Here is a 1,153,433-nt window from a genome sequence, read left to right as displayed (position 1 = left end):
AAAACGCCGGAACTCCAAATTTCATTAAAGGAAAAGAGGCAAGCCAACTACAGAAAGCAAATGAATAGCCGCGTCCAGCACCTAGTCTAGTCTTCTCACCAGCGCGGAGCTAAGTGCTGCCACTAGGACATGGGAGGGAGCCCCCGAGGCCCTAGGGCGGCACTGCTTAGACTCCAGGGCGTGTACAGCCCCCCTCATTATTACGTGAGAGTGTCACGAGCGGAGACCTTCACAGGCACTGGGCCTTGCTTCATGGGTAGAACTTCCGGAGGTGTTGGATGTTCCAGGCGTTCTGGATGGGGACCCCGTCCTACATCTTTAGGTGCACGGCGCCAGGCCTGGAGACGCGGGCAATCCTAAACAGGCCCTTCCACATGGACGAGAGCTTATGCAGCCCTTCCCTGGAGAGCACCCGCCTTAGAACGAGATCGCCCACCCCAAGCGTCCTGGAGCGGACGCTGCGTCCTGGAGTGGTATTGTCGCAGCGCCTGCTGGTATCTTGCTACTCGGAGCAAGGCTTCACGGCAGCGTTTCTTCCCCTGCACGAGGTCCATCCCACGCGGAGCGATGCCTGACCTCATGAGGGAGAACCGCTTCTCCTCCGTAGATGAGGAAGAATGGGGTCTCGCCTGTTGGCTTGGTGGAGGTGGTGCAGATGGACCACAGCACAGACAGGAGCTCGTCGTGCTAGCCCCTGCCCCAGGCCTTGAGCTTCTTCTTAAAGGTCTGGGTCTTGAGGCCTCTCAGGACCTCGGCGTTGGCGTGCTCGGCTTGGTCGTTGCTCCTGGGGTGTGCCACTGAAGCGTAGCAAATCTGTGTTCCAAGGTTAGCACAATAGGTCTTGAAGAGATTGCTAGTGAAATGCGAGCCGTTGTCGGTGATGATGCGGTTAGGGACCCCGAACCGGCTTACGAGGCCTTTGATGAACTTAACTGCTGACCCGGCTGGGATGGTGTGGACGGCTTCGACCTCTGCCCATTTGGTGAACTTGTCGATGGCGACGTAGAGGTAGCGGTAGCCCCCGGGTGCCCGCGGAAACGGGCCCAGGATGTCCAGCCCCCATACCGCGAAGGGCCATGAAAGAGGGATAGTCTGAAGGTCCTGAGCCGGCTGGTGGATTTGCTTGGCATGGAACTGGCAGACCTCGCAGGACCTTACCAGCTCGGTCGCGTCGTTAAGTGCCGTGGGCCAGTAGAACCCACTGCGGAACGCCTTGCCAACCAGGCACCTAACGATGAGTAATGCCCGTAGTCTCCATCGTGTATGTCAGCCAGCAGCTCGTTCCCCTGCTCCCTGGAGATGCAGCGCAAGGAAACATCATTTGGTCATTTTCTGTACAACTCACCGTCCTGGATGTAGTATGTCGTAGCTTGCCGGGCCACACGCTCCGCGTCATCCTCCTTCTCCGGCAGCGTCACATGCAACAGATATGCCTTGAATTCCTTGGTCCAGCACCCCTCCTGAGGCTTGAGCGCCAGGAGCATATGTGCTCCTGAGGTAGGGCCCCAAGCGGGGGCTCCCGAGGCTGGTGGTAGAGGGAGTTCTTCTCGAGGTGATGTAGTCTCTGTGGCCGCAGGGGTCGCCGAAGGCTTGAAGAGCCGCTCTTCGAAGACACTAGGTTCTTGGGGTAGCCGCCTTGACGCCTTCTTGGCGATTTCGTCAGCCTCCTTGTTGGTGCCGCGTGGCACATGCTGTAGCTCTGGGCCCAGGAATTGCTTCTCCATCTTGCGTACTTCCGCGAGGTATGCCTCCATATGCTCGTCCCTTGGTTGGTACACCTTGTTGGAGAAGTTGACGAGGAGCTGCGAGTCACCCTTGATGGTGAGACGCTTCACCCCCAAGGCTGCGGCGGCCTTGAGGCCAGCGATCAACCCCTCGTACGCCATGATGTTGTTGGAGACCTTCTCACCCCGCTGAAAGTAGAGCTGCACGGCGTAATATAACTTGTCATGGGTGGGCGAGATGAGCACAACGCCAGCCCCTGCGCCTTGTCGTGCGAACACGCCATCGAAGTACATGACCCAGCCATCTGGTGCTTCGTTTCCCGGTGAGAGGGATCGGCTCTCGCCTGCTTCGGGCTCCAGAGCGTCGGTCCATTCTGTAACAAAGTCAGCAAGCGCAACTCCCTTGATAACCCCGGTCGTGCTGAACTCCAACTGAAATGCTTGGAGTTCAATGTTCCATTTAGCGACTCTCCCCGCGGCATTAGGGCTCCGGAGCACCCTCTGCAAAGGGTAGGATGAGAAGACCTTAATTGGGTGGCCTTGGAAATAATGGCGCAGCTTGCGTGAGGCCACCAGGAGCGCGAGCAAGAGCTTCTGCGGCATTCCGTACTGTGCCCTCACGTCCCGTAGCACGGTGCTGACAAAGTATACTGGGTGCTCTACGAGGGAGGGATCATCAATGGAACATGTGTCCTCCGGAGGTTGTGGTGCCTCCTGACGTGGGGGGGGGGGGGGGCTCAGGAGCCTGGTCGCCCATCTGGGCCTCCGCGAGCCCTTGAACACCATCTCGTGGGGTGTGACCGTCTGTGGGCTTCGTCTTGGCCTTAGCGGCGCTGTCTTGTGACTGCACCATTTCACCTGGGGACGCGGTATTGCACTATGGGTTCTTGGCCCGGTGCTCCTCCCGAATCACCACCAACGCCGCGCTGGTAGAGTGAGGCATAGCGGCCAGATAGAGCACCAGAGGCTCGAGGGGGCGAGGTGCCACCATCACCGGTGGGCTGGTTAGGTATCTCTTGAGGTCTTGGAACGCCAGATCTGCCTCTAGGGTCCATTCAAACGGGCCTTTCTTCTTCATCAGCTTGAAGAACGGCAGAGCGCGCTCCCCCAGCTTGGAGATGAAGTGCCCCAGCGAGGTCACGCAGCCTACAAGTTTCTGCATTTCCTTGAGAGTTTGTGGTGGGCTCATGTCCTCTGTTGCCTTGACCTTCTCGGGGTTAGTCTTGATCCCTCTGTGAGAAACAAGGAAACCCAGTAGCTTGCCGGAGGGAACACTGAACACGCACTTCTCCAAATTGAGCCGCAAATCCACTTGGCGTAGGCTAGCGAAGGTCTCCTCCAAGTCCTGAATCAGGGTTCTCGCCTCACGAGATTTTACCACGATGTCGTCGATGTAGGCTTCGGCGTTTCTGCAGAGCTGCTAACCCAGGGCGATGTGCATCAGCCGCTGGAAGGTCGCCCCAGCATTCTGCAGTCCGAACGGCATGCAGGTGTAGCAGTACACCCCGCATGGGGTCAGGAAGGCAGTCTTCTCCACATCATCCACTGCCATCTTGATCTGGTGATAGCCTGAGAACGCGTCCAGGAAGCACAGCAGGTCGCACTCGGCGGTGGAGTCGACGATCTGGTCAATACGCGGAAGCGGGAACGGGTCTTGGGGACATGCCTTGTTGAGGTTGGTGAAGTCGACACACATGCGTTCCTTCCCACCTTTCTTTGGCACGACGACGGGGTTCGCCAGCCACTCCGGGTATCGGACCTCATGAATGACACCCGTCGCCTCCAGCTTGCGAGTTTCCTGGACGATGAAGGACTGCTTCTACGTGGACTGTCGCCGCGCCTTCTGCTTCACAGGGCGCACATTGGGGCACACCCTTAAGTGATGCTCGATTACCCCCCTTGGGACCCCTACCAGCTACTTGGGTTCCCAGGCGATTACCTCCTTGTTCGCATGCAAGAACTTCACTAAGGCCTCCTCTTGACCCGTGTCGAGGTTGGCGCCTATGGTGAAGGTGGCCCCCGAGGATCCACCTTCCTTGACCGGTACTTGCTTCATTTCGGCTCGGTCTTGAGTGAACAACCGCTTCTTCTTTGTCGGTGTGGCTTCCTTAGCCCCTGGGATGGCTTTGCTGGCTGGGCGCGCTGCCACTGTAGCCCTGAAGGTAAGCTTGAGAGCCGCCTGAGCTTCCTTGGTGTCTCCGGCTACGGTGAGGACGCCGCTGCTGCCCGGCATCTTCCTGAGGTTGTAGGTCGGATGGGTCGCTGCCATGAACTGAGCCAAAGCTAGGTACCCACGGATGGCATTGTACGGGAGGCTGATGTGGGTGATGTCGAAGTCGATGAGCTTGGTGCGGTAGTTGTCCCAGGTATCGAAGGTGACCGGGAGGCGTATCTACCCCAAGGGGCTGGTGGACCCGCTGCTGACTCCGGAGAAAGGCTTAGTGGGGCGGAGCCGTCTGTACGGCACATGAAGCAAGCCAAAAGCTTCCACAAAGAGCACGTTGAGGCCTACTCCACCATCGATGAGGGTCTTGGTCATGGCGACGTTGCAGATGGTGGGCGTGTAGAGCATTGTGAGTGCACCCGAGCTGGCTATGGTAGCAGGGTGATCCCCTGAGTCGAAGGTGAGGTCGGCTTTGGGTGCCGCCCATCCTGGAGGGGATCCCCGCTGCACAGAGGCGGCGCCGATCTGGCGGAAGAATTGCTTGGTGTGGCGGTCCGAGGGCGGCGCTCGCGAGCCGCTGAGGAGGGCCGCAACAGTGACAGGGTAGTTGCCGCGAAGCATGCGAAGAAAAGGCCGCGTAGCTCCTCCCAAGAGGATACAGAAGATCCCGGCAGGTTGAGCAGCCAGGCGCGCGGCGCGCCAGCAAGGGCTATGGGGAACCAGTTGTCCATGACCTTGTCATTGCCCCCGGCTTCCAAGACGGCCTCCTCGTATGCCAGGAGGAAGGTCGACGGATCCGCCACGCCGTCGTAGCGGGGCGGCATCTCCGGCTTGAACTTGCGCACCCACTGCACCCGCCGCAGGGCGGGCGTGAAGGCCCTGAGCCCCCTGGCGCCGCCGGGGTCGCTCGCCGATCCAGACGGAGGAGCCGCGCTGGCCATGGGGACCGGTCGGAGAGGCGGAGCCGACGGAAGGATGGAACCTCCGCGCACCCCTACCCGGCATGCCAAATGTCAGATTACGGGCTCCAGCAAACCCATGAGGTTCAAACACTAGGGTGTGCATGAAGATCTCATCCCCCTAGCTCACACTCTCGCAACAATCTCAAAGCCTAGCTCGCCAAACCCAAGGAACAAAGGACACAAGGGTTTATACTGGTTCGGGCCACCGTTGCGGTGTAATACCCTACTCCAGTGTGGTGTGGTGGATTGCCTTGTAGGCTGGGGATGAACAAGTACAAGGGAAGAACAACATCCTGAGGAGAGGTGTTCTTAAGCTCGATGAGCTTGTGGGGCTAGGGTTGATTTGAATGATCCGTCTCCAGATGAGCCTCCCTAACTATGGTGGTGGCTAGCCCTATTTATAGAGGCCCGGGTCCTTGATACGTCTCCAACGTATCTATAATTTTTGATTGTTCCATGCTATTATATTATCTGTTTTGGATGTTTATGGGCTTTATTATGCACCTTTATATTATTTTTGGGACTAACCTATTAACCCAGAGCCCAGTGCCAGTTTCTGCTTTTTCCCTTGTTTCAGTATTTCGTAGAAAAGGAATATCAAGCGGAGTCCAAACGGAATGAAACCTTCGAGAGTGTGATTTTTGGAACGAACATGATCCTGGAGACTTGGAGTTGAAGTCAAGGAAGCTCCGAGGTGGCCACAAGGCAGGGAGGTGCGCCTACCCCTTGGGCGCGCCCCCACCCTCGTGGGCCCCTCATGGCTCCCCTGACCGACTCCTTTCTCCTATATATGTCCATACCCTAAAAACATCAGAGAGCAGAATAGATCGGGAGTTCCGCCGCCAGAAGCCTCCGTAGCCACCGAAAACCAATCTAGACCCATTCTGGCACCCTGCCGGAGGGGGAGTCCCTCTCCGGTGGCCATCTTCATCATCCCGGTGCTCTCCATGACGAGGAGGGAGTAGTTCACCCTCGGGGCTGAGGGTATGTACCAGTAGCTATGTGTTTGATCTCTCTCTCGTGTTCTTGAGGTGGTACGATCTTGATGTATCGCGAGCTTTGCTATTATAGTTGGATCTTATGATGTTTCTCCCCCTCTACTCTCTTGTAATGGATTGAGTTTTCCCTTTGAAGTTATCTTATCGGATTGAGTCTTTAAGGATTTGAGAACACTTGATGTATGTCTTGCACGTGCTTATCTGTGGTGACAATGGGATATCATGTGATCCACTTGATGTATGTTTTGGTGATCAACTTGTGAGTTCCGTGACCTCGTGAACTTATGCATAGGGGTTGGCACACGTTTTCGTCTTGACTGTCCGGTAGAAACTTTGGGGCACTCATTGAAGTTCTTTGTGTTGGTTGAATAGATGAATCTGAGATTGTGTGATGCATATTGTACTTGAGGTGACATTGGAGTATCTAGGTGACATTAGGGTTTTAGTTGATTTGTGTCTTAAGGTGTTATTCTAGTACGAACTCTAGGATAGATTGAACAGAAAGAATAGCTTCGTGTTATTTTACTACGGACTCTTGAATAGATCGATCAGAAAGGATAACTTTGAGGTGGTTTCGTACCCTACCATGATCTCTTCATTTGTTCTCCGCTATTAGTGACTTTGGAGTGACTCTTTGTTGCATGTTGAGGGATAGTTAGATGATCCAATTATGTTATTGTTGTTGAGGTTACTTGCACTAGTGAAAGTATGAACCCTAGGCCTTGTTTCAACGCATTGCAATACCATTTGTGCTTACTTTTATCATTAGTTACCTTGCTGTTTTTATATTTTCAGATTACAAAAACCTATACCTACTATCCATATTGCACTTGTATCACCATCTCTTCGCCGAACTAGTGCACCTATACAATTTACCATTGTATTGGGTGTGTTGGGGACACAAGAGACTCATTGTTATTTGGTTGCAGGGTTGCTTGCGAGAGACCATCTTCATCCTATGCCTCCCACGAATTGATAAACCTTAGGTCATCCACTTGAGGGAAATTTGCTACTGTCCTACAAACCTCTGCTCTTCGAGGCCCAACAACGTCTACAAGAAGAAGGTTGTGTAGTAGACATCAAGCTCTTTTCTGGCACCGTTGCCGGGGAGGCTAGCGCTTGAAGGTATATCTTTAGATCTTGCAATCGAATCTTTTAGTTTCTTGTTTTATCACTAGTTTAGTCTATAAAAGAAAACTACAGAAAAAATGGAATTAAGGTTGCCTCATATGCTTCATCTTTTTAATGTCTTTCGTGAAAATAAGGATTCCGATAATTGTGCCAAAGGGTTAGAAGAAGAATATATTAAAATGTTTGGTACTAAATCTTTGAATGATGAGCATGATTGCAATGTTGTTAGTATGAATTCTTTGAATACCCATGATGCTAATGATATGCAAAGCCACAAGCTTGGGGATGCTATGTTTGATGAAGATGATATTTTCTCTCCCCCAAGTTTTGATGTGCAAATTTATTATGATGAAAGCATGCCTCCTATCTATGATGATTATTGTGATGACATGTATGCTATAAAGAATAATGATAACCATGAAACTTGTCATCGTTATTTTAATTTTCAATCTCATGATAGTTATTTTGTTGAGTTTGCTCCCACTACTATTCATGAGAAGAAATTTGCTTATGTGGAGCGTAATAAAAATTCTATGCTTGTAGATCATGAAAATAATGCTTTATGTGATGGTTATATTGTTGAATTCATTCATGATGCTACTGAAAATTATTATGCGGGAGGAATATATGCTCGTACGAATTGCAATAATATCAAGTTTCCTCTCTATGTGCTTAAAATCTTGAAGTTATACTTGTTTTGCTTTCCTATGCAAGTTGATTCTTGTTCCCACAAGTTGTTTGCTCACAAAATCCCTATGCATAGGAAGTGGGGTAGACTTAAATGTGCTAGTCATATTCTACACGATGCTCTCTTTATGTTACAATTCTTATCTTTTATGTGAGCATCGTTGAAAGCATCATGCCTAGCTAGGGGCGTTAAACGATAGCGCTTGTTGGGAGGCAACCTAATTTTATTTTAGCTCCTTTCTTTTTATTCCTGTTTAGTAATAAAGTAATCATCAATCCTATGTTACGATTGTGTTTTTATGTTTTAATTAGTGTTTGTGCCAAGTAAAGCCTTTAGGATCTTCTTGGGTGATTGTTATTTGATCTTGCTGTAAAAAACAGAAAGTATGCGCTCACGAGAATAATTTTCATGTTTTACCAGAGAGCGATAAAATACCAATTCCACCTGCAGTAGATTAATAAAAAAATTTCCTAGGACTTCCTAATTTCTCAGGATTTTTTGAGTTACATAAGTATTCAAAACCTACAGATTACTATAGACTGTTCTGTTTTTGACAGATTCAGTTCTCTATGTGTTGTTTGCTTATTTTGATGAATCTATGAGTAGTATAGGAGGGTATGAACCATAGAGAAGTTGGAATACAGTAGATATTACACCAATATGAATTTAGAATGAGTTCACAACAGCACTTAAGTGATGATTTATTTTCTTATACTAGCGGAGCTTACGAGTTTCCTGTTAAGTTTTGTGTTGTGAAGTTTTCAAGTTTGGGTGAAGATTCGATGGACTAAGGAATAAGGAGTGGAAAAAGCCTAAGCATGGGGATGCACAAGGCACCCCAAGGTAAAATCCAAGGACACCAAAAATCCTAAGCTTGGGGATGCCCCGGAAGGCATCCCCTCTTTCGTCTTCGTTCATCGGTAACTTTACTTGGAGCTATATTTTTATTCACCACATGATATGTGTTTTTCTTGGAGCATCATTTCTTTTTGTTTTGCTTTGCTGGCTGTTTGAATAAAATACCAAGATCTGAAATTCTTAAATGTTAGAGAGTCTTCACATAGTTGCATAATTATTCGACTACTCATTGATCTTCACTTATATCTTTCAGAGTAGTTTGTCATTTGCTCTAGTACTTTAGTTATATCCTTTTAGAGCACGACGGGGGTTTTATTTTGAAGAAATAGATGAACTCTCATGATTCACTTATATCATTTTGAGAGTCTCTAAACAACAAGGTAGTTTTCTTTGGTTATGAATTTAGTCCTAATATGATGGGCATCCAAGAGGGATATAATAAAAACTTTCATATAAAGTGCATTGAATACTATGAGAAGTTTGATACTTGATGATTGTTTTGAGATATGAGGATGGTAATATTAGAGTCATGCTAGTTAGTAGTTGTGAATTTGAGAAATACTTGTATTAAAGTTTGTGATTCCCGTAGCATGCACGTATGGTGAACCGTTATGTGATGAAGTCGGAGCATGATTTATTTATTGATTGTCTTCCTTATGAGTGGCGGTCGGGGACGAGCGATGGTCTTTTCCTACCAATCTATCCCCCTAGGAGCATGCGTGTAGTACTTTGTTTCAATAACTAATAGATTTTTGCAATAAGTATGTGAGTTCTTTATGACTAATGTTGAGTCCATGGATTATACGCACTCTCGCCCTTCCACCATTGCTAGCCTCTCTAGTACCGTGCAACTTTCGCCGGTACCATAAATCCACCATATACCTTCCTCAAAACAGCCACCATACCTACCTATTATGGCATTTCCATAGCCATTCCGAGATATATTGCCATGCAACTTTCCACCATTCTGTTTATTATGACACGCTCCATCATTGTCATATTTCTTTGCATGATCATGTAGTTGACATCGTATTTGTGGCAAAGCCACCGTTCATAATTCTTTCATACATGTCACTCTTGATTCATTGCACATCCCGGTACACCGTCGGAGGCATTCATATAGAGTCATATTTTGTTCTAAGTATTGAGTTGTAATTCTTGAATTGTAAGTAAAAAGAAGTGTGATGATCATCATTGTTAGAGCATTGTCCCAGTGAGGAAAGGATGATGAAGACTATGATTCCCCCACAAATCAGGATGAGGCTCCGGACGAAAAATAAAAAAAGAAAAAGATGAGAGATAAAGAGAGAAGGGGCAATACTACTATCCTTTTACCACACTTGTGCTTCAAAGTAGCACCATGATATTCATGATAGAGAGTCTCCTATGTTTTCACCTTCATATACTAGTGGGAATTTTACGTTATAGAACATGGCTTGTATATTCCAATGATGGGCTTCCTCAAAATTCCCTAGTCTTCGTGAGCAAGTGAGTTGGATGCACACCCACTTAGTTTCTTTTGTTGAGCTTTCATATACATATAGCTCTAGTGCATCTGTTGCATGGCAATCCCTACTCACTCACATTGATATCTATTGATGGGCATCTCCATAGCCCGTTGATATGCCTAGTTGATGTGAGACTATCTTCTCCTTTTTGTCTTCTCCACAACCACAATTCTATTCCACCTATAGTGCTATGTCCATGGCTCACGCTCATGTATTGCGTGAAGATTGAAAAAGTTTGAGAACATCAAAAGTATGAAACAATTGCTTGGCTAGTCATTGGGGTTGTGCATGATTTAAATATTTTGTGTGGTGAAGATAGAGCATAGCCAGACTATATGATTTTGTAGGGATAACTTCCTTTGGCCATGTTATTTTGAGAAGACATGATTACTTTGTTAGTATGCTTGAAGTATTATTATTTTTATGTAAATATTAAACATTTGTCTTGAATCTTATGGATCTGAACATTCATGCCACAATAAAGAGAATTACTTAGAGAAATATGTTAGGTAGCATTCCACATCAAAAATTCTGTTATTATCATTTACCTACTCGAGGACGAGCAAGAATTAAGCTTGGAGATGCTGATACGTCTCCAACGTATCTATAATTTTTGATTATTCCATGCTATTATATTATCTGTTTTGGATGTTTATGGGCTTTATTATGCACTATTATATTATTTTTGGGACTAACCTATTAACCCAGAGCCCAGTGCCAGTTTTTGTTTTTTTCCTTGTTTCAGTGTTTCGTAGAAAAGGAATATCAAACGGAGTCCAAACGGAATGAAACCTTCAGGAGCGTGATTTTTGGAACGAACGTGATCCAACAGACTTGGAGTTGAAGTCAAGGAAGCTTCGAGGTGGCCACGAGGTAGGGAGGCGCGCCTGCCCCCCTGGGCGCGCCCCACCCTCATGGGCCCCTTGTGGCTCCCCTGACCGACTCCTTTCTCCTATATATGTCCATATACCCTAAAAACATCAGAGAGCAGAATAGATCAGGAGTTCCGCCGCCAGAAGCCTCCGTAGCCACCGAAAACCAATCTAGACCCATTCTGGCACCCTGCCGGAGGGGGAGTCCCTCTCCGGTGGCCATCTTCATCATCCCGGTGCACTCCATGACGAGGAGGGAGTAGTTCACCCTCGGGGCTGAGGGTATGTACCAGTAGCTATGTGCTTGATCTCTCTCTCTCTCTCTCTCTCGTGTTCTTGAGGTGGTACGATCTTGATGTATCGCGAGCTTTGCTACTATAGTTGGATCTTATGATGTTTCTCCCCCTCTACTCTCTTGTAATGTATTGAGTTTTCCCTTTGAAGTTATCTTATCGGATTGAGTCTTTAAGGATTTGAGAACACTTGATGTATGTCTTGCACGTGCTTATCTGTGGTGACAATGGGATATCACGTGATCCACTTGATGTATGTTTTGGTGATCAACTTGCGAGTTCTGTGACCTCGTGAACTTATGCATAGGGGTTGGCACACATTTTTGTCTTGACTCTCCGGTAGAAACTTTGGGGCACACTTTGAGGTTCTTTGTGTTGGTTGAATAGATGAATCTGAGATTGTGTGATGCATATCGTATAATCATACCCACGGATACTTGAGGTGACATTGGAGTATCCAGGTGAAATTAGGGTTTTGGTTGATTTGTGTCTTAAGGTGTTATTCTAGTACGAACTCTAGGATAGATTGAACGGAAAGAATAGCTTCGTGTTATTTTACTACGGACTCTTGAATAGATCGATCAGAAAGGATAACTATGAGGTGGTTCCGTACCCTACCATAATCTATTCGTTTGTTCTCCGCTATTAGTGACTTTGGAGTGACTCTTTGTTGCATGTTGAGGGGTAGTTAGATGATCCAATTATGTTATTATTGTTGACAGGACTTGCACTAGTGAAAGTATGAACCCTAGGCCTTGTTTCAACGCATTGCAATACCGTTTGTGCTCACTTTTATCATTAGTTACCTTGCTGTTTTTATATTTTCAAATTGCAAAAACCTATATCTACTATCCATATTGCACTTGTATCACCATCTCTTCGCCAAACTAGTGCACCTATACAATTTACCATTGTATTGGGTGTGTTGGGGACACAAGAGACTCTTTGTTATTTGGTTGCAGGGTTGCTTGAGAGAGACCATCTTCATCCTACGCCTCCCATGGATTGATAAACCTTAGGTCATCCACTTGAGGGAAATTTGCTACTGTCCTACAAACCTCTGCACTTGGAGGCCCAACAACGTCTACAAGAAGAAGGTTGTGTAGTAGACATCAAGCTCTTTTCTGGCACCGTTGCCGGGGAGGCTAGCGCTTGAAGGTATATCTTTAGATCTTGCAATCGAATCTTTTAGTTTCTTGTTTTATCACTAGTTTAGTCTATAAAAGAAAACTACAGAAAAAATGGAATTAAGGTTGCCTCATATGCTTCATCTTTTTAATGCCTTTCGTGAAAATTAGGATTCCGATAATTGTGCCAAAGTGTTAGAAGAAGAATGTATTAAAATGTTTGGTACTAAATCTTTGAATGATGAGCATGATTGAAATGTTGTTAGTATGAATTCTTTGAATACCCATGATGCTAATGATATGTAAAGCCACAAGCTTGGGGATGCTATGTTTGATGAAGATGATATTTTCTCTCCCCCAAGTTTTGATGTGCAAATTTATTATGATGAAAGCATGCCTCCTATCTATGATGATTATTGTGACGACATGTATGCTATAAAGAATAATGATAACCTTGAAAAATTTCATCATGATTTTAGTTTTCAATCTCATGATAGTTATTTTGTTGAGTTTGCTCACTACTATTCATGAGAAGAAATTTACTTATGTGGAGCGTAATTAAAATTCTATGCTTGTAGATCATGAAAAGAATGCTTTATGTGATGTTTATATTATTGAATTCATTCATGATGCTACTAGAAATTATTATGTGGGAGGAATATATGCTCGTAGGAATTGCAATAATATCAAGTTTCCTCTCTATGTGCTTAAAATCTTGAAGTTATGCTTGTTTTGCTTTCCTATGCAAGTTGATTCTTGTTCCCACAAGTTGTTTGCTCACAAAATCCCTATGCATAGGAAGTGGGTTAGACTTAAATGTGCTAGTCATATTCTTCATGATGCTCTCTTTATGTTACAATTCTTATCTTTTATGTGAGCATCGTTGAAAGCATCATGCCTAGCTAGGGGCGTTAAAGGATAGAGCTTGTTGGAAGGCAGCCCAATTTTATTTTAGCTCCTTGCCTTTTGTTCCTGTTTAGTAATAAATTAATCATCTATCCTCTTTTATGATTGTGTTTTTTATGTTTTAATTAGTGTTTGTGCCAAGTAAAGCCTTTAGGATCTTCTTGGGTGATTGTTATTTGATCTTGTTGTAAAAAACAGAAAGTATGCGCTCACGATAATAATTTTCATGTTTTACCAGAGAGCGATAAAATACCAATTCCACTTGCAGTAGATTAATAAACAAATTTCCTAGGACTTCCTAATTTCTCAGGAGTTTTTGAGTTACAAAAGTATTTGAAACCTACAGATTACTACAGACTGTTCTGTTTTTGACAGATTCTGTTCTCTATGTGTTGTTTGCTTATTTTGATGAATCTATGAGTAGTATCGGAGGGTATGAACCATAAAGAAGTTGGAATACATTAGATATTACACCAATATGAATTTGGAATGAGTTCACAACAGTACTTAAGTGATGATTTATTTTCTTATACTAACGGAGCATACGAGTTTCCTGTTAAGTTTTGTGTTGTGAAGTTTTCATGTTTTGGGTGAAGATTCGATGGACTAAGGAATAAGGAGTGGCAAAAGCCTAAGCTTGGAGATGCCTAAGGCACCCCAAGGTAAAATCCAAGGACACCAGAAAGCCTAAGCTTGGGGATGCCCAAGGCACCCAAAGGTAAAATCCAAGGACACCAAAACGCCTAAGCTTGGGGATGCCCCGGAAGGCATCCCCTCTTTCGTCTTTGTTCATCGGTAACTTTACTTGGAGCTATATTTTTATTCACCACATGATATGTGTTTTTCTTGGAGCGTCATTTTATTTTCTTTTGCTTAGCTGGCTGCTTGAATAAAATACCAAGATCTGAAATTCTTAAATGTTAGAGAGTCTTCACATAGTTGCATAATTATTCGACTACTCATTGATCTTCACTTATATCTTTCAGAGTAGTTTGTCATTTGCTCTAGTACTTTACTTATATCCTTTTAGAGCACGACGGGGGTTTTATTTTGAAGAAATAGATGAACTCTCTTGCTTCACTTATATCATTTTGAGAGTCTCTAAACAACATGGTAGTTTTCTTTGGTTATGAATTTAGTCCTAATATGATGGGCATCCAAGAGGGATATAATAAAATTTTTCATATAAAGTGCATTGAATACTATGAGAAGTTTGATACTTGATGATTGTTTTGAGATATGAGGATGGTAATATTAGAGTCATGCTAGTTAGTAGTTGTGAATTTGAGAAATACTTGTGTTGAAGTTTGTGATTCCCATAGCATGCACGTATGGTGAACCGTTATGTGATGAAGTCGGAGCATGATTTATTTATTGATTGTCTTCCTTATGAGTGGCGGTCGGGGACGAGCGATGGTCTTTTCCTACCAATCTATCCCCCTAGGAGCATGCGCGTAGTACTTTGTTTCGATAACTAATAGATTTTTGCAGTAAGCATGTGAGTTCTTTATGACTAATGTTGAGTCCATGGATTATACACACTCTCACCCTTCCACCATTGCTAGCCTCTCTAGTACCGCGCAACTTTCGCCGGTACCATAAACCCACCATATACCTTCCTCAAAACAGCCACCATACCTACCTATTATGGCATTTCCATAGCCATTCCGAGATATATTGCCATGCAACTTTCCACCGTTCTGTTTATTATGACACTCTCCATCATTGTCATATTGCTTTGCATGATCATGTAGTTGACATCGTATTTGTTGCAAAGCCACTGTTCATAATTCTTTCATACATGTTACTCTTGATTCATTGCACATCCCGGTACACCACCAGAGGCATTCATATAGAGTCATATTTTGTTCTAAGTATTGACTTGGAATTCTTGAATTGTAAGTAAAAAGAAGTGTGATGATCATCATTATTAGAGCATTGTCACAGAGAGGGAAGGATGATGGAGACTATGATTCCCCCACAAGTCGGGATGAGACTCCGGACGAGAAATAAAAAAAATAAAAAAGAGAGAGAATAATGAGAGAAAAAGAGAGAAGGGGCAATGCTACTATCCTTTTACCACACTTGTGCTTCAAAGTAGCACCATGATCTTCATGATAGAGAGTCTCCTATGTTTTCACTTTCATATACTAGTGGGAATTTTATGTTATAGAACGTGGCTTGTATATTCCAATGATGGGCTTCCTCAAAATTCCCTAGTCTTCGTGAGCAAGTGAGTTGGATGCACACCCACTTAATTTCTTTTGTTGAGCTTTCATATACATATAGCTCTAGTGCATCTGTTGCATGGCAATCCCTACTCACTCACATTGATATCTATTGATGGGCATCTCCATATCCCGTTGATATGCCTAGTTGATGTGAGACTATCTTCTCCTTTTTGTCTTCTCCACAACCACAATTCTATTCCACCTATAGTGCTATGTCCATGGCTCACGCTGATGTATTGCGTGATGATTGAAAAAGTTTGAGAACATCAAAAGTATGAAACAATTGCTTGGCTAGTCATTGGGGTTGTGCATGATTTAAATATTTTGTGTGGTGAAGATAGAGCATAGCCAGACTATATGATTTTGTAGGGATAACTTCCTTTGGCCATGTTATTTTGAGAAGACATGATTACTTTATTAGTATGCTTGAAGTATTATTATTTTTATGTCAATATTAAACTTTTGTCTTGAATCTTATGGATCTGAACATTCATGCCACAATAAAGAGAATTACTTAGAGAAATATGTTAGGTAGCATTCCACATCAAAAATTATGTTTTTATCATTTACCTACTCGAGGACGAGCAGGAATTAAGCTTGGGGATGATGATACGTCTCCAATGTATCTATAATTTTTGATTTTTCCATGCTATTACATTATCTGTTTTCGATGTTTATGGGCTTTATTATGCACTTTTATATTATTTTTGGGAGTAACCTATTAACCTAGAGCCCAGTGCCAGTTTCTGTTTTTTCCCTTGCCTCAGTGTTCCGCAGAAAAGGAATATCAAACGGAGTCCAAACGGAATGAAACCTTCAGGAGCGTGATTTTTTGGAACGAACGTGATCCAGGAGACTTGGAGTTGAAGTCAAGGAAGCTTCGAGGTGGCCACGAGGCAGGGAGGCGCGCCTGCCCACCTTGGCCCCTCGTGGCTCCCCTGACTGACTTATTTCGCCTATATATGGCCATATACCCTAAAAACATCAGAGAGCAGAATAGATCGGGAGTTCCGCCGCCAGAAGCCTTCGTAGCCACCGAAAACCAATCTAAACCCATTCCGGCACCCTGCCGGAGGGGGGAATCCCTCTCCGGTGGCCATCTTCATCATCCCGGTGCTCTCCATGACGAGGAGGGAGTAGTTCACCCTTGGGGCTGAGGGTATGTACCAGTAGCTATGTGTTTGATCTCTCTCTCGTGTTCTTGAGGTGGTACGATCTTGATGTATCGCGAGCTTTGCTACTATAGTTGGATCTTATGATGTTTCTCCCCCTCTACTCTCTTGTAATGGATTGAGTTTTCCCTTTGAAGTTATCTTATTGGATTGAGTCTTTAAGGATTTGAGAACACTTGATGTATGTCTTGCACGTGCTTACCTGTGGTGACAATGGGATATCACGTGATCCACTTGATGTATGTTTTGGTGATCAACTTGCGAGTTCCGTGACCTCGTGAACTTATGCATAGGGGTTGGCACACGTTTTCGTCTTGACTCTCTGGTAGAAACTTTGGGGCACTCATTGAAGTTCTTTGTGTTGGTTGAATAGATGAATCTGAGATTGTGTGATGCATATCGTATAATCATACCCACGGATACATGAGCTGACATTGGAGTATCTAGGTGACATTAGGGTTTTGGTTGATTTGTGTCTTAAGGTGTTATTCTAGTACGAACTCTAGGATAGATTGAACAGAAAGAATAGCTTCGTGTTATTTTACTACGGACTCTTGAATAGATCGATCAGAAAGGATAACTTTGAGGTGGTTTCGTACCCTACCATGATCTCTTCATTTGTTCTCCGATATTAGTGACTTTGGAGTGACTCTTTGTTGCATGTTGAGGGATAGTTAGATGATCCAATTATGTTAATATTGTTGAGAGGACTTGCACTAGTGAAAGTATGAACCCTAGGCCTTGTTTCAACGCATTGCAATACCGTTTGTGCTCACTTTTATCATTAGTTACCTTGCTGTTTTTATATTTTCAGATTACAAAAACCTATATCTACTATCCATATTGCACTTGTATCACCATCTCTTCGCCGAACAAGTGCACCTATACAATTTACCATTGTATTGGGTGTGTTGGGGACACAAGAGACTCATTGTTATTTGGTTGCAGGGTTGCTTGAGAGAGACCATCTTCATCCTACGCCTCCCACGAATTGATAAACCTTAGGTCATCCACTTGAGGGAAATTTGCTACTGTCCTACAAACCTCTGCTCTTGGAGGCCCAACAACATCTATAAGAAGAAGGTTGTGTAGTAGACATCAGTCTTCTCCCTAAATATTAGGTGGGAAGGGATCCCACAACGGCCAGTTAGAAGGGGGACAATGAGTACAAGTTATCCTGACAAAAGGTGGTCTTCGCCTGCCAAAGGCTCTGGTGGTGACGCCATCGTGGGCTCCGTGATGACCTCTGTCTTGCCATGTTGCTGGTCTTGGTCTCGTTGCACCAATATGGAAACCTTTGCCTGACGCCTCGGGACTACTCGCCCACGCCTGCCTCTTTAGCACCGAAGAGGAAACTGGCACCCTGCGCCCACTGGAGCCCGCCTGGCCTTGGTCGTCATGGCTCACATCACGGAAACCTCACGAGGTGCCCCTTGCCTTGATCTCTCTGCTCCTCGTGAGCCAGCCTAGTGAGGGTGCCCGTGAGGAGGTCTTGTGTCGTCCGCCTCACGAGGCTTGGCCCCTTCGCGAGGGTCTTGAGCATTGGCTGATGAAGATGGGCCGTACCAGGCCATTGGTGGAGCCATGCCCTGGGTTGTAGGTAGGCAAGTCTGGGTACCCACGTTCCCAGGACACCGACGATGGAGGTGCAATACATTCGGTACTTGGATCGGTTGGATCGTGAAGACAGTTGACTACATCAACCGCGTTAACCTAACGCTACTGTTTTCTGTCTACGAGGGTACATGGACACACTCTCCCCCTCTCGTTGCTATGCATCTCCTAGATAGATCTTGCGTGATCATAGGATTTTTTTTGAAATTGCATGCTACGTTCCCCAACAGTGGCATCCAAGCCAGGTCTATGCGTAGATGATATGCACGAGTAGAACACAATGAGTTGTGGGCGATAATAGTCATACTGCTTACCACCAACGTCTTATTTTGATTCGGCGGTATTGTTGGATGAAGCGGCCTGAACCAACATTACATGACCACGTTCAAGAGACCGGTTCTACCAACGTGCTTCGCACACAGGTGGCTGGCGGGTGTCTATTTCTCCAACTTTACTTGAATCGAGTTCGACTACGACCGGTCCTTGTTGAAGGTTAAAACAGCACACTTGACGAAAAATTGTTGTGGTTTTGATGCGTAGGTAAGAACGGTTCTTGCTAGAAGCCTGTAGCAGCCACGTGAAACTTGCAACAACAAAGTAGAGGACGTCTAACTTGTTTTTGCAGGGCTTGTTGTGATGTGATATGGTCAAGACGCGATGAGATATAAATTGTTGTATGAGATGATCATGTTTTGTAGAAGTTATCGGCAACTGGCAGGAGCCTTATGGTTGTCACTTTATTGTTTGAAATGCAACCGCAATGTAATTGCTTTACTTTACCACTAAGCGGCAGCAATAGTCGTAGAAGCAATAGTTGGCGAGACAACAACGACGCTACGATGAAGATCAAGGTGTCAAGCGGTGACGATGGAGATCATGACGGTGCTTTGGAGATGGAGATCAAAGGCACAAGATGATAATGGCCATATCTTGTCACATATTTCGATTGCATGTGATGTTTATATTTTATGCATCTTATTTTGCTTAGTACGGCGGTAGCATTATAAGATGATCCCTCACTAAATTTCAAGGTATAAGTGTTCTCCCTGAGTATGCACCGTTGCTACAGTTCGTCGTGCCGAGACACCACGTGATGATCGGGTATGATAAGCTCTACATTCACATACAATGAGTGCCAGCCAGTTTTGCACGTGCAGAATACTCGGGTTAAACATGACAAACCTAGCAAATGCAGATATGGCCTCAGAACACTGAGACCGAAAGGTCGAGCGTGAATCATATAGTAGATATGATCAACATAGTGATGTTCACCATAGAAAACTACTCCATCTCACGTGATGATTAGACATGGTTTAGTTGATATGGATCACGTGATCATTTAGATGACTAGAGGGATGTGTAACTAAGTGGGAGTTCTTAAGTAATATGATTAATTGAACTTTAATTTATCATGAACTTAGTCCTAATAGTTTTTGCATATCTGTGTTGTTGTAGATCAATGGCCTGTGCTACCGTTCCCTTGAATTTAAATGCGTTCCTAGAGAAAGCTAAGTTGAAAGATGATGGTAGCAACTACATGGACTGGGTCCGTAACTTGAGGATTATTCTCATTGCTGCACAGAAGAATTACGTCCTGGAAGCACCGCTAGGTGCAAGACCCGCTGCAGGAGCAACTCCGGACGTTAAGAACGTCTGGCAGAGCCAAGCTGATGACTACTCGATAGTTCAGTGTGCCATGCTTTACGGCTCAGAATCAGGGCTTCAAAGACATTTTGAATGTCATGGAGCATATGAGATGTTCTAGGAGTTGACGTTAATATTTCTAGCAAATGCCCAAGTTGAGAGATATGAAGTCTCCGACAAGTTCTACGGCTGCAAAATGGAGGAGAATAGTTCTGTCAGTGAACACATACTCAGAATGTCTGGGTACCATAAGCACTTGACTCAGTTGGGAGTTAATCTTCTTGATGCTTGTGTCATTGACAGAGTTCTTCAATCAGTGCCACCAAGCTATAAAGGATTCATGATGAACTATAATATGCAAGGGATGGAAAAGACAAATTGCCGAGTTCTTTGCAATGCTAAAGGCTGCGGAGGTAGAAATCAAGAAGGAGCATCAAGTGTTGATGGTTAACAAGACCACTAGTTTCAAGAAAAAGGGCAAAGGGAAGAAGGGGAACTTCAAGAAGAATAGCAAGCAAATTGCTGCTCAAGGGAAGAAGCCCAAGTCTGGACCTAAGCCTAAAATTGAGTACCTCTACTGCAAAGGGACTGGTCACTGGAAGCGGAACTGCCCCAAGTATTTGGCGGATAAGAAGGATGGCAAAGTGAAAGGTATATTTGATATACATGTTATTGATGTGTACCTTACTAATGCTCGTTGTAGCGCCTAGGTATTTGATACTGGTTCTGTTGCTCATATTTGCATGTTGAAACAGGCGCTACGGATTAAACGAAGATTGGCTAAGGACAAGGTGACAATGCACGTCGGAAATGGTTCCAAGGTTGATGTGATCGTTGTCGGCACGCTACCTCTACATCTACCATTGGGATTAGTTTTAGACCTAAATAATTGTTATTTGGTGCCAGCGTTGAGCATGAACATTATATCTGGATCTTGTTTTTGATGCGAGGCGGTTATTCATTTAAATCAGAGAATAATGGTTGTTCTATTTATATGAGTAATATCTTTTATGGTCATGCACCCTTGATGAGTGGTCTATTTTTGTTGAATCTCAATTGTAGTGATACACATATTCATAATATTGAAGCCAAAAGATGCAAACTTAAGAATGACAGTGCAACTTATTTGTGGCACTACCGTTTAGGTCATATTGGTGTAAAGCGCGTGAATAAACTCCATGCTGATGGGCTTTTGGAATCACTTGATTATGAATCACTTGATGCTTGCGAACCGTGCCTCATGGGCAAGATGACTAAGACTCTGTTCTCCGGAACAATGGAGCGAGCCACTGACTTATTGGAAATAATACATACTGATGTATGCGGTCCGATGAGTGTTGAGGCTCGCGGCGGGTATCGTTATTTTCCGACCTTCACAGATGATTTGAACAGATATGGGTATATCTACTTAATGAAACATAAGTCCGAATCATTTCAAAAGTTCAAAGAATTTCAGAGTGAAGTAGAAAATCATCGTAACAAGAAAATAAAATTTCTACGATCTGATCGTGGAGGAGAATATTTGAGTTACGAGTTTGGTCTTCATTTGAAACAATGTGGAATAGTTTCACAACTCACGCCACTTGGAACACCACAATGTAATGGTGTGTACGAACGCCGTAACCATACCTTATTAGATATGGTGTGATCTATGATGTCTCTTACCGATTTACTGCTATCGTTTTGGGGTTACTTTAGAGACAGCTGCATTCACGTTAAATAGGGCACCATCTAACTCCACTGAGACGACACCATTTGAATTGTGGTTTGGCAAGAAACCTAAGCTGTCATTTCTTAAAGGTTGGGGCTGCGATGCTTATGTGAAAAAGCTTCAACCTGATAAGCTCGAACCCAAATTAGAGAAATGTGTCTTCATAGGATCCCCAAAAGAAACTGTTGGGTACACCTTCCATCACACCTCCGAGGGCAAGATATTCGTTGTTAAGAATGGATCCTTTCTAGAGAAGGAGTTTCTCGTGTAAGAAGTGAGTGGGAGGAAAGTAGAACTTGATGAGGTAATTGTACCTTCTCCTGAATTGGAAAGTAGTTCATCACAGAAATCAGTTCCAGTGATTCCTACACCAATTAGTGAGGAAGCAAATGATGATCACGAAACTTCAGATCAAGTTACTACCGAACCTCGTAGGTCAACCAGAGTATGATCCGCACCAGAGTGGTACGGTAATCCTGTTCAGGAGCTCATGTTACTAGACCATGACGAACCTACGAACTATGAGGAAGCGATGATGAGCCCAGATTCCGGAAAATGACTTGAGGCCAGGAAATCTGAGATGGGATCCATGTGTGAGAACAAAGTGTGGACTTTGGTTGACTTGCCCGATGATCGGCAAGCCATAGAGAATAAATGGATCTTCAAGAAGAAGACTGAAGCTGACGGTAATGTTATTGTCTACAAAGCTCGACTTGTTGCAAAAGGTTTTTGACAAGTTCAAGTTGTTGACTACGATGAGACCTCACAAATAGTGATGCTTAAGTCTGTCCGAATCATTTTAGCAATTGCCGCATTTTATGATTATGAAATTTGGCAAATAGATGTCAAAACTGCATTCCTTAATGGATTTCTTAAAGAAGAGTTGTATATGATGCAACCAGAAGGTTTTGTCAATCCTAATGGTGCTAACAAAGTGTGCAAGCTCCAACGATCCATTTATGGACTGGTGCAAGCCTCTTGGAGTTGGAATATACGCTTTGATAGTGTGATCAAAGCATATGGTTTTATACAGACTTTTGGAGAAGCCTGTATTTACAAGAAAGTGAGTGGGAGCTCTGTAGCATTTCTAATATTATATGTGGATGACATATTGTTGATTGGAAATAATACATAATTTCAGGATAGCATAAAAGGATACTTGAATAAGAATTTTTCAATGAAATACCTCGGCGAAGCTGCTTATATATTGGGCATCAAGAACTATAGAGATAGGTCAAGACGCTTAACTGGACTTTCACAAAGCACATACACTGATAAAGTTTTGAAGAAGTTCAAAATGGATCCGTCAAAGAAAGGGTTCTTGCCTGTGTTACAATGTGTGAAGTTGAGTCAGACTCAATGCCCGACCACTACAGAAGATAGAGAGAAAATGAAAGTCATTCCCTATGCCTCAGCCATAGGTTCTATCATGTATGCAATGTTTGTGTACCAAACCTGATGTGTGCCTTGCTATAAGTTTAGCAGGGAGGTACCAAAGTAATCCACAAGTGGATCACTGGACAGCGGTCAAGAACATCCTGAAATACCTGAAAAGGACTAGGGATATATTTCTTGTTTATGGAGGTGACAAAGAGCTTGTCGTAAATGGTTACGTCGATGCAAGCTTTGACACTGATCCGGGTGACTCTAAGTCACAAACCGGATACATATTTATTTTGAATGGTGGAGTTATAAGTTGGTGCAATTCCAAGCAGAGCGTCGTGGCGGGATCTCGTGTGAAGTGGAGTACATAGCTGCTTCGGAAGGAGCAAATGAAGGAGTTCATACCCGATCTAGGTGTAATACCTAGTGCATCGGGCCCAATGAAAATCTTTTCTAACAATACTGGAGCAATTGCCTTGGCGAAGGAATCCAGATTTCACAAGAGAACCAAACACATCAAGAGACGCTTCAATTCCATCCGCGATCAAGTCAAGGAGGGAGACATAGAGATTTGCAAGATACATACGGATCTAAATGTTGCAGACCCGTTGACTAAGCCTCTTTCACAAGCAAAACATGATCAGCACCAAGACTCCATTGGTGTTTGATACGTCTCCAATGTATCTATAATTTTTTTATTGTTCCAGGCTATTATATATTCTGTTTTGGATGTTTAATGGGCTTTATTATACACTTTTATATTATTTTTGGGACTAACCTATTAACCCGAGGCCCAGTGCAAATTGCTGTTTTTTGCCTATTTCAGTGTTTTGCAGAAAAGGAATATCAAACGGGGTCCAAACGGTATGAAACCTTCGGGAGCGTGATTTCTGGAACAAACGTGATCTAGAGGACTTGGAGTGGACGTCAAGAAACAACTGAGGAGGCCACGAGGCAGGGAGGCGTGCCTTCCCCCCTTGGGCGCGCCCCCACCCTCGTGGGCCCCCCGTGGCTCTCCTGACCGACTTCCTTCGCCTATATAGACTCATATACCCTGAAAACATCCAGGAGCACCACGAAACCCTATTTCCACCGTCGCAACCTTCTGTACCCGTGAGATCCCATCTTGGGGCCTTTTCCGACGCTTCGCCGGAGGGGGCATCGATCACGGAGGGCTTCTACATCAACACCATAGCCTCTCCGATGATGTGTGAGTAGTTTACCTCAGACCTTCGAGTCCATAGTTATTAGCTAGATGGCTTCTTCTCTCTCTTTGGATCTCAATACAAAGTTCTCTCCGATCTTCTTGGAGATCTATTCGATGTAACTCTTTTTGCGGTGTGTTTGTCGAGATCCGATGAATTGTGGGTTTATGATCAAGATTATCTATGAACAATATTTGAATCTCCTCTGAATTCTTTTATGTATGATTTTTTATCTTTGCAAGTCTCTTCGAATTATCAGTTTGGTTTGGCCTACTAGATTGACCTTTATTGCAATGGGAGAAGTGCTTAGCTTTGGGTTCAATCTTGCGTTGCTCGATCCCAGTGACAGAAAGGGAAACGACACGTATTGTATTGTTTCCATCGAGGATAAAAACATGGGGTTTATTTCATATTGCTTGAGTTTATCCCTCTACATCATGTCATCTTACCTAATACGTTACTCTGTTCTTATGAATTTAATACTCTAGATATCGGTCGATGTGTGGAGTAATAGTAGTAGATGCAGGCAGGAGTCGGTCTACTTGTCACAGACGTGATGCCTACATACATGATCATGCCTAGATATTCTCATAATTATTCGCGTTTCTATCAATTGCTCGACAGTAATTTGTTCACCCAACGTAATACTTATGCTATCTTGAGAGAAACCACTAGTGAAACCTATGGCCCCCGGGTCTATTCTCCATAATATTAATCTCCCGTCAACAAGTTATTTCTGGCACCGTTTATTTTGCAATCTTTACTTTTAATCTTTATCATAAAAATACCAAAAATATTATCTTATCATCTCTATCAGATCTTACTTTTGCAAGTGGCCATGAAGGGATTGACAACCCCTTTATCGCGTTGGTTCCAAGGATCTTATTTGTTTGTGTAGGTACGAGGGACTTGCGTGTGGCCTCCTACTGTAATGATACCTTGGTTATCAAAAACTGAGGGAAATACTTAAGCTACTTTCCTGCATCACCCTTTCCTCTTCAAGGGAAAAACCAACACAAGCTCAAGAGGTAGCAGTGTTAGAATCATTACTATGTAATCTAGATTATTGACTATAGTGGAAGTGGGAGACTGAAGGTGCCCTAGAGGCAATAATAAAGTTGTTATTTATATTTCCTTATATCATGATAAATGTTTATTATTCATGCTAGAATTGTATTAACCGGAAACTTAGTACATGTGTGAATACATAGACAAACAAAGTGTCCCTCGTATGCCTCTATTTGACTAGCTCGTTAATCAAAGATGGTTAAGTTTCCTAACCATAGACATGTGTTGTCATTTGATGAACGGGATCACATCATTAGAGAATGATGTGATGGACAAGAACCCATCCGTTAGCTTAGTATAATGATCGTTTAGTTTTATTTCTATTGCTTTGTTCATGACTTATACATATTCCTCTGACTATGAGATTATGCAACTCCCGAATACCGGAGGAACACCTTGTGTGCTATCAAACGTCACAACGTAACTAGGTGACTATAAAGATGCTCTAAAGGTGTCTCCGAAGGTGTTTCTTGAGTTGGCATAGATCAAGATTAGGATTTGTCACTCCATTTATCGGAGAGGTATCTCTGGGCCCTCTCGGTAATGCACATCACTATAAGCCTTGCAAGCAATGTGACTAATGAGTTAGTTACGGGATGATGCATTACAGAACGAGTCAAGAGACTTGCCAGTAACGAGATTGAACTAGGTATGACGATACCGACGATTGAATCTTGGGCAAGTAACATACCGATGACAAAGGGAATGACGTATGTTGTTATGCGGTTTGACCGATAAAGATCTTCGTAGAATATGTAGAAACCAATATCAGCATCTAGGTTCCGCTATCTGTTATTGACCGGAGATGTGTCTCGGTCATTGATACGTCTCCAACGTATCTATAATTTATGAAGTATTCATGCTGTTATATTATCATTCTTGGGTGTTTTACAATCATTTTATAGAAACTTTATATCATTTTTTGGGACTAACCTATTGACCTAGCACCCAGTGCCAGTTGCTGTTTCTTGCATGTTTTTTACATCGCGGGAAATCAATATCAAACGGAGTCCAAACACCGCGAAACTTTTTGGAGATTTTTTATGGACCAGAACACCCAGGATGGGATAGAGCAGCACCTGGGGGTGCCCCGAGGGGGCACAACCCACCAGGGTGCGCCTGGGGGCCGTGGCGGGCACAGGTGGGTTGTGCCCAGCTCGGTGTCCTCTCGCACCCCCTCTTTACCCTATAAATTCCCAAAAATTCCAAAAACCCTCAGGGTTAACCTAGATTAGAAGTTCCGCCGCCACAAGGCTCTATAGCAATCGAAAACCAATCTAGACCCCGTTCCAGCACCCTGCCGGAGGGGGGAATCATCTCCAGTGGCCATCTCCATCATCCCGGTGGCCACCACGATGAGGAGGGAGTAGTCCACCCTCGGGGCTGAGGGTTTGTACCAGTAGCTATGTGTTTACTCTCTCTCTCTCTAGTGTTCTTGAGATTGCACGATCTTGATGTATTGCGGGCTTTGTTAATATAGTCAGATCGTATGGTGTTTTCCCCTCTCTGTCTTGTTGTGATGAATTGAGTTTTTTCCTTTTGAGATTTCGTTGTTATCAGATTGAATACTTTTATGGATTTGAAAAGACTTGATATATGTCTTGCAATTGAATACTCGTGGTGACAATGGGGTATCGTATTGATTCACTTGATATTTATTTTGGCACTCAACTCACAGATTCCCGAGGTGACATTGGGGTAATCTATGCACAGGGGTTGATGTACGTTCTTGTCTTTGTTTCTCTGGTAGAAATCTTGGGGCACTCTTTGAAGTTCTTTGTGTTAGATTGAATATTATGAATCTGAATTTGCTTTGGTGTTATTTTAGTACGAACTCTTGGTTAGATCGATCGAAAAGAATTGCTTCGTGTTATTTTAGTACGAACTCTAGGATAGATTGATCGGAAAGAATAGCTTGGAGGTGGTTTTGTACCCTACAAACAATTTCGTCTTATGTTCTCCGCTAGATAGGAACTTTGGAGTGATTCTGCGTTGCATGTTGAGGGAAGGTTATATGATCCAACTATATTAGCACTGTTGAGAGATTGCACTAGCGAAAGTACGGACCCTAGGCCTCATTTTCAAGCATTGCAATACCGTTTTTGTGCCCGTTTACTATTTGCTACCTTGTTGTTTTTAATTATTCGGATTATAAAAATACATTTCTACCATCCATATTACACTTGTATCACCATCTCTTCGCCGAACTAGTGCATGTATACAAATTACCATTGTATTTGATGTGTTGGGGACACAAGAGATTTCTTGTATTTGATTGCAGGGTCGTTTGAGAGAGACCATATTCATCCTACACCTCCCACGGATTGATAAACCTTAGGTCATCCACTTCAGGGAAAATTGCTACTCTCCTACAAAACTTTGCGCTTGGAGGCCCAACACGTGTCTACAAGAATAAAGTTCCGTAGTAGACATCAAGCTCTTTTCTGGCGCCGTTGTCGGGGAGGTAAGTGCATGAAGGTATATCTTTAGATATTGCAATTGAATCTTGTATTTTTTTTCTATGATCACTAGTTTGGTTTATAAAAACAAAACTACATAAAAATGGAATTGAGGTTGCATCATATTATTGATCATCTTTATAATATCTTTCTTGAAAATGATGGATCGGAAAAATGTGCTTATTGTTAGAAGAAGAACTCAATAAAATGTTTGGCACAAAATATTTGAATGATGAGCATGATTGCAATGTTGTTAGTATGAATTCTTTGAATATCCATGATGCTAACGATATGCAAAGCCATAAGCTTGGGGATGCTATGTTTGATGAAGATGGTATTTTTAGTCCCCCAAGTTTTGATGAGAATATTTATTGTGATGAAAGCATGCCTCCTATTTATGATGATTATATTGATGAAAGTGAATTTGGAGAGGTCATGAATTTATTTAATGATGAATCCACTATGTTGGAAGAGGTTTCAATTGATTATGATAACAAAGTTGCTATCTATGATGATTATGGTGACGACATGTATGCTATAAAGAATTATGATAACCATGAAACTTGTCATCATGATTTTAATTTTCACTCTCATGATAGTTATTTTGTTGAGTTTGCTCCCACTACTATTGATGAGAATAATTTTGCTTATGTGGAGAGTAATAAAAACTTTATGCTTCTGGATCTTGGAAAAAATGCTTTATGTGATGGTTATATTGATGAATCTATTCATGATGCTACTGCAAATTATTATGAGAGAGGAACTTATGATTCATGATGCTCTTTTTATGTTTCAATCCCTATCTTTTTTGCGAGCACCATTGAAATCATCATGCCTAACTAAAAGGCATTAAAGAAAAGCGTTTTTTGGGAGACAACCCAACACTTTTACCTACTATTTTTGTGTGTTCACATGATTATGCTACTGTAGTAATCATGATTTATTGATTTTGTTTCAATAAAGTGGCAAGTAAGACCTTTGGGATGGCTTACGGTAATTGTTGATTTGATCTTGCTGAAAAACAGAAACTTTAGCGCTCAGGAAAACAATTATCATTTTAACAGAAGCGTGATAAAATGCTGATTCTTTTTTCAGAAGATTAATAGACAAGTTTCCCAGGTTTTTGTAATTTTTCAGAAGTTTTGGAGTAACAGAAGTATGGTTGGAGTACAGATTACTACAGACTGTTCTGTTTTTGACAGATTCTGTTTCCAATGCATATTTTGCTTGTTTTCTAATTTCCATGGCTTATATTGCTCAATATAAATTGTGGAAATGATATGCTACAGTAGGCATTGTGTGAGAACAATTATGAATCTTGTATTTGACAGTACCAAAGTGAAATGGTTTGCTCTTTATCATACTAACCAATCTCACGAAGTTCCATTAAGTTTTGTGTGATTGAAGTTTTCAAGTTTTCGGTGAGATATCGATATGGGGAATAAGGAGTGAGAAGACCCTATGCTTGGGGATGCCCAAGGCACCCCAAGGTAATATTCAAGGAAGATCCAATCAACTAATCTTGGGGATGCCCCGGAAGACATCCCCTCTTTCGTCTCCAACATTATCAGTAACCTTACTTGAGGCTATGTTTTTAGTCGTCACATGATATGAGTTTTGCTTGGAGCGTCAATTTAGGATTTTCTTTCTGTTATTTAAAATAGTGTTTTGCATATTTTATTTCAATAAAAGTGGCAATGGTAGCCTTTGCCATGCTTATTTTGAAAGCCTACATGTTGCTGTTTGAAAACAGAAAGTTTACCGCTGTTGCAAAAATTCCCTAGAAAAGTCAGAATGTGATAAAATTTTGAAACTTTTTGCAAAATAATATTTGATAAATTTTCTACAGTGTGGTAAAGTTTCATAACTTTTGGAGTTAGGGAAGTATTGATACTTTTGCATTCTTTATAGACTATACTGTTTTGGCAGATTGCTGTTATGTTTATATTGTTTGCATATGTTTGCTTGTTTAATGATTCTATTTGAGGATAGGAGTATTAAATGTGTAGAGGCATGTAGTGTGCAATTTGAATAATAATTTTAGTGATTTGCTACAATAGAGAATGATAATGTTTTTGCATTGGTTTATACTAACTTATCTCATGAGTCCTTATTGAGTTTTGTGTGGATGAAGCTTTTGAGATTTAGGAAAACCGTGATATGAGAAGAATTAAGAAGACACAAAAGCTCAAGCTTGGGGATTCCCAAGGCTCCCCAAGATAATATTTCAAGAAGTCTCAAGCATCTAAGCTTGGGGATGCCCCGATAGGCATTCCACCTTTCCTCTTCAACAATTATCAGTTAGTATCGGTTGAGCCTAAGTTTTTGCTTCTTCACATGAGTTGTGCTAGTCTTAGAATGTCATTTTATTTTCATTTTGCTTGCTATTTTAATAAAATACATAAATCTGAAAGTTTTTAAATAAAATAGAGTCCTCAAATAGTTGCCAGGGAGGCTAGGCAAGCGACATTCACATCCCGTCAAGGAAGCTCTTTTCTATGGAATTGCTCTAGTGCTTCACTTATATCTTTTTGAGCATGATGTGCTTTAGTATTTTTGAAGAAATTATCTCTTGCTTCACTCAAATTAATTTGAGAGAAAGACATATTATGCTCATGATCTTCATTTATATCTTTTTGGAGTAGCTTGTCATTTACTCTTGTGCTTCACTTATATCCTATGAGTAAATTGTTGAATAAATTGAATGTCATGAAGTTGAAATCATATCATGCATAGTGGTAGCTTCACATTGGGTTTAGAGAGTGAAATCTTTTGAGGCTTGACAATCACAATATTGGTCATACAAGCAATTCACGAATAATTAGTATAAGGAAGAGAACTTTCACATGTAAGTACACTATCTTGGAAATCTTTTGTGATTGTGAGCCCCCATCACAATATTATATGCCAAAATTGTTGACGTTGGACAAGGAAGACAATGTAATGGTTTATGTTTGTTCATATTCACATAGAAGTTATATTGTCATAGATCCTTCAACATGTGGTGCTTGCCCCTATCTTTGTTAGCCAAAAATTCCGCACCAAGTAGAGATACTACTTGTGCATCCAAAAACCCTTAAACCCAAATCTTATTTTCAAGAGTCCACCATACCTACCTAAGGATTGAATAAGATCCTTCAAGTAAGTTGTCATCGGTGCATTAAGGCAATAAAAATTGCTTCTAGAAGTGTAAGAGAAAATTGAGCGTTGTACGAACTTGTGATGGCAAAGTAATGAAAGCGACGGACTGCATAATAAAGGTTGCTATCATAAGGGGCAATATAACGTGATGTTCTTTTGCACCAAGGGGTTGAGCATACAAACAAATAAGCGCATGGCAACCTCTGCTTCCCTCTGCGAAGGGCCTATCTTTGACTTTTCAGTATTTACTTGTATGCAAAGAGTCAAAGTTTTTTCTCTCTATTCCTTTTTATTTTTATCTTTTGGCAAGCATCATGTGGTGAGGAAAGATCTAGGCACATATGTCCAGTTGAATATGGATAGCATGAGTTATTATTGTTGACATCACCCTTGAGGTGAATATGTTTGGAGGCAAAACAATAAGCCCCTATCTTTCTATGTGTCCGGTTGAAACGTTTTGCTCATGTGTATGCGGTGAGTGTTAGCAATCATAGAAGACTATATGAAGGTTGAGTATGTGGAGCTCTTACTTAGACTCTATTGAATAAGTTGAATTACAATTGCTTCATGACTGAGAACATAGGTCGTTGAGTTTCAAGAGAATTCATTGTTTGAACCTTAACATGTGAATTGGTTGCTACTTTAACATGAGAAAATTTTATGAGAAAAGAATTGATGTCATGATGCTAGGAAAAGTGATTGAAATTGCCATTGATCAAACTTGTGCACTTTGCTAGCATTCACACTTCATAAATTATTTCTTTTAACATTTACCTACTCGAGGACGAGTAGGAATTAAGCTTGGGGATGTTGATATGTCTCCAACGTATCTATAATTTATGAAGTATTCATGCTGTTATATTATCATTGTTGGGTGTTTTACAATCATTTTATAGCAACTTTATATCATTTTTTTGGGACTAACCTATTCACCCAGTGCCAGTGCCAATTTTTGTTTCTTGCTTGTTTTTTACATCGCGGGAAATCAATATCAAACGGAGTCCAAACACCGCGAAACTTTTTGGAGATTTTTTATGGACCAGAACACCCAGGATGGGCTAGAGCAGCACTGGGGGTGCCCCGAGGGGGCACAGCCCACCAGGGCGCGCCTGGGGGCCCAGGTGCGCCCAGATTGGTTGTGCCCACCTCGGTGGCCTCCCGCATCCCCTCTTTACCCTATAAATTCCCAAAAATTCCGAAAACCTAGATCAAAAGTTCCGCCGCCGCAATGCTCTATAGCCATCGGAAACCAATCTAGACCCCATTCCGGCACCCTGCCGGAGGGGGGAATCATCTCCGATGGCCATTTTCATCATCCCGGTGGCCACCACAATGAGGAGGAAGTAGTCCACCCTCGGGGCTGAGGGTTTGTACCAGTAGCTATGTGTTTAATCTCTCTCTCTCTCTCTCTCTCGTGTTCTTGAGATTGCACGATCTTGATGTATCGCGGGCTTTGTTAATACAGTTGGATCATTTGGTGTTTTCCCATCTCTATCTTGTTGTGATGAATTGAGTTTTTCCTTTTGAGATTTCGTTGTTATCGGATTGAATACTTTTATGGATTTGAGAACACTTGATATATGTCTTGCGATTGAATACGCATGGTGACAATGGGTATCGTATTGATTCACTTGATATATATTTTGGCACTCAACTCGCGGATTACCGAGGTGACATTGTGGTAATCTATGCATGGGGGTTGATGCACGTTCTTGTTTTTGTTTCTCCAGTAGAAATCTTGGGGCACTCTTTGAAGTTCTTTGTGTTGGATTGAATATTATGAATCTGTCAGAGTAAATAGCCATGGGTAGCATAGCCGGCTTCCCCTGGCCTTTCTGAAAAAATTACGAGCCCGTCTGGCTCTCGAGAATCCAAGACATGGGGCCACCTTCCCCTTGCTGGCTGTCACCCAGGCCGGCTTTCGGAAGGCGGCCCGACTTTAGCCCTCATGAAGAAAGCTTTGGAGAGGGCCGACTTCGAGAAGCCGGACGCAAGAAGGCCGACTCCAAGAAGCCGGCTCGCATAAAGCGGTCGAGACCGTACCCTCAAAGTTTGCATCCACCTAGAGGCGATGAGACGGGGCGTGGCTACAGTGAAGCCTACCACCCCCGAATCCCGGAGCACGCCTGACACAGTGCGCCGTACGGAGTGGCCATGACCCGTCCGGCGTGGCACTGTTGCCATGTTGACCCTGATGTCATCCACGACGGGCTACCAGTACGGCCCACGGGCGGTGGGCCCCTTCGGGCAGAGAGACACCCGAAGGCGGCCTGGCCTCCCCCAGTCGGCCCAAGACGGGGCCAGCTCCCCGCAGCCGGCTCGCTTCCCCCCTCGAAGAAGACGCCCCATTAAGGAGACAAGACGCGGTAAGTCTACAGTGATCGCCCGCAGGACGGCGGCACTGTAGCCACGCTTACCTCGACGAAGCCCTCGTCATCAGGTTGAGGCAACAGTGACCAGCCACTGACAAGACCCTTGGCAGTGGGGCCTATCTGTCGCCAAGGAGTTGGCAGCCGGCAGGACCCACCAGCCGGCGGGCCCCAGCAGTCGGCATAGAAGCCGGCGAGCGCAGTCACAAACGGCTGGGCCCTGCGCCCAGTCGGATTACCATTGTACCCCCGAGGGGTAGGCCTATATAAACCCCCCGGGGCACCCATGCAAAGGGTTGGACCCCCTGCTAGTTTTAGACACCACGCGAGGAGAAGAAGCAAGCTAGCCGTGCCCTTCTTCCTCCTCCCACCGAACAGCTCAAGGAGCATCGTGTAGCTACTTGTCCATCTAGTGATCATGCGGAGACCCCGCAGAGCAGCAGTAGGGGTGTTATCTCCACGGAGAGCCCCGAAGCTGGGTAAGATTCGCCGGCGTGCATGTCTTCGCCTCATCCCGTTTCCAGGCACCGGCGACGTCTTACTGGCTCCCACAATGATAGGCCACCCGTTGGCATATGTCGCACCTACCACCCGACATTTGGCGCCCACCGTGGGGCCAGGTGCACCGTCGTCCGAAGACCTGTTCTGTACGGGAACCCTCTTCCTCCCCAGCGAGCGTAGCCAGCCCGGCACGCCCGATGGCGCTTGCCACGACGTGCTGCAAGGCGTCACCAGCATCTGTGCGGCGAGCAGCCCCGCCGATCTCCTCGATGAAACCCTCATCTCCGACGAGCTCGCCTCCGATGCGGGCACCAACCACCTCGCCAACCTCCTTGGCCAGCTCCATGTCTCCAGCGAGCCCGCTGTGGATCCAGAGTCGGTTGGCTCCACCGACCCGATGCCTATCGACTCCGACACGGCCTCCTACGACACCTTCCCCACCAACGTCGCGATCTACAACAACCCGCTTCCTCGGACCGACGGCCGCGATACTGACACCACCGAAGTGATGGTCATCGGCCACGGCGGCCCGGCCGACGAGAGCGCCCACGACGCCTCGCGCGCGGCGGCCCACGACTTGTCCACCCCCCTCCTGGCTAATGCCGATGACGAAGCACTGGAGGCACGCCGCCTCGCCCTCCTTGCAGAGGGCCGGAGGCTGGCTTCCGTGAGACGCCTCACAGAGGCCTACCAGCGCGAAGCTGACCGCGCCGCCTTCAGCACGCCGGCCTCGGGCGGGCCAAGCCGGGCCGGCCTTGTCAAGCAACGCGGCGCCGTCATCGCCGACACGCTGGGGGTCCACCGCCCGGTCTATGCCACTCCGCTCGAGAACTTGCGTGCCGCCCAGGCGGCCGTAGACGAGTTGGACGGCTTGGAGGCCGAAGACCTCCCCCACATGACCCGGCGCATCCAGCAGCTGATCGATGCAGCCGCACAGCGGCACGAAGCCGACGCCCGCGCGGGAAGCCCTCCCCCGCGCCGAGATCACGGCGCGACGTCCCGGACACCGACTACGAGCAACACCCGCGCGCGGCGCGAGAAAGAGCCGGCGGCCAGCCGAAGCCGGACCCGAATCTCCATCGAGCGAGATGCGGATGGCCATCCCCGAGCCATGGAATGGCGGGGCAACCCGCCTCCGCCTCGACCCCGTGGAGAGAGATATCCCACCCCGCCGCCAGTGGCGCACCCGACTCTCAGCGGCCGACTAGGTCGCCGCGAAGGAGTCAGCGAGAACAACGCCCGCCATCGGATCGACCGCCTGGCGCGACCCTGGCGCTGGAAGAAGAAGACGATGTCGGCCCGCCTTGTTTCGGCCCCCGCATCCGCGACGAACCTTTCCCCAAAGGGTTCTCGCTCCCAAGAGACACGCCCAAGTACAACGGCTCCGTGAAGCCGGAAGATTGGTTGATCGACTACTCCACGGCGGTCAGCATAGCCAACGGCAACCAGCGCGTTGCCGTGAAGTACGTGCCCCTCATGCTGCAAGGCATGGCGCGGACCTGGCTCAACAGCCTCAAGCCTCTCAGCATCAACAGCTGGCTAGATTTCACCGAAGCTTTCATCCGCAACTTCACCAGCACCTACAAGCGGGCCCCCAAGCCCAGGCAGCTCTCCCTGTGCGTACAGGGCCCGGCCGAGTCCACTCGCGACTACCTCACGTGTTGGGCCGAGCTCCGCAATTCTTGCGAGGGGGTGCACGAGGTGCAAGCCATAGAATACTTCACAGCCGGATGCCGAGAAGGCACCCTCCTCAAGCACAAGCTCCTCTGTGATGAGCCGACTACCCTCGACGAGCTTCTGGACATAGCAGACAAGTACGCCACCGCCGACTCTTCGATGAAGACCGAGCTTCGGGTAGACGCGTCCGGGAAAGTACTCAACCCGGCGCCCAAGATGCCGGCTGGGGATTCCGGCCGACACCCACACTCGAACGACCACAAGCGCAAGGGCCCCGCGCCGCCTCCCGCTAGTCGGCAGGTGGCCACAGTTGAAGACGTGCCACCCGAAGGGCGGCCCGCTCCCAAGAAACCCAAGCGCGGCAGGCCGGCTTGGCAGCCGGCTTTCTCCTACGAGCAAACTCTCGACACCCCGTGCAAGTTCCACAGCGGCGCGAAGCCGTCCAACCACACAACCCGGAAGTGCCATTGGCTCACCCGAATCTCCAAAGGCGAGGGGCTCGCGCCGCCTCCGCCTGCCGGCCCGCCGCCTCCGGCCGCTCGGCCCGCAGTCGGAGCTGTGCACGACGAATTCCCCGATGAGCAAGCGACCTACATCGTCTTTACGAGCCAGCCCGAAGACCGGCGTAGCAAACGCCAAGAGCACCAGGAAGTCAGCGTGGTCGCTGCCAACCCCGCCGGACACATGCATTGGTCAGAAAAGCCCATCAGCTGGAGCCGGGCCGACCATCCAGAGGTGATGCCGTCTCCCGGCTCTTATGCGCTGGTCCTGGAAGCCACCCTCGCGACGGACAGACGCGCTGCCCGCTTCTCCCGCGTGCTGATAGACGGCGGGAGCAGCATCAACATCCTGTACCGTGACACCCTGGAGAAGCTAAATGTCAAGACGAAGCAGCTCATGCCTACTCGAACAGTGTTCCATGGCATCGTACCCGGCCTTTCCTGCGCCCCCATTGGCGAGATCAAGATTGATGTACTTTTTGGGGACAAGGAGTATTTCCGCCGGGAAGCGATCTGGTTTGAAGTGGTGGACCTGGAGAGCCCTTACCATGCATTGCTTGGCCGACCTGCCTTGGCCAAATTCATGGCAGTTCCCCACTATGCATACCTCAAGATGAAGATACCAAGCACCAAAGGCGTCATCACCGTAGCCGGCAATTACAAGAACTCCTCTGAGTGCGCGGCAGCCAGCAGCCGGCTGGCCGAGTCCCTTGTGATTGCCGAAGAAAATAAGATGTTGGACCGAGTCGTGGCCATAGCCGGCAAGCAGTCGACCGTGTCCCCCGACCCCAAGGAGCACGATGCTCAAGGATCCTTCCAGCCGGCCAAGGAGACGAAGAAGATACCTCTTGACTCCGAGCATCCAGAGAGGTTTGCCGTCATCGGGGCAAGCCTGAACAGCAAATAGGAAGGCGAGCTCACCGATTTCCTCCGTGAGAATCGGGACATCTTTGCATGGTCCCCCAAGGACATGCCGGGTGTTTCGAGGAAATTCGCTGAGCACAAACTACACGTCCGAGAAGACGCAAAGCCAGTCAAACAACCCCTTCGCCGACTGTCGGAGGAGAAACGCAGGATTGTGGGAGAGGAGATAGCCCGGCTTCTGGCGGCCGGCTTCATTATGGAAGTTTTCTTTCCAGAGTGGCTCGCCAACCCAGTCCTTGTGCTAAAGAAGAATAACAAGTGGCGCATGTGTATAGACTACACGAGCCTCAACAAGGCTTGCCCCAAAGATCCCTTTGCCCTGCTAAGGATTGACCAAGTGATAGAATCCACGGCCGGATGCGAGCTGTTGAGTTTCTTGGATGCTTACTCAGGATATCACCAGATAAAGCTAGATCCGGACGACCGCCTGAAAACCGCCTTCATCACGCCATTTGGATTCTTCTGCTACCTGACTATGACATTCGGCTTAAGAAATGCCGTTGCCACTTTTCAGCGTTGCATGCAGAAGTGCCTCCTCAAGCAACTCGGCAGAAACGCTCACGTCTACGTGGACGACATTGTGGTGAAGACGGAGAAGCGCGGCACTTTGCTGGGAGACCTCAAGGAAACGTTTGAGAACCTACGCTGGTTCCAAATCAAGCTCAACCCCGAGAAATGCGTGTTCGGAGTGCCAGTCGGCCAGCTCCTAGGCTTCCTGGTCTCTGAACGCGGCATTGAATGCAACCCGGTGAAGATCAAGGCCATCGGGAGAATGGCGATCCCCACCAAGCTTCGAGACATCCAAAAGTTCACCGGATGCTTGGCCTCCTTGAACCGCTTCATCAGCCGGCTCGGAGAGAAGGCTCTCCCCCTCTACCGCCTCATGAAGAAGAGCACTCACTTCGAGTGGAACGACCAGGCCGACCAAGCTTTTCACGAGCTGAAGAAGATGCTGGCCACGCCGCCTGTCCTCGCGGCGCCGACTGAGAAAGAGCCCATGCTCCTTTACATCGCCGCAACCAGCCGGGTGGTCAGCACCGTCATCGTAGTCCAACGCCCAGAAGAAGGCCGAGCCCAGCCGGTCCAGAGGCTGGTGTATTATTTAAGCGAGGTGTTGTCCGCTTCAAAGCAGAACTACCCGCACTACCAGAAGATGTGTTACGGCGTGTACTTCACCGCCAAGAAGCTGAAGCCCTACTTTCAAGAGCACCCTATCACGATCGTATGCACCGCCCCGCTGGCCGAGATCATAGGCAGCCGGGACGCATCCGGCCGGGTGGCAAAATGGGCCATCGAGCTGGCCCCTTACACGATCTTCTACCAGCCCTGCACCGCCATCAAGTCCCAAGCACTGGCCGACTTCCTCGTCGACTGGGCCGAGACCCAGTACCTGCCACCGGCTCCCGACTCCACCCATTGGTGCATGCACTTTGACGGGTCCAAGATGCGCACCGGCTTGGGAGCCGGCATCGTCCTTACCTCTCCCAAAGGCGACAAGCTCAGATACATGCTGCAAATTCACTTTGCCGCCTCCAACAACGTGCCGAGTACGAGGCGCTCATACATGGGCTCCGGCTTGCCAAGGAACTCGGCATCCGCCGGATCCTATGTTATGGCGACTCGGACTTGGTGGTCCAACAATCATCCGGCGACTGGGACGCCAAGGACGCAAATATGGCAAGCTACCGCTCCTGGTCCAACAACTCAGCGGATACTTTGAAGGATGCGAGTTCCTCCACGTACCGCGAGCCGACAACGAGCCAGCCGATGCCCTGGCTCGAATAGGCTCCACTCGGCAAGCAATACCAACCGGCGTCGCTCTACAACGCCTCCTCAAGCCGTCCATCAAGCTGTCTCCAGAGTCCGATTCCATCTTCGTGCCGCCTGACCCTGACGCGGCCGGGTCCGGCTCGAAGAACCAAGCGGGCGACCCCGGGACTTCAGTAGTCAGCCCGGGGACTTCGGCAACCAGCTCGGGGACTGCCACACCCGGCTCGAGGACTGCAGTAGCCGGCTCGGGGAATGCAGTAGCCGGCCCAGGGACTGCACCAACACAACAGCCGGCGGCCGACTCCAGCATTTCACCACCCAGCCCGCCCACCCTTGTGGCAGTAGCCACATTGGCAGTAGGAGAAGTCGCGGCTCCATCATGGGCTGAGTCCATCCTCAACTTCCTAGTAAACCAAGATCTGCCGGCTGACGAAGCAGAGGCAAGACAAGTCCAACGTCGAGCCGGAGCATACACAATCATCAACAGAGAACTAGTCAAGCGCAGTGTCACTGGAGTCCTCCAAAGGTGCGTCGAGCAAGAGAAGGGCATTGCAATCCTCAGAGACATTCACCAAGGAGAATGCGGCCACCATGCGGCCTCAAGATCACTCGTCGCCAAAGCCTTCCGCCATGGTTTCTTTTGGCCGACTGCTTTAGATGACGCCAAGGATTTAGTTAAATATTGCAAAGGGTGCCAACTTTTCAGCTCCAAGCAACACATGCCGGCTTCGGCACTCAAGACCATTCCCCTCACCTGGCCCTTCGCCGTTTGGGGACTGGACATGGTGGGCCCATTCAAGACGGCGCGCGGCGGCATGACGCATTTGCTCGTCGCCGTGGACAAATTCACCAAGTGGATTGAGGCAAAGCCGATCAAGAAGCTGAATGGGCCGACTGCTGTGACATTCATCGCAGACATAACAACTCGGTACGGCGTGCCACACAGCATCATCACCGGCAATGGCACGAATTTTGCCAAAGGAGCCTTGGCACGTTTCTGCGCAGCCCAAGGTATTCGGCTGGACTTAGCATCCGTCGCCCACCCGCAGTCAAACGGCCAGGTCGACCGAGCCAACGGCCTCATCCTCTCCGGCATCAAGCCCCGACTGGTCGTACCTCTGGAGCGTTCAGCTGGCTGTTGGCTCGATGAGCTGCCGACTGTCCTCTGGAGTCTGCGCACTACACCAAACATGTCAACCGGCTTCACCCCTTTCTTCCTTGTGTAAGGAGGTCATCCCAACTGACATCGAGTTTGACTCGCCTCGAGTAACCATGTACACGGAAGCGGAGGCCAAGGAAGCACGAGAAGACGGCGTCGACCTGCTAGAAGAAAGCCGGCTGTTAGCCCTCAGCCGGTCTGTCATCTACCAGCAGGGCCTGCGCCGCTACCACAGCCGGAAGGTCAAGCCAAGATCCTTCCAAGAGGGCGATCTTGTGCTCCGGCTGATCCAGCGAACAGCCGGCCAGCACAAGCTCTCGGCCCCTTGGGAGAGCCCCTTTGTTATCAGTAGAGCCTTAGGCAATGACTCCTACTACCTGATCGACGCGCAGAAGCCGAAGGCACGAAAGAGAGACGACTCCGGCAAGGAGTCGGAACGACCATGGAACGCCAACCTCCTTCGAAGATTTTACAGTTGAAATGCAGTATGTATCATGCTAACTTTTGTATTAAGTACGAGACAATAGGCCCCGCGAGGAGGGCTCGGGACTGCCATCTCTTATCTATGAATGAAAAGTATCATGCTTATGACTTTGTCATTTTATTTACTTATTCCGTCCGGCACCGGGTTCGACTAGTCGGCCCGGGGACTGGCCGACTGGAGTTATATTAGAAACCCTACCCGTGGTCAGACAAGTAGTGTGCCGACACCCAGGCTTAGCTCTTGCCAAAGTCGCAGTTCAAAGAACCGGCTGTCCGACTGGCAAGAGTCAAAAGCAGGAAAGGTTGCCCACACGAAAAATGGCCAGGGACCAACGGACTAATATAATGAAAGCCGGTTCGCCGCCTAGCACCGACCGGCTACCAAAGTAGCCGGCCGGCCGGTTTCCATTCACTTCACTTCAATCCAAAAAGCTCGAGTACTTGCCTCCCCAAAGAGGGAAGGCGACAAAGGAAAAAGCCTAAGGGTAAAAAGCATACGCGAATGGAAACCAAACATGCACATAATAATATTTACATAAAAGACCTCCGAGAGGCCAGCATTCAACATAGTTTGGATACACCCCCAGTGGGTGGAACTGCGAAAACTTAATGAAGATTGTTCAAAAGACAACAAGCAGGAAAAATAAGGACGACAGGTCAAGCCGGCGGACCGATCGATGAGCCGGGCTGGTTGGCGGAGACGGTTGTGCCGGCTGAAGGAGCGGCCGGCTGGCAAACCTCGGTTTGGTCACCGCCTCCCGCAGAGGGTGCGCTTCCACACGCCTCGTTGCTGGAGGCACGGTCGGCCTGAGGTCGGCCGGTTGTTCCACCAGCCGGCTCGACGTCTTCGCCGTCCTCCTCTTCGTCATCCTCGCCCTTGTCGCTGGAGGCGATCTCCTCTGCCGAGTCCTCGCCCACCGCCGGGTTCAGCCCGAACCACTCCTCCGGCTGGGCAACACCGTCATCATCGATTTCGGGTGCAAAAATGCTGATGTCGGTGCACTCGGCGATCGTCGAAGCACGCTGGGCGATAGCCGGCCTCACCTCCTCCAGCTCCGCGTCGGCCTCCATCCACCAAGTGCGCAGCTGGTCCAGGCTCAGCCCTGGGTACCAAGCCCGAACGAACTCCAACGCCCGCCCGGCTCCGAGGCGGGCCGCCGATGCCTTCCAAGCCTCAAAGCGACTGACTGCGACCTCCAACCAGTCGGCAGTCCGGCTTGGGGTGCGGGGGATCATCTCACCGGGCCAGAGGGCGGCCAACACTTGCGCCCCGGCACGTTGGAGCCGGCGAAGCATCTGATGAGCTGGCTACAACCGCGGCTGGACAGCCAAGAGCTGCTCCTCAAGCGTTCGGTTCGCATCCGGCGCGATGTTGGCCCCCGCCTGACGGCGCGCCTCGCGATGGGCTTCGATGCTTTGGGCGGCAAAGGCGGAGTAGCCGGGAAAGTAGTCTGCGCAAGGAAATAGGCAGCAGCACAAGTTAGAACAAGAACCAGACGCCAAGGGGCAGGAGAGGAGCGAGGAAGGCGGCTTACCGTCGATCAAGTCCTCGATGCGGCCGAAGCCCTCATCCAGTGCTCGCCGGGTCTCAGCCCAGCTCGCCGCCTCGGTCTCAAACTCTGCCTTTAGGGCAGCCTCGCTATCCTGCGCTTGCTGCAGGGCCGCCTTGTGGCTCTTCTCCTGGTCAGCCAGCTTCTTGGCCAGGTGGTCACGCTCCTGGACCAAGACAGCGTACTCGACGTCCTTGGTATGAAGGGCGGCCTGCGCTTCGCCGAGCTCCTTCCTCAAGTCGGCGTTGGCCCCTGAAGACAAAGAAAAAGACAAACCAATAAGGAAAAAGTCGTCAAGAAAGATCCGACCCGACTGCGCAGCAGTCGGCCCGAATCTCGGGGACTACACCCAGTGGGTGCGCTGACGCGCCCCCACAGGAGATAGACAAAATCAAGTACTTACTTCGGCTGTCGGCTAGGTCGTCGGTCCTTCGACTCAACTCCCGAGCCTGGGAGTTGAAGGCGGTAGCACGGGAGTTATGATATTCCTGAAAGATTCAGACAAGAAGCAAAGATAAGGTGGTCGTCAAGAAAGATTCGACCCGACTGCGCAGCAGTCGGCCCGAATCTCGGGGACTACACCCAGTGGGTGCGCTGACGCGCCCCCACGGAAGAAATCAAGAGATCAAAGCGGCCAAGAATGAAGGACTCACCCGAATGGCGGCTCGCGTCGACAGGAACTCCTGGGTGAACTGCTGCAGCAAGGCGGCCTGAGCTTGAAGTCGGCTCCGGACCCCTTGAGCCGCCACATTCAGCTCGCCAGTCCCCCCGCTGGGAGTCCACTCGGATGTGGCGGTTTTGGCCGTCTCCAGATCCTCCACCGACTGGCCTACGCCCGCGACTCGGCGCGACTCCGGCGGAGCGGCGCCTCCCCCTGCGCGCCGACACGTCACCGGCTGCACCTCGAGGCCGGCTCCGCCCTCCGGCTCACCCCCGGCCAGCTCCCCTGGCGCCGCTGACGATTGGCCGCCTTGGCCCGCCCCGGTTGGCGCTGCCGGCGGCGCTCTCCCTGCGAAGACCACGGGGTCCTCCCTCCTCTCCATCAGCGGCGGGTCTTGGACGATTTCCTCCGCCAAGGGCAATGGGGTGTCAGGGGCCACGGCTCGGAGGGGAATGGCGAGCAGCGGAGGCTGGTTGCGCGAACCCTCCGCCTCCGTCCCCGCGGTCGCCGCCTCCGCCTGGGCCTTGGCTGCCGCGTCGGCCTGCTCCCTCGCCGCCTGGGCGGCCGCTTTTTCCGCCGCCTCATGCTCCTCCCGCGCCTCACGGGCGTTCCGCTCCGTGGCTTCCCTGAGGTCGGCGCGGGGGTCCACACGGCGGGAGCTTGAAGACCCTCCAGCCGGCCCCACTACGGAGCCGCCCGGACCCCGCTCAAGGGAAAGCGGCGCCCTTTCCAGCAAGCGGGTTAGGGTTAAGAAGAATTTTCGAACAAGAGAGAACGATGAAAAGCCTGCGGCAGGGCAATTGACCACTTACGCTGAGACCGCCTGAGGCTGCTTCACCGCCTTGCGGAAGCGGGCCGCTTTCGCAGCCGCCTCATCTCGCTTGGTCGCCGCGGTGGAGGCTTTTGACTTCTTTAGCCGACTGCCGAAGAGGCCTGAAGCGGCCCGACGCTTCTGTGCACCGCCGCCTGCAGCCGGCGCGATGGACGAGCCCGCGCCCTGATGGTCGGCCACCGGCTGGCGACGCGGGGCGACTTCGGCTTCGAAATCATCCGGCTAGTCCTCGAAGCTAGCGGTGAGCCTTGTGCCCCCGAGCTCGGCGTCGTCCCCCACAACGGCGTCTTCCATGGCGGCCACCCCCAAGTCCGGGTCATCGACGTCGTCCACCGTGCGGTCAGTGGCGTACTGGCGTTCTATCCCTGCTGCCTCGGTCGTTGGCGGGAGAAGAGGGTTCTGCTAAGAAGAACCAACCGATCAGAAGCCGGCCATCATAAAGCAGGCTACCAACGAAAAGAAGAAAGAGAAGAAAGCTTACCACGGGCGGAGGGTTGGCGCGAGAATACGGCGCCTTGCCGTATCGCCAGTCCTCGGCGAGCTTGCAATTGGAGATATAATTTACCATATACGACACCTCCGCATGAGGCATCTCCCTGGTGCTCAGCCGGCTTGGATCAAAGCGGCCGCTCATCTGACACATCATGTGGGGCCGGCTTTGGAGAGGAGATATTCGGCGCTCCATGAAGGCGGCCACCAAGTCGGCTCCGCTCAGGCCTTCCGACTGGATCATCACCCGAAGCCGGGAGACGGCAGCATTCCCGGCCTGAGACAGTGACCGGGACCGGAAACTCCATGAGGGCTGGCTCCCAGCCGGCGGGCCGGCTACGTAAGCTGGCAGGTTGATGTGGTCTCCTTGCTCGGCGACGTTCTTCACGTAGAAGTATGACTTCTGCCAGATCTTCACCGACTGGATCAGGGGGATGGGCGGGAACGGGTTCTTCTCGCCCGCCCTCCTCATGGCGATGAAGGCCCCGCAGGAGGCGGGCACGCCTACGACGACGGTGCCGAGTTTGCTCTGGAAGAATTCCCCCCAGAGCTCCAGCGTGGGGAGCAGCCCCAAGAAACCTTCGCAGAGAGAGACGAAGGCTGACAGCAGCATCACCGCATTGGGCGTGAGGTGATGCGGCTGAAGGTTGTAGAACTCGAGGAAGGAGCGCAGGAATCCACTCGCCGGAAGGCCGAAGCCGCGTAGGAAGTGTGAGCGGAAGACGACCCGCTCGCCCTCCTCCGGTGCCGGCGAGATCTCCGTCTCCGGCGCCAGGCGGACCCGCATGAGGTTGGCTTCGGGCAGGCGCCGAGTCTGGCGGAGGAACGCAACATGGTCCTCATGGACGTTGGAGCCATCCCATGAGCTCGACAGCGCCATGGGAGGAAGACAATGTGGCGGCGCGGCGGCGCTGAGATGGGAAGCTGCGGCGGCAACGAGAGGAAGAAAGGAGGACGAGAAGGGGCGGAGCGAGAGAGAGCGTGCGAACCTCTGTCTCTCCCCCTCCTCCTCCTACTTATAGGCTCGCGTGACGGAGCCGAGGAGGCGCGGCATGGGGAAACGTGGGGATCGATCATGCCCACTCCCCCACGTCCCGCGTTTATTGCGCCCTAACGGCGAAATAAAATCGCCACGGGAGTGCGAGCGGTCCACCTGGGCCGCAGAAGATCAGCGTTCGGGCCGAGGCCTAGGAGTGGCGGGCCGGGCCTGCGGCGGCGTCCCGTCGCACGCATGCGACGGCAGGGTCTCGCTGCCACGTGGCCCGCGGGAGGGCCCGCGGTCAGCACGCGGGTTGACCACTTTCCCGCCTGCAAGACGCAGGGCTCCCCGAAATCGGCATACATCAGCAAAGCCGGCTCTTCAGGATAGGAAGCTGACCAAGCTTCTCGTCCCTCTGTCCGCCTCGAAGCTCGATCAACTTCAGGGACTACTGTCGGAGTAAATAGCCATGGGTAGCCTAGCCGGCTTCCCCTGGCCCTTCTGAAAAAAATACGAGCCCGTCCGGCTCTCGAGAATCCAAGACATGGGGCCACCTTCCCCTTGCTGGCTGTCACCCAGGCCGGCTTTCGGAAGGCGGCCCGACTTTAGCCCTCATGAAGAAAGCTTTGGAGAGGGACGACTTCGAGAAGCCGGCCGCAAGAAGGCCGACTCCAAGAAGCCGGCTCCCATAAAGCGGTCGAGACCGTACCCTCAAAGTTTGCATCCACCTAGCGGCGATGAGACGGGGCGTGGCTACAGTGAAGCCTGCCACCCCTGAATCCCGGAGCACGCCTGGCACAGTGCGCCGTACGGAGTGACCATGACCCGTCCGGCGCGGCACTGTTGCCATGTTGACCTTGATGTCATCCACGATGGGCTACCAGTACGGCCCACGGGCGGTGGGCCCCTTCGGGCAGAGAGACACCCGAAAGCGGCCTGGCCTCCCCAAGTCGGCCCGAGACGGGGCCGGCTCCCCGCAGCCGGCTCGCTTCCCCCCTCGAAGAAGACGCCCCATTAAGGAGACAAGACGCGGTAAGTCTACAGTGATCGCCCGCAGGACGGCGGCACTGTAGCCACGCTTACCTCGACGAAGCCATCGTCATTAGGTTCAGGCAACAGTGACCAGCCACCGACAAGACCCTTGGCAGTGGGGCCTGTCTGTCGCCAAGGAGTTGGCAGCCGGCAGGACCCACCAGCCGGCGGGCCCCAGCAGTCGGCATAGAAGCCGGCGAGCGCAGTCACAAACGGCTGGGCCCTGCGCCCAGTCGGATTACCATTGTACCCCCGAGGGGTAGGCCTATATAAACCCCCCGGGGCACCCATGCAAAGGGTTGGACCCCCTGCTAGTTTTAGACACCACGCGAGGAGAAGAAGCAAGCTAGCCGTGCCCTTCTTCCTCCTCCCACCGAACAGCTCAAGGAGCATCGTGTAGCTACTTGTCCATCTAGTGATCATGCGGAGACCCCGCAGAGCAGCAGTAGGGGTGTTATCTCCACGGAGAGCCCCGAAGCTGGGTAAGATTCGCCGGCGTGCATGTCTTCGCCTCATCCCGTTTCCAGGCACCGGCGACGTCTTACTGGCTCCCACAATGATAAGCCACCCGTTGGCATATGTCGCACCTACCACCCGACAGAATCTGAATTTGCTTTTGTGTTATTTTAGTATGAACTCTTGGTTAGATCGATCGGAAAGAATAGCTTCGTGTTATTTTAGTACGAACTCTTGGATAGATTGATCAGAAAGAATAGCTTTGAGGTGGTTTCGTACCCTACAAACAATTCCGTCTTATGTTCTCCTCTAGATAGAAACTTTGGAGTGATTCTTCATTGCACATTGAGGGACGGTTATATGATCCAATTATATTAGCACTGTTGAGATATTGCACTAGCGAAAGTATGAACCCTAGGCCTCATTTTCAAGAATTGCAATACCGTTTTTGTGCCTGTTTACTATTTGCTACCTTGTTGTTTTTAATTATTCAGATTATAAAAATACATTTCTACCATTCATATTACACTTGTATCACCATCTCTTCGCCGAACTAATGCACCTATACAAATTACCATTGTATTTGATGTGTTGGGGACACAAGAGATTTCTTGTATTTGATTGCAGGGTCGTTTGAGAGAGACCATCTTCGTCCTACACCTCCCACGGATTGATAAACCTTAGGTCATCCACTTGAGGGAAAATTGCTACTGTCCTACAAAACTCTGCGCTTGGAGGCCCAACACGTGTCGACAAGAATAAAGTTGCGTAGTAGACATCAGTCATGTCTACATAGTTCTCGAACCCGTAGGGTCCACACGCTTAACGTCCGATGACGATTTGTATTATGAGTTATGTGTTTTGGTGACCGAAGTTTGTTTAGAGTTCCAGATGAGATCACGGATATGAGGAGGAGTCTTGAAATAGTCAAGAGGTAAAGATTGATATATTGGAAGGTTATATATGGACACCGGAATGATTCTGATAAGGATCGGGGATTTTTCGGAGTACCGGGAGGCTACCGGAACCCCCCGGAAAGTTAATGGGCCTAATGGGCCATAGTGAAAAGAGGGAGGATGCCCAATCCGAATTGGACAAGGGGAGGGGGCGCGACCCCCTGTTTCCTTCTCCCTCTTCCCCTTTCCCTTTTCCCCTCTCCGTTGGAAGGAAGGGGGCAAATCCTACTAGGAGTGGAGTCCTAGTAGGACTCCCCCCATGGCGCGCCACCCCTATGGCCAGCCTCCTCCTCCCCCTCCTCTATATAACGGGGCAGGGGACACCCCAAAGACACACCAAGATATCTCTTAGCCGTGTGCGGTGCCCCCCTCCACAGTTTACTCCTCCGGTCATAGCGTCGTATTGCTTAGGCGAAGTCCTGCGCGGATCACATCACCATCACCGTCACCACGCCATCGTGATGTCGAAACTCTCCCTCGACCCTCTGCTAGATCAAGAATTTGAGGGACATCATCGAGCTGAACGTTAGCTGAACATGGAGGTGTCGTACGTTCCGTACTTGGAGCGGTTGGATCATGAAGACGTTCGACTACATCAACCGCGTTAACCTAACACTTCCGCTTTCGGTCTATGAGGGTACGTGGACACACTCTCCCCCTCTCGTTGCTATGCATCTCCTATATAGATCTTGCGTGATTGTAGGAAATTTTATGAAATTGCATGCTATGTTCCCCAGCACTCGCCAATGAAGAAATTCTTCTCTTCGGAGAATTTGGCACTATCAAACTTTAACCGCTTGAGGCCCTTGCCAATATTGGGCATCACGGGAATGGGTTCAAGAAGATTTTGCCATTTTGTTCTGACATCAAGCACTGGTCGTGGAAACCCGGTTGAATCATTTGGATCCATCACAACAAGAGCTCGGGCAACTTCCTCAGCTGTGGTAGTTGGAACTGTATCTGTGTGTGCTGAGGGAATTGAATCTGCACACGGAGGAGAGGTATTGATGACATCAACATCAGGGTCATCATGAGCAATATCATTAGTTGCTGTAGCTAGAATTTCTTCAGGAATACTTTGGAGCGATGGTTTTTGTTCTTCAGAGCAAGTGTGTATTTCTTCAGTGCGCGCAGGCGGCTGAGGCTCTTGAGTGTGGGGAGTGGTGACGGGTGAATTAGGGTGAGCTGCTTCCCAAAATTCATCATGAAGAACGGGCGTTTTTGCATTGTCAATGGCCACATCCTCTTCCATTTCTTCACTCAGCGGAGCTCGCTGAGGAGTCTGTACAGTTTCATGAGGCATTGATACATTAGCATCAACCTCAATCTCTTCATCCATTTGCTCTGTGGTAGCAGTAGAATGGGTATTTCTTCATCATCTTCATCATCCTAAGGGATTTGATAATCCACCCCATATGGAACCATTTAAAGATCATCCAAATAACGTGATGGGGGTGCTGATGAAATTGGAATTGCATCAATAGGAATGACAATTGAAGACAATGTCGCCATCTTCAGATTCAGGTGCAGGTGGAGCTGACGCCCTTCTATTCTTTGCTTCTCGCTTAGTAGCCTTTGTCTTCTTCACTTCTAATGCGGAAGGAAGGGTGATTAGCTTCAAAGATGAAGTCGTTGTTGGAGCTGTTGCTGAGGAACTAGTTGGAGCAGTTTCATCAGGCGTGACTGATGCAGTCACCCTGGGAGGTTCTTCAGGCACGACACTTGCAGTCGCCCTAAGAATTTGTTCAGATGCAACATAGTCAGTTGCCCTTTAAGTTTCTTCAGGCGCAACTTCTTCAGTTGCCATGTTAGTCTCTTGAGTAGATGAAAGGCGCAGTCTCACTGGCCTATGGTTTAGTGGTTGGAGCTGAGGAACTGGATGGTGGTGCCATGCCAAATTTGACTCCTTCTCTCTTATTGTGGTCTTCAACCACCTTGGTTGACGCAGTGATGAATCGCTCTTTCACGCCACAACAATGATTGGCATGTCTCTCATATTCTTCAGACAACTGATGAATTTCATATTGTAATTGCACAAGTTGCTGAGGGGATATAGACATCATCTTCTTCCTCGGTTCCTTCTCCTTCTGGATTTTTTGTTTCTTCACAAGTTTAGCTTTGTGCTATCTTGTGCTTGTCATTCAATATGAATGAGGAAATCATGTGTCTTGGGCCAGGAGGTCGATTCAAATCATCAAGAGGTGTCTATGGGTTGGTACACTAGATTTCAATGAAGTCCAGGAGCCGCTTAGGATCTAGCAGCATAGGAATTGAAGGGTTCTTGGCAATAGCTTCTTGCTCTTGCCTTCATCTGAGGAACTCAGCAAGTTCATCCTCATCTGCCAGCCCATGTTCATCAACCTGAGGCACTATGGCCTTTCTCTTGGGACTTTGCCTAGTTCCACGGCCTGCAGTGACTTTTTGCTTCAGCTTGGGTGTTGATGAAATTGGTTTCCCACTAGCTGAGGCACTTGATGCAACAAATGAGGCTATTGGAAAGCCCTCAGTGCACTAGCAAGATGCAAGCACAACTGGTGTTGAAGCTCTAGCTGCAGCCATTGAGGAACTTGATGCTGGAGGAGCCACTGAAGATTTTGAAATTTTAGGTGCAGAAGTCTTCGAAGCTTTAGGCTTGCCCACCGAGGGCATTGGATCTGATGGCCTCGGCTTATGTGCAGGCTTCTTTTGCATAGCCTTATTTGGAGTGCTTGCACTACCACTGCCACTTGCACCAGCTTCTGTTGAAGCCTTTGTGGCTCTCTTGAATTCATCAACGACTTTCTTGGCCTATTTTGCCAGTTTAGCTTGACGCTTTTCCCATTCCTTGTGAAATTCTTCACCCCTTATGATACTAGTGGGATCAGCACGATGTCCTTCAGCAAGCAGTGGCCTATTGCACGGAGGCTTCACAGCAAAATCCTTCATGTATTTGGAGGTGGCGTATTTGTAATCTCTTCATTCGTACATCCAGTACCGTTTGATCTTCTATGGACGTGTTTTGTGCTGCTCTTTAGTTTCCTTTCCATGAGTTGCTTCATTTGGCATACAGTATCCTGAGTAAATATCCTCAGGGATCTCAAAAGCAGTGTGTTCCTCTTTCCTCTTGCCACCTTTCTGTGGCCTCTTTCCTTTAGCCATATTCTTCAACTGAGGTTTCTACACTTGTGAGGATTCTGATGAAGTTTGAAGGTTTTCCTCAAACTGTGTTGCAAATGAATTAATTTGATGAGAACCTAGAGATTCGTCGGCAGACATTGTACCTATGAATAGAGTATAGTTTCAAGGGAATAGGGAAGAGTCACATGTGTTCTCGGAGATTTTCAAAATAAACCAGTTGACGTAATTGACCTGTATCGTCTTGAAGAATTTCATCAACTATTCTTGACATAGGTTCCAGAATTGTACAGATTGAAGCAATTGCACAATTGAGGAATCTAGTTGTTAAGCATAACTTAGGTGAAATACACCAGACTAGCCAAAAGGAAGTGTTGAAGAATTGAAAGAGTTGTAAAAACAACACTTGAAGACTTTTTAGTAGAGTGAAGATCAAAGTGAAGCAGTAAATAAGCATTTTAATTACCCTAGAGATGAACTTGATGAACTAGACGACATGGCGATGGAAATCATCAGCCTAGATCTTCTGCGACCTAACGTGGCGATGAAAGACATCTACAGCGGCGGCGGAGGTGAAGAAATCCGCGTCCGGCGTGAGTACGTCGACGAAGAAGTTGAGGCAATGAAGCTCTTCTTCTCTGGTGGCAATGAGATCTAGCGTCAGCGCTAGGGTTTGAGGACTGAGAGTGAAAAGAGCAAGGAGGGGAAGTGAACTAACATTGATAGGGTCAAGGCTATTTATAGTCGCATTGAAAACAGAGGGGTCCGAAATTTTTGGACGGATAAGCCCCTAACCATTCGCATCTCGATGACACATGTCACACATGAATTTTCACACTTATACATGCGTGTAAAGCGTGGGATGAAGTTACTGTGGCAACCGCCAAAAAAAACTTTGAGAATCTTTACAATGTGTTCACAATTTCTTCAGCCGTCATGGACACAAGGAAGACTTTCAACGGTGTCAAGTAGAACGCATATGAAGAATTTGACAACAGAGTGGGTTGATCTTAGCATAGAGGGAAGCAAGTCCGACCACATCCACATAGATGAAGAAATCAAATTGAAGAATTGGCAATATGTCGATGTTGTTGAGGACATGAAAAGCTCAAATAAAAATTTAAATAGATATTAGTGAATAATAACCTCAAGTGACGAATTTGAAAAGTTCAATGAAATTGCAAATGACAAAAAACTCAAATTTGATGTATGTCATAGAAAGGTGGTGGCATTACCCACCGTATAAGAACTATGATGACTTCAGACACCGCGTACAATTATCGTAGGGTTCTGAGAGTCAAGTTCTTCATTAATTTCTTCACACTTAGAGGTTAGTCTTCATTGATTGAAGAAAAATGTTACTTCATGTGTTGTGCATCAAAGTCATCAAAAATGCATCAGCATTAGGATGTGTGTCCACTTCAGAGGACATTCGAAGATTCTAGGATATTTAGCTCACACTGCAACTTGCAGAATCTCTTTTCATCCATGGGCTTAGAGAAGATATCGGCAAGCTAGTATTCAGTCTTCACATGGTCAATGACAATGTCTCCCTTTAGCACATGATCACGAAGAAAATGGTGATGAATCTCAATATGCTTCGTCTTGGAATGTTGCACTGGGTTGCGGGTGATCTTGATAGCACTCTCATTGTCGCAGAAGAGAGAGGGACTTTCTTCATGTTGACGCCATAGTCCTAGAGGGTTTTCTTCCTCCATAGCAACTGTCAGCAGCACGCACCAGCGGCAATGTATTCAGCATCAGCTGTGGGAAGTGCCATGCTAGTATGCTTCTTTGACAACCAACAAGAAAGAGCTCGTCTGAGGAAATGGCATGTGCCTAATGTAGACTTGCGATCCACACGATCTCCAGCGTAATCAGAATCAGAAAATCCAGCTAGATCAAAAGATGAGCCCTTGGGGCACCATAATCCAAGTGTTGGTGTGTGAGCTAAATATTGAAGAATTCGTTTCACGGCCTGATGGTGTGATTCCTTCGGTATTGCATGAAATCGGGCACACATGCAAATGCTAAGCATAATATCTAGCCTAGATGCACATAGGTAAAGAAGCGAACCAATGATGGAGTGATATATCTTCTGATCAAAATCTTTACCATTTTCGTTAGTGCCGAGTTGACCATTAGTAGGCATTGGAATTTTGAGGCCTTTGCAATCTTGCATGCCGAATTTCGTCAGGCAATATTTGAGGTATTTCTCTTGAGAAATGAAGATGCCATTAGGTTGTTGACGAATTTGAAGAACAAGAAAGAATTTCAATTCGCCCAACATAGACATCTAATATTCTTCACGCATCATATATGCAAATTCATCACTGAAACGCTTGTTAGTGCAACCAAAGATAATATTGAAGGAAATATGCCCTAGAGGCAATAATAAAGTTGTTATTTATATTTCCTTATATCATGATAAATGTTTATTATTCAAGCTAGAATTGTATTAACCGAAAACTTAGTACATGTGTGAATACATAGACAAAACAGAATGTCCCTAGTATGCCTCTACTTGACTAGCTCATTAATCAAAGATGGTTAGGTTTCCTGACCATAGACATGTGTTGTTATTTGATGAATGGGATCACATCATTAGGAGAATAATGTGATGGACAAGAACCGTCCGTTAGCTTAGCATTATGATTGTTGAGTTTTATTGCTATTGCTTTCTTCATGACTAATACATGTTCCTCTGACTATGAGATTATGCAACTCCCGAATACCGGAGGAACACCTTGTGTGCTATCAAACGTCACAACGTAACTGGGTGATTAAAAAAAATGCTCTACAGGTGTCTCTGAAGGTGTTTGTTGGGTTGGCATAGATCGAGATTAGGATTTGTCACTCTGTGTATCGGAGAGGTATCTCTGGGTCCTCTTGGTAATGCACATCACTATGAGCCTTGCAAGCAATGTGTCTAATGAGTTAGCCATGGGATGATGCATTACGGAATGAGTAAAGAGACTTGCCGGTAACGAGATTGAACTAGGTATGGTGATACCGACGATCAATCTCGGGCAAGTAACATACCGATGACAAAGGGAATAACATAGGTTGTTATGCGGTTTTGACCGATAAAGATCTTCGTAGAATATGTAGGAGACAATATGAGCATCCAGGTTCCACTATTGGTTATTGACCGGAGATGTGTCTCGGTCATGTCTTCATAGTTCACGAACGCGTAGGGTCAGCGGACTTAACGTTCGATGACGATTTGTATTATGAGTTATGTGATTTGATGAACCAAAGTTTATTCGGAGTCCCGGATGAGATCACAGACATGACGAGGAGTCTCGAAATGGTTGAGACATAATTATTGATATATTGGAAGGTTACGTTTGGACACCGGAATGGTTTTCGAAAGGTTCGAACATTTTCCGGAGTACCGAGGGGTTACCGGAAAACCCCGAGGGTTAATGGGCCTTCATGGGCCCTTGTGGAAGAGAGGAGGCGGCATCCAGGTGGAGGCGCGCGCCCCCAAGCCCAATCCAAATTGGACTAGGGTTGGGGGGCGGCCCCCCTTTCCTTCTTCTCCTCCTTCTCTTTCCCCTTCCCCTTCTTCGAAAAGGAAAAGGGGGGGGGCGAATCCTACTTGGAATGGAGTCCAAGTAGGACTCCCCCCTTGGCGCTCCCCCTCTAGGGCCGGCCTCCTCTCCTCCCCCCTTTATATATGTGGGAGGGGTGTCAGTTCAATATCCGGCGTATCTCGTAGTAGGGGTCCTAAGCTAGGCGTCTTGGAGTGATGGTAACATGGACACGGGATTTTACCCAGGTTCGGGCCCTCTTGATGGAGGTAAAACCCTACATCCTGCTTTTGATTATATTGATATGGGTGTAGTACAGGGTAAATGTGTCTACCACGAGACTGATCTAATGAATATGAGATTGTCTATTGACTAGCCTGGCCTCGGTTTATATATGCACCGTAGGCCTAGGGTTAGAGGAGTCCTTGTCTTGGGCGCCAAGTCTTGTGGAATCCTCCTTGTATGTAGCACGGGCTGTCCGAACTGGCCCAATAGTGAACTGCCATGGGGGTCCTCGGCCTGATCCAGCTGGTCAGGAGACGACGTGTTGAGTACCCCCTAGTCTAGGACACCGTCAGTAGCCCCCTGAACCGGTCTTCAAGTTGGGGACGCTCCTCGATTCCTCCGAACTGTTCTTCATCTTCGGTCGTCGGTCTTGAAAACTGGTTCAAAAAATCTTCTCATCTTCGATCTTGAAGATCATCGAAGTGCATCCAAAGAGTTTACACATCGGGTATCCGAGGATCCCTTTTAAGTTTCCGGCCTTTATCAATGCCTTGTTATTTTTATGCCACACCTCGGGTTTGAAGTTGTTCCTGGGTGGTAGTGTCCTCTTGCGTCCGAGCTCCAACGCCGGACTATGTCCAAGCTCCAACGCCGGACTGTGTCCAAGCTCCAACACCGGACTATGTCCAAGCTCCAACGCCGGACTGTACCTAAGCTCCAACGCTGGACTATGTCCAAGCTCCAACATCGGACTATGTCCAAGATCCAATGCTGGACTATGTCCAAGCTCCCACGCCAGACTATGTCCAAGCTCCAACGCCGGACTGTGTCCAAGCTCCAACGCCGGACTGTATCCAAGCTCCAACGCCGGACTATATCCAAGGTGTCATAGATCACCTTGCTTCAAAAAAGTTGAAGGAGTTTAGCCGAGCTTAATGCCGAAAATGCCCTCTATGGAGCCAGCCACTGGCACCCGAGCTTTATGCCGAACTGCTTCTGAGGTGGTGCACCACCCCGACTGCGGGCCGATTTTTTGTCAATATTTTTGATTGGTGCAATTTATTCTCTGCCGAGATAAATAGCCAGTAGCCTCAAGGTGTGTATCGGTCTAAAACCCGAGATGCACATGAAGGATGAAATAAGACCGCTGATACCTATGCATGCACATGAGAGGGGTGTCAAGTAGTATACCATCCTCGAAGGGGTCAAGTGAGCACATGTAAAGGAGATGATTCACCTTTGTGTATGTGAAATAGATGTCGCACGTGTCACTTGCCAAACGGACTCTTGACATGGTGATGCCCGTAGGATGCTCCGCATCATCTCCCCTCCCTTGGGAAAGATCCGACCTCGGATCGAAAACCAAATCACCATGGGAAATAGATGGCTTCGCCGTGTAGAAGCGGACGTTCACCAAGTAGTCATCATCTTCAAGCTTGAAGTGGGCACTCTCCAATGTCACACCGTCTAGTAATTCCTTCAAAATGAGCAAGGACAACAAACACTTGGAAAATAAATGTGGTTAGCGTTAGTGCAAAACCAAGCATTCAAGAGGTGATTCACCAAACAATTTGTCGTCATCATGCAAAGAATATGGTGTGACAAAGGATTGTGACATGGCATGTAAGCATATCAATCTAGCACAAGCAAAGAAATCATGGGGACAAGCATGTGAATGTGAGGTAGTGATGCAAATATGTGTGACAAGAGAAGAAGCATCTACCTCAAGTTCATAGAAAGCATTCACAAATTGCTCAATGAAAGGTCTATGGTAGGCATAGGAATCATTCACAACACCAAATAAAATGAAGTGTCTAAACACATGGGTCAAGTGCAAGACAATCCAAGCATAATGTGCATGGGGTGTAGTGAATATAGTGTGGCACTCAACACAATAGAAAGAGCAATTGTTCATCATGTGTGAGGCAATCAAGGCAAGCATGTAGCAATCAATGGGACATGGCATATGTGAAGAAACGACATTGTTGCAAACAAACATGTGATAGGAGCAAGTAATCCAAGAATTGGATGCAACACACAAGGCATATATATCATGATGCATGGAATTGTGAAAATGACAAGTCGAAGCAAGATCTCTGACTAGTGTGCAATCAAGTGGTCCAAGATGAACAATAACTCACATGGTGCAAGCTACACAAGTAGTATGATCCGCAATATCCATGCTCAAGAAAGATGTCACCTGGAAGGCGTGTGCTTGTGCATTCTTCACATTGCCGAAGTGGTAGGAAAGGTGGTGTAGAAGCGAGTCATGGTCGAATGTATGAGGCTTGCTCTCAAGTGCTTGAATGGTCAACTCATTTGACATGGAAGTTGACACAAAGTCCAAGTAACCTACACATGCACACAACAAAACAAAGAACGTATGTGCATGGCAGATAAACGCATCATCCATCATGATGGCTCTCTTCTCTTGCACATAACCATTAGAAGCACAAGTGCATGAATAATATGATGCAACAATGGATATATTCATGGCACTAGGTATATGGTGCAAAGAGGCAAGACAAGCATGCTTCACAAGAAAAATGTCAAAATCTCCAATCATATGTGAGAATGCTATGGGGGCAAACTCATTATCAAGATGAGGGGCATTGTTGCACTCAATACATATCAAATCATCTAGCATGAGAGAGGCAACATATGGAGATATATGACAAGAAGCAACAACAATCATGTGAAAAGCATGTAGATGGTTGTTATCAACTACATGAAATGAGCAAGTATGAATCATTGGTGATGCAGCATAAGCAAGCATAGTAATCAAGTCGTGCAAGCTAGTAGTGCGAAGACGCAACATACTAGAGGAAATCATGGCAATCGTGTCATGTGAGCAAATAATAGACATAGAAAATGCACATGACATATCGCAAGCATGAACACAAAGCAAGATGAAAGTATCAACATAGGCATGGGGCACAAAGCAAACATGGCAATAACAAGCAATATCTCCACCAAGCTTGCAAATACACATACAAGTATGAGAATCAATCATCATGTGTAATCCAAAGCATGGGTCACAAATGCATGGCAAAAGCATAGGAATGAGCATATCATGCAAAGTGAACATGGAAAGGTGGGCAAAGGATATATAATGGACAACAACCCATAGCCAAGTGAGGGCCATGTAGAAGAAATGTGCAAAGTCTTTGCACGAAGAGAGCGGTGGGAAAGACACTCCATGGGATCCCAAGTCATCATTTCTTTCTAGAGCTCGTTTTGTCAACTTGTGGGATTGCGAGGTTGACAAGAATTCATGGGTACCTACACAAAAGAGACACAAACGAAAGAGATTGTGTCTGTGGTAAATGTACACATCATCCATCATGATGTGTGTGTGCACGTGAGTGTTAGCACAAGATAAGCATCGCTCAAAGAAATTTGATGCATGGTATAAGAACATGTCATCCATCATGAAAGAATAGTTATTGTGTATAACACGATGGGGATGCAAATTGAGCATACAAGTATAAGGCACAACAATACCATTTTTATTCATGGGGAGCATATTGTGCACACAAGTATTGGGATCATGCAACGGATGGGAGTGATCAAAATCTCCTAAAATGTATGAGGAAACTATGGGGGTCTCCTCATGAGAAATATCAGAAACATCATATGGAGAAAATGGACAACTTCCAGAACAATGCATATCCGAAGCTAGGTGGTTATGGCATGGCATATGAGACAAATGATGCAAAGGAATATCAATATCATCACAAGAAAAACAAATGCCGATAACCATGGGCTTGTCATCTATGCCATATGTGCAAACTGGGTTCATTGTAATAGCATATGCATAGTCACTATGAAGAGATTGCAAATATGACATATGATTGATCTCATGCATAGCATATGACAAGTCAAGCGGATTGGCAAACATGATGTGACCGAGAGAATTAGCACAAGAAATCCTATGTAACATGGCATCACAACTAAAAGACTCCACATGGCAATCATCATACTCATCATAAATGGGTAAATCATCGCATGGGGAAATCATAGTAGCATGAAGCATGTCAATAGGGGGATCGACATCATGGAAGCAATCAATGTCATGAATGTCCACTAGTGGGACTAGAGCATCACCTTCACCTATGTTACCTTGTTCATTACACTCAATTGATGTAGGTGAGGTGTGAAAGACCAAATGGTGGCAAATATCATCATCTTGATGGAACCATGTGGGGGGTGCATCATATTCCACCATGGCCATCGTCTTGTCCAAAGGGAGGACGAAGTCATCATGGGTCGGCGCGTCATCATAGATGGGACCTAGCACCAAATGAGAAGACACAATAGAGGTAGAGGTCAAGTCGTTAGTGCTGAAAGTGGCCTCACATGACCTATTAACTATCTCACTCTCTCTATGTGGTGGTTCACTCACTCCCACAAAATAGGTGCACTCAATCTCACGTATGGTGGAGTCACTCATCTCACTCAAGTGGTGGGGGTTGTGGCTCTCCTCATATGGGAATTGGGGTAACACATCATATATGGGGCTAGTGGTGAAGTCACTCTCACTCTCAATATGGTGGCAAAAGTCACTCAAGTCATCATACGTCGCCGTGGTCGAAGGGAAAATCCCATGCTCAACCATCTCATCGCCATCGCCATGGATGAAGGTCGAAGATGACACATCATCACTCTCGCCTCCTAAGATGGAAGCATCATCCTTGCTCGCCACCTTGTCGCTCGCCTCCAAAGCTGGGTCCTTGAGGGTCTCCGTAGTCGTATTCTCTGCCGCACCGTCTTGAAAAAGAGTCGTGGAGGACTCGGCATCATCAATGCCACAAAGAGGGATGGCAGTGAAATCGAAGTTGGGAGCATCGTCTTGGAGCTCGTCAGGCTTGGACATCATGGTGGTACTAGCCTCATGCTCGTTCTCATGGAGCTTGGTCATCGCGAAGTGAGCTTGGGGTGGAGATGCTTTGTCCTTCATGAGTTCTTGTTCCGCCATGAGAGCACCAATGTAGTTGTCGTCGAGGGACTTGTAGTTATCGAGGAAGATCATCTTGGAGATGTCATTTTGCAATCCCATCATGAAGTGGAACTTCATCGAAATGGGGTCGTCCACGCTGGCTCATCGCAAGGCAATCTTCATCTCCTTGAAGTACTCGTCAATGGACTTGGATCCTTGGATGGTGTTCTCGAATTGGTGTTGAAGTTGTGCCATGTAGGTTGGAGGCATGAACTCTCATCGCAAAGCTCTCTTCGTATTGGGCTAACTCATATCATAGGTCTCCGAAGGTGCGTGAAGCCACCATGTGGACGCGTAGTCGTGGAAGTTCCTTGTGGCACACTTCACTTGATCTTCAGGAGTAACTTGATGTAGCTTGAGGTAGTCGTCCATCAAACGCTCCCACTCGAGATACTCCACGGGTTCTTGAGTCCCATAGAAAGGAATCGCGTGGTCGATGTCGAGGTCGTAGTAGCTCGTGGAAGTCATGAACTTGAGCTTGGGGAGCTTCTCTTGAGCATAGTCTTGAGGTGCTTGTTGGCGAAGATGCCGTATATCCAAAGGCAAAGATGCCTTGAAGTCGCTTGGCGAAGATGCCAAGGGAGATGGTGAAGTCGTTGAGCGGTTGTTGGTATTGAGCTCTTGACGTTCATGTTCTTTTTGGTGATGGTGTCGATGTTGATGTGATCTTGCCATAGATGGTAGCTCGGAAGCATCTGCTCTTGAGCGTCTTCTCGAAGATGAGGAAGATCGCTTGTAGGACTTGATGAGGGCTTTGATCTCATCTAGTTGAGAATGCATCTTGGCGTCGTTGGAGTTGTTCGTGGCATCGAACTTGTCATTGTTTTTGTAGACCGAAGATGAAATGCCTTGCCTATCCATCACAAGACTCGAGTAGAGGTGAGTAGGAAATGAGATAAACAATACCAAGTTACCTTTTCCCAAAGTTGAGGATGTATCCCGTTTCACTCAATGTGAGATGAAAGAATAGTGGAATTGGTACCGGACTTGTTCACTCACACCTACAAACTAAAGCTTATGGAGTAGCTCGGTGAGGATAGTGGCACAAAAATTTAATGCAAAATGTTAGCAAGAGTCAATAATGTTGAAAGAGATTCACAAATTCGCAAGTGAAACAAGTAGACCAATAGCAATATGGGTGGCACACGGAAACACACACACGAATAGATAAATGGGGTCGTGCAACCAAGGATGAGCACAAAATGTGGAATCCACGGAAAACGCTCGTGTTGCACAACTCAAGAGAGACGCTAGCACGATTGCTCAATAGGCGGATACGACACTTGTGCACAACCTATAAGATGCAAAAATGTATCGACTTTCTATCCCAAGTATGCTATGTATGTAAGTTCCGGTGGTATGATCCAAGCTGATCGGATATGACAATGTGGTATGATGCTATGGCTTGGCTATTGCTTACAAGCTTCTTTGCTCTTTCTCTTTTGCTTAAAATCTTATTCTTTTTTTGTATATGGCCACAATGCGACATGCACAAACCAAAGATAGCAATTGGGTATATATGGGAACAAACTTGTGGCACAAAGAATGATATGATACCAATATGATATGGTATGGTATGTATGCAATGTATGGGCGGATCACTAATGTGCACAAGTAACGTTGCCAGCAATACTCAAATGGCTAGTCTCGATAGGCAAGTGATGCAAAATGAGCTAGGGGTTATCAATGCAATGGCAAGGGAATATACAATGGAGGGATACCACGATAGCAAGATGATATGGAGGTTACCGTCCTTGGCGATGATGAGTGGCGGTGATCTTGATGGAGATACCAAGATGATAGAGACTCATTCCTAAGTAGCCGAAACACCTTAGGAAACGGAAAAACCGCGAACTCAAAATCTCAAATGTCAAGTGGTGGTAGCGGGAATGCGGTGGTGGTTGCGTAACTCAAAGGGATTGCGGAAATGCAATGATGGGTTGTGAAGTACGCAATGCAGAAATGGAGGGTAAGGTGGTGGACTATACACGGTGTCGGAGTTGGAAGCACAGTCCCTAAGTAGCCGAAACACCTTAGGAGACACAACTCACAACACAAACAAAATTGGGTTAGGTCGGGGTAGCGGGAGTGTGAGGTGGGAAAAACTATGCGGAAGTTATGGTGGTGGTGGTTGATGAAGAAGCAACCGCTCCTAAGTAGCCTAGACACCTTAGGAGACTCAAATCACTCCTCAAGCAACCACTAATGCGATGGGGAACAAAATTGGTTAGGTTGCGGAAGTCGGTGGTGGTGTAGCGGATGATGTGGTGGAAGCCCTAGGCAAAGATGCCAAAATTGTCAAAATTTGATGGAGTCCAAAGATGTTGGTGGTATTTTTGTGGGAAGGGGGATGTCAAGAACTTTCCAACGAGCTAAAGAACGCGAAAATCGGACTCCGGATGAATTAGTTATGGCCGAAACAAAAATCAGCTGAAATCTGAAACTACAGGTTACGAACGTCCGGACAAGGTGAGATGTCCGGGGGCCGGACGTCCGGGCGGGCTCGGAAATCCGTAAATTCGGCTCGGGTTAGAGGTTTCGGTCGTCCGGAAAAGGTCGGACGTCCAGTCGTTCCAGGGGCTCCGGACGTCCGTAAAAGGCCGGTCGTCCGGTGGGTCGGGGTCAACGCGAAATTTCAGATCCGGGACGCGATTTTGGGCGGAATTTGAGGATTTTGGGGTCAAAATTGATGAGATTGTGTGGGTGAAAGATGGGGAAACTTGGGGAGATGCTAGATCCACTTGAAACCAAGCAAATCTATGGACCAAATCTAATAAAACTTCGTCAAACCAACAAATCACAAAAAAAATTTGGGGCTATTTTTGGTGAGGATTTTCGAATTTGGGGAAGAACACAACAAAATTAGGCTAGAAAACGAAGAGGGGAGGCTCCGAAATCATGATCAACGTGGCTCATGATACCAAGATGATGTAGGGTGGAACCCTATTCGGCTGATCTTTCACGAAAGGAGCGGGATCCCTTGAAGAACACGGAGAACACGGGGAAGAACGGAGAGAAAACACAAGGGGAAACACTCAAGAACAAGTCCAATCACACATCCACTAGACAATCGAACACACAAGATCCACAAGGTACATGAACAACAAAGGGAAAGATACAAGGTAAAGTTCATCTCCGTGAGGAGGTCTTGAATCCACTAGGGGATTTTCCCATGAAGGGGTCTTGAATCCAAGGTGGATCTTCTTCGAAGAGGGGCCGCGGTCTCTCTCGTGGAGTAGTTCCGTAATGGATGAGCAAAGCTCTATCTCTAAATGAGCTACTACTTTGCTAACCATACAAAAGAGGTGGGGGTGGTCTATTTATAGTCTAAGCCACGAAGGGATAAGTGGGAGAGAGATACAAGGACAGAGGCCCGGCTGCGCACATGCAGGTACCGGACGACCGGTGGGGGTCGGACGTCCGGTGGCTCAAGACGGTTCGGACGTCTGACGCGTGTCGGACGTCCGCTGATTCTTCTCAGGACAGGTGGCGTCGGACGTTCGGTTGGCGCCGGTCGTCCGACGTTTTGCTTTGGGATCGGTGGCACCGGATTTCTGGTAAGAGTCAGACGTCCGGTGCCTGGGACTTATCAGACGTCCAGTGTTCGTCGGTCGTCCAGCGGTAGTAGAGGGTCGGACGTCCGGTGGCTTCCGGTCGTCTGGTCGCTGTATACTGTGCAACTCCTTCTTCTTCCGTCTTCTCTTCCATGCTTCCCTCGCGGATAGTGTAGGTGTTCCTTGGCGCTTGCATTCCTCCTCGTCATCCGTGAAGTTCCGACAATACCTATGCATGCGCATGAGAGGGGTGTCAAGTAGTATACCATCCTCGAATTGGTCAAGTGAGCACATGTAAAGGAGATGATTCAACTTTGTGTATGTGAAATAGATGTCGCACGTGTCACTTGCCAAACGGACTCTTGACATGGTGATGCCCGTAGGATGCTCCGCATCATCGGCTGCATCGTCGTTTTTCTTCTCACATTGACTTAGGCAGCGACTACCTCTCATCTGCCGTTCTGCTATGTCCGCCACCGCCAAAAAATTTCTTGATACCCGATCTGTCCGCAGGCAAAATAGCACAACGCGGCAACAATAATGGCAGTACGCACACCGCGGCAGCAATAATTTTGCAGAAGAGATAATTTATATGGAACAGATCATACTGAAAAATATCACCTGATCATTGATAAAGATTCCCATCGAACCACGATGAACACCTAATAGACTCTCAATGAAAGCACCAATGTCGGTTCAATATCCAGCGTATCTCGTAGTAGGGGTCCTAAGCTAGGCATCTTGGAGCGATGGTAACATGGACACGGGATTTTACCCAGGTTTGGGCCCTCTTGATGGAGGTAAAACCCTACATCTCGTAGTACAGGGTAAATGTGTCTACCACGAGACTGATCTAATGAATATGAGATTGTCTATTGACTAGCCTGGCCTCAGTTTATATATGCACTGTACGCCTAGGTTTAGAGGAGTCCTTGTCTTGGGCACCAAGTCTTGTGGAATCCTCTGTGTATGCGGCACGGGCTGTCCGAACTGGCCCAATAGTGAACCGCCATGGGGGTCCTCGGCCCGATCCAGCTGGTCGGGAGACGACATGTTGAATACCCCCTAGTCCGGGACATCGTCAGGGGGAACCCCAAAGGCACACCAAGTCTTCTCTTAGCCGTGTGCGGTGCCCCCCTCCATAGTTACACACCTTGGTCATATCGTCGTAGTGCTTAGGCGAAGCCCTGCGCCGGTAACTTCATCATCACCATCGCCACACCGTCGTGCTGATGGAACTCTCCCTCGTCCTCAAGTGGATCAAGATATCGAGGGACATCATCGAGCTGAACGTGTGCTGAACGCGGAGGTGTCGTCCGTTTGGTGCTTGGATCGGTTGGATCGCGAAGACGTTCGACTACATCAACCGCGTTACTAAACGCTTCCGCTTTCGGCCTACGAGGGTACATGGACACACTCTCCCCTCTCGTTGATATGCATCTCCTAGATAGATCTTGCGTGATTGTAGGATTTTTTTTGAAATACTGCGTTCCCCAACGGTGGCATCCGAGCCAGGTCTGTGCGTAGATGTTATATGCACGAGTAGAACAGAAAGAGTTGTGGGCGATAATAGTCATACTGCTTACCAACAACGTCTTACTTTCATTCGGCGGTATTGTTGGATGAAGCGGACCGGACCGACATTACATGACCGCGTTCATGAGACTGGTTCTACCGACGTGCTTCGCACACATGTGGCTAGCGGGTGTCTGTTTCTCCAACTTTAGTTGAATCGAGTTTGACTACGCCCGGTCCTTGTTGAAGGTTAAAATAGCACACTTGACAAAAAATCATTCTGGTTTTGATGCGTAGGTAAGAACGGTTCTTGCTAGAAGCCCGTAGCAGCCACGTAAAACTTGCAACAACAAAGTAGAGGACGTGTAACTTGTTTTTGCAGGGCTTGTTGTGATGTGATATGGTCAAGATGTGATGATATATAAATTGTTGTATGAGATGATCATGTTTTGTAGAAGTTATCGGCAACTGGCAGGAGCCTTATGGTTGTCGCTTTATTGTATGAAATGCAATCCCATGTAATTGCTTTACTTTATCACTAAGCGGTAGCGATAGTCATAGAAGCAATAGTTGGTGAGACGACAACGATGCTATGATGGAGATCAAGGTGTCAAGCCGGTGATGATGGTGATCATGATGGTGCTTTGGAGATGGAGATCAAAGGCACAAGATGATGATGGCCATATCATATCACTTATTTTGATTGCATGCGATGTTTACCTTTCATGCATCTTATTTTGCTTAGTACGGCGGTAGCATTATAAGATGATCTCTCACTAAATTTCTAGGTATAAGTGTTCTCCCTGAGTATGCACCGTTGCTACAGTTCGTCTTGCCGAGACACCACGTCATGATCGGGTGTGATAAGCTCTACGTTCACATACAACAGGTGCAACCCAGTTTTGCACACGTAGAATACTCGGGTTAAACTTGATGAGCCTAGCATATGCAGATATGGCCTCGGAACACCGAGATCGAAAGGTCGAACATGAATCATATAGTAGATATGATCAACATAGTGATGTTCACGATTGAAAACTACTCCATCTCACGTGATGATCGGACATGGTTTAGTTGATATGGATCACGTGATCATTTAGATGACTAGAGAGATGTCTATCTAAGTGGGAGTTCTTAAGTAATATGATTAATTGAACTTTAATTTATCATGAACTCAGTCCTGATATTATTTACATATCTATGTTGTAGATCAATAGCTTGCGATGTAGCTCCCCGTTTATTTTTGACATGTTCCTAGAGAAAAATAAGTTGAAAGATGATAGTAGCAAATGATGCGGACTGTGTCCGTGATCTGAGGACTATCCTCATTGCTGCATGGTAGAATTATGTCCTTAATGGACCGCTAGGTGATGGACCTATTGTAGGAGAAGATGCAGACGTTATGAACGTTTGGCAAGCTCGGTATGATGACTACTTGATAGTTTAGTGCACCATGCTTTACAGCTTAGAAGCGGGACTGCAAAAACGTTTTGAATGCCACAGAGCATATAAGATGTTCTAAGAGCTGAAATTGGTATTTCAGACTCATGCCCGAGTTGAGAGGTATGAGACCTCTAACAAGTATTTTGCCTACAAGATGGAGGAGAATAGCTCAACCAGTGAGCATGTGCTCAGAATGTCTGAGTACTACTATCGCTTGAATCAAGTGGGATTTAATCTTCCAGATAAGATAGTGATTGACAGAGTTATCTAGTCACTATCACCAAGTTACTAGAACTTCGTGATGAACTATAATATGCAAGGGATGACGAAAACAATTCCCGAGCTCTTCATGATGCTGAAATCAACAAAGGTAGAAATCAAGAAAAGCATCAAATGTTGATGGTTGACAAGACCACTAGTTTCAAGTAAATGGGCAATGGAAAGAAAGGGAACTTCAAGAAGAATGGAAAGCAAGTTGCCACTCCCATGAAGAAGCCCAAAGCTAGACCCAAGCATGAAACTGAGTGCTTCTACTGCAAAGGAAATGGTCACTGGAAGCGGAACTACCCCAAATACTTGGCGGATAAGAAGGATGGCAAAGTGAACAAAAGTATAGATGATATACATGTTATTGACATGTACTTTACTAGTGTTCATAGTAGCCCCTAGGTATTTGATACCGGTTCAGTTGCTATGATTAGTAACTCGAAACAGGAGTTACAAAATGAACAAAGACTAGTTGAGGGCGAGGTGACGATGTGTGTTGGAAATGATTCCAAGGTCGATAAGATCACCATCGCATACTCCCTCTACCTTCGGGATTAGTATTGGAACTAAATAAATGTTATTTGGTGTTTGCGTTGAGCATAAATATGATTGGATCATGTTTATTGCGATACGGTTATTCATTTAAGTCAGAGAATAATTGTTGTCTCTGTTTACATGAATAAAACCTTATATGGTCTTACATCCAATGGAAATGGTTTACTGAATCTTGATCACAGTGATACACATAATATTAATGCCAAAAGATGCAAAGTTAATAATGATAGTACAACTTATTTGTGGCACTGCCGTTTAGGTCATATTGGTGTAAAGTGCATGAAGAAACTCCATGCTGATGGGTTTTTGGAATCACTTGATTATTAATCACTTGATGTGTGCGAACCATGCCTCATGGGCAAGATGTTTAAGACTCTGTTCTTCGGAACAATGGAGCGAGCCACTGACTTATGGGAAATAATACATACTGATATATGCGGTCCGATGAGTGTTAAGGCTCACGACAGGTATCGTTAGTTTCAGACCTTTACAGATGATTTAAGCAGATATGGGTATATCTACTTAACAAAAAACAAGTATGAAACATATGAAAAGTTCAAAGAAATTCAGAGTGAAGTTGACAATCATCGTAACAAGAAAATAAAGTTTCTACGATCTGATCGCGAAGGCAAATATTTGAGTTACGAGTTTGGCCTTCATTTAAAAACAATATGGAATAGTTTCACAACTCATGCCACCTGGAACACCACAGCATAATGGTGTGTCAGAGCGTCGTAACCGTACTTTAATAGATATGGTGTGATCTATGATGTCTCTTACCGATTTACCACTATTGTTTTGGGGTTATGCATTAGGGACAGCTACATTCACGTTGATAGGGCGCCATCTAAATCCATTGAGACGACACCGTATGAACTATGGTTTGGCAAGAAACCTAAGCTGTCGTTTCTTAAAGTTTGAGGTTGCGATGCTTATGTGAAAAAGCTTCAGCCTGATAAGCTCGAACCCAAATCGGAGAAGTGTGTCTTCATAGGATACCCAAAAGAAACTGTTGGGTACACCTTCTATCACAGATCCGAAGGCAAGATCTTTGTTGCTAAGAATGGATCCCTTCTAGAGAAGGAGTTTCTCTCGAAAGAAGTGAGTGGGAGGAAAGTAGAACTTGATGAGGTAGTTGTACTTTCTCCCGAATTGGAAAGTGGTTCATCACAAAAATCAATTCCAGTGATTCCTACACCAATTAGTGAGGAAGCTAATGATGATGATCATGAAACTTTAGATCAAGTTGCTACTGAACCTCGTAGGTCAACCAGATATGGTCCGCACCAGAGTGGTACCGTAATCCTTTCTGGAAGTCATGTTACTAGCCCATGACGAACCTACGAACTATGAGGAAGCGATGATGAGCCCAGATTCTGTGAAATGGCTTGAGGCCATGAAATCTGAGATGGGATCCATATATGAGAAAAAAGTATGGACTTTGATTGACTTGCCTGATGATTGGCGGGCCATTGAGATTAAATGGATCTTCAAGAGGAAGACGGACACTGATAGTAGTGTTACTATCTACGAAGCTCGAATTGTCACAAAAGGTTTTCAACAAGTTCAAGATGTTGACTACGATGAGAGTTTCTCACTCGTATCTATGCTTAAAGTTTGTCCAAATCATGTTAGCAATTGCCGCATTTTATGAAATTTGGAAAATGGATTTCAAAACTACATTCCTAATGGATTTCTTAAAGAAGAGTTGCATATGATGCAACCAGAAGGTTTTGTCAATCCGAAAGGTGCTAACAAAGTGTGTAAGCTCCAGTGATCCATTTATGGACTGGTCCAAGCATCTCAGAGTTGGAATGTACACTTTGATAGTGTGATCAAAGCATATGGTTTTATACAGATTTTTGGAGAAGCCTGTATTTACAAGAAAGTGAGTGGGAGCTCTGTAGCATTTTTGATATTATATGTGGATGACATATTGTTGATTGGAAATAATACAGAATTTTTGGATAGCATAAAATTATACTTGAATAATGATTCAATGAAAGACCTCAGTGAAGCTACTTACATATTAGGCATCAAGATCTATAAACATAGATCAATACGCTTGATAAGACTTTCGTTGAGTACATACCTTGATAAGATTTTGAAGGAGTTAAAAATGGATCAGTCAAAGAAGGAGTTCTTGCCTGAGTTGTAAGGTGTGAAGTTGAGTAAAGACTCAAAACCAAACCACGGCGGAAAATAGAAAGAGAATGAGAAGTCATTCCCTATGCCTTAGTCATAGGTTCTATAAAATATGCTATGTTGTGTACCAGACCTATTGTGTACCTCACCATGAGTTTGGCAAGAGGGTACAATAGTGATCCAGGAGTGGATCACTAGACAACGGTCAAAATTATCCTTAGTGGAATAGGGACATGTTTCTCGGTTATGGAAGTGACAAAAAGTTCGTCATAAAAGGTTACATCGATGCAAGCTTTGACACTGATCTGAATGACTGTAATTATCAGTCTGGATACATATTGAAAGTGGGAGCAATTAGCTAGAGTAGCTCCGTGCAGATTATTGTAGACATAGAAAATTTGCAAAATACATACGACTCTGAATGTTGCAGACGCATTGACTAAACTTCTCTCACAAGCAAAACATGATCACTCTTTGGGTGTTAATCACATAGCGATGTGAACTAGATTATTGACTCTAGTAAACGCTTTGGATATTAGTCACATGGAGATGTGAACTAATCACATAAAGATGTGAACTATTGGTGTTAAATCACATGATGATGTGAATTAGATTATTGACTCTAGTGCAAGTGGGAGACTGAAGGAAATATGCCCTAGAGGCAATAATAAAGTTGTTATTAATATTTCCTTATATCATGATAAATGTTTATTATTCATGCTAGAATTGTGTTAAGCAGAAACTTAGTACATGTGTGAATACATAGACAAAACAGAATGTCCCTAGTATGCCTCTACTTGACTAGCTCGTTAATCAAAGATGGTTAAGTTTCCTAGCCATAGACATGTGTTGTCATTTGATGAACAGGATCACATCATTAGAGAATGATGTGATGGAGAAGACCCATCCGTTAGCCTAGCATTATGACTGTTTAGTTTTTATGCTATTGCTTTCTTCATGACGTATACATGTTCCTATGACTATGAGATTATGCAACTCCCGAATACCGAAGGAACACCTTGTGTGCTATCAAACGTCACAAGTAACTGGGTGATTATAAAGATGCTCTACAGGTGTGTCTGATGGTGTTTGTTGAGTTGGCATAGATCGATATTAGGATTTTTCACTCCATGTATCGGAGAGGTATTTTTGGGCCTTCTCGGTAATGCACATCACTATGAGCCTTGCAAGCAATGTGACTAATGAGTTAGTCATGGGGTGATGCATTACGGAACAAGTAAAGAGACTTGCCGGTGACGAGATTGAACTAGGTATGATGATACTGACGATCGAATCTTGGGCAAGTAACATACCGATGACAAAGGGTGACGTATGTTGTTATGCGGTTTGACCAACAAAGATCTTCATAGAATATGTAGGAACCAATATGATCATCCAGGTTCCTCTATTGGTTATTAACCGGAGATGTGTCTCGATCATGTCTACATAGTTCTCGAACCCATAGGGTCCGCACGCTTAATGTTTGATGACGATTTGTATTATGAGTTATGTCATTTGATGTAGCGAAGTTTGTTCAGAGTCCCGGATGAGATCACGGACATGACGAGGAGTCTCAAAATGGTCGATACATAAAGATTCATGTATTGGAAGGTTACATCCAGACACCGGAATGGTTTGGGTCGTTTCGGATGAGTTTCGGAGTACCGGGGGTTACCGGAACCCCTCCAAGAAGTTATTGGGCCTCATGGGCCTAGTGGTGGAAGAGAGGAGGCAGGCCAAGAGGTGGCCCCCCCTAGCCCAAACCGAATTGGACTAGGGCTAGGGGGCCGCCCCCCTTTCCTTCTCTTCTCCTACTCCTTCCCCCTTCTCCTTGTGGAAGTAGGAAAGGGGGGGGGGCGAATCCTACTTGGAGTAGTATCCCCCCTTTGGGCGCGCCAACCTTGGCCGGCCTCCTCCTCCCTCACCCCTTTATATACGTGGGAGGGGGCACCCCATAGACACACAAGTTGATCTTTAGCCATGTGTGGTGCCCCCAATCCACAGTTTTCCACCTCGGTCATTTTGTCGTAGTGCTTAGGCGAAGCCCGGCATCGGTAACTTCATGATCACCGTCACCATGCCGTCGTGCTGACGGAACTCACCCTCGGCCTCAGCTGGTTCAAGAGTACGAGGGACGTCACCGACCTAAACATGTGCAGATCGCGGAGGTGCCGTGCGTTCGGTACTTGATCGGTTGGATCATGAAGCGTTCGACTACATCAACAGCGTTACTAAACGCTTCCGCTTTCGGTCTACGAGGGTACAAAGACACACTCTCCCCTCTCGTTGCTATGCATCTCCTAGATAGATCCTACGTGATCGTAGGAATTTTTTTGAAATACTGCGTTCCCCAACAATGAGATCTACATGAAGTAATTCAAAGGGACAAGTAGTGGTCATGATTGTCTTCACGGAGTGCTTGGATCTAGTCATCTTTCCAGCCTCACAAGCACTGCAAAGGTGATCTTTGATGAATTTCATGCCCTCAACTGATGTGCTTCTTCTTGACAACTGTGCTCAAATTCCTCATGCCAGCATGTCCAAGTCGTCGATGCCATAGCCAACACTCTAAGGCTTTTGCCAGTAGCACGTAGCTAGTTGAGGGCCTAGAGAGAATCTACAATGTACAAATCACCTCTCCTAAAGCCTTCAAAGACTTTGGACTTGTCAGATTCCATTAGCACAATGCATCTATATTTTCCAAAATGACAATCATATCAAGATCACAAAGCACTAAGACAAACATGAGGTTGTATCCTAGGGACTCGACAAGAATCACCTTTTCCATGTGTCGGTCCTTTGAGATAGCAACCTTACCTAGACCCAATACCTTGCTTTTTTTTCTTTGTCAGCGTAGGTGATATGCTTCAAATGAGATGGAGCAAGGGGAGCATCGGTGAGGAGGTTCCTGTCACCAGTCATGTGATTGGTGCAGCCACTGTCCAGAACCCATTCAGTAGCTTTTGGGGTATCATCCTTGGAACCTCTTGCAATGAAGCAATAGGTGGGAGCGTAGTCATCAGCACAGTCTTTAGAGTTGGTGGAGTCACCTTTGTCTTCATGATCGAAGATGGACTTGCTGACGAACTCAGTAGCGCAAACTTGCAACCTTAGAGTCAGATTCCTCCTCAGATTCCTCGGCTTCCTTAGATTCTTCCTCAGAATCCATTTCCTTTCCCAATGAAAGCACGACCTCTGTCAGAGGTGCTTTTCTTCTTCTATGAGGACTTTGATGAAGACTTTGATGACTTCTTCTTTTTGTCATCAAAATTGTCATCCTTGCTAGACTTTTTCTTCTTTGACCCCTTTTTCTAGAGGGGGCAATCAACGATGTAATGGCCTGGCTTCTTGCATTTGTGGCAAGTTCTTTTGTCGTATTCTCGAGCAGAAGCTTCAGTGTTCTTCGAAACGTACTTTGATGGCTTTGCAAAGCGGTTCCTTTTGGAGAACTTCTGGAACTTCCTCACAAGCATAGCCAGTTCTCTACCAATTTCCTCAGAATCATAGGTGCTACATTCAGAAACTTCTTCTTCAGATGAAGAAATTGCCTTTGCTTTAGCCTTTGCCGTTAGATCGCAAGGCCATCCATAGCTGATGTAGGGTGGAACCCTAATTGGCCGATCTTTCACGAAAGGAGTGGATCCCGTGAAGAACACGAGGAACACAAAGAGGGAAACGAGAGAAATCACAAGGGGAAACACAAGAGGAACACTCAAACTAACAAGAACAAGTCAGACATGGGCTAGATCCTCGAGTACATAAAGTAAGATACACGACCCACGATCAACTAGGGACAATACACGGTAACCGGTCTTCTCCATGAGGAGGTCTTGATGTTCTTCCCTAAAGAGGGGTCTTGAATCCGCTTGGGGGATCTTCTCCAGTGGAGGCTCGAATCTCTGAGGAGAAGGTAACCAAGTGGATGAGAAAAGCTCTCACAAAATATGAGCTAATCCTTTGCTAACCCTAGAAACTTGTATGGGGTGGAGTATATATAGTCTAGGGGGGGAGAAGGGATACACGGGCCTCGGCCCTTCACTGTACGCAAATAGGGGAGGACGGATTTCCGGGCTGGTCGGGCCAGATGTCCGGCCTTTCAGGCGACGCCGGATGTCCTGGCTGGGGGGGCCGGATGTCCGGGCTGGAGTGGTGGCATTTGTTGCTCTTGGGTTCGGAGGGGCCGGATTTTCAGGCCGGTGGCCGGATGTCCGGGGGCTCGGGAGAGGCCGGATGTCCGGGGCCTGTAGCTTCCGGCGTCTGTGCTGCTGTAGTGGATGACGCTCCAGGGGCCGGATGTTCGGGGCCTTGGCCAGATGTCCGGGGCCTGGGAGATGCTCTTGGCCCCTTCCGTTGGTTCTCCTCATCCGTGGACTTGGGGACTTGTACATCTTCATGCGCATCTTCGGGAGGGCCCTCTTGGTGCCTAATCATGCACAACACCTCGGACTTAGGTAGTAGCCATGTCTCATGTATAGAAAGTGGGAGTTCAGAGAGGAGTGAGTTCACCTTATCTTCGATAGCTTTGGCTCGGGCTCGTGTCATTGGTCCAAGTGGTGTCATTGGAGGTGTAGGTGCGTCCATGGGGATGATCTTGGGATGCTCCGCATCATCTCCCCTCCCTTGGGGAAGATCTGTTCTCGGATCGAAATCCTCATCACCATGGTAGGGCGAGAGATCTTTGATGTTGAAGATGTCGTTCACGGAGTACTTGTCACGAGGGATGTCGATCTTGTATGCGTTGTTGTTGTAGCGTGCAAGCACCTTGACTGGTCCATCCACGCATGGTCGAAGTCTGGACTTGCGTTCTTGGGGAAAGCGGTCCTTGCGAAGGTGTAGCCACACGAGGTCTCCAATGTTGAATATCATAGGGTGCTTGTTGACGTTGAGCTTGGTCGCAAGGCGTTGTACTTGGCGCTCAATGTTGTTTCTTGTATCTTCTTGCACCTTCTTGAGATGGGTCGCTTGTGCACTTGCATCCAAATTGATTCGCTCTTGGAGTGGTAGAGGGAGAATATCCAATGGTGACAAAGGGTTGAATCCGTAGACGACCTCGAAAGGGGACTTGCCGGTTGTTGAGTGTCTTGCTCGGTTGTAGGCGAACTCGGCGATGGGTAGACACTCCTCCCACTCCTTGATGCTCTTCTTGATGAGTACTCGAAGTAGAGCGGAGAGTGTGCGGTTTGTCACCTCCGTTTGGCCGTCGGTTTGAGGATGGTACGCCATGGAGAAGAGTAGCTTGATTCCGAGCTTGGTGCATAGGGTCTTCCAAAAGTAGCTAAGGAACTTGACGTCGCGGTCCGAGACGATAGTCTTTGGCACACCATGGAGACGCAATATTTCCCTACAAAAGAGATTAGCAACATGTGAAGCATCGTCTATCTTGTTGCAAGGAATAAAATGTGCCATTTTTGAGAAACGGTCCACAACGACAAATATGGAATCTTTCCCATTTCAAGTCCTAGGCAAACCAAGTACGAAGTCCATGCTAATGTCTTCCCATGGTTGGTATGGAATTGGTAGAGGCGTATAGAGGCCATGAGATTGAGCTTTGGACTTAGCTTTGCGACATGTAGAGCATCGGTTGGTGAAACGATTGACGTCCCGAAACATCTTTGGCCAAAAGTAGTTCTTCGAGAGCGTGGAGAACGTCTTGTCTCGTCCTAAATGTCCCAATAAGCCTCCTCCATGAGATTCCTGCAAAAGCAACAAACGAAGAGAGGACTCAGGGATGCAAAGTTTGTTAGCTCTCATAAGATATCCATCTTTGATGTAATAGCGTTCCCAAGATGTATTCGACAAACACTTGGCATAAGGAGTAGCAAAAGTTGCATCATGCTCATACAAGTCTTTGATATGCTCGAAGCCAATGACATCTAACTCAAGTTGTGTAACAAGCATGCATATGCAGGAAAGAGCATCCACTACAATGTTTTCTTTTCCCTTGATGTACTTGATGACATAAGGAAACGACTCAATAAATTCACTCCATTTAGCATGATGCTTGTTCAACTTGGTTTGTCCTTAAGATACTTGAGAGTCTCATGATCGGTATGAATGATAAACTCATGGGGATGAAGGTAATGTTCCCATTCATGCAAAACGCGGACTAAAGCATATAGCACTTTGTCATAGATGGGATAGTTGAGTTGCGCTCCGGAAAGTTTCTCACTAAAGTAAGCTATGGGGCGCTTCTCTTGCGTTAACACATATCCCATGGCATTACCACTAGCATCGCAATGAATCTCGAAAGGCTTGTCGAAGTTGGGTAAAGCAAGCACGGGAGCATGAGTAAGCAAATTCTTAAGCTCATTGAATGCAGTATCTTGGGATGGTCCCCAAACAAAAGGCACATTCTTCTTGCTCAAAGCATGCAAAGGCGAAGCAATGGTGCTAAAATCCTTCACAATGGGATGATAGAAACCCGCAAGGCCAAGAAAACTACGCACTTGATGCAAGTTGGTTGGTTGCGGCCAAGTCTTAGTAGCATTGATCTTGGACTCATCAACATGAACACCCTTAGAAGAAATGACAAAACCCAACAAAACGAGCTTATCAACACCAAAAAGACATTTCTCCATATTAGCATAGAGGCACTCTTTTCAAAGAGTTTGCAAAACAGTGCGGACATGGGTGACATGCTCTTTGATAGATTTGCTAAACACAAGAATGTCATCAAAGTAAACCACAACAAATATACCAATGTAAGGGCGAAAGACATGATTCATAAGGCGCATAAAAGTGCCCGGTGCTTCCGAAAGACCCATAGGCATGACTAACCACTCATACAAACCAAACTTGGTTTTGAAGGCGGTTTTCCATTCATCACCCTCTTGTATGCGGATTTGATAGTAACTATAGTGGCACCGCTAAGCTCATCAAGCATATCATCTAGGCGTGGAATGGGGTACCTATAGCGAACGGTGATAGCATTGATAGGTCTACGATCGGAGCACATGCGAAAGCTACTGTCACATTTTGGCACAAGAATGACCGGGACGGCACAAGGGCTCAAACTCTCACGCACATGTCCATGGTCGATGAGATGTTTTACTTGCCTTTGTATTTCTTTGGTTTCTTCGGGGTTGAAACGGTAGGGAGCTTCGTTCGGAAGAGGTGCTCCGGGGATGAGGTCGATTCGGTGTTCAATGCCTCATAGAGGAGGTAGACCCGGAGGTAGCTCATCGGGGAAAACATCTTGAAATTCCTGCAAAAGAGAAGACAACACTAGAGGAAGAGTGTGAGAAGTGTTAGTTTGTGGTGCATTTTCCTTGCACACGAGGACGTAGTGTAGGACACTGGATGGGTTCTCACACACTTCTCTTATCTCACGTTTGGTGGCAAATAGAACTAGGTTCTTGTTTTTGCTCATCGTGGAGGCACTCGATTTTGGCTTGTGGCGCTCACTCTCTTTTTGGTGGCTCGCTCTCTCACTATGATCTCCACGATGGGTGGCTTGCTTGTCGGCAATCACTTGACTTGGCGACATTGGACGGAGGACGTACTCCTTGCCCTTCATCTTGAAGATGTAGTGGTTCGTTCGGCCATTGTGGACGACTCCTCTATCGAATTGCCATGGCCGTCCAAGGAGAAGATGACAAACGGTTATTGGAACGACGTCGCACTCCAAGGTGTCTTCGTAGGCGCCGATTTTGAAGGAGACTTGTACCCGGTGCTCGACTTGGATGGTGCCGGAGTCACTAAGCCATTGCACTTTGTATGGATGTGGATGCTTCGTCTTGGGCAATTGGAGATTGGAGCAAAGTTCTTCACTTGCGAGATTATGACAACCCCCTCCATCGATGATGACCTTGACGGATCATCCATTGATGCCGGCCTTGGTGTGGAATATGTGGCATCGTTGGTCTTCTTCTTGGTGATGTTGGAGAGTAAAGACTTTGGAGACAACAAGTGCGGGACTTGAGTCTTCATCGCAAAAGACTTGTTCTTCTTCATTGTTTAGTTGGCGGTGCATGATGACTTGCTCAAGGGCTTCCATTTCGCCTTCTCTCATGGAGTCATAAGTGCCATCGTCATTGAAGACCATGGTTCGCTTGTTGGTGCACTCATAGGACTTGTGGCCTCGGCCTCCGCAAGTGAAACACTTGAAGGAACCCGTCTTGACGGTCTCATCGGTTGGGGTTGATGATGATGAAGCTCTCGGCTTGAAGTTGCTCATAGGAGGATGGCTTGTAGTTGACGAAGCTTTCCTGGAAGTTGACTTGTCGATGTTGGTAGTAGAAGGCTTTGTAGTCAGTGTTGGAGTCGTTAAAGCTTGGTTGTTGGAGAAGCCGTAGGACTTGGATGAGAACTTGGCATACTTGAAATCATCTTGCACTTAGCGTTCCGCTTTGGTAGCTTGGTGCACTAGCTCGATGAGATTTGAGTATGGTTGGAAGTCGGCGATCTTCTTGATGGGATGATTGAGTCCATTCAAGAAACGTGCCATTGTTTGCTCATCATCTTCCGTGACATTGGCTCTTATCATTGCAATCTCCATCTCCTTGTAGTATTCTTCAACGCTCTTTGTTCCTTGCTTGAGTTGTTGGAGTTTCTCGAAGAGGTCGCGGTTGTAGTAGGTAGGTACGAAGCGTGCTCTCATGACATCCTTCATTTTCATCCAAGTAGTAATGGGTGGTTCACCTTTTGCCTCTCAGCGCTCTATGATTTGTTCCCACCAAATGAGGACACAGTCTTGGAACTCAAGGGATGCCATCGCGATCTTCTTCTCTTCTTCATAATTTAGCAAACGGAAGATCTTGTCAACCTTCAATGCCCATGAAAGGTACTCTTTGGGATCGTTGCTTCCGTTGAACTTGGGCATGGTGAACTTGAGCTTGCCATAGCGTTGCTGTTCATTGTGTTGGGGTCGGGGATGATGACGCCCATGTTGTTGATGATTGTTCAACTCGTGGTGCTCTTGGCGCGGAGGGTTGTCCTCGTCATTTTGTTCTTGGCGAGCTTGTGGAGGAGCTTGTCAAGCTCGAGGAGGAACTTGACGATGCACGCTAGCTTGAAATCTTCGTTCTTGAATTTCTTCGCGAAGTGCTTCCTCTTGTTCACGGGCTTGTCGGCTTCGGTCGGCTATGGCTCGACTCGAATCGCGTAGAGCTTGTTGCGCCACAAGTGCTTGAGCGTCACGGATTTGTTGTTCTTGACATTGTGCCTCAGCATCTTGAGCATTTTGGTGTAGACGCGCTTGCTCTTCCTCTTCATGTTGGCGTTGTCGTTGCCGTTCTCGTGCTAGCGCAAAGGCCTCTTGAGTTTGACGTTGTGGGTGCTCTTGAGAGTTGGCGTCGCGTAGGGGATTGAGGCTTGCTTGATGGTCGGAGCGCGCGGCTTGACAAAGAGTGTTCGATGTCAGTGTACTTGAGCCGGAAAGGGTGAAGTCGGAGTGGCGACTTGAACAGCTCCTTCTTGAAGTGGAAGCAGAGCGGTTGAGCAACAAAGCATGAATTTCGTCCATCCTTGCATCATTCTCTTGCTTGTGATCGTCGAGCTTGTGGTCGAAGTAGTCCCTTGTACGTTGCTCGGAAAGTCGCAAGTCGGCAGCAAGGTTGTCGATGCGTTCACTCATAGCTTGTTGCTCTTGATGCAAAGCACGTTGTGCACCAAAGAGGTGACTCTTGGTGACGAAGGAGTTCATGTTGTCGTCTTGCTCCATGAAGAGTGGGTTGGTAGAAGTACTTGGCCTATCCATCATTCCAAGACAAATTTGAGTGGTAGAAAGAGAAGAACGAGTACCAAATGTACCTTGACCGAAGTTGAAAGTGGATCGATGATCACTCCAATGTAGGACAAGGAAATAGCACAATTGGTACTAGATCTTGTCGGTTTCTCACACCTATACAAGTAAAATCTTTTGGTGGAGCTTGGTTAGGATGGTGGCACAAAATTTGATGCCATTGTAAGTGAGCTTCAATAATGTTGGAAAAGATTCGCAAGATGCAATGTAACAAGTAGACCAAGCATATAAGGTACACGGAAACACACGCACAAAAAGATAAGTGGGGATGTGCAACCAAGGGTGAGCCAAAATGTGGAATCCACAAAAATGCTCTTGTTGCACAACACTAGGGAGACGCTAGCATGATTGCACAATAGGCGGATACAAGAACTTGTGCGCAACCTACTTAGCAAAAATGCAACAACTTCTATCCAAAATATGTTATATGCAAGGTGTTGCTATGATATGATCCAAGGTGATCGAGTATGACAATATTAATGTTGTAAGATGCTATGGTTCTTGCTTAAAATCTCTTTGCTTATCTTTTCTCTTTGCTTAAAAGCTTGTTTGGCTCTTTGATGTTTGAGCTCTTTTCTCATGCAATGCTTGACGAACCAAGATAGAAAATGAGTATGCGATGACAACTTTGTGACACAAGAGATGATACCAATATATGCAACAATGATGTATGTATGCTATGGGAAGTATGATCACTAATGTGCACAAGTCTTGTTGCCGGCAATACTCAATGGCTAGTCTCGATGGGTAAGCAACGCAAAGGAGTAAGGCTATGATGGCTATCAATGTAATGGCAAGAGTGATATGTCCAATACCAAGATGAGGTTACCAGTCTTGCTTCCGGTATGGTGTCAAAATGGTGGCACGAATACCAAGATGTAGTCGAGGTGGTCGTTGTTGATGATGATGTAGGACAGCGGTGATGATGTAGGACATGTCTGTGGCGAAGATGAGCGACGGTGATGTCGATGTCGAACCGTACCTAGATAGCCGAAACACAAAAGGATACGGTACCGCAACTCAAATTCTCAAACCTCAAAGTAGCAAATGTGTCGGAGAGCGAAACAGTCCAAAAATGGTTGGGTTATGCGGAAGTGGTGAAGGTATGCGGAAGTATATATGGTATATGGTGGGCACCAGAACAAAATTTGGTGAAAAATGGACGAAAAACGGGGCGGTGGATGGAGATGTTGCTGCCAGGGGTCGGATGTCCGGGTGGAAGGCCGTATGTCCGGGCTGGACGGGCCGGATGTCCGGGCTCTGGATCCAGGGACGAACGGGATGAACACCGCGAGGAGAGGTTAAATCCGGGCGAAATTCTGAGGAATTTGTGGATGGAAGTTGGGAGAAAAAGGATGGAAAGCTAGATCCACTCAAAACAAAGCAAATCCACGGATCCAAACCAACAAAATCTCAACACACCAACAAATCACAAAAAAAAATTGGGGCTATTTTTGGTGGGGAATTTTCGAATTAGGACGAAAAACAACAAAACAAGGCTAGAAACACAACGGGGAGGCTCCGAAATCGTGATCAACGTGGCTCTACATACCAAGATGATGTAGGGTGGAATCCTAATCGGCCGATCTTTCACGAAAGGAGCAGATCCCGCGAAGAACACGAGGAACACAAAGAGGGAAACGAGGGAAATCACAAGGGGAAACACAAGAGGAACACTCAAACTAACAAGAACAAGTCACACATGGGCTATATCCTCGAGTACATAAAGTAAGATACACGATCCACGATCAACTAGGGACGATACACGGTAACCGGTCGTCTCCGTGAGGAGGTCTTGATGTTCTTCCCTAAAGAGGGGTCTTGAATCCGCTTGGGGGATCTTCTCCGGTGGAGGCTCGAATCTCCGAGGAGAAGGTAACCAAGTGGATGAGCAAAGCTCTCACAAAATAGGAGCTAATCCTTTGCTAACCCTAGAAAGTTGTACGGGGTGGAGTATATATAGTCTAGGGGGAGAAGGGATACACGGGCCTCGGCCCTTCACTGTACGCAGACAGGGGAGGCCGGATTTCTGGGCTTTCAGGCGACGCCGGATGTCCGGGCTGGGGGGGGGGGATGTCCGGGCTGGAGTGGTGGCATTTGTTGCTCTCGGGTTCGAAGGGGCCGGATTTCCGGGTCGGTGGCCGAATGTCCGGGGGCTCGGGAGAGGCCGGATGTCCGGGGCCTGTAGCTTCCGGCGGCTGTGCTGCTGTAGTGGATGACGCTCCAGGGGCCGGATGTCCGGGGCCTTGGCCGGATGTCCGGGTCCGGGGATTTTCTCTTGGATCCTTCCGTTGGTTCTCCTCATTCGTGAGCTTGGGGACTTGTACATCTTCATGCGCATCTTTGGGAGGGCCCTCTTGGTGCCTAATCGTGCACAACACCTCGGACTTAGGTAGTAGCCATGTCTCATGCATAGAAAGTGGGAGTTCATAGAGGAGTGAGTTCACCTTATCTTCGATAGCATTGGCTCGGGCTCGTGTCATTGGTCCAAGTGGTGTCGTTGGAGGTGTAGGTGCGTCCATGGGGAGGATCTTGGGATGTTCCACATCAATAGCTGTGACCATACATATCCCTCTTCTCAGCTTGCTGAAATTCATGAGTATTGAGCGTCTCAAGAATATCAGCGGGATCAAGTGACATGTAATCAGGACGCTCTTGAATCAATGAAGGCAAGGGTATCGAAGGAGCTATCAAGAGATCTCAACAATTTATTCACCACCTCGTGGTCAGTAATGTCAGCAGCACCTAGTGCATGTAGCTCATTGGAGATAGTAGTGAGGCGATCGAAAGTTTGTTGAACATTTTCATTATCAAGCCTCTTGAAGTGGCTGAAGATATTGTGAAGCACATCAACTCGAGAGTCACGCTGAGTGGAAACTCCCTCATTGACCTTGGAGAGCCTATCCCAGATCAGCTTTGTTGCGATGTCCACATATGATGTTCTTCGCTTGAGAATCGAGTTGCTTGAATCTCTTCACATGAGCAGCCTTGATGCTAGGAGCAATAGTGGGAACGCCGTTCTTAATGACGAACCAGAGATCGTTGTCAATTGCCTCAAGACGCATGCTCATCTTGTTCTTCCAGTAAGGATAGTCTGTGCCATTGAAGATGTGGTGCGCAGCAGAAACCTTGATCATACCTGCGGTCGACATAACTAAAACTCGCGGTGGTTAAACCAAAATCACATAGAATAGGGGAGTACCTTGCTTTGATACCAATTGAAAACACAGGTTATTTCCCAGAGGGGGGTGAATGGGAGATTTTTAGAAATTCGTCAAACTCTGAAGAATTTGACGAAGATCAGAGTGAAGAAATAGAAATGCAAGGGAGACTAAGTCATCACAGAATTAGAGTACGTGTAATTAGGATACGTAAGAGTGAAGAACATGCAATCATACGGTCATACAAGCATGAAGAATATGAACTAAGGAAATAAAAGATTGCTTGATGAAATTCTTCAGTTCAAGATCGTCAGAGCACAGATCACAAATTCTTCAGCAGCAAAATAAAGTAAGAGAGGGTGAGGAATTTGAAACCAGGTTGGCTTGGTGAAGACAATGCAATTTGGTAGACCAGTTCTAGTTGCTGCATCAACTGTACATATGGTTAAGGTGGCTGAGTCACAACTCAGAGGACACACAGACTTCACCGTTCTTGAGGTAAGGCCCGCAGACATCGCCCAATCACTCGTGGTAAGTCTTCAAGGTAGACTTCCAAAACCTTCACAGACTTGTTCACCGGCACACCACAATGACTCTTGGTGTACTCAGAACTTGAAGCCTAACCGTATGGAAGAATGAAAATCTTCAAAGGTAACATGCGTCGAATCACACAGATCAATCTCGTCAGTGATGCTCAATCACTTTGACTCTCGGTTTTTTCTCACTTAGGATTCTCTCAAAGTCGTCAGAGAATGGGTTGCTCTCAAATGATAAGTGTCAAGTTCTCTTGGAGCAGCCAACCAACAAGTGGTTGTGGGAGCGGTTATTTATAGCCAGGGTGCAACCCGACAAGAATTGTCATAAATGCCCTTCTCCGATTTGACCGTTTTTAGGATAAGGATCCACTTGACAGCTAGCATGCGGCGCAGAAATGGTCAGAATTTGAACTCTCAAATTTGCCGGGGCACTCAATTTCCTCACTTTTAGGCAGATCGCACTAGCAAACTCCTAACTCCTCAGCCTGACCAAATTCGTTAGTGATCAGATGAACTTCGTCACTGCCGCTAGCAAATGCGTCAGTTGTACTAGAGATTTCCAAAGGCTTCACACGAAATGGCTTTTGTGTATGGGTTTGAGTAGGTTTGAGCATCACTTTGGAAGAAAAGCCTCCCCCTTTCACAGTACGGTTTTTCCTATGACTCAAATAAGAAGAAAAGGAAACTATGAAAACGAAAGTCTTCAAGCTTCAAAGTCTTCAAAGGCCATACCAATTTCATCACCAAATTCTTCACTTGAAGAATTCCAATTTTAGGGGTCATCTTCCATGTGTTAAACCAAATCTTCAGGGACTCTTTCTCCTGTGTATACTCATAAACACATTAGTTCCTCAACTTATTTGTCTTCAATACTCCAAAACCACTAAGGGGGCTGTCGGTGTCAAAACCGGCGGATCTCGGGTAGGGGGTCCCAAACTGTGCGTCTAGGAGGATGGTAACAGGAGGCAGGGGACACGAAGTTTTAGCCAGGTTCGGGCCCTCTTGATGGAGGTAAAACCCTACGTCCTGCTTGATTAATATTGATGATATGGGTAGTACAACAGTAGATCTACCACGAGATCAGAGAGGCTAAACACTAGAAGCTAGCCTATGGTATGATTGTATGTTGTTGTTGTTGTTGTTGTTCTACGGACTAAAACCCTCCGGTTTATATAGACACCGGAGAGGGCTAGGGTTACACAAGGTCGATTACAAAGGAGGAGATATCCATATCCGTACTGCCTAGCTTGCCTTCCACGCCAAGGAGAGTCCCATCCGGACACGAGACGAAGTCTTCAATCTTGTATCTTCATAGTCTAACAGTCCGGCCAAAGGATATAGTCCGGCTGTCCGGAGACCCCCTAATCCAGGACTCCCTCGGTATCCCCTGAACCAGGCTTTCAATGACGATGAGTCCGGCGCGTAGTATTGTCTTCGGCATTGCAAGGTTGGTTCCTCCTCCGAATACCTCACGGAAGAATTTGAATACAAGGATAGTGTCCGACCCTGCAAAATAAGTTCCACATACCATCGTAGAGAGAATAATACTTCCACAAATCTAATCTGCTGACATGTCTTGGCAACATGACATTATGTCATGGCCCGGTGATTATTCGAACCGTCTCCTTTAACTAGCCCCGCACATAACGCGAGGCAGTTTTTTGACACGTCTTGTCAAAGCAGAGATCGTGTTCCCCTAATTACGGGATTCTCATCAATACGGTCGTGGGTAACCCAACCGTATCTAGGACTCCTAGATCATAGGCAAGTCCCAAACGGCTAAGGAGAGGACGCTTGATATTCACCCTCTTTATAAAGGGACAAGGCTTTTACTCTTTCCCTCCCGTGCTCAATTGAATCCTTCTCCAGCCTCGAGTTCTAACACCCAAAGCCCAGGTCAGGTGCTCCGGACCTTCAATCATGTCCGGATCTAGCCTTCAAGGCTGGTGGATGCCCTCCTTCATTATAGAAAAAGATATCAAGAAGTTGAGGGAGGCCAGATACCTGACCGTCGACGTTTCGCATCGGCTGCCTGCCCGAGGGCAGGTCGTCCCTACTCCTGAACCCATCGAAGACGTCGTGTTCATCTCCCACTTCCTCCGAGGTCTAGGCCTCACTCTGGATCCCTTCGTTAAGGGGCTGATGTTTTATTATGGGCTAGATTTCCACGATCTAGCCCCGGACTCCTTTCTCCACATCTCGGCATTTATTGTCGTATGTGAGGCCTTCCTCCGCATTACCCCTCACTTCGGCATGTGGCTCAAGACCTTTGATGTGAAGCCGAAGATGATCGAGGGGCAGCATGTAGCGTGCGGAGTTGCATTAATAAGAAAGATCTCTGGAGCTCCATGGCCAAAAGGTTCTATCCCAGAGGTGTCCGGATTATGGCAACGAGAGTTGTTTTACATCACAGCTCCCAGAAGTGCCAAGTGGGCGGCTGCCCCTGCTTTTCGCTCAGGCCCTCCACCACAACTGATGTCATGGATTAGCAGAGGGCTGAGCTGGGGCCCAGCCAAGGACGTGCCTGTACTACAAAGCCGCATTCCAAATCTCTTCGAAGGAGATTTCAGCTTGATTATGGTAATGCAAGTCATGCTGGTTCGACGAATCCAGCCATGCAAATGCCGGCCTCTTCACATGTGGGAGTTCAACCCAGAAGGACCGCGCGCTATTCAGAATTTCCTCGGCCTGACGCACGAGGAGATGTATAGATCATTCTTCGGACCCCACATAGAGTGTCCGGATACTACCGAGGACGTGGGCCTGAGCAGCAACCGCACCGCCGACCAAGTAAGTTATCCTCTAGATGAACACACCGTATTTCATTTATCATGGCGTTATTCTAAGAAATCGCTCTTTGACTGGATAACAAAGGTGAAGATGATTTGGTGTTCGGCCCCCTTCTTGAGGGTTTGGAAAATCCGGTACTGGAAAAGATGCTCGAACTAGCACCTTGCCCGGAGCCCTCGAAGGAAGACAAAGGGGGGAATAATGAGGGCGAGAGCGGGCCTCCACTGCTACCTATTCCGACTGAGGGAACGAGCGCCTCCGTGAGGGAGGATAACCAAGGGGAGGAATCTGATATTCTCTCACCCCGGGGAAGGAAGAGGACTTCCTTTGAAGATCCGGAAACCAAGGTTTCTAAGCGGGAGAAGAAATCTCCACCAGAGCGTCCTGCCTTGGAGGGTGCTCTTGCCGCACAAAGTCCGCGCAGGGATCAGCCCTCTAACGAGCTATAAGCAATTAAAAAGTACTTTAATAGTGAATATATATTACCTTACCTCTGAGGAAAATAACCAAAGTATTTATCTTGCAGTTCGGATCTTAGCCCTTCTCAGCAGAGCTCGTCTTTGGGGGATCTTCTTCCGGAGATGATGGAGAGCGAAACGCCTCCCCCGGACTCCTCCGCTCAAGAGGCGGGAGACCTTGAAGTGTCGTCACGGAGGGCCTCTCCGGATCCGGTGAGGCTAGAAGATAATCCTATAGTCACCCGAAGTCCCCAGCGACCGGCTCTCGAAGAGAGCAAACAGAAGAGTCTGGCACCGTCTAGTATGTGGTCGGATGTACTGAGAGAGCTGTTGGAGCGAGCAGCCATCTCAGAAGAACACCGTACATTGATGGGTACGGTGATGGAAAGGATTTCATCTGCCGAAAGCGGGTTGCATGATGCCTTTATGAGTCTACTGACGGGCTTTGAGGTACGTAAAATGACGTACATTTGTGATGGTACTGCACATTTTTAGGTGTGCCCTGTGTAGATAGTAGCCCCTGAGACTCTGGTTGTCACTGAGAATGGCGGCAAACAGAGGATCGTAGTCCTAGGTAATAACCATACCGCTTTAATGTGAAGGTAGTGGGAGCTCTGGTGGCTAGCCGGACTCATGAGTTTGCCGAACTGAGGCGGCAACTGGATGCGGCGGATGCCGACATCGAGCTTGTTAACAAGAGGCTTGACGAGGCACAGGGTAAGTGGTATTTTCTGGTGAGTGCCACATAGTAAGAGCAGCATGATGCCAGTATCTTTAATATGTTGTGACTGCAGATGGAGCTGCCACCGTGGAAACCCTGCGGGCGGAACTTGCCTGAGCGAAAGAACAAGCAAGGATTAGTAATGCAGCTGCTATGAAGGCGGCCGAAGAGTTGAAAACCGAGAAGGCTGCGCATTGCGAGAGCAAAGAGAAGATGGCCAAGATGGCCATAAAGTTAAAAGACACTGCCGACCGTTGTCAGTTCCTTGAAAAATAAAACCGAGCGAAGGCAACGGACCTTGAAAAAGCCACGATGGCGAACAAAGACACCCGCTCTGCTCTGAGAGCGAAGAAGGAGGAGCTACGTGAAGCCGGGGATACTGCGACTGGGAAGCCCTTTATGCTGCGGAGGAAGTTCAGAGATCCACGGTATGCCCCTCTGGATCGACTGTGGAGTTCGGCAGACGCATACATGGACTTGGCGGTGAGCGCTGTCGATGCGGCCAAATACTTCCAAGATCAAACAGATCGTGAAGTGGACAAGCTGTTCTGGTCACAATTTAACGTTCCAGAGCGTCCGCTTCCATTGACTGATCAGCTAGCCGAATGGGCCGAACTCAATAGGTTGTCCGGACTCGCCATGAGGTCTGTCGTGGATCAGCTGTGGCCGGAAAAGCTGAAGCCGAACAGCTATTTCAGCTTAGTGCAGCAGTTCCTTGGTGCGGTGCCGCGCATCAATGCGATGAAGAGGTCGGCGTGCATAGAAGGCTCATGGATGGCCCTTGCCCGTGTTAAAGCATACTGGGCGGAGATGGATGCTACCACTATTGCGGCGCAGGGTTCGGCCATAGGCTGAGTGGCTGCCGAGCACTATTTTGAAGAGGTTCTCGAGGGTGCTCGTGTGATAGAGGCCCAGTGCTCAAAGAATATTATGTTTGAGTGACATGTATTCCCATTGTAAACACAATGTTTTTATGAAATTTATTAAGGCTGTGTTTATACTTTTGCCTGAAAGTAATATGATGCCTCTTGTGCGGCCGTTTATGTATATATGTGTATAACCTGAAGGATTGCAGTCGTCGGCTTCAGCCCCCACGCATAGAATGCGGGGGTGTTCGCAAAAGACGCGTGTTCACACTTAACCCAACGTCTTGGTCCTATTAAGGAGGTGATAGCGCAGGGAACAAGGCAACCGGACTATAATGCTTTAACACTTTCACTTAGCCATAGGAGTTTGACGGTGGGGCTACTATATAGCCCCTGGTGGCTCCGCACTCTCCCGAATTCGGGGTGCGTACATGCCTGGCCGGGAAATGGCCCTTCGTTAAGGCGGAGAAATTCTAACATTCCGATAGGTCATCGAGTGGTTGACCAGTCTCACGCTATATCATGACAGTCCGTTTTCGGCTTTCTCTACTAAGGTGCTCGTCCGGATGACCCGGGACACAATCGCAGTAGTTCTCCGAGTGCTACCTTAGCTGATAGAGCGGAACGTAAGGTACCAAAACATAGGAGCCGTGCAAACCCAACATTTGACCAAAGACATGATTCAGAGCTGATGCATATAGGGCCAAACTCGCGACGCCGAACACCCCCTAAGGTATTCGGTCTTTATGGTATGAACCGGGCCTAATTAGTGCCCTTTGTAAGAAGCCCCTGGTGTTCAGGTACGTGCATTATTCTGACATGGCCACATGCCAAGACGCCAACATCCTTCTCAATTGTACCAAGGATCTGAGGGATGTGTATCAACAAGAGACAGTAAAAAAGGTTGACGCATGGTCTTAATCTAAAAAGAATCCTTGGAACGGGTCCCTGCTGCACGTCTGCGCTTGTGTCTCCATTGTGCCGTATCCTGGACGGGTGTAGCACGGTGGTCATCTGTAAAAGAGAGGAACTTAGGTGAAAAGTTGTCATGCAAAAAGGTAGGTTTTTTGAAAAAACAACATATAATTCAAGATGAGTAAAAATTGCCACTTGTCTACGCGCGTTGAGCCCCTTGTATTTGTGATAGGGGTGTGGCCATCAAACCTGTACAAATTACAGACAGCTGCGTCGCACTCGTCTAACCGTGTCCGTGGTCTTGACGACCTATCGAATACTTTAGTTGGTGAGGCCGTTTTAGTGTGCGGCTGCCCAGGCAGCCGCATTTTCTTCGGCGCGCAGGGATCGCTCCATATTTCCATTTAATGCAATGACGCCACGTGGACAGGGCATCTTAAGCGTGAGGGAAGCGTAGTGCGGTATTGCATTAAAGCTAGCGAAAGCTTCGCGTCCAAGTAGTGTTTGATAGCCACTTTGGAACGGAGCAATGTGGAAGGTTAAATTTTCGCGACGGAAGTTATCGGGGAAGCCGAATATAACTTCTAGTAGTAGGGAGCCCGTGCAGTGAGCCCCGGGGCCTGGCGTTACTCCTTTGAAGGTAGTATTGCTGTGGCGAATTTTCGTTGGGTCTATCCCCATTTTGCGGATTGTGTCTTGATATATCAGGTTTAGCCTGCTGCCACTGTCCATCAGGACTCGTGTGAAATGGTATCCATCAATTATTGGGTCTAATACTAAGGCAGCCCATCCTGTATGCCGGATATTTGCTGAGTAATCCCGATGGTCAAAAGTGATCGGTTGAGCCGACCAGTGGCAGGACTTCACAGTGATAGGCCCTTGGGCATATTTCTCTGGGAGTGCCGCTTTATTTCTCCCCTTGATTACGTGTAACACGTTTACTGTTTTGACTTCTGGTGGAAATTTCTTTTATTCCCTAGTGTCTTGCTTGAGAGGCTCATCCTCGTCTTCGCTTGGTGTATCCTCCCCCTTGTGTACGGCGTTCAGCTTGCCGGACTGCTTGAAGACCCAACATTCTCTGTGGGTATGATTAGCGGGTTTACCAGGGGTGCTATGGATCTAACATATTTGGTCCAGAATTTTGTTCAGGCTAGACAGTTCATCTCTGGCGCCTTTAGGGGGCGGCTTTTGCTGACCTGGCCGAGAGCTTCTGAATCCGGCGTTTACTGCCGTGCTCTTCGGGTTGTCTTCTTTACTCCGGCGCTTATTATTTTTGCTGCGTCGTGATTTCCCGTTTTCATCTCTGACTTTAGATGTACTTGGGTCACTGGTGCTGCATCTGGCTAGCCAGCTATCCTCACCCGCGCAAAAGCGGGTCATGAGCCTTGTTAATGCTGCCATTGTTCTCAGCTTTTCTTGGCCGAGGTGTCTGGCAAGCCATTCGTCACGGACGCTATGCTTAAAAGCTGCCAAGGCTTCGGCGTCCGGACAGTCGACTATTTGGTTCTTTTTAGTAAGAAACTTGTTCCAAAGCTTTCAGGCTGACTCTCCGGGCTGTTGAGTTATATGACTCAAATCGTCCGCATCCGGAGGTCGGACATAAGTCCCTTGAAATTTTTCCCGAAAAGCATCTTCGAGCTCTTTCCAGCTTCCGATGGAGTTTTCTGGGAGGCTTTTAAGCCAGTGCCGAGCTGGCCCTTTGAGCTTGAGGGGTAAGTACTTGATGGCGTGGAGATCATCTCCTCGAGCCATATGGATATGGAGGATATAGTCCTCGATCCAGACCCCATGGTCTATTGTTTCGTCGTATGCCTCTATGTTTACGAGTTTGAATCCCTCTGGAAATTCATGGTCCAGCAACTCATCGGTGAAACATAGGGGGTGTGCGGCACCCCTGTATCTGGGTGTACCGAGTTGTTCGGATGTTTGTTGTGGTGCATCGTATGCTGGAGCGCGCTTGCGTGGTCTATAGATGGATCTGGTTGCGCCGTCCTTTTGATGCGAGCCCTCGCATGGATCGCGTATTGGCTTATGTGCGGCGTTGTTTGCCGTTCTATGTTGGCCGTGAGGTCGTCTATCCGGCCAGGTGGTCATTTTAATTTTTGGTTGCGGGGGATCTAAGGACTCCTCAACGAATTCAGGTAGCAACTTCCGCTTCGGGTAGCTCTTGGTGGGGCAATTACCGCCGTACTTCGCTGCTGTATTGACTACTTTACTCCATCTGATTTTAAGTGTGTCTTGTGCAGCCTTGAGCCTTTGCTTTTGCTTTTTTAGACTCCTCACGGTGGCAACGAGCCTTTGACGGGCATTATGTTGCTCTGGGTGTCTGTCCAGTGTGATGTCATCCGGACTGTTATCTTTGACAGAATCGGGTTGTTCGGTTTAATTCTCCGTGTTGCCGTGGTCCGGAGATGGTTCACCCTGCTCTAACGCTGGGTCTGTATGATCATTGTTTCTGCCGAGGCGGGATTTGGAGCGGCGCTTACGCCGCCGCTTTGACTGCTTCTCGAGGGGACAACCCTTCATGCGTCCTTCTGTTCCTCGTGGTCGTTCTCTTTTGGTGTGTCCACCATGTATACGTCATGTGATGAAGTGGGCGTCCAGTGCCCTGTGGGCAGTGGTTCATCTTCGCCTCCCACATCGTCGTCCATGCCGTCGATGTCTTCGGAGTCGAAGTCGAGCATGTCGGTTAAGTCATCGACAGTGGCTACTAAGTGGGTGGGCCGCGAATTTCTTCGTCGTCCACATCCCAGTCCTGCCGGACATAGTTCGGCCAGGATCCTCCTGACAAGGAGAGGACCTTAATGAGTTCAGTATGTTGCTGAAGGGCGAGTGCTAAAATATATCCGCGGAGGTATACTCCATGATCGGCGCCCATTCGGATTCGATAGGAACGGGCGCGGGCGGTTCGGAGTCCGTGGCCGGAGAGAGATCCGGCAGTTTGTCAACACGGCTCTCGTGCAGAGTAAGGTCGATGTTTGGCTCGATCGCCAATGAGGGTAAGGCCTCCGTGGCGGGGTCCATCCACCCGTCCATGGACGGCGCAATTGGCTCCGAATTGAGGGTCGGAGCGGCTGCCGGTGCGATCTCCTGAACACTGTCGGATGGTAGAGCTAAATCGTACTCATCATGACCGTGTGACGCACAAGGCAGAGGATCGAATCCGTCGGAGATCAAGTCTCCGCGAATATCGGCTGTGTAGTTCATGCTTCCAAACCTGACCTGATGGCCAGGGGCGTAGCTTTCAATCTGCTCCAGATGGCCAAGCGAATTGGCCCGAGTGCAAAGCCGCCGAATACAAAAATCTGTCCGGGGAGAAAAGTCTCACCCTGGACCGCATTGCTAACGATGATAGAGGGAGCCATTGAGCCTAACGGCGACAACACAGAGGAACTCTCAATGAAAGCACCAATGTCAGTGTCAAAACCGGCAGATCTCGGGTAGGCAGTCCCGAACTGTGCGTCTAGGCGGATGGTAACAGGAGGCAGGGGACACGAAGTTTTACCCAGGTTCGGGCCCTCTTGATGGAGGTAAAATCCTACGTCCTGCTTGATTAATATTGATGATATGGGTAGTATAAGAGTAGATCTACCACGATATCAGAGAGGCTAAACCCTAGAAGCTAGCCTATGGTATGATTGTATGTTGTTGTTGTTGTTCTATGGACTAAAACCCTCCGGTTTATATAGACACCGGATAGGGGTAGGGTTACGCAAGGTCGGTTACAAAGGAGGAGATATCCATATCCGTACTGCCTAGCTTGCCTTCCATGCCAAGGAGAGTCCCATCCGGACACGAGACGAAGTCTTCAATCTTGTATCTTCATAGTCTAACAGTCCGGCCAAAGGATATAGTCCGGCTGTCCGGAGACCCCCTAATCCAGGACTCCCTCAGGGGCACTTGGTGCACTTATAGTCCTCGAGTTTCCTGGGAAGTACTCGATGTGGGCGGTGGGTGGGATTAAAAAATTAATTCGGTCGGGGCGCTTCGCGGCTCCCTCATGTCCCCTGCAGGGAGAGTGCACAGAGGAGGAGGTTTCTGGGCTTGGTTTTTCATCCGAGTCGCCAACCTCACCTAGCTGATTTGTTACGTGCTTATTCCTCATAGGATAGTTTCGATCCAAGGTCCCCTTAAACAAGGTTCCATTGGTCGAGCTTGTAAAAGGAGCGTAAAGCTCCAAGCAGGTTTCCTGGCCATGCTTTGTCACCTCAAAGGGGGGGGGTGCAATCTAGGATCTGGCGGGCCCTTAAATGGCCCGTCGGTGAGAGCCGTTGATGCGCCTACGACATCGAGGGGATTCTAATCACCGATTGGCGAGGCCATCGACCCTTGGCGATCCAATATCAAGCTCTCAATTAAAGAACCAAGTCTGTGTCAAGACCGGCAGACCTCGGGTTGGGGGGCCCGAGTTGTAAGATCGGATCGATGGGTAACAAGAGAAAGAACGCACATCGTTTACCCAGGTACAGGCCCTCTCTATGGAGGTAAAACCCTACATCCTGCTCTTGCTTATGTTATGGACGTATCAAAGTACAGAGTTTATCTACCTCGAGATCATGAGTCATGGTCTAAACCCTAGGGGTATGATGACGACAAATGTATGAATGGTCTCCACGGACTAAACCCACTAGTTTATATAGGCACCATCGGTATCTTGGGTTACACACGGTCGGTTTCCATCTAAGGATTTACATGCCGAATCTAATAAGATATACTTGAAGTACATGCCAAGTATTCGGTCGCCGCATATTGAAGGCCGCAGGAGTCCTTCCTCATTAAATGGATGGTGGTCCAGCCATACATTAGTCTAGCCGGGCTAGGATCCCCTTGATGTCGCTTGAAGCTACGTTGGGTTTTTCCGCAAAGTGGAAGGGATGATGCATCACAGCGTCGGTAGGTATTTCCCTCATATATGAAACCAAGGTTATCGAACCAGTAGGAGAACCAAACAACACAACATATACAGCCCCTGCACACAAATAACAACACCTCGCAACCCGACGTGTTAAAGGGGCTGTCAATCCCTTTCAGGTAACGGCGCCCGAAATGGCATGTGGATGGGAGAAAGTTGTAAATATTGATGGATCGAACGCCAAATAAAATAAATTGCAGCAAGGTATTTTTGGGTTTTTGGTTTAATAGATCTAAAAATAAAAGCAAATAAAAATTTGATCGCAAAGGCAAATATATGAGAAAGAAGACCCGGGGGCCGTAGGTTTCACTAGTGGCTTCTCTCGAGAAAAATAGCAAACGGTGGGTGAACAAATTACTGTTGGGCAATTGATAGAACCTCAAATAATTATGACGATATCCAGGCAATGATCTTTACATAGGCATCACATCCAATATTAGTAGACCGACTCCTGCTTGCATCTACTACTATTACTCCACACATCGACCGCTATCCAGCATGCATCTAGTGTATTAAGTTCATGGAAAAACGGAGTAATGCAATAAGAATGATGACATGATGTAGAAGATATCCATTTATCTATGGCGGTAGATATAGATCCCGTCGTTTTATACTTAGTTGCAACGTTACATACGTGTCGGTTCCCCTTCTGTTACTAGGATCGAGCACCGTAAGATCGAACCCACTACCGGGCACCTCTTCCCATTGCAAGACAAATAGATCAAGTTGGCCAAAGAAAACCCAAATATAGGAGAAGAAATACGAGGCTATAAGAGATCATGCATAAAAGGGATCAAAGAAACTCAAATACTTTCATGGATATATAAAGATAGATCTGATCATAAACTCAAAGTTCATCGATCCCAACAAACACACTGCAAAAGAGTTACACCACATGGATCTCCAAGAGACCATTGTATTGAGAATCAAGAGAGAGATGAAGCCATCTAGCTACTAACTATGGACCCGAAGTTCTACAAAGAAATACTCACACAACATCGGAGAGGCACCAATGGAGGTGGTGAACCCCATCCGAGATGGTGTCTAGATTGGATCTGGTGGTTCTAGACTCTGCGGCGGCTGGATGAATATTTTGTCGACTCCCCTAGGGTTTTGGGAATAATGGGGTACTTATAGAGCAAAGAGGCGGTCTGGGAGGCAACCGAGGTGGGCACAACCCACCAGGGTGCGCCTGGGCCTCCTGGCGCGCCCTGGTGGGTTGTCCCCTCCTCGGAACTCCCCCCAGGTGCAACCAAGGCCCAACATCTTCCTTCTGGTCCATAAAAAATCTCCGTAAAGTTTCGTGGCATTTGGAATCAGTTTGATATTGATTTCCAGCGATGTAAAAAACATGGAAAAAACAGCAACTGTCACTTGGCACTAGCTATGTCAATAGGTTAGTACCAAAAAATGATATAAAATGACTATAAAATGATTATAAAACATCCAATTGATAATAAAACAGCATAGAACAATAAAAAAGCATAGATTAGTTGGAGACGTATCAGCATCCCCAAGCTTAACTCCTGCTCGTCCTCGAGTAGGTAAGTGATAAAAACAGAATTTTTGATGTGGAGTGATGTTCATCATGTCATATCATATTCTTGTCTTTATAGCATGGAAAATTCGACTTTTATATTGTTCAAAGCAATAGTCTAGTTTTGACACGATAATTTAGATACTCAAGCATATCAACAAGCAACCATGTCTTTCAGCATATTAACGCTAAAATAAGCTATCCCTAGCCCATCATGCTCAAACATTGATCCATTCATGAAACACACTCAAATATTAGCTACACCCAATACTTAAGTGCGATCATATTGCCTCCTAGTTGGTGCTTTTATAAGAGAAGATGGAGACTCAGAATAAAAATTGCATAAAGTAAAAGAAAGGCCCTTCACAGAGGGAAGTAGGGATTTGTAGAGGTGCCAGAGCTCAAAGCAAAAAACTTAGAGATAAAAACATTTTGAGAGGTGTATCGATCCCACCAACGAAAATGACTCAGAGTTCCCAATACTTTCCATGCATAGATATATCATGGGCGGTTCCCAAACAGAAAATAAAGTTTATTCCTTTTTCCACCATAACTTTCACTTTCCATGGCTAACCGTATCCACGGGTGCCCTCCATACCAACACTTTCCAAGTAATTTATTATTTGACAACATAAAGTAAATTCAATTTATTTTTTTGCATTTCGGGACTGGGCATCCCTAATACCTTTGCCTTACTCTCATGCAATGACAAGTGAATAAACACTCATCTTGAGAATAACACATCTAGCATGGAAAATATTAGCCACCCCTCACCGCTTCACGAGCAAAACTAACACACAAAAGAGAAGTTTCTTTTGAAAATTAGAGATGGCACATGCAAATTTGCTTAGAACAGCAAAAGAATACTACATACAGGTAGATATAGTGGACTCATATGGCAAAAATGGGTTAAAGGATTTTGGATGCACAAGTAGTGATCATACTTAGTGCAAAAATGAAGGCTAGCAAAAGATTGGGAAGCGACCAACTAAGAAACGAATAATCTCATAAGCAATCATTAAGCATAAATAACACCGAATAATGCACCACAAGTAGGATATAATTTCATTGCATGATTATTGACTTTCGTACTTGCATAGGGAATCACAAACCTTAACACCAATATTCTTACTAAAGCATAATTACTCATCAAGATGACTCACATATCACATCATCATATCTCAAAACTATTACTAAGAATCAAGTTTATTTTGTCCAATGATCTTCATGAAAGTTTTTATTATATCCTTGTATATATATCACTTTGGGACTAATTTTCATGTATTGATTTTTACAAGCTCCAACAAATATAAGTGAAGATCATGAGCATAATATATGTTTCTTTCTCTCAAATTAATTTAAGTGAAGCAAGAGAGAATTTCTTGAAATTTTTACTAACTCTCAAATAAATCTAAGTGAAACAAGAGAGCACTTAAAAAATACTAAAGTACACCATGCTCAAGAAGATATAAGTGAAGCACTAGAGCAAGTCCATTGCTCATGAAAGTGCCAGTTATCGACTAGAGGGGGGGTCAATAGGAGATTTTTATGAAAGTCTTCAAAACACAAGGGCTTTGAAGACAAATAGTAGAAATGAACCTATTGATATGCAGCGGAAAGTAGACTACACTAGACAGGCCATAGTCAAGTAAGCAATGAAGTGAAAGTTTGATGACTATCAGCAGCTAGGTAGTATGGATCCGGATGGAAGATAGTATGAAGCCAAACAGTAAACAGTCTTCACTCAGTGAAGTCAATCAGATCATACATGCAAGCAATGACTTCACGAAGACAAACTGTAAAGTAAAGGGAAGTGAAGGATAGAACCAGTAGATTGGTGAAGACAAGGATTTGGTAGACCAGTTCCAGTTGCTGTGACAACTATACGTCTGGTTACGGAGGCTGAGATTTAACTCAGAAGACCGCGTCTTCACCTTATTCCCCTTGAGCTAAGGACACACAGTCCTCGCCCAATGACTCTAGTAAGTCTTCAAGGTGGACTTCCAAACCTTCACAGACTTCGTTCACCGGCAATCCACAATGACTCTTGGATGCTCATAACGCGACACCTAACCGGCTGGATGATTCACAGTCCTCAAGTGTAACAAGTCTTCAGATCACGTGGATAGAAAGACTTCAGTGATGCCTAACACTCTTTGGCTCTGGGTGTTTTGGGCTTTGTCCTCGCAAGGATCTCTCTCTCAAATGCTTCAGAGGTGGGTTGCTCTCAAACGACAAAAGTCGTGCACTAACTCTGAGAAGCCACCAATTTATGGTGTAGGGGGTGGGCTATTTATAGCCAGGAGGAAACCCGACCTGATTTGTCCCAAATGACCCTAGGTCACTAAGGAACTGACACGTGTCCAACGGTCAGATTTCAAACACACGCGGCAGCTTGACTTGGGCTACAAGTAAAGCTGACTCGTCCAGCTCTGGATAAGATTTGCTCTCATTGTCTTCGCTCGAAGACATAGGATTTGGTTGAGCATCACTTCATTCATTCTGACTTTGTTCACTTGGACGCCACTTAACAGTACGGTGGTTCCTATGACTCAACAAAGACGAAAAGGAAACTACGAAACAACTATGTCTTCGCACTCCATAGTCTTCATGTGAATATCTTCTCATGTCATAATCTTCAATGTGAATATCTTCATAGACCACCATTGTCTTCAATGTCTTCACACATCTTTAGGGGTCATCTCTGGTAGGTAAACCGAATCAATATGGGACTACTACCTGTGTTATCCTGCAATTCTCACAAACACATTAGTCCCTCAGCCAAGTTTGTCGTCAATACTCCAAAACCAACTAAGGGTGGCACTAGATGCACTTTAAATCCCCCCTTTTTGGTGATTGATGACAAACCGGTTGAAGTTTTCAATGGGGATAAAAGTATGTGAAAGTTTAAGGATTAAGGCATTGTCTTCATAAGTAGCAAAGGCTCCCCATGAAGATGTGCATATAGGTAGTTTGCTTTTGAATGCAAATGCACATGGCAGGTTTTACTTTGTGGAGATCCTCTTCAACTAATGAAGACAATTCATCATGCATATAAAGAGATAACGAAGATAATGACATGCATAATGAAAAATGGACGTCTGCGGAATGGCTTCATGCGGAATTTATCATCACATCACAAGGTAGAAAAATAAGTAGCAGATGACCATCGAGTTTAAGTGTTACAACTCAAAGAAACAAATGTTTCAAAAGATGAGAGTTGTAAAGACTTAGCAAAATAATACAACCAGCCATAAGGACCTGCTTGGAGACTATCAACTCATAAGCTTCTCCCCCTTTTGCCAGTAATGACCAAAAAGGTTTGAAGACATAGAGTATCTACTCGTTCCCATCAGGAGTAGATGAAGGAGCAGGGTCGACGTTTGAGTTTGGTGGTGCAGACGAGCCTAATGCAGTGTCGAGATGCAGTGTAGCCATGGTCAGTGAAGTGGTGTCGTCTTCTTCATCAACAACTCTCGCAACAATAGTTGCAGCCAAAGATGAATGCTCAGAATCTTCGATTGAGGGAGTGCGGTGCCAGATTGCATTTTGTGGAGGCCTGGAATCAAACGTGAAGTCCTCAGTGTAGCCATCTTCGTGAAGATCGTCTTTAGGACAGAGCAGTGTGAGACTCTTCCAGGACCGCTGATAGGCTTCATGGGAAACAAATGAGTTCTTGGTGGCCAAGTTTCGAATGTGATTGACATCCACCAAGATACTCTGCATCTGACGCTTTAGCCAGTCATGATGCTTATCATGTTTCTGGTGCAAGGCCGCAAGAAGCTCTTGGTCATTGAGGACACGGGAACGCTTCCTAGGACTTTGGGCAACCATACTTGACGTGGCTTCAGTGTTGGCATGATGTGGCACTCTCATATTCCTAGCCAGAGGATAAGTAGGGGTTGCAACATTGGGGACAAGAATTCCCTCCATTGGTTGCGAGAAGCTATGGTGTTCAGCATTCTGAAGATGTATAGGCTGCTTGGCAGGCTCGGTGTAGATGGCTTCAATGGACAAATCAACTTCTGGCAGAAAAATAAGATGGTTGCGCACTGAGGCTGATAGTCAATAGTAGAATGGAGCTTGATCAGGCGTATCACCCATGGAGCACAGAATTTTAGGCCAAACAGATCAATCCTAGATGCAGCTAGTTGTCTGATGAAGAAATCCTGGGTATTGAATCTGATGCCATGGATGATATAAAATACCAAAGTCTTCATGGCTCCTTCAAGTTTGGCTTCGCAAGAGTGTCCCTTGATTGGCCATAGAGTATGCCTCAGAATGTGGTATACTGTGCGGGGCAAGTACTCGAGGTCATTCACCAGGAACTCTTTGGGGTATTCAGCATATTGAGGCAATGGCTTCATCATTCTTAGCATCTCACTCATATTTGGCTTGGGCCGCTGGAAGATACTCTGTAGTTCATCTCGATGATGTTGACAACCAGGCTCGTAGAACTCACCTGGAGTGGGCAGGGAAGTAAGCTCGATGATGTCTTGAGCTTTGGCTTCATAATGCACATCACCTGTCATCCACTCAAGAATCCATGTCTTCGGATCCCTGCTGTAGCCGCGAATATGAAGTGTAGCATAGAACTGCAGCAGAAGCTCTTCATTCCAGTGCTCTTTGTCTGTCACAAATGGTAGAAGACCAACATCCTTGAAGCAGTCAAGTGCTTCTTCAAGACAGGGCAGCCCAGCAATAGCTTCACAGTCAAGACGCATGTGTGGAAAGATCCGCTCTTGATTGTATAGAATGCAGGAGTAGTAGCTGCACTGTTGATGGCTCCAGAATCGATCGGAAGAGATCTTGGGCTTCGAGTAGGGATTCTTGGCACTATCAAAGAAGGTGTTGTGCGCCCTGAAGCTGTGCACGTTGAAAGAACCCATTGTAGTGGCAGCACATGGAAGCATTGGCAGCCGTGGCTTGGGCTTCTAAACTTGTGGTCTCTGCTCCACATGAGAGTCATATTGCGGTCCGGGAGTGGAGGGTGGAACCATGAAAGGCCACCTAACTGTGAAAAGCTGACCATGACCATAGGCCTGTTCAATGGTGTGAGGCCTTGGAGGTGGAATAGTGGCTTCAGCTTCCACATTGGCTTCGGGCTCCTCATGAGCTTCAGGCTCCACATTGTCTTCAGCCATGACAGTGTCATTGGCTTCAGTCACTACAAAAAAAGACACTTCCATGATGATACATGTTTGTCACAGCAGGTCACGTTTTCTGCCATGCATGTACATCCATGACGATTTTATGACAGAATCAAGATAGTCATACTTGTGTTGTCGTAGAAGTGTTCCATGACTTTACCAAAATTATCATCACGGAAGTGTCCACTTCCATGACGATAAATCATGCGTCATGGAAGTGCTTTCGTCAAGGGTGACCGACACGTGGCATCCACCATAACGGGTCACCGTTAAGCTATCGGGTCCGGTTTTGGATCCGATAACCCGCTAATAGCCCGGACCAATGAGGATTTTCCACGTGTAAAATTCGCATTGGCTGGAGGAAACACGTGTTGGATCACCGTTGGGACAGATGTCATCCATTCACTTGACAAGAGGCGCCTATGATACGTCAACACGTGGCACGGCCCAACAGAGGCCCATTCCGGTGAAAATGCCAGCCCGTTTGAGTTGGTCAAAAGGTAACGGGCCGGCCCACGTAAAGCCTATTAACGGCATGTTCGTATATAGCCCATTTATGGCCCGCTAACTCACGGCCCGTTACGGCCTATCGGAATTAAGCCCAGTAGCTTCATCTGGGTTATCCAATATGATTCCAACCCGTTGTAACTTCCGGCCCATGATGTCTTTCGTCCCATACGAGGCCATTTGTAACTCTTGGCCCATTAACGGCCCGTGGTGAATCTGGCCCATAATGAACAGTGTACCCCTTTATACCCATTAATGACACATTATTCAATTGGGCCATTTCCCACCCGTGTTATCTTTCGGCCTTCTCAGGGCCCATTTATTCTTGGGCTCATTTCCAGCATCCGATTACTTACGGCCCGTTATTGGCCTTTTCTGCTTGTTGGCCAAATTCAGCCCGCGGTTACAATCGCCCCATTTGGGGCCCGTTAATCCATTGGGTCGTTTTCGTAGCGTCATCAAATATAGCCGATTAATGACAGCCTGTTATTGTCGGCCCATGAACGAACGATTCCAAACCTAGCCCGTTTACGGCCCATAATGCGTTCTATTATTGGCCCATGATTGGCCTATCGATCATACGACACGTAGAAGGCCCATTGATGCTACGACCCATAGAAGGCCCATTGTTTCTATGGCCCGGAAAAGGCCCATTGTTTCTACGGCCCGTAGGAGGCCCATGGTAACTACAGTAAATATGTAGCCCATGGTTATTGTGGCCTAGTTTCAAAAAATAGGTTATTGGGGCCACTAGCAAACCGCGGAAAAAGAAGTGCACTGACTACAAGCAAACAAATAAACAAGACAACAAGGAAATAAATAAGCAAGCAACTTACACTAGGCTATCACGGCTATTACACATATTACATCCACTGGTGATGTAGGGTAGAGCCCTAATCGGCCGATCTTTCACGAAAGGAGTGGATCCCGCGATGAACACGAAGAACACGAGGGGGAAAACGAGGGGAATCATGAGGGGAAACACTAGAGAAACACTAAAACTAACAAGAACAAGTCACACATGGGCTAGATCCTTGAGTACATAAAGTAAGATACACAATCCACGATCGACTAGGGACAATACAAAAGGGTAACCGGTTCTTCTCCGTGAGGAGGTCTTGATGTTCTTCCCTAAAGAGGGGTCTTGAATCCGCTTGGGGGATCTTCTTTGGTGGAGGCTCGAATCTCCGAGGAGAAGGTAACCAAGTGGATGAGCAAAGCTCTCACACAAAATATGAGCAAATCCTTTGCTAACCCTAGAAAGTTGTATGGGGTGGAGTATATATAGTCTAGGGGGGAGAAGGGATACACGGGCCTCGGCCCTTCACTGTGCACAGATAGGGGAGGCGGATGTCCGGGCTGGTCGGGCCGGATGTCCGGGCTTTCAGGCGACGCTAGATGTCCGGGCTGGGGGGCGGATGTCCGGGCTGGAGCGGTGGCATTTGTTGCTCTCGGGTTCGGAGGGGTCAGATTTCCGGGCCGGTGGCCGGATGTCCGGGGGCTCGGGAGAGGCCGGATGTCCGGGCTGCTAGGGCCGAATGTCCGGGGCGTGTAGCCTTTTGCGGCTGGGCTGCCGTAGTGGAAGACGCTCCAAGGGCCGGACGTCCGGGGCCTTGGCCGGATGTTCGGGGCCTGGGAGATGCTCTTGGCTCCTTCCATTGGTTATCCTCTTCTATGGACTTGGGGACTTGTACATCTTCATGCACATCTTCGGGAGGACCCTCTTGGTACCTAATCATGCAAAACACCTCGGACTTAGGTAGTAGCCATGTCTCAGGCATAGAAAGTGGAAGTTCGGAGAGGAGTGACTTCACCTTATCTTCGATAGCTTTGGCTCGGGCTCATGTCATTGGTCCAAGTGGTGTCGTTGGAGGTGTAGGTGCGTCCATGGGGATGATCTTGGGATGCTCCGCATCATCTCCCCTCCCTTGGGGAAGATCCGTCCTCGGATCGAAATCCTCATCACCATGGTAGGGCGAGAGATCTTTGATGTTGAAGATGTCGCTCACGGAGTAGTTGTCACGAGGGATGTCGATGTTGTAAGCGTTGTTGTTGTAGTATGCAAGCACCTTGAATGGTCCATCCGCACGTGGTCGAAGTTTGGACTTGCTTTCTTGGGGAAAGCGGTCCTTGCAAAGGTGTAGCCACACGAGGTCTCCAATGGTGAATATCATAGGGTGCTTGTTGACATTGAGCTTGGTCGCAAGGCAGTGTACTTGGCGCTTGATGGTGTTTCTTGTATCTTCATGCACCTTCTTGAGATGGGTCGCTCATGCACTTGCGTCCAAATTGATTCGCTCTTGGAGTGGTATAGGTAGAATATCCAATGGCGACAAAGGGTTGAATCCGTAGACGACCTCGAAAGGGGACTTGCCGGTTGTTGAGTGTCTTGCTCGGTTGTAGGTGAACTCGGCGATGGGTAGACACTCCTCCCACTCCTTGATGTTCTTCTCGATGAGTACTCGAAGTAGAGCGGAGAGTGTGTGGTTTGTCACCTCCGTTTGGCTGTTGGTTTGAGGATGGTATACCGTGGAGAAGAGTAGCTTGATACCGAGCTTGGCACATAGGATCTTCCAAAAGTAGCTAAGGAACTTGACGTCGCGGTCTGAGACCATGGTCTTTGGCACACCATGGAGACGCAATATTTCCCTACAAAAGAGATTAGCAACATGTGAAGCATCGTCTATCTTGTTGCAAGGAATAAAATGTGCCATTTTTGAGAAACGGTGCACAACGACAAATATGGAATCTTTCCCATTTCGAGTCCTAGGCAAACCAAGTACAAAGTCCATGCTAATGTCTTCCCACGGTTGGTATGGAATTGGTAAAGGCATATAGAGTCCATGAAATTGAGCTTTGGACTTAGCTTTGCGACATGTACAACATTGGTTGGTGAAACGATTGACGTCCCGAAACATCTTTGGCCAAAAGTAGTTCTTCGAGAGTGTAGCGAACGTCTTGTCATGTCCGAAATGTCCCATTAAGCCTCCTCCATGAGATTCCTGCAAAAGTAACAAACGAAGAGAGGACTCGGGAATGCAAAGTTTGTTAGCTCTCATAAGATAGTCGTCTTTGATGTAATAGCGTTCCCAAGATGTATTCGACAAACACTTGGCATACGGAGTAGCAAAAGTTGCATCATGCTCATACAAGTCTTTGATATGCTCGAAGCCAATGACATCTAACTCAAGTTGCGTGACAAGCATGCATATGCGGGAAAGAGCACCCGCTACAATGTTTTCTTTTCCCTTGATGTACTTTATGACATAGGGAAAAGACTCAATAAATTCACTCCATTTAGCATGACGCTTGTTCAACTTCGTTTGACCCTTAAGATACTTGAGGGTCTCATGATCGGTATGAATGATAAACTCATGGGGACGAAGGTAATGTTCCCATTCATGCGAAACGCAGACTAAAGCATATAGTTCTTTGTCATAGATGGGATAATTGAGTTGCGCTCCGGAAAGTTTCTCACTAAAGTAAGCTATGGGGCGCTTCTCTTGCGTTAACACACCTCCTATGCCATTACCACTAGCATCGCAATGAATTTCAAAAGGCTTGTCGAAGTTGGGTAAAGAAAGCACGGGAGCATGAGTAAGCAAATTCTTAAGCTCGTTGAATGCGGTATCTTGGGATGGTCCCCAAATAAAAGGCGCATTCTTCTTGCTCAAAGCATGCAAAGGCGAAGCAATGGTGCTAAAATCCTTCACAAAGCGACGATAGAAACCCGCAAGGCCAAGAAAACTACGCACTTGATGCAAGTTGGTTGGTTGCGGCCAAGTCTTAATAGCATTGATCTTGGACTCATCAACATGAACACCCTTAGAAGAAACAACAAAACCTAAGAAAACGAGCTTATCAACACCAAAAAGGCATTTCTCCATATTAGCATAGAGGCGCTCTTTTCTAAGAGTTTACAAAACGATGCGGACATGGGTGACATGCTCTTCGATAGATTTGCTAAACACAAGAATGTCATCAAAGTAGACCACAACAAATATACCAAGGTAAGGGCGCAAGACATGATTCATGAGGCGCATAAAAGTGCCCGGTGCTTCCGAAAGACCCATAGGCATGACTAACCACTCATACAAACCAAACCTAGTTTTGAAGGCGGTTTTCCATGTTGGAGATATGCCCTAGAGGCAATCATGTATGATGATATTTCCTATGTGTTTATGAATAAAGATAGTCCTTGGACATTATCAATGATGTGTATCAGCAAGTACGTGACTTGTTTGTGGGACTATGCATTGTATGATGACTCTCCTAAAAGGTCCCTAGTCGAAAGGGCTATGTGGACGCGCAGCCAACTAGACTAGCATATGAAACGGTCGATGGCTTGGTCTCACTAGCCATGGAGCATTGGATGCTAACTGGATAATATGGACTTGGAAGGATTTGGTCGGATTCGACGTAGTCGGATCCGAGTCGAGATAAGGTCCGAGTCGGACAGACCCAACTATGAGACACAACGATATGTCATCTGTGAGTCTCTAGTACAACATATGTTCTATGTCCTAAAGCCTGAGCTGACGCATGTACTCAAGATGGTGACAGACTTGCTTTGGGCCGACCAAACGCTACTCCGTAACTGGGTAGTTATAAAGGTAGGTTTCGGGTTTGTCCAGAACCATGTTGCGAGACGTGGTCGAGTAAGATGGGATTTTCCCCTCCGACCAGGAGAGATATACTCTGGGCCCCTCGTGTGATCCGACCAGGATAAGCATGGCCATGCGACAAGGATTATGAGATAATCCGGTTTGTGGTCGGCATCACTAGAACGAGAAAGAGGTCGGGCTAGCACAAGGATGACAGACTCGCCTTGAGCTCGACAACATATATCGTATGGCAAAAGGAATGGAAGTGTGATGTACAGGTTCGCTAACCAGCTTCATAGTCTGCTTGGTGTTCGGCATGCCTTGCTGGAGGCCGCTACCAACCGTGCAGTTCGGAGGTGATCCGAACTGCGACCAAGCCAACTTGAACCTAAGGGGTCGCGCGCTTAAGGGAAGGAACCTACGAGGTTGGATCCGAGGACACTGGTCGGATGTGATCCGAACTGTATTCGGATTGTGGCTGAGTAGACTTATGGGCTTTAGGGTCCGTGCGAGGCCCAAGTGTTGAGCACGCGACGGACGCCTATATATATAGTGGAGGTGCCGCACACTCACACGGCTGATCGCTTCGGCGCTATCACTAGGGTTTGCATGTGTTGCGAATAGACACCTCCACTCGCCACCGGTTGTGTGATCGGACCTAGCAGTCCACCGCACGACGTTCCTCCTGCACGCGCGGATACCGTTAGAGGCGGTGCACTTGCGCCGCTCCGGCGAACCTGTACGTGGGAACCGATCACCGGTTGTACGAGGGAGATCGGACGAGGAGGAGACGATCCACACGGTCGCGCTGCCTCAACTCTTCTCCTGATGCACGACACTGTGCGTCTAGTGGTAACGAACTATGATCCGTCTCTCGTAGCATGTTCTTGGTTGTTCTGCGTGTAGGAAATTTTAATTTGCAGTCGACGCACCCTACCGTAGATCCCAACAGTGGTATCAGAGCCTCTGCTATAGGATTTGGATTCAGATCATATGCATATTAGATATGATGAGGCAATAGATTAGATCTGTTGTCATTGATAAGAATGGTTGTGTGCACTCTTGATGAGATCAACTACACATGGGGATCGATGTGGCTATGTTTTCTATTGCTTGGGATTGATGAGGTCGTGACACAACCTACCCCTACCGGTCGGTTATCCGCCATCGGGGTTAACAGTGAAACGTAAATCTGAATCGGATTCGCGATGATTGATGAGATCGGTCAGATCAGAGAATTTGGCGTGAGGGAGTTCAGATGTGATCTATGATTTCCGAAAACCATCCTATTTGTCACGCCGGGACCGCCGTGTGCGTAGCGCCTTGTATTTCGTACATGATCTCTCAAACCGGTAGAATACGATTCTATGCATAACATTATTTTGCAGGGTTTGATGTGAATAGTATGGCTCATGTGTATGTGATGCATGTGTGTAAATTATACATGGCCTGCGTGTCATGTTTGGCAGCCGGCAGGAGCCAAAGTGCTGTCATTATATTATATAATGACCTGCATGTCGACTTGTGACTCTATGTAAAATTCATTACTAGTTGTAGTAGTTGGATAATAGAGATCATGTTGGTGGCTTGGCGTCCCGGCGTGACAAACAAGATGGGGTTTCTAGATGGTCACCGGAGTTGGAGCTGACCTGGAAGAACATCCATGAAGGAGCCATACTATTTCACAATATGTATTTATTTGTGATTGTTATGCTTCCTTGTTTTCTATGCATGTTAGAATGGTAGAAAGATCCCTCATGAATATCAAGCAAATTGCCATCCCCGATGTTGCACCTTCGCACGTCAAGTGCGTCTAGTAGTGGGTTCATAAAATTGGGGTGCTGCTAAGTGTCCTTGAACTGAAGGGTTCGTGTTGGACACGGACATGCACTGCATTAGGTTGACTTGACAAGGCTATCAAAATGGTTTTGGGCCTTGTGGCAAAAGAGGTCGGGAGCCGGGGTATGAGATACCTACCCGACCGATAGGAGTCGTATAGAGATACGATTAGCAAGGAGTTCCTTACCGGATAGGCATGTTGTCTAGCGGTGATGCTAAAGCTCACTAGTCGCATGTGCTAGTTGGATCCTGAATCACTGAGAGTTTGCGGAGGGATGCTGACTTTAGTGGGAGTATTTCTGATTAAGGCTAGAATTACTCTACATAAACACATTTCTTAGTGATTGCATATTTTTCTGTTGTAGATCAATGGCACCACCTGCTCAACCCAACTTTGCATTGAAATCAATTCTGGAAATGGATAAACTGAATGGAACAAACTTTACTACCTGGTATAGAAATTTGAGAATTGTTCTCAAGCATGATAAAAAGGAACATGTTCTAGAGGATCCGCTTCCAGAGGAACCTGCCGGTAATGCTAGTACCACAACCAAGAATGCCTACCAGAAACTCGTTGATGAATCAAACGAGATCAGCTGCCTCATGCTGGCTTGTATGGAGCCCGATTTGCAGCATCATTTCGAAGACGTTGGGGCTTTCGATATGATCGAGAATCTCAAGAGCATGTTTCAGGTGCAGGCTAGGACCGAAAGGTTCAACGTCTGGCGATCCTTGATGGATTGTAAGCTGAAGGAAGGTGATCCACTGAGCCCGCAAGTGATCAAGATGATCGGATATGTGCAAGCTTTGGATCGGTTGGGCTTCCCGCTCTTGGATGAGCTGGCTACTGATGCAGTTCTGGGTTCTCTTCCGCCCAGCTATGGGACGTTCATCTCGAACTATCATATGCATGGCATGGATAAGAAGCTCACTGAATTGCATGGGATGCTCAAAGTGGAAGAGCAAGATATTAAGAAAGGCACGCATCAAGTGTTGATGGTGCAGAAATCGGCTAAGTTCAAGAAGATTTGGTCTAATAAGAAGGCTAAGGAAAAGGGCACGGAGATGGTAACCTCCGCCGCTGCGCCGAAGTCTGGACTGGACTCAAAGACCATTTGCTATCATTGCAAGGAAACTGGTCACTGGAAGAGGAACTATAGCAAGTGGCTTGCAGAGCATGGCAAGAAGGCCGGGAATGCTGCTTCAGGCAAAGGTACACTTGTTGCATATGTTATAGACATTTACCTTGCTGACATACCTAGTAGCTCTTGGGTATTTGATACCGGGTCGGTTGTTCATATTTGCAACTCGATGCAGGGGCTGGTAAGAACTAGGCGTGTAACACAGGGGGAGATTGATATCAAGGTCGGCAACAAAGCAAGAGTTGCTACGTTGGAGGTCGGCACAATGCAGCTCTAGCTTCCTTCTGGATTTATTTTGGAATTGAATAATTGTTATTACATTCCTGCACTTAGTCGGAGCATTATTTCTGCCTCATGCTTGATGAGTCAGGGTTATTCCATGCCTCAGCTCGCACCTTGTTGGACATGGTTCGATCTATGATGAGCAAGTCGGATTTACCCTTGTCATTCTGGGGATACGCTCTAGAAACTGCAGCTTTCACACTTAACAGGCTACCATCAAAATCCGTAGACAAGACACCACATGAGATGTGGACCGGGAAGAGTCCCAGTTTGTCATTTCTAAAGATTTGGGGTTGTGAAGCATTTGTCAAGAAACTTATGTCAGACAAGCTTACACCCAAGTCGGATAAATGCATATTCATGGGATATCCGAGGGAAACCTTGGGATATAACTTCTACAACCGGGAAGAGAACAAAGTGTTTGTTGCTCGGAACGGGGTTTTCCTTGAGAAAGAATTTCTCAGTAGGGAGGCCAGTGGGAGGACGGTCCGACTCAAAGAAATTCGAGGACCACTCGGGGACGGCTCGGCTGGTGATGAGATCATACCGGAGTCAGTCAGGGAACCCATAGTGGAAGCGGCACCGGAACCACGGAGGTCGGAAAGATTGCGCGGAGTGCGTGATGTATTGTTGCTAGAAAGCGACGAGCCGGCCACATATGCGGAAGCGATGGTGAGCCCAGATTCCGAGGCTTGGCTGGAGGCCATGAGATCCGAGTTAAAGTCCATGGATGGGAATCAAGTTTGGGACTTGGTTGATCCGCCGCCTGGCGTAAGGCCATTGGTTGCAAATGGGTCTTTAAGAAGAAAACCGATGTGGATGGAAATGTTCAGATCCACAAAGCTCGGCTTGTCTCTAAGGGTTATGGACAACTTCAAGGAATTGACAACAACGAGACTTACTTGCTGGTAGCGATGCTGAAGTCGGTGAGGATCGTACTAGCTATAGCTGCATATTTCGATTATGAGATATGACAGATGGATGTCAAGACGGCTTTCCTTCACGGAAATTTAACCAAGGACGTGTATATGATACAGCCCGAGGGTTTTGTCGATCTGACTAGCACTAGTAAGGTACGCAAGCTCAAGAGGTCCATTTATGGGTTGAGGCAAGCATCTCGGAGCTGGAACATTCATTTTGATGAGGTCGTCACTAGTTTTGGCTTCATCAAAAGCGAAGAGGACTCTTGTTTATACAAGAAGTTAAGTGGGAGCTCGATAGTGTTTTCGATCTTGTATGTGGATGACATACTACTGATCGGAAATGATATTTCGATGCTGAACTCGGTCAAGGAGTCATTGAATGGCAAGTTTTCGATGAAGGACCTTGGTGAGGCAATGTACATTTTAGGCATTAAGATCTATAGAGATAGATCAAGGAGGCTGCTCGGTTTAAGCCAGAGCACGTACATAGATAAAGTGTTGAAGCGTTTCAACATGAGTGAGGCAAAGAAAGGGTTCTTGCCACTCTCACATGGTATAAGGCTAAGCGATACTCAGAGTCCTTAGACATCTGATGAGCGAAGCAGGATGAGTAGGATTCCATATGCCTCGGCAATCGGATCCATCATGTATGCCCTGATATGTACGCGGCCCGATGTTGCTTTTGCAATAAGCCTAACAAGTAGATACCAGGCCAACCCAGGTGAGATTCACTGGGCAGCGGTAAAGACTATTTTGATGTACCTGAAAAGGACTAAAGAGATGTTCCTAGTTTATGGAGGTGTGGAAGAGCTCGTCCTAAGGGGTTTCGCCGATGCTAGTTTCCAAACCGACAGAGATGATTGTCGATCACAGTCCGGATTCGTGTACGTCATGAACGGAGGAGCAGTGAGCTGGATGAGTTCCAAGCAAGATACAGTGGCTGATTCTACTACAGAAGCCGAATACATTGCGGCTTGTGAAGCTGCAAAGGAAGGTGTTTGGATCCGGAACTTTCTGGATGATCTTGGTATTTTCCCAGCCTCAGTAAAACCGTTGGACCTTTATTGTGATAATTCTGGTGCCATCGCACAAGCCAAGGAGCCGAGGAATCACCACAAGGTCAGACACATAGACCGGAAATATCACCTGATACGAACGATCGTAAAGAGTGGTGATGTAGAGTTATGCAAAATTCACACGGATGCAAATGTTGTCGATCTGTTGAGTAAGCCGCTTCCACAACCCAAGCATGAGGGGCACGTTAGAGCTATGTGCATTCGATGTCTATTTGATTAACTCTAGTGCAAGTGGGAGACTGTTGGAGATATGCCCTAGAGGCAATCATGTATGATGATATTTCCTATGTGTTTATGAATAAAGATAGTCCTTGGACATTATCAATGATGTGTATCAGCAAGTACATGACTTGTTTGTGGGACTATGCCTTGTATGATGACTGTCCTAAAAGATCCCTAGTCGAAAGGGTTGTGTGGACGCGCAGCCAACTAGACTAGCATATGACACGGTCGATGGCTTGGTCTCACTAGCCATGGAGCATTGGATGCTAACCGGATAATATGGACTTGGAAGGATCTGGTCGGATTCGATGTAGTCGGATCCGAGTCGAGATAAGGTCCGAGTCGGACAGACCCAACTATGAGACGCAGCGATATGTCATCTGTGAGTCTCTCGTACAACATATGTTCTATGTCCTAAGACCTGAGTTGACGCATGTACTCGGGATGGTGACAGACTAGCTTTGGGCCGACCAAACGCTACTTCGTAACTGGGTAGTTATAAAGGTAGGTTTTGGGTTAGTCCAGAACCATGCTGCGAGACGTGGTTGAGCAAGATGGGATTTGCCCCTCCGACCAGGAGAGATATACTCTGGGCCTCTCGTGTGATCCGACCAAGATAAGCATGGCCATGCGACAAGGATTATGAGATAATCCGGTTTGTGGTCGGCATCACTAGAACGAGAAAGAGGTCGGGCTAGCACAAGGATGACAGAATCACCTTGAGCTCGACAACATATATCGTGTGGCAAAAGGAATGGAAGTGTGATGTACATGTTCGCTAACCAGCTTCATAGTCTGCTTGGTGTTTGGCATGCCTTGCTAGAGGCCACTACCAACCGTGCAGTTTGGAGGTGATCCGAACTGCGACCAAGCGGACTTGAACCTAAGGGGTCGCGCGCTTAAGGGAAGGAACCTACGAGGTCGGATCCGAGGACACTGGTCGGATGTGATCCGAACTGTATTCGGATTGTGGCCGAGTAGACTTATGGGCTTTAGGGTCCGTGCGAGCCCAAGTGTTGAGCCGGCAACGGACGCCTATATATATAGTGGAGGTGCCGCACACTCACGCGGCTGATCGCTTCGGTGCTATCACTAGGGTTTGCATGTGTTGCGAATAGACATCTCCACTTGCCGCCGGTTGTGTGATCGGACCTAGCAGTCCGCCGCACGACGTTCCACCTGCACGCGCGGATACCGTTAGAGGCGGTGCACTTGCGCCGCTCCGGCGAACCTGTACGTGGGAACCGATCACCGGTTGTACGAGGGAGATCGGATGAGGAGGAGACGATCCATGCGGTCACGCTGCCTCAACTCTTCTTCCGCTGCACGGCACTGCGCGTCTAGTGGTAACGAACTGTGATCCATCTCTAGTAGCATGTTCTTGGTTGTTCTGCACGTAGGAAATTTTAATTTGCAGTCGACGCACCCTACCGTAGATCCCAACATTCCATTCATCACCCTCTTGTATGCGGATTTGATAGTAACCACTCTTAAGATCAATTTTGGAAAATATAGTGGCACAGCTAAGCTCATCAAGCATATCATCTAGGCGTGGAATGAGATACCTATAGCGAACAGTGATAGCATTGATAGGTCTACAATTGGAGCACATGCAAAAACTACCATCACGTTTTGGCACAAGAATGACCAGAACGGCACAAGGGCTCAAACTTTCACGCACATGTCCATGGTCTATGAGATGCTTTACTTGCCTTTGTATTTCTTTTGTTTCATCGGGGTTGACACGGTATGGAGCTTTGTTCGAAAGAGGTGCTCCGGGGATGAGGTCGATTCGGTGCTCAATGCCTCGTAGAGGAGGTAGACCCGGAGGTAGCTCATTGGGGAAAACATCTTGAAATTCCTGTAAAAGAGAAGACAACACTAGAGGAAGAGTGTGAGAAGTGTTAGTTTATGGTGCATTGTCCTTGCACACGAGGACGTAGTGTAGGACACTAGATGGGTTCTCACACACTTCTCTCATCTCACGTTTGGTGGCAAATAGAGCTAGGTTCTTGTTTTCGCTCATCGTGGAGGCACTCAATTTTGTCTTGTGGCGCTCACTCTCTTTTTGGTGGCTCGCTCTCTCACTATGATCTCCACGATGGGTGGCTTGCTTGCCGACGATCACTTGACTTGGCGACATTGGACGGAGGACGTACTCCTTTCCCTTCATCTTGAAGATTTAGTGGTTCGTTCGGCGGTTGTGGACGACTCCTCTATCGAATTACCATGGCCATCCAAGGACAAGATGACAAACGGTCATTGGAACGACGTCACACTCCAAGGTGTCTTCGTAGGCGCCGATTTTGAAAGAGACTTGTACTCGGTGCTCGACTTGGATGGTGCCGGAGTCACTAAGCCATTGCACTTTGTATGGATGTGGATGCTTCGTCTTGGGCAATTGGAGCTTGGAGCAAACCTCTTCGCTTCCGAGATTATGACAACTTCCACCATCGATGATGACCTTGACGGATCGTCCATTGATGCCGGCCTTGGTGTGGAATATGTGGCATTGTTGGTCTTCTTCTTGGTGATGTTGGAGAGTAAAGGCTTTGGAGACAACAAGTGCGGGGCTTGAGTCTTCATCGCAAAAGACTTGTTCTTCTTCATTGTTCACTTGGCGGTGCATGGCGACTTGCTCGAGGGCTTCCATTTCGCCTTCGCTCATGGAGTCATATGTGTCGTCGTCGTTGAAGACCATGGTTCGCTTGTTGGTGCACTCGTGGGACTTGTGGCCTCGGCCTCCGCAAGTGAAACACTTGAAGGAACTCGTCTTGACGGTCTCATCGGTTGGGGTTGATGATGATGAAGCTCTCGGCTTGAAGTTGCTCGTAGGAGGATGGCTTGTAGTTGACGAAGCTTTCTTGGAAGTCGACTTGTCGATGTTGGTAGAAGAAGGCTTTGTAGTTGGTGATGGAGTCGTTGAAGCTTGGTTGAGGGAGAACCGTAGGACTTGGATGAGAACTTGGCATACTTGAAATCATCTTGCACTTGGCGTTCCGCTTTGGTAGCTTGGTGCACTAGCTCGATGAGATTTGAGTATGGTTGGAAGTCCGTGATCTTCTTGATAGGATGATTGAGTCAATTCAAGAAACGTGCCCTTGTTTGCTCATCATCTTCCGTGACATTGGCTCTTATCATTGCAATCTCCATCTCCTTGTAGTATTCTTCAACGCTCTTTGTTCCTTGCTTGAGTTGTTGGAGTTTCTTGAAGAGGTCGCGGTTGTAGTAGGTAGGTACGAAGCATGCTCTCATGACATCCTTCATTTGCGCCCAAGTAGTGATGGGTGGTTCACCTCATGCCTCTCGGCGCTGTATGATTTGTTCCCATCAAATGAGGACATAGTCTTGGAACTCAAGGGATGCCATTGCGATCTTTTCTCTTCTTCATAATTGTGCAAACGGAAGATCTTGTCAACCTTCAATGCCCATGAAAGGTACTCTTCGGGATCGTTGCTTCCGTTGAACTTGGGCATGGTGAACTTGAGTTTTCCATAACGTTGTTCTTCATTGTGTTGGGTCGGGGATGATGACGCCCATGTTGTTGATGATTGTGCAACTCGTGGTGCTCTTGGCGCAGAGGGGTGTTATCGTCATTGTAACACCCTGGTAGCTCATCTACAGTAATCGCACACTAATGGTGCCATGTCATCGCTATTAATTTACTAAACCTCACTTTGGTCCAAACCAAGTTCAAATTCAAAATTTAAAATAAAGTCAAAATAAAACTTCTTCAAATAAATAAACAAAAGTGTTCATGTTATTGCAAATATTCACTAACTGTTTGATATGAAGAAACCAATATTATTTAAGTTGTTAAGATGCCCCTAGAAATTAAATAGTGGACCAGTAGCCATTTTAACCGACCATTTCAATTTCTAAAAATGCTTAAACAACTCAAAATGCTAGGAGACTTTTTGTACAACACCAAAATACTACAAATGGAATTATGTGCCAAGTTCCACCCTTGGAAAAAAATTATTTAGTACTCCAACTAAATACAAAACAGAGGCTAGAAAAGAAAATAGAAAAGAAAAGTGAAAATACTAAATCCTACTGGGCGCGAGGGCTGAGAGTGCTACAGTACATGGGCCAGCACACCTTGAGGCCTTCCCCTTCCTGTACAGTACAAAGGAGGAGACAGGGGCGCGTCGTGGCGCACATCCACGCCTCCATGGCCGCGGATGTTGCCGTGTCGATCATCCGCCGACACCCCTGAGTAGGATAAGAGCCCCCCGTCGCTGTAGACAAACCCTAGCACGCCATATCCCCCTCGCTCGCCCTCCTCTTCCCTGTTTAGATCGCGCCCGAGCCCTTGCTGCCGCACCATCATCGTCCTCGCGACCACTGGTGAGCTCGTGCGTGAGGCACAACCATACAGTGGCCGGCTAGTGCCATCGCCACCTGGGCCTTGCTAGGATTAGATTAGATGCTAATCTAATTACAACCCACTAACCCAACACCTAACACACTACTAATGGGCCCCCACCAGTAACTAGGCAAAATAAACAATATGTTTAAAATAATGGCCCAATGACATCTGGGCCCCACTGCTTAGATTTGACCGGTCAACCCAGTCAATGTTGACTGTTGACCCTGTTGACTCAACAACCCACTGGCCCCACATGTCAGCCTGTGTGTGCATTGTTGTGTACACTCTACTAGGTGCACTTAGCATTTTCATTTAATATAATTTTCGAATTTAATTTAATTTCCAGTAATTGCAGAATATTGTTTAATCTTAAAAAAATCATAGAAAATAATCCGTAACTCGGATGAAAATGGTTTCTACACGAAAGTTGCTCAGAACAACGAGACGGATCCAAATACACGGTCCGTTTACCTGTCAGATGCCTCTAACTAGCTGAACATGGAACTTTCCCCCTCCGGTCATCTGTCCGACACAGGTCTGGAACCGGGCAAACATTCTCGTTTGAATTCCCCCTTCACCTATATCGTGCAGTACTACGTTAGATCGACCCTAGTTCTGCTTATCGTCTTGTCATGCTTAGTGGTACCTCTGTTTGCTCTGTATTTATTGTTTCTTCCCCTCTTCTCTCTGGTAGACCCCGAGACCGTTGATGATGCCGTTGTGATCGACTACGTCGACGACGACCCCTCCTTGCCAGAGCAACCAGGAAAGCAAACCCCCTTGAGCATTCTGATATCGCCCATCTCTTTCCCTCTCTTGCTTGCATTAGAACTGCTACTGCTTTATGTATGATCCTACTCTGATGCATAGCCTGTTTTTGTTACCTTCTTTCATACCTTACCTACTTATCCTAAACTGCTTAGTATAGGTTGGTTAGAGATCCATCAGTGACCCCCACCTTGTCCCAGTTGCCTCGCTTTATGTTCGATGACTCAATCAACGTGATCGACGTCCAGGCCCCGACACCGCACACCACCCCCCTAGTTGTACGACTCTGCAGAGTTACCATCGAGTGCCGAGGGTGGAACCTCTTACATCACTCTTGATGAGATCTCCGTAGTGTAGCTATACGGTCGAGGTCATCGAGGGTGATTTCCTCCTTCACCACTTCCGTTACGGCTCTGTCGTGCAACCCATCAAATGTGAACCTCGAGGGTGGATCCTCTTACGTTCACCTTGATGACAACATCGAGTGGAATTCACCGGGGGTGATTCCTCGGGTTTTCCCCTTGGTGTTAGACACACAGTTAATATGGTTACCATGACTTTGCAATGAGCCATGTTACTAAAGACGGATAGGCCCTGAGGGGTACCCGCGCGAGCTTAATTGCAAGTGATGTGGAGTCGGGTTGACCTGGAGGGTGCCCGCGAGACAACTACGAGGCGTGGTCGGGCATTCTTAGGCCTTGTCGCAAGTACTCGAGACGGGGCAACGGGGTCACATCTTTCGTGAGTCTCTGCTTGTTACCGCGTCCTCCTAATCCACTATGATTTGGATATTTGATTCGAGGGGCCTCTGGCCTGATAGCACTAACCATCACGTGGGCATAGTATGGGCGTTCTGCATCGTATACATCAGCCGAAGCTTAATAGACGTCAGCGACTGAGCGGCGCACACCGGGTTGGACTGGTAAGCACCTACCTTGTTGAAGGAGGTAGCTAGGTCTGCTCACCGGCCGCGTACGCAACGTGCAGGAGTTCCCGGGGAGATGGCCCATCACCCCTGGGGGCATAGGTTTAGTCTGGCGTGCTGGCCTCTCTATTAAGCCTAGGTCGGGTTGCGGCGTATTGTTTGGCCGAGGCCGGGCATGACCCAGAAAAGTGTGTCTGGCCGGAGTTAATCGAGCGTGGTGGGTAAGTTGGTGCACCCCTGCAGGGAAGAAAACATCTATCAATAGCATGTCCTATGGTAACGGACACTTGGAGTTGTATCCCGATTGATACAACTAGAACTAGATACTTGTGATGAGAAATGGATTGTGATGAGAAATGGATAGTATGGCTTTGGGATTGTTTTCTCGCAGGGAGTCAAGAAAGGATCTCTGGCCGAGGTTGATAACTCTACTACTTTACTTTATGCTACTCTTATCTCTCATGATGCTGCAAGATGCTTGAAGATGCTTGAAGATGCTATTCTTCGATAGGCTAGGCCTTCCCCTTCTCTCCTGGCATTCTACAGTTTAGTCCACAGATACAACCCATTTTCTTTGATACAGATGCATACTTAGTTTAGATCTGATGTAAGTCTTGCGAGTACTTTGGATGAGTACTCACGGTTGCTTTGCCACCTCTTTTCCTCCATATCTGATTGTTGCGACCAGATGACGGACCCCAGGAGCCAGACGACACCACTGATGACTACTGCTACCCCGAGGATGCCTACTACTACGTGATGGCCGCTGATGACTTGGAGTAGTTAGGAGGCTCCCAGGCAGGAGGCCTTGCCTTTTCGATCAATGTTGCTTTTGTGCTAGACTTCTTAAGGCAAACTTGTTTAACTTATGTCTGTACTCAGATATTGTTGCTTCTGATGACTCGCCTATGATCGAGCTCTTGTATTCTAGCCTTCGAGGCCCCTGGCTTGTAATATGATGCTTGTATGACTTATTTTATTTGTAGAGTTGTGTTGTGATATCTTCCTGTGAGTCCCTGATCTTGATCGTACACGTTTGCGTGTATGATTAGTGTATGATTGAATCAGGGGCGTCACAGTCATGTTGTTCTTGTCGTGGAGGATCTCCATTGTCTTCATGCTCTTGATTGACTCGCTGTTCTTGGCGAGCTTGTGGAGGAGCTTCTCGAGCTCAAGGAGGAACTTGACGATGCACGCGAGCATGAAATCTTCGTTCTTGAATTTCTTCGCGAAGTGCTTCCTCTTGTTCACGGGCTTGTCGGCTTCGTTCAGCAACGGCTCGACTCGAATCGCGTAGAGCTTGTTGCACCGCAAGTGCTTGAGCGTCATGGAGTTGTTTTTGTTGACGTTGTGCCTCGGCATCTTGAGCATTTTGGTGTAGACGCGCTCGCCCTTCCTCTTCATGTTGGCATTTTTGTTGTCGTTCTCGGGCTAGCGCAAAGGCCTCTTGAGTTTGACGTTGTCGGCACTCTTGAGAGTCGGCGTCACGTAGGGGATTGAGGCTTGCTTGATGGTCGGAGCGCGCGGCCCAGCAAAGAGTGTTCGATGTCGGTGTACTTGAGCCGGAGAGGGTGAAGTCGAAGTGGCGGCTTGAACGGCTCCTTCTTGAAGTGGAAGGCAAGCGGTTGAGCAACAAAGCACGAATTTCGTCCATCCTTGCGTCATTCTCTTGCGTGTGATCATCGAGCTTGTGGTCAAAGTAGTCCCTTGTACGTTGCTCAGAAAGTCGCAAGTCGGCGACGAGGTTGTCGATGCGTTCACTCATAGCTTGTTGCTCTTGATGCAAAGCACGTTGTGCACCAAAGAGGTGACTCTTGGTGATGAAGGAGTTCACGTCGTCGTCTTGCTCCATGAAGAGTGGGTTGGTAGAAGTACTTGGCCTATCCATCATTCCAAGAAAAATGTGAGTGGTAGAAAGAGAAGAACGAGTACCAAATGTACCTTGACCGAAGTTGAAAATGGATCGAGGATCACTCCAATGTACGACAAGGAAATAGCACAATTGGTACTAATTCTTGTCGGTTTCTCACACCTACACAAGTAAGAGCTTTTGGTGGAGCTTGGTTAGGATAGTGGCACAAAAATTTGATGCAATTGTAAGTGAGCTTCAATAATGTTGGAAAAGATTCGCAAGATGCAATGTAACAAGTAGACCAAGCATATAAGGTACACGGAAACACACACGCAAAAAGATAAGTGGGGTTGTGCAACCAAGGGTGAGCCAAAATGTGGAATCCACAAAAATGCTCTTGTTGCACAACACTAGAGAGACGCTAGCACGATTGCACAATAGGCGGATACAAGAACTAGTGCACAACCTACTTAGAAAAAATGCAACGACTTATATCCCAAATATTTTGTATGCAAGGTGTTGCTATGATATGATCCAAGATGATCGAGTAATACAATCTTAATGTTGTAAGATGCTATGGTTCTTGCTTAAAAGCTCTTTGCTTATCTTTCCTCTTTGCTTAAAAGCTTGTTTGGCTCATTGATGTTTGAGCTCTTTTCTCATGCAATGCTTGACGAACCAAGATAGCAAAAATGAGTATTCGATGACAACTTTGTGACACAAGAGATGATACCAATATATGCAACAATGATGTATGTATGCTATGGGAAGTATGATCACTAATGTGCACAAGTCTCGTTGCCGGCAATACTCAATGGCTAGTCTCGATGGGTAAGCAACGCAAAGGAGTAAGGCTATGATGGCTATCAATGTAACGGTAAGAGTGATATGTCCAATACCAAGATGAGGTTACCGGTCTTGCTTCCGATATGCTGTCAAAATGGTGGCATGAATACCAAGGTGTATTCGAGGTGGTCGTTGTTGATGACGATGTAGGACACGTCCATGGAGAAGATGAGTGGCGGTGATGTCGATATCGAACCGTACCTAGATAGCCGAAACACAAAAGGATACGGTACCGCAACTCAAATTGTCAAACCTCGAAGTAGCAATTGTGTCAGAGAGCGAAACGGTCCAAAAATGGTTGGGATATGCGGAAGTGGTGGAGGTATGTGGAAGTATATGTGGTATATGGTGGGCACCAGAACAAAATTTGGTGGAAATTGGGCGGAAAATGGGGCGGTGGATGGAGATGTTGCTGCCAGGGGTCGGATGTCTGGGTGGAAGGCCGGATATCCGGGCTGGACGGGCCGGATGTCCGGGCTCTGGATCCGGGGATGAACGGGATGAACACCGCGAGGAGAGGTTAAATCCGGGCAAAATTTGGAGGAATTTGTGTATGGAAGTTGGGAGAAAAAGGATGGAAAGCTAGATCCACTCAAAACAAAGCAAATCCACGGATCCAAACCAACAAAATCTCAACACACCAACAAATCACAAAAAAAAAATGGGGCTATTTTTGGTGGGGATTTTTCGAATTAGGACGAAAAACAACAAAACAAGGCTAGAAACACAACAGGGAGGCTCTGAAATCGTGATCAACGTGGCTCTAGATACCAAGATGATGTAGGGTAGAACCCTAATCGGCCGATCTTTCACGAAAGGAGCGGATCCCGCGATGAACACGAAGAACACGAGGGGGAAAACAACGGGAATGACGAGGGGAAACACGAGAGAAACACTAAAACTAACAAGAACAAGTCACACATGGGCTAGATCCTCGAGTACATAAAGTAAGATACACGATCCACGATCAACTAGGGACGATACAAAAGGGTAACCGGTTCTTCTCCGTGAGGAGGTCTTGATGTTCTTCCCTAAAGAGGGGTCTTGAATATGCTTGGTGGATCTTCTCCGGTGGAGGCTCGAATCTCCGAGGAGAAGGTAACCAAGTGGATGAGCAAAGCTCTCACACAAAATATGAGCTAATCCTTTGCTCACCCTAGAAAGTTGTACGGGGTGGAGTATATATAGTCTAGGGGGGAGAAGGGATACACAGGCCTCGGCCCTTCACTGTGCGCAGACAGGGGAGGCCGGATGTCCGGGCTTTCAGGCGACGCCGGATGTCCGGGCTGGAGCAGTGGCATTTGTTGCTCTCGGGTTTGGAGGAGCCGGATTTCCGGGCCAGTGGCCGGATGTCCGGGGGCTTGAGAGAGGCCAGATGTCCGGGCTGCCGGGGCCGGATGTCCGGGGCCTGTAGCCTTCTGCGGCTGGGCTGCTGTAGTGGAAGACGCTCCAGGGGCCGGACGTCCGGGGCCTTGGCCGGATGTCCGGGGCCTGGGAGATGCTCTTGGCTCCTTCCATTGGTTCTCCTTTTCCGTGGACTTGGGGACTTGTACATCTTCATGCACATCTTCGGGAGGACCCTCTTGGTACCTAATCATGCACAACACCTCGGACTTAGGTAGTAGCCATGTCTCATGCATAGAAAGTGGAAGTTCGGAGAGGAGTGAGTTCACCTTATCTTCGATAGCTTTGGCTCGGGCTCGTGTCATTGGTCCAAGTGGTGTCATTGGAGGTGTAGGTGCGTCCATGGGGATGATCTTGGGATGCTCTGCATCAACTGGGCATCAAAGTTCACCACCAGTGCAAATATAGGGAACAAAGCAGCATATCATAAAGATTGGTTGTCAAAGTTGGCGACCAGTGCAAATAAACGTTGCAGCAAAACAAGTCCAGAACTGAAACCACTTCAGAGGAGCTCAAGAAACAATATCATGGGTACCCATAATGCTGGCAAGATGCTTTGCAAGCTTATTAACTTTCTCTTGTTTGGCTCTTAAATCATCCAGCACTTGTTGTTGCACTAGAAAGTATGCATCTGAATTCTACAGGGACTTCCTCAGTCCTTCAGCTTCCTGTCGCATAACATCTTATCGATGTCTTTCAACTTGAAGTTGGGACTCAAGAAGCCGAACTGATTCAGGCAGCAAGTTCGAAGAGCTGGTGCCAGTAGTAGTAGCCAGTAACTTGAACACTACATCAAGACAGGACTTTGGGGTTGTCTCAGTGTCTTCAATATAGTTTTTATCAGCTTTCTTGGAGACCAACAGGGATGTCTCACTATCTTGAACCTTATCTGCATTACTTCCTTTACCATTGCATAACGGGGTACCCTTCTCCAATATTTTATCCGCGTTTTAAAAGAGAAACAAACAAAAACATCACAGGTTTACAATGTAGTATATGAAACTCATTTCGGTAAACCAGTTTAGTAGTAAGGTGGACAGGATAACAGCATGAAACAAACATATATCTATGTAGTATGGTCACTGTATGGTCTATATCATTCTAGTTTATGTTGCCAAATCAAGATAGATACAGTTCGAATCATATCTATTTAAGACAAAGCAGTAAAGACAGAATATAAGTGTGGGAAACTACACAGCAATAACAACACTTGTAATGTGCATGGCATGAGAACATAACTGTTTATTCAATTGAAACTTAAATCAAACATAGAGCAAGTTACAACAGCAAACACGTTAGAGAAACAGGTTTAAAACATACCTGTTGCACCATTGGTGTTTCAATTGCATCATTCAAATTTGAAATTAGTTGGTATGAGTAAATATAGTGATGCAAGAGCAAAGTAGTATGAACCATAGCTACAGAACCTGACCTGAGAACAATTCTTCTTCTGATTTAAGCATTGACTTGGGGTTCGGAGTGGTGGTCCTCGTGCTTTGGGCACTGCAGTTACCTTACTAACTGCTCGTGTTCGGGTGCTCTGTGGTGGAGACGGTGTTGTGTCAACTGGAACTAGGTTACTATCTGTTGGGGTTGGGGTTAGAAGGGGTGTAGCTAGTTCTCTGTCCAACTGGGTAGGGGTACAATCAACGTGAGTCTGGGTTATGTGTGGTGGGGTTGGTTCTTGGGTAAGTACAACCGTGGTTCTATCTGCATCGACAAGTAGCACGATCTTTTCTGAAGACCGTGTTTTTACTCCCACAAATACTGCCATCACCCCTCCAATTGAAATGGCTGATAAACAAGAAAAGTAATTGAATGTACAAACATTGTAAGATAGACATGTGCAATGGATAGTAGGGAAAAATAGAGCATGAAATAGTTCACATTTATGTTGTCTAACCAAACAGAATAGCAGGACATAATTTCACATATATGATGGCTAATTAAACAGGATAGCATGAAACAATTTCACATGTATGATGGCTAACTAAATAGGATAGAATGACATACTTCAAAATATGATGAATATGTAAATAGGATGACATGATATAACTATACGATGTGTCTATTAAAGTGGTTGGCATGCCATAAATCACAAACATGCCGTCGATGGAAACATGATGGGATGATATAATTCATAGATAGAATGACATAATTCAAAATATGATGACTACGTAAACAGGATGAGATGATATAACTATATTATGTCTTTAGAAAATGGGTTGGCTTGCCATAATTCAGATATAGGTGTCTATGTAAACATCTTGGCATGATATAATTCAAATATATGATTTATATACTAAGCAAGTGAGCAGAGGGCAATCGTATATATGATGTGTCAACTAAGGAGATGGCATTCAATATTGTGTATATGATGTAAAAACTAAGCATTGCAATACAACATATGCATGATATGAGTAATATAACCCCGCCAAGTTTGAGCATACACCTCAGGGGGATAATAGGACTGGTCATCTGCCTCTGAATCCCCCTCTGAAGAGCTATCTGTAACCAGCAAGATATCTGCTTCAGCAGGTAGCATTGTCTGCTCTGAAGACCTTGTTTTCACTCCAGATTTCTCCATCACCAATTTAAATGGCTGATGCACAGGAAGAACAGTTGAATATACAAACATTGTCGACAAATGCAACAAGAAATACAAAAAAGGACGGCATGCTATAATATACATATATGACGCTTGGCTAAACAGCATGGCATTGCATAATTCACATATATAATGCCTTGCAACAAGATAGCGTTGCAAGGTAGCATTCACATATACAATGTCTTGCAGCAAGATGGCATCGCATAATTCACATATATGGTAATTAGACACTAAACAGGTGGCATTCACACAAAGCATGTCTAAACTAAGAAAATTACATAGCAATTCAAGATAGCATATGCACGATGTGAGCAACATAACCCTGCCAAGTTAGAGCATGCACCACAGGGGGGAAATAGGACTGGTTATCTGTCTCTGAATCCTCCTCTGAGGAGCTATCCGTAATCAGCAAGACATGCGCTTCGTCATATAGCATTGTCTGCTCTAAAGACCTTGTTTCCACTTCAGATTTTTCCATGACCGTGTCGAATGGCTGATGCACAGGAAGAGTAATTGAATGTACTAAAATTCTTGACAAATTTAACACGTAATAAAAAAATGATGGCAGGATATAATTCACATATAAGATGACTGGCTAACCAGGGTGGCATTGCAAAATTCACATATATGATGCATGATTCACATATACGATAAAGAAAGTAAAGAGATGGCATTGACATAAAGCATGTCTAAACTAAGCAGATGACATACTTGATGTATACAGTAAGCAATGCAAGGCACCATATGCATGATATTACCAACATCAGCATGCCAAGTTAGAGCGAAGACCTCAGGGGGTAAATAGGAGTGGTCTTCTCCTTCTGAATCCCCCTTAGAACAGTTATCTTCCTCTTGATTACGATCTGAAATGGGTGGAGGGGGCTGCCTTTGCGCCCACCATGGAGCAACGTCTGCATGAAATTTTATTGCCACACAAGGCTCGTCTCTTTTGCTCTACATGTTAGTTACATTGTGTACAATAACTGACATGCACAGGAACAAAACATAGTAAGATTATGTAAGGAGTGCATGCACAAATCCAGAGTGATGGTAGCAAATTGTGGATAGACCCGAAACCAATGATAGCAGGCAGATAATAGCTTTAGTTAAAAAATACAGATAATGGCTCCTTTAATGTTTGTTTGCACCGAACATGAAACTCATAGTAGACACCCGAGATTAACCAGATAGTAGAGAGATAGTACTGATTGCTGCCCCAATATGTACCCCACAACCATTTAAAAACTCAAGTTTCAGCATTAGTTTGGACCTGACTAGGAGTCTAATAGGTGAACACGATGATAAAGTAGCATGTCATCATATTAAGCGATGCATAACGTAAGCAAACACGGAAGAGTGCGACCTCTCTTGCGGACCTGTGTAGTCCTCAAGGTCATCTGCTCAGTTGATCATGGTAATGCAGTTGTCGTGGCTGCCGGCGGCGGGGAAGAAGATCTAAGGCGGCGAAAGACAGTCTGGAGAGCGAATCCCTGTTGTGGTGAACCCTTCTGTCATTGGAGCAGATGAGATGGGGTGGAACACAGTGCAGCAGGAGCAGGACAAACCACACAAGGTTTTCTTTGACACATATCTATAACAGAAGTAATTGTGTAAGGGCTTGTTTGAATTTGAGGGTTCTAACAATGCATGGATAGGAAATAGATAGGAATAGGATAGGAATGCACGTGCAAAACAGAGAATTTAAAAACACAGGATTTCTGCCAATCTGGGTGTTTGATTCACAAGAATTGGAAGATCACAGGATGCAAAGAAGCATGGTGAGATTAAGTCAAACCACAAGAAATGTACGGTTATAATGCTATTACGCTACTATCTCTTAGTCTTGTGCTTCATGAATAGGAATTTGAAAAGGAGGACAAGTGGAAATTAAAATTCCTACGGTTTTTCTTTCAAGGAGACACTAAAGTAACAAATCCTATAGTTTTCCTTTGCTCCATTCCTTTGAACCAAATTCATGAATAGTAGTACCATAGGAAACTTTCCAATTCCTATGTTTTTCCTTCACTTTTTCTTTCAAGCACTGGCGATTCTAGTAGGCAGGCTTGAGCAAGGAAAAGCCTATACTCAAAAAATGTTTTTGTGCTAATTATATTACTTTGGACCTAGGCCACTACCCTACTAGCTCAACTCCCAGGTCCATCGACAAATGCATAGCTCAAACGCGCAGAGATAAATAATGATGGCGTTCAAGAGAGTCCATCACGGATAGCTAAGTTGCCTGGTACCTCACTGCTTGTCATATAGTAGGATAAAATAATCGTATTTCACGTTACTACGTGTGCTCAGTGGACAATATATATATAACATGTAGAGTAAAAAGAGATGCAACAAGTGTACAACCTCTTTGGCGAAGCCATGTTGATCTCAGCATGATTGGGTTGGTCGGTGAGGATGCTCCGGCTGACTTGGCTGCCGGAGGAGGGGAAGAAGATCTTAGGCGTCTGGAGATGGAGCCTGGGGTACTGCTCTACTGTGATGGAGGGTTTCATCGTTGGAGCAGCTCTGGTGAGTTGTACGACGCCGAGGCTGCAGCAGGACAAGAGAGACAATGTTAACCTGAGTGGAATTCTAATAGCCTCTCCAATAGATGACGTAAAATACATAACCACAAAGTGCTAGATGTAAAATACATCAGCCGCTCATCTCTGAACTTAACTATCGAAACTGAATTTAATTGTCGAAACTGAACTTAACTGTCAAAACTAAATTTTGCTGCCGAGACTGAATTTTACTGTCAAAACTGAACGCACTAGTAGCAGAAAAGCAGTAGCAGCAGCAGCGCGTGCGAGAGCCAGTGCAGCTAGTCGTGTAGCGGCATCAGGTGAGGCTACCCTGAGCAGCCAGCCACCACCGGCCAAACACCCCCCCCCCCCCCCGCCCTGAAACCACTCCCCACCGTCGGTCCGCCGCCTCCCCAGGCATCCCTCTAGGCCACCCGTGCCGAGCTTTTTCTCCGGCGATCCCCACGCCACCGCCCCACCACTGCCGGCGATCGCCCACCCCCTCACCCTGAACCCTAAGATAGATAGTGGGGTACCTCTCCGGCGAGCCCCCTGTTAGTGTCAAAACCGGCAGATCTCGGGGTAGGGGGTCCCGAGCTGTGGATTCTTGGACCAATGGTAACAGGAACAAAGGAGACTATGTTTTATCCAGGTTCAGGCCCTCTTGATGGAGGTAAAACCCTACGTCTTGCTCTTGTTTATATTGATGGAGTATCAAGTACAAAGTTGATCTACCTCGAGATCATATGTTGTGGTCTAAAACCTGAGGGTATGATGAATAATGTCATAATCATCTATCGACTAACCTGGCCTCAGCTTATATAATGTACCGAAGGCCTAGGGTAACAAGAGTCCTAGTCGAATACGTTGGTGGAGAGGACTCCTTTGTCTTGATCATCAAGTCTTGTGGAACATTCCTTGTATATGCGGCCTGGGCTGCCCAAAGTGGACCATGAGTAAACCGCCATGGGGGTCCTCGGCCCGATCCACCTGGTCGGTAGATGACGTGGTGAGTACCCTCAAGTCAGGACACCGTCAGTAGCCCCATGAACCAGTCTTCAAGTTGGGGACGCTCCTCGATTCTTCCAAACTGCTCTTCATCTTCGGTCGTCGGTCTTGAAAACTGGTTCAACAAATCTCCCCATCTTCGATCTTAAGGATCGTCGAAGTGAGTCCAGAGAGTTTACACGTCGGGTATCCGAGGAGCCCCTTAAGTCTTTGGCCTTTATCAATGCCTTGTTATTTTTACGCCACACGTCGGGTTTGAAATGCTTCCCGTGCGGCGGTGTATCCGAGCTCCAATGTTGGAATGTAGCCAAATTGTCTTTTTGCAGCCGAGCTCCAACACTATTCGGCATTCAAAGTATCCTCCTGTGTCTGAGCTCCAGCGCCGAACTAAATCCGAGGCATCTTTTTACAGTCGAGCTCCGACGATGGTCGGCATACGAGGTATCATTGATTACCTTAGCCTATGAAAATTTGAATGAGTTCATCTGAGCTTAAATGTCGGAGTAGTCTTCTATGAATGAGCCACTCGAATCCGAGCTTTATGCCGGACCACTTCTGAGCTCCAACGTCGGACTCCGAGCTCTAATGATGGTCAGCATCCGAGGTGTCATAAACTACCTTGGTCTTTAAAATATTAAACGAATTCAGCCGAGCTTAATGCCGGAAATGACCTCTATGGAGCCAGCCACTGGTGCCCGAGCTTTATGCCGGACTGCTTCCGAGGTGGTGCACCACCCCAACTACGGGCTGCTTTTTTGAGAATATTTTCGATTGGTGGCATTTATTCTCTGCCGAGATATATAGCCAGTATCCCTCAAGGTGTGTGTCGTCCTAAAATCCGAGATGCACATTAGAGGAGATAGTGATCGGCGGACGGGCCCTTGAGAGAGGGTTTTGAGAAGTCGTCATAATATATTAGCTTGATGCCGGATAAATCCCAGATGGTACCTATTGTTGTCCGAAGACACGTTTGTGCATAGTCTGGTCCAGCCGAACATTGAGCACTTTGAATTTTCTGCATTGAATAGGCAATGCAGTAGCCCCCAAGACACTAGTCGGGTGGCATCACCAAATCAGGGGATCGATGTGCCCCTTTAATATTAGTGAATGATAAGCCCGAAGACCAGTAGCCCCCGAGCCTTAATGCCAGCACGGGTGGCCGAATTAAGGATCGATATCCAGAGTAAAATCACAAATTATGTGTAATGATTCTATGTATCCCAGTACTTTACATCATTAATGCTCGAATCCGCACTGTACCAAACTTTGTTGACCGACCATCGGCTTCAACCTCCTCGGCCAGAAGCCGGGGAGTGTTTGTCCTACTTTATAAAGCCGTTATAAGGGTAAAGATTTATGGAAAACAAGGAAATCCGGCTATACGGTTTTATAAATAAAGGTACGCAGAAAATAATCCCGCTACCGGTTCCTTCCTTTGGGTTGTCATGCTGATCATGATCATGAAACCCCACCTCCAATCAACGTGGGAAGAAAATATTGAGAATTTAGTTCGGGGAAAGTTCCCGAACTCTATGGTATTAATGAACCAAAATTTTCACTTCCGTCGTTGCCGACCAATTATATCCTTTCAGATCGCTAGCTTTCGGCTTCACCCAGTCTGAGGTACTAACTCGGATGACCCGGTAGTAACAATCACAGAGGTGCTCCCTTTACCGCCTAGCTAAACAATCGGGAACGAAGGAGTAAGCACATGATCCAGGCAACCCAGCTTGGCCAGAATCTTAAGTCAAATTGATGCATATTTATGGCTTTATAACAATGATTGCGGAAGGCAACCCTCGTATATTAAATACAAACGCCGATGTTTATTTTGACTCTGTTGCGACCGTTTATCAGTTGAAAGTGGCCCATCGTCGGCTTCCACCCCCTTGTAGATGCTACCCAGGGTGTTTTCACAATAACAAAACAACCTTTAGCCGACGTCTCGGTGCCCGAAGGCGGTTGTGTTAGCGGAAATGAGGCAATCAGATATGCGGGTTTTATAACTTTCACTTAGTCATAGGAGCTTAAAATTGGGAGACCAGTAACTAGCCCCCGGTTAGTGTTCAGCGACAGTCAAGGTCAAGTCATAAACACTTTGGCCAATGTTATGAACGCCGTCATTTAACACGGGGTGACCTCTATCGATCTTATAGTTTAATATAGTCATCGGATCGCTGGCCAGTTTACGCTTATTGTGACAGTCAGTTTTCGGCTTTCTCCGCTGAGGCGCTTAACCATGCTAGCGAGAAGCACAATCGCAGTGGCTCTCCCTTTACGCACCTAGCCAAACAAGGCGGAACGTAAAAGGCAAGCACAAGAGCCGGGCAACCCAACTATTGATCGAAGACACAATTTGAAACTGATGCATATAAAGCAATATCCGAGAACATTTTGCTGAGGACTCCTCGAAGTACCTTGGCTTTTGGTGTTCGGCTCAAGTCGCAGCCCCCTGTTGATATTGTCGACGCTTAAAAAGTGTACTGCAGGATTTATGCTCAGACCCAACACCGAGGTGCAGGTCGGCAGGAAAAATGCCGAACTATGGGTTGAAAAAGATTTCGCAAGCTGGATTATGACGCAGGGTACCTCGATCAAGACGATGTCCCGCCTCATAAAAGAAAGATGCACAAATAGATCAAAAGTGCCATAAGCTTAAAAAACCAAAAAAAACTTATGCGGAAACTTTACGTCCGAACTAAATCAATTTTTTTGTGCCAATCCGAAAATTGGTCTTAAAATTAGTTTGTGCTTTCGTCATGCTTTAACATGACACATCCGATCTCAAGACGTCGAGTGGGTCAGCCTTCAGCTTCAACCTCCTATCCCAAAGGCAGAGTACTTCTCGTTAGGCCAGTTTAGCGAACTAAACTTGAGCGGTCATTGGAGAGAAAATAGGCTATCCGGCTATTGACCACACACTTGCGTCGAAAAAGGAGTGATAGAAAAAGATTTTGCAATGACTAGGAAGAAAACACATTTACATAAAATGGCTCATATAAATTTAAGAGCCCCCAGTTAACTTGGGTAAGAGAAGTGTTTTTAACAAATAACGTATGTGAGCATGGTCGGACCGAACACAAATTAAAATTTAAAACTTTGAGCAAAAAAGCGACTTAGCTGGTTAATGTGTTCGGCATTGATGACGCGGTCCGAGCTTATAGCGGGATGAGCTCCCAGCCCACAAACCGGTCCCGAGGTGGCAGAACGAAGAGCTCGACGCTCCGAAGTGGTGACATAGCACGTCCGATGCAGGCCGGTAGTGTGACGCCGAAGTACCGGGTGTGGGTTAATGAAGTGATGACGAAGCCACCGGTCCAGCCGAAGTGACGTGGTATGTCGATACGCCGAGGAGACAACGCTGCCCAGTCCAGATCATTTACCTATGCACAGAAGATAGTGCAAGCCGGAGATAATAGTAATAATAATAATAATATTAAAAAAGTTGCATGATTAATAATTTATGCAAAGTGAGTAATAAAAGAAATATGGCCCATGCGCCGAACACCCGACAAGGTAGAACCCTCTTGATAATGCCGAAGTCCCCGAGGCAACCGAACATGTCGGTATGGCAATTCAATCAACAAGGTGATCATGCGAGCCGATTTATGCCAATTGGGACGACGACGTTGGCTTTGTCGAAGTGACCGCGTGACGCAGTCAAGGTCGATCACCTACACACATAAAATAGTGCGGTCCAAAAAGAATAACATAAATATATATAAAATCCTTGCATAATTACTTTTCACAAAAATATTTTATTTAAAGTGATGTGGCCTGGCGCCGAAGTCAATGTTGATGCAGGGCGTCGCTGTGACGCGGTGAAGGCGTGGCAAAGCCTGAATTCACATGTCGGTCTGAGTTCTGGATTCGGCGTTCGCCGAAACTGTATACGGAAACTGACCGAGCCACCACGCGACCATCTTTAATGCGGCCACCATTTGACAGACCTGTGTACAGATGATGGAACAAACCAGAGTAATAATTCCTCAGAAAAATAAACCGAAGCAAGAAAAAATTACTAGGATTAATAGCACTTGGTTTATCTGTTGTAGCAATATGAAGAAAGATTACTCCCAAAATTGGGACTCTAACCACACACCCATTGCCTAATGGGCGATAAAGTGACGTAATGGTGCTGCTGGCAAAGGTTGGCTCGCCGAGGCAAAGCCCCCGGTCTAGCTAACGTGACAAAGCTGGTCGGCTGGTGACGCCGAAGTCTCTGGAGTAGGCTGATGAAGAGATGGCGAAGCCCCTGGTCTAGGCCGAGGCAAAAGAGTGGGTCGGTAAGGAGACGCTGTAGCTGCCATGTCAGACGAGGTATTGAAGCAGTTCGGTGTGATGGACATCAGCTTGAAGAAGCAAACGTGCGGCCATGCCGACACTGGTCATAACTTGTGACGCGGTCGAAGCCGGATTGACGAAGTGACCAAGCGGCAATGTCAGCGCGCCTGACCCATGCAATCTGTGGGACGATGGTGTTAGTGATAATTTAGTCTTCGTGATGCCAAAATCTTGTTCGGATTGCCGAGCTGATGATCCGATAAGGTTGGGCTCGGCTCGATGAAGCGACAATCTATCTAGCGCAGGTCGGCAGACGTGGAGTAAACGCTGGTTTGAGACCGGCGTGACAGCGAAGATTACCTCCGAAAAGGAGAAAAATTTATGAGCCTGTGTTCATAAACAAAACACAATACCCTACAAAGAGATTCTTCCAAAAAGGTTGTCCAATATCCCGTTCATGAAGAAAGATGAACTCGGGTCGGATTCGTATTCGCGCAGAAAACAGATCCGAAAAGTGATGCACTAATCGGAAGGTTCCCGGAGTTTGGACGGTCGGATCGAGCTGAAATTTTTAGAGGTGGTAGATATAGGAATTCCGCAGCCGATCAATGGTTGGATCTTCCAAAGGACGTCTGAGCTAGATGTTGGACACCATGCTCCAAACTCGTCCAGATTCTCGTCCAAATTCGTCAGGGCTCCGGTACATCGGAGATCGGCGGAGATTGCTCCATCGGAACGCGATGAAATTTTACAGTGTTGTTGTAGACTCAATTATGCACAATTCCACTGAAGGAATCTTCAAAGCGATTCTCAATGAAAGCACCATTGTCGATGTCAAAACCGGCAGATCTCGGGGTAGGGGGTCCCGAGCTGTGGATTCTTGGACCGATGGTAACAGGAACGAAGGAGACTATGTTTTATCCAGGTTCAGGCCCTCTTGATGGAGGTAAAACCCTACGTCTTGCTCTTGTTTATACTGATGGAGTATCAAGTACAAAGTTGATCTACCTCGAGATCATATGTTGTGGTCTAAAACCTGAGGGTATGATGAATAATGTCATAATCATCTATCGACTAACCTGGCCTCAGCTTATATAATGTACCGGAGGCCTAGGATAACAAGAGTCCTAGTCGAATACGTCGGTGGAGAGGACTCCTTTGTCTTGATCATCAAGTCTTGTGGAACATTCCTTGTATATGTGGCCTGGGCTGCCCAAAGTGGACCATGAGTAAACCGCCATGGGGGTCCTCGGCCCGATCCACCTGGTCGGGAGATGACGTGGTGAGTACCCTCAAGTCAGGACACTGTCACCCCCCTCCCCGCTGCGGCTGGTTCTTCCTTAACTCCGGCGAGCTCCCCCCCACCCCCTGAAAATCGACTGACCCAAAAGTCGATTCAGTCGACTGAAGTGTAGCTAAATCGGAGCAGCAGCACAAGTAAGAGCAAGACCAAGAGCAAGAGCGAGAGCAGCAGCGCGAGCAAGAGCAAGAGCAATAGCAAGAGCAGACAAAGTAGGGGACCGAGAGCAAGAGCAGAGCAGCAATGCGATCGAGAGCTAAAGCAGCAGCAGCTCCTACTGATATGGACGCCGCCACCGAGGGAGCGACGCCATGGAGGAAGTGGCCGGCGACGCCGTTGTGGATGGAGGCGCGTCGTGTCGGCTCGGGACCAAGCGCCGGCAGCACCGTGAGATCGAATCAAGAAGAAAATGCGGCGATTAGTGTACAACCTTTTTGGTGGCGCCGATTAGGCCTCAGCTTCATCCGAGGAAACGGTGATGATAATGCTCTTCCGGTGGTGCAGGAAGATGGCGGTGTGGGAATGGAGGTGGCACGAAAGACGAGGGGGACGTCGGGGCAGCTCCTTGGAGGTGGAGGACGGGGTGGCTGAACCGGCGGGACGACGAGATCGATGACGAATCCTCATCCGATATGGTGGATGAGGGACATCGAGATGTTGTTGTGGACGACGTCGTCGGGGAAGAGGCTCCGGCTGGGTGGCGGACGGAGGAGGGTGTGGGGCTTTGTGGGTTTCCGCGGCCTCGGTGTACCAATGGGTCGGCTGATGGGATGGGAGTGGGGAACCATGGCTTAGGGACCCGCTTGTCCGAAATGTGGGGTAAGTTACAGAAGTACCCTCACCAATTTGAGCTAGGCGGTTCTTTCGGTTCACGGGTATCACAGGCATTTTGTGTGTCGGAATTTCGCAGGAGGTTGGAGTTTTCGCGCGTGTTGTAATTTTGGGATAGCAAGGCGCGGATTAAGATGGAGGGAGTTTTCGGAGCACAACGAGACAAAGAAGTATCTTAAATATTTCAGGGTAACAAGGTGTGGGTTGAAATTTCTGGACAAGCCTAACGTGTACTGTACCAAATCAATTCGCACTTCCGTCTTTGAAAAAACAAAAAGAAATCAATTCGCACCACACAAGAGAGTCTAGTCCCGTGTACTGTACCAAATCAATTCATACTACAAATGCCATTCAAAACTTTGAATCATGTTATGTTCAATTAAAATATTTCGCTACGTGTATAATGCATGCAACCTGCTACTCAAATGAACGTTTTAGTGCATTCCAAACGTATATACTACCGCTTCAATATGAACTAAATTTGAATTCATTTCTCTATTAGAATAAAATCTGCAATAATGATTGTTGTGAAGTCAAACCATTTGAATTTTTTTCTCTATTTTAATAAGATTTACAATCATCATTATTGCCAAGTTAAACCATCATTTGTGTATTATCTTCATAGCACACCACATGATTACTGTCGAGTTAGATATGAACTATGTGTACTATATGAACTCGAACTCGATTTTTTGAATCCACTTTATGTTGATTTCAAATCACAGTACATTTCAAGCTCTAGCTAGATCTTCATAATCTAAACCATGTCTCATATGTATAATGTGTTTATCACATAATGTATGGTTCCCCGCCACCTACTCCTACAAGTATTTAGATGTGAGTTGCAAACGCCACACATTACCACAAATTCAAATAAAATGTGAGATTGTTTGATATATAGTATTGTTTAGATTGTTCGATATTTAGTTGTAAGTTGCAAACGTCACACATTATCACAAATTCAAATAAAATGTGAGATTGTTCGATGTATAGTATGGTTTAGATTGTTCAACATTTAGCAGTGAGTTGCAAACGCCATGCATTATCACGTTATGGTATAACATGTGCAAAACCACAGCACGCGTATCACCGCTATATTCATGCATGCATATGTTTATAACACTATGATCTCCTATTCAAATATATGAATCCACTTTCATATCAAATTATCATCTTTGTTAGTCTCTTACACCCACACAATCCTCTAACCTTTGTAGCTAGCACTAACTTTCACTCATGCATGCACACGCCCTCCTCGCTCTCCCCTCCCTCAGCATTCTATCCATCGTGCACATTCTTTTTTTAGGTCGTTCTCCCACAGTCTCCACAACTCCTTTCTGACACAAACCAATCGATAAACCTCTCCAGCGATGTCTTCCTACAACATACACATGCACCTTCCATCTCCTCCTTTCTGTGTCCATGCCTCGTGTCTCTCATATGGTCCCACACACGTGTAAACTCTCGCCCCTATTTTCATCGATCTCACAATCGCACACTGCTCCCCCTATCTAGCAAGTAGCTCGGCATCTTGCACCACCTCCTAGCTCCATTCTCTCTGTCTATCCGTCTCGCTGGGCCTTATTTGCCTCTAACAAATGGATGTACACCGACCGATCTCCCGCTAAACATATAGCTAGCTAGGTCCTTATAACTCATTTTTCCCCACGCGTCGATCGATCTACCTCATTAGTTATGTTTCTCCCTTCCTCCAACAAACAACAATTGATCTACCGATCTAGTTAGATTTGCTTACCAAACACATGGTTCCCCTTCATCATCCATGCATGCGTCCCGACACATCTATCACGCACATGCACACACAGAAACACATCCCTACTCTTATTGATAATATTGTAGTTCTACCCTCAGTTTGTCTAGTAGGCCTCTCCCACCATCTTCGAGAAGCAACTCCATCACCCATCCAATACTCTACCCCTCTCCCTCCCCCTATCTCTCCTCTCTCTCTCTCTATGTCCAACCTATTTCCCGTCCTTCAGTTATGTATGGATGTCGACTGTTCTCCCTCAAGACATAGCTGGCTCTCTCCTTCTCAACACATAAACGAGTCGCTGTACCTCTCTAGTTAGGCCTCTGCCTCCCCCCTCCTCCCCCCCACACACACCAATACATCGAGCGCTCTAGTCATGTCTCCCTGCCACACACAAACTTGCCATGTGCCCTCCGACGTTCCGGTAGGTTAGTCGCCCTATATCTTTGACTTGCACACACACAATTTTGATGGCTCTCTTCATCGATCTCGCACCCACCCACCTGATCCTCTCTCCGACTCTATCGATATCTATGACCCCTCCCTCTCTTCTCGTGGATCGCCCCCTCTATATATGATATCGATAGGCCTCTATTTCACACACATTGCATGTGTCAAATTTTTGATGTGTCACGAACGCACACGCCATCTGTCTAGGTTTGTATCTCTCTCACACACACCCACGTAGGTGGGGGACGTGCACGAAGAGAAGAGGTGCACGCACGGCGCATGTACTCCCGTCTCTTTCCCAACCACACCCGCACGGGTACACGGTGGAGCTCATTTCTATACGAAAAGGCAGCCCACGTGGTAATTTGGCACATGTACTGGTTGTCCACTTGATGGAGGATCGTCTACCATGGGTGAGCAAACAAATTGTGACTTGACGCGTTATGTTAAAAAAGAGGCAAACCATGTGGGGCCTACCTTATAGGCAATGCTCTATACACTCGGGATGCTCTGTGCGTATTACTTTTGATGTGTCCCATCAACTCGCAGAACGAGGAGAAGCTTGCTTAGTACACCATCTCCCCCGCCCACGGGCGCAGTGGCTCGCAGGACGAGGTGAAGCTTGCTTACTACGCCTTACGCCCGTTCCCTCGCCCACGCGCGCGGTGGATCGCAGGACGAGGAGAAAATTTTACTACTCCCTTCATTTACTCCTCGTCCATACCTTGGTTAGAGAGATTATCATATTGTTTGGAATATATGTCCTTTAGTAGATTTCAATATGAACTACTAGTACATACTCCAAACACTGATGTATATAGACATATTTTAGAGTGTAGATTCACTCATTTTGCTCTGTACGTAGTCAATATTGAAACAGACGTAATAGTACACACTCTCCCTCGCCCACATGGTGGACGTGCAGCAATTCATTCGGTCTCATACCATTATTGCTCGACTTCCCGAAGAGGCGAAGAGCCAATTGCAAGGTTAATATTTTGGAGATGCCAAGCGCAAGGTTTATAGGAGAACGAGTAGTACTAGTACTAGTAGTACGTACCAGTGGTACGTACTGTATGAGGAAGAAGGCAACAAGATGTATGTTTTGCGTGGCAGTATCTTCTTACATGACATGCTAGACCTAGTGGACCTCATTGTTGCAATGGGACTACTCCCTATCATAGATGGCACGGTTCAGACTGGTGGGCAACGGGCATAATTCGGAGCTGCTTAGGCTAGTCATAGTGGGAGTAACTTATGTAGTAACATGACACATCCCAAGACAAATTTTCTTATGTGGCGTGGAGTTCATGAGGGAAGAGATACTTGTGGTAACATAATATATTTCTGTAACATAACACACCCCGAGGTAAAATGAGTCTATGTCTCAATTCTTGAAGGTTTGTATGTTACCATCTATATGTTACTACCCATTATGAAGGTAGTAACATGGACTAGTAACAAAAGCATGTTACTAGTCTAAGTTACTCCCCACTATGACCAGCCTTAGTCTTAAACCCCACGAAGAAGTCCCATCGAAAGGAATATCCATCCTCTACACGTGCTCCTATGTAAAATGAGTAAATGAGACAAAAAGAGAAAGAGACAAAGTAAAAAAATCACCAGCCTTAGATCCAGCCCTATTGTATCAGTAAATGATATTTCTACGTCGTGATTGACATGGCTATATTATTAACCATGCTACGGAGGTAGAAGCGGATTTTTATTTATTCGCGAGGGTAGCAGTGGATGGATATTCAATGAGGAGTGAAATGATGGCTGCTTCCTCGGTCAAACATAGAGAAAGGTGGGCCTCGTGATTTCACGGCTTATTAGTCATTATTATTGCCTATACTCTTTACCCATATATAATAACCGCGTGGTAGTACAATAGTGGGCTATACTTTTAATAACCATGCTCGAAGAGAAGAGGTGCACTCACCCACGCACGTAGTGTACTAGTAGCACTCTTTGCGTCTTTTGCATCTTCCCCAACCACACACGTGACACGGTGGAGCTCATATCTATAAGATGATGCAGCCCACGTGATAATTTGACGCGTCTAGTAGTAGTTACTCACTTATAAATAATGGAGGGTTGGGAACCACGCATGAACGGTGCCGCGTCATTTATAAATAAAGTTTTTTTCTTCAGTGGCACATATGCAATATAAATAGGTTCATATGGAGGCACTGTCGGCACGTCCCGATCAGGGGTCCCTGCCATTCTCTCTCACAAAGCCGGTGAGGTTGCCTTCGTCCCTTGCTCACTGCCACGACATGTGCAGTTGCCGCCTCCCGCCGCCCTCCTCTAGGTTGAGCTACGTCCCGACATCCCTCGGGTACAACTTCCTTTACAGCCGGCTTGCACCACTGCTCTAGCTGCCCACATCACTCCATGTGGATATTTCTCTACTTCTTTTCCCCGCACATACCTCTACTGGCTTCTACGTACTGTATTTGTGATGAGTTTATGTCTCATCAACTAGTCCCAGTAATCTTATTCTAATCACGCTTCTTCAATTTCTTTGCCACAGGGATGCTCATCTTGATTTTGGTGAAACTACACAAAATGATCCGATGGTCAAAGGGTTGCAAACTTCATTTCTTCGGAAGCTCCAACGTTGCCAGCAAATTAAAGCCTGGTTAGGGTTTACGGTTCAAGGGCCAGGGACTGCATGGATCATTTTTTTCTTTAGCTATCTCTGTTCCAAAATAAGTGTCAACTTTAGTAGTAGTACAACTTTGTACTAAAGTTTGCATAAAGTTGAGACACTTATTTTGGAACGGAGGGAGTACATATTGGCTATGATTTGTCAATCATTGATATGCAATAGCATGCATGTTAGTCACCTTTGTATTTGATGAAATGTTACAGCGGGCAACCTTGGATGCAAGATACATGAAACAGAAGCTGGAAGCTTCATAGCATTGTACAAATTTATCTCACTGATAAATTACAGTACGTACTATACTAGTACTATGTAAAGAGTTAGGTGTCGCACGGTGTCCAGAAAATATGGTGATAATGTGAGGTGGGCCATGTAATCACTGAGCCTGCGTGTTTTCACTGCTCTCGCACTCCTCTGTTGTAAGAATGGAGAAAATTGTAATCTAGTAGTACCTCCTTTCGCCAAAAGCGTGGGACATCCAGCAGTCCTACCACCTCAGTAATAATGACCAATGAGCCATCAAATCACATAGACTCGGTAGTAAGTTGGACGGACAAAGCAACCATCACTCTTGAATCCGCTTCTCTCTTCAACGCAGGCGCCAGTGAGAGATCGCGTCCTCTCTGCTCGGGCATGAGTGCGGCATCGATTCTTTGGAGCGGCGCTGACCTTTACGGGCGGGAAGCATGTGGGGGAGATGGAGGGGCTTTGGGTGGGCCAGGCTGGTTAGGAGCGGGCGTGGCAGCGGTCCACCTGTCCTGGCCGGACGCCCGAAAACGAGAGGATGCACCGACTCTCGTGTCTAAACTGTACACTACACACCATCTCTTTGTAGGAGTAGGTCGATGTGTCGCTCTCTCTAACACACACATGCTGTTAAACATACACACACGTGCGCATGCACACATAGGTTCATAGAATAGGAATATGATGCGAGTTACTTAGGGAGCATTTGGATCCTTAGCAAGAAAAGTTTATAGCCCAGTCGGGCAAAGTTGGGCGTTTGGGACTGTTAAAATATGTCAGCTTTTGTGGGCCAGCTAGCTTGGGTGGGCTAGAAAAACCTTGCTAGCTCAGGAGAGCCAGATCGGCTCGCTCCCGACGGCAAACTTCGCGTACTACCTCCATCCTGGTTTATTGGTCCCCATTGTATTTCGTGTCAAATTTTGACCATAGATTGAACTAACAAAATGTTCATGCATGTCACAAAAAATTATATTAATTTGTATTTCGTGTACTAACATTTTTCTTATTAATTTGTTTGTTTCACCCTCTGACTGGCGGGACCCAACGTACTACATGGAGAGAGGTAAGGTGACTAAGGTTGCATTATTTCTGTACTACCAACACTGCTTTAAATCCCAAAAGACCTTACCACCAAAGCCATATGACACGATTATGATTTGAATCCCAATGACTCCCACGCAAAAAAACACGGCATGGTTGTCACATGAATGTAGGAGTGTATAAAAGGTTACTTTCCTCTCGTTAAACATAACATGAGGCTGGTGTGGCTGGTTAGCCTGTTCGCTCATCAAACTAGTGGTCCTGGGTTCGATAACCACACTTGAGCATAATTTTGTTTTTGTTCGACTTCTTTCTTCCACCCAATGACAGGTAGGCCCCACGTGACAGAGAGAGAAAGTGATCTCGTGCAGTGCCAGGAGGATTCTTTGACTGGTCAAAATGGATGGATACGGAGCTATACGATCTTGGCATCGACGCTTGTTTTCTAGGGTTTCCACTCTTCACACTCTCTCTCCACTATATCTATACACGTTGGAGCCTCAGCGCTTGTACTTGCTCTCTTCACACTCTCTCACCTTCTCCAAATCTAAACAAGACTTCTTTGGCCTCTCTCTCTCCCCTCACTGCTGGTCAAAGAGCCGGCAGGATCCGTCCGCCAGGAAGGGAAGGAGGCTTAACACTATCGCCGTCGGCGAGGGAGGGAAACCACTACCGGCGCAGTTGTTCTCTTTCACCCAGCGGCAGCGCGGGAGGGCCACCGATTCCTTCTTCCTCGCCGCTATACATAGTGTTGGCAGAACGGCCTCCGGTCGCCCACCGAACCACACCCCAAGAACCTTAAGGTATAATTTACTTATTGCACATGCATTGCTCTAGCTGCATGTGGGCTTTTTCCGCTTCTGCACTCGAATCTTGGTGTTGGATCAAATAGGAAAGTAGTGGGGAAAGTTGTATAGGATGAATCTAGGACGTGGTTCAAAGAGGAAAGGAATGGGGGGAAGTAGTGGGGAAAGTTGTATCGCATGAATCTAGGACGTGGTTCAAAAAGGAAAGGAGGGGGGAAAGTTGTATAGGATGAATCTAGGACGTGGTTCAAAGAGGAAAGGAAGGGGGGAAAGTTGTATAGCATGAATCTAGGACGTGGTTCAAAGAGGAAAGGAAGGGGAAAGTACTAGTATAGACTGGCTATCCAGCACCTACGTTGGTCGAAAAGGCAAAACAATGACAAATGCAGTACGCACATTTGTAACAAACTGATCTTTTTGTTTTGGGGGACAAGGCTGTAGAGTTTCAGCAGGACTAGATTTGCTATGCTCATGTAGGGAAAGGTGTCTAAAGATAACAAAACTGGGACCAGCACAAATATGCTCCTTGGTTGTTTGTTCTTTGTTGCAACAAACTATGCATCACCCTTCATACATCGGTAGATGCACATGGTGATGGTGACTACATTGTCCCGTGCAACTCTTTAGCTGTTGTTAATCTAAGGCCCTATTTGGTTAAAAAGTCCTATCACTTCTTTAGTCCCAATTAAAAAGTCCCTAGTCCCTACCTGCTTGGTTCCAAGGACTATACATGGACTAGAGGTTATTAAATGACATGCTAAAAGTGTTATCTACTTCACCTCGTTGCTATCGTGACCTTTTGTTGCACTGCACAAAACACTTTTGTTTTAAGAGTGTTTTGTGTAGTTCAACCAAAATGTCACACCAACAACGTTGCTTGATTGCTTGATCTTAGTGGAACTGCACAAGAGGAGATCTTACTTCCTATCAGTGTTGGCAAATTTGGTTCGGATCTTGTTCTTGTGAGTTGTTTGAATTCCGCGTCATGACAGGTCAGTAGTAGCCTTCTTTCACATAATTGTGAAGTGTGCTTTCATATGTTGTGCTACTTGTATGGTAGTGTTGCTTGATTTTAGTGAACTGCACAAATGGAGACAAGACTTCTAATCTGTATGTGCACCGTAATATCCCATTGAGGTAAGATAAGGATATTGCACAACTTTTGGCCTATATTTTGCCACTTTCAGCAGAAAATTAATGTTGTTGTTTAGTGCTATAATTGTGCTCCCTAATTGACATGCCAAATCTTACATTGAAGGCGAAGCTTGTCTGTTATTGAACCAAGTAATGAAGGGGAAGAACAAGAGGAAGAAAAACAAAAATCAACTCCCGATGTTGTAATGAAGCATTGGAACTGTGATGACACAAGTAATGATATAGTTTTGCATCTTAATTTATTGCTATGGCTGGAACGAGAAATTGTTTTGCCACTGATTTGATGCCACTCTTAATGTAATATGTAATTATCTCTGCTTGTGCAAACAGGGATCTTCTTTGAAGATACCATATATTTTAGTGGAACTGCACTAGAAGATGTTGGAAACATTGAACTAATCGAGGAGTATATAGTAAGAATGGCAACCACATTAGATAACAACAGATGGTTCCAGAGAAGTGCTTGATCTGTATGCTCTACACAATAAGCCTCCTGACAAAGGTTGTTACTCCCCATAGATTTCATCCATACGATTGAGCTTTGTGATCTCTATTGGTGTTGTGCTACTGTTTAGATACTGTCATGAGAAAGTGGTATTGTCCTTGAGAAGTGCTTCATCTCTGCTGTTTTGAATATTTCCTTTCCTTTTTTTCGAGCAAACAGGGATGCTAGCATTTAGTTGTCCTCTTGTCTTTGCACCATAGGATCATCCTCCTTTGAAGAAGAATATGGAGTACGTGAAGTGACTAGTTCCAATTATGCCAGGATGAAGAAGCCATGTCTATCTTCTCATCAGAAGGAGCAGTTGAAGGATGGTACATTACTCCCCACAAGACCAAACTAACTTCAGCTCGGAAGGACTGACAGATCTCCATCTTTTTTGCTGTGATGTGCAAGTACAATGTTGTTCTAGGATTCTTTGCGGTGAGTTCCATTTTTTAAAGTGTGCTCTACATGGACCATCTAGGTGCCTGTTTAAACTGTCAATTCATAGTACAGTTTGATTTATCTAATCACTTATTTTGTATTTGTGCAAACAGGGGTGCTCAACTTGATTTCAATGGGAACTACACAAAATGTTCATGTATACATCGAATCATTCATTTCCACCACAAGAAAGGAGGTGCCGATATGTTCAAGGCGTTGCAACATATAAAGGCGAAATCATACAAGCTACGCGTGAATTTGGTTGATTTTGGTGGAACTGCACAAAAAGAACAGCTAGTTTATTTAGCACGAGGTGCCATGTCAATGTCCGAACTGATGGCAAACCCTACCCATTCCACAATCATAGGCATTTGATATTTTGGAATGGGAAAACCTTGTCAAAGTTTGCTCATTGATGTACGCAAAACAACACACATTTGACATTATGGAATGGGACAACCTTGTCAAATTTTTCTCATTGATGTTAGCAAGAAGACATACGTTTGATATTTTCGAATGGGACGCCCTTTGCTGTCAGCAGCATCGATCGATTTTTCTTTATTGTTTAGTTGTGAACTAAATATTGGCTCTGACATGCGAATCGCTGAGATGCATAATCATCGATTGTTTTGAATGTTCTCTATGAATTGCCAGGCATGTGTGTTTGATTGCAATGTACACGAATGCTAAAAAGTAGCTCAAACTCTTTGTACTCCCTCTGTTCCTTTTTACTTCACATATTAGATTTCCTTCAAGTCAGTTGATTTTACATTGTGAATGTAAAATACTTCTTTTTCTAAAAGATTGGTCAAGTAGAGATACTTTGTCTGTAGACAAAACTTGTATGTAGACTAAAAAGGACCAGATGGAGTACATGTGGAATTGCTGTAAACGATGTGATCACCCTGGGAATAATCCTAGTACGTATTGTTTTGCATGTTCTTCCAATGCCAGTGATACAAGAATTCGAACTAATCGAACTAAATTCATTCATACACGGTCGGATTTCATATAAACATGCCGGATTTCATTACATTTCATACATTCTTTAACTAAAAAGGGGTGCGCTGGAGGTATAATTAATTAACGGAATCTACCCACCTGTGTCCCTCTGAGCCGAATAGAAGCTTATTCTCCAGCGGACTGAGCATTAGTGACTTAACTCCAGGTGCAGTTGCGTAACTGACATGTGGCCCAGATGCCTGTTGGGCCCACATGTTAGTGACCCAACTGCACCAGCAGTTAAGTAACTGAAGCAGCGTCCTTCTCCAACATAGCTCTCCGACTCTATGTCGCCGCCAAGAAGCTAATCGGCCGTCAATGGTCAACCCGCCTAGCTTGGCTTCAACCGGAGGGTAGCAGCGGTGGCCTTACTTGGACCCGAGCGGTGGCGACCTACCGTGTTCTACTCTTCCTCGTTTTCTATGTGGCACGGCCTCGTTGGCAGCGGGGCAGGGCCTCAACGGAGCCGGCGATGTCCTCTATCTCATTGCTGGTGGGGCGGCGCCTCGGTGGAGCGGGGGAAATCCTCCCCCTCGTTGCCGGCAGAGGGCCTCAGCTGAGCCGGCGATGTCCTCTGCCTCGTTGTTGGTGGGGCGAGGCCTCGGTGGAGTAGGGCCTCGCCGAAGCCGGTGAGGTCCTCCACCTCGGTGCCGGCAGGGCAGGGCCTCGGCGGAGCCGACGGTCTCCTCTGCCTCGTTGTTGGCGCCGCAGGGCCTCGGCAGAGCAGGGCCTCGTCGACGCCAGCGGAGCGGGGACTCGTCGCCGGCATTGTCCTCTGCCTCGTCCTCGGTCTTGCCAAACAGCGCCTCGCCCACTTCATCGGCCTCTTTGTAGGCGGCCGCAGCCTCCGCCACCCGCATGCTCCAACTACATCATCGGAAGCCTTCGTCCTTGGAGTTCTATCTACACCACCTCCCGAAGACCAAGCCTGAGTGACATAGAGCACTATGCATATTCAAACTTTTTGGTAACTAGTTGCCAAAGGGGGAGAAATATGTATATATCATAGGCTTCGAGAGAGAGTGTCTTGCTTTTTTATCTCTCTTGCTATTTTGGTTGAACTACTTTATTGTGTGCTTGTGTGAGATACTTTATGTCCTTGTGAGATACTTATATGATCATGTGGTTGATCATAGGCTACCTTAATGTCTGGTTGAATGATGTTATCCTTTATATTCCATATATGATCATGCACTTGCTTGGTGATGAGTGCATGCTTTTAATTTCTATCATTTTGAGCGCTCCACCAAGATGTATGTGACATGGAAGAGTAACCCATGATCCTAATCGATTGTGCATTTGCATTCAAAAGAAAATTTTAAATAATGCACAAATTTAGGGGGAGCTCTTTCTTATCACATACTTCTCAAAGCGACGATGGTTTTCAATCTTATAATCATTTTTCGAAGCTTTGATCTATATGTTGTCATCAGTTACCAAAAAGGGGGAGATTGAAAGTGCAACTATCCCTGCGTGGTTTTGGTAATTCCTAACAACATATAGCTCATTGAGCTAATGCTACTTGAAGATAAATATTTCAGTAAAGCTCAATGATTGGCATGGCGTGGATTAGAAAGTGGACCCCTCAAAATGCTAAGGACAAAAGGATTGGCTCAAGCTCAAAGCACAAGACTCTACATTTCATTTTTAGTGATCCAAGATCACATTGAGTCCATAGGAAAAGCCAATACTATTAAGAGGGGGTGAGGTGTTGCTTAATGAGGTTCTTGCTCAAAGTGCTTAGTGACATGCTCCACAACCCTCAACCACTTTCTCATATCCAAATATATCCCAAACCAAAAGTCAAACTCGGCCCCACCGATTTGATCTATCCGGCGCCATCGAGTTCACTTTACATAGCCACTGCCACAAACCCTAGTCTTTTCGGTCCCACCGATAGGGATCTCGGTCTCACCGAGATGGGATTGTAATCTCTCTATTTTCCTTCTAAAGTTCCGGTCCAACTTAGATGAGCAATTGGTCCCACCGAGATTGCAACGCAAACTCTCTGTTTCCCTTTCATAACGTTTTGGTCCTACCGAAAGAGCGAATCCGTCCCACCGAGATTGCCTGACCAACTCTCTTGTTAGTCTATTACCAAAATCGGTCTCACCGAGTTTGTGTAATCGGTCTCACCGAGATTACGTGACCCTAATGATATCGGTCCCACCGAGTTGACATGTCGGTCCCACCGAAAACCCTAACGGTCACATTATGAACTAAATCGGTCAGACCGAGTTGTATGATTCGGTCCCACCGAGTTTGGTGATTTGTGTGTAACGGTTAGATTTTGTGTGGAGGCTATATATACCCCTCCACCCACTCTTCATTCGTGGAGAGAGCCATCAGAACATGCCTACACTTCCAACATACATTTTCTGAGAGAGAACCACCTACACTTGTGTTGAGGTCAAGATACTTCATTCCAACCACATAAATCTTGATCTCTAGCCTTCCCCAAGTTGCTTTCCACTCAAATCATCTTTCCACCAAATCCTATCCTATGAGAGAGAGTTGAGTGTTGGGGAGACTATCATTTGAAGCACAAGAGCAAGGAGTTCATCATCAACACACCATTTGTTACCTCTTGGAGAGTGGTGTCTCCTAGATTGGTTAGGTGTCACTTGGGAGCCTCCGTCAAGACTGTCGAGTTGAACCAAGGAGTTTGTACGGGCAAGGAGATCGCCTACTTCATGAAGATCTACACTAGTGAGGCAAGTCCTTCATGGGCGATGGCCATGGTGGGATAGACAAGGTTGCTTCTTCGTGGAACCTTTGTGGGTGGAGCCCTCCGTGGACTCGCGCAACATTTACCCTTCATGGGTTGAAGTCTCCATCAACGTGGATGTACGATAGCACCACCTATCGGAACCACGCCAAATATCTATGTGTCTACATTGCGTTTGCTCCCTCCAAACTCCTCCCTTTACCTTCATATGCAATTGTTTTACATTCCGCTGCTATACTCTTAGAATTGCATGTGTAGGTTGTTTGCTTGACTTGTGCTAAGTTGCTAAAATCTGCCAAGAATTAAAATTGGGAAAAGGCTAGATTTTTATTTGGTCAAGTAGTCTAATCACCCCCCTCTAGACATGCTTTCAATCCTATAGGAGGCGGTCTGGGTTGGCCACGGCAGTCAGACTCGTGCTTGGTAGCGGGTCGGTCCAGCAGCCGGACATGCTGGCTCGCCAGCGAGCTCGTCGAGCTAAGCATCGGCAATGAGACGATGGACGTAGCTTCCGACCAGGAGCCGGCGCCACTGTCCAAGCCAGTTCATGTCGTGTTCACCATAGCGCAGGTGCGGCCGCATTTCGATGCCCTAATGACGGAAGAGCTACCAACGCAGGAGGACTTGTGCTACAACCTCCGTCTCCTCAATGAGCACCGGTGAATAACAGAATGACAATGCCGTCGTGGACATGTGGCCCTATGATCCTGGCTTCCCGAATGAGCAGCGGGCGTTGTATCAGACCATCCATGGGGCCCGCGAGGCTCTCTCTATCGTCCTTCGAGTTGTTGCACTCGCCGTGGCGCCGCCATCTCACGTTGTCAACGTGGTCAACGGACATGAGGAATAAGGAGATGAATTTACTTTGAGAGGATGCAGTGGGGTCCCACCAGGGCCATAGCCGCATGTACGCAAGTGCCTCCTTATTATATACAACTATAATATTTTTTGCTTCCTCCTGGTTTACTGACATCACGGTCCCACACCATTGTCAACCTATGTAGTCAATAAACAGGATAATTGCACAAGGAGCGGCCGACAGCTGGGACCAAGAAGCTCGAGCAGTATTTGTGTTTTTGAGGTGTGAGCACTGCAGAGTTTTTCTTGAGCGATGTTTTCGTTGTTGTTCAGAGGAGAGCAGGGTATGAACTGGGCGGGCTATGGCCCGTCTAGCCCAGGACAGATATCCAGCCCAGATATTAATTTTTTTCAAGTTGAAAATGGCTAGCCTAGCTATACTTTTTTTGAGGAATACCCAGGCAAGGTCAACTTGTTATTCTCTGCCCCGCTGGGTTGCAAATCTTTCCAAGGAGGGATGCATTAGGCTTAACAAGGAAATGGGCTTTAAGAAATAATAAATGGGATGTCATTATAAAAACTGGGCAGTGACTATAAAAAATGCACCAAACACGTAATTAGTTTATAATTTTTTTGGATTTTGAAAATTTTAATTTCATTAATTCTTGCACGCGCAATGTTTCGTTGGAATTTTTACGTAATACAAATTTATATTGAAATTGTATTTAATCTGACTAGAAATTTCGGGATAAAAGTATTTCGGATCCCATCAAAATGTGGGAAATTTTATTGAATTCTGTTTTGAACGGTTGGTTGAAATTATTAATCGTTGTCCTAGCTAGAAAATGGGTTGTACTTTTAACAAACTGTAAATGGGCTATAGTAAATTCCATTAGAATTCAAAAATGGGTTGTACATTCTTGCAAATCGCAAATGGGCTATAAGTTCTCTGCCACACACTTGTGGGCCTACTAAGTTGACATGTCCCCTAAGAAAAGTACGTTGACGCGTATGCAAGGCTTTGTCAACTTATAGTCAACACACGGTTCTAGAAGCAGTGGCTGTTGGATGTCCATCCAACGGATGTCGTGCTTCTTCTTCAATATCGGATATTCTAGCTTCAGCCGCCCAAAAAATGATTCGTCCCCCTGACATCTGGGCGCACCGTTTCGGAGGCTGACCTGTGGGCCTACTAAGTTGACGCGTACCAAGGGCTTTGTCAACTTAGTCAATATAAACGATTCTAGCTGCAGAGACCGTACAATGTCCATCCAGCGGCCGTAGTGCTTCTTCAACCTCTGGTCTTCTTGCTCCAGCTGCCCAAACTAGCGCCGGTGGGACTGCCTGCTCCCGCCTCCCGTGGTCGGCCGTGCTGCCGCACAGGCCGCACCACCCCACCCTACTCCATTGCTAGCTAGGCTATTCCTCTACTCACCCACACCTCCTGCTATTTCCCGGCGATGGCAGCCGGACCAGTAAACCCTCGTACTCCCCACCGTGTGGGCAACCACTGTCGAGTCTTCCCCGGCTCCGTGTCATTCCCTTCCTGGTGCTCTCGGCACGCCGTGGTCAACGAACGACATCCATCGGACGTGGCCTGTACGTGGAGAGGCTGACAGCTGGGTCCATGGCTGCACACAAGGAAATGCCTCCTTATTACGCGCAAAATAATGATTCCTCCACCTGATAGCAGGGACCCACCAGACGGGCCACCGTATTTCACAAAAAAAACATTTCCCCCTGACAGTTGGGACCCACTAGCTACATCTTTGCACGCAAGTAAGTGCGTCCATATTACGGGCAAAAAAATAATGATTCGCTCCCTGACTGCTAGGACCCACCAGTTACATCTTCGCACACAAGGAAGTGCTTGACAGTCGGGACCCACCTGGTCGAAGCGTACGTAGCGTTGTCATTCTGGTCGCGAACGTGTATGTACATACGATCGGTTTGTCTATAGGCTGTAGCGATGGACCGTGGCCGTGTAAGGAAGGGCACGTGTCTTATACAGGCATGCACGTAGCATGTACATGAATGTACAGCGACCAGGGTGCAAGAAAGTAAATACGGCCACATACGTACATACGGGTGGGGTCTCGACTGCCTACACGCGCATACGTACGGCCAGGGCTCCTGTACATGGCTGGGTCGAAACGGAGAAACTGCGTCGTCGTCGTGTTCATGGGGAGACAACGGGATCCGTTGTGTTCATCGGGAGGCAACGGAACGCGTGCTGTTCATCTGGAGCCAACCGGCTTGGACGGAACAACTGATGGAAACGAGGCCTAGCGTACCGCAGAACGGAGGAAATGGCCTAGTGTTCGACCGGCCACGGTCGAAACAGGATCCTGTTCATCAGGAGGGGTCTAGTGTACCGCAAAACGGAGGAAACGGACCTCCTACGGTGGAAACAGGGTCCTGTTGATCGGGAGGGGTGTGGCGTACCGCAAAACGGAGGAAACGGACTTGTGTTGGAGCGCTACGGTCGAAATTGGGGTCCTGTTCATCGGGAGGGGTGTGGCGTACCGCAAAACAGGACTCCACGGGATACTGCTCATCTCCACCATCGACCTCCTCCAGCCTCCATGGGCTAATGTTCATCCACCGTCGACCTCCTCCAGCCTCCACCTGCGACTGTTCACCCACGGGCTCCTGTTCATCCAACCTCCACTGCGCACTCCTCCACCGGCTAATGTTCAACCAGCCCTCTCCACGGGGTCCTATTCAACCACCCCTCCACGGGCTACTGTTCATCCAGCGCTCCACCGGCTACTGTTCATCCAGCCCTCCATGGGGTCCTGTTCATCCAGCCTTCCACGGGGTCCTATTCGTCCACTGTCTCGATCGATAGGTGTACTATTCATCCAGCGGCAATGGCCTCTACTACCACGGAGTCCTGTTCATCCAACCCCCCACCGGGAACTGTTGATCCAAACCCCTTCCCCCAACAACGCTCACTTTTCCTCCAGAGGCGGCATCGATCGGCTTCAGTTAGCAGCAGTAGTGAAGGAATCACTCGGGTTCAGTTAACAGTAAGGGATCGATCGCTCGGGTTCAGTAACGTAGCTAGTGCAATCGCTCGGGTTCAGTTAGAGCCCAACACCTCGCGCGGGTTCAGTTAGAGCCCAACGCGTCGCACCCACGCGCGTATGTGTACGAGAGAAACGCGCATCGCTCGGCCCTCGACCACCCATCGTAACCGGGAACTCCCCGATATTTAACTCGCCCTTGCTTCTACCATGGTTTTTTCCGTCATGGACAGCCCAAAGAATGTCATGCAGCTGCGTCTTCGGCCCGCCCAGGATGAAAAGCCCATTTTCTGTCATGATTTTTTGTCATAGAAGTAGGACCCCACCACATCTATGATGATACTGGGTTTTGTCACAATTATCGTCATAGAAGTGTCATAAGTATGACAGGAAAAAAATTCATTCGGCCCAAAATGTCACGGATGTGTCTTTTTTGTAGTGAGTGGTGTTGTTTGTGGCAGCCTCAGTGTTTTCAACCTCCGTTTGTTCAATAACAGGAGGGGCAGGCACAATCACATTCTCCTCAAGAATGACCTGATCAGTAGCAGGGGGTGTGGCAACTATTTCTTCTTCTCATGTTTCTTCATTATCTTCATTGGCTGATGCAGTCGGAATGTCTTCAGCAGCTTTGGCTTCAGACTCGGAGACATTCACAGTAGGGGTAGCTTTAGGAAACACTTGATGTGCCACTGAGCTTTGTGGCACTTCCCCTTCTGGAATGCTCGACATGGTGACATGTGGCCTGGGGCCTTTGCGAAGCCTGCGAAATGTGGGCAACGCCTTTGGTGAAGGAGTGGTCTGCACCATGTAGTTATCGTCGTCAAGCACCGGAGTGGTGACTTGACGCGGTGAAGTTCTGGGTGTCTCATCATGTATTGGGGTGTCTTGCTGTGAGCGCTCAGCCCATGAGTCATCCTGAGGAATTAGCGTCAGTGGACGACCAATGCTGATAAGTTCACTACTCGTGGGAGCAGGCGATGAAACTGACAGGGGCTCGAGTTGAGGAAGGACTACATCATCTTCAACATTGTCATCGCGACCAATGTCTTCAGCTGTGATGGGGTCAACAGCTGGAACTTCTTCATCTTCAAGAGCCTCTGTGGAAGCAGGCTCATGGATCACCAGACGACGCTCTTGGTTGTTTGAAGCTGGAAGTGCGACAGAAATGGGCTCAACAATAAGGAGCTCAGAGCCGCAGCATGCTCTTTCTTTGAAGACTTTGTCTTCAATTTCTTCTTGGATGGGGCATCATCAGGAGCATACTTGTGCTTGCGTTTCCTGGCTTCGACTTCAGCTGCCCTTGTCTTTTTTCAGCTCTGAAGCTACTGAGGTGAACTTAGGCTTCGAGCCTATCATGCTGGCAGGAAAGACAATGTGAGGTTCTTCCTGCCTTGATGCTTCAGTTTGGGCCACAGCAGACTTCTTCTTTTGCTTGGCAGCCATCCTGGGATCGATGCCAGGATGCCCAAGAGCTTTGCACTTTTCAACTTCATTGTGGGCTTGAACACTTTTCTCTGCGAAATACTTCATGCACTCGCGTGAGCCTTTGGCTTCTTCCCTCTTCTTGTCAAACTCTTCTTTGAGATTATGCATCATCTCTTTGAAGATTTGAACATCTACCATGCTGAGCTTGGCCATGTTCTTCTTGAAATGTGCCTTCTCATAATAAATCTTGTTTTTTAGCTCGACGATTTTCTGAGCCACGGCCAGTTCATTGGCAATGGCTCCGTGGAAGGTGACGCTGATGTCCACAGGCAGCTGAAGATCATCAATACTGATGCTCTGGTCATCGAACCACTCATCGATGAAGTTGTTCAGCATGTCAACATCAAAGAGGGGTAGATCGTTGAAGATCTCCGCCTCTTGCTTTCTCTTGATCAGCTGCTCAAGTGCATCATCACCAAGATCTTCATCACTGGAAAGATCAATGGTGTCTTCCTCGTTGCGCAGAACGGCAGCAAGAGTCGGTTGATGCCCAGAAATCTTCTTGGGCTTCTTGGTTTTCTTGGACTTCTCAGCCTTCTTGGAGACACAAGACAAATCTTCAAACTGCACACTGGCTTCAGGAGGTGCAGTGGTCAATGGCTTCATAGCTGAAGCTTTTGTTGTGGCAGAGGGCTTCAAAGCTTTTGACTTCTTCTTCATTTGCTTCGGTGGTGCTGGCGCATCTTCAGAATCTGCATCATCAGCAGATTGATCCATCGTAGCCCTCTGAGCAGTGATGTGTGAGAGGAGGCCATCGAAGTTGTCGAAGGGGCCGGTGACATTTGGATTGGCATCGCATGTGTCATCAGCCCTTGGAGCAGATGGACCAGGGTTGAAGTTGAGTCCTAGCTCCTTCTTGTTCTTGGTAGTTGACTCCTTGGCAAACTAATAATTGCGCTTGAACAGATTGTCTTCGCGACACAATAACATGGATGATGGGTCGGCATTCTCAGGCTTCGGTCCTCAGACCATGCATGGGTAGAAGCCTTGGGCAATGGCTTTAGGCTTCGACTTTGGTTTTAGATTCCTATACAAGATATCTCCCCATGGGCGCTTGATAGCATTCTTCTCTGCATATTCAGGGGTCACGAAGTTATACTTGAACCACTCTTCAACATAATATCTTCGAATCCAGTGGATTCGGGTCTTGCACTGACCATAACTTTCTTCAGGATCTGACTTGTATAATTCAAACAGATCCGGAGGCAGATCTAGAGCTGTGTTGCCTCTGCGCTGCCTGCCACCTTTTCTAGCTTATTTCTCTGTTGCCATTATATTCAGACAGATTGGCTTCAGAACAGTGAATGGCTTCCGTCTACTGGTCAGAGAAGAACTGGCTTCAAGGGAGTGAATGTGATGTTGTAAGAACTCTGCAAATGAATGCAGACTATGAGAACCAAGGGATTCTCCCACGGACATGTACCTGTGACAGCATTAAGGTGCGAGGGAAGGGGAAGAGGTCATATGCACTCTCAGAGGATCTTGAAGATAAATCGGTTTGAAGATATTGACCTCATAGTGCAAAGACATTCACTTATTTGAAGACAGTTGGTTCCAGATTTGTACGAATCCATCAAGAAGTGAGGAATCTAACTAGTTATGAAGCATAAGTGAATACCCTAAGCATAATATGAGATGCAGATAAAGACAGATCCAGATTTTGGAGGTGTAGAAACCACTTTTGGTCAAAGTGGATGGATTTGACGGATCAAAAGATAGTAAAAAGAGAGTTTTATTTACCGCTGACGAACTGCTAGATGAGGCAGAGTTTTGAAGCCGAGCAGTTCAATCTCTCATGCCCTAACTTGGCGATGGAAGACACCTACGACTACGATGAAGAGGACGAGGTCCGCGGTCGGTGTGAGGACGGTGACGAAGAAGTCATGGCAGCTAAGTGCTTTGTCTCCGGCGTCGACTCGAGCTAGCGGAGGCACTAGGGTTTGTCTAAGGTGGCAAGGTGGAAGAAGAGATAATGACTATGGTGTGTGTGTATTTATATGGATAGGGATGACACAGCGTAATTGCGTAGGTGCCCCTGGCGGTTCACATCTGAAGGACACGTGGCCTGCATGCATCTTATTGGAAGTTGTTCCATGTTCCCACGCACGCCTGGATTGTCGGGTGGTCGTTCCGGCTTCTCCAGTGTTCAGGAAAAAAGGATATGGCCTTTAATACAGATTTTAAATGTATGTCTCTGTGTCTACTACTAACAAGCACTCAGAGAAGACATTTGATAGGTTTCAATAGAGTGCATATGACTTGGATAGATATAATTTGAGGTAGAAGCACAGAGCGGGTTAGGGTCCCATCACATTCACTTAGATCAAAAAGATTCAAGAGTGAAGAGATAGCTATAAGTGAATGTTGTAGAGGATAGAACACGCATATATATACATCAGTACGAGACCAACTCGACATTGCGAAGATAAACTTAAAAATCAAATCAATGTTGAAGACAAACCAAATGCGAAGACTATGCAGTTAAAATGCCAAACGAAACACTCCAGAAAGGATTTTGTGGTGGCGTTACCCCGCCGTATAGGAAGTATTAGACCCAGACACGGCGCATAGTTATCGTGGCTCTCCGAAGTCAAATTCCGCGTTAATGTATTCACACTTAGAGTGTATGTCTTCATTGATTGCAGATATACGTTACTTTGTGTGTTGCACATCTAAGTCATCAACATGCACAAGCGTTAGGATGTGTGTCCAACTACAGGACATTCGAGGATTCTAAGATATTTAGCTCACACTCCAACTTGCAAAACCTTTTCTCATCCAAGGGCTTTGTGAAGATATCTGCCAATTGCTCTTAAGTGTTGACGTGAATAATATCAATATCCTCCTTCATGACATAATCTCTGAGAAAGTGATGACGGATCTGAATGTGCTTTGTCTTCGAGTGCTGAACTGGGTTGTTGGCAATCTTGATGGCGCTTTCATTGTCGCAGTAGAGTGGCACATGCTTCAAGTGGATGCCATAGTCCTTGAGAGTTTGCTTCATCCATAGAAGATGAGCGCGGGAAGATCCAGCAGCAATGTATTCAGATTCAGTAGTGGAGAGGGATACACAGTTCTGCTTCTTTGAAGACCAACAGACAAGAGATCGTCCAAGAAAGTGACATGTGCCTGATGTGGACTTGCGATCAACCTTGTCACCAACATAATCAGCATCTGAGAATCCAACTAGATCAAACTTTGAGCCCTTTGGATGCCATAATCCTAGTGTTGGGGTGTAAGCCAAATATCGAAGAATTCGCTTCATAGCTAAGTGATGCGATTCCTTTGGTGCCGCTTGGAATCGGGCACACATGCAAACACTAAGCATTATATCTAGCCTAGATGCACATAAATAGAGTAAAGAACCAATCATGGAGCGGTATACCTTTTGATCGAACTCTTTACCATTGTCATCGGGGCCCGGATGACTTTTGGTTGGCATTGGCGTCGTGTATCCTTTGCAGTCTTGCATTCCAAACTTCTTCAGGCAATCTTTGAGATGTTTTTCTTGTGATATGAAGATGTCGTTGCTCTGCTGACGGATTTGAAGATCGAGGAAGAATTTCAGCTCACCCATCATGGACATCTGATATTGCTCTTGCATCATGTGTCCAAACTCATCACTATATTTCTTGTCTGTGCAGCCGAAGATAATGTCATCCACATAGATTTGGCATACAAAAAATTCTCCAGCATATGTCTTCGTGAAGAGTGTGGGATCCAGGTGTGATGGCTTGGCCTATTAGGGGTGATAGACTACTCATATCAATAAGGAATTCCTTCTTTTCTGGGAGCCCATTCGGACAGAACTCCAAAGTTAAGCGTGCTCAGCTTGGAGTAGTGTCAGGATGGGTGACCGACCGGGAAGTTGCTCCCAGGTGCGCACGAGTGAGGACAAAGTGCGCAGAAAAGACTAGTATTGATCTGTGGGGCCAGTCTAGATCCCGCCAGGAGTAACGACCACCGGCGGGTGTGTCCGGGGCGTTACATCAGGGAACCATGTTTGAAGCCTTTGCTCTTCGAGAAGTCTTTGAGTGTGTCATACCAAGCGCGAGGGGCTTGTTTGAGGCCATACAGTGCCTTGTTGAGCTTGTATACCATGTTAGGATGCTTTGGATCTTCAAAACTAGGTGGTTGTGCGACATACACTTCTTCTTCAATTTTTTTGTTTAGGAAGGCACTCTTCACATCCATTTGGTACAGAAGGATGTTGTGATGGTTGGCGTAGGCCAGCAGTATGCGAATGGCTTCAAGCCTAGCCATGGGAGCAAATGTTTCATCAAAGTCAATCCCTTCTACTTGAGTGTAACCTTGAGCAATGAGATGAGCCTTGTTTCTGACAACTTGACCATGCTCATCTTGTTTGTTGCGATAGATACATTTGGTTCCAATGATGTTGTGCTTGCGAGGATCAAGATGCTTAACCAGTTCCCACACATTGTTCAGCTCGAACTGTTGAAGCTCTTCTTGCATCGCTTGAATCCATTCAGGTTCCATGAAGGCTTCAACAACTTTCTTGGGTTCAGATATAGAGGCAAATGCAAAGTGCCCACAGAAATTTGCTAGCTGTGTTGCTATTGAACGAGTGAGTGGACCAGGTGCATTGATCCTATCGATTATCTTCTCAATCTACACTTCATTTGCAACACGAGGATGAATTGGACGAAGACTTTGCTCTTGCTGATCATTGTCTTCATCATCGGCATTGACCTCAGGCTGAGCAGTGTCTTCGGGTTGATTAGGTGCAGAAATGATGATTTCTTCTTCAGCCTGAGCCTCTGACGGTATGATTTCTCCAATACCCATAAGCTTGATAGATTCACTCGGTGAGACTTCACCTAGAACATTTGGCGGGTGCTCTCTTTGCCAGCCGTTAGTCTCATCGAACCGCACATCCACAGTTTCAACCACTTTATAATGAAAGAGGTTGAAGACTCTGTAGGAGAGCGAGTCCTTTCCGTAGCCAAGCATAAAACCTTCATGTGCTTTCGGTGCAAATTTTGAAGTGTGATGTGGATCTTTGATCCAACACCTAGCACCAAATACTTTGAAGTAGCTGACATTTTGCTTCTTACCAGTTAGTAGCTCATATGATGTCTTCTTTAGAAGCTTGTGAAGAGAAACGTGGTTGATGATGTGGCATGCAGTATCAATGGCTTTAGGCTAGAACTTCCTTGGTATCTTGTACTCATCAAGTATCGTCTGTGCCATCTCAATGAGAGTTCTGTTCTTGCGCTCCACAATGCCATTCTGCTGAGGTGTGTATGGAGCTGAGAACTCATGAGTGATGCCCAATGTATCGAGATAAGTGTCGAGGCCGGTGTTCTTGAATTCTGTGTCATTGTCACTTTTGATGTGCTTGATCTTGATGCCATAGTTGGTCATGGCACGATTGGCGAATCGTCTGAAGACATCCTGCACTTCATTCTTATAGAGGATTATGTGCACCCATGTATATCTTGAGTAATCATCAACAATGATGAAGCCATAGAGGCAAGCAGTGGTAGTAAGGGTAGAGTAGTGAGTAGGGCCAAATAAGTCCATGCGAAGCAGCTCGAAGGGACGAGATGTCGTCATGATTGTCTTCGAGGGATGCTTGGCCCTAGTCATCTTTCCAGCTTCGCAGGCACCACATAGATGATCCTTCTTGAACTTGACGCCCTCGATGCCTACGACATGCTTCTTCTTTGCGAGAGTGTACAAGTTCCTCATGCCGGCATGCCCTAGCCTCCGATGCCAGAGCTAGCACTCTGAAGCTTTTGCCAGAAGACATACGGCCAATTGTGCTCCTGCAGAGAAATCTACCATGTATAGATCATCTTTTCGATACCCTTCAAAGACAAGAAACTTGTCAGATTCCATAAGAACAAGGCAACTATATTTTCCAAATATCACAATCATGTTCAGATCACAAAGCATTGAGACAGACATTAAGTTGAAACCAAGGGATTCAACAAGCATCACTTTATCCATGTGCTGATCCTTTGAGATTGCAACTCCACCTAGACCCAATACCTTGCTTTTACTAGAGTTAGCAAATGTGATGTGACTCTTGTCAGATGTATGTAGGGCTGAATCCATGAGAAGACTTCGATCACCAGTCATGTGTTTAGTGCATCCACTGTCCATAATCCCTTCTGAAGCCTTTGGTGTCATACCCTACAGTGTAGTTTGCGGGATAGGCTTCACCAAGGGTATTGTGAAGCATAAACATTTGACGAACAAGCGGATTATGAAAGTTCAGGTCTTGGTTAGGATAAATAGGATGTTTGTCAAGGAATCCTGGGACGAAATACATAATAAGACCATTTGGACATTTTATCTTGCATCCCACAAGATGTTTTAGGTCCCCAGCATACGCATCAGCCGCCTTTGATTTTCGGCTGGAGACCTTTCCCTGCAAAAGAGAGTTAATTTTCTTAACCACCCACATCTTCAGGGGTGGATTAGAAGCTGATGAGGACATCAATACCATTGTTACACCCACAGCCCCTGCTGCTATACATACTGGACCAATTACTAGAGCTCGCGCACGCCAATTGAATTATCAGGTACTTTCGTTCCTTGGTAACGATTCTAATGTTCATGAGAATATGATGCTGCCTAAATTGGATAAATTTGTTTTGCTTACAAATGAAGGGCCTAGCTTGGACAAGAAAGATGAACCTTGGAGCAAGTTCAAGCATGGAGATGGCATGCGCAAGGGGATCAAGGACGGAGTTACAAGTGATGATTTAAGGAATCTGAAGCCACCATAAGGAGTGCATGAAGCCTTGGACGAAATATACAAGATGCCACTTCATAAATTTCGTCCAGAGGCTATTCTAGGTGCTGCGTCACCTTATTATTGGGCCAGGCCCATGTATTTTCGAAATACTTAAGTATAGGTTGTTTTTAGAGTCCGTATGTGTGGGGAAACAAGAGTTATGGTTGGTTTCAGACCCCTCCTCCAAGGGCCACGAAATTCCCCCCTCTTCCTCCATATATATAGCCCTTAGGGCGTCGTTTAGACTTTGGGTTTTGTTTAGATTAAAGTTCGCCATAACTGCAACTTTGCGTACTTCGTTTGTGTTCAACAACCAGACAAAGGCGTCACAGAACCCCACCTTCATTAATAAAGATTTCCTCTTTTATTCGCAATATCCAGATTGCAATCTCAGTTTCTTGCTTGTTCTTTGTTTTCTCGCAGGAAATAGACCCTCGTGGTCAGGTTGATCGTGCTCCGGCGTGGTCAATAACCCTCGGAAGTTGGTTTAGCAATTGCTAAGGCGCACGTCTTTGCACGTTCGTAGTCGGATCGTCAAAGTCGACTCCCACAGAAAATGATATCTATCTCATCCAAACATCGGGACACCTTCGCCTCTATCAAGTGGTATCAGATTTCCAGGTTGCTAAGTGAGATTTTATAGTTTTTCATAGTTTAGATCGAGTCTGTTCTTCATACCTACGGTCCACGAAAAAGCCAAAAAAAATTAGGGTTAGTTCATCATATCCGAACCAGTCTGAGCCTTTGCATAGTCTTTTCAGTATTTTGCTTTGTTGAATTTGCGGTTGCATCGTCGTGTCTAGTTGCGGGTCTTAGAGTCTAGTCTTTTAGATTTTCGAGTTCTGGTCATAAGTTGTCACGCCACCGCCGCACCATCGTCATCGTTCCTACCATATACCACCAACAACAACATATTCCTTACCGCTGCCATATACATCTGCCTGTCCACCACCAATCCGAGTCCACATATACATCCGCCTGTCCACCACCAATCCGAGTCCACATATACATTTGTTTGTGCACCACTAATCCAAGTCCACATATACATCTGCCTGTCCACCACCAATCCGAGTTCTTTTCATATTAGGTTTGTTTTCGAGATCCATCTAGTTTTCGTTTTGTGTTTCCTTGCCTGAGTAGGTCTCGAAAAAAGTTTGGAGACCCCCGGGCAGTTTTTAGGCCAAAATTTCGGCGACCAAAAATATTTTTTTCCTATCCTATTTTTAGGTCCCACGGAGCGTTTTGAGACACTTGCCATCATAGTGATTTTTTGTCGCACTTTTTCGTCGTCGCTACCCTTATTTCCAAAAAAAAAGTCAAAAAAAATTTGTGCCCATCCTGTCAGTTCGAGGAGGGAAGAGTTTTGAGACACTCGCCATTATAGTGATTTTTCGCAAAAAAAAAGAGGAGCGCCAAAAAAACAGAGCGAAAGAAAATCAGAGTGTGCTTTTCCCTTGTTTACGTGCAGCGCGGTGATTTTGTTAGTGTTCTAGGCTCGCATCTCTAGCACGGTCTAACCTAGGACCAGCACAGCACCGTCGTTGAGTGTTTATTCAACTTTGCATCTCTGAATTGATTATTGCTGACCCTTTTTGCTACCATATTATAAGCATTCCCAGCTCCACATACATCTACGTCATGCGTTTGACTCTCCCTGGTAATCGCTCTATCCAAGCTTTGAGAGTTTTGACTACGACAGTTGTCGATCACTACCTGCTGCTGGGTAAGAACTGGTAAGAATTTGAGATTTGCTTGACGGATTTATGACACCCACCACCACCTCTTGTTAGTAGTATGTAGGATCATATTCTTGTGTATTTCTATTACTGCTAACCATGGCAGGATCACAAGCCGACGAGACTGACTGGAAGAACATGACAAATAAGGAGTTGCATGATAAATTTCAGCAAATGATGAGTGAACATGTGCAAGATGTGCTAAACAGATTTGAAGAGGCCATGGAAAAGATAGATGGCATGGAGAAGACGTTCGAAACAAAGCTCGATAACAAGTTTAATGAATTGCTCGCCCGTCTTCCACCACCACCACCGGATACGACAACAACAACAACAACAACAATAACAACAACAACAACAACAACAACAACAACAACAACAACAACAACAACAACGACAACGACTACCTCCATGTCGCGAAACAGCCCTCCGTCGAGCGAGCCATCTCCCTCTTGCACCTGGCCAAACTGTTGGTGTTGCTGTTGATACTTCTGTGGCTCCTGTTGCTGATGCGGAGGAGGATGATTTTGCTGGAGATTACAAGGATGAGGTTGATCAAAATCAGAACTACGTGCAACCACCAGCACCACAACCACCAGGTCGTCCACATTCAAATAATGGCAATGGTAGGGCTCCCCCTCAGGTACGAGATCATGGCCATCTCCGTAAACTGAAATTGAATATTCCATCATTTGAGGGTAGATATGTTCCTGATACATATCTTACATGGGAGTTAGAAACTGAACAATGATTTACATGTTTACAATATCTTGAGGAGACACGTGTTCCTGCTGATGTTTGTGCTTTCACTAGCATTGCATGTGTTTGGTGGTCTGAACATTGTAGATTATATCCTATTCCAGCTACTTGGGCTGCTTGGAAAACTGCTATGCGTACTTGTTGGGTTCCACCATATTATCAACGTGAATTACTTCAAAAATTGTAGTGTTTAAGACAAGGAAATTTTTTGTAGAAGACTATTATCAGGAATTACAAACTGGCATGATTAGATGTGGTATTGTTGAGGAGAATAAAGCTATGCTTGCACGTTTTATGGGTGGATTAAATAGAGAGATTCAGACCATTCTAGAGTCTAAGGAGTATACTAATATCACTCGTTTATTCCATCTTGCTTGTAAAGCTGAATGTGAAGTGCAGGATCGACAGGCATTGGTGCGAACTAACTTTTCTGTAGGTCGATCTTCATCATGGACACCACGTGCATCCTCTACTTCCACTTCACCAGCACCTCCATCAGGTGCCACCTCCAGCCGTGATACAAGAAAGCTAGCACAACCACCACTATCTACCAAGAGCACACCTGTTGGGCCTGCGCAGAGCTCTTCTTCTTCCATGGCATCAACAGGGCACACAAGTGATATTATTTGTCGTTGTTGTAAGGGAAGAGGACATATTGCGAGAGAATGGAAATCTTAGCGTGTGATGATTGTTACTGAGGATGGTGCGTATGAGTCCGCTAGTGACTATGATGAGGAGACTTTGGCTCTTATTACACATGAAGAACACGGTGGATATGATTCTGATCATGAGACGCAATACATGGCTGCTGAAGATGCTGACAGTTATGAATGTTTAGTTGCTCAACGTGTTTTGAGTGTGCAAGTTACACAAGCTGAGAAAAATCAGAGGCATAATTTGTTCCATACAAAGGGAGTTGTGAGGGAACGTTCTGTTCGCGTCATCATAGATGGAGGGAGCTGCAATAACTTGGCTAGCATGGAGATGGTGGAGAAGCTATCTCTCACCACAAGACCACATCCACATCCTTACTACATCCAATGGTTCAACAACAGCGGCAAGGTTAAGGTAACACGTACTGTTCGTGTGCATTTTAGTATATCTACATATGCTTATTATGTTGATTGTGATGTGGTACCTATGCAAGCATGTTCCTTATTACTTGGTAGACCATGGCAATTTGATAAAAATTCTGTACACCATGGTAGAAACAATCAGTATACTCTAGTTCATAAGGATAAGAATATTACTTTGCTTCCTATGACTCCTGATTCCATTTTGAAAGATGATATTAATAGATCTAATAAAGCAAAATAGGAGAAAAATAAGAGTGAAAATCAGATTGTGGCAAAAGAATTTGAGCAACAAATGAAGACTAATAATAAACCATCTAGTGTTGCTTCTGAAATTAAATTGAAAAGTGCATGTTTACTTGCCAGCAAATATGATATTGATGATCTAGATTTTAGCAAATCTGTTTGCTATACTATGGTGTGCAAAGAGGCATTATTTTCATTTGAGGACGTGCCCTCCTCTTTGCCTCCTGTTGTCACTAACATTTTGCAGGAGTTCGTTGATGTCTTTCCACAAGACGTGCCACCGGGATTACCACCTATTCGAGGGATTGCGCATCAAATTGACTTAATTCCCGGTGCATCATAACCCAACCGTGCACCATACCAAACCAATCCAGAGGAGATGAAGGAGATTATGCGTCAAGTACAAGAACTACTCGACAAAGGTTATATACGTGAATCCCTTAGTCCTTGTGTTGTTCCTATCATTTTAGTGCTGAAAAAGGATGGTATGTCGCGTATGTGCGTTTATTGTAGAGGCATTAATAATATTACTATTCGTTATCGTCATCATATTCCTAGGCTAGATGATATGCTTGATGAATTGAGTGGCTCTACAATATTCTCCAAAGTTGATTTGCGTAGTGGATACCATCAAATTCATATGAAATTGGGAGATGAATGGAAAACAGCATTTAAAACTAAGTTTGGATTATATGAGTTGTTAGTCATGCCTTTTGGGTTAACTAATGCACCTAGTACTTTCATGAGATTAATGAATGAAGTTCTACATGCTTTCATTGGACGATTTGTGGTAGTTTACTTTGATGACATATTGATTTATAGCAAATCTTTGGAGGAACATTTGGAACATTTACGTGATGTTTTTATTGCTCTACATGATGCACGTTTGTTTGGTAACCTTGGAAAGTGCACCTCTTGCACCGACCGAGTATATTTTCTTGGCTATGTTGTTACTCCACAGGGAATTGAAGTTGATAAAGCCAAGATTGAAGCTATTGAGAGTTGGCCGCAGCCCAAAATGGTCACACAAGTGAGGAGTTTTCTTGGCCTCGCTGGTTTCTATAGGCATTTAGTGAGAGATTTCAGCACCATTGCTGCACCTCTCAACGAGCTTACAAAGAAGGATGTGCCTTTTGTTTGGGGTACCGCACAGGAAGAAGCCTTCACGGTATTGAAATATAAGTTGACACATGCTCCTTTACTCCAACTTCCTGATTTTAATAAGACTTTTGAGCTTGAATGTGATGCTAGTGGAATTGGATTAGGAGGAGTGTTATTACAAGATGGCAAACCTGTTGCATACTTTTCTGAAAAATTTAGTGGGCCTAGTCTGAACTATTCTACTTATGATAAAGAATTATATGCTCTTGTTCGGACCTTAGAAACATGGCAGCATTATTTATGGCCCAAGGAATTTGTTATACATTCTGATCATGAATCTTTGAAACACATTAAAAGTCAAGCAAAACTAAACCGTAGACATGCTAAATGGGTTGAATTCATTGAGACTTTCCCTTATGTCATTAAACACAAGAAGGGTAAAGAAAATGTTATTACTGATGCATTGTCTCGTCGTTATACTATGCTTTCACAAATTGACTTTAAAATATTTGGTTTGGAGACCATCAAAGATCAATATGTGCATGATGCTGAATTTAAAGATGTGTTGCAGAATTGTAAGGAAGGGAGAACTTGGAACAAGTTCATTCTTAATGATGGATTTGTGTTTCGTGCTAACAAGCTATGCATTCCAGCTAGCTCCGTTCGTATTTTCTTGTTGCCGGAGGCGCATGGAGGAGGACTAATGGGACACTTTGGTGTGAATAAGACGGAGGATATACTTGCTACACATCTCTTTTGGCCAAAGATGAGACGGGATGTTGAGCGTTTTGTTGCTCGCTGCACTACATGTCAAAAAGCTAAGTCACGACTCAATCCTCATGGTTTATATATGCCTTTGCTTGTAACTAGTGTTCCTTGGGAGGATATATCTATGGACTTTGTTTTAGGTTTACCTCGAACAAAGAAGGGGAGGGATAGCATATTTGTTGTCGTGGATAGGTTCTCGAAAATGGCACACTTTATACCATGTCATAAAAGCGATGATGTTGTTAATGTTGTTGATTTGTTCTTTCGTGAAATTATTTGCTTGCATGGTGTGCAAAATACTATTGTTTCTGATCATGATACTAAATTTCTTAGCCACTTTTGGAGATGTTTATGGGCTTAGTTGGGGTCTAAACTGCTTTTTAGTACTACTTGTCACCCCCGAACTGATGGACAAACTGAAGTTGTCAATAGAACATTGTCTACTATGCTTAGGGCTGTTTTGAAGAATAATAAGAAAATGTGGGAAGAATGCTTGCCTCATATTGAATTTGCTTAAAATCGTTCATTGCATTCTACTACTAAGATGTGCCCTTTTGAAATTGTGTACGGTTTCCTACCTCGTGCACCTATTGATTTGTTGCCTCTTCCATCTTCGGAGAAGGTTAATTTTGATGCTAAAGAACATCCTGAATTGATTTTAAAAATGCGTGAGTTAACCAAGGAAAACATTGATCGTATGAATGCTAAATATAAATTTGCTGGAGATAAGGGTAGAAAACATGTTGTGTTTACACCTTGAGATCTTGTTTGGTTACATTTGCATAAGGATAGATTTTCTAATTTGCGCAAATCAAAGCTAATGCCACGTGTTGATGGTCCTTTTAAGGTGTTAGAGAAAATAAATGATAATGCATATAAACTTGAGCTACCTGTAGATTTTGGGGTTAGTCCCACTTTTAACATTGCAGATTTGAAGCCTTATTTGGGTGAGGAAGATGAGCTTTCGTCGAGGACGACTTCATTTCAAGAAGGGGAGGATGATGAGGACATCAATACCATTGTTACACCCACAGCCCCTGCTGCTATACATACTGGACCAATTACTAGAGCTCGTGCACGCCAATTAAATTATCAGGTACTTTCATTTCTTGGTAATGATACTAATGTTCATCAGAATATGATGCTGCCTAAATTGGATACATTTGTTTTGCTTACAAATGAAGGGCCTAGCTTGGATATGAGGGATGAACACTGGAGCAAGACCAAGCATGGAGATGATGGCATGCGCAAGGGGGTCGAGAACGGAGTTACACGTGATGATTTCAAGACTTTGAAGCCACCATAAGGAGTGCATGAAGCCTTGGACGAAATATACAAGATGCCACTTCATAAATTTCGTTCAGAGTCTATTCTAGGTGCTGCGTCACCTTATTATTGGGCCAGGCCCATGTATTTTCGAAATACTTAAGTATAGGTTGTCTTTAGAGTCCGTATGTGTGGAGAAACAAGAGTTAGGGTTGGTTTCGGACCCCTCCTCCAAGGGCCACGAAATCCACCCCTCTTCCTCCATATATACAACCCTTAGGGCGTCGTTTAGACTTCGGGTTTTGTTTAGATTAAAGTTCGTCATAGCTGCAAATTCGCGTACTTCGTTTGTGTTCAACAACCAGACAAAGGTGTCACAGAACCCCACCTTCATTAATAAAGCTTCCCTCTTTTATTCACAATATCCAGATTGCAATCTCAATTTCTTACTTGTTCTTCGTTTGCTCGCAGGAAATAGACCCTCGTGGTCAGGTTGATCGTGCTCCGGCGTGGTCAATAACCCTTGGAAGCTAGTTTAGCGATTGCTAAGGCACGACGTCTTCGCATGTTCATAGTCGGATCGTCAAAGTTGACTCCCACTGAAAATGATATATATCTCATCGAAACATCGGGACACCTTCGCCTCTATTAGAAGCAACGAGTCTAAGTGCAACATTTAAGAACTTCGGCTTTGGAGCCCTAGCAAATAGCCTTGCAGGTGGTGAATAATACTCATAAGAATAAGCAGAATAGTTCTTATTCTTATGAACATAGCGGTTTTACAAAACATGCTCATATTCATAAGTCTGAGTGATGAGGACATGACTACCTTGGATACGACCAAAAATATTGCATACATGCATATTTGTTAGGTGATTTATAGTGCAAACTCTTCAATAATCTATTTATGTTATCTAGAACAAAAATACTTCTCACACTTTTGTGTTTTGTCTAATTGCAGGTGTATGGGACATTTGTACGATCCACATATGAAGATAAGGGCAAAGGAGAAGTTTAGGTTCTGTTCAAAAAGTCCTCTCACGTCACTTTTGGGCCAAGAGAAGATAGAGTCCAAGTCTCTCACGTTTTGGATTCAGATTCGGACTGCACAGACATACCTGAATCAAAACGTCAACAACTTTTTCATACGGACTCCGAATTGGGTGATTCTTTTTTGTTGGTAAGTAGATTTCGTGCTCTTTCCAAACCAATTGGATTCACATTGAAATTCGCCCAGAGCGTTGAGATATCGACGAAACAATCTGACGCTGCAGCACAATCCGAGTCAAGCGACAAGTCCAAAGGTGTTGCATCACCTCCATTTGGGCCCATGAGCCTTGTACGACCTAGGGTTAGTTTTAGGCTGCCTTGGGACGTCCTCCCACCTCCTTGGCCGCCACCCCTTGCTCCTATATAAGTAGATCCATATAGTAGCTTTTTCCTTGGGATTTGTTTAGTTAAAAGTTAGCCATTGCAACTTCGTATACTTCGTTTGTGTCCAATGACCAGACCAAGACCGCTTTCTGATCCCCACCTTTATTAATACTTCATCTATATTCGCCATATTCAGATTGCATTATCATATTCTTGCTTGTTCTTTGATTGCGTGCAGGAATAGACCTTCGTGGTCAGGCTGATCGTGCTTCCAGCATCGTCAGTAACCTCGGGAGATTGGTTTAGCGATTGATAAGGCGCAATGTCGTGCAGGTTTGTAGTCGGATCGTCAAAGTTGACTCCACCAAATTGATATTTATCATCTCATCGAAATATCAGGACCCTCGCCTCTATCAAGTGGTATCAGTTTTCAGGTTGCTCGGTGAGAATTTCCAGTTTTTCCTATATTAGATTTATTTTCTTACCTATTGTCCAAGAAAAAGCCACAAAAGAGTTAGATCTATCCATCCTTTCTCCAAGCCAGTCTAAGCCTTTGCAATTTTCTTTTCATTGCTTGCATAGTTAAATTATCGGTCGCATCGTCATGTCGAGTTGCTGGTCTTAGTGTCTAGTTCGTTTAGAGTTTCGAGTTCTGTTCACATTAGTTACGCCGCCGCTGCATCGTTATCCCTTCTGCTGTCCAGCACCCATCCATCAATTTCCACCACGTGCTACCCATCGTTCATTGTCATAATAATAGTTGAGATCATTCACATCTTCGCTTGATCCAATCTGCATCTTATCTAGTTTGTTTTGCAAAGAGGGAGAAAAAAAGAGAGAGAAAAAACGAGAGAAAAAAGTCAGAGAAAAAAAAGAAAAAGAAAAAAAAGGTGAGGAAAAAAAGAGAGAAGAAAAAAATTCGGATCTATCTAGACTCAATCTCGTAGTTAAATTCAGATTGGAATCTCTTTTGTGCACTGTTTAGTAAAACATGCATAACTTCCTCATACGAAGTCCGTTTTGGCTCCGCAAGTACTCAAATGAAAGCTAGCGACAAGGCGCATCTAAATAGTTGCAGAAGCAAGTTCAATATTTCTCACCTCAAAATAGGCTTCTAAATAGGTCTTTTTGCCCTCCGAAGTTCACGAACACGGTTTATTCCAGTTTTTTAGGCCAGTTTTAGAATTTTTTTGACTCCTCATATCAACTCGGAATTGAGTGATTCCTTTTGCGTTTGAAAGCTTGATTCAATACCATTCTTGAAAAAATTATCAAAAAAATGGCACAAACTTTTCAAGAGGAAAGTTGGAGAGAAAGTTGTTGATATATCCTGCTTGGCTGTTGTTTCACATCATTATCTTTACTGCTATTGTGATCTTCACTTATATCTTGCTGTCGAGAGCTACTTCATATCCTTTATTGATGCTAGTTGTGCTACGCCGTGACCTCATTAGTGTTCTAGGCTCGCTTCTCTAGTCTGGTCTAGCCTAGGACCAGCACAGTACCGTCGTTGATCGTTTATTCAACATTGCATCTTTGAATTGATTATTGCTAATCTTTTGCTACCATATATAGCCAACCCAGCTCCACATATTTCTACATCGTGTATATGTACGTTCCCTTGGCAATCGCTTTACTCAATCTTCAAAGTTAGTTGACACCGCTGGTTGTCGATCACCACCTGATGCATGGTAAGAACTTGTAAGATATTGAGATTTGCTATACTGTGAGCGTTTTACCACCACTTCCAAGTAGTCCATAGGAACATTTTTTTTGGATTATGTTTCTTGTTTCTACTAATCATGACAGGATCCAGAGTCAATTCATGGGCTTTGTCGATCGTGGGAGACGTGCCACCACCTTTGTAAATACCACAACCGTCACAAGAGGTGCACAAACATCCAAATGCACATGACCAGGTTAATGTATCTATACCACCATTTAATGGCCGTTTTAGACCTGCTTTATATATTGAATAGGAGTTCAAAATAAAAAATATATTTGCTTCCCATAATTTTGATGAACATAAAAAGGTTAAGGTTGCGGTTGGTTATGTCACTGGTTATGCTTTGGTTTGGTGGAGTGAATATTGTCGGTTACACCCTGATTATATACCTACTACTTGGGATGATTTGAAACTTGCCATGCGACATACTTTCGTTCCCGCTTATTATACTCGCGGCACGATTAAGAAGTTGCAACATTTAAAACAAGGTAGTGACACTATAACAAAATATTATGATGATTTGCAAACTACCTTGTTGCATTCCTCTTTAGAAGAAAGTGAAGATGATTTTATGGATAGATTTTGCGGAGGATTAAACTGTGATATTCAAGAGATATTAATTCATGAAGAGTGTTATCCTATGGACCATTTGTTTCGTATTGCTTGCAAAGCTGAACAGGAAATAAAACGACGTGTTACCCACGAGGAGAACAAGCACACGGTGCACATTCCAAGAGTTGATATGATTGTTCCTTCAACTACTAGGCATACTATGACAACCACATCCGTTGTTGTGAGGACTACATCACCTCCACCATGTGACACATCGCCCCCGAGAGTCACTACATCATCTGAGTTGATCATAAGAGGTAATGACAAAGGTACTGATCTTCCATCTCTACATGAGAATGATGAATGCCTTATCAATTTGAATGCATCATCTAATGAGCTACCCACTACTTTGATCGTACCACCTATTTTAGAGGACTATGTTGAAAATTTAACTTTGCCATGTGATCAAACAACTGAAATATCAACAATTTTGAGTGCACCCATTAAATTAACTGTTGGTGCAAAAGAACCAATGTTTAATCATTTTGATATGACCTCTAATCTTGGTGATGATTCTGTGTCAAATGACTTATTGCATGTTTGCTTATTTAAGCATGTTGTAGCATGTAAATTTGATGCAAGTAAGGTTTATTCACCAATATTGGGATGGTTTAATGATGAACATTGTCAATCATTTGATATGATAAGAGCTTCACTTATATGTGCAAACTGAGTTGCAATATTTTCATGCCTTCTACTTATGATAATATTTTGGCTTTATATTTTATGATCTATGAAAGTTACTCATGTATACATGTGTCATATGTGCAAAAATCAAGGGAAGTAAAAATGGATGACATATACATATACAACATGTACACCTTGTCTCTTTTGTTAGCCACATTTCAGATTAAGCAACGCCGAGGACGGCTTTGTTTTCAAGAAGGGGAGGATGATGAGGACATGACTACCTTGGATACGACCAAAATATTGCATACATGCATATTTGTCAGGTGATTTCTAGTGCAAACTATTCAATAATCTATTTATGTTATCCAGAACAAAAATACTTCACACACTTTTGTGTTTTGTCTAATTGCAGGTGTATGAGACATTTGTACAATCCACATATGAAGATAAGGGCAAAGTAGAAGTTTAGGTTCTGTTCAAAAAGTCCTCTCACGTCACTTTTGGGCCAAGAGAAGATAGAATCCAAGTCTCTCACATTTTGGATTCAGATTCGGACTGCACAGACATACCTGAATCAAAACGTCAACAACTTTTTCATACGGACTCCGAATTGGGTGATTCTTTTTTTGTTGGAAAGTAGATTTCGTGCTCTTTCCAACCCAATTGGATTCACCTTCCAATTCATCTGGAGCGTTGAGATAGCGACGAAACAATCTGACGCTGCAGCAGAATCCGAGTCAAACAACAAGTCCAAAGGTGTTGCATCACCTCCATTTGGGCCCATGAGCCTTGTACAACCTAGGGTTAGTTTTAGGCTGCCTTGGGACATCCCCCCACTTCCTTGGCCGCCACCCCTTGCTCCTATATAAGTAGATCCATCTAGTAGCTTTGTCCTTGGGATTTGTTTAGTTAAAAGTTAGCCATTACAACTTCGTGTACTTCGTTTGTGTCCAATGACCAGACCAAGACCGCTTTCCGATCCCCACCTTTATTAATACTTCATCTATATTCGCAATATTCAGATTGCATTATCATATTCTTGCTTGTTCTTTGATTGCGTGCAGGAATAGACCTTCGTGGTCAGGCTGATCGTGCTTCCAACATCGTCTATAACCTCGGGAGATTGGTTTAGCGATTGCTAAGGTGCAACGTCGTGCACGTTTGTAGTGAGATCATCAAAGTTGACTCCACCAAATCGATATTTATCATCTCATCGAAATATTGGGACCCTCGCCTCTATCACTGAGTATGGTTTCCCTGCAAAACATTGGTGTTAGGGTGACTCTGGTGAGTCCTCTGTCTGTATGAAGCCTTTGGACCATATGAAGCCTTTGGTGTGGGGTTTGTCTTCTTCCCTGGTGGTGTCATGATGACATTCATAGGAAGTTTCTCAAGACAACTTTTGGGCATCCAAATCTTCTTCAAAGGTGCTCCATTCCTACAGTTAGTACCAATATACCTGGCAAATACTTCCCCATTCTAATTCTTGAACAGTTTGTAGTTTGTATCAAAGGATTCATCAATGATAATAGGGTTAGCACAAGTGAAGCCAGATAAGGTAGATGGATTCATTGAAGGTTCCTTTGCAGCAACCCATGTGGTTTTGGGGTACTGCTCAGGCTTCCAGTATGAACCATCAACATTCATTTACTCTCGAACCCAACACCCTCTTTCCCAGGGTTTCGGTTCAGAATCTATTTCTTGAGGACGTCGCATAGTGTCTGATGCCCTTTGATGCTTTTCTACATCCCTGGTTCAAGCAATGTCTTCAACCTGGCATTCTCATCAGCAATAGTAGTGGTATCCTCAGAAGAGGGGTTAGTTTCCACATCAGCAGGTGAAGACATAGCAATAGTAGCAGCAGTAGAACATCCAGCAACAGAGACATCATTATCACGCTCAAGACATTTTAAACATGGTGGCTCAAAGTCTTCCTGAGAGGAACTGATCTGTTGAGTGCGGAGTGACTCGTTCTCCTTTTGAAGATCTTCATGAGCCGATCTCAAGTTCTCAAGCTCTTTCTTCCTTTGAAGATAATCATAGGAGAGATTTTCATGAGTGGTTGAGAGCGTTTCATGACGACTTTCAAGTTCTTCGTACTTAGCGTGAAGACTTTTAATGTCTTCAATTAAGGACTGAGTTTGAGTCATTTCCGCGTCCAATGGGTCATCGCTTTTGTCTAGCAGCTTTTGAATATGTTCCATAGCATTATGTTGTTCTGTTGCAATTTTAGCAAGTGTTTTGTAGCTAGGTTTAGATTCACATTCAGAGTCATCTTCACTTGATGTTTGAAAGTAAGCATCGCAAGAGTTTACCTTGGCACCACGTGCCATGAAGCAGTAGGGCCATGAATCACTTTGGTAAGCATCGCAAGAGGTGGGAGCAGAGTCATCCTCATCATCAGCATCGGCGTTGGTGACGCGGCCATTGTCTTCCGTGTTGAAAATGGACTTGGCGACATATGCTGAAGCTAGAGCCAGGCTTGCCACTCCTGAATCAGAATCTTCCTCAGACTCCACCTCCGCCTCCTCAGAAGCAGACTCCTCCTCTGAATCCATCTCCTTGCCAACAAACGCACGAGCCTTGCTTGATGAGCTCTTCTTGTGTGATGAAGACTTAGATGAAGATTTTGATGAAGACTTTGAGGATTTCTTCTTCTTCTTGTCATCAGAATCATATTCTCTCTTCTTCTTCTTCTTCTTGGTCTCATTGTCCCATTGAGGACACTCAGAGATGTAGTGCCCAGGTTTCTTGCACTTGTGGCATGTTCTCTTCTTGTAGTCACGAGAGGAAGCTTCATCATTTCTTGAGTTGGATCTTAAAGACTTTCTAAAGCCCTTTTTCTTCGTGAACTTCTTCACAAGCATAGCGAGCTCCTTTCCAATGTCTTCAGGATCCTCCGAACTTCAGTCAGATTCTTCTTTAGATGAGGACACAACTGTTGCCTTCAAAGTGCGAGATCGGCCATAGTTGGGACCATAGATATCTCTTTTCTCAGATAACTGGAACTCATGTGTGTTGAGCCTCTCAAGTATGTCAGACGGATCGAGAGTCTTGAAGTCAGGGCATTCTTGAATCATCAGGGCCAGGGTGTAAAATGAACTGTCAAGTAATCTCAGGAGCTTCTTGACGATTTCGTGCTTGGTGATCTCAGTGGCACCGAGTGCATGAAGCTCATTTGTGATATCAGTGAGGCGATCAAACGTGAGCTGGACATTTTCATTGTTGTTTCTCTTGAAGCAGTTGAAGAGGTTGCGAAGAACATCAATCCTTTAGTCTCTCTGAGTTGAGACTCCTTCGTTGACCTTGGAGAGCCAGTCCCAGACTAGCTTCGCAGTTTCCAGTGCACTCACACGGTCGTACTGTCCTTTTGTCAAGTGACCACAGATGATGTTCTTGGCAGTCGAGTCCAGTTGAATGAACCTCTTGACATCAGCAGCGGTGATACCTTCACCGACCTTGGGAACGCCGTTCTTGACGACATACCAGAGGTTGACGTAAATGGCTTCAAGATGCATACGCTTTTTATTCTTCCAGTAGGGGTAATCAGTGCCATCGAAGACAGGGCATGCAGCGACCTTGATTATCCCTGCAGTCGACATAGCTAAAACTCTAGGTGGTTAAACCGAAGCACACAGAACAAGGGAGCACCTTGCTCAGATACCAATTGAAAGTGCTAGTTATCGACTAGAGGGGGTGAATAGGCGGTTTTTTATTGAAGTCTTCAAAACACGGGAGCTTTGAAGACAGACAGTAGAAATGAGCCTATTGATATGCAGCGGAAGGTAGACTACGCTAGATAGGCCATAGTCAAGTAAGCAATGAAGTGAAAGTTCGAAGACTATCAGCAGCTAGGTAGTATGGATCAGGATGAAAGATAGTATGAAGCCAAACAGTAAACAGTCTTCACTCAGTGAAGTCAATCAGATCATATAGGCAAGCAATGACTTCACGAAGACAAACTGTAAAGTAAAGGGAAGTGAAATGAAAGATAGAACTAGTAGCTTGGTGAAGACAAGGATTTGGTAGACCAGTTCCAGTTGTTGTGACAACTGTACGTCTGGTTAGGGAGGCTGAGATTTAACTCAAAAGACCGCGTCTTCACCTTATTCCCCTTGAGCTAAGGACACACTGTCCTCGCCCAATCACTTTGGTAAGTCTTCAAGGTAGACTTCCAAACCTTCACAGACTTCATTCACCGGCAATCCACAATGACTCTTGGATGCTCAGAACGCGACGCCTAACCGGCTAGAGGATTCACAGTCCTCAACTGTAACAAGTCTTCAGATCACGCGGACAAAAAGACTTCAGTGATGCCTAACACTCTTTGGCTCTGGGTGTTTTGGGCTTTGCCCTCGCAAGGATCTCTCTCTCTCTCAAATGCTCCGGAGGTGGATTTCTCTCATAGATAAAAGTCATGCACTAACTCTGAGCAGCCACCCATTTATGGTGTAGGGGGTGGGCTATTTATAGCCAGGAGGCAACCCGACCTGATTTGTTCGAAATGACCTTGGGTCACTAAGGAACTGACACGTGTCCAACAGTCAGATTTCAAACACACGCGGCAGCTTGACTTGGGCTACAAGTAAAGTTGACTCATCCAGCTCTGGATAAGATTTGCTCTCATTGTCTTCGCTCGAAGACATAGGATTTGGTTGAGCATCACTTCAGTCACTCTGACTTTGTTCACTTGGACCCCACTTAACAGTACGGTGGTTCCTATGACTCAACAAAGAAGAAAATGGAACTACGAAACAACTATGTCTTCACACTCCATGGTCTTCATGTGAATGTCTTCTCATGTCATAATCTTCACTGTGAATATCTTCAGAAACCACCATTGTCTTCAATGTCTTCACACATTTTTAGGGGTCATCTCTGGTAGGTAAACCGAATCAATATGGGACTACTACCTGTGTTATCCTCCAATTCTCAAAAACACATTAGTCCCTCAACCAAGTTTGTCGTCAATACTCCAAAACCAACTAAGGGTGGCACTAGATGCACTTACAGCTCATAAAAAATTTAACTGAAGCAAAGAGAGCAATTCTAACAAGTCATGACATAATTTTGGCTCTCTCAAATAGGTGTGTCCAGCAAGGATTGATGACTTAGAACAAAAAATAAAACAAGCAAAGACCCATATCGTACAAGACGCTCCAAGCAAAACACATATCATGTGACGAATAAAAATATAGTTTCAAATGAAATACCTATGATCGTTGGAAGAAAGCGGGGATGCCACTCGGGGGCATCCCCAAGCTTAGTTGGTTGCTCATTTTTGGATAATATCTTGGGATGCCTGGGCATCCCCAAGCTTAGGCTCTTCCATCCTTCCTTCATCCATCGTAAGATAACCCAAAACTTGAAAACTTCAATCACATAAAACTCAACAAAACCTTCGTGAGATCCGTTAGTATAAGAATAATAAACCACTACTATAAGTGATGTATCAAACCAATTCATATTTCGTTTTTATATTGTATCTACTATATTCCAACTTTTCTATGGCAAGAACTTATCAAAGAAAACCATAGAGCCATCAAAATAAGCACACAACACAAAGAAAACAGAATCTGTCAAAACAAAGCAGTCTGTAGCAATCTGACTCTTTCAAATACTTATGTAACTCCAAAAATTCTGCAAAATTAGGACGGCCTAAGAAATCTGTATATTGATCTACTACAAGTGGAATGGGTCTTTTATCGCTCTCTGGTAAAAAATGAAAATTAATTTCGTAAGCGTAAAAGTTTCTGTTTTTTCAGCAAGATCAAACAACTATCACCCAAGAAGATCCTAAAGGATTTACTTGGAACAAACACTGATTAAAACATAAAAACACAATCATAAGTGTTAACACACAAAAACAGGAAGCAAAAGGCAAAAATAAAATTTATTCGTTGGGTTGCCTCCCAACAAGCGCTATAGTTTTATGCCCTTAGCTAGGCATAAAGCAAGGATCTAAGTTTTGTCATCTTTGGTTCGAGATCCATAAGATGCCCTCGTGATTGATTCATAAGGTGGCTTAATTCTAGTTCTAGGAAAGTGTTCCATACCTTTCCTCAAAGGAAATTGGAACTTAATATTGCCTTCTTTCATATCAATCACGGCACCGATAGTGCGTAAAAATGGTCTACCAAGAATAATTGGACAAGACGGATTGCAATCAATATCAAGAACAATAAAATCTATGGGCACATAATTCCTATTTGCAAGAATAAGAACATCATTAATTCTTCCCATAGGCTTTTTAATAGTAGAATCCGCCAACTGCAAATTCAAAGGACATTCTTCAAGATTAGTAAGACCAAGCACATCACATAAAGATTTCGGACTTGTAGAAACACTAGAACCCAAGTCACACAAAGCAAAACACTCATAATTTTTAATCTTGACTTTGATAGTAGGTTTCCATTCATCATGCAATTTTCTAGGAATTGAAACTTCTAATTCCATTTTTCCTTCAAAAGCTTTCATCATAGCATCAACAATATGTTTAGTAAAAGATTTATTTTGTTCATAAGCATGGGGTGAATTTATCATGGATTGCAACAAAGAAATACAATCAATCAAAGAGCAACTATCATAATTAAATTCTTTGTAATCCAAAAGAGTGGGTACATCACTAGCTAAAGTTTTGCCCTCTCCAAACCCACTTTCATCAATTTTTTCAACAAGATTTTCACCCTCCGAAATATTGGGATGCCTCCTACCTAAAGTTGACTCTTCTCCAGTCCATTTTTCATCAATATTAACTTTACTAAGCAAGGAATCAATAGAAGAAATACCAATCATTTTAAGATTTTCATCACTTTTGCGAAAGAAATCACTAGAAAACGCTTTTTCTAAAAATTCTCTTTTAGCTCTAAGCATAGCAGTTCTTTTCTTACTTTTATCATAGAAACATAAAGAGATTTAATTGATTCATCTACTTTAGGCACAAAAAATTTCATCTTGAGATTTTCCACATCATGAGCAATTCTATCAACACTTCTAGACAAATCATCAATCTTACTCAACTTTTCTTCTATGGAAGCGTTGAAAGCTTTTTGAGTGTTGATAAATTCTTTAATATTATTCTCAAGATTAGAGGTGTTCCTATTATTATTATAAGATTGATTTCCATAGGAATTACCATAATTATTAGAGTAATTACTAGGAAAGGGCCTTGACGGTGTCGTGTACCTAGGGTAGGGCAATAGACCTGATCTAAGCACCCTCCCCAAGGACACTGCCCTATAGTCAAAGACATCCAAAGGATAGCAAATTCTACCGATTGAAATCACCTCAAGATGCAACCCACTCGACCATGAGTTCCACTCGGGTAACCCAATTCCATTCGACCATGATATAATCATTCGACCACATCATAAACCACTTGGAGCGCAGAAGATCTAAGGCCACTCAGGATGGCAACGGTCAGGCGTTCACTCCGTAGTCTTAAGGGTCATTTATATCACTTTAATGCTGATGTTACCAGTAACGTCCCCTCTTTATGTACATTGAACCCTTGTAACGTGGGCGGGGTGGGGTCCTGGCACACTCTATATAAGCCACCCCCTCGACTGGCACAAGGGTTCGCACCCCCTGTAACTTCACGCGCAATCCAATCGACCGAGCCTCCAGGCACCGAGACGTAGGGCTGTTACTTCCACCGCGAAGGGCTTGAACTCGTACATCTTGTGTGCACAATCTCAATGTAGCTAGGATCTTGCCTCTACATTCCTACCCCCTACTTTACTTAGAACCACGATAGTTGGCGCCCACTGTGGGGCAGGTGTCTTAGCGACTTTCCGGTGAGGTTACGATTTCTCCGAGTCCTTTCATCATGGTTTCCGGCGGAGGTTTGGTGGAGGGCCGCGAGATCCGTCTCGGCGCGCTTGTCTTCATCGCCGATGACTCAGCTTGGCTTCAGGAAGCTCCTCTCGATGTCGAGGCGCTCCTCGTCCGTGGGGCGACACACTTTCGCGCGTGCGTTCATGGCGTCCTTCTGTGGCAGTCGTCGACTCAGTATCGGACGACCCCCGTAGCACCTTCGCTCCCCGCTGCTCGCCCTCACAAGCGATCCGGTCAGTCACGGCTTCAGCGGTGGGTGAAGCACGCGGTAACGCGTCAGTCGGCCACCCCTCAAGTCGCGGAAATCGAGCCTGGCGAATCTCTCTACGGCCTATTCGACCTATTAACTAGCTCCATCGAGATCCTGTCCGAGTGCGACAGCAGTGACCCCGTGGCAGAGGTCCTGATGGTCGACACGCCTCGCAGCCCGCCTGGCATGCGTCGCAACGGCGGCGACGACGGCGGTGGCGATCCGTCGCGCGTTCATGAAGGGTACCACCCCGAAACTCTCTCTTCTCAGCAGAGGGGGGAACTTCACCGCCGCAATGTGGAGGCCCTCCACACGCCCGTTGTCGGCGACTCCTCTGAGGCTCGGGCCTTGGAGGCGGCGCGTTTGGCCACTTTGGCTGAGTCCACCCGACTGGAGAATCTTCAGCGTGCACTCGACGACCGCGCTTGCCGACAAATTCCCGAGTCTAGTCGACGGCAGCGGCAGTTATTTCCACCGGAACCACAGGTATACCGCACTCCGATTCAGAATCTTACCGCTGCGGCCCGTATAGCAGAATCCATTCAATCGTCTCAGTCGGAAGCTGGTAGAGGTTTAATGCAGATCAGAGCGCTGCTCCGAGCAACAGGAGAGCAGAACACTGCAGTTTCTCAGTCGCGCAACAGGATCCATAGCAGATCTATGGTGGTTGATACCGTTCAGTCGGCTCATAGCCCAAGATTGCCTCCGCGGCGTGAGGGACGTGGGCATCGTCAAGGGCAATATTTGGGTCGGAACCATGAGCAGCAAGATCATCGACTCGACCGTGATGACCGCCGTTGAGTGCCTACACCCCCTCCGAGGGGCGAATCATATGTGCCCCGACATTATGATGATAGGCGCCCATACAGCAAGGAGCGGAGGAGGCCGGTCAACCCAAGAGAGACAGGGTTTGAAGCAAGGTCCATTTTGGTGCAAGGTTTAGTGGACAGGAATCGAGCACATAGGGAAAGGCAAGACAAAGATCGCCCGACTGGAAGCAGGGTGCATGTTTCTGGTCCCGAGTGTTTTAGCAGAGCCATCAGGGCTGCGGAGATCCCTCCCAACTTCAGGTTGGCGACTAGGGTCAGTAAGTTCACTGGTGAATCAAAGCCTGACACTTGGCTTGAAGATTACTGAGTGGCTGTGCAGATCGGTGGAGGAAATGATGAAGTTGCCATGAAGCATCTCCCCCTGATGCTTGAAGGGTCAGCTAGAGCTTGGTTAAATCAGTTGGCTCCAGGCAGTATTTTCAGCTGGGAAGAGTTGGCCCGAGTGTTTGTAAGAACGTTTGAGGGCACATGCAAACGGCCAGCAGCATTGACAGAATTGCAGCATTGCGTGCAAAAATCGAATGAAACTTTGAGGGATTACATCTAGAGGTGGACCACTTTACACCACACTGTGGAGAATGTGTCTCACCACCAAGCAGTTTGCGCCTTCAAGGAGGGCGTTTGGTACCGAGAGCTCAACCTGAATTTCGGTCGGACGGGAGACATGTCTTTGACTCGAATGATGGAGATAGCCACTCGGTACGCCAACGGCGAAGAAGAAGACCGACTCCGCAGTGGCAAGAGCAAACCAGTCGGCCAGGACACTAGAGGAGGTAATTCCAATCGGAAAGAAAAGCACAAAGCATAACCAGCAGCGCCTGGAGAGGTTGTAGTCGCAACCCAAGGAAAATCTAAAGGAAAACCTAAAGAGCCCTAGACCCCTAAGAAGGTGAAAGATGCAGCCGGGAACGACGTGTTGGATTTACCATGTCACATTCACATCAAGAAGGATGAAGAGGGAAATCTCATCTATCCCAAGCATACCAGTCGGCAGTGCCGAGTCCTTATACAGCAGTTCGGAGAAAAGCAACCCAGTGAGAAGAAAAAAGAATCTGATAAGGATGAGGACAAGGAAGAGGATGATGATGGATTTCCCAATATCAATTCCACTTTGGTGATTTTTGCTGATGTTGAAAGCAAATGTCGACTGAAAGTCATCAATAGGGAAGTAAACATGGTGGCGCCGGCAACAACGACATATCTGAAATGGTCAAAGACTCCTATCACATTCGACCAGTGAGACCACCCGCCGCACGTTGCCACCCCTGGGAGGCAAGCGTTGGTGGTCGACCCGGTCGTTGGAGGCACCCGACTGACCAAAGTTTTGATGGATGGTGGCAACGGATTGAACATTCTTTATGCTGAGACCCTCCGAGGGATGGGCATTCCGATGTCAAAACTCAGTGAGAGTAACATGCGGTTCCACGGAGTTATACCGGGAAAGAAAGCCGATTCACTCGGCCAGATCACTCTTGACGTAGCTTTCGGTGATTCCAAGAATTACCGAAAGGAAAAGTTGACATTTGAAGTTGTGGATTTTCATAGTGCCTATCATGCTATCCTGTGCAGAATTGTGTATGCCCGTTTCATGACTCGACCGTGTTATGTGTATCTCAAACTCAAGATGCCTGGCCCTAAGGGTGTGCAGTCACTGGTAATCGGCAGCGAGCAGAAGAGTGCTTCCAGAAGGGCTCGAAAATTGCCGATGAACAGATGGCAGCAATAGAAATGGAGGAATACAAGAAGAGAGCAGATCCGAGTGATTTGTTGAGAGCTAAGAGGCCTGCTTCAGAGTCTACATTTAAGCCGTCTTGTGTAACGAAACAAGTACATATTCACCCGACTGATCCCAATGTTGCTCCGACTCATATATCAACAACACTTGATAGCAAATAGGAAGAAGCGCTCATCTAGTTCCTCCGTGAGAACTGGGACATCTTTGCATGGAAACCTTCTGACATGCCAGGTGTCGGTGTCAAAACCGGCGGATCTCGGGTAGGGGGTCCCGAACTGTGCGTCTAGATCGGATGGTAACAGGAGGCAAGGTACACGAAGTTTTACCCAGGTTCGGGCCCTCTCGATGGAGGTAAAACCCTACGTCCTGCTTGATTAATATTGATGATATGGGTAGTACAAGAGTAGATCTACCACGAGATCGGAAAGGCTAAACCCTAGAAGCTAGCCTATGGTATGATTGTTGATGTGTATGTTGTCCTACGAACTAAAACCCTCCGGTTTATATAGACAACGGATAGGGTTAGGGTTACATAGAGTCGGTTACAATGGTAGGAGATCTGCATATCCGTATCGCCAAGCTTGCCTTCCACGCCAAGGAAAGTCCCTCCCGGACACGGGACGAAGTCTTCAATCTTGTATCTTCATAGTCCAGGAGTCCGGCTGAAGGTATAGTCCGGCCATCCGGACACCCCCTAATCCAGGACTTCCTCAGTAGCCCCTGAACCAGGCTTTAATGACGATGAGTCCGGCGCGCAGATTGTCTTCGGCATTGCAAGGCGGGTTCCTCCTCCAAGTACTTCATAGAAGATTTTGAACACAAAGATAGTGTCCGGCTCTGCAAAATAAGTTTCCACATATTTCCATAGAGAGAATAATATTTACACCAATCTAATCTGCTGACGTATTCTGTAGCATGTCACACCACGGCCAAGCTTTTATCCGAGTCGTTTCATTATCCCACCTCAGCACGTCATGCGAGGAGGTTTCCTTGGCACGTCTTGTTAAAGCAGAGATCGTGTCCCCTTATTCCGGGATTCTCATCAATACGGGCGGGGGTAACCCAACCGCGCCATTGATTACGGCGCTTGGAGATAAGCGAGTTTTACCAGGCTGGTGGGGACATGTAATTGCGTCCACCCATATAAGGGGGTAAGGATCCACCTTTTCACCTACGCCTTCTTCCTCCTTCGCCTATCCATTCTTGCGCACTCGAGTTCCAGCGCCCAAGTCCGCACTCCCCACCTCAACCTTCTCCAGCCATGTCCGGAGCGGGAGGCAAGTGGATGGTCTCCTCCGTCACGGAGGGACACATCAAAAAGCTGAGGAAGGCCGGATACCTGTCTAACAACATTACGTACCGGCTTCCCGAAAAGGGGCAGCTCAACCCCACCCCTAGGCCCCATGAGAGGGTGGTGTTCCTCCCCCATTTCCTCCGCGGACTGGGCTTCCCTCTCCACCCATTTGTCCAGGGGCTCATGTTCTACTATGGCCTGGATTTCCATGATCTGGCCCCGAACTTTGTCCTCAACATCTCGGCATTTATCGTCGTGTGCGAGGCTTTCCTCCGCATCCGCCCCCATTTCGGCCTATGGCTCAAGACTTTCAACGTCAAGTTGAAGGTGGTGCGCGGCAACCAGGCGGAGTGCGGAGGCTCCATGGTGGGCAAGATGGCCAACGTCCTATGGCTTGAGGGCTCCTTTGTGGAGACCCTGAAGGGGTGGCAATCGGGGTGGTTTTACATCACCGAGCCGCGCAACGCCGAATGGGTCGCATCCCCCGAGTTTCGATCCGGATCCCCTACGCGGCTCACCTCCTGGAAGGAGACGGGCCTGTCGTGGGGTAAGAAAGGAGAGCTAACCGAACTCCAAATATGCGTTCAAACCCTGGTGGACAAGAAGCTCAAACTTTTCAACGTAGTCCAGGTTATGCTCATCCGCTTGATCCTCCCGTGTCAACAACGGGCTTTTAACTTGTGGGAGTTCGACCCGGCGCGGCACCAAACTCTGAGCAGGCTCTTCGACATGACATATGAAGATGCCTGGAAGGTGCTTTTCAAGGGCGTCAAGGCTCCCGCATCCGCTACCAAGGATCGCAGATTCAGTGCGCAGCGTCACGCTCTCGCGGTAAGCTGTTTTTTCCTTTTACAGGGTATCAGTTTTTCATAGTTTGACTCCATGCGGGATCTAAGCTCCCTTACCTTTGACAGGATTGGCAGGTGACATCCGGACAGATCAACTGTCCGGCTCCTTTGCCCGAAGGCCCAGCGGACGCTCGCTTGGCGAAGCTGCTGGTTCCGGCACCCTATGTGGTGCCGGAGAAGAAGGCCGTGAAAAAGGCCGCGGGGACTCGAAAGAGTGCCCGGCGCCAGTAGGTCTCGGATCCATCATCCGACGGTTCCGAGGCGCATTCCTCCCGTGAAGACGAGGAGGAAGAAGAAGAGACCTCTCCCCCTCCAGCGGGAGGAGAGAAGAAAAGGAAGGCCGCCCTCTCTGGGGAGGCCGGAGGGTCCAAGAAGGGGAAAACCCTTCCTCCGGACTACTCCACCGACGCCGACGACGGCGGAGAGGAGTGGCAGCCCAGGGCCAAGCCCCTGGCAAAATCGTAAGTATCCGGATACCAGAGTAATTCATAGTATTCATTTATTGCGCAGCTCTCCCTTACGTCGAACATGTTTATGCAGCCCACCCAAATACCGGCTCGACACGTTGTCGAGCGGCTCACTGGACTCGTCGGATGTGAACTCGCTTCCGACGGCTTCCTCCCCCCACCCTACGGACGACACCGAAGTGTTGTCCCAACAGGTTCCAAGCCGGGAGGAGGTGGTCCTGGAGGCACCGCAAGGCGACCTCCCGGACTCCAGGAGTAAAGGGGATGAAACCCCCTAGGGCTCCAAGTCCGGTTCTAGGCCGGACACCGCTCTGGAACCTTCAAAGGTTCCAGAGTCCAGCGGGGGACCTCCTTCCAAGAGGAGCAAGTCCACCATGCCGGTGGCCCCCGTCCAACCGGAGGCGCCGGACAATATGTTGGAGGCGCTCCAAGGCGCCTCCATCGACGAGGAGCACCGCACTATTATGAGTGCGGTGGTCCAGAAGGTTCAGTCCGCCAAGAGCGGACTGACTGAAGCTTGTACTAGCCTTTTAACAGGCTTTGAGGTAAGTAAATAATATTACCGCATAGACAGTAGCCCCTGATGCTCTGTTTGGCGTTCGGGAAGAAAAGCCGAATAGAGGATCAAATAAAATCCGCAGGAGTCTAACAAAAATGAGTCAATATGCGTATGGAGGCTTCTCTGCTTGCGTCCGCCGCACTGACTGCAGAAGTGGACACGCTAAAGCAGAACCTCGAGCGGTCCGAGCAAGAGCTCGGGTGTGCCAAGAAGCAGCTCGAGGACAATGAAGGTAAGAAATACCTTGTTTTTAAATATATATAAAAAGGTGCAATTGCAAAAAATAACAGGATTACCGTGGCTATTGTAGGGGCCACGTCTGAGGTGGCGACCCTTAAGCAAGCACTGGTCGAGGCCGAGAAGAGGGCGGCCACGGAGCGCACCAAGCGGGAGAAGTATGAGGCCGAGGTTGGCAAGGTACGGCAAGAGCTCCAGGCTCTCATGGAAAAACATGAGAGTTTGGAGCTTGACTCAAAGACGCGGGCGTCCGAGCTCGCGGTGGCTATTGAAAATACCAAATCTGCCAAGGCGAATCCCAGAAGACCCTCCAGGAGTTGGATGAGGTGAAGAAGATAGCGGCGGGTAAGGCATTCTTTATGCAAAGCAAACACATAAACGTGAGTTACTTGTTACTTACGCGAATCCGGAGCTCTCCAGGAGCGTTCGCAGATCTTCCCTGGAGTGTGTCCGATGCCGCCGCATTCTACCGAGCCGAGGAGGGCAGCTCGACAGAGAAGGTGTTCTGGTCTCAGTATGCTGAGACCGGACACCCCGTGCCCCTGAGCGACCAGCTGAAGCAACTGGTCGAGCTCCACAAGGCGGCCGAACAGGCCATGAAGGGCCTCATAGTTCGGCTGTGGCCTGGAGGGGCTCTGCCTGGGAGCTATTTCGGACTGGTGCGGCGGCTGGTGGAGGCCTGTCCAAGGCTCGAAGTCATCAAGCGCTCCGTCTGGATTGAAGGTGGCCGTAGGGCCCTTGCCCGTGCTAAGGTGCACTGGGGCAAGCTGGATGCTGAGAAGCTTGTGAAGCCACCGCTGGGGAAAGAGCATCGCAAGCCCGAGAATTACTATAAGGATGTTCTGAAGGGTGCCTGCCTTGTGGCGGATGAATGTTCTAGGGATGTAATTTTTGAGTGAAACTTGCTCGTTTTGTCCTGTGCGCTGAAAACTTGTTCATATGCGCTAAGCAATGATGTTGGAATTTAAAATATTACCTTCTGTGCGGCTGTTTATCAATTCTGAGAGATGGCGAGTCATCGGCTTCTGCCCCCGTGCCGCTAGTGCTGGGGTGTTCGGGGATAAACCTGAGCGCTCTTTTTCCCATGTTTGGGTCCTTCGAGGGAGGCGCTCAGCCCAATGAACAAGGCAATCGTACTATAATGCGTGAACACTCTCACTTAGCCATAGAATTCTATAATTTTAAATTTCGGTGAAGCCCCTGGTATTCGGAAGACCGAGTTCGGGGCGCTATCCACGCCTTGGCCGGACAGAGCCGGTTCCTCGCCCTAAGCGGCATAAGTCTTTAGGGACTCGAAAAACCTCTCGAACAGCGACCAGCTCTCACTTCATCATGACAGTTAGTTTTAGCTTTCTCCACTGAGGTACTCGACCCAGCTCAACTGGGGCACAATCGCAGTGGTTCTCCTAGTGCTACCTTAGCCGATATAGCGGAACGTAAGGCACCAAAACATAGGAGCCGGGCAAACCCAACTATTGACCCAAGACATGATTCGGAGCTGATGCATATAATGCTATAAGTTCGGGGTGCTGCACTTGTTAAAGTGTTCGAACTTCTCACACCATATTGAGGGGTACTAAAGCCCCTGGCGTATTTTGGCCGTACCAACGTGTACGGGTGCAACATGTCGTTAAGGAACATATAAAGAAAAAAGATAATGCAAAAATAGACGAAAGCTATGCATTGTTTATTAAAAAGGGCTGCGATCAAAGCAGAACTATACAAATAATGCGATAAGAAAAAGGTTGGACTATGTAACATGTCCGTTCCAAGGGCAAGCTGTGGAATAGTATGCGAAACGGGTATACTGCTTGTGATAGAGACCACCTGGGAGTTCCGTAATGCGGCGTGGCTTGTCTGCTTCCCTGGTTCTTGCATCATTTGTGCGGCAATTGAGCTGCTGAACAGGCCTTCCGAAGGATGGAGTCCTGAAAGTAAGAGAAAAATAAAAAATCGACAGCCCCTGGTACGGTTTAAGCCGTGTTTCGGGCGTGCCGTGATGGTGCCCCTCCCCCTGTACCCATGGTATCTCTAGAGTGTAGTTATGTACGCGAAGTACTGGCATCGCCTTTTTGCGAGGGTTGGGGTTGGGGCCGCATTGCTATGCCTGCTCGGATCGTGCCAGGCGGTCTTGTTGTAGGTTACTCCGGGCGCGCTTAACGGTGTCCGGTCATTTAGTGGCCGGACTAGAGAACTGCCTGGAGAGGCTGCTTTGTACTTCCGCTGCAAGGGCCGCCGTGTGCTCCTCCATTCGGAGGGAGCGTTCGGTGTTTCCATTGACCGTAATTACTCCTCGAGGGCCTGGCATCTTGAGCTTAATGTATGCGTAGTGCGGTACCGCATTGAACTTGGCGAATGCGGTTCGCCCGAGCAGTGCGTGATAACCACTGGGGAACGGGACTATGTCGAAGATTAACTCCTCGCTTCGGAAATTATCCGAAGATCCGAAGACCTCTTCAAGTGTGACTGAGCCTGTACAGTTGGCCTCTACACTTGGTATTACGCCTTTAAAGGTCGTTTTGGTGGGTTTAATCCTCGAGGGATCTATGCCCATTTTCCGCACTGTATCCTGGTAAAGCAGGTTCAGGCTGCTGCCGCTGTCCATAAGGACTCTAGTGAGATGAAATCCGTCAATAATTGGGTCTAGAACCAATGCGGCGAATCCGCCATGACGGATGCTAGTGGGATGGTCCCTTCGATCAAAGGTGATCGGGCAGGAGGACCATGGGTTGAACTTTGGGGCGACTGGCTCTACCGCGTATACGTCCCTTAATGCGCGCTTCCGCTCCCTTTTGGGGACGTGGGTTGCGTATATCATGTTCACCGTCCGCACTTGTGGGGGAAAACCCTTCTGTCCACTGTTGTTCGGCGGCCGGGGCTCCTCGTCGTCATCGCTATGCAGCCCCTTGTCTTCATTTTTGGCGTTTAACTTGCTTGCCTGCTTGAACACCCAACAATCCCTGTTGGTGTGATTGGCCGGCTTTTCAGGGGTTCCATGTATCTGGCACAAGCGGTCGAGTATTCGGTCCAAACTGGACGGGCCCCTAGGATTCCTTTTGAATGACTTTTTCCGCTGACCGGATTTAGAGCCTCTGAATCCGGCATTAACTGCCGTATCCTCAGCATTGTCGCTGTTAATGCGGCGCTTCTGCTTGTTGCGACGCGACCTGCCACTACTGTCCCTGGTGTCTGAATTACCAGGGTTCTTGGTCATATTGTTGCTACGAGAAAGCCAGCTTTCTTCTCCCGCGCAAAAGCGGGTCATGAGTGTCGTGAGTGCTGCCATAGATTTCGGCTTTTCCTGTCCAAGGTGCCGGGCGAGCCACTCGTCACGGATATTTTGCATGAAGGCTGCTAGGGCCTCAGCGTCCGGACAGTCGACTATTTGATTTTTCTTTGTTAGGAACCGTGTCCAAAATTGCTTGGCCGATTCCTCCAGCTGCTGAATTACATGACTTAGGTCATCGGCGTCTGGGGGTCGCACATAAGTGCCCTAGAAATTGTCGAGGAATGCGGCTTCCAGGTCCTCCCAACAACTGATTGATCCTGTTGGCAAGCTGTTAAGCCAATGCCGAGCTGGTCCTTTAAGCTTGAGTGGGAGGTATTTGATGGTGTGGAAATCATCGCCGCAGGCCATGTGGATATGAAGGAGATAATCCTCGATCCATACCGCAGGATCTGTTGTGCCATCATATGATTCGATGTTTATGGGTTTGAAACCCTCGGGGATTTGATGATCCATTATTTCGTCTGTGAAGCATAGTGGGTGCGCGGCGCCTCTGTACTGGGCTATATCATGACGTAGCTCCAATGAGCTTTGTCTACGGTGTTCGGCCCTGCCGAATTTGTGGCCGGCGTGACGGTTACCGTCTCGAGCCGTGGGGCGCCCCCGCGATCCGTAGATCGATCTTGTTTGCCTTGCCTTGTCCTCCAACCTATCTCATAAGTCCGGCGCATATTCACGTGCCTTGGTACGGGGTGCGGCTTGAGTGGAGGGCCGAGAGGCCTCTCTGTCGCGGCCACGGGGTGGCTGGTCAGCCGCATCAAGTGCTTCCTCCTCTAATTGGGGTAGCAACCTGCGCTTTGGGTAGCTCTTGGAGGGGCGTTCGAGTTTATGCTCTTCGGCCGCAAGGACTTCAGTCCATCTGTCGACTAGCAAATCTTGATCAGCTCTAAGTTGTTGCTGTTTTTTCTTGAGGCTTCTTGCCGTGGCCATAAGCCTGCGTTGAAAACGCTCTTGCTCGACGGGATCCTCTGGCATGACGAATTCGTCGTCGTCGAGGCTTGCCTCATCTTCGGAGGGAGGCATATAATTCTCGTCCTTGACCTCTCTGTCTGCCGCTCTCTCATGAGGGCTGGTTTCTCCATCCTCCTGTGCTAGATCTTGCTGGAGGGGTTTTCTTCAGCACTTTCCGGAGTATTATTATCTCCCGTGCTGGAATCACCGTATTTGTTTTGGCGGGATTTTGAGCGGCGCCGCTGACGCCGGCGCTTAGGCTGTTTCTTGGAGGGGTCGTCCTCTGCTGTTCCATCGCCATCTCCCTCTTTTGGGGTGTCCACCATGTATATGTCATATGACGAGGTGGCTTTCCAGGGCCTAGTAGGCGCTGGTTCTTCATCATCTCCTTCATCGGCGTCCATACCGTCGATGTCTTCGGAGTCGAAGTCGACCATGTCGGTTAAGTCGTCAACAGTGGCTACAAAGTGGGTGGTGGGTTGGCTCTGAATTTCTTCATCGTCCGTACCCCAACCTTGCTGACCGTAGTCCAGCCAGGGCTCTCCTGATAAAGAGAGAGACTTCAGTGTCTTCAGAACACCGCCGAAAGGGGAGTGCTGAAAGATGTCCGCGGTAGTAAACTCCATGATCGGCGCCCAATCGGATTCGATCGGCAGGGGCGCGGAGGGTTCGGAGTCCGGAGAGAAGTCCAGCTCCTTGGAGTCACGAGTCTCGCAGAGTAAGGGGCTGGTGTTTGGCTCAATCGTCGTTGGGATCGCAGCCCCCGAGGTGGCGTCCAACCACCCATCCTCGATCAGTGCAGTTGGCTCCAAATTAAGGGTCGAAGCTGATGCAGGTGCGGCCTCCAGGGCACTGTTCGGCGGCAGAGCTAGATCATGCTCGTCGGGACAGTGCGGCGCGCTCGGCAGTGGCTCGAATCCGTCGAAGATCAAGTCCCCGCGGATGTCATCCATGTAGTTTAAACATCCAAATCTGACCTGACGGCCAGGGGCGTAGCTTTCGATCTGCTCCAGACGGCCAAGTGAATTGGCCCGCAGTGCGAAGCCGCCGAAGACGAAGATCTGTCCGGGAAGGAAGGTCTCACCCTGGACTGCATCGCTATTGATGATCATAGGATCCATCAAGCCTGACGGCGACGACACAGAGGAACTCTCAATGAAAGCACCAACGTCGGTGTCAAAACCGGCGGATCTCGGGTAGGGGGTCCCGAACTGCGCGTCTAGGCCGGATGGTAACAGGAGGCAAGGGACACGAAGTTTTACCCAGGTTCGGGCCCTCTCGATGGAGGTAAAACCCTACGTCCTGGTTGATTAATATTGATGATATGGGTAGTACAAGAGTAGATCTACCACGAGACCGGAGAGGCTAAACCCTAGAAGCTAGCCTATGGTATGATTCTTGATGTGTATGTTGTCCTACGGACTAAAACCCTCCGGTTTATATAGACACCGGATAGGGTTAGGGTTACATAGAGTCGGTTACAATGGTAGGAGATCTGCATATCCGTATCACCAAGCTTGCCTTCCATGCCAAGGAAAGTCCCTCCTGGACACGGGACGAAGTCTTCAATCTTGTATCTTCATAGTCCAGGAGTCCGGCTGAAGGTATAGTCCAGCCATCCGGACACCCCCAAATCCAGGACTCCCTCACCAGGTGTTCCCAGGGAACTGGCTGAGCACCATTTACGAGTCGACCCAAAAGCAAAACCTGTCAAAGAGCACCTCCGATGGTCCGCCATGGAAACAAGGAAGGCAATTGGTGAGGAAGTGGCTCGGCTTCTGGTAGCTGAGTTCATCCAAGAGATTTACCACTCCGAATGGCTCGCCAATGTAGTCATGGTTCCTAAGAAGGATGATTCACTCTATAAGTGTATTGACTTCAAACATATCAATCGGGCCTGCCCGAAAGATCACTTCCCTCTCCCTCGCATCGATCAAATAGTCAACTCGACTACGGGATGTGAGCGATTGTCTTTTCTGGACGCATATTCCGGGTATCATCAGATCCGACTGTATGCACCCGATGAAATAAAAACAGCTTTCATCACCCCATTCGGGTGCTTTTGCTATGTTACCATGCCCTTTGGTCTCAAAAATGTTGGAGCCATATTCATGCGTATGATTCAGAAGTGCCTGCTCACTCAAATCAGTCGGAATGTGGAAGCATACATGGATGACATCATGGTTAAGTCGCGAAAAGGTTCCGACCTGCTGACTGACTTTGCTGAAACATTTGCCAATCTGAGAAGGTATGATATCAAGCTTAACCCATCGAAGTGTACATTTGGAGTTCCAGGCAGAAAGTTACTCGGTTTCCTCGTTTTCGAATGTGGGATCGATGGTAACCCAGAGAAGGTTGGTGCAATACTCTGAATGAAAAGCCCCCTGCGCATACATGATGTTCAGAAGCTTACTGGTTGTTTGGCCACCTTGAGTCTCTCATCTCGGTGAAAATGCATTGCCTCTTTACCAACTGATGAAGAAATGTGATAAGTTCGAGTGGACTCCTGAAGCAGACGCAGCGTTTGCAGAGCTCAAAACCCTTCTTTCCACCCAGCCGGTGCTTGCTGCTCCAATCAGCAAAGAACCTTTACTGCTTTATATTGCAGCCACTGGACAAGTTGTCAGTACAGTACTCACGATCGAGCGGGAAGAAGAAGGTAAAGCCTATAAGCTTCAGCGCCCAGTGTACTATATTTCTGAAGTATTAACTCCATCGAAGAAGAGATACCCGCATTATCAGAAGATTGTATATGGAATTTACTTGACTTCAAAGAAGGTGGCACATTATTTCTCAGATCACTCCATCACAGTCGTCAGCAATGCTCCATTGTCAGAAATTTTGAACAACAGAGACGCAACTGGTCGAGTGGCAAAGTGGGCGATTGAACTCCTTCTGTTGGATATAAAGTTTGAGGCAAAGAAAGCAATCAAGTCCCAGGAAATAGCAGATTTCCTTGTCTAGTGGATTGAACAACAGCAACCGACTCCACTCCACTCGGAACATTGGACTATGTTTTTTGATGGATCCAAGATGTTGAATGGTTATGGTGCTGGAGTAGTTTTGGTATCCCCGCGAGGTGATAAACTCAGTTATGTCCTTCAGATTCACTTTGATTCCTCCAACAATGAAGCTAAATATGAAGCACTGCTGTACGGGTTGCGAATGGCCATTTCACTCAGCGTCTGTTGCCTAATGGTCTATGGTGACTCAGATTTGGTGGTCAATCAAGTGATGAAAGAATGGGATGTCAGAAGCCCAGCCATGACTGGTTATTGCAATGTAGTAAGAAAGTTAGAAAAGAAGTTTGAAGGTCTAGGGCTCCACCACATTCCCCGACTGAAGAACCAGGCAGCAGATGACCTGGCAAAGATAGGTTCCAAGCGAGAGCCCATTCCCAGCAATGTGTTTTTGGAACACCTTCACACACCATCAGTTGAATAAGATCCCTTCACAGAAGATCCCCCGCAACCTAAGAGTTCCACTGATCCAACGGAAGTTGAAATCCCAGCCGTGGTCGACCTAGTCATGGAAGTTTTGGTTGTCATTCCTGATTGGACTGTACCATATATCGCATATATTCTCGGGAAAGAACTCCCAGAAGACGAAGATGAAGCGCGACAGATCGTCCGTCGATCTAAAGACTTCACCGTGATAAGCGGTCGACTGTACAGAGAAAGTGTGACTGGAGTTGCTCAGCGATGCATTACCCCAGAAGAAGGTCGAATCATTCTCAATGATATCCACTCAGGGACCTATGGTCACCATGCGTCCTCATGGACAATAGTGGCCAAAGCATACTGAGCAGGTTTTTACTGGCGCGAGCAAATGAAATGGCAAAGGAAATAGTCGACAAGTGTGAGGGTTGTCAGTTCTGCTCCAACATGTCACACAAGCTCGCTTCAGCCTTGAAGACCATTCCACTCGTTTGGCCATTTGCCGTTTGGGGGTTGGATATGGTTGGACCCTTGAGGACTGGCATAAGTGGTTTCACTCACCTGCTTGTTGCAGTCGACAAGTTCACTAAATGGATTGAAGCCAAGGCCATCAAGAACCTCGATTCAGGCACTGCCGTCAGCTTCATCAGAGGGATAACATTCAGATTTGGAGTCCCACACAGCATCATCACAGACAATGGTTCAAACTTTGATTCAGATGAGTTCGGAGCTTTCTGTGCTTCCCAAGGCACTCGGGTCGACTATGCTTCAGTTGCTCACCCATAGTCGAATGGACAAGCAGAAAGAGCAAATGGTTTGATCCTCCAAGGGTTGAAGCCTAGATTAATGCGATACCTCAAGCATCCAGCCGGCGCCTGGGTAGATGAGTTACCATCAGTGATGTGGGGCCTGAGGACAATGCCAAATCGGTCGACTGGCCGGACTCCCTTCTTCCTGGTTTATGGAGTCGAGGCCGTGCTACCGACTGATTTACTCCATAATGCCCCGCAAGTGGAACTCTTCTCAGAGGCAGAAACAGAAGAAGCCCGGCAAGATGCTGTTAACCTTCTAGAAGAGGAAAGAGAAATGGCCCTGATCAGGTCAACCATCCATCAACAAGACCTTCGTCGGTTCCATGCCAAAAACGTCAGGGGTCGAGCATTTCAGGAAGGGGACCTGGTTCTCCGAGTGGATTAGCAACAACCACACAAGTTGGCTCCCACTTGGGAGGGCCCTTTCATCATCACCAAAGTGCTTCATAATGGAGAATACCACCTGTACGATGTGGAGCACAAGAAGGACGGGCCACGCGCTTGGAATGCGGAGTTTCTCCGCCACTTTAACACTTAAGCATTCAGGTTGTCGAGATGTAATAAGAAGTACCTTTCAGTTTGTTTAATCAAAGACATGGTTTTGCAACCTCCTAAATTATTGTTATTACTTATACATGTGTCCAAAATCCCCCAGTGGGTGGCTTAGTCGTGAATCCGATTCGCCTAAGTTTCAAAAAACAAAATCCCGCCGAGTGAGGGGCAATCCGCTCACTCGGTGGGCTTACCTGCGAACCTGATTCACCTAAGTTTCAAAAATCCTACCAAGTGGTGAGCAACCCTCCCACTCGGGGGCTTAGCTGCGGTCCAGTACTCGCCTAAGTTTCAAAAATCCTACCGAGTGGTGAGCAACCCTCCCACTCGGGGGCTTAGCTATAGTCTAGTACTCTCCTAAGTTTAAAAAATCATGTCGAGTGGTGAGCAACCCTCCCACTCGGGGGCCTAGCTGTAGTCCAGTACTCGCCTAAGTTTAAAAAATCCTACCGAGTGGTGAGCTACCCTCCCACTCGGGGGCTTAGATGCAGTCCAGTACTCGCCTAAGTTTCAAAAATCCTACCGAGTGGTGAGAAACCCTCCCACTCGGGGGCTTAGCTGCAGTCCAGTACTCGCCTAAGTTTAAAAAACCATGCCGAGTGGTGAGAAACCCTCCTACTCGGGGGCTTAGCTACAGTCCAGTATTAGCCTAAGTTTAAAAAATCCTACCGAGTGGTGAGCAACCCTCCCACTCGGGGGCTTAGCTGCAGTCCAGTACTCGCCTAAGTTTAAAAAATCGTACCGAGTGGTGGGCAACCCTCCCGCTCGGGGGGCTTAGCTGCAGTCCAGTACTCACCTAAGTTTTAAAAAATCCTACCAAGTGCTGAGCAACTCTTCCACTCGGGGGCTTAGCTGCAGTTCAGTACTCGCCTAAGTTTTAAAAAATCCTACCGAATGGAGAGCAACCCTCCCAATCGGGGGCTTAGCTGCAGTCCAGTACTCGCCTAGGTTTTAAAAAATCCTACCGAATGGAGAGCAACCCTCCCACTCGGGGGCTTAGCTGCAGTCTCGTACTCGCCTAAGTTTTAAACACACTCTATCCTTATCCGCAAGGACGATGAGGTGAAGGTCGACCACGACCTTATCCTCGGAGCTACGACACAAATACAACGTCCTCTCCATCCTTATCCGCAAGGACGATGAGGTGCAGGTCGACCATGACCTTATCCTCGGAGCTACGACACAAATACAACGTCCGCTCCATCCTTATCCGCAAGGGCGATGAGGTGAAGGTCGACCACGACCTTATCCTTGGAGCTACGACACAAATATACCATCTGCTCCATCCTTATCTGCAAAAAAGACAACGAGAGGTCCTGGACGGCATCGAATTCCCATATCTATGATCCACTCGACTAAGCTACACCACAAAGTCAGTAGCAATATAGATTGAAGAATCAAAGCCAAGAGATTCAAAAGCAACCAAGTTCAGATAAAACCTAAGAGGTTCCAGACCACATTTCAAAGGACTCGGGCATCAGGCCCAAAAGAGTTTAAACGGTTACAAGACCACTTGGCATACCGATGCAAATTCAATCGGATTATAAAAGTTCGTTCACTCCACGGGTGGAGGACTGGCAGGCTCGACGAACTCATCCAGGTCGATTCTATCTGCAATTCGAGTGGTGGAAGCAATGAAGGTCTCAATGAAGGACCAGAAGTCGTGTCTCCTGGTATTGGCAACCTTGATCGCTGCTGGATTTTCCTCCTTGGCCTCCTTGCAGTGGACTCGAACTAGCGACAGAGCTACGTCAGCACTGCAGCGAGTAGATGACTTCTTCCACTCCTACACTCGGCCAGGGACCTCACTGAGTCGAGTCATCAAAGACTCGGGGTCATTCTGGAGCGTCTCCCGTGGCCAAAGCGCTGAGTCAATCCGCGACACCGCAACCTTCAGACATGCAAGGAAGTCTGTAACACTGGCGACGCGGGATTCAAATCGGAGCACGTTCATGGCAACTTCATCACCGACAGGGGAAAGGATGGGGTCTAGGCCTGTCTTGATCCGCCCAGTTTCTTCCTCAAAGTTTTTACAGAATTCTACAAACACAAAGAGATAATGAGTCAACGGTTTTATGGTGAATCGACCATGGCTAAACAATCGGATAAGGAAAAATACGTTCGAGCATAAGGAACAACTTCTTGGCGAGTGCCCCCAGATTAGCCTCCAGGTCATTTCTCTTATGAGAAATGCCTTCAATCTTCTCGTTCAAAGCAACTTTGTCTTTCTTTAGATGGGTCACTTCTTTGTTGGCTTTGGTGAGGGATGCCTTTAGCTTGGCGTTGTCTTCCGCCAGTGCCCCGACTGAAGCCAACTTCTTGTCGATGAGTGTTGTCTTCTCCTGAGCCTCCTTCTGCGCAGCTGCAAGGTCAAGGTCCTTTTGTACCAGAGCTTGCTTCATTCTGTCTGAAGAATGTGCACTCGGGTCAGAGAGAAGAACGAAGAGATAACTTGAGAGATGGTCAAGATAGACAGTCGCAGGTCGTTACCTTCCGTACCATCTACTTCGTATTTAGCCTTTTTCAAATTCTGATTGGCCAGCTCCAAGTCAAGGTTGAGATGTCTCTGCTTCTCCTCGAAATCGGCAAACTTGGAGGTAAGCTCACAGGATTTCTGCAGTCAGCAAAAAGATACATCAATGGACAGGATCAAAGATTATTTGCTTCCGAGTGAAAAGAACTCTAAGACTACTGCAGAATCAAACATTCAACAGTAGTCTCAGGGACTACACCCAGTGGGTGCACTTAGTGTGCCCCCACTGGTTCAAATTCCACTCAACATGGTCCGCCCAGACCGAGTGGAAGAATTGAAGGAGAAGATATTTTTATCAAGGCCCCCGCCGAATCACACATTCGACGGCGACCTTGGGGACTACACCCAGTGGGTGCACTATGCGTGCCCCCACTAGTCCAAAAACTGCAATCGACACAACCTAGTCGACTCAACTAGGAAAAGTATTCGACGTAAATTAAAACATCCAGTGGGTGTGCAGATGCGAAGAGCAGACTAACAGATGGATGCACAAAGAAGAGTTTTTTTGGGTAGCATATCCTAACAGAACAAGCGACAAGATAGGAGTTCAGTCAGAAACCAACTTATCTGGACATTGGCTTGGAGGGCTGCACTGGCATCATAAGCAGCTTGACTATTCTCGTGCATGGTCTTCACCCGCTCCATCATCAGGCCCGCTTGGCGTATAGCTTCTGCTGCGGCGCTAGCCTGGTCCTCCGGGACGTGATGGGTGGTGAAGAACGGAGTCGTCGGTTCAGTCACAGCAGCCTGAGATTCCGAGGCGTGACGTTGAACAGATGAAGCAGGGACGGGCACGGTCAATGATGGAGGGCGTTCACTCGACACTAGAACAGCAAAGGTGACAGAGGTCTGGTTCGCATCTTCAGGCTGTTGAACCACTGGCTCCGTCACCAGCACCGACTGAGAATTTTGGCCGGCGGATGCCTTCTTGCTCGAAGCCTTGCCCCTCCTTCCCATGGTCCTCTGCAGCACGTCTTCGTCATCATCTAGAAGCTCAACGACATTGGGCGGAGCTGCAAAGCAATCATTTACAGGAGTTCACTCAACCATCAAAAGAGCAGATTAAATAATGATAGAAGGGCAAAGAGTTTTACCCGCATGAGAGGTGACCGTGTCTTCCATCTCTTCATCTTCATCATCTTGGTAAATAGAAGTCCCAGAGGCAGCACTACAAAATTCAGAATTCACTCGGTCAAAACAAGAAAGTGAGTCGACCGAAGTTTGAAGAGTTGGGCTCAATAATAACCTAGAAGCGATGGGGACAGACACTTTAATCTTGGGCAGTGCCTTCCGGGGTTTTGAAGTCACGACTTTGGGCTGCCTAGGAGCTTTTTCAGTCGGCACAGGAGAAGACGTCCGAGTACGCTTTAAAGGTTGTCCAGTCGGAGGAGTCTTTTTGCCTCGAATGCTTGCTGGATCCTGCCTCTGTTTGGAGCATCTCTCTATGCGAGGCGGAGAGTCGACCTCCTCGCCACTGCTCGACTCCTCGCTCTCGTTGTCTCCTCCTCTGCCAGAGTGCCAGTCGCCGCTGTCACCCCTGCTCGCCTCTCCCTCCTGCTCTTGCTCTCCGTTGGGCATCGAGTACAGTTCAGTAAAGGTCTGCAAAGGATAGAGTCGAGTGGATATTAATCAGTTTCAAAAGCTAACATGTATCAGAGCAAAATACACTCAGAAAGAAAGAATTGAACCTTGTCGGGCTCAGTGGTGTTGTCGAGTGGAGGAACCCTTCTGGACCCCCAGGGGTTGTCCTTATTCCTAGTGATGCCTTGTAACCACAGCTCCACCGTCTCCTCGCTGACTTCCTCCGAGTGGATCTGAGTGATGTCCTCAACGCCCGAGTACAACCACATTGGGTGGTCACGAGCTTGGAGCGGCTGAATGCGTCGACTCAGAAATGCTTCTAGCAAATCCATACCATTCACGCCATCGTGGACAAGTTGGACCACTCGCTCAACCAGCATAGCAACCTCCTCTTTCTCCTCTGGAGTCACTCTCAACAAAGAAGGCTTCTCAACTCGCTCGGTGGAAAACGGAGGAAGACCGGTCGATTGACCTGGAGTCGGTTCATCCTTACAATAGAACCAGGTCGACTGCCACCCCCTGACTAACTCAGGAAGAATCATGGCAGGGAAAGTGCTTTTGTCCATCACCTGGATCCCTAAACCCCCACACATCTGGATCACGTGTGTCCTCTCATCACTCGGATTGGCCTTTTTTACCGACTGAGAGCGGTGGGTGAAAATGTGTTTGAAGAGACCCTAGTGCGGTCGACAACCCAGAAAGTTCTCGCACATGGACACATAGGCAGTGAGGTACGTGATAGTGTTCGGGGAAAAGTGATGAAGTTGGGCTCCGAAGAAATTTAGAAAACCCCGGAAGAAAGGATGGGGGGCAAAGAAAAACCGCGGTTGACGTGGGTCGCAAGTAGGACACACTCACCCTCTTGCGGTCGCGGCTCGGTCTCGTCCCCCGAAAGCCGCCAAGACTCATGGGCGATCAGCCCTCCGTGAACCAGATCCTCCATGTCTTCTTTCAAGATGGTCAACTGGATCCAGCCGCGCGGCAGAGTAGATCTTGACGATGACCCGCCCCGGCTCATCTTCTTCCCCTTCGCCTTCACCGTCGCTTTCTTTGTGCGCTCCAGAGCAGCGGTCTTGTCCTTCCCCATTGCGGTGGAACGGGCTCGAGCTGGGCGGCGGCGGCGAGAGCGGAGGCAGAAGCAGTGGGGAGCAGAGGAAGGAGCAGAAGAATGGGGCGCACAGTGCGAAGGCAACGGCCTCGGCGCCTTATATGGACCCGTTCTCCGAGTGGCTGACCGGTGGACCCAGGCAATCCTGTCAAATCCCGCAACAGGCGTGCGCTCAGTACCTGGCGAAAAAGGTGGCACAGGGATCGAGGCGCCCCTGCCTAATCTGCTCCGATTACCATGGCCCTCTCCGCCCCACGCACTTCCCCAAATTTCGAATCCCGCCAAATCTGGGAATGGTAGGGCAGTCAATCATACCGAAGATTTCATGCAACACTAACAGTCGAAACCCATCAGCAGAAACTTCACTCGACAACTTCTAAATAGCTCAAAGCGACTGAAGATGAAGTCGAAGTTGTTGCATGCTTCACCAATCCAGTCATATGCTTCCGCAGCATAAAGGTTGGGTCGGAACCATTGTCAACTTCATTTTCCACTCGAACCCAGAACCATTTGGGGGCTAATGAAGGTGCCATGTACCTAGGGTAGGGCAATATACCTGATCTAAGCACCCTCCCCAAGGACACTGCCCTATAGTCAAAGACATCCAAAGGAAAGCAAATTCAACCGACTAGAATCACCTCAAGATGCAACCCACTCGACCATGAGTTCCACTCGGGTAACCCAATTCCATTCGACCATGATATAATCATTCGACCACATCATAAAGCACTCGGAGTGCAGAAGATCTAAGGCCACTCAGGATGGCAACGGTTAGGCGTTCACTCCTGTCACAGCCCTAGAATTCTGCTTTGTAATCGGTTGCATCAGTGAGTGGCATCCATGCATCATGTTTAAATTCCATTTAAATTTGAATTGGAGAAAGTGGAAAGTCTCAGAGGTTATTTCTAAAAATGATCAACATTAAAAATTGCTTCAAATAAACCCAAGAAAATGTTCCTGTTAAGCTAGAAAAATATTGGCAAGAGGTAAAATTCAAACCAATATTTTTTGGAGTCTCAGGGATATTTATTTTGGGCCTTTGAAATTAAATCACTAAGTATTTGACTTTCGGATTATATTCATTTTATATAGAATATATTTCAAAAGGCCCTGAAATTATTTATGTGCCTTTGGAAAAGTCCATAATGGCAACATACAAATATTCAGAAGGTTTTGCCCTGCTTTGATTTACTTTTGAATTTGAATCAGTGGCAAAATGAATAAATAAAAACAAAACAACACAGAACATAAAACAGAGCAGAGGCTTACCTGTGCAGCCACTTACCCGGCGCTCACCTGGCCCAGCACGGCCCAGCCCAGCTGGCCGATGCCAGTCATCTCCCTCCTCTCGCTAGATGGACGAGAGTCGCGTGCTCGACACGCACGTCCACGCGCCCCAGCCACTTCCTGCTTCTGCCAACGCTGGAGGCTGGCTGGAGACGCCACGCGACCCCCCCTCGATCCCCTCTCACTTTCCTCTCTCTCCTTGGACCTCTTCCCCTCCTCTGCTCTCTCTCTCTCTCGCCCGGGTCCGAGCGTGTCTGAGAGCGCCGACGAGCACCACCGCACTCAGAGCCTCCCCCCGACCTATCTCCGTGCCCAAGAGCTGCTCTACGACCTCTTCTTCGTCCTCGACGAGCTACGCATCGCCGGACGCCCCCGAGCGCTCTCCCCATCGTCTTCTTCAACCACGGCCGCCAAGATCGACGGCGTCATTCCGTCGTCTTCAGCCCTTCCCCGAGCTCGAAGAGGCCACCGCTGCAACTGCCGTGAGCCCCTCACCCGAACCCCTCTCTCCCCTACCTCGTTTGCATCGCGTAGCTGTCGAATCCGCCGGAGCCGTGAGCTTCCGCCCACCGGTCATGTCGCCGCCGTGGCCACGGTCACTGCAGCCCGTGCCCGAGCACACCAGTGTGCTCAGAACCTCTCCGTGCACCTGTAGCCACCACCAGCTCCTCCTCCCGAACACCCTAGCGAGGAACTCGAGCACGGCCGAACCACGGCCGCCGCAAACCACGTCGTCGGTGTTGATTCCGGCGACCATCTGGTCCAGCTCCACCACCGACAAACGCGGCTCAGCCCCAGCTCTCCATAGAACCATACCACGCTCCAAACTGTGCCCTGTAGCGCAACCCTGACGCGGACGCCGCCGCGATCTGAGGTCACCGGCGGTTAAGCGCTGGTGGCCGAAGTGGCGTCATTAGTTTAGGAGCTAACTGTAGTTAACAAAAGCCGGTGCCACTAACGAATGGGCCCGACGCCCTAATTAACCACGAGTTTTATTTCCTGTTTAGTTTAGATTAACCCAGCGGGACCCATGCGTCAGAGTTGACCCTGCTGACATGGTCGTTGACCTGGCCCACCTGTCGGCGAGCTAAATAGCCCTGTGTCACTGACGTGTGGGCCCCACACGTCAGGTTTGACCTGGCTGACTCTGTTGACCAGCTGGCGTCATGATGACCTAGTGCTGACGTATAAAGCTTTTCTGGCGTTTAACTAATCCAGGAAATTCTAGAAAATGATTTAAACTTCAAAAATTCATAGAAATTAATCTGTAACTCCAAATGCAAAGTGTTATATATGAAAAATGATCAGAAAAATCCAATCTATCCATTTGTACTAGTTTCATGCATGATAAAGTAACTTAACCTTGCTGTTTAGTGCAAAACATGATAAGGCACTATTTAAATTCATAAATTGAGTTTGGGATTGAACCTTTGGTTCAAAATGACCCAAACCCATTTGGTTGTAGTTGCATTAGGCCAACACGCTCATATTGCCATGTCATGATCATGTATCATATTGTGCATTGCATTGATTGTGTTCTTCCTTGTTTGCCGGTATTTGTCCCCTCTCGATAGACATGTTCTGACCATGAGTTCGATGACACCGATGAAGAGCTATACTAGCTTCAGAAGTGCCAGGCAAGCATAACCCCCTTGTTCATTCCGATACAATCCCATTCTATGGCTCCTGTTCTCTTTTATTGCATTAGGACAACAATTCTTCAACTGTTACATGCTGCAGTAGTTGAACCCCTTTTCCTATGCATGACCTGTCATTGCCACAATAAATAGATGAAACCCACTAGCATGAGTAGGAGTTGTTTGAGCCCTGATGTGCCTACTCATTCATGCTTGTTTTTCATGCCTTCTACTGCTTAGAGTTGAGTCAGGTCTGATTCATCAGGGATGAATTGGAGGTGTGTGAACATGTCCTACTTTTGGGAGCTAAGTATGTGAACACAATTTGGTAAAGGTATCGATGAGAGGCCATGTAGGAGTACATGGTGGGTTGTTTCATTGAAGCCGTCCTTAGGAACTGAGTTCTATGTTTGTGATCCATGAATAGCTACTACCACGCATTGGGCCCGAAACCAATGGACCCTCTCGACTTATTAACTGCCCTTGCCCTCTTTCCAGGAGTTGCAACTAGTTTCTGGTGTTTGTAGGATATGTGTTGGAGGCCGTGCATAGCGCTGACCCTAGGGGTGGGCTATGATGCGGTAGATACACCGTGACCGGGTATGTTGGGCGCCCGTGTGGTGTCGTGGAACCCTGTACACATCATTTGGGGCTGTGAGCGAAACCCCAGCCAGATCTCCTCATGGATGGAACCCGAATAGGCGATAAACCTGGACTAGAGACTTGTGTGGTTAGTCAGGTCGTGGCCGACTCCCTCGCCAGGCTTCTGCTTGAAGGTTGCCGAGATACATGATGTGTACATGGTGGTAAGTGGCGAGAGCGTGTGTGAAGAAGTACACCCCTGCAGGGTTATAAATGATCTATTCGAATAGCCGCGTCCGTAGTAAAGGACCTCTGGGTTGCCTGTACAGTTCATAGACAAGTGAAAGTGGATACTCTAAAATGCGCAAGATAAGCGTGAGTGCTATGGATGGTATTCTCGTAGGGAGACGGGAGCAGATCCATAGTGGTGTATTGAAATGGTGAATATGTGGACTCGTGTGCGCCACCTCAAAAGAGCTACTTGCAGTAGTAGTTCAGGTTAGCCACTGAGTCAAAGCTGGCTTGCTGCAGTTAAACCCCACCATCCCTTTGTTGATAATGATGCATATGTAGTTAGTTCTGATGTAAGTCTTGTTGGGTACATTTGTACTCACATTTGCTTAATCTATGTTTTGCAGAGAGACTTCAGTCTCGCTAGTAGTTCCGTGTGGACTTCGACGTTTAGCTTGATACCTCAGCTACGATCTTGTGCCCTCGACAGGATCTGGTAGATAGTCATGCTTCTCAGCCTTTTCATTTGTAGATGTCTGTACTCAGACATGTTAAGCTTCCACATGTTCTTTGACTTGTATGCTCTGAATGTGGGGTCATGAGACCCATGTTTGTAATATCTCGCTCCTCGGAGCCTATTGAATAAATACTCTGAGTCATAGAGTTATGTTGTGATGCCATGTTGCATTTGCACATATCGAGCATATTGTGTGTATCATTTGAAATGCTTGGTATGTGTGGGATCCGACAACCTAGTTGTTTATCCTTGGTAGCCTCTCTTACCGGGAAATGTCTCCTAGTGCTTCCAGTGAGCCATGGTAGCTTGCTACTGCTCCGGAACACTTAGGTTGGCCGGCATGTGTCCTTCGTTCCTGTGTCCGTCCCTTCGGGGAAATGTCACGCGGTGTCTCCGGAGTCCTGTTAGCCTGCTACAGCCCAAATTCTCTGTAGTCCTGATAGCCCAGCTGCTACAGCCCGGATTCACTCGCAGATGACTGACACGTTCGTTGTTGGGTCATGTATGCCTGTCCCTGTAAGTTAGTGCCACTTTGGGTTTAGGACTAGTCATGCCAGCCCGGGTTCTTTGTCATATGGATGCTAGCGACACTATCATATACGTGATCCAAAAGGCGCAAATGGTCCCAGGCCAGGTAAGGTGGCACCCGTGGGAATACCGTGCATGAGGCCGCAAAGTGATATGATGTGTCACATGCTAGATCGGTGTGACTTAGGAGCGGGGTCCTGATAGCTTTGGTATCAGAGCCTAACTGCCTGTAGGATTACCAAGCGAAACTGGTCGAAGTTGAGTCTAGAAATGCTTTAGTTATATAAGGGAATTGATTGTGGATGGGAACGTAAGTCTGTTTTTACTCCTTATACCTTATGCCCTTCTGATCCAAGTCATCCTATCTTTTCTATGGCGTTAACAAACTAGGCTTTCTCATCTATCCATCAGGATCACATGTTACTAATCTATAGACTTATAGGATTGATGGATTCAAGTCTCAGTTCAGTTTCTACTACTTTCCTATGTTCATAGCTGGCCTCAGAACCTTGTTATTGTGATGTTAAGTGGTTGCGCCACTATTTGTAGGATGTCTCAAATCTTTTTGAGCATTTACAGCTGTTATTTTATCCGAGTCATCCCAGGTCTCTAAATAGTCTGATGCATTTGCAAATCCCTTCTTCCCGTTTCCGATGTCCTTTTGGGCCAAATTAAGCACACCAAACGGTCTGTTGAGGTACTCCATTGCCTCGGCGTATATGTTGAAGCCATTATTATGACCCCAGTCGTCTTAGAGAACCACTCAGTAATCTAGCAATGCTTTGTATCCCCAGTGTGATGATTCTGGCCATTATTCTTGAAAGTATCCCGTGATGCTACTTAGTAGTAGGTATTCTACTCCTAGGTTTGAGCCCAAATTTCACCCTACTTACTTCATGTTGACAGTGTTTGCTAGTTCCTTTAGGATATTAGTAACCTTTGCGATAGTCCTCAAGGTCCGTGGTATTTCCTTCTTCCAAATACCATGAACTACTTATGGCAGAAGTTATTTGAACCAAGAGATCACAACAAGAGTGCTCTCGATGAGTTATCCATTCTACATTGCGAATCTGCCAGTCCTACCTCTCTGCATGGATTATCCGGAAGAAACCTGTTGAACCTGGTTCGACATACTAATCTATGCATCCACAACTCAGGAAACTATATGTTCCTTTGAGTTGTCCCTCTTCAGTGGTATTCTGATCTTATTCTATCAGTTGTTAGTCAGGAATAGTTGAGGATATGTGTTCCTCGATGCCTATTATTCCTATGGTCCGTCAAGCCATTCTATTTTAGAATGACTAGGAGAAAAAACTCCAGTACCTCATCCATATCCAGGGTAGGGTCAAAATAGTTGTGTATCGCAGATCAAAATGCCAATCCAGCTTTTGATTATGTTGTACCCTGAAGTATTACCGTCTTATGTCAAGAATGTCATGGGAATTGCACACCATCTTATGAATTCTTGATATAGTGATACCTCTCGCCATCGTTGTTCATTCCACGGTTCCCATGTTGCTGCAACCGGAATACCGACAAATGAATCATGATGTGTGAAATCAATACTCCTAGCAACTGCGTTTCTTGGTAGTTAAAGGACAATATTCTCATCCTTAGCGTGTTGGTTATTGAATCACCATCCTTGGACTGATCGTGCTACCTAGTCCATTTCTGTTGGTGCACTCTTCGATCGATGAGTTAGGATTTTGTCCAACCCTTGCTCTATTGATCACATCGTCTTGCCTTGAAAAGCAAGATTGTTCTCGAGCTTGGTAACATATCAGTGGTTCGTGATTTTCTGAATATCTTCTCGGGAGTGTTACGAGGTTGTCACCTGACCACTATGTTGAGTTCGTGATCAAGTTGGTTTCTTGTAAACCACTCCTTCTCCAAGAATCCGTGTTGGATACCCCTGAGCTAGTTAGTTAAGCTAAACAACAACTTGGAGAGTTGGAAGATAAAAGCTTACCTAATTTAGTTCATTTCAAAGGGATATCCTTGTGATGTGTGTTAGTTGAAGAAAGATGATATCTTCATCGATTGGTCCCTGTGATCAGTTGTTGGACCTATTGTCTTATCAAAACTTGATTTGAGTATGGGTTGTCACCAAATCAAATCAGTACCAACGATGTTCATAATGTTGTCTCACTCGTGGTTGATTCCTCGAGCATACACCATTATATCTTTGGTCTGACCAATGCTATCACCTGGTTCACATAATTGTGGAATTCCATCAAAGGGAAGTCACGTGGATTGTTGTTGAGCCCATTGGCAACATTTTCATTTTGTCCATGATTCATGTTGAACATTAAGCTAGTGTTGTAAACTTGTGTAAGAATTTTCTTCATGTCCCATCCATGAAGGATATGTTGGATGAAAGAAGTGACTTCCTCTAATTCATGTGCATTTGATGCAAGTTGCCGCCGTGAATTTGAGAAAGTTTGTTTTGCTTCCTCTGGAATCATCCCAAGTCAGTCATGCATATGTGCGAAGTATACTGTGGTTTGGAGACTTGCAACCTTCATTCTATATGTATCCCTAGCACACCAAGCCACTAACTGATTTGTTCAAGGAGAAGAAGTTCCTTCACAAGAGCTAATCATATGACTTATGCAAGGACTTCGTTATCCGCGATGATGGTTCCCAACCAGAACTCAGTAGTGTTTTATTATAAGACTACCATGTGGTCATGCTTGTCTAGGACAGTGTGTTCATAGGTGTGTAGCAGAACCAGCTCCTGTTTTGGAGCTTGCTACTGTAGTTCATCTCCCGAGAATCTCGCAACGTCATCTCGTCGATTTGTGTTGCAAACTTTCATTTCTCTCTCTAGACTGGATGAGTCTGGATTATCCTGACACCAACCAGATCTGAATCTCAGGCAGGTATGATGGTTGGAACGTTTTCCCAAGAACTCTAATATTGGTCTCTTTGTAACCCGGTAAAGTGGATGTCTTGGACAACACACCCAGCCGAAAGACCTGTTATTGTAGTATCTTGATTGAGAAAATTGGCCACCTTCCCATAAGGATTCCATAGGATTTACTTCCATAATTATTCCTTATGGATTCTTGCGCTCCCGAAGTCCGACCTTCTACCTGATGTTCTAGATACCAAACCATATCAATAAACGGGTTACGCTGGTACATCAAAGAGAACATTAGAGGCGGAGTGCTAAATGTCTCTTGGTCAATCATCCAGGTTTTGTTCCTTGGCATTGCTAAGGTGAAATATGAGAAAGTGTTGTCTTCCTTCTGCATCCTCCATCTCTATTCATCATGGTAGTACGAGGTGTCACCAAGATCTTGGCACAGATGTTGGTAAAACCCTGATGAGTATGGAAATGCCCAAGTTCTTGAGAGCACGCTCAGTCACTAGGTTATAACCTCGATATCAATTGGGATGTGCCTTCCATTGATGAGTTGTTCTATAACCATAGTTTCCTTTGCAAACTGAGTATGCCATTCTTTCGAACTCCTTCAAACGATCAGTTGTGAATTGCCTCAGGCTGGTATGAAGAGTTTTAGTGATCCTTGTATCAAAAGTAATTCTTTTTGCCACTTGAGGGATTAGCTCTGCCCGTCACCTTCCGTAAGGTGCCCCGTTATGGAATCATGGCAAATAACCCCTCGCTATGTTGAGACTGTGCACCATCCTACCCAAGCGTGGAGTTATTGCCTGCCAAATTGAATCTCCGTCATCTGCTACCATTCCCCGTTCCGGATGTATGCTTTGTGGCTCAACTCGAGAGATGGTTCAATGTCTCACTCCACGAGTTAATTTTGAATTGCTCGATCTTTGAGGAGATTGTTTTCTGTAGAGTTTCCTTCTATTGTCATAGTGTTGGATAAAATGTCGAAAGCAAAGACGTCAAGATCAATTGGAGCAATGAATCAACATCTTCGAGAAGGGCAGTTGGACCATGAAGATTGTGTTAGCATTGTGCCCCCTATGTATTCTTACCACACGTCTTGAATCTCGGGACGAGATTCTTGTTTAGTGGGGGTGAGTTGTCACAGCCCTAGAATTCTGCTTTGTAATCAGTTGCATCAGTGAGTGGCATCCATGCATCATGTTTAAATTCCATTTAAATATGAATTGGGGAAAGTGGAAAGCCTCAGAGGTTATTTCTAAAAATGATCAACATTAAAAATTGCTTCAAATAAACCCAAGAAAATGTTCCTGTTAAGCTAAAAAATATTGGCAAGAGGTAAAATTCAAACCAATATTTTTGGAGTCTCAGGGATATTTATTTTGGGCCTTTGAAATTAAATCACTAAGTATTTGACTTTTGGATTATATTCATTTTACATAGAATATATTTCAAAAGGCCTTGAAATTATTTATGTGCCTTTGGAAAAGTCCATAATGGCAACAAACAAATATTCAGAAGGTTTTGCCCTGCTTTGATTTACTTTTGAATTTGAATCAGTGGCAAAATGAATAAATAAAAAGAAAACAACACAGAACATAAAACAGAGCAGAGGCTTACCTGTGCAACCACTTACCCGGTGCTCACCTGGCCCAGCCCAGTTGGCTGATGCCACTCATCTCCCTCCTCTCGCCAGAAGGACGAGAGTCGCGTGCTCGACGCGCGCGTCCACGCACCGGAGCCACCTCCTGCTTCTGCCGACGCTGGAGGCTGGCTGGAGACGCCACATGACCCCCCCCCCTCGATCTCCTCTCACTTTCCTCTCTCTCCCTGGACCTCTTCCCCTCCTCTGCTCTCTCTCTCTTGCCCAGGTCCAAGCGTGTCTGAGAGCGCCGACGAGCACCACCGCACCCAGAGCCTCCCCCCCCCTCCGACCTATCTCCGTGCCCTAGAGCTCCTCTACGACCTCTTCTTCGTCCTCGACGAGCTACGCATCGCCGGACGCCCCCGAGCGCTCTCCCCGTCGTCTTCTTCAACCACGGTCGCCGAGATTGCCGGCGTCCTTCCGTTGTCTTCAGCCCTTCCCCGAGCTCGAAGAGGCCACCGTTGCGACCGCCGTGAGCCCCTCACCCGAACCACTCTCTCCCCTGCCTCGTTTGCATCACGTAGCTGTCAAATCCACCGGAGCAGTGAGCTTCCGCCCGCCGGTTATGTCACTGCCACGGCCATGGTCACTGCAGCCCATGCCCGAGCACACCAGTGTGCTCAGAACCTCTCCGTGCACCCGTAGCCACCACCAGCTCCTCCTCCTGAACACCCTAGCGAGGAACTTGAGCACGACCGAACCACGGCCGCCGCAAACCTTGTCGTCAGCTTTGATTCCGGTGACCATCTGGTCTAGCTCCACCACCCACAAACGCGGCTCAGGCCTAGCTCTCCATAGAACCATACCACGCCCCAAATCGTGCCATGTAGCGCAATCCCGATGCGGACGCCGCCGCGATCTGAGGTCGCCGGTGGCCGAAGTGGCGTCATTAGTTTAGGAGCTAACTGTAGTTAACAAAAGCCGGTGCTACTGACGAATGGGCCCGACGCCCTAATTAACCCCGAGTTTTATTTCCTGTTTAGTTTAGATTAACCCAGTGGGACCCATGCGTCAGAGTTGACCCTGCTGACATGGTCGTTGACCTGGCCCACCTGTCAGCGAGCTAAATAGCCCTGTGTCACTGACGTGTGGGCCCCACACGTCAGGTTTGACCTGGCCGACTCTGTTGACCAGCTGGCGTCATCATGACCTAGTGCTGACGTAATAAAGCTTTTCTGGCATTTAACTAATCCAGGAAATTCCAGAAAATGATTTAAACTTCAAAAATTCATAGAAATTAATCTGTAACTCCAAATGCAAAGTGTTATATATGAAAAATGATCAGAAAAATCCAATCTATCCATATGTACTAGTTTCATGCATGATAAAGTAACTTAGCCTTGCTTTTTAGTGCAAAACATGATAAGGCACTATTTAAATTCATAAATTGAGTTTGGGATTGAACCTTTGGTTCAAAATGACCCAAACCCATTTGGTTGTAGTTGCATTAGGCCAACACACTCATATTGCCATGTCATGATCATGCATCATATTGTGTATTGCATTGATTGTGTTCTTCCTTGTTTGCGGGTATTTGTCCCCTCTCGATAGACGTGTTTCGACGATGAGCTCGATGACACCGATGAAGAGCTATACAAGCTTCAGAAGTGTCAGGCAAGCAAAAAACCCTTGTTCATTCCAATACAATCCCATTCTCTCGCTCCTGCTCTCTTTTATTTCATTAGGACAACAACAATTCAACTGTTACATGATGTGGTAGTTGAACCCCTTTTCCTCTACATGACCTGTCATTGCCATTGTAACATCCCAAATTTTCAATTTGGAATGTTATACATAGATCATCCATGCATATCATATTTTATTGCATTTCGTTTTGCGATCCTCGAAACCCTAAGCAACTCAAGGACCCTCGGAGAGAGTTGGGGATTTCCCTGTTTTCATATTTGAGTTTTATCAAATAATGAAACGAGGATTTTGGTTTTATTTATTTTCTTCTCTGAAAATATTATATATTAAAATATATGAGAACAGATAATACGACTTCTCCAAAATAAATGAAATATTGGAGGGAAAATATTAAAATCAAATATTTGATTTTATCCGGAGTTTATTGCTATTTTATTTGAATTAGAAAAATTGCACGTTTTTCAAAGTTGCATTTTAGGGCCAAGAAAATGTTCATCTTGTTCTAAATATTTTATTTAGACGGTGAAAATTTGTTTTGGCATTTTTTAGAATTTTATTTTATTTTCTAGGATTTTTTTTGTTTCGGCGGAATTATATTTTAAAAAATGCGTAGTGGCTAGCTGAGTCGAAGCCCAGCCGCCGGCCCACTTCCCACACCGTTATCTCCGAGCAGGAGACTGCGCGTGCCCGCGCCGCCGCCCAAACCGGAGTCCGGCCGGGACTCCTCTCCCGCGCCGTGCCCCCTCCTCCAAGCCACGCCGCCCCGCCCCCTAGAGCCGCCACCCGCCGCCCGCAACCGCCGCCACCGCCGCTCGCTTGTCGCGCCGCCGCCGCTCGCTTGCCGCCCCGCGCTACCACCCATTTGCCGCGCCCCCGCCGCCCCTCACCGGAGCCGCTGCCGCCGCCCTTTGCCCGCACCGCCGCCACCCCGCACTGCCCCACCCCTCGCCAGAGCCGACCCCGCCGTGCCGTACCTCGCCGGAGGTAGAACCATTCGGTTTTTTTAGAAACCCTAGTTTTTTTTGATAGATCGGTTCACCGGTTTTTCGCGGTTTAGTTACTTTGCGGATGTTCGTTCGTATGTTCGTTTTAACGAACGGAGTTTACTCGTTAGTAATAGACAACAAACGCTCGTTCGTTAGCCTGTTCGTCAGTTTTCTTTTTCTCGGATTTTTCGCAATTATTTTCAATCGCGATTTCTGATCCGATTTTCGTTTTAGTTTATCTTTTCGCTCGTTTGTCGGAATCAGGCAATTCAAGCGCCTAGATCTTCGTCTCGTGACCCTCTTTCCGTTTAACCAACTTGAACAATCTTTTGCTACTGTAAAATTTGACCTTAGTCCAGATTAGTAAACAGATCTTGTTTCTTTCGCAGTTTGAGTTTCGTTGATCCGTTTGATTTGATTCTTTTCGCAAACTGGAGTTCTTAAGTTGAGCTTTTTGGTTAGATCTTCTTGTTTGATTTTTACCCGTGTTTCTTTGCTTGATTTCTTATGTATGCTATTGTTTGATTGCGATAGACCACCCAGAGTGTGAAGCGTGCTACTACGAATCCCTAGGTTTTGCGGATCATCAGCAAGGCAAGTAACACTTTGATCATACCCCTTTATCACCCAGTTTTTATGCATTAGTTCCAATCCTCAAACATTGCATGGTTAGGATGTGATTAACATGTGGGTTGGGAAGTAGTTGATGAGGTAGAACCTATTGCCCTGTTATATTCAAACCCTTGGGAGTTACTTCTACGTATTGCTTATATTGCTATGCTCGTAGACGTGGTTGGGTGAGTGAAATCCATGACAGATGTGAGATTGTTAACTAATGGTTCAACTTAAGGTGGCAACTTGAATACACATCTGGGTGGATTGTTTGTTGGGCACCTGGGGAATCCAGTGTTGTCCTATGATATCCCGGAGTACCCGTGTGATAATCCTATGGTCCGCCACCCAGGCTCAAAGGGAACTAAGATATTTTCATGCTAGAAACTTCCATGTGCAGCCACAAGCTATTATGGGCTCTAGCATAGTTGAGTAAGTTGCGTGAAGCTCCCGAAGAGGTGGATCAGCAGGTAGTGGGATGTAGGTTTGGTATGGTTTGCCCGGAGTAAGGGGTTAATGCTTCTGAAAGACTGTGTCTTGGTCATCCGTTTCTCAAACACCATGCAGTGCGAGAAATACAATGGAGGAGATCGAGTCTTGTGGGGAAAAGTGCGCAAACCTATGCAGAGTGTATACACTAATCATGGTTAGCCGTGTCCCCGGTTATTGACATCTTGAGTATCTAGTACTTGGAGTGTCATAGTATCTCATCACTCTAAACTAATATTGTTGGGTTGTTAATTACTTTAATTGGGATTGAGTTGGAGGAACCTTCTCAATGATGTTTCAACTACCATGATAGTTAAATAAAATCTATTCCTTTGTTGTAGGGAAAAATTGGCTTTTCGCAAAAACTATAACCATAGAGCTTTCCACCAGCCAAATATGCATGTAGTGATAGCATTATTCTGTTCTTGCTCTACTATGTTATCTTGCCAGCATATTCCATGTGTTGGCCCATTTTCGGAGCTGCAACGTATTATGTTGCAGACTTTTCAAACGAGGAGTAAGGTTCGTTAGGTCATTGCCGTGCAGCTCAGCTATGCCATTGGAGTTGATGGACTCACTTTATCTTCCAAGCCTTCCGCTATTATCGTATTAGATGGCCTTAAGCCATATTTATTGTAATAAGTTCTCTTTTGAGACATTTGATGTAATAAGTGTGTGATTGCTACTCTGTTATAAATCCTCGAGTACTGTGTGTGTCAGCATTACCGATCCAGGGATGACACTGAAGCACAGAGACTTGGCCGTTTGAGGTCGGGTCGCTACAAGATGGTATCAGAGCACACGCTGAGTGTAGGACACGACCACTAAGCTAAATCCCTAGATCACTATTCTCTTCTCAATTCTGACTCCTCTCCATTTTCTACTCTTTAGGATGGCGGACGCAAGGAACAAGTTTGCACAACCGGATGAAGAAGCGCCTTTTGGACGACACTTGAAGGAAGTCACTAGGTACCTGAACATTGGAATACCAAGGTTCACCGGCACTTACAACGCCACTTTACCAGAAGAGGAGCGATGGATGATCCAAGTTCAAGTTACAGGAAGGACATTCACGCCAGTCACTAAGCCCATAGAGTTTTCCTTCGATGCACCAACCTGGAGTCTAGGAAAGAGTATGGCAGCTCACATCACCATGGGACGCATTGGAGAAGTTTATCATAAGGAGCTTAAAGACACTATCTATCAGATTTGTGGGCGCCGAGATGAGCAATGGGAGATGATCGGCACCAGGAAGGATAGATCAATTGCAGCTTTCATCCAGGAGTTAAACCAACACATTCTTCGCCAGGAGAACCAGATGTGCGCAGGAATGATAGACCTGAAGAAGGCAATGACTAGGATCACAGAACTGGAGGAAGAACTCAAGGCTACTCGTGAAGATTATGAGGAGGAAATCGTCATACTAGTGGAGAAGAATGACGATCTAGAAAGGAAGCTAGGAGTATTTCTTGGAGACCCCGCACCAGGAGGAGAAAACGAAGAACCCAAGGAGATTCGCCCGGAGGACTACATTATCATCGACGACACCGACTCGGACCCCGACAATAGCGATGATGAATATGAAGATGAAGTAGGAGCAGACATTATGGAGTCTTCAACCGAAGAATATTTTTAGTAGACCACCACATCAGTAGTAGTATTCCACCATGTAAATAGTATAGTCCGAGCACTTTTGTAACGATAGTTAGATCGATTGTATGCCCTTGCTTGATTGATTGAGTGAAATGATTGTGTTTATCTCATGTGCATATGGGTAGTGCTTTCTCATTAGACCTCATTCTATTCTAATCTCTCCCCTCTAAACCCATCAGATGCCTCCGAGACGTGACCCCGGATTTACCTTTCCACCGGAGCTCACTCAGTTAATCCAGCAGCAGAATACCCTGATGCAGTTGTTAGTTCAGAACTAAGGCAACAACAACAACAACAACAACAACAACAACAATCCACCGCCACCGTCACCAGTTGACAACTTAGCCTGTTTCCTGAGGTTGCAGCCGGTGTTTTCCAGTAGCAGCGAGCCCATAGTAGCAGATGATTGGCTCCGCAGGATTGGAAGGGAGTTAATCACTGCAGGATGTACCGATGCTGAGAAGGTGCATTTTGCCGCACATCAGTTGGATGGACCAGCAGCCTCATGGTGGGAGAATTACATAGTCACCTACCCTATAGCCACTGTTACATGGGATCAGTTTCAGCAAGCCTTCCGTACAGCCCATGTCTCAACTGGAGCTATGAGTATGAAGAAGCGTGAGTTTCACAACTTACGCCAGGGGAACCGTACTGTGGCTCAGTACGCGGATGAGTTTAGCAAGTTATCTCGCTATGCCCCTGATGATGTGGCCATAGATGTTGCAAAGCAGGAGAAGTTTATGGAAGGGCTGAATGATGAGATGAGCATGCAATTGATGGTGGAAACATTCAACAACTACCAGGAGTTGGTAGATAAGGCTCTTATGATTGAAGGGAAGCAACAGCAAATTGAGAGCCGTAAAAGGAAGTATGGACAAGGAAGGTATAATTCAGGAGCTTAGCAGAAGCCTCGCCTAACCCCGAACTCGGGAGGACTTGTTCATAACCATGGAGGCCACACCCACAATGGAGGAAGTAACCATAATCATACTGGCCCAAGGAATGGGAATGGGAATGGGAATGGAGAAAGCAACAATCAGAACCGTTCAAATCCAACCACACCCACGAAGAGAGACCTAAGCCACGTTACTTGTTTCAAGTGCGAGAAGACTGGACACTATACCACGGAGTGCCCTGAAGCGAAGAATGGAAATGGCAATGGGAGCACTGGAAAGAAGCCCAATCCATTCAACAAAGGACAAGTGAACCACGTCAATGTGGAGGAGGTTGAAGAACAGACGCGGTTATTGGTAAGTTTTTGGTTAAGTCTTTTACCGCCCTTGTTCTTTTTGATACTGGTGCATCGCATTAATACATATCAAGGGAATTCGTGGATAAGTTTAAACTACCGACCCAAACCCTTAGGACCCATCTGTTAGTGAGTTCACCTGGAGCAGAGTATATGGCTAGTCGATGGTGCGACCAGATACCCCTAACCATTGGTAGCCATGTTTTTCCGTCCGACCTAATAATCTTGTAGTCACAAGGATTGGATGTGATATTAGGCATGGACTGGATGTCAAAGTATGGAGGAAGCATTGACTGTGTTAGTAAGTCAATTTGTCTCACCACCCCTGAGGGAAAAAGGATCAAGTATGTATCTAGGCATGCGCCAAGAAGTAGCCAAGTGAATACCCTCACGGGAGTTGTTCGGGTGGAAGTGCCTGTAGTGAAGGATTACCCGGATGTTTTTCCAGAAGAGTTACTAGGCATGCCACCGGATCGAGACATCGAGTTTTTGATAGAGCTATTGCCAGGCACCGGGCCTATATCGAAGTGACCATATCGGATGCCCGCAAATGATCTGGAGGAGATTAAGAAACAGATCAAGGAGTTATTGGAGAAAGGTTACATTCGACGGAGCTCATCACCATGGGGAGCCCCAGTGCTTTTGGTCGAGAAGAAGGATAAGTCTCTAAGAATGGTTGTTGATTATCGTGCGTTAAATGAGGTGACGATCAAGAACAAATACCCACTGCCGATGATCAATGATTTGTTCGACCAGCTGCAAGGAGCTAAGGTGTTTTCAAAGATCGACCTGCGATCTGGATATCACCAGCTGAAGATACGAGAGAAGGACATACCAAAGACAGCATTCACCACACGGTACGGGTTGTATGAATATACGGTCATGTCGTTTGGACCGACTAACGCCCCTGCCTACTTCATGAGCATGATGAACAAAGTATTCATGGAATATTTGGATAAGTTTGTTGTGGTGTTCATTGATGATATAATGGTATACTCAAAGAACAAGGAGGAGCACGAAGAGCATTTGCGCTTAGTTCTCGAGAAACTCAGGGAACATCAGTTGTATGCCAAGTTCAGCAAATGCGAGTTTTGGCTGAAGGAAGTAGGATTCCTTGGACATGTTATATCAAGAGAAGGTGTAGCAATAGACCCTACCAAGGTTCAGTCAGTCACTGAATGGTTGGCACCCACTTCAGTTAGCGAGATCCGCAGTTTTCTTGGACTCGCAAGATACTATCGGAGATTCATTGAGAATTTTTCCAAAATTGCGAAGCCAATGACGGAGTTATTGAAGAAGGATACCAAATTTAAATGGACGGAAGAACGTGAAGCAAGTTTTTAGGAGTTAAAGAAACGTTTGACTACAGCCACAGTGTTGATTCTGCCGGATATACGTAAGGAGTTCCAAGTGTATTGCGATGCCTCTCGCTTAGGACTTGGAAGTTTGCTTATGCAGGACGGAAGAGTTGTTTCGTATGCCTCGTGAAAACTGAAACTGCACGAGTTGAATTATGCCACGCATGATTTGGAGTTGGCTGCCGTAGTGCATGCATTGAAGACCTGGAGGCATTACCTTATTGGAAATCGTTGTGATGTGTACACAGATCATAAGAGTTTGAAGTACATTTTCACGCAGAAGGAGCTGAACCTTAGGAAGAGGAGATGGTTGGAGCTTATAAAGGATTATAACATGAAGCTTCACTATCATCCAGGAAAGGCCAATGTCGTAGAAGATGCCTTGAGCCGGAAGAGTTATGCTAATACCCTAGTGAGCATGGGATTGCCGAAGGAGTTAGCAGAGGATCTCAGGGAACTTCGATTGGGGATTGTTCCTAGAGGTTTTGTTGCAACCATGGAGGTTCAGTCTACATTGTTAGGAAAGATTCGAGAAGCTCAGAAGGAGGACAAAGAGATTGCCGAGATAAAAGAGAGAATGAGCGAAGGAAAGGCCAAAGGTTTTCGTGAGGATGAGCACGACACCTTATGGTTTGAGGACCGTGTTTATGTGCCCAATAACACAGAGATCAGTAAGTTAATACTTTAGGAGGCTCATGACTCACCATACTCGATACACCCCGGAAACACCAAGATGTATTTGGATTTGAAGGAGCGTTTCTGGTGGACTGGTATGAAGAAGGATATTGCCGAGTATGTAGACGTATGTGATGTATGTCAGAGAGTGAAGGCAGAACATCAAAAGCCAACCGGATTGTTACAACCTATGCTGATACCCGATTGGTAGTGGGATAAACTTGGCATGGATTTCATCACCGGATTGCCCAGGACCAAATCAGGATATGATTCTATATGGGCAGTAGTTGATCGCTTGACCAAAGTAGATCACTTTATCCCAGTGAAAACCACCTATACAAGTGCAAAATTGGCCCAGATATATGAACAGGATCGTATGTCTGCATGGAGTTCCGAGGACCATCGTATCAGATAGAGGGACACAGTTTACTTCAAAGTTTTGGCATCAGTTGCACCAAACTTTGGGAACAAGGCTAGAATTCAGTACAGCTTTTCACCCGTAGACAGATGGACAGACCGAGAGAGTCAACCAGATTCTGGAGGATATGTTGAGGGCCTATGCGCTAGATTATGGATCTAGTTGGGATGACAATTTGCCCTACGCGGAGTTCTCATACAACAACAGCTACCAAGCCAGTTCGAAGATGGCACCGTTCGAAGCCCTGTACGGACGAAGGTGCGGAACACCGTTGATGTGGGATGAAGTCGGAGACCGATAATTGTTTGGACCAGATCTGATCAAAGAGTCTGAAGAGAAAGTTAAGTTGATCAGAGATAGACTGAAGATAGCTTAGTCCAGGCAGAAGAGTTATGCAGATTCGAAACGCAAGGAAATAACCTATGAAATTGGAGATAGAGCATATCTGCGAGTGTCACCCTTGCGAGGAGTGAAACTTTTTGGAGTTAAGGGAAAGTTAGCCCCGAGATTTGTAGGGCCATATCGAATTTTGGGACGTATGGGAGAAGTTGCCTACAAGTTGGAGTTACCTGAAGGACCGTCAGGAGTTCATGATGTATTTCATGTTTCACAACTGACGAAGTGTCATGCTGAGATGGCCGATATACCGCTAAGAGATACAGTACCCTTGGAGGCGATTCAGTTGGACAGTGATTTGACCTATGAGGAGAAGCCATTCAGGATTCTTGAGTTTGCGAGCCGAGTCACCCACAGTAAGGTTATCAAGTTTTGCAAAGTTCAGTGGATCCACCATACCGAGGATGAAGCCACTTGGGAACGAGAGGATGATCTTCGCAAAGACCACCCACACCTATTCTCTAGCCAACCCGAATCTAGAGGGTGAGATTCATCTTAAGGGGGGTAGGTTTGTAACATCCCAAATTTTCAATTTGGAATGTTATACATAGATCATCCATGCATATCATATTTTATTGCATTTCGTTTTGCGATCCTCGAAACCCTAAGCAACTCAAGGACCCTCGGAGAGAGTTGGGGATTTCCTTGTTTTCATATTTGAGTTTTATCAAATAATGAAACGAGGATTTTGGTTTTCTTTATTTTCTTCTCCGAAAATATTTCATATTAAAATATATGAGAGGAGATAATATGACTTCTCCAAAATAAATGAAATATTGGAGGGAAAATATTAAAATCAAATATTTGATTTTATCCGGAGTTTATTGCTATTTTATTTGAATTAGAAAAATTGCACGTTTTTCAAAGTTGCATTTTAGGGCCAAGAAAATGTTCATCTTGTTCTAAATATTTTATTTAGACGGTGAAAATTTGTTTTGGCATTTTTAGAATTTTATTTTATTTTCTAGGATTTTTTTTGTTTCGGTTGAATTATATTAAAAAACGCGTAGTGGTTAGCTGGGCCGAAGCCCAGCCGCCGGCCCACTTCCCGCGCCGCCGTCTCTGAGCAGGAGACTGCGCGCGCCCGCGCCGCCGCCCGAACCGGAGTCCGGCCGGGACTCCTCTCTCGCGCCGTGCCCCCTCCTCCAAGTCACGCCACCCCGCCCTCCTTATAAGCCGCCGCCCTCGCCCCCTAGAGCCGCCACCCCGCCGCCCGCAACCGCCGCCACCGCCGCTCGCTTGCCGCGCCGCCGCCGCTCGCTTGCCGCGCCGCGCTGCCGCCCGTTTGCCGCGCCCCCGCCGCCCCTCACCAGAGCCGCCGCCGCCACCCTTTACCCGCACCGCCGCCCCCCGCACTGCCCCGCCGCGCCGGACCTCGCCCGAGGTAGAGCCGTTCGGTTTTTTTAGAAACCCTAGTTTTTTTGGATAGATCGGTTCACCGGTTTTTTGCGGTTTAGTTACTTTTCGGATGTTCGTCCGTACGTTCGTTTTAACGAACGGAGTTTACTCGTTAGTAACAAACAACGAACGCTCGTTCGTTAGCCTGTTCGTCGGTTTTCTTTTTCTCGGATTTTTCGCGATTATTTTCAATCGCGATTTCTGATCCGATTTTCGTTTTAGTTTATCTTTTCGCTCGTTTGTCAGAATCAGGCGATTCAAGCGCCTAGATCTTCGTCTCGAGACCCTCTTTCCGTTTAACGAACTTGAACAATCTTTTGCTACTGTAAAATTTGACCTTAGTCCAGATTAGTAAACGGATCTTGTTTCTTTTGTAGTTTGAGTTTCGTTGCTCCGTTTGATTTGATTCTTTTCGCAAACCGGAGTTCTTAAGTTGAGCTTTCTGGTTAGATCTTCTTGTTTGAGTTTTACCCGTGTTTTTTGCTTGATTGCTTATGTATGCTATTGTTTATTTGCGATAGACCACCTAGAGTGCGAAGCGTGCTACTACGAATCCCTAGGTTTTGCGGATCATCAGCAAGGCAAGTAACACTTTGATCATACCCCTTTATCACCCAGTTTTTATGCATTAGTTCCAATCCTCAAACATTGCATGGTTAGGATGTGATTAACATGTGGGTTGGGAAGTAGTTAATGAGGTAGAACCTATTGCCCTATTATTCAAACCCTTGGGAGTTACTTCTACGTATTGCTTATATTACTATGCTCGTAGACGTGGTTGGGTGAGTGAAATCCATGACAGATGTGAGATTGTTAATTAATGGTTCAACTTAAGGTGGCAACTTGAATACACATCTGGGTGGATTGTTTGTCGAGCACCTGGGGAATCCAGTGTTGTCCTATGATATCCCAGAGTACCCGTGTGATAATCCTATGGTCCGCCACCAAGGCTCAAAGGGAACTGAGATATTTTCATGCTAGAAACTTCCGTGTGCAGCCACAAGCTATTATGGGCTCTAGCATAGTTGAGTAAGTTGCGTGAAGCTCCCGAAGAGGTGGATCAGCAGGTAGTGGGATGTAGGTTTGGTATGGTTTGCCCGGAGTAAGGGCTTAATGCTTCTGAAAGACTGTGTCTCGGTCATACGTTTCTCAAACACCATGCAGTGCAAGAAATCCAATAGAGGAGATCGAGTCTTGTGGGGAAAAGTGCGCAAACCTTTGCAGAGTGTATAAACTAATCATGGTTAGTCGTGTCCCCGGTTATGGACATCTTGAGTATCTAGTACTTGGAGTATCATAAGTATCTCATCACTCTAAACTAATATTGTTGGGTTGTTAATTAATTTAATTGGGATTGAGTTGGAGGAACCTTCTCAATGATGTTTCAACTACCATGATAGTTAAATAAAATATATTCCTTTGTTGTAGGGAAAATTTGGCTTTTCGAAAAAACTATAACCATAGAGCTTTCCACCAACCAAATATGCATGTAGTGATAGCATTATTCTGTTCTTACTCTACTGTGTTATCTTGCCAGCATATTCCATGTGTTGACCTGTTTTCGGGCTGCAACGTATTATGTTGCAGACTTTTCAGACGAGGAGTAAGGTTCGTTAGGTCGTTGCCGTGCAGCTCAGCTATGCCGTTGGAGTTGATAGACTCACTTTATCTTCCAAGCCTTCCGTTGTTATCGTATTAGATGGCCTTAAGCCATATTTATTGTAATAAGTTCTCTTTTGAGACATTCGATGTAATAAGTGTGTGATTGCTACTCTGTTATAAATCCTCGAGTACAGTGTGTGTCAGCATTACCGATCCAGGGATGACACTGAAGCACAGAGACTTGGCCGTTTGAGGTCGGGTCGCTACAGCCACAGTAAATAGATGAAACCCACTGGCATGAGTAGGAGTTGTTTGAGCACTGATGTGCCTACTCATTCATGCTTGTTTTCATGCCTGCTACTGCTTAGAGTTGAGTCAGGTCTGATTCATCAGGGTGAATTGGAGGTGTGTGAACATGGCCTACTGTTGAGAGCTAAGTGTGTGAACATGATTTGGTAAAGGTATCGATGAGAGGCCATGTAGGAGTACATGGTGGGTTGTTTCATTGAAGTCGTCCTTAGGAACTGAGTTCTGTGTTTCTGATCCATGAACAACTACTACCATGCATTGGGCCCGAAACCAATGAACCCTCTCGACTTATTAACTGCCCTTGCCCTCTGTCCAGGAGTTGCAACTAGTTTCTGGTGTTTGTAGGATATGCGTTGGAGGCCGTGCGTAGCGCTGACCCTAGGGGTGGGCTATGATGCGGTAGATACACCGTGGCCGGGTATGCTGGGCGCCCGTTTGGTGTCGTGGAACCCTGTACACATCGTTTGGGGCTGTGAGCGAAACCCCGGCCGGATCTCCTCGCGTATGGAACCCGGATAGGCGATAAACCTGGACTAGAGACTTGTGTGGTTAGTCGGGTCGTGGCCGACTCCCTCGCCAGGCTTCCGCTTGAAGGTTGCCGAGATACACGACGTGTACATGGTGATAAGTGGCGAGAGCATGTGTGAAGAAGTACACCCTTGTAGGGTTATAAATGATCTATTCGAATAGCCGCGTCCGTGGTAAAGGACCTCTGGGTCGCTTGTACATTTCATAGACAAGTGAAAGTGGATACTCTAAAATGCGCAAGATAAGCGTGAGTGCTATGGATGGCGTTCTCATAGGGAGACGCGAGCGGATCCATAGTGGTGTATTGAAATGGTGAATATGTGGACTCGTGTGCGCCACCTCAAAAGAGCTACGTGCAGTAGTAGTTCAGGTTAGCCACTGAGTCAAAGCTGGCTTGCTGCAGTTAAAGCCCACCATCCCTTTGTTGATAATGATGCATATGTAGTTAGTTCTGATGTAAGTCTTGCTGGGTACATTTGTACTCACGTTTGCTTAATTTATGTTTTGCAGAGAGACTTCAGTCTCGCTAGTAGTTTCGTGTGGACTTCGACATTTAGCTTGATACCTCAGCTACGATCTTGTGCCCTCGGCAGGATCTGGTAGATAGTCAGGCTTCTCAGCCTTTTCATTTGTAGATGTCTGTACTCAGACATGTTAAACTTCCGCATGTGCTTTGACTTGTATGCTCTGAATGTGGGGTCATGAGACCCATGTTTGTAATATCTCGCTCCTCGGAGCCTATTGAATAAATACTTTGAGTCATAGAGTTATGTTGTGATGCCATGTTGCATTTGCACATATCGAGCATATTGTGTGTATGATTTGAAATGCTTGGTATGTGTGGGATCCGACAACCTAGTTGTTTATCCTTGGTAGCCTCTCTTACCGGTAAATGTCTCCTAGTGCTTCCAGTGAGCCATGGTAGCTTGCTACTGCTCCGGAACACTTAGGTTGGCCGGCATGTGTCCTTCTTTAGGTTGGCCGGCATGTGTCCTTCTTCGTTCCTGTGTCTGTCCCTTCGGGGAAATGTCACAAGGTGTCTCCGGAGTCCTGTTAGCCTGCTACAGCTCGGATTCTCAAGAGTCCTGATAGCCCAGCTGCTACAGCCCGGATTCACTTGCTGATGACCGACACGTTCGTTGTTGGGTCATGTATGCCTGTCCCTGTAAGTTAGTGCCACTTTGGGTTTACGACTAGTCATGCCAGCCCGGGTTCTTTGTCATATGGATGCTAGCGACACTATCATATACGTGAGCCAAAAGGCGCAAATGGTCCCGGGCCATGTAAGGTGGCACCCGTGGGAATACCGTGCGTGAGGCCGCAAAGTGATATGATGTGTTACATGCTAGACCGGTGTGACTTAGGATCGGGGTCTTGACAACTCCGTAGTCTTAAGGGTCATTTATATCACTTTAATGTTGACGTTACCAGTAACGTCCCCTCTTTATGTACATTGAACCCGTGTAACGTGGGATGGCTGGGGTCCTGGCGCACTCTATATAAGCCACACCCCTCGACTGGCACAAGGGTTCGCACCCCCTGTAACTTCACGCGTAATCCAATCGACTGAGCCTCCGGGCACCAAGACGTAGGGTTGTTACTTCCACCGTGAAGGGCCTTAACTCGTACATCTTGCGTGCACAATCTCACCATAGCTAGGATCTTGCCTCTACATTCCTACCCCCCTACTTTACTGTTAGACTTAGAACAACGACAGTAGGCGCCCTTGCCTAATCTGCTCCGATTACCACGGCCTTCTCCGCCCCACGCACTTCCCCAAATTTTGAATCCCGCCAGATCCAGGAACGGCAGGGCAGTCAATCATACCGAAGATTTCATGCAACACTTACAGTCGAAACCCATCAGCAGAAACTTCACTCGACAACTTCTGAATGGCTCAAGGCGACTGAAAATGAAGTCGAAGTTGTTGCATGGTTCACCAATCCAGTCATATGCTTCCGCAACATAAAGGTTGGGTCAGAACCGTTGTCAACTTCATTTTCCACTCGAACCCAGAACCATTCGAGGGCTAATGACGGTGTCGTGTACCTAGGGTAGGGCAATAAACCTGATCTAAGCACCCTCCCCAAGGATGCTGCCCTATAGTCAAAGACATCCAAAGGAAAGCAAATTCTACCTACTGGAATCACCTCAAGATGCAACCCACTCGACCATGAGTTCCACTCGGGTAAGCCAATTCCATTCGACCATGATATAATCATTCGACAATTTTATAAACCACTCGGAGCGCAGATGTAACACCCTCAGATGTAACACCATTTTATAAACCACTCGGAATTTGCGAGATGGCATCGAGTTCACCCTTCTCATTGAGAGAAAACAGATGGATAGTATCATCACGAGCGGTAAAGACAATTACATCCTCAGACGAATGAGTCAATTGAATCTGCCTGGCTGCACAATCAAGCTGAGCCTTGTGCTTCGAAAGCCAATCCATTCCGAGAATAAGATCAATATCCGAGTCACCAAGAACATTTGGAGAGGACAAGAACTTATAGTCACCCAAAGTGATTGTAACATCCGGAACGCATAATCGAGATGTCATTTGACGGGTTGGAGAGACAATAGCCAACGGTTTTGGCAACACTTGAGTAACAAAATCATGCTTACATGCAAAAGGTCTCGAGATGAAACAATGCAATGCACCAGTGTCAAAAAGAACTCTTGCAGGAATATCGTTAACAGGAAGGTTACCCATAATGACATCTAATGAGTCCTCTGCCTGAGCTGCATTCACCATATTGACCTTGGCGTACTTGGGGTTATGCTTGACCACAGCTGTACTTGCCGATCTGACAGGAGGAGGAGGAGGAAGACGCCTCTAGTTGAAACACTTGTTGGCATAGTGACCCTTCTGTTGGCACTTGTTGCACGTGACCTCTGAAAGTGGACGGTGATACGGAGCACTCGATCTTGGAGGTTGAGACGAAGTCTTGTTCTGAAAGCCAGGGTTGGGTGGGTGGGAAGAACCACTGCCACCTTTGCTCTTCTGCTGATATGGCTGACGGAACGGAGGAGGAGGAAGCCAATACTTCTGCTGCTTGGCCACTTGAGTAGAGGAAGAAGGAGTAACATCTCTGACTCGCTTCTTGGAAGCATCACATCTCAGTTGAGCAGCCTCTTGCTTCAATGCCATGTTGTAGAACTCATCGTACCTCAAGGGCTCAAAGAGGACAAGAGCTAGCTAAATTTCTTCTCTGAGACCACCCCTGAACTGATATATCATGCTCTTCTCATCAGGTACGTCCTGCTTGGCAAAGCAGGCGAGCTTCTGGAACAACTTGTTGTAGTCATAGACAGACAAAGAGCCTTGCTTCAGGTTGCGGAATTCCTCATGCTTGCTTTCAATCACGCTCTGAGGAATATGATGAGCTCTGAAATCTCGACGGAATTCATCCCAAGTAATTACACGTCCACCTATGGAATCCTTATACTGCTGGAACCACTCTGCGGCTTGGTCTTTGAGATGGAAGGAAGCGAACTTGACAAAGTCCTCAGGCCTGACGTTACTGCACTCGAAATGCTTGCACAGATCCACAAGCCAATCGTCAGCATCGGTTGCCTCAACACAATTGCTGAAAGTCTTTGGCCCGTTAGCAAGGAACTGGTTGAGTGTAGAAAAATGATTCTGATTGTTGCCTTGGTTCCCTTGATTGCCTTGATTGCGCTCTTGAAGAATTTACATGATCAACTGTGTGTTTGCATTGGTTGCGGCCATCACAGCTTGCCATGCCTCCGGAGGAGGTGGAGGTGGTGGCGGATCAGGATTCGGAGTCCTGCACGTTGGAGGAGCCATCCTTAAGAGGTTGACATCCATTAGCACATTGATAGACAAATATTGAAGCTGAATTCAATGGAATGAAAATTGCAACATATAGTCTTCACATCCGAACAAAATGAACGAATGCATTCCTCTTGAAATGGTCACATATCCATAAATTGAGAAGCCACTTAGAATTTAGGTAGAGAAATAAATCAACAAGGTGCGGATCAAGAACGAATACTCGGTAAGAAATCCCAATCTCAAACCAAATATCCGTGGAAGAAGAACTAGAGCTACTAGAATTCCCACCTATGAAACTCCCGAACCTTTCTGGTTATGCAATCAGGTGTTGGGGATACAGGGGAAGCATAATATCTCACCCAATTCTAGCAAATCCTACATCCAGCTGTATCCATCCTTCAACACATAACCAAGAAAAACTTCGGAAACCATCTACCTCAACCTTCGAAAAGCATCCGTTATACAAGTTATGGCGATACTCCCGAACTCCCGCCCCAGTACTGGGTGGCGTCGAGGTTATCTCACCAACGAACTGCATAAAAGAGATTTTTGATGTCGGCGTACTAAACTCAGGTATTCCAGAACTGCAACGATAAAATTATGACGACAACACCTCAGAGCTCAACTCCCCGGGACACTTCCACAAAACCCCTGACAGGAGGCACCAAGACAATGTTCTCATCATAAAACCATCGGAACGATTCCAAGATACCCGCGTGATCCTAAAAAAAAATTAGTGAAATTTGAGAAGAGAAGAGTCAAAACTCTACGTCAGGATGCCTTACCAGAGCGATGAGGAGACTGGGAAGTAAAAAGAATTCCTAAACTCTCCGATATATAATTCCTAAATGACTCAAAGCATTTTTTTAGACACAACTCAGCCGCTAAAAACGATCAAGCAATGGGGCTCCTAAGGCCGGGGAAGGCTCTGATTACCAACTTGTAACACCCTCGATGCGACTATATCTCCCACGTGTCGAGGCACGACTTAGAGGCATAATCGCATTGAAGGCATATGTCGCAAGTTAGGCAATCTTCACAACAACCCATGTAATATAGATAATAAAAGGGGAGATAACATAGTTGGCTTACACTCGCCACGTCAATCAAGTACATAAATAACAATACATCATCCGAACACTCATGGCCCGACTACGGTGCCAAAATAAAAGATAACCCAACATGCAACACGGTCCCGATCAACCCCAACTGAGGCACCACTACTGATCATCAGGAAAGGAAACATAGTAACGTTGAGAGTCCTCGTCGAACTCCCACTTGAGCTCAAGCGTGTCTCCTGGAGCGGAATCATCAGGCCCTGCATCTGGTGTAATAGTAATCTGTGAGCCACAGGGACTCAGCAATCTCGCACCCTCGCGATCAAGACTATATAAGCTTATAGGTAAGGCAAGGTAAATATGTGGAGCTGCAGCAAGCGACTAGCAAATATGGTGGCTATCCTGTTCGCAAAAGAGAGCGAGAAGAGGAAGCAAAGTGCGAGCAAGAAACTAGAGAGCAACCTGCGCAAACATTACTCCAACACCGTGTCCACTTCCCGGACTCCGCCGAGAAGAGGCCATCACGGCAACACACTCAGTTGATTCATTTTAGTTAAATTAAGGTTCAAGTTATCTACAACCGGACATTAACAAATTCCCATCTGCCCATAACCGCGGGCACGACTTTCGAAAGTTCAAATCCCTGCAGGGGAGTCCCAACTTAGCCCATGACAAGCTCTCACGGTCAACGAAGGAATAGACCTCCTCCCGAGACGTTCCGATCAGACTCGGTATCTCGGTTCTTCAAGACACTTCGACAGGTTAAAACAAGACCAGCAACACCGCCCGAATGTGCCGACAAATCCCGATAGAAGCTGCACATATCTCTTTCTCAGGGCACAACCGGATAAGCAATCTGTACAACTAAAACCAGCCCTCGAGTATCCCTGAGGTGGCGCTGCAAGGGGCTCTAGGGTGGACCAACACTCAGAGGAGCACTGGCCCGGGGGGGTTAAAATAAGATGACCCTCGGGCTCCGGAAACCCAAGGGAAAAGAGGCTAGGTGGCAAATGGTAAAACCAAGGTTGGGCATTGCTGGAAAAGCTTTAATCAAGGCGAACTATCAAGGGGTTCCCATTATAACCCAACCGCGTAAGGAACGCAAAATCCGGGAACATAACACCGATATGACGAAAACTAGGGCGGCAAGAGTGGAACAAAACACTAGGCGAGAGGCCGAGCCTTCCACCCTTTACCAAGTATATAGATGCATTAAGATAACATGGCAATATAATGATATCCCAACAAGTAAATAATGTTCCAACAAGGAACGGTCTCCAATCTTCACCTGCAACTAGCAACGCTATAAGAGGGGCTGAGCAAAGCGGTATCGTAGCCAATCAACGATTTGCTAGGACAAGGTGGGTTAGAGGTTTTGACATGGCAATTTGGGAGGCTTGAAAGCAAGTGGTAGGCATCGTAGCATTGGCATAGCAAAAGAGCGAGCAATCTAGCATAGCAAAGATAGTAGTGATTTCGAGGGTATGATCATCTTGCCTACAAAGTTGTCAGAGTTGACTGGATCCTCGAAAGCAAACTCAACGGGCTCCTCGTTAGCGAACTCGTCTCCCGGCTCTACCCAAACAAGACAAACAAGCAACAAGGACACAATCAACCACGTGCAAGGATCAAACAATATGATGCAAGGATGGTATGCTATGCGGGATGCGATGTGGGATGCATATGCAAGATCTGACAAAGGATGCATGAACCTGGCCTCAACTTGGGAATCCAAGTGTGCCACTGGAAAGATGAGATGAAATCTCTTGAAAACGATATAAAGAGCGCCGGAATCGGAGTTACGGTTTGGAAATGGCAAGCAATTCAAATATGACACCGGTCTGCAATTTACAGCAAGTAGCCATCTAAATGCAATGAGATGAGCATGCTACAGCACCCAAACATGACAACACAATACATGGAAGGGATGCATTCATGATGCTTAACAAAAGTCTAGCACTGAGCTACGGCCAATTCATCCATTAACAGGTTCAAACAAGCATGGAAAAAATGCATATGGCAAACAGATCTCAGACTTAGTGAAATTAACACTTGTCTGGAATTTCAGATCAGGTAGCACTCTTCGGAGCAACAAAACTACATGTTACAGGACCTGAATATGGCAAAGTAAAGAATGGCATGGAGCTACTCAAAGAGATTAACAAAAGTCCCTTAGTGACCTTGAGCCAAAAGGGATCAGAAAATACAATTGCAAGCATGTGAACATAGCAAAAGCATAATCAGTTTTCAGACTTAGTGAAAACCGGAGCATGCTGAAAACAGATATCAAGTAGGCATGTTTACGAGCTCGATGCACTCACTACGGAGCAAGTCATGATAATCTAAGCATACACCCATCAAGAATACACAAAATACAAGCTAGACATGGCAAGATCAATAACATAGCATGCATGGATCAACTACAACATCATCGGCAAAATCGCTAACAAGTAGACAATCTGCCCAGATTCACAAAGTAGCAAAAGTAGAGCTCGATTGACTCAAGCTAGGGTGCTACATAATTGCAAACAAAGACATGGATGGATAGAGCACTACAAGATTAATAAAACATCCTTACTAATCATCCTCAAAAGAGGCACGGATCACTAGGAAACAACATGAACATATGGCCATATGAGATAAACAGCTCAAGGACTTAGTGGAAATGCTAAGTCCCTGAAATCAGAATTACCAAGTGCCTCTCTTTGCAAGCTCGTGCTAGTCACCACACACATCACAAAAATACATGGGTTGCACCTCTAGAAAGATGACAAAACCCTTAACAAAACATATGCAGAGCTCATGGGCATAACATGCACACAAAAATCATGGCAAAAATGTCAAATATCTAAATGGAGTAGCAGATCTGACAAATATCTCAAGTAGCACTCTTCTAACAGCATTTCGGGCATCAAGATGAACTCAAATGAAAATGATGCAATGGAATGAAATGATGTACTCTCTGAGATGAACATTTTGATATGCTATATGCCAAAACGGAGTTACGGATGCGGAGATACGACACGATGAACAGGAGCATATGGATCTGGGATTTTTGGGACTTAGAAGAAAAACCACCTCCCAGATCTAGGGTTTGCACGTGCCCCGAGGTTCACCGGGGTCTTGCCGGCATCGATGGCCGTGCGGCGGCCGGAGTAGAGGAAGGAAGAGGAGGCCGAGGGGAGGAGAGGCCGGGGCGGCGCCGGTGGTGGCGGGCGGCGCGGGACTGGAGTGGTGGCCGGGCAGGGCGGCCACGGCGATGGTGGCGGCGGCCGGAGTGGCGGAGCCGCGGAGGAGGCGGCGGAGCGCGGCGCTGGCTCGGGAGGAGAAGCAGAGCGGGCGCGGGCGGCGGTCGGCGGCAGTCTGGGCCGGGGAGGGCCTCCCGCGGGCTCGGGCGGGCCTCGGGCGGCGGCGGTGATGTGGGGCTCGCCCGGCCACGTGGCGAGCGCAGGTTGGCGGCGGCGGAAGCGTCCGGCCCGGACAGACGTGTCCGGCCGGCGCGGAGACGATTTTTTTTAGGGTTTTGGACGAGGGGGATCCGGATTTTTCAAGGAGGACCTATTTATAGGCATAGAGGGAGCTAGGAGAGTCCAAATGAGGTGCGGTTTTCGGCCACGCGATCGTGATCGAACGATCTAGGTGATGGAGAAGGCTGAGGTGGGTTTTGGGCCAAATTGGAGGGGTGTTGGGCTGCAACATACACGAGGCCTTTTCGGTCCCTCGGTTAACCGTTGGAGTATCAAACGAAGTCCAAATGATACGAAACTTGACAGGCAGTCTACCGATAGTAAACCAAGGCCGCTTGGCAAGTCTCGGTCCAATCCGGAAATGTCTAATTCCCACACACGAGAGAAAGGTAGAAATGACCACCGGAGGGGAGCGAAGCGCCGGAATGCAAAACGGACAACGGGGAAAATGCTCGAATGCATGAGAAGAACACGTATGCAAATGCAATGCACATGATGACATGATATGAGATGCATGACAACGACCACAACACACGGAGACAAAGACCCGAACCCGAGAAAATATAATAACTTAATGCCGGAAACGGCAAGAGTTGGAGTACAAATTGGGAAAGTCATATCCGGGGTGTTACAGCAGAAGATCTAAGGCCACTCAGGATGGCAATGGTCAGGCATTCACTCTGTAGTCTTAAGGGTCATTTATATCACTTTAATGCTGACGTTACCAGTAACGTCCCCTCTTTATGTACATTGAACCCTTGTAACGTGGGCTGGCTGGGGTCCTGGCGCACTCTATATAAGCCACCCCCTCGACTGGGACAAGGGTTCGCACCCCCTGTAACTTCACGCGTAATCCAATCGACCGAGCCTCCGGGCACCGAGACGTAGGGTTGTTACTTCCATCGCGAAGGTCCTGAACTCGTACATCTTGCGTGCACAATCTCACCGTAGCTAGGATCTTTCCTCTACATTCCTACCCCCCTACTTTACTGTCAGACTTAGAACCATGACAGGCCTAGGATTAAAATTACCTCTATAAGCATTGTTGTTGAAATTATTTCGAGAGATAAAATTCACATCTATGGCATCACTATTTTGCTCAATCAAAGTAGACAAAGTCATATCATTAAGATCAATAGGAGCACTTCTACTAGCAACCAATTTCATAAGAGCATCAACTTTTTCACTCAAAGAAGAAATTTCTTGAACTGAATTAACTTTTTTACTGGTAGGAGCTCTTTCAGTATGCCATTGCGAATAATTTACCATAATATTATCAAGAAATTTGGTAGCTTCACCCAAAGTAATTTCCATAAAAGTACCACCCGCGGTGGAATCTAAAAGATTACGAGAAACAAAATTCAATCCCGCATAAAAAATCGTGTGATCATCCAAAGATTTAACCCATGAGTTGGGCAATTCCTTAGCATCATTTTCATCCTTTCCCAAGATTGTGCAACATGCTCATGTTCAAGTTGCTTGAAATTCATGATCTGGGTTCTAAGGGAAATAATTTTTGCGGGAGAAAAATACTTAGTGATAAAAGCATATTTGCACTTATTCCAAGAATCGATACTATTGTGAGGCAAAGAAGAGAACCAAATTTTTTGTAGAATCATGCGAGGAAAACGGAAATAATTTCATCTTGACCACATCATTGTCCACATATTTTTTTCTTTTGTATATCGCATAATTCCACGAAGGTATTAAGATGGAACGCATCATCCTCATTAGGAGTACCGGAAAATTGGTCTTTCATAACAAGATTCAGCAAAGCAGTATTAATATCACAAGTCTCCGCACTAGTGGCGGGAGGAGCAAGCGGAGTGCCCATAAAATCATTGTTGTTGGCATTTGAGAAATCACATAACTTGGTGTTCTCTTGAGTCATGATGACTACACAACAAGATTGCACTCAAAAAGGATCCGGCAAGAAAACGGCAAACGAAAAAGAGAGGCGAATAAAGCGGCAAATTTTTGTGAAGTGGGGGAGAGGCAAATGAGAGGCAGATGGAAAATAATGTAAATTGCAAGGAGATGAGATTTGTGATTAAGAACCTGGTATATGTTGAAGCTCCTCCCCGGCAACGGCGCCAGAAATTCCTTTTGATGTCGCCTGAAGCTACGTCGGTTTTTCCCCAAAGAGGAAGGGATGATGCAGCACAGCGTCGGTAGGTATTTCCCTCAGATATGAAACCAAGGTTATCGAACCAGAAGGAGAACCAAGCAACACAACGTAAACAGCCCCTGCACACAAATAACAACACCTCGCAACCCGACGTGTTAAAGGGGTTGTCAATCCCTTTCGGGTAACGGCGCTTGAAATGGCGTGTGGACGGGAGAAAGTTGTAAATATTGATAGATCGAACGCCAAATAAAATAAATTGCAGCAAGGTATTTTTGGGTTTTGGTTTAATAGATCTGAAAATAAAAGCAAATAAAAAGTAAATCATGAAGGCAAATAAATGAGAAAGAAGACCCGGGGGCCGTAGGTTTCACTAGTGGCTTGTCTCAAGAAAAATAGCAAATGGTGGGTGAACAAATTACTGTTCGGCAATTGATAGAACCTCAATTATGACGATATCCAGGCAATGATCATTACATAGGCATCACGTCCAAGATTAGTAGACTGACTCCTGCCTGCATCTACTACTATTACTCCACACATCGATCGTTATCCAGCATGCATCTAGTGTATTAAGTTCATGGAAAAACGGAGTAATGCAATAAGAACGATGACATGATGTAGACGAGATCCATTTATCTATGGCGGTAGATATAGATCCCATCTTTTTATCCTTAGTAGCAATGATACATACGTGTCGGTTCCCCTTCTGTCACTGGGATCGAGCACCGTAAGATTGAACCCACTACTAGGCACCTCTTCCCATTGCAAGATAAATAGATCAAGTTGGCCAAACAAACCCAAATATCGGAGGGAAATATGAGGCTATAAGAGATCATGCATAAAAGAGATCAAAGAAACTCAAATACTTTCATGGATATAAAAAGATAGATCTGATCATAAACTCAAAGTTCATCGATCCCAACAAACACACCGCAAAAGAGTTACATCATATGGATCTCCAAGAGATCATTGTATTGAGAATCAAGAGAGAGAGAGAGAGATGAAGCTATCTAGCTACTAACTACGAACCCGAAGGTCTACAAAGAACTACTCATGCATCATCGGAGAGGCACCAATGGAGGTGGTGAACCCCATCCGAGATGGTGCCTAGATTGGATCTGGTGGTTCTGGACTCTGCGGCGGCTGGATGAATATTTCGTCGACTCCCCTAGGGTTTTGGGAATATTGGGGTATTTATAGAGCAAAGAGGCGGTCCGATGGCACCCGAGGTGGGCACAGCCCACTAGGGCGCGCCTGGTGGGTTGTCCCCTCCTCAAGACTCCCCCAGGTGCTACCAGGGCCCAACATCTTCCTTTTGGTCCACAAAAAATCTCCGTAAAGTTTTGTGGCAGTTGGACTCTGTTTGATATTGATTTTCTGCGATGTAAAAAACATGGAAAGAAACAGCAACTGACACTTGGCACTATGTCAATAGGTTAGTACCAAAAAATAATATAAAATGACTATAAAATGATTATAAAACATCCAAGATTGATAATAAAACAGCATGGAACAATCAAAAATTATAGATACATTGGAGACGTATCACCCTTAGTCCAGGACACCGTCAGGGGGAGGCCAAGTAAGAAGAAGAAGGAGGGGGTCTCTCCCAGTGGCGCCAGAACGCCGCCGGGGGAATCATCGTGTGACGACGATATACTCCAACAACCCCGTCATCTCCCTCAACACCTCCATCACCTTCCCTCATCTATTATCAGCGGTCCACTCTCCCGCAACCCCCTGTACCCCCTACTTGAACATGGTGCTTTATGCTATATATTATTATCTAATGATGAGCCATCCTATGATGTTTGAGTAGATTCTTTTTGTCCCATGGGTTGATTGATGATCTTAATTGGCTTGAGTTGCATGTTTTATTTTGGTGTTGTCCTATGATGCCTTCCGTGCTGCGCACACATGGGGGATTCCCACTGTAGGGTGTTGCAATATGTTCATGATTTGCTAATGGTGGGTTGCGGGGGTGACAGCAGCCTAAACCCAAGAAAGGGGATTGTTGTCTATGGGATTAAAGTCATGGTTGGGTTTTACCTTAATGATCTTTAGTAGTTGCGGATGCTTGCTAGAGTTCCAATCATAAGTGCATATGATCCAATTACGAAAAGTATGTTAGCCCATGCCTCTCGCTCGTATAAAAATATGATAATGATTACCGATCTTGTTCTCAATTGCCTAGGACAATCTCGCAAATCCTACCACCACTATTCCACACTCGTTATACTAACTTAATTGTTCTTTTATTAAAGCAACACCTAACTTTTATGAGGGAAACAGATTCGATGCAGGCCAGCGGGCCAAACCTGACGTATCTATCGAACACAATCGAGTGTACTCGACGCATCTTCTTGAAAAATCGCTAGGGTGGTCATTTTTCGCCTACAATCATATTCAATTCAATCTTATTTATGGGAATGAAAAAACAATAAATAGTTTGCCTAGCTACTCTATTATATTTGGTTTTTGCACCAAAGGCACAAAGGATCATCGTATCCTATCCCATATACCTAAATAGTTTATCCCCACTAACTTCCATTTTCTCAACATGCAAATATGCCACCTCATCATGCCACATGCATGAGAAAACACTTATATTAACATGCATTATGCATGTTACTCATATTCAATTTCCAATAACTTCAATTCTCTCAACATGCATCTATGCCACCTGGCCATGCCATCATGCAAGGGAAAACACCCATATCAACATGCACTATGCATGCTACTCATATCAAGAAATATTCTACAACTATAGAATAATCAAATGCAATAAAGTTTATTTTAGTTTCAGTTCACATATTGTTAGTCTAAATACTAATGTTCCATACACCCAATTCTCACTGAAATAGTTGAGACATATTCCCACCACAATGCGCGGGTATAATCTCTAGTTTTGCATATGGTTGGGACAAAAAAACTTCAAATAGTTCACCTAACTTTTTGGCTGCAATTGGTCTTTACGGCAAGGACGCAACGGGTCATCTAGTCTTACTCTAAAATAAAAAAGAACTTCAGTCCAGGGGTGACTCGAGTGGAACAAAACATCGATCCCCATAAGCGCGGCCTCTCACCGTTGCCTTTATACTACATAACGTCTACAATTTCTCAAGAAGCGTAACATAATGAATCAGAGCCATGTTCAACTACCCATATGCACAATAAACTACTGCAAGGCAGATTGAACATGGATTCTAAATCAATCAAGCAAGGCATGCTGGGATAAGTAAACCAAGGGAATATATATCAGGGAACAAAATCGGGCCATGACATGAATAGGCATCGAGCACCACTGAAAGCATTGTCAAAATAGCGGTAAATAGCATGGAGTACATTAAAAATGGATAAACATGCATGACCATGACTAGATTCTATGCACTTCCCTAATCAATTGGGATATCAAGTTTGTAGTTTTCTGACTAAAAATGAATTAATTATGATTTATGCATGCTTTAAATGATGAAATCAATTTTAATCAAGTGAGTGAAATTTAAAGTGTTCAAAAGTGCAAACTAATGACTATTTTGAAAATTACTCATTTTTATGAACATGATACATCAATAACTCGTCATTTTGGGAGTTATAGCTGAAGTGATATGAATTCCAGAAGTTTTTGAAGTGAAACTCATTTTTGTGCCATGGCAGATTTGCAAATTGGTGTCATGGGGGGGCCAACAACGAAATTGGTTGCACCGACAACGTTTTTCTGAATGCTTGCTTTCCATAGGAAATCCGGCGCATTTTGCCTCCACCGCATTACGCTAGTGTGATGTGTTGAACATTTGTTGAATGATTACCGTCAATGGGTCCACATGTCGTGCCAGTAAATAACCAGGGTTAGCATTAAACTTAAACAACTGCTAAGATAATGGTCAAAGGATCTGGGTATTATAGGGCTCGGTTAAACCAAAAGGTATGCAAGGCAAGAGGGAGAGAGGGGGTGCTGGATCTGGATCAGGGAGACGTCTCTGGAGACAATGAGAGACTACTGCAACTAGTTCTTTCTCATATCCCAACAAATAATCTTGCTATCCTGGTAGTAGCACCTCCAAAAGACATCCCCATTTGTATTTTCGGTCAGCTTGACTGATCAGTTTGCCACAAGAATAGATAGGGAAACAATTCCTGACAGGAACAGGGTTAACCGTTCAATTCGCAGATTAAAAAATAACAGCCCAGAGGGCAATGACACATACATATAAAATTTCCTAGGTTGAAGCAAGAAAGGTGTAGTTTATGACTAGCTGCAGCCAAACAACACACTCACATATCCCTTCCAATCCCTCTCACTCTGAAGAACCTCGGTACGTGTCGATCTTGCCAGCTCCAGGGTTAAAAATAGCAAGAATAACAAGAGCTCCTAGTAGTATCAGCATCATCCCCAGTGAGTTCATCAGCATCGCTTCTGTGGAGAAGCGCCCAATCATTTTTGCACTCTGCATGAAGATTGACTTCTCCAGAAGTCCAGTCACGCTTGTGGCGATGGCAAGAACATAGAGAAATACACCCAAGAACACATGCCAGGGGAGCAGGGACGCTCTGTTGCTTCTAGATCCTCCAGGGTACCAGAAGGTCAAAAATCCAGCAGCCCACTGTGGAGATTCCATGAGAGGAGGAGAATAAGTTATATAAGACCTCTTTATCTCTAAACAATTTAATAACAAAAACATCATGACTGCACATGAGATACCATCTCTTCTCTACCTGCAAGCTGAAGATGATGATGCAAGAAAGGCCCAACCAGGAGTGGAGTGTGTACAAGTGGTCAATTTCTTTTTCATCGTGGAACTTCCAGACAGCCCAGAGGCCAACTAGACTCAAAAACATGGCAAGGAACTGCAACGTAATGTGTACTAACTTCTTCAGTTTCTTGGTTCCTGGCACTGTCTTGTACGCCAAAAGAGCTGCATGAAGCACCATATCAACAAGAATTTATAAGATGTATACCCGATACAAATTAAATAACTGAATTCAACTCTAATGGTCTGGTCCCCAAACCTGGTCTTGGGGTTGTATCTGCTAGGTGTCAATTCAGATTTTACTATTCAAACAAATGAGACTACTTACTTTGGAGTTTCAGTCTATCCGAATCTGGCTACGAGTTGGATTGGGTTTCAGACATAAATAGGTAAAGTATGCTATTAGTTTTGCTTTGCGGTGTTTCCCTATATTTCTGAAGTATACTATTGTGACGAGTTGGGTGAACCAAACTTGGTTAGAATCATTTCCAGCATGCCGAGAATCCATATCATTAGCTACATAACATACTTTCTACATATAATTAACCAAGATATAAGATACAATGACAGCTTAGTCTAGTTGGAATACTATGGAATGATATGTATTTCATACATCTAAAATATTATGCACATGCCAGAAATAGCCAAAGCAACACATTTGGCATGAAATTGAGTGAGTCCATACAAAAAATTATATGCCACAATAACAAGGCCGTTCTGAAACTAAAGTGTTTTCGTCGATATCACTGACCTTCAGCATTCAGGACTACCAATCCAATCAGCATTAGCACAGGGTGTACCTGAAAAGATGCACATTAGTATCACAAGAAGATGAGATCACTATACACAATAATAATATCTACTGAACATAATTATAATAACCAACTTTGGTATTGCATGCAAAACCACAAACGCATAAACAATATGGTTGGTTATTGGTTGACAAAGTGACATGTTACAAGACTGGCTGTCGCGGCAGTGTTGCTGACAAATGGCATGCACTGAATCCTTGTCTGATGGTCTTAATAGACAAACATGAGTACATGACTGAAATAATCCAAATTTCATTCTGAGTGCACAGATAATGTGCACAACTACACATAGATGTGTACAAATGCAGCTATAGGATGTATGTTCCCTCCCACCCAATATCCCATGTGGAGAATTACTACGTGAAACGCAAGCAGCAGCACAAAAATATAAGAAGAATTCTAGTACCAACCAATTTGTAAAATCAATCCCTCCAAAGACATATCACCCTGTTTTCCTGAAATCTTGTCATTTAAAGCTTATTGTTGAGATTAATGAATTGTCAAATGACACACAAAAGATATGTGACACAGAGGTAAACCCTACACTCAAGCACCCACCATTGCATGTCAAAATCCACAATCTTTTTTTCACGGAAAGGCTGATGTTTCAAAATGGAATGAACCGGAAACATTCCCCTTTTTTTGCTCAGAGACTTGTCCATCAGATCACATGGCATGCAGCACTTCCCATGTAACACTCCTAAAATGATGGATGATCTGGCTGCATGAATTTGAGAAGTGAAGTACACAAAGAGTAATTTTTTCCAAGCAGATGTTTTCTTGTCTATTTCTCAGTTGAATATCAACTGATAAAAACAATGTTTCAAAAGAATTCCGACTTGCCATTCTACACACGGACGTTCAAATTTTCAGTCATTCATTATGCAAGTGTAAGCCCTGCACATCCCAAACACCACAAATACTATCCAAAAAATTGCTAATTTCTACCTAAAGGGTTAGAAACTAAGTCTTAGTGACCACTAGTCATAAATGAACCTATTGTTCCAATCATAGTGCCACATCCCCGTCCACCGTCTTGACGTAGACAGACATCAGAGGCTTACCCTCTTCAATCGTTCCTCTCTCTTCTCTACCAACTCTCATCCCCTACTTCAAATCCCTTAGCTGCATGCGGTTCACCTGTGAGATCCATAGCTGGTGCCTCACAATTGGTATTAGTCGCCACGATTGGTTCCGTCTGCCTCGCTAATCCTCTCGATAGAACGGTAAAATTCCACGATGAAGGGTGTGGAATTGCTTCAGTGAATCCACCCAAAATCACAAGCAGGGTTTGTTTGATGTAAAGACACGTTGCAACAGCGCCGTCGAAGGCTGCCGCTCCCACGGCTTGGACCAGTTAGCCATCGCTACTATGGGGGAAAGCACCGACCAACTTTAGTCATCCACGGCGACACTGCTCACCAAGTTTGACCACATGACCACTAAACTCAGCAATTTTGGTAAGAAACTCATCACCACCCAGGAGAGCATGGATGAGATTCGTGATAAGAAAGCAATGCTCGAGGCAACGCTGGCAACGTCCACGGCAGCTCCCATACTCACGACGACCCAAGCGGCTCCTTTATGACGTTTGGGTGGTCCCTCGTTTGGCGAATCAGTGGTTGCCATTACTGGAGATGCCAGATGGAGTGCCACCATGTACCGGGTTCATCACGGCGCCAGGCTCACCTCAAGATGGAGTCGAAACATGCCACGTCGATGTTCCGGGGCGCGGGCAAGTTTAGAGCGTGAGCGACCATGGGAGCATCAGCTCGAGCGGGATCGACCATGAGATCACGACCACAATCACTGTGTCAAGTTGCCGAAGCACGACTTTCCTCAGTTCTCCGGTGACAACCCCCGTATGTGGATTGATCTCGCTCACGCTTACTTTGACATGTGTCAAGTTCCTACTCATCAATGGGTGTCTATCACAACCTTGTATTTGGATGGTGGGTGTCTTCCACAACCTTGTATTTCGATGGCCATGTGGCACTGTTGTGGAAGGCATTCAAACGGCGCCACCGAGCTTGACCTTGGGAGGAATTCAATTTTGCTACTCCCTCCGATCCATATTACTTGTCGCTCAGTTTAGGCAAACACATTCAGTTGTGGAATACAGAACAGCTTTCGAGTCAGCAATAGACCACCTGATCGCTTTTGATCCCACTCTTAACACAAAAGTTTTTTGTGTCCCAGTTTGTTCTCAGCCTCAAGGATTATATCAGGGCTGCAGTCTGATTTCAGACATCTACGAGTGTAACGCGTGCCGTGGAGCTTGCTCGGATTCAGGAAGAATAGCTGGACTCACACAGCCCTCGTGCACGCACTTGGCCAAGCAAATGCAACAGGTAGCTCCGTAGCTGTTCCCAATACTGTAGCCCCTGTTCCTCCTCGGTGGCAACAACGCAAGACAACTGATGATTTTGTTAGAATCGCTAGCTTCTCTAGCTGTCACCCAGGACTCTCACTAAAGAGATGTGCTTTGCTTCACACAGAAAGAGCTGCTACTAGTGGGATACTTTATTTGCTACAAGCCTGCCTACAGTAACCACCATTGCTACAGTAGTATGGCTCATAGCTAGTTCATCTACTGCACAACTCATACCCAAGTAGATGAAAACTCATATAAAGTTAGGATAACTATTGAGTGATGACGTATGCCATGACATCATATTCTTCTTGGCTAAAGTTTCATAATGTCCCTCAACATCCAACTCAATTTGACCTCTTCCTTCTCATGCATGTTATCCTGGGATCGTCTTCGTCTTTTCGTACTGCATGATCATAGCTACCACATACGACATCCCCTTTGACGAATTCACACACATTTTCTTGTGGACACAACTAACACGAGAACTCTGTTCTTGTGGACACAACAAGACCAACTTGGAGTACAAGACAAGGCAGGATCAAATCCTAGTCTATCCTATACTTCCTAATAATCGATCTAGACTCTACCCCGATCCTCGATTTGGGTTGACGACCCCAGGTCACCGGAAGCGGGACCAACCGGCGTTCCAGGCTACTTCCCAATCCAAAAAAAATTAAGTCTTAACCCGATTGAAAGAAATTAACAAAGTTTCACCACAACACAAAGTAGAATAAAGTCACACAAAACCACACGGAAAAGAAGCGGTGAAAAGGAGAAGCTTTTCACCAAGTTCCAATGGTGATTTGCTGCTGGAAATTAAAACAGCCCTTGATCACATACTCGATACTCAGTAGTCAATACGAGATCACCCCAAACCTTGAATTACCCACCATCCTAAATCTCACAGATTCGCTACAAAAACTCTCACGTTGCTACTTTTGCAGGGTTCAGATGCAAGAGCTAATCGCACTAATTTAGTTTTGTATGATACTGTGAACAGGCCTGCTTTGGACTGGTTTTGGTGGGTTGGTCCGTACATAATAGTGGAATCTAAACCCCTCAATCCTGATCTCAGGATCGAGTAATAAAAATTTTCCCCACTAGGCGGCAGCAAGATCAACAGGTGATCCGTGGTCCGAAACGAGATATGCAACAGAATAGAAGGGAAAGAAGAGATGTTTTTTCTCGATTACGTTGAAGATGAGGAGCTTGTCTTTCTCGGCGGAGAGCGCCATACCGCCGCGGAAGTGGACGGCCCAGACGAGGATGACCGCTGCCGCGGCCACGCCAAGCAGCCGTACGAGGCCGAACAACGGGAACCTCACCGCGGGTACCGCCGCCATCGCCTCGGTCGGCAAGATCGAGCGCGTACAGGGAAGGACGATTAGGGAAGCTAGAGCAAAGACGCCGATCTGTGCAAGTCATCTTGCGAAGCGGACGAGAGTGAGTGTTCACGGGCTTCAGCAGAGGACGTTTTCATAACTATATAGGCGTATCTATGGAAGGAGCTTTCAGTTTAGCTATACCCTTTTTTTCTTTCACGGGTGATAGGCGTGGGTCAACCGGCTCAAATTTCGACTGGTCGTGAAGCAGCCACCCAATTCGGCTTTCTTGAACCGTATCATTGCTTTGTTCTCCTTAGGCCTCGTTCGGTTGAGGTGGTTTTTGAAGAAAAATGGCAAGGTTTGAGGGGGATTAGATCCTCTACAAGTCAAAATCCTCTTCAATCTACTCCAATTCCTTTGGAAGGAGGATTAAACGAACAAGGCCTTATTGAGTATAATGTTTATTAAGAAAGACGAGATAGACTAGAATTTGTTCTGACTTGTCTTGTGCTTCAAATAGATTATTGTACTCTTATATATATGCCCACGAGACTCAAACAATACAATGAACTATTCCACCAATCCCTTTTTTTCTTCTAACATGATATTTATCGCAAGTCGATCTTAAACATTAGCCGCCGCCGCTTTCGCACGCGCCGCCCCCGGGGCGGTCGGCCTCCATCACCGCTGCCGGGGTCCGCGCCGCCCGTACCTAGGATTCGTCCGCCGGTCGTGTTAATCGGCTGCCCTAGAGAGTCTTTTCCCTGAGTCTTGCTTCGGGGTTTTCTCTCTCCCGCCGGTCATCTTGATCGCGCGGTTTCTTTTTGGTTTTCCGATCTATTTTTGATCGTTTTGTGTCGCACATCGCCGCCGTCGATCCCGGGCGCCTCTTGATAGAGGCAAAGGTGTCCCGTCTTTTGATGAGATGGTGGCTATCGTTTTGGAGGAAGTCGACTTTGACGATCCGACTACGAACGTGCGAGAACGTCGCGCCTTAGCAATCGCTAAACCAACTCCGAGAGGTTATTGACCACGCCGGAGCACGATCAACCTGACCACGAAGGCCTGTTTCCTGCAGGCAAACGAAGAACAAGCAAGAAACTGAGATTGCAATCTGGATATTGCGAATATAAGAGGAAAGCTTTATTGATCAAGGTGGGGTTCTGTGACGTCTTTGTCTGGTTGTTGAACAAAATGAAGTACGCGAAGTTGCAGCTATGGCGAACTTTAATCTAAACAAAACTCAAAGTCTAAACGACGCCCTAAGGGTTGTATATATGGAGGAAGATTGGGGAATTTCGTGGTCCTTGGAGGAGGGGTCCGAAACCTACCCTAACTCTTGTTTTCCCACACATACGGACTCTAAAAATAGCCTATACTTAAGTATTTCAAAAATATATGGGCCTGGCCCAATAATAAGGTGACGCAGCACCTAGAATAGCCTCTGGACGAAATTTATGAAGTGGCATCTTGTATATTTCGTCCAAGACTTCATGCACTCCTTATGGTGGCTTCAAAGTCCTGAAATCATCACGTGTAACTCCGTTCTCGATCCCCTTGCGCATGCCATCATCTCCATCCTTAGTCTTGCTCCAGTGTTCATCCCTCTTATCCAAGCTAGGCCCTTCATTTATAAGCAAAACAAATGTATCCAATTTAGGCAGCATCATATTTTCATGAACATTAGAATCATTACCAAGAAACGAAAGTACCTGATAATTTAATTGGCGTGCGCGAGCTCTAGTAATTGGTCCAGTATGTATAGCAGCTAGGGATGTGGGTGTAACAATGGTATTGATGTCCTCATTATCCCCCCTTCTTGAAATGAATTCGTCCTCGACAAAAGCTCATCTTCCTCATCCAAATAAGGCTACAAATCTGCAATGTTAAAAGTGGGACTAACCCCAAAATCTACAGGCAGCTCAAGTTTATATGCGTTATCATTTGTTTTCTCTAACACCTTAAAAGGACCATCAGCACGTGGCATTAGTTTTGATTTGCACAAATTAGAAAATCTATCCTTACGCAAATGTAACCAAACAAGATCTCCAGGAGCAAACACAACATGTTTTCTACCCTTATCTCCAGCAAGTTTATATTTAGCATTCATACGCTCAATGTTTTCCTTAGTTAACTCGTGCATTTTTAAAATCAATTCAGCACATTCTTTAGCATCAAAATTAACCTTCTCCGAAGATGGAAGAGGCAACAAATCAATAGGTGCACGAGGTAGGAAACCATACACAATTTCAAAAAGGGTACATCTTAGTGGTAGAATGCAATGAACGATTATAAGCAAATTCAATATGAGGCAAGCATGGTAGACAATGTTCTATTGACAACTTCAGTTTGTCCATCAGTTTGGGGGTGACAAGTAGTACTAAAAAGCAGTTTAGTCCCCAACTTAGCCCATAAACATCTCCAAAAGTGGCTAAGAAATTTAGTATCACGATCTGAAACAATAATATTTGGCACACCATGCAAGTGAATAATTTCACGAAAGAACAAATCAGCAACATTAACAACATCATCGCTTTTATGACATGGTATAAAGTGTGCCTTTTTCGAGAATCTATCCCGACAACAAATATGCTATCCCTCCCCTTCTTTGTTTGAGGTAAACCTAAAACAAAGTCCATAGATATATCCTCCCAAGGAACACTAGGTACAGGCAAAGTCATATATAAACCATGAGGTTTGAGTCGGACTTAGCTTTTTGACATGTAGTGCAGCGAACAACAAAACGCTCAACATCCCGTCTCATCTTTGACCAATAAAAATGTGTAGCAAGTATATCCTCCATCTTCTTAAAGCCAAAGTGTCCCATTAATCCTCCTCCATGCACCTCCTGCAACAACAAAAGACGAACAGAGCTAGCTGGAATGCATAGCTTGTTAGCACGAAACACAAATTCATCGTTAAGAACGAACTTGTTTCAAGTTCTCCCTTCCTTACAATTCTGCAATACATCTTTAAATTCAGCATTATGCACATATTGATCTTTGATGGTCTCCAAACCAAATATTTTAAAGTCAAGTTGTGAAAGCATAGTATAACGACGAGACAATGCATCAGCAATAACATTTTCTTTACCCTTCTTGTGTTTAATGACATAAGGGAAAGTCTCAATGAATTCAACCCATTTAGCATGTCTACGGTTCAGTTTTGCTTGACTTTTAATGTGTTTCAAAGATTCATGATCAGAATGTATAACAAATTCCTTGGGCCATAAATAATGTTGCCGTGTTTCTAAGGTCCGAACAAGAGCATATAATTCTTTATCATAAGTAGAATAGTTCAGACTAGGCCCACTCAATTTTTCAGAAAAGTATGCAACAGGTTTGCCATCTTGTAACAACACACCTCCTAACCCAATTCCACTAGCATCACATTCAAGCTCAAAAGTCTTATTAAAATCCGGAAGTTGGAGTAAAGGAGCATGTGTCAACTTATCTTTCAATACCGTGAAGGCTTCATCCTGTGTGGTACCCCAAACAAAAGACACATCCTTCTTTGTAAGCTCATTGAGAGGTGCAACAATGGTGCTGAAATATCTCACAAAATGCCTATAGAAACTAGCGAGGCCAAGGAAACTCCTCACGTGTGTGACCGTTTTGGGATGCGGCCAACTCTCAATAGCTTCAATCTTGGCTTTATCAACTTCAATTCCCTGTGGAGTAACAACATAGCCAAGAAAAGATACTCGGTCGGTGCAAAAGGTGCACTTTCCAAGGTTACCAAACAAACATGCATCATGTAGAGCAATAAAAACAGCACGTAAATGTTCCAAATGTTCCTCCAAAGATTTGCTATAAATCAATATGCCATCAAAGTAAACTACCACAAATCGTCTAATGAAAGTACGTAAAACTTTGTTCATTAATCTCATGAAAGTACTAGGTGCATTGGTTAACCCAAAAGGCATGACTAACCACTCATATAATCCAAACTTAGTTTTAAATGATGTTTTCCATTCATCTCCCAATTTCATACGAATTTGATGGTATCCACTACGCAAATCAACTTTGGAGAATATTGTAGAGCCACTCAATTCATCAAGCATATCATCTAGCCTAGGAATAGGATGACGATAACGAATAGTAATATTATTAATGCCTCTACAATTAACGCACATACGCGACATACCATCCTTTTTCGGCACTAAAATGATAGGAACAACACAAGGGCTAAGGGATTCGCGTATATAACCTTTGTCGAGCAGTTCTTGTACTTGACGCATAATCTTCTTCGTCTCCTATGGATTGGTACGGTATGGTGCACGGTTGGGTAATGATGCACCAGGAATTAAGTCAATTTGATGCTCAATCCCTCGAATAGGTGGTAATCCCGGTGGCACGTCTTGTGGAAAGACGTCAGCGAACTCCTGCAAAATGTTAGTGACAGCAGGAGGCAAAGAGGAAGACACGACTTCGAATGAAAATAATGCCTCTTTGCACACAAAAGCGTAGCAAACAGATTTGCTAAAATCTAGATCATCAATATCAGATTTGGTGGCAAGTAAACATGCACTTTTCACTTTATTTTCAGAAGCAACACTAGATGGTTTATTATTAGGCTTCATTTGTTGCTCAAATTCTTTTGCCACAATCTGATTTTCACTCTTATTTTTCTCCTGTTTTGCTTTATTAGATCTATTAATATCATCTTTCAAAATGGAATCAGGAGTCATAGGAAGCAAAGTAATATTTTTATCCTTATGAACAAGAGTATACTCATTGTTTCTACCATGGTGTACAGAACTTTTATCAAATTGCCATGGTCTACCAAGTAATAAGGAACATGCTTGCATAGGTACCACATCACAATCAACATAATCAACATATGTAGAGATACTAAAATGCACACGAACAATGCGTGTTACCCTAACCTTGCCGTTGTTGTTGAACCATTGGATGTAGTAAGGATGTGGATGTGGTCTTGTGGTGAGAGATAGTTTCTCCACCATCTCCATGCTAGCCAAGTTATTGCAGCTCCCTCCATCTATAATGACGCGAACAGAATGTTCCTTCACAACTCTCTTTGTATGGAACAAATTATGCCTCTGATTTTGCTCAGCTTGTGTAACCTGCACACTCAGAACACGTTGAGCAACTAAACATTCATACCTGTCAGCATCTTCAGCAGCCATGTATTGTGTCTCATGATCAGAGTCATCTCCACCGTGTTCTTCATGTGTAATAAGAGCCAAAGTCTCCTCATCATAGTCACTAGCGGACTCATACCCACCATCCTCAGTAACAATCATCACACGCTGAGATTTGCATTCTCTCGCAAAATGTCCTCTTCCCTTACAACGACGACAAATAATATCACTTGTGTGCCCTGTTGGTGCCATGGAAGAAGAAGAGCTCTGTGCAGGCCCAGTAGGTGTGCTCTTGGCAGATAGTGGTGGTTGTGCTTTCTTTCTTGTATCACGGCTGGAGGTGGCACCTGATGGAGGTGCTGGTCCAGTGGAAGTAGAGGATGCACATGGTGTCCATGATGAAGATCGACCTGCAGAAAAGTTAGTTCGTGACAATGCCTGTCGATCCTGCACTTCACGTTCAGCTTTACAAGCAAGATGGAATAAACGAGTGATATTAGTATACTCCTTATACTCTAGAATGGTCTGAATCTCTCTATTTAATCCACTGAGGGAGTCCTGGATTAGGGGGTATCCGGACAACCGGACTATATCCTTTGGCCGGACTGTTGGACTATGAAGATACAAGATTGAAGACTTCGTCCCGTGTCCGGATGGGACTCTCCTTGGCATGGAAGGCAAGCTTCGCAGTACGGATATGTAGATCTCCTTCCTTGTAACCGACTATGTGTAACCCTAGCCCCCTCCGGTGTCTATATAAACCGAAGGGTTTAGTCCGTAGGACTAACAACAACAATCATACCAGAGGCTAGCTTCTAGGGTTTAGCCTCTTCGCTCTCGTGGTAGATCAACTCTTGTACTACTCATATTATCAAGAACAATCAAGCAAGATGTAGGGTATTACCTCCATCAAGAGGGCCCGAACTTGGGTAAACATCGTGTCCCCCGCCTCCTGTTACCATCCGCCTAGACGCACAGTTCGGCACCCCCTACCCGAGATCCGCTGGTTTTGACACTAACATTGGTGCTTTCATTGAGGGTTCCTCTGTGTCGTCATCGTTTGGCTTGATGGCTCCTTCGATCATCGATAGCGATGCAGTCCAGGGTGAGACTTTTCTCCCCGGACAGATCTTTGTATTCGGTGGCTCCGCACTGCGGGCCAACTCGCTTGGCCATCTAGAGCAGATCGAGAGTTACGCCCCTGGACACCAGGTCAGGTTTGGAAGCTTAAACTACACGGCCGACATCCGCGGAGACTTGATCTTCGACGGATTCGAGCCCCTGCCGAGTGCGCCGCACGGTTACGATGAGTATGATTTAGCTCTACCATCGGACAGTGTTCAGGAGACCGCATCGGCAACCGCTCCGACCCTCAATTCGGAGCCAATTGCGCCATCCATGGATGCATGGATAGACCCCACCACGGAGGCCGCATTCTCAGCGGCGATCGAGCCGAGTATCGACCTTACCCTTCACGGGAGCCGTGACGCCAAACTGTCGGATTCTTCCCCGGCCACGGACTCCGAACCGCCTGCGCCCATGCCTATCGAATCCAACTGGGCGCCGATCTTGGAGTTCACCTCCGCGGATATCCTTCAGCTCTCGCCCTTTGGCGACATACTGAACTCATTAAGGTCTCTCTCCTTGTCAGGAGAGTCCTGGCCGAACTATGGCCGGCCAGATCGGGATGCGGACGACGAAATTCGCCGCCCACCCACCACCCACTTAGTAGCCACTGTCGACGATTTGACCGACATGCTCGCCTTCGACTCTGAAGACATCGACAGTATGGACGACGATACAGGAGACGAACAGGAGCCACTGCCCACAGGGCACTGGATGCCCACTTCATCATATGATGTATACATGGTGGACACACCCAAAGAAAAAGATGACGAGGAACGGAAGGACGCAACGAAGGATCGTTCCCTCGAGAAGCAGTCAAAGCGGCGGCGTAAGCGCCGCTCCAAATCCCGCCTCGGCAGAAACTGCGATCATATAGACCCAGCGATAGAGCAGGGTGAGCCAGCGGACGACAAACACGGCATTGAACCACCGTCCGACCACGGCAACACGAAGAATCAAACCAAACAACCCGACTCCGGCGAAGATAACAGTCCGGATGACATCACACCGGACAGGCACCCGGAGCAACAGAATACCCATCAAAGGCTTGTTGCCACTGCGAGGAGTCTGAAAAAGCAGAAGCAAAGGCTCAGGGCTGCACAAGACACACTCAGAATTAGATGGAGTGAAGTACTCAACACTGTAGCAAAATACGGCGGTAGTCGCCACACAAAGAGCTACTCGAAGCAAAAGCTGCTACCTGAATTCGATGAGGAGGCCTTAGATCCCCTGCAATCAAAAAACAAAACAGCCATCCGGTCGGATAGACGACCTCGTGGCCAACATAGAGCGGTAAACGATGCCGCACACAAGCCAGTACGCGATCCACGTGAGGGCTCGCATCAAAAGGACGGGGCAACCAGATCCATCTACAGGCCAAGCAAGCGTGCTCCAGCACGCAATGCAACACAACAAAAATCCGAACACCACGATACACCCAAATACAGGGGTGCCGCACACCCCCTATGTTTCACCGATGAGGTGCTGGACCATGAATTTCTAGAGGGACTCAAACCCATAAACATAGAGGCGTACGACAGAATGACGGACCCTAGGGTCTGGATTGAGGACTACATCCTCCATATCCACATGGCTCGAGGAGACGATCTCCACGCCATCAAGTACTTACCCCTCAAGCTCAAAGGGCCAGCTCGGCACTGGCTTAAAAGCCTCCCCGAAAACTCCATTGGAAGCTGGGAAGAGCCCGAAGACGCTTTTCGGGCAAATTTTCAAGGGACCTATGTCCGACCACCGGATGCAGACGATTTAAGTCATATAACTCAACAGCCAGGAGAGTCAGCCCGAAAGCTTTGGAACAGGTTTCTCACTAAAAGAACCAAATAGTCGACTGTCTGGACGCCGAAGCCTTAGCAGCTTTCAAGCACAGCGTTCAAGACGAATGGCTTGCCAGACACCTCGGCCAAGAAAAGCCGAGAACAATGAAAGCATTAACAAGCCTCATGACCCGCTTTTGCGCGGGCGAGGATAGTTGGTTAGCCCGATGCAGCACCAGCGACCCAAGTACATCCGAAGTCAGGGACGGAAACGGCAAGCCACGACGCAGCAAAAACAAGCGCCGGAATAAAGAAGATAGCCCGAAGAGCACGGCGGTAAACGCCAGATTCAGAAGCTCTCGGCCAGGTCAGCAAAAGCTGCCCTCCAAAGGCAACAAAGACGAACTGTCCAGCCTGAACAAGATTCTGGACAAACTATGTCAGATCCACAGCACCCCCGATAAACCTGCAAATCATACCCATAGAGAATGTTGGGTCTTCAAGCAGTCCGACAAACTCAACGCCGAACACAAGGGGCAGGATACACCAAGCGAGGACGAGGACGAGCCTCGCAAGCAAAGCACTGGGGAACAGAAGAAATTCCCACCAGAAGTCAAAACAGTAAATGTGTTACACGTGATGAAGGGGATAAACAAAGCGGCACTCCTAGAGACACATGCCCCAGGGCCTATCACCGCGGAGTTCTACCACTGGTTGTCCAAACTGATCACCTTTGACCATCGGGATTACTCGGCAAGTATCCGGCATGCAGGATGGGATGCCTTGGTGTTAGACCCAATAATTGACGGATACCACTTCACACGAGTCCTGATGGACGGCGGCCGTAGTTTAAACCTGATATATCAGGACACAGTCTGCAAAATGGGGATAGACCCAACAAAAATTGGCCATAGCAATACTACCTTTAAAGGAGTAACGCCAGGCCCAGAAGCCCACTGTACGGGCTCCCTGCTACTAGAGGTTATATTCGGCTTTCCCCATAACTTCCGTAGCGAAAAGTTAACATTCCACATCGCTCCGTTCCAAAGTGGCTATCAAGCACTACTCGGACGCGAAGCTTTCGCTCGCTTTAACGCAATACTGCATTACGCTTCTCTCATGCTTAAGATGCCCGGTCAACGTGGCATCATTACAGTAAATGGAAATATTGAGCGCTCCTTGCGCGCGGAAGACCGTGCGGCTGCCTTGGCAGCCGCACACTAGACGGCCTCACCAACTAAAGCATCTGACAGGTCGTTAAGACCACGGACACGGTTAGACGAGTCCGGTGCAGCTATATATAATTGATACAGATTTGATGGCTATACCCCTATAACAATACAAGGGGCTCAACGCGTGTTAACAAGTGACAATTAGGCTCAACTTTACTCATATTGAACTATACATGGTATATTTAGTATAACCTACCCTTTGCACGGCAACTTTTCAACTAAGTTCCCCTCTTTTACAGATGACCATCGTGCTACACCCGTCCAGGATACGGCACAACGGAGACACAGGCGCAGACGTGCAGCAGGGACCCGTTCCAAGGATTCTTTTTAGATTAAGACCCTGCGTAAACCTTTTTTACTGTCCCTTGTTGATACACATCCCCCGGATTCTCAGTACAATTGAGAAGGATGCTGACTTATTGGCATGTGGCCATGTCAGAATATTGCACGTACCTGGACACCAGGGGCTTCTTACAAAGGGCACGGTTTAGCCTGGTTTACATCATAAAGACCGAATACCTTAGGGAGTGTTCGACGTCGCGAGCTTGGCCTTATATGCATCAACTCCGAATCATGTCTTTGGTCAAATGTTGGGTTTGCCCGGCTCCTGTGTTTTGCTGCCTTACGTTCCGCTCTATCGGCTAAGGCGGCACCAGGAGAACTACTGCGATTGTGCCCTGGTTCATCCAGACGAGCACCTCAGTAGAGAAAGCTGAAAACTGTCTGTCATGATATAGCGTGAGACTGGTTAACCACTCGATGACCTAACGGAATCTTCGGGATTCCTCTGCCTTAACGAAGGGCCGGCGCCCCGAATTCGGATGAGCGCGGAGCCACCAGGGGCTATATAGTAGCCCTACTGTCAAACTCCTCTGGCTAAGTGAAATTGTTAAAGCATTATAGTCCAATTGCCTAGTTCGCTGCGCTATCACCTCCTTAATGGACCAAGACGTTGGATCAAGTGTGAACATGCGTCTTCTGCGAGCACCCCGCATTATATGCGTGGGGGCTGAAGCCGACGACTGCCATCTTTCAAGTTATATACATATATACATAAACGGCCGCACATTGTTTTTAGAATGGGAATACATGTCACTCAAACATAATATTCTTTGAGCACTAAGCCTCTATCGAATGAGCGCCTTCAAGAACTTCTTCAAAGTAGTTCTCGGCAGCCACTCGGCCTATGGCCAAACCCTGTGCCACAACAGTGGTGGCATCCATCTCCGCCCAGTATGTTTTGACACGGGCAAGGGCCATCCGCGAGCCTTCTATGCACGCCGACCTCTTTACAGCATCGATGCGTGGCACAACACCAAGGAATTGTTGCACTAAGCTAAAGTAGCTATTCGACCTTGGCCCTCTCAGCCACAGATGATCCACAACTGACCTCATGGCAAGTCCGGATAATCTATGGAGCTCGGCCCACTTGGCCATTTGCTCATTCAATAGCAGCGGACGGGCTGGAGCATGAAACTGTGACCAAAACAGTTTTTCCACTTCGTGATCTTTCCGATCCTTGAAGTACTCGGCCGCATCAGCAACACTTGCAGCCAAATCCACATAGGCGTCCGCAGAACTCCATAGCCGGTCCAGAGGTGCATACTTCGGATCCCTGAACTTAGTCCGCAACAAGAAGGGCTTCCCAGATACAATATCCGCAGCTTGATGCAGCTCCTCCTTCGCCGCTCTAATTTTGGAGCGGGCTTCCTTGGCAGCCACCCGAGCCTTTTCCAGGTCCGTCGCCTTCGCCCGGTTTTCTTCTTCAAGAAGCTGGTAACGGTCAGCAGCATCTTTTAACTCTACAGCCATCTTGGCTATTTTTTCTTTGCTCTCGCAATGCATGGCCTGTTCGGCCCTTAACTCTTCGGCCGCCTTTAAAGCGGCCGCATTGCTACTCCTTGCTTGCTCCTTGGCTCGGGCAAGCTCCGCCCGAAGGGTCTCCACGGTGGCAGCTCCATCTGCAGTCACAACATATTAAAGATACTGGCATCATGCTGCTCTTATTATGTGACAATCACCAGAAAAATCACCTACCCATGTGCCTCGTCAAGCCGCTTGTTAACAAGCACGATGTCGGCATCTGCCGCATCCAGTTGCCGCCTTAGTTTGGCAAACCCATCAGTTCGGCTAGCCACCAGAGCTTCAACCACCTGCACATAAAGGCGGTCTGGTTATTACCTGGTACTATGATCCTCTGTTTTCCACCATTTTCGACGACAACCAGAGTCTCAGGGGCTACTATCTACACAGGGCACATCTAAAAATGTGCGGTACTATCAACAATGTACATCATTTCGTGTACCTCAAAACCCATCAGTAGACTCATAAAGGCTTCATGCAACCCGCTTTTGGCGGACGAAATCCTTTCAATCACCATACCCATCAACGTGCGGTGCTCTTCTGAGATAGCCTCTTGCTCTAGCAGATCCCTCAGTACGTCCGACCGCACACCAGACGGTGCCGGACTCTTTTGATTGCTATCTTCAAGAGCCGGATACTGAGGACTTCGGGTGGCCATAGGATTACCTTCTGGCCTAGCCGGATCAGGAGAAACCCTCCGCGGCGACACCTCGGGGTCGCCCGCCTCGTGAGGCGGTGTGGCAGGGGGAGGCGTTTCGCTCTCCATCATCTCTGGAAGAAGATCCCTTGAAGATGAGCTCTGCTGAGAAGGGCTAAGATCCGAATTGCAAGATAAATGCTTCGATTATTTTCCTCAGAAGTAAAGCGAGATATTTTCATTATTAAGTACCCTTTTACTTACAGCTCGGTGGAGGGCTGATCCCCTTGAGGGCATAGTGCGGCCAGGGTATCCCCCAGGGCAGACCCTCCGGCGGAGATTTCTTCCCCCGTTTAGAGACCATTGTCTCCGGGTCCTCAGAGGAGGTTCTCTTCCTTCCCTGGGGAGAGGAAGTTTCAGTTCCTCCTCCCCGGCTAACCTCCTTCGCAGAGGCGCTAGCCTCCTTGTTCCTTTATCTTCTCCTGAGGGCGCTTGATAAGGCGCGATCTCCAGCATCCTGGTTAGCGCGAGATTTGGTGAGGTCCCAGGGAGGGGGGCCGGACACCTGATAAACTTTGCCTTCGCTACCCAATCCTGGTTAAAGAGCAGCTTTTTAGGGCAATGTTGCGATAAATAAATGGACAGTGTGTTCGGATGCGGGGCTACTTACTTGGGTATCCGGGCGATTGCAGCTCAGACCTGCATCCTCAGTGATGCCCGGACACATTATTTGTGTTCCGAAGAACAATTTGTACATCTCTTCGTGCGTCATGCCGAGGAAATGTTGAATAGCTCGCGGTCCTTCCGGGTTGAATTCCCACATGCGAAGGGGCCGGCGTTTGCAAGGCTGGACTTGACGAACTAGCATAATTTGCACTACCATAACCAGACTGAAATCTCTCTCAAAGAGATCTCGGATACGGCTTTGCAGTATTGGCACGTCCTTGGCTGGACCCCAGCTCAGCCCCCTGCTGATCCATGACATCAGTTGTGGTGGGGGGCCTGAGCGAAAGGTGGGGCAGCTACCCACTTGGCACTCCGGGGAGCTGTGATGTAGAACCACTCCCGCTGCCACAATCCAGATACCTCTGGGAAGCAACCCTCAGGCCATGGAGCGTCAGCAATTTTTCTTATTAAAGCGCCTCCACACGCTGCATGCTGCCCCTCGATCATCTTCAGCTTCACATCGAAGGTCTTGAGCCACAGGCCGAAGTGAGGGGTAATGCGGAGGAAGGCCTCACATACGACAATAAATGTCGAGATGTGAAGAAGGGAATCCGGGGCCAGATCATGAAAATCTAGCCCATAATAGAACATAAGACCCCTAATAAAGGGATCCAGAGCGAGGCCTAGTCCTCGGAGGAAGTGGGAGACGAACACGACGCTCTCATTGGGTTTGGGAGTAGGGACGACCTGCCCTCGGGCAGGCAGCCGATGCGAAATTTCGGCGGTCAGATATCTGGCCTCTCTCAACTTCTTGATGTCCTCCTCCGTGACGGAGGAAGGCATCCACCGACCTTGAAGGTTGGATTTAGACATAGTTGAAGGTCCGAAGCATCTGACCTGAGTTTTGGGTGTTAGAACTCGAGGCGGGGGAAGGATTTGATTAAGCACGAGAGGAAAAAAAGAAAAAGCCTTGTCCCCTTTATAAAGAGGGTGAATATCAAGCGTCCTCCTCGTGGCCGTTTGGTACTTGCCTAAGATCTAGGAGTCCTACCAATAGGCACGGTTGGGTTACCCACGTCCGTATTGATGAGAATCCCGTAATAAAGGGGACACGATCTCTGCTTTGACAAGACGTGCCAAGGAAACCGCCTCACGAAACACGCCGAGATTGGTTATAAAAAACGATTCGAATAAAGACCTGGCTGTGGTGTGATGTCATACTACGGGGTACATCAGCAGATTAGATTTATGAAAATATTATTCTCTCTACGGTGGTATGTGGAACCTGTTTAGCAGAGCCGGAGACAATCCTCGTGTTCAAAATCTTCTATGAAGTATTCGGAGGAGGAACCCGCCTTGCAATGCCGAAGGCAATCCGTGCGCCGGACTCATCGTCATTGAAGCCTGGTTCAGGGGCTACTGAGGGAGTCCTGGATTAGGGGGTATCCGGACAGCCAGACTATATCCTTTGGCCAGACTGTTGGACTATGAAGATACAAGATTGAAGACTTCGTCCCGTGTCCAGATGGGACTCTCCTTGGCGTGGAAGGCAAGCTTGGCAGTACGGATATGTAGATCTCCTTCCTTGTAACCGACTCTGTGTAACCCTAGCCCCCTCCGGTGTCTATATAAACCAGAGGGTTTAGTCCATAGGACTAACAACAACAATCATACCATAGGCTAGTTTCTAGGGTTTAGCCTCTTGGATCTCGTGGTAGATCAACTCTTGTACTACTCATATTATCAAGAACAATCAAGCAGGACGTAGGGTATTACCTCCATCAAGAGGGCCCGAACCTGGGTAAGCATCGTGCCCCCGCCTCCTGTTACCATCCGCCTAGACGCACAGTTCGGGACCCCCTACCCGAGATCCGCCGGTTTTGACACCGACATCCACCCATAAAACATGCAAGCATAGCTTCATTATCCTCAATAATACCACATCTAATCATGCCAGTTTGTAATTCCTGGTAATATTCTTCTACCAAAATTTTTCCTTGTCTTAAACGCTGCAATTTTTGAAGTAATTCACGTTGATAATATGGTGGAACCCAACGAGTACGCATAACAGTTTTCAAAGCAGCCCAAGCAGCTGGAATATGATATAATCTACAATGTTCAGACCACCAAACACATGGAAAGCTAGTGAAAGCACAAACAGCAGCAGGAACACGTCTCTCCTCAGGATATTGTAAACATGTAAATCATTGTTCAGTTTCTAACTCCCAAGTAAGATATATACCAGGAACATATCTACCCTCAAATGGTGGAATATTCAATTTCAGCTTAGGGAGATGGTCATGATCTCGTACCTGAGGGGGAGCCCTACCATTGCCATTATTTACATGTGGACAACCTGGTGGTTGTGGTGTTGGTGGTTGCACGTAGTTCTGATTTTGATCAACCTCATCCTCGCAATCTCCCACATAATCATCCTCCTCCGCATCAGCAGCAGGAGCCACAAAAGAATCAACAGCAGCACCAACAGTGCGCAAGAGGGACACGACTCGCTCGGTGGAGGGCTATTTCTCGACGTGGAGGTAGTCGTCGTCGTTGTTGTTGTTGTAGAGGTGCGTTAGGTGCAGCCGGTGGTGGTGGTGGAAGACACGCGAGTAATTCATTAAACTTGTTATCGAGCTTTGTTTCGAACGTCTTCTCCATGCCATCTATCTTCTCTATGGCCTCTTCAAATCTGTTTAGCACATCTTGCACCTATCCACTCATCATTTGCTGAAATTTATCATGCAACTCCTTATTCATCATGTTCTCCCAGTCAGTCTCGTCGGCTTGTGATCCTGTCATGGTTAGGAGCAATAGAAACACACAAGAATATGATCCTACAGACTACTAATAAGAGGTGGTGGTGGGTGTCGGTGTCAAAACCGGCGCATCTCGGGTAGGGGGTCCCGAACTGTGCGTCTAAGGCGGATGGTAACAGGAGGTAGGGGACACGATGTTTTACCCAGGTTCGGGCCCTCTTGATGGAGGTAAAACCCTATGTCCTGCTTGATTGTTCTTGATAATATGAGTAGTACAAGAGTTGATCTACCACGAGATCAGAGAGGCTAAACCCTAGAAGCTAGCCTATGGTATGGTTGTATGATGTCCTACGGACTAAACCCTCCGGTTTATATAGACACCGGAGGGGGCTAGGGTTACACAGAGTCGGTTACAAGGAAGGAAATCTACATATCCGTATTGCCAAGCTTGCCTTCCACGCCAAGGAGAGTCCCATCCGGACACGGGACGAAGTCTTCAAGCTTGTATCTTCATAGTCCAATAGTCCGGCCAAAGGATATAATCTGGCTGTTCGGATACCCCCTAATTCAGGACTCCCTCAGTAGCCCCTGAACCAGGCTTCAATGATGATAAGTCCGGCGCGCAGATTGTCTTTGGCATTGCAAGGCGGGTTCCTCCTCCGAATAATTCATAGAAGATCTTGAACACGAGGATCGTGTCCGGCTCTGCAAAATAAGTTCCACATACCACCGTAGAGGGAATAATATTTACACACATCTAATCTGCTGACGTACCCCGTAGCGTGACATCACACCACAGCCAGGTGTTTATTCAAATCATTTTTCATAACCTATCTCAGCGTGTTTCGCGAGGCGGTTTCCTTGGCACGTCTTATTGAAGCAGAGATCGTGTCCCCTTATTACGGGATTCCCATCAATACGGACGTGGGTAACCCAACCGTGCCATCAATTACGGCGCTTGGGGGATAAGCGAGTTTTACGAGGCTAGTGGGGGCGCATAGTTTCGTCTGCCCTTATAAAGGGATAAGGTTTCACCTTTTTCTACCCACGCCTTCTTCCTCCTTGCTCATCCATTCTCACGCACTCGAGCTCCAGCGCCCAAGTCCACATCCTTCTCCTCAACTCTCTCCAAACATGTCCGGAGTGGGAGGCAAGTGGATGGTCTCCTTCATCACGGAGGGACACATCAAAAAACTACGTGGGGCCGGATACTTAGCCGCGGATATCGCGCACCGGCTGCCAGCCGCGGGGCAGATCGTCCCTACCCCGGAACCTCATGAAAGGGTGGGTTTCCTCCCCCACTTCGTGCGTGGACTGGGGTTTCCCCTCCATCCATTCGTTCGCGGCCTTATGTTCTATTGTGGGCTGGACTTTCATGATCTGGCCCCGAATTTCATCCTCAACATCTCGGCGTTCATCGTCGTGTGCGAGGCTTTCCTCCGCATCTGGCCCCACTTCGGCCTGTGGCTAAAGACCTTCAATATCAAGCCGAAGGTAGTAGGTGGCCAACAAGCGGAATGCGGCGGGGTCATGGTGGGCAAAATGCCCAACATTACGTGGCTTGAGGGCTCCTTCGTGGAGACCATAAAGGGGTGGCAATCGGGGTGGTTCTACATCACCGAGCCGCGCGACACCAACTGGGTGGCGGCCCCAGAGTTTCGATCCAGAATCCCCACGCGGCTCACTTCCTACAAGGAGAAGGGCCTGTCCTGGGGTTCATCGGTGGAGCCGGACGGACTCCAGAAGTGTATCCGGAACATGATAAGCAAGAAACTTAAGCTTGTCAACATAGTCCAGGTCATGCTCTTTCGCCGGATCCTCCCGTGTCAACAACGGGCTTTCAACTTATGGGAGTTCGACCCGGCCCAGCACCGGACTCTACGCGAGCTCTTTGACACGACGCATAAGGACGTCTGGAAGGTGCTGTTCAAGGGCGCCGAGGTCCCTCCTTCTCTTATCGAGGACCGCGGGCTAAGCGCGAAGCGCCCTGCGAATCTGATAAGTTCTATACATCTGGTAGGGTATTTATTTCCCATAGCTTAACCATGTGCGGGGTCTGAGCTCCCATGCCTTTGACAGGACTGGGTGGAGACATCGGAGCAGATTAACTGTCCGGCCCCTCTGCCCGAAGACCCTACGGATGCTCTCCTGACGGAGATGCGGACTCCGGCTCCTTATGAGGTGCCGGAGAAGACCAAGAAGAAGGCCAAGGGAACCCGAAAGAGTTCCCGATGCCAGGTGGTATCGGACTCATCGTCCGATAACTCCGAGACGCACTCCTCCGTGAAAACAAGGAGGAGGAAGATGAAGACTCTCCCCCTCCAGCCGGGGGAGATAAGAAAAGGAAGGCCGCCCCAACCGGGGAGGCCGAAGGGTCCAAGAAGGGAAGGACTCTCCTTCCAGACTGTTCCACCACCGCCGCCGACGGCGAAGACGAGTGGTTACTCAAGGCCAAGCCCCTGGCAAAGTCGTAAGTATTCGGATACCAGAGTAACTCATAGCATACTTTTGTTGCACTGCTTCTCCTAACCTCGAATATGATCATGCAGTCCGCCCCGAGCCCGTATCGACGTATCCTTGTCGGACGGTTCCTTGGACTCGTCGGATATGGATAGCGATCCACTTCCATCCGCCTCCTCTCCTCGCCCTATGGACGATGTCGAGGTATTGTCTCAAGGGGCACCGAACCGGGGGGAGATAGTCCCGGAGGTGCCTCAAGGCGACCTTCCGGACTCCAGGAGCAAAGGGAGCAAGGCTCCCAGGGGATCCAAGTTTGGCCCTCAGCCGAACACCGCGCCGGAACCTCCAGTGGTTCCGGACTCGGGCAGGCGGCCCCCTTCCAAGAGGGGCAAGCCGTCCGTGCCGGTGACCTCTGTCCATCCAGAGGCACCGGACGACCTGCTGGGAGCGCTTCTCGGCGCTTCCATCGACGAAGAGCACCGCACTATTATGAGTGCGGTGATCAAGAAGGTTCAGTCCGCCAAGAGCGGACTGACTGAAGCCTGTGCCAGCCTTCTAACAGGCTTTGAGGTAAGTATTTAAAATATAGGAAAAATATTACCGCATAGACAGTAGCCCCTGATGCTTTGTTTGGTGTTCACAAAGAAAAGCCGAGTAGAGGATCAAATAATATCTGCAGGAATCTAATATAAGTATGTCTATATGTGTATGCAGGCTTCGCTGCTGACCTCTGCCGCACTGACTGCGGAGGTCGCCGCACTGAAGCAGAACCTCGAGCGGTCCGAGAAAGAGCTCGGCCTTGCCAAGAGGCAGCTCGAGGAGAACAAAGGTAAGTAATGCCTTGTCCATATATATATATATAAAGATGCGGTTGCGAAATGACAGGATCATCATGGATGTGCCAGGGGCCACGACCGAAGTGGCGACCCTGAAGCAAGCGCTGTCCAAGACCGAAAACAAAGCGGCCAAGGAGTGCACCGAGCGGGAAAAACAAGAGGCATGGGTGGGCGAGGTGCATCAAGAGCTCCAGGCTCTCGTGAAGAAGCACGAGGCTTTGGAGCTTGACTCGAAGACGCGAGAGTCTGAGCTTGCTGCGACCCTCGAGAGCACAAAGCATGCCAAGGCTGAAGCCCAAAAGGCCCTCCAGGAAATTGAGGCGATGAGGAAGATAGCGGCGGGTAAGGCATTCAATATGCAAAGCAAGCATGTGAAAGTAAATTACTTGTTACTTACCCGAGTCTGGAGCTCTCTAGGAGCATTCGAAGATTTGCCCCGCAGCGTGTCGGATGCCGCGAAATATTACCAGGCCGAGGAGGGAAGCTCAACAGAGAAGTTGTTCTGGTCTCAGTATACTGGGACAGAACACCCGATGCCTATGAGCGACCAGCTGAAGCAACTGGTCGAGCTGCATAAGGCGGCCGAATAGGCCATGAGGGGCCTTATAGTCCGGATGTGGCCTGGCGACTCCCTTCCCAACAGCTACTTCGGCCTGGTGAGGTGGCTTGTAGATGCCTGCCCATGGCTGGAGGTCATAAAGCGGCCCATCTGCATCGAAGGTGCACGCCGGGCCTTTGCCCGCGCGAAGCTGCACTGGGCCAAGATGGACGCCGAGAAGCTGGTGAAGGAGGGGTCGCCGCTGGGCAAGGAGCATCGCCACCCTGAGATGTATTATGAGGGTGTCCTGAAGGGTGCCCGTCTTGTGGCGGACGAGTGTGCGAAGGATGTAATTTTTGAATGAACTTGCTCGTGTGATCCTGTATTATGAAAACTTGTTCATATGCGCTATGCAACACTTGTTTGAATTTAAAATATTACCTTATGTGCGGCTATTTGTTAAATCTGAGAGATGGCCAGTCGCCGGCTTCTGCCCCCATGCCACGAGTGCTGGGGTGTTCGGGATAAATCTGAGCACTCCTTTTCCCATTGTTGGGTCCTTCGAGGGAGGTGCTCAGCACAACGAACAAGGCAATCGGACTATAATGCTTTATCACTCTCACTTAGCCATAGAAGTCTACAATTTAAAATTTTGGTGAAGCCCCTAGTATTCGGAAGGCCGAATTCGGGACGCTATACACGCCTTAAGCCGGACAAAGGCGACTCCTCGCTCTAAGCGGCATGAGTCTTTAGGGACTCGAGACCTCTCGAACAGCGACCAGCTCTCGCCTTATCATGACAGTCAGTTTTAGCTTTATCTACTGAGGTGCTTAGTCTAGATGAACCGGGGCACAGTCGCAGTAGTTCTCCCAGTGGTACCTTAGCCGATATAGCGGAACGTAAGGTACCAAAACATGGGAGCCGGGCAAACCCAACTATTGACCCAAGACATGATTCGGAACTAATGCATATAATGCTATAATTTGGGGTGCCGCACTGTCGAAAGTGTTCGAACTTCTCACGCCGTATTATGGGGTACGCTTAAGCCCCTGGCGTATGGGCCGTACCAGAGTGTACGGGTGCTGGATGTCATGAATGAACATATATAAAAAAGAATAGAGAATGCGGTAATAGTCTAGTGCTATGCATTGTTTATTCAAAAAGGTGCGTCGAAGCAGAATGATACAAGTAGTGCGATAAGCAAAAAGTAGGACTATTTGACATGTCCCCTCCAAGGGCAAGCTGAGGAATGGTATTTAAAGCAAGTATTTCACTCGTTATCGGAGACCACCTGGGAGTTCCGTGGTGCGACGTGGCTTTCTGCCTCCTTGGTTGTTGCACCGTGTGTCCGGCAATCGTACTGCCGGACGGGATTTCCAGAGATTAAAGTCCTGAAAGAGAGAAAAATAACAAAGCGGGAAGCCCCTAGTGTGGTTGAGCCGCGTCTTGGGGCGTGTTGTAGTCGTGCCCCCCTCCCCACCTGTGCCCATGGTATTTTTAATGCGTAATTATGTACGTGTGGCACGGATTTCGCCGTTTGGCTGGGACTGGGGTGGGGGCTGCATTGCTATGTGAGCTTGGAACGTGCCAGGCGGTCTTGTTGCCGATTACTCCGGGCGCGCTTGAAGGTGTCCGGTTTTTATTCGCCGAACTGGTGGATTGCCTTAAGAGGCTGCTTTGCGCTTCTTCTGCGAGGGCCGCAGTGTGCTCCTCCGTGCGGAGAGAGCGCTCTGTGTTTCCATTGACTATGATGACCCCCCGAGGTCCTGGCATCTTGAGCTTGAGATATGCATAGTGCGGTACCGCGTTGAATCTCGCAAATGCGGTTCGCCCGAGCAGTGCGTGATAGCCGCTGTGGAACAGGACTATATCGAAGATTAACTCCTCACTTCGGAAGTTATCCGGGGATCCGAAGACCACTTCCAGTGTGACTGAGCCTGTGCAATGGGCCTATACACCTGGTATGACACCTTTGAAGGTCGTTTTGGTGGGTTTGATCCTTGAAGGGTCTATACCCATTTTGCGCACTGTGTCCTGATAAAGCAGGTTCAGGCTGCTGCCACCGTCCATAAGGACTCGAGTGTGGTGAAATCCGTCGATGATTGGGTCTAGGACCAGTGCGGCAAATCCGCCATGACGGATACTAGTGGTATGGTCCCTGCAATCGAAGGTGATCGGACAGGAGGACCATGGGTTGAACTTTGGGGCGACTGGCTCCAACGCATATACATCCCTTAACGCACGCTTCCGCTCCCTCTTAGGGATGTGGGTTGCATATATCATGTTCACCGTCCGCACTTGTGCGGGAACCTCTTCTGCCCTCCAGTCTTCGGCTGCCGGGGCTCCTCCTCGTCATCGCTATGTAGCCCCTTATCTTTGTTTTCGGTGTTTAACTTGTCGGCCTGCTTGAACACCCAACATTCCCTGTTGGTGTGGTTGGCTAGCTTGTCGGGGGTGCCATGTATTTGGCACGAGCGATCGATTATACGGTCCAAACTGGACGGGCCCGGGGTGCTTCTTTTGAATGGCTTTTTCCGCTTACCGGGTTTAGAGCCTCTGAATCCGGCATTGACTGCCGTATCCTCGGTATTGTCGCTGTTGATGCGGCGCTTGTGTTTGTTGCTACGTGACCTGCCATTGCCATCCTTGGTATCTGAAGTACCATGGTTATTTGATATATTATTGCTGCGAGCCAGCCGGCTGTCCTCTCCCGCGCAAAAGCGGGTCATGAGTGTCGTGAGGGCTGCCATAGATTTCGGCTTTTCCTGGCCAAGGTGCCGGGCGAGCCACTCGTCACGGATGTTGTGCTTAAAAGTTGCTAGGGCCTCTGCACCCGGACAGTCGATGATTTGATTTTTCTTTGTCAGGAACCGTGTCCAGAATTGCCTGGCCGATTCCTCTGGCTGCTGAATTATGTGGCTCAAGTCATCGGCATCTGGTGGTCGCACATAAGTGCCATGGAAGTTGTCGAGGAATGCGGCTTCCAGATCTTCCCAACAGCCAATGGATTCTGCTGGCAGGCTGTTGAGCCAATGCCGAGCTGGTCCTTTGAGTTTAAGTGGGAGGTATTTGATGGCGTGTAGATCGTCACCGCGGGCCATGTGGATGTGCAGGAGGAAGTCCTCGATCCATACCGCAGGATCTGTTGTGCCGTGGTATGATTCAATATTTATGGGTTTGAAACCCTCTGGGATTTTGTGATCCATTACTTCATCTGTGAAGCATAGGGGGTGTGCGGCGCCTCTGTACTGGGCTATGTCGTGACGCAGCTCAAATGAGTCTTGTCCGCTGTGTTCGGCCCAGCCGGATTTACTTTTACCGTATCCGGCGTGACAGTTGTCGTCTTGTGTAGTGGCACGCCCTTGTGATCCATAGATCGATCTTGCGTCTTTTGCTTTGTCCTCCAATACGTCTCGCAGGTCTAGTGTGTTTCCCCGTGCCTTGACATTTTTATTTGAGTGGCGTCGGGGTGCGGGCTGAGCTTTTGGCTGAAATGCCTCTCTGTCGCGGCCACGAGGTGGCCGATCAGCCGCATCATATGCTGGAGATGTAGGTTTTAATGCTTCCTCCTCCAGTCGGGGTAGCAACATGCGCTTTGGGTAACTCTTGGAGGGGCGTTCGAGTTCATATTCCTCGGCCGCAAGGACTTCAGTCCATCTGTCAGCTAGCAAATCTTGATCAGCTTGAAGCTGTTGTTGCTTTTTCTTAAGGCTATTTGCCGTGGCTATAAGCCGGCGCTTGAAGCGGTCTTGCTCGGCGGGATCCTCTGGCATGACAAATTCGTCGTCGTTGAGGCTTGCCTCGTCTTCAGAGGGAGGCATGTAATTATCATCCTCCGCCTCTCCATCTGCCGCTCTCTCGGGAGGGCTGGCTTCTCCATCCTCCTGCTCTAAATCTTGCTGGAGGGGATTGTTGTCGTCTTTGGCACTGTCTGGAGTGCTATTATCTCCTGTGCCGGTGTCACCGCTTTTGCTTTGGCGAGACTTAGAGCGGCGCTGCTGATGTCGGCGCTTGGGTTGCTTCTTGGAGGGGTCATCCTCCGCTGTCTCGTCGCCATTGCCTTCTTTGGGTGTGTCCACCATGTATATATCATATGATGAGGTGGCTGTCCAGTGCCCTGTGGGCAGTGGTTCCTCTTCGTCTCCCGCATCATTGTCCTCGGAGTCGAAGTTGAGCATGTCGGTCAAATTGTCGACAGTGGCTACTAAGTGGGTGGTGGGTGCGCAGCGAATTTCTTCGTCATCCGCACCCCAATCCTGCCGAGCATAGTTCGGCCAGGACTCTCCTGACAGGGAGAGGGACCTTAATGAGTTCAGTATGTCGCCGAAGGGCGAGTGCTGAGACATATCCGCGGAGGTGAACTCCATGATCGGCGCCCAGTCGGATTCGATAGGCACGGGCGCAGGCGGTTCGGAGTCCGTGGCCAGGGAAGAATCCGACAGTTCGGCGTCATGGCTCCCGTGAAGGGTAAGGTCGATACTCGGCTCGATCACCGCTGAGAATACGGCCTCCGTGGCGGGGTCTATCCACCCATCCATGGATGGCACAATTGGCTCCGAATTGAGGGTCGGAGCGGTTGCCAGTGCGGTCTCCTGAACACTGTCCGATGGTAGAGCTAAATCATGATCATCGTGACCGTGCGACGCACTCGGCAGGGGCTCGAATCCGTCGAAGATCAAGTCTCCGCGGATGTCGACCGTGTAGTTTAAGCTTCCAAACCTGACTTGGTGGCTAGGGGCGTAACTCTCGATCTGCTCTAGATGGCCAAGCGAGTTGGCCCGTAGTGCGAAGCCGCCGAATACAAAGATCTGTCCGGGGAGAAAAGTCTCACCCTGGACTGCATCGCTGTCGATGATCGAAGGAGCCATCAAGCCTAACGGTGACGACACAGAGGAACTCTCGATGAAAGGACCAATGTCGGTGTCAAAACCGGTGGATCTCGGGTAGGGGGTCCCGAACTGTGCGTCTAAGGCGGATGGTAACAGGAGGCAGGGGACACGATGTTTTACCCAGGTTCGAGCCCTCTTGATGGAGGTAAAACCCTACGTCCTGCTTGATTGTTCTTGATAATATGAGTAGTACAAGAGTTGATCTACCACGAGATCAGAGAGGCTAAACCCTAGAAGCTAGCCTATGGTATGATTGTATGATGTCCTACGGACTAAACCCTCCGGTTTATATAGACACCGGAGGGGGCTAGGGTTACACAGAGTCGGTTACAAGGAAGGAAATCTACATATCCGTATTGCCAAGCTTGCCTTCCACGCCAAGGAGAGTCCCATTCGGACACGGGACGAAGTCTTCAAGCTTGTATCTTCATAGTCCAACAGTCCGACCAAAGGATATAATCCGGCTGTCCGGATACCCCCTAATCCAGGACTCCCTCAGTGGGTGTCACAAATCCGTCAAGCAATCTCAAATTCTTACCAGTTCTTACCCAGCAGCAGGCGGTGATCGACAACCATCGTAGTCAAAACTCTCAAAGCTTGGATAGAGCGATTACCTGGGAGAGTCAAACGCACGACGTAGATGTATGTGGAGATGGGAAGGCTTATAATATGGTAGGAAAAAGGGTCAGCAATAATAAATTCAGAGTTGCAAAGTTGAATAAACGCTCAACGACGATACAATGCTGGTCCTAGGCTAGACCGTGCTAGAGACGCGAGCCTAGAACACTAACAAAGTCACGACACTGCACATAAACAAGGGAGGAGCACGCTCTGATTTTTTTCTTTGTTTCACTTTTTTCCTCTTTTTTTGCTCCGCAACAATTTTTTTCAAAAAAGTCTACAAATGGTCTAAAAACTGCCTAGCTAGAATTTTCCAGACTTAGTTTTTTTTTGAGTTTGGAACTATTTTTCTACTGCGGGTAGCACGGAAGTTGGGGAGTCCGACTCTGTCACGACTCGGAGTATGGCATGATTTGGAAATCCAAAACAAAGCAACAAATACTGTACTCAGACTAGGAATGGTGGCGGAGATGAATCTGGTGGAAACTCGGACTGGTGGCGGATATATGTAGGGCCGTGGAATTCGGACTGGTGGCGAATCGGTGGTGGAGGTGGACTCAGATTATCGTGATGGCGGTGGATATGTGGTAAAGGCAGCGGTGATGATGATGGTGGTAAATGGCAGCGGTGATGGCGATGGTGGTATATGACAGCGGTGATGACGATGGTGGTATATGGCAGCGGTGATGACGATGGAGGTATATGGCAGCAGTGATGACGATGGTGGTATATGGCAGCGGTGATGACGATGGTGCGGTGGCGGCGTGACAACTTGTGAACAGAACTCGAAACTCTAAAGGACTAGACACTAAGACCAACAACTAGACACGACGATGCAACCGCAAATTCAACAATGCAAAACCCTAAAAAGATTATGCAAAGGCTCAGATTGGTTCGGATATGATGAACTTACCCGAATTTTTTTGGCTTTTTCGTGGACTGTAGGTATGAAGAACAGAGTCGATCTAAACTACGAAAAACTGTAAAATCTCACCGAGCAACCTGGAAATCTGATACCACTTGATAGAGGCAAAGGTTTCCCGTCTTTCGATGAGATGGTGGCTATTGTTTTGGAGGAAGTCGACTTTGATGATCCGACTATGAACGTGCGAGGACGTCGCGCCTTAGCAATCGCTAAACCAACTCTGAGCGGTTATTGACCACGCCGGAGCACGATCAACCTGACCACGAAGGTCTGTTCCATGCAGGCAAACGAAGAACAAGCAAGAAACTGAGATTGCAATCTGGATATTGCGAATATAAAAGGAAAGCTTTATTGATCAAGGTGGGGTTCTGTGACGCCTTTGTCTGGTTGTTGAACACAAACGAAGTACGCGAAGTTGCAGCTATGGCGAACTTTAATCTAAACAAAACCCGAAGTCTAAACGATGCCCTACGGGCTGTATATATGGAGGAAGAGGGGGGGGATTTCGTGGCCCTTGGAGGAGGGGTCCGAAACCAATCCTAACTCTTGTTTCCCCACACATACGGACTCTAAAACAACCTATACTTAAGTATTTCGAAAATACATGGGTCTGGCCCAATAATAAGGTGACACAACACCTACAATAGCCTCTAGACGAAATTTATGAAGTGTCATCTTGTATATTTCGTCCAAGGCTTCATGCACTCCTTATGGTGGCTTCAAAGTCCTGAAATCATCACGTGTAACTCCGTTCTCGATCCCCTTGCGCATGCCATCATCTCCATGCTTGGTCTTGCTCCAGTGTTCATCCCTCTTATCCAAGCTAGGCCCTTCATTTGTAAGCAAAACAAATGTATCCAATTTAGGCAGCATCATATTCTCATGAACATTAGAATCATTACCAAGAGACGAAAGTACCTGATAATTTAATTGGCGTGCGCGAGCTCTAGTAATTGGTCCAATATGTATAGCAGCAGGGGCTGTGGGTGTAACAATGGTATTGATGTCCTCATCACCTCTACTCCGACCCCGGCGCGACCGGCCGGCCTCTCCTCCAACCCGGCGGCCACGCGCATCGAGGCAGCCCGTCAGGGCTAGCCGCCATCCGTGCGTCAGTCCGCCCGTCGCCCTGCGTCAGCCGTCACCGCCCTGCTCCGACCGGGACAGCTGCATCGCCCCGACCCAGCGGCCTCGCGCCATGCGACGGCCAATCATAGTTGTCGCTCGCACGCCGGCCTGCCCATCAATCCACATCACCCGCCTTCGCCGCATCTGCACGTTGTCCAGGCGGTCTACCTCGCCGGCCTCGTCCTCGACTACGTCGGAACGGCTGCGTCAGGCTCGTCGGCTGCCTCAACTTGGGCGCTGTTGCTCCGTTGGTCGCTCGGGCCTCGCTGACCGGACGCCGGTGTTGCTTTGGCATCTCGGGTGCCGGCACTGACAAGCTCGTCCGCACGACGTCCCATGCCGTCCGTCGTCGCCGGCTTCATCTTGGACTCCGCCACCACCACGCCTCCACTGAGCGGCGTCCCCGACCTCGCGCGCGATCGACTTGATCACCCGCTCGCCTACGTGATCCGCCTCGTCTCCGCCGCGCGACCGACCTGGCCCGTCAGTTACGCGCGCCTCCGCAGGTCCCGTGAAGATCGTCCCCGAGTTCAGCGCGCCTCTCCACCGATCGAGCATCGAGCTGCCGCTGCGTTGCCCCGTCGGGCCGCAGCGCCGCCGCCTCGTGGTTCTCCTTGCGGCTGCATCGACTTGTGCGTCGCTGCTGCGTTGTCCCTTCGGGCCGTAGTGTCGCGATACGCGGTCCCCGCCGCCATGCCGAGGCCGTCCCCGCGGTTGCACCGACTCGCAAACCGCCATTGTGTCGCCCCTTCAGGCCACAACGTGGTGGCCCGCGGTCCCCGCCGCCGCCCAAAGGTCTTCCCGCCGTCGCCCCGACCCGCCTGCCGCTGCTGTGTCGCCCCCTCGGGCCGTAGCGCCACGACCCGCGGTCTTCCCCGCCGTCACAGCGCGTCGACCTCCCGTGGTATGCGCCGCGCGGTCTTCCTTGGCGCGGGAACGCCAGCGTCCACGCCGGTCTTTGTCACGCTGTCAGGGTTCTTTGCCTACTTCGAGCACCGCCGCCGCACTCCAAACTTCGCTGCCTCCGCCACCGTCAGACCGCCGCCACCGCTCTTCTTTGGCCGCCGCCGCCGCTACCTTCGTAGCTGCCGCCCCTCCACCCCTTCGTCTTCGTCCAAGCACCAGCCCGTCGCCAGCATCACCGTCATCTACCCCGACCACTGTTGGTGATATTGGCCCCGCGCTGATGGACGCCGCAATCCTCGTTGAGTTCTTCTCTGCTGGCCCCTCCGACTTCTCCGACATGGCGTACAGCTCATGCAGGTCCCGCGTCTATGCATGCCCGGTGCTGGCAACACCGATGCATGCCTTCATCCACGACGTGTCCCCGGGCCTGGCAAGCCTGTTCGGTGCTTCGTCAACTTCGTCTTCATTCGTCTACGCATGCCCGGTGCTGGCAACACCGGTGCGTGCCTTCGTCCACGACGTGTCCCCGGGCTTGGCAAACCCGCCGCGACGTGTCGTCAACCACATCTTCTTCCCGACGCACCACTACTTCGACACCACTGCACCCATGCTAACTCGGCGCCCCCTTGCGCCCGCGGCTCCACGGCGAATTCCTCGACACCGGCCACCCCAACTCGACATCGACCACGACATTCTTCACACGACTACCTCGACCACGGCTCCACTACCCACGCTCTCGGCTACATCGACAAACGGCACAAAGGGCTACCGCCTGCTTGAGCAACCTCGTTGGTTCCCACTCCAGCCATGACTCCGCGATGCGTAGACCGTTACGACTGTGTGTGTGTGTGTGGGGGGGGGGTGTCCGTTGGCTTGCCTTCGGATTCTTCTCCAGTCCCACCGTCTGCGTCGCTACCATTGTGACTGCGGGGGGATGTTGAGTATAATGTTTATTAGGAAAGACGAGATAGACTAGGATTTGTTCTGGCTTGTCTTCTACTCCAAGTAGATGATTGTACTCCTATATATATGCCCACAAGGCTCAAGCAATACAATGGACTATTCAACCAATCCCTCTCTCCCTTCTAACACTCCTACCCCACATCCGGCCCTCTTATATTTTCACCAATAAAATTCGCTCTCGCACGGTGCCGCCGACCTCCGCCATACCCCACGCGAGGCAACCGAGCTCGCAGCACCACCGCAGCTCGCTGCACCACCAGTTTACTATCGCTCACTGCTCTCGCAGATAAACCCCCTCCCCCCCTCCCGCTCAAAAAAACTGCTCCCATGGTCATCGCCGGTTCCAACAAAATCAAACAATGGTTGTAGTAAAAACGACGGGGAAAATAGACGATGTAGCAACCTCATGAAATTGAAATGGCAATCATCAATAAAACATGGTAACAAAAACTGACAATGGTTGCATAAAAAACAGTCACGAGTCTTGGCACATCGTGGGGATGGATGTATAAAAATCAACAAATGCCGGTAGTAGCAAAAACCGAAACGGTGAGTGCCAAATGGGGCGCTAGTTCCAACAACAAGAAACATGGTAGCAAATTTGGTTGGCTTCCACCAAAAACAGTGAGTATGATGGTAGCCAACTAGTTCGCCAGTTCGAGCAAAAATCACCTTGGTGAAAGATTTTGGGTTGGTGGTGGTAGCAAAAAAATTGGAATGGTACTAGCAAAATCACAAAAGGGTTGCAGCAAAAAAACGCCATCGATGTGGTCGATTGCATTCGGCCATGGCGCCTAGCACATCTGGTTGCCGCGGCCATGGAGAGGAGCTCACCCAGCTACGTACATCACTGGCTGGGGATGCAACTCCTTCGCCGGCTAGATGGAACACTAGTTCATAGCTGTGGTTATGGGAGGTTATCTGCGAGACCGGCGAGCGGCGGCGAGCTGCGGCGGTGCTTCGAGCTCGGTTGCCTCGCCTAGGGTTATGGCAGAGGCTGGTGGCACCATCCAGGAGCGATTTTTGTTGGGGAAAATATAAAAGGGCTGGATGTGGGGAAGGAGGACGAAGCAATCGTACGGTTCGAGAAAGCCGAATCGGGTGGCTGCGCGGTGATCGGCCAAAATTTCTGTCGGTCGACCAACGTCTGTCACTCGCCTTATGGGAGAGGGATCTCGACATAGGGGAAGAGAGGAACCTCGGCAAACAGGTAGCCATGGATGCGGTTGCTGGTTTGAGAAGAATGAAGAGAGAAACAAAGGGGATTGGGCTCATGCGGGAGGGAGGGCGAGTGGAGGATAACTCACGTGAAAGGATAAGCCAACTGGGGGGTGCGTGGGTGTAGGATCGTAAGTAGGTCTAGATGGGGTGGTTAGACTAGTTGACCAAATAAAAACTTAACCTTTTTCTAATTTTAGTTCTTGGCAAGTTTTTGCAATTCACACAAGTCAAGCAACACCCTACACATGCAAGTCTAGATAGTATGCAGGAGAAAGTAAAGAATTTGCATATGAACGTCTCGGGGGACTACTGCATATTCACTTCGGATATAGCTTTCAAAACTTACAAATCGACCCCCAAGTAAGTTTGTTAAACTAACTCAAGGCTCGGGACTATTGTATATACGCTATTAAAGCATAAGCTGCATCTGGTAAAATTATGTTAAATAAGTCTTCGGACAACTTTATTTTCAACCTGTCCTTAAAGGGCTACTAGGAAGCATTAAACTTAAAACATTGCAGTTGTACAAACTAACATACCTCAAAGCCTTTCGAGAGGCTTATGAAGGCCTTCGCAATTCCGGCCTCTGCGGACCGGAACTGGTTGTATGCCGTGCCCAGAATGGCACGGTGCACGGGGTGAACTAAGGAGCTTTGTAAGGCATGCTCTATCTCCTTATGCCACCCCAAGATGGGCGGCCTGGTATCCTCGGCCCCGTTCTTTGCTAGAGAGGTGATAGGCGCCCTCGTGCGGCTCGGCAGCGTTGGAGCTGTCAGGCCCAAGGACTCCGGGCGGTCAAGCACCGGTTCTTCCGGAGCTAGGGAGTCCCTTCCCCTTGGCCCCCAGCAGCCGAGGTCTAGACCTCGGCCATGAGTGCATCAGTACCGCTCTTTGTGTTTAACATATGAGGGTACGGATGCGAAGAAACCTTCCCAAGCTCGTTATGAGTAGGGGAGGGACGCGCGCGTGCACTCGAGGAGCTCTCAATCAAAAGCACACCCATTAAAACTTATTATGTGTGAATGTGTCAAACGGAGTACCTTCTCGGCTGCAGCTTATTCCTTCACGGTGGGGGAAGCACGTCCTCGGAGGAGCCGGAGTGTAATGACCCGAGACCGACGCTCCAAAAGCTTTCCATGTTCTTCGTTGCCGTCGTGTGTTTTATTTTTGTTGTTATTGCATTTCATCATGTCATCATGCATACTGCATCCGCATGTTTTCATAAACTCGTAGTCGTTCATAGTGTCGCTTCTCTCTGTCTCCGTTGACCTTTTGTCAGGCCCCCTTGTCTTTGTCGACCTCTCTCAAACCCCCCTCCTGTGCATGTCCGAAAGATGTCCCGAACCCGGCTCGGGCAGTCGTGACCGATGGATCCGGATCATTCCCAAACATCCCTAAAATATCTCCGGCTTCTTATTTAGGCTTCCGTAGTTTATTATTCTCGACCGCCCGATTACGATTGGAGGGCCTGTATCTACCCCAATTCATCCCCCATCCCATCCCTATATATAAACGCACTAGTCCAAATCAGTGCAACCCTAAATCCTAGGGGATTTGTCCCTGCCGCCGCCGCACCACGCATCTCCCACCTCGGGATCCCCATTGCTCCAACCAGAGCACTCCCCTGCCTTCCCGATCCATCCCCCTCGCGAGCTCCTCCATCTCGTGCTCCTTCCCCGAGCACCACCGAGCCCACGCCTCTCCTCCAGTACGCCTGTCGTCGTCCCTAGTGAGCAGTTCTGCCGGCAGCCACTAGCAGGTCAGGCCGCCTCCCCTGCTTTCTCCCTTCTCCATCCTTCTCCCTTACTCTGATCTCTCTCTGACCAGGAACCGTGAAGGACCCCGACGCCATGGTCGTGCAAATATGCTCCAAGGCGCGCCGCCGGCCAAGTTCCTCGACCCACCGACCGGAGCCACCTCCTTACTATCCGCGTCCACCGGCCTCCTCTACTTTTCCAGTTCTGCGAATTTAGCATTATCCAGTGATTTACTGTTTTAAAGAAAAACCTTCAAACTTCATGCATTTAATATCTCACAAACCGTGCATCGGATTAAAATGTTCTAAACATGTAAAATGCTTAGATTTTTCATATAATATCTAACTTTCATCCATGTTTAAAATGTTTAAATTGTTGTTTGCATTAATTTGCATAAATGACATGTTAAAATGGTTTATTTCATAACTAATTAACCATAACTTGGAATTTAATAAACTTTATATGCAACTTGTCTAGAAAAATGCATAGATTAACTTGGTGCACTTTATTTTCCCGTTTAACAACATTAAAATATGATCTAGGGCAGAACAGTACCAAATTCAAAATATGCGCATGAGGATTTTCTGAAATTGTTGTTTGTTATTTCCGGTCTCATTTAAACTTGCCTAGATAGGTAGTTTTATTATGCTTCACCTTCTTGCCATGTTAACCAACATTTAATATTGTCATATACATAAACGAGAGTGAACTAATTAATTGAATGTGGTGTTTCGTCAATATACAAATCGTTGCATGTTGAGCTCCACTTAAGTGTAGTGTTGTTTGTTACACTTTGCCATGCCATGAATCATTAAACCGGACATGCATCATACTTGGTTGTGCATCATGCCATGTTTATGTGATGGTTGTTTACCATGATGTTTGCTTCTTTCCGGTTGCGCTTCTCCTTGATAGTTCCGTTTATGTTGCGATTGTGAGGATCTGTTCGACTACGCCCGTTCGTCTTCTTAATGGATCCGATCTTCTTCCTAGCGGGATTTCAGGCAAGATGATCGTTACCTTGGATCTCACTACTATATTTTCTATGCTAGTTGTCTCGATGCTATTGCTATGTTGTGCTACCTACCACTTGTTTATCAAGCCTCCTAATTTGCCATGTTAGCCTCTAACCTTTTCCACCATCCCAGCACACCATTGTTTGGCTATGTTACCGCTTTGCTCAGCCCCTCTTATAGCGTTGCTAGTTGCAGGTTGTTCCGTGTTGGATCATGGATATTATGGGATATCACAATATCTCTTATTTAATTAATGCATCTATATACTTGGCAAAGGGTGGAAGGCTAGGCCTTTTGCTCGATGTTTTGTTCCACTCTTGCCGCCCTAGTTTCTGTCATACTGGTGTTATGTTCCTTGATTTTGCGTCCCTAACACGGTGAGGGTTTATGGGCCCCTCTTGACAGTTCGCTTTGAATAAAACTCTTCCAGCAAGGCCCAACATTGGTTTTACCATTTGCCTAATAACAAATAAAACTTGCATAGGGACTTGCTAGCCCCCGAGGTCTCTTAATCAACCCCCGGGGATAGTGGTCCGCATGTGTGTTGGTCCACCTACCTAGCAGTCGACGGTGCCACCTCGAGGCAACTCGATGGTATTTTGGCTATCATCCACTTCGCATAGACGGTGTTATCCTGAGAATGAGATACGCGGGGCTCCTATCGGGGTATCGACGCACCGGGTGGTCTTGCTGGTTTTGTTTTATCATTATCGAAATGTCTTGTGCACTGGGATCCTGAGTTTGATCAGATGTCCTACGATGGAGGATTGTCTCCGCAGATCGTGAGCTTGTCATGGGCTAAGTTGGGACACCACTGCAGGGTTTAAACTTTCGAGAGTCATGCCCGCGGTTATGTGGCAGATGGGAGTTTTTAGTATCTGGTTGTAGAGAACTTGACACCAGATTCGGAACAAAATACACCAACCGTGTGTGTAGCTGTGATCGTCTCTTTTTGGGTGAGTTTGAGAAGAGAACACGATGGGGTTATGTTTGAACGTAAGTAGTTCATGATCACTTCTTGATCATTACTAGTTTGCGACCTTTTGTGTAGTTTCTCATCTTATTCTTGTACTCGTAAGTTAGCCACCATATAATGCTTAGTCGCATGTTGCAACCTCACCACTTATCCACTCCATACCCATTAAGCTTTGCTAGTCTTGATAACCATGGTAATGGGATTGCTGAGTCCTTGTGGCTCACAGATTACTACAAGAACAGTTGCAGGTACAGGTAATGCAATGATCTGACATGAGAGCGATGCTTGATTGCTTTTGGAGTTCTTATTCTTCGATCAAGGGAATAGGTTCCGGGTCGAGAGCCTGGGATTAGCAGGGTGGATGTCATTCTTCTTTTTTTGTTTGTTTTCATCCATAGTCGGATCCCGCTCTTCTGTATGATGATTTCTATATATTGATGTACTATTGTATTCATGTTGTAGCTTGTGGCAAGTGTAAGCCTTTATCTTGTATTCTCATCTATTCAGTACATGGTATGTTGTAATGATATCCACCTTGTTATGCGCTCGAAATGCGATTGTCCTCCAATCATGAATTCATCACATGATTGGGATAGAATCGCATCTTGGGCGCTACAAGTTGGTATTAGAGCCTTACCGACCTTAGGAGCCCCCTTGATTGATCGAACCATTGCCGTTATTGAGTCTAGAGAAAAACTATTTTGAGTCTTAGTTATATCGGAGAGTAGGAATTCTTTTTACTCCTTATCCCCTTCGTCGCTCTAGTGAGGACTCGTGACATAGGTGTTTTCCCACTCTTCTATCCTTTTTCAATCAAATTTTTTTAGGATCACGTAGGTATTGTTGGATCGTTACGATATCATTATGACGGGGATTCTTTCTTGGTGCCTTCTGACATTCAGGGGCTGTGCCATTGTCCCGGGGAGTTGAGCTACAAGGTGTTTTTGTCACAGTGTTTATCGTTTCAGTTCTAGAATACGAGAGGACGCCGACATTGAAAATGCTTCTATACTCTTTGTGGTGAGAGTAGTTTGGCGCCACCCAGTACCGGGGAGAGCGATTAGATGTATTGACACAGCTAGTATATCGGATGTTTTCGAAGGTCTGAGTTACATGATTTCCGAGGTTTTCTTGGTTATGTGTTGATGGATGGATACAGTTGGAGTGTAGTTGTTGTTAGTTGTGTGAGATATTTGTGCCTCCCTGTATCCCCAACACCAGATTGCATAACCAGAAAGTTTTGAGGGTTTTTAGGTGGGAATTCAAGTAGTTACCTAGGACATCTTTCCGACAGATGCATGATATGAGATTGGGGTTCGATGCCTAGTGATCTGCCTGTCCACGGTTGGTTTTTTACAGTGGTCTCGTTGTGTCTTAAAGAGTCCTTGGCTATGCTGACTCGGGGACGCTTTGTATGTCATGTGCACTGCCTTGTACATGATGGTCTTGTACGATCGAGCCCGTGCAGGCCCCACCATAAACATTTCGGACAAAACTCTATCATATGTTTGCTTTCAGCTTATTCTTTTAGCCCGATCCTTTATTTTGTTTTGGTTGTGGTATTTGAGTTACTTCCAAGTCAAGTGTTGATCCCATACCTTTCCTAAGCAGTGTTCTCATATTTCTATGTGAATACTAATCCTTCTTGATCATTGAGATTTCGTGTCAATCCTTTTCAATTGGTGCACTTCTCTTCAAGATCATTCCATACGAGCGTCATTGAGAAGCCTGAGGATTGTCTGTTTCATCCGTCCCCAAGTTGCCTTTATTTTCCCACCCTCCCACCCTTTTTCTTCAAGGACTCAGATTTCTCAATCAAGTATCCATCTTATGGATGTGAAGTTTCTTCATTCTTTCCTTCAATGTTCTTATACAGTGATTATCATGAAGATGGTCAGGAGTTTCAAGTTCATCATTCTTCGTTCTTTTTTATTATCCGGTGGATTCAATTGAAGCTTTAGGTGTTGATCATATTCATTTCCTTGTTTCAAATGCTTTCTCATGCTGGTGCACCTCTTAATCGTTCAATTATCGCTATTCATTTGTTCTGGAGTGCTATAGATATCTCTGAAGATTCATGTTTCCATTCTCAATCCATTCTAGTTATTTCGAGGTTGATTAGGTGTAGAAATGATGATTTCTTCTTCAGCCCGTTTCTCTGAAGGTATGATTTCTCCAGTACCCATAAGCTTGATAGATTTACATGGTGAGGCTTAATTTAGCACATTAGGTAGGTGCTCTCTTTGTGAGACATTAGTCTCATCGAACCGCACATCCACAGTTTCAATCACTTTATAGTGAAAGAGGTTGAAGACTCTGTAGGAGTGCGAATCCTTTCCGTATCCAAGCATAAAACCTTCATGTGCTTTCGGTGCAAATTTTGAAGTGTGATGTGGATCCTTGATCCAGCACCTAGCACCAAATACTCTGAAGTAGCTGACGTTTGGCTTCTTACCAGTTAGTAGCTCATATGACGTCTTCTTTAGAAGCTTGTGAAGATAAACACTGTTGATGATGTGGCAAGCAGTACCAATGGCTTCAGGCCAGAACTTCCTTGGTGTCTTGTACTCATCAAGCATCGTCCGTGCCATCTCAATGAGGGTTCTGTTCTGCGCTCCATGATGCCATTCCGCCGAGGTGTGTATGGTGCTGAGAACTCATGTGTGATGCCCAATGTATCAAGATATGTGTCGGGGCCGGTGTTCTTGAATTCTGTGCCATTATCACTTCTGATGTGCTTGATCTCGATGCCATAGTTCGTCATGGCACGATTGGTGAATCATCTGAGGACATCCTGCACTTCATTCTTATAGAGGATTATGTGCACCCATGTATATCTTGAGTAATCATCAACAATGACGAAGCCATAGAGGCAAGCAGTGGTAGTAAGTGTAAAGTAGTGAGTAGGGCCGAATAATTCCATGTGAAGAGCTCGAAGGGATGGGACATCATCATGATTGTCTTCAAGGGCTGCTCGGCCCTAGTCATCTTTCCAGCTTTGCAGGCCCCACATAGATGATCCTTCTTGAACTTGACGCCCTCGATGCCTACGACATGCTTCTTCTTCACGAGAGTGTACAAGTTCCTCATGCCAGCATGCCCTAGCCTCCAATGCCAGAGCCAGCACTCTGAAGCTTTTGCTAGAAGACATACGGCTAATTGTGGTCCTGCTGAGAGATATACCATATACAGATCGTATTTTTGATACCCTTCGAAGACTAGAGATTTGTCAGATTCCATAAGCACAAGGCAACGATATTTTCCAAATATCACAATCATGTTCAGATCACAAAGCATTGAGACAGACATTAAGTTGAAACCAAGGGATTCAACAAGCATCACTTTATCCATGTGTTGATCCCTTGAGATTGCAACTCTACCTAGACCCAATACCTTGCTTTTACCAGTGTCAGAAAATGTGATGTGACTCTTGTTAGATGGACGTAGGGTTGAATCCATAAGAAGACTTCGATCACCAGTCATGTGGTTTGTGTATCCACTATCCATGATCCACTCAGAAGCCTTTGGTGTCATACCCTACAGTGCAATTGGGGGGATAGGCTTCACCAAGAGAAGTGTGAAGCATAAACATTTGACGAACAAGCATATTATGAAAGTTCAGATCCTGATTAGAATAAATAGGATGTTTGTCAAGGAATCCTGGGATGAAATACATAGTAAGACCATTTTGGCATTTTATCTTGCGCCCCACAAGATGTTTTAGGTCCCCAACATAAGCATCAGAAGCATTTCATTTTCGGCTGGAGACCGTTCCCTGCAAAAGAGAGTTAATTCTTCTTAGCCACCCACATCTTAAGGGGTGGCTTAGAAGCGATGAGTCTAAGTGCAGCATCTGAGAATTTAGGCTTTGGAGCCCTAGCAAATAGCCTTGCAGGAGGTGAATAACACTCATAAGAATAAGCAGAATAGTTCTTGGTCTTATGAACATAGCGGTTTGGTGAAACACGCTCATATTCATACGTCTGAGTATGGTTTCCCTGCAGAACATTGACGTTAGGGTGATTCTGATGAGCCCACTTTCTTTATGAGTGCTTTGGACCATATGAAGCCTTTGGTCTGGGGTTTATCTTCTTCCCAGGTGGGGTCATGATGACATTCACAGGAAGCTTCTCAAGACAACTCTTGGGCACCCAGATCTTCTTGAAAGGTGGTCCGTTCCTGCAGTTAGTACCAATATACCTGGCAAACACCTCACCATTCTGATTTTTAAACCATTTATAGTTTGCATTAAAGGATTCATCAATGATAATCAGGTTAGCACAAGTGAAGCCAGATAAAGTAGATGGATGCACTAAAGGCCCCTTTGCAGCAACCCATGTGGTTTTGGGGTACTGCTCATGCTTCCAGTAAGAACCATCAACATTCATTTTCCTCTCGAACCCAACACCCTCTTTCCTAAGGTTTTGGTTTAGAATCTGTTTCTTGAGGACATCACATAGTATCTGATGCCCTTTGAGACTCTTGAACATCCCTGTTTCAAGCAATGTCTTCAACCTAGCATTCTCATAAGCAATAGTAGTGGTATCCTCAGAAGAGGGGTTAGTTTCCACATCAGCAGTTGAAGACATAGCAACAGTAGCAGCAGTAGAACATTTAGCAACAGAGACAGCATTACCACGCTCAAGACATTTTAAACATGGTGGTTCAAAGTCTTCCTGAGCAAAACTGATCTGTTGAGCGCGGAGTGACTCGTTCTTCTTTTGAAGATCTTCATGAGCCGATCTCAAGTTCTCAAGCTCTTGCTTCCTTTGAAGATAATCATTGGAGAGCTTTTCATGAGTAGTTGAGAGCATTTCATGGCGAATTTCAAGTTCCTCATACTTAACATGAGGATTTTTAATGTCTTCAATTAAGGACCGAGTTCGAGTCATTTCCGCATCCAACAGGTCATCGCTTTTGTCTAGCAACTTTTGAATGTGTTCCATAGCATTTTGTTGTTCTATTGCAATTTTAGTAAGTGTTTTGTAGCTAGGTTTAGATTCACATTCAGAGTCATCTTCACTTGATGTTTGAAAGTATGCATCGCGTGAATTTACCTTGGCACCTCGTGCCATGAAGCAGTAGTTGGGAGAAGATGGCTCAGGTTCGAGAGCCATTGTTTTGAGTGACTCTTTGAATTCGAGGAACCATGGGTCTTGACATGTTCGATGACCTTCATAAACGTTAGAGATTCATTCTCATAAGCTTTGCATTACAGAGTGTGACGCCCCCGATTCAATCGTACACTAATCATACACACAAACGTGTACGATCAAGATCAGGGACTCACGGGGAGATATCACAACACAACTCTACAAATAAAATAAGTCATACAAGCATCATATTACAAGCCAGGGGCCTCGAGGGCTCGAATACAAGAGCTCGATCATAGACGAGTCAGCGGAAGCAACAATATCTGAATACAGACATAAGTTAAACAAGTTGTCATAAGATGGCTAGCACAAACTGGAATACAGATCGAAAGAGGCGCAGGCCTCCTGCCTGGGATCCTCCTAAACTACTCCTGGTCGTCGTCAGCGGGCAGCACGTAGTAGTAGGCACCTCCGGTGTAGTAGGAGTCGTCGTCGAAGGTGGCGTCTGGCTCCTGGGCTCCAACATCTGGTTGCGACAACCAGGTAGAAGGGATAGGGGGAAAAGAGGGAGAAAGCAACCGTGAGTACTCATCCAAAGTACTCGCAAGCAAGAAGCTACACTACATATGCATGGGTATCAAATGGAATAAGGGTATCATATGTGGACTGAACTGCAGAATGCCAGAATAAGAGGGGGATAACTAATCCTGTCGAAGACTACGCTTCTGGCAGCCTCCGTCTTGCAGCATGTAGAAGAGAGTATACTGAAGACCTCCAAGTAGCATCGTATAGCATAATCCTAACCGATGATCCTCCCCTCGTCGCCCTGTGAGAGAGCGATCACCGGTTGTATCTGGCACTTGGAAGGGTGTGTTTTATTAAGTATCCGGTTCTAGTTGTCATAAGGTCAAGGTACAACTCCAAGTTGTCCTGTTACCGAAGATCACGGCTATTCGAATAGATTAACTTCCCTGCAGGGGTGCACCACATACCCCAACACGCTCGATCCCATTTGGCCGGACACACTTTCCTGGGTTATGCCCGGCCTCGGAAGATCAACACGTCGCAGCCCCACCTAGACCAACAGAGAGGTCAGCACGCCGGTCTAAACCTAAGCGCACAGGGGTCTGGGCCCATCGCCCTTAGCACACCTGCACATTGCGTACGCGGCCGGAAGCAGAACTAGCCCCCTTAGTACAAGAGCAGGCTTACGTTCCAATCCGGCGCGCGCCACTCAGTCGCTGACGTCACGAAGGCTTCGGCTGATACCACGACGCCGGGATACCCATAACTACTCCCGCGTAGATGGTTAGTGCGTATAGACCAAATGGCCAAACTCAGATCAAATACCCAGATCTCGTTAAGCGTGTTAAGTATCCGCGAACGTCGACCAGGGCCAGGCCCACCTCTCTCCTAGGTGGTCGGAACCTGCCCTGTTGCTCCGCCTCAAAGATCCACTCGCGGGTGCTCCTCAAGCCGACCCGTCTTTAGTCACCACATGTATCATGTATAAAGTATATAGTATATACCCGTGATCAACTCCCGAGAGATCACGGCCCGATAGTATAGCATGGCAGACGGACAAGGATGTAGGGCCACTGATGAAAAACTAGCATCCTATACTAAGCATTAGGATTGCAGGTAAGGTAACAACAGTAGTAGCAAGGACAGGCTATGCATCAGTATAGGATTAACGAGAAGCAGTAACATGCTACACTACTCTAATGCAAGCAGTATAGAGGAGAGTAGGCGATATCTGGTGATCAAAGGGGGGGCTTGCCTGGTTGCTCTGGCAAGAGAGAGGGATCGTCAACTCCGTAGTCGTACTGGGTAGCAGCGGCGTCGGTCCCGGTGTCTAGCGAGAGAAGAGGGGGGAGAAACAATAAATATTTAAGCAAACAGATGCATAGCGATGCATGACATGACAAGTAGCGGTGCTAGGGGTGCCCTATCGCGGTATGAGGTGATACCGGTGAAGGGGGGGGGGGAAACATCCGGGAGAGTATCCCCGGTGTTTCGCGTTTTCGCACAGATGAAACAGAGGGGGAAAGTTGCGTGTTCGCTATGCTAGGGATGCGTGGCGGATAAACGGGCTGCGTATTCAAATTCGTCTCGTCGTTCTGAGCAACTTTCATGTTGAAAATATTTTAATCTGAGTTATGGATTAAAAGATATGATTTTCTAAAGATTTTATTAATTTCTGGAATTTAATTAATTAATTATTTAATTCGAAAAATGAATTTATGACGTCAGCATGATGTCATGCTGACGTCAGCAGTCAACAGGGTTGACTTGGTCAACCTGACAAGTGGGTCCCACCTGTTAGGGATTGTTTAGCTAATTAACAGTAGTTAATTAGGGTAACTATTTATTAGGTTAATTATTCTTAATTAGTTAATCTAAACATGATTAATTAAGTTAATTATTTAGCTAATTAATTATTTATTTATTATATATTTTCTTTTATTTATTTATTTTTTTAATTCTTTTTTTTTCTAAAACGTTATGGGGCGGGGCCCCCTAGTCAGTGGCCCGGGGGGGGGGGGGCTAGCGGGTGCTGGGTACGGGGTGCGGGCACGCGCCCGAGTCCACCCGGGATGGGGGGCGACAGGCGGCTATGCGGGCTCTCGCCCGCAGGGAGCGGCGGAACGAGGACAGAGGCCAGGGTGGCCGCGGTGGCCTGCCGGCGGCAGGCACGGCCGCGCGTGGAGGCGCGGCGGAGCAGCAGTAGGGGCGCCGGGGTGCGACGGCGGGTGCGGGTGTAGCCCGCCCAGGCGGCGAGGGAGAGCTGGGCGCGGGCGCCGGCGGCCAGGGACAGAGAGGAGGGGAGGGGCGGCTCACAGGGGCACGCCCGGCGGCACGAGCGCGTGCTCGCGCGGCGGGGCAGGGCGAGGCCAGGAGGGCGCGGGACGCGGTGGTGGCCGGGGCGCGTGGCCGAGGCTCGGCCTGGCCGAACGTAGCACAGCGAGGCGAGCGCCGGTGAGAGGGGGACGGGGAGGAGGAGGACCGGGGTCCTCACCGAGGGAGCGTAGGGCACGGGGCAGCGGGCTCGGGGGAGGTTGGGGAGGACCGGCGAGGAAGGGGTCAAGGTGGCGGCAGTCCGGCGACGATGGGGAGGCAGCTCCGGCGGGGGGGGGGGGGGGGGGGCGAAGCTCCAGGCAGCGACGGGGTTCGGCGGTGGTCTCCTCCCGATCCAGATCGGGGGAGAGGGGGGGATATTTCGGGGGTGAGTGGGGGCTGTCGGTGGGGAGTGGGGGGAAGGAGTGGATAAGGGAGAGGAGTGGGGGCCGACCTGGGCCGGCCTGGTTGGCCCGATGGCCAGCTGGGCCGCGGTCCAGCAGGGGAGGCTTCTCCCCCCCTTTGTTTTTTTGTTTTGTTTTCTGTTTTTGTAGTTTCCTTTTTATTTATTTATTTTCTTTTTCTGTTTTAAATCATTTTAAATTATCTAGGCATTTTATAAAAATGTGTTTTCTTTATTATAATTATCCAGGCATTGAACTACACACCCCGAACATTTTAGTTTAATATTTTGAAAACTTTGTCGTTTAACTTTAATTTGAATTTAAATTTGAAACGTTTTTGAATCAACCCGAGATTAATTACAGTGACAGAGGTGACGTGTCACCATTAACGTGAGATCACTGTAGCATGATTATCCGGGCGTTACAAATCTCCTCCACTACAAGAAATCTCGTCCCGAGATTTAGGAGGTAGAAGGAAACAGTGCAGGGTATTCATCGCGAAGATGATCCTCGCGTTCCCAGGTGGCTTCGTCTTCAGAGTGATTCGACCACTGGACCTTGAGGAACTTGATTGCCTTCTGACGGGTGCGGCGTTCAGTTTGTTCGAGAATGCGGACCGGATGCTCTTTATAGGAGAGGTCCTGTTGCAATTCGAGCACTTCATGATCCACCGCTCGGATTGGATCCTTGAAGCAACGGCGGAGTTGTGACACATGGAACACATCGTGAACCTGAGAAAGGTTCGGCGGAAGCTCCAGTTGATATGCCACTTTTCCACGCCTTTCGAGAATAGTGAAGGGACCGATATAGCGAGGAGCTAGCTTGCCCTTGATCCCGAAGCGGTGAGCACCCTTCATTGGGGTAACTCGAAGATAAGCCTTTTCGCCAGGTTGATAGACCATGTCTTGGTGATGACGGTCATACTGACTTTTCTGACGTGACTGAGCAGTCTTGAGATTCTCGCGAATAATGCGAACTTGTTCTTCGGCCTGTTGGATAATATCCGGACCGAAGAGTGGACGTTCCCCAGTTTCTGACCAGTTCAGAGGGGTCCGACACTTTCGTCCATATAGCACTTCGAAGGGGGACATCTTCAGACTAGCTTGATAGCTATTATTATAAGAGAACTCGGCATATGGAAGAGATTCCTCCCATTTCTTGCCGAATGATATTACACAAGCTCGAAGCATGTCTTCGAGAACTTGGTTGACACGTTCAACCTGTCCTTGCGACTGAGGATGAAAAGCAGTACTGAACGACAGATGAGTTCCCATAGCTTCTTGGAAACTCGCCCAAAACCTTGAAGTGAACAAGCTGCCACGGTCTGAACTGATAACCAGTGGGATACCGTGAAGTGAAACAATTCTGGCCATGTAGAGAGTAGCAAGCTGACTAGCAGTGATTGTCTCTTTGACCGCCAGAAAATGGGCAACTTTGGAAAGCCGGTCAATGACGACAAGAATAGCATCATTACCTTTCTGCGATTTGGGAAATCCAGTGACGAAGTCCATTTCAACATGGTCCCATTTCCATTCAGGAATAGAGATAGGTTGCAGAGTCCCAGCAGGCCTTTGATGCTCTGCTTTGATTCGGCGACAAACGTCACACTCAGCAACATAACGAGCAATGTCCTGCTTCATATTAGACCACCAGAATCTTTGACGAATATCCTGGTACATCTTTGTACTACCAGGATGGATGGACAGAGGCGTATCATGGGCTTCTTGCATAACCCTTTTAGTCTTATCCAGGTTTTTCTTCGAACATGGTACCACTAGGCGGCCTTTGAAATACAAGGCGCCATCGTCAGCAACAGTGAAGAATGAGGGCTTTCCTTTTTTGAGGTCGCGTTTAATCTTGAGGACTTCATCGTCACATTTCTGTATCCATTTGATGGTGTCCACAAGATCTGGTTTCGCAACCAGGGTATTGAGAGAACCCTTGGAAAGAACATGGAGGTTCCGTTTGGGGAAACCTTCGGGAGGGGGAGCGAGTGATCCCGGAGGAACAATATGGAGGTTCAGCCTTCTAAATTCTTCGGCAAGCGAGGGCTGAACTTTGTGGACCTGGAGGTGGTTGCAGTAAGACTTGCGGCTCAAGGCATCAGCCATTACATTAGCCTTGCCGGGGGTATAGGATATACCCACGTCAAAGTCTGCAACAGTCTCCATCCATCTTTGCTGGCGTAGGTTCAAATCTGGCTGAGTAAACAGATACTTCAGACTTTGATGGTCGGTGAAGATCTCGCAACGATTACCGAGAAGGTAATGTCGCCACTGCTTCAGTGCATGAATGACAGCAGCAAGCTCGAGGTCGTGAACCGGGTAGTTTTCTTCGTGAGGGCGCAGTTGACGAGAGGCATAAGCAATCACTCTGCGCTCTTGCATTAGGACACAGCCTAATCCTTGGCGGGAAGCGTCGCAGTAAATGGCGAAGTCCTTCTTAGTATCAGGTGGTGCAAGCACGGGGGCAGAAGTCAACTTGTCTTTGAGCGCCTGGAAACTTTCCTGACACTTGTCTGTCCAGTCAAACTTGACACCCTTATGCAACAGATTAGTCAGGGGCCTGGCAGTCTTGGAGAAGTTCTCGACGAATCGACGGCAATAGCTGGCGAGACCGAGGAAACTTTGGACTTGCTTCACATTCTTCGGAGGAGTCCAATCGAGAATAGCCTGAACTCGTTCAGGGTTGACGGCAATACCATCTTTGGAGATGACATGCCCAAGATAGGTTACTTCGGGGAGCCAGAATTCACACTTGGAATACTTAGCATATAGCTGATGTTCTCGAAGCTTCTCCAGCACAAGACGCAAATGTCCAGCATGTTCTTCCTCGTTCTTGGAAAATACAAGGATATCGTCCAGGTAAACCACGACGAACTTGTCGAGGTAACCCATGAATATATAATTCATCAGACGAGAGAAGGTGGCGGGAGCATTCGTTAAGCCGAATGACATGACGGTGTACTCGTATGACCCATACCGAGTCACGAAGGCGGTTTTTGGGATGTCCTCCTCACGAACACGGATTTGGTGGTAACCCAACCTCAAGTCAAGTTTGGAGAACACTGATGAGCCAGCCAGTTGATCATAAAGATCATTGATTCGAGGAAGAGGATATTTATTCTGAATGGTAGCTTGGTTTATAGGACGGTAGTCTTGGACTAATCGGTTTGTCCCATCCTTCTTCTTAACAAAGAGAGAAGGTGCTCCCCAAGGAGAGCAACTTGGGCGAATGAAACCTTTGACAAGAGATTTGTCGATTTCCTCCTTAAGCGCAATGAGTTCATGCGGCGGCATCTTGTAGGGTCGTTTAGCTATAGGGGTAGTGCCGGGTTTCAAGTCGATGATGAATTCGACAGCCCTAGCAGGAGGAATCCCTGGAAGTTCTTCTGGGAAGACGTCTTGGAATTCACGAACGACGGGAATGTTTTCAATGCCCTCGAGTGGTGCAGCGTTCAGCGCATTCAAGGCATAAAGTCGTGCCTCGTCGTTCTGAACTAGATGAGCTTGGTAAGCTATTATTTCGTCAGAAGGGTGTAGCAGATGGACGACCTTAGTGGCGCAAACTATAGAAGCAGTATGCGCTTTCAACCAATCCATTCCCAGAATGAGGTCGATGTTAGACGACTTCAGGATAATGGGAGAGGCATAGAATTCTAGCCCTTCGATTTCCATGGGGACATCGATGCCAACCAGTGAGGTTTGACATTGTCCCACGGGGGTTTTACCAATACCGAAGTGTTCATCTCCTCACATTTAATGTCATGCTTGTATGCAAAATCTTCTGACATGAATGAATGCGATGCCCCTGAATCGAATAAAACAGATGCAGGTACTGAGTTTACGAGGAGTGTACCCATCACGGTAGCAGGCTGGTCTAGAACTTCATTGAGATCAACATGGTTGGCATGAACACGACCATAAGACTTGGCACTGTTGTTGCGAGGCTGGTTGCTTCCACGGCCAGTTGCTGGGAGGGCCAGTTGATTCTGGTTTTGATTGCAATCCCTAGCACGGTGACCTGGCTGACCACACTTGTAGCAGAGGCCATTATTGGGAGTGGGAACAGGAGCTTGTGGTGGTGGAGCTGGAAGTCTTGTCTGCCTAGTTGGAGGAGCAGGCAGACGAGGTGCAGCATAGGACTGCCTTGGGGCAGGTGCATCCGGCTGGTACATGCTGTTGGGGATCCATATCTTGCGCTTCTGCGAGGACGGGCCCGAAGATGAGCCCGTGTCACGGCTGCGCTTGTGAGAGCTCTGGTATTCCTGCAGACCAGTTTCGACGTTGATGGCTTTGTTCACCAGAGTGGCGAAATCAGCAAAGTCGTGCACTAGAAGTGCGAGCTTGATGTCAGCTTGAAGGCCATCACGGAACTTCTCCTGTCTGCGTGAATCAGTTGCGATGTCTTCTTCAGCATAGCGGGACAAGTCAAGAAACTCCCACTGGTAAGCTTCCACAGTTTTATTGCCTTGGGTGAGGTTGCGGAACTCACGCTTCTTCCGGTCCATAACTCCCTGAGGAATGAAGCGAGCACGGAAGGCAGCTTGGAAGTCTGGCCAGGTGATGATTGTTCCAGCTGGCAGAGTACGCCTGTGGCTATCCCACCATTGAGCTGCGGGTCCTTTCAGGAAGAAGGAAGCAAAGGTGACATAGCTGGCAGGGGCTACATCAGCAGACTCCATCTCATAGGTGATGTCACGGAGCCAGTCATCAGCATCCAGAGGCTGAGTTGAGCTGCGGTACACGGTTGGGTTGAGGCGCATGAAATCCTGCAGAGTCACTTGGGTTGGCTGCTGGTTCATATTGGGGCGAGGAAACTGAGCCATAATATTCTCCATGAACTGACGGTTCAGCTCAAACTGTTGCATCATCCCAGCCATGTACTCAGGCGGTGGTGGAGCGTTGCCACCACGACCACGACCACGACCACCTGGTCTAACCATCCTGCTAATATATAACAGGGGTAGTTCAGTATTGAGAAATGTGCAAAGACGAGAATCATTCATGATGAAACATGCACAACGAAAGTAGCACGATAGATACTACATAGTAGTCGGCATATCTTACAAAAGAGATCATGCATGGAGTTCGTTACACAGAGTCTGGTACATAGACTAAGACATCACAGGCGGCACGCAGGCTCGCGGCGAATGCATCTAACACTAACAAGCAAGTCTACATCAGTCCCACACGGTACTGCGGAGGTAGCTGTAGCCTGAAAGCTGGTAGTGTGGCATCGGGTACACCACGTCGGCAACCTGGGGTCCGCGGGTACTCTGGTGCAGAACCTGACGCTCAGGTGGCAGAAGAGGACCAAGTGCGGGAGAGTAGCCTCCCACCTCTGGCCAACTGACACCCTGGGGCATCACGGTTCTGGCTGGGTAGATAGCAGAACGCGACAGCTCCCCAGATCCGACGAAGGGGTGCAACATCGTCAGAGCACGGTAGAGGTGCTGACGAGTGGTGTACAACTCGTGGCGAAGAGCTCGGTTAGCTCGATCCAGCCCATCAGCATGCAGAACCAGGTTCTGATGGTAGAAGGGCTCTCGGGTGACAGTGGAGTAGGCAGCAGTGTAGTAACCCTCCGCACCAACATCGGATGCGATAGCGATGTGCCTGAAGGGGGAGGTGTCCAACTCCTGATACTCGCCACGGAGACGTGTCAGAGCAGCATAAGCAGCATCGTGGACCGCCATATCGATAGTCACTCCAACACCATGAGCAGTGTGCAGCACGGTAGTGGAGTCATACTCTCGAGAGTAGAGGTGGACGATGGCACGGTACTGCTCCTGGTTGAAGTCCTGGTACTCCTCATAGACGGTGTACTCAGGGTGCCAGCGATAACCCAGATAGGTCATCATCTCAACCAACACAGCAGGTGATCCTGAGGCACCAATGGCCGTCGTGTGGCGCACGACCTGCCTCGTGGGTTCCATCTGAAAACACAGATGTTTTCACAGGAGTCAAATGACAATGTGGATAATGTTCAAATACAATTCTAAAGAATAACTAGGGCTTATCCAACTTTGGGGTGAATGTCGTAACGGGATCCTAGTGTCAGAGTTAGTAAATTCGTTTAACCCGAGTAGAAGAGAGTTCAGAGTCCTAGAGTAAAGGTCGAGGAGTAAAAGATCCTAGTACCACCCGATGGCGACGTGGGCCCGTAAGGCACACAGCCAAGTTAGTAAAAGTTTTTGCAATGTCTAGACTCGACTTCGGCCAAGGAGTGTGGAAGGGGAATTCCTACAGGCAGTCGGCTCTGATACCAACTTGTGACGCCCCCGATTCAATCGTACACTAATCATACACACAAACGTGTACGATCAAGATCAGGGACTCACGGGGAGATATCACAACACAACTCTACAAATAAAATAAGTCATACAAGCATCATATTACAAGCCAGGGGCCTCGAGGGCTCGAATACAAGAGCTCGATCATAGACGAGTCAGCGGAAGCAACAATATCTGAATACAGACATAAGTTAAACAAGTTGTCATAAGATGGCTAGCACAAACTGGAATACAGATCGAAAGAGGCGCAGGCCTCCTGCCTGGGATCCTCCTAAACTACTCCTGGTCGTCGTCAGCGGGCAGCACGTAGTAGTAGGCACCTCCGGTGTAGTAGGAGTCGTCGTCGAAGGTGGCGTCTGGCTCCTGGGCTCCAACATCTGGTTGCGACAACCAGGTAGAAGGGATAGGGGGAAAAGAGGGAGAAAGCAACCGTGAGTACTCATCCAAAGTACTCGCAAGCAAGAAGCTACACTACATATGCATGGGTATCAAATGGAATAAGGGTATCATATGTGGACTGAACTGCAGAATGCCAGAATAAGAGGGGGATAACTAATCCTGTCGAAGACTACGCTTCTGGCAGCCTCCGTCTTGCAGCATGTAGAAGAGAGTATACTGAAGACCTCCAAGTAGCATCGTATAGCATAATCCTAACCGATGATCCTCCCCTCGTCGCCCTGTGAGAGAGCGATCACCGGTTGTATCTGGCACTTGGAAGGGTGTGTTTTATTAAGTATCCGGTTCTAGTTGTCATAAGGTCAAGGTACAACTCCAAGTCGTCCTGTTACCGAAGATCACGGCTATTCGAATAGATTAACTTCCCTGCAGGGGTGCACCACATACCCCAACACGCTCGATCCCATTTGGCCGGACACACTTTCCTGGGTTATGCCCGGCCTCGGAAGATCAACACGTCGCAGCCCCACCTAGACCAACAGAGAGGTCAGCACGCCGGTCTAAACCTAAGCGCACAGGGGTCTGGGCCCATCGCCCTTAGCACACCTGCACATTGCGTACGCGGCCGGAAGCAGAACTAGCCCCCTTAGTACAAGAGCAGGCTTACGTTCCAATCCGGCGCGCGCCACTCAGTCGCTGACGTCACGAAGGCTTCGGCTGATACCACGACGCCGGGATACCCATAACTACTCCCGCGTAGATGGTTAGTGCGTATAGACCAAATGGCCAAACTCAGATCAAATACCCAGATCTCGTTAAGCGTGTTAAGTATCCGCGAACGTCGACCAGGGCCAGGCCCACCTCTCTCCTAGGTGGTCGGAACCTGCCCTGTCGCTCCGCCTCAAAGATCCACTCGCGGGTGCTCCTCAAGCCGACCCGTCTTTAGTCACCACATGTATCATGTATAAAGTATATAGTATATACCCGTGATCAACTCCCGAGAGATCACGGCCCGATAGTATAGCATGGCAGACGGACAAGGATGTAGGGCCACTAATGAAAAACTAGCACCCTATACTAAGCATTAGGATTGCAGGTAAGGTAACAACAGTAGTAGCAAGGACAGGCTATGCATCAGTATAGGATTAACGGGAAGCAGTAACATGCTACACTACTCTAATGCAAGCAGTATAGAGGAGAGTAGGCGATATCTGGTGATCAAAGGGGGGGCTTGCCTGGTTGCTCTGGCAAGAGAGAGGGATCGTCAACTCCGTAGTTGTACTGGGTAGCAGCGGCGTCGGTCCCGGTGTCTAGCGAGAGAAGAGGGGGGAGAAACAATAAATATTTAAGCAAACAGATGCATAGCGATGCATGACATGACAAGTAGCGGTGCTAGGGGTGCCCTATCGCGGTATGAGGTGATACCGGTGAAGGGGGGGAAACATCCGGGAGAGTATCCCCGGTGTTTCGCGTTTTCGCACAGATGAAACAGAGGGGGAAAGTTGCGTGTTCGCTATGCTAGGGATGCGTGGCGGATAAACGGGCTGCGTATTCAAATTCGTCTCGTCGTTCTGAGCAACTTTCATGTTGAAAATATTTTAATCTGAGTTATGGATTAAAAGATATGATTTTCTAAAGATTTTATTAATTTCTAGAATTTAATTAATTAATTATTTAATTCGAAAAATGAATTTATGACGTCAGCATGATGTCATGCTGACGTCAGCAGTCAACAGGGTTGACTTGGTCAACCTGACAAGTGGGTCCCACCTGTTAGGGATTGTTTAGCTAATTAACAGTAGTTAATTAGGGTAACTATTTATTAGGTTAATTATTCTTAATTAGTTAATCTAAACATGATTAATTAAGTTAATTATTTAGCTAATTAATTATTTATTTATTATATATTTTCTTTTATTTATTTATTTTTTTAATTCTTTTTTTTTCTAAAAACGTTATGGGGCGGGGCCCCCTAGTCAGTGGCCCGGGGGGGGAGCCTAGCGGGTGCTGGGTACGGGGTGCGGGCACGCGCCCGAGTCCACCCGGGATGGGGGGCGACAGGCGGCTGTGCGGGCTCTCGCCTGCAGGGAGCGGCGGAACGAGGACAGAGGCCAGGGTGGCCGCGGTGGCCTGCCGGCGGCAGGCACGGCCGCACGTGGAGGCGCGGCGGAGCAGCAGTAGGGGCGCCAGGGCGCGACGGCAGGTGCGGGTGTAGCCCGCCCAGGCGGCGAGGGAGAGCTGGGCGCGGGCGCCGGCGGCCAGGGACAGAGAGGAGGGGAGGGGCGGCTCACAGGGGCACGCCCGGCGGCACGAGCGCGTGCTCGCGCGGCGGGGCAGGGCGAGGCCAGGAGGGCGCGGGACGCGGTGGTGGCCAGGGCGCGTGGCCGAGGCTCGGCCTGGCCGAACGTAGCATGGCGAGGCGAGCGCCGGCGAGAGGGGGACGGGGAGGAGGAGGACCGGGGTCCTCACCGAGGGAGCGTAGGGCACGGGGCAGCGGGCTCGGGGGAGGTTGGGGAGGACCGGCGAGGAAGGGGTCAAGGTGGCGGCAGTCCGGCGACGATGGGGAGGCAGCTCCGGCGGGGGGGGGGGGGGGGCGAAGCTCCAGGCAGCGACGGGGTTCGGCGGTGGTCTCCTCCCGATCCAGATCGGGGGAGAGGGGGGATATTTCGGGGGTGAGTGGGGGCTGTCGGTGGGGAGTGGGGGGGGAGGAGTGGATAAGGGAGAGGAGTGGGGGCCGACCTGGGCCGGCCTGGTTGGCCCGATGGCCAGCTGGGCCGCGGTCCAGCAGGGGAGGCTTCTCCCCCCCCTTTGTTTTTTTGTTTTGTTTTCTGTTTTTGTAGTTTCCTTTTTTTTTTATTTATTTTCTTTTCTGTTTTAAATCATTTTAAATTATCTAGGCATTTTATAAAAATGTGTTTGCTTTATTATAATTATCCAGGCATTGAACTACACACCCCGAACATTTTAGTTTAATATTTTGAAAACTTTGTCGTTTAACTTTAATTTGAATTTAAATTTGAAACGTTTTTGAATCAACCCGAGATTAATTACAGTGACAGAGGTGACGTGTCACCATTAACATGAGATCACTGTAGCATGATTATCCGGGCGTTACACAGAGATGCATGACGCGCCTGAACTCGTCTCTTGACAGACATGAGCATATAACAACCTTCGCCTTGGTATCCAGAAAAGTATATTTCTGAATATCATCAACATGCGCCATCTTGCATAAATCGGTGAGACCAATCTCCGTGACAGTCCAAAGCTCACTGTCCATAGCAAGGAGGCGCTTCCTCATCATAGCCTTCCATTGGGGATAATCATGACCAACAAAAATGGGACACGCAACGGAGACCTTGATTGTCCCTGCAGTCGACATAGCTAAAACTCCAGGTGGTTAAACCGAATCACATAGAACAAGGGAGCACCTTGTTCTGATACCAATTGAAAGTGCTAGTTATCGACTAGAGGGGGGGGGGGGGTGAATAGGAGATTTTTATGAAAGTCTTCAAAAACACGAGGTCTTTGAAGACAAACAATAGAAATGAACCTATTGATATGCAGTGGAAGGTAGAGTACTACACTAGACAAGCCATAGTCAAGATTGCCATGAAGTGAAAGCACGAAGACTATGAGCAACTAGGTAGTAAGGATCAGGATGGAAGACAATATGAAACATAACAGTAAACAGTCTTCACTCAGTGAAGTCAATCAGATCATACAGGCAAACAATGACTTCATGAAGACAAACTGTAAAGTAAAGGAAAGTGAAGGATAGAACCAATTGCTTGGTGAAGAAAAGGATTTGGTAGACCAGTTCCAGTTGCTGTGACAACTGTATGTCTGGTTAGGGAGGCTGGGATTCAACTCAGAAGACCGCGTCTTCACCTTATTCCCTTTGAGCTAAGGACACCCAGTCCTCGCCCAATCACTCTGGTAAGTCTTCAAGGTAGACTTCCAAACCTTCACAGACTTCGCTCACCGGCAATCCACAATGACTCTTGGATGCTCAGAACACGACGCCTAACTGGTTGGAGGATTCACAGTCCTCAAGTGTAACAAGTCTTCAGGTCACGCAGACAGAAAGACTTCAGTGATGCCTAACACCACTACAAAAAAGACACATCCGTGACATTTTGGGCCGAAGAAATTTTTTTCTTGTCATACTTATGACACTTCTATGACGATAATTGTGACAAAACCAGGTATCATCATAGATGTGGTGGGCTCCTACTTCTACGACAAAAAATCATGACAGAAAATGGGCTTTTCGTCCTAGGTGGGTCGGAGACGCACCTGCATGACATTCTTTGGGCCGTCCATGACGGAAAAACCATGGTAGAAGTGAGGGTGAGGAAAATATCGGGGAGTTCCCGGTTACGGTGGGTGGTCGGGGCCAAGCGATGCGTGTTTCTCTCGTACGTACGCGCGTGTGTGCGAGGCGTTGGGCTCTAACTGAACCCGAGCAAGGCGTTGGGCTCTAACTGAACCCGGGCGATTGCGCTGCAGGCTACGCGTTACTGAACCCGAGCGATCGATCGATCCCCTGCTGTTAACTGAACCCGAGTGATTCCTTCGCTACTGCTGCTAACTGAAGCCAATCGATGCTGCCTCCTTCCCTTGATGAACAGTGAGTGTTGTTGAGGGGGTTTGGATGAACAGTTCCCGGTGGGGGGTTGGATGAATAGGACCCCGTGGTAGTAGAGGCCGTTGCCGCTGGATGAATAGGACCCTGATCGATCGAGCCGGTGGATGAACAGGACCCCGTGGAGGGCTGGATGAACAGTAGCTGGTGGAGGGCTGGTTGAACAGTAGCCAGTGGAGGGCTGGATGAATAGTAGCCCATGGAGGGGTTGTTGCACAGGACCCCGTGGATAGGGCCGGTTGAACAGTAGCCAGTGGAGGAGGGCGCGGTGGAGGCTGGATGAACAGGAGCCCGTGGATGAACAGTCACAGGTGGAGGATGGAGGAGGTCGAAGGTGGATGAACAGGAGCCCGTGGAGGCTAGAGGAGGTCGACGGTGGAGATGAACAATATCCCGTGGAGTCCCGTTTTGCGGTACGCCACACCCCTCCTGATGAATAGGACCCCCGTTTCGACCATAGCGCTCCAACACAAGTCCGTTTCCTCCGTTTTGCGGTACGCCACACCCCTACCGATCAGCAGGACCCCGTTTCGACCGTAGGAGGTCCGTTTCCTCCGTTTTGCGGTACACCAGACCCCTCCCGATGAACATGATCCTGTTTCCACTGTGGCCGGTCGAACACAAGGCTGTTTCCTCCGTTTTGCGGTACGCCAGGCCTCGTTTCCATCGGGTGTTCCGTCCAAGCCGGTTGGCTCCCGGTGAACAGCACGCGTTCCGTTGCCTCCTGATGAACACGACGCATTTCGTTGCCTCCCCATGAACACGACGCGACACAGTTTCTCCGTTCCGACCCAGCCACAGCCATGTACACAAGCCCTGGCCGTACGTATGCGCGAGTAGGCGTTCGAGACCCCACCTGTATGTACGTACGTGGCCGTATTTACTTTCTTGCACCCTAGCCGCTGTACGTACGTGTACATGCTCTGTGCGCGCCTCTACTATGACACGTGCCCTTCCTTACACGGCCACGGTTCATCGCTGCAGCCTACAGACAGACCGATCGTATGTACATACACGTTCGCGACTAGAATGACAACGTTACGTACGCTTCGACCGGGTGGGTCCCAACTGTTAGGCACTTCCTTGTGTGCGAAGATGTAGCTGGTGGGTCACAACAGTCAGGGGAAACATTTTTTTATGAAATATGGTGGCCCGTCCGGTGGGTCCCTGCTGTCAGGTGGAGGAATCATTATTTTCCGCGTAATAAGGAGGCACTTCCTTGCTGCGGCCGTGGACCCAGCTATCAGCCTCTCCATGTTCAGTACTCTTCCGATCGAAGTCATTCATTGACCACATTGACCACGCCGCACCGAGAGCAATAGGGCGATGGACGACGGCGAGGCCTAGGAAGGGGATGACACGGAGCCGGGGAAGACACGACAGTGGATGCCCACGCGGAGGGGAGTACATGGGTTGACTGCTTCGGCTGCGGTGTGAGGCTGCCGTCGCCAGAGAATAACATGAGGTGTGGGTGAGTATAGAGGGATGGCATGGCCAGCGGTGGCAGCACAGGCGGACACGGGAGGCAAGAGCCGGCGGCACGGCGGACGCTTGTTTGGGCGGCTGGAGCAAGAAGACCAGAGGTTGAAGAAGCACTACGACCGTTGGATGGACATAGTACGGTCACTGGAGCTAGAATCGTTCATATTGACTAAGTTGACAAAGCCCTCCGTCCCCGCCATCTTAGTAGGCCCACAAGTCAGCCTCCCACAATGGTGGGTCCCAGCTAGCAGGGGGAGTATTCATTTTTTTGTGCGTAATCAGGAGGCACTTCCTTGTGTGCGAAGATATAGCTGGTGGGTCCGAGCTGACAGCAGGGGGAACATTTTTTTTGAAGAAATACAGAGGCCCTTCTGGTGGATCCCAGCTGTCAGGTGGAGGAATCATTATTTTGCACGTAATAAGGAGGCATTTCCTTGTGTGGACCCCTATTGTCAGCCTCTTCTGATGGTTGTTATTTATTGACCATGTTGACCTCGTCGGTGCTGGTTTGGGCGGCTAGAGCAGGAAGATCAGAGATTGAAGAAGCACGGTGGCCGTTGGATGGACATCCAACAGTCACTACTCTGTGTTGACTAAGTTGACAAAGCCTTGCGTACGCGTCAATTTTTTTTAGGACAATGTCATCTTCAACCTAGTAGGCCCAGAAGTCAGCCTCCAAATCTGTGGAAAACAACATGCAACCCATTAGCCATTATTTTCAATAATTTACAGCCCATTTGCTAATTCTTAAGGATATTTGAAGCCCATATTCTTTTTATTAGCATTACAGACCATATATTCTGGGCACTGCTAAAAAATTCAACAAAAATTTTCATATTTCGGTGGGGTCTGAACTCTTTTAATCATGAAATTTCGAGTCGCTATAAAAATAATTTTTAAAAAATTATATCAAAATAAAATTCAAAAAAATTCTCCGCAAAAAATGAATGAAATTTAAAACCTTAACTAGCAAGATGCCCGTGCGTTGCACGGAACATGAAGATGCATTTGTATGAGTAGTTTATCTTGTGGGAGAAAAGACAATATTTTAAGGTAATTGCCAGTTGGCTTTGGTTTTTATAAGAGTAGAGAGGTGAGAAATCCAGGAAAAATCATATTTTAATGTAATTGCTGGTTGGCTTTGGTTTAAAAATTTACAGCCCATTTCTTACAACTTATAGCCCATTTTCTGGGGAAGCCCATTTCTTACTACTTTACATCCCTCCCTCCCTGTCTTGAAAGATTTGCTGCCCAGCAGGGCTGAGAAAAGCAAGCAGGCCTCGGTTTTGGTGTTCTAAAAAAAGAACCGGGCTAGCCATTTTTAGAAAGAAAAAAAGATACCAACTGGGCTCGTCATGTGCTTAAATAAAAGTGTAAGCGTGGGCTAGATGGGCCACAGCCCCCGCACAATGCGCAGTTGAGCTCCGTCTTTGAAACTAAAGAAACAACTGGGTGAGCTGCTGGGTCCCTGGTGTTATCCTCTCGTTTTGTAATTTTAACAAATCCGCTGCCGCGCCGGCCTATGCATCGCCGGTGTGAGATGAGACGTCGATAACTTGTCCCGGCTTGTAATAACGAGGCACCTGCTTGCATAATGCAATGACCCTGGTGGGTCCCTACTGTCAGCCTCTCCACGTACAGTCATCTCATGATTCCTCTTGGTCATTGACCATGTTGACAACGCCAGACGGAGGTGGGCACAGCGAGCGAACCAAGGCAGAGAACGATGGCGAGGCCTTGGACAGGAAGGAACATCGGCCGTGGAAGATGCGGCAGTGCAGTGGCAGGTGGAGGTGAGTACGAGGGAAACAACATGCAACTCAAGCTTACAAACGGTACAAAAAGCCCAAGGATTAATTGTTCATCAAATTTTTAGACAAAACCTAGATTGAACATGGCAGTAACATCTAACCCAACCACTCTTTTTCGCAGTGACAAACAAATGGATCGGTCTAATCCATAAAATCAACATCCTGTGCATAAAAATTTATTGCACGATGACTACAACTTATTATAAATAGAAGCCGAGCACGTTTAGAAGCCCATTTGTCTACCCGAAACTTCTTTTTTTGCTCTTCAATGTGTCCGTCCGTGAGAAATCTCTTGTGGTAAAACTTAAGCCTTAGGGACAATAGTAACCTCGCATTCAACAGGAAGAATGTGGCAAAGTTTCTGTTTGCCTGGTTGGATGCATATCCTTCCATCGTTATTGTCCTCAAACGAATGTCATGAGAACTGAGAAAATCCTGGTGCTTATTATGCCACCGATTGGTTATACATTTTTGTCCATGTATTTGAGCAACAACTGAACGGTTAATTCTAGTACAATATATACAGTCTTTCAATGTGCATGAAATCATCACCTCCATATATAAATTCTCTAGAGACCGAAAGCATCGCAGCAAGCCAATAATTATGTTCTGATCATAACTATACATTCTGATATATAAGATCTTGATAGAATCCAGCAACACTGATAGGCTAAATGTCGGGGATATACCCCACGGTGTAACCCGGCCGGATGTATGACTCGGATGGATCTTGGTGACTCACTGGTGACCCGCCCGGAGCTTGGCGACTCATGAGTAACCCGCCCGGAGCTTGGCGACTCACGAGTAACCCGCCCGATCTTGGCGGCTCATTAATAAACCAGCAGGTGGGTCAGACGGACGACAAGGCCCAAGGCCCGGTATGTCGGTTCGTATGATGATAGGCCGGCTTAAGAGGAAAGGCATAAGGAATATTCTCCTACAAAGGAAGCAAGACTATGACTCCACTTGTAATAGAGTAATCCTAGTCCTACTAGGACTAGTTATGTAACCCGCCCCTTCAACATATATAAGGAGGGGCAGGGCACCCCAAGAGGGACAAGAAAAATGATCGCTAAGGCTAGACACGACTAAAAGGGGGGCCAGCTTATGCGGCGACTCCCTCACAAGCATAATGAGACCTAGCCACAAACAACATGTAGGGTTGTTACCGGATGATGTTTCCCGGGGCCCGAAGCTGTCTAAATCCTTGTCTTATGTGTTGATTGCCTCGCGTCTCTCGATTCCGACCAACCCCTTCAAGCTACCGCATAGATGCGTTGGCCTCATGACTAAGTGCTCACACTAGGACATCTGCCGTTACAACTCCACGACAGTTGGCGCCCACCGTGGGGCCGATGGACGGTGGTGTTGAGTTCTTGGAGGGATCTCTCCTAGGGTTCGAGAAGCTCGTGATTTTGTTGGATGAGGAAAAGCCGACAAGTTCATTGTTTTGTGATCTGAAACATGATTAATTTTGGATCCAGCATGTGCAAGATTGAGATCAAGGAGACTAGGGTTGCATCTTGTGCACCGCCACAAGTCGCCATCTCGAGGCCTACAAGAATTTCTGCTATAAGTTCCGAGGTGTACAGTAGCCGTGTCTGACTGCTATTGTTTCTCAGATATACTAGATCTAGTTTCGAGCCGGCCGGTCGTGGCGCACTGGAAAACACGGGCTTCCTAGTAATATTTTCTGTGGCCTTGGACAGCCGGCCAGCGGCGATTGCTGCAGTACTTATCCAAACATAAACAACATGCACTAGTGCCAAAATCTCAACCTGTGTCAGGATCAATTGCATGGTGTGCTAATATTACAGTACGAGAAGGAGAAAGAAAGCCAGGATTTCTGTGGATATACGGATCGAGGAGACAATCATCATTACAGAAAAGGATATATGAGTATACACAGAAAGGAACTACGTCCTGAAGCAAGAAACCTGATCGGTCAAAACGATGATTGGTCAAAACTCTACGATTCGGAAAAGGACTCGGCTGAGGTTCGTGAGTGCCTCTGAGCTGCCGTCGGATCATCCTGCCGTCACCATGGCTCGCCGCGTCGCCGGCTTTCCGTCGCCGAGGAGCTGCCGGGCGAAGCCTTCGCATTGAACCGCCGCCGCGCTTGCCTCCGCCTCTGCCGCGTCCCAGCTCTGTCCGGTTTGCCACGCCGTTTTCCTCTATCGTCAAGAGCTACCCCCTGACCACCTTCGACTCGGCCTCTTCTGTTGAGAGACGCCCGGTCTTGAACCATTGCCTGGTCGGCCTGATCGAGCCTCCGCCTTACGGGTGTCCTCTGCTCTGGCCCCCGCGGCCCTCAGGCCTGTGCCCCGTTGCCACTCCGCTCCGCGATGCTAACTCGCCGGCTACTGTGTCTGTCACCGGATCCACCCGTTCGCTGGTTCTGATCCGCTACGCTGGACCTGCCTGCCGCGTTTAACCCGCCGTCGTTAGGGGAATGCCGGGTGAGCCGCCGTGATGTTCACTTCCAAGCCGCCCGCTTACGCTGACTTGAAACTGCGGTCTTTATCTAAAACCGCCTACTGTCGCTGCAAGACGAGCGCCCGTCATCCGAACCGTGCCCTGAGCCAGGCGGTCACGCCATCCGTGCCCTAAGCCACCGGACCTCAAACAACTACATCGCCGGCTTACCTCGCTGATGTGCCTTCGCCCACGGCTATACCAGCCGCCATTGCAACCTCGCCAAGTCGTGTCGAGCCCTCTCATCTTCAACTCGCTTGCGGTGCGCTCTAGTGATGCTCCACCTTCGCCAAGTCATTTCCATGGCTGTTTTCAGAGTCGTCGTGACCAAGTCAAAGGTAAATGGTGGTGGAGATTGCGAAGAACAGGTCTCCGAGCAAGGGAGAATATTTTGGCTATTCAAAAGGCCACTGAATCGCTGCATTAAACATCCCCTAGCGCTATGGTGTCAGTAGCACAACGTTTTGCATTGCTATTGACTCGGAAGGGGGAGACCCGTCGGGGCCATGTTGAGCCGCCTCTGTCGTGTTGAGCGGTTGGGAGTTGCCGGTCTGCCTGAGCCGCCTCTACCGTGATGAATGGATCATTTGTCATCTGAACGAATCAGGTGATATCCATTTGAATTTATCTTATTAGCACATATTGTTTTTTGTCGAAGAACAGTTTATCTTTCTCTTGGTCTACAATATTGTTTATGCAGGACAATTATTCACTGTTTGAATGATGGTTATGTCACGAATATAAAGCTTGCGCCAATATTATCAAGCGCCAGCGTCAAATCATACCGCATTGTTCAACAAATGTGTGTGCAAACCGCCGCCTCTGTGGTTCAGTGTACAACAACAACACCGCGGCCAGCTCACCCGTCTGCGCCGGTTTACAACACCGTAGACAACTCACCCGTCCGCCCCCGCGGCCGACTCTCCCGCCCGCGCTGGCTTACAACGCCATGGCCGATTCATCTGTCTGTGCTGCCTCTGATGCTACGGTTTTCTTTACCGACCGCCCCTCGCGGTCTGGTGTACATCAACACACTGGGTCGCACCTGTGTGCACAAGTTGCTTAAACGAGTGCAAGCAAGTGACTGCTCGGGTAAACCAGTTTTCTTTCAACAAATTGGAGGCAAATTATCATATATTATCAGCCACCGTCTGCACTGGATGGCTCAATGGGTAGGCGCACAAGTCACTGTCACTACAGTTTGGTTAACTTCAAATAGCCAGTTGGAAGGAACCATTGTCCGAGTTGCTAACACGGCTCATACAGGATCATTTATAACTCGCCGCAGTCACCTCAACTTTCCGTGGATTCACATCGCGCTATCAACACCAATGATATACACCCTATGCTATGGTCGAATATGGAGAATCTCAAGCCAACTCCTTGAGTCATCTTGAGACTCGAGGGCTACAATGACATGACTTGGCAGAATTGGCTGGCTTAAGCAAATTCAAAAATTCGGATCATTGGAGGGAAGATAACCCGGTCCCGGAGGCTACCACCATATTGGTAAAAATTTAAAGGCCGTCAAAAAATTTCTGGCTTAAAAAGAAGGATATCTGGTTCACAATTCCGGCTCAAGGGAAATATGTCTCCCACAAAGCTCTGAAGCTCTCAAATCCGGTTTAAAACTCCAGCTCAAGAAGAATATCCATCTCTCGCAAGTTCGAGTTCTCAGAAAAATTAAAGGTTGCCAAAGAGAACTTGTTGCCATGATCACGGTTCAAACATGGGTATCCTGCCTTACGACTTATCTTATTATGGTCACTTGGGGGCTTCCCGCTCATCGAGCATAGCTGTCGGTACCCTCTTGATCGGCGCAATGCCAAAGCTTATGTGATCACTTGGGGGCTTCCTGCTCATCGAGCATAGCTATCGGTACCCTCTTGATCGGCGCAATGCCAAAGCTTTTGTGATCACTTTGGGGCTTCCTGCTCATCGAGCATAGCTGCCGGTACCCTCTTGATCGACGCAATGCCAAAGCTTATGTGATCACTTGGGGGCTTCCTGCTCATCGAGCATAGCTGTCGGCACCCTCTTGATCGGCGCAAGGCCAAAAGTTTATATGGTCACTTGGGGGCTTCCTGTTCAAACATAGGTGTATTCACCAAAGAGAACATAGATGTCGGTACCCTTTTGATCGGCTTAACGCCGCGCTTGTAAGTATGTCACTTGGGGGCTTCCTGTTCAAACATAGGCGTATTCGACCAAAGAGAACATAGCGTTACTACCCTCTTGACCAGGTTTGTTCAAACATAGGCGTATTCGACTAAAGAGAACAAACTCTGACCGGGTCGTCCTACCTGTACACCAGCTGCTTCAACTCCATTAGGTCATCCCGATTGACCCGCCGAACTCTTAACGATCAGTCTTTACGGCGTATTCGACCAAGATCTGAGCTCGCCTAAGGTTCAAATGGTGGCTTGTCATGCGAGAGCACGGTTTATAGAATCAGATGGATCCAGGCTTCATAAGCCGCCTTCCTTGGAACTTGGATAAATCGGCCCATGATACTGTTACTCTGGCCCCGCGTACTCCTGATAAGTCTTTGAGCAAGACTAGACTTATTCCAGGGTTCAAATGTTGATGGGGCACACTGTGAGTCAGGATCATGGCAGCACGAACAATCCAGTGGTTCCGGCTAATTTCATTGAAGAAGACACTTTAGTTTGACAGTCTACAAAAGCCTCGAATTTCTTTTGATTTCTTATTCGTATTTGAGTTTTTTGCTGTCTTCCGGTTTTTTATAAGTTGGTCCCAGCTGCCCTATTTGTGGCTCATATTTGAAGCATACTTTGGGTCTTTGCAACCCGCTAGGATGGCAGACTCTAAATCGCCAGTATATGATAATAGCCCAACTTGGCTGGTTTTTCATGATGATATTGAATGACCGAGGTTTTCAAACCGGGTTATATTATTCAAATCTTTAATAGCCAACATGGCTGGATTTTTATTATGGTTATCAATAACCAATATTGTGATTGAGGTTTTCAAAGTCGCTTCAAGCGCAACGGCTATTATTTATCAATGGATATGTTCTATTATATAATGGAGGGAATAGTTCCGAGTCGCTGCAGGCTTACAACCCGGCACTTGGGGGCTACATTATTCAAATTGAGATTACATCAAATATACAAGTCCCATGTCACTGCCAGCATGCACCATGGCACTTGGGGGCTAATGCAAAGTCATTTTTTGCTCACTTTATTGAAGACCCGACTCATCACATTGTAATGAGCCGGCCCTTGGGGGCTACACGTTGCTGCTCAAGTCTGCATGATCATATCTACAAAGTCCCTACTCATTATTGCATAATGACCCGACCCTTGGGGGCTGCACTGGTTGAAGTTTTCATGAGTATAAGGCAATTACAAGTGCCAGGCTACTACAAGCATGACAACTCGACACTTGGGGGCTACATATATGGAATATTCAATTTTTTACTAGCGACTGAGATGAACAACACAAATTTCTTCAAAGTGGTTATTTTGAAGTAAGTCTTAAGTCATCACTTTGCTCTGCTCAAGACTTGGGGGCTACATGTAACACAGATATAAGGGAGAAATATTTTCAAATTCTTTGTTTTGAGCAAACCAGTTTGACATGGCGTCACCAATCATTATGACCCGGTGTCTGCAACAATCATAACCCGGCATTGGCAACAATCATGAGCCAACATTGGCAACAATCATGAGTCAGCGTTGGCAACAATCATGACCCGGAATATCAGTTTTTATAACCCGACAATGGTGGTAATCATAAACCGGCAAGTTCTACATCTTCAAGCCGGCTGAATATCAGTTGGATATTTGAAGATCAATATTTTTGTCAAGTCAGAGCGTTGAAGACCGACTCAAATGGATTCTTTATTTACAACATTTCCACTACAAGCAAGTTGATTATGAAGCCGGCCTATTGACCCGGATTTTTTAGAAGGAGGAAATGACAAGGACTTAAGGATGATCAGGTGCCGGCTTACAAATATTTAACCCGGAGCACAACCTTTCAAATTTATTCTTGTATTTATATTGCAGATCAGTTTAACATGGATAAATCCAAATTAAACTGGGGGCTAATGTCAGGGATATACCCCACGGTGTCACCCGGCTGGATGTATGACCCGGATGGATCTTGGCGACTCACTGGTGACCCGCCCGGAGCTTGGTGACTCACGAGTAACCCGCCCGATCTTGGTGACTCATTAATAAACCGGTGGGTGGGTTAGACGGACGACAAGGCCCAAGGCCCAGATGCCGGTTCGTATGATGATAGGCCGACTTAAGAGGAAAGGCATAAGGAATATTCTCCTACAAAGGAAGCAAGACTAGGACTCCACTTGTAATAGAGTAATCCTAGTACTACTAGGACTAGTTATGTAACCCGCCCCTTCAACATATATAAGAAGGGGCAGGGCACCCCAAGAGGGACAATAAAAATGATCGCTAAGGCTAGACACAACTAAAAGGGGAGCCGGCTTATGCGGCGACTCCCACACGAGCATAATGAGACCTAGCCACAAACAGCATGTAGGGTTGTTACCGGATGATGTTTCCCAGGGCCCGAAGCTGTCTAAATCCTTGTCTTATGTGTTGATTGCCTCGCGTCTCTCGATTCCGACTGAGGGAGTCCTGGATTAGGGGGTCTCTGGACAGCCGGATTATATCCTTTGGCCGGACTGTTGGACTATGAAGATACATGGTTGAAGACTTCGTCTCGTGTCCGGATGGGACTCTACTTGGCATGGAAGGCAAGCTAGGCAATACGGATATGGATATCTACTCCTTTGTAACTGACCTTGTGTAACCCTAACCCTCTCCGGTGTCTATATAAACTGGAGGGTTTTAGTCCATAGAACAACAACTACAACATACAATCATACCATAGGCTAGCTTCTAGGGTTTAGCCTCTCCGATCTCGTGGTAGATCTACTCTTGTACTACCCATATCATCAATATTAATCAAGCAGGACGTAGGGTTTTACCTCCATCAAGAGGGCCCGAACCTGGGTAAAACATTGTGTCCCCTGCCTCCTGTTACCATCCACCTTAGACGCACAGTTCGGGACCCCCTACCCGAGATCCGCCGGTTTTGACACCGACATTGGTGCTTTCATTGAGAGTTCCTCTGTGTCATCGCCGTAGGCTTGATGGCTCCTACTATCATCGATGGCGATGCAGTCCAGGGTGAGACTTTTTTCCCCGGACAGATCTTCATGTTCGGCGGCTTTGCACTGCGGGCCAATTCGCTTGGCCATCTGGAGCAGATTGAAAGTTACGCCCCTGGCCACCAGGTCAGGTTTGGAAGTGTAAGTGCATCTAGTGCCCCTTAGTGATTTTGGTGTATTGAAGACTTATAGGTTAAGGGACTAATGTGTTTATGAGTGTACACAGGTCTATAAGTCTATGAGGAGTTTGATATTTACAGAGAAAGTCGACCCCTAAAAACGAAGTTCTTCGTCTGAAGACTTTGGTATTCTGAAGACTTTGAAAGTGAAGAAAATGGTGTGTCCTTGAAAACTTGGTATTCATTCGAGGAACATAAAGCGTGAAGACTTTTGTTTTCATAGTTTCATTTTCTCTTTCTTGAGTCATAGGAAACACCGTACTGTTAAAGGGGGTCGAGGAAATACTAAGGAAAAATTTCCATGTGTTGCTCAACTCAAAATCCTACACCTACCAATCCCTTCGAGTGAAGCCATTGGAAATCTCATACAGTCCAGTCATATTCTTCAGTGACAGAGACGAAGTTCTTCTGGTCTCTGAGGAATTTGTTCTGACTGAGGAGTTAGGAATTCGCCAGTGCGGATTTCCTACACTGTGAGGAACATGATAGTGTTGGGGAACGTAGCAGAATTTTAAAATTTTCTATGCATCACCAAGATCAATCTATGGAGTCATCTAGCAACGAGGGAGAGGGGAGTGTATCTACCTACCCTTGTAGATCGTGCGAGGAAGCGTTCAAGAGAACGGGGTTGATGGAGTCGTACTCGTCGTGATCCAAATCACCGATGACCTAGCGCCGAACGGACGACACCTCCACGTTCAACACACGTATGGTTGGGAAGAAGTCTCCTCCAACTTGATCCAGCAAGGGGAAGGAGAGGTTGATGAAGATCCAGCAGCACGATGGCGTGGTGGTGGAAGCAACGGTGATCTCGGCAGGGCTTCGCCAAGCACAGGGAGAGGGAGGAGTGTCACGGGAGGGAGAGGGAGAGGCCAGGGGCTAGGGTGCGGCTGCCCTCCCTCCCCCCACTATATATAGGGTCCCTAGGGGGGGCGCCGGCCCTAGGAGATCCAATCTCCAAGGGGGGGCAGCCAAGGGGGTGGCTTGCCCCCCAAGCCAAGTGGGGCGCCCCCACCCCTAGGGTTTCCAACCCTAGGCGCAGGGGGAGGCCCAATGGGGGCGCACCAGCCCACTAGGGGCTGGTTCCCCTCCCACTTCAGCCCATGGGGCCCTCCGGGATAGGTGGCCCCACCCGGTGGACCCCCGGGACCCTTCCGGTGGTCCCGGTACAATACCGATTACCCCCGAAACTTTCCCGATGGCCGAAACTTGACTTCCTATATATAAATCTTCACCTCCGGACCATTCCGGAACTCCTCGTGACGTCCGGGATCTCATCCGGGACTCCGAACAACTTTCGGGTTACCGTATACTAATATCTCAACAACCCTAGCGTCACCGAACCTTAAGTGTGTAGACCCTACGGGTTCGGGAGACACGCAGACATGACTGAGACGACTCTCCGGTAAATAACCAACAGCGGGATCTGGATACCCATGTTGGCTCCCCCATGCTCCTCGATGATCTCATCGAATGAACCACGATGTCGAGGATTCAATCAATCCGTATACAATTCCCTTTGTCAATCGGTACGTTACTTGCCCGAGACTCGATCGTCGGTATCCCAATACCTCGTTCAATCTCGTTACCGGCAAGTCACTTTACTCGTACCGTAATGCATGATCCCGTGATCAACCACTTGGTCACATTGAGCTCATTATGATGATGCATTACCGAGTGGGCCCAGAGATACCTCTCCGTCATACGGAGTGACAAATCCCAGTCTCGATTCGTGCCAACCCAACAGACACTTTCGGAGATACCTGTAGTGTACCTTTATAGTCACCCAGTTACGTTGTGACATTTGGCACACCCAAAGCACTCCTATGGTATCTGGGAGTTGCACAATCTCATGGTCTAAGGAAATGATACTTGACATTCGGAAAAGCTATAGCAAACGAACTACACGATCTTTGAGCTATGCTTAGGATTGGGTCTTGTCCATCACATCATTCTCCTAATGATGTGATCCCGTTATCAATGGCATCCAATGTCCATAGTCAGGAAACCATGACTATCTTTTGATCAACGAGCTAGTCAACTAGAGGCTCACTAGGGACGTGTTGTGGTCTATGTATTCACACATGTATTACGATTTCTGGATAACACGATTATAGCATGAACAATAGACAATTATCATGAACAAAGAAATATAATAATAACCATTTTATTATTGCCTCTAGGGCATATTTCCAACATTCTCCCACTTGCACTAGAGTCAATAGTATAGTTACATTGTGATGAATCGAACACCCATGCAGTTCTGGTGTTGATCATGTTTTGCTCTAGGGAGAGGTTTAGTCAACGGATCTGCCACATTCAGGTCCGTATGTACTTTACAAATATCTATGTCTCCATTTTGAACACTTTCACGAATGGAGTTGAAGTGACGCTTGATATGCCTGGTCTTCCTGTGAAACCTGGGCTCCTTGGCAAGGGCAATAGCTCCAGTGTTGTCACAGAAGAGAGTCATCGGGCCCGACGCATTGGGTATGACTCCTAGGTCGGTAATGAACTCCTTCACCCAGATTGCCTCTTGTGTTGCCTTCGAGGCTGCCATGTACTCCGCTTCACATGTAGATCCCGCCACAACGCTTTGCTTGCAACTGCACCAGCTTACTGCCCCACCATTCAAAATATACATGTACCCGGTTTGTGACTTAGAGTCATCCAGATCTGTGTTGAAGCTAGCATCGACGTAACCCTTTATGACGAGCTCTTCGTCACCTCCATAAACGAGAAACATATCCTTAGTCCTCTTCAGGTACTTCAGGATATTCTTGACCGCTGTCCAGTGTTCCATGCTGGGATTACTTTGGTACCTTCCTACCAAACTTACGGCAAGGTTTACATCAGGTCTGGTACACAGCATAGCATACATGATAGACCCTATGGCCGAGGCATAGGGGACGACACTCATCTTTTCTCTATCTTCTGCCGTGGTCGGGCATTGAGCCGTGCTCAATGTCATACCTTGCAATACAGGCAAGAACCCCTTCTTTGACTGATCCATTTTGAACTTCTTCAATATCTTGTCAAGGTACGTACTCTGTGAAAGACCAATGAGGCGTCTCGATCTATCTCTATAGATCTTGATGCCTAATATATAAGTAGCTTCTCCAAGATCCTTCATTGAAAAACACTTGTTCAAGTAGGCCTTTATGCTTTCCAAGAATTCTATATCATTTCCCATCAACAGTATGTCATCCACATACAATATGAGAAATGCTACAGAGCTCCCACTCACTTTCTTGTAAATGCAGGCTTCTCCATAAGTCTGCGTAAACCCAAACGCTTTGATCATCTCATCAAAACGAATGTTCCAACTCTGAGATGCTTGCACCAGCCCATAAATCGAGCGTTGGAGCTTGCACACCTTGTCAGCATTCTTAGGATCGACAAAACCTTCCGGCTGCATCATATACAATTCTTCCTTAAGGAAACCATTAAGGAATGCCGTTTTGACGTCCATTTGCCATATCTCATAATCATGGAATGCGGCAATTGCTAACATGATTCGGACGGACTTCAGCTTCGCTACGGGTGAAAAAGTCTCATCGTAGTCAACCCCTTGAACTTGTCGATAACCCTTAGCGACAAGCCGAGATTTATAGATGGTTACATTATCATCCGCGTCTGTCTTCTTCTTAAAGATCCATTTATTTTCTATGGCTCGCCGATCAACGGGCAAGTCAGTCAAAGTCCATACTTCGTTTACATACATGGATCCTATCTCGGATTTCATGGCTTCTAGCCATTTGTCGGAATCCGGGCCCGCCATCGCTTCTTCATAGTTCGAAGGTTCACCGTTGTCTAACAACATGATTTCTAAGACAGGGTTGCCGTACCACTCTGGTGCGGAATGTGTCCTCGTGGACCTACGAAGTTCAGTAGCAACTTGATCTGAAGTTTCATGATCATCATCATTAACTTCCTCTCTAGTCGGTGCAGGCACCTCAGGAACATTTTCTTGAGCTGCACCACTTACCGGTTCAAGTGGTAATACTTCATCAAGTTCTACTTTCCTCCTACTTATTTCTTTTGAGAGAAACTCTTTCTCTAGAAAGGACCCATTCTTGGCAACAAAGATCTTGCCTTCAGATCTGAGGTAGAAGGTATACCCAATAGTTTCTTTAGGGTATCCTATGAAGACGCATTTTTCCAATTTGGGTTCGAGCTTTTCAGGTTGAAGTTTCTTGACATAAGCATCGCATCCCCAAACTTTTAGAAACGACAGCTTAGGTTTCTTCCCAAACCATAATTCATACGGTGTCGTCTCAACGGATTTCGACGGAGCCCTATTTAAAGTGAATGCGGCAGTCTCTAAAGCATAGCCCCAAAATGACAGCGGTAGATCGGTAAGAGACATCATAGATCGCACCATATCCAATAGAGTGCGATTACGACATTCGGACACACCATTACGCTGAGGTGTTCCAGGCGGCGTCAGTTGTGAAACTATTCCACATTTTCTTAAGTGTGTGCCAAATTCGTGACTCAAGTATTCTCCCCCACGATCTGATCGCAAGAACTTGATTTTCCTGTCACGTTGATTCTCAACCTCACTCTGAAATTCCTTGAACTTTTCAAAGGTCTCAGACTTGTGTTTCATTAAGTAGACATACCCATATCTACTCAAGTCATCAGTGAGGGTGAGAACATAATGATAGCCACCGCGAGCCTCAACACTCATTGGACCGCACACATCAGTATGTATGATTTCCAATAAGTTGGTTGCTCGCTCCATTGTTCCTGAGAACGGAGTCTTGGTCATTTTACCCATGAGGCATGGTTCGCACGTGTCAAATGATTCGTAATCAAGAGACTCCAAAAGTCCATCGGCATGGAGCTTCTTCATGCGTTTGACACCTATGTGACCAAGGCGGCAGTGCCACAAGTATGTGGGACTATCATTATCAACCTTACATCTTTTGGTATTCACACTATGAATATGTGTAACATTACGCTCGAGATTCATTAAGAATAAACCATTCACCAGCGGAGCATGACCATAAAACATATCTCTCATATAAATAGAACAACCATTATTCTCGGATTTAAATGAGTAGCCATCTCGAATTAAACGAGATCCTGATACAATGTTCATGCTCAAAGCTGGCACTAAATAACAATTATTGAGGTTTAAAACTAATCCCGTAGGTAAATGTAGAGGTAGCGTGCCGACGCGATCACATCGACCTTGGAACCATTCCCAACGCGCATCGTCACCTCGTCCTTTGCTAGTCTCCGCTTATTCCGCAGCTCCCGCTTTGAGTTACTAATGTGAGCAACCGCACCGGTATCAAATACCTAGGAGCTACTACGAGTACTGGTAAGGTACACATCAATTACATGTATACCACATATACCTTTAGTGTTGTCGGCCTTCTTGTCCGCTAAGTATTTGGGGCAGTTTCGCTTCCAGTGACCACTTCCCTTGCAATAAAAACACTCAGTCTCGGGCTTGGGTCCATTCTTTGGCTTCTTCCTGGCAGCTTGCTTACCGGGCGCGGCAACTCCCTTGCCGTCCTTCTTGAAGTTCTTCTTACCCTTGCCTTTCTTGAACTTAGTGGTTTTATTCACCATCAACACTTGATGTTCCTTTTTGATTTCCACCTCTGCTGATTTTAGCATTGAATATACCTCAGGAATGGTCTTTTCCATCCCCTGCATATTGAAGTTCATCACAAAGTTCCTGTAGCTCGGTGGAAGCAACTGAAGGATTCTGTCAATGACCGCGTCATCTGGGAGATTAACTCCCAGCTGAGTCAAGCTGTTATACAACCCAGACATTTTGAGTATGTGCTCACTGACAGAACTATTTTCCTCCATCTTACAGCTGAAGAACTTGTCGGAGACTTCATATCTCTCAACCCGGGCATGAGCTTGGAAAACCATTTTCAGCTCTTCGAACATCTCATATGCTCCGTGTCTCTCAAAACGCTTTTGGAGCCCCGGTTCTAAGCTGTAAAGCATGCCGCACTGAACGAGGGAGTAATCATCAGCACGTAACTGCCAAGCGTTCATAACGTCTTGGTTCTCTGGGATGGGTGTGTCACCTAGCGGTGCTTCTAGGACATAATCTTTCTTGGCAGCTATGAGGATGATCCTCAGGTTCCGGACCCGGTCCGTATAGTTGCTGCCATCGTCTTTCAGCTTGGTTTTCTCTAGGAACGCATTGAAGTTGAGGGCAACATTAGCGTGGGCCATTTGATCTACAGGACATAGTGTAAAGATTTTAGACTAAGTTCATGATAATTAAGTTCATCTAATCAAATTACTCAATGAACTCCCACTTAGATAGACATCCCTCTAGTCATCTAAGTGAAACATGATTCGAGTCAACTAGGCCGTGTCCAATCATCACGTGAGACGGAATAGCCAACATTGGTGAACATCTTCATGTTGATCGTATCTTCTATACGACTCATGCTCGAACTTTCGGTCTTCCGTGTTCCGAGGCCATGTCTATACATGCTAGGCTCATCAAGTTAACCTAAGTGTATTGCGTGTGTAAATCTGGCTTACACCCGTTGTATTCGAACGTTAGAATCTATCACACCCGATCATCACGTGGTGCTTCGAAACAACGAACCTTCGCAACGGTGCACAGTTAGGGGGAACACTTTCTTGAAATTATTACGAGGGATCATCTTATTTAAGCTACCGTCGTTCTAAGCAAATAAGATGTAAAACATGATAAACATCACATGCAATCAAATAGTGACATGATATGGCCAATATCATTTGGTCCTTTTGATCTCCATCTTCGGGGCTTCATGATCATCGTTATCACCGGCATGACACCATGATCTCCATCATTGCGTCTTCTTGAAGTTGTCTTGTCATCTATTACTTCTACTACTACAACTAACGCTTTAGCAATAAAGTAAAGTAATTACATGACGTTTATGTTGACACACAGGTCATAAATAAATTAAGACAACTCCTATGGCTCCTGCCAGTTGTCATACTCATCGACATGCAAGTCGTGATTCCTATTACAAGAACATGATCAATCTCGTACATCACATATATCATTCATCACATCCTTTTGGCCATATCACATCACACAGCACATGCTGCAAAAACAAGTTAGACGTCCTCTAATTGTTGTTGCAAGTTTTTACGTGGCTGCTATAGGTTTCTAGCAAGAACGTTTCTTACCTACGCCAAAACCACAACGTGATATGCCAATTTCTATTTACCCTTCATAAGGACCCTTTTCATCGAATCCGATCCGACTAAAGTGGGAGAGACAGACACCCCCCAGCCACCTTATGCAACTAGTGCATGTCAATCGGTGGAACCAGTTTCACGTAAGCGTACGTGTAAGGTCGGTCCGGTCCGCTTCATCCCACGATGCCGCCGAATCAAGATAAGACTAGTAACGACAAGCAAATTGACAATATCGACGCCCACAACTGCTTTGTGTTCTACTCGTGCATAGAAACTACGCATAAACCTGGCTCTAATACCACTTTTGGGGAACGTAGCAGAATTTTAAAATTTTCTACGCATCACCAAGATCAATCTATGGAGTCATCTAGCAACGAGGGAGAGGAGAGTGCATCTACATACCCTTGTAGATCGCGCGCGGAAGCGTTCAAGAGAACAGGGTTGATGGAGTCGTACTCGTCATGATCCAAATCACCGATGACCTAGCGCCGAACGGACGACACCTCCGCGTTCAACACACGTACGGTTGGGAAGACGTCTCCTCCAACTTGATCCAACAAGGGGAAGGAGAGGTTGATGAAGATCCAGCAGCACGACGGCGTGGTGGTGGAAGCAACGGTGATCTCGGCAGGGCTTCGCCAAGCACAGGGAGAGGGAGGAGTGTCACGGGAGGGAGAGGGAGAGGCCAGGGGCTAGTGTGCGGCTGCCCTCCCTCCCCCCACTATATATAGGGTCCCTAGGGGGGGGCGCCGGCCCTAGGAGATCCAATCTCCAAGGGGGGCGGCGGCCAAGGGGGTGGCTTGCCCCCCAAGCCAAGTGGGGCGCCCCCACCCCTAGGGTTTCCAACCCTAGGCGCAGGGGGAGGCCCAAGGGGGGGCGCACCAGCCCACTAGGGGCTGGTTTCCCTCCCACTTCAGCCCATGGGGCCCTCCGGGATAGGTGGCCCCACCCGGTGGACCCCCGGGACCCTTCCGGTGGTCCCGGTACAATACCGATTACCCCCGAAACTTTCTCGATGGCCGAAACTTGACTTCCTATATATAAATCTTCACCTCCGGACCATTCCGAAACTCCTCGTGACGTCCGGGATCTCATCCAGGACTCCGAACAACTTTCGGGTTACCGTATACTAATATCTCAACAACCCTAGCGTCACCAAACCTTAAGTGTGTAGACCCTACGGGTTCGGGAGACACGCAGACATGACCGAGAGGACTCTCCGGTCAATAACCAACAGCAGGATCTGGATACCCATGTTGGCTCCCACATGCTCCTCGATGATCTCATCGGATGAACCACGATGACGAGGATTCAATCAATCCGTATACAATTCCCTTTGTCAATCGGTATGTTACTTGCCCGAGACTCGATCGTCGGTATCCCAATACCTCGTTCATTCTTGTTACCGGCAAGTCACTTTACTCGTACCATAATGCATGATCCCGTGATCAACCACTTGGTCACATTGAGCTCATTATGATGATGCATTACCGAGTGGGCCCATAGACACCTCTCCGTCATACGGAGTGACAAATCCTAGTCTTGATTCGTGCCAACCCAACAAACACTTTCGGAGATACCTGTAGTGTACCTTTATAGTCACCCAGTTACGTTGTGACGTTTGGCACACCCAAAGCACTCCTACGGTATCCAGGAGTTGCACAATCTCATGGTCTAAGGAAATGATACTTGACATTCGGAAAAGCTATAGCAAACGTACTACACGATCTTTGAGCTATGCTTAGGATTGGGTCTTGTCCATCACATCATTCTCCTAATGATGTGATCCCGTTATCAGTGACATCCAATGTCCATAGTCAGGAAACCATGACTATCTTTTGATCAACGAGCTAGTCAACTAGAGGCTCACTAGGGACGTGTTGTGGTCTATGTATTCACACATGTATTATGATTTCCGGATAACACAATTATAGCATGAACAATAGACAATTATCATGAACAAAGAAATATAATAATAACCATTTTATTATTGCCTCTAGGGCATATTTCCAACAGATAGCCCTGAGGATTTTTCTACTCAAAATTCCGACTGTTGCTGTGCTATGCGCCAGCTGTCCCAAAATATCTATCTACCTAACGGTCATATCATTGAAGGGAATTTATGTCTTATCATGTCGGGCTGCTCCCTAGGCTATAAATAGCCACCTCCTACAACCACTAGCTGGTTGGCTGCTCCGAGAGAAACTGACACTTGTCATTTGAGAGCAACCCATCCTCCAAGGACTTTGAGCGAAAATCATCAAGTGAGGAAAAACCAAAAACCCAAACACCTACAAACCCCAAGTGATTGAGCATCGCTGAAGAGATTGATCCTGCGTGGATCCGACGCTTGTTACCTTTGAAGACTGTGCTTCTTCCAGACGGTTAGGCGTCATGGTCTAGAGCATCCAAGAGGAATTGTGGATCGCTGAGTGACCCAGTTTGTGAAGGTTTGGAAGTCGCCTGAAGACTTACCACGAGTGATTGAACGAGGTCTGTGTGACCTTACTTCTAGGAGAATACGGTGAGGACTGGGTGTCCTGAGCTACGTGTTCAGGACTAGGTGTCCGGGACTGTGTGTCCTCGAGTTTAAATACTCAGCCGCTCCAACCAGACGTACAACTGAGACAACAGTTGGAACTGGTCTACCAAATCATTGTCTTCACCAAGCTTACTGGTTCTATTTCCTCAACACTTTCATTTCCTCATAACTGTGTTGTGTTCTTGTTCATATCTATGTTTGAAGACTTTGACTGAAGACTTTCTCAATTTCCTCAGTTCAATTTCTTTAGTCTGTTTGTCTTCATCCTGTGTTATCCTGTGTTTACGCTTCTGTACTCTGTGCCTGTCTTCATTTCATCATGATGACTATGCTTGTATTCTGTTATGTTTACTTTTGAGTACTCATTCCGCTGCTGGTAGTTCTTCGCTAAGGAATTTCCTCACCAGCAAATTCCTCAGTGAAGAATTTCATAAAAATTGCCTATTCACCCCCCTCTAGTCGATATAACGCACTTTCAATTGGTATCAGAGCAAGGTACTCCCTTGTTCTATGTGATTTTGGTTTAACCGCCTGGAGTTTTAGTTATGTCGACTGCAGGTATGACGAAAGTGACATGCCCCATCTTTGACGGTCACGAGTATCCCAAGTGGAAGGCCATGATGAAGAAACGCCTCATGGCGATGAACAGCGAGCTGTGGACCGTCACTGAGATTGTTCTGACCGATCTGTGCAAGATGGCGGAAGCTGATGACATTCGCAAGTACGCTCTTCTCAACCTCACGCCGAAGGATGTCATCTGCTCCAGTCTGTCACAAAATCAGTTCAGGAATATCATGCATCTCGATCATGCGAAGCTCGTCTGGGACCGTCTCTCTAAGGTCTATGAAGGTCATCGAACCTATCATGATCCTTGGTTTGAGGACTTCAAGGAATCTCTCAAAGCGATGACATTCGAACCAGAATCATCATCTTCTGCATCATGCCTTATGGCAAAAGATGCTGAGGTAACTGAATGCTACCTATCCGAGTCTAGTGAAGATGAATCTGGTGATGAATTTGGACCTAGCTATGTCAAACTTGCTTCCCTTGTCACTAAACAACAAAGAGCTTTGGAAAAGGTTTACTACATGCTAAATAAGAGCGATGATATGTTGGGTGAAGAAATGGATCAGTCAAAAGCTTTGGCTGGAAGTCTTCAGAGACTTCATACTAAGTATGACACCCTTCAAGATCAACATAACACTCTTTTATCTGATCATGAGAAGCTTTCTTATGAATTTCTTCAAAGAAAGCAAGATCTTGAGAAGCTAAGAGTGAGTTATGAAGATCTTCAGAAGGAGCGCGATTCATTACTTGCTCAACATATCAGCGCTTCTCAGGAAGAATTTGTTCCTCCATGCTTGAAGTGCATTGAACGTGAATCTGCTAATTCTTCACCTGAATGTTCAAATGCTGCTAATGTTTCAAATTCTTCACATGCCTCTGCTATCACTAATTCCTCATCTGAGGACATTGCTAGTATCACTGATGATGCAGGGCTGAAGGAATTGTACACGACAGGCATGCACAAAAGCCTCAAAGGGCATCAGGCTCTTTGTGATGTGCTTAAAAAGCAAATCCTCAACAGTAACCCTAGGAAAGAGGGTATCGCCTTTGAGAGGAAACTCAATGCTGATGGTACATATTGGAAGCTTGAGCAGTACCCCAAAACTACATGGGTTGCTGCAAAGGGACCTCCAGTTGATCCATCTAACTTATCTGGATTTGCATGTGAATCTCCTCATTCTGATGATGAGTCAATTGACTCCAACTATAAACTGTGCAAAAATCAGAATCGTGAAGTATTTGCTAGATATGTTGGCACTAACTGCAGGAATGGCTCCCCTATGAAGAAAATCTGGGTTCCCAAAAGATGCCTTGAAAATCTTCAGGTGAATGTCATCATGATGCCACCTGTGAAGAATAGGAACCCCAGATCAAATTCTTCATATGGACCAAATTCTTCATATGGATTCAAGTCCTCATACGGACCAAATTCCTCATATGGATCAAAGTCCTCATATGAACATCATCGTGCTAACCCGTCTGTTTCGCAGGGAAGATCTAAGGATTATGGATATGTGCATTATTCTTCAAATCATTATGTCCATAATTCCTCGAAGAATTTCTCTGCATACTCTTATGCTTACTCTAACCCCTCTTATGTGAAACGAAATGGACTGGCTTCTATGCCATCCTTCTCATATGGAGCTTGCAGAATGATGAACTCTTTGCCACCCCTTCAGATGTGGGTGGTGAAGAAAAAGAACTAATCTCCTCTACAGGGTCAGGTCTCCAGACGTACATAATCGTCTGAAGAATTTGCTAGAGACCTGAGTATGCCTGATAGGACGCAGGCTAATCATGAAGAAATGAACTTTCATTTCTCACGTCCTCATATTGCTTTATCAGTTCTTTTACTTGATGAAGTTGATCTGATGAATTGATGTCATATTCTTCACTGATGAAGTATATGAGTTTGTAAGCTGCACTAATTCATCTGTAGGATGATCAACCCAAAGCCACTGAGTGGGTCCTCGATAGTGGATGTACAAACCACATGACTGGTGACAAGAATCTATTGATGGATGCTCCATTATCTCCGTCGCATCTGAAGCATATCATCTTTGCTGACAAAGGCAAAAGTCAGGTATTGGGTCTAGGTAAGGTTGCGATTACAAAGGATCGACACATGGACAAAGTCATGCTTGTTGAGTCCTTAGGATACAACCTTATGTCTGTCTCAATGCTTTGTGATCTTGATATGGTTGTTGTCTTTGGCAAGTACCGTTGTGTTGTGGTTATGGAAGCTGACAATTCCAAAGTCTTCGAAGGCTTTAGGGGAGGAGACCTGTATATTGTTGATTTATCTACAGGACCACAACCAGCCGTGTGCTTACTTGCAAAAGCTTCAGAAGGCTGGCTCTGGCATCGACGACTTGGTCATGCAGGCATGAGGAATTTGCACACGCTTGCGAAGAAGAAGCATGTCATTGGCATCGAGAATGTCAAATTCCTCAAGGATCACCTATGCGGAGCCTGTGAAGCTGGGAAGATGACCAAGGCCAAGCATCCAGCGAAGACTATCATGACCACCACTTGCCCATTTGAATTGCTTCACATGGATCTCTTTGGTCCTAATCATTATTCTGCTATTTCAAATGAAGCATCTCAATATGGCTTTGTTATTGTTGATGATTATTCTCGCTACACATGGGAACACCTTGTTACTTACAAACATGAAGTGCAGGAAGTCTTCAAACAATTTTCTTAGAGGGCTTCAACCAACTTTGGTGTGAAGATCAAGCACATCAGAAGTGACAATGGCACTGAGTTCAAGAATTCTGGTCTCGATGACTATCTTGATGAACTTGGTATTACTCATGAGTTATCTGCTCCTTATACTCCTCAGCAGAACGACGTCATGGAGCGCAAGAACAGGACTCTTGCTGAGATGGCTTGCACTATGCTTGATGAATACAAAATGCCTCGTCGTTTCTGGACTGTGGCAATTGATACCGCGTGCCACATCATCAACAGAGTATATCTTCACAAATTCTTCAAAAAGACTGCCTATGAACTCCTCACTGATAAGAAACCCCATGTAAGTTATTTCAAAGTCTTCGGTGCTAAATGTTGGATTAGAGATCCCCACCACAACTCAAAATTTGCACCGAAAGCACATGAAGGTTTTATGCTTGGTTACGGAAAGGACTCGCACACCTACAGAGTCTTGAACAACGTTCTTCACAAAGTTGTTGAAACTGTAGATGTGCGGTTCGATGAAACTAATGGCTCACAAAGAGAGCACCTACCTACTGTGATAGATGAACCAGCACCTGAGGAAACTATCAAGTTCAAGGCTACTGAGGATGTCATTCCTTCTGAAGAATCTGTTGAAGAATTCATTCCAGAACATGAAGAACGTCGAGCTAATGCACCTGAAGAAAATGCTGAAGAAAATGTTGCTGAAGAAAACGCTGATCAAATTCTTCCACGACAACCAGCTCATCCTCGCATTGCAAAAGAAGTGCAATTTGAAAAGATCATCAATGACATCAAAGCGCCAGGTCCTCTCACACGCTCAAAAGCTTCACATTTGTCTAACTTTTGTGGGCACTATGCTTTTGTCTCTATTACAGAGCCCACTAAGGTAGATGAAGCATTTCTGGAGCCTAAGTGGATTCAGTCCATGCAAGAAGAATTACATCAGTTCGAGCTCAACAATGTCTGGGAACTGGTCAAACGTCCAGATCCTCGCAAGCACAATATCATCGGCACAAAGTGGATCTACCGCAACAAGCAAGACGAAAATGGCCTTGTGGTGAGGAATAAGGCACGGCTTGTAGCTCAAGGCTACACACAGGTTGAAGGAATTGATTTCGATGAAACTTTTGCACCTGTTGCTAGACTTGAGGCTATTCGCATATTACTTGCTTATGCTAACCATCATGATATCACTTTATATCAAATGGATGTGAAAAGTGCATTCCTCAATGGTAAGCTTGAGGAAGAAGTATATGTTGCTCAACCCCCAGGTTTTGAAGATCCAAAGAATCCTGACAAAGTCTTCAGACTCAACAAGGCCCTCTATGGCCTCAAGCAGGCCCCACGGGCTTGGTATGATACTTTGAAGGAATTCCTCATGACGAAAGGCTTCAAACCCGGTTCACTCGACCCTACCCTTTTCACTAAATCTTATGATGGTGAATTGTTTGTGTGCCAAATATATGTTGATGATATTATCTTTGGCTGTACTGACCAATGTTATAGTGATGAATTTGCCTATATGATGAGTGAAGAATATCAAATGTCTATGATGGGAGAGTTGAAATTCTTCTTAGGTCTTCAAATTCGTCAACAACACAATGGTATATTCATATCTCAGGAGAAATACCTCAAGGATGTACTGAGGAAATTCGGCATGCAAGATTGCAAAGGTGTCAAAATTCCTATGCCCACAAATGGCCATCTATGCACTGATGAAAATGGTATTGACTTCGATCATAAGGTATACCGCTCCATGATAGGTTCTTTATTGTACTTATGTGCATCTAGGCCAGATATAATGCTTAGTGTTTGCATGTGTGCCCGATTTGAAGCTACACCGAAGGAATCACACCATAAGGCTGTGAAGCATATTCTTCGATATCTAGCTCACACACCAACACTTGGATTATGGTACCCCAAGGGCTCGGCTTTTGATCTCATTGGATATTCTGACTCTGACTATGCTGGTGATCGTGTGGACCGCAAGTCAACCTCTGGTACATGTCATTTCCTCGGACGATCTTTGGTCTGTTGGTCCTCGAAGAAACAGAACTGCGTATCACTATCTACTGCTGAAGCTGAGTACATTGCCGCTGGTTCTTGCTGTGCCCAATTGCTATGGATGAAGCAAACTCTCAAGGACTACGGCGTCAACATGAAGAATGTGCCTCTCTTCTGTGACAATGAGAGTGCCATCAAGATTGCTCACAACCCAGTTCAGCACTCGAAGACAAAGCACATTCAGATTCGTCATCATTTTCTTCGTGATCATGTGTTGAAGGGAGACATTTCTATTGAGCATGTGAAGACTGAAGAACAGCTAGCTGATATCTTCACAAAGCCCTTGGATGAGAAGAGATTTAGCAAGTTGCAGTGTGAGCTAAATATCCTAGAATCTTCGAATGTTCTTTGAATAGGACACTCATCCTAACACTTATGCAAAATTGATGACTTAGATGTGCAACACATGAAGAAACGTTTTTCTTCAATCAATGAAGAATAACACTCTTAGTGTGAAGAAATTAATGAAGAATTTGATTCTCAGAACCCTATGATAATTGTACACGGTGTCTGAAATCATCATTCTTATACGGTGGATCACGCCACCACCAAAAGTTGAAATTCCTCAAATTATTCATATTCTTCAACTTTGCATAGTCTTCACTGGTTCCGTCGTTTTTCTTCATTGGCTATATATATATATATATATATGAGTTTATGTCCTCTACAGCATTCACTTATTGCTATTTCTTCAAGTTGGTTTTCTGCTATGTGAATGTGATCGGACCCTTCCCCTCTATGCTATACTCAACCCAATCTGTTCACAAATTCTTCATGTGCGTTCTATTTGAAACTCGTTCAAAATCTTCACTGTGTCCTTGTTAGCTGAAGAAATTGCAAACGGAACTTTAAAACCTATCTAATCGAAATTTTCGGCTTTGCCGCTCAAACCGTTCCGCATCCCACGATACACTTATCCACTCACCCACGATCTAACACGATCTCCACCTCTCACTACATGGATGACACATGTCATGTGAATGAGAAGGGTCAGGGGCACGTTCGTCCAATTTCTTCGGGCCGTGGCTATAAATACCCCTCCTTCCCTTCCTCACTTCTTTTACTCCGCTCGATCTCTCTCCAGCTCGAGCTTATTAAACCCTAGCGCCGCCGCTACTTCATCGCCGCCGGTGAGGAAGAGCTTCACTGCCTCAACCTCGTCGCCAACGTACTCGCGCCGATCGCAGAAATCTTCACTCCGCCGCCGCCGTAGCCGTCTTCCTCCGCCAAGTTAGGGCATGGAAGATCTGCACAGACGAACTTCACATCTCCTCACTCCAGTTCGTCGTGTTCTTCGTCCAGGGTAATTAAAAGTTACTTTTACTACCCTCATTGATTCGAATGATTATCTTCAAAATCTTCAAAGGTGTTTTTCTTCATAGAGTCACACACTAAACACCTCACAGGTCATCTGTTCTTGATTCGTTTCTCTAAGCCATGTTTTTCTTCAAGATTCCTCAAATGTGTGGATTTTTAATCTACACATCTCTGGAACCTAAGACAAAGAACGCTTAGTGAGATTCTTCAAGACTCATCTGGTCAAATTCCTCTAACTTGTTCTTTTTACAAAACCTTCTGAGAACGCATATGACCTCTCCAAATTCCTCGCAACTATACTCTGTTCACAGGTACACATGTCAGCTGCTGAATCACTAGGTTCTCATCAACTTAACTCATTTGCAGCGTTCCTCGAAGAAAAGTTGCACACTTCTTCAGAGAATTCAATTGTTCAAATTCCTCAACTGAAGAAAATGGCTGATGGTAAGAAGCCACAGAAGGGAGGAAAGAGGCCTGAGGTAAATACAACATTTGAGATCCCTAATGAAATATATGCTGGGTACTGCACACCTACTGAGGAAACCAAGAATGAGCGCAAAGTGCGCATTCAGAAGATAGAGAGGAGATGGGCAAGAGAGTGGAGGGAATACAGATATGTCACTCCTAAGTAAATGAAGAAATTCGCACTCAATCCTCCATGCCCAAGACCTCCATTGGCACCTGGCCAAATCGCTGATCCCACCAGCCTCAAGCGCGATGAGGACTATCCTGATGAATGGGCCAAGTGCCAAGCCAAGTTGGCTAAGCAAGCCAGAGAAGTAGTGAGGAAATTCAATGAAGACTCTGCTGCTGCTGCTGCCTCTGCTGAGGCCTCTGCTGTCAAGCCAAAGAAGGCTATGTCAAAGAAGCCTGTGCGCAAGCCAAGTGCTTCACCAACAATGCCCTCAAGGCCAAGTTCCTCAGCAATGCCCTCACGGCCAGAATCCTCAAAGCCCTCACGGCCAATTCCTCATGCTGCTCCTATTCCTCCAAAGTCCTCAGCTCCTCCGCCAAAGCCCTCAGCTGTTCCGACTAAATCCTCAGCACCTGTGCATCTTGCCTCATGCCAAAGGACTACAGGCATCTCCATTGCCTCAGGTGTCTCAGCTAGTTCCTCAGCTGCACCAAGTTCCTCAGCTGGCCCCTCACTGCTGAAGACAAAGGCCACTGCCAGACGAGGTCCTCGCCCAAGTCCTCAAAAGAAACAAGTCGCTTTCCAAGTACCGTCTGAAGAAGACAAAGCTGATGATGACGAACTTGCAGAAATCATTAGAGACAGGAAAGTCAGGGCCGCTAGAGCCAAAGGATCAGAGGTGCCACTGCTTTTGGATCCCAAGTTGATCCTCGACTACATTGATGTCTGGCACAAGGACCCCAACACTCCCTTGCCTAACTTCAAGCTGACTCCTGGCCAGAGTCACATGCTGACCCACTTCATTCAAGAAGAAAAGTGGAAATTTGAGAAGGCCAGGCAGATCAAGAAAGCGCAGTACAAGAAAGAGCGCTATCTGAAGAAAAACGTTGTCTCTATGACAACTGACGAACTTGTCACTATTCAGACTGAGATTAAGAAACTCAGTGATGACTTTGACGCATATCGCGCTGATTGGCTTGGAGCCAAGGTTCGTTTTGTGAAACTTGCGGATAACTTCACTTCCAATGTTGCAGCCCCAACGCAACAGGAAATTCCTCAGGCTGAAGCATCTGCTCAGCCTACTGAAGAAAATGCCAGCACCGCTGATGACAATCAGGCTGCTGAAGAAAATGTGAGTTCCAGGGCTGATGACTGCAATCCAGCCACTGAAGAAATTGCCAGGGCACCCACTAGTGGTCCGCCTGAAGAAACTGAAGAACTCAGGGCAACTGCATCAGTTGTGCATGAAGAAAATCAACCAGATTCCTCAGTTGCTCCTGCACAAACTTCAACTCCAATCCTTCCATCTGCATCGGATGTGAAGAAGACCAATGTCACGCCCTCGATGCGGCTATATCTCCCACGTGTCGAAGCACGACTTAGAGGCATAACCGCATTGAAAGCAATGTCGCAAGTGAGGTAATCTTCACACAACCCATGTAATACATAAGGGAAAGAGATACATAGTTGGCTTACAATCGCCACTTCACACAAATACATGAATAAAGCATTACATTAACCAGATACATTCAAGGCCCGACTACGGAGCCAAAATAAAAGAAGACTACCCCAAATGCTACACAGATCACCGATCGACCCCAACTGGGCTCCACTACTGATCAACTAGAATGAAACAACATAAAGGACAAGATCTTCAACGAGCTCCTCCTTGAGCTTGGTTGTGTCACCTGGAATGGCATCATCGACACCTGCAAGCTGGTTTAGGAAGTATCTGTGAGTCACGGGGACTCAGCAATCTCACACCCTCGCGATCAAGACTATTTAAGCTTATGGGTAAAGTAAGGGTATGAGGCGGAGCTGCAGCAAGCGACTAGCATATTTGGTGGCTAACATATACGCAAAATAGAGCGAGAAGAGAAGGCAAAGCACGGTCGAGAAACTATGATCAAGAAGTGATCCTAGAACAACCTACGTCAAGCATAACTCCAACACCGTGTTCACTTCCCGGACTCCGCCGAGAAGAGACCATCACGGTAACACACGCGGTTGATGTATTTTAATTAAGGTCAACTTCAGGTTTTCTACAACCGGGCATTAACAAATTCCCATCTGCCCATAACCGCGGGCACGGCTTTCGAAAGTTCAAATCCCTGCAGGGGTGTCCCAACTTAGCCCATGACAAGCTCTCACGGTCAACGAAGGATATACCTTCTCCCGAGACATTCCGATCAGACTCGGTATCCCGGTTCTACAAGACAACTTCGACAAGTTAAAACAAATCCAGCAACACCGCCCGAATGTGCCGACAAATCCTGATAGGAGCCGCACATATCTCGTTCTCAGGGCACACTCAGATGAGCAATCCGTACAACTAAAACCAAACCTCGAGTTTCCCCGAGGGGGCGCTGCACAGGGCTCTAGTTTGGACCAACACTCGGAGGAGCACTGGCCCCGGGGGGGGGGGTTAAATAAAGATGACCCTCGAGTCCGCGGAACCCAAGGGAAAAAGAGGCTAGGTGGCGAATGGTAAAACCAAGGTTGGGCACTGCTGGAAGAGTTTATTCAAGGTGATTTGTCAAGGGGTTCCCATTATTAGCCAATCGCGTAAGGAACGCAAAATCCGGGAACATAACACCGATATGACAGAAACTAGGGCGGCAAGAGTGGAACAAAACACCAGGCATAAGGCCGAGCCTTCCACCCTTTACCAAGTATATAGATGCATTAATTAAATAAGAGATATTGTGATATCCCAACAAGTAAACATGTTCCAACAAGGAACAACATCTCCATGTTCCAACAAGGAACAAACTTCAATCTTCACCTGCAACTAACAACGCTATAAGAGGGGCTGAGCAAAGCGGCAACATAGCCAATCAACGGTTTGCTAGGACAAGGTGGGTTAGAGGCTTGGTTCAACAATATAGGAGGCATGATAAGCAAGTGGTAGGTATCGCAGCATAGGCATAGCAAAAGAGCGAGCAACTAGCAAGCAAAGATATAAGTGATTTTGAGGGTATGGTCATCTTGCCTGAAATCCCGCAAGGAAGAAGAACGAGTCCATGAAGAAGACAAACTGACGTAGCCAATGGATCCTCACAACACGACGTTATCAGAACCAACCCGAAGAAGCAACACCGGAAAGAAGCAAACAATCATGGTAAACAACCAACACATAATCATGTCATGATGCACAATCACGTATGATGCATGTCCGATTTAATGATGCATGGCATGGCAAAGTGCACAAGCAATCCTACAAATTAAGTGGAGCTCAATATGCAAAGGTGCATATTGACGAAACACCACGACAAGTTATTTAGTTCGCTCTCGTTTATGTACCCCAACAATATTAAATGTTCTTAACATGGCAAGGGTGAAGCAAAGTAAACTACCTATCTAGTCAAGTTTAAATGAGGCGGGAAGCAACGAACAACAATTCCGGAAACTCCTCATGAGCATATTATAGATTTGGTACTGTTCTGCCCTAAACATTATTTTAGAGTTGTTAATCAGGCAAGATGAGTGCACCAAGTAAATCTAGGCATTTTTCTACCCCATTTACATATAAAGATTATTTAATTCAGAGCTATGGTTATTTAGTTATGAATTAAAGCATTTTAACATGGCATAGGAGCAAATTAACCAGACATCATTTTAAACATGGATGAAAGTGGCATATTATGAAACTAGATAAAATTCTAAGCAAGTTTCATATATAAATTGTTTTAATCCGATGCACGGATATTAAGTTATTATATGCATGAAGTTTAGGGACCTATCTGCAAAACAACGTTCTCTGAAAAAAGGAAAAACGTTCAGGAAAAAAAACATGCGTTGGGCCGAATCTTGCTGGCCCAACAATGAAAAAAAGGGGCTCAGGGTGGCCTCACCATGGGCTTTGCTCATGAGTTGGAGGGGAGGCCTCTTGGCCTGATGCATGCGGCGGTTGCGGCCTGGTGCTGAAGTGGCTCGCTCAACGCGAGCGACAGGGGCATGGAGAGGCGAAGCAGAGACTGGGCGCTGGCCCAGGCGATCGAAGCAGAGTGCTGGATCAACGGCGACGCATCCGACGGAGCTCCGGCGATGGAGGAAGGCGGAGCTCGCCGGGGATGGAGGGATCCGGGCGCGGGGTCCCCGGATCCGGCGATGGGCGAGGTGCTGGGCCTCATATGGCTGGCGTCAGGAGGTGGACGGGGCAGTGCCATGGCGGAGGTTGGGTACCTGCGGGAGAGAGAGAGAGGGTGAGGGAGAGGGAGTCGCGCAGGGAAGGAAAGAGGAGAGGCAGGGGCCTGGTAGGGTAGTCTTCGGCGACGCCACGCACGGGGAGGCGCCCCTGCTACTGTGCCTGGCCCTGGAACGGCTGGGCAGGGACTTGGCGAGGCGAGGAGGTCGTGGGGAAAGCCAGGAACGGCGGGAATGGAGCGCGGGGAGGCACGCAAGGCCGGGGTGCTGCGGATGAGGACCGGCATCGGGGATGACTGGCGGGAGCCCCGGCGTCGAAGGCGGGGAGGAGGTTGCAGGCGCTGCGGGTGGTGGATGGAGAGGAGTGGCTGGATCGGGTGGATCGAGGGGAGGAGATGGTTGGCCCTTGCTGAAAACGAGGGAGATGGTCGACTCGGCTGGATCTGGAGGGATCCCGAGGAAAACAAAGTGGCGGCGGCGCGAGGGAAGGGAGGATGGGACAAGCTAGGACTAGGGTTTGATCTGATATTTATATCAGAAGAGTTTAGGTTAGGGGCTAACTCGTCCCTCCGATCAAAATCGGACGGTTAGAAAAAATAGGCTAGGGGGCCAAATAAGAAAACGGTGATGTTTGGGGATGATCCGGACACAACGGTGGCGACAGTCCGGGTCGGGTCGGGTCCGGGACAGCTTTCGGACGCGCGCGCGAGGGGGTTTGATGCACTGAGCAGAGAGGGTTTGGTTGGGCCTGGCGGTAGGTCGTGAGCTGTGTAGATGGTCTCGAGCTGAGGGAAGAGAAGAGAGGGAGGCCCGGCGACTGTTTCCGGAGACCGAAAACGTCCGACGTTAGACCGGCTATACTGCCGCTATAGTTAATCGTTTGGGCGTCAAACGAACTCCGAATGCGATGAAACTTGTCAGGCGGTCTATCTACACTATAATAAGACCACACGTCAACTCTCATCCCATTCCGAGAACATTTTCTGGCCACTTATAAAATACTATTTCGGACATGCCGCGGGCGCGTGCAAGTGTGTCTGGGCTCAGAACGGACAACGGAAGGAACGAGGAGACCGGGACGGATGCAAGTTTTGAAAACATGATGATGCAATGCGGATGATGACATGGCAAGATGCAACACGCAAGCAAAAGACAAGACAACAACAGCGAATAACTGGAAGACACCTGGCGCAACGGTCTCGGGGCGTCACAACACTCCACCACTACGAGAGGATCTCGTCCCGAGATCTAGAATGGCACCGGAAGGAAAACGGAAGAGATAAAGAAGAGGTAAAACTAAGTTGCTTCTTTGACAAACGAGTGAAACCAAAGAACCTTGAAAAGGTTGAGCAAAATGAAAGAAAGAAAACCATGGAGAAGAACAAAGTTGAAAGCACTCCGTTAAGAAAGAGGAACAAGGAAGAACAAATTCGAACAACACTCCGGTTGAGAATGGATGCAAGACATGATAAAATGAAAGAACTCGAGCAGCGGGCACACACTCCGGTTAAATGGATAAGCACGAAAAGAACATGATCTTCACAATTCGAGATGATGATAGAAAAGAGCAACATCACAATGCCTCCGGAACAAAAGTAAGAATGGAATGGAGTGAACGAAGGGAAACAAGGTCTTGAGAGAGCACACTTACAACAAATGCTAGAACGGAGTTGTTGGAAAACCAACGACGAAAAGAATAAGCTTGATATGGTCTTATGGAATACATCTCAAATTATGAGGTGACAACCTGCCACTCACGGAAAAAAGAAATGGATTGGTATGAAACAAGGAGACGAGAAGGCTATTTCACCGGGAGGATAACGAAGAACTTGGGTCTTTTATAAGCACCACAGATAGCAACAAACCTTAGGGAAGGCTTTAGATGAAATATAACCCAAGATAACTCCAAAGAAGAGATTGATGGATTTAAAATATCTCATTCATGACAACATGTGAATCATGAAACATGAATTCAAATTATTAAGAATGACATAATACCACCTCGAATGATACGGTTGAAAGAATTGCACTTTGAAATGCAAGATAAAGAATACTTGAACTCCTCTAAAAAGAATCTCGATGAGCACTTCGAGAAGTAATTAAATCCTTGATGAACCACCATGTAGAACCTTCATGAAGAACTCCGGTAAACAAAAGAATGATCAAACGAAAGGAGAGAGAAGTTGGAAACACAAGGTGAAACCTTGCAATGATTAGATGGATCTTCGCGATGAAATAATTGAGAGAACTTGGAACTCCGGGAAAAGAATAGATAAAGCATCTCGAACTTAGAATTTGATGAGCCTCCGGAATAAAGACTTAAACATTTGGGTGAATCAAGAATAAGAATTATGTTATGCTCATCCTTCACCAATTAAATTGATGACAATCAATGGCTTTGGCATACTACTTATTCTCGAAGAAAGGATTAAGATAGATATTGCGCAACCTTGGAAAGGTCTTCGACGGTCCACCGGAACGGTTGAAACAACGAATAAATTGATATGATAACCCAAGAATAGAGCTCTTGGACGAACCACCGTATGAATTGAAAAATGAACGAAGTAAAGGGATTAATCACCGGGTAAGAATTAGCAAATGAACGAAGATACATGAGAGAATTTGGATACATGAGAACGAAGAGATCAAGAACTGATTAGAGGATAATTGATCGATGCACCGGTAAGATTAGGAGAACGATAACTGAAAGCTGGGAATGAATAATTATGAGATGATGGGCTCCGGAGAATCAAACTGAAAAAAAAACTCTGGATTACTCCAGATGGGTGAAAAGAATCTTGACAATCGAAAACAATCAAGAGAGGATGGCCTTGAACTAGAACCACGAATCTTGAAGAGAATGGAGCAAGATTAAGAGAAAAATCTTCTTCGGTCTTCATAATCTGAGAATTACGACGAGAAACACCACCATGAATTATTTAGACACTCCGGAAGTATCGCAAAGAAGAGGTTGATCCAACGATGAAAGGAATTCGACAGATCTTGGAGAAAAACATGAGACTGATGATAATTCATTCTTATGTCAAATTTCGAAAAGAAATTTGAGGATAGCTCCGGGAAAATAAGAAGAGTCAGGTAAGATCCTGGGAAAAGACATGTGGGTTAGGGCCCACTCAAAAGAAACACCGTTGAAAAGATTACTTGAAAAGGAGAATGCACCGGTTGAATAAAAGGCTTGAATGATATAACATCCTCGAAATAGCTTGAATGAAAGAAGAGTGGATACACGAATCTTTGAGATATCTTGAGCACTCCGGAACAATTAAATAGCGAGAAGTGAATTATTATGAGGTGCACCGGCATAAGAAAAGCATTGAAACGAGGAAAAGATATTATCGACAAAGCTTGAATTGAATCCACCGGAGAAGAAAAAGAATGAATAATGCTGAACTTGAATCTCCGTTAGAATCTTCAAGAGCATCACCGGGTAAGAACATGAAGGAAAAGAATGGAGAGACTTCACAAGAATATAAAGGATACTTGATTAAAACATCAGATTCCTTGAAGAAAAAGGGTGGGTGGGCGGGAAAACAAAGGCAACTTGGGGACGGATGAAATAAACACCGTTCAGAAGAACCTGATGCTTGATCTTGCGGATGTAGAAATGATCGGATCCACTTGAAGAGAAGCAAGCCGGTTAAAAAGGATTGACAAAAACAATCTTGATGATCAAAAGGATTGGTATTCACATCGGAGTATGAGAACACCACTTAGGAAAAGGTATGGAATCAACATTTGACTTCGAAGCAACTCGAATACCACAACTCAAAACAAAACAAAGGATTGGCTTGCAGAATAAGCCGGAACAAACATATGATAGAGATTTTTTCCGAAGTTTTCGTGGTGGGGCCTACACGGGCTCGATCGTACAGCACCATCATGTACAAGGCAGTGCACATGACATACGAAGCGTCCCTGAGTCGGCATAGCCAAGGACTCTTTAAGACACAATGAGACCACTGTAAAACCAACCGTGAATAGGCGGACCACTAGACGTCGAACCCCAATTTCATATCATACATCTGTCGGAAAGATATCCTAAGAGCTACTTGAATTCCTACTTATAAACTCCCGAAACTTTCCGGTTATGCAATCAGGTGTTGGGGATACAGGGGAAGCATAATATCTCACCCAAAACTAGCAAATCCTACATCCAGCTGTATCCATCCTTCAACACATAACCAAGAAACCTTCGGAAATCATCTACCTCAACCTTCAAAAAGCATCCGTTATACGAGTTATGGCAATACTCCTGAACTCCCGCCCAGTACTGGGTGGCGTCGAGGTTATCTCACCAACAACTGCATAAAAGAGATTTTCGATGTCAGCGAAACTAAACTCAGGTATTCCAGAACTGCAACGATAAAATTGTGACGACAACACCTCGGAGCTCAACTCCCTGGGACACTGCCACAACCCCTAAATGACAGGAGGCACCAAGAACAATGTTCTCGTCACAAAACCATCGGAACGATTCCAAGATACCCGCGTGATCCTAAATTTTTTTTTAGTGAAATTTGAGAAGAGAAGAGTCAAAACTCTACGTCAGGATGCCTTACCAGAGCGAGGAAGGGACTGAGGAGTAAAAAGAATTCCTAACTCTCCGATATATAATTCCTAATGACTCAAAACATTTTTCTAGACTCAACAATGGCTGCTAAATACGATCAAGCAGTGGGGGCTCCTAAGGTCGGGGAAGGCTCTGATACCAACTTGTCACGCCCTCGATGCGGCTATATCTCCCACGTGTCGAAGCATGACTTAGAGGCATAACCGCATTGAAAGCAATGTCGCAAGTGAGGTAATCTTCACACAACCCATGTAATACATAAGGGAAAGAGATACATAGTTGGCTTACAATCGCCACTTCACACAAATACATGAATAAAGAATCACATCAACAAGATACATTCAAGGCCCGACTATGGAGCCAAAATAAAAGAAGACTACCCCAAATGCTACACAGATCCCCGATCGACCCCAACTGGGCTCCACTACTGATCAACTAGAATGAAACAACATAAAGGACAAGATCTTCAACGAGCTCCTCCTTGAGCTTGGTTGCGTCACCTGGAATGGCATCATCGACACCTGCAAGCTGGTTTAGGAAGTATCTGTGAGTCACGGGGACTCAGCAATCTCACACCATCGCGATCAAGACTATTTAAGCTTATGGGTAAAGTAAGGGTATGAGGTGGAGCTGCAGCAAGCGACTAGCATATTTGGTGGCTAACATATACGCAAAAGAGAGCGAGAAGAGAAGGCAAAGCACGGTCGAGAAACTATGATCGAGAAGTGATCCTAGAACAACCTACGTCAAGCATAACTCCAACACTGTGTTCACTTCTCGGACTCCGCCGAGAAGAGACCATCACGGTAACACACGCGGTTGATGTATTTTAATTAAGGTCAACTTCAGGTTTTCTACAACCGGACATTAACAAATTCCCATCTGCCCATAACCGCGGGCACGGCTTTCGAAAGTTCAAATCCCTGCAGGGGTGTCCCAACTTAGCCCATGACAAGCTCTCACGGTCAACGAAGGATATACCTTCTCCCGAGACATTCCGATCAGACTCGGTATCCCGGTTCTACAAGACAACTTCGACAAGTTAAAACAAATCCAGCAACACCGCCCGAATGTGCCGACAAATCCGGATAGGAGCTGCACATATCTCGTTCTCAGGGCACACTCAGATGAGCAATCCATACAACTAAAACCAAACCTCGAGTTTCCCCAAAGGGGCGCTGCACAGGGCTCTAGTTTGGACCAACACTCAGAGGAGGACTGACCCGGGGGGGGGGGGGTTAAATAAAGATGACCCTTGAGTCCGCGGAACACAAGGGAAAAAGAGGCTAGGTGGCGAATGGTAAAACCAAGGTTGGGCATTGCTGGAAGAGTTTTATTCAAGGCGATTTGTCAAGGGGTTCCCATTATTACCCAACCGCGTAAGGAACGCAAAATCTGGGAACATAACACCGATATGACAGAAACTAGGGCGGCAAGAGTGGAACAAAACACCAGGCATAAGGCCGAGCCTTCCACCCTTTACCAAGTATATAGATGCATTAATTAAATAAGAGATATTGTGATATCCCAACAAGTAAACATGTTCCAACAAGGAACAACATCTCCATGTTCCAACAAGGAACAAACTTCAATCTTCACCTGCAACTAACAATGCTATAAGAGGGGCTGAGCAAAGCGGTAACATAGCCAATCAACGGTTTGCTAGGACAAGGTGGGTTAGAGGCTTGGTTCAGCAATATAGGAGGCATGATAAGCAAGTGGTAGGTATCGCAGCATAGGCATGGCAAAAGAGCGAGCAACTAGCAAGCAAAGATATAAGTGATTTCGAGGGTATGGTCATCTTGCCTGAAATCCCACAAGGAAGAAGAACGAGTCCATGAAGAAGACAAACTGACGTAGCCAACGGATCCTCACAACACGACGTTATCGGAACCAACCCGAAGAAGCAACACCAGAAAGAAGCAAACAATCATGGTAAACAACCAACACATAATCATGTCATGATGCACAATCACGTATGATGCATGTCCGATTTAATGAAGCATGGCATGGCAAAGTGCACAAGCAATCCTACAAATTAAGTGGAGCTCAATATGCAAAGGTGCATATTGACGAAACACCACGACAAGTTATTTAGTTCGCTCTCATTTATGTACCCCAACAATATTAAATGTTCTTAACATGGAAATGGTGAAGCAAAGTAAACTACCTATCTAGTCAAGTTTAAATGAGGCGGGAAGCAACGAACAACAATTCCGGAAACTCCTCATGAGCATATTATAGATTTGGTACTGTTCTGCCCTAAACATTATTTTAGAGTTGTTAATCAGGCAAGATGAGTGCACCAAGTAAATCTAGGCATTTTTCTACCCCATTTACATATAAAGATTATTTAATTCAGAGCTACGGTTATTTAGTTATGAATTAAAGCATTTTAACATGGCATAGGAGCAAATTTAACCAAACATCATTTTAAACATGGATGAAAGTGGCATATTATGAAACTAGATAAACTTCTAAGCAAGTTTCATATATAAATTGTTTTAATCCGATGCACGGATATTAAGTTATTATATGCATGAAGTTTAGGGACCTATCTGCAAAACAATGTTCTCTGAAAAAAAAGGAAAAACATTCAGGAAAAAAAACATGCGTTGGGCCGAATCTTGTTGGCCCAACAATGGAAAAAAAGGGGCTCAGGGTGGCCTCACCATGGGCTTTGCCCATGAGTTGGAGGGGAGGCCTCTTGGCCTGATGCATGCGGCGGTTGCGGCCTGGTGCTGAAGTGGCTCGCTCAACGCGAGCGACAGGGGCATGGCGAGGCGAATCAGAGACTGGGCGCTGGCCCAGGCGACCGAATCAGAGTGCGGGATCAACGGCGAGGCATCCAGCGGAGCTCCGGCGATGGAGGAAGGCGGAGCTCGCCGGGGATGGAGGGATCCGGGCGCGGGGTCCCCGGATCCGGCGACGGGCGAGGTGCTGGGCCTCATATGGCTGGCGTCAGGAGGTGGACGGGGCAGCGCCATGGCGGAGGTTAGGTACCTGCGGGAGAGAGAGAGGGTGAGGGAGAGGGAGTCGCGCAGGGAAGGAAAGAGGAGAGGCAGGGGCCTGGTAGGGTAGTCTTCGGCGACGCCACGCACGGGGAGGCGCCCCTTCTACTGTGCCTGGCCCTGGAACGGCTGGGCAGGGACTTGGCGAGGCGAGGAGGTCGTGGGGAAAGCCAGGAATAGCGGGAATGGAGCGCGGGGAGGCACGCAAGGCCGGGGTGCTGCGGATGAGGACCGGCATCGGGGATGACTGGCGGGAGCCCCAGCGTCGAAGGCGGGGAGGAGGTTGCAGGCGCTGCGGGTGGTGGATGGAGAGGAGTGGCTGGATCGGGTGGATCGAGGGGAGGAGATGGTTGGCCCTTGCTGAAAACGAGGGAGATGGTCGACTCGGCTGGATCGGGAGGGATCCCGAGGAAAACAAAGTGGCGGCGGCGCGAGGGAAGGGAGGATGGGACAAGCTAGGACTAGGGTTTGATCTGATATTTATATCAGAAGAGTTTAGGTTAGGGGCTAACTCGTCCCTCCGATCAAAATCGGACGGCTAGGAAAAATAGGCTAGGGGGGCCAAATAAGAAAACGGTGATGTTTGGGGATGATCCGGACACAACGGTGGCGACAGTCCGGGTCGGGTCCGGGACAGCTTTCGGACGCGCGCGCGAGGGGGTTTGATGCACTGAGCAGAGAGGGTTTGGTTGGGCCTGGCGGTTGGTCGTGAGCTGTGTAGACGGTCTCGAGCTGAGAGAAGAGAAGAGAGGGAGGTCCGGCGACTATTTCCTGAGACCGAAAACGTCCGACGTTAGACCGGCTATACTGCCGCTATAGTTAGTCATTTGGGCGTCAAACGAACTCCGAATGCGATGAAACTTGTCAGGCGGTCTATCTACACTATAATAAGACCACACGTCAACTCTCATCCCATTCCGAGAACATTTTCCGGCCACTTATAAAATACTATTTCGGACATGCCGTGGGCGCGTGCAAGTGTGTCTGGGCTGAGAACGGACAACGGAAGGAACGAGGAGACCGGGACGGATGCAAGTTTTGAAAACATGATGATGCAATGCGGATGATGACATGGCAAGATGCAACACGCAAGCGAAAGACAAGACAACAACAGCAAATAACTGGAAGACACCTGGCGCAACGGTCTCGGGGCGTTACAACCAAGGCTGCAGAGCATGCTGCAGTGAAGAAAGGGAAAGCATCAACTGCTTCAGATTCTTCAGCTCCGAAGAAAATGAAGCCTATGACAAGTTCATTTGCAAATCCGATTGATGGTGTTCCCATCTCAACCAGGCCATCAAAGGACCTTGTTCCTTTTGACAAAGAATATGTGATCCCCAGCGGATCTGATGAAGAAACTCCTTCTGCTGCTTCGTCTGAACCATTGGATGAAGAAATTGAAGTGGATGCGATCCCTTCAACACCTATCATCTCCTCGCCTATGCCTCAGTTCACAGCTGAAGAGGCTGGCGTTGAAGAAATGGAAGATGAAGATGTGGACATTGGCTGCTCCACACCCGTAATCAGTGATGAATTCTGGGAAAGTCAGCATCCAAACTCACCAATGTTCACCCCTCTACAGCAAATTCCTCAGTCCCCCACACAAACTGTACATATGGGCTCTGAAGAAACTCATCCCACTGCATCTGTCCATGAGGAAATTCCAGCCACTAGCGCTGAAGAAACTGCTGCTGCTGAACAACCAACGACGCTGGACTGCTAAACTTTTGCTCTGACATCTACGATTGGAATGAAGAACTGATTATTCAATTCTATGCAACACTGCACATCACTAGAGATGCTGAAGATGTGAATTCCTGGGTGTTGGACTGGATGTCTGAAAACACTCACTACACTGCACCAGCCTCTGAATTGCTTCGTGCTCTACCACTCAGTCCTCCCCTTGAAGAAGCTCGCTGCATCTACAGTGAACCTGAGCTCACACATCATTACATGCAGGTGCTGATGAAACCTTTGGAGCCAGGTCAGGCACCAAGAACCAAATTCCTCGTGAAGGAATTGCCGTACGTGCCCAGAACTGTCTATCGTATTCTTATGAGGACAATCAGTCCTATCAAAGGCCACGACTCATCTGATGAGGAAATTGTTGGCATCATGAAGAATCTGGTATTCAACATCGTTCATGGCATTCCTGTCAATTATCATGATTTCTTCATGAGGACTATGGCCAATGTTGCACTGTCTCCGTTTGAGCTGAAGCCTTATGCACCTTGGATTATGAGATTCCTCAGGACAAGGTCTTCACTCAACTACAAAGCTGATTTCCAGAATCACCTCAGCTACTTGCCCCCAATTGAAGTCCTCAAGAAGACATATTCCTCAGTTGATGGAAAGGGCAAGGCACCAGCTGTAATAGATGAAGGCATTCATCCATTGGATGGTCAGTTTCGCAAAGTTGCATCTTATTCCACCAATGATGACTCTGCCAATGCACCCAAGTCCACTCCTCAAGCCACTGCTCCGTGCGTGATGACTGACCGTGAACTTCTGCTTAGTCTTCACCAGAAGGTGGATCGAAATCACAAATGGGTTAAGCGTCAGTTTGGTTCACTTCTTCACAACATGACTGCCACACACAATGCAGTGAAGAAAAACCACTACTACCTCCATCAAGTCTTCGGTCGCACCTGGGCAATCCTGTCACATCTGTATGGTGACGAAGATATGAAGAACATGGGTCTCAAAGAATATTTTGACTGGTCTGCACCTCCACCGAAGAAATTCAAGAAGGTCAAGGTTCCTTCTCTGGTGGCCAGCTCATATTCTTCATCGCGCGACACTGATGAAAATGAAGACTTGGACAACACTGCGGCAGGCCCTACTACAACAAACGACCCCAACAACGTTGGCGCTCCTTCATCAACTTGATATTCTTCAGGGGCGTTAGTCCTCATATTTGTTCCTTTTGGTCATTTGATGATAAAGGGGGAGAATTTTGAGTTAGTCTTCAAGCGGGTCTTTCTATATGGGCATTTTTTGTTAAGTTACAACTCTCGTTCTTCTGCGACTTTATTGGATCGAGTTGTAAACTTAAACCCGATGGTGCTCTGATACTCTTGATACATTTTTTTACATGCTTATTCCTCGTTAATATTATTGCACGCATGGTGAATTACATCAGTCACCATATTTCATCATGCATTTCAAATTCATCACTGTTATATATCAAATGCGTGTATGAATTACAAGATATAGGGGGAGATCTCCATGATTCAACTCTTCAAGTGTGCATTGCTTCAAAAGCAAATTCCTCACTATGCACATCTTCAGTGGGAGTTCTTCTATGTCTTGCAATCAAATTCCTCAATATTAGTAGTTACACTTCATATGGTTATCCCCCTTGAAAACTTAACCTATATTGTCATCAATCACTAAAAAGGGGGAGATTGTAAGTGCATCTAGTGCCCCTTAGTGATTTTGGTGTATTGAAGATTTATAGGTTAAGGGACTAATGTGTTTATGAGTGTACACATGTCTATAAGTCTATGAGGAGTTTGATATTTATAGAGAAAGTCGACCCCTAAAAATGAAGTTCTTCGTCTGAAGACTTTGGTATTCTGAAGACTTTCTGAAGACTTTGAAAGTGAAGAAAATGGTGTGACCTTGAAGACTTGGTATTCATTCGAGGAACATAAAGCGTGAAGACTTTTGTTTTCATAGTTTCATTTTCTCTTTCTTGAGTCATAGGAAACACCGTACTGTTAAAGGGGGTCGAGGAAATACTAAGGAAAAATTTCCATGTGATGCTCAACTCAAAATCCTACACCTACCAATCCCTTCGAGTGAAGCCATTAGAAATCTCATACAGTCCAGTCATATTCTTCAGTGACAGAGACGAAGTTCTTTTGGTCTCTGAGGAATTTGTTCCGACTTAGGAGTTAGGAATTCTCTAGTGCCGATTTCCTACACAGTGAGGAACATGATAGCCCTGAGGATTTTTCTACTCAAAATTCCGACCGTTGCTGTGCTATGCGCCAGCTGTCCCAAAATATCTATCTACCTAACAGTCATATCATTGAAGGGCATTTATGTCTTATCATGTCGGGCTGCTCCCTAGGCTATAAATAGCCACCCCCTACAACCACTAGCTGGTTGGCTGCTCCGAGAGAAACTGACACTTGTCATTTGAGAGCAACCCATCCTCCAAGGACTTTGAGCGAAAATCATCAAGTGAGGAAAAACCAAAAACCGAAAACCCAAACACCTACAAACCCCAAGTGATTGAGCATCACTGAAGAGATTGATCCTGCGTGGATCCGACGCTTGTTACCTTTGAAGACTGTGCTTCTTCCAGAGGGTTAGGCGTCATGGTCTAGAGCATCCAAGAGGAATTGTGGATCACCGAGTGACCAAGTTTGTGAAGGTTTGGAAGTCGCCTGAAGAATTACCACGAGTGATTGAACAAGGTCTGTGTGACCTTAGTTCAAGGAGAATACGGTGAGGACTGGGTGTCCTGAGCTGCGTGTTCAGGACTGGGTGTCCGGGACTGTGTGTCCTCGAGTTTAAATACTCAGCCGCTCCAACGAGATGTACAACTGAGACAACAGTTGGAACTGGTCTACCAAATCATTGTCTTCACCAAGCTTACTGGTTCTATTTCCTCAACTCTTTCATTTCCTCATAACTATGTTGTGTACTTGTTCATATCTGTGTTTGAAGACTTTGACTAAAGACTTTCTCAATTTCCTCAGTTCAATTTCTTCAGTCTGTTTGTCTTCATCCTGTGTTATCCTGTGTTTACGCTTCTGTACTCTGTGCCTGTATTCATTTCATCATGATGACTATGCTTGTATTCTGTTATGTTTACTTTTGAGTACTCATTCTGCTGCTGGTAGTTCTTCGCTAAGGAATTTCCTCACCAGCAAATTCCTTAGTGAAGAATTTCATAAAAATCGCCTACTCACCCCCCTCTAGTCGATATAACGCACTTTCAGGAAGCTTAAACTACACGGACGATATCCGTGGAGACTTGATCCTCGACAGATTCGAGCCTTTGCCTTGTGCGTCACGTGGTCACGATGAGTACAATTTAGCTCTACCATCAGATAGTGTTCAAGAGATCGCACAGGCAGCCGCTCCGACCCTCAATTCAGAGCCAGGTGCGCCTTCCGCGGACGGGTGGATGGACCCTGCCACGGAAGCCTTACCCTTAGCGGCGATCGAGCCGAACATCGACCTTACCTTGCATGAGAGCCGTGTTGTTAAACTACCGGATCCTTCTCCGGCCAAGGTCTCCGAACCGCCTGCGCCCGTTCCTATCGAATCCGATTGGGAGCCGATCATGGAGTTTACCTCCGCGGATATTTTTCAGCACTCTCCCTTTGGCGACATACTGAACTCATTAAGGTCTCTCTCCTTGTCAGGAGGATCCTGGCCGAACTATGTCCGGAAGGATTAGGATGCGGACGATGAATAAATTCGCGGCCCACCCACCACCCACTTAGTAGCCACTGTCGATGACTTAACCGACATGCTCGACTTCGACTCCGAAGACATCGACGGTACGGATGACGATGCGGGAGACACAGAGGAACCACTGCCCACAGGGCACTGGACGCCCACTTCACCACATGACGTTTACATGGTGAACACACCAAAAGAAAATGATGACGAGGAACGGAAGGACGCAACGAAGGGTTGTCCCCTCGAGAAGCAGTCAAAGCGGTGGCGTAAACGCCGCTCCAAATCCCGCCCCAAGGATTCTTTTTAGATTAAGGCCCTGCGTCAACCTTTTTTACTATCTCTTGTTGATACACATCCCTCGGATTCTCACTACAATTGAGAAGGATACTGGCGTCTTGGCATGTGGCCACGTCAGAATAATGCACGTACCTGGACACCAGGGGCTTCTTACAAAGGGCACTATTTAGGCCCGGTTTATACCATAAAGACCAAATACCTTAGGGAGTGTTCGGCGTCGCGAGTTTGGCCTTATATGCATCAGCTCCGAATCATGTCTTTGGTGAAATGTTGGGTTTGCCCGGCTCCTATGTTTTGGTACCTTATGTTCCGCTCTATCGGCTAAGGTAGCACTAGGAGAACTACTGCGATTGTGCCCCGGGTCATCCGGACGAGCACCTCAGTAGAGAAAGCCGAAAACTGACTGTCATGATATATCATGAGACTGGTCAACCACTCAATGACTTATCGAAATGTTAGAATTCCTCTTCCTTAACGAAGAGTTTTTTCTCGGCCAGGCATGTAGGCACCCCGAATTCAGGAGAGTGCGGAGCCAACAGGGGCTATATAGTAGCCCCACCGTCAAACTCCTATGGCTAAGTGAAAGTGTTAAAGCATTATAGTCCGGTTGCCCCGTTCGCTGCGCTATCACCTCCTTAATAGGACCAAGACATTGGGTTAAGTGTGAACACGCGTCTTCTGCAAACACCTCCGCATTATATGCGCGGGGGCTGAAGCCGACGACTGCAATCTTTCAGGTTATACACATGTATACATAAACGACCGCACATGAGGCATCATATTACTTTCAGGCAAAAGTATAAACACAGCCTTAATAAATTTCATAAAAACATTGTGTTTACAATGGGAATACATGTCACTGAAACATAATATTCTTCGAGCACTGGGCCTCTATCAAAGAGCACCCTCGAGAACCTCTTTGAAATAATGCTCGGCAGCCACTCGGCCTATGGCCGAACCCTGCACCGCAACAGTGGCATCATCCATCTCCGCCCAGTATGCTTTAACACAGGCAAGGGCCATCCGCGAGCCTTCTATGCATGCCGACCTCTTCATCGCATTAATGCGCGGCACCGCACCAAGGAACTGTTGCACTAAGCTGAAATAGCTGTTCGGTTTCGACTTTTCCGGCCACAGCTGATCCACGATAGACCTCATGGCGAGTCCAAACAACCTATTCAGTTCGGCCCATTCGGCTAGCTGATCAGTCAATGGAAGCGTACGCTCTGGAACATTGAATTGTGACCATAACAGCTTGTCCACTTCACGATCTGTTTGACCTTGGAAGTATTTGGCTGCATCGGCAGCGCTCGCCGCCAAGTCCATATATGCATTTGCCGAACTCCACAGCCGATCCAGAGGGGCATACCATGGATCTCCGAACTTTCTCTGTAGCATGAACGGCTTCCCAGCTGCAATATCCCCGGCTTCACGGAGCTCCTCCTTCTTCGCCCTCATAGAAGAGCTGGTGTCTTTGTTCGCCATCGTGGCCTTTTCAAGGTCCGCTGCCTTCAATCGGTTCTCTTTCTCAAGGACCTGGCAACGGTCGACAGTGTCTTTTAATTCTATGACCATCTTGGCCATATGCTCTTTGCTCTCGCAATGCGCAGCCTTCTCGGCTTTCAACTCTTCGGCCGCCTTCAAAGCAGGCGCATTACTAATCCTTGCTTGTTCTTTGGCTCGGGCAAGTTCCGCCCGCAAGGTTTCCACGGTGGCAGCTCCATCTGCAGTCACAACATATTAAAGATACTGACATCATGCTGCACTTACTATGTGGCATTCACCAAAAAATAACACTTACCCTGTGCCTCGTCAAGCCTCCTGTTAACAAGCTTGATGTCAGCATCCGCCGCATCCAGTTGCCACTTCAGTTCGGCAAATTCTTGAGTCCGGCTAACCACCGGAGCTCCCACTACCTGCACATTAAAGCGGTATGGTTATTGCCTGGGACTACGATCCTCTAGTTGCCGCCGTTCTCGGTGACAACCAGGGTCTCAGGGGCTACTATCTACACAGGGCACACCTAAAAATGTGAGGTACCATCACAAATGTACATCATTTTACGTACCTCAAAGCCCGTCAGTAGACTCATAAAGGCATCATGCAACTCGCTTTCAGCGGATGAGATCCTTTCCATCACCATACCCATCAATGTACGGTGTTCTTCTGAGATGGCCGCTCGCTCCAACAACTCTCTCAGTACGTCCGACCGCATACCTGACGGTGCCGGACTCTTCTGTTTGCTCTCTTCGAGAGCCGGACGCTAGGGACTTCGGGTGACTATAGGATTATCTTTTGGCCTCACCGGAGCCGGAGAGGCCATCTGCGACGACACTTCAAGGTCGCCCGCTTCTTGAGCGGAGGAGTCCGGGGGAGGCGTTTCGCTCTCCATCATCTCCGGAAGAAGATCCCCCGAAGATGAGCTCTGCTGAGAAGGGCTAAGATCCGAACTGCAATAAAATACTTCGGTTATTTTCCTCAGAGGCAAGGTAGTATATCTCCACTATTAAAGTACTTTCTGATTACCTATAGCTTGTTGGAGGGCTGATCCCCGCGCAGACTTTGTGCGGCAAGAGCACCCTCCAAGGCAGGACCCTCTGGCGGAGATTTCTTCTCCCGCTTGGAAACCTTGGTTTCCGGATCTTCAGAGGTAGTCCTCTTCCTTCCCCGGGGTGAGAGAATGTCCGATTCCTCCCCTCGGTTATCCTCCCTCACGGGGGCGCTCATTCCCTCGGTCGGAATGGGTAGCGATGGAGGTCCGTTTTCGCCCTCATTATTCCCCCCTTTGTCTTCCTTTGAGGGCTCGAGGCAAGGTGCTAGCTCGAGCATCTTTTCTAGTACCGGATTTTCCAAACCCTCAGGAAGGGGGGCCGAACACCGAATCATCTTCGCCTTTGATATCCAGTCCTGGTCAAAGAGCGATTTCTCAGAATGACGTTGTGGTAAACAAAAGATGGTGTGTTCGGCTGAAGGATTACTTACTTGGTCGGCGGTACGGTTGCTGCTCAAGCCCACGTCCTCGGTGGTATCCGGACACTCTATTTGGGGTCCGAAGAATTATTTGTACATCTCCTCGTGCGTCAGGCCGAGGAAATGCTGAATAGTACGCGGCCCTTCTGGGTTGAACTCCCACATGCGGAGGGGCCGGCGTTTGCAAGGCTAGACTCGACGAACCAGCATGATTTGCGCCACCATAATCAAACTGAAATCTCCTTCAAAGAGATTTTGGATGCGGCTTTGCAGTACAGGCACGTCCTTGGCAGGACCCCAGCTCAGCCCTCTGCTAATCCATGAGATCAGTTGTGGTGGAGGGCCTGAACGGAAAGCAGGGGCGGCCACCCACTTGGCACTTCTGGGAGCTATGATATAAAACCACCCCTGTTCCCATCCGGACACCTCTAGAAAGGAACCTTTGGGCCATGGCGCTCCTGCTATCTTGCTTATTAATGCGCCTCCGCACGTTGCATACTGCCCCTCGACCTTCTTCGGCTTCACATCAAAGGTCTTGAGCCACAGGCCGAAGTGAGGGGTAATGCGGAGGAAGGCCTCACACACGACATTGAATGTCGAGATGTGGAGAAAGGAGTTCGGGGCTAGATCATGGAAATCTAGCCTGTAATAAAACATCAACCCCCTAACGAAGGGATCCATAGTGAGGCCTAGTCCTCGGAGGAAGTGGGAGATGAACACGACATCTTCGTTGGGTTCAGGAGTAGGGACGGCCTGCCCTCGGGTAGGCAGCCGATGCGAAACCTCGGCGGTCAGGTATCTGGCCTCCCTCAACTTCTTGATGTCCTCTTCCGTAACAGAGGAGGGCATCCATTGGCCTTGAAGTCTAGATCCGGACATGATTGAAGATCCGGAGCACCTGACCTGGGCTTTGGGTGTTAGAACTCGAGGCGGGGGAAGGATTCGATTGAGCACGGGAGGGAAAAAGTAAAAGCCTTGTCCCTTTTATAAAGAGGGTGAATATAAAGCGTCCTCTCCGTAGCCGTTTGGGACTTGCCTATGATCTAGGAGTCCTAGACACGGTTGGGTTACTCACGCCCGTATTGATGAGAATCCCGTAATAAGGGGACACAATCTTTGCTTTGACAAGACGTGTCGAAAAACTGCCTCACGTTATGTGCGGGGCTAGTTAAAGGAAACGGTTCGAATAATCACCGGGCCATGGCATAATGTCATGTTTCCAAAAGAAGTCAGCAAATTAGATTTGTGAAAATATTATTCTCTCTACGGTGGTATGTGGAACTTATTTTGCAGGGTCGGACACTATCCTTGTATTCAAATTCTTCTGTGATGTATTCGGAGAAGGAACCCACCTTGCAATGCTGAAGACAATACTGCGTGCCAGACTCATCGTCATTGAAGCCTGGTTCAGGGGCTACTGAGGGAGTCCTGGATTAGGGGGTCTCCGGACAGCCGGACTATATCCTTTGGCCGGACTGTTAGACTATGAAGATACAAGGTTGAAGACTTCGTCTCGTGTCCGGATGGGACTCTACTTGGCGTGGAAGGCAAGCTAGGCAATACGGATATGGATATCTCCTCCTTTGTAACCGACCTTGTGTAACTCTAACCCTCTCCGGTGTCTATATAAACCGGAGGGTTTTAGTCCGTAGAACAACAACTACAACATACAATCATACCATAGGCTAGCTTCTAGGGTTTAGCCTCTCCGATCTCGTGGAGATCTACTCTTGTACTACCCATATCATCAATATTAATCAAGCAGGACGTAGGGTTTTACCTCCATCAAGAGGGCCCGAACCTGGGTAAAACATTGTGTCCCTGCCTCCTGTTACCATCCACCTTAGACGCACATTTTGGGACCCCCTACCCGAGATCCGCTGGTTTTGACACCGACACCGACCAACCCCTTCAAGCTACTGCATAGATGCGTTGGCCTCACGACTAAGTCCTCACACTAGGACCTCTGCCGTGACAACTCCGTGACACTATACATGGACGAACTCTTCATTGAGCATATAAAATAATATTAGTACCCAAAGTGTACTCCAGGATGATATAAAACTTATGCGCACAAATGAAAAATGCAGCTTATGATTACAAATGTGTAGATGATAATATACGACACCTGAAAAAGTGATGAGCCAAACACCAACTCTTTGTGATCATTAAACAGATCATGAATTACACCCAAGGTCTGCAGTTTGGGCGCAGAGACGACAATTATTTGCGAAGGTTTATAACAATTATCAAGGAGCAACCGTTAAAGTGAAGGGGCATCTTCAATGATGAGCTGTTGTCCTTCAAAACAAATTCCAATGCTTTAAGGTGAGGCGACTTTATTTGGAGACAACTGATAGGGATTTCTATTCCCAAAACAATCAGCAAGCGCTCCAGGGCAGGGCAACTCGAGTGGATGATGCTGTGCAGTGAGGCCTCCGACAGATAAACCACCACAACCGAAAGTTTTTTTAGTAGTGGGAGTCGAAGCATTTGTACCAAATCATCTGGTAGATGGCACCGAGCGAAGGTGGCGGTGTGGAGAGAGGAGGAAAACCGCGAGATGGACAACGGTGGTGTGGTCACGAATTCTTGGTATGCTCGTGGTATGAAACTTCCGTGGTAATGGTAGAACTCAAACTTCTAGAGTTTTCCGAATTCAGGGGATGCCAGCCAAGAATCCACCATGCCGGGTATGGACAGCAGGTAGCGTGTCGGGATGCAGAGGCGTTGAATGGGGCCCTGCTAGTGACAGGAGACGATGGCTCTAAGGAGATCAAATTTAGGAAGGACGGATATCTGATGACAGTCGAGATTGAGGGGCGCGGTGTGCCATTGAGGGCGCCACCGAGTTGAGAGGACTTGTGTGCGGCATCAATCCTTGGTGGGGAGAAGCGAGTTGATCTCCTCAAGGATGACGTCCGGGAGATCGCTGATGCGGTCCACCAAAGATTCTACCGGTTCCTCAGATCTGGGTGGGGGGGGGGGGGCTCACCGCTTCTCCCCGCAATGCCAGGAGTGGGATCTACAATCGGCGTCACCGCTGGCGGGACCCTCATCTTCTTGGCACTAGGGCCAGCCGACTCCATTTTCCTTGTGGGTGTCGCGTCGAGCTCACGGGTTTGAGCAGAGTAGCCAGAGACGAGCCTAGTGGCACTGCGAGTGGGGAAGAAGGAGGGCTAGGGTCTTCTGTAGGAGTGAAGAAGAGGAGCAGCCGTTTTCTGTACGAGTGAGGAACAACGTGATCGGTTTTTTGGAAGAGTGAGGAAGATGGGGTGCGGGGGGAATCGGGGTGAGACGGAAGCGTAAGTGGAAGCAAGGAGGAAGGAGGGTTTTCCTGGGATAGGCTTTTGTATCGGCCCAGTCGGCTGCCCGTGTTTCGTACTGGAGGTCCTTGTGCTAGAAGCAGCCCGAGACACTCTCCAGCTTATTGCCCATTCAAAAGAAAAAAAGAGACGCCTCCAGCTTATGGCTACTCATCGGTAACCTTTTTCAACTTGGCATCCACCAAATTAGAGGATGCGGTACTGGATGCAGACACTCACACTGGTCGCGTAGCGCGGCAAAGTGAGGTGTCAAATAACAGGCCTACAATATACTTACTAGATTGTGAAGGTTCACAAGTTAGTCAACATTTACATTAAACTAAGCTTCAGAAGATACAGTATGCATACTAACATTCAGAAGAACAAAATTTCAACATGTTTATGCATCTCCATGATTCACCATACTATAACCAATACAAAGCTGTGAGAAGGTGTGGAAATAAAGAAAATCGGTCGATGCTTCTCTGAGCAAAGGGCCTCCCTGCGTACACATTAATTTCCTGGGCATGCTTGTTTCTTCTCAATGTTGCGAGCACTTTGAGCATGTTGGCAACTCCACAACTAGCTAGCTGCCTCATCTTGCAATTGATGCTGACACATTTGTAGCAAACACATGAGGCAATAGAGATGACTCAACATGAGTCCATATTGTGCAGTTCCCCTGAAATCATCTTCATTGTCCTGAATCTGAAAAGATAGGAAAACAATAGCTATACTTAAATGCCATCGCAAAACAGTAGCACATATTAATAGCTCGGCATGACAAAACATGATCATCTGGACGAAGGGGATACTGACCTGCCCGAGGAAGATTATATATAATTTCATAAGTCCTTGGTTGATTGCCACCTTCGGCTACACTGCTTGTTTGCTACTCCACACATGACAGGATCGTTCCACACTGCGATCAGCAAGTCAACGTACGAATAAGCTTATTTCATCTAGCGGTGGTGATTGTACCTAGTTACGAATGTAGGAATACCTGGAGCACCATGAGGTTAGCTGATAGCAGGTCGATGTAGCCATATAAGTTCTGTGCGGTGCTACCAAAATTGAGGTTCGTATCCCTTCCCATTATGAGAATTCTTCTTGAAGTTGGTAGAATGTGACAGCTTGTTCTTTGCATCAAACTTGCCTTTCCCCTGAGATTTGTTCTTGTTGTTTGGGGCTGGTTGGGCTGGAAGTTCTTCTCGTGTACCATGTGGGCATTAGAAGCTCCCTCAGCGACCCAAGCACGCGTGTCTTTTGCTCTTGCATTCTCTTCAAAATGAAGAGTGCTAATGAGATCCGAAATGGAAAACTCATGTCTCTTGTTTTTCAGAGAAGTAGCAAAATCGTTCGACGAAGGTGGAATCTTGGTAATGATGGTCCCAACAACAAATTTGTCCGGCAATACACACTTTAAGTACTCAAGTTCCTTAGCGAGTGACTGTATCTCATGAGTCTGCTAAACAACAAAGCGCTCATCAGTCATCTTGTAGTCACATAATTGCTCCATGACGTACAACTCGTTGTCAGCGCCCGAGGCCCCAAACGTGGCCTCGAGTGCAACCCACATGTCTTTGCCGCTACGAAATGACATATATGAATCCACAATGGAATCATCAAGAACACTCAGTAGGGCAGCTTTGAAGAGGGTATCCATGTTCTCAAAAGCTTCCTGCTGTGTAGGATTAAGATCGCCCTCAGGCCTACCCTTAGTGGCGTTATAGCAGTACATGATCTGAAACCAATATACTGCTCTTGTGCGCCACCTTTTATATTGCACCCCCTTAAAAGTAGGCGGCTTCAAAAGCGCAGCAAAACCACTCGGAGTAAATTGCCTATAATCAGGTTTTTGGATTGGATTGTTGAATATATGAGCAATTTACTATGAGATGTAATCCGAATCAACAGTAAATAGATCATGGCGACAATTGCAAAGATCAAAGTAATGATGCAGACTAAACCAGGAGGACAAAATCACATACTATACAGCGGGAGCAGAACCACTGTGGTTGATGTTGTCACTCATGTCGTTGATGAAGAGGTTACCGGGGTCGGGGAAGAAGGCTGTCATTGAGGAAGTCATCGCTGGCAACAGTCACAGGAGTGTGCTCCCCAAAAACCTGATCGCCCCTCTCCCATACAAGATGGCGGGGTTCGTAGGACTGTTGTCCCTTCTCGCAGTGCACGCCGGAAGGACGGATGGAGAAGAATTGCGGCACGACGCTAAGATCTGGAATGGTGCAAAACCATATGATACATCGGCGGCTAGGGTAGAGCCTGTCAGGTCGGTCGTGCGAGTAAGACTAAGTGCTACATAATAGTAGGCCTTTGGCCCAAACCCCATGTCCAAGTCAATAATAGCCCCACTATCCAAAAGAATCAGAAACGGCTGAGTAATTAAGGCATCCGTTAATTATTAATTAATGACTTAATAAATTTTCCGACTAACACCACACTTAGAGCATGGTTAATAGTATAGCCAACATTCGACTATATGAAGTTGACACATCATCTAGTATTATATGTAGCCTACTTATAATACTTAGTCCCTTTAGTATAATACTATATCATTAATAATGGCCCCACCTTTTGTCTCACAAAGTATGTGTAGTCAAAAATGCCGGGCGTGCAGCGGGTGGTGCCCTCGGCTGGTGCGCAGCTTCAACGGCGGAAGCAGTGGGAGGTCGCGTCGCCGTGACTTGCCATCAATGTGGAGTGGCGGGCTCGGCTGGCGCCGGGAGGGAAGGTTTTGATTTTTGATTAAGTTGTTGTGCTGCTACCGTCCAATATTCGCGTGTGGTTGTTTCTAGAAAAAAGGAGGTACTCCTACTTATGTTACTCCCACTATGGCTAGACTTGCGCTTGGCTCTTCACCTCTTCTGGAAGTTGAACAATAATGGTGGTACTAAAGTAGTACTTCTGGCAGTCTGACACCAAATGAACTGCTTCACTTCCACCGCTTGTAAGCAAAAGTTTCTCCTCGTGCTGCGAGCCACCGCGCATGCGTTGGCGAGCGAGAAGGTGTAGTAAGCAAGCTTCTCGTTGTTCTGCAAGTTGACGGGGCACATGAAAGTTATTTAGTATGTACTCTCTCCAAAAAAGGGCTGACCATGTCATGGCTACAATCCCGTGCTCCGTCATTGAGTACATGCACTATTCACGTGCCATCGAGGAGAAAAAATATTGCATAGTAGGAGTAGGTGCCATCGAAGTGCATGACTCACTTACGCACTACTTATCTGATTATCTCCATTTTATTGCATGACACGTGCACCTTGATGCTAGATGTCTCACGTGTTGGCAAGAAAAAGAGAGTGGAAGAACATAGATTCCCGACGACCAAGAAGGAGCAAGGAACCTCGAAGTGGAGCGTCTGCAAGGAACCTTGCATGTTTTCTATTTTTTGCCGCCTGCCCACCTATAAACAAATAAAAGAACATGAACTCTTCGCTAACCACTAGAGACGATACATGAGGATGCTAAGTTGAAGATATTTTATTAGTTTATACTCCCTCTGTCTCGGTTTATAGGGCATGCGCGTAGTTCTAGGTCATCAATTTTGACTAACTAAATATGAGTTATATGTCACCAAAAGTATATCATTAGATTCTTAAGTGGATGTAGTTTCTAAACATATATTTTTCATCCAATATGATACATATTTAGCTAGTTAAATTGTCAACCTAGAACGACGCACATGTCTTATAAACCGAGATGGAGGAAGTATTGATAACCACGCAAGAAGCCACACATGTACATGACACATGCAACCACGCATGTACACACGCTGACGCACTAACTCATGCCGATTCAACTCATGCACAAACGCGCACAACATGGAGCACACAACACACATACACAACACATGCATGCACACACACTCGGCCGTAGAATGCACATGAATAACACATGCATGTGCACACACGAGGCTGCATGGAGGCGTGCGCCAGCTGCGGCGACGTCCGGTTCGTCGTGCTACGGCGAAGCTCGCACACAACGGCGCCTATGCATCTCTTGCAGCACCTCTTTGCCGTCGTTGCTCAACGACTAGATGGAGACGGAGACGACCGCAGCCTCAGCCTTAGAGCTAGCACCGATGGAAAAGCACGCACGCTGCGTGCACACGAGCACGTACGGAGTGCCCACGACATGGTGCGTCCCCAGTCGCCTCTAATCCTTCTGCGCACGTTGTCTATGAAGGCGGCTGCATGCCTAATGATGATGTGGGTGAGATCTTCTAGCACTCAGATGATGACGAGGAAAATTATGGGAGGGGGGGGGGCTGTCTCCAACAGTGTTCCTCGGCTCGCACCTCTTGCATCCGTATATAGACTAGTATGTATACACGTGCAAGGCACGTATTAATATAACAGAGTGATTTTGGTAAGAGGGAAAAGAAGTAATATATGTGCTAATAGATTCAAAGAAAAATAAATTATAGTGATGTACAAATGCTGATATTAGTTCAATATTGTAAAAGCGGGAAGTAGTATCCATGCCATAAAGTTGTACGTTCATTTAACAAGAATTGCACGTTGGTTCACTTTTTCCACGTGTTCTTTTTTTTTGAGAAATAACCACATTCTCCTACTAAACCATCTCGACTGGGCTCAATCAAACCATCTGGTGGTCATGTGGCAAGACAGCCCATTGGAGCTAGTTATGGGCTTCTTTTTTATAGAAAGGGTACATGATTGTTCTAGAACACAGGTGAGGTAGCAGCAGTGTACTGTTCATGTGAATCCTACTGATATTGGCATTTGGATCTAGAAGATCAACGGTTATGATTGATGTTCTTAGTCCTACTTAAAGTTGGTACACTATATATAGAGATAGAAATAGAAGAATAGAAGAAGAAGAAGATAGTATAGATATAGAAACCCGCGTGGAATGCAAGAAACCAACTCCGGCCACACACGTTCGCTCAGGAGCAAGACGCTGACCAAGCTCCTCCTTCCACCATTTTGTCCACTCTTTTGGCGGCATCCGACAAGCAGGAAGAGCAGTTCTCCGACATAAAAGCCGTCTAGGTGGCCCGCCGAGCCCTTCAGCTTGCTTCTCCACCTACCTCACCTAGCCCGTCAGAGGCAGTTGCCGCACTAAGCCAATGCGTGGTTCTGCAGCTGGCCTCTCTAATACAGCTCAAGGAAGAGTGCCAACTTGCTCCACGCTGGCTTGTCGGGGAGCACGGCGGCACGTGCATCATCGCTGCCCTCGACACTTCCGCGTCATACAATGTCTCCAGTGTTTGCCACTGCACCATCCGCCGTCGACGCGCACGTAACCATGACATGCAGGCAGAGAAAGAAGCTGCCGTGGATGTCGACGAGGTGACGCGGCTACGCGGATGTGGATGAGGTGACGGGCAGCACGTCCCCGCCCACCGCCATGATGAGGACATCAATACCATTGTTACACCCACAGCCCCTACTGTTACATATACTGGACCAATTACTAGAGCTCGCGCACGCCAATTAAATTACCAGGTACTTTCGTTTCTTGGTAATGATTCTAATGTTCATGAGATTATGATGCTGCCTAAATTGGATACATTTGTTTTGCTTTCAAATGAAGGGCCTAGCTTGGAGAAGGATGAACATTGGAGCAAGAACACACATGAAGTTGATGGCATGCGCAAGGGGATCAAGAACGGAGTTACAAGTGATGATTTCAGGACTTTGAAGCCGCCATAAGGAGTGCATGAAGCCATGGACGAAATATACAAGATGCCACTTCATAATATTCGTCCATAGGCTATTCTAGGTGCTGCGTCACCTTATTAATGGGCCAGGCCCATGTAATTTCTAAATACTTAAGTATAGGCTATTTTTAGAGTCCGTATGTGTGGGGAAACAAGAGTTAGGGTTGGTTTCGGACCCCACCCTCAAGGGCCACGAAATTCCCCTCTCTTCCTCCATATATACAGCCCTTAGGGCGTCGTTTAGACTTTGGGTTTTGTTTAGATTAAAAGTTCGCCATAGCTGCAACTTCGCGTACTTCGTTTGTGTCCAACGACCAGACCAAGACGTCACCGAACCCCACCTTGATCAATAAAGCTTTCATCTTATATTCGCAATATCCAGATTGCAATCTCAGTTTCTTGCTTGTTCTTCGTTTGCTCGCAGGAAACAGGCCCTCGTGGTCAGGTTGATCGTGCTCCGGCGTGGTCAATAACCCCTCGGAAGTTGGTTTAGCGATTGCTAAGGCGCGACGTCTCGCACGTTCGTAGTCGGATCGTCAAGGTCGACTCCCACAGAAAACGATAGCCACCATCTCATCGAAACATCGGGACACCTTTGCCTCTATCAAGTGGTATCAGATTTCCAGGTTGCTCGGTGAGATTTTACAGTTTTTCGTAGATTAGATCGAGTCTGTTCTTCATACCTACAGTCCACGAAAAAGCCACACAAAAAAAATTAGGGTTAGTTCATCATATCCGAACCAATCTGAGCCTTTGCATAATCTTTTTAGGGTTTTTGCTTTGTTGAATTTGCGGTTGCATCGTCGTGTCAAGTTGCTGGTCTTAGAGTCTAGTCTTTTAGAGTTTCGAGTTCTGGTCATAAGTTGTCACGCCGCCGCCGCACCATCATCATCGCCCATCTACCACTTTTGCTTATCCGCCACCGCTCTGAATCCTTATCCATATACCACTACCAATCCGTATCCATATACCACCATCAATCTCTATCCATATACCACCACCGCTACCATATACCACCACCGCTGCCATATACCACAACCATATATCCACCACCAATCCGAGTTCTTCTCATATTAGGTTTGTTCTTGAGATCAATCTCAATTCCGATTCGTGTTTCCTTGCCTGCGTAGGTCTCGGAAAAAAAAAAGTCTGGAGACCCCCGGGCAGTTTTTAGGCCAAAATTTTCACGGGCAAAAATATTTTTTCCCTATCCTATTTTTAGGCTTTTCTGAGTCTTTTGAGCCACGTGCCATCATAGTGATTTTTTGTCGCACTTTTTCGTCGTCGCTGCCCTGATTTCCGAAAAAAAAAGTGAAATTTTTTTTTTCGTGCCCATCCTATCAGTTTGACGAGGGAAGAGTTTTGAGACACTCGCCATTATAGTAATTTTTCGCAAAAAAAAGAGGAGTGCAAAAAAAAAGGAGCGCAAAAAAAAAGAGGAGCGCAAAAAAAAAGAGGAGCGCAAAAAAAAAGCGAAAAAAAAAGATCCAGAGTGTGCTTTTCCCTTATTTACGTGCAGCGCCGTGATTTTGTTAGTGTTCTAGGCTCGCGTCTCTAGCACGGTCTAGCCTAGGACCAGCACAGTACCGTCGTTGAGCGTTTATTCAACTTTGCATCTCTGAATTGATTATTGCTGACCCTTTTTGCTACCATACTATAAGCCTTCCCAGCTCCACATACCTCTACGTCGTGCGTTTGACTCTCCCTGGCAATCGCTCTATCCAAGCTTTTGAGAGTTTTGACTACAACGGTTGCCGATCACCGCCTGCTGCTGGGTAAGATCTGGTAAGAATTTGAGATTTGCTTGACGGATTTGTGACACCCGCCACCACCACCTCTTGTTAGTATTCTGTAGGATCATATTCTTGTGTGTTTTCCATTGTTGCTAACCATGGCAGGATCACAAGCCGACGAGACTGACTGGGAGAACATGACGAATCAGGAGTTGCATGATAAATTTCAGCAAATGATGAATGGACAGGTGCAGGATGTGCTAAACAGATTTGAAGAGGCCATGGAGAAGATAGATGACATGGAGAAGACGTTCGAAACAAAGCTCGATGACAGGTTTAATGAATTGCTCGCGCGTCTTCCACCACCACCACCGGCTGCACCTAACGCACCTCTACAACAACAACAACGACGACTACCTACACATCGTGAAACAGCCCTCCGCCGAGCCGTCTCCCTCTTGCACCTGGCCAAACTATTGGTGCTGCTGTTGCTACTTCTGTGGCTCCTGCTGCTGATGCAGAGGAGGATGATTTTGCTGGCGATTACGAGGATGAGGTTGATCAAAATCAGAACTACGTGCCACCACCAGCACAGCAACCATCAGGTCGTCCACATGCAAATAATGGCAATGGTAGGGCTCACCCTCAGGTACGAGATCATGACCATCTCCCTAAACTAAAATTGAATATTCCACCATTTGAGGGTAGATATGTTCCTGATATATATCTTACTTGGGAGTTAGAAACTGAACAACGATTTACATGTTTACAATATCCCGAGGAGAGACGTGTTCCTGCTGCTGTTTGTGCATTCACTAGTTTTGCATGTGTTTGGTGGTCTGAGCATTGTAGATTATATCCCATTCCTGCTACTTGGGCTGCTTTGAAAACTGCTATGCGTACTCGTTGGGTTCCACTATATTATCAACGTGAATTACTTCAAAAATTGCAGCGCTTAAGACAGGGAAAAAATTCTGTAGAAGAATATTATCAGGAATTACAAACTGGCATGATTAGATGTGGTATTGTTGAGGAGAATGAAGCTATGCTTGCACGTTTTATGGGTGGATTAAATAGAGAGATTCAGACGATTCTAGAGTATAAGGAGTATACTAATATCACTCGTTTATTCCATCTTGCTTGTAAAGCTGAACGTGAAGTGCAGGATCGACAGGCATTGGCGCGGACTAACTTTTCTGCAGGTCGACCTTCTTCATGGACACCACGTGCATCATCTACTTCCACACGTTCTGCTTCACCGGCGCCTCCGTCGGCTGCCACCTCCAACCGTGATACAATAAAGCAGGCACAATCACCACTATCTTCCAAGAGCACACCTTCTGGGCCTGCAAAGAGCTCTTCTTCATCCATGGCATCAACAGGGCAAACACATGATATTATTTGTCGACGTTGCAAGGGTGGAGGTCATTATGCGAGAGAATGCCCATCTAAGCGTGTGATGATTGTTACTGAGGATGGTGGGTATGAGTCCGCTAGTGACTATGATGAGGAGACTTTGGCTCTTATTACACGTGACGAACACGGTGGAGACGATTCTGATCATGAGACGCAATACATGGCTCCTGAAGATGCTGACAGGTATGAATGTTTAGTTGCTCAACGTGTTTTGAGTGTGCAGGTTACACAAGCTGAGCAAAATCAGAGGCATAATTTGTTCCATACAAAGGGAGTTGTGAAGGAACGTTCTGTTCGCGTGATCATAGATGGAGGGAGTTGCAACAACTTGGCTAGCATCGAGATGGTGGAGAAGCTATCTCTCACCACAAGACCACATCCACATCCTTACTACATCCAATGGTTCAACAACAGCGGCAAGGTTAAGGTAACACGTACTGTTCGTGTGCATTTTAGTATCTCTACATATGCTGATTATGTTGATTGTGATGTGGTACCGATGCAAGCATGTTCCTTATTACTTGGTAGACCATGGCAATTTGATAAAAATTCTATTCACCATGGTAGAAACAATCAGTATACTCTTGTTCATAAGGATAAAAATATTACTTTGCTTCCTATGACTCCTGATTCCATTTTGAAAGATGATATTAATAGAGCTAATAAAGCAAAACAGGAGAAAACTAAGAGTGAAAATCAGATTGTGGCAAAAGAATTTGAGCAACAAATGCAGCCTAATAATAATAAACAATCTAGTGTTGCTTCTGAAATTAAATTGAAATCATGTTTACTTGCCACCAAATCTGATATTGATGTTCTAGATTTTAGCAAATCTGTTTGCTATGCTTTTGTGTGCAAAGAGGCATTATTTTCATTCGAGGACGTGCCTTCCTCTTTGCCTCCTGCTGTCACTAACATTTTGCAGGAGTTCGCCGACGTCTTTCCACAAGACGTGCCACCGGGATTACCACCTATTCGCGGGATTGAGCATCAAATTGACTTAATTCCCGGTGCATCATTACCCAACCGGGCACCATACCGTACCAATCCAGAGGAGACGAAGGAGATTATGCGTCAAGTACAAGAACTGCTCGACAAAGGTTATATACGCGAATCCCTTAGTCCTTGTGTTGTTCCTATCATTTTAGTGCCGAAAAAGGATGGTACGTCGCGTATGTGCGTTGATTGTAGAGGCATTAATAATATTACTATTTGTTATCGTCATCCTATTCCTAGGCTAGATGATATGCTTGATGAATTGAGTGGCTCTACAATATTCTCCAAAGTTGATTTGCGTAGTGGTTACCATCAAATTCGTATGAAATTGGGAGATGAATGGAAAACAACATTTAAAACTAAGTTTGGATTATATGAGTGGTTAGTCATGCCTTTTGGGTTAACTAATGCACCTAGTACTTTCATGAGGTTAATGAACGAAGTTTTACGTGCTTTCATTGGACGATTTGTGGTAGTTTACTTTGATGACATATTGATTTATAGCAAATCTTTGGAGGAACATTTGGAACATTTACGTGCTGTTTTTATTGCTCTACGTGATGCACGTTTGTTTGGTAACCTTGGAAAGTGCACCTTTTGCACCGACCGAGTATCTTTTCTTGGCTATGTTGTTACTCCACAGGGAATTGAAGTTGATAAAGCCAAGATTGAAGCTATTGAGAGTTGGCCGCAGCCCAAAACGGTCACACAAGTGAGGAGTTTCCTTGGCCTCGCTGGTTTTTATAGGCGTTTTGTGAGAGATTTCAGCACCATTGCTGCACCTCTCAACGAGCTTACAAAGAAGGATGTACCTTTTGTTTGGGGTACCGCACAGGAAGAAGCCTTCACGGTATTGAAAGATAAGTTGACACATGCTCCTTTACTCCAACTTCCTAATTTCAATAAGACATTTGAGCTTGAATGTGATGCTAGTGGAATTGGATTAGGCGGTGTGTTATTACAAGATGGAAAACCTGTTGCATACTTTTCTGAAAAATTGAGTGGGCCTAGTCTGAACTATTCTACTTATGATAAAGAATTATATGCTCTTGTTCGGACCTTAGAAACATGGCAACATTATTTATGGCCCAAGGAATTTGTTATACATTCTGATCATGAATCTTTGAAACACATTAAAAGTCAAGCAAAACTGAACCGTCGACATGCTAAATGGGTTGAATTCATTGAGACTTTCCCTTATGTGATTAAACACAAGAAGGGTAAAGAAAATGTTATTGCTGATGCCTTGTCTCGTCGTTATACTATGCTTTCACAACTTGACTTTAAAATATTTGGTTTGGAGACCATCAAGGATCAGTATGTTAATGATGCTGAATTTAAAGATGTATTGCAGAATTGTAAGGAAGGGAGAACTTGGAACAAGTTCGTTCTTAACGATGGATTTGTGTTTCGTGCTAACAAGCTATGCATTCCAGCTAGCTCCGTTCGTCTTTTGTTGTTGCAGGAGGCGCATGGAGGAGGATTAATGGGACACTTTGGCGTCAAGAAGACGGAGGATATACTTGCTACACATTTCTTTTGGCCAAAGATGAGACGGGATGTTGAGCGTTTTGTTGCTCGCTGCACTACATGTCAAAGAGCTAAGTCACGACTCAATCCTCATGGTTTATATATGCCTTTGCCTATACCTAGTGTTCCTTGGGAGGATATATCTATGGACTTTGTTTTAGGTTTACCTAGAACAAAGAAGGGGAGGGATAGCATATTTGTTGTCGTGGATAGGTTCTCGAAAATGGCACACTTTATACCATGTCATAAAAGCGATGATGCTGTTAATGTTGCTGATTTGTTCTTTCGTGAAATTATTCGCTTACATGGTGTGCCAAATACTATTGTTTCAGATCGTGATACTAAATTTCTTAGCCACTTTTGGAGATGTTTATGGGCTAAGTTGGGGACTAAGCTGCTTTTTAGTACTACTTGTCACCCCCAAACTGATGGACAAAATGAAGTAGTCAATAGAACATTGTCTACTATGCTTAGGGCTGTTTTGAAGAATAACAAGAAAATGTGGGAAGAATGCTTGCCTCATATTGAATTTGCTTATAATCATTCATTGCATTCTACTACTAAGATGTGCCCTTTTGAAATTGTGTATGGTTTCCTACCTCATGCACCTATTGATTTGTTGCCTCTTCCATCTTCGGAGAAGGTTAATTTTGATGCTAAAGAACATTCTGAATTGATTTTAAAAATGCATGAGTTAACTAAGGAAAACATTGAGCGTATGAATGCTAAATATAAACTTGCTGGAGATAAGGGTAGAAAACATGTTGTGTTTGCACCTAGAGATCTTGTTTGGTTACATTTGCGTAAAGATACATTTCCTAATCTGCGCAAATCAAAGCTAATGCCACGTGCTGATGGTCCTTTTAAGGTTTTAGAGAAAATAAATGATAATGCATATAAACTTGAGCTACCTGCAGATTTTGGGGTTAGTCCCACTTTTAATATTGCAGATTTGAAGCCTTATTTGGGTGAGGAAGATGAGCTTCCATCGAGGACGACTTCATTTCAAGAAGGGGAGGATGATGAGGACATCAATACCATTGTTACACCCACAGCCCCTACTGTTACATATACTGGACCAATTACTAGAGCTCGCGCACGCCAATTAAATTACCAGGTACTTTCGTTTCTTGGTAATGATTCTAATGTTCATGAGATTATGATGCTGCCTAAATTGGATACATTTGTTTTGCTTTGAAATGAAGGGCCTAGCTTGGAGAAGGATGAACATTGGAGCAAGAACACACATGAAGTTGATGGCATGCGCAAGGGGATCAAGAACGGAGTTACAAGTGATGATTTCAGGACTTTGAAGCCGCCATAAGGAGTGCATGAAGCCATGGACGAAATATACAAGATGCCACTTCATAATATTCGTCCATAGGCTATTCTAGGTGCTGCGTCACCTTATTAATGGGCCAGGCCCATGTAATTTCGAAATACTTAAGTATAGGCTATTTTTAGAGTCCGTATGTGTGGGGAAACAAGAGTTAGGGTTGGTTTCGGACCCCACCCTCAAGGGCCACGAAATTCCCCTCTCTTCCTCCATATATACAGCCCTTAGGGCGTCGTTTAGACTTTGGGTTTTGTTTAGATTAAAAGTTTGCCATAGCTGCAACTTCGCGTACTTCGTTTGTGTCCAACGACCAGACCAAGACGTCACCGAACCCCACCTTGATCAATAAAGCTTTCATCTTATATTAGATTGCAATCTCAGTTTCTTGCTTGTTCTTCGTTTGCTCGCAGGAAACAGGCCCTCGTGGTCAGGTTGATCGTGCTCCGGCGTGGTCAATAACCCCTCGGAAGTTGGTTTAGCGATTGCTAAGGCGCGACGTCTCGCACGTTCGTAGTCGGATCGTCAAGGTCGACTCCCACAGAAAACGATAGCCACCATCTCATCAAAACATCGGGACACCTTTGCCTCTATCACGCCATCATCGAGGAAAAGTAGAACACGGGAGGCCGCCGCCGATTGTATCCCATGAAGGCCACCGCCGAGGCGATGCCGGCGAATATAGTCGGTGTCTTGCTCGATTCTTCTTCTACCAGATGCTGGAGGAGGACAAAGAGATCGGGCGGCGACCATTTATATTAGGTATTTTAATTCTACCAGGCTGGTTGTAATGGGAGTATTATAGGTAGTATCATGCATGCCAACTACTCCCTCCATTCCTAAATATAGGAGTATTATAAGAGCATGGTTAATAGTATAACCATCGGATGGCTACATGACACTGCCACGTCATCTATAGCCAACCTTGTAGCCTTCAAGTATAATACTCCCTCCGCCTAGGTGTTATCTTAGGAAAACCAAATAATCCCAAAATACTTAGGCGCCGTGCATTAACTTCTACCTCGTTTCTTGTTTCTTGACATATCAACCAATAAGAGATGTGGGTGTGCATGCTTTTAATGACTTGAGACTAGCAAACACGACATGCAGTGGTTAGTTCATTGCATGCAATGCTATTAATTAGCAAATAAACATTAAGTGCGAGGCGGTTCTATAGGTTGGCAGGCGGCGTAGGCCAATTCCTCTCCAAACACCTAGGGAGGTGGTTGAACCAAATAAGTATCATGCACTTGGGACTTGCAAACATGCTTATGTGGCAGGCAATTAAAGAAGAGAGAGATGGTTATAGTAACATAGGTAGATACCGTAACATAATAAATGTGATGCTACTATGTGTCATGCATGGCAATAAATGAGACCACCTATGATACTAATCTATGATACTATGCACTATAGAGGTAGTAACATAGACTAGTAACATATGCATGTTACTAGTCTAAGTTACTCCCCACTATGACCATGCTAACTTGTTTCTAGTGGGTACATTGGCGTGGCATCGAAAGGGTGTGATAGCCGACTCTTGCAAAATAATTAACTACCATGTTGGCATACATGAGCATTGGGCCCACTTGTCAGCATGCTGGACGGAGGAAGGAACATAAGACAAAATGGAGCGTGGAAGGGTGCGAATAGATTGGCTCACGTGTGATGACCACTGGAGCAATACGCTCAGGTACTACGTTAAAAAAATAGTGCAAACACGAACGGTTATACTGTGAGTAGGTGACTGTGCGCTTGGCTCTTCGCCTCTTCCGAAAGTCAAACAATGATGATGGTACTACAGTCGATAGTGTACTACTAGTAAGCAAAGCTTCTCCTCGTTTGTGAGTTGACCGGACACATCAAAAGTAGTCTCCAAAAAGGGTTGACCATGTCCATGGCTACCATCCCGTGCTCCGTCATTCAGTGTGTGCTTCTCGTCGTTCTACGAGTCGACGGGACACATCAAATTTAATACGTATTTAGTACTCTCTCCAAAAAGGGCTGACCATGTCCATGGCTACCATCCCGTGCTCCGTCATTGAGTACATGCACTATTCACGTGCCATCGAGGAGGAACAATATTACGTAGTACTAGGTGCCATCGTAGTGCATGACTCACTTACACACTGCTTATCTCCACTTTCTTGCATGACACGTGCACCTTGATGCTAGATGTCCCGCATGTTGGCAAAAGGATGAACAAAGCTCATGTCAAAAAAAAGAGTGGAAGAACATAGATTCCCAACGACCGAGAAGGAGCAAGGAACCTTGTGGTGGAGCGTCTGCACTCATAATATTTTATATTATTTAGCGATATAAAATCAACCAATCATCTCCACAGTAGACTGGAAGAGTACGAAACACGGCGGCCCAGTGTAGTTACATCATACTGTACGTGGCCACCAGTGTACACGGCAGCCTACGACACCTAGCTCTTGGCCTCCATGCGACACCTAGCTCTATAATCCACCAGCCCTATCACTTGTCGCTTCTCGTCTCTCTCAAAGTGCGGCGGGCTGGCGTTTTTGCCATCTATTGAGGTCGGTTAACTCATCACATGTTAGCGACATGCCAAGAGCATTCTAAAAAAATTACTATACTCTATTGTTATGCCAAGAAGAGGAAGCGATTTGACCGACGGACCAAACGAGGCAGGCGTGCCGTGCCGTGAGTGGGTCCAGTTTCTCGTTTTGAACTTGTTTGGTGTAGTAGTAACACTTGGTTTTGACTATTGGTAAGATTTTATATACTCCCTCCGTCTAGTGAATAAGTCATCTTAGATTGTGCACCGTGACCAAGGAAGAGGGGAAAACAAGATAAATTAATATTTAGTTGCTAATAAATAGCATTGCATGCAATGAACTAACCATTGCATGTCGTGTTTCGTAGTCTAAGTCATTGAAAACATGCACACCCCACATCTCTTATTGGTGGATATGTCAAGAAACAAGAAACGAGGTGGGAGTTAATGCACCACACCTAAGTATTTCGGGATTATTTTGTTTTCGTAAGGTGACTTATACACCTAGACGGAGGGAGTAGGGCCTAATGTATTCTTCAAGGATGCCTTTGACTATTGATAATATTTTATATTATTTGAAAATTATATCATTCGAAGATCCTTTCACGTTCTGTTTTCAAAAAGAAAAAAGATCCTCTAACATACGAATTTGACTGTATGCTTTGAGCAACTTGCATGTCCTATACTGCTCCTGCTTTGATACTCTATGATGTAGGGTGGAACCCTATGTGGCCGATCTTTCACAAAAGGAGCGGATCCCATGAAGAACACGGGGAAGAACGGAGAGAAAACACAAGGGGAAACACTCAAGAACAAGTCCAATCACACATCCACTAGACAATCAAACACACAAGATCCACAAGGTACATGAACAACAAAGGGAAAGATACAAGGTAAGGTTCATCTCCAAAAGGAGGTATTGATGATATCCTAGACGGATCTTCCCATGAAGGGGTCTTGACGATATATCCCGTAGGATCTTCTCCTAGATGGAGGTCTTAGCCTCCAATGGAGTAGTAGTCTCTCTCTCTCTCAAGAGTAGAGTGGTACAAGGAGCAAAGCTCTCTATCAAATGAGCTATCACTTTACTAACCCTAGAAAGGAGGAGGGAGAGGTCTATTTATAGTCTTAGTGCAAATGGGGGGTGAAGTGAAGGGGTACATGGGCCTCAGCCCGCAACTAGACACAGCCAGGGGTCGGACGTCCGGTGGGCGTCGGATGTCCGGAGACTCACGGGCGGCCGGACGTCCGGTAGATGTCGGACGTCCGCTCAATCTGGCTCGGTCGCTGGAGTGCCGGATTTCCAGAGGTGGCCGATCGTCCGGTCATCGGTCGTCCGCTGGCATCGGACGTCCGCTCATTTGGCTCGGGTGCGAGATCGCCGGTCGTCCGGTCTGGGCCGGTCATCCGGTGGATCTTCAGGCGCCGGACGTCCGGACCCGACCGGTCGTCCGGTGGCTGGAGCTTCTTCGAAAGCTCTTCTTCTTGCGTCTTCGTTTCCAGGCTTCCCTCACAAATGGTGTAGTTGTTCCTTGGCACTTGCACTCCTCCTCGCCATCCCTAGTGTTCCGACAATACCTATGCATGCACACGAGTGGAGTGTCAAGTAGTATACCATCCTCGAAGGGGTCAAGTGAGCATGTGTAAAGGAGATGATTCACCTTTATGTATGTGAAGTAGATGTCGCACGTGTCACTTGCCAAACGAACTCTTGACATGGTGATGTCCATAGGATGCTCCGCATCATCTCCCCTCCCTTGGGAAGATCCAACCCCGGATCGAAATCCAAATCACCATGGGAAAGAGATGGCTTCGCCGTGTAGAAGTGGACGTTCACCAAGTTCTTATCATCTTGAAGCTCGCAATGGGCACTCTCCAATGTCGCACCGTGTAGTGATTCCTTGAAAAGGAGCAAAGACATAAAACACTTGGAAAAACAAATGTGGTAGCATTAGTGCAAAACCAAGCATTCAAGAGGTGATTCACCAAACAAGTGTTGTCATCATGCAAAGCATATGGTATGACAAAGGATTGTGACATGGCATGCAAGCACATAAATTGAGCATAATCAAAGATATCATGGGGACAAGCATGTAAATGTGAGGTAGTGATGCAAATATGTTGGACAAGTGAATAAGCATCTACCTCAAGATCATAGCAATCATGGGCAAATCGCTCAATGAAAGGTCCATGGTAGGCATAGGAATCATTCACAACACCAAAAGAAATGAAGTGTCTAAACACATGGGTCAAGTGCAAGACAATCCAAGCATAATGTGCATTGGGTGTAGTGAATATCGTGTGGCACTCAACACAATAGAAAGAGCAATTATTCATCATGTGTGAGGTAATCAAGGCAAGCATGGAGCAATCAATGGGACATGGCATATGTGAAGTGATGACATTGTTGCAACCAAACATGTGATATGAGCAAGTAATCCAAGATTGGATGCAACACACAAGGCATATATATCATGATGCATGGAATTGTGAAAATGACAAGTTGAAGCAAGATCTCTAACATGTGCGCAAGCAAGGGGTCCAAGATGACAAATAAGTCTCATGGTGCAAGTAACACAAGTAGTATGATCCACAATATGCATGCTCATGGTTTGGGGGTTCTCAAAAGAGAAGGATATCACCTTGAAAGCATGTTCTTGTGCGTCCTTCAAAATGCCGAAGTACAAGCAAGCGCGATGTAGAATCGTCGTGGTAGAAGGTGGTTCGCTCTCAAGAGCTCGGATTGTCAACTCACGTGACGTGGAAGTTGACACAAGGTCCAAGTATCCTACACATGCACACAACAAAACAAAGAACGTATGCGCATGGTAGATAAACACATCATCCATCATGATGGTCCTCTTCTCTTGCACATAACCATTAGAAGCACAAGTGCGTGAATAATATGATGCAACAATGGCAATATTCATGGCACTAGGTATATGGTGCAAAGAGGTAAGGCAAGCATGCTTCACAAAAAATATGTCCAAATCTCCAAATATATGCGAGAATGCTATGGGGGCAATCTCATTAGCAAGACTAAAGGCATAGTTGCACTCAATACATGGCAAATCATCTAGCATGAGAGAGGCAACATATGGATATATATGACAAGAAGCAATAATAATCATGTGATAAGCATGTAGATGGTTGTCATCAACCGCATGAAGTGAGCAAGTATGAATCATCGGTGATGCAACAAGGCAAGCAATCATAGGAATGAAGTCGTGCAAGCTAGTAGTGCGAAGATGCAACATACTAGAGGAAAGCATGGCAATCATGTCATGGGAGAAAATAATAGTCATAGGCAATGTACATGACATATCGCAAGCACGAACACAAAGAAAGATGAAAGTATCATCATAGGCATGGGGTATAAAGCAAACATGGCAATAGCAAGCAATATCTCCACCAAGATTGCAAATACACATACAAGTAGTAGAATCAATCATCATGTGTAATGCAAAGCATGGGTCACAAATGCATGGTAAAGGCATAGGAATAACCATATCATGCAAAGTGAACATGGCAAGATGGGCAAATGATATATAAGGGACAATAACCCATAGCCAAGTGAGCACCACGTAGAAGAAATGCGCGAAGTCTTTGCGCGAAGAGAGCAGTGGGAAAGACAATCCGTGGGATCCCAAGTCATCGTTGCTCTCTAGAGCTCATTTTGTCAACTTGTGGGATTGCGAGGTTGAAAAGTATTCATGGGTACCTACACAAAAGGGACACAAACCAAAGAAATTGTGCGTGTGGTAAATGTACACATCATCCATCATGATGTGTATGTGCACGTGTGGGTTAGTACAAGATAAGCATTGCTCAAATAAATTTGATGCATGGTATAAGAACATGTCATCCATCATGAAAGAGTAGTTATTGTGTATAACATGATGGGGATGCAAATTGAGCATACAAATATATGGCACATCAATATCATGTTCGTACATGGGGAGCATATTGTGCACATAAGTATGTGGATCATGCAATGGATACGATGATTCAAAATCTCCTAACATGTATGAGGAAACTATGGGGGTCTCCTCATGAGCAATATCGGAAACATCATATGGAGAAAATGGACAACAACCGAAACAATGCATATCCGAATCTAGGTGGTTATGGCATGGCATATGAGATAAATGATGCAAAGGTAGCATGTCAATATCATCACAAGAGAAACAAATGCCAATAACCATAGGCTTGTCATCTATGCCATATGTGCAGATTGGGTTTATTTTAATAGCATATGCATAGTCACTATTAAGAGATTGCAAATATGACATATGATTGATCTCATGCATAGCATATGACAAGTCAAGCGGATTGGCAAACATGATGTGACCGAGAGAATTAGCACAAGAAATCCTATGTAACATGGCATCACAACTAAAAGACTCCACATGGCAATCATCATACTCATCATAAATGGGTAAATCATCGCATGGGGAAATCATACTAGCATGAAGCATATCAATAGGGGGATCAACATCATGCAAGCAATCAATGTCATGAATGTCCACTAGTGGGACTAGAGCATCACCTTCACCTATATTACCTTTGTAATTCCACTCATGTGGTGTAGGTGAGGTGGTAAAGACCAAATGGTGGTCATCTTCATGTTGATGGAACCATGTGGGGGGTGCATCATATTCCACCATGGCCATCGTCTTGTCCAAAGGAAGGACGAAGTCATCGCGAATTGGCACGTCATCATAGATGAGATCTAGCACCAAATGAGAAGACACAATAGAGGTAGAGGTCAAGTCGTTAGTGTTGAAAGCGGCCTCACATGACCCATCAACTATCTCACTCTCTCTATGTGGTGGTTCACTCACTCCCTCAAGGTAGGTGCGCTCAAACTCACATATGGCGGAGTCACCCATCTCACTTAAGAGGTGGGGGTTGTGGCTCTTCTCACATGGGAATTGGGGAAACACATCACATATGGGGCTAGTCGTGAAGTCACTCTCACTCTCAATATGGTGGCTGAAGACACTCAAGTCATCATATGTCGCCGTGGTCGAAGGGAAAATCCCATGCTCAACCATCTCATCGTCGTTGCCATGGATGAAGGCCGAAGATGGCACATCGTCACTCTCGCCTCCTAAGATGGAAGCATCCTCCGTGCTCGTCACCATGTCGCATGCCTCCAAAGCTTGGTCCTTGAGGGTCTCCGTAGTCGTACTCGTCGCCGCACCGTCTTGGAAAATAGTCATGCTAGACTCGGCATCGTCAATGCCACAAAGAGGTATGGTGGTGAAGTCGAACTTGGGAGCATCGTCTTGGAGCTCGTCAGGCTTGGACATCATGGTGGTACTAGCCTCATGCTCGTCATCTTGGAGCTTGGTCTTAGAGAAGTGTGCTTGGGGTCGAGAAGCCTTGGCTTTCATGAGTTCTTGTTCCGCCTTGAGAGCACCAATGTAGTTGTCGTCGAGGGACTTGTAGTTCTCGAGGAAGATCGTCTTGGAGATGTTGTTGTGAAATCCCATCATGAAGTGGAACTTCATCAAAATGGGGTCGTCCACGCCGGCTCGTCGCAATGCTTTCTTCATCTCCTTGAAGTACTCGTCGATGGACTTGGATCCTTGGATGGTGTTCTCCAATTGGCGTTGAAGTTGTTCCGTGTAGGTTGGAGGCACGAACTCTCGCCGCAAAGCTCTCTTCGTCTTAGGCCAACTCATGTCATAGGTCTCCGAAGGTGCGTGAAGCCACCATGTGGACGCGTAGTCGTGGAGGTTCCATGTGGCGCACTTCACTTGATCTTCGGGAGGAACTTGATGTAGCTTGAGGTAGTCGTCCATCAAACGTTCCCACTCGAGATACTCCTCGGGTTCTAGAGTTCCATAGAAAGGAATCTCATGGTTCATGTCGAGGTCGTAGTAGCTCGTGGAAGTCGCAGACTTGAGCTTGGGGAGCTTCTCTTGAGCATAGTCTTGAGGTGCTTGTTGGCGAAGATGTTGTATATCCGAAGGCGAAGATGCCTTGAAGTCGCTTGGCGAAGATGCCAAGGGAGATGGTGAAGCCGTTGAGCGGTTGTTGGTGTCGAGCTCTTGACCTTCACGTCCTTGTTGGTGATGGTGTCGATGCCGATTTGATTTTGTCGGAGATGGTATCTTGGAGACATGTGCTCTTGAGCGTCTTTTCGAAGATAAGGAAGACCGCTTGTAGGACTTGATGAGGGCTTTGATCTCTTCCATTTGAGCTTGCATCTTAGCGTCGGTGTAGTTTTTCTTGGCATCGAACTTGTCGTTGTTGTAGACCGAAGGAGGTGAAATGCCTTGCCTATCCATCACAAGACTCGAGTAGAGGTGAGTAGGAAATGAGATAAACAATACCAAGTTACCTTTTTCCAAAGTTGAGGATGTATCCCGTTTCACTCAATGTGAGATGAAAGAATAGTGGAATTGGTACCGGACTTGTTCACTCACACCTACAAACTAAAGCTTATGGAGTAGCTCGGTGAGGATAGTGGACAAAAATTTAATGCAAAAAGTTAGCAAGAGTCAATAATGTTGAAAGAGATTCACAAATTTGCAAGTGAAACAAGTAGACCAATAACAATATATGGCACACGGAAACACACACACGGATAGATAAATGGGGTCATGCAACCAAGGAATGAGCTCAAAATGTGTAATCCATGGAAAATGCTCTTGTTGCACAACTCTAGAGAGACACTAGCACAATTGCTCAATAGGCGGATACGACACTTGTGCACAACCTATAGGAGACAAAAATGCAACGACTTCTATCCCGAGTATGCTATGTATATGATGTTCCGATGGTATGATCCAAGATCGGATATGACAATGTGGTATGATGCTATGGCTATTGCTTACAAGCTTCTTTGCTCTTTGCTCTTTTGCTTAAAAGCTTATTCTTTTTTTTGTATGGCCACTTTTGCACAATGCACAAACCAAGATAGCAATTGTATATATATGGGAACAAACTTGTGGCACAAAGGATGATATGATACCAAGATGATACCGATATGGTATGGTATGTATGCAATGTACGGTGTAGATCACTAATGTGCACAAGTAACGTTGTCGGCAATACTCAAATGGCTAGTCTTGATAGGCAAGTAACGCAAAGTAGGCTAGGGGTTATCAAAGCAATGTAAAGGGAATATACAATGGAGGGATACCATGATACCGAGATGATATGGAGGTTACCGTCCGTGGTGATGATGAGTGGCAGTGATCTTGATGGAGATACCAAGATGATGGAGACTCGTCCCTAAGTAGCCGAAACACCTTAGGAAACAAAAAAACCGCAAACTCAAAATCTCAAAACTCAAATGTCAAAATGGTGGTAGCGGGATGCGGTGGTGGTTTTGTGGAAGCTCAATGGAGTTGCGAAAATGCAATGATGGGTTATGTGAGTAGGCAATGTGGAAGTGGAGATTAAGGTGGTGGACTATACACGGTGTCGGAGTTGGAAGCACGGTCCCTAAGTAGCCGAAACACCTTAGGAGACACAACTCACAACACAAACAAAATAGGGTTAACTTGAGGTGGCGGGAGTGTGAGGTGGACAAAACTATGAGGAACTTATGGTGGTGGTGGTGGTTGATGAAGGAGCAACTGTCCCTAAGTAGCCTAGACACCTTAGGAGACTCAAATCACTCCTCAAGCAGCCACTAATGCGATGGGGAACAAAATTGGTTAGGTTGCGGAAGTCGGTGGTGGAGTAGCGGATGAATGTGGTGGAAGCCCTAGGCAAAGATGCCAAAATTCACAAAGTTTGATGGAGTCAAAAGATGTTGGTGGTATTTTTATTGGAAGGGGGATGTCAAGAGATTTTCAATGAGCTAAAGAATGCAAAAATCGGACTCCGGATGAATTAGTTATGGACAAAACAAAAATCAGCTGAAGTGGGAATCTACAGGTATCGGACGTCCGAAGATGGTCGGACGACCGGTGGCCGGACGTCCGGGCGGGCTCGGAAATCCATAAATTTGGCTCGGGTTAGGGGTTCCGGTCGTCCGGAAAAGGTCGGATGTCTGGTCGGTCGAGGGCTCCGGACATCCGTGAAAGGCCGGTCGTCCGGTGGGCCGGGGTCAACGCGAGATGCGAGATCCGGGGCGCGATTTTTGGGCGGAAAATAATGATTTTGGGGTCAAAATTGATGAGATTTCCTGGGCGAAAGATGGGGAAACTTGGGGAAATGCTAGATCCACTCGAAACCAAGCAAATCCATGGATCAAATCCAACAAAACTTCCTCAAACCAACAAATCACAAAAAAAATTGGGGCTATTTTTGGTGGTGATTTTCAAAATTGGGGAAGAACACAACAAAATTAGGCTAGAAAATGAAGAGGTGAGGCTCCGAAATCGTGATCAACATGGCTCATGATACCAATATGATGTAGGGTGGAACCCTATGTGGCCGATCTTTCACGAAAGGAGCAGATCCCGCGAAGAACACAAAGAACACAGGGAAGAACGGAGAGAAAACACAAGGGGAAACACTCAAGAACAAGTCCAATCACACATCAACTAGACAATCAAACACACAAGATCCACAAGGTACATGAACAACAAAAGGACAGATACAAGGTAAGGTTCATCTCCAATAGGAGGTCTTGATGATATCCTAGACGGATCTTCCCATGAAGGGGTCTTGACGATATATCCCGTAGGATCTTCTCCTAGATGGAGGTCTTGGCCTCCAATGGAGTAGTAGTCTCTCTCTCTCTCTCAAGAGTAGAGTGGTACAAGGAGCAAAGCTCTCTATTAAATGAGCTATCACTTTGCTAACCCTAGAAAGGAGGAGAGAGAGGTCTATTTATAGTCTTAGTGCAAATAGGGGGTGAAGTGAAGGGGTACATGGGCCTCAGCCTGCAACTAAACACAGCCAGGGGTCAGACGTCCGGTGGGCGTCGGACGTCCGGAGACTCACGGGCGGCCGGACGTCCGGTAGATGTCGGACGTCCGCTCAATCTGGCTCGGACGCTGGAGTGTCAGATTTGCTGAGGTGGCCGGTCGTCCATTCATTGGTCGTCCACTAGCATCGGACGTCCGCTCATTTGGCTCGGGTGCGGGATTGCTGGTCGTCCGGTTCGGGCCGGTTGTCCGGTGGATCTTCAGGCGCCGGACGTCCGAACCCGACCGGTCGTCCAGTGGCTGGAGCTTCTTCGAAAGCTCTTCTTCTTGCGTCTTCGTTTCCAGGCTTCCCTCGCAGATGGTGTAGTTGTTCCTTGGCGGTTGCACTCCTCCTCGTCGTCTGTAGTGTTCCGACAATACCTATGCATGCACACGAGTGCAGTGTCAAGTAGTATACCATCCTCGAAGGGGTCAAGTGAGCATGTGTAAAGGAGATGATTCACCCTTATGTATGTGAAGTAGATGTTGCACGTGTCACTTGCCAAATGGACTCTTGACATGGTGATGTCCATAGGATGCTCCGCATCACTCTAACTTAGCTAGAGGTTAGACTAACTCATGACTAACCCTGAACTAACTATAGCCAAAGAGGTGTTTCGGTGACAGGGTTAGATTGACAATAAATGCACTTGATGGAGAGAAAAAAGTGATTTTTCAGTGAGCCCAAGGAGGTACTTACTATGGGAAAGGTGAAGTGATGGTTGCTTCGCCCGATCAACTTATTACTCTTGGAATATGGGAGTACCAGCGGATTCAAGGAACAGAGAAATGATGGTTGCTTCGTCTGAGCAACTTACTGTGGCGAAGGTGGGGCTCTGTGATTTGACTGCTCACTAGTCATTACTAATGTGGCGCAATGACCAGGGTGAATCTTTCCCTGCAGTTGTGCACTCAATATTGTTGCACGACACGTGGAGCTAGATGAAGGATGTCCCACATGTCGGCGAAATGAAGTTGAATTGTTTTTGGCATTGCTATCAATCCTTCATGATTTGTTTATATGTACGCATGATTTTAATGAAATTGTACTGTGATGATATGAAGGTTTCAACTTTGGTTCCCGCAGGAAAAAAAGGTTTCAACTTAGGATTCATTTGTCCTCTTGCCTCAAGATTATCTCGTTACAACATTCCATCAAATACAAATGAAACTACCATGGATGCTAATGCATATCAATGGTTTGTAGATCAGCGCCAATATTCACATCAGAACTAAAGACAAAGTTGTGAGAAGGTGTACAAGTAAAGAAAAATATATAATTGATCGATGCTGTTCGTAGGCATGGGTCCATTTCCTAGGCACATTGTTCATTGCTTGGTAGCTAGTTTCACCCAGCGCTAGCCAAAAAGGGGGTGTACGGAGGACACCACAATCCGATCATTTGGTGCAGCTCCACTAAAATCGAGCTGACCATCCCTGTTTGCAAAGATATCCAGTCAGTGTGATTACAATAATAGTGGAACTAGATGATGAAACATAACACACACAAATAGAAGCCGATCACCTCTGCGATCTCTCTTTAGGACTAACTACTTGTTGGAGAAGATTAGGCACGGAGTTGGATGAGGAGGATAGAAAAACCAATCTCCCTTTCTGCAGTCCCACAGGAATGTAACAACGTTGCCCGTGTGACATTTTGGCGGAACTGCACAAAACACTCTTAAGAAAAAAAGTGATATGTGCAGTTCACCAAAAGGTCGCAATAGCAACAAGGTGAAATGGATAGCCCTGTTTGCAAAAAACAGATAGAAAGGAAACAATTACCGGCGAATAACACGAGTTGAATACACATACGCTGACAAAAAAGAAGCATATTCTGTGTAATAAGGGAAAGATAGTAGCATGGTGGTTTATCAAAAATGGTTTGAGGACGAGATTGCAAGTTGGAAAGTACGCCGGCCGAGATACGTTTTAAGCAAACAACTAAAGAAGATCCACATGCAGCAACGTGGGAAGATGGGCAGTGGAGCAAGGCCGGAGGAAGCTATAACTGAGGGTCGTCGGGATGTTACTAGGAGGGCGCCGGCGGCGGTGATCTGCCCATACTGCGGCAGCGAGCTAGTGGCGAAGGCCCTACCACACCGGAGCTTGGTCAGAGAGAACGGCGGGTACCGCAGATCTGGACTTGCTGCCTCAACACCGTCGAACGGAGAAACGATGCACATCCTCCCTTTCCGCCGATGGACGGGATGCGACCGGATCACTGACCAACATTGAGAGAGAGAGAGGCCACTGCCGCCTTGTGTGAGATGGTGTGACGAGAGAAAAACCCCGGCAGGCAGGCTCCGTTGTATATAGTGGAGCGGATTTTTCCATTTTCCCCACGGCAATCATTTTATATTCTGTACTACGCGCCATTGAGGAGGAATATGTAACTTTATTTAATACTAACGCGTCAAGTCGAACTTTGTTCCGTCTAGGCGTGGTACCCGACCCTCCTTCGAGTAAACAACCGCTACACGCGTCAAATTATCATGTGGGCTACCTTTTTGTACAGAAACAAACTCCGCCATGTACCCGTGCGGGTGTGGCCGGGAACAAGACGTGAGTACGTGCGTCCTGTGTGCACCTCTTCTTTAGGTGCAGGTACGTACGTGGGTGGGTGTGAGAGAGATGGTTTGTGCTAAACCGAGGCAATGTGTCGATGATATCTCAAACAAAAAATAACGTAACATATGCAATGTGTGTGAAACAAAGTCATGGATATATCATATATAGAGGGAGCGATCCACGAGAAGAGAGTAGAGGGATCATCGGCGTGAGATATCAATAGAATCGAAAACATGGATGAAGTGTGTGGCTGCGCGATCGATAAAGAGTGCCATCAAATTTGTGTTTGCCCATGTCAAAGATACATGGCGGCTGTCCTACCGGAATTTGAGAGGGCAGAGGTGCAATTTTTCTCTGTGGCATGGATACCTAACTACAACGTTTGACTATCGGTGGGGGAGGGGAGGGGGTAGAGACCTATCTATAGAGAGGTAGATCGACTAGTATATGTGTGGAGAAGGAGAGAGACCTAGCTATGTATACAGGGAGATCGATCGGCATCCATGGATATGTGTAGCAGAGGAATAAGGTTGGGAGAAAGACAAAGGTAGAGTGTTGGAGGGTTGGTGGTGGAGTGGTGTCTCACAAATGGTGGGAGAGGCCTGCTAGAAAAACGGAGGGTACAAGTGCAATATCAGTAAGAGATGGTGGGGATGTCTGTCTGTCTATGCACGTGCGTGTGAGAGACGGGTCGGGAGGTATGCAAGGATTATAAGGGAGACAATATGGTTGTGGTAAGCATACGTAACTACATAGAAAGATCAATGGTCGTGTGTCGGAGAAAGGGGGAGACATAACTAGTGAGGTAAGTCTATGTGTGCGTGGGAAAAAAGAATTATAGTCGACCTAGCTATATGTAGGGAGATCAGTATGTATACATGCATGCATGTCTTAGAAGCAAATAAGGTACAGAGAGACAGACAGGGGGAGAGGGGTGCGGCTAGGAGGTGGTGCGAGAGGCCTACTATGTCGAGGGGGGGAGGAGTGTGCGAGTATGAGATCGATGAAAAGAGGGGCGGGAGTGTGCACGTGCGTGGAACCATATTGGACATAGGGGCATGGACGGTGAGAAGAGAAGAGGGGAAGTATGTGTTTGTGGTAGGCACACTTGGATAGAGAGGCATATCGACCGGTGTGTGCCAGAAAGAAGGAGTCGGGGGGCCTACACACACCGCGGGTGAACGACCTAAATAGAAATAATGAACATGCGCGATGGAGGGGACGCTGAGGGAGGGTGAGAGGGGGGTGGGCATGTGCATGCATGATAGAAAATTAGCGCTAGCTAGCTACAAAGAGAAGAGGATCGTGATGGTGTTAAAGACGAACATAGTTCATAATTCATTATAAAGAAGTGGATAAGGATACATGAAGAAGATATCATAATGTAGAACATTGATTATAATTTGGGCTAATGTGTGGCTTTTGCAGCTCAGGGATAAATACTTGTCATAATGTAGGGGGCGGGGCACTATACTTTGTGTGATAAACACGGTGTACGTATGGAACATGATTTAGATTATGAATATCTAGTTAGTACATCAAATGTACTATTATTTTGAATCAACATCAAGTGTACTAAAAAAATTGAATGCGAGTTCATATAGTACACATAGTTCATATCTATCTCTATAGTAATCATGTGGTGTGTTGTTAAGGTAATAGACGAATGATGGTTGAAGTTGGCAACAATCATGATTGTAGATTCTTATTGAAATAGAGAAACGAATTCAAATTCAGTTCAAATTGCAGTAGTAGTATAGACATTTGGAATGCACTAAAATGTTGGCATGAGTAGGGTACATGCATTATACAGCCAGCGAAAAAAATTAATTGGACATAACATGGATCCATACTCCCTCCTTCCATCTATATAGGGCCTAATGCGCTTTTAAGATCGCCTTTGACTATTGACAAGATTAATAGTACATGACATGCACAATGTGAAAATTATATCATTGAAAGCTCCTTTCACACAAGAATTTAACGGTGTGCTTTGTGTAAGTTGCATGTCATATATTATTGCTCTAATATTTGGTTGGTCAAATTTAGCCTCGAAAAACGCATTAGGCCCTATATAGATGGAAGGAGGGAGTAGCTTTGAATAGCATTTGTATAGTAAAACGGGACAAGACTCTCTCTTTGTGTGGTGTAAATAGTTTTATTTTTTTTTCGTTTTTTTCATTGAGGGAAGTGCGAATTGATTTGTTACGTACTACAAGTACAATATTACACGTTAGGCTTGTCCCTAAAATTCAACCAACGCCTTGTTATATCCTGAAAATTCAGATATCATGCTCCCAAAACCGGCGCCTTCACAACCCGCGCCTTGCTATCCCGAAATTACAACACGCGCGAAAACTCCCTCCAGCTGCCAAATCCCGACACGCGAAATCCCCCTTCTAACCCTGAGCCGGAAGGGCCACTAGTTCAAATCGGTGGGGGTACTTTTGTAACACACCCTACATTTTGGACAAGCCCGTCCCTAAATCATGGTTCCCCCTTCCATCACCACCTTTTCGCCATTCGAAATCTGGTCGCCATAACCTCTCCGCTCTAGTCGCGAAACCCCACCCTCCTCCGTACGCCACCTCACCGCTGCCCAGTCGGAGCCTCTTTCTCGATGACGTCGTCCACCGCAACAGGTCGACGTCCCTCATCCGCCTCCCCGGATGAGGATCCATCGTCCATCCCGTCGTCTCGCCGGTTCAGCCGCCCCGTCCTCCACCTCCAAGGAGGTGCTCCAACGATCGCCTCGTCTATCGCGGCTGCTCCATCCCCACAACGCCGCCTTAACCTGCTCCACTGGTACCGCAGCATCCTCAGCGAATCCTTGAACGAAGCCGAGGCCTACTCGGTGCCACCAAAGAGGTTGTACACTCATCGCATCGCACCTTCTCCTTAACTCGACCTACCGGCACCGACGGTGCTCCATCCTGCACCCCCATGGAGTGGCTACCTCGAAGCTGGCACCGTGGGCGACATGTCCACGGCGGCTCTCCCTAGTGCGAGGCCCCTTCGGCGGTGGCATCCATACCAGCCGGATCTACTGCTGCTGCTCCGGCTGTCGCTCGGTCGCTCGCGCTGCTGCTGCTGCTGCTCGGGCTCTCTCTCGCTCGCTCGCCCAGCTGCTGCAGCTCCGGCTCCCGCTTGCTCACTCGCGCTGCTGCTGCTCCCCCTCATTCGTGCAACTGCTATGCTCCGATTTAGCTACACTTCAGCCGACTGAATCGACCTTTGGGTCAGTCGATTTTCAGGGGGTGGGGGGTCTCGCCGGAGTTAAGGAAGAACCACCCTCAGCGGGGAGGGGGGCTTGCCGGAGAGGTACCCCACTATCTATCTTAGGGTTCTGGGTGGGGTGCTGCTCGCCGGCGGTGGGGGGCGCGGTGGTGGGGCAGTGGCGTGGGGATTGCCGGTGAAAAAGTTTGGCGCGGGGGGAGGAGGGCTAGAGGGCTGGCCGGGGCGGCGGCCGACCGGTGGTGGGGAGTTGTTTCGGGGCGGCGAGGCGGCGCGGGGTTCGGCCGGTGGTGGCTAGCGGCTCAGGGGGGTGCAGGTTGAAGATGAACTGCAGGCCCTCCCTAAACTATCCCATGAGAAGTGCCTCTCTGCTACCATTGCGTTCAGTTTCGACAGTAACATTCAGATTCCACAGTAAATATCAGTTTCGACAGTTAAGTTCAGAGTCAACAGTTTTTACCTCATCTGTTGTAGTCAGGTGGTTTTTGGTGATGTAAATTTTACATCTATCACTTTTTGATAATGCATTTTACATCATCTATTGGAGATGCTATTAGAATCCCACTTGATATTAACGATGTCTGTCTTGTGCTGCTTCAGCCTTGACGTCTTATGGCTCACTGGAGCTGCTCCAACGACGGACCGATCCATCACAACAGAGCAGTGCCCTGGACGCCGTCTACAAATTCCTCAGATCTTCCTCCACACCTCCGACAGCCACCTCTGCCTCAACTTCTTCAACGACCAACCCAATGATGTTGAGGTCGACACGGCTACGGCAAAGAGGTTGTACACTTGTTGCATCACTTATTACTCTACATTCATGTCAAGTTCAGAGCCACCTCTGCCTCAACTTCTTCAGCAACCAATCCTATGCATGAAAACAAGACCAAGTGCATTAGTGGTAGAATAACATTCTAACTGTACACGCTTTCATATGGTTTCACTTTATTTTGGCCATGTTTCTTTGCATTCCTCTGCTCCTCCAATTCCTGTGAACCAAACACCCAAGTTGACAGAAATCATGTGTTCACAAATGCTCTGTTTCCCATGTGCATTCCTATCCTATTCCGGTGTTTTTCCTCCTATCCCCGCGTTTTTAGAATCATGCAAGCCAAATGAGCCCTTACAGAATTACTTCAGTTATAGGTAGGTGTCGAAGAAAACTTTGCGTGGTTTGTCCTGCTCCTGCTGCGACGCCGTCCACCTCACCTGAGCTGCTCCATCGATAAAAGCATCCACCAAACCAGACATCACGACTCCTGACTGTCTTTCACCGCCTTAGATCTCCTTCCCTGCCGCAGGCACCCACCGCAACGGCATCACCATCATCGATTCAGCAGATGAACCTGAGGAGTACACGGGTCCACAAGAGAGGTCACACTCTTTTGTTTCTGCTTATGTTATGCATTGCTTAATATTACCTGCTACTTTATTGTCCTGTTCACCTCTTAGACTCCAGGTCAGATCCAAATCGATGTTCAAACTTGAGTTCTAAATTAGTTGTGGGGCACATATCGAGGCAGCAATGAATAGTATCTATGTCTAATATCTGGTTCACCTAGGGTATGCCTATGTTGTTCATCTTGGGTGGGAAAGAAATAGTAAAGCAATCATCATTTGGTTTTTTATTAAATTAAAGCAATCATCAGCCTACTATCATTATTTTTTGATCCATCCACTGGTTGTTACCATTACTCGAGATTTCTGCATGCTCTCCTTACATAATCTCACTATATTTCTTTGTATGCATGTCAGATATTGTACACAGTCATGCTGAACATGTAGAGAAAAAGAGAAGAGTTTTGCGCGGCAATACAATGTCATGCAAACATGCTCCATGGTCAGTTCAATGGCAAACCCTCCCCCTCTCTAGATTGTAATCCAGAGGAAGATATCTGTTTTCAGGCGGATTCAGACGCAGCTGACCACTCCTATTTACCCCCCGAGGTGTTTGCTCTAACTTGACATGATGGTGTTAGTCATATCATGCATATGTTGCCTTGCAGTGCCTACTTTCGACATCATATATGTCATCTGCTTAGTTTAGACATTTTCTATAATGCCACCTATATAGTTTCAATATCATATATGGGAATTATGCAGTCTCATGTCTTTTAGCCAGCCATAATATATGTGAAATGTGCAACGCCATCCTGTTTAACTAGGCATCATATATTTGAATGATATCTAGCCCATCCTTTTCTTCATTAAATTTCCATTTGTCGACAATGTTTGTACATTAAACTACTCTTCCTGTGAATCAGCCATTTGAGTGGGTGATGGAAAAATCTGGAGTGAAAAAAGGCCTTCAGAGCAGACAGTGCTACCTGTCGAAGCAGATCTCTTGCTGGGTCCCGATAGCTCCTCAGATATGGATTCAGAGACAGATGACCAATCCTTTTCCCCCACCGAGGTGTATGATCTAACTTGGCACGGTTCTACTGCTCATATCATGCATATGGTATCTTGCATTGCATAGTTTAGACATCATATACACAATATTGAACACCATGTTCTTAGTTCAGACATCATATATGCCAATGCCCTCCGCTTAGCAGATAAATCACATATGTGAATTAAATCATGCGATCCTGGTTACTTAGATAACATGTATGTGAATTATGTCATGCGATCCTGTTTAGTTAGTCCTCATATCTTTGAATTATGTTATGCTATGCTATCTAGTTTAGACAGACATCATATATGTGAAATTATGTCATGCTATCCGTTTTAGTTAAACAATATACATGTCAATTATTTAATGCCCTCTTTTTTCCACACTATCTATTGCATCTGTCTCTCATACAATGTCTATACATTCAACTATGTTTCCTGTTTATCAGCCATTTAAATTGGAGCGGGTGATGGCAATATCTAGCGGAGTAAAAACACAGTCTTCAAATAAAACAATGCTACCTCTTGGTGGAGATAGCACCCCGGTTGTACATGCACGAGAACCAGCACTACCACACATAAGCCAGACTCTCGTAGATTTTACCCCTACTGCGATGGACAGAGAACCGGCTTCACCCAATCTAACCCCAACCCCAGTAGATAGTAACCCAGTTCTTGTTGACACATCACCATCTCCACCACAGAGCTCCCAAACAAGAGCAGTTAGTAAGGCAGCTCCAGTGCCCAAAGCGCCAGTACTACCACGGCCCCAACTCCACCAGTTAGTACACCTATTCTTGTGGAGGTAGCACAACCAGCCCTTCATAGTTTAACATCTATCACATTTGATGTTGTTAAATCCTATGTGCATATCTTCCCATCATGGAAATATTATACTAAAGATGAAGGAAAATGCCAGTTGCAGGTGTTTGTCCAGGAGTTATGTGTAAGTAATGTCATTCACGGGAATTACTTTGCTTTGTCCCATACATTCTACCTCCATGATGGTTATAATACAACAAATTTTCCCATTTTTCTCAATAGAGAAGGACCGATTTGGAAACTCAGGATGAGGTAACCTGTGCTAATACCTCTGCTATCTTCAAGAATGCTTGGTGGCAGTGTCGGAATTACCTAAAGAAAATGTACTTCACTGGCAAAGAAACTCATCAAATTCCCTTATGTTCTCCTGAGACACATTTACTGGACGATGACTGGGAACGCCTTGTCTTTATTGGTCCGAAACCAAGAATGTGGTAAGGTCTATGAGCTCTTTTATTTTGAAGTACTATATGCTTGCGTCTTACTGTACTCTGTTCATGTAGAACAAGTGCTTAAACCTGAAGAACAACTGTTCTCATTTAAGATTCCATTGCTATCATGCATACTGCTTTGCTCTTGTATCACTGTATTTACTCATACAAACTTATTTTTAAATTGAACTATCTAATGGAAATTCCAATGGCACAACAGGTATGTTTACACATGTTTCTTTAACAGGTTTGCTCTTATAAATAGCTCTGTTGATTTCAATTTCAATTGTGTATATAGTTGACTTCTCATATCATAACAGGGCCAATAGTGTTGTTATACATGTAGACCCGTGGTACCCATCTGAAATCTTGTTGTGCCGTTTAGTTTCCCACGCTTTGTATTCTTTTAGTGCTGCTTTCTCTTGAACTGATATGATTTGAACTGTGTCTCTATTTTGATTTGGCAAGACAATGCAATGACCATAGTACATAGATATATGTTTGTTTGATGCTTTTATAATGTACTACTTGGCAATAGAAGACCTGGTAGTTTAATCTTATCCACCTTACTAATGAACTGGTTCACCAAAATGAGTTTCATATACTAGTACATGCTAAACATGTTATGTGTCTGCTTGTTCCTTCTTTTAGAATGCTGACATAATATTGGGGAAGAGTGCCTTATTAGGCAATGATAACGGAAGTAATGTAGATAAGGTTCAGGATCATGAGACATCCTTGTTGGTCTCCAACAAAGCTGATAAAACAACTAAGGAAAACTATCTTGAAGACAGTGAGGCAACCCCAAAGTCCTGTCTTGGTTTACTGTTCGAGTTACTGGCCACTACCGCTTGCACAAGCTATCCAAACTCACTGTCTGAAGTAGTTCGGTTTCTTGAGTCTCAACTACAAGCTGAAAGACATCGATCTGCTGTGCTGCGACAATAAGCGAAAGGACTACGGAAGTCCCTGGAGCATTCAGATGCATACTTTCCGGTGCAACAACAAGCGTTGGAGGATTTTAGCGCCAAACAGGACAAAGCTAATAAGCTTGCTAAGCTTATTGCCAGCATGGTGGATACCCATGATAATGTTTCTTGAGCTCTTCTGAAGTTCTTTCAGTGATGGACTTGTTTTGCTTCCGCGTTTTTTGCACTGGTGGCCAATTTTGATGGCCAGTGTATTGTGCTACTTTGTTTCCTATATTTGCACTGGTGGCGAACTTTGATGCCCAGTGGATGTAATATGTGTAATAGCTGTAATAGGCTAGCGTTAGTTGCTTGCTTATTTATTTCCTTATTGTCTTGTTTAGTTGTTTGCTTGTAGTCACTGTAGTTCTTTTTCTGCGTTTTTCTAGTGGCCACAATAACCTATTTTTGGTAACTAGGCCACAATAATCATGGCAACACACGGACTGTTGTAACCATGGGCCTCCTACGGGCCATAGGATCCATGGTCCTTCTACGGGCCGTAGGATCCATGGACTTTCTACGGGCCTTATGATCTATGGGCCTTCTACGGGCCGTAGGATCCATGGGCCTTCTACGGGGCGTATAATCATTTCTCCTAACGCGGGTCGTACTATTCGTGGACCATAACAGGCCGTTAATAGGCCGTATTTGATAACTCTATGAAAACAGCCCAACGGGTTAACGGGCCACAAATGGGCCCAATGTAAAAACGGGTTGAATTTGGCCCACAAACGGAACAGGCCAGTAACGGACCATAACTAACCAAATTCTAGAAATGAGCCCAAGAATAAATGGGCCCTTAGAAGGCCGAACGTTAACACGGGCTGGAAACGGCAGACAGAATAAGGAGCCGTTAATGGGTATAAAGTGATAAACTATTCATTATGGGCCAATTTCATCTCGGGCCTTTATTGGGCCCAGAGTTACGAAGGGCCTCATATTGGCCGAAAGACATCATGGGCCATACATGGGCCGAAAGTAACAACGGGCTAGAATCATATTGGATGGCCCAGATGAAGCTACTGGGCTTAATTCCAATAGGCCGCAATGGGCCAGGAGTTAGCGGGTCGTAAATGGGCGATATACGAACATGTCATTAACAGGCTTTCCCTGGGCCGGTACGTTAGCTTTTTACCAAGTCAAACGGGCCGACCTTTTCACCGGAATGGGCCCCTGTTGGGCCGTGCCATGTGTCGACGTATCATAGGTGCCTCTTGTCCAATGAATGGATGACATCTGTCCCAACGGTGAGCCAACACGTGTTTCCTCCGGCAAATGACAATATTACACATGGAAAATCCTCATTGGTGCGGGCTGTTAACGGGTTATCGGATCCAAAACCGGACCCGATAGCGTAACGGTGACCCATTACGGTGGATGCCACGTGTCGGTCACCCTTGACGAAAGCACTTCTATGACGCGTGATTTATCGTCATGGAAGTTGACACTTCCGTGATGATAATTTTGGTAATGGCATGGAACACTTCTATGACAACACATGTATGACTATCTTGATTCTGTCATAAAATTGTCATGGATGTACATGCATGACATAAAACTTGACCTACTGTGACAAACACATATCATCACGGAAGTGTCTTTTTTTTGTAATGCACTCTTTGGCTCTGGGTGTTTAGGGCTTTGTCCTCGCAAGGATCTCTCTCTCAAATGCTTCAGAGGTGGGTTGCTCTCAAACGACAAAAGCCGTGTACTAACTCTGAGCAGCCACCAATTTATGGTGTAGGGGGTGGGCTATTTATAGCCAGGAGGCAACCCGACCTGATTTGTCCGAGATGACCCTTGGTCACTAAGGAACTGACACGTGTCCAACGGTCATATTTCAAACACACGCGACAGCTTGACTTGGGCTACAAGTAAAGCTGACTCATCCAACTCTGGATAAGATTTGCTCTCATTGTCTTTGCTCGAAGACATAGGATTTGGTTGAAGATCACATCAGTCACTTTGACTTTATTCACTTGGACCCCACTTAACAGTACGGTGGTTCCTATGACTCAACAAAGAAGAAGCGAAAACTACGAAACAACTATGTCTTTGCACTCCATATTCTTCATGTGAATGTCTTCTCATGTCATAATCTTCACTGTGAATATCTTCATAGTCCACCACTGTCTTCAATGTTTTCACACATTTTTAGGGGTCATCTCTGATAGGTAAACCGAATCAATATGGGACTACTACCTGTGTTATCCTGCAATTCTCACAAACACATTAGTACCTCAACCAAGTTTGTCGTAAATACTCCAAAACCAACTAGGGGTGGCACTAGATGCACTTACAGTTTTCTTATACTAACGGATCTCGCGGATGTCGGCTTCTGGGAACGGGGGTCCCAAGACTTGCTTGCCTGCGGCCCATGGCGTGGCTCTGCGAGCGGGTCCGTACGGCCCATCTTCACAAACAAGTACCCAAGACCCTCGCAAGGGGCCAAGCCTCGCGAGACGGATGACACAAGACCTCCTTGGGAGCGCCCTCACCAGGCTGGCTCACAAGGGGCGGAGAGTTCAAGGCAAGGCAAACCTCGCGAGGTTCCAGTGACGTGAGCCATGACGACCAAGGCCAGGCAGGTGCCAGGCGGGCGCCAGCGCGCACAGTGTCCTCATTTCCTCTTTCATGCTAAGGGAGCAAGCGCAGGCGCAGAGTACCGAGGCGTCAAGCAAAGGTTTCCATATCGGTGCAACGAGACCAAGACCAGCGGGACGGCAAGATGGAGGTCACCATGGAGCCCAAGACGGCGTCACCACCAGAGCCTTTTGCAGGCAAAGACTACTTTTGTAAGGATAAGCTGTGCTAGCTGTCCCCTTTCAAATTGGCCGTTGTTGGCTCCCTTCCCGCTCAATATTTGGGGAGAGGACCAGGGCCTCTATAAATAGGTCTAGCCACCACCATAGCTAGGCACAGAGAGAGAGAGAGAGAGAGAGAGATCCGGACAACCACAAGTTCTCCAAGCACGAGAACACCTCTCCTCAGGAGGCTGTTTTTCCTCTTGTACTATTCATCCACAGCCCAAGAGGCAATCCACCACCACCACACAGGAGTAGGGTATTAAACCACAACGGTGGCCCGAACCAGTATAAATCTTGTGTCCTTTGTGTTGCAAGTTCGTCGAGTTAGCCCTTGAGGTATTAGCGAAGCTAGGACGTAAATCGGTAGGGGGAGATCTTCGCGCGCACCCCAGTGTTCGAACCTTAAGGGTTTTGTCAGAACCCGTGATCCGACATTTGGCGCGCCAGGTAGGGGTGCGCTGGAGTTTTCCTTCCATGGGTTCGCGCTCCACCATCTTCGCGCCCATTCCCCATGGCTGGCGCTGCCCTTCCGACTGGATCTACAGGTGCCCATAGTGGCGCTCGGGGGCTCCAAGCCCTTGCTCCCGCCTTGCGGCAGGTGCAATGGCCACCCAAGTTCAAGCCGGAGATGCCGCCGCGCTACGACGACATGGCAGACCCGACGGCTTTCCTCCTGGCATATGAGGAGGCCGTCCTTAAGGCCGGGGCGACGACAAGGTCATGGCCAACTGGCTTCCCATGGCCCTCACTGGCGCACCATGGGCCTGGCTGCTCAGCCTCCCCAGATCCATGGTGGCATCTTGGGAGGAGTTGCGCGGCCTCTTCGCCGCGCGCTACACGGCGCCGGCGCACCACGCGGTTGCGGCCCTCCTCGGCGGCTCACAAGCACCACCCTCGGATCGTCACGTCAAGCCGTTCTTTCGCCAGATCGGCGCCACTTCCAAGCACCCCGGGGCTCTGCCGGGCTGGCCCGCGCCCGAGGCCGACCTCACCTTTGACTCAAGGGATCACCCCGCCTCCACCGTCGGCTCGGGTGCGCTCCCAATGCTTTGCATGCCCACGATCTGCCACGTGTGCATCACTAGGACGCTCATCGACGGCGGCTCCAGCCTCAACGTGCTCTCTGTCGAGGCCTTCAGCCTTCTTCACGTACCGCTCGAGCGGCTCCGCCCTAGCAAGCCCTTTTCAAGGGTTGGTGGAGGCTCCGCCCGCTCCCTGGGGCAGATCCGCCTCCCCGTGACCTTCGACACACGCGACAACTACCGCACCGAGCCCATCGACTTCGACATCGTCCACATCGGCCTCCCGTACAATGCCATCCTCGGGTACCTGGCCCTCGCTTAGTTCATGGCGGCGACCCATCCAGCCTACAACCTCATGAAGAGGCCCGGGAGCAAGAGTGTCCTCACAGTAGTTGGGGACACCAAGGAAGCCTTGATGACGCTCAAGCTTGCCCTCAAGACCGCCGCAACAGCGCAGCCCACCAACTTGGATACCTCCAAGGCCAAGGGAGCCGCACCAACCAAGAAGAAGCAGTTTTTCGCTCAGGACAAGGAAGAAACCAAGCGAGTGCCAGTCAAGGAGGACGGGTCCTCAGGGGCAACCTTTACCATAGGCGCCAACCTCGAGCCTGGCCAGGAGGAGGCGTTGGTGAAGTTCTTGCACGCAAACAAGGAAGTGTTCTCTTGGGAGCCCGATCAGCTGGTGGGGGTCCCAAGGGGGGTGATAGAGCACCACTTGAAGGTATGTGCTAACGTACGCCCCGTGAAGCAGAAGGCGAGGCGACAGTCCACGGAGAAGCAAGCTTTCATCGTCCAAGAAACCCGCAAGTTGGAGGCCACATGTGTCATTCACGAGGTTCGATACCCTGAGTGGCTGGCAAACCCCGTCATCGTCCCCAAGAAAGGCGGGAAGGAGCGGATGTGCGTCGACATCACCAACCTGAAGAAGGCCTGCCCCCAAGATCCATTCCCTCTTCCACGCATCGACCAGATTTTCGACTCCACTGCCGAGTGCGACTTGCCGTGCTTCCCCGATGCATTCTCAGGATATCACCAGATCAAGATGGCGGTAGAAGATGTGGAGAAGACGTCCTTCCTAACCCTGTGTTGGGTGTACTACTACACTTGCATGCCTTTCGGACTGCGCAACGCAGGTGCAACCTTCCAGCGGCTCATGCACATCGCCTTGGGTCGGCAGCTCGGGAGGAATGCTGAAGCCTACGTCGACGACATCGTGGTGAAGTCTCAAGAGGTGAGGACCTTGATCCAAGACCTAGAGGAGACTTTTGAAAGCCTCCGCCAGGTGGACTTGCGGCTCAACCCGGAGAAGTGCGTGTTTGGCGTCCCTTCCAGCAAGCTGCTGGGCTTCCTTGTGTCCCACAGGAGGATCGAGGCCAACCCAGAGAAGGTCAAGGTCATTGAAGACATGAGTCCACCGCAAACCCTCAAGGAAATGTAGAAGCTTGCTGGACGGGTGACTGCATTGGGACACTTTATTTCCAAGCTGGGAGAGCGTGCCCTACCCTTCTTCAAGCTGAAGAAGAAGGGCCCATTTGAGCATTTCAAGACCTCAAGAGATACCTGACCAGCCCCCCCAGTGATGGTGGTGCCGCGACCTCTCGAGCCCCTAGTGCTTTATCTTGCCGCCACTCCTTACTCCGCCAGCGCGGCTCTAGTGGTGGTTCGGGAAGAACAGCAAGCCAAGGGCGCATCGCACCAAGCTACGCCCCCAGCAGGGACGACGCAAGACCAGGAGGGCGCCACAAGGGCCGCAGCAGCGACAACAGAGGACCAAGCTCGGCAGGACGCCACCGCCGAGGTCCCGGCAGGCGATCAAGCGTCGGGGGTTCCACTACCTCAGGAGACGCCCGAACTTTCGCAAGACACGAGCCTCACCAACGCGCCAGCTCTCGTCGAGCACCCGGTGTATTTCGTCAGCATAGTGTTGCGGGACGCAAGGGCACGACATCTCATGCCTCAGAAGCTCTTACTCATGTTCTTGGTGGCCTCGCGTAAGTTGCGGCACTACTTCCAGGGCCACCCCATCAAGGTCGTCTCAACCTACCCACTTGAGAGGGTGCTCAGGAGCCCCAACTCCTCCAGGAGGGTCGCTGAGTGGAACATCGAGTTGCAAGCATTCCAGTTGGAGTTCATCACCACCAGGGTCATCAAGGGTGTCGCGCTCGTCGATTTTGTGGCAGAATGGACGGACGCCCCGACGCTTGAAATAGGCGAGGATCAGTCCCTCTCGCCGGGAAGCGAGGCGCCCGATGGCTGGGTCATGTATTTCGATGGTGCCTTTGCGCGCCAAGGCATGGGGGCTAGAGCAGTGCTCATCTCGCCCACTCAGGACAAGCTCTAATACGCCGTGCAGCTCTGCTTCCAGCAAGGCGAGAAGGTCTCCAACAACATTGCATAATACGAAGGCCTCATAGCCAGCCTGAAGGCTGTAGCGGCACTGGGGGTGAAGCGTCTCACCATCAGGGGCGACTCGCAGCTCCTTGTCAACTTCTCCAACAAGGTATACGAGCTGAAGGACGAACACATGGAGGCATACCTCGCGGAAGTATGCAAGATGGAGAAGCAGTTCCTGGGCCTGGAGTCGCAGCATGTGCCACGGGGAACCAACAAGGAAGCCAACGACATCTCCAGAAGGGCATCCAAGCAGTAGCCCCAAGAGCCTGGCGTCTTTGAGGAGCGGCTCTTCAAGCCATCAGCAACACCACCGCTTTCAAGAATAGCTCAGCCTGGGGAGGAACTCCCGCAGCCGCCTGCCACAGGAGCCCCAGCCTGTGGACCGACCTCAGGAGCGTGCCTACTCTTGGTGTTCGAGCTCCAGGAGGGATGCTGGACCAACGAATTCAAGGAATACCTGATGCAAGGGACGTTGGCGGAGAAGGAGGAGGACGCGGAGCGTGTGGCCCGGCAGGCCGCATCATACTGCATCCGGGATGGTGAGTTATACAGGAAGCGACCAAATGATGTTTCACTGTGTTGTATCTCCAGGGAACAGGGGAAAGAGCTGATAGCCGACATACACGGCGGGGACTGCGGGCACCATTCGTCGTCGTGAACCCTCGTCCGTAAGGCATTCCGCAGTGGATTCTACTGGCCTACGGCGCTCAACGAAGCAGCTGAGCTGGTGAGGTCCTGCGAGGCCTGTCAATTCCACGCCAAGAAAATCCATCAGCCGACTCAGGGCCTCCAGACCATCCCACTCTCGTGGCCATTTGCAGTCTAGGGGCTGGACATCCTGGGCCCATTCCCTCGAGCGCTAGGGGGCTACCGGTACCTCTACGTTGCCATCGACAAGTTCACCAAGTGGGCGGAGGCGGAAGCCATCCGCACCATCCCAGCCGGCTCTGCGGTCAAGTTCATCAAGGGTCGCATGAGCCGATTCGAGGTCCCCAACCGCATTATCACCGACAATGGCTCGCAGTTCACCAGTAATCTCTTCAAAAGATATTGCGCTGACCTTGGAACGCAAATCTGCTATGCTTTAGTGGCATACCCCTGAAGCAATGGACAAGCTGAACGCGCCAACGCGGAGGTCCTGAGGGGCCTCAAGACCAGGACCTTCAGGAAGAAGCTCAAAGCCTGCGATAGGGGCTGGCACGATGAGCTCCAGTCCGTGCTGTGGTCAATCCGCACCACCGCCACCAAGCCAACGGAGCAGAAGCGGTCCTCCCTCACGAGGTCAAGCATCGCTCCGCACGGGTCCTGGCATTTGATGAGACGCAGCAGGACGCCACGTGGAGGATGGACCACGTGCTGGGGGAGGAACACCGCCGCGAAGCTGCACTACGGGCGGCAAGATACCACCAGGCGCTACGGCGGTACCACTATCGCAGCGTCCGCTCCATGACGCTCGAGGTGGGTGACCTCGTCCTGAGGCGGGTGCTCTCCAGGGAAGGGCTGCATAAGCTCTCACCCATGTGGGAGGGCCCGTTCAAGGTCGTCCATGTCTCCAGGCCTGGCGCCGCGCGCCTGGAGACACATGACGGGGTACCCATCCTGATAGAGGCGAGGGTCCCGATCTTTCGATGAGATGGTGGCTATCGTTTTGGAGGAAGTCGACTTTGACGATCCGACTACGAACGTGCGAGGATGTCGCGCCTTAGCAATCGCTAAACCAACTCCAAGAGGTTATTGACCATGCCAGAGCACGATCAACCTGACCACGAAGGTCTGTTTCCTGCAGGCAAACAAAGAACAAGCAAGAAACTGAGATTGCAATCTGGATATTGCGAATATAAGAGGAAATATTTATTGATCAAGGTGGGGTTCTGTGACGTCTTGGTCTGGTCGTTGGACACAAACGAAGTACGCGAAGTTGCAGCTATGTCGAACTTTTAATCTAAACAAAACCCAAAGTCTAAATGACGCCCTAAGGGCTGTATATATGGAGGAAGAGGGGGGAATTTTGTGGCCCTTGGAGGAGGGGTCCAAAACCAACCCTAACTCTTGTTTCCCACACATACGGACTCTAAAAACATCCTATACTTAAGTATTTCGAAAATACATGGGCCTGGCCCAATAATAAGGTGACGCAGCACCTAGAATAGCCTCTGGAGAAATTTTATGAAGTGGCATCTTGTATATTTCGTCCAAGGCTTCATGCACTCATTATGGTGGCTTCAAAGTCCTGGAATCATCACTTGTAACTCCGTTCTTGTTCCTCTTGCGCATGCCATCATCTCCATGCTTGAACTTGCTCCAAGGTTCATCTTTCTTGTCCAAGCTAGGCCCTTCATTTGTAAGCAAAACAAATGTATCCAATTTAGGCAGCATCATATTCTCATGAACATTAGAATCGTTACCAAGAAACGAAAGTACCTGATAATTCAATTGGGGTGTGCGAGCTCTAGTAATTGGTCCAGTATGTATAGCAGCAGGGGCTGTGGGTGTAACAATGGTATTGATGTCCTCATCATCCTCCCCTTCTTGCAATGAAGTCATCCTCGACGAAAGCTCATCTTCCTCACCCAAATAAGGCTTCAAATCTGCAATGTTAAAAGTGGGACTAACCCCAAATTCTGCAGGCAGCTCAAGTTTATATGCATTATCATTTATTTTCTCTAACACCTTGAAAGGACCATCATCACGTGGCATCAGCTTTGATTTGCGCAAATTAGGAAATCTATCCTTACGCAAATGTAACCAAACAAGATCTCCAGGTGCAAACACAATATGTTTTCTACCCTTATCACCAGCAAGTTTATATTTAGAATTCATATGCTCAATGTTTTCCTTAGTTAACTAATGCATTTTTAAAATCAATTCAACATGTTCTTTAGCATCAAAATTAACCTTCTCCGAAGATGGAAGAGGTAACAAATCAATAGGTGCATGAGGTAGGAAACCATACACAATTTCAAAAGGGCACATATTAGTAGTAGAATGAAATGAACGATTATAAGCAAATTCAATATGAGGCAAGCATGCTTCCTACATTTTCTTATTATTCTTCAAAACAGACCTAAGCATAGTAGACAATGTTCTATTGACTACTTCAGTTTGTCCATCAGTTTGGGGGTGACAAGTAGTACTAAAAAGCAGTTTAGTCCCCAACTTAGCCCATAAACATCTCCAAAAGTGGCTAAGAAATTTAGTATCACGATCTGAAACAATAGTATTTGGCACACCATGCAAGCGAATAATTTCACGAAAGAACAAATCAGCAACATTAACAACATCATCGCTTTTATGACATGGTATAAAGTGTGCCATTTTCAAGAACCTATCCACGACAACAAATATGCTATCCCTCCCCTTCTTTGTTCATGGTAAACCTAAAACAGAGTCCATAGATATATCCTCCCAAGGAACACTAGGTACAGGCAAAGGCATATATAAACCATGAGGATTGAGTCGTGACTTAGCTTTTTGACATGTACTGCAGCGAGCAACAAAATGCTCAACATCCCGTCTCATCTTTGGCCAAAAGAAATGTGTAGCAAGTATATCCTCCGTCTTCTTGACGCCAAAGTGTCCCATTAATCCTCCTCCATGCGCCTCCTGCAACAACAAAAGACGAACGGAGCTAGCTGGAATGCATAGCTTGTTAGCACGAAACGCAAATCCATCGTTAAGAACAAACTTGTTCCAAGTTCTCCCTTCCTTACAGTTCTACAATACATCTTTAAATTCAACATCATGCACATATTGATCTTTGATGGTCTCCAAACCAAATATTTTAAAGTCAGGTTGTGAAAGCATAGTATAACGATGAGACAATGCATCAGCAATAACATTTTCTTTACCCTTCTTGTGTTTAATGACACAAGGAAAAGTCTCAATGAATTCAACCCATTTAGCATGTCTACGATTCAGTTTAGCCTGACTTTTAATATATTTCAACGATTCATGATCAGAATGTATAACAAATTCTTTGGGCCATAAATAATGTTGCCAACAAGAGCATATAATTCTTTATCATAAGTAGAATAATTCAGACTAGGCCCACTCAATTTTTTAGAAAAGTATGCAACATGTTTGCCATCTTGTAATAACACACCTCTTAATCCAATTCCACTAGCATCACATTCAAGCTCAAAAGTCTTATTAAAATCAGGAAGTTGGAGTAAAGGAGCATGTGTCAACTTATCTTTCAATACCGTGAAGGCTTCTTCCTATGCAGTACCCCAAACAAAAGGCACATCCTTCTTTGTAAGCTCGTCGAGAGGTGCAGCAATGGTGCTGAAATCTATCACAAAACGCCTATAGAAACTAGTGAGGCCAAGGAAACTCCTCACTTGTGTGACCGTTTTGGGTTGCGGCCAACTCTCAATAGCTTCAATCTTGGCTTTATCAACTTCAATTCCCTGTGGAGTAACAACATAGCCAAGAAAAGATACTCGGTCGGTGCGAAAGGTGCACTTTCCAAGGTTACCAAACAAACGTGCATCACGTAGAGCAATAAAAACATCACGTAAATGTTCCAAATGTTCCTCCAAAGATTTGCTATAAATCAATATGTCATCAAAGTAAACTACCACAAATCGTCCAATGAAAGCACGTAAAACTTCGTTCATTAATCTCATGAAAGTACTAGGTGCATTAGTTAACCCAAAAGGCATGACTAACCACTCATATAATCCAAACTTAGTTTTAAATGCCGTTTTCCATTCATCTCCCAATTTTATACGAATTTGATGGTATCCACTGCGCAAATCAACTCTGGAGAATATTGTAGAGCCACTCAATTCATCAAGCATATCATCTAGCCTAGGAATAGGATGATGATAATGAATAGTAATATTATTAATGCCTCTACAATCAATGCACATATGCGACGTACCATCCTTTTTCGGCACTAAAATGATAGGAACATCATAAGGACTAAGGGATTCGCGTATATAACCTTTGTCGAGCAGTTCTTGTAGTTGATGCATAATCTCCTTCATCTCTGGATTGGTACAGTATGGTGCACGGTTGGGTAATGATGCACCGGGAATTAAGTCAATTTGATGCTCAATCCCTCGAATAGGTGGTAATCCCGGTGGCACATCTTGTGGAAAGACGTCAGCGAACTCCTGCAAAATGTTAGTGATAGCAGGAGGCAAAGAGGAAGGCACGTCCTCGAATGAAAATAATGCCTCTTTGCACACAAAAGCATAGCAAACAGATTTGCTAAAATCTTGATCATCAATATCAGATTTGGTGGCAAGTAAACATGCACTTTTCAATTTAATTTTAGAAGCAACACTAGATGGTTTATTATTAAGCTTCATTTATTGCTCAAATTCTTTTGCCACAATTTGATTCTCACTCTTATTGTTCTCCTGTTTTGCTTTATTAGCTCTATTAATATCATCTTTCAAAATGGAATAAGGAGTCATAGGAAGCAAAGTGATATTTTTATCCTTATGAACAAGAGTATACTGATTGTTTCTACCATGGTGTACAGAATTTTTATCAAATTGCCATGGTCTACCAAGTAATAAGGAACATGCTTGCATAGGTACCACATCACAATCAACATAATCAGCATATGTAGAGATACTAAAATGCACACGAACAATATGTGTTACTTTAACCTTGCCGCTGTTGTTGAACCATTGGATGTAGTAAGGATGTGGATGTGGTCTTGTGGTGAGAGATAGCTTCTCCACCATCTCCATGCTAGCCAAGTTTTTGTAGCTCCCTCCATCTATGATGACGCGAACAGAATGTTCCTTCACAACTCCCTTTGTATGGAACAAATTATGCCTCTGATTTTGCTCAGCTTGTGTAACCTACACACTCAAAACACGTTGAGCAACTAAACATTCATACCTGTCAGCATCTTCAGCAGCCATGTATTGCGTCTCATGATCAGAATCATCTCCACCGTGTTCTTCATGTGTAATAAGAACCAAAGTCTCCTCATCATAGTCACTAGCGGACTCATACCCACCATCCTCAGTAACAATCATCACACACTGAGATTTGCATTCTCTCGCAAAATGTCCTCTTCCCTTACAACGACGACAAATAATATCACTTGTGTGCCCTGTTGATGCCATGGAAGAAGAAGAACTTTGTGCAGGGCCAGCAGGTGTGCTCTTGGCAGATAGTGGTGGTTGTGCTTGCTTTTTTGTATCACGACTGGAGGTGGCACCTGATGGAGGTGCTGGTCCAGTGGAAGTAGACGATGCACATGGTGTCCATGATGAAGATCGACCTGCAGAAAAGTTAGTTCACGCCAATGCCTGTCGATCCTGCACTTCACGTTCAGCTTTACAAGCAAGATGGAATAAACGAGTGATATTAGTATACTCCTTATACTCTAGAATGGTCTGAATCTCTCTATTTAATCCACCCATAAAAACGTGCAAGCATAGCTTCATTCTCCTCAACAATACCACATCTAATCATGCATTTTGTAATTCTTGATAATATTCTTCTACATAATTTTTTCCTTGTCTTAAACGCTGCAACTTTTGAAGTAATTCACGTTGATAATATGGTGGAACCCGGACTGGTGGTTGTATATGGCGATGGTATATCTGGACTCGGATTGGTGGTGGTATATGGCGATGGTATATGTGGACTCGGATTGGTGGTTGTATATGGCAACGGCGATGTATATGGTGGGGTGGTGGTATATGGTAATGATGATGACGATGGTGCGGCGGCGGCGTGACAACCTGTGAACAGAACTCGAAACTCTAAGGGACTAGACACTAAGACCAGCAACTCGACACGACGATGCAACCGCAAATTCAACAAAGAAAACTCTAAAAGGACTATGCAAAGGCTCAGATTGGTTTGGATATGATGACCTAACCCTAATTTTTTTGGCTTTTTCGTGGACTATAGGTATGAAGAACAGACTTGACCTAAACTACAAAAAACTATAAAATCTCACCGAGCAACTTGGAAATCTGATACCACTTGATAGAGGCGAGGGTCCTGATCTTTCGATGATATGGTGGCTATCGTTTTGGAGGAAGTCGACTTTGACGATCCGACTACGAACGTGCGAGGACGTCGCGCCTTAGCAATCACTAAACCAACTCCCATAGGTTATTGACCACGTTGGAGCATGATCAACCTGACCATGAAGGTCTGTTTCCTGCAGGCAAATGAAGAACAAGCAAGAAACTGAGATTGCAATCTGGATATTGCAAATATAAGAGGAAAGCTTTATTGATCAAGGTGGGGTTCTGTGACGTCTTGGTCTGGTCGTTGGACACAAACGAAGTACGCGAAGTTGCAGCTATGGCGAACTTTTAATCTAAACAAAATCCAAAGTCTAAACGAGGCCCTAAGGGCTGTATATATGGAGGAAGAGGGGGGAATTTCGTGGCCCTTGGAGGAGGGGTCCAAAACCAACCCTAACTTTTGTTTCCCCACACATACGGACTCTAAAAACATCCTATACTTAAGTATTTCGAAAATACATGGGCCTGGCCCAATAATAAGGTGACGCAGCACCTAGAATAGCCTCTGGACGAAATTTATGAAGTGGCATCTTGTATATTTCGTCCAAGGCTTCATGCACTCATTATGGTGGCTTCAAAGTCCTGGAATCATCACTTGTAACTCCGTTCTTGTTCCTCTTGCGCATGCCATCATCTCCATGCTTGAACTTGCTCCAAGGTTCATCTTTCTTGTCCAAGCTAGGCCCTTCATTTGTAAGAAAAAAAATGTATCCAATTTAGGCAGCATCATATTCTCATGAACATTAGAATTGTTACCAAGAAACGTAAGTACCTCATAATTCAATTGGCGTGCACGAGCTCTAGTAATTGGTCCAGTATGTATAGCAGCAGGGGCTGTGGGCGTAACAATGGTATTGATGTCCTCATCACATCCAGAACGCCTGGAACATCCAACACCTCCGGAAGTTCTACCCATGAAGAAAGGCCCAGCGCCTGTGAAGAAGGCCCAGCGCTTGTGAAGATCGCCGCCCGTGACACTCTCACGTAATAACGAGTGGGGTTGTACACGCCCCGGAGTCTCAGGAGTGCTGCCCTCGGGCCTCGGGGGCTCCCTCCCATGTCCAAGTGGCAACACTTAGCTCCGCGCTAGTGACAAGACTTGAAGACTAGATTAGGTGCTGGACGCGGCTTTTCATTTGCTTTCCGTGGTTGGCTCGCCTCTTTTAATTGAAGTTTTCTTCTGGTGTTCTTCACTGATTTGGTTCTATCGCCTTCTGCCTCCGTTTCTGTCTTTAGTTTATCCTATACTCTCTCTCACATTCCTCGCGAGGGGGCTGGACGGGTGCCCTCGTGAGCCCCTTGTGGGCGTTTTTCTTTTTCTGCCTTTCATCTGTTTTTCGCGAGGCACCCTCGTTCGAGCTCACAAGCTGGCGCACCTCTCCTAATCCGTGCCCCTCAGGTACCGCAATATGAAGCGTTGGGTCAAGGCCGGCGGCGCCTGTAACCAAGGCTCGGGTGAACGATAAGCCTCTTAACGAATTTTTTGCAGTTCCTAAGCGCCTACCAGGCCAAGGAGGCCTCAGCAGGCACCAGGAAGCAAGCGCCTCATGAGGAGGAGGCTACTCCGAGCAAGTCAAGCTAAGTTATCCCTACATAAAATGACGATGTTGCGACACGACACATGAACGATAAACATAGCATAATTATTGAGATCATAGTTCGATACACGCCCCTCTGGGGCCCATTCTGGTTTCTTTTTGATGCAGGAAGGAAAGGAAGAACAAAATAAAAGTGGTGCATGCCCCTATAGCGGTCCATGAGGGCAGGCCCCTGGCACGGTCCTGAGCTCAGCCGTACCCCTCCTCGCGTTTCACGGAGGCGCGACGACGAGATGACCCGCTACCACCTTCAAAGCCGGCATGGCGGCATGGTGGCTGGTCGTAACGACCACTGCTAGAGCTGTCGCTGGGGAAGAGCCGCCATAGTTGGACGAGACGCGGTCGGCACCAAGGGCGGGTTCGCCCTCATCCTCATCACGACCATCGCCAAGGCCGAGCACAACCCCGCCGTCGTTCACCTCGGGGCAGCACCCAGCACGGCGACCATCTTCCCCAAACACCCTCATGTAGAGGGTCACATCACCGTCGTACCTGAAATGGAGGGTGCACCACCTGCCCAGGCCACGCGCGTGAGCGAACGTCTGCCAACCATGGGCCAGAGGTATGTTGCCCGCGGCGGAGACCTCGACCGTGACCCAAGAAGCTCTGCTGCAGCAACCGTACGCCTGCAGCCATAACCCGCCTGGACCAGAGGCTGGCAGCTCGTTGACGAAGAAACGTGGGAGCTAAAGCCAGTTGCCGGCCGGGTTCTCTAATGAGACGACGAACTCCGGTAGCACCTCCGCCGAGTGGAAGCGCGGCCGAGGAGGCCGCGCAACCACGACACGTCTCCCCTCATCGACAGGGCTGCCACAACCGGAGGGACCCCTTCCACCCGCAGCGGCGCCACCATGAGAACCGGGGGCTGCAGCAGGGGTCGCGGAGTGCTTGCGGGGACGACCGCGTCCACGCTTAGGCACCGGAGAGCCGGGCCCCTCGCGAGGGGCCTTCCCCTTCTCTGCGGCGGAGAACATCTTCGACGGCGCCATTGGTGTTGCAACTGGTGATGGAGCAAAGGGGGAGAAGCGAGTGGAATGGGAAGGGATGGGGGACGGGGGCTCCGCCCCCTCCCATTTATAGCAGGAGAAGGCCAACCAGCGCCCCCCATGATCACAGGTAATGATGGTTTTTCCTTGCATGTCGCAGGGACTTGTCCAGTCGGGCAATTGCCGAGGCAGCGTGGGGAAGCGGAGACGCCCACGTCCAATCAGCCGCCAAGCATCGACCAAGGCCGCAGGCTATTGGGGCCCGCGGCGCTCCGCACTTGACTTTTGGCTTCGCCTCGAAGCCAAGCCTGAGCGTGCCTTGGGCCCGGGGGCTACTATCGGCGTTCTGGGAATGGGGGTCCCCAGACTTGCCTGCCTGCGGCCCATGGCGTGGCTCTGCGAGCGGCCCGTACGACCCATCTTCACCAATAAGCACCCAAGACCCTCGCGAGGCGAACGACACAAGACCTCCTCGGGAGCGCCCTCACTAGGCTGGCTCGTGAGGGGCGGAGAGTTCAAGGTAAGGCAAACCTCGTGAGGTCCCAGTGACATGAGCCACGACGACCAAGGCCAGGCAGGTGCCAGGCGGGCGCCAGCGCGCACAGTGTCCTTGTTTCCTCTTTGGTGCTAAGGGAGCAAGCGCAGGCACAGAGTACCGAGGCGTCAAGCAAAGGTTTCCATATCGGTGCAACAAGACCAAGACCAGCGGGATGGCAAGATGGAGGTCACCATGGATCCCAAGACGGTGTCACCACCAGAGCCTTTTGCAGGCAAAGACTGCTATTGTCAGGATAGGCTGTGCTAGCTGTCCCCTTTCAAATTGGCCGTTGTTGGCTCCCTTCCCGCTCAATATTTGGGGAGAGGACCAGGGCCTCTATAAATAGGTCTAGCCACCACCATAGCTAGGCACAGAGAGAGATCCGGACAACCACAAGTTCTCCAAGCACAAGAACACCTCTCCTCAGGAGGCTGTTTTTCCCCGTGTACTGTTCATCCGCAGCCCAAGAGGCAATCCACCACCACCACACCGGAGTAGGGTATTACACCACAATGGTGGCCCGAACCAGTATAAATCTTGTGTCCTTTGTGTTGCGAGTTCGTCGAGTTAGCCCTTGAGGTATTAGCAAAGATAATACATAAATCGGTAGGGGGAGATCTTCGCGTGCACCCCAGTGTTCGAACCTTGAGGGTTTTGCCGGAACCCGTGATCCGACAGCGGAGGCTTTGTTGAGTTTGGTGTCATTGAAGTTCTCATGTTTTGGGTTATCTTACGATGGATGAAGGAATAAGGAGTAAGAAGATCCTAAGCTTGGGGATGCCCCGGCATCCCAAGCTATTATCCAAAGAGAAGCAAGCAACTAAGCTTGGGGATGCCCCGAGTGGCATCCCCTCTTTCTTCTAACGACCATCGGTATTTTACTCGAAGCTATATTTTTATTCCTCACATACTATGTGTTTTGATTGGAGTGTCTTGTATGATATGAGTCTTTGCTTGTTTTATTTTGTGTTTTAAGTCTTGATTCCTTGCTGGGCACACCTATTTGAGAGAGCCAAAATTATGTCATGACTTGTTAGAATTTCTCTCTATGCTTCACTAAATTTTTTATGAGCTATGGATTTGCTCTAGTGCTTCACTTATATCTTTTTGAGCATGGTGTGCTTTAGTATTTTGAAGAAATGCTTTCTGGCTTCACTTAGATTTATTTGAGAGTTAGTAAAATTCTTAAGAAATTCTCTCTTGCTTCACTTAAATTAATTTGAGAGAAAGAAATTCTATGCTCATGATCTTCACTTATATTTGTTTGAGCTTATCAAAAGAAACACATGAAAATTAGTCCCAAAGTGATAGATATCCAAGAAGGATATAATAAAAACTTTCATGAAGATCATTGGACAAAATAAACTTGATTCTTAGTAATAGTTTTGAGATATGATGATGTGATATGTGAGTCATCTTGATGAGTAATTATGCTTTATTTAGAATATTGGTGTTAAGGTTTGTGATTCGCTATGCAAGCACGAAAGTCAATAGTCATGCAATGAAATTACATCCTACTTGTGGTGCATTATTCGGTGTTAATTATGCTTAAAGCTCGCTTATGAGATTATTCGTTTCTTGGTTGGTCGCTTCTCAATCTTTTGCTACCTTCATTTTGCACTAAGTATGATCACTACTTGTGCTTCCAAAATCCTTTAAACCAGTTTTGCCATATGAGTCCACAATATTTACCTATATGTGGTATTCTTTTGCCGTTCTAAGCAAATTTTTATGTGCCATCTCATATTCAAAATAAATTTCTCTTTTGTGTGCTCGTACCGCTCGCGAGGCGGTGAGGGGTGGCTAATATTTTCCATGCTAGATGTGTTATTCTCAAGATGAGTGTTTATTCACTTGTCATTGCAGGAGATTAAGTAAAAGGTATTAGGGATGCCCAGTCCCAAAATGAAAAATGAATTTACTTTATGTTGTCAAACAATAAATTCCTTGGAAAGTGTTGGTATGGAAGGCACCCGTGGATACGGTTAGCCATGGAAAGTAAAGTATGGTGGAAAAAGGAATACACTTTAATTTCTGTTTGGGAACCACCTATGATATATCTAGCATGGAAAGTGTTGGGAACTCTAAGTTGTTTTTGTTCGTGGGAAAAGTATGCCTCTCAAAATGTTTTTATCTCTCAATTTTCGCTTTGAGCTCTGGCACCTCTATAAATCCCTACTTCCCTCTACGAAGGGCCTTTCTTTTACTTTATGCAATTTTTATTTTTGAATTTGAGTCTCCATCTTCTCTTATAAAAGCACCAACTAGGAGGCACTATGATCGTACTTGAGCATTGGGTGTAGTTAATATGCGAGTGTATTTCATGAATGGGTCAATGATTGAGCATGATGGGCTAGGGATAGCTTATTTTAGCGTTGATATTTTGAAAGACATGGTTGCTTGTTGATATGCTTGAGTATTTAAGTTATCATGTCAAAACTAGACTATTGCTTCAAACAATATAAAATTCCAAATGTCCATGCTATAAAGAAAAGAATATGACATTACATGTTAGGCAGCATTCCACATCAAAATTTTTGTTGTTATCATTTACCTACTCGAGGATGAGCGGGAATTAAGCTTGGGGATGCTGATACGTCTCCAACGTATCTATAATTTTTGATTATTCCATGCTATTATATTATCAATCTTGGATGTTTTATAATCATTTTATATCATTTTTTGGTACTAACCTATTGACATAGTGCCAAGTGCTAGTTGCTATTTTTTGCATGTTTTTTACATGCAGGTAATCAATACCAAACGGAGTCCAAATGCAGCGAAACTTTTTGTGGATTTTTTGGACTAGAAGACAACCAATGGGCCGAAGAATCACCCGGGGGCTGCTCCAAGGGGAGCACAACCCACCAGGGCGCGCCTGGAGGCCCAGGCGCGCCCTGGTGGGTTGTGCACACCTCGGGTGCCCCCAGGACCGCCTCTTTACTCTATAAATACCCTAATATTCCAGAAACCCTAGGGGAGTCAACGGAAATCAATTCCAGTCGTCGCAGAGTCCAGAACCACCAGATCCAATCTAGACACCATCACGGAGGGGTTCACCACTTCCATTGGCGCCTCTCCGATGATGCGTGAGTAGTTATTTGTAGACCTTCAGGTCTGTAGTTAGTAGCTAGATGGCTTCCTCTCTCTCGTTTGATTCTCAATACAATGGTCTCTTGTAGATCCATATGATGTAACTCTTTTTGCGGCGTGTTTGTTGGGATCCGATGAACTTTGAATTTATGATCAAATCTATCTCTTTTTATCCATGAAAGTTATTTGAGTTTCTTTGATCTCTTATATGCATGATTGCTTATAGCTTCGTATTTCTTCTCCGATATTTTTGTTTTGTTTGGCCAACTTGATCTATTTATCTTGTAATGGGAAGAGATGCTTTGTAGTGGGTTCGATCTTACGGTGCTTGAAACCGGTGATAGAAGGGGAACCGACACGTATGTATCGTTGCTACTAAGGATAAAATGATGGGGTCTATTTCTACATAAATAGATCATGTCTACATCATGTCATCATTCTTATTGCATTACTCCATTTCTCCATGAACTTAATGCACTAGATGCATGCTGGATAGCGGTCGATGTGTGGAGTAATAGTAGTAGATGCACGCAGGAGTCGGTCTACTAATCTTGGACGTGATGCCTATATAATGATCATTGCCGGGATATCATCATGATTATTCTAAGTTCTATCAATTTCCCAACAGTAATTTGTTCACCCATCGTTTGCTATTTTTCTCGAGAGAAGCCACTAGTGAAACCTACGGCCCCCGGGTCTCTTTCTCATATTATTTGCCTTCACAGACTATTTTATTTGCCTTTTATTTTCAGATCTATTAAACCAAAAATGCAAAAATACCTTGCTGCAATTTATTCTTATTTATTTTATTTGGCGTTCGATCTATCAATCTAGTACAATTTATTCATGTCCGTTTTGCCAATTTCTGGCGTCGTTACCCGAAAGGGATTGACAACCCCTTTAATATGTCGGGTTGCGAGTATTTGTTATTTGTGTGCAGGTGCCGTTTACGTGCTGTTGCTTGGTTCTCCTACTGGTTCGATATCCTTGGTTTCATCACTGAGGGAAATACCTACCATCGCTGTGCTGCATCATCCCTTCCTCTTTGGGGAAATACCGACGTAGCTTCAAGCCAGATCAGTTCTCAACATTCAGCTCTCATTCCCCAATTCTACCGACCTGTGCATCGTTCAAATATCCTCTAATCAGTTCATGATCTCTTCGTGCTCTCGTATCTGAATTCCCTCAAGTATCTTCATTCGTTTGCTAATTTACCCGGTGTCTCGTTCTCTTTTCTTTGTTCGTTTTCAAAGTCTTACGATGGTCCATTCAAGGTTCCTCTTCTCTTGGTATCATATCAATTCATTCGTTCTTTCCTAAATCCTACCAGCGGATCATTGAAGACCTTCCTCAAGTTTAGCATGCCTATCCATTGCTTGTCATCAATTTAAGATGGTGAAGGGTAAGCATGCCATATTCCTTATTCTTGTTTCCCTCGAGGTGATTTAATTCCTTCCTTCGGAGTTCATTCATGGTATCAATTCTCGATTCAAGTTGCTCACCTTTCTTTTCCGGAGTTCCAAGTTTTCTTGGATGTCTCGTCACGAAGCTCCATCTAAATCATTGTAAGGCTTCACCTTGTTCTTTCAACTTCTCTTTTCTTTCTATCATTCTATTTTTACCTGAGTTCTTCATGGAGGCTATACATGGTGGTTCATCAAGGATTTAATTCATTCTCGAAGTGTTCTTTAAGATTCTTGTTGGAGCTCATGCTTTCTTCATGTTGCATTTCGAAGTGCAATTCTTTCTATCTTATCTTTTGAGGTGGTGTTATGTCATTCTTGATAATTTTCCTTTGTGTTTCATGATTCACAAGTTATCAACTATGAGATATTTTAAACCCATCATTTCCTCTTTATTGGAGTTATCTTAGTAGAGTTTTCAGCTGAATCCTTCCCTAAGGAATGTTGCTTATTGTGGTACCTCTCGATAGTCCAAGTTTTCTCCTATCCTCTCGGCGAAAGAAGTTTTCATCACTTCATTGATCTCAAGCAAACAATTGCTTTCCTTTAGTGGCCGATTGTCACCTCATAATTTTGAGATGTTTTCCATGAGCCCACACAAGATTATTCTTGTGTTGTTGATTTTTTCAACAACTCCGTTCAACCCTTCTCCTAAGGATGCTCTTTCAAATTCATTTGAGGTAGAAGATGTCGTTTTCTTCTCTGTTCTTTTCATTCAATTATTTCATTTGTTCCGGAGGCATTGTGTTGTTGCTCTCATCAAGTATCATACCATATTGTCAAGCTCATGCCCAAATCCATCCATTTTAAACCGGAGTGTTGTTCGAATTCTTTCGTTCTTACTATTTGTCTATCTCAATTTAACTAGAGTGGTTCCAAAGACTATCTTATCCCTTCAGCCTCCTTGTTCACGTCTTGTTCCTTGTTCCTCTCATGTAACAGAGTGTTTTCAACTTCATTCATCTCTGGTGTATTCTTTCCTTAAAATTGTTCAGCCTCTCAAGGTTCATGGTTTCACTCGTTTGTCAAAGAAGCAACTTAGTTTTACCTCTTCTATTCCTCTTCTATTGTCATCCCTAGATCACGGGGCGAGATCTCTTGTAAGTGGAGGAGAGTTGTAACGACCCGAGACCGATGCTCCAGAAGCCTTCCATGTTCTTCATTGTCGTCGTGTGTTTTATTTTTGTTGTTGTTGCATTTCATCATGTCATCATGCATATTGCATCCACATGTTTTCATAAAACTCATAGTCGTTCATAGCGTCGCTTCTCTCTGTCTCCGTTGACCTTTTGTCAGGCCCCCTTGTCTTTGTCGACCTCTCTCAAAACCCCCTCGCGTGCGTGTCCAAATGCTGTCTTGAACCCGACCCGGGCATTCGCGACCGATGGATCCGGATCATTCCCAAACATCCCTAAAATATCTTCGACTTCTTATTTGGGCTTCCGTAGTTTATTATTCTCGACCGCCCAATTACGATCGGAGGGCTTGTATCTACCCCAATTCATCTCCCATCCCTATATATAAGCGCACTAGTCCCAATCAGTGCAACCCTAAATCCTAGGGGATTTGTCCCTGCGGCCGCCACGGCACCACTCATCTCCCACCTTGGGATCCCCATCGCTCCAACCAGAGCACTCCCCTGCCTTCCCGATCCACCCCCTCTCGAGTTCCTCCATGCCGTGCTCCTTCCCCGAGCACCACCGAGCCCGCGCCTCTCCTCCAGTTCGCCTGCCGTTGTCCCCGGCGAGCAGTTCTGCCGGCAGCCAGCAGGACAGGCCGCCTCCCCTGCTTTCTCCCTTCTCCATCCTTCTACCTTACTCTGATCTCTCTCTAACCAGGAACCGTGAAGGACCCCGACGCCATGGCCGCGCCCGATCTGCTCCAAGGCGCACCGCCGACCAAGTTCCTCGACCCACCGACCGGAGCCACCTCCTTGTTGTCCCTGTCGACCGACGCCACCTGCCTCCTTTGCTTCAAACACCCGCGCACCTGCCTCCCTGACCCGGCTAGCCCGGATCCGGCCATCTCCGACGCTGCCTCGCCGGAGTCCCGTCTCGAGCACCACGCCCGTGCTCCGGATCCGTCGACCCCGCCGCCTCCGGCGACGCCCCGTCGTTCCCCACTGTTCCTTGTACCGTCTTCATCCCATGCGTCATCAACGCTCGGTCCAACCTCTGCATCGAGCAGAGGAGAACACTGTGCCCGTTGACCCGCTCGTACCGCGGCCTCCTTCTCCAAGGCCCAGCCGCCAGCGCGCCCCTGCCGACCTTCCCCTCTCCACCGACCTAGGCTTGGCCCATGGTGAGAAACCCCCCATCCCTGGCTGCTCAGTTTCGTCCCGTGCATGTTTTTTTCCAGTTCTGCAAATTTAGCATTACCCACTGATTTACTGTTTTACAAAAAACCCATCATACTTCATGCATTTAATATCTCACAAACCATGCATCGGATTAAAATGTTCTAAACATGTAAAATGCTTAGATTTTCATCTATTTTCATAATATCCAACTTTCATCCATGTTTAGAATGTTTAACTTGCTGTTTGCATTAATTTGCATAAATGACATGTTAAAATGGTTTATTTCATAACTAATTAATCGTAACTCGGAATTTAATAAACTGTATATGCAACTTGTCTAGAAAAATACATAGATTAACTTGGTGCACTTTATTTTCCTATTTAACAACATTAAAATATGATCTAGGGCAGAACAATACCAAATTCAAAATATGCGCATGAGGATTTTCCGGAATTGTTGTTTATTATTTCCAGCCTCATTTAAACTTGCCTAGATAGGTAGTTTTATTATGCTTCACCTTCTTGCCATGTTAACCAAAAATCTTGTCATATACATAAATGAGAGTGAACTAAATAATTGAATTTGGTGTTTCGTTAATATGCAACTCATTGCATATTGAGCTCCACTTAAGTGTAGTGTTGTTTGTTGCACTTTGCCATGCCATGACTCATTAAACCAGACATGCATCATACTTGGTTGTGCATCATGCCATGTTTATGTGATGGTTGTTTACCATGATGTTTGCTTCTTTCCGGTTGCGCTTCTCCTTGATAGTTCCGGTTACGTTGTGATTGTGAGGATCCATTCGACTACGCCCGCTCATCTTCTTCATGGATCCGATCTTCTTCCTAGCGGGATTTCAGGCAAGATGACCGTTACCTTGGATCTCACTACTATCTTTGCTATGCTAGTTGTATCGATGCTATCGCTATGTTGCGCTACCTACCACTTTTTAATCAATCCTCCCAATTTTCCATGTTAGCCTCTAACCTTTTCCACCATCCCAGCAAACCATTGTTTGGCTATGTTATCGCTTTGCTCAGCCCCTCTTATAGCATTGCTAGTTGCAGGTGCAGTTGCAGGTTGTTCCATGTTGGATCATGGATATTATGGGATATCACAATATCTCTTATTTAATTAATGCATCTATATACTTGGCAAATGGTGGAAGGCTTGGCCTTTTGCTCGGTGTTTTGTTCCACTCTTGCCGTCCTAATTTCCGCCATACCGGTGTTATGTTCCTAGATTTTGCGTCCCTAACACGGTGAGGGTTTATGGGCCCCTCTTGACAATTCACTTTGAATAAAACTCTTCCAACAAGGCCCAACATTGGTTTTACCATTTGCCTAATAACAACTAAAACTTGCATAGGGACCTGCCGGCCCCCGAGGTCTCTTAATCAACCCCCCGGGCCAATGCTCCGCATGAGTGTCGGTCCACCTACCTAGCAGTCAGTGGTGCCACCTCGGGGAAACTCGGTGGTATTTTGGCTATCGTCCACTTCGGATAGGCGGTGTTGTCCTGAGAACGAGATACGCGCAACTCCTATCGGGGTATCGACGCACCGGGTGGTCTTGCTGGTTTTGTTTTACCATTGTCGAAATGTCTTGTGCATTGGGATCCCAAGTTTGATCGGTTGTCCCGCGATGGAGGATTGTCTCCGCGGATCTTGAGCTTGTCATGGGCTAAGTTGGGACACCCCTGCAGGGTTTAAAGTTTCGAGAGCCATGCCCACGGTTATGTGGCAGATGGGAGTTTTTAATATTGTAGCGACCCGACCTCAGACGGCCAAGCCTCTGTGTATCTATGCCTTACCTGGATTAGTATTCTAGCACACACAGTACATCTATGTATATATCAAAGTGCAATCACATGTATAAATAACATAAAACTGATATATACCTCATAAGTCTCAGCAGAAACAAACAATCGGGTGTGGAGTCCCATCAACGCCATCGGCAGGTTGAGTGTAGACCGTAACCCGGTACCATACTCTTACTCGTCAGAAGAAACATATCTGCAACATGAGACGTTGCAGCCGTGTTGGTCAGTACATTGAATGTACCAGCAAGATCACTATAAGAAAAACAGATGATAAACTATACTATATGCAATATGGCTTTGTGGCACTGTATCTGAGTTTTCTTTGCGTAAAAGCTGGTTTTATTTTCCCTACATCAAAGGAATTAACCAGAGTCTGTACTACGGAGTTTTCTATCATGACATGGTTCCGCCAACCGATGTCTCATAGCCTGAATCATCATAATTTGCCCACAATTAAGTTATCGGTCCGGTGTTGAGAGTTCCGAGATAGATCCAAGTCCAGAGGCTCAAGTTGTCCATAACCGGGGACACGGCTAATCGATTAGGTTTTAACCCTCTACAGAGGTTTGTACACTTTACCCGCAAGATTCGATCCCTCTCTTTACATTCTCGCACTTCAGGGTGTTTGAGAACAAGATGACCGAAACATGGTCTTCCGAAGAGTTCCTCTGACCATTGTCCGGTGCTCATCCAATCCTACCATAGTTCTACATCTGCTAGCACCGTCCCAGCCAGAGTCACAACTAAGGTCAACCAAGCCAGAGCCCATAGTGACTTGCGGTTGCACGGGTAAGCTTCCGGGCATGAAGTATTCTTCCATCTCTTTGAGTCTGGGTGAAGCTTTCCGCAAGATGTCATGGCGCTTCTCCATGCATCCCGGCCAACCACTGGTTTCTCCAGGGTGCCCGTCAACCGTCCTTCACCCAGTAGTGTGTATTGAATTCTTGTCTCAAGTCTCAAAATTTTGAAGTCCTGAAGATGCAGTCCTTGCTGGTGCCATCATGAAGTTGTCGACATTGACGCAGAGTCCTCCTTCACACCACTCCCATGCACTCATAGCAAACCCCATCTACTATAGCGTAGCATTAAAACTATATAACGTCCCGGGTTTTGTAACAAGGAGATGGGTTTCTACCTCATGCATTCTACTGAACTACAAGATTCAATAACATTACTGGAGGAATTAGTGAAAGGGTTCTACTACATGCAAATAAAACATAGGTATGAAAAACATGGTCAAAAGTGAACTTGCCTGGTAAGTTGATGAAGATAATAACACTCTCGGAAACTTGGTAAGACTATACGCAACTCTCCGATGAAAATCTATATTAACAAACATAACATTCATATAAGCAACATTCTAGCAATCAATTGTAGCAATCAAAACAAAACCAAAGAAAATCGATGAACTCAACACAAGGCTTTCTTTACTTCAAGCAAACAACTACAAAATAGCTTTATCCTACTAAAACTTTCTTTAACATAACCAACACAATATTTTTTTTAAATAACAGAAAAGAAAACAACATAAAAATTTTGTGGAAAAAGAAACACATTAAAAGTTATTTGAAAACTCTATTTACGTCTAGAACAAAACTAGTAAGAAAATGAAATAATTTTTTTTCTTGTAAATAAAAGTTCATCTTCTAGCTCTACAGAAACTAATCTGAACATAACAAAAACAGCAAAATAAAATAATTTTCAAACAATTTTAAAAATAAAAGAAAGCGGTAACAAAGTACTAAAAGCAAAACAACACTATTTTTGAGGTAAACTTATTTTAATAAATTCAAAAAAAATCGCAAACTAATCCTACTAATAGGCAATGTCAAAACAAAAAAGTAGCAAAAGAATCACTAAAAAATATTAATCCAAGCTCTAGTTATAGCAAAAATACTAATCTGAGTAAAATTCATGCAAATCAAATTTTCAAACTTCATACATGACCAAAGTTATTTTCTACAGAAATTTTAGGAAATTTGCAAACTAAAAAAATATTCAATTAAAAACTATTAATTATACTAGGATAAACTGATTTTACAAAATTGAAACTATTTGGTTAAAACAGAAACAAAAAACAGACATGTCCTACTGGGCCTAACAGGGGGAATCTGAAACTATCTAGCACTCGGTCGTGAAATAATAGAGACGCGTACGGGCTAAAACAGAAAGACTGGTCGGCTAAACCGACTAGACATGAGCCACTCTAAACCGGATAAAAACCGTAACAAACCTGAACTAAACCGGTCTATATAAAAAAACATAACTATTCGATCCGATCTAATCTAGACCGTAGGAAAAGGATCGGGTGGTGGGGATGCTTACCGCGGCGGCGCGACGGGAACGACGGCGAGGGCTGCTCGGGTGTGGCCGGCGAGGATGTTCAAGTGGTCGCGGAAGGCGACGCTGATGTTGGTCGGGCGCGACGAGGAGTGGCGCGTCCAGGGGTGGTGGAGGTAGTGTTTGAGGACGACAGATGGCAGTGTGGCAAGCTCGGCGAGCTTCGGCACCAGGGATGGCGTCGGTGGTGAAGATGGCGGCGGCTCCGGTGGTCTTAGAAGGCGGCGGTAGCATTTGTCGGACGCGGATCGGCGAGGCGCAGCCGAGGGTGGAGTCGCCAGCGGTCGAGGGCGTCAGGACGGAGCGGCAGAAGGTGGCGGAGCTTCGGTGAGCTCGCGAACTCCAGCGAGATCACGCGTGGTCGGGGCATCTACGCTGGAGGGAGAGGAGGCACAACTCCATGTCAAAACGGAGCGAGACAACGAGGCAAACAGACTGGAGAAGGAAGGAGCCTCGGGGAAGCTTACTGGCGACGGAAACGGCGGTGCTCCGAAGCTTTGGTGGCGGAGATCCAAACGACGACGACGGACGAGATGGTTGGTCTTGGGCGAGGGTTCAAAGGGGAATCGAGAGAGGAGGGTGCGGGGATTATATAGGGCGTAGGCGTGCGCAAGGGGAAAGCTCGGGAGCGTGATCCCGAGAAGATCGGGATTCGGCGGTGGCACGGGCGTGCTCTGGCTTGGCATTACGTGGAGAGGAAGAACAAGAGGGGTGGGGTCCAGCGGTCAACGGGAGAGGGCAGGTGATCGAGCAGCGGGCGACCGAGGTGAAGTGCTTCGGCGTGGGGGAGGGGGCCATGGGCCGATTCGGCAATGTGGGCCGGCGGCTAGCGTCTGGGCTGCGGCCCGGCTCGCTGCTGGGCCGCGTCGGGTGGCTGGCTGGGCCGGTTGGCCTGTCCAGCTCGGGTTTTCTTTTCCTTTTTTTATATAAACACACAGAGAGAAAACTAAATATAGAGAAAACTATAGTATTTTTATATATGACATATATATCAATAAAATCAGAAAAATAAACCCTACAACGTGAACATTTTTCCAGAGGCAAAAATCCAAACTAAAAGAAACCATTTTTTTAAATTCCAAATAAACTCCAACTTGAATTCAAAAACTTTTGGCATTAATTTCTCCTGACTTTTTGCAGTGTCATGTTAGCTCCTCTCGTACTTTTAAACAAGTATTTTGTCAGGGGTATATGAAATAAATTTTGAATGCCAAGATGAAACCAAAATAAAATTCAAATGAAATTCAAATACCTCTGAAATTTCCAAATGCCACTCAATTTCACACAATCAGTCACACAAAAATGAAACAAACAATTATAAATATTTATTTAATATAACATTCCAAAATTTAGAATTTTGGGATGTTACAAACCTACCACACTTAAAATGAATCTCGTCCTCGAGATTCGAAGAGGCTAGCAAGAAAAGGATAGGGGTTGGGGGTCTTCTAGCAAATATTTTGGTCGGAAGGGTCTAGTGTGCTACCACACTTAAAAGCATGGGTATGGTTCCGACAAAACTCATGTTCTCCGTCCTTTTGTGTTGCTGGTGTCGGTGTTCTCATATACTACGTAATAGCTCTTTCATGGGTGCTCTTCCGGTCGGGGCATGACCTTTTTCTCAAAATCTTGTGTCCTCTCAATCCTGGTGAGGTTCTTCCGAAGAGTGGGTCTTCATATCTGACATTCCCGTCGTCAATACTAAATAACTATCGAAACCTCCTGGTGGTCAACAATTTATGGTTTCTCCTGTAGGAAAATGTCTGGGTTTAATCTCACCGTATATCCTACGATTGGCAACGGTTGCCTGTACTTGGATCAATCGTCCTACCATTCTAAGGTTTAAAAAAGGTCTCAATATTGTCGTCTCTCTACTATAGGTAAGTCATTCAGATTTACCATTCCAAATAGCAAGGGTGAATGATACGAGTAAGTCGGTACGGTGATCAATCCATTCCGCACCCAGATCATTACCCTGTATAAGGTTTAGCGAATCTCGCAATTCTAACACTCAGGCATTCTCACAAGCATTGCAAAATTTCCCTTGTTGACAAACTGAGTTCGGATAAATCCATTGATTCTGCAGGCTGAATGAAACATCTATCGTTACTTAACAACTCTCAGGTTTTCGTATTCTCCTAAGAAATGTCTGCTGATCAAATCATAGCTTCTTCCAATATTTCTTCTTCCAGGGATTTGTTGATCCTTATTAATTTCCTGGGCCTGTGGGTTATGGTCCACTTCAATACTTGCACCACTTTAACTCGTCATTTTGAGTTATATTGTTCCATATTCCAACATTATACCTCCTTTAAATCCAACATTACTTCATTCCTTCATACTCTTGAGGTAATCAATATATGAAATAAAATCTTTAAACTTAATTCATCCAACTCCACTCTGTGGGATACATTTTTCCTTACCATTGGTCAGGTGTTCTCACAGGGTTCTACCACCCTTAAAATGAAATGCACAATTTCATCCATAGACCATATTTCTCATATCCTCAAAAATGGTCAAACTCCTTGTTCATAGGGTAACAACTCATAAAATTCAATGTATGAAATCATGACACATTAACTTTATTGATTCATGAAGTCATTACAATATCTGAGACTCCCATGACATAAATTCAACTCCATATCCTTATGAAAATAAATGCTCTCTACTACACTTATTACCAATATCAAAATTCCAACTACTCAGCTCCAGCTTTCTCATGATTTGTACAATCTCTAGCAAAATGTCCTGCTTCCTTGCAGCGAAAACAAATAACTTCCGGCATGTCCCGAGGCTTCTTGGTGATGGTGCCTGCTCCTTGAGTTCCTTGCTTCCTTTCGAGACAATCATTGGCATAATGCCCGACGTCCTTACATTCAAAACAGGTAATATGACTCTTGTCCCTCTTTGCAGAAATTGGGTTGTTCCGAGGGTGTCTTTGTTTTCTCTTCCTGGTTTTCTTCGTTCTGATCACACGTTCTATTCCCTGTGGATCAAACTCCACTGCTTCTGTGGGGAAGTATCCCATATACTCTTTTCTTTCCTTGGTGCAATACTGTGAAAAATGTCCTTCTTATCCACATGAATAACATGCATTGGAGTAAAATCTGTTGAGGCTTTCTCCATCAGGGTCTTCAACACTTTCCTTAATCACAAGTTCTTTCATAACTTCTCGGAGGGTTGCTTTCATTCCTTCTTCCTGCTTCTGAAAAGTTTGTTGCACCGTGGGGTAAATGTGACACTGAGCTGGGTAGTGGGTGGTTCCTTCACACAAGAAACAAGTCACCTGACTAGTTGGGAATTCCTCAGCTGGGTGTTTCTCCTTAAAATGAGGGCATCCATCCTTGTGTTCCTCCTGGGTGTGTCCTATTTCTCCGCAAATCTTGCAGGCACAGGGTTTATTTCTTGGTGTATCATGATGCTTCCGGATAAGACGAGATCTTGTCAGAGTCTTCTTGAATTCTTCCCAAGTCCTTGCTCCATTCCATCCTTGTATGGCTTGATGCATTTTCCACCAGATTGTAGCACTTTCTGTAAAGTACTGAAGTGCATATTGAACCTCATACTTCCTTGCAATCAATTTTTTTCGAAAGTGATCCTCCATGTTTTGTATCCATAGCTCTGCCTCTGACTGAGTCCTCGGTCCAAAGAATACAAGTCCATCTTCATTCATCATCTATCGGGTCCAAGGGTTTTGGGATGAGATACGAGAGATAGAGAGGGAAGCACACAATGTAAACAATATAGTTTTGAAAACGGGTTTTATTTAGGCTGTCGAAAAAACATCAAACGAGCCAGCTCACAAATCGTCGCATCTAACGTAAGTATATAACAGGGGTTTGGTCCTCTAAAGGTCAAATAAATCTTTAGAGTCTTCAAATTCTTCAAGTCTTCAACTCTTGTGGCTTCAACTCTTCTAATGGAAGGTGAAATCCCCTTTACTCTAAAGAGGCCATCAGTTGTTTGATATTTGGTCCTTCTTTGAGCGGCTTCAGTTAATTCTCCGTGTGGTCAAAAGAGGATGTGGTATATTCTAATTATTTGAGCTAACAGAGGATATTTGATAAAATCAGAAAAGATGAGAAGTACTGAATTCTTTTGAAAATAAAGTTTTAGAGATTTCCTGTCCTAGGGGCTTTCCAGTTTTCTAGGGTCACGTCCTACAGTCAACATGTGCTCTGATACCATATCTGTAGCAACCCGACCTCAGACGGTCAAGCCTCTATGTATCTGTGCCATCCCTGGATCAGTATGCTGGCACACACAGTACATCAATGTATATATCAAAGTGCAATCACATGTATAAATAACGTAAAACTGATATATACCTCATAAGTCTCAGCGGAAACAAAAAATCGGGTGTGGAGTCCCATCAACGCCATCGGCGGGTTGAGTGTAGACCGTAACCCGGTACCATACTCTTACTCGTTGGAAGAAACATATCTGCAACATGAGACGTTGCAGCCGTGTAGGTCAGTACATTGAATGTACCGGCAAGATCACTATAAGAAAAACAGATGATAAACTATACTATATGCAATATGGCTTTGTGGCACTGTATCTGAGTTTTCTTTGTGTAAAAGATGGTTTTATTTTCTCTACATCAAAGGAATTAACCGGAGTCTGTACTACGGAGTTTTCTATCATGACATGGTTCCGCCAACCGATGTCTCATAGCCCGAATCATCATAATTTTCCCACAATTAAGTTATCAGTCCGATGTTGAGAGTTCCGAGATAGATCCAAGTCCATAGGCTCAAGTTGTCCGTAACCGGGGACACGGCTAATCGATTAGGTTTTAACCCTCTACAGAGGTTTGTACACTTTACCCGCAAGATTCGATCCCTCTCTTTACATTCTCACACTTCAGGGTGTTTGAGAAGAAGATGACCGAAACATGGTCTTCCGAAGAGTTCCTCTGACCACTGTCCGGTGCTCATCCAATCCTACGGTAGTTCTACATCTGCTAGCACCGTCCCGGCTAGAGTCACAAATAAGGTCAACCAAGCCAGAGCCCATAGTGACTTGCGGTTGCACGGGTAAGCTTCCGGGCATGAAGTATTCTTCGGTCTCTTTGAGTCTGGGTGAAGCTTTCCGCAAGATGTCATGGCGCTTTTCCATGCATCCCGGCCAACCACTGGTTTCTCCAGGGTGCCCGTCAACCGTCCTTCACCTAGTAGTATGTATTGAATTCTTGTCTCGAGTCTCGAAATTTTGAAGTCCTGAAGATGCAGTCCTTGCTAGTGCCATCATGAAGTTGTCGCCATTGACGTAGAGTCCTCCTTCTTCACACCACTCCCATGCACTCATACCAAACCCCGTCTACTATAGCGTAGCATTAAAACTATATAACATCCCGGGTTTGGTAACAGGGAGATGGGTTTCTACCTCATGCATTCTACTCAGCTACAAGATTCAATAACACTACTGGAGGGATTATTGAAAGGGTGCTACTACATGCAAATAAAACATAGGTATGAAAAACATGGTCAAAGTGAACTTGCCTGGTAAGTTGATGAAGATAACACTCTCGGAAACTTGGTAAGACTATACGCAACTCTCCGACGAAAATCTATATTAACAAACATAACATTCATATAAGCAACATTCTAAAAATCAATTGTAGCAATCAAAACAAAACCAAAGAAAATCGATGAACTCAACACAAGGCTTTCTTTACTTCAAGCAAACAACTACAAAATAGCTTTATCCTACTAAAACTTTCTTTAACATAACCAAAACAAGATTTTTTTAAATAACAGAAAAGAAAACAACATAAAAATTTTGTGCAAAAAGAAACACATTAAAAGTTATTTGAAAACTCTATTTACGTCTAGAACAAAACTAGTAAGAAAATAAAATAATTTTTTCTTGTAAATAAAAGTTCATCTTCTAGCTCTACAGAAACTAATCTGAACAAAACAAAAACAACAAATTAAATAATTTTCAAACAATTTTAAAAATAAAAGAAAACGGTAACAAAGTACTAAAAGCAAAACAACACTGTTTTTGAGGTAAACTTATTTTAATAAATTCAAAAAAACCCAAACTAATCGTACTGATAGGCAATGTGAAAACAAAACAGTAGCAAAAGAATCGCTAAAAAATATTAATCCTAGCTCTAGTTATAGCAAAAATACTAATCTCAGTAAAATTCATGCAAATCAAATTTTAAAACTTCAAACATGACCAAACTTATTTTTTACAGAAATTTTAGGAAATTTGCAAACTAGACCAAAAATATTCAATTAAAAAATATTAATTATACTAGGATAAACTGATTTTACAAAATTGAAACTATTCTGTTAAAACAGAAAAAAAAAGTAGACATGTGCTACTGGGCCTAACAGGGGCAATCTGAAACTATCTAGCGCTCGGTCTTAAAATAATAGAGACATGTACGGGCTAAAACAGAAAGACCGATCGGCTAAACCGACTAGACATGAACCACTCTAAACCAGATAAAAAACATACCAAACCCGAACTAAACCGGTCTATATAAAAAAACATAACTATTCGATTCGATCTAATCTAGACCATAGGAAAAGGATCGGGTGGTGGGGATGCTTACTGCGGCGGCGCGACGGGAACGACGGCGAGGGCTGCTCGGGTGTGGCCGGCGAGGATGCTCCGGTGGTCGTGAAAGGCGACGCTGATGTTGGTCGGGCGCGACGAGGAGTGGCGCATCCAAGGGTGGTGGAGGTAGTGTTCGAGGACGACGGATGGCAGTGTGGCAAGCTCCGCGAGCTTCGGCTCCGGCGATGGCGTCAGTGGTGAAGATGGCGGCGGCTCCGGTGATCTTAGAAGGCGGCGGTAGCGTTCGTCGGACGTGGATCGGCGAGGGGAAGCCAAGGGTGGAGTCGGTGGCGGTCGAGGGCGTCAGGACGGAGCGGCAGAAGGTGGCGGAGCTTCGGTGAGCTCGCGAACTCCGGCGAGATCACGCGTGGTTGGGGCATCTACTCTGGAGGGAGAGGAGGCACAACTCCATGTCAAAACGGAGCGAGACAACGAGGGAAACCGACAGGAGAAGGAAGGGGCCTCGGGGAGGCTTACCGGTAGCGGAAATGGTGGCGCTCCGAAGCTTTGGTGGCGGAGATCCAAATGACGACGACGGACGAGATGGTTGGTCTCGGGCAAGGGTTCAAAGGGGAATCGAGAGAGGAGAGTGCGGGGATTATATAGGGCGTAGGCGTGCGCAAGGGGAAAGCTCGGGAGCGTGATCCCGAGAAGATCGGGATTCGGCGGCGGCGCGGGCGCGCTCTGGCTTGGCATTACGTGGAGAGGAAGAAGAAGAGGGGTGGGGTCCAGCGGTCAGCGGGAGAGGGCAGGTGATCGAGTAGCGGGCGACCGAGGCGAAGCGCTTCGGCGCGGGGGAGGGGGCCATGGGCCGATTCGGCAATGTGGGCCGGCGGCTAGCATCTGGGCAGCGGCTCGGCTCGCTGCTGGGCCGCGTCGGGTGGCTGGCTGGGCCGGTTGGCCTGGCCAGCTCGGGGTTTCTTTTCCTTTTTTTATGTAAACACACAGAGAGAAAACTAAATATAGATAAAACTATAGTATTTTTATATATGACATATATATATAGATAAAATCAGAAAAATAAACCCTACAACGTGAACATTTTTCCAGAGGCAAAAATCCAAACTAAAAGAAAACATTTTTTAAAAATTCCAAATAAACTCCAACTTGAATTCAAAAACTTTTGGCATTAATTTCTCCTGACTTTTTGGAGTGTCATGTTAGCTCCTCTCGTACTTTTAAACAAATATTTTGTCAGGGGTATATGAAATAAATTTCGAATGTCAAGATAAAAGCAAAATAAAATTCAAATGAAATTCAAATACCTCTGAAATTTCCAAATGCCACTCAATTTCACACAATCAGTCACACAAAAATCAAACAAACAATCATAAATATTTATTTAATATAACATTCCAAAATTTAGAATTTTGGGATGTTACAAATATCCGGTTGTAGATAACTTGACACCAAATTCGGAATAAAATACACCAACCGCATGTGAAACCATGATCGTCTCTTTTCAGGTGAGTTCGAGAAGAGAACACAGTGGGGTTATGTTTGAACGTAAGTAGTTCAGGATCACCTCTTGATCATTACTAGTTTGCGATAGTTTGCATAGTTTCTCATCTTATTCTTGTACTCATAAGTGAGCCACCATATAATGCTTAGTCGCTTGCTGCAACGTCACCACTTATCCACTCCATACCCATTAAGCTTTGCTAGTCTTGATACCCGTGGTAATGAGATTGCTAAGGCCTCATGGTTCACATATTACTACAACAATAGTTGCAGGTACATGTAATGCGATGATATGACATGAGAGCAATGCTTGATTGCTTTTGGAGTTCTTCTTCTTCGATCAAGGGAATAGGTTCTGGGTCGGGAGCCTGGGATTAGCAGGGTGGATGTCGTTCTTCTTTTTTCATTTGTTTTCATCCGTAGTCGGATCCTGCTCTTCTCTATGATGATTGCTATGTATTGATGTACTGTTGTATTCATGTTGTTGCTTGTGGCGAGTGTAAGCCTTTATCTTATATTCTCATCTGTTCAGTACATGGTATGTTGTAATGATATTCACCTTACTATGTGCTCAAAATGCGGTTGTGCCCCAATCATGAATTCATCACGTGATTGGGATAGAATCGCATATTGGGTGCTACACGGAGCGTGTAACCTCTCTAGGGGCCGATGGTCATCTTGGAGGGGCAGCAGAGGCTTTCTGAAGCCTCTTACAAAACCGAGGAGAGTCGTCCTCCTCCTCTTCCTCCTTCCCCTCCTCCTCTACCTCCTCCTTGTGGATGGAGGAACTCTGGGTGTTCCCAGACCTGGCATCAACAGAAGTTCCTCAGCTGGTGCTACTTGTGAGTTGCGTTGGGATTTTCCCCGAAGAGGAATTGTGAAGCAATATAGTAGCGGAGAAGTATTTTCCTGAATGAGAACCAAGGTTATCGAATCAATAGCAGAACCATGCAAATTGTCATCGTCTTCACCTACACACACAAAAGCAAATACTTGCACCCAATGCGGGCAAGAGGGTTGTCAATCCCCTTGAACTCATTACTTGCAAGGATTAATTCTGGTAGTGGTAGATAGATAAAAGGATAAGTAAAACAAAAAGTATAGAATTGCAGAAAGGTATTTTTGGTTTTAGCAATATGATTAAAGTAGACTCGGGGGCCATAGTTTTCACTAGAGGCTTCTCTGTCGAAACAATAACATACAGTGGGTAGACAAACTACTCTTGGGCAATTGATAGAAAATCACATAGTTATGATGTTATTCATCACTGGTGCTGACGTGCTATACAAACGGTTTTAACCCCCTTTTCATGACGGAGTTTTAAACTGTTGGCATGCTAGTGTGTGCAATAGGGGGGTCGTTCCCACATGACCCAGAAACCATCGAGGATGGGTTCTCCGGTCACACACGCTGGGCAAAATGAGCTCGTGTGCGATCGAGCGAGGCATCAGATACAATTATGCAGGCCCAATCATTTCTGTTTGTATGTACACCGCACATAGTGAATCCCAAAAAAAGTTTTCGTTCGTATGTATATCACACACGATTTTTATGTCCAAACATTTGTGCAAGGTGGCCTAACACAAACAATTCTCTCACCGAAATCGTGTGGATTATCTGAGTTCATCGCCCACGGTGTTGTCTGAGAAACAATCTGCAATAGAAAACCCCAATAAGCAGGCTAATTGGCCTATTATTGATAATCCATTTAGTAATCAAATTGGTATTTCTTATAAAACACATCATATATTTCATATACGTATTACAGCAACCAGGATTTCATAATTGAATTACATCTAATAGCTTCAACACTCAGTTACACCATATAGGCATATAGCTAGCTATGCCATTACACAATAGCACCAACTTTCACATGCAACATCAAAAACCTTTGGAAAGTAGCATCACACACGGTAAAAAGACAGATGAATCTCATCTGGGAAACTGCAGAAGCGGAAGGCAAATATTGAGCCTTCAGTAATGTTGAATGTCCTGGCAACTTTAGGCGAGTGGCTATGGATAATTGCCCGCCCAACCTTCATCCTCTTTAGGAAGACTTCAATATTGTACCATCGGTGTTGAATGGATACCTTCCTTGCCTCTCGACCATGCAGGTAGTTTGAGATGTAATCATCGGTGAATTGCTTTGGAAAGGACTAAAAATGCACACATAACTATTCTAAATTTTGAAATGGCACAAGGGAAAAAACAAGGTAAAAGAATTAGTAACGTTCTATAGTTGACTGATGTCTTCTTCATTGTGCAAACAAATATCTTTTTGTTATTTGTCGCAAGTTTCATTATCCTAACAATCTTTCTGTGCTTCTTGACTTGACTGGTATTCATGGACATCTCATTTCCCCATATGAAAAATGGGTCGAATAGTGGGTCTAAACATCTGACAGCGGGACCTACATGTGCAAGACCAAATTGTTAAAAACCTAAATATTAGAATGATTCCTGTTACTGCACAATAATATGCCAAAGGACCATGCATGTGCAAACCTCGATGGTAAACCTAATTGCCTCCCATTGTTTCTCTACAACACATATAAGTCAGATCTTGATCACGTTATCTGAGAGTTGGCATACTATCAGTAGAACATGTTAATGAAAAAGAGACAAATTGCAGATTCAACTGATTAACTCGACCTAGACCAACCTCATGCCATTGGCGATGAGGCGAATCACAGAGCAACCAATCTGCTACACACCAACGCGAAGACCTCTACAATACTACGAAGACCCAAGCATAACACAGACCTTGATAAACAACTTGGAAATAGAGCAATTTATATGTTTCTCATGTATTTAGTATATCCAAACTCGATTTATTTCTCACATGCACAACAGTACAAACTGTACCCACGACAAATGAACACCAGATTCGAACCAAACAGCTAACTGGAGAGCGGAACAAATGAGCCAACAGTTAACTGAGCACCACATTGCGCAAAAAACCATATACTAGAAGATAAGACGGTTAACCAAACGAATAAATGCTTGATAACTACTAGGAAATGAAGCAATTGCTGGATCATACTATTAACTGAACATTTCATTTCAGTAGATCAGAATGCATATTAACATTATAGAGGACAATTCACTAGAAGGCACCAACAGTGGCTGACGATGACATGTACCTAGGGTAGGATCATAGGCGTGACCTAGACACCCTACCCAAAGGCACCGCCCTAGAGTCAAAGACATTCAAAGTCCAACAGAAGATACTGACTAAAATCACTTTGGAGTGCAATCCACTCGACCAGCTATTCCACTCGGATACCCCCATTCCACTCAACATGATCATTACACTCGACATTACAAAAGAATCACTCGGAGCACAGAAGACATACAGTCTCCCCAGCATGGCAACGGTCAGGCGTTCACTCCGTAGTCTTAAAAGTCATTAATAACCATCTATAGCAGGCATTACCAGTAACGCCCCTGTCTTAACTCACATTGAACCCTGTGTCACTGAGGGCTGGAAGGGTCTGGTGCACTCTATATAAGCCACCCCCTCCTCTGGCACAAGGGTTCACACCCCGTGTAACACACACGCATATTCCAATCGACAAGCCTCCGAGGCACCGAGACGTAGGGTTGTTACCTCTTCCGTGAGGGCCCTGAACTCGTAAACCTGCGTGTAAAACTTCACCTTAGCTAAGGCCTTGCCTCCTCCTACGTACCCCCTATTCTTATTGTCAGACTCACTCCCACGACAGTTGGCGCCCACCGTGGGGCAGGGTGTCTTAGCGACTTCCGGTGAGGTTGTAGTATTTCCGATCTCCATTAACATGGTTTCCGGCGGTGGTTTGGCTTTGGGCCACGAGACTGTCTCGGCGCGCTCGTCTTCCTTGCCGACGACTCCGCCTGGCTCCAAGAAGCCCCCCTCAGAGTCGAGGCCCTTCCCATCCGTGGGGCGGCGCATTTCTGCGCAATTGCCCACGGCAGCCGTCAACCCAGTATCAGTCGTCTCCCGTGGCATCCACTCTCCCTGTTGTACGCTGCCGCAAGCGATCTGGTTGATCGCGGCTCCAGCGGTGGCCCGCCAGTCGGCCACCCCTCAAGTTGCGGCTATCGAGCCCTATGAATCTCTCTATGGACCATTCGACTGGTTCCGCGGACACTCTTTCCGAGTCCGGAAGCAGCGACCCTGCAGTGGAAGTCCTCATGGTCGACTCGCCTCACAGCCCGCCTGGGTTCCGTCGCGGCGGCGGCCCGTCGCGTGGTCACAACAAATATCATCTCCAAGCCCTCACTTTGGAGCAGAGGGAAGACCCGCATCATCGCAATGTGGAGGCGCTCCATACCCCCGTCATTGAGGAGACCTCTGAGGCTTGGGCCTTGGAAGCTGTGCGCCTGGCTACCTTAGCTGAGCGCGCGCGTCTGGAAAATCTCCAGCACTCACTCGACGAATGCGCCTGTCGGCACATCCCTGAGTCCAATCGACGACAACGACAACTGTTTCCGGCCGAACCTTAGGTATACCGCACTCCAGTTCAAAATCTTGCAGTAGCAGGGCAAATAGCAGAGTCAATTCAGCCGTCTCCTTCAGAAGCTGGCAGAGGTTTGATGCAGATCCGAGCGCTGCTCCAAGCAGTAGGTGAACAAAACTCGGCTATTTCTCAGTCGCGCAACAGAGTCCATAGCAGATTTGTGGTTGCGGACACAATTCAGTCGGAGCATAGCCCAAGATCCCCTCCGCGGCGTGAAGATAGTGGTCACCGCCAGGATCAATATCATGGTCGGCGCCACAGGCAATATGATCATCGATATCCCCGCGATGACCACCATCGAGTGCCTATGCCCCCTCCGAGGGGTGGATCGTTCATGCCCTGGCTGTATGATGACAGGCACCTGTATGGTGACGAGCAGAGAGCTTCGTTCGACCCAAGAGAGCCTGTGTTCGATGCGAGGTCACTCCTCGTACAAGTTTTGGTCGACAGGGGCCGGGCACACAGAGAAGGACAAGATAGAGACCGTCCGAGTGGAGCAGAGCATTTGTTTCTGGCCCCAATTGTTTCAGTAGAGCCATCTGAGCTGCCGAGATTACTCCCAACTTCAGGTTGGCAACGGGTGTGAGTAAGTTCATTGGTGAGTCAAAGCCCGACTCATGGCTCGAAGATTACCGAGTGGCAGTGCAGATTGGTGGGGGCAACGATGATGTAGCCATGAAGCACCTTCCCCTGATGCTTAAGTGTTTGGCCAGAGCTTGGTTGAATCAGTTGGCCCCTGGAAATATTTTCTGCTGGGAAGATTTGGCTCGAGTGTTCATCAAAACATTCAAGGGCACCTGCAAGCGACGCGCTGGGCTGACTGAATTGCAGCACTGCGTTCAGAAGCCGAATGAGACTTTGAGAGATTTCATCCAGAGATGGACTACCCTTCATCATACGGTAGAAAATGTGTCAGAGCATCAGGCAGTTTGCGCCTTTAAAGTGGGCGTCCGATACAGAGAGCTCAACCTGAAATTCGGTTGGTCGGGAGACATGTCTCTGGCCCGAATGATGGAAATAGCCACTCGCTATGCTAATGGCGAAGAGTAAGACTGACTCCGGAGTGGAAAGGGAAAACCAGTCACCCAAGACACCGGAGGTGGAAATTCCGGTCGGAAGCAAAAACATAAAGCTGAAGTGGTAGGTCCCGCTGAAATTACTGCGTTCCCCAACAAGGTACACATGCATTGCACGCATGAGATTTGGTAACCAAATTATGAATAAATAGCACATTATAGCATGTAAGCTTTGAGTCATGTATGCATGATGTAGATGTTCCTTTAATTCTTATAGTTCATTTCATTCAAAATTATCGAGTTTTTATAAGAAAGTTAATCTATTTTAAGATTCATGGAATTGTGCATTGTAAAGCATAAAGTGAAAACAAATAATGGCAAATCATGTATAAAAACATTTTGGCAATTATGATTCGGTAGATTCTAGAACAAAGAAGAAGCACTTGTGTTTTGAGGTTTGTGCATTATGCTTAAGTTCAATCATGGAGTCTTCTAGATTGTACATGTGGCAAAATCTGGTGGAATCTAGATGATATTCAACGGCCAGTAGTGCTCAAATTTGCCATCTCTGCACCATCGGATTGGCTTCATCCAACGACCATCTTTCAAAGTTAAAGTTATCCGCACACTATATAAAAAATATATAATATAATATATAGGGGTATAGATATAGATATGTGATGCGAAAGCCACCCATCATCTCCAATTAGAATAGTGTGTCCATGCACGGATGCAATGTGGCCAAATGATGTCTGCCATCGGTATCTCAAATTCAAATCAGTCTGACCTTGTTCAATGTGTATACAGTACACCATGCTCGTTTCCAAACCATACCACGCATACCTCAGTTATATTCATGCATGCATGGATTTCAAACATCATGATCTCTTATTCAAATATTTGAATTCAACTTTACATTGATTATGACCTCACCTAGTCTTTTACACCCACATAGTCGTCTTCTCTTTATAATTGTACCACTAACTTTCTCTCGTGCATGCATGCACACACACTACCAGTCGGCATTATCCATCGCACACATGCAATCTTTTTCTTCAGGTCGGTCTCCCATGCATGCACACACACCTCCCCCTCTCGATCATATCGAGCATTCTTTATCTCTCACGTGCATGCGCAACGATCGATGTTCCTCTATGTGTGTGTATATATAGCTAGGTCTTTCCCAGTTTTCCACACAAACTGATCAATCTATATATCTAGTGAGGTCTCACCCTCTTTCCCACGTCCACATTGATCACTCTATACCTCTCTGTATAGGATTAGATAGCTAATACACCCACATTAATTATATATCCAATGTCCCCCTCTCATCATCCATGACTTCCGCTTCATCTCTCAGATGCACGCACATGGGCGAAGACAAGGGCAGCAAGGGCCCTGCCACCCTAACATCACTATATATCGAGGCTAATATGAATGTGATCATTAGACAATTGCTGGTAAAATGGTTTAAGTTGATGAATTGGCCCTCCTCGTAAAGGATTAGAAATGCTTGGCCCCTAGCTCATTTATTTTTCGTGGCTCCGCCACTGCGCGCAACAGCGCACATTCTCGCCCCCTCTCTTTAAATATCGATCTCGCACTTGTGCACTCCTTCATAGTCTCCCTCCACTTGGCCCCTCGCACCATCTTCTAGCCCCCCACCGGATTTTGCCACATGTACAATCTCGTAGACTCCATGGTTGAACTTAAGCATAATGCACAAACCTCAAAACACAAGTGCTTCTCCTTTGTTCTAGAATCTTCCGTATCATAACTGCCCAAACTTTTTTCTAGTTGAATTTCCATTATTTGTTTTTTTACTTTATGCTTTACAACACCCAATTCCATGAATCATAAAATAGATTAAGGGCTTCTTTGATACAAAGGATTCTCAAAGGAATTTTGGAGGATTCTAATCCTTAGGAATTTTTCCTATCTTGGTTGTTTAATTCGTAGGATTGTAAACCATATGAATTTTTCCATAGGATTCATTTGCACTAGATTTCATAGGAAACATCCCATCCACTCAAACCTCTTTGAAAGAATCTTGCGTTTTTTCTATGCACAATCAAACACTGCTACAATCCTGTAGGATTCAAGACGACATTCCACTCTAATTCCATGTTTTTCCTATTCCCGCGTTTTGGAAATCCTACAAATCAAAGAGGCCCTAGCTTTTTTATAAAAACTAATTGATTTTGAATGAGATGAACTGTAAGAATTAAATGAACGTCTACATTAGGCATATATGACTCAAAGCTTACATGCTATAGTTTGGTATTTATTCATAATTTGGTTGTCAAATCTGATGCGTGGAATGCACGTGTACCTTACTAGTACTTTGAGTATGTGCATAACGCGTAAATTAGAATTCCAATGGAACGCTACACAGTGTCTCTCTTACAGTTCATGAAGCTATGTGGCACATGTGGAGGTGTTGCCGCGACCTCCTTATGTGGATTGATCACAGTGACGTGCTGATGGTTACAGAAGAATGAACTCGTCCTCTCTGAGGCACATTGGCGGTACATGCACGGAGCGAAGATGTGCACACACGCCACGCACACACTCATTCCCTCGCACGCACATGCAGGTACATGGGGGGACGCGTTTTTGTATGAAGATCCACCCCATGTGATAATTTGACACGTGTAAAGTCCTTCACCTCATTAGTGGTCAATTAATACAGTGCATGCAAATTGAGTGGACGTGAGGGAGGAAGAAAGACATTACTACTCCACTGCATGCATGCTAATAGTTAAATCACGTGTTGCTACTTCCATTGGTCTCCTTCGTATTTTGTGCCAATTTTTACCATATTTTTGAGTAACATAATATTTATGCATGTCATAAAAAGTGGAACAAAAAAAGGTGGCCAATAAACCAGGACGCAGGCATCATGATCAATTTTGCTAGGGCTACTATTGCTGGCCTTTGTATTTAAATATGGACGGAGTGGAGTCATACTATATTTATCTTAGCCTCGTAGGGCTCTCCCAGCGCCTAGGCTCGCCTCCCTGCCTCGCCCACCGGATCCTGCCATGGAGGATCCCGCCATGGATAATCCCTTAGATCCCAGGATCCGGCGGGATGCCCTCTCGCTACGGCTCGCAGCATTGCCGCCTTTAGCAAAACCCACATGTGTTTTAGAGGGGATCTGATGAGGACATGACTACCTTGTATACGACCAAAAATATTGCATACATGCATATTTGTCAGGTGATTTCTAATGCAAACTATTCAATAATCTATTTATGTTATCCAGAACAAAAATACTTCACACACTTTTGTGTTTTGTCTAATTGCAGGTGTATGGGACATTTGTACAATCCACATATGATGAGGACATCAATACCATTGTTACACCCACAGCCCCTACTGTTACATATACTGGACCAATTACTAGAGCTCGCGCACGCCAATTAAATTACCAGGTACTTTCGTTTCTTGGTAATGATTCTAATGTTCATGAGATTATGATGCTGCCTAAATTGGATACATTTGTTTTGCTTACAAATGAAGGGCCTAGCTTGGAGAAGGATGAACATTGGAGCAAGAACACGCATGGAGTTGATGGCATGCGCAATGGGATCAAGAACGGAGTTACAAGTGATGGTTTCAGGACTTTGAAGCCGCCATAAGGAGTGCATGAAGCCTTGGACGAAATATACAAGATGCCACTTCATAATATTCATCCATAGGCTATTCTAGGTGCTGCGTCACCTTATTAATGGGCCAGGCCCATGTAATTTCGAAATACTTAAGTATAGGCTATTTTTAGAGTCCGTATGTGTGGGGAAACAAGAGTTAGGGTTGGTTTCGGACCCCACCCTCAAGGGCCACGAAATTCCCCCCTCTTCCTCCATATATACAGCCCTTAGGGCGTCGTTTAGAGTTTGGGATTTGTTTAGTTAAAAGTTAGCCATTGCAACTTCGTGTACTTCGTTTGTGTCCAACGACCAGACCAAGACCGCTTACGGATCCCCACCATTATCAATACTTCATATATATTTGCGATATTCAGATTGCTTTATCATATTCTTGCTCATTCTTCGATTGCTTGCAGGAATAGACCTTCGTGGTCAGGCTGACCGTGCTTCCAGCATCGTCAGTAACCTCAGGAGATTGGTTTAGCGGTTGCTAAGGCGCAACGTCGTGCACGTTTGTAGTCGGATCGTCAAAGTCGTCTCCACCAAATCGATAGTTATCATCTCATCGAAAGATCGGGACCCTCGCCTCTATCAAGTGGTATCAGTTTTCAGGTTGCTCGGTGAGAATTTCCAGTTTTCCTAGATTAGATTTATTTTCTTACCTATTGTTCAAGAAAAAGCCACAAAAAAGAGTTAGATCTATTCATCCTTGGTCCAAGCCAGTCTGAGCCTTTGCAATTTTCTTTTCATTGCTTGCATAGTTGAATTATCGGTTGCATCGTCGTGTCGAGTTGCTGGTCTTAGTGTCTAGTTCGTTTAGAGTTTCGAGTTCTGTTCACATTAGTCACGCCACCGCTGCATCATTATCTCTTCCGCTGTCCACCACCCATCCATCAATTTCCACCACGTGCTACCCACCATTCATTGTCATAATAATAGTTGAGATCGTTCACATCTTCACTTGATCCAATCTGCATCTTATCTAGTTTGTTTTGGAAAGAGGGAGAAAAAAAGAGAGAAAAAAAAGAGAAAAAAAAAGTCAGAGAAAAAAAAGGAGAGAAAGAAAAAAAAGTGTGAGGAAAAAAAAGAGAAGAAAAAAAACAAAATTCGGATCTTTTTAGACTCAATCTCGTAGTTGAATTCGGATTGGAATCTGTTTTGTGCACTGTTCAGTAAAACAGGCATAACTTCCTCATACGAAGTCCGTTTTGCCTCCGTGAGTACTCAAACGAAAGCTAGCGACGAGCCGCATCTAAATAGTTGAAGAAGCTAGTTTAATATTTGGCACCTCAAAATCGGCTTCTAAATAGGTCTTTTTGCCCTCCGAAGTTCATGAACACAGCTTATTCCAGTTTTTCAGGCCAGTTTTCGAATTTTTTGACTCCTCATATCAACTCGGAATTGAGTGATTCCATTTGTGTTTGAAAGCTTGAGTCAATACCATTCTTAAAAAATTAAAAAAATCGGCACAAACTTTTTCAGAGGAAAGTTGGAGACAAAGTTGTTGATATATCCTGCTTGGCTGTTGTTTCACATCATTATCTTTACTGCCGTTGTGATCTTCACTTATATCTTGCTGTCCAGAGCTACTTAGTATCCTTCATTGATGCTAGTTGTGCTACGACGTGACCTCATTAGTGTTCTAGGCTCGCGTCTCTAGTTCGATCTAGCCTAGGACCAGCACAGTACCGTCGTTGAGCGTTTATTCAACATCGCATCTCTGAATTGATTATTGCTAATCTTTTGCTACCATATATAGCCAACCCAGCTCCACATATTTATACACCGTGTATAGTACGTTCCCCTGGCAATTGCTTTACACAATCTTCAGAGTTATTTGACACCGCTGGTTGCCTGTCACCACCTGCTGCTTGGTAAGAACTTGTAAGATATTGATATTTGCTTTACTGTGAGCGCTTTACCACCACACCCTAGTAGTTCATAGGAACATTATTCTTGAATTTTGTTTCTTGTTTCTACTAATCATGACAGGTTCCGAAGATAGAAGTTCTTGGACGACGGACACATCTTCACCATCACGAGAGTTGGGACAACACACACAAGCATATGGTCAGGTTATCTCTTTACCATCATTTGAGGGTAGATTTAATCCTGCTATTTATCTAGCTTGGGAGCTTGAAGTAGAACAAGTTTTTAGTCACCATGATTTTTCTGAACTTGAGAGAGTACGAGCTACCATTAGAGCATTTACTGGTTTTGCTTCTGTTTGGTGGAGTGTACATTGTAAGAAAAACATTGATAACCAACCCACAACTTGGAAAGTTTTGAAAGCTGTAATGAGACAACAATTTTTTCCTCCTTACTATCGTCGTGAATTGCGTTGCAAATTGGAGCAATTAAAACAAGGAAGTAACAATGTTCATGCTTACTACCAAGAGTTCAAATCTTATATGCATCATTGTGACATAGAAGAATCTGAGGATGATACAATGAATAGATTTTTTGGTGGTTTGAACCATGATATTCAGGCAAGATTTCGGTATATTCCTCGTTGCATTACTGGTATGTACGTCCGTGCTTGTACCTTTGAGAGACAGATACAGGAGGATGCATTGGGTGACTACAACAACTACTATTCCAGTTCATGCTCACCATCGCCGGTTGGTTACTCCACTATTGCACCTACTAGAGCAGCCCCACCTCGGATTGTGAGCGCAATATCATCTCAAGAGTATGGTACATTGTCAACGTCCGTACCTACATCAGCTACATCTCTGCGAGGTAACAGTAAAGGTATTGATGATATAACTTCACATGAGAATGAAGCATGCCTAGTTAACTTGAATGCATCATGTGTTGAGTTACCTGTTGATTTGAGCACACCACCTATTTTAGAGACTCTTGTTACTATCATGAATGCGTCATGTGATCAAACAACTGAAATATCAACAATTTTGAGTGCACCCATTGAATTAACTGTTGATGCAAAAGAACCAATGTTTAATCATTTTGATATGACCTCTAATCTTGATGATGATTCTGTGTCCAATGACTTATTGCATGTTTGCTTATTTAAGCATGTTGTAGCATGTAAATTTGATGCAAGTAAGGTTTATTCATCGAAGTTAGGATGGTTTAATAATGAACATTGCCAACTGAGTTCCAATATTTTCATGCCTTCTACTTCCTGTGATAATTTTTTGGCTTTAGATTTTATGAACAATGAAAGTTACTCATGTATACATGTGACATATGTGCAAAATCAAGGGAAGTTAAAATGGATGACATATACAAATACAACATGTACACCTTGTCTCTTTTGTTAGCCACATTTCAGATTAAGCAATGCCGAGGACGGCTTTATTTTCAAAAAGGGGAGGATGATGAGGACATGACTACCTTGTATACGACCAAAAATATTGCATACATGCATATTTGTCAGGTGATTTCTAATGCAAACTATTCAATAATCTATTTATGTTATCCAGAACAAAAATACTTCACACACTTTTGTGTTTTGTCTAATTGCAGGTGTATGGGACATTTGTACAATCCACATATGATGAGGACATCAATACCATTGTTACACCCACAGCCCCTACTGTTACATATACTGGACCAATTACTAGAGCTCGCGCACGCCAATTAAATTACCAGGTACTTTCGTTTCTTGGTAATGATTCTAATGTTCATGAGATTATGATGCTGCCTAAATTGGATACATTTGTTTTGCTTACAAATGAAGGGCCTAGCTTGGAGAAGGATGAACATTGGAGCAAGAACACGCATGGAGTTGATGGCATGCGCAATGGGATCAAGAACGGAGTTACAAGTGATGATTTCAGGACTTTGAAGCCGCCATAAGGAGTGCATGAAGCCTTGGACGAAATATACAAGATGCCACTTCATAATATTCGTCCATAGGCTATTCTAGGTGCTGCGTCACCTTATTAATGGGCCAGGCCCATGTAATTTCGAAATACATAAGTATAGGCTATTTTTAGAGTCCGTGTGTGTGGGGAAACAAGAGTTAGGGTTGGTTTCGGACCCCACCCTCAAGGGCCACGAAATTCCCCCCTCTTACTCCATATATACAGCCCTTAGGGCGTCGTTTAGAGTTTGGGATTTGTTTAGTTAAAAGTTAGCCATTGCAACTTCGTGTACTTCGTTTGTGTCCAACGACCAGACCAAGACCGCTTACGGATCCCCACCATTATCAATACTTCATATATATTTGCGATATTCAGATTGCTTTATCATATTCTTGCTCGTTCTTCGATTGCTTGCAGGAATAGACCTTCGTGGTCAGGCTGACCGTGCTTCCAGCATCGTCAGTAACCTCAGGAGATTGGTTTAGCGGTTGCTAAGGCGCAACGTCGTGCACGTTTGTAGTCGGATCGTCAAAGTCGTCTCCACCAAATCGATAGTTATCATCTCATCGAAAGATCGGGACCCTCGCCTCTATCAGGATCCATTGCTCTGGAATCACAGATCGGTGGCACCGGAGGACATGCCAGGGCTGCATTTCAGGTGGTGGGCAGCAAGGCAAATCGGATCGAGGAAGCGTCGCATCGATTGGAGAGAAGTTCAAAGGAGCTGTGCCTGGCGCAGCACAAGGCGGGGGCGTAAGTTGATCTCAGGGAAGAGATGCTGAGGGATGTCGGCATCTGGCAGCGTCACGTTGATTTCGAGCTAGGGCTAATGGCAGAGATTGTTGGCGTTTTGGGAACGGGGGTCCCCAGACTTGCCTGCCTGCGGCCCATGGCGTGGCTCCCCCAGCGGCCTGGTATGGCCCATATTCACCAGCAAACACTCAAGACCCTCGCGAGGCGGGCGACACAAGACCTCCTCAGGGGCAGCCTCACCAGGCTGGCTCGCGAGGAGCGGAGATATCAAGGCGAGGGGCACCTCGTGAGGTTCCCATGACGTGAGCCATGACGACCAAGGCCAAGCGGGTGCCAGGTGGGTGCCAGCGGGCGCAAAGCACCAGTTGCCTCTTTGGTGCCAAAGGAGCAGACGCAGGTGAGGAGTCCCGAGGCATCAGGCAAAGGTTTCCATATCGGTGCAACAAGACCAAGACCAGCAAGACGGCAGGACGGAGGTCATCGCGGAGCCCACGACGGTGTCACCAGCAGAGCCTTTGGCAGGTGAAGACCACCTTTTGTCAGGATAGCTTGTACTAGCTGCCCCCCTTCAAATTGGTCGTTGTGGGATCCCTTCTCGCCTAATATTTGGGGAAGAGGACCAGGGCCTCTATAAATATGACTAGCCACCACCGTAGAAAGGGGGATCGGATCCATTCCACCATCATACGCACCAGCTCACCAAGCTCAAGAACACCTCCCCTCAGGAGGTTGCACCCCTTCTAGTTGTTTGTCCTCAGCCTACAAGGCAATCCACCACACCACACTAGAGTAGGATATTATACCACATCGGTGGCGCAAACCAGTATAAACTCTTGCGTCCCTTGTTCTTTGAGTTCGGCGAGCTAGGTTTTGAGATCATTGTGAGAGCGTGAGCTGGGGGAAAGATCTTTGTGCGCACCCCAGTGCTCGAACCTTAAGGGTTTTACCGGAACCCGAAATCTGACATTTGGCGTGCTAGGTAGGGGTGCGGCAAGGTTTTCTTCCCCATCGACCAATCCGCTGTCGCCCTGCATCTCCAATGTCTAACGATCCGAGGGCCCAGGCCGACCGCTGGGTGGCCTGGCCAGCTCGAGCACCTCCATCCATTCCAGAAGACCTCAACTCCGCGCTCCAGGCAGCCCGCATGCCGCCCAATGCCCGTGGACGCGGGCAGCGCGGATCGACGTCCGTCGCCCTCATGCCGCGGTGCGCGCGGGCCACCGCAAGATCCGCAAGCTACTCAGCAGCAACGACACTGCACACTGATACGTCTCCGTCGTATCTACTTTTCCAAACACTTTTGCCCTTGATTTGGACTCTAACTTGCATGATTTGAATGGAACTAACCCGGACTGATGGTATTTTCAGTAGAATTGCCATGGTGTTATTTTTGTGCAGAAATAAAATTTCTCGGAATGACCTGAAAATCAACGGAGATTATTTTTGGAATATATAAAAAATACTGGAAGAAGAATCCACGTCAGGGGGCCCGCACCCTATCCACGAGGGTGGGGGCGCGCTTACCCCCCTGGGCGTGCCCCCTGCCTCGTGGGCCCCCTAACGCTCCATCGACCTCAACTCCAACTCCATATATTCGTGTTCGGGGAGAAAAAAATCAGAGAAAAGGATTCATCGCATTTTACAATACGGAGCCGCCGCCAAGCCCTAAACTCTCCCGGGAGGGCTGATCTAGAGTCTGTTCGCGGCTCCGGAGAGGGGGATCCGTCACCATCGTCATCATAAACCTTCCTCCATCACCAATTTCATGATGCTCACCGCTGTGCGTGAGTAATTCCATCGTTGGCTTGCTGGACGGTGATGGGTTGGATGAGATTTATCATGTAATCGAGTTAGTTTTGTTAGGGTTTGATCCCTAGTATCCACTAAGTTCTGAGATTGATGTTGCTATAACTTTGCTATGCTTAATGCTTGTCACTAGGGCCCGAGTGCCATGATTTCAGATCTGAACCTATTATGTTTTCATGAATATATGTGAGTTCTTGATCCTATCTTGCAAGTCTATAGTCACCTATTATGTGTTATGATCCGTTAACCCCGAAGTGACAATAATCGGGACCATTACCGGTGATGACCGTAGTTTGAGGAGTTCATGTATTCACTATGTGTTAATGCTTTGGGCCGGTACTCTATTAAAAGGAGTCCTTAATATCCCTTAGTTTCCAATAGGACCCCGCTGCCACGGGAGGGTAGGACAAAAGATGTCATGCAAGTTCTTTTCCAAAAGCACGTATGACTATATTCGGCATACATGCCTACATTACATTGTTGATCTGGAGATAGTTCTGTGTCACCCTATGTTATAATTGTTGCATGATCAATCACATCTGACATAATTCTCCATCACCGATCCAATGCCTATGAGTTTTTCATATATTGTTCTTCGCTTATTTACTTTTCCGTTGCTACTATTACAATCACTATAAAACCCAATTTTTTTACTTTTGCTATCGTTACCACTACTATCATATTACTTTGCTACTAAACACTTTGCTGCAGATATTAAGTTTCCAGGTGTGGTTGAATTGACAACTCAGCTTCTAATACTTGAGAATATTCTTTGGCTCCCCTTGTGTCGAATCAATAAATTTGGGTTGAATACTCTACCGTCGAAAACTGTTGCGATCCCCTATACTTGTGGGTTATCAAGACTATTTTCTGGCGCCGTTTCTGGGGAGCATAGCTCTATTCTTTGAGTCACTTGGGATTTATATCTGCTTATCACTATGAAGAACTTGAAAGATCAAATAACCAAGATTTTTCCCTCAACTATGAGGGGAGGTAAGGAACTGCCATCTAGGTCTGCACTTGATTCACCTTCTGTTTTGAGTAAACTTGCGACACCTACATATGCTATTGATTCCGATAGGTCGCATGTTATTGATGATGCCACTTCTGCTTTGCATGATACTTATGATGAAACTACTTCTATGCTTGATAATATTGTGCCACTAGGTGAATTTCTTGATGAACAACTTTCTAGGGCTAGAGAGAATTAAATTATTGAAACTGATAATATTGATGAAAGTGATGATGAAGATTCTCCCCCTAGATATGAATTGCCTATTGTTCCTGAGGGTTATGTTATGGATGAAGAAACGGCTAGAGACTTCTTAGCTTGCAATGATAGATCTGATCTTAAGAAATTATTAGCTAAGCTTAAAGAAAAGTCATTGAATGCTCGAATGAAATATGACCCTCTTTTGCTACTTCACCTATCTTTATTACTGATAAGGATTATGATTTCTCTGTCGATCCGGAGTTAATTACTTTGGTTGAATCTGATCCTTTTTATGGCTAGGAATCTAAAACTGTGGTGGCACATCTTACTAAATTAAATGATATAGCCACCCTCTTTACTCATGATGAGAAAACTCGCTATTACTTTATCCTTAAGCTGTTTCCGTTCTCATTAAAGGGTGATGCTAAAACATGGTTTCATTCTCTTGATCTTGGTTGTGTGCGTAGTCCCCAGGATATGATTTATTACTTCTCTGCTAAATATTTCCTCGCTCATAAGAAATAAGCTGCCTTAAGGGAAATATATAATTTTATGCAAATTGAAGAAGAGAGTCTCCCACAAGCTTGGCGAGGCTTCCCTGGTTACTTAATGCTTTGCCTGATCATCCTCTCAAGAAAAATGAAATACTTGATATCTTTTATAATGGACTAACCGATGCTTCCGGAGACCACCTGGATAGTTGTGCTAGTTGTGGTTTCAGGGAAAGAAATGTTGATCAAGCTGAATTCTTATTGAATAATATGTTGACTAATGAAAATAATTGGACACTTCCTGAACCAACTCCTAAGCCAACTCCGAAGAAAAGGGGTATTCTATTTCTTAGTCCTAAAGATATGCAAGAGGCAAATAAATCAATGAAATAAAAAGGTATTAAAGCTGAAGATGTTAAGAATTTACCACCAATTGAAGAAATACATGGTCTTAATTTGCCACCTGTTGAAGAATACATGGTCTTGATAACCCGACACGGGTAGTAAAGGTAAATTCTCTCTATAGATTTTTGATGAAGGTGATATTCCTCGTAATAAGTCTGCTAGCCAGTGCTTAGATGAGTTTGATAATGTCATCGTTTTGGGAACGGGGGTCCCTAGACTTGCCTGCCTGTGGCCCGCGGCGTGGCGGAGCCAGCAGGCCGTACGACCCATCTTCGCCAACAAAGCATCCAAGACCCTTGCGAGGGTCCAAGCCTCGCGAGGCGGATGACGCAAGACCTCCTCCTGAGCGGCCTACTCAGGCAGGCTCGTGAGGGGAGGAGATATCAAGGTGAGGCGAACCTCATGAGGCTCTCGTGATGTGAGCCATGACGATCGACACCAGGCGGGCGCCAATGCGCGCATCGTCCTTGTTTCCTATTTGGTGCAAAGGAGGCAAGCACAGTCGTGGAGTACCGGGGCATCAGGGAAAGGTTGCCATTTCGGTGCAAAAAGACCAAGACCATGGACTGCAAGACAGAGGTCATCGTGGAGCCCAAGACGGCATCACCACCAGAGCTTTGTGCAGGCGAAGACCGCTTTTGTCAGGATAGCTTGTACTAGCTGCCCCCCTTCAAATTGGCCCGCCATTGTTGGCTCCCTTCCTGCTCGATGTTTGGGAAGAGGACCAGGGCCTCTATAAATAGGACTAGCCACCACAGTAGAGGGGGGAGATCTCATCAGACCCAGAGATAGACACAAGTCCGAAAGCACAAGAACACCTCAACCTCAGGAGGCTGTTATTCCCCTTGTATTATTCATCATCAGCCCAAGAGGCAATCCACCACCACCACACTGGAGTAGGGTATTACAACACAACGGTGGCCCGAACCAGTATAAACCCCCGTGTCTTTTTGTGTTGCGAGTTCGCCAAGTTCGTCCGCAAGATCTTGGCGAGCTAGAGCATAGATCAGTAGGAGGGAAAGACTTTGCGCGCACCCCAGTGTTCGAACCTTAAGGGTTTGCCGGAGCCCCATGTCCGACATTTGGCGCGCCAGGTAGGGGTGCACCGGGGCTTCTCTCCACCAACCAGTGCCTCGTACCGCCACACTACGCTCCCATGGCAGGTGCCCCGCCACCAACCTCTGCGGTCAACACCAGCAGCAGGGAGTCTGGATACTGAGCCCTAGCCCCAGCTCTGCGGCGAGTGCAGTGGCCGACCAAGTTCAGGCCGGAGATGCCACCGGGTTACGATGGCGCGGCAGACTCGGTGCTATTCCTGCTAGCATACGAGGAGGCCGTCCTCGAAGCCGGAGGCGATGACAAGATCATGGCAAACTTGTTCCCCCTGGCCCTTGCCGGCGAGCCGCGCGCTTGGCTGCTCAACCTCCCGGGATCCACGGTGACGTCCTGGGGGGAACTCCGTGACCTCTTCACTGCATGCTACGCGGAGCCGGCACACCATGCAGTCGCGGCACTGCTGGGTGGCTCCCAAGCACCTCCTTCAGATCGCCACGTCAAGCCTTTCTGTAACACCCTCGATGCGACTATAGCTCCCACGTGTCGAGGCATGACTTAGAGACATAATTGCACTGAAGGCATATGTCGCAAGTTAGGCAATCTTCACAACATCCCATGTAATATGATAATAAAAGGGGAGATAACATAGTTGGCTTACACTCGCCACGTCAATCAAGTACATAAATAACATTACAACATCCAAACATTCATGGCCCGACTACGGCGCCAAAATAAAAGAGAACCCAACATGCGACACGGTCCCAATCACCCCCAACTGGGCACCACTACTGATCATCGGGAAAGGAAGCATAGTAACGTTGAGAGTCTTTTTCAAACTCCCACTTGAGCTCATACGCGTCTGCTGGAGCGGAATCATCAGGCCCTGCATCTGGTGTAATAGTAATCTGTGAGCCACAGGGACTCAGCAATCTCGCACCCTCGCGATCAAGACTATTTAAGCTTATAGGTATGGCAAGGTAAACATAAGTGGAGCTGCAGCAAGCGACTAGCAAATATGGTGGCTAACTTATTCGCAAAAGAGAGCGAGAAGAGGAGGCAAAGCGCGAGCGAGAAACTAGCAAGCAACCTGCGCAAACATTACTCCAACACCGTGTCCACTTCCCGGACTCCGCCGAGAAGAGGCCATCACGGTAACACACTCAGTTGATTCATTTTAATTAATTAAGGTTCAAGTTATCTACAACCGGACATTAACAAATTCCCATCTGCCCATAATCGCGGGCACGGCTTTCGAAAGTTCAATCCCTGCAGGGGAGTCCCAACTTAGCCCATGACAAGCTCTCACGGTTAACGAAGGAATAGACATCCTCCCAAGACGTTCCGATCAGACTCGGTATCTCGGTAATTCAAGACACTTCGACAGGTTAAAACAAGACCAGCAACACCGCCTGAATGTGCCGACAAATCCCGATAGGAGCTGCACATATCTCTTTCTCAGGGCACACTCAGATAAGCAATCCGTACAACTAACACCATCCCTCGAGTTTCCCCGAGGTGGCGCTGCAAGGGGCTCTAGTTTGGACCAACACTCAGAGGAGCACTGGCCCGGGGGGGTTTAAATAAGATGACCCTTGAGTCTGCAGAACCCAAGGGAAAGAAAAGGCTAGGTGGCAAATGGTAAAACCAAGGTTGGGCATTGCTGGAAAAGCTTTAATCAAGGCGAACTATCAAGGGGTTCCCATTATAACCCAACCGCGTAAGGAACGCAAAAATCCGGGAACATAACACCGATATGACGGAAACTAGGGCGGCAAGAGTGGAACAAAACACTAGGCGAGAGGCCGAGCCTTCCACCCTTTACCAAGTATATAGATGCATTAAGATAACATGGCAATATAATGATATCCCAACAAGTACATAAATGTTCCAACAAGGAACGGCCTCCAATCTTCACCTGCAACTAGCAACGCTATAAGAGGGGCTGAGCAAAGCGGTAACATAGCCAATCAACGGTTTGCTAGGAAATGGTGGGTTAGAGGTTTGACATGGCAATTTGGGAGGCTTGAAAGCAAGTGGTAGGCATCGTAGCAATGGCGTAGCAAAAGAGCGAGCAAACTAGCATAGCAAAGATAGTAGTGATTTCAAGGGTGAGATCATCTTGCCTGCATAGTTGTTAGAGTTGACTGGATCCTCGAAAGCAAACTCAACGGGCTCCTCGTTAGTGAACTCGTCTCCCGGCTCTACCCAAACAAGACAAACAAGCAACAAGGATACAATCAACCACGTGCAAGGATCAAGCGATATGATGCAATGATGATATGCTATGCGGGATGCGATGCGGGATGCAAAATGCAAGATATGACAGGAAATGCATGAACCTGGCCTCAACATGGAAAACCAAGTGTGCCACTGGAAAGTTGAGATGAAATCGCTTGAAAACGATATAAAGAACGCCGGAATTGGAGCTACGGTTTGGAAATGGCAAGCGATTCAAAAATGACACCGGTCTGCGATTTACAGCAAGTAGGCATTTAAATGCAACGAAATGAACATGCTACATCACCCAAACATGACAACAAAATACATGGCAGGGATGCACACAAGATGCTTAACAAAAGTCTAGCACTGAGATACGGCCAATTGATCCATTAACAGGTTCAAACAAGCATGGCAAAAATGCATATGACAAACATATCTCAGACTTGGTGAAATTAATGGAATTTCAGCTCAGGTAGCCCTCTTCGGAGCAACAAAACTACATGCTACAGGACATGAACATGGCAAAGTAAAGCATGGCATGGAGCTACTCAAAGAGCTTAACAGAAGTCCCTTAGTGACCTTGAGCCAAAAGGGATCAGAAAATACAACTGCAAGCATGTGAACATAGCAAAAACATAATCAGTTTTCATACTTAGTGAAAACTGACACATGCTGAAATATAACTCAAGTAGGCATGTTTACGAGCTCGATGCACTCACTACGGTGCAAGTCATGGAAATAAAAGCATACACCCATAAAGAAGGAACAAAATTCAAGCTAGACATGGCAAGAACAATAGCATAGCATGCACGGATCAACTACAACATCACCGGCAAAATTGCAAACAAGTTGACAATCTGCCCAGATTCACAAAGTAGCAAAAGTAGAGCTTGATTGACTCAAGCTAGGGTGCTCCATAATTGAAAACAAAGACATGGATGGATAGAGCACTACAATATTAACAAAATATCCTTACTGATCATCCTCAAAAGAGGCACGGATCACTAGGAAACAACATGAACATGTGGCATCATGAGATGAACAGCTCCAGGACTTAGTGAAATTGCTAAGTCCCTGAAAACAGAATTACCGAGTGCACCACTTTGCAAGCTTGCACAAGACACCTCACACATCAAAAAAATACATGGGTTGCACCTCTGGAAAGATGACAAAACCCTTAACAAAACACACGTAGAGCATCATGGCATATCATGCACACATTAGTTATGGCAAAAATGACAAAAGCCTAAACGGATTAGCAGATCTGACAATAATCTCAAGTAGCCCTCTTCTAACAGCATTTCGGGCATCAAGATGAGCTCAAATGAAAATGATGCAACGGAATGAAATGATGTACTCTCTGAGGTGAACATTTTGATATGCTATATGCATGAATCGGAGCTACGGATGCAAAGTTACAGAGCCGCGAACATGTGCACATGGACTGAAATTTCAAGGACTTAGGAAAAAAACAACCTCCCAGATCTGGATCTAGGGTTTGGTGGCACGCAAAACGAGGCAAACTCCGGCGAGCACTGTTCACGGCCGGAGCACGACGTTGCCGGAGGAGGTCGGGGAGGCGGCTACCGGGGCGGCTCCGGCCGGCGCGGGTCGCCGGAGCGACGAGGGCGGCTGGTGGTGGCGGCGCGGCGCAGTGGCGGCGGCAGCGCACGGAGGCGGCGGCGGCGGCGCGGTGGCGGCGGAGCGGGCGAGCGGCCGGGCGGGCGAGGCGGCCCGGATGGCGCGGGAGAGGGCCCGCCTTGGGCCTGGGCGGGCCGGCGGGAGTGGCGGCGGTGGTGGTGATGTGTCACGCGCCCATTGGCTGCGGGTGGCGGTGCAAAGAAGTCTGGCGGACGGCGGACATGTCCGGAGACGGCGGGAGCGATTTTTAGGGTTTCGAGGAGGAAGGAGATCCGAAAACGGAGGGGATCTATTTATAGCCATAGAGGGAGCTAGGAGAGTCCAAATGAGGTGCGGTTTTCGGCCACGCGATCGTGATCGAACGCTCTAGATGATGGAGCAGAGTTAGGTGGGTTTTGGGTCAAATTGGAGGGGTGTTGGGCTGCAACACACACAAGGCCTTTTCGGTCCCTCGGTTAACCGTTGGAGTATCAAACGAAGTCCAAATGATATGAAACTTGACAGGCGGTCTACCTGTAGTAAACCAAGGCTGCTTGGCAAGTCTCGGTCCAATCCGGAAATGTTTAATCCCCACACATGAAAGAAAGCTAGAAATGGCCACCGGAGGAGAACGAAGCGCCGGAATGCAAAACGGACAACGGGGAAAATGCTCGAATGCATGAGACGAACACGTATGCAAATGCAATGCACATGATGACATGATATGAGATGCATGACAATGATAAGAACACACGGAGACAAAGACCCGAACCCGAGGAAATAAAAAGAGCTTAACGCCGGAAACGGCAAGAGTTGGAGTACAAATTGGGAAAGTTACATCCGGGGTGTTACACTTTCTTTCGTCAGATTGGGGTAGCCTGCAAGCGCCCGGGGGCTCCGCCAGGTTGGGTTGCGCCAGAGGCCGACCTCACCTTTGACTCGGAAGACCACCCCAGCTCCACCGCCGGCTCAGGGATGCTCCTGATGCTCTGCACGCCCACCATCTACAACATGGCCGTCACCAAGACTCTCATCGATGGCGGCGCCGACCTCAACTTGCTCTCCGTGGAAGCCTTCAGCCTTCTTCATGTGTCGCTCGAACGGCTCAGCCTCAACAAGCCCTTCACAGGAGTGGGTGGTGGAGCTGCTCACCCTCTGGGGCAGATCCGCCTCCCTGTCACCTTTGGCACGCGAGACAACTATCGCACCGAGCTGGTGGACTTTGACATCACCCGCATCGGTCTCCCGTACAATGCCATCCTCGGGTACCCGACTCTCGCTCAGTTCATAGCGGCGACTCACCCGGCCTACAACCTCATGAAGATGCCAGGGAGCAAGGGCGTCCTCACCATCAAGGGGGACACTAAGGAGGCCGTGACGGCGCTCAGGCTCACCTGCAAGACCGCCGCAGCGGCACAGCCAGCCGGCGCCGATGCGCCTGAGGCCAAGGCGATCGTGCCCACCAAGAAAAAGCAGCCGTTCACCCAAGACAAGGCGGAGACCAAGCAGGTGCCGGTCAACGAGGACGGGTCTTCAGGAGCCACCTTCACCATAGGAACCGGCCTTGACCCTGGACAAGAAGAAGCTTTGGTAAGGTTTTTGCGCGCGAACAAGGAGATATTCACGTGGGTGCCCAATCAACTGGTAGGGGTCCCAAGAGAGGTAATCCAGCATCATCTAAGGGTGTGCCCCAACGTACTCCCCGTGAAGCAGCAAGCAAGACGGCAGTCCACTGAGAAGCAGGCCTTCATCGTCCAAGATACACGGAAGCTGTAGGCGGCAGGTACCATCCGAGAAGTTCGATACCCCAAATGGCTGGCGAACCCCGTTGTAGTGCCGAAGAAAGGTGGGAAGAAACGGGTGTGCGTCGACTTCACCAACCTCAATAAAGTCTGCCCCCAAGACCCGTTCCCCCTTCCGCGCATCGATCAAATCGTCGACTCCACCGCCGAGTGTGATTTTTTGTGTTTCCTGGATGCGTTCTGCGGATCCCATCAGATCAAGATGGCGGTGGAGGATGTGGAGAAGACGGCCTTCTTGACAGCATGTGGGTGTACTTCTACACATGCATGCCTTTCGTCCTTCGCAATGCGGGCGCGACCTTTCAGCGGCTGATGCACATCGCCTTGGGGCGGCAGCTCGGCAGGAACACAGAGGCCTACGTTGATGACATAGTGGTCAAATCTCGTGAGGCGAGGACGTTGATTCAAGACTTGGAGGAGACCTTTGAGAGTTTGTGCTGGGTGAACTTGAGGCTTAACCTGGAGAAGTGCATGTTTGGCGTCCCCTCTGGCAAGCTGCTAGGGTTTCTCGTATCCCATAGAGGGATCGAGGCGAACCCGGAGAAGATCAAGGCCATCGAAGACATGAGCCCACCACAGACCCTCAAGGAGGTGCAAAAGCTGGCAGGACGGGTGACCGTGTTAGGGCGTTTCATGTCTAAGCTAGGAGAGTGCGCCTTACCCTTCTTTAAGCTCATGAAGAAGAAAGGCCCCTTCGAGTGGACCCCGGAGGCCGACCGGGCCTTCCAAGACCTCAAGAAATACCTCACCAGCCCCCCGGTGATGGTGGCGCCACGGCCTCTCGAGCCTCTGGTACTCTACCTCGATGCCACCCCGTACTCCGCCAGCACGGCGTTGGTGGCGGTTCGGGAGGAGCGCAAAGACAATGGTGTGCCGTGCCAAGCCAGAGCTGATGCAGCGCAGGGTCAGGAAGGCACACCGGGGCCCTCAGCGGCAGAAGATCAAGCTCGGTAGGGCAACGTCGCGGAAACTCCTAAGGATGGCCAGGTCTCCGAAAACCCTCCACCTCAGGGTACGCCACAATATCCGCAAGACCCGAGCCTCAACAGTGTGCTAGCCCTCGCCTAGCACCCCGTGTACTTTGTCAGCACCGTACTACGGGACGCAAGGGCATGCTACCCCATGCCGCAAAAGCTCCTGCTTGCACTCTTGGTGGCCTCGCGCAAGCTGCGACATTACTTCCAGCGGCACCCCATCAAGGTCGTCCCATCTTACCCATTGGAGAGAGTACTCAGGAGCCCAAACTCAGCCGGAAGGGTCGCTGAATGGAACATCGAGCTGCAAGCATTCCAGCTAGAGTTCAACACCACCAGGGTCATCAAGGGAGCCGCGCTCGCCGATTTTGTGGCAGAATGGACAGATGCCTCGGCTCTTGAGGAAGAAGAAGACCGGTCCACCTCCCCAGGAAGTGAGGCACCAGACGGCTGGGTCATGTATTTTGACGGCGCCTTTGCGCACCAGGGCGCAGGGGCTGGAGTAGTGCTCATCTCGCCCACTCAGGACAAGCTTTACTACGCCGTGCAACTCTGCTTCCAGCACGGTGAGAAGGTCTCCAACAATATTGCCGAATACAAAGGCCTCATAGCCGGCCTAAAGGTTGCGGCGGCTCTGGGGGTGAGGCGCCTTACCGTCAAGGGCGACTCGCAGCTCCTCGTAAACTTCTCCAACAAAGTGTACGAGCCAAAGGACGAGCACATGGAGGCCTACCTTGCGGAGGTGCACAAAATGGAAAAGCAGTTCTCAGGCTTGGAGCTGCAGCACGTGCCCCGGGGCACCAACAAGGAAGCCGACGACATCGCCAAGAGAGCATCCAAGCGGCAACGACAAGAGCCCGGCATCTTCGAAGAGCGGCTCTTCAAGTCGTCAGCTACGCCACCTCTTTCAAGCACGACTCAGCCTCAGGAGGAGCTCCCACAGCCCCCGGCCACGGGAGCCCCAGCTTGCGGCCCAACCTCAGGAGCTCGGCTACTCTTGGCGCTCGAGCCCCAGGAGGAGTGCTGGACCAAGGAGTTCAAGGAGTACCTAATGCACGGGACACTGCCGGAGAAGGAAGAAGACATGGAGCACGTGGCCCAATAGGCCACGGCATACTGCATTCAAGACGATGAGTTGTATAGGAAACGGCCGAATGATGTCACGCTGCGCTGCATCTCCAGCGATCAAGGGAGGTGTCGGCGTTCTGGGAACGGGGGTCCCTAGACTTGCCTGCATCTCCAGCGCTCAAGGGGGGGGCAGCACGGCCCATCTTCATCAACACAGACCCAAGACCCTCGCGAGGGGCCAAGCCTCGTGGGGCGGACGACACGGAGCTTCCTCAGGCACGGCCTCATCAGGCTGGCTTGCGAGGAGGTGGAGATATCAAGGCGGGGTACCTCACAGGGTGCCCGTGACGCAAGCCATGACGACCAAGGGCGCCAGGCGGGTGCCAGCCCACGCAGTGTCCTCCTTTCCTCTTTGGTGCAAAGGGGGCAAGCGCAGCTGCGGAGTACCGAGGCATCGGGCAAAGGTTGCCATTTCGGTGCAAGGAGACCAAGACCAGGAAGACTGCAAGACGGAGGTCATCGTGGAGCCCAAGACGGCGTCACCACCAGAGCTTTGTGCAGGCGAAGACTACTTTTGTCAGGGTAGCGAGTACTAGCTGTCCCCCTTCAAATTAGCCCGCCATTGTTGGCTCCCATCCCGCTCGATATTTGGGAAGACGACCAGGGCCTCTATAAATAGGACTAGCCATCCCCCCAGGAAAAGGGGTTCGGAGGGGTTAAGAGGAGAGGTTCGATAAGAGGTTGAATCGGAGAAAGACAATCAGAGAGAAAGAAGGGTGGCTGAACTCCTCCCAGTAGTTCATCGCCCCAGCCAAGAACAGACCCTCGTGAGGCTGTTCTTCCTTGTATCATGCATCATCATCAGCCCAAGAGGCAATCCACCACGCCACAAACTGGAGTAGGGTATTACACCACAACGGTGGCCTGAACCAGTATAAACCCTGTGTCTCTTGTGTTTTTCTTTCCATAGCTTAGATCTTAGCGAGGCGGAGGGGTGCAGGTAGGTAGGAAGCGAGATCTCCGCGCGCACCCTAGTGTTCGAACCTCAAGGGTCTGCCGGAACCCGAAATCCGACAGGAGGGAGCTGCTGATTGACATAGACGGCGGGGACTGTGGACATCACTCATCATCATGGACCCTCGTCGGCAAGGCATTCCGCAGCGGATTCTATTGGCCCACAGCACTCAACGATGCAGCCGAGCTAGTGAAGTCATGCGAAGCTTGCCAATTACACGCCAAGCAAATCCATCAGCCTGCTCAGGGCCTCCAAACCATCCCGCTCACGTGGCCGTTCACGGTCTAGGGGCTAGACATCCTAGGCCCGTTCCCACGAGCGCTAGGGGGCTACCGTTATCTCTACGTCGCCATCGACAAGTTCACCAAGTGGGCGCAAGTGGAAGCCGTCCGGACTATTCCAGCCGGCTCTGCTGTAAAGTTCATCAAAGGCCTTGTGAGTCGCTTCGGGTTCCCCAACCGCATCATCACAGATAACGGCTCATAGTTTACTAGTAACCTATTTAAAACCTACTGTGCTAACCTTGGAACGCAGATCTGCTATGCTTCGGTGGCCCACCCCAGGAGCAATGGTCAGGCTGAGCGCGCCAATGCTGAGGTCCTGAGGGGCCTCAAGACCAGGACCTTCAAGAAGAAGCTGGAGGCCTACGGCAGGGGTTGGCATGATGAGCTCCAGTCCATGCTGTGGTCCATCCGCATCACCGCTACCAAGCCAATGGGCGAGACTCCGTTCTTCCTCGTCTACGGAGCTGAAGCAGTCCTCCATCACGAGGTCAAGCATCGCTCCGCACGGTTCTGGCGCTCGACGAAACGCAGCAGGACGCCATGCGGGGGATGGATCTCGTGCTGGGGGAGGAACGTCGTCAAGAAGCTGCATTAAGGGCGGCAAGGTACCAGCAAGTGCTGCGGCGTTACCACTGCCGCAACATTCGCTCCAGGACGCTCAAGACGGGTGACCTAGTCCTGAGGCGGGTCCTCTCCAGGGAAGGATTGCACAAGCTTTCACCCATGTGGGAGGGCCCATTCAGGGTCATCCACATCTCCAGGCCTGGCGCTGTGCGCCTGGAGACGCAAGGGGACACCTATCCAAAACACCTGGAACATCCAGCACCTCCGGAAGTTCTACCCATGAAGCAAGGCCCAGAGCCTGTGAAGAAAGGCCCAGAGCCTGTGAAGAAGGCCCGGTGCCTGTGAAGAATCACCGCCCGTGACACTCTCACGTAATAATGAGTTGGGGCTGTACACGCCCCGGAGTCTCAGGAGCGCCGGCCTCTGGCCCTGGGGCTCCCTCCCACGCCTAGTGGACAGCACTTAGCTCCGCGCTGGTGAGAAGACTTGAAGACTAGATTAGGTGCCGAACGCGGCTTTTCATTTGCTTTCAGCAGTTGGCACGTTTCTCCTTAATCAAGTTTGCCTTTGGCGTTCCTTGTTGATTTGGTTCCTTCGCCTTTTATCGCGTTTTTCGGCTCTGGTTTGCTCATGATCTCTCTCTCGCATACCTCGCAAGGGGGCTAGGCAGGTTCCTGTTGGAGATATGCCCTAGAGGCAATCATGTATGATGATATTTCCTATGTGTTTATGAATAAAGATAGTCCTCGGACATTATCAATGATGTGTATCAGCAAGTACGTGACTTGTTTGTGGGACTATGCATTGTATGATGACTGTCCTGAAAGGTCCCTAGTCGAAAGGGTTGTGTGGACGCGCAGCCAACTAGACTAGCATATGACACGGTCGATGGCTTGGTCTCACTAGCAATGGCTCATTGGATGCTAACCGGATAATATGGACATGGAAGGATCTGGTTGGATTCGACATAGTCGGATCCGAGTCGAGATAAGGTCCAAGTCGGACAGACCCAACTATGAGACGCAACGATATGTCATCTGTGAGTGTCTAGTACACCATATGTTCTATGTCCCAAGACCTGAGCTGACACATGTACTCGGGATGGTGACAGACTTGCTTTTGGGCCGACCAAACGCTACTCCGTAACTGGGTATTTATAAAGGCAGGTTTCGGGTTTGTCCAGAACCATGCTACGAGACGTGGTCGAGAAAGATGGGATTTTCCCCTCCGATCAAGAGAGATATACTCTGGGCCCCTCGTGTGATCCGACCAGGATAAGCATGGCCATGCGACAAGGATTATGAGATAATCCGGTTTGTGGTCGGCATCACTGGAACGAGAAAGAGGTCGGGCTAGCACAAGGATGACAGACTCGCCTTGAGCTCAACAACATATATCGTGTGGCAAAAGGAATGGAAGTGTGATGTACAGGTTCGCTAACCAGCTTCATAGTCTGCTTGGTGTTCGGCATGCCTTGCTAGAGGCCACTACCAACCGTGCAGTTCGGAGGTGATCCGAACTGTGACCAAGCCAACTTGAACCTAAGGGGTCACGCTCTTAAGGGAAGGAACCTACGAGGTCGGATCCGAGGACACTGGTCGAATGTGATCCGAACTGTATTCAGATTGTGGCCGAGTAGACTTATGGGCTTTAGGGTTCGTGCAAGGCCCAAGTGTTGAGCCCGTGACGGACGCCTATATATATAGTGGAGGTGCGGCACACTCATGGGCTTATCGCTTCAGCGCTGTCACTAGGGTTTGCATGTGTTGCGAATAGACACCTCCACTCGCCGCCGGTTGTGTGATCGGACCTAGCAGTCCGCCGCACGATGTTCCTCCTGCACGCGCGGATACCGTTAGAGGCGGTGCACTTGCGCCGCTCCGGCGAACCTGTACGTGGGAACCGACCACCGGTTGTACGAGGGAGATCGGACGAGGAGGAGACGATCCACGCGGACGCGCTGCCCCAACTCTTCTTCCGCTGCACGACACTGCACGTCTAGTGGTAACAAACTGTGATCCATCCCCCGTAGCATGTTCTTGGTTGTTCTGTGCATAGGAAATTTTAATTTGCAGACGATGCACCCTACCGTAGATCCCATCAGTGCCCTCACGAGCATTTTTCTTCTCTCTGCCTTCTCGCGAGTCACCCTCGTTCGAGCCTAAAAGCTGGCACATCTCTCCTAATTCATGCCCCTCGGGGACCGTGACACAAGGTGCCAATTCAAGGTTTGGGTGAACGGCAAATCCTCTAGCGCACCCCCTAACAATTTTTTTACAGTTTCTGAGAAAACACAGACATCTCGCGAAGGAAAGGGCGTCCCAAACGCGCCAGGTTAGGTTATCTTTGCGCAAAATAACAAAACGACATGGGAATAACGTGCACATTGCATTAACCAAGAACCACAGTTCGATACATGCCCCTCTGGGCCCATACTGGTTTCATTTTCTAATGTAGGAAAAAAGGAAAAAGCTAAACAAAGCAGCATTTCAGCAATCTGCGGAGGCAGGCCCTTAGCGACGCCCCGAGCCTAGCCAGACCCCTCCTCACGCTTCATGGAGGCGCGGCGACGAGATGACCCGCTGCCTCCTTCGAAGCGGGCGTGGCGGCGTGGTGGCTGGTCGTAGCCACCGCTGCTGGAGCTGTCACTGGAGGAAGAGCCGCCGTAGCTAGAAGAGATGCGGTCGCCGCCGAGGGCAGGCTCACCCTCATCCTCGCCGCGACTGTCACCAAGGCCGAGCACCTCCTCACCGTCGTTCGCCTCGGGGCAGCACCCGGCGCGGCGACCATCTTCCCCGAACACCCTCACATAGAGGGTCGACCCACCGTCATACTTGAAGTGGAGCGTGTACCACCTGCCCAGGCCGCGCGCGCAGGCAAACGTCTACCAGCCGCGGGCCAGGGCTATGTTGCCCGCGGCGCAAGTCTCGACCGTGACCCAGGAGGCCTTGCTGCAGCAACCATCCGCCTGCAACCAGAGCCCGCCTGGACCAGGGGCCGGCAGTTCATCGATAAGGAAGCGCGGAAGCTGGAGCCAGTTGCCGGCCGGGTTATCCGACCAGACAACGAACTTTGAGGACACCTCTGCTGAATGGGAGTGCGGGCGGGGAGGCCGCGCCACCATCATGCGCCTCCCCTCGTCAGCTGGACCGCCATGGTTGGGACGGTCCGCTCCGCGTGCCGTGGCGCCGCCTCGACAGTGGGCCACAGCTGGGGTTGCAGCGTGCTTGCGCGGACGGCCGCGACCGCGCTTGGGTGCCGGGGAACCGGGGCCCTCGCGAGGGGCCTTCCCCTTCTCGGCGGCAGAGAATTTCCTTCGTGGCGCCATCAGAGGCACTGCAAGCAATGAAGCAAAGAAAAACCAAGCAAGCGAGGAAGAGATGGGCAACGGGGGCTCCGCCCCCTCCCCATTTATAGCAAGAGAAGGCCAACCGGTGTCTCCCACGATCGCGGGTAATGATGGTTTCCCTTGCATGTCGCAGGGACTTGACAAGTTATGCAGTCATCGAGGCAGCGTGGGGAAGCATAGACGCCCACGTTCAATCAACCGCCACGCGTCGGCCTAGGCCGCAGGCTTTTGGGGTCCGCGGCGTTCCGAACTTGACCCTTGGCTTCGCCGCGAAGCCAAGCCCGCGTGCGCCTTGGGCCTGGGGGCTACTGTCGGTGTTCTGGGAATGGGGGTCCCCAGACTTGCCTGCCTGCGGCCCAAGGCGTGGCGGAGCCAGCAGGCCGTACGGCCCATCTTCGCCAACAAAGCATCGAAGACCCTCGCGAGGGTCCAAGCCTCGCGAGGCGGATAACGCAAGACCTCCTCTTGAGCGGCCTAGTCAGGCAGGCTCACGAGGGGTGGAGATATCAAGGTGAGGCGAACCTCACGAGGCTCTCGTGACGTGAGCCATGGCAATCGACACCAGGCGGGCGCCAGCGCATGCAGCGTCCTTGATTCCTCTTTGGTGCAAAGGAGGCAAGCGCAGCCGCGGAGTACCGAGGCATCAGGCAAAGGTTTCCATTTCGGTGCAACAAGACCAAGACCATGGACTGCAAGACGGAGGTCATCGTGGAGCCCAAGACGACGTCACCACCAGAGCTTTGTGCAGGTGAAGACCGCTTTTGTCAGGATAGCTTGTACTAGCTGCACCCCTTCAAATTGGCCCACCATTGTTGGCTCCCTTCCTGCTCGATATTTGGGAAGAGGACCAGGGCCTCTATAAATAGGACTAGCCACCACTGTAGAGGGGGGAGATCTCATCAGACCTAGAGATAGACACAAGTCCGAAAGCACAAGAACACCTCAACCTCAAGAGGCTGTTCTTCCCCTTGTATTATTCATCATCAGCCCAAGAGGCAATCCACCACCACCACACTGGAGTAGGGTATTACACCACAACGGTGGCCCGAACCAGTATAAACCCCGTGTCTTTCTGTGTTGCGAGTTTGTCAAGTTCATCCGCAAGATCTTGGCGAGCTAGAGCATAGATCGGTAGGAGGGAAAGACTTCGCGCGCACCCCAGTGTTTGAACCTTAATGGTTTGCCGGAGCCCCACGTCCGACAGATAATTTTATTGTTAAACAAGAAAACTTCAATGCTTATGTTGGTAGACAATTGAAACACAATGTTGATATGCTTGAACACTTGGGTGATTATATGGCTAATGTTAAAGGTGAACTTAAACTTATTAGTATACATGCTTCTATGGTTACCACTCAAGTAGAACAAGTACTTAAAGCTCAGAATGATTTGCTCAATGAATTAAATAATAAGAAGAATGATAATGTTGTTAGAGTTATGACTAGAGGTGGTAAATTGACTCAGGAACCATTGTATCCTGAGGGCCATCCTAAGAGAATTGAGCAAGATTCTTAGAGAATTAATACTGATGCACCTAGTCCTTCTAAAAGGAAGAAAAAGAAAAATGATATGACTTTGCATGCTTCTAGTGAACCTGTTATTGACATACCTGAGAATCCCAATGATATTTCTATTTCTGATGCTAAAACACAATCTGGTAATGAACATGAACCTAGTGATAATGTTAATGATGATGTTCATGTTGATGCTCAACCTAGTAATGATAATGATGTAGAGATTGAACCTGCTGTTGATCTTGATAACCCACAATCAAAGAATCAATGTTATGATAAGAGAGACTTTGTTGCTAGGAAGCAGGTAAAGAAAGAGAACCATGGGTTCAGAAACCCATGCCTTTTCCTCGTAAACCATCCAAGAAAAAGGATGATGAGGATTTTGAGCACTTCGCTGAAATGATTAGACCTATCTTTTTGCGTATGCGTTTAACTGGTATTCTTAAAATGAATACTTATGCTAAATATATGAAGGAAATTGTTACTAATAAAACAAAGATACCGGAAGCTGAAATTTCCACCATGCTTGCTAATTATACTTTTAAGGGTGGAATACCAAAGAAACTTCGAGATCCAGGAGTACCAACTATATCATGCTCCATTAAAAGAAACTATGTTAAAACTGCTTTATGTGATCTTGGAGCCGGTGTTAGTGTTATGCCTCTCTCTTTATATCGTAGACTTGATTTGAATAAGTTGACACCTACTGAAATATCTCTGCAAATGGCTGATAAATCAACTGCTATACCTATCGGTGTTTGTGAGGATGTGCATGTTGTGGTTGCAAACATTACTATTTTACCGACTTTGTTATTCTTGATATTCCCGAGGACGATAGTATGTCTATTATTCTTGGAAGACCCTTGTTGAATACTGCAGGGGCTGTTATTGATTGCACCAAAGGCAATGTCACTTTTCATGTTAATGGTAATGAGCATACGGTACACTTTCGGAGGAAACAACCTCAAGTCCACAGTATCAATTCTATTGGAAAATTTTCAACAATCACTATTGGAGGTTTTGAATTTCCTCTTTCTACTATCAAGAAGAAATATGATATTCTTATTGTTGGGGATGTGCATATCCCCATTGAGGTAACCTAGTATTATTCGAAAATTCTCCGGTTTCATGTTATTCGAAATGAGTTTGTTAACAAGACCTGATCAACCTTGTTAGTGGATTCCATTGGATGAGCATGAGATGGATGAATTTAGAAAACACAGCTCTGTGTACCCTCTTTTTACTTTTTGTTATTTATATTAAATAAAGCAAAAATAGTATTTTCCTGTCTATTTTCTGAATTATCCATGCAATAAAAAAATACCCCGAAAATAAAAGTTCTCCAAATGCCCTAAAATTTAAATATGATTTTTTCTAGAATATTTGAGAATATCTGTCACTGAAAACACAACAGGGGGAGCAGCCATCTGCCCACGAGGGTGGAGGGCGCGCCCACTCCCTGGGCGTGCACCTGCCTCGTGGACCCCATGTGGGTCCCCTCCACTTATTCCAGCCACTACACACTCCTTCCTCCCAAAAAAATCACCAACCAGCTCAAACCCGAGTTCTTGCTCATCTTGCTGCCATTTTCGATCTCCTTGCTCAGAGCTCCATTCACAAAACTGCTTTGGAGGATTGTTCTTTGGTATGTGACTCCTCCAATGGCCCAATTAGTTTTTGTTCTAGTGCTTTATTCATTGCAAATTTTTTCTGCTTAGGTGACCTTGTTCTTGAGCTCGCATGTCAAATTTATATGGTCAAAAGTAGTTTTAATGCATGATATAGCCTCTAAGCACTTGTAGGAGTAGTTTCTATCAGTTCTGTTGAGTTTGGTTCACTTTTATTTTTGAGTTACTAAAAATTTAAGAAAATTTCAGAAAAAGATGAAGAGATTTTTGAGGGGCTCATCGAGCCGTAGCTCGAAGGATAAGCAAAGTGAAGAGAACAAGAAGCCCAAATATAATCTCCCTCGTACTGCGGAGGTTCGGCCATGTGAATGGCCTTGTGATGAGTTCTTGAAAGAGGCCGGGATTCATGAAGATTTTTATCATTTGGCTGAGAATGCAGGCCTCACCGCCTTCCTCCACGACCAGCGCGAACAGTATCTCTTACTCACCAATATCTTTGTGCAAAACTTTCATTTCCATACTAGAAGCTCACCACCTTCGGTTGAATTTTATTTATATGATGAGCATAAGGAAATGTCACTTCATAATTTTTGTTGGATTTGTTTGATACCTTTTGAGGGCAGCATAGAGGAACCACATCGTAATGATGTGGAGGGATTTATTGATATGATTGTTGTGGGGGAAACGAGGAAAGTTTCTGATGCAAGAATCACTAGCATACATTTTCCTGTTCTACGTTACTTTGCAATATTTGCTAGTAGATGCTTAATTGTCACGAGAACTATGGGAACCTTAGTGCTCCTGATATTGTTATTTTTTGCCATGCCTTGTTTCAAGATACTACTTTCAGTTTAGGCGCTATTGTTGCTAAACGGTCAAATCTGAACCATACTAAGGGCCCCGTCCTTGGAGGCATTTTTGCCTCGCGCCTAGCTGCACACTTTAACATACCTATCAGGCATTATGGGAAAGAGGAAAAGTTGCTGCCTAATATTTTTCTAGATTATAAGAGCATGGTAGCACACGATTTTATTATTAAGAATAAGAAGAAGATGCTTAACTATAGACTGCTTTTTGGTAAGAATAACTTTGAGACTATTACCTTGCCTGCCCCCTCTTTGTTTAACATATTTTCACGCAAGTACCTTGTTTTACCGGAGGACGTCTATGAATACTAGAGTGTGACACCAGCTCCAGAGCCTGAGCCGGAACCACCCCAGGACCCTTATCGATAGTCAGTTTATCAGTGGAATCCCGAGGAGATTGCCAACCAGTGGCACCCAGAGGATACTCCTCCTTACACCGGAGAGGGCCACTTTGATCCATGGGCATAGACCAACTTAGGCCAAAAGCCTAAGCTTGGGGGAGTACGTATCTCTCACCGACATTACATTCATGTTCACACACTCATGCCAATTGTCGGTGCTCATACTTTTTCATTGTATCATCCATACTAGTTTATTTTCTTTTTATGCTTTCTTCTTGTGTGTTTGAAAAACCTTAAGAAAAAAAAGAAAAAAAATAGTTGTAGCTTTTAGCTAGTTTACTTTCCATGCCTGTAGTAGTATTAATTAAATAGAAAATCCAAAAAGATTTCTCGTTCTTCTTTTGCTTGTTGGGAGCTTTCCCGTGTAAATAGTTTTGTTTCTTTTCTTTCCTTTGGGGGTCGAGAGGAGAAGACCATGATTAAATGTTGAGTGGCTCTCATATGCATTATTATTGATCTAACAAAGAGCCCATATTACCTTGTCTTCTCTCTTGAATTGAATGCTTGCAGATTCTAGCTTAGTCCAATGCACGCGCACTATTATTATTTTTCACACCGTCCGGTCGTGCAAGTGAAAGGCAATAATGATGAACTTATTGAGATGAGAAAAGCTGGTATGAACTCGACCTCTCTTGTTTTTGTAAATATGATTAGTTCATCATTCCTGATTTAGCCTATTATGAAAGAAATATATTTGCAATGACAATTAGAGATTGTAGTTTCTTATGCCATGCTTAATTAGCTAGGAGCTTATAATGGTTTACCTTGCGTGCCAACATGCTATTAAAATGGTTGTGATGTGGTATGATAGGGTGGTATCCTCCTTTGAACGATTCGAGTGGCTTGACTTGGCACATGTTCACGCATGTAGTTGAAACAAAATCAACATAGCCTCCACGATATTTATGTTCATGGTGCATTATATCCTACTCATGCTTGCATTCGGTGTTGATTAATTTTAATGCATGTTCATGACTGTTGTCGCTCTCTAGCTGGTCGCTTCCCAGTCTTTTTCTAGCCTTCACTTGTACTAAGCGGGAATACTACTTGTGCATCCAATTCCATAAACTCCAAAGTTATTCCATATGAATCCACCATACCTACCTATATACGGTATCTACCTGTCGTTCCAAGTAAATTTGTATGTGCCAAACTCTAAACATTCAAATAAACATTCTGTTTTGTATGCTCGAATAGCTCACGTATCAACTAGGGCTGTCTGTATCCTCCATGCTAGGCGGGTTATTCTCAAGAGGAGTGGACTCCGCTCCTCATTCACGAGAAAATGGCTGGTCATCGGGATGCACAGTCCCATGCTCAAATAAAATCAAAATAATTTCAAACAAAACTCCCCCAGGATTGTTGTTAGTTGGAGGCACCCGTTGTTTCGGGCAAGCCATGGATTGATGCTTGTTGGTTGTGGGGGAGTATAAAATTTACCATTCTGCTTGGGAACCGCCTATAATGTGTGTAGCATGGAAGATATCGAGATCTCTCGGTTGTTATGTTGACAATGAAAGTATACCGCTCAAAATATTATTCATATCTATTTCAAAATGGAGCTCTGGCACCTCTACAAATCCCTGCTTCCCTTTGCGAAGGGCCTATCCATTTAATTTTATGTTGAGTCATCATCCTCTTATTAAAAAGCACCAGCTTGGGAGAACCTCTGTCATTTGCATCCATTACTGTTAGTTTACATTGAGTATGACTGGATCTCTTTTACCATAAATTACAATGTCTAGTCAGTCCTTGATCTTTAAAGGTGCTCTACATTTATGTTTTGCGGTCTCAGAAAGGGCTAGCGAGATACCATCTTGTTATATCATATCATGATTGTTTTGAGAAAGTGTTGTCATCCGAGATTTGTTATTATTGCTCGCTAGCTGATTATGCCATTGATATGAGTAAACATGAGACCTAAATGTTATTGTGAATATGATTAGTTCATAATCTTTGCTGAAAACTTGAGTGCTGGCTTTACATATTTACAACAACAAGAGCAAACAGAGTTTTTAAAAGTTTTTCTTTATCACTTTCAGTATATCAACTGAATTGCTTGAGGACAAGCAAAGGTTCAAGCTTGGGGGAGTTAATATGTCTCCGTCGTATCTACTTTTTGAAACACTTTGGCCCTTGTTTTGGACTCTAACTTGCATGATTTGAATGGAACTAACCCGGACTGACGCTGTTTTCAGCAGAATGCCATGGTGTTATTTTTGTGCAGAAATAAAAGTTCTCGGAATGACCTAAAAATCAACAGAGATTATTTTTGGAATATATAAAAATACTAGAAGAAGAATCTCAAGGGGCCCGCACCCTGTCCACGAGGGTGGGGGCGCGCCCCCTTCCTCGTGGGCCCCCTGACGCTCCACCGACCTCAACTCCAACTCCATATATTTGTGTTGGGGGAGAAAAAAATCAGAGAAAAGGATTCATCGTGTTTTACGATATGGAGCCGCCGCCAAGCCCTAACTCTCTTGGGAGGGCTGATCTGGAGTCCGTTCGGGGCTCCGGAGAGGGGAATCCGTCTCCATCGTCATCATCAACCTTCCTCCATCACCAATTTCATGATGCTCACCGCCGTGCGTGAGTAATTCCATCATAGGCTTGCTGGACGGTGATGGGTTGGACGAGATTTATCATATAATCGAGTTAGTTTTGTTAGGGTTTGATCCCTAGTATCCACTATGTTCTGAGATTGATGTTGCTATGACTTTGCTATGCTTAATGCTTGTCACTTGTGCCCGAGTGCCATGATTTCAGATCTGAACCTATTATGTTTTCATGAATATACGTGAGTTCTTGATCCTATCTTGCAAGTCTATAGTCACATATTATGTGTTATGATCCGTTAACCCCAAAGTGACTATAATCGGAACCATTACCGGTGATGACCGTAGTTTGACGAGTTCATGTATTCACTATGTGTTAATGCTTTGGTCCAGTACTCTATTAAAAAGAGGCCTTAATATCCCTTAGTTTCCAATAGGACCCCACTGCCATGGGAGGGTAGGACAAAAGATGTCATGCAAGTTATTTTCCATAAGCATGTATGACTATATTTGGAATACATGCCTACATTACATTGATGAACTAGAGCTAGTTCTGTGTCACCCTATGTTATAATTGTTGCATGATCGATCACATCCGACATAATTCTCCATCACCGATCCAATGCCTATGAGCTTTTCATATATTGTGCTTCGCTTATTTACTTTTACGTTGCTACTGTTAGAATCACTATAAAACCCAAAAATATAACTTTTGCTACCATTACCACTACTATCATGTTACTTTGCTACTAAACACTTTGCTGCAGATATTAAGTTTCCAGGTGTGGTTGAATTGACAACTCAGCTGCTAATACTTGAGAATATTCTTTGGATCCCCTTGTGTCGAATCAATAAATTTGGGTTGAATAATCTACCCTCGAAAACTGTTGCGGTCCCCTATACTTGTGGGTTATCACACACCCGATGGGAATAGGCGAACATGCGAGCCGCGCTCGTGGTGGCGCGGGAGATGCTACGGTGCCGGCTGATGGAGAGCGGCTGCGACATGCTGCTGGAACGCGTCGCCGAGCTATTGGATTCTGCGGCCAGGGGTACACCGCCTTTCTGCTCCGTACTCACATCTCAAGTTGAGGCCAGGTCACACGACGGGTCTCGTTGCGTCCGCGTGCTCCCAGGTGCACCAGGAGGGCTCGCAAGCATTGGCACGACCGGCGGTGAGGGGCACCCAGCCGCGCCCTCGCCTCCCCTAGGTGGCGTGGGCGCAGGTGTTGCTCCCCACGATCCCAATCGAGCGTCACCCCACGGCCACTAGAAAGGCACGCTGGGGTCGGCTGCGTGGGGCGCGGGGTGCCTTGGCGGAGGTTCCGGCAAGGCAGCCCAGGAAGCCTATGTGCCCCGCATGGTGAGTCAGGAGTACGCGCCAGATGACGACCCCTGCACGTTCCACGAGCCGGGCTGGGAAAAAGAGATGTTGGAAGCCGAGGCCTTCTATGGGCCACCCAGGAGCCTCACCGACCCCGCCGACGGCAACCACCGCAGGGTACTGCTGATAACTCAGGAACAGGCTTACGCTAACCATGGATCGCAGGTGGACCAGGCCATGTCGGCGGACGGCGCCCCCAGCGCTGCAGCCCCACCCCAGCCAGGGGCTTCGCACTAGGGGCTGCGCGAAAGGGGTCCAGAGCAAGGCCCACCCCCATGTCACGCGGGGCAAGGCATCACCCGGAGGTAGGTCCTCTGCTAGGGAGATGCCGGCAAGCCCTCCCGCCGGTAGAGGGCCCGTGGTCGCCGAGGGTGCCGCTGGCGTCCTCTCTGCCCCTTGGTCTGGTCCTGGTTTCCGGACGCCCCAACAGTGGTCGAGGGTGGCGCAAGGCGGGCCCCTCATTTGGCGATATGAAGCAAGGCTCACGCCTTTGAAGGTCTCCTCCCGTGACACTCTCACGTAATAATGAGTGGGGCTGTACATGCCCCGGAGCCTCCAGAGAGCCACCCACGGGCCTCGGGGGCTCCCGCCCACGTCCTAGTGGAAGCACCATACCCCGCACCGGCCATCGACACTATCCCCCAATGACTAAGCTCACGGCCGGCAAAGGCACTAGGCTCCGCGTTGGTGATAAGACAAGAAGACTAGCTAGGTGCCAAACACGGCCTTTTGTTTTCAACCTGTTTTTCTATAGCTCAATTTACAGCCTTTGGATTTGAATTTGAAGTCGTATTTTCATTGGCAATTGCGAGGGGTGTCTTTTCTCGTTCGTATTAGTTTTGTGAGTTTTCTAGTTTCGTGCCTTGTTTTGAGGTTTGCGTCTGCTACCTCCCCCCTTCTGAGCACCTCGCGAGCAGGGGTTGGGTGTTGCGTACGCGCGCCACGCGCGCGCCCCGCCATGACTGGCGCTCGCTCCTCATGAGGCCCTCTCGGACGGACTAGCAGACTCCTCAGGAGCCCCAAGCCTCGCGAGCCCGCGAAGAACTCCCCTTGAGAAAATACACATCCGCAGCAACCAAATCAATGTAAAGCCTGCCTGGGCCAAGGTAAGTTATAGTCGCATGCTCGCAAGGGGCTCGCGAGCTTACAAAAGCACGCTTTAAGTATGGTTCAAGGAATAAAATAGTAGTACGATTACATGAGGGGCTCCCCCTCCCCAAAAATGCTCTTACGCTCTGAGGGGCCATGCACAAACTTTTGCATGTCGGTTCAAAACAAAGGAGTGCGGGCTCAGTCAGACATGTCGCTCGCCGCGTCCTCTGGGTCGCTAGCAGGCGCGTCGCTGGCACCGCTGTCGTTGTCGCTGGCACCATCTTCACCATCATCAACCGCGCCGCCCTCGTTCGCCACGACCATCAGCGCGTCGTCCTCGGAGGAGAAGGCCCTGACCAGAGCATCCACATTGTCGTCCACCCAGCGTGCTAGGTTGTCCCGGATGACATCGGGCACTAGGGCAATGGAGGCGTCAAAGTCAAATTCAGGATTGATGTTCTGGAGATGGCTGAAAATGCGGGAAAACGCGCGCCCGAGGAGGTCTCGGCTCTTCTCCTCGACAAGCTCGCGAGCCCTCTCAGCCCGGTTCTCCAAGCGCGCCACGACATCAGTGAAGAAGCGGAGGTGGCCGACGTAGTCTTCTGCGTGGGGATGAGGGGCGTGTTCGTCGCAAATGGCGCCCAATGCCTGGTTGGCCCTCATCGTGAGGTCTCGCAGCATGGGTGCGTGCTCACGCAGCAGCGTTAGTTGCCGGAGCGCCTCCTCCCTGCTTTGCTGCGCAAGGGACTCGGTAGCAGTAAGCCGCCGCTGCCGCGGGAGCAGCTCGGCACGGGCGGAGGCCAACTCGGCCTGCAAGGAGATCAGGGCAGCTACAGCGGCTTACTCGTGCTATTATGCCTCCGCCAACCTTGACCTGAGGGCGGTGGTCCTGCCCTCAGCTTCGGCCTCCATGAACTTCAGCTTCAGGTCGTACCTATTGGCAAGATTAGCGCGGGCCTTCGCTACCCCGCGGTCCACTTCCTCCTGGATCCTGGTCTCGCGCGTGCTGGCGGTGTCTTCCGCTTGAGCAACCTGACGCTCCCTCATCTCCAACCGCTCGAGCTCAAGGCTACACTCTGTGGCCTCCAGCATCAGCGTTTCCTCGCGCCTCAGGATTTCCTCCTCGTCGGACGGCACCCCCTTCATCAACGCCAAGGCATCTCTACGCACCTCCACTTGTTGCTCCAGGGAGGCATTCAGGGCCTGGAGCTCCCGCCGGCGCTCCTCGGCGACTACGCGGCGGTGGTCTGCCTCCCTAGCCTCCTCCAAGGCTTGGGCGTTGGCCTTGCGCGAGGTTGCAAGGGATGCCTTGACATCCGCGCTAGCATGCTCATGCTGGAGGCGCCTGAGGTTGATGTACACCTTCAGTTGATGCCATTCGTCCACCAGCCGGAGACCCTCGGTGTAACACCCCGGATGTAACTTTCCATATTTGTAACTCCGACTCTTGCCATTTTCGGCTACGTGATATGACATTCCTTTCATGGTTGGGTTTTTTGTCTTTGTTTGGCATTTTGTTCATGTCATGCATTTCATATCATGTCATCATGTGCATCTCATTTGCATTCATGTTCCTCTCATGCATCCGAGCATTTTCCCCGTTGTCCGTTTCGCAATCGGACACTCCCACATGCACCCGGCGCACCCCTTTTGTCTTTTTTTGTGAGCGGGAGAAAATCATTCTCGGAATGGGCCAAGATTTGTCAAGTGGCCTTGGTACATCACCGGTAGACCGCCTGTCAAATTTCGTTCCATTTGGAGGTCGTTTGATGCCCCAATGGTTAACCGGGTAACCGCAAAGGCCTCTTTTGTGTTGCAGCCCAAGACCCCTCCAAAACTGCCGAATAACCCATCTAAACCACCTCCATGTTCTCTGTCATTGGATCACGATCGTGTGGGCGAAAACCGCACCTCATTTGGACACTCCTACCTCCATCTACCTATAAATATGTGCCCCTCCCCGAAATTCTGAGTCCCGAAACCCTAGCCCCGCTCCCCTCCGCCGCTGGACATGTCCGCCGCCCGCCGGACGTCTTCGCACCGCCATCCGGGCCAATTGTAGCTCGACATGTGGCCTCCGCACCGCCCCCGCGCCGCCGGCCCGCCAGGCCTGCGTCCGGCCCCCGCGGGCCCAACGCCTCCGCCGCCGCCCGTGCCCTAGCGCCGCTCCTCCGCCGCCCTTCGCTGCCGCGTGCGCGTCGCCGCCTTCGCCGCCGGTCGCCACCACCTGCTGGTACACCGCGCGCCACCGCCTGGCCGCGCCGCCCCGCCGTCGCTGCGCCTCCCCTGGACTCGTCGCCGGCCGGATCCAGTCGGCCCAGACCGGATCTGCCTCTCCCCCGCACTCGGGCCACTCTCCAGCGAGATCCCGGCAAACTCCGGCCCCGCCTCGAGAAGCGTGCCCTAGAACCCTAGATCTGGGCGAGGTCGAATTCTTCTAAGTCTTTTCTCTATGATATTTTTATGCCATGTTCATCGCATCATATCTCCGCGCTCGTTGATCCAAATCATGCATATGATATGTCAAAATGTTCGTCTCGTTGAGCTCTTCATGCTAGCAGCATATCCGTGCATGTTGCTGTCTTTATGATGCCATTTTCATTGTTGCAAGAGTGCTATAAAATCTTAACTGCTAGTTCTTAGTAGAACATGGTGATTTGTCATTTTTGTTGCATTTGATGTGTGCATTAAATGAGCATGAGGTCTACATGTGTTTTGAACTACATAATGCTATCTTTACAGAGGTGCAAGTCTTGTAATTTTGGGATCTATGTGGTGACTAGAACAAGCATGAAAACTAGGCTCCGTGATGTTGCTGTTTTCAGGCACTTCTCCTGATGTTAGTTTGATGCCATGTAAACTTGATGCTACCATGAGATCCATGCTTATTTTGAGATACTTCAGTAAGGATGTTGTGAACATGTGGTTATGCGCTATCCATTCATGCCTTTGGTTGCAATTATGGAGTGCTCTAGCATGTTTTTTTCTTGCTCTACTTTTTCTATATAATGTTCCTGGCAGATTGTTAACATGATAATCAATTTTGCCATGTGTTTTGCTAGTGATCCATGCATCCTATGAACTTACTCTTGCCATGTTTAGCCCCATGAACATGTCTTATTACTATTGGTATGCTTGTGTTGTCATGTAATGCTTTGAGGTGAGTGTCATGAGCTTGCAAAGTTGCTATCATGAATCTGTTTCTGCCATGTCCTTAAATTTCACTAAGTCTGAATCTGTTTATAAAACTTGCTATGTTTACATACGTGCCATCATATTTTCTGTGCCTTTTTTGCTCATGTTCAGTAAGAGAGTTTTGTTATGTGCATTTAGTAGAATCATGGCATGCCTTTGTTTGCTATGATATATTCCTGTAGCAATGTTGTTTGCTTGCTCTAAGCATTGCTTCCTGATGCTCTTTATGCCATGTTAGTATTTTCACCAAGTCTGTGAAGCTGATATCTTTTACACTTTTGCCATGCTTGTTTGAACCTGTTTTAGTGTGATTTAGCCGTAGCTCAGTGTTCATGTTTTGCAAGCATCTCTTGTACATCACTTCCATATGCCTTGTTGCTATGTTGGAGTGCAGTAGCTTAGTTTTTGTTGCATTCTAAGTGCTATCATGCTGTTAATCGCAGATTTGCGTCATCCTTGTTTTGCTTCTCATTTGCAAACCGTGCATCTGTTTCCAGTGATCCTTATGCCAATTTCGACCGAAATCACCTCATCTTTCTAGTGGCATACTTGGTTTGCCAAGTTGATGCTTTGATCATTCTTTCCCTTCCGGAGCACGCATATGCATTGCATATCATATCTTGCGTATCATGACATGTATTGCATCATGTTGCATGTGCATTGCACCGTGATTGATTGTTGTTCCATTGCTTGTGTTCTTGCTTTGGGTAGAGCCGAGAGACGAGTACGTGAACGAGGAACCTGTTGAGTACGCTAATGAGGATCAAGCTTTCGACAACTCTGAGAACATTGCAGGCAAGATGACCATACCCTCGAAATCACTTCTATCTTTGCTTGCTAGTTGTTTGTTCTATCGCCATGTCGCGCTACCTACCACTTGTTATATTATGCCTTCCATATTGCCATGTCAAGCCTCTAACCCACCTTCCTAGCAAACCGTTGTTTGGCTATGTTACCGCTTTTGCTCAGCCCCTCTTATAGCGTTGCTAGTTGCAGGTGAAGTTGAAGTTTGTTCCATGTTGGAACATGGATATGTTGGGATATCACAATATCTCTTATTTAATTAATGCATCTATATACTTGGTAAAGGGTGGAAGGCTCAACCTTATGCTTGGTGTTTTGTTCTACTCTTGCTGCCTAGTTTCCGTCATACCGGTGTTATGTTCCTTTATTTTGCGTTCCTTACGCGGTTGGGGTTATGGGACCCCCTTGACAGTTCACTTTGAATAAAACTCCTCCAGCAAGGCCCAACCTTGGTTTTACATTTGCCTAGCTAAGACTTTTCCCTTGGGTTCTGCAGACTCAAGGGTCATCTTTATTTTAACCCCCTAGGCCAGTGCTCCTTTGAGTGTTGGTCCCAACTAGAGCCCTTTGCAGCGCCACCTCGGGGAAACTTGAGGGCTGGTGTTAGTTGTATGGATTGATCATCCGACGAGAACGAGATATGTGCAGCTCCTATCAAGATTTGTCAGCACATTCGGGCGGCTTTGCTGGTCTTGTTTTACCATTGTCGAAATGTCTTGTAACCGGGATTCCGAGAATGATCGGGTCTTTCTGGGAGAAGGAATATCCTTCGTTGACTGTGAGAGCTTGTGATGGGCTAAGTTGGGACACACCTATAGGGTATAAACTTTCGAGAGCCGTGCCCGCGGTTATGTGGCATATGGGAATTTGTTAATATCCAGTTGCAGAGAACTTGACACTTAACTTAATTAAAACGAATCAACTGCGTGTGTAGCCGTGATGGTCTCTTTCCGGCGGAGTCCGGGAAGTGAACACGGTCTTGTGTTATGCTTGAACATAAGTAGCTTCAGGATCACTTCAGGATCACTTCTAGCTTCTCGACCATGTGTTTCTTCTCTTCTCACTCTTATTTGCGTATGTTAGTCACCATATATGCTTAGTGCTTGCTGGAGCTCCACCTTACTACCTTCTCCTACCCATAAGCTTAAATAGTCTTGATCGCGGGTGTAAGATTGCTGAGTCCTCGTGACTGACGGATACTTCCAAACAGTTGCAGGTGCCGAGGATACCAGTGCAGGTGATGCTACCGAACTCAAGTGGGAGTTCGACGAGGATTTGGGTCGTTACTACGTTTCGTTTCCTGATGATCAGCAGTGGAGCCCAGTTGGGAAGATCGAGGATCTAGCATTTGGGGCTGTCTTCCTTTATTTTGGTTCCGTAGTCGGACCTTTGATTGTACTCTGGATGATGTATGTTTAACTTGTTATTTGTGTGAAGCGGCGATTGTAAGCCAACTCTTTATCCTTTTCTTATTCACTACATGGGATTGTGTGAAGATTACCGCATTTGCGACTAAACACCATGCGGTTATGCCTCTAAGTCGTGCCTCGACACGTGGGAGATATAGCTACATCGTGGGTGTTACACCCGGCTTCAACACGAGCATCAACATCCATGAGTTCCTCCCCAAGCCTGCTCAGAGCACCCATCGCCTCCTGAAAGAACTCGTGGTGGACGGCACCCCGCTTGCGTGCAAGCTCGAGCGCGTGACCGGGTCCGTCCCCCACGCAAGAGGATGTCGAAGGAGACCGAAGTGGCTCGCTTCCTCCCAGCAGAGGGCTGGAGGCTGCCGCCTTCCCGGTCGCCCTTCAGGCCTCAAAAGAGGCCCGGAGGAGAAAATGCTCATTGCTTGAAGAAGAGGCCAAGGCAAGGTGATTCGGCCGCGGCCAATAACCAGGGGAGGAGCCCTTGGCACACCTCCTGCACCCCAGGCAAGGACACGAAGAAGGGACGACAAGAACATAGGTTCGAGGCGCTAGGCGGGCGCGCTTGCCCCTCCGGCCGACCTCGCGCTTAGTACGGCGTGCTGGCTTGGGGCACTCAAGACTGGCGGGGGACTCGAAGCAGGGGGAAGTGGCTTCTCGAGAGATTTTGCCGCCCTGGCAGAAAGGATCCTGTGGAGCCTTAGTAAGGAGGGGAAGAATCACTCGAGGAACTACAAAGATAAGGTACTCACTCATCTATGGCGATATACTTCCTCTGTCAATGGCCGGAAGGCATCACCGCTGCAGCTTGGAGACCCTTTCCTCTTCCGGAGCGCATCAAAGTTCAGTCGAAGCCGGCCAAAGCCCAGGGAATGGTCACCAGCTCCGGGCGCAACTGGGTTAGCTCCTGAGGGGGCGACCTCGGGGGTGCCATCCTCCGCCTCGCGGCGACCCGCCGGGGCCTCGAGAGCTATGGCCTCAGGAGTATCGGGCTGCGATGCCCCTCTGTCCGTTTCCTCAAGACAGCTCTTTGGAGGGCCGTGGGGCGGCCCTCCGGGAACCCCGAGCAGCGCCGATTCCTCAGCAGCCGCGATGCCAACGGCCGACAGTGGTTGCCCCCCTGCGCCCACTTTCGGGGAGATGGCCGCGCTGGTGGCGGGCAAGGGAGCCACAGGGACCGGGTTCTCGCGAGACCCTTCAAGACCGGCTGGGCGTAACCCCCATTCATCAAAAGGGGCATTTGCCTTGCGAAATCCACCTTGTTCGAGCAGCAGTACAAGACACAACCATCCTCCGGCATGTTGGCTGGCGACGGGTCACCCGTCAAGATCTCAAGCACAGTTTGCTGTGACTCAAGAGGAAGCCCAGACTTGTGAAGCCTCATGCGGTCCTTGCTACCGGACAAGGTCCACATTGGTCGAGAATGGTGTTGAAGGGGGGCAACACGGCGCTGGATGAACTCCTTCACCACCATGGGTGCAGACACATCAAGATCCTTCAGCCTCTTCAACTGGAGCCAGGCATAGGCGAGATGTGGGTCAGCGAGCCTCTTGTGGCCCCAGCCAGAGCTGGGAACGGCGGGTGCCGACGGAAGCGAGAGCAGGGGGCTGAGCATGCCGACGTCCACGAACACCCACCGCTTCCGGAACCCGCTTGTTGATAGCGGGAGCTCGAAGTCAATCCCTGAACCGGCCGTCGCAGCCATGACATGGAAGCTCAGGCATCCTGAGCACTGCTAAGGGTCGGTCAGGTGAAGTGAGAAGAAGTGGCAAAGTAGGGCCACAGAAGGAGCAATGACCACCATGTCCTCGCATACGAATGCGAAGACAACAAGGAGGGCGATGGATCGAGGTTCTAGGTGTAGCATATCGATCTGGTAATGAGAAAGCATAGTGTTAAAGAAGGTGGAGAAAGGGGGGATCAAGCCGGCCCATAGGGAATCAAGGAAGGTATGGACCTTCGTGACTGTCCTACCAACAGAGGCGCGGGATGCGGGCCAGGACACCTTCTTCCCCATTCGTTGGAATCAGCGGCGAGCGCAAGGCGGACCTTGTCGATGGCTTCCTGGTTGAGCACCACCGACTGTCCGACGGCTGGCTCAAAGGCCGGAGGTGGTTCGGCTGAGGACTGGGGCTTCTTCTTCCACTTCCTTGTCTGGCTCGGCTTCATGGTGATGGAGAGGACGGAGCCCAGGACAGATTTGAAGGCGAAGGTGTCATTGCGGGAAGGTGGAAGAGTTGGGGGAGTACGTCGCCAGCAACGAGGGAATAACTGTGTAGGTCGCGATGGCCGCCTAGCCAGGCAGATATCAAGGCTACATGGGGAAGCGGGGACGCCCACGTCTCGTCAGTCGCCACGCGTAAATCAAGGCCGTAGGAGGTTGGGGCCCGTGGCGCTCCGCACTTGCCCCTTGGCTTCGCCTCGAAGCCAAGTCCCAGCGCGCCTTGGGACCGGGGGCTACTATCAGCGTTCTGGGAACGAGGGTCCCCAGACTTGCCTGCCTGAGGCCCACGGCGTGGCTCCCCCAGTGGCTTGGTATGGCCCATCTTCACCAGCAAACACTCAAGACCCTCGCGAGGGGCCATGTCTCGCGAGGCGGGTGACATAAGACCTCCTCAGGGGCAGCCTCACAAAGCTGGCTCGCGAGGAGTGGAGAGATCAAGGCGAGGGCACCTCGTGAGGTTCCCGTGACGTGAGCCATGACGACCAAGGCCAGGCGGGTGCCAGGCGGGAGCCAGCGGGCGCAGAGCACCAGTTGCCACTTTGGTGCTAAAGGAGCAGACACAGGTGAGGAGTCCCGAGGCATCAGGCAAAGGTTTCCATATCGGTGCAACAAGACCAAGACAAGCAGGATGGCAGGACGGAGGTCATCGGGGAGCCCACGACGGCAACACCACCAGAGCCTTTGGCAGGCGAAGACCACCTTTTGTCAGGATAGCTTGTACTAGTTGTCCGCCTTCAAATTGGCTGTTGTGGGATCCCTTCCCGCCAAATATTTGGGGAAGAGGACCAGGGCCTCTATAAATAGGACTAGCCACCACCGTAGAAAGGGGGATCGGATCCATTCCACCCTCATACGCACCAGCTCACCAAGCTCAAGAACACCTCCCTCCAGGAGGCTGTTCACCCCTTGTACCTGTTCATCCTCAACCTACAAGGCAATCCACCACACCACACTGGAGTAGGGTATTACGCCACATCGGTGGCCCGAACCAGTATAAACTCTTGTGTCCCTTGTTCTTCGAGTTCGGTGAGCTAGGTTTTGAGATCATTGTGAGAGCGTGAGCTGGGGGGAAAGACCTTTGTGTGCACCCTAGTGTTCGAACCTTAAGGGTTTTGCCGGAACCCAAAATCCGACAGAGATCATATTCACGGAGTCGACTATGGAGGAAAGAATGTGCATGCCTGTTCAATGGCATGAGCAGCCTGTGCAACTGTTCAAATGGGAGGTAGGAGAAGCCAAATCCCGGGACGAGTTGTGGTGGCACCACTGGGCATGCATCGTAGGCGAGGTGAGCTGCCCTCCTTCCCCGCCAACGATGCAGTGACCTAGTTGGTTGCTGCTGCAATGAACTTGCAATGCCATGTCGGTTTGCAACCTTGACAATCACTCCATCTATATGTATTGTATTCCTGTGAAAATACTTGGTCGTTTGGAAAAAGATGGTAATTGATTTATCACTAGTTTTATAATGCTTGGTCATGACAATCAACCGAAGCCACAACCAGAAGTCTCCATCGCGTAATACTTTATGGTCGATCGCACCAACAGATGGTCGGTCGGACCCGCGTCTCACCGAAGGGACACACATCGGCTTGTTCTGACATGTACGACCAGTTACATCACTGACTTGTGCGACCACATTTGAGCAGTGTAGTACTCCCTCTATCTCAGTTTACAAGTCTTGCACGTGTACCTAGGTCATTAATTTGACCAAATTAATAAGAGGCATACATTACTAAAAGTATATCATTACAAACTTCAAATATTCTATTTTTTTAATGATATATTTTTTATCTTAAACAATTTATTTTATATAAGTTACATTGACTACCTAGATACACGTGCAAGCCTTATACACTGAGATCGAGGGAGTACTTGAAATTTATGTTCCACTAAACTCATTGGGAGCCGTTTTGGGCCTCGAAACCAAAACCATCAATTAATCTTTACCTTGTTCCCATCACATTCCAAAGTACTAGTGCTACAATTAAGTGCAAGCCTGCTCACACCTACTAGTACGTACCAAACCTGAACGTGTTCCCAGTATGTAGGTTTTAGTACTAGTGCTAGTACTTAGGTTATAAAAATGGGAACTACCTGACCGAAAATTACTCTACCTTCCTCCTCATAAGTCCTTCTTCTTCATCCGCCCTTGCCATGGACGGTGTGCAGAGCTCTAGGTCGAGAACTACTCGTAACAAGGGAGCGACAACCAAGGCTACGGAAAAAAAAGAGGGCTCGCCGTCTCGCAGAGACCTCGAAAGATCTCTCATGGGCAGGCGATGGCTCCTAGGAGCGCCCGAGCCACGGAGGCGAACATGCCGGCATGTTCGATCAGCTCAATAAGTACCTCAATAAGCAGAAGGAGTTCATACACGGGTTGGTGGAGCTGCTAAAGGAGAGCCTCGACGACATGCCCGTTGAGATCAATGAGCAGGGGGAGGTGAACGCTGGCTTGGTGATCCTGCTGAAGAAGAGCATTGCCTTGGAGAAGAAGGCGACCGGCGAAATCCTGCAACCTCAGGAGGACAAGGGGAAGCTCTGCCACGAGCTCGACCTGCTGAAGGAGGAGAACGACGGCTGGAAGAAGATGCATGAGAATAGTACTTCCTCGATGAAGATGCTACAGGCCCTCGTCATGGAACGGAAGGAGGAGTTGGCCACACTCCGCATCGAGCACCAGGCTGCTGTCAAGGTATGTAATGCGGCCATGGAACAGATGATGAAGGCTCGCGTCGAGAAATCCCGCGTCATGGACAGAATGAAGAAGATGGCGGAGGAGACGCGCAAGGAGATGGAGGTCGTGGAGGCGATGAAGAAGCAATTACGACTCCGCAGCCAGCAACCCTTCATGTAGTTGAGAGCAGCGCCCCAGACTTGTGTGTGCGTCTTCCTTCTTTTTTTGGGGTGATAACCTTCCTTCTTCTTTTACTCATGTGTTTCTTCTTTTGCTTTGGGTGTTTTGCCACACATGTCACATTCTCTGCGAGGCATGAATAGAACAATGCTAACAATGAGATGACTAGCAAATTAGATCATTTTTTGTCGCCATATGGCAATGGGCTGCCCTGTTTCGTGCTCCTCCATCATACTCCAGTGGAAAGCTTGAGTATACCACACGCTTCTTTGATCCTCCTCAGGTCGTCGGCACATTTATACGAGTAGTCAAATCACAAGGCCCCGCCTTCCAGCAGTAATGAACCGTCAAATCACAAAGGCCCTCGCCTCTCTTGAAACCGACCAAGCTAGACTGCCCCGCCCTCTAGCCTTTTAAAAAATGTATACTTTTGTACAGTAGTAGTATCGATGGATTGTGCCATGGAGCAAAACTAACAAGATGAAATTAAATAAAAAAGGTGGTACATATAGAGAGCGTTCGTCGCCAAATTATGCATATAGTACTATTAAAAAAGCTAGTACGTGCTTAAATGGGGTGCTAAGTTCTATTAAAGAAATTAGCATACCTATTTAATTCTTGGGTTCTTATTATTTATGACACTAGTTGTGTATCACTACTCAGTTTTACCATTAGAAGTTAAAACTACTAAAAATGCCATTGATCCGTGAGATGCCTGCTCAAAAATGCAATTAGATATCTCAAAAATGCCATCGTTAAGTTAGATGCCTGCTCAAAAATGCAATTAGATATCTCAAAAATGCCATCATTAAGTTAGATGTTTGCTCAAAAATGCCATTAGACATTGTTATTTTCACGTCAAACCCAAAGACCATGTTATATGACAAAAATAAGCTGATTCTCACAATGATAAGTGTGGCCCCACTTGTCAGGAGTAACTAAGCGAATAATTTTATAGGAAAATAAGAATGCTGTTGGGATCAAATAGGCCCCACAATTTATTTTACTGTAGTGAGATAGAGGGAGAGCTGGCATGTTGGTCCATCAGTATTTATGTCATTATAACATGGCAAAAGAGATTTGAGTCACAATAATGGTGTCCAACACAACACACCCCTCAAATAAAACTAAGCACCCTGAAATTCTTTGACAAAACTAAGCACCCTGAAATTCTTTGAAAACTAAACTGTTGGCTATATGATGTTGGCCATATATATTGTACGTATATAATGTGAAGAGACGAGTGGTAGTACTATACCAACTAAAAGATGAACTGTAAGAAATAATAGTATATGTACGTACTGAAGAGTTAAAGTAACGAGAAGAAACATAACATAGTTCTGCTGGGGGCTCAGCACAATACACCCCTCAAATAAAACTAAGCACACCTGAAATTAAACTAAGCAACTAATCCGGTAGACACTGCATTAGAACCACCATGAGCAACGACACTGCCACCTTACTCGAACTCCTCGTCCACGTCCTCGATTTCTTCCTTGTCCCTCTTCCTCTTGGCCGATACTTCTTTGCTTGAACCACACACTTGGCAATTGCTCTTCATCCAACCCTTGTAGATATTGAAACAAAGGTAGCCATCCATTGTAGCGTAGTGGATGTGGTCTATATCTAGTACATTCCACTGCCATGCATGATGAAACTTGGGTGGAGGTTTCTGTAGTTTACCATATGAAGGATGAACCATGGCTCCTGCCAGGTCAACATTGAAGGCTAATCACAGGAGGGCACTAGCCCTTTCTTCCGGAGGTCGAAGGGGTTGCCTACAACAAGGCCTATCCGACCCAGGACTCTTATGTCGGTCTTAAAGTCTACAATATCGAATTTGACTAGGCCGCCCTTAAGGAAGTTCTTAATTACTCGCACTCAACGCCGGCATGGCATATGTGGTAGACCAAGCATAAGTCATGCACGCAAACCTGGATCACGGCAGGCTTCATCTTCTCTTCCTCCTTTAGATTCTTCTCTTTTTCCAAGGTTGTGGTGTACTCAACGTCTAGCCCAGCGACTCACTCATCATTTGAATTTTCGAACATGCGTCTGAAGCGAGCAAGGCATCCTTTCACCGTCGCAGAAGAACGGGTGTAGATGACGTCGAAATCATCGCCGATGATGGTTCTAACCTTGTACTCACCACTGATCATGGAGATTTGGTACGCCTTGGATTTGGGAGGAGGGTTAGGATTAGTGGAACTGCTGTAATGTGAAAGGACGGGACGACTAGGAGCGAACTGCCGTAATGTTAAAGGGCGTCCGGGGACGAGTAGGAGAGAACTGCCAGCGGTTTTTTGATTGTAAAAATGTTGAGTGGGGCGTGCGAACGGCAGGGTAGTGGCTTGCTTGGTGGATAAATGGATTCATGCATAGTTCTATGGGGGGCCAATTAGATGTCATGTCTACTTGAGGCCTAATTAAATGGCTTTCGATGTCATGTCAAGCGTCGGGAAAATTACAGGTGATATGAAGCTTTCCATTCTCACATGATACGGGCTTCCGAGAGCCCTTGGATCTGATACTGAACGGTTGCATGGCATGATTCTAGACCTATGGGTGAATATCCTATCCTGGAGGGTTATTCTGCAAATTTTCAGCAACTTAGCATGCGATCGTTCGATCTCAGATCCAAGGGCTGCCAGCAGCCTGTATCATGGTCGCGCCTACCACGACCGTCGACTCGCTCGCGCGGTCGCGCCCTTGGAGATTTAACATGGTGTGTTAGGCTATCTGATGTTGGCATGTCATACATAATCATCACTTAGTCACTCATACAACAAGGTTAGCTATAAGGTTGGCTATAAGAGTAATTTTTTTACTTCTCTCTATCTCTTTCTTCGTAGTATTTATTGCATTTGCCAAGGAGTGACCTCTTCAAATGAAATGGTGCTTAGATGAGGTGCTAAGGGCATTAAATGGCTTAGCAACTCAAGTCCCCAATGCATAGGTGCTTAGTTTTTTTTGCTAAGTTTGCTTTATTTAATTAGCTATAGACTCAAAATTGTCTTTTCACCTAGGTACACGCCCTTAGCACCGTTTCTTCCTAGGGTCACCAAACTACTCTCTCTCTTCTTAATTAACTTGCCACATCAGACTTTATGCCTATGTGGCAGGCTTAGCTCCTGTACGAGCAAGTACAAAAGTGGGCTATAAGCCCACTTACATGGCATTTTTTCATATGTGGAGGAAAGAGGCAAGGAAAAAGTGGAGGAGTGGGCTCTCATGCAAGAGTCGGCCTCTACATGGTGGAGCATTGGGAGAGGCACTTGTATACCATGGAGGTGGTCAGGAATCGGGAGACTCACGCCGGTCATAGCGCCGCAGTTAAAATGATAATGGCCAGTCAAATCACGGGGCCCCACCTGTCCAGCAGTAACTCGTTTTCAAATCACACAGCCCTATGTTTGTAGTAGCCTACTCCCTCATCTTCTCGCGTCTCTATCGAAACGACTAGGTGAAACTGCCCCGCCTATCGCACAGGAAAAGCCCCGCCCTCGACTTTTAAATAGTATAGTATACTAATTTTGTATCCATGGATTGCGCCATGGAGCAAAGCCTCAAGAAAACGGCGGTACACATGTACGGAGTATACAACATGCCCGTTCGCGTTCGCGTCGCACCCTAGACGGTCGGTCGGTCTGGCACGCCGCTCTCCAAATGGAACGCGCGTCATATTGCGTTTGCTCACACATGTGGGACCGCAATTGAGAACTGACCATAGGCACACTCCCCGGCCCCGCAAGTCGGGTGAGTTAATAGAAGAGAGAGATGAGCGATAGTACTAGAAAAGTGTTGTACGGACGTTGGTGCCTGGACGATCCCTGCATAACACAGAAGATCAATTCGTCCATGCATGTGACTAGACTCCAGCAGACATGCCTGGAATGGCTGTCGTCTACATATCATGCAGGCTGTGTTGTATAGGGTTGTAGCTCTGATGAGAAATCTAAAAAAAGGTTTCTTGTCATCTCGCAATATTAGGTGTCATGTGCTTTTGATCACTGTGAGGGTTAAACAGTGACAACTGAGTTCCTCCAAGGTGCTGGTCATTGGGGGCACATGCACGAAGACTACTCGGCTGCCATCTAGGTTAAGCCCGCTATGTTAATTAGGACATCTATCGATGGACCCCTCTTCTACGAGTTTATCTTTAATTTGAGCTTTGATCCTCATCTAGTTTGTCCGTCGGGATTCATGTTGTCTCCTTTGGGCAGTGAGGTTATGGTTTCTTGTCATGTGGCATTTTTTCGTGTTATATGTTATAATCCGGTGCTTCAGATCAAAATGACGACAACTGCGCCTCTGGGGCACGTGCATGAAGACTTCACGATAGTCATTGACGAGGTCAAGCCGGCTCTGGTAGACAAAAGAAAACTAGTACTCCACTATATAGGCAGGAGCCTTTGCGCTAGCTTGCTAGTGTTGCTCTCTTCACACTGTCTCGTCATCTCCAGATCTAAAGACGACAGTGGTGGTCTCTCTCTCTCTCTCTCTGCTCACCGCTGGTCACAGATCCAGCCGGATCCTCTTCGTCGGGGAAGGTGAGAAGGTGCAACGTTCACGCGGTCATCCTCAGCGATGGCTCTTACCCACTGCCGGCGCGTCCCGATCAGCGTGCCTTGCTGTTCTCTCCCAAGCACCACTGGCTAGGGAGGGCCTCTGACCCCTTGTTCCTTGCTGCCATAGTGTGGGCAAATCCGGCCTCCCGCCGCCCACCTAGCGACATCCCGGCGACCCTCAGGTATAACTTCCTTGGAAATCGGCCTTGCTCTACTTCCCAAGCTCCTGACATCGCTGCATTTGTATATTTTACTATTTCTCAGGGCCCCTCGTAGATAGGATCGATCGACTGTTCGAAAGCCTCCTAATTTTTTACTGTTAAGAGGTAAAACTAGTTCATGCACTAGAATCTAGTACTACTTGGTTCAAACAAGGAAGAAAGGGGTGGGGTGGGGAAAGATTTGTTAGCTGAATCTAGGACTTGGTCGAAAGAGGAAATAATGAGGGCAAAAAGTAGCAGCGACTGTCTATCCAACTGGTCTCTTGGTCTAATAGGGAAATAAAGGGGAACACGGTACAAACTTAATATAAATCCGATCTATTGGTTGAAAAAGGAAAGAAAGTGGGGGCTTGCCAGCCTCACACAGTATAAGGTGGCTATATCGAACAAAAATGGGACCAACCCAGATATCCTGTTCTGATGTTTGTTGCCCCGAGCCACTCTTATGTAATGCCACTGGTAAAATCTAGTAGTCGCAATGTTAAAAATAAGGACACGTTAAACCAATGTTGTTTTCAATGTAATGCCTCCAGTAATATGAATCAATGGCACTTTTTTTTCATGTCTTGCTAAATTTCCCATTAAGATAAGTTGCTTCTTTTCGTTAGAAATGCAAGTGTCCTGGTCCACCTACTCTCCCGTGCCCAAATACCAACTCTGTAGCAGCTGTTAATGTAATGTTGCTGGTGAAATGAAGCAATGGCACCATTAAAGTAATGCCATATTTAACGGCTGTCATAGTTAATCATAATGCCCACACTAATATCCAATGCTGCTGCTTTAGAAATTGCTACTGTCCTTGTAGGATTGCCATTCAGATAAGGAACATGCTTCTTTTCAATTGATGTATGTTTCATCACTTGTTAGTCACCCTCCTTTCCACCTTTTTTGTGCAAATAGAGATGTACATTTCACGCTTGATCTTAGTTGAACTACACAAATGATATCCAAATTATAGTTGAACGTTCCAAGAGCTTCACAACCAACCTTGGTGTTGCTCAATTTTATTGCAATTAATGAAGGAGAAGCTCTGTGGGTTTCGTTTTCTGATGGAAATGGAACCAGGGCTGGAGTCCTTTTCTTAAAAAATGAAGAAGAAGCTGCTAGCTCATGGGACATTGCTTCATTTTAGGTGAACTGCACCAAAAGGTCCCATGAATTGAATCATCCATGTTGGTGACTGTTGTCATCCCTTCTACGATGGCGTTGACTGCAGATATGGTTCCCATCATGAGGTATGTTCCTTTTTGGTCTGACCGTTTGCCAAAGATCCTGCAGGTTGAGTTTGCTCTTGTGCTACTGTTTTGGCACTGCCATGATACAGTAGTGATGTTATAATTTTGCACCTTTATCTAGTGGCACTATTAATTTGAGGCAACGTTTTGGCACCGCTAGTGCCACTGATTTTTTTATATATCGAAAGAGGGGGTTTCCTCTGATTTCATTAAAGAAACCCAACCATAGAGAACCATTACCCGACAACATCTCAGTGTAAATGGGTAGTTATGCAACTACTACTAGAAGGACTGAGTACTAGTAGGAGACAAGTTCGCCACATAAGCTAGGCAGGTAGGGGGACGCAGCACTAGCTCAACCAAGTTTGGTTTACAACCCAAATGCTACCGTAGAAACATCAGGGGGGAGGATAGGGACTGAAAGAGCCAGCTTCAGCATCCCAGTATAAGCACCCCTGGCCTCCATCCTTGCGACGCACGGTACACCTCGTTTGCCACCTGCTCGATCCTAGTGCCACTAATGAAATGAAGTAATAATAAATTAAAATGGAGCGAGTGTCCTCTCTATCATTTCATTTCCAATGTAGATAAAGAAAGTTCTTCTCTTTGTTAGTATATGTTTCATCAACTAGTCACATTGTTAATGTTTAAGCGTTTCTACAAACTGGGGTGCTTAATTTTAGTTCATTTGCACAAAAATAGAGATTGGAATGTCTCAAGGCCCCTCCTTGTACTACCATTGTACACTGGTGTTCATCACTGATAGAAGGTGTATCGGGGAGACTTGGGTCGATTTCCAGTATGAGGCGTACCGTATGAGGCGTCGTAGGGCCCATCTCGCCCTCGCAGCATGGCATACTATGATACTATGGCAATATTTTCTTCTATTTATTAGTGTATGTTTCATCAACTAGTGCCACTATAATGTAATCACGCTTTTTCATTATCTGTGCAAACAGGGTTATTCAGCTGCATTTGGGTGGATCTGCACAAATGTACAGATGGAACCGGCATATATGCAGAGTGCGAGGTGTGCCTAATAAAAATTACCGACACCAACCATGCTCCATGCACGCATTGGCATCCACCACCACCAGTGGGATGTGTGGCGCTCTCTGTGGACAGATCTTTCTCGACAGCAAATCCTCTAACCAAATACTAGTAGCTTATATTGGCAGTTTTTTTAGGGAGTACTCTTTTCTGAAAGAAGCACCAATCTATTTTTATTTATTTGTACACAGTGTCACAACTTTGACCCAAAGGACCAAAGCTATTTTAGGGTGATTGGCGTAGTACTCGGAGACTGATTGTAAGCATGATTTTCATTAGCTGTCACACTGATTGTAAGCATGAGCAGATGGAAGATTAGGTTAGTGCGAAGATTACCTTAAACCCAACCACCGCCGTTGAAGCAAGGTGAGCATCGAGGGAACCATGGAGAACGGTGGGGAAGCAACGTCGCACCATCCGGCCTCCTCTTGGGGTGGGAGAACGAATACTCATGTGGCTCTGGCTGGCTCTGCACCCTCACGAACGACACACCGTACTCGATCGATTCGTTATCCTCTGGGTGCTCGACCTTCGACCTGTATGCCCACATCCTCCGCTTGACTTTCGCCTCAGGCAAATCTGTCTGCTCCATCGCCCAGAGGAGATACTTGATAAACTTGAAGGACTGCGGCGTGACTGCCGCCGAGGAGTACATCGCTGCCCTCATCACCGCCGTCTCGCTCTTTCGCATACATTGCCACATGGCCCTCACCGTCCTTGAAATCTCCCACTCATTGCCAAACCAAGTAAGGATCTCCTTCAACCTAGCTAACTTTGCCTGGTCGCCTCCGGTGATATGCCTGATTCGCTGCTGCATCCTCTCCATAGATGTCCTTCTGAGTGGTCCAGTTCTAGCTTTGGAAGATGGGAGGAGAGACGGTGGTCTTGCAATAGAGAAGAGTGAGAGGCGAGACAGTGGTTTTGGAATGGAGATGATGGAGAGGAGAGGGGGTGGTTTTGCAATGGAGAAGAGGGGGAGGTGAGACAGTGTTTTTGGAATGGAGATGATGGAGAGGAGAGGAGGTGGTTTTGCAATGGAGAACAGGGAGAGGAGCGTACTACAGCGATTTAGGATTGGACAAGAGGGCCGGCACGCTGTGACTGGATCAAAATCAAAATCAATTTACCCTTCAATTAAGAAAGCGACCCCACATTAACTAGTCTCCCTTTTATTCTGGGTCATAATTGACCATGATTTTCACAAATAATATATATGATGTACGTTGCAAAAACAATATAATTTGAAAGTACATTCAGATACGAACAAAACTATACAGTTTTTGGTGACACACATTCACATTTTGCTTGTCAAATAATGTACGTGGTCAAACTTTGACCCAAAATACGCAAAAAAAAACTTCCAAGACTAGCGCCGCTCCTCTCCTCTTAAACCACCGCCGCTCCTCTCCTGTTCCAATCTAAATCCGGCGCCGCTCCTCTCCTCCTACATTTCAAAACCACCGCCCCTCCTCTCCTGTTCCAATCCAAAACCAGCGTCGCTCCTCTCTCGTTCTAATCCAAAACCAGCGCTGCTCCTCTCCTCTTCCATTCGATAACCACCACCGGCGAGTGAAGGTGCTGGGGAGAAGTAGATCGATGGAGGAGTACAACCGATACGTGGGGATGGCAGACGGTGAGCCTATGAAGCTAGCTAGGATGTTGGAGATATAGTCTTGGTTTGACAACAAGGACCAACTAGCGGTGACAACGACATCGATCGCCAAATATCTGCAATTGAGCGAAAAGGCAGTGATACTCCTGAAGGGAGTCGCGCGGGAGTCCATAGAGCTGCTCCTCTGGGCCATGGAGCAAACAGATTCACCGAATCCGATCGTGAGAGAGCGGTGGTGGGAGTATCGATCCCAGATGGAGCATCCACCAAAGATTGAAGGATCGAGCATCTACAGGGTGCCGTTTGTGAGGGTGTCATGCCAGAGCGAGCCGGTGGAGTCTTCATCGACCGAACCCAACTGCAAGAGGAGAAAAGCAGTTGGCCTGATGACGCTTCCCCGCCATCCTCTCCCTCGCCGTTCACATCGTCTCACGGGGCGGCTGGCTGCCGCTAAGGAATAGGAGGGGACTGCCCCCCAGCCCAATAGTCGGGCAGGTTGTGAATTGTCTGGAGGAGCTTAGGGTTGCCAGTATTTGCAGGTTGTGAATTGTATTTTGTGTTGTGTATTTTGAGAGTACTTTCAGATATGAATGTCTTTTGAATTTCAGATTTGCAGTATTGAGCATATGAAGTATTTCATGAATTCTAGAGACTATTTTTAGCACTTAAAAAATGTAGTTTCATTGGAGTACAAAAGTGCAGACAATTTGATTCTCAGAGAAGAAACTGCAAGTTTAAGTTTCAGATAAGAAACCGCAAGTTCAGTTTCAGATAAGAAACTGCATCAGAGGCAGAGCATTTATACTAACACGGCCTTTTCAAACAGGGATAACATCATGTTGGAAGTTTTATTCATGGTCGAAAATGAAACTACTAGCCAGTTAACATTCTCATCAACATTCATGCATAGCACATCTTCATATGATGCACAGTTAGAAAGATATGCTATTTTCAAAATTCCCACACAATGTCGAGTGCGCGAAAAACAGAGAAAACGAGGGACGAAGTTTTGGCAAGTGTTGGACGTTGTGTGCATAGATGAGAATGGGGACCCACATGTAAATAATGGCAGAGGCAAAAAATTGGAGATATTTTCCCTGCATCAGGTGGAATCGAACCCGGGCGGAACAACTGTCGGGTAGTGTCACTTGGCCATTGGGCTAGTTCAGTACTTTCGTTACAAATAAGGCACTGCCTCAGGTGGTCCGATATCCTCCTGCGCCTTTGTGCGCTCGCCGCGGCGCCGCCATGTGCCGTTGTGAACATGCTGAACAAACGAGAGGAATCTGGAGAGGACTGTACATGAAGAGGCGGACAGTCGGGAGCCACTAGGTCTATGGCCGTACGCAAGCAAGTGCTTCATTGAAAGTATACTTCCTCCTAATGCTATACTGACATTGGGGCCCACAGGTTTGTCAACATAGTTACATTTTTTTAGGTGCTTCAACATAGTTACCAATGGAGATAAATTCACAACGAAGTCGGGGAGCTAGCAGGTAACATTTATAATCACTCGGGCAGCAAGTATCAGCTGGGTTGTGGGCTGCCCCGTCTAGGCTTTCTTTTTTAACATGCGCAACCCACGACATGTCAGTTTGTATTTTCTGGAGGGCCGTCATGTATCGACCGGCCTATGGAACTCCCATCCGAGGTTTTATTTTTCCTAATACATCGGCAGCCCAATTTATGTATTTTTTTTGAAGAAAACACAGAGGTCTGTTCTATTTTTCTATGTAAGAATAGGAACGCCTGGTCCAACTTATGTTTCCCTTCTAACTATATTATATATATATATTTAAGTTATTTTATATGTTATTATATATTATTGTTACTATCATCATATATTTAACAGATACTTACATATGTAAGAAAACAATATCCCACATCTTATTAACCTATAAAAATAATTTCTTAACAATAAAATCCTGGATTTTTTTGGCAACGAAAATCCTGGTGATTGTGTACAAAAGCTTGGTGAGATTTAAGGACCAATGTAATAATAAATCACTTATTATTCAAATATATTTAAAATAAAATGTTCGGCCCTTGTTTATTTTTTGATAACATTGTTGCGCCCAACCCAACATTATAATTAGAATAGCCCAACAAAATCATGTATTTCGAGAAAGTGCAAATGGCCTGTAATTTTTTAGGAAAAACAATAAATGGGCCGCATGGACTATACATTATTTGTTCACCCAGCCCAGAAAATGGACTGTAATTCTATAAAAAGAGATCAAATCGACTGTAAATTCTGAAAAATGGGTTGAATACGTGCCACATTTTTGGAGGCTAAAATGTGGGCCAATAGTCAATATGAACGATTCTAGCTCCAGTGACCGTACGATGTTGTGAAAAAACTTAGTCAATATGAACGATTTTATCTCCAGTGACCGTACGATGTCCATCCAACGGCCATAGTGCTTCTTCAACCTCTGGTCTTCTTACTCCAGCCGCCCAAACCAGCGTCGGTCGTGCCGCGTGCTCCTGCTTCCCGTGGCCGGCTGTGATGCCACGGAGGCCTCACCACCCCCTACTACTCCCACCGTTGGCCAGACCATCCCTCTATTCACCCACACCCCCTGTTATTCTGCGGCGACGGCAGCCTCACACCACAGCCGAACCAGTGAACCCTTGTACTCCTCTCCGCGTGGGCATCCACTTCTGTGTCTTCCCCGGCTCCGCGTCGTCCACCGTCCTGGTGCTCTCGGTGCGGCGTGGTCAACATGTCAAGGAACGACTTCCATGGGAAGAGTACTATACATGGAGAGGCTGACAGCTGGGTCCACGACCGCAACAAGGAAGTGCCTCCTTATTATGCGCAAAATAATTATTCCTCCAATTGACAACAGGGACCCACTGGACGGGCCACCGTATTTCACGAAAAAATGTTTCCCCCTGACTGCTGGGACCCACCAGCTACATCTTCGCACGCAAGGAAGTGCCTGGCAGTCGGGACCCACCTGGTCAAAGCGTACGTAGTGTTGTCATTCTGGTCGCGAACATGTACGTACATATTGGTCGATCGATTTGTCTGCAGGCTGCAGCGATGAACCGTGGCCGTGTAAGGAAGGGCGCGTGTCATAGTAGAGGCGCACACATAGCATGTCACATAGTCCTGTTAATATCCTGTACACGTACGTACAACAGCCAGGGCGCAAGAAAGTAAATACGGTCACGTACGTACATATGGGCGGGGTCTCGAACGCCTACTCGCGCATACGTACGGCCAGGGATCGTGTACATGGCTAGGTCGAAACGGAGAAGCTGCGTCATCGTGTTCATGGGGAGGCTACAGAATGTGTCGTGTTCATCAGGAGGCAACGAAATACATCATGTTCATCGGGAGCCAACCGGCTTGGACGGAACAGCCGATCGAAACAAGGCCTGGCATACCGCAAAATGGAGGAAACGGCCTTATGTTCGACCGGCCATGGTCGAAACGAGATCCTGTTCATCGGGAGGGGTCTGGCGTACCACAAAACAGAGGATACAAACTTCTCTTGGACCTCCTATGGTCGAAACGGGGTCCTGTTGATCGGGAGGTGTCACATTCCTAGCTTTACCTTGGCCTTCGACTAGCTTGGTTGTTGCATCATGTTTAAATTCAAATGAAATTTGAATTGAGGAATTTTCAAAGCCTAAGAATCCTTTTAAAAAATGATCAAGATAAAACTGCTTCAAATAAGTCCAAGAAAATGTTCCTGTTATCCATTGGAAATATTGGCAAGAGGTAAAATCCAAACCAATATTTTTGGTGTCTCAAAAACATTTATTTTGGGCCTTTGAGTTAAATAAATAGCTATTTGAATTGGATTTATATATACTATTAAATAAATATAGGTCAAATAATTCTGAAATATTTTGTGGAGCTTTGGTTTAATTCTTTTAGCTTCCAAAAATATTTGCAGAAGCAACAAAATTGAATTGGTTTCAAAACTAACTTCAAAACAAACCTGCAAAATAGAAAAGCGAACAGAATTAGAAAAGAACAAGAAAGGACAGAAACCTTACCTGTCCAGCCCAGCCGGCCCAGCACTGTAGCTGGCCTAGCCCAGCCGCCGCACCTTCTTCAACCTCCTGCCAGTAGGCAGAAGGGCGTGTGTTTCGCGCGCGCGCACGCGTTGCGGCCATCTCCTCTCTCCCTGCCTGCTGAACCTCCCTTGCGTCGCCACGCACCTCCCTGGTCTCTCTCACTCTCCCTATGCTCCCCCCTCCTTTATCTCGCTCTCTCACGCACACCCGAACGCGACCGTCGCCACTAATGACGATCACCATGGCCACCGTCCACCCTACCCCTCTCCGTACCGTCCAACGGCTTCGCCTCGATGCCCTCTTCCTCATTGCCACACCACATGAGACCGGGAACCCCCTGCCATCGTCCTCGCCTTTGTCTTCTTATGTGGGATCTGATGACAAGCGCCAACGATTCGATATCGTTTGGCCTCCCTCGAGCTCGCCGACCACTTCTACGAGCCCGATGTGAGCTCACCGTCCGTTTCCCATCTAACTCCGCCGTCGTTTGCACCCGTTTAGCTAGCCCACCATTGATGTCGTACTCCGGCCGCCGCCTCGAGCTCGCTCCCGGCGAACTCCAGCCACCCCGCGCCCTCCCGTTGCTTTCTCTGGATGCACGTGGGCACGGGCTACCTTCTGGTTCCCTCTGTGCGTCGATCCGTCGCCTCTGGCGCAACTCCGGCGGACCCCCAACATCGGCTGTGGTCGTCCCCAGCTAATCTCTGGCGGCTGACGTGTCCTAATTAGTTTATGCACTAACGATCCCACCCGGTCACTGACAGTGGGCCCAGGCTCTAAGTTATAGTTGAGATTAGTTTTAACCTTAACTAACCGCGGAGACACTAACTGATGGGTCCCACACGTCATGTTTGACCCTGGCCGCCCAGTTAACTTGCTGACGTCGTGCTGATGCAGTGCTGATGTCATAAATGTTTTCTGGATATTTAATAAATCAGAAATGATTTATGAAATCCAGAAAATTGCCCAAACTTCTAAAAATCATAGAAAATCAACCGTAACTGCAAATGAAAAGATTTATATATGAAAAATTATCAGAAAAATCCAATCTATCCATGTACTAGTTTCATGCATGTTAAAGCAACTTAACCTTGCTGTATAGCTCAAAATATGTTAATGCACTTTGGAAATTCATAGTTTGAATTTGAATTTGAACCTTTGGTTCAAATCAACTCATACCCTTCTGCTGCTAGCTGCATTAGCTCAAATCACATCATGTTGCCATGTCACATTCATGCATCATATTGTCACATTGCATTGATTGTGTTCCTTCTCTCTTTGCCGGTGTTGTTCCCTCTCAATAGACGTGGTTTTGACGATGAGATCGATGACACCGATGAAGAGCTATACTATCTTCAGAAGTGCCAGGAAATAAAAAAACCCTTGTTCATTCCGATACAATCCCACTCTCTCGCTTCTGCCCCCTTTTACTGCATTAGGGCAACAACGATTCAACTGTTACATGTTGCGGTAGTTGAACCCCCTTTCATCTGCATGACTTGTCATTATCACAGTAAATAGATGAAACCCACTAGCATGAGTAGGAGTTGTTTGAGCCCTGATGTGCCTACTCATTCATGCTTGTTTGTCATGCTTGCTACTGCTTAGAGTTGAGTCAGGTCTGATTCGTCGGGGATGAATGTGAATGGTGATGAACATGTCCTACTGTGTGTGAACACGATTTGGTAAAGGTAGCGGTGAGAGGCCATGTAGGAGTACATGGTGGGTTGTCTCATTGAAACCGTCCTCAGGAACTGAGTTCTGTGTTTGTGATCCATGAATAGTTACTACGACAAATTGGGTTCTGGTAACTCGACCCCTCTCGACTTATTAATCGCCTCGATCTCTGTCCAGGAGTTGCAAATAGTTTCTGGTGTTTGTAGGATATGTGTTGGGGGCTGTGCGTAGCGCCGACCCTAGGGGTGGGCTATGATGCGGTAGAGACATGAGGCACGGTGTACCGGGACGCCTGTTTGGTGCCTCGGGAACCCTGCTCTCATTGTTTGGGGCCGTGAGCGACACCCCGACCGGATCTCCTTGCGGATGGAACCCGAATAGGCGATAAACCTGGACTAGAGACTTGTGTGGTTAGTCAGGTCGTGGCCGACTCCCTCGCCAGGTTTCCGCTAGAAGGTTGCCGAGATACACGACGTGTACATGGTGGTAAGTGGCAAGAGCGTGTGTGAAGAAGTACACTCCTGCAGAGTTAACATGATCTATTCGAATAGCCGCGTCCGCGGTAAAGAACTTCTGGGTTGCCTTTACAGTTCATAGACAAGTGAAAGTGGATACTCTAAAATGCGCAAGATAAGCGTGATTGCTATGGATGGCGTTCTCGTAGGGAGACGGGAGTGGATCCATAGTGGTGTATTGATTGGTGAATATGTGTGTGCGTCACCTCAAAAGAGTTACTTGCAGTCATAGTTTAGGATAGCCACCGAGTCAAAGCTGGCTTGCTGCCGTTAAACTCCACCACCCCCTTTGTTGATACTGATGCATGTGTAGATAGTTCTGATGTAAGTCTTGTTGGGGACATTTGTACTCATGTTTGCTTAATTTATGTTTTTGCTGAGAGACTTCAGTCTCACTAGTAGTTACACGTGGACTTCGATGTTTAGCTTGTTACCTCAGCTACGATCTTGTGCCCTCAGCAGGGTCTTATAGTTAGTCAGGCTTCTCAGCCTTTTTCCTTTGTAGTTGTCTGTACTCAGACAAGATAAGCTTCCACATGTGCTATTGCTTGTATGACTTGAATGCTGGTCGTGAGACCCATGTTTGTAATATCTAACTCTTCGGAGTCTTATGAATAAATACTTTGAGTCGTAGAGTTTTTTTGTGATGCCAGGTTGTATTTACACATATCGAGCATATTGTGTGTATGATTGAAATGCTTGGTATGTGTGGGATCTGACAACCTAGTTGTCTATCCTTGGTAGCCTCTCTTATGGGGAAATGTAGTCTAGTGCTTCCACTGAGCCATGGTAGTCTGCTATAGCCCGGTTTACAGGAGTCCTGTTAGCCTAGTTGCTACTGCTCCGGAACACTTAGACTGGACGACATGTGTCCTTCTTCGATCCTGTGTCTGTCCCTTCGGGGCAATGTCACGTGGTGTCTTTCGGAGTTCTGTTAGCCTTCTATAGCCCGGATTCCCGGAGTCCTAATAGCCCAGTTGCTACAACCCAAATTCACTCGCTGATGACCGACACGTTCGTTGCTAGGTCATGTATGCCTGTCCCTGTAAGTTAGTGCCACTTTGGGTTCATGACTAGTCATGTCGGCCTGGGTTCTCTGTCGTATGGATGCTAGCGACACTATCATATACGTGAGCCAAAAGGCACAAATGGTCTCGGGCCAGGTAATGTGGCACCCGTGGGAATACCGTGCGTGAGGCCGCAAAGTGATATGATGTGTTACATGCTAGATCGATGTGGCTTAGGATCGGGGTCCTGACAGCTTTGGTATCAGAGCCTGACTGACTGTAGGATTACCAAGCCAAATTGGTTGAAGTTGAGTCTAGAAATGCTTTAGTTATATAAGGGAATTGATTGTGGATGGGAACGTTAGGCTCTTTTACTCCTTTACCTTATGCCCTTCCGATCTGAGTCGTCCTCTTCTTTCCTACGTGGGTTAAGGACTAGGATCTCATCTCTCTATCAGCTTCACGTGTTACTAATCCGTAGAATCTTAGGATAGTTCATTTCAGGCCTCAGTTCAGTTTCTACTACTTTTAGTATGTTGTCAGTTGAACCAGAACCTTGTTATGATGTTGTTAAGTGACTATGCAAATCCTTGTGAATGTCTCAAATCTTCTTCTGAGCATTTACAGCCGTTATGCTGTCCGAGTCGTCCCAGGTTTCTAAATAGTTTGATGCATCTGCAACTCCCTTCTTTCCGTTCCCGATGTTCTTGGGCCAGATTAAGCACACTAATCGGTGAGTTGAGGTACTCTATTGCCTCGACATATATGTTGGAGCTATTCTTATGACCCTAGGTGTCTTAGGGAGTCACCTAGTAATCTAGACATGTTCTGTGTTCCCAGTGTGATGATTCTGGTCGTCATTCTCGAATGCATCCCGTGATGCCATTTAATTAGTAGTAGGCATTCTATTCCTGAGTTCTTGAACCCAAGATTCACCCTACTTACTTCATATTGACAGTGTTTGCTAGTTCCTTTAGGATATTAGTAACCTTTGTGATAGTCCCCGAGGTCTGTGGTATATCCTTCTTCCAAATACCATGAACTACTTATGGCAGAAGCTCTCCTGAACCAAAACATCACAATAAGAGTGCTCTTGACGAGTTCTCCATTCTGTATTGTGAATCTGCTAGTCCTACCTTTCTGCATGGATTATCTGGAAGAAACATGTTGAACTTGTTTGACATACTGAATCTATGCATCCGCAACTTAGAAAACCATATGTTCCTTTGATTTGTCTCTCTTTAGTTGTATTCTAACCTCTGTCTATCAATTGATAGTCAGGACTAGTTGTGCATTCGTGTTATCGATGCCTATTATTCTTGTGGTCCGTCAAGCCATTCTATTCCGGAATGACTAGGAGAAACAAACTCCAGTACCTCATCCATTTCTTGGACTGGTCAAAGTAGTTGTATTCCGCAGATCAAAATTTCAATCTATCTTTTGTTCTGTTCTACCCTGGAGCATTACCATCTTATGTCAAGAATGTCATGGGAATTGCACATCATCTTATGAATGCTTGATACAGTGCTACTTCTCGCCATCATTATTGATTCCTCGGTCTCCGTGTTGTTGTGACCGGAATGCCGACAAGTGTACTATGATGTGTGAAATCAATACCCCGAGCAACTGTGTTGCTTGGTAGTTAAAGGACAATAATTTCATTCTTAGCGTGTTGGTTATTGAATTATCATTCTAAGATTGATCATGTTACCTAGTACATTTTTCCTGGTGCACTCTTCGATCAAGAGTTAGGATGGTGTTAATCCTTGCTCATGTGATCACATCATCTTTCCTGAAAAGCAAGATTGCTCTTGAGCTTAGTAACATATCGGTGGTTCATGATTTTCCTAATTTCTTCTCGGAAGTATCATCAGGTTGTCTCCTGACCGTTATGTTGAGCTTGTGATCAAGTTGGTTTTTCCCCAAACCATCCCTCTCCAAGGATCTGTTTGGGATACCCCTAAGCTAGTTGGTCAAGCTAAATAACAACTTGGAGAGTTGGAAGATAAAAGCTTGTCGGACTTAGTTCATTCCAAAGGGTTATCCTTGTGTGTTTGTGTGTGTGTGTGTTGAAGAACGATGATATCTTCATTGATTGATCCTCGTGTTCAGTTGTTGGATTTATTGTCTTACCCAATCCTTTGATTTGAGTATGGGTTATCGTCAAATCAAAATCAGAACCAACGATGTTCGTAATGTTGTCTTACTCGTGGTTGATTCCTCGAGCATACACCATTATATCTTTTGGTCTGACCAATGCTATCACTTTGCTCACATAGTTATGGAATTCCATCTTCATGGAAATCTTTATGATTTGTTGTTGAGCCCATCAGCAGCATTTTATCTGCTCCATGATTCATGTTGAACATCAAGCTAGTGTTGTAAACTTTTATAAGCATTTTCTTCGTGTTCCGTTCATGAAGCCTATGTTTGGATGAAAGAAGTGACTTCCTCTAACTCATGTGCATTTGATGCAAGTTGCCGCCGTGAACTCGAGTAAGCTTGTTTTTGCTTCCTCTAGAATCATCCCAAGTCAGTCATGCACGTGCGAACTATTCTATGGTCTGATAGACTGATCATCTTCATTCCATATGTATTCCCTGGCACACCAAACCACTGATTGATTTGTTCAAGGAGAAGAAGTTCCTTCTTAAGAGCTAACCCAGGCTTATAAAAGGACTTCAATATCCTCAATGATGGTTCCTAACCAGAACTCGATAGTGTTTTATTATAAGACTACTACGTGGTCATGCTTGTCTGGGACAGCGTGTTCACATGTGTGTAGCAGAACCGACTCATGTTTTTGAGCTTGCTATTGTAGTTCATTCCCTGAGAATCTCTCAATGCCATCTCATCGATTTGTGTTGCAAACTTTCAGTTTTCTATCTAGACTTGATCAGTCTGGAATATCCTGTTACCAACCAGATCTGAATCTCAGGCATATATGATGGTTGGAACTTTTCCAAGATCTATAATGTAGGTCCCGACAAGGTTGATGTTCTAGCCGACATGCCTAGCCGGAAGATCTATCATTGTAGTCTTGATTGAGCTATTTTAACCATCTTCTCCACGAGGATTTCGTATGACTTATTCTAGAAGTTGGTTCCTTGTGGATTCTTTGCATTCCCGAAGTCTGACCTTTTACTTGATGTTATAGGTATCAAACTACCTATAATTGGGTTATGCTAGTACATCAAGGAGAACATTAGAAGCGGAGTGCTAAATGTCTCTCGGTCAATCATCCAGATTTTGTTTCCTTGGCGGCGTCAAGGTAAAATCTGAGAAAGTGTTGTCCTCCTTTGCACCTGCATCCTCCATCATTATTCATCATGGTTGTACGAGCTGTCACCAGGATCTTGGCATAGATGTTGGTAAAACCTTGATGAATATGGAAATGCTCAAGTTCTTAAAATAACCCTTAGTCACTAGGTTATACCCTTGGTATCAACTGGAATGTGCCTTCCATTTGCCAAGTTGTTCTATAACCGCAGTTTCCTTTCCAAACTGGGTATGCCATTCGTTTGAATTCTTTCAAATGATCAATTGTGAATTGCCTTAGGCTGGTATGAAGAGTTTCAGTGATCTATGTATCAAAAGTAATTCTTTTTGCCACTTAAGGGAATAATGCTACGAGTCACCTTCCCTAAGGTGCCTTGTTATAGAATCATGGCGATTATTTCCTCGCTATCTTGAAACCATGCACCATCCTCTTCTACGTGGAATTCTTGCTCACCCAATTGAACCCTTGTCATCCACCTCTTTCCATTGCTCCTGATGTGTGTTTTATGTCTCAAATCAAGAGATTTTCTTACATCTCACTCCCTGAGTTGATCTTGAGTGCTCGATCTTCGAGGAGATCATTTCCTGTAGAGTTTCTTTCTATCGTCAACACGTTGAATGAAGATCTCGAAAGCAAAGACGTTAAGATCAATATGATGCAATGAAGCTACTTCTTCGAGAAGGGCAGTTGGATCGAGAAGATTGTGATAGTTTGTGACCTCCATTCTTCTTACCTCACGTCTTGAATCTCAGGACGAGATTCTTGTTTAGTGGGGGTGAGTTGTCACATGCCTAGCTTTACCTTGGACTTGGACTAGCTTGGTTGTTGCATCATGTTGAAATTCAAATGAAATTTGAATTAAGGAATGTTCAAAGCCTTAGAATCCTTTTAAAAAATGATCAAGATAAAACTGCTTCAAATAAGTCCAAGAAAATGTTCCTGTTATCCTCTAGAAATATTTGCAAGAGGTAAAATCCAAACTAATATTTTTGGTGTCTTAGAAACATTTATTTTGGGCCTTTGAGTTAAATCAATAGCTATTTGAATTGGATTTATATCTACTATTAAATAAATATAGGTCCAATAATTCTGAAATATTTTGTGGAGCTTTGGTTTAATTCTTTTAGCTTCCAAAAATATTTTCAGAAGCAACAAAATTGAAATGGTTTCAAAACCAAATTCAAAACAAACCTGCAAAATAAAAAACCGAACATAATTAGAAAAGAACAGGAAAGGACAGAAACCTTACCTGTCCGGCCAAGCCGGCCCAACACTATAGCTGGCCTAGCCCAGTCGCCGCACTGTCTTCAACCTCCTGCCAGTAGGCAGGAGGGCGTGTGTTTCCCGCGCGTGCACGTCCTGCGGCCACCTCCTCTCTCCATGCCTGCCTGGACCTCCCTCGCGTCTCCACGCACCTCCCTGGTCTCTCTCTCACTCTCCCCGTGCTCCTCCCCTCCTCTTTCTCGCTCTCTCACGCACACCCGAATGCGGCCATCGCCATCAACGACGATCACCGTGGCCACCGTCCACCCTACCCCTCCCTGTACTGTCCAACGGCTCTGCCGCGACGCCCTCTTCCTCATCGCCATGCCACGTGACGCCGGGAGACTGTGCCGTCATCCTTGCCTTCGTCTTCTTACACGGAATCCGATGACAACCGCCGACGATTCGACGCCGTCCGGCCTCCCTCGAGCCCGCCGACCACCTCTACGAGCCCACTGTGAGCTCACCATCCGTTTCCCATCTAACTCCGCCGTTGTTTGCACCTGTTAGCTAGCCTACCATTGATGCCGTACTCCGGCCGCCGCCACGGGCTCGCTTCCAGCGAACTCCGGCCACCCCGCGCCCTCCTGTTGCTTTCTCTAGATGCGCGCGGGCACAGGCTACCTTCTGGTTCCCTCTGCGCGTCGATCCGTCGCCTCTGGCGCAACTCCGGTGGACCCCCACCGCCGGTTGTGGTCGTCGCCGGCTAATCTCTCGTGGCTGATGTGGCCTAATTAGTTTAGGCACTAACGACCACACCCGGTCACTGACAGTGGGCCCTAGACTCTAAGTTATAGTTAAGATTTGTTTTAACCTTAACTAACCGCGGAGACACTAACTGATGGGTCCCACGCGTCATGTTTGACCCTGGCCGCCCAGTTGACTTGCTAACATCGTGTAGATGCAGTGCTGATGTCATAAATGTTTTCTGGATAATTAATAAATCCGAAATGATTTATGAAATCCAGAAATTGCCCAAACTTCTAAAAATCATAGAAAATCAACCGTAACTCCAAATGAAAAGATTTATATATGAAAAATTATTAGAAAAATCCAATGTATCCATTGGTACTGGTTTCATGCATGTTAAAGCAACTTAACCTTGCTGTATAGCTCAAAACATGTTAATGCACTTTGGAAATTCATAGTTTGAATTTGAATTTGAACCTTTGGTTCAAATCAACTCAAACCCTTCTGCTGCTAGCTGCATTAGTTCAAATCACATCATGTTGCCATATCACATTCATGCATCATACTGTCGCATTGCATTGATTGTGTTGCTTCTCTGTTTGTTGGTGTTGTTCCCCCTCAGTAGACGTGGTTCTGACGATGAGATCGATGACACCGATGAAGAGCTATACTATCTTCAGAAGTGCCAGGTAAGCAAAACCCCCTTGTTCATTCCGATAAACTCCCACTCTCTCGCTTTTGCCCTCTTTTACTGCATTAGGGAAACAATGATTCAACTGTTACATGTTGCGGTGGTTGAACCCCTTTCCTCTGCATGACCTGTCATTGCCAAAGTAAATAGATGAAACCCACTAGCATGACTAGGAGTTGTTTGAGCCCTGATGTGCCTACTCCTTCATGCTTGTTTGTCATGCCTGCTACTGCTTAGAGTTGATTCAGGTCTGATTCATCGGGGATGAATTGGAATGGTGATGAACATGTCCTACTGTGTGTGAGCTAAGTGTGTGAACACGATTTGGTAAAGGTAGCGGTGAGAGGCCATGTAGGAGTACATGGTGGGTTGTCTCATTGAAACCGTCCTCAGGAACTGAATTCTATGTTTGTGATCCATGAACAGTTACTACCACACATTGGGTTCGGTAACTCGACCCCTCTCGACTTATTAATCGCCTCGATCTCTATCCAGGAGTTGCAACTAGTTTCTGGTGTTCGTAGGATATGTGTTGGGGGCCATGCGTAGCGCTGACCCTAGGGGTGGGCTATGAAGCGGTAGAGACACGAGGCACGGTGTACCGGGACGGCCGTTTGGTGCCTTGAGAACCCTTCTCTCATCGTTTGGGGCCGTGAGCGACACCCCGGCCGGATCTCCTTGCGGAACCCGAATAGGCGATAAACCTGGACTAGAGACTTGTGTGGTTAGTCAGGTCGTGGTCGACTCCCTCGCCAGGCTTCCACTAGAAGGTTGCCGAGATACACGACGTGTACCTGGTGGTAAGTGGCGAGAGCGTGTGTGAATAAGTACACCCCTGCAGGGTTAACATGATCTATTCGAATAGCCACGTCCGCGGTAAAGGACTTCTGGGTTGCCTTTACAGTTCATAGACAAGTGAAAGTGGATACTCTAAAATGTGCAAGATAAGCGTGAGTGCTATGCATGGCATTCTCGTAGGGAGACGGGAGTGGATCCATAGTGGTGTATTGATTGGTGAATATGTGGACTCATGTGCGCCACCTCAAAAGAGTTACTTGCAGTCATAGTTTAGGATAGCCACCGAGTTAAAGCTGGATTGCTGCCGTTAAACACCACCACCCCCTTTGTTGATACTCATGCATGTGTAGATAGTTCTGATGTAAGTCTTGCTGGGAATACTTGTACTGACATTTGCTTATTTTGTGTTTTTGCAGAGAGACTTCAGTCTCACTAGTAGTTCCGCGTGGACTTCAACGTTTAGCTTGTTACCTCAGCTATGATCTTGTGCCCTCGACAGGGTCTTGTAGTTAGTCAGGCTTCTCAGCCTTTTTCCTTTGTAGTTGTCTGTACTCAGACAAGATAAGCTTCTGCATGTGCTATTGCTGGTATGACTTGAATGCTGGGTCATGAGACCCATGTTTGTAATATCTGACTCTTCGGAGTCTTATGAATAAATACTTTGAGTCATAGAGTTTTGTTGTGATGCCATGTTGTATTTACACATATCGAGCATATTGTGTGTAATTGAAATGCTTGGTATGTGTGGGATCCGACAACCTAGTTGTCTATCCTTGGTAGCCTCTCTTATGGGGAAATGTAGTCTAGTGCTTCCACTGAGCCATGGTAGTCTGCTATAGGCCGGTTTACTGGAGTCCTGTTAGCCCAGTTGCTACTGCCCCGGAACACTTAGACTAGCTGGCATGGGTCCTTCTTCGATCCTGTGTCTGTCCCTTTGGGGAAATGTCACGCGGTGTCTTTCGGAGTCCTGTTAGCCTGCTACAGGCCAGATTCCCAGAGTCCTGCTAGCCCAGTTGCTACAGCCCGAATTCACTCGCCGATGACCAACACGTTCGTTGCTGGGTCATGTATGCCTGTCCCTGTAAGTTAGTTCCACTTTGGGTTCATGAATAGTCATGTCGGCCCGGGGTCTCTGTAATTTGGATGCTAGCGACACTATCATATACGTTAGCAAGGTAAGGTGGCACCCGGGGGCATACGGTGCGTGAGGCCGCAAAGTGATATGATGTGTTACATGATAGATCGATGTGGCTTAGGATCAGGGTCCTGACAGGAAGGGTGTGGCGTACCGCAAAACGGAGGAAACAGACTTGTGTTGGAGCACTAGGTCAAAACGGGGGTCCTGTTCATCGAGAGGGGTGTGGCGTACCGCAAAACGAAACTCCACGGGACACTGTTCATCTCCACCATCGACTGCCTTCACGGGATACTGTTCATCCACCGTCGACCTCCTCTAGCCTCCACCTACGACTGTTCATCCAGCCTCCACCGCTCCTCCACCAGCTATTGTTCAACTAGCCCTCTCCACAGGGTCCTGGTCAACCACCCCTCCATGGGCTACTATTTATCCAGCCCTCCACCGGCTATTGTTCAACCAGCCCTCACCGGGGTCCTGTTCATCCAACCCTCCACGGGGTTCTATTCATCCACCCCCAACCGGTTCAATCAGGGTCCTGTTCATCCACCCCCAACCGGCTCGATCGGGGTCCTGTTCAACCAGGGGCAACGGCCTCTACTACCACGGGGTCTTGTTCATCAAACCCCCCACCAGGAACTGTTCATCAAAAACCTCCCAACAACGCTCGTTGTTCATCCAGAGGCAACATCGATCGGCTTCAGTTAGCAGCAGTGTGGCGAGGGAATCGCTCGATCGGGTTCAGTTAACAGCCATCGATTGATTGCTCGGGTTCAGTAACGCGTAGCCTACAGTGCAATCACTCGGTTCAGTTAGAGCCCAAAGCCTCGCACCCAGGTGGGTACGTGTACGAGAGAAACGTGCGTCGTTCGGCCCCCGACCACCCACCGTAACTAGGAACTCCCCGATATTTTCCTCGCCCTCGCTTCTACCACAGTTTTTTCCATCATGGACGGCCCAAAGAATGTTATGCAGCTGCGTCTCCGGCCCGCCCAGAATGAAAAACCCATTTTCTGTCATGATTTTTGTCATAGAAGTAGGAGCCCACCACATCTATGATGATACTGGGTTTTGTCACAATTATCGTCATAGAAGTGTCACAAGCATGACAGAAAAAAATTCGTTCGTCCCAAAATGTCACGGATGTGTCTTTTTTTGTAGTGAAATGAGATCCACTCAGGGACCTGTGGTCACCACGCGTCCTCTTGGACCATCGTGGCCAAAGCATACCGAGCGGGATTCTACTAGCCGTGAAAGTGAGATGGCTAAAGATATAGTTGACAAGTGCGAAGGTTGCCAGTTTTACTCAAACATGTCCCACAAGCCTGCATCCACCTTGAAGACTATTCCACTCGTCTGGCCATTTGCAGTTTGGGGGTTGGACATGGTTGGACCTTTCAAGACCAGCAGAAGCGGCTTCACTCATTTCCTCGTAGCAGTCGACAAGTTCACCAAATGGATCGAGGCCAAGCCTATCAAAAATCTTGACTCAACCACTGCCATTAGTTTCATCAGAGAGCTGATATTCCGATATGGAGTCCCTCATGGCATTATCACAGATAATGGCTCCAATTTTGATTATGATGAGTTCATAGCTTTATGCGCTTCCCAAGGCACTCAGGTCAATTACGCATCCGTTGCGCACCCGCAGTCAAATGGGCATGCCGAAAGAGCTAATGGTTTGATCCTACAAGGGCCGAAGCCCCGACTGATGCGCGATCTCAAGCATGCAGCTGGGGCTTGGGTAACTGAATTTCCACCTGCATTATGGGGATTGAGAATGACTCGTAATCGGTCGACTGGTCGAACCCCTTTCTTCATGGTATATGGCGCTAAAGCCGTGCTTCCGAGTGATTTGCAGCACAATGCCCCCGAGTGGAACTCTTCTCAGAAGATGAAGCAGAATAGGCACGTCAGGACGTCGTTCATATCCTAGAGGAGGAACAAGAGATGGCTCTGATCCGGTCAACTGTTTATCAACAAGGCTTGCGTCGATTCCATGCCCGTCGAGCATTTCAGGAAGGAGACCTTGTGCTCCGAGTGCACCAGAAACGACCTCACAAGCTCACTCCGGCCTGGAAAGGGCCCTTCATCATCACCAAGGTGCTCCACAACGGGGCGTATCACCTTTACAAAGTGGCCAAGAAAGAAGACGAGCCACGCTCGTGGAACGCGGATCTGCTCCGCCGCTTTTATACCTAAACACTCGGATCGTCGAGTTGTAATAAGAGCCCTTCAGATTGTTTATCAAAGACATGATTTTCACAGTATCTCAATGATTTTTCCTCATAAACTTGTATGTTCAAATCCCCCAGTGGATGGCTTAGCCACAAACCCAATTCACCTAAGTTTCAAAAAATACTCCGAGTGAAGAGCAACCCTCTCACTCGGGGCTTAGCTGCGATTCTGTGCTCGCCTAAGTTTCAAAAAATACTCCGAGTGAAGAGCAACCCTCTCACTCGGGGGGCTTAGCTGCGATCCCATACTCGCCTAAGTTTCAAAACATACTCCGAGTGAAGAGCAATCCTCTCACTCGGGGACTTAGCTGCGATCCCTGATACGTCTCCAACGTATCTACTTTTCCTAACGCTTTTCCTCTTGTTTTGGACTCTAATTTGCATGTTTTGAATGAAACTAACCCCAGACTGACGCTGTTTTCAGCAGAACTACCATGGTGTTGTTTTTGTGCAGAAATAAAAGTTCTCGAAACGGAAAGAAACTTTCCAAGGATTTTTTATACAATAAATAAGAATTTCTAGAGCCAAGATCCACCGGAGGGGGCACCTGGGTGGGCACAACCCACTAGGGAGCGCCCCCTCCTGGCGCGCCCAGGTGGGTTGTCCCCACCTGGTGGCCCCGCAGACCCTGAAACCGACACTACAAAATCCTATTTTTCCAGAAAAAAATCAGGGAGAAAGAATTATCATGATCCACGAGACAGAGCCGCCGTCACCTCCTGTTCTTCATCAGGAGGCCAGATCTGGAGTCCGTTTGGGGCTTCGGAGAGGGGGGTCTTCGTTCTTCGTCATCACCAACCCTTCTCCATCGCCAATTCCATGATGCTCCCCACCGAGAGTGAGTAATTCCTTCGTAGGCTCACTGGTCGGTGAGGAGTTGGATGAGATTCATCATCTAAGCGAGTTAGTTTTGTTAGGGCTTGATCCCTAGTATCCACTATGTTCTAAGATTGATGTTACTATGACTTTGCCATGCTTAATGCGTGTCACTTTGGGCCCAGATGCCACGATTTCAGATCTGAACCGTTTATGTTATCATCCTTATATCCATGTTCTAGATCCGATCTTGCCAGTTATAGTCACCTACTATGTGTTATGATCCGGCAACCCCAGAGTGACAATAGTCGGGACCACTCCCGGTGATGATCGTAGTTTTAGGAGTTCATGTATTCACCATGTGTTAATGCTTTATTCCGGTTCTCTATTAAAAGGATGCCTTAATATCCCTTAGTTTCCAATAGGACCCCGCTACCACTAGAGGGTAGGAGAAAAGATGTCATGCAAGTTCTTTCCATAAGCATGTATGCCTATTTACGGAATACTTATACATCTCCAACGTATCTATAATTTTTTATTGTTCCATGCTATTTTATTATCAGTCTTGGATGTTTTATAATCATTTTATATCATTTCTTGATACTAACCTATTGACATAGTGCCAAGTGTCAGTTGATTTTTTCCATGTTTATACATCACAGAAAATCAATATCAAATGGAGTCCAAATGCCACGAAACTTTACGGAGATTTTTTATGGACCAGAAGGAAGATGTTGGGCCCTTGTTGCACCTGGGGGTAGTTCCGAGGAGGGGACAACCCACCAGGGCGCGCCAGGAGGCCCGGCGCGCCCTGGTGGGTTGTGCCCACCTCGGGTGCCCCCCGAATCGCCTCTTTGCTCTATAAATACCCCAATATTCTGAAAACCCTAGGGGAGTCGATGAAATATTCATCCAGCCGCCACAGAGTCCAGAACCACCAGATCCAATCTAGACACCATCACGGAGGGGTTCACCACTTCCATTGGTGCCTCTCCGATGATGCGTGAGTAGTTCTTTGTACACCTTCGGGTCCGTAGTTAGTAGCTAGATGGCTTCATCTCTCTCTCTTGATTCTCAATCCAATGGTGTCTTGGAGATCCATATGATGTAACTCTTTTGCGATGTGTTTGTTGGGATCGATGAACTTTGAGTTTATGATCAGATCTCTCTTTTTATATACATGAAAGTATTTGAGTTTCTTTGATCTCTTTTATGCATGATCTCTTATAGCCTCATATTTCTTCTCCGATATTTGGCTTTTGTTTGGCCAACGTGATCTATTTATCTTGCAATGGGAAGAGGTGCCCGGTAGTGGGTTCGATCTTACGGTGCTTGATCCCAGTGACAGATAGGGAACCGACACGTATGTATCGTTGCTACTAAGGATAAAAAGATGGGATCTATATCTACCGCCATAGATAAATGGATTTTGTCTACATCAATTCATTGTTCTTGTTGCATTACTCCATTTTTCCATGAACTTAATACACTAGATGTATGTTGGATAGCGGTCGATGTGTGGAGTAATAGTAGTAGATGCAGGCAGGAGTCGGTCTAGTAATCTTGGATGTGATGCCTATGTAATGATCATTGCCTGGATATCGTCATAATTATTTGAGGTTGTATCAATTGCCCAACAGTAATTTGTTCACCCACCGTTTTCTATTTTTCTCGAGAGGAGCCACTAGTGAAACCTACGACCCCGGGGTCTTCTTTCTCATATATTTGCCTTTTCGATCTATTTTTCTCTTGCTTTTATTTTCAGATCTGTTAAACTAAAAATACAAAAAAAATACTTTGCTGCACTTTATTTTATTTGCGATCTATTTATTCAATCTATCACAACTTTCTCTCGTCCATGAAACGTTTGAGGCGCCGTTACCCGAAAGGGATTGACAACCCCTTTAACACATCAGGTTGGGAGTGGTTGTTATTTGTGTGCAAGGGCTGTTTACTTTGTGTTGATTGGTTCTCCTACTAGTTTGATAACCTTGGTTCCATATCTGAGGGAAATACCTACCACCGCTATGCTGCATCATCCCTTCCTCTTTGGGGAAATACCGACGTAGCTTCAAGCGACATCAAAAGGAATTTCTGGCGCCGTTGTCGGGGAGGATCTTCAACATATACCAGGTTCCTAATCACAAATCTCATCTCCTTGCAATTTACATTATTTGCCATTTGCCTCTCGTTTTCCTCTCCCCAACTTCACAAAAATTTGCCATTTTATTCGCCCCCTTTTTCATTCGCGTTTTTCTCATCAGATCTTTTGTTTGCTTCTATTGCCATGTGCCATCTATATGCTTGCATCTTCGCTTTCTAAAAATCTATTGATATGGAACCCCATCCACTTGTTAATCTTTTTAAAAGATCCAATCATGTTGAACCTATTTCTAGTGAGTTGAATGCACTAGATTATCTTTATGAAGTTTTGCTTGAGATTCATGAATCTAAAAATTGTGATGAAGAAATTTATGAAGTGATTCATGATAGCTCCTTGAATGAAAAGCATGATTGCAATGATTTTACTATAAATTCTATTAATGTCAATTGTGCTAATAATATGCAAAACCCCAAGCTCGGGGATGCTAATTTTGCTATGTCTACTACTTTTTGCAATGGTCATGATTGGGGTGATTCTTCTTATGATCTTGAAAATTTATCTAATCTCATGATGAATATGTATGCAATAATATTGAAAGTGGGTTTGAAGAGTGTCAACTTTAGCTAAAAATAATCCCACATATTTGGAGAGTGTTGAATCTTATGAAATTTTTCATAAAAGTGGGCTTGGAGTGGTCATGACTTTATTTGATGATAATCCCACTATTTTGGAAGAGTGTCAACTTTGGATGCATGTGGATCATGAGGAGAATATTTTATGTGATATTTATATTGTTGAATTTGATTATGATCCTACATATAATTATTATGATCGGTGGCAATATGGTTATAGAAATTTTCATGTTACTAAATTACCTCTCATTATGTTGAGATCGTCAATATTTTATTCCTCTTCTTTACATATGTTAGATGTTTCTTGCCTTGATGATTTGTTTGCTTATAAAATTCCTATGCATAGGAAGTATGTTAGACTTAAATGTGTTTGTCATATGCTTCATGATGCAATCTTCGTTTCAATTATTATCTTTTGTGTGAGCATCAATGAAATCTCAATGCCTAGCTAGGGGCATAAAACAATAGCGCTCGTTGGGAGGCAACCCAATGAATAAAATTTATTTTTGCTTTTTTCTTCCTATTTTTGAGTGTTAACACAATTATGCTATTGTTATGATTGTTTTTTATGTTTTAATTAGTGTTTGTGCCAAGTAAAGGCTTTAGGATCTTCTTGGGTGATAGTTGTTTGATCTTGCTGAAAAACAGAAACTTTTACGCTCATGAAATTAATTTTCATTTTTTTACCAGAGAGCGATAAAATAGCCATTCCACTTGCAGTACATCACTTTAAAAATTTCTTAGGCCGTCCTATTCAGAATTTTTGGAGTAACAGAAGTATTCGAAATAGTCAGATTGCTACAGACTGTTTTGTTTTGACAGATTTTGTTTTCTTTGTGTTGTGTGCTTATTTTGATGGCTCTATGGTTTTCTTTGATGATTTTTCGCCATAGAAAAGTTGGAATATAGTAGATATAATACAAGAACAAAATATGAATTGGTTTTATACAACACTTATAGTAGTGATTTATTATTCTTATACTAACAGATCTCACAAAGGCTTTGTTGAGTTTTGTGTGATTGAAGTTTTCAAGTTTTGGGTTATCTTACGATGGATGAAGAAGGATGTAAGACCCTAAGCTTGGGGATGCCCTGGCATCCCAAGCTATTATCCAAGAATGAGTAACCAACTAAGCTTGGGGATGCCCCCAAGTGTCATCCCCGCTTTCTTCCAACAACTATCGGTATTTTACTCGAGACTATATTTTTATTCATCACATGATATGTGTTTTGCTTGGAGCGTCTTGTATGATATGTATCTTTGCTTGTTTTATTTTGTGTTTTAAGTCATCAATCCTTGCTGGACACACCTATTTGAGAGAGCCAAAATTATATCTTGACTTGTTAGAATTGCTCTCTATGCTTCACTTAAAATTTTTATGAGCAACGGACTTGCTCTAGTGCTTCACTTATACCTTTTTGAGCACGGTGTGCTTTGTTATTTTTTAAGAAATGCTCTCTTGTTTCAGTTAGATTTATTTGGGAGTTAGTAAAATTTTGAAAAAATTCTTTCTTGCTTCACTTAAATTATTTTGAGAGAAAGAAATTTTCTTTATGCTCATGATCTTCACTTATATTTGTTTGAGCTTATGAAAAGCAACACATGAAAATTAGTCCCAAAGTGATAGATATCCAAGAAGGATAAAGAAAATAAAAAAATGTCATGAAGATCATTGGACAAAATAAACTTGATTCTTAGTAATAGTTTTGAGATATGATGATGTGATATGTGAGTCATCTTGATGAGTAATTATGCTTTAGTAAGAATATTGGTCTTAAGGTTTGTGATTCCCTATGCATGCACATAAGTCAATAATCATGCAATGAAATTATATGCTACTTGTGGTGCATTATTCAGTGTTAATTATGCTTAATGCTTGCTTATGAGATTATTCGTTTCTTGGTTGGTCGCTTCCCAATCTTTTTCTAGCCTTCATTTTGCACTAAGTATGACCACTACTTGTGCATCCAAAATCCTTTAAACCAGTTTTGCCACATGAGTCCACTATATCTACCTATATGCGGTATTCTTTTGCTGTTCTAAGAAAATTTGCATGTGCCATCTCTAATTTTCAAAATAAACTTCTCTTTTGTGTGTTTGTTCCGCTCGCGGAGCGGTGAGGGGTGGCTAATATTTTCCATGCTAGCTGTGTTATTCTCAAGATGAGTGTTTATTCACTTGTCATTGCACGAGAGTAAGGCAAAGGTATTAGGGATGCCCAGTCCCAAAATGCAAAAACAAATGAATTTACTTTATGTTATCAAATAATAAATTCCTTGGAAAGTGTTGGTATGGAGGGCACCCGTGGATACAGTTAGCCATCGAAAGTGAAAGTTATGGTGGAAAAGGAATAAACTTTATTTTATGTTTGGGAACCTCCTATGATATATCTATGCATGGAAAGTATTGGGAACTCTAAGTCGTTTTCGTTGGTGGGATGGATACACCTCCCAAAATGTTTTTATCTCTAAGTTTTTCGCTTTGAGCTCGGGCACCTCTACAATCCCTACTTCCCTCTGCGAAGGGCCCCTCCTTTACATTATGTAATTTTTATTTTGAGTCTCCATCTTCTATTATAAAAGCACCAACTAGGAGGCAATATGATCGTGCTTAAGTATTGGGTGTACTTAATATTCGAGTGTGTTTCATGAATGGATCAATGTTTGAGCATGATGGGTTAGCGATAACTTAATTTAGCGTTGATATTTTGAAAGACATGGTTGCTTGTTGATATGCTTGAGTATCTAAATTATTACGTCAAAACTAGACTATTGCTTTGAATAACTTAAAAGTCCAAATGTCCATGATATAAAGAAAAGAATATGATATGACCTGATGAACAACACTCCACATAAAAATTTCTGTTTTTATCACTTACCTACTCGAGGACGAGTAGGAGTTAAGCTTAGGGATGATAATACGTCTCCAACGTATCTATAATTTTTTATTATTCCACGCTATTTTATTATCAATCTTGGATGTTTCATAATCATTTTATAGTCATTTGATATAATTTTTTGGTACTAACCTATTGACATAGTGCTAAGTGCCAGTTGCTATATTTTCTATGTTTTTCACATTGCAGAAAATCTACATCAAACGGAGTCCAAATGCCATGAAGCTTTACGGAGATTTTTTATGGACCAGAAGGAATATGTTGGCCCATGGTTCCACCTAGGGGGAGTTCCGAGGAGGGGACAACCAACCAGGGTGCGCCAGGAGGCCCAGGCACGCCCTGGTGGGTTGTGCCCACCTCGGGTGCCCCCCAAATCACCTCTTTGCTCTATAAATACCCCAATATTCCCAAAACCCTAGGGGAGTCGACGAAATATTCATCCAGTCGCGCACAGTCCAGAACCACCAGATCCAATCTAGACACCATCACAGAGGGGTTCACCACTTCCATTGGTGCCTCTCCGATGATGTGTGAGTAGTTCTTTGTAGACCTTTGGGTTTGTAGTTAGTAGCTAGATGGCTTCATCTCTCTCTCTCTCTCTCTCTTGATTCTCAATACAATGGTCTCTTGGAGATCCATATGATGTAACTCTTTTGCGGTGTGTTTGTTGGGATCGATGAACTTTGAGTTAATGATTAGATCTATCTTTTTATATCCATGAAAGTATTCCGGTCCATAATTACTAGCTAGATGGCTTCCTCTCTCTCGTTTGATTCTCAATACAATGGTCTCTTGGAGATCCATATGATGTAACTCTTTTTGCGGTGTGTTTGCTAGGATCTGATGAACTTTGAGTTTATGATCAGATCTATCTCTTTTTATCCATGAAAGTTATTTGAGTTTCTTTGATCTCTTATATGCATGATTGCTTATAGCCTCATATTTCTTCTCCGATATTTGGGTTTTGTTTGGCCAACTTGATCTATTTATCTTGCAGTGGGAAGAGGTGCCCGGTAGTGGGTTCGATCTTATGATCCTTGATCCCAGTGACAGAAAGCGAACCTACACATATGTATCATTGCTACTAAGGATGAAAATATGGGATCTATATCTACCGCCATAGATAAACGGATCTCGTCTACATCATGTCATCATTCTTATTGCATTACTCCGTCTTTCCATGAACTAAATACACTAGATGCATGCTGGATAGCGGTCGATGTGTGGAGTAATAGTAGTAGATGCAGGTAGGAGTCGGTCTACTAATCTTGGACATGATGCCTATGTAATGATCATTGCCTGGATATCTTCATAATTATTTGATGTTCTATCAATTGCCCAAGAGTAATTTGTTCACCCACCGTTTGCTATTTTTCTCGAGAGAAGCCACTAGTGAAACCTACGTCCCCCGGGTCTTCTTTCTCATATATTTGCCTTTGCGATCTATTTTTCTCTTGCTTTTATTTTTAGATCTATGAAGCCAAAAATACAAAAATACTTTGCTACACTTTATTTTTTTGTGATCTATTTATTCAATCTATCACTACTTTCTCCCGTCCATCCACTGTTTGAGGCGCCATTACCGGAATGGGATTGACAACCCCTTTAACACGTCGGGTTGCGAGTGGTTGTTATTTGTGTGCAGGGGCTGTTTACGTTGTGTTACTTGGTTCTCCTACTGGTTCAATAACCTTGGTTTCATATCTGAGGGAAATACCTACCGCCGCTGTGCTGCATCATCCTTTCCTCTTTGGGGAAATATTGACGTAGCTTCAAGCGACATTAAATACATGCCTACATTATATTGATTAACTGGAGCTAGTGCCGTATTGCCCTAGGTTATAATTGTTCTTGCTAAGTTACTATTGCTATCCTTACGGTTATCACTATTACCGTTACCATTGTTGCTGCTACTATTATCAAAACTATCATACTACTTTGCTACTGATCACTTTGCTGCAGAGAATTAATCTTAGGTGTGGTTGAATTGACAACTCAGCTGCTAATACCTTCAAATGTTCTTTCGCTCCCTGTCGGTGTACTAAAATAGGGGTACCCTTCGTACCCCGAACTTGTGCACGGGTAGTCGCAGCGTCCCGCGGCAAGGCCTGCCAGGTCACCGCCAAGATTCCCCGTGGTCCCCCTGAAGACCATTCAAGAACAAAAGTACTCAAGACAAGACCCCGGCATCTCTGGCGAGAGGAGCTTGCTGGGAAGAAGGCAATACCCCGGCAAGAGGAGCTTGCCGGGAAGGCCATCAGAAGCGTCCCAAGGCCACGGCAAGAGGTGCTTGCCGGGAAGGCCGTCCGAGGCATTCCAAGGAACTTGCCGCGGTGCGCTACGCGCCCCGACAAGGCCCGGTGAGCGACGAGCTCCCGGAAGCGACAAGTCGACGGCCGCGGGAAGGCGCTTGCCGCGGCAAGCCCCCGCTCCACGCCCGCGCTCCAGCACATCCACCCACGTGTCGCTCCGGGGCCCCTCCCGAGCGCACGTGGCAGGAGGCTGTGCAGCTAGAGGCGTGCGGTGGCACGCAGGCGCTGACAAGACAACCATCGTGGCAAGACGGTGGCGTCCCTAGCGGTCCCTTTCGGTGCTGTCTAGGCGACACAGACGGGCATTTAATTCCCTTGTCCCCTGCCGTCAGGGTTAGGTATTATAGCACTGTAGCAGGTAGCTGTGCCTACTACAGCTCCTAGCTGTGCCTACCCGCGGCACCTTTTCCACTTTTGCCCTCCGTTGCCCTATGTCGGTAACCCCTTGAGCCTATAAAAGGAGGCCCGGGGCAACGTAGAGGGGGGTTCAGCAATTCCACACACTCACGCTCGGTCTCACTCCCGAGCTAGAAATCAATACCAATCCACAAAGCAGGAGTAGGGTTTTACGCATCCGTGCGGCCCGAACCTGGGTAAACCGCCCGCGTGCTTCGCCTCGATCTGCTCTTTGCGCAACCTCCGCCCCCCGCCGAACCAAAAGGGACCCGGGCCGCCGGTCCCATAGGTGCCCGTGGATCAGAAACCCCGGCACTCCCCTTGCGTCGAATCTATAAATTTGGGTTGAATACTCTACCCTCGAATACTGTTGTGATCCCCTATACTTGTGGGTTATCAAGACCTTTTTCTGGCGCCGTTGCTGGGGATCATAGTTATATTTGTTGAGTCACTTGGGATTATTAACAATTTATCACTATGAAGAATCTAAAGGATGCTAAGACTAAGATTTTTCCCTCAAAGACGAGGGGAGGTAAGGAACTGTCATCTACTTCTGCTTTACATTCGCCTTCTGTTATAAGTAAACTTGCAACACCACCACATGCTATCAATTCTGATATGTTGCGAGTTATTGATAATGATACTTATGCTATGGATAATGCTTATGATGATGCTAGTACCTTGCTTGATAATGATGATGTACCACTTGGTGAATTCTTGATAAAAAATTGCTAGAGTTATACAACATGATGTTGTTGAATCTGGTGATGATCTTGCAACTGAATCTCTTGAAACACCTGCTAGAACCAGCCTTCCTAGATATGAATTGCGTAAGGTACCGGAAGGTTATGTTATGAATGAGGAGACAACTAGAGATATTCTTTCTTGTAGGGATATAGATGATCTAGAGAAATTATTATGCAAGTATAAAGAAAAATCTCTGAATGCTAGAATAAAATATGATCCTAAGTTTGCTACTTCACCAATCTTTATTGATGATAAGGATTATGAATTCTCTATCAACCCAGAGTTAATTACTTTGGTTGAGTGTGATCCTTTCCATGGTTATGAAACTGAAACTATTGTGGCACATCTTACTAAGTTGAATGACATAGCCACCCTTTTTACTCATGATGAGAAAACTCGCTATTACTTTATTCTCAAATTATTTCCTTTCTCATCAAATGGTGATGCTAAAGCTTGGTACAATACTCTTGCTCCTAGTTGTGTGCGTAGTCCCCAGTATATGATTTATTACTTCTCTGACAAATATTTTCCTGCTCATAAGAAACAAGCTGCCTTGTAGGAAATATTTAAATTTGTGCAAATTAAAGAAGAGAGTCTCCCACAAGCTTAGGGGAGACTTTGCTAGTTACTTAATGCTTTGCCCGATCATCCTCTTAAGAGAAATGAAATACTTGATATCTTCTAGAATGGACTAACTGATAGTTCTAGGGATTTCCTAGATAGTTGTGCTGGTTGTGTTTTCGGGGAACGAACTGTTGGGCAAGCTGAATAATATATTGAAAAATTATGATGATTGGACTCTTCCTGAACCACCGGCTAAACCCACTCCGAAGAAGAGTGGTATATCAGTCCTGAAGATATGCAAGAGGCAAAGAAATCTATGAAGGAAAAAGGTATTAAAGCTGAGGATGTTAAAAATTTACCTCCTATCGAAGAAATTCATGGGCTTAATACACCACCACCTCCTAAGGTGGTAGAGGTAAATTCTCTAATGAAGTTCAATGATAATGACAATCCTCACAATATGCACCCTAGCCAATGCCTTTATGAGTTTGAAAACTACATTAGAAAACAAGATCACTTCAACGCAAATGTTATGAAACAATTGAAATACAATTCTGATATCATTGCTCGCTTGAGTGACTTGTTATTTAGAATTTCAAATGATGTTAGAGGTGTTGGAAAGCATGCTTCTATGGTACAAACCCAGTTAGAACAAGTTGCTAAATCTGAAAGAGAATTGCTTGATGAAATGAATAGTAATATACATGACTTTGCTGTTAGAGTTGCAACTAGAGGAGGTAAAATGACTCAGGAACCACTTTATCCTAACACTACTGGAATTAGCTTATTTGCCGTCTGGCAATTCTTTGCCGTCTGCTGGCTGACGGCAAAGAAGGTCTTTGCCGTCCGCTAACAGAAAACGGACAGCAAAGATCTGGCTGATGGCAAATAAGGTCTTTGCCATCAGCCAGTTCTTTGCTGTCAGCTGGAAGACGGCAAAGAGAGAGGTGGCCCCCACTAACGAGCTGATTAGAAAAACTTAACGGCCCCCTCTTTAGCAGACGACAAAGAGAGAGAAAAGCAGACGACAAAGGTGGGGCGGACGGCAAAGAACTAACCTAACTAACGGCTGAGCCCCACCCCGCCCTTCCTCTCTCTATTTCTCTCCCTCTCTTCCCGATGACCAGAGCCACCCCACCGTCGCCCGCCGCCGCCCACGCCACCCGCCACCGCCGCTACCACCCGCCGCCGCCCCCACGACCCGCTGACGCCCCGTCACCCCACCACCCCGCCGCCCCACCACATCGCCGCCCGACCGCCCGTCCGCCCCAGCGCCCCGGTGCCCCCACCACCCACCCACCACCCCGGCGCCACCGCCTCCCTACCGGCTCGGCGCCGCCGCTCACCGCCCCCCTGAGCTCCACCAGCCTGGAGCCCTGCGGCCCCCGTCGCCGCCGCCACCCTGCCACTGCGAAACCCTGGCCCCCATCGGCTCAAGTGAGTTATTTGTTTTCTGTTTTTTCTGTTTTTTGTTATTTAATTGTTAGTGTTAGATTTAGTTCTAGATATGTGTTAGTGTTAGATTTAGTGCATGGGTTTTAGATAATTAGTCATATTATTAAAAGAGGTAGAAAAAAGATGAAAAAAGAAGAAGAAAAAAGAAGAATATGTAGAAGGGGAATAACAAGAAGAAGAACAAGAAGAAGAGGAGGGGAGAAGAAGAAGAAGAAGAAGAAGAAGAAAAAGAGGAGAAGATGAGAAGAAGAAGAAGAAGAAGAAGAAGAAAAAGAAAAAGGAAAATAAGGAAGAAATAAAAGAAGAAGAGAAGGAAAGAAGAAGAAGAAGAAGAAGAAGAAGAAGAAGAAGAAGAAGAAGAAAGGAATGAAGAAGGATAGAAGGAAACACCCCGACCCCCTGACCTCGACACCCTGACCCCGACACCACACCCCGACACCCCGACCCCCTGACCCCCTGACCCCGACACCCCGACCCCGACACCACACCCCGACACCTCGACCCCGACATGACACCCCGGCCCCGAAACAACACCCCGACCCTGACACGGCACCCCGACACCGACACGACACCCCGACCCCCGACACCTCCCGAAAAGGAGCTCTTTGGCCTTCCAGAGGCCGACAGGGTCATATATTTTTGAATTATGAGTTAGGTCATATATTTTTCGATTTTTTTATGAAAAACATCATATATAATTGTGTTGATCGGGTAGATTGAAATGTGCAGTTGTTTCGTCACTGCAAGGTTTGGTGTTCGATGACCTCCCCGTGCGTTTGACGAGCTCTGCCCCTTCGTTTGTGGGTGAGCACAAATGACATGTCCTCCTCCCCCCTTAATTATTTTCTCTATTTTGGTGTTCGTGCTGATGAAACTTGCTAGCTAGCTATATATGTGTCTTGAATCATCAGTATGCGTAACCAATATGTGTCTCCTGTTCGAAAGGGTTATAGTTATAAATATGCATGCATTTGCATATTTATAACCGTGATTCTTTTGAATTGTCCAACGCTATCCATGGACAGCCCGAGTATGTGTAGATTGGGTTCGTTTTCCCATATGCTTTGCTCCGGATCCGACGCATAAATTTCGTCAGTGCCTCCCCTGTTGTTCTCCGGGTACACATCCTCTCTGTTTATTGCAGAGACGTGTATTAGGTGAACAACGGGGAGGTGTTGGCAAAATTTTGCGTTGGATCCGGAGCATAGCATGGGAAAATGAACCCAATCTACACATAGTCAGGTGGGATTAGGACCTATCATTACCTATTAGAGTGTAGGTTGCATGGACGTAATAAAATTGACAAACTAGATCAACTGATGAATATATACATCATGAAATATATATATATATATATATATATATATATGTTGTGTGTCCAGTAGCTCTGAAAGTCAAGATGAGTGATCGTGCATGGATGTACACCGGTCACATTGGTCAGAACAAATGGAGCACTGAATGGTTCACAAAAACCAAGGGGTTTGTGCAAGCCGCATTTGCAAATGGCTAGAGGAAAACCTGGTGCCCCTGTTTCTGGTGCGACAATTGGGAAAGCCACCTAACGGACTAACGACGAATTTATTGCCGTCGACTTTGTTTGCCGTTAGCCGCTGATGGCAAAGGCCCCTTTGCCGTCCGGTTCAGGAAGCAGACGACAAAGAAGGTCTTTACCGATCGTATCTTTGCCGGAGCCTTTTGCCGTCTGCCATCCATGCCTTTGCCGTCTGCCTTGGCGGACGACAAAGTAGCTTATTCCTATAGTGTAAGGGACGCCCAAAAAGAATAGAACATGATTCACAAAGGAACCTTCTAAAAAGAAAAGGAAAAAGAAAAGTTATAGGACTTTGCATGCTTCTACTGAACCTGAAATAGGAAACCTCCTGATAATGATAATGAAGTTTCTATCTCTGATACTGAAACTCGGTTTGCTAATGAACATTCACCTAGTGATAATGAAAAGGATAATGCTGATGTTCATGAAGACTCTCAACCTAATAATAATAAAGAAGCAGAAAATGATGTTGAGATAGAACCACCAACTGATCTTGATAACCCACAACCTAAGAATAAAAGGTATGATAAAAATGACTTTGTTGCTAGAAAACACGGTAAAGAAAGAGAACCATGGGTTCAAAAACCAATGCCTTTTCCACCTAAGTCAACCAAAAAGAATGATGATGAAGAATTTGAATGCTTTGTTGAAATGTTGAGGCTAGTCTTTTTGCGTACTCGCTTGACTGATATCTTGAAAATGCCTCCTTATGCAAAGTATATGAAAGACATCATCACCAATAAAAGAAAAATACCAGAAGCTGGAATCTCCACTATGCTTGCTAATTATACTTTTAAAGATGGAGTACCTAAAAAACTTGAAGATCCGGGAATACCAACTATACCTTGCTCTATCAAAAATAATTATGTGAAAACTGCTTTATGTGATTTAGGAGCTGGTGTTAGTGTTTTGCCTTTCTCTTTATATAAAAGACTTGATTTGAATAAACTTACACCTACTGAAATATCTTTGCAAATGGCTGACAAATCAAGTGCCATACCTATCGGTATTTATGAGGATGTGCCCGTTGTTGTTGCTAATGTTACTATTTTGACTGACTTTGTTATACTTGAGATGCCCGAGGACGACAACATGTCGATTATCCTTGGTAGACCCTTCTTGAATACTGCAGGGGCTGTTATTGATTGCAATAAAAGCAAGGTCACTTTTCATATCAATGGTAATGAGCATACGGTGCACTTTCCGAAGAAACAATTCCAAGTGAATGGTATTAATGTTATTGAAAAATCTCCGACAATCACTATTGGAAGTTTTCAAATACCTCTACCTACTATAAAAAAGAAATATGAAATGCTTATTGTAGGGGACATTGATATCCCCATTGAGGTAACTTAGTGATTTACTAAAGTTCTTCGCTTTCATGCTAATCGAAGTGGTTTTCAATAAGACTTGATCAACCTTATTAATGGATCATTTTTGAGAGGTATGAAGTTGATGAATTTAATAAGCACTACCTTATGTCCCTACCTTTTGTTTTCTGGTTTTATTAGTTAAATAAAATAAAATGCCATGTTTTGTTTTCTGAATTTCCCGTGCAATAAAAAATGACCCGAAAATAAAAGTTCTCCGAATGCTCTGAAAATTTAGTACGATGTTTTTCCTGAATATTTCTGAATTTCTGGTGCAAATAATATCAGAGGGACGTGCACCAGGTGGGCACAACCCACTTGGGCGCGCCAGGACCCCCAGGCGCGCCCTGGTGGGTTGTGGTCCCCACATGGGCCCCCTCACTTATCTCTTTACACCACATCATCACCTACCTCCAGAAAAAATTCCACATAGCTCTCTCTCTCTCGTGTTCTTGCTCTCAAGCCCGTGGATTTTGATCTCTTTGCTCGAAGCTCTGTTTCCAAAACTGTTTCGGGGGATTGTTGCTTGGTATGTGACTCCACCGTTTGTCCAATTAGTTTTTGTTTTAGTGGTTTATATTTTGAATAATTAGCTACTCTTGGTGCTGCTATAGATGAGCTTGCATGTTGACTTCTTAGAGTCCTAAGTAGTTTGAATGCTTGCTATGGCCTCTATGTATCCCTATGAGTAGTTGGTATCATTTTTGTGAAGTTTTGTTGACAATTTTTTTGGGCTAATAAATTTCAGAATTTTTTTCATAGGAAAACCATGAATATCTTTAGGAAGTTTGGTTCTAAGAAGAACTCCAAGGGTGTTATTGGGGAGTCATCTGACAGGGATCTCCATCCTCGGAGGTTAGCGGAAGTACGGCCGTGCAAATGGCCGCACATCCCGTTCATGGAAGAGGCCGGAATGCTTCAGGAGTTCAGACAATATGCTGCTAATGCCGGCCTCACCGACTTCATCGCAGCTGAATGCGAACAGTATCATCTCCTCACAAACTCCTTTGTTCAAAGTTTTACTTTCCTTCCTAGGAATAATCCTCCTGAAGTACGGTTTGATTTATATGCTGAAACCCATCAGATACCATGTACTGAATTTTGTAACATATGCATGATCCCTTCTGATGGGAGTTTAGTTGAGCCTTGGCTGGCAGAATTTGAGGCCTTTTATCGCACTTTGACAGTGGGAGATGAGAGAGGGGTGTCGGCCGTCACTACCACTAGCATACACTTTCCTACAGTGGATTATTTTACTTTATTTATCGCTAAGTGTTTGCTTTCTAGGGAAAAAGTGTGTGCGCTCAGCGCACCAGACTTTGTTGTTTTACGTAGAGGACGACAACAGTTATAGCTTGGGAGCTATTGTGGCACGTCGCCTCCACACTAATAGGTCCAAGGGTAAAATACATGGTGGGATTTTCGCTACTCGTTTGGCGGCTCACTTTGAGGTTGATATACGCCTTCATGATTACCCTCTGACCAAGGTTTACCTAGACCACACAACCATGGATCACCACCATTTTAGTGACATCGAATCCCCTAACATCCCTGTTCCATATAACCCGGTTTTCAGCGTCATCACTCGTGATGTTATTCCATTGCCTGCTTCTGCTTTGTTTGATCCTGTTGCCAGGGCGGATATAGGATTATGCCTGCGGACATCATCGCCGACCGGAACAATCAAGCTACTGCAGAGGAGGAGGAAGAGCCTCAGAAGTGGGACCAGTGGATGCCCGCTCCTTAGTACCCCAACTACTACCCAGGCTTCTGATTGATTACCAAGTTAGGACAAAAGCCTAAGCTTGGGGGAGTACGTGTTTCCACCGACTTTATATTAATGTCCATTTCATTCCAGTTGTCGGTGTCCACACTTTTTCATTGCATCATCCATGCTTAATTTTATTTTCTTGCTTTCTTCTTGTGTGTTTGTAAAACCTTAGAACCCCCCCCCCCAAAAAAAATAGTTGTAGTTAGTTTACTTTCTGTGCATGCTTAGTTGTAGTATTAAAAAGAAAACCCAAAAACATTTCCTTGTTCTTCTTTTGCTTGTTGGGAGCTTTCCCGTGTAAATAGTTTTTCTCATTTTTGCTTTTCCCTTTTATTTGCTTGTTCAAGAAAACCAAAAACTCCAAAAATATTTCAGTGTGTTTCTCTGAATTTCTTTTCCTTTTATTCGAGTTGCACCGAGGAGAAGACCACGATGAAAATGTTGAGTGGTTCTCATATGAATAATTGTTGATCTAATAAAGAGGCCATTTTACCTTGTCTTCTCCTGTTGAATAAAATGTTTTGCAGATTCCAGCTTAGTCCACGACATTCTTGCACTATTATTATTTTCATATCGTTCTGTCTTGCAAGTGAAAGGCAGTAATGACGATATTTGATGAACTGGTCGTGGTAGAGAGAAACGGGTATGAACTCAACTTGTTCTGTTTGTGTAAATGTGTTTAACCTAGTATCCATGATTCAGCCCATTATGATTAAACATGTTTGCAATGACAATTAGGGATTATAGTTTCTCATGCCATGCATAAGTAGCTAGGAGTAGATAATGATTTATCTTGGATATCAACATTGCGTTAAAATGACTGTGATGTAGTATGATGATATGGTATCCTCCTCTGAATGTTCTAGTGGCTTGACTTGACACATGTTCATGCATGTAGTTGAATCAAACCAACATAACCTCTATGATATTTATGTTCATCGTGTTCATATCCTACTCATGCTAGTGTCCAATGTTACTTATGCATAATGCATGTTCATGACCGTTGTTGCTCTCTAGCTGGCCGCTTCTCAATCTAATTGCTAGCCTTCACCTATACTAATTGGGAATTGTAATTGTACATCAAAAACCTTGAACCCAAAAGTTATTCCAGATGAGTGCACCATACCTACCTATATGCGGTATTACCCTGCCGTCCTAAGTAAATATGCATGTGCCACCTCTAAAAACTTCAAAAAAATCCTTTTTGTGTGCTTGGATCGTTCATGGAACGATAGGAGGTGGTCGGTATCTTCCGTGCTAAGCGGGTTATTCCTGGGTCGAGTGTTTCTTCACTCGCCATCCCACGAGGAAAGGGCAGTGATAGGGATGCCCAGTCCCAAACTGCAAACAGAAAAATCTTACAAATAATCAAACAAAAACTCCCAATGGATTCAAAACCTTTACTTTTATCGCTTGGGAACCGCCACTAGCCTGCTTAGCATGGAAGATATTGATAACTGATGGTCGTGAAGTAAATGAGAAGGGTGCATGTCTCAAAATATAATTTACCTATGTTTTAAAAACTTGAGCTCTGGCACCTCTACACATCACTGCTTCCCTCTGCGAAGGGACTATCTATTTACTTCTATTTTGTGTCATCACCTTCTAAAACAAGCGCGAGAACCTGAGAGCACTGCTTGTCATGACTTATGCATTGTGTGTAGCTAATGTTGGGTGCATCATGACCGGATATTTTCTACCATGAATTACAATGTTTAGTCGCTGCTTGAACTTTGGAGGTGCTCTGCATTTATGTTTTGTGGTCTCAGAAAGGGCTAGCGAGATACCACTATTGTCATATTATATCATGGTTGTTTTGACAACATGTTGCTGTTTGAGATATCTTATTATTGCTCACTAGCTGACTATGTTATTGATATGAGTTAATATAATCTCTAAGAGTTATTGTTGGCATGGTTAGTTATAATGTTGGCTGAAAACCTGGGTACTGTTTAGGCTTATTTATGCAAACAAGAGCAAAAGAGTTCATAAAAGTTTTCCTTTTTCACTTTTAGTTTATCAGGTGAGTTGCTTGAGTACAAGAAAAGGTTTAAGCTTGGGGGAGTTGATACACCTCCAATGTATCTACTTTTCCTAACGCTTTTCCTCTTGTTTTGGACTCTAATTTGCATGATTTGAATGAAACTAACCCCGGACTGACGCTGTTTTCAGCAGAACTACATTGGTGTTGTTTTAGTGCAGAAATAAAAGTTCTCAAAATGGAACAAAACACTGCGAGGATTTTTATACAATAAACAAGAATTTCTGGAGCCAAGATCCACCGAAGGGGGGCACGTGGGTGGGCACAACCCACCAGGGTGCGCCCCCTCCTGGCGCACCCAGGTGGGTTGTTCCCACTTGGTGGCCCCGCAGGCCCTGAAACCGACGCTATAAAATCCTATTTTTCTAGAAAAAAAATCGGGGAGAAAGAATTATTGCAATCCACAAGACGGAGCCGCCATCACCTCCTATTCTTCATGGGGAGGCCAGATCTGAAGTCCGTTTGGGGCTTCGGAGAGGGGGATCATCGTTCTTCGTCATCACCAACCCTTCTCCATCGCCAATTCCATGATGCTCCCCACTGGGAGTGAGTAATTCCTTCGTAGGCTCGCTGGTCGGTGAGGAGTTGGATGAGATTCATCATGTAATCGAGTTAGTTTTGTTAGGGCTTGATCCCTTGTATCCACTATGTTCTAAGATAGATGTTGCTATGACTTTGACATGCTTAATGCTTGTCACTTTGGGCCCGGGTGCCATGATTTCAGATCTGAACCGTTTATGTTATCACCATTATATCCATGTTCTAGATCTGATCTTGCAAGTTATAGTCACCTACTACGTGTTATGATCCAGCAACCCCGCAGTGACAATAGTCAGGACCACTCCTGGTGATGACCGTAGTTTGAGGTGTTCATGTATTCACCGTGTGTTAATGCTTTGTTCCAGTTCTCTATTAAAAGGAGGCCTTAATATCCCTTAGTTTCTAATAGGACCCCGCTGCCACAAGAGGGTAGGACAAAAGATGTCATGCAAGTTCTTTCCATAAGCACGTATGACTATTTATGGAATACATGCCTCCATTATATTGATGAACTGGAGCTAGTGCCATATCGCTCTAGGTTATAACTGTCTCATGATGAATATCATCCAACAAGTCACCGATCCAATGCTTACGGATTTATCCTATATTGTTCTTGCTAAGTTACTATTGCTATCGTTACTGCTATCACTGTTACCATTACCATTGTTGTTGCTACTATTATCAAAACTATCATACTACTTTGCAACTGATCACTTTGCTTCAGATAATTAATCTCAGGTGTGGTTGAATTGACAACTCATCTGCTAATGCGTTCAAATATTATTTGGCTCCCCTTGTGTCGAATCTATAAATTTGGGTTGAATACTCTACCCCAGAAAACTATTGTGACCCCCTATACTTGTGGGTTATCAATCCCGTACTCGCCTAAGTTTCAAAACATACTTCGAGTGAAGAGCAATCCTCTCACTCGGGGTCTTAGCTGCGATCCCGTACTCGCCTAAGTTTCAAAAAATACTCCGAGTGAGGAGCAACCCTCTCACTTGGAGGCTTAGCTGCGATCCAGTACTCGCCTAAGTTTCTGAAATACTCTGAGTGAAGAGCAACCCTCTCACTCGGGGACTTAGTTGTGACCCCGTACTCGCCCAAGTTTCAAAAAAATACTCCGAGTGAAGAGCAACCCTCTCACTCGGAGGCTTAGCTATGATCCCGTACTCGCCTAAGTTTCAAAAACACTCTGAGTGAAGAGCAACCCTCTCACTCGGGGACTTAGCTGCGACCCCGTACTCGCCTAAGTTTCAAAAAAAAATACTTCGAGTGAAGAGAAATCCTCTCACTCGAGGGCTTAGCTGCGATCCCGTGCTCGCCTAAGCTCTGAAACATACTCCAAGTGGTGAGAAATCCTCTCACTCGGGGGCTGCACCACAAGTACAATGACTGGTTGCACTCTGAGCTACACCACAAGTACAACGTCTGGTTTCACTCTGAGCTGTGCCACAAGTACAACGTCTGGTTGCACTCTGAGCTGAGCCACAAGTACAACGTCTGGTTGCACTCTGAGCTGCGCCACAAGTACAACGTATATTCTGAGTGAAGAGCATCCTATCACTCGGAGACTCAGTTGCGATCTTGGATCTACCTAAATCAAAAATTTCGAAGGCAATAGAGACAAAGCAACTGCATTCAGATAAAAACAATCAAGTTCAAATAAATCTATCAAGGATCAGAATCACCAGCAGAAGTACTCGTGCATCAGGCCCGAAAGATTTTAACGTTTACAAAACCACTCGTCATTCCGAGACAAATAAAATCAAGTTATCAAGTTTTTCACTCGGCAGGAGGAGGACTTGCAGGCTCGATGAAAGTGTCCAAGTCAATGCCATCTGCGATGTGGGTAGCCGCGTTGATGAAGGTCTCCATGAAAGACTGAAATTGAAGCTTCTTGGTGTTGGCCACCTGAAGAGCCTTCAGTTTCTCTTCCTTGGCATCCTTGCAGTGAACACGAACCAGAGATAGAGCCACGTCAACACCGTAGCGAGTAGATGACTTCTTGCACGCCCGCACTCGGTCAGGGATGTTATTGAGTTGAGTCAGCAGTGACTCGAGATCATTCTGAAACTTATCCTCTGGCCAGAGCTCCTTGTCGATCCACGACAGTGCCACCTTCAGTCGGGCAAGGTAGTCTAGGACACTGGCGAGGCGGGATTCCAGTCATAGCACGTTCATGGCAGCTCCGTCCTTGATAGGAGAGTTGATGGGGTCCAGCCCAGTCTCAATCCGCCGAGTTTCCTCCGCAAAGTTCTGACCGAATTCTACATGAACAGAAAAAGGCAAAGAATGGACATCAACATGGTGGAGAAGTTTGTTGAGAAATCAATCAGATGAGAGAAAAAACCTTCAAGGATGAGAAACATCTTCTTGGCGAGACTGCCTAGATAAGCTTCTAGTTCGTCCTTTTCCCGAGTGAGAACTTCCTCTTTGTTAGCCAAGGTCACCTTCCCCTCCTTTAGTTGCACAACCTCTTTCTGCGTCTCGTCAACAACAGTTTTGATGTTGGCATTCTCCTCCTCCAGCTTTCCGACTGAGGCCAGCTTCTTCTCAGCAAGTTAAGTGTTCTCGCGCGCCGTCTTCTGCGTCGCGGCAAGATCGAGATCCTTCTGCTCCAGAGCCTGCTTCACTTTGTCAAAATAAATAAAATTCCTCAAACGAGCTTGGAGTTGATGGTTTTCACGACACACATCTGTTCGAGTGGAATCACTCGGTTTAAAGGATGAAAAGAAAAAGATCACAAGGCGAGAAGTCAATGAATTGTTACCTCCCATGACAGCTGCTTCATCCTGGGCCTTCTTCAAGTTCTTCTTATCCAACTCCAAGTCGAAGTTGAGTTGGATCTGCTTCTTCTCCAAGTTGGCATACTTGGACCCAAGTTCACAAGCTCAATGCAATTAACAAAAAGACAAGTCAGTCGACATAAATGAAGATCAATTACTTCTGAATGGAAAATATGCAAGATCCAGTAGCCACAGCAAAAGAGTTCTAAGAGTGCTGCTGAATCACACATTCAACAACAATCTCAGGGACTACATATAGTGGGTGAACTTAGCGTGCCCCCATTGTTTTGATTTACCACTAGGCATGGTCTGCCCATCCCGAGTGGAAGAAGTAAAAAAAAAGAGAAGAAAGTTCTAAGACCACCGTCGACTGCCAGCAGTCAACAACGGTCTCGGGGACTACACCCATTGGGTGCACTTAGCGTGCCCCCACTGGATCAAGAATTCACTCGACATGACCTGTCTAATTCGAGTGAAAAGAGCTGCAAACAGCTACATGATACATACTGTAACGCCCCGAGACCGATGTGCCAGGTGTCTTTGAGTTATTCGCATTTGTTTCCTTGTCATTTGCTTGCGTGTCATGCATTTCATATCATGTCATCAGGTGCATCGCATTTGCATACATGTTCGTCTCATGCATCCGAGCATTATCCCCGTTGTCCGTTTTGCAATCCGGTGCTCCTATGTCATCCGGTGTCCCTTTCTACCTCTTTTCGTGTGCGGGTACTAAACGTTCTCGGATTGGACCGAGACTTGTCATGCGGCCTTGGTTTACTACCGGTAGACCGCATGTCAAGTTTCGTGCCATTTGGACTTCGTTTGATACTCCAACGGTTAACCGAGGGGCCGAAAAGGCCTCATGTGTGTTGCAGCCCAACACCCCTCCAAAGTGGCCCAAAACCCACCTAAGACCTCTCCATCATGTAGGCCATTTGATCACGATCGCGTGGCCGCAAACCACACCTCATTTGGAGCTTCCTAGCTCCCTCTACCTATAAATATGTGTCCTTCCCGGAATTTTCGCGCAGATGAACCCTAAGATTTTCCCCCGCACGCCGCCGGACATGTCCGTCCCGCCACTGGATGTGTCCGCCGCCGCCGCCATGTCGCTCCAGCCTATCGGAGCTCGCCACATCGCCCCGCCGCCGCTCCAGGCCAACCACGGCGCGCCACCTCGCCTCCTGATCCTCCCCGCCGCCGCGGCCCGCGGAGCCAATCCAGGTCCCGCGCGGGCCTAGATCCCGCACTGTCGCCTGGGAGCCGCCCAGCTCCTGTCGTTGCCGCGCCCGCAACGCCACCCGAGGCCGCCGCCGCCATCAGGCGCCGGCCACCGCGCCCTTCGCCGCCCGTTCGCCGGCAACCGCGCCGCCCGGCCTCGGCTTCCGCGCAGGCGCCGCCATGAGCTCCCTCACCGAGCTCCGCCGCTGGCCGGGCCTCTCCGCAGGTGCCGCGCCTCCCCGCTGCAACTCCGGCGAGCCACCTCGTCGCCGGCCCTGTCCTTCCTCGTCTCTGGCGAGATCCATGGAGGGTGGATCAGATCCACCACACCCTCCATCCAAACACCCCGTTCCGATCCGGATCCGCGCCGTCCCGCTTCTCCTCGTCCCGAGTTGACTTTTCCCGCGAGGTGATATGGCTAAGTCCCAGTAATTTTGTGCCATTTTCATCGCGTCATAACTTCATCACCGTTGCTCCGACTCGTGCATGTATCATATCAAAATGTTCGTCTCGAAGAGTACATCATTTCATCTCATTGCATCATTTTCAGTTGAGCTCATCTTGATGCCCGAAATGTCGTTGGAAGAGGGCTATGTGATGATAGTTTCAGATCTGTTTCAGCAAATGCACTTTTGTCATTTTTGCCATGATTAATGTGTGCATGCTATGATCCTGATCTCTACATGTGTTTTGATGTATGCCATGCCATCTTTACAGGTGTGTATGCCATGTATTTTTTTTATCTTTTTGGTGACTAGCACAAGCATGCAAAGTAGCTTACTCAATGATGCTGATTTCAGGGACTTAGAATTTCTCTATGTCCTTGTCCTGTTATTGTTTTTATGCCATATGTTCATGTTGTTTCCTAGTGATCCGTGCCTCTTTTGAGCATGATCAGTAAGGATGTTTTGTAGATAATGTTGAGCTTTGTCCATCCATGTCTTTTTTTGCAATTGGAGCACCCTAGCTTGAGTCAATCGAGCTCTACGTTTGCTATGAAATGTTCCTGGCAGATTGTTAACATGTTTAGCAATTTTGCCGAGCTTGTTGTAGTTGATCCGTGCATGCTATGTTGTTGTTCTTGCCATGTCTAGCTTCTATGCCATGTCTATTTGCTGGGTGTATGCTTATTTTGTCATGCAATGCCTCGTAGTGAGTGCATCGAGCTCGTAAACATGCCTACTCGTTATCTGTTTTGCATGCTCCAGTTTTTCACACAGTCTCAATCTGTTTATGTTTTTGCTATGTTCACATGCTTGCAATTGTATTTTCTGATCCCTTTTGGCTTATGGTCACTAAGGGACTTTTGTTATATTCTTTGAGTAGCTTCATGCCATGCCTTGCTTTGCCATGATATGTTCCTATAGCATGTAGTTATCATGCTCTAAACATTGCCTCCTGAGGATAAATTCCTGACATGCTGTTAATTTCACCAAGTCTGAAACCTATAATCTTTTGCACTTTTGCCATGCTTGTTTGAACCTGTTCAGTGTTCATCTTTTTTCAAGAATCATGAGTGGATCCCTACGATGTATTTATTTGTCATGTTGGATTGTTGTAGCATGTTGTTCTTGATGTATTTAGAAGGCTACTTGCTGTTTATCGCAGACCGGTGCCATATTTGTTTTGCTTGCCATTTCCAAACTGTGCATCCGATTCCGGTGACATTTATATCGTTTTCGGCCGAAATCATCTCACCTTTCCAGTGGAACTCTTGGATTTCCATGTTGAGGCCAGGTTCAATCATTCCTTTCCAAATCATGCATATGCATCACATACCGCATCCCGCATATCATGTCATGTTCATGTGTTGGTTGTTTACTATGTTGTGTGCTTCTTTCCGGTGTTGCTTCTTCGGGTTGGTTCCAATAACGTCGCGTTTGTGAGGACCCGTTCGACTACGTCCGCTTGTCTTCTTCATGGACTCGTTCTTCTTCTGATGCGGAGCATCCTATGGACATCACCATGGAAGAGTCCATTTGGCAAGTGACACGTGCCACATCTACTCCATACATACAAAGGTGAATCATCTCCTTTACACGTGTCCACTTGTACCTCTCGAGGATGGTATACTACTTGACCCCTCTCTTGTATGCATACATAGGTGTGAGCGGAGCTACACATTAATCGAGGAGGAGTCGAAGAAGAAGAGAACATCTACACCATCCAAGAGGGAAGCCTGGAAGCGGAGAAGGAAGCGCCAAGAAGAAGGCAGCAGCTCCCAGGCGACCCCGTGCGCACAGGCCCCTCCGACCCCGTGCCCACGGGCCTCCCAGGCTAGCGGTCCTGAAGCCTCTGTGCGCACGGCCGTGTACCTTGCCCACGGGACCCCCGTGTCCACGGGACCAATGGACCCCGTGCGCACGGGCCCTTGCATCAGGTCTCTGGATACCCCATGTCCACGGGACCAATGGACCCCGTGCGCACGGGCCCTTGCATCAGGTCTCTGGATACCCCGTGCGCACGGGCTCCACTTACCCCGTGCGCACGGGCCCCCCTTTGTGATGCTGCGGGCTTTGCCCATGTAATCCCCATTTCGCCCCTGCTTACCCCTTCATCCCTTGGACCTATATATACTCCTTCATCTCCTCCATTTAGACTCAGCTAAGAATAGATCTAGATATTAGAGCTTAGCTCATGTACCTCCCCTTATGGGATTCCTCTTGAGAGAGAGACACTCCATTGGAGTTCAAGGCCTCCATTGGAGAAGATCCCTAGTGGATGAAGACCCCCTTGTGGGAAGGATCTATCTAGATCATCAAGCCCTCATCTCCTTCATAGGATTTGGGATGAACTCTACCATGTATCTTATTTCCCTTTGATTGTTCATGTACCTTGTGGATCTTGTGTGTTTGTTGGTCTAGTGGATGTGTGCTTGGACTTGTTCTTGAGTGTTCCTCTTGTTTTCCCTCTTGTGTTCATCTTGTTCTTGGGGATTCCCCCTCCAATTCGTGAAATATCTCCACTTAGGGTTCCACCCTATATCATCTTCCTTGCGGGATTTCAGGCAAGATGACCATACCCTCGAAATCACTTCTATCTTTGCTTGCTAGTTGCTCGCTCTTTTGCTATGCCTATGATGCGATACCTACCACTTGCTTATCATGCCTCCCATATTGTTAAGCCAAGCCTCTAACCCACCTTGTCCTAGCAAACCGTTGTTTGGCTATGTTACCGCTTTGCTCAGTCCCTCTTATAGCGTTGTTTGTTGCAGGTGAAGATTGGAGTTTGTTCCTTGTTGGAACATGGATATTTTGTTGGGATATCACAATATATCTTATTTAATTAATGCATCTATACACTTGGTAAAGGGTCGAAGGCTCGGCCTTATGCCTGGTGTTTTGTTCCACTCTTGCCGCCCTAGTTTCCGTCATATCGGTGTTATGTTCCCGGATTTTGCGTTCCTTACACGGTTGGGTTATAATGGGAAACCCTTGACAGTTCGCCTTGAATAAAACTCCTCCAGCAAGGTCCAACCTTGGTTTTAGCATTTTCACTTTGCATGCTATGCCTCTTTACATGATTTTTCCATGCAATTGTGACCCTTGCTTGCATCTACCCATGATTCATCTTTATACTACTTCTATGTGTATTTGCATGCTTGGTGGAGATCCTAGTAACTATAGCCATGATTTCTTTATGCCCAATGCTTTTCATGCTTGTTGTGTTGGGAGAGTCATTATGCCCCATTGCTATTTTCATATGCCCTCTCGCCCATACATTGATGATGTTTTGCTCATATCTTGCTTTCATTCTTGTGCTATGTCATGTGAATTATTCATGCCCACTATTTGTACACATGACATGCTAGCCATGATTCCTTCTAGTATGTTGCATCTTCGCACTACTAGCTTGCACTACTTGATCACTATGATTGCCTCGCACATGATGAACAATTGCTCTTTCTATTGTGTTGAGTGCCACTCTATATTCACTACACCACGTACACATTATGCTTGGATTGTCTTGCACTTGCCCCACGTGTTTAGCCACCTCATTATACATGGTGTTGTGAATGATTCCTATGCCTACCATAGACCTTTTGTTGAGCACATTGTGCATTCTTGCTATGATCTTGAGGTTGACGCTCGTTCACTTATCACACATATTAGCATCTTTACCTCCCATTTGCATACTTGTTTCCATGATGTCCTTGATTGTGCTCACCTTATTTGCTTAAATGCCATGCCACACTTCTTTGTCAAACCATATGCTATGCTTGATGACAACACTTGTTGGGTGAATCACCTCTTGAATGCTTGGTTTCGCTCTGACGCCAACCACATTTGTTTTTCCAAGTGCTTGTTATCTTTGCTCCTTTTGAAGGAATTACAAGACGGTACGACATCGGAGAGTGCCCATTTGGAACTACAAGATGATGAATGCTTGGTGATCGTCCACTACTCCACGGCAACATCATCTCTTTCCCATGGTGATTTGGATTTCGATCCGAGGTCGGATCTTTCCCAAGGGATGATGCGGAGCATCCTATGGACATCACCATGGCAAGAGTCCATTTTGCAAGTGACACGTGCCACATCTACTCCATACATACAAAGGTGAATCATCTCCTTTACACGTGTCCACTTGTACCTCTCGAGGATGGTATACTACTTGACCCCTCTCTCGTATGCATACATAGGTGTGAGCGGAGCTACATATTCATCGAGGAGGAGTCGACGAAGAAGAGAACATCTACACCATCCAAGAGGGAAGCCTGGAAGCGAAGAAGGAAGCGCCAAGAAGAAGGCAGCAGCTCCTAGGTGACCCCGTGCGCACGGGCCCCTCCGACCTCGTGCCCACGGGCCTCCTAGGCTGGCGGTCCTGAAGCCCCCGTGCGCACGGGCGTGTACCGTGCCCACGGGACCCCCATGTCCACGGGCCCAACGGACCCCGTGCGCATGGGCCCTTGCGTCAGGTCTCTGGATACCCCATGCGCACGGGCTCCACTTACCCCGTGCGCACGGGGCCCCCTGTGTGATGTTGCGGGCTTTGCCCATGTAATCCCCATTTCGCCCCTGCTTACCCCTTCATCCCTTGGACCTATATATACTCCTTCATCTCCTCCATTTAGACTCAGCTAAGAATAGATCTAGATATTAGAGCTTAGCTCATGTACCTCCCCTTGTGGGATTCCTCTTGAGAGAGAGACACTCCATTGGAGTTCAAGGCCTCCATTGGAGAAGATCCCTAGTGGATGAAGACCCCCTTGTGGGAAGGATCTATCTAGATCATCAAGCCCTCATCTCCTTCATAGGATTTGGGATGAACTCTACCATGTATCTTATTTCCCTTTGATTGTTCATGTACCTTGTGGATCTTGTGTGTTTGTTGGTCTAGTGGATGTGTGCTTAGACTTGTTCTTGAGTGTTCCTCTTGTTTTCCCTCTTGTGTTCATCTTGTTCTTGGGGATTCCCCCTCCAATTCGTGAAATATCTCCACTTAGGGTTCCACCCTATATCATCTTCCTTGTGGGATTTCAGGCAAGATGACCATACCCTCGAAATCACTTCTATCTTTGCATGCTAGTTGCTCACTCTTTTGCTATGCCTATGATGCGATACCTACCACTTGCTTATCATGCCTCCCATATTGTTAAGCCAAGCCTCTAACCCACCTTGTCCTAGCAAACCGTTGTTTGGCTATGTTACCGCTTTGCTCAGTCCCTCTTATAGCGTTGTTTGTTGCAGGTGAAGATTGGAGTTTGTTCCTTGTTGGAACATGGATATTTTGTTGGGATATCACAATATATCTTATTTAATTAATGCATCTATACACTTGGTAAAGGGTGGAAGGCTCGGCCTTATGCCTGGTGTTTTGTTCCACTCTTGCCGCCCTAGTTTCCGTCATATCGGTGTTATGTTCCCGGATTTTGCGTTCCTTACACGGTTGGGTTATAATGGGAAACCCTTAACAGTTCGCCTTGAATAAAACTCCTCCAGCAAGGTCCAACCTTGGTTTTACCATTTTCACTAACAACCTACCACCTTCCCTTGGGTTCTGCAGACTCAAGGGTCATCTTTATTTTAACCCCCCCCCCCCCCCCCGGGCCAGTGCTTCTCTAAGTGTTGGTCCGAACTGAGATGCCTGCGGGGCCACCTCGGGGAAACTTGAGGGTTGGTTTTACTCGTAGCTAGTCTCATCTGAGTGTGCCCTGAGAACGAGATATGTGCAGCTCCTATCGGGACTTGTCGGCACATTCGGGCGGCTTTGCTAGACTTGTTTTACCTTTGTCGAGGATGTCTTGTAACTGGGATGCCGAGTCTGGTCGGATTGTCTTGGGAGAAGGAATATCCTTCGTTGACCGTGAGAGCTTTTGATGGGGTAAGTTGGGACACCCCTGCAGGGATTTGAACATTTGAAAGCCGTGCCTGCGGTTATGGGCAGATGGGAATTTGTTAATGTCCAGTTGTAGAAAACCTGAAGTTGAACTTAATTAAAATGCACCAACCGTGTGTGTAACCGTGATGGTCTCTTCTCGGCGGAGTCCGGGAAGTGAACACGGTGTTGGAGTTATGCTTGACGTAGGTTGTTCTAGGATCACTTCTTGATCATAGTTTCTCGACCGTGCTTTTGCCTTCTCTTCTCGCTCTCATTTGCGTATGTTAGCCACCATATATGCTAGTCGCTTGCTGCAGCTCCACCTCATACCTTTACCTTACCTATTAGCTTAAATAGTCTTGATCGCGAGGGTGTGAGATTGCTGAGTCCCCGTGACTCACAGATACTTCCAAAACCAGCTTGCAGGTGCCGATGATACCGTACAGGTGACGCAACCGAGCTCAAGGAGGAGCTAGTTGAAGTTCGTGTTCATTATGTTGTTCCGTTTCCAGTTGATCAGTAGTGGAGCCCAGTTGGGATGATCGGGGATCTGTGTAGCTTTTGGGGTAGTCTTCTTTTATTTTGGGTTCCGTAGTCAGACCTTGATTGTATCTGGATGATGTAATGCTTTATTCATGTATTGTGTGAAGTGGCGATTGTAAGCCAACTATGTATCTCTTTCCCTTATGTATTACATGGGTTGTGTGAAGATTACCTCACTTGCGACATTGCTTTCAATGCAGTTATGCCTCTAAGTCGTGCTTCGACACGTGGGAGATATAGCCGCATCGAGGGCGTTATAAGTTGGTAATCAGAGCCTTCCCCGACTTAGGAGCCCCCTGCTTGATCGAATCGCTGGCGTTGTTGAGTCTAGAAAAATGTTTTGAGTCATTAGGATTATATATATCCGGTAGTTAGGAATTCTTTTTACTCCTCAGTCCCTTCGTCGCTCTGGTGAGGCATCCTGACGTAGAGTTTTGACTCTTCTCTTCTCAAATTTTACTAATTTTTTTTAGGATCACGCGGGTATCTTGGAATCGTTCCGATAGTTTTGTGACGAGAACATTGTTCTTGGTGCCTCCTGACATTTAAGGGTTGTGGCAGTGTCCCGGGGAGTTGAGTTCCGAGGTGTTGTCGTCACAAGTTTATCGTTGAGATTCTGGAATACCTGAGTTTCACCGACATCGAAAATCTCTTTTATGCAGTTGTTGGTGAGATAACCTCGACGCCACCTAGTACTGGGGCAGGAGTTCGGGAGTATTGCCGTAACTCGTATAACGGATGCTTTTCGAAGGTTGAGGTAAACGATTTCCGAAGGTTTCTTGGTTATGTGTTGAAGGATGGATACAACTGGATGTAGGATTTGTTAGTTTTGCGTGAGATATTATGCTTCCCCTGTATCCCCAACACCTCATTGCATAACCGGAAAGTTTCGGGAGTTTATAAGTGGGAATTCAAGTAGCTCGTAGGATACAACAGATGTATGATATGAAATTGGGGTTCGACGTCTAGTGGTCCGCCTATCCACGGTTGGTTTTACAGTGGTCTCGTTGTGTCTTAAAGAGTCCTTGGCTATGCCGACTCGAGGACGCTTCATATGTCATGTGCACTGCCTTGTACATGATGGTGTTGTACGATCGAGCCCGTGTAGGCCCCACCACGAAAACTTTGGATTAAATCTCTATCATATTTTGTTCCGGCTTTTCTGCAAGCCAAACCTTTGTTTTGTTTTGAGTTGTGGTATTCGAGTTGCTTCGAAGTCAAGTGTTGATTCCATACCTAAGTGATGTTCTCATACTTCTATGTGAACTCTAATCCTTCCTAATAATCAAGATTGTCATGTCAATCCTTTTTAACCGGTGTGTCTCTCTTCAAGGGGATCCGATCTTTTCAACACCCACAAGATCTATTCTAAGCTCTCTCAACGGTGTTTGTTTCATCCTTCCCAAGTTGCCTTTGTTTTCCCACCCTCCCACCCTTTTCCCTTCAAGGACTCGGATTTCTTAATTTGTTATCCATTTATGGATATGAAGTCTCTCCATTCTTTTCAATCAACGTTCTTACCCGGTGGTTCTCTTGAAGATGTTCTACAAGTTCAATATTCTTCATTCTTTTCCTTCTCCGGTGGTCTCAACTCAAGCTTCCGTGTTGATCATATCCTTTTCCTCGGTTCAAATATTTTCGCATACCAGTGCACCTCTTAATCATCCACTCCTCGCCATTCAATTGTTCCGGAGTGTTCAAGATATCTCGAAGATTCGTGTTTTCACTCTGCTTTCATTCAAGATCGTTCGAGGTTGTTATCTCATTCAAACCATTTAATGCAACCTGTGCAATCTCTCTTTTAAATCTCTTCAACGGTGTTTCTTTTGAGTGGGCCCTAACCCACAGGTCTTTTTCCAGGATCTTATCTGACTCTTCTTATATTGCCGGAGCTATTCTCAAATTCTTTTACAAGTTTGATGTAAGAATGAGTTATCATCACTCATATGTATTTCTCCAAGATCTGTCAAATTCTTTCATCGTTGGTTCAACTTTTCCAATTTTAATTCCGGAGTGCCTCAACAATTCTTGGTGGTGTTTCTCGTCGTCATTCTCGGATTCTGAAGACCGAAGAAGAGTTTTTCCTCCATATCTTAACCGTTCTCTCAGAGATTCGTGGTTCTAGTTCGAGGCCATCCTCTCATAATTGTTTTGATTGTGAGAATTTTTCTTACCCATCCGGAGCAATTCAAGAGTCTTCTCAGTTTGTTATCCGGAGTCCATCAATTCAGGTTTATTCATTCTTAGCTTTCAGTTATCATTCTCCAATCTTACCGATGCATCGTTCAAGTGATCTCTAATCAGTTCGCGATCTCTTCGTTCTCATATATCTAAATCCTCTCAAGTATCTTCGTTCTTTTTATAATTCTTCCCGGTGTTTCTTTATCTTTACTTCATTCATTTCCAATTCTTACGGTGGTTCGTTCAAGAGTTCTCTTCCTTGGTTATCATATCAATTTATTCGTTCTTCCAAATCCTACCGGTGGTTCGTGGAAGACATTCTCAAGTTTATGTTATCTTAATCCTTTCTTCGAGAATAAGTAGTGTGCCAAATCCATTGTTTGTCATCAATTTAATTGATGAAGGATAAGCATAATGTAATTCTTATTCTTGTTTCATCGAGTAAACTCAATTCCCTATTCCGGAGGCTCATCCATTTCCTGATTTCAATTGTTTTCATCTTCTCTTTTTCCCGGAGTTCCAACCTTTTTCAATTATTTCACCACGGAGATTCATCTAAAATAGGTACAAGGATTCACCTTGTGTTTCCAAATTCTCTTTCCTTCCGTTTGATCATTCTTTTGTTAACGGAGTTCTTCATGAAGGTTCTACATGATGGTTCATCAAGGATTTATTTCCTTCTCGAAGTGTTCATCAACATTCTTTTCTAAGGAGCTCAAGTATTCTTCTTCGTGCAATCGGAGTGCAATTCTTTCTACCATATTATTGGAGGTGGTATTATGTCATTCCTAATAATTTGAGTTCATGTTTCATGATCCACATGTTGTTAAGAATGAGGTATTTTTAATCCATCAATCTCTTCTTTGGAGTTATCTTGGGTTATATTTCACCTAAAGCCTTCCCTAAGTATTGTTGCTATCTATGGTGCTTATCAAGGACCCAAGTTCTTCTTTATCCTCCCGGTGAAATACTTTCTCGTCTCGTTGTTCATACCAATCCAATTCTTTTTTTCCGTGAGTGGCAGGTTGTCACCTCATAATTTGAGATGTATTCCATAAGATCATATCAAGCTTATCCTTTCGTTGTTGGATTTCCGACAACTCCGATCGACCCTTCTCCTAAGGATGCCTTCCCAAGCTCTTTTGTGGCAGAAGTTGGCTTTTTCTTCTCAATTCTCCTATTTCAATTATCTATCTTCTATTCTTTCGTTCCGGAGGCATTGTGATGTTGTTTTTTTCCACCCATCATTTCGTTTTGTCAAAGATCATGTTCTTTTCATGCCTATCCATTTAACCGGAGTGTTGAGCCATTTTGCTCAAGTTCTTTTCGCCTTATCAAGCCTTGCATCTCTTTCAACCGGAGTGCTGTCTGGAATCTTTCTTACCCCTTGCTCCATTCATTCAATAGTTCCGGAGGCAATGTGCTGTCATTTCATCAAGTATCTTCTCATATTACCAAGTTCTTATTCAATTCTTTTTCTTTTCAATCGGAGTGCTGCCCGAAGTTGCTGTTCCTTGTTCCTCTTTTCTAATGGAGGTTTTCAACTTTGTTCATCTCCATTGTATTCTTTATTTCCATTTGTTCAACCTCTCAAGGTTCGTGGTTTCACTCGTTTGTCCAAGAAGCAACTTAGTTTTACCTCTTCTCTTTCTCTTGCATTTTCCCTCCGGTGCCATTCTAGATCTCGGAACGAGATCCTCTCGTAGTGGTGGAGTGTTGTAACGCCCCAAGACCGAAGTGCCAGGTGTCTTCCAGTTATTCGCTGTTGTTTCCTTGTCATTTTCTTGCGTGTCATGCATTTCATATCATGTCATCAGGTGCATCGCATTTGCATACATGTTCGTCTCATGCATCCGAGCATTTTCCCCGTGTCCGTTTTGCAATCCGGCGCTCCTATGTCATCCGATGTCCCTTTCTACCTCTTTTCGTGTGCGGGTACTAAACGTTCTCGGATAGGACCGAGACTTTTCATGCGGCCTTGGTTTACTACCGGTAGACCGCCTATCAAGTTTCGTGCCATTTGGACTTCGTTTGATACTCCAACGGTTAACCGAGGGACCGAGAAGGCCTCGTGTGTGTTGCAGTCCAACACCCCTCCAAAGTGGCCCAAAACCCACCTAAGACCTCTCCATCATCTAGGCCGTTCGATCACGATCGCGTGGCCGCAAACCGCACCTCATTTGGAGCTTCCTAGCTCTCACTACCTATAAATATGTGTCCCTCCCGGAATTTTCGCGCTGATGAACCCTAAGATTTCCCCCCGCACGCCGCCAAACATGTCGGTCCCGCCGCTGGACGTCTCCGCCGCCGCCGCCACGTCGCTCCAGCCTATCGGAGCTCGCCACGTCGCCCCGCCGCCGCTCCAGGCCAACCACGGCGCGCCACCTCGCCTCCTGATCCTCCCCGCGCCGAGGTCCGCGGAGCCCATCCGGGGCCCGCGCGGGCCCAGATCTCGCCCCGCCGCCTGGGAGCCGCCCTGCCACCCAGCTCCTGTCGTCGCCGCGCCCGCAACGCCACCCGAGGTCGCCGCCGCCATCATGCGCCGGCCACCGCGCCTTTCGCCGCCCGTTCGCCGGCAACCGCGCCGCCCGGCCTCGGCTTCCGCACAGGCGCCGCCACGAGCTCCCTCGCCGAGCTCCGCCGTTGGCTGGACCTCTCCGCAGGCGCCGCGCCTGCCCGCTGCAACTCCGGCGAGCCACCTCGTCGCCGGCCCTTTCCTTCCTCGTCTCTGGCGAGATCCACGGAGGGTGGATCAGATCCACCACACCCTCCATCCAAACACCCCGTTCCGATCCGGATCCACGCCGTCCCGCTTCTCCTCGTCCCGGGTTGACTTTTCCCGCGAGGTGATATGGCTAAGTCCTAGTAATTTTGTGCCATTTTCATCGCATCATAACTTCATCACCGTTGCTCCGACTCGTGCGTGTAGCATATCAAAATGTTTGCTCGAAGAGTACAACATTTCATCTCATTGCATCATTTTCAGTTGAGCTCATCTTGATGCCCGAAATGTCGTTGGAAGAGGGCTATGTGATGATAGTTTCAGATCTGTTTTAGCAAATGCACTTTTGTCATTTTTGCCATGATTAATGTGTGCATGCTATGATCCTGAGCTCTACATGAGTTTTGATGTATGCCATGCCATCTTTACAGGGGTGTATGCCATGTATTTTTGTGATCTTTGTGGTGACTAGCACAAGCATGCAAAGTAGCTTACTCAATGATGCTGATTTCAGGGACTTAGAATTTCTCTATGTCCTTGTCCTGTTATTGTTTTTATGCCATATGTTCATGTTGTTTCCTAGTGATCCGTGCCTCTTTTGAGCATGATCAGTAGGGATGTTTTGTAGATAATGTTGAGCTTTGTCCATCCATGTCTTTGTTTGCAATTATGGAGCAACCTAGCTTGAGTCAATTGAGCACTACTTGTGCTATAAAATGTTCCTGGCAGATTGTTAACATGTTTAGCAATTTTGCCGAGCTTGTTGTAGTTGATCCGTGCATGCTATGTTGTTGTTCTTGCCATGTCTATTTGCTGGGTGTATGCTTATTTTGTCATGCAATGCCTCGTAGTGAGTGCATCGAGCTCGTAAACATGCCTACTCGTTATCTGTTTTGCATGCTCCAGTTTTTCACCAAGTCTGAATCCGTTTATGTTTTTGCTATGTTCACATGCTTGCAATTGTATTTTCTGATCCCTTTTGGCTTATGGTCACTAAGGGACTTTTGTTATATGCTTTGAGTAGCTTCCTGCCATGCCTTGCTTTGCCATGATATGTTCCTGTAGCATGTAGTTATAATGCTCTAAACATTGCCTCCTAAGGATAAATTCATGACATGCTGTTAATTTCACCAAGTCTGAAACCTGTAATCTTTTGCACTTTTGCCATGCTTGTTTGAACCTGTTATTGAGTGATTTAGCCGTAGCTCAGTGTTCATATTTTGTCAAGAATCATGAGTGTATCCCTTCCATGTATATTGTTGTCATGTTGGAGTGCTGTAGCATGTTGTTCTTGATGCATTCAGAAGGCTACTTGCTGTTTATCGCAGACCGGTGCCATATTTGTTTTGCTTGTCATTTCCAAACTGTGCATCCGATTCTGGTGATCTTTATATTGTTTTCGACCGAAATCATCTCACCTTTCCAGTGGCACTCTTGGATTTCCAAGTTTAGGCCAGGTTCAATCATTCCTTTCCAAATCATGCATATGCATCACATACCGCATCCCGCATATCATGCCATGTTCATGTGTTGGTTGTTTACTATGTTGTGTGCTTCTTTTCGGTGTTGCTTCTTCGGGTTGGTTCCGATAACGTTGCGTTTGTGAGGACCCGTTCGACTACGTTCGTTTGTCTTCTTCATGGACTCGTTCTTCTTCCTTGCGGGATTTCAGGCAAGATGACCATACCCTCGAAATCACTTCTATCTTTGCTTGCTAGTTGCTCACTCTTTTGCTATGCCTATGCTGCGATACCTACCACTTGCTTATCATGCCTCCCATATTGTTAAGCCAAGCCTCTAACCCACCTTGTTCTACCAAATCGTTGTTTGGCTATGTTACCGCTTTGCTCAACCCCTCTTATAGCGTTGTTAGTTGTAGGTGAAGATTGGAGTTTGTTCCTTATTGGAATATGGATATTTTGTTAGGATATCACAATATCTCTTATTTAATTAATGCATCTATACACTTGGTAAAGGGTGGAAGGCTCGGCCTTATGCCTAGTGTCTTGTTCCACTCTTGCCGCCCTAGTTTCCGTCATATCGGTGTTATGTTCCCGGATTTTGCGTTCCTTACACGGTTGGGTTATAATGGGAACCCCTTGACAGTTCGCCTTGAATAAAACTCCTCCAGCAAGCCCAACCTTGGTTTTACCATTTGCACTAACAACCTACCACCTTCCCTTGGCTTCTGCAGACTCAAGGGTCATCTTTATTTTAACCCCCCCCCCCAGGCCAGTGCTTCTCTAAGTGTTGGTCCAAACTAAGCTGCCTGCGGGGCCACCTCGGGGAAACTTGAGGGTTGGTTTTATTCATAGCTAGTCTCATATGAGTGTGCCCTTAGAATGAGATATGTGCAGCTCCTATCGGGATTTGTCAGCACATTTGGGCGGCTTTGCTGGACTTGTTTTGCCATTGTCGAGGATGTCTTGTAATCGGGATGCCGAGTCTGACCGGATTGTCTTGGGAGAAGGAATATCCTTCGTTGACCGTGAGAGCTTGTGATGGGCTAAGTTGGGACACCCCTACAGGGATTTGAAATTTCGAAAGCCATGCCCGTGGTTATGGGCAGATGGGAATTTGTTAATGTCTGGTTGTAGAAAACCTAAAGTTGAACTTAATTAAAATCTACCAACCGCGTGTGTAACCGTGATGGTCTCTTCTCGGCGGAGTCCGGGAAGTGAACACGGTGTTGGAGTTATGCTTGACGTAGGTTGTTCTAGGATCACTTCTTGATCATAATTTCTCGACCGTGCTTTTGCCTTGTCTTCTCGCTCTCATTTGCGTTTGTTAGCCAACATATATGCTAGTCGCTTGCTGCAGCTCCACCTCATACCTTTACCTTACCTATAAGCTTAAATAGTCTTGACCGTGAGGGTGTGAGATTGCTGAGTCCCCGTGACTCACAAATACTTCCAAAACCAGCATGCAGGTGCCGATGATACTGTACAGGTGACGCAACCGAGCTCAAGGAGGAGCTAGGTGAAGTTCGTGTTCGTTATGTTGTTCCGTTTCCAGTTGATCAGTAGTGGAGCCCAGTTGGGACGATCGGGGATCTGTGTAGCTTTTGGGGTAGTCTTCTTTTATTTTGGGTTCCGAAGTCGGATCTTGATTGTATCTGGATGATGTAATGCTTTATTCATGTATTGTGTGAAGTGGCGATTGTAAGCCAACTATGTATCTCTTTCCCTTATGTATTACATGGGTTGTGTGAAGATTACCTCACTTGCGACATTGCTTTCAATGCGGTTATGCCTCTAAGTCGTGCTTCGACACGTGGGAGATATAGCCGCATCGAGGGCGTTATACATACCCACTGGGTGTACATATGCATAAACAGATTTACATCTTATGAATAATAAAGAGCAGTTTTCAAGTAGCATGTCTTAACAGAACAAAGATCAAGCTGAAAGCCAATCGGAAACCAACTTACAATCCCACTTACTCGTATGTTGGTTTGGAGGGCGGAGCTGGCATCATAAGCGGCCTTGCTAGTGTCATACACCACCTTCATTCGGTCCATCATTAGGCCTGCCCGGATCATGGCCTCCTTAGCAGCTCCTACTTGGTCCTCCGGGACATGATGAGTAATGAAGAGAGGAGTTATCGAAATAGGTAACATGACAGGTGGAGCTGAAGCTTGAAGCTGCACAGTCGGAGCAGGATCTTGAGTAGTCAACACCGAAGGCCGGTCAGTCAACAAAGGATTAGCAAAGGAAATGGAAGCCCAGACTGGATCATCGAGTTGCCGAACAACTGGCTCAGACGCTGAATGAGGTACTTTGCTGGCTGGCACCCTCTTGCTCGAAGTCTTACCCCTTTTCCATGTGCTCTTTTGAGGCACTTCATCATCATCATCGTCTGGAAGTTGGATGACATTTTTTGGCGCTGCAAAACACTCGACCATCAAAATAGTTGGCGAAATAAGAGCATGGCTGTGGAATCATACCTAACCGAGAGGTAGCCGCATCCACGGTTTCATCATCACCACGTTCATCATGGACATCCATGGACGTTGCAGAAGTTGCGGCACTAAAAGTTCCGAAGTTCACTCGGTCACATGAGCAAAAGAGTCCATGATAATACAGAAGAACAAAGAAAAATAACACTCACGTTGAAGCGACATGCACAACCACCTTGATCCTAGGTAGGGCCTTCCATGGTTTGGGCGCGGCAACTTTGTCCTACTTCGGGGCCTTCTCTGGTGGCTCCGGAGTGGACGTCCGAGTGTGTTTTGGAACCTTTGCACTTGACGCGGCCGCCTTGCCACCTCCTCCCACGGGGTCTTGCGACTGTTTGGAACGATTTTCAGAATGGGGTGGCGAGTCGACTTCCTCACTACTATCAGAATCCTCACTGTCCTCTTTGCTTTCATCTTCAGAGGGTCAGTCGACACTTCCTCCATCGCTCTCCACTCCCTCCTGGCGCTGCTCCCCATTTGGCATCAAATACATCTTGGTATAAATCTGTAGGACATAAGCTACAAGTATCAGTTGGATTCGAGAACATTTGCAGACTGAAAGGAAAAACACTCGGTAATTCGAGCCTAACCTCTTCTGGTCGTTGTCAGCATCGAATGGAAGAACCCTCCTAAACCCCCTGGGGTTATCCTTGTTCCCAGTGATGCTCCATAGCCACTGAGCTACTGTCTCCTCGGCGACCTCCTCTGGGTGGATCCGAGCGGTATCTTCAGGGCCTGATTATATCCACATGGGGTGATCATGAGCTTGGAGAGGCTGGATGCATCGACTGAGGAACACCTCCAACAGATCCATGACAGTCACGCCCTCATGTACTAAGTTGACGACTAAAAGCACCTTTCTCCTCTAGGGTTACAATCAGTGAAGAAGGTTGGCGGAGTCTTTCCATGGTGAAAGGGGGGAGGCCGGTCGACTGACCAAGAGTCGGGATGTCATTGAAGTAGAACCAGGTCGACTGCCATCCTCTGACTGACTTGGGAAGTGTCAGGGGAGGAAAAGTTCTTCTACCCTAGTTTGGATCCCTAACCCCCCACACATCTGGATCACGTGCGTCTTTTCGTCAGCCGGGTTAGCCTTCTTCACTGTCTGAGAACGGCAAGGGAAGATGTGTTTGAATAGGCCCCAATGTGGCTGGCACCCGAGGAATTTTTTGCACATGGAGATGAATGTAGCAAGGTACGAGATTGTGTTTGGGGGAAGTGGTGAATCTGGGCAAGGTTGTCAGAATCGCGATTTTGAATCGGATCAGAGCTCTGATGGTAGGATTGCAAATCGTAGAATCTTCACTATCAGGATCGTAGAAATGTAGATTCTATGAATTAAAATTGTAGAATCATAGGGGTTAGTTTGGATCGTAAAGTTGTAGAATTGTATAAAAGAATCGCGATTCTGACAACCTTGAATCTGGGCACCAAAAAAGTTAAGAAAACCCAGAAAGAATGGATTCGGAGGAAGAGAAAAACCTTGCTCGACGTGGGTCGTGAGGAGGACACGCTCACCTTCACGCGGTTGGGGCTCGGACTCCCCCTCCGACAGCCTCTAGGATTTGTCAGTGACCATGCCATCGACGGCGAGCTTCTCTAGGTCCTCTAGCACGACAGTGGAGCGGATCCAGTCTCCCTGGATCCAACCAGGAGGCACACCGGACCGCGACGATGATCCCCTTGCCGTCTCCTTGCCCATCGTCGCCGCCATCACCTTCTTCGCACACTCCATGGCCGCCTCCTTCCCCATGGTGGTGGAGTGTGTGCGGGCTTGGCGGAAGCATCAAGAGCAGGGGGTGCGCGGATAAGAAGCAGAGAAGAAGGGGATCAATTGAGGAGTACTGTGCATCGCATCGGCCCTGGTGCTCTTTATGGGGCTACTTCCGAGTGGCTGACCTATGGGCCCAAGCAATCTTATCACATCCTGCAACTGGCGCTTGCTCGATACGTGGAGAAAAAGGCGATGTGGAGATCGAGGCGTCCTTGTCTACTCGCTCCAATTACTGCAGCACGCTCCGTCCTGCGCGCTTCTCCAAATTTTTGAATCCCGCGAAATCCGGGAACCACAGAGCAACCAATCGCATCCAAGATTCCGCATTTTAATTCACTCGAAGATCTCTGACATAATTCACTTGACGACCTCAGAATCGATCAAGGCGACTGATGCAAGGTTAAAGTTCCAGAATGATCTACAGACTCCGTTAAAATGCCTCCGAAGCATAGAATCGAGTCGGAGCCAACTTAAACCCTTCTTCACTCGAACCTCAATCCATTCGGGGGCTAATGACGATGACATGTACCCAGGGTAGGGTCATAAGCCTGACCTAGACACCCTACCCAAAGGCACTGCCCTTGAGTCAAAGACATTCAAAGTCCAACAGCAGATACCGACTTAAAGTCACCTTGGAGTGCAATCCACTTGACCAATCATTCCACTCGGATACCCCAATTCCACTCGACATGATCATTACACTCGACAGTATAAAAGAATCACTCGGGGCACAGAAGACCTACAGTCACCCCAACATGGCAACGGGCAGGCGTTCACTCCGTAGTCTTAAAAGTCATTAATAACCATTTATAGAAGGCGTTACCAGTAACACCCCTGTCTTAATTCACATTAAACCCTGTGTAACTGAGGGCTAGAAGGGTCTGGCGCACTCTATATAAGCCACCCCCTCCTCTGGCACAAGGGTTCGCACCCCCTGTAACACACGCATATTCCAGTTGACAAGCCTCCGAGGCACTAAGACGTACACCGGTGCGCGTCGGTCCTAAACAAATGGTTTTTTACCCCTTTCTGCGACGACATTTGGAACCGTCGCCAAGTGGGTGTGTGCGATAGGGTGTCCTTCCCACACGACCCAGAAATCGTCGGGAAAGGCCCTCCTGGGACCTAGGCTGGGGTCGTGTGCGATCGGGCGAGGCATCGAAACCCAATCATTTCCGTAAGTATGTACATCCCACACGGTGAATCTCAGAAATCATTTCCATAGGTATGTACATCCCACACGGTGAATCCCAAAAATCATTTTCGTAGGTATGTACATCCCACACAGTAATCCGAGAAAATCATTTCCGTAGGTATGTACATCCCACACGGTGAATCCCAGAAAAAACATTTCCGTTCGTATGTATATCACACACAGTCAATCCAAGGAATACGTTTCCGTTCTTATGTACATCCCACACAGTCAATCTAGGGAAAACTTTTCCGTTCGGACGTAAATCCCACACAGTTTTATGTGTAGGCTCGTGTGTGAAAGGTATAACTATCACACACGGTCTTCCTTGGTTAACTATTTGCTTTTATCAACTATATAACACACGATTTGATGAAGAAAACTGTGTAGCATTGGGCTATCCATCGCAACCGCTTTTGTTGCTAGAACCGTTTGCAAAGGTCCATGAAACATTTAGCAGGTTTATTAGTTTACAATTAATAATTCTACTATTATGCAAATTCACATTTCATATCGAATAGCTATTTGCCAATTTCATATCAGGCACATAAATATATTATAACATCACAGTACGGTAGCTACATGAAAACAACATAGTACAGCATATAGCTAGTTCAATTCATAAGGACAATATATTCATTTCCCTAATCGAGATCATCCAGGCTCGTCTTATCCACCTCCGCTTTCAGTTCAGTAAAAACGTGTTTTGCACGGGCCAACTGGGAAAGTGCCTCCTCCTTCGCCAACACAATCTTAGCAAAGTCTTTAAAAAAATCTGAGCTCATTCTCCACCTTCAACTTTTTATCCTGCATCTTGAAATATGCTTCAACATTGACAAGACTTTCTCTAAGCCTAGCTGTGTTCACTTCCTCATACATGCTCCAGAGCTTCGTTAATCACATCTTCAAAGACTGTGGCCACTCTTGATCAACCCACTCCAAGTAAGAACACTTCCGTTCATCCTATAATATTTAAAACTAGATCAGTAACAATTGTAGGGGAAATGGGTTTATAGCAACATAGAAAATCACCAATGCTTATTTTGAAAAACTAAAGAAACATGTTAATTATGACATATCTTCTCAAAAAGATCAATGTGCAAATGAAATAATTGGTACTAAGACAACAACCAAATTCTGGAACATCAGAAGCTATAATTAACTACAACGACGCTACAAGTTCTTACTCATGTACAATAAATAACAAATTGAACATTTTATGACGAAGGTAAATATAACTGCAACAACATAGCGACAGTGTTTGGATGACAGCAAATTGATACTAACAGGTGTGTACATGCACAAATTTAGTAACATAGAACTAATAGCACTAAGGTCGTCCACTATGTATGCAAAAACTGGTGAAAAGACAACTGTTGCTACATCTCGCACCGGTGCCCTGAACTGGTGAGCCGATGCAGCGGAAAAAAATCAGGGACCCAGACTGTGGAGCACATAGTTGCTCCGATGCCCAGTTCCTTCGTGCCATAAGGATTTAATATTTTACTGCTTGGATGCTCGGATGTGTGGACCAAAGTTGGCTGCACAAACTGCTGAAGCAGTGCCAAATAATTTTCTAATGGCACCGTTGATGAGATGGAAACAATTTAAGATACTAGGTACAAACTGTGACACTGTCTTAGGATGCGTTTGGTTGAAGGTGTGGTATGAATGGGTTGGGACCGTGACAGTGTCTGAATCACATCTAACAAATGATTTGTAACAACGTTAGAGGGTCTGACCTTCTCTGTCCAAGCAAGAAACTTCTTCCTAGTGTCCACAGAATCAAACGCAAGTACCTTCATGCATGGAGATTGATGGTGACAACGAGAAGATAGATCTTCACCCACCCCGCTCCATTCGTTGCCACTGATGGTCTTAGGGAGCTACAAGAGGAAGAAATGACTCAAATCGACCTCTGGGTAAAAATCCTTCATTCCAAGTCATAGCCCGAGAGAGAGAAGAGAGGCAGACCCAAGTGGTGAAGGAGTAGTCACCGGAGGATGAACCGCTGGAGATGTCTTTGAAGAAGACCATGGCGACCCCGACGGTAGGATGCGAGACGGCGAGAGCGAGGAAGCGGCTATAGCTTAGCAAGGAAGGAAGGAGGAGGAAATAGGGGAAATGTGAATTGTGGTCGGGGATAAAAGGGGGTGGGGAAGGGGGAAAGGAGGCGGGGGTAGATATTTTGCCAGTAGGCCAAAATTTTGGAAATTTGGAGGGAAACTTTGCGTGTGGTGCCGTCGGGCCATTCACTTTGAATGATTGTGTGCATTGCAAATGATTCTTCTGCTTTAGGCGCATGGGATGAGTTTGATAATTCAAATTTTGGTCTCAAGGCATGGGCACATTCACTTTGAACACGCGTGGTGCTGCCGGACCATTCACTTTGAACGATTGTGTGCATCACAAATGATTCTCCTGCTTTACGCGCATGGGATGAGTTTGATAATTAAAATTTTGGTGGATATTTCCCCGGGTATGTCATTGCATAATTTAACATCGCTTGCTAATTTGGGCACACAAAAGAGCTTACAGCAGACAGACCACACTTACTGAATCAAGCAATTTCAGTAATTACACAGAGCTAGTTGACCTAAACACTGCTCTAACAAAAGACCAACATTAAAAACAAAGCCTAAGTACGCATAATTAAAAATCCGCCGCCGCCGTCCTATGCATCACCGGTGTGAGATGAGAGGTCAACGACTTGTCCTGGCGACATGCCGCAATTGGTGGACTCCGCGTCCCCCCTGCTGAAGTCGACCATGTCCTCATCCTCGTCCTCGTCCTCGGCGCCGCCCTCAAGGTTGTAGTACTCATAGTAGTGGCTGCGCCAGAGCTCGCGTTGGTACTCCACCGCCGATTCCTCGATGGACAGACACTTCTCTACCTCCACCTCGGCCACACGAAACTCCTCCTCCCAGCGCTCCTCGATCTCCGCCGCCTCCTGCATCTACAGCTCCCGCTCGGTGACCTCATGAGGAAGCAGGTGCTCCATGGCCACCGTCGCCTTTTCAGACGTGGGTTGCATGCTGGAGTCCGAGGTGGCCTAGAATATCTTGGTGTGTGCATCCTCGATCTTGGCATGGATGGCCTCGACCCGGGCCAGGGCAACATCAGCAGCATGGATGGCAGCTCGAGCGCTCTCGGCGTTTGCAGCCGCCGTCACAGCAGTAGCTACAGTTGTCTCGGTTGCTGCAGCTGCCTTGTCAGCTGCCACAGACGCCCTCTCGGCGAAAGCGGTCGCGCTCAATGCGGATGTGGCGGCACTCTCGCCATAGGCGGTCGCGCTCTCGGCGCAGACGGCGGCGCTCGGGGGGGGGGGCGGCCATCGTACGGGCCTTCACGAAGCGTTTCCACAGCGTCATCTTTGCAAGAAGGGGGTGCAGGAATGGGGATCGGGATTCGTGGATTCGGGGGTTAAAAGCACTAGAGCAGACAAGCCGACGAAGCTTAAGGAGGGAGACTTAAATAGACCCAGATATTTTCATCACAAACGGTTCCTAGAAAACAATTGTGTGTGATGTTGTAGATATTTTATATTAGCTGTGAAAGACGAATTTGAAATAAAGTGCCAACAGATGGTGTTTTAAATGAACAAGAAATTTTGTAGTACTAATACGACTGTCATGTCAAATTTTGGAAAATTTCAGGGGTCATTTGGCCTTCTAAGACATTTAAGTGATTTTCTAGCCATTTAATGACCGTAATTGAAATTTGAACTACATGTACATGCAACAACTAACCATAACGGTTTGAAAACTCATATTTCATGTACTTGTGTGAGATTTAATTCCATGTGCAGTAAACTGGAAGGAATTTTCAAACATATTGGTCTAAAGGCTATGACACAATTAAGCATGGTGTGACATGGCATTTTAATTCCAAAAAATAAAAAAATCAGAAACACATGTAACCTTGGTTGATGTAATGTCATGCCACCAAGATGACGTGGTAAAAAAATTGGCATGTTTGACCAAAGTTTGGACACACACCCCTCACAAACCGGAGCAACTCACTAGAAGGCTCGTGGTTCCGAGAGGGAACAATGCATTTTTTATGATGAACAGGAGATAGCTTCCTCTTACGGCCTTCAAACTTTTTTCTACGTCTAACGTGCACTACTACAACTATAATGTGAAAGGTTTGAAAATTCTAGGGGTCATTTGACCTTTTAAAGACATTTAAGTGAGTTTATAGCCATTTCATGACCATAATTCAAATTTGAACTACATCTGCTTGCAACGCGTAACCGAAACAGTTTGAAAAATCATATTTGTGTACTTGTGTGCGAGTTAATTCCATGTGCAGTAAACTAGAAGGAATTTTTAAACATATTTGTATGACGACATGGACACATATGCATGAATACGTATGCATGGAGTGGCATGGCATTTTAATTCCAAAAAAATCAGAAACACATGAAACCTTGGTTGATGTAATGTCATGCCACCAATATGATGTGGTAAAGAAATTGGCATGTTTGACGAAAGTTTGGACACACACCCCTCACAAATCGGAGCAACTCGCTAGAAGGTTCATGGTTCCGAGAGGGAACAATGCATGTTTGATGACAAACGGGAGATAGCTTCCACTTACGGCCTTTAAATTTTTTCTACGTCTAACATGCACTACTACAACTATAATGTGAAATTTTGGAAAATTCAAGGGGTCATTTGAACTTTTAAAGACATTTAAGTGATTTTCTAACCATTTAATGACCGTAATTCAAATTTGAATTACACCTACATGCAACGCCTAACGAAAATGTTTTGAAAAATCATATATGTGTACTTGTGTGCGAGTTAATTCCATGTGCAGTAAATTAGAAGGAATTTTCAAACATATTGGTCTCCCGACATGGACACATGCATACGTATGCATGGAGTGACATGGCATTTTAATTCCAAAAATATAAAAATGATGATAAACACATGAAACCTTGGTTGATGTAATGTCATGCCACTAAGATGACGTGGTAAAGAAATTGGCATGTTTGACAAACCTTTGGACACGCACCCCTCACAAATCGGAGCAACTCGCTAGAAGGTTCGTGGTTCCGAGAGGGAACAATGCATGTTTGATGATGTACGGGAGATAGCTTCCTCTTACGGCCTTCAAATTTTTTCCTACGTTTAACATGCACTAATACAACTGTCATGTGAAAATTTGGTAAATTTCAGGGGTCATTTGACCTTCTATAGAAATTTAAGTGATTTTCTAACCATTTAATGACCGTAATTCAAATTTGAACTACATCTACATGCAACACCTAACCAAAACGGTTTGAAAAATCATATTTTTGTGTACTTGTGTGCGAGTTAATTCCATGTGTAGTAAATTCGAATGAACTTTCAAATATATTGGTGTCAAGGCATGGGCACATGCATGGAGTGCATGCCATGGCATTTTAATTCCAAAAAATTAAAAAATGATCAGAAAAACATGAAACCTTGGTTGATTTAATGTCATGCCACCAAGATGATGTGGTAAAAAAATTGGCATGTTTGACGAAAGTTTGGACACACACCCCTCACAAACCGGAGCAACTCACTAGAAGGTTTGTGGTTTCGAGAGGGAACAATGCATGTTTGCTGACGGACGGGAGATAGCTTCATCTTACGGCCTTCAAATTTTTTCCTACATTTAACATGCACTAATACAACTGTCATGTGAAAATTTGCAAATTTTCAGGGGTCATTTGACCTTTTAAAGACATTAAGTGATTTTCTAACCATTTAATGTTCGTAATTCAAATTTGAACTACATCTACATGCAACGCCTAACCTAAACGGTTTGAAAAATCATTTTTTTGTGTACTTGTGTGCGAGTTAAAAAATCATCAGACGATGTAAATATCTGGTGTTCAAAAAAGAAAATGTAAAGATCTGGCAAGACAACCGGCCCCCACACGATTGGCAGTCTATCTCGCGGCTCGAGGTTTGGTAGGTGAATGGCGATGATCATTAATCAGACACGGTTCTACATTGGAAACCGTCAACTATTATGTTCACACATGGATTTAGGCTATTATGTTCACACACGGATTTTGCTACAGGAATCGTGTGTAATTCAAACTACAGTACTCATAAATTCCGGCGACCAGCGTTTGTACTGTCCCCGTCGATCTATATTCCGGCCGCCAATAAATACTACCTTGCTCATATCATCCCGCCTGCATTATCATCCACATCCTCCCCTCGCTCGCCCTCTCTCTCTCTCCCTCTCTCTCTCAAATCTCTGCCATGGCACCACTGGTCTGCCCACGCGCCGACGAGGAGTCACCGCCCCCCGAGGACGCTCACTCAATTAGCAGCGACGAGGACCCCTACGCATCGCCTGATGAGGTTGCACCAGACCCCCCAACTTTCGATTGGTTTTGGGGCCAGTACAATCTTTGTCTGTGGAAGTCGCTGCCGCCGGCTGAGAAAGCCAGGCAAGTGGCGTTCAAGAAGGAGATGGCGGAGGAGGAAGCCAGGTACCAGGCGGCCTGTGAAGCCTGTGCTGCCACATGGAAAAAGGAGGCGGCGGAGCTTTGGGGGGCGGGCGTGTCGTCGTGCCGAGGAGGTGTACATAGATGGGTACTTCATGAGAAAGGTCATAGGCGTTGGGCGCCTCGTCGCTGCATGGAGGTGGGCCAATAAGCTCCAGCGTACCACCGACGAGGAGCTCCGGTGGGCGCCCAACAAAATGGCAAGATTGGCCGCGCGTGTCCTCCAGCAAGAGGCGGATCGGTACGTCAAGCATTGCGAGGCGGATGAGTCGGAGTACTGCCTCCGCACTGGGAAGACGCCGCGCACCAGGGAACTGCTGGCGAGGGGCTGCTGGAATAGTGGCCCCAGGTGGGATTATTAGTTTTAGGATTGTTCGTTTTCAATTTTATGCATTGTACCTAGTAGTTAAGTATCATCACGTATATGTGATGATATATTATATATATCTATATTCTATGATGATCTAATGAACAATTAATGCATGTTAAACGTATACTAATTATGAATTGTTCTCTCTAATTATGGATGTTAAACGTATACTAATTATGAATCCTATATTCTGTGTAGCTTAATTATGGATGATCAAATTTGAACTACATCTACATGCAATGCCTAACAATTAATGCATGTTAAACGTATACTAATTATGAATCGTATATTCTGTGATGCTTAATTATGAATTCCATTTCTATCTGTTTTTGTATACTAATTTGAATCTAGCTGTTATCATCCACATATACAGAATGGAAAGCGTATATACACACATTGAAATAGAGCAATAAACAGAGCAATACTATGATTGTTGTGAATACAAAGCTATCCATGTCGAAACAACTTTTCAAAATAAAACGCGTCCATGAGACCATGACCAGCAGTCGTTGCCTAGGGTAGCTCTTGGCTCCGCCTAAACTCGTGCAGGAGTTCGTCCAAGTGGTCGACACGCTCGCAGTACATCTGGAGCACGTTCTCGAGCTCGAAGTTGGCTATTTTCATCAGAGATCACCAGCTCGACGATGCGAAGGCCATATTCCTCTACTGCGCCCAGGTGGACACCTGGGCCAAGGAGGCGGCCGAGCCTACGGACCAGTGCGTTGGCATCCAGTGGGCCGCGGACAAGGCGAACGGAGGCACCCATGCGAGCACAGCGGGCGTCCGGTGGAAGTACGGCTTGGCTGGCATCTGGTGCAAGTACGACGCTGAGGGCCTCTGCCCACTCCTGCTGAGGAATGGGGGTACTAACGGGACATGTACCCAGCTATGACGTCGTGTCGACACCAGGCAAGCGCCGATGGATCCGCTCTTGCTGTGCAGCACACCGCGCCTCTCACTCTGCGGTGCTCCAACGTTCTCGCCGTGCGGCGAGCCGCAGCCTATCGGCGTGGACGCGCCTAGCTTGCTCTGCGGCGCGCCATCGATCATGTTGTGTGGTGAGCTGCAGCTTGTTGGCCCTGACATGCCTATCTTCATCCGGGGCGCTCAAGCGCCATGCGCCAAAGGTCTTCTCAACCCTGGCGATGACGCGCATCACATCATTGTCCATTGCATTGCCGGGGAGCCCCTCGGCCTCGACGGGCCATGGCGCCTGCTCATTTTCCTCGTCGACGAGGTTGATGGCAGAGGCGGCGCTTTGGTGGGTTGGCATGCTTGGAAAAGGTGGATGTGCTACAGGCTGCGCTTGTCGCCTCCATGCGTCGCGCGCCCCCTATGCGCAATATAGCAGGGTGTCGGGAAACATGTGAAGAAATGGCAGGAAACGGTGGCATGTTCATAAAACGCCATCAATTAATGGAAACTTAGCATCGAGCTAGCACAAGAAGTAGATGATGATCAGATGAACACGGACCACACTAGGGATCTCGTCGGTGATGAATTCATCAATCCCAAACGGTTGAATACTAGCAAGCGTTTGCCCACAACACACACGGCCTATTCCATCAAAAATAGGTCGGATGGATCAACTGTATGCCACGTATCTGGATGACCGCCCATCCCACAATGTCCAATAGATGTTGTGTAGACAGAGCATATCACATACGTCTTATTAGAAGCAATTGTCTGCGTTATTATCGGTCTTCATGCACATTTCTGATTACAGACCTGTTTGCCACGTATCACACACATCTTGTTATATTGGACCGTTTTTGTTCTCTTGCCTGATCACAAACAGTTCATCCGAGTGAACCGTATGCTGTACATTGCACACACCTTGATCGGGCTGTCCATTTCTTTTGTGTTGCCTAATCACAAACAGTTCATCCGAGTGAAGCGTATGCTGTACATCGCACACACCTTCATCTGGCTGCCCATTTCTTTTGTTCCTCCTCATCGCAAATAGTTAATTGAACTAAACCGTATCCCCTTCATCGCACAGGAAACTAAAACCAGAACCGTGTTTAATGCATCCGTCATCGCAAACGTTTTATACATTTCTGACGGTTTTCCTACACCATTGTTTGCGATCATTGCATCGCACACATTTTCTCGAAGGGTCTCTGATCGTAGTGTCGCATTAGCAGCATCCTGCAGTAGTGGTAGGGTTGTTACCTCTTCCGAGAGGGGCATGAACTCATAAACCTACGTGTACAACTTCACCGTAGCTAAGGCCTTGCATCCTCCTACGTACCCCCTATTCTTATTGTCAGACTCACTCCCACGATAGTGGCGTTGAGAAAATACTACAAAGTATATTTGAAACTAGCCAACCGCGTGGAGGCGTTGACGGTGGCATCGAAGGCGAGGTGCTCATCCAAGATCTGGCGATTGGCACGCATGGCAGCCATCGCGACCTCGTCCGCGCATGTAGACGCGATTTGCTTCTCGCTGCCAGATGCTCCTGAGCTCCTCGCTATACTGCATGCAAAATGGCTGTGGGCGACCCTTTTTATTTGGAGGACGGGGCAGTGATTTGGGCGGTAGGTGTCGCGCCGTCAGTCGGGGTGTGTGGGATGGAGAAGGAGGATGAGGATGGGGATGGGGTGTGGATTAACTGACTATGTCGACAAGGCCACACAACAAGAAGAAGGGTCACTGGTGAGGAGGCGGCGCTGCAAGTTAGCAGTGAAGGTTTGACTTGGAAAGGATGGAGGAACAGCGGAAATGTGGCTTCTGGTCGGGGAAAGGGGCGGGGAGGTAGATATTCCGCAGTTGCCGAAAAATTTCGCTCGGTGCCGCGAGAAACTGGCGCGAAGTGTGGTTGAAGCACGAGCGGTGGGCTATAGACGAAGAAGTTTTCGGCGTAAGCCATACAAGAGGGTGTGCCAAGATATTTTATATCGTATCACACACGATTCTTTGTAGTAAACTATTTGTGGTGTACTTGATTTTTTCATTTTGATTTGAAAGACAAAATGGTGTTATAGAGGGAAATGACGGTGCTTGAATTGCTAGAACATTTATCTGCAGTGAACATGCAACTATATGAGTGTTGTGTTAAAATTTGGAATTATTCAGGGTTCGTTTGGCTTTTTTAATACATTAATTGAATTTCTAGGCATTTAATGTGCATAATTGAAATTTTAACTACAAGCACATGCTCAAGTGGACTGAAATGAGTTGAAAAATCATATATGTATCCTTGGGTGAATGTTTAGGTCCCATGCCATTAAGATACTTGGTTTCTAAATTCATGTAAATCCAAAAATCGCTTGAAAATCACGGAACTTGGCACGGTATCATGAAATGGCACCAACATGCCATGGTAAAAAAATTGTCCAATTTGGGACAAGTTTGGGCGTAAGCTTCTTACAAAACAGAGCTTCTCTGAAGAAACCTCATGGTTCGGAGAGGGGACGTGACACCTCTATGTTCGAAATGACATAGACCGCCTCCTCCCTCCTTGATTTTTTACAGAGGCAACATAGACCAATAGGAGTATCGTGCTAATTTTAGGAATTTATCCGGGTTCGTCTAGCCTTTTTATACATTAACTGAATTTTACAGGCATTTAATGTGCATAATTCAAATTTGAACTACATGCACATGCTCTAGTGCACCAAAGCTGGTTGAAAATCATATGTGTGTCCTTGACTGAAAGTTTATGTCCCATGCAAGAAATGATAATGAATTTCAAACATCTAGGCGTCGTGGCTCGGCCGAAAACATTGAGAAACTTGGTTTTTAAATTCCTATAAATCCAAAACTCACCCGAAAATCATGAAACCTGGTATGTCTCATGACATGGCACCAACATGTTGTGGTAAAAATTTCATCTGATTTGGAACAAGTTTTGGTGTAAGCTTCTTACAAAACGAACCTTCTCTCAAGAAGCCTCATGGTTCCTAGAGGGGTCGTGTCACCTCTGTGTGCGAAATGACATAGACCACCCCTCTTCCCGCCTTGATTTTTTTACAAAGGCAACGTAGACCAATAGAAGTTCCGTGCTAAAATTGGGAATTATTCAGGGTTTGTTTTGCCTTTTTATACATTATTTGAGTTTTCTAGGCATTTAATATGCATAATTCCAATTTGAGCTACATGCACATGCTCCAGTGCACCAAAGCTGGTTGAAAATTCATATGTGTGTCCTTGATAGAAAGTTTAGGTCCCATGCAAGAAATGAGAATGAATTTCAAACATCTGTATGTCTTGGCTCGGCCGGAAACATTGAGAAACTTGTTTTTTAAATTCCTCTAAATCCAAAACTCGCCCGAAAATCATGAAACTTGGCATGGTCTCATGACATGGCACCAACATGCTGCAGCAAAATTTTCATCCGATTTGGGACAAGTTTTGGTGTAAACTTCTTACAAAACAGATCCTCTCTCAAGAAGCCTCGTGGTTCCGAGATGGGATGTGTCACCTCTATGTGCGAAATGACATAGACCGCCCCTCTTCCCGCCTTGATTTTTTTTACAAAGGAAACATAGACCAACAGAAGTTCCGTGGTGAGTTCTGCAATTATTCAGGGTTCATTTTTCCTTTTTATACATTATTTTAGTTTTCTAGGCATTTAATGTGCATAATTAAAATTTGAGCTAAATGCACATGCTCTAGTGCGCCAAGATGTGTTGAAAAATCATATATGTGTCCATGGGTGAATGTTTAGGTCCCATGCAAGAAATAGGAATGAATTTCAAACATCTAGGCGCCGTGGCTCGGCCGAAAACATAGAGAAACTTGGTTTTTAAATTCTTGTAAATCCAAAACTCACCTGAAAATCATGAACTCGCCATGTTGCCTTCACATGGTACCAACATGTTGTGGTAATTTTTTTGTCCGATTTGTGAAGGCACACACATTAACAACAAACAAAGTCATTTCGGAACAAGTTTTGGAACAAGTGTTGTCATGTTACAATTAGAAAGACAAGTATTATTGAAATCGTGGGTGTTCTACTTACCATTTAAGTGTCACCACGCATCCCCTTTTTTATTGGTTAGAGGCATCGTGCGAGGTAGATACTTCAGTACAGGAGGCATGCGTCAGACCCCTACGCGTGCTTATTGGGAGGCGAGCCCTTTGGCCTCTCTCCCAACATCTCCATTAATGGCGCCTGAGCCCGGGCTGCTACAGCACGGGAGGACCTGTCTGTTGCATCTGCGGCGCGGCAGGACATCTCTGCCGCTTCCGCGGCATGGCCAGACCAGTTTGCCACATTGATGGCATGGCGGGACCTCTATGCTACTTTGGCGATGCGATGGGACCTCTGTGCTACTACGGCGGCGTGGCGGGACATGTCGGCTACTTTCGTGGCGAGGCGGGACATCTCTCGTGCTTCCGCTTCCATGCTCGCCTCTCCCTGGTAGTAATTTCTCGACCCAGAACTCATGCGGGCCATGGCAGAAGCAAGGGAATGATGATGGAAGACTTGTTCCGTTTCTATGGATGAGGAGTTTAGGAGGAATGTGCAGTCATCTTGGAGTAGGTAGTATTTATAACCGAGTACTAATACACTCCTAAGTGGGAAACCGTTTAGATTTTGATTGGTGTGAACAAGTTTGCAATTAAATATAGTGTGGTAGTATTTGGAATGTGATGGGACGCACGCTCAAAAAAATTGACGGTTCTAGTTTCGAAGTGCGTCACGATTCCTGGATGGCGTAATGTGGGCACACGTTCTCGGCAGTGTACGTGGCGTTTGCACCATAGGGTGCACCGCAATAGGCGATGTCATCACATGACTTGTTCCATCAACCGTGCGCGCTCGTTATTACCATTGCGCATGCTTCTTTCAAATAGAATGTGTGCCCATCTAGCGCACACACCTTGCTCTTTCTAACAGTTTCTATTTGTTGTGGCTAATCGCAAACAGTTCATCCATGTGAAGTGTATGCCATTAATCGCAGACACCTTGATCTGGCTGACAATTTTTGTTGTGTTGCCTAATCGCAAATAGTTCATCAGAGTGAACTCTATGCCGTCAATCGCAGACACACCTTGATCTACCCAATCGTTTCTGTTGTGTTGCCTAATCACAAATAGTTCATCCGGGTGAACTGTATGTCGTATATTGCACACACCTTCATGTGGCTGCCCATTTCTGTTGTTAAGCTTATTGCAAACAGTTCATTCAAGTGAACTGTATCCCATGCATTGCACACGCAACAATAATCTGCAACGTGTTTGTTGTCTCCATTGTCGCAAACATTTTGTATCTTTCTTGATAGTTTTATTACATCACGGTTTGCGATTAATGCATCGCACACAGTTTTGTCGAAGGGTCTCTGATGGTAGTGTCGCATTTGGACCATCCTGCAGTAGTGCATGGCAATGATCACATATATAGGCATCACGTCTGTGACAAGTAGATCGACTCCTGCCTACATCTACTACTATTACTCCACCAATCGACCGCTATCCAGCATGAATCTATGGTATTAAGTTCATGACAGACATAGTAACGCTTTAAACAAGATGGCATGATGTAAACAAAGTAAACTTAAGCAATATGAATAAACCCCATTGTTTTATCCTTAATGGAAACAATACAAATACATGCCTTGCTACCGCTTCTGTCATGAGGTGAGGACAACGCAAGATTGATCCCATTACAAAGCACCTCTCCCACTGAAGATAAATCTATATAGTTGGCCAAACCAAAAGGATAGATCAAAGAGAAATACAAAGCTATCGTAATCATGCAAAATAAAGTTTAGAAAAGACTCAATTACTTTCAATAAATAATCTGATCATAAACCCACAATTCGTCGGATAGAACTCTAAGAAGATTGAGGAGAACATTGTATTAAAGATGAAAGAGAGAGAAGAAGCCATCTAGCTACTAGCTATGGACCCGTAGGTCTATGGTGAACTACTCATGCATCATCGAAAGGGCAACAAGGTTGATGTAGAGGCCCTCCTTGATCGATTCCCCCTTCGGCAGAGTATCGGAAAAGGCCTCCAAATGGGATCATGGAAGAACAAAAGCTTATGACAACAACAAAATTGTTTCGGGTGGCTCTCTCAGGGTTTTCCAATATTTGAGAATTTATAGAAGTGGAATTAGGTCAGATGGAGCCATGTAGGGCCCGCAAGGTAATAGGGCATGCTACCCCCTAGGGCGGGCCATGTAGCCTTGTCATCTCCTTATTTGTCGTCTGGTCTCCCCTAAGCTTCTAGGGTCCCTCTTGTCTAGAAAAAAATGTCAAAAAGTTTCGTAGCGTTTGGACTCTGTTTGGTACTGATTTTCAGGAAAACCAAAAACAAGCAGAAAACTTCAACTAACACTAGGCACTGGGTTAATTTGTTAGTTCCAGAAAATGATAAAAAATAGCATAAAATGCATATAAAGTATCCAGGATTGATAATATAATAGCATGAAACAGTAAAAAAGTTATAGGTATGTTGGAGACGTATCAGTTGTGTAGGACCGCCTTCCTCTTCATCTGCTCCCCCTTATCCTTAACCGGGACCACATATGGCTCCTCGACTAATAGAGCTTCAATCTGTGGGGTTCTGGCCTCCTCGGGCAGCGTCACCAGAGACTTCATCTTCTGAGCCTTGTTGCACCAGGTCTGATCAGGGAACATTAAACTAGTTATCTTCTCAAAAGATTGATAGATATTGGAAGAACCACAACACAAGTAAAGCAACTCATACTTCGGATGGTCCATTCTCGGCCTCATAGTCGCGGTCTTCCCCTTCTTCATGGAATTCATGCTTGCACGTCTTGAAAAGCGACATCCACATCTCGTCAAGGTCAGTGCGGAAGAATTTGTGCACTGTTGCCTCATCCTCAGGCTTGTAACACCACATTAGATTTGCCCTAAGTTGGAGAGGTAGGGTGCAGCAGTGTGAAGAATAACATGGACCACGTCCACCAGCTGGATGTCTTGATCAATTACCGCTTTGAGCCTTTTTTGGAGCATCCTTACCTCGTCAGGATTTCCCCAATCGAGCCCTTTTTCTTCCATAAGACGAGCCTCTTCGGGGGCTTGGCCGTTGGCATGATCAGTACGTAGGAATTACATTAGTGATAAGTAGACCGACATCCATCTGCATCTACTACTATTACTCCACTTTGAGAGCGCTTCTATGCTTGCCTATCTGCGTATTAAGTTCATGACAAATAGAGTAATGCTTTAAGAATGATGACATAATGTAGACAAAATAGGATTAACTAATATGATTGAACCCCATCATTTTATCCTTAGTAGCAACAATTCAAATATGTGCCTTGCTACCCCTTCTATCACGAGGTGAGGACACCGCAAGATTGCATCTACTACTATGCACCACTTCCACTAAAAATCTAATCATCAACTTGGCCAAAGACAACTCATAGATTGGAAATCATTGCATAGATATAAAAATCTCTCACAATAAAGTTCAAAATAACTCAATTACTTTTAATGAACAATCTAATCATAAACCCACAATTCATCGAATCCCAACAAACACACCACATAAAAGGATTGCATCATATCAATCTCGGGAAAGAACATTGTATTGAAGATTAGAGAGAGAGAGAGAGAGAGAGCCATCTAGCTACTGCTATGGACCCATAGGTCCAGTATTGAACTACTCACACATCACTGGAGGTGCAACAAGGTTGATGTAGAGGCCCTCTGTGATTGATTCCTCCTCTGACAAAGTATCGGCGGAGGCTACACACCATCAATGGTGTAGTAAGGTTGATGTAGAGGCTCTCTGTGATTGACCCCCTCCGGCAGAGTATCAATGGAGGCCTTAAGATGGGATTGCAGAAGAATAGAGGCTTGCAGCGGCAGAATAATTGTTTCAGGTCTCGCTCTGGTGGTTTCTAGAATTTATGGGTCTGGAATTAGGTTAAACGGAGTTGCGAGGCGGCCACAAGCTGAGGCGGTGCACCCCCAAAGTGTGAGCTTGTGCCTCTCTCCTGCAGTATCTGGTCTCCCTTCGAAGCTTCTAGGGTCCCTTCTGGTAAAAAAAATCATTGTAAAGTGTCATCGTGTTTGGACTAGGTTTGGTATGGTTTTCCTATGAAACAATAAAATAGGAAAAAACTAGAACTAGCACTGGGCACCAGGTTAATAGGTTAGTTCCCAAAAATGATATAAAATTGCATATAAAGCATACGAGATTGATAATATAATAGCATGAAACAATAAAAAATTATAGATATGTTGAAGACGTATCAACATCCCCAAGCTTTATTCCTGCTAGTCCTTGAGTAGGTAAATGATAAAAACAGAACTTTTGATGTTGAATGCTACCTAACATGTCTTATCATATAATGTTTTTATGGTATGAATGTTGAGAATCAATGAAGTAATTAATGTCAACATAATAATATCCATGAATAGTTGAATACTAGAAAGTAATCATTACTCTTCAAAATATGCAATGCTTAATGGATGTTACCCCTATTCATTGAATTATGTAAGCATGGAATGACTCCATCTTCCTCACATAAGTACAAACTAGCAAATATGCCCGTGCATTGCAATGGGTATCCAAAACACATGTGCATACCCGCAATAAGCACAATTCCGTGTTTCTCTACAGAGAAAATATCGTCATGCCACAGGACAACAGTCGTCTATGAAAAAAAGGATAGATCAGTTAAAGTAAGGGTTCTCCAGGATGTCAGTTCAGAACATAAGATATGATTCTGAGTAAGTTGATCCTTTTGAACAAAGCTAGGTTTAGATAATTATTTCATTTTCAAATTTAAAAATAAAATAAAGTGTTGTGAGGTCTTAGTCGACTAAGATTTAACCAAATCTCAATCAAGTGACATAACATATAAGAAAGATAGAAAAATCTATAAAGAAAATTTTACATGAATCTTTATGCAAGATCTCACGAATATAGTATCGACTACTGCAGGAGCTGACCCATGTGGCACCGGCGCCACGCAAGTCCTCCACAGAGCTTCCCACCACCTTCTTCGACCTTGCTTGCCTCTTCACCGGCCCGTCAAGCGCCTCTTCTTCTATTGCCATGCCGTCGACCCTGCCGTCGCGCTCCCGCTCCTCGCTGTCTCCCTGCTGCACGCGTTACGCCACTTCTTCCCAATCGCCGGCAACCTGAGCACGGACTACACCGCTTCATCGCGCTCCTCATTGCCTCCCTGCTGCACGCGCTACCCCACTTCTTCCTACTCCAGCGGCCATGGCGACTTGGCGTTCGTCCTCGCCTAGTCCCAGGAGATGACGCCTCGTCTCCGCCGGCTCCCTGGACCGAAGTCTGATATTGTGTTGCGCTTTCTCATGCAAGGGGTTGCCCCGGCTAGGAAACGATGGGGCTTTCGTGCTCACTGCAGTGCAGGCCACTTCGTGTCCCTAGCCATGGTGTTTGCATCGGCACCTCCATCCATGAAACCGCCTGAGAGGCTGAGATGATGCCTTTGCCACGCTCTTCTTCTGGATCTGAGCCACTCTATGCCGCCTCGGCGGCCTTGACGATAACATTGCCACGCTGCTGGTGTCGGTGCTTTCCCGCTCCCTCGTTGTTGACCCCAACAAACCCGCATGGAAAGGTGCTAGCCACTCCATACGTAGCGTGTAGTATGTAGTAGTATAGCACTAAGCTAGGTAGATTTTCTAGAACCAATCTAGATGGTTGCTCCTTGACTCCTTGTCTTACTCGGATATGACTTCTTGGTTCGTCCGCAAAATGCTAGCCACTGCATGACGCCGCGGCGCTCGGTGGCCCAAATGATAAGTTTGCCATGCTGCTGGCGTCATTGCTGTACCGCTCCCTCGTCGTTGACCCCCACGAATCCGCTCGGCACTAAGCTAGCTACCTTTTTTAGAGCCAAGCGTTAGTTGACCCCTGTCCAACTTGGATACGTCTTGTTGATTTATCCCTTGGCTGGGCTTAGCCGATCGATGTGCGACCTTGCTACCTGGCTAGATAGTTTTGTATTACTATTCTAGAAAAACAAATGTGTTTTTTACAATGTAGCACTGAGGGTTTGACAAAAAATTCTTCTTTTAAATCTCAACTGTTGATCCTTAGAATTAACATAAAATCAACGGATATGATGGGGTGACTTATGGAGAACTATGAAAGCCTCCTCCCTTTAATATTTGTTAAAGATCATGAGCGCCCAGTGCCAAACCAAGCAATTGCACTGTACCTTTTCCCGCTTCAAGATTTCAACTTCACTCAGTATATGAGTGTGAGTCATAGACTTAGCTGATGTAGGGTGGAACCCCAATTTGATGATCTTTTCACACTTTGAGGGGGAAAGGGGGAAATGAACGAGAAAAACAAGAGGAATCACTAAAAAACCAAATCACACATCTACTAGAATAGCATACATGAGATCCACAAGTATAACATGAACAATCAGGGGGAAAACACAAAGGTAAGGTTCTTCTCAAAACTAAATGAGATGAGGTCTTGATGATAGTCTTCTCGAAAAGGATATCTTAATATCCACTTGGGTATCTTCTCCTAAGAGGTCTTGATCTCCAAGAGGAGTGGTAGATGAGCAAAGCTCTCTCTAGATAATCTCATATACTTTGCTAACCGTAGCTAGGTGCAGGAGGGGGGGTCTATATATAGTGTTCCACGAGATAAGAGAGGAGGAGAGGGAATACATGGGCCTCTTTCCCGGTTAGGCACTCGCAGGTGCCGGATGTCCGGGGCTTCGTGGGACGCCAGATGTCCGGGGATGGAGATGGATGTCCATCCTGGTGCTAGTCCAGCTTCTGTATGGTTCTGGAGTCCCCGGGCCGGATATCCGGACCGGGCCCGGATGTCCAGGGTTGTCGGGCCGGATGTCTGACTCTTGGAGCGCTGCAACGACTGCCTTGTTATTGGTATTGCTGACCTGGGGCGCCAGATATCTAGGCCAGGGGCGGATCTCTAGCCCTGTAGACTTCCGACGGTTCCTTTCGTTGTGCTTCTTCGTGCGCCTCAGTGGGGACATGCTCTTCATTTCGAACGTCTCCGAGGTGGTCTTCTTTGTACCTAAGCACATATATCATTCCCGATTGAGGTAGTAGCCATGTCTCACGAGGTTCGAATGGGAGCTCATAAAGGAGAGATGTCACCTCGGTCTCGATAGCTCTTGCACGTGCTCTTGTCATTGGTCCACTTGGCACTTGGCAAGATGAAGGTAGGTCCATGGAAATGACCGTGTGTCATGGAATTGTCACGGCAGATGTCCTAGTGTGAGGACGTAGTCATGAGGCCAACACATCTATGTGGTAGCTTGAGAGGGGTTGAGAGGAATCGAGAGACGCAACGCAAGACAAGGATTTAGACAGCTTCGGGCCCCGGGAAACATCATCCGGTAACAACCCTACATGTTGTTTGAGGGTAGGTCTCATTATGATCATGAGGGAGTCGCCGTAAACCGGCTCTCCTCTAATTGTGTCTAGCCCTAGAGATTATTGCTTCTTGATTTTTTCTCCCTCTTGGGGTGCCCTGCCCCTCCTTATATATGTTAGAGGGGCGGGTTACATGTGGAGTCCTATTAGGATTAGGACTAGTCTACCTTCTAATACAAACCGGATACAAGTCCAGGTCTTAACTCCTTGTAAGATAAATGTTCCTCACGCCTTTCCTCGTAAACCGGCCCACCATAACATGAGCCAGCCTTCTAGGCCTTGGGCCTTGTCATCCATCTGAAACACGCGCCGGGTCACCAATGAGTCTTCAGGCTCGTGAATCGTCATACCAGTGAACCACCAGACACGTAAGTCACCAATCCTCTGGCGGGTTACCAATGAAACGCCAAGTCCGACCGGGTTATACTTCCGGCCGGTTTACGCCGCGGGGTATATCCCCGACATTAGCCCCCAAGTTTAGCTTGGATTTATCCATGGTAAACTTATGCTGCAAAATAAATACAAGAACAGATTTGACGGGTTGTGCTCCGGGTTAAGAATTCTTGTAAACCGGCACCTGATCATCCTTAAGTCCTTGTCATTTCCTCCTAGAAAATCTGAGTCAATAGACCAGCTTCATAATCAATTTGCTTGTAAAATAAATATTGTAAATAAAGAATCCATTTGAGTCGGCCTTCAATGCTCTGACTTGACAAAAATATTGGTCTTCAAATATTCAACTGATATTCAGCCGGCTTGAAAATGTAGCACTTGCCAAGCTATAATTTCCCAAATCGGCGGGTTATAAAAACTGATAATTCTGGGTCATGATTGTTGCCAACGCCGGTTCATGATTGTTGCCAACGCCGGTTCATGATTATTGATGACACCGGATTATGATTGTTGCAGACATCGGGCCAATCTGGTTTATTGAAAACTGAGAATTTGAAGATTTTTCTCCCTTATATCCATATTACCTGTAGCCCCCCAAGTCTTGAGCAGAACAAAGTGATGGCTTAAGACTTGCTTCAATATAAATACTGCCACTTAAGAAGAAATCCATGTTGTTCATCCCAGTCACTTAGTAAAAACTAAATACTCCATATTATGTAGCCCCCAAGTGCCGGGTTGTCATGCTTGCAGTAACCTGGGACTTGTAATTGCGTGATGCTCACAAAACTTCAACCAGTGTAGCCCCCAAGGGCCAGGTCATTATGCAATAATGAGCAGGGACTTTATAAATATAATCATGCTTCATTGAAAATAACATCATATGATGTAACTCCACCATGGGGCTTGAACCCACGTCCACAAGGTTAAGAGCTTTGTGTTTTACCAACTGAGCAGTGGACCCTTGAATATAACGGATTAAGACTTGTGTACCTTGAATCATTGATAGGAGCATTTGGTAGCCCCCAAGGGCCGGCTCATTACAATGTGATGAGTCGGATCTTCAATAGGGTGAGCAAATAATGACTTTACATTAGCCCCCATGTGTCATGGTGCATGCTTGCAGCGACATGAGACTTGTATATTTAATGTAATCTCAACTTGAATAATGTAGCCCCCAAGTGCCGGGTCGTAAGCCTGCAGCGACTCGGGACTATTCCTTCAATTGTAGAATACATTATATCTATTTATAAGATAATAGCCATTGCACTTAAAGCGACTTTGAAAACCTCAATCATAATACTGGTTATTGATAACCATAAAAAATCCAGCCATGTTTGGCTATTTGAAGATTTGAATAATATAATCCGGTTTAAAAACCCCAATCATTCAATATCATCATGAAAATCCAGCCAATTTTGGCTATGAAAGATATGAATATCTTACCAGTTGAGAAGTAAATCCGGAGTTTAAATACTCGACGGCTCTTGGCCGATGGCGAATTAGTGTGCATTCATTGTAAGCCGGAATTTTTATAACCCAGTGGCTGATAGCTTTTGAGAAAATCCAAAATGGATAACCCTTTTGAAGCATCAATTTGGATGATGAGCTTGAATTTATATGTTATAATTCTGCAAATCCTGCACAAAGTGTAAATAACATATGCCCTGGCGACTTAACATCGAAAGCCAGGGTGGTAGCCACCCGAATGCATTCTTATCTTGCACATAAGTAGATCACAAGAATCCTTGGCGGTCTACCCCAGGGCGGGTCATAATGCCCATATAAATAGCCAAGGTTTATAACCAAAGATGTAATTGAAGATAATCAAATATGACATAGATGATATCTGTGACATTGAATCACCTCATTGGTTTAACCAATTCTTGTAGTGAGGGTGGTAACCCCAATCTTGAGTATTTGAGAACTCCTTCCTTAATTTGCCGGATTATGATAATAAACTGTACCGGGATATAATAAACAACGGATTTTCCTTATAACACTGGCGACTTGTTAGTCAAAACCAGACCGGGTTAATGAACACTGGATTATAACTGATCATGTACTGACAACTTGTAGTTGAAAGCCAAGCCGGGTCAAGGACGCCGGTTTATCAGAAGATATTATGAACCTCAACAAAGGCGAAAAAACTTGGCAAATAGAACTCAAAAATGAACATGTGAGGCTTTTTACGAGCTGCCAGGCTCCAAGTCGAGGCTTTTCATGGGCTGCCAGGCCACTGATTTAACCATTTCACAAAGCCTCTTAAGATGGACCTCAATCTTTAACCAATCACGTTTTAACTTTGACAAGTTCAGGGTCTATGAGATTGACTATCAAACGTTCGCGGGTCGTACCAGGTTTACCTGGGCGGAGTGACTTACTTAAAGAAGGCAGGTTAATCCGGGGTTTTAGGTCCGTACACCTGGCTTCCAAGCCTGGCTTGATAGCCTATTACAAGGGTGCATACTCTTAGTTCGTTGCGAAGCAAAGAGCCCCCAAGTAACTTCCCAGGTGTCCTTACGCCGATGAAGAGGTGTAGGTACGGTTCGAATACGACCAAGCCCCCAAGTGATTTCCCTGGTGGCCTTACGCCGATCAAGAGGTGTGACTATGGTTCGAACATAGCCCCCAAGTGATATTATGATTTATGCTCAAGGGATACCCATGTTTGAGCTGTGCTATGCAACAGACTCTCTTTGGCCCCTTATGATAATATTGGCTTCATAGCCGGATTACCGAAGTAATCAGAGATGTGCTCTTATGACAATATTGGCTTGATAGCCGGATCAATATGTAATCAGAACTCTGCTTTATAAACAGAAGCCCCCATGTGATCAATAATATGATAAGCCAATAAGGCAGGATAACCCATGTTTGAACCGCGCGTCATGGCAACAGGTCCTCTTCGGCAACCTTTAACTTTTTGCAAGAGATAAATTCTTCTTGAACCGGTATTTTGAACCGGATATTGAGAGCATCAGAGCTTTGTGGGAGACATATTTCCCTTGAACTGGATTGTAAACCGGAATTCTTCCTGATGACATAGAATTTCTTCATTGAGCCGGGATTTTGTAACTGTCATATACTTTCTAAGACGGAAATTTTCTGACGGCCTTTAAATTTTCATCAATATAACAGTAGCCTCCGGAACCAGGTTATCTTTCCCTCCATCGTCCTGGGGTTTTTAAATTTGCTGAAACTGGCAAGATTTGCTGAGTCATGTCATCATAGCCCCCGAGTCTCAAGGTGACTCGAGGAGTTGGCTTGATATTCTCTATATTTTACCATGATATAAACCGGCGTAAGTTGTATATCATTGGTGTTGATAGCATGATGTGAATCCACAGAAGGTTGAGGTGACTACGACGGGTTATAAATGATCCTGTATGAGCCATGTCAGCAACTCGGCCAATGTTACCTTCCAACTAGCTATTTGAAGTTAACCAAACAGTAGTGGCGGAGACTTGTGCGCCTGCTCATTGAGCCATCCAGTGAAAACGACAGTTCATGATAATTTTTCCTCCAACTTGAAAGAAAATCGGGCTACCTAAGCTGTGGCTTGCTCATACTCAATAAACAGCTCATGCAGATAGGTGCGGCCCGGTATGTTGATGTAAACCAGGCCGCGAGAGACGGATGACAAGGACGACCGCAACATCAGAGGCAGCACAGATAAATGAATCGGCCGCGGGATTGTAAGCCGGTGCGGACGCATAAATCGGCCGTATGTTGATGTAGACTGGACTGTGGGGGACGGCGGCCTGTGCACGCGTTATTGGGTAATTCGCATGGTCCTGACAAGTTGATGCGGACTGGATCGTGATATAAACCGGCATGGGTTATCCAATTGCTCCGCGATATAATAATCCGTTTTTGCAATAGACAATTTGTCCTGCATTGGAAAACTTGCAAGCCAGAGTAATTGCTCTTTTTAGAGAAATCAGTATATAATATGAAAATATAATGGATGGATTTCACCTGATTTGTTAGCCAGAAAATAGCCACCGCGGAGTTGATGATCACCACGGTGAAACTGAAATCAATCATGGGCGAGTCGGCCATGCGAGCAGACGGATGAATCGGCCGCGGCGTTGTAAACCGGAGATGTTTGGGCGAACAGTAAAAAAGCCGCAGCATCAGAAGCGGCTTCGGAGAGATGAGTCGGTCGCGGCCTTGTAAGCCGGTGCAGACGAGCCAGTTGTGCTCTGCGTTATAAACCGGTGCCAATGCGTGAACCGCCATGAGGGCAGATGGACGAGTCGTCCACGGCGTTGTAAAGCGGCACGGACGGCGAGTCAAACATGACGTTGTTTAACTGGTGTAGATGCACGAATCGGCCGCAGGCAAGGACAGATGTAATCCGAACATCGGGGCGGCGACTTGCACCTGTATCCGTCGAGCATCATAGCACGGAAAAGCACCAGTGCAAAAGTGATGTTGACGCACACCCCTTAGGTGACACCTTTTTGTAATGGTCCTGCGAAAATATTATAAGACCAAGTAATTGTTCTTTGATGAAAACAATATATATTAATAAAATAAATTTGGATGGATATCACCTGATATATTTAGATGCTAGATTATTTCCATGTGACGAAACATATGTATGACGTCCTTTTTCATCGAGCATAAGCCCTGACAATTTTGGCTGGTAGCCTGGCACAGTACCATTGTTGCACCACCACCCGTGTCCATATATGCTGGACTATAAACTGCCGAGCCTTTGTAATCTACAAGGGAAAACGACCGGGCCACCGGGTTGTCACTACTACCAGTGCTGCCTTTTTTCTCCAATTAGTACAAGCGCACGGGAGGAAACAGGGCCAGTTGCAGCAAAGGAGCATCCTATAGGTGCGTAAGTAGCCGGGTCGGCGCTCAGCCACGGCGGAACTTAGCACCTGACCGTAACCCGTCCGTCCGTGTCCAGTCACCTATCCGTCCGTGTCCTTGTCTTGGTCGTTGTGGTTTGTTTGTCCGTGTCTTCCTCCAAGTCGTGGCCTTCCTTTTTTTCATTGATTAGGTATGGTAATCATCCGACGTTGGTCCGAAAAAGCTTTTGGACTTTTACGTGGAGTAGCCATTAACTCCTGATCTCCATGTTGGTCACGTACTAGTACTAGAGCCCTCAGTATATTAGCTGATGTTGGTGACCATGACCATTGAATAAAAAATTTGAGCCTCGAACTGCTGAAGCTGAGATACTTTAGCATCGAATCCCTTTCTTAAATTCCTTGATTCATGTCTTGAATAATTTGAGGGCAGAGGTCTCCTCTTTGTTCAGTATGTATGTATCTCTCTGACTGATCATCGGGAAGATCATGCTTCTCCCAGTAATACACATTGGGCAAGGTTGATGTCGAACCCTGCGCGTATGTGAATAAGACTGCCCAGGCGGATGAGACGCTGGTCTAATGGAACAACAGCAGCCATTTATTGATGAAGACTTGAACCATCGAAATCTGAATCCACACAAATGAAACGCCAGGGTTTGTTCCATCCGGGTCACCGTGTTCCGACTTTTATTCATCCAACTAATCACAAGCTTCTCGACCCCTTAAGAATTCCCTTCAAGAACTCAACACCATCGTGCGCAAGCCCCACAGTGGGCGCCAACTGTCGTGGAATTGTCACGGTAGATGTCCTAGTGTGAGGACTTAGTCGTGAGGCCAACGCATCTATGTGGTAGCTTGAGAGGGGTTGAGCAGAATCGAGAGACGCAACGCAAGACAAGGATTTAGACAGCTTCGGGCCCCGGGAAACATCATCCGGTAACAACCCTACATGTTGTTTGAGGGTAGGTCTCATTATGATCATGAGGGAGTCACCATAAACCGGCTCTCCTCTAATTGTGTCTAGCCCTAGAGATTATTGCTTCTTGCTTTTTCCTCCCTCTTGGGGTGCCCTGCCCCTCCTTATATATGTTAGAGGGGCGGGTTACATGTGGAGTCCTATTAGGATTAGGACTAGTCTACCTTCTAATACAAATCGGATACAAGTCCAGGTCTTAACTCCTTGTAAGATAAATGTTCCTCACGCCTTTCCTCGTAAACCGGCCCACCATAACATGAGCCAGCCTTCTGGGCCTTGGGCCTTGTCATCCATCTGAAACACGCGCTGGGTCACCAATGATTCTTCAGGCTCGTGAATCGTCATATCAGTGAACCGCCAGACACGTAAGTCGCCAATCCTCTGCGAGTTACCAATGAAACGCCAAGTCTGGCCGGGTTATACTTCTGGCCGATTTATGCCACGAGGTATATCCCCGACACCGTGGGATGCTCCACATCATCTCCCCACTCCCCTTGGGAAATATCCATCCTTAGATCAAAAACCTCATCACCATGGAAGGGTGCTAGATCCTTGACGTTGAAGATGTCGCTCACATCGTACTTGTTGTGCGGGAGGTCGATCTTGTAGGCATTGTTGTTGTAGGGTGCTAGCACCTTGAATGGTCCATCGGCTGATGTTGTAGCTTGGACTTCTACTCATTGTGGAAGCATTATTTGAATAGGTGCATCCACACAAGATCTCTGGGGTTGAACACCATGGGGTGCTTGTCTATGTTGTGCTTGGTAGCGAGGCAGTGCACTTGGTTCTTGATCGTGTGGCATGTATCTTCATGCACCTTCTTGAGGTAACTAGCTTTTGCGCTCACGTCCATGTTGGTTCACTCTTGAAGTGCTAGAGGAAGGATGTCCAATGATGACAATGGGTTGAAGCCCCAGATAACCTCGAAGCGGGACTTGACGGTTGTAGAGTGTCGTGCGTGATTGTAGGCGTACTCGGCGATGGGCGAGCATTCTTCCAACTCCTTGATGTTCTTCTTCATCAAGACGTGAAGTAGTGTAGATAAGGTTCGGTTGGTGACCTCTATTTGGTCGTCGGTTTTTGGATGGTACGTCAATGAGAAGAGGAGCTTAATTCCGAGCTTGGCACATAGCGTCTTCCTAAAGTAGCTAAGGAACTAGACATCACGGTCTCACACAATCGTCTTGGGCACTCCATGTAAACACAAGATTTCCCTACAAAAGAGATTTGCAACATGTGAAGCATAGTCTATCCTGTTGCATGGAATAAAATGTGCCTTCTTAGAGAAACGGTCCACTGTAACAAATACTAAATCTTTGCCATTTTGGGTTCTAGGAAAACCAAGCACAAAGTCCACACTAATATCTTCCCATGGGTGGTACCGAATTGGAAGCGGCATATGTAAGCCATGAAATTGAGCTTGTGACTGAGCTTTGTGACATGTGATGCACTGGTTGGTGTAGTGTGCAATGTCGTGAAACATCTTTGGACAAAAGTAGTTCTTGGAGAGCATGTGATATGTCTCCAACGTATCTACTTTTCCTACTGCTTTTCCTCTTGTTTTGGACTCTAATTTGCATCATTTGAATAAACCTAACCCTGGACTGACGCTATTTTCAGTAGAATTACCATGGTGTTATTTTGTGCAGAAATAAAAGTTCTCGGAATGGAATGAAACTTTGCGAGGAATTTTTATACAATAAACAAGAATTTCTGGAGCCAAGACCTACCGGAGAGGGGCGCCTGGGTGGGCACAACCCACCAGGGTGTGCCCCCCTCTCCTGGTGTGCCCAGGTGGGTTGTCCCCACCTGGTGGCCCCGCAGACCTTGAAACCGATGCTATAAAATCATATTTTTCCAGAAAAAAATCAGCGAGAAAGAATTATCGTGATCCACGAGATGGAGCCGCCGTCACCTCCTATTCTTCATCGGGAGGCCAGATCTAGAGTCCATTTGGGGCTCCGAGAGGGGGATCTTCCTTCTTTGTCATCACCAACCCTTCTCCATCGCCAATTCTATGATGCTCCCCATTGGGAGTGAATAATTCCTTCGTAGGCTCATTGATCGGTGAGGAGTTGGATGAGATTCATCATATAATAGTTTTGTTAGGGCGTGATCCCTAGTATACACTATGTTCTAAGATTGATGTTGCTATGACTTTGCAATGCTTAATGCTTGTCACTTTGGGCCCGGGTGCCATGATTTCAGATCTGAACAGTTTATGTTATCACCATTATATCAAAGTTCTAGATCCAATCTTGCAAGTTATAGTCACCGATACGTCCATTTTGCATCATGCTTTTATATTGATATTTATTGCATTATGGGCTGTTATTTCACATTATGTCACAATACTTATGCCTATTCTCTCTTATTTTACAAGGTTTACATAAAGAGGGAGAATGCCGGTAGCTGGGATTCTGGGCTGGAGAAGGAGCAAATATTAGAGACCTATTCTTCACAGCTCCAAAAGTCCTAGACTTCACGGAAGATGTTTTCAGAATATATAAAAAAATACTGAGTGCAAGAAGTTCACCAGGGGGGCCACACCCTGCCCACGAGGGTGGGGACGAGCCCCCCTACCTTGTGGGCCCCCTGGTGGCCCTCCGATGTCCATCTTCTTCTATATGAAGTCTTTCGATGAGAAAAAAATCATAAGCCATCTTCTGGGATGAAACTCCGCCGCCATGAGGCGGAACCAATCTAGGGCTCTGGCGGAGCTGTTCTGCCGGGGAAACTTCCCTCCGGGAGGGGGAAATCATCGCCATCGTCATCACCAACGCTCCTCTCATCGGGAGAGGGCAATCTCCATCAACATCTTCACCAGCACCATCTCCTCTCAAAACCCTAGTTCATCTCTTGTATCAAATTCTTGTCTCCAAGTCCGGGATTGGTACTAGTAGGTTGCTAGTAGTGTTAATTACTCCTTGTAGTTGATGCTAGTTGGTTTATTTGGTGGAAGATCATATGTTCAGATCCTATATGCATATTAATACCCCTCTGATTATGAACATGAATGTGCTTTGTGAGTAGTTACGTTTGTTCCTGAGGACATGGGAGAAGTCTTGCTATTAGTAGTCATGTGAATTTGGTATTCGTTCGATATTTTGATGAGATGTATGTTGTCTCTCCTCTAGTGGTGTTATGTGAACGTCGACTACATAACACTTCACCATTATTTGGGCCTAGAGGAAGGCATTGGGAAGTAATAAGTAGATGATGGGTTGCTAGAGTGACAGAAGCTTAAACCCTAGTTTATGTGTTGCTTCGTAAGGGGCTGATTTGGATCCACATGTTTCATGTTGTGGTTAGGTTTACCTTAATACTTTTGTTGTAGTTGCGGATGCTTGCAATAGAGGTTAATCATAAGTGGGATGCTTGTCCAGGTAAGGACAGCACCCAAGCACCAGTCCACCCACATACCAAATTATCAAAGTACCGAACGCGAATCATATGAACGTGATGAAAACTAGCTTGACGATATTCCCATGTGTCCTCAGGAGCGCTTTTCTCTATATAAGAGTTTGTCCAGGCTTGTCCTTTGATACAAAAAGGATTGGGCCACCTTGCTGCACTTTATTTACTTTTGTTACTTGTTGCTCGTTACAAATTATCCTATCACAAAACTATCTGTTACCACTTATTTCAGTACTTGTAGAGAATACCTTGCTAGAAAAAGCTTATCATTTCCTTCTGCTCCTCGTTGGGTTCGACACTCTTACTTATCGAAAGGACTACGATAGATCCCCTATACTTGTGGGTCATCAAGACTCTTTTCTGGCGCCGTTGCCGGGGTGTGAAGCGCCTTTGGTAGGTGGAATTTGGTAAGGAAAAATTTATATAGTGTGCTGACATTTACTGTCACTTGTTACTATGGAAAGTAATCCTCTGAGGGGCTTGTTCGGAGTATCTTCACCTCGACCAGTAGAGCAAAGAGTTGCTCCTCAACCTACTGAACCTACTGAAAATGAAAATGTCTTATTTGAAATTCCTTCGGGTATGATAGAAAAACCGCTAGATAATCTTTTTGCAGGAGACGGAACAATGCATCCTGATGAGCACCTAATATATGTGGATGAAGTTTGTGGATTATTTAAGCTTGCAGGTGTACCCGAAGATGTTGTTAAGAAGAAGGTCTTCCCTTTATCTTTGAAGGAAGATGCATTGACATGGTATAGTCTATGTGATGATACGGGGTCATGGAACTACAAACGATTGAAATTGGAATTTCATCAGAAGTTTTATCCTATGCATCTTGTTCATTGTGATCGCAATTATATATATAATTTTTGGCCTCGCAAAGGAGAAAGCATCGCTCAAGCTTGGGGGAGGCTTAAATCAATGTTATATTCATGCCCCAATCATGAGCTCTCAAGAGAGATGATTATTCAAAATTTATATGCTCGGCTTTCTAATAACCATCGCACCATGCTCGATACTTGTTGTGCTGGCTCTTTTATGATCAAGACTATTGAATTCAAATGGGATTTATTTGAAAGAATTAAACGCAACTCTGAAGATTGGGACCTCGACGAAGGTAAGGAGTCAGGTATGACACCTAAGTTTGATTGTGTTAAATCTTTTATGGATACCGATGTTTTCTGTAAATTTAGCACTAAATATGGACTTGACTCTGAGATAGTAGCTTCTTTCTGTGAATCTTTTGCTACTGATGTTGATCTCCCCAAGGAGAAGTGGTTTAAATATCATCCTCCCATAGAAGTAAAAGTAGCTGCACCTATTAAAGTTGAAGAAAAAACTATCACTTATAATGATCCTATTGATCCTACTTCTTATGTTGAGAAACCACCTTTTCCTGTTAGGATAAAGGATCATGCTAAAGCTTCAACTGTGGTTCGTAAAAGCAATATTAAAACTTATACACCTTCTGAGCAAATTAAAGTTGAACCTGATATTGCTATTGTTAAAGATCTCTTGTCTGATAATATTGATGGGCATGTAATTCATTTCCTTGATGAGACTGCTAGAATTGCTAAACCTTGTGCTAAAGATAAAAACAGACATGTGGTAGGCATGCCTATTATTTCTGTTAAAATAGGAGATCATTGTTATCATGGCTTATGTGATATGGGTGCTAGTGCTAGTGCAATACCTTACGACTTATACAAAGAAATTATGCATGATATTGCACCTGCTGAGATAGAATATATTGATGTCACAATTAAACTTGCCAATAGAGATACTATTTCACCAATGAGAATTGTTAGAGATGTTGAAGTCTTGTGTGGGAAAACTAAATATCCTATTGATTTTCTTGTTCTTGGTTCTCCACAAGATAGCTTTTGTCCCATTACATTTGGTAGACCCTTCTTAAACACTATTAATGCTAAGATAGATTGCAAAAAGGATGTTGTTACTATCGGTTTAGATGATATGTCTCATGAATTTAGTAGACAACACCGTGAAGAAGAATTACCTAGTAAGGATGAAATTATTGGTCTTGCTTCTATTGTCGTACCTCCTAGTGATCCTTTAGAACAATATTTGCTAGACCATGAAAAAGATATGTTTATGAATGAAATAAGGGAAATAGATGAAGTATTCTTTAAACAGGAACCTATTCTGAAACACAATTTGCATGTTGAAATCCTAGGGGATCTTCCTCCACCCAAGGGTGATCCCGTGTTTGAGCTTAAACCATTGCCTGATACTCTTAGATATGCTTATCTTGATGAGAAAAAGATATATCCTGTTATTATTAGTGCTAACCTTTCAGAGCATGAGGAAGAGAGATTATTGAAAACTCTGAAGAAGCATCGTGCTGCTATTGGGTATACTCTTGATGATCTTAAGGGCATTAGTCCCACTCCATGTCAACATAAAATAAATTTGGAAGAAGATGCTAAACCAGTTCGTGATCATCAACGATGGCAGAATCATAAAATGAAAGAAGTGGTAAGAAAGGAGATACTAAAGCTCCTTGAGGCAGGTATAATCTATCCCGTTGCTGATAGTCAGTGGGTAAGTCCTGTCCATTGTGTCCCTAAGAAGGGAGGTATTACTATCGTTCTTAATGATAAAGATGAATTGATTCCTCAAAGAATTATTACAGGTTATAGGATGGTAATTGATTTCCGCAAATTAAATAAGGCCACTAAAAAGGATCATTACCCCTTACCTTTTATCGATCAAATGCTAGAAAGATTATCCAAACATACACATTTTTTCTTTCTAGATGGTTATTCTGGTTTCACTCAAATACCTATGTCAGCCAAGGATCAATCAAAGACTACTTTTACTTGCTCTCTTGGTACTTTTTCTTATAGACGTATGCCTTTTGGTTTACGTAATGCACCTGCTACCTTTCAAAGATGCATGATGGCTATATTCCTTGACTTTTGTGAAAAGATTTGTGAGGTTTTCATGGGAGATTTCTCCATCTATGGATCTTCTTTTGATGATTGCTTGAGCAACCTTGATCAAGTTTTGCAGAGATGTGAAGAAACTAATCTTGTCTTGAATTGGGAAAAGTTCCACTTTATGGTTAATGAAGGTATTGTCTTGGGGCATAAAGTTTCTGAATGAGGTATTGAAGTTGATAAAGCCAAGGTTGATGCTATTGAAAAGATGCCATGCCCCATGGACATCAAAGGTATAAGAAGTTTCCTTGGTCACGCCGAATTTTATAGGAGGTTCATTAAGGACTTCTCAAAAATTTCTCAGCCTCTGACTAATTTATTACAAAAAGATATACCATTTGTCTTTGATGATGATTGTGTAGAAGCATTTGAAATACTTAAGAGAGCATTGATCTATGCACCTATTGTTTAGCCACCTGATTGGAATTTACCCTTTGAAATTATGTGTGATGCTAGTGATTATGCTGTAGGTACTGTTCTAGGGCAAAGAGTTGATAAGAAATTAAACGTTATTCAATATGCTAGTAAAACCCTAGACAATGCTCAAAGAAATTATGCTACTACTGAAAAAGAATTCTTAGCAGTTGTATTTGCTTGTGATAAGTTCAGACCTTATATTGTTGATTCTAAAGTAACTATTCACACGGATCATGCTGCTATTAAATATCTTATGGAAAAGAAAGATGCTAAGCCTAGACTTATTAGATGGGTTCTCTTGCTACAAGTATTTGACTTACATATCGTTGATAGAAAGGGAGCTGAGAACCCCGTTGCAGACAACTTGTCTAGGTTAGAAAATGTGCTTGATGAACCACTACCTATTGATGATAGCTTTCCTGATGAACAATTAAATGTCATAAATGCTTCTCATACTGCTCCATGGTATGCTGATTATGCTAATTACATTGTTGCCAAATTCATACCACCTAGTTTCACATACCAGCAAAAGAAAAAGTTCTTCTATGATTTGAGGCATTACTTTTGGGATGACCCACATCTTTATAAAGAATGAGTAGATGGTGTTATTAGACGTTGTGTACCTGAGCATGAACAGGAATAGATCCTACGCAAGTGTCACTCCGAAGCTTATGGAGGACACCATGCTGGAGATAGAACTGCACATAAGGTATTGCAATCTGGTTTTTATTGGCCTACTCTCTTCAAAGATGCATGTAAGTTTGTCTTATCTTGTGATGAATGTCAAAGAATTGGTAATATTAGTAGACGTCAAGAAATGCCTATGAACTATTCACTCATTATTGAACCATTTGATGTTTGAGGCTTTGACTATATGGGACCGTTTCCTTCCTCTAATGGGTATACACATATTTTAGTTGCCGTTGATTACGTTACTAAGTGGGTAGAAGCTATTCCATCTAGTAGTGCTGATCATAAAACTTCTATTAAAATGCTTAAAGAAGTTATTTTTCCAAGATTTGGAGTCCCTGGATATTTAATGACTGATGGTGGTTCACATTTTATTCATGGTGCTTTCTGTAAAATGCTTGCTAAGTATGATGTTAATCATAGAATTGCATCTCCTTACAACCCTCGGTCTAGTGGTCAAGTAGAATTGAGTAATAGAGAGCTCAAATTAATTTTTCAAAAGACTGTTAATAGATCTAGAAAGAATTGGTCCAAGAAACTTGATGATGCATTATGGGCCTATAGAACTGCATATAAAAATCCTATGGGTATGTCTCCGTATAAAATGGTTTATGGAAAAGCGTGTCACTTACCTCTCGAACTAGAACATAAGGCTTATTGGGCTATTAAAGAGCTTAATTATGATTTTAAACTTGCCGGTGAGAAGAGGTTATTTGATATTAGCTCACTTAATGAATGGAGAACCCAAGCCTACGAGAATGCCAAATTGTTTGAAGAAAAAGTTAAAAGATGGCATGATAAAAGGATACGAAAACATGAGTTTAATGTAGGTGATTATGTATTGCTATACAACTCTTTTAAGATTTTTTGCAGGAAAACTTCTCTCTAAATGGGAAGGTCCTTACGTTATCGAGGAGGTCTATTGTTTCGGTGCCATAAAAATCAACAACTTCGAAGGCACAAATCCGAAGGTGGTGAACGGTCAAAGAATCAAACATTATATCTCACGTAATCCCATAAATATTGAAACCAATGTTATTGAAACTGTAAACCCGGAGGAATACATAAAGGACACTTTCCAGAACGTTTCAGACTCCGAAAAGGAATAGGTATGTGGTACGGTAAGTAAACCGACTCCAAAACAGTATTTAAGGCAATATTTGTCCGTTTTGGAATATTTAGAAAAATAGAAAAATAAGAAGCAGTCCGGGAAGGACACGAGGCCTCCACGAGGGTCGAGGGCGTGCCCTACCCTACTGGGCGCGCCCCCTACCTCGTGGGCACCTTGTGTGCTCTCCGGACTCCGTTTTCTTACACGTTATGTATGTTGGTCGGTAAAAATTCACTATATAACCTCCCGAAGGTTTTGACCACCGTATCACGCAAAAAATCTCCTGTTCTTGTTTCGAGCTGTTTTCTGCCAAGGTTTTCAAAGCCAAGCATCATGGCGTCTCCCTCCTCCTCCAACAATGAGGGCAACGATGCTTGGCTAATGAAGATAGAGCTAAAGAGAGAAGAACCCATGGAGATCAACAAGGTTAAAGGGATCAAGAAGACCACGGAGGACCAAGTTCCGGCAACAGAAGACATCCTTCAACTTGATCAAAATCTTCTTACCCCAACTGAGATCGAAGCTTTCCAGATGATTGAGTTAGCTCGTATACAAAATAAGTATCTCACACGTGAAAATATTTTGTTGAAGGAGCATATCATCGCACTCAAAGGCATTATCCGCAAGTTAGAAGACCTCCTGCGCTCGATGTGCGACTATCCATCATCACCACCATCTTCTTCACCAACAAAGGAGACATAATGTGACACCCGGGTAATTAAGCTACAGTAACCCCCTCGTAATGATGCCATGTCACCTCAGTTACTGTGCATAAACTCGCGTCAATTCGAAACCTAGTTCAAAATTTCAAATTTAAAACAAAGGCAAACAATAAGAGTTTTCAAAAGTCAAAACTAAAATGTTCTAAATGTAGCAAGTAATTCATAATAAATATTGGTGGAGAAACCAAACCTTTAAAACATGTTTAAATGCTCAAAAGTAATTAATCCAGTGGCTAAAACAATTAAATAAATGACTTTTGTATTTTATAAATCCTAAACTAATTTATTTGGAAGTCAAGATTTTATGGCAGAGGCTTAATTTACAACACTAATTTAGGCACTAATTATTTATCTTAATAGAGTTAAAATAAATTGGAATTAAAAGAAAACAGAAAAGAAAATAAATAAATAAGGGAAAAGCAAATAGAAAAAAAGAGAAACCCCCCTGGGTCGTGGCCCAACTGGGCCAACCCACCAGACCCAGCCGGCCACCCACCCCCCCCACTCCTTATCCACTACACCACCCCACCCACTCCACCGACACCCCACAACCCCCCCCCCCCGAAAATATCTCCTTCCCCTCCTCTCTCCCGATTTGGATCGGGATCGAGAGGAGGCCACCGCCGCCTGGAACCGCTCGACGCCGCCACGCCGGAGCCCCTCCACCGGCCTGCCTCCTCTACGCCGTCATCCCCGTCACCCCCTCGACACCCACTGCCCCGATCCCTGCTTTTCCCCCATGAGCTCACCCTCTCCTCCCCTGTTTTTCCCTCGAGCGCGCGCGCACCACTGCGCCCGTCCGCGCTCACCATCCCGCGTCGGCTACGCGCTGCATCGCCCCGGCCACGCTCACCGCGGCCCCGCCCCACCCAGCGCTCGCGCCGTCCGCTTCGGCCCCCATCGCAGCCGCACCTTGCGCGCCCCACCCACCGAGCCCTCGCCCGCGACCACGCTGCTGGCGCCGCTGTTGGCCGCCCCGCCTCCGCCCGCTGCTGGCACCGCTGCTGCCGCGCCGCGCTAGCCTTCTGCCCGCTGCTACCGCATCGCGCTCGCCTTCTGACCGCTGCTGCTAGCCTCCCCGCCTCCGCCCGCTGAACTACGCCGCTGCTGCCATCTCGCCTCCCCTGCGCACCGCGCCCGCCTCCCGCGCACCGCGACCGCCTCCCGCGCTCGTGTGCCGCGCGCGTCCGCAGTCTGCTGCTGATGCGGCTTGCTGCCGCTGCTGCCCGCCTCCACTCGCCGGCGGCTGCGGCGTGCCCTGCTCGCCGCCTCGCTGCTCCAGGCCGCAGCCATGGCCGCCTTGCTACCCGCCTTCATCAGCCCGTCTCCGCCTAACCTCGCCGGCGGTGAACCGCATCCGCCCCGCGGCCACCCCTGCCGTCCACCGCACCACCGCCCTGGCCGGCGCCCCGCCGCAGCCCCGCTTGCCTCGCTCGGCGGTGGCCTGTCGGGCGCCCGTGCCCAACGCTCGTGCCCGCTTTGGCCCCTAAGCCTATGAAAAACGGGGCCCACCCCCTGAGAACGGAAATGAAAAAAATGAGAATTAAAAATAAATAATAAATAAAATTATTAATTAAATTAATTAATTAACTTAATTAATCTTGTTTAGTTGACCTAAATAATTAACTTAATTAATTTTGTTTAAATTAACTAATTATGATTAGTTAACCTAATGACTAATTAACCTGATTAATTGCTGTTAATTAACAAAACAGTCAATGACATGTGGGACCCACATGACAGGTTGACCAGGTCAACTGCTGATGTCATGCTGATGTCAGCAAACACTATTCTGGATAATGTTGATTTAATTAATTAAGTAAATCCTAAAACGATTTAAATCTTTTAAAAATTAATATAAAATAAACCGTAGCTCGGATGGGAAAACTTTGTACAAGAAAGTTTCTCAGAACGACGAGACGAATCCGGATACGTAGCCCGTTCGTCCGACACGCATCCCTAGCATAGCAAACACGCAACATTCCCCCCTCCGGCTCCTCTGCCTGAAAACGCGAAACACCGGGGATAATTTCCCGGATGTTCCCCCCTTCAACGGTACCACCTCGTACCGCGTTAGGGCACACCTAGCATCACGCTTTGTCATGTCATGCATCATCATGCATTTGTTTGCATTATGTTTATTGTTTCTTCCCCCTCTTCTCTCTCTAGACACCAAGACCGACGCCGCTGCTACCCAGTACGACTACGGTGTTGACGACCCTCTCCCTTGCCAGAGCAACCAGGCAAGCCCCCCCTTGATCACCAGATATCGCCTACTCTTCTCTATACTGCTTGCATTAGAGTAGTGTAGCATGTTACTGCTTTCTGTTAATCCTATTGTGATGCATAGCTTGTCCTTGCTACTACTGTTGTTACCTTTACCTGCAATCCTAATGCTTACTATAGGATGCTAGTTTATCATCAGTGGCCCTACATTCTTGTCCATCTGCCATGCTATACTATCGGGTCGTGATCACTCGGGAGGTGATCACGGGTGTATACTATATACTTTATACATGTTACATGTGGTGACTAAAGTCGGGTCGGCTCGTGGAGCACCCGCGAGTGATTCACGGATTGGGGGCTTAAAGGACCTTTGTCCCAACGGCCCTTTGTGTGGATCTTTGTGGCGAAGCGACAGGGCAGGTTGAGACCACCTAGGAGAGAGGTGGGCCTGGCCCTGGTTGGCGTTCGCGGTTATTTCAAGATAACACGTTTAACGAGATCTTGGTATTTGATCTGAGTCTGGCCACTGGCCTATACGCACTAACCATCTAGGCGGGGACGGTTATGGGCACTCGACGTCGTGGTATCAGCCGAAGCCTTCGTGACGTCAGTGACTGAGCGGCGCGCGCCGGATTGGACTGGAACGCCTGCTAGGCTAGGTTTGCTTCCGGCCGCCCTCGCAACGTGCAGGTGTACAATGGGCGATGGGCCCAGACCCCTGCGCCATAGGATTTAGACCGGCGTGATGACCTCTCTGTTGTGCCTAGGTAGGGCTGCGACGTGTTGATCTTCCGAGGCCGGGCATGACCCAGGAAAGTGTGTCCGGCCAAATGGGATCGAGCGTGTTGGGTTATGTGGTGCACCCCCGCAGGGAAGTTAATCTATTCGAATAGCCGTGATCTTCGGTAACAGGACGACTTGGAGTTGTACCTTGACCTTATGACAACTAGAACCGGATAATTAATAAAACACACCCTTCCAAGTGCCAGATACAACCGGTGATCGCTCTCTCACAGGGCGACGAGGGGAGGATCATCGGTTAGGATTATGCTATGCGATGTTACTTGGTGAACTTACCATCTACTCTCTTCTCCTGCTGCAAGACGGAGGTTACCAGAAGCGTAGTCTTCGATAGGACTAGCTATCCCCCTCTTATTCCGGCATTCTGAAGTACAGTCCACATATGATACCCTTATTCCATTTGATACCAGTGCATACATATGTAGTGTAGCTCCTTGCTTGCGAGTACTTTGGATGAGTACTCACGGTGCTTTTCTCCCCCCTTTTCCCTTTCCTATACCCGATTGTTGCGACCAGATGTTGGAGCCCAGGAGCCAGACGCCACCGTCGACGACGACTACTACTACTCGGGAGGTGCCTACTACTACGTGCAGCCTGCTCACGGCGACCGGGAGTAGTTTAGGAGGATCCAAGCAGGAGGCCTGCGCCTCTTTCGATCTGTATCCCAGTTTGTGCTAGCCTTCTTAAGGAAAACTTGTTTAACTTATGTCTGTACTCAGATATTGTTGCTTCCGCTGACTCGTCTATGATCGAGCTCTTGTATTCGAGCCCTCGAGGCCCCTGGCTTGTAATATGATGCTTGTATGACTTATTTTATTTGTAGAGTTGTGTTGTGATATCTTCCCGTGAGTCCCTGATCTGGATCGTACACGTTTGCGTGTATGATTAGTGTACGATTAAATCGGGGGCGTCACACATAATCACATGGGTATGGGCACTCCCCTTGGCAACTGCCAAGCTTGGGGGAGTGCCCCGGTATCGTATCACCATCACTTTTATCTTTACCGTTTTTCTTAGTTCGATCCTTTTGGTAATACATTGATCTAGTAGAATAAAGTTTATGGCATGATCTAGTTTTGAGTTTTGCTTTATGATCCTTCTATGTAATCGAGTCCGTGAGCTATATATAATAAAGATTAGTGTTGAGTCACGGGCTTGATTATTTTGCCATGATCTTGAGTGAATAAAAGAAAATAGAAATAAATAAAAAAGGAAACAAAGAGATCATATGGATCTTATGGAGAGTAATGAGCTCACATAGAAAAAGTATGATGAATAAAAGTTGTTGAGAGTTGACAAACATAGTTTTGGTCATCGTTGCAATTAATAGGAAGTAATAAAGAAAGAGGGGTCTTCACATATAAATATACTATCTTGGACACCTTATATGATTGTGCACTCATTAAAATATGACATGTTAAAGAGTTACGTTGGACAAGGAAGACAACATAATGGGTTATGTTTTCTTACATCTGAGATAAATTATATTGTCATGGATCATCCAACATGGTTGAGCTTGCCTTTCCCCCTCATGCTAACCAAATTCATCGCACCGAGTAGAGATACTACTTGTGCTTCCAAATACCCTTAAACGAGTTTTCCCATGAGAGTCCACCATACCTACCTAAGGATTGAGTAAGATCCTCCAAGTAAGTTGTCATCGGTGCAAGCAATAAAAATTGCTCTCTAAATATGTATGACTTATTAGTGTGGAAAAAAATAAGCTTTATACGATCATGTGATATGGAAGAAATAAAAGCGACAGACTGCATAATAAAGGTCCATATCACAAGTGGCAATATAAAGTGACGTTCTTTCACATTAAAATTTTGTGCATCCAACCATAAAATCGCATGACAACCTCTGCTTCCCTCTGCGAAGGGCCTATCTTTTACTTTCATCTCCTACCTTGCATAAGAGTCATGGTGATCTTCACCCTTCCTTTTTAACATTTTATCCTTTGGCAAGCACAGTATGTTGGAAAGATCCTGGTATATATGGCTAATTGGATGTGAGTTTTCATGAACTATTATTGTTGACATTACCCTTGAGGTAAAACGTTGGGAGGCAAAACTATAAGCCCCTATCTTTCTCTGTGTCCGATTAAAACTCCATACCCATAAGTATTGCGTGAGTGTCAGCAATTGTGAAAGACTATATGATAGTTGAGTATGTGGACTTGCTGAAAAGCTCTTATATATTGACTCTTTCCTATGTTATGATTAATTGCAATTGCTCCAATGACTGAGATTATAGTTTGTTAGTTTTCAATGAAGTTTACGATTCATACTTGAAATTGTGATTGAATTATTACTCTAGAATAAGAAATCATATGACAAGAATTATATAAGTTGTTGTTCTATGAATGACCATGATGCCCTCATGTTCGTATTTTATTTTTATCGACACCTCTATCTCTAAACATGTGGACATATTTTTCGATTTCGGCTTTCGCTTGAGGACAAGCGAGGTCTAAGCTTGGGGGAGTTGATACGTCCATTTTGCATCATGCTTTTATATCGATATTTATTGCATTATGGGCTGTTATTACACATTATGTCACAATAATTATTCCTATTCTCTCTTATCTTACAAGGTTTACATAAAGAGGGAGAATGCCGGCAGCTAGGATTCTGGGCTGGAAAAGAAGCAAATATTAGAGACCTATTCTGCACAGCTCCAAAAGTCCTAAAACTTCACGGAAGATGTTTTCAGAATATATAAAAAATACTGAGCGCAAGTTCACCAGGGGGGCCACACCCTGCCCACGAGGGTGGGGGCGTGCCCCTACCTCGTGGGCCCCTTGGTGGCCCTCCAATGTCCATCTTCTTCTATATGAAGTCTTTCGATGAGAAAAAAATCATAAGCCATCTTCTCGGACAAAACTCCGCCGCCACGAGGCGGAACCTTAGCGGAACCAATCTAGGGCTCTGGCGGAGCTGTTCTGCCAGGGAAACTTCCCTCCGGGAGGGGGAAATCATCGCCATCGCCATCACCAACGCTCCTCTCATCAGGAGAGGGCAATCTCCATCAACATCTTCACCAGCACCATCTCCTTTCAAAACGCTAGTTCATCTCTTGTATCCAATTCTTGTCTCCAAGTCCGGGATTGGTACTAGTAGGTTGCTAGTAGTGTTAATTACTCCTTGTAGTTGATGCTAGTTGCTTTATTTGGTGGAAGATCATATGTTCAGATCCTATATGCATATTAATACCCCTCTGATTATGAACATGAATATGATTTGTGAGTAGTTATGTTTGTTCCTGAGGACATGGGAGAAGTCTTGCTATTAGTAGTCATGTGAATTTGGTATTCGTTCGATATTTTGATGAGATGTATGTTGTCTCTCCTCTAGTGGTGTTATGTGAATGTCAACTACATAACACTTCACCATTATTTGGGCCTAGAGGAAGGCATTGGGAAGTAATAAGTAGATGATGGGTTGCTAGAGTGACAGAAGCTTAAACCCTAGTTTATGCGTTGCTTCGTAAGGGGCTGATTTGGATCCATATGTTTCATGTTGTGGTTAGGTTTACCTTAATACTTTTGTTGTAGTTGCGGATGCTTGCAATAGAGGTTAATCATAAGTGGGATGCTTCTCCAAGTAAGGACAGCACCCAAGCACCGGTCCACCCACATACCAAATTATCAAAGTACCGAACGCAAATCATATGAACGTGATGAAAACTAGCTTGACAATATTCCCATGTGTCCTCAGGAGCGCTTTTCTCTATATAAGAGTTTGTCCAGGCTTGTCCTTTGCTACAAAAAGGATTGGGCCACCTTGCTGCACTTTATTTACTTTTGTTACTTGTTGCTCGTTACAAATTATCCTATCACATAACTATCTATTACCACTTATTTTAGTACTTGTAGAGAATACCTTGCTGGAAACCGCTTATCATTTCCTTCTGCTCCTCGTTGGGTTCGACACTCTTACTTATCAAAAGGACTACGATAGATCCCCTATACTTGTGGGTCATCAGTCACCTACTACGTGTTATGATCTGGCAACCCCGAAGTGATAATAGTCGGGACCACTCCCGGTGATGACCGTAGTTTGAGGAGTTCATGTATTCACTGTGTGTTAATGATTTGTTCTGGTTCTCTATTAAAAGGATGCCTTAATATCCCTTAGTTTCCAATAGGACCCCGCTGCCACGGGAGGGTGGGAAAAAGATGTCATGTAAGTTCTTTCCATAAGCATGTATGACTATTTACGGAATACATGCCTACATTATATTGATGAACTGGAGCTAGTGCCGTATCGCCCTAGGTTATAACTGTCTCATGATGAATATCATCCAACAAGTCACCGATCCAATGCCTACTAATTTATCCTATATTGTTCTCACTAAGTTACTACTGCTATCATCACTGTTACACTTTCTACAAAATTACTGCTATCACTGTTACCGTTACCGTTGCTACTGCTACTATTATCAAAACTATCATACTACTTTGCTACTGATCACTTTGCTGTAGACAATTAATCTCCAGGTGTGGTTGAATTGACAACTCAGCTGCTAATACCTTCAAATATTCTTTGGCTCCCCTTGTGCCGAATCTATAAATTTGGGTTGAATACTCTACCCTCAAAAACTGTTGCGATCCCCGATACTTGTGGGTCATCAAGACCTTTTTCGGGCGCCGTTGCCGGGGAGCATAGCTATATTTGTTGAGTCACTTGGGATTATTATCATTTTATCACTATGAAGAATCTGAAGGATGCTAAGAGTAAGATTTTTCCCTCTTAAGACGATGGGGGGTAAGGAACTGCCATCCAGTTTTGCTTTAGATTCACCTTCTGATATAAGTAAACTTGTAACACCACCACATGCTATCAATCCTGATCTGTTACAAGTTATTGATGATGCTACTTCTGCTATGAATGATAATTATGATGATTCTAGTACCTTGCTTGATAATGATGATGTGCCACTTGGTGAATTTCTTGATTAGCAAATTGCTAGAGTAATACAACATGATGTTGTTGAATCTGATGATGAGCTTGAAACTGAATCTCCTAAACACCTGCTAGAACTAGCCTTCCTAGATATGACTTGCCTAAGGTACTGGAAGGTTATGTTATGAATGACGAGACAACTAGAGATATTCTTGCTTGAAAAGATAGAGATGATCTAGAGAAATTATTATGCCAGTATAAAGCAAAATCTTTGAATGCTAGAATGAAATATGATCCTAAGTTTGCTACTTCACCTATCTTTATTCGTGATAAGGATTATGAATTCTCTGTCGACCTAGAGTTAATTACTTTGGTTGAATTTGATCCTTTCCATGGTTATGAAACTGAAACTATTGTGGCACATCTTACTAAGTTGAATGACATAGCTACCCTTATTACTCATGATGAGAGAACTCACTATTATTTTATTCTGAAATTATTTCCTTTCTCATTAAGGGAGATGCTAAAGCTTGGTACAATACTCTTGCTCCTGGTTGTGTGCGTAGTCCCCAGTATAAGATTTATTACTTTTCTGAAAAATATTTCCCTGCTCAAAAGAAACAAGCTGCTTTACAGGACATATTTAACTTTGTGCAAATTAAAGAAGAGAGTCTCCCACAAGCTTGGGGGAGGCTTTGCCAATTACTTAATGCTTTGCCTGATCATCCTCTTAAGAAAAATGAAATACTTGATATCTTCTATAATGGACTAACTGATGTTTCTAGGGATTTCCTAGATAGTTGTGCCGGTTGTGTTTTCAGGGAACGAACTGTTGGGCAATCTGAAGAATTATTGAATAATATATCAAAGAATTATGATGATTGGACTCTTCCTGAACCACCGCCTAAACCCACTCCGAAGAAGAGGGGCATATTATATCTCAGTCCTGAAGATATGCAAGAGGCAAAGAAATCTATGAAGGAAAAAGGTATTAAAGCCGAGGATGTTAAAAATTTACCTCCTATTGAAGAAATACATGGGCTTAATACACCACCACTGCCTATGTGGGTAGAGGTAAATTCTCTTATGAAGTTCAATGATAATGACAATCCTCACAATATTCACCCTAGCCAATGCCTTTATGAGTTTGAAAATTATATTAGAAAACAAGAGCACTTCAAAGCAAATGTTATGAAACAATTAGAATACAATTTTTATATGATTGCTCGCTTGAGTGACTTGTTATTTAGAATATCAAATGATGTTAGAGGTGTTGGAAATCATGATTCTATGGTTCAAACCCAATTAGAACAAGTTACTAAATCTCAAAGAGAATTGCTTGATGAAATGAATAATAATATACATGACTTTGATGTTAGAGTTGCAACTAGAGGAGGTAAAATGACTCAAGAACCACTTTATCCTGAGGCACACCCAAAAAGAATAGAACATGATTCACAAAGGAACAACACCACTTCACCTAGTTCTTCTAAAAAGAGAAAGAAGAAGAAAAATGATAGGACTTTGCATGCTCCTAGTGAACCTAAAATATAAAAACCTCCTGACAATGATAATGAAACTTCTATCTCTGATGCTGAAACTCAATCTAGTAACGAACACTCACCTTCTGAAAATGAAAAAGTTAATGATGAGGTTCATGAGAATACCCAACCAAATAATAAAGAACCACACAATGAAGTTGAGATAGAACCACCAGTTGATCTTGATAACCCACAACCTAAGAACAAAAGGTATGATAAAAATGACTTTGTTGCTAGAAAACACTGCAAAGAAAGAGAACCGTGGGTTCAAAAACCAATGCCTTTTCCACCTAAGTCAACTAAAAATAAAGATGATGAAGAATTTGAACGCTTTGCTGAAATGTTGAGGCCAGTCTTTTTCGTACTCGCTTGACTGATATCTTGAAAATGCCTCCTTGTGCAAAGTATATGAAAGACATCATCACTAATAAGAGAAAAATACCGGAAGCTGAAATCTCCACTATGCTTGCTAATTATACTTCTAAAGATGGAGTACCTAAAAACTTGGAGATCCGGGAATACCAACTATACCTTGCTCCATCAAAATTAATTATGTGAAAACTGCTTTGTGTGATTTAAGAGTTGGTGTTAGTGTTATGCCTTTCTCTTTATATAAAAGACTTGATTTGAATAAACTCACACCCACTGAAATATCTTTGCAAATGGCTGACAAATCAACGGCCATACCTATCGGTATTTGTGAGAACGTGCCCGTTGTTGTTGCTAATGTTACTATTTTGATTGACTTTGTTATACTTGAGATGCCCGAGGACGACAACAGGTCGATTATTCTTGGTAGATCCTTCTTGAATATTGCATGGGCTGTTATTGATTGCAATAAAAGCAAGGTAACTTTTCATATCAATGGTAATGAGCATATGGTGCACTTTCCGAAGAAACAATTCCAAGTGAATGGTATTAATGTTAATGCAAAATCTCCGACAATCACTATTGGAAGTTTTCAAATACCTCTACCTACTGTCAAAAAGAAATATGAAATGCTTATTGTTGGGGACATTCATATCCTCATTGAGGTAACTTAGTGATTCACGAAAGTTCTTCGGTTTCATGCTAATAGTGATTCACGAAAGTTCTTCAGTTTCATGCTAATTGAAAGTGGTTGTTAATAAGAGTTGATCAACCTTATTACTGAATCATGTTTGAGCGGTATGAAGTCGATGAATTTAGTAAGGACTACATTCTGTCCCTACTTTTTGTTTTCTGTTTTTTATTAGTTAAATAAAATAAAATGCCATGTTTTGTCTGTTTTCTGCATTTCCCGTGCAATAAAAAATGACCCAAAAATAAAAGTTCTCAGAATGCTCTGAAAATTTAATATGTTTTTTCAGAATATTTCTGAATTTTTGGTGCAAATAATATCAGAGGAAGGTGCACCAGGTGGGCACAACCCACCTGGGCGCGCCAGGACCCCCAGGCGTGCCCTGGTGGGCTGTGATCCCCACATGGGCCCCTCACTTATCTCTTTACACCACATCATCACCTACCTCTAGAAAAAATTCCCCATTTCTGTCTCTCTCTCTCTCTTGTTTGCTCTCAAGCCCGTGGATTTCGATCTCTTTGCTCGAAGCTCCATTTTCGAAACTGTTTCGGGGGATTGTTGCTTGGTATGTGACTCCACTGTTTGTCCAATTAGTTTTTGTTTTAGTGGTTTATATTTTGAATAATTAGCTACTCTTCATGCTGTTGTAGATGAGCTTGCATGTTGAATTCTTAGAGTTCTAAGTAGTTTGAATGCTTGCTATGGCCTTTATGTATCCCTATGAGTAGTTGGTATCATTTTTGTGAAGTTTTGTTCAGAAATTTTGTGGACTAATAAATTTCAGAATTTTTGTTCATAGGAAAACCATGAATATCTTTAGGAAGTTTGGCTCCAAGAAGAACTCCAAGGGTTTTATTGGGGAGTCATCTGACAGTGATCTCCATCCTCGGAGTTTGGCGGAAGTACGACCGTGTGAATGGCTGCACACCCCGTTAATGGAAGAGGCTGGAATCCTTCAGGAGTTCACACAGTATGCTGCTAATGCCGGCCTCACCGACTTCATCGCAGCTGAATGCAACAGTATCATCTCCTCACAAACTCCTTTGTTCAAAGCTTTACTTTCCTTCCTAAAAATAATCCTCCTGAAGTGCGGTTTGATTTATATGCTGAAACCCATCAGATATCACTTACTGAATTTTGTAACATATGCATGATCTCTTCTGATGGGAGTTTAGTTGAGCCTAGTGATACGTCTCCAACGTATCTATAATTTTTTATTGTTCCATGCTATTATATTATCTATTTTGGATGTTTAATGCTCTTTTATATTATTTTTGGGACTAACCTATTAACCGGATGCCCAATGCCAGTTTTTGTTTTTTTCCTGTTTTAGTGTTTCGCAGAAAAGGAATACCAAACGGAATCCAAACGGAATGAAACCTTCACGATGATCTTTCTTGGACCTAATGCAAACCTGGAGACTTGGAGTGGAAGTCTGGAACTCCGTGAGGCGGCCACGAGGCAGGAAGGCGCGCCCAGGGAGGTAGGTGCGCCCCCAGCCTCGTGGGCCCCATGGAGCTCCACCGACGTACTTCTTTCGCCTATATATATCCTTATACCCTAGAAACATCAGGGGGAGCCACGAAACCACTTTTCCACCACCGCAACCTTCTGTACCCATGAGATCCCATCTTGGGGCCTTTTCTGGCGATCTCCCCGAGGGGGAATCGATCACGGAGGGCTTCTACATCAACACCATAGCCTCTCCGATGAAGCGTGAGTAGTTTACCACAGACCTTCGGGTCCATAGTTATTAGCTAGATGGCTTCTTCTCTCTCTTTTATCTCCAATACAAAGTTCTCCTCGATGTTCTTGGATATCTATTCGATGTAATACTCTTTTGCTGTGTGTTTGCCGAGATCCGATGAATTGTGGGTTTATGAACTTGATTATCTATGAATATTATTTGGTTCTTCTCTGAATTCTTATATGCATGATTTGATATATTTGCAAGTCTCTTCAAATTATCGGTTTAGTTTGGCCTACTAGGTTGATCTTTCTTGCAATGGGAGAAGTGCTTAGCTTTGGGTGCAATCTTGCAGTGTCCTTTCCCAGTGACGGTAGGGGCAGCAAGGCACGTATTGTATTGTTGCCATCGAGGATAAAAAGATGGAGTTTATGTCATATTGCTTGAGTTTATCCCTCTAAATCATGTCATGTTGGTTAATGTGTTACTCTATTCTTATGAACTTAATGCTCTAGATGCATGCTGGATAGCGGTCGATGTGTGGAGTAATAGTAGTTGATGGAGAATCGTTTTGATCTACTTGACATGGACATGATGCCTATATTCATGATCATTCCCTTAGATATCTTCATAACTATGCACTTTTCTATCAATTGCTTGACAGTAATTTGTTCACCCACCATAATACATGCTATCACAAGAGAAGCCACTAGTGAAACCTATGGCCCTCGGGTATCTTTCTTATTATATTGCATCTCTTTAATTATCGCATTTCGTTTACTATTTTCCAATCCTTAATTTCCAATCTATATAACAAAATACCAAAAAAAGTATCTTACTATTTCTATCAGATCTCACTTTCGCAAGTGACCGTGAAGGGATTGACAACCCCTTTATCGCGTTGGTTGTGAGGTTCTTGATTGTTTGTGCAGGTACTAGGTGACTTGTGTGTTGTCTCCTATTGGATTGATACCTTGGTCCTCAAAACTTAGGGAAATACTTGCACTACTTTGCTGCATCACCCTTTGCTCTTCAAGGGAAAACCAACGCATGCTCAAGAGGTAGCAAGAAATATTTCTAGCGCCGTTGCTAGGGAGATCTACGCCAAGTCAAGATATACCAAATACCCATCATAAACTCTTCTCCCTCGCATTACATAATTTGCCATTCGCCTCTCGTTTTCCTCTCCCCCACTTCACCTTGGCCATTTTATTAGCCCTCTTCCGTTCGTCTCTTTTTGCTTGCTTCTTGTGTCCTTGTGTGTTGGATTGTTTGTCACAATGCCTCAAGATAATACTAAATTGTGTGACTTTTCCAATACCAACAACAATGATTTTATTAGCACTCCGATTGCTCCTACTACCGGTGTTGAATCTTGTCAAATTAATACCACTTTGTTGAATCTTGTTATCAAAGATCAATTTTCTGGCCTCCCTAGTGAATATGCCGCTACCCATCTAGACAACTTTGTTGATTTGTGTGATATGCAAAAGAAGAAATATGTTGATAATGATATTGTTAAATTGAAGCTATTTCCGTTTTCGCTTAGAGATCGTGCTAAAACTTGGTTCTCTTCTTTGCCTAAAAATAGTATTGATTCATGGAATAAGTGCAAAGATGCTTTTATCTCTAAGTATTTTCCTACTGCTAAAATTATCTCCCTTAGGAACGATATTATGAATTTTAAGCAACTTGATCATGAGCATGTTGCACAAGCTTGGGAGAGGATGAAATTAATGATACATAATTGCCCTACTCATGGTTTGAATTTGTGGATGATTATACAAAAAAATTATGCCTGATTGAATTTTGCTTCTAGAAATCTTTTAGATTCGGCCGCGGGAGGCACTTTTATGGAAATCACTTTAGGAGAAGCAACTAAACTCCTAGACAATATTATGGTTAATTATTCTCAATGGCACACTGAAAGATCCACTAGTAAAAAAGTTCATGCAATTGAAGAGATTAATGTTTTGAGTGGAAAGATGGATGAACTTATGAAATTGTTTGCTAATAAAAGTGTTTCTTCCGATCCTAATGATATGCCTTCGTCCACTTTGATTGAGAATAATAATGAATCTATGGATGTGAATTTTGTTGGTAGGAACAATTTTGGTAACAACGCTATAGAGGAAACTTTAATTCTAGGCCATTTCCTAGTAATTCCTCTAATAATTACGTTAATTCCTGTAACAAGTCTTATGTAAATTTTAATAAGACGCCCTCTAATTTTGAGATTAGTGTTAAATATTTTATTAGTTTGCAAAAGAAATTCAATGCTTTGGTTGAAGAAAAATTGCTTAAGATTGATGAGTTGGCTAGGAACGTGGGTAGAATTTCTCTTGATGTTGATTCTTTGAAACTTAGATCTATTCCACCTAAGCATGACATCAATGAGTCTCTCAAGGCCATGAGAATTTCCATTGATGAGTGCAAAGAAAGAACCGCTAGGATGCGTGCAAAAAAAGATTGCTTTGTGAAAGCGTGTTCTTCTAGTTTTCATGATAATAATGCTGATCTAAAAGTGATTGATGTGTCTCCTATTAAATCTTTGTTTTCCAATATGAATCTTGATAAATATGGGACTGGAGATGAGTCAACTTTAGCTAAAAGGCGTCCCAATGATTCGGAGTTTTTAGATCTTGATAAAAGTGGGATTGAAGAGGTCAAAACTTTACATTGGAATGAACCCACTATTTTGGATTTCAAGGAATTTAATTATGATAATTGCTCTTTGATAGATTGTATTTCCTTGTTGCAATCCGTTTTAAATTCTCCTCATGCTTATGATCAAAATAAAGCTTTTACTAAACATATCGTTGATGCTTTAATGCAATCCCATGAAGAAAAGCTTGAACTAGAAGTTTCTATCCCTAGAAAACTTTATGATGAGTGGGAACCTACTATTAAAATTAATATTAAAGATTATGAATTCTATGCTTTATGTGATTTGGGTGCTCGTGTTTCCACGATTCCAAAAACTTTATGCGATGTGTTAGGTTTCCGTGAATTTGATGATTGTTCTTTAAATTTGCATGTTGTAGATTCCACCATTAAGAAACCCATGGGAAGAATTAATGATGTTCTTATTGTTGCAATAGTAATTATGTGCCCGTACATTTCATTGTTCTTGATATAGATTGCAACCCTACATGTCCTATTATTCTTGGTAGACCTTTCCTTAGAACGATTGGTGCAATTATTGACATGAAAGAAGGAAATATCAGATTCCAATTTCCGTTAAGGAAAGGCATGGAACACTTTCCTAGGAAGAAAATTAAATTACCATTTGAATCTATTATGAGAGCCACTTATGGATTGCATACCAAATATGACAATACCTAGATCTATTCTTGCTTTTATGCCTAGCTAGGGGCGTTAAACGATAGCGCTTGTTGGGAGGCAACCCAATTTTATTTTTGTTCTTCACCTTTTGTTCCTGTTTAGTAATAAATAATTTATCTAGCCTCTGTTATGATTGTTTTTATGTTTTAATTAGTGTTTGTGCCATGTAAAGCCTTTAGGATCTTCTTGGGTGATTGTTGTTTGATCTTGCTGAAAAAAACAGAAAGTATGCGCTCACGAAAATAATTTCCATTTTTTACCAGAGAGCGGTAAAATACCAATTCCAATTGAAGTAGATCAATATACTAATTTTACTGGTCATCCTATTTTTTCAGAATTTTTGGAGTTACAGAAGTATACGAAACCTTCAAATTGCTACAGACTTTTTTGTTTTTGGAAGATTCCGTTTTTCGCGTGTTGTTTGCTTATTTTGATGAATCTATGGCTAGTATCGGGGGTATGAACCATAGAGAAGTTGGAATATAGTAGGTTTAATACCAATATAAATAAAGAATGAGTTAATTACAGTACCTTAAAGTGGTGGTTTATTTTCTTATACTAACGGAGCTCACGAGATTTTCTGTTGAGTTTTGTGTTGTGAAGTTTTCAAGTTTTGGGGTAAAGATTTGATGGATTTTGGAACAAGGAGTGGCAAGAGCCTAAGCTTGGGGATGCCCAAGGCACCCCAAGGTAAAATTCAAGGACAACCAAAAGCCTAAGCTTGGGGATGCCCCGGAAGGCATCCCCTCTTTCGTCTTCGTCTATCGGTAAATTTACTTGAGGCTATATTTTTATTCACCACATGATATGTGTTTTGCTTGGAGCGTCTTGTATGATTTGAGTTTTTTCTTTTTAGTTTACCATAATCATCATTGTTGTACACACCTTTTTGGAGAGACGCGCATGAATCGGAATTTATTAGAATACTCTATGTGCTCCACTTATATCTTTTGAGCTATACAATTTTTCTCTAGTGCTTGACTTATATCTTTTTAGAGCACGGTGGTGGTTTTATTTTATAGAAATTATTGATCTCTCATACTTCACTTATATTATTTTGAGAGTCTTTTAGAATAGCATGGTAATTTTCTTTAGTCATAAAATTAGTCCTAATACGATGGGCATCCAAGATGGGTATAAAAAAACTTTCATATAAAGTGCGTTGAATAGTAGGAAAAGTTTGATACTTGATGATTGTTTTGAGACATGAGGATGGTGATATTAGAGTAATGCTAGTTGAGTAATTGTGAATTTGAGAAATACTTGTGTTGAGGTTTGCAAGTCCCGTAGCATGCACGTATGGTAACCGTTGTGTAACAAAATTGAAATATGAGGACGAGCGATGGTCTTTTCCTACCAATCTATCCCCCTAGGAGCATGCGCGTAGTGCTTGGTTTTTGACAACTTGTAGATTTTTGCAATAAGTATGTGAGTTCTCTATGACTGATGTTGAGTCCATGGATTATACGCATTCTCACCCTTCCACCATTGCTAGCCTCTCTAGTACCACGCAAGTTTGGTCGGTACCATAAACCCACCATTTACCTTCCTCAAAACAACCACCATACCTACCTATTATGACATTTCCATAGCCATTCCGAGATATATTGCCATGCAACTTTCCACCGATCCGTTTATTATGACACGATCCATCATTGTCATATTGCCTTGCATGATCATGTAGTTGACATCGTATTTGTGGAAAGCCATCGTTCATAATTTTTTCGTACATGTCACTCTTGATTCATTGCACATCTCGGTACACCGCCGGAGTCACGCATATAGAGTCATATTTTTGTTGTAAGTATTGAGTTGTAATCTTTGAGTTGTAAATAAATAGAAGTGTGATGATCATCATTATTAGAGCATTGTCCCATGTGAGGAAAAAAAGAGAAATGCCAAATAAAAAAAGGGAAGGCCCAAAAAATGAGAGAAAAAGAGAGAAGGGACAATGCTACTATCCTTTTTCCACACTTGTGCTTCAAAGTAGCACCATGATCTTCATGATAGAGAGTCTCTTATTTTGTCACTTTCATATACTAGTGGCAAATTTTCAGTATAGAACTTGGCTTGTATATTCCGACGATGGGCTCGTCAAATACCCTAGGTCTTCGTGAGCAAGCAAGTTGGATGCACACCCACTTAGTTTCTTTTGTTGCGCTTTCATACATTTATAGCTCTAGTGCATCCGTTGCATGGCAATCCCTACTCACTCACATTGACATCTATTGATGGGCATCTCCAAAGCCCATTGATACGCCTAGTTGATGTGAGACCATCTTCCTCCTTTTTGTCTTCTCCACAACCACCACTCTATTCCACCTATAGTGCTATGTCCATGGCTCACGCTCATGTATTGCATGAAAGTTGAAAAGGTTTGAGATTACTAAAGTATGAAACAATTGCTTGGCTTGTCATCGGAGTTGTGCATGATTTGAGTATTTTGTGTGACAAAGATGGAGCATGACCAAACTATATGATTTTGTAGGGATGAACTTTCTTTGGCCATGTTATTTCGAGAGGACATAATTACTTTGTTAGTATGCTTGAAGTATTATTATTTTTATGTCAATATTAAACTTTTGTCTTGAATCTTTCGGATCTGAACATTCATGCAACAATAAAGAAAATTACATTGATAAATATGTTAGGTAGCATTCCACATCAAAAATTCTGTTTTTTATCATTTACCTACTCGAGGATGAGCAGGAATGAAGCTTGGGGATGCTTAATACGTCTCCAACGTATCTATAATTTTTGATTGTTCCATGCTAATATCTATTTTGGATGTTTAATGAGATTTAATATGCTCTTTTATATTATTTTTGGGACTAACCTATTAACCGAAGGCCTAGTGCCAGTTTCTGTTTTTTGGCCTATTTCAGTGTTTTGCAGAAAAGAAATACCAAACGGAATCCAAACAGAATGAAACCTTCGTTATGATCTTTCTTGGACCGGAAGCAAACCAGGAGACTTGGAGTGGAAGTCTGGAACTCCGTGAGGCGGCCACAAGGCAAGAGGGCGCGCCCCGGTGGGGGGGCAGGCACGCCCCCACCCTCGTGGGCCCCATGGAGCTCCACCAATGTACTTCTTTCACCTATATATACCCTTATACCCTAGAAACATCAGGGGGAGCCACGAAACCACTTTTCCGCCGCCGCAACCTTCTGTACCCGTGAGATCCCATCTTGGGGCCTTCTCCGGCGATCTACCAGAGGGGGAATCGATCACGGAGGGCTTCTACATCAACACCATAGCCTCTCCGATGAAGCGTGAGTAGTTTACCACAGACCTTCGGGTCCATAGTTATTAGCTAGATGGCTTCCTCTCTCTCTTTGATCTTCAATACAAAGTTCTCCTCGATGTTCTTGGAGATCTATTCGATGTAATACACTTTTGCGGTGTGTTTGCCGAGATCTGATGAATTGTTGGTTTATGAACTTGATTATCTATGAATATTATTTGGTTCTTCTCTGAATTCTTATATGCATGATTGCATATCTTTGCAAGTCTTTTCGAATTATCGGTTTAGTTTGGCCTACTAGATTGATGTTTCTTGCAATGGGAGAAGTGCTTAGCTCTGGGTTCAATCTTGTGGTGTCCTTTCCCAGTGACAGTAGGGGCAGCGACGCACATATTGTATTATTGCCATCGAGGATAAAAATATGGTGTTTATGTCATATTTCTTGAGTTTATCCCTCTACATCATGTCATCTTGCTTAATGGGTTACTATGTTCTTATGAACTTAATACTCTAGATGCATGCTGGATAGCGGTCAATGTGTGGAGTAATAGTAGTAGATGCAGAATCGTTTCGATCTACTTGACATGAACGTGATGCCTATATTCATGATCATTGCCTTAGATATCTTCATAACTATGCACTTTTCTATCAATTGCTCGACAGTAATTTGTTCACCCACCGTAATACATGATATCATGAGAGAAGCCACTAGTGAAACCTATGGCCCCCGGTTCTCTTTCTTATTATATTGCATCTCTTTTATTATCACATCTCATTTAGTATTTTGCAATCTGTAATTTCCAATCTATACAACAAAATACCAAAAATATTTACCTTACTATCTCTATGAGATCTCACTTTCGCAAGTGACAGTGAAGGGATTGACAACCCCTTTATCGCGTTGGTTGCGAGGTTCTTGATTGTTTATGCAGGTACTAGGTGACTTGTGTGTTGTCTCCTACTAGATTGATGCCTTGGTTCTGAAAAAATGAGGGAAATACTTGCACTACTTTGCTGCATCACCCTTTCCTCTTCAAGGGAAAACCAATGTATGCTCAAGAGGTAGCACCTAGGCCGGCGAAGTTTGAGGCCTTTTATCGTACTTTGATAGTGGGAGATAAGAGAGGGGTGTAGGCCATCACTGACACTACCATACACTTTCCTGCAGTGCATTACTTTACTTTATTTATCGCTAAGTGTTTGCTTGCTTGGGAAAAAGTGGGTGCGCTCAGCGCACCAGACCTTGATGTTTTACGTCCTGCACTAGAGGGCGACAACACTTATATCTTGGGAGCTATTGTGGCACGTCGCCTCCACATTAATAGGTCCAAGGGTAAAATACATGGTGGGATTTTCTCTACTCGTTTGGCGGCTCACTTCGAGGTTGAGATACGCCCTCATGATTACCCTCTGACCAAGGTTTACCTAGATCGCGCGGCCATGAATCACCACCATTTTACTGATATCGAATCTACTAACATCCTTGTTTCATATAACCTGGTTTTCGGCGTCATCACTCGTGATGTTATTCCATTGCCTACTCCAGCTTTGTTTGATCCTGTTACGAGGGGTGGATATAGGATTATGCCTGCGGACATCATCGCCTATCGGAACAATCAGGCTGCTGCAGAGGAGGAGGAAGAGCCTCAACACTAGGACCAATGGATGCCCGCTCCTTAGTACCCCAGCTATTACCCAGGCTTCTGATCAATTATTCAAGTTAGGCCATAAGCCTAAGCTGGGGGAGTACGTGTTTCCCACCGACATTACATTCATGTCCACTTATTCCAGTTGTCGGTGTTCACACTTTTTCATTGTATCATCCATGCTTAATTTTATTTTCTCGCTTTCTTCTTGTGTGTTTGAAAAACCTTAGAAAAAACATGAAAATAGTTGTAGTTAGTTTACTTTCTATGCATTCTTAGCTATAATATTAAAAAGAAAACCCAAAAAGATTTCCTTGTTCTTCTTTTGCTTGTTGTGGGCTCTCCTGTGTAAATAGCTTTTCTCGTTTTTGCTTTTCCCTTTTATTTTCTTGTTCACGAAAACCCAAAACTCCAAAAATATTTCAATGTGTTTCTCTGAATTTCTTTTCTTTTTATTTGGATTGTACCGAGGAGAAGACCACGATGAAAATGTTGAGTGGCTCCCATATGAATAACTATTGATCTAATAAAGAGCACATTTTACCTTGTCTTCTCCCGTTGAATAAAATGTTTGCAGATTCTAGCTTGGTCCATGGCACTCTTGCACTATTATTATTTTCATATCGTTCGGTCATGCAAGTGAAAGGCAATAATGACGATATTCGATGAACTGGCTGTGGCAGAGAGAAACGGGTATGAACTCGACTTGTTCTGTTTGTGTAAATATGTTTAACCTAGTATCCATGATTCATCCCATTATGATTAAACATGTTTGCAATGACAATTAGATATTATAGTTTCTAATGCCATGCATAAGTAGCTAGGAGTGGATAATGATTTACCTTGGATATCAACATTGCGTTAAAATGATTGTGATGTGGTATGATGATTTGGTATCCTCCTCTGAATGTTCGAGAGGCTTGACTTGGCACATGTTCATGCATGTAGTTGAATCAAAACCAACATAGCCTCTATGATATTTATGTTCATGGTGATCATATCCTACTCATGCTAGTGTACAATGTTACTTATGTATAATTCATGTTTATGACCGTTGTTGCTCTCTAGCTGGCCGCTTCTCAATATAATTACTAGCCTTCGCATGTACTAAGCGGGAATTCTGCTTGTACATCAAAAACCTTGAACCCAAAGTTATTACAGATGAGTCCACCATACCTACCTATATGCGGTATTACCCTGCCGTCCTAAGTAAATTTGCATGTGCCACCTCTAAAAACTTCTAATAAATATCCTTTTTGTGTGCCTGGATCGTTCATGGAATGACAGGAGGTGGTTGGTATCTTCCCTGCTAAGCGGGTTATTCTTAGGTCAAGTGTTTATTCACTCGCCATTGCACGAGAAAAGGGCGGTAATAGGGATGCCCAATCCAAAACTACAAACAGAAAAAGCTTACAAATAATCAAACAAAAACTCCCAATGGAGTCAAAACCTTTACTTTTATCGCTTGGGAAACGCCAATAGCGTGCTTAGCATGGAAGATATTGATAACTGATGGTCGTGAAGTAAATGAGAAGGGTGCATGTCTCAAAATATCATATACGTCTGTTTTAAAAACTTGAGCTCTGGCACCTCTGCAAATCACTACTTTCATCTGCGAAGGGACTATCTATTTACTTTTATGTTGTGTCATCACCTTCTAAAACAAGCGCCAAAACCTAAGAGCACTACTGTCATGACTTATGCATTGTGTGTAGCTAATGTTGAGTGCATCATGACTGGATCTTTTCTACCATGAATTATAATGTTTAGTCGCTGTTTGAACTTTGGAGGTGCTCCGCATTTATGTTTTGCGGTCTCAAAAAGGGCTAGCGAGATACCACTATTGTCATATTATATCATGGTTGTTTTGACAACGTGTTTCTATTTGAGATATCTTATTATTGCTCGCTAGCTGATTATGTCATTGATATTAGTCAATATAATCTTTAAGAGTTATTGTCGGCATGGTTAGTTATAATGTTGGCTGAGAACCTGGGTGCTGTTTAAGCTTATTTATGCAAAGAAGAGCAAAAGAGTTCATAAAAGTTTTTCTTTTTCACTTTCAATTTATCAATTGAATTGCTTGAGGACAAGCAAAGGTTTAAGCTTGGGGAAGTTGATACGTCTCCAACGTATCTACTTTTCCTAATGCTTTTCCTCTTGTTTTGAACTCTAATTTGCATGATTTGAATGAAACTAACCCCGGACTAATGGTGTTTTCAGCAGAACTACCATGGTGTTGTTTTTGTGCGGAAACAAAACTTCTCGAATGGAACAAAACTTTGCGAGGAATTTGTATACAATAAACAAGAATTTCGGTAGCCAAGACCTACCGGAGAGGGGCACCTGGGTGGGCACAACCCACCAGGGGGCGCCCCCTCTCCTAGCGCGCCCAGGTGGGTTGTCCCCACCTGGTGGCCCCGCAGACCCTGAAACCGACGCTATGAAATCCTATTTTCCAGGAAAAAAATCAGGGAGAAAGAATTATCGCGATCCACGAGACGGAGCCACCGTCACCTATTGTTCTTCATCGGGAGGCCAGATCTGGAGTCTGTTTGGGGCTTCGGAGAAGGGGATCTTCGTTCTTCGTCATCACCAACCCTTCTCCATCACCAATTCCATGATGCTCCCCATCGGGAGTGAGTTATTCCTTCGTAGGCTCGATGGTCGGTGAGGAGTTGGATGAGATTCATCATGTAATCAAGTTAGTTTTGTTAGGGCTTGATCCCTAGTATCCACTATGTTCTAAGATTGATGTTGCTATGACTTTGCCATGCTTAATTCTTGTCACTTTGGGCCCAGGTGCCATGATTTCAGATCTGAATAGTTTATGTTATCACCATTATATCCATGTTCTAGATCTGATAGATGTTTTCTTCCCTGCAGGGGTGCACCAACTTACCCAACACGCTCGGTTAACTCCGTCCGGACATACTTTACTGGGTCATGCCCGGCCTTGGCCAAACGATACGCCGCAACCTGACCTGGGCTTAATAGAGAGGTCAGCACGCCGAACTAAACCTATGCCCCCAGGGGTCTTGGGCCATCGCCTCGGGAACTCTTGCATGTTGCGTGGGCGGCCGGTGAGCAGACCTAGCCTCCCTTATACAAGGCGAGGTGTTCCTGTCCAACCCGTCGCGCGCCGCTCAGTCGCATGACGTCTATTAAGCTTCGGATGATGCATACGATGCGGAATGCCCATACTATGCCCACGTGATGGTTAGGGCTATCAGGCCAGAGGCCCCTCGGAACAAATATCCAAATCGTAGTGGATTAGGAACACGTAGTAACAAGCAGAGACTCACGAAAGATGTGACCCCTTCGCCCCGTCTCGAGGACATGCAGCAAGGGCTAAGAATGCCCGGTCACGCCCCGTAATTATCTCGCGGGCACCTTCCAGGTCAACCCGACTCCACATCACTCGCAATTAAGATTGCGCGGGTACCCCTCAGGGCCGACCCATCTTTAGTAACATTGTCGGGGGAAACGACACCTACGGGATCACGAGGAATCCCTTTTTGCTACGGTTGGCGGGCGCGGGGCTGTGGAAAGAGCAGGATTGTGAGATCAACGCAGGGGGATTATCCAGGTTCGGGCCGCAAGTGATGCGTAATACCCTACTCCTGCTGGTTTTTGTTTATCTGCTATTCTTGGACTAATTACAATGTGTGCAGGGTCCAGAAACTCCGAATCCTCTCTTAGTACGCCGCGGGCCTCATTTTATAGTCAAAGGGGCTGCCATAGTGGCACACAGGAGGTGGAAAGCTATACAGTAATCGAGTCTATCTCTTGGCACCATAGGACAAACACATTTAATGCACTGCCCACGTGCCCTTCTTGCTTTATCGGGGACGGCAAGGAAACTTGTCCTAGCTGTTGCCGCCTCGCCTGGCTTCGACGCGCGTCCGAACTGTCGAGGCATGTAGAGCCACACTGGCTGGCTGCTGAGTTGGTGCGTTGATAGAGTCTTCACGAAGATCTGCACGCCACCACGTAGGTGCTTGCCGACTCGGCCTAGAGGCCGCACATCGCCACGCAGGCGCCTGCCTAGCTGGTGGGCTGGCGGCTACATGGGAACGACGATGGAGTCTTGGCAGATGTGGGCCTGGCTGTGGCCTAGCGGATGTTTTCGGCAAGAGTCTTGCCGGGGCCCTGGCAAGGGTCTTGCCGTGGCATCAGGTCATCCCCGGCAAGGGTCTTGCCGAGGGTCTCGTGGGTATCCTTGGCATGGATCTTGCCGATGATCGTCGTCTTCTGGTTGTCATCTAGTCTTGTGTGCTTCTGGTCTCCACAAAGATCTGCATGCCACCATGGTGGTGCCTCCCGAGCCTTGGTTCCAAAGTGGTCGATGGTGTTGGAACCCTTGGGATCAAGGGTGGCGGCTCTGCTGGTGTTGGGCAAGTTGCCCCGGCAAGGTTCTTGCCGGGGTTGTGGAGGCCGCCCGGCAAGGGCCTTGCCGGGGGTGGGGGGCTCAGCTCACCCTTCTGCTCTTCGTGTTTTTGGCTTGGCGTTGCTCTGGTTGCCTTGTGGCTTTGCTTCATTCCTCCGTCCCTGCTAGGTGTGGCCACAGGCGCCGCTCCAACTGCCCGCACACAAGTAAAGGGGTACAAAATAGGACCCCTCCTTTTGTGCACCGACAAACATGGTTCAGTGTAAAGTCATAGTAACCGTGTGTCTAACACAAAGGGGAACCCTGAGGAATCACCCTCGATGGAATTCCACCTGTTGTTATCGTCAAGGTGAATGAAGGAGGAATCACCCTCGAGGTCCACTCTTGAGGAGTTGCACGACAGTGTCGTTATCGGGAGTGGAGAAGGAGGAATCACCCTCGATGACCATAACCAATGAACTAACCTACAAGGTCAACATCAGAAGTGCTGATGAGGTATCACCCTCAGCACTCGATAGTAACCCAGTAGTGACGAGCAACTAAGGGGAAAGTGATGTGCGGTGCCGGGGCCTGGTCTTCAATCCTGTTGATCGGGTCTTCTGATAATCCAGCGGGGCAGTCGGGACAAAGTGGGGGTCTCTGATGGGTCTCTACCCAGCCTATACTAAACAGTTTAGGATCAGCAGGTAGGTAACAACAATAGGTTACAATAAATAGGCTATGCAGCAGAAATAGGATAATAGTAGTAGCAGCAAATTCTAATGCAAGCATAAGAGAGAAGGGAATGGGCGATATCGGAATGCTCAAGGGGGGGTTTGCTTGCCTGGAAGCTCTGCTGACAGACTTAGATCCTTGACGGTGAAGTAGTTGATCATCGGATCAACACCGGTCTCGGGATCTTCCGAAAAGAAGTAACATAGGGGGAACATAATAAATAATAGAGCAAACAATGCATTACAAAGCATGACAAAGCAAAACGTTGCGCTGGGGTGACCTAACACAGTGCTTCACATTGCAGACGAAGTAGGAAATTAACCGGAAGGTTTTCCTGATCTCGGATGTCTGTCAGACAGATGAACTGGAGGGGAAGGTTCCTTGTTTGCAGTGCTGGAGGCATCTGATAGGTATGTTGATAGCGTATTCGGGTTCGTCTCATTTTTCTAAGCAACTTTCATGTACAAAACATTTTCATCCGAGTAAAGTTTAATTTCTATTAAATTTCAAAGTTTTATTAAAATTCTTAAATTAATACTAATTCGAAAATAAAGATTAAAATGCTACGTGCACACACCAAGTGTACATAGCAAAGCAGAATAGAAGCTGACAGTGGGCCCCATTGACTGCCCAGTCAGCAGTCAACGTTGACCTGTTGACTGGTCAACCAGTGAAAAATTTCTATGGGTCCTGCGTGTCATTGTCTATGGTTAACTAGACTTTAATTAAATTAGATTAGCTAATAGTGGGAGCCACTCTCATTGGCTAGTAGTTAAACAAATTATAAATTAGCCCCTAAGATAAAATGCATGGCCGGCCGGCGGTGGCTGTTCATACACACGCACACCACACGGGCTTGGACATTGCCACGGCCGTGGCCACTAGCAATAACTAGCATCGGCTGGAACAACAACTAGCAGCGGCAGTAGTGGGTGGCTCCAGCACAAAGCAGCAGCCGGCAGCGAGCAGCACACGCATGCGGGGACAGCAACTGCGCGGGCGCGTGTTGTGCGTGGCCGGAGCTCACGCACGCAAGGGCAGGGTGACTAGGGGGCGCGCGGGAGCACGCACGGGGGCGAGGCCAAGCGCAAACGGGCAGGCGCGGAGGCGTGCGGGCACGCACGAGGGCTTGACTAGGGGCATGGACGGGCCAACTCCGGCCATGGCAACTGGTCCTCGTGGGGTGACGCATATGACGACAAATCGAAGGGGAAAAGCAGGGGAATTGGGAGAGGAGCTCACTTCGAGCTCAATGGCGAGGTCGGGGACGCAATGAAGGCGACGAATTCATCGATGGCGTCGCAGTGGTCGGAGGTTGAAGACGACATCGATGGCAACGACAGAGAGCTCCCAGGCTCGAGCCGAAGGGTGGGGCCGATGTGGACGACAACGGCGAGGGTTAGCCAGTGGTCTTGGCTACACCGAGGCGGCGGCGACGATGGCGTTTTGTTGAGGTTAGACGTGGGCGGGGAGGAGAGCAACGACGCAGGGGGGAGGGGAGAGGTGGGCGGCGTTTGGGCGAGCGGGGAGGGCTCGGCGCAACTATATAGGGCAGGGGAGCTGGGGATGCTCGATGTGTGGCGCCGGCCATAGAGATGGCGCCATGGCTGCCCTGGCTGCTCCTGTAGCTGGCAGGAGAGGATTGGGGTGGGTTGGTCCAAAACTATTACCTTAAGGCCCAGAGGCATAGTGATAGGTTTTCCTTTTTTAATTTACTTTGTTGTTTTGCCTTTGCTCCTATTTTGCATTATTTTGAGCTACTAAATGATTTTTGTAAAAGATGAAACTTGACACATAATTACTTGACAATATACCGAGTTGGCTCAAAAAGGTTGAGGCTGGTTGGAATCCATTTAAATTTCGTTTAAATAGAAAAGGGTTAAATGTTGGTGTTTTATCACTGTTTTAAAAAGGTTAGGGGCAATTTAATACTTCAAAGAAAATTGGTTTCTACATGACAATTACTTAGTAATTATTTTCAACCTAACAAACAATTTTGTTTTAATGTTTCAAGAAACAATAAATTTGACTTGAGAATTGAATTGGAATTTGACTTGAGAGTTGATCAAGTGATAGCTAGCTCAGTAAAGCATGGTGACATGGCATCATTAGGCTGAGGTTACTGTGGCATGACACTGGGGGTGTTACAAATATCCTCCACCACAAGAAATCTTGTCCCGAGATTTAAGAGGTGGAGTCAGGGGAAAGGAATTGGTTATGAAATTCTAACGAATCTTCTTGTCTAGCTGCTCTCATCGAAGAGGTTGAACCATAACGTTGATGTCTTCAATTCACTACATCAGGGCATCATGATGAAGTTGTCAACCTTTCTTCAGAAACTCCACCATACTTACGAATAGGGTATAAAGAAAAAAAACCTAAGGAAAGATGTTTGAAAGGATTCACATCCGGTAATTATCCCATGAAAGGAGATTTGAGAAGCACGAGGAAACATATCGAGAGTGCTATAAGGAGGTTCAATAGGTTTCAACTAGGCAGGCATCAAGCTGATGCCTAAACAAGTGATGAAGGGGTTCAGAGTAAATGAAGAATGATGTTGCCTCTAATACTGGAATGAAACATGGTGAGGAAGTTTGCTCGTGAATTACATACTAAGCCAAGTGCAAAGAATATTTCGGAATCAAGGTTGTATAGGAGAGTCAGGTTCCGATCCTGTGGAACTGTGAGTTACGGGCCCACCATGTGGGTTAAGAGTAGGAAGAGCGGTGCCATGTTGCACGGATATGATAGCAAGGCATGTCATAGTATAGCATGTCAGTTATGTTGGCAATAACGTTTGTACCAAGGGCGAGGGACGAAGAGAACCGTTTTCTTGCTCGTTGAACGAGGCAGACCGATAGGAAAAGTTCTCATCCATCGATGGTTACCGGAATGTCATAAACAATAGTAACAGGGTTTAATGACAGAGTTGTACACCGAGGTGTTTAATAAGCAGGAAATGTCGGATCATGGGTTCCAGCAAAACCCTTAAGGTTTGAACACTTGGGTGCGCGCAAAGATCTCCCCCCTACCGATCCGTGTCCTAGCTTAGCTAAGATCTGACGAACTAACTTGACGAACTCGCAAAACAAAGGACACAAGATTTATACTGGTTCGGGCCACCGTTGTGGTGTAATATCCTACTCCAGTGTTGTGGTGGTGGATTGCCTCTCGGGTTGAGGATGAACAGTACAGGGGGAAGAGCATCCTTGTCGGTGGGAATGACACCTATGGGATCACAAGAATCCCTACTACGGTTAGCGGGGCGCGGGGTCGTGAGAAGAGCGGATCTAACAGGTAGCACACGGTTCGTTTATCCAGGTTCAGGCCGCGAGGATGCGTAAAACCCTACTCCTACTTTGGTGGATTGTATATCTGTGTTCTTGAGCTAGCTATGGGGCGTGAGGAGCTCCAAAAAGCCGAATCCTTCCTCTGGTCGCCTCGGGCCTCCTTTTATAGAAAAAGGGGTCGCCACAGTGGCACACAGGAGGTGGAAAGGGTCCGTGATGCGAGGTTATCCCTCGCATTACATGACAAGGCGCATTTAATGCGTCTTGCTTAGGTGTCCTTGCTTTATCGGGGACGGGGGAGAAACCTGTCTCGTCCGTCGCCGCTCCTTCTTGTGTCGACACGCGCCCTGGCCAGCGACACCTGCGATGCCACGTAGGTAGGCAGGCAGCTGAGGTGGCGCAGTGGTGGGTCTTCACGAAGATTAGCATGCCGCCACGCAGGTGCCTGCCCAGCTGGTTGGGTCAGCAGCTGCATGCATGCGGTGGTGGAGGTTTAGTTGGCGTGGGCCTGATGGTGGCCCCGCGGGTGTCCTCGGGAAGGGCCTTGCCAGGGCCCCGGCAAGGGTCTTGCCGAGGCGCCTGCCGTCATCCCCGGCAAGGCGCTTGCCGGGGGCCTTGCGGTCTTCCTCGGCTGGGATCCCGCCAAGGGTTGTCGTCTCCTTAGTGCGTATCTGATCTTGAATGTCTTCACGAAGATCTGCATGCCACCACAGGGATGTCTCCCGAATCCTTGCCCTTTGGGGGCAGTGGACTCAAGGGTGATTTGCTCCGTAGGCGCGGGACGAGTCGCCGCGGCAAGGGTCTTGCCGGGGCTGCTAGAACTGTCTCCCGGCAAGGATCTTGCCGGGGGAGTCCGCTTCATCCCCTTTGCTCTTCGTGGTCTTGGCCTTGGCGTCGTAGTTCTCTTAGGCTTCGGTCTTACCCTGGCTCACCTCCCTTGCCTTGCTTGGTGTGGTGGTGCCCGTGGCTCAGACTGCCCGTGCACAGTTATAGGGGTACAAAAAGTGTACCCCTCTTTTTTTACACCGACAGGAGCCCCCGGGCCTGGGCCACACATAAGCGCAACGCGTTGTTGGGCTAGGCCCAAAAACGGTGCGCGGGCAGGCGGGGTGGTTTTTACTGCGGTAAGATTCTTGGCGCGCTGCGCTTCCCGCGACCCCCGCGCGTGGCGCGGCATGGGGAGGTGCGTGTGACGTGGCCAGCATGCGTGGGGTTGGTTCTCGCAGGCATGCGTCACATCATAGTAAAGGGGCGGTTCGCGCCTTCCCCATAAACGGAGGGAGGCGTGGAGGCGCGGCCCATTTACTGAATGGGGCTAAGGCGCGGTCTTCAAGGCATCCACTCCCCACGATCACAGGGTGGGGAGTGGTCGCCTCACCCGTCCCCTCGGTTCTGCACGTCCTCCACGTGTCTCTCATGTGCCTGGGGTGGCAAACGGTGGAGGCGGGAAACCGGGCCATCGCTGGTTGGGGCGGCGGGTCGGTCCTGGCTCCCTGCGCCTTCCGTATCTTGATTGTCCGAGCGGGGCGGCCGAGCCCCAACCCCGATCCTTTATAAAGAGCGGGAGGGGGATGGCCTCCCGCATTCTTTCATCTTCTTCTTCCTTCAGCTTCTGCTCCTCCCTTCCATCCGTCATGGAGAGAGGGAATCCCGGTCCTTCAACAGTGGCGGCGAGGGTTGCCGCTCGACAACGCGTCCCTCCTTCTCCTGCGCCTGCGGTGGCAGAGCCAGCCGCGAGGGGAAGGGGGAGGGAACAAGGCCGTGGGCGAGGCCAGGGCGCTCGGGGAAGAGGAGGACGGGGCGGCACGCCTGCCTCGCCTCCGCCAACAGCTCCTCCTCCAATGGAGGGCCATGTTGGGGATGACCCTTGTGAGCTCTTCATCATGCTGCGCCGGCCGCCGCGCCGTCGCCTTCATCTCCTGACTCCATTTGCGCGGGAGATGGAGCTGGATCCGCCGGAATCATTGCGGCTGCACATGAGGGGCTGCGGGATCAGTGGCACGCGGGTCCGCGTCGACTTCCCCGCCCCTCACGTGATGTATCTTTGTCGGGGATGGAAGACGTTTGCTCGTATCCATCGCTTGACGGAGGGGCTCGCTTTCCATTTTAAGCTGATGGAGGGTGGCCTTCTCTCCGTCAAGGTCTTCGAGTGCTTTGGGACCCGTGCAAGGTGCTGCGTGGAGAGCTCTTCTGATAGTGAAGACTCCTCCTCGGGCGGGAGTGACGAGGAGGACAGCGGCAGCGACGACGAGGGTAGTAGGCGGCAGGATGACGGGTCCGATTAGGTGTCGGGTGCCACTCCGTGCGGCACCGACGACCCCATCATCCGCGTCGCCGGCTCCCTGAACTTCTCGGGGTCATCTCCTTGGGCGGCTGGCGTTGGGAGGCTGCGGAAGAGGAAGAGGGCGGGCGGCAAGGCCGTCAAGTCGGAGTACGCGGGCACTGACGCCTTCGACGTGTGCTGACGTCCTGCCGCCTCGTCTTCGAGCTCTGCTTCCGGCACCGCCATCACCATCCAGCCTTTGGACGGCCACCAAGATGTTCTCTTGGTGTCTTCTGCCACCCGTAGCTCGCCTAGGCGCTCCTTTTGTCCCTTTTGCCTCCTTGACCTGCCTCCTGAGGAGTGGGACAAAAAAGGGATTACGAGCACCTTATCTCCTTTTAGTTTGTAAGCCTTCGGGCCTTTGTTGAATTTAAAACTTGTAATCCCATCATTCATGTTTTCCATTCCCTATGGACTGTACCTGAGTGGAATGTTTTTTTAATGAAAAAGGGATGCTTGCCGGGTCATTTGTTTGCGGGTGGAACCCACAACAAGGAGTAAATCCTTGATATCTTCAAGATAAACATTTCCTTGCCCGGCAACAGGCCTTGCCATCTCCCCACTTCGCTCGACCTTCCTCACGCCTTTGGCGGAGGCAGGGATGAGGCAGGTTCAGGCTCCTTGTTTCATCCTTTCGCTGCCGCGACTACGACCCAACTTGGCCCCAGGAACGAGCCCTAGGGCCTAGAGTTAGGGGAGCATGGTGGCTTAGGGGAAAATGAGGTTTCACATACCTCAGTTCGTAATGGAATGCATGACAAGGGATGAAGAACTTATTTGAAGCTGCAGTCCCCGGCAACCCTGGTTCACCGTGGGTGAATCTTTGCTCTTGCAGCCCCCGGCAATACTGGCTTGCCAGGGGCTAGATGTTGGTCTGTTCCTCTTTTTTTTCTCCCCAAGTGGTTCGGCATGGATATATGTGTGTCCTGTGAACCAAAGAAGACAAAGAGACGCACACTCGACCTCTAAGCTAGGGGTTAGTCGCCGCTAAGCACTATCAACCCTAACCAAGGACGAGACTCGACCTAGCATGCATGCTATAACTTAGGGCGCCAGCGCTTCATTTACTTATGCTAGGGGTCTACGCCTGGCTTTGTACAGAGGGTTACATGCGTCATCGGCAAGGCTCGTACAAAAGGTGGCTTGCCGGGGGGCCCGACAAGCCGCGCCTCACGGGTAAAACTTGCGAAGATGCTCAATGTTCCAGGAGTTACTCACCGGAACGGCATCTTCGGTCTCCAGGCGGACTGCGCCGGGCCTGGTGACTCGTATTACCCGATAAGGGCCTTCCCACTTTGGCGTCAACTTGTTGGAATTCTTGTCCGATTGACGCGCCGAAGAACAAGGTCGCCTTCCTCAAAGCTTCGGGCCTGAACCTTGCGGCTATGGTAGCGACGCAAGGCTTGCTGGTAGCGCGCTGCTCTCACAGCCGCCCGAAGATGATCTTCCTCAAGGAGCGTTGCGTCATCTTGCCACATTTGCTCTTGCTCAAGCTCGTCATAAGCGAGTACTCGAGGTGACCCGTATATGAGTTCCGTGGGGAGAACTGCTTCTGCCCCGTATACCAGGGCAAAGGGTGTCTGGTCGGTGGCTCGATTTGGTGTCGTTCTGATTGACCAAAGAACCGCCGGCAATTCATCAATCCAGCGCCTTCCACTCTTGTGCATCCTATCAAAGGTCTTTGTCCTCAGGCCTCGCAGTACTTCAGCATTTGCCCTCTCAGCTTGACCATTGCTTCATGGGTGAGCAACGGAAGCGAAACAGACCTTGCTGCCGAGGTCTTGAATATATTGCATGAAGGTGTGGCTTGTGAACTGCATGCTGTTGTCGGTGATAACCCTATTGGGTACACCAAAACGGCACGCCAGTCCTTTGAAGAACTTGACGGCTGGCTGTGCTGTGACCTTCCTCACTGCTTCCACTTCTGGCCACTTTGTGAACTTGTCGATTGCAACGTACAAGTACTCAAAGCCCCCGACAGCACAGGGGAAAGGGCCCAGTATGTTGAGCCCCCAGACCGAGAAAGGCCAGGAGAGAGGAATGGTTTGAAGGGCTTGAGCTGGCTGATGAAGCTTCTTTGAATGGAACTGACACGCTTCACACCTGGTTACTAGTGTCATCGCATCCTGGAGGGCGGTGGGCCAGAAGAAGCCTTGCCGAAACGCTTTGCCGGCAAGGGCCCTTGACCCGATGTGGGATCCACATATGCCTCCATGTATCTCCGCCAACAGGCCCAGTCCTTCCTCTCGAGGGATACACTTCAATTTCACACCATTCGGCCTCTTTCTGTACAGGACGTCATCGACAAACTGGTACATAGTAGAGCGACGGGCTACTTATTCCGCTTCTTCCTGCTCCTCAGGAAGTTCCCCTGTTTGGAGGAATCGGACGGTATGTTGTGCCCACGATGGAGCCTGGGGCTCGATGGCGAGGACTAAAGGCATTTCCTCCGCTATCGGAGCAGCTGTCTCCATGGCAAGAGCTTGATGCTCTGTCGGAGCTAGCCGTCCCGTGGCGGGCTCAGTGTCTCCAGCAACATCCTTGCCGGCGGCTCCGGGGAGCTCGGCGGGAAAGTACTTGCCGGGCCCTGATTTTCTCCTCTTGTTCTGCTCTGTTGATGGATCAACGGATGGCTGAGTTAGCCGAAGCACAAAGGTACCTGGTTCCACAGGTAGCTTGAGGGCAGCGCGTTTTGACAGGTAATCAGCGATATCATTCTCCGCTCGGGGAACGTATTCTGCCTGTATACCGTCAAAACGCTCTTCCATCTTTCTCACTTCATCGATGTAGGCCTTCATCAACGGGCTCTGGTAATCCTTGTTGACTTGCTTGACGACAAGTTGCGAGTCGCCTCTGACGACGAGTTTCTTGATTCCGAGGTCCGCCGCGATCCTAAGACCGGCAAGCAGCCCTTCATACTCAGCCGTATTGTTTGTTGACACCTCCCTGGGGAAGTGCATCTGGATCACGTACTTGAGGTGCTCTCCGGTGGGCGCGACAAGCAGTACGCCAGCCCCGGCGCCCTGTAAGGAAAAGCTCCATCAAAGTACATGATCCAGTCGCAACTTGCCTCCTTACCGGGGAGAGCAGTCTCTTGGGTTTCTTCGTTAGGCGTCGCGGTCCATTCTGCAACGAACTCCGCCAGGACTCGGCTTTGAATCGTCGAGGTACTCTCAAACTGGAGGCCAAAGCTGGACAGTTCCAGTGCCCACTCTACGATCCTTCCCGTTGCGTCTGGATTGTGCAATATCCATTGCAGATGGAGGCGAGTGACGACAGTGATTTCGTGTGCCTGGAAGTAGTGACACAGCTTCCTCGAGGCCATAAGAAGGCCGAAGAGCAGTTTCTGCACACCGGAGTACCTCGATCTAGCCCCCTGCAGGAGGGAACTAACAAAGTAGACCGGGTGCTGCATCATTTTCTTCTTCGGCGGCACTTCAATTGGCTGCGTCGTCTCGGCATTTGTGGCATCGGGCTCTGTCGCTGCTATTACCTCATCATCAATTTCTCTCTGCGCCACTAGTGCGGCGCTGACCACCTGGTTTGTTGCCGCCAGGTACAGCAGCAACGGTTCCTGTGGCCTAGGCGCAACTAGTATTGGCGTGGAGGAGAGGTACCTCTTCAAATCTTGCAATGCTGCTTCGGCTTCTGGCATCCACTCCATCGGGCCCGCCTTTTTCAAAATCTTGAAAAAGGGAAGGGTGCGCTCGGCGGGCTTGGAAATGAACCTACTCATGGCGGCAACGCAACCAGCAAGCCGACGCCCATCCTTGACTCGCTTGGGCGCTTCAATCTGCTCTATAGCTTTGATCTTGTCCGGATTGGCCTCTATCTCACGCTGTGACACAAAGAACCCGAGAAGCTTGCCAGACGGGACGCCAAAGACGCACTTCTCAGGGTTTAGCTTGAGATTGATCTTGCGTAGGTTTGCAAATGTTTCTTGTAAGTCTGATATGAGGGTTGCCCTGTTCTTGGTTTTGACCACTATATCATCCATATAAGCTTCCATATTTCTATGGAGCTGGGGTTCAAAACCAATCTGGACCGCCCTTGCAAATGTTGAACCAGCACTCTTCAACCCGAAAGGCATCTGTATAAAGCAATACGTACCACATGGGGTGATGAATGCTGTTTTCTCTTCATCTTCCCTTGTCATGAAGATCTAGTGGTAGCCGGAGTAGGCATCGAGGAATGACAACAGATCACACCCAGCTGTGGAGTCAACAATCTGGTCGATGCACGGCAATGGGAAGGGGTCTTTGGGACAAGCCTTATTAATATCTGTGTAATCAATACACAGCCTCCACTTCCCATTTGCCTTGCGCACTACCACCGGGTTGGCCAACCACGTTGGATGGAGCACTCCTCTTACCAAACCCGCTGCTTCCAGTTTCCGGATCTCCTCTGTGATGAACTCTTGTCGTTCCAAAGCTTGCTTTCTGACCTTCTGCTTGACGGGCCGCGCATGAGGACAGACAGCAAGGTGGTTCTCAATTACCTCCCTGGGAACGCCGGGGATGTCGTATGCTTGCCATGCAAACACATCGACATTTTCCTGCAGGAAGGTGACGAGCGCGTCTTCCTATTTGTCGTCAAGGGTGGAGCTTATGGTAAAAGCTCCTCCCGTGCCGTCCTCCTTGACAGAAACCTTCTTGGTTCCCGGCGGTGTGGCCCTGGACTTCTTCTTTCTGTCGGCGGAGCTCTCTGGCACGTCCTCGACGGGAGCGCTACACTCCGAAGAGGTGCGCTTGCCGGAGTGGGTGCCTAAGGTCTCACCGATCTTCTTCTTTTGCCTTCCCGGGGCTCCAGCGGCAGGAGCAAGCGCCTTAGCAGTGGCGGCTGCCGCAACTGCTTGTTGGTAGAGTTGGTCAGCGCAAATTAGCGCATCCTTCTTGTTTGATGGGACGGTGATGATCGTCACAGGCCCTGGCATCTTCAGGGTGTTGTAGGCGTAATGCGACGCCGCCATGAACTTGGCCAGCGCTGGGCGGCCAAGGATCCCGTTGTAAGGCAAGGGGATCTTGGCAACGTCGAACACAATCCTTTCTTTCCTGTAGTTCAGATCACTCCCAAAAGTCACAGGCAACGTGACCTTTCCCTTTGGTTGACTTCTTCCCGGGTTGACCCCCTGAAACGTGCCCGTCTCTTCGAGGTCTTCATCAGGAATCTGCAATTTCTCGATCACGGCAGGCGAGATTAAGTTCAGACCGGCCCCGCCATCGACTAGCATCTTTGTCACCTTGAGGTTGCGTATTGTTGGTGAAACCAACAATGGCAAGCATCCGACTGTAGTAGTGCGATCAGGGTGATCCTCAGTGTCAAAAATGATAGGTGTGCTGGACCACTTCAGCGGCCTTCGGGCATCAAACGACGGTTCCGCCACTGTAATCTCACGTGCCCACTGTTTAAGCTGGCGGTGAGAGGTATGCAGCGAGGCGCCGCCATCGACGCACATGGCCTCTGTAGCTTTCTGAAATTCTTGGTCACCAGACTCATCGTCCTCTTCGTGATCATTGTCCTCTGGCTTTTTATCACGGCCCCGGGCGGGCCTCTCCTGCTGTTTATCTTTGCTGCGATGGCCCGCCTGGCCGTTACGCCTCTTGCCGGACCCCTTAGCACCGTCCTGGCCTTTCTCCTTGTCCCGCCTCTCATATTCAGCCCTCTGCTTCTCAGCAAGGAGCTCAACCTGTCGGCAGTTCTAGAGATCATGGCCTTTGGTGCGATGGATCTTGCAGTATTGCTTGTCGGAGTTTCCTGGCTTCTCGGCAGCCGCCAAGGCCCGGCAGGCGACACATCCGGCAATTTCCTTGCCGGGGTCATCTGCCTTGGTTTTCTTGGCGGAGCCGGCGTTGTCAGATCCCTCGACGGCAAGCACAGCCTTACCTTTGCGCTTCCTGTTGCGGCGCCGGCCTTTCTTCGCCGGGGCGGTAGTATCCTCATCTGAGCAGTCGGTTTCCACGCCGGCATCTTCGTCGGGGTACTTCCTTCCCTCTTCAGCTCAGGCACATCTGTCAGCAAGAACATAGAGTTCTGCCACATCTTTCACCTTGTTCATTGCCAGTTCTTCGCGCATCTTGCGGTTACGCACGTTCTGATGGAACGCGCTGATGATGGCAGCAGGGTGAACATCAGGGATATTGTACTGTACCCAGCTGAACCTCTGTATATACTTGCGCAGACTCTCGCCTCCCTTCTGGGGAATGACATGCAGGTCGCTTGCTTGGCCATGGGCTTGGTGACCTCCAGTAAAGGCGCCCACAAACTCATGGCACAAATCCGACCAGGAGGAAATAGAGTCTACCGGCAAGTGCATCAACCACGACATGGCGTTGGGTTTTAGAGCCAATGGAAAGTAATTCGCAAGCACCTTATCGTCGCGGGCTCCGGTGGCTTGCATCATGATGGTGTAGATGCTAAGGAACTCAGACGGGTGAGTCTTGCCGTTGTACTTTTCGCCAACGTCAGGTTTGAAGGTGCGGTGAGTGGGCCACTGGAACTGCCGCAGCTCACGGGTAAAAGCCGGACAGCCTACCTCGTAAGGTAGGCCTCCAGGGCTCTCCGGGGCCGGGTGGTTCACAGCAGGCCCTGCTCGCCTGTCTGACTGGTGGCGCGCTCCGCGCCGGCACTCGATAGTGGTTCGAGCGTCTTCATGGGCTCGTTCCCGAAGAACATGGCGCTGGTCACAGTGGGTCCGCGGGTCAGAGGATGCTATGGAGATGTCGTCGCCCGCGATGTCGCGACGAGCCGGCGTCCACGGTACCGGATTGGGAAGAGGTGATGCACTATGGTCGCGGTGCCGCCGGCTTTTCCGCCACTGGTCCGCGGGACTCCATCGTAGCATCGACCTGGGGGCCTCACCGGACTTGGTTCGTCTTTGTTGGCGACCGCAACAAGGCTTCGGATAGTGGCTCTCCATTCGTCGAGTTTCCCCATAGTGGGAGGAAAATCAAGGAGCAACTGCGCGCGCCAGGGCCTCTGCTGGCGTCGGTGGCAGCGAAACCTGCACGGATCGCGACGCGCTTCGACTCCTGACCATGTCAGAAGGAGCTCTATCACGACCCCACGGTCGCATGCCGTTTTCACCAGCGCCTCGGCGAGTGGGCAGGTCTTCTACGTCCCGGGAGTGGCGCTCGGGGCTCTTCCCGCGGCGACACCCGGGATCTTCGGCGTGATTACGCCGTTCGTCGCGCGCTGCCTGGGAGGAGCGCGTGGTTGGCGCCGGCGTGGGAGTCTTGGAGGCCCTTGCATCGCCTTCGGGCGGGGCGGCGATGACCCTGGAAGGCTCCGCTCCACCCGTGAAGGGCTTGGCTCCGCCTTTGGATTTGGCGACGTGTGGCCCGTTACCAAGCGCACAAACATCGCCGCCTCCCAAACTCCGGCTGCTGGGATGGTGTTGGTGTTCGCGAGCAGTGCCCCAGGTCCTTTCTGCGACCGGTCCACTGCTCGCCAGTGTTGGGACGGGCTGCCCGGCTTCCGACTAGCCAACCGCCATCGTCGTCTTCTTCTTGAGCGCCATGATGATGAAGAAGCGCCAAACTAACCGCTAAAGCCGATTCTCACAACTGCGCCCCCTACCTGGCACGCCAAAGATGTCGGTGGGAACAACACCTATGGGATCACAAGAATCCCTACTACGGTTAGCGGGGCGCGGGGTCGTGAGAAGAGTGGATCTAACAGGTAGCACACGGTTCGTTTATCCAGGTTCGGGCCGCGAGGATGCGTAAAACCCTACTCCTGCTTTGGTGGATTGTATATCTGTGTTCTTGAGCTAGCTATAGGGCGTGAGGAGCTCCAAAAAAGCCGAATCCTTCCTCTGGTCGCCTCGGGCCTCCTTTTATAGAAAAAGGGGTCGCCACAGTGGCACACAGGAGGTGGAAAGGGTCCGTGATGCGAGGTTATCCCTCGCATTACATGACAAGGCGCATTTAATGTGTCTTACTTAGGTGTTGCTTTATCGGGGACGGAGGAGAAACCTGTCTCGTCCGTCACCGCTCCTACTTGTGTCGACACGTGCCCTGGACAGCGATGCCTACGCTGCCACGTAGGTAGGCAGGCAGCTGAGGTGGCGCAGTGGTGGGTCTTCAGGAAGATCTGCATGCCGCCAAGCAGGTGCCTTCCCAGCTGGTTGGGTCGGCAGCTGCATGCATGCGGTGGTGGAGGTTTTGTCGGCGTGGGCCTGATGGTGGCCCTGCGGGTGTCCTCGGGAAGGGCCTTGCCGGGGCCCCGACAAGGGTCTTGCCGAGGCGCCTGCTGTCATCCCCGACAAGGCGCTTGCCTGGGGCCTTGTGGTCTTCCTCGGCTGGGATCCCGCCAAGGGTTGTCGTCTCCTTAGTACGTATCTGATCTTGAATGTCTTCATGCAGATCTGCATGCCGCCACAGGGATGTCTCCCGAATCCTTGCCCTTTGGGGGCAGTGGACTCAAGGGTGATTTGCTCCGTAGGCGCGGGACGAGTCGCCGCGGCAAGGGTCTTGCCGGGGCTGCTAGAACTGTCTCCCGGCAAGGATCTTGCCGGGGGAGTCCGCTTCGTCCCCTTTGCTCTTCGTGGTCTTGGCCTTGGCGTCATAGTTCTCTTGGGCTTCGGTCTTACCCTGGCTCACCTCCCTTGCCTTGCTTGGTGTGGTGGTGCCCGTGGCTCAGACTGCCCGTGCACAGTTATAGGGGTACAAAAAGTGTACCCCTCTTTTTGTACACCGACAAGCCTCCTAAGGTTGAGGTGTCTTGTGCTTGGCGAACTTGTGTGTGTTCTGGTCTCTCTCGATCTGCCCACTTTGCTGCAGTTTTTCCTCTCCCTAGCTATGGTGGTGGCTAGTCCTATTTATAGAGGCCCTGGTCCTCTCCCCAAATATTGAGTGGGAAGGGAGCCAACAACGGCCAATTTGGAAGGGGACAGCTAGTACAGCTTATCCTGACAAAAGTGGTTTTCGCCTGCCAAAGGCTCTGGTGGTGACGCCGTCTTGGGCTCCATGGTAACCTCCATCTTGTCGTCCTACTGGTCTTGGTCTTGTAGCACCAATATGGAAACCTTTGCTTGATGCCTCGGTACTCCGCGCCTGCTCTTGCCCCCTTTGCACCAAAGAGGAAACAAGGATGCTGTGCGCGCTGGCGCCAGCCTGATCTCGATCGTCATGGCTCATGTCACGAGAACCTCGCGAGGTTTGCCTGACCTTGAACTCTCCGCCCCTCGCGAGCCAGCCTGGTGAGGCCGCTCCTGAGGAGGTCTTGTGTCGTCCGCCTCATGAGGCTTGGCCCCACGCGAGGGTCTTGAATGCCTTGTTGATGAAGATGGGCAGTACAGGCCTACTAGCAAAGCCACGCCGTGGGCCGTAGGCAGGCAAGTCTGGGGACCCCCGTTCCCAGAACGCCGACAGTAGCCCCAAGGCCCAAGGCGCGCTCGGGCTTGACTTCATGGCGAAGCCAAAGGTCAAGTGTGGAGCGCCGCAGGCCCCAATAGCCTGCGGCCTTGGTCGACGCGTGGCGATTGATTGGACGTGGGCGTCTTCGCTTCCCCATGCTGCCTCGGCAACTGCTCGACTTGACAAGTCCCTGTGACATGCAAGGAAAACCATCATTACTTGTGATCGTGGGGGGTGCTGGTTGGCCTTCTCCTGCTATAAATGGGAGGGGGCGGAGCCCCCGTCGCCCATCTTTCCTCTACCTCTTCTGCTTCTTCTCCTTCCTTGCTCCTCTCCTGCTACCAATGGCGCCGTCAAGGAGGTTCACTACCGCGGAGAAGGGGAAGGCCCCTCGCGAGGGGCCCGGCTCTCCGGTGCCCAAGCGTGGACATGGTCGTCCATGCAAGCTCACCGCAACCCCCGCCGTGGCCCCATGCAGCCGTGGTGGTGCCGCTTCGCGGCGCAGGGGTCGCTCCGGTTGTGGCGGTCCCGTTGATGAAGGGAGACGTGTCGTGGTCGCGCGGCCTCCTCGGCCGCGCTTCCACTCGGCGGAGATTCTGCCGGAGTCCGTCGTCTGGTCGGCGAACCCGGCCGGCAACTGGCTTCAGCTTCCGCGCTTCTTCGCCAACGAGGTGCTGGCCTCAGGTCCAGGCAGTCTTTGGCTACAGGCAGACGGCGGCTGCAGCAGGGCTTCTTGGGTCGTGGTCGAGGCCTCCGCCGCGGGCAATATAGCCCTGGCCCGCGGTTGGCAGACGTTCGCCCGCGCGCGTGTCCTGGCAGGTGGTGCACCCTCCACTTCAAGTACGACGGTGATGCGACCCTCATGTGAGGGTGTTTGGGGAAGATGGTCGCCACGCCAGGTGCTGCCCCGAGGTGAACGACGGCGAGGAGGTGCTCGGCCTTGGCGACGGCCGCGACGAGGATGAGAGCGAACCCGCCCTTGGTGCCGACCGCATCTCGTCCGACTATGCCAGCTCTTCCCCCGGCGACAGCTCCAGCAGTGACGGCTACGACCAGCCGGCACGCCGTCGTGCCCGCTTCGAAGATGGTGGCGGGTCGTCTCGTCGCCACACCTCCGTGAAGCGTGAGGAGGGGTCCGGCTAAGCTCGGGAAGGCGCTGGGGCCTGCCCTCGTGGACCGCTGTAGGCGCCGCTTCTATTTTGTTCTTCTTTTCCTTCCTACATCAGAAAGAAACCAGAATGGGCCCCGGAGGGGCGTGTATCGAACTGTGATCTCAATTGTTATGTTATGTTTGTCGTTCCTGTGTTGTGTCGCAACATCGTCATTTTATGTAAGGATAACTTAGCTCGACTTGTTTTGAGTGGCCTCCTCCTCACGAGGCGCTTGCTTCCTAGTACCTATCGAGGCCTCCTTGACCTGATATGCGCTTAGGAACTACAAAAAATTCATTAAGAGGTTTATCGTTTACCCGGGGCTTGGTCATAGGCACCGCTGGTCTTGACCCGGCGCCTTGTGTCGCGATACCCGTGGGGCACGGACTAGGAGAGGTGCGCCAGCTTGTGGGCTCGAACGAGGGTGCCTCGCGAAAAGACAGAAGGAGTAAGCTCACGAAGGTACCTATTAAGCCCCCTCACGAGGGACGCGAGGGAGAGTACAGGTCGACCAAAGAGGCGAAGGCAGAAACAGAGGCAGAAAGCGATAAAACGGGATCAGCAAGAGACACCAGAAACCAAATTACAATTAAAAGAGGGGCGAGCCAACTTTGGAAAGCAAATGAAAAGCCGCGTCCGACACCTAGTCTAGTCTTCGACGTCTTCTGACCAGCGCGGAGCTAAGTGCTGCCACTCGGCGTGGGAGGGAGCCCCCGAGGACCAAGGGAGGCTCTCCTGAGGATCCGGGGCGTGTACAGCCCCACCCAATATTACGTGAGAGTGTCATGGGCGGCGATTCTTCACAGGCACGAGGCCTTGCTTCACAGACGCTGGGCCTTTCTTCACAGGCACTGGGCTTTTCTTCATAGGCATCGGGCTTTCTTCACAGGCACTGGGCCTTTCTTCATGGGTAGAACTTCAAGAGGTGTTGGATGTTCCAGGCGTTCTGGACAGGTACCATGTCCTGCGTCTCCAGGCGCGCGGCGTCAGGCCTGGAGACGTGGACGACCTTGAACGGGCCCTCCCACATTGGTGAGAGCTTATGCAGCCCCTCCCTAGAGAGCACCCGCCTCAGGACGAGGTCACCCACCTCAAGAGTCCTGGAGCGAACGCTGCGACAGTGGTATCGCCGCGGCGCTTGCTGGTATCTTGCCGCTCATAGTGCAGCTTCGCGGCGACGTTCCTCCCCCAGCACAAGGTCTATCCCCCACATGGCGTCCTGCTGCGTCTCATCAAACACCAGGACCCATGCGGAGCGATGCTCGACCTCGTGAGGGAGGACTACTTCTGCTCCGTAGACAAGGAAGAACGGGGTTTCGCCCGTTGGCTTGGTGGTGGTGGTGCGGATCGACCACAGCACAGACTGGAGCTTGTCGTGCTAGCCCCTGCCGCTGGCTTCGAGCTTCTTCTTGAAGGTCCTAGTCTTGAGGCCCCTCAGGACCTCCGCGTTGGCGTGTTCGGCCTTGGCATTGCTCCTGGGGTGTGCTATTGACGCGTAGCAGATCTGCATTCCAAGGTTAGCACAATATGACTTGAAGAGATTACTAGTGAACTGTGAGCCGTTATCGGTGATGATGCGGTTGGGGACCCCAAAGCCGCTCACGAGGTCCTTGATGAACTTGACTGCAGAGCCAGCTGGGATGGCGCGGACGGCTTCAACCTCCGGCCACTTAGTGAACTTGTCGATGGTGATGTAGAGGTATCGATAGCCCCTAAGTGCCCGAGGAAACGGGCCCAGAATATCCAGCCCCCAGACTGCGAACGGCCACGAGAGTGGAATGGTCTGGAGGCCCTGAGCTGGCTGATGGATCTTCTTGGCATGGAATTGGCAGGCCTCACAGGACTTCACCAGCTCAGCCATGTCGTTGAGCGCCACAGGCCAGTAGAATCCACTTCGGAATGCCTTGCCGATGAGGGTTCGTGACGACGAGTGGTGCCCGCAGTCTCCACCGTGTATGTCAGCTATCAACTCTTTCCCCTGTTCCCTGACGGGCCACGCGCTCCGCGTCCTCCTTCTTCTCTGGCAATGTCCCTTGCATCAGGTATTCCTTGAATTCCTTGGTCCAGCATCCCTCCTGGGGCCCGAGCACTAGGAGTAGGCGCGCTCCTGAGGTCGGGCTACAGGCCGGGGCTCCTGTGGCAGGCGGCTACGGGAGTTCCTCCCGAGGCTGAGCTGTTTTTGAAAGCGGTGGCGTTGCTGATGGCCTGAAGAGCCGCTCCTCGAGGACGCCAGGCTCCTAGAGCTGTCGCTTGGATGCTCTTCTGGCAATGTCGCCAGCTTCCTTGTTGGTGCCACAGGGCACGTGCTGCAACTCCAGGCCCAGAAATTGCTTCTCCATCTTGCAAACCTCCGCGAGGTATGCTTCCATGTGCTCGTCCTTCGGCTCATATACCTTGTTGGAGAAATTGACCAGGAGCTATGAGTCGCCCCTGATAGTGAGACGCTTCACCCCCAGCGCTGCCGCAGCCTTTAGGCCGGGTATGAGACCTTCGTATTTTGCAATGTTGTTGGAGACCTTCTCGCCCTGCTGGAAGCAGAGATTCACGGTGTAGTAGAGTTTGTCCTGAGTGGGCGAGATGAGCAATGTTGCAGCCCCCGCACCCTGGCGCGCGAAGGCACCATCAAAATACATGACCCAGCCGCCAGGCGCCTCGCTTCCCGGCGAGAGGGACCGGTCTTCGCCTTCCTCAAGAGCCGGGCGTCTGTCCATTCTGCCACGAAATCAGTGAGTGCGGCTCCGTTGATGACCCTGGTAGTACTGAACTCCAACTAGAAAGCTTGCAACTCGATGTTCCATTCAGCGACTCTTCTGGCAGAGTTGGGGCTCCTGAGCACTCGCTCCAATGGGTAAGCTGAGACGACCTTGATGGGATGGCCCTGGAAGTAGTGCCGCAGCTTTCGCGAGGCCACCAGGAGCGCGAGCAGGAGCTTCTGAGGCATGGGGTACCGTGCTCTTGCATCCCGCAACACCATGCTGATGAAGTATACTGGGTGCTCGACGAGGGTAGGCGCGCTGATGAGTCTTGCGCCCTCCTGGAGTTGGGTTGGCTCCTGAGGAGAGGGAACCCCTAATGCTTGATCTCTAGTCGGGGCCTTCGCGGGTTCGGGGGCGTCGTCCTGCTGAGCCTGATCCTTTGCCGCCGCTGCTGCGGCCCCTGTGGTGCCCTCCTGGTCTTGCGTCGTCTCTGCTAGAGGCATGGCATGGCGCGATGCGCCCTTGGCTTGGTAACTGCCACCAGGGCCGCGCTAGCTGAGTACGGGGTGGCGGTGAGATAGAGCACTAGGGGCTCACGAGGTCATGTCGCCACCATCACTGGAGGGTTGGTCAGGTATCTCTTGAAGTCTTGAAAAGCTTGGTCGGCCTCTCGGGTCCACTTGAACAGGCCCTTCTTTTTCATCAGCTTGAAGAAGGGCAGGGTGAGTTCTCCCAGCTTGGAGATGAAGCGCCCCAATGCAGTCACCCGACCAGCCAACTTCTGCATTTTCTCGAGGGTCTGCGGTGGACTCATGTCTTCAATGGCCTTGACCTTCTCTGGGTTGGCCTCGATCCCCCTGTGGGACACCAGGAAACCCAACAGCTTGCCAGAAGGGACGCCAAACACACATTTCTCCTGGTTGAGCCGCAAGTCCACCTGGCGAAGGCTTTCAAAGGTCTCCTCTAGGTCTTGGATCAAGGTCCCCGCCTCCCGAGACTTCACCATGATGTCGTCGACGTAGGATTCAGTGTTTCTCCTGAGCTGCCGCCCTAAGGCGATGTGCATGAGCCGCTGGAAGGTTGCGCCCGTGTTGCGCAGCCTGAACGGCATGCAAGTGTAGCAGTACACCCCACACAGGGTCGGGAAGGCCGTCTTCTCCACATCTTGTACTGCCATCTTGATCTGGTGATATCCTGCGAACGCATCCAGGAAGCATAGCAAGTCGCACTCGGCGGTGGAGTCGACGATCTGGTCGATGCGTGGAAGCGGGAACGGATCTTGGGGGCAGGCCTTGTTGAGGTTGGTGAAGTCAATGCACATCCGCTCCTTCCCACCTTTCTTGGGGACGATGACGGGGTTTTCCAGCCACTCGGGGTACCGAACATCGCGTATCACACCCGCGGCCTGCAACTTGCGGGTTTCTTGGACGATGAAAGCTTGCTTCTCCGTGGACTGACGCCTTGCTTTCTGCTTCACGGGGCGTACGTTGGGGCACACCTTCTGGTGGTGCTCTATTACCTCCCTTGGGACCCCTACCAGCTGATCGGGCTCCCAGGCGAACAATCCCTTATTTGCGTGCAAGAACCTCACGAGTGCCTCCTCCTGACCAGGCTCAAGGTTGGCGCCTATGGTAAAGGTTGCCCTGAAGGACCCGTCCTCCTCGACCGGCACTTTCTTGGTTTCTGCCTTGTCCTGAGTGAAGAACTGCTTCTTCTTGGTTGGTGCGGCTTCCTTGGCCTTGGAGGTATCCGCGTTAGCGGTTCGTGCTGTCGCGGCGGCCTTGAGGGAAAGCTTGAGCGCCACTAGGGCCTCCTTGGCGTCCCCCTTGATGGTGAGGACACCTTCGCTCCCCGGCATCTTTATGAGGTTGTAAGCAGGATGGGTTGCTTCCATGAACTGGGCCAGAGCTGGGTACCCGAGGATGGCATTGTACGGGAGGCCGATGCGGGCGATGTCGAAGTTGATGAGCTCGGTGCGGTAGTTGTGGCGCGTGCCGAAGGTCATGGGGTGGCGGATCTTCCCCAGGGAGCGGGCGGAGCCTCCACCAACCCCTGAGAAAGGCTTGCTAGGGAGGATCCGCTTGGGCGGTACATGAAGAAGACTGAAGGCCTCAACGGAGAGCACGTTGAGGCCGGCACCACCGTCGATGAGCGTCTTGGTGATGGATATGTGCCAGATGGTGGGCGCGCACAGCATCGAGAGTGCACCCGAGCCGATGGTGGAGGCGGGATGATCCTCTGAGTCGAAGGTGAGGTCGGTCTCAGGCGCAGCCCAGCCAGGCGGAGCCCCCAGGCGCATGGAAACGGCGCCGATCTGGCGAAAGTACAGCTTGACATGCCGATCTGAGGGTGGTGCTTGCGAACCGCCAAGGAGAGCTGCGACGATAGGGGCCGCCGGTTCCCCGAAGCGAGTGATGAAGAGGTTGCACAGCTCCTCCCAGGTGGCGACAGAAGACTCCGGCAAATGGAGGAGCCAGGCGCGTGGCGCGCCTACAAGGGCCATCGGGAACCAGTTGGCCATGATCTTGCCGCCGCCCCCGGCTTCCAGAATGGCCTCCTCGTACGCCAGCAGAAAAGCCGACGGGTCCGCCACGCCGTCGTAGCGCGGCGGCATCTCCGGCTTCAACTTGCGTGGCCACTGCACCTGCCGCAAGGCAGGGGCAAGGGCTCGGAGCCCCCGAGCGCCGCTGTGGGCACCGGTAGATCCAGCTGGAGGGGCGCCCGCCATGGGGGAGCGGGCGTGGAGATGGTGGAGTGCGAATCCATGAAAGAAAGTCTCCGGCGCACCCTACCTGGTGCGCCAAATGTCGGATCGTGGGTTACGGCAAAACCCTTAAGGTTCGAACACTGGGGTGCGCGCGAAGATCACCGATTCGCGTCTTAGCTCAGCTAATATCTTACGAACTAACTTGACGAGCTCGCAACACAAAGGACACAAGATTTATATTGGTTCGGGCCACCGTTGTGGTGTAATACCCTACTCCAGTGTGGTGGTGGATTGCCTCTCGGGCTGAGGATGAACAGTACAGGGGGAAGAACAGCCTCCTGAGGTTGAGGTGTTCTTGTGCTTGGCGAACTTGTGTGTTCTGGTCTCTCTCGATCTGACCCGTTTGCTACTGTTTTTCCTGCCCCTAGCTATGGTGGTGGCTAGTCCTATTTATAGAGGCCCTGGTCCTCTCCCCAAATATTGAGCGGTAAGGGAGCCAACAACGGCCAATTTGAAAGGGGACAACTAGTACAGCTTATCCTGACAAAAGTGGACTTCGCCTGCCAAAGGCTCTGGTGGTGACGCCGTCTTGGGCTCCACGGTGACCTCCATCTTGTCGTCCTGCTAGTCTTGGTCTCGTTGCACCAATATGGAAACCTTTGCTTGATGCCTCGGTACCCCGTGCCTGCGCTTGCCCCCTTAGCACCAAAGAGGAAACAAGGACGCTGCGCGCGCTGGCGCCCACCTGACACCCGCCTGGTCTCGATCGTCATGGCTCACGTCACGAGAACCTCACGAGGTTTGCCTGACCTTGAACTCTCCGTCCCTCGCGAGCCAGCCTGGTGAGGCCACTCCTGAGGAGGTCTTGTGTCGTCCGCCTCACGAGGCTTGGCTCCTCACGAGGGTCTTGAATGCCCTGTTGATGAAGATGGGTCGTACAGGCTTGCTAGCAACGCCACGCCGTGGGCTGCAGGCTGGCAAGTGAGGGGACCCCTGTTCCCAGAATGCCGACAGGAAAATATTACTGCTTATATCATTGATCACAAGACAAGTTAAACAAAAAAATGGAAAGGAAAATGCAATTATCAGATTTAATAGAACAATGGAAAGGAAAATGTGTTTAAACCTATATTTCACGGGTATAACCTTCCCAAGGACAAGCAGAGCATGATAGTCATGACAGGATAGAAGTATAAAACCATTTAGGCAAGGGGAGAGGAATTTCATGACATTACCCATACAATGGTGTTTGGATAATTTGATAAATAAGATTTAGCATTATGCTTCGAATGTTCTTATTGAAGGTCGGAGTACCACAGACATGCTTTGAGATAGCATTAACATGATCATCAAGTAAAGGTTGGTCTTTGGATACACAAAGGATCCATCAGAAACAACTTATAAAATATGTCGGACAATTTTAACAAGGAAAAGATGAGGATGGGCCCACGGGCTCAGCAACAATTCATCGACGGGCAAGGAGGGTATTTCTCACCATGAATTCAATTGATAACCTGGAAGAGCTCAGAATGTTGATGATGATCACAACATATTTGTTGAGAGGTTTCATGAGGATGTAATCGATCGGCGATGACATCAATTCAAAGGAATGATGAAGCAAAAGGTTATGAGAACAACGGGTACGACACAAACTCGAAATCAAGCTTGCTATTCAAGACAAAATGATATGACGAGGTAAAACGATGTAGGCTTAGCTCATCGTCGAAAATTGTGCTCCAGGAAGAAGGATCAGGTAGCACAGTTAAAATTTATCACGATAATGATATAGCCGATCAGGCTAGGAATGACTTGAAAGATTATTAAACTCGTAAGCAACGAAAATTACTTAGAGTTGTTGAATCGAAGTGTGCAATCGATTCTCTTATTGGTGTTCTTGAGTGACTGATAACTCGGAACCTGGGGGAAAATATGAAATCGGTGAGAAGTAATACTAGATGAATACTCATAGGAAGGGACATAGTTCGTTGATATTCTCGAGATACCTGAGGGTAATACTCGAAGGAACATCAAAATAGAGGTTGAGGAGATGTATTAATCTCCAGAATACAAGCACTTTAACTTGTCTGAGGAATGGGATCAAAGAAGAACAATATGGTCGGAACCATGATTGCAAAAGACCAAATCCCAGATATAAGATGAACTTATACCAAGGATACAATTAGTTTTAAGAGAAGCTTCCATGATAAGATCTACATTGTGTCCATGGGCATGAACACAAAGTTCAAGGTCGACACCCACTTCTCCAATGCATAACCTTTCATTCACTGATCTGTTACAATTATTTGAAGGTGAAGAACTACCTGGTGAATTACCAGAGGATTATGACCCGTGAAAACTATCGGAATCACACGGATTAGGGAAGGCATAGGTTCAACCCATCGGGGCATCTTATGAACATATACCACAAACTTCGGGAGTAATTAACACAAGCATGAAAGTAGAGCATGGTTCACAAAGTAGATGATAGAATTTACTAAAGGCATTATGTGTGAGGGGAAGAACTCACAAGGTTAATGAATATGAAGGACATTGTCGGATAATAATCCAACCAAGGATATGGCGGTCCATAAAGGATCTGATGTGAGTATCGATACTCAAGGAGAAGAAGGAAGGGTGCAAAGGCATTGGACTATAGATATATCTGGATAACTTCAAAGCTTGAATACAAAGGAATTACGATTTTCAAATCACAAGAAAAGAAGCATAGGCTCTGATCAAAAGGTAATTGAGTTGACTAGATATAGATCGACAATCAATCAAGGTTTGATTTGCCAAGAACAAGCTCATGTTCGAAGTGACGTCTGAGCCGGAAGGATGAATGCTAGGATCTGATTGAGGATTGTGAGCATCCGCAACATATTTGATCAAGGGACGAACAAGACTCAAAGTGATAGCGACAGAGGACATCAATGGAGATTACTAGAAATATGGAATTAACTATAATGCAGGCACGCAATACTTTCAAGAGTAATAGGCTTCTAAGGATTTCGGAAGATCGAATAGTATTTCGAAGGATTTTGTGAAACACATGAACAACTAGGGATGAGTGGATACTCGTTAAGTGCGAGGAATTATCCGTAGGGTTATTCATGTGGCAAAGAACTGTAAGGTAGTAGGCACAAAGTATTCTCAGAACAATAGAGAGGATTTTGGGGTATCTTGTAATAACAAGATCACCGGAGGAATGATTGTATGAATGACAAGTGTACATGGTCATCCATAGGGGTTTACCGATAGAAGGGAATTGCAAAAGTGATGAGTACAAGTCTTGAGAGAACATCAGAGAGTATCTTCGGAATCCTGGTGCAGCAAGCGATCATCGGGACTGAAGGGGCTCTCCGGGAGAAAGTATTTTTGAGAACATAAACTTAGATTTTAGCAAAAGCATTTAACCTGAATAGAAGAGAGATCAGAATCCCAGAGTATAGACGAGGAATAAAAGATCCTAACACCACCTAATGGCGACGTGGGCCTGTAAGCCACACAACCATGTTAGTGAAAGTTTTTCAATGACTAGACTCAACTTCAGCCAAGGAGTGTGGAAAGTGGAGTCCTACAGGCAGTCGGCTCTAATACCAACTTGTGACGCCCCTGATTCAATCATACACTAATCATACACGAAAATGTGTACGATCAAGATCAGGGACTCACGGGAAGATATCACAACACAATTATAGACACAAATCAAAATAATACAAGCTTTATATTACAAGCCAGGGGCCTCGAGGGCTCGAATACACAATAGTCAGCGGAAGCAACAATATCTAAGTACACACATAAGTTAAACAAGTCTTCCTTAAGAAGGCTAGCACAAAAGCAACAACGATCGAAAAGGCAAGGCCTCCTACCTGGGAGCCTCCTAACTACTCCAGGTCGTCAGCGGCCGTCACATAGTAGTAGGCACCCTCGGGGTAGTAGTAGTCATCAGTGGTGTCGTCTGGCTCCTAGGATCTGTCATCTGGTCACATAAATCGGGTATGGGGGAAAAAGAGGTAGCAAAGCAACTGTGAGTACTCATCCAAAGTACTCGCAAGACTTACATCAGATCTAAACTAAGTATGCATCTGTATCAAAGGAATGGGTTGTATCTATGGACAAAACTGCAGAATGCCAGAAGAGAAGGGGAAAGCCTAGCCTATCGAAGACTAGCATATTCATGCATCTTCAAGCATCTTGCAGCATTTAGAAGAGTACAAATCAACATAATGTAAAGTAGTAGTAGTGTCATCAACCTCGCGCAGAGATCCTTCCTCGACTCCCTGCGAGAAAGCAATCCCAGAGCCATACTATCCATTTCTCATCACAAGTACCCAATTCTAGTTGTATCGATCGGGATACAACTCCGAGTGTGCGTTACCGTAGGACAGGCTATCGATAGATGTTTTCTTCCCTGCAGGGGTGCACCAACTTACCCAACATGCTCGATTAACTCCGTTCAGACATACTTTACTGGGTCATGCCCGGCCTAAGCCAAACGATACGCAGCAACCCGACCTAGGCTTAATAGAGAGGTCAGCACGCCGGACTAAACCTATGCCCCCAGGGGTCTTGGGCCATCCCCCCGGGATCTCCTGCATGTTGCGTGGGCGGCCGGTGAGCAGACCTAGCCACCCTTATACAAGGCGAGGCGTTCCATTCCAACCCGGCGCGCGTCGCTCGGTCGCATGATGTCTATTAAGCTTCGGCTGATGCATACGACGCAGATCGCCCATACTATGCCCACGTGATGGTTAGTGCTATCAGGCCAGAGGCCTCTCGGATCAAATATCCAAATCATAGTGGACTAGGAATGCGCGGTAAAAAGCAGAGACTTACAAAAGATGTGACCCTGTTGCCCCGTCTCAAGGACTTGCGGCAAGGGCTAAGAATGTCCGGCCACGCCCCGTAATTATCTCGCGGGCACCTTCCAGGTCAACCCGAATCCACATCACTCGCAATTAAGCTCGCGCAGATACCCCTCAGGGGCGACCCGTCTTTAGTAACATGGTTCAATGTAAAGTCATAGTAACCATAGTAACCGTGTGTCTAACACCAAGGGGAACCCTGAGGAATCACCATCGATGAAATTCCACCTGATGTTATCGTCAAGGTGAACGAAGGAGGAATCACCCTCGAGGTCCACTCTTGAGGAGTTGCACGACAGTGTCATTATCAGGAGTGGAGAAGGAGGAATCACCCTCGACGACCATAACCAATGAACTAGCCTACAAGGTCAAAATCAGAAGTGCTGATGAGGTATCACCCTCGACACTCGATAGTAACCCAGTAGTGTCGAGCAACTAAGGGGAAAGTGATGTGCGGTGCCGGGGTCTGGTCTTTGATCCCGTTGATCGGGTCTTCTGATAATGCAACGGGGCAGTCAGGACAAAGTGGGGGTCTCCGATGGGTCCCTACCAGCCTATACTAAACAATTTAGGATAAGCAGGTAGGTAACAACATTAGGTTACAATAAATAGGCTATGCATCAGAAATAGGATAACAGTAGTAGCAGCAGATTCTAATCCAAGCATAAGAGAGAAGGGAATGGGCGATATCGGAATGCTCAAGGGGGGGTTTGCTTGCCTAGAAGCTCTGGTGACAGACTTAGATCCTCAATGGTGAAGTACTCAATCATCGGATCAACAACGGTCTCGGGATGTACCGGAAAGAAGTAACATAGGGGGAACATAATAAATAATAGAGCAAACAATGCGTTACAAAGCATGACAAAGCAAAACGTTGCGCTGGGGGTGACCTAACACAGTTCTTCATGTTGCAGACGAAGCGGGAAATTAACCGGAAGGTTTTCCCGGTTTCAGACTTCTGTCAGACAGATGAACCGGAGGGGAAGGTTCCTTGTTTGCAGTGTTGGAGGCATATGATAGGTATGTGGATAGTGTATTCGGGTTCGTCTCATTTTTCTGAGCAACTTATATGTAGAAAACATTTTCATCCAAGTGACGGTTTAATTTCTATTAAATTTAAAAGTTTTATTAAATTTCTTAAATTAATACTAATTCAAAAATAAAGATTAAAATGCTACGTGCGCACACAAAGTGTACATAGCAAAGCAGAATTGAAGCTAACAGTGGGCCCCGTTGATTGCCCAGTCAGCAGTCAACGTTGACCCATTGACTGGTCAACCAGTGAATAATTTCTATGGGTCCTACGTGTCATTGTCTATGGTTAACTAGACTTTAGTTAAATTAGATTAGCTAATAGTGGGGGCCACTGTCATTGGCTAGTAGTTAAACTAATTAGTAATTAGCCCCCAAGATAAAATGCATGGCCGGCCGGCGGTGGCTGTGCATACACACGCACACCACACGGGCTTGGACATTGCCACGACCATGGCCACTAGCAGCAACTAGCATCGGCCGGAACAACAACTAGAAGCGGCAGTAGTGGGCGGCTCCAGCACAGAGCAACAGCCGACAGTGAGCAGCACACGCATGCGGGCAGCAGCGAGCGGGGGCAGTAGCCGCGCGGGCACGCGTTGTGCGGGGCCGGAGCTCACGCACGTAGGGCGACCAGGGGGTGCGCGGGAGCACGCACGGGGACGAGGCCAAGCACAGACAGGTGGGCGCGGAGGCGCGCAGGCTCAGGCGAGGGCCCGACTAGGGGCACGGACGGGCCAATTCCGGCCATGGCGACTGGTCCTCGTGGGGCGACGCATATGACGACAAATCGAAGGGGAAAGCAGGGGAATTAGGAGAGGAGCTCACTACGAGCTCAATGGCGAGGTCGGGGAGGCCGGGGACGCAGTGAAGGTGACGGATTCGTCGATGGCGTCGCAGTGGCCGGAGGTTGAAGATGACATCGATGGCGATGACAGAGAGCTCCCAGGCTCGAGCCGAAGGGCGGGGCCGATGTGGACGACGACGGTGGTCCTCCTAGGTGTCTCATGACGGCGAGGGTTGGCCAATGGTCTTGGCAACGACGAGGCAGGGGCGACGATGGCGTTCGGTTGAGGTCGGACGTGGGCTGGGAGGAGAGCAATGGCGCAGGGGGGAAGGGGGAGAAGCGGGCGATGTTAGGGCGAGCGGGGAGGGCTCGGCGCAGCTATATAAGGCAGGGGAGCCGGGGATGCTCGACGTGTGGCGCCAGCCATGGAGATGGCGCCACGGCTGCCCTGGCTGCTCCTGTAGCTGGTAGGAGAGGATTGGGGGTGGGTTGGGCCAAAACAATTACCTTAAGGCCCAGAGGCATAGCGATAGGTTTTCCTTTTTTGATTTACTTTGTTGTTTTGCATTTGCTCCTGTTTTGCATTAATTTGAGCTACTAAATGATTTTTGTAAAGGATGAAACTTGACACATAATTACTTGGCAATATACTGAGTTGGCTCAAAAAGGTTGAGGCTGGTTGGAATCCATTTAAATTTCATTTAAATAGAAAAGGGTTAAATGTTGGTGTTTTATCACTGTTTTAAAAAGGTTAGGGGCAATTTAATACTTCAAATAAAATTGGTTTCTACATGACAATTACTTAGTAATTATTTTCAACCAAACAAACAATTTTGTTTTAATGTTTGAAGAAACAATAAATTTGACTTGAGAATTGAATTGGAATTTGACTTGAGAGTTGATCAAGTGATAGCTAACTCAGTAAAGCACGGTGACATGGCATCATTAGGCTGAGGTTACTGTGGCATGACACTGGGGGTGTTACAGTTATAACTATCTCATGTTGAATATCATCTGACAAGTCACCGATCCAATGCCTAGGAATTTATCCTATATTGTTCTTACTAAGTTACAACTGCTATCATCACTGTTACACTTGCTACAAAATTATTGTTGTCACTGTTACCGTTACCGTTGTTGCTGCTACTATTATCAAAACTATCATACTACTTTGCTACTGATCACTTTGCTGCAGATAATTAATCTCTAGGTGTGGTTGAATTGACAACTCAGCTGCTAATACCTTGAAATAGTCTTTGGCTCCCCTTGTGTCGAATCTATAAATTTGGGTTGAATACTCTACCCTCGAAAATTGTTGCGATCCCCAATACTTGTGGGTTATCAGCATGGCGAAGGTCTTTGATACGACCGAAGTGTCCCATAAGTCCTCCACCATGAGCTTCTTGCAAGAGCAACAGACTAAGACAAAACGCAGGTATACAAAGTTTGTTAGTCCGCATAGCCATCCTTGAGATAATATCGCTCGCAAAATTTGTTAGCTTAGCATTTCGCATAAGGAATCACAAATGAGGTATCATGCGTACATTGGTGCAGCGACGTCCTATATAAATGGTTTTTAACCCCTTTCCACGACAGAGTTTTAAACTGTCGCCTTGCTTGTGTGTGCGATAGGGGGTCCATCCCAGATGACCCATAAATCGTTTGTGATAGGGAGTAGGAATGCATACATTTTGTATAACTAAGCGTATGTGATGTCCACATCTATGTCAAACGCGAGTCATCACACAACAATTTGTGATATATGAAATTTCCCAAACGCTCCATCCTTGCTACTCGTGTGGGTTGGCATTACCATCGCACACGCTATTGTATGGTGCAACGTTTATGATGTGTGCCCCATCACAAACAGTTCACGATTATAAAGCGTGTATGATAAGGAGACTATCACACAATTTACTTTTCATTGTATGTAAGAGTGCATACAGGTGTCCCCATAAAATTGTATGTGAAGCTTGAATATATCCACCCGTTGATCTGTCCATAAACATTTGCAATATATAAAATGTTCTAAATCATTCATTTGTAGTACCCGTGTCGAGTGAAGGCCTATCCCACGCATGCTTCTATGAACAACATTTATGATGTACACAACATCATAAACAGTTCATGATCGCTAAGCGTGTGTGATACAGAGACTATCACAAACATTTAATAAGAAGTGATTGTGTGCACTGCTATTGTTAATCTCACACGTTTTTTCTTGGCTGATCGTGTGTGCAGTAGAAATTCATCGCACACGTAGTGATCTAAGGAACATGTCTGATCTTGATGTTTATCATTGACGTTTTGCTTTGACAAACTATGTGCAGTGTAATTGCCTGCATAACATAATTTATCCCTAAATCAATCTCTGCATTTAAATTCACAAAATTTAAATTTGAAACAGATTTTGAATTGAAAGTAGGCAATCCTTATCTAATATTGAATCATGTTTATTACAAATATAGGTTAGAGAACTAATTCATAATTCGATTCATACGTATATATAATGAAGAACTACAGAAGCACCTTCAAAAAATGATACTCCCTCCATTTTTATATACAAGGCCGCAAACTCGGATTACAGGTACCAATGTAAAATTTAATGCATGTTTTACAAGTCAACTTTTCTTCTTGTTTACTGGGATCATTAATACTCCGCATGCATGCAAAGAAACTGAGTGGAGGAAGTAGCTGACTATTATTATGATTGCATGCATGTAAGTATTAAACAGGTTCTTAGTACGAGAAAATATCATTAATTATGCCTCGATTACTGTTGGTGGCCTTGTATAGATGCAAAATGTATATTCCATAGTGGTCTTGTATATAAAAATGGAGGGCGTAAACCACATTGTAGTAAAGACAGTAAAGAGAGGGGCGAAAGACATTATGGTTGCTGGAGAAGGTGAGGCGAAATTCCCATACTATGCCCTCCTCCGTGCCTAATGTGCGCATGACTCTAGGCTAACCCCTTGTGATGCCCGCCCGCCAATCCTTCACTGTCTTCATTAGGACTTTCGATGCTCATTGTAGTCTCGAAGAAATACTTTAACCTTCATTGCATGTCCACCATTCATGCACTTTGCCATGTAATCTTGAGTAAACTACTTTGGGAACCACTTCAAACAAAAAAGATTCAGACATTGTTGTCTCACAACTCATTATGAGCAAAAAAAGAGAAGGCTACAAAGTTTGTGGTTACCATGCTATAACTCACTTTTGTGTTGGACAGTGTAGGATCGAAAGTATGTCTAGAGGGGGGGTGATTAGACTACTTGACCAAATTAAAATCTAGCCTTTTCCCAATTTTATGTCTTGGCAGATTTTAGCAACTTAGCACAAATCAAGTAATCAACCTACACATGCAATTCTCGGAGTATAGCAGCGGAATGTAAAACAATTGCATATGAAGGTAAAGGGAGGAGTTTGGAGGAAGAAAACGCAATGTAGACATGGAAATTTTTGGCGTGGTTCCGATAGGTGGTGCTATCGTACATCCATGTTAATGGAGACTTCAACCCACGAAGGGTAACAGTTGCGCGAGTCCACGGCGGGCTCCACCCACGAAGGGTCCATGAAGAAGCAACCTTGTCTATCCCACCATGGCCATCGCCCATGAAGGACTTGCCTCACTAGGGTAGATCTTCACGAAGTAGGCGATCTCCTTGCCCGTACTAACTCCTTGGTTCAACTCCACAATCTGGACGGAGGCTCCCAAGTGACACCTAACCAATCTAGGAGACACCACTCTCCAAAAGGTAATAGATGGTGTGTTGATGATGAACTCCTTGCTCTTGTGCTTCAAATGATAGTCTCCCCAACACTCATCTCTCTCTCATGGGATTGGATTTGGTAGAAAGATGATTTGAGTGTAAAGCAACTTGGGAAAGGCTAGAGATCAAGTTTATGTGGTTGGAATGGGATATCTTGACCTCAACACAAGTGTAGGTGGTTCTTTCTCAGAAAATGTATGTTCGAAGTGTAGGCATATTCTGATGGCTCTCTCTACGAATGAAGAGTGGGTGGAGGGGTATATATAGCATCCACACAAAATCTAACCATTACACACAAATCACCAAACTCGGTGGGACCGAATCATAAAACTCGGTCAAGCCGATTTAGTTCAAAATGTGACCATTAGGCATTTCGGTGGGACCGACATGTCAACTCGGCGGGACCGATTACATTAGGGTTAGGGCATAACTTAATCTCGGTGAGACCGATTACTCAAACTCGGTGGGACCGATTTTGGTAATAGGCAAATAGAGAGTTGGTCAGGAAAACTCGATGGGACCGATTCGCTCATCTCGGTTAGACCGAAACGTTACGAAGGGGAAACAGAGAGTTTGCATTGCAATCTCGGTGGGACCGATCGCTCATCTTTGTTAGACTGTAACGTTATGAAGGGAAACAGAGAGTTTGCAATCCCATCTCAGTGAGACCGAGATCCCTATCGGTGAGACCGAAGTGACTAGGGTTTCTAGCAGTGGCTATGTCAAGTGAACTCGGTGGCGCCGGATAGAAGATTTCGGTGGGGCCGAGTTTGACTTTTGGTTTGGGACATATGTGGATATGAGAAAGTAGTTGATGGTTTTTGGAGCATATCACTAAGCATTTTGAGCAAGTAACTCATTAAGCAACACCTCACCCTGATTTAATAGTATTGGCTTTTTCTATGGACTCAATGTGATCTTGGATCACTAAAAGTAAAATGCAGAGCCTTGTGCTTTGAGCTTGAGCCAATCTTTTGTCCTCAGCATTTTGAGGGGTCCACTTTCTAATCCATGCCATGCCAATCATTGAGCTTTCCTGAAACATTTATCTTGAAATAGCATTAGCTCAATGAGCTATATGTTGTTAGAAATTACCGAAAGCCACCCAAGGATAGTTGCACTTTCAATCTCCCGCTTTTTGGTAATTGATGACAACATATCGATCAAAGCTTCGACAAATGATAATAAGATTGAAATACATCATCGCTTTGAGAAGTATGTGATAAGCAAGAGCTCCCCCTAAATTTGTGCATTATTTAAAATTTTCTTTTGAATGCAAATGCATAATCGATTAGGTTCATGAGTTACTCTTCCATGTAACATACATCTTGGTGGAGCGCTCAAAATGATAGAAATTAATAGCATGCACTCATCACCAAGCAAGTGAATGATCATATATGAGATATAAAAGATAGCATCATTCAACAAGCATTAAGGTAGCAAATGATCAACCACATGATCAAATAAGTATCTCACAAGGACATAAGGACATAAAGTATCTCACACAAGCACACAAAAAATCAACCAAAAGCAAGAGAGATAAAAAGCAAGACACTCTCTCTCGACGCCTATGACCTATACATATTTCTCCCCCTTTGGCAACAAGTTACTAAAAAGTTCGAAAATGCATAGTGCTATACGTCTCTCAGGATTGGTCTTCGGGAGGTGGTGTAGAGAGAACTCCAAGGACGAAGGCTTCCGATGATGTAGTTGGAGCTGGTGGAGGTGGAGTGGGTGCTGGAGGTGGCACTGGAGCTGTAGCTGCTGGTGCTGACATTGTAGCTCTAGAATCTGAAACTGGCACTGCAGCAGATCTTGGACCTCGTGGCACACACTGAAAAGCATCAGTAGTTGCCTTTCCTCTCCTCTCCTCTACTTCCTCCTTAAGATGCTCAACTGCAGTCTAAATCTCAGTCACCTTTAGGTCAAGATCATAGAATTTTGTTTCCACAATCCTCTCCAGGCTCTCCTGATTATGAGTCAGGGTGGCCAAGCCCTTCTCAATCCTCAATGTAGCTTGAATCAGATAGCCTAATTGATCTTGCTTTCTCTTCAGGAAAACTTGAGATGCCTCTTCAACACTGGGCATCTTGGCAGCTTTCTCAGCCTTTGCTTTGGCTCTCTTCTCCTGGACTTGAACTGATGATGGTTCCTCCTCATTCATCACAACAGTGTTGTCTTCAAATTCAGGACGTAAGGGTAGATGCTCCTTGTCCAACAAATAAATTCATGTGCCCATCTTAGAATTGATGAGCTCCTGAATATGTGGAGCATACCCATAACTCCTCTTTTGATCAGCAGCAGTCCTCTGTATCGTTTCTACAATCAAGCTCATAACTTTGAACTTCTGAGGGACATCAAAATTTTGTAGCATTTTGATGGAGTGTCCTCTGATCATCTTGTGATCTCCTGACTTGGGTAGCACTGTGTGCCTTAAGATCCAATTAATAGTAGGCAGACTAGACAACAAGAAGTGTACAGATCCAAGCTTGTGTGTTTCCAAAGCCTTATCAAGGATCTCTTTGTACATGTTTGCCATGGAGTTGTGGTCTTTCTTCTTGGTGGCATACACATCCAAGTCATCTTCATGTTCTTCGGGGGCATTGATTAGCTTGGCCCATTCTTCAACAGTGGATTGGTACCTTGTACCTCCAGACATCCATACTATCCTTCCATATGGATAGAAGTGGGCAGTGGAGTAAAACTGCATGATCAGCTCATCATTCCATTTTGTGAGCTTTTGTCCAACGATTTCATCTACTCCACATGCCTTAAAGCTTTCATAAACTCCTGGGAAGTGATCTTCATTTTGCTTGATATATTCCCAATCGACACATTTCATGTCACATACAATGGGCTTCTTGTCAAGCAAAATTGTCTCATAGAAGTCTTGTTGTTCCTTTGTATGGAACCTGTAGTTGACTGCAGTCCTCCAACTAACAGCATAGGGATCAGACTATATCCACAATCTCAGTCCTGCATCTTTCCTGATGTGCATGTCCTCAGCGACTGGATGAGCATCATTGTGGTCAGGAATTTTGGGCTTCGACTTCCTCAAAACATGGGATTCATCATCCTCTTCTTCAGTTTCAGGCACTAGGGCCTTGTTCTTTTCTTCAGCAGGTATACTCCTGGTGTTCCGCTTCGTTTTGGAAGGTTTCTGAGCAGTAGCCCTGGGAGAAGATTTGGGCTTAGATGGAGTAGCCCCTGACTTAATTTCATCTCCCATAAGCTTCTGAGACTTGGGAGTTGGTGCAGCATCCTCTTCCTCCTCTTCTTCTTCTGGATCTCTCATAATGGAGGATCTGCCAATCACTCTGGAAGTGGTCTTCTTGACCCTTTCCTTCCTATTCTTTCCCTCTCCAGCAACCTCTCCAGTTGGCTTGGAGGTTTCAGCAGTTGAGGCTCTCACCTTTAAGATTGGCACGCTCTTGGCAGGGGCCTTCTTGTGCAAGCCAGGCTTAGTTAATGCAGCTGTGCCATATTCCTTCTTCAGCACCTTCTTCTTGGAGCTGACTTCCTCCTCAACAGCCACATAGTCCTCATCTTTAGAATCTGAGATTTTCTTCTTCCTTGACCTGGTGGCTGCTTTGGGCAAGTTACTTGGTGTGCTCCTGCTGCCATCATTAGAAGTGCTAGAGGGACTAGTGCCCTCACTCAATTGCACCTGTCCCTCTGACTTGTTCTGGCTGTCGCTCCGGTCAGACATCTCTGCAAACTTACTGACAGCAGACCCTATGAATAGATATAGATGAGGTAGAGTGGATGAGCATCACAAAGTGCAGAGTTTTTGCAAAACAATGACTTAAAAACTTAGTTTTAGTTCTTCACAGAAAGCATTTCGGAGCTACTGATTTGTAAAGTTGGTGATACCGAAGCAGCTTTTGGAACCTAAACTAGTGAACTCGATCACACCGAGTCACAGTTCGGTGGCATCGAGACTGCTAGGGTTTCACAAAGAATCGAACTCGGTCACACCGATTTGCAGTTTTCGGTCAGACCAAAAGTGCAACTGCAATGGCCTAAGCCAAATCGGTGAGACCGATTTCTACAATTCGGTCGGTCTGAGATGAGTTCGACGGAGGCCTAACCCTAGATTTTCAAATCCAATCAAATCCAAAGGATGTTTTCAGTGGATAGATTGATTGCATACGTGGTCATGATCATGGAAAAGTAATGTGCTACCAATCGGAGTTAAAAGAGTAGCACAAAGGATCGAACTCATACCTTAATTTGGCGGAGTTCGCTACGGCGGCAACGAAGGGGCAGAAATCCATTGACGGTGATGAAAACTAGCAGCGGGAGGTCGCTGGCGGGGAGAGGGCGATCCAGAGACTCGAGGCGGCAGAGCAGGATACGCGCGGGCTGAGAGGTTTCGAAGAAATTTCCAAAATCTCACCCATGGGTTTATATATCCCAACCCTGTCGGTGTGACCGAGTGGAACAACTCGGTGGCACCGAGATGCAGAATCGCAAGCGGTTACTGCAACTCGGTGTGACCGAAAAGTTCAAATTGGTTGCACCGAGATTGAAAACCTAGATCAACTTAGTGATCTCGGTGTGACCGAAATGGATGACTCGGTCATACTTAAATGCACAAAGAGGTTTCGGAAGTTTAAGTCTATGATGAATCGGGGACTCCAAGTGCTCCTCACACAGAGTGGTTCAAATCTGACTTGATCAAACTTTGTGATGTAGCATGAATAGATTTTGAGATGAGAAAATCATAGATAGCTAGAGGGAGTTCTTAGGCATTCTTGTCCATCCATTTGGCAAAAGAGAAAAAGCCAAACAAACAAAGCAACAAATGGATGTCCTCGAATGAGTGAAATATGCAATCAACATGCTCACACAATAAAATGACAAATGAGATATGTGAAAAATCATGCACAATCACTCTAGCATCTATCAAGCAATTTGGCAACGACTAGGTCATCTATATATGAGTATATTGACTTAGGAGTCAAATGAGAACATTTGATCATAGGTCATACTCATTGTTTGATCACAAGTGGGGTTGCCACTTTTACATAAAACATTGTTGTGCTCACATCATTAGAGTTGCTTTAGCTCAATTGATTAGAGTAAAGCTCCCCCTAGATGTGATATCCCCCCTAAGAAGGATGAACTAACCTTGGGTTTTTTCAATGATGACTTCATGTAGGTGTTGAAGATGTAGATGCTCAATGTTGATGTAGATCATTCGGAGCAATCCTTTGGAGTGAGTTGCACTTTCAATACCTACACGGGTTAGTGCCACAAGGAACAAACAAGGATATCCATAGACATAGAGTGATGTTCACATTGGATGATGTCCATGAAAGCATTAGGTTACCTTGTCCCTTGTCTTACCAACAAGAGGGTTTGTGATTCCTTGAACTAGTGCAAGATATGGAAGTTGTTTGCACTTGTTCTTGCCAAGATGATAAGAGTGAAGTATGTTGGCGGAGTCACCCTCAAGAACTCTCTAGTTCTTCTTCTTAGGGATCCACACCATCTTGATGGGAATCCTTGGAGTTGTAGTCCTACTTGATGAAGTGGAACTTGATGTAGTCTTGGGAACCCACTTAACCAAGGCCTTAGGTGCTTCTTCAAATGCATCAATCTCCTCTTGAAGCTTGTCCTTGCCTTTTAGCGTGTGGTATTGTGGTGGAAGATCATCTTGAGCTTGTGTTCCTTGGAAATAAGTAGGATCATACTTCTTTTGTTGAGGAACAAACTTCGTCTTGGGGTATTGATCTTCTCCCCACTCAACTCCATTGGCATTGAACTTTGGTTCAAAACCAACACCTTGATTCTTGCGGTGTCTTCCTTGCTTGCATACAATTTCATCAAATTGCTTACTTCCGGAAAGGCTCTTGTAAACACCTTTCTCTATAACTCCCTTCAATAAGCTATTTTCTTGCCCAAGTGTAACTTGGCTAAGAGAATCATTAGTGGCATCAAGAGAACTACTAGAAGCAACAACATTGGATTTAGCATGATTGTTGCTACTACTAGAAGAAGAGTATTTCTTGTTCTTGTTGCTAGATTTAACTTGTGGCATGTAAGTAGCCAAGAGTAAACGCTTGACAATGTAAGAAGAAATTTTCTTGCGAAGATCATCATTGATTGCTTTTAAGAACTCATGCTCTTGCTCAAGGTTGAGCTTTTCAAAACGTAGCTTCTCATGAGTCTTTAAAAGTTCTCGATGATCTTCCAAGGTAGTTTCATGAGCTAACTTAAGAGTGTTTAGTCATTTAGTTAGATGCTCAATCTCCTGCTTATCATTGTCATTCGTTTTATCTTGATTAGTATGATTAATAGCAAGTTCATCATAGTTTTCATAACTAGAGTTATCAACAATTAAATCATCATCTCCTAGCAAATCATCTTCATAACTATTGAAATCAACATACTCGGGGTGTGATACCTTTGGGCCTTTATCCATGAAGCATCTTCCAATCCCTTCATTTGGTGAGTCAAATATGTCATAGGAGTTGGTTGACACAAGTGCTGGACCAGCAACACCTTCATCTTGAGTATATTCAGAGTCGGGGTGATAACTTATCTCGGAGTGATCGTCGGAGTCGGAGCCGAATACCCATTGACCAATATGAGCTTGATGTCTTCGTTTTGTGTAGCTCCTTGATGACTTGTCCTTCCTTCCCGAATCCTTGCTTCTCCGTGATGTTCTTCGTTCATAACGGTCATCTCTACTCCTTCTCTCTCTTGGTGGTGATTGTTCTCTTCTACTTCTTCTTTTAGGAGAATCTTCTCTTCTTTTCTAGGAAGCCGTACACTCATTGGAATAGTGTCCAGGTCTTCCACAATTGTATCAATTGCGCCCACGACTAGAAGATCTTTTGTCATTGTAGGACCTTGACTTGGAACTCCTTTCCTTGCTTCTACTCTTGTGAAACTTGTTGAAGTTCTTCACCATTAGGCTCAATTCTTAGTTGAAGGTTTGTTTCTCACTTTATGATGTGGGAGCATCACATGAGGCTTTGTAAGAACCACTTGACTTGTTGTGAAGCTCTTCCTTATCCTTGAGTGACATCTCATGAGCAACAATTCTTCCAATGACTTCCGTTGGCTTGAGATCTTTGTAATTGGGCATCATTTGGATAAATGTGCACACGGTATCATATTTTCCATCCAAGGCTCTTAGGATCTTCTTGATGATGAATCTATCGGTCATCTCTTCAGTTCCTAAGCCAGCAATCTCATTTGTGATGAGAGCAAGCCTAGAGTATATTTCAGCAACACCTTCACCATCCTTCATTTTGAACTTGTCAAGTTGACTTTGAAGCACATCCAATTTGGATTCCTTGACGGAGTCGGTACCTTCGTGCATATCAATCAAAGTATCCCAAATTTCCTTTGCATTCTCAAGACGGCAAATTTTGTTGAATTCTTTGGGGCACAATCCGTTGAAGAGAATATCACAAGCTTGAGCATTGTATTGCAGCATCTTCAACTCTTCTGCGGTAGCTTCACGGTTCGGTTCTCTCCCATCAAAGAATTCACCTTGCAAGCCAATACACACAATAGCCCAAACGGCAGGGTTATGTCCAAGAATATGCATTTTCATCTTATGCTTCCAACTAGCAAAAATTAGTACCATCAAAGTAAGGACCTCTACGGTGGTAATTTCCCTCACTAGAGGCCATACTCTCCTAGGTTGTGAAACCAAGGCTATGATCACCAAGAGCTATGGAAATCAAAGAAAATGGAGACCAAAGCTCTGATACTACTTGTACGATCGAAAGTATGTCTAGAGGGGGGTGATTAGACTACTTGACCAAATTAAAATCTAGCCTTTTCCCAATTTTAAGTCTTGGCAGATTTTAGCAACTTAGCACAAATCAAGTAATCAACCTACACATGCAATTCTAAGAGTATAGCAGCGGAATGTAAAACAATTGCATATGAAGGTAAAGGGAGGAGTTTGGAGGGAGCAAATGCAATGTAGACACAGAGATTTTTGGCGTGGTTCCAATAGGTGGTGCTATCGTACATCCACGTTGATGGAGACTTCAACCCACGAAGGGTAACGGTTGCGCGAGTCCACCGAGGGCTCCACCCACGAAGGGTCCACAAAGAAGCAACGTTGTCTATCCCACCATGGCCATCGCCCACGAAGGACTTGCCTAACTAGGGTAGATCTTCACGAAGTAGGCGATCTCCTTGCCCGTACAAATTCCTTGGTTCAACTCCACAATCTTGACGGAGGCTCCCAAGTGACACCTAACCAATCTAGGAGACACCACTCTCCAAAAGGTAATAGATGGTGTGTTGATGATGAACTCCTTGCTCTTGTGGTTCAAATGATAGTCTCCCCAACACTCAGCTCTCTCTTATGGGATTGGATTTGGTAGAAAGATGATTTGAGTGGAAAGCAACCTGGGAAAGGCTAGAGATAAAGATTTATGTGGTTGGAATGGAATATCTTGACCTCAACACAAGTGTAGGTGGTTCTTTCTCAGAAAATGTATGTTGGAAGTGTAGGCATATTCTGATGGCTCTCTCTATGAATGAAGATTGGGTGGAGGGGTATATATATAGCCTCCACACAAAAATCTAACCGTTACACACAAATCACCGAACTCGGTGGGATCGAATCAGAAAACTCAATCAGAACGATTTAGTTCAAAATGTGACCGTTAGGCATTTCGGTGGGACCGACATGTCAACTTCGTGGGACCATTTCCATTAGGTTTAGGGAATAACGTAATCTCTGTGAGACCGATTACACAAACTCGGTGGGACCGATTTTGGTAATAGACAAATAGTGAGTTGGTCAGGCAAACTTGGTGGGACCGATTCGCTCATCTCGGTTCGACCGAAACGTTGTGAAGGGGAAAAAGGGAGTTTGCATTGTAATCTCGGTGGGACCGATCGCTCATCTCGGGTAGACCGAAACATTATGAAGGGAAACAGAGAGTTTGCAATCCCATCTCGGTGAGACCGAGATCCCTTTCAGTGAGACCGAGGTGACTAGGGTTTCTGGCAGTGGCTATTTCAAGTGAACTCGGTGGCGCCGGATAGAAGATTTTGGTGGGGCCGAGTTTGACTTTTGGTTTGGGACATATGTGTATATGATAAAGTCGTTGAGGGTTTTTGGAGCATATCACTAAGCATTTTGAGCAAGTAACTCATTAAGCAACACCTCACCCCCTTTTAATAGTATTGGCTTTTCCTATGGACTCAATGTGATCTTGGATCACTAAAAGTAAAATGTAGAGTCTTGTGCTTTGAGCTTGAGCCAATCTTTTGTCCTTAGCATTTTGAGGGTCCACTTTCTAATCCATGCCATGCCAATCATTGAGCTTTCCTGAAACATTTATCTTGAAATAGCATTGACTCAATGAGCTATATGTTGTTAGGAATTACCAAAACCACCCAGGGATAGTTGCACTTTCAGATAGAGCGTAAAAATATAGGTTAATTTCCATTGTTCATATCTTTTTGCTCACAATCCTTACCATTTTCCACACTTGATGATGGTTCATGAATATATCATTGCCCCATACGCAAAGAAGGGTCGAGGCGTGGATCTTTGCCAAGGACACATATACCTACAAGTAACAAGTCAATATTAGAAGCTAAAAAGTGTCCAGGCATGGATCTATATGCACTACATTATGGAACAGAGGGAGTATAGGCCGAGGGATGAAACTAAGATCGGTGGAAAACGTCGACCACTCTCATTATTGTCCTCTGTAAGTACATGGAAAGGCATGATAAGTACAATAGGCTTAACATCAACCAAATATAGTCATGGTAAACAACATCATCTCCAAATGACAGCTTGAATGTGTTGGTTCTAGCACTACATTTCAAGGGAATTCTAACTACAATAGGCTTAACAAGGACCAAATATTGTAATTCAAACTAGTACTATTGAAAATGAATAGAACGTAGCTCATGCTTAAACATCTAAATGTGTAAAACTGAAGTAAAGGTCATGTGTTAACTACACCAGGCATAACAAGAACCAAATATAGATGTTCAAACTGGTACTGATGAAATCGAACTGTGGATTTCATACTTGCACATAATGAACATCACATCGTGAATAACTGAAATAAAGGAGGCATATATGCTCACTATAACAATCAAATACTATTGAAAACTGGACAAAGGCTCACTACAACCAACCTAACAAGAAAATATAGATAACCAAGGGATCTGCTTGAAAACTGGATAAATGCTCACTTAAACCAACCTAATAACCAAATACATATAAACAAGGCATCTACTCACTGTAAAAACCCATATATAGACATTCATGAAATTGAACTAGAAAATTCATACTTAAACATCAGATAGCCCTATTTAACATTACATTTTTGCATAACTTCAATAATTAAACGTGACACAGTTAAAACATTGCATGGCAAAAGCTACTACATCAATGGGTACGAGTTGGCTAGCTAGAAAAAGTAAGATTTGCTGCTAGGATATTGCTTCACTTGTCATGGATGGGCTCCTTCAAATTGGAAGAGCATAGACCCTGGATGCACTCCCTGATGTCGCAGATGGGTAGTTTGATATTTAAAGAGCCGTAGTGGGTGCCCTTCTCGTGGTCGTGGTCGATAAGATCTGACTTGGCAAATGATGATTCCAAACCACCACCGTAAAACGTGTCCTTAATAAATGAAAAAATGGACTCGATGGTGTACAAGGATCACAAATCCTTGATCACGAGATGGAGGAGATCAGCAGCGGGGCCTTCAAAGAGATCGATGACAATTGACCAGAGACATGCTCATTGCTAGCGATTTACTATATGACAAAGAGTTGACCCACTCAAAGCCGGGAATCAAACCCAAAATGAAATATCTCGATTCGATGAAATAGCTCGTTCACCAGGTCAAAATAGTGAACTAAATCCAAAATTGAACACCTCAATCGAGTAGCATGTTGTACAGTATTATAGTACTCCATGAACATGTTGAAAGTCAAATTAATGAACTTGTTTGATATACGCATATATCCGTTCATGTGTGGATTGCAGACAACATGTTCTCCAATTTAAATATTTGACTGCAAGTTTATATCGAAACATGGTTTATATCAGTCTTTGATGCATAAAACATGACCTCCCCCTCTCCCGGACTCCTGCTCTCTCTCTCTCTCTCTCTCTCGCCGACAATCTTCAATTATGTCGCACGCATCCAACACACAAACCTTGTTGGTCCCTCTCGCTTTCTCTCCATTTCTCTCTCTCTCTCTTTGTGTGTGTGTGTGGGGGGGGGTCTTTCTAGTTTGCATGCATATATACTCCATCTATAGGTCTCTCTCGCACACTATGTATGATTCTCTAGTCCAAGCTAGATATCTTGGGTGCACCCATCGTACGCACACAAATTCCTTGGATCGTTGCCTGTAGCTCTCTCATGCACCAATCTATCATCTCGGAGCTCTCCCCCTCTCTCTCAAACTCTCCATATACCTGGGTCACACATACACATGCATATCTCACTCGCACTCGATAGGCCCATCTAAAACTCTATCGCTCTCCCTCGTTCTCTCTCCATCTCACACGCACACACACACACAATCTCATGCCTAGCTAGCCAAGTATGATGGTCTCTCACTCAATTGTAGGCACACGCAGTCCCCCCTATATGTATATGACTAGCTAATCTTAGTCTCCGTCACAAAGATGTGCATGGTCTATCTCAATTTCTCTCGGGGCATCTTTCTATCGCGCATGCACCTCCCTCGATCTCCCACCCATATAGTCCCCTCACGATCTCGAGGGGATCTCTCTATCACAAACACACCCTCTCGCCCTCCCCATGCGTCCATGTTCTCCATGTGTCCCTCTCGACCTTTGTTCCTTGTTGGCCAGACCTCTATTGGACATGTGCTATAGGGGTGTCTCTCTCCATTGCAAACAATTACACACTAGCTATCTTCGTGTATCTCCTCGCCTTACTTTTCTATCTCGGAGATGCATGCGTGAGATGTTCGCCTAAGAAACGAAAAAACACACACACTCTCTCTCTAATTTATCGTTTGTTGTTACTTTCTCTTTCACACACATACTCTTTTTGCACACTTACTCATTCTCCTTCACACGCACTTGATCTCTCTCGACTTAGGCACTCTTCTCGGTCCATAGCATATTGATTTATTGAAAAGTCAAACATCACAAAGTTTGACCATGTACGTGGAGAAAAACAATTACATCTAGAACAACAAGCATATACCATTAGATTCACCATGAGATGTAGTTTCGTATGATGTATCTTTGGTATTGTAGATATAAATAACATTTGCGTAAGCCTGATCAAAGTTTCCAAAGTTTGACTTCTAAAAAATTTACATGCACTGCATTATCGAGCGGATGGAATATCTCTTTCCCCCTCTCAGCTATCTGACGCACCACTCAGCCTTATCGGGGCTCCTCAATTTCTCTCAAACTTTATCTCCCTGGTTCACACATACACATGTCTCGCTCGCGCTATACATATAGACCCATCCAACACTCTCCGCCCTTGTTCTCTCTCTATGTGACACGCACCCCCTAATAAGTACCATAATCCCTCACTCCATCGTAGGCGCAAGCACTCCCCCCCTAAGTATGATTATCTCTCACTAGCCATCAGGAACACACGTATTGTCTCCTTCCATCCATACGTCTATCTCGATATCTCTCGAGGTATATTCTATCGCACACACACCTTGTCACTCGATCTCCCACCCATGTAGTTCCGTCACGATCTCCAGGGGATCTCTCTATGACAAACATACATTCTCTCCTCCCCATGTCTGCATTTTCTCCGTACGTCTCTGTCGACCTCTCTCCCTTGTTTCTCAGACCCGTCTTGGCCACATGCTAGGGGTCTTGCTCTCTCGGTTGCAAACAACCACATACTATCTCCTCACCTTGCTTCCGTTGTCGAAGATGCATGTGTGATATGTTTGCATAAGACACACATGTTTTTTCTCGACTTTTATCGAGTGTTGTCCATGTCTCTTTCACACACGCACAAACACTTTTTTCACTCACTCTTTCTATTTCTCTCTCTCTCTCTAGTTAGGGACTCTCTCACGTCCATAAGCATATGGATGTTTTGAAAACTCAAACCTCAGAAAAGTTTGACCAGGTATATGTGGAGAAAAACATTTACATCTGGAACGATCATTAGATTCATCACAACATGTACTTACTTCATACTATCATTTATCTTTGGTATTGTAGATATAAGTAATTTATTTATAAACTTGGTCAAAGTTTCAAAAGTTTGACTTTTAAAAAATGTTGGAACTACATTATCGAACAGAGGGAGTAGCTCTTTCCCTCTCTCTCTGCTATCGCTCACGGGCCTCCCCTCTCACTCGAACACTCTATACCGACGGATTATAGGCTCACTGTGTCAGTGTATAGCTCCGTATATTGTTTAGTTGATCGGTCAACCAGTCCACATGCTGCCTTGTCAGCTCGTGTTCTGCATCTTCGTGTGCTGGTCCATGTGGCAGTGAGTGAAAATAAGTAAACTAGAGGCCCATCTGACACGCGGTGAAGTAAACAAAGTTGAAACCACTTGAGGTAGCACCCCGCATGCTAGTAAATTGAGCGAGCATTGAGGAAACACTTCCTTCGCGTGAAGGACGCACTCGCGCACAAGTCACTACTGTGGGGCGGCATGCACAGAAGGACGCACACGCGCACACCCAGCACACAACACACACCAGCACAAGTGTACACCGGCGTCGTCGCCGGTTGAGATGGATGGCGAGGCAGCTAGCAAGCGGAGGCGGCTCGAGCCAAAACCAGATCCGGTGAGCCTGGACTTCATCAGCAGCCTCCCCGATGACATGCTGCTCATCATGATCGGCCTCCTCCCCACCAAATCTGCCGTGTGGACCGCCCTGCTCTCCCAGCGGTGGCGCCCCCTCTGGCGCCGCGTCCCCCTCAACCTCACCGTCGACAGCTGCCTCTGCGACGAGGATTGCAAACGCATGGCCGCAGTCTCCAAGATCCTTTCATCGCACCCTGGGCCAGCCAGACGCCTTGACATCCGCATGTTCAATACCAACTGCAAGGTCCAACCCAAGTTCGACGAGTGGTTCTTATCCCCCGCCCTAGATCAGCTCGAGGAGGTCAGCTTTGAAGTTGGACGATGCCGCTCTCAGCCGCCGTTCATGCTCCGCCTCGTGCCAACACTGCGCCGCGCCAGCTTCAGCTCTTTCTATCTTCCCCAGATTAATGCCGCGCCCGCCCTTCTTCTCCCTCAACTCAAGCAGCTCAACCTCTTCGACATTGTCATCTCGAAGAAGGCTATGGAGCACCTGCTCTGCAGCTGTACTGCACTCGAGTACCTTTGTCTTGAGAAGATCCACGGGTTCAATAGCCTCCACATCGCCTCGACAAATCTCCGATGGATTTATGTGTCTTGTTGGCCCCGCAACAAGACATCAATTGGGAAGAGATCACTCCAGCTGTTCCACGTTATGGTCATTGAGAATGCGCCTTTCCTTGAGAGATTGCTTGTATCGGACCTAGAAGGTCCAACAAAAATCAGGGTCATTGACGCCCGAAATTGACAGCGTTGGTGCACTCGTCTGTCAAATTCTCCGAACTCTTTATTGGATCCGTAATCGTTCAGGTACAACACTCATCTTCTTCTCTGTCTTCTTGAAATTCACATTTTTAAATTTCTTCTTGATGTATTTACGACCGTCTTCCAGAAAATGATTCCCACAAGCTTGACCCAGTCTACGCGCACAGTAAAGATCTTGGCAATAAAATCTATTAGCCCCAATCTGGATCAAGTTGTTGGATTCCTTACATGCTTTCCGTGCACGGAGAAGCTACTCATCAAGGTGAAACTTCTTTCCTATTAGTAAACGGTAATCACAACGTAGCTCAATTTTTTCGTAATTTTACGATGACAAGTGTAGTGTTCAAAATTGCATCTACGCACTGCACCAAAAGAAATGTTTTAGTATTTTTTCTCACGTGATCACCTGCATCATTTTTTTGTTGTACTACTATAGTAGCCTAGGATAGTCATAGTGGAAAGTAACTTAGACTACTCCAGTAACTCTATGGTTACCCTAAGAGAAAGTACTACCTCTGTCCTGGTTTACTCTTCCTATTTTGTAGTATCAAAATTTGACCATAGATTTAAGTGACAAAATGTTAATGCATGTCGCTAAGAACTATATCATTGGATTCGTATTTGAACATAATTTCAAATGGTGTAATTTTTAGTGACATGCATTGGCATTTTCTTACGTAAATCTATGGTCAAAATATTATACTAAATAAGAGGTAGTACAAAAGTGGGCTATAATGGCCCTCCATTATGTAGGCCAAAACACGTGCCAAATTCATTTGTGATGCATTTGGCATCGATGCCCCTCCATTGCTCACCTGGTGCCCCAATCTGGATCACCTACTTTGGTCTGGTGCCAAATTAACTCACGCAATGAAAAAACACTTGTGTGGGAGAGAGAGAGGACTGAGGCAATAAAAAACATTTGTTTGGGAGAGTGAGAGGCTGGTGTAGTTGGTTTGATTGATTTGTTTATACATGTGGGTCTATGTGCACAGCGGTGCGAACTCTCTCACATCGCGAGAGCGGTGCCAAAATCTTTTGATTTGACATCGATGCGTATTATGTGGCATACTTTTGTGAAATATGGCATCAGCCACATAGTGGAAGGCAACAAATGTGCAAGCTCTTCATGTACTCCTAGGTAAATGAAAGGAAAGAGAAAGAGAGAGAGAGAGTGAAAAAATATCACTAGCCAGCCAACCCTATTGTATGAGCGAATGATATTGGTACCTCTTGATGAGACGATAATCTTATACAGCCAGCTTCTCTAATATGTTCTCTTCTTTTGCAGATAAAAAAAGGCTCGAAAGTGAAAAATGTGTTGCAATATAACAATCTCATAGAATGCCTTGATCTCCATCTTACATAAATTGATTTGATTAACTACTGAGGCAGCACATCAGAGATTAAATTTGCCAAGTTCTTTGTTTTGGAGGCAAGTGTGCTCAAGGTAATGAGGTTTGGCGTTCTCTGGCGCATCAATGAATGGTGTGCTGATCATCGCAAGCGTTTAAGCCTAAATGACAAAGTCTCCACAGAAGCTGAATTTATTTTTGAAACATCATGTGGCCAGGGACTCAAAAACTTATTTGCCCATTAGTGACTTGTCAGGGCGGTGGATTTTAGTTTGTACGATAATGCTGCATCCACCTAAAGTAACGAAAGTTCTTACATAAACTTCCTAGTAATTCCCTCTTCGTAGGTGCAACATTACTCCTAACATTTGTAATATCAGTTTGAAACTTGTAATATTGTCATGTCCTATTCCTGCGTTTTCAAAATCCTGCGAATCAAACAGGTCCTGAGTTGGTGATGATGTTGTGCCTGCCATCTTTCACCAATAGACATCGGATCTAGATCTGACACATACAAACCAAACTTCTCCAGTTTTGCAAAAAGATGCCGCACTTGTTCCCTATTTACAAACAACTCCTTATCTCTCACAATCAGCCTTATCTCCACCCCACCACATCTAGAAGGCCATGGAAAAATCTGGCGCGATGGCCGCTGCCGGCGCCATCCACCCCCCAATCTTGGTGTTCCTTGCAATGCACGGGCATCTACGCATGGGAAATTATGTCGAACACGGCTAGTTGTAAGCAGGCTAGGTCTACAGCCATGATGATAGTGACTGTAGACGGTGAGACTGACTATGGTATGCCGAACACGGCGCCTATACTCAAGTGTCATCTCCGGCGTAGGGTCTTGTCACCTCACTGTGAGGAGCAGCACGTAATAATTTGACCAACGGGTAGTACATTTCTACTACATTGGTAGTACTACTACTAGTACTAGCACCACCGCCTGGATTTAGTAGTACTACCACATCCATCTAGATTTAGTATTTGACTAGCAATATCTAGTAATGCATGTCAGCAAAATGTACTACTTCCTCTATAAATAAATACATGGTGTATTGTTGTATTCCTATCGGCGAGATAACTTAATGTGTTTTTGCTACTTAATAGGATTACATGCAATGAACTAACCACCGCATGTGATGTTTGGTAGTCTCAAGTCATTGAAAGCATGCACGTCCCACATCTCTCATTGGTTGATATGTCACGAAATAAGAAACTAGGAGGGAGTTAATGTACCGTGCCTAAGTGTTTTGGGATTATTTGGTTTTCATAAGGTGACTTACACAACATTTTGGGTTACATGCATTAACATTTTATTAGTTAAATCAAAGGTCAAAACTTGGCGCAAAATGCAAAGGGGGCCAATAAACCAGTAAACATCAAAGTTCTCTCGTTTGGCCCCAACTAGAGGTTCGGTGAGATGACTATACTGCACCGGCACGGAGGGGGACACAACTTCATTGACTTACTGCACGTGCCTTTGGGTGTATGACACGTGGGCCCAACGGGTAGATGGCCAACCTGTCATACAACCAAAGGAAGGTGCAGTAGAGGGGCGAGGAGTAGATGGCCAACACGCACGTGAATTCAATAGAGTCTGCACTTCTCATGTAAAGGCTCCCGCCAGTCCAATCTACGAAATCCTACACACCTACGCACCCAAGGGCAAAGAGTGATCACTCCAATCGCAAGATCAGTTGACTAGAAGCTAGACCCATGGAGGCGATGAGCGCGAGCATCAGCCGACTGTGCCAGATGGTGCATGACGCCGGCATGCGGCCCGACACTGAGGAACGTCTCCAGGTAGTGCTTGAGGACGCCACAACATGGGGCCGCTTGGACGACAGCTTCATCTCCTTTTCGACGAGGTCCTCGTTGGCTTCCTCGACAAGTTCACCGTCGTCAAGAAGCTCGCGAACGACCTTGACGTACGCCTCCAGCCCACGCACCCAGGCTCTGTGATGCCTGTCACCCTCAACGGCCTCTATGGTGACAACCTCTTCAACACACTGGTGGCCCTGCGACTGCCCGCCGTCGTGCCAGAGAATGTCCAGCTCTAGGTCGTGCTCGCCGCGCAGCGCCTAGCGCAGCAAGACACCATCGACATAATCACCCACGTCTATGCGCAAATCGTCCACAAGGACTACTACATGCAAGAGGAGGACGATAGGACGCTGGCCTTCTTGGACCGCAGGCAACCTTTGACGGCATTGTTCAGAAGCACGTTGAGCTTGCCGCCAACGCCGCTGCTCCTCGCACGTTGATGTCTACTACACAACCTTCTTCTTGTAGACGTTGTTGGGCCTCCAAGTGCAGAGGTTTGTAGGACAGTAGCAAATTTCCCTCAACTGGATGACCTAAGGTTTATCAATCCGTAGGAGGCATAGGATGAAGATGGTCTCTCTCAAGCAACCCTGCAACCAAATAACAAAGAGTCTCTTGTGTCCCCAACACACCCAATACAATGGTAAATTGTATAGGTGCACTAGTTCAGCGAAGAGATGGTGATACAAGTGCAATATGGGTAGTAGATAATAGTTTTTGTAATCTGAAATAATAAAAATAGCAAGGTAGCAAGTGATAAAAGTGAGCGTAAACGGTATTGCAATGCGTTGAAACAAGGCCTAGGGTTCATACTTTCGCTAGTGTAAGTTCCCTCAACAATACTAACATAATTGGATCACATAACTATCCCTCAACATGCAACAAAGAATCACTCCAAAGTCACTAATAGCGATGAACGAACGAAGAGATTATGGTAGGGTACAAAACCACCTCAAAGTTATTCTTTCTAATCAATCCGTTGGGCTATTCCTATGAGTGTCACAAACAGCCCTAGAATTCGTACTAGAATAACACCTTAAGACACAAATCAACCAAAACCCTAATGTCACCTAGATACTCCAATGTCACCTCAAGTATCCGTGGGTATGATTATACGATATGCATCACACAGTCTCAGATTCATCTATTCAACCAACACATAGAACCTCAAAGAGTGCCCCAAAGTTCTACTGGAGAATCATGACGAAAACGTGTGCCAACCCCTATGCATAGGTTCCCAATGTCACAAAACCCGCAAGTTGGTCACCTTAACATACATCAAGTGGCACGTGGTATCCCATTGTCACCATAGATATCCACGGCAAGACATACATCAAGTGTTCTCAAGTCTTTAAAGACTCAATCCGATAAGATTACTTCAAGGGGAAAACTCAATTCATTACAAGAGAGAAGAGGGGGAGGAGAAACATAAGATCTAACTATAATAGCAAAGCTCGCGATACATCAAGATCGTGCCAAATCAAGAACACGAGAGAGAGAGAGAGAGAGAGATCAAACACATAGCTACTGGTACATACCCTCAGCCCCGAGGGAGAACTACTCCCTCCTCGTCATGGAGAGCGCCGGGATGATGAAGATAGCCACCAGTGAGGGATCCCCCCCCTCCGGCAGGGTTCCGGAACAGGGTCCCGATTGACATTTGGTGGCTACGGAGGCTTCTGGCAGCGGAACTCCTGATCTATTGTGCGTTCTGGAAGTTTTAGGTCACGTAGGTATATATGGGTGCAGGAGGTACGTCAGGGGAGCCACGAGGGCCCCACGAGACAGGGGGGCGCGCCCTAGGGGGGGCGTGCCCCCCACCCTCGTGAGCACCTCGTTCCTTCCTTGACATGGGGTCCAAGTCCATCAGGTGTGTTTCCTTCCAAAAATAACTTCTCTAGTTGATTTCGTTCCGTTTCGACTCCGTCTGATATTCCTTTTCTTCAAAACACTGAAATAGGCATAAAACAGCAAATCTGGGCTGGGCCTCCGGTTAATAGGTTAGTCCCAAAAATAATATAAAATTGGAAAATAAAGCCCAATATTGCCCAAAACAGTAGATAATATAGCATGGAGCAATCAAAAATTATAGATACGTTGGAGACGTATCAAGCATCCCCAAGCTTAATTCATGCTCGTCCTCGAGTAGGTAAATGATAAAAAGATAATTTTTGATGTGGAATGCTAGTTGGCATAATTTCAATGTAATTCTTCTTAATTGTGGTATGAATAGTCAGATCCATAAGATTCAAGACAAAGGTTTAATATTGACATAGAAATAATAATACTTCAAGCATACTAACTAAGCAATCATGTCTTCTCAAAATAACATGGCCAAAGAAAGCTATCCCTACAAAATCATATAGTCTGGCTATGCTCCATCTTCACCACACAAAATATTTAAATCATGCACAACCCCGATGACAAGCCAAGCAATTGTTTCATACTTTTGATGTTCTCAAACTTTTTCAATCTTCACGCAATACATGAGCGTGAGCCATGGACATAGCACTATAAGTGGAATAGGATGGTGGTTGTGGAGAAGACAAAAAGGAGAAGATAGTCTCACATCGACTAGGCATATCAACGGGCTATGGAGATGCCAATCAATAGATATCAATGTGAGTGAGTAGGGATTGCCATGCAACGGATGCACTAGAGCTATAAATGTATGAAAGCTCAACAAAAGAAACTAGTGGGTGTGCATCCAACTCGCTTGCTCATGAAGACCTAGGGCATTTTGAGGAAGCCCATAATTGGAATATACAAGCCAAGTTCTATAATGAAAGATTCCCACTAGTATATGAAAGTGATAACTCAAGAGACTCTCTATATGAAGAACATGGTGCTACTTTGAAGCACAAGTGTGGAAAAAGGATAGTAGCATTGCCCCTTTTTATTTTTATTTTATTTGGCCTTTCTCTTTTTTTGGCCTTTCTTTTTTTATTTGGCCTTTCTTTATTTGGCCTTTCCCCTTTTTTGGGACAATGCTCTATTAATGATGATCATCACACTTCTATTTATTTACAACTCAATGATTACAACTCGATACTAGAACAAAGTATGACTCTATATGAATGCCTCGGGCGGTGTACCGGGATGTGCAATGATGCATGAGTGACATGTATGAAAGAATTATGAACGGTGGATTTGCCACAAATACTGTGTCAACTACATGATCATGCTAAGCAATATGACAATGATGAATGTGTCATGATAAACTGGATGGTGGAAAGTTGCATGGCAATATATCTCGGAGTGGCTATGGAAATGCCATAATAGGTAGGTATGGTGGCTGTTTTGAGGAAGGTATATGGTGGGTTTATGGTACCGGTGAAAGTTGCGCGGTACTAGAGAGGCTAGCAAAGGTGGAAGGGTGAGAGTGCGTATAATCCATGGACTCAGCATTATTCATAAAGAACTCACATACTTATTGCAAAAATCTACAAGTTATCAAAGCAAAGTATTACGCGCATGCTCCTGGGGGGATAGATTGGTAGGAAAAGACCATCGCTCGTCCCCGACCGCCACTCATAAGGAAGACAATCAATAAATAAATCATGCTCCGACTTCGTCACATAACGGTTCACCATACGTGCATGCTACGGGAATCACAAACTTCAACACAAGTATTCTTTAAATTCAAAACTAATCAACTAGCATGACTCTAATATCACCATCTCCATATCTCAAAACAATTATCAAGTATCAAACTTCTCTTAGTATTCAACACACTCATAAGAGAATTTTATTATTCTTGAATACCCAGCATATTAGGATTTTAAGCAAATTACCATGCTATTAAGACTCTCGAAATAATCTAAGTGAAGCATGAGAGTTCATCTATTTCTATAAAATAAAACCACCACCGTGCTCTAAAGGATATAAGTGAAGCACTAGAGCAAATGACAAACTACTCCGAAAGATATAAGTGAAGATCAATGAGTAGTCGAATAATTATGCAACTATGTGAAGACTCTCTAACATTTAATAATTTCAGATCTTGGTACTCTATTCAAACAACAATCAAAGAAAAATAAAATGACATTCTAAGAATGGCAAACATCATGTGAAGAAGCAAAAACTTAGGATCAACCGAAACTAACCGATAGTTGTTGAAGAAGAAAGGTGGGATGCCAACCGGGGCATCCCCAAGCTTAGATGCTTGAGACTTCTTGAAATATTATCTTGGGGTGCCTTGGGCATCCACAAGCTTGAGATTTTGTGTCTCCTTAATTCCTCTCATATCACGGTCTCCCTAAATCTCAAAAGCTTCATCCACACAAAACTCAACAAGGACTCATGAGATAAGTTAGTATAAACCATTGCAAAAACCTTATCATACTCTACTGTAGAAAATCACTAAAATTATTATTCAACATTGCATACTAAGTGCCTCTCCATATTTAATAGTCCTATCCTCAAATAGAATCATTAAAGAAGCAAACATATGCAAACAATGCAAACATAACAGCAATCTGCCTAAACAGGATAGTCTGTAAAGAATGCTGCAACATCCATACTTCCCTAGCTCCAAAAATTATGAAATAAAATTCCCACTGTAGTAAATTTATCAGAGCTTAATATGCAAAAGGTTTCAACATTTTATCACATCCTGAATTTTCTAGGGAATTATTTCAACAGCGGTAAACTTTCTGTTTTCAAACAGCAACATGTATACTTGTAACATAGGCATAGTAAAGACTATCAATGCCACTTTTATTGAAATAAAAGATGAAAAACATTGTTCTAAATAACATCAAGCAAATTCTAACAAAATAAATTGATGCTCCAAGCAAAACACATGTCATGTGGCGAATAAAAATATAGCTCCAAGTAATGTTTGTGTGCCTTGTCATCATGGACAGGATTAACACCAAGGACATGATTCAGAGGAGGCATTGGAGAATCAATGAAGGGCTTGAATGTGTTCTTTGTCCGACTGGAGCTCTGGAGGATAGAAATCACCTGTTCTTCCAGTGCAATTTCAGTGTTCGAGTCTGGAACTACCTACAAATTGAATGGACAAATGGTGACGACATGGTGGCCATTACTCATCATGCAAGGAAGGATTTCAACAAACCTTTTTTTGGGGAGGTGGTTTTCTTGGCCTGGTGGAATATTTGGAAGACCAGGAATGATAGAATTTTCAGGAACATTCAACCCTCGTTCAGAGCATGGAGGACTAGCTTCATTCATGATGCCACTCTGCTCTCCCACCGAATAAAACGGAAATTTAGAGATGCCCTCCTTAAGTGGATTGAGTTTCTTCCTCCCTGAGGAGAGTTCCTGTTTGCCTTTTTTGTTTTCTCTTTGTAATTTATAGGTATAGTGCTCCCTTACCTTGTATAGTTTTTCTTCCTCGTTCTTTCTTTTATCTTTGTTTTCCTTTGCTTTCCTCACCTTCAGGAAACCCTGTATTTGTTTGGTGTTTTTAATAAAATGCTGTGGGGTGTAAGCCCCTGCAGTCTTCATGGTCAAAAAAAGTTACCGATGAATGAAGACGAAAGAGGGGATGCCTTCTGGGGCATCCCCAAGCTTAGGCTCTTGGTTTTCCTTGAATATTACCTTGGGGTGCCTTGGGCATCCCCAAGCTTAGGATCTTGCCACTCCTTATTCCATAGTCCATCGAATCCTTACCCAAAACTTGAAAACTTCACAACACAAAACTTAAAGTAGAAAACTCGTAAGCTCCGTTAGTATAAGAAAGTAAATCACCACTTCAAGGTACTGTAATGAACTCATTATTTATTTATATTGGTGTTAAAACTACTGTATTCCAACTTCTCTATGGTTTATAAACTCTTTTACTAGCCATAGATTCATCAAAATAAGTAAACAACACATGAAAAGCAGAATCTGTCAAAAACAGAACAGTCTGTAGTAATCTGGATCAAAAGTATACTTCTGAAACTCATAAAATTTTCAAATAAATTTCTGGACCTGAAGAATTTATCTATTAATTATCTGAAAAAAGAATTAACTAAATAGCACTCTCCAAATAAAAATGGCAGCAATTCTCGTGGGCGCTAAAGTTTCTGTTTTTTACAGCATGATCAACAAGACTTTCCCAAAGTCTTCCCAAAGGTTCTACTTGGCACAAACACTAATTAAAATCTTAAAACCACATCTAAACAGAGGCTAGATGAATTATTTATTACTAAACAGGAGCAAAAAGCATGGGACAAAAATAAAATTGGGTTGCCTCCCAACAAGCGCTATCGTTTAATGCCCCTAGCTAGGCATGATGATTTCAATGATGCTCACGTAAAGGATAAGAGTTAAAACATAAAGAGAGCATCATGAAGAATATGACTAGCACATTTAAGTATAACCCACTTCCTATGCATAGGGATTTTGTGAGCAAACAACTTGTGGGAACAAGAATCAACTTGCATAGGAAGGTAAAACAAGCATAACTTCATAACTTTAAGCACATAGAGAGGAAACTTGATATTATTGCAATTCCTACAAGTATATATTCCTCCCTCATAATAATTTTCAGTAGCATCATGAATGAATTCAACAATATAACCAGCACCTAAAGCATTCTTTTCATGATCAACAAGCATAGAATTTTTATTACTCTCCACATAAGCAAAATTCTTCTCATGAATAATAGTGGGAGCAAACTCAACAAAATAATTATCATGTGAGGCATAATCCAATTGAAAACTAAAATCATGATGACAAGTTTCATGGATATCATTATTCTTAATAGCATACACGTCATCACAATAATCGTCATAGATAGCAACTTTGTTCTCATAATCAATTGGAACCTCTTCCGGAATAGTGGATTCATCACAAAATAAAGTCATGACCTCTCCAATTCCACTTTCATCAATATAATCATCATAAATAGGAGGCATGCATTCATCATAATAAATTTGCTCATCAAAACTTGGGGGACAAAAAATATCATCTTCATCAAACATAGCTTCCCCAAGCTTGTGGCTTTGCATATCATTAGCATCATGGATATTCAAGCAATTCGTACTAACAACATTGCAATCCTGCTCATCATTCAAATATTTAGTGAACAGTTTATAGATTTCTTCTTCTAGCACTTGAGCACAATTATCCTTTCCATCATACTCACGAAAGATATTAAAAAGGTGAAGCGTATGAGACAAACTCAATTCCATTTTTTTGTAGTTTTCTTTTATAGACTAAACTAGTGATAAAACAAGAAACTAAAAGACTCGATTGCAAGATCTAAAGATATACCTTCAAGCACTCACCTCCCCGGCAACGGCGCCAGAAAAGAGCTTAGTTGGCGGGGTGTGTTAGTGCCGCTTTCCTTGCCTCCCTGGCAACGGCGCCAGAAAAGAGCTTGATGTCTACTACACAACCTTCTTCTTGTAGACGTTGTTGGGTCTCCAAGTGCAGAGGTTTGTAGGACAGTAGCAAATTTCCCTCAAGTGGATGACCTAAGGTTTATCAATCCGTAGGAGGCGTAGGATGAAGATGGTCTCTCTCAAGCAACCCTGCAACCAAATAACAAAGAGTCTCTTGTGTCCCCAACACACCCAATACAATGGTAAATTGTATAGGTGCACTAGTTCAGCGAAGAGATGGTGATACAAGTGCAATATGGGTAGTAGATAATAGTTTTTGTAATCTGAAATAATAAAAATAGCAAGGTAGCAAGTGATAAAAGTGAGCATAAACGGTATTGCAATGCGTTGAAACAAGGCCTAGGGTTCATACTTTCGCTAGTGTAAGTTCCCTCAACAATACTAACATAATTGGATCACATAACTATCCCTCAACATGCAACAAAGAATCACTCCAAAGTCACTAATAGCGAAGAACGAACGAAGAGATTATGGTAGGGTACAAAACCACCTCAAAGTTATTCTTTCTAATCAATCCGTTGGGCTATTTCTATAAGTGTCACAAACAGCCCTAGAATTCGTACTAGAATAACACCTTAAGACACAAATCAACCAAAACCCTAATGTCGCCTAGATACTCCAATGTCACCTCAAGTATCCATGGGTATGATTATACGATATGCATCACACAATCTCAGATTCATCTATGAAACAAACACATAGAACCTCAAAGAGTGCCCCAAAGTTCTACCGGAGAATCATGACGAAAATGTGTGCCAACCCCCATGCATAGGTTCCCAATGTCATGAAACCCGCAAGTTGGTCACCTTAACATACATCAAGTGGCACGTGGTATCCCATTGTCACCACAGATATCCACGGCAAGACAAACATCAAGTGTTCTCAAGTCTTTAAAGACTCAATCCGATAAGATTACTTCAAGGGGAAAACTCAATTCATTACAAGAGAGAAGAGGGGGAGGAGAAACATAAGATCCAACTATAATAGCAAAGCTTGCGATACATCAAGATCGTGCCAAATCAAGAACAGGAGAGAGAGAGAGAGAGAGATCAAACACATAGCTACTGGTACATACCCTCAGCCCCGAGGGAGAACTACTCCCTCCCCGTCATGGAGAGCGACGGGATGATGAAGATGGCCACCGGTGAGGGATCCACCCCTCCAGCAGGGTGCCGGAACAGGGTCTCGATTGACTTTTGGTGGCTACGGAGGCTTCTGGCAGCGGAACTCCCGATCTATTGTGCGTTCTGGAAGTTTTAGGTCACGTAGGTATATATGGGTGCAGGAGGTACGTCAAGGGAGCCACGAGGGCCCCACGAGACAGGGGGCGCGCCCTGGGGGGGGCGCCCCCCACCCTCGTGAGCACCTCGTTCCTTCCTTGACGTGGGGTCCAAGTCCATCAGGTGTGTTTCCTTCCAAAAATAACTTCTCCAGTTGATTTAGTTCTGTTTCGACTCCGTCTAATATTCCTTTTCTTCAAAACACTGAAATAGGCATAAAACAGCAAATCTGGGCTGGGCCTCCAGTTAACAGGTCAGTCCCAAAAATAATATAAAAGTGGAAAATAAAGCCCAATATTGCCCAAAATAGTAGATAATATAGCATGGAGCAATCAAAAATTTTAGATATGTTGGAGACGTATCACACGTCGGTTGGTGACCCGGTGCACTAGGACGTGAGGATGTCGTTGATGGATCCGTATGTATCTTTATCTTTCTGTCAAATCCATGTAGTAGTATATGGTAATACTAGTAATTATCTTACCTTGCACATCAACTTCATAATTTTCGTACGTACTCCATGCATGAACAGCGTCAGAACCAAACTTCTCATTACTCTAGGGAAAATCGTTATTTCTATCTATCGGTCACGCCATGGAGCAGAACCAAATTTTACAAGTTACAAGTTCAAAAGGAAAAGCCAGCCGTTTTTGTGTCGCACCCCCACACGGTTGGTCCGGCACGCCGCTCAAGGGGGAATGCGTGATGTGTTACATTTTCACTTACAAGTGGGACCGCAGTTGAGCAAACCGACTATGGGCAAACCCCACCCCCCACCCCCACCGCGCGATGGCTGAGAAAACAGGAGGGAGAAGAGATGGTTGTAGCATGGACTCCAAGAAAATTGGTGTTGGATGGGACTCGTGTGGGTGGCGTGTGTCGTACTGTTAGACATGAATGCTAGTTATGGCCCATGCCACCCCACCATATCGAGGTGCTGGTTACGGAGAACAAATTTCCTGTAGTCCGTGCTCAGCCCTCCTCTATCTCTCTTCTTAGACAGCCAGCAGACATGTGGAGCCCATCATTTGTTTGCTCATCTGCGGTCCCACATGTCAGTGAGAACGCAAGAGGACCCACTGAACCTGCACATCTCTCACCTCAACGTGCTGGTGATGAAAAACAAATCCAATAAAGATCTTCGGTGGCCGCTTTTGGAGTTACTCAAGAGTAGTAAGATTCTATTTACAGTGTAACCCAAGATGCACATCATGTGGCTTCATCTACCACTTTATTTTCTTGCATGACACGACCTGGATGCTGGATGTCCCACGTGTCGGCAAAAGGAGGAAGAACTCGACCAAATCATCGGTTTGTGCTCTCGGATTAGACTAGTTGTGCTAACTTAAAATTTTATTTGTGTAGAATGATGAAAGTTTTGGTATTGGGAAAAGAGTACAATGATATATTGATAGAGCGCAATTTAGTAGATGTTCTAGCACTTTTTGCTAGTATAGAGGCTAGCGATGAGACTAGTGCACTTGTTGATAGAATAGAGGCTAGACACGTCTACTTCTTTACACTCTAAGAAGAAAGAAGCACGCAAGATCGAGCCTCCGTAGATCAACAATGAATGCATCAAGAAGGCACTAATCCAACTTACATGAGCAGTTATGGAAGTTGGATATCTTCTAAAATGTATTCTTGTGGTTCTTGTTATCTTTGGACTTTCTTTTCTAGTCAAAATTTTGGTGATGTATTTCCATGTACCAAAAAATCAAAGATGAAAAAAGATATGTGTTTGCAAAGAAGAATGTACGCGGCTGGGATGCGTTCGCGCGTTCGGGGCACGGCCACCGCATTCGAGAAATGGCCCGGACACGACCCCATTGCCCTACCCAAACGGACAGAATCCAGGCAAAACGGAGGTCCGTTTGGGGTCGTGCGTTGGAGTTGTCCTTACAAGTGGGACAACGGTTGAGGAAACCGACTATCGGCAAACCCCCACCTCGCCCGCCGCGAGATGGCTGAGTTAGAGAAACGACGAGGTTGAAGAGATTGTTGTAGCACGGACTCCAAGAAATATGGTGTCAGATGGAAGTCGTGCTGGTGGCGTGTGCTGTACTCCTGGACGTGAATGCTTGTTCTGGCGCATGCCACCCTACTACTCCTACTACTTATAGTAGTAGTATCGAGGATTCGAGGTGCTGGTTACATACAGCAAACACATTAACCTATGGCCCACCTCACACTGTGGCCAAATTTCCCGGAGTCTGTGCTAGGTTAAAAAGTGTTCTTTGTGAGGATGGGTGGCTGGTCTCAAGTATAAAACTTTTTGTATTACGTACGCAGACGTAGAGATAGTGCAACATGTGAAGCTAGTACAAATAGTGTACTATTGTTGACTGGCCTAATCCGATAACCTGTTGCAATGCACATACCATTATGTATTCGGAAAATATTTTTTTGCCTCATCGCAGCATCCACTCAAAGAAGCGACTCGAAAGCCATTCATAAATTTAGTAAGTTTATCAAAGGCATATCATTTTATTACATACAACAGGTCATCAACCCACAACGACAACGAGAATACATTATAAATACTAAAGTTTTCATCACACAACAAATAACAGGCAATGAAATGAACTTCAACTCAACCAATCCTCGGCGTTGGAAACGCTTGCTTTGAACCACAAGCGATTCTCTGGGAAGGGCCAGCTACTGTCAATCTCGAGACCAATGCAGGACTGATCATCCAGGCTGAAGCGGCCTACTATATCACGACCAGGGTAGGGAACCACCGCAATGTCTGACGTATAGATACAGTTGCTTCACATAAATGGTAGTAACATTGTGTCAACAGCAGTTGGATCGCCTTTCACCTTCATTGCATAGTTTTGTCCAAGGGAGAGTGAGTTTTCTCCAAGACTATCAATACTGTACCAGGGAGAAGGTGATGGTGCTAGCACACTAGTATCCATCCCGAATACCATGCAACGGGTGTTGGAATAGGTCCGGAGAGTGCGACTATGGGAGACAACACCTGCTCCCTCAGTAGTAACGTCAGTAGTGTGGTGTATACAGACAAGAAGGGGTGATCCATCGGAATTAGTTGCTAGCCGCCAGTGAGCATATGGGCCCAGCTCGTCCTCATGCTCATGATCATCACCATCGTCATCTCCCCCTTGGTTATAAATTTTTTCAAGTATAGGTGGTGGAATGTTCACAGGACCTTGGAAACTCAAGAAGAAGGTTAATTAGTAGAGAAGGGAAACTTGCTAACTCGCATGCATGTGGATGAAACAATTACAATTACTGTGGAAGACAAACGTACCAAAACTACGAGGATCCCATGCAAAAATAGTGCCACGAGTGGTGGCAGCAAACACAATACCCTCGTATTGAATTGCATCACAGTACACATCCGTGTATAGAAACTGATTTTTGAGAAATATCCATCCAGTCGAATCACGAAGGACGGCAACAAGCTTGTCGAAGATAGCAACAACTTCATAGTTCTTGTAATTCCAACAGCGGTTGGGAACTCGACAAATTGCTATCTTCCATAGACGACAGTCACCATGATCATATTTGAACATACGTAGATCATCTGTGTGCTCAACCTCAGGGCACTCTGAGATTTTTGGAAGTGGAATCCGCTGACGAGTGTACACATTCACAAGTTCCCACTCGCAATTTTACCCAACATAAACAACCCAATCTCCATTTGTGCCAGCCCAGGCCTTACCCTGAATCGATGGCATCTTAACATGACACGTATCGTTATCAAGTGGCATCAACTTGAACAAGGCGAGGCCTCCGTCGTCCGCGCCCATGCGAACAGGCTTATAGCAAAGAAGATAAGGGAGATCAAACCGCTCCTGGACCCTTGGGTTCCTTGTAATGATGTTATTAGTTGAGTCGAGAATGGTCTTGAACGAACCTGCCATGCTAGCCGAGGTGATGACGTCGCACCGATCAATGAGTTCCCCCACCACGTCATGTTTGAGATTGGGGCAAGAACTCATTTCTGGCTTGTTCCCTCCATGGAGAAGACGATCGAACAATGGCAGAAGCAAGGGTGAAGGCAAATGGAGGAGGGAGGAAGAGCATGCGACAGCAGTTCCTAATTGAGAGGGAAAGGCGAAGAGTCGGTGGACGGTTGCCAGTTTGCCACGGTACACGAAGAGGCGCCCCGGCCTACACGTCCTTTAGGAAATTGTAAAAAAGGACTCGCCGTCGTCTCACTGACATGTCGGAATGGGACCACATGTCAACGAAACATGGTGTGTAATTTCTCATGCAAAATGCGATCTGGCCGCGTTGGCCCGGGGTGCCGCATTAGTTATCGACCTTTATTTTTTTAACATACAATCTGAGTGGATAGCTCCTGTGGTCATCATACGTGAGCGGATATATAGGTGGGCTTGGTGGGCAGGCGGCAACAATCTATGTGCTAAAAGAGTTGATCTCGAAAAAAGAGTTGATCCAATGCTTGGTTTTGTTTGGATTTTCCAACTAGGACCATTGGATAGAGTGAATCAATGGCTTACGTTCAAAGTTATTCTCATACTATAGAATGGTATAGGAATGTGGAGAGATTTGGTTGATTTTATATCGCTGAATAATATAAAATATTATGAGTGCAGACGCTCCATCCCGAGGTTTGTTGCTCCTTCTCGGTCGTCGGGAATCTATGTTCTTCCACTCTTTCGTCTAAGACATGAGCTTTGTTCATCCTTTTCTAACACGCGGGACATCTATATGCCTCCATTTACAAAATCATACTATATGCCTCCATGACACATGGGGCATCTAGCATCAAGGTGGCGTGTCATGCAAGAAAATGGAGATATGCAGTGCGTAAGTGAGTCATGCACTTCGATGGCACATAGTACTACTATGCAATATTTTTTCTCCTCGATGGCATGTGAATAGTGCACGTACTCAATGACAGAGCACGGGATGGTAGCCATGGACATGGTCGGCCCTTTTTGAAGAGAGGACTAATAAATAACTTTGATGTGTCCCGTCAACTCGCAGAATGACGAGAAGCTTTCTTACTACGCCTTCTCCCTCGCCAACGTGTGCGCGGTGGCTCGCAGCACGAGGAGAAACTTTTGCTTACAAGCGGTGGAGGTGCAATAGTTCATTTGGTGTAGATTGCCAGAAGTACTACTGTAGTACCATCATTATTGTTTGACTTCTGGAAGAGGAGAAGAGCCAAGCGCAAGGTCACCTACTAACCTAGTACAGTACTACTATAGCCAAAGCTGGTCCACCTTTTCAGAGCATGGTTAATTAATATAGGTGGCTCTTACAGCGGCACATCATTTAGAGCAAGTACTCTCTTCATAGGAACAAAGGAAGTGAAACAAAAGTTGGAGTGGATGCTAGATTGCCAATTAAAACATGATTACATAGGAAAAAAATCCTATAGCATTCTATCCTATGAATCAAATGACCAATGTAGGAAAATTATGAGGGGGGTCTCTCCAACAGTGTTCCTTGGCTCGCACCTAGCATCACGGTGGTCAAACTTGGAGTCATTCATCTAGTACACGTGGCATCTCAGATCTGGACACAAGGTGACGCGACCTATCACTTCCCCGACCATTTGAAGCGGCGCGCCGGTGGAGGGCTAGCATACTCCAATATTAGGTTGGCTCTATGTGATGTGGCAACTTCATATACTAACCGGATGCTGGCTATACTAATAAGGTACTCACACTCCAAGAAGTGACTCGAAAACCATTCATAAATTGATTCTATGACATGCATTTGCAAATGTACCATTCATTACATACAACAAGTCATCAACACACAACGACAACGAGGATACATGTTGGATTATAGGTTATTTCCAACAAAACATTCTAGTAAATACTGAAGTTTTCATCACACAACAAATAACAAGCAATGAAATGAACTTCAACTCAACCAATCCTCGGCGTTGGAAACGTTTGCTTTGAACCATAGGTGCTCTGGGAAGGGCCAGCTATTGTCAATATCGAGAGCAACGCAGGACTGATCATCCAGGCTGAAGCGGCATATATTAGAACCAGGGTAGGGAACCACAATGGCCAAGGTATAGATACAGTTGCTTCTTTATAAATGGTAGTAACGATGTGTCAACAACAGCTGGATCGCCTTTCACCATCATTGGATAGTTTTGACCAAGGAAGAGCGAGTTTTCTCCAAGACCATCAATACTGAACCAGGGAGAAGGTGTTGGCGCTAGCACACTAGTATCCATCCCGGATACCCTGCAACGGGTGTTGGAATAGGTCCAGAGAGGGCGACCATGGAGACAACACCTGCTCCCTCAGTAGTAACAATCATAGTGCACTGCATACAGACAAGAAGAGGTGATCCATTGGAATTAGTTGCCAGGCGCCACAGAGTATATAAGTTCCGATCGTCCTCATGCTCGTGATCATCACCATCGTCAGCTTCCCCTTGGTTATAATTTTTTTCAAGTATAGGTGGTGGAATGTTCACAGGACCTTGGAAACTCAAGAAGAAGGTTAATTAGTAAAGGGAAACTTGCTAACCCGCATGCATGTGGATGAAACAATTATAATTACGCTGGAAGACAAACGTACTGAAACTACGAGGATCCCATGCAAAAACAGTGTCACGAGTGGTGGCAGCAAACACAAGACCCTCGTATTCAATCGCATCACAGTACTCATCCGTGTACAGAAACTGATTTTTGAGCAATATCCATCCAGTCGAACCACGAAGGACGGTAACAAGCTTGTCGAAGATAGAAACAACTTCATAGTTCTTGTAATTCCAAGAGTGGTTGGGAACTCGACAAATTTCTATCTTCCGTAGACGACGGTCACCATGATCGTATTTGAACGTACGTAGATCATCTTTGTGCTCAACCTCAGGGCACTCTAAGATTTTTGGAATTGGAATCCGCTGACGAGTGTACACATTCACAAGTTCCCACTCGAAATTGTACCCAATATAAACAACCCAATCTCCATTTGCGCCAGCCCAGGCCTTACCCTGAAGCGATGGCATCTTGACATCACACGTATCATTATCAAGCGGCATCAACTTGCACAAGGCGAGGCCTCCGTCGTCCGCACCCATGCGAACAGGCTTATAGCGAAGATGATAAGGGAGATCAAACTGCTCCTGGACCCCTGGGTTCCTTGTAATGATGTTATTAGTTGAGTCGAGAATGGTCTTGAACGAACCTGCCATGCTAGTCGAGGTGATGACGTTGCACCGGTCAATGAGTTCCCCCACCACGTTATCTTTCAGATCGGGGCAAGAATAACGGGGTCGTTTCCGGCTTGTTCCCTCCATGGAGAAGACGATCGAACAATGGCGGCAGGAAGGGTGAAGGCAAATGGAGGAGGGAGGTGATATGTCTCCGTCGTATCTACTTTTCCAAACACTTTTGCCCTTGTTTTGGACTATAACTTGCATATTTGAATGGAACTAACCCGGACTGACGTTGTTTTCAGTAGAATTGCTATGGTGTTATTTATGTGCAGAAATAAAAATTCTCGGAATGACCTGAAACTTCACGAAACATCTATTCGGAAATAATAAAAAATCCTTGCAACAGATGAAGACCAGGGGGCCCACCACCTATCCACAAGGGTGGGGGCGCACCCCCCTACCTCGTGGGCCCCCTGGAGCTCCTCCGACCTCAACTCCAACTCTATATATTTGGTTTCGGGGAGAAAAAATCAGAGAGAAGAAATCATCACGTTTTACGATACGGAGCCGCCGCCAAGCCCTAAAACCTCTCAGGAGGGCTGATCTGGAGTCCGTTCGGGGCTCCAGAGAGGGGAATCTGTCGCCATCGTCATCATCAACCATCCTCCGTCACCAATTTCATGATGCTCACCGCCGTGTGTGAGTAATTCCATCGTAGGCTTGCTGGACGGTGATGGATTGGATGAGATCTATCATGTAATCGAGTTAGTTTTGTTAGGGTTTGATCCCTAGTATCCACTATGTTCTGAGATTGATGTTGCTATGACTTTGCTATGCTTAATGCTTGTCACTAGGGCCCGAGTGCCATGATTTCAGATCTGAACCTATTATGTTTTCATCAATATATGAGAGTTCTTGATCCTATCTTGCAAGTCTATAGTCACCTATTATGTGTTATGATCTGTTAACCCCGAAGTGACAATAATCGGGATACTTATCGGTGATGACCATAGTTTGAGGAGTTCATGTATTCACTATGTGCTAATGCTTTGTCCCAGTACTATATTAAAAGGAGGCCTTAATATACCTTAGTTTCCGTTAGGACCCCGCTGCCACGGGAGGGTAGGACAAAAGATGTCATGCAAGTTCTTTTCCATAAGCACATATGACTATATTCGGAATACATGCCTACATTACTTTTGCTATTGTTACCTTTTGCTACCGCTACCACTACTATCATATTACTTTGCTACTAAACACTTTGCTGCAGATACTAAGTTTCCGGGTGTGGTCGAATTAACAACTCAGCTGCTAATACTTGAGAATATTCTTTGGCTCCCCTTGTGTCGAATCAATAAATTTGGGTTGAATACTCTACCCTCAAAAACTGTTGCGATCCCCTATACTTGTGGGTTATCAAGACTATTTTTTGGCACCGTTGCCGGGGAGCATAGCTCTATTCTTTGAGCCACTTGGGATTTATATCTGCTTATCATTATGAAGAACTTGAGAGATCCAAAAAACAATCCCTCAACTACGAGGGGAGGTAAGGAACTGCCATCTAGCTCTGCACTTGATTCACCTTGTGTTTTGAGTAAGCTTGCGACACCTAAACCTGCTTCTTCTATTCGTTCTGATATGTCGCCTGTTATTGATGATGCCACTTCTACTATGCATGATACTTATGATGAAACTACTCCTATGCTTGATACTACTGTGCCACTTGGTGAATTTCTTGATGAACAACTTGCTAGGGTTAGAGAGAATGAAAATATTGAATCTGATAATATTGATGAAAGTGACAATGAAGACTCACCTGTTATTCTTGAGGGCTATGTTTTTGAAAAAGAAGCTGCTTTAGCTATTTTAGCTTGCAAAGATAGATACAAACTCAAGAGGTTATTAGCTAAATGGAAGCAGCAATCTCTTAATGCTAGGATGAAACCTGGCCCTGCTTTTGCTACTTCGCATATCTTTGTTACTAATAAGGATTATGAATTCTCTGTTGATCCTGATATAATTACTTTGGTTGAATCTGATCCTTTTCATGGCTATGAATCTGAAACTTTTGGGGCATATCTTACTAAATTAAATGATATAGCCACCCTGTTCACTAATGATGAGAGAACTCGCTACTTTTATATCCTTAAATTATTTCTATTCTCATTAAAGGGTGATGCTAAGACATGGTTTAATTCTCTTGATCCTGATTGTGTGCGTAGTCCCCAGGATATGATTTATTACTTCTCAGCTAAATATTTCCCTGCTCATAAGAAACAAGTTGCTTTAAGGGATATATATAATTTTGTGCAAATTGAAGAAGAGAGTCTCCCACAAGCTTGGGGGAGGCTTCTCAAATTACTTAATGCTTTGCCTGATCATCCTCTTAAGAAAAATGAAATACTTGATATCTTTTATAATGGACTAACCGATGCCTCTAGAGATTACCTGGATAGTTGTGCTGGTTCTGTTTGCAGGGAAATAACACCAGATGAAGCTAAAATTCTATTGAATAATATGTTGACAAATGAAAATAATTGGACACTTTCTGAGCCTATTCCTAAACCAACTCCGAAGAAGAGAGGTGTTCTATTTCTTAGTCCTGAAGATATGCAAGAGGCAAAGAAATCTATGAAAGAAAAAGGTATTAAAGCCGAAGATGTTAAGAATTTACCTCCTATTGAAGAAATACAAGGTCTTAATTTACCGCCTGTTGAAGAAACATATGATCTTAATCCATTACCTATTGAAGAAACTCATGGTCTTGATAACCCAACATAGGTAGTAAAGGTAAATTCTCTCTATAGACATGATAAAGCTGAAATCCCTCTTACTAAGTTTTCTAGCCCATGCTTAGATGAGTTTGATAAATGTATTGCTAAGCAAGAAGATTTTATGCTTATTTTGGTAGAAAATTGAAATACAATTCAAATATGCTTGAACACTTGGGTGATTATATGGCTAATGTTAAAGGTGAACTTAAACTTATTAGTAAACATGCTTCTATGGTTACCACTCAAGTAGAACAAGTGCTTAAGGCTCAAAATGATTTGCTTAATGAATTGAATAGTAAGAATACTGATTATGCTGTTAGAGTGGCTACTAGAACTGGTAGAATGACTCAGGAACCTCTATATCCTGAAGGCCACCCTAAAAGAATTGAGCAAGATTCTTAGAGAAATAATATAGATGCATCTACTCCTTCTAATAGGAAGAAAAGAAAAATGATAGGACTTTGCATGCTTCTAGTGAACCTATTACTGAAACACCTGAGAATCCAAATGATATTTCTATCTCTGATGCTGAATAACAATCTAGTAATGAACCTGAAACTAGTGATAACGTTAATGATAATGTTCATGATGATGCTCAACCTAGTAATGATAATGATATAGAAATTGAACCTGCTGTTGATCTTGATAACCCACAATCAAAGAGTCAACATTATGATAAGAAAGACTTTGTTGCTAGGAAACATGGTAAAGAAAGAAAACCATGGGTTCAGAAACCCATGCCTTTTCCTCCCAAACCATTCAACAAAAAGGATGATGAGGATTTTGAGCGCTTTGCTGAAATGATTAGACCTATCTTTTTGCGTATGTGATTAACTGATATGCTTAAAATGAATCCTTATGCTAAGTACATGAAAGATATTGTTACAAATAAAAGAAAGATACCGGAAGCTGAAATTTCCACCATGCTTGCTAATTATACTTTTAAGGGTGGAATACCAAAGAAACTTGGAGATCCAGGAGTACCCACTATACCATGCTCCATTAAAAGAAACTATGTTAAACACTTCTTTATGTGATCTTGGAGCCGGTGTTAGTGTTATGCCTCTCTCTTTATATCGTAGACATGATTTGAATAAGTTGACACCTACTGAAATATCTTTGCAAATGGCTGATAAATCAACTGCTATACCTGTCGGTATTTGTGAGGATGTACCTTTTGTGGTTGCAAATGTTACTATTTTAACAAACTTTGTTAATCCTGATATTCCCGAGGACGATAGTATGTCTATTATTCTTGGAAGACCCTTTTTGAATATTGCAGGGGCTGTTATTGATTGCACTAAAGGCAATGTCACTTTTCATGTTAATGGTAATGAGCATACGGTACACTTACCGAGGAAACAACCTCAAGTTCATAGTATCAACTCTATTGGAAAAATCCATCGATTATATTTGGAGGTTTTGAATTTCCTCTTCATACTGTCAAGAAGAAATATGATATTCTTATTATTGGGGATGTACATATCCCCTACCTCGTGGGCCCCCTGGAGCTCCTCCGACCTCAACTCCAACTCTATATATTTGGTTTCGGGGAGAAAAAATCAGAGAGAAGAAATCATCACGTTTTATGATACGGAGCCGCCGCCAAGCCCTAAAACCTCTCGGGAGGGCTGATCTGGAGTCCGTTCGGGGCTCCAGAGAGGGGAATCTGTCGCCATCGTCATCATCAACCATCCTCCGTCACCAATTTCATGATGCTCACCGCCGTGTGTGAGTAATTCCATCGTAGGCTTGCTGGACGGTGATGGATTGGATGAGATCTATCATGTAATCGAGTTAGTTTTGTTAGGGTTTGATCCCTAGTATCCACTATGTTCTGAGATTGATGTTGCTATGACTTTGCTATGCTTAATGCTTGTCACTAGGGCCCGAGTGCCATGATTTCAGATCTGAACCTATTATGTTTTCATCAATATATGAGAGTTCTTGATCCTATCTTGCAAGTCTATAGTCACCTATTATGTGTTATGATCTGTTAACCCCGAAGTGACAATAATCGGGATACTTATCGGTGATGACCGTAGTTTGAGGAGTTCATGTATTCACTATGTGCTAATGCTTTGTCCCAGTACTATATTAAAAGGAGGCCTTAATATACCTTAGTTTCCGTTAGGACCCCGCTGCCACGGGAGGGTAGGACAAAAGATGTCATGCAAGTTCTTTTCCATAAGCACATATGACTATATTCGGAATACATGCCTACATTACTTTTGCTATTGTTACCTTTTGCTACCGCTACCACTACTATCATATTACTTTGCTACTAAACACTTTGCTGCAGATACTAAGTTTCCAGGTGTGGTCGAATTAACAACTCAGCTGCTAATACTTGAGAATATTCTTTGGCTCCCCTTGTGTCGAATCAATAAATTTGGGTTGAATACTCTACCCTCAAAAACTGTTGCGATCCCCTATACTTGTGGGTTATCAAGACTATTTTTTGGCACCGTTGCCGGGGAGCATAGCTCTATTCTTTGAGCCACTTGGGATTTATATCTGCTTATCATTATGAAGAACTTGAGAGATCCAAAAAACAATCCCTCAACTACGAGGGGAGGTAAGGAACTGCCATCTAGCTCTGCACTTGATTCACCTTGTGTTTTGAGTAAGCTTGCGACACCTAAACCTGCTTCTTCTATTCGTTCTGATATGTCGCCTGTTATTGATGATGCCACTTCTACTATGCATGATACTTATGATGAAACTACTCCTATGCTTGATACTACTGTGCCACTTGGTGAATTTCTTGATGAACAACTTGCTAGGGTTAGAGAGAATGAAAATATTGAATCTGATAATATTGATGAAAGTGACAATGAAGACTCACCTGTTATTCTTGAGGGCTATGTTTTTGAAAAAGAAGCTGCTTTAGCTATTTTAGCTTGCAAAGATAGATACGAACTCAAGAGATTATTAGCTAAATGGAAGCAGCAATCTCTTAATGCTAGGATGAAACCTGGCCCTGCTTTTGCTACTTCACATATCTTTGTTACTGATAAGGATTATGAATTCTCTGTTGATCCTGATATAATTACTTTGGTTGAATCTGATCCTTTTCATGGCTATGAATCTGAAACTGTTGTGGCATATCTTACTAAATTAAATGATATAGCCACCCTGTTCACTAATGATGAGAGAACTCGCTACTTTTATATCCTTAAATTATTTCTATTCTCATTAAAGGGTGATGCTAAGACATGGTTTAATTCTCTTGATCCTGGTTGTGTGCGTAGTCCCCAGGATATGATTTATTACTTCTCAGCTAAATATTTCCCTGCTCATAAGAAACAAGTTGCTTTAAGGGATATATATAATTTTGTGCAAATTGAAGAAGAGAGTCTCCCACAAGCTTGGGGGAGGCTTCTCAAATTACTTAATGCTTTGCCTGATCATCCTCTTAAGAAAAATGAAATACTTGATATCTTTTATAATGGACTAACCGATGCTTCTAGAGATTACCTGGATAGTTGTTTGGTTCTGTTTGCAGGGAAAGAACACCAGATGAAGCTGAAATTCTATTGAATAATATGTTGACAAATGAAAATAATTGGACACTTCCTGAGCCTATTCCTAAACCAACTCTGAAGAAGAGAGGTGTTCTATTTCTTAGTCCTGAAGATATGCAAGAGGCAAAGAAATCTATGAAAGAAAAAGGTATTAAAGCCGAAGATGTTAAGAATTTACCTCCTATTGAAGAAATACAAGGTCTTAATTTACCGCCTGTTGAAGAAACATATGATCTTAATCCATTACCTATTGAAGAAACTCATGGTCTTGATAACCCAACATAGGTAGTAAAGGTAAATTCTCTCTATAGACATGATAAAGCTAAAATCCCTCTTACTAAGTTTTCTAGCCCATGCTTAGATGAGTTTGATAAATGTATTGCTAAGCAAGAAGATTTTAATGCTTATTTTGGTAGACAATTGAAATACAATTCAAATATGCTTGAACACTTGGGTGATTATATGGCTAATGTTAAAGGTGAACTTAAACTTATTAGTAAACATGCTTCTATGGTTACCACTCAAGTAGAACAAGTGCTTAAGGCTCAAAATGATTTGCTTAATGAATTGAATAGTAAGAATACTGATTATGCTGTTAGAGTGGCTACTAGAACTGGTAGAATGACTCAGGAACCTCTATATCCTGAAGGCCACCCTAAACGAATTGAGCAAGATTCTTAGAGAAATAATATAGATGCATCTACTCCTTCTAATAGGAAGAAAAGAAAAATGATAGGACTTTGCATGCTTCTAGTGAACCTATTACTGAAACACCTGAGAATCCAAATGATATTTCTATCTCTGATGCTGAATAACAATCTAGTAATGAACCTGAAACTAGTGATAACGTTAATGATAATGTTCATGATGATGCTCAACCTAGTAATGATAATGATATAGAAATTGAACCTGCTGTTGATCTTGATAACCCACAATCAAAGAGTCAACATTATGATAAGAAAGACTTTGTTGCTAGGAAACATGGTAAAGAAAGAAAACCATGGGTTCAGAAACCCATGCCTTTTCCTCCCAAACCATCCAAGAAAAAGGATGATGAGGATTTTGAGCGCTTTGCTGAAATGATTAGACCTATCTTTTTGCCTATGTGATTAACTGATATGCTTAAAATGAATCCTTATGCTAAGTACATGAAAGATATTGTTACAAATAAAAGAAAGATACCGGAAGCTGAAATTTCCACCATGCTTGCTAATTATACTTTTAAGGGTGGAATACCAAAGAAACTTGGAGATCCAGGAGTACCCACTATACCATGCTCCATTAAAAGAAACTATGTTAAACACTTCTTTATGTGATCTTGGAGCCGGTGTTAGTGTTATGCCTCTCTCTTTATATCGTAGACATGATTTGAATAAGTTGACACCTACTGAAATATCTTTGCAAATGGCTGATAAATCAACTGCTATACCTGTCGGTATTTGTGAGGATGTACCTCTTGTGGTTGCAAACGTTACTATTTTAACAGACTTTGTTAATCCTGATATTCCCGAGGACGATAGTATGTCTATTATTCTTGGAAGACCCTTTTTGAATACTGCAGGGGCTGTTATTGATTGCACTAAAGGCAATGTCACTTTTCATGTTAATGGTAATGAGCATACGGTACACTTACCGAGGAAACAACCTCAAGTTCATAGTATCAACTCTATTGGAAAAATTCCATCGATTATATTTGGAGGTTTTGAATTTCCTCTTCATACTGTCAAGAAGAAATATGATATTCTTATTATTGGGGATGTACATATCCCCTACCTCGTGGGCCCCCTGGAGCTCCTCCGACCTCAACTCCAACTCTATATATTTGGTTTCGGGGAGAAAAAATCAGAGAGAAGAAATCATCGCGTTTTACGATACGGAGCCGCCGCCAAGCCCTAAAACCTCTCGGGAGGGCTGATCTGGAGTCCGTTCGGGGCTCCAGAGAGGGGAATCTGTCGCCATCGTCATCATCAACCATCCTCCATCACCAATTTCATGATGCTCACCGCCGTGTGTGAGTAATTCCATCGTAGGCTTGCTGGACGGTGATGGATTGGATGAGATCTATCATGTAATCGAGTTAGTTTTGTTAGGGTTTGATCCCTAGTATCCACTATGTTCTGAGATTGATGTTGCTATGATTTTGCTATGCTTAATGCTTGTCACTAGGGCCCGAGTGCCATGATTTCAGATCTGAACCTATTATGTTTTCATCAATATATGAGAGTTCTTGATCCTATCTTGCAAGTCTATAGTCACCTATTATGTGTTATGATCCATTAACCCCGAAGTGACAATAATCAGGATACTTACCGGTGATGACCGTAGTTTGAGGAGTTCATGTATTCACTATGTGCTAATGCTTTGTTCAGGTACTCTATTAAAAGGAGGCCTTAATATCCCTTAGTTTCCGTTAGGACCCCGCTGCCACGGGTGGGTAGGACAAAAGATGTCATGCAAGTTCTTTTCCATAAGAATGTATGACTATATTCGGAATATATGCCTACATTACATTGATGAATTGGAGCTAGTTCTGTGTCACCCTAGGTTATGACTGTTACATGATGAACCGCATCCGGCATAATTCTCCATCACCGATCCAGTGCCTACGAGCTTTCCATATACTGTTCTTCGCTTATTTACTTTTCCGTTGCTATTGCTTTCATCACTATGAAATACCAAAAACATTACTTTTGCTACCGTTAGCTTTTGCTACCGCTACCACTACTATCATATTACTTTGCTACTAAACACTTTGCTGCAGATACTATGTTTCCAGGTGTGGTTGAATTGACAACTCAGCTGCTAATACTTGAGAATATTCTTTGGCTCCCCTTGTGTCGAATCAATAAATTTGGGTTGAATACTCTACCCTCGAAAACTGTTGCGATCCCCTATACTTGTGGGTTATCAGGAGGAAGAGTGTGCAACAGCAGTTCCAAATCAAGAGGGAAAGGCGAAGAGTCGGTGGACGGTTTCCAATTTGCCATGGTACACGAAGAGGCACCCCGGCCACACGTCCTTTCGGAAATTGTACAAAAGGACTCACCGTCGTCTCACTGACATATTGGAACGGGACCACATGTCAACGAAACATGGTGTGCAATTTCTCATGGAAAATGCGATCTTGCCGCGTTGGCCCGAGGTGCCGCATTAGTTATCGACCTTTATTTTTTTAGTGGCGTGTCATTCAGTTTTGAAGCACGACTAACTGGTACTGTTTGCAGAGAAACTATAAACTACTCTACCACTACTCCACCTCTAGTACAGTAGTATAAAAAAGATATAGAGGCTGGAGCTTTAGAGCTTTCTTGCTAAGGGCTTCCCACTTGCTTCTCACACTATCACCCTCTCTCCAGATCTAAAAAGACGGCCTCTCTTTCCCTCCTCACCGGTGGTCACAGATCCGCCGGGGAAGAAAAGGACGTGCAGCGTTGACGCACTCGTCATCGGTGAGCGAGGTCATGCACTGACGACAAGGTCGTCCTCTCAGACCTAGCACCCGCACGGGATGGCCTTCGTCCCCAAGCTCGCTGCCGTAGTGCGTGCAGAGGATGATGACCATGAGCGAAGCCACTTCCCGCCGACCCTCAGGTATGCTACCTCTTTTCGAACCATACCCTTGTTCTATTGCCCCATCTGCCACGTCACTGCATGTGGATCTTTTTCCACTCCACCATCTTCCCAATTTCCTATCCTCTGCTTTGCTGGTCACGCAGACAAAAACCTTAATTTGTACTATTAAAGGAAACCCTACTTCATGCAGACTAATCCATGTCTGGGTTGAATAAGGAAAGGAAGGGAGATTGTACTGTCCAAGAAGTAGGCATCGAACCCACATCTAGGTTGAAAAGGGGAAAATCAGTAGCTAAGGAATGAGTCTCGTGTTATAACGCCCACGATGCGGCTATATCTCCCACGTGTCGAAGCACGACTTAGAGGCATAACCACATTGTAAGCAATGTCGCAAGTGGGGTAATCTTCACACAACCCATGTACTGAATAAAGGAAAGAGATACATAGTTGGCTTACACTCGCCACGTCACACAATAGCATAAATATCATTACATTCATCCAGATACAATCAAGGTCCGACTACGGAACCAAAATAAAGACAACCCCAAATGCATAATGTCCCCGATCACCCCAACTAGGCACCACTACTGATCGTCTGGAAAGGAAACGTAGTATCATCCTGAGTCCTCATCGAACTCCCACTTGAGCTCAGTCGAATCTCCTGGAGCAGTATCATCGGTCCCTACATCTGGTTTTGAAGGAATCTGTGAGTCACGGGGACTCAGCAATCTCACACCCTCGCGATCAAGACTATTTAATCTTATAGGTAGGGAAAAGGTATGAGGTGGAGCTGCAGCAAGCACTAGCATATATGGTGGCTAACATACGCAAAAGAGAGTGAGAAGAGAAGGCAAAGGCACGATCGAGCAACTATGATCAAGAAGTGATCCTAGAACAACCTACGTTCAAGCATAACATGAGACCGTGTTCTCTTCCCGGACTCCGCCGAAAAGAGACCATCACGGCCACACACTCTGTTGATTCATTTTAATTAAGTTAAGTTTCAGGTTTTCTACAACTCGACATTAACAAATTCCCATCTGCCCATAACCACAGGCACGACTTTCAAAATTCAAATCCCTGCAGGGGTGTCCCAACTTAGCCCATCACAAGCTCTCACGGTCAACGAAGGATATTCCTTCTCCCAAGTCAATCCGATTAGACTCGGAATCCCGGTTACAAGACATCTCGACAATGGTAAAACTAAACCAGCAAAGCCACCCGAATGTGCCGACAAATCCCAATAGGAGCTGCACATATCTCGTTCTCAGGGCACAACGGATGAGACTAGCTACGAGTAAAACCAACCCTGAAGTTTTCCCGAGGTGGCCCCGCAGGTAGCTCAGTTTGGACCAACACTCAGAGGAGCACTTGCCCGGGGGTTTAAAATAAAGATAACCCTTGAGTCCGCGAAACCCAAGGGAAAAGGCTAGGTGGCGAATGGTAAAACCAAGGTTGGGCATTGCTGGAGAAGTTTTATTCAAGGCGAACTATCAAGGGGTTCCCATTATAACCCAACCGTGTTTAGAACGCAAAATCAAGGAACATAACACCGGTATGACGGAAACTAGGGCGGCAAGAGTAGAACAAAACACCAGGCATAAGGCCGAGCCTTCCACCCTTTACCAAGTATATATATGCATTAAGATAGACAAGATATAATAATGATATCCCAACAAAAAACATGTTCCAACAAGGAACAAACTCCAATCTTCACCTGCAACTAACAACGCTATAAGAGGGTTGAGCAAAGCGGTAACATAGCCAAACAATGGTTTGCTAGGACAAGGTGGGTTAGAGGTTTGACATGGCAATATGGGAGGCATGGTAAGCAAGTGGTAGGTATCGTAGCATAGGCATAGCAAAAGAGCGAGCATCTAGCAAGCAAAGATAGAAGTGATTTCGAGGGTATGGTCATCTTGCCTGCAAAGTTCTCCGAGTTGACGTTAGCTTGATCCTTGTAAGCGTACTCAACGGGTTCCTCAATCACGTACTCGTCTCCCGGCTCTACCCAAAGCAAGAACACAAGCAAAGGGAGACACAATCAACCACGTGCAATGCACAAGCAACATGATGCAAAACATGACATGATATGCGGGATGTGATATGCAATGCATATGCATGCTTCGGGAAGGAATGATTGAACCTGGCCTCAACTTGGAAAACCAAGAGTGCCAATGGAAAGATGAGTTGATTTTAGTCGAAATTGATATAATGATCACCGGAATCGGATGCACGGTTTGCAAATGGCAAGTAAAACAAATATGGCACCGATCCATGATTAACAGCACGAGGCCACCTAAATGCATCAAGAACAACTAGCTACTGCACTCTAACATAACAACAAATCACATGGCAGTGATCCACTCAAGATGTTTGACAAAAGATGAACACTGAGCTACGGCTAATTCACTCAATAGCAGGTTCAAACAAGTATGGAAAAAGTGCAAAAGATATCAGGTTACAGACTTAGTGAAAATAACATGTCAGGAATTTACATCAGGAAGCAATGTTTAGAGAAAGATAATAACATGCTACAGGAACATATCATGGCAAATCAAGGCATGGCATGAAGCTACTCAAAGCATACAACAAAAGTCCCTTACTGACCATGAGCCAAAAGGGATCAGAAAATACAATGGCAACCATGTGAACATAGAAACTTTCGTCAACAGATTCAGACTTAGTAGAAAACTGGAACATGGCAAAACAGATTCACGTAGGCATGTTTACGAGCTCGATGCACTCACCACAAGGCATTGCAGGACAATCTAAGCATACACCTGGCAACTAGACATGGCATAGAATCTAAACATGGCAATAACAACCTCATAGCATGCATGGATCAACTACAACAACCTCGGCAAAATTGCTTAACATGTAAACAATCTGCCAGGAACATTTTATAGCAAAAGTAGAGCTTGATTGAGTCAAGCTAGGGTGCTCCATAATTGCAAACAAAGACATGGATGGGTAGAGCACAACAATATCTACAAAACACCCTTACTGATCATGCTCAAAAGAGGCATGGATCACTCTGTTGCAACAAGAAGGCATGGCATAAAAATATTAACAGGGCAAAGACTTAGAAGAATTCTAAGTCCCTGAAATTAGCAACATTACGAGAGCTACTTTGCATGCTTGTGCTAGTCACCACAAATATCACAAAAATACATGGCATACACCCCTGTAAAGATGGCATGGCATACTTCAAAACTCATGTAGGGCTCAAGTTCATAAGAGGCACACATCAATCATGGCAAAAATGACAAATGTCCAATTACTAATAAGAATCTGAAACTAACAATGCATAGCACTCTTGCAACGGCATTTAGGGCATCAAGATGAACTCAAATGAACATGGTGCAATGAGATGAAATGAAGTACTCGTCAAGACGAACAATTTGATATGCTACACGCCCAAAACGGAGCCACGGGTGTAAAGATATGATGCCATGAAGAATGCCAAAAATTACTCTTGGTTGAAGAAGGGTAAAAAGGCATGACAACGCAATAGAGAATGACCAGGTCAATCGGTTTGTTGTCCTCACATAGGAAAAAGGTGGCTAAAGAGAACAAAAATGGGACGTAATGCACATATGCTACCTGGATATTTGTTGCTCTGGGCAACCATACCTCCCTCACCACTCTATGCGTCCGTGGAGGTACATCGTACTGGTGCGCCCACTGTCCGAATGGGTTTCCCATGCTCTTATTGCCAATTTTTTGTTGTTAGTATAATGCCAGCGATAAAGTCAACCAATGCTACTTCTAAAGTGATGCCACATTTAACTAATGCCGCACTCAGTCTAATGCCACCGATAAATTTAAGCAATGACATTTAATGTCTCTGGATTATTTCAGGGTTAGCTGTTGATTGTGGATGTATTAAAGTTTTTTCAGCTAAGGCACTCTAATGTTGTTGCACAGCCAGTATACCAACGATGAAACTTGCTACTACCTTCAGATTTTTGCAAACAGGGATGCTTATATTTGTGAGTCTATGCTTCAACTAGTGCCACTTTTATAGTAATCACACTTTCAATATCTATGCAAACAGGGATGCTCGATTTTAGTGGAACTGCACAAAAAGTCCAACTGGTTCAACATTAGGAGCATGTTTTCTTTCAAACTTTTATATCCAATTGGTGGCACTACGAGCTATTCATTACGAAGGTACATGGTTTGCTACTATCTTGCTACTCTTTTTGTATTGTCATTACATAGTAATACTAATGGTTTGCATGTGAATTTATTGGCAGGGTGGACCTACATTGGAGGTGCAGGACAGGATTCAATGATTGGATGCTCAATTTCGGTTGTATCAATTTCACCTCTTCCATCACTGCGAACATGGATATCCTTGGTCTGATGAAGAATAGGCACTATATTTCTGCTCTGAACCAGCAAATCAATTCAGTATGAAATTGTCTAGGGCAAAACATGACTGTATCAAATTGTCCAGTGCAAAACCTGACAGATGCTAAGCAGAAGAGACATGTTTAAACAAAAAATACAAGGTGGGGTATATGTTTACTAGCTGCTTGATATTTATGCAGACAGAGATGTCTTCCCGTTGCTATTTGGCAAACACACAAAGTGACCGCAATTTTGGTTGAACTGCACAAGAGAATAGTATAGTCACTACATGCAGTGGCATTTGAAAATAGACACAGAAAGATTGGATAGTCACTTCATGGACTGCAGAAAAGTAGTACTGTACTATTTATTGGCCAACACTAGGTGCTTCATTGCTTTGGTGTTAGTATACAATGGGCATCATTTTGCCTAAGTTAATGTTTTTATTCCGAAAATAGTCTCGCCGTGTGATCGAGAGAAGACCAAATCATATTGAAGTGGATGTTCCTCCATCATGTGTGGTTCATTCTCATGGTTCCACCTGTTGGTGAAACCACTTACGTTTGCAAGAGGTATTGTAGACTTCACAAACAAATTTGTCTTTCAGTCTGTACTGAATGTTGGCCAAGAGAAGCATCCATGTTAGTAGGAAGAACATATGTTTTTTCTATATCTTTGCTTTTGGAGCTACATATTTATATATGATCTGTGAATCATTGAGATGCATTAACATGTTGATCTTATGTATGGGAATCATACGAGTTGGTTTTGAATTTGGGCTACTAATGTGAACATATTACAATGCCAGGCCTGTGAGTCTCGTGTGAACATTTTGAATGGATCGGCTCTTACTGCTGTGCAGAGCATGATCCTTATTTTTGTGTTCTCAGTCTTTACAAATTACTAACAGTTCCTTATTTCTGTTTGCTCCGTGTTTACAAGTTACTGATCAATCACTAGCTAGCCTACTAATGCGCTCCTGGCAGTTTTAGTTCCGACGCAAGATCCGAAGTGGTAGTTTTTTGAATAAAAATGCCTACCTCTGAAGAAACTGACAAGTTGCTCTGAAGAAAATGTCATACGGATCTGAAGAAACTGCCAGCAAAAACGTTCGCAAATGCCTTATCTCCCAGTGAACGTTCATCAGCTAATATGATCATACACGTACACCATTTGACCTACTCGATCCTACACGTACACTATCCGACCTACTCAATCCTACACAGATAAATAGCGGATCATGCACGTACTACCTCCTTTCCGGTTTGCAGGACTCAATTCAAAAAATGACCTACTCGATCCTACACGAATAAATAGCGGATCACACACGTACTACCTCCTTTCCGGTTTGCAGGGCTTAATTCAAAAATCTAACTAACCAAGGTAGATGATGAGTGGTGGAATCATTTTTGACAAGGAGGGAGTACCTCATCTGGATGATTCGAGTGCACTCGTTTGGCCGTCATGCCGGCGTGCGACCCAGCACAGATGGGATGCACCACTGACGGGACGGGATGTCACCGTCACAATTCCAGTTTTTCTAGTTTTCCACGACAAGCTGGCGTGCTAAGCCATGCCTGCTTATGCATTGAATTCGATGACAATGATGACCATTGCGTTTCCCGCGACATGCTAGTTCGTGTACCTTCCGCCTATAATTTTTATTTCCCGGGCTTCTCCGGTGGCACCATCACCCAACTCGCCCTATCCTGATAAGCCCCCACCGGCCCGACGTCGCTCGCCACTTATCCTCGCTCTCGCCACGTCCGCCATGCCCCCCCCCCCCTCGTCTGCGATAGGCGACACCGGAGGCGGTCACCGCCAGAACTAGTGTTCGGGTTTTCACCGGAAGGCAGACAGAGGGAGGAGGCATTCTACCAGTCTTTAGATGGCAATGCAGACTATGAGGAGTTGTTGGAGCGCGGCCGCCTGGCGGAGGAGCAACGTATTGCCGATTTGCGCCGCCAGCGGGACATGGAGCAGCAGCGCACCGACGCTCTGAGTCGCGAGCAGAGCGCCCGTAACTGGGCCAACTACGTGGAGGCCGGCGCCCGGCAAATAGCCCTGGAGGCCGTCGGGCACGCACGCATTCGCAACGCTGATTTTTACTACCAGTTCGTCAAGTGGGTTTCCCGCTTAGAAGCCGAAGCTTCGGTGGACCATGCCGGCATGGAAAGGGCCAACGCGCGTGAGCAACGCGCCCTATCGCACCTCTGGCAAGTCCGAGGCGAGGCGGAGGACGCCGGTACCGGTGTTTAGCGTGTACCGCAGATGCCGACCGGCAACGTCTAGTTATCTAAGAGTAAATTAGTACTTGTACGCTACTAGAGTATTAGTGGGAATAGATAGTTAACTTGGCTATGATGGTTGTCAACGTGGAAGTTCAGTACTCTATATGTGGATCAGACCTGTTACTTTGCTCTGAAGGTTGAACTTTCTATTTGAACGTATGGAATGGGCTGTTATTTTTCTAAATGGGTTGTATTTGTCCTCCACGGGTTTAGAGGCTGACTTGTGGGCCTACCAAGTTGACGCGTACACAATCATGAGATGATTGTACGTGGAGAGGATGACAGTAGGGACCCGCCAAGGTCATGGCTAGACGCAAGCAAGTGCCTCCTTATTTCGAGCCAATAAAAAAATGGCTCCTCTAACATATGGGTCCCATGCCATTGTTAACGTAGTCAATAAACAAGAGAATTGCACAAGGAGCGACTGACACCAGGGACCCAGCAGCTGATACGTCTCCAACGTATCTATAATTTTTTATTGCTCCATGCTATATTATCTACTATTTTGGACTATATTGGGCTTTATTTTCCACTTTTATATTATTTTTGGGACTAACCTATTAACCGGAGGCCCAGCCCAGAATTGCTGTTTTTTTGTCTATTTCAGTGTTTCGAAGAAAGGGAATATCAAACGGAGTCCAAACGGAATAAAATCTTCGGGAACGTGATTTTCTCACCGAACGTGATCCAGGAGACTTGGACCCTGCTCCAAGGAACAAAAGAGGCGGTCATGAGGGTGGGGGCGCGCCCCCTACCTCGTGGGCCCCTCATTGCTCCTCCGGCATACTTCTTCCTCCTATATATACACACGTACCCCCAAACGACCAGAACAGGAGCCAAAAACCTAATTCCACTGCCGCAACTTTCTGTATCCATGAGATCCCATCTTGGGGCCTGTTCCGGAGCTCCGCCGGAAGAGGGCCGTCATCATGGAGGGCTTCTACATCATCATAGCCTCTCCAATGAAGTGTGAGTAGTTTACCTCAGACCTTCGGGTCCATAGTTAGTAGCTAGATGGCTTCTTCTCTCTCTTTGAATCTCAATACAAAGTTCTCCCCCTCTCTTGTGGAGATCTATTCGATGTAATCTTCTTTTTGCGGTGTGTTTGTTGAGATCGATGAATTGTGGGTTTATGATCAAGTCTATCTATGAATAATATTTGAATCTTCTCTGAATTATTTTATGTATGATTGGTTATCTTTCCAAGTCTCTTCGAATTATCCGTTTGGTCTGGCCAACTAGATTGGTAGTTCTTGCCATGGGAGAAGTGCTTAGCTTTGGGTTCGATCTTGCGGTGTCCTTACCCGGTGACAGAAGGGATAGCAAGGCACGTATTGTATCATTGCCATCGAGGATAACAAGATGGGATTTATTTCATATTGCATGAATTTATCTCTCTACATCATGTCATCTTGCTTAAGGCGTTACTCTATTTTTAACTTAATACTCTAGATGCATGCTGGATAGCGGTCGATGAGTGGAGTAATAGTAGTAGATGCAGAATCGTTTCGATCTACTTGTCACGGACGTGATGCCTATATACATGATCATGCCTAGATATTCTCATAACTATGCTCAATTCTGTCAATTGCTCAACAGTAATTTCTTCACCCACCGTAGAATACTTATGCTCTTGAGAGAAGCCACTAGTGAAACCTATGGCCCCTGGGTCTATTCTCATCATATCAATCTCCATCACTTTAATCTTGCTTTGCTTTTTTACTTTGTCTTTACTTTTTACTTTGCATCTTTATACCAAAAATACCAAAAAAATTATATCTATCAGATCTCACTATCGTAAGTGACCGTGAAGGGATTGACAACCCCTAATTGCATTGGTTGTGAGTAGCTATCGTTCTGTGCAGGTACGAGGGACTTGAGCGTGGTCTCCTACTGGATTGATACCTTGGTTCTCAAAAACTGAGGGAAATACTTACGCTACTCTGCTACATCATCCCTTCCTCTTCGGGGAAAACCAACGCAAGCTCAAGACGTAGCAAGAAGGATTTCTGGTGCCGTTGCCGGGGAGGTTCGCGCAAGTCAAGATTTGACTCCCGACAACGAGCCATTTCTGGCGCCGTTGCCGGGGAGTCTATGCAAAAAGTCAACATACCAAGTACCCATCACAATCCCTATCTCTCGCATTACATTATTTTCCATTTGCCTCTCATTTTCCTCTCCCCCAATTCACCCTTGCCGTTTTATTCGCCCTCTCTCTCTCTATCCTCCCTTTCTATTTGCCTCCTGTTTGCTCGTGTGCTAGTTTGCTCGCTTGTCGTTATGTCTGAAATTGGGGAAGTTATCGCCAATATGGACGATAACAATATCATGGAAAATTCTGATGCTCCTACTAAAGAACCTACCATCTTTCATACAAAAAAATTCCGTGTTGGTAGTGGTAATATTATTGGAAAAGGAGTTATTCAAGATTTCTTTACTTGTGCCGGTGCTTTACCTTCTATGGGTAGTTCTATCCTTCACAGAACTAGTAGTCTTGCGGACGCTATTGCCATGCTTGTAGTTGAACTTGAAAGACAATTCATGCACATGCATCCTTCCATACAAAGGATTTTTCTGGAATTTTCGAATATTGAGCATTCTTCTGTTAAGCGTGCCGCTACTATCTTTTTGGCTCATGAGTTTAGATTCATAATAAGAGAAGCCAAAGAAATCTTTGCACATTATAGGGTGGACGCTTGCCGTCCTCCCATAGAAACTATCCTCTTTGGTCAAGAAGAAATAATGCGTTTTTAATCTCTAGATTATGTTGCTTTCAATCAAAATCTTAGAAGAAGGGTTCCTACCAATGTTTTAGTTGATAAAATTTCTGAACTTAATGATGATTTAGCTATTCGAAATAATGAGCTAGGATATTCTCTTGAATATAGGCTTACAAAGTTCTGTCAAAAGAATGCTTATAATGATGAATTAGTTGTGCATTATGAAGGACCACAGGAGGAACCTATACCTCCCAAGGTTGATCTTGGGGACTTTTGTCCCATTAAATTTAGTCCATTTGATTACTTTTGCTTGCCTCAAAGAAAGCTTGCTACCGAATGTAGAGAATATGAAATGAGTTTTAATAATCTATCTTACTATTATGGCAATACCTAGATCTATCCTCGCTTTTATGCCTAGCTAGGGGCGTTAAACGATAGCGCTTGTTGGGAGGCAACCCAATTTTATTTTTATTCCTTGCTTTTTGCTCCTGCTTAGTAATAAATAAATTATTTAGCCTCTGTTTTGGTTGTGTTTTTTGTGTTTAACTAGTTAGCGTGCACGTGCAACGTACATAGTACCGTGTGAATGAAATCATCATACATTTTAGAAAAATAATATATCAATAAAATGAACAAAAATATACTAATAGTGAACATTGTTGTAATAAAAAATGTAACTCAAAAGTACAAATTCAGTGAACATATTTGTCATCAATGATGAGTGAACGGACTATCTCCGAGATATTTTCAACTAATAGGGTAACGTGACGCATACGGAAACTGCATTGGGGTAACGAATCGGGGCACTTGTCGTTTGCATCAAGGTCTGAAGGTTACCATGGTAATAAAACCAATAACTTTGCCCTAAAAAAACACAAATTTGCCAATCAGATGCAAACCAAGCCAAAACAGTGTGTTGCATGCATGTACTACAAGCATTAACCATGTATTTTCATAGAAATCAACCCTACCTTCCCGTCCTTCAAATGCATCTTTAAGGAGCAGTACTACATAAACTAAATCCTTACAAGTCAATCACTGAATTTGTCCTTCAAATGCACCTTTAAAGAGTCTAGAATGATGTATCCCAATGCATCATCTTCATCCAAAAGTTCTCCAATCGGTCCTTGACGAAGCCTCGGTATGTTGGCGACATTGATCTTGAGCAGCTCCACTCCCTACATCATCTCCTTCGCACTATCTCCCTTCTGAAGACCTGCCCAATACACCAAGATAGAACAGGTGGCGAAAACAATTTTAAAAGGAGACTTGATCAGCTTCTTTTCGAAGGTTGCTCTGTTACAAGCCAACCAAATAGTCCTGAATAAAAGCCAACCCAACCGGGAAATAAGCATAACACCAAGAATGGAACTATCAAATACTATTGGGGCAGCACTCAGTCCTAGAAACTGATCCAACAACAAGCAAAACCACTCTAGTCATAGAGCATGAAAAGAACAGGTGGTGCGCCCATTCCTCTTCTTCATAAAGAACATATATTGTCACCAGGTGTAACGCCCTCGATGTGGCTATATCTCCCACGTGTCGAAGCACGACTTAGAGGCATAACCGCATTGAAAGCAATGTCGCAAGTGAGGTAATCTTCACACAACCCATGTAATATATAAAGGACAGAGATACATAGTTGGCTTACAATCGCCACTTCACACAATTACATGAATAAAGCATTACATCATCCAAATACAATCAAGGTCCGACTACAGAACCAAAATAAAAGAAGAACCCCAAATGCGACAAAGGTCCCTGATCGACCCCAACTGGGCTCCACTACTGATCAACTAGAACGAAACAACACAAAAGACAAGATCTTCATCGAGCTCCTCCTTGAGCTTGGTTGCGTCATCTGCGCGGACTCATCGGCACCTGCAAGCTGGTTTTGGAAGTATCTGTGAGCCAAGGGGACTCAGCAATCTCGCACCCTTGCGATCAAAACTATTTAAGCTTATGGGTAAGGTAAAGGTATGAGGTGGAGCTGCAGCAAGCGACTAGCATATACGGTGGCTAAACATACGCAAATGAGAGCGAGAAGAGAAGGCAAAGCACGGTCGATAAAAGTATGATCAAGAAGTGATCCTATAGCAACCTACGTCAAGCATAACTCCAACAACCGTGTTCACTTCCCGGACTCCGCCGGAAAGAGACCATCACGATTACACACGCGATTGATTCATTTTAATTAAGTTAAGGTTCAAGTTATCTACAACCGGACATTAACAAATTCCCATCTACCCACAACCGCGGGCATGGCTTTCGAAAGTTCAAATCCCGGCAGGGGTGTCCCAACTTAGCCCATGACAAGCTCTCACGGTCAACGAAGGAATAGACCTCCTCCCGAGACGTTCCGATCAGACTCGGTATCCCAGTACAACAAGACATTTTGACAGGGTAAAACTAAACCAGCAACACCGCCCGAATGTGCCGACAAATCCCGATAGAAGCTGCACATATCTCTTTCTCAGGGCACACTCAGATTGTCTTAGGTACGAGTAGGCCAGCCCAGAGTTTCCCCTGGTGGCCACCGGCAGCTGACAGGTTGGACCAACACTCAGAGGAGCACTGGCCCGGGGGGGTAAAATAATGATGACCCTCAGGAGCGCGACTCCCAAGGGAAAAGAAAAGGCTAGGTGGCAAATGGTAAAACCAATGTTGGGCATTGCTGGAAAAGCTTTACTTAAGGCAAAATGTCAAGGGGTTCCCATAATAGCCCAACCGCGTAAGCGACGCAAAATCCGGGAACATAACACCGATATGACGGAAACTAGGGCGACAAGAGTGAAACAAAACACCAGGCATAAGGCCGAGCCTTCCACCCTTAACCAAGTATATAGATGCATTAATTAAATAAGATATATTGTGATATCCCAACAAGTAAACATGTTCCAACAAGGAACAACATCTCCATGTTCCAACAAGGAACAAACTTCAATCTTCACCTGCAACTAACAACGCTATAAGAGGGGGTGAGCAAAGCGGTAACATAGCCAATCAACGGTTTGCTAGGACAAGGTGGGTTAGAGGCTTGGTTCAACAATATGGGAGGCATGATAAGCAAGTGGTAGGTATCGCAGCATAGGCATAGCAAAAGAGCGAGCATCTAGCAAGCAAAGATAGTAATGATTTCGAGGGTATGATCATCTTGCCTGAAATCCCGCAAGGAAGAAGAACGAGTCCCTAAAGAAGACAAACGGACGTAGACAAATGGACGTAGACAAACGGGGCCTCACAAACGCGACGTTACCAGAACCAACCCGAAGAAGCAAACACCGGAAAGAAGCACACAACATAGTAAACAACCAACACATGAACATGGTATGATATGCGGGATGCGGTATACGATGCATATGCATGATTTGACAAGGAATGCATGAACCTGGCCTCAACTTGGAAATCCAAGTGTGCCACTGGAAAGGTGAGATGAAATCGCTTGAAAACGATATAAAGAACGCCGGAATCGGAGTTACGGTTTGGAAATGGCAAGCGATTCAAATATGACACCGATCTGCGATTTACAGCAAGTAGCCATCTAAATGCAAAGAGATGAACAAGCTACAGCACCCAAACATGGCATAAAAAAATACATGTCAGGGATGCATTCATGATGCTTAACAAAAGTCTAGCACTGAGCTATGGCCAATTCATCCATTAACAGGTTCAAACAAGCATGGCAAAAATGCATATGGCAAACAGATTTCAGACTTAGTGAAATTAACACTTGTCTGGAATTTCAGATCAGATAGCACTCTTTGGAGCATGAAAACTATATGCTACAGGACCTGAACATGGCAAATAAAAGCATGGCATGGAGCTACTCAAAGAGCTTAACAAAAGTCCCTTAGTGACCTTGAGCCAATAGGGATCAGAAAATACATTTGCAAGCATGTGAACATGGCAAAAACATAATCAGATCACAGACTTAGTAAAAACTGGAGCATGCTGAAACAGATATCAAGTAGACATTTTTACGAGCTCAATGCACTCACTACGGAGCAAGTCATGACAATCTAAGCATACACCCATCAATAATACACAAAAAGCAAGCTAGACATGGCAAGAACAATAGCATAGCATGCACGGATCAACTACAACATCATCGGCAAAATCGCTAACAAGTAGACAATCTGCCCAGATTCACGAAATGACAAAAGTAGAGCTCGATTGACTCAAGCTAGGGTGCTCCATAATTTCAAACAAAGATATGGATGGATAGATCACTACAAGATTAACAAAACATACTTACTAATCATTCTCAAAAGAGGCACGGATCACTAGGAAACAACATGAACATATGGCATAATGAGATAAACAGATCAAGGACTTAGTGGAAATGCCAAGTCTCTGAAATCAGCATTACCAAGTGCACCACTTTGCAAGCTTGTGCTAGTTACCACACACATCACAAAAATACATGGGTTGCACCTTTGGATAGATGGCAAAACCCTTAACAAAACATATGTAGAGCTCATGGGCATATCATGCACACATTAATCATGGCGAAAATGACAAATATCTAAATGGAGCAGCAGATCTGACAAATATCTCAAGTAGCACTCTTCTAACAGCATTTCGGGCATCAAGATGAACTCAAATGAAAATGATGCAATGAGATGAAATGATGTACTCTCTAGGACGAACATTTTGATATGCTATATGCATGAATCGGAGCTACGGATGCAAAGTTACGACACGATGAATATGGGCACATGAATTTGGGAATTTCAGGGACTTAGTGAAATTATACCTCCGCGAAAGTCAACGCGGGACGGAGGGATCCGGGACGGAGCGGTGCAGATCTGAGACGGGACGTGTTTGGATGGCGAAGTGGTGGATCTGATCCATCCATCTTCCTCTGATCCGGCGCGGGACGAGCTCCGTCGAACTCCTCGAGCTCCGGCGATGAAGGGGAGGCGGCGTGGGAGGACGGAGGTGAACGGACGGCGGCGTGCGGGCAAGGCGGCGGAAGAGGTCGACGCCGGCGAGCTAGGCGCGGGCCGGCGCGGGCTCACCGGAAGGGCGGCGGAGCTGCGGGACTCCGGCGGCGGAGACGCGGAGTAGCGGCGGCGGCGTACGGCGGCGGAGCGGGACCGTGCGCGAAGGCGGCCGGCGGGGTTCGGGCGGAGTGCCCGCAAAGTGCGGCGGCGGCGAGATGGGCCGGGAGGGCCTCGCCCGGGCCCCGGCGGGCTTCGGCAGGTGGTGGGAGGCGCGGCTGAGGTGGCGCGGCGCGATTGGCGCGGGAGGCGGCGGCGGGTGACGTGGCAGGCCCTCATTGGCCGGAGTGAGGTGGAGGGCGCAGCGGACATGTCCGGCTGGCGCGGGTGGAATTGTCCGGCGGCGCGCGGAGGAGGAGGTTAGGGTTTCATCTGCGCACAAATTCCGGGAGGGACACATATTTATAGGTAGAGGGAGCTAGGAGAGTCCAAATGAGGTGCGGTTTTCGGCCACGCGATCGTGATCGAACGACCGAGATGATGGAGAGGGTTTAGGTGGGTTTTGGGCCAAATGGAGGGGTGTTGGGCTGTAACACACACAAGGCCTTTTCGGTCCCTCGGTTAACCGTTGCGGCATCAAACGAAGTCCAAATGGTACGAAACTTGACAGGCGGTCTACCGGTAGTAAACCAAGGCCGCTTGGCAAGTCTCGGTCCAATCCGGAAATGTTTAACCCCCACACATGAAAGAAAGGTAGAAATGACCACCGGAGGAGAACGGAGCGCCGGATTGCAAAACGAACAACGGGGAAAATGCTCGGATGCATGAGACGAACATGTATGCAAATGAAATGCACATGATGACATGATATGCAATGCATGACACGCAAGCAATGACAAGGCAACAACAGCGAATAACTGGAGGACACGTGGCACATCGGTCTCGGGGCGTTACACCAGGCCACTTTTTTCTGTTGATAATATCTCTAGTTAGGACTTCATTTTAGAGAAGTTGATGAGGACATCAATACCATTGTTACACCCACAGCCCCTACTGTTACATATACTGGACCAATTACTAGAGCTCGCGCACGCCAATTAAATTACCAGGTACTTTCGTTTCTTGGTAATGATTCTACTGTTCATGAGATTATGATGCTGCCTAAATTGGATACATTTGTTTTGCTTACAAATGAAGGGCCTAGCTTGGAGAAGGATGAACATTGGAGCAAGAACACGCATGGAGTTGATGGCATGCGCAAGGGGGTCAAGAACGGAGTTACAAGTGATGATTTCAGGACTTTGAAGCCGCCATAAGGAGTGCATGAAGCCTTGGACGAAATATACAAGATGCCACTTCATAATATTCGTTCATAGGCTATTCTAGGTGATGCGTCACCTTATTAATGGGCCAGGCCCATGTAATTTCGAAATACTTAAGTATAGGCTATTTTTAGAGTCCGTATGTGTGGGGAAACAAGAGTTAGGGTTGGTTTCGGACCCCACCCTCAAGGGCCACGAAATTCCCCCCTCTTCCTCCATATATACAGCCCTTAGGGCGTCGTTTAGACTTTGGGTTTTGTTTAGATTAAAAGTTCGCCATAGCTGCAACTTCGCTTACTTCGTTTGTGTCCAACGACCAGACCAAGACGTCACAGAACCCCACCTTGATCAATAAAGCTTTCATCTTATATTCGCAATATCCCGATTGCAATCTCAGTTTCTTGCTTGTTCTTCGTTTGCTCGCAGGAAACAGACCCTCGTGGTCAGGTTGATCGTGCTCCGGCGTGGTCAATAACCCTCGGAAGTTGGTTTAGCGATTGCTAAGGCACGACGTCTCGCACGTTCGTAGTCGGATCGTCAAGGTCGACTCCCACAGAAAACGATAGCCACCATCTCATCGAAACATCGGGACACCTTAGCACCTATCAAGTGGTATCAGATTTCCTGGTTGCTCGGTGAGATTTTATAGTTTTTCGTAGATTAGATCGAGTCTGTTCTTCATACCTACAGTCCATGAAAAAGCCAGAAAAAAAATTAGGGTTAGTTCATCATATCCGAACCAATATGAGCCTTTGCATAATCTTTTTAGGGTGTTTGCTTTGTTGAATTTGCGGTTGCATCGTCGTGTCAAGTTGCTGGTCTTAGAGTCTAGTCTTTTAGAGTTTCGAGTTCTGGTCATAAGTTGTCACGCCGCCGCCGCACCATCATCATCGCCCATCTACCACTTTTGCTTATCCGCCACCGCTCTAAATCCATATCCATATACCACCACCAATCTGTATCCATATACGACCACCAATCTGTATCCATATACCACCACCGCTACCATATACCACCACCGCTGCCATATACCACAACCATATATCCACCACCAATCCGAGTTCTTCTCATATTAGGTTTGTTCTTGAGATCAATCTAAATTCTGATTCGTGTTTCCTTGCCTGCGTAGGTCTCGAAAAAAAAGGAGTCTGGAGACCCCCAGGCAGTTTTTAGGCCAAAATTTTCACGGGCAAATTTTTTTCCCTATCCTATTTTTAGGCTTTTCTGAGTCTTTTCAGCCACGTGCCATCATAGTAATTTTTTGTCGCACTTTTTCGTCGTCGCTGCCCTGATTTCTGAAAAAAAAAGTGAAAAAAAATTTCATGCCCATCCTATCAGTTTGACGAGGGAAGAGTTTTGAGACACTCGCCATTATAGTGATTTTTCGCAAAAAAAAAGAGCACAAAAAAAGAGCGAAAAAAAGAGTTCCAGACTGTGCTTTTCCCTTATTTACGTGCAGCGCCGTGATTTTGTTAGTGTTCTAGACTCGCGTCTCTAGCACGGTCTAGCCTAGGACCAGCACAGTACCGTCTTTGAGCGTTTATTCAATTTTGCATCTCTCAATTGATTATTGCCGACCCTTTTTGCTACCATACTATAAGCCTTCCCAGCTCCACATACATCTACGTCGTGCGTTTGACTCTCCCCGGCAATCGCTCTATCCAAGCTTTTGAGAGTTTTGACTACAACGGTTGCCGATCACCGTCTGCTGCTGGGTAAGAACTGGTAAGAATTTGAGATTTGCTTGACGGATTTGTGACACCCGCCACCACCACCACTTGTTAGTAGTCTGTAGGATCATATTCTTGTGTGTTTCTATTGCTGCTAACCATGCCAGGATCACAAGCCGACGAGACTGACTGGGAGAACTTGACGAACAAGGAGCTTCATGATACGTTTCAGCAAATGATGAGTGGACAGGTACAAGATGTGATAAACAGATTTGAAGAGGCCATGGAGAAGATAGATGGCATGGAGAAGACGTTTGAAACAAAGCTCGATAACAAGTTTGCTGAATTGCTTTCGCGTTTTCCACCACCACCACCGGCTGCTCCTGCCGCACCTCTGCAACAACAGCAACAACATCGACTACCTCCACGTCGGGAAACAGCCCTCCGCCGAGCGAGCCGTGTCCCTCTTCAGTCGGGCCATATTGCTGGTGCTGCTGTTGATACTTCTGTGGCTCCTACTGCTGATGTGGAGGAGGATGATTATGTGGGAGATTATGAGGATGAGGTTGATCAAAATCAGAACTACGTGCCACCACCAGCACAGCAACCACCAGGTCGTCCACATGCAAATAATGGCAATGGTAGGGCTCACCCTCAGGTACGAGATCATGACCATCTCCCTAAACTAAAATTGAATATTCCACCATTTGAGGGTAGATATGTTCCTAATATATATCTTACTTGGGAGTTAGAAACTGAACAACGATTTACATGTTTACAATATCCCGAGGAGAGACGTGTTCCTGCTGCTATTTGTGCATTCACTTGTTTTGCATGTGTTTGGTGGTCTGAGCATTGTAGATTATATCATATTCCGGCTACTTGGGCTGCTTTGAAAACTGCTATGCGTACTCGTTGGGTTCCACCATATTATCAACGTGAATTACTTCAAAAATTGCAGCGCTTAAGACAGGGAAAAAATTTTGTAGAAGAATATTATCAGGAATTACAAACTGGCATGATTAGATGTGGTATTGTTGAGGAGAATGAAGCTATGCTTGCACGTTTTATGGGTGGATTAAATAGAGAGATTCAGATGATTCTAGAGTATAAGGAGTATACTAATATCACTCGTTTATTCCATCTTGCTTGTAAGCTGAACGTGAAGTGCAGGATCGACAGGCATTGGCGCGGACTAACTTTTCTGCAGGTCGACCTTCATCATGGACACCACGTGCATCATCTACTTCCACACGTTCTGCTACACCGGCGCCTCCGTCGGCTGCCACCTCCAACCGTGATACAATAAAGCAGGCACAATCACCATTATCTGCCAAGAGCACACCTTCTGGGCCTGCAAAGAGCTCTTCTTCATCCATGGCATCAACAGGGCAAACACATGATATTATTTGTCGACGTTGCAAGGGTGGAGGTCATTATGCGAGAGAATGCCCATCTAAGCGTGTGATGATTGTTACTGAGGATGGTGGGTATGAGTCCGCTAGTGACTATGATGAGGAGACTTTGGCTCTTATTACACGTGAAGAACACGGTGGAGACGATTCTGATCATGAGACACAATACATGGCTCCTGAAGATGCTGACAGGTATGAATGTTTAGTTGCTCAACGTGTTTTGAGTGTGCAGGTTACACAAGCTGAGCAAAATCAGAGGCATAATTTGTTCCATACAAAGGGAGTTGTGAAGGAACGTTCTGTTCGCGTGATCATAGATGGAGGGAGCTGCAATAACTTGGCTAGCATGGAGATGGTGGAGAAGCTATCTCTCACCACAAGACCACATCCACATCCTTACTACATCCAATGGTTCAACAACAGCGGCAAGGTTAAGGTAACACGTACTGTTCGTGTGCATTTTAGTATCTCTATATATGCTGATTATGTTGATTGTGATGTGGTACCTATGCAAGCATGTTCCTTATTACTTGGTAGACCATGGCAATTTGATAAAAGTTCTGTACATCATGGTAGAAACAATCAGTATACTCTTGTTCATAACGATAAAAATATTACTTTGCTTCCTATGACTCCTGATTCCATTTTGAAAGATGATATTAATAGAGCTAATAAAGCAAAACAGGAGACAAATAAGAGTGAAAATCAGATTGTGGCAAAAGAATTTGAGCACCAAATGAAGCCTAATAATAAACCATCTACTGCTGTTTCTGAAATTAAATTGAAAAGTGCATGTTTACTTGCCACCAAATCTGATATTGATGAGCTAGATTTTAGCAAATCTGTTTGCTATGCTTTTGTGTGCAAAGAGGCATTATTTTCATTCGAGGACGTGCCTTCCTCTTTGCCCCCTGTTGTCACTAACATTTTGCAGGAGTTCGCTGACGTCTTTCCACAAGACGTGCCACCGGGATTACCACCTATTCGAGGGATTGAGCATCAAATTGACTTAATTCCCGGTGCTTCGCTACCCAACCGTGCACCATACTGTACCAATCCAGAGGAGACGAAGGAGATTATGCGTCAAGTACAAGAACTGCTCGACAAAGGTTATATACGTGAATCCCTTAGTCCTTGTGCTGTTCCTATCATTTTAGTGCCGAAAAAGGATGGTACGTCGCGTATGTGCGTTGATTGTAGAGGCATTAATAATATTACTATTTGTTATCGTCATCCTATTCCTAGGCTAGATGATATGCTTGATGAATTGAGTGGTTCTACAATATTCTCTAAAGTTGATTTGCGTAGTGGATACCATCAAATTCGTATGAAATTGGGTGATGAATGGAAAACAGCATTTAAAACTAAGTTTGGATTATATGAGTGGTTAGTCATGCCTTTTGGGTTAACTAATGCACCTAGTACTTTCATGAGGTTAATGAACGAAGTTTTACGTGCTTTCATTGGACGATTTATGGTAGTTTACTTTGATGACATATTGATTTATAGCAAATTTTTGGAGGAACATTTGGAACATTTACGTGCTGTTTTTATTGCTCTACGTGATGCACGTTTGTTTGGAAACCTTGGAAGGTGCACCTTTTGCACCGACCAAGTATCTTTTCTTGGCTATGTTGTTACTCCACAGGGAATTGAAGTTGATAAAGCCAAGATTGAAGCTATTGAGAGTTGGCCGCAGCCCAAAACGGTCACACAAGTGAGGAGTTTCCTTGGCCCCGCTGGTTTCTATAGGCGTTTTGTGAGAGATTTCAGCACCATCGCTGCACCTCTCAACGAGCTTGCAAAGAAGGATGTGCCTTTTGTTTGGGGTACCGCACATGAAGAAGCCTTCACGGTATTGAAAGATAAGTTGACACATGCTCCTTTACTCCAACTTCCTAATTTCAATAAGACTTTTGAGCTTGAATGTGATGCTAGTGGAATTGGATTAGGAGGTGTGTTATTACAAGATGGAAAACCTGTTGCATACTTTTCTGAAAAATTGAGTGGGCCTAGTCTGAACTATTCTACTTATGATAAAGAATTATATGCTCTTGTTCGGACCTTAGAAACATGGCAACATTATTTATGGCCCAAGGAATTTGTTATACATTCTGATCATGAATCTTTGAAACACATTAAAAGTCAAGCAAAACTGAACCGTAGACATGCTAAATGGGTTGAATTCATTGAGACTTTCCCTTATGTCATTAAACACAAGAAGGGTAAATAAAATGTTATTGCTGATGCCTTGTCTCGTCGTTATACTATGCTTTCACAACTTGACTTTAAAATATTTGGTTTGGAGGCCATCAAAGATCAATATGTTCATGATGCTGAATTTAAAGATATATTGCAGAATTGTAAGGAAGGGAGAACTTGGAACAAGTTCGTTCTTAACGATGGATTTGTGTTTCGTGCTAACAAGCTATGCATTCCAGCTAGCTCCGTTCGTCTTTTGTTGTTGCAGGAGGCGCATGGAGGAGGATTAATGGGACACTTTGGCGTCAAGAAGACGGGGGATATACTTGCTACACATTTCTTTTGGCCAAAGATGAGACGGGATGTTGAGCGTTTTGTTGCTCGCTGCACTACATGTCAAAGAGCTAAGTCACGACTCAATCCTCATGGTTTATATATGCCTTTGCCTGTACCTAGTGTTCCTTGGGAGGATATATCTATGGACTTTGTTTTAGGTTTACCTCGAACAAAGAAGGGGAGGGATAGCATATTTGTTGTCGTGGATAGGTCCTCGAAAATGGCACACTTTATACCATGTCATAAAAGCGATGATGCTGTTAATGTTGCTGATTTGTTCTTTCGTGAAATTATTCGCTTACATGGTGTGCCAAATACTATTGTTTCAGATCGTGATACTAAATTTCTTAGCCACTTTTGGAGATGTTTATGGGCTAAGTTGGGGACTAAGCTGCTTTTTAGTACTACTTGTCACCCCCAAACTGATGGACAAACTGAAGTAGTCAATAGAACATTGATAGAGGCTAAGGTGTCCCGATGTTTCGATGAGATGGTGGCTATCGTTTTCTGTGGGAGTCGACCTTGACGATCCGACTACGAACGTGCGAGACGTCGCGCCTTAGCAATCGCTAAACCAACTTCCGAGGGTTATTGACCAAGCCGGAGCACGATCAACCTGACCACGAGGATCTGTTTCCTGCGAGCAAACGAAGAACAAGCAAGAAACTGAGATTGCAATCGGGATATTGCGAATATAAGATGAAAGCTTTATTGATCAAGGTGGGGTTCTGTGACGTCTTGGTCTGGTCGTTGGACACAAACGAAGTACGCGAAGTTGCAGCTATGGCGAACTTTTAATCTAAACAAAACCCAAAGTCTAAACGACGCCCTAAGGGCTGTATATATGGAGGAAGAGGGGGGAATTTCGTGGCCCTTGAGGGTGGGGTCCGAAACCAACCCTAACTCTTGTTTCCCCACACATACGGACTCTAAAAATAGCCTATACTTAAGTATTTCGAAATTACATGGGCCTGGCCCATTAATAAGGTGACGCAGCACCTAGAATAGCCTATGGACGAATATTATGAAGTGGCATCTTGTATATTTCGTCCAAGGCTTCATGCACTCCTTATGGCGGCTTCAAAGTCCTGAAATCATCACTTGTAACTCCGTTCTTGATCCCCTTGCGCATGCCATCAACTCCATGCGTGTTCTTGCTCCAATGTTCATCCTTCTCCAAGCTAGGCCCTTCATTTGTAAGCAAAACAAATGTATCCAATTTAGGCAGCATCATAATCTCATGAACATTAGAATCATTACCAAGAAACGAAAGTACCTGGTAATTTAATTGGCGTGCGCGAGCTCTAGTAATTGGTCCAGTATATGTAACAGTAGGGGCTGTGGGTGTAACAATGGTATTGATGTCCTCATCATCCTCCCCTTCTTGAAATGAAGTCGTCCTCGACGGAAGCGCATCTTCCTCACCCAAATAAGGCTTCAAATCTGCAATGTTAAAAGTGGGACTAACCCCAAAATCTACAGGTAGCTCAAGTTTATATGCATTATCATTTATTTTCTCTAACACCTTAAAAGGACCGTCAGCGCGTGGCATTAGCTTTGATTTGCGCAGATTAGGAAATCTATCTTTACGCAAATGTAACCAAACAAGATCTCCAGGCGCAAACACAACATGTTTTCTACCCTTATCTCTAGCAAGTTTATATTTAGCATTCATACCCTCAATGTTTTCCTTAGTTAACTCATGCATTTTTAAAATCAATTCAGAACGTTCTTTAGCATCAAAATTAACCTTCTCTGAAGATGGAAGAGGCAACAAATCAATAGGTGCACGAGGTAGGAAACCATACACAATTTCAAAAGGGCACATCTTAGTAGTAGAATGCAATGAGCGATTATAAGCAAATTCAATATGAGGCAAGCATTCTTCCCACATTTTCTTGTTATTCTTCAAAACAGCCCTAAGCATAGTAGACAATGTTCTATTGACTACTTCAGTTTGTCCATCAGTTTGGGGGTGACAAGTAGTACTAAAAAGCAGCTTAGTCCCCAACTTAGCCCATAAACATCTCCAAAAGTGGCTAAGAAATTTAGTATCACGATCTGAAACAATAGTATTTGGCACACCATGTAAGCGAATAATTTCACGAAAGAACAAATCAGCAACATTAACAGCATCATCGCTTTTATGACATGGTATAAAATATGCCATTTTCGAGAACCTATCCACGACAACAAATATGCTATCCCTCCCCTTCTTTGTTCGAGGTAAACCTAAAACAAAGTCCATAGATATATCCTCCCAAGGAACACTAGGTACAGGCAAAGGCATATATAAACTATGAGGATTGAGTCGTGACTTAGCTCTTTGACATGTAGTGCAGCGAGCAACAAAACGCTCAACATCCCGTCTCATCTTTGGCCAAAATAAATGTGTAGCAAGTATATCCTCCGTCTTCTTGACGCCAAAGTGTCCCATTAATCCTCCTCCATGCGCCTCCTGCAACAACAAAAGACGAACGGAGCTAGCTGGAATGCATAGCTTGTTAGCACGAAACACAAATCCATCGTTAAGAACGAACTTGTTCCAAGTTCTCCCTTCCTTACAATTCTGCAATACATCTTTAAATTCAGCATCATGAACATATTGATCTTTGATGGTCTCCAAACCAAATATTTTAAAGTCAAGTTGTGAAAGCATAGTATAACGACGAGACAAGGCATCAGCAATAACATTTTCTTTACCCTTCTTGTGTTTAATGACATAAGGGAAAGTCTCAATGAATTCAACCCATTTAGCATGTCTACGGTTCAGTTTTGCTTGACTTTTAATATGTTTCAAAGATTCATGATCAGAATGTATAACAAATTCTCTGGGCCATAAATAATGTTGCCATGTTTCTAAGGTCCGAACAAGAGCATATAATTCTTTATCATAAGTAGAATAGTTCAGACTAGGCCCACTCAATTTTTCAGAAAAGTATGCAACAGGTTTTCCATCTTGTAATAACACACCTCCTAATCCAATTCCACTAGCATCACATTCAAACTCAAAAGTCTTATTAAAATTAGGAAGTTGGAGTAAAGGAGCATGTGTCAACTTATCTTTCAAAACCGTGAAGGCTTCTTCCTGTGCGGTACCCCAAACAAAAGGCACATCCTTCTTTGTAAGCTCGTTGAGAGGTGCAGCAATGGTGCTGAAATCTCTCACAAAACGCCTATAAAAACCAGCGAGGCCAAGGAAACTCCTCACTTGTGTGACCGTTTTGGGCTGCGGCCAACTCTCAATAGCTTCAATCTTGGCTTTATCAACTTCAATTCCCTGTGGAGTAACAACATAGCCAAGAAAAGATACTCGGTCGGTGCAAAAGGTGCACTTTCCAAGGTTTCCAAACAAACGTGCATCACGTAGAGCAATAAAAACAGCACGTAAATGTTCCAAATGTTCCTCCAAAGATTTGCTATAAATCAATATGTCATCAAAGTAAACTACCACAAATCGTCCAATGAAAGCACGTAAAACTTCGTTCATTAACCTCATGAAAGTACTAGGTGCATTAGTTAACCCAAAAGGCATGACTAACCACTCATATAATCCAAACTTAGTTTTAAATGCGGTTTTCCATTCATCACCCAATTTCATACGAATTTGATGGTATCCACTACGCAAATCAACTTTGGAGAATATTGTAGAGCCACTCAATTCATCAAGCATATCATCTAGCCTAGGAATAGGATGACGATAACGAATAGTAATATTATTAATGCCTCTACAATCAACGCACATACGCGACGTACCATCCTTTTTCGGCACTAAAATGATAGGAACAGCACAAGGACTAAGGGATTCGCGTATATAACCTTTGTCGAGCAGTTCTTGTACTTGACGCATAATCTCCTTCGTCTCCTCTGGATTGGTACGGTATGGTGCACGGTTGGGTAGCGAAGCACCGGGAATTAAGTCAATTTGATGCTCAATCCCTCGAATAGGTGGTAATCCCGGTGGCACGTCTTGTGGAAAGACGTCAGCGAACTCCTGCAAAATGTTAGTGACAGCAGGGGGCAAAGAGGAAGGCACGTCCTCGAATGAAAATAATGCCTCTTTGCACACAAAAGCATAGCAAACAGATTTGCTGAAATCTAGCTCATCAATATCAGATTTGGTGGCAAGTAAACATGCACTTTTCAATTTAATTTCAGAAACAACAGTAGATGGTTTATTATTAGGCTTCATTTGGTGCTCAAATTCTTTTGCCACAATCTGATTTTCACTCTTATTTGTCTCCTGTTTTGCTTTATTAGCTCTATTAATATCATCTTTCAAAATGGAATCAGGAGTCATAGAAAGCAAAGTAATATTTTTATCGTTATGAACAAGAGTATACTGATTGTTTCTACCATGGTGTACAGAATTTTTATCAAATTGCCATGGTCTACCAAGTAATAAAGAACATGCTTGCATAGGTACCACATCACAATCAACATAATCAGCATATGTAGAGATACTAAAATGCACACGAACAGTACGTGTTACCTTAACCTTGCCGCTGTTGTTGAACCATTAGATGTAGTAAGGATGTGGATGTGGTCTTGTGGTGAGAGATAGCTTCTCCACCATCTTCATGCTAGCCAAGTTATTGCAGCTCCCTCCATCTATGATCACGCGAACAGAACGTTCCTTCACAACTTCCTTTGTATGGAACAAATTATGCCTCTGATTTTGCTCAGCTTGTGTAACCTGCACACTCAAAACACGTTGAGCAACTAAACATTCATACCTGTCAGCATCTTCAGGAGCCATGTATTGCGTCTCATGATCAGAATCGTCTCCACCGTGTTCGTCACGTGTAATAAGAGCCAAAGTCTCCTCATCATAGTCACTAGCGGACTCATACCCACCATCCTCAGTAACAATCATCACACGCTTAGATGGGCATTCTCTCGCATAATGACCTCCACCCTTGCAACGTCGACAAATAATATCATGTGTTTGCCCTGTTGATGCCATGGATGAAGAAGAGCTCTTTGCAGGCCCAGAAGGTGTGCTCTTGGCAGATAGTGGTGATTGTGCCTGCTTTATTGTATCACGGTTGGAGGTGGTAGCCGACGGAGGCGCCGGTGTAGCAGAACGTGTGGAAGTAGATGATGCACGTGGTGTCCATGATGAAGGTCGACCTGCAGAAAAGTTAGTCCGCGCCAATGCCTGTCGATCCTGCACTTCACGTTCAGCTTTACAAGCAAGATGGAATAAACGAGTGATATTAGTATACTCCTTATACTCTAGAATCGTCTGAATCTCTCTATTTAATCCACCCATAAAACGTGCAAGCATAGCTTCATTCTCCTCAACAATACCACATCTAATCATGCCAGTTTGTAATTCCTGATAATATTCTTCTACAGAATTTTTTTCCCTGTCTTAGGCGCTGCAATTTTTGAAGTAATTCACGTTGATAATATGGTGGAACCCAACAAGTACGCATAGCAGTTTTCAAAGTAGCCCAAGTAGCCGGAATAGGATATAATCTACAATGCTCAGACCACCAAACACATGCAAAACTAGTGAAAGCACAAACAGTAGCAGGAACACGTCTCTCCTCGGGATATTGTAAACATGTAAATCATTGTTCAGTTTCTAACTCCCAAGTAAGATATATATCAGGAACATATCTACCCTCAAATGGTGGAATATTCAATTTTAGTTTAGGGAGATGGTCATGATCTCGTACCTGAGGGTGAGCTCTACCATTGCCATTATTTGCATGTGGACGACCTGGTGGTTGCTGTGCTGTTGGTGGCACGTAGTTCTGATTTTGATCAACCTCATCCTCATAATCTCCCACATAAGCATCCTCCTCCAAATCAGCAGTAGGAGCCACAGAAGTATCAACAGCAGCACCAGCAGTTTGGCCCGACTGAAGAGAGACACGGCTCGCTCGGCGGAGGGCTGTTTCCCGACGTGGAGGTAGTCGGAGTTGTTGCTGTTGTTGCAGAGGTGCGGCAGGAGCAGCCGGTGGTGGTGGTGGAAAACGCGAAAGCAATTCAGCAAACTTGTTATCGAGCTTTGTTTCAAATGTCTTCTCCATGCCATCTATCTTCTCCATGGCCTCTTCAAATCTGTTTATCACATCTTGCACCTGTCCATTCATCATTTGCTGAAACGTATCATGAAGCTCCTTGTTCGTCAAGTTCTCCCAGTCAGTCTCGTCGGCTTGTGATCCTGGCATGGTTAGCAGCAATAGAAACACACAAGAATATGATCCTACAGACTACTAACAAGTGGTGGTGGTGGCGGGTGTCACAAATCCGTCAAGAAAATCTCAAATTCTTACCAGTTCTTACCCAGCAGCAGGCGGTGATCGGCAACCGTTGTAGTCAAAAACTCTCAAAAGCTTGGATAGAGCGATTGCCAGGGAGAGTCAAACGCACGACGTAGATGTATGTGGAGCTGGAAAGGCTTATAGTATGGTAGCAAAAAGGGTCAGCAATAATCAATTCAAAGATGCAAAGTTGAATAAACGCTCAACGACGGTACTGTGCTGGTCCTAGGCTAGACCGTGCTAGAGACGCGAGCCTAGAACACTAACAAAATCACGGCGCTGCACGTAAATAAGGGAAAAGCACACTCTGGAACTTTTTTTCGCTCTTTTTTTGCGCTCCTTTTTTTGCGCTCTATTTTTTGCGAAAAATCACTATAATGGCGAGTGTCTCAAAACTCTTCCCTCGTCAAATTGATAGGATGGGCACGAAAAAAAATTCACTTTTTTTCGGAAATCAGGGCAGCGACGATGAAAAAGTGCGACAAAAAATCACTATGATAGCACGTGGCTCAAAAGACTCAGAAAAGCCTAAAAATAGGATAGGGAAAAAAATTAACCGTGAAAATTTTGGCCTAAAAACTGCCCGGGGGTCTTTTTTTTCCGAGACCTACGCAGGTAAGGAAACACGACTCGGAATTTAGATTGATCTCAAGAACAAACCTAATATGAGAAGAATTCGGATTGGTGGTGGATATATGGTTGTGGTATATGGCAGCGGTGGTGGTATGTGGTAGTGGTGGTGGTATATGGATACAGATTGGTGGTGGTATATGGATACGGATTGGTGGTGGTATATGGATATGGATTTAGAGCGATGGCGGATAAGCAAAAGTGGTAGATGGGCGATGATGATGGTGCGGCGGCGGCGTGACAACTTATGACCAGAACTCGAAACTCTAAAAGACTAGACTCTAAGACCAGCAACTTGACACGACGATGCAACCGCAAATTCAACAAAGCAAAAACGCTAAAAAGATTATGCAAAGGCTCAGATTGGTTTGTATGTGATGAACTAACCCTAATTTTTTTTGTGGCTTTTTTTTCGTGGACTGTAGGTATGAAGAACAGACTCGATCTAATCTACGAAAAACTGTAAAAATCTCACCGAGCAACCAGGAAATCTGATACCACTTGATAGGGGCTAAGGTGTCCCGATGTTTCGATGAGATGGTGGCTATCGTTTTCTGTGGGAGTCGACCTTGACGATCCGACTACGAACGTGCGAGACGTCGCGCCTTAGCAATCGCTAAACCAACTTCCGAGGGTTATTGACCACGCCGGAGCACGATCAACCTGACCACGAGGGTCTGTTTCCTGCGAGCAAACGAAGAACAAGTAAGAAACTGAGATTGCAATCGGAATATTGCGAATATAAGATGAAAGCTTTATTGATCAAGGTGGGGTTCTGTGACGTCTTGGTCTGGTCGTTGGACACAAACGAAGTACGCGAAGTTGCAGCTATGGCGAACTTTTAATCTAAACAAAACCCAAAGTCTAAACGACGCCCTAAGGGCTGTATATATGGAGGAAGAGGGGGGAATTTCGTGGCCCTTGAGGGTGGGGTCCGAAACCAACCCTAACTCTTGTTTCCCCACACATACGGACTCTAAAAATAGCCTATACTTAAGTATTTCGAAATTACATGGGCCTGGCCCATTAATAAGGTGACGCAGCACCTAGAATAGCCTATGGACGAATATTATGAAGTGGCATCTTGTATATTTCGTCCAAGGCTTCATGCACTCCTTATGGCGGCTTCAAAGTCCTGAAATCATCACTTGTAACTCCGTTCTTGATCCCCTTGCGCATGCCATCAACTCCATGCGTGTTCTTACTCCAATGTTCATCCTTTTCTAAGCTAGGCCCTTCATTTGTAAGCAAAACAAATGTATCCAATTTAGGCAGCATCATAATCTCATGAACATTAGAATCATTACCAAGAAACGAAAGTACCTGGTAATTTAATTGGCGTGCGCGAGCTCTAGTAATTGGTCCAGTATATATAACAGTAGGGGTTGTGGGTGTAACAATGGTATTGATGTCCTCATCAAACATTGTCTACTATGCTTAGGGCTGTTTTGAAGAATAACAAGAAAATGTGGGAAGAATGCTTGCCTCATATTGAATTTGCTTATAATCGTTCATTGCATTCTACTACTAAGATGTACCCTTTTGAAATTGTGTATGGTTTCCTACCTCGTGCACCTATTGATTTGTTGCCTCTTCCATCTTCAGAGAAGGTTAATTTTGATGCTAAAAAACGTTCTGAATTGATTTTAAAAATGCATGAGTTAACTAAGGAAAACATTGAGCGTATGAATGCTAAATATAAACTTGCTGGAGATAAGGGTAGAGAACATGTTGTGTTTGCGCCTGGAGATCTTGTTTGGTTACATTTGCGTAAAGATAGATTTCCTAATCTGCGCAAATCAAAGCTAATGCCACGTGCTGATGGTCCTTTTAAGGTGTTAGAGAAAATAAATGATAATGCATATAAACTTGAGCTACCTGTAGATTTTGGGGTTAGTCCCACTTTTAACATTGCAGATTTGAAGCCTTATTTGGGTGAGGAAGATGCGCTTCCGTCGAGGACGACTTCATTTCAAGAAGGGGAGGATGATGAGGACATCAATACCATTGTTACACCCACAGCCCCTACTGTTACATATACTGGACCAATTACTAGAACTCGCGCACGCCAATTAAATTAGCAGATACTTTCATTTCTTGGTAATGATTCTAATGTTCATGAGATTATGATGCTGCCTAAATTGGATACATTTGTTTTGCTTACAAATGAAGGGCCTAGCTTGAAGAAGGATGAACGTTGGAGCAAGAACACGCATGAAGTTGATGGCATGCGCAAGGGGATCAAGAACGGAGTTACAAGTGATGATTTCAGGATTTTGAAGCCGCCACAAGGAGTGCATGAAGCCTTAGACGAAATATACAAAATGCCACTTCATAATATTCGTCCATAGGCTATTCTAGGTGCTGCGTCACCTTATTAATAGGCCAGGCCCATGTAATTTCGAAATAAGTATAGACTATTTTTAGAGTCCGTATGTGTGGGGAAACAAGAGTTAGGGTTGGTTTCAGACCCCATCCTCAAGGGCCACAAAATTCCCCACTCTTCCTCCATATATACAGCCCTTAGAGCGTCGTTTAGACTTTGGGTTTTGTTTAGATTAAAAGTTCGCCATAGCTGCAACTTCGCTTACTTCGTTTGTGTCGAACGACCAGACCAAGACGTCACAAAACCCCACCTTGATCAATAAAAATTTCATCTTATATTCGCAATATCCCGATTGCAATCTCAGTTTCTTGCTTGTTCTTCGTTTGCTCGCAGGAAACAGACCCTCGTGGTCAGGTTGATCGTGCTCCGGCGTGATCAATAACCCTCGAAAGTTGGTTTAGCGATTGCTAAGGCGCGACGTCTCGCACGTTCGTAGTCGGATCGTCAAGGTCGACTCTCACAGAAAACGATAGCCACCATCTCATCGAAACATCGGGACACCTTAGCCCCTATCAGAAGTTGCCACAGAAAAATCATCATCTTAAGATGAATTTTAACTTTCCATACCATTTTATAATTAGCACTGTGCAAGAGAAAAACTACTAACCGGGGTTATGGTAAGCCTGTCGTGGCTGCACAGATTGGAAGGAGCTGTAGGAGTAGATGTCGACGGGAGCACTGGTGTTGTTGCTGCTCGAGTCCATGACCCTGGTTTGATGGCGACCCCCTTGCCTGTTGAGGTACACAAAATGACGTTGATGCCGTCATGGAAATGGCGCGACACACCCCGCTCTATCGTCTTCATGGCCTCTTTCAAGGAAACATGGACTAATCGGTTTGCTATACCATGCACAAATTATTTCACAAAACCTTGGCATTATTTCATCTGTCTAACAGGTCATTCATATGTAGAATAAAACCCCCATGGTGGGATGGTAAAATGGTACTGATATATTAGAACCTACCATTCTCGGGTTCTTAAAGACAATTTGCACAGCAGCAGCCTCGCTGAGATGCTCTCAAAGACCATCGTAGGCAAATATCAGAAAGTGGTCAATTGGTTTGAGCTTGCGAACATGAATTTGTGGTTCAGCGGTAAGAGCTAGCCTCTTCAATGCAATAACAAGGCCAATTTTCTGAAATATTCGGTCCATGTTGTACTCCGGCTTCTTCAAGTAAATATCACCAATGGATCTTGACACCTGATAGTACATCAATCAAATGTTAGCTCATGTTATCTATCTATCTTTTGCTCTGCTTTGTATTGAACTTCATATCACAAGTTCTCCTAAGAGGGCAAACTAACTAATGAGTGATGACAAAAAATGGCAAGCATAAGCTAATCACCAAACAATGACAAGTTTATTAGCTCTAGAACGATAAATAGAGTATCTTATCACCAAAAGTGAAAGAGTAAATATGGACTGTCATACCAGGAATCCAGGATTCAGCATACTATATATGCAAAGTTGCAGCCACCAGGATTGCTACAATAGAGTGTCAATTCCAGTATTCGCTTGATAAGAGGAAAATTCTTCAGTACGTTAAGCAAGTTTCCAAGAACACAGTGAAAATCTTTTTAATTGGGATAATTACCATTTTTGAAATATGGCATACTTCATCTAACCCCTTACACACCCTCAACTTATTAACAAACCTAACTAAAATGAAGGTCGACGGTCAATTTCTTTCCAATTGTTACCTAGAAACACACTCAAAAGTCAAGGACATTAGTTAAATTCCAGGATATGACATCTAATGGCTCTATGCTATAAATTAGGCAGCTCTGAATCTCTGATATAATTTCATTACAATTATTCATATACCAGATTTCAGTGTGCAAACAAACTACCCAAAATCATAACGCAGACAAACCGGCGAAAAACCAACAGCTCCAAATGTTATCATCAATCAGTGATTTTTGCCTGTAATCTCTGACAGGGAGGCATGAAACTAATCAGATGGAATGGTATATCTATCGCGGTCTCACCTGAATCCCACTGTAAATAAACAAAATTATACGCACTTGCCCAAGGATATCATTCAATGTTCTAATGGATAAAACCTCAAGAATATGCAGGACTTCACATCTTAGAAAATACAGGAATACTAAACCAGGATCGCTCCATTTTTTGGAAGAACCGAAGGCTGGCCCAATGATACCAACATCAATCATGTCGCCCCAACACGAAAATCAAAAATCAATCATCACACTGCCTACCATGTTTTCTTCCATTTTGAGTCACCAACTTCGCTAACGAAAATTGCCTACTCGGATAAAGAAAAAAACCACATTTCAATTTGAAAGGAAATCATATCAAACATAGCGAAAACCTTCTGACGCTCCAAGTCACGTCCACAGAATCGGCCATCGCGTGATAGCCAGCTGCTCTTTCAACCCATGGTGATTCTGAAATCATCCTATGGTTTTCCTAAAAGAGCAAAAAAGAAAGGTATATAAGTTACAAGAAAATGCACACATGCAAAATTAGCCGGCACATGCAACTTTGTTTTTTCAAAATCACTAATATAAATTACAATGGCATGAGACAACTTCACTGCTAAACCAAAGTGTCCAGATTTTCTTTATGCCTACAGAAGTTAAAAAATGGAACAACTTCATCAAGAAAATGCTTCTCTTCAGTGCACTTATCAAGCTTTGGTGTAACGTTCAGAGCGTATCATGTAGTAGTAGAAACTTATAATTAATTCTATTTGATTTCTAGTAGAAGTGACTTATATCGGTAGTACATTATCTCAAAACCAGAGTCACAATGAACTTATAAGCTGATAATAAACGTCGATCAGATCATTGTACTCTCCGACAATCTAAAAGAGAGAAGGAGCAGATTTGTCAAAGAAAATGCACAGAAACATACCATAGATTACATCTTAACTTTCATGTTCAATAGAGCTTCATCCATTACTGCACCACCATTACATATCAACACATGGCATCTGCTTTGGACATAATACATGATGGACGTAGCCGTCACGAGCATAATCCCAAACCTTTGGCGTTTCTAATTCAAGTGAAAAGTGGTGCTCGGTTTCTCTCCAGTGTTCAATAACATGACTGTTGGGCTGGCATGGAGTGGAGCGGGGTGAGGCGCTGCAATTATCCAAAATTTCACATGCTATCAAGTTATAATAGTAAAGCTTGCCAGAATAAAGATGTGAAAATGACTTCTGTGTATCAGCCCACATGTAAAACATACAAGATTTATTCTGCCCCACAGAGATTAAACCAATGTGATATGTAGAACCCAAAAGACAGAACACTTATTTTTATGAAGAGGCAACTCCTTAAATGAATGTACGAAACACAAGCATTAAGCAGGGAATCAGCTGAATAAGAGTTCTTTAACATGGAGTAGGGAGAGATCAAGTCTGCTTATTTTATCCTATCTCAAAGCGCAACTTATGTGACTTGAAAATTATACTACTCCCTCCTTCGGAAATTCATGTCGCTCAAACGGATGTATCTAGCACTGAAATATGTTTAGATACATCCATTTGAGCGATAAGTATTTCTGCACAAAGGTAGTACTATTTTTTTCTCAAATATGAGCTCAACGGTATAATAACCTGTATTAAGTATAACCCACATTTGGTTTGTTAAATTGATGGTCAAAGTTAGATTTTGAAAGGTGTGAGCTTTTTCGTCACAATTGTGTGTATGTTCTCCCTGAATGATGTAGTGTCATAAAATAATTTCTCTACATAAACTTAAAGTAGGAACGACAATAGTTTACCAAATGTACACAATTCTGAAAGATAATTATTCACCTTCAAATAGCATGGAAAATATAAAATAAGATGTGAATAGTTTGATGAGAAACCTCTTGCCAAGTCAGTAGACATTATTGTAAGTCATTGCATTTTATCTACAACTCCATGATCCTCATTATAATCTGGAAGATGGAATTGCACAGTAACACTCATGGGTCCCCAGCTTCTAAGCAGGCTAATTGATTTCTTAAAATATTTTTTAAGTGGAAAAGAATGAACCAAGACATGACTACGTATTACACACCCATCCTTCTTTCTTGGAGCCTCTATACATAGAGACCACATATGAATAGAAATTAGCACGAACTGTTCGCCTAATTGGTTCAGACTGAATATTGACAGAAGGAAATGCCACAATACATGCTTCTCATGCACTGAATATTTATGTGCAAACAGAAATCGGACAACACCAAATTTGACAAGTGAATGCCTAAATATCTAAAGCATCAGTCCACGTCAAAAAATCAGTCCACATACTTCAGTTTGTAAAAACTAAAGCAAATGTCTAAATACCTGCATCTAATACAGTAGAAATACAGATGAAGAAGCCAACTTCAGTTTGATGATTCGTAGATACCTGATTATCGTTGTATTGGCCAATAAGTTGGGAATGTTAACTGAAGCCTCGTCGGTTGTGGCTGTGATTTGATTATGACAGGGGACGGGAGCCCAAGAGACTCTGGCACGCCGCCGCTGCCCCATCTTTCCACTCCCCATGTGGTGCCTGCCGCCGCCGCTAGGACCTCGCGACGTCCTGAGGTCGATGAAGTGCGGTCGCCATTGGATCGGACCAGGAGATGGGTTAGAGAGACACGGATCCGGTGTAAGCAAGGGTGGGGGTGGCCAGATCGGCACCATGGTGCTTGCCGCAGCTCTCCTCTTGTCTAGTTCAACCGCTCGCTGGGCATGGGAGAGGCGGCAGGGCCATGCGGGCCAAGCGAGCTGCAAGCCCGGCAGCGAGGGGCGGCGAGGAAGCGAGAGGCGGCGAGGAGTCGTGCGCGCGGGGGGATGGGGGCCGTGGGGCTGTGCGGTTTCAGGAGCGAGGGGCAGGGCGTGGGGTGGGGAGCGTTTTTTTTTCTTTTTGAGAAGGGGCGGGTAGGATTAGCGATCGATGGCGCGGCGTGGCTTAATTGCGTGCCTTGTTGCGTTAAACATAGAGGTGTTTTAGACCTTTGGATATAATAGATAGACGGTTCTAGTTATTTGGATCTTTCCCCTTCTTCCTTGGTAGTAGATTAGCGTTTGTGCCAAGTAGAACCGTTGGGAAGGCTTGGGGAAAATTTTGTTAAACTAGCTGTAAAAAAACAGAAACTTTAGCGCTCACGAGAACTGCTGTCATTTTTATTTGAAAAGTGTTATTTAGTTAATTATTTTTGAAGATGATCAATAGATAAATTCCTCACGTCCAGCAATTTATTTTAGAATTTTTGGGGTTCCAGATCTTGCGCTAGCTACAGATTACTACAGACTGTTCTGTTTTTGACACATTCTGTTTTTCGTGTGTTGTTTGGTTATTTTGATGAATCTATGGCTAGTAAAATAGTTTATAATCCATATAGAAGTTGGAATACAGTAGGTTTAACACTAATATAAATAAAGAATGAGTTCATTACAGTACCTTGAAGTGGTCTCTTGTTTTCTTTCGCTAAAGGAGCTCACGAGTTTTCTATTTTGAGTTTTGTGTTGTGAAGTTTTCAAGTTTTGGGTGAATTCTTTTGATGGATCATGAAAGAAGGAGTGGCAAGAGCCTAAGCTTGGGGATTCCCATGGCACCCCCAATATAATCCAAGGACACCAAAAAGTCAAAGCTTGGGGATGCCCCGGAAGGCATCCCCCTCTTTCGTCCACTTCCATCGGCAATTTACTTGGAGCTATATTTTTATTCATCAACATGATATGTGTTTTGCTTGGAGCGTCTTGTATTATTTGTGTCTTTGTGTCTTAGTATGCCACAATCATCCTTGCTGTACACACCTTTTGAGAGAGCCATACATGAATTAAAATTTGATAGAATACTCTGTGTGCTTCACTTATATCTTTTGAGCTAGATGATTTTGCTCTATGTGCTTCACTTATATCTTTTGAGCGTAGTAGTTTTGCTCTATGTGATTCACTTGTATCTTTTGAGCTAGATAGTTTTGCTCTATATGCTTCACTTATATCTTTTGAGCGTTATAATTTTGCTCTATGTGCTTCACTTAGATCTTTTAGAGCCCGGTGGTGGATTTGTTTTAAAGAAACTATTGATCTCTCATGCTTCGCTTAAATTATTTTGAGATTTTCTTAATAGCATGGTAATTTGCTTAATAATAATATGCTTGGTATTCAAGATTTGTGAAACTTTCTTTTGAGTGTGTTGAATACTAAGAAAAGATTGAAGCATGATAATTGTTTTGAGATATGGAGGTGATAATATTAAAGTCATGCTAGTTGAGTAGTTGTGAATTTAAAGAATACTTGTGTTAAGGTTTGTGATTCCCGTAGCATGCATGTATGGTGAACCGTTATGTAACAAAGTCGGAGCATGATTTATTTATTGATTGTCTTCCTTATGAGTGGTAGTCGGGGATGAGCGATGGTCTTTTCCTATCAATCTATCCCCCTAGGAGCATGCGCATAATACTTTGCTTTGATAACTTCTAGACTTTTGGAATAGGTATATGAGTTCTTTATGACTAATGTTGAGTCCATGGATTATACGCACTCTCACCCTTCCACCTTTACTAGCCTCTCTAATACCGCGCACCTTTCGCCGGTATCATACACGTACCATATACCTTTCTCAAAACAGCCACCATACCTACCTATTATGGCATTTTCATAGCCATTCCGAGATATATTGCCATGCAACTTTCCACCATCTAGTTCATCATGACACATTCATCATTGTCATATTGCTTAGCATGATCATGTAGTTGACATAGTATTTGTGGCAAAGCCACCGTTCATAATTTCTTCATACTTGTCACTCTTGATTCATTGCATATCCCGGTACACCGCCGGAGGCATCCATATAGAGTCATACTTTGTTTTAGAATCAAGTTGTAATCATTGAGTTGTAAATAAATAAAAGTGTGATGATCATCATTCAATAGAGCATTGTCCCAATAAAAAAGAGAGAAAGGCCAAAAAAAGAAGGCCCAAAAAAAGAAAATAAAGAAAATGGGGCAATGCTACTATCTTTTTTTCCACACTTGTGCTTCAAAGTAGCACCATGATATAGCAAGTCTCATATATTGTGCTTCAAAGTAGCACCATGTTCTTCATATAGAGAGTCTCATATGTTGTCACTTTCATATACTAGTGGGAATTTTACATTATAGAACTTGGCTTGTATATTCCAATAATGGGCTTCCTCAAATTGCCCTAGGTCTTCGTGAGCAAGCAAGTTGGATGCACACCCACTAGTTTCTTTTGTTGAGCTTTCATACATTTATAGCTCTAGTGCATCCGTTGCATGGCAATCCCTACTCACTCACATTGATATCTATTGATGGGCATCTCCATAGCCCGTTGATACGCCTAGTTGATGTGAGACTATCTTCCCCTCCTTTTTGTCTTCTCCACAACCACCATTCTATTCCACCTATAGTGCTATATCCATGGCTCACGCTCATGTATTGCGTGAAGATTGAAAAAGTTTTGAAAAAGTTAGAGTATGAAACAATTGCTTGGTTTGTCATCGGGGTTGTGCATGATTTAAATACTTTGTGTGGTGAAGATGGAGCATAGCCAGACTATATGATTTTGTTGGGATAACTTTCTTTGACCATGTTATTTTGAGAAGACATAATTGCTTTGTTAGTATGCTTGAAGTATTATTATTTTCTATGTCAATATAAACTTTTGTCTTGAATCTTTCTAATCTGAATATTCATACCACAATTAAGAAGATTTGCATTGAAATTATGCCAAGTAGCACTCCGCATCAAAAATTCTCTTTTTATCATTTACCTACTCGAGGACGAGCAGAAATTAAGCTTGGGGATGCCTGATACGTCTCCAACGTATCTATAATTTTTGATTGCTCCATGCTATATTATCTATTATTTTGGACTATATTGGGCTTTATTTTCCACTTTTATATTATTTTTGGGACTAACCTATTAACCGGTGGCCCAGCCCAGAATTGCTGTTTTTTGTCTATTTCAGTGTTTTGAAGAAACGCAATATCAAACAGAGTCCAAACGGAATAAAATCTTCGGGAACGTGATTTTCTCACCGAACGTGATCCAGGAGACTTGGACCCTACTCCAAGGAACAAAAGAGGCGGTCACGAGGGTGGGGGGCGCGCCCCCCTACCTCGTGGGACCCTCGTTGCTCCTCCGGCGTACTTCTTCCTCATATATATACACACGTACCCCCAAACGATCAGAACAGGAGCCAAAAACCTAATTCCACCGCCGCAACTTTCTGTATCCAGGAGATCCCATCTTGGGGCCTGTTCCGGAGCTCCGCCGGAAGAGGGCCGTCATCACGGAGGGCTTCTACATCATCATAGCCTCTCCGATGAAGTGTGAGTAGTTTACCTCAGACCTTCGGGTCCATAGTTAGTAGCTAGATGGCTTCTTCTCTCTCTTTGAATCTCGATACAAAGTTCTCCCCATCTCTTGTGGAGATCTATTCGATGTAATCTTCTTTTTTCGGTGTGTTTGTTGAGACCGATGAATTGTGGGTTTATGATCAAGTCTATCTATGAATAATAGTTGAATCTTCTCTGAATTCTTTTATGTATGATTGGTTATCTTTGCAAGTCTCTTGAATTATCCTTTTGGTTTGGCCAACTAGATTGGTAGTTCTTGCCATGGGAGAAGTGCTTAGCTTTGGGTTCGATCTTGTGGTGTCCTTCCCAGTGATAGAAGGGGCAGCAAGGCACGTATTGTATCGTTGCCATCGAGGATAACAAGATGGGGTTTATTTCATATTGCATGAATTTATCTCTCTACATCATGTCATCTTGCTTAAGGCGTTACTCTGTTTTTAACTTAATACTCTAGATGCATGCTGGATAGCAGTCGATGAGTGGAGTAATAGTAGTAGATGCAGAATCGTTTCGATCTACTTGTCACGGACGTGATGCCTATATACATGATCATGCCTAGATATTCTCATAACTATGCTCAATTCTGTCAATTGCTCAACAGTAATTTGTTCACCCATCGTAGAATACTTATGCTCTTGAGAGAAGCCACTAGTGAAACCTATGGCCCCCGGGTCTATTTTCATCATATCAATCTCCATCACTTTAATCTTGCTTTGCTTTTTTACTTTGTCTTTACTTTTTACTTTGCATCTTTATACCAAAAATATTATATCTATCAGATCTCACTCTTGTAAGTGACCGTGAAGGGATTGACAACCCCTAATCGCGTTGGTTGCGAGTAGCTATCGTCTTGTGCAGGTACGAGGGACTTGAGCGTGGTCTCCTACTGGATTGATACCTTGGTTCTGAAAAACTGAGGAAAATACTTACGCTACTCTGCTGCATCATCCCTTCCTCTTTGGGGAAAACCAACACAAGCTCAAGACGTAGCAAGAAGGATTTCAGCAGCTCGCCCAGTTATTTTTGTTTTGGGTTAATTTGAAAAATGCCACTCCAAATCTAGTGTTTCCGAGAAATGCCACTGCAATTTCCAAATCTTGAAAATGCCATTTCATGCCATTTCAAGTGGCACTTTTCAAAGTCTGGAGTGCGTTTTTCAAAGTTTGCAAATTGCAGTGGCGTTTTCCAAAGTTTGCAAAAATTGCAGTGGCATTTTTCAAAGTTTGGAAATTGCAGTGGCATTTTTATGAATCGCCATAATTGGAGTGGCATTTATCTAATTTGTTTTTGAGACGGAAGCAGGGTGTCAACTGGGCTGTGCGGGGCACTCTGGCCTGTCTAGACAACCTTCTTTTTTATGTTTATCACAGACCAGCCTAGTAGTTTTTTTTCTTTGTGAAAATGGCTAGCCCGGTTTTTTGCGATTTGCCAAGTAAGTCGCTTTGTCAGGCCTGTAGGTCTGCAAATCTTTCAAGACGAGGAGAGCTTCATTCGGCTGGCGAGAAAATGGCCTATCAGTAATGAGAAATGGGATGTACATTTTAAAAATACATCAAACCGGCAATTAGTTTCAAATTTCTTCTTTTCATTTCGAGATTTTAAATTGCGTTGATTTTTATGCGTGGAAAAATTTGTTGGATTTTATATTGATATACATTTATTTATTTTAAATCAGTTTGAATGTGACTCAAAATTTCGGGATTAAAAACAGTTCGTACAACACCGAAATATGCACAATTTCGTATAACTTTTTAACCGTGGCCACAATATGGGCTGTAATGCTAACAAAAACAATATGGGATCCAAAAAAACCTTAAGAATTAGAAAATGAGTTGTAAATTATTAGAAATAATGGCAGATGGGTTGTATGTCCATCCAACGGCTGTCGTGCTTCTTCAATCTCTGCTCTTCCTGCTCCAGCCACTCAAACAAGCGCTAGCGGGACTGCCTGCTCCCTCCTCCCCGCGGCCGGCTGTGCTGCCGCACAGCCCTCACCGCCCCACCGTACTCCCATCGCTGGTGTAGCCAACCCTCTACTCACCCACACCTGCTGTTATTCTTCGATGACGGTAGACGAACCAGTAAACCCTTGTACAGTCGTACTCCCCTCCGCGTGGGAAACAACTATTGAGTCTTCCCTGGCTCCGTGTCTTTCCCTTCCCAGGCCTCGCCGTCGTCCACCGCCCTGGTGCTCTCGGCGCGGCCTAGTCAACGTGATCAACGACCGACATGTATCTGAAGTGGACTGTACGTGGAGAGGCTGACAGCTGGGTCCACGGCCGCACGTAAGGAAATGCCTCCTTATTACGCGCAAAGTAATGATTCCTCCACCTGACATATGGGACCCACCGAAAGGGCCTCTGTATTTCACGAAAAAAACATTACCGCCGCTGACAGCTCGGACCCACCAGCTATATCTTCGCACGCAAGGAAGTGCCTCCTTATTACGCACAAAAAATGAATACTCCCCCTGCTAGCTGGGACCCAGTATAGTGGGACACGGACTTGTGGGCGTACTAAGTTGACGGGGATGGAGGGCTTTGTCAACTTAGCCAATATGCACGATTCTAGCTCCAGTGACCATATGATGTCCATCCAACGGTCGTAGTGCTTCTTCAACCTCTAGTCTTCTTGCTCCAGCCGCCCAAACCAGCGCCGGTCGTGCCTCGTGCTCCTGCCTCCTGTGCCCGGCTGCGATGCCGCGGAGGCCTCACCGCCCCCTACTACTCTCACCACTGGCCAGACCATCCCTCTACTCACCCACACACCCTGTATTCTGCGGCGATGGCAGCCTCACACAGCAGCGAACCAATGAACCCTCATACTCCTCTATGTGTGGTCATCCACTGTCGCGTCTTCCCCGGCTCCGCGTCGTCCCCTTCCTAGGCCTCACCGTCGTCCACCGCCCTGGTGCTCTCGGCGCGGCATGGTCAACATGGTCAAGGAACGGCTTCCATCGGACGTGGACTGTACATGGAGAGGCTGGCAGCTGGGTCCACAGCCGCAGCAAGGAAGTGCCTCCTCATTACGCGAAAAATAATGATTCCTCCACCTGATAGCAGGGACCCACCGGACGGGCAACCGTATTTCGCGAAAAAAAGTTCCCCCCTGACTGCTGGGACCTACCAGCTATATCTTCACATGCAAGGAAGTGCGTCCGGGCAAAATAAACGATTCGCCCCCTGACTACTGGGACCCACCAGCTACATCTTCGCACGCAAGGAAGTGCCTGACAGTCGGGACTCACCTGGTCGAAGCGTACGTAGCGTTGTCATTTTGGCCGCGAACGTGTACGTACATACTGGTCGATGTAGAAGCGCGCACGTGTCGTAGTAGAGGCGCGCACGTAGCATGCACACATATGTACATCGGCTAGTGTGCAAGAAAGAAAATACGACCACGTACGTACAGACGGGTAGGGTCTCGAACACCTACTCACGCATATGTACGCCCAGGGCTCGTGTACATGGCTGGTCGGAACGGAGAAACTGCGTCATCATCGTGTTCATGGGGAGGCAACGGAATGCGTCGTGTTCATCGGGAGGCAACGGAACGCGTGGGAGCCAACCGGCTTGGATGGATAGCCGATGGAAACGAGGCCTGGCATACTGCACAACGGAGGAAACGACCTTGTGTTTGACCGTCCACATTCAGAACGGGATCATGTTCATCGGGAGGGGTCTGGCGTACCGCAAAACGGAGGAAACAGACCTCCTACGATTGAAACGGGGTCCTGTTGATCGGGAGGGGTGTGGCGTACCGCAAAACGGAGGAAACGGACTTGTGTTGGAGCGCTACGGTCGAAACGGGGGTCCTGTTCATCGGGAGGGGTGTGGCGTACCACAAAACGGGACTCCATGGGATACTGTTCATCTCCACCGTCGACCCCCTCCAGCCTCCACGGGCTATTGTTCATCCACCGTCGACCTCCTCCAGCCTCCACCTGCGACTGTTCATCCACGGGCTCCTGTTCATCCAGCCTCCACCGCGCGCTACTCCACCGGCAACCATCACTCTCCACGGGCTACTGTTCATCCATCCCTCCACCGTCTACTGTTCATCCAGCCCTCCACGGGGTCGTCCTGTTCATCAGCCCTTCACGGGGTCCTGTTCATCCAGCCCCAACCGGCTTGATCGATCGGGGTCCTGTTCATCCAAAGACAACACCACAGGGTCCTGTTCATCCACCCACACTAGGAACTGTTCATCCAAACCCCCCCAGCAACGCTCACTATTCATCCAGAGGCAGCATCGATCGGCTTCAGTTAGCAGCAGTAGCGAAGGAATCGCTCGATCGGGTTTAGTTAACAACCATCGATCGATCGCTCGGTTTCAGTAATGCGTAGCCTGCAGTGCAATCGCTCGGGTTCAGTTAGAGCCCAATGCCTCGCTCAAGTTCAGTTAGAGCCCAATGCCTCGCACCCACGTGCGTGCGTGTACGAGAGAAACGCACATCGCTCGGCCCCGACCACCCACCGTAACCCGGAACACCTCGATATTTTCCTCGCCCTCGCTTCTACCACGGTTTTTTCTGTCATGGACGGCCCAAAGAATGTCATGCAGCTGCTTCTCCGGCCCGCCCAGGACGAAAAACCCATTTTCTGTCATGATCTTTTGTCATAGAAGTAGGAGCCCACCACATCTATGATGATACCGGATTTTGTCACAATTATTGTCATAGAAGTGTCATAAGTATGACATAAATTTTTTTCGTTCGGCCCAAAATGTCACGGATGTGTCTTTTTAAGTAGTGTGTAGAAATCGGTCTCACCGATTTGGCCTAGGCCATAGCACTTGCACTTTTCGGTCTGACCGAACGTTGCAAATCGGTGTGACCGAGTTCAACTCTCTGTGAAACCCTAGCAATCTCAGAGTCACCAAACTGTGACTCGATCTTACCGAGTTCACTAGTTTAGACTCCAAAAGTTGCTTTGGTGTCACCGAGTTTAACAAATCGGTAGCTCCGAAATGCTTTCTGTGGAGAACTAAAACTAAGTTTTTGACTCATTTGTTTTGCAAAAACTCTGCACTCTGTGATGCTCATCCACTCTACCTCATCTATATCTATTCACAGGGTTTGCTATCAATTTGCTTTGCCAGTATGTCTGATCAGAGTGATAGCCAAAACAAGTCAGAAGAGCAAGTGAACATGAGTGAGGGCACTAGTCCCTCTAGCAGCTATGATGATGGCAGCAGGAGCACTCCAAGCAATTTGCCCAAAGAAGCTACTAGGCAGAGAAAGAAGAGGAATTCTGACTCAGAGGATGAGGACTATGTGGTTGCTGAGGAGGAAGTAAGCTCCAAGAAGAAAGTGCTGAAGAAGGAATATGGAACTGCTGCTACAACAAAACCTGGTATGCACAAGAAGGCCCCTGCAAAGAGGGTGCCAACCTTAAAGGCCAGGGCCTCAACTGTTGAAAACTCTAAGTCAACTGAAGAGGATGCTGGTGAAGGCAAAAGTAGGAAGGAGAGGGTCAAGAAAACTATGGCCAAAGTCATTGGAAAAGCTTCTATGTTGGAAGATCCAGAGGAAGATGTTGCACCAGCATCAAAGTCTCAAAAGTTGATGGGGGATGCCATCAAGTCTGGGGCTGCACCTTCTAAGCCCAAGACTGCCCCCAAAGCTTCTGCTCAAGCTTCAAAGACTTCAAAACCCAAGAGGAGTACAAGGAACATTACTGCTGCTGAGAAGAACAAGGCCCCAATGCCTAAGATTGATGAAGAGGATGCTGAAGCCCAAGTGCTTAGGAAGCTCAAACCAAAAATTCCAGATCATGATGACAACCATCCAGTGACAGAAGATATGAGCATCAGGAAGGATGCAGGTCTCAGACTTTGGAGACAAACTGATCCATATGCTGTGAGGATAAGGACTGCTGTGGATTACAGGTTCCACACCAAGGAGCGGCAGGATTCTATGAAACCATCTTCCTTGATAAGAAGCCCATTGTTTGTGATATGAAGTGGGAAGATTGGGAATACATTAATGAGAATGAAAATAATTTTCCAAGTGTGCATGAGAGTTTCAGATCCTGTGGAGTAGATGACTTTGTGGGTCAGAAACTCACTAAGTGGAATGATGAACTTATTATGCAAATCTACTCTACAGCTCATTTCTATCCAGATGGCAGAATTGTTTGGATGTATGAGGGTAGAAGGTACCAATCAACAGTTGTTGAGTGAGAAAAATTGATCAATGCCCCTGAAGAGCATGAGGGTGACTTGGATGTCTATGCCAAGAAGAAGAAATACCACAACTCAATGGCCAACATGTACAAGGAGATTCCTGACAAAGCCGTGGAAACTCATAAGCTAGGTTCTGTTCATTATTTGTTATCTGGTTTGGCCACAATTAACAACATGTTGAGGCATACCTTGTTGCCCCAATCTAGAGAGCACAAAATGATCAGAGGCCATTCCATCAAATTGCTGCAATTGTTTGATGTGCCCAAAAATTCAAAGTCATGAGCCTGATTATGGAAACAATCAAGAGGACAGCTGCAGATCAGAAGAGATCATGTGGGTATGCTCCACATATTCAAATGCTCATCAACTCCAAGATGGGCACATGCACCTACTTATTAGATACGGAGCATCTACCCTTGAGACCAGATTTTCAGGACAACACTGTTGTCATGACTGAAGAAGATCCTACATCTGCACAGGCACAAGAGAAAAGAGAGAAAGCTGCAAAGATGCAAAGTGTTGAAGAGGCATCTCAAGTGTTTCTCAAGACCAAACAATATCAACTTGCATATCTGATTCAAGCAACCTTGAGGATTGAGAAAGGATTGGCCACCCTGACTCAAAACCAAGAGAGCCTGGAAAGGATCATTGAGACAAAGTTCTATGATCTTGATCTAAAAGTGATAGAGATGCACACATCAGTTGAGCAGATCCAGGAAGAAGCTGAGGAGAAGAAAGGGCAGGTTACCACAGATGCCTTTCAAAGAGTGCCAAGAGGTCAAAGATCTGCTGTAGTGCCCATGGCTGACACAAGAGCAACTTCATCAGCACCTGCAGCCACAGCATCAGTGCCACCTCCAGTTGCCACTCCACCAGCTCCATCAACTTCCACAGATGCATTCATCCTTGGAGTCCTCTCAACACCACCTCCCGAAGATCAAGCCTAGAGAGACACATAGCATTATGCATTTTCAAACTTTTTGGTAACTTGTTGCCAAAGGGGGAGAAATGTATAGATCATAGGCTTCGAGAGAGAGTGTTTTTGCTTCTTTTGTCTCTTTTGCTATTTGGTTGATACTTTTGTGTGCTTGCTTCATACTCTATGTCTGTGTGTGAGATACTTGTTTGATCATGTGTTCGATCATATCCTACATTAATGCTTGTGCTTGAATGATGTTATCCTTATATCTCTTATATGATCGTTCAATTTGTTTGATGATGAGTGCATGCTTTTACTTTCTATCATTTTGAGCGCTCCACCAAGATGTATGTAACATGGAAGAGTAACCCATGATCCTAATCGATTGTGCATTTGCATTCAGAAGCAAATTTTAAATAATTCACAAATTTAGGGGGAGCTCTTGCTTATCACATACTTCTCAGCGACGATGTATTTAAATCTTATTATCATTTGTTGAAGCTTTGATCTATATGTTGTCATCAATTACCAAAAAGGGAGAGATTGAAAGTGCAACTATCCCTGGGTGGTTTTGGTAATTCCTAACAACACATAGCTCACTGAACTAATGCTATTTCAAGATGATCATTCAGAAAGTTCAATGATTGTCATGGCATGGATTAGGAATGTGGACCCCTCAAAATGCTAAGGACACATATTGGCTCGAGCTCAAGACTCCACATTTTCATTTTAGTGATCTAAGATCACATTGAGTCCATAGCAAAAGCCAATAGTATTAAAAGGGGATGAGGTGTTGCTTAATGGCTTGCTTGCTCAAAATGCTTAGTGATGTGCTCCAAAAGCCATCAACCACTTTCTCATATCCACCTATGTCCCAAACCAAAAGTCAAACTCGGCCCCACCAAAATTATCTATCCGGCGCCACCGAGTCCATTTGACATAGCCATTGCCAGAAACCCTAGTCACTTCAGTCTCACCGAGATGGGATTGCAAACTCTCTGTTTCCCTTCGTAACATTTCAGTCCAACCGAGATGAGCGATCGGTCGCACCGAGTTCGCAATGCAAACTCTCTGTTTCCCTTTCGTAACATTTCGGTCCCACCAAAATGAGCGATTCGGTCCCACCGAGTTTGCATGACCAACTCTCTGTTTGCCTATTACAGAAATCGGTCCTACCGAGTTTATGTGAACGGTCTCACGGAGATTACGTTATGCCCTAACCCTAATGAAATCGGTCCCACCGAGTTGACATGTTGGTCCCACCGAAAAGCCTAACGTTCACATTTTGAACTAAATCGGTTTGACCGAGTTTTATGATTCGGTCCCATCGAGTTTGGTAAATTGTGTGTAACGGTTAGATTTTGTGTGGAGGCTATATATATATCCCTCCACCCATCCTCCATTAGTGGAGAGAGCCATCAGAACGTGCCTACACTTCCAGCATACATTTTCTGAGAGAGAGGACCTCCTACTCATGTGTTGAGACCAAGATATTCCATTCCAACCATAAGAATCTTGATCTCTAGCCTTCCCCAAGTTGCTTTCCACTCAAATGACCTTTCTACCAAATCCAAATCCACGAGAGAGAGCTGAGTGTTGGGGAGACTATCATTTGAAGCACAAGAGCAAGGAGTTCATCATCAACACACCATTTATTACCTTTTGGAGAGTGGTGTCTCCTACATTGGTTAGGTGTCACTTGGGAGCCTCCGACAAGATTGTGGAGTTGAAACAAGGAGTTTGTACGGGCAAGGAGATCGCCTACTTCATGAAGATCTACCCTAGTGAGGCAAGTCCTTCGTGGGTGATGGCCATGGTGGGATAGACAAGGTTGCTTCTTCGTGCACCCTTCGTGAGTGGAGCCCTCTGTGGACTCCTGCAACCGTTACCCTTCGTGGGTTGAAGTCTCCATCAACATGGATGTATGATAGCACCACCTATCGGAACCACGCCAAAAATCTTCGTCTCTACATTGCGTTTGCTCCCTCCAAACTCCTCCCTTTACCTTCATGTGAAATGTTTTATATTTCGCTGCTATACTCATAGAATTGCATGTGTAGGTTGATTGCTTGACTTGTGCAAAGTTGCTAAAATCTTCCAAGACTTAAAATTGGGAAAAGCTAGATTTTTATTTGGTCAAGTAGTCTAATCACCCCCCTCTAGACATACTTTCGATCCTAAAACACTTGAGCAAGAAAATGGCTTATTGAAGGGAATTATAGAGAAAGGTGTTTACAAGAGTCTTGCCGGAAGTAAGCAATTTGAGGAAATTGTACGCAAGCAAGGAAGGCACCGGAAGAATCAAGGTGTTGGTTTTGAACGAAAGTTCAATGCCAATGGAGTTGAGTGTGAAGAAGATCAATGCCCCAAGACGAAGTTTGTTCCTCAACAGGTGAAGTATGATCCTACTTCCTTCAAGGGGACACAAGCTCAAGATGATCTTCCACCACAAGACCGCAAGCACAAAGGCAAGGACAAGCTTCAAGAGGAGATTGATGAATTTGAAGAAGCTCCCATGGCCTTGGTCAAGTTGGTTCCCAGGACTACATCAAGTACGACTACAACTCCAAGGATTCCCATCAAGTTTATGTGGATCCCGAAGAAGAAGAACTAGAGAGTTCTTGAGGGTGACTCCTCCAACATACTTCACTCATATCATTTTGGCGAGAACAAGTGCAAACAACTTCCACATCTTGCACTAGTTCAAGGAGTCACAAACCCTCTTGTTGGTAAGACAAGGGACAAGGTAACCTAACACTTTCATGGACATCATCTTGTGTGAACTTCACTCTATGTCTATGGATATCCTTATTTCTTCCTTGTGGGACTAACCCGTGTAGGTATTGAAAGTGCAACTCACTCTAATGGATTGCTCCAAATGATCTACATCAACATTGAGTATCCAAATCTTCAACATCTACATGAAGTCATCATCGACTAAACCCAAGGTTAGTTCATTCCTCTTTGGGGGGATATCGCATCTAGGGGAGCTTTACTCTAAGAATTGAGCTAAAGCAACTCTAATGGTGTGAACACAACAGTGCTTTATGTAAAAGTGGTAACCCCACTTGTGCTTAAACGATGAGTATGACCTATGATCAAATGTTCACATTTGACTCCTAAGTCAATATACTCATTTATAGATGACCTAGTCATCGCCAATTGTTTGATAGATGCTAGAGTGCTTGTGCATGCTTTGCCACATTTTCATTTTCCATTTTATTGTGTGAGCATGTTGATTGCATATTTTTCTCATTCGAGGACATCCATTTGTTGCTTTGATTGTTTGGCTATTGTTCCCTTTTGCCAAATGGATGGACAAGAATGCCTAAGAACTTCCTCTAGCTATCTATGCTTTTCTCATCTCAAACTCTGTTCATGCTACATCACAAAGTTTGATCAAGTCAGATTCGAACCCTCTATGTGAGGAGCACTCGGTGTCACCGATTCGTCATAGACTTAAACTCCCAAAACCTCTCTATGCATTTCGGTCTGACCGATTCATCCTTCTCGGTCATACCAAGTTCATTGAGTTGATCTAGGTTTTCAATCTTGGTGCAACCGATTATAACTTTTCGGTCACACCGAGTTGCAGTAACCGCTTGCGATTCTGCATCTGGGTGCCACCGAGTTGTTCCACTCGGTCACACCGACAGTGTTAGGATATATATATACCGACATGTGAAAATTTGGAAATTTCTCCGAAACCCTTTCACCCGCGCGTGTCCTGCTCTGCCGTCTGGGGTCTCCAGATCACCCTCTCGTCGTTATTGACCTCCCGCCGCTGGTGTCCGTCGCCGTTAACCGAAATCTGCTCCGCTGTTGCCGCCGTAGCGAGCTCATCACTGAACTAGTGTATGAGTTCGAATCTTTGTGACGTTCTTACCTCCGATTCTTAGCACAAAGAAAATTCCATGTTTCTTGCCACGTATGATATCATCTTGTCCAGCAAAAACATCCTTTAGAGAGATGTTATTCGAAAATTTAGGGTTAGGTTTCCGCCGAACTCATCTCGGACCGACCGAGTTGTGGAAATCGGTCTCACCGATTTGGCTTAGGCCATTGCACTTGCACTTTTCGGTCTAACCAAAACTTGCAAATTGGTTTGACCGAGTTCAACTCTTTGTGAAACCCTAGCAATCTGGGAGTCATCGACTGTGTCTCGGTCTGACCGACTTCACTAGTTTAGACTCCAAAAGTTGCTTCGGTGTCACCGAGTTTAACAAATCGGTAGCTCCGAAATGCTTTCGGTGGAAAACTGAATCTAAGCTTTTGACTCATTTGTTTTGCGAAACCTATGCATTTGTGATGATCATCCACTCTATCTCATCTATAACTATTCACAGGGTCAGCTGTCAGTTTGCTTTGCCAGAATGTCATATCAGAGTGATAGCCAGAACAGGTCTGAAGAACAGGTGAATCTGAGTGAGGGCACTAGTCCCTCAGGAAATTATGATGAAGGCATCAGAAGTACTCCTAGCAACCTGCCTAAGGCTGCTACTAGGTAGAAGAGGAAAAGGAATTCAGATTCTGAAGATGAAGATTATGTAGCTACTGAGGAGGAGGCCAATTCTTGGAAAAAGGTTGTCAAAAAGGAGTTTGGCCCAGCTGCATCCACCAAGCCTGGTATGCACAAGAAGGCTCCTGCAAAGAGGGTGCCCATCTCGAAAGCCAGGGCCTCAAATCATGAAACTTCCAAGTCAAATGTTGAAGAGGCTGCTGGTGAGGGCAAGAGAAAAAAGGAAAGGGTCAAGAAGACCATGGCCAAAGTCATTGGGAGATCCTCTATGATGGTAGATCCAGCTGAGGATGAATATGAAGAGGATGCTACACCAGCATCTAAAGCTCCAAAGCTGATGGGGGATGCCATCAAGTCTGGGGCAGCTGAGGGAGACCTGGACTAAGGGGTCCTCGGGCGTCCAACCTATTGGATATGGGACGGACTAATGGGCCGGATACAAAGGCCGAAGACTCTACCCATGTCCGGATGGGACTCTCCTTGTCATGCAAGGCAAGCTTGGCAACCAAATATGAAGATTCCTTTCTTTGTAACCGACCTTATGTAACCCTAGATCCCTCCTATGTCTATATAAACTGGAGGGCTAGGTCCGTAGATATATCCTCATAATCATAGTCAGACAGGCTAGACTTTTAGGGTTTAGCCATTATGATCTCGTGGTTGATCAACTCTTGTAATACTCATATTCATCAAGATCAATCAAGCAGGAAGTAGGGTATTACCTCCATAGAGAGGGCCCGAACCTGGGTAAACATTGTGTCCCCCGTCTCCTGTTACCATCGACCTTAGACGCCCAGTTCGGGACCCCCTACCCAAGATCCACCGGTTTTGACACCGACATTGGTGCTTTCGTTGAGAGTTCCACTGTGCCGTCGTCAAAAGGTTTGAGGGCTCCTTCAATCATCTACAACGACGCTGTCCAAGGGGAAGTCTTCCTCCCCGGATAGATCTTCGTGTTTGGCGGCTTCGCACTACGGGCCAACTCGCTTGGCCATCTGGAGTAGATCCAAAGCTATGCCCCTGGCCAACAGGTCAGATTTGGAAGACTTGATCTTCGACGGATTCGAGACCATGGCAGCCGCTCCCTGCCACCAGGATGAACATGACGTAAATCTGTCATCGGTCCATACACAGGAGATAGTAGCTGTTGCTGCTCCGGCCCTAGATCCGGAGTAGATCGCGCCATCCGAAGACGGGAAGCTCAACCCCGCCGCGAAAGCCACAAACTCAGCATGTTGGAGCCACACACAGACTTAACTTCAAGTGACATCTATGTCACCGGAACCATGGACTCGTCTCCGGCTACAAGTTCCGAACCTTGTGCGTCCGCGTACGTCGAGCTTGATCGGTCATCGATCGTCAAATTCAGCTCTGTGGACATCTTCCGACACTCGCCCTTGGGCGACGTGTTAAACTCGTTAAAAGCACTGTCCTTAACGGGGGGGCCCACAGCCGAATTGTATCCGGTTCGAACCGGAGGCTAATGATGGAGAATTTTGCTTCCCACCCACCGCCCACTTTGTAGCCACTGCCGAAGATTTAACTGACATGCTCGATGACGGCTCCGACGACATCGATGGTATGGACGAGGATGCCAGAGAAGAAGAGGCTGAAAATCCGCCGTTTATCGGACGCTGGACGACCACTTCCTCGTATGATGTATACATGGTGGATGCACCAAAAGAGAATAGCGGCGATGACAAGGAAGATCTAGTTGAGGATAAACCTCCCAAGATACAATCAAAGCACCGACGTCAGCGGCACCGTTCTAAGTCCCGCCGCAGCAAGGACAACAATACCGGCACAGGAGAAGATAACACTCTAGAAGGTGCCAAAGACAACGAAGACCCCGTTGATGCAACTACCAAATAGGACGAATGGGAAGATGGGCAAGTTAGCCCTAGTAAACAGGACACGCACGAAGACTCAGAGGACAATAATTATCTTTCGCTCTCCGAGGATGAGGTGAGCCTCGGCAGTGAGGATTTCATCGTGCCTGAGGAACCTCTTGAGCAGGAGCGCTTCAAGCGCCAGCTAATAGCCACTACAAGGAGCCTGAAAAAGAAGCAGCAGTAGCTTCAAGCTGACCAAGATCTGCTCAACGATAAATGGACCGATGTCCTAGCAGCCGAAGAATACAGCCTCAAGCGCCCAGCCAAAAGCTACTCGAAGCGGAAATTGCTACCTCAGTTCGATGACGAGGCGTCGGAGCACATACCACCATCGCGCAATGCGGCTGACCGACCACCACGTGGTCGGGATAAAACGGTAACTCAAGCCGAACACCAGCCTGCCCCGTCTCATCGCAAATGCAGAGGTAAAACTGCTCGCAGTCATACATACGACCTTCGGCAGGACCTAAACAATAGAGTAGGACATACCAGATCGATCTATGGATCGCGAGGACGTGCCTTGACACGTGACGATGACTATCTATTCGGATGTGACAAACCTAGTCATGTGCGGGCTGAAAGCCGTAGACGGACTCCATTGGAGCTACGTCGTGATGCGGCCTGATATAGAGGTGTTGCACACCCTCTTTGCTTCACTAACAAAGTCATGGGACATGAATTCCCAGAAGGGTTCAAAGCCATGAATATCGAATCATACGATGAAACCACAGATCCCACGGTATGGATCGAAGACTTCATTCTCTATATTCATATGGCCCACGGCGATAACCTTCATGCCATTAAATACCTCCCCCTAAAACTCAAAGGACCAGCCCGGCACTGGCTGAACAGCCTGCCCGAAAATTCCATCGACAGCTGGCAGGACTTGGAAGAAGCCTTCCTTGACAATTTCCATGGTACATATGTTCGACCTCCGGAGGCTGATGACTTAAGACATATAGTTCAATAGCCCGGAGATTTAGCCAGGAAATTCTGGACTAGTTTCCTAACTAAAAAGAACTAGATCGTCGACCGTCCGGATGCCGAAGCCCTAGAGGCCTTTAAACACAGCATTCACGACGAATGGCTCGCCCGCCACCTCGTCCAAGCAAAGCCGAAGTCCATGGCAGCTCTCACGGCACTCATGACCCGCTTTTGTGCAGGTGAGGATAGTTGGCTGGCCCGTAGCAAAAACAATGCAAGCGACGCTGGCACCCCTGAAGCAAGAAATAGCAATGACAAGTCCCGATGCAACAGACACAAGCGTCGAAACAAAAATGACAACACCGATGATACGGCGGTCAATGCCGGATTCGGTGGCTCTAAGTCCGGTCAGCGGAAGAAGCTGTTCAAAAAGAACAATACGGGCTCATCCAGCTTGGACCGCATACTAGATCGTCCGTGCCAGATTCATGGCACACTGGACAAACCACCCATTCATACCAACAGAGATTGTTGGGTTTTTAAACAGGCCGACAAGTTAAATGCTGAAAGCAAGGAGAAGGGATCACAGAGCGAGGAAGACAACAAGGAGCCCCGGCCACAAAACACAGGGGGACAGAAGAAGTTTCCCCCTCAGGTCAAAACAGTGAACATGATATATGCTACCTGTTGGAAATATACCCTAGCGGTAATAATAAAATGGTTATTATTATATTTCCTTGTTCATGATAATTTTATATTGTTCATGCTATAATTGTGTTATCCGGAAATCATAATACATGTGTGAATACATAGACCACAACATGTCCCTAGTGAGCCTCTAGTTAACTTGCTCGTTGATCAATAGATGGTTACGGTTTCCTAACCATGGACATTGGATGTTATTGATAACGGGATCACATCATTAGGAGAATGATGTGATGGACAAGACCCAATCCTAAGCATATCACAAGATTGTGTAGTTCGTCTGCTAAAGCTTTTCTAATGTCAAGTATGTTTTTCCTTAGACCATGAGATTGTGCAACTCCCGGATACCGTAGGAGTACTTTGGGTATGCCAAACGTCACAACGTAACTGGGTGGCTATAAAGGTACACTGCGGGTATCCTCGAAAGTATCTGTTGGGTTGGCATGAATCGAGACTGGGATTTGTCACTCCGCATGACGGAGAGGTATCTCTGGGCCCACTCGGTAGGACATCATCATAATGAGCTCAGTGTGATCAAGGAGTTGATCACGGGATGATGTGTTACGGAACGAGTAAAGAGATTTGCCGTAACGAGATCGAACAAGGTATCGGTATACCGACGATCGAATCTCGGGCAAGTGCTATACCGGTAGACAAAGGGAATCGTATACGGGATTGATTGAATCCTTGACATCGTGGTTCATCCGATGAGATCATCGTGGAGCATGTGGGAGCCAACATGGGTATCCAGATCCCGCTGTTGGCTATTGGCCGGAGAGATGTCTCAGTCATGTCTGCATGCCTCCCGAACCCGTAGGGTCTGCACACTTAAGGTTCGATGACGCTAGGGTTATAGGGAATAGATATACGTCGTTACCGAATGTTGTTCGGAGTCCCGGATGAGATCCCAGACGTCATGAGGAGTTCCGAAATGGTTCGCCGGTAAAGATTTATATATGGGAAGTCCAATTTCAGTCACTGGAAAGGTTTCGGGGTTTATCGATATTGTACCGGGACCACCGGGAGGGTCCACCTGCCCCGAAGGACCTAATGGGTTGTAGTTGGGTGGGAACTAGCCCCTTAGTGGGCTGGTGCCCCCCGAAGGGCCCAAGGCGCCTAGGGTTGGAAACCCTAGGGGGGCGCTGCCCCCCCGGGGGCGCCCCCATAGTTGGAAACCCTAAGGGGGCCGCTGCCCCCCCCCCCCCGAGGGGCCACCGCCCCCCTCTAGATGGATCTAGGGGGCCGGCCCCCTCTCCCTTCCCCCTATAAATAGTGGGGGGGTGGGAGGGCAACTGCACCCCTTCTCCTGGCACAGCCCTACCCCTCTCCCTCCTCGTCTCTCGTAGTGCTTGGTGAAGCCCTGCTGGAGTGCCACGCTCCTCCACCACCACCACGCCGTCGTGCTGCTACTGGACGGAGTCTTCCCCAACCTCTCCCTCTCTCCTTGCTGTATCAATGTGCGGGAGACGTCACCGGTCTGCACATGTGTTGAACGCGGAGGCACCGTTGTTCGGTGCTTAGATCGGAATCGGCCGCGATCTGAATCGCTTCGTGTACGACTCCACTGACCGCGTTCTTGCAACGCTTTCGCATAGCGATCTTCAAAGGTATGAAGATGCACTCCCCTCTCGTTGCTAGTAAACTCCTTAGATTGATCTTGGTGATGTGTAGAATTTTTTTAATTTCTGCAACGATCCCCAACAGTGGCATCATGAGCTAGGTCTATGCGTAGTTTCTATGAACGAGTAGAACACAAATTGTTGTGTGCGTCGATTTTGCCAATTTACTTGCTGTTACTAGTCTTATCTTGATTCGGCGACATCATGGGATGAAGCGGCCCGGACCGACCTTACACGTACGCTTACGTGAGACAGGTTCCACCGACTAACATGCACTAGTTGCATAAGGTGGCTAGCGGGTGTCTGTCTCTCCCACTTTAGTCGGATCAGATTTGATGAAAAGGGTCCTTATGAAGGGTAAATATAAATTGGCATATCACGTTGTGGTTTTGGCGTAGGTAAGAAACGTTCTTGCTAGAAACCTATAGCAACCACGTAAAAGTTTGCAACAACAATTAGAGGACGTCTAACTTGGTCTTGCAGCATATGCCGTGTGATGTGATATGGCCAAAAGGAGGTGATGAATGATATATGTGATGTATGAGATTGATCATGTTCTTGTAATAGGAATCACTACTTGCATGTCGATGAGTATGACAACCGACAGGAGCCATATGAGTTGTCTTAAATTATTGTATGACCTGCGTGTCAACGAAAACGCCATGTAATTACTTTACTTTATTGCTAACCATTAGCTATAGTAGTAGAAGTAGTAGTTGGCGAGACAACTTCATGAAGACACGTTGATGGAGATCATGGTGTCATGCCGGTGACGATGATGATCATGGCGCCCCGAAGATGGAGATCAAAAGGAGCAAAATGATATTGGCCATACCATGTCACTATTTGATTGCATGTGATGTTTATCATGTTTTTACATCTTATTTTCTAAGAACGATGGTAGCATAAATAAGATGATCCCTCATTAAAATATCAAGAATTGTGTTCCCCCTAACTGTGCACCATTGCTAAGGTCTGTTGTTCCGAAGCACCACGTGATGATCGAGTGTGATAGGTTCTAACGTTCGCATACAACGGGTGTAAGCCAGATTTACACACGCAATACACTTAGGTTGACTTGACGAGCCTAGCTTGTACAGACACGGCCTCGGAACACGGAAGACCGAAAGGTCGAACATGAGTCGTATAGAAGATACGATCAACATGAAGATGTTCACCGATGATGACTAGTCCATCTCACGTGATGATCGGACACGGCCTAGTTGACTCGGATCATGTATCACTTAGATGACTAGAGCGGTGTCTATCTGAGTGGGAGTTTATTAAATAATTTGATTAGATGAACTTAATTATCATGAACATTGTCTAAAACTTTGCAATATGTCTTGTAGATCAAATGGCCCACGCTAATGTTGCCCTCAACTTCAACGCGTTCCTAGAGAAAACCAAGCTGAAAGACGATGGTAGCAACTACACGGACTGGGTCCATAACCTAAGGATTATCCTCATAGCTGCCAAGAAAGCATATGTCCTTGAAGCACCGCTAGGTGATGCACCTATTTTCCCATCAACTCAAGACGTTATGAACGCTTGGCAGTCACGTAGTGATGATTACTCCCTGGTTCAGTGCGGCATGCTTTACAGCTTAGAACCGGGGCTCCAAAAGCATTTTCAGCAGCACGGAGCATATGAGATGTTCCAAGAGCTGAAAATGGTTTTCCAAGCTCATGCCCGGGTCGAAAGATATGAAGTCTCCGACAAGTTCTATAGTTGTAAGATGGAGGAGAGTAGTTTTGTCAGCTAGCACATACTCAAAATGTATGGGTTGCACAACCGCTTATCTCAGCTGGGAGTTAATCTCCCAGACGATGCGGTCGTTGACAGAATCCTTCAGTCGCTGCCACCTAGCTACAAGAGCTTTGTGATGAACTTCAATATGCAGGGGATGGAAAAGACCATTCCTGAGGTATATTCAATGCTGAAATCAGCGGAGGTGGAGATCAAAAGGGAACATCAAGTGTTGATGGTGAATAAAACCACTAAGTTCAAGAAAGGCAAGGGTAAGAAGAACTTCAAGAAGGATGGCAAGGGAGTTTCCGCGTCCGGTAAGCCAGTTGCCGGGAAGAAGCCAAAGCATGGACCCAAGCCTAAGACTGAGTGCTTTTATTGCAAGGGAAACGGTCACTGGAAGCGGAACTGCCCCAAGTACTTAGAGGATAAGAAGGCCGGCAATACCAAAGGTATATGTGATATACATGTTATTGATGTGGACCTAACCAGCACTCGTAGTAGCTCCTGGGTATTTGATGCCGGTGTAGTTTCTCATATTTGTAACTCAAAACAGGAGCTGCAGAATAAGCGGAGACTGGCGAAGGACCAGGTGATGATGCGCGTCGGGAATGGTTCCAAGGTCGATGTGATCGCTGTCGGCACACTACCTCTACATTTACCTACGAGATTAGTTTTAAACCTCAATAATTGTTATTTAGTACCAGCTTTAAGCATGAACATTGTATCTGGATCTCGTTTAATGCAAGATGGCTACTCATTTAAATCTGAGAATAATGGTTGTTCTATTTATATGAGAGATATGTTTTATGGTCATGCCCCGTCGGTCAATGGTTTATTCTTATTGAATCTCGAACGTGATGTTACACATATTCATAGTGTGAATGCCAAAAGATGTAAGGTTGATAATGATAGTCCCACATACTTGTGGCACTGCCGCCTTGGTCACATTGGTGTCAAACGCAAGAAGAAACTCCATGCAGATGGACTTTTGGAGTCTTTTGATTATGAATCGTTTGACACGTGTGAACCATGCCTCATGGCCAAAATGACCAAGACTCCGTTCTCCGGAACAATGGAGCGAGCAACCAACTTATTGGAAATCATACATACTGATGTGTGTGGTCCAATGAGCGTTGAGGCTCGCGGTGGTTATCGTTATGTTGTCACTCTCACTGATGACTTAAGAAGATATGGGTATGTCTACTTAATGAAACACAAGTCTGAGACCTTTGAAAAGTTCAAAGAATTTCAGAGTGAGGTTGAGAATCAACGTGACATGAAAATCAAGTTCTTACGATCAGATCGTGGGGGAGAATATTCGTGTCACGAATTTGGCACGCACTTAAGGAAATGTGGAATTTTTTCACAACTCACGCCGCCTGGAACACCTTAGTGTAATGGTGTGTCCAAACTTCGAAATCGCACTCTATTGGATATGGTGCGATCCATGATGTCTCTTACCGACCTATCGCTATCATTTTGGGGTTATGCTTTAGAGACTGCCGCATTCACTTTAAATAGGGCTCCGTCGAAATCCGTTGAGATGACACCATATGAATTATGGTTTGGGAAGAAACCTAAGCTGTCGTTTCAGAAAGTTTGGGGATGCGATGCTTATGTCAAGAAACTTCAACCTGAAAAGCTCGAACCCAAATCGGAAAAATGCGTCCTCATAGGATACCCTAAGGAAACTATTGGGTATACCTTCTACCTCAGATCCGAAGGCAAGATCTTTATTGCCAAGAACGGATCCTTTTTAGAGAAAGAGTTTCTCTCGAAAGAAGTAAGTGGGAGGAAAGTAGAACTTGATGAAGTATTGCCTCTTGAACCGGAGAGTAGCGCAGCTCAAGAAAATGTTTCTGTGGTGCCTGCATCGACTAGAGAGGAAGTTAATGATGATGATCATGAAACTTCAGATCAAGTTGCTACTGAACTTCATAGGCCCACAAGGACACGTTCTGCACCAGAGTGGTACGGCAACCCTGTCCTGGAAATCATGTTGTTAGACAATGGTGAACCTTCAAACTATGAAGAAGCGATGGCGGGCCCGGATTCTGACAAATGGCTTGAAGCCATGAAATCCGAGATAGGATCCATGTATGAAAACGAAGTATGGACTTTGACTGACTTGCCTGATGATCGGCGAGCCATAGAAAATAAATGGATCTTTAAGAAGAAGACAGACGCAGATGGTAATGTAACCATCTATAAGGCTTGGCTTGTAGCTAAGGGTTATTGACAAGTTCAAGGGGTTGACTACGATGAGACCTTGTCAGCCATAGCGAAGCTGAAGTCTGTCCGAATCATGTTAGCAATTGCCGCATTCTATGATTATGAGATATGGCAAATGGACGTCAAAACAACATTCGTTAATGGTTTCCTTAAGGAAGAATTGTATATGATGCAGCCGGAAGGTTTTGTCGATCCTAAGAATGCTGACAAGGTATGCAAGCTCCAACACTCGATCTATGGGCTAGTGCAAGCATCTCGGAGTTGGAACATTCGTTTTGATGAGATGATCAAAGCGTTTGGGTTTACGCAGATTTATGGAGAAGCCCGTGTTTACAAGAAAGTGAGTGGGAGCTCTGTAGCATTTCTCATATTATATGTGGATGACATACTATTGATGGGAAATGATATAGAACTCTTGGAAAGCATAAACGCCTACTTGAATAAGTGTTTTTCAATGAAGGGCCTTGGAGAAGCTGCTTACATATTAGGCATCAAGATCTATAGAGATAGATCGAGAGGCCTCATTGGTCTTTCACAAAGCACGCACCTTGACAAGATATTGAAGAAGTTCAATATGGATCAGTCCAAGAAGGGGTTCTTGCCTGTATTGCAAGGTGTGAGATTGAGCACGGCTCAATGCCCGACCACAGCAGAAGATAGAGAAAAGATGAGTGTCATCCCCTATACCTCGGCCATAGGGTCTATTATGTATGCCATGCTGTGTACCAGACCTGATGTAAACCTTGCCGTAAGTTTGGTAGGAAGGTACCAAAGTAATCCCAGCATGGAACACTGGACAACGGTCAAGAATATCCTGAAGTACCTGAAAAGGACTAAGGATATGTTTCTCATTTACGGAGGTGACAAAGAGCTCGTAGTAAAGGGTTATGTCGATGCTAGTTTCGACACAGAACTGGATGACTCCAAGTCACAAACCGGATACGTGTATATTTTGAATGGTGGGGCAGTCAGCTGGTGCAGTTGCAAGCAAAGCGTCGTCCCGGGATCTACACGTGAAGCGGAGTACATGGCAGCCTCGGAGGCAGCACATGAAGCAATCTAGATGAAGGAGTTCATTACCAACCTAGGAGTTATTCCCAATGCATCGGGCCCGATGACTCTCTTCTGTGACAAAACTGGAGCTATTTCCCTTGCCAAGGAGCCCATGTTTCACAAGAAGACCAGGCATATCAAGCGTCGCTTCAACTCCATTCGTGAAAATGTTCAAGATGGAGACATAGATATTTGTAAAGTGCATATAGACCTGAATGTCGCAGATCCATTGACTAAACCTCTTCCACGTGCAAAACATGATCAACACCAGAACTCTATGGGTGTTCGATTCATCACAATGTAACTTGGTTATTGACTCTAGTGCAAGTGGGAGACTGTTGGAAATATGCCCTAGAGGCAATAATAAAATGGTTATTATTATATTTCCTTGCTCGTGATAATTTTCTATTGTTCATGCTATAATTGTGTTATCCGGAAATCGTAATACATGTGTGAATACATAGACCACAACATGTCCCTAGTGAGCCTCTAGTTGACTAGCTCGTTGATCAATAGATGGTTATGGTTTCATAACCATGGACATTGGATGTCATTGATAATGGGATCACATCATTAGGAGAATGATGTGATGGACAAGACCCAATCCTAAGCATAGCACAATATCGTGTAGTTCGTCTGCTAAAGCTTTTCTAATGTGAAGTATCTTTTTCCATAGACCATGAGATTGTGCAACTCCTGGATACCGTAGGATTACTTTGGGTGTGCCATACGTCACAACGTAACTGGGTGGCTATAAAGGTACACTGCGGGTATCCCCGAAAGTATGTGTTGGGTTGGCACGAATCGAGACTGGGATTTGTCACTCCGCATGACGGAGAGGTATCTCTTGGCCCACTCCGTAGGACATCATCATAATGAGCTCAGTGTGATCAAGGAGTTGATCACGGGATGATGTGTTACAGAATGAGTAAAGAGATTTGCCGTAACTAGATTGAACAAGGTATCGGTATACCGACGATCGAATCTCGGGCAAGTGCTATACCGGTAGACTAAGGGAATCGTATACGGGATTGATTGAATCCTTGACATCGTGCTTCATCCGATGAGATCATCGTGGAGCATGTGGGAGCCAACATGGGTATCCAGATCCCGATGTTGGCTATTGGCCGGAGAGATGTCTCAGTCATGTCTGCATGCCTCCCGAACCTGTAGGGTCTGCACACTTAAGGTTCGATGACGCTAGGGTTATAGGGAATAGATGTACGCGGTTACCGAATGTTGTTCGGAGTCCCGGATGAGATCCCGGACGTCATGAGGAGTTCTGGAATGGTCCGTAGGTAAATATTTATATATGGGAAGTCCAGTTTCAGTCACCGGAAAGGTTTTGGGGTTTATCAGTATTGTACCGGGACCATCGAAGGGGTTCCGGGGGTCCACCGGGAGGGTCCACCTGCCCCGAAGGACCTAATGGGCTGTAGTTGGGTGGGAACCAGCCCCTTAGTGGGCTGGTGCGACCCCCCGCCCCAAGGGCCCAAGGCGCTTAGGGTTGGAAGCCCTAGGGGGCCGCTGCCCCCCCCCTCCCGCCCCGAGGGGCCGCCCCCCTCTAGATGGATCTAGGGGGCCGACCCCCTCTCCCTCCCCCCTATAAATAGTAGGGGGGTGGGAGGGAAACTGCACCCCTTCTCCTGGCGCAGGCCTACCCCTCTCCCTCCTCGTCTTTCGCAGTGCTTGGCGAAGCCCTGCTGGAGTGCCACGCTCCTCCACCACCACCACGCCATCGTGCTGCTGCTGGACGGAGTCTTCCCCAACCTCTCCCTCTCTCCTTGCTAGATCAAGGCACGGGAGACGTCACTGGGCTGCACGTGTGTTGAACGCGGAGGCACCGTCGTTCGGTGCTTAGATCGGAATCGGCCGCGATCTGAATCGCTTCGTGTACGACCCCACCGACTGCGTTCTTGCAACGCTTTCGCATCGCGATCTTCAGAGGTATGAAGATGCACTCCCCTCTCGTTGCTATTAAATTCCATAGATTGATCTTGGTGATGCATATAATTTTTTTAATTTTTGCAACGATCCCCAACACTACCCACATCCCCAAGAGGGAGCGCAAGAGCGCGCTCAGGGACATCTATGCAATAGAGCTAGTTGCCCCAAAATTTAATCCATGGTCGTCATGCCTGATCACCTTCGATCGTCGGGATCACCCGACCAGTATTCGTCACGGTGGTTCAGCCACACTGGTCCTGGACCCAATAATTGATGGGTTCCACCTCGCGCGAGTCCTGATGGACGGTGGTAGCAGCCTCAACCTGCTCTATCAGGATACAATGCGCAAAATGGGCATCAATCCATCACGGATCAGGCCTACAAAGACTACCTTTAAAGGAGTCATACCAGGTGTAGAGGCCCGCTGTACGGGCTCAATCACAATAGAGGTTATCTTCGGATCTCCGGACAACTTCCGAAGCGAGGAGTTTATCTTCGATATCGTCCCTTTTTGTACTGGCTATCATGCACTGCTCGGACGAACCGCATTTGCTCGATTCAATGCGGTGCCACACTACGCTTATCTCAAGCTCAATATGCCCGGACCATGAGGCATCATAACAGTTAATGGAAACACAGAATGCTCCCTCCGCACTGAGGAGCACACCGCTGCCTTTGCAACAGAGAGTACAGAGCGGCCTTTTCAAGCAGAACGTTAATTCGACGACCGATCCCCTAGACACTGTCAAGAGAGTCCAGAATATTCTGCAGCAGGATAGCTCGGCTCGTCAAGAGCTCAACTAGCAATTAGGCCTCCATCCCTGTCGGATTTCGGGTTCCGGCAGACCCTTGAGGTTCGAACACTGGGGTGCGCGCGGAGATTTCGCCTTCTACCTACCTGCACCCCTCCGCCTTGCTAAGATCTAAGCTATGGAAAGAACAGCACAAGAGACACAGGGTTTATACTGGTTCGGGCCACCGTTGTGGTGTAATACCCTACTCCAGTGTGTGGTGTGGTGGATTGCCTCTTGGGCTGATGATGATGAGCAATACAAGGAAGAACAGCCTCGCAAGGGTCTGTTCTTGGCTGGGGGGATGAACTGCTAGAAGGAGTTCTGTCACCCTTCTCTCTCTCTCTGTGATGCTACTCGGTCCGATCCTAGCTAGTTTCTCTCTTGGCTTCTAGATTCTCCCTTCTTGATTGCGATCCGATCTCTGATCTCCCCTCTACCCTGTGGGTGGCTAGTCCTATTTATAGGCAAAGGCCCTGGGCCTCTTCCCAAATATTGAGCGGGAAGGGCGCCAACAATTGGCCATTTTGAAGGGGAACATCTGGTACACTTATCCTGACTAAAGTTGGTCCTCGCCTGCCAAAGGCTCTGGTGGTGACGCTGGCTTGGGCTCCACAATGACTTCCTCCCTGCCGTTGGACTGGTCTTGGTCTCGTTGCACCGAAACGGGTGCCTTTGCTTGATGCTCTCACCTGCGCTTGCTCCCTTTACACCAAAGAGGAAAGGAGGACACTGCACGGCTGGCGCCCGCCTGGCGCCTTTGGTCGTCATGGCTTGCGTCACGGGCACCTCGTGAGGTACCCCGACTTGATCTCTCCGCCTCCTCGCGAGCCAGCCTGATGAGGCCGTGCCTGAGGAAGCTCCGCGTCGTCCGCCCCGCGAGGCTTGGCCCCTCGCGAGGGTCTTGGGTCTGTGTTGATGAAGATGGACCACGCTGGGCCCCCTTTTGAGCCACGCCGCGGGCCGCAGGCAGGCAAGTCTGGGGACCCCCGTTCCCAGAACACCGACAGTAGCCCCCGGGCCCAAGGCGCGCCCGGACTTGGCCGTGCAGGGAGGCGAAAGCGCAAGAGCGAAGCGCCGCGGGCCCTAACAGCCTGCGGCCTTGGGCGCCGCGTGGCGGTTGACTGGACGTTGGCGCCTCAGCAACCGCGCGAGTTGATAAGGGAGCAGCATCTGCCTAGGCTTTGCTTTTTGCTTTCTTCGGTTGCTGCTCAGATCCCCTTTCTTGCGCCTCTCCTTCCTTCCTCCAAAATTTCCAGATCTACTTCGACCACGTGACCTAGGAAGCCATGGCGCCTCGTCAGTCCCCGGCCGGAGCTTCGTACTCGTCTGCCCTGGACTCGCCGAACGTGTCTGAGGCGAGCCTCGCCTGGTTGCGCCGGATGGCGGCGGCGCAGGGCATCGACGGGGCGAAGGTGTTCAAGGCCGGCTCCTCCACCCCTGAGGGCCAAGGGAGCACCTTCTATCCGTTCTTTGTAAGCGCCATTGCTGCTGGCCTGGTGCCTCCCTTCTTGGAGTTCTTCTTCTCTGTCCTCCGCCATTATAAGCTACAGGCTTTGCATCTCCACCCCAACTCTGTCCTTCTCCTGGCAATCTTCGCCTATTACTGCGAGGCTCACGTTGGGTTGCAGCCCTCAGTGGCCTTGCTGCGCCACTACTTCTACCTCCGGACCTCTCACGGTCCTGCTTCCGCGTGCGTGAGCTTCATCGCGTACGGTGGCGCCATTGCCATTTCGAACCCCGGGAAAAGGATTGAGGGCTTTAGGAGCAAGCGGGTCTTGGCAGATGCTGGGCGCATCCACCCTCAGCTGATATTGCCCACGGAGCAACCCACGAGCTCCAGCGATTGGGGTCGAGCGGGGCTCGCAGACCCCCACGTGAAGCTGGTGTTGCAGAAGATGGACGCGGATCAGAGGCCGGCCAACATGGCGGCGGCGAAGCTGATCGGCGCATCGTTGCTGAGGGAATTCCTGGAGCACCAGCTGGCTCCGCTTCGGCAGTACTCACTTCCGATGTGGAGGCCCCATCCGAGCCCCGCGGCCTTGGCCGACAAAGATCTGGCTGCGATCCTCCAATCTCTGGTCGAGGGCGATGTGGCGAGGTTGGAGGGTGCTCCTACGCCCTTGTTCCTCCGCGACGACTGGGAGAAGGTAGTGGAGTCCATGCCCGTCTTTCAACGGGGACGGGCCCGTGCCCATGGAAACTCCCGGGGAATCGGTGGACGTGTCCTCCGACGACTCCAGCAAAGAGGAGGAAGGAGGGGAGCGGGAAAAAGGGCCTGACTCCGAGGCGACTAACGGAGAGTCGAGGGCTCCCCTCCCCCGGCGCAGGTCCCGTGCTCTCCGCCTCTCTCCGAGCGATGACGACGAGGATGATGACGAGCAGGGCGGCGGGAGCTTGCCCCCAAACCCGAAGAAGGACAGGACCGGGCTGATCTCCCGCGGGTCTGCCCTGGCCCCGAGGCGGACCACAGACGCGCCTTCCACTCCCGAGCTTCCCAAGGTTGACCCTTCCAGCCGGCTTTCAGGCTTCAAATTTGGCCGGAGGCTGCCTGAGCTCACTGGCGACGACCCGTAAGCGCTTGATTCTTGTCTTTATTTCTTGTTCTGCTATTGAGGCTTGACGTCCACATCTTTTGGACAGGCTGGCGCCCGCAGCAAAGAAGCCGAAGGGAGCTCCTGAGGTTCCATCCGTGGCAGCGCCTCTGCCCACGAAGGAAGGTGACCGCAACGCACGGGCTTCTCCTGCCCGGTCGTCCTCGCGAGGCCTGGCTGAGCCGTCTGGGGCGAGCTCAGCCCCCATGGCCCAAGTGACTCCCGAGGTGCCTTTGCCTACTGCCGCCACTACAGCCGTTGGGGCGCACTAGGCTCCGCCTCAGGATGCTGTGGTCGCGCTGCCGCCTTCTCCTCCTACTCCACCGACTGCTGTTTCTCCGACTCCTCCTGCCGTTCTGGATCATGCTGCTGCTAAGCTGGACCGGCTGCGGTAGGATCTTCTTGGCGCCGACCCTCGCTTGGTGGCCGGGCGCTTGGAGTTGGCTTCAGGATGGATTCACTACGACGCTTCGATTCGGGCGGCGCTGGTCCAGGCCTCGACGGCTTGTGATGAGGAGAGGCGGGCCATCCTTGAGGCGAAGGCTGCTCGTGACGCAGCCCTGGGGGAGGTGGTCGATGTCCGTGGTCGCTGCAAGGCGCTGGAGGACGAGCTGCAAGGCCTGCGGGACTAGCTCGCGAAAGAGGCCTGCCTTCGCCAGGAGCAGGAAGAAGGCATGAAGGCTCGCGAGGCGGCCGTCAAGGAGAGGGAGGTCAAGCTCAGGAGGCGCCGTGACTGCCTAGGCGCGCTGGAGCAGGAGTTGGGGGCGAGGAAGGTCGAGCTGGACGACAAGGCCCAGGTTCTTGCCGAGGACCGCGTGGCCTTCGCGGAGATGGAGGCGAAGGCTCGCTCCTCGCTGAGGACGCTTTACGACAGCGGCCTGGAGAGCCCGCTGGCTGGCGCCGAGGATGGCCCCGCCAAGCTGCTTCCCTTCCTGGTTCGCGCCCTTGAAGATGTCGCCCTTGGCCTTGGCCCCACGGCCGAGGCCGAGGCGCGTGTCCTGTCTTCTGCAGCGCTGACGCGGGTCGACACCCACATCTACCTTCGCGATCCCGGCGTCGACCTCGACAGCCTGCTGGAGCCAGTAAGCGGCGAGCGTGCCACTGCCGCTGCCGAGGCCGTGAAGGGTCGCGCGGAGGCTCTGCTGGGGAAGTTCCGGGCCTTCAGCACCAAGCCGAAGCAAGGCGCTGCCGACCCCGCTGCTCCATGAGGCGAACCCACTCCGCGCTGCTCCACCGTCGACAAGTGACTCTGTTGTGGCTCCTGTCCTGCCTTTAATTCCTGCACATGTATCATGCCTCGGGGAGGCGTTTAAACTTGCGTTTGGCATTGAGATAACAGTGTGGACTGTAATATTTGCTTTTGAATTCCTTGAAATTTACGCTTTTCCTTCCTACTTGCTTATGTTCTACGTCGGCAGAGCCCGGCCCCGTGCATACCTCAGCCGCCGTTAGCCCCGACCGGAAACCAGGACGGGACCAAGGAGTGAGGGGCTACGTGACAAGTTAGGCTCCTGAGTCGCGATGCTCAGGAGTCCCACTTGGCGCATGAACAGCAAGTAGGGAGGTGTGATGTGGGTGGATCTACCATTCTACGTCTGCAGAGCCCGGCCGCGCGCATACCTCAACCGCCGTTAGCATTTCGGAGCTAAGGAGTGAGGGGCTATGTGACCAGTTAGGCTCCTGAGTCGCGATGCTCAGGAGTCCCCCTTGACGCTCAAACGACCTTCGTACCTTGGCTCCGCTTGGGGAGAGACACGTGACGAACCAGGCCCGGGGGGGCCTGGCTGGGTCGCATGCGTCTGGGCGTGACCCAGGTGCAGCCCCCGTGCCCAGCCCCCTCGCGCGGCACTCCCGAGGGGAGGCGTTACGATAAGGCTAGACACTCAGCTCTGGGCTCCCTGAGGTTGATGCGGCCCGGGGGCCGCCCTCAGTTGTTTATCACCAGCGCGGAGCATAGCGCTTCCGTATGTGTACGGGCATACCGCTCCTCGGCAGTGTCGTCAGCCAGCGCGGAGCATGGTGCTTCCACTAGTATGTGGGAGGGGGCTCCCCTCCAGGAGGAGCCCCTGGGGCGTGTACAGCCCCGCCCTGACACATGGCTGGCACGGTAGGGCCTGGCGAGGTGTATCTGGGCACCCGTGAGCCAGCGCGGGACTCACGGGGCCCTACCTCTAGGCGGGTTGCGCCTGGCACTGGGCCTTATCTTGTGATGTGTCCCTGCAAATTTGGTTAGATGCCGGCACTCTACGTCCTCGGGTCCCGGCCCTCGAGCTGGTCTCAGCCGTCGCTGGTATGCCAGGTCATGATGCCGTGGGTAAGGCCAGAGGGTGAGGGCTGGAGAGCCAGTAAGAGGCCTAAGTCGCGATGCTCAGGTACCCCTCCTTTAACGTGCAAGTGGCCGGCATGGAGAAGAAGAGGTGCCGTGGATAGGCATCAAATAATCAAGCATGGTGGGTCGAACGCATAGCCGGAAATAAACGCAAAAGGGGATACATGCCGCTGGGTCTGGCCCGAGCGACTTGGGGGATGATGCAGCCCGAGGGGCGCCCCCAACAAGGTAAGCTAACAACATAAAATAAAAGGGATACATGCCGCAGGGACGGACCCACGCGGCCTGGGAATAATGCAGCCCTGGGGGGCGCTCCCAGCTGGAAATGAAACTTGAAAGATGTCACCTGATGATGTTGAGGACGAAGGAGTGTTGGAGTAGCAGACTCGGTGGGCTGCGGAAGCCGATCCTCACGAGCCCCCAGGCCCAGGGGCCTCGGGAGGCTCCGGAGGCGCTGGTGGCTCCTCGCGAACCATCTCCATCTCCGCCAGGGCTGCGGAACGCCTGGCCTCTTGAGCCTCCATGATGCCCCTCATGAGGCGCTGGTACGTGGCAGCCGCGTTCGGCAAGCCGTAAGGCATGCGAACGTAGCTGTGGGGTGGACCTTCACAGCGCCCCACTCACGAGGGCCAGAGGCGCTCCAGAGAGGCGACTCGATTGAGCCCTGGTATGTCAATGCAGACGCGCAGCCCACCATCCTCGCCTGGATGGGGAGCCACAGCTGGTAGGCGGCGGCCGCCTCTCATGACTCTTGACTCCTGTAGCTCCTGAATGGCCTTGCTGATGAACTCGTGAGGGTCTAGCCCTCCTTGCCTCACTCCTTCTTGAGGGAAACGTGCTTCGAAACACGCCTCCATGTGGTGCCCAAATGCCTCCCTCGTGACCTTAGCCAGGTCGGTGGCCCTCCAGGGGAGAGCCCCCGAGCCCTGCATGAGGAGGGCGCTGGGCGCGCTTTCCTATGCGATGGAAGGAGGTTCCCCCTGGGCAGGCGCGGACAAGCTCGGCGACGCGGTCGAGCCATTCTTCGTAGACGTCGTCGACGGGACGGTAGCGCAGGAGCTCGTTTGCCACGATGAGCGCAGCTCGAGCCTCCATGGGTGCGCAGAGCGCGCGGGACGAAGAACCAGCTTGGATGAGCGAGGGAGTAGTGGTGCGGCCGTCTTGCCGCACGGACGGATGCTGAGACGACGCTTGCTGCTCGTCCCCCGCCGGGCCAGTGGCGGCGTTGACAGTAGGTGACGAGGAACGGCGAGGACGCCCGCGGACAGGAGCCGTCTGGGCGACGCGGGAAGCGAGAGCGGCCCGGCGCACGGCGCGGGCCCGACGAGTGTCAGACATGGACACGATAGTCGGAGGAGAACGGGGTGGTGGAAGACGAATTCCGGCACACCCCTACCTGGCGCACCCAATGTCGGATTTCGGGTTCCGGCAGAACCTTGAGGTTCGAACACTGGGGTGCGCGCGGAGATTTCGCCTTCTACCTACCTGCACCCCTCTGCCTCGCTATGATCTAAGCTATGGAAAGAACAGCACAAGAGACACAGGGTTTATACTGGTTCGGGCCACCGTTGTGGTGTAATACCCTACTCTAGTGTGTGGTGTGGTGGATTGCCTCTTGGGCTGATGATGATGAGCAATACAAGGAAGAACAGCCTCGCGAGGGTCTATTCTTGGCTGGGGTGATGAACTGCTAGGAGGAGTTCAGTCACCCTTCTCTCTCTCTCTCTGTGTGATGCTACTCGGTCCGATCCTAGCTAGTTTCTCTCTTGGCTTCTAGATTCTCCCTTCTTGATTGCGATCCGATCTCCGATCTCCCCTCTACCCTGTGGGTGGCTAGTCCTATTTATAGGCAAAGGCCCTGGGCCTCTTCCCAAATATTGAGCGGGAAGGGCGCCAACAATTGGCCATTTTGAAGGGGAACATCTGGTACACTTATCCTGACTAAAGTTGGTCCTCGCCTGCCAAAGGCTCTGGTGGTGACACTGGCTTGGGCTCCACAATGACTTCCTCCCTGCCGTTGGACTGGTCTTGGTCTTGTTGCACCGAAACGGGTGCCTTTGCTTGATGCTCTCGCCTACGCTTGCTCCCTTTGCACCAAAGAGGAAAGGAGGACACTGCGTGGCTGGTGCCCGCCTGGCGCCTTTGGTCATCATGGCTTGCGTCACGGGCACCTCGTGAGGTACCCCGCCTTGATCTCTCCGCCTCCTCGCGAGCCAGCCTGATGAGGCCGTGCCTGAGGAAGCTCCGCGTCGTCCGCCCCGCGAGGCTTGGCCCCTCGCGAGGGTCTTGGGTCTGTGTTGATGAAGATGGGCCGCGCTGGGCCCCCTTTTGAGCCACGCCGCGGGCCGTAGGCAGGCAAGTCTGGGGACTCCCGTTCCCAGAACACCGACAGTCCCAGTCCCGACCAAGTGGTGGCAATTGTACCATGCGTACATAACTACGCGCTAAAAATACCATGGGCACGGATGGAGGCATAACCAGCTTGTGATCCACAATACGGCGCGACCGCCCCGGACACACATACTTTCACGGTTCCCTTTTTCTCCTTTTTTTCAGGCTTCTTTTTCATAGGCCTTCCCTGATGGCTTGACCATCGATTCTTTTCGAAGGGTAAAAACACCAAGATGACAGGAAGCATGGACGCACTGGGGAAATTTTAGGTGGTTTCTTTAACGACCCCTCTACCTGTTTTCAGGACCCACACGCAGCTCTCCCTTGGTCAAGGCATATTAAATAGCCTTTTGCTTATTGCACTACTTGTATAAATGCGCCTTTACACACCAATGAAATTATAAGGGAAACAGTTTGCGACCCAAATTTTAAGGCTCTAGCTTACTACCTTTTCTTCTTTTTCTTTTTTGGTAACTTTATAAGATAGCACCCACACACTCTGGTGTGTTTCAATTTGCCAGGGGCTTCATAGCGCCCCACAACATGGCAACAAAAGTTCGAACACTTTTACAGTATAGTTCGCCACCCCGAATTTAGCACTATATGCATTGGCTCCGAATCATGTCTTTGGTCAATAGTTGGGTTCCCCGGCTCCTGTGCTTACTACCTTATGTTCCGCTGTATCAGCTAGGGTAGTAAAGGAGAACTACTGCGATTGTTCCCTAGTTTACCTGGATGAGCACCTCAGTAGAGAAAGCCGAAAACTAACTGTCATGATGCGGCGAGAGCCTGTGAGCTCTTCGGAGGTCTCAAATTCTTAGAGATTTTTTCCGCATTACGCGAGGGATTGGTACTTACCCGATCAAGTGTTTACAGCATCCTAGTTCAGATACTAGGGGCTGTGCCTATATTTCTATTGTCAAACTCCTATGGCTAAGTGAGGGTGATAAAGCCACATAGTCCGATTGCCTGGTTCGTCGCGCTAAACACCTCCTTCAAGGACCAAACAATTGGATCAAGAGTGTTTAGATTACATCCCAAACACCCCCGTTCTGCCTACGTGGGGGCAGAAGCCGACGAGTGGCCAACTCTCAGATTTCACACAACACGGCCGCAGAGGAGGAGAAATTCTTTAAACATTATATTACATAATGACTTTGTTTCATCATACAAGGCAGAGACAACATGAATGTATTCATTCAAAAATAATGTCTTGTGCACATTGCGTTGCCATAATATGAGACCCCTCTAGGACATCTGCAAAATACTGCTCTGGTGTGCAGTGCTCCTTACCCTTTGGTAGTCCCTCGGTCGTAAGCTTGACATCGTCCATCTTAGCCCACCACACCTTGATGCGGGCGAAGGCCACGCGCACACCCTCAATGAAGGCCGATCGCTTGACGACGTCCAGCCGAGGACATGCATTCACCAGCCGCTTCACGAGCCCGAAGTAGCTGCCGGGCATAGCTTTGGCAGGCCACAGCCAGATTATTAGATCCTTCATGGCCAGTTAGGCCACCCCATGTAGCTCGACCAGCTGTTTTAGCTGATCGCTAAAGGGCACTGGATGTTCTGGCACAAGATATTGCGACCAGAACAACTTGTTCGTTGAGCTCCCCTCTTCGGCTCGAAAGAACTCCACAGCGTCAGACACACTGCGCGGCAGATCTGCAAATGCCCTTGGAGAACTCCGAATCTGGGTTAGTAAGAAATACTTCTTCTTCACATAATTGCTTTGCATACTAAACGTCTTACCCGTCGCGATTTTCTTGGCCTCCTGGATCTCCTAGAGGGTGCCCTGGGCCTCAACCCGGGCCTCTTCCACGCTTTGGCGGGCCTTAGCGAGTTCGGTCTCTCGAGCCGAAACATCGCGCTCCAAGGATTCGCATTTCTTAACTGCATCCTGGAGCTCTTATTGGACCTCATCAAGCCTGGCCTCGTGCTGCTCTTGAGCGGCTTTTTCCTTGGCAGCTTTCTCCTCGGCCTGGGCCAAGGCCTGTTTAAGGACCTCGACCTCGGTCGCCACTCCTACACATATCATGGCACTACGGTCAATACACATTATTTATTCTACCTGAATATACAGCCAGTCAATACATACCTTGCTTGTCTTCTAGCTGCTTCCTCACTTGGCCGAGCTCCTCCTCGCCCCGCCCCAGTCTCTGCTTCAGTCCGGAGACTTCGGCAGTGTGTGAGGTCGCGGCCAGCAACGATGCCTGCTTATTCATATAAGACAAATTTAGTTAGTCTCCCGTGAAAATAAATTGATCCTCTGTCCGACTTTTCTTTCCGAACACCGAACAGTGTCTTAGGGGCTATTGTCTATATGGGGATTTTCTCTTTTGCGTCGCTTACCTCAAAACCTATCAGCAGGCTGCTGCAGGCTTCTGTTAGTCCGCTCTTGTCGGACAGAACCCTCTCAATCACCATACCCATAAGGATACGGTGTTCATCCACAATGGAAGCGCCTCGTAGCGCTTCCAGCAGATTATCCGGTGCCTCTGGTTGGACAGAGGTCACCGGCGGAACAGGCACACCTCCTTCTTTCGAAGGAGGTTGCTCGCCGGATTCCGGAGCCGTATAGGTATTCGGACTTGTATTCGGCTGGGGGCTGAATTAAGCAAGGCCCCCATCCCCAGTCGCCATGGGGGTCTGCTCCCCCATGTGTCCAGCAGCCGAGGCTTTGCCCTCTGGCACCACCCTGGCGGCCTCCTGAACCTCTCCCTGGCCAGGGAAGGTCCTTTGGGACAACACCTCGTCGTCGCCCTTGGCTGTGGGAGAGTGAGCGGCCGGCGGTGACTCGCTGGCCATCGCCTTCGAATCCAACGAACCTCTTGATGAGGATCACTAGGAGCTATCGTGGGCCGGACTGCAACAGCATCATTTAAATCATGAAGCAAGAGAGGCCGGATGTATGGACGTATCCAGGTTTTTAGTACTTACGACGCGGCCAGAGGCTTGTTTCGGGGGCGTCGCTCTGAGCTGTTCTCGACGTCCCACGCGGAGTTATCCTCAGGGGGACCCTTCCCCCTCTTGGGCGCCTCCGCCTCTAGATTTATGGAGGCCACCCTCTTCTTCCTCCCCCATCAGGGGGAGAGGTGCTTTCTTGCTCCTCATCACCGTCTTCAGCGTTGGAGGAGAGAGTCTTGTCTTCGGACGACACGTCCGAGGCTCCTTTGCGGCGGAGGCCACTCTGGACCCCCTTGGATTTCTTCCTGGCCTTCTTCGCCGGCGCCTTATAAGGCACCGGCACCAGCATCTTCGCCAGGAGCGGGATGACTGGTTCCTCGAGTAGCGGAGCCGAACAGTGAATCCGCTCCGCCCTCTCCATCCATACCTGAAAGAACAATAATAATAAAATTTAGATATCCTCCTTGAAACAAGAAGGTAGAGGATGCGTCTAGAGATGCAAAAGGCTTACCGCATTGGCAGAATGAGTAACATCGTGCCCGCGGTCTGAGTCTATGGATGGCGGCGTCTCGTTGCCCTTAAATAGCAACTTCCAGGCATATTCGTGAGTAGTTCCGAAGAGCCTCTCCAAGGTTTGGTGCTTCTTCTGGTCGAATTCCCATAAGGGGCAGCTTCGGCTTTGGCATGGGAGGATCCGGCGAACCAGCATCACCTGGATGCGACGAGCTTGTTGTCCTTATCCATCATGCTTTGGATGCGTGTTTGCAGCGCTATCATTTCGTCCGACGAAGACCAATTGGGGCCCTTCTCTATCCAGGAGGTGAGCCACATTGGAGCTCCAAAATTGAATTCGGAAGCCGCGGCCCAGGTGGAGTCGCGGGGCTCTGTGATGTAGAACCACAATTTCTGCCGCTCCTTGAAAGTCTCCACAAAGGTACCTTTGGGCCATGTGACATTGGGAATCTTGCTCACCATGGCGCCTCCGCACTCCGCGTGCTGGCCATCCACCACCTTCAGTTTCACGTTGAAGATCTTGAGCCACAGTCTGAAGTGGGGTTGGATGCAGAGGAAGGCCTCGCACACGACAATGAATGCCGAGATGTTGAGGAAAGAGTTCGGGGCTAGGTCATGGAAATCTAGCCCGTAATAGAACATAAGCCCGCGGACGAAGGGGTGGAGGGGAAACCCTAACCCGCAAACGAAATGAGGGATGAACATCACCCTCTCGGTGGGCTTCCAGGTGGGGATGATTTGCCCCTTTGCTGGAAGCCGCTGGGTGATTTCTTTCGCCAGATACCCGGCCTCCTGAACCTTCGTGATGTCCTTCTCCCTAATGGAGGAGGCCATCCACTTGCCTTGACCTCCGGATTCTTACATGGCTAAGTGCTTCTTTGAGACGGAGAGAATGAGAACTTGGGCGCTGGAGCTCGAGAATGGAAGGACAGAGAAAGAGAGAAGGCATGGGTGAATAAAGGGAATCCTTATCTCCTTATAAAGGCAGCAAATATCAAGCGCCTCCCCACTCGCCTTAAAACTTGCTTGTTCCCAAGGGCTGTGTAAACGGCACGATTATGTTACCCACGCTCGTATTGATGAGGATCCCGCAATAAGGCGACACGATCTCTTCTTCGACAAGACGTGCCTATTAAAACCACGTCTCGAAACATGGAGCGGCAGACAGAAAACGATTCAAAATGATGACCTAGCAGACGTGATGTCACATTACAAAAAGCTGACAGCGGATTGGGCTCATGCAATATTATATTCTCCGCGGTTGTGCGTGGTACTTGTGTTGCAGATCTAGACACGTTCATTATGAACGAAGACTATCTTGGAGTATTCGGAAAGGGGAACTCGCCTTGCAATGCCGAAAACAATCTGCGCATCGGACACCTCGTCATTGAAGTCTGGTTCAGGGGCTACTGAGGGAGTCCTGGACTATGGGGTCCTTGGGCGTCTGACCTATTGGATATGGGCCGGACTGATGGGCCGTGAATATACAAAGGCCGAAGACTCTACCCGTGTCCGGATGGGACTCTCCTTGGCATGGAAGGCAAGCTTGGCGACTAAATATGAAGATTCCTTTCTTTGTAACCGACCTTATGTAACCCTAGATCCCTCCTCTATCTATATAAACCAGAGGGATAGGTCCGTAGATATATCCTCATAATCATGGTCAGACAGGCTAGACTTTTAGGGTTTAGCCATTATGATCTCATGGTAGATCAACTCTTGTAATACTCATATTCATCAAGATCAATCAAGCAGGAAGTAGGGTATTACCTCCATAGAGAGGGCCCGAACTTGGGTAAACATTGTGTCCCCCGTCTCCTGTTACCATCGACCTTAGACGCATAGTTCGGGACCCCCTACCCGAGATCCGCCGGTTTTGACACCGACAGCTGCCCCTTCTAAGCCCAAGACAACTCCCAAAGTTTCTGTTCCTGCTCCCAAGACTGCACCAAAGAGAAGCACAAGGAATATATCATGTGCTGAGAAGAACAAGGCCCCAGTGCCTGAGATTGAAGAAGAAGATGATGATGAAGCCCATGTGCTTAGAAAGTTAAAGCCCAAGATCCCTGATCATGATGACACCCATCCAGTGGGTGAAAACATGAACATAAGAAAGGATGCAGGTCTCAGACTATGGAGACAATCTGATCCATATGCTGTGAGGAGAAGGACTGATGTGGACTATAGGTTTCACACCAAGGAGCACCAAGACTTTTATGAAACCATTTTGCTTGATAAGAAGCCAATTGCCTGTGATATGAAGTGGGTAGATTGGAAATATATGGAAAAAAATGAAGACCACTTTCCAAGAGTGCATGAGAGCTTCAAGCTAGGTGGAGTAGACACTTTTGTGGATCAGAAACTCACCAAGCAGAATGATGAGCTCATTATGCAATTCTATTCCTGAGCTCATTTCTATCCTAATGGAAGGATCGTCTGGATGTTTAAAGGTAGAAGGTACCAATCAACAGTTGTTGAGTGGGCCAAGCTGATAAATGCCCCTTAAGAGCATGAGGATGACATACATGTATATGCCAAGAAGAAGAAGGATCACAACTCCATGGCTAATATGTATAAGGAGATTCCTGACAAAGCCTTAGAGACTCACAAGATGGGCTCTATGTACTATCTACTATCTGGTCTGAACACCATCAATACTATCTTGAGGCATACCTTATTGCCCAAGTTAGGAGATCATAGAATGATCAGAGGTTGAGGCATACCCGCAGCGTGGCTCCACCAGCGGCCCTGTATGGCCCATCTTCACCAGCAAACACTCAAGACCCTCGCGAGGGGCCAAGCCTCGTGAGGCAGACGACGCAAGACCTCCTCAGGGGTGGCCTCACCAGGCTGGCTTGCGAGGGGCGAAGAGATCAAGGCAAGGGACACCTCGCGAGGTTCCTGTGATGCAAGCCATGACGACTGGAGCCAGGCGGGCATGAGCGCTCATAGTGTCCTCGTTTCCTCTTTGGTGCTAAAGGGGCAAGCGCAGGCGAGGAGTCCCGAGTCATCAGGCAAATTTTTCCATATCGGTGCAACAAGACCAAGACCAGCTGGAGGGCAGGACGGAGGTCACCCTGGAGCCCAAGACGATGTCACCACCAGAGCCTTTGGCAGGCGAAGACTACTTTTGTCAGGATAGCTTGTACTAGTTGTCTCCCTTCTAATTTGGCTGTTGTGGGATCCCTTCCCGCTCAATATTTGGGAAGAGGACCAGAGCCTCTATAAATAGGACTAGCCACCACCATAGGGAGAGATCTGATTCCGATCCTCAACCACACAAGCACACCAAGTACAAGAACACCTCTCCTCGCAAGGCTGTTCTTCCCTTGTAACTGTTCATCCTCAGCCCAAGAGGCAATCCACCACACCACACTAGAGTAGGGTATTACACCACAGCAGTGGCCTGAACCAGTATAAATCTTATGTCTCATGTTCCCTAGGTTCGTCAAGCTAGGCCGTGACATCATAGAGTGTGCGAGCTAGAGAGGGGGAGAGATCTTAGTGCGCACCCAAGTGTTCGAACCTCAAGGGTTTTTCCGGAAACCGAAATCCGACATTTGGCGCACCAGGTAGGGGTGCGCTTAAGCTTTCCTCTTCATTGATCCACGCTTCGCCACTCCACCAAGTTCATGGACGACGCTCGCCGGGCACGCGCTGAGCACCGGGCCGCTCTTGCCACCCTTGTCGCTCAGACAGCCCCCGTCGGCGGACCTCCCCGTTGTTCTCCATCACCCGCCGCCAACACCGCCACCGGCTCGGCAGCAAACGAGCAGCAAGCCTCTTCACTGCACCCCTCCGTGCGCCGTGACGGCCGCACTGCCACCCCGTCACTGACTCCAGCCGTCTCATCATCTCACGCTCACCGCGCCTCCGCGGACCCGCAGGCCGCGCTGCTCATGGCAAGCGAGCTCCTGCGCCACCACCCCGTCGACGACCTCTACGAGGACTGGTTGGACCGCATCGCCGAGCTCGTCAGCGCCGCAGGGGGCTCTCCTGCACCATCCTTCTCGCTGCCTCGCCCGCCCCCGGCTGCGGGCGATGTGGCTCACGGAGCGCCTCCGCCCCCTCAGCACCAAGATGGCGCCCTCGCGCCGAGGCGTGCGGCTCATGGAGCGCCTCAGCCTCCCCCGCGTCAAGACGACGCCCTCGCTCCAAGATGTGCGGTCCCGCGGCGTGACCCACCGCACCGTGCGCCCGCGCGCGAAGAAGGAAGTTGCTAGGAGGTTCCCCGTCCGCAAGAAAACGCTCCAGCGCTCCCGGCACCGCCACGTCAGGATCGCTTGCTGAGGCAGGGCCATGCGCCACTTGCCGTGGCGGCGCAGGGGCACCAAGGTCAAGCGCCGCCTCCGCGACATGCCCCGGTGGCCATGGCAGGCTGTCGTGCCTTCACTCCTGAGCTGTGTAGTGTCGTCTGGCTGGGCAAGTTCAAGCTAGATCTGCCTCCTCACTACGACGGCACCCTCGACCTTGCGGAGTTTCTGCAGCTCTACGAGCTGAGCATCAAGGCGGCCAGCAGCGACGAAAAGGTCATGGCGAACTGGTTTCCCATGGCTCTCAAGGACGACGCTCGCTCATGGCTCCTGAATCTGCCCCCAGTCTCGATCTCCTCCTAGGATGAGATGCGCAACCACTTCATTGCCAACTTCCAGGGCACTCACGACCGTCCCCCGGTCGCGGGTGACCTCCGCCGGCATCCGTTTGCATCTTTAGTTCACCTCGCTGGGGGCGCCCCTCGGGCTTCATCATCCCCAGGCCGCTCGGGTCCGACCCAGTGGCATGTATTGTTCATGCATTTACCTAAGCCAATTGCTCTTATGCATAATCTATCTATGGTTATCGCTTGCTTGATTGTCGCCCACCAAGGGAGCCACGTGCCGACCATCTTTCTTCAGGACCCTTCACGTAAGAAGGCTAGGCATGGCGTTTGTGCTCGGGCCCGTCCCTACATCATCGATAAACCCAACGGCTGAGCTCTGTTCGGCGGGTCGGCCCCGTTCACGTCACCCCCTGGGGTCGTTGGTGCTTGGCCTTCCTGTGCGATAGCCTCAGGAAATTCATTCGGCGCAGGTTGTCTAACCATCTCCCAGGAACACCATAGCCATCAAGAACCAAGACTAGGCGCAACCCGCCTTGAGGTAGAGCCTCGTGAGTCCCGCGCTGGCTCACGAGTGCCCAGACACACCTCGTTTAGCCCTGCCGTGCAAGCCACGTGTCAGGACGGGTGTCGGTGTCAAAACCGGTGGATCTCGGGTAGGGGGTCCCGAACTGTGCATCTAAGGCGGATGGTAACAGGAGGCAGAGGACACGATGTTTTACCCAGGTTCGGGCCCTCTTGATGGAGGTAAAACCCTACGTCTTGCTTGATTTATTCTTGATGATATGAGTATTACAAGAGTTGATCTACCACGAGAACGGAGAGGCTAAACCCTAGAAGCTAGCCTATGATATGATTGTATGTTGTCCTACGGACTAAAACCCTCCGGTTTATATAGACACCGGAAAGGGCTAGGGTTACACAAGGTCGGTTACAAAGGAGGAGATATACATATCCGTATTGCCTAGCTTGCCTTCCACGCCAAGTAGAGTCCCATACGGACACGAGACGAAGTCTTCAACCTGGCATCTTCATAGTCCAACAGTCCGACCAAAGGATATAGTCTGGCTGTCCGGAGACCCCCTAATCCAGGACTCCCTCAGTAGCCCCTGAACCAGGCTTCAGTGATGATGAGTCCTGTGCGCAGTATTGTCTTTGGCATTGCAAGGCGGGTTCCTCCTCCGAATACACCAAAGAAGAATTTGAATACAAGGATAGTGTCCGACCCTGCAAAATAAGTTCCACATACCACCGTAGAGAGAATAATATTTCCACAAATCTAATCTGCTGACTTGTTTTGGAAACACGACATTATGCCATGGCCCGACGATTATTCGAACCGTTTCCTTTAACTAGCCCCGCACATAACGCGAGGCAGTTTTTTGACACGTCTTGTTAAAGCAGAGATCATGTTCCCCTTATTACGGGATTCTCATCAATACGGGCGTGGGTAGCCCAACCGCGCCATCGATTACGGCGCTTGGGGGATAAGCGAGTTTTACCAGGCTAGTGGGGGCGCATAGTTTCGGCCGCCCTTATAAAGGGACAAGGTTTAACCTTTTTCTACCCACGCCTTCTTCCTCCTTGCTCATCCACTCTTGCGCTCTCGAGCTCCAACGCCCAAGCCTACATCCTCCCCTCAACCTTCCCCAATCATGTCCGGAGCGGGAGGCAAATGGATGGCTTCCTCCGTTACAGAGGGTCACATCAAGAAGCTGCGCGGTGCCGGATACTTGGCTGCGAATATCGCGCATCGGCTGCCCGCTGCGGGGCAGATCATTCCTACCCTTGAACCTCACGAGAGGGTAGTCTTCCTTCACCACTTCCTCCGCGGACTGGGGTTTCCCCTCCATCGATTCGTCCTTGGTCTCATGTTCTACTACGGGCTAGACTTCCATGATCTAGACCCGAACTTCGTCCTCAACATTTTGGCGTTCATCATCGTGTGTGAGGCTTTCTTCCACATCCGGCCCCACTTCGGCCTGTGGTTAAAGACCTTCAATATCAAGCCGAAGGTGGTGGGCGGCCAACAAGCAGAATGCGGCGGAGACATGGTGGGCAAGATGCCCAACGTTATATGGCTTGGAGGCTCCTTCATGGAGACCATAAAGGGGTGGCAGTCGGCATGGTTCTACATCACCGAGCCGCGCGACCCCAAATGGGTGGCTGCCCCCAAGTTTCGATCCGAAATCCCCACACGGCTCACCTCCTGGAAAGAGAAGGGTCTGTCCTGGGTTCCATTGGTGGAGCTGGACGGACTCCAGAAATGTATCCGGAATATGGCAGGCAAGAAGCTCAAGCTTGTAAACATAGTCCAGGTCATGCTCATCCGCCGGATCCTCCCGTGCCAACAACGGGATTTCAACTTGTGGGAGTTCGACCCGGCCCAGCACCATACTCTGAGCGAGCTCTTCGACACGATGCACAAGGACGTCTGGAGGGTGCTGTTCAAGGGCGCCGAGGTCCCTCCCTCTCTCATCGAGGACCGCAGGCTAAGCGCGAAGCGTCGAGCGCATTCGGTGAGTTCTATACATCCTATAGGATATTTATCTTCCCTAGCTTATGCGGGGTCTGAGCTCCATGCCTTTGACATGACTGGGTGGAGACGTCGGGGCAGATTAACTGTCCTGCCTCTCTGCCCGAAGACACTGCGTACGCTCTCCTGACGGAGATGCTGACTCCGGCTCCTTACAAGGTGCCGGAGAAGACCAAGAAGGCCAAGGGAACCTGAAAGAGTTCCCGACGCCAGGTGTTATCGGACTCATCGTCCGATAACTCCACGACGCACTCCTCCCCCGAAGACGAGGAGGAGGATGAAGATACCCCCCCTCCAGTCGGGGAAGACAAGAAAAGGAAGGCCGCCCCAACCAGGGGGACCAAAGGGCCCAATAAGGGAAGGACTCTCCTTCCGGACTACTCTACCACTGCCGCCGAAGGCGAAGACGAGTGGCTGCTCAGGGCCAAGCCCCTGGCAAAGTCGTAAGTATTCGGATGCCAGAGTAACTCATAGCATTCATTTGCCGCACTGTTTCTTCTAACGCCGAATTATGATTATGCAGACCGCCACGAGCCCATATCGATGTATCGTCGGACGGCTCCCTGGGCTCATCGGATAAGGATAGCGATCCACTTCTGAACGCCACCTCCCCCTGCCCTACGGACAACGCCGAGGTATTGTCTCAAGAGGCACCGGGTCGAGGGGAGACAGTCCCGGAGGCGCCTCAAGGCGACCTTCCGGACTCCGGGAGCAGAGGGAGCAAGGCTCCCGAGGGCTCTGAGTTCGGCCCTCAGCCGAACACCGCGCCGGAACCCCCAGTGGTTCCGGACTCGGGCAGGCGGCCTCCTTCTAAAAGGGGCAAGATGCCTGTGCCGGTGACCTCTTTCCATCCAGAGGTACCGGATAGTCTGCTGGGAGCGCTTCACAGCGCTTCCATCGACGAAGAGCACTGCACTATTATGAGTGCGGTGGTCCAGAAGGTTCAGTCCGCCAAGAGCGGACTGACTGAAGCCTGTGCCAGCCTTCTAACAAGCTTTGAGGTAAGTTTATAGGAAAAATATTACCACATAGACAGTAGCCCCTGATGCTCTGTTCGGTGTTCACAAAGAAAAGCCGAACAAAGGATCAAACAATATCGCAGGAGTTTGATATAAGTATGTCTATATGTGTATGCAGGCTTCGCTGCTGGCCTCAGCCGCACTGACTGCGGAGGTCGCCACACTGAAGCAGGACCCCGAAGGGTCCAAGAAAGAACTCGGCCTTGCCAAGAGGCAGCTCGAGGAGAACAAAGGTAAGTAGTACCTAGTCTATGGATATATATAAAAAGAATGCGATTGCAAAATGACAGGATCATCGTAAATTTCCCAGGGGCCATGACCGAGGTGGCGACCCTGAAGCAAGCGCTATCCAAGGCCGAAAACGAAGTGGCCAAGGAGCGCACCGAGCGGGAAAGGCATGAGGCACGGGTGGGCGAGGTGCAGCAAGAGCTCCGCGCTCTCGTGACGAAGCACGAGGCGTTGGAGCTTGACTTGAAGACGCGAGAGTCCGAGCTTGCCACCGCCCATGAAAGTTCAAAGAGTGCCAAGGCCGAAGCACAGAAGGCCCTCCAGGAGATTGATGCGATGAAGAAGATAGCGGCGGGTAAGGCATTCTATATGCAAAGCAAGCATGTGAAAGTAAATTACCTGTTACTTACCCGAATCTGGAGCTCTCCTGGAGCATTCACAGATTTGCCCCGCAGCGTGTCGCATGCCGCACAGTTTTACCAGGCCGAGGAGGGAAGCTGAACGGAGAAGCTCTTCTAGTCTCAGTATACTGGGACCGAACACCCGATGCCTCTGAGCGACCAGCTGAAGCAACTGGTCGAGCTGCACAAGGCGGCCGAACAGGCCATGAAGGGCTTTATAGTCTGGATGTGGCCTGGCGATGCCCTTCCCAACAGCTACTTCGGCCTGGTGAGGCGGCTTGTGGATGCCTGCCCACGGCTGGAAGTCATCAAGCGGTCCGTCTACATCGAAGGTGCACGCCGGGCTTTCGCCCGTGTGAAGGTGCAATGGGCCAAGCTGGACGTTGTGAAGCTGATTATGGAAGGGCCGCCGGAGGGCAAGGAGCATCGCCACCCCGAGATGTACTATGAAGGTGTCCTGAAGGGTGCTCGTCTCGTAGCGGACGAGTGTACGAAAGATATAATATTCGAGTGAACTCGCTCGTGTAATCCTGTATTTATGAAAACTTGTTCATATGCGCTATGCAACGCTTGTTTGAATTTAAAATATTACCTTATGTTCGGCTGTTTATCAAATCTAAGAGATGGCTAGTCGTCGGCTTCCGCCCCCACACCACGAGTGCTGGGGTGTTCGGGCTAAACCTGAACACTCTTGTTCCCATTGTTGGGTCCTTCGAGGGAGGTGCTCAGCACAACAAACAAGGCAATCGGACTATAATGTGTTATCACTCTCACTTAGCCATAGAATTCCATAATTTTAAATTTCGGTGAAGCCCCTAGTGTTTGGAAGGCCGAATTCGGGGCGCGATACACGCCTTAAGCCGGACAGGGCCGACTCCTCGCTCTAAGCGGCATAAGCCTTTAGGGACTCGAAACCTCTCGAACAGCGACGAGTCTCTCACCTTATCATGACAGTCAGTTTTAGCTTTCTCTACGGAGGTGCTTAGCCCAGTAGAACCGGGGCACAATCGCAGTAGTTCTCCCAGTGCTACCTTAGCCGATATAGCGGAACGTAAGGTACCAAAACATGGGAGCCGGGCAAACCCAACTATTGACCCAAGACATGATTCAGAGCTGATGCATATAATGCTATAAGTTCGGGGTGCCGCACTGTCGAAAGTGTTCGGACTTCTCACGCCGTATTATGGGGTATGCTTAAGCCCCTAGCGTATTGGCCGTACCAGAGTGTACGGGTGCTGGATGTCATGAATGAACATATATATAAAAAGGAAGAATGCAATAATAGTCTTAATGCTATGCATTTTTTATTCAAAAAGGTGCGTTTAAAGCAGAATAATACAAGTAGTGCGAGAAACAGAAAGTAGGACTGTTTGACATGTCCCTTCCAAGGGCAAGCTGAGGAATAGTATTAAAGCAAATATTTCACTCGTTATCATAATCCACCTGGGAGTTCTGTGGTGCGACGTAGCTTTCGGCCTCCTTGGTTGCTTCATCATGTGTTCGGCAATCACGCTGCCGGACAGGGTTTCCAGAGATCAAAGTCCTGAAAGAGAAAAATAACAAAGCGGGAAGTCCCTAGTGCAGTTTAAGCCGCGACTTGGGGTGTGCCGCCGTCGTGCCCCCCCTCCCCGCCTGTGCCCATGGTATTTTAATGCGTAATTATGTACGCATGGCACGGATTTCGCCGTTTGGCTGGGACCGGGGTGGGGGCCGCATTGCTATGCGAGCTCGGAACATGCCAGGTGGTCCTGTTGCCGATTACTCCAGGTACGCTTGAAGGTGTCTATGTCCTTAATCGCCGAACTAGTGGATTGCCTTAAGAGGCTGCTTTGCGCTTCTACTGCGAGGGCCGCAGTGTGCTCCTGCATGCGGAGAGAGCACTCTGTGTTTCCATTGACTGTGATGACCCCCCGAGGTCCTGGCATCTTGAGCTTGAGATATGCATAATGCGGTACCGCATTGAATCTTGCAAATGTGGTTCGCCCAAGCAGTGCATGATAGGCACTGCGGAATGGGACTATGTCGAAGATTAACTCTTTGCTTCGGAAGTTATCCGGAGATCCGAAGACCACTTCCAGTGTGACTGAGCCTGCACAATGGGCCTCTACACCTGGTATGACACCTTTAAAGGTCGTTTTAGTGGGTTTGATCCTTGAGGGGTCTATACCCATTTTGTGCATTGTGTCCTGATAAAGTAGGTTCAGGCTGCTGCCGCCGTCCATTAGGACTCGAGTGAGGTGAAATCCGTCAATGATTGGGTCTAGGACTAGTGCGGCGAATCCGCCATGACGGATGCTAGTGGGATGGTCCCTGCGATCGAAGGTGGTCAGACAGGAGGACCATGGGTTGAACTTTGGGGTGACTGGCTCCAACGCATATACGTCCCTGAGCGCACGCTTCCGCTCCCTCTTGGGGATGTGGGTTGCGTATATCATGTTCACCGTCCGCACTTGTGGGGGGAACCTCTTCTGATGAGGACATCAATACCATTGTTACACCCACAGCCCCTATTGTTACATATACTGGACCAATTACTAGAGATCACGCACGCCAATTAAATTACCAGGTACTTTCGTTTCTTGGTAATGATTCTAATGTTCATGAGATTATGATGCTGCCTAAATTGGATACATTTGTTTTGCTTACAAATGAAGGGCCTAGCTTGGAGAAGGATGAACATTGGAGCAAGAACACGCATGGAGTTGATGGCATGCGCAAGGGGATCAAGAACGGAGTTACAAGTGATGATTTCAGGACTTTGAAGCCGCCATAAGGAGTGCATGAAGCCTTGGACAAAATATACAAGATGCCACTTCATAATATTCGTCCATAGGCTATTCTAGGTGCTGCGTCACCTTATTAATGGGCCAGGCCCATGTAATTTCGAAATACTTAAGTATAGGCTATTTTTAGAGTCCGTATGTGTGGGGAAACAAGAGTTAGGGTTGGTTTCGGACCCCACCCTCAAGGGCCATGAAATTCCCCCTCTTCCTCCATATATACAGCCCTTAGGGCGTCGTTTAGACTTTGGGTTTTGTTTAGATTAAAAGTTCGCCATAGCTGCAACTTCGCTTACTTCGTTTGTGTCCAACGACCAGACCAAGACATCACAGAACCCCACCTTGATCAATAAAGCTTTTCATCTTATATTCGCAATATCCCGATTGCAATCTCAGTTTCTTGCTTGTTCTTTGTTTGCTCGCAGGAAACAGACCCTCATGGTCAAGTTGATCGTGCTCCGGCGTGGTCAATAACCCTCGGAAGTTGGTTTAGCGATTGCTAAGGCGCGACGTCTCGCACGTTCATAGTCGGATCGTCAAGGTCGACTCCCACAGAAAACGATAGCCACCATCTCATCGAAACATTGGGACACCTTAGCCTCTATCAAGTGGTATCAGATTTCCAGGTTGCTCAGTGAGATTCTACAGTTTTTCGTAGATTAGATCGAGTCTGTTCTTCATACCTACAGTCCACGAAAAAGCCAGAAAAAAAATTAGGGTTAGTTCATCATATCCGAACCAATCTGAGCCTTTGCATAATCTTTTTAGGGTTTTTTGCTTTGTTGAATTTGCGGTTGCATCGTTGTGTCAAGTTGCTGGTCTTAGAGTCTAGTCTTTTAGAGTTTCGAGTTCTGGTCATAAGTTGTCACGCCGCCGCCGCACCATCATCATCGCCCATCTACCACTTTTGCTTATCCGCCACCGCTCTGAATCCATATCCATATACCACCACCAATCCGTATCCATATACCACCACCAATCTGTATCCATATACCACCACCGCTACCATATACCACCACTGCTGCCATATACCACAACCATATATCCACCACCAATCCGAGTTCTTCTCATATTAGGGTTGTTCTTGAGATCAATCTAAATTCTGATTCGTGTTTCCTTGCCTGGTAGGTCTCGAAAAAAAAAGAGTCTGGAGACCCCCGGGCAGTTTTTAGGCCAAAATTTTCACGGGCAAATTTTTTTCCCTATCCTATTTTTAGGCTTTTCTGAGTCTTTTGAGCCATGTGCCATCATAGTGATTTTTTGTCGCACTTTTTCGTCGTCACTGCCCTGATTTCCGAAAAAAAAGTGAAAAAAAATTTCGTGCCCATCCTATCAGTTTGATGAGGGAAAAGTTTTGAGACACTCGCCATTATAGTGATTTTTTGCAAAAAAAAGAGGAGCGCAAAAAAAAAGGAGCGCAAAAAAAGAGAGCGAAAAAAAGAGTTCCAGAGTGTGCTTTTCCCTTATTTACGTGCAGCGCCGTGATTTTGTTAGTGTTCTAGGCTCGCGTCTCTAGCACGGTCTAGCCTAGGACCAGCACAGTACCGTCGTTGAGCGTTTATTCAACTTTGCATCTCTGAATTGATTATTGCTGACCCTTTTTGCTACCATACTATAAGCCTTCCCAGCTCCACATACATCTACGTTGTGCGTTTGACTCTCCCTGGTAATCGTTCTATCCAAGCTTTTGAGAGTTTTGACTACAACGGTTGCCAATCACCGCCTGCTGCTGGGTAAGAACTGGTAAGAATTTGAGATTTGCTTGACGGATTTGTGACACCCGCCACCACCACCACTTGTTAGTAGTCTGTAGGATCATATTCTTGTGTGTTTCTATTGCTGCTAACCATGCCAGGATCACAAGCCGACGAGACTGACTGGGAGAACTTGACGAACAAGGAGCTTCATGATACGTTTCAGCAAATGATGAGTGGACAGGTGCAAGATGTGATAAACAGATTTGAAGAGTCCATGGAGAAGATAGATGGCATGGAGAAGACGTTTGAAACAAAGCTCGATAGCAAGTTTGCTGAATTGCTTTCGCGTTTTCCACCACCACCACCGGCTGCTCCTGCTGCACCTCTGCAACAACAGGAACAACATCGACTACCTCCACGTCGGGAAACAGCCCTCCGCCGAGCGAGCCGTGTCCCTCTTCAGTCGGGCCAAACTGCTGGTGCTGCTGTTGATACTTCTGTGGCTCCTACTGCTGATGTGGAGGAGGATGATTATGTGGGAGATTATGAGGATGAGGTTGATCAAAATCAGAACTACGTGCCACCACCAGCACAGCAACCACCAGGTCGTCCACATGCAAATAATGGCAATGGTAGGGCTCACCCTCAGGTACGAGATCATGACCATCTCCCTAAACTAAAATTGAATATTCCACCATTTGAGGGTAGATATGTTCCTGATATATATCTTACTTGGGAGTTAGAAACTGAACAACGATTTACATGTTTACAATATCCCGAGGAGAGACGTGTTCCTGCGGCTATTTGTGCATTCACTAGTTTTGCATGTGTTTGGTGGTCTGAGCATTGTAGATTATATCCTATTCCGGCTACTTGGGCTGCTTTGAAAACTGCCAAGAGCACACCTTCTGGGCCTGCAAAGAGCTCTTCTTCATCCATGGCATCAACAGGGCAAACACATGATATTATTTGTCGACGTTGCAAGGGTGGAGGTCATTATGCGAGAGAATGCCCATCTAAGCGTGTGATGATTGTTACTGAGGATGGTGGGTACGAGTCCGCTAGTGACTATGATGAGGAGACTTTGGCTCTTATTACACGTGAAGAACACGGTGGAGACAATTCTGATCATGAGACGCAATACATGGCTCCTGAAGATGCTGACAGGTATGAATGTTTAGTTGCTCAACGTGTTTTGAGTGTGCAGGTTACACAAGCTGAGCAAAATCAGAGGCATAATTTGTTCCATACAAAGGGAGTTGTGAAGGAACGTTCTGTTCGCGTGATCATAGATGGAGGGAGCTGCAATAACTTGGCTAGCATGGAGATGGTGGAGAAGCTATCTCTCACCACAAGACCACATCCACATCCTTACTATATCCAATGGTTCAACAACAGCGGCAAGGTTAAGGTAACACGTACTGTTCGTGTGCATTTTAGTATCTCTACATATGTTGATTATGTTGATTGTGATGTGGTACCTATGCAAGCATCTTCCTTATTACTTGGTAGACCATGGCAATTTGATAAAAATTCTGTACACCATGGTAGAAACAATCAGTATACTCTTGTTCATAACGATAAAAATATTACTTTGCTTCCTATGACTCCTGATTCCATTTTGAAAGATGATATTAATAGAGCTAATAAAGCAAAACAGGAGACAAATAAGAGTGAAAATCAGATTGTGGCAAAAGAATTTGAGCACCAAATGAAGCCTAATAATAAACCATCTACTGTTGTTTCTGAAATTAAATTGAAAAGTGCATGTTTACTTGCCACCAAATCTGATATTGATGAGCTAGATTTTAGCAAATCTGTTTGCTATGCTTTTGTGTGCAAAGAGGCATTATTTTCATTCGAGGACGTGCCTTCCTCTTTGCCCCCTGCTGTCACTAACATTTTGCAGGAGTTCGCTGACGTCTTTCCACAAGACGTGCCACCGGGATTACCACCTATTCGAGGGATTGAGCATCAAATTGACTTAATTCCCGGTGCTTCGCTACCCAACCGTGCACCATACCGTACCAATCCGGAGGAGACGAAGGAGATTATGCATCAAGTACAAGAACTGCTCGACAAAGGTTATATACGCGAATCCCTTAGTCCTTGTGCTGTTCCTATCATTTTAGTGCCGAAAAAGGATGGTACATCGCGTATGTGTGTTGATTGTAGAGGCATTAATAATATTACTATTCGTTATCGTCGTCCTATTCCTAGGCTAGATGATATGCTTGATGAATTGAGTGGCTCTACAATATTCTCCAAAGTTGATTTGCGTAGTGGATACCATCAAATTCGTATGAAATTGGGTGATGAATGGAAAACAGCATTTAAAACTAAGTTTGGATTATATGAGTGGTTAGTCATGCCTTTTGGGTTAACTAATGCACCTAGTACTTTCATGAGGTTAATGAACGAAGTTTTACGTGCTTTCATTGGACGATTTGTGGTAGTTTACTTTGATGACATATTGATTTATAGCAAATCTTTGGAGGAACATTTGGAACATTTACGTGCTGTTTTTATTGCTCTACGTGATGCACGTTTGTTTGGAAACCTTGGAAAGTGCACCTTTTGCACCGACCGAGTATCTTTTCTTGGCTATGTTGTTACTCCACAGGGAATTGAAGTTGATAAAGCCAAGATTGAAGCTATTGAGAGTTGGCCGCAGCCCAAAACGGTCACACAAGTGAGGAGTTTCCTTGGCCTCGCTGGTTTCTATAGGCGTTTTGTGAGAGATTTCAGCACCATTGCTACACCTCTCAATGAGCTTACAAAGAAGGATGTGCCTTTTGTTTGGGGTACCGCACAGGAAGAAGCCTTCACGGTATTGAAAGATAAGTTGACACATGCTCCTTTACTCCAACTTCCTAATTTCAATAAGACTTTTGAGCTTGAATGTGATGCTAGTGGAATTGGATTAGGAGGTGTGTTATTACAAGATGGAAAACCTGTTGCATACTTTTCTGAAAAATTGAGTGGGCCTAGTCTGAACTATTCTACTTATGGTAAAGAATTATATGCTCTTGTTCGGACCTTAGAAACATGGCAACATTATTTATGGCCCAAGGAATTTGTTATACATTCTGATCATGAATCTTTGAAACACATTAAAAGTCAAGCAAAACTGAACCGTAGACAAGCAAAATTGGTTGAATTCATTGAGACTTTCCCTTATGTCATTAAACACAAGAAGGGTAAAGAAAATGTTATTGCTGATGCCTTGTCTCGTCGTTATACTATGCTTTCACAACTTGAATTTAAAATATTTGGTTTGGAGACCATCAAAGATCAATATGTTCATGATGCTGAATTTAAAGATGTATTGCAGAATTGTAAGGAAGGGAGAACTTGGAACAAGTTCGTTCTTAACGATGGATTTGTGTTTCGTGCTAACAAGCTATGCATTCCAGCTAGCTCCGTTCGTCTTTTGTTGTTGCAGGAGGCGCATGGAGGAGGATTAATGGGACACTTTGGCGTCAAGAAGACGGAGGATATACTTGCTACACATTTCTTTTGGCCAAAGATGAGACGGGATGTTGAGCGTTTTGTTGCTCGCTGCACTACATGTCAAAGAGCTAAGTCACGTCTCAATCCTCATGGTTTATATATGCCTTTGCCTGTACCTAGTGTTCCTTGGGAGGATATATCTATGGACTTTGTTTTAGGTTTACCTCGAACAAAGAAGGGGAGGGATAGCATATTTCTTGTCGTGGATAGGTTCTCGAAAATGGCACACTTTATACCATGTCATAAAAGCGATGATGCTGTTAATGTTGCTGATTTGTTCTTTCGTGAAATTATTCGCTTACATGGTGTGCCAAATACTATTGTTTCAGATCGTGATACTAAATTTCTTAGCCACTTTTGGAGATGTTTATGGGCTAAGTTGGGGACTAAGCTGCTTTTTAGTACTACTTGTCACCCCCAAACTGATGGACAAACTGAAGTAGTCAATAGAACATTGTCTACTATGCTTAGGGCTGTTTTGAAGAATAACAAGAAAATGTGGGAAGAATGCTTGCCTCATATTGAATTTGCTTATAATCGTTCATTGCATTCTACTACTAAGATGTGCCCTTTTGAAATTGTGTATGGTTTCCTACCTCGTGCACCTATTGATTTGTTGCCTCTTCCATCTTCAAAGAAGGTTAATTTTGATGCTAAAGAACGTTCTGAATTGATTTTAAAAATGCATGAGTTAACTAAGGAAAACATTGAGCGTATGAATGCTAAATATAAACTTGCTGGAGATAAGGGTAGAAAACATGTTGTGTTTGCGCCTGGAGATCTTGTTTGGTTACATTTGCGTAAAGATAGATTTCCTAATCTGCGCAAATCAAAGCTAATGCCACGTGCTGATGGTCCTTTTAAGGTGTTAGAGAAAATAAATGATAATGCATATAAACTTGAGCTACCTGTAGATTTTGGGGTTAGTCCCACTTTTAACATTGCAGATTTGAAGCCTTATTTGGGTGAGGAAGATGCGCTTCCGTCGAGGACGACTTCGTTTCAAGAAGGGGAGGATGATGAGGACATCAATACCATTGTTACACCCACAGCCCCTACTGTTACATATACTGGACCAATTACTAGAGCTCGCGTACGCCAATTAAATTACCAGGTACTTTCGTTTCTTGGTAATGATTCTAATGTTCATGAGATTATGATGCTGCCTAAATTGGATACATTTGTTTTGCTTACAAATGAAGGGCCTAGCTTGGAGAAGGATGAACATTGGAGCAAGAACACGCATGGAGTTGATGGCATGCGCAAGGGGATCAAGAACGGAGTTACAAGTGATGATTTCAGGACTTTGAAGCCGCCATAAGGAGTGCATGGAGCCTTGGACAAAATATACAAGATGCCACTTCATAATATTCGTCCATAGGTTATTCTAGGTGCTGCGTCACCTTATTAATGGGCCAGGCCCATGTAATTTCGAAATACTTAAGTATAGGCTATTTTTAGAGTCCGTATGTGTGGAGAAACAAGAGTTAGGGTTGGTTTCGGACCCCACCCTCAAGGGCCACGAAATTCCCCCTCTTCCTCCATATATACAGCCCTTAGGGCGTCGTTTAGACTTTGGGTTTTGTTTAGATTAAAAGTTCGCCATAGCTGCAACTTCGCGTACTTCGTTTGTGTCCAACGACCAGACCAAGACGTCACAGAACCCCACCTTGATCAATAAAGCTTTTCATCTTATATTCGCAATATCCCGATTGCAATCTCAGTTTCTTGCTTGTTCTTCGTTTGCTCGCAGGAAACAGACCCTCGTGGTCAAGTTGATCGTGCTCCGGCGTGGTCAATAACCCTCGGAAGTTGGTTTAGCAATTGCTAAGGCGCGACGTCTCGCACGTTTGTAGTCGGATCGTCAAGGTCGACTCCCACAGAAAACGATAGCCACCATCTCATCGAAACATCGGGACACCTTAGCTTCTATCATCTTCTGTCCTCTGGCGTTCGGCTGCCGGGGCTCCTCCTCGTCATTGCTATGTGACCCCTTATCTTTGTTTTCGGCATTTAGCTTGCCGGCCTGCTTGAACACCCAACAATCCCTGTTGGTGTGATTGGCTCGCTTGTCAGGGGTGCTGTGTATTTGACATGAGCGATCGAGTATACGGTCCAAACTTGATGGGCCCGGAGTGCTTCTCTTGAATGGCTTTTTCCACTGACCGGGTTTACAGCCTTTGAATCCGGCATTGAATGCCGTATCCTTGGTATTGTTGCTGTTAATGCGGCGCTTATGTTTGTTGCGACGTGATCTGCCATTGCCGTCCTTGGTATCCGAAGTACCATGGTTCTTTGATATGTTATTACTGCGAGCCAGCCAACTGTCTTCTCCCGCGCAAAAGCGGGTCATGAGTGTCGTGAGGGCTGCCATAGATTTCAGCTTTTCCTGACCAAGGTGCCGGGCTAGCCACTCGTCGCGGATGTTGTGCTTGAAGGCTGCTAGGGCCTCTGCATCCGGACAGTCGACGATTTGATTTTTCTTTGTTAGGAACCGTGTCCAGAATTGCCTGGCCGATTCCTCTGGCTGCTGAATTATGTGGCTCAAGTCATCGGCATCTGGTGGTCGCACATAAGTGCCCTGAAAGTTGTCGAGGAATGCGGCTTCCAGATCTTCCCAACAACCAATGGACTCTGCTGGCAAGCTGTTGAGCCAATGCCGAGCTGGTCCTTTGAGTTTGAGTGGGAGGTATTTGATGGCGTGTAGGTCATCACCGCGGGCCATGTGGATATGCAGGAGGAAATCCTCGATCCATACCACAGGATCTGTTGTGCTGTCGTATGATTCTATATTTACGGGTTTGAAACCCTCTGGGATTTGATGATCCATTACTTCGTCTGTGAAGCATAAGGGGTGTGCGGCGCCTCTGTACTGGGGTATATCACGACGCAGCTCGAACGAGTCTTGCCCGCTGTGTTCGGCCCGGCCGGACTTACTTTTACTGTATACGGCGTGACGATTATCGTCTCGCATAGTGGCGCGCCCTCGTGATCCATAGATTGATCTTGCATGTTTTGCTTTGTCCTCCAATACATCTCGCAGGTCTGGCGTATTTCCCCATGCCTTTTTATTTGAATGACGTCGGGGTGCGGGCTGAGCTTTTGGCTAGAATGTCTCTCTGTCGCGGCCATGAGGTGGCCGATCAACCGCGTCATACGCCGGGGATGTGGGTTTTAGTGCTTCCTCCTCCAGTCGGGGTAGCAACCTGCATTTTGGGTAACTCTTGGAGGGGCGTTTGAGTTTATACTCTTCGACCGCCAGGACTTCAGTCCATCTGTCAGCTAGCTAATCTTGATCAGCTTGAAGCTGCTGCTGCTTTTTCTTAAGGCTATTTGCCATGGCTATAAGCCTGCGCTTGAAGCGCTCTTGTTCGACGGGATCCTCTGGCAGGGCGAATTCGTCATCTCCGAGGCTTGCCTCGTCTTCGGAGGGGGCATGTAATTATCATCCTCCGCCTCTTCATCTGCCGCTTTCTCAGGAGGGCTGGCTCCTCCATCCTCCTGCTCTAAATCCTGCTGGAGGGGATTGTTGTTGTCTTCGGCACTGTCCGGAGTGCTATTATCTCCGGTGCCGGTACCATCACTTTTGCCTTGGCGGGACTTAGAGCGGCGTCGCTGACACCGGCGCTTGGATTGCTTCTTGGAGGGGTCATCCTCTGTTGTCTCGTCATCATTGCCTTCTTTGGGTGTGTCCACCATGTATATATCATATGATGAGGTGGTTGTCCAGTGCCCTGTGGGCAGTGGTTCCTCTTTGACTCCCGCATCGTCGTCCATATCGTCGATGTCTTCAGAGTCAAAGTCGAGCATGTCGGTTAAGTCATCGACGATGGCTACTAAGTGGGTGGTGGGTGGGCGGCGAATTTCTTCGTCATCCGCATCCCAATCCTACCGAACGTAGTTCGGCCAGGATCCTCCTGACAAGGAAAGAGACCTTAATGAGTTCAGTATGTCGCCGAAGGGAGAGTGCTGAAAAATATCCGTGGAGGTGAACTCCATGATCGGCGCCCAATCGGATTCGATAGGAACGGGCAGAGGTGGTCCGGAGTCCGTGGCCGGAGAAGGATTTGGCAGTTTGGCAACACGGCTCTCGTGAAGGGTAAGGTCGATATTCGGCTCGATCGTCGTAGAGGGTACGGCCTCCGTGACGGGGTCTATCCACCCGCCCTCGGATGAAACTAGCTCTGAATTGAGGGTCGGAGCAGCTGCCAGTGTGATCTCCTGAATACGGTCTGATGGTAGAGCTAAATCGTACTCATCGTGGCCGCGTGGCGCACAAGGTAGGGGCTCGAATCCGTCGAAAATCAAGTCTCCGCGGATATCGGCCGTGTAGTTTAAGCTTCCAAACCTGACCTGGTGGCCAGGGGCGTAACTTTCGATCTGCTCCAGATGGCCAAGGGAGTTGGCCCGCACTGCGAAGCTGCCGAACACAAAGATCTGTCCGGGGAGAAAAGTCTCACCCTGGACTGCATCGCTATCGATGATCGTAGGAGCCATCAAGCCTAACAGCGACGACACAGAGGAACTCTCAATGAAAGCACCAATGTCGGTGTCCAAACCGGTGGATCTCGGGTAGGGGGTCCCTAACTGTGCGTCTAAGGCGGATGGTAACAGGAGGCAGGGGACACGATGTTTTACCCAGGTTCGGGCCCTCTTGATGGAGGTAAACCCCTATGTCCTGCTTGATTTATTCTTGATGATATGAGTATTACAAGAGTTGATCTACCACGAGATCGGAGAGGCTAAACCCTAGAAGCTAGCCTATGGTATGATTGTATGTTGTCCTGCGGACTAAAACCCTCTGGTTTTTATAGACACCGGAAAGGGCTAGGGTTACACAAGGTCGGTTACAAAGGAGGAGATATACATATCCGTATTGCCTAGCGTGCCTTCCACGCCAAGTAGAGTCCCATCCGGACACGAGACGAAGTCTTCAATCTGACATCTTCATAGTCCAACAGTCCGGCCAAAGGATATAGTCCGGCTGTCCGGAGACCCCCTAATCCAGGACTCCCTCAGCGGGGTTGTACACGCCCCAGGGGCTCTCCACAGTAGGGAGTGCCCTCCCACGTGCCACTGACGGACCAGCAATCACCATGACGATTTGTGCCCTTCCTCACGCTAACTTGAAGGAACTTCCTGAGGACTACAGCGGGTGGTACCGTGGACTCTCTCTCTTCTATCATGCAATTCGCTTGCGCGTTAAAAGGGGGGCTCCTGAGCATCGCGACTCGGGAGCTCTTACTGGCTCTCCAGCCCTCACCCCTAGCCTTGACCACGGCATCGCGACCTGGCATACCAGCGGTGGCTAAGCTCGCTCGAGGGCCGGGACCTGAGGACGCAGAGCACACAAGAAGCACGGAGAAGAGGAAGAGGCTCGCATGGGCCCAACCTAGCTACTCAACAGTGGACGACGCCCAAATTTTGCGCAACACGAGGAACCAGCTCCGGAACGCCAAGATAAGTCTCGCGCCTGGATCAGCCCAGCACAACGGCATAAGACCCTTGCCTCTTGCTACCCTGCTGCGGCAACGTCACCTCCCTTTCTCATCCTCAAGATAAGTCTAGCGTATCGGGAGCTCTTACTGGACCTCGGGCCGCTCACCTCCTGGCATTGACCACGGCATCGCGACATGGCATACCAGCGACAGCTGCAGCCTGCCTGGGGACTGGGACCTGTCACCGTAGAGCACCAAGCTGCCGCGGGATTGGAAAGGGGAAACCGAGCCTCTGCAGGACATGCGCTCACAAGTTATCATGAAAAGGATAATATCAACAAAAGACATTACAGATCCCTTACACACCCCCACGGGGTTCGTTCTAATTCCTCACAGGAAACAAAAGAAAGGAGCTCTATCTATGCGTGCCGGACAACGCCGACGCCATCATCAACAGTGGGCCTCCGGAGGCCGGCGCTGGCACCAACCCATTCCAGATCATCGACGGCAGCGGCCGGACGCTGCAGCCTTGCTCCGAGCGCGGCGAGAGCTCGGGGGCACGTAGCTGTCGGCGGTTTTCTCCGGAGACTCGACGGGCTCAGGAGAGTCGCTGGACCACCAGGAGTCACCGTTGTCGCTGGAGGAGCTGCGGGCGAGGCCAGCAGCGGGCCTGACGCCAGCTACAACACCATCCTGGCGACCCCCTTCAGGGCAGCACTCCAAGCGGTGGCCTTCCTCGTTAAAGACCTTGAAGAACAGAGTGGAGGCGCCGTCGTACTCGAAGTGGATGGCGAGGGTGCCTTCCGCATGGCAGACACGAGCTTCCTTGCCCCAGCCACGAGTCATGAAGATCCTCCCGGAGGTGATGGCTTCAACCTCTGCTCCAGTTGCAGGGGCGTCGCAATCGGCATGCTGCAGCCAAAGCTCAAGGTGGCCTCTCGGTGGCGAAGAACTGTGGGAAGCGAATCCAAGTGCTCGGGGGCATCGCCACCCACAGCACGAACTCATGCGAGGAGTCCGCAGCATGGACCCCTGGGGCGACGGCGTGCGTCACCACGGCGCGGTGACCACGGCCCTGGCGCAGGCGGCGACGCTCGTCGCTCCTCCCTCCGGAGTCCTTGGCTTGTGCGAACAAGGGCAACGGGTACCCAGGAGGTGGCCGCTCATACCACGGCCGTGACACTACCGGCCTCACGGCTATCTCGTGACGATGAGACTGCCTCTTCTTCGGCGGAGTAGCTCGGGTTCGTTGAGGGGTGTCTTGCCCTTCTCCGTGGCCCAGAACCTCCATATCGGCGCCATGACCATGCCAGCAAATAGTGGAACGAGGAAGGAGAAGGAGTGGGAGGAGCAAAGGATGAGATGGATTACGGGGCCTCCCCCCCCCCACTTCCCATTTATAGCCAAGGGGAAGCCAACCGCCGGCCTCCACAATCTAAGGTAATAATGACCTTTTCCTGCATGCAGCTAGGACTCGTCAAGTCGGGCAGTTGCCAAGGCAACGTGGGGAAGCGGAGACGCCCACGTCCAATCAGTCGCCACGCGCCAACCATGGACGCAGGCTATTGGGGCCCGCGGCACTCTGCGCTTGTCCTTTGGCTTCGCCTCGAAGCCAAGCCCGAGGGCGCCTTGGGCCCGGGGGCTACTATCGGCGTTCTCGAAATGGGGGTCCCCAGACTTGCCTACCTGTGGCCCGCAGCGTGGCTCCACCAGCGGACCTGTACGACCCATCTTCAACAGCAAACACTCAATACCCTCGCAAGGGGCCAAGCCTCGCGAGGTGGACGATGCAAGAACTCCTCAGGGGCGGCCTCACTAGGCTGGCTCGCGAGGGGCAGAGAGATCAAGGCAAGGGACACCTCGCAATGTTCCTGTGACGCAAGCCATGATGACTGGAGCCAGGCGGGCGTCAGCACTCGTAGTGTCCTTGTTTCCTCTTTGGTGCTAAAGGAGCAAGCGCAAGCGAGGAGTCCTGAGGCATCAGGCAAAGGTTTCCATATCGGTGCAACAAGACCAAGACCAGCAGGACGCCAGGACGGAGGTCACCGTGGAGCCCAAGACGGCGTCACCACCAGAGCCTTTGGAAGGCGAAGACTACTTTTGTCAGGATAGCTTGTACTAGTTGTCTCCCTTTGAATTTGGCCGTTGTGGGATCCCTTCCCGCTCAATATTTGGGAAGAGGACCAGGGCCTCTATAAATAGGACAAGCCACCACCATAGGGAGAGATCTGATTCCGATCCTCAACCACACAAGTACACCAAGCACACCAATTACAAGAACACCTCTCCTCGCGAGGCTCTTCTTCCCTTGTAACTGTTCATCCTAAGCCCAAGAGGAAATCCACCACACCACACTGGAGTAGGGTATTACGCCACAATGGTGTCCCGAACCAGTATAAATCTTGAATCTCATGTTCCCTGGGTTCGTCAAGCTAGGCCTGGAGATCGTAGAGTGTGCGAGCTAGAGAGGGAGAGAGATCTTAGTGCGCACCCCAGTGTTCGAACCTCAAGGGTTTTGCCGAAACCCGAAATCTGACAGAGGCCATTCCATAAACTTGTTGCAGTTGTTTGATGTGCCCCAAAAGTTCAAAGTGATGAGTCTGATAGTTGAGACAATCAAGAGAACAGCTGCAGATAGAAAAGGTCATGTGGGTATGTTCCACACATCCAAATGTTCATCAACTCCAAGATGGGCATAGGCACATATCTATTGGACAAGGAACATCTTACCTTGAGGCCTGAATTTGAGGATAACACAGTTGTCATGAATATTGATGACCCAACATCCATAGAGGCCCAAGAAAAGAGAGAGAAAGCTAAGGCTGAGAAAGCTGCAAAGATGCCCAGTGCTGAAGAAGCATCTCAAGTGTTTCTCAAATCTAAGCAAGATCAACTTGGATATCTGATTCAAGCCACCTTGAGGATTCAGAAGTGCTTGGCCACCCGGACTCGGAACCAAGAAAGCCTGGAGAGGATCGTCGAAACTAAATTTTAAGATCTTGACTTGAAGGTGACAGAGATGCAGATAGCAGTTGAGCAGCTCCAAGAAGAAGCTGAGGAGAGGAAAGGGCAGGCTACCACAGACGCCTTTCAGAGAGTGCCAAGAGGGCAGAGATCTACTGCAGTGCCAATAGCTGACACAAGAGAAACTACATCCGCACCTGCAGCCACAACATCAGTAGCACCTCCAGTTGCCACTCCACGATCTCCAACAACTTCAACAGATGCATTCGTCTTGGAGTCCTCTCAACACCTCCTCCCGAAGATCAAGCCTAGAGAGACACATAACACTATGCATTTTTGAGCTTTTTGGTAACTTTTTGCCGAAGGGGGAGAAAGTGTATAGATCATAGGCTTCGAGAGAGAGAGCTTTGCTTCTTTTTGCCTTTTTTGCCTTTGGTTGATACTTGCTTGTGTGCTTTCTTGGATGATACTCTCTATTTATGTGTGTGAGATGCTTGTGTGATCATGTGTTTGATTGTATCATACCTTAATGCTTATGCTTGAATGATGCAATTATTTATCTCTTTTGTATGATCATTCACTTTGCCTTGGTGATGAGTGCATATTTCATATTCTATCATTTTGAGCGCTCCATCAAGATGTATGTGACATCCAAGAGTAACCATGATCCTAATTGATTGTGCATTTTCATTCAAAAGCAAATTTTAAATAATGCACAAATTTAGGGGGAGCTCTTGCTTATCACATACTTCTCAAAGCGACGATGTATTTCAATCTTATTATCATTTGTCGAAGCTTGGATCTATATGTTGTCATCAATTACCAAGAAGGGGGAGATTGAAAGTCCAACTATCCCTGGGTGGTTTTGGTAATAATCTCAGTTCCCTTTGAGCCTGGGTGGCGGTCCATAGGAAGATCACACGGGTACTTCGGGATTTCCAAAAATACAGGCAACACTGGGTACTCCAGGTGCCTCAATCCACCCAGATGTGTATTTAAGTTGCCACCTTAAGTTGAACCATTAATTAGCAATCTCACATCTCTCATGGATTTCACTCACCCAAACCACGTCTACGAGCATAGCACAGCAATATAAGCAACGCGTAGAAGTAACTCCCAAGGGTTTGAATATAACAGGGTAATAGGTTCTATCTCATCAACTACTTCCCAACCACATGTTAATAACATCCTAACCATGCAATGTTTGAGGATTGGAACTAATGCATAAAAACTGGGTGATAAAGGGGTATGATCAAAGTGTTACTTGCCGTGCTGACGATCCGCGTAACCTAGATACTCCAAACAACATGCTTCGCGCTCCGGGAATTCTATCGCAAACAAACAATAGCATACATAAGCAATCAAGCTAAGAAACACGGGTAAAACTCAAATAAAAGGATTTAACCAGAAATTTCAACTTAGGAACTCCGGTTTGCAAAAAGAATCAAATTGAACGGAGCAACGAAACTCAAACGGCGAAAGAAAGAAGATCCGTTTACTAATCTGGACCTAGGTCAAATTTTACAGTAGCAAAACTTGTGCAAGTTGGTTAAGCGGAAAGAGGGTCTCGAGACGAAGATCTAGGCGCTTGAATCGCCTGATTCCGACTAACGAGCGAAAAGATAAACTAGAACGAAAATTGGATCAGAAATCGTGATCAGAAATAATCGTGGATTAATCTGATAAAAGAAAGCTGGCGAACAGGCTAACGAACGAGCGTTCGTTGTCCGTAACTAACGAGCGAAAACCATTCGTTAAAACGAACGTACGGACGAACATGTGCTAAAAAGAAAAACCGGGAAAAAACCGGCGAACCAAAGAAAAAAACGAACTAGGATTTTCTTAAAAAAACCGGATCGGTTTTCTTTAAAAAAAACCGGATCGGTTTTCTTTAAAAAAACCGGCGGCTACCTCGTCGGTCCGGCGAGACCTGGTGGCGGCGGCAGGGCGAGGCGCGACAGCGGCGGCAGGGCGGCGTGGCGAGGTGGCGCAGCGCAGGTGGCGAGGCGCGGCAGCGGGCGGGGCGTGGCTGTGGGCGGCGGGTGGTGGTGGCGGTGGTGGCGGGGGCGGGGTGGGTATATAAGGAGGGGCTGGTGCCTTGGGGGAGGGGGCAAGGCGGCGGAGGAGGAGTCTTGCTCGGACTCGTGTCCGAGTGGGCGGCGGCGGCGGTGCGGTCTCCGCGCGGGAGACGGCGGCGGGGAGGTGGGCCGGCGGCTGGGCTTCGGCCCAGCTAGGCCTTGGCGCATTTTTTAATAATTCCGCCGAAACTCAGAAAAATCCTAGAAAATAAAATAAAATTCTAAAAATGCCAAAACAAAATTTCCCCGTCTAAATAAAATATTTAGAACGAGATGAACATTTTCTTGGCCCTATAATGCAATTTTGAAAAACGTAGAATTTTTCTAATGCAAACAAAATTGCAATAAAATCCAAATAAAAGCAAAATTTGATTTTAATATTTTTCCTCCAATATTTCATTTATTTTGGAGAAGTCATGTTATATCCTCTCATAAATTTTAATATGAAATATTTTCGGAGAGAAAAATAATTAAAACCAAAATCCTCGTTTTCAAAATTTGATAAAATCAAATTTGAAAACCTGGGAAATCCCCAACTCTCTCCGAGGGTCCTTGAGATGCTTAGGATTTCGAGGATCACGAGACGAAATGCAATAAAATATGATATGCAAGAATGATCGATGTATAACATTCCAAATTGAAAATTTGGGATGTTACAAACCTACCCCCCTTAAGATGAATCTTGCCCTCGAGATTCGGGTTGGCTAGAAAATAGGTGTGGGTGGTCTTTGCGAAGATCATCCTCTCGTTCCCATGTGGATTCGTCCTCGGTATGGTGGCTCCACTGAACCTTGCAAAAATTGATGACCTTGCTGCGGGTGACTCAATTAGCAAACTCCAAAATCTTGACTGACTTCTCCTCATAAGTCAAGTCATTGTCCAATTGAATTGCCTCCAAGGGTACGGTATCTCTTAGTGGTATGTCGGCCATCTCAGCATGACACTTCTTCAAGTGGGAAACATGAAACACATCGTGAACTCCTGACTGTCCTTCAGGTAACTCCAACTTGTAGGCAACTTCTCCCATCCGTTCCAAAACACGATATGGTCCTACAAATCTCGGGGCTAACTTTCCCTTAACTCCAAAACGTTTCACTCCTCGCGAAGGTGATACTCGTAGATATGTTCGATCTCCAATTTCATAGGTTACCTCCTTGCATTTCGAATCTGCATAACTCTTTTGCCTGGACTGAGTTATCTTCAGTCTATCCCGAATCAGTTTAACCGTCTCCTCAGACTCTTTGATCAAGTCTGGTCCAAACAACTATCGGTCTCCAACTTCATCCCACATCAATGGTGTTCTGCACCTTCGTCCATACAGGGCTTCGAACGGTGCCATTTTCAAACTGGCTTGGTAACTATTGCTGTATGAGAACTCTGCGTATGGCAAATTGTCATCCCAACTAGATCCGTAATCTAGCGCACAGGCTCTCAACATGTCCTCCAGAATCTGATTTCGGTCTGCCCATCCGTCTGCGGGTGAAATGCTGTACTGAACTCCAATCTTGTTCCCAAAGTCTGGTGCAGCTGATGCCAAAACTTTGAAGTAAACTGTGTTCCTCTATCCGATACGATGGTCCTCGGAACTCCATGCAGGCATACGATCCTGTTCATGTATATCTTGGCCAACTTTGCACTAGTATAAGTTGTTTTCACTGGGATAAAGTGTGCCACTTTGGTCAAACGGTCAACTACTACCCATATAGAATCATATCCTGATTTGGTCCTGGGCAATCCGGTGAGAAAATCCATGGCAAGTTTTTCCCACTTCCATTCGGGTATCGGCATAGGCTGTAACAATCCTGCTGGCTTTTGATGCTCTACCTTCACTCTCTGACATACATCACATATGGCCACATACTCGGTGATATCCTTCTTCCTCCCGGTCCACCAGAAACGTTCATTCAAATCCAAGTACATCTTGGTGTTTCCGGGGTGTATCGAGTATGGTGAGTCATGTGCCTCCTGAAGTATTAACTTCCTGATCTCTGTGTTATTGGGCACATAAACACGGTCCTCAAACCACAGGGTGTCGTGCTCAGCCTCACGAAAACCTTTGGCCTTTCCTTCACTCATTTTCTCCTTTATCTCGGCAATCTCTTTGTCATCCTTCTGAGCTTCTCAAATTTTCCCAACAATGTAGACTGCACCTCCATTGTTGCAACAAAACCTCTAGGAACAATCTCGAATCGAAGTTCCCGGGATCCTCTGCTAACTCCTTCGGCAATCCCGTGCTTATTAGGGTATTAGCATAGCTCTTCCGGCTCAAAGCATCGGCTACGACATTGGCCTTTCCTGGATGATAGTGCAGCTTCATGTCATAATCCTTTATAAGCTCCAACCATCTCCTCTGCCTAAGGTTTAGCTCCTTCTGGGTGAAAATGTACTTCAAACTCTTATGATCCGTGTACACATCGCAATGGTTTCCAATAAGGTAATGTCTCAAAGTCTTCAACGCATGCACTACGGCTGCTAACTCCAGATCATGTGTGGCATAATTCAACTCATGTGGTTTTAGTTGTCGTGAGGCATACGAAACAACTCTTCCGTCCTGCATAAGCACACTTCCAAGTCCTAGGCGAGAGGCGTCGCAATACACTTGAAAGTCCTTACGTATATCTGGCAGTGTGAGCACTGGGGCTGTAGTCAAACGTTTCTTCAGCTCCTGGAAACATGCCTCGGAATCTTCCGTCCATTTAAACTTGGTATCCTTCTTCCATAATTCCGTCATGGGCTTTGCAGTCTTTGAAAAATTCTCAATGAATCTACGGTAGTATCCTGCGAGCCCAAGAAAACTGCGGATCTCGCTAACTGAATTGGGTGCCAACCATTTAGTGACTAACTGGACCTTGGTGGGGTCTACTGCTATACCTTCTCCTGATATAACATGTCCAAGGAATCCAACTTCCTTCAACCAAAATTCGCATTTGCTGAACTTGGCATACAACTGGTGTTCCCTGAGTTTCTCGAGAACTAAACGCAAATGCTCCTTGTGCTCTTCTTCATTCTTCGAGTATACCATTATATCATCAATAAACACCACAACAAACTTATCCAAATATTCCATGAACACCTTGTTCATCATGCTCATGAAATAGGCAGGGGCGTTAGTCAGTCCAAAAAACATGACTGTATATTCGTATAACCCGTACTGGGTGGTGAATGCTGTCTTTGGTATATCCTTCTCTTGAATCTTCAACTGATGGTATCCTGATCGCAGATCGATCTTCGAAAACACCTTAGCTCATTGCACCTGATCAAACAGATCATTGATCATCGTCAGTGGGTACTTGTTCTTAATTGTCACTTCATTCAAGGCCCGATAATCAACAACCATTCTTAGGGATTTATCCTTCTTTTCAACCAATAGCACTGGGGTTCCCCATGGTGATGAACTCTGTCGAATGTAACCTTTCTCCAATAACTCCTTGATCTGTTTCTTAATCTCCTCCAGATCATTCGCGGGCATCCTATAGGGTCTCTTGGATATTGGCACTGTGCCTGGCAATAGCTCTATCAAAAACTCAATATCTCGATCCGGTGGCATGCCTAGTAACTCCTTTGGGAAAACATCCGGGTAATCCTTTACTACAGGCACTTCTTCCTGAACAAATCCCGTGGGGGTATTTACTTGGCTACTTCGTGGCGCATGCCTAAATATATACTTGATCCTTTTTCCCTCCGGGGTGGTGAGATAAATTGACTTACTAACACAATCAATGTTTCCTCCGTACTTTGACATCCAGTCCATTCCTAATATCACATCCAATCCTTGTGACCCCAAGATAATTAGGTCAGACAGAAAAACATGGCTACCAATGGTTAAGGGTATCTGGTCGCACCATCGACTAGCCATATACTCTGCTCCAGGTGAACTCACTAACAGAGGGGTCCTAAGGGTTTGGGTTGGTAGTCTAAACTTATCCACGAATTCCCTTGATATGTATGAATGCGATGCACCAGTATAAAAAAGAACAAGAGCGGTAAATGACTTAACCAAAAACTTACCTATAACCGCATCTGGCTGCTCTTCAACCTCCTCCACGTTAATGTGCTTCACTTGTCCTTTGTTGAATGGATTGGGCTTCTTCCCAGCGCTCCCGTTTCCGTTACCATTATTCCCTTCAGGGCACTCCGTGGCGTAGTGTCCAGTCTTCTCGCACTTGAAACAAGTAACGTGGCTTAGGTCCCTCTTGGTGGGTGTGGCTGGATTTGGGCGGTTCTGATTGTTGCTTGCTCCATTCCCATTCCTAGGGCCAGTATGATTATGGTTACTCCCTCCATTATGGGTGTGGCCTCCATGGTTATGAACAAGTCCTCCCGAGTTCGGGGTTAGGCAAGGCTTCTTTTGAGCTCCTGAGTTATACCTCCCTTGTCCATACTTCCTCTTACGGCTCTCAATCTGCTGTTGCTGTTGCTTCCCTTCAATCATAAGAGCTTTATCTACCAACTCCTGGTAGTTGGTGAATGTTTCCACCATCAACTACATACTCATCTCATCATTCAGCCCTTCCATAAACTTCTCCTGCTTTGCGGCATCTGTGGCCATATCATTAGGGGCATAGCGGGATAACTTGCTAAACTCATCCGCGTACTGAGCCACAGTACGATTCCCCTGGTGTAAGTTGCGAAACTCACGCTTCTTCAAATTCATGGCTCCAGTTGAGACATGGGCTGTACGGAAGGCTTGCCGAAACTGGTCCCATGTCACTGTGGCTATAGGGTAGGTGACAGTGTAATTCTCCCACCATGATGCTGCTGGTCCATCCAACTGATGTGCGGCAAAATGCACCTTCTCAGCATCAGTACATCCTACAGTGGTTAACTCCCTTCCAATCCTGCGGAGCCAATCATCTGCGACTATAGGCTCGGTGCTACTGGAAAACACCGGCGGCTGCAACCTCAGAAAACGGGATAAGTTGTCAACTGGTGGTGGTGGTGGATTGTTGTTGTTGTTGTTATTGCCTTGGTTCTGAACTAACAACTACATCAGGGTATTCTGCTGCTGGATCAACTGAGTGAGCTCCGGTGGAAATGCAAATCCGGGGTCACATCTCGGAGGCATCTGATGGGTTTAGAGGGAATAGATTAGAATAGAATGAGGTCTAATGAGAAAGCACTACCCATATGCACATGAGACAAACACAAACATTTCACTCAATCAATCAAGCAAGGCATACAATCGGTCTAACTGTCGTAAAAGTGCTCGGACTATACTATTTACATAGTGGAATACTACTACTGATGTGGTGGTCTACTAAAAATATTCCTCGGTTGCAGACTCCATGATATCTGCTCCAGCTTCGTCTTCAAAGTCATCATCGCTCAGGTCCGAGTCGGTGTCGTCGATGATGATGTAGTTCTCGGGGCGAATCTCCTTGGGTTCTTCGTCTTCTTCTACTGGTGTGGGGGTCTCCCATGAATATTCCGATCTTCTTAATCAGGTCGTCATTCTTCTCCACTAGTACGGTGATTTCCTCTTCATAATCTTCACGTGTAGCCTTGAGTTCTTCCTCCAGTTCCACGATCCTAGTCATTGCCTTCTTCAGATCTATCATGCCTGCGCACATCTGATTCTCCTGGCGTCGAATGTGCTGGTTTAGTTCCTGGATGAAAGCTGCAATTAATCTATCCTTCCTAGTGCTGATCATCTCCCATTGCTCATCTCGACGCCCATAGATTTGGTAGATAGTGTCTTTAAGCTCCTTTCGATAAACTTCTCCAATGCGTCCCATGGTGATGTGAGCTGCCATATTCTTTCCTAGACTCCAGGTTGGTGCATCGAAGGAAAACTCTAGGGGTTTAGTGACTGGCGCGAAGGTCCTTCCTGGAACTTGAACTTGAATCATCCATCGCTCCTCTTCTGGTAAAGTGGTGTTGTAAGTCCCGGTGAAGCTTGGTATTCCTATGTTTAGGTACCTAGTGACTTCCTTCAGGTGTCGTCCAAAAGGTGATTCTTCATCCGGTTGTGCAAACTTGTTCCTTGCATCCGCCATCCTAAAGAGTAGAAAATGGAGAGGAGTCAGAAATGAGAAAAGAATAGTGATCTATGGTTGTAGCTTAGTGGTCGTGTCCTACACTCAGCGTGTGCTCTGATACCATCTTGTAGCAACCCGACCTCAAACGGTCAAGTCTCTGTGCTTCAATGTCATCCCTGGATCGGTAATGCTGACACACATAATACTCAAGGATTTATAACAAAGTAGCAATCACACACATATTACATTGAATGTCTCCAAAGAGAACTTATTACAATAAATATGGCTTAAGGCCATCTAATACGATAACAGCGGAAGGCTTGGAAGATAAAGTGAGTCCATCAATTCCAACGGCATAGCTGAGCTGCACGGCAACGACCTAACGAAGCTTACTCCTCGTCTAAAAAGTCTGCAACATAATACATTGCAGCCCGAAACGGGTCAGCACATGGAATATGCTGGCAAAATAACACAGTAGAGCAAGAACAGAATAATGCTATCACTACATGCATATTTGGCTGGTGGAAAGCTCTATGGTTATAGTTTTTGCGAAAAGCCAATTTTTCCCTACAACAAAGGAATATAATTTATTTTAACTATCATGGTAGTTGAAACATCATTGAGAAGGTTCCTCCAACTCAATCTCAACTAAGGTAATTATCAACCCAACAATATTAATTTAGAGTGATGAGATACATAAGATACTCCAAGTACTAGATACTCAAGATTTGTCCATAACCGGGGACACGGCTAACCATGATTAGTTTTTACACTCTGCAGAGGTTTGCACACTTTCCCCCACAAGACTCGATCTCCTTCGTTGGATTTTTCGCACTACATGGTGTTTGAGAAACGAATGACCGAGACACAGTCTTTCAGAAACATTAACTCTCTACTCCGGGCAGACCATACCAAACCGACAATCCCACTACCTGCTGATCCACCTCTTCAAGAGCTTCACGTAACTTACTCAACTATGCTAGAGCCCATAATAGCTTGTGACTGCACAGGAAGTTTCTAGCATGAATAATCTTAGTTCCCTTTGAGCCTGGGTGGCGGTCCATAGGAAGATCACACGGGTACTCCGGGATTTCCAAAAATACAGGCAACACTGGGTACTCCAGGTGCCTCAATCCACCCAGATGTGTATTTAAGTTGCCACCTTAAGTTGAACCATTAATTAGCAATCTCACATCTCTCATGGATTTCACTCACCCAAACCACCTCTACGAGCATAGCACAACAATATAAGCAACGCGTAGAAGTAACTCCCAAGGGTTTGAATATAACAGGGTAATAGGTTCTATCTCATCAACTACTTCCCAACCCACATGTTAATGACATCCTAACCATGCAATGTTTGAGGATTGGAACTAATGCATAAAAACTGGGTGATAAAGGGGTATGATCAAAGTGTTACTTGCCGTGCTGACGATCCGCGTAACCTAGAGACTCCAAATAACACGCTTCGCACTCCGGGAATTCTATCGCAAACAAACAATAGCATACATAAGCAATCAAGCTAAGAAACACGGGTAAAACTAAAATAAAAGGATTTAACCAGAAAGTTCAACTTAGGAACTCCGGTTTGCAAAAAGAATCTAATCGAACGGAGCAACGAAACTCAAACGGCGAAAGAAACAACATCCATTTACTAATCTGGACCTAGGTCAAATTTTACAGTAGCAAAACTTGTGCAAGTTGGTTAAGCGGAAAGAGGGTCTCGAGACAAAGATCTAGGCGTTTGAATTGCCTGATTCCGACTAACGAGCGAAAAGATAAACTAGAACGAGAATCGGATCAGAAATCGCGATCAGAAATAATCGCGGATTAATCCGATAAAATAAAACTGACAAACAGGCTAACGAACGAGCATTCGTTGTTTGTAATTAATGAGCGAAAACCGTTCGTTAAAATGAACGTACGGATGAACGCCCACTAAAAAGAAAAACCGGGAAAAAACCGGTGAACCGAAGAAAAAAACGAACTAGGCTTTTCTTTAAAAAAACCGGATCTGTTTTCTTTTTTTTGAAAAAATCGGCAGCTACCTCGTCGGTCCGGCGAGATGCGGCGGCGACGGCAGGGCGAGGCGCGGCAGCAGCGAGGCGGCGCGACAGCGGGCCGGGCGGCGCAGCGCGGCGCGGGCGGGGCTGCGGTTGGCGGGTGGTGGTGGCGACGGGGGCGGGGTGAGTATATAAGGAGGGGGGTGGTGCCTTGGGGGAGGGGGCAAGGCGGCGGCGGAGGAGTCAGGCTCGGACTCGTGTTTGAGTCGGCGGTGGCGGCGGCGAGGGCTCCGCGCGGGAGACGGCGGCGGGGAGGTGGGCCGGCGGCTGGGCTTCGGCCCAGCTAGGCCTTGGCGCATTTTTTTAAATAATTCCGCCGAAACTCAGAAAAATCCTAGAAAATAAAATAAATTTCTAAAAATGCCAAAACAAAATTTCCCCGTCTAAATAAAATATTTAGAACAAGATGAACATTTCTTGGCCCTAAAATGCAATTTTGAAAAACGTTCAATTTTTCTAATGCAAACAAAATTGCAATAAAATCCCAATAAAAGCAAAATTTGATTTTAATATTTTTCCTCCAATATTTCATTTATTTTGGAGAAGTCATGTTATCTCCTCTCATATATTTTAATATGAAATATTTTCGGAGAAAAAAATAATTAAAACCAAAATCCTCGTTTTCAAAATTTGATAAAATCAAATTTGAAAACCGGGGAAATCCCCAACTCTCTCCGAGGGTCCTTGAGTTGCTTAGGATTCCGAGGATCACGAGATGAAATGCAATAAAATATGATATGCAAGAATGATCGATGTATAACATTCCAAATTGAAAATTTGGGATGTTACAAGGTACTAGTACTTTGTGAGATAATAATAGTTCATTGTTTAGTAGAAAGATTTTTATAACACAAGAGAAAAATTTGTCCATAGGCAATTGATAACTAGATCGGTAATAATCATTGCAATGTTATATAAGGGAGAGGCATGAGCTAACATATTTTTCATACTTGGATCATATGCACTTATGATTGGAACTCTAGCAAGCATCCCCAACTACCAAAGATAATTAAGGTAAAACCCAACCATAGTATTAAATATCAAGTCCTCTTTACTCCCATATGCAACAACCCTCTTACTCGGGTATAAGCTTCTGTCACTCTCGCCACCCACCATAAGCAAATCATGAACGTATTGCAACACCCTACATCGGGAATCCCTCATGCTTGTGCGACATGGAGGGAACCATAGGACAACACCAAAATAAAACATACAACTCAAACCAATCACGATCATCAATCAACCCATAGGACAAAACAGATCTACTCAAACATCACAGGATGACCATGCATCATTGGATAATAATATATAGCATTAAGCACCATGTTTAAGTAGAAATTATAGCAGGGAGATGAGGTGCTACACCCCTGCATAGAGGGGGAGAGAGAGTTGGTGTTGATGACGGCGAAGTTGTTGGTGTAGATCGCCATCATGATGATTGCCCCGGCGGTGTTCCGGCGCCACCGGGAGAGAGGGGGAGACATCCCCTCCTCCTTCTTCTTCCTTGGCCTCCCTCTAGATGGGAGGAGAGTTCCCCCTCTAGCACATGGCCTCCATGGCGGTGGAGGGGCGGGAGCCCCTCCGAGATTGGATCTCTCTCTCTCTCTCTCTGTTCTCTTCTATTTCGCATTCCCATTTTCTAGCCGAAAACCGTTTCTTAAATATCTAGAGATCCACCGATTGGGCTGAAATTTTAACACATTTTTTCTGGATATTATCTTTCTTATGGCAAAAGAAGGGCTGCAACCGACCTATGAGGAGCTCACCACCCACCAGGACGCACGTGCCACCCTAGGCCGCGCCCTGGTGCGTTATGTCCACCTCGTGCAACATGTTGTGTTGATTCTTCTTCCCAAAAATCACATATATTCCAAAATAAATCTCCGTAAATTTTTATCACCTCAGGACTTCGTTTGATATGGATGTTCTGCGAAACAAAAAATATGCAACAAACAGCTACTGGCACTGGATCAATATGTTAGTCCCAAAAATAATATAAAATGTTGCCAAAAGCAAATATGAAAGTTGTAAAATAATGGCATGAAACAATCAAAAGTATAGATATGATGGAGACGTATCAGCATCCCCAAGCTTAATTCCTACTCGTCCTCGAGCATGTAAATGATAAAAAAGATATTTTTAATGTGGAATTCTACCTAGCATAATCTTGATCATATAATCTAATCATGGCATGAATATTAAGACATGAGTGATTCAAAGCAACAATCTATAATATGACATAAAGACATCAATATCAGGCATCCCAACAAATAATCATGTATTTCAAAATATCAATCTAAAGAACGTTATCCCTACAAAATCATATAGTCTTGTCATGCTCAATCTTCTTAACACAAAGTATTTATCATGTACTACCCTAGTGTCAGCCAAGCAATTGCTTGATACTTTTTAACACGCTTCAGCTTTTTCAACCCCCACACAATACATGAGCGCAAGTCATGGATATGGCACTACATGTGGAATAGAATATGTTGGTAGAGATTAATATGGAGAAGACAAAAAGGAAGATGGTCTCACATCGACGCGGCTAATCAACGTGCTATGGAGATGCCCATCAATTGATGTCAATGCGAGGAGCATGGATTGCCATGCAACAGATGCACTAAGAGCTATAAGTGTATGAAATCTCAACATGAAACTAAGTGGGTGTGCATCCAATTTGCTTGCTCAGAAACTTCGGGCATTTGAGGAAGCCCATCATCAGAATATACCAGCCAAGTTCTAGAATGAAAAATTACCTATATGGAAGTGACAACATAGGAGACTCTCTATATGAAAAACATGGTTCTACTCTGAAGCACAAGTGTCGTAAAGGATAATAGCATTGCCCTTCTCTTTTTTCTCTCATTCTTTTATTTTATTTTTTATTTTTTTGTTGTGCTCTTTTTTTATTTTTTTATTTTGTCTTGAGTCTCATCCTGACTTGTGGGGAAATCACAGACCCCATCATCCTTTCCTCACTAGAACATGCTGTAATAATGAATAATGATGATCATCACACTTCTATTTACTTACAACTCAATATTACAACTCGATGCTAGAACAATATGACTTTATGAATGCCTCTGGTGGTGTACCAGGATGTGCAAGGATCTAGTGTAGCAAGGATATCAAAAAACGGACAAGCCATGAAAATATCATGCTAGCATCTTATGATCATGCAAAGCAATATGACAATAAATGCTCAAGTCATATATATGTGATGATGGAAGTTGCATGGCAATATATCTCGGAATGTCTATGGAAATGCCATAAGAGGAAGGTATGGTGGCTATTTTGAGGAAGAAAATAATGAGGCTTATGTGTGGTAGAGCGTATCATATCACGAGGTTTGGATGCACAGGCAAAGTTTGCACCAACTCTCGAGGTGAGAAAGGGCAATGCACGGTATCGAAGAGGCTAGCAAATTGCGGAAAGGTAAGAGTGCGTATAATCCAGGGACTCACATTAGTCATAAAGAAGTCACATACTATTGCAAAAGTTTATTAGCCCTTGAAGCAAAGTACTACTATGCATGTCCCTAGGGGGGAGGTTGGTAGGAGTTAACCATCGCGCACCCCCGACCTCCACACAAAGGAAGACAATCAATAATAAATCATGCTCCAACTTCTTAGCATAACAAGAGACTATATGTGCATGCTTAGGTAATCACAAACCTTAACACCAATATTCCTACTAAACACAATCATTCACTAGTACTTCCCACATATTACCATCTCTATATCACAAAACTATTGCAAGGAATCAAGCATATCATATTTAGTGATCTACAAGTTTTATGTAGGATTTTATGACTAACCATGTGAATGACCAATTTCTGTTGACTCTCCAAATATACATAACTAAAGCATGATAATTTAATTCTTTCTACAAAAGACTTTCCCACGGTCTAACAAATATAAATGAAGAAAAAGAGCATTCCGCCAATGACACCATCACTGTTATGAAGGCAAGGCTTGGCACCTTGGAGAGCGTGATAGAGTCTGCTGGAGCCCGTGAGAAGCAGCTGATGAAGCACCCGGAGAACGCAAGAATCCTCTGAAAGGATGCAGTTGACAAGCCAGCGAATCAAGTTGAGCAGCGTGAGCTATGGATCAAGAGCTTGGTTGACATTGCCGAGCGCCTCTCTGTCCAGATTGTGACGATGGGCATGAAGAGCCCAGTCTTCTCAGTTACCAGACATGAGGTTCCAAGAATCAAGCTAGTGCTCTTCTTCGACGGACTAATCGAAGGGCTGCAGGGACACAAAGAAGGAAAAGTCGCTCATTTTGCGAGCGAGTTCCGAAATCTTGCCCGCGATGCCCTCTTTGTGGTCTTGAGAAACATCGCCTATTGCCACCCGGACCTCAACCTTGCTGATGGCTTCAGGAGGCTGCCAGCTGGTGTCGACGTCTCTACTACCGAGGAGAAGGCTGGTCCCTTCGCTGACAAGGTCCTCGCAGTCCCCAGGGTCCCCTAAGGCCGCCAAGTTCATCCTTGAACCACTCTTGTCGTCGTGGCGCCCTGTAACAAAAACATTATGTATGCTTTGTGTTTAGGCCCCGTACTTCTCTTGCTTGTGTTGAACTGATGTTTTGGTTAACTTTAAATGCATGCTATCCCTCTTATGTTCGACCCATGGATGTCCGTATGGTTAATTTCTTCCTGTGTGTTTTGGTTGCCTGATAGTAACATGCTGCCGTGATTGCCGTGAGGAGCGGGTCCTTAGCATTCAGCTGACGAGGACATGCCCCAACAGGTTTTTCCTTAGAAGTCGTCGACGTTGCCGCCCACTTTGTTGAGCAGTGCTTGAAACAAGAGTGGGGGCGCAGACAAATACAGCAAGGTGCCACCACATGAAGGGCCTTAACCATACATAAAAACTTTGTTGTCTGAGGGATAAGAAGATGCAAACTTCGAAGAAAAAGGTTAGATGGCATGTTCACTTAGCTTTTGATCACGCTTCCCTCCTCTTTCCGTCGCGGTCGTTTGCCACGTCCACATTCCATCAGTCGCACATTCTTCCCCCGACAAGGGCTGAAAGGGGCAGTATATCACTTGCAGGTGATAATGCATGGTGAGTGGAAAGGGATGACTCCTCTCTCCTTCCCCTTTCTCTTTCAACGATATCACAACAGTAGGCATAGATGTCACGCTTGGCGCAGACAGCCTTGTCGGAGCATGCTTGTCAGGGTGCCAGCCAATGGATTCACACCAGCGTTTTACTCAGGATTTTTCCCTTGGCGGGAGAAATGCTAAACCGGGCTCCACGTGGGCTTATCGACGTTGGCAGCGTTACCCCCCCCCCCCGGGCGTGGCTCGAGCATTGACAAGTGTAAGTGGTGGAGGAGGAGATCATGTACCGCTTCTCCTTACTTCTTCTCCTGGGCAGGAGCAGCGTGGTGACTGCGCTACCGTAGCCGTCCAGGGTCGTCGCGTCGCCCCCACCTTTCGTCCCCTCCGTCACTATGACCGCAACGGATATGGGCGACGAAACCGAGCTGGACAGGACGAAGAAACGATGTCGCCTTTCTTCTCCAAAGCCATTGGTGGAGAGTGTTGGTGCAGATGTCGATGTAGTTTGACACGCTGTTCATGACCTTGGGTTCGCGCAAATGCCCCCCTACCTAGCGCGCCAAAGATGTCGTCGCAGAACACGATCACCTATGGGTAGGCCTGGGCATTCAGTCTAACCAGACTGATCGGTTCAGTTTTTCGGTTTCTTAAAATTGCAGACCGATCAGCTCATGCGGAATTAGGTAACTGAATTTACATGGAACCGAACAATCGGTTCTGTCATCGGTTCTAACCGAACAGATCCGAACTCCAGGCGCAAGGTTACATTCTCTTCCTTAGCCTACCTCCGCATGTTTTGGTACGAGCAGGAACATGAAACAAATGGCTAGCTAGCTTCCTTTTATTGTCTTTCATAGGCTTCCTTTCTAAGTGGCTATCCGATGTGGTACTAAACCAAAAGCTGGCGTACTATAATAAACATATTTTTGCGTGGGCCGATTGCTAGACTTTATAGGCCATACCAGATGTGTACGTGGTTAAAATGAGATAAGTGGAGAAGGCATAGAGAGACTTGGAGCTGCTCTGTTGGGCTAGCTGGGCTAGCTGGCCTAGGACAGCGGGGACAGAGAATACAGTAGGTGCGTGTCGTATTTCTCAACAGAAAAAAGAAGATGTGAGGCGTGGTCTACAATTAAGGGTTATTAGGTCTTTTCGGTTAACCAAGTGTTAAAATCGAAATTAGAGAATAAATTTCGGTTCTATAGATTTAATAACCGAAATAGGAACAAACTTTTCGGTTTTGGTCCCGATTCTTTCGGTTTTGTACAACAGTTCTCAGTTAATATGCCCACCCCAACCTATGGGGCCATCGGCCCCTTTGTGGTTCGGCAAGGGGGAAGGGCATGTTGCACAAAGAGTGGAGACCGTAGGGCAGCACATCAATGGTGACGCGGGTGGTTTTTACCCAGGTTCGAGCCACTACAAGCATAAAACCCTACTCCTACTTTGGTGGATTGGATGGAAGATAGTGAGGAACATGTAGCGCTCAAGCCCGGCAAGGTCGCCTCAGGGAGAGAAGCTACACACGTAGGAGTATACAAAGGTCTGAATCCTATTCTAGGTCACCATGGCCCTCCTTTTATAGGCTAAGGGGTTACCACAGTGGCAAATCAGTCATTATACACTAATTAGATAGCCAACAGTGCTATCATACCTAACTCTGGCACTTAGGACAAAGTGCATTAAATGCACTGCTCGGTGTCACGCTAAGGATGAAGCCCAGCAAGGCTGCCGCACCGCTTAACAACCTTCTTGTCTGCTTGCTTGACACGCCTTCGAATGAGTGTCATGCAGGGTGAATCTTCTTCCCAAATGGCTACCACATGCCAAATGATAGCCACTTAATCACTTGGGGGCTTGACACCACACCGATAAGTGACTTGCATCGCTGTGCGGTGGAGCGGTGGAGTCTTGGCGGGGTGGCTCACCCTTGGCAGCCCCGGCAAGCCTGCCGGGGAAATCTTGGGACTTGTCTTTGGTGAGGCCTCGACCTGACCAGGCTCACCTACCCGACAAGGGAGATTCTTCGTGATATCTTGTTCCTTCGTTGTGTCTTGGTCTTCTTGATCCGCCCTTTGATTCCTCGGAGAGCTTATCTCTGCAGTTTGGTCTTGTCTTGGGAGCTTGGTGCTGCCGGGGTGGAAGCCTACTATCCATGCACAAGTTAGAGGAAATATACACCCCTATTTGTGTACCCTGACAGCTTGGAAAAACAAAGGTGGTTAGCGTTCGGGCAAAATGATGTCGCTTGAAGCTACGTCGGTATTTCTCCAAAGAGGAAGGTGATGCGGAGCATCCCAAGACCATCCCCATGGACCCAACTACATCTCCTACGACACCTCTTGGACCCATGACACAAGCACGTGCAAGAGCTCTCGAAACCGAGGTGACATCACTCCTATCAGATTTCCACTTCGATGCACATGAGACGTGGCTACTACCTCATATGGATACATTGTGCAAACTCAGGTATCATGGAGAAGCTAAGGTGCAAGGAGAAGAAGAAGAGGAAGGTGGACGTGAAGACGGAGAAGAAGAAGAGATGCAGGAGAAGCTACAGGTTTCGGACGACCGGCCTAGACTGGACGTCCGACGACCTCTAGGCATCAGACGTCTAGCCCCCTCTGGATGACCGGCGTCTTCACACCCGAGACAGAACGCACGGATGACCGACGACCATCGGACGACCGACCCCGACCGGACGTCCGACCGAAGACCACCCGAGATGAAACTACGGACGTCCAATAGGCACCGGACGTCCGGACCCTCGCGAGCCTCCGGACGACCGGTGACCCCCGGACGTCCGATGCCTGTGCGCTGATGCGTGTTGGGCCGCAGCCCGTGTACCCCTTCGCCCCCTCTTTTGCACTAAGACTATATATACTCCACCCCGTCCAACTTCCTAGGGTTAGCGTTGGTTTAGCTCATTTTGAGAGATATAGCTTCGCTCATCCACATCGGATCTACTCCTCGTGAGAGACCGCGGCCTCTTCGAAGAAGATCCCTTTGGATTCAAGACCTCCTTACAAAGAAGAACATCAAGACCTCCTCAAGGAGAAGACCGTTACCCTTGTATCTTCCTTGGTTGATTGTGTACCATGTGAACCCTATGTATTCGAGGATCTAGCACATGTGTGACTCTCTTGTGTTGGTTTAGTGTTTCCCTTGTGTTTTCCCTCTCTTTCCACCTCGTGTTCTTCGTGTTCTTCGCGGGATCCCGCTCCTATCGTGAAAGATCGGGATATAGGGTTCCTACCCTACATCAGAAGGGATGATGCAGCATAGGGGCGGTAGGTATTTCCCTTAGATATGAAACCAAGGTTATCGAACCAGTAGGAGAACCAAGCAACACAACATAAACAACCCCTGCACACAGATAACAAATCCTCGCAACCCGATGTGTTAAAGGGGTTGTCAATCCCTTTCGGGTAACGGTGCCAGAAATTGGTGCATGACGGGAGAAAGTTGGATTATATTGAATAAATAGATCGCAAATACAATAAAGTGTAGGAAAGTATTGTTGGGTTTTTGGATTAGTAGATCTGAAAATAAAAGCAAATAAAAATAGATCGCAAAGGAAAATAAATGAGGAAGAAGACCCGGGGGCCGTAGGTTTCACTAGTAGATTCTCTCGAGAAAAATAGCAAACGGTGGGTGAACAAATTACTGTTGGGCAATTTATAGAGCTTCAAATAATTATGACATTATCCAGGCAATGATCATTATATAGGCATCACGTCCAAGATTAGTAGACCGACTCCTGCCTGCGTCTACTACTATTACTCCACACATCGACCGCTATCCAGCATGCATCTAGTGTATTAAGTTCATGGAGAAACGGAGTAATGCAATAAGAACGATGACATGATATAGACAAGATCTATCTATGTAGAGATAGACCCCATCGTTTCATCCTTAGTAGCAACGATACATATGTGTTGTTTCCCTTTCTGTCACTGGGATCAAGCACCATAAGATTGAAACCACTACAAAGCACCTCTTCCCATTGCAAGATAAATAGATCAAGTTGTCCAAACAAAACCCAAATATCGGAGAAGAAATACGAGGCTAGAAGCAATCATGCATATAAGATATCAAAGAAACTCAAATAACTTTCATGGATATAAAAAGATAGATCTGATCATAAACTCAAAGTTCATCGGATCCCAACAAACACACCACAAAAGAGTTACATCATATGGATCTCCAAGAGACCATTGTATTGAGAATAAAGAGGGAGAGATGAAGCCATCTAGCTACTAACTACGGACCCGAAGGTGTAACACCCCGGATGTAACTTTCCCAATTTGTACTCCAACTCTTGCCGTTTCCGGCGTTAAGTTATTTTATTTTCTCGGGTTCGGGTCTTTGTCTGTGTGTTGTTATCGTTGACATGCATCTCATATCATGTCATCATGTGCATTACATTTGCATACGTGTTCATCTCATGCATTCGAGCATTTTTCCCGTTGTCCGTTTTTGCATTCCAGTGCTTCGTTCTCCTCCGGTGGTCATTTCTACCTTTCTTTCGTGTGTGGGGATTAAACATTTACGGATTGGACCGAGACTTGCCAAGTGGCCTTGGTTTACTACCGGTAGACTGCCTGTCAAGTTTCGTATCATTTGGACTTCGTTTGATACTCCAACGGTTAACCGAGGGACCGAAAGGCCTTGTGTGTGTTGCAGCCCAACACCCCTTCAATTTGGCCCAAAACCCACCCAAGCCTTCTCCATCATCTAGATCGTTCGATCACGATCGCGTGGCCGAAAACCGCACCTCATTTGGACTCTCCTAGCTCCCTCTATGCCTATAAATAGATCCCTCCACGAAATCCCAGGTCTCCTTCCCCCTAACCCTAGATATTTTTCCCTCCGCGCCGCCGGACACGTCCGGGCGACGCCGGACAAATCCCGCTGCCGCTCCCAGCCTCTCCCGTCGTGCCACGTGTCCCTGTACCGCCGCCCGCCGCCGCGCGGCTCGGGGAGCCCGGAGCCGGCCCCCGCGGCCCATCACCCCCGCGCCGCCGCCCGAAGCCGCCTGCCTCCTCGCCCCGTTCGCCGGCCCCGCCGCCTCCGCCGCGAGCCGCCGCCGCCCGGCGCCGCTCCGCCACCACCGTGCGCCACCACCTCGCCTCGTCACCGGCCGCCGCGGCTCCGCCGCCCCTCGCCTCGGCCTCGCCTCCTCTCCGCCGCCCCGGCCTCTTCCTCCCGCTCCGGCCGCCGCCCCGGCCAATGACTCCGGCGAGGGATCCGGTCGACCTCGGATTGCGTGCCACCGAAACCTTAGATCTGGTGGTTCTTTTTTTCTAAGTCCCCGGAATTTTCTAGACCATATGCTCCTGTTCATAGCCTTGTATCTCCGCATCCGTAACTCTGTTTTTGGCATAGAGCATATCAAAATGTTCATCTCTGAGAGTACATCACTTCATTCCATTGCATCATTTTCATTTGAGTTCATCTTGATGCCCGAAATGCTGTTAGAAGAGGGCTACTTGAGATAATTGTCAGATCTGCTGCTCCATTTAGTATTTTGTCATTTTTGCCATGATTAATGTGTGCATGATATGCCCCTGAGCTCTACATATGTTTTGTTAAGGGTTTTGTAATCTTTCCAAAGGTGCAACCCATGTATTTTTGTGATGAGTGTGGTGACTGGCACAAGCTTGCAAAGTGGTGCACTTGGTAATTCTGATTTCAGGGACTTAGTAATTCCACTAAGTCCTTGAGCTGTTTATCTCATATGGCCATATGTTCATGTTGTTTCCTAGTGATCCGTGCCTCTTTTGAGGATGATCAGTAAGGATGTTTTGTTAATCTTGTAGTGCTCTATCCATCCATGTCTTTGGTTACAATTATGGAGCACCCTAGCTTGAGTCAATCGAGCTCTACTTTTGCTACTTTGTGAATCTGGGCAGATTGTCAACTAGTTTGCAATTTTACTGATGATGTTGTAGTTGATCCGTGCATGCTATGCTATTTTTCTTGCCATGTCTAGCTTGCATTTTGTGTGTTCTTGATAGATGTATGCTTAGTTTGTCATGACTTGCACCATAGTGAGTGCATCGAGCTCGTAAACATGCCTACTTGATATCTGTTTTCAGCATGCTCCAGTTTTCACTAAGTCTGAGAACTGATTATGTTTTTGCCATGTTCACATGCTTGCAATTGTATTTTCTAATCCCTTTTGGCTCAAGGTCACCAAGGGACTTTTGTTAAGCTCTTTGAGTAGCTCCATACCATACTTTACTTTGCCATGTTCAGGTCCTGTAGCATGTAGTTTTGTTGCTCCGAAGAGTGCTACCTGATCTGAAATTCCAGACAAGTGTTAATTTCACTAAGTCTGAGATCTGTTTACCATATGCATTTTTGCCATGCTTGTTTGAACCTGTTAATGGATGAATTGGCCGTAGCTCAGTGCTAGACTTTTGTTAAGCATCTTGTATGCATCCCTGCCATGTATTTTGTTGCCATGTTTGGGTGCTGTAGCATGTTCATGTCATTGCATTTAGATGCCTACTTGCTGTAAATCGCAGACCGGTGTCATATTTGAATTGCTTGCCATTTCCAAACCGTAACTCCGATTCCAGCGTTCTTTATATCGTTTTCAAGAGATTTCATCTCATCTTTCCAGTGGCACACTTGGATTCCCAAGTGAGGCCAGGTTCTTGCATTTCCTGTCACATCTTGCATATGCATCCCGCATCGCATCCCGCATAGCATACCATCCTTGCATCATTTTGTTTGAGTCTTGCACGTGGTTGATTGTGTCCTTGTTGCTTGTTTGTCTTGTTTGGGTAGAGCCGGGAGACGAGTTCGCTAACGAGGAGCCCGTTGAGTTTGCTTTTGAGGATCCCGTCAACTCTGACAGCTTTGCAGGCAAGATGATCATACCCTCGAAATCACTACTATCTTTGCTATGCTAGATTGCTCGCTCTTTTGCTATGCCAATGCTACGATGCCTACCACTTGCTTTCAAGCCTCCCAAATTTCCATGTCAAACCTCTAACCCACCTTGTCCTAGCAAACCGTTGATTGGCTATGTTACCGCTTTGCGCAGCCCCTCTTATAGCGTTGCTAGTCGCAGGTGAAGATTGAAGGCCGTTCCTTGTTGGAACATTTATTTACTTGTTGGGATATCATTATATTATCTTGTTATCTTAATGCATCTATATACTTGGTAAAGGATGGAAGGCTCGGCCTCTCGCCTAGTGTTTTGTTCCACTCTTGCCGCCCTAGTTTCCGTCATATCGGTGTTATGTTCCCGGATTTTGTGTTCCTTACGCGGTTGGGTTATAATGGGAACCCCTTGATAGTTCGCCTTGATTAAAGCTTTTCCAGCAATGCCCAACCTTGGTTTTACCATTTGCCACCTAGCCTCTTTTCCCTTGGGTTTCCGGAGCTCGAGGGTCATCTTATTTTAGCCCCCCCCGGGCCAGTGCTCCTCTGAGTGTTGGTCCAACCGAGCGATGTCCGGGGCTACCAGGGGCAACTCTGGGCTGGCCTACCTGACGTCTTGCTCATCTGCGTGTGCCCTGAGAACGAGATATGTGCAGCTCCTATCAGGATTAGTCGGCACATTCGGGCGGTGTTGCTGGTCTTGTTTTAACCTGTCGAAGTGTCTTGAAGAACCGAGATACCGAGTCTGATCGGAACATCTTGGGAGGAGGTCTATTACTTCGTTGACCGTGAGAGCTTGTCATGGGCTAAGTTGGGACTCCCTTGCAGGGATTTGAACTTTCGAAAGCCGTGCCCGCGGTTATGGGCAAATGGGAATTTGTTAATGTCCGGTTGTAGATAACTTGAACCTTAACTTAATTAAAATGAATCAACTGAGTGTGTTACCGTGATGGCCTCTTCTCGGCAGAGTCCGGGAAGTGGACACGGTGTTGGAGTAATGCTTGCGCAGGTTGTTCTCTAGTTTCTCGCTCGCGCTTTGCCTCCTCTTCTCACTCTCTTTTGCGAACAGGTTAGCCACCATATTTTGCTAGTCGCTTGCTGCAGCTCCACATATATTTACCTTGCCTTACCTATAAGCTTAAATAGTCTTGATCGCGATGGTGCGAGATTGCTGAGTCCCTGTGGCTCACAGATTACTATTACACCAGATGCAGGGCCCGATGATTCCGCTCCAGCAGACGCGCTCGAGCTCAAGTGGGAGTTCGACGAGGACTCTCAACGATACTATGTTTCCTTTCCTGATGATCAGTAGTGGTGCCCAGTTGGGGGTGATTGGGACCGTGTCGCATGTTGGGTTATCTTTTATTTTGGCGCCGTAGTCGGGCCATGAGTGTTTGGATGATGTAATGTTATTTATGTACTTGATTGACGTGGCGAGTGTAAGCCAACTATGTTATCTCCCCTTTTATTATCTTATTACATGGGATGTTGTGAAGATTGCCTAACTTGCGACATATGCCTTCAATGTGATTATGCCTCTAAGTCGTGCCTCGTCATGTGGGAGATATAGTCGCATCGAGGGTGTTACAAGTTGGTATCAGAGCTAGGTTCCCCGACCTTAGGAGCCCCATTGCTTGATCGTTTTTAGCGTCCGAGTTGTGTCTAGGAAAATATTTTGAGTCATTTAGGAATTATATATCAGAGAGTTTAGGAATTCTTTTTACTTCTTAGTCTCCTCATCGCTCTGGTAAGGCATCCTAACGTAGAGTTTTGACTCTTCTCTTCTCAAATTTCACTAAATTTTTTTTAGGATCACGCGGGTATCTTGGAATCATTCCGATGTTTTTATGATGAGAACATTGTCTTGGTGCCTCCTGTCAGGGGTTTTGTGGAAGTATCCCGGGGAGTTGAGCTCTGAGGTGTTGTCATCATAATTTTATCGTTGCAATTCTGGAATACCTGAGATTAGTACGCCGACATCGAAAATCTCTTTTATGCAGTTCGTTGGTGAGATAACCTCGATGCCACCCAGTACTGGGGCGGGAGTTCGGGAGTATCGCCATAACTTGTATAACGGATGCTTTTTGAAGGTTGAGGTAGATGGTTTCCGAAGTTTTTCTCGGTTATGTGTTGAAGGATGGATACAGCTGGATGTAGGAATTGCTAGAATTGGGTGAGATATTATGCTTCCCATGTATCCCCAACACCTGATTGCATAACTGGAAAGGTTCGGGAGTTTCATAGGTGGGAATTCTAGTAGCTCTAGTTCTTCTTCCACGGATATTTGGTTTGAGATTGGGATTTCTTACCGATTATTCGTTCTTGATCCGCACCTTGTTGATTTATTTCTCTATCTTAATTCTACGTGGCTTCTCAATTTATGGATATGTGACCATTTCAAGAGGAATGGATTCGTTCATTTTGTTCGGATGTGAAGACTATATGTTGCAATTTTCATTCCGTTGGATTCAGCTTCAATATTTGTCTATCGATGTGCTAATGGATGTCAACCTCTTCAGGATGGCTCCTCCAACGCGCACGACTCTGAATCCTAATCCGCCGCCACCACCACCTCCTCCGGAGGCATGGCAAGCTGTGATGGCCGCAACCAATGCAAATACACAGTTGATCATGCAAATTCTTCAAGAGCGCAATCAAGGCAACCAAGGGAATCAAGGCAACAATCAGAATCACTTTGCTACACTCAACTAGTTCCTTGCTAACGGGCCAAAGACTTTCAGCAATTGTGTTGAGGCAACCGATGCTGATGATTGGCTTGTGGATCTGTGCAAGCATTTCGAGTGCAGTAACGTCAGGCCTGAGGACTTTGTTAAGTTCGCTTCCTTCCAACTCAAAGATCAAGCTGCAGAATGGTTCCAGCAGTACAAGGATTCCAGAGGTGGACGTGTTATCACTTGGGATGATTTCCGTCGAGATTTCCGAGCTCATCATATTCCTCAGAGTGTGGTTGAAAGCAAGAGTGAGGAATTCCGCAACCTGAAGCAAGGCTCTTTGTCTGTCTATGACTACAACAAGTTGTTTCAGAAGCTCGCCCGCTTTGCCAAGAAGGACGTCCCTGACGAGAAGAGCATGATATATCAGTTCAGGGGTGGTCTCAGAGAAGAAATTCAGCTCGCTCTTGTTCTCTTTGAGCCCTTGAGATACGATGAGTTCTACAACATGGCATTGAAGCAAGAGGCTGCTCAGTTGAGGTGTGATGCTTCCAAGAAGCGAGTCAGAGATGTTACTCCTTCTTCCTCTACTCAAGTGGCCAAGAAGCAGAAGTATTGGCTTCCTCCTCCTCCGTTCCGTCAGCCGTATTAGCAGAAGAGCAAAGGTGGCAGTGATTCTTCCCACCCATCCAACCCTGGCTTTCAGAACAAGACTTCGTCTCAAGCTCCAAGATCGAGTGCTCCGTATCACCGTCCACTTTCAGAGGTCACGTGCAACAAGTGCCAACAGAAGGGTCACTATGCCAACAAGTGTTTCAACCAGAGGCATCTTCCTCCTCCACCTCCTGTCAGATCGGCAAGTACAGTTGTGGTCAAGCATAACACCAAGTCCGCCAAGGTCAACTTGCTGAATGCAGCTCAGGAAGAGGACTCACCAGATGTGATCATGGGTAACCTTCCTGTTAATGACATTCCCGCAAGAGTTCTTTTTGACACTGGTGCATCTTTATCTTTTTTATCGAAGCCTTTTGCATCTATGCATGATGTGCATACTATTGATTTGCCTAAGCCGATAGCGGTTTCTTCTCCGGGTTTGTTCATGAACACTAAAATGATGGCTCCGGATGTTACTATCACGTTGGGCGATTACAAGTTTCTTTCTTCTCCAATGGTTCTTGGTAACTCGGATATTGATCTTATTCTCGGAATGGATTGGCTTTCTAAGCACAAGGCGCATCTTGATTGTGCTGCCAGGCAGATTCAATTGACTCATTCGTCTGAGGATGTAATTGTCTTTGCCGCTCGTGATGATACTATCCGTCTGTTTTCTCTCAGTGAGAAGGGTGAACTGGATGCTATCTCGCAGATTCCAGTCGTTTGCGAATATCGAGACGTCTTTCCAGAAGAGCTTCCAGGAATGCCTCCGCACCGGCCAGTTGAATTCGTTATTGATCTTGAGCCTGGCACAGAACCTGTGTGCAAACGTCCTTACAAGCTCGGACCTGAAGAGTTGAAGGAGCTGAAGAAGCAACTCGATATTCAAGAGAAAATGGGTCTCATCCGGCCTAGTTCTTCTCCATGGGGTTGTGGCGTTCTTTTTGTGAAGAAGAAGGATGGAATGGACTGACTTTGTGTTGATTACCGTCCATTGAACAAGAAGACCATCAAGAACAAATACCCACTTCCCAACATCAACGAGCTGTTCGAACAACTTAAAGGTGCCCAAGTATTCTCCAAGCTTGATCTCCGTATGGGTTATCATCAGATTCGTATCCGTGAACAAGATATTCCTAAGACGGCTTTCAGGACAAGCTATGGTTCGTATGAATACACTGTCATGTATTTTGGTCTCGTCAACGCTCCTCCGACATTCTCTCGCATGATGAACTTCATCTTCAACGCCTACACCAATGACTTCATTTTGGTCTATCTCGACGACATTCTGGTTTTCTCGAAGAACAAGGAAGATCATGCCAAGCACTTGCGTTTGGTACTCGATAAGCTCAGGGAACATCAGTTCTACGCCAAGTTCTCCAAGTGTGAATTTTGGCTCGATGAGGTTCTTTATCTTGGTCATGTCATCTCTGCCAAGGGCATTGCCGTGAATCCTGAGAAGGTGTCTGCAATTGTGAATTGGAAACCTCCTCAGAACGTGAAGCAACTCCGTAGTTTCCTCGGTCTCGCAAGCTATTGTCGAAGATTCGTTGAAAACTTTTCTAAGATCGCGAAGCCTCTCTCTAATCTTCTCCAGAAGCACGTCAAGTACGTTTGGTCTCCGGAGTGTGACATTGCTTTCAACACTTTGAAAGAGAAATTGATCACTGCTCCAGTTCTGACTCCGCCTGATGAATCCAAGCCGTATGAGGTCTTTTGTGATGCCTCTCTCCAAGGTCTTGGCGCAGTATTGATGCAAGAGAAGAAAGTTGTTGCTTATACCTCTCGCCAGTTGAAGCCTAATGAGAAGAACTACCCCACTCACGATCTCGAGTTGGCGGCAGTTGTGCATGCTCTTTTGACTTGGAGACATCTCTTACTGGGAAGAAAAGTGGACATTTTCACTGATCACAAGAGTCTCAAGTACATCTTCACTCAGCCTAATCTCAACCTCAGGCAAACTCGATGGGTCGAAATGATTCAAGAGTATAATCTGAGTATTGAGTATACTCCAGGCAAGGCCAATGTGATTGCTGACGCATTGAGCAGGAAAGCTTACTGCAATAGTCTGATACTTAAGCCTTATCAACCCGAGCTTTGTGAAGCTTTCCGCAAACTTAATCTGCAAGTTGTTCCTCAAGGTTTCCTCGCCAACCTTCAAGTCTCTCCTACCTTGGAAGACCAGATTCGCCAAGCCCAGCTTCTTGATGCTATGGTGAAAAAGGTGAAGATTGGGATTGCCAAGAATCAACCCAAGTACAAGTGCTACCGCCTTGATGACAAGGATACTCTCTTCTTTGAGGATCGTATTTGTGATGGCCTGGCTTATTAGGGATGATAGACTACTCATATCAATAAGGAATTCCTTCTTTTCCGGGAGCCCATTCGGACAGAACTCCAAAGTTAAGCGTGCTCAGCTTGGAGTAATGTCAGGATGGGTGACCAAACGGGAAGTTGCTCCCGGGTGCGCATGAGTGAGGACAAAGTGCGCAGAAAAGACTAGTATTGATCTGTGGGGCCAGTCTAGATCCCGCCAGGAGTAACGACCACCGGCGGGTGTGTCCGGGGCATTACAGTATTGTTGTACCCAAAGGTGACCTCCGTAAAGTGATCATGAACGAGGCTCACAATTCTCTCCTCTCCATCCACCCTGGGAGCACGAAGATGTATCAGGACCTTAAGCATGCTTATTGGTGGACTCGAATGAAGCGCGAGATTGCTCAATTTGTGAATGAATGTGATGTCTACAGAAGAGTGAAGGCAGAACACCAAAGGCGAGCTGGTCTCCTCCAACCTCTTGCCATTACAGAATGGAAGTTTGACCACATTGAAATGGACTTCGTGACTGGGTTTCCAAAGTCCAAGTGTGGCAATGATGCTATATTCGTTGTCATCGACAAACTCACTAAAGTGGCTCACTTTCTACCTATCAAAGAGTCGATCACTGCAGCTCAATTGGCGGAACTCTATACCTCTCGAATTGTCTCTCTGCACGGTATTCCACAAGTGATCTCTTCAGACCGTGGCAGCATTTTTACATCCAAGTTTTGGGATTCTTTTCAGAAGGCCATGGGCACGAACATCCGCTTCAGCACAGCTTTCCATCCTCAAACTAGCGGTCAAGTCGAGCGTGTCAACCAGATTCTTGAAGATATGCTCAGGGCTTGTGTGATCTCCTTCGGCATGAAGTGGGAGGATTGTCTTCCTTTTGCTGAATTCTCCTACAACAACATTTTTCAAGCAAGTTCGGGCAAGGCCCCATTTGAAATTTTGTATGGCAGGAAGTGCCGTACCCCTCTCAACTGGTCTGAAACCGGTGAACGTCAGCTCTTGGGAAATGACTTAATCACAGAGGCAGAGGAAATGTGCAAAGTCATTCGAGATAACCTCAAAGAAGCCAAATCCCGCCAGAAGAGCTACTATGATAGTAAGCACCGTGATTTGGCTTTAGAGATCGGAGATCGTGTTTACCTCCGCGTTTCTCCTATGAAAGGTACTCGTCGCTTCGGTATCAAAGGGAAGCTTGCCCCTAGATACGTGGGACCTTTCAAGATTGTCAGCAAGAGAGGCGACCTCGCCTATCAACTCGAGCTTCCTTCAAACTTTGCAAATGTTCATGATGTGTTCCATGTCTCTCAGCTCCGAAAGTGCTTCAAGACTCCTGACCGCACCGTCAACTTCGAGGACATTGAGCTCCAAGAAGATCTCTCTTATCGTGAGCACCCAGTTGCTATTCTTGAAGAGACTGAATGCAAGACTCGCAATAAGTCAATCAAATTCCTCAAAGTCAAGTGGTCACACCATTCCGACTGTGAAGCTACCTGGGAACGCGAGGATCACCTCCGTTCTGAGTACCCGGCGTTCTTTCAGTCCTAGATCTCGGGATGAGATCCTTTCGTAGTGGTGGAGTGTTGTAACACCCCGGATGTAACTTTCCCAATTTGTACTCCAACTCTTGCCGTTTCCGGCGTTAAGTTATTTTATTTTCTCGGGTTCGGGTCTTTGTCTCCGTGTGTTGTTATCGTTGTCATGCATCTCATATCATGTCATCATGTGCATTGCATTTGCATACGTGTTCATCTCATGCATTCGAGCATTTTCCCCGTTGTCCGTTTTTGCATTCCGGCGCTTCGTTCTCCTCCGGTGGTCATTTCTACCTTTCTTTCGTGTGTGGGGATTAAACATTTCCGGATTGGACCAAGACTTACCAAGCGGCCTTGGTTTACTACCGGTAGACCGCCTGTCAAGTTTCGTATCATTTGGACTTCGTTTGATACTCCAACGGTTAACCGAGGGACCGAAAGGCCTCGTGTGTGTTGCAGCCCAACACCCCTTCAATTTGGCCCAAAACCCACCTAAGCCTTCTCCATCATCTAGATCGTTCGATCACGATCGCGTGGCCGAAAACCGCACCTCATTTGGACTCTCCTAGCTCCCTCTATGCCTATAAATAGATCCCTCCACGAAATCCCGGGTCTCCTTCCCCCTAACCCTAGATATTTTTCCCTCCGCGCCGCCGGACACGTCCGGGCGACGCCGAACAAATCCCGCCACCGCTCCCAGCCTCTCCCGTCGCGCCACGTGTCCCTATACCGCTGCCCGCCGCCGCGCGGCCCGGGGAGCCCGGAGTCGGCCCCCGCGGCCCATCTCCCCCGCGCCGCTGCCCGAAGCCGCCTGCCTCCTCGCCCCGTTCGCCGGCCCCGCCGCCTCCGCCGCTCGCCGCTGCCGCCCGGCGCCGCTCCGCCGCCATCGTACGCCGCCACCTCGCCTCGTCGCCGGCCACTGCGGCTCCGCCGCCCCGGCCTCTTCCTCCCGCTCCGGCCGCCGCTCCGGCCAACGACTCCGGCGAGGGATCCAGTCGACCTCGGATTGCGTGCCACCAAAACCTTAGATCTGGTGGTTCTTTTTTTCTAAGTCCCCGGAATTTTCTAGACCATATGCTCCTGTTCATAGCCTTGTATCTCCGCATCCGTAACTCCGTTTTTGGCATAAAGCATATCAAAATGTTCATCTCTGAGAGTACATCATTTCATTCCATTGCATCATTTTCATTTGAGTTCATCTTGATGCCCGAAATGCTGTTAGAAGAGGGCTACTTGAGATAATTGTCAGATCTGCTGCTCCATTTAGTTTTTTGTCATTTTTGCCATGATTAATGTGTGCATGATATGCCCCTGAGCTCTACATATGTTTTGTTAAGGGTTTTGTAATCTTTCCAGAGGTGCAACCCATGTATTTTTGTGATGAGTGTGGTGACTGGCACAAGCTTGCAAAGTGGTGCACTTGGTAATTCTGATTTCAGGGACTTAGTAATTCCACTAAGTCCTTGAGCTGTTTATCTCATATGGCCATATGTTCATGTTGTTTCCTAGTGATCCGTGCCTCTTTTGAGGATGATCAGTAAGGATGTTTTGTTAATATTGTAGTGCTCTATCCATCCATGTCTTTTTTTGCAATTATGGAGCACCCTAGCTTGAGTCAATCGAGCTCTACTTTTGCTACTTTGTGAATCTGGGCAGATTGTCAACTAGTTTGCAATTTTGCCGATGATGTTGTAGTTGATCCGTGCATGCTATGCTATTGTTCTTGCCATGTCTAGCTTGCATTTTGTGTGTTCTTGATAGATATATGCTTAGTTGGTCATGACTTGCACCGTAGTGAGTGCATCCAGCTCGTAAACATGCCTACTTGATATCTGTTTTCAGCATGCTCCAGTTTTCACTAAGTCTGAGAACTGATTATGTTTTTGCCATGTTCACATGCTTGCAATTGTATTTTCTGATCCCTTTTGGCTCAAGGTCACCAAGGGACTTTTGTTAAGCTCTTCTAGTAGCTCCATGCCATACTTTACTTTGCCATGTTCAGGTCCTGTAGCATGTAGTTTTGTTGCTCCGAAGAGTGCTACCTGATCTGAAATTCCAGACAAGTGTTAATTTCACTAAGTCTGAGATCTGTTTACCATATGCATTTTTGCCATGCTTGTTTGAACCTGTTAATGGATGAATTGGCCGTAGCTCAGTGCTAGACTTTTGTTAAGCATCTTGTATGCATCCCTGCCATGTATTTTGTTGCCATGTTTGGGTGCTGTAGCATGTTCATGTCATTGCATTTAGATGCCTACTTGCTGTAAATCGCAGACCGGTGTCATATTTGAATTGCTTGCCATTTCCAAACCGTAACTCCGATTCCGGCGTTCTTTATATCGTTTTCAAGAGATTTCATCTCATCTTTCCAGTGGCACACTTGGATTCCCAAGTGAGGCCAGGTTCTTGCATTTCCTGTCACATCTTGCATATGCATCCCGCATCGCATCCCGCATAGCATACCATCCTTGCATCATTTTGTTTGAGTCTTGCACGTGGTTGATTGTGTCCTTGTTGCTTGTTTGTCTTGTTTGGGTAGATCCGGGAGACGAGTTCGCTAATGAGGAGCCCGTTGAGTTTGCTTTCGAGGATCCCGTCAACTCTGACAGCTTTGCAGGCAAGATGATCATACCCTCGAAATCACTACTATCTTTGCTATGCTAGATTGCTCGCTCTTTTGCTATGCCAATGCTACGATGCCTACCACTTGCTTTCAAGCCTCCCAAATTTCCTTGTCAAACCTCTAACCCACCTTTTCCTAGCAAACCGTTGATTGGCTATGTTACCGCATTGCGCAGCCCCTCTTATAGCGTTGCTAGTCGCAGGTGAAGATTGAAGGCCGTTCCTTGTTGGAACATTTATTTACTTGTTGGGATATCATTATATTATCTTGTTATCTTAATGCATCTATATACTTGGTAAAGGGTGGAAGGCTCGGCCTCTCGCCTAGTGTTTTGTTCCACTCTTGCCGCCCTAGTTTCCGTCATATCGGTGTTATGTTCCCGGATTTTGCGTTCCTTACGCGGTTGGGTTATAATGGGAACCCCTTGATAGTTCGCCTTGATTAAAGCTTTTCCAGCAATGCCCAACCTTGGTTTTACCATTTACCACCTAGCCTCTTTTCCCTTGGGTTTCCGGAGCTCGAGGGTCATCTTATTTTAGCCCCCCCGGGCCAGTGCTCCTCTGAGTGTTGGTCCAACCGAGCGATGTCCGGGGCTACCAGGGGCAACTCTGGGCTGGCCTACCCGATGTCTTGCTCATCTGAGTGTGCCCTGAGAACGAGATATGTGCAGCTCCAATCGGGATTAGTCGGCACATTCGGGAGGTGTTGCTGGTCTTGTTTTAACCTGTCGAAGTGTCTTGAAGAACCGAGATACCAAGTCTGATCGGAACGTCTTGGGAGGAGGTCTATTCCTTCGTTGACCGTGAGAGCTTGTCATGGGCTAAGTTGGGACTCCCCTGCAGGGATTTGAACTTTCGAAAGCCGTGCCCGCGGTTATGGGAAGATGGGAATTTGTTAATGTCCGGTTGTAGATAACTTGAACCTTAACTTAATTAAAATGAATCAACTGAGTGTGTTACCGTGATGGCCTCTTCTCGGCGGAGTCTGGGAAGTGGACACGGTGTTGGAGTAATGCTTGCGCAGGTTGTTCTCTAGTTTCTCGCTCGCGCTTTGCCTCCTCTTCTCACTCTCTTTTGCGAACAGGTTAGCCACCATATTTTGCTAGTCGCTTGCTGCAGCTCCACATATATTTACCTTGCCTTAACTATAAGCTTAAATAGTCTTGATCATGAGGGTGCGAGATTGCTGAGTCCCTGTGGCTCACAGATTACTATTACACCAGATGCAGGGCCCGATGATTCCGCTCCAGCAGACGCGCTCGAGCTCAAGTGGGAGTTCGACGAGGACTCTCAACGATACTATGTTTCCTTTCCTGATGATCAGTAGTGGTGCCCAGTTGGGGGTGATTGGGACCGTGTCGCATGTTGGGTTATCTTTTATTTTGGCGCCGTAGTCGGGCCATGAGTGTTTGGATGATGTAATGTTATTTATGTACTTGATTGACGTGGCGAGTGTAAGCCAACTATGTTATCTCCCCTTTTATTATCTTATTACATGGGATGTTGTGAAGATTGCCTAACTTGCGACATATGCCTTCAATGCGATTATGCCTCTAAGTCGTGCCTCGTCACGTGGGAGATATAGTCGCATCGAGGGTGTTACAGAAGGTCTACAAAGAACTACTCACGCATCATCGGAGAGGCACCAATGGAGGTGGTGAACCCCATCTGAGATGGTGTCTAGATTGGATCTGATGTTTCTGGACTCTGCGACGGTTGGATGAATATTTCGTCAACTCCCCTAGGGTTTTGGGATTTTTGGGGTATTTATAGAGCGAAGAGGCGGTCCGGGGGGCACACGAGGTGGGCACAACCCACCAGGGCGTGCCTGGGCCTCCTGACGTGCCCTGGTGGGTTGTGCCTCCCTCGGGGAACCCCCTAGGCGCAGCCAGGGCCCGTTGTGTTCCTTTTGGCCCATAAAAATTATCCGTAAAGTTTCGTGGCATTTGGACTCCGTCTAATATTGATTTTCTGCAATGTAAAACGTGGAAAAAACAGGAACTGGCACTTGGCACTATGTCAATAGGTTAGTACCAAAAAATGGTATAAAATGACTATAAAATGATTATAAAACATCAAAGATTGATAATATAACAGCATGGATCAATAAAAAATTATAGATACATTGGAGACGTATCACAAAACCAAACATTCAAGTGGTGATTCACCCAACAGGTGTCGTCATCAACCATAACATATGGTTTGAAAAAGGATTGTGACATGACATGTAAGCACATCAATCAAGCACAAGCAGATATACCATGGGACAAGTATGTAATCATTAGGTAGAGATGCAAATATGTTTGACAAGTGAACAAGCATCTACCTCAAGGTCGTAGCAAACATGCATCAAGCACACATTGAAAGGTCTTTGGTAGGCATATGAAGCATTCACGACACCAAATAAAATGAAATGTCTAAACACATGGGTCAAGTGCAAGAGAATCCAAGCATAACGTGCATAGGGTGTAGTGAAGATAGTATGGCACTCAACACAATAGAAAGAGCAATGGTTGATCATGTGTGAGCCAATCAAGACAATAATGTAGCAATCAACGGGACATGGCATATGTGAAGAAATGCCATTGTTGCAACCAAGCATATGATAGGAGCAAATAATCCATGAATTGGATGCAACACACAAGGCATTTATATCACTATGCATAGAAATCTGACAATGGCAAGTCGAGGCAAGATCTCTAATATTTGCACAATAGAGTGGTCGAATATGGCCAATAAATCGCAAGGTGCAAGAAATACAAGTAGTATGATCCGCAATATCCATGCTCAAGACGGATGCCACCTTGAAAGCGTGTCCTTGTGCGTCCTTCACAATGCCAAAGTACAAGCAAGTGCAATGTAGAATCGTCGTGGTAGAAGGTGGTTCACTTTCAAGAGCTTGTATTGGCAACTCACGTGAAGTGGAAGTTGACATGAAGTCGAAAGATCCTACACATACACACAACAAAATAAAGATCATATGTGCATGGTAGATAAACACATCATCCATCATGATGGTTCTATTCTCTTGCACATAACCATTAGAAGTACAAGTGCATGAATAATATGGTGCAACAATGGCGATATTCATGGCACTAGGTATATGATGCAAAGAAGTAAGACAAGCATGCTTCACAACAAATATGTGAAAATCTCCAAATATATGCGAGAATGCTATGGGGATAATCTCATTAGCAAGACTAAAATCACTGTTGCACTCAATACATGGCAAATCATCTAGCATGAGAGAGGCAACATATGGAGATATGTGACAAGAGGCAATAGAAATCATGTGCAAAGCATGGCAATAGTGGCTATCGACCGCATGAAATGAGCAAGTATGAATCATGGGTGATGCAACATAAGCAAGGATATCAATGATGCCGTACAAACTAGTGGAGCGAAGATGCAACACGCTAGGGGAAATCATGGCAATCATGTCATGTGAGCCAATAGTAGGCATAAGCAATGCACATGACATATCGCAAGCACGAACACAAAGCAAGATCAAAGTATCATAATAGGGATGGGTCACAAATGGAACATGGCAATGACACGCAATATCTCCACCAAGCTTGCAAATACACATACAAGTAGTAGAATCAATCATCATGTGTAATGCAAAGCATGGGTCACAAATGCATGGCAAAGGCGTAGAAATGAGCATATCATGCCAAGTGAACATGGCAATACGGGAAAATGATACATAATAGACAATAACCCATAACCATGTGAGGTCCATGTAGAAGAAATACATGAAGTCTTTCTGCGAAGGGAACAGTGGGAATGGAAATTCACGGGATCCCAAATCATCATTGCTCTCTAGAGCTGGCTTTCTCAACTCATGGGATTGTGAGGTTGACAAGTATTCATGGGTACCTATACAAAAGTGACACAAACCGAAGAAATTATGTGCATGGTAAATGTACACATCATCCGTCATGGTGTGTATGTACACGTGTGAGTTAGCACAATATAAGCATCGCTTAAAGAAATTTGATGCATGGTACAAGAACATGTCATCCATCATGAAAGAATAGTTTTTATGTATAACACGTCGAGTAATAGCATTATCATTCATGGGGATCATATTGTGCACACAAGTATTAGGATCATGTAATAGATTAAATGGATAAAAATCTCCTAACATGTATGAGGAAACTATGGGGGTATTCTCATGAGCAATAGTGGAAACATCATATGGAGAAAATGGACAACATCCAAAACAATGCATATATGAAGCTAGGTTGCCATGGCATGCACTACAAAAAATACACTTCCGTTATGATATGTGTTTGTCACAGTAGGTCACGTTTTTGTCATGCATGTACATCCATGACGATTTTATGACAGAATCAAGATAGTCATACCTGTGCTGTCGTAGAAGTGTTCCATGACAATACCAAAATTACCATCACGGAAGTGTCCACTTCCATGACGATAAATGGTGTGTCATGGAAGTGCTTTCGTCAAGGGTAACTGACACGTGTCATCCACTGTAACGGGTCGCCATTAAGCTATCGGGTTTCGGTTTGGTTCCGATAACCCGTTAACAGCCTGGACCAATGGGGATTTTCCACGTGTAAAATCATCATTGGCTGGAGGGAACACGTGTCGGCTCACTGTTGGGACAGATGTCATCCACTCATTGGACCGAAGGAGCCTGTGATACGTCGACACGTGGCATGACCCAATAGAGGCCCATTCCTGTGAAAAGGCCGGCCCATTTGACTTGGTCAAAAGGTAGCTGGTCGATCCACGGAAAGCCTGTTAATGGCCTATTCGCATATACCCCATTTACAGTCCGCTAACCCAGGGCCTGTTATGACGTATCCGAATTAGGCCCAGTAGCGTCATCTGGGCTGTCCAATATGATTCCAGCCTATTGTAACTTCTGGCCCATGTATGGCCCATGAAGTCTTTCGGCCCATATGGGGCCCTTTGTAACTCTTAGCCCTTTAACGACCCGTGGCAAAACTGACCCGTAATGAACAATGTATCGCTTTATACCCATTAATGGCCCATTATTCCATTGGGACGTTTCCAGCCCATGTTATCTTTTGGCCTTCTCAGGGCCCATTCATTCTTGGGCTCATTTCTAGCATTCGGTTACATACGGCCCGTTACTAGCCTTTTCTGCTTGTGGGCCAAATTTAGCCTATGGTTACTGTCGGCCCCTTTGTGTCCTGTTAATCCGTTGGGCCGTTTTCTTATGATCGGCCCATGAACAGACCATTCCAACTCTAGCCCGTTTAAGACCCATAATGCGGTCCGTTATTGGCTCATGTTTGGCTAATCGATCATACGGCCCTTAGAAAGCCCATTGATGCTACGCCCTATAGAAGGCCCATTGTTTCTACGGACCGGAAGCCCAGGGTCACTACAATAAATATGTAGCCCATGGTTATTGTGGCCTAGTTTTAAAAAATAGGTTATTGCGGCCACTAGCAAACCGCGGAAAAAGAACTGCACTGACTACAAGCAAACAAATAAACAAGACAACAAGGAAATAAATAATGAAGCAACTTATGCTAGGCTATCACGGCTATTACACATATTACATCCATTGGGCATCAAAGCTCGCCACCAGTGCAAATATAGGGAACAGAGCAGCATATCACATACACTGGTTTTCAAAGTTGGCAACCAGTGGAAATAAACACCATAGGAAAACAAGTCCAGGACTGAAACCACTTCAAAAGAGCTCAAGAAATAATATCCTGGGTACCCATAATGCTGGCAAGATGCTTAGCAAGCTTATTAACTTTCTCTTGTTTGGCGCTTAAATCCTCCAATGCTTGTTGTTGCACCAGGAAGTATGCATGTGAATTCTGCAGGGACTTCCTCAGTCCTTCGACTTCCTGTCGCAAAACATCTGCTCGATGTCTTTCAACTTGAAGTTGAGACTCAAGAAGCCGAACTGATTTAGGCAGCAAGTTCGAAGAGCTGGTGCCAGTAGTAGTGGCCAGTAACTCGCACACTACATCAATACATGACTTTGGGGTTGTCTCAGTGTCTTCAATATAGTTTTTATCAACTTTCTTGGAGACCAACAGGGATGTCTCACTATCTTGAACCTTATCTGCATTACTTCCTTTACCATTGCATAACGGGGTTACTCTTCTCCAATATTTTATCCGCATTCTAAAAGAGAAACAAACAGACACATCACATGTTCACCATGTTGTATATGAAACTCATTTTGGTAAACCAGTTTAGTAGTAAGGTGGACAGGATAACAACATGAAACAAACATATATCTATGTAGTATGGTCACTGTATGGTCTATATCATTCTAGTTTATGTTGCCAAATCAAGATAGAGACAGTTCAAATCATATCTATTTAAGACAAAGTAGCATAGACAAAATATAAGTGTGGGAAACTACACATCAACAAGAACACTTGTAATGTGCATGGCATGAGAACATAACTTTTTATTCAATTGAAACTGAAATCAACCTAGAGGAAGTTACAATTGCAAACACGTTAAAGAAACCGATTAAACATACCTGTTGCGCCATTGGAGTTTCAATTGCATCCTTTAAATTTGAAATTAGTTGGTATGAGTAAATACAGTGATGCAAGAGCAAAGGAGTATGAACCATAGCTACAGAACCTGACCTGAGAACAATTCTTCTTCTGCTTTAAGCGTTGACTTGGGGTTCAGAGTGGTGGTCCTCGTGCTTTGGGCACTGCAGTTTCCTTACTAACTACTCGTGTTTGGGTGCTCTGTGGTGGAGACAGTGATGTGTCAACTGGAACTGGGTTACTATCTGCCGGGGTTGGGGTTAGAAGGGGTGTAGCTGGTTCTCTGTCCAATTGGGTAGGGGTACAATCTGCGTGAGTCTAGGTTATGTGTGGTGGGGCTGGTTCTTGGGCAAGTATAACTATGGTTCTATCTGCATCGATAAGTAGCACGATCTTTTCTGAAGATCGTGTTTTTACTCCCATAGATACTGCCATCACCCCCTCCAATTCAAATGGCTAATAAACAAGAAAAGTAAGTGAATGTACATACATTGTAAGATAGACAGGTGCAATGGATAGTAGGGAAGAAAACAGGGCATGAAATAATTCACATTTATGTTGTCTAACCAAACTGAATAGCCTGACATAATTTTACATATATGATGGCTAATTAAACAGGATAGCATGACACAATTTCACATGTATGATGGCTAACTAAATAGGATAGAATGACATACTTCAAAATATGATGACTATGTAAACAAGATGACATGATATAACTATACGATGTGTCTATTAAAGTGGTTGGCATGCCATAATTCACAAACATGTCGTCGATGGAAACATGATGGCATGATATAATTCACAGATAGAATGACATAATTCAAAATATGATGACTATGTAAACAGGATGAGATCATATAACTGTATTATGTCTTTAGAAAATAGGTTGGCATGCCATAATTCAGATAGATGCCATCTATGTAAACATCCTGACATGATATAATTCAAATATATGATTTATAAACTGAGCAAGTGAGTAGAGGGCAATCACATATATGATGTGTCAACTAAGGAGATGGCATTCAATATTGTGTATATGATGTAAAAACTAAGCATTGCAATACAACATATGCATGATATGAGTAATATAACCCTGCCAAGTTTGAGCATACCCCTCAGTGGGATAATAGGACTGGTCATCTACCTTTGAATCCTCCTCTAAAGAGCTATCTGTAACCAGCAAGACATCTGCTTCAGCAGGTAGCACTGTCTGCTCTGAAGACCTTGTTTTCACTCCAGATTTCTCCATCATGAATTCAAATGGCTGATGCACAGGAAGAGCAGTTGAATATACAAACATTGCCGACAAATGCAATGAGTAATAAAAAAGGATGGCATGATATAATTCACATACATGATGCTTGGCTAAACAACATGGCATTGCATAATTCACATACATAATGTGTTGCAACAAGACGGCATTGCAGAATTCACATATATAATGTCTTGCAACAAGATGGCATTGCAAAATTCACATACATGGTAATTAGACACTAAACAAGTGGCATTCACACAAAGCATGTCTAAACTAAGCAAATGACATGCCAATGCAAGACACCATATGCACGATATGAGCAATATAACCCTGCCAAGTTAGAGCATGCACCTCAGGAGGGGAATAGGACTGGTCATCTGTCTCTGAATCCTCCTCTAAGGAGCTATCCGTGACCAGCAAGACATGCGCTTCGTCAGATAGCATTGTCTGCTCTAAAGACCTTGTTTCCACTCCAGATTTTTCCATGACCGTGTCGAATGGCTGATGCAGAGGAAGATTAATTGAATGTACTAAAATTCTTGACAAATTTAATATGTAATAAAAATGATGGCATGATATAATTCACATATAAGATGACTGGCTAACCAGGGTGGCATTGCAAAATTCACAGATATGATGCCTGGCTAAACAAGATGGCATTGCATGATTCACATATATGATAAAGAAACTGAACAGATGGCATTCACACAAAGCATGTGTAAACTAAGCATATGACATATTTGATGTATAAAGTAAGCAATGCAAGGCACCATATACATGATATTAACAACATCTGCATGCCAAGTTAGAGCGAAGATCTCAGGGGGTAAATAGGAGTGGTCCTCTCCTTATGAATCCCCCTCAGAACAGTTATCTTCCTCTTTATTATAATCCGAAATGGGTGGAGGGGGGCTGCCTTTGGGCCCACCATGGAGCGACGTTTGCATGAAATTTTATTGCCATGCAAGGCTCGTCTCTTTTGCTCTACATGTTTAGTTCCATTGTGTACAATAACTGACATGCATAGGAATAAAACAGTGAGATTATGTAAGGAGTGCATGCACAAATCCAGAGTGATGGTAGAAAACTATGGATAGACCCAAAACCAATGATAGCAGGCAGATAATAGCTTTAGTTAAAAAAATACAGATAATGGCTCCTTTAATGTTTGTTTCCACCCAACAAAACTCATAGTAGACACCCGAGATTAACCAGATAGTAGATAGACAATATTGATTGCTGCCCCAATATGTACCCCACAACCATTTAAAAACTCAAGTTTGAGCATTAGTTTGGATCTGACTCGGAGTCTAATAGGTGAACAGGACGATAAACTAGCATATCATCATATTAAGCGATGCATAACGTAAGCAGACACGAAAGAGTGCGACCTCTCTTGCGGACCCGTGTAGTCCTCAAGGTCATCTGCTCAGTTGATGATTGTAATGCAGTTATCGTGGCTGCCGGCGGCGGGGAAGAATACTCGAGGCGGCGAAATACAGTCTGGAGAGCGGATCCCTGTTGTGGTGAATGTCGGTGTCAAAACCTGCGGATCTCGGGTAGGGGGTCCCGGATTGTGCGTCTAGGATTGATGGTAATAGGAGACGGGGGACACAATGTTTACCCAGGTTCGGGCCCTCTCTATGGAGGTAATACCCTACTTCCTTCTTGATTGATCTTGATGAATATGAGTATTACAAGAGTTGATCTACCACGAGATCGTAATGACTAGACCCTAAAAGTCTAGTCTAGCTATAATTATTAGGATTCGACCTATCTACGGACCTAGCCCTCCGGTTTATATAGACACGGGAGGGATCTAGGGTTACACAAGGTCGGTTACAGAGAAAGGAATCTTCATAGTTGGTCGCCAAGCTTGCCTTCCACGCCCAGGAGAGTCCTATCCGGACACGGGTAGAGTCTTCAGTCTTTGTATCCTTATGACCCATCAGTCTGGCCCATATCCAATTGATCGGACACCCGATGACCCCTTAGTCCAGGACTCCCTCAGTAGCCCCTGAACCAGGCTTCAATGACGATGTGTCCGGCGCGCAGATTGTCTTCGGCATTGCAAGGCGGGTCCTACTTTCCGAATACCCCAGGATAGTCTACGGATAAAACGAAGGTGTCCAGATTTGCAACAGAAGTACCACACACAACCACAAGGAATATAATATTTCACCAGTCCCATCTGCTGACAACTTTTTGTAAGATGACATCACGTCTGTTCGGTCACTATATCGAACCGTTCTTGTCCGTCGTTCCGCGCTTCGAGATGCGGTTTCCATTGGCACGTCTTGTCAAAGCAGAGATCGTGTCCCCTTATTCTGGGATTTTCATTAATGCGGGCGTGGGTAACCCAACTGTGTTGTTTACAGAGCCCTTGGGAATAGGCGAGTGTTAGGGCGAGTGGGGATGCGTTTGATATTCACTGCCTTTATAAGGGGATAAAGATTCCCCCTTCTTCTCCCATGCCTTCTCTCTTCCTCTGCCCTTCCACTCTTGAGGTCCAGTGCCCAAGTTCTCATCTTATTCCCACTTGAGCAAGCACTCAACCATGTCCGGATCCGGAGGTCAAGGCAAGTGGATGGTCTCCTCCGTCAAGGAGAAGGATATTACTGAGCTTCGAGCGACCGGGTACCTAGCGAAGGAAACCGCCCACCGTCTTCCAGCCTAGGGGAAAGTCGTCCCCACATGGAAGCCCAATGAGAGGGTGGTATTCATCCCTCATTTCCTCCACGGGCTAGGGTTTCCACTCCACCCTTTCGTCTGCGGGCTGATATACTATCAGGACCCCGATTCCAAGTCACATCGATCTAGCCGGTAATACCTCATATCACTTTGCGGCCTCACGAACGGTATTCCCACGGGTGTCGCCTTACCATGGCCCAGGACCATTTGCGCCTTTTGGCTCACGTATATGATAGTGTCTCTAGCATCCATATGACAAAGAACCCGGGCCGACATGGCTAATCGTGAACCCAAAGCGGCACTAACCTATGGGGACAGGCATACATGAATCACATCAAGCGTGTCGGTCAGCAGCGTGTGAATCCGGGCTATAGCACTCGGCTAACAGGACTCCGGGAACCCGGGTTGTAGTAGGCTAGGCAGGACTCCGGATGTTACCGCGTGACATTTCCCCGAAGGGACAGACAAAGGAACGAAGTGAAACACATGCCGGCCAGTCAAGTGTCCTGAGCAGTAGTGCTGGGCTAGCAGGACTCCGGTGAACCGGGCTGTAGCGGACTACTATGGCTCATGGAAGCACTAGACTACATTTCCCCATAAGAGAGGCTGCCAAGGATAAACAACTAGATTGTCAGATCCCACACATACCAAGCATTTCAATCATACACACAATATGCTCGATATGTGTAAATACAACATGGCATCACAACATAAATCTACAACTCAAGTATTTATTCATTAGGCTCCGAGGAGCGAGATATTACAAACATGGGTCTCATGACCCAACAATCATAGCATACAAATCAAAGCACATGCGGAAGCTTAACATGTCTGAGTACAGACATCTACAAATGGAAAAGGCTGAGAAGCCTGACTATCTACAAGATCCTGCCGAGGGCACAAGATCGTAGCTGAGGTATCAAGCTAGATGTAGAAGTCCACGTGAAACTACTAGCGAGACTGAAGTCTCTTTGCAAAACATAAATTAAGCAAACGTGAGTACAAATGTACCCAGCAAGACTTACATCAGGACTATCTACATATGCATCAGTATCAATAAAGGGGGTGGTGGAGTTTAACTGCAGCAAGCCAGCTTTGACTTAGTGGCTAACCTGAACTACGACTGCAAGCAACTCTTTTGAGGTGGCGCACATGAGTCCACATATTCACCATTCAATACACCACAATGGATCGGCTCCCGTCTCCCTGTGGGAAGGCCATTCATAGCACTCACACTTATATTGCGAGTTTTAGAGTATCCACTTTCACTTGTCTATGAACTATTATAGGCAACCCAGAAGTCCATTACCGCGGACACGGCTATTCGAATAGATGATGATAACCCTGCAGGGGTGTACTTCTTCACACACGCTCTCACCACTTACCGTCGTTTACACGACATGTACTCGGCAACCTTCAAGCGGAAGCCCAACGAGGGTGTCGGCCACGGCCTACCTAAACACTCAAGTCTCTAGTCCAGGTTTATCGCCTATCCAGGTTCCATCCGCAGGGAGTCCGGCCGAGGTTTCCACATACGGCCCCGGACGATGTGTACAGGGTTCCGAGACACCAAACGGGCGCCCGGAATGCCCGGCCACGGTGTATCTACCGCATCATAGCCCACCCCTAGGGTCAGCGCTACACACGGCCGCCAACACATATCCTGTAAAAACCAGAAACTAGTTGCAACTCCTAGACAGAGGACAAGGGTGATCAAGAAGCCGAGAGGGTCCATTGGTTTCGGGCCTAATGCGTGGTAGTAACTGTTTCATGGATCACAAACACAGAACTCAGATCCTAAGGACGGCTTCAATGAGACAACCCACCATGTACTCCTACATGGCCTCTCACTGCTACCTTTACCAAATCGTGTTCACACACTTAGCTCTCAACAGTAGGACATGTTTACACAGCTCTGATTCATCCCCGATGAATCAGACCTGACACAACTCTATGCAATAGCAGGCATGACAAAAAAGCATGAATGAGTAGGCACATCAGGGCTCAAACAACTCCTACTCATACTAGGGGGTTTCATCTATTTACTATGGCAATGACAGGACATGCAGAGGATAAGGGGCTCAACTACCGCAGCATGTAACCGTTGAATCGTTGTTTTCCTAATGCAGTAAAAGAGAGCAGGAGCGAGAGAGTGGGATTGTATCGGAATGAACAAAGGGGTTTTGCTTGCCTGGCACTTCTGAAGATATCATTGGGTCTTCATCAGTGTCAACGATCACAACATCGGTACAACGTCTATCGAGAGGGGACAAACACCGGCAACTGAGAAAGAACTCAATCAACACATGACGATATGCAACAATATGATGCATGCTATGACATGGCAATATGAATGTGTTTTGCAATAATGCATCTAGCAACAATTTAGATGAAGTCCATATGGACCAAGGGTTCATATGCAAACTCCATATTTAGCATTAAAATGCCATTATCATGTTTTCACTTATACAGTGGGTATAAGTTGGTTGAACATGCATGAAAGTAGTATAAATGGATAGATTGGATTTTTCTGATAATTTTTCATATATAGATTATTTCATTTGGAGTTATGGTTGAATTTCTATGATTTTTGGAAGTTTTGGACATTTTCTGAATTAAATAAATCATTTCTGATGTATTTAAAATCCAGAAAGCATTACTGCGTCAGCGTGACATCAGAATGATGTCATCAAGTCAACAGCTTCAGCCCAGGTCAAACCTGACGCTGGGACCCACTGGTCAGTGTCTCAGGCTGGTTTGGGTCTATGACAGGTGGGACCGGTCAACGTTGACTTGACCAAGTCAAAGCTGGGGTCCACACCGATTAGCACTAATCTAAACAGAAATTAAACTAATTAATTTTTGGCGCCGGGGCCCACATGGCAGTGGCACTAGGGTGTTAGTTAAGGCGTCATTAGAGGCTAATGACATCGCCACGTCGGCTTCGCCGGAGTTAAGCCGCCGGCGATGGCCAGGCGCCGCGGAGGTGCTCGGAGTCGAGCTGTGGTGCTTCGTTCGAAGCTTGGCTGGGCTCTCTGGAAAGCTGGCGCGACGGTGCGTTGAGTGGTGGTGGTTGTCGGGCCTGGGACGGCCGGAATCGACGCCGGCGACGAGCCTTGCGGCTGTCGGAGTTCGGGCGAGGCCGAACTCGTCGTTGCTATGGCTCTGGAAGAACGGGGCCAGCTCCTACGTGATCTACACGATGCGGTGAGTGTGTTGGACGCGTCAGGCGGACCATTTGGTCGCCGGAGTCGCGTCGGCGGCGAGCGCAGGCGGCAGCGGGTTCGGGCGTAGGCGGTCCGGTGGCTACGGAGACCTACGGGGAAGAAGAGAGGGATGGGCAGGGTCGGAGGCTCACGGCGAGTCAGACGGGGAGGTCAGCGAGCTCGGAGATGGTCCGGAGCAGCCGGGGCGGCAAGGAGGATCTCCGGCGACCGGCGAGGAAGAGGATGACGTTGGTGGCATCACAGGGCTTCTGGCGCCCTCCGCCTTGGTGAGGAGGAAGAGGGGAACGAGGCGGGGCTTCTTGGCGCGTCGGCGAGGTGTGGGGTGGCCGGTGGCCGTGGTAGAGCACGGCGGCGCCCTCTGGTGCGCTCGGGAAGAGAGGGAGAGGGAGCTAGAGGAGGGGAAAGAGGTCCAGGGAGAGAGGGGAGAGGACGAGGGGGTCGGGGGGGTGTGCGTGGCGGCGACCAGGCAGCCGGGGGGGGCACGAAGGCAGGGAGGAGCCAGCGCGGCTCGCCGGCCATCGGACACGCAGCTGCTTCTCCTCCTGGCAGGAGGAAGAAGATAGTGCTGCCCCTGGTGGGCCGGGCTGGCTTTGGCCAGTAGGCCACTACAGTGGTGGGCTGCACGGTAAGGTACCTCTTTTTTTTTATATTTCTTGTTTTCTATTATTCTGCAACTTTGTGGCTTTATTAAAAATACTTAGACACTTCCAAAAATCACCAAACTGCTCATGCTCACTGTATGGAATAAACCCAACATGAAACATTTCAGTTTGGGATTATTTGGACATTATTTTCTTATATAACGGAAATAATTCCAACCCAAATATATTATTGATTTAAATCAAAGGCCCAAATAAATTATTTCTGTGACTCCCAAAATATTGGTTTGAATTTCACCTCATGCCAATATTTTCACAGAATAACAGGAACATTTTCTTGGACTCATTTGATGAGATTTAAATGTTGGTTATTTTTAGAGGTTTTCTGAGGCTTGGAAAATTCCTCAATTCAAATTTCAATTGAATTTAAACATGATGCAGCAACCAAACTAGTCCAAGGCCAGGGTAAAACTAGGGCTGTGACAACTCACCCCCACTAAACAAGAATCTCGTCCCGAGATTCAAGACGTGAGGTAAGAAGATAGAGGGACACAAGCTAACACAATCTTCATGATCCAGATGTCTTTCTTGAGGATATTGATTCATTGCGTCATCTTGATCTTGACGTCTTTGCTTTCGGGATCTTCATCCAGCATGATGACGGCAGAAAGAAATTCTACAGGAATCGATCTCCTCGGAGATCGAGCACTCAAGATCAACTCATGGGGTGAGATATAAAACATTTCTTGAGCTGAGACACGAAACACACATCAGGGGTGATGGAAAGAAGCAGATGATAAGGGTTCAAATTTGGTAGGCAACAATTCCACGCCTAAGTAGGATGGTGCATGGTTTCAAAGTAGCGAGGAGATAATTGCCATGATACCATAATGAGACATCTTAAGGAAGGTGACTCGCAGAAATATTCCCTTAAGTGGCAAACAGAATTACTTTTGATTCAGAGATCATTGAAACTCTTCATACCAGCTTAAGGCAATTTACAATTGATCGTTTGAGATAGCTCGAAGAGATGGCATACTTGGACTAGGATGGATGATGTGGACTACCTTGTTGAAGACAATGCAATGGATAATTTTTGCTTATCATCGGAGATGGATGGGACCCGTGGTAGGACCACTTTGAAGATGATCCTGATCAGTAATTACTGAGAAGGGTAGTCCGTAGTAGGATGACACAATGGCGGTGCAAGCTGGGAACAAAATGCAAATGCTAGGAATGATTCTAGTAACTAGAGAGAAACCCAACAGTAGAGAGAGATTCCACTGTTTGAAAGATTATGGAATAATCGAAGAAACTGAGAACGGATCCCAATTAATGCCGACGATAAATCCTAGTGCTTGCGCATGCTCTCAAGAACTTGAGCATTTCCGTATTCATCAAGGTTCTGCTAATATCCGTGTCAAGGATCCCGACAACACAACATGCTACCATGATGAATAATGGTGGAAGATGCAGATGCAAAGAAAGATAACACTTTCTCAGATTTCACCTTAGCGAGGCCAAGGGATCAGAATCTGGATGATTGACCGAGAGACAGTTAGCACTCCACCTCTAATGTTCTCCTTGATGTGCTAGCGTAATCCATTCATAGATATGGTTTGATATCTAGAACATCAAGTAAAAGGTCGGACTTCGGAAGCTCAAGAATCCATAAGGAATAACTACGGAGGCAGATCCTGCGAGATCCTTATGGGGAGGTGACTAACTTCTTCAACCAGGATACTACAATAATAGGCCTTCCGGTTAGGTGTGTTGGCCACGACATCCACATTACTGGTTACAGAGGGACCAACAATATAGTTCTTGGAGTATGTTCCAACCATCATATCTGCCCGAGATTCAGATCTAGTTGGTGTTAGGATATTCCAGACTCATCGAGTCTAGAAAGAAAATGAAAGTTTGCAACACAAATCGACGAGATGTCATTGCGAGATTCTTAGGAAATGGACTATGGTAGTAAGCTCCAAAACATGAGCCGGTTTTGCTACAAACCTGTGAACACGCTGTCCCAGACAAGCATGACCACATAGTAGTCTTATAATAAAACACTACTGAGTCCAGATGGGGAACCATCATCGAGGATATCGAAGTCCTTGCGTAAGTCTAGCTCTTAAGAAGAAACTTCTTCTCCTTGAACAAATCAATCAGTGGCTTGGTGTGCAAGGGATTCATATAGAATGAAGGTTGCAAGTCTCCAGACCACAGAATACTTCGCACATATGCATGAATGACTTGGGATGGTTTCGAAGGAAGCAAAAACAAGCTTTCTCGAATTCACGGCGGCAACTTTCATCAAATGCACGTGAATTAGAGGAAGTCACTCCTTTCATCCAAACGTATACCTCATGAGCGGAACATGAAGGCGATACTTACCAAGTTTCCAATATTAGTGTAATGTTCGACATGAATCATGGGGGAGACAAAATGCTGCTGATGGGCTCAATAGCAACTCATCGAAATTCCCATATCACCGGACTTCCACCATCATGTGAACACGGTGATAACATTGGTCAGACCAAAAGATTTAATGGTGTATGCTTGAGGGATCAACCACGAATAGGACAACATTACGAACATCGTTGGCTCTGATTTGACTTGACGATAGCCCATACTCAAGTCAAAGTTTTGACAAGGCAATAGATCCAACAACTGATCACGAGGACCAATCGATGGAGATATCATGTTTCTTCAACACACGCACACACAAGGATATCCCTTTGGAATGAACTGAGCCGGACAAGCTTTCATCTTCCAACTCTCCAAGTTGTTGTTCAGCTTAACCAACTAGCTCAGGGTATCCAACATAGATTCTTGGAGAAGGGGTGGTTTAAGAGAAACCAACTTGATCACGAGCTCAACATAACAGTCAGGGGGCAACCTGGTGATACTTCCGAGGAAATATTCAGAAAATCACGAACCACCAATATGTTTCTAAGCTCGGGAACAATCTTGCTTTTCAGAGCAAGACGATATGATCAAGAGAGCGAGGGATTGACACAATCCTAACTCATTGATCGAAGAGTGCACCAGGAAAAATGGACTAGGTAGCACGATCAATCTTAGGATGATGATTCAATAACCAACACGCTAAGAAAGAAATTATTGTCCATTAGCTACGTAGCAACTAGTTGCTAGGAGTATTGATTTCACACATCATGGTTCACATGTCAGCATTCCGGTTGCGACAACATGGGACCGAGGAATGAAAAATGATGGTAAGAAGTATCACTGCGTCAAGAATTCATGAGAGAGGGTGCAATTCTCATGACAATCCTGACATAAAGGGGGTAATACTCTAGGGTAGAACAGAGCAAAAGCTGGATTGGAATTTGATCTGCAGAACACAACTACTTTGATCCAATCCTGGATATGGATGAGGTACTGGAGTTTGTTTCTCCTAATTATTCTGAAATGGAATGGCTTAACGTACCACGAGAATAATAAACATCGATAACACGGGTGCACAATTACTCCTGACTATCAATTGATAGACGATGGTCGGAATAACAAATGAAGATGGACAACTCAAGGGGACATATATCTTTCTGAGTTGTGGATGCATAGATTAGTATGTCGAATCAAGTTCAACAGGTTTCTTCCGGATAACCCATGCAGAGAGGTAGGATTGGCAGAGTCACAATATAGAATGGGGAACTCATCGAGAGCCCTCCTGTTGTGATCTTTTGATCCAACAAACTTCTGCCATAAGTGGTTCATAGTATTTGGAAGAAGGAAAATACCACGGACCTCGAGGACTAATGCAAAGGTTACTAATATCCTAAAGGAACTAGCAACACTATCAACATGAGGTAAGTAGGGTGAATCTCGGGTTCAAGAACCCAGGAATAGAATACCTACTACTAAATGGCATCACGGGATGCTTTCAAGAATGGTGGCCAGAATCATCACACTGGGAACACAAAACATGGCTAGATTACTAGGTGACTCCCGAAAACACCTAGGGTCATAATAATAGCTCCAACATATATGTCGAGGTAGTAGAGTACCTCAACAGACCGTTAGTGTGCTTAATCTGGCCCAAAAGGACATCGGAAACGAGAAGAAGGGATTTGCAAATGCATCAGACTATTTAGAGACCTGGGATGACTCGGACAGCATAACGGCTGTAAATGCTCAAAATGATTTGAGACATCCTGCAAAATGGTGGCATAACCACTTAACATCACAATATCAAAGTTCTGAGATGAACTGCCAACACACAGAAGTAGTAGGAACCGAACTCGGGCTTAAACTCAACAATCCTAGGCAACTACGGTTTAGTAACACGTCATCCTGATAGATAGATGAGAAGGCCTAGTTCTTAATCCCCGTAGAAAAGAAGAGGTTGACTCAGATCAGAAGGACATAAGGTAAAGGAGTAAAAAGAGCCTTACGTTCCCTTCCACAAACAATTCCCTTACATAGCTAAAGCATTTCTAGACATGACTTCCACCAGTTTGGCTTGGTAATCCTACAGGCAGTCAGGCTCTGATACCAACGCTGTCAGGACCCCGATTCCAAGTCACATCGATCTAGCCGGTAACACCTCATATCACTTTGGGGCCTCACACACGGTATTCCCACGGGTGTCGCCTTACCATGGACCGGGACCGTTTGTGCCTTTTGGCTGACGTATATGATAGTGTCGCTAGCATCCATATGACAGAGAACCCGGGCCGACATGGCTAATCGTGAACCCAAAGCGGCACTAACCTATGGGGACAGGCATACATGAATCACATCGAGCGTGTCGGTCAGCAGCGTGTGAATCTGGGCTGTAGCACTGGGCTAACGGGACTCCGGGAACCCGGGCTATAGCAGGCTAGGCAGGACTCCGGATGTCACCGCGTGACATTTCCCCGAAGGGACAGACAAAGGAACGAAGTGAAACACATGCCGGCCAGTCAAGTGTCCTGAGCAGTAGTGCGGGGCTAGCAGGACTCCGGTGAACCGGGCTGTAGCGGACTACAATGGCTCATGGAAGCACTAGACTACATTTCCCCATAAGAGAGGCTACCAAGGATAAACAACTAGATTGTCGAATCCCACACATACCAAGCATTTCAATCATACACACAATATGCTCGGTATGTGTAAATACAACATGGCATCACAACATAACTCTACAACTCAAGTATTTATTCATTAGGCTCCGAGGAGCGAGATATTACAAACATGCGTCTCATGACCCAACAATCATAGCATACAAATCAAAGCACATGTGGAAGCTTAACATGTCTGAGTACAAACATCTACAAATGGAAAAGGCTGAGAAGCCTGACTATCTACCAGATCCTACCGAGGGCACAAGATCGTAGATGAGGTATCAAGCTAAACATCGAAGTCCACGCGAAACTACTAGCGAGACTGAAGTCTCTCTGCAAAACATAAATTAAGAAAACGTGAGTACAAATGTACCCAGCAAGACTTACATCAGAACTATCTACATATGCATCAGTATCAATAAAGGGGGCGGTGGAGTTTAACTGCAGCAAGCCAGCTTTGACTTAGTGGCTAACCTGAACTACGACTGCAAGCAACTCTTTTGAGGTGGCGCACACGAGTCCACATATTCACCATTCAATACACCACTATGGATCCGCTCCCGTCTCCCTACGGGAAGGCCATCCATAGCACTCACACTTATCTTGCGAGTTTTAGAGTATCCACTTTCACTTGTCTATGAACTGTTATAAGCAACCCAGAAGTCCATTACCGCGGACACGGCTATTCAAATAGATGATGATAACCCTGCAGGGGTGTACTTCTTCACACACGCTCTCACCACTTACCGTCGTTTACACGACATGTACTCGGCAACCTTCAAGCGGAAGCCCAACGAGGGTGTCGGCCACGGCCTACCTAAACACTCAAGTCTCTAGTCCAGGTTTATCGCCTATCCAGGTTCCATCCGCAGGGAGTCCGGCCGAGGTTTCCACATACGGCCCCGGATGATGTGTACAGGGTTCCGAGACACCAAACAGGCGCCCGGCATGCCCGGCCACGGTGTATCTACCGCATCATAGCCCACCCCTAGGGTCGGCGCTACGCATGGCCGCCAACACATTTCCTATAAAAACCAGAAACTAGTTGCAACTCCTGGACAGAGGACAAGGGTGATCAAGAAGCCGAGAGGGTCCATTGGTTTCGGGCCCAATGCGTGGTAGTAACTGTTTCATGGATCACAAACACAGAACTCAGATCCTAGGGACGGCTTCAATGAGACAACCCACCATGTACTCCTACATGGCCTCTCACTGCTACCTTTACCAAATCGTGTTCACACACTTAGCTCTCAACAGTAGGACATGTTTACACACCTCCGATTCATCCCTGATGAATCAGACTTGACACAACTCTATGCAATAGCAGGCATGACAAACAAGCATGAATGAATAGGCACATCAGGGCTCAAACAACTCCTACTCATACTAGTGGGTTTCATCTATTTACTGTGGTAATGACAGGTCATGCAGAGGATAAGGGGCTCAACTACCGCAGTAAGTAACCGTTGAATCGTTATTGTCCTAATGTAGTAAAAGAGAGCAGGAGCGAGAGAGTGGGATTGTATCGGAATGAACAAAGGGGTTTTGCTTGCCTGACACTTCTGAAGATATCATTGGGTCTTCATCAGTGTCAACGATCACAGCGTCGGTACAACGTCTATCGAGAGGGGACAAACACCGGCAACTGAGAAAGAACTCAATCAACACATGACGATATGCAACAATATGATGCATGCTATGACATGGAAATATGAATGTGTTTTGCACTAATGCATCTAGCAACAATTTAGATGAAGTCCATATGGACCAAGGGTTCATATGCAAACTCCATATTTAGCGTTTAAAATGCCATTATCATGTTTTCACTTATACAGCGGGTATAAGTTGGTTGAATGATAGAGGCGAGGGTCCCGATCTTTCGATGAGATGATAACTATCGATTTTGTGGAGACGACTTTGACGATCCGACTACAAACGTGCACGACGTTGCGCCTTAGCAATCGCTAAACCAATCTCCTGAGGTTACTGACGATGCTGGAAGCACGATCAGCCTGACCCCGAAGGTCTATTCCTGCAAGCAATCGAAGAACGAGCAAGAATATGATAAAGCAATCTGAATATTGTAAATATATATGAAGTATTGATAATGGTGGGGATGCGGAAGCGGTCTTGGTCTGGTCGTTGGACACAAACGAAGTACACGAAGTTGCAATGGCTAACTTTTAACTAAACAAATCCCCAAGGAAAAAGCTACTAGATGGATCTACTTATATAGGAGCAAGGGGTGGTGGCCAAGGAGGTGGGAGGACGTCCCAAGGCAGCCTAAAACTAACCCTAGGTCGTACAAGGCTCATGGGCCCAAGTGGAGGTGATGCAACACCTTTGAGCTTGTAGTTTGACTTGGATTCTGTTGCAACGTCATATTGATTCGTCTATAACTCAACGCTCCAGACGAATTTGAAGGTGAATCCAATTGGGTTGGAAAGAGCACGAAATCTAGTTTCCAACAAATAAAGAATGACCCAATTCGGAGTCCGTATGAAAAAGTTGTTGGCGTTTTGAGTCAGGTATGTCTGTGCAGTCCGAATCTGAATCCAGAATGTGAGAGACTTGGACTCTATATTCTCTTGGCCCAAAAGTGACGTGAGAGGACTTTTTAAACACAACCTAAACTTCTCCTTTTCCCTTATCTTCATATGTGGATTGTACAAATGTCCCATACACCTGCAATTAGACAAAACACAAAAGTGTGTGAAGTATTTTTGTTCTGGATAACATAAATAGATTATTGAATAGTTTGCATTAGAAATCACCTGACAAATATGCATGTATGCAATATTTTTGGTCGTATCCAAGGTAGTCATGTCCTCATCATCCTCCCCTTTTTGAAAACAAAGCCATCCTCGGCATTGCTTAATCTGAAATGTGGCTAACAAAAGAGACAAGGTGTACATGTTGTATATGTATATGTCATCCATTTTAACTTCCCTTGATTTTTGCACATATGTCACATGTATACATGAGTAACTTTCATTGTTCATAAAATCTAAAGCCAAAAAATTATCACAAGAAGTAGAAGGCATGAAAATATTGGAACTCAGTTTGCACATATAAGTGAAGCTCTTATTCACTTCAAAAGATTGGCAATGTTCATCATTAAACCATCCTAACTTCGATGAATAAACCTTACTTGCATCAAATTTACATGCTACAACATGCTTAAATAAGCAAACATGCAATAAGTCATTGGACAAAGAATCATCATCAAGATTAGAGGTCATATCAAAATGATTAAACATTGGTTCTTTTGCATCAATAGTTAATTCAATGGGTGCACTCAAAATTGTTGATATTTCAGTTGTTTGATCACATGACGCATTCATGACAGTAACAAGAGTCTATAAAATAGGTGGTGTGCTCAAATCAACAGGTAACTCAACACATGATGCATTCAAGTTAACTAGGCATGCTTCATTCTCATGTGAAGTTATATCATCAATACCTTTACTGTTACCTCGCAGAGATGTAGCTGATGTAGGTACGGACGTTGACAATGTACCATACTCTTGAGATGATATCGCGCTCACAATCCGAGGTGGGGCTGCTCTAGTAGGTGCAATAGTGGAGTAACCAACCGGCGGTGGTGAGCATGAACTGGAATAGTAGTTGTTGTAGTCACCCAATGCATCCTCCTGTATCTGTCTCTCAAAGGTACAAGCACGGACATACATACCAGTAATGCAACGAGGAATATACTGAAATCTTGCCTGAATATCATGGTTCAAACCACCAAAAAATCTATTCATTGTATCATCCTCAGATTCTTCTATGTCACAATGATGCATATAAGATTTGAACTCTTGGTAGTAAGCATGAACTGTGTTACTGCCTTATTTTAATTGCTCCAATTTGAGACGCAATTCACGACGATAGTAAGGAGGAAAAAGTTGTTGTCTCATTACAGCTTTCAAAACTTTCCAAGTTGTGGGTTGGTTATCAATGTTTTTCTTACAATGTACACTCCACCAAACAGAAGCAAAACCAGTAAATGCTCTAATGGTAGCTCGTACTCTCTCAAGTTCAGAAAAATCATGGTGACTAAAAACTTGTTCTACTTCAAGCTCCCAATATAGATAAATAGCAGGATTAAATCTACCCTCAAATTATGGTAAAGAGATAACCTGACCACATGCTTGTGTGTGTTGTCCCAACTCTCGTGATGGTGAAGATGTGTCCGTCCTCCAAGAACTTTTATCTCTGGAACCTGTCATGATTAGTAGAAACAAGAACCAAAATTCGAGAATAATGTTCCTATGAACTACTAGGATGTGGTTGTAAAGTGCTCACAGTAAAGCAAATATCAATATCTTACAAGTTCTTACCATGCGGCAGGTGGTGACAGGTAACCAGCGGTGTCAAATAACTCCGAAGATTGTGTAAAGCGATTGCCAGGGGAACGTGCATATACACGGTGTAGAAATATGTGGAGCTGGGTTGGCTATATATGGTAGCAAAAGATTAGCAATAATCAATTCAGAGATGCAATGTTGAATAAACGCTCAACGACGGTACTGTGCTGGTCCTAGGCTAGACCGAACTAGAGACGCGAGCCTAGAACACTAATGAGGTCACGTCGTAGCACAACTAGCATCAATGAAGGATACTAAGTAGCTCTGGACAGCAAGATATAAGTGAAGATCACAACGGCAGTAAAGATAATGATGTGAAACAACAGCCAAGCACGATATATCAACAACTTTGTCTCCAACTTTCCTCTGAAAAAGTTTGTGCCGATTTTTTTGAATTTTTTTTCAAGAATGGTATTGACTCAAGCTTTCAAACACAAAAGGAATCACTCAATTCCGAGTTGATATGAGGAGTCAAAAAATTCGAAAACTGTCCTGAAAAACTGGAATAAGCTGTGTTCATGAACTTCGGAGGGCAAAAAGACCTATTTAGAAGCCGATTTTGAGGTGACAAATATTGAACTTTCTTCTTCAACTATTTAGATGCGGCTCGTCACTAGCTTTCGTTTGAGTACTCGCGGAGGCAAAACGGACTTCGTATGAGGAAGTTATGCCTGTTTTACTGAACAATGCACAAAACAGATTCCAATCCGAATTCAACTACGAGATTGAGTCTAAAAAGATCTGAATTTTGTTTTTTTTCTTCTCTCTTTTTTTTCCTCACACTTTTTTCTTTCTCTCCTTTTTTTTCTATGACTTTTTTTTTCTCTTTTTTACTCTCGTTTTTTCTCTCTCTTTTTTTTCCCTCTTTCCAAAACAAACTAGATAAGATGCAGATTGGATCAAGTGAAGATGTGAACGATCTCAACTATTATTATGACAATGAATGGTGGGTAGCACGTGGTGGAAATTGATGGATGGGTGGTGGATAGCGGAAGAGATAATGATGCAGCGGTGGCGTGACTAATGTGAACAGAACTCGAAACTCTAAACGAACTAGACACTAAGACCAGCAACTCGACGTGACGATGCAACCGATAATTCAACTATGCAAGCAATGAAAAGAAAATTGCAAAGGCTCAGACTGGCTTGGACCAAGGATGAATAGATCTAACTCTTTTTTTTGGCTTTTTCTTGGACAATAGGTAAGAAAATAAATATAATCTAGGAAAACTGGAAATTCTCACCGAGCAACCTGAAAACTGATACCACTTGATAGAGGCGAGGGTCCTGATCTTTCAATGAGATGATAACTATCGATTTGGTGGAGACGACTTTGACGATCCGACTACAAACGTGCACAACGTTGCGCCTTAGCAATCGCTAAACCAATCTCCTGAGGTTACCGACGATGCTGGAAGCACGATCAGCCTGACCACGAAGGTCTATTCCTGCAAGCAATCGAAGAACGAGCAAGAATATGATAAAGCAATCTGAATATTGCAAATATATATGAAGTATTGATAATGGTGGGGATGCGGAAGCGGTCTTGGTCTGGTCGTTGGACACAAACAAAGTACACGAAGTTGCAATGGCTAACTTTTAACTAAACAAATCCCCAAGGAAAAAGCTACTAGATGGATCTACTTATATAGGAGCAAGGGGTGGCGGCCAAGGAGGTGGGAGGACGTCCCAAGGCAGCCTAAAACTAACCCTAGGTCGTACAAGGCTCATGGGCCCAAGTGGAGGTGATGCAACACCTTTGAGCTTGTAGTTTGACTCGGATTCTGCTGCAACGTCAGATTGTTTCGCCTATAACTCAACGCTCCGGACGAATTTGAAGGTCAATCCAATTGGGTTGGAAAGAGCACGAAATCTAGTTCCCAACAAAAAAAGAATCACCCAATTCTGAGTCCGTATGAAAAAGTTGTTGGCGTTTTGAGTCAGGTATGTCTGTGCAGTCCGAATCTGAATCCAGAACGTGAGAGACTTGGACTCTATCTTCTCTTGGCCCAAAAGTGACGTGAGAGGACTTTTTGAACACAACCTAAACTTCTCCTTTTCCCTTATCTTCATATGTGGATTGTACAAATGTCCCATACACCTGCAATTAGACAAAACACAAAAGTGTGTGAAGTATTTTTGTTCTGGATAACATAAATAGATTATTGAATAGTTTGCATTAGAAATCACCTGACAAATATGCATGTATGCAATATTTTTGGTCGTATCCAAGGTAGTCATGTCCTCATCATTGAACGTGCATGAAAGTAGTATAAATGGATAGATTGGATTTTTCTGATAATTTTTCATATATAGATTATTTCATTTGGAGTTATGGTTGAATTTCTATGATTTTTGGAAGTTTTGGACATTTTCTGAATTAAATAAATCATTTCTGATTAATTTAAAATCCAGAAAGCATTACTGCGTCAGCCTGACGTCAGAATGATGTCATGAAGTCAACAGCGTCAGCCCAGGTCAAACCTGATGCTGGGACCCACTGGTCAGTGTCTCAGGCTGGTTTGGGTCTATGACAGGTGGGCCGGTCGACGTTGACTTGACCAAGTCAAAGCTGACACGTGGGGTCCACACTGATTAGCACTAATCTAAATAGAAATTAAACTAATTAATTTTTGGCACCAGGGCCCACACGGCAGTGGCACTAGGGTGTTAGTTAAGGCGTCATTAGAGGCTAATGACATCGCCACGTCGGCTTCGCCGGAGTTAGGCCGCCGGCGATGGCCAGGCGCGGCGAAGGTGCTTGGAGTCGAGATGTGGTGCTTCGTTCGAAGCTTGGCTGGGCTCTCTGGAAAGCTGGCGCGACGGTGCGTCGAGTGGTGGTGGTTGTCGGGCCTGGGACGGCCGGAATCGACGCCGGCGACGAGCCTTGCGGCTGCCGGAGTTCGGGCGAGGCCGAACTCGTCGTTGCTGTGGCTCTGGAAGAACAGGGCTAGCTCCTACGTGATCTACACGATGCGGTGAGTGTTGGACGCGTCGGGCGGACCATTTGGTCGGCGGAGTCGCGTCGGCGGCGAGCGCAGGCGGCGGCGGGTTCGGGCATAGGCGGTCTGGTGGCTACGGAGACCTACGGGGAAGAAGAGAGGGATGGGCAGGGTCGGAGGCTCACGGCGAGTCGGACGGGGAGGTCAGCGTGCTCGGAGACGGTCCGGAGCAGCCGGGGCGGCAAGGAGGATCTCCGGCGACCGGCGAGGAAGAGGATGACGTTGGCGGCATCACAGGGCTTCCGGCGCCCTCCGCCTTGGTGAGGAGGAAGAGGGGAACGAGGCGGGGCTTCTTGGCGCGTCGGCGAGGCATGGGTTGGCCGGTGGCCGTGGTAGAGCATGGCGGCGCCCTCTGGTGCGCTCGGGAAGAGAGGGAGAGGGAGCCAGAGGAGGGGAAAGAGGTCCAGGGAGAGAGGGGAGAGGACGAGGGGGTCGGAGGGGTGTGCGTGGCGGCGACCAGGCAGCCGGGGGGGGGGGGGGCACGCAGGTAGGGAGGAGCCAGCGCGGCTCGCCGGCCATCGGGCACATAGTTGCTTCCCCTCCTGGCAGGAGGAAGAAGACAGTGCTGCCCCTGGTGGGCCGGGCTGGCTTTGGCCAGTAGGCCACTACAGTGGTGGGCCGCAAGGTAAGGTATTCTGCAACTTTGTGGCTTTATTAAAAATACTTAGACACTTCCAAAAATCACCAAACTGCTCATGCTCACCGTATGGAATAAACCCAACATGAAACATTTCAGTTTGGGATTATTTGGACATTATTTCTTATATAACAGAAATAATTCCAACCCAAATATATTATTGATTTAAATCAAAGGCCCAAATAAATTATTTCTGTGACTCCCAAAATATTGGTTTGAATTTCACCTCATGCCAATATTTTCACAGAATAACAGGAACATTTTCTTGGACTCATTTGATGAGATTTAAATGTTGGTTATTTTTAGAGGTTTTTTGAGGCTTGGAAAATTCCTCAATTCAAATTTCAATTGAGTTTAAACATGATGCAGCAACCAAACTAGTCCAAGGCCAGGGTAAAGCTAGGGCTGTGACATATACTATTACGGGATAGACTTCCATGATCTATCCCTGAACTCTTTCCTCAACATCTCGGCGTTCATTGTCGTGTGTGAGGCCCTCCTCCGCATCCAACCCCACTTCAGGCTATGGCTCAAAGTCTTCAACGTGAAGCTGAAGGTGGTGGATGGCCAGCACACGGAGTGCAGAGGCGCCATGGTGAGTAAGCTGACCAATGTCTCCTGGCCGAAAGGCACTTTCGTGGAGACTGTCAAGGAAGGAAGAAACAATGGTTCTACATCACAGAACCCCGCGGCGCAAACTGGGCCGCAGCTGCCGAATCCAACTCCGGCGCACCAATGCGGCTCACCTCCTAGGTTGACAAGAGCCCGAATTGGTCTTCGTCAGATGAGCTGATAGCGCTACAGATGCGCGTCCAAAGCATGGTGGACAAAGATATCAAGCTCGTCGACGTAATCCAGGTGATGCTAGTTCGCCGGATTCTCCCATGCCAAAGCCGAAGTCTCCCTTTATGGGAGCTCGATCTGAAGAAGCACCATACCCTGAAGGGGCTCTTCGAAACCACTGACGAAGATGCCTGGAAGTTGCTCTTCAAGGGAAACAAGACACCACCAGCCACAGATTCGGACCGCGGGCATGACATTAACCACCCCACCAGTGAGGTAAGTTTTTAACGCATCCTCTACTTGTTTATTTCAAGGAGGATATCTGAACTTTTATCGTCATTGCTTCTTCAGGAATGGATGAAGAGGGCGAAGCGGATCCAGTGTCCAGCTCTGCTGCCTGAAGAACCAGTCATCCCGCGTCTAGCGAAGATGCTGGTGTCGGCGCCCTATAAGGCGCTGGAGAAGAAGGCCAAGGCGAATGCCAAGGGGGTCCAGAGTGGCCCCCGCCGCAAGGGCGCTTCGGATGCGACACCCGAAGACAGGACCTGCTCCTCCGCCGCCGAAGACGATGATGATGATGATGATGATGAGGAGGAGGAGGAGGAGGAGAGCGATTCTCCCCCTGATGGGGGGAAGGAAGAAGAGGCCGGCCTCCACAATTCTGGAGGTGGAGGCGCCCAAGAAGGGGAAAGGCACTCTCGTGGGCAGCTCCGTGTGGGACATCGACAATAGTCTGGAGCGACGCCCCCGGAACAAGCCCCTGGCCGCATTGTGAGTGCTAAGAACCCGTACACATCCATTTATCCGGCTTTTCCACCTTATGGTATTTTATATGGTTTAATCATGTTATTGCAGTCCGGCCCACGGCAGCTTCCAGCGATCCTCATCAAGGGGCTCGTTGGACTCAAAGGAAATGGCCAGCGAGACACCGCCGGCCGCTTACTCTCCCAAGGCCAAGGGAGACGACGAGGTGCTCTCTCAAAGGACCTTCCCAGGCCAGGGAGAGGTTCAGGAGCCCGTCATGGCAGCGCAGGAGGGAGACACCTTGGCCGCCGGACACATGGGGGGACAGACCCCCATGGAGACTAACGATGGGGGTCGTGCTCAATTTGGCCCCGATATGAGCACGGATCCGGAGACCCATACGACCCCAGAGTCCGACAAGTAGCTTCCTTCAAGATAAGGAGGCGTGCCCGTCCCGCCGGCGACCTCTGTCCAACCAGAGGCGCCGGACAGTCTATTGGAAGCGCTACGAGGCGCTTCCATTGTGGAAGAACACCGTATCCTTATGGGTACGGTGATTGAGAAGGTTCAGTCCGTTAAAAGCGGACTTACCGAAGCCTGCAGCGGCCTGCTGACAGTTTTGAGGTAAGAGGCGTTTAACCGAGAAAATCCCCACATAGACAGTAGCCCCTGAAACACTGTCCGGTGTTTGGAAATGAAAGCCGAAAAGAGGATCAATTAAATTTCACAGGAAACTAACCAAACCGTGTCTAATGTGAATAAGCAGGCGTCGCTGCTGGCCGCGAATTCTCACACTGCCTAAGTCTCCGGACTAAAGCAGAAACTGGAGCGGGCCGAAGAAGAGCTCGGCCAGGCGAGGAAGCAGCTCCAAGAAAAACAAGGTATGTGATAACCCGTTATGTATTCGAAAAAAGTAAAATGATATGCATTGACCGAAGTGTCATGATATGTATAGAAGCGACGACCGAGGTCGAGGCCCTAAAGAAGGCCCTGGCCGAAGCCGAGGGGAAGGCTGTCAAGGAGCAGGCTGCCCGTAAGAAGCTCAAGGCCCGGGTCAACGAGGTCCAGCAAGAGCTCCAAGATGCTGTGAAGAAATATGAGGCCTTGGAGGGAGATGTTTCGGCTCGACAGGCCAAACTCTCAAAGGCTCGCCAAAGCGCGGAAGCATTCCAGGTTGAAGCCCAGGATGCCCTCCAGGAGATCTAGGAGGCGAAGAGGATCACAGCGAGTAAGGCATTTAGTATGCAGAGAAAGTATGTGAAGAAGAAATTTCTCCTACTAACCCGGATTCGGAGTTCTCCAGGAGCATTTGCAGATCTGCCGCGTAGTGCGTCCGACGCCGCGGAATTCTTCCGAGCCAAAGAAGGGAGCTCGACGGAGAAGTTGTTTTGGTCACAATATCTTGCACCAGAGCATCCCGTGCCCTTCACCGATCAGCTAAAATAGCTGGTGGAGCTGCATAGGGTGGCCGAGCTAGCCATGAAGGATTTGATAATCCAGCTGTGGCCAGCTGAAGCTATGCCCGGAAGCTACTTTGGCCTCGTGAAGCGGCTAGTGAATGCCTGTCCTCGACTCGATGTCATCAAGCGATCAGCCTGCATCGAAGGTGCACGCAAGGCCTTCGCCCGCATCAAGGTGTGGTGGGCGAAGATGGACGCCGTCAAGCTGACGACCGAGGGGCCGCCAGAGGGCAAGGAGCACCGCACGCCAGAGCTTATTTTGCAGATGTCCTGGAGGGGTTGCGCATTGTAGCAATGCAATGTGTGCAAGACATTATTTTCGAATGAATACAATCATGTTGTCTTTGCCCTGTATGATGAAACAAAGTCGTTATGTAATACAATGTTTAGTTAAAAAATTTCTCCTCCTGTGCGGCCATGTTATGTGAAATCTGAGACTTGGCCAGTCGTCGGCTTCTGCCCCCACGTAGGAAATACAGGGGTGTTCGGGATGCAATCTAAACACTCTTGATCCAATTGTTTGGTCCTTGAAGGAGGTGTTTAGCACGGCGAACCAGGCAATCGGACTATGCGACTTTAGCACCCTCACTTAGCCATAGGAGTTTGACAAATAGAAATATAGGCGCAACCCCTAGTATTCGGACTAGGAGGCTATAAACACTTGATCGGGTAAGTATCGATCGCTCGCATAATGCAGAAAAAATCTCTAAGGATTTGAGACCTCCGAAGAGATGACCGGCTCTCACCGCATCATGATAGTCAGTTTTCGGCTTTCTCTACTAAGGTGCTCACCTGGGTAAACCCGGGCACAATCACAGTAGTTCTCCCTTTACTACCCAAGCCGATACAGCGGAATGTAAGGTAGTAAGCACAGGAGCCGGGCAACCCAACTATTGACCAAAGACATGATTCGGAGCCAATGCATATAGTGCTAAATTTGGGGTGCCGAACTGTACTATAAAAGTGTTCAGACTTTTGTTGCCATGTTGTGGGGCGCTATGAAGCCGCGCTATGAAGCCCCTGGCAAATTGAAACACACCCGAGTGTATGGGTGTTATCTAATAGAATTACCAGAAAGGAAAAGGCAAAAGGAAAGAAAAATGAAGAACCAGTGGTAAGCTAGAGCCGTGAAAATTTGGGCCGCAAACTGTTTCTATTATAATTCCATTGGTGCGTTAAAGCGCATTTATACAAGTAGTGCAATAAGTAGAAAGGATATTTACTATGCCTTCACCAAGAGAGAGCTGCGTATGGGTCCTGAAAATAGGTAAAGGGATCGTTAAAGAGACAACCTAAGAGTTTCCTAGTACGTCCATGCTTCTTGTCGTCTTGGTGTTTCTATCCTTCGAAAAGAATCGATGGTCAAGCTGCCAGGAAAGGCCTTTGAAAAAAGGAAAAACAAAAGAAAAAAGGGAAATAGTGAAAGTATGAGTGTCCGGAGCGGTCGAGCCATATTGCGGATCACAAGCTGATTATGCCTCCATCCGGGTCCATGGTATTTTTAGTGCGTAATTATGTACACGCGGTACGATGGTTGCCACTTGGTCAGGACGGGGACGGAGGCCAAATTGCTAGTCAAGCTCCTGACAAGCCGAGCTGTCCTTCTGCGGGATGGTTCGGACTCTCTTGATAGTGTCCGAGGGGTCGGCCGCCGAATTGAGGTTCTGCTTGACAAGGCCGCCCTGTACCTCTGCCGCTAAGGTAGCGGTGTGCTCCTCGGTGCGGAGGGAGCGTTCCGTGTTTCCATTGATTGTTATGACACCGCGCGGTCCAGGCATCTTGAGCTTAAGATAAGCGTAGTGTGGCACCGCATTGAATCGAGCAAATGCGGTTCGTCCGAGCAGTGCGTGGTAGCCGTTGCGAAAGGGTACGATATCAAAGATTAACTCCTCACTTCGAAAGTTGTCCGGAGAATCGAAGACAACCTCTAGTGTGATTGAGCCCGTACAGCGGGCCTCTACGCTCGGTATGACTCCTTTAAATGTAGACTTTGTGGGCTTGATTCACGATGGGTTAATGCCCATTTTGCGCATTGTATCCTTATAGAGAAAGTTGAGGCTACTGCCACCATCCATCAGGACTCGCGTCAGGTGGAACCCATCAATTATTGGGTCCAGGACCAGTGCGGATGAACCACCATGACGAATACTGGTCGGATGATCCCGGCGATCAAAAGTGATCGGGCATGACGACCATGGATTAACTTTTGGGGCGATTGCCTCTATCGCGTAGACGTCCTTGAGCGCGCGCTTGCGCTCCCTCTTGGGGATGTGGGTAGCGTATATCATGTTTACCATTTTGACCTGAGGAGGGAACTTCTTCTGTCCCCCTGTGTTCGGCGGCCGGGGCTCCTCGTCGTAGTCTTTGCTTTGAGATCCCTTATCCTTGTTTTCGGCATTTAACTTGTTGGCCTGTTTAAAAACCCAACAATCTCTATTGTTATGATTGGGTGGTTTGTCTGGGGTGCCATGAATCTGGCACGGACGATCAAGTATGCGGTCCAGGCTAGATGGGCCCAAATTGTTCTTTTTGAACGGCTTCTTCTGCTGACTAGGCTTACAGCCACTGGATCCTGCATTGACCGCCGTATCCTCGGTGTTGTCATTGTTATTTCGACGCTTGTACCTCTCGCGTCGAGACTTGTCGTTGCTATTTTTAGCTTCAGGGGTGTCGGTGTCGCTTGCATTGTTTTTGCTACGGGCCACCAACTATCCTCGCCTGTGCAAAAGCGAGTCATGAGTGCCGTGAGGGCCTCCATGGACTTTGGCTTCTCATGGCCGAGGTGGCGGGAGAGCCATTCGTCACGGATGCTGTGTTTAAAGGCCGCTAGGGCTTCGGCATCCGGGCAGTTGACTATCTGCTTCTTTTTAGTTAGGAACCTGGTCCAGAATTCCTGGTGGACTCTCCGGGCTGTTGAACTATATGGCTTAAGTCATCGTTGTCTAGAGGTCGAACATATGTACCTTGGAAGTTATCAAGGAAGGCTTCTTCCAACTCCTCCCAGCTGCCGATGGAGTTTTCGGGCCGGCTGTTCAACCAGTGCCGTGCTGGTCCTTTGAGTTTTAGGGGGAGGTATTTAATGGCTTGAAGGTCATCGCCGCGGGCCATATGAATGTGGAGAATGAAGTCTTCGATCCATACCGCGGGGTATGTGGTGCCATCATATGATTGTATATTCACGGGTTTGAACCCTTCTGGGAATTCATGTTCCATGACTTCGTCGGTGAAGCAATGAGGGTGTGCGGCTCCTCTATATCGGGCCGTATCGCGACGTACCTCTGATGGAGTCCGCCTGCGGCTTTCGGCCCGCGCATGACTAGGTTTTTCACGTCTGAATAGATGGCCGTCGTCGTGTGTCGGGGCACGTCCTCGCGATCCGTAGATTGATCTGGTATGTCCTGCTTTATTGTTCAAGTCATGTTGAAGGTCATATGTATGACCGTGAGCTGATTTACCTCTGCCTTTGCAATGAGGCGGGGCGGGCTGGTGTTCGGCTTGAGATGCCGCTTTGTCCCGGCCACGTAGTGGTCGGTCAGGCGCATTGCGCGATGGTGGTATGTGTTCCGGCGCCTCGTCGTCGAACTGAGGTAGTAATTTGTCCTTCGGGTAGCTTTTGGCTGGGCGCTTGAGGCTGTATTCTTCGGCTACTAGGATGTCGGTCCATTTATCGTTGAGCAGATCTTGGTCAGCTTGAAGCTGCTGCTGCTTCTTTTTCAGGCTCCTTGCAGTGGCTATTAGCTGGCGCTTGAAGCGCTCCTGCTCAAGAGGTTCCTTAGGCACGATGAAATCCTTGGTGCCGAGGCTCGCCTCATCCTCGGAGAGTGGAAGATAATTACTATCCTCCGAGTCCTCATGTGTGGCATGTTTACTAGGGCTAACCTGCCCATCTTCCCGTTCATCCTATTCGGTAGCTGCACCAACGGGGTCTTCATTGTCTTCGACACCGTCCAGAGTGTTATCTTCTCCTGTGCCGGTGTTGCTATCTTTACTGCGGCGTGACTTAGAGCGGCGCCACTGGTGTTTCGATTGTATCTCAGGAGGTTTATCCTCAACTGGATCTTCTTTGTCATCGTCGCTATACTCCTTTGGTGCATCCACCATGTATACATCGTACGAGGAAGTGGCCGTCCAGCATCCGGTGAACGGCGGGTCCTGGGCCTCTTCTTCTCCGGCATCATTGTCCATACCATCGATGTCGTCGGAGCCATAATCGAGCATGTCAGTCAATTCTTTGATAGTGGCTATAAAGTGGGTGGCGGGTGGGGAGCGAAATTCCCTGTCATCAGCTTCTAGTTCGAACCGGATATAGTTCGGCTGTGAATCCCCCCGCTAAGGATTGATTTTTTTAATGAATTCAGCACATCGCCCAAGGGTGAGTGCCAGAAGATGTCCACGACCTTGAATTCAGCGATCGCTAACCGATCGTGTTTGACATGCGCGGGCGCGCATAGTTCGGAACTTATAACCGGAAACGAGTCCGTAGCTCCGAAGATACAGATGTTACTTGAAGTTAGGTCTGTGTGCGGCTCCAACGCCATGGAGTCTGTGGCTTCCATGGCGGGGTTGAGCTTCCTGTCCTCGGATGGCGCGACCTGCTCCAGATCTAAGGCCAGAGCAGCTACAGGCACAATTTCCTGGGTATGGCCCGATGACAGATCTAAGTCATGTTCATCGAGGCGACGGGGAGCGATTGCCGTGGTATCGAATCTGTCGAAGATCAAGTCTCCGCGGATATCCGCGACCTAGTTAAAGCTCCCAAATCTGACCTGACGGCCAACGGCGTAGCTATCGATCTGCTCCAGATGGCCAAGCGAGTTGGCCCGCAGTGCAAAGCTGCCGAACACGAAGATCTGTCCAGGGAGGAAAACCTCCCCTTGGACAGCATTGTTGTAGATGATTGAAGGAGCCATCAAACCTTTTGGGGACGGCACAGTGGAACTCTTAATGAAAGCACCAATGTCGGTGTCAAAACCGGCAGATCTCAGGTAGGGGCTCCCGGACTGTGTGTATAGGATTGATGGTAACAGGAGACAGGGGACACAATGTTTATCCAGGTTCAGGCCCTCTCTATGGAGGTAATACCCTACTTCCTGCTTGATTGATCTTGGTGAATATGAGTATTACAAGAGTTGATCTACCACGAGATCGTAATGACTAAACCCTAAAAGTCTAGTCTGGCTATGATTATCAGGATTCGGCCTATCTACGGACCTAGCCCTCCATTTTATATAGACACGGGAGGGATCTAGGGTTACACAAGGTCGGTTACAGAGAAAGGAATCTTCATAGTTGGTTGCCAAGCTTGCCTTCCATGCCCAGGAGAGTCCTATCTGGACACGGGTAGAGTCTTCAGTCTTTGTATCCTTACGACCCATCAGTCTGGCCCATATCCAATAGATCGGACACCCGAGGACCCCTTAGTCCAGGACTCCCTCAGTGAACCCTTCCGTAGTTGGAGTAGCTGAGCTTGGGTGGAACACAGCGCAGCAGGAGCGAGACAAACCACACAAGGCTTACTTTGACACATATCTGTAACAGAAGTAGTTGTGTAAGAGCTTGTTTGAATTTGAGGATTCTAACAATGCAGGGATAGGAAATACACAGGAATAGGATAGGAATGCACGTGCAAACCAGAGAATTTAAAAACACATGATTTCTGCCAATCTGGGTGTTTGGTTCACAAGAATTGGAAGATCACAGAATGCAAAGAAGCATGGTTAGATTAAGTCAAACCATAAGAAAATGTATGGTTATAATGCTATTATTCTACTATCTCTTAGTCTTGTGCTGCATGAATAGGAATTTGAAAAGGAGGACAAGTGGATATTAAAATTCCTACGGTTTTTCTTTTAAGGAGACACTAAAGGAACAAATCCTACAGTTTTCCTTTGCTCCATTCCTTTGAACCAAATGCATGAATAGTAGTACCATAGGAAACCTTCCAATTCCTATGTTTTTCCTTCACTTTTCCTTTCAAGCACTGGCGATTCTAGTAGGCAAGCTTGAGCAGGGAAAATCCTACACTCAAAAAATGTTTTTGTGCTACTTCTACTACTTTGGACCCAGGCCACTGCCCTACTAGCTCAACTCCCAGGACCATCTACAAATGCACAACTCAAATGTGCAGAGATAAATAATGATGGTGTTCATGAGAGTCCATCACGGATAGCTAAGTTGCCTGGTACCTCATTGCTTCTCATATAGTAGGAGAAACTAATCGTATTTCACATTACTACGTGTGCTCAGTTGACAATATATGTAACATGTAGAGTAAAAAAGAGATGCAACAAGTGTACATCCTCTTTGGCGAGGCCATGTGGATCTCAGCATGATTGGGTTGGTCGGTGAGGATGCTCCGGCTGATTTGGCTGTCGGAGGAGGGGAAGAATATCTTAGTCGACTGGAAATGGAGCCCGGGGTACTGCTCCACTGTGATGGAGGGTTTCATCGTAGGAGCAGCTCCGGTGAGTTGTACGACGACAAGGCTGAGGTAGGACAAGAGAGACAACGTTAACCTGAGTGGAATTCTAATAGCATCTCCAATAGATGACGTAAAATACATAACCACAAAGTGCTATATGTAAAATACATCAGCCGCTCATCTCTGAACTTAACTGTCGAAACTGAATTGAACTATAGAAACTGAATTTTGCTGTCGAAACAGAATTTTATTGTCGAAACAGAATGCACTGGTAGCAGAAAAGCAAGAGCACCCACGCCCGGAGCAGCAGCGTGTGCGAGAGCCGGGGCAGCTGGTCGTGTAGAAGCATCTCGGGTAGCAGCTGCAGGGGCTCAAGGGAGAGCAGGATCTGCTGCTCGTGCAGCAGCAGCGCACGTAAGAGTAGAGCAGCAGCGCAAGCAAGAGCAAGAGCGAGAGCAGCAGCGCGAGCAAGAGCAAGAGCAGACCAGGCAGGGGACCGAGAGAAAGAGCAGAGCAGCACCGCGAGCGAGCGAGAGCCAAAGCAGCAGCAGCTCCTACTGATGTTGACGTCGCCGCCGAGGGAGCGACACCATGGAGGAAGTGGCCGGCGACGCCTCCGTGGATGGAGCCGCGCCACGTCGGCTCGGGACCGAGCGCCGGCAGCATCGTGAGATTGAATCAACAAGAAAATGTGGCGGTTAGTGTAGAACCTCTTTGGTGGCGTAGATTAGGGCTCAGCTTCATCCAAGGAATCGGTGATGATGTTGCTCTTCCAGTGGTGTAGGTAAAGACAACGGTGTGGGAATGGAGGTGGCGTGAAAGATGAGGGGAACATCAGGGTAGCTCCTTGGAGGTGGAGGACGGGGTGGATGAACCGGCGGGATGACAAGATCGGCGACGGACCCTCATCCGGTGCGGTGGATGAGGGGCGTCGAGATGTTGTTGTGGACGACGTCATCAGGGAAGAGGCTCTGGTTGGGTGGCGGACGGAGGGGGGTCTGGGGCTTCGCGGGTTTTCGTGGCCTCGGTGTATGAATGGGTGGGCGGATGGGATGGGAGGGGGAACCATGGCTTAGGGACGCACTTGTCCGAAATGTGGGGTAAGTTACGAAAGTACCCCTGATGATTTGAGTAGGCAGTTCTTTCGGTTCAGGGGTATCATGGGCATTTCGCGTGTCGGGATTTCGCAGGAGGTGGGAGTTTTCGTGTGCATTGTAATTTTGGGATAGCAAGGCACGGGTTGAGGTGGAGTTTTCAGAGCACAACGAGACAAAGATATATCTTAAATTTTTCGGGGTAACAAGGCATGGGTTGAAAAGGCGGGAGTTTCGCAGCATGATAGACAGAGATGCTAGCTTGAAATTTTGGCATAACAAGGCGCGGCTTGAAATTTCAAAGAACAAGCTTAACGTGTCAAAAAAATACAATCCGCACCTCATCACTAGAGAGAGCCATGTCCCGTTTTACTATATTACTAGAAATGCATTCAAATACAATAACAACAAAATTAAAAAAATCGAGACAACAAACATAACGTGTATAGTACCAAATCAATTTGCACTTCCCTCAACAATAAAAAGATAATTCATGTTGTCTAGCATATGGACTAAATTTGAGTACATTTTCCCTGTTTGAATGGGATTGTACTCGGGTTAGTTATACAACCATCTAAATATTATCTTCACAACACATGACATGAATATAGGAGTAGTAAATTCCTATATAAGTACGAACTACATGTACATACGATCTCAAATTCAAATATATGTATCCATTTTATGTTGAATTCAAATCATAGTACATGTATGCTCTAGCTAGATGTTCGGAATCTAAACCATTTAGACTAGTAAGGTACACATGCATTGCATGCATTAGATTTGGCAACCAAATTATGAATAAATACCACATTATAGCATGTAAGCTTTGAGTCATATATGCATGATGTAGATGTTCGTTTAATTCTTATAGTTCATTTCATTCAAAATCATCTAGTGTTTATAAGAAAGCTAATCTACTTTAAGATTCATGGAATTGTGTGTTGTAAAGCATAAAGTAAAAACAAATAATGGCAAATCATGTAGAAAACATTTGGGCAATTATGATACGGAAGATTCTAGAACAAAGAAGAAGTGCTTGTGTTTTGAGGTTTGTGCAATATGTTTAAGTTCAACCATGGAGTCTTCTAGATTGTACATGTGGCAAAATCTAGTGGAATGTAGATGATATCTAACGGCCAGTAGTGCTCGAATTTGCTATATCTGCACCGTCGGATTGGCTTCATCCAACGACCATCTTCCAAAGTTAAAATTATTCGCACACTATATAAAAAATAAATATAATATATAGGGGTATATATATGTGATGCGAAAGCCACCCATCATCTCTAATTAGAATAGTGTGTCCATGCACGGATGCAATGTGGCCAAACGATCTCTGCCATCGGTATCTCAAATTCAAATCAATCTGACCTTGTTCAATGTGTATATAGTATAGCATGCTCATTTCCAAACCACGCCGCGCATATCTCAGTTATATTCATGCATGCATGGGTTTCAAACATCATGATCTCTTATTCGCATATTTAAATTCAACTTTACATTGATTATGACCTCACTGAGTCTTTTACACCCACACAGTCTTCTCTTTATAATTGTAACACTAAGTTTCTCTCGTGCATGCATGCACACACACTACCATTCGGCATTATCCATCGCACACATGCAATATTTTTCTTCAGGTCGGTCTCCCATGCATGCACACACACACACCCCTCCCCCTCTTCATCATATCAGGCATTCTTTATCTCTCACGTGCATGCGCAACAATCGATGTTCCTCTATGTGTGTGTATATATAGCTAGGTCTTTCCCAGTTTTCCACACAAACCGATCAATCTATATATCTAGTGAGGTCTCACCCTCTTTCCCACGTACATGTCGATCAATCTATACCTCTCTATATAGGATTACATAGCTAATACACCCGCATTAATTATATATCCAATGTCCCCCTCTCATCATCCATGCCTTCCGCATCATCTCTTAGATGCGCCCATGGTGGCGAAGATAGGGGGCAGCAAGGGCCATGCCCCCCTAACATCACTATATATTGAGGCTAATATGAATGTGATCATTAGATCAATTGCTGGTAAATTAGTTGAAGTTGGTGAACTGGCCCTCCTCATAAAGGATTAGCAATGCTTGGCCCCCTAGCTCATTTAGTTTTCATGGCTCCGCCACTGCGTGCAACAGCGCACATTCTCGCCCCCTCTCTTTAAATATCGATCTCGCACTTGTGCACTCCTTCATAGTATCCCTCCACTTGGCCCCTCGCACCATCTTCTAGCCCCCACCGGATTTTGCCACATGTATAATCTAGCAGACTCCATGGTTGAACTTAAGCATAATGCACAAACCTCAAAACACAAGTGCTTCTCCTTTGTTCTAGAATCTTCCGTATCATAACTACCCAAACTTTTTTTCTAGTTGAATTGTCATTATTTGTTTTTACTTTATGCTTTACAATGCACAATTCCATGAATCATAAAATAGATTAAGGGCTTCTTTATTCAAAGGATTCTCAAAGGAATTTTGGAGGATTCTAATCCTTAGGAATTTTTCCTATCTTGGTTGTTTGATTCGTAGGATTGTAAACCATAGGGATTTTTCCATAGGATTCAGTTGCACTAGATTTCATAGGAAACTTTCAAAGAATCCTATGTTTTTTCTATGCATAATCGAACACTCATACAATCCTGTAGGATTCAAGACAACATTCCACTCTAATCCCATGTTTTTCCTATTCCCGCGTTCTGGAAATCCTATGAATCAAAGAGGCCCTAACTTTTTTATGTAAACTAATTGATTTTGAATGAGATGAACTATAAGAATTAAACGAACGTCTACATCATCCATATATGACTCAAAGCTTACATGCTATAGTGTGGTATTTTTCATAATTTGGTTGCCAAATCTGATGTGTGCAATGCACTTGTACCTTACTAGTACTTCCAGTATGTGCAAAACACGTAAATTAGAATTCCAACGGCACACTACACAATCTCTCTCTTTCAGTTCATGAAGCCACGTGGCACATGTGGAGCCGTTGTCACGACGTGCTTGTGTGGATTGATCACAATGTTGTGCTGCTGGTTGCAGAAGAATGTACTCGTTCTCTCTCAGGCACACTGGCAGTACATGCACGAAGCGAAGATGTGCACGCACACACTCATTCCGTCGCACGCACACGTAGGTACATTGTGGGACGCATTTCTATATGAAGATCCACCCCATGTGATAATTTGACGCGTGTAAAGTACTTCACTTCATTGATGGTCAATTAATATAATGCATGCAAATAGAGTGGATGTGAGGGAGGAAGTAGTTGAGAAAGACATTACTACTCCACTGCGTGCATGCGGGTACTTAAATCATGGGTTGCTACTTCCATTGGTCTCCTTCGTATTTTGTGCCAATTTTTAACCATATTTTTAAGTAACATAATATTTATGCATGTCATAAAAAGTGGCACAAAAAGAGGGGGCCAATAAACCAGGACACAGGCAGCATGATCAATTTTTGCCAGGGCTACTCTTGGTGGCCTTTGTATTTAAATATGGATGGAGTGGAGTAGTACTATCTTTATCTTAGCCTCGTAGGGCTCTCCCAACGCCTAGGCTCGCCTCCCTGCCTCGCCCATAGATCCCACCATGGATAATCCCTTAGATCCCAGGATCCCATGGGCTGCCCTCTCGCTGCGGCCTGCAGCACTATTGCCTTTGAGCGAAACCCACATGTGTTTTAGAGGGAATACATTGCTTTGGAATCACAGATCGGTGGCGTCGGAGGACATGTCAGGGCTGCATTTCAGGTGGTGGGTAGCAAGGGCAAATCGGATCGAGGAAGCATCGCATCGATTGGAGAGAAGTTCGAAGGAGCTGCGCCTGGCGCAACACAAGGTGGAGGCGCAAGTCGATCTCAGGGGAGAGATGCTGAGGGATGTCAGCATCTGGCAGCATCGCGTTGATTTCGAGCTAGGGCTAATGGCAGAGATCATATTCACATAGTCAACTGCGGAGGAAAGAACATGCATGCCTGCGGAATGGCATGAGCAGCCGGTGCAACTGTTCAAATGGAGAAGCTAAATCGTGGGACCAGCTACAGCGGCGCCACTGGGCATGCATCGTAGGCGAGGTGAGTTGCCCCCGCCAGAGATGTAGTGACCTACTCGGTTGCTGCTGCAGTGAACTTGCGGCACCATGGAGGTTTGCAATCGTGACAATCACTCCATCTATATGTATTGTACTCCTATGAAAATACTTAGTCATTTGGAAAAAGATGGTTATTGATTTATCACTAGTTTTTGAATGCTTGGTCGTGACAATCACCCGAAGCCACAACCAGAAGTTACATCACTGACGGTCGGTCGCACCAATAGACGGTCGGTTGGACCCGCGACATGCATCGGCTTGGTCTGACATGTACGACCAGTTACATCACTAACTTGTGCGACCGTATTTGAGCAGTAGTACTTGAAATTTGTGTTCCAGGAAACTCATCGGGAGCTGTTTCGGGCCTCGGAACCAAAACCATCAATTAATCTTTAGCTTGTTCCCATCACATTCCAAAGTGTATAGTATAATTAAGTGCAAACCTTGTCACACCTAGTACGTATCAAACCTGAATGTGTTCCCGCTATGTAGGTTTTAGTACTAGTGCTAGTACTAGGTTATAAAAAGGGGAACTAGTACCTAGCCAAAAATCACTCTACCTCTTACTCATAAGTCTTTCTTGTTCGCCTGTCCCTGCCATGGCCGGTGTGCAAAGCTCTAGGCTGAGAACTACTCGTAACAAGGGAGTGGCAACCAAGGCCGCGGAAGAAAAAGAGGGCTCGCCGCCTTGCAGAGACCTCGAAAGATCTGTCACGGGAAGGCGAGGGCTCCCAGGAGCGCCCTAGCCACGAAGGCGAGTGTTCCCAGGAGCGCCCTAACCACGGAGGCGAGTGTTCCCAGGAGCGCCCTAGCCGCGGAGGCGAGGGCTCCCAGGAGCACCCTAGCCGCGGAGGCGAACATGCCGAGCTGGCGGCGCTAGATTCGTTATCCTTCGACGACATGCCCGGTTAGCTCAATAAGCAGGAGAAGTTCACCGACGGCTTGGTGGAGCTGCTGAAGGAGAGCCTCGACGACATGCCCGCTGAGCTCAATGAGCAAGGGGAGTTGACTGTCGGCTCGGTGATGCTGCTGAAGAAGAGCATTGCCTCAGGTAAGAAGGTGACTCGCAAGATCCAGCAACTTTAGGAGGACAAGGCGAAGTTCTGCCACGAGCTCGACCTGCTGCAGGAGGAGAACACCGGCTGGAAGAAGCTGCATGAGAAGAGTAGTTCCTTGATGAAGAAGCTGCATGAGAAGAGTAGTTTCTTGATGAAGAAGCTCCGCATCAAGCACCCGGCTGCTGTCAAGGTACGTAATGCGGCCGTGGAACAGATGATGAAGGGTCGCGTCGAGAAATCTCGCGTCATGGATACAATGAAGAAGATGGCGGAGGAGGCGCGCAAGGAGATGCAGGTCGTGGAGGCGATGAAGAAGCAGTTACGACTCTGCAGCCAGCAACCCTTCATGTAGTAGAGAGTAGTGCCGCAGACTTGTGTGCATGTCTTCCTTCTTTTTTGGGGGTGATAATCTTCCTTCTTCTTTTGCTCCTGTGTTTCTTCTTTCGCTTTGGGTGTTTCGCCGCACATGTCACGTTCTCTTCGAGGCATGAATAGAACAATGCTAACGATGAGAAGCTCCGTGGGATTGATGACTAGCAAATTAGATCATTTTAGCCATATGGCACTGGGATGTCGTGCTTCATGCTCCTCCGTCATACTACTACTCCCGTGGAAAACTTGAGTATACCGCGCGGTTCTTTACTCCTCCTCAGGTCGTCGGCAACATTTATACGAGCAGTCAAATCACAAGGCCCCGCCTTCCAGCAGTAATGAGCCATCAAATCACAAAGGCCCCCGCCTCTTGTGAAACCGACCAAGCGAGATTGCCCCGCCCTCTATCCTTTTAAAAAATGTATACTTTTGTACAGTAGTAGTATCAATGGATTGCGCCATGGAGCAAAACTAACAAGATGAAATTAAAGAAAAAAGGTGGTACATATAGAGAGCGCCGTCGCCAAATTATGCATATAGTATTATTAAAAAAGCTAGTATGTGCTTAAATGGGCTGATAAATTCTATTAAAGAAATTAGCATACCTATTTAATTCTTGGGTTCTTATTATTTATGCCAGTAGTTGTGTATCACTACTTAGTTTTTCCAGTAGATGTTACAACTACTAAAAAATGCCATCGATCCGTGAGATGCTTGCTCAAAATGCAATTAGATATCTCGAAAATGCCATCGTTGCGTTAGATGTTTGCTCAAAAATGCTATTAGACATTGTTATTTTCACGTCAAACCCGTTGACCATGTTATATGACAAAAATAAGCCGATTCTCACAATGATAAGTGTGGCCCCGCTTGTCAGGAGTAACCAAGCGAATAATTTTACAGGAAAATAAGAACGCTGTTGGGATCAAGTAGGCCTCACACTTTATTGTACTGAAGTGAGATAGAGGGAGAGCTCGCATGTTGGTCCATAGGTATTTATGTCATTATAACATGACAAAAGATATTTGAGTCACGATAATGGTGTCCAGCACAACACACCCCTCAAATAAAACTAAGCCCCCTGAAATTCTTTGACAACTAAACTGTTGGCTATATGATGTTGGCCATATATATTGTACGTATATAATGTGAAGAAACGAGTGGTAGTACTACCAACTAAAAGATGAACTATAATAAATACAAGTATGTACGTACTGAAGAGTTAAAGTAACGAGAAGGAACATAACATAGTTCTGCTGGGGGCTCAGCATAACACACCCCTCAAATAAAACTAAGCACCCTGAAATTAAACTAAGCAACTAATCCGGTAGACACTTCATTACAACCACCATGAGCAACGACATTGGCACCTTACTCGGACTCCTCGTCCACGTGCTCGACTTCATCCTTGTCCCTCTTCCTCTTGGCCGATACTTATTTGCTTGAACCACACACTTAGCTCTCGCTCTTCATCCAACCCTTGTAGATATTGAAACAAAGGTAGGCATCCGTTGCAGCGTAATTGATGTGGTGTATATCTAGTACATTCCACTGCGATGCACGATGAAACTTGGGCGGAGGTTTCCTCAGTTTACTGTACAAAGGATCAACCATGGCTGCTGCCAGGGTCAGCATTGAAGGCTGACGGTAGGACACTAGCACATTCCACTAGAGGTCAAAGGGCTCGCCTACAATCAGGCCTATCCGATGCAGAACTTCTTTATCGTTCGTAAAGTCTACAGAAACGAATTTGACTTTGTTGCCCCCGAGGAAGTTCTTCAAATCCTCGCACTCAACACTGGCATAGCATATGTGGTAGACCAAGCACAAGTTATGCACGCAAACCTAGATCAAGGCGGGGTTCTTCCTCTCTTCCTCCTTTTGATTCTTCTCTTTTCCCAAGACTGTGGTGTACTCAACATATAGCCCAGCGACCCACTCATCATTTGACTTTTCGAACATGCATCTGAAGCGAGCAAGGCATCCTTTCCCCGTCGTGGAAGAACGGGTGTAGATGACGTCAAACTCATCCCTGGAGATGGTTCTAACCTTGTACTCATTGACGATCATGGAGATTTGGGACGCCATGGATTTGGGAGGAGGGTTAGGATTAGTGGAACTGTCATAATGTGAAAGGATGGGACGACTAGGAGCGAAATGTCGTAATGTTAAAGGACGACCAGGGACGAGTAGGAGCGAACTGCTAGCGGTTTTCCGATTGTAAAAATGCTGAGTGGGGCGTGCGAACGGCAGGGTAGTGTGCTTGCCAGGAAAACATAAATGGATTCATGCATAGTACTATGGGGGCCCAATTAGATGTCATGTCTACTAGATGCATCTGTGCGTTTGCACGTCAAGTGTTGGGAAAATTACAGGTAATACCAACCTTTCCGTGCTCCCATGATACGGGCTTCCGAGAGCCCTTGGATCTGAGATCGAACGGTTGCATGGCGTGATTCTAGACCTATGGGTGAATATCCTATCCTGGAGGGTTATTCTGCAAATTTTCAGCAACTTAGCATGCGACCGTTCGATCTTAGATCCAAGGGCTGCCAGCAGCCTGTATCATGGTCGCGCCTACCATGACCGTCGTCTCGCTCAGGCGGTTGCGCCCTTGGAGATTTCACATGGTGCGTTAGGCTATCCGATGTTGTCATATCATACATAGTCATCACTTAGTCACTCATACAACAGTTTAGCTATAAGGTTGGCTATAAGAGTATTTATTTTACTTCTCTCTATCTCTTTCTTCGTAGTATTTATTGCTTTTGCCAAGGAGTGACCTCTTCCAATGAAATGGTGCTTAGATGAGGTGCTAAGGGCATTAAATGGCTTAGCACCTCAAGTCCCCAATGCATAGGTGCTTAGTTCTTATCTATAGACTCAAAATTGTCTTTTCACCTAGGCACACGCGCTTACCACCACTTCTTCCTGGGGTCACCAAACTAGTCTCTCTCTTCTTAATTAACTTGCCACATCAGACTTTATGCCTATGTGGCAGGCTTAGCACCTGTACGAGCAAGTACAATAGTGGGCTATAAGTCCGCTTACATGGCATTTTTGCATATGTGGAGGAGAGAGGCAAGGAAAAAGTGGAGGAGTGGGCTCTCATGCAAGATCCAGCCTCTACACGCGCTCCTAGACAAAAGAATTTAATACAAGGAGAGAGATAGAGAGAAAGTGAGAAAAACCTTATAGCCAACCATAAAGCCAACCCTATTGTATGACTAATAAATAATACTAGAAACTTTTGATGACATGGCATGTTTATATGCTCATGCAGCACGAGTATTAACCATGCTCTACATGGTGGAGCATTGGGAGAGGCACATGTATACCATGGAGGTGGTCAGGATTAGGGACACTCATGCCAGTCATAGCGCCGTAGTTAAAATAATAATGGCAAGTCAAATCACGGGGCCCCACCTGTCCAGCAGTAACTCGTTGTCAAATCACACAACCCTACGTTTGCAGCAGCCTACTCCCTCATCTTCTCGCTTCTCTGTTGAACCGACTAGGCGGAACTGCCCACCTACCACGCGGGAAAAGCCCCGCCCTCGACTTATAAATAGTATAATTTTGTATCCATGGATTGCACCATGGATCAAAGCCTTAATAAAACGGCGGTACACGTGTATGGAGTATACAGCACGCCCGTCGCGTTCGCGTCGCACCCCAGACGGTCGGTCGGTCTAGCATGACGCTCTCCGAATGGAACGCGTGTCATATTGCATTTGTACACACATGTGGGACCGCAATTGAGAACCGACCATAGGCACACTCCCTGGCCCCACAAGTCGGGTGAGTTAATAGAAGAGAGAGACGAGCGATAGTATTGGAGCAGTGTTGTACATGTTGGGAAACGTAGCATGCAATTTAAAAAAAACGATCACGCAAGATCTAACTAGGAGATGCATAGCAACGAGAGGGGGAGAGTGTGTTCACGTAGCCTCGTAGACCGAAATCGGAAGCATTAAGTTAATGATACGTCTCCAACGTATCTATAATTTTTGATTGTTCCATGCTATTATATTATCTGTTTTGGATGATAACAGGCTTTATTTTATACTTTTATATTATTTTTGGGACTAACTTATTAACCGGAGGCCCAACCCAAATTGCTGTTTTTTTGCCTATTTCAGTGTTTCATAGAAAAGGAGTATCAAACGGAGTCCAAACGGAATGAAACCTTCGGGAACGTCATTTTTGGAACAAACGTGACCCAAAGGACTTGGAGTGGACGTCAAGCAATCAACGAGGCGGCCACAAGGCAGGGGGCGTGCCTACCTCCCTGGACGCGCCCTCCACCCTCGTGGGCCCCTCGTTGCTGCACCGACCTACTTCTTCCTCCTATATATATATATATACACACCGCAAACATCCAGGAGCACCACGAAACCCTATTTCTACCGCCGCAACATTCTGTACCCAAGAGATCCCATCTTGGGGCCTTTTTCCGGAGCTCCGCCGGAGGGGCCATCGATCATGGAGGGCCTCTACATCAACTCCATGGCCTCTATGATGATGTGTGAGTAGTTTACCTCAGACCTTCGGGTCCATGGCTAGTAGTTAGATGGCTTCTTCTCTCTCTTTCTCAATACAAAGTTCTCCTCGATTCTCTTGGAGATCTATTCGATGTAATCTTATTTTGCGGTGTGTTTGTCGAGATCCGATGAATTGTGGGTTTATGATCAAGTTTATCTATGAACAATATTTGAATCTTCTCTGAATTCTTTTATGTATGATTGGTTTATCTTTGCAAGTCTCTTGGAATTATCAGTTTGGTTTGGCCTACTAGATTGATCCTTCTTGCAATGGGAGAAGTGCTTAGCTTTGGGTTCAATATTGAGGTGCTCGATCCAAAGTGACAGAAAGGGAAACGACATGTATTGTATTGTTGCCATCGAGGATAAAAAGATGGGGTTTACATCATATTGCATGAGTTTATCCATCTACATCATGTCATCTTGCTTAAGGCGTTACTCTGTTCTTATGAACTTAATACTCTAGATGCATGTTGGATAGAGGTCGATGTGTGGAGTAATAGTAGTAGATGCAGAATCGTTTCGGTCTACTTGTCTCGGACGTGATGCCTATATACATGATCATGCATAGATATTCTCATAATTATTCGCTTTTCTATCAATTGCTCGACAGTAATTTGTTCACCCACCGTAATACTTATGCTATCTTGAGAGAAGCCACTAGTGAAACCTATGGCCCCCGGGTCTATCTTCCATCATATTAATCTACCATTATTTCCATTACCGTTTATTTTGCAATCTTTAGTTTCAATCTATATCATAAAAATACCAAAAATACTTGTCTTATTATTATTATCTCTATCAGATCTCACTCTTGCAAGTGGCTGTGAAGGGATTGACAACCCCTTTATCGTGTTGGTTGCGAGGTTCTTATTTGTTTGTGTAGGTACGAGGTGACTCGCACGTGGTCTCCTACTGTATTGATACCTTGGTTCTCAAAAACTGAGGGAAATACTTACGCTACTTTGCTGCATCACCCTTTCCTCTTCAAGGGAAAACCAATGTAGTGCTCAAGAGGTAGCAATAAGGATTTCTGGCGCCGTTTCCGGGGAGATCTACGCCAAGTCAAGACATACCAAGTACCCATAACAACTCTTATCCTTCGCATTACATCATTTGCCATTTGCCTCTCGTTTTCCTCTCCCCCACTTCACCCTTGCTGTTTTATTCGCCTTCTCTTTCTGTTCGCATCTTTTCTGCTTGCTTGGTCGTTTTGGCTAGTCCTTTATCCGCTACTTTGTCTCCCGAGAATGAAGTTCTTAATTTTAAACAAAGGGATGGAAAAAATCTAAAAGATGCCTGGTATAGAGTTTGCAATGCGCAAAATAGATATACTAGGAAGCAATCTACTTCTGTTCTTCTTCGCAATTTTTATGTAGGCATCACTCCTTGGAATAAATTTATTCTTGATACCATTACCGGAGCAAATTTCTTGGGTAGCCATACTTTTGATTCTTATAATGCTATGATATATTTGTTTGGCCCACCACCTCTTTTGGTTAATGGAACTATTTTAACTTTGGAACATGCCATGCAACGGCTTGAAATTATTGAAAATAAAGTTGCCACCATAGAGTTAATTGAAAATTTGGATAGAAAGATCCATAACCAAATTACCCAATACGGATCTAAGGTAGGAGTTGCTCTTCAAAATTTTAAAGAAAAGGGACCTATGGTTAATGAAAAGATAGATCAAGATTCCACTAGAACTGATAAAATTGAGGATATTATTACCAACCTTGGGTCAGCCTTTTCTTCCGTGAAAAACACTCCTCCTAATGCTAAGATTGCCAAATTTATGTATGTTCCTAAAAATAAGGGTGAAACTTCTAGTAAGGAAAATGCGGACCTCAAATCCATAAGTGTTCACCCCAATTTTCTCACCATCCTTAAGGAACCTTTTGCTACAAATGTTTTTCTTGATTTCATGCCTAGGAGTTTGATAATCAATAAAAATAAATAAACTCCTAAAAGTTATAGGTGTATTATTGAAGAATTGCCTACCAAAGATGACAATACCTAGATCTATCCTTGCTTTTATGCCTAGCTAAGGGCGTTAAACGATAGCGCTTGTTGGGAGGCAACCCAATTTTATTTTTATTCCTTGATTTTTGCTCCTGTTTAGTAATAAATAATTTATCTAGTCTCTGTTTTGGTTGTGTTTTTGTGTTTAATTAGTGTTTGTGCCAAGTAGAACCATTGGGAAGAGTTGCGGAAAGTCTTTTTGATCTTGCTGTAAAAAACAGAAACTTTAGCGCTCACAAGAATTGCTGCCATTTTTACTAGAGAGTGCTATTTAGTTAATTATTTTTTCATATGACTAATAGATAAATTCCTCACGTCCAGCAATTTATTTTAGAATTTTTGGAGTTCCAGAAGTATTCGAAACCTACAGATTACTATAGACTGTTCTGTTTTTGTCAGATTCTATTTTTCGTGTGTTGTTTGCTTATTTGGATAAATCTATGGCTAGTAGTAGAGTTTATGAACCATAGAGAAGTTGGAATACAGTAGGTTTAACACCAATATAAATAAATAAGAAGTTCATTACAGTACCTTGAAGTGGTGGTTTGTTTTCTTTTACTAACGGAGCTCGTGAAGATTTTCTGTTAAGTTTTGTGTCGTGAAATTTTCAAGTTTTGGGTAAAGATTTGATGGATTATGGAACAAGGAGTGGCAAGAGACTAAGCTTGGGGATGCCCAAGGCACCCCAAGGTAAAATCCAAGGACACCAAAAATCCTCAGCTTGGGGATGCCCCGGAAGGCATCCCCTCTTTCGTCTTCGTCTATCCGTAACTTTACTTGGAACTATATTTTTATTCACCACATGATATGTGTTTTGCTTGGAGTGTCTTGTATGATTTGAGTCTTTGCTTTTTAGTTTACCACAATCATCCTTGATGTACACACCTTTTGAGAGAGACACACATGAATTGGAATTTATTAGAATACTCTATGTGCTTCACCTATATCTTTTGAGCTATATAGTTTTTGCTCTAGTACTTCACTTATATCTTTTAGAGCACGATGGTGGTTTTATTTTATAGAAATAATTGATCTCTCATGCTTCACTTATATTATTTTGAGAGTCCTTTAGAACAACATGGCAATTTTCTTTTAGGCATAATAAAAACTTTCATATAAGTGCATTGAATACTAAGAGAAGTTTGATACTTGATGATTGTTTTGAGATATGGAGATAGTGATATCAAAGTTGTGCTAGTTCAGTAGTTGTGAATTTGAGGAATACTTGTGTTGAAGTTTGCAAGTCCCGTAGCATGCACGTATGCTAAATATTGTGTAACAAATTTGAAACATGAGGTGTTATTTGATTTTCTTCCTTACAAGTGGCGGTCGGAGACGAGTGATGGTCTTTTCCTACCAATCTATCCCCCTAGGAGCATGCGCGTAATACTTGGTTTTTGATGACTTGTAGATTTTTGCAGTAAGTATGTGAGTTCTTTATGACTAATGTTGAGTCCATGGATTATACGCACTCTCTCCCTTCCACCATTGCTAGCCTCTTCGGTACCGCGCATTGCCCTTTCTCACCTTGAGAGTTGGTGCAAACTTCGCCGGTGCATCCAAACCCCGTGATATGATACACTCTATCACACATAAACCTCCTTATATCTTCCTCAAAACAGCCACCATACCTACCTATTATGGCATTTCCATAGCCATTCCAAGATATATTGCCATGCAACTTTCCATCGTTCCGTTTATTATGACACGCATCATCATTGTCATATTGCCTTGCATGATCATGTAGTTGACATCGTATTTGTGGCAAAGACACCATTCATAATTCTTTCATACATGTCACTCATGAGTCATTGCACATCCCGGTACACCGCCGGAGGCATTCATATAGAGTCATATCTTGTTCTAGTATTGAGTTGTAATCATTGAGTTGTAAATAAATAGAAGTGTGGTGATCATCAGTAATAGAGCATTGTCCCTAAAAAGGCCAAATAAAAAAAGGCCCAAAAAAGGGGGCAATGCTACTATCCTTTTTTCCACACTTGTGCTTCAAAGTAGCACCATGATCTTTATAATAGAGAGTCTCTTGTTTTGTCATTTTCATATACTAGTGGGAATTTTTCATTATAGAACTTGGCTTGTATATTCCAACAATGGGCCTCCTCAAGTGCCCTAGGTCTTCGTGAGCAAGCAAGTTGGATGCACACCCACTTAGTTTCTTTTGTTGAGCTTTCATACATTTATAGCTCTAGTGCATCCATTGCATGGGAATCCCTACTCCTTGCACTGACATCAATTGATGGGCATCTCCCTAGCCCATTGATTAGCCGCGTCGATGCGAGAATTTCTCCTTTTTTGTCTTCTCCACATAACCCCCTTCGTTATATTCTTTTTTTTGAAAGTCCCTTCGTTATATTCTATTCCACCCATAGTGCTATATCCATGGCTCACGCTCATGTATTGCGTGAAAGTTGAAAAAAGTTTGAGATTACTAAAGTATGAAACAATTTCTTGGCTTTTCATCGGGGTTGTGCATGATGAGAGCATTCTTGTGTGACGAAAATGGAGCATGACCAAACTATATGATTTTGTAGGGATGAACTTTCTTTGGCCATGTTATTTTGAGAAGACATGATTGCTTAGTTAGTATGCTTGAAGTATTATTATTTTTATGTCAATATTAAACTTTTATCTTGAATCTTTCGTATCTAAACATTCATGCCACAATAAAGAAAATTACATTGAGAAATATGTTAGGAAGCATTCCACATCAAAAGTTCTGTTCTTATAATTTACCTACTCGAGGACGAGAAGGAATTAAGCTTGGGGATGCTTGATACGTCTCCAGCATACCTATAATTTTTTATTGTTCCATGCTATTATATTATCTGTTTTGGATGATAACGGGCTTTATTTTACACTTTTATATTATTTTTGGGACTAACCTATTAACCGGATGCCCAACCCGAATTGCTGTTTTTTTGCCTATTTTAGTGTTTCCTAGAAAAGGAATATCAAACGGAGTCCAAACGGGATGAAACCTTTGGGAACGTGATTTTTGGAACAAACGTGATCCAGAGGACTTGGGGTGGACGTCAAGCAATAAATGAGGCGGCCACGAGGCAGGGGGCGCGCCTAGCACCCTGGGCGCGCCAACCTGTAACGCCCTCGATGCGGCTATATCTCCCACGTGTCGAAGCACGACTTAGAGGAATAACCGCATTGAAAGCAATGTCGCAAGTGAGGTAATCTTCACGCAACCCATGTAATACATAAGGGAAAGAGATACATAGTTGGCTTACACTCGACACTTCCCAAAATACATGAATAAAGCATTACATCAACCATATACAATCAGGGTCCGACTACGGAACCAAAATAAAAGAAGACTACCCCAAAAGCTACACAGATCCCCGATCGTCCCAACTGGGCTCCACTACTGATCAACTGGAAAACGAAACAACATAAAGAACACGATCTTCATAGAGCTCCTCCTTGAGCTTGGTTGCGTCACCTGCAAGCTATCATCGGCTCCTGCAAGCTGGTTTTGGAAGTATCTGTGAGTCACGGGGACTCAGCAATCTCGCACCCTCGCGATCAAGACTATTTAAGCTTATGGGTAAGGTAAAGGTATGATGTGGAGCTGCAGCAAGCGACTAGCATATATGGTGGCTAACATACGCAAATGAGAGCGAGAAGAGAAGGCAAGGCACGATCGATAAAACTATGATCAAGAAGTGATCCTAGAACAACCTACGTCAAATATAACTCCAATACCGTGTTCACTTCTCGGACCCCGCCGAGAAGAGACCATCACGGTAACACACGCGGTTGATGTATTTTAATTAAGGTCAACTTCAAGTTTTCTACAACCGGACATTAACAAATTCCCATCTGCCCATAACCGCGGGCACGGCTTTCGAAAGTTCAAATCCCTACAGGGGTGTCCCAACTTAGCCCATCACAAGCTCTCACGGTCAACGAAGGATATTCCTTCTAGCGGGAAGACCCGATCAGGCTTGGAATCCCAGTTACAAGACATCCTCGACAATGGTAAAACAAGTCCAGCAAGACCACCCGATGCGCCGACATCCCGATAAGAGCTGCACATATCTCGTTCTCAGGGCAACACCGGATAAGCAATCCGTACAACTAAAACCAGCCCTCGAGTTTCCCCGAGGTGGCGCTGCAAGGGGCTCTAGTTTGGACAAGCACTGGCCCGGGGGGTTAAAATAAAGATGACCCTCGGGATGCGCGACTCCCAAGGGAAAAAGGCTAGGTGGTGAATGGTAAAACCAAGGTTGGGCCTTGCTGGAGGAGTTTTATTCAAGGCGAACTGACAAGGGGTTCCCATTATAACCCAACCGCGTAAGGATCGAAAAATCTGGGAACATAACACCGATATGACGGAAACTAGGGTGGCAAGAGTGGAACAAAACACCAGGCATAAGGCCGAGCCTTCCACCCTTTACCAAGTATATAGATGCGCTAATTAAATAAGAGATATTGTGATATCCCAACAAAATATCCATGTTCCAACATGGAACAAACTCCAATCTTCACCTGCAACTAGCAACGCTATAAGAGAGGCTGAGCAAAGCGGTAACATAGCCAAACAACGGTTTGCTAGGACAAGGTGGTTAGAGGCATGGCTTAACAATATGGGAGGCATGATAAAGCATGTGGTAGGTATCGCGGCATAGGCATAGCAAAAGAGCGTGCAACTAGCAAGCAAAGATAGAAGTGATTTCGAGGGTATGGTCATCTTGCCTGAGATCCCGCAAGAAAGAAGAACGAGTCCATGAGGAAGACAAACGGACGTAGTCGAACGGGTCCTCACAAACGCGACGTTATCGGAACCAACCCGAAGAAGCAACACCGGAAAGAAGCACACAACATAGTAAACAACCACCACATGAACATGGCATGATGCACAACCAAGTATGATGCATGTCCGGTTTAATATGCATGGCATGGCAAAGTGCACAAGCAATCCTACAAATTAAGTGGAGCTCAATATGCACCGGGACGCCTATTGACAAACACCACATTCAAGTCATTTAGTTCGATCTCGTTTATGTACCCAACAATATTAAATGTTGATTACCATGGCAAGGGGTGAAGCATAACAAAAACTACATCATCTAAACAATTTAAATGGGGCCGGATATAACAAATAACGAATCCGGTAAATCCCCATATGCCTTTAGCAATTTAATACAACAACAATTTTAAACATACAAATGTTGTTAACATGATGCGGATGACATGTTCAAGTTTTATGCAAGTTTTATTAAAAGTTGACATGATAAGAGATGAGGCATTTGTCATCGTGGCGGAAACAAAAGGGGTGCCACGACGACGATAACGAAACGGTACCACGGCAACGTCCCGGTTCCGACAACTCATTGAGACGTCGGTGCAAAAGAAAGTGTGGCGGGAGCGTGCAAAAGATGGTGGGGTGATCCCGGTTACCGGGTGTCCCACGAGTTGGTGACAAGGAAATGAGTGAAAATTTGGACACGGTGCAAAACCCGAGCATCTCAAACATCACAAGCATTCGTTCACGGACGTCGTCTCGAGGTTATACCTTTGAAGCGTGCAAGCGGGACAGTTCTCGTTCGGTGCAAAGTAGAGGAAGTAGACGTTCCCAAGGCACTTGTCGGTCCAGACTTGGTGTAGTTGTACATGGCAAACGTAGTGGTACTCGGAGTCTTGTCAAACCCAAGCGACGGTAGTCGTACACGACGCGTTGTGGAAGTAGTTGTACTCGCAGACTTAGGCGGCGGTAGTCGTTCAGGGTCTTGGCGGTTCGTCGTGTTGCCGTACATGTTCGACGTGCTACACGGTTCGAAATTGTGCATGTGTCGTCGATGTTCAAGGTCACCGTGAGGAACTTGTCGAATCCAGGGTCTCAGTCGTCGGTAGTGGTACACGTTTCGAAGGTGAACTTGACGAACTCGAATCACTTCGGGGTTGTCATGGTACTTGGGGTCTTCGGACCCGCCGGTCCGATAGTCGTACTAGGCATCGGTGGACCTTCGAGGGACTTTCGTATCCGAAGGGATACTTGGCGATCGAGGGACGTCGTGGTACTTGATGGTCTAGGTCTTGGTGTATCCAAAACGGTCATCGGTGATGGAACTTGGCGAATCCCAGGGACGCTCAGGTCTGTGCCGGACTTGGTCTTGCTGTCCAGAACAGACAGTTGCGGGTATTTGCGTCCATGCGACCGACATCAGGCCACACGAGGAAGAAGCCAAGAGGGCCAGCTTAGGCAGCATTGTGCGGGAGGTAGCGTCATCAGGGCATGGTCGGCGGATGGAGCGGGTCCGGCGACGGCAAGGCAGCAGCGGGACACGGCAGGAGGAGAAGAAGATGGCGCGACGCTCTGGTAGAGGGACTTGGCATGCAAGGGCGCGAGGTGGAGGAGGAACTGCAGGGGAGCGGCTGGAGATGCCGGGACTTGGCGCAGCGGCGGCTTGTCGAGGCGGATGAAGGAGGAGGTAGACGGACGTCGTCGCGGCGCTAGTTGCCGGCCTCAGGCCGTGTGACCCGTGGGCAGGCAGTGAGGGCGAGGAAGGCAGCGTCAGGCGCGGGGAAGGGTCGTCACGGGCGGCGGTAGTGGCATGGGACGTGCGACGGCGAGGTACATGGCCATGGGGATTAGGATCCCCCCTTGGTCGCGCTGAGAAGGTGAGGGAGGAGTCGAACGAGGGGAGAGGGATCAGGCTGCGGGTCTCTCTCTGGCAGCGCGAGGGGAGAGGAGATCGTGAGGAGATGGGGATCGGCTCCCTGTCGGCTAGGGTTAGGTAGTCAAGGGCCGGCTGGGCCTAAGGGTCAAAAGGGCCGGCGCTGGAGATGGGAGGCCCAGGTGGGCAGCGGGGAAAGATGGCCTAGAGAAGAGGGAGGCCGCGCCTAGGTAGGCCGGCGGCTGGGCCTTAGGCCAAATTGGTGGGCTGCGTTCTCTCCTCTCAACACTCTCTGTTTATATAAATAAACAATTTCAATGAAAGGAAAAGGCCAGGGACTAGAAGAGGAGTTTTTTCAGATATAAAAATATCCTCAATCACCTGGAACTATACTCTATTTGATAGAATTGCCTTGGATATATTTAGAGGTAGAAAAATAAAACAAGTTTAAATATGATTCAAACTTGAGGCATTTTTGAACCTAACCAAAACAACTCCAAAGGATCTGAAATCTGACAGAGAGGTTGAAGGCATGGTCGAGAATTTATAGGAAAAGAATGAACATTAATAGATAAGGGGAAAGTGGCACTTACATAAGAAAGAACTAGAAGGAAAGGAGAAGGAGATGATGCATGGGACAAAGGCATGGGGAATCATTTTGCAAGTGTGTCAAGATAATTCCAAATTAATGAAATGTTTAATATAGCTCCCTACTATTGGGAGGATATGTTATAAAGAGAATCACCACGTGAATTCCCTCGATTTAAATGGACCGAAGATCCATGCAATTTATTTAGTTGAGTTGCAAAAGATTTATGAGATGATGTAATGATGACATGACAAGATGCAACACGCAAGCGAATGACAAAGCAACACAACGAATAACCGGAGGACACCTGGCACATCGGTCTCGGGGCGTCACAACACTCCACCACTACGAGAGGATCTCGTCCCGAGATGTAGAATGGCACCGGGGAAAAACAGAAGAGAAAAGAGAAGAGGCAAAACTAAGTTGCTTCTTTGACCAATGAGTGAAACCAAAGAACCTTGAGAGGTTAAACCATTTGAGAAAGAAAATAATGGAGATGATTGACGTAGAAAACACTCCGCCAGAAAGAGTAACAAGGAACATTACGAGAACCTTGTAGGTTGAATGACATAAAAAAAGGTTGCAATGGACAAGAAGTACATACAAGCACTCCGGTTGAAACGAGATGTACAAAGAACGATAAGGATCAATTATGACAACACTCCGGTTGGAAATGGAAGGCATAGAATCTGAACTTGACAAAACAAGATGATGGGTCGAAGAGAGCAACATCACAATGCCTCTGGAAAAAATGTAGGAATGGAATCAAAAGAACGGAGGAGAAAACAACAACTTCTACCTCAAATGAGCTTGAAAAAGCCTCTTTAGGAGAAGGGTCGAACGGAGTTGTTGGAAACCAACAACGAAAAGAGTAAGCTTGTAGTGGGCTTATGAAGAACATCTCAAAACTACGAGGTGAAATTCTGCCACTGACGGAAACGATAAATTGGATTGATATCAACAAGGAGACGAGAACTTATTTCACCGGGAGGATAGATGAAGAACTTGGATCATATATTATCACCATTAATAGCAACAATCCTTAGGGAAAGCTTTAGGTGAAATATAACCCAAGATAATTCCGACGAAGAGGTTGATGATTTAAAATACCCCATTTTTTAACAACCTGTGAATCATGAAACATGAACTCAAATTATCAAGAATGACATAATACCACCTCCAATGATATGGTAGAAAGGATTGAACTTTGAAAAGCAAGATGAAGAGTGCTTGAACTCCTCAAAACAAAACATGTGTCGAGCACCATGTTTATTTTAGAGTATATCTTGGCGGAACTTAGCTACGAGAGAAATCTTGAAGAACAATTGAAGAATGAAAAGAATCCTTGATGAACCATCATGTTGAGCCTTCATGAAGAACTCCGGTAATAAAAGAATGATTAAATGAAAAGGAAAAAGAAGTTGAAAACACAAGGTGAAGCCTTGCGATGATTTAGATGGAGCTTCGCGACGATATAATGCAGAAAAACTTGGAACTCCGGAAAAGAAAAGATGAAACAACTGAAATCAAGAATTTTGATGAACCTCTGGAATAAGGAATTAAATCACTTGGATGAAACAAGAATAAGAATTACATTATGCATATCCTTCACCAATTAAATTGATGACCCACATTGGATTTGGCATGCTACTTATTCTCGTAGAAAGGATTAGGATAGATATAGCGTCAAACTTAAGACGGTCTTCAACGATCCACCGGTAGGATTGAAAACAACAAATACATTGATATGATAAACGAAGGAAGAAGAATCTTGAACGAACCACCATAAGAATTGAAAATGAACGAAGAAAAGATAAAGAATCACCGGGAAGAATTAGAGATTGAATGAAGATACTTGAGGGGATTTAGATACATAAGAACGAAGAGATCACGAGCCGATTAGAGATCACTTGAACGAAGCACCGGTAAAATTGGAGATTGATAGCTGAAAGCTGAGAATGAATAATCCCGAAATGATGGCCTTCGGAGAATCAAACTGAAAAGACTCCTGATTACTCCGGATGGGTGAAAAAGAATTCTGACAATCGAAAACAATTATGAGAGGATGGCAACAATCTCGAATGACGAATCTTGAAGAGAATGGAACAAGGTTGAAAGAAGAATCTTCTTCGGTCTTCCAAACTGAGAATGACGACGAGAAATACCATCATGACTTATTTAGGCACTCCGGAAGAATCAAGATGAATAGGTTGAGCCAACGATGAAAAGAATTCGACAGATCTTGGAGAAAAAACATAAGACTGATGATAATTCATTCTTACGTCAAACTTCGAAAAGAATTTAGGATAGCTCCAGAAAAATAAGAAGAGTCAGGTAAGATCCTGGGAAAAGACCTGTGGGTTAGGGCCCGCTCAAAAAAACAGCGTTGAAATGATTGCTTGAAAAGAGAGATTCCATCGGTTGAATTAAATGGCTTGAATGAGGTGACATCCTCGAAAGATCTTGAACGAAAGCAGAGTGGAAACACGAATCTTCGAGATATCTTGAGCACTCCGGAACAATCAAATAGCGAAAAATGAATGAATATGAGGAGCACCGGCAAGAGAAGGTATTTGAAACGAGGAAAAGGGTATGATCAACACAACTTGAATTTGGTCCACCAGAGAAGAAAAGAATGAAGAATGGTGAACGTGCAGAGCATCTTCACGAGAACCACCGGGTAAGAATATTGACGAAACAGAATGGGTAGACTTCATATCCATAAGATGGATGCTTGATTAAGACATCTGAGTCCTTGACGAAAAAGGGTGGGTGGGCGGGAAAACAAAGGAAACTTGGAGACGGATGAAACAAACACCATTGAGAAGAACTGAGATTGGATCTTGCTGATGTTGAAATGAACGGATCCACTTGAAGAGATACACACCAGTTCAGAAGAAATTGAGATGGCAAGCTCGACGATCAAGAAGGATTGCATTCACATAGGAGTATGAGAACACCGCTTAGGAAAGGTATGGAATCAACATTTGACTTCGAAGCAACTCGAATACCACAACTGAAAACAAAACAAAGGATTGGCTTGCAAAATAAGCCGGAACAAACATATGATAGAGATTTCGTCCGAAGTTTTCGTGGTGGGGCCTACACGGGCTCGATCGTACAGCACCATCATGTACAAGGTAGTGCACATGACATACGAAGCGTCCCCGAGTCGGCATAGCCAAGGACTCTTTAAGATGCAACGAGACCACTGTAAAACCAACCATGGATAGGCGGACCACTAGACGTCGAACCCCAATTTCATATCATACATCTATCGGAAAGATATCCTAAGAGCTACTTGAATTCCCACTTATAAACTCCTGAAACTTTTCGGTTATGCAATCAGGTGTTGGGGATACAGGGGAAGCATAATATCTCACCCAAAACTAACAAATCCTACATCCAGCTGTATCCATCCTTCAACACATAACCAAGAAACCTTCGGAAATCGTTTACCTCAACCTTCGAAAAGCATCCGTTATACAAGTTATGGAAATACTCCCTAACTCCCGCCCTAGTACTGGGTGGCGTCGAGGTTATCTCACCAACAACTGCATAAAAGAGATTTTCAATGTCGGCGAAACTAATCTCAGGTATTCCAGAACTGCAACGATAAAATTGTGACGACAACACCTCGGAGCTCAACTCCCCGGGACACTGCCACAACCACTAAATGTCAGGAGGCACCAAGAACAATGTTCTCGTCACAAAACCATCGGAACGATTCCAAGATACCCGCGTGATCCTAAAAATTTTTTAGTGAAATTTTAGAAGAGAAGAGTCAAAACTCTACGTCGGGATGCCTCACCAGAGCGACGAAGGGACTGAGGAGTAAAAAGAATTCCTAACTCTCCGATATATATAATTCCTAAATGACTCAAAACATTTTTCTAGACTCAATAACGCCAACGATTCGATCAAGCAGGGGGCTCCTAAGGTCGGGGAAGGCTCTGATTACCAACTTGTAACACCCTCGATGCGGCTATATCTCCCACGTGTCGAAGCACGACTTAGAGGCATAACCGCATTGAAAGCAATGTCGCAAGTGAGGTAATTTTCACGCAACCCATGTAATACATAAGGGAACGAGATACATAGTTGGCTTACACTCGCCACTTCACACAATACATGAATAAAGCATTACATCAACCATATACAATCAGGGTCCGACTACGGAACCAAAATAAAAGAAGACTACCCCAAAAGCTACACAGATCCCCGATCGTTCCAACTAGGCTCCACTACTGATCAACTGGAAAACGGAACAACATAAAGAACACGATCTTCATAGAGCTCCTCCTTGAGCTTGGTTGCGTCACCTGCAAGCTATCATCGGCACCTGCAACCTGGTTTTGGAAGTATCTGTGAGTCACGGGGACTCAACAATCTCGCACCCTCGCGATCAAGACTATTTAAGCTTATGGGTAAGGTAAAGGTATGATGTGGAGCTGCAGCAAGCGACTAGCATATATGGTGGCTAACATACGCAAATGAGAGCAAGAAGAGAAGGCAAGGCACGATCGATAAAACTATGATCAAGAAGTGATCCTAGAACAACCTACGTCAAATATAACTCCAATACCGTGTTCACTTCCCGGACCCCGCCGAGAAGAGACCATCACGGTAACACACGCGGTTGATGTATTTTAATTAAGGTCAACTTCAGGTTTTCTACAACCGGACATTAACAAATTCCCATCTGCCCATAACCGCGGGCACGGCTTTCAAAAGTTCAAACCCTGCAGGGGTGTCCCAACTTAGCCCATCACAAGCTCTCACGGTCAACGAAGGATATTCCTTCTAGCGGGAAGACCCGATCAGGCTCGGAATCCCGGTTACAAGACATCCTCGACAGTGGTAAAACAAGTGCAGCAAGACCACCCGATGCGCCGACATCTCGATAAGAGCTGCACATATCTCGTTCTCAGCGCAACACCGAATAAGCAATCCGTACAACTAAAACCAGCCCTCGAGTTTCCCCGAGGTGGCGCTGCAAGGGGCTCTAGTTTGGACCAACACTTAGACAAGCACTGGCCCAGGGGGTTAAAATAAAGATGACCCTCGGGATGCGCGACTCCCAAGGGAAAAAGGCTAGGTGGCGAATGGTAAAACCAAGGTTGGGCCTTGCTGGAGGAGTTTTATTCAAGGCAAACTGTCAAGGGGTTCCCATTATAACCCAACCGTGTAAGGAACGCAAAATCCAGGAACATAACACTGATATGAGGGAAACTAGGGCAGCAAGAGTGGAACAAAACACCAGGCATAAGGCCGAGCCTTCCGCCCTTTACCAAGTATATAGATTCATTAATTAAATAAGAGTTATTGTGATATCCCAACAAAATATCCATGTTCCAACATGGAACAAACTCCAATCTTCACCTGCAACTAGCAATGTTATAAGAGAGGCTGAGCAAAGCGGTAACATAGCCAAACAACGGTTTGCTAGGACAAGGTGGTTAGAGGATTGGCTTAACAATATGGGAGGCATGATAAAGCATGTGGTAGGTATCGCGGCATAAGCATAGAAAAAGAGCGTGCAACTAGCAAGCAAAGATAGAAGTGATTTCGAGGGTATGGTCATCTTGCCTGAGATCCTGCAAGGAAGAAGAACGAGTCCATGAGGAAGACAAACGGACGTAGTCGAACGGGTCCTCACAAACGCGACGTTATCGGAACCAACCCGAAGAAGCGACACCGGAAAGAAGCACACAACATAGTAAACAACCACCACATGAACATGGCATGATGCACAACCAAGTATGATGCATGTCCGGTTTAATATGCATGGCATGGCAAAGTGCACAAGCAATCCTACAAATTAAGTGGAGCTCAATATGCATCGGGACGCATATTGAAAAACACCACATTCAAGTCATTTAGTTCGATCTCGTTTATGTACCCAACAATATTAAATGTTGATTAACATGGCAAGGGGTGAAGCATAACAAAAACTACATCATCTAAACAATTTAAATGGGGCCGGATATAACAAATAACGTATCCGGTAAATCCCCATATGCCTTTAGCAATTTAATGCAACAACAATTTTAAACATACAAATGTTGTTAACATGATGCGGATGACATGTTCAAGTTTTATGCAAGTTTTATTAAAAGTTGACATGATAAGAGATGAGGCATTTGTCATCGTGGCGGAAACAAAAGGGGTGCCATGGCGACGATAACGAAACGGTACCACGCCAACATCCCAGTTCTGACAACTCATTGAGACGTCGGTGCAAAAGAAAGTGTGGCGGGAGCGTGCAAAAGATGGTGGGGTGATCCCGGTTACCGGGTGTCCCACTAGTTGGCAACAAGGAAACAAGTGACAATTTGGACACGGTGCAAAACCCGAGCATCTCAAACATCGCAAGCATTCGTTCACGGATGTCGTCTCAAGGTTATACCTTTGAAGCGTGCAAGCGGGACAGTTCTCGTTCGGTGCAAAGAAGAGGAAGTAGACGTTCTCAAGGCACTTGTCGGTCCGGACTTGGTGTAGTTGTACATGGCAAATGTAGTGGTACTCGGAGTCTTGTCAAACCCAATCGACGGTAGTCATACACGACGCATTGTGGAAGTAGTTGTACTCGCGGACTTCGGCGGCGGTAGTCGTTCAGGGTCTTGGCGGTTCGTCATGTAGCCGTAGATGTTCGACGTGGTACACGGTTCGAAATCGTGCATGTGCCGTAGATGTTATAGGTCACCGTGAGGAACTTGTCGAATCCAGGGTCTCAGTCGTCGGTAGTGGTACACGTTTGAAGGTGAACTTGACGAACTCGAATCCCTTCGGGGTTGTCATGGTACTTGGGGTCTTCGGACCCGCCGGTCCCGTAGTCATACTAGGCATCGGTGGACCTTCAAGGGACTTGCGTATCCGAAGGGATATTTGGCGATCGACGGACGTCGTGGTACTTGATGGTCCAGGTCTTGGTGTATCCAAAACGGTCATCGGTGATGGAACTTGGCGAATCCCAGGGACGCTCAGGTCTGTGCGGGACTTGGTTTGCTGTCCAGAACAGAGAGTTGCGGGTCTTTGCGTCCATGCGACCGACAGCGGGCCACGCGAGGAAGAGGCCAAGAGGGCGAGCTTAGGCAGGGTTGTGCGGGAGGTAGCGTCATCAGGGCATGGTCGGCGGATGGAGCGGGTCCTGCGATGGCAAGGCAGCAGCGGGACGCGGCAGGAGGAGGAGAAGACGGCGCGACGCTCCAGTAGAGGGACTTGGCGTGCAGGGGCGCGAGGTGGAGGAGGAACTGCAGGGGAGCGGTCGGAGATGCCGGGACTTGGCGCAGCGGCGGCTTGTCGAGGCGGATGAAGGAGGAGGTAGACGAACGTCGTGGCAGCGCTAGTTGCCGGCCTCAGGCCGTGTGACCCGTGGGCAGGCAGTGAGGGCGAGGAAGGCAGCATCAGGCGCGGGGAAGGGTGGTCACGGGCGGCGGTAGTGGCATGGGACGTGCGGCGGCGAGGTACATGGCCATGGGGATTGGGATCCCCCCTTGGTCGCGCTAAGAAGGTGAGGGAGGAGACGAATGAGGGGAGAGGGATCGGGCTGCGGGTCTCTCTCTGGTGGCGCGAGGGGAGAGGAGATCGTGAGGAGATGGGGATCGGGCTCCCTGTCGGCTAGGGTTAGGTAGGCAAGGGCCGGCTGGGCCTAAGGGTCAAAAGGGCCGGCGCTAGTGATGGGAGGCCCAGGTGGGCAGCGGGGAAAGATGGCCTAGAGGAGAGGGAGGCCGCACCTAGGGAGGCCGGCGGCTGGGCCTTAGGCCAAATTGGTGGGCTGCGTTCTCTCCTCTCTACACTATCTGTTTATATAAATAAGCAGTTTCAATGAAAGGAAAATGCCAGGGACTAGAAGAGGAGTTTTTTCAGATATAAAAATATCCTCAATCTCCTGGAACTATACTCTATTTGATAGAATTGCCTTGGATATATTTAGAGGTAGAAAAATAAAACAAGTTTAAATATGATTCAAACTTGAGGCATTTTTGAGCCTAACCAAAACAACTCCAAAGGATCTGAAATCTGACAGAGAGGTTGAAGGCATGGTCGAGAATTTATAGGAAAAGAATGAACATTAATAGATAAGGGGAAAGTGGCACTTACAGAAGAAAGAACTAGAAGGAAAGGAGAAGGAGATGATGCATGGGACAAAGGCATGGGGAATCATTTTGCAAGTGTGTCAATATAATTCCGAATTAATGAAATGTTTAATATAGCTCCCTACTATTGGGAGGATATGTTATAAAGATAATCACCACATGAATTCCCTCGATTTAAATGGATCGAAGATCCATGCAATTTATTTAGTTGAGTTGCAAAAGATTTATGAGATGATGTCATGATGACATGACAAGATGCAACACGCAAGCGAATGACAAAGCAACACAACGAATAACTGGAGGACACCTGGCACATCGGTCTCGGGGCATCACCCCCCTGGCGCGCCCTCCACCCTTGTGGGCCCCTCGTTGCTCCATCGACCTACTTCTTCCTCCTATATATATATATATATATTCATATACCCCGGAAACATCCAGGATCACCACGAAACCCTATTTCCACCGCCGCAACCTTCTGTACCCAAGAGATCCCATCTTGGGGCCTTTTCTGGAGCTCCGCCAGAGGGGGCATCGATCACGGAGGGCCTCTACATCAACTCCATGGCCTCTCCGATGATGTGTGAGTAGCTTACCTCAGACCTTCGGGTCCATAGCTAGTAGCTAGATGGCTTCTTCTCTCTCTTTGGATCTCAATACAAAGTTCTCCTCGATTCTCTTGGAGATCTATTCGATGTAATCTTCTTTTGCGTTGTGTTTGTCGAGATCCGATGAATTTTGGGTTTATGATCAAGATTATCTATGAACAATATTTGAATCTTCTCTGAATTCTTTTATGTATGATTAGTTTATCTTTGCAAGTCTCTTGGAATTATCAGTTTGGTTTGGCCTACTAGATTGATCCTTCTTGCAATGGGAGAAGTGCTTAGCTTTGGGTTCAATCTTGCGGTGCTCGATCCCAGTGATAGAAAGGGAAACGACACGTATTGTATTGTTTCCATCGAGGATAAAAAGATGGGGTTTACATCATATTGCATGAGTTTATCCATCTACATCATGTCATCTTGCTTAAGGCGTTACTCTGTTCTTATGAACTTAATACTCTAGATGCATGTTGGATAGAGGTCGATGTGTGGAGTAATAGTAGTAGATGCAGAATCGTTTCGGTCTACTTGTCTCGGACGTGATGCCTATATACATGATCATGCCTAGATATTCTCATAATTATTTGCTTTTCTATCAATTGCTCAACAGGAATTTGTTCACCCACCGTAATACTTATGCTATCTTGAGAGAAGCCACTAGTGAAACCTATGGTCCCCGGGTCTATCTTCCATCATATTAATATACCGTTGTTTCCATTATCGTTTATTTTAAAATCTTTACATTCAATATATATCATAAAATACCAAAAATACATATCTTATTATTATTATCTCTATCAGATCTCACTCTTGCAAGTGGTCGTGAAGGGATTGACAACCCCTTTATCGCGTTGGTTGCGAGGTTCTTATTTGTCTGTGCAGGTCTGAGGTGACTCGCGCGTGGTATCCTACTTGATTGATACCTTGGTTCTCAAAAACTGAGGGAAATACTTACGCTACTTTGCTGCATCACCCTTTCCTCTTCAAGGGAAAAACAACGCAATGCTCAAGAGGTAGCAGTTAACGCGGTTGATGTAGTCGAGCGTCTTCATGATCCATCCGATCCAAGTACCGAACGTACGGCACCTCCGTGTTGAGCACACATTCAGCTCGATGACGTCCCTCGAACTCTTGATCCAGAAGAGGGTCAAGGGAGTGTTTCGTCAGCATGACGACATGGCGACGATGATGGTGATGTGATCCGCGTAGGGCTTCGCCTAAGCACTACAACGCTATGATCGGAGGAGTAAACTATGGAGGGGGCACCGCACATGGCTAAGAGAACTATTGGTGTGCCTTTCGGGTGCCACCTGCTCACGTATATAAAGGAGGGGGAGAGAGGCCAGCGGCCAGGAGGGTGCGCCATGGGGGGGTCCTACTTGGACTGCTAGTCCAAGTAGGATTCGGTCCCCCCCTTTTTCCTTTCTTCCACCGGAGGGAATAGCAAGGAGCGGGAGAGGGAAAGGGAAGGGGGCACCGCCCCCTCCTCCTTGTCCTATTCGGACTCCCTAGGAGGGGGGCATGTGGCCACCCCCCCGCGGGCTTCCCTCTCTCTCCCTCAGGCCCATCTTGGCCCAACACTTCCCCAGGGGGTTCCAGTAACCCCTCGGTACTCCGGTAAAATACCCGAATCACTCGGAACCATTCCGATGTCCGAATATAAACTTCCAATATATGAATCTTTACCTCTCGACCATTTCAAGACTCCTCGTCATGTCCGTGATCTCATCAGGGATTCCAAACAAACTTCGATCACCAAAACACATAACTCATAATACAAATCATCATCGAATGTTAAGCGTGCGGACCCTACGGGTTCGAGAACTATGTAGACATGACCGAGATACATCTTCGGTCAATAACCAATAGCGGAACCTAGATGCTGATATTGGCTCCTACATATTCTACGAAGATCTATATCGGTGAAACCGCATAAAAACATACGTCATTCCCTTTGTCATCGGTAAGTTACTTGCCCGAGATTCGATCGTCGATATCATCATACCTAGTCCAATCTCGTTACCGGCAAGTCTCTTTACTCGTTCCGTAATGCATCATCCTGCAACTAACTATTTAGTCACATTGCTTGTAAGGCTCATATTGATGTGCATTACTGAGAGGGCCCAGAGATACCTCTTCGATACACGGAGTGACAAATCCTAATCTCGATATATGCCTACTGAACAAACACCATTGGAGATATAAGTAACAACTTTATTATTGCCTCTAGAGCATATTTCCTTCAGTCTCCCACTTGCACTAGAGTCCGTAATCTAGATTACATAGTAATGATTCTAACACCAATGGAGTCTTAGTGTTGATCATGTTTTGCTCGTGGAAGAGGCTTAGTCAACGGGTCTGCAACATTCAGATCCGTATGTTTCTTGCAAATCTCTATGTGTGCCTCCTTGACTTGATCACGGATGGAATTGAAGCGTCTGTTGATGTGTTTGCTTCTCTTGTGAAATCTGGATTCCTTCGCCAAGGCAATTGCTCCAGTATTGTCACAAAAGATTTTCATTGGACCCGATGCACTAGGTATTATGCCTAGATCGGATATGAACTCCTTCATCCAGACTCCTTCATTTGCTGCTTCTGAAGCAGCTATGTACTCCGCCTCACATGTAGATCCCGTCACGATGCTTTGCTTGGAACTGCACCAACCGACAGCTCCACCATTCAATATCGATACGTATCCGGTTTGTGATTTAGAGTCATCCGGATCAGTGTCAAAGCTTGCATCGACGTAACCATTTATGACAAGCTCTTTGTCACCTCCATAAATAAGAAACATATCCTTAGTCCTTTTCAGGTATTTCAGGATGTTCTTGACCTCTGTCCAGTGATCCACTCCTAGATTACTTTGGTACCTCCCTACTAAACTTATAGCAAGGCACACATCAGGTCTAGTACACGGCATTGCATACATGATAGAACCTATGGCTGAGGCATACAGAATGACCTTCATTTTCTCTCTATCTTCTTCAATGGTCGGGCATTGAGTCCGACTCAGCTTCACACCTTGTAATATAGGCAAGAACCCTTTCTTTGACTGATACATTTTGAACTTCTTCAAAACTTTATCAAGGTATGTGCTTTGTGAAATTCCAATTAAGCATCTTGATCTATCTCTATAGATCTTGATGCCCAATATATAAGCAGCTTCACCGAGGTCTTTCATTGAAAAATTCTTATTCAAGTATCCTTTTATGCTATCCAGAAATTCTATATTATTTCCAATCAACAATATGTCATCCACATATAATATTAGAAATTCTACGGAGCTCCCACTCACTTTCTTGTAAATACAGGCTTCTCCAAAAGTCTGTATAAAACCATATGCTTGGTTCACACTATCAAAGCGTATATTCCAACTCCGAGAGGCTTGCACTAGTCCATAAATGGATCGTTGGAGCTTGCACACTTTTTAGCACCTGTAGGATCGACAAAACCTTCTGGTTGCATCATATACAAGTCTTCTTTAAGATATCCATTAAGGAATGCAGTTTTGACATCCATTTGCCAAATTTCATAATCATAAAATGCGGCAATTGCTAACATGATTCAAGCAGACTTAAGCATCACTATGGGTGAGAAGGTCTCATCATAGTCAACTCCTTGAACTTGTCGAAAACCTTTCGCAACAAGTCGAGCTTTGTAGACAGTAACATTACAGTCACCGTCAGTCTTCTTCTTGAAGATCCATTTATTCTCTATGGCTTACCGATCATCGGGCAAGTCAACCAAAGTCCACACTTTGTTCTCATACATGGATCCCGTCTTAAATTTCATGGCCTCAAGGAATTTTGCAAAATCTGGGCTCATCATCACTTCCTCATAGTGCGTAGGTTCGTCATGGTCAAGTAACATGACTTCCAGAACAGGATTACCGTACCACTCTGGTGCGGAATATACTTTGGTTGACCTACGAGGTTTCGTAGTAACTTGATCTGAAGTTTCATGATCATCATCATTAGCTTCCTCACTAATTGGTGTAGGAACCACTAGAACTGATTTCTATGATGAACTACTTTCCAATTCCGGAGAAGGTACAACTACCTCATCAAGTTCTACTTTCCTCCCACTCACTTGTTTCGAGAGAAACTCCTACTCTAGAAAGGATCCATTCTTAGCAACGAATATCTTGCCTTCGGATCTGTGATAGAAGGTGTACCCAACAGTCTCCTTTGGGTATCCTATGAAGACATATTTCTCTGATTTGGGTTCAAGCTTATTAGGTTGAAGCTTTTTCACATAAGCATCACAGCCCCAAACTTTACAAAACGACAGCTTAGGTTTCTTGCTAAACCACAGTTCATATGGTGTCGTCGACGGATTGAGATGGTGCCCTATTTAACGTGAATGCATCCGTCTCTAAAGCATAACCCCAAAACAATAGCGGTAAATCGGTAAGAGACATCATAGATCGCACCACATCTAATAAAGTACGGTTACGACATTCGGACACACCATTACGCTATGGTGTTCCAGGTGGCATGAGTTGCAAAACTATTCCACATTGTTTCAAATGAAGACCAAACTCATAACTCAAATATTCACCTCCATGATCAGATCGTAGAAACTTTATTTTCTTGTTACGATGATTTTCTACTTCACTCTAAAATTCTTTGAACTTTTCAAATGTTTCAGACTTATGTTTCATTAAGTAGATATACCCATATCTGCTCAAATCATATGTGGAGGTCAGAAAATAATGATATCCGCCGTGAGCCTCAACACTCATCGGACCGCATACATCAGTATGTATTATTTCCAATAAGTCAGTTGCTCGCTCCATTGTTCTGGAGAACAGAGTCTTAGTCATCTTGCCCATGAGGCATGGTTCGCAAGCATCAAGTGATTCATAATTAAGTGATTCCAAAAGCCCATCAGCATGGAGTTTCTTCATGCGCTTTACACCAATATGACCTAAACGGTAGTGCCACAAATAAGTTGCACTATCATTATTAACTTTGCAACTTTTGGCTTCAATATTATGAATATGTGTATAACTACAATCGAGATTCAAAAAAAATAGACCACTCATCGAGGGTGCATGACCATAAAAGATATTACTCATATAAATACAACAACCATTATTCTCTGATTTAAATGAATAACCGTCTCACATCAAACAAGATCCAGATATAACGTTCATGCTCAACGCTGGCACCAAATAACAATTATTCAGGTCTAAAACTAATCCTGAAGGTAGATGTAGAGGTAGTGTGTGATGTCGCTTGAAGCTACGTCGATATTTCCCCAAAGAGGAAGGGATGATGCAGCACGGCGGCGGTAGGTATTTCCCTTAGATATGAAACCAAGGTTATCGAACTAGTAGGAGAACCAAGCAACACAACGTAAACATCCCCTGCACACAGATAACAAATCCTCGCAACCCGACGTGTTAAAGGGGTTGTCAATCCCTTTTGGGTAACGGTGCTAGAAATTGGTGCGCGACGGGAGAAAGTTGTAATAGATTGAATAAATAGATCACAAGTAAAATAAAGTGCAGCAAAGTATTTTTAGGTTTTTGGATTAATAGATCTGAAAATAAAAGCAAATAAAAGTAGATTGCAAAGGCAAATAATATGAGAAAGAGACCCGGGGGCCGTAGGTTTCACTAGTTGCTTCTCTCGAGAACAATAGCAAATGGTAGGTGAACAAATTACTATTTGGCAATTTATAGAACTTCAAATACTCATGACGATATCCAGGCAATGATCATTACATAGGCATCACATCCAAGATTAGTAGACCGACTCCTGCCTGCATCTACTACTATTACTCCACACATCGACCGCTATCCAGCATGCATCTAGTGTATTAAGTTCATGGAGAAATGGAGTAATGCAATAAGAATGATGACATGATGTAGACAAGATCTTCTATGTAGAGATAGACCCCCATCGTTTTATCCTTAGTAGCAATGATACATACATGTTGGTTCCCCTTCTGTCACTGGGATCAAGCACCGTAAGATCGAACCCACTACAAAGCACCTCTTCCCATTGCAAGATAAATAGATCAAGTTGGCCAAACAAAACCCAAATATCGGAGAAGAAATACGAGGCTATAAGAAATCATGCATAAAAGATATCAAAGAAACTAAAATACTTTCATGAGTACAAAAAGAGATAGATCTGATCATAAACTCAAAGTTCATCGGATCCCAACAAACACACCGCAAAAGTGTTACATTATATGGAACTCCAAGAGACCATTGTATTGAAAATAAAGAGAGAGAGAGAGAGAGAGATGAAGCCATCTAGCTACTAACTATGGACCCGAATGTCTACAAAGAACTACTCACGCATCATCGGAGAGGCACCAATGGAGGTGGTGAACCCCATCCGAGATGGTGTCTAGATTGGATCTGGTGGTTCTGGACTCTGCAGTGGCTGGATCAATATTTCGTTGACTCCCATAGGGTTTTGGGAATATTGGGGTATTTATAGAGCAAAGAGGCGGTCCGGGGGGCACCCGAGGTGGGCACAACCCACCAGGGCGCGCCTGGGCCTCCTGGCGCGGTCTGGTGGGTTGGGATCCCCTCGGGGCACCCCCAGGCACAGCCAGGGCCCGTTGTGTTCCTTCTAGCCCATAAAAATTCTTTGTAAAGTTTCATGGAATTTGGACTCCGTTTGATATTTATTTTTTGTGATGTAAAAACCATGGAAAAAACAGCAACTGACACTTGGCACTATGTTAATAGGTTAGTACCAAAAAATGATATAAAATGACTATAAAATGATTACAAAACATCCAGGATTGATAATATACCAGCATGGAATAATTAAAAATTATAGATACGTTGGAGACATATCAGCGTGCCGACGGCGATCACATCGACTTTGGAACCATTTCCCACGCGCATCGTCTGCCCGTCCTTAGCCAATCTTCGTTTAATCCCTAGCCCCTGTTTCGATTTGTAAATATGAGAAATAGAACCAGTATCAAATACCCAGGCGCTACTACGAGCATTAGTAAGGCACACATCAATAACATGTATATCAAATATACCTTTCACTTTGCCATCCTTCTTATCCGCCAAATATTTGGGGCAGTCCCGCTTCCAATGACCAGTCCCTTTGTAGTAGAAGAGCACTAAGTTTCAGGCTTAGGTCCAGACTTGGGCTTCTTCCCTTGAGCAACAACTTGCTTGCTATTCTTCTTGAAGTTCCCCTTCTTCCCTTAGCCCTTTTTCTTGGAACTAGTGGTCTTGTTTACCATCAACACTTCATGCTCCTTCTTGATTTCTACCTCCGCCGCCTTTAGCATCATGAAGAGCTTCGGAATAGTCTTCTCCATCCCTTGCTTATTATAGTTCATCACAAAGCCTTTATAGCTTGGTGGCAGTTATTGAAGAACTCTGTCAATTACACTATCATCAGGAAGATTAACTCCCAGAGTCAAGTGGTTATGATACCCAGACATTTTGAGTATATGTTCATTGACAGAACTATTCTCCTCCATCTTGCAGCTATAGAACTTGTTGGAGACTTCATATCTCTCAACTCGGGCATTTTCTTGAAATATTAACTTCGATTCCTGAAACATCTCATATGTGCCATGACGTTCAAAACGTCTTTGAAGTCCCGATTCTAAGCCGTAATGCATGGCACACTGAACTATCGAGTAGTTATCAGCTTTGCTCTGCCAGACGTTCATAACACCCAGAGTTGCTCCTGCAGTGGGTCTTGCACCTAGCGGTGCTTCCAGGACGTAATTCTTCTATGCAGCAATGAGGATAATCCTCAAGTTACAGACCCAGCCGTGTAGTTGCTACCATCATCTTTCAACTTAGCTTTCTCTAGGAACGCATTAAAATTCAAGGGAACAATAGCACGGGCCAATGATCTACAACTACATAGATATGCAAAACTATCAGGTACTAGGTTCATGATAAATTAAAGTTCAATTAATCATATTATTAAAGAACTCCCACTTAGATAGACATCCCTCTAGTCATCTAAATGATCATGTGATCCATATCAACTAAACAATGTCCAATCATCACGTGAGATGGAGTAGTTTTCAATGGTGAACATCACTATGTTGATCATATCTACTATATGATTCACGTTCGACCTTCCGGTCTCAGTGTTCCGAGGCTATATTTGCATATGCTAGGCTCGTCAAGTTTAACCCGAGTATTCTGCACGTGCAAAACTGGCTTGCACCCATTGTATGTGAACGTAGAGCTTATCACACCCGATCATCACGTGGTCTCCCGGCACGACAAACTGTAGCAATGGTGCATACTCAGGGAGAACACTTATACCTTCAAATTTCGTGAGGGGTCATCTTATAATGCTACCACCGTACTAAGAAAAATAAGATGCATAAAAGATAAACATCACATGCAATCAAAATATGTGACATGATATGGCCATCATCATCTTGTGCCTTTGATATCCATCTCCAAAGCACCGTCATGATCTCCATCGTCACCGGCTTGAAACCTTGATCTCAATCATAGCAACATTTTCATCTCGCCAACTATTGCTTCTACGACTATCGCTACCGCTTAGGAATAAAGTAAAGCAATTACATGGCGATTGCATTTCATTCAATAAAGCAACAACCATAAGGCTCCTGCCAGTTGCCGATAAATTTTACAAAACATGATCATCTCATACAACAATTTATATCTCATCACGTCTTGACCATATCACATCATAACATGCCCTGCAAAAACAAGTTAGACATCCTCTACTTTGTTGTTGCAAGTTTTACGTGGCTGCTACGGGCTTCTAGCAAGAACCGTTCTTACCTATGCATCAAAACCACAAAGATTTTTCATCAAGTGTGTTGTTTTAACCTTCAACAAGGATCGACCGTAGTCAAACTCGATTCAACTAAAGTTGGAGAAACAGACACCCGCTAGCCACCTGTGTGCGAAGCACGTCGGTAGAACCAGTCTCATGAACGCGGTCATGTAATGTCGGTCTGGGCCACTTCATTCAACAATACCGCCAAATTAAAGTAAGACGTTGGTGGTAAGCAGTATGACTATTATCGCCCACAACTCTTTGTGTTCTACTCGTGCATATCATCTACACATAAACCTGGCTCGGATGCCACTGTTGGGAAACGTAGCATGAAATTTCAACAAAATTCCAATGATCACGCAATATCTATCTAGGAGATGCATAGAAACAAGAGGGGGAGAGTGTTTCCACGTAGCCTTGTAGACCGAAAGCAGAAGCGTTAGGTTAACGCGGTTGATGTAGTCGAATGTCTTCACGATCCAACCGATCCAAGTACCGAACGTACGGCACCTCCGTGTTAAGCACACATTCAGCTCAATGACGTCCCTCGAACTCTTGATCCAGTAGATGGTCGAGGGAGAGTTCCGTCAGCATGACGGCGTGGTGACGGTGATGGTGATGTGAGCCGCGCAGGGCTTCGCCTAAGCACTACGACACTATGACCGGAGGAGTAAACTATGGAGGGGGCATCGCACACGGCTAAGAGAACTATTGGTGTGCCCTTGGGGTGCCCCCTGTTCACATATACAAAGGAGGGGGGAGAGAGGCGGGCAGCCAGCAGGGGCGCGCCATGGGGAGAGTCCTACTTGGACTCCTAGTCCAAGTAGCATTCGCCCCCCCTCCTTTCCTTTCTTCCATCGGAGGGAATAGGAAGGAGAGGAAAGGGAAGGGAGGCGCCGCCCCCTCCTCCTTGTCCTATTTGGACTCCCTAGGAGGGGGCGCACGACCACCCCCTATGGGCTTCCCTCTCTTTCCCTCAGGCCCATCTTGGCCCAACACTTCCCCAAGGGGTTCCGGTAACCCCTCGGTACTCCGGTAAAATAGCCGAATCATTCGGAACCATTCCGCTGTCCGAATATAACCTTCCAATATATGAATCTTTACCTCTCGACCATTTCGAGACTCCTCGTCATGTCCGTGATCTCATCCGGGATTCCAAACAAACTTCGGTCACCAAAACACATAACTCATAATACAAATCGTCATCGAACGTTAAGCGTGCGGACCCTATGGGTTCAAGAACTATGTGGACATGACCGAGACACATCTCCGGTCAATAACCAATAGCGGAACCTGGATGCTCATATTGGCTCCTACATATTCTATGAAGATCTTTATCGGTCAAACCGCATAACAACATAAGTCATTCCCTTTGTCATTGGTATGTTACTTGCCCGAGATTCGATCGTCGATATCATCATACCTAGTTCAATATCGTTACCGGCAAGTCTCTTTACTCGTTCTGTAATGCATCATCCCTCAACTAACTCATTAGTCACATTGTGTAACGCCCCGGATACAACTTTCCATATTCGTTACTCCGACTCTTGCCTTTTCCGGAGATGTGTTGTGAGTTTCCCTTCATGGTAGGGTTTTGTCTTTGCTTTGTATTTTGTCCATGTCATGCATCTCATATCATGTCATCATGTGCATCGTTTTTGCATACATGTTCGTCTCATGCATCCGAGCATTTTCCCCGTTGTCCGTTTTGCAATCCGACACTCCTACGTCCTCCGGCGCCCTCTTTTGTCTCTTTTCGTGAGCGGGTGTTAAACTTTCTCGGAATGGACCGAGATTTGCCAAGAGGCCTTGGTACACCACCGATAGACCGCCTGTTAAGTTTCATTCCATTTGGAGTTCGTTTGATACTCCAACGGTTAACCGGGGAACCGTAAAGGCCTCTTGTGTGTTGAAGCCCAACACACCTCCAAAACAGCCCAACAACCCATCCAAACCCCTTCAATCCTCTCGGCCGTTCGATCACTATCGCGTGGCCGTAAACCGCACCTCATTTGGACTCTCCTAGCTCCCCCTACCTATATATATGTGCTCCTCTTGGATTTTTCGCGCAGTCTAACCCTAGCCATCTCCCTCCTCGCGCCGCCGGACATGTCCATCCCGAGTCGGACGCATCCGCCGCCGCCGCCACCTCGCTCCGGCCAATCGAAGCCGCCACGTCGCCTCCTCCGCCGCCCGAGCCAACCAGGCGCCGCCACCTCACCACGCCTCTCTCTCCTCCCACCGCGCGGCCTGCGGGACCCGGATCGGGCCCGCGCGAGCCCGACCGCGCCGCCGCCCGGCCCGCGCCTGTCCCGTCAACCAGCGCCCCGCCTCCTCGCCGGTGTTCGCCGTCCGCGCCCATCACCGGCGCCTCGCCGGAGCTCCGTCGCCAAGCGCCTTGCCCCCATGCGCCTCCCCGCGCCGCCGCCATCGCCTCACCGCGCTACGCCCGCACCACCACATAGATCCCCACCGCCTTCGCTCGCCGGCGACCCTGCGCCGCCCCGCCTCCGAGCTCTACCGCAGCGCCGCCCGGCCTCGTCGTCGCCGGATCCGCGAGCCCCATGCCCGGATCCACCCGTTTCTGCTCGCGGCCGGCCCTCCCATCGCCGGAGCACCGCCAGGATCCCTCCGGCTGCCGTCCTCTTCCTCCCTGGCAAGTTCTCCGGCGAACCTCGTAATCCATGCCGGGTCAACCCCAGATCCGGAGGGTGAGATTTTGCCTAAGCCATTTTCTGCTATTTTTTCAAGCCCTGTTCAACATGCCATAACTCCTCATCCGTAGATCCGTTTTGCATGCGTGATATATCAAAATGTTCATCAGGTTGTGCTCTTCATTTTGTTCCATTGTAACATGCTGGTTTGAGTCCATCTTGATGCCCAAGTGTCTGATGCAAGAGTGCTATAAAATGTTAGTTCCTGTTACTTAGCAGATTATGAGCATTTGTCATTTTTGCTACATTTATTGTGTGCTGCATATGGGCATGAGCTCTACATGTGTTTTGGGCTATGCCATGCCATCTTTATAGGGGTGTATGCCATGTATTTTTGTGATCAATGTGGTGACTAGCACAAGCATGCAAAGTAGCTCTCGTGATATTGCTGATTTCAGGGACTTCAAATTTCACCAAGTCTTTGCTCTGCTGTTATTTTTATGCCATGTATTCATGATGCTACAGAGTGATCCATGCTTCTTTTGAGTATGTTCAGTAAGGATGATTTTGACATATGGTCATGCTCTATCCATCCATGCCCATGTTTGCATTTATGGAGTGCCGTAGCATGACTTAATCTTGCTCTACTTTTGCTATAAAATGTTCCTGGCAGATTGTTTACGTGTTAATCAATTTTGCCAAGGTTGTTGTAGTTGATCGATGCATGCTATGAGATTGTTCTTGCCATGGTTAGCTTCATGATCATGTCTTATTGCTGGTAGTATGCTTATCTTGTCATGCAATGCCTTGTGTTGAGTGAATCGAGCTCGCAAAGAGGCCTTCATAATTCTATTTTGCCATGTCCAGTTTTCTGCTAAGTCTGAATCTGTTAACAAAACTTGCTATGTTTACATGGGTGCCATCATATTTTCTGTGCCCTTTTGGCTTATGGTAAGTAAGGGACTTTTGTTATATGCTTTGAGTAGATCCATGCCATGACTTGTATTGCTATGTTATGTTCCTGTATCAGGTTGATATCTTGCTCTAAACATTGCTTCCTGATGTTAATTCCTGACATGTTAGTATTTTCACTAAGTCTGTGATGCTGTTATCTTTTGCACTTTTGCCATGCTTGTTTGAACCTGCTCTTGTGTGATTTAGCCGTAGCTTAGTGTTCATAAATTGCCCAGCATCTTGAGTAGATCACTGCCATGTGCTTTTTTGTTATGTTGGAGTGCAGTAGCTTAGTTTCTTGTTGTATTCTAGATGGCATCGTGCTGTTAATCGCAGAATTGTGCCATTCTTGTTTTTCTTGCCATTTGCAAACCGTGCATCCAATTCCGGTGATCTTTATATCGATTTCGACCGAAATCAACTCATCTTTCCAGTGGCACGCTTGGTTTGCCAAGTTGATGTCTTGTTCAATCTTTTCCTTCCGGTGCATGCATATGCATTGCATATCACATCCCGCATATCATGCCATGTTTTGCATCATGTTGCTTGCGCATTGCATCGTGGTTGATTATTGTTTCCTTTGCTTGTGTTCTTGCTTTGGGTAGAGCCGGGAGATGATTACGTGATCGAGGAACCCATTGAGTATGTTTACGAGGATCAAGCTTACGTCAACTCGGAGAACTTTGCAGGCAAGATGACCATACCGTCGAAACCATTTCTATCTTTGCTTGCTAGTTGTTCGCTCTATTGCTATGCGGCGATACCTACCACTTGCTTTATCATGCCTCCCATATTGCCATGACAAGCCTCTAACCCACCTTGTCCTAGCAAACCGTTGTTTGGCTATGTTACTGCTTTGCTCAACCCCTCTTATAGCGTTGTTAGTTGCTGGTGAAGATGGAGTTTGTTCCATGTTGGAACATGGAGATTGTTGGGATATCATTATTATATATTGTTAACTTTAATGCATCCATATACTTGGTAAAGAGTGGAAGGCTCGGCCTTATGCCTGGTGTTTAGTTCCACTCTTGCCGCCCTAGTTTCCGTCATACCGGTGTTATGTTCCTTGATTTTGCATTCCTTACGCGGTTGGGTGTTATGGGAACCCCTTGACAGTTCGCCTTGAATAAAACTCCTCCAGCAAAGCCCAACCTTGGTATTAGCATTTGCCACCTCAGCCTTTTTCCCTTGGGTTCTGCAGACTCAAGGGCCATCTTTATTTTAAACCCCCGGGCCATTGCTTATCTAAGTGTTGGTCCAACCTGAGCGATGTCTGGCTCCCCCTGGGCAACCAGGGTCTATGCCAACCCGACGTATGGCCCATCCGGTGTGTCCTAAGAACGAGATACGTGAGACTCCTATCGGGATTTTTCGGCACATCTGGCGGCTTTGCTGGTCTTGTTTTACCATTGTTGAAATGTCTTGTAACCGGGATTCCGAGTCTGATCGGGTCTTCCTGGGAGAGGGAATATCCTTCGTTGACCGTGAGAGCTTGTGATGGGCTAAGTTGGGACACCCCTGCAGGGTTTGGAACTTTCGAAAGTCATGCCCGCGGTTATGGGCAGATGGGAATTTGTTAATATCCGGTTGTAGAGAACTTGACACTTAACTTAATTAAAATGAATCAACCGTGTGTGTAGCCGTGATGGTCTCTTTTCGGCGGAGTCCAGGAAGAGAATACGGTCTTGTGTTATGCTTGAACGTAAGTAGTTTCAGGATCACTTCTTGATCTTTAGAGCTTCTTGACCATGCTTTGCTTCTCTTCTCGCTCTCATTTGCGTAAGTTAGCCACCATATATGTTAGTGCTTGCTACAGCTCCACCTCATTACCTTTTCCTACACATAAGCTTAAATAGTCTTGATCGCGAGGGTGTGAGATTGCTGAGTCCGACTCACAGACTACTTCCAAAACCAGATGCAGGTGCCGATGATGCCAGTGCAGGGGACGCAACCGAACTCAAGTGGGAGTTCGACGAGGATTAGGGACGTTACTATGTTTCCTTTCCGGACGATCAGTAGTGGAGGCCAGTTGGGGCGATCGGGATCTATGCATTAGGGGTTGTCTTTCTTTATTTGGTTCCGTAGTCGGACCTTGATTGTATTCTGGATGATGTAATGCTATATTTATGTATTGTGTGAAGTGGCGATTGTAAGCCAACTCTTTATCCCTTTCTTATTCAGTACATGGGATGTGTAAAGATTACCCCTCTTGCGACATGCCTACCATGCGGTTATGCCTCTAAGTCGTGCTCCAACACGTGGGAGATATAGCCGCATCGTGGGTGTTACACATTGCTTGCAAGGCTTATAGTGATGTGCATTACTGAGAGGGCCCAGAGATACCTCTCCGATACACGAAGTGACAAATCCTAATCTTGATCTATGCCAACTCAACAAACACCTTCGGAGACACCTGTAGATCATCTTTATAATCACCCAGTTACGTTGTGACGTTTGATAGCACACAGAGTGTTCCTCCGGTATTTGGGAGTTGCATAATCTCATAGTCAGAGGAATATGTATAAGTCATGAAGAAAGCAATAGCAATAAAACTAAACGATCATAATGCTAAGCTAACGGATGGGTCTTGTCCATCATATCATTCTCTAATGATGTGATCTCGTTCATCAAATGACAACACCTGTCTATGGTTAGGAAACTTAACCATCTTTGATTAACGAGCTAGTCAAGTAGAGGCATACTAGGGACACTCTGTTTTGTCTATGTATTCACACCCGTACTAAGTTTCCGGTTAATACAATTCTAGCATGAATAATAAACATTTATCATGATATAAGGAAATATAAATAACAACTTTATTATTGCCTCTAGGGCATATTTCCTTCAGTCTCCCACTTGCACTAGAGTCAATAATCTAGATTACATAGTAATGACTCTAACATCCATGGATTCTTGGTGTTGATCATGTTTTGCTCGTGGAAGAGGCTTAGTCAACGAGTCTGCAACATTCAGATCCGTATGTATCTTGCAAATCTCTATGTCTCCCAACTTGACTTGATCGCGGATGGAATTGAAGCGTCTCTTGATGTGTTTGGTTCTCTTGTGAAATCTGGATTCCTTCGCGGTCGTCCTCGGCGATGGCTCATACCCAGTGCCGGTGCGTCCCGACCAGGTTGCCTTGTCATTCTCTCCCATGCACCGCTGGCTAGGGAGGGCCTCTGACCCCTTCTTCCTCGCCGTCGTAGTGTGGGCAGATCCGGCCTCCTGCCGCCCACCTAGGAACATCTCGGCGACCCTTAGGTATAACTTCCTTCGAAACTGGCCTTGCTCTACTTCCCCAGCTCCTGACGTCGCTGCATTTGTAGCTTTTACTATTTCTCAGGCCCCCTCATAGATAGGATCGATCGGCTGTTCACAAGCCACCTAAAATTTTACTGTTAATAGGTAAAACTAGTTCATGCACTCGAATCTGGTACTAATTGGTTCAAACAAGGAAGAAAGGGGGTGGAGTCGGGGAAGATTTGTTACCTGAATCTAGGACTTGGTCGAAAGAGGAAATAATGGGGGCGAAAACTAGCAGAGACTGGCTATCCAACTGGTCTCTTGGTCTAATAGGGAAATAATGGGAAACATAGTACAAACTCAATACAAACCCGATCTATTGGTTGAAAAAGGAAAGAAAGTGGGGACTGGGGGACATGTCAACAGAGTATGTTCAGCACTAGATTTGCTAGCCTCACACAGTATAAGGTGGCCATACCGAACAAAAATGGGACTGACCCAGATATCTTGTTCTCATGTTTGTTGCCCCGAGCCCCTCTTATTTAATGCCACGGGTAAAATGTAGCACTCGCACTATTAAAAGTAAGGACGTGTTAAACCAATGTTGTTTTCAATGTAATGCCTCCAATAATATGAATCAATGGCACTATTTTTCATGTCCTCCTAAATTTCCCATTAAGATATTTTGCTTCTTTTCGTTAGAAATGCAACTGCCCTGGTCCGCCTACACTCCCATGCCCAAATACCAACTCTGTAGCAGTGGTTAATGTAATGTTGCTGGTAAAATGAAGCAATGGCACCATTAAAGTAATGTCGTATTTAACGGTTGTCATAGTTAATCCTAATGCTCACACTAATATCTAGCAATGCTGCTGCTTTATAAATTGCTATTGTCCTTGTAGGATTTCCATTCAGATAAGGAACATGCTTCTTTTCATTTGATGTATGTTTCATCACTTGTTAGTCACCCTACTTTCCACCTTTTTGTGCCAGCAGAGATACACATTTCACGCTTGATCTTAGTTGAACTGCACAAATGATATCCAAATTATAGTTGAACATTTGACGAGCTTCACAACCAACCTTGATGTTGCTCATTTTTATTGCAACTAATGAAGAAGAAGCTCTGTGGGTTTCGTTTTCTGATGGAAATGGATCCGGGGCTGGAGCCCTTTTCTTAAAAAAAATGAAGAAGAAGCTGCTAGCTCATGGGACATTCCTTTATTTTAGGTGAACTGCACCAAAAGGTCCCATGAATTGAATCATCCATGTTGGTGACAGGTGTCATCCCTTCTACGATGGCGTTGACTGTAGATATGGTTCCCATCACGAGGTATGTTCCTTTTTGGTCCGATCGTTCGCCAAAGATTCTGCATGTTGAGTCTGCTCTTGTGCTACTGTTTTAGCATTGCCATGATAAAGCAATAATGTTATTATTTTACACCTTAATCTAGTGGCACTATTAAATTGAGGCAATGTTTTGGCACCGCTAGTGCCACTGATTTTTTTATATATTGAAAGAGGGGGTTTCCTCCGGTTTCATTAAAGAAACCCAACCATAGAGAACCATTGTCCAACAACATCTCAATGTAAATGGGCAGTTATGCAACTACTACTAGAACAGACTGAGTACTAGAAGGAGACAAGTTCGCCACATAAGCTAGGAAGGTAGGGGGACTCAGCAGCGGCTCGATCAAGTTTGGATTACAACCCAAATGCTACCACAGAAACATCAGGGGAGAAGATAGGGACTGAAAGAGCCAGCTTCAACATCCCAGTCTAAGCACCCCCGGCCTCCATCCTTGCAATGCACAGTACACCTCGTTTGCCACCTGCTCGACCCTAGTGTCACTGATAAAATGAAGTAATAATACAGTTAAAATAGAGGGAGTGTCCTCTCTATAATTTTATTTCCAATGTAGATAAAGAAAGTGCTCCTCTTTGTTAGTATATGTTTCATCAACTAGTCCCATTGTTAATGTTTAAGCGTTTCTGCAAACTGGGGTGCTTAATTTTAGTTGATCTGCACAAAACTAGAGATTGGAATGTCTCAAGGACCCTCCTTGTACTACCGTCGTACACTAATGTTCATCACTGGCAGAAGGTGTATCGAGGAGACTTGGGTCAATTTCCAGTATGAGGCCTACCGTATGAGGCGTCGCAGGGCCCATCTCGCCCTCGCAGAATGGCATACTATGATACTATCGCAATATTTTCTTCTATTTATTAGTGTATGTTTCGTCAGCTAGTGCCACTATAATGTAATCACGCTTTTTCATTATCTGTGCAAATAGGTTTATTTAGCTACATTTTGGTGGAACTGCACAAATGTACAGATTGAACCGGCATATATGAAGAGTGCGAGGTGTGCCAAGTAAAAATTACCAACACCAACCATGCTCCATGCACGCATTGGCATCCACCACCACTAGTGGAATGTATGGCGCTCTCTGTGGATGGATCTTTCTCGGTAGCAAATCCTCTAACCAAATACTAGTGTCTTATATTGGAAGTTTTCTAGGGAGTACTCTTTTCTGAAAGAAGCACCAATCTACTTTTATTTATTTGTACAAAGTGTCACAACTTTGACCCAAAGGTCCAGAGCTATTTTAGGGTGATTGGCGTAGTACTCGGACACTGATTGTAAGCATGACTTTCATTAGCCGTCACACTGATTGTAAGCATGATCAGATGGAAGATTAGGTTAGTGCGAAGCTTATCTTAAAACCTACCGCCACCGTTGAAACAAGGCGAGCGTCGAGGGAACCGTGGAGAACGGCAGGGAAGCAACGTCGCGCCATCCGGCCTCCTCTTGCGGTGGGAGAACGAATACTCCTGTGGCTCCGGCTGGCTCTGCACCATCACGAACGGCACACCATGCTCGATCAATTCATTATCCTCTGGATGCTCGACCTTCGACCTGTATGCCCACCACCTCCGCCTGACTTTTGCCTCGAGTGAATCTGTCTGCTCCATCACCCACAGGAGATACTCGATGAACTCGAAGGACTGTGGCGTGACTGCCGCCGAGGAGTACATCGCCACCCTCATCACCGCCGTCTCGCTCTTTCGCATACATTGCCACATGGCCCTCACCATCCTCGAAATCTCCCACTCATTGTCAAACCAAGTAAGGATCTCCTTCAACCTGGCTAACTTTGACTGGTCGCCACCGACGATCTGCCCGATTCGCTAATATATCCTCTCCATAGATGTCCCTCTGAGAGGTCTGGTGCTAGCTTTGGAAGATGGGAGGAGAGACGGTGATCTTGCAATAGAGAAGAGGGAGAGGCGAGACGGTGCTTTTGCAATGGAGAAGATGGAGAGGAGAGGGGTGGTTTTGCAATGGAGAAGAGGGAGAGGCGAGACAGTGGTTTTGGAATGGAGATGATGGAGAGGAGAGGAGGTGGTTTTACAATGGAGTAGTGGGAGAGGAGCGTGCGGCAGCGATTTAGAATTGGACGAGAGGGCCGGCGCATTGTGAATGGATCAAAATCAATTTACCCTTCAATTAAGAAAGCGACCCCACATTAACTAGTCTCCCTTTTATTCTGGGTCATAATTGACCATGGTTTTCACAAATAAAATATATATTATACGTTGCAAAAATAATATAATTTGAAAGTACATTCAGATACGAACCAAACGATACAATATTTTGTGACATGCATTCACATTTTGCTTGTCAAATACAGTACGTGGTCAAACTTTGACCCAAAATACACAAAACAAAAAAATACTTCCAAGACCAGCGCTGCTCCCCTCCTCTTAAACCACCGCCGATCCTCTCCTGTTCCAATCTAAATCCAGCGCCGCTCCTCTCCACTTCCATATCAAAACCACCGCCCCTCCTCTCTTGTTCCGATCCAAAACCAGCGTCGCTCCTCTCCCGTTCTAATCCAAAACCAGTGCCGCTTGATAACCCACAAGTATAGGGGATCGCAACAGCTTTCGAGGGTAAAGTATTCAACCCAAATTTATTGATTCGACACAAGGGGAGCCAAAGAATATTCTCAAGTATTAGCAGCTGAGTTGTCAATTCAACCACACCTGGAAACTTAGTATCTGCAGCAAAGTGTTTAGTAGCAAAGTAATATGATAGTGGTGGTAGCAGCAACAAAAGTAAAGACAGCAAAAGTAATGTTTTTGGTATTTTGTAGTGATTGTAACAGTAGCAACGGAAAAGTAAATAAGCGTAAACCAGTATATGGAAAACTCATAGGCACCGGATCAGTGATGGATAATTATGCGGGATGCGGTTCATCATGTAACAGTCATAACATAGGGTGACAGGGAACTAGCTCCAATTCGTCAATGTAATGTAGGCATGTATTCCGTATATAGTCATACGTGCTTATGGAAAAGAACTTGCATGACATCTTTTGTCCTACCCTCCCATGGCAGCGGGGTCCTATTGGAAAGTAAGGGATATTAAGGCCTCCTTTTAATAGAGAACCGGAACAAAGCATTAGCACATAGTGAATACATGAACTCCTCAAACTATGGTCATCACCGGGAGTGGTCCCGATTATTGTCACTTCGGGGTTGCCGGATCATAAAACATAGTAGGTGACTATAGACTTGCAAGATAGGATCAAGAACTCACATATATTCATGAAAACATAATAGGTTCAGATCTGAAATCATGGCACTCGGGCCATAGTGACAAGCATTAAGCATAGCAAAGTCATAGCAACATCAATCTCAGGACATATTGGATACTAGGAATCAAACCCTAACAAAACTAGCTCGATTACATGATAAATCTCATCCAACCCATCACCGTCCGGCAAGCCGATGATGGAATTACTCACGCATGGCGGTGAGCATCATGAAATTGGTGATGGAGGATGGTTGATGATGACGACGGCAACGAATCCCCCTCTCCGGAGCCCCGAACGAACTCCAGATCAGCCCTCCCGAGAGGTTTTAGGGCTTGGCGGTGGCTCCATATTGTAAAACGCGATGATTTCTTCTCTCTGATTTTTTTCTCTCTGAAAGCAAATATATAGAGTTGGAGTTGGCGTCGGAGGTTCAACAGCGGGCCCACGAGGTAGGGGGGTGCGCCCTAGGGGGGCGCCCCCACCCTCATGAGAAGGGTGTGGTCCCCCTGGTCTTCGTATTTGGTGAGGATTTTTTATTATTTTTTCTAAGACCTCCCGTGGAGTTTCAGGTCATTTCGAGAATATTTGTTTTCTGCACATAAAACAACATCATGGTAATTCTGCTAAAAACAGCGTCAGTCCGGTTTAGTTCCATTCAAATCATATAAGTTAGGGTCCAAAACAAGGGCAAAAGTGTTTGGAAAAGTAGATACGACGGAGACGTATCAACTCCCCCAAGCTTAAACCCTTGCTTGTCCTCAAGCAATTCAGTTGACAAACTGAAAGAAAGAAAGAAAGGAAAACTTTTACAAACTCTGTTTTCTCTTGTTGTTGTAACTATGTCAAGCGAGCATTCAAGTTTTCAGCATAGATCATAACTAACCACATTTGCAATAATTCTCAGGTCTCACAATTACTCATATCAATAGCATAATCAACTAGCAAGTTATAATAATAAATCTCGGATGACAACACTTTCTCAAAACAATCATAATATGATATAACAAGATGGTATCTCGCTAGGCCTTTCTGAGACCGCAAAACATAAATGCAGAGCACCTTTAAAGATCAAGGACTGACTAGACATTGTAAGTCATGGTAAAAGAGATCCAATCATAGTCACACCCAATATAAATTAACAGTGATGAATGCAAATGACGGCTGTGCTCTCCAGCTAGTGCTTTTTAATAAGAGGGTGATGACTCAGCATAAAAGTAAATGGATAGGCCCTTCGCAGAGGGAAGCAGGGATTTGTAGAGGTGCTAGAGCTCGGTTTTGAAATAGAGATAAATTGTATTTGAGCGGTATACTTTCATTGTCAACGTAACAACTAAGAGATGGTGATATCTTCCATGATAAACACATTATAGGCGGTTCCCAAACAGAATGGTAAAGTTTATACTCCCCCTCCACCAACAAGCATCAATCCATGGCTTGCTTGAAACAACGAGTGCCTCCAACATACATCAGGTCCCAGGGGGAGTTTTGTTTGCAATTAATTTTGATTTAGTTTGCATAAAGCATGGGACTGGACATCCCGGTGACCAGCCATTTTTTCTCGTGAGTGAGGAGCGGAGTCCACTCCTCTTGAGAATAACCCGCCTAACACGAAAGATAAGGACAGCCTTTGTTGATACATGAGCTATTCGAGCATACAAAACAAAATATTTATTTGAAGGTTTAGAGTTTGGCACATACAAATTTACTTGGAACGGCAGATAGATACCGCATATAGGAAGGTATAGTGGACTCATCTGGAATAACTTTGGGGTTTAAGGGATTGGATGCACAAGTAGTATTCCTGCTTAGTACAGGTGAAGGCTAGCAAAAGACTGGGAAGCGACCAACTAGAGATCGACAACAGCCATGTACATGCATTAAAATTAATAAACATTGGATGCAAGCATGAGTAGGATATAATCCACCATGAACATAAATATCATGAAGGCTATGTTGATTTTGTTTCAACTACATGCGTGAACATGTGCCAAGTCAAGTCACTTAAATCATTCAAAAGAGGATACCACCCCATCATACCACATCATAATCATCTCAATAGCATGTTGGCATACAAGGTAAACCATTATAACTCATAGCTAATCAAGCATGGCACAAGCAACTATGATCTCTAATTGTCATTGCAAACATGTTTATTCATAGTAAGCTGAATCAAGAACGACGGGCTCATCATATTTACAAAAACAAAAGAGGTCGAGTTCGTTCCAGCTTTTCTCATCTCAGTCAGTCCATCATATATCATCATAATTGCCTTTCACTTGCACGACCGAATGGTGTGAATAATAATAAGAGTGCACATGCATTGGACTAAGCTGGAATCTGCGAGCATTCAATAAACAGGAGAAGAAAAGGCAATATGGGCTCTGGGTTAAATCAACAATAATGCATATAAGAGCCACTTCAACAATTTAATTATGGTCTTCTCCTACTGACCCCCAAGAAAAGAAATAAAACTATTTACATGGGAAAGCTCCCAACAAGCAAAAGAAGAACAGGAAATATTTTTGGGTTTTCTTTTTAATTATTACTACTACAGCAGAAAAATAAACTACTACTAATTTTTTTTGGGTTTTTCTTAAGGTTTAACAAACACACAAGAAGAAAGCAGGAAAAGGAAAATAAACTAGCATGGATATTATAGTGAAAAAGTATGAGCACCGACATTTAGCAATGAGTGTGTGTGAACATAAATGTAATGTCGGTGAGAAATACGTACTCCCCCAAGCTTAGGCTTTTGACCTAAGTTGGTCTATGGCCACGGCTGGCCTGGCGGATATCCATAATAATAGTTGTTGGGGTCGTACTGTGATGAAGAAGAAGACTCTGACTGCCACTGGCTGACAATCATCTCTGGATCCCAAGAATAAACAGATTGTCGTGGAGGCTCATCTTGTGGTTCCTGTTCTGGCTCCTCGACTGGTGCAGGGTTCCAGTAGGCGTGAATAGCCGTCAACGGAACAAGGTACGTGCCTACAGTCAAATCAAACAAAGAAGGAGCAGGCAAGGTAATAGTCTCAGGATGATGTTTATTAAAGAACAATTGATATCTAAGCTCCCCTGCCCTACTTTTAACAATAAAATCATGTGCCACCATACTTTTATGATCTAGATAAACACGGGGTAGCACTTTTTCTTCCTTCTCAGCATGCCTAATAGGTATGTTAAAATGTGCTGCTAGGCGTGTGGCATAAATGCCTCCAAAGATGGGGCCCTTAGTACGGTTCATATTTAACCGTCTAGCAATAATACCGCCCAAACTAAAAGTGTTATCACTATATAAACCTTGGAGCAGAATAATTAAGTCAGGGATACTAAGTTTCCAGAATTTCCGCATCCAATTAAACAACAACTAGCAAATAATGCAAAGTAATGCAAAACAGGAAAATGTATGCTAGTGATTCGTGCATCCGAAACCTTCCTGGTTTCTCCTACAGTGATATTATCAATAAACCCAGCCAAATCATCATGATGTGGTTCTTCTATCTTGCCCTCAAAAGGGACTAAACAAATCCGACAGAAATCATAAAGTGACATCTCCTTATGCTCATCATATAAATGAAATTCCACCGTAGGTGGTGAGTTCCGAGGATGAAAATAAAAGTTTTGCACAAAGGTATTTGTGAGTAAGAGATACTGATCGCATTGGTCGTGGAGGAAAGCGGTGAGGCCTGCATTGTGAGCCAATTCATGAAAATCTTCATAGATACCGGCTGCTCTCAAGAAATCTTCAGAAGGCCATTCACACGCCCGAATCTCCGCGGTGCATGGCAAATTATACTTAGGCTTCGGTGCCTTTTCCTTTGAGCTTTGGCTTGATGAGCCCCTCAATAGTCTCCTCATCATTTTTTTGAAACAATCTGAAATTTTTAGTAACTTCAAACAAAAATGAACCAACTTCAATAATATTGATAGCAACTACTCCTACAAGTGCCTAGAGCCTATATCAAGCATTAGAACTACTTGGAACCATAAAAATTTGACATGCAAGCTCAAGAACATGGTCACCTATGCAGCACAAATTTGCAAAGAATAAGGCACTAGAACAAAAACTAATTGGACCAATGGAGGAGTCACATACCAAGGAACAATCTCCCCAAGCAGTTTTGCGAGAGGTGCTTTGAGCAAGGAGATCAAAAATCACAACAAAAGTGGCTGGAACTCGTGCTTGAGTTGGTTTTTCGGGTTTGTGTGAGATAGAGGAAGAAGATGGGTGCTGGGATAAGTGGAGGAGGGCCACCGTGGGCCCACGAGGCAGGTGGCGCGCCATATAGGGGGGGGGGCGCCCACCACCCTCGTGGCCAGGTGGCAGCTCCTCCCGCGGTAATTTTTGCACAGTAAATCCTCAAATATTCCCGAAAAAATCATATTAAATTAGCATGGCATTCTGAGGACTTTTATTTTCGGGATATTTTTATATTGCACGGATAAGTTAGGAAACAGACAGAAAAAAATACTATTTTTACTTTATTTAATATAAATACCAGAAAATATAAAGGGGGTACAGAAGTTTGTGCTTCTAGTTTCATCCATCTCATGCTCATAAAAAAGAATCCACTAACAAGGTTGATCAAGTCTTGTTAACAAACTCATTCCGATAATCATGAAACCGGAGAAATTTCGAATAACACTAAGTTACCTCAACGTGGATATGCACGTCCCCTATAATAAGAATATCATATTTCTTCTTGACAGTAGGGAGAGGAAATTCAAAACCTCCAAATATAATCGATGGAATTTTCCCAATAGAGTTGGTACTATGAACTTGAGGTCGTTTCCTCGAAAAGTGTACCATATTCTCATTACCATTAACATGAAAAGTAACATTGCCTTTATTGCAATCAATAACAGCCCCTGCAGTATTAAGAAAAGGTCTTCCAATAATAATAGACATACTATCATCCTCGGGAATATCAAGAATAACAAAGTCCGTTAAAATAGTAACGTTTGCAACCACAACAGGCACATCCTCACAGATACCGACAGGTATAGCAGTTGATTTATCAACCATTTGCAAAGATATTTCAGTAGGTGTCAGTTTATTCAAGTCAAGTCTACAATATAAAGAGAGAGCCATAACACTAACACCAGCTCCAAGATCACATAAAGCAGTTTTAATATAATTTCTTTTGATGGAGCAAGGTATAGTAGGTACTCCAGGGTCTCCAAGTTTCTTTGGTATTCCACCCTTAAAAGTATAATTAGCAAGCATGGTGGAAATCTCAGCTTCCGGTATCTTTCTTTTATTAGTAATAATATCTTTCATATATTTAGCATAAGGATTTGTTTTGAGCACATCAGTTAATCTCATACGCAAAAAGATAGGCCTAATCATTTCAGCAAAGCGCTCAAAATCCTCATCATCCTTTTTCTTGGATGGTTTTAGAGGAAAAGGCATGGGTTTCTGAACCCAAGGTTCCCTTTCTTTACCATGTTTCCTAGCAACACTGTCTCTTTTATCATAACGTTGATTGTTTGACTGTGGGTTATCAAGATCAACAACAGGTTCAATTTCTACATCATTGTCATTACTAGGTTGAGCATCATCATGAACATCATCATTAATATTTTTACTAGGTTCACGTTCATTACCAGATTGTGTTTCATCATCAGACATAGATATATCATTTGGATTATCAGGTGGTTCAGCAATAGGTTCACTAGAAGTTTGCACAATTCTATCATTTTTCTTCTTCTTCTTTTTAGAAGAACTAGGAACATCAATATTATTTCTTTGAGAATCTTGCTCGATTCTCTTAGGGTGGCCTTCAGGATACAAAGGTTCCTGAGTCATTCTACCAGTTCTAGTAGCCACTCTAACAGCATAATCATTTTTCTTACTGTTCATTTCATCAAGCACTTCTTTTTGAGCCTTAAGTACTTGTTCTACTTGAGTGGTAACCATAGAAGCATGTTTGCTAACAAGTTTAAGTTCACCTTTAATATCAGCCATATAATTACCCAAGCGTCTAATCATATAAGCATTTTCTTTTAATTGTCTACCAAAATAAGCATTGAAGTCGTCTTGCTTAAACATAAAGTTATCAAACTCATCCAAGCACTGACTAGCAATTTTAGTAGGACGGACTTCAGCTTTATCATATCTATAGAGAGAATTTACCTTTACTACCTATGTCGCGGTATCGGGATCAGGAGGTTCTTCAGTAAATAAATAATTGAGATCATATGTTTCTTCAATAGGCGGTATATTAAGACCATGTATTTCTTCAATAGGAGGTTAATTCTTAACATCTTCGGCTTTAATACCTTTTTCTTTCATAGATTTCTTTGCCTCTTGCATATCTCCGGGACTGAGAAATAGAATACCTCTCTTCTTTGGAGTTGGTTTAGGAATAGGCTCAGTAATTGGAGCAGGAGATGGCTCAGGAGGTGCCCAATTATTTTCATTTGTCAACATATTATTCAGTAGAATTTCAGCTTCATCCGGTGTTCTTTCCCTGAAAAGAGAACCAGCACAACTATCCAAGTAATCTCCGGAAGCATCGGCTAGTCCATTATAAAAGATACCAAGTATTGCAGGTTTCTTAAGAGGATGATCAGGCAAAGCATTAAGTAACTTGAGAAGCCTCCCCCAAGCTTGTGGGAGACTCTCTTCTTTAATTTGCACAAAGTTGTATATTTCCCTCAAAGCAGCTTGTTTCTTATGAGCAGGGAAATATTTAGCAGAGAAGTAATAAATCATATCCTGGGGACTACACACACAACCAGGTTCAAGAGAATTAAACCATATCTTAGCATCGCCCTTTAATGAGAACGGAAATATTTTGAGTAAATAGAGGTAACGTGATCTCTCATTATTAGTGAACAGGGCAGCTATATCATTTAACTTAGTAAGATGTGCCACAACAGTTTTAGATTCATAGCCATAATATGGATCAGATTCAACCAAAGTAATTATATCAGGATCAACAGAGAATTCATAATCCTTATCGGGAACACATATAGGTGAAGTAGCAAAAGCAGGGTCGGGTTTCATTTTATCTCTAAGTGATTCTTTGTTCCATTTAATTAATAACCTCTTAAGCTCATATCTATCTCTGCAAGCTAAAATAGCTAAAGAAGCATCCCTATCAAAAAGATAACCTTTAGGAATAACAGGCATATTTTCATCATCACTATCATCATCGTATTCAGATTCAATAATTTCTCTTTCTCTAGCCCTAGCAATTTGTTCATCAAGAAATTCACTAAGGGGCACAGTAGTATCAGGCATAGAAGCAGTTTCATCATAAGTATCATGCATAGCAGAAGTGGCATCATCAATAACATGCGACATATTAGAACGAATAGCAGAAGCAGGTGCAGGTGTCGCAAACTTACTCATAACAGAAGGTGAATCAAGTGCAGAGCTAGATGGTAGTTCCTTACCTCCCCTCGTAGTTGAGGGATAGATCTTGGTTTTTGGATCTCTCAAGTTCTTCATAATGTCCAGCAGATATAAATCCCAAGTGACTCAAAGAATAGAGCTATGCTCCCTGGCAACGGCGCCAGAAAAAAGGTCTTGATAACCCACAAGTATAGGGGATCGCAACAGCTTTCGAGGGTAAAGTATTCAACCCAAATTTATTGATTCGACACAAGGGGAGCCAAAGAATATTCTCAAGTATTAGCAGCTGAGTTGTCAATTCAACCACACCTGGAAACTTAGTATCTGCAGCAAAGTGTTTAGTAGCAAAGTAATATGATAGTGGTGGTAGCAGCAACAAAAGTAAAGACAGCAAAAGTAATGTTTTTGGTATTTTGTAGTGATTGTAATAGTAGCAACGGAAAAGTAAATAAGCGTAAACCAGTATATGGAAAACTCGTAGGCACCAGATCAGTGATGGATAATTATGCCGGATGCGGTTCATCATGTAACAGTCATAACATAGGGTGACACAGAACTAGCTCCAGTTCGTCAATGTAATGTAGGCATGTATTCCGTATATAGTCATACGTGCTTATGGAAAAGAACTTGCATGACATCTTTTGTCCTACCCTCCCGTGGCAGCGGGGTCCTATTGGAAACTAAGGGATATTAAAGCCTCCTTTTAATAGAGAACCGGAACAAAGCATTAGCACATAGTGAATACATGAACTCCTCAAACTATGGTCATCACCGGGAGTGGTCCCGATTATTGTCACTTCGGGGTGCCAGATCATAACACATAGTAGGTGACTATAGACTTGCAAGATAGGATCAAGAACTCACATATATTCATGAAAACATAATAGGTTCAGATCTGAAATCATGGCACTCAGGCCCTAGTGACAAGCATTAAGCATAGCAAAGTCATAGCAACATCAATCTCAGAACATAGTGGATTCTAGGGATCAAACCCTAACAAAACTAACTCGATTACATGATCAATCTCATCCAACCCATCACCGTCCAGCAAGCCTACGATGGAATTACTCACGCACGGCGGTGAGCATCATGAAATTGGTGATGGAGGATGGTTGATGATGACGACGCTGACGAATCCCCCTCTCCGGAGCCCCGAACGGACTCCAGATCAGCTCTCCCGAGAGGTTTTAGGGCTGGCGGCGGCTCCGTATCGTAAAACGCGATGATTTCTTCTCTCTGATTTTTTTCTCTCCAAAAGCAAATATATAGAGTTGGAGTTGGCGTCGGAGGGACAACAGGGGGCCCACGAGGTAGGGGGCGCGCCCTAGGGGGGCGCCCCCACCCTCGTGAGAAGGGTGTGGGCCCCCTGGTCTTCACATTTGGCGAGGATTTTTTATTATTTTTTCTAAGACCTCCCGTGGAGTTTCAGGTCATTCCGAGAATATTTGTTTTCTGCACATAAAACAACATCATGGTAATTCTGCTGAAAACAGCGTCAGTTCGGGTTAGTTCCATTCAAATCATACAAGTTAGAGTCCAAAACAAGGGCAAAAGTGTTTGGAAAAGTAGATACGACGGAGACGTATCACCGCTCCTCTCCTCTTCCATTCAAACACCACCGCCGGCGAGTGAAGGTATTGTGGTGAAGTAGATCGATGGAGGAGTACAACCGATGTGTGAGGATCGCGGACGGCGAACCTGTGAAGCTTGCTAGGATGTTGAAGATATAGTCTTGGTTTGACAACAAGGACCAACTAGAAGCGACGGCGACATCCATGGCCAAATATTTGCAACAGAGCGAAAAGGCGGCGATACACCCGAAGGGAGTCGCACCGGAGTACATAGAGCTGCTCCTCTGGGCCATGGAGCAAACAGATTAACCGAATCCGACCGTGCGGCAGCGATGGTGGGAGTATCGATCCCAGATGGAGCATCCACCAGAGATTGAAGGATCGAGCATCTACAGGGTGCCGTTTGTGAGGGTGCCATGCCAGAGCGAGCTGGTGGAATCGTCGTCGACCGAACCCAACTGCAAGAGGAGAAAAGCAGTTGGCCTGATGACACTTCCCCGCCATCCTCTCCCTGGCTGTTCACATCGTCTCATGGGGCGGCTGTCTGCTGCCGAGGAATAGGAGGGGACTGTCCCCCTAGCCCAGTCGTCGGGCATGTTATGAATTGTTAGGAGGAGCTTAGGGTTGTCAGTATTTGCAGGTTGTGAATTGTGTTTTCTGTTGTGTATTTTGAGAGTGCTTTCAGATATGAATGTCTTTTGTATTTCAGATTTGAAGTATTGAGCATATGAAGTACTATATGAATTCTAGAGATGTATTTTTAGCACTTAAAAATGTAGTTTCATAGGAGTATAAAAGTGCAGACAACATGATTCTCAGAGAAGAAACTGCAAGTTTCAGTTTCAGAGGCAGAGCATTTATATTAACACGCCCTTTTCAAACAGGGATAACATCATGTTAGAAGTTTTATTCATGGTCGAAAATAGAACTACCAGCCAGTTAACATCATGCTGATCAACATTCATGCATAGCACATCTTCATATGATGCACAGTCAAAAAGATATGCTATTTTCAAAATGCCCGCACAATGTCGAGTGTGTGAAAAACAGAGAAAACGAGGGACGAAGTTTTGGCAAGTGTTGGACATGGTGTGCGTAGATGACAATGGGGACCCACATGTCAATAATGGCAGAGGCAAAAAAATTGGAGATATTTTCCCTGCATCAGGTGGAATCGAACCCGGGCGGAACAGCGGGAGGGTAGTGCCACCTGGCCATTGGGCTAGTTCAGTAGTTTTGGTAGAAATAAGGCACTGCCTCCGATGGTTCGTTCTCGTCCTGCGCCTTTGTGTGCTTGCCACGGCGCTGCTGTCTGTCATTGTGAACATGCTAAACAAACGAGAGGAATCTGGAGAGGACTGTACGTGGAGAGGCGGACAGTCGGGACCCAACAGGTCTATGGCCGTACGCAAGCAAGTGCGTCATTGAGAAAAATACTTCCTCTTAATGCTATACTGACGTTGGGACCCACGGGTTTGTCAACATAGTTACATTTTTTGAGGTACTTCAATATAGTTACTAAAGGAGATAAATTTACAATGAAGCCGAGGAGCTGGCAGGTATCATTTATTATCAGTGTGCCAGCAAGTATCAACTGGGTTGTGGGCTTCCCCGTCTAGGCTTTCTTTGGTAACATGCGCAGCCCACGACATGCCGGTTTGTATTTTCTTGAGGGATGTCATGTATCGACCGACCTATGGACCTCCCATCCAAGGTTTTATTTTTTCTGAAACATCGGCAGCCCAACTTATGTTTTTTTTTCAAGAAAACGCAGAGGTCTGTTCTATTTTTCTATATAAGAATAGGAACACTAGGTCCAACTTATGTTTCCCTTCTAACTATATTATATATTTAAATTATCTTACATGTTATTATATATTATTGTTATTGTCATCATATATTTAACAGATACTTACATATATAAGAAAAAACAATATCCCACATCTTATTAACTTATAAAAATAATTTCTTAACAATAAAATCCTGGGTTTTTTACATTAAGGCAATGAAAAGCTTGGTAAGATTTAAGGACCAATGTAATAATAAATCACTTATTATTTAAATATATTTATAACAAAATGCTCAGCCCCTGTTTATTTTTTGATAAATTGCTGCACCCAACCCAACATTATAATTAGAACCAGCCCAGCAAAATCGTGTATTTCGAGAAAGTGCAAGTGGCCTGTAATTTTTTAGGAAAAAAATAAATGGGCCGCATGGACGCGACATTATTTTTTCAGCCAGCCCAACAAATCCATGTATTTATAGAAAGTGTCAATGGGTTGTAGTTTAAAAAAATGGGCCGCATGGACGCTACATTATTTGTTCACCCAGCCCAGCAATTGGACTGTAATTCTCGAAAAAAAGATCAAATGGACTATAAATTCTGAAAAATGGGTTGAATATGTGCCACATTTTTGGAGTCTGAAATGTGGGCCAATAGGTCGAAGCCACCACAAGTCGTTGTCAACTTAGTCAACAAATGATTCTGACATCGTTAGCCATTGGAGTTACATCCAACAACCAGCATCCATCTTCAATCTCTTGTCTTCTTCCTCCAGCACCGCCAGGACCCAGCTGCTCCCGCCTCCTGCTGCTAGCAGCTCTGCTTAGCACGCTTCACTGTAAAGCACTACCCCACCGCCAGCAAGGCCATCCCTCCACCCCTCCACACCTCATGTTCTTCTCCACCGACTGCCGAACCATGCCGCACCAGAACCAGTTAACCATCGTACACTTTTTTTCTGCAACTCCACTCCCGCGTATTCCCATCTCCGGCTCGTTGCTGTCCGGGGCCTCGCCCTTGTCCACCACCTTGGATGCGCTCAGCGTGGCATGGTTAATACAAAAAAAGAATACTCCCCCTGCTAGCTGGGACCCACCATAGTGCGAGGCTAACTTGTGGGCCTACTAAGTTGACGGGGATCGAGGGATTTGTCACCATAGTCAATATGAACGATTCTAGCTCCAGTGACCATACGATCTCCATCCAACGGCCGTAGTGCTTCTCCAACCTCTGGTCTTCTTGCTCTAGCAGCCCAAACCAGCGCCGGTCGTGGCGCATGCTCCTGCCTCCCGTGGCCGGCTGTGTTGCCGCGGAGGCCTCACCGCCCCCTACTACTCCCAACGCTAGCCAGACCATCCCTCTACTCACCCACACCCCCTGTTATTCTGCGGCGACGGTAGCCTCACACTGCAGCTGAACCAGTGAACCCTCGTACTCCTCTCTGCGTGGGCATCCACTGCCATGTCTTCCCCGGCCCCGCGTCGTCCCCTTCCTAGGCCCCCCATCATCCACCAACTTGGTGCTCTCAGCGCAGTGTGGTCAAGGAACGACTTCCATCGGAAGAGTACTATACATGGAGAGGCTGACAGCTGGGTCCACGGCCGCAGCAAGGAAGTGCCTCCTTATTATGCGTAAAATAATGATTCCTCCACCTGACAGCAGGGACCGACCGGACGGGCCACTGTATTTTGCAAAAAAAAACATTTCCCTCCTGACTGCTGGGACCCACCAGCTACATCTTCGCACGCAAGGAAGTGCCTCCTTATCCTCCCTGACAGTCGGGACCCACCTGGTCGAAGCGTACGTAGCATTGTCATTCTGGTTGCGAACTTGTACGTACATACTGGTCGATCGGTCTGTCTGCAGGCTGCAGCAATGAACCATGGCCGAGTAAGGAAGGGCATGTGTCATAGTGGAGGCGCGCATGTAGTATGTCACGCAGTCCCTTAATATCATGTACACGTACGTACAGCCAGGGTGCAAGAAAGTAAACATGGACACATACGTACATACGGGCGGGGTCTCGAATGCCTACTCGTGCATACGTACGGCCAGGCTTGTTTACATGGCTGAGTCGGAATGGAGAAACTGCGTTGGCGTGTTCATTGGGAGGCAACGGAAGGCGTGTTGTTCATCGGGAGCCAACTGGCTTGGACGGAACAGCCGGTTGAAACGAGGCCTGGCGTATGATGACCCACAAGTATAGGGGATCAATTTTAATGCTTTTCGATAAGTAAGAGTTTCAAACCCAACGAGGAGCAGAAGGAAATGACAAGTTGTTTTTAGCAAGGTAATGTCTGCAAGTGCTGAAATTGTAAGTAGCAGAGTAGTTTGATAGCAAGATAATTTGTAACAAGCAAGTAACTATAATAGTAGCAAAAGTGTAGAAAGGTAGTCCAATCCTTTTGAGACTAAGGACAGGCCAAAATGGTCTCTTATAATAAGCAAAGCATTCTTGAGGGTACACGGGAATTTCATCTAGTCACTTTCATCATGTTGGTTCGATTTGTGTTTTCTACTTTGATAATTTGACCGGTGCTTACGTGTTGTTCTTACTTGAACAAACCTCCTACTTATGATTAACCCTCTCGCAAGGATCCACAACTACGAGAAAAGTATTAAGAATAAATTCTAACCATAGCATTAAACTTTTGGATCCAATCGGTCCCTTACGGAATAGCGCATAAACTGGGGTTTAAGCTTCTGTCACTCTCGCAACCCATCATCTAATTGCTACTCCACAATGCTTTCCCTTAGGCCCAAATATGGTGAAGTGTCATGCAGTCGATGTTCACATGACACCACTAAGGGAATCACAACATAAATACTATCAAAATATCGAACACATATCAATTTCACATGATTTCTTGCAACATGATTTCTCTCGTGACCTCAAGAACAAAAGTAACTACTCACAAGTGATACACATGCTCAAGATCAAAGGGGTATTAAATAGCATAATGGATCTGAACATATAATCTTCCACCAAATAAACCATATAGTAATTGACTACAAGATGTAATCAACACTACTAGTCACCCACAAGCACCAATCTATAGTTCCGATAACTAAGATTGAACACAAGAGATGAACTAGGGTTTGAGATGAGATGGTGCTGTTGAAGATGTGGATGGAGATAGCCCTCCCCAAGATGGGAGAGTTGTTGGTGGTGATGATGACGATGATTTCCCCCTCCAGGAGGGAAGTTCCCCCGGCGGAATCGCTCCGCCAGAGGGCAAAAGTGCTCCTACCCAAGTTCCGCCTCGAGACGGCAGCGCTCCGTCCCGAAACTCCTCTCCTTATTTTTTTCTAGGTCAAAATGACTTATATACCAGAAGATGGGCATCGGAGGTGGGCCTGCATGAGCATAACCCACCAGGGCGCGCCTGGGCTCCCTGGGACGCCTAGGTGGGTTGTGCCCACTTGGTGGGCCTCCTCTGGTACTTATTTGCTCCAATATTCATCATATATTCCATAAAAATTCTTCGTGAAGTTTCAACTTGTTTGGAGTTGTGCAGAATAGGTAGCCTGACGTAGCTTTTCCAGGTCCAGATTTGCAGCTGCTGGAATTCTCCCTCTTTGTGTGTACCTTGCAAATTATGAGAGAAAAGGCATTAGAATTACTCAAAAAGCATTATTATGCATAAAACATCATAAATAACAGTAGGGAAACATGATGCAAAATGGACGTATCAACTCCCCCAAGCTTAGACCTCGCTTGTCCTCAAGCGAAAACCAAAATCAAAAAACCTGTCCACATGCTTAGAGAGAGAGAGGTATCGATAAAAAAACAAAATAAGGACATAGAAGCATCAAGTTTAATATTATAACATCAACAAAGTTAAACATATGTCGGTGCAACAAACCCTGGGTCTGTTGACCAACTGTGCAGAGGCACAAGATTAAGATTGAAGCACCAACTTAAGCCAGGGATTGAAGAACCAAGAAATTTGAAGAACCAACATGCAGCTCAGAGAGACCAAGATTGAGCCTAAGGGGCATGATATCGGCAAGAGAAGGGCCTCCCTTACCGGGTAGGCAAGCCCGGCAAGGGGCAAGGCCACCACCAGAAGCAAGCAACCAAGACTCCTCGGCAGAGCCTGCCGGGGCTCGAAGGGGCAGAACCACCCCACCAACCACTCAAGCACGACTCACGTCATCAATCAGTGCAGTGTCAAGCTGCAAGAGTATTAAGTGGCAGCCATTTCCTACAGAGAAGCCTACATATGACACCCGTCCTATGACGTGTCAAGAGAGCAGGTGCGGATCTGGCGAGACAGCCCGGGAGGCCTTGCCGGGCGAGCAGTGATGTGACACTCAGTGGTGCATTTAATGCACCCTGTCAGCCCACAGAGTTAGGTATGATAGCACTGTTCGTTATCATATCAATGGATAATGACCACTTTGCCACTTTGGTGACCCCTTAATCTATAAAAGGAGGCCCAGGGCACTCGTAGGGGGGGTTAGGAGGTTGGAAAGTTGACAACCCCAAGCCACCACACGCATGTAGTCGCTGCGCCCACGAGGCAAACCTTGTCGGGCAAGTGTACTACGCGTTACCGCATTCATTCTTCCATCAATCCACTAAAGCAGGAGTAGGGTCTTATGCCTTGCGGCGGCCCGAACCTGGGTAAGTCGCTTGTGTGCTCTCTTCCGCGCTGCCGTACGCTGGTCTGCTCTTTGTGCAACGCGTCGTCCCCCTGCCGAACCAACAAGGGGCCACCAGGTCCCATAGGTGGCCGTGGAAATCCCGCGACATCTTTGGCGCGCCATGTAGGGGGAGCGCTTGCGTGAACCTGAAAGCGTACGCCGCGCGTCATCCTCATCGCCATCGACCATGGCACCCAAGAAGAAATGTGGCACCTCAACCCATCCATCCACCTCGAAGGCTCCTCTGCCCGCGGCCTCTAATGCCGCGGGGGACACGGGAGCGCGCGAGGACGTGGACGCTGTTGGGGGCATGGTTGGAGCAGGTGGCGTCATTACCACCTCCCCCGCGGCCTACATGGTGGCCGGAGCTACCAGAGCAGAAACATCAACAGCGTCTCGACGGTCAAGCTCTGCAAGGTGTGGGCAAGGGTGTCACTCCTTCCGCGCCCCCTCCTCTCGCCGACGAGCACACTTGCAGCAATGGTGCTTGGTCCGGGGCGAGCCATTGCCCTTCGGTCGCCCCCATCACGGGAGCAGCCGCGGCGCATGCGCCTCCTCCCTGACGAGCCAACCAATCTGTTGCACCCAATGGAGCCGCTGATCTTTGAGCACCACCGCCACGTGACCCCACTACCCCGGTGGTCGTCCCAGAGCAACGTGGGCGGGGAGACGCCGCCGTGGCCGCTGGCACCATCTGGAGCCAGGCGACAGTGCGGTCGACGTCATCGACATGCATGCCAAGCACAACCACAGAAGCCATGGCGCGGGCTCAGCTATTGCTGAGGTTCCCGCCAGCGGCCCAGCAGATGGATGAGTGGCGTGCCACCATCCAAAGACTACTTGGTTTTGCAGAAGCTGGGGGATCACGATGAGCTTGACGACTACAACCTGACCGAGTGACAGCCACTGCCCGCCGCCGCCGCTGGCACCATCCGGAGCCAGCGACGGTGCGGTCAACGTCATTGACATTTATGCGAAGCACGGCCACGGAAGCCATGGCGCGAGCTCAGCTATTGCTGAGGTTCCCGCCAGCAGCCGAGCAGATGGATGAGTGGCATGCCACCATGCAAAGCCTGCTCGGTTTCGCTGAAGCTCGGGGCTCACGACGAGCGTGCCCACTACAACCTCCCCAAGCAAAAGCCACCGCCCACGCCACTAGCCATACGAAGGGGGCCGTCCCCACGGTCCAGTCCCCGCCATGGCAGCCAGCGAGGACGCAGTAGAATCAAGACCCCAACGATGTCTCGATGGCCTCTTCTGACCCTCGAGCATGTCCAGGCCAACGTCGAACCCCGGAAGGCAGGCAGCGGGCAGACGCGTGCGTCGTCGCTGAACGGCGCCGCAGTGACCCCGCCAGACCGACGGGTGCGATGGTCTCAACGTCGACGAGCATGCACTCGGTGTTGGCGGGTGCCTACCCTTCGAGGTCGGATGCCCTACCTTTACACGAGAGCTGCGGCAAGTCTGTTGGCCGTCTGTTCGCACGTTCAAGGCCAAGATACCTGAGAAGTACGATGGGAGGCTGAACCCGGTAGAGTTTCTGAGCATCTACACCATCATTGTTCAGGCTGCTGGGGGAAGAGATGAGAAGGTGTTCGCCAACTACTTCCCTTTGGCCCTCAAGTCCAATGTGAGGTCTTGGCTGATGCACCTGTCGGAGAACTCCATTTCATCATGGACAGACCTGTGCCACGAGTTCATCGGTGCCTTCACCGGTGGCCACCAAGAGCCCGGTAGGCCCAGCGACCTGCAGCTTCTTCAGCAGAAGTAAGGAGAAACCATTCGTAATTATTTGCAGAGGTTCAGTAAATTTCATAGAAATATTCCAAGTATCCATCCGGCAACTATTATAGCAGCTTTCCAGTTCAATGTGCGCAACCGCCGCATTCGTTCCAAAATGAACATGCGGTTGCCCAAGACTGTGAAAGAACTATATACACTAGTGGATAAATGTGCCCGTATGGAAGAAGGAAGGAAATTGCCCGGAGAGGAAGATTGCATTAATGTTGATTCAGAGGATGAGGATGAATGAACCAGTTAGAGGAATGGCAAGAAGCGCCGTAAGAAGCCAAGAGATAAGGCAGTGATGACTGTAGAAGGTTGGGGCACACCTAATATCGGCAAGAAGGCCAAGGCTGAGGCCCCCGGCAAGGAAGCTGCTGCGTGCATTGGCTACCGGGAGGCCATTGCCGTGGAAAAAGTGGGGAAAGGTGATGGGCCGTACTGCAAGATCCACCGGACCAAAGGCCACAACCTTTAGGAGTGTTATCAGGTTGAGCAGATTGTCAAGAGACAGAGTGCAGAGTATGATAAGTGTGGTAAGGAAAAAGGTCAGAATGCTGCTAGCGGTAAGGCCCAAGGCGGTAAAGCAAATCGCCTTGGCAAACCCGTTCAGAACCAAGGAAACCCCGCCAGGGGCCAAGAGAAGGAAACCTGTCAGGATGCCAGTGACGGAGGGGATGAGAAGGAAACTAGTGAGCAAGAATTATAGAAGGCCACTAATGCCCTATGCATTGATGGGGGTGCATCTTTGCACACCTCTCATCGCCAACTCAAGCAATGGGCACGAGAGGTCAATGTTGTGGAACCGGCGCCAGAGGCATGGAAGCCGTCAAGTGGTCCCGCACACCCATCATCTTTGACGAAGAGGATCACCCTGATCGCATCACTGTGGTAGGCTGTTTTCCGTTGTTGGTCTCCCCAATGATTCACAACCTCAAGGTCACAAAGATGCTAGTGGACGGCGGGGCCGGGTTGAATCTGATTTCCCCAACAGTTATCTGCAAGCTTCAGATAGGAGAAGAGGAGCTAGAGGCCACTAGCATGTTTCAAGGAGTTAACCCCGTCAAGAGTCATCCTAAGGGGAAGATTACGTTGATGGTGATGTTTGGGGAAGAGATGAACTTTCGAACTGAGAAGATTGTGTTTGATGTGGTTGATCTCCCCCTGCCGTACAATGGGATTCTTGGACGACCAGCCCTGGCCAAGTTCATGGAAGCATCCCACTATGCTTACAACACCCCGAAAATGCCTGCACCATTGGGAGTCCTCACTATCTCGTCAGATGATAAGGATGCAATTATCTGTGTGGATAAGATGTATCGAGATGCAGTCGCAGCAGAGGCTGCAGCAGCAGCGTTTCCCACCAAGGAAAGCCAAGGAAGGAAGAGGGATTGTAGGACCTCCGGCAAGGAGTCCGGGATGTGTGCCCCCTCCGAGTGCACGACACCCATTGACGACGTGCCAGAGTGTTCCGACAGCAAGAGATCCAAGTTTACTGCACCCCAAGAGAAGAAGGTCCCGGCAAGGCTGGCTGGAGTTCATGGTACTTTCACTATCAGCGCCACCCTCGATGACAAATAGGAAAGCGCGCTCGTTGCCTTCCTGCGAGTGAATATCGATGTGTTAGCTTGGCAACCATCTGATATCCCTGGTGTTCCTAGGGAGGCAATTGAGCACCACCTTGCTGTCTGCCCACATACCCGACCCATCAAGCAGAAAGTATGGAAGCAGGCCTTGGAGAGGAAGAAGTTCATTGCCGAAGAGATCAAGAAGTTAGAGGCAGCTAGTTTGGTCAGAGGAGTACTGCATCCTACATGGTTGGCAAACCCAGTAGTGGTCCGGAAGGCTAATGGGAAGTAGAGGCTCTGCATTGATTTCACAAACCTCAACAAAACTTGCCTGAAGGACACATTTCCCTTGTCGCGCATCGACCAGATCATGGATTCTACTTTGGGATGTGATTTTCTCTCCTTCCTAGATGCATACTCGGGATATCATCAGATCTTCATGTCCAAGGAAGATGAAGAGAAGACATCATTCATCACTCCATGTGGTACGTACTGCTTTGTCCGCATGTCATTCAGATTAAAGAGTGTCGGGTCCACTTTTGCAAGGGCTGTCTAGATCGGTTTTGAGCCACAATTGCACAGAAATATAGAAGCTTATATGGATGATATTGTGGTCAGTACCATGGATAAGGCCACCCTTATCCAGGATTTGGAAGAGAAATTTGCTAATCTACGCAAGATCAATCTGAAACTTAATCTAGAGAAATGTGTATTTGTTGTTCCCTCCGGCAAGCTACTTGGGTTCTTCATGTCCCATCGGGGGATCGAAGCCAACCCCGACAAGATCAAGTCCATTGAGCAGATCGAAGCGCCAAGGACAGTTAAGGATGTGAGGCGCTTGACGGGATGCGTTGCCGCGCTGAGCAGATTCATCTCCAAGTCTGTCGAGCGTGCCCTGCCGTTCTTCGAGGTTTTGAAGAAGGCGGGACCTATGAAGTGGGCCCTGGAAGCAGACGCATCTTTGCAAGAGTTAAAAGCCTACCCGACGTCCGGACCCACCTTTGTTGCACCCAAACCCCAAGAACCATTGTTACTATACTTGGCGGCAACCAACCAAGTGGTCAGTGCGGCCTTGGTAGCATATCGAGAGATGGATGAGGAACAAAGTGGCCAGATCGCGGTAGAGTTAGGAAGGGATTAGGACAGCAATGAACACAACAACTAGGACAACCCCAATGATGCGGCAAGGAAGAAAGTGGTGAAGTGCCCAGTATACTTCGTCAGCTCCTTGTTGCAAGGGACTAGGTTGAGGTACTCTGGCGTGCAAAAGTTGATCTTTGGTCTAATTATGGCCTCAAGGAAACTGCGCCACTACTTCCAAGCCCATGAGATCACGGTTGTCACTCGTTTCCCATTGCAAAGGATACTTTGAAACCCCGAGGCAACTGGTAGAGTAGTGGAATGGGCTTTGGAGTTATCCAGATTTGGTTTGAAGTTTGAGAGCACTTCAACTATTCAGAGCAGGGCATTGGCAGAGTTTATTGCAGAACGGATGCCAACCCCTGATGAGGAAAGGATAGAGACGGCTCTCCCCGGCAAGTAATCACCCCAAGAATGGATTATGTATTTTGATGGTGCTTTTTCCCTACAAGGTGCAGGGGCTGGCGTGCTTCTTGTTGCCCCCTCCAGGGAGCACTTGAAGTACGTCGTCCAGATGCACTTTGCTCGGGAAGAAGCCACCAACAATACAGCAGAGAATCAAGAAGGTGATAGTTCGAGGAGATTCAGAGATCATGGTGAGACAAGTCAACAAGGATTAGCAAAGCCCATTGATGGAAGCATACGTCGTGGAAGGAGATTGGAGGAGCACTTTGACGGGTTGCAAACAGAGCACGTACCCCGTGAGAAAAACAGCATAGCTGATCACCTATCAAAGTGTACTGCACAGAAGCTTCCTGTGGAACCAGGAACTTTTGTTCTCCATCTCTCTCAACCCTCCGTATCACCGGCCAAAATGGCCCAGAAGAGGAGAAAGTTGGACTATGGTAAGCCTCTCCCGGCAGAGCCATCCGCTCCCAGCAAAGACACTACCGGAAACAACTCCTCACAGCCTGCCGGACCACCCCTCCAGCCGGGCCTATGGACCCCGCGAACGAGGCTGGTGCCCCCGCAGCCGAGGAGGTGCCGCTAGTCCTTGTTGCTGAGCCCCAGGCCCCAACTTGGGCAAGGCACATTGTCCACTTCCTCCAAACTGGAGAACTCCCTGGCAATCAGGATGAAGCTAAAAGAGTAGCCCAGAGGGCCAGTATGTATCAGTTTGTCGATGACACTCTGTATAGAAGGAGGCCCAACGGTGTAAAATTGAAGTGTGTTTGCCAGGAGGATGGAAAGGAACTGCCGGCTGAGATTCACAGAGGAATGTGCGGCTCACACATTGGATCAAGGGCATTAGTTGGGAAAGCATTCCAGCAAGTATTCTATTGGCCCACAGCCCTCCAAGATGTAGTTGAGCTCGTCACGAAATATGAAGCCTGTCAGTTCCATTCCAAGAGAACACACCTGCCTGCCCAAGCCCTTCAGACAATCCATGTATCATGGCCATTTTCGTCTGGAGGCTCGATATCCTCGGCCCCTTCCCCCAAGCAATCGGGGGCTTTGAATTCTTGTTCATTGCCATCAACAAGTTTACAAAGTGGCCAGAAGTGACTGTTGTGAGAAATGTGACTGCTCAGTCAGCTATCAAGTTCTTCAAAGAATTGATGTGTCGTTTCGGAGTTCCAGCAACGATCATCACTGACAACGACACCCAGTTCACGAGCCACGCCTTCATGCAATATATTCGCACCCTTGGATGCAAAATCTCACTCGCTTCTGTTGCACACCCCCCGGGCAATGGGCAAGCTGAGAGGGCAAACGCTGAAGTGCTTCGTGGACTCAAGACAAGAACTTTCGATACGCTGCAGAAGCACGGCAGGCGGTGGATTGAGGAGCTGCCGGTAGTTCTCTGGTCCCTCAGAACGACACCTAACCGAGCTACTGGACAGACTCCCTTCTCCCTAGTCTATGGGGCAGAAGCAGTTATCCCCATGGAACTCATTTACGTGTCCCCTCGAGTGCTTGCTTATGATGAAGTAGCACAAGATCAGCACAGGCGTGACGATGCTGTGCTACTTGAGGAGAACTGTCTCCGGCATGCTATGCGTGCTGCACGCTACCAGCAAGCACTGCATCGCTATCATAGCCGCAGGGTTCACACCCGGTGTTTTGAGGAAGGTGACCTTGTCCTTAGGTGCGTTCAGTCCGCCAAGGGTACAAACAAGTTATCACCAAAGTGGGAAGGCCCTTACCGGGTGGTACGAGTCACCAGACCTGGCGCAGTCCGTCTGGAGACCGGGGATGGAACACAGTTGCAAAACTCATGGAATAGTGAGCATCTCCGTAAGTACTACCCGTAAGGTGCGAGGCTGCCGTGCACTGCCCGGCAGCCACCCTTTTGTACAGGCCTTGCCTCAGTTGCATGTAACCCCTTGTACAAAGCCGAGGCGATGACCCCGTGCAAGATAAAATAAAGAAGTGCTGTGGGGGGGGGGCGATCGAGATCACATGCATGCACGAGCACACCACTGCATAAGCATTTCATGAGCATTTGCATATGCATATAGATAGGATTGCATCCTGCATTCATTATCATCTACATGGAGTTGCAGGTTCTTGTCGTGCACTTGATTCCGACAAGGGACGAGAAGATTGCACGGCACTGTGATCCCCGGCAACCCAAATAGATAAGTTTACCTCTTGTCCATTAGTGTTCTGTAAGCTATAACTTGTGCATAGAGAAACCTCGCCGCTCTCTTGAAACTAGGGTGCTCCCATCCTTGGCTCGAACGCTGCTTCGGCCTGGCTGGTCATAGTGGCCCTTAGTGAAAAGGGAGTGGGCGAGGGGCTGGCGCCTCAGTCTGTTCCCCGACAGACATGGTTCTCCGGCAGACGAAAAGGGTGCCGGTAGGATATCCTGCCAGTGAAAACTCGTTTAATTACAGTAAAGAGGCACCCCGACTCTGCATGGACATATACATGCACGGGTTCCCGGCAAGGCTTATGTCTTTCATTGACATGCAGATACAAGTATAAGCATTACGGAACACAAACATGGATGAAAGGGATTACATTATTTGAATTAGAATTTGGCAAATGTCGGCTGATTTAAGATTGAAAAAAGATAAAAACACAATAACCCCTCTTTTCCTTTCTCTGCTCCTCTTCCCAAGATACTAAAGCAAGAGGGAAAGGAGAATAAAATCACCATTTGGGAGGGGCGGCGATGAAGGGACTAGCGGAGCGGTCATCCGTCGTGGTCCGCAAGTGGCATGCCCCGAGGAGCTGCACAAGGTGACAAGAAAGGCCCGCCACCCTTCCCCAAAAAAATAAGAAAGAAAAAAGGGGGAAGGGATAGAGATGGTAGCAACATCACCCACAACAGGCATGCAACGCTACCATCGCCTCGGCAGGCCGGAGAGCGCCCCTCATCGACAACAACTCGAAGACCTCCGGGAGGGGCGATGCTAGGATTACCAATGATCTCTAGTCCCTCCTCCCGGGAGAGGCTCGAAGAGACCAAAAGACTCGCCATGCCAAGGACCAGGCTCACTCCCCAAGCATCAGCACCACCGTAAGGCGACATATGCCTGAGCCAGGGGCCGGGGGCTGGCCCCAGGCTTCCTTCTCAATCATGAACAACAGAAATAGGAGATGAAGTGAGGAGGACCACGAAGATGGATGACTTCGCCCTCCTCCGCTCTCCCCTTTTATAGGCCAGACGGGGAAGGGCAACCACTCCATCCATAGGTGGCTACCGCCCTCCTCCGCTGATTCATGACAGGTGGGCCCTTCCCAAGGTACTCTCCCGTGACACGTGCCTTTGTTACCTACCCCGCGCGATGCATGCTGCATACGTGGCTAAGGATAAGGGCGCGCTGTGGGAAGAGTAAATTGGCAGTTTCTACCCCGTGTGTTAAATTCATCCACTGGCCATTACTGGAGCAAACCCACCACTATTGGCTTTATGTCGTGCGCGTGAAAACCAAAAACTGGCCTGGAATCAAGGCTGATGAAGCAGCAATGGAAAACTTATGGGGCCAACCTCTTCAGCAACCTTGCCTATGCACTGATTAGGCCCTACCCGACGATCCTCAGCAGCGCATTCGGGGAAGGCCTGAGGGCTTCTGTTGGTGCAACAATCCCTGGGTCTGTTGACCAACTGTGCACAGGCACAAGATTAAGATTGAAGCACCAGCTTAAGTCAGAGATTGAAGAACCAAGAGATTTGAAGAACCAACATGCAGCTCAGAGGGACCAAGATTGAGCCTAAGGAACAATATATCGACAAGAGAAGGGCCTCCCTTGCCGAGCAGGCGAGCCCGGCAAGGGGCGAGGCCACCACCAGAAGCAAGCAACCAAGACTCCCCGACAGAGCCTGCCAAGGATCGCGGGGGCAGAACCACCCCACCAACCACTCAAGCATGACTCGTGTCATCAATCAGTGCAGTGTCAAGCCGCAAGATGATTAAGTGGCAGCCATTCTCTGCATGGCAGCCATTTCCTACAAAGAAGCCTACAGATGACACCCGTCCTACGACGTGTCAAGAGAGCAGGTGTGGAGCTGGCGAGACAACCCAACAGGCCTTGCCGGGCGACCAGTCATGTGACACTTTGTGGTGCATTTAATGCACCCTGTCAGCCCATAGAGTTAGGTATGATAGCACTGTTCTCTATCATATCAATGGATAGTGACCACTTTGCCACTTTTGTGACCCCTTAATCTATAAAAGGAGGCCCAGGGCACTCGTAGGGGGGGGGGTTAGGAGGTTGGAAAGTTGGCAACCCCAAGCCACCACACGCATGTAGTCGTTGCGCCCATGAGGCAAACCTTGTCGGGCAAGTGTACTACGCGCCACCTCATTCATTCTTCCATCAATCCACTAAAGCAGGAGTAGGGTCTTATGCCTCGCGGCGGCCCTAACCTGGGTAAATCGCTTGTGTGCTCTCTGTCGCGCGACCGTACACTGGTATGCTCTTTATGCAACATGTCGTCCCCCTGCCGATCAACAAGGGGCCACGCGGTCCCATAGGTGGCCGCGGAAATCCCGCGACAACATAAGGCTCTTATCATAGAACTTTTATCATAGACTTCTCATGAATAAGTGACAGTTCATCACACAATCGAAGTATAAAGCAAAAACTCTATTAGAAACAAACAAACTATGTTCTCAGTCAACTTTGCAACTACAATTCATCATCTTTTCAGGAAGGGTCACGTGTCGGAGCCTTTAGGCAAGTCCACATACTCAACCATCATATAGTCTTCTATGATTGCTAATACTCACCGCATACCCATGAGCAAAATGTTTCAACCAGACACATAGAAAGATAGGGGCTTATAGTTTCGCCTCCCAACGTATTCACCTCAAGGGTGATGTAAACAACAACTCATGCTACCCATATTCAACTGGACATATGTGCCTAGATCTTTCCTCACCACATGATGCTTGCCAAAGGAGAAAAATAAAAAGGAATAGAGAGAAAAACTTTGACTCTTTTCATAAAAGTAAATACATAAAAGTAAAAGATAGGCCCTTCGCAGAGGGAAGCAGAGGTTGCCATGCGCTTATTTGTTTGTATGCTCAACCCCTTAGTGAAAGAGAACGTCATGTTGTATCGCCCCTTGTGATGGCAACCTTTATTATGCAGTCTGTCGCTTTTATTCTTCACCATCACAAGTTTGTAAAACACTCAATTTTCTCTTGCACTAAACGATCTCACATTTTTAGAGGCAATTTTTGTTGCCTTTTTGCACCGATGACAACTTACTTGAGGGATCTTGCCCAATCCCTAGGTAGGTATGGTGGACTCTTGAAAATAAGATTTGGGTTTAAGGGTTTTTGGATGCACAAGTAGTATCTCTACTTAGTGCGGAGTTTTTGGCTAGCAAAGATAGGGGGCAAGCACCACATGTTGAAGGATCTATGACAATATAACTTCTATGTGAATATGAGAAAACATAAATCATGAAGTTGTCTCCACACGCCAGCGCCGCCGCCAGGCACCGCGCGCAGCCAACCAGCCGATGCCACGCGTCCCAGCCAGCCACCCCACCACCGCAGGCCCGCAAGCCCGAACGCGCCCTACCCTGAACCCGAATCTCCGATGCCTGAGCGCCCGTGCTCCGCTCGCCTGGCTCCCTCGCTCCTCGCTCCGCCCGACCCTGCCTCCGAGCACGCTGCCCTGCCGTCCGCGCTCGCCGGCGACGAGCGCTGCCCATCACCGGAGACCTCCAGCAGGCCAGTGCGCCCTCGCCTCCTTCCCTTCCCTGCTCTCTCCCGGTCTCTCAAATTCTCTTCTTATCTGTCCTGCAGGACGCCATGGCACCAACTGGACCCTGCCGATCTGCTTCGTTGTCACCGGGAATGGAGCCTCCGCAGCGGGATCCGGCCAGATCCGTTCCTCTCCGGTCCTCCTTGCTGCCCTCACCTGCCGGAGTCGTCGCTGCCCTGCCGTTGAGTTTGCGCGCCGCCGTCCCTGTCTCCTGCTCTTGCGCCAGTTACGAGGAGGACGAGCGCCTCGACCCCCTGCGTCGCTAGCACCGTTGGTCTGGCCTTGCCAGGCCCAGCATCGCCAGCTGGCCCGTGGTGAGCAGCCCCCTGGCCTTTCCTCTGTTGGACTAGCCGGATGCGGCCCATATCGTTTTTCCCTGCCTGCGATTTTAGTTTTTTCTAGTAAAGTCAGTTTTGTAGAAAACCCCCTTTACTTGATGCATTTAATAACTCATCAACCGTGCACCGGATTAAAATGATCTATATATGTAAAATGCTTAGAATTTTGTCTAGTTTCATAATATCCAACTTTCATCTATATTTAAAATGTTTAACTTGTTGTTTGTTTAAATTTGCTTAAATAACTTGCTAAAATGATTTAATTCATAACTAAATAACTGTAGCTCCATTTTAAATAAACTTTATATGTAAATGGGGTATAAAAATGCCTAGTTTAACATGGGGCACTCATATTGCATGTTTAACAACTCTAAAATATGGTTTAGGACAAAACAGTACCAACTTTAAAATAATGCACATGAGGATTTTTCCGAACTTGTTGTTTGTTGTTCGGGCCTAATTTAAACTTGCCTAGATAGGTAGTTTTCATATGCTTCACCTCTTGCCATGTTTAACAACATTTAATATTGTTGAGTACATAATCGGGAGAGAACTAAATAATCGAATGTGGTGTTTCGTCAATATGCAACTCGTTGCATATTGAGCTCCACTTAACTTGTAGTATTGTTTGTGCACTTTGCCATGCCATGCCTTATTAAACCGGACATGCATCATACTTGGTTGTGCATCATGCCATGGTTATGTGATGGTTGTTTACTATGTTGCTTGCTTCTTTCCGGGTTGCTTCTCTTGTTAGCTTCGGTTTCGTTCCGGAGTTGTGCGGATTCGTTCGACTACGTTGGGTCGTCTACTTCATGGACTTGTTCTTCTTCCTTGCGGGATCTCAGGCAAGATGACCATACCCTCGAAATCACTTCTATCTTTTCTTGCTAGTTGTCTGCTCTATCGTTATGTCGCGCTACCTACCACTTGTTATATCATGCCTCCCATATTGCCATGTCAAGCCTCGAACCCATCTTCCTAGCAAACCGTTGTTTGGCTATGTTACCGCTTTTGCTCAGCCCCTCTTATAGCGTTTCTAGTTGCAGGTGAAGTTGAAGTTTGTTCCATGTTTGGTACATGGTTATGTTGGGTTATCACAATATCTATTATTTTTTAATTAATGCATCTATATACTTGGTAAATGGTGGAAGGCTCGGCCTTATGCCTGGTGTTTTGTTCCACTCTTGCCGCCCTAGTTTCCGTCATACCGGTGTTATGTTCCTTGATTTTGCGTTCCTTACGTGGTTGGGTGTTATGGGAACCCCTTGACAGTTTGCTTTGAATAAAACTCCTCCAGCAAGGCCCAACCTTGGTTTTACCATTTGCCTCACCACCACCTACTTTTCCCTTGGGATTCGCGCTCCCGGGGGTCATCTTTATATTTACCCCCCCCCCCCCGGGCCAGTGCTTCTCTAAGTGTTGGTCCAACCTGGGCGATGTCCGGCGCCCCCTGGGCAACCAGGGTCTATGCCAATCCGACGTATGGCCCATCCAGTGTGCCCTGAGAACGAGATATGTGCAGCTCCTATCGGGATTTGTCGGCACAGCGAGCGGTCTTGCTGGTCTTGTTTTACCATTGTCGAAATGTCTTGTAACCGGGATTCTGAGATTGATCAGGTCTTCCCGGGAGAAGGAATATCCTTCGTTGACAGTGAGAGCTTGTGATGGGCTAAGTTGGGACACCCTTGCAGGGTTTAAACTTTATAAAGCCGTGCCCGCGGTTATGTGGCAGATGGGAATTTGTTAATGTCCGGTTGTAGAGCACTTGAAAATTGACTTAATTAAAATGCATTAACCACGTGTGTAGCCGTGATGGTCTCTTTTCGGCGGAGTCCGGGAAGTGAACACGGTTCTCGTGTTATGGTTGTGTGTAAGTACTTTCAGGATCACTTCTTGATCGCTTCTAGCTTCTCGACCGTTGCGTTGCTTCTCTTCTTGCTCTTATTTGCATATGTTAGCCACCATATATGCTTAGTGCTTGCTGCATCTCCACCGCATTACCCTATCCTACACATAAGCTTAAATAGTCTTGATCTCGCGGGTGTGAGATTGCTGAGTCCTCGTGACTCACAGATACTTCCAAATAGTTGCAGGTGCCGATGATGACAGTGCACGTGACGCAACCCAGCTCAAGTGGGAGCTCGATAAAGATCTTGATCGTTGTTTTGTCTTTTCCGGTTGATTATTAGTGGAGCCCAGTTGGGACGATCGGGGATCTAGCATTTGGGGTTGTCTTCTTTTATTTTGGTTCCATAGTCGGACCTTGATTGTACTTTGGATGATGTATGTTTAACTTGTTATTTGTGTGAAGTGGCGATTGTAAGCCAACTCTTTATCCCTTTCTTATTCAGTACATGGGATTGTGTGAAGATTACCCCTCTTGCGACTGAACCCCAATGCGCTTATGCCTCTAAGTCGTGCCTCGACACGTGGGAGATATAGCCGCATTGTGGGTGTTACAAGTTGGTAATCAGAGCCATCCCCGACTTAGGAGCCCCCTGCTTGATCGAACCGCTAACGTTGTTGAGTCTAGAACAAAATGTTTTGAGTCTTAGCATTATATATATCAGAGAGTAGGATTCTTTTTACTCCTCAGTCCCTTCGTCGCTCTGGTGAGGCTTCCTGACGTAGAAGTTTTGACTTCCCTCTCCTCTAATTTCACGAAAAAATTAGGATCACGCGGGTATCTTGGAATCGTTCTGATAGTCTTGTCACGAGAACATTGTTCTTCGTGCCTCCTGACATTTAGGGGTTGTGGCAGTGTCCCGGGGAGTTGAGCTCCGAGGTGTTATCGTCACAATTTTATCATTCCAGTTCTGGAATACATGAGTTTCGCCGACATCGAAAATCTCTTTTATGCAGTTATTGGTGAGATAACCTCGACGCCACCCAGTACTTGGGCGGGAGTTCGAGAGTATTGCCATAACTCGTATAACGGATGTTTTTCGAAGGTTGAGGTACACGATTTCCGAAGGTTTCTTGGTTATGTGTTGTAGGATGGATACAACTAGATGTAGGGATTGTTAGTTTGGGTGAGATATTATGCTTCCTCTGTATCCCCAACACCTGATTGCATAACCAGAAAGTTTCAGGAGTTTATAAGTGGGAATTCAAGTAGCTCCTAGGATATCTTTCCGACAAATGCATGATATGAGATTGGGGTTCGACGTCTAGTGGTCCTCCTATCCACAGTTGGTTTACAGTGGTCTCGTTGTGTCTGAAAGAGTCCTTGGCTATGCTGACTCGAGGATGCTTCGTATGTCATGTGCATTGCCTTGTACATGATGGTGCTGTATGATCGAGCCTGTGTGGGACCCACCACGAAAACTTCGGACGAAATCTCTATCATATGTTTGTTCTGGCTTACTCTACAAGCCAATCCTTGTTTTGTTTTCAGTTGTGGTATTCGAGTTGCTTCGAAGTCAAGTGTTGATTCCATACCTTCCCTAAGCGGTGCTCTCATATTTCCATGGGAGTGCTAATCCTTTTCGATCATTGACATCCGGCCCCTGGAGCATCATCCACTACAGCAGCACAGCCGCCAGAAGCTACAGGCCCCGGACATCCGGCCCCGACAGCTCGGACATCCGGCCTCTCCCGAGCCCCCGGACATCCGGCCCCTCCGAACCCGAGAGCAACAAATCCCACCACTCCAGCCCGGACATCCGGCCCCCCAGCCCGGACATCCGGCGTCGCCTAAAAGCCCGGACATCCGACCCGACCAGCCCGGACATCCGGCCTCCCCTGTCTACGCACAGTGAAGGGACGAGGCCCGTGTATCCCTTCTCCCCCCTAGACTATATATACTCCACCCCATACAAATTTCTAGGGTCAGCATTGGTTTAGCTCATTTTAGAGATAGATCATTGCTCATCCATATCGGATCTACTCCACGAGAGAGACCGCGGCCTCTACGGAGAAGATCCCTTTGGATTCAAGACCTCCTTTTGGAGAAGAACTTCAAGACCTCCTCACGGAGAAGACCGGTTACCGTGTATCATCCCTAGTTGATTGTGGATCGTGTAATATAGCACATGTGTGACTATTTCTTGTTGGTTGAGTGATTCTCTCGTGTTTCCCCTCGTGATTTCCCTCATTTTCCCCATGTGTTCCTCGTGTTCTTCGCGGGATCCGCTCCTTTCGTGAAAGATCAGCCGATTAGGGTTCTACCCTACATCATCTTGGTATCTAGAGCCACGTTGATCACAATTTCGGAGCCTCCCCATTATGTTTCTAGCCTTGTTTTGTTGTTTTTCGTCCTAATTCGAAAATTCCCCACCAAAAATAGCACCAATTTTTTTTTGATTTGTTGGTGTGTTGAGATTTTGTTAGTTTGGATTCGTGGATTTGCTTTGTTTTGAGTGGATCTAGCTTCCCATCCCTTTTCCCCCAATTTCCATTCACATATTCCTCCGATTTTCGCTTGGATTTGACCTCTCCACGCGGTGTTCATCCCGTTCGTCCCCGGATCCAGAGCCCAGACATCCGGCCCATCAAGCCCGGGCATCCGACCCCCAGACATCCGGCCTTCCACCCGGACATCCGACCCCTGGCAGCGACATCTCCATCCACCGACACGTTTTCCATCCATTTTTCACCAAATTTTATTTCTGGTACCCACCATATACCGTATATACTTCCGCATACCTCCACCACTTCCACATAACACAACCATTTTTGGACCGTTTCGCTCTACGACACATTTGCTACTTTGAGGTTTGACAATTTGAGTTGCGGTACCGTATCCTTTTGTGTTTCGGCTATCTAGGTACGGTTCGAATTCGACATCACCGCCACTCATCTTCTCCATGGACGCGTCCTACATCATCACCGCCGTCCTACATCGTCATCAACAACGACCACCTTGACTACATCTTGGTATTCGTGCCACCATTTTGACACCATACCGGAAGCAAGACCGGTAACCTCATCTTGGTATTGGACATATCACTCTTGCCACTACATTGATAGCCATCATAGCCTTACTCCTTTGCGTTGCTTACCCATCGAGACTAGCCATTGAGTATTACCGGCAACGAGACTTGTGCACATTAGTGATCATACTTCCCATAGCATACATACATCATTGTTGCATATATTGGTATCATCTCTTGTGTCACAAAGTTGTCATCACATACTCATTTACTATCTTGGTTCGTCAAGCATTACATGAGAAAAGAGCTCAAACATCAAAGAGCCAAACAAGCTTTTAAGCAAACAGACAAGATAAGCAAAGAGCTTTTAAGCAAGAACCATAGCATCATACAACATTAAGATTGTCATACTCGATCCTCTTGGATCCTATCATAGCAACATGTTGCATAGAGCATATTTGGGATAGAAGTCGTTGCATTTTTGCTAAGTAGGTTGTGCACAAGTTCTTGTATCCGCCTATTGTGCAATCGTGCTAGTGTCTCTCTAGTGTTGTGCAACAAGAGCATTTTCATGGATTCCACATTTTGGCTCACCCTTGGTTGCACAACCCCACTTATCTTTTTGCGTGTGTGTTTCCGTGTACCTTATATGCTTGGTCTACTTGTTACATTACATCTTGCGAATCTTTTCCAACATTATTGAAGCTCACTTACAATTGCATCAAATTTTGTTCCACCATCCTAACAAGCTCCACCAAAAGCTTTTACTTGTGTAGGTGTGAGAAACTGACAAAAGCTAGTACCAATTGTGCTATTTCCTTGTCCTACGTTGAAGTGATCCTCAATCCACTTTCAACTTCGGTCAAGGTACATTTGGTACTCGTTCTTCTCTTTCTACCACTCACATTTGTCTTGGAATGATGGATAGGCCAAGTACTTCTACCAACCCACTCTTCATGGAGCAAGACGACGACATGAACTCCTTTGTCACCAAGAGTCACCTCTTTGGTGCACAACATGCTTTGCATCAAGAGCAACAAGCTATGAGTGAATGCATCGACAACCTTGTCGCCGACTTGCGACTTTCCGAGCAACGTACAAGGGACTACTTCGACCACAAGCTCGGCGATCACAAGCAAGACAATGACACAAGGATGGACGAAATTCGTCCTTTGTTGCTCAACCGCTCGTCTTCCACTTCAAGAAGGAGCCGTTCAAGCCGCCACTCCGACTTCACCCTCTCCGGCTCAAGTACACCGACATCGAACACTCTTCGCCGAGCCGTGCGCACCGACCATCAAGCAAGCCTCAATCCCCTACGTGACACCGACTCTCAAGAGCGCCGACAATGTCAAACTCAAGAGGCCTTTGCGCTAGCACGAGAACGGCAACGACAACGCCAACATGAAGAGGGAGAGGGAGCGCGTCTACACCAGAATGCTCAAGATGCCGAGGCAGAACGTCAAGAACAACAACTCCGTGACGCTCAAGTACTTGCGGAGCAATAAGCTCTACGCGATTCGAGTCGAGCCGTAGCCGACTGATGCCGACAAGCCCGTGAACAAGAGGAAGCACTTTGCGAAGAAATTCAAGAATGAAGATTTCAAGATCGCGTGCATCGTCAAGTTCCTCCTCGAGCTCGACACAAGCTCGCCAAGAACAACAAGTCAATCCAGAGCATGAAGACATTGGGGATCCTCCACGACAAGAACAACATCACGATGACAACCCTCCGCGCCAAGAGCACCACGAGTTGAACAATCATCAACAACATGGGCATCATCATCCCCGACCCCAACACAATGAAGAGCAACGCTATGGGAAGCTCAAGTTCACCATGCCCAAGTTCAACGGAAGCAACAATCCCAAAGAGTACCTTTCATGGGCATTGAAAGTTGACAAGATCTTTCGTTTGCACAATTATGAAGAAGAGAAGAAGATCGCGATGGCATCCCTTGAGTTCCAAGACTATGTCCTCATTTGGTGGGAACAAATCATAGAGCGCCGAGAGGCAAGAGGTGAACCACCCATCACTACTTGGCCGCAAATGAAGGATGTCATGAGAGCATGCTTCGTACCTACCTATTACAACCACGACCTCTTCAAGAAACTCCAACAACCCAAGCAAGGGACAAAGAGCGTTGAAGAATACTATAAGGAGATGGAGATTGCAATGATAAGAGCCAATGTCACGGAAGATGATGAGCAAACAATGGCACGTTTCTTGAATGGACTCAATCATCCCATCAAGAAGATCGCCAACTTCCAACCATACTCAAATCTCATCGAGCTAGTGCACCAAGCTACCAAAGTGGAACGCCAAGTGCAAGATGATTTCAAGTATGCCAAGTTCTCATCCAAGTCCTACGGCTTCTCCAACAACCAAGCTTCAATGACTCCAACACCGACTACAAAGCCTTCTACTACCAACATCGACAAGTCGACTTCCAAGAAAGCTTCGTCAACTACAAGCCATCCTACTACGAGCAACTTCAAGCCGAGAGCTTCATCATCATCAACCCCAACCGATGAGACCGTCAAGACAAGTTCCTTCAAGTGTTTCACTTGTGGAGGCCGAGGCCACAAGTCCTATGAGTGCACCAACAAGCGAACCATGGTCTTCAACGACGATGGCACTTATGACTCCATGAGTGAAGGAGAAATGGAAGCCCTTGAGCAAGTCGCCATGCACCTCCAAGTGAACAATGAAGAGAACAAGTCTTTTGTGATGAAGACTCAAGTCCCGCACTTGTTGTCTCCAAAGTCTTGACTCTCCAACATCACCAAGAACAAGACCAACGATGCCACATATTCCACACCAAGGCCGGCATCAATGGACGATCCATCCAGGTCATCATCGATGGCGGGAATTGTCATAATCTCGCAAGTGAAGAACTTTGCTCCAAGCTCCAATTGCCCAAGACGAAGCATCCACATCCATACAAAGTGCAATTGCTTAGTGACTCCGGCACCATCCAAGTCATGCACCGAGTACAAGTCTCCTTCAAAATCGGCGCCTACGAAGACACCTTGGAGTGCGACATCGTTCCGATGACTGTTTGTCATCTTCTCCTTGGACGGCCATGGCAATTCGATAGAGGAGTCATCCACAATGGCCGAACGAACCACTACATCTTCAAGATGAAGGGAAAGGAGTACGTCCTCCATCCAATGTCTCCATGTCAAGTGATCGCCGACAAGCAAGCCACCCATCTGGAGATCATAGTGAGAGAGCGAGCCACCAAAAAGAGAGTGAGCGCCACAAGCCAAAATCGAGTGCCTCCACGATGAGTGAAAACAAGAACCTAGTTCTATTTGCCACCAAACGTGAGATAAGAGAAGTGTGTGAGAACCCATCTAGTGTCCTACACTACGTCCTCGTGTGCAAGGACAATGCAACACAAACTGACACTTCTCACACTCTTCCTCTAGTGTTGTCTTCTCTTTTGCAGGAATTTCAAGATGTTTTCCCCGATGAGCTACCTCTGGATCTACCTCCTCTACGAGGCATTGAGCACCGAATCGACCTCATCCCCGGAGCACCTCTTCCGAACAAAGCGCCCTACCGTGTCAACCCCGAAGAAACCAAAGAAATACAAAGGCAAGTAAAACATCTCATCGACCATGGACATGTGCGTGAAAGTTTGAGCCCTTGTGCCGTCCTGGTCATTCTTGTGCCAAAGCGTGACAGTAGCTTTCGCATGTGCTCTGATTGTAGACCTATCAATGCTATCATCATTCGCTATAAGTATCCCATTCCACGCCTAGCTGATATGCTTGATGAGCTTAGTGGTGCCACTATATTTTCCAAAATTGATCTTAAGAGTGGTTACTATCAAATCCGCATACAAGAGGGTGATGAATGGAAACCCGCCTTCAAAACCAAGTTTGGTTTGTATGAGTGGTTAGTCATGCCTATTTTTATTTCGGAAGCACCGGGAACTTTTATGCGCCTTATGAATCATGTCTTTCGCCCTTACATTGGTATGTTTGTTGTGGTTTACTTCGATGAAATTCTTGTGTTTAGCAAATTTATCAAAGAGCATGTCACCCATGTCCGCACCGTTTTGCAAACTCTTAGAAAAGAGCGCCTCTATGCTAATATGGAGAAATGCCTTTTTGGTGTTGATAATCTCGTTTTCTTGGGTTTTGTTGTTTCTTCTAAGGGTGTTCATGTTGATGAGTCCAAGATCAATGCTATTAAGACTTGGCCGCAACCAACCAACTTGCATCAAGTGCGTAGTTTTCTTGGCCTTGCGGGTTTCTATCGTTGCTTTGTGAAGGATTTTAGCACCATTTCTTCGCCTTTGCATGCTTTGAGCAAGAAGAATGCGCCTTTTGTTTGGGGGCCATCCCAAGATACCGCATTCAATGAGCTTAAGAATTTGCTTACTCATGCTCCCGTGCTCGCTTTACCCAATTTCGACAAGCATTTTGAGATTCATTCTGATGCTTGGCACAGGAGGTGTGGTAACGCAAGAGAAGCGCCCCATAGCTTACTTTAGTGAGAAACTTTTCGGAGCGCAACTCAATTATCCCATCTATGACAAAGAGCTATATGCTTTAGTCCGCGTTTTGCATGAATGGGAACATTACCTTTGTCCCCATGAGTTTATCATTCATACCGATCATGAGACTCTCAAGTATCTTAAGGGACAAACCAAGTTGAACAAGCGTCATGCTAAATGGAGTGAATTTATTGAGTCTTTCCCTTATGTCATCAAGTACATCAAGGGTAAAGAAAACATTGTAGCGGATGCTCTTTCCCGCATATGCATGCTTGTTACACAACATGAGTTAGATGTCATTGGCTTTGAGCATACCGAAGACTTGTATGAGCATGATGCAACTTTTGCTACTCCTTATGCCAAGTGTTTGTCGAATACATCTTGGGAACGCTATTACATCAAAGATGGATATATTATGAGTGCTAACAAACTTTGCATCCCCGAGTCCTCTCTTAGTTTGTTGCTTTTGCAGGAATCTCATGAAGGAGGCTTAATGGGACATTTCGGACGTGACAAGACGTTCGCCACGCTCTCGAAGAACTACTTTTGGCTAAAGATGTTTTGGGACGTCAATCGTTTGAACAACCGATGCTCTACATGTCACAAAGCTAAGTCCAAAGCTCAATATCATGGCCTCTATATGCCTCTACCAATTCCATACCAACCATGGGAAGACATTAGCATGGACTTTGTACTTGGTTTGCCTAGGACTCGAAATGGGAAAGATTCCATATTTGTCGTTGTGGACCGTTTCTCAAAAATGGCACATTGTATTCCTTGTAACAAGATAGACGATGCTTCACATGTTGTTAATCTCTTTTGTAGGGAAATATTGTGTCTCCATGGTGTGCCAAAGACTATCGTCTCGGACCGCGACGTCAAGTTCCTTAGCTACTTTTGGAAGACCCTATGTGCCAAGCTCGGAATCAAGCTACTCTTCTCCACGGCGTACCATCCTCAAACTGACGGCTAAACGGAGGTGACAAACCGCACACTCTCCGCTGTACTTTGAGTACTCATCAAGAAGAACATAAAGGAGTGGGAGGAGTGTCTACCCATCGCCGAGTTCGCCTACAACCGAGCAAGACACTCAACAACTGGCAAGTCCCCTTTCGAGGTCATCTACGGATTCAACCCTTGGTCACCATTGGATATTCTCCCTCTACCACTCCAAGAGCGCATCAATTTGGACGCAAGTGCATGAGCGACCCATCTCAAGAAGGTGCATGAAGATACAAGAAACACCATCAAGTGCCAAGTACAACACCTTGTGACCAAGCTCAACGTCAACAAGCACCCTATGATATTCGACATTGGAGACCTCGTGTGGCTACACCTTCGCAAGGACCTCTTTTCCCAAGAACGCAAGTCCAAACTTCGACCACGCGCGGATGTGCCATTCAAGGTGCTTGCACGCTACAACAACAACGCATACAAGATCGACATCCCTCATGACAAGTACTCCGTGAGCGACATCTTCAACATCAAAGATCTCTCGCCCTACCATGGTGATAAGGATTTCGATCCGAGGACGGATCTTCCCCAAGGGAGGGGAGATGATGCTGAGCATCCCAAGATCATCCCCATGGATGCACCTACACCTCCAACGACACCACTTGGACCAATGACACGAGCCCGAGCCAAGGCTATCGAAGATAAGGTGAACTCACTCATCTCCGAACTCCCACTTTGTATGCATGAGACATGGCTACTACCTAAGTCCGAGGTGTTGTGCATGATTAGGAACCAAGAGGGCCCTCCCCAAGATGCGCATGAAGATGTACAAGTCCCCAAGTCCACGGATGAGGAGAACCAACGGAAGGAGCCAAGAGCATCTCCCAGGCCCCGGACATCCGGCCCCTGGAGCGTCATCCACTACAGCAGCACAGCCGCCAGAAGCTATAGGCCCCGAACATCCGGCCCCGACAGCCTAGACATCCGGCCTCTCCCGAGCCCCCGGACATCCGGCCACCGCCCGAAAATCTGGCCCCTCCGAACCCGAGAGCAACAAATGCCACCACTCCAGCCCGGACTTCCGGCATCGCCTGAAAGCCCGGACATCCGGCCCGACGAGCCCGGACATCCAGCCTCCCCTGTCTGCGCACAATGAAGGGCTGAGGCCCGTGTATCCCTTCTCCCCCCTAGACTATATATACTCCACCCCGTACAACTTTCTAGGGTCAGCTTTGGTTTAGCTCATTTTAGAGATAGAGCATTGCTCATCCACATTGGATCTACTCCACGAGAGAGACCGCAGCCTCTACGGAGAAGATCCCTTTGGATTCAAGACCTCCTTTTGGACAAGAACTTCAAGACCTCACGGAGAAGACCAGTTACCGTGTATCATCCCTAGTTGATTGTGGATCGTGTATCTTACTTTATGTACTCGAGGATCTACCACATGTGTGACTATTTCTTGTTGGTTGAGTGATTCTCTCATGTTCCCCCCTGATTTCCCTTGTTTTCCCCTCGTGTTCCTCGTGTTCTTCATGGGATCCACTCCTTTCGTGAAAGATCGACCGATTAGGGTTCTACCCTACATCAATGATCCTATCATTTTTCCCATTTGTAAGATCCAATCTCAGTTTTCTCAACGTTATTTGTTTCATCCGTCCTAAGTTGCCTTTGTTTTTCCGCCCTCCCACCCTTTTTTCCTTCAAGGAATCAGATGTCTTAATCAAGTATCCTTTTATTAATGGGAAGTCTCTCCATTCTTTTCCGTCAATGTTTTTACCCCGTGGTTCTCATGAAGATGCTCTACAAGTTCATCATTCATCATTTTTTTTCTTCTCCGGTGGATTAAATACAAGCTTTGTCGATCGTATCCTTTCCTTGTTTTCTCATGCCGGTGCACCTCTTAATTGCTCACCTCTGTCTATTCATATCCAAAGTGCCGAAGATATCTCAGAAGATTTGTGTCTCCATTATCAATCTGTTCAAGCTATTTCGAGGTTGTTATCTCATTCAAGCCATTTAATTCACCGGCGCAATCTCTCTTTTAAATCGTTCAACGGTGTTTCTGTTGAGTGGGCCCTAACCCACATGTCTTTTCCCAGGATCTTACCTAACTCTTCTAATTTTCCTGGAGCTATCCTCAAATTCTTTCAAAGTTGACGTAAGAATGAATTGTCATCAGTCAAATGTCTTTCACCAAGATCTTTCAAATTCTTTTCATCATTAGTTCAACCTTTCTAATTTTCACTCTGGAGTGCCTCAACAAATCATGGTGGTGTTTCTCGTCGTCATTCTCGGATTTTGAAGGCCGAAGAAGAGTTCCTCTTAAATTCTTACCCGTTCTTCCAAAGATGCGAAGTTCAAGCTTTATGTCATCCTCTCATAATTATTTTCGAGTGTGAGAATTCTTTTCACCCTTCCGGAGCAATCCAGGAGTCTTTTTAGTTTGATTCTCCGAAGTCCATCATTTTAGATTTATTCATTCCAGCTTTTAGCTCTCGTTCTCCAGATCTTGTCGGTGCTTCGTTCAAGTATTCTCTAGTCAGCTCGTGATCTCTCCATTCTCTTGTACCTAAATTCTTTTCAAGTATCTTCTTTCATTTTAAATTCTTATGGTGGTTCGTTCAAGAGTTCCCTTCCTTGGTTATCATATCAATTCATTCGTTGTTTCCAAATCCCACCGGTGGTTCCATCAAGACCTTCTCAAGTTTGGCTAGATCTCTTCAATCTTTTCAAGAAGAATAAGTAGTATGACAATTCCGTTGCTTGTCATCAATTTAATTGACAAAGGATTTGCATAATGTAATTCTTATTCTTGTTTCATCCAAGTGATCAATTCCTTATTCCAGAGGTTCATCAAAATTCTTGGTTCCAAGTTGTTCATCTTTCATTTCTGGAGCCCTAAGTTATTTCAATTATGTCATTTCAAAGCTCCATCCAACCATTGCAAGGCTTCAATCTTGTTCTTTTCAACCTTCAATTCTTTTCTATAATCAGTTTTTACCGAAGTTCTTGATGGAGGCTCTACATGATGGTTCATCAAGGATTCCTTTCATTCTCGATTTGTTCTTCAAGATTTCTCTTGAAATTAAGATCCACCAAGCTATACTCTAAGATAAACATGGTGTTCAACACATGTTTTGTTTTGAGGAGTTCAAGCATTCTTCATCTTGCATCCGAAGTGCAGTTCTTTCTATCTTTTTTATTGAGGTGGTGTTATGTCATCCTTGACAACTTCTGTTCGTGTTTCAAGGTTCACAAGTTGTTAAGAATGAGATATTTAAATCCATCATTTTCTCTTTGTTCAAGAGATCTTTTCAACCAATCAATCTCTTTGTTGGAGTTATCTTGGGTTATATTTCACTTAAAGCCTTCCCTAAGGAATGTTGCTAATTATGGTGCTATTTATTGATCCAAGTTTCCTCCTACTCCCGCGGTGAGAGAAGTTTTTTTCGATCTCTTTGTTCCTTTCAGCTAATCAATCTTTTGGTAGTGGTAGAATTTCACCTCAAGTTTTGGGATGTTTACCTTAAGCCCACAACAGGCTTATCCTTTCGTTGTTGATAATCCAACAACTCCATTCTAGCATTTCTTGTAAGCGTGCTCCTTCAAGATCTTGTTTCCCTCCATTCATTCCATTCCATTCTTTTGTTTCTTCTAGAGGCATTGTGATATTGCTCTCTTCGACCCATCATCTTGTTTTTTCAAGATCATGTTCTTTCCTTTGTTTATCCATTCAACTGGTGTGTCGTTTCATCCATTCAAGTTCTCTTATCTTATCAAGATTTTCCCCCTTTTCAGTCAGAGTGCTGTCCAAATTATATCATTCTTATTCCTTCTCTATCTTTTTTTCACCGGAGTGTTGTGTCTATCATTCCTCTTCTAACCGGAGTCTCATCCAAGTGCTTTCATTTTGCCAAGTTCATATTCTATGCTTTCCATTTCCAACCGGAGTGTTTTCAACTTTGTTCATCTTTGTTGTATTCTTTCTTTCAATTTGTTCAACCTCGCAAGGTTCTTTGGTTTCACTCATTTGTCAAAGAAGCAATTTAGTTTTACCTCTTCTCTTCCTCTTCCGTTTCCACCGGTGCCATCCTAGATCTCGGGACGAGATCCTCTTGTAGTGGTGGAGTGTTGTGACGCCCCGAGTCCGACGTGCTAGGTGTCTTCCAGTTATTCGCGGTTGTTGCCTTGTCATTCGTTTGCATGTTGCATCTTGCCATGTCATCATCCGCATTGCATCTGCATGTTTTTGAAACTTGCATCCATCTTGGCCTCCCCGTTCCTTCCGTTGTCCGTTCTGAGTCCACACACACTTGCACGCGCCCACGGCACCTCCAAAATAGTATTTTATAAGTGGCGAGAAAATGTTCTCGGAATGGGTTGAAAGTTGGTGTGCCGTGTTGTTATGTTGTCAGTAGACCGCCTGCCAAGTTTCATCGCATTCGGAGTCCATTTGATAGACCAACCGTTAAACATATAGCAGCATTATAGCCGGTCATACGTCGGACGTTTTCAGTCTCCAAAAATTATTGCCGGGCTGCCCTCTCTTCCCTCCTCTCAGCCCACACCCTCCTACACAGCCCACCTAGTTTCCCCACTATCCGGAGCCGTCCGATGATGATCGAATGGTCCGAAAACAGATAAAAAAAACCTCTCCTAGACCCCTGTCTATAAATAGACGCCCCTCCTCTCATTTCTGTCAAAACCCTAGTCTAAACCTACCCCTGGACCCTCCCCTAACCTCCAGCGTTGCCACCTCCATCGTTTTCTGTGCCAGCAGCTGCCCCGCCGCCACTTGTCACCGCTCCACACGCCAGCGCCGCCGCCAGGCACCGCGCGCAGCCAACCAGGCGTTGCCAAGTGTCCCAGCCAGCCACCCCACCACCGCAAGCCCGAACGTGGCCCACCCTGAGCCCGAATCTCCGCCGCCTGAGCGCCCGCGCCCCGCTCGCCTGGCTCCCTCGCTCCTCGCTCTGCCCGACCCTGCCTCCGAGCACACTGCCCTGCCGTCCGCACTCGCCAGCGACGAGCGCCGCCCATTGCCGGAGACCTCCAGCAGGCCAGTGCGCCCTCGCCTCCTTCCTTTCCCTGCTCTCTCCTGGTCTCTCAAATTCTCTTTCTTCTCTGTCCTGCAGGACACCATGGCACCAACTCGACCCTGCCGATCTGCTTCGCCGTCGCCGGGAATGGAGCCTCCGCAGCGGGATCTGCCCGAATCCGTTTCTCTCTGGTCCTCCCCGCCACCCTCAGTTGCCTGAGTCACCGCTGCCCTGCCGTTGACTTCGGGCGCTGCCGTCCCTGTCTCCTGCTCCTGCGCCAGGCACGAGGAGGACGAGCGCCTCGACCCCCTGCATCGCTAGCACCGTTGGTCCGGCCTTACCAGGCCCAGCATCGCCAGCTGGCCCGGGGTGAGCAGCCCCCTGGCCTTTCCTCTGTTGGGCTAGCTAGATGTGGCCCATATTGTTTTTTCCCCTGCCTGCGATTTTAGTTTTTTTTCCAGTAAAGTCTGTTTTGCAGAAAACCCCCTTTACTTCATGCATTTAATAACTCATCAACCGTGCACCGGATTAAAATGATCTCTATATGTAAAATGCTTAGAATTTTGTCTAGTTTCATAATTTCCAACTTTCATCTATATTTAAAATGTTTAACTTGCTATTTTTTTAAATTTGCTTAAATAACTTGCTAAAATGATTTAATTCATAACTAAATAACTGTAGCTCCATTATAAATAAACTTTATATGTAAATGGGGTAGAAAAATGCCTAGTTTAACATGGGGCACTCATATTGCATGTTTAACAACTCTAAAATATGCTTTAGAACAGAACAGTACCAACTTTAAAATAATGCACAGGAGGATTTTTCCGAACTTGTTGTTTGTTGTTCAGGCCTAATTTAAACTTGCCTAGATAGGTTGTTTTCATATGATTCACCTCTTGCTATGTTTAACAACATTTAATATTGTTGAGTACATAATTGGGAGAGAACTAAATAATCGAATGTGGTGTTTTGTCAATATGCAGCTCGTTACATATTGAGCTCCACTTAACTTGTAGTATTGTTTGTGCACTTTGCCATGCCATGCCTTATTAAACCGGACATGCATCATACTTGGTTGTGCATCATGCCATGGTTATGTGGTGGTTGTTTACTATGTTGCTTGCTTCTTTCCGGGTTGCTTCTCTCGTTAGCTTCGATTTCATTCCGGAGTTGTGCGGATTCGTTCGACTACGTTGGGTCGTCTACTTCATGGACTCGTTCTTCTTCCTTGCAGGATCTCAGGCAAGATGACCATACCCTCGAAATAACTTCTATCTTTTCTTGCTAGTTGTCTGCTCTATCGTTATGTCGCGCTACCTACCACTTGTTATATCATGCCTCCCATATTGCCATGTCAAGCCTCGAACCCACCTTCCTAGCAAACCGTTGTTTGGCTATGCTTCCGCTTTTGCTCAGCCCCTCTTATAGCGTTTCTAGTTGCAGGTGAAGTTGAAGTTTGTTCCATGTTTGGAACATGGTTATGTTGGGTTATCACAATATCTATTATTTTTTAATTAGTGCATCTATATACTTGGTAAAGGGTGGAAGGCTCGGCCTTATGCCTGGTGTTTTGTTCCACTCTTGCCGCCCTAGTTTCCGTCATACCGGTGTTATGTTCCTTGATTTTGCGTTCCTTACGCGGTTGGGTGTTATGGGAACCCCTTGACAGTTTGCTTTGAATAAAACTCCTCCAGCAAGGCCCAACCTTGGTTTTACCATTTGCCTCACCACCACCTACTTTTCCCTTGGGAGTCGCGCTCCCGAGGGTCATCTTTATTTTTACCCACCCCCAGGCCAGTGCTTCTCTGAGTGTTGGTCCAACCTGGGCGATGGCCGGTGCCCCCTGGGCAACCAGGGTCTATGCCAACCCGATGTCTGGCTCATCCGGTGTGCCTTGAGAACGAGATATGTGCAGCTCCTATCAGGATTTGTCGGCACAGCGGGCAGTCTTTCTTGTCTTGTTTTGCCATTGTCGAAATGTCTTGTAACTGGGATTCCGAGACTGATCGGGTCTTCCCAAGAGAAGGAATATCCTTCGTTGACCGTGAGAGCTTATGATGGGCTAAGTTGGGACACCCCTGCGGGGTTTAAACTTTCAAAAGCCATGCCAGTGGTTATGTGGAAGATGAGAATTTGTTAATGTTCGGTTGTAGAGAACTTGACACTTGACTTAATTAAAATGCATCAACTGCGTGTTTAGCCGTGATGGTCTCTTTTCGGCGGAGTCTGGGAAGTGAACACGGCTCTTGTGTTATGGTTGTGCGTAAGTAGTTTCAGAATCACTTCTTGATCACTTCTAGCTTCTTGACCGTTGTATTGCTTCTCTTCTCACTGTTATTTGCGTATGTTAGCCACCATATATGCTTAGTGCTTGCTGCAGCTCCAGCCCATTACCCTATCCTACCCATAAGCTTAAATAGTCTTGATCTCGTGGGTGTGACATTGCTGAGTCCTCGTGACTCACAGATACTTCCAGACAGTTGCAGGTGCCGATGATGACAGTGCAGGTGACGCAACCCAGCTCAAGTGGGAGTTCGATGAAGATCTTGATCGTTGTTTTGTCTTTTCTGGTTGATCAGTAGTGGAGCCCAGTTTGCACGATCGGGGATCTATTATTTGGGGTTGTCTTCTTTTATTTTGGTTCCGTAGTCGGACCTTGATTGTACTCTGGATGATGTATGTTTAACTTGTTATTTGTGTGAAGTGGTGATTGTAAACCAACTCTTTATCCCTTTCTGATTCAGTACATGGGATTGTGTGAAGATTACCCCTCTTGCGACTGAACCACCATGCGGTTATGCCTCTAAGTCGTGCCTCGACACGTGGGAGATATAGCCGCATTGTGGGTGTTACAAAGTTCCCCTGGCGGAATCGCTCCACCGGAGGGAAAAAGTGCTCCTGCCCAAGTTCCACCTCGAGACGGCGTAGCTCCATCCCGAAATTCCTCTCCTTATTTTTTTCTAGGTCAAAATGACTAATATACCAGAAGATGGGCACCAGAGGTGGGCCTGGGTGAGCACAACCCACCAGGGCGCACCTGAGCTCTCTGGTGTGTCCAGGTGGGTTGTGCCCACCTGGTGGGCCTCCTCTGGTACTTATTTGCTCCAATATTCATCATATATTCCATAAAAATTCTCCGTGAATTTTTAGCTTGTTTGGAGTTGTGCAGAATAGGTAGCCTAACGTACCTTTTCCAGGTCCAGATTTCCAACTGCCGGAATTCTCCCTCTTTGTGTGTACCTGCAAATTATGAGAGAAAAGGCAATAGAATTACTCTAAAAAGCATTATTATGCATAAAAACATCATAAATAACAGTAGGGAAACATGATGCAAAATGGACGTATCCGCGTACCGCAGAACGGGGGAAACAACCTTGTGTTCGACCGCCTATGGTCGAAACGGGATATTTTTCACCGGGAGGGGTGTGGCGTACCGCAAAACGGAGGAAACGGACTTCTCTTTGACCTCCTACATTCTAAACGGGGTCCTTTTGATCGGGAGGGGTGTGGCGTACCGCAAAACAGAGGAAACAGACTTGTGTTGGAGTGCTACGGTCAAAACGGGGGTCCTGTTCTTCTAGAGGGGTGTGGCGTACCACAAAACGGGACTCCACGGGCTACTTTTCATCTCCATCGTCGACCTCCTCCAGCCTCCATGGGCTACTGTTCATCCACCGTCGACCTCCTCCAGCCTCCACGTTCGACTGTTCATCCACGGGCTCCTGTTCATCCAGCCTCCACCGCTCCTCCACCGGCTACTCTTCAACCAGCCCTCTCCACGGGGTCCTATTCAACCACCCCTCCACTGGCTACTGTTCATCCAACCCTCCACCGGCTACTGTTCAACCAGCCTTCCACGGGGTCATGTTCATCCAGTGATGTCGCTTGAAGCTACGTTGGTATTTCCCCAAAGAGGAAGGGATGATGCAGCACAGCGGCGGTAGGTATTTCCCTCAGATATGAAACCAAGGTTATCGAGCTAGTAGGAGAACCAAGCAACACAACATAAACAACCCCTGCACACAGATAATAAATCCTCGCAACCCGACGTGTTAAAGGGATCGTCAATCCCTTTCGGGTAACGGTGCCAAGAATTGGTGCGTGACGGGAGAAAGTTGTAATAGATTGGATAAATAGATTGCAAATAAAATAAAGTGCAGCAAAGTATTTTTAGGTTTTTGGACTAATAGATCTGAAAATAAAAGCAAATAAAAATATATCACAAAGGAAAATGTATGAGAAAGAAGATCCGGGGCCTTAGGTTTCACTAGTGGCTTCTCTCGAGAAAAATAGTAAACGGTGGGTAAACAAATTACTATTGGGCAACTGATAGAACCTCAAATAATTATGATGATATCTAGGCAATGATCATTATATAGGCATCATGCCAAAGATTAGTAGACCGACTCCTGCCTGCACCTACTACTATTACTCCACACATTGACCGCTATCCAGCATGCATCTAGTGTATTAAGTTCATGGAGAAATGGAGTAATGCAATCAGAAGGATGACATGATGTAGACAAGATCTATCTATGTAGAGATAGACCCCATCGTTTTATCCTTAGTAGCAACGATACATACGTGTCGTTTCCCTTTCTGTCACTGGGATCAAGCACCGTAAGATCGAACCCACTACAAAGCACCTCTTCCCATTGTAAGATAAATAGATCGAGTTGGCCAAAAAAAACCCAAATATCGGAGAAGAAATACAAGGCTATAAGCAATCATTCATATAAGAGATCAAAGAAACTCAAATAACTTTCATGGATATAAAAAGATAGATCTGATCATAAACTCAAAGTTCATCGGATCCCGACAAACACACCGCAAAAGAGTTACATCATATGGATCTCCAAGAGACCATTGTATTGAGGATCAAGAGAGAGAGAGAGATGAAGCCATCTAGCTACTAACTACGGACCCAAAGGTCTACAAAGAACTACTCACGCATCATAGAGAGGCACCAATGGAGGTGGTGAACCCCATCCGAGATGGTGTCTAGATGGGATCTATTGGTTCTAGACTCTGCGCTGGCTGGATGAATATTTCATCGACTCCCCCAGGGTTCTAGGATTTTTGGGGTATTTATAGACCAAAGAGGCAGTACGGGGGCACCTGAGGTGGGCACAACCCACTAGGGCACGCCTAGGCCTCCTAGCGCGCCCTGGTGGGTTGTGCCCCCCTCGGGGCACCCCCCAGGCGCAGCCAGGGCCCGTTGAGTTCCTTTTGGCCCATAAAAATTCTCCGTAAAGTTTCGTGGCATTTGGACTCCGTCTAATGTTGATTTTCTACGATGTAAAAAACATGGAAAAAATAGGAACTGGCACTTGGCACTATGTCAATAGGTTAGTACCAAAAAATGATATAAAATGACTATAAAATGATTATAAAACATCCAAGATTGAAAATATAACGGCATGGAACAATCAAAAATTATAGACACGTTGGAGACGTATCAGCATCCCCAAGCTTAGCTCCTACTCGTCCTCGAGTAGGTAAGTGATAAAAACAGAATTTTTGATGTGGAATGCTGCCTATCATGTCATATCATATTCTTTTCTTTATAGCATGGGCAATTGGACTTTTAGTTGTTCAATGCAATAGTCTAGTTTTGACATGATAATTTAGATACTCAAGCATATCAACAAGCAACCATGTCTTTCAAAATATCAATGCTAAAATAAGTTATCCCTAGCCCATCATGCTCAAACATTGATCCATTCATGAAACACACTCGAATATTAGTTACACCCAATACTTAAGTACGATCATATTGCCTCCTAGTTGGTGCTTTTATAAGAGAAGATGGAGACTCAAAATAAAAATTGCATAAAGTAAAAGAAAGGACCTTCGCAGAGGGAAGTAGGGATTTGTAGAGGTGCCAGAGCTCAAAGCGAACAACTTAGAGATAAAAACATTTTGAGAGGTGTATCCAACCCACCAACAGAAAATAAAGATTATTCCTTTTCCACCATACTTTCACTTTCCATGGCTAGCCGTATCCGCGGTTGCCCTCCATACCAACACTTTCCAAGAAATTTATTATTTGACAACATAAAGTAAATTCATTCTTTTTGCATTTCGGGACTGGGCATCCCTAATACCTTTGCCTTACTCTCGTGCAATGACAAGTGAATAAACACTCATTTTGAGAATAACACATCTTGCATGGAAAAAATTAGCCACCCCTCACCGCTCCACAAGCGAAACAAACACACAAAAGAGAAGTTTATTTCGAAAATTAGAGATTTCACATGCAAATTTGCTTGGAACGGCAAAAGAATACCGCATATAGGTAGATATAGTGGACTTATGTGGCAAAACTAGTTTAAAAGATTTTGGATGCACAAGTAGTGATCATGCTTAGTGCAAAATGAAGGCTAGGAAAAGATTGGGAAGCGGCCAACTAAGAAACAGATAATCTCATAAGCAAGCATTAAGCATAAATAACACCAAATAATGCACCACAAGTAGGATATAATTTTATTGCATGATTATTGACTTTCGTACTTGCATAGGGAATCACAAACCTTAACACCAACATTTTTACTAAAGCATAATTACTCACCAACATAACTCACATATCACATCATGATATCTCAAAAATATTATTAAGAATTAAGTTTATTTTGTCCAATGATCTTCATGAAAGCTTTTATTATATCCTTCTTGGATATCTATCACTTTGAGACTAATTTTCATGTGTTTATTTTGACAAGATCAAACAAATATAAGTGAAGATCATGAGCATAATAAATTTTTCTTTCTCTCAAATTAATTTAAGTGAAGCAAGAGAGAATTTCTTGAAAATTTCACTAACTCTAAAATAAAACTAAGTTAAGCAAGAGAGCATTTCTTCAAAAATACCAAAGCACACTGTGCTCAAAAAGATATAAGTGAAGCACTAGAGCAAGTCCATAGCTCATAAAAATTTAAGTGAAGCATAGAGAGCAATTCTAACAAGCCATGACATAATTTTGGCTCTCCCAAATAGGTGTGTCCAGCAAGTATTGATGACTTAAAACACAAAATGAAAGAAAGCAAAACTCATATCATACAAGACGCTCCAAGCAAAACACATATCATGTGACGAACAAGAATATAGTTTCGAGTAAAATACTGATGATCGTTGGAAAAAAGCGGGGATGCCACTCGGGGGCTTCCCCAAGCATAGTTGGTTTCTCATTTTTGGATAATAGCTTGGGATGTCGGGGCATCCCCAAGCTTAGACTCTTCCATCCTTCCTTCATCCATCGTAAGATAACCCAAAACTTGAAAACTTCAATCACACAAAACTCAACAAAACCTTCGTGAGATCCATTAGTGTCGGTGTACAAAAGTAGGGGCCTTTCTGTACCCCTTTACTTGTGCACGGGCAGTCGTAGCCACACCTGCGGCCGTGCTTGGTGGGGTAGAGGAAGGAAAGGTACGAAACTACCAAGGCAACACTCAAACCAGAGGCATGAAGAGCAAAGGGGCAAGATGGACTTCCCCCGGCAACACCCTTGCCGGGGCGGCCTACATAGCCCCAGCAAGAGCCTTGCCCGGAAAACTTGCCCAACACTGCCAAGGCTGCCACCCTTGATCCTCAGAGTTCTGACAACATTGACAACATCGAGACCAAGACTCAGGGGCGCCTGCGTGGTGGCATGCAGATCTTTGTGAAGACCAAAGGCCTGCGAGTTTACACAAGAACCATAAGACGAAGACCCCCGGCAAGATCCTTGCCGGGGACGGCCGTGAGACCTCGGCAAGACCCTTGCCGGGGGCATCTGCGGGGCCGTGAACAGGGCCACACCTGCCAAAGCTCCGCTGCCCCGCGGCCGTTCCGACACGACAACCAGCCCGCCAACTAGGAAAGCGCCTGTGTGGCAGCATGCAGTTTCTAGGCCAACTAGTCAAGCACCTGCATGGTGGCATGCAGATCTTTGTGAATGCCCCGTCACCGCACCAGCACAGCAACCAGCCAGCCAGCATGGCGTTGCATGCCTCGTCAGCTTGGACGTGCGTCGAAGCAAGGCGAGGCGACGAGGGGCGGGACCAACTCTGTTGATGTCCCCGATAAAGCAAGAGGGCACGTAGACAACACATTAAATGCATTTTTCCTACGATGTCACGCGATAAACTTCTACACTGTAGATACTTTCCACCTCCTGTGTGCCACTGTGGTGACCCCTTTCACATATAAAAGGAGGCCCGAGGTGTACTGTGGAAGGATTCAGACTAAATACACACTAAAGCAGGACTAGGGTTTTACGCATCTCAGCAGCCCGAACCTGGGTAAAAATCCCCTCGCGCTGATCACTAGACCTGCTCTTTGCAAAGCTATCTCCCCGCCAATCGTAGAAGGGATCCTCGTGATCCCATAGGTGTCGTTTCCCTGACATCTTTGGTGCACCAGCACTACAAAAAAAAGATACATCCGTGACATTTTGGGCCGAACGAAAAAAATTTCTGTCATACTTATGACACTTCTATGACGATAATTGTGACAAAACCCGATATCGTCATAGATGTGGTGGGCTGCTACTTCTATGACAAAAAATTCATGACAGAAAATGGGCTTTTTGTTCTAGGCGGGCCGGAGAGGCAGCTGCATGACATTCTTCGGGCCGTCCATGACGGAAAAAACCGTGGTAGAAGCGAGGGCTAGGAAAATATCGGGGTTTTCCCGGTTATGGTGGGTGGTCGCGCCGAGCGATGCGCATTTCTCTCGTACACGCACGCTCGTGTGTGCGTGGCGTTGGGCTCTAACTGAACCCGAGAGAGGAGTTCGCCTACTGAACCCAAGCGATTGCACTGCAGGCTATGTGTTATTGAACCCGAGCAATCGATCGATGGCTGTTAACTGAACCCGATCAAGCGATTCCTTCGCTACTACAGCTAACTGAAGCCGATCGATGCTGCCTCTAGATGAACAGTGAGCATTGCTGGGGGGTGGATGAACAGTTCCTGGTGGGGGTGGATGAACAGGACCCCGTGGTGTTGCCTCTGGATGAACAGGACCCCGATCGATCGAGCCGGTTGGGGCTGGATGAACATGACCCCATGGAGGGCTGGATGAACAGGACCACCCCGTGGAAGGCTGGATGAACAGTGGAAGGTGGAGGGCTGGATGAATAGTAGCCCGTGGAGGGGTGGTTGAACAGGAGCCCATGGAGAGGGCTAGTTGAATAGTAGCCGGTGGAGTAGCGCGTGGTGGAGGCTGGATGAACAGGAGCCCGTGGATGAATAGTCGTAGGTGGAGGCTAGAGGAGGTCGACGGTGGATGAACAGTAGCCCGTGGAGGCTGGAGGGTGTCGACGGTGGAGATGAACAGTTTCCCGTGGAGTCCCGTTTTGCGGTACGCCACACCCCTCCCGATGAACAGGACCCCTGTTTCGACCGTAGGAGGTCCGTTTCCTCCGTTTTGCGGTACGCCAGACCCCTCCCGATGAACAGGGTCCTGTTTCGACCGTGGCCGGTCGAACACAAGGTCGTTTCCTCCTTTCTGCGGTACGCCAGGCGTCATTTCCATCGGCTGTTCCGTCCAAGCCGGTTGGCTCCCACGCGTTCCATTGCCTCCCAATGAACACGACGCATTATGTTGCCTTCCCATGAACACAACGACGACACTGTTGTTTTTTTGCGGGCGACGACGACGTAGTTTCTCCGTTCTGACCCAGCCATGTACACAAGCCCTGGCCGTACGTATGCGCGAGTAGGCGTTCGAGACCCCGCCCATATGTACGTACGTGGCCGTATTTTCTTTCTTGCACACTGCCGCTGTACGTACGTGTACATGCTACGTGCGCGCCTCAACATCAACCAGTATGTACGTACACGTTCGCGACTAGAATGACAACGCTGCGTACGCTTTGACCAGGTGGATCCCGACTGTCAGGCACTTCCTTGAGTTCGAAGATGTAGCTAGTGGGTCCCAACAGTCAGGGGGGTGAATCGTTTTTTTGCCCGGACGCACTTCCTTGCATGTGAAGATGTAGCTGGTGGGTCCCAACAGTCAAGGGGAAACGTTTTTTTCACAAAATACGGTGGCCCATCCGGTGGGTCCCCGCTGTCAGGTGGAGGAATAATTATTTTGCGCATAATAAGGAGGCACTTCCTTTTTGCGGCCGTGGACCTAGCTATCAGCCTCTCCACGTACAATCCACGTCCGATGGAAGTCATTCCTTGACCACGTTGACCACGCCACGTCAAGAGCACCAGGGCGGTGGACGACGGTGAGGCCTAGGAAGGGGATGACATGGAGACGGGGAAGACGCGGCAGTGGATGCCCACGCGTAGAGGAGTATGAGGGTTCACTGGTTCGCTGCAGTGTCAGGCTGCCGTCGCCGCAGAATAACAGGGGGTGTGGGTGAGTAGTGGGATGGCCTGGCCATCAGTGGGAGTAGTAGGGGGCGGTGAGGCCTCCGCGGCATCGCAGCCGGCCATGGGAGGCAGGAGCACGAGGCACGACCGGCGCTGGTTTGGGCGGCTGGAGCAAGAAGACCAGAGGTTGAAGAAGCACTACGACCGTTGGATGGACATCGTATGGTCACTGGAGCTAGAATTGTTCATATTGACTAAGTTGACAAAGCCCTCCATCCCCGTCAACTTAGTTGGCCTACAAGTCAGCCTCCCACTATTGTGGGTCCCAACTAGTAGGGGGGGTATTCATTTTTGTGTGTAATAAGGAGGCACTTCCTTGCGTGCGAAGATATAGCTGGTGTGTCCGAGCTGTCAGCGGCGGTAATGTTGTTTTCACGAAATACAGAGGCCCTTTCAGTGGGTCCCAGATGTTAGGTGGAGGAATCATTATTTTGCGCCTAATAAGGAGGCATTTCCATGCGTGCAGCCGTGGACCTAGTTGTCAGCCTGTCCACGTACAGTCCACTTCAGATGCATGTCGGTCGTTGACCACGTTGACCAGGCCGCGCCAAGAGCACCAGGGCAGTGGACGACAGCGAGGCCTAGGAAGGGAACGACACAGAGCCAGGGAAGACTCGGCAGTTGTTTCCCATGCGGAGGGGAGTACGACTGTACGAGGGTTTACTGGATCATCTGTCGTCGCCGGAGAATAACAGCAGGTGTGGGTGAGTAGAGGGATGGCTAGGCTAGCGATGGGAGTACGGTGGGGCGGTGAGGCCTGCGCGGTAGCACAGCCGGCCGTGGGGAGGAGGGAGCAGGCAGTCCCGCCGGCGCTTGTTTGAGCGGCTGGAGCAGGAAGAGCAGAGATTGAAGAAGCACGACGGCTGTTGGATGGACATCCAACAGTCACTACTTGTGCATCAACCTTTTTTTAGGAAAGCCTCAAATCTATGGAAAACAACATATAGCCCAACTGCCATTATTTCTAATAATTTACAGACCATTTGCTAATTCTTAAGGTTTTTTAAATCCCATATTCTTTTTGTTAGCATTACAGCCCATATTGTGGCCACGGTTAAAAAATTGTACGAAATTTTTCATATTTCGGTGCGGTCCGAACTGTTTTTAATCCCGAAATTTCAAGTCACATTCAAACTAATTTTAAAAATAAATGTATATCAATATAAAATCCAGCAAATTGTCCACGCATAAAAATCAATGCAATTTAAAATCTTGAAATGAAAAAAGAAATTTGAAACTAATTGCCGGTTTGATGTGTTTTAAAAATGTACAACCCATTTCTCATTACTGATAGGCCATTTTATCGGCCAGTTGAAAGAAGCTCTCCTCATCTTGAAATATTTGTAGCCCAACAGGCCTGACAAAGCGACTTACTTGTCAAATCACAAAAAAACTGGGCTATGGCCGTGGACCCAACTACGGCCGTGGACCCAACTGTCAGCCTCTCCACGTACAGTACTCTTCCGATGGAAGTGGGTCATTGACCACATTGACCACGCCGCACCGAGAGCACCAAGGTGGTGGACGATGGTGAGGCCTAGGAAGGGGACAACGCAGAGTCGGGGAAGATGCAGAAGTGGATGCCCATGCGGAGAGGAGTACGAGGGTTCATTGGTTCGGCTGCAGTGTGAGGCTACCGTTGCGGCAGAATAACAGGGGGTGTGGGTGAGTAGAGGGATGCCCTTGCCAGTGGTGGGAGTAGTAGGGGCGGTGAGGCCTCCGCGGCATCACAACCGGCCACGGGAGGCAGGAGCACGCGACACGACCGGCGCTGGTTTGGGCGGCTGGAGCAAGAAGACCAGAGGTTGAAGAAGCACTACGACCGTTGGATGAACATCGTACGGTAACTGGAGCTAGAATCGTTCATATTGACTAAGTTGACAAAGCCCTCCATCCCGGTCAACCTGGTAGGCCCACAAGTCAGCCTCCCACTATTCATTTTTTTGTGCATAATAAGGAGGCACTTCCTTGCGTGCAAAGATAGCTGGTGGGTCCGACCTGTCAGCGGGGGCCACATTTTTTTCACGAAATACAGAGGCCCTTCCGGTGGGTCCTAGATGTCAGGCGGAGGAATCAAAGACTTGAGAAGGCGTACAGAACAAGCTAGTGTACTAGTAAAGAGACGTTGCTGAGTTTTAGAAAAAAGAGAGACGTGCTCCCGTAGTTGGTTCGAATCCAAACCTAGACTATGACTATATATGGTGCTATGCTACTCTGCAAGTAATGAAACTGACATATCCAACGTTCACTTCTCCTCTTCTCTACTTACTCTGCCTAGCATCAGAAGCTCTGGCCGCAACAACCATGTCCGATGGCTGCTCGTCCACCTGCTCTTCAGCAAGCAACAACTAAATATGTGCCAAGTCGCCACCCGTACCATCGCCTGTGGGTCTCATGACACCCCCACCGGCACGTGCACCGCAGCCGGTTGCTCATCGCAACCCGCTGCCGTTGGTGTGGTGCCACTGCTGCAAATCACGCAGAGTCATCCGTCGCGTATCAACCACAATCCTCAACCCTAGCCGAGTCTTCTACAAATGCCCGAATCATGGGGTAATAATATGTTTAAGTGTTGTTCTGCTGCTTTCAGTTGCTGATTTTTTAATAGTTTGGTTGATGATCTTCCAATTTGATTCATGCAGAAAAGGGAAGATTCGTGCGATTTGTATTTGGTTAGCCGAGGAATCCCAATACCAGCAGGTTGGGGTGTTGGACAAGTAACTGAAGGAACGGCGGAAGAGGAAGATGCAGAGCAGAAGGTTAAAGATGCAGTTCCTCCGATCATGGCCAAGCAATAGCTGTTGAACGTCCTTGATAGCAATGAGGAGATGAAAGAGCTTGTGAGGATAATGGGCAAAATTGATGTGCTCTGTAGGATGATTGTCTCTTTATTTGTAGTGTATGTAGCACTCGTGATGTATTCGGTGGCTATGACATGAGCACTTTGCTAAAACTAGCAATGAATGATACCTGTGTAGCAGGCTGGGCGTAGTGTTGTGAACATCTAATGATTTCTATTAACGGAAATCAGGGGGTATCCCCTTTTGCTCATAAATAAATAAATAGCAGAGGCCTTTTGGTAATAAATAAATAAATTAGTAGAGGCCCTGTCGGGTCAGCTTTGTTCTCATTCGAAGACGTCGAGCAAATTGTTGTCCAACAGCAAACTATGTCATCAAATTCAAGTTTCACAGCCAAATGTGAGTACAACTAAACAACAAGGTCATCATGTTTTAGTCGTCATACAATCACCAAACACAAATCAGCATACATAACAAGTGATGTTCTCACAGGAAAATACTAAACAACATGTTCATCAGGTTTCAGTTGTCATAGCAAACACAATTTCACATAGTAGCTAAAAAACGTCTTCTGACAGGCAAATACGATAAAAGCAATGTAATCATCATCTGCAGCAGCAGCGTCAACATCTTCGCCATGTGTATCAGTCTGAATCGTAATTCCCCATGGTGTCATCTTCTTCTTCGTCCTCAACGTCCTCGAACGATGGCTTCTTCTTGATCAACTTTTGTATGTCCACAGCATGACAGGCAATCTTTTCGCCGACGTCATTGATGTGATGGTTCTCAAAGATATTAGGAACATTTGTGTTATCTTGTACATCAGGAGCAGTGTAAGCATCATCTTGTTATGCAACTTCATTAAATGAATTCCTCTGCTCAAACCTTTGCAATACTATCCATTCATCGCTATGCGCAAATGTGTCTTCCAAGAAAAATATCTGTGTTGCTTGATTTGCCAAAATAAAAGGCTCGTTGGTCTGGTACGCCGTCTTGACATTGATGGATTTGAAATAATCATCAGCTCTGGGTTTTGCGATCCTGGAAAACAGGTTATACCAACGACAGCACAACAGAACCACACACCGATGATCCTCGAAACTGGAGATATACTGCAACTGAACAATGTCTGTTATGTTAGCATACATTTCAGTTGTCTCTTTGTCATACGTATCCGTGCTCATGATGGCAGTGTTTTGTGTCTTCCTGCCTTCTTCTCATGCAAGGGTGTTGTAGCACACATCTCCAACAACGCAAGATTCATAATGTCTTACCCGAGTATCAGGACCCATTGCTAGTGAGTAAAGGGCATCATCAACTGCCTGCCCATCCTCCCGCATCTTCTTAAACTATGGTTAGAAAATAGGCAAGACAATCATCTTATGTACTCAATATATTAAAAAAACAGACAGTGCAATTCAAAAGCTTACATGGGTCTTGAACAATTTCGCAAATCCTGCCATAACCAGTTTGTCAATGTTTCTTGGATTTTGCGGCAGTAACTCCTTTTTGTAGATGCTGCACAACATAGTGATCGCGTCAAACATCTAAATATATAAGAATGTGCTGCAAGTTTAGTAGATTACGATGTATAAGCTGCAGTACTTAGCACTTACTTGATATAAGGTAGTATCTCAGGACAGATATTCAACACATACCAAACCATTTTGTCCAAATCTTTAGGTTTGTCCTCTTGTCGACTCTTCCCTGTAGCTCGAATAGAATAATCGAAAACATTGAGCCCGGGATTGTCTTCATCCACCTCTTTGCTAAGCTAATCAGCTGTTTCAATGTATTTTGAGCAGAATGTCAATGCTTCTGTAGCAATGTAGGCCTCTGCAATGGAACCCTCGGGTCTAGCTCTATTCCTAACATAGCCCTTGAAAGTGCCTAGCCGCCTTTCAATAGGGTACATCCAGCCATACTGTACTGGATCTCTAAGTAGTGCCTCATCAGGTAGATGAACAGCCAAATGCACCATCACATCAAAGAAGGTTGGAGGATATATCTTCTCAAGGTCGCATAGGATAGTTGGTATCTTGTCTCTAAGATGCTCCAAAGCATCTACCCTGATATTTCTACTGTAGAGTTCCCTGAAGAATCGTCTCAACTCTGCAACTGCTCTGTATAAGTCAGGGCGGCCCAATCCTCTAAGGATAACAGGTAAAACCCTTTGAAGTAGGACGTGGCAGTCATGAGTTTTCAACCCTTGTACCTTGTTTCCATCTGCACTGACTCTCCTTTCAGGGTTGGAAGCAAATCCATGTGGGAATCTCACACGTGATAGGACCTCGCAGAATTCTTTTCTTTTTACCTTGTCCAAGACGTACATAGCTGGTGCCATATCCCGTGGTTTACCTTCATCTTGTACCTGCAAATCCTATCTGATACCCAGGTGTGTCAAATCAATCCTAGATTTTAAGGTATCTTTCGTCTTGCCTTCAATATTAAGAAGTGTGCCGATAATGTTGTCACATATATTTTTCTCGATGTGCATCACATCAAGATTATGCCGCAGATCCAAATCTTTCCAATACTCCAAGTCCCAGAAAGTGGACCTACGGGTAAACAATAATCTCTCTTCTGCCCTGCCACGTTTCCTTTTCCCGCTACCATTACCAAGGATGGTTTCCTGGTGTAATATGCCTGACCTTCTCTAATTCCAGTTGCAACTCATCGGCGATGAGCCTCTTTGGCGCATCACGGTTTTCATGCTTTGCATTAAACACATGTCTTCGGTATTTTCTAGGACGCGGCTTGTCCTTGGCAAGGAAACGGTGGTGTCCAATGTAACAGATCTTGCTAAGTATTGCGTATGACATCGGATTCCTGTCACAGCAAACACATGCATTATAACCATGTATCGTTCGCCCTGACATAGTGCCCAAAGTCGGATAATCATGGATGCACCAAATTATAACAGAACACAAAAAGAAATCAGTTGGTGGGCTGCTATATAGGTCTCGAGTGAGAACAGCCCTCCATAGCTGTTGAAGTTCCACCACAAGAGGCTCCATGAATAAATCAAAATCCTTTCCACGACTTTTTGGACCTGGGATGAGCAAGGCCACCATGTAGTTTGATTCTTTCATGCAGACATTTGGAGGCATGTTGTAAGGCATAACAAGCACTGGCCACATGCTATATGTGGCGCTCTGGTGGCCAAATGGTTAAATCCATCTGAAGCTAAGCCAAGTCTAATGTTTCTCGGGTCAGCAGCAAACTTTTTGTGTTTCTGATTGAAGCTTTTCCACTCACTACCATGTGATGGATGGCTCATTACATTCTGATCTCTGTACTCCTGGTTCCTAGAATGCCACAATACATCCTCTCTTGTTTCAGCACCATGAAACAACCTCTGCAATCTTGGTGTAATTGGAAAATGTCTCAGAAAATTATGAGGAATCCTCTTCATAGCATCGCCATCTTTCCATCTTGATGATTTGAATTTCGGGCATTCACTTAAGTTGGCATAATCCTTCTGGAACAGAACACAATTATTCTTACAAACATGGATCATATCATATCCAATTCCAACTGCACGAAGGAAATTCTTCATTTTACTATAGGTGTGTGTCAGCTCAGACGCATCTGGGAAAGCCTTGCGGAAAGCAGCCAACATCGCATTGAATGATTTGTTGGTCATCCTCTCAGATGTCTTCACCTGAAGAAAGGTGACCATAGCTGAGAATACTGATATCTTATTTCATGGGGTGACAGCCACGTTGCATTGTTCCAACATGCGGGCCCACCGTTTTTCTGCATTCAGGTGAAAGTTCAAGGAATGCACGAGCATTTCATAGCATTGTTTCAATGTTGGTCAAACTCACTGGCTCCGCCGCCACCTCATCCTCCTCCTCTTCCACCTGAGCATCAGGCAGATCAAGATGGTGATCTGCTGCTTCCACGTAGTCAATAACATTGACGTTCACAGCATCACCATGATGAACCCACCTAGTATATGTGATCGACATCCCATACAAGTGTAGATGATTTTGCACAGTTGACTGGGGTCTTGTAACTGAATTCATACAATTGCTACACGGGCAGAGCACATCTGATTTCGGACCACCGTACTCAGCTCTGATAAAGTTCATGAAATTTTCAACCCCCTCGACATATGAAGCAGAGAATCTTCGAGCGGAAGTTATCCAAGTCATGTCCACCTGTTAGACATACAAATTAGTTCTTCTACTAGATATTATAGGAAAAACATATATGCTTTTTTATGAAGTCCAGAAAAAATAACTAGGTCGATGTCTAAAGCTATGGCAAGATATTTGGACGAGCAGATCTAAGTAACGAAATATATGTAAAGCTAATTTAGCAAACAAATTTGAGTGCTAAATTATGGTAGGCTGTTTCCGCAGTCAATGAGGCCGAGCACACAGCCATCGAACTATCGAAGGCCATCGCAGCAACAAAGATCGAGTATAAAATGGTGTAGAGCTATTTCACCTAACATATTGGCAACTAGACCAAGGCAATCTACTTCACAATAAATATATGGCAGGATATTTTAGCAACTAATCGGCCTTGGCATGCCATCTCCGCTAAGCAGATTGAGTGTAGAACAGGGAAAGGAAGCTTATTAACCAGAGCATATTGACTGTAAACTAGTACTTCGGCAAACAGTGAGATTAACAACGTCTATCAGCTAACATTCAATGCTACACCGACATGCACGGGGCCTCAGTCTAGAATGTGTGTATCGTGGGAGAAGCTGACCGCCGTGCGTCTCCACACGAACATCGCCAGTGGTGGCGGCGCTGACCACCGTGCGCCTCCACAAGAACATCGCCAGCGGTGGCGGCGCGGCTAGAGGACGGCAGTCTATGAGAGCGTACAGTGGGAGCGAGAGGACCGCCGTGCACCCCCCTCGATGAACTGTGGCGCCGACATATCATCGCGGCGGGGAGGGCGGCTTTGGCGGAGCAAATGGAGTGGAGGGGGATGGGGGTTTGTGGATTATTATTGGCTAGTTGGCCGAAGGGCGGTTGAATCTAATATTTGGTGGGAATTTTTGGGCGGGGGTGGGGATTTTCACGTGGTGGGCGGGGAGGGGGGGGAGTTTGGCGCATGGTCGGTTTCTCCAAGTGTAGTCCCACGTGTCAGTGAAGAGGCAAGCCGAAGCACGTTCCGTTTGCGTGAGCCGTGTGCAGGACTGAACGTGTGTGGGGTGCAATGCGACCGCGACAAGGGTGATGTGAGTGTACCGCCTTTTTTCCTTTTAAACTAGGTGCTTCACCCCACACAAAAAAACTTGTTGCTTTGCGCGATCCATCGATACTACTACTAGTAATTTGGTAATCCCGACTAAAACGGCGCGTCCGTGTCTTTTCCCGTGCGATATGCTGGGAGGTTGGCTTAGTTGGGTTGTTTAGGATGAGTAATGCTACACCTACGTAATCCCAATTACGTAATTAACATAATGTGAAACGTGTGAGCTATTGAATGTAGATTGGGGGGAGGGAGGGGCCCACCACCATGAAAATCAGGGGAGGAGATAGAGAGAGGCAATGTACGTTAACCCTTTCGTAGGTTCCGGTAGATGTAGAAAGATGTGAAATGTGTGAATGTGTAGTGGACGTACTACTCGAGTGCCTAAGATAAATTGTGTATGTATAGACCCTATGTGTTTATTTTACTTCGCATGTTAGCTTTGTCTCGGTTCAATAAAAAGCAGAGTTGGTGATGATGGTGTGCCTGTCATCCTGCAATATGGGTCGTCCGATCTATATCTAACGGATAGGAAGGAAACTATGACAATTTACCCGCACTCCTCTCCACATTTGCAGATAAGGCCTTCCCTCGTTCATCCTTTTCTCCCACAAGATCTTGATCTTCCGTGCAACGAACGGGCATCTTGCTAGTACTCCTACAATATACTATATTATTGTGAAAGTTCATATACATCGGCCGAGATTAATGCAAACATGGCAGATTTTTATTACATTTTGAACTTTTATAGGTCAGAAAAATAAAAGAAACCCGACCCTAAACCTAATCTATGTTGGCGACTGACGTCCACCGTCTACGATCTTTATGTACCGGGACGGGGTTCAAGACCCGTGAAGTGAAGGTGCGGTCTCCGGCGAGGAAGAGTAGAACACGGGATATGGACCGGCCAGTTGGCACACCATGCCCTACCGCCTCCCATGCCCTACTCATCCTCAGAGGAGTCCCCGACCTCAGCGGTGCCGTATGTTGGACGGCGGCAAGTAGGACGCATGGCTGATGGTGCTCCCGTTGTCGGCCCCGGCGTGGCCACTGCTTGTGTGGTCGCGTCTGCGACCGGCTACACCGCTATTGCGTCATGAGAGGTGACTTGAGCGAGGGCGGCTACCTCGAGCTTCATCCCCGAAGACAAGCTCTCCTGCAGAGCGTTCGTGCTTGCGGTCATGGCGGATGTGGTGCTAGGTAGGAGGACGATGCGCTATGGTGTGGAGGTTAGCTGGGTATTGCCACTTTATGTAGCGCATTCGGGTGAGGCCAAGCATCATGATGGATGGCATGAATGCGGGCAGCTGGCGCCGACTGGGAACGCAGCTCGCGATGGCACGAGGGACGAGGGTTTTTGGTGTGCTAGGGTAGTCATCTGCGGTCGTGAGAACGTTGGAGATGCCCTTTGCTCACATGCGATCGACGCATGTCATTGAAAAAGCAAGACAACCCGACATGGTCTCAGGTCCTGAGGATGTAGTTGGCCGCGCTACACCACTCCGCGAACGCGTCCCGACGCCCCATGCATCCTCGACGAGCCGGGTGTTGGGGTGTGTTTGGATTGTGGCCAAAGTGCACCTTACCATAAATTTTGGTCATGACCCAAAGATTGGTCTTTGGTTGGATGGTTGCCATTTTTTGGCATGCCAATGAACTCTAGCCAACTCTAGTTCATTTTTCTTGCCAATGTCGGCCAAATCATGGGCAACCAAAACCTCAACCAAAATTTTGGCTACCCAATGCTTTGATGGGGCAACCTTGGGCACAAACCAAACATATTGTTGGTCGTGCCATAGCACTAATGCTACCCTCGGCACAATGAAACCGACCGTGTCTAGCGACGATGAGTGTGTCGCTCACCGCGGTCGCCGTGTCCAAAGGCGGTGCTGGAGCTGCGCCATGTTGTTGGCGCCCACGACCCACATGAACGGTTGCCGGTGGCGAGGAGGTCGTGGGCCAGCTCCTCCATTGGACTATTCTGCGCTACGTCGTCCCGACAGGTGTGCCCCACATGTCGGTTTCCCTATTTTCCCAGCCATATTCGAGCCCCAGTGCTCTGCATTGCGCATTAGGTCTTTCACTATGTAGGCCAAGCGAGACAAGTTATTGTTTATTTGAGCCGTTCAAGTATAATCATGTGGCATTTGCTTATTTCTCATTCCTCTCCAACCCTCTTCTCCATCGATCATGTCGCCCTCCGATCGAGTCCATCCCCCCGCATGCCTCATTTGAACATTCCGCCGAGTATCATTCGCATGTGGGCCTAGACCATGCTTGTATTTCCAATGTTTTTTAATTTGTCTGATATGCATACAAACAAACGGTTCGTTTAAAGTTTCACTTTGCCTCCACTACGTGTCGCTTCACGTCTTACTTTTGACATCCCATTCAGTTCATGCCCCGACACATGTTGACGAGATCGATTGATGTTCAGAGATCAATTGCGTGTCGTGCAAGAAGATAAAGGTGTGGTTTGTTTCTATGATAGAAATGACCCGTGGGGGGGGGGGGTCTGTGGGGATTAGAGGGAGTATATTGTACGTTCATAAGCGAAACGAACGTATTGTACCCGCCCTAGTCCTCTTTCAATCGATCTCTGGACCCCAAGATAAAATCGAGAGAGAACGAGTGGGGGCATGTGTGACACCTAAGGCGATTCAAAATTCTGAACCGGTGATCATAGCATCTGCAAATCATATATAAAGGGTATTCAATGTTCGTTTCATTTTTGAATGTACAATATACTCCCTCCCATCCTTTCTAGTTTACATATAAGTTTTATGTGTAGTCAAAGTATCTCTACTTTGATCAAAAAAGTATCAACATTCAACAACACCCAATCAATATTGTTAGATTTGTACGTACTCCTAGATTTGTACTCGAGATGGTTTCCAATTTGTTTTCAACCACATGAATGTGCTTGTTCTCCTGCATGCTCTTCCTACTAGGATTTCGCCACGTATAGCCAGTCCAATAGTAACTTTTTTTAAGCTCCCTATCCAATAGTATTAGGGATGGCAATGGGTTGGGTTTGGGGCGGGTGGAGCTGGTCCAAATCCAACCCATGACCCATCTTCCTACCCTCTGCCCATCCACCAAATTATCCATGGGCACAACTTGTGCCCATGCCCAAACCCGCTGGATACCCACATACCCATGGAGCTCCATGGGCATAGAGAAGTCAGCATGAAGCCTTCCCAAATATCAAATCAACTCATCATCATTCACTCACAAATGACACATAAGCAACATGCATAAGTAGGTAACAAGTAATACAATGAGTCCTTAAGTGTGACATACCAGAGGTTGATTCTGTAGCATATAACTCATGGCACAAGTTGCATATTTCTTGCCATTTCCCATTGATTCGCTCTTTCTACTGTCACTATCATATGACCCCACATGTCATATGGGTATCCATTGGATATCCATGGAGCACAAACTATAACCATGCCCAACCCGGCTGTTCGTGGGTATCCATATCCACGGACCCATGGGCAGAAATGTGGTCCATACCCTTGCCCAACCGGGTCGGGTATCCATGGGTATCCAGATCCATGGATAAAATTGCCATCCCTAAATAGTATTAGTGGAGTACTGACAACATCTATACTAGAGTTCATAGTAGTACTCCCTCCTTCCATTTATATAGGGCCTATGTGGAGGAGAGAGATGTGAAAAAGTAAGGGGAGTGAGCTCTCATGCAAGAGCCTAGCTATATATGCATTCCTAGTTAAATACAATAAATATGAAGAAAGAGATGGAGAGGAGATGGAAAAAATTACTAATACAATAGCCAATCTTATAATTTTTGCGGGAAATAGCCAATCTTATAGCCCACACTACTGTATGAGTGCATATAATAGATGATGGCTATAGACGACATGGCAGTTCCTTATAGCCATCGATTGGCTATATTATTAACCAATGTCTAATGCGTTTTTCAAAACCGCATTTGACTATTGACAAGATTAATAGTACATGAGATGTATAATGTGAAAATTATATGATTGGAAGCTCCTTTCACATACGAATTTGACCGTATGCTTTTTGTAAGTTGCATGTCATATATTATTACTCTAACATTTGGTCAAAGTTAGCCTCGAAAAATGCATTAGGCCCTGTATAGTAAATGGAAGGAGGGAGTAGTAGTGGAAGTGGATCCTCTAACATAGGTATCCCTGCCTTACCCTCCCTTTCGGTCACTTACTAGCGGACCCCATGCTTGGTAGGCCCCGCATGTCAGTTACTCAATGGGTTCGGCCATGTCAGGGGATCCTCATCCGTAGTATACTCCCTCTGTTTTTATTTACTCCGCATAAAACGGAGGGAGTGGTAGTATAAATGACGCGGGCGGGGGAGGGGAAGCGATGTCGGTTTGCTCTCAACTGCAGTCCCACAAGCGAGCGAAAACGCAAGACGAAGCGCATTCCATTCGGTGAGCGACGTGGAGGGTCCAGCGTGCCGGGCTGCAGCGCGAACGCGACAAGAGCGATGTACAGTCAAAACCGATTGACCGGTCGTCACCGGAACCACTATTCACACCAGAACCTTCGCTGCTCGGCCTATGCCAGCCACTGCCCTAAAACCACACCTAATCTCCAGCCCATTCCCCACCTTACGATCCCTAGCCTGCATCAAGCGTCTCCTAGTTCGCCGGAAAGCCATGGTGCACCGCAAGATCACGTACTACAAGATGCTGACGTTGGAGCGCCGCGCAGAAATCGCGACGTTGGTTGGCGCCACAGACCTCCATTCCCAAGCTCGCTTTGTGGCAGGCCAGTCCCCGAGTTCTCTGGAGCCAAGCTATGAGGAGGAGGAAGCCGATCCAATGTTCATGGCGGAGGTCGCGGTGCAGAAGGCCCCCGATGGGTATGAGACGATGGATGTCGACTTCGTGCTGGCGTCCGAGTCCCCCATTGTGCAGGCGGACCAGCGGTTCAACCTGGCGATACTAAAGGAGGACCGGAAGGCAGAGGCTGAACTCGACGCGGAGCGCACACATGCTGCTGCCATCGAGGCTCTCCTGCAGGCGGAACTGGATGTCGTGGATGTGAACCGGGTGGCGGAGGCTCAACTTGAGGCGGAGCGCGCGGATGTCGCGGCCATCGAGGCTCTCCTGCAGGAGGAACTGGATGTCGTGGATGTGAACCGGGTGGCGGAGCCTCAACTTGAGGTGGAGCGCGCGGATGCCGCTGCCAGCGAGGCCCTCCTGCAGGTGGAACTAGACATCCTGGACTTGAACCAGGCGGCAGAGGCACAACTCAACGTGGAGCACGCGGATGCCGCTCTCATCGAGGCCCTCCTGCAGGCGGAACCAGACGTCCTGGACTTGAACCGGGCAGCGGAGGCTCGACTCGACGCGGAGCGCGTGGATGCCGCTGCCATCGAGGCCCTCCTGCAGGCGGAACCGGACGTCCTCGACTTCAACCGGGCGGTGCTCTCGTCTGTGCAGAGCGCCGGCACGCTCCGCGTGAACGAGTAGCTGGAGGCCGAGGACAACCATGGTGTGGAGACACACATCGACAGCTATATTGTAATTTTGATATACTGGCCTTGTGTACAAAAATATGGAGGTAGCAACTATATTTGACTTCCTTCCCCATTGCGGTGATGTCGACGATATCTCGAACGTTGTGGTTCGGCGAAGTGCGTTCGACGGAGAACACCATTGAGGGAGACCACGATAAGTCGTTCGCAAGTGCCGCCTGCAAGCCAAGACAACCGCCTTATTTGCATCCAGGAAGTCCGTTGAACCAAAGGATGCGTAAATGTACTAGTACTACTCGTACACAATAGCGTCGTCCGTCCAGCTTAGTGCGTTGAGATGGTTTCTTGAAGAAGACAATGGAGAAGCAGAGTCAGCGAAGAGTGAAATGATGGTTGCTTCGTCCGTGCTTTGTGATTTGATGCCTCACTGCTTTGTGATTTGTGATAGAAGGGACGGGGGAGTATACTCTGTGCTCTATACTGTACATGCGTCCAAGCACGGGAGAAAGAGGAGAGACGTTGCATTTTTCTATTCCTTCAATCAATCAATCAGGGAGCTTCGGTTCCATCCTTTTGGCTTGGCAACACCGTCCACAATGGTTCCCATGATGCCAAAAGCTATTTTCACATTTGGCTACACATTGTGGATGCCCTTAACAGTACCACTTGGTTTTGCTCCTATGTGCTATCTATACAAATCTCAATTATATGGATCTAAAAAATTATAGAAGCAAGATTAGTAAAAAGGAGGTTATTTTGCCGCGCGGATGGCGGGGGAGGTTTCTTATTTTTAGAGGACGTTGTCCTGGCGGTTTGCTAACATGCGGTCCCACGTGTTAGTGCTTTACCAAGCCGATCCGCGTCCCACATGAGGCAGAACAACGGCAGAAGCAACACGTGGTTAACTTGAAGAAGATGAGGGAGAAGCGGATTCAGCAACAAGTGAAATGATGGTTGCTTCGTCCCTACAACTTATTTTTTTAGCATTATTACTTCGTCCCTCCAACTTAACTGCGGGAAAGGTGCAGCTTTGTGATTTGTCGCCTCATTGCTCATTACTACGCCGGCACCATGACTGGGTGCTTCACCCCGGCTGCTCTGCACTGTATTCCGGTATGGCACGTGGACCCGGTAGCTTGATGTCCCACATGTCGGTTAAAGGGACTAGAAGATTTATGAAAGCGAGCGCTCCACTCTTACGACGGAGGAGTACACGACGCGATGGCCCAGTGAACTGTCACTTGTACTCTATAGTACTATAGTTTTGTTGTTTCGCACGATCCATCGATACAAACCCGATTAAACAGGAAAGGGCGGGATTTTTCCCGCGCGGTATATGATACTGGCCATACATTTCAAAGGCAATTTTAATGTATGCAAAATGAATAATTAAGTAACAATATGATATCTAGTAAAATTAAAAACACATATGATTTATTGTGTTAGATTGTAGTAGTAGTGATGTATTGCATAGTTGTTAGATGTAACATGCGAGAACATGTAGAGATGTAGTTTTGGAGGGCCTACAGAGAGAAAAGCGTAATACGTTCACCGAACTTCGGAATAAGCTGATTACGGTCACTATATACGTTTTGTGGTGATTGTATGGTCACTTGCTCACGGTTCAGCATCGGATTGCACTTTGTTGACCGGCCAAATAGTCTAAGTGGCACCATGTTGACTAGTTAAATTGACCACGTTCCTTGTGGGTCCCACCTGTCAGTTCGCATATGGAAAAAGGTCAAATAAACACAAATTTACGCAGGTGTGACAAGACTCCAACCCGTGCGCGGGAATCACCTGGTTGTGTATGTGTCTATCAGGGCCTGATGTGTGTGCATGCATGTGTAGGTTGAGCACTTGAGCGTGAGAGTGTGTGTTGGTCGTGTGGTGTACTGGTGTGTGCATGCATGCGTGCGTGTGTGCGTGTGAGTGTTGCGTGCATGCGTGGTTGTGTGTGTACGTGTGAGTGTTGCGTGCGTGCGTGGGTGCATGTGTTCGTGTGATTGTTGCATGCATGTAGTTCATGTGCCTGCGTGCGTGTGTGTATAATCACCACACCAGCTCATGTGTGTTAAAACAGACGGCTCAGCATACCAATACAAGGCCACCTTGTCCGTTGTGCCCTCGGTCATGACTTCGAACCACCGTCCAATATTTTTTTGTCGTTTTGTTTTCATTCTTACTAGCAAGATGTCCGTGCGTTGCACATAACGTCAAGATGCATTTATATTACTAGTTTATCTTGTGAGAGAAAAGGATTAACGAGGGAAGGCCTTATTTGCAAATGTGGAGAGGTGTGTCAGTACATTTTTGCAAAATTATCATAGTTTCTTTCCTATCCGTCAGATATAAATCGGACGGCCTATATGGCAAGATGGCAGGCACACCATCATCACCAACTCTGTTTCTTATAAGAGTGTATTTTATATTTTATAAGAGTGTAGATGTAGAGTAGATACAAGCCGACAGGTGGGCCCGATGGTAGTGAGATAATGTGATGCAACACTAGAGGTGCCACGTGGAGCATTTAACTGGTCAACTAGTCGTGTCTTGAGCAAATACAGAGTTGTGCGGTGAGCCCGTGACTGTATAATAACCACAAAACGTAAATGATGACCGTAATGAGTGGATTCTGAAGTCCAATGTACGTATCATGCTTTCTCTTCAAATACAATGATCGTCACTGTATATATCACGAGAGAAAGATGAAACATGGATGAATGTGCTGGGGGCTTACTTTTAGAGGACCTGGAGATAGTTTGTGTGCGTACGTGAAAGGGGCATAGAGGGGGGTATGCGATGAGGAGAGAGATGCTAGATTATGACTAACTTTATATATAGTATAAAAATATACAAATTCATAGTGCGGAATAAATATCATTGTGGGCACCATGCAATGCAAATTAGCGTTCATACTCCTCCATATAACTTTGTAATGTTATATATATGTAGAAATTCTAAAATAATTTTTTGGCCACACTTTATTCAAAAGGAATGTTGTATGTGAAATAAACATGAAGAGAGGGCTTTTTAGATCAATGGGGTATGTGATGTAACATTAGTGAATGTGTAGTTGATGCATTTGGCAGGGCCTAGAGAGGTATGTGTGTGTATTACGTATTCGAGAGAGGCATGGATGGAGGGGCCGGCGGGGGGGGGGGGAGAGATAGCACGAGAAATGAGAGTGGTCTAGAGAGAGAGAGACGAATATGACGTCATGGTGAGAGATTCCCTTGAGTGTGTATATGCAAGGGGGAGTGGATAGAGGCACTAGGAGAATATATATATTTTTTGTGTGTGGTGTCTATGTTGGTATATGTGGGTGTGAGAAGATAATGAGACGTGGGGGCAGAGGGTGTGTCACCGCGTGAGGTCTGGTGGGTCGAGGTGAGGCCCTTCGTTCGGTTCCGTCCTGCACCACATTGGTCGGCCTATGACGCATTTAGGGAGACCCATGGATGACTAGTCGTACAAGACAAATATAGCATAATTGTGAAGGACTCTGTGTCCACTGACAAAGCCGTCTAGGATTTGTAACCCTAGGTTCTCGGACTAAGGTAACCCCTTTTTCTCCGATATTACTATTCATCCAACCTAACTTTAAGGGGCATCCTACATAATGCTCTGCTAGAATCATACTCGTCGATTAGGAAGATAGGTGCGAGACAATGCGTGAGAGACATGCCTAAAGATAATGAGCGTACAGGAGACACGTAGGAAGGTCTATGTATATAGAAAGGGTCGATGGGGATTGTGCGTGTGTATGCTTGCGAGAGGAAGAGTGCTTGTGATAAAGGTTAGTGAAAACAGTCGTAAATGGTTACGAGAGGGAGGGAGGGTTATATCAAGAGCATGCGTGCGAGAAAGACACCTCGGTAGAGAGTGTGTGAGCATGTGTGAGAGACCACCGATGGAGAGTGAAACTACACGTAAAAGACTGCTGTACACATTGATTAAAGATATAAATTGTATTCAAATATTAGGATGGGATCATGATATTTGCAATTCGCGTTAGGGACGGTCATTGATCCATCAGACATCTAGATTCTATCAAATTTGAGCATGTCTATGTTATTATTCGACACAATTGATCCACATAGTTAGTATTTTGAACTCCAGGCAGTGCATCGCTTTAGCAATCAAATATAAACGTGAGTATAGTTCATGTTGTGTGTGTAAAGCACATTATACATACGAAAGTTACACAATGAACATTATAAATAGCTATCTATGAACTAGAATACATTTGATTTCAACTTAAGGTGGTTTAAAAAATCAAATTCAACATGAAGTCCTTCCAATTATTTGAATTTGATATCATGGCATTTGTAGATCATACCTAAATTATGGGGGCACCAATCTTTGCTCCGATTTTGTACATAATAGCATATGTAGTCGTGTACAAAATAGATTCAAAATTAGCTCCTCCATTCCAAAATAATCATAGTTATAGGATTTTCAAATGTCAAAATTTCAAAAAGAAGCGGATAATTTAATGAGGTTTTCAAACATACAAGGTCAAATTTTACGTTGCCTATTAGGTCAATCCTCAAAGTTCAAGAGTACTCTAAACGTGAATGCTTGTGTTTCAAATTTCGAATGAAGCGCTAAAAGAGCCTCTACTCGCCCGAAACCACGTGAGACCAATGTTTGGAAGTACAAGGAAATTACTTTTCTAATAACTCCGACCCGTGAAACCTACCGGCCCGACGTCCAAAGGTCTAAACCGGGGTAGGTTTGTAGCTTCATCTAGACGCCATGCAACCGCCTCCGAAAAACATTCATACACAATGGCCGCCTAAGCACACATGCGCGTAGCCGAAATCGCTCCCGCCCACTATTTGGAACACCTGGGATTACCATCCTAACCCCGACCCGTAGTAGGTCCGAAATTTAAGAGGGGGCAAAGTTTGTACTTTCCCCAGATTTCAAACTAGCGTGTCCCATCTTCTGTTAAAAAAAAGCCAAAAACAAGCGCGTCCCAGACCGAAAAATGGTTCTCCCCCCTCCTCCCCGCCCAACCGTCCGATTCCCCATTCGTACTCCGTGGGCGCCAAAACTACCTCTCAACCAGCCGCGAAACCCCGGCGTCCTCCGTTCACCACCCCATCCTACCCATCAACCGCCGCCCTCCTCCATCACTCCAGAGCCGATACACCGACGTCGTCATCCACCGCAACCTCAACCGCAACGCCCTCCACGGCTAGTAGTTGAAGCCGAGGATGAGCCGTCTGTACCCGAGCCAGTTCAACCATGTCGTCCTGTGCCTCACCGCTGCCGCTCCAACTTCACCACCCTCCACCGCATCGGAGCTGTTCCTGCTACACCGTCCTTCACCGCCTCGGATCTGCTTCCCCTCCGCCGATATACGGCCACGGCAACACAGTCAACTATTTGGCCATGGGTTTGTCCAAGGATCCACGGTTCTCCAAAACATCGGTTCCCCCGGGAGAAAAAAGAAGATCGCCGCGACATATGGAGGAGATCACACTGGCAACCGATAAGGGTACTCCTCTTCCCTTATTCGTGCAAATCTTACGTGTTTGCTTGCACTGTATTCATCCCATAGAAGACACTAGTTACTGCTTCTTCTTGATACTAGATGTTCCTAGTAACTCGTGATGCACAAGGTTTCTCCTCATATACTATTTCACCTTAGCTAGAGGTCCGTCACCCCCTGAATTTCAATTCATGGTCAGTTGATTCCTAATTAGCGGAAGCATTCCCCGGCGTAACAGGTGCTAGTCCGCCTATTACGCCGGGAAAGCAGCGCCTCGGTGTTTATCTTAGGGGCGTGTGGGGCCTAGAGCTACTGGCGCCCGATCTGGAGGTCGGTCGGGATTAAAGGGATGGCCTGAGGGCGCTGCCAAGCATGGCGGTGGTGTGAGGTCGAGGGGAGGGCGGGGCGTTGGAGGCAGGGGTCTGGGCCGATGGTCGCTGGCGGTTCGAGAAAGATCGTCAACAGTGACTGGCGGGAGGTAGACGAAGGCCATCTGCCCATTCCTTATAGATCGGACGGTTCATTAAAAAAATCGACTGACCTATTTATTTTCAGTCGACTGTTATCTTGATATGACCACATGTAGTGGTGTGCTGGAGGAGTACCTGCATTTCCTGTGCTCATATATTACAAAATCATATGGAGTAGAATCTAATTTTGTTTGCCATGCAATGTTGTAGAGCTATCATATGTCTCATGTCATTTATTTTTCAGCCACCTGCCATCTGCTACTTTTATAGTGCACTAGTTCTGCACACACTTCACCCATACTCTCACTATTGTGTTTTTATGCAACGGTATTTCAGAGTCTGCCTCGAGAGAAGCAGAAAAGAAAAGAGAGAACTTGCTCCAGCTTTCTACGCGGGTAAGCACGGCACGTTACAGCGCTATAAAGGGTGCAATGTTCCATATGGTGTCTAGCTTGTATTCGAAAGGCCGAAGTCGTTCTTTATTAAGATAAGGAAAGATATTTTTTACATGAACCACCATCCCGTGAGCACCAGAAGACAAATAGGTAGTCAGGGCACTTGCCGAGCCAGTGACAAGCCCAGCAAAGACAGGCATCACCTGGAAGCCAACTAAAAAGCCACGATGGTGGCGAATAAGACCGCCTCCCACCAGGCTCTCAGGTCCTAGATGATCATGCTCACCATTCCAGCCGGATGTCTAGCTTGTATTGCTTCCAATTTGGTTAAATTACATCTGCTTAGCTTACACATTATACCTTTGAATATGACATGCCTTTCTGTTTTTTGGTACATACTAGTACATCTGTGTATTAACCATGTTCTTACATCAAACTAATGTTCTTGTGTATCCCTCATCAATCACTTATGATGAGGCAGTCAGGCAAGTGGACTACTCCTTGTTTAAAGAATGCAGCGTCAGCCTCCTGACATGATTCTCAAGAAACAACAAGGCTAGATGAAGATAGTGAACGTAGCTCTGTAGCTGATTACCGCATTTCCCCTACACTAGCATCGCAGGTGCTTGCTCTAACTTGGCAGCGTGATATGTGGTTGCATGTTGCATATGGTGTCTAGATTGTAATTCTTCCAATCTGGTTAAACTACATGTGCTATTCTGCTTAGCTTATACATTATACCTGTTAATGTGACATGCCTTCCTGTATTTAGTACATAGTACATCTTTCTATTAAGCATGTCCTTACAAAAAACTATTGTTTTTTTGTATCCCGCATCAATCAATATGACAAGACACCTTTAGTATATGTAGTGCGATATTAGTTGCATATTTCATATGATTTATTATAGCATGCGCTGCTTCTAATTTGTTGAAATTCCATTTATGATGGGATGCTCTTAACTTGGCAGAGTCATATTGGTTGCATCTTTCATGTGGTGTCTAGCTTGCATTGCTTCTTATTTGTTGGAATGGTTTCTGCTTAGTTTACACAAACAGTTGTGGACATGCCATGTCGTCCTGTTTTTCGTACAAATTCCATCCTGGTATCATGTGTTTGCCTTACATCAAAGTAGTGATTGTCAGTATCATGCATGAATGAGTTATGAAGAGAGAATTTTATTGCTTTTTCTTATCGGTTTTACTTGACAATTCAAAATCAATAAAGCGGAAGGAAGTTAGCAAGGCAACGGATAAAGGTGCTCCTTCCAAATGGAGGGCCTCTACAGTTTCTAATCCTCCATCCCCCCAAGATGATTTCCAAGACAACACATGTGTAGACACTCAACGTAGTTGTGTTTGTGATGAGCACGTCTCCCCTAGTGCACCATCACCGGTGCTCCCTCTAACTTGGCACTGTTATATGTGGTTGCATGTTATGTGTGATGTCTAGCTGGTATTGCTTCTAATTTTGTTGAATTCCATCTTCTTACTTTACACATTATACTTGAATAAGACATGTGTTCCTATTTCTAAAACATACAATATCTATCTATCACACCATGTTCTTACATCAAATTACTACTATTGTGTAACCTGCAACAATCACTTATCATACGACATGTTTGACTTCGGAGTGTGATATAGGTTATATCTCACATTCTTTTCTAGCTTGTACTACTAATTTGTTGAAATGGCACTTATGACGAGACAGTTTTAACTTGGTAGAGTGATATTCGTTGCATCTTTCATATTGTGTCTAGCTTTCATTGCTTCTAATTTGTTGAAATGCCTTCTCCTTAGTTTATACATCATAAGCTGTGAATATGCAATGGCACTAATGACGAGAGACCTCTAACTTGGTAGGGTGATGCTGTTTGCATCTTGCATATGATTTATTTCTTGTACTGCTTCACATTTCTTTAAACGCCATTTATGATGAGACGTTGATAACTTGGTAGAGCGATATTTGTAGCATCTTTCATATGGTGTCTACCTTCCGTTGCATTGCTTCTAATTTAGTGAAATGTCTTCTGCTTAGTTTACACATCATAGTTCTTGTTATCTCTTCCATCTTGTTTTTCGTACATATTACATCCTCCTATCATGTGGTTGTCTAACATCAAAGTTTAGTTTGTCTGTATCACGCATCAATTTGTGCTGAAGAACTAAATTGTTATTCGTTTTTCTTGTCGGCTTGACTTAACATGGCACAGAGAAAGAGGAAGAAACACAGAATGGTAGGGAATGGGAACCGGAAGAATCTTGCAGATTCTGCTGGTACTGATGGTGCAATAGAAGATCAAAGTCTAGCGGAAAATTCTACAAACAGGGTGTCCCATGCTACACGAGCTGCAGAAAAAGCCAAACAGAAACAAATAACTGCCACCAAACAAGCAGAGACAGCCCTAGTTCTTGCAACACCTTCCACAGTACTAACAGCTGCACGAGTTACTCGTGCGTCAACTGAGCTAGCAGCACGTTCCCAAGCTCCCTTGCCACCTGACACTACTTCCCAAGCACTCTTGACACAAGACGAGTTGGCAAGATCAGATGAACATTGTGAGCTTCAACAACAAGAAGGTAGTTGCTGGAGTCAAGTTACAGTTGCATGATTCTTTATATGTAGTCTCACAGTTTGATGTACACTAACACTTCCTATGTTCGTTGTTGGACTAGCACCTAGGCGCAAGAGGAAAAAAACATCAGGGATAATGCTCGATATGTTAACTTAATCTAGAGGTGGAAGAATGGAGATCCGTTTTGAGGCTGGTTTAAAAATGCCACGTGATGCTACAGAGTCAGCCAAGTTAGTATCAGAGGTAGCGGTTGCCATTAGGTGTCATGTACATATCCTCCAAACATGGATTCAGTACAGGAATGACATAGACGAAACCCAGTTCAACACCTTCCTCGACCATTTATCTGTAAGTACGGTTATGTATGGAAACTAGTAATATCGTCTTGCTCTGTCCCATACTTTCTAGGTTGCTGCTAATGAGACTCCCGTAATTTTGAACAGATAAGGTTCAAGTTGGATAGCCAAGATGATGCAACCAGACAAGCTTGCACCCATGTTTTCCAGTCTGGTCTGCGACAGTATCGGTATAACTTGGGGAAAACTCACTTTGAAGGAAAGGCTAACAGTGAACTTTCCCAAACATCTCCAGTGGAAAATATATCGGATGAAGACTGGAGGGGCCTCATTAAACACTAGTCTGATCTGAACTATCAGGTACATTATATATATGTGATCAGATCACATGTTGAAGTCCTATTTACGCATGTGCCACACAAATCTATCTTCTTGTCGGTGAACTATTCAAAGAATAAGGCCAACAGTATGAACGTGAAATTCCAATAGACGATAGGATCTCGTAGCTATATTGCACACTGCGAGGCTCTTATAATTAGCTGCTATTTCACTCTTTTTGCTGTACCATATTATCAGATCTATATTGACTTTTTCCAAATGCAGAGGAAAGCCCGCAAGGACCAAAAAGTACCTGAACCAAATGCTGTGGAAATCTTCAAGGACTGTCACACCAGCAAGAAGAAGGGCATGAATACACCAGTCAAAGCCGATGTTGTAAGTCCTTAATCCTCATGTCTATTACTCTTTTCAATTTTATACACAATTGTCTTAGCGTATCATTGCACCTTACAAGGTTTAAAAGAGAGGAGTGATGTTCCTTTGATCTTGACCTGTAATCTAGTTCTGTGCTGGACTTGCCCACACAAAGTTACAATTGCGTGTTTGTCTGTTCTTAGTTGTTTTGTGATATGAATGATGTCATGCATGCTTACCATATTATAAACTTCGTCTCTTTATCCTTAGCCCTCAATACAATGTGAAGAAATAGACAATACATTAGCGATGGTACATGGTCATATGTTTGGAACCTGGTTTTATTATGTACTTTGCAATAAAATACAACTAATATTTTACATGGGTTCACCAGAATAAGTTCTGTATATAGACCAAAGATATTTTGTTTGGTTTTGCTGCCTCCTTAATATCTTCTGTTCTGGAACTACTAATGTAAAACCTCAACTTTTCAGTGAGCTATGGAAAAAATGGTGGAACCGCCACATTCAGGTGGCGAGGCAACTATAACCGCAATGTCAACTCTTGTTGTAGTGGGTTAGTACCTGTCCACTAACCGTGCCAAAAGCACATTCCTGCGTAATACTGGGTTGGTTGTTAAGGCAATCTCGTCCAAACTGCCTCATGATCAAGATATGCAAGCTCAAAACAATGTTGTATCTGCGCTCCAGACACAAGTCCATTCCCTAACAGAGACCCTTTGTGAAACAAGGAGAGACATTGTTCGATGTTGTCAAGATATGCATGGTTTTGAATCCAGACTATCAGACATTTTCTATGTTGTTCAGGAGCCTAGGAGAACTGAAGGCGAAGGTTATGGTGCTCCATCGGAAAATACACCATGAAAATGTAACAGTCAGGTCAAATGAACTAAGCTTCTGAACTTCCGGTGGTGCATTTATCTGCTAGACTGTTGACTTTTATGCCAACCTTCCTTTTGTTTTATAGTTGTAATTTGTTTTGGTGAGATACAAAATTTGTTCTTAACGTGCAGCCACCGGCTGAAGTAAACAACAAGCCATTTTTGTATAGTGTAGGGTGTTCCCTATATTTGCACTGGTGGCGAACTTTGATGCCGACTGGATGTAATATGTGTAATAGCCGTAATAGCCTAGCATAAGTTGCTTGCTTATTGATTTCCTTATTGTCTTGTTTATTTGTTTTCTTGTAGTCAGTGCAGTTCTTTTTCCGCGGTTTGCTAGTGGCCGCAATAACCTATTTTTTAAAACTAGGCCACATTAACCATGGGCTACATATTCACTGTAGTTAACATGGGCCTCCTACGGGCCGTAGTAACAATGGGCCTTCTAAGGGCCGTGGAAACAATGGGCCTTTTACAGGGCGTAGACACAATGGGCCTTATACGGGCCGTAGACACAATGGGCCTTCTACGGGTCGTATCACGGGCCGTATGATCGGTTGGCCAAACATGGGCCAATAACAGACCACATTATGGCCATAAATGGGCTAGAGTTGAAATCGTCTGTTCATGGGCCGACCATAACGGGCCGTAGTTAATCGGCCGTATTTGATGACGCTATGAAAACGGCCCAACGTATTAACGGGCCACAAACGGGTCGACTGTAACCACGGGCTGAATTTGGCCCACAAGCAGAAAATGACAGTAACGGGCCGAAAGTAAATGAATGGTGGAAATGAGCCCAAGAATAAATGGGCCCTGAGAAGGCCGAAAGATAACATGGGCTGGAAACGGCCCAACAGAATAATGGGCTGTTAATGGGTATAAAGTGATACACTGTTCATTACGGGACAGTTTTACCACGGGCCGTTAATGGGCCGAGGGTTACTAAGGGCGTCATATGGGCCGAAAGACGTCATGGGACATACATGGGCCGGAATTTAAAATGGGCTGGAACTATATTGGATGGCCCAGATGACGTTACTGGGCCTAATTCGGATAGGCCGTAAATGGGCCCTCGGTTAGCGGGCTATAAATGGGCTATATGCGAACATGCCATTAATAGGCTTGTCGTGGGCCGGCCCGCCACCTTTTGACCAAGTCAAATGGGCCGACCTTTTCACAGGAATGGGCCTCTGTTGGGTCGTGCCACGTGTCGACATATCATAGGCGCTTTGGGTCCAATGAGTGGATGACATCTGTCCCAACGGTGAGCCGACACGTGTTTCTTCCAGCCAATGATGATTTTACACATGGAAAATCCCCATTGGTCGGGGCTGTTAACGGGTTATCGGATCCAAAACCGGACCCGATAGCTTAACGGCGTTCCGTTACGATGGATGCCATGTTTCGGTCACCCTTGACGAAAGCACTTCTGTGACGCGCGATTTATCGTCATGGAAGTGGACACTTTCGTGATGATAATTTTGGTAATGTCATTTAACACTCTACGACAACACATGTATAACTATCTTGATTTTGTCATAAATTTGTCATGGATGTACATGCATGATAGAAAACGTGACCTACTGTGACAAGCACGTATCATCACGTGAGTGTATTTTTTTGTAGTGCAGGTAGGGGCGCGAGGCTGTGAAAATCTGGTCTAGAAATTAGTGCATTGACTTTTTCATCGCCATGGCCCCCAAGAAGAAGGGGATCACAGTGATCTGTTCGGGTCGAGCTGGACAACCTGTACCAGCGCGGGTGAGCGATGGGGAGGCCGCGGATGGTGGCGGAGGCATGGCCCGCGAGCATCCACGACATGACACTCTCGCAATTGGAGCCAGGAGAGCAGCGTCGTTCGTGCCCAAGACGACGAGTCGCATGCCGCTGGGTCCAGGGGCAGGCCGTGCTGCCCACGGGCGGCGCAGCAACCTCCAGGACACCCAAGTCGGCGCCGGCGCCGCGGTCTTCCCAGGTCGCGCATGACGAGAAACGCCGCGACGCCGGTGCCCCCGGGTGCCGCCGCGGGAAGAGCCCTTTGTGTCACTCTCGAGATGCACCAGGCCAGCATGCGCACCCAGATGCTCGCTGAAACGGCGTGCGACCGCGAGACCGTGGTAGAGCTCCTTCTAGCGTGGTTAGAAGTCAGAGCGCGTCACGGTCCATGTAGCTTTTGCCGCCATCCTCGACTTTCCTCCTGCTGTGGAGAAGCTCAACGAATGGAGAGCCACCACCCTGAGCCTCATCAGCTTCGCCAATAAAGATGAACCGCGGCCAGCAGGACCCCCGTGCCGGTGCTCTGTCGAGCCAGTGCACACCGGTGGTGGAAGGACCGGAGATGCTGCGACCACGGTGCACTCTCCTCCCCATGCCAACAACAACAATTGCCGGCTCGTCGGGCCGATGCCTGTGACAACATTTCCACAGCGTCATCCAACCCGCGAGCCCGCTGCGACCAACGTCTAGTTCTTCGGGAGCGATCCCAGGAAGACACTCAGACCACTATCGAGCGGCGGTGGGAAGCACGCCATTAGTCAGATAGGCGTGCGAGGCCCACTATGGACTGCCCAGCTCCGGGGGGGGGGGGGGTCCGGTGACTTACCATACGAGGTGGGTTGTCCAGCCTTTACCCGTGAGCTGTGGCAGTTCCAGTGGCCCACCCACCGCACATTCAAGCCTAAGGTCAGAGAAAAGTAACACGGCAAGGCTCACCCGTCGGAGTTCCTCAGCATCTACACTATCATGAGGCAAGCTACCGGGGCTCACGACGACAAGGTGCTTGCCAACTACTTCCCGCACTTAAGCCCAACATCATGTCATGGTTGATGCACCTGCCAGTCGATTCCATTTCTTCTTGGTCGGATTTGTGCCACGAGTTTGTTGGCGCCTTTACCGGGGGCCACCAAGCTCCTGGCCAGGAAAGTGATTTGCATGTCATCCCCCATAAGGATGGCGAAACCCTGCGCAAGTACATACAAAGGTTCAGCCGTGTGCAGTACAACATCCCAGATGTTCACCCCGCCGCCGTCATCAGTGCATTCCATCAGAATGTGCGCAACCGCAAGATGCGTGGGGAGCTGGCGATGAACAAGGTTAGGGATGTAGCCGAGATTTATGTTTTGGCCGATAGATGTGCTCGGGCTAAAGAAGGGAGGAAGTACCCCGACGAAGATGTCGGCGCGAAAACCGACTCCACAGATGAAGACACCATCGCCCCGGCAAAGAAGGGCCAACGCCACAATAGGAAGCGTAAGGGCAAGACCGTGCTTGCTGTCGAGGGATCCGGTGACCCAGGCGCCGCCAAGAAGGCCAAGGCTAACGACCCCGACATGGAGATAGCTGGGTGCGCCGCCTGCCGGGCCTTGGCGGCTGCCGACAAGCCAGAAGGCTCCGACAAGCAGTACTGCAAGATCCATCACACCAAGGGCCATGACCTCCAAAATTGCCGGCAGGTTGAGCTGCTTGCAGAGAAGCAAAAAGCTGAGTATGAGAGGCGCGATAAGGAGAAGGGCCAGGATGGCGCTGAGGCGTCCGGCAAGAAGCGTGGCGGCCGAGGAGGTCACCGCGGCAAAGATAATCAACCAGAGAGGCCCGCTCGGGGCCACGACAAGAAAGAGGGAGAAGATGATAGTGGTGAGGATGATGAGTCCAGCGAGCACAAGTTCCAGAAAGCTACGGGGGCCATGTGCGTCAATGGTGGCGCCTTGTTGCATACCTCTCACCGCCAACTGAAACAGTGGGCGCGTGAAGTCACTGCGGCGGAGCCATCATTCGACGCCTAGAGGCCACTGAAGTGGTCCAGCACGCCTATCATTTTTGACACGGAGGATCACCCTGGTCGCACAACGGCGGTCGGGTGTTTGCCATTGTTGGTCTTTCCAACAATACGCAACCTCAAGGTGACGAATCTACTAGTTGACAGAGGGGCCGGTCTGAACTTGATGTCGCCCGCTGTGATCGAGAGGCTGCAAATCCCCGATGGAGATCTCGAGGAGATGGGCATGTTTCAAGGGGTCAACCCGGGGAGGAGTCAGCCGAAGGGTAAGATCACGTTGCCTGTTACATTTGGGGGCTGCTACCTCTTGAGCATGCGTTCGTTTCCCTTGAAGAGGAAAGCGTGATGCAGCAAAGTAGCGTAAGTATTTCCCTCAGTTTTTGAGAACCAAGGTATCAATCCAGTAGGAGACAACACACAAGTCACCTAGTACCTGCACAAACAATCAAGAACCTCGCAACCAACGCGATAAAGGGGTTGTCAATCCCTTCATGATCACTTGCGAAAGTGAGATCTGGAGATAGTAAGATAAATATTTTTTATATTTTTTTGTATAGATTGGAAAGTAAAGATTGCAAAATAGTAAACGAGATGCGATAATAAAAGAGATGCAATATAATAAGAAAGAGACCCGGGGGCGTAGGTTTCACTAGTGGCTTCTCTCATGATAGCATGTATTACGGTGGGTGAACAAATTACTGCCGAGCAATTGATAGAAAAGTGCATAGTTATGAAGATATCTAAGGCAATGATCATGAATATAGGCATCACGTCCGTGTCAAGTAGATCGAAACGATTCTGCATCTACTACTATTACTCCACACATCGACCGCTATCCAGCATGCATCTAGAGTATTAAGTTCATAAGAACAGAGTAACGCTTTAAGTAGGATGACATGATGTACAGGGATAAACTCAAGCAATATGATATAAACTCCATCTTTTTATCCTCGATGGAAACAATACAATATGAGCCTTGCTGCCCCTACTGTCACTGGGAAAGGACACCGCAAGATTGAATCCAAAGCTAAGCACTTCTCCCATTGCAAGAAAGATCAATCTAGTAGGCCAAACTAAACCGATAATTCGAAGAGACTTGCAAAGATATCAAATCATGCATATAAGAATTCAAAGAAGAACCAAATAATATTCATAGATAATCAAGTTCATAAACCCACATTTCATCGGATCTCGGCAAACACACCGCAAAAGAGTATTACATCAAATAGATCTCCAAGAACATCGAAGAGAACTTTGTTTTTAAGATCAAAGAGAGAGAAGAAGCCATCTAGCTAATAACTATGGACCCGAAGATCTGTGGTAACTACTCACGCTTCATCGGATACACTATGGTGTTGATGTAGAAGCCCTCCATGATCGATTACCCCTCTGACAGATCGCCGAAAAAGGCCCCAAGATGGGATCTCACGGGTACAGAAGGTTGCGGTGGTGGAAAAGTGGTTTCGTGGCTCCCCCTGATATTTTTAGGGTATAAGAGTATATATAGGCAAAAGAAGTACATCGGTGGAGCTCCGTGGGGCCCATGAGGGTGCGGGGCGCGCCCTCCTATCTCGTGGTCGCCTCACGGAGTTCTAGACTTCCACTCCAAGTCTCCTGGTTTGCTTTTGGTCCAAGAAAGATCATCATGAAGGTTTCATTCCATTTGGATTCCGTTTGGTATTCCTTTTCTGTGAAACACTAAAATAGGCACAAAAACAGAAACTGGCACTAGGCCTCCGGTTAATAGGTTAGCCCCAAAAATAATATAAAAGATCATATTAAAGCCCATCAAACATCCAAAACAGATAATATAATAGCATGGAACAATAAAAAATTATAGATACGTTGGAGACATATCAAGCATCCCCAAGCTTAATTCATGCTCGTCCTCGAGTAGGTAAATGATAAAAACAGAATTTTTGATGTGGAATGCTACCTAACATATTTATCAATGTAATTTTCTTTATTGTGGCATGAATGTTCAGATTCGAAAGATTCAAGACAAAAGTTTAATATTGACATAAAAATAATAATACTTCAAGCATACTGACAAAGTAATTATGTCCTTCAAAATAACATGGCCAAAGAAAGTTCATCCCTACAAAATCATATAGTTTGGTCATGCTCCATCTTCGTCACACAAAATATCCAAATCATGCACAACCCCGATGACAAGCCAAGCAATTGTTTCATACTTTAGTAATCTCAAACTTTTTCAACTTTCACACAATACATGAGCGTGAGCCATCGACATAGCACTATAGGTGGAATAGAGCGGTGGTTGTGGAGAAGACAAAAAGGAGGAAGATGGTCTCACATCAACTAGGCGTATCAATAGGCTATGGAGATGCCCAACAATAGATATCAATGTGAGTGAGTAGGGATTGCCATGCAACGGATGCAGTACATCTATAAATGTATGGAAGCTCAACGAAAGAAACTAAGTGGGTGTGCATCCAACTTGCTTGCTCACGAAGACCTAGGGCATTTGAGGAAGCCCATCGTTAGAATATACAAGCCAAGTTCTATAATGAAAATTTCCCACTAGTATATGAAAGTGACAAAATAAGAGACTCTCTATCATGAACATCATGGTGCTACTTTGAACCACAAGTCTGGAAAAAGGATAGTAGCATTGTCCCTTCTCTCTTTTTCTATCATTTCTTATCTTTTTTTCGTTGGGACTTCTTTTTTGGCCTTTTCTATTTTTTTATTTCCTCACATGGCACAATGCTCTAATAATGATGATCACCACACTTATATTTATTTACAACTCAAAGATTACAACTCGATACTTAGAACAAAAATATGACTCTATATGCGTGCCTCTGGCGGTGTACCGGGATGTGAAATGAATCAAGAGTGACATGTATGAAAAAATTATGAATGGTGGCTTTGCCACAAATACGATGTCAACTACATGATCATGCAAGGCAATATGAAAATGATGGAGTGTGTCATAATAAACGGAACGGTGGAAAGTTGCATGGAAATATATCTTGGAATGGCTATGGAAATGCCATAATACGTATGGTGGCTATTTTGATGAAGGTAAATGGTGGGTTTATGGTGCCGGCTAAAGTTGCACGGTACTAGAGAGGCTAGCAATGGTGGAAGGGTGAGAGTGTGTATAATCCATGGACTCAACATTAGTCATAAAGAACTCACATAATTATTGCAAAAACCTACAAGTCGTCAAAAACCAAGCACTACGTGCATGGTCCTAGGGGGATAGATTGGTAGGAAAAGACCATCGCTCGTCCCCGACCGCCACTCATAAGGAAGAGAATCAAAGAAATACCTCATGCTTCAAATTTGTTACACAATGGTTACCATACGTGCATGCTACAGGACTTGCAAACCTCAACACAAGTATTTCTCAAATTCACAACTACTCAACTAGCATGACTCGAATATCACCATCCTGATGTCTCAAAACAATCATCAAGTATCAAACCTCTCCTACTATTCAACGCATATATGAAAGTTTTTATTTTACCCATCTTGGATGCCAATCATATTAGGACTAATTTTATAACCAAAGCAAATTACCATGCTGTTCTAAAAGACTCTCAAAATAATATAAGTGAAGCATGAGACATCAATAATTTCTATAAAATAAAATCGCCACCGTGCTCTAAAAAGATATAAGTGAAGCACTAGAGCAAAATTGTATAGCTCAAAAGATATAGGTGAAGCACATAGGGTATTCTAATAAATTCCGATTCATGCGTGTTTCTCCCAAAAGGTGTGTACATCAACGATGATTGTGTTAAACTAAAAAGCGAAGAATCAAATCATACAAGATGCTCCAAGCAAAACACATATGACGTGGTGAATAAAAATATAGCCTCAAGTAAAGTTACCGATGGATGAAGACGAAAGAGGGGATGTCTTCCGGGGCATCCCCAAGATTAGGCTTTTGTTTGTCCTTGAATTTTACCTTGGGGTGCCTTGGGCATCCCCAAGCTTAGGCTCTTGCCACTCCGTGTTCCAAAATCCATCAAATCTTTACCCAACAACATGAAAACTTCACAACACAAAACTCAACAGAAAATCTCGTGAGCTCCGTTAGTATAAGAAAATAAAACACCACCTTAAGGTATTGTAATTAACTCATTCTTTATTTATATTGGTGTTAAACCTACTATATTCCAACTTCTCTATGGTTCATACCCCCCGATACTAGCCATAGATTCATCAAAATAAGCAAACAACACGCGAAAAACAGAATCTGTCAAAAACAGAACAGTCTATAGCAATCTATATGTTTCGAATACTTCTTTAACTCCAAAAATTCGTAAATATTATGAAGACCAGGAATTTTTTTTATATTGATCTACTAAAGTTGGAATTGGTATTTTATCGCTCTCTGGTAAAAAATGAAAATTATTTTCGTGAGCGCATACTTTCTGTTTTTATCAGCAAGATCAAACAACAATCACCCAAGAAGATCCTAAAGTCTTTACTTAGCACAAACACTAACTAAAACATAAAAAACACAATCATAACAGAGACTAGATACATTATTTATTACTAAACAGGAACAAAAAGTAAAGAACAAAAATAAAAATTGGGTTGCCTCCCAACAAGCGCTATCGTTTAACGCCCCTAGGTAGGCATAAAAGCAAGAATAGATCTAGGTATTTTCATCTTTGGTATGAAATCCATAAGTGACTCTGACTCTCATAATAGATTCATAAGGTAATTTAGTTTTCTTCCTAGGAAAGTGTTCCATGCCTTTCCTTAACGGAAATTGGAATCTAATATTTCCTTCTTTCATGTCAATAATTGCACCAATCATTCTAAGGAAAGGTCTACCAAGAATAATAGGACATGTAGGATTGCAATCTATATCAAGAACAATGAAATCTACAGGCACATAATTCCTATTTGCAACAATAAGAACATCATTAATTTTTCCCATAGGTTTCTTAATGGTGTAATCCGCAAGATGCAAATTTAAAGAACAATTATCAAATTCACGGAAACCTAGCACATCACACAAAGTTTTTGGAATCGTGGAAACACTAGAACCCAAATCACATAAAGCATAGCATTCATAATCTTTAATCTTAATTTTAACAGTAGGTTCTGATACGTCTCCAACGTATCTATAATTTTTGATTGCTCCATGCTATATTATCTACTGTTTTGGACATTATAGGGCTTTATTATCCACTTATATATTATTTTTGGGACTAACCTATTAACCAGAGGCCCAGCCCAGAATTGTTGTTTTTTTACCTATTTTAGGGTTTCGAAGAAAAGGAATATCAAACGGAGTCCAAACGGAATGAAACCTTCGGGAACGTGATTTTCTCACCGAACATGATCCAGGAGACTTGGACCCTACGTCAAGAAACAAAGGAGGAGTCCACGAGGTCGGTGGCGCGCCTACCCCCCCCCCCCCCCCCCCCCCGAGGCGCGCCCTCCACCCTTGTGGGCCCCCTGTTGCTCCACCGACGTACTCCTTCCTCCTATATATACCTACGTACCCCCAAACGATCAGATACGGAGCCAATACCCTAATTCCACCGCCACAACTTTCTGTATCCACGAGATCCCATCTCGGGGCCTGTTCCGGAGCTCCGCCGGAGGGGGCATCTATCACGGAGGGCTTCTACATCAACACCATAGCCCCTCCGATGAAGTGTGAGTAGTTTACCTCAGACCTTCGGGTCCATAGTTATTAGCTAGATGGCTTCTTCTCTCTTTTTGGATCTCAATACAAAGTTCTCCCCCTCTCTTGTGGAGATCTATTCGATGTAATCTTCTTTTTGCGGTGTGTTTGTTGAGACCGATGAATTGTGGGTTTATGATCAAGATTATCTATGAACAATATTTGAATCTTCTCTGAATTCTTTTATGTATGATTGGTTATCTTTGCAAGTCTCTTCGAATTATCAGTTTGGTTTGGCCTACTAGATTGATCTTTCCTGCAATGGCAGAAGTGCTTAGCTTTGGGTTCAATCTTGCGGTGTCCTTTCCTAGTGACAGTAGGGGCAGCAAGGCACGTATTTTATTGTTGCCATCGAGGATAACAAGATGGTTTTTTTAATCATATTGCATGAATTATCCCTCTACATCATGTCATCTTGCTTAAGGCGTTACTCTGTTTTCATGAACTTAATACTCTAGATGCATGTTGGATAGCGGTCGATGAGTGGAGTAATAGTAGTAGATGCAGGCAGGAGTTGGTCTACATGTTTCGGACGTGATGCCTATATACATGATCATACCTAGATATTCTCATAACTATGCTCAATCCTGTCAATTGCTCAACAGTAATTCGTTCACCCACCGTAAAATACCTATGCTCTTGAGAGAAGCCACTAGTGAAACCTATGGCCCCCGGGTCTATCTTCATCATATTAATCTTCCAAATACTTAGTTATTTCCTTTGCTTTTTTACTTTGCTTTTATTTTACTTTGCATCTATATCACAAAAATACCAAAAATATTATCTTATCATATCTATCAGATCTCACTCTCCTAAGTGACCGTGAAGGGATTGACAACCCCTTATCGCGTTGGTTGCGAGGAGTTATTTGCTTTGTGCAGGTACGAGGGACTCGCGTGTAGCCTCCTACTGGATTGATACCTTGGTTCTCAAAAATTGAGGGAAATACTTAGGCTACTTTGCTGCATCATCCTTTCCTCTTCAAGGAAATCCAACGCAGTGCTCAAGAGGTAGCAAGAAGAATTTCTGGTGCCGTTGCCGGGGAGTCTATGCAGAAGTCAATATACCAAGTACCTATCACAATCCTTATCTCCCGCATTACATTATTTTCCATTTGCCTCTCGTTTTCCTCTCCCCCACTTCACCCTTGCTGTTTTATTCGCCCTCTCTCTCTATCCTCCCTCTATTTCTCTATTTGCCTCCTTTTGCCCGCTTGCTTTTGTTTGCTTGTGTGTTGGATTGCTTGCTTGTCACGATGGCTCAAGATAACACTAAATTGTGTGACTTTACCAATACCAACAACAATGATTTTATTATCACTCCGATTGCTCCTCTTACCGATACTGATTCTTGTGAAATTAATGCTGCTTTGCTGAATCTTGTCATGAAAGATCTGTTTTCCGGCCTTCCTAGTGAAGATGCCACTACCCATCTAAATAGCTTTGTTGATTTGTGTGATATGCAAAAGAAGAAAGATGTGGATAACGATATTGTTAAATTGAAGCTATTTCCTTTTTCTCTTAGAGATCGCGCTAAAGCTTGGTTTTCGTCTTTGCCTAAAAATAGTATTGATTCTTGGAACAAGTGCAAAGATGCTTTTATCTCTAAGTATTTTCCTCCCACTAAGATCATGTCCCTTAGAAACAATATTATGAATTTTAAGCAACTTGATCATGAACATGTTGCATAAGCTTGGGAGAGGATGAAATTAATGATACATAATTTCCCTACTCATGGTTCGAATTTGTGGATGATTATGCAAAAAAATTATGCCGGGCTGAATTTTGCTTCTAGAAATCTTTTAGATTCGCCCGCGGGAGGCACTTTTATGGAAATCACTTTAGGAGAAGCTACTAAACTCCTAGATAATATTATTTTTAATTATTCTCAATGGCATACCGAAAGATCTACTAATAAAAAGGTGCATGCGATAGAAGAAATTAATGTTCTGAGTGGAAAGATGGATGAACTTATGAAATTATTTTCTAGTAAGAGTGTTTCTTATGATCCTAATGATATGCCCTTGTCTACTTTGATTGAGAATAATAATAAATCTATGGATGTGAATTTTGTTGGTAGGAATAATTTTGGTAACAACGCGTATAGAGGAAATTTTAACCCTAGGCCTTATCCTAGTAATCCCTCTAATAATTATGGTAATTCCTACAAAAATTCTTATGCAAATTATAATAAGATGCCCTCTGATTTTGAATCTAATATTAAAGAATTTATTACTTCACAAAAGAATTTCAATGCTTTGATTGAAGAAAAATTGCTTAAGATTGATGAGTTGGCTAGGAACTTTGATAGAATTTCTCTTGATGTTGATTCTTTGAAACTTAGATCTATTCCTCCGAAGCATGATATCAATGAGTCTCACAAAGGCATGAGAATTTCCATTGATGAGTGCAAAGAAAGAACCGCTAGGATGCGTGCTAAGAAAGATGCCTTTATAAGAGCGTGTTCTTCTAGTTCCTATGAAAATAAAAATGAAGATCTAAAAGTTATTGATGTGTCCCCTATTAAATATTTTTTTGCAATATGAATCTTAATAATGATGGGACTGAACATGATCCACCTTTACCTAGAAGGCGTTCCAAAAATTCGGAGTTTTTAGATCTTGATGCTAAATTTGATGAAAGTGGGATCGAAGAAATTAAAACCCTAGATGTTGCTAAACCCACTATTTGGATTCAAGGAATTTAATTATGAAAATTTCTCTTTGATTGATTTTATTTCCTTGTTGCAATCCGTGCTAAATTCTCCTCATGCTTATAGTCAAAATAAAGTGTTTACTAAACATGTCGTTGATGCCTTGATGCAATCTTATGAAGAAAAACTTGAATTGGAAGTTTCTATCCCTAGAAAACTTTATGATGAGTGGGAACCAACTATTAAAATTAAGATTAAAGATCATGAGTTCTATGCTTTATGTGATTTGGGTGCTAGTGTTTCCACGATTCCAAAGACTTTGTGTGATTTGTTAGGTTTCCGTGATTTTGATGATTGCTCTCTAAACTTGCACCTTGCGGGTTCCACTATTAAGAAACCTATGGGAAGAATTAATGATGTTCTTATTGTTGCAAATAGGAATTATGTGCCTGTAGATTTTATCGTTCTGGACATAGATTGCAATCCTTCATGTCCTATTATTCTTGGTAGACCTTTCCTTAGAATGATTGGTGCAATTATTGATATGAAGGAAGGAAATATTAGATTCCAATTTCCGTTAAGGAAAGGCATGGCACAATTTCCTAGAAATAAAATTAAATTACCTTATGAATCTATTATGAGAGCCACTTATGGATTTCCTACCAAAGATGGCAATACCTAGATCTATCCTTGCTTTTTATGCCTTGCTAGGGGCGTTAAACGATAGCGGTTGTTGGGAGGCAACCCTATTTTATTTTTATTCCTTGATTTTTGCTCATGTTTAGTAATAAATAATTTATCTAGCCTCTGTTTAGGTTGTGTTTTTTGTGTTTAATTAGTGTTTGTGCCAAGTAGAACCGTTGGGAAGACTTGGGGAAATTATTGATATCTTGCTGTAAAAAACAGAAACTTTAGCGCTCACGAGAACTGCTGCCATTTTTATTTGGAAAGTGCTATTTAGTTAATTCTTTTTGCAGATGATCAATAGATAAATTACTCACGTACATAAATTTATTTTAGAATTTTTGGGTTCAGATCTTGCGCTAGCTACAGATTACTACAGAGTGTTCTGTTTTTGACAGTTTCTGTTTTTCATGTGTTGTTTGCTTATTTTGATGAATCTATGGCTAATAAAATAGTTTATAAACCATAGAGAAGTTGGAATACAGTAGGTTTAACACCAATATAAATAAAGAATGAGTTCATTACACTACCTTGAAGTGGTCTTTTGTTTTCTTTTGCTAACGGAGCTCACGAGATTTTCTACTTTAAGTTTTGTGTTGTGAAGTTTTCATGTTTTGGGTAAAGATTTGATGGATTATGGAACAAGGAGTGGCAAGAGACTAAGCTTGGGGATGCCCATGGCACCCCCAATATAATCTAAGGACACCTAAAAGCCAAAGCTTGGGGATGCCCCGGAAGGCATCCCCTCTTTCGTCTACTTCTATCGGTAACTTTACTTGGAGCTATATTTTTATTCACCACATGATATGTGTTTTGCTTGGAGCGTCTTGTATGATTTGAGTCTTTGCTTTTTAGTTTACCACAATCATCCTTTCTGTACACACCTTTTGAGAGAGCCATACATGATTTGGAATTTGTTAGAATACTCTATGTGCTTCACTTATATCTTTTTGAGTTATATAGTTTTGCTCTAGTACTTCACTTATATCTTTTAGAGCACGGTGGTGGATTTGTTTTGTAGAAACTATTGATCTCTCATGCTTCACTTAGATTATTTTGAGAGTCTTAAATAGCATGGTAATTTGCTTAAATATTCCTAATATGCTAGGTATTCAAGATTAGTAAAATTTCTTCTTATGAGTGTTTTGAATACTAAGAGAAGTTTGATGCTTGATGATTGTTTTGAGATATGGAGGTAATAATATCAAAGTCGTGCTAGTTGAGTAGTTGTGAATTTGAGAAATGTTTGTGTTGAAGTTTGCAAGTCCCGTAGAATGCACGTATGGTAAACGTTATGTAACAAATTTGAAACATGAGGTATTATTTGATTGTCCTCCTTATGAGTGGTGGTCGGGGACGAGCGATGGTATTTTCCTACCAATCTATCCCCTAGGAGCATGCGCGTAGTGCTTGGTTTTTGATGACTTGTAGATTTTTGCAATAAGTATGTGAGTTCTTTATGACTAATGTTGAGTCCATGGATTATATGCACTCTCACCCTTCCATCATTGCTAGCCTCTTCGGTACCATGTATTGCCCTTTCTCACATTGAGAGTTGGTGCAAACTTCGCCGGTGCATCCAAACCCCGTGATATAATACGCTCTTTCACACATAAACCTCCTTATATCTTCCTCAAAATAGCCACCATACCTACCTATTATGGCATTTCCATAGCCATTCCGAGATATATTGCCATGCAACTTTCCACCATTCCGTTTATCATGACACATTCATCATTGTCATATTGCTTAGCATGATCATGTAGTTGACATAGTATTTGTGGCAAAGCCACCGTTCATAATTCTTTCATACATGTCACTCTTGGTTCATTGCATATCCCGGTACACCGCCGGAGGCATTCATATAGAGTCATATCTTGTTCTAAGTATCGAGTTGTAATTCTTGAGTTGTAAGTAAATAGAAGTGTGATGACCATCATTCATAGAGCATTGTTCCAAAAAAAGGCCAAATAAAAAAATATAAAAGGGACAATGCTACTATCCTTTGCCACACTTGTGCTTCAAAGTAGCACCATAATCTTCATGATAGAGAGTCTTTTGTTTTGTTACTTTCATATACTAGTGGGAATTTTTCATTATAGAAATTGGCTTGCATATTCCAACAATGGGCCTCCTCAAGTGCCCTAGGTCCTCGTGAGCAAGCAAGTTGGATGCACACCCACTTAGTTTCTTTTGTTGAGATTTCATACATTTATAGCTCTAGTGCATCCGTTGCATGGCAATCCCTACTCCTTGCATTAACATCAATCGATGGGCATCTCCATAGCCCATTGATTAGCCTCGTTGATGTGAGACTTTATCCTTTTTTGTCTTCTCCACATAACCCCCATCATATTCTATTCCACCCATAGTGCTATATCCATGGCTCGCGCTCATATATTGCGTGAAAGTTTATAGGTTTGAGATTACTAAAGCATGAAACAATTGCTTGGCTTGTCATCGGGGTTGCGCATGATGAGAGCATTCTTGTGTGACGAAAATGGAGCATGACTAAACTATATTATTTTGTAGGGATGAACTTTCTTTGGCCATGTTATTTTGAGAAGACATAATTGCTTAGTTAGTATGCTTGAAGTATTATTGTTTTTATGTCAATATGAACTTTTATCTTGAATCTTTCGAATCTAAATATTCATACCACAATTAAGAATAATTACATTAAAATTATGCCAAGTAGCACTCCGCATCAAAAATTATGTTTTTATCATTTACCTACTCAAGGACGAGCAGGAATTAAGCTTGGGGATGCTTGATACGTCTCCAACGTATCTATAATTTTTGATTGCTCCATGCTATATTATCTACTGTTTTGGACATTATTGAGCTTTATTATCCACTTTTGTATTATTTTTGGGACTAACCTATTAACCGGAGGCCCAGCCCAGAATTGCTGTTTTTTTGCCTATTTTAGGGTTTTGAAGAAAAGGAATATCAAACAGAGTCCAAACGGAATGAAACCTTCGGGAACGTGATTTTCTCACCGAACATGATCCAGGAGACTTGGACCCTATGTCAAGAAACAAAGGAGGAGGCCATGAGGTAGGGGGGCGCGACTACCCCCCCCCCCTAGGCGCGCCCTCCACCCTCGTGGGCCCCCTGTTGCTCCACTGACGTACTCCTTCCTCCTATATATACCTACGTACCCCCAAACGATCAGAGACAGAGCCAAAACCTTAATTCCACGGCCGCAACTTTCTGTATCCACGAGATCCCATCTTGGGGCCTGTTCCGGAGCTCCGTCGGAGGGGGCATCTATCAAGGAGGGCTTCTACATCAATACCATAGCCCCTCCGATGAAGTGTGAGTAGTTTACCTCAGACCTTCGGGTCCATAGTTATTAGCTAGATGGCTTCTTCTCTCTTTTTGGATCTCAATACAAAGTTCTCCCCTCTCGTGTGGAGATCTATTCGATGTAATCTTCTTTTTGCGGTGTGTTTGTTGAGACCGATGAATTGTGGGTTTATGATCAATATTATCTATGAACAATATTTGAATCTTCTCTGAATTCCTTTATGTATGATTGGTTATCTTTGCAAGTCTCTTCGAATTATCAGTTTGGTTTGGCCTACTAGATTGATCTTTCTTGCAATGGGAGAAGTGCTTAGCTTTGGGTTCAATCTTGCGGTGTCCTTTCCCAGTGACAGTAGGGGCAGCAAGGCACGTATTGTATTGTTGCCATCGAGGATAACAAGATGGTTTTTTTTATCATATTGCATGAATTTATCCCTCTACATCATGTCATCTTGCTTAAGGCGTTACTCTGTTTTCATGAACTTAATACTCTAGATGCATGCTGGATAGCGGTCGATGAGTGGAGTAATAGTAGTAGATGCAGGTAGGAGTCGGTCTACTTGTTTCGGATGTGATGCCTATATACATGATCATACCTAGATATTCTCATAACTATGCTCAATTCTGTCAATTGCTCAACAGTAATTCGTTCACCCACCGTAAAATACCTATGCTCTTGAGAGAAGCCACTAGTGAAACCTATGGCCCCCGGGTCTATCTCCATCATATTAATCTTCCAAATACTTAGTTATTTCCTTTGCTTTTTACTTTGCTTTTATTTTACTTCGCATCTTTATCACAAAAATACCAAAAATATTATCTTATCATATCTATCAGATCTCACTCTCATAAGTGACCGTGAAGGGATTGACAACCCCGTATCGCGTTGGTTGCGAGGAGTTATTTTCTTTGTGCAGGTACGAGGGACTCGTGCGTAGCCTCCAACTGGATTGATACCTTGGTTCTCAAAAACTGAGGGAAATACTTACGCTACTTTGCTGCATCATCCTTTCCTCTTCAAGGAAATCCAACGCAGTGCTCAATAGCTAGCAGGTTCCCACTCATCATAAAGTTTTCTAGGATAGAAACTTCTACTTGAAGCTTTTCTTCATAGGATTGCATTAAAGCATTAACGATATGTTTAGTAAAAGCCTAATTTTTATCATAAGCATGAGGAGAATTTAAAACGGATTGCAACAAGGAAATACAATCAATCAAAGAGCAATTATCATAATTAAATTCCTTGAAATCCAAAATAGTGGGTTCATTGCTATGTAAAGTTTTAACCTCTTCAATCCCACTTTTATTAATTTTTGCATCAAGATCTAAAAACTCCGAATCATTGGGACGCCTTTTAGCTAAAGTTGACTCATCTGCAGTCCCATCTTTATCAAGACTCATATTGGAAAACAAAGATTTAATAGGAGACACAACAATCACTTTTAGATCTTCATCATTACTTTCGTTTAAATCCTTCGGTTTATCAGCCATCTTATTAACTAGGGTGGCTTTCTTATCCGAAATTTTCCCTACTAAATTTTCAAGATGAGAAAACTGAGATTTCAAACCATAAAATTGTTTAGACATATCATCAAGCTCTTTATTCATATACTCCATAAAACCTTTTTTGTTCTTTAAGCTCGTTTCTGAAGAAATTATTATGCTCAAATTGCAAAGACATAAAGCTTCTAACGTTATTCTTGATTTCTTCCAACCTTTTGAGGTGAGGATCAACGCCTTTTGGCAGAGCCATTGTGACAAACAATCAATCCAACACACAAGCACACAAGAGGCAAGCGAAAAGAGGCGAACGAAAAAGGGTGAATAAAACGACAAAGGTGAAGTGGGGGAGAGGAAAACAAGAGGCAAATGGCAAATAATGTAATGCGAGGGAGAAGAGTTTATGATGGGTACTTGGTATGTCTTGACTTGGTGTAGATTTCCCCGGCAACGGCGCTAGAAATCCTTCTTGCTACCTCTTGAGCATGGTTGGTTTTCCCTTGAAGAGGAAAGGGTGATGCAACAAAGTAGCATAAGTATTTCCCTCAGTTTTTGAGAACCAAGGTATCAATCCAGTAGGAGACAACACACAAGTCACCTAGTACCTGCACAAACAATCAAGAACCTCACAACCAACGCGATAAAGGGGTTGTCAATCCCTTCACAGTCACTTGCGAAAGTGAGATCTGATAGAGATAGTAAGATAAATATTTTTGGTATTTTGTTGAATAGATTGGGAAGTAAAGATTGCAAAATAGTAAATGACATGCGATAATAAAAGAGATGCAATATAATAAGAAAGAGACCCGGGGCCCATAGGTTTCACTAGTGGCTTCTCTCATGATAGCATGTATTATGGAGGGTGAACAAATTACTACCGAGCAATTGATAGAAAAGTGCATAGTTATGAAGATATTTAAGGCAATGATCATGAATATAGGCATCAAGTCCGTGTCAAGTAGATCGAAATGGTTCTGCATCTACTACTATTACTCCACACATCGATCGCTATCCAGCACGCATCTAGAGTATTAAGTTCATAAGAAGAGAGTAACGCTTTAAGCAGGATGACATGATGTAGAGGGATAAACTCAAGTAATATGATATAAACCCCATCTTTTTATCCTCGATGGAAACAATACAATATGTGCCTTGCTGCCCCTACTGTCACTAGGAAAGGACAACGCAAGATTGAACCCAAAGCTAAGCACTTCTCCCATTGCAAGAAACATCAATCTAGTAGGCCAAACTAAACCGATAATTCGAAAAGACTTGCAAAGATATCAAATCATGCATATAAGAATTCAGAGAAGAACCAAATAATATTCATATATAATCAAGTTCATAAACCCACAATTCATCGGATCTCGGCAATCACACCGCAAAATAGTATTACATTGAATAGATCTCCAAGAACATTAGGGAGAACTTTGTATTGAAGATCAAAGAGAGAGAAGAAGCCATCTAGCTAATAACTATGGACCCGAAGGTCTGTGGTAAACAACTCATGCTTCATCGGAGAGGCTATGGTGTTGATATAGAAGTCCTCCGTGATCGATTCCCCCTCCGGCAGATCGCCAGAAAAGGCCCCAAGATGGGATCTCATGGGTACAGAAGGTTGCGGCGGTGGAAAAGTGGTTTCGTGGCTCCCTAGATGTTTTTAGGGTATAAGAGTATATATATAGGTGAGAGAAGTATGTTGCTGGAGTTTCGTGGGGCCCACAAGGGTGGGGGCACGCCCTCCTATCTCGTGGCCGCCTCATGGAGTTCCAGACTTCCACTCCAAGTCTCCTGGTTTGCTTTCGGTCCAAGAAAGATCATCGTGAAGGTTTCGTTCTGTTTGGATTCCGTTTGGTATTCCTTTTCTGTGAAACATTGAAATAGGCAAAAAACAGAAACTGGCACTGGGCCTCCGGTTAATAGGTTTATAAAAGAGCATATTAAAGCCCATTAAACATCTAAAATATATAATATAATAGCATGGAACAATCAAAAATTATAGATACGTTGGAGACGTATCAAGGGCGAGCTGAACCATAGGATGGAGAAGATTGTTTTTGATGTTGCCAAGATCCCCTTGCCCTATAATGGGATCATCGGGCGCCCAACGCTGGCCAAGTTTCTGGCAGCATCACATTACGCCTACAACACATTGATGATGCCCGACCCAATGAGCGTCATCACCATCCCCTCCGACAAGAAAGACGCGCTCATCTGCGCCGACCAACTCTACCAGGAGGCAGTTGAAGCAGCTGCCGCCATGGCACTTGCTCCTACCGCTGAGACCCCGGGGGAGAAGGAAACCGACAAGGCCCCTTCCGGCAAGACTTCTGACCCCGGCAAGGACTCCTGCACCCCCTCCGGCAAACGCGCCTCTTCGGAGCACCGCGTTCCCGTTGGGGACGTGCCAGAGAGCTCCGCCAGTGGGAGCAAGAGGTTCAAGGCGGCCCCACCAGAAACCAAGAAGGTTCCCATCTGGGAGGATGGCATGGGTGGAGCTTTTACCGTAAGCTCCACCCTTGACAGCAAATAGGAAAGTGCGCTTGTTGCCTTCCTGCGGGCGAATGTCGAAGTATTTGGCAAGCATCGGACATCCCCGGCGTTCCCAGGAAGGTGATTGAGCACCACCTTGCTGTCTGTCCCCATGTGCGCCCCGTTAAGCAGAAGGTCAAGAAGCAAGCTTTGGAGCGACAAGAGTTCATCATCGAGGAGATCAGGAAGTTGGAGGTGGCAGGCTTGGTCTGAGGAGTGCTCCAGCCCACGTGGTTGGCCAATCCAGTGGTAGTGCGTAAGGCAAATGGGAAATGGAGGCTGTGTATTGACTATACAGATATCAATAAAGGATGTCCAAAGGGTCCTTTCCCTCTGCCACGCATTGACCAGATAGTGGACTCCACTGCCGGGTGTGACCTGCTATCATTTCTCGACGCCTACTCAGGATACCACCAGATCTTCATGTGATGGAAGATGAAGAAAAGACTGCATTCATCACACCATGTGGTACGTAATGTTTTGTATGGATGCCTTTCGGGTTGAAAAGCGCTAGTTCGACATTTTCCCGAGCAGTCCAAATTGGTTTTGAGCCCAAGCTGCATATGTCGGATTTCGGGTTCCGGCTGACCCTTGAGGTTCGAACACTGGGGTGCGCGCGGAGATTTCGCCTTCTACCTACCTGCACCCCTCCGCCTCGCTAAGATCTAAGCTATGTAAAGAACAGCACAAGAGACACAGGGTTTATACTGGTTCGGGCCACCGTTGTGGTGTAATACCCTACTCCAGTGTGTGGTGTGGTGGATTGCCTCTTGGGCTGATGATGATGAGCAATACAAGGAAGAATAGCCTCGCGAGGGTCTGTTCTTGGCTGAGGGGATGAACTACTAGGAGGAGTTCAGTCACCCTTCTCTCTCTCTCTCTTCTCGATTCTCTCTCTGATTTCGATCCGATCTCCAATCTCGATCCCCCTACCCTGTGGGTGGCTAGTCCTATTTATAGGCAAAGGCCCTAGGCCTCTTCCCAAATATTGAGCGGGAAGGGCGCCAACAATTGGCCATTTTGAAGGGGAACATCTGGTACACTTATCCTGACTAAAGTTGGTCCTCGCCTGCCAAAGGCTCCGGTGGTGACGCTGGCTTGGGCTCCACAATGACTTCCTCCCTGCCGTTGGACTGGTCTTGGTCTCGTTGCACCGAAATGGGTGCCTTTGCTTGATGCTCTTGCCTGCGCTTGCTCCCTTTGCACCAAAGAGGAAAGGAGGACATTGCGCGGCTGGCGCCTGCCTGGCACCCTTGGTCGTCATGGCTTGCGTCACGGGCACCTCATGAGGTACCCTGCCTTGATCTCTCCGCCTCCTCGCGAGCCAGCCTGATGAGGCCGTGCCTGACGAAGCTCCGTGTCGTCCACCCCACGAGGCTTGGCCCCTCGCGAGGGTCTTGGGTCTGTGTTGATGAAGATGGGCCGTGCGGGGCCCCCTTTTGAGCCATGCCGCAGGCCGCGGGCAGGCAAGTCTGGGGACCCCCGTTCCTAGAACGCCGACAGTAGCCCCCGGGCCCAAGGCGCGCCCGGACTTGGCCGTGCAGGGAGGCGAAAGGGCAAGAGCGAAGCGCCGCGGGCCCTAACAGCCTGCGGCCTTGGGCGCCGCGTGGCGGTTGATTGGACGTGGGCGTCTCCACTTCCCACGGCGCCTCGACAACTGCACGGACTGGACAAGTCCCTGCATGCAAAGCGGGTCATGATTACCTGCGATCGTGGAGGTCAGCGGTTGGCCTTCGCCGGCCATAATTATGGAACGGCGCGCGCCTTTCCAGTCCATCCCCCCTCACTTCTCCTTCTTCTTCATGGCCCCGTCGAGGAGGTTCTCGGACACAGAGAAGGGGAAGGCTCGCCAGGTTGAGCCCGCCTCTCCCCTGCCCAAGCGCGGCCGAGGGCACCCTCGCAAACATCCTGTGGCCACCATGGTAGCTTCCCGTGGCCGTGGAGACGATTTCCAGCATGGTGACGGGCGAACTACTGCGGCTAGGGGGCGCGCTTCAGTCGCGCGTTCCCCTAGGCCACGCTTTCGCGCTCCAGAGGTGCTGCCGGAGTTCGTTGTGTGGTCGGCGGAACCGACTAGCACACGGCTTCAACTTCCTCGCTTCCTCCTCGGCGAGCTCCCAGCCGGCGCCCCGGGTGGCCTCTGGCTTCAGGCAGACGGCTGCTGCAGCCGGGCCTCATGGGCTTCACTGGAGGTCTCCGCAGCCGGGAGCCTGGCCTTGACCCGTGGTTGGCAGACGTTTGCCCGCGCGCGTGGCCTGAGCCGTCGGTGCACCCTGCACTTCAAGTTTGATGGCGATGCCACCCTCTACGTGAGGGTGTTTGGGGAAGATGGTCGCCGCGCAGGGTGCTGCCCTGAGGACGACGATCGCGGCCGAGAACCCAGCCCCGGCGATGATGGAGAGGGCAGCGCTCGCGTGATTGGTGGCGCACAGGGTGCCCCAAGCTTCACCAGTTCTTCTTCAGGCGGCGACTCTTCTAGCGGTGGCCGCTGTCAGCCTCCACGCCGTCGTACCTGCTTGGGAGGTGGTAGCGTGTCTGCCCACCGTCGCGCCTTGGTGAAGCGCGAGAGGGAGTCTGCCTGAGCCCCGGAGGCAGCTCGAGTCTTCCCTGTAGGCCGGTGTGAGGCGAGCTGCGCCTGATTTGCTCTTTCTTTTCCTTTTTCCTGCGTAAAAAGATAGTAGCGTGGAGCCCCGCGGGGGCGTGTTTGGGTTATTGCTGTTAATCATCGCTTTGCTTCCGTTATCGTGCCTTCCGGCTATGTGCCCGCGTGTGGATAGTTCCCGGCCCCAGCCGTGGGGGGGGGGGGGGCGACCGACCCAGGCCCTGTGTTTGTGTCGCGGTGCCCGTGGGGCACGGACTGTAGGGGTGCTCCTGTAATGGACCCAGGTCGCGAAACCTTTGAACGACTAGGACAGGAACACTTGCGAGGGCGCTCGGCTGCCCCCCTCGTGAGGCCTTGCATAAGAGAAATCGAGTCAGGAGAGTGAAAAGTCGAAGAACCACAAGCCAAAGATGGCAACAGCTTCAATAAAACTTCGAATGAGAATGAACAAGCCAACTGCGGAAAGCAAATGAAAAAGCCGCGTCCGGCACCTAATCTAGTCTTCGACGTCTTCTCACTAGCGCAGAGCTAAGTGCTGCCACTGGGCGTGGGAGGGAGCCCCAGGGCGTGAGGCCGGCGCTCCTAAGACTCCGGGGCGTGTACAGCCCCAACTCATTATTACGTGAGAGTGTCACGGGCGGCGAGCTTCATAGGCGTTGGCCTTCTTCACAGGCTCCGGGCCTTTCTTGGGGGAAGCAGGCTTCACGGGCATTTGCCCTCTTCACAGGCTCCGGGCCTTTTCCAAAACGCGACAGCTTCATAGCCATTCGCCTTCTTCATAAGCTCTGGGCCTTTTCCAAAACGCGACAGCTTCACAGGCATTCGCCTTCTTCACAGGCTCTGCGCCTTTTCCAAAACGCGACAGCTTCACAGGCATTCGCCTTCTTCACAGGCTCTGGGCCTTTTCCAAAACGCGACAGCATCACAGGCATTCGCCTTCTTCACAAGCTCTGGGCCTTTTCCAAAACGCGACAGCTTCACAGGCATTCGCCTTCTTCACAGGCTCTGGGCCTTTTCCAAAACGCGACAGCTTCACAGGCATTCGCCTTCTTCACAGGCTCTGGGCCTTTTCCAAAACATGACAGCTTCACAGGCATTCGCCTTCTTCACAGGCTCTGGGACTTTTCCAAAAAGGACAATCTTCACAGGCTCTGGGCCATTCAGGTTTGTCGGCGTTGCAGGGACGGACCCATGCGCAAGCATCGTGCCGTTTGGGAGCAGCTCCGTCAGTTGGCATCAGTTGAGCGGGCAACTAGGTCAAACACATTAGCGGCGAAGGAGTGGATTCATTCAAATAGATGCTGGGAAGGTGGACATCACTGGGTCAGGCCCGGGCGACTTGGGGATGCTGCAGCCCGAGGGGCGCCCCCAACAAGGTAAGCTAACAACATAAAATAAAAGGGATACATGCCGCAGGGACGGACCCACACGGCCTGGGAATAATGCAGCCCTGGCGGGCGCTCCCAGCTGGAAATGAAACTTGAAAGATGTCACTTGATGATGATGAGGACGAAGTAGTGTTGGCGTAACAGACTCGGTGGGCTGCGGAAGCCGATCCTCACGAGCCCCCAGGCCCAGGGGCCTCGGGAGGCTCTGGAGGTGTTGGTGGCTCCTCGCGAACCATCTCCATCTCCGCCAGGGCTGTGGAACGCCTGGCCTCTTGAGCCTCCATGATGCCCCTCATGAGGCGCTGGTACGTGGCAGCCGCGTTCGGCAAGCCATAAGGCATGCGAACGTAGCTGTGGGGTGGACCTTCGCAGCGCCCCACTCGCGAGGGCCAGAGGCGCTCCAGAGAGGCGACTCGATTGAGCCCTGGTATGTCGATGCAGACGCGTAGCCCACCATCCTCGCCTGGATGGGGAGCCACACCTGGTAGGCGGCGGCCGCCTCTCATGACTCTTGACTCCTGTAGCTCCTGAATGGCCTTGCTGACGAACTCCTGAGGGTGTGGCCCTCCTTGCCTTACTCCTTCTTGAGGGAAACGTTCTTTGAAACATGCCTCCATGTGGTGCCCAAGCGCCTCCCTCGTGACCTTAGCCAGGTCGGTGGCCCTCCAGGGGAGAGCCCCCGAGCCCTGCCTGAGGGGGACGCCGGGCGCCCTTTCCTATGCGATGGAAGGAGGTTCCCCCTGGGCAGGCGCGGGCCCTGAGGGGCCTGCCTCCTGAGGGGCCGGGCCGGACGATGTCTTCTTCTTCTTGGGGGCGGTCTCGGGAAGCCTCCTGCTTCCGTGATCCGGGTCTTCCAGCGATGCGGCCTGAAAGGCTCGTTCCAGGGAACACACCGCGTCCTTCTCTTCACAGGGCACCGTGATGACTCCGCCACTTCCTGGCATCTTGAGGACGTTGTAGCCGTGGTGAGTTACGACCATGAACTTGGCCAGCGCTGGGTACCCAAGGATGGCGTTGTACGGCAGGCGAATGTGAGCGACGTCGAAGTCGATGAGCTCGGTGCAGTAGTTGTCGCATGCCCCGAAGGTGACAGGGAGGCGGACCTGCCCAATCGGGACCGCCGTCGGTGACTCCGGAGAAAGGCTTGGTTGGCTGAAACTGGTTGTAGGGCACTTGGAGATTGTTGAATGTTTCCACGGACAGGACGTTGAGCCCTGCCCCGCCATCGATGAGGGTCCTGGTGACCACCACGTTGCTGATGATTGGGGAACAAAGCATCGGGAGGACTCCGGCTGTGGCCGCACACTTGAGCTGATCTGCTGAGGTGAACGTGATGGCGCACGCCGACCACCTCAGAGGGCGCGTGGCTTCGAGCTTGGGGAGGACTGCATTCACTTCGCGGGCGTAACTGCTTGAAGATGCGTTGAGAGGCTGGGGCTTGAGCCCCGCCCAGGATGCAGGAGATCGCGCGCGGCTCCTAGAAGCCCCCAGCCCCCTCGTCCTGATGGCGGTCCTCGTTTCTCTTTGGCTGCGGCGGCAGCGGAGGGAGGCCTGCGTTGTCTGGCGGGCGATCCTCGCGAGGCTGATCCCTCCAGTCTCCCTCGCGAGGCGGGTCTTGCCATCGATCCTCGCGAGGTCGATCGCGCCACCCTTGGCGCGGGCAGCGGTCTTCCCAGCGTCCTGCGTTCCTTCCTCCTCCTCGACCGTAGCCCCGGTCACCGTGGTTGGGGCGACGGCCGATCCTTCCTGCTCGCACGGCTCGGAGCTCTTGACATTCGTTGGTGTTGTGGGTGTGGAGGTCGTGGCACACACAGTACCGACTGCCCTTGGAAGATTCGGGCTGATCTCTGCCCCGCTTGGTGTCTGGTTCTGCCGCGAGCACGGCAGCCCCCTTGCGCTTCACATCCTTGGCCTTGGGCTTATTCTCTTCTTGGTCCGCGGCAGGCATCTCGAGGAGGGAGAGACGCCCTTCTTCAGCCCTGGCGCACTTGGTTGCCAAGTTGAACAACTCCAAGGAAGTGCATAGGTCTTCATGCATCGCGAGCTCCTCCTTCATCTTGACGTCGCGCACGCCGTCGGAGAAGGCTGAGATGATGGCCTCCTCGGTCACCTTGGGAATCTTGAGGCGTGCGTTGTTGAAGCACTGGATGTACTTCTGCAGGGTCTCTCCGGGTTGTTGCTTGATGCGGCGCATGTCGCTCACGGCGGGTGGCCGGCCGCGAGTACCTTGGAAGTTGGCGATGAAGCGGGTGCGCATCTCGTCCCAAGAGGAGATCATGCCTGGAGCCAGGTTCAGGAGCCAGGTGCGGGCCCCGTCCTTGAGCGCCATGGGAAACCAGTTCGCCATGACCTTCTCGTCTCCGTTGACGGCTTCGATGCCCAGCTCATAGAGCTGGAGGAACTCCACAGGGTCGACCGTGCCGTCGTAACGAGGAGGCAGGTCTGGCTTGAACTTGCCGGGCCACGCGACGCTGCGTAGCTCGGTGGTGAAGGCACGGCAGCCTGCTGTGGCCACGGGAGGCCTTGGGTGATGGAGAGCTTGGTCTTGCATGTCCCCACGCGCTGCAGCTGGGAGCAGCGGGGGGTCTTGACGTGCGGGAGCAGGAACATCGTCGCGACGTGCTGGAGCAGGGAGCGTCCGGGCAGCTTCTTGCGGGCGAGGGACTTCTTGGCAGCTTTGCTCTTGCCGCGCTGGCACCTGACGGAGCGGGTTCCGCCAGGGGCCACGCGCCTTGGAGCCATGGCGCCTTCTTGAGGTGGAGGCGGCGGGGGCGCCCCCGGAGCTTCGTCGCCCGCACGGGGCGGGGTGCGGTGCAGCGGAACGAACGGCGCAGGAGAGCCCCCTGCGGCGCGGACGAGCTCGGCGACGCGGTCGAGCCATTCTTCATAGACGTCGTCGACGGGATGGTAGCACAGGACCTCGTTTGCCGCGATGAGCACAGCTCGAGCCTCCATGGGTGCGCGGAGCGCGCGGGACGAAGAACCAGCTAGGGTGACCGAGGGAGTAGCGGTGCGGCCGTCTTGCCGCACGGACGGATGTTGAGACGATGCTTGCTGCTCGTCCCCCGCCGGGCCAGTGGCGGCGTTGACGGAAGGTGATGGGGAATGGCGAGGACGCTCGCCGACAGGAGCCGTTTGGGCAACGCGGGAAGCGAGAGCGGCCCGGCGCTCGGCGCGGGCCCGATGAGCGTCAGACATGGACGCGATGGTCGCAGGAGAACGGGGTGGTGGAAGACGAATTCCGGCGCACCCCTACCCGGCGCGCCAAATGTCGGATTTCAGGTTCCGGCAGACCCTTGAGGTTCGAACACTGGGGTGCGCACGGAGATGTAATACCCTACTCCAGTGTGTGGTGTGGTGGATTGCCTCTTGGGCTGATGATGATGAGCAATACAAGGAAGAACAGCCTCGCGAGGGTCTGTTCTTGGCTGAGGGGATGAACTGCTAGGAGGAGTTCAGTCACCCTTCTCTCTCTCTCTCTCTCTCTCTCTCTCTCTCTCTTCTCGATTCTCTCTTGATTTGGATCCGATCTCCGATCTCGATCCCCCTACCCTGTGGGTGGCTAGTCCTATTTATAGGCAAAGGCCCTGGGCCTCTTCCCAAATATTGAGCGGGAAGGGCGCCAACAATTGGCCATTTTGAAGGGGAACATCTGGTACACTTATCCTGACTAAAGTTGGTCCTCGCCTGCCAAAGGCTCCGGTGGTGACGCTGGCTTGGGCTACACAATGACTTCCTCCCTGCCGTTGGACTGGTCTTGGTCTCGTTGCACCGAAACGGGTGCCTTTGCTTGATGCTCTCGCCTGCGCTTGCTCCCTTTGCACCAAAGAGGAAAGGAGGACACTGTGCGGCTGGCGCCCGCCTGGCACCTTGGTCGTCATGGCTTGCGTCACGGGCACCTCGTGAGGTACCCTGCCTTGATCTCTCCGCCTCCTCGCGAGCCAGCCTGATGAGGCCGTGCCTGAGGAAGCTCCGTGTCGTCCGCCCCGCGAGGCTTGGCCCCTCGCTAGGGTCTTGGGTCTGTGTTGATGAAGACGGGCCGTGCTGGGCCCCCTTTGACCCATGCTGCAGGCCGCAGGCAGGCAAGTCTGGGGACCCCTGTTCCCAGAACACCGACAGCATAGGAATATGGAAGCTTATATGGATGATGTAGTGGTCAAAACGAAGGACAATGCCACGCTCGTGCAGGATCTGGTGGAAACATTTGCAAACCTGCGCAAGATCAACCTCAAGCGCAACCCAAAGAAGTGTGTGTTCAGCGTCCCATGCAACAAACTTCTTGGGTTCTTTTGTGTCTCAATGTGGAATCGAAGCAAATCCCGACAAGATCAAAGCAATTGAGCAGATTGAGGAACCAAGACGAGTCAAAGACGTCCGTAGACTTGTCGGCTGCGTTGCTGCTCTTAGTAGGTTTATCTCCAAATCTACTGAGCGTGCCCTCCCTTTTTCAAAGTTTTCAAAAAAGGTGGGTCCAATGAAATGGACTTCAGAGGTAGAGGCAGCACTGCAAGATTTGAAGAGGTACCCCTCCTCTACGCCAATACTAGTTGCACCTAAACCGCAAGAGCCATTGCTGCTATATCTAGCGGCGATATATCAAGTGGTCAGTGCTGTGCTAGTAGCATAGAGAGAATTTGAGGAAGAAGCAGCGGCAGCAGCGAAGCCGTCGGATGATGGGCCAGAGCACTCCCCAGCAGGGCCTGATGCTGGCAAGGCGGAACCCCCGGCAAAGCTCGGTCCCGACAAGACAGAGTTTGTGCAAGTGGGCGAAGTCGAACAGAAGAAGAAGGTGATGCAGTGATGTAGGGTGGAACCCTATACGACCGATCTTTCACGAAAGGAGCGGATCCCATGAAGAACACGAGGAACACAAAGAGGGGAATGAGGGAAAACACAAGGGGAAACTCGAGAGGAACACTCAAACTAACAAGAACAAGTCACACATGGGTTAGATCCTCGAGTACATAAAGTAAGATACATGATCCACGATCACTAGGGACGATACAAAAGGGTAACCGGTTCTTCTCCGTGAGGAGGTCTTGATGTTCTTCCCTAAAGAGGGGTCTTGAATCCGCTTGGGGGATCTTCTCCGGCGGAGGCTCGAATCTCCGAGGAGAAGGTAACCAAGTGGATGAGCAAAGCTCTCACACAAAATATGAGCTAATCCTTTGCTAACCCTAGAAAGTTGTACGGGATGGAGTATATATAGTCTAGGGGGAGAAGGATACACGGGCCTCGGCCCTTCACTTTGCGCAGACAGGGGAGGCCGGATGTCCGGGCTAGTCGGGCCGGATGTCCGGTCTTTCAGGCGACGCCAGATGTCCGGGCCGGGGGCCGGATGTCCAGGCTGGAGCGGTGGCATTTTTTGCTCTCGGGTTTGGAGGGGCTGGATTTCAGGGCCGGTGGCCGGATGTCCAAGGGCTCGGAAGGGGCCGGATGTCCGGGCTGCCGGGGCCGGATGTCCGGGGCTAGTAGCCTTCTGCGGCTGGGATGCCGTAGAGGAAGACGCTCCAGGGGCCGGATGTCTGGGGCCTTGGCCGGATGTCCGGGGCCTGTGAGATGCTCTTGGCTCCTTCCGTTGGTTCTCCTCATCCGTGGACTTGGGGACTTGTACATCTTCATGCGCATCTTTGGGAGGGCCCTCTTGGTGCCTAATCATGCACAACACCTCGGACTTAGGTAGTAGCCATGTCTCATGCATAGAAAGTGGAAGTTCGGAGAGGAGTGGGTTCACCTTATCTTCGATAGCTTTGGCTCGGGCTCGTGTCATTGGTCCAAGTGGTGTCGTTGGAGGTGTCGGTGTGTCCATGGGGATGATCATGGGATGCTCCGCATCATCTCCCCTCCCTTGGGGAAGATCCGTCCTCAGATCGAAATCCTCATCACATGGTAGGGCGAGAGATCTTTGATGTTGAAGATTTCGCTCACGAAGTACTTGTCACGAGGGATGTCGATCTTGTATGTGTTGTTGTTATAGCGTGCAATCACCTTGAATGGTCCATCCGTGCGTGGTAGAAGTTTGGACTTGCGTTCTTGGGGAAAGCGGTCCTTGCGAAGGTGTAGCCACACGAGGTCTCCAATGTTGAATATCGTAGGGTGCTTGTTGACATTGAGCTTGGTCGCAAGGCGTTGTACTTGGCGCTCGATGGTGTTTCTTGTATCTTCATGCACCTTCTTGAGATGGGTCGCTCGTGCACTTGCGTCCAAATTGATTCGCTCTTGGAGCGGTAGAGGGAGAATATCCAATGGTGACAAAGGGTTGAATCCGTAGACGACCTCGAAAGGGGACTTGCCGGTTGTTGAGTGTCGTGCTCGGTTGTAGGCGAACTCGGCGATGGGTAGACACTCCTCCCACTCCTTGATGTTCTTCTTGATGAGTACTCGAAGTAGAGCAGAGAGTGTGCGGTTTGTCAGCTCCGTTTGGCCGTCGGTTTGAGGATGGTACGCCATGGAGAATAGTAGCTTGATTCCGAGCTTGGCACATAGGGTCTTCCAAAAGTAGCTAAGGAACTTGACGTCGCGGTCTGAGATAATGGTCTTTGGCACACCATGGAGATGCAATATTTCCCTACAAAAGAGATTAGCAACATGTGAAGCATTGTCTATCTTGTTGCAAGGAACAAAATGTGCCATTTTTTGAGAAACGGTCCACAACGACAAATATTGAATCTTTCCCATTTCGAGTCCTAGGCAAACCAAGTACAAAGTCCATTGTAATGTCTTCCCATGGTTGGTATGGAATTGGTAAAGGCATATAGAGGCCATGAGATTGAGCTTTGGACTTAGCTTTGTGACATGTAGAACATCGGTTTGTGAAACGATTGACGTCCCGAAACATCTTTGGCCAAAAGTAGTTCTTCGAGAGCGTGGCGAACGTCTTGTCGCGTCCGAAGTGTCCCATTAAGCCTCCTCCATGAGATTCCTGCAAAAGCAACAAACGAAGAGAGTACTTGGGAATGCAAAGTTTGTTAGCTCTCATAAGATATCCGTCTTTAATGTAATAGCATTCCCAAGATGTATTTGACAAACACTTGGCATAAGGAGTAGCAAAAGTTGCATCATGCTCATACAAGACTTTGATATGCTCGAAGCCAATGACATCTAACTCAAGTTGCGTGACAAGCATGCATATGCAGGAAAGAGCATCCGCTACGATGTTTTCTTTACCCTTGATGTACATGATGACATAGGGAAAAGACTCAATAAATTCACTCCATTTAGCAAGACGCTTGTTTAACTTTGTTTGTCCCTTAAGATACTTGAGAGTCTCATGATCGGTATGAATGATAAACTCATGGGGACGAAGGTAATGTTCCCACTCATGCAAAACACAGACTAAAGCATATAGCTCTTTGTCATAGATGGGGTAATTGAGTTGCGCTCCGGAAAGTTTCTCACTAAAGTAAGCTATGGGGCGCTTCTCTTGCGTTAACACACCTCCTATGCCATTACCAATAGCATCGCAATGAATTTCAAAAGGTTTATCGAAGTTGGGTAAAGCAAGCACGGGACCATGAGTAAGCAAATTCTTAAGCTCATTGAATGCGATATCTTGGGATGGTCCCCAAACAAAAGGCGCATTCTTCTTTCTCAAAGCATGCAAAGGCGAAGCAATGGTGCTAAAATCCTTCACAAAGCGACGATAGAAACCCACAAGGCCAAGAAAACTACGCACTTGATGCAAGTTGGTTGGTTGCGGCCAAGTCTTAATAGCATTGATCTTGGACTCATCAACATGAACACCCTTAGAAGAAACAACAAAACCCAAGAAAACGAGCTTATCAACACCAAAAAGGCATTTCTCCATATTAGCATAGAGGCGCTCTTTTCTAGGAGTTTGCAAAATGGTGCGGACATGGGTGACATGCTCTTTGATAGATTTGCTAAACACAAGAATGTCATCAAAGTAGACCACAACAAATATACCAATGTAAGGGCGAAAGACATGATTCATGAGGCGCATAAAAGTGCTCGGTGCTTCCGAAAGACCCATAGGCATGACTAACCACTCATACAAACCAAACTTGGTTTTGAAGGCGGTTTTCCATTCATCACCCTCTTGTATGCGGATTTGATAGTAACCACTCTTAAGATCAATTTTGGAAAATATAGTGGCACCGCTAAGCTCATCAAGCATATCATCTAGGCTTGGAATGGGATACCTATAGGGAACGGTGATAGCATTGATAGGTCTACAATCGGAGCACATGCGAAAACTACCATCACGTTTTGGCACAAGAATGACCGGAATGGCACAAGGTCTCAAACTTTCACGCACATGTCCATGGTCTATGAGATGCTTTACTTGCCTTTGTATTTCTTTTGTTTCGTCAAGGTTGACACGGTATGGAGCTTTGTTCAGAAGAGGTGCTCCGGGGATGAGGTCGATTCGGTGCTTAATGCCTCGTAGAGGAGGTAGACCAGGAGGTAGCTCATCGGGGAAAACATATTGAAATTCCTGCAAAAGAGAAGACAACACTAGAGGAAGAGTGTGAGAAGTGTTAGTTTGTGGTGCATTGTCCTTGCACATGAGGACGTAGTGTAGGACACTAGATGGGTTCTCACACACTTCTCTTATCTCACATTTGGTGGCAAATAGAACTAGGTTTTCGTTTTCGCTCATCGTGGAGGCACTCAATTTTGGCTTGTGGCGCTCACTCTCTTTTTGGTGGCTCGCTCTCTCACTATGATCTCACGATGGGTGGCTTGCTTGTCGGCGATCACTTGACTTGGCGACATTGGACGGAGGACATACTCCTTGCCCTTCATCTTGAAGATGTAGTGGTTCGTTCGGCCGTTGTGGACGACTCCTCTATCGAATTGCCATGGCTGTCCAAGGAGAAGATGACAAACGGTCATTGGAACGATGTCGCACTCCAAGATGTCTTCGTAGGCGCCGATTTTGAAAGAGACTTGTACTCGGTGCTCGACTTGGATGGTGCCGGAGCCACTAAGCCATTGCACTTTGTATGGATGTGGATGCTTCGTCTTGGGCAATTGTAGCTTGGAGAAAAGCTCTTCGCTTGCGAGATTATGACAACTTCCTCCATCGATGATGACCTTGACGGATCGTCCATTGATGTCGGCCTTGGTGTGGAATATGTGGCATCATTGGTCTTCTTCTTGGTGATGTTGGAGAGTCAAGACTTTGGAGACATCAAGTGCGGGGCTTGAGTCTTCATCGCAAAAGACTTGTTCTACTTCATTGTTCACTTGGCGGTGCATGGCGACTTTCTTAAGGGCTTCCATTTCGCCTTCACTCGTGGAGTCATAAGTGCCATCTTCGTTGAAGACCATGGTTCGCTTGTTGGTGCACTCGTAGGACTTGTGACCTCGGCCTCCGCAAGTGAAACACTTGAAGGAACTCGTCTTGACGGTCTCATCGGTTGGGGTTGATGATGATGAAGCTCTCAGCTTGAAGTTTCTCGTAGGAGGATGGCTTGTAGTTGATGAAGCTTTCTTGGAAGTCGACTTGTCGATGTTGGTAGAAGAAGGCTTTGTAGTTGGATTTGGAGTCGTTGAAGCTTGGTTGTTGGAGAAGCCATAGGACTTGGATGAGAACTTGGCATAGTTGAAATCATCTTGCACTTGGCGTTCCGCTTTGGTAGGTTGGTGCACTAGCTCGATGAGATTTGAGTATGGTTGGAAGTCGGCGATCTTCTTGATGGGATGATTGAGTCCATTCAAGAAACGTGCCATTGTTTTCTCATCATCTTTCGTGACATTTGCTCTTATCATTGCAATCTCCATCTCCTTGTAGTATTCTTCAACGCTCTTTGTTTCTTGCTTGAGTTGTTGGAGTTTCTTGAAGAGGTCGCGGTTGTAGTAGGTAGGTACAAAGCGTGCTCTCATGACATCCTTCATTTGCGCCCAAGTAGTGATGGGTGGTTCACCTCTTGCCTCCCGGCACTCTATGATTTGTTCCCACCAAATGAGGACATAGTCTTGGAACTGAAGGGATGCCATCGCGATCTTCTTCTCTTCTTCATAATTATGCAAACGGAAGATCTTGTCAACCTTCAATGCCCATGAAAGGTACTCTTCGGGATCGTTGCTTCTGTTGAACTTGGGCATGGTGAACCTGAGTTTGCCATAACGTTGCTCTTCATTGTGTTGGGGTCAGGGATGATGACGCCCATGTTGTTGATGATTGTGCAACTCATGGTGCTCTTGGCGCGGGGGGTTGTTATTGTCATGTTGTTCTTGTCGTGGAGGATCTCCATTGTCTTCATGCTCTCGATTGACTTGTTGTTCTTGGAGAGCTTGTGGGGGAGCTTGTCGAGCTTGAGGAGGAACTTGACGATGCACGCGAGCTTGAAATCTTCGTTCTTGAATTTCTTCGCAAAGTGCTTCCACTTGTTCACGGGCTTGTCGGCTTCGGTCGGCAACGGCTTGACTCGAATCGCGTAGAGCTTGTTGCGCCGCAAGTGCTTGAGCATCACGGAGTTGTTGTTCTTGTCGTTGTGCCTCGGCATCTTGAGCATTTTGGTGTAGACACGCGCGCTCTTCCTCTTCATGTTGGTGTTGTCGTTGCCATTCTCGTGCTAGCGCAAAGGCCTCTTGAGTTTGACGTTGTCAGCGCTCTTAAGAGTCGGTGTCTCGTAGGGGATTGAGGCTTGCTTGACGGTCGGTGCACGCGGCTCGGCGAAGAGTGTTCGATGTCGGTGTACTTGAGCCGGAGAGGGTGAAGTCGGAGTGGCGGCTTGAACGGCTCCTTCTTGAAGTTGAAGACGAGCGGTTGAGAAACAAAGCACGAATTTCGTCCATCCTTGCGTCATTCTCTTGCTTGTGATCGTCGAGCTTGTGGTCGAAGTAGTCCCTTGTACGTTGCTCGGAAAGTCACAAGTCGGCGGCAAGGTTGTTGATGCGTTCACTCATAGCTTGTTGCTCTTGATGCAAAGCACGTTGTGCACCAAAGAGGTGACTCTTGGTGATGAAGGAGTTCATGTCGTCGTCTTGCTCCATGAAGAGTGGGTTGGTAGAAGTACTTGGCCTATCCATCATTCCAAGACAAATGTGAGTGGTAGAAAGAGAAGAACGAGTACCAAATGTACCTTGACCGAAGTTGAAAGTGGATCGAGGATCACTCCAATGTAGGACAAGGAAATAGCACAATTGGTACTAGTTCTTGTCGGTTTCTCATACCTACACAAGTAAAAGCTTTTGGTGGAGCTTGGTTAGGATGGTGGCACAAAATTTGATGCAATTGTAAGTGACCTTCAATAATGTTGGAAAAGATTCGCAAGATGCAATGTAACAAGTAGACCAAGCATATAAGGTACACGGAAACACACACGCAAAAGGATAAGTGGGGTTGTGCAACCAAGGGTGAGCCAAAATGTGGAATCCACAAAAATGCTCTTGTTGCACAACACTAGGGAGACGCTAGCACGATTGCACAATAGGCAGATACAAGAACTTGTGCACAACCTACTTAGCAAAAATGCAATGACTTCTATCCCAAATATTTTGTATGCAAGGTGTTGCTATGATATGATCGAAGATAATCGAGTATGACAATCTTAATGTTGTAAGATGCTATGGTTCTTGCTTAAAAGCTCTTTGCTTATCTTTCCTCTTTGTTTAAAAGCTTGTTTGGCTCTTTGATGTTTGAGCTCTTTTCTCATGTAATGCTTGACGAACCAAGATAGAAAATGAGTATGCGATGACAACTTTGTGACACAAGAGATGATACCAATATATGCAACAATGATGTATGTATGCTATGGGAAGTATGATCACTAATGTGCACAAGTCTCCTTGCCGGCAATACTCAATGGCTAGTATCGATGGGTAAGAAACGCAAAGGAGTAAGGTTATGATGGGTATCAATGTAATGGCAAGAGTGATATGTCCAATACCAAGATGAGATTACCGGTCTTGCTTCCAGTATGGTGTCAAAATGGTGGCACGAATACCAAGATGTAGTCGAGGTGGTCGTTGTTGATGACGATGTAGGACGGCGGTGATGATGTAGGACACGTCTGTGGCGAAGATGAGCAACGGTGATGTCGATGTTGAACCGTACCTAGATAGCCGAAGCACAAAAGGATATGGTATCGCAACTCAAATTCTCAAACCTCGAAGTAGCAAATGTGTCGGAGAGCGAAACGGTCCAAAAATGGTTGGTTTATGCGGAAGTGGTGGAGGTATGTGGAAATGTATATAGTATATGGTATATGGTGGGCACCGGAACAAAATTTGATGGAAATTGGCTGGAAAACGGGGCGGTGGATGGAGATGTTGCTACCAGGGGTCGGATGTCTGGGTGGAAGGCGGGATGTCCGGGCTGGATGGGTCGGATGTCCGGGCTCTGGATCCGGGGACGAACCGGATGAACACCGCGTGGAGAGGTTAAATCCGGGCGAAATTCGGAGGAATTTGTGGATGGAAATTGGGGGAAAAGGGATGGGAAGCTAGATTCACTCAAAACAAAGAAAATCCACGGATCCAAACCAACAAAATCTCAACACACCAACAAACCAAAAAAAATTGGGGCTATTTTTGGTGGGGAATTTTCGAATTAGGACGAAAAACAACAAAACAAGGCTAGAAACACAACGGGCAGGCTCCGAAATCGTGATCGATGTGGCTCTTGATACCAATATGATGGTATCAAGAGACAAGCTGGCTCTGATCCAAGATGATGTAGGGTGGAACCCTATACAGCCGATATTTCACGAAAGGAGCGGATCCCGCGAAGAACACGAGGAACACAAAGAGGGGAACGAGGGAAAACACAAGGGGAAACTCGAGAGGAACACTCAAACTAACAAGAACGAGTCACACATGGGCTACATCCTCGAGTACATAAAGTAAGATACACGATCCACGATCAACTAGGGACGATACAAAAGGGTAACTGGTTCTTCTCCATGAGGAGGTCTTGATGTTCTTCCCTAAAGAGGGGTCTTGAATCCGCTTGGGGGATCTTCTCCGGTGGAGGCTCGAATCTCCGAGGAGAAGGTAACCAAGTGGATGAGCAAAGCTCTCACACAAAATATGAGCAAATCCTTTGCTAACCCTAGAAATTTGTACGGGGTGGAGTATATATAGTCTAGGGGGGAGAAGGGATACACGGGCCTCGGCCCTTCACTGTGCGCAGACAGGGGATGCCGGATGTCCAGACTGGTCGGGCCGGATGTCCGGGCTTTCAGGCGACGCCGGATGTCCGGGCTGGGGGGGCGGATGTCTGGGCTGGAGCGGTGGCATTTGTTGCTCTCGGGTTCGGAGGGGCAGGATTTCCTGGCCGGTGGCCGGATGTCCGGGGGCTTGGAAGGGGACGATGTCCGGGCTGCCGGGGCCGGATGTCCGGGGCCTGTAGCCTTCTGCCGCTGGGCTGCCGTAGAGGAAGACGCTCCAGGGGCCGGATGTCCGGGGCCTTGGCCGGATGTCCGGGGCCTGGGAGATGCTCTTGGCTCATTCCGTTGGTTCTCCTCATCCGTGGACTTGGGGACTTGTACATCTTCATGCGCATCTTCGGGAGGATCCTCTTGGTGCCTAATCATGCACAACACCTCGGACTTAGGTAGTAGCCATGTCTCATGCATGGAAAGTGGAAGTTTGGAGAGGAGTGAGTTCACCTTATCTTCGATAGCTTTGGCTCGGGCTCGTGTCATTGGTCCAAGTGGTGTCGTTGGAGGTGTCGGTGCGTCCATGGGGATGATCATGGGATGCTCCGCATCATGCAGCACACGGTTTATTTTGTCAGTTCCCTCTTGCATGGGCTAGATCAAAATATTCTGGTATCCAGAAGCTACTCTTCGGCCTCCTTATGGCCTCGAGAAAGCTACGCCACTATTTCCATGCGCATGAGATCACCATCATCACCCGCCTCCCTTTGCAACAAATCTTGCACAACCCGGATGCAACCGGGAGGATCGGGGAGTGGGCGTTGGAACTATCAAGCTTTGGCCTGAAGTTTGAAAGTACTTCAACAATCAAGAGTCGAGCCTTGGCAGAGTTCATAGCAGAATGGACCTCAACGCCCGATGAAGAAATTCAAGAAACCACCCTTCCCAGCAAGGAGATGAGCCGTGATTGGGTTATGTACTTTGATAGAGCTTTCTCGCTTCAAGGTGCTGGTGCCGGTGTGCTGGTCGTCGCACCCACCGGAGAGCGCCACAAGCCCGTAGTCCAGATGCACTTTCCCCGGGAAAAATCAATGAACAACACTGCAGAGTATGAGGGATTGCTCGCTGGTCTCAGGATCTCGGCAGACCTCGGAATCAGGAAGCTCGTCTCAGGGGTGATTCTCAGCTTGTCGTCAAGCAAGTTAACAAGGATTACCAGAGCCAGTTGATGGAGGCCTATGTGGATGAAGTGAGGAAGTTGGAGGAGCGTTTTGACGGTCTACAAGCAGAGCATGTTCCTCGAGCAGAGAATAGCATTGCCGACGACTTGTCGAAACGCGCTGCCCTCAAGTTGCCTGTGGAACCAGGTACCTTTGTGCTTTAATTAACCCAGCCATCCGTTGAGCCATCAGTGGGATAGAACAAGTGAAGGAAGGAAGGCCCTGGCAAGTACTTTCCCGCTGAGCTCCTAGGAGCCGCCGGCAAGGAAGTTGCCGGGTACTCCAAGCTTGTCGGGGAGCAGGAACCTCCATCAGGGCCCCAAGCCCAGACTGTAGAGGCAGCTGTCCCTACGGCCAAAGATGAGCCTTTAGTCCCTGCCATTGAGCCCCAGGCTCCGACATGGGCGCAGTGCACCGTCTGTTTGCTCCAAACAGGGGAACTGCCTAAGGAACGGGAAGAGACAGAGAAAGTAGCCCGTCGGTCTAGCATGTACCAATTTGTGGATGATGCTCTATATAGAAGGAGACTGAATGGCGTGAAATTGAAGTGCATTCCTCAGGAGGATGGACTGGACCTGTTGGCAGAGATACATGGAGGCATGTGTGGTTCCCACATAGGGTCAAGAGCCCTTGCCGACAAAGCGTTCCAGCAAGGTTTCTTCTGGCCCAACGCTCTCCAGGATGCAACTGCACCGGTAACCAAGTGTGAAGCGTGCCAGTTCCATTCAAACAAGCTTCATCAACCAGCCCAGGCTGTTCAAACAATCCCCCTTTCCTGGCCATTTTTGGTCTGAGGGCTCGACAGACTAGGCCCCTTTCCCCATGCAGTTGGGGGCTTTGAGTACTTATACGTCGCGATCGACAAGTTCACAAAGTGGCCGTAAGTGGAACCAGTGAGAAAGGTGACAGCACCATCAGCCGTCAAGTTCTTCAAGGGACTAGTCTGCCGTTTTGGTGTGCTGGACAGAGTCATCACCGACAATGGGACGCAGTTCACGAGCCACACGTTCATGCAGTACATCCAAGACCTCGGCGGCAAGGTTTGTTTTGCTTCTGTTGCTCATCCCAGAAGTGTAAGTGCATCTAGTGCCACCCCTAGTTGGTTTTGGAGTATTGACGACAAACCTAGTTGAGGGACTAATGTGTTTGTGAGAATTGCAGGATAACACAGGTAGAAGTCCCTCATTGATTCGGTTTTCCTACCAGAGATGACCCCTAAAAATGTATGAAGACATTGAAGTCAAAGGTGGTATATGAAGATATTCACATTGAAGACTATTACAAGAGAATACATCACATGAAGCCTATGGAGCTCGAAGACTTAGATCTTTCGTAGTTCTCTTTATTCTTTATTGACTCATAGGAACCATCGTACTATTAAGTGGGGTCCAAGAGAACCAGTCAGAATGACTGAAGTGATGCCTAACCAAAACCTATGTCTTCGAGTGAAGACTATGAGAGTGAATCTTGTCCAGAGTCGGACAAGTCAGCTTTGCTTGTAGCCCAAGTAAAGTTGCCGTGTGAGTTTGAAATCTGACCGTTGGAACACGTGTCAGTTCCTTAGTGACCCAGGGTCATTTCGGACAAATCAGGTCGGGTTGCCTAGTGGCTATAAATAGCCCACCCCCTACAACCAAAAATGGTTGGCTGCTCAGAGTTAGTATACGGCTTTTGTCGTTTGAGAGCAACCCACCTCGAAGCCTTTGAGAGAGAATTACTTGCGAGGATAAAGCCCAAACCACCCAAAGCCAAAGAGAATTAGGCATCACTTAAGTCTTCTTGTCTGTGTGATCTGAAGACTTATTACACTTGAGGACTGTGAATCCTCCAGCCGGTTAGGCGTCGCGTTCTAAGCATCCAAGAGACATTGTGGATTGCCGGTGAACGAAGTCTGTGAAGGTTTGGGAGTCTACCTTGAAGACTTACCAGAGTGATTGGGCGAGGTCTATGTGACCTTAGCTCAAGGGGAATACGGCGAGGACTGGGTGTCCTGAGCTGCGTGTTCAGGACTGGGTGTCCGGGACTGTGTGTCCTCAGGTTTAAATACCTAGCCTCCCTAACCAGACGTACAGTTGTCACAACAATTGGAACTGGTCCAACAAATCATTGTCTTCAATGTGTCACTGCTTTCATCCTTTCCTTCCCCTTACTTACTGTTGGTCCTTGTGAAGTCATTGCTGCTATTATCTTCACTGAGTGACTGCGTGTTCTGGTTGGCTTCATAATATCTTCCTACCTGATCCTTACTACATTGCTACTATTAGTCATTGTGCTTTCACTCTATTGAATACTTGACTATGTCTTGCCTAGTGTAGTCTACCTTCCGTTGTAGGGTAATAGGTTTATTTCTATCGTTTGTCTTCATAACTTCCACGTTTTGAAGACTTTCATAAAAATCGCCTATTCACCCGCCCTCTAGTCGATATAATGCACTTTCAATTGGTATCAGAGCAAGGTACTCCCTTGTTCTGTGTGATTCGGTTTAACCACCTGGAGTTTTAGCTATGTCGACTGCAGGGATAATCAAAGTCTCTGCTGCGTGCCCCGTCTTCGATGGAACTGAATATCCCTACTGGAAGAATAGGATGCGCATGCATATTGAAGCCATTGACGTCGACCTATGGTATGTCGTCAAGAACAGCGTTCCCAAGGCTGGAGAAGGTGTCATTGCTGCTGACGTCAAGAAGTTCGTTCAACTGGACTCTACTACCAAGAATATCATCTGTGGTCATCTGACCAAAGGACAGTATGGCCGCGTGAGTGCTTTGGAAACATCTAAGCTAGTCTGGGACTGGCTCTCCAAGGTCAACGAAGGCGTCTCAACCCAGAGATATCAGAGAATCAGTGTCCTTCGCAACCTCTTCAACCGCTTCAAGAGAAATGACAATGAGAATGTCCAGCTCACATTTGATCGACTCACTGACATCATGAATGAGCTTCAAGCCCTTGGCGCTACTGAGATCACCAAGCATGAAGTCGTCAAGACACTACTGAGATCACTTGACAGTTCGTTTGACACCCTAGCCCTGATGATTCAAGAACGTCCTGATTTCAAGACACTCGATCCGTCTGACATACTTGAGAGGCTCAACACACATGAGTTTCAGCTTTCTGAGAAAAGAGATATCTACGGTCCAAACTATGGGCGAGCTCGTGCCTTGAAGGCAAAAGCTGTCTCCTCATCTGAAGAAGAATCTGACAGCAGTTCTGATGATCCTGAAGACATTGGAAGGGAACTTGCTATGCTTGTGAAGAAGTTCCAAAAATTCACCAAGAAGAAAGGCTTCAGAAAGTCTTCCCGATCAAGCTCAAGGAATGATGAAGCTTCTGCTCATGACTACAAGAAGAAAACATGTCACAAGTGCAAGAAACCTAGCCACTTCATCTCTGAGTGTCCGCAGTGGGACAATGAGAACAAAAAGAAGAAGAAGAGCAAGGAATATGACTCTGACGACAAGAAGAAGAAGAAATACTCAAAGTCTTCTTCCAAGTCTTCTTCAAAGTCTTCATCAAACAAGAAGAGCTCATCTGGCAAGGCACGTGCGTTTGTTGGCAAGGAAATGGATTCAGAGCAGGAGTCCGCTTCTGAGGAGGCAGAGGTGGAGTCTGAGGAGGAGTCCGATTCTGGCGTCGCAAGTCTGGCTACAGCATATGTTGCCAAGTCCATCTTCAACATTGAAGACAATGACCTCATCACCGACACCGATGCAAATGACAAGGACTACTCCGCTCCTACCTACTGCTTCATGGCACGCGGTGCCAAGGTAAACACACGCACTATTCACTATCAAACATCTAGTGACGATGACTGTGATTGTGGTTCAAAACCCAGCTACAAAACACTTGCTAAAATTGCAACTGAACAACAGAAAGCCATGGAACATATTTAAAAACTGTTAGACAAAAGCGATGATCTGTTAGGCGCTGAAATGACTCGTTCTGAGTCCTTAATTGAAGACATAAAAATCTTCACGTTAAGTATGAGGAACTTGAAAGTCGTCATGAAACGCTCTCAACAACTCATGAAAAGATTTCCTATGATTATCTTCAAAGGAAGCAAGATCTTGAGAAATTGAGAGTGGCTCATGAAGATCTTCAAAAGGAAAATGAGTCACTTCGCTCCAAACAGATCAGTTCCGCTCAGGAAGGATTTGAACCACCATGTCTTAAGTGCATTGAGCGTGATAATGCTACTACTGTTGCTGAATGTTCTACTGTTGCTACTGTTGCAATATCTTCAACTGTTGATGTGGGAACTAACCCCTCTGCTGAGGATTCCACTACTATTGCTGATGAGAATGCTAGGTTGAAGACATTGCTTGAAACAGGGATGTACAAAAGTCTTAAAGGGCATCAGACACTATGTGATGTCCTCAAAAAGCAGATCTTGAACCGAAACCTGAGGAAAGAGGGTGTTGGGTTCATAAGGAAAATGAATGCTGATGGCTCTTACTGGAAACCTGAGTAGTACCCCAAAACCACATGGGTTGCTGCAAAGGAATCTTCAGCAGATCTATCCAATCTATCTGGCTTCACTTGTGCAAACCCCATTGTCATTGATGAATCCTTTGATGCAAACTATAAACTGTTTAAGAATCAGAATGGTGAATTTTTTCCAGGTACATTGGTACTAACTGCAGGAATGGACCGCCTATGAAGAAGATCTGGGTTCCGAAAAAGTGTCTGGAGAATCTTCCTGTGAATGTCATCATGACACCACACGTGAAGAAGACAAACCTCAGACCACAGGCTTCATACGGTCCAAAGGCTTCATACAGACAGAGGACTCACCTGAGTCGCACTAACGCAAATGTTTTGCAGGGAAACCATACTCAGGCCTATGAATATGAGCGCGGTTCATCAAACCGCCATGTTCATAAGACCAAGAACTATTCTGCTTATTCTTATGAGTACTATTGTCCGCCTGCAAGACTTTTTGCTAGGGCTCCAACGCCAAAGTTCTCAGACGCTGCACTTAGACTTATTGCTTCTAAGCCACCCTTGAAGATGTGGGTGGCTAAGAAAGCATAACTCTCTTTTGCAGGGAAAGGTCTCCAGCAGAAAACCAAAATTGTCTGACGCTATTGCTGGGGACCTTAAACATCTTGTAGGGCGCAAGATCAAATGCCCGAATGGTCTTACTATGTACTTCGTTCCTGAATCGCTTGCTACTCTCCCTATCAGTCCTAATCTGGATCTAAGCTTTCATAACCCACTGGTTCGTCAAATGTTTTTGCTTCACAATTCTCTTCGTGAAGCCTATCCCCCTAACTGCACTGTAGGGTATGACACCAGCGTCTTCAAAATGGATTATTGATAGTGGGTGTACCAACCACATGACTGGCAAAAGAAGCCTTCTTATGGACTCAACCTTATGTCCATCCGACAAGAGTCACATCACATTTGCTGACACTGGTAAAAGTAAGGTACTGGGTCTAGGTAGAGTTGCAATCTCAAAGGATCAACACATGGATAAAGTCATGCTTGTTGAATCCCTTGGCTTCAACTTAATGTCTGTCTCAATGCTTTGCGATTTGAACATGATCGTAATATTTGGAAAATATCCCTGCCTTGTACTAATGGAATCTGACAAGTCTCTAGTGTTGAAGGGTATCGGAAAGATGATTTGTACGTGGTAGATTTTTCGGCAGGACCAGAGCTTGCCGTATTTCTTCTAGCAAAGGCTTCAGAATGCTAGCTCTGGCATCGGAGGCTAGGGCATGCTGGCATGAGGAACCTCCACACCCTTGCAAAGAAGAAGCATGTCATAGGCATCGAGGGCCTCAAGTTCAAGAAAGATCACTTATGCGGTGCCTGTGAAGCAGGGAAGATGACGAGGGCCAAACATCCCTCGAAGACAATCATGACAACCACTCGACCCTTTGAACTGCTCCACATGGATCTTTTCGGTCCCACTCATTACTCAACTCTTACTACTACTGCTTGCCTCTATGGCTTTGTTATTGTTGATGATTATTCTAGATATACTTGGGTGCACATAATCCTCTACAAGACTGAAGTGTAGGATGTCTTCAGACGCTTCGCCAATCGAGCAATGAACAACTATGGCGCCAAGATAAAGCACATCAGAAGTGACAATGGCACTGAATTCAAGAACACTGACCTTGATACATATCTTGATACCTTGGGCATCACACATGAATTCTCAGCCCCATACACACCCCAGCAGAATGGCGTCGTCGAACGCAAGAACAGAACACTCATTGAGATGGCCCGAACGATGCTTGATGAATACAAGACTCCAAGAAAATTCTGGCCTGAAGCCATTGATACTGCATGCCATACAATCAATCGTGTTTATCTTCACAAGATTCTGAACAAGACATCTTATGAGCTCCTTACTGGCAAGAAGCCAAATGTCAGTTACTTCAGAGTATTTGGTGCCAGGTGCTGGATCAAAGATCCACATCACACTTCAAAATTTGCACCAAAAGCACATGAGGGTTTTATGCTTGGATATGGAAAGGATTCGCACTCCTACAAAGTCTTCAATCTCTTTCATTATAAAGTGGTTGAAACAGTGGATGTGCGGTTTGATTAGACTAACGGTTCACAAAGAGAGCACCTGCCAAATGTGCTAGATGAAGTTCCATCCAGCGAATCAATCAATCTAATGGGAACTGGAGAAATCATACCCTCTGAAGCTCAACCTGAAGAGGAACTTATCATCTCCGCACCTGATCAACCTGAAGACAATGCTCAGCCTGAAGACAATCCCACTAACAATGACAATGATCAGTAAGAGCAAAATCTTCCCCCTGTACATCCTCGTGTTGCCAATGAAGTGCAGATTGAGAGAATAATTGATAGCATCAATGCACCTGGTCCGCTTACTCGTTCAAGGGCGACTCAGCTGGCAAATTTCTGTGGGCATTTCGCACTCGTCTCAATAACAGAACCCAAGAAAGTCGAAGAAGCCTTCATGGAACCTGAATGGATTCAAGCTATGCAAGAAGAGCTTCAACAGTTTGAGCTGAATAATGTATGGGAACTGGTTAAGTGTCCTGATCCTCGGAAGCACAACATAATTAGCACCAAATGGATATACCGCAACAAGCAAGATGAGCATGGTCAAGTTGTCAGAAACAAAGCTCGTCTCGTTGCTCAAGGATATACTCAAGTGGAAGGCATTGACTTCGATGAAACATTTGCTCCTGTGGCTCGACTTGAAGCCATACGCATACTGCTGGCCTATGCAAATCATCATAACATACTTCTATATCAAATGGATGTGAAGAGTGCTTTTCTCAATGGCAAGATTGAAGAAGAAGTGTATGTTGCACAACCGCCTGGCTTTGAAGATCCAAAGCATCCTAACATGGTATACAAGCTCAACAAGGCACTGTATGGCCTCAAACAAGCCCCTCGGGCTTGGTATGACACACTCAAATACTTCCTGAAGAGCAAAGGCTTCATACCTGGTTCCCTCGACCCCACTCTCTTCACGAAGACATATGATGGTGAACTGTTTGTGTGCCAAATATATGTGGATGACATTATCTTCGGCTGCACCAATCAGAAGTATAGTGAAGAGTTTGGATATGTGATGCAAGAGCAATATCAGATGTCCATGATGGGAGAGCTGAAGTTCTTCCTCGGTCTTCAAATACGACAACAACGCAACGGCATCTTTATATCTCAAGAGAAGTATCTCAAAGATTACCTGAAGAAGTTTGGTATGCAAGACTACAAAGGCTTCATGACGCCAATGCCAGCCAAGCATCATCTGGGTCCTGACGACAATGGTAAAGAGTTCGACCAAAAGGTATACCGCTCCATGATTGGTTCTTTGCTTTATCTATGTGCATCTAGGCCAGATATTATGCTTAGTGTTTGTATGTGTGCTCGATTTCAAGTGGCACCAAAGGAGTCGCATCACTTAGCTGTGAAGCGAATTCTTCGATATTTGGCTCACACCCCAACTCTCGGATTATGGTATCCAAAGGGCTCAGAGTTTGATCTGGTTGGATTCTCGGATGCTGATTATGCTGGTGACAAGGTGGATCACAAGTCTACATCAGGCACATGTCATTTTCTGGGACGATCACTTGTATGTTGGTCTTCAAAGAAGCAGAACTGTGTATCTCTCTCCACTGCAGAATCTAAATACATTGCTGCTGGATCTTGCTGCGCTCAGCTTCTGTGGATGAAGCAAACACTCAAGGACTATGGCATTCATCTGAAGCAAGTGCCACTCTACTGCGGCAACGAAAGCGCCATCAAGATTGCCAACAACCCAGTTCAGCACTTGAAGACAAAGCACATTGAAATTCGTCATCACTTTCTCAGAGATCATGTTGTGAAGGAAGACATTGATTTCATACACGTCAACACTGAAGAGCAATTGGCAGATATCTTCACCAAGCCTTGGATGAGAAGAGATTTTGCAAGTTACAGTGTGAGCTAAATATCTTGGAATCCTCAAATGTCCTGTGATCAGGCACACATCCTAACACTTATGCATATTGATGACTTAGATGTGCAACACACGAAGTAAAGTATATCTTCAATCAATGAAGACATACATTCTAAGTGTGAATACATTAATGTGGAATTTGACTTCGGAGCGCCACGATAATTGTGCGCCGTGTCTGGCTCTAATACTTCCTATACGGTGGGTAACGCCACCACCAAATGTTCTGTTCGAAGTGTTTCACTCATGGCGTTACATTTGCTATGTCTTCACATTTGGTTTGGCTTAAATCTCAACATGTCTTCATGATTATCTTCACTATGTTGAATATATATATATACTAGTGTTCTATCCTCTACAACATTCACCTATAGCTATGTCTTCTTGTTGAATCTTTTGAACTAAGTGAATGTGATCGGACCCTAACCTCTCTATGCTTTCTATCTCAAACTCTATCTCTCCAAATCATATGCATTCTATTGAAACTGTCGAATGTCTTCTTTGCGTCCTTGTCAACAGAAGATACAGAGACAACCATTAAGTCCGTTTTCAATGCTCATTCCTCCACCTGAAACCCGGAGAAGTGGGAACGACCACCCGACAATCCAGGCATGCGTGGGACGTGGAACAAACCCCAATATGTTGCATGATGGCCACGTGTTCCTCAGATGCGAATCGCCAGGGGCACCTGTGTAATAACGCAGTGCCGCCCCTGTACCTATAAATACACACCTCACAGCAGTCATTATCTCTTCTTCCACTCTCACACGAACCCTAGCGCCACTGCTAGCCCTCGACGATGACGGCGACGAAGCGCTTCGCTGCCGCAACCTCTCCGACGCCGTCTTCACACCGACCGCGGACATCGCCTTCTCTGCCGTCGCCGTAGGTGTCCTCCATCGCCAAGTTAGGGCACGGACGATCGAACTGCTCGGCCTCCTCTTCCACTCCGTCTAGCAGTTCTTCGTGTGGTAAATAAAACCTCCTTTTTTTGACCATGAGGACTGCAGGCTTACACCACACAGCATTTTATTAAAAACACCAAACAAATACAGGGTTTCCTCAAGGTGAGGAAAGCAAAGGAAAACAAAGATAAAAGAAAGAACGAGGAAGAAAAACTATACAAGGTAAGGGAGCACTATACCTATAAATTACAAAGAGAAAACAAAAAAGGCAAACAGGAACTCTCCTCAGGGAGGAAGAAACTCAATCCACTTAAGGAGGGCATCTCTAAATTTCTGTTTTATTTGGTGGGAGAGCAGAGTGGCATCATGAATGAAGCTAGTCCTCCATGCTCTGAACGAGGGTTGAATGTTCCTGAAAATTCTATCATTCCTGGTCTTCCAAATATTCCACCAGGCCAAGAAAACCACCTCCCCAAAAAAAGGTTTGTTGAAATCCTTCCTTGCATGATGAGCAATGGCCACCATGTCGTCACCATTTGTCCATTCAATTTGTAGGTAGTTCCAGACTCGAACACTGAAATTGCACTGGAAGAACAGGTGATTTCTATCCTCCAGAGCTCCAGTCGGACAAAGAACACATTCAGGCCCTTCATTGATTCTCCAATGCCTCCTCTGAATCATGTCCTTGGTGTTAATCCTGTCCATGATGACAAGCCACGCAAACATCTTGATAGACATAGTGCAGCAACTTTTCCATATCCATCCCAAGATGGGGTTTGAGACCATTGGCTGATAGACAAAATCATAAAACTTTTTTGCTGTATATTCTGATTTCTTGCCATGCCTCCATTCCCAGTGGTCATTAGATCGATTATCCAAATGGAAAGACCTCATTAATGAGGAGAGCTGTTGCATTTCTTAGAAGGCTAGTTCAGTCATAGGTAAGTAGAAAAGCTCCTGGAAAGAGCTGGCCTGAAAAACTGCCTTGACTGAGAGGTTTTTGTGGAGACAAAAGGAAAAAAGCCTAGGAAACCGCTCTTGCAGAGGAACCGAACTGTCCCCAATGTGCCAGCAGTCTGACCAGAAATGCACTGTATCTCCACTATGAACATCAACCGACATAACAGCTCTGAAATTATCCATCAACTTGCATACATCTTTCCACCAAAAGGAGCCACAGAGAATAGTATCATGTGGAATCCTTTCAAAGTAGTAAGAATCCCAAACTAATTGCACCCAGGGCACATCCATCTTATTATAAAATTTGCTGAGGTGTTTCAATAAGAGAGCATCATTCTGCAGTCCAAGGTTTAAAATCCCAAGCCCCCCCTTTGACTTAGGTCTACAAACAAGATTCCAAGCCGCCAGTGAGTGACCCTTTTCCTGACCATATTTTATCCATAAACACTGCCTTTGGATTCTTTCCAATTGTTTTAAAATACCCTGAGGGATGGACAAGCTACAAAGGAAAAAAATAGGCAAGGAAGAGATCACAGAATTGACTAATTGCAGTCTACTCCCTTGTGGCAAGAACCATGAGCTTGCTGTCAATCTTCTCTCCATACAATCCACAAGAGGAAGGAGGTCAACTATTTTGGGCCTGGTGGTCCCCACTGGCAGCCCCAGATATGTGAAAGGCATAGTGCCTAATTTGCAATCAAAAAAGGCAGCCAGGTCAGAAGCATCCTACTCATCTACATTGATAAAACCTCCTTTTTACGGCCTCTTTGATCCTATAGCTTTATCACTTCTACCACAAGCAGTTACTATTCACACATGTTGGATCTCTTTCATACTGCATCTCATAACATGCCTAGTATATTCACTTATGCTTCACAAAGTAGTTAGATTCCTCACTTGTACTGATCCGTGGATTCGTACAAATCTGGAACCAACTCCTTATCTATGAGTGAATGTCTTCGCACGATGAGGTCAATGTCTTCTAAACTGATTTATCTTCAAAATCTTCTGAGAATGCATATGACCTCTTCCCCTTCCCTCGCACCTTAATGCTGTCACAGGTACATGTCCGTGGGAGAATCCCTTAGTTCTCATAGTCTGCATTCATTTGCAGAATTCTTACAGCATCACATAAATTCTCCTGAAGCCAGTTCCTGTTTGTCCAGCAAGCAAAAACCTTTGAAGCCTCTGAACATATTGAAGCCTTTCAGATTAAGGTTCATGGCTTCAGAAAAATCAGCAAGGAAGGGTGGCAGAAAGCGTCGTGGAGAAACATCAAGAGATCTGCCCGGTGACCTCTCAGAGCTGTACAAGACAGATCCTGAAGAGGATTACAATCAGCGCAAGACGTGAATCCAATGGATTCGACGCTATTGGGAAGAACAGTGGTTCAAGTACAGATTTGTGACCAAGGAATATGCTGAAAAGAATGCCATCAAGCGACCATGGGGAGACATCCTCTACAAAAATCTTCAACCCAGGACCAGAGATGAAGCCATTGAACAAGGCTTCTATCCCTGCATGGTCCGTGGACCACAGCCTGTGGATGCTGACCCATCGTCCCTGCTATGGTGTCGTGACGACATTCTGTTCAAGCGCAACTTCCAGTTTGCCCAGAACTCAGCAAAGCAGAACAAGAAGACATTGGGACTAGACTTCAACCCTGGTCCTTCTGCTCCAAGGGCTGATGGCACACGTGATGCAGAACCCAATGTCGTCGGTCCTTTCTACAACCTTGAAGGTCTCATCACCCATATCTTGGTTCAAGGGACAGCCGTGGATGAGCCTGCAGATGACGCTGAATCAGATGAAGCGTCTGCAGCGCCGAAGCCAAAGAAGCAGCCTAAAGCTTCAAAGCCTGCCTCTGCTCCAAAAATCTCACGGGCGAAGCCACTGGCAACTGCACCTCCTGAAGACAGTGTGCACTCTGAAGATTTGTCACGCATCTCCAAGCCCCAGAAGGTCAAGATGCCTCTGCCACACACCGGCCAAGAGCTAACAGCTGCTGCCATTCTGCACAATGATGCCATTGATCTGTCAAGTGATGAAGATCTTGCAGATGACGCTCTTGAGAAACTCATCAAGAGCAAAGAAGAAGCAGAAATCTTCAATGATCTGCCTCTCTTTGATGTAACAATCATCCACAACTTCATTGATGAGTGGTTTGACATGCCAAACATCAGCTTCGAAGATCTGCAACTACCCATTGGCCTCAGTGTCGCCTTCCATGGCGCCATTGCTTCAGAGCTAGCCCTCGCTCAGCGCATCGTCGAACTGAAGCAAAAGATTGACTATGAAAAGGCTCAGTTCAAGAAGCATACAGCCAAGCTCCGCGTGCAAGAGGTGAAAAACTTCAAGATTATGCTGCACGAGCTCAAAGAAGCCTTTCTCAAGAAACGCGCAGAAGCTCAGGGTTCTCGGGAGCGTATGAAGAGCCTGGCTGACAAGTGTGTGCAAGGCTACAACGAAGCTGAGAAGCGCAAGGCCCTTGGGCGTCCGGGCATTGATCCCAGGATGGCTGCTAAGCAGAAGAAGAAGCCCATTGTGACCAAACCTCTCGCACCAAGGCAGGAAGCAGATCCCATTGTATTCCCAACTAGAATGACTGGCTCGAAGCCAAAAAGCCGGTCAACCGCATCAGAGCTTAAGAAGACAAGGACTGCTGAGGCTGAAGCCAGGAAGAGGAAACATCCTGAAGCCTCTCCTACTGCCCCCTCCAAGAAGAAGAGGAAGACCAAGAAAGAACGGGCTGCTCCGACAGAGCCTTTGATTGTTGAACCCATTTCCATGGTTCGTCCTGACGTTGAACGCCAACTGACACTCCATGAGCCTGCTTTCACAGAGGCTCATGAAGCTGAAGACTTTCCAGCAGCTGATCCCATCGCTGCTGAAGACTTTCCAGCAGCTGATCCCATCGCTGCTGAAGACATTGGTCACCATGACCATGTAGAAGATGGTGCAGTCCTTCCTCAGCTCGAGCACAGCGAACTCATTAGCATTGGTCGTCCTCTGACGCCAATTGCTCAGGATGCTTCATGGGCTGATCGCCCACAAGAGGAAGAAGACTTTGAGGCCCAGCCAACTCCAACTACACAGGCGTCACCTGCGTTGCGCAGGCTTCGCAAAGGACCAAGGCCTCCAGTCTCTGTGTCGGAAGCTGAAACCGCTGAAGACATTCTCGCTACATCAGCCGATGAAGAAGAAGTCCCACAAGCTGCTACTCCCCTGTCCCACCAAGAAGCGGTTCTTGAGGAGAACATGATTGTGACCGACCCTCCAGCTCGTCAAGTGGAGGTTGAAAATCTTGAGGCTGCCACCACCAACACCACTGAAGCCACTGACGCTGTCATGGATGCAGCTAATGTGGAGCCCTCCCCAACAAAAGCACCAGAAGTCAGCGAAGCCACTGATCCCACTTCTTCTGTTCCCGCGCCTGCTGCCGGTCCTCAGTTCGACTATCATGTTGAGCACAGGCCTCAGGTACAGAAGCCAATCCCAAGATTGCCCAGGTTCCCAGGTCCCGTATCAACACCTGGATCCTTCAATATCAATGGCTTCAGAGCAGACAACACATTCTTCAATAGCTCCAGGAACCCCTACTCAAGGGAAAGAATATCATCTGATCGGTTCTGGAGCTATCCGCAGCGAAGCTATTACTCCTGCATTCTTTACAATCAAGGTCACATCTTCCCACACAAGCGTCTTGACATTGAAGCAATAGCTGGTCTGCCCTGTCTGGAAGAAGCTCTGGATTGCTTCAAAGAAGTTGGGTTGCTGCCGTTCGTCACTGACCAAGAGCATTGGAATGAAGAGTTGCTGCTCCAATTCTATGCCACACTTCACATCCGCGGGTATAACAGAGATCCGAAGACTTGGGTCCTGGAGTGGATGACAGGAAACGTTCATCACGAAGCCAAAGCCTCTGACATCATTGAGCTCACTGGTCTACCCACTCCCGGCGATCTCTACGAATCTGGCTGTCAACTTCACAGTGAAGCTGTGGAGAGCATCTTTCAGAAGCCTGAACCTAACATGAGTCAGATGCTCAGTATGATGAAGCCATTACTCCAAGATGCTGCATATCCCAAAGAGTTCTTTGTTGAAGACCTAGAGTATCTGCCAAGGAATATTTATCACATCATAAGGCGAACTCTCTGGCCCATCAAAGGGCACTCTCCACATGCCAAGCTGGAAGGTGCAATGAAGACTTTGGTCTTCTATATTCTTCATGGAAAATGCTTTAATGCACAAGACTTCTTCATTCGCCAACTTGCTGCATCAGGCTCTAATCTGTTTGGCTTGAAGTTCTATGCCCCATGGGTAATGCGGTTGATCAAACTTCACTCCGCTATCTCATATCAGCCATCTGCTCGCAATCATCGGATTTTTCTGCCTGATGTAGATATGTCTATTGAAGCCATCTATCCTGAGCCTGCCAAGGAACCTCTAAGTCTTCAGAATGCAGAGCATCAAAGTTTTTCTCAGAACATTGAAGGAGTTGAAGCAGTCACTTGTGTGTATCCTTTGGCTGGCACTACACGTGCAGCCATCTATACTGAAGCCACTGACAGTAAAACTGCCCCACGACCCAAGAAGCGCACTCGTGTTCTCAATGACCGAGAGCTTCTTGTGGCTCTTCATCAGAAACAGGATAGGCATCATGACTGGCTGAAGCGTCAAATGCAAAGCCTCTTGGTGGATGTTAATCGCATTCGCAATCTTGCCACCAAGAATGCCTTTGTTGCTCATGAAACCTCTCGACGCACATGGAAAGGGCTGATGCTGATGTGTTCTGAAGATGATCTTCAAGAGGATGGCTTCTTTGAGTGCTTCAAGTTTGACTCCACACCTCCTCGAAGGGCAGTGCTGCGACGAACTCCATCTCTTGAAGACTCTGAGTTCTCTTCCTCTGCTGCCACTGTAAATGCCAGAGTGATCGAGGATGACGATGATGTTACTTCACCGCCACCTCCTTCAGCACGCTTTGACACTGCTCCAAGCTCTTCTGCACCGCCGAACACCACCAACGACCCTGCTGCTTCACCTACTCTTCATGGGAACGAGTAGAGGCTCTATGTCTTCAAACCTTTTTGGTCCTTACTGACAAAAGGGGGAGAAGCATATGAGTTTAATAGTCTTCAAGCGGGTCCATATGGGCGGGTGCTTTATATTTTGCTTCGTGTTTACAACTCTCGTTTTGATACATTTGGTTCTTTGAGTTGTAACACTTAAAACTCGATGGTCGTCTGCTACTTATTTGCCACCTTGTGATGCGATGATAAATTCCGCATGTGCGACGATAAATTCCGCACTTAGATCATTTTGCAGACGTCCATTTTCCATTATGCATGTCATTATCTTCACATACCTTCACATGCATAGTGGATTTTCATCGTAAGTTGAAGAGGATCTCCACAAGCACAACCTGCCATGTGCATTTGCATTCCAAAAGCAAATTACTTATATGCACATCTTCAGGGGGAGCCCTTGCAACTTATGAAGACAATTCCTTATCCTTTACAATTTCACATATTATACTCCCCGTTGAAAACTTCAACTAGTTTGTCATCAATCACCAAAAAGGGGGAGATTGTAAGTGCATCTAGTGCCACCCCTAGTTGGTTTTGGAGTATTGACGACAAACCTAGTTGAGGGACTAATGTGTTTGTGAGAATTGCATGATAACACAGGTAGAAGTCCCTCATTGATTCAGTTTTCCTACCAGAGATGACCCCTAAAAATGTATGAAGACATTGAAGTCAAAGGTGGTATTTGAAGATATTCACATTGAAGACTATGATAAGAGAAGACATCACACGAAGCCTATGGAGCTCGAAGACTGAGACCTTTCGTAGTTCTCTTTCTTCTTTATTGAGTCATAGGAACCACCGTACTGTTAAGTGGGGTCCAAGAGAACCAGTCAGAATGACTAAAGTGATGCCTAACCAAAACCTATGTCTTCGAGTGAAGACTATGAGAGCGAATCTTGTCCAGAGTCGGACAAGTCAGCTTTGCTTGTAGCCCAAGTAAAGTAGCCGTGTGAGTTTGAAATCTGACCGTTGGAACACGTGTCAGTTCCTTAGTGACCCAGGGTCATTTCGGACAAATCAGGTCGGGTTGCCTAGTGGCTATAAATAGCCCACCCCCTACAACCAAAAATGGTTGGCTGCTCAGAGTTAGTATACGGCTTTTGTCGTTTGAGAGCAACCCACCTCGAAGCCTTTGAGAGAGAATTCCTTGCGAGGATAAAGCCCTAACCACCCAAAGCCAAAGAGAATTAGGCATCACTTAAGTCTTCTTGTCTGTGTGATCTGAAGACTTATTACACTTGAGGACTGTGAATCCTCTAGCCGGTTAGGCGTCGCGTTCTGAGCATCCAAGAGACATTGTGGATTGCCGGTGAACGAAGTCTGTGAAGGTTTGGGAGTCTAGCTTGAAGACTTACCAGAGTGATTGGGCGAGGTCTGTGTGACCTTAGCTCAAGGGGAATACGGTGAGGAATGGGTGTCCTAAGCTGCGTGTTCAGGACTGGGTGTCCGGGACTGTGTGTCCTCAGGTTTAAATACCTAGCCGCCCTAACCAGACGTACAGTTGTCACAGCAACTGGAACTGGTCCAACAAATCATTGTCTTCAACGTGTCACTGGTTTCATCCTTTCCTTCCCCTTACTTACTGTTGGTCCTTGTGAAGTCATTGTATGATTGGACTATCTTTTATCTTCACTGAGTGACTGCGTGTTCTGGTTGGCTTCATAATATCTTCCTACCTGATCCTTACTACATTGCTGCTATTATTCATTGTGCTTTCACTCTATTGAATACTTGACTATGGCTTGCCTAGTGTAGTCTACCTTCCGCTACAGGGTAATAGGTTTATTTCTATCATTTGTCTTCATAACTTCCACGTTTTGAAGACTTTCATAAAAATCGCCTATTCACCCCCCTCTAGTCGATATAACGCACTTTCAATAAGTAACGGCCAGGCTGAGAGGGTGAATGCAGAAGTGTTGTCAGGCCTCAAGACCAGAACTATTGACAGGCTACACAAGTGCAGAAGGCGCTGTATTGATGAGTTGCCAACAGTTCTTTGGTTGATCAGAATGACGCCAAATCGAGCCACTGGCCAGACAACCTTTGCCCTGGTATACGAGGCAGAAGCAGTTCTATCCCATGGAACTCATATACAGGTCACCTCAAGTGCTCACTTATGATGAGCTTGAGCAAGAGCAGTTGCGCCAAGATGATGCGACGCTCCTTGAGGAAGATCGTCTACACGCTACTGTGTGAGCCGCTCGCTACCAGCAAGCCTTGCGCCGCTACCATAGCCGCAAGGTACACGCCCGAAGCCTTGAGGAAGGCGACCTTGTTCTTCGGCGAATCCAATCCGCCTAGAGTTCAAACAAGTTGACGCCAAAGTGGGAAGGCCCTTATCAGGTAATACGAGTCACCAGGCTCGGCGCAGTCTACCTGGAGACCGAAGATGGCATTCCGGTGAGCAATTCCTAGAATATCGAACATCTTCGCAATTTTTACCCCTAAGGCACAGTTGTCGGGAGCCCTGACAACCCCTTTTGTACTAGCCTTACCGGCAAGGCATGTAACCCTATGTACAAAGCCAGGCGCAGACCTTGTGCGCAGTCAAGAAAAACCTTTAGTATGTACAGTTTCCCGTTGATTTCCATGTTTATGTGTATACTATATACATGCTTGTCCAGGATATTGTATTGCTTTTTGATTCCAACAAATGTTAATGAACCGCCAAGGTTCCATGCTCATGTCCTCTCTTCTTTCCAACCGCGGCAAGGATGCTCGATTTCGCCAAGGACCCGGCTCTAGCAAGAAGTTGGGAAGACTGCCCGACACGGCGATCCCCGACAAACCAAACAGATAAAGTTCACCTCTTGGCCATTCATGTTCGTAACCCGTGACTTGTGCATTAGAAAACCTCGCTACTCTCTTTTAAACTTAGGTGCTCCCATCCCTGACCTGAACACTGCTTCGGTCAGAATGGTCGCACTAGCCTTTACTAAAAGGAGATTGACGAGGAGCTAGACCCTTTGTCTGTAACCCGACAGATGTGATTCTATGGTAGGCACAGAGGGCGCCGGCAGGATAGCTTGCCAGGAGAACTCGTTTATTTGCATTAAAGAGGCATTTTGCCTCTGCATGGACGTGTACGTGCATGGGTTCCCGGCAAGGCTGGTCTTTTTCATTGACATGTTGACACAAGTACGAATGTTACAGGACACAAGCATGGGCTCGAGTGATTACATTATTTAGAAATTAAGATTTGGCAAAGGCCTACAATCTAAAAAAAGGATAAGTGCCTCGTGATCTCCATTCTTGCCCCTTTCCTCCCAGGTGCGGCAGGTGAAGGCAAAGAAGAGGCGGCAGGGAACGCGTCGATGGAGAGCATGGCGGGGATGACCCTCGGCGAGGCACGTGGCCGAGGGAGAAGGGCGATGTAGATGACAATGCTGCCACCGATGGTCAGCCAGGGTCAGAATTGGCGTCCTCCTGCCCGCTACCATTGCCGTCGCTGTCGCTGTCCTCCTCATCACTGTCGCTCGAGGAGGAGGTTTCGTTGTCGGTGGAGCTCTCCGCGCAGTACCCTAAGAGGGTTCCCAAGCGCCCGAAGACCTTGACGGAGAGCAAGCCATTCTCCATTAATTTGAACTGGAGAACATGCCCCTCTGACAGGCTATGGGCACAGGCAAAGGTCTTCCACCCACGGCGGCGATACATGACGTGAGGGGCGGGGAATTCGACGTCGACCTGCATGCCGCCGTTCCCGCAGCCCCTCATATGCAGCCTCAAGCCCGGTGGCGGGTCAAGCTCCATTACCTGAGAAAACGGCGTGGGGAGGCAGAGGTGACCGCACATTGGCTTGTACAGCCTAATGAAGAACTCGCGGGGCTAGTCTCTGACATGGCCCTCCATTGGGGGGAGAGCCGCTGGCGAAAGCGCGGCCGGTGCGCCGCCCCATTCTCCCCTCCCCCGAGCGCCACGGCGTCCTCGACCTTGCCCCCTCCCTCTTCCTCTCACCGCGGGCTCCGCCGCCATGAACTTCAGAGGAGGGGGACACACTGTCGAACAGAAGCCCTGGTCGCTGCCATTTGAGCGTCGACATGCCCTCTCACCATGGCGAGTGGAAGAAAGGGGCCAAGCAGGAAGGAGATGAATGTAGAAGTATGCTGTCCCTCTCCCCTTTTTATCGAGGGGCGGGGCCGGGGCTCGGCCCCCCAACCTAAGGGCGGCCGCCCCACTCGACCAATCCGGCCGCCAGAGGCGCAGGGAATCAGGACCGACCCGCTGCTCCAATGAGCAACGCCCGGCTTCCCGCCTCGGTGTTAAGGTCCGTGTCCTCTGTATCCACAACCTACCTTCCCTGAGGCATGGGGGACACGTGGTGGGTGAGCTGGAATTAAGAAGACAAGTGGGACGACCGTTTCCCACCCCGTGATCGTGGGGCACGGGCACCACGAAGGCCACGACCCGAGTCCACTTTGTAAATGAGCAGCGCCCCTGCGGCTTCCTCTTTTTTATGGGGAATACATGGGCCGCCTCTTTACTATTCACCGCGAGGTGACACAAGCACGCTGCGACCGTTCCACGCACGACCCCCACGTCACGCACTCAATGCGGGTCGTGGGGAAGCACAGCGAGGAAATTACTGCGGTTAAAACTCCGCCACGCGTGCCCGCGCACCGTTCTGGGCCTAGACCAACAACGCTTCGCGCTTATGTGTGGCCCAGGCCCGGGGGCTCCTGTCGGTGTACAAAAATAGGGGCCTTTCTGTACCCCTTTACTTGGGCACAGGCAGTCGTAGCCACACCTGCGGTCGTGCTTGGCGGGGCAGAGGAAGGAAGGGTACGAAACTGCCAAGACAGCACTTAAACTAGAGGCATGAAGAGCAAAGGGGCAAGATGGACTTCCCTCGACAACACCCTTGCCGGTGTATCCTACATAGCCCCGGAAAGAGCCTTGTCAGGACGACTTGCCAAACACCGGCAAGGCTGCCACCCTTGAGCCTGAGAGTTCTGACACCATCGACAACATCGAGACCAAGACTCAGGGGCGCCTGCATGGTGGCATGCAGATCTTTGTGAAGACCAAAGGCCTGTGAGTTTACATAAGAACCCGAAGACGAAGACCCCCGACAAGGGATGGCCGCGAGACCCCAGTCAGACCCTTGCCGGGGGCATCTGCGGGGTCGCGGCCAGGCCCGCACCTGCCAAAGCTCCGCTGCCCCGCGGTTGTTCCGACCCGGCAACCAGCCCACCAACTAGGCAAGTGCCTACGTGGCAGCATGCAGCTTCTAGGCCAACTAGTCAAGCACCTGCGTGGTGGCATGCAGATCTTCGTGAAGGCCCCATCACCGCACCAGCACAGCAACCAGCTAGCCAGCATGGTGCTGCAAGCCTCGTCAGCTTGGACGCGCGTCGAAGCAAGGCGAGGCAGCGATGGGCGGGACCAACTCTGTTGCCGTCCCCGATAAAGCAACAAGGCACGTAGACAGCACATTAAATGCGTTTGTCCTACGATGTCAGGCGATAAACTTGTACACTATAGATACTTTTCACCTCCTGTGTGCCACTGTGGCAACCCCTTTGACATATAAAAGGAGGCCCGAGGCATACTATGGAAGGATTTGGACTTTTTGGACGCTAGTCCAAGAGCTCAACAACACTAAATACACACTAACGCAGGACTAGGGTTTTACGCATCTCAGCGGCCCGAACCTGGGCAAAAATCCCCTCGCACTGATCACTAGACTTGCTCTTTGCACAGCTCTCTCCCCGCCAACCATAGAAGGGATCCTCGTGATCCCATAGGTGTCGTTTACCCAACAGTTAGTATAAGAATAATAAATCACTACTATAAGTACTGTACCAAACCAATTCATATTTTATTTTTGTATTATATCTACTATATTCCAACTTTTCTTTGGCAAAAACACATCAAACAAAACCATAGAGCCATCAAAATGAGCACACAACAGAAAGAAAAGAGAATCTGTCAAAACAGAACAGTGTGTAGCAATCCGACTATTTCGAATACTACTTTAACTCCAAAACTCTGAAAAATTAGGACGACCTGAGAAATTTGTATAATAATCTATTGCAGGTGGAATGGGTATTTTATCGTTCTCCCGTAAAAAATGAAAATTAATTTGGTGAGCATAAAAGTTTCTGTTTTTTCAGCAAGATCAAACAACTATCACCCAAGAAGATCCTAATGGATTTAGTTGTCACAAACACTAATTAAAACATAAAAAACACAATCATAATAGTAACATAATTGTGCTGACACTCAATAACAGGAAGCAAAAAGCAAAAATAAAATGTATTCATTGGGTTGCCTCTCAACAAGCACTATAGTTTTACGCCCTTAGCTAGGCATAAAGCAAGGATCTAAGTTTTGTCATCTTTGGTTCGAGATCCATAAGATGCCCTCATGATTGATTCATAAGGTGGCTTAATTCTAGTTCTAGGAAAGTGTTCCATACCCTTCCTCAAAGGAAATTGGAACTTAATATTGCCTTCTTTCGTATCAATCACGACACCGATAGTGCGTAAAAACGGTCTACCAAGAATAATTGGACAAGACGGATTGCAATCAATATCAAGAACAATAAAATCTATGGGCATAATTCCTATTTGCAAGAATAAGAACATCATTAGTTCTTCCCATAGGCTTTTTAATAGTAGAATCTGCCAAGTGCAAATTCAAAGAACATTCTTCAAGATTAGTAAGACCAAGCACATCACATAAAGATTCCGGAATAGTAGAAAAACTAGCACCCAAGGCACACAAAGCAAAACACTCATAATTTTTAATCTTGACTTTGATAGTGGGTTCCCATTCATCATGAAATTTTCTAGTAATTGAAACTTTCAATTCCAATTTTTCTAAAAGATCTTTCATCATAGCATCAGCAATATGTTTAGTAAAAGCTTTATTTTTTTCATAAGCATGGGGTGAATTTATCATGGATTGCAAAAAATAAATACAATCAATCAAAGAGCAACTATCATAATTACAGTCTTTGTAATCCAAAAGTGTGGGTACATCACGAGCTAAAGTTTTGACCTCTCCAAACCCACTTTCATTAATTTTCTCAACAAGATTTTCACCCTCCGAAATATTGGGACGCCTTATACCTAAAGTTGACTCTCCTCCAGTCCCTTTTTCATCAATCTTAACTTTACTAAACAAGGGATCAATAGAAGAAACACCAATCATTTTAAGATCTTCATCACTTTTGCGAAAGAGGTCACTAGAAAATGCTTTTTCTAAAAATTCTCTTTTAGCTCTAAGCATAGCGGTTCTTTTCTTACTTTCATCCATAGGAACATAAAGAGCTTTAATTGATTCATCAACCTTAGGCACAAAAAATTTCATCTCGAGATTTTCCACATCATGAGCAATTCTATCAACACTTCTAGACAAATCATCAATCTTGCTCAACTTTTCTTCTATGGAAGTGTTGAAAACTTTTTGAGTGTTGATAAATTCTTTAATATTATTCTCAAGATCAGAGGTGTTCCTATTATTACTATACGATTGATTTCCATAGGAATTACCATAATTATTAGAGGAATTACTAGGAAAAGGCCTGGGATTAAAATTACCTCTATAAGCATTGTTATTGAAATTATTTCGAGAGATAAAATTCACATCTATGGCATCACTATTGTGCTCAATCAAAGTAGACAAAGGCATATCATTAAGATCAATAGGAGCACTTCTACTAGCAACCAATTTCACAAGAGCATCAACTTTTTCACTCAAAGAAGAAATTTCTTCAACCGAATTAACTTTTTTACTAGTAGGAGATCTTTCGGTATGCCAATGCGAATAATTTGACATAATATTATAAAGCAATTTGGTGGCTTCACCCAAAGTAATTTCCATAAAAGTACCACCCTCGGCGGAATCTAAAGGATTACAATAAACAGAATTCAATCCCGCATAAAAAATTTGTATGATCATCCAAATATTTAACCCATGAATTGGACAATTTCTTAGCATCATTTTCATCCTTTCCCAAGATTGTGCAACATGCTCATGTTCACGTTGCTTGAAATTCATGATCTGGGTTCTAAGGGAAATCATTTTTGCGGGAGGAAAAATACTTAGTGATAAAAGCATCTTTGCACTTATTCCAAGAATCGATACTATTGCGAGGCAAAGAAGATGACCAAATTTTTGCAGAATCACGCAAAGAAAACGGAAATAATTTCATCTTGACCACATCATTGTCCATATCTTTTTTATTTTGCATATCTCATAATTCCACAAAGGTATTAAGATGGGACGCGACATCCTTATTAGGAGTACCAGAAAATTGGTCTTTCATAACAAGATTCAACAAAGCAGTATTAATATCACAAGACTCCGCACTAGCGACGGGAGGAGCAATCGGAGTGCCAATAAAATCATTATTGTTGGTATTTGAGCAATCACATAACTTGATGCTCTCTTGAGTCATGATGACTACACAACAAGATTGCACTCAAAAACAGATCCGGCAAGAAAACGGCGATCGGAAAAGAGAGGCGAATAAAACGGCAATTTTTTTGTGAAGTGGGGGAGAGAAAAACGGGAGGCAAATGGCAAATAATGTAAATTGCGAGGAGGTGAGATTTGTGATTAGGAACCTGGTATATGTTGAAGATCCTCCCCGGCAACGGCGCCAGAAATGGCACGTGGACAGGAAACTATCTTGACTTGATCCTCCCCGGCAACGGTGCCAGAAATTCCTTTTGATGTCGCTATTTCCCCAAAGAGGAAGGGATGATGCAGCACAGTGGTGGTAGGTATTTCCCTCAGATATGAAACCAAGGTTATCAAACCAATAGGAGAACCAAGCAACACAACGTAAACAGCCCCTGCACATAGATAACAAATCCTCGCAACCCGACGTGTTAAAGGGGTTGTCAATCCCTTTCGGGTAACGGTGCCAGAAATTGGTGCGTGACGGGAGAAAGTTGTAATAGATTGAATAAATAGATCACAAATAAAATAAAGTGCAGCAAAGTATTTTTGGGTTTTTGGTTTAGTAGATCTGAAAACAAAAGAAAATAAAAATAGATCGCAAAGGCAAATAAATGAGAAAGAAGACCCGGAGGCCGTAGGTTTCACTAGTGGCTTCTCTCAAGAAAAATAGCGAACGGTGGGTGAACAAATTACTGTTGGGCAATTGATAGGACTTCAAATAATTATGATGATATCTAGGCAATGATCATTATATAGGTATCACGTCCAAGATTAGTACACCGACTCCTGCCTGCATCTTCTACTATTACTCCACACATCGATTGCTATCCAGCATGCATCTAGTGTATTAAGTTCATGGAGAAACGGAGTAATGGAATAAGAACGATGACATGGTGTAGACAAGATCTATCTATGTAGAGATAGACCCCATTGTTTTATCCTTAGTAGCAACGATACATACATGTCGTTTCCCTTTCTGTCACTGGGATCAAGCACCGTAAGATCGAACCCACTACAAAGCATCTCTTCCCATTGCAAGATAAATAGGTCAAGTTGGCCAAACAAAACCCAAATATCGGAGAAGAAATATGAGGCTATAAGCAATCATGCATATAAGAGATCAAAGAAACTCAAATAACTTCCATGGATATAAAAAGATAGATCTGGTCATAAACTTAAAGTTCATCGGATCCCAACAAACACACCGTAAAAGAGTTACATCATATGTATCTCCAAGATACCACTGCATTGAGGATCAAGAGAGAGAGAGAGATGAAGCCATCTAGCTACTAACTACGGACCCGAAGGTCTAGAAAGAACTACTCACACATCATCGGAGAGGCACCAATGGAGGTGGTGAACCCCATCCGAGATGGTGTCTAGATTGGATCTGGTGGTTCTAGACTCTACGGCGGCTGGATGAATATTTCATCGACTCCCCCAGGGTTCTAGGATTTTTGGGGTATTTATAGAGCAAAGAGGCAGTTCAGGGGGCACCTGAGGTGGGCACAACCCACCAGGGCGTGCCTGGGCCAACTGGCGCACCCTGGTGAGTTGTGCCCCCCTCGAGGAACCCCCCAGGCGCAGCTAGGGCCCGTTGTGTTCCTTTTGGCCCATAAAAATTTTCCGTAGAGTTTCATGGCATTTGGACTCCGTGTGATATTGATTTTTCGTGATGTAAAAAACATAGGAAAAACAGGAACTGGCACTTGGCACTATGTCAATAGGTTAGTACCAAAAAATGATATAAATGACTATAAAATGATTATAAATCATCCAAGATTGATAATATAACAACATGGAACAATCAATAATTATATATACGTTGGAGACGTATCATCCAGCCGTCCACAGTGTCATGTTCATCCACCCCCAACCGGCTCGATCGGGGTCCTGTTCATCTAGCGGCAACGGTCTCTACTACCACGGAGTGTTGTTCATCCAACCCCCCACCGAGAACTGTTCATCCAACCCCCAACAATGCTCACTGTTCATCAAGAGGCAACAGGTTCGATCGGCTTCAGTTAGCAGCAGTAGCGAAGGAATCACTCGGGTTCAGTTAACAACAAGGGATCGATCGGGGTTCAGTAACGTAGCTAGTGCAATCACTCGGGTTCAGTTAGAGCCCAACGCTTCGCTCGGGTTCAGTTAGAGCGCAATGCCTCGCACACATGCTCGTACGTGTACGAGAGAAACACACAAACCTCCATGCATCTCTCGGCCCTGACCACCCACCGTAACCAGGAACTCCCCAATATTTTCCTCGCCCTCGCTTCTACCACGGTTTTTTCCGTCATGGACAGCCCAAAGAATGTCATGCAGCGGCCCGCCCAGGACGAAAAGCCCGTTTACTGTCATGATTTTTTTTCATAGAAGTAGGAGCCCACCACATCTATGATGATACCGGGTTTTGTCACAGTTATCGTCATAGAAGTGTCATAAGCATGACATAAAAAATTTGTTCGGCCCAAAATGTCACGGATGTGTCTTTTTTTGTAGTGATACGTTTCACTAGAGGCTTCTCTCATGATAGCAAACAATACGGTGGGTGAACAAATTACTGCTGAGAAATTGATAGAAAAGTGCAAAGTTATGATGATATCTAAGGAAATGATCATGAATATAGGCATCACGTCCGTGTCAAGTGGACCGAAACGATTCTGCATCTACTACTATTACTCCACACATCGACTGACTCATGCGTGCATCTAGAGTATTGAATTCATGAAAAACAGAGTAACACATTAAGTAAGGTGACATGATGTAGACGAATTAAATCAAGCAATATGATGAAAACTCCATATTTTTATCCTCGATGGGAACAATACAACACATGCCTTGCTACCCCTACTGTGTGACGCCCCGAGACTGATGCGCCAGGTGTTTTCCAATTATTCGCCGTCGTTGACATGTCATTCTCTTGCGTGTTACATCTTGGCATGTCATCATGTGCATTGTATCATCATGTTTTCAAAACTTGCATCCGTCCTGGCCTCCCCATTCTTTCCGTTGTCCGTTCTGAGCCCAGACACACTTGCACGCGCCTGTGGCACGTCCGAAATATTATTTTATAAGTGGCCGGAAAATGTTCTCAGAATAGGATGAGAGTTGGCGTGTGGTCTTGTTATGTTGTCAGTAGGTCGCCTGCCAAGTTTCATCGCATTCGAAGTCCGTTTGACGCCCCAACGGTAAACTATAGCGGCAGTATAGTCGGTCAAACATCGGACGTTTTCGGTCTTCGGAAACAGTTGCTGGGCTGCACTCCTTCCCTCTCATCTCAGCCCAACCTCCTCTTCACAGCCCACAAGGCCCAACCTACCCCTCTTCACGTCCAGTGTCGTCTGATCGAGATCGGAGGGTCCAGAAACAACCCCTTGACCCAAACCCTAGCCATTTTGCTATATATGGACACCCTCCTTCCAAATTTGGCATCCACTAGACGCCACCTACCTCCATCCACCTACCCTCCTCAATTTCCGTGCCTGCCCGCTTCCCCGCCGCCACTTGGCACGCTGCCGTTCGCCAGCCGCCGCCAGCCACCACCAGTGCCGCCACCCTCGGCCTATCGCGCCACGCCACCTGTCGACATCGCCTTCCCACGCCCCTGCGCTACCGCACGGCCCGCCAGGACCCAGATTGGGGCCCTGGAAGCCCATCTCCGCCCGAAGCGCGCCGCAGCTCCTCCCGCAGCGCTCGATCCAATCTGGATTGAGGAAACGGCCTCCGCCCCGAGCGCCACCTCGCGTCTGCGCCGCACCCCGTCAGTCGCCGGCGGCCACCGGAGATCTCGTCGCCGTCAAGCTCCGCCGGAGGACCTCCCAGGTAGATCCCGCTCCCTTTCCACTTCTCGTTTCCCCTCGCGCTCCCTCTCACCCCGTTCCCTCTTCCGCATGATCTCCTGACATCGCCATGCCTCAGGCAACCCTCGCCGTCACCTGCCTCTACCACTCCTTGCCGGATCTGGACGAGCTCCTCTGGTTCGCTCCATCCCCGGCGAGCTCCGTCTTCCTCCATCGCCGGAGCTCCGCCGGCTGCCACGCCATCCTGTGTGTCGAGCAACATGGGCCGCGTCCCTCCTCAAGGCCTAGCGAGCAGCGCTAGATGCGGCCTGCCTCCTACGCGCGTGAGCCGGGACCTCCCCGGCCCAGCATCGCCAGCGCTCCAAGGCCCAGCCGCGGCCTACCAGCTCCTCCACCAACCGGCCCATGCGGCCTGGTGAGCACCCAGATCCAGTGCCCCTCCTGTACACGGTTGGGCCAGCTAGATTCGTCCCATGTCACGTTTTTTCCGTTCTATGATTTGTCCATTTATCCAGAGTTACCAGTTTTGTAGATTAGCCCCTAAACATCATGCATATCATAACTCACCAACCATGCATCGGATGTAAATAATTTATATATGTAAAATGACTAGAATTTCATCTGGTCTCATAATATCCAACTTTCAACCATGTTTAAAATGTTTTAACTACTGTTTGCATTTATTTGCTTAATTGCCATGTTAAAATGATTTAATTCATAACTAAATAACCGTAGCTCCAAACCTAACAAACTTTATAAGTAAATGGGGCAGAAAAATGCATAGATTATCATGGTGACCTTACTTTGCATGTTTAACAAATCTAAAGTACTGTTTAGGGAAGAACAGTACCAAACCTAAAATATGCACATGAGGAGTTTCCCGACTTGTTGTTTGTTGTTCCGGCCTCATTTATACTTGCCTAGATAGGTAGTTTTTATATGCTTCACCTCTTGCCATGCTAACCAACATTTAATATTGTTGAGTAGATAAACGGGAGAGAACTAAATAAGTCACGTGGTGTTTCGTCAATATGCAACTTGCATATTGAGCTCCACTTAATTTGTAGGATTGCTTGTGCACTTTGCCATGCCATGCTTCATTAAACCGGACATGCATCATACTTGGTTGTGCATCATGCCATGTTGATTTGATGGTTGTTTACCATGTGATCTGCTTCTTTTTGGTGTTGCTTCTTCAGGTTAGTTCCAATAACGTCGCGTTTGTGAGGATCAGTTTGACTACGTCCGTTTGTCTTCTTGATGGACTCATTCTTCTTCCTTGCGGGATCTCAGGCAAGATGACCATACCCTCGAAATCACTTCTATCTTTGCTTGCTAGTTGCTCGATCTATTTCTATGTCGCGATACCTACCACTTGCTATGTCATGCCTCCCATTTTGCCATGTCAAGCCTCTAACCCACCTTTCCTAGCAAACCGTTGTTTGGCTATGTTACCGCTTTGCTCAGCCCCTCATATAGCGTTGCTAGTTACAGGTGAAGATGAAGTTTGTTCCATGTTGGGACATGGATATGTTGGGATATCACAATATCTTTTATTTTAATTAATGCATCTATATACTTGGTAAAGGGTAAAAGGCTCGGCCTTATGTCTGGTGTTTTGTTCCACTCTTGCCGCCCTAGTTTTCGTCATACCAGTGTTCTGTTCCTTGATTTTGCGTTCCTTACGCAGTTGGGTGTTATGGGAACCCCTTGACAAATCGTTTTGAATAAAAATCCTCCAGCAAGGCCCAACCTTGGTTTTAATATTTGCCACCTAAGCCTTTTTCCCTTGGGTTCTGCAGACTCAAGGGTCATCTTTATTTTAAACCCCCAGGCCAATGCTCCTCTGAGTGTTGGTCCAACCTGTCAGCCGCCGATGACCACCAAGGGCAACTCTGGGTTGGCCTACCGGAATATTGGACAATCCGGTGTGCTCTGAGAACGACATATGTGCAGCTCCTATTGGCATTTGTCTGCACATTCAGGCGGCTTTGCTGGTCTTGTTTTACCATTGTCGAAATGTCTTGTAACCGAGATTCCGATACTGATCGGGTCTTCTTTGGAGAAGGAATATCCTTCGTTGATCGTGAGATCTTGTGATGGGAAGTTGGGACACCCCTGCAGGGTTTGAACTTTCGAAAGTCGTGCCCGTGGTAATGGGCAGATGGGAACTTGTTAATGTCCGGTTGTAGAGAACTTGACACTTAACTTAATTAAAATGCATCAACCGCGTGTGTAACCGTGATGGTCTCTTCTCGACGGAGTCCGGGAAGTGAACACGGTTCTTGTGTTATGCTTGAACGTAAGTAGTTTCAAGATCACTTCTTGATCACTTCTAGCCTCTCGACCGTTGCGTTGCTTCTCTTCTTGCTCTTATTTGCGTATGTTAGCCACCATATATGCTTAGTGCTTGCTGCAGCTCCACCTCATTACCTTACCCCTATCCTTAAGCTTAAATAGTCTTGATCTCGCGGGTGTGAGATTGCTGAGTCCTCGTGGCTCACAGATACTTCCAAACAGTTGTAGGTGCCGATGATACCAGTGCAGGTGCCACAACCCAGCTCAAGTGGGAGCTCGATGAAGATCTTGTTCGTGTGTTGTTTCGTTTCCTGTTGATCAGTAGTGGTGCCCAGTTGGGACGATCGGGGATCTAGCATTTGGGGTTGTCGTTCTTTATTTTGGTTCCGTAGTCGAACCTTGTTTGTATTCTGGATGATGTATATTTAACTTGTATTTGTGTGAAGTGGCGATTGTAAGCCAACCTCGTTATCCCTTTCTTATTCAGTACATGGGATTGTGTGAAGATTACCCCACTTGCGACAAAACTACCATGCGGTTATGCCTCTAAGTCGTGCCTTGACACGTGGGAGATATAGCCGCATCGTGGGTGTTACAAGTTGGTAATCAGAGCCATCCCCGACTTAGGAGCCCCCTGCTTGATCGAATCGCTGATGTTGTTGAGTCTAGAAGAAAATGTTTTGAGTCTTAGGATTATATATATCGGAGAGTAGGATTCTTTTTACTCCTAGTCCCTTCATCGCTCTGGTGAGGCCTCCTGACGTAGAAGTTTTGACTCTTCTCTCCTTAAATTTCTTGAAAAAAATTAGCATCACACGGGTATCTTGGAATCGTTCCGATGGTTTTGTGATGAGAACATTGTTCTTGGTGCCTCCTGACATTTAGGGGTTGTGGCAGTGTCCCGGGGAGTTGAGCTCCGAGGTGTTGTCGTCACAATTTTATCGTTGCAGTTCTGGAATACCTGAGTTCGCTGACATCGAAAATCTCCTTTATGCAGTTGTTGGTGAGATAACCTCGACGCCACCCAGTACTGGGGCGGGAGTTCGGCAGTACTGACATAACTAGTAAAACAGATACTTTTCGAAGGTTGAGGTAAATGATTTCCGAAGGTTTCTTGGTTATGTGTTGCAGGATGGATACACCTGGATGTAGGATTTTCTAGTTTTGGGTGAGATATTATGCTTCCCCTGTATCCCCAACACCTGATTGCGTAACCAGAAAATTTTGGGAGTTTATAAGTGGGAATTCAAGTATATTGTAGGATATCCTTCCAACAGACACATGATACGATATGGGGTCTATCATATGTTTGTTCCGGCTTATTTCGCAAGCCAATCCTTTGTTTTGTTTTCAGTGGTGGAATGAGTTTCTTCAATGTCAAGTGTTGATTCCATTCCTTCCCTAAGTGGTGTTCTCATATTTCTATGGGAGTGCTAATCCTTTTCGATCATCGAGATGGTCATGCCAATTCTTTTTCAACCGGCGTGTTTCTCTTCAAGCGAATCCGATCATTTCAACATTCGCAAGATCACCTCTTAGTTTTCCCAACGTTGTTTATTTCATCTGCCCCGAGTTGTCTTTGTTTTTCCCGCCCTCCCACCCTTTTCCTTCAAGGACTCAGATTTCTAAATCAAGTATCCATCTTATGGATGTGAAGTTTCTTCATTCTTTCCTCAATGTTCTTATTCGGTGATTCTCATGAAGATACTAAGGAAGCCTCAAGTTCGTCACTCTTCACTCGTTTTGTTCTCCGTTGGATTTAATTCAAGCTTTGTCGATCATATCCTTTGCTCAGTTCTAATGCTTTCTCATGCCGGTGCACCTCTTAATCACTCCCCGCTTGCTATTCAATTGTTCCGGAGTGCTGAAGATATCTCGAAGATTCGTGTTTCCACTCTGCATTCGTTCAAGCTTCAAGCCATTTAACTCAACCGGCGCATTCTCTCGTTTAAATCGTACAATGGTGTATCTTTTTAGTGAGCCCTAACCGGATCTTACCTGACTCTTTTCTTTCCCGGAGTTACTCTCAAATTCTTCTCCAAGTTTGATGTAAGAATGAATTATCATCAGTCATATGTATTTCTCCAAGATCTGTCAAATTCTTATCACTGTTGGCTCAACCTCTCTATCGTCATCCCGGAGTATCTCAACAATTCATTGTGGTGCTTCTCGTCATCATTCTCGGATTTTGAAGACTGAAGAAGATTTTTCTCTCAATCTTGCTCCATTCTCTTCAAGACTCGTGGTTCTAGCTTCATGCCATCCTCTCATAATTATTTGCGATTGTGAGAATTCTTTTCAACCTTCCGGAGCAATTCAGGAGTCTTTTCTGTTTGATTCTCTGGAGCCCATCATCTCAGAATTATTCATTCCAGCTTTCAGCTCTCGTTCTCCAAATTTTACCGGTGCATCATTCAACTTTTCTCTAATCAGATCGTGATCTCTTCTTTCTCTTGTATGAAATTCCCTCAAGTATCTTCGTTCTTTTTATAATTCTTCCCGGTGTTTTCCTTATCTTTTCTTTGTTCATTTTCAATTCTTATGGTGGTTCGTTCAAGATTTCTCTTCCTTCGTTATCATATCAATTCATTCGTTCTTCCCAACCCTACCGATGGTTCGCAGAAGACCTACTCAAGTTGGCGCTATATCTATCTTAATTCTTTCTACGAGAATAAGTAGTATGCCAAATCCGTTGCTTGTCAGAAATTTAAATTGGTTAAGCATAAGCATAATGTAATTCTTATTCTTGTTTCATCTAGTATATTCAACTCCTTATTCCGGAGGTTATCAACATTCTCGGTTTCAATTGTTCATCTTTCTTTTCCCGGAGTTCCAAGACCTCTCAATTATATCACCATGAAGCTCCATCTAAATCATTGCAAGGCTCCTACCGGAGTTCCTTTCAACTTACCTTTCGTTTGATCATTCTTTTATTACCGGAGTTCTTCATGGAGGCTCTACATGATGGTTCATCAAGGATTCTTTTCATTCTTCAGTTGTTCTTCAAGATCTCTTTCGAAGTTATGTTCCGCCAAGCTATACTTAAACATGGTGCTCAACACATGTCTTGTTTTGAGGAGTTCAAGCATTCTTCATCTTGCATTCCGAAGTGCAATTCTTTCATATCTCATCTTTTGAGATGGTGTTATGTCATTGTTGATAATTTCCCTTCGTGTTTCATGATTCACAAGTTTTCAAGAGTGACATATCTTAAATCCATCATTTTCAGTTCATTCAGGACATCTTTTCAATCCATCAATCTCTTCATTGGAGTTATATTGGGTTATATTTGACCTAAAACTTTCCGTAAGGATTGTTGCTATTTATGGTGCTCATAAATGACCCAAGTTCTTCATTTATCCTCCCGGTGGAATAATTTTCTCGTCTCCTTGTTCATATCAATCCAATCTATTATTTCTGTTAGTGGAAGAGTTTCACCTCATAGTTTTGAGATGTCTTTCATAAGCCCACATCAAGCTTGTCCTTTGGTTGTTGATAATCCAACAACTCCGTTCTAGCATTTGTTGTAGGCGTGCTCTCTCAAGATCTTGTTTCCCTCCGTTCATTCCATTCCATTCTTTCATTTCTTCTGGAGGCATTGTGATGTTGCTCTCTTCACCCGTCACCTCGTTGTGTCAAGATCATGTTCTTTTCCTTGTTTATCCGTTTAGCAGGAGTGTTGTGTCCTCTGCTCCAGTTTTTTTCATCTTATCAAGTCTTGTATCTCTTTTCAACCGGAGTGCTGTTCGAATTTGTTCTACCTTATTCCTTGTTTATCTCATTTCAACTAGAGTGGTTTCAATTCCTTCCTCTCCATCGTTCTCAGCATTCATAGTTTTGCAACCTCCAAGGTTCTAGTAATGTTCCTTGTTCCTCTTTTCTAATGGAGTGTTTTCAACTTTGTTCATCTTCATAGTATTCTTTCTTTCAATTTGTTCAACCTCTCAAGGTTCCTTTGGTTTCACTCATTTGTCAAAGAAGCAACTTAGTTTTACCTCTTCCCCTTCCTCTTTCGTTTCCCCCGGTGCCATCCTAGATCTCGGGACGAGATCCTCTCGTAGTGGTGGAGTGTTGTGATGCCTCGAGACCGATGCGCCAGGTGTCTTCCAGTTATTCACCGTCGTTGACATGTCATTCGCTTGCGTGTTGCATCTTGGCATGTCATCATGTGCATTGCATCATCATGTTTTCAAAACTTGCATCCGTCCAGGCCTCCCCGTTCTTTCCGTTGTCCGTTCTGAGCCCAGACACACTTGCACGCACCCGTGGCACGTCCGAAATATTATTTTATAAGTGGCCGGAAAATGTTCTCAGAATGGGATGAGAGTTGGCGTGTGGTCTTTTTATGTTGTCAGTAGGTCGCCTGCCAAGTTTCATCGCATTCGAAGTCCGTTTGACGCCCCAACGGTAAACTATAGCGGCAGTATAATCGGTCAAACATCGGACGTTTTCGGTCTTCGGAAACAGTTGCCGGGCTGCACTCCTTCCCTCTCATCTCAGCCCAACCTCCTCTTCACAGACCACAAGTCCCAACCTACCCCTCCTCGCATCCAGTGCCGTCCGATCGAGATCGGAGGGCCCAGAAACAACCCCTAGACCCAAACCCTAGCCATTTTGCTATATATGGACACCCTCCTTCCAAATTTGGCATCCACTAGACTCCACCTACGTCCATCCACCTACCCTCCTCAATTTCCGTGCCTGCCCGCTTCCCCGCCGCCACTTGGCACGCCGCTGTTCGCCAGCCGCCGCCAGCCACCACCAGCGCTGCCACCCTCGGCCTATCGCGCCACGCCACATGTCCACAACGCCTTCCCACGCCCCTGCGCCGCCGCACGGCCCGCCAGGAGCCAGATCGGGGCCCTGGAAGCCCATCTCCGCCCGAAGCGTGCCGCAGCTCCTCCCGCAGCGCTCGACCCAATCTGGATCGAGGCAACGACCTCCGCCACGAGCGCCATGTCACATCTGCGCCGCACCCCGTCAGTCGCCGGCGGCCACCGGAGATCTCGTCGCCGTCAAGCTCCGCCGAAGGACCTCCCAGGCCTATCCCGCTCCCTTTCCTCTTCTCATTTCCCCTCGCGCTCCCTCTCACTCCGTTCTCTCTTCCGCAGGATCTCCTGACATCGCCATGCCTCAGGTAACCCTCGTCGGCGCTTGCCTCTACCACTCCTTGCTGGATCTAGACGAGCTCCTCTGGTTTGGTCCATCCCCGGCGAGTTCCGTCTTCCTCCATCGCCGGAGCTCCATCGGCTGCCGCGCCATCCTCTGCGTCGAGCAACGGCTCGAGCGCACCCGTGCGTTGACCGCACATGGGCCGCATCCCTCCTCAAGGCCCAGCGAGCAGCCCTAGATGTGGCCTGCCTCCTACGCGCGTGGGCCGCAACCTCCCCAGCCCAGCATCGCCAGCGCTCCAAGGCCCAGCCGTGGCCTACCAGCTCCTCCACCAACCGGCCCATGCGGCCAGGTGAGCACCCAGATCCATTGCCCCTCCTGTACACAGTTGGGCCAGCCAGATTCGGCCCATGTCACGTTTTTTTCCGTTCTGTGATTTGTCCATTTATCCAGAGTTACCAGTTTTGTAGATTAGCCCCTAAACATCATGCATATCATAACTCACCAACCGTGCATCGGATGTAAATAATTTATATATGTAAAATGACTAGAATTTCATCTAGTTTCATAATATCCAACTTTCAACCATGTTTAAAATGTTTAAACTGTTGTTTGCATTTATTTGCTTAATTGCCATGTTAAAATGATTTAATTTAGAACTAAATAATCGTAGCTCCAAACCTAACAAACTTTATATGTAAATGGGGTAGAAAAATGCATATATTATCATGGTGACCTTACTTTGCATGTTTAACAAATCTAAAATATTTTTTAGGGAAGAACGGTACCAAACCTAAAATATGCACATGAGGAGTTTCTGGACTTGTTGTCTGTTGTTCCGGCCTCATTTAAACTTGCCTAGATAGGTAGTTTTTATATGCTTCACCTCTTGCCATGCTAACCAACATTTAATATTGTTGAGTACATAAACGGGAGAGAACTAAATAAGTCACGTGGTGTTTCGTCAATATGCAACTCGTTGCATATTGAACTCCACTTAATTTGTAGGATTTATTGTGCACTTTGCCATGCCATGCTTCGTTAAACCGGACATGCATCATACTTGGTTGTGCATCATGCCAAGTTGATTTGATGGTTGTTTACTATGTTGTCTGCTTCTTTTCGGTGTTGCTTCTTTGGGTTAGTTCCGATAACGTCACGTTTGTGAGGATCCGTTCGACTATGTCCGTTTGTATTCTTCATGGACTCGTTCTTCTTCCTTGCGGGATCTCAGGCAAGATGACCATACCCTCGAAATCACTTCTATCTTTGCTTGCTAGTTGCTCGATCTATTGCTAGGCCGTGATACCTACCACTTGCTATGTCATGCCCCCCATTTTGTCATGTCAAGCCTCTAACCCACCTTTCCTAGCAAACCGTTGTTTGGCTATGTTACCGCTTTGCTCAGCCCCTCTTATAGCGTTGCTAGTTACTGGTGAATATGAAGTTTGTTCCATGTTGGAACATGGATATGTTGGGATATCACAATATCTCTTATTTTAATTAATGCATCTATATACTTGGTAAAGGGTAGAAGGCTCGGCCTTATGCCTGGTGTTTTGTTTCACTGTTGCCGCCCTAGTTTCCGTCATACCGGTGTTATGTTCCTTGATTTTGCGTTCATTACGTGGTTGGGTGTTATGGGAACCCCTTGACAATTCGCTTTGAATAAAACTCCTCCAGCAAGGCCCAACCTTGGTTTTAACATTTGCCACCTAAGCCTTTTTCCCTTGGGTTCTGCAGACTCAAGGGTCATCTTTATTTTAAACCCCCGGGCGTGCAGGTGCTACAACCCAGCTCAAGTGGGAGCTCGATGAAGATCTTGTTTGTGTGTTGTTTCGTTTCCTGTTGATCAGTAGTGGTGCCCAGTTGGGACGATCGGGGATCTAGCATTTGGGGTTGTCTTTCTTTATTTTGGTTCCATGGTCGGACCTTGTTTGTATTCTGGATGATGTATATTAAACTTGTATTTCTGTGAAGTGGCGATTGTAAGCCAACCTCCTTATCCCTTTCTTATTCAGTACATGGGATTATGTGAAGATTACCCCACTTGCGACTAAACCACCATGCGGTTATGCCTCTAAGTCGTGCCTTGACATGTGAGAGATATAGCTGCATCGTGGGTGTTACATACTGTCACTGGGAAAGGACACCGCAAGATTGAACCCAAAGCTAAGCACTTCTGCCATTGCAAGAAAAACCAATCTAATTGGCCAAACCAAACCGATAGTTCGAAGAGAATTACAAAGATATCAAATCATGCATAAAATAATTCAGAGAGGATTCAAATAATATTATTGATAAGTTGATCATAAATCCACAATTCATTGGATCTCGGCAAACACACCGCAAAAGAGTATTTCATCGAATAGATCTCCAAGAACATCGAGGAGAACATGGTATTGAGAATCAAAGAGAGAGAAGAAGCCATCTAGCTACTAGCTATGGACCCATAGGTCTGAGGTAAACTACTCACCCTTCATCAGAAGGGCAGTAGAGTTGATGTAGAAGCCCTCCATGATCGAGTCCCCCTCCGGCAGGATGCCGGAAAAGGTCCCTAGATGGGATCTCACGGGTACAGAAGGTTGTAGCGGTGGAAAAGTGTTTTTTTGTGGATACTTCTGGTGGTTTGGGAATATATGGGAATATATAGGCAAAGGAATTAGGTCAGGAGAGTCACGGGGGCCACTACTACAGGATGCTGCTAACGCGACACTACGATTATACACCCTTCGAGAAACTGCGTGCGATGCAATAATCGCAAACGGTGGTGTATGAAAATCGTCAAAAATGTATAAAACATTTGCGATGATGGATGCATCAAACATGGTTCAGATTTTAGTTGCGTGTGCGATGAAGGGCATATGATTTAGTTCAATTAACTATTTGCGATGAGGAGGAACAAAAGAAACGGGCAGCCAGATGAAGGCGTGTGTGATACACATCATACGGTTCACTCGGATGAAACTGTTTGTGATGAGGAGGAACAAAAGAAACAGGCAGCCAAATGAAGGTATGTGCGATATACAACATACGGTTCACTCGAATGAACTGTTCGTGATTAGGCAACACAAAAGAAACGGTCAGCCAGATCAAGGTGTGTGCGATATACGCATGCGGTTCACCCGGCCCTTGTCGTCAGTGTGTGACCTCTGTGGCAACCGTTCACTCCCCAGGCGCCTCTTCGTGTACCGTGGCAACCGTCCACCAACTCTTCGCCTTTCCCTCTTGATTTCGAACTGTTGCCGCACGTTAGCTCTTCCTCCCTCCTCCATTTGCCTTCACCCTTCCTTCTGTCATTGTTCGATCGTCTTCTCCATGGAGGGAACAGGCCGGAAATGACCCTAGTATTCTTGTCCCGATCTGAATGATGACACGGTGAAGGAACTCATTCATCGGTGCGATGTCATTACCTCGGCTAGCATGGCAGGTCCGTTCAACACCATTCTCGACTCAACTAATAACATCATTACAAGGAACCCAAGGGTCCAAGAGCAGTTTGATCTCCCCTATCTTCTTCGCCGTGACCCTGCTGACTGGCGCGGGGACGAGGGAAGCCTCGCCTTGTGTAAGTTGATGATGCTTGATAATGATACGTATGATGTTAAGATGCCATCACTTGAGGGCAAGGCTTGGGCAGGCACAAATGCAGATTGGGTTGTTTATATTGGGTACCACCGCGAGTGGGAACTTTTGAATGTGTACACTCGTCACCGGGTTCTACTTCCAAAAATCTAAGACGACTGCCCAGAGGTTGAGTACACTGGTATTCTACGTGAGTTCATGTGACAGCCTGGGTTTTGCCCTTTCTTATTTGCTTGATTTTTCATTTGAAAGTTTTTAAACTTGGAGTTTCTGAATCTTTTCATATGGACTTAAACACTTGGGCATCCTTGGCTTTCACCCAAGTGCTTCACTTCCCTCCTAAATCATCATTTCACTTCTGACCCACCCAAAAATAATCTTTGGAATATTTTTCTTAAATGAAAAATATTCATTTTCTTTCCAAAAACCCTAAGCCAGATCTGTTTGCTTCAAAGCAACCCCAATTTTTATGGCTCAGAAAAATCTGAGATAATTCACAAATATTCTGAGAACCCTAGTGCACCTTCCTGAGCAAAAATATTTCATCACTTTTTGGAATATTTTTGCTACAGAAAATCTTTTCTATTCTGGACAGAAATGGCAGTTTCTACATCAACTACCATTTTACTTGCTCCATTTGACCTGAACTTTCTTGTGCATCCTTACCTTAGTAACTTATCACTAGCCTCCAAAGTGCAGCTTTAAATTCCAAGCCATTTGACCACAGTAACATCACCAAGTTACTGACCAGAAACTTACTTCGTGTGTGAAAACTTCTCTACTGCACCTGGATCCAAACCAAATCGTGGTAACACTCAAAACTACCATGAACAACATGCCAGGCATTGAGTTTTTGCTTAGATCGACCTGATGTCATAGTTCACGCGGTGACCGCGTTCGTCTAGGCGTGCTGGCATGCAGCCGAGGCGCTCTGCGATGCACCTGTGCCTCTGTTGCTCGCGTGCTTCCCCGCCTGCCCAACTATGCCAACTCTCGCCACCATCGTCGTCTCAACGTTCTTAACTCCTCCCTGGCGCTCGCCCACGCCCGAGCTCACCGTAGCGAGCACGGGCAAGGTCCGGCCAGCCCAACAGTGCGGAGCGCACTATGCTCGTCGCCATCCTCTTGATCCTGTGCTCGTCTCCGCCCACCCACAGTGGCCGTGTGACCTCGTCGCCTTCTCCCCCTCTCACTGACGCCGCTCGTCGCCGGGCGCCGTGGACATTTGTCCACCGACGGAGCCCGGAGCACCCTCGCCGCTCGCCTATAAATAGAGCCCTCCCTAGCCTCCTCGAGCACCATCCAGCACTCACACACACCCCACGATCGAGTAGGAAGCCGGAGCCCGGCCGGGCAAGCCTCGGGCCGCCGTCCTCGAGCATGAGCTCGCCGGCGATCCCCTCTGGTCGCCGCAGTAGCTCCAGCCCCTCCCAGGCCAGGGCGACCCCTCCAGGGCCTCCGCCTCTCTCCGATGAGGCCGTCTCGCCCGCTTGGAGCCCCTGGAGTGGCCTCTGCTCGCCGTCTTCCTCAACTCCGGCGAACTCCACGTTCTGCCTCCGCTTGTGAGGTTGACTCCGACGCCGTCCGACCGCCCCTAGCTATGCTATGGGTACGGGCAGGTGCGCCTCAACCCCCTCTTCACATCCCTCCCTCTCGTTTGGGCCAAGGAACCCTCGTCACCGGTGAGAGCTCCGGCGAAGCTGCGGCCCCCTCTGTTTCCTTCTCCCTCTTCCCCCACCTGACTAGCAGGGCCCGCTAGTCAGCCACACAGTACGCGCGTGAAGCGGTACGAGTGGTGGCGCCCTGGGCTTTACGCCTTCGACGTGACCCCCTAGTCTATTTCTTTTATTCAAATTCATTTGAATTTACAGAACACTTCAAACAGTTATAACTTTTCAACCATAAGTCTGAATGAATTGATTCTTTTTGTATTGTGTTCTTTGATAAGAAATCTAGCAGCTCACCAAAGACGAGATTTTTCTGAGCTCTCTAGAATTTCTGGTGATTTTCAGAAGTGTTCTTGATATTTTTCTTTTTGTGTTTAAAACTATTTTCAGAAGGTGAAGCTTGTCTTGAGGATCACTAGGAGGCTTGTGAACCTCACCTGCACTAAGGCAAGCCACAGCAACATTTTCATGGTGTCCCTTCAATATTTATGATTTTCTTACTTGAATGAAATGATTAATCCATGCATTTAAATTATTATGGAGTTATTTATATTCTGTTAAACATTGGTTAGTTGTTATGCTTGATCTACAGAATGGGTGAAACTAGTTTAGTGGATAAAGCAAGATAAGATTTATTTGAGGTGACGTTAGAAATAATTTTGTTACGCATGTTAGCAATTATTTAAAGCTATGTTTTTGTCCTCTTAGATTGATAAAAATTTGTTAGAAAATGTCCTGTTAAATACTTGTTTAATCATATTACTTGTCTTACAGAATGTTTGAACCCAACTTAGTGATAAAGAAAGTAAGAGTTGTTGATAGTGAAATCTTTTTGACAAGCATAAGAGAAATTTATCGGAGTTACTCTCTTTCGTAAGAAATCAATAAAACTTGTTGCAAAATATTTTGGTTAAGTTGTGAGTTATTTGTGAAGGAAATATGCCCCAGAGGAAATAATAAAGTTATTATTTATTTCCTTATATCATGATAAATGTTTATTATTCATGCTAGAATTGTATTAACCAGAAACATAATACATGTGTGAATACATAGACAAACTTAGTGTCACTAGTGTGCCTCTACTTGACTAGCTCGTTAATCAAAGATGGTTATGTTTCCTAACCATGAACAAAGAGTTGTTATTTTATTAACGAGGTCACATCATTAGTTGAATGATCTGATTGACATGACCCATTCCATTAGCTTAGCACCCGATCGTTTAGTATGTTGCTATTTCTTTCTTCATAACTTATACATGTTCCTATGACTATGAGATTATGCAACTCCCGTTTACCGGAGGAACACTTTGGGTGCTACCAAACGTCACAACGTAACTGGGTGATTATAAAGGAGCATTACAGGTGTCTCCAAAGGTACATATTGGGTTGGCGTATTTCGAGATTAGGATTTGTCACTCCGATTGTCGGGGAGGTATCTCTGGGCCCTCTCGGTAATGCACATCACATAAGCCTTGCAAGCATTACAACTAAAATGTTAGTTGTGAGATGATGTATTACGGAACGAGTAAAGAGACTTGCTGGTAACGAGATTGAACTAGGTATTGGATACTGACGATCGAATCTCGGGCAAGTAACATACCGATGACAAAGGGAACAACGTATGTTGTTATGCGGTCTGACCGATAAAGATCTTCGTAGAATATGTAGGAGCCAATATGGGCATCCAGGTCCCGCTATTGGTTATTGACCGGAGATGTGTCTCAGTCGTGTCTGCATTGTTCTCGAACCGTAGGGTCCGCACGCTTAACGTTACGATGACAGTTATTATGAGTTTATGCATTTTGATGTACCGAAGTTAGTTCGGAGTCCTGGATGTGATCACGGACATGACGAGGAGTCTCGAAATGGTCGAGACATAAAGATTGATATATTGGAAGCCTATGTTTGGATATCGGAAGTGTTCCGGGTGAAATCGAGATTTTACCGGAGTACCGGGAGGTTACCGGAACCCCCCGGGAGCTATATGGGCCTTAGTGGGCTTTAGTGGAAAGGAGAAAAGGGGCAGCCCAAGGTGGGACGCGCGCCTCCCCCCTCCCCTAGTCCTATTAGGACAAGGAGAGGTGGCTGGCCCCCCTCTCTCTCTTTCCCCCTCGAGGAATCCTATTCCAACTAGGATTGGGGGGGAGTCCTACTCCTGGTAGGAGTAGGACTCCTCCTGCGCCCTCCTCCTGGCCGGCCGCCCCCTCCCCCTTGGATCCTTTATATACGGGGGCAGGGGGGCACCTCTAGACACACAAGTTGATCCTTGAGATCGTTCCTTAGCCGTGTGCGGTGCCCCCTGCCACCATATTCCACCTCGATCATATTGTAGCGGTGCTTAGGCGAAGCCCTGCGACAGTAGAACATCAGGGTCGTCATCACGCCGTCGTGCTGACGGAACTCCTCCCCGACGCTTTGCTGGATCGGAGCCCGGGGATCATCATCGAGCTGTACATGTGCTAAGAACTCGGAGGTGCCGGAGTAACGGTGCTTGAATCGGTCGTATCGGGAAGACGTACGACTACTTCCTCAACGTTGCGTCAACGCTTCCGCAGTCGGTCTGCGTGGGTACGTAGACAACACTCTCCCCTCTCGTTGCTATGCATCACCATGATCTTGCGTGTGCGTAGGAAATTTTTTGAAATTACTGCGTTCCCCAACAATTTGAGCAAGTAGAGTAATTTGAGTTGTTGATGTTATGCTTGGTGTGTATAAGGATGACATCGGTCATTTTTGTCACTATATGATGCATGTGTTGTTTTGCATTTCATGGCATGCTATGACACCGGTCATTTTTAGTTCAAGGTTAAACCTGAATATAACTCAACTTGAATATACTGTTGACTGGGTCATGGTGCCGCTGAATCGAGTTTCTTTCCAGTGCAACCACATTTGCCTTTGTGGGAAGGCCTTGATTCGGTCCATTGACATGGCCTCTGGTCGGTGCCTCCATCTAGGGAAGGTTATGTCGTGCTTGCCCTGGCCCGGTAAGCAGACATAATCTTGTGTGCTCGTTGATGAGATTATGGTACCGATTCCCCGAGTGGGAGTATTTTGACCACGACGGTGGTCGGGGTGTCTTTGGTAGACACGGGGCCACCCAGGACCAGCCCCTTGGGGATTTGGGTCGGAGTGGCCGGGAGAGTGTTGTGGCAATGGAGGGGTTTTGACGGAATGCCATTGGTCCACCCGAATGGGAGTGCGAGGCCATGGGTTCCGTGGTCTGGGTACGGTGTGCTACCTGTGCAGAGTGTGTAATCTATCGATAGCCGAGTCCACAGTTACGGACACCTCATAGTAAGTCCCACCATGAGTCAACGTTTAATAAAAATTGCACACTAAGCTATGAACTTTGCATTATTGATGGATGGCAGAAAGGCCATCGAGGCATTTGGGACCAAATGATGGTCATGGTTGTGATTGCCGTAAGGATCACGAGTTGTTGTTGGGAAAGACCACTTTGGTGGTGTGTTTGTAATCTGACCACTTTGGTGGTGTGTTTGTGACCTATAGATGATCACGGTTGGTAAGCTGTCCCGAGGGACGTTCGAGCATGATCACAACATGTTGACATATAGTGTTGCATTTTTAATAATTGGTTAAATATCATGATATTGTTTGTCATTATGATTATCCCTGTTGTGAGCTTGCAAGTACATTCAATGTACTGACCTGGCGTGTCATGCCAGATTTCAAGAAAGTATCATTGGAGAGGAGCATTGTTCGAGTCTAAATCGTGTCCACATCGGTGTCCCTGTGATATGGAGCTTTCGCCACGATGTTATTCTGCTGCCACGTAGTTGTTCGGATCGAGGCCCCTTTATGTTCACTAAATAATGTACATATTGTTCAGCCGCACCGAGTGTGCCACTTGGCCTCGACAGCTATTGTAATGTAACTCTGTTCCGCTAGCATCAATAAACCGGTTGTTATTCTGTACCAAGATGTTTTGTGTTGCCAGAAGACATGGTCTCTCGGCTGGCAATGCATGGTAAACCGGTCGTTCTGAGCCGGGGTGCCACAACGCTTGGTATTAGAGCCGCGCTGACTGGAGGCCACACTAGACTACTACGCGCTAGATACGAGTTTTAGTTGAGTACCGGTAGTAATTTGTGCTGATTATTGAGTTGCATGCATTTGTTTTATATATTTATGCTAACCTACTAATGGTTGTGGGTGTAGATGGCTCCGGTGCCATATCCATGCCAGTTGCAGCTGATGCCGTACACGTCACTTCACCTCCTTCGCAACATGTGGCGTCGGCTGTACCCTCTCGGAGATGACCCAGTCTATCATGTGTACCGGGAGCATCTAGCTGATTCAGTATATATATGAGTATCATGCAGTGGTCACTCTGTGCACTAGTTCTGATTCCAGCTCTTACACTCGCACTTCTCAGAGCGATTATGCCTCCAACGCTTCTCGGGCTGTCCAGTTTGCTGCATTTGAGGTCCTTGTCGAACTTCGCTACAACAAGGTCCGAATGCAGAACCACCCAGGTTTCTACTACTACCCATCTCTGCACGACAACGTTCGTGTCCGTTTCCCTCTCATTGATCCGGAGTCTGATAGTGTTGCTAGCCACCTTGCTCGTTATATCACTGCTAGCTATATCATGATCCCCGAGCTGGCTCAAGAGCTGACTCATATTCGTACTGCTTTAGCCACTACTTTGGCCACTTCTAGATCTGCCACTACTCCGTCTTCACTCGGATTTACCCCTTATGTCCCAGTCAGTTCTAGCTCCCCTATTTTGCCGGTTACTCCCCCGAGTAGCACGGGCGTCTCGGCCGGGAACCCTCTCAGTACTCCTGCCGAGTGGGTCTCACTTCTCGCTACTCCTGTAGCCCCGATGCTTCATCCTACCCCTGCCCCTTAGGGAGAGCCCTCGAGGCAGCGCCGTTGTGTTACCTTTAACCTGGAGGTTTCCGTTAACCACGTTAGTTCGGGATCCGAGACCACTTCAGGGGAGGACGCCGGAGCACCAGCTGAGGAGTAGTATCTTTGAGTATTCGAAGTTGTCTGGATGATGTATGGATGTAGTCGTGCGAGTCATGATGTTTCATTGCCTGTATGAGAGTAGTGAACCAGTCATGTTGTTTACTTTTCATGTATGAGTCTATGTATAATTATGTTGGGACTTTATTCGCCGCATTTTTCGCTCTTCTGCTTTCTTCCGGGATTTGTCGCTGGCTTTTCCCCAATTTATTTTTGGGTGTTTCTCATCTCGATTGTGTTTTCTTGGGAAAAATTCACAATAGGATGACGCGGGGAGGCAGCAGTAGCAACGTTCATGAGGGAACTCCTATTCGTCGTTCCGCACGACAGGCAGGACATTCTCCCGAGCCATACGTTCAGCCACCACCTCCACCGCCTGATCCTCCCTCCACCGAGCAAATTCTGCATATGTTTGAAGAAAAAAGGAACAATGATCTGATTGAAATATTGAGAAGTGTTCAAGCTATGGTTGGACAGAATGGAAATCAGAATGGTCATCACTCAAAGCTATCAGACTTTCAGAGGACAAATCCACCCAGTTTCAGTCAGATTGTTGACCCAATGGATGCAGACGATTGGTTACACATAATGGAGAAAAAGCTTGAGATTGCCCGTACTGAAGGAAATGATAAAGTTCCATTTGTAACTCATTACCTTGAAGGCGCAGCTGCCATATGGTGGGAAAATACAAAGGCCATGTGGCTAATTGATGAGGAAATCACCTGGGAGAAATTTAAGGATAAGTTCGGAAAATATCATATCCCTACTGGAGTTATGAAGGCCAAGCAGCGTGAATTTCTCGCGCTCGTCCAAGGAAATCAGTCTGTGGATGAATATCTACAAAAATTCAATCATTTGGCCCGTTACTCTCTGTATTACGTGGCCACTGAAGAAAGGAAGATTGACAGATTTCTTGGAGGTTTAAATCCGTAACTTCGGTGTGCTCTCAGTATGTTTGACTTTACGGATTTCCAAACTCTGGTAGACAAGGCGTTCATTGCTGAACGGGAGCACAAGCTTATCTCCTATAATAGGCCTGCTAACGACAACAAGCGCAAGTTTGAGCCAAAGAAGGATGGGCCACCTGGGCAAAAGGCTCGTACCTGGCAGCAGACTCAGGTGGAATACAGGCCAAATTGGCAGCAGAATGTTAACAAGACCACCACTCATGTCAAGAATATTGTGACCAATCCAATGCATGAGGAGCGTCAGCGCAATAATGCTTGTTTCATTTGCGAGCAGCACGGACATTATGCCAAGCAGTGCCCCAAGAACAACAAGACGAATGCCCTAAGCCAATCGGAAGTCAATTTTATGGAGTCGCGGCCAAACCAGCAAAACTTCACCGGGCACGTGCATCATATCTCCACCGATGAAGCCCAAGAAAAGCCAGAAGTCGTCATTGGTATGTTTTCTGTTAATGACATACCTGCCATAATTTTATTTGACTCTAGGGCTTCCCATTCTTTTATTTCTCTGAGTTTTGCCGCCCAAAACAATTTTCCTTGCACCATTTTGGGCAAAAATATGCTGGTACAAACCCCGGGATCCATAATCAAGAGCAATCTGGCCTGCCGTGATCTGGAGATCAATATCAACGGGATCCTGTAGTCTGAAAGGTTGGATATTATATTGGGCATGAATTGGTTGACCAAATATCAAGTTTTCATAAACTTCGCAACTCGAGAAGTCAATCTGACCAGTCTGGATGGGCAGCTCACCAAATTCTATGCTCGCAAGAATATACCCAAGCCAGAATTAGTGTGCACTGCTGTGGTTGAATTGGAATTTATTCCTGTGGTCAGTGAATACCCTGATGTGTTTCCAGAAGAACTGTCAGGCATGCCACCAGATCGGGAACTGGAGTTTGCCATAGATCTTGTGCCCGGAACCTCGCCATTATACAAGAAGTATTACCGGATGCCCTCATCAGAATTAGTGGAGCTAAAGAAACAGCTTGACGAATTACTCCAGAAAGGTTATATTCGTCCTAGCTCCTCACCATGGGGATCACCTGCAATTTTCGTGGGCAAAAAGGATGGTAGTCTCTGTATGTGCATAGATTACCGCCAGCTGAATGAGGTCACCATCAAAAATAAATTCCCGCTGCCAAGGATTGACGATCTGTTTGATCAGCTAAGTGGGGCCAAGGTGTTCTCTAAAATCGATTTACGGACCGGATATCATTAGCTCAATATTAAAAAGGAAGATATTCCTAATACCGCATTCACTACTCGGTACGGTCTTTACGAATATGCCGTGGTGTCCTTTGGTCTCACCAATGCCCCTGCTTTCTTCATGCATATGATGAACAAAGTATTTATGGATTTCCTCGACAAATTCATGGTAGTCTTCATCGATGACATCCTCATTTACTCCAATGGTGAAGAATAACACAAGGATCACCTCCGAGCAGTACTATAACGGCTTCGCGACCATCAGCTATACGCCAAGTTCAGTAAGTGTGAATTTTGGCTCAAGAAGGTTGGATTTCTCGGACATGTACTATCCGCCGAAGGTATAGCCGTGGACCCAAGCAAAGTAAAGGATGTGCTCGATTGAGTACCACCCACAACCGTGACACAGATCCGGAGTTTCCTCGGATTAGTTGGATACTATCGTCATTTTATTGAAGGGTTTTCCAAAATTGCTAAACCCATGACGGAGCTGCTCAAAAAGGATACAAAGTTTAAGTGGACAAAGGACTATGAGAAGAGTTTTAATGAGCTGAAGATAGGACTGAGAACCGCACCTGTATTGACTCTTCCAGACATTTATCGCAGCTTTGATGTGTACTGCGATGCCTCTAGACAAGGTATTGGTTGCGTGTTGATGCAAGACAACAAGGTAGTAACATATGGATCGCGACAGCTACGACCTCATGAGGGAAATTATCCTACTCATGATTTGGAATTGGTTGTAGTGGTTCATGCATTAAAAATTTGGAGACACTACCTCATTGGAAAAAGGTGCCAAATTTTTACTGACCACAAAAGCCTCAAGTACATTTTCACTAAGCCAGATTTGAATCTCCGTCAGCGAAGATGGTTAGAGTTGGTCAAGGATTATGACCTTGGAATAAATTACCATCCAGGCAAGGCCAACGTCATTGCTGATGCCCTTAGTCGAAAGCCCGTCAGCTTAAATGTCATGTTAAAATCATTGCCCACTAAACTCCAAGAGGAGATCGCTCAGCTCAAGTTGGTCATCATAGAGGCTGACCTTGCTAATATTTTGGAAGTTACCCCCACACTTGAGATGGAGAGCTGCAAGGCACAGCCAGCTGACACCAACCTACAGAGACGTGCCAAGGGCCAGATGGCAAAGCAGGCCTTGACTTCTCCAAGAACAAATTCGATACCCTCCGATTCCGTGGACGCATTTGTGTGCCAAATCAACCGGACTTGAAGAAGAAAATCCTGTCAGAATCCCACGAATCCGCATATTCCATTCACCTGGGAGGTACGAAAATGTATGAGGACCTTAGAAAAATATTCTGGTGGGATGGAATGAAGAAAGACATTGCCTATTTTGTAGCCTGTTGCGACATATGCAACAAGGTGAAAGCAGATCATCAGAAACCAGCCAGACTTCTCCAACCGCTGCCAGTTTCACAGTGGAAATGGGATGACGTTTGCATGGATTTCATCACAGGATTGCCTAGGACTCAGCGAGGCAAGGATGCAATCTGGGTTATAATAGACACCCTGACCAAGGTTGCTCATTTCATTCCGATCAGCACCACATATAGAGCAAATGAACTTGCACAACTGTATGTATCCAGGATTGTCAGTCTGCATGGAGTACCCCGAACTATCACTTCCGACCGAGGTTCTTTGTTTACCTCTGCTTTTTGGTCCTGTCTCCATCAAGCCTTGGGGACAGCACTGAAATATAGTACTGCCTATCACCCTCAGACAGATGGATAGATAGAGCGGGTAAACCAAATACTCGAAGATATGTTGCGAGCCTGTGTGCTAGACAAAGGTGTTAAATGGGAAGATTGCTTGTCGTATGCTGAGTTCTCGTATAACAACAGTTTCCAGACCAGTCTAAAGATGTCACCATATGAAGCTCTGTATGGTTGTAAGTGCCACACTCCTCTAAATTGGTCTCAGACTTGAGATAGTCGTATCTTCGGAACGGATCTCATGCTGGAAGCTGAGAAACAAGTTAGGGAAATCCGAGACAGACTGCAATTGGCCAAATCTCGACAGAAGAGTTATTATGATGCCAAACATCGGCAGGTCAGTTTTGAACCCGGAGAACATGCATACCTCCGAGTCACTCCTATGAAAGGAGTCAAGAGATTTCAGACTCGTGGAAAGCTGGCACGCAGATTCATTGGTCCATTCCCGATTATGTCTCGAGTGGGAACGGTTGCATATCGACTGGAACTACCCCCGGAATTGGCAGACATACACAACGTGTTCCATGTTTCGCAATTGAGACGATGCATATCCCCGCATGAGAAAAGAACTACAACGGCTGAGATAGAATTGGCAAACGATTTAACTTATGAAGAGAGACCGTTCAAAATTTTGGATCAGATGAAAAGGGTCACTCGCAGTAAAGTCAGAAAATTTTACAAGGTTCAGTGGGAGCATCACATAGAGTCAGAAGCAACTTGGGAGTAGGAAGAATTCCTTAGGGATCAGTATCCAGAGTGGTTTTCCCAAGCAACCGAATCTCGAGGACGAGATTCATTCTAAGTGGGGGAGGTTTGTGACAGCCTGGGTTTTGCCCTTTCTTATTTGCTTGATTTTTCATTTGAAAGTTTTTGAAACTTGGAGTTTCTGAATCTTTTCATATGGACTTAAACACTTGGGTATCCTTGGCTTTCACCCAAGTGCTTCACTTCCCTCCTAAATCATCATTTCACTTCTGACCCACCCAAAAATAATCTTTGGAATATTTTCTTAAATGAAAAATATTCATTTTCTTTCCAAAAACCCTAAGCCAGATCTGTTTGCTTCAAAGCAACCCCAATTTTTATGGCTCAGAAAAATCTGAGATAATTCACAAATATTCTGAGAACCCTAGTGCACCTTCCTGAGCAAAAATATTTCATCACTTTTTGGAATATTTTTGCTACAGAAAATCTTTTCTATTCTGGACAGAAATGGCAGTTTCTACAGCAACTACCATTTTACTTGCTCCATTTGACCTGAACTTTCTTGTGCATCCTTACCTTAGTAACTTATCACTAGCCTCCAAAGCGCAGCTTCAAACTCCAAGACATTTGACCACAGTAACATCACCAAGTTACTGACAAGAAACTTACTTCGTGTGTGAAAACTTCTCTACTGTACCTGGATCCAAACCAAATCGTGGTAACACTCAAAACTACCACGAACAACATGCCAGGCATTGAGTTTTTGCTTAGATTGACCTGATGTCATAGTTCACGCGGTGACCGCGTTCGTCCAGGCATGCTGGCATGCAGCCGACGCGCTCTGCGATGCACCCGAGCCTCTATTTCTCGCGTGCTTCCCCGCTTGCCCAACCATGCCAACTCTCACCACCATCATCGTCTCAACGTTCTTAACTCCTCCCTGGCGCTCTCCGACGCCCGAGCTCGCCGCGGCGAGCACGGGCAAGGTCCGGCCAGCCCAACAGTGTGGAGCGCACTGTGCTCGTCGCCATCCTCTTGATCCCGTGCTCGTCTCTGCCCGCCCACAGTGGCCGCGTGACCTCCATCACGTTCTCCCCCTCTCACTGACGCCGCTCGTCGGCGGGCGCCGTGGACAGGTGTCCACCGGCGGAGCCCAGAGCACCCTTGTTGCTCGCCTATAAATAGAGTTGATGCGGAGCACCCTACGATCATCCCCATGTACACTCCGACTACTCTCCAAACCCCAAGTGGACATATGACGAGGCCTCGAACATACACCATTGGACATAAGGTGAACTCGCTCCTCACCGGACCTTCACTTTCTACATGCGAGATATGGTTACTACCTCCAACGTGTGTGCTATACATGATCAGGTACTTAGAGGAAAGCCACAGAGCCACCACATCCAACGGACGAGCTAGTGAGGACGCCAAGTACAAGGACCAAGAGAAGGAGCTACCGAAGAAGCTCCAGCGAGCAGACATCCGAACGACACAGGACGACCGGCCTTTCACAGCGAGCGGACGTCCGGCCCTTGGCGGACGACCGGCGCCTGAAGACCAGCCTACGCCAGCTACACACCTCCCAGCGAGCGGACGCCCGACCCTACACCGGATGTCCGGCAATATTAAAGGAAGTCCGAGACTTCCGGACGTCCGGTGTCCCGACTACAGAACACTTTCAGCGGACGTCCGGCGCTAGCGGACGACCGGTCCCCCTGGAACCACCGGACGTCCGGTGCCCAGCGGACGTCCGGTCCCTGGCTGTGTCCAGTTGCGGGCTGAGGCCCATGTACCCCTTCACTTCGCCCCTATTTGCACTATGACTATAAATAGGACAACCCCTCCTCCTAGTTAGGGTTAGCGTTGTGATAGCTCATTTGAGAGATAGAGCTACGCTCATCCATTACGGATCTACTCCACGAGAGAGACCGCGGCCCCTCTACGAAGAAGATCCCCTTGGATTCAAGACCCCCTCTTGGGTGGCCCCATCAAGACCTCCTCACGGAGAAGAACCGGTTACCGTATATCGTCTGTTGTTGACTTTGGATCAATGTATCTTCCTTTGTGTTCATTGATCTAGTGCATGTGTAATCGAATCTTGTTGGTTTGAGTGATTCTCTCGTTTTTTCCCTCGTGAATCCCCCTCGTGTTCTTCATGTTTCTCTTTGGGATCCGCTCCTTTCGTGAAAGATTGGCCATCTAGGGTTTCGCCCTACATCAAGAGCCCTCCCCAGCCTCCTTGAGCACCATCCAGCACTCACACACACCCCACGATCGAGTAGGAAGCCGGAGCCCGGCCGGGCAGGCCTCGGGCCGCCGTCCCCGAGATTGAGCTCGCCGGCAATCCCCTCTGGTCGCCGCAGTAGCTCCAGCCCCTCCCAGGCCTGGGCGACCCCTCCAGGGCCTCCGCCTCTCTCCGATGAGGCTGTCTCGCCCGCTTGGAGCCCCTGGAGTGGCCTCTGCTCGCCGTCTTCCTCAACTCCGGCGAACTCCACATTCTGCCTCCGCTTGCGAGGTTGACTCCGACGCCGTCTGACTGCCCCTAGCTATACTATGGGTACGGGCAGGTGCGCCTCAACCCCCCTCTTCACATCCCTCCCTCTCGTTTGGGCCAAGGAGCCCTCGTCGCCGGTGAGAGCTCTGGCGAAGCTGCGGCCCCCTCTGTTTCCTTCTCCCTCTTCCCCCACCTGACTAGCAGGGCCCGCTAGTCAGCCACACAGTACGCGCGCGAAGCGGTACGAGTGGTGGCGCCCCTGGGCTTTACGCCTTCGACGTCACCCCCTAGTCTATTTCTTTTATTCAAATTCATTTGAATTTACAGAACACTTCAAATAGTTATAACTTTTCAACCATAAGTCTGAATGAATTGATTCTTTTTGTATTGTGTTCTTTGATAAGAAATCTAGCAGCTCACCAAAGATGAGATTTTTTTGAGCTGTCTAGAATTTCTGGTGATTTTCAGAAGTGTTCTTGATATTTTCTTTTTGTGTTTAAAACTATTTTCACAAGGTGAAGCTTGTCTTGAGGATCACCAGGAGGCTGGTGAACCTCATCTGCACTAAGGCAAGCCACAGCAACATTTTCATGGTGTCACTTCAATATTTGTGATTTTCTTACTTGAATGAAATGATTAATCCATGCATTTAAATGATTATGGAGTTATTTATATTCTGTTAAACATTGGTTAGTTATTATGCTTGATCTACAGAATGGGTGAAACTAGTTTAGTGGATAAAGCAAGATAATATTTATTTGAGGTGATGTTAGAAATAATTTTGTTATGCATGTTAGCAATTATTTAAAGCTATGTTTTTGACCTCTTAGATTGATAAAAATTTGATAGAAAATGTCTTGTTAAATACTTCTTTAATCATATTACTTGTCTTACAGAATGTTTGAACCCAACTTAGTGATAAAGAAAGTAAGAGTTGTTGATAGTGAAATATTTTTGACAAGCATAAGAGAAATTTATTGGAGTTACTTTCTTGCGTAAGAAATCAATAAAAGTTGTTGCAAAATATTTTGGTTAAGTTGTGAGTTATTTGAGCAAGTAGAGTAATTTGAGTTGTTGACGTTATGCTTGGTGTGTATAAGGATGACATCGGTCATTTTTGTAATCACTATATGATGCATGTGTTGTTTTGCATTTCATGGCATGCTATGATACCGGTCATTTTTAGTTCAAGGTTAAACCTGAATATAACTCAACTTGAATAAACCGTTGACTGGGTCACTGTGCCGCTGAATCGAGTTTCTTTCCAGTGCAACCACATTTGCCTTTATGGGAAGGCCTTGATTCGGTCCATTGACACGGCCTCTGGTCGGTGCCTCCATCTAGGGAAGGTTATGTCGTGCTTGCCCTGGCCCGGTAAGCAGACATAATCTTGTGTGCTCGTTGATGAGATTATGGTACCGAGTCCCCGAGTGGGAGTGTCCCCAAGTGGGAGTATTTTGACCACGATGATGGTCGGGGTGTCTTTGGTAAACACGGGGCCACCCAGGACCAGCCCGTTGGGGATTTGGGTCGGAGTGGCCAGGAGAGTGCTGTGGCAATGGAGGGGTTTTGACGGAATGCCGTTGGTCCACCCGAATGGGAGTGCGAGGCCATGGGTTCCCTGGTGTGGGTACGGTGTGCTACCTCTGCAGAGTGTGTAATCTATCGATAGCCGAGTCCACAGTTATGGACACTTCGTAGTAAGTCCCACCATGAGTCAACGTTTAATAAAAATTGCACACTAAGCTATGAACTTTGCATTATTGATGGATGGCAGAAAGGCCATCGAGGCATTTGGGACCAAATGATGATCGTGGTTGTGAGCGCCGTAAGGATCACGAGTTGTTCTTGAGAAAGACCACTTTGATGGTGTGTTTGTAATCTGACCACTTTGGTGGTGTGTTTGTGATCTAGAGATGATCACGGTTGGTAAGCTGTCCCGAGGGACGTTCGAGCATGATCACAGCATGTTGACATATAGTGTTGCATTTTTAATAATTGGTTAAATATCATGATATTGTTTGTCATTATGATTATGCCTGTTGTGAGCTTGCAAGTACATTCAATGTACTGACCTGGCGTGTCATGCCAGATTTCAGGAAAGTATCGTTGGAGAGGAGCGCTCTTCGAGTCTAGATCGTGTCCACATCGGTGTCCCTGTGATATGGAGCTTCCGCCATGACGTTATTCCGCTGCCACGTAGTTGTTTGGATCGAGGCCCCTTTATGTTCACTAAATAATGTACATATTGTTCAACCGCACCGAGTGTGCCGCTTGGCCTCGACAGCTATTGTAATGTTACTCTATTTCGCTAGCATCAATAAAGCGGTTGTTATTCTGTACCAAGATGTTGTGTGTTGCCAGAAGACATGGTCTCTGGGCTGGCAATGCATGATAAACCGGTCGCTCTGAGCCGGGGTGCCACAGCTCAAATACGATCATGCTGACTGTCATCTACGGAAGATAGCAATTTGTCGAGTTCCCAATCGCTCTTGGGATTATATGAACTATGAAGTTGTTGCTATCTTTGACAAGCTTGTTGTCGTCCTTACTTCCACGCCTCGATGGATATTTCTCAAAAATCAAGTTCTTTACACGGATGAGTACTATGGTGCAATTCAATACGAGGGTCTTGTGTTTGCTGCCACCACTCGTGTCATTGTTTTTGCATGGAATCCTGATGCTTTCAGTACGTTTGTCTTCCATCGTAATTATGATTGTTTAATCCACATGCATGCGGTTTAGCTAGTTTCCCTTCACTAATTAACCTTCTTGTGTTTCCAAGGTCCTGTGAACATTCCACCACCTATACTTGAAATTTTTTATGAGCATGAGGACGAGCAGGACCCATATACTCAGTGGCGCCTAGAAACTTATTCTGATGGATCACCTCTTCTTGTCTGTATACAGGGCACTGCTGATGTTTCTAAGGAAGCAGGTGTTGGCTCGCATGGTCGCAATCTCCGGACCTATTCCAACATCCTTTGCAAGGTATTAGAGATGGATACTAGTGTACTAGAGCCAATACCTTCTCCCTGGTTCAGTATTGAAAGTCTTGTAGGAAACTCGCTCTTCCTTGGACAAAACTATCCAATGATGGTGGAAGGCGATCCAGCTGCTGTTCAGACAATGTTACTACCATTTATGAGAAGCAACTGTATCTATACCTCAGACATTACTATGTTCCCTACCGTCCCAATATGGGTCCTGACATAGGCCGCTTTAGCCTCGATGATCAGTCTTGTGTTGGTCTCGAGATTGACAGTAGCTGGCCCTTCCCAGAGAATCACTTCTGGTTCAAATCAAGTGTTTCCTACGCCAACGAGTGGTTGAGCTGAAGTTCATTTCATCGCTTTGTTATTTGTTGTCTGAGGAAAACTTTACTGGAATGTTTTGTTGGAATGATCTATAATCCAACGTGTATCCTCGTTGTTGTTGTGGGTTCATGACTTGTTGTATGTAATCAATGGTACATTTGCATATGCGTCCATCAACTCATGCCTGGTAGTGGTGTCCATATGAACAGTGCCAGTGATTTTAGTTGCAAAAATTAGACTGCATATTTTGACAAATCGCAGTGTTACAAGGTTGACAAATGGCAATGTTACTAGATAAATAAATGTGAATCTTTCCAATTTGACAAAGGGCAACATACCCAAAATGACATATATGCAAATCTTACCCAATTGTTTGTACGTGCTTGCACACGGGTCATGCAAAACAACCGTTTGCATTGAAGGGATGCAGAAATCCTACCCGACACATTTTCCCTTGTCTTCCTAGGGAAGCTGTCGGTTTGCATACGAGTGTTCTAACTAAAACATTTGTGATGAGTGTTTTATATTTAAAAATCATTGACGTTTTTTTCAAAATAAAATCGTTTGATAAGTCTATAAATTAAGAGAGAAAAACGCAAGTTCGTTCAAACCATATCTTTCATTCAGTCACACTGTGAATTTATATTCATATGATCGAGAATTCGAGATACAGTATTAAACCCCCAAATAACTATTTCCGGCGGCGGCGGGGGCAGCGTGCCGCGCCATCATTGTCGTTGTCGTCCTCCGGGACGCCATTGTTGAAGTCTTCAAGTCAGCACAAAATGGTCTTCACTTGTAAATCAAACATCATGTCATCGCGCGATCGACGGGCGAGGCGCGGGAGGACGGCAACTGGCACCGTTGAGAGGTAGCGGTCGACGACAGTGTCCCATGCCGCTGAGGTGGGCATGGGAACGGGCGCGGCGGGTGCAGCCAAACGCATGGGAACCGGCGCCGCAGTGGGTGGAGGGGCGCGGCGGGTGCAGCCAAACGCACGGGGGCCGAGGCCACGGTGGGTGGAGGGGCGTGCACAGGCACGGGCACGGGCGCTGGAGCTGGCATGTACACGAGCTTGCGCGGGTCCGCGGAGACCTCGCTGACGCCCGCGGCTTCCATCTCTGCGATAGTGCTCGGCAACCAGCCCGTCAATGCTATGGGGATGGTCGCTGGCGCGAGCGTCGGGATGGGAGCTGGGACGGGAGCGGGGGCAGCAACTGCCGTGGCCAACTCATTTTGTGCCATGTCGATGAGGCCCCATTCCTCCTTTGTTTCTATCTCCTCCGGCTCGGAGTCGACTTCACCAAACTTGAAGACTAGTGGCAGATGATCATTCTGCGCCATGGCGTTGGTGGAGGTCTGCGGGAGGGAGGGGAATGGGAGGCGAACAGTAAGGCCGGCCGTAGTAAACAGTGGCTCGGGCGCCATTAATGGAGAGGAAGGCGGGCGGCCATGGAAGTCAAAGGGCCCCCTTTCCTAGTGAGCCTGCGCAGCATACAGATCACACTCTTCCCCGCGAGCCTGCGCATTGGAGGACAGCTTGCACGCCTCTCGGTCAGCCTGTGCACCGGACCACGCTCGCACGCCTCCTGTTCAGTCAAGGTCAAGCAGTTGTCCGCACAACACCTCCTAAAGCCATTAAAACCAAGACACATGGTGTCATGTGAATGGCTAACAGAACGCACACTGTTTGAATTATACAAACATTTGAGATATTAAAGTGGCAGCTATTTTTTCAAAATGCCTTTGTTGGCTGTCATTATTCGAGTGCGCCTTCTCCCAAAATGGACACGAAAAATGCCACAATATGTCAGTGCCATTCCATGATAGCATGCCAAGTTTCATGAATTTTAGACGAGTTTTGGATTTACTAGAATTTAAAAACTAGGCATCTCAGTGTTTTGCCAGCAATCAACGGTGCCCTGGTGTTTGAAATTCATTCCTAATTCTTGCATGGGACTTAAGCATGCACCCAAGGACACAGATTTGATTTTTCAACCAATTTATATGCACTAGAGCATGTGCATGTAGTTCAAATTTGAATTATGCACATAAATGCATTGAAAACTGAGTTAATGCATAAAAAAGTCCAAACGAACCCCGAAAAATCCCAAAAATTGACACAACACTCCTGTTGTTCTATGTTGACATGAGAAAGTTTTGGAAAGCAATAAGAGGCAATGGATATCGTTTCGTCCCCAAAGGTGGGACGTTCCCTACCGAAACCATCATGCTTGTTGTGAGAAGCTCTGGTTTGTGAGAAGCATATACCCGAACCTGCCCCAAATGGGACAATTTTTTTAACATGACATGTTGATGCCGCTCCATGATAGCATGCCAAGTTTCATGAATTTCAGACGAGTTTTGGATTTACTAGAATTTAAAAACCAGGCATCTCAACGTTTTGCCGGCAATTAACAGTGCCCTGGTGTTTGAATTTCATTCCCATCTCTTGAATGGGACCTAGAAATTCACCCAAGGACACAGAGATTAGATTTTTCAACCAACCTTAGTGCATTAGAGCATGTCCATGTAGTTCAAATTTTAATTATGCACATAAATGCATTGAAAACTCAGTTAATGCATAAAAATGTCCAAACGAACCCCGAAAAATCCCAAAAATTGACACAACACTCCTGTTGTTCTATGTTGACATGAGAAAATTTTTGAAAGCAATAAGAGGCAATGGATATCGTTTCGTCCCCAAAGGTGGGACATTCCCTACCGAAACCATCATGCTTGTTGTGAGAAGCTCTGGTTTGTGAGAAGCATAAACCCGAACCTGCCCCAAATGGGATAATTTTTTTAACACGACATGTTGATGCCGCTCCATGATAGCAAGCCAAGTTTCATGAATTTCCGACGAGTTTTGGATTTACTAGAATTTAAAAACAAGGCATCTCAATGTTTTGACGGCAATCAACAGTGCCCTAGTGTTTGAATTTCATTCCCATCTCTTGCATGGGACCTAGAAAATCACCCAAGGACACATATTAGATTTTTCAACCAACCTTAGTGCATTGGAGCATGTGCTTGTAGTTCAAATTTGAATTATGCACATAAAATGCCTAGAAAACCCAATTAATGCCTAGAAATGTCCAAAGGAACCCCAAAAATCACAAAATTTGACACAACACTCCTGTTGTTCTATTTTCACACTAGAAATTTTTTGAAAGCAATAAGAGGCAATGGATATCGTTTCGTCCCCAAAGGTGGGATGTTCCATATCGAAACCATCATGCTTGTTGTGAGAAGCTTTAGTTTGTGAGAAGCTTATACCCGAACCTACCCCAAATGGGACAAATTTTTTTACCACGGCATGTTGATGCCGCTCCACGATAGCATGCCAAGTTTCACGAATTCCAGACGAGTTTTGGATTTAGTAGAATTTAAAAACCAGGGATATCAATGTTTTGCCGGCAATCAACAGTGCCCTGGTGGTTGAATTTCATTCCTATCTCTTGCATGGGACCTAGAAATTCACCCACGGACACACATGTGATTTTTCAACCAACTTTAGTGCATTGGAGCATGTGCTTGTAGTTCAAATTTGAATGCACATAAAATGCCTAGAAAACCCAGTTAATGTATAAAAAGGCCAAACAAATACCGAAAAATTCCAAGATTAAACAGAACACTCCTGTTGTTCTATGTTGACACTAGAAATTTTTTGAAAGCAATTATAGGCAACAGATATCGTCCCATCCCCAAAGGTGGTACGTTCCCTATCGAAACCATCATGCTTGTTGTGAGAAGCTCTGGTTTGTGAGAAGCTTATACCCGAACCTGCCCCAAATGGTACAATTTTTTTTACCATGGCATGTTGATGCCGCTCCATGATAGCATGCCAAATTTCATGAATTTCAGACGAGTTTTGGATTTACTAGAATTTAAAAACCAGGCATCTCAATGTTTTGTCGGCAATCAACAGTGCCATGGTGTTTGAATTTCATTCCATCTCTTGCATGGGACCTAGAAATTCACCCAAGGACACACATGTGATTTTTCAACCAACTTTGGTGCATTGGAGCATGTGCTTGTAGTTCAAATTTGAATTATGCACATAAAATGCCTAGAAAACCCATTTAATATATAAAAAAGGCCAAACGAACCCCGAAAAATTCCAAGATTAACACAACACTCCTGTTGTTCTATGTTGACACTAGAATTTTTTTTAAAGCAATAAGAGGCAGCGGACATCGTCTCGTCCCCCAAGGTGGTATGTTCCCTATCGGGACCATCATGCTTGTTGTGAGAGGCTCTGGTTTGTGAGAAGCTTATGCCCAAACCAGCACCAAATGGGACAAAATTTTCACCACGGTATGTTGATGTCGCTCCATGATAGCATGCCAAGTTTCATGAATTTCAGACGAGTTTTGGATTTACAAGAATTTAAAAACCATGTATCTCAATGTTTTGCCGGCAATCAACAGTGCCCGGGTGTTTGAAATTCATTCCATCTCTTGCATGGGACCTAGAAATTCACCCAAGGACACACATGTTATTTTTCAACCAACTTTGGTGCATTGGAGCATGTGCTTGTAGTTCAAATTTTAATTATGCACATAAAATGCCTAGAAAACCCAGTTAATGTATAAAAAAGGCTAAACGAACCCCGAAAAATTCCAAGATTAACACAACACTCCTGTTGTTCTATGTTGACACTAGAAAAATTTTGAAAGCAATAAGAGGCAACGGATATCGTCCCGTCCCCAAAGGTGGTACGTTCCCTATCGAAACCATCATACTTGTTGTGAGAAGCTCTGGTTTGTGGGAAGCTTATACCCAAACCTGCCCCAAATGGGACAATATTTTCACCACGGCATGTTGATGCCGCTCCATGATAGCATGCCAAGTTTCATGAATTTCAGACGAGTTTTGGATTTACTAGAATTTAAATACCAGGTATCTCAACATTTTGTCGGCAATCAACAGTCCCCTAGTGGTTGAAATTCATTCCCGTCTCTTGCATGGGACCTAGAAATTCACCCAAGGACACACATGTGATTTTTCAACCAACTTTAGTGCATTGGAGCATGTGCTTTTAGTTCAAATTTGAATTATGCACATAAAATGCCTAGAAAACCCAGTTAATGTATAAAAAGGCCAAACGAACCCCCAAAAATTCATTCCCATTTATTGCATGGGACCTAAGAATGCACTGAAGGACACATATTTGATTTTTCAACCAATTTGTATGCACCGGAGCATGTGCATGTAGTTTAATTTTGAATTGTGCACCTGAAATGGCTAGGAAACCAGTTTAATGTATAAAATGTCCAAACGAACCCTAAATAATTCCAATTCTTTTACGACACACATATAGTTGCATGTTCACTGCAGATAAAAGGTCTAGCAATTCAAACAGCGTCAATTGCCGCTGTGACCCCGTTTTGTAATTCAAATCAAGTAGACCCCACACTGTTTATTATCTCCAACTGTGTGAGATGTAGTACAAAGTATCTTGGAGCACCGTCGGTGTATATAGCATGCCTATGGCTTACGCGAGAAGGTGCATCGGCTACAGTACACAGCCGGCGTGTTAAGCACACTAGCTCGCTCCCCAAAAACTCCTGCCTCTGCATCCCTTGCAATCTCGAAAATATCTACTGCCTGGAAGGTTTTAATGTTTGATAGCACACGATTATTATGTGCGGACCGTGTGTGATGTCTGTTACTCCCGCTCTGCTTCAGTCCCTTGATTCAAATTTTCAGTAGCCCCGGCATTTTACTCCCGCCTCTGCATCCATCACATTCTCAAAAATATCTGCTCGCCCTTGATCCAAATTTTCAGTAGCCCCACCTTGTTATTCCCGCCTAGTAAAATTTTCAGTTGCCGCAGTATTTCCTCAAACACAACCTCCGCTCACACAGACACACACAACCCTCAAAACCATTGGTAGGTCGCCGCCATCGTCGGCGCCTCCATCCTCAACCTCTGCCTATGTGCCGGGGAGCTCGAGGAGCCAATGGCCAAAAAGAGGTTTATCGTGGCCTTTTCGCCCGACGCCGGCGAGGTGGCCGCCGAGGTGTCCCTGTCGTCCTCCACGGGCCCGATCTGCCGTCGCCGGTCCCCCGATCCGCCCGCCGCCGCGCCCCTACGCCGGTTCAAGGACTTCCCCGTCCTCCCCCGGACCTGGTAGCCGATGAAGTCCTACCTCGGGGTCCGGCAGCGGCGATGGGGGACGTGGGTCGCCAGATTACAAATCGAGAGACCCACACCCGCCGGTGGCTCGGTAGCTTCCACACGGCCGAGCTCGCGGCCATGGAGTATGACCGCTGGCAGGTCCGCTACCACGGCGCGGCGGCTAGGCTCAATTTCCCCTTCGACACACATCCGGTCGACCTCGTTACACTGGAGCCAGGGGTGGTGAGCTCGGCTATGGCACGGGAGGACCACGAGGCGTGGGAGCGCCTCGACGCCGAGGCCGCCGTCGTGGCCTACATGCAAGAGCTTCGCCGACAGCACACGGAGCTCGTGGAGGAGCAGTGGGCTATCTTTGCCGGCGCGGAGGGCGGCGAGGTTATCACACTCTCCTCTAATGACGAGGTCGAAGGCGGCGAGGACGGCGACACGGAGGGTGGCGAGGTTATCACGCTCTCCTCTGATGACGAGGCCAAAGGTGGCGGCGACGGTGCCGCGGAGGGCGTCGAGGTGGGCCCTAAGGACGAGGAGAGCGATGTCGACGAGCGCAGGAGTGCCTTCCCAAACGACCCCGATGACGGTACTGGCCTGGACCCGGCTCGCAGCACACCGTACATGATGAGGAAGGATTGGCTTGACCTCTACTTCGACGGAAAGTAGTTTAGCTTAGTTTAAATTTATGTTTTATCTTCGGTTATGCAAAACTATCTATGTTTATGTTTGAATGCATGCTACTTTCGGTTGAACCTGGTTTGAACTTGATCAAATTGAAGTTTACAACCTTAAGTTTAGGGGATCGACTAGAAAAGGCCAAAAATTGTTGGAGTATACATATATCCACTAAGGGTTTTAGTCCTTTAACTTTTTAAGGATCGCCTAGAGATGTCCTTATGACTTGTTTATTTCAGTTCTTCACAATGTGATGCTCTATATGTGCAACTATTTGTCGTGAAATTCAATTTCATCAATAACAGTTTCAACAATACCACTATGAATTACGATATTTGGTTGCTGTTAACGATATTGCAGTTAACTTGCCTTTTCGTTTTTCAATTGTTGTTTAGCAATATGCATTGTACTGAATGACTAAATATGCAATCCCAGGCTACATAGCAATAAGGAAGAGTGTTACCTTAATGTTCTAATGATGTCTAGATATACATGTAATAAAATCTTATATAATGGGATGGATGGAGTGTTGTACTACATCATTTTTCAATTGTTGTTTAGCTTCTAATATTAACTTGGTGCTTTTAGGTAAATATATCATTGCCAAAGATCCACACTTCGACCCTTTCTGCGTATGGGGCAATGAGATATTGATGAACCAGCATCAAGTGAGGAAATTGATAAGGAATGTTATTAAAATGGGTCAAAAGATGTCAATCGGACTATTTGTTTACACTTTATGCAAGACAACAATGAACTGCGGGATGGTAAGGAAGAACCCTGTAGCCTTCTTTTTACTGCCCGTAATGAGTTGCGTTAGATGACAATATCTGAAGCTTTTTTCTTTTGTAGTGGATCCTGAAGCAGTTTACTCAAGATTACCTCTCAAACTACATGATTGGCAGCCGGCCATCACAAGGGGTTGGACTAGAGTCCTGCATGCCTTCTGCATCCAGGAGAGCACAATAGGGCCATTTTGCTTCACCTTGTTCAGCAACTGGAATGTTTGTCGCCTCTTTCTTTACCATCTATAATAGTACAAGTATAGAACCTTGGTACATCATTCTTTATTTGGTGCTTATGTATTTCTTAAACATATGTACCTGTGAATCGAATAATGCATTGGTTGTTTCAACCTGATGGATATGAATAAAGCAATAGCCTACTTTCGAGTTTAAATTAGGTACAATTTTAAATAGCAGCAATTAAATTAGGGCGAAATTACGTTGTGCAGGTCATTACGGCACACACGGTTGGTAAAATACAAACGTTTGTGATATACACCATAATTCGAGACGGTTCATAGAGAGGAAACATGTGCAAGCATGCACACAGTTGCCGGTTGCAAAGCATGTGTGATGTCAGACACTATCACATACAGTGCGGGGAAACTAAATGTGTGCGATTGCCTACCTATCGTACATGGTTTATAATCATGAACTGTTTGTGATGTGCCAGGCATCGTAAAACTCCCGTGCCGAGAATCTGCCTGGAAAACTCCTGTGCATGGAATCTGCCTAGTTTTGGGCAGAACAACAAAACTTCGACTGTGATGGCAATGCGAGCACAAACGACTAGCAAGGATGAAGCATTTGAGATATTCGAGATATCGGAAACGGTTATATCGGGACAACTGTGTGCATGAAGGCTCCCTATCCCTGACGGTTTCTGGGTCGTGTGGGAAGGACCCCCCTATCGCCCACATTGACTTGGCGACGGTTCCAAATTCCATCGCGGAAAGGGGTTACAAACCGTTTGTTTAGGACCGGCGTGCACCAGTGGGCCCACAAGGGGGGAGCTCCCTCCGTCCTTCTGGACGCCTCGTGGCTCTTCCGACTTGTTCTCCAAGTCTCTAGTGTCTCTTCTGGTCCAAAAATTCCGAAAAATTAGGAAACCCTAAGCAATTTGTTTATTAATCTTATTCAAAAAGAATCAATATTTTATCACGCTTCTGTTTTGAAATGAGAATTGTTTTCCTGAGCACAAAAGTTTCTGTTTTCCAGCAAGATCAAATCAACTATCACCGTAAGCCATCCTAAAGGTCTTACTTGGCACAAACACTAAATTAAACACAAAACCACTTCTAACTGAAGGAAATATGCCCTAGAGGCAATAATAAAGTTATTATTTATTTCCTTATATCATGATAAATGTTTATTATTCATGCTAGAATTATATTAACCGGAAACATAATACATGTGTGAATACATAGACAAACTTAGTGTCACTAGTGTGCCTCTACTTGACTAGCTCACTAATCAAAGATGGTTATGTTTCCTAACCATGAACAAAGAGTTGTTATTTTATTAACGAGGTCACATCATTAGTTGAATGATCTGATTGACATGACCCATTCCATTAGCTTAGCACCCGATCGTTTAGTATGTTGCTATTGCTTTCTTCATAACTTATACATGTTCCTATGACTATGAGATTATGCAACTCCCGTTTACCGGAGGAACACTTTGGGTGCTACCAAACGTCACAACGTAACTGGGTGATTATAAAGGAGCATTACAGGTGTCTCCAAAGGTACATGTTGGGTTGGCATATTTCGAGATTAGGATTTGTCACTCCGATTGTCGGAGAGGTATCTCTGGGCCCTCTCGGTAATGCACATCACATAAGCCTTGCAAGCATTACAACTAAAATGTTAGTTGTGAGATGATGTATTACGGAACGAGTAAAGAGACTTGCCGGTAACGAGATTGAACTAGGTATTGGATACCGACGATCGAATCTCGGGCAAGTAACATACCGATGACAAAGGGAACAACGTATGTTGTTATGCGGTCTGACCGATAAAGATCTTCGTAGAATATGTAGGAGCCAATATGGGCATCCAGGTCCCGCTATTGGTTATTGACCAGAGATGTGTCTCAGTCATGTCTGCATTGTTCTCGAACCGTAGGGTCCGCACGCTTAACGTTACGATGACAGTTATTATGAGTTTATGCATTTTGATGTACCGAAGTTAGTTCGGAGTCCCGGATGTGATCACGGACATGACGAGGAGTCTCGAAATGGTCGAGACATAAAGATTGATATATTGGAAGCCTATGTTTGGATATCGGAAGTGTTCCTGGTGAATTCGAGATTTTACCGGAGTACCGGGAGGTTACCGGAACCCCCCCGGGAGCTATATGGGCCTTAGTGGGCTTTAGTGGAAAGGAGAAAAGGGGCAGCCCAAGGTGGGCCACGCGCCTCCCCCCTCCCCTAGTCCTATTAGGACAAGGAGAGGTGGCCAGCCCCCCTCTCTCTCTTTCCCCCTCGGGGAATCCTATTCCAACTAGGATTGGGGGGGGGAGTCCTACTCCCGGTAGGAGTAGGACTCCTCCTGCGCCCTCCTCCCCCTTGGATCCTTTATATACGGGGGCAGGGGGCACCTCTAGACACACAAGTTGATCCTTGAGATCGTTCCTTAGCCGTGTGCGGTGCCCCCTGCCACCATATTCCACCTCGATCATATTGTAGCGGTGCTTAGGCGAAGCCCTGCGATAGTAGAACTCCTCCCCGACACTTTGCTGGATCGGAGCCCGGGGATCGTCATCGAGCTGTATGTGTGCTAAGAACTCGGAGGTGCCGGAGTAACGGTGCTTGGATCGGTCGGATCGGGAAGACGTACGACTACTTCCTCTACGTTGCGTCAACGCTTCCGCAGTCGGTCTGCGTGGGTACGTAGACAACACTCTCCCCTCTCGTTGCTATGCATCACCATGATCTTGCGTGTGCGTAGGAAATTTTTTGAAATTACTGCGTTCCCCAACAGTGGCATCCGAGCCTAGGTTTTATGGTTTGATGTAATATGCACGAGTAGAACACAAGTGAGTTGTGGGCGATATAAGTCATACTGCCTACCAGCATGTCATACTTTGGTTCGGCGGTATTGTTGGACGAGACGACCCGGACCGGCATTATGCGTACGCTTACGCGAGACCGGTTCTCCCGACGTGCTTTGCACATAGGTGGCTTGCGGGCGACAGTCTCTCCAACTTTAGTTGAACCAAGTGTGGCTACGCCCGGTCCTTGCGAAGGTTAAAATGGAGTCTATTTGACAAACTATCGTTGTGGTTTTGATGCGTAGGTGAGATTGGTTCTTGCTTACGCCCGTAGCAGCCACGTAAAACTTGCAACAACAAAGTAGAGGACGTCTAACTTGTTTTTGCAGGGCATGTTGTGATGTGATATGGTCAAGGCATGATGCTGAATTTTATTGTATGAGATGATCATGTTTTGTAACCGAGTTATCGGCAACTGGCAGGAGCCATATGGTTGTCGCTTTATTGTATGCAATGCAATCGCGATGTAATGCTTTACTTTATCACTAAGCGGTAGCGATAGTCGTGGAAGCATAAGATTGGCGAGACGACAATGATTCTACGATGGAGATCAAGGTGTCGCGCCGGTGACGATGGTGATCATGATGGTGCTTTGGAGATGGAGATCACAGGCACAAGATGATGATGGCCATATCATATCACTTATATTGATTGCATGTGATGTTTATCTTTTATGCATCTTATCTTGCTTTAATTGACGGTAGCATTATAAGATGATCTCTCACTAAATTATCAAGAAGTGTTCTCCCTGAGTATGCACCGTTGCGAAAGTTCTTCGTGCTGAGACACCACGTGATGATCGGGTGTGATAGGCTCTACGTTCAAATACAACGGGTGCAAAACAGTTGCACACGCGGAATACTCAGGTTATACTTGACGAGCCAAGCATATACAGATATGGCCTCGGAACACGGAGACCGAAAGGTCGAGTGTGAATCATATAGTAGATATGATCAACATAGTGATGTTCATGAATGAAACTACTCCATCTCACGTGATGATCGGACATGGTTTAGTTGATTTGGATCACGTGATCACTTAGAGGATTAGTGGGATGTCTATCTAAGTGGGAGTTCTTAAGTAATATGATTAATTGAACTTAAATTTATCATGAACTTAGTCCCTGATAGTATCTTGCTTGTTTATGTTGATTGTAGATAGATGGCTCGTGCTGTTGTTCCGTTGAATTTTAATGCGTTTTCCTTGAGAAAGCAAAGTTGAAAGATGATAGCTGCACAGAAGAATTACGTCCTGGAAGCACCGCTAGGTGCCAGGCCTGCTGCTGGAGCAACACCAGATGTTATGAACGTCTGGCAGAGCAAAGCTGATGACTACTCGATAGTTCAGTGTGCCATGCTTTACGGCTTAGAATCGGGACTTCAACGACGTTTTGAACGTCATGGAACATATGAGATGTTTCAGGAGTTGAAGTTAATATTTCAAGCAAATGCCCGAATTGAGAGATATGAAGTCTCCAATAAGTTATATAGCTGCAAGATGGAGGAGAATAGTTCTGTCAGTGAGCATATACTCCAAATGTCTGGGGTATAATAATCACTTGATTCAGATGGGAGTTAACCTTCCAGATGATTGCGTCATTGACAGAATTCTCCAATCACTGCCACCAGGCTACAAGAGCTTCGTGATGAACTATAATATGCAAGGGATGAACAAGACTATTCCCGAGCTCTTCGCAATGCTGAAAGCTGCGGAGGTAGAAATCAAAAAGGAGCATCAAGTGTTGATGGTCAACAAGACCACTAGTTTCAAGAAAAAGGGCAAAGGGAAGAAGAAGGGGAACTTCAAAAAGAACAGCAAGCAAGTTGCTGCTCAAGAGAAGAAACCCAAGTTTGGACCTAAGCCTGAAACGGAGTGCTTCTACTGCAAGCAGACTGGTCACTGGAAGCGGAACTGCCCCAAGTATTTGGCGGACAAGAAGGACGGCAAGGTGAACAAAGGTATATGTGATATACATGTTATTGATGTGTACCTTACTAATGCTCGCAGTAGCACCTGCGTATTTGATACTGGTTCTGTTGCTAATATTTGCAACTCGAAACAGGGACTACGGATTAAGCGAAGATTGGCTAAGGACGAGGTGACGATCCGCGTGGGAAACGGTTCCAAAGTCGATGTGATCGCGGTCGACACGCTACCTCTACATCTACCTTCGGGATTAATATTAGACCTAAATAATTGTTATTTGGTGCCAGCGTTGAGCATGAACATTATATCTGGATCTTGTTTATTGCGAGACGGTTATTCATTTAAATCAGAGAATAATGGTTGTTCTATTTATATGAGTAATATCTTTTATGGTCATGCACCCTTGAAGAGTGGTCTATTCTTATTGAATCTCGATAGTAGTAATACACATATTCATAATGTTGAAGCCAAAAGATGCAGAGTTGATAATGATAGTGCAACTTATTTGTGGCACTGCCGTTTAGGTCATATCGGTGTAAAGCGCATGAAGAAACTCCATACTGATGGGCTTTTGGAACCACTTGATTATGAATCGCTTGGTACTTGTGAACCATGCCTCATGGGCAAGATGACTAAAACACCGTTCTCCGGTACTATGGAGAGAGCAACAGATTTGTTGGAAATCATACATACAGATGTATGTGGTCCGATGAATATTGAAGCTCGTGGCGGATATCATTATTTTCTCACCTTCACAGATGATTTAAGCAGATACGGGTATATCTACTTAATGAAACATAAGTCTGAAACATTTGAAAAGTTCAAAGAATTTCAGAGTGAAGTTGAAAATCATCGTAACAAGAAAAATAAAGTTTCTACGATCTGATCGTGGAGGAGAATATTTGAGTTACGAGTTTGGTGTACATTTGAAAAATTGTGGAATAGTTTCGCAACTCACGCCACCCGGAACACCGCAGCGTAATGGTGTGTCCGAACGTCGTAATCGTACTTTACTAGATATGGTGCGATCTATGATGTCTCTTACTGATTTACCGCTATCGTTTTGGGGATACGCTCTAGAGACGGTCGCATTCACGTTAAATAGGGCACCATCAAAATCCGTTAAGACAACGCCTTATGAACTGTGGTTTGGCAAGAAACCAAAGTTGTCGTTTCTGAAAGTTTGGGGCTGCGATGCTTATGTGAAAAAGCTTCAACCTGATAAGCTCGAACCCAAATCAGAGAAATGTGTCTTCATAGGATATCCAAAGGAAACTATTGGATACACCTTCTATCACAAATCCGAAGGAAAGACTTTTGTTGCTAAATTTGGAAACTTTCTGGAGAAGGAGTTTCTCTCGAAAGAAGTGAGTGGGAGGAAAGTAGAACTTGACGAGGTAACTGTACCTGCTCCCTTGTTGGAAAGTTGTACATCACAGAAAACTGTTTTTGCGACACCTACTCCAATAAGTGAGGAAGTTAATGATAATGATCATGAAACTTCAGAACAAGATACTACTGAACCTCGTAGATCAACCAGAGTGAGATCCACGCCAGAGTGGTACGGTAATCCAGTTCTGGAAGTCATGCTACTAGATCATGATGAACCTATGAACTATGAAGAAGCGATGGTGAGCCCAGATTCCGCAAAGTGGCTTGAAGCCATGAAATCTGAGATGGGATCCATGTATGAGAACAAAGTATGGACTTTGGTTGACTTGCCCGCTGATCGGCAAGCAATTGAGAATAAATGGATCTTCAAGAAGAAGACTGACGCTGACGGTAATATTACTGTCTACAAAGCTCGACTTGTCGCAAAAGGTTTTCGGCAAGTTCAAGGGATTGACTACGATGAGACCTTCTCACCCGTAGCGATGCTTAAGTCTGTCCGAATCATGTTAGCAATAGCCGCATTTTATGATTATGAAATTTGGCAGATGGATGTCAAAACTGCATTCCTGAATGGATTTCTGGAAGAAGAGTTGTATATGATGCAACCAGAAGGTTTTGTCGATCCAAAGGGAGCTAACAAAGTGTGCAAGCTCCAGCGATCAATTTATGGACTGGTGCAAGCCTCTCGGAGTTGGAATAAACGCTTTGATAGTGTGATCAAAGCATTTGGTTTTATACAGACTTTTGGAGAAGCCTGTATTTACAAGAAAGTGAGTGGGAGCTCTGTAGCATTTCTGATATTATATGTGGATGACATATTACTAATTGGAAATGATATAGAATTTCTGGATAGCATAAAGGGATACTTGAATAAAAGTTTTTCAATGAAAGACCTCGGTGAAGCTGCTTACATATTAGGCATTAAGATCTATAGAGATAGATCAAGACGCTTAATTGGACTTTCACAAAGCACATACCTTGACAAAGTTTTGAAGAAGTTCAAAATGGATCAAGCAAAGAAAGGGTTCTTGCCTGTGTTACAAGGTGTGAAGTTGAGTAAGACTCAATGCCTGACCACTGCAGAAGATAGAGAGAAAATGAAAGATGTTCCCTATGCTTCAGCCATAGGCTCTATCATGTATGCAATGCTGTGTACCAGACCTGATGTGTGCCTTGCTATAAGTTTAGCAGGGAGGTACCAAAGTAATCCAGGAGTGGATCACTGGACAGCGGTCAAGAACATCCTGAAATACCTGAAAAGGACTAAGGATATGTTTCTCGTATATGGAGGTGACAAAGAGCTCATCGTAAAAGGTTACGTTGATGCAAGCTTTGACACTGATCTGGACGATTCTAAATCGCAAACCGGATACGTGTTTACATTAAACGGTGGAGCTGTCAGTTGGTGCAGTTCTAAACAAAGCGTAGTAGCGGGATCTACATGTCAAGCGGAGTACATAGCTGCTTCGGAAGCAGCGAACGAAGGAGTCTGGATGAAGGAGTTCATATCCGATCTAGGTGTCATACCTAGTGCATCGGGTCCAATGAAAATCTTTTGTGACAATACTGGTGCAATTGCCTTGGCAAAGGAATCCAGATTTCACAAGAGGACCAAGCACATCAAGAGACGCTTCAATTCCATCCGGGATCTAGTCCAGGTGGGAGACATAGAGATTTGCAAGATACATACAGATCTGAATGTTGCAGACCCGTTGACTAAGCCTCTTCCACGAGCAAAACATGATCAGCACCAAGGCTCCATGGGTGTTAGAATCATTACTGTGTAATCTAGATTATTGACTCTAGTGCAAGTGGGAGACTGAAGGAAATATGCCCTAGAGGCAATAATAAAGTTATTATTTATTTCCTTATATCATGATAAATGTTTATTATTCATGCTAGAATTGTATTAACCGGAAACATAATACATGTGTGAATACATAGACAAACTTAGTGTCACTAGTGTGCCTCTACTTGACTAGCTCGTTAATCAAAGATGGTTATGTTTCCTAACCATGAACAAAGAGTTGTTATTTTATTAACGAGGTCACATCATTAGTTGAATGATCTGATTGACATGACCCATTCCATTAGCTTAGCACCCGATCATTTAGTATGTTGCTATTGCTTTCTTCATAACTTATACATGTTCCTATGACTATGAGATTATGCAACTCCCGTTCACCGGAGGAACACTTTGGGTGCTACCAAACGTCACAACGTAACTGGGTGATTATAAAGGAGCATTACAGGTGTCTCCAAAGGTACATGTTGGGTTGGCATATTTCGAGATTAGGATTTGTCACTCCGATTGTCGTAGAGGTATCTCTGGGCCCTCTCGGTAATGCACATCACATAAGCCTTGCAAGCATTAAAACTAAAATGTTAGTTGTGAGATGATGTATTACGGAACGAGTAAAGAGACTTGCCGGTAACGAGATTGAACTAGGTATTGGATACCGACGATCGAATCTCGGGCAAGTAACATACCGATGACAAAGGGAACAACGTATGTTGTTATGCGGTCTGACCGATAAAGATCTTCGTAGAATATGTAGGAGCCAATATGGGAATCCAGGTCCCGCTATTGGTTATTGACCGGAGATGTGTCTCAGTCATGTCTGCATTGTTCTCGAACCGTAGGGTCCGCACGCTTAACGTTACGATGACAGTTATTATGAGTTTATGCATTTTGATGTACCGAAGTTAGTTCGGAGTCCCGGATGTGATCACGGACATGACGAGGAGTCTCGAAATGGTCGAGACATAAAGATTGATATATTGGAAGCCTATGTTTGGATATCGGAAGTGTTCCTGGTGAATTCGAGATTTTACCGGAGTACCGGGAGGTTACCGGAACCCCCCCGGGAGCTATATGGGCCTTAGTGGGCTTTAGTGGAAAGGAGAAAAGGGGCAGACCAAGGTGGGCCGCGCGCCTCCCCCCTCCCCTAGTCCTATTAGGACAAGGAGAGGTGGCCAGCCCCCCTCTCTCTCTTTCCCCCTCGGGGAATCCTATTCCAACTAGGATTGGGAGGGGGGAGTCCTACTCCCGGTAGGAGTAGGACTCCTCCTGCGCCCTCCTCCTGGCCGGCCGCCCCCTCCCCCTTGGATCCTTTATATACGGGGGCAGGGGGGCACCTCTAGACACACAAGTTGATCCTTGAGATTGTTCCTTAGCCGTGTGGGGTGCCCCCTGCCACCATATTCCACCTCGATCATATTGTAGCGGTGCTTAGGCGAAGCCCGACGATAGTAGAACATCAAGATCGTCACCACGCCGTCGTGCTGACGGAACTCCTCCCCGATGCTTTGCTGGATCAGAGCCCGGGGATCGTCATCGAGCTGTACGTGTGCTAAGAACTCGGAGGTGCCGGAGTAACGGTGCTTGGATCGGTCGGATCGGGAAGACGTACGACTACTTCCTCTATGTTGCGTCAACGCTTCCGCAGTCGGTCTGCGTGGGTACGTAGACAACACTCTCCCCTCTCGTTGCTATGCATCACCATGATCTTGCGTGTGCGTAGGAAATTTTTTGAAATTACTGCGTTCCCCAACACTAACCATAGGCTATATGAATTATTTATTGCAAAACAGAAGCAAAAAAACAAAAATAAAATTGGATTGCCTCCCAACAAGCGCTATTGTTTAACGCCCTTAGCTAGGCATTGATAATTTCGATGAACCTCACATGAAAGACAAGAATTAAAGCACAAAGAGAGCATCACATAACATGTGAAAAACACATCTAAGTCTAACATACTTCCTATGAATAGGCATATTATAGGAAAACAAATTATCAAGGAAAGCAAAAACTAGCGTATCCAAGGAAGAAGAAAGAAACAAAAGCAATCTCAACATAATGAGAGGTAATTTTCTAACATGAAAATTTCTACAACCATATTTTCCTCTCTCACAATAATTACATGTAGGATCATAATCAAATTCAACAATATAAATATCACATAAAATATTCTGAACATGATCCACATGCATGCAAAGTTTACACTCTTCCAAAATAGTGGGAATATCATTAACTAAAGACATGACCGCTCCAAACCCACTTTTATCAAAAAATTCATAATATTGAACATTATCCAAATATGTGGGATCTGAAGTTAACACTCTTCCAAACCCACTTTCAGTATTTTTGCAAAAATTGTTATCAATCTCATATTCATCATGGTGCTTAAATAGATTTTCAAGATTATAAGAGGAATCACCCCAATCATGATCATTGCAACAAGTAGTGGACATAGCAAAACTAGCATCCCCAAGCTTAGGGTTTTGCATATTATTAGCACAGTTGACATTAATAGAATTTATAATAACATCATTGCAATCATGCTTTTTATTCAAGGATCTATCGTGAATCACTTCATAAAGCACTTCATCACAATCTTTAGATTCACGGATTTCGAGCAAAACTTCATAAAGATAATCTAGTGCACTCAACTCACTAGCAATTGGTTCATCATAGTTGGATCTCTTAAAAATATTAGCAAGCAGATGAGGATCCATAAACTCTTTGGTTTCTGATTTTTAATAAATACACAATTATACCAAGCAAACAAACCAATTAAGACATAAGGGCAAATGAAAAGACAAACGGAAGAAGGGCAAAGAAAAGGGCAAATCTTTTGGAAAATCGTATTAGACGTGGGGGAGAGGAAAACAAGAGGAAAATGGCGAATAATGTAATGCAAGAGATGAGAGTTTATGATGGGTACTTGGTTTGTCTTGACTTGGCGTAGATCTCCCCGGCAACGGCACCGGCAATTCTTCCTGCTACTTCTTGAGCTTGTGTTGTTTTTTCCCTTGAAGAGGAAAGGGTGATGCAGCAAAGTAGAGATAAGTATTTCCCTTAGTTTGAGAACCAAGATATCAATCTAGTAGGAGACAATGCACAAAACACCCAATACATGCATAAACAATCAAACAACTTGCACCCAATGCGATAAACGGGTTGTCAGTTGATAACCCACAAGTATATGGGATCGCAACAGTTTTCGCGGGTAAATATTCAACCCAAATTTATAGATTCGACATAAGGGGAGCCAAAGGATATTTGAAGGTATGAGCAGCCGAGTTGTCAATTCAACCACACCTGGAGATTAATTATCTGCAGCAAAGTGATCAGTAGCAAAGTAGTTTGATAGTTTTGATAGTAGTGATAGTAGGAACAAGAACGGTAACAGTGATAGCAGTAATTTTGTAGCAAGCGTAACAGTGATGATAGCAGTAGTAACTTAGCAGAAACAATATGGAAAAGTTCGTAGGCATTGGATCAGTGACTTTTGGATGATATTCATCATGAGACAGTTATAACCTAGGGCGATGCGGCACTAGCTCCAGTTCATCGATATAATGTAGGCATGTATTCCGTAAATAGTCATACGTGCTTTATTAAAAGAACTTGCATGATATCTTTTGTCCTACCCTCCCGTGGCAGTGGGGTCCATATTGGAAACTAAGGGATATTAAGGCCTTCTTTTAATAGAGAACCAGAACAAAGCATTAAAACATAGTGAATACATGAACTCCTCAAACTACGGTCATCACCGGGAGTGGGCCGGGTTGTTGTCACTCTGGGGTTGCCGGATAATAATCGTTGTAGGTGACTATAACTTGTAAGATCACATCTAGAACATGGATATAATGATGAATTCATAAACAGTTCAGATCTGAAATCATGGCACCCGGGCTCAAAGTTACAAGTAGTAAGCATAGCAAAGTCATAGCAACATCAGTCTAAGAACATAGTGGATACTAGGGATCAGGCCCTAACAAAACTAACTTGATTACATGATGAATCTCATCCAACTCCTCACCGACCAGCAAGCCTACAAAGGAATTACTCACTCCCGGTGGGGAGCATCATGGAATTGGCGATGGAGAAGGGTTGGTGATGACGAAGAACGAAGATCCCCCCTCTCCGGAGCCCCAAACGGACTCGAGATTTGCCCTCCCAAGGAAGAACAGGGCCTGGCGGCGGCTCTGTCTCGTGGATCGCAATAATTCTTTCTTCCTGATTTTTTTCTAGAAATATGTGATTTTATAGTATCAGGGGGGGTCGTCAGCGGGGCCACCAGGTGGGTACAACCCACTTGGGCGTGCCAGGAGAGGGGGGCGTGCCCTGGTGGGTTGTGCCCACCTAGGGGCCCCTCTCTGGTGGGTCTTGGCTCCAGAAATTCTTATTATTGATATAAAAAATCCTGGCAAAGTTTCGTTCCATTCCGAGAACTTTTATTTATGCACAAAAACAACACCATGGTAGTTATGCTGAAAACAACGTCGGTCCGAGGTTAGTTTCATTCAAATCATGCAAATTAGAGTCCAAAACAAGAGGAAAAGCGTGAGAAAAAGTAGACACGTTGGAGACGTATCATCAGACCCTTCACAGTTACTTGCAAAAGTGAGATCTGATAGAGATAGATGAAAGGTAAAGTAAATATTTTTGGTATTTTTGGTTTATAGATCAGAAAGTAAAATATTGCAAAATAGTAGATCGGAAACTAATATGATCGAAATAGACTTGGGGCCATAGGTTTCACTAGAGGCTTCTCTCATGATAGCAAATAGTATGGTGGGTGAACAAATTATTGCTGAGCAATTGATAGAGAAGTGCAAAGTTATGACAATATCTAAGGCAATGATCATGAATATAGGCATCATGTCCGTGTCAAGTAGACCAAAACGATTCTGCATCTACTACTATTACTATACACATGACCGACTCCTGCCTACATCTAGAGTATTAAGTTCATGAAGAACAAAGTAACGCATTAAGTAAGATGACATGATGTAGAGGAATTAACTCAACCAATATGATGAAAACCCCATCTTTTTATCCTCGATGGCAACAATACAATACGTGCTTTGTTGCCCCTACTGTCACTAGGAAAGGACACTGCAAGATTGAACCCAAAGCTAAGCACTTCTCCCATTGCAAGAAAAACCAATCTAGTTGGCCAAACCAAACCGATAGTTCTAAGAGAATTACAAAGATATCAAATCATGCATAAAAGAATTCAGAGAAGATTCAAATAATATTCATAGATAAGCTGATCATAAATCCACAATTCATCGGATCTCGGCAAACACACCGCAAAAGAGTATTGCATCGGATAGATCTCTAAGAACATCGAGGAGAACATGGTATTGAGAATCAAAGAGAGAGAAGAATCCATCTAGCTACTAGCTATGGACATGTAGGTCTGAGGTAAACTACTCACGCTTCATCAGAAGGGCAATAGAGTTGATGTAGAAGCCCTCCGTGATTGAATCCCCCTCCGGCAGGGTGCCTGAAAAGGTCCCTAGATGGGATCTCACAGGTGCAGAAGGTTGCGGCGGTAGAAAAGTGTTTTTTGTGGATACTTCTGGTGGTTTGGGAATATATAGGCGAAGAAATTAGGTCAGGGGTGTCACGGGGGGGGGCACAAGGGTGGGGGCGTTCCCTACCCCCTTGAGCGTGCCCTCCATCCTTGTGTCCGCCTCATGGCTCTTCCGACTTGATCTCCAAGTCTCTGGTGTGTCTTCTGGTCCAAGAAAATTCATCGGGAAGGTTTCATTCCGTTTGGACTCCGTTTGGTATTCCTTTTCTGCGAAACTCTAAAACAAGGAAAAACAGAAAACTGGCACTAGGCTCTAGGTTAATAGGTTAGTCCCAAAAACAATATAAAATAGCATATTAATGCATATAAAACATCCAAAACAGATAATATAATAGCATCGAACAATCAAAAATTATAGATACGTTGGAGACGCATCAATGCTCCGCATCAATTGTGTTACACACATTGACTCAAGCACATAACATGCGGCAAATTACAAGTCCAAGTGTAGCCTTACATGATGATAGGACCCCCACCCTGGTAGGCCCAAGGCAAGGAATCGAGCCAACAGGACTAGGAAGCCCTAGCCCATTCCAGAAAGTCCACTTGGTTGGGCCCGCACCATGAAGCCCACTCAGTTTGACCATTGGTGCCTTATAAAGACCATCAGTCAGGTGTTACTACAAAGCACTTAACCAGTGTAATGGTGCATGACCAATGAGTTGTTACCATGATGTGGCTGACTCGGTCAATGTAATTCCAAGCCTTATCGGCCATACATAAGGTGAGGCTAGGACGTCCTTGCGTGGGCATGCATACAAAGACATATAGGCATTTCATATGATTCGTGTACTATGAGAATCCTCATCCAAGGCTACATAACACCAAGTAGGAGTAGGACATTACCTTCAAGACAAAGGGTCCGAACCTACATAAAATTACTCATGTGAACCGGTACATGGATCATGTTTGTGTTCCTCCCAAATTGTCATGTTATGTGTATTTGTGACAAATCCTTGCGACATCTGGCACCCGCCATGGGGATAGGAGCATGTTGGAGTTGCAATCTAGGCAGAGCTTCTCTGGACAACAGCGGCGGGCTCATGCATGGGAAGCTTGTGAGATTCGACACGCTTTGCTTCATCATCGACCTATGCAGCCCGTACGTTGGGGTGTGTGTGTGTGATACTAGAATGATTCAACAAATAAATCAGGAGCCTGTAAGCACCTTTTCCCGAAAAAAGAAATGTGCAACTATAGAGCAAACATGACAGAGATGAAGCTTTTACTGAAGAGAGTCATGTAAAATTCAAGCTTTTCCTGAAGAGAAGGTCAAGCAAAATCTTATTTTTGGGAAGTCTTAATTTTCTTTATGGAGCTGGAGTAGGACACAAATAGAGAAGAGATGGGGCTAGAGCAGCAATAGTGGCCCTGCCCACGGGACTCTAATTCTAGGTTCTCCTAATTTTTTACTTTGCGATTGCTAAGAATAGCAGAAGATGAGACATGAACTTGGCTTCTAAGCTCAAATAGTAACAATAAAATCCAAACAAATCTTAATGATTTAGGCAGCAAACATGTTAGATTGTTCTAGCTGCGTGGAACATTTTTTGAAAAACATCCCTGATGTTCTAGAAAAAAATTGCCCACAACTACAATAGTTGAACATCTATGTTTTCTAATTTCTTTTTATTGCGCTTGCATTTACTATTTGCTCGGATGCATGTAAGCTCAGGAACAAAATTGAATATCTGGAGAAAAATATCGATACTTATTACACATGGAATGAACAGACACATGTCAATTTAAACATATATACATAGTAAAATAAATTATGTTTTGGTATTTGATGTCGCCTGAAGCTACGTCGGTATTTCCCCAAAGAGGAAGGGATGATGCAGCACAGTGGCGATAGGTATTTCCCTCAGATATGAAACCAAGGTTATCGAACCAGTAGGAGAACCAAGAAACACAACGTAAACAAACCCTGCACACAAATAACAAATCCTCGCAACCCGACGTGTTAAAGGGGTTGTCAATCCCTTTCGGGTAACGGTGCCAGAAATTGGGATGTGGCGAGGGAAAGTTGTAATAGATTGAATAAATAGATCACAAATAAAATAAAGTGCAGCAAAGTACTTTTGGGTTTTTGGTTTAGTAGATCTGAAAATAAAAGGAAATATAAATAGATCGCAAAGGCAAATATATGAGAAAGAAGAGCGGGGGTCGTAGGTTTCACTAGTGGCTTCTCTCGAGAAAAATAGAAAACGGCGGGTAAACAAATTACTGTTGGGCAATTGATAGAACCTCAAATAATTATGATGATATCCAGGCAATGATCATTATATAGGCATCACGTCCAAGATTAGTAGACCGACTCTTGCATGCATCTACTACTATTACTCCACACATCGATCGCTATCCAGCATGCATCTAGTGTATTAAGTTCATGGAGAAATGGAGTAATGCAATAAGAACATTGACATGATGTAGACAAGATCTATCTGTGTAGAGATAGACCCCATCATTTCTGTTTTTCAGCAAGATCAAACAACTATCACCCAAGAAGATCCTAAAGGATTTACTTGGCACAAACACTAATTAAAACATAAAAAACACAATCATAATAGTAACATAATTGTGCTAACACTCAAGAACAGAAAGCAAAAAGAAAAAAATAAAATTTATTCATTGGGTTGCCTCTCAACAACCAATATAGTTTTATGCCCTTAGCTAGGCATAAAGCAAGGATCTAAGTTTTGTCATCTTTGGTTCGAGATCCATAAGATGCCCTCATGATTGATTTGTAAGGTGGCTTAATTCTAGTTCTAGGAAAGTGTTCCATACCCTTCCTCAAAAGAAATTGGAACTTAATATTGCCTTCTTTCATATCAATCACGACACCGATAGTGCGTAAAAACGGTCTACCAAGAATAATTGGACAAGACAAATTGCAATCAATATCATTAATTCTTATTTGCAAGAATAAGAACATCATTAATTCTTCCCATAGGCTTTTTAATAGTAGAATCCACCAAGTGCAAATTCAAAGAACATTCTTCAAGATTAGTAAGACCAAGCACATCATATAAAGATTTCGGAATAGTAGAAACACTAGCACCCAAGTCACACAAAGCAAAACACTCATAATTTTTACTCTTGACTTTGATAGTGGGTTCCCATTCATCATGCAATTTCTAGGAATTGAAACTTCCTATTCCAATTTTTCTTCAAGAGCTTTCATCATAGCATCAACAATATGTTTAGTAAAAGCTTTATTTTGTTCATAAGCATGGGGTGAATTTATCATGGATTGCAACAAAGAAATACAATTAATCAAAGAGCAACTATCATAATTAAAGCCTTTGTAATCCAAAAGAGTGGGTACATCACTAGCTAAAGTTTTGACCTCTCCCAACCCAGTTTCATTAATTTTCTCAACAAGATTTTCACCCTCTAAAATATTGGGACGCCTTCTACCTAAAGTTGACTCTCGTCCAGTCCCTTTTTCATCAATCTTAACTTTACTAACAAGGAATAAATAGAAGAAACACCAATCATTTTAAGATCTTCATCACTTTTGCGAAAGAAATCACTAGAAAACGCTTTTTCTAAAAATTCTCTTTTAGCTCTAAGCATAGCGGTTCTTTTCTTACTTTCATCCATAGAAACATAAAGAGCTTTAATTGATTCATCAACCTTAGGCACAAAAAATTTCATCTTGAGATTTTCCACATCATGAGCAGTTATATCAACACTTCTAGACAAATCAATCTTACCCAACTTTTCTTCTATGGAAGTGTTGAAAACTGTTTGAGTGTTGATAAATTCTTTAATATTATTCTCAAGATCAGAGGTGTTCCTATTATTATTATAAGATTGATTTCCATAGGAATTACCATAATTATTAGAGGAATTACTAGGAAAAGTCCTGGGATTAAAATTACCTCTATAAGCATTGTTATTGAAATTATTTTGAGAGATAAAATTCACATCTATGGCATCACTATTTTGCTCAATCAAAGTAGACAAAGGCATATAATTAAAATCAATAGGAGCACTTCTACTAGCAGCCAATTTCACAAGTGCATCAACTTTTTCACTCAAAGAAGAAATTTCTTCAACCGAATTAACTTTTTTACTAGTAGGAGCTCTTTCGGTATGCCAATGCGAATAATTTGCCAAAATATTATCAAGTTATTTGGTGGCTTCACCCAAAGTAATTTCCATAAAAGTACCACCCGCGGCGGAATCTAAAAGATTAATAGAAACAGAATTCAATCCCGCATAAAAAATTTGTATGATCATCCAAAGATTTAACCCATGAGTTGGGCAATTCCTTAGCATCATTTTCATCCTTTCCCAAGATTGTGCAACATGCTCATGTTCACGTTGCTTGAAATTCATGATCTGGGTTCTGAGGGAAATAATTTTCATGGGAGGAAAATACTTAGTGATAAAAGCATCTTTGCACGTATTCCAAGAATCGATACTATTGAGAGGCAAAGAAGAGAACCAAATTTTTGCAGAATCACGCAAAGAAAACGGAAATAAGTTCATCTTGACCACATCATTGTCCACATCTTTTTTCTTTTGCATATCACATAATTCCACGAAGGTATTAAGATGGGACGCGACATCCTCATTAGGAGTACCGGAAAATTGGTCTTTCATAACAAGATTCAACAAAGTAGTATTAATATCACAAGACTCCGCGCTAGCGGCGGGAGGAGCAATCGGAATGCCAATAAAATCATTGTTGTTGGTATTTGAGAAATCACATAACTTGGTGTTCTCTTGAGTCATGACGACTACACAACAAGATTGCACTCAAAAACAGATCCGGCAAGAAAACGGCGATCGGAAAAGAGAGGCGAATAAAACGGCAAATTTTTGTGAAGTGGGGGAGAGAAAAACGAGAGGCAAATGGCAAATGATGTAAATTGCGAGGAGATGAGATTTGAGATTAGGAACCTGGTATATGATGAAGATCCTCCCCGACAATGGCGCCAGAAATGCACGTGGCTGGGAAACTATCTTGACTTGATCCTCCCTGGCAAGGGCGCCAGAAATTCCTTTTGATGTCACTTGAAGCTACGTCGGTATTTCCCCAAAGAGGAAGGGATGATGCAGCACAGCAGCGGTAGGTATTTCCCTCAGATATGAAACCAAGGTTATCAAACCAGTAGGAGAACCAAGCAACACAACGTAAACAGCCCCTGCACACAGATAACAAATCCTCGCAACCCGACTTGTTAAAGGGGTTGTCAATCCCTTTCGGGTAACGGTGCCAGAAATTGGTGTGTGACGGGAGAAAGTTGTAATAGATTGAATAAATAGATTGCAAATAAAATAAAGTGCAGCAAAGTATTTTTGGGTTTCTGGTTTAGTAGATCTGAAAATAAAAGCAAATAAAAATAGATCGCACAGGCAAATAAATGAGAAAGAAGACTCGGAGGCCGTAGGTTTCACTAGTGGCTTCTCTCGAGAAAAATAGCAAACGGTGGGTGAACAAATTACTGTTGGGCAATTGAAAGGACTTCAAATAATTATGACGATATCCAGGCAATGATCATTTTATAGGCATCACGTCCAAGATTAGTAGACCGACTCCTGCCTGCATCTACTACTATTACTCCACAAATCGACCGCTGTCGAGCATGCATCTAGTGTATTAAGTTCATGGAGAAATGGAGTAATGCAATAAGAACGATGGCATGGTGTAGACAAGATCTATCTATGTAGAGATAGACCCCATCGTTTTATCCTTATTAGCAACGATACATACATGTCTTTTCCCTTTCTGTCACTGGGATCAGGCATCGTAAGATCGAACCCACTACAAAGCACCTCTTCCCATTGCAAGATAAATAGATCAAGTTGGCCAAACAAAACTCAAATATCAGAGAAGAAATACGAGGCTATAACCAATCATGCATAGAAGAGATCAAAGAAACTCAAATATCGGAGAAGAAATACGAGGCTATAACCAATCATGCATATAAAAAGATAGATCTGGTCATTTATACGTCTCCGTCATATCTACTTTTCCAAACACTTTTGCCCTTGTTTCAGACTCTAACTTGCATGATTTGAATCGAACTAACCTGGACTGCCGCTGTTTTCAGCAAAATTGCCATGGTGTTATTTTTGTGCAGAAATAAAAGTTCTCGGAATGACCTAAAAATCAACAGAGATTATTTTTGGGAATATATAAAAATACTAGAAGAAGAATCCACGTCAGGGCGCCCACACCCTGTCCACGAGGGTGGGGGCGCGCCCCTGCCTCGTCGGCCCCCTGACACTCCACCGACCTCAACTCCAACTCCATATATTCGTGTTCGGGGAGAAAAAAATCAGAGAGAAGGATTCATCACGTTTTACGATACGGAGTCACCGCCAAGCCCTAAACTCTCTCAGGAGGGCTGATCTAGAGTCCGTTCGGGGCTCCGGAGAGGGGAATCCGTCGCCGTCGTCATCATCAACCTTCCTCCATCACCAATTTCATGATGCTCACCACTGTGCGTGAGTAATTCCAACGTAGGCTTGTTGGATGGTGATGGGTTGGATGAGATTTAGCATGTAATCGAGTTAGTTTTGTTAGGGGTTTGATCCCTAGTATCCACTATGTTCTAAGATTGATGTTGCTGTGACTTTGCTATGCTTAATGCTTGTCACTAGGGCCCAAGTGCCATGATTTCAGATCTGATCCTATTATGTTTTCATGAATATATGTGAGTTCTTGATCCTATCTTGCAAGTCTATAGTCACCTATTATGTGTTATGATCTGTTAACCCCGAAGTGACAAAAATCGAGACCATTACCCGTGATGACCGTAGTTTGAGGAGTTCATGTATTCACTATGTGTTAATGATTTGGTCAGGTACTCTATTAAAAGGAGGCCTTAATATCCCTTAGTTTCCAATAGGACCCCGCTGTCACGGGAGGGTAGGATAAAAGATGTCATGCAAGTTCTTTTCCATAAGCACGTATGACTATATTCGGAATACATGCCTACATTACATTGATGAACTGGAGCTAGTTCTGTGTCACCCTTGTTATAATCGTTGCATGATTGATCGCATCTGACATAATTCTCCATCACCGATCCAATGCCTACGAGCTTTTCATATATTGTTCTTCGCTTATTTACTTTTCCATTGCCAGTGTTACAATCACTATAAAACCCAAAAATATTACTTTTGCTACCGTTGCCATTATTATCATATTACTTTGCTACTAAATACCTTGCTGCAGATAATAAGTTTCTAGGTGTGGTTTAATTCACAACTCAACTGCAAATACTTGAGAATATTCTTCGGCTCCCCTTGTGTCGAATCAATAAATTTGGGTTGAATACTCTACCCTCGAAAACTGTTGCGATCCCCTATACTTGTGGGTTATCAAGACTATTTTCTGGCACCATTGCCGGGGAGCATAGCTCTATTCTTTGAGTCACTTGGGATTTATATCTGCTTATCACTATGAAGAACTTGAAAGATCAAAGAACCAAGATTTTTCCCTCAACTACGAGGGGAGGTAAGGAACTGCCATCTAGCTCTGCACTTGATTCACCTTCTGTTTTGAGTAAACTTGCGACACCTACACAGGCTATTGATTCTGATAGGTCGCATGTTATTGATGATGCCACTTCTGCTTTGCATGATACTTATGATGAAACTACTTCTATGCTTGATACTACTGTGCCACTAGGTGAATTTCTTGATGAACAACTTGCTAGGACATGAGAGAATGAAATTATTGAAACTGATAATATTGATGAAAGTGATGATGAAGATTCTCCCCCTAGATATGAATTGCATGTTGTTCCTGAGGGTTATGTTAGGGATGAAGAAACTGCTAGAGACTTCTTAGCTTGCAATGATAGATCTGATCTTAAGAAATTATTAGCTAAGCTTAAATAAAAGTCTTTGAATGCTAGAATGAAATATGAACCTGCTTTTGCTACTTCACCTATCTTTATTATTGATAAGGATTATGATTTCTCTGTCGATCCTGAGATAATTACTTTGGTTGAATCTGATCCTTTTTTGGCTATGAATCTGAAACTGTTGTGGCACATCTTACTAAATTAAATGATATAGCCACCCTATTCACTAATGATGAGAAAACTCGTTATTACTTTATCCTTAAGTTGTTTCCATTCTCATTAAAGGGTGATGCTAAAAAATGGTTTAATTCCCTTGATCCTGGTTGTGTGCGTAGTCCCCAGGATATGATTTATTACTTCTCTGCTAAATATTTCCCCGCTCATAAGAAACAAGATGCCTTAAGGGAAATATATAATTTTGTGCAAATTGAAGAAGAGAGTCTCCCACAAGCTTGGGGGAGGCTTCTACGATTACTTAATGCCTTGCCTGATCATCCTCTCACGAAAAATGAAATACTTGATATCTTTTATAATGGACTAACCGATGCTTCCAGAGACCACCTGGATAGTTGTGTTGGTTGTGTTTTCAGGGAAAGAACAGTTGATCAACCTGAATTGCTATTGAATAATATGTTGACTAACAAAAATAATTGGACACTTCATGAACCAACTCCTAAGCCAACTCCGAAGAAAAGGGGTATTCTATTTCTCAGTCTTGAAGATATGCAAGAGGCAAAGAAATCTACGAAAGAAAATGGTATTAAAACTGAAGATGTTAAGAATTTACCACCTATTGAGGAAATACATGGTCTTAATTTGCCACCTGTTGAAGAAATACATGGTCTTGATAACCCGACACAGGTAGTAAAGGTAAATTCTCTCTATGGATTTGATAAATGTGAAATCCCATTTACTAAGTTTGCTAGCCCATGCTTGGATGAGTTTGATGACTTTATGGTTAAACAAGAAAACTTCAATGCTTATGTTGGTAGACAATTGAAACACAATGTTGATATGCTTGAACACTTGGGTGATTATATGGCTAATGTTAAAGGTGAACTTAAACTTATTAGTAAACATGCTTCTATGGTTACCACTCAAGTAGAACAAGTACTTAAAGCTCAGAATGATTTGCTCAATGAATTAAATAATAAGAAGAATGATAATGATGTTAGAGTTATGACTAGAGGTGGTAAAATGACTCAGGAACCTCTATATCCTGAGGGCCATCCTAAGATAATTGAGCAAGATTCTCAGAGAACTAATGTTGATGCACCTAGACCTTCTAAGAGGAAGAAAAATAAGAATGATAGGACTTTGCATGCCTCTAGTGAACCTGTTATTGTCACACCTGAGAATCCCAATGATATTTCTATCTCGGATGCTGAAACACAATCTGGTAATGAACATGAACCTAGGGATAATGTTAATGATGATGTTCATGTTGATGCTTAACCTAGCAATGATAATGATGTAGAGATTGAACCTGCTGCTAATCTTGATAACCCACAATCAAAGAATCAATGTTATGATAAGAGAGACTTTGTTGTTAGGAAGCACGGTAAAGAAAGAGAACCATGGGTTCAGGAACCCATTCCTTTTCCTCCTAAACCATCCAAGAAAAAGGATGATCAGGATTTTGAGCACTTTGCTGAAATGATTAGACCTATCTTTTTGCGTATGCATTTGACTGATATGCTTAAAATGAATCCTTATGCTAAATATATGAAGGAAATTGTTACTAATAAAAGAAAGATTCCGAAAGCTGAAATTTCTACCATGCTCCATTAAAAGAAACTATGTTAAAACTGCTTTATGTGATCTTGGAGCCGGTGTTAGTGTTATGCCTCTCTCTTTATATCGTAGACTTGATTTGAATAAGTTGACACCTACCGTAATATCTTTACAAATGGCCGATAAATCAATTGCTATATCTGTCGGTATTTGTGAGGATGTGCCTGTTGTGGTTGCAAACGTTACTATTTTAATGGACTTTGTTATTCTTGATACTCCCGAGGATGATAGTATGTCTATTATTATTGGAAGACCCTGCTTGAATACTCCAGGGGCTGTTATTGATTGCAACAAAGGCAATGTCACTTTTCATGTTAATGGTAATGAGCATATGGTACATTTTCCGAGGAAACAACCTCAAGTCCACAGTATCAATTCTATTGGAAAAATTTCAACAATTACTATTGGAGGTTTTGAATTTCCTCTTCCTACTGTCAAGAAAAAAATATGATATTCTTATTGTTGGGGACATGCATATCCCTGTTGAGGTAACCTAGTGTTATTCGAAAATTCTCCGGTTTCATGTTATTCGAAATGAGTTTGTTAACAAGACCTGATCAACCTTGTTAGTGGATTCCTTTTGATGAGCATGAGATGGATGAATTTAGAAAACACAACTCTCTGTACCCTCTTTTTACTTTCTGTTATTTATATTAAATAAAGCAAAAATAGTATTTTCTATCTGTTTTCTGAATTATCCATGCAATAAAAAATACACTGAAAATAAAAGTTCTCCAAATGCCCGGAAATTTAAATATGATTTTTTCTAGAATATTTGAGAATATCTGGCAATGAAAACAGAACAGGGGGAGCAGCCACGTACCCACAAGGGTGGAGGGCGTGCCCACCCCCCTGGGTGCCCCCTGCCTCGTGGACCCCATGTGGGTCCCCTTCACTTATCCCAGCCACCACACACTCCTTCTTCCTCCCAAAAAAATCACTAGCCAGCTCAAACCCAAGTTCTTGCTCATCTTGCTGCCATTTTCGATCTCCTTGCTCAAAGCTCCATTCACAAAACTGCTTTCGGGGATTGTTCTTTGGTATGTGACTCCTCCAATGGTCCAATTAGTTTTTGGTCTAGTGCTTTATTCATTGCAAATTTTTGCTGCTTAGGTGACCCTGTGTTGTTCTATGTTGACACTAGAAATTTTTTGAAAGCAATAAGAGGCAATGGATATCGTTTCGTCCCCAAAGGTGGGATGTTCCCTATCGAAACCATCATGCTTGTTGTGAGAAGCTCTGGTTTTTCAGAAGCTTATACCCGAGCCTGCCCCAAATGGGACAAATTTTTTACCATGGCATGTTGATGCTGCTCCATGATAGCATGCCAAGTTTCATGAATTTCAGACGAGTTTTGGATTTACTAGAATTTAAAAACAAGGCATCTCAACGTTTTGCCGGCAATCAACAGTGCTCTGGTGTTTGAATTTCATTCCCATCTCTTGCATGGGACCTAGAAATTCATGCAAGGACACACATGTGATTTTTCAACCAACTTTAGTGCATTGGAGCATGTGCTTGTAGTTCAAATTTAAATTATGCACATAAAATGCCTAGAAAACCCAATTAATGTATAAAAGGCCAAACGAACCTCGAAAAATTCCAAGATTAACACAACACTGCTGTTGTTCTATGTTGACACTAGAAATTTTTTGAAAGCAATAAGAGGCAACGGATATCGTCCCGTCCCCAATGGTGGTACGTTCCCTATCAAAACCATCATTCTTGTTGTGAGAAGCTCTAGTTTGTGAGAAGCTTATACCCAAACCTGCCTGAAGTGGGACAAAATTTTCACCACGGCATGTTGATGCCGCTCCATGATAGCACACCAAGTTTCATGAATTTCAGACAAGTTTTGGATTTACTAGAATTTAAAAACCAGGTATCTCAACGTTTTGCCGGCAATCAACAGTGCCCTAGTGTTTGAAATTCATTCCCATCTCTTGCATGGGACCTAGAAATTCACCCAAGGACACACATGTGATTTTTCAACCAACTTTGGTGCATTGGAGCATGTGCTTGTAGTTCAAATTTGAATTATGCACATAAAATGCCGAGAAAACCCAGTTAATGTATAAAATGGCCAAACGAACCCCGAAAAATTCCAAGATTAAACAGAACACTCCTGTTGTTCTATGTTGACACTAGAATTTTTTTGAAAGTAATAAGAGGCAACGGATATCATCTCGTCCCCAAAGGTGGTACATTACCTATCGAAACCATCATGCTTGTTGTGAGAAGCTCTGGTTTGTGAGAAGCTTATACCCAAAACTGCCCCAAATGGGACAAAATTTTCACCACGGCATGTTGATGCCGCTCCATGATAGCATGCCAAGTTTCATGAATTTCAGATGAGTTTTGGATTTACTAGAATTTGAAAACCAGGTATATCAATGTTTTGTCGGCAATCAACAGTCCCCAGGTGTTTCAAATTCATTCACATCTCTTGCATGGGACCTAGATATTCACCCAAGGACACACGTGTGATTTTTCAACAAACTTGAGTGCATTGGAGCATGTGCTTTTAGTTCAAATTTGAATTATGCACATTAAATGCCTAGAAAACCCAGTTGATGTATAAAAAGGGCCAAACAAACCCCGAAAAATTCATTCCCATTTCTTGCGTGGTACCTAAGCATGCACTGAAGGACACATATTTGATTTTTCAACCAATTTGTATGCACCGGAGCATGTGCATGTAGTTTAATTTTGAATTGTGCACCTGAAATGGCTAGGAAACTAGTTTAATGTATAAAATATCCAAACGAACCTTAAATAATTCCAATTCTTTTACGACACACATATAGTTGCATGTTCACTGCAAATAAAAGGTCTAGCAATTCAAACAGTGGCCATTGCCACTGTGACCCCGTTTTGTAATTCAAATCAAGTAGACCCCACACAGTTTATTATCACCAACCGTGTGAGATGTAGTACAAAATATCTTGGACCACTGTCGGTGTATATAGTACGTCTATGGCTTAAGCGAGAAGGTGCATCGCCTACAGTCCACAGCCGGCAAGTTAAGCACACTAGCTCGCTCCCCAAAAACTCCCGCCTCTGCATCCCTCGCAATCTCGAAAATATCTTCCACCTAGAAGGTTTTAAATGTTTGATAGCACATGATTAGTATGTGCGGAACGTGTGCGATGTCTGTTACTCCCACTCTGCTTCAGTCCCTTGATCCAAATTTTCAGTAGCCCCGCCTTGTTACTCCTGCCTAGTAAAATTTTCAGTTGCCGCAGTATTTCCTCAAACACAACCTCCGCTCACACAGACACACACAACCCTCGAAACCATTGGTAGGTCGCCACCATCGTCAGCGCCTCCATCCTCAACCTCTGCTTGTGTGCCGGGGAGCTCGAGGAGCCAATGGCCAAAAAGAGGTTTATCGCGGCCTTTTCGCCCGACGCCGGTGAGGTGGCCACCGAGGTGTCCCCGTCTTCCTCCACGGGCCCGATCCGCCGTTGCCGGTCCCCCGATCCACTCGCCGCCGCGCCCCTATGCCAGTTCAAGGACTGCCCCGTCCTCCCCCAGACCTGGCAGCCGACGAAGTTCTACCTCGGGGTCCGGCAGCGGCGGTGGGGGACGTGGGTCACCGAGATTACAGATCAAGAGACCCACATCCGCCGGTGGCTCAGTAGTTTCCACACAGCCGAGCTCGCAGCCATGGAGTACGACTGTTGGCAGGGCCGCTACCATGGCATGGCAGCTAGGCTCAATTTCCCCTTCGGTACACGTCTGGTCGACCTTGTTCTGGCGGAGCCAGGGGTGGTGAGCCCGGCTATGGCGTGGAAGGATCGCAAGGCGGGGGAGCGCCTCGAGGCCGAGGCCGCCGATGAGGCCTACATGCAAGAGCTCCGCCGGCAGCGCCCGGAGCTCATGGAGGAGGAGCGGGCGATCTTTGCCGGGACGGAGGGCGGCGAGGTTATCGTGCTCTCCTCCAATGACGAGGTCGAAGGCGGCAAGGACGGCGGCGTGGAGGGTGGCGAGGTTATTGCGCTCTCCTCTGATGACGAGGTCAATGGCGGCGGCGACTGCGGCACGGAGGGCATCGAAGTGGGCCCCGAGGATGAGGAGATCGACGTCGACGAGTGGAGGAGTGCTTTCCCCAATGACCCCGACGACGGTACTGGCCCGGACCCGGCTCGTGGCACACCGTACATGACGAGGAAGGATTGGATCGACCTCTACTTCGACTGAAAGTAGTTTAGCTTAGTTTAAATTTATGTTTTATGTTCGGTTATGCAAAACTATCTATGTTTATGTTTGAAAGCATGCTACTTTCAGTTGAACCTGCTTTGAACTTGATCAAATTGAAGTTTACAACATTAAGTTTAGGGGATCGACTAGAAAAGGCCAAAAATTGTTGGAGTATATATATATATATATATATCCACTATGGGTTTTAGTCCTTTATCTTTTTAAGGATCGCCTAGAGATTTCCTTATGACTTGTTTATTTCAGTTCTTCACAATGTGATGCTCTATATGTGCAACTATTTGTCATGCAGTTCAATTTCATCAATAATAGTTTCAACAATACCACTATGAATTACGATATTTGGTTGCTGTTAAGGATATTGCAGTTAACATGCATTTTCGTTTTTCAATTGTTGTTTAGCAACATGCATTGTACTGAATGACTAAATATGCAATCCCAGGCTACATAGCAACAAGGAAGAGTGTTACCTTAATGTTCTGATGATGTCTAGATATACATGTAATAAAATCTTATATAATGGGATGGATGGAGTGTTGTACTACATCATATTTCAATTGTTGTTTAGCTTCTAATATTAACTTGGTGCTTTTAGGTACATATATCATTGCCAAAGATCCACACTTCGACCCTTTCTGCGTATGGGGTAATGAGATATTCATGAACCAGCATCAAGTGAGGAAACTGATAAAGATTGTTATTAAAATGGGTCAAAAAATGTCAATCGAACTATTTGTTTACACTTTATGCAAGACAACAGTGAACTGCAGGATGGTAAGTAAGAACCCTGTAGCCTTCTTTTTACTGCCCGTAATGAGTTGCGTTAGATGACAATATCTGAAGCTTTTTTCTTTTGAAGTGGATCCTGAAGCAGTTTACTCAAGATTACCTCTCAAACTACATGATTGGCGGCCGGCCATCACAAGGGGTTGGACTAGAGTCCTGCATGCCTTCTGCATCCAGGAGAGCACAATAGGGCCATTCCGCTTCACCTTGTTCAGCAACTGGAATGTCTATCGCCTCTTTCTTTACCATCTTTAATAGTACAAGTATAGAACCTTGGTACATCATTCTTTATTTGGTGCTTATGTAATTCTTAAACATATGTACCTATGAATCGAATAATGCATTGGTTGTTTGAACCTGATGGATATGAATAAAGCTATATCCTACTTTCAAGTTTAAATTAGGTACAATTTTAAATAGAAGCAATTAAATTAGGATGAAATTACATTGTGCACGTCATTACGGCACACACGGTTGGTAAAACACAAATGTTTGCGATATACACCATAATCCGAGATGGTTCACAGAGAGGAAACGTGTGCAAGCATGCACACAGTTTCCATTTGCAAAGTGTGTGTGATGTCAGACACTATCACATACGGTGCGGGAAAACTAAATGTGTGTGATTGTCTACCTATCATACACAGTTTATAATCATGAGATGTTTGTGATGTGCCAGGCATCGTAAAACTCCTGTGCCGAGAATCTGCCTGGTTTTAGGAAGAACCACAAAACTCCGACTGCGGTGGCAATGCGAGCACAAACGAGTAGCAAGGATGAAGCGTTTGGGATATTCGAGATATTGAAAACGGTTATATAGGGACAAATGTATGCATGAAGGCTCCCTATCCCTGACGGTTTCTGGGTCGTGTGGGAAGGAGCCCCTATCACCCACTGATAGAGGCAAAGGTGTCCCGATGTTTCGATGAGATGGTGGCTATTGTTTTCTGTGGGAGTCGACCTTGACGATTCGACTACGAACGTGCGAGACATCGCGCTTTAGCAATCGCTAAACCAACTTCTGAGGGTTATTGACCATGCCGGAGCACGATCAACCTGACCACGAGGGTTTGTTTCCTGCGAGCAAACAAAGAACAAGCAAGAAACTGAGATTGCAATTTGGATATTGCGAATATAAGATGAAAGCTTTATTGATCAAGGTGGGGTTCTGTGACGTCTTGGTCTGGTCGTTGGACACAAACGAAGTACGCGAAGTTGCAGCTATGGCGAACTTTTAATCTAAACAAAACCCAAAGCCTAAACGATGCCCTAAGGGCTGTATATATGGAGGAGGAGAGGGGGAATTTCGTGGCCCTTGGTGGAGGGGTCCGAAACCAACCCTAACTCATGTTTCCCCACACATACGGACTCTAAAAACAGTCTATACTTAAGTACTTCGAAAATACATGGGCCTGGCCCAATAATAAGGTAACGCAGCACCTAAAATAGCTTTTGGACAAAATTTATGAAGTGGCATCTTGTATATTTCGTCCCATGCTTCATGCACTCATTATGGTGGCTTCAGAGTCCTGGAATCATCACTTGTAACTCCGTTCTTGTTCCCCTTGCGCATGCCATCATCTCCATGCTTGAACTTGCTCCAGGGTCATCTTTCTTGTCCAAGCTAGGCGCTTCATTTGTAAGCAAAACAAATGTATCCAATTTAGGCAGCATCATATTCTCATGAACATTAGAATCATTACCAAGAAACGAAAGTACCTGATAATTCAATTGGTGTGCGCGAGCTCTAGTAATCGGTCCAGTGTGTATAGCAGTAGGGGTTGTGGGTGTAACAATGGTATTGATGTCCTCATCATCCTCCCCTTCTTGAAATGAAGTCGTCCTCGACGAAAGTTCATCGTCCTCACCCAAATAAGGCTTCAAATCTGCAATGTTAAAAGTTGGACTAACCCCAAAATCTGCAGGCAGCTCAAGTTTATATGCATTATCATTTATTTTCTCAAACACCTTAAAAGGACCATCAGCACGTGGCATTAGCTTTGATTTGCGCAAATTAGGAAATCTATCCTTACGCAAATGTAACCCAACAAGATCTCCAGGTGCAAACACAACATGTTTTCTACCCTTATCTCCAGCAAGTTTATATTTAGCATTCATACGCTCAATGTTTTCCTTAGTTAACTCATGCATTTTTAAAATAAATTCAGCACGTTCTTTAGCATCAAAATTAACCTTCTCTGAAGATGGAAGAGGCAACAAATCAGTAGGTGCATGAGGTAGGAAGCCATACACAATTTCAAAAGGGCACATCTTAGTAGTAGAATGCAATGAACGATTATAAGCAAATTCAATATGAGGCAAGCATTCTTCCCACATTTCTTTTTATTCTTTAAAACAGCCCTAAGCATAGTAGACAATGTTCTATTGACTACTTCAGTTTGTCCATCAGTTTTGGGGGTGACAAGTAGTACTAAAAAGCAGCTTAGTCCCCAACTTAGCCCATAAACATCTCCAAAAGTGGCTAAGAAATTTAGTATCACGATCTGAAACAATAGTATTTGGCACACCATGTAAGCGAATAATTTCACAAAAGAACAAATCAGCAACATTAACAGCATCATCGCTTTTATGACATGGTATAAAGTGTGCCATTTTCGAGAACCTATCCACAACAACAAATATGCTATCCCTCCCCTTCTTTGTTCGAGGTAAACCTAAAACAAAGTCCATAGATATATCCTCCCAAGGAACACTAGGTACAGGCAAAGGCATATATAAACCATGAGGATTGAGTCGTGACTTAGCTCTTTGACATGTAGTGCAGCGAGCAACAAAATGCTCAACATCCCGTCTCATCTTTGGCCAAAAGAAATGTGTAGCAAGTATATCCTCCATCTTCTTGACGCCAAAGTGCCCCATTAATCCTCCTCCATGCGCCTCATGCAACAACAAAAGACGAACGGAGCTAGCTGGAATGCATAGCTTGTTAGCACGAAACACAAATCCATCGTTAAGAACGAACTTGTTCCAAGTTCTCCCTTCCTTACAATTCTGCAATACATCTTTAAATTCAGCATCATGAACATAGTGATCTTTGATGGTCTCCAAACCAAATATTTTAAAGTCAAGTTGTGAAAGCATAGTATAACGACGAGACAAGGCATCAGCAATAACATTTTCTTTACCCTTCTTGTGTTTAATGACATAAGGGAAAGTCTCAATAAATTCAACCCATTTAGCATGTCTATGGTTCAGTTTTGCTTGACTTTTAATGTGTTTCAAAGATTCATGATCAGAATGTATAACAAATTCCTTGGGCCATAAATAATGTTGCCATGTTTCTAAGGTCCAAACAAGAGCATATAATTCTTTATCATAAGTAGAATAGTTCAGACTAGGCCCACTCAATTTTTCAGAAAAGTATGCAACAGGTTTTCCATCTTGTAATAACACACCTCCTAATCCAATTCCACTAGCATCACATTCAAGCTCAAAAGTATTATTGAAATTAGGAAGTTGGAGTAAAGGAGCATGTGTCAACTTATCTTTCAATACCGTGAAGGCTTCTTCCTGTGCGGTACCCCAAACAAAAGGCACATCCTTCTTTGTAAGCTCGTTGAGAGGTGCAGCAATGGTGCTCAAATCTCTCACAAAACACCTATAGAAACCAGCGAGGCCAAGGAAACTCCTCACCTGTGTGACCGTTTTGGGCTGCGGCCAACTCTCAATAGCTTCAATCTTGGCTTTATCAACTTCAATTCCCTGTGGAGTAACAACATAGCCAAGAAAAGATACTCAGTCGGTGCAAAATGTGCACTTTCCAAGGTTACCAAACAAATGTGCATCACATAGAGCAATAAAAACAGCACATAAATGTTCCAAATGTTCCTCCAAAGATTTGCTATAAATCAATATGTCATCAAAGTAAACTACCACAAATCGTCCAATGAAAGCACGTAAAACTTCGTTCATTAACCTCATGAAAGTACTAGGTGCATTAGTTAACCCAAAAGGCATGACTAACCACTCATATAATCCAAACTTAGTTTTAAATGTTGTTTTCCATCATCTCCCAATTTCATACGAATTTGATGGTATCCACTACGCAAATCAACTTTGGAGAATATTGTAGAGCCACTCAGTTCATCAAGCATATCATCTAGCCTAGGAATAGGATGACGATAACGAATAGTAATATTACTAATGCCTCTACAATCAACGCACATACGCGATGTACCATCCTTTTTCGGCACTAAAATGATAGGAACATCACAAGGACTAAGGGATTCGCGTATATAACCTTTGTCGAGCAGTTCTTGTACTTGACGCATAATCTCCTTCGTCTCCTCTGGATTGGTACGGTATGGTGCACGGTTGGGTAATGATGCACCGGGAATTAAGTCAATTTGATGCTCAATCTGTAACACCCTCGATGCGACTAAATCTCCCACGTGTCGAGGCACGACTTAGAGGCATAATTGCATTGAAGGCATATGTTGCAAGTTAGGCAATCTTCACAACATCCCATGTAATATAGATAATAAAAGGGGAGATAACATAGTTGGCTTACACTCGCCACGTCAATCAAGTACATAAATAACATTACATCATCCAAACACTCATGGCCCGACTACGGCGCCAAAATAAAAGATAACCCAACAAGCGACACGGTCCCGATCACCCCAACTGGGCACCACTACTGATCATCAGGAAAGGAAACATAGTATCGTTGAGAGTCCTCGTCGAACTCCCAATTGAGCTCGAGCGCGTCACCTGGAGCGGAATCATCAGGCCCTGCATCTGGTGTAATAGTAATCTGTGAGCCACAGGGACTCAGCAATCTCGCACCCTCGCGATCAAGACTATTTAAGCTTATAGGTAAGGCAAGGTAAATATGTGGAGCTGCAGCAAGTGAGTAGCATATATGGTGGCTATCCTGTTCGCAAAAGAGAGCGAGAAGAGGAGGCAAAGCGCGAGCGAGAAACTAGAGAACAACCTGTGCAAACATTACTCCAACACCGTGTCCACTTCCCGGACTTCGCCGAGAAGAGGCCATCACGGTAACGCACTCAGTTGATTCATTTTAATTAAGTTAAGGTTCAAGTTATCTACAACCGGACATTAACAAATTCCCATCTGCACATAACCGCGGGCACGGCTTTCGAAAGTTCAAATCCCTGCAGGGGAGTCCCAACTTAGCCCATGACAAGCTCTCACGGTCAACGAAGGAATAGACCTCTTCCCGAGACGTTCTGATCAGACTCGGTACCTCGGTTCTTCAAGACACTTCGACAGGTTAAAACAAGACCAGCAACACCACCCGAATGTGACGACAAATCCTGATAGGAGCTGCACATATCTCATTCTCAGGGCACACTCAGATTGTCTTAGGTAAGGGTAGGCCATCCCAGAGTTGCCCCTGGTGGCCACCGGCAGCTGACAGGTGGACCAACACTCAGACGAGCACTGGCCCGGGGGGGTTTAAAATAAGATGACCCTCGGGCTCCGGAAACCCAAGGGAAAAGAGGCTAGGTGGCAAATGGTAAAACCAAGGTTGGGCATTGCTGGAAAAGCTTTAATCAAGGCGAACTATCAAGGGGTTCCCATTATAACCCAACCGCGTAAGGAACGCAAAATCCGAGAACATAACACCGATATGACGGAAACTAGGGCGACAAGAGTGGAACAAAACACTAAGCGAGAGGCTGAGCCTTCCACCCTTTACCAAGTATATAGATACATTAAGATAACAAGATAATATAATGATATCCCAACTAGTAAATAAATGTTCCAACAAGGAACGGCCTCCAATCTTCACCTGCAACTAGCAACGATATAAGAGGGGCTGAGCAAAGCGGTAACATAGCCAATCAACGGTTTGCTAGGACAAGGTGGGTTAGAGGTTTGACATGGCAATTTGGGAGGCTTGAAAGCAAGTGGTAGGCATCGTAGCATTGGCATAGCAAAAGAGCGAGCATCTAGCAAAGAAAAGATAGTAGTGATTTCGCGGGTATGATCATCTTGCCTGCACAGTTGTCAGAGTTGACTGGATCCTCGAAAGCAAACTAAACGGGCTCCTCGTCAGTGAACTCGTCTCCCGGCTCTACCCAAACAAGACAAACAAGCAACAAGGACACAATCAACCACGTGCAAGTATCAAACAATATGATGCAAGGATGGTATGCTATGCGGGATGCGATGCGGGATGCATATGCAAGATTTGACAAGGGATGCATGAACCTGGCCTCAACTTGGTAATCCAAGTGTGCCACTGGAAAGATGAGATGAAATCTCTTGAAAACGATATAAAGAACGCCGGAATCGGAGTTACGGTTTGGAAATGGCAAGCGATCCAAATATGACACCGGTCTGCGATATACAGCAAGTAGCCATCTAAATGCAACGAGATGAACAAGCTACAGCACCCAAACATGGCATAAAAATACATGGCAGGGATGCATTCAAGATGCTTAACAAAAGTCTAGCACTGAGATACGGCCAATTCATCCATTAACAGGTTCAAACAAGCACGGCAAAAATGCATATGTAAAACAGATCTCAGACTTAGTGAAATTAACACATGTCTGGAATTTCAGATCAGATAGCACTCTTCGGAGCAAAAAAAACTACATGCTACAGGACTTGAACATGGCAAAGTAAAGCATGGCATGGAGCTACCCAAAGAGATTAACAAAAATCCCTTAGTGACCTTGAGCCAAAAGGGATCAGAAAATACAATTGCAAGCATGTGAACATAGCAAAAACATAATCAGTTCCCAGACTTAGTGAAAACTGGAGCATGCTGAAAACAGATATCAAGTAGGCATGTTTACGAGCTCGATGCACTCACTACGGAGCAATTCATGATAATCTAAGCATACACCCGTCAACAATACACAAAATGCAAGCTAGACATGGCAAGAACAATAGCATAGCATGCATGGATCAACTACAACATCATCGGCAAAATCGCTAACAAGTAGACAATCTGCCCAGATACACGAAATAGCAAAAGTAGAGCTCGATTTACTCAAGCTAGGTTTCTCCATAATTGCAAACAAATACATGGATGGATAGAGCACTACAAGATTAACAAAACATCCTTACTGATCATCCTCAAAAGAGGCACGGATCACTAGGAAACAACATGAACATATGGCCATATGAGATAAACAGCTCAAGGACTTAGTGGAAATGCTAAGTCCCTGAAATCAGCTTTACCAAGTGCCTCGCTTTGCAAGCTTGTGCTAGTCACCACACACATCAAAAAAATACATGGGTTGCACCTATGGAAAGATGGCAAAACCCTTAACAAAACATATGTAGAGCTCATGGGCATATCATGCACACAATAATCATGGCAAAAATGACAAATATCTAAATGGAGTAGCAGATCTGACAATTATCTCAAGTAGCCCTCTTCTAACAGCATTTCGGGCATCAAGATGAACTCAAATGAAAATGATGCAATGAGATGAAATGATGTACTCTCTGAGATGAACATTTTGATATGCTATATGCCCAAAACAGAGCTACGGATGCGGAGTTACGACATGACGAACATAGCCAAAAAAATTAGAGACTTAGGGAAAAACACAACCCCTAGGGTTTCCAGATCTAGATCTGGGCGGCGCAGACTTCAAGGACCGCCGGGATGCACTGTAGATGCCGGAGGGGAGGAGGCGCGCGGTGGCCGGACTTGGCGGCGCACGCCGGCGCGGAAGGCAGGCGGCGGGGGCGGCGGACGTCGGCGGCGGGCTGCCGTGGTGGGGCGGCAAGGTGCGGCACGGCGGGGCGGCGCTTGGCTCCGGCCCGCGAGGCGCGCTGCGGCCGCCGGCGATGGTACGGTGGAGCTGGGCGGCTCGGGCGGCGGAGTTGGAGGAGAGGGCGGCGCGGGCGGCGGCGCCCGGGAGCCGGGCCGGGAGGGCCGGCCATGGGCCTAACGGGCCCGCGCGGTCGGCGGCAATGTGGGGACCGGCCCAGGGACAGGTGTCGCGTGGAGATTGGCCGAGGGGGAGCGGGGCGGACACGTCCGGCCGTTCGGATTTCGTCCGGCGGCGGCGGGTGGAGTTTTTCTAGGGTTTCGTCCGTGATTTCGAATGGGGGGTCTTTATATAGGCATAGAGGGAGCTAGGAGAGTCCAAATGAGGTGCGGTTTTCGGCCACGCGATCGTGATCGAACGCTCTAGATGATGGAGAGGGTTTTGGTGGGTTTTTGGCCAAAAAGGAGGGGTGTTGGGCTGCAACACACACGAGGCCTTCTCGGTCCCTCAGTTAACCGCTGGAGCATCAAACGAAGTCCAAATGATACGAAACTTGACAGGCGGTCTACCGGTAGTAAACCAAGGCCGCTTGGCAAGTCTCGGTCCAATCCGGAAATGTTTAATCCCCACACATGAAAGAAAAGTAGAAAAGACCACCAGAGGAGAACGAAGCGCCGGAATGCAAAACGGACAACGGGGAAAATGCTCGAATGCATGAGACGAACACGTATGCAAATGCAATGCACATGATGATATGATATGAGATGCATGCCAACGACAACAACACACGGAGACACAAACTCGAACCCGAGAAAATAAAATAACTTAACGCCAGAAACGGCAAGAGTTGGAGTACAAATTGGGTAAGTTACGTCCGGGGTGTTACAACACTCCACCACTACGAAAGGATCTCGTCCCGAGATCTAGGACTGAAAGAACGCCGGGTACTAAGAACGGAGGTGATCCTCGTGTTCCCAGGTAGCTTCACGGTCGGAATGGTGTGACCACTTGACTTTGAGAAATTTGATTGACTTGTTGCGAGTCTTGTGTTCAGTCTCTTCAAGAATAGCAATTGGGTGCTCACGATAGGAGAGATCTTCTTGGAGCTCAATGTCCTCGAAGTTGACGGTGCGGTCAGGAGTCTTGAAGCACTTTCGGAGCTGAGAGACATGGAACACATCATGAACATTTGCAAAGTTTGAAGGAAGCTCGAGTTGATAGGCGAGATCGTCTCTCTTGCTGACAATCTTGAAAGGTCCCACGTATCTGGGGGCAAGCTTCCCTTTGATACCGAAACGACGAGTACCTTTCATTAGAGAGACACGGAGGTAAACATGATCTCCGACCTCGAAAGCCAAATCACGGTGCTTACTATCATAGTAGCTCTTCTGGCGGGATTGGGCTGCTTTGAGGTTATCTCGAATAACTTTGCACATTTCCTCTGCCTCTGTGATTAAGTCATTACCCAAAAGCTGACGTTCACCGGTTTCAGACCAGTTGAGAGGGGTACGGCACTTCCTGCCATACAGAATTTCAAATGGGGCCTTGCCCGAACTTGCTTGAAAACTGTTGTTGTAGGAGAATTCAGCATAAGGAAGACAATCCTCCCACTTCATGCCGAAGGAGATCACACAAGCCCTGAGCATATCTTCAAGAATCTGGTTGACACGCTCGACTTGACCGCTAGTTTGAGGATGGAAAGCTGTGCTGAAGCGGACGTTGGTACCCATGGCCTTCTGAAAAGAATCCCAAAACTTGGAGGTAAAGATGCTGCCACGGTCTGAAGAGATCACTTGAGGAATACCGTGCAGAGAGACAATTCGAGAGGTATAGAGTTCCCAATTGAGCTGTAGTGATCGACTCTTTGATAGGCAGAAAGTGAGCCACTTTGGTGAGTTTGTCGATGACAACGAATATAGCATCATTGCCACGCTTGGACTTTGGAAACCCAGTCACGAAGTCCATCTCAATGTGGTCAAACTTCCATTCTGGAATGGCAAGAGGTTGGAGGAGACCAGCTGGCCTTTGGTGTTCTGCCTTCACTCTTCTGCAGACATCACACTCATTCATGAATTGAGCAATCTCGCGCTTCATTCGAGTCCACCAATAAGCCTGCTTGAGGTCTTGATACATCTTCGTGCTCCCAGGGTGGATGGAGAGGAGAGAATTGTGAGCCTCGTTCATGATCACTTTACGGAGGTCACCTTTGGGCACGACAATACGATCCTCGAAGAAGAGAGTATCCTTGTCATCAAGGCGGTAGCACTTGTACTTGGGTTGACTCTTGGCAATCCCAATCTTCACCTTTTTCACCATAGCATCAAGAAGCTGGGCTTGGCGAATCTGGTCTTCCAAGGTAGGAGAGACTTGAAGGTTGGCAAGGAAACCTTGAGGAACAACTTGCAGATTAAGTTTGCGGAAAGCTTCACAAAGCTCGGGTTGATAAGGCTTGAGAATCAGACTGTTACAGTAAGCCTTTCTGCTCAATGCGTCAGCAATCACATTGGCCTTGCCTGGAGTATACTCGATACTTGGATTATACTCTTGAATCATTTTGACCCATCGAGTTTGCCTGAGGTTGAGATTAGGCTGAGTGAAGATGTACTTGAGACTCTTGTGGTCAATGAAAATGTCCACTTTTCTTCCCAATAGGAGATGTCTCCAAGTCAAAAGAGCATGCACAACTGCCGCCAACTCGAGATCATGAGTGGGGTAGTTCTTCTCATTGGGCTTCAACTAGCGGGAGGTATAAGCAACAACTTTCTTCTCTTGCATCAACACTGCGCTAAGACCTTGGAGAGAGGCATCACAAAAGACCTCGTACGACTTGGATTCATCAGGCGGAGTCAAAACTAGAGCAGAGATCAATTTCTCTTTCAAAGTGTTGAAAGCAATGTCACACTCCAGAGACCAAACGTACTTGACGTGCTTCTGGAGAAGATTTGAGAGAGGCTTCGCGATCTTAGAAAAGTTCTCAACGAATCTTCGGCAGTAGCTTGCGAGACCGAGGAAGCTACGGAGTTGCTTCATGTTCTGAGGAGGTTCCCAATTCACAATTGCAGACACCTTCTCAGGATTCACCGCAATGCCCTTGGCAGAGATGATATGACCAAGATAAAGAACCTCATCGAGCCAAAATTCTCACTTGGAGAACTTGGCGTAGAACTGGTGTTCCCTCAACTTATCGAGTACCAAACGCAAGTGCTTGGCATGATCTTCCTTGTTCTTCGAGAAAACCAGAATGTCGTCGAGATAGACCAAAACGAAGTCATTGGTGTAGGTGTTGAAGATGAAGTTCATCATGCGAGAGAACGTCAGAGGAGCATTGACGAGGCCAAAAGACATGACAGTGTATTCGTATGAACCATAGCTTGTCCTGAAAGCCGTCTTGGGAATATCTTGCTCACGGATTCGAATCTGATGATAACCCATACGGAGATCAAGCTTGGAGAATACTTTGGCACTTTTGAGTTGTTCGAACAGCTCGTTGATGTTGGGAAGTGGATATTTGTTCTTGATGGTCTTCTTGTTCAATGGACGGTAATCAACACAAAGTCGGTCCGTTCCATCCTTCTTCTTCACAAAAAGAACACCACAACCCCACGGAGAAGAACTAGGCCGGATGAGACCCATTCTTTCTTGAATATCGAGTTGCTTCTTCAGCTCCTTCAACTCTTCAGGTCCGAGCTTGTAAGGACGCTTACACACAGGTTCCGTGCCGGGCTCAAGATCAATAACGAATTCAACTGGCCGGTGCGAAGGCATTCCTGGAAGCTCTTCTGGAAAAACGTCTTGATATTCGCAAACGACTGGAATCTGCGAGATACCATCCAGTTCACCCTTCTCATTGAGAGAAAACAGACGGATAGTATCATCATGAGCGACAAAGACAATTACATCCTCAGACGAATGAGTCAATTGAATCTGCCTGGCTGCACAACCAAGCTGAGCCTTGTGCTTAGAAAGCCAATCCATTCCGAGAATAAGATCAATATCCGAGTCACCAAGAACCATTGGAGAAGCCAGAAACTTGTAGTCACCCAAGGTGATAGTAACATCCGGAGCAATGGAGTTAGCATGCATGCGCCTACCGGGAGAGACAACTGCTAATGGACTAGGCAAAAATTGCAAAGCCAAACCATGCTTAGATGAAAACGGTCTCGAGATGAAACAATGCGATGCACCCGTGTCAAAAAGAACTTTTGCAGGAATATCGTTAACTGGAAGGTTACCCATGATCACATCTGATGAATCCTCTACCTGAGCTGCATTCATCAAGTTGACCTTGGCGTGCTTGGGGTTATGCTTGACCACAGCTGTACTTGCCGATCTCATAGGAGGAGGAGGAGGAAGATGCCTCTGGTTGAAACACTTGTTGGCATAGTGACCCTTCTGTTGGCACTTGTTGCACGTGACCTCTGAAAGCGGACGGTGATACAGAGCACTCGATCTTGGAGCTTGAGACGAAGTCTTGTTCTGAAAGCCAGGGTTGGGTGGGTGGGAAAATCCACTGCCACCTTTGCTCTTCTGCTGATACGGCTGACGGAACGGAGGAGGAGGAAGCCAATACTTCTACTGCTTGGCCACTTGAGTAGAGGAAGAAGGAGTAACATCTCTGACTCGCTTCTTGGAAACATCACACCTCAGTTGAGCGGCCTCTTGCTTCAATGCCATGTTGTAGAACTCATCGTACCTCAAGGGCTCAAAGAGAACAAGAGCGAGCTGGATTTCTTCTCTGAGACCACCCCTGAACTGGTATATCATGCTCTTCTCATCAGGTACGTCCTGCTTGGCAAAACGGGTGAGCTTCTGAAACAACTTGTTGTAGTCATAGACAGACAAAGAGCCTTGCTTCAGGTTGCGGAATTCCTCACGCTTGCTTTCAACCATGCTCTGAGGAATATGATGAGCTCTGAAATCTTGACGGAATTCATCCCAGGTAATTACACGTCCACCTCTGGAATCCTTGTACTACTGGAACCATTCTGCAGCTTGATCTTTGAGTTGGAAGGAAGCGAACTTGACGAAGTCCTCAGGCCTGACGTTACTGCACTCGAAATGCTTGCACAGATCCACAAGACAATCGTCAGCATCGGTTGCCTCAACACAATTGCTGAAAGTCTTTGGCCCGTTAGCAAGGAACTGGTTGAGTGTAGCAAAGTGATTCTGATTGTTGCCTTGGTTCCCTTGGTTGCCTTGATTGCGCTCTTGAAGAATTTGCATGATCAACTGTGTGTTTGCATTGGTTGCGGCCATCACAGCTTGCCATGCCTCCGGAGGAGGTGGAGGTGGTGGCGGATCAGGATTCGGAGTCGTGCGTGTTGGAGGAGCCATCCTGAAGAGGTTGACATCCATTAGCACAATGATAGACAAATATTGAAGCTGAATCCAACGGAATGAAAATTGCAACATATAGTCTTCACATCCGAACAAAATGAACGAATGCATTCCTCTTGATATGGTCACATATCCATAAATTGAGAAGCCACTTAGAATTAAGGTAGAGAAATAAATCAACAAGGTATGGATCAAGAACGAATAATCGGTAAGAAATCCCAATCTCAAACCAATATCCGTGGAAGAAGAACTAGAGCTACTAGAATTCCCACCTATGAAACTCCCAAACCTTTCCGGTTATGCAATCAGGTGTTGGGGATAGAGGGGAAGCATAATATCTCACCCAAATCTAGCAAATCCTACATCTAGTTGTATCCATCCTTCAACACATAACCGAGAAAAACTTCAGAAACCATCTACCTCAACCTTCGAAAAGCATCCGTTATACAAGTTATGGCGATACTCCCGAACTCCCGCCCCAGTACTGGGTGGCGTCGAGGTTATCTCACCAACGAACTGCATAAAAGAGATTTTCGATGTTGGCGTACTAAACTCAGGTATTCCAGAACTGCAACGATAAAATTATGACGACAACACCTCAGAGCTCAACTCCCCGGGACACTTCCACAAAACCCCTGACAGGAGGCACCAAGACAATGTTCTCATCATAAAACCATCGGAACGATTCCAAGATACCCGCGTGATCCTAAATTTTTTTTTCATGAAATTTGAGAAGAGAAGAGTCAAAACTCTACGTCAGGATGCCTTACCAGAGCGATGAGGAGACTGGGAAGTAAAAAGAATTCCTAAACTCTCCGATATATAATTCCTAAATGACTCAAAACATTTTTCTAGACACAACTCGGCTGCTAAAAACGATCAAGCAATGGGGCTCCTAAGGTCGGGGAAGGCTCTGATACCAACTTGTAACACCCTCGATGTGACTATATCTCCCACGTGTCGAGGCACGACTTAGAGGCATAATCGCATTGAAGGCATATGTCGCAAGTTAGGCAATCTTCACAACATCCCATGTAATATAGATAATAAAAGGGGAGATAACATAGTTGGCTTACACTCGCCACATCAATCAAGTACATAAATAACATTACATCATCCAAACACTCATGGCCCGACTACGGCGCCAAAATAAAAGATAACCCAACAAGCGACACGGTCCCGATCACCCCAACTGGGCACCACTACTGATCATCAGGAAAGGAAACATAGTATCGTTGAGAGTCCTCGTCGAACTCCCAATTGAGCTCGAGCACGTCACCTGGAACGGAATCATCAGGCCCTGCATCTGGTGTAATAGTAATCTATGAGCCACAGGGACTCAGCAATCTCGCACCCTCGCGATCAAGACTATTTAAGCTTATAGGTAAGGCAAGGTAAATATGTGGAGCTGCAGCAAGCGACTAGCATATATGGTGGCTATCCTGTTCGCAAAAGAGAGCGAGAAGAGGAGGCAAAGCGCGAGCGAGAAACTAGAGAACAACCTGTGCAAACATTACTCCAACACCGTGTCCACTTCCCGGACTCCGCCGAGAAGAGGCCATCACGGTAACACACTCAGTTGATTCATTTTAATTAAGTTAAGGTTCAAGTTATCTACAACCGGACATTAACAAATTCCCATCTGCCCATAACCGCGGGCACGGCTTTCGAAAGTTCAAATCCCTGCAGGGGAGTCCCAACTTAGCCCATGACAAGCTCTCACGGTCAACGAAGGAATAGACCTCCTCCCGAGACGTTTTGATCAGACTCGGTACCTCGGTTCTTCAAGACACTTCGACAGGTTAAAACAAGACCAGCAACACCGCCCGAATGTGCCGACAAATCCCAATAGGAGCTGCACATATCTCGTTCTCAGGGCACACTCAGATTGTCTTAGGTACGGGTAGGCCAGCCCAGAGTTGCCCCTGGTGGCCACCGGCAGCTGACAGGTGGACCAACACTCAGAGGAGCACTGGCCCGGGGGGTTTAAAATAAGATGACCCTCGGGCTCCGGAAACCCAAGGGAAAAGAGGCTAGGTGGAAAATGGTAAAACCAAGGTTGGGCATTGCTGGAAAAGCTTTAATCAAGGTGAACTATCAAGGGGTTCCCATTATAACCCAACCGCGTAAGGAACGCAAAATCCGGGAACATAACACCGATATGACGGAAACTAGGGCGGCAAGAGTGGAACAAAACACTAGGCGGGAGGCTGAGCCTTCCACCCTTTACCAAGTATATAGATGCATTAAGATAACAAGATAATATAATGATATCCCAACAAGTAAATAAATGTTCCAACAAGGAACGGCCTCCAATCTTCACCTGCAACTAGCAACGATATAAGAGGGGCTGAGCAAAGCGGTAACATAGCCAATCAACGGTTTGCTAGGACAAGGTGGGTTAGAGGTTTGACATGGAAATTTGGGAGGCTTGAAAGCAAGTGGTAGGCATCGTAGCATTGTCATAGCAAAAGAGCGAGCATCTAGCAAAGAAAAGATAGTAGTGATTTCGAGGGTATGATCATCTTGCCTGCACAGTTGTCAGAGTTGACTGGATCCTCGAAAGCAAACTAAACGGGCTCCTCGTCAGCGAACTCGTCTCCCGGCTCTACCCAAACAAGACAAACAAGCAACAAGGACACAATCAACCACGTGCAAGGATCAAACAATATGATGCAAGGATGGTATGCTATGCGGGATGCGATCCGGGATGCATATGCAAGATTTGACAAGGGATGCATGAACCTGGCCTCAACTTGGGAATCCAAGTGTGCCACTGGAAAGATGAGATGAAATCTCTTGAAAACGATATAAAGAACGCCGGAATCGGAGTTACGGTTTGGAAATGGCAAGCGATCCAAATATGACACCGGTCTGCGATATACAGCAAGTAGCCATCTAAATGCAACGAGACGAACAAGCTACAGCACCCAAACATGGCATAAAAATACATGGCAGGGATGCATTCAAGATGCTTAACAAAAGTCTAGCACTGAGATACGGCCAATTCATCCATTAACAGGTTCAAACAAGCATGGAAAAAATGCATATGGTAAATAGATCTCAGACTTCGTGAAATTAACACATGTCTGGAATTTCAGATCAGATAGCACTCTTCGGAGCAAAAAAAACTACATGCTTCAGGACTTGAACATGGCAAAGTAAAGCATGGCATGGAGCTACCCAAAGAGCTTAACGAAAATCCCTTAGTGACCTTGAGCCAAAAGGGATCAGAAAATACAATTGCAAGCATGTGAACATAGCAAAAACATAATCAGTTCCCAGACTTAGTGAAAACTGGAGCATGCTGAAAACAGATATCAAGTAGGCATGTTTACGAGCTCGGTGCACTCACTACGGAGCAATTCATGATAATCTAAGCATACACCCGTCAACAATACAAAAAATGCAAGCTAGACATGGCAAGAACAATAGCATAGCATGCACGGATCAACTACAACATCATCGGCAAAATCGCTAACAAGTAGACAATCTGCCCAGATACACGAAATAGCAAAAGTAGAGCTCGATTGACTCAAGCTAGGTTGCTCCATAATTGCAAACAAAGACATGGATGGATAGAGCACTACAAGATTAACAAAACATCCTTACTGATCATCCTCAAAAGAGGCACGGATCACTAGGAAACAACATGAACATATGGCCATATGAGATAAACAGCTCAAGGACTTAGTGGAAATGCTAAGTCCCTGAAATCAGCTTTACCAAGTGCCTCGCTTTGCAAGCTTGTGCTAGTCACCACACACATCACAAAAATACATGGGTTGCACCTATGGAAAGATGGCAAAACCCTTAACAAAACATATGTAGAGCTCATGGGCATATCATGCACACAATAATCATGGCAAAAATGACAAATATCTAAATGGAGTAGCAGATCTGACAATTATCTCAAGTAGCCCTCTTCTAACAGCATTTCGGGCATCAAGATGAACTCAAATGAAAATGATGCAATGAGATGAAATGATGTACTCTCTGAGATGAACATTTTGATATGCTATATGCCCAAAACAGAGCTACGGATGCGGAGTTACGACATGATGAACATAGCCAAAAAAATTAAAGACTTAGGGAAAAACACAACCCCTAGGGTTTCCAGATCTAGATCTGGGCGGCGCAGACTTCAAGGACCGCCGGGATGCACTGTAGACGCCGGAGGGGAGGAGGCGCGCGGTGGCCAGACTTGGCGGCGCACGCCGGCGCGGAAGGCAGGCGGCGGGGGCGGCGGACGTCGGCGGCGGGCTGCCGCGGTGGGGCGGCAAGGTGCGGCACGGCGGGGCAGCGCTTGGCTCCGGCCCGCGAGGCGCGATGCGGCCGCCGGTGATGGTGCGGTGGAGCTGGGCGGCTCGGGCGGCGGAGTTGGAGGAGAGGGCGGCGCGGGCGGCGGCGCCCGGGAGCCGGCCCGGGAGGGCCGGCCATGGGCCTAACGGGCCCGCGCGGTCGGCGGCATTGTGGGGAACGGCCCAGGGACAGGTGTCACGTGGAGATTGGCCGAGGGGGAGCGGGGCGAACACGTCCGGTCGTCCGGATTTCGTCCGGCGGCGGCGGGTGGAGTTTTTCTAGGGTTTCGTCCGTGATTTCGAATGGGGGTCTTTATATAGGCATAGAGGGAGCTAGGAGAGTCCAAATGAGGTGCGGTTTTCGGCCACGCGATCGTGATCGAACGCTCTAGATGATGGAGAGGGTTTTGGTGGGTTTTGGGCCAAAAAGGAGGGGTGTTGGGCTGCAACACACACGAGGCCTTCTCGGTCCCTCGGTTAACCGCTGGAGCATCAAACGAAGTCCAAATGATACGAAACTTGACAGGCGGTCTAACGGTAGTAAACCAAGGCCACTTGGCAAGTCTCGGTCCAATCCGGAAATGTTTAATCCCCACACACGAAAGAAAAGTAGAAAAGACCACCAGAGGAGAACGAAGCGCCGGAATGCAAAACGGACAACGGGGAAAATGCTCGAATGCATGAGACGAACACGTATGCAAATGCAATGCACATGATGATATGATATGAGATGCATGCCAACGACAACAACACACGGAGACACAAACTCGAACCCGAGAAAATAAAATAACTTAACGCCAGAAACGGCAAGAGTTGGAGTACAAATTGGCTAAGTTACGTCCGGGGTGTTACACAATCCCTCGAATAGGTGGTAATCCCGGTGGCACGTCTTGTGGAAAGACGTCAGCGAACTCCTGCAAAATGTTAGTGACAGCAGGAGGCAAAGAGGAAGGCACATCCTCGATTGAAAATAATGCCTCTTTGCACACAAAAGCATAGCAAACAGATTTGCTAAAATCTAGATCATCAATATCAGATTTGGTGGCAAGTAAACATGCACTTTTCAATTTAATTTCAGAAGCAACACTAGATTGTTTATTATTATTAGGCTGCATTTGTTGCTCAAATTCTTTTGCCACAATCTGATTTTCACTCTTATTTTTCTCCTATTTTGCTTTATTATCTCTATTAATATCATCTTTCAAAATGGAATCAGGAGTCATAGGAAGCAAAGTAATATTTTTATCCTTATGAACAAGAGTATATTGATTGTTTCTACCATGGTGTACAGAATTTTTCTCAAATTGCCATGGTCTACCAAGTAATAAGGAACATGCTTGCATAGGTACCACATCACAATCTACATAATCAGCATATGTAGAGATACTAAAATGCACACGAACAATACATGTTACCTTAACCTTGCCGCTATTGTTGAACCATTGGATGTAGTAAGGATGTGGATGTGGTCTTGTGGTGAGAGATAGCTTCTCCACCATCTCCATGCTAGCCAAGTTATTGCAGCTCCCTCCATCTATGATGACGCGAACAGAACGTTCCTTCACAACTCCCTTTGTATGGAACAAATTATGCCTCTGATTTTTGCTCAGCTTGTGTAACCTGCACACTCAAAACACGTTGAGCAACTAAATATTCATACCTGTCAGCATCTTCAGCAGCCATGTATTGCATCTCATGATCAGAATCATCTCCACCGTGTTCTTCACGTGTAATAAGAGCCAAAGTCTCCTCATCATAGTCACTAGCGGACTCATACCCACCATCCTCAGTAGCAATCATCACACGCTGAGATTGGCATTCTCTCGCAAAATGTCCTCTTCCCTTACAACAACGACAAATAATATCACTTGTGTGCCCTGTTGATGCCATGGAAGAAGAAGAGCTCTGCGCAGGTCCAGCAGGTGTGCTCTTGGCAGATAGTGGTGGTTGTTCCTGCTTTCTTGTATCATGGCTGGAGGTGGCACCTGATGGAGGTGCTGGTGGAGTGGAAGTAGAGGATGCACGTGGTGTCCATGATGAAGATCGACCTGCAGAAAAGTTAGTTCGCGCCAATGCCTGTCGATCCTGCACTTCACATTCAGCTTTACAAGCAAGATGGAATAAACGAGTGATATTATTATACTCCTTATACTCTAGGATGGTCTGAATCTCTCTATTTCATCCACCCATAAAATGTGCAAGCATAGCTTCATTCTCCTCAACAATACCACATCTAATCATGCCAGTTTGTAATTCTTGATAATATTCTTCTATAGAATTTTTTCCTTGTCTTAAATGCTGCAATTTTTGAAGTAATTCACATTGATAATATGGTGGAACCCAACGAGTACGCGTAGCAGTTTTCAAAGCAGCCCAAGTAGCAGGAATAGGATATAATCTACAATGCTCAGACCACCAAACACATGCAAAACTAGTGAATGCACAAACAGCAGCAGGAACACGTCTCTCCTCGGGATATTGTAAACATGTAAATCGTTGTTCAGTTTCTAACTCCCAAGTAAGATATATATCAGGAACATATCTACCCTCAAATGGTGGAATATTCAATTTTAGTTTAGGGAGATGGTCATGATCTCGTACCTGAGGGTGAGCCCTAGCATTGCCATTATTTGCATGTGGACGACCTGGTGGTTGTTGTGCTGGTGGTGGCACGTAGTTCTGATTTTGATCAACCTCATCCTCGTAATCGCCGGCAAAATCATCCTCCTCCGCATCAGCAGCAGGAGCCACAGAAGTATCAACAGCAGCACCAACAGTTTGGCCAGGTGCAATAGGGAGACGGCTCGCTCGGCGGAGGGCTGTTTCATGATGTGTAGGTAGTCGTTGTTGTTGTTGTTGTAGAGGTGCGTTAGGTGCAGCCGGTGGTGGTGGTGGAAGACGCACGAGCAATTCATTAAACCTGTTATCGAGCTTTGTTTCGAACATCTTCTCCATGCCATCTATCTTCTCCATGGCCTCTTCAAATCTGTTTAGCACATCTTGCACCTGTCCACTCATCATTTGCTGAAATTTATCATGCAACTCCTTATTCGTCTTGTTCTCCCAGTCAGTCTCGTCGGCTTGTGATCCTGCCATGGTTAGCAATAATAGAAACACACAAGAATATGATCCTACAGAATACTAACAAGAGGTGGTGGTGGTGTCACAAATCCGTCAAGCCAATCTCAAATTCTTACCAGTTCTTACCCAGCAGCAGGCGGTGATCGGCAACCGTCGTAGTCAAAACTCTCAAAGCTTGGATAGAGCGATTACCAGGGAGAGTCAAACGCACGACGTAGATGTATGTGGAGCTGGGAAGGCTTATAATATGGTAGCAAAAAGGGTCAGCAATAATCAATTCAGAGATGCAAAGTTGAAAAAACGCTCAACGACGGTACTGTGCTGGTCCTAGGCTAGACCGTGCTAGAGACGCGAGCCTAGAACATTAACAAAATCACGGCGCTGCATGTAAACAATGGAGGAGCACACTCTGAATTTTTTTTTCTCTTCTTTTTTCACCTTTTTTGCACTTTCTTCCTCTTTTTTTGCTCCGCAACAAATTTTTTTCGAAAAAGTCTACAAATGGTCTAAAACATGCATAGCCAGAATTTTCCAGACTTAGTTTTTTTTTTGAGTTTGGAACTATTTTTCTTCTGCGGGTAGCACGGAATCTCAGGAGTCCTACTCTCTCACGACTCGGAGTATGGCGTGATCTAGAACTCGAAAACAAAGCAACAAATACTGGACACGAACTAGGACTGGTGGCGGAGATGAATCTAGTGGAACTCGGACTGTGGTGGTATATCTGGACTCGGATTGGTGGTGGTATATGGCGATGGTATATGTGGACTCGGATTGGTGGTTGTATATGGCAGCGGCGATGTATATGGTGGGGTGGTGGTATATGGTAATGATGATGACGATGGTGCGGCGGCGGCGTGACAACCTGTGAACAGAACTCGAAACTCTAAAGGACTAGACGCTAAGACCAGCAAGTTGACACGACGATGCAATCGCAAATTCAACAAAGCAAATACAGAAAAGATTATGCAAAGGCTCAGATTGGTTCGGATAGGACGAACTAACCCTAATTTTTTTGGCTTTTTCGTGGACTGTAGGTATGAAGAACAGACTCGATCTAATCTATGAAAAACTGTAAAATCTCACCGAGCAACCTGAAAATCTGATACCACTTGATAGAGGCAAAGGTGTCCCAATGTTTCGATGAGATGGTGGCTATCATTTTCTATGGGAGTCGACCTTGACGATCCGACTACGAACGTGCGAGACGTCGCGCCTTAGCAATCGCTAAACCAACTTCCGAGGGTTATTGACCATGCCGGAGCACGATCAACCTGACCACGAGGGTCTGTTTCCTGCGAGCAAACGAAGAACAAGCAAGAAACTGAGATTGCAATCTGGATATTGCGAATATAAGATGAAAGCTTTATTGATCAAGGTGGGGTTCTGTGACGTCTTGGTCTGGTCGTTGGACACAAACGAAGTACGCGAAGTTGCAGCTATGGCGAACTTTTAATCTAAACAAAACCCAAAGCCTAAACGATGCCCTAAGGGCTGTATATATGGAGGAGAGAGGGGGAATTTCGTGGCCCTTGGAGGAGGGGTCCGAAACCAACCCTAACTCTTGTTTCCCCACACATACGGACTCTAAAAATAGCCTATACTTAAGTACTTCGAAAATACATGGGCCTGGCCCAATAATAAGGTGACGCAGCACCTAAAATAGCTTCTGGACGAAATTTATGAAGTGGCATCTTGTATATTTCGTCCCATGCTTCATGCACTCATTATGGTGGCTTCAGAGTCCTGGAATCATCACTTGTAACTCCGTTCTTGTTCCCCTTGCGCATGCCATCATCTCCATGCTTGAACTTGCTCCAGGTTCATCTTTCTTGTCCAAGCTAGGCGCTTCATTTGTAAGCAAAACAAATGTATCCAATTTAGGCAGCATCATATTCTCATGAATAGTACAATCGTTACCAAGAAACAAAAGTACCTGATAATTCAATTGGCGTGCGTGAGCTCTAGTAATCAGTCCAGTGTGTATAGCAGCTGGGGCTATGGGTGTAACAATGGTATTGATGTCCTCATCATCCTCCCCTTCTTGAAATGAAGTCGTCCTCGACGAAAGTTCATCGTCCTCACCCAAATAAGGCTTCAAATCTGCAATGTTAAAAGTGGGACTAACCCCAAAATCTGCAGGCAGCTCAAGTTTATATGCATTATCATTTATTTTCTCAAACACCTTAAAAGGACCATCAGCACGTGGCATTAGCTTTGATTTGCGCAAATTAGGAAATCTATCCTTACGCAAATGTAACCAAACAAGATCTCCAGGTGCAAACACAACATGTTTTCTACCCTTATCTCTAGCAAGTTTATATTTAGCATTCATACGCTCAATGTTTTCCTTAGTTAACTCATGCATTTTTAAAATAAATTCAGCACGTTCTTTAGCATCAAAATTAACCTTCTCTGAAGATGGAAGAGGCAACAAATCAATAGGTGCACGAGGTAGGAAACCATACACAATTTCAAAAGGGCACATCTTAGTAGTAGAATGCAATGAACGATTATAAGAAAATTCAATATGAGGCAAGCATTCTTCCCACATTTTCTTGTTATTCTTTAAAACAGCCCTAAGCATAGTAGACAATGTTCTATTGACTACTTCAGTTTGTCCATCAGTTTGGGGGTGACAAGTAGTACTAAAAAGCAGCTTAGTCCCCAACTTAGCCCATAAACATCTCCAAAAGTGGCTAAGAAATTTAGTATCACGATCTGAAACAATAGTATTTGGCACACCATGTAAGCGAATAATTTCACGAAAGAACAAATCAGCAACATTAACAACATCATCGCTTTTATGACATGGTATAAAGTGTGCCATTTTCGAGAACCTATCCACGAGAACAAATATGCTATCCCTCCCCTTCTTTGTTCGAGGTAAACCTAAAACAAAGTCCATAGATATATCCTCCCAAGGAATACTAGGTACAGGCAAAGGCATATATAAACCATGAGGATTGAGTCGTGACTTAGCTCTTTGACATGTAGTGCAGTGAGCAACAAAACGCTCAACATCCTGTCTCATCTTTGGCCAAAAGAAATGTGTAGCAAGTATATGCTTCGTCTTCTTGACGCCAAAGTGTCCCATTAATCCTCCTCCATGCGCCTCCTACAACAACAAAAGACGAACGGAGCTAGCTGGAATGCATAGCTTGTTAGCACGAAACACAAATCCATCGTTAAAAACGAACTTGTTCCAAGTTCTCCCTTCCTTACAATTCTGCAATACATCTTTAAATTCAGCATCATGAACATATTGATCTTTGATGGTCTCCAAACCAAATATTTTAAAGTCAAGTTGTGAAAGCATAGTATAACGACGAGACAAGGCATCAGCAATAGCATTTTCTTTACCCTTCTTGTGTTTAATGACATAAGGGAAAGTCTCAATGAATTCAACCCATTTAGCATGTCTACGGTTCAGTTTTGCTTGACTTTTAATGTGTTTCAAAGATTCATGATCAGAATGTATAACAAATTCCTTGGGCCATAAATAATGTTGCCATGTTTCTAAGGTCCGAACAAGAGCATATAATTCTTTATCATAAGTAGAATAGTTCAGACTAGGCCCACTCAATTTTTCAGAAAAGTATGCAACAGGTTTTCCATCTTGTAATAACACACCTCCTAATCCAATTCCACTAGCATCACATTCAAGCTCAAAAGTCTTATTGAAATTAGGAAGTTGGAGTAAGGAGCATGTGTCAACTTATCTTTCAATACCGTGAAGGCTTCTTCCTGTGCGGTACCCCAAACAAAAGGCACATCCTTCTTTGTAAGCTCGTTGAGAGGTGCAGCAATGGTGCTGAAATCTCTCACAAAACACCTATAGAAACCAGCGAGGCCAAGGAAGCTCCTCACTTGTGTGACCGTTTTGGGCTGCGGCCAACTCTCAATAGCTTCAATCTTGGCTTTATCAACTTCAATTCCCTGTGGAGTAACAACATAGCCAAGAAAAGATACTCGGTCGGTGCAAAAGGTGCACTTTCCAAGGTTACCAAACAAACGTGCATCACGTAGAGCAATAAAAACAGCACGTAAATGTTCCAAATGTTCCTCCAAAGATTTGCTATAAATCAATATGTCATCAAAGTAAACTACCACAAATCGTCCAATGAAAGCACGTAAAACTTCGTTCATTAACCTCATGAAAGTACTAGGTGCATTAGTTAACCCAAAAGGCATGACTAACCACTCATATAATCCAAACTTAGTTTTAAATGCTGTTTTCCATTCATCTCCCAATTTCATACGAATTTGATGGTATCCACTACGCAAATCAACTTTGGAGAATATTGTAGAGCCACTCAATTCATCAAGCATTTCATCTAGCCTAGGAATAGGATGACGATAATGAATAGTAATATTATTAATGCCTCTACAATCACGCACATACGTGACGTACCATCCTTTTTCGGCACTAAAATGATAAGAACAGCACAAGGACTAAGGGATTCGCGTATATAACCTTTGTCAAGCAGTTCTTGTACTTGACGCATAATCTCCTTCGTCTCCTCTCGATTGGTACGGTATGGTGCACGGTTGGGTAATGATGCACCGGGAATTAAGTCAATTTGATGCTCAATCCCTCGAATAGGTGCTAATCCCGGTGGCACGTCTTGTGGAAAGACGTCAGCGAACTCCTGCAAAATGTTAGTGACAGCAGGAGGCAAAGAGGAAGGCACGTCCTCGAATGAAAATAATGCCTCTTTGCACACAAAAGCATAGCAAACAGATTTGCTAAAATCTAGATCATCAATATCAGATTCGGTGGCAAGTAAACATGCACTTTTCAATTTAATTTTAGAAGCAACACTAGATTTTTTATTATTATTAGGCTGCATTTGTTGCTCAAATTCTTTTTCCACAATCTGATTTTCACTCTTATTTTTCTCCTGTTTTGCTTTATTAGCTCTATTAATATAATCTTTCAAAATGGAATCAGGAGTCATAGGAAGCAAAGTAATATTTTTATCCTTATGAACAAGAGTATACTGATTGTTTCTACCATGGTGTACAGAATTTTTATCAAATTGCCATGGTCTAACAAGTAATAAGGAACATGCTTGCATAGGTACCACATCACAATCAACATAATCAGCATATGTAGAGATACTAAAATGCCCACGAACAGTACGTGTTACCTTAACCTTGCCGCTGTTGTTAAACCATTGGATGTAGTAAGGATGTGGATGTGGTCTTGTGGTGAGAGATAGCTTCTCCACCATCTCCATGCTAGCCAAGTTATTACAGCTCCCTCCATCTATGATGACGCGAACAGAACGTTCCTTCACAACTCCCTTTGTATGGAACAAATTATGCCTCTTATTTTTCTCAGCTTGTGTAACCTGCACACTCAAAACACGTTGAGAAACTAAACATTCATACCTGTCAGCATCTTCAGCAGCCATGTATTGCGTCTCATGATCAGAATCAACTCCACCGTGTTCTTCACGTGTAATAAGAGCCAAAGTCTCCTCATCATAGTCACTAGCGGACTCATACCCACCATCCTCAGTAGCAATCATCACACGCTGAGATTGGCATTCTCTCGCAAAATGTCCTCTTCCCTTACAACGACGACAAATAATATCACTTGTGTGCCATGTTGATGCCATGGAAGAAGAAGAGCTCTGCGCAGGTCCAGCAGGTGTGCTCTTGGCAGATAGTGGTGGTTGTGCCTGCTTTCTTGTATCACGGCTGGAGGTGGCACCTGATGGAGGTGCTGGTGGAGTGGAAGTAGAAGATGCACGTGGTGTCCATGATGAAGATCGACCTGCAGAAAAGTTAGTTCGCGCCAATGCCTGTCGATCCTGCACTTCACGTTCAGCTTTACAAGCAAGATGGAATAAACGAGTGATATTATACTCATTATACTCTAGGATGGTCTGGATCTCTCTATTTAATCCACCCATAAAACGTGCAAGCATAGCTTCATTCTCCTCAACAATACCACATCTAATCAGGCCAGTTTGTAATTCCTGATAATATTCTTCTACAGAATTTTTTCCTTGTCTTAAACGCTGCAATTTTTGAAGTAATTCACGTTGATAATATGGTGGAACCCAACGAGTACGCATAGCAGTTTTCAAAGCAGCCCAAGTAGCAGGAATAGGATATAATCTACAATGCTCAGACCACCAAACACATGCAAAACTAGTGAATGCACAAACAGCAGCAGGGACACGTCTCTCCTCGGGATATTGTAAACATGTAAATCGTTGTTCAGTTTCTTACTCCCAAGTAAGATATATATCAGGAACATATCTACCCTCAAATGGTGGAATATTCAATTTTAGTTTAGGGAGATGGTCATGATCTCGTACCTGAGGGTGAGCCCTAGCATTGCCATTATTTGCATGTGGACGACCTGGTGGTTGTTATGCTAGTGGTGGCACGTAGTTCTGATTTTGATCAACCTCATCCTCGTAATCGCCGGCAAAATCATCCTCCTCCGCATCAGCAGCAGGAGACACAGAAGTATCAACAGCAGCACCAACAGTTTGGCCAGGTGCAAGAGGGAGACGGCTCGCTCGGCGGAGGGCTGTTTCACGATGTGTAGGTAGTCGTTGTTGTTGTTGTTGTAGAGGTGCGTTAGGTGCAGCCAGTGGTGGTGGTGGAAGACGTGCGAGCAATTCATTAAACCTATTATCGAGCTTTGTTTCGAACGTCTTCTCCATGCCATCTATCTTCTCCATGGCCTCTTCAAATCTGTTTAGCACATCTTGCACCTGTCCACTGGGCATTTGCTGAAATTTATCATGCAACTCCTTATTCGTCTTGTTCTCCCAGTCAGTCTCGTCGGCTTGTGATCCTGCCATGGTTAGCAAAAATAAAAGCACACAAGAATATGATCCTACAGAATACTAACAAGAGGTGGTGGTGGTGTCACAAATCCGTCAAGCCAATCTCAAATTCTTACCAGTTCTTACCCAGCAGCAGGCGGTGATCGGCAACCGTCGTAGTCAAAACTCTCAAAGCTTGGATAGAGCGATTACCAGGGAGAGTCAAACGCACGACGTAGATGTATGTGGAGTTGGGAAGGCTTATAATATGGTAGCAAAAAGGGTCAGCAATAATCAATTCAGAGATGCAAAGTTGAAAAAACGCTCAACGACGGTACTGTGCTGGTCCTAGGCTAGACCGTGCTAGAGACGCGAGCCTAGAACACTAACAAAATCACGGCGCTGCACGTAAACAATGGAGGAGCACACTCTGAATTTTTTTCTCTTCTTTTTTCACTTTTTTTTCCTCTTTTTTTTGCTCCGCAACAATTTTTTTTCAAAAAAGTCTACAAATGGTCTAAAACCTGCCTAGCCAGAATTTTCCAGACTTAGTTTTTTTTTTGAGTTTGGAACTATTTTTCTTCTGCGGGTAGCACGGAATCTCAGGAGTCCTACTCTCTCACGACTCGGAGTATGGCGTGATCTAGAACTCGAAAACAAAGCAACAAATACTGGACACGAACTAGGACTGGTGGCGGAGATGAATCTGGTGGAACTCGGACTGTGGTGTTATATCTGGGCTCGGATTGGTGGTGGTATATGGCGATGGTATATCTGGACTCGGATTGGTGGTGGTATATGGCGATGGTATATGTGGACTCGGATTGGTGGTTGTATATGGCAGCGGCGATGTATATGGTGGGGTGGTGGTATATGATAATGATGATGACGATGGTGCGGCGGCGGCGTGACAACCTGTGAACAGAACTTGAAACTCTAAAGGACTAGACGCTAAGACCAGCAACTTGACACGACAATGCAACCGCAAATTCAACAAAGCAAATACAGAAAAGATTATGCAAAGACTCAGATTGGTTCGGATAGGACGAACTAACCCTAATTTTTTTGGCTTTTTCGTGGACTGTAGGTATGAAGAATAGACTCGATCTAATCTACGAAAAACTATAAAATCTCACCGAGCAACCTGAAAATATGATACCACTTGATAGAGGCAAAGGTGTCCCGATGTTTCGACGAGATGGTGGCTATCATTTTCTATGGGAGTCGACATTGACGATCAGACTACGAACGTGCGAGACGTCGCGCCTTAGCAATCACTAAACCAACTTCCGAGGGTTATTGACCACGCCGGAGCACGATCAACCTGACCACGAGGGTCTGTTTCCTGCGAGCAAACGAAGAACAAGCAAGAAATTGAGATTGCAATCTGGATATTGCGAATATAAGATGAAAGCTTTATTGATCAAGGTGGGGTTCTGTGACGTCTTGGTCTGGTCGTTGGACACAAACGAAGTACGCGAAGTTGCAGCTATGGCGAACTTTTAATCTAAACAAAACCCGAAGCCTAAATGATGCCCTAAGGGCTGTATATATGGAGGAGAGAGGGGGAATTTCGTGGCCCATGGTGGAGGGGTCCGAAACCAACCCTAACTCTTGTTTCCCCACACATACGGACTCTAAAAACAGCCTATACTTAAGTACTTCGAAAATACATGGGCCTGGCCCAATAATAAGGTGACGCAGCACCTAAAATAGCTTCTGGACGAAATTTATGAAGTGGCATCTTGTATATTTCGTCCCATGCTTCATGCACTCATTATGGTGGCTTCAGAGTCCTGGAATCATCACTTGTAACTCTGTTCTTGTTCCCCTTGCGCATGCCATCATCTCCATGCTTGAACTTGCTCTAGGTTCATCTTTCTTGTCCAAGCTAGGCGCTTCATTTGTAAGCAAAACAAATGTATCCAATTTAGGCAGCATCATATTCTCATGAACATTAGAATCGTTACCAAGAAACGAAAGTACCTGATAATTCAATTGGCGTGTGCGAGCTCTAGTAATCGGTCCAGTGTGTATAGCAGTAGGGGCTGTGGGTGTAACAATGGTATTGATGTCCTCATCACCCACACTCACTTGGCGACGGTTCCAAATGCCGTCGCGGAAAGGGGTTAAAAACCGTTTGTTTAGGACCGGCGTGCACCAGTGGGCCCACAAGGGTGGGGGAGCTCCCTCCATCCTTATGGACGCGTCGTGGGTCTTCCGACTTGATCTCCAAGTCTCTGGTGTGTCTTCTAGTCCAAGAAAAATCATCATGAAGGTTTCATTCCGTTTGGACTCTGTTTGGTATTCCTTTTCGGCGAAACTCTAAAACAAGGAAAAAATAGAAACCAGCATTGGGCTCTAGGTTAATAGGTTAGTCCCACAAATAATATAAAATAGCGTATAATGCATATAAAACATCCAAAGTAGATAATATAATAGCATGGAACAATAAAAAAGTTATTGATACGTTGGAGACGTATCAAGCATCCCCATGCTTAATTCGTGCTCGTCCTCGAGTAGGTAAATGATAAAAATAGAATTTTTGATGTGGAATGCTACCTAACATATTTATCCATGTAATTTTCTTTATTGTGGCATGGAATGTTCAGATCCATAAGATTCAAAAAAAAGTTTAATATTGACATAAAAATAATAATATTTCAAGCATACTAACAAGGCAATTATGTCTTCTCAAAATAACATGGCCAAAGAAAGCCATCCCTACAAAAATCATATAGTCTAGCTACGCTCCATCTTCATCACACAAAATATTCAAATCATGCACAACCCCGATGACAAGCCAAGCTATTGTTTCATACTTTTGATGTTCTCAAACTTTTTCAACTTTCACGCAATACATGAGTGTGAGCCATGGATATCGCACTATAGGTGAAATAGAATATGGTGGTTGTGGACAAGACAAAAAGAAGGAGATAGTCTCACATCAACTAGGCATATCAACGGGCTATGGAGATGCCCATAAATAGATATCAATGTGAGTGAGTAGGGATTGCCATGCAACAGGTGCACTAGAGCTATAAGTTTATGAAAGCTCAAAAAGTAAACTAAGTGGGTGTGCATCCAACTCGCTTTCTCACGAAGACCTAGGGAATTTCGAGGAAGCCCATTGTTGGAATATACAAGCCAAGTTCTATAATGAAAAATTCCCACTAGTATATGAAAGTGACAACATAGGAGACTCTCTATCATGAAGATCATGGTGCTACTTTGAAGCACAAGTGTGGTAAAAGGATAGTAGCATTGCCCCTTCTCTCTTTTCTCTCATTTTTTATTGGCCCTTCTCTCATTTTTTTTGCCTCTATTTTTTCGTCCGGAGTCTCATCCCGACTTGTGGGCGAATCATAGTCTCCATCATCCTTTCCTCACATGGGACAATGCTCTAATAATGAAGATCATCACACTTTTATTTACTTACAACTCAAGAATTTCAACTCAATACTTAGAACAAAATATGACTCTATATGAATGCCTCCGGCAGTGTACCGGGATGTGCAATGAATCAAGAGTGACATGTATGAAAGAATTATGAATGGTGGCTTTGCCACAAGTATGATGTCAACTACATGATCATGCAAAGCAATATGATAATGATGGAACATGTCATAATAAACGGAACTGTGGAAAGTTGCATGGCAATATATCTCGGAATGGCTATGGAAATGCCATAATAGGTAGGTATGGTGGCTGTTTTGAGGAAGGTATATGGTGGGTGTATGGTACCGGCGAAAGTTGCACGGTACTAGAGAGGCTAGCAATGGTGGAAGGGTGAGTGCGTATAATCCATGGACTCAACATTAGTCATAAAGAACTCAGATACTTGTTGCAAAAATCTATTAGTTATCGAAACAAAGTACTATGCGCATGCTCCTAGGGGGATAGATTGGTAGGAAAAGACCATCGCTCATCCCTGACCGCCACTCATAAGGAAGACAATCAATAAATAAATCATGCTCCGACTTCATCACATAACGGTTCACCATAGGTGCATGCGACGGGAATCACAAACTTTAACACAAGTATTTATCAAATTAACAATTACTCACTAGCATGACTCTAATATCACCATCTTTATATCTCAAAACAATCATAGGGAATCAAACTTCTCATAGTATTCAACACACTTTATATGAAAGTTTCTATTATGCCCCCCTTGGATGTCTATCATATTAGGACTAAATTTATAACCAAAGAAGATTACCATGATATTTAAAGACTCTCAAAATAATATAAGTGAAGCATGAGATTTCAATAATTTCTATAAAATAAAGCCACCGCCGTGCTCTAGAAAGATATAAGTGAAGCACTAGAGCAAAATTGCCTAGCTCAAAAGATATAAGTGAAGCACATAGAGTATTCTAATAAATCACGATTCATGCGTGTCCCTCTCAAAAGGTGTGTACATCAAGGATTATTGTGGCAAACTAAAAAGCAAATACTCATATCATACAAGACGCTCCAAGCAAAACACATAGCCTCAAGTAAAGTTACCGATAGACAAAGACGAAAGAGGGGATGCCTTCCGGGGAATACCCAAGCTTAGGCTCTTGGTTGTCCTTGAATATTACCTTGGGGTGCCTTGGGAATCCCCAAGCTTAGGATCTTGCCACTCCTTATTCCATAGTCCATCAAATCCTTACCCAAAACTTGAAAACTTCACAACAGAAAACTCAACAGAAAATCTCATAAGCTCCGTTAGTATAAGAAAATAAATCACCACTTTTTGGTACTATTGTGAACTCATTCTTTATTGATATTGGTGTAATATCTACTGTATTCCAACTTTTGCATGGTTCATACCCCCCGATACTACACATAGATTCATCAAAATAAGCAAACAACACACAGAAAACAGAATATGTCAAAAACGGAACAGCCTGTAGTAATCTATAACTCTCGAATACTTATGTAACTCCAAAAATTCTGAAAAAATAGGAATACCTAAGCAATTTGTTTATTAATCTTATTCAAAAGAATCAATAGTTTATCACACTTCTGTTTAAAATGAGAATTGTTTTCCTGAGCACAAAAGTTTCTGTTTTCTAGCAAGATCAAATCAACTATCACCGTAAGCCATGCTAAAGGTCTTACTTGGCACAAACACTAAATTAAACACAAAACCACATCTAACCAGAGGTTATATGAATTATTTATTGCAAAATAGAAGTAAAAAGCAAAAAACAAAAACAAAAATAAAATTGGGTTGCCTCCCAACAAGCGCTATTGTTTAACACCCTTAGCTAGGCATTGATAATTTCGATGAATCTCACATGAAAGACAAGAATTGAAGCACAAAGAGAGCATCATATAGCGTGTGAAAAACACATCTAAGTCTAACATACTTCCTATGAATAGGCATCTTATAGGCAAAGAAATTATCAAGGAAAGCAAAAACTGGCATATGCAAGGAAGAATAATGAAACAAAAGCAATCTCAACATAACGAGAGGTAATTTTGTAACATGAAAATTTCTACAACCATATTTTCCTCTCTCAAAATAATTACATGTAGGATCATAATCAAATTCAACAATATAAATATCGGATAAAATATTCTGAACATGATCCACATGCATGCAAAGTTGACACTCTTCCAAAATAGTGGGAATATCATTAACTAAAGTCATGACCTCTCCAAACCCACTTTTATCAAAAAAATCATAATATTGAACATTATCCAAATATGTGGGATCTAAAGTTGACACTCTTCCAAACCCACTTTCAGTATTTTTGCAAAAATTGTTATCAATCTCATATTCATCATGGGGCTTAAATAAATTTTCAAGATTATAGGAGGAATCACCCCAATCATGATCATTGCAACAAGTAGCGGACATAGCAAAACTAGCATCCCCAAGCTTAGGGTTTTGCATATTATTAGCACAGTTGACATTAATAGAATTTATAATAACATCATTGAAATCATGCTTTTTATTAAAGGATCTATCATGAATCACTTGATAAAGCACTTCATCACAATCTTTAGATTCACCGATTTCGAGCAAAACTTCATAAAGATAATCTAGTGCACTCAACTCACTAGCAATTGGTTCATCATAGTTGGATCTCTTAAAAATATTAGCAAGCGGATGAGGATCCATAAAATCTTTGGTTTCTGATTTTCAATAAATACACAATTATACCAAGCAAACGAGAAAACAAACCAAGTAAGACATAATGGCAAACGAAAAGACGAACGGAAGAAGGGCAAAGAAAAGGGAAAATATTTTGGAAAATCGTTTTAGAACTGGGGGAAAGGAAAACGGGAGGCAAATGGAGAATAATGCAATGCAAGAGATGAGAGTTTATGATGGGTACTTGGTATGTCTTGACTTGGCGTAGATCTCCCCGGCAACGGCGCCAGAAATTCTTCCTGCTACTTCTTGAGCTTACGTTGTTTTCCCCTTGAAGAGGAAAGGGTGATGCAGCAAAGTAGAGATAAGTATTTCCCTCAGTTTGAGAACCAAGGTATCAATCCAGTAGGAGACAACGCAAAAATCACCTAATACATGCATAAACAATCAAACAACTTGCACCCAATGCGAAAAACGGGTTGTCAGTTGATAACCCACAAGTATAGGGGATCACAACAGTTTTCGAGGGTAAATATTCAACCCAAATTTATAGATTCGACATAAGGGGAGCCAAAGAATATTTGAAGGTATTAGCAGCTGAGTTGTCAATTCAACCACACCTGGAGATTAATTATCTACAGCAAAGTGATCAGTAGCAAAGTAGTTTGATAGTTTTGATAGTAGTGATAGCAGCAACAATAACGGTAACAGTGATAGCAGTAATTTTGTAGCAAGCGTAACAGCGATGATAGCAGTAGTAACTTAGCAGAAACAATATGGACAAGTTCGTAGGCATTGGATCAGTGACTTGTTGGATGATATTCATCATGAGACAGCTATAACCTAGGGCGATACTGATAGAGGCGAGGGTGTCCCTATGTTTCAATGAGATGATAACTATCGATTTGGTGGAGACGACTTTGACAATCCAACTACAAACGTGCACGACGTTGCACCTTAGCAATCGCTAAACCAATCTCCTGAGGTTACTGACGATGCCGGAAGCACGGTCAGCCTGACCACGAAGGTCTATTCCTGCAAGCAATCAAAGAATGAGAAAGAATATGATAAAGCAATCTGAATATTGCAAATATATATGAAGTATTGATAATGGTGGGGATCCGTAAGTGGTCTTGGTCTGGTCGTTGGATACAAACGAAGTACATGAAGTTGCAATGGCTAACTTTTAACTAAATAAATCCCAAGGAAAAAGCTACTAGATGGATCTACTTATATAGGATCAAGGGGTGGTGGACAAGGAGGTGGGAGGACGTCCTAAGGCAGCCTAAAACTAACCCTAGATCGTACAAGGCTCATGGGCCCAAGTGGAGGTGGTGCAACACCTTTGGACTTGTTGTTTGACTCGGATTCCGCTGCAGCGTCAGATTGTTTCGTCGATATCTCAATACTCCGGACGAATTTGAAGGTGATTCCAAATGGATTGGAAAGAGCACGAAATCTACTTTCCAACAAAAAAAGAATCACCCAATTCGGAGTCCGTATGAAAAAGTTGTTGACGTTTTGAGTCAGGTATGTCTGTGCAGTTCGAATCTGAATCAGGAACGTGAGAGACTTGGACTCTATCTTCTCTTGGCCCAAAAGTGACGTGAGAGAACTTTTTGAACAGAACCTAAACTTCTCCTTTTCCCTTATCTTCATATGTGGATTGTACAAATGTCCCATACACCTGCAATTAGACAAAACACAAAAGTGTGTGAAGTATTTTTGTTCTGGATAACATAAATAGATTATTGAATAGTTTGCACTAGAAATCACCTGACAAATATGCATGTATGCAATATTTTTGGTTGTATCCAAGGTATTCATGTCCTCATCATCCTCCCCTTCTTGAAAACAAAGCTGTCCTCGGCGTTGCTTAATTTGAAATGTGGCTAACGAAAGAGACAAGGTGTACATGTTGTATATGTATATGTCATCCATTTTTACTTCCCTTGATTTTTGCACATATGACACATGTATACATGAGTAACTTTCATAGTTCATAAAATCTAAAGCCAAAAAATTATCACAAGAAGTAGAAGGCATGAAAATATTGCAACTTAGTTTGCACATATAAGTGAAGCTCTTATTCATTTCAAAAGATTGACAATGTTCATCATTACACTATCCCAACATTGGTGAATAAGCCTTACTTGCATCAAATTTACATGCTACAACATGCTTAAATAAACAAACATGCAATAAGTCATTGGACATAGAATCATCACCAAGATTAGAGGTCATATCAAAATGATTAAACATTGGTTCTTTTGCATCAACAATTAATTCAATGGGTGCACTCAAAATTGTTGGTATTTCAGTTATTTGATCACTTGACGCATTCATGACAGTAACAAGATTCTCTAAAATAGGTGGTGTGCTCAAATCAACAGGTAACTCAACACATGATGCATTCAAGTTAACTAGGCATGCATCATTCTCATGTGAAGTTATATCATCAATACCTTCATTGTTACCTTGTCGCAAAGAGTAGCTGATGTAGGTACGGACATTGACAATGTACTATACTCTTGAGATGATGTCGCACTCACAATCTGAGGTGGGGCTGCTCTAGTAGGTGCAACGGTGGAGGAATCAACCGGTGGTGGTGAGCATGAACTGGAATAGTAGTTGTTGTTGTCACCCAATGCATCCTCATGTATCTGTCTCTCAAAGGTACAAGCACGAACATACATACCAGTAATGCAACGAGGAATATACTGAAATCTTGCACGGATATCATGGTTCAAACAACCAAAAAATCTATTCATTGTATCATCCTCAGATTCTTCCATGTCACAATGATGCATATAAGATTTGAACTCTTGGTAGTAAGCATGAACAGTGTTACTGCCTTGTTTTAATTGTTCCAATTTGTGAAGCAATTCACGACGATAGTAAGGAGGAAAAATTTGTTGTCTCATTACAACTTTCAAAACTTTCCAAGTTGTGGGTTGGTTATCAATGTTTTTCTTACAATGTACACTCCACCAAACAGAAGCAAAACAAGTAAATGCTCTAGTGGTAGCTCGTACTTTCTCAAGTTCAGAAACATCATGGTGAGTAAAAAAAATTCTACTTCAAGCTCCCAAGCTGGATAAATAGCAGGATTAAATCTACCCTCAAATGATGGTAAAGAGATAACCTGACCATGTGCATGTGTGTGCTGTCCCAACTCTCGTGATGGTGAAGATGTGTCCGTCGTCCAAGAACTTCTATCTCCGGAACCTGTCATGATTAGTAGAAACAAGAAACAAAATTCGAGAATAATGTTCCTATGAACTACTAGGATATGCTTGTAAAGTGCTCACACTAAAGCAAATATCAATATCTTACAAGTTCTTACCATGCGGCAGGTGTTGACAGGCAACCAGCGGTGTCAAATAACTCCGAAGATTGTGTAAAGCGATTGCCAGAGGAACATACATATACACGGTGTAGAAATATGTGGAGCTGGGTTGGCTATATTTGGTAGCAAAAGATTAGCAATAATAAATTCAGAGATGCAATGTTGAATAAACGCTCAATGACGGTACTGTGCTCGTCCTAGGCTAGACCGGACTAGAGACACGAGCCTAGAACACTAATGAGGTCACAACGTAGCACAACTAGCATCAATGAAAGATACTAAGTAGCTCTGGACAGCAAGATATAAGTGAAGATCAAAACGGCAGTAAAGATAATGATGAAAAACAACTGCCAAGCAGGATATACAACAACTCTCTCTCTCCAACTTTCCTCTAGAAAAGTTTGAGCCAATTTTCTGATTACTTTTTTTTCAAAATGGTATTGACTCATGCTTTCAAACACAAAAGGAATCACTCAATTCCGAGTTGATATGAGGAGTCAAAAAATTCTAAAACTGGCGTGAAAAACTAGAATAAGTTGTGTTTGTGAACTTCGGAGGGCATAAAGACCTATTTAGAAGCCGATTTTGAGGTGCCAAATATTGAACTAGCTTCTACAACTATTTAGATGCGTCTCGTCGCTAGCTTTTATTTGAGTACTCGTGGAGCCAAATCGGACTTCGTATGAGGAAGGTATGCATGTTTTACTGAACAGTGCACAAAACAGAATTCAACTACGTGATTGAGTCTAGATAGATCCGAATTTTGTTTTTTTTTTCTTCTCTCTTTTTTTTCCTCACACTTTTTTTCTTTTTCTTTCTCTCTTTTTTTTCTCTGACTTTTTTTCTTTTTCTCTCTCTTTTTTTCTCTGTCTTTTTTTCTCTCCCTCTTTCCAAGACAAACTAGATAAGATGCAGATTGGATTAAGCGAAGATGTGAACGACCTCAACTATGATTGTGACAATGAACTATGGGTAGCACGTGGTGGAAATTGCTGGATGGTGTGGTGGACAGTGGAAGGGATAACGATGCAGCGGCGACGTGACTAATGTGAACAGAACTCGAAACTCTAAACAAACTAGACACTAAGATCAGCAACTCGACACGACGATGCAACCGATAATTCAATAATGCAAACAATGAAAAGAAAATTGCAAAGGCTCAGACTGGCTTGGACAAAAGGAAGAATAGATCTAACTTTTTTGTGGCTTTTTCTTGGACAATAGGTAAGAAAATAAATCTAATCTAGGGGAAACTGGAAATTCTCACCGAGCAACCTGAAAACTGATACCACTTGATAGAGGCGAGGGTGTCCCGATGTTTCGATGAGATGATAACTATTGATTTGGTGGAGACTTTGACGATCCGACTACAAACGTGCACGACGTTGCGCCTTAGCAATCGCTAAACCAATCTCCTGAGGTTACTGACGATGCCGGAAGCACGGTCAACCTGACCACGAAGGTCTATTCCTGCAAGCAATCGAAGAACAAGCAAGAATATGATAAAACAATCTGAATATTGCAAATATATATGAAGTATTGATAATGGTGGGGATCCGTAAGTGGTCTTGGTATGGTCGTTGGACACAAACGAAGTACATGAAGTTGCAATGGCTAACTTTTAACTAAACAAATCCCAAGGAAAAAGCTACTAGATAGGTCTACTTATATAGGAGCAAGGTGTGGCGGCCAAGGAGGTGGGAGGACATCCCAAGGCAGCCTAAAACTAACCCTAGGTCGTACAAGGCTCATGGGCCCATGTGGAGGTGGTGCAACACCTTTGGACTTGTTGTTTGACTCAGATTCTGCTACAGCATCAGATTGTTTTGTCGATATCCCAATACTCCGGAGGAATTTGAAGGTTATTCCAAATGGATTGGAAAGAGCATGAAATAAAGATTTCCAGTAAAAAAAGAATCACCCAATTCGGAGTCCGTATGAAAAAGTTGTTGATGTTTTGAGTCAGGTATGTCTGTGTAGTCCGAATCTGAATCAGGAACGTGAGAGACTTGAACTCTATCTTCTCTTGGCCCAAAAGTGACGTGAGAGGACTTTTTGAACAGAACATAATCTTCTCCTTTTCCCTAATCTTCATATGTGGATTGTACAAATGTCCCATACACATGCAATTGACAAAACACAAAAGTGTGTGAAGTATTTTTGTTCTGGATAACATAAATAGATTATTGAATAGTTTGCACTAGAAATCACCTGACAAATATGCATGTATGCAATATATTTGGTCGTATCCAAGGTATTCATGTCCTCATCAGATACGGCACTAGCTCCAGTTCATCGATATAATGTAAGCATGTATTTCATAAATAGTCATACGTGCTTTATTAAAAGAACTTGCATGACATCTTTTGTCCTACCCTCCCGTGGCAGTGGGGTCCATATTGGAAACTAAGGGATATTAAGGCCTCCTTTTAATAAAGAACCAGAACAAAACATTAACACATAGTGAATACATGAACTCCTCAAACTACGGTCATCACCGGGAGTGGGCCCGGTTGTTGTCACTCAGGGGTTGCCGGATCATAACCGTAGTAGGTGATTATAACTTGCAAGATTAGATCTAGAACATGGATATAATGATGAATTCATAAACAGTTCAGATCTGAAATCATGGCACCCGGGCCCAAAGGGACAAGCATTAAGCATAGCAATGTCATAGCAACATCAATCTAAGAACATAGTGGATACTAGGGATCAGGCCCTAACAAAAACTCGATCACCCTACGGAGGAATTACTCACTCCTGGTGGGGAGCATCATGGAATTGGCGATGGAGAAGGGTTGGTGATGACGAAGAACGAAGATGCCCCTCTCCGGAGCCCCAAAACGGACTCGATATCTGCCCTCCCAAGGAAGAACAGGGCCTGGCGATGGCTCTGTCTTGTGGATCGCAATAATTATTTCTCCCTGATTTTTTCTGGAAATATGTGAGTTTGTAGTATCATGGGGGTCATCAGCGGGGCTACCAGGTGGGTACAACCCACCTGGTCGCGCCAGGAGAGGGGGCGCCCTGGTGGGTTGTGCCCACCCAGGGGGCCCTCTCTGGTGGGTCTTGGCTCCAGAAATTCTTATTATTGATATATAAAATCCTCGCAAAGTTTCGTTCCATTCCGAGAACTTTTATTTCTGCACAAAAACAACACCATTGTAGTTCTGCTGAAAACAGCGTCAGTCTGGGGTTAGTTTCATTCAAATCATGCAAATTAGAGTCCAAAACAAGAGGAAAAGCATGAGAAAAGGTAGATATGTTGGAGAAGTATCATCAGTCCCTTCACAATTTCCTTGCAAAAGTGAGATCTGATAGAGATAGATAAACTGTGAAGTAAAATATTGCAAAATAGTAGATCGGAAACTAATATGATCGAAAATAGACTCGGGGCCATAGGTTTCACTACAGGCTTCTCTCGTGATAGCAAATAATACGGTGGGTGAACAAATTATTGCTGGGCAACTGATAGAAAAGTGCAAAGTTATGACGATGTCTAAGGCAATGATCATGAATATAGGCATCACGTCTGTGTCAAGTAGACCGAAACGATTCTGCATCTACTACTATTACTCCACACATGACCGACTCCTGCCTACGTCTAGAGTATTAAGTTCATGAAGAACAAAGTAACGCATTAAGTAAGATGACATGATGTAGAGGAATTAAATCAAGCAATATGATGAAAACCCCATCTTTTTATCCTCGATGGCAACAATACAATACGTGCTTTGCTGCCCCTACTGTCACTGGGAAAGTGATACGTCTCCAACGTATCTATAATTTTTGATTGCTCCAAGCTATTATATTATCTATTTTGGATGTTAATGGGCTTTATTTTACACTTTTATATCATTTTTGGGACTAACCTATTAATCAGAGGCCCAGCCCAAATTGTTGATTTTTTGCCTATTTCAGTGTTTTGCAGAAAAGGAATATCAAACAGAGTCCAAACGGAATGAAACCTTCGGGCACGTGATTTTCTCAACAAACGTGATCCAGGAGACTTGGAGTGGGCATCAAGAAACAATCGAGGAAGCCACGAGGCAGGGGGGTGCGCCTACCCCCTGGGTGCGCCCTTCACCCTCGTGGGCCCCTCGTTGCTACACCGACCTACTTCTTCCTCCTATATATATCCACGTACCCCCCCCCAAACATCCAGGAGCACCACGAAAACCTAATTCCACCGCCGCAACCTTCTGTACCCGAGAGATCCCATCTTGGGGCCTTTTCCGGAGCTCCGCCGAAGGGGGCATTGATCACGGAGGGCCTCTACATCAACTCCATGGCCTATCCGGTGATGTGTGAGTAGTTTACTTCAAACCTACGAGTCCATAGTTATTATCTAGTTGGCTTCTTCTCTCTCTTTGGATCTCAATACAAAGTTCTCCTCGATCTTCTTGGAGATCTATTCGATGTAATCTTCTTTTGCGGTGTGTTTGTCGTGATCCGATGAATAGTGGGTTTATGATCAAGTTTATCTATGAACAATATTTGAATCTCCTCTGAATTCTTTTATGTATGATTGGTTTATCTTTGCAAGTCTCTTCGAATTATCAGTTTGGTTTGGCCTACTAGATTGATCTTTCTTGCAATGGGAGAAGTGCTTAGCTTTGGGTTCAATCTTGCGGTGTCCTTTCCAAGTGACAGTAGGGGCAGCAAGGCACGTATTGTATTGTTGCCATCGAGGATAAAAAGATGGGGTTTATATCATATTGCATGAGTTTATCCCTCTACATCATGTCATCTTATTAAAGCATTACTCTGTTCTTATGAACTTAATACTCTAGATGCATGCTGGATAGTGGTCGATGTGTGGAGTAATAGTAGTAGATGCAGAATTGTTTCGGTCTACTTGTCGCGGACGTGATGCCTATATACATGATCATACCTAGATATTCTCATAACTATGCTCTATTCTACCAATTGCTCGACAGTAATTCGTTTACCCATCGTAATACTTACGCTCTTGAGAGAAGCCACTAGTGAAACCTATGGCCCCCGGGTCTATCTTCCATCGTATTAATCTTCCAACACTTAGTTATTTCTATTGCCATTTATTTTACTTTGCACCTTTATTTCTCTTTATCATAAAAATACCAAAAATATTATCTTATCATATCTATCAGATCTCACTCTCGTAAGTGACCGTGAAGGGATTGACAACCCCTTTATCACGTTGGTTGCGAGGTTCTTATTTGTTTGTGTAGGTGCGTGGGACTCGAGCGTGATCTCCTACTGGATTGATACCTTGGTTCTAAAAAACTAAGGGAAATACTTGCGCTACTTTACTGCATCACCCTTTCCTCTTCAAGGGAAAACCAACGCAATGCTCAAGAGGTAGCAATAAGGATTTCTGGCGCCAATGTCGAGGAGTCTACGCACAAGTCAAGACATACCAAGTACCCATCACAAACTCTTATCCCTCGCGTTACATTATTTGCCATTTGCCTCCCGTTTTCCTCTCCCCCACTTCACCCTTACCGTTTTATTCGCCCTCTCTTTTTCAGTTCCCCTTCTATTTTTTTCTATTTGCCTTTCTGCATGTTTCTTGTTTTCTTGTGTGTTGGATTGCTTGTTTGTCACGATGGCTCAAGATAATACTAAATTGTGTCACTTTACCAATACCAACAACAATGATTTTCTTAGCACTCCGATTGCTCCTCTTACTGATGCTGAATCTTGTGAAATTAATGATGCTTTGTTGAATCTTGTCATGAAAGATCAATTCGCCGGCCTTCCTAGTGAAGATGCCACTACCCATCTAAATAGCTTTGTTGATTTGTGTGATATGCAAAAGAAGAAAGGGATAATGATATTGTTAAACTTAAGCTATTTTCGTTTTCGCTTAGAGATCATGCTAAAGCTTGGTTTTCGTCTTTGCCTAAAAATAGTATTGATTCATGGAATAAGTGCAAAGATGCTTTTATCTCTAAGTATTTTCCTCCCGCTAAGATCATCTCTCTTAGAAACGATATTATGAATTTTAAGCAACTTGATCATGAACATGTTGCACAAGCTTAGGAGACGATGAAATTAGTTATACGTAATTGCCCTACACATGGTTTGAATCTTTGGATGATTATACAAATTTTTTATGCCGGATTGAATTTTTCTTCTAGAAATCTTTTAGATTCGGCCGCGGGAGGCACTTTTATGGAAATCACTTTATGAGAAGCTACTAAACTCCTAGACAATATTATGGTTAATTATTCTCAATGGCACACCGAAAGATCTACTTGTAAAAAAGTGCATGCAATTGAAGAGATTAATGTTTTGAGTGGAAAGATGGATGAACTTATGAAATTGTTTGCCAATAAGAGTGTGCCCTCTGATCCTAATGATGTGCCTTTGTCTACCTTGATTGAGAATAATAATGAATCTATGGATGTGAATTTCGTTGGTAGGAACAGTTTTGGTAATAACGCGTATAGAGGTAATTTTAATTCTAGGCCGTTTCCTAATAATTCCTCTAATAATTATGGTAATTCCTACAACAATTCTTATTGAAATTTTAATAAGATGCCCTCTAAATTTGAGACTAGTGTTAAGGAGTTTATGAATTCGCAAAATAATTTCAATGCTTTGCTTGAAGAAAAATTGCTTAAGGTTGATGAATTGGCTAGGAACGTTGATAGAATTTCTCTTGATGTTGATTCTTTGAAACTTAGATCTATTCCACCTCATCATGATATCAATGAGTCTCTCAAAGCCATGAGAATTTCCATTGATGAGTGCAAAGAAAGAACCGCTAGGATGCGTGCTAAGAAAGATTGCTTTGTGAAAGCGTGTTCTTCTAGTTTTCATGATAATAAAGGTGAAGATCTAAAAGTGATTGATGTGTCTCCTATTAAATTTTTGTTTTGCAATATGAATCTTGATAATGATGGGACTGAAGATGAGCCACCTTCACCTAGAAGGCATTCCAAAAATTCAGAGTTTTTAGATCTTGATGCAAAAATTGGTAAAAGTGGGATTGAAGAGGTCAAAACTTTAGATATCAATGAATCCACTATTTTGGATTTCAAGGAATTTAATTATGATAATTGATCTTTGATCTTTGATAGATTGTATTTCCTTGTTGCAATCTGTGCTAAATTCTCCTCATGCTTATAGTCAAAATAAAGCTTTTACTAAACATATCGTTGATGCTTAGATGCAATCTTATGAAGAAAAACTTGAGTTGGAAGTTTCTATCCCTAGAAAACTTTATGATGAGTGGGAACCTACAATAAAAATTAAAATTAAAGATCATGAGTGCTATGCTTTGTGTGATTTGGGTGCTAGTGTTTCCACAATTCCAAAAACTTTGTGTGATTCGCTAGGATTCCGTGAATTTGATGATTGTTCTTTAAACTTGCGCCTTGCAGATTCCACTATTAAGAAACCTATGGGAAGAATTACTGATGTTCTTGTTGTTGCAAATAGGAACTATGTGCCCGTAGATTTCATTGTTCTTGATATAGATTGCAATCCTTCATGTCCTATTATTCTTGGTAGACCTTTCCTTAGAAAAATTGGTGCAATTACTGATATGAAGGAAGGGAATATTAGATTTCAATTTCCACTAAGGAAAGGCATGGAACACTTCCCTAGAAAGAAAATTAAATTACCATATGAATCTATTATGAGAGCCACTTATGGATTGCCTACCGAAGATGGCAATACCTAGATCTATCCTTGCTTTTATGCCTAGCTAGGGGCGTTAAACGATAGCGCTTGTTGGGAGGCAACCCAATTTTATTTTTATTCCTTGCTTTTTGCTCTTGTTTAGTAATAAATATTTATCTAGCCTCTGTTTTGGTTGTGTTTTTTGTGTTTAATTAGTGTTTGTGCCAAGTAGAACCATTGGGAAGACTTGGGCAAAGTCTTTTTGATCTTGCTGTAAAAAACAGAAACTTTAGCGCTCACGAGAATTGCTGCCATTTCTTTGGAAAGTGCTATTTAGTTAATTATTTTTCAGATGATTAATAGATAAATTCCTCACGTCCAGAAATTTATTTTAGAACTTTTGGGGTTCTAGAAGTTTGCGTTAGCTACAGATTACTACAGATTGTTCTGTTTTTGACAGATTCTATTTTTCGTGTGTTGTTTGCTTATTTTGATGAATCTATGGCTAGTAAAAGAGCTTATAAACCATAGAGAAATTGGAATACAGTATGTTTAACACCAATATAAATAAATAATGAGTTCATTACAGTACCTTGAAGTGGTGTTTTGTTTTCTTTCGCTAACGGAGCTTACGAGATTTTCTATTTTGAGTTTTGTGTTGTGAAGTTTTCAAGTTTTGGGTAAATATTTGATGGATTATGGAACAAGGAGTGGAAAGAGCCTAAGCTTGGGGATGCCCATGGCAATCCAGGGTAAAACTCAAGGACACCAAAAAGCCTAAGCTTGGGGATGCCCTGGAAGGCATCCCCTCTTTCGTCTTCGTCTATCGGTAACTTTACTTGGAGCTATATTTTTTATTCACCACATGATATGTGTTTTGCTTGGAGTGTCTTGTATGATTTGAGTCTTTGCTTTTTAGTTACCACAATCATTCTCGTTGTACACACCTTTTGAGAGAGACTCACATGATTTGAAATTTATTAGAATACTCTATGTGCTTCACTTATATCTTTTGAGCTATATAGTTTTTGCTCTAGTGCTTCACTTATATATTTTAGAGCACGATGGTGGTTTTATTTTATAGAAATAGTTGATCTCTCATGCTTCACTTATATTATTTTGACAGTCCTTTAGAACAACATGGAAATTTGCTTTTAGGGATAATATAAAAACTTTCATAGAAGTGCATTGAATACTATGAGAAGTTTGATACTTGATAATTGCTTTGAGATATGGAGATGGTGATATTAGAGTCATGCTAGTTGAGTAGTTGTGAATTTGAGAAATACTTGTGTTTAAGTTTGTGATTCCCGTAGCATGCACGTATGGTGAACCGTTATGTGATGAAGTTGGATCATGATTTATTTATTGATTGTCTTCCTTATGAGTGGCGGTCGGGGATGAGCGATGGTCTTTTCCTACCAATCTATCCTCCTAGGAGGATGCGCGTAATACTTTGTTTCGATAACTAATAGATTTTTGCAATAAGTATGTGAGTTATTTATGACTAATGTTGAGTCCATAGATTATACACACTCTCACACTTCCACCATTGCTAGCCTCTCTAGTATCGCACAACTTTCTCCGGTACCATAAACCCACCGTATACCTTCCTCAAAATAGCCACCATACCTACCTATTATGGCATTTCCATAGCCATCCCGAGATATATTGCCATGGGACTTTCCACCGTTCCGTTATTATGACACGCTTCGTCATTGTCATATTGCTTGCATGATCATGTAGTTGACATCGTATTTGTGGCAAAGCCACCGTTCATAATTCTTCATACATGTCACTCATGCATCATTGCACATCCCGGTATACCGCCGGAGGCATTCACATAGAGTCATATTTTGTTCTAAGTATTGAGTTGTAATTCTTGAGTTGTAAGTAAATAAAGTGTGATGATCATCATTATTAGAGCATTTTCCCAAGTGAGGAAAGGATGATGGAGACTATGATTCCCCCACAAGCCGGGATGAGACTCTAGACGAAAAAAAGAGGCCAAAAAAAAGAAGGCCCAAATAAAAAAATGATGAGAGAAAAATAGAGAAGGGACAATGCTAATATCTTTTTTCCACACTTGTGCTTCAAAGTAGCACCATGATCTTTATGATAGAGAGTCTCCTATGATATCACTTTCATATACTAGTGGGAATTTTTCATTACAGAACTTGGCTTGTATATTCCAATGATGGGCTTCCTCAAAATGCCCTAGGTCTTCATGAGCAAGCGAGTTGGATGCGCACCCACTTAGTTTCTTTTGTTGAGCTTTCATATAATTATAGCTCTAGTGCATCTGTTGCATGGCAATCCTTACTCACTCACATTGATATCTATTGATGGGTGTCGGTGTCAAAACCGGCGGATCTCGGGTAGGGGGTCCCGAACTGTGCGTCAAGGCCGGATGGTAACAGGAGACAAGGGACAAGATGTTTTTTACCCAGGTTCGGGCCCTCTCGATGGAGGTAATACCCTACTCCTGCTTGATTAATATTGATGATATGGGTAGTACAAGAGTAGATCTACCACGAGATCAAGGAGGCTAAACCCTAGAAGCTAGCCTATGGTATGATTGTTGTATATGGAGTTGATCGCCTACGGACTACAACCCTCCGGTTTATACAGACACCGGATAGGGTTAGGGTTACACAGAGTCGATTACAATGGTAGGAGATCTTGAATATCCGCATCGCCAAGCTTGCCTTCCACGCCAAGGAAAGTCCCATCCGGACACAGGACGAAGTCTTCAATCTTGTATCTTCATAGTCCAGGAGTCCGACTGAAGGTATAGTCCGGCTACCCGAACACCCCCTAATCCAGGACTCCCTCAGTAGCCCCTGAACCAGGCTTCAATGACGACGAGTCCGGCGCGCAAATTGTCTTCGGCATTGCAAGGTGGGTTCCTCCTCCAAGTCCTTCGTAGAAGATTGTAAACACCAAGAGTAGTGCCCGGCTCTGCAAAATAAGTTTCCACATATTGCCATAGAGAGAATAATATTGACACAAATCAAATCTGCCAACGTATTCCGCAGTGCGTCATCACACTATGGCCAAGTCCTTTACTCGAATCATTTTTACTTTTCCACCTCAGCATGTTTTGCGAGGCGGTTTCCTTGGCACGTCTTGTCAGAGCAGAGATCGTGTACCCCCTTTACGGGATTATCATCAATACGGACATGGGTAACCCAACCGCGCCATTTATCACGGCGCTTGGGAGGCAAGTGAGTTTTACTAGGCTGGTGGGGACGCACAACCGCATCCGCCCATATAAGGGGATAAGGATCCACCCTTTTACCTATGCCTTCTTCCTCTTTTGCCTATCCATCTCCTGCGCACTCGAGCTCCAGCGCCCAAGCCCGCACTTCCTACCTCAACCTTCTCCAGCAATGTCCGGAGCGGGAGGCAAGTGGATGGTCTCCTCCGTCATAGAGGGCCATGTCAAAAAGCTAAGGAAGGCCGGATACTTGTCCAAAGACATCGCGCACCGGCTTCCCGAGGAGGGGCAGCTTCTCCCCACCCCAAGGCCCCATGAGAGGGTAGTATTCCTTCCCCACTTCCTTCGCGGACTGGGTTTTCCACTCCACCCATTTTTCCGGGGGCTCATGTTTTACTATGGCCTGGATTTCCACGATCTGGCCCCGAACTTCATCCTCAACATCTCGGCGTTCATCGTCGTGTGCGAGGCCTTCCTCCGCATCCGCCCCCATTTCGGCCTCTGGCTCAAGACCTTCAACGTCAAGCCCAAGGTGGTGCGCGGCAGCCAGGCGGAATGTGGAGGCGCCATGGCAGGCAAGATGGCCAACATCCTATGGCTCGAGGGCTCCTTCATGGAGACCCTGAAGGGGTGGCAATCGTGGTGGTTTTACATCACCGAGCCGCGTCATCCGAAATGGATCGCAACCCCCGAGTTCCGATCCGGACCCCCCACACGGCTTATGTCCTCGAAAGAGACGGGCCTGTCATGGGGCGACGAAAAAGAGGTGACCGGACTGCAGACATGCATCCAGTCCCTGGTGAGCAAGCCGATCAAGCTCGTCAATGTAGTCCAGGTTATGCTCGTCCGCTGGATCCTCCCGTGTCAACAACGGGGCTTTAATCTGTGGGAGTTCAACCCGGCGCAGCACCAAACCCTTAACAGGCACTTCGACACGACGTATGAAGATGTCTGGAAGGTGCTAACCAAAGGCGCCGAGGCTCCCACATCCGCTTCCGAGGACCGCGGATACAGCTCACAGCGTCACGCTAGCAAGGTAAGCTATTTTCACCTTTTACAGGATGTTAAGTTTTTTCATAGTTTGACTCTATGCGGGATCTAAGCTCCCTTACCTTTGACAGGCTTGGCGGGCGAAGTCCGGATCAATTAACTGTCCGGCTCCCTTGCCCGAAGACCCAGCCCCCGCTCTACTAGCGAAGCTGCTGGTTCCGGCACCTTATGTGGTGCCGGAGAAGAAGGCCAAGAAGAAGAAGGCCACGGGGACTCGAAAGAGTTCCCGGCATATGGTGGTGTCGGACTCGTCATCCGACGAGTCCGAGACGCACTCCCCCCATGAAGACGAGGAGGAGGAAGAAGAAACCTCTCCCCCCCAGCGGGGGGAGGAGAGAAGCGGAAGGCCGCCCCAACGGGGGAGGCCGAGGGGTCTAGGAAAAGGAAGACCCCTCTGCTGGACTACGCCCCCGACGCCGAAGAGGGCAAAGAGGAGTGGCCAAACAGGGCCAAGCGTCCGGCAAAATCGTAAGTTCGGATATTAGAATAACTCATGATGTTCCTTTGTTGCACAGCTTTCCCTAATGTCGAACATAATTATGCAGCCCGCCCCGGGCCGAACTCAACGAGTCGTCGAGCGGCTCCCTGGATTCATCGGACGTGAAGTCAGTTCCGCCCGCTGTCTCCCCCCGCACTGTGGACGACGCCGAAGTGGCGTCGCAACGAGCTCCGAGGCAGGAGGAGGTGGTCCTGGAGGAGCCGCAGGGTGACCTCCCGGACCCCAGGAGTAAAGGGGACAAGACCCCCCAGGGCTCCAAGTCCGGCTTTGTGCCGGACACCGTGCCGGAATCTTCAATAGTTCCGGACCGCGGTAGGTGAACTCCTTCCAAGAGGAGCAAGCCTTCTGAGCCGGCGGCCTCCGTCCAACCGGAGGTGCCGGACAATCTGCTCAAGGTGCTTGACGGCGCCTCCATCGACGAGGAGCACCGTACTATTATGAGTACGGTGATCCAGAAGGTTCAGTCCGCCAAGAGCGGACTGAGTGAAGCTTGCGCTAGCCTCCTAACGGGCTTCGAGGTAAGTAAAAATATGTAAAAATATAACCGCATAGACAGTAGCCCCTGATGCTCTGTTTGGCGTTCGGAAAGAAAAGCCGAATAGAGGATCTAGTAAATTTCGCAGGAGTCTAACAATAAAGAGTCAATATGCATGTGCAGGCTTCGCTGCTATCCACCGTCGCACTGACTGCGGAGGTGGGTGTCCTGAAACAGGACCTCAAGCGGACCGAGGAAGTACTCGGCCTTGCCAAGCGGCAGCTTGAGGAAAAAGAAGGTAGGAAATACCTTACAGAAAAAGTGCCTATAGAGAGGCGTGATTGCAAAAAATAACAGGATTGCACTGCTTATCATAGGGGCCACGACTGAGGTGGCGACCCTCAAGCAGGCGCTGTCCGAGGCTGAAAAGAAAACGGCCGAGGAGCGCACCGAGCGATAGAAAATTGGGGCTCAGGTCGGCGAGGTGCAGCAAGAGCTTCAGGCTCTCATGAAAAAACATGAGAGTTTGGAGCTTGAGTCAAAGACCCAAGCGTCCGAGCTCGCGGCGGCCCTTGAGACTGCCAAGTCTGCCAAGGCCGAAGCCCAAAAGGCCCTCCAAGAGTTGGAGGAGATTAAGAAGATAGCAGCGGGTAAGGCATTCTTTATGCAAAGCAGAAATATAAAAGTAAACTACTTGTTACTTACCCGAATCCGGAGTTCTCCAGGGGCATTCGCAGATCTTCCCCGCAGCGTATCCGACGCTGCCGCATTCTACCGAGCTAAAGAGGGCAGCTCGACGGAGAAGGTGTTCTGGTCTTAGTATGCTGAGGCCGGACACCCTGTGCCCTTGAGCGACCAGCTAAAACAGCTGGTCGAGCTCCACAAGGCGGCCGAACAGGCCATGAAGGGCTTCATAGTTCGGCTGTGGCCTGGAGAGGCCCTGCCTGGGAGCTACTTCGGGCTGGTGCGGCGGCTGGTGGAGGCCTGTCCAAGGCTCGAGGTCATCAAGCGCTCCGTCTGCATCGAAGGTGCCCGTCGGGCCCTTGCCCGTGCAAAGGTGCACTGGGGTAAGCTGGACGGAGAGAAGCTTGTGAAGGACGGGCCGCTGCCGGGGAAGGAGCATCGCAAGCCCGAGAACTATTACAAGGATGTTCTTGCGGGTGCCCGCCTTGTGGCGGATGAATGTACCAAGGATGTAATTTTTGAATAAACTCGCTCGTTTTTATCCTGTGCGCTGAAAACATGTTCATAGGCTCTTAAGCAATGCTTGTTGAATTTAAAATATTATTTTCTGTGCAGCCGTTTATCAAAAAATTGAGAGATGGCCAGTCGTCGGCTTCTGCCCCCATGCCACTAGTGCTGGGGTGTTCGGGATAAACCTGAGCGCTCTTTTTCCCATAGTTGGGTCCTTCGAGGGAGGCGCTTAGCACAATGAACCAGGCAATCGGACTATAATGCTTGAACACTCTCACTTAGCCACAGAACTTTATAATTTTAAATTTTGGCGGAGCCCCTAGTTCGGAAGACCGAGTTCGGGGCGCTATCCACGCCTTGGCCGGACAAATCCGGCTCCTCGCTCGAAGCGGCATAAGTCTTTAGGGACTCGAAAAAACCTCTCGAACAGCGACCGGTCTCTCGCCTCATCATGACAGTCAGTTTTAGCTTTCTCCACTGAGGTGCTTAACCCAGCTCAACTGGGGCACAATTGCAGTGGTTCTCCTAGTGCTACCTTAGCCGATATAGCGGAACGTAAGGCACCAAAACATAGGAGCCGGGAAAACCCAACTATTGACCCAAATCATGATTCGGAGCCGATGCATATAGTGCTATAAGTTCGGGGTGCCGCACTTGTGAAAGTGTACGGACTTCTCACACCATATTAAAGGGTACTGAAGCCCCTGGCGTACTTGCCGTACCACAGTGTACGGGTGCAACATGTCATTAATGAACATATATAAAAGAGAGTAATGCAGAAAATAGACAAAAGCTATGCATTGTTTATATAAAGGCTATTTATCAAAGCCGAACGATACAAATAGTGCGGTAAGCAAAAGATATTGGACTATTCAGTATGTCCTGACCGGGGGCAGGCCGTGGAATTGTATTTAAAACAGGTATACCGCTCGTAACAGAGACCACCTGGGAGTTCCGTAGTGCGGCATGGCTTGTCTGCCTCCCTGGATCTTGCATCGTTTGTGCGGCAGTCGAATTGCCGAACAGGTCGTCCGAAGTATGGAGTCCTGAAGGTAAGAAAAAATTAAAAAGAGAATCCGGCAGCCCCTAGTACGTTTTAAGCCGTATTCTGGGCGTGCCGTTATTGTGCCCCTTCCCCTGTGCCCATGGTATTTCAAGGGCGTAGTTATGTACGCGAGGTACTGGTTTCGCTATGTCGTGATAGCTGGGGTTGGGGCCGCATTGCTACGCTTGCTCAGAGTGTGCCAGGCGGTCCTGCTGTGGGTTACTCCGGGCGCGCTTGGCAGTGTCTGGCTTTTTAATGGCCGGACTAGAGAATTGCCTGAGAAGGCTACTTCGTACCTCCGCTGCGAGAGCCGCCGTATGCTCCTCCGTACGGAGGGAGCGTTCGATGTTTCCGTTGACCGTAATTACTCCTCGAGGGCCTGGCATCTTGAGCTTGAGATATGCGTAGTGCGGCACCGCATTGAACTTTGCAAATGCGGTTCGTCCGAGCAGGGCGTGATAGCCACTGCGAAACGGGACTATATCGAAGATTAACTCTTTGCTTCGGAAATTGTCCGGGGATCCGAAGACCACGTCAAGTGTTACTGAGCCTGTACAGTTGGCTTCTACACCTGGTATAACGCTTTTAAAGGTCGTTCTTGTGGGCTTAATCCTTGAGGGATCTATGCCCATTTTCCGCACTGTATCCTGATAAAGCAGGTTCAGGCTACTGCCGCCGTCCATGAGGACTCTTGTGAGATGAAATCCGTCGATGATTGGGTCGAGAACCAATGCGGCGAAGCTGCCATGACGGATGCTAGTGGGATGGTCCCTTCGATCAAAAGTGATCGGGCAGGAGGACCATGGGTTGAACTTTGGGGCGACTGGCTCTATCGCCTATACGTCCCGTAGCGCACGCTTCCGCTCCCGCTTGGGAATGTGGGTTGCGTATATCATGTTCACCGTCCGCACTTGTGGGGGAAAGCCCTTCTGTCCATTGTTGTTCGGCGGCTTGGGCTCCTCATCATCACTGTGCAGCCCCTTGTCTCTGTTTTTGGCCCTTAACTTGCCTGCCTGCTTGAACACCCAACAATCCCTGTTAGTGTGATTGGCTGGCCTTTCGGGGGTGCCATGTATCTGGCACAAGCGATCGAGTATTCGGTCCAAACTGGACGGGCCAGGAGTATTCTTTTTGAATGGGTTTTTCCGCTGACCGGATTTATAGCCTTTGAATCCGGCATTGACTGCCGTGTCTTCATTGCTGTCGCTGTTAACGCGGCATTTTTGCTTATTCCGACGTGTCCTGCCACTTTTGTCCTTGGTATCCTAATTACCAGGGTTCTTTGATAAGTTGTTACTGCGAGCTAGCCAGCTGTCTTCTCCCGCGCAAAAGCGGGTCATGAGTGTCGTGAGGGCTGCCATGGATTTCGGCTTTTCCTGTCCCAGGTGCCGGGCAAGCCACTCGTCGCGGATGTTATGCTTGAAGGCTGCTAGGGCCTCTGCGTCCGGACAGTCGACTATTTGGTTTTTCTTTGTTAGGAACCGTGTCCAGAATTGTCTGGCCGATTCCTCTGGCTGCTGAATTATGTGGCTTAAGTCGTCGGCATCCGGCGGTCGCACATAAGTGCCCTGGAAGTTGTCGAGGAATACGGCTTCCAGGTCCTCCCAAGAACCGATTGAGTCTGCTGGCAAGCTGTTAAGCCAATGCCGGGCCGGTCCTTTAAGTTTGAGCGGGAGGTATTTGATGGCGTGTAGATCATCGTCGCGTGCCATGTGGATGTGAAGGAGATAATCCTCGATCCATACCGCCGGGTCTGTTGTGCCATCGTATGATTCGATGTTTACGGGTTTGAAACCCTCTAGGATTTTATGATCCATTACTTCATTCGTGAAGCATAGCGGGTGTGCGGCGCCTCTGTACTGGGCTATATCACGACGTAGCTCGGAAGCGCTATGTCTGTTGTGTTCGGCCCGGCCGGATTTGTTGTATCCGGAGTGAAGATCATTGTCACATGCCGTAGGGCGCCTGCGCGATCCGTAGATCGATCTTGTTTGTCTTGCCTTATCCTCCAGTATGTCTCGCAGATCGGGCGCATTTTCCCGTGCCTTAGTTGAGCGGCGTCGGGGCATGGCTTGGGTGGAGGGCCGAGGGGCCTCTCTGTCGCGGCCGCGAGGTGGCCGGTCTGCCATGTCATGCGCTGGTGATGTAGGTGCTTCCTCCTCTGATCGGGGTAGCAGCCTGCGCTTCAGGTAACTCTTGGAGGGGCGTTCGAGTTCATGCTCTTCGGCCGTAAGGACTTCAGTCCATCTGTCAGCTAGCAAATCTTGGGCAGCGTTAAGCTGTTGCTGCTTTTTCTTGAGGCTGCTTGCCGTGGCTAAAAGCCTGCGTTTAAAACGCTCTTGTTCGGCGGGGTCTGATGGTATGACGAATTCGTCGTCATCGAGGCTTGCCTCGTCTTCGGAGGGAGGCGTATAGTTATCATCCTCGACCTCTCGGTCTGCCGCTCTCTCATGAGGGCTGGCTTCTCCATCTTCCTGTGCCGAATCTTGCTGAGGTGGGTGTTCTTCGGCGTTATCCGGGGTAGTATTATCTCCCGTGCCGGAATCACCGTTTTTGCTTTGGCGGGATTTAGAGCGGCGCCGTTGACGCCGGCTTTTTGGCTGTTTCTTGGGGGCGTCATCCCCCACTGTTCCATCTCCATCTCCATCTTTTGGAGTATCCACCATATATATGTCATATGACGAGGTGGCCTTCCAGCGCCCTACAGGTGCTGGTTCCTGTTCGTCTCCTACATCGTCGTCCATGCCGTCGATATCTTCGGAGCTGAAGTCAAGCATGTCGGTTAGATCGTCGACAGTGGCTACAAAGTGGGTGGTGGGTGGGCTTTGAATTTCCTTATCGTCTGTATCCCACCCTCGCTGACCGTAGTCCGGCCAGGGCTCTCCTGATAAAGAGAGAGACTTAAGAGAGTTCAGGATGTCGCCAAAAGGCGAATGCTGAAAGATGTCTGCGGCGGTGAACTCCATTATCGGCGCCCAATCGGATTCGATTGGTAGGGCCGCGGGGGGTTCAGAGTCCGGGGAGGAGTCCGGATCCTCGGAGTCATGGGCCATGCGGAGTGCGGGGCTGGAGTTCGGCTCGATCGCCTCTGAGATCGTAGCCCCTGAGGCAGCGTCTAACCGCTGATCCTCGATCGATGCAGTATGCTCCGAATCAATGGTCGAAACCGATGCGTATGCGGCCTCCAAGGCGCTGTTCGGCGGCAGAGCTATATCATACCCATCGAGACAGTGCGGCGCGCTTGGCTGTGGCTCGAATCCGTCGAAGATCAAGTCCCCATGGATGTCAGCCGTGTAGTTTAGGCTTCCAAACCTGACCTGATGGCCAGGGGCGTAGCTTTCGATCTGCTCCAGGTGGCCGAGTGAATTGGCCTGTAGAGCGAAGCCGCCGAAGACGAAGATCTGTCCGGGGAGAAAATTTTCACCCTGGACCGTATCTTCGTTGATGATCAAAGGAGCCATCGGGCCTAAAGGCGACGACACAGAGGAACTCTCAATGAAAGCACCAATGTCGGTGTCAAAACCGGCGGATCTCGGGTAGGGGGTCCCGAACTGTGCGTCAAGGCCGGATGGTAACAGGAGACAAGGGACAAGATGTTTTTACCCAGGTTCGAGCCCTCTCGATGGAGGTAATACCCTACTCCTGCTTGATTAATATTGATGATATGGGTAGTACAAGTGTAGATCTACCACGAGATCAAGGAGGCTAAACCCTAGAAGCTAGCCTATGGTATGATTGTTGTATATGGTGTTGATCGCCTACGGACTACAACCCTCCGGTTTTTACAGACACCGGATAGGGTTAGGGTTACACAGAGTCGGTTACAATGGTAGGAGATCTTGAATATCCGCATCGCCAAGCTTGCCTTCCACGCCAAGAAAAGTCCCATCCGGACACGGGACGAAGTCTTCAATCTTGTATCTTCATAGCCCAGGAGTCCGGCTGAAGGTATAGTCCGGCTACCCGAACACCCCCTAATCCAGGACTCCCTCAATGGGCATCTCCATAGCTCGTTGATACGCCTAGTTGATGTGAGACTATCTTCTCCTTTTTGTCTTCTCCACAACCACCATTCTATTCCACATATGGTGCTTTATCCATGGCTCACGCTCATATATTGCGTGAAGATTGAAAAAGTTTGAGAACATTAAAAGTATGAAACAATTGCTTGGCTTGTCATCGGGGTTGTGCATGATTTAAATATTTTGTGTGGTGAAGATAGAGCATAGCCAGACTATATGATTTTGTAGGGATAACTTTCTTTGGCCATGTTATTTTGAGAAGACATAATTGCTTAGTTAGTATGCTTGAAGTATTATTATTTTTATGTCAATATTAAACTTTTATCAACTTTCGGATCTGAACATTCATGCCACAATAAAGAGAAAATTACATTGAGAAATATGTTAGAAAGCATTCCACATCAAAAATTCTTCTGTTATCATTTACCTACTTGAGGACGAGCAGGAATTAAGCTTGCGGATGCTTGATACGTCTCCAACATATCTATAATTTAAGCTTGCGGATGTTAATGGGCTTTATTTTACACTTTTATATCATTTTTGGGACTAACCTATTAACCGGAGGCCTAGCCCAAATTGCTGTTTTTTTGCCTATTTCAGTGTTTCGCAGAAAAGGAATATCAAACGGAGTCCAAACAGAATGAAACCTTCGGGAACGTGATTTTCTCAACAAACGTGATCCAGGAGACTTGGAGTGGGCGTCAAGAAACAATCGAGGAAGCCACGAGGCAGGGGGGCGCGCCTACCCCCTGGCCGCGCCCTCCACCCTCGTGGGCCCCTCGTTTCTCCACCGACCTACTTCTTCCTCCTATATATATCCACGTACCCCCCCCCAAACATCCAGGAGCACCACGAAAACCTAATTCCACCGTCGCAACCTTCTGTACCTGAGAGATCCCATCTTGGGGCCTTTTTCGGAGCTCTGCCGAAGGGGGCATTGATCACGGAGGGCCTCTACATCAACTCCATGGCCTCTCCGGTGATGTGTGAGTAGTTTACTTAAGACCTACGGGTCCATAGCTGTTAGCTAGATGGCTTCTTCTCTCTCCTTGGATCTCAATACAAAGTTCTCCTCGATCTTCTTGGAGATCTATTCGATGTAATCTTCTTTTGCGGTGTGTTTGTCGAGATCCGATGAATTGTGGGTTTATGATCAAGTTTATCTATGAACAATATTTGAATCTCCTCTGAATTCTTTTATGTATGATTGGTTTATCTTTGCAAGTCTCTTCGAATTATCAGTTTGGTTTGGCCTACTAGATTGATCTTTCTTGCAATGGGAGAAGTGCTTAGCTTTGGGTTCAATCTTGCGGTGTCCTTTCCCAGTGACAGTAGGGGCAGCAAGGCACGTATTGTATTGTTGCCATCGAGGATAAAAAGATGGGGTTTATATCATATTGCATGAGTGTATCCCTCTACATCATGTCATCTTACTTAAAGGATTACTCTGTTCTGATGAACTTAATACTCTAGATGCATGCTGGATAGCGGTCGATGTGTGGAGTAATAGTAGTAGATGCAGAATCGTTTCGGTCTACTTGTCGCGGACGTGATGCCTATATACATGATCATACCTAGATATTCTCATAACTATGCTCAATTATATCAATTGCTCGAAAGTAATTCGTTTACCCACAGTAATACTTATGCTCTTGAGAGAAGCCACAAGTGAAACCTATGGCCCCCGGGTCTATCTTCCATCATATTAGTCTTCCAACACTTAGTTATTCCTATTGTCGTTTATTTTACTTTGCATCTTTATTTCTCTTTATCATAAAAATACCAAAAATATTATCTAATCATATCTATCAGATCTCACTCTCGTAAGTGACCGTGAAGGGATTGACAACCCCTTTATCGCGTTGGTTGTGAGGTTCTTATTTGTTTGTGTAGGTGCGTGGGACTCGAGTGTGATCTCCTACTGGATTGACACCTTGGTTCTCAAAGACTAAGGGAAATACTTACGCTACTTTACTGCATTACACTTTCCTCTTCAAGGGAAAACCAACGCAGTGCTCAAGAGGTAGCAGAAAGGACACTGCAAGATTGAACCCAAAGCTAAGCACTTCTCCATTGCAAGAAAAACCAATCTAGTTGGCCAAACCAAACCGATAGTTCGAAGAGAATTACAAAGATATCAAATGATGCATAAAAGAATTCAGAGAAGATTCAAATAATATTCATAGATAAGCTAATCATAAATCCACAATTCATTGGATCTCGGCAAACACACCGCAAAAGAGTATGGCATCGGATAGATCTCCAAGAACATCGAGAAGAACATGGTATTGAGAATCAAAGAGAGAGAAGAAGCCATCTAGCTACTAGCTATGGACCTGTAGGTCTGAGGTAAACTACTCACGCTTCATCAGAAGGGCAATAGAGTTGATGTAGCAGCCCTCCGTGATTGAATCCCCGTCCGGCAGGGTGCCTGAAAAGGTCCCTAGATGGGATCTCACGGGTGCGAGAAGATTGTGGCGGTGGAAAAGTGTTTTTGTGGATACTTCTGGTGGTTTGGGAATATATAGGCGAAGAAATTAGGTCAGGGGAGTCACGGGGGGCCCACAAGGGTGGGGGCACGCCCTACCCCCTTGAGCATGCCCTCCATCCTTGTGTCTGCCTCGTGGCTCTTCCGACTTGATCTCCAAGTCTCTGGTGTGTCTTCTGGTCCAAGAAAATTCATCGGGAAGGTTTCATTCCATTTGGACTCCGTTTGGTATTCCTTTTCTGCGAAACTCTAAAACAAGGAAAAACAGAAACTGGCACTCGGCTCTAGGTTAATAGGTCAGTCCCAAAAACAATATAAAATAGCATATTAATGCATATAAAACATCCAAAACAGATAATATAATAGCATGGGACAATCAAAAATTATAGATATGTTGGAGATGTATCAATGCTCTGCATCAATTATGTTACACACTTTCACTCAAGCACATAACATGCGGCAAATTACAAGTCCAAGTGTAGCCTTAGATGATGATAGGACCCCCACCCTGGTAGGCCCAAGGCAAGAAATCGAGCCAACAGGACTAGGCAGCCCTAGCCCATTCCAGAAAGTCCACTTGGTTGGGCCCGCACCATGAAGCCCACTCGGTTTGACCATTGGTGCCTTATCAAGACCATCAGTAAGGGTTACTACAAAGCACTTAACCAGTGTAATGGTGCATGACCAACGAGTTGTTACCACGATGTGGCTGACTCGGCCAATGTAATTCCAAGCCCTATCAGCCATACATAAGGTCAGGCTACGACGTCCTTCCGTGGGCATGCATACAAAGACATATAGGCATTTCATATGATTCGTGTACTATGAGAATCCTCATCCAAGGCTATATAACACCAAGTAGGAGTAGGACATTACCTTCAAGACAAAGGGTCCGAACCTACATAAAATTACTCATGTGAACCGGTACATGGATCATGTTTGTGTGCCTCCCAAATTGTCAAGTTATGTGTATTTGTGACAAATCCTTGCCACATCTGGCACCCGCCATGGGGATAGGAGCATGTTGGAGTTGCAATGTAGGCGGAACTTCTCTGGACAACAGCGACGGGCTCATGCGTGGGCAGATTATGAGATTCGACACGCTTTGCTTCATCATCGACCTATGTGGCCCGTACGTTGGGGTGTGTGTGCGTGATACTAGAATGATTTTAGCAAATAAATCAGGAGCCTGTAAGCACCTTTTCCCGAAAAAAGAAATGTGCAACTATAGAGCAAACATGACAAAGACGAAGCTTTTACTGAAGAGAGTCGTGTAAAATTGAAGCTTTTGTTGAAGAGAAGGTCAAGCAAAATCTTATTTTTGGGAAGTCTTAATTTTCCTTATGGAGGTGGAGTAGGAGACAAATAGAGAAGAGATGGGGCTAGAGCAGCAATAGTGGCCCTGCCCATGGGACTCTAATTCTAGGTTCTCCTAATTTTTTACTTTGTGATTGCTGAAAATAGCAGAAGATGAGACATGAACTTGGCTCCTGAGCTTAAATAGTAGCAATAAAATCCAAACAAATCTTAATGCTTTAGGCAATAAACATGTTAGATTGTTCTAGCTGCGTGGAACATTTTTTGAAAAACATCCATGATGTTCTAGAAAAATATTGCCCACAACTACAATAGTTGAACATCTATGTTTTCTAATTTCTTTTTCTATTGTTTG

The 1,153,433-nt window shown here is 46.1% G+C and overlaps 2 protein-coding genes and 1 long non-coding RNA gene across 6 annotated transcripts; all 3 read right to left on the bottom strand.

Moving 5' to 3' along the window:
• Positions 1-234,262: 234,262 nt before the first annotated feature.
• Positions 234,263-239,643, bottom strand: CYB-1 (cytochrome B561-1). Its single transcript, XM_048682986.2, has 4 exons — positions 239,341-239,643; positions 235,713-235,761; positions 234,927-235,126; positions 234,263-234,814 (listed from the first exon to the last, which is right to left on the bottom strand). The coding sequence occupies exons 1-4, from the start codon at positions 239,488-239,490 to the stop codon at positions 234,509-234,511; spliced, it is 705 nt and encodes a 234-aa protein (XP_048538943.1). The 5' UTR covers positions 239,491-239,643; the 3' UTR covers positions 234,263-234,508.
• A 274,057-nt stretch (positions 239,644-513,700) lies between these two features.
• On the bottom strand, positions 513,701-532,624 carry LOC147959668 (uncharacterized). The gene is made up of 6 exons (XM_087532810.1): positions 532,448-532,624; positions 531,024-531,064; positions 530,860-530,942; positions 530,352-530,798; positions 513,910-514,029; positions 513,701-513,771 (listed from the first exon to the last, which is right to left on the bottom strand). The coding sequence occupies exons 1-6, from the start codon at positions 532,622-532,624 to the stop codon at positions 513,701-513,703; spliced, it is 939 nt and encodes a 312-aa protein (XP_087388936.1).
• A 167,671-nt stretch (positions 532,625-700,295) lies between these two features.
• On the bottom strand, positions 700,296-704,911 carry LOC125519866 (uncharacterized). Of its 4 annotated transcripts, XR_007288352.2 has the most exons (7): positions 704,414-704,911; positions 702,924-703,156; positions 701,641-702,476; positions 701,478-701,560; positions 701,010-701,246; positions 700,652-700,884; positions 700,296-700,553 (listed from the first exon to the last, which is right to left on the bottom strand). It is a non-coding gene; the product is annotated as an uncharacterized LOC125519866 (long non-coding RNA). The 4 variants fall into 4 exon arrangements; XR_007288349.2 differs by having other exon boundaries at positions 701,478-702,476; XR_007288351.2 differs by having other exon boundaries at positions 701,010-701,560.
• Positions 704,912-1,153,433: the final 448,522 nt, after the last annotated feature.

The sequence above is a fragment of the Triticum urartu genome, chromosome 7A, assembly GCF_056163025.1.
Source record: "Triticum urartu cultivar PI428250 chromosome 7A, HENAU_Tu73, whole genome shotgun sequence".
Taxonomy (NCBI): Eukaryota; Viridiplantae; Streptophyta; class Magnoliopsida; order Poales; family Poaceae; genus Triticum; species Triticum urartu.
Note: the sequence above shows the minus strand (reverse complement) of the source record. Positions and strands in the feature narration are given on the sequence as shown.

What these genes read in the sequence shown, in the direction of transcription:
- LOC147959668 (XM_087532810.1), bottom strand. Translation starts at nt 532,624, where the DNA reads ATGGGGAAGGAGGCGGCCATGGAGTGTGCGAAGAAGGTGATGGCGGCG. An exon ending in GTTGTGCATGTCGCTTCAAC is followed by an intron (nt 530,943 to 531,023) that starts GTGAGTGTTATT and finishes CGGAACTTTTAG; the next exon opens with TGCCGCAACTTCTGCAACGT. An exon ending in CCAAACCAACATACGAGTAA is followed by an intron (nt 514,030 to 530,351) that starts GTGGGATTGTAA and finishes AATTGCATTGAG; the next exon opens with CTTGTGAACTTGGGTCCAAG.
- CYB-1 (XM_048682986.2), bottom strand. Translation starts at nt 239,490, where the DNA reads ATGGCGGCGGTACCCGCGGTGAGGTTCCCGTTGTTCGGCCTCGTACGG. An exon ending in GGTAGTCCTGAATGCTGAAG is followed by an intron (nt 235,127 to 235,712) that starts GTCAGTGATATC and finishes TGCTTCATGCAG; the next exon opens with CTCTTTTGGCGTACAAGACA. An exon ending in TCATCATCTTCAGCTTGCAG is followed by an intron (nt 234,815 to 234,926) that starts GTAGAGAAGAGA and finishes GAATCTCCACAG; the next exon opens with TGGGCTGCTGGATTTTTGAC.